Source organism: Porcisia hertigi, chromosome 33 (genome assembly GCF_017918235.1).
Source record: "Porcisia hertigi strain C119 chromosome 33, whole genome shotgun sequence".
In the NCBI taxonomy this organism is placed as follows: Eukaryota; Euglenozoa; class Kinetoplastea; order Trypanosomatida; family Trypanosomatidae; genus Porcisia; species Porcisia hertigi.
Window position 1 is genome coordinate 292620 of NC_090592.1, and position 1101666 is coordinate 1394285.

General features: G+C 55.3%; 244 protein-coding genes across 244 annotated transcripts in view; 240 read left to right on the forward strand and 4 right to left on the reverse strand.

Moving 5' to 3' along the window:
• Positions 1-414: 414 nt before the first annotated feature.
• JKF63_02084 (uncharacterized protein) lies at positions 415-1584 on the forward strand (the record flags this gene model as incomplete). The annotated part of the gene is made up of 1 exon (XM_067898127.1): positions 415-1584. One exon carries the CDS (start codon positions 415-417, stop codon positions 1582-1584), a length of 1170 nt encoding a protein of 389 aa, XP_067754284.1.
• A 997-nt stretch (positions 1585-2581) lies between these two features.
• JKF63_02085 (uncharacterized protein) lies at positions 2582-4474 on the forward strand (the record flags this gene model as incomplete). The annotated part of the gene is made up of 1 exon (XM_067898128.1): positions 2582-4474. One exon carries the CDS (start codon positions 2582-2584, stop codon positions 4472-4474), a length of 1893 nt encoding a protein of 630 aa, XP_067754285.1.
• A 1249-nt stretch (positions 4475-5723) lies between these two features.
• JKF63_02086 (uncharacterized protein) lies at positions 5724-6311 on the forward strand (the record flags this gene model as incomplete). The annotated part of the gene is made up of 1 exon (XM_067898129.1): positions 5724-6311. One exon carries the CDS (start codon positions 5724-5726, stop codon positions 6309-6311), a length of 588 nt encoding a protein of 195 aa, XP_067754286.1.
• A 3159-nt stretch (positions 6312-9470) lies between these two features.
• JKF63_02088 (uncharacterized protein) lies at positions 9471-10595 on the forward strand (the record flags this gene model as incomplete). The annotated part of the gene is made up of 1 exon (XM_067898130.1): positions 9471-10595. The coding sequence occupies one exon, from the start codon at positions 9471-9473 to the stop codon at positions 10593-10595; it is 1125 nt and encodes a 374-aa protein (XP_067754287.1).
• A 1360-nt stretch (positions 10596-11955) lies between these two features.
• On the forward strand, positions 11956-14475 carry JKF63_02089 (uncharacterized protein; the record flags this gene model as incomplete). The annotated part of the gene is made up of 1 exon (XM_067898131.1): positions 11956-14475. One exon carries the CDS (start codon positions 11956-11958, stop codon positions 14473-14475), a length of 2520 nt encoding a protein of 839 aa, XP_067754288.1.
• A 7402-nt stretch (positions 14476-21877) lies between these two features.
• On the forward strand, positions 21878-23050 carry JKF63_02090 (uncharacterized protein; the record flags this gene model as incomplete). Its single annotated transcript, XM_067898132.1, has 1 exon — positions 21878-23050. One exon carries the CDS (start codon positions 21878-21880, stop codon positions 23048-23050), a length of 1173 nt encoding a protein of 390 aa, XP_067754289.1.
• A 1560-nt stretch (positions 23051-24610) lies between these two features.
• Positions 24611-25813, forward strand: JKF63_02091 (uncharacterized protein; the record flags this gene model as incomplete). The annotated part of the gene is made up of 1 exon (XM_067898133.1): positions 24611-25813. One exon carries the CDS (start codon positions 24611-24613, stop codon positions 25811-25813), a length of 1203 nt encoding a protein of 400 aa, XP_067754290.1.
• Positions 25814-29396: 3583 nt separating this feature from the next.
• On the forward strand, positions 29397-32681 carry JKF63_02092 (uncharacterized protein; the record flags this gene model as incomplete). The annotated part of the gene is made up of 1 exon (XM_067898134.1): positions 29397-32681. The coding sequence occupies one exon, from the start codon at positions 29397-29399 to the stop codon at positions 32679-32681; it is 3285 nt and encodes a 1094-aa protein (XP_067754291.1).
• Positions 32682-37164: 4483 nt separating this feature from the next.
• Positions 37165-40932, forward strand: JKF63_02093 (uncharacterized protein; the record flags this gene model as incomplete). Its single annotated transcript, XM_067898135.1, has 1 exon — positions 37165-40932. The coding sequence occupies one exon, from the start codon at positions 37165-37167 to the stop codon at positions 40930-40932; it is 3768 nt and encodes a 1255-aa protein (XP_067754292.1).
• Positions 40933-42573: 1641 nt separating this feature from the next.
• JKF63_02094 (uncharacterized protein) lies at positions 42574-47856 on the forward strand (the record flags this gene model as incomplete). Its single annotated transcript, XM_067898136.1, has 1 exon — positions 42574-47856. The coding sequence occupies one exon, from the start codon at positions 42574-42576 to the stop codon at positions 47854-47856; it is 5283 nt and encodes a 1760-aa protein (XP_067754293.1).
• Positions 47857-48697: 841 nt separating this feature from the next.
• Positions 48698-50029, forward strand: JKF63_02095 (uncharacterized protein; the record flags this gene model as incomplete). The annotated part of the gene is made up of 1 exon (XM_067898137.1): positions 48698-50029. One exon carries the CDS (start codon positions 48698-48700, stop codon positions 50027-50029), a length of 1332 nt encoding a protein of 443 aa, XP_067754294.1.
• Positions 50030-52337: 2308 nt separating this feature from the next.
• Positions 52338-54533, forward strand: JKF63_02096 (uncharacterized protein; the record flags this gene model as incomplete). Its single annotated transcript, XM_067898138.1, has 1 exon — positions 52338-54533. The coding sequence occupies one exon, from the start codon at positions 52338-52340 to the stop codon at positions 54531-54533; it is 2196 nt and encodes a 731-aa protein (XP_067754295.1).
• Positions 54534-56331: 1798 nt separating this feature from the next.
• JKF63_02097 (uncharacterized protein) lies at positions 56332-58464 on the forward strand (the record flags this gene model as incomplete). Its single annotated transcript, XM_067898139.1, has 1 exon — positions 56332-58464. One exon carries the CDS (start codon positions 56332-56334, stop codon positions 58462-58464), a length of 2133 nt encoding a protein of 710 aa, XP_067754296.1.
• A 704-nt stretch (positions 58465-59168) lies between these two features.
• Positions 59169-61886, forward strand: JKF63_02098 (uncharacterized protein; the record flags this gene model as incomplete). Its single annotated transcript, XM_067898140.1, has 1 exon — positions 59169-61886. The coding sequence occupies one exon, from the start codon at positions 59169-59171 to the stop codon at positions 61884-61886; it is 2718 nt and encodes a 905-aa protein (XP_067754297.1).
• An 814-nt stretch (positions 61887-62700) lies between these two features.
• On the forward strand, positions 62701-63939 carry JKF63_02099 (uncharacterized protein; the record flags this gene model as incomplete). The annotated part of the gene is made up of 1 exon (XM_067898141.1): positions 62701-63939. The coding sequence occupies one exon, from the start codon at positions 62701-62703 to the stop codon at positions 63937-63939; it is 1239 nt and encodes a 412-aa protein (XP_067754298.1).
• Positions 63940-64629: 690 nt separating this feature from the next.
• Positions 64630-66114, forward strand: JKF63_02100 (uncharacterized protein; the record flags this gene model as incomplete). The annotated part of the gene is made up of 1 exon (XM_067898142.1): positions 64630-66114. The coding sequence occupies one exon, from the start codon at positions 64630-64632 to the stop codon at positions 66112-66114; it is 1485 nt and encodes a 494-aa protein (XP_067754299.1).
• A 2214-nt stretch (positions 66115-68328) lies between these two features.
• Positions 68329-69357, forward strand: JKF63_02101 (uncharacterized protein; the record flags this gene model as incomplete). Its single annotated transcript, XM_067898143.1, has 1 exon — positions 68329-69357. One exon carries the CDS (start codon positions 68329-68331, stop codon positions 69355-69357), a length of 1029 nt encoding a protein of 342 aa, XP_067754300.1.
• Positions 69358-70611: 1254 nt separating this feature from the next.
• Positions 70612-70956, forward strand: JKF63_02102 (uncharacterized protein; the record flags this gene model as incomplete). Its single annotated transcript, XM_067898144.1, has 1 exon — positions 70612-70956. The coding sequence occupies one exon, from the start codon at positions 70612-70614 to the stop codon at positions 70954-70956; it is 345 nt and encodes a 114-aa protein (XP_067754301.1).
• A 1836-nt stretch (positions 70957-72792) lies between these two features.
• JKF63_02103 (uncharacterized protein) lies at positions 72793-74526 on the forward strand (the record flags this gene model as incomplete). The annotated part of the gene is made up of 1 exon (XM_067898145.1): positions 72793-74526. One exon carries the CDS (start codon positions 72793-72795, stop codon positions 74524-74526), a length of 1734 nt encoding a protein of 577 aa, XP_067754302.1.
• Positions 74527-76343: 1817 nt separating this feature from the next.
• JKF63_02104 (uncharacterized protein) lies at positions 76344-76697 on the forward strand (the record flags this gene model as incomplete). The annotated part of the gene is made up of 1 exon (XM_067898146.1): positions 76344-76697. The coding sequence occupies one exon, from the start codon at positions 76344-76346 to the stop codon at positions 76695-76697; it is 354 nt and encodes a 117-aa protein (XP_067754303.1).
• Positions 76698-77831: 1134 nt separating this feature from the next.
• Positions 77832-78491, forward strand: JKF63_02105 (uncharacterized protein; the record flags this gene model as incomplete). Its single annotated transcript, XM_067898147.1, has 1 exon — positions 77832-78491. One exon carries the CDS (start codon positions 77832-77834, stop codon positions 78489-78491), a length of 660 nt encoding a protein of 219 aa, XP_067754304.1.
• A 1094-nt stretch (positions 78492-79585) lies between these two features.
• JKF63_02106 (uncharacterized protein) lies at positions 79586-82039 on the forward strand (the record flags this gene model as incomplete). Its single annotated transcript, XM_067898148.1, has 1 exon — positions 79586-82039. One exon carries the CDS (start codon positions 79586-79588, stop codon positions 82037-82039), a length of 2454 nt encoding a protein of 817 aa, XP_067754305.1.
• A 1415-nt stretch (positions 82040-83454) lies between these two features.
• On the forward strand, positions 83455-84846 carry JKF63_02107 (uncharacterized protein; the record flags this gene model as incomplete). The annotated part of the gene is made up of 1 exon (XM_067898149.1): positions 83455-84846. The coding sequence occupies one exon, from the start codon at positions 83455-83457 to the stop codon at positions 84844-84846; it is 1392 nt and encodes a 463-aa protein (XP_067754306.1).
• Positions 84847-86669: 1823 nt separating this feature from the next.
• On the forward strand, positions 86670-90128 carry JKF63_02108 (uncharacterized protein; the record flags this gene model as incomplete). The annotated part of the gene is made up of 1 exon (XM_067898150.1): positions 86670-90128. One exon carries the CDS (start codon positions 86670-86672, stop codon positions 90126-90128), a length of 3459 nt encoding a protein of 1152 aa, XP_067754307.1.
• An 866-nt stretch (positions 90129-90994) lies between these two features.
• JKF63_02109 (uncharacterized protein) lies at positions 90995-97159 on the forward strand (the record flags this gene model as incomplete). Its single annotated transcript, XM_067898151.1, has 1 exon — positions 90995-97159. The coding sequence occupies one exon, from the start codon at positions 90995-90997 to the stop codon at positions 97157-97159; it is 6165 nt and encodes a 2054-aa protein (XP_067754308.1).
• Positions 97160-100617: 3458 nt separating this feature from the next.
• Positions 100618-101892, forward strand: JKF63_02110 (uncharacterized protein; the record flags this gene model as incomplete). The annotated part of the gene is made up of 1 exon (XM_067898152.1): positions 100618-101892. One exon carries the CDS (start codon positions 100618-100620, stop codon positions 101890-101892), a length of 1275 nt encoding a protein of 424 aa, XP_067754309.1.
• A 1101-nt stretch (positions 101893-102993) lies between these two features.
• Positions 102994-104781, forward strand: JKF63_02111 (uncharacterized protein; the record flags this gene model as incomplete). The annotated part of the gene is made up of 1 exon (XM_067898153.1): positions 102994-104781. The coding sequence occupies one exon, from the start codon at positions 102994-102996 to the stop codon at positions 104779-104781; it is 1788 nt and encodes a 595-aa protein (XP_067754310.1).
• A 3633-nt stretch (positions 104782-108414) lies between these two features.
• JKF63_02112 (uncharacterized protein) lies at positions 108415-109425 on the forward strand (the record flags this gene model as incomplete). Its single annotated transcript, XM_067898154.1, has 1 exon — positions 108415-109425. One exon carries the CDS (start codon positions 108415-108417, stop codon positions 109423-109425), a length of 1011 nt encoding a protein of 336 aa, XP_067754311.1.
• Positions 109426-112507: 3082 nt separating this feature from the next.
• On the forward strand, positions 112508-116179 carry JKF63_02113 (uncharacterized protein; the record flags this gene model as incomplete). The annotated part of the gene is made up of 1 exon (XM_067898155.1): positions 112508-116179. One exon carries the CDS (start codon positions 112508-112510, stop codon positions 116177-116179), a length of 3672 nt encoding a protein of 1223 aa, XP_067754312.1.
• Positions 116180-122783: 6604 nt separating this feature from the next.
• On the forward strand, positions 122784-125705 carry JKF63_02114 (uncharacterized protein; the record flags this gene model as incomplete). The annotated part of the gene is made up of 2 exons (XM_067898156.1): positions 122784-123908; positions 123969-125705. 2 exons carry the CDS (start codon positions 122784-122786, stop codon positions 125703-125705), a joined length of 2862 nt encoding a protein of 953 aa, XP_067754313.1.
• A 4850-nt stretch (positions 125706-130555) lies between these two features.
• On the forward strand, positions 130556-131992 carry JKF63_02115 (uncharacterized protein; the record flags this gene model as incomplete). Its single annotated transcript, XM_067898157.1, has 1 exon — positions 130556-131992. One exon carries the CDS (start codon positions 130556-130558, stop codon positions 131990-131992), a length of 1437 nt encoding a protein of 478 aa, XP_067754314.1.
• Positions 131993-132742: 750 nt separating this feature from the next.
• Positions 132743-133267, forward strand: JKF63_02116 (uncharacterized protein; the record flags this gene model as incomplete). Its single annotated transcript, XM_067898158.1, has 1 exon — positions 132743-133267. One exon carries the CDS (start codon positions 132743-132745, stop codon positions 133265-133267), a length of 525 nt encoding a protein of 174 aa, XP_067754315.1.
• Positions 133268-135678: 2411 nt separating this feature from the next.
• On the forward strand, positions 135679-136950 carry JKF63_02117 (uncharacterized protein; the record flags this gene model as incomplete). Its single annotated transcript, XM_067898159.1, has 1 exon — positions 135679-136950. The coding sequence occupies one exon, from the start codon at positions 135679-135681 to the stop codon at positions 136948-136950; it is 1272 nt and encodes a 423-aa protein (XP_067754316.1).
• A 776-nt stretch (positions 136951-137726) lies between these two features.
• On the forward strand, positions 137727-139082 carry JKF63_02118 (uncharacterized protein; the record flags this gene model as incomplete). Its single annotated transcript, XM_067898160.1, has 1 exon — positions 137727-139082. The coding sequence occupies one exon, from the start codon at positions 137727-137729 to the stop codon at positions 139080-139082; it is 1356 nt and encodes a 451-aa protein (XP_067754317.1).
• Positions 139083-140450: 1368 nt separating this feature from the next.
• Positions 140451-143690, forward strand: JKF63_02119 (uncharacterized protein; the record flags this gene model as incomplete). Its single annotated transcript, XM_067898161.1, has 1 exon — positions 140451-143690. One exon carries the CDS (start codon positions 140451-140453, stop codon positions 143688-143690), a length of 3240 nt encoding a protein of 1079 aa, XP_067754318.1.
• Positions 143691-144412: 722 nt separating this feature from the next.
• Positions 144413-145144, forward strand: JKF63_02120 (uncharacterized protein; the record flags this gene model as incomplete). Its single annotated transcript, XM_067898162.1, has 1 exon — positions 144413-145144. One exon carries the CDS (start codon positions 144413-144415, stop codon positions 145142-145144), a length of 732 nt encoding a protein of 243 aa, XP_067754319.1.
• A 1490-nt stretch (positions 145145-146634) lies between these two features.
• On the forward strand, positions 146635-147972 carry JKF63_02121 (uncharacterized protein; the record flags this gene model as incomplete). Its single annotated transcript, XM_067898163.1, has 1 exon — positions 146635-147972. One exon carries the CDS (start codon positions 146635-146637, stop codon positions 147970-147972), a length of 1338 nt encoding a protein of 445 aa, XP_067754320.1.
• A 1598-nt stretch (positions 147973-149570) lies between these two features.
• Positions 149571-150182, forward strand: JKF63_02122 (uncharacterized protein; the record flags this gene model as incomplete). Its single annotated transcript, XM_067898164.1, has 1 exon — positions 149571-150182. The coding sequence occupies one exon, from the start codon at positions 149571-149573 to the stop codon at positions 150180-150182; it is 612 nt and encodes a 203-aa protein (XP_067754321.1).
• A 3348-nt stretch (positions 150183-153530) lies between these two features.
• Positions 153531-156371, forward strand: JKF63_02123 (uncharacterized protein; the record flags this gene model as incomplete). The annotated part of the gene is made up of 1 exon (XM_067898165.1): positions 153531-156371. The coding sequence occupies one exon, from the start codon at positions 153531-153533 to the stop codon at positions 156369-156371; it is 2841 nt and encodes a 946-aa protein (XP_067754322.1).
• Positions 156372-157978: 1607 nt separating this feature from the next.
• JKF63_02124 (uncharacterized protein) lies at positions 157979-160249 on the forward strand (the record flags this gene model as incomplete). Its single annotated transcript, XM_067898166.1, has 1 exon — positions 157979-160249. The coding sequence occupies one exon, from the start codon at positions 157979-157981 to the stop codon at positions 160247-160249; it is 2271 nt and encodes a 756-aa protein (XP_067754323.1).
• Positions 160250-161018: 769 nt separating this feature from the next.
• On the forward strand, positions 161019-161996 carry JKF63_02125 (uncharacterized protein; the record flags this gene model as incomplete). Its single annotated transcript, XM_067898167.1, has 1 exon — positions 161019-161996. One exon carries the CDS (start codon positions 161019-161021, stop codon positions 161994-161996), a length of 978 nt encoding a protein of 325 aa, XP_067754324.1.
• A 1405-nt stretch (positions 161997-163401) lies between these two features.
• On the forward strand, positions 163402-165438 carry JKF63_02126 (uncharacterized protein; the record flags this gene model as incomplete). The annotated part of the gene is made up of 1 exon (XM_067898168.1): positions 163402-165438. The coding sequence occupies one exon, from the start codon at positions 163402-163404 to the stop codon at positions 165436-165438; it is 2037 nt and encodes a 678-aa protein (XP_067754325.1).
• A 3136-nt stretch (positions 165439-168574) lies between these two features.
• Positions 168575-169990, forward strand: JKF63_02127 (uncharacterized protein; the record flags this gene model as incomplete). The annotated part of the gene is made up of 1 exon (XM_067898169.1): positions 168575-169990. One exon carries the CDS (start codon positions 168575-168577, stop codon positions 169988-169990), a length of 1416 nt encoding a protein of 471 aa, XP_067754326.1.
• A 2149-nt stretch (positions 169991-172139) lies between these two features.
• On the forward strand, positions 172140-174770 carry JKF63_02128 (uncharacterized protein; the record flags this gene model as incomplete). Its single annotated transcript, XM_067898170.1, has 1 exon — positions 172140-174770. The coding sequence occupies one exon, from the start codon at positions 172140-172142 to the stop codon at positions 174768-174770; it is 2631 nt and encodes an 876-aa protein (XP_067754327.1).
• A 5544-nt stretch (positions 174771-180314) lies between these two features.
• Positions 180315-180758, forward strand: JKF63_02129 (uncharacterized protein; the record flags this gene model as incomplete). Its single annotated transcript, XM_067898171.1, has 1 exon — positions 180315-180758. The coding sequence occupies one exon, from the start codon at positions 180315-180317 to the stop codon at positions 180756-180758; it is 444 nt and encodes a 147-aa protein (XP_067754328.1).
• A 1180-nt stretch (positions 180759-181938) lies between these two features.
• JKF63_02130 (uncharacterized protein) lies at positions 181939-186129 on the forward strand (the record flags this gene model as incomplete). The annotated part of the gene is made up of 1 exon (XM_067898172.1): positions 181939-186129. One exon carries the CDS (start codon positions 181939-181941, stop codon positions 186127-186129), a length of 4191 nt encoding a protein of 1396 aa, XP_067754329.1.
• Positions 186130-187491: 1362 nt separating this feature from the next.
• Positions 187492-188799, forward strand: JKF63_02131 (uncharacterized protein; the record flags this gene model as incomplete). The annotated part of the gene is made up of 1 exon (XM_067898173.1): positions 187492-188799. The coding sequence occupies one exon, from the start codon at positions 187492-187494 to the stop codon at positions 188797-188799; it is 1308 nt and encodes a 435-aa protein (XP_067754330.1).
• A 1600-nt stretch (positions 188800-190399) lies between these two features.
• Positions 190400-193084, forward strand: JKF63_02132 (uncharacterized protein; the record flags this gene model as incomplete). Its single annotated transcript, XM_067898174.1, has 1 exon — positions 190400-193084. The coding sequence occupies one exon, from the start codon at positions 190400-190402 to the stop codon at positions 193082-193084; it is 2685 nt and encodes an 894-aa protein (XP_067754331.1).
• Positions 193085-194057: 973 nt separating this feature from the next.
• On the forward strand, positions 194058-196055 carry JKF63_02133 (uncharacterized protein; the record flags this gene model as incomplete). Its single annotated transcript, XM_067898175.1, has 1 exon — positions 194058-196055. One exon carries the CDS (start codon positions 194058-194060, stop codon positions 196053-196055), a length of 1998 nt encoding a protein of 665 aa, XP_067754332.1.
• An 855-nt stretch (positions 196056-196910) lies between these two features.
• Positions 196911-198005, forward strand: JKF63_02134 (uncharacterized protein; the record flags this gene model as incomplete). Its single annotated transcript, XM_067898176.1, has 1 exon — positions 196911-198005. The coding sequence occupies one exon, from the start codon at positions 196911-196913 to the stop codon at positions 198003-198005; it is 1095 nt and encodes a 364-aa protein (XP_067754333.1).
• A 1098-nt stretch (positions 198006-199103) lies between these two features.
• On the forward strand, positions 199104-201434 carry JKF63_02135 (uncharacterized protein; the record flags this gene model as incomplete). Its single annotated transcript, XM_067898177.1, has 1 exon — positions 199104-201434. One exon carries the CDS (start codon positions 199104-199106, stop codon positions 201432-201434), a length of 2331 nt encoding a protein of 776 aa, XP_067754334.1.
• A 1484-nt stretch (positions 201435-202918) lies between these two features.
• JKF63_02136 (uncharacterized protein) lies at positions 202919-204583 on the forward strand (the record flags this gene model as incomplete). The annotated part of the gene is made up of 1 exon (XM_067898178.1): positions 202919-204583. One exon carries the CDS (start codon positions 202919-202921, stop codon positions 204581-204583), a length of 1665 nt encoding a protein of 554 aa, XP_067754335.1.
• An 897-nt stretch (positions 204584-205480) lies between these two features.
• JKF63_02137 (uncharacterized protein) lies at positions 205481-208405 on the forward strand (the record flags this gene model as incomplete). Its single annotated transcript, XM_067898179.1, has 1 exon — positions 205481-208405. One exon carries the CDS (start codon positions 205481-205483, stop codon positions 208403-208405), a length of 2925 nt encoding a protein of 974 aa, XP_067754336.1.
• Positions 208406-209297: 892 nt separating this feature from the next.
• Positions 209298-210512, forward strand: JKF63_02138 (uncharacterized protein; the record flags this gene model as incomplete). The annotated part of the gene is made up of 2 exons (XM_067898180.1): positions 209298-209709; positions 209740-210512. The coding sequence occupies 2 exons, from the start codon at positions 209298-209300 to the stop codon at positions 210510-210512; spliced, it is 1185 nt and encodes a 394-aa protein (XP_067754337.1).
• A 929-nt stretch (positions 210513-211441) lies between these two features.
• Positions 211442-212437, forward strand: JKF63_02139 (uncharacterized protein; the record flags this gene model as incomplete). The annotated part of the gene is made up of 1 exon (XM_067898181.1): positions 211442-212437. One exon carries the CDS (start codon positions 211442-211444, stop codon positions 212435-212437), a length of 996 nt encoding a protein of 331 aa, XP_067754338.1.
• Positions 212438-214010: 1573 nt separating this feature from the next.
• On the forward strand, positions 214011-214988 carry JKF63_02140 (uncharacterized protein; the record flags this gene model as incomplete). The annotated part of the gene is made up of 1 exon (XM_067898182.1): positions 214011-214988. The coding sequence occupies one exon, from the start codon at positions 214011-214013 to the stop codon at positions 214986-214988; it is 978 nt and encodes a 325-aa protein (XP_067754339.1).
• Positions 214989-215770: 782 nt separating this feature from the next.
• Positions 215771-216274, forward strand: JKF63_02141 (uncharacterized protein; the record flags this gene model as incomplete). The annotated part of the gene is made up of 1 exon (XM_067898183.1): positions 215771-216274. One exon carries the CDS (start codon positions 215771-215773, stop codon positions 216272-216274), a length of 504 nt encoding a protein of 167 aa, XP_067754340.1.
• Positions 216275-216874: 600 nt separating this feature from the next.
• Positions 216875-217291, forward strand: JKF63_02142 (uncharacterized protein; the record flags this gene model as incomplete). The annotated part of the gene is made up of 1 exon (XM_067898184.1): positions 216875-217291. The coding sequence occupies one exon, from the start codon at positions 216875-216877 to the stop codon at positions 217289-217291; it is 417 nt and encodes a 138-aa protein (XP_067754341.1).
• A 1139-nt stretch (positions 217292-218430) lies between these two features.
• On the forward strand, positions 218431-220356 carry JKF63_02143 (uncharacterized protein; the record flags this gene model as incomplete). The annotated part of the gene is made up of 1 exon (XM_067898185.1): positions 218431-220356. The coding sequence occupies one exon, from the start codon at positions 218431-218433 to the stop codon at positions 220354-220356; it is 1926 nt and encodes a 641-aa protein (XP_067754342.1).
• An 885-nt stretch (positions 220357-221241) lies between these two features.
• Positions 221242-221892, forward strand: JKF63_02144 (uncharacterized protein; the record flags this gene model as incomplete). The annotated part of the gene is made up of 1 exon (XM_067898186.1): positions 221242-221892. The coding sequence occupies one exon, from the start codon at positions 221242-221244 to the stop codon at positions 221890-221892; it is 651 nt and encodes a 216-aa protein (XP_067754343.1).
• Positions 221893-222566: 674 nt separating this feature from the next.
• On the forward strand, positions 222567-224543 carry JKF63_02145 (uncharacterized protein; the record flags this gene model as incomplete). Its single annotated transcript, XM_067898187.1, has 1 exon — positions 222567-224543. One exon carries the CDS (start codon positions 222567-222569, stop codon positions 224541-224543), a length of 1977 nt encoding a protein of 658 aa, XP_067754344.1.
• Positions 224544-225848: 1305 nt separating this feature from the next.
• On the forward strand, positions 225849-226637 carry JKF63_02146 (uncharacterized protein; the record flags this gene model as incomplete). The annotated part of the gene is made up of 1 exon (XM_067898188.1): positions 225849-226637. The coding sequence occupies one exon, from the start codon at positions 225849-225851 to the stop codon at positions 226635-226637; it is 789 nt and encodes a 262-aa protein (XP_067754345.1).
• A 3481-nt stretch (positions 226638-230118) lies between these two features.
• Positions 230119-230946, forward strand: JKF63_02147 (uncharacterized protein; the record flags this gene model as incomplete). Its single annotated transcript, XM_067898189.1, has 1 exon — positions 230119-230946. The coding sequence occupies one exon, from the start codon at positions 230119-230121 to the stop codon at positions 230944-230946; it is 828 nt and encodes a 275-aa protein (XP_067754346.1).
• Positions 230947-231340: 394 nt separating this feature from the next.
• Positions 231341-231886, forward strand: JKF63_02148 (uncharacterized protein; the record flags this gene model as incomplete). The annotated part of the gene is made up of 1 exon (XM_067898190.1): positions 231341-231886. The coding sequence occupies one exon, from the start codon at positions 231341-231343 to the stop codon at positions 231884-231886; it is 546 nt and encodes a 181-aa protein (XP_067754347.1).
• Positions 231887-232524: 638 nt separating this feature from the next.
• Positions 232525-232821, forward strand: JKF63_02149 (uncharacterized protein; the record flags this gene model as incomplete). Its single annotated transcript, XM_067898191.1, has 1 exon — positions 232525-232821. One exon carries the CDS (start codon positions 232525-232527, stop codon positions 232819-232821), a length of 297 nt encoding a protein of 98 aa, XP_067754348.1.
• Positions 232822-234215: 1394 nt separating this feature from the next.
• On the forward strand, positions 234216-235181 carry JKF63_02150 (uncharacterized protein; the record flags this gene model as incomplete). Its single annotated transcript, XM_067898192.1, has 1 exon — positions 234216-235181. One exon carries the CDS (start codon positions 234216-234218, stop codon positions 235179-235181), a length of 966 nt encoding a protein of 321 aa, XP_067754349.1.
• A 1384-nt stretch (positions 235182-236565) lies between these two features.
• On the forward strand, positions 236566-237927 carry JKF63_02151 (uncharacterized protein; the record flags this gene model as incomplete). The annotated part of the gene is made up of 1 exon (XM_067898193.1): positions 236566-237927. The coding sequence occupies one exon, from the start codon at positions 236566-236568 to the stop codon at positions 237925-237927; it is 1362 nt and encodes a 453-aa protein (XP_067754350.1).
• A 528-nt stretch (positions 237928-238455) lies between these two features.
• Positions 238456-239106, forward strand: JKF63_02152 (uncharacterized protein; the record flags this gene model as incomplete). Its single annotated transcript, XM_067898194.1, has 1 exon — positions 238456-239106. The coding sequence occupies one exon, from the start codon at positions 238456-238458 to the stop codon at positions 239104-239106; it is 651 nt and encodes a 216-aa protein (XP_067754351.1).
• A 702-nt stretch (positions 239107-239808) lies between these two features.
• On the forward strand, positions 239809-241821 carry JKF63_02153 (uncharacterized protein; the record flags this gene model as incomplete). Its single annotated transcript, XM_067898195.1, has 1 exon — positions 239809-241821. One exon carries the CDS (start codon positions 239809-239811, stop codon positions 241819-241821), a length of 2013 nt encoding a protein of 670 aa, XP_067754352.1.
• A 1304-nt stretch (positions 241822-243125) lies between these two features.
• Positions 243126-243905, forward strand: JKF63_02154 (uncharacterized protein; the record flags this gene model as incomplete). The annotated part of the gene is made up of 1 exon (XM_067898196.1): positions 243126-243905. The coding sequence occupies one exon, from the start codon at positions 243126-243128 to the stop codon at positions 243903-243905; it is 780 nt and encodes a 259-aa protein (XP_067754353.1).
• A 3484-nt stretch (positions 243906-247389) lies between these two features.
• Positions 247390-248217, forward strand: JKF63_02155 (uncharacterized protein; the record flags this gene model as incomplete). The annotated part of the gene is made up of 1 exon (XM_067898197.1): positions 247390-248217. One exon carries the CDS (start codon positions 247390-247392, stop codon positions 248215-248217), a length of 828 nt encoding a protein of 275 aa, XP_067754354.1.
• Positions 248218-248599: 382 nt separating this feature from the next.
• On the forward strand, positions 248600-249145 carry JKF63_02156 (uncharacterized protein; the record flags this gene model as incomplete). The annotated part of the gene is made up of 1 exon (XM_067898198.1): positions 248600-249145. One exon carries the CDS (start codon positions 248600-248602, stop codon positions 249143-249145), a length of 546 nt encoding a protein of 181 aa, XP_067754355.1.
• A 637-nt stretch (positions 249146-249782) lies between these two features.
• On the forward strand, positions 249783-250079 carry JKF63_02157 (uncharacterized protein; the record flags this gene model as incomplete). The annotated part of the gene is made up of 1 exon (XM_067898199.1): positions 249783-250079. One exon carries the CDS (start codon positions 249783-249785, stop codon positions 250077-250079), a length of 297 nt encoding a protein of 98 aa, XP_067754356.1.
• A 1434-nt stretch (positions 250080-251513) lies between these two features.
• JKF63_02158 (uncharacterized protein) lies at positions 251514-260147 on the forward strand (the record flags this gene model as incomplete). The annotated part of the gene is made up of 1 exon (XM_067898200.1): positions 251514-260147. The coding sequence occupies one exon, from the start codon at positions 251514-251516 to the stop codon at positions 260145-260147; it is 8634 nt and encodes a 2877-aa protein (XP_067754357.1).
• A 796-nt stretch (positions 260148-260943) lies between these two features.
• On the forward strand, positions 260944-261564 carry JKF63_02159 (uncharacterized protein; the record flags this gene model as incomplete). The annotated part of the gene is made up of 2 exons (XM_067898201.1): positions 260944-261249; positions 261283-261564. The coding sequence occupies 2 exons, from the start codon at positions 260944-260946 to the stop codon at positions 261562-261564; spliced, it is 588 nt and encodes a 195-aa protein (XP_067754358.1).
• Positions 261565-262656: 1092 nt separating this feature from the next.
• JKF63_02160 (uncharacterized protein) lies at positions 262657-264258 on the forward strand (the record flags this gene model as incomplete). The annotated part of the gene is made up of 1 exon (XM_067898202.1): positions 262657-264258. One exon carries the CDS (start codon positions 262657-262659, stop codon positions 264256-264258), a length of 1602 nt encoding a protein of 533 aa, XP_067754359.1.
• A 680-nt stretch (positions 264259-264938) lies between these two features.
• JKF63_02161 (uncharacterized protein) lies at positions 264939-266243 on the forward strand (the record flags this gene model as incomplete). Its single annotated transcript, XM_067898203.1, has 1 exon — positions 264939-266243. The coding sequence occupies one exon, from the start codon at positions 264939-264941 to the stop codon at positions 266241-266243; it is 1305 nt and encodes a 434-aa protein (XP_067754360.1).
• A 1923-nt stretch (positions 266244-268166) lies between these two features.
• On the forward strand, positions 268167-269402 carry JKF63_02162 (uncharacterized protein; the record flags this gene model as incomplete). Its single annotated transcript, XM_067898204.1, has 1 exon — positions 268167-269402. The coding sequence occupies one exon, from the start codon at positions 268167-268169 to the stop codon at positions 269400-269402; it is 1236 nt and encodes a 411-aa protein (XP_067754361.1).
• Positions 269403-274541: 5139 nt separating this feature from the next.
• JKF63_02163 (uncharacterized protein) lies at positions 274542-275423 on the forward strand (the record flags this gene model as incomplete). Its single annotated transcript, XM_067898205.1, has 1 exon — positions 274542-275423. The coding sequence occupies one exon, from the start codon at positions 274542-274544 to the stop codon at positions 275421-275423; it is 882 nt and encodes a 293-aa protein (XP_067754362.1).
• Positions 275424-277682: 2259 nt separating this feature from the next.
• On the forward strand, positions 277683-283709 carry JKF63_02164 (uncharacterized protein; the record flags this gene model as incomplete). Its single annotated transcript, XM_067898206.1, has 1 exon — positions 277683-283709. One exon carries the CDS (start codon positions 277683-277685, stop codon positions 283707-283709), a length of 6027 nt encoding a protein of 2008 aa, XP_067754363.1.
• A 923-nt stretch (positions 283710-284632) lies between these two features.
• Positions 284633-286402, forward strand: JKF63_02165 (uncharacterized protein; the record flags this gene model as incomplete). Its single annotated transcript, XM_067898207.1, has 1 exon — positions 284633-286402. The coding sequence occupies one exon, from the start codon at positions 284633-284635 to the stop codon at positions 286400-286402; it is 1770 nt and encodes a 589-aa protein (XP_067754364.1).
• A 4417-nt stretch (positions 286403-290819) lies between these two features.
• Positions 290820-292292, forward strand: JKF63_02166 (uncharacterized protein; the record flags this gene model as incomplete). The annotated part of the gene is made up of 1 exon (XM_067898208.1): positions 290820-292292. The coding sequence occupies one exon, from the start codon at positions 290820-290822 to the stop codon at positions 292290-292292; it is 1473 nt and encodes a 490-aa protein (XP_067754365.1).
• A 2868-nt stretch (positions 292293-295160) lies between these two features.
• JKF63_02167 (uncharacterized protein) lies at positions 295161-296816 on the forward strand (the record flags this gene model as incomplete). Its single annotated transcript, XM_067898209.1, has 1 exon — positions 295161-296816. One exon carries the CDS (start codon positions 295161-295163, stop codon positions 296814-296816), a length of 1656 nt encoding a protein of 551 aa, XP_067754366.1.
• A 3817-nt stretch (positions 296817-300633) lies between these two features.
• JKF63_02168 (uncharacterized protein) lies at positions 300634-307287 on the forward strand (the record flags this gene model as incomplete). The annotated part of the gene is made up of 3 exons (XM_067898210.1): positions 300634-302187; positions 302218-302433; positions 307015-307287. The coding sequence occupies 3 exons, from the start codon at positions 300634-300636 to the stop codon at positions 307285-307287; spliced, it is 2043 nt and encodes a 680-aa protein (XP_067754367.1).
• Positions 307288-332310: 25023 nt separating this feature from the next.
• On the forward strand, positions 332311-333291 carry JKF63_02169 (uncharacterized protein; the record flags this gene model as incomplete). Its single annotated transcript, XM_067898211.1, has 1 exon — positions 332311-333291. One exon carries the CDS (start codon positions 332311-332313, stop codon positions 333289-333291), a length of 981 nt encoding a protein of 326 aa, XP_067754368.1.
• Positions 333292-348023: 14732 nt separating this feature from the next.
• On the forward strand, positions 348024-356100 carry JKF63_02170 (uncharacterized protein; the record flags this gene model as incomplete). The annotated part of the gene is made up of 2 exons (XM_067898212.1): positions 348024-348561; positions 355598-356100. 2 exons carry the CDS (start codon positions 348024-348026, stop codon positions 356098-356100), a joined length of 1041 nt encoding a protein of 346 aa, XP_067754369.1.
• Positions 356101-359514: 3414 nt separating this feature from the next.
• Positions 359515-359901, forward strand: JKF63_02171 (uncharacterized protein; the record flags this gene model as incomplete). The annotated part of the gene is made up of 1 exon (XM_067898213.1): positions 359515-359901. The coding sequence occupies one exon, from the start codon at positions 359515-359517 to the stop codon at positions 359899-359901; it is 387 nt and encodes a 128-aa protein (XP_067754370.1).
• Positions 359902-367875: 7974 nt separating this feature from the next.
• On the forward strand, positions 367876-378147 carry JKF63_02172 (uncharacterized protein; the record flags this gene model as incomplete). Its single annotated transcript, XM_067898214.1, has 1 exon — positions 367876-378147. The coding sequence occupies one exon, from the start codon at positions 367876-367878 to the stop codon at positions 378145-378147; it is 10272 nt and encodes a 3423-aa protein (XP_067754371.1).
• Positions 378148-380894: 2747 nt separating this feature from the next.
• JKF63_02173 (uncharacterized protein) lies at positions 380895-383441 on the forward strand (the record flags this gene model as incomplete). The annotated part of the gene is made up of 1 exon (XM_067898215.1): positions 380895-383441. The coding sequence occupies one exon, from the start codon at positions 380895-380897 to the stop codon at positions 383439-383441; it is 2547 nt and encodes an 848-aa protein (XP_067754372.1).
• Positions 383442-384766: 1325 nt separating this feature from the next.
• On the forward strand, positions 384767-386699 carry JKF63_02174 (uncharacterized protein; the record flags this gene model as incomplete). The annotated part of the gene is made up of 2 exons (XM_067898216.1): positions 384767-386191; positions 386223-386699. The coding sequence occupies 2 exons, from the start codon at positions 384767-384769 to the stop codon at positions 386697-386699; spliced, it is 1902 nt and encodes a 633-aa protein (XP_067754373.1).
• Positions 386700-387590: 891 nt separating this feature from the next.
• On the forward strand, positions 387591-388754 carry JKF63_02175 (uncharacterized protein; the record flags this gene model as incomplete). The annotated part of the gene is made up of 1 exon (XM_067898217.1): positions 387591-388754. The coding sequence occupies one exon, from the start codon at positions 387591-387593 to the stop codon at positions 388752-388754; it is 1164 nt and encodes a 387-aa protein (XP_067754374.1).
• A 1917-nt stretch (positions 388755-390671) lies between these two features.
• On the forward strand, positions 390672-391367 carry JKF63_02176 (uncharacterized protein; the record flags this gene model as incomplete). Its single annotated transcript, XM_067898218.1, has 1 exon — positions 390672-391367. One exon carries the CDS (start codon positions 390672-390674, stop codon positions 391365-391367), a length of 696 nt encoding a protein of 231 aa, XP_067754375.1.
• Positions 391368-392656: 1289 nt separating this feature from the next.
• JKF63_02177 (uncharacterized protein) lies at positions 392657-393319 on the forward strand (the record flags this gene model as incomplete). The annotated part of the gene is made up of 1 exon (XM_067898219.1): positions 392657-393319. One exon carries the CDS (start codon positions 392657-392659, stop codon positions 393317-393319), a length of 663 nt encoding a protein of 220 aa, XP_067754376.1.
• Positions 393320-395833: 2514 nt separating this feature from the next.
• On the forward strand, positions 395834-397618 carry JKF63_02178 (uncharacterized protein; the record flags this gene model as incomplete). Its single annotated transcript, XM_067898220.1, has 1 exon — positions 395834-397618. The coding sequence occupies one exon, from the start codon at positions 395834-395836 to the stop codon at positions 397616-397618; it is 1785 nt and encodes a 594-aa protein (XP_067754377.1).
• Positions 397619-398618: 1000 nt separating this feature from the next.
• On the forward strand, positions 398619-399602 carry JKF63_02179 (uncharacterized protein; the record flags this gene model as incomplete). Its single annotated transcript, XM_067898221.1, has 1 exon — positions 398619-399602. The coding sequence occupies one exon, from the start codon at positions 398619-398621 to the stop codon at positions 399600-399602; it is 984 nt and encodes a 327-aa protein (XP_067754378.1).
• A 1331-nt stretch (positions 399603-400933) lies between these two features.
• Positions 400934-402778, forward strand: JKF63_02180 (uncharacterized protein; the record flags this gene model as incomplete). The annotated part of the gene is made up of 1 exon (XM_067898222.1): positions 400934-402778. One exon carries the CDS (start codon positions 400934-400936, stop codon positions 402776-402778), a length of 1845 nt encoding a protein of 614 aa, XP_067754379.1.
• Positions 402779-405493: 2715 nt separating this feature from the next.
• Positions 405494-406261, forward strand: JKF63_02181 (uncharacterized protein; the record flags this gene model as incomplete). The annotated part of the gene is made up of 1 exon (XM_067898223.1): positions 405494-406261. The coding sequence occupies one exon, from the start codon at positions 405494-405496 to the stop codon at positions 406259-406261; it is 768 nt and encodes a 255-aa protein (XP_067754380.1).
• Positions 406262-407855: 1594 nt separating this feature from the next.
• Positions 407856-409355, forward strand: JKF63_02182 (uncharacterized protein; the record flags this gene model as incomplete). Its single annotated transcript, XM_067898224.1, has 1 exon — positions 407856-409355. The coding sequence occupies one exon, from the start codon at positions 407856-407858 to the stop codon at positions 409353-409355; it is 1500 nt and encodes a 499-aa protein (XP_067754381.1).
• Positions 409356-410076: 721 nt separating this feature from the next.
• Positions 410077-411813, forward strand: JKF63_02183 (uncharacterized protein; the record flags this gene model as incomplete). The annotated part of the gene is made up of 1 exon (XM_067898225.1): positions 410077-411813. One exon carries the CDS (start codon positions 410077-410079, stop codon positions 411811-411813), a length of 1737 nt encoding a protein of 578 aa, XP_067754382.1.
• A 1125-nt stretch (positions 411814-412938) lies between these two features.
• On the forward strand, positions 412939-413919 carry JKF63_02184 (uncharacterized protein; the record flags this gene model as incomplete). Its single annotated transcript, XM_067898226.1, has 1 exon — positions 412939-413919. One exon carries the CDS (start codon positions 412939-412941, stop codon positions 413917-413919), a length of 981 nt encoding a protein of 326 aa, XP_067754383.1.
• Positions 413920-414780: 861 nt separating this feature from the next.
• JKF63_02185 (uncharacterized protein) lies at positions 414781-417510 on the forward strand (the record flags this gene model as incomplete). Its single annotated transcript, XM_067898227.1, has 1 exon — positions 414781-417510. One exon carries the CDS (start codon positions 414781-414783, stop codon positions 417508-417510), a length of 2730 nt encoding a protein of 909 aa, XP_067754384.1.
• A 439-nt stretch (positions 417511-417949) lies between these two features.
• Positions 417950-419368, forward strand: JKF63_02186 (uncharacterized protein; the record flags this gene model as incomplete). Its single annotated transcript, XM_067898228.1, has 1 exon — positions 417950-419368. One exon carries the CDS (start codon positions 417950-417952, stop codon positions 419366-419368), a length of 1419 nt encoding a protein of 472 aa, XP_067754385.1.
• Positions 419369-422254: 2886 nt separating this feature from the next.
• Positions 422255-422581, reverse strand: JKF63_02187 (uncharacterized protein; the record flags this gene model as incomplete). Its single annotated transcript, XM_067898229.1, has 1 exon — positions 422255-422581. The coding sequence occupies one exon, from the start codon at positions 422579-422581 to the stop codon at positions 422255-422257; it is 327 nt and encodes a 108-aa protein (XP_067754386.1).
• A 4763-nt stretch (positions 422582-427344) lies between these two features.
• JKF63_02188 (uncharacterized protein) lies at positions 427345-430059 on the forward strand (the record flags this gene model as incomplete). The annotated part of the gene is made up of 1 exon (XM_067898230.1): positions 427345-430059. The coding sequence occupies one exon, from the start codon at positions 427345-427347 to the stop codon at positions 430057-430059; it is 2715 nt and encodes a 904-aa protein (XP_067754387.1).
• Positions 430060-430997: 938 nt separating this feature from the next.
• JKF63_02189 (uncharacterized protein) lies at positions 430998-431588 on the forward strand (the record flags this gene model as incomplete). Its single annotated transcript, XM_067898231.1, has 1 exon — positions 430998-431588. One exon carries the CDS (start codon positions 430998-431000, stop codon positions 431586-431588), a length of 591 nt encoding a protein of 196 aa, XP_067754388.1.
• Positions 431589-432078: 490 nt separating this feature from the next.
• JKF63_02190 (uncharacterized protein) lies at positions 432079-432450 on the forward strand (the record flags this gene model as incomplete). The annotated part of the gene is made up of 1 exon (XM_067898232.1): positions 432079-432450. The coding sequence occupies one exon, from the start codon at positions 432079-432081 to the stop codon at positions 432448-432450; it is 372 nt and encodes a 123-aa protein (XP_067754389.1).
• Positions 432451-432780: 330 nt separating this feature from the next.
• JKF63_02191 (uncharacterized protein) lies at positions 432781-433578 on the forward strand (the record flags this gene model as incomplete). Its single annotated transcript, XM_067898233.1, has 1 exon — positions 432781-433578. One exon carries the CDS (start codon positions 432781-432783, stop codon positions 433576-433578), a length of 798 nt encoding a protein of 265 aa, XP_067754390.1.
• Positions 433579-434809: 1231 nt separating this feature from the next.
• JKF63_02193 (uncharacterized protein) lies at positions 434810-436357 on the forward strand (the record flags this gene model as incomplete). The annotated part of the gene is made up of 1 exon (XM_067898234.1): positions 434810-436357. One exon carries the CDS (start codon positions 434810-434812, stop codon positions 436355-436357), a length of 1548 nt encoding a protein of 515 aa, XP_067754391.1.
• A 556-nt stretch (positions 436358-436913) lies between these two features.
• JKF63_02194 (uncharacterized protein) lies at positions 436914-439301 on the forward strand (the record flags this gene model as incomplete). The annotated part of the gene is made up of 1 exon (XM_067898235.1): positions 436914-439301. One exon carries the CDS (start codon positions 436914-436916, stop codon positions 439299-439301), a length of 2388 nt encoding a protein of 795 aa, XP_067754392.1.
• Positions 439302-440613: 1312 nt separating this feature from the next.
• On the forward strand, positions 440614-440979 carry JKF63_02195 (uncharacterized protein; the record flags this gene model as incomplete). The annotated part of the gene is made up of 1 exon (XM_067898236.1): positions 440614-440979. The coding sequence occupies one exon, from the start codon at positions 440614-440616 to the stop codon at positions 440977-440979; it is 366 nt and encodes a 121-aa protein (XP_067754393.1).
• Positions 440980-441550: 571 nt separating this feature from the next.
• JKF63_02196 (uncharacterized protein) lies at positions 441551-444649 on the forward strand (the record flags this gene model as incomplete). The annotated part of the gene is made up of 1 exon (XM_067898237.1): positions 441551-444649. The coding sequence occupies one exon, from the start codon at positions 441551-441553 to the stop codon at positions 444647-444649; it is 3099 nt and encodes a 1032-aa protein (XP_067754394.1).
• A 1187-nt stretch (positions 444650-445836) lies between these two features.
• JKF63_02197 (uncharacterized protein) lies at positions 445837-449142 on the forward strand (the record flags this gene model as incomplete). The annotated part of the gene is made up of 1 exon (XM_067898238.1): positions 445837-449142. One exon carries the CDS (start codon positions 445837-445839, stop codon positions 449140-449142), a length of 3306 nt encoding a protein of 1101 aa, XP_067754395.1.
• Positions 449143-453398: 4256 nt separating this feature from the next.
• On the forward strand, positions 453399-454877 carry JKF63_02198 (uncharacterized protein; the record flags this gene model as incomplete). Its single annotated transcript, XM_067898239.1, has 1 exon — positions 453399-454877. One exon carries the CDS (start codon positions 453399-453401, stop codon positions 454875-454877), a length of 1479 nt encoding a protein of 492 aa, XP_067754396.1.
• Positions 454878-457646: 2769 nt separating this feature from the next.
• JKF63_02199 (uncharacterized protein) lies at positions 457647-458870 on the forward strand (the record flags this gene model as incomplete). The annotated part of the gene is made up of 1 exon (XM_067898240.1): positions 457647-458870. The coding sequence occupies one exon, from the start codon at positions 457647-457649 to the stop codon at positions 458868-458870; it is 1224 nt and encodes a 407-aa protein (XP_067754397.1).
• Positions 458871-460002: 1132 nt separating this feature from the next.
• On the forward strand, positions 460003-462699 carry JKF63_02200 (uncharacterized protein; the record flags this gene model as incomplete). The annotated part of the gene is made up of 1 exon (XM_067898241.1): positions 460003-462699. The coding sequence occupies one exon, from the start codon at positions 460003-460005 to the stop codon at positions 462697-462699; it is 2697 nt and encodes an 898-aa protein (XP_067754398.1).
• Positions 462700-463856: 1157 nt separating this feature from the next.
• Positions 463857-464198, forward strand: JKF63_02201 (uncharacterized protein; the record flags this gene model as incomplete). The annotated part of the gene is made up of 1 exon (XM_067898242.1): positions 463857-464198. One exon carries the CDS (start codon positions 463857-463859, stop codon positions 464196-464198), a length of 342 nt encoding a protein of 113 aa, XP_067754399.1.
• Positions 464199-464580: 382 nt separating this feature from the next.
• JKF63_02202 (uncharacterized protein) lies at positions 464581-465675 on the reverse strand (the record flags this gene model as incomplete). Its single annotated transcript, XM_067898243.1, has 1 exon — positions 464581-465675. One exon carries the CDS (start codon positions 465673-465675, stop codon positions 464581-464583), a length of 1095 nt encoding a protein of 364 aa, XP_067754400.1.
• Positions 465676-468393: 2718 nt separating this feature from the next.
• On the reverse strand, positions 468394-473265 carry JKF63_02203 (uncharacterized protein; the record flags this gene model as incomplete). The annotated part of the gene is made up of 1 exon (XM_067898244.1): positions 468394-473265. One exon carries the CDS (start codon positions 473263-473265, stop codon positions 468394-468396), a length of 4872 nt encoding a protein of 1623 aa, XP_067754401.1.
• A 650-nt stretch (positions 473266-473915) lies between these two features.
• JKF63_02204 (uncharacterized protein) lies at positions 473916-474818 on the reverse strand (the record flags this gene model as incomplete). Its single annotated transcript, XM_067898245.1, has 1 exon — positions 473916-474818. The coding sequence occupies one exon, from the start codon at positions 474816-474818 to the stop codon at positions 473916-473918; it is 903 nt and encodes a 300-aa protein (XP_067754402.1).
• Positions 474819-476288: 1470 nt separating this feature from the next.
• Positions 476289-476936, forward strand: JKF63_02205 (uncharacterized protein; the record flags this gene model as incomplete). Its single annotated transcript, XM_067898246.1, has 1 exon — positions 476289-476936. One exon carries the CDS (start codon positions 476289-476291, stop codon positions 476934-476936), a length of 648 nt encoding a protein of 215 aa, XP_067754403.1.
• A 331-nt stretch (positions 476937-477267) lies between these two features.
• JKF63_02206 (uncharacterized protein) lies at positions 477268-478437 on the forward strand (the record flags this gene model as incomplete). Its single annotated transcript, XM_067898247.1, has 1 exon — positions 477268-478437. The coding sequence occupies one exon, from the start codon at positions 477268-477270 to the stop codon at positions 478435-478437; it is 1170 nt and encodes a 389-aa protein (XP_067754404.1).
• A 324-nt stretch (positions 478438-478761) lies between these two features.
• On the forward strand, positions 478762-480054 carry JKF63_02207 (uncharacterized protein; the record flags this gene model as incomplete). The annotated part of the gene is made up of 1 exon (XM_067898248.1): positions 478762-480054. The coding sequence occupies one exon, from the start codon at positions 478762-478764 to the stop codon at positions 480052-480054; it is 1293 nt and encodes a 430-aa protein (XP_067754405.1).
• A 692-nt stretch (positions 480055-480746) lies between these two features.
• JKF63_02208 (uncharacterized protein) lies at positions 480747-483611 on the forward strand (the record flags this gene model as incomplete). Its single annotated transcript, XM_067898249.1, has 1 exon — positions 480747-483611. The coding sequence occupies one exon, from the start codon at positions 480747-480749 to the stop codon at positions 483609-483611; it is 2865 nt and encodes a 954-aa protein (XP_067754406.1).
• Positions 483612-487674: 4063 nt separating this feature from the next.
• JKF63_02209 (uncharacterized protein) lies at positions 487675-487953 on the forward strand (the record flags this gene model as incomplete). The annotated part of the gene is made up of 1 exon (XM_067898250.1): positions 487675-487953. One exon carries the CDS (start codon positions 487675-487677, stop codon positions 487951-487953), a length of 279 nt encoding a protein of 92 aa, XP_067754407.1.
• Positions 487954-488919: 966 nt separating this feature from the next.
• JKF63_02210 (uncharacterized protein) lies at positions 488920-489573 on the forward strand (the record flags this gene model as incomplete). The annotated part of the gene is made up of 1 exon (XM_067898251.1): positions 488920-489573. One exon carries the CDS (start codon positions 488920-488922, stop codon positions 489571-489573), a length of 654 nt encoding a protein of 217 aa, XP_067754408.1.
• Positions 489574-491386: 1813 nt separating this feature from the next.
• On the forward strand, positions 491387-492145 carry JKF63_02211 (uncharacterized protein; the record flags this gene model as incomplete). The annotated part of the gene is made up of 1 exon (XM_067898252.1): positions 491387-492145. One exon carries the CDS (start codon positions 491387-491389, stop codon positions 492143-492145), a length of 759 nt encoding a protein of 252 aa, XP_067754409.1.
• Positions 492146-494010: 1865 nt separating this feature from the next.
• JKF63_02212 (uncharacterized protein) lies at positions 494011-495933 on the forward strand (the record flags this gene model as incomplete). Its single annotated transcript, XM_067898253.1, has 1 exon — positions 494011-495933. The coding sequence occupies one exon, from the start codon at positions 494011-494013 to the stop codon at positions 495931-495933; it is 1923 nt and encodes a 640-aa protein (XP_067754410.1).
• A 2531-nt stretch (positions 495934-498464) lies between these two features.
• Positions 498465-500423, forward strand: JKF63_02213 (uncharacterized protein; the record flags this gene model as incomplete). The annotated part of the gene is made up of 1 exon (XM_067898254.1): positions 498465-500423. One exon carries the CDS (start codon positions 498465-498467, stop codon positions 500421-500423), a length of 1959 nt encoding a protein of 652 aa, XP_067754411.1.
• A 2385-nt stretch (positions 500424-502808) lies between these two features.
• Positions 502809-503636, forward strand: JKF63_02214 (uncharacterized protein; the record flags this gene model as incomplete). Its single annotated transcript, XM_067898255.1, has 1 exon — positions 502809-503636. The coding sequence occupies one exon, from the start codon at positions 502809-502811 to the stop codon at positions 503634-503636; it is 828 nt and encodes a 275-aa protein (XP_067754412.1).
• A 1058-nt stretch (positions 503637-504694) lies between these two features.
• JKF63_02215 (uncharacterized protein) lies at positions 504695-506617 on the forward strand (the record flags this gene model as incomplete). The annotated part of the gene is made up of 1 exon (XM_067898256.1): positions 504695-506617. One exon carries the CDS (start codon positions 504695-504697, stop codon positions 506615-506617), a length of 1923 nt encoding a protein of 640 aa, XP_067754413.1.
• Positions 506618-507020: 403 nt separating this feature from the next.
• Positions 507021-507401, forward strand: JKF63_02216 (uncharacterized protein; the record flags this gene model as incomplete). Its single annotated transcript, XM_067898257.1, has 1 exon — positions 507021-507401. The coding sequence occupies one exon, from the start codon at positions 507021-507023 to the stop codon at positions 507399-507401; it is 381 nt and encodes a 126-aa protein (XP_067754414.1).
• Positions 507402-507994: 593 nt separating this feature from the next.
• Positions 507995-508609, forward strand: JKF63_02217 (uncharacterized protein; the record flags this gene model as incomplete). Its single annotated transcript, XM_067898258.1, has 1 exon — positions 507995-508609. The coding sequence occupies one exon, from the start codon at positions 507995-507997 to the stop codon at positions 508607-508609; it is 615 nt and encodes a 204-aa protein (XP_067754415.1).
• A 2321-nt stretch (positions 508610-510930) lies between these two features.
• On the forward strand, positions 510931-512685 carry JKF63_02218 (uncharacterized protein; the record flags this gene model as incomplete). The annotated part of the gene is made up of 1 exon (XM_067898259.1): positions 510931-512685. One exon carries the CDS (start codon positions 510931-510933, stop codon positions 512683-512685), a length of 1755 nt encoding a protein of 584 aa, XP_067754416.1.
• Positions 512686-514071: 1386 nt separating this feature from the next.
• Positions 514072-514641, forward strand: JKF63_02219 (uncharacterized protein; the record flags this gene model as incomplete). Its single annotated transcript, XM_067898260.1, has 1 exon — positions 514072-514641. The coding sequence occupies one exon, from the start codon at positions 514072-514074 to the stop codon at positions 514639-514641; it is 570 nt and encodes a 189-aa protein (XP_067754417.1).
• A 2002-nt stretch (positions 514642-516643) lies between these two features.
• On the forward strand, positions 516644-517714 carry JKF63_02221 (uncharacterized protein; the record flags this gene model as incomplete). Its single annotated transcript, XM_067898261.1, has 1 exon — positions 516644-517714. One exon carries the CDS (start codon positions 516644-516646, stop codon positions 517712-517714), a length of 1071 nt encoding a protein of 356 aa, XP_067754418.1.
• Positions 517715-524947: 7233 nt separating this feature from the next.
• Positions 524948-528028, forward strand: JKF63_02222 (uncharacterized protein; the record flags this gene model as incomplete). The annotated part of the gene is made up of 1 exon (XM_067898262.1): positions 524948-528028. The coding sequence occupies one exon, from the start codon at positions 524948-524950 to the stop codon at positions 528026-528028; it is 3081 nt and encodes a 1026-aa protein (XP_067754419.1).
• A 1091-nt stretch (positions 528029-529119) lies between these two features.
• On the forward strand, positions 529120-531492 carry JKF63_02223 (uncharacterized protein; the record flags this gene model as incomplete). The annotated part of the gene is made up of 1 exon (XM_067898263.1): positions 529120-531492. One exon carries the CDS (start codon positions 529120-529122, stop codon positions 531490-531492), a length of 2373 nt encoding a protein of 790 aa, XP_067754420.1.
• Positions 531493-532351: 859 nt separating this feature from the next.
• JKF63_02224 (uncharacterized protein) lies at positions 532352-532603 on the forward strand (the record flags this gene model as incomplete). The annotated part of the gene is made up of 1 exon (XM_067898264.1): positions 532352-532603. The coding sequence occupies one exon, from the start codon at positions 532352-532354 to the stop codon at positions 532601-532603; it is 252 nt and encodes an 83-aa protein (XP_067754421.1).
• A 1809-nt stretch (positions 532604-534412) lies between these two features.
• On the forward strand, positions 534413-536281 carry JKF63_02225 (uncharacterized protein; the record flags this gene model as incomplete). The annotated part of the gene is made up of 1 exon (XM_067898265.1): positions 534413-536281. The coding sequence occupies one exon, from the start codon at positions 534413-534415 to the stop codon at positions 536279-536281; it is 1869 nt and encodes a 622-aa protein (XP_067754422.1).
• Positions 536282-537440: 1159 nt separating this feature from the next.
• JKF63_02226 (uncharacterized protein) lies at positions 537441-539117 on the forward strand (the record flags this gene model as incomplete). Its single annotated transcript, XM_067898266.1, has 1 exon — positions 537441-539117. The coding sequence occupies one exon, from the start codon at positions 537441-537443 to the stop codon at positions 539115-539117; it is 1677 nt and encodes a 558-aa protein (XP_067754423.1).
• A 1867-nt stretch (positions 539118-540984) lies between these two features.
• On the forward strand, positions 540985-542331 carry JKF63_02227 (uncharacterized protein; the record flags this gene model as incomplete). Its single annotated transcript, XM_067898267.1, has 1 exon — positions 540985-542331. The coding sequence occupies one exon, from the start codon at positions 540985-540987 to the stop codon at positions 542329-542331; it is 1347 nt and encodes a 448-aa protein (XP_067754424.1).
• Positions 542332-546445: 4114 nt separating this feature from the next.
• Positions 546446-548401, forward strand: JKF63_02228 (uncharacterized protein; the record flags this gene model as incomplete). The annotated part of the gene is made up of 1 exon (XM_067898268.1): positions 546446-548401. One exon carries the CDS (start codon positions 546446-546448, stop codon positions 548399-548401), a length of 1956 nt encoding a protein of 651 aa, XP_067754425.1.
• A 1161-nt stretch (positions 548402-549562) lies between these two features.
• JKF63_02229 (uncharacterized protein) lies at positions 549563-549961 on the forward strand (the record flags this gene model as incomplete). The annotated part of the gene is made up of 1 exon (XM_067898269.1): positions 549563-549961. The coding sequence occupies one exon, from the start codon at positions 549563-549565 to the stop codon at positions 549959-549961; it is 399 nt and encodes a 132-aa protein (XP_067754426.1).
• Positions 549962-552033: 2072 nt separating this feature from the next.
• JKF63_02230 (uncharacterized protein) lies at positions 552034-556194 on the forward strand (the record flags this gene model as incomplete). Its single annotated transcript, XM_067898270.1, has 1 exon — positions 552034-556194. One exon carries the CDS (start codon positions 552034-552036, stop codon positions 556192-556194), a length of 4161 nt encoding a protein of 1386 aa, XP_067754427.1.
• Positions 556195-557388: 1194 nt separating this feature from the next.
• On the forward strand, positions 557389-560079 carry JKF63_02231 (uncharacterized protein; the record flags this gene model as incomplete). Its single annotated transcript, XM_067898271.1, has 1 exon — positions 557389-560079. The coding sequence occupies one exon, from the start codon at positions 557389-557391 to the stop codon at positions 560077-560079; it is 2691 nt and encodes an 896-aa protein (XP_067754428.1).
• Positions 560080-563044: 2965 nt separating this feature from the next.
• Positions 563045-566410, forward strand: JKF63_02232 (uncharacterized protein; the record flags this gene model as incomplete). The annotated part of the gene is made up of 1 exon (XM_067898272.1): positions 563045-566410. One exon carries the CDS (start codon positions 563045-563047, stop codon positions 566408-566410), a length of 3366 nt encoding a protein of 1121 aa, XP_067754429.1.
• A 1259-nt stretch (positions 566411-567669) lies between these two features.
• Positions 567670-568164, forward strand: JKF63_02233 (uncharacterized protein; the record flags this gene model as incomplete). The annotated part of the gene is made up of 1 exon (XM_067898273.1): positions 567670-568164. The coding sequence occupies one exon, from the start codon at positions 567670-567672 to the stop codon at positions 568162-568164; it is 495 nt and encodes a 164-aa protein (XP_067754430.1).
• An 867-nt stretch (positions 568165-569031) lies between these two features.
• On the forward strand, positions 569032-571767 carry JKF63_02234 (uncharacterized protein; the record flags this gene model as incomplete). The annotated part of the gene is made up of 1 exon (XM_067898274.1): positions 569032-571767. One exon carries the CDS (start codon positions 569032-569034, stop codon positions 571765-571767), a length of 2736 nt encoding a protein of 911 aa, XP_067754431.1.
• A 1227-nt stretch (positions 571768-572994) lies between these two features.
• JKF63_02235 (uncharacterized protein) lies at positions 572995-574254 on the forward strand (the record flags this gene model as incomplete). The annotated part of the gene is made up of 1 exon (XM_067898275.1): positions 572995-574254. The coding sequence occupies one exon, from the start codon at positions 572995-572997 to the stop codon at positions 574252-574254; it is 1260 nt and encodes a 419-aa protein (XP_067754432.1).
• Positions 574255-575033: 779 nt separating this feature from the next.
• JKF63_02236 (uncharacterized protein) lies at positions 575034-575384 on the forward strand (the record flags this gene model as incomplete). Its single annotated transcript, XM_067898276.1, has 1 exon — positions 575034-575384. The coding sequence occupies one exon, from the start codon at positions 575034-575036 to the stop codon at positions 575382-575384; it is 351 nt and encodes a 116-aa protein (XP_067754433.1).
• Positions 575385-579152: 3768 nt separating this feature from the next.
• JKF63_02237 (uncharacterized protein) lies at positions 579153-582233 on the forward strand (the record flags this gene model as incomplete). Its single annotated transcript, XM_067898277.1, has 1 exon — positions 579153-582233. One exon carries the CDS (start codon positions 579153-579155, stop codon positions 582231-582233), a length of 3081 nt encoding a protein of 1026 aa, XP_067754434.1.
• A 1142-nt stretch (positions 582234-583375) lies between these two features.
• Positions 583376-587125, forward strand: JKF63_02238 (uncharacterized protein; the record flags this gene model as incomplete). The annotated part of the gene is made up of 1 exon (XM_067898278.1): positions 583376-587125. One exon carries the CDS (start codon positions 583376-583378, stop codon positions 587123-587125), a length of 3750 nt encoding a protein of 1249 aa, XP_067754435.1.
• Positions 587126-588561: 1436 nt separating this feature from the next.
• On the forward strand, positions 588562-591945 carry JKF63_02239 (uncharacterized protein; the record flags this gene model as incomplete). The annotated part of the gene is made up of 1 exon (XM_067898279.1): positions 588562-591945. The coding sequence occupies one exon, from the start codon at positions 588562-588564 to the stop codon at positions 591943-591945; it is 3384 nt and encodes a 1127-aa protein (XP_067754436.1).
• Positions 591946-592730: 785 nt separating this feature from the next.
• Positions 592731-594230, forward strand: JKF63_02240 (uncharacterized protein; the record flags this gene model as incomplete). Its single annotated transcript, XM_067898280.1, has 1 exon — positions 592731-594230. One exon carries the CDS (start codon positions 592731-592733, stop codon positions 594228-594230), a length of 1500 nt encoding a protein of 499 aa, XP_067754437.1.
• Positions 594231-596065: 1835 nt separating this feature from the next.
• On the forward strand, positions 596066-597691 carry JKF63_02241 (uncharacterized protein; the record flags this gene model as incomplete). Its single annotated transcript, XM_067898281.1, has 1 exon — positions 596066-597691. The coding sequence occupies one exon, from the start codon at positions 596066-596068 to the stop codon at positions 597689-597691; it is 1626 nt and encodes a 541-aa protein (XP_067754438.1).
• Positions 597692-598849: 1158 nt separating this feature from the next.
• JKF63_02242 (uncharacterized protein) lies at positions 598850-599494 on the forward strand (the record flags this gene model as incomplete). The annotated part of the gene is made up of 1 exon (XM_067898282.1): positions 598850-599494. One exon carries the CDS (start codon positions 598850-598852, stop codon positions 599492-599494), a length of 645 nt encoding a protein of 214 aa, XP_067754439.1.
• Positions 599495-602574: 3080 nt separating this feature from the next.
• On the forward strand, positions 602575-605127 carry JKF63_02243 (uncharacterized protein; the record flags this gene model as incomplete). Its single annotated transcript, XM_067898283.1, has 1 exon — positions 602575-605127. The coding sequence occupies one exon, from the start codon at positions 602575-602577 to the stop codon at positions 605125-605127; it is 2553 nt and encodes an 850-aa protein (XP_067754440.1).
• Positions 605128-607528: 2401 nt separating this feature from the next.
• Positions 607529-610438, forward strand: JKF63_02244 (uncharacterized protein; the record flags this gene model as incomplete). Its single annotated transcript, XM_067898284.1, has 1 exon — positions 607529-610438. The coding sequence occupies one exon, from the start codon at positions 607529-607531 to the stop codon at positions 610436-610438; it is 2910 nt and encodes a 969-aa protein (XP_067754441.1).
• Positions 610439-614023: 3585 nt separating this feature from the next.
• Positions 614024-616648, forward strand: JKF63_02245 (uncharacterized protein; the record flags this gene model as incomplete). The annotated part of the gene is made up of 1 exon (XM_067898285.1): positions 614024-616648. The coding sequence occupies one exon, from the start codon at positions 614024-614026 to the stop codon at positions 616646-616648; it is 2625 nt and encodes an 874-aa protein (XP_067754442.1).
• A 2377-nt stretch (positions 616649-619025) lies between these two features.
• JKF63_02246 (uncharacterized protein) lies at positions 619026-619631 on the forward strand (the record flags this gene model as incomplete). Its single annotated transcript, XM_067898286.1, has 1 exon — positions 619026-619631. The coding sequence occupies one exon, from the start codon at positions 619026-619028 to the stop codon at positions 619629-619631; it is 606 nt and encodes a 201-aa protein (XP_067754443.1).
• Positions 619632-620797: 1166 nt separating this feature from the next.
• Positions 620798-625186, forward strand: JKF63_02247 (uncharacterized protein; the record flags this gene model as incomplete). The annotated part of the gene is made up of 1 exon (XM_067898287.1): positions 620798-625186. One exon carries the CDS (start codon positions 620798-620800, stop codon positions 625184-625186), a length of 4389 nt encoding a protein of 1462 aa, XP_067754444.1.
• A 2557-nt stretch (positions 625187-627743) lies between these two features.
• JKF63_02248 (uncharacterized protein) lies at positions 627744-631964 on the forward strand (the record flags this gene model as incomplete). The annotated part of the gene is made up of 1 exon (XM_067898288.1): positions 627744-631964. The coding sequence occupies one exon, from the start codon at positions 627744-627746 to the stop codon at positions 631962-631964; it is 4221 nt and encodes a 1406-aa protein (XP_067754445.1).
• An 8749-nt stretch (positions 631965-640713) lies between these two features.
• On the forward strand, positions 640714-642078 carry JKF63_02249 (uncharacterized protein; the record flags this gene model as incomplete). The annotated part of the gene is made up of 1 exon (XM_067898289.1): positions 640714-642078. The coding sequence occupies one exon, from the start codon at positions 640714-640716 to the stop codon at positions 642076-642078; it is 1365 nt and encodes a 454-aa protein (XP_067754446.1).
• Positions 642079-643200: 1122 nt separating this feature from the next.
• JKF63_02250 (uncharacterized protein) lies at positions 643201-644064 on the forward strand (the record flags this gene model as incomplete). Its single annotated transcript, XM_067898290.1, has 1 exon — positions 643201-644064. One exon carries the CDS (start codon positions 643201-643203, stop codon positions 644062-644064), a length of 864 nt encoding a protein of 287 aa, XP_067754447.1.
• A 2374-nt stretch (positions 644065-646438) lies between these two features.
• On the forward strand, positions 646439-648700 carry JKF63_02251 (uncharacterized protein; the record flags this gene model as incomplete). Its single annotated transcript, XM_067898291.1, has 1 exon — positions 646439-648700. One exon carries the CDS (start codon positions 646439-646441, stop codon positions 648698-648700), a length of 2262 nt encoding a protein of 753 aa, XP_067754448.1.
• A 1662-nt stretch (positions 648701-650362) lies between these two features.
• On the forward strand, positions 650363-652195 carry JKF63_02252 (uncharacterized protein; the record flags this gene model as incomplete). The annotated part of the gene is made up of 1 exon (XM_067898292.1): positions 650363-652195. The coding sequence occupies one exon, from the start codon at positions 650363-650365 to the stop codon at positions 652193-652195; it is 1833 nt and encodes a 610-aa protein (XP_067754449.1).
• A 760-nt stretch (positions 652196-652955) lies between these two features.
• Positions 652956-653891, forward strand: JKF63_02253 (uncharacterized protein; the record flags this gene model as incomplete). The annotated part of the gene is made up of 1 exon (XM_067898293.1): positions 652956-653891. The coding sequence occupies one exon, from the start codon at positions 652956-652958 to the stop codon at positions 653889-653891; it is 936 nt and encodes a 311-aa protein (XP_067754450.1).
• A 1035-nt stretch (positions 653892-654926) lies between these two features.
• JKF63_02254 (uncharacterized protein) lies at positions 654927-656288 on the forward strand (the record flags this gene model as incomplete). Its single annotated transcript, XM_067898294.1, has 1 exon — positions 654927-656288. The coding sequence occupies one exon, from the start codon at positions 654927-654929 to the stop codon at positions 656286-656288; it is 1362 nt and encodes a 453-aa protein (XP_067754451.1).
• Positions 656289-657394: 1106 nt separating this feature from the next.
• On the forward strand, positions 657395-661690 carry JKF63_02255 (uncharacterized protein; the record flags this gene model as incomplete). The annotated part of the gene is made up of 1 exon (XM_067898295.1): positions 657395-661690. One exon carries the CDS (start codon positions 657395-657397, stop codon positions 661688-661690), a length of 4296 nt encoding a protein of 1431 aa, XP_067754452.1.
• Positions 661691-663748: 2058 nt separating this feature from the next.
• Positions 663749-666945, forward strand: JKF63_02256 (uncharacterized protein; the record flags this gene model as incomplete). The annotated part of the gene is made up of 4 exons (XM_067898296.1): positions 663749-664885; positions 664927-665010; positions 665041-665394; positions 665425-666945. 4 exons carry the CDS (start codon positions 663749-663751, stop codon positions 666943-666945), a joined length of 3096 nt encoding a protein of 1031 aa, XP_067754453.1.
• A 1592-nt stretch (positions 666946-668537) lies between these two features.
• On the forward strand, positions 668538-671642 carry JKF63_02257 (uncharacterized protein; the record flags this gene model as incomplete). The annotated part of the gene is made up of 1 exon (XM_067898297.1): positions 668538-671642. One exon carries the CDS (start codon positions 668538-668540, stop codon positions 671640-671642), a length of 3105 nt encoding a protein of 1034 aa, XP_067754454.1.
• A 954-nt stretch (positions 671643-672596) lies between these two features.
• JKF63_02258 (uncharacterized protein) lies at positions 672597-678584 on the forward strand (the record flags this gene model as incomplete). The annotated part of the gene is made up of 1 exon (XM_067898298.1): positions 672597-678584. One exon carries the CDS (start codon positions 672597-672599, stop codon positions 678582-678584), a length of 5988 nt encoding a protein of 1995 aa, XP_067754455.1.
• A 2019-nt stretch (positions 678585-680603) lies between these two features.
• Positions 680604-681776, forward strand: JKF63_02259 (uncharacterized protein; the record flags this gene model as incomplete). The annotated part of the gene is made up of 1 exon (XM_067898299.1): positions 680604-681776. The coding sequence occupies one exon, from the start codon at positions 680604-680606 to the stop codon at positions 681774-681776; it is 1173 nt and encodes a 390-aa protein (XP_067754456.1).
• A 923-nt stretch (positions 681777-682699) lies between these two features.
• On the forward strand, positions 682700-684274 carry JKF63_02260 (uncharacterized protein; the record flags this gene model as incomplete). Its single annotated transcript, XM_067898300.1, has 1 exon — positions 682700-684274. The coding sequence occupies one exon, from the start codon at positions 682700-682702 to the stop codon at positions 684272-684274; it is 1575 nt and encodes a 524-aa protein (XP_067754457.1).
• Positions 684275-685510: 1236 nt separating this feature from the next.
• JKF63_02261 (uncharacterized protein) lies at positions 685511-687928 on the forward strand (the record flags this gene model as incomplete). Its single annotated transcript, XM_067898301.1, has 1 exon — positions 685511-687928. One exon carries the CDS (start codon positions 685511-685513, stop codon positions 687926-687928), a length of 2418 nt encoding a protein of 805 aa, XP_067754458.1.
• A 1883-nt stretch (positions 687929-689811) lies between these two features.
• JKF63_02262 (uncharacterized protein) lies at positions 689812-693525 on the forward strand (the record flags this gene model as incomplete). Its single annotated transcript, XM_067898302.1, has 1 exon — positions 689812-693525. One exon carries the CDS (start codon positions 689812-689814, stop codon positions 693523-693525), a length of 3714 nt encoding a protein of 1237 aa, XP_067754459.1.
• Positions 693526-695200: 1675 nt separating this feature from the next.
• On the forward strand, positions 695201-696670 carry JKF63_02263 (uncharacterized protein; the record flags this gene model as incomplete). Its single annotated transcript, XM_067898303.1, has 1 exon — positions 695201-696670. One exon carries the CDS (start codon positions 695201-695203, stop codon positions 696668-696670), a length of 1470 nt encoding a protein of 489 aa, XP_067754460.1.
• Positions 696671-698628: 1958 nt separating this feature from the next.
• On the forward strand, positions 698629-701232 carry JKF63_02264 (uncharacterized protein; the record flags this gene model as incomplete). The annotated part of the gene is made up of 1 exon (XM_067898304.1): positions 698629-701232. One exon carries the CDS (start codon positions 698629-698631, stop codon positions 701230-701232), a length of 2604 nt encoding a protein of 867 aa, XP_067754461.1.
• A 1973-nt stretch (positions 701233-703205) lies between these two features.
• Positions 703206-707042, forward strand: JKF63_02265 (uncharacterized protein; the record flags this gene model as incomplete). Its single annotated transcript, XM_067898305.1, has 1 exon — positions 703206-707042. One exon carries the CDS (start codon positions 703206-703208, stop codon positions 707040-707042), a length of 3837 nt encoding a protein of 1278 aa, XP_067754462.1.
• A 686-nt stretch (positions 707043-707728) lies between these two features.
• On the forward strand, positions 707729-709366 carry JKF63_02266 (uncharacterized protein; the record flags this gene model as incomplete). Its single annotated transcript, XM_067898306.1, has 1 exon — positions 707729-709366. One exon carries the CDS (start codon positions 707729-707731, stop codon positions 709364-709366), a length of 1638 nt encoding a protein of 545 aa, XP_067754463.1.
• Positions 709367-710218: 852 nt separating this feature from the next.
• JKF63_02267 (uncharacterized protein) lies at positions 710219-711112 on the forward strand (the record flags this gene model as incomplete). The annotated part of the gene is made up of 1 exon (XM_067898307.1): positions 710219-711112. The coding sequence occupies one exon, from the start codon at positions 710219-710221 to the stop codon at positions 711110-711112; it is 894 nt and encodes a 297-aa protein (XP_067754464.1).
• A 3633-nt stretch (positions 711113-714745) lies between these two features.
• On the forward strand, positions 714746-716374 carry JKF63_02268 (uncharacterized protein; the record flags this gene model as incomplete). The annotated part of the gene is made up of 1 exon (XM_067898308.1): positions 714746-716374. One exon carries the CDS (start codon positions 714746-714748, stop codon positions 716372-716374), a length of 1629 nt encoding a protein of 542 aa, XP_067754465.1.
• Positions 716375-718447: 2073 nt separating this feature from the next.
• Positions 718448-720730, forward strand: JKF63_02269 (uncharacterized protein; the record flags this gene model as incomplete). Its single annotated transcript, XM_067898309.1, has 1 exon — positions 718448-720730. The coding sequence occupies one exon, from the start codon at positions 718448-718450 to the stop codon at positions 720728-720730; it is 2283 nt and encodes a 760-aa protein (XP_067754466.1).
• Positions 720731-722887: 2157 nt separating this feature from the next.
• On the forward strand, positions 722888-724591 carry JKF63_02270 (uncharacterized protein; the record flags this gene model as incomplete). The annotated part of the gene is made up of 1 exon (XM_067898310.1): positions 722888-724591. One exon carries the CDS (start codon positions 722888-722890, stop codon positions 724589-724591), a length of 1704 nt encoding a protein of 567 aa, XP_067754467.1.
• A 1030-nt stretch (positions 724592-725621) lies between these two features.
• On the forward strand, positions 725622-727913 carry JKF63_02271 (uncharacterized protein; the record flags this gene model as incomplete). Its single annotated transcript, XM_067898311.1, has 1 exon — positions 725622-727913. The coding sequence occupies one exon, from the start codon at positions 725622-725624 to the stop codon at positions 727911-727913; it is 2292 nt and encodes a 763-aa protein (XP_067754468.1).
• A 912-nt stretch (positions 727914-728825) lies between these two features.
• Positions 728826-731123, forward strand: JKF63_02272 (uncharacterized protein; the record flags this gene model as incomplete). Its single annotated transcript, XM_067898312.1, has 1 exon — positions 728826-731123. One exon carries the CDS (start codon positions 728826-728828, stop codon positions 731121-731123), a length of 2298 nt encoding a protein of 765 aa, XP_067754469.1.
• A 1268-nt stretch (positions 731124-732391) lies between these two features.
• Positions 732392-734350, forward strand: JKF63_02273 (uncharacterized protein; the record flags this gene model as incomplete). The annotated part of the gene is made up of 1 exon (XM_067898313.1): positions 732392-734350. One exon carries the CDS (start codon positions 732392-732394, stop codon positions 734348-734350), a length of 1959 nt encoding a protein of 652 aa, XP_067754470.1.
• Positions 734351-735653: 1303 nt separating this feature from the next.
• Positions 735654-736859, forward strand: JKF63_02274 (uncharacterized protein; the record flags this gene model as incomplete). The annotated part of the gene is made up of 1 exon (XM_067898314.1): positions 735654-736859. The coding sequence occupies one exon, from the start codon at positions 735654-735656 to the stop codon at positions 736857-736859; it is 1206 nt and encodes a 401-aa protein (XP_067754471.1).
• Positions 736860-739312: 2453 nt separating this feature from the next.
• On the forward strand, positions 739313-743860 carry JKF63_02275 (uncharacterized protein; the record flags this gene model as incomplete). The annotated part of the gene is made up of 2 exons (XM_067898315.1): positions 739313-740803; positions 740849-743860. 2 exons carry the CDS (start codon positions 739313-739315, stop codon positions 743858-743860), a joined length of 4503 nt encoding a protein of 1500 aa, XP_067754472.1.
• Positions 743861-744604: 744 nt separating this feature from the next.
• On the forward strand, positions 744605-747760 carry JKF63_02276 (uncharacterized protein; the record flags this gene model as incomplete). The annotated part of the gene is made up of 1 exon (XM_067898316.1): positions 744605-747760. The coding sequence occupies one exon, from the start codon at positions 744605-744607 to the stop codon at positions 747758-747760; it is 3156 nt and encodes a 1051-aa protein (XP_067754473.1).
• Positions 747761-750494: 2734 nt separating this feature from the next.
• On the forward strand, positions 750495-751703 carry JKF63_02277 (uncharacterized protein; the record flags this gene model as incomplete). The annotated part of the gene is made up of 1 exon (XM_067898317.1): positions 750495-751703. One exon carries the CDS (start codon positions 750495-750497, stop codon positions 751701-751703), a length of 1209 nt encoding a protein of 402 aa, XP_067754474.1.
• An 846-nt stretch (positions 751704-752549) lies between these two features.
• On the forward strand, positions 752550-754304 carry JKF63_02278 (uncharacterized protein; the record flags this gene model as incomplete). Its single annotated transcript, XM_067898318.1, has 1 exon — positions 752550-754304. One exon carries the CDS (start codon positions 752550-752552, stop codon positions 754302-754304), a length of 1755 nt encoding a protein of 584 aa, XP_067754475.1.
• A 953-nt stretch (positions 754305-755257) lies between these two features.
• On the forward strand, positions 755258-757330 carry JKF63_02279 (uncharacterized protein; the record flags this gene model as incomplete). The annotated part of the gene is made up of 1 exon (XM_067898319.1): positions 755258-757330. The coding sequence occupies one exon, from the start codon at positions 755258-755260 to the stop codon at positions 757328-757330; it is 2073 nt and encodes a 690-aa protein (XP_067754476.1).
• An 828-nt stretch (positions 757331-758158) lies between these two features.
• JKF63_02280 (uncharacterized protein) lies at positions 758159-759118 on the forward strand (the record flags this gene model as incomplete). Its single annotated transcript, XM_067898320.1, has 1 exon — positions 758159-759118. One exon carries the CDS (start codon positions 758159-758161, stop codon positions 759116-759118), a length of 960 nt encoding a protein of 319 aa, XP_067754477.1.
• A 916-nt stretch (positions 759119-760034) lies between these two features.
• Positions 760035-762263, forward strand: JKF63_02281 (uncharacterized protein; the record flags this gene model as incomplete). Its single annotated transcript, XM_067898321.1, has 1 exon — positions 760035-762263. The coding sequence occupies one exon, from the start codon at positions 760035-760037 to the stop codon at positions 762261-762263; it is 2229 nt and encodes a 742-aa protein (XP_067754478.1).
• Positions 762264-764122: 1859 nt separating this feature from the next.
• On the forward strand, positions 764123-765826 carry JKF63_02282 (uncharacterized protein; the record flags this gene model as incomplete). Its single annotated transcript, XM_067898322.1, has 1 exon — positions 764123-765826. One exon carries the CDS (start codon positions 764123-764125, stop codon positions 765824-765826), a length of 1704 nt encoding a protein of 567 aa, XP_067754479.1.
• Positions 765827-767701: 1875 nt separating this feature from the next.
• Positions 767702-771577, forward strand: JKF63_02283 (uncharacterized protein; the record flags this gene model as incomplete). Its single annotated transcript, XM_067898323.1, has 1 exon — positions 767702-771577. One exon carries the CDS (start codon positions 767702-767704, stop codon positions 771575-771577), a length of 3876 nt encoding a protein of 1291 aa, XP_067754480.1.
• A 1300-nt stretch (positions 771578-772877) lies between these two features.
• JKF63_02284 (uncharacterized protein) lies at positions 772878-774377 on the forward strand (the record flags this gene model as incomplete). The annotated part of the gene is made up of 1 exon (XM_067898324.1): positions 772878-774377. One exon carries the CDS (start codon positions 772878-772880, stop codon positions 774375-774377), a length of 1500 nt encoding a protein of 499 aa, XP_067754481.1.
• Positions 774378-775823: 1446 nt separating this feature from the next.
• Positions 775824-777101, forward strand: JKF63_02285 (uncharacterized protein; the record flags this gene model as incomplete). The annotated part of the gene is made up of 1 exon (XM_067898325.1): positions 775824-777101. The coding sequence occupies one exon, from the start codon at positions 775824-775826 to the stop codon at positions 777099-777101; it is 1278 nt and encodes a 425-aa protein (XP_067754482.1).
• A 3242-nt stretch (positions 777102-780343) lies between these two features.
• On the forward strand, positions 780344-786589 carry JKF63_02286 (uncharacterized protein; the record flags this gene model as incomplete). The annotated part of the gene is made up of 1 exon (XM_067898326.1): positions 780344-786589. The coding sequence occupies one exon, from the start codon at positions 780344-780346 to the stop codon at positions 786587-786589; it is 6246 nt and encodes a 2081-aa protein (XP_067754483.1).
• Positions 786590-787870: 1281 nt separating this feature from the next.
• On the forward strand, positions 787871-789454 carry JKF63_02287 (uncharacterized protein; the record flags this gene model as incomplete). The annotated part of the gene is made up of 1 exon (XM_067898327.1): positions 787871-789454. One exon carries the CDS (start codon positions 787871-787873, stop codon positions 789452-789454), a length of 1584 nt encoding a protein of 527 aa, XP_067754484.1.
• Positions 789455-791795: 2341 nt separating this feature from the next.
• Positions 791796-792095, forward strand: JKF63_02288 (uncharacterized protein; the record flags this gene model as incomplete). Its single annotated transcript, XM_067898328.1, has 1 exon — positions 791796-792095. The coding sequence occupies one exon, from the start codon at positions 791796-791798 to the stop codon at positions 792093-792095; it is 300 nt and encodes a 99-aa protein (XP_067754485.1).
• Positions 792096-794721: 2626 nt separating this feature from the next.
• Positions 794722-796413, forward strand: JKF63_02289 (uncharacterized protein; the record flags this gene model as incomplete). Its single annotated transcript, XM_067898329.1, has 1 exon — positions 794722-796413. The coding sequence occupies one exon, from the start codon at positions 794722-794724 to the stop codon at positions 796411-796413; it is 1692 nt and encodes a 563-aa protein (XP_067754486.1).
• A 944-nt stretch (positions 796414-797357) lies between these two features.
• On the forward strand, positions 797358-800672 carry JKF63_02290 (uncharacterized protein; the record flags this gene model as incomplete). Its single annotated transcript, XM_067898330.1, has 1 exon — positions 797358-800672. One exon carries the CDS (start codon positions 797358-797360, stop codon positions 800670-800672), a length of 3315 nt encoding a protein of 1104 aa, XP_067754487.1.
• A 922-nt stretch (positions 800673-801594) lies between these two features.
• Positions 801595-804387, forward strand: JKF63_02291 (uncharacterized protein; the record flags this gene model as incomplete). The annotated part of the gene is made up of 1 exon (XM_067898331.1): positions 801595-804387. One exon carries the CDS (start codon positions 801595-801597, stop codon positions 804385-804387), a length of 2793 nt encoding a protein of 930 aa, XP_067754488.1.
• A 1433-nt stretch (positions 804388-805820) lies between these two features.
• Positions 805821-807272, forward strand: JKF63_02292 (uncharacterized protein; the record flags this gene model as incomplete). Its single annotated transcript, XM_067898332.1, has 1 exon — positions 805821-807272. The coding sequence occupies one exon, from the start codon at positions 805821-805823 to the stop codon at positions 807270-807272; it is 1452 nt and encodes a 483-aa protein (XP_067754489.1).
• A 1016-nt stretch (positions 807273-808288) lies between these two features.
• JKF63_02293 (uncharacterized protein) lies at positions 808289-809767 on the forward strand (the record flags this gene model as incomplete). The annotated part of the gene is made up of 1 exon (XM_067898333.1): positions 808289-809767. The coding sequence occupies one exon, from the start codon at positions 808289-808291 to the stop codon at positions 809765-809767; it is 1479 nt and encodes a 492-aa protein (XP_067754490.1).
• A 2062-nt stretch (positions 809768-811829) lies between these two features.
• JKF63_02294 (uncharacterized protein) lies at positions 811830-814853 on the forward strand (the record flags this gene model as incomplete). The annotated part of the gene is made up of 1 exon (XM_067898334.1): positions 811830-814853. The coding sequence occupies one exon, from the start codon at positions 811830-811832 to the stop codon at positions 814851-814853; it is 3024 nt and encodes a 1007-aa protein (XP_067754491.1).
• Positions 814854-816547: 1694 nt separating this feature from the next.
• Positions 816548-817873, forward strand: JKF63_02295 (uncharacterized protein; the record flags this gene model as incomplete). Its single annotated transcript, XM_067898335.1, has 1 exon — positions 816548-817873. One exon carries the CDS (start codon positions 816548-816550, stop codon positions 817871-817873), a length of 1326 nt encoding a protein of 441 aa, XP_067754492.1.
• A 2097-nt stretch (positions 817874-819970) lies between these two features.
• Positions 819971-822376, forward strand: JKF63_02296 (uncharacterized protein; the record flags this gene model as incomplete). The annotated part of the gene is made up of 1 exon (XM_067898336.1): positions 819971-822376. The coding sequence occupies one exon, from the start codon at positions 819971-819973 to the stop codon at positions 822374-822376; it is 2406 nt and encodes an 801-aa protein (XP_067754493.1).
• Positions 822377-823182: 806 nt separating this feature from the next.
• JKF63_02297 (uncharacterized protein) lies at positions 823183-826677 on the forward strand (the record flags this gene model as incomplete). The annotated part of the gene is made up of 1 exon (XM_067898337.1): positions 823183-826677. The coding sequence occupies one exon, from the start codon at positions 823183-823185 to the stop codon at positions 826675-826677; it is 3495 nt and encodes a 1164-aa protein (XP_067754494.1).
• A 630-nt stretch (positions 826678-827307) lies between these two features.
• On the forward strand, positions 827308-830757 carry JKF63_02298 (uncharacterized protein; the record flags this gene model as incomplete). The annotated part of the gene is made up of 1 exon (XM_067898338.1): positions 827308-830757. One exon carries the CDS (start codon positions 827308-827310, stop codon positions 830755-830757), a length of 3450 nt encoding a protein of 1149 aa, XP_067754495.1.
• A 2193-nt stretch (positions 830758-832950) lies between these two features.
• Positions 832951-835416, forward strand: JKF63_02299 (uncharacterized protein; the record flags this gene model as incomplete). Its single annotated transcript, XM_067898339.1, has 1 exon — positions 832951-835416. The coding sequence occupies one exon, from the start codon at positions 832951-832953 to the stop codon at positions 835414-835416; it is 2466 nt and encodes an 821-aa protein (XP_067754496.1).
• A 903-nt stretch (positions 835417-836319) lies between these two features.
• JKF63_02300 (uncharacterized protein) lies at positions 836320-837093 on the forward strand (the record flags this gene model as incomplete). The annotated part of the gene is made up of 1 exon (XM_067898340.1): positions 836320-837093. The coding sequence occupies one exon, from the start codon at positions 836320-836322 to the stop codon at positions 837091-837093; it is 774 nt and encodes a 257-aa protein (XP_067754497.1).
• Positions 837094-838228: 1135 nt separating this feature from the next.
• On the forward strand, positions 838229-840829 carry JKF63_02301 (uncharacterized protein; the record flags this gene model as incomplete). The annotated part of the gene is made up of 1 exon (XM_067898341.1): positions 838229-840829. The coding sequence occupies one exon, from the start codon at positions 838229-838231 to the stop codon at positions 840827-840829; it is 2601 nt and encodes an 866-aa protein (XP_067754498.1).
• A 1209-nt stretch (positions 840830-842038) lies between these two features.
• On the forward strand, positions 842039-842536 carry JKF63_02302 (uncharacterized protein; the record flags this gene model as incomplete). The annotated part of the gene is made up of 1 exon (XM_067898342.1): positions 842039-842536. The coding sequence occupies one exon, from the start codon at positions 842039-842041 to the stop codon at positions 842534-842536; it is 498 nt and encodes a 165-aa protein (XP_067754499.1).
• A 1020-nt stretch (positions 842537-843556) lies between these two features.
• Positions 843557-844996, forward strand: JKF63_02303 (uncharacterized protein; the record flags this gene model as incomplete). Its single annotated transcript, XM_067898343.1, has 1 exon — positions 843557-844996. One exon carries the CDS (start codon positions 843557-843559, stop codon positions 844994-844996), a length of 1440 nt encoding a protein of 479 aa, XP_067754500.1.
• A 5981-nt stretch (positions 844997-850977) lies between these two features.
• Positions 850978-852462, forward strand: JKF63_02304 (uncharacterized protein; the record flags this gene model as incomplete). The annotated part of the gene is made up of 1 exon (XM_067898344.1): positions 850978-852462. One exon carries the CDS (start codon positions 850978-850980, stop codon positions 852460-852462), a length of 1485 nt encoding a protein of 494 aa, XP_067754501.1.
• A 6031-nt stretch (positions 852463-858493) lies between these two features.
• On the forward strand, positions 858494-860101 carry JKF63_02305 (uncharacterized protein; the record flags this gene model as incomplete). Its single annotated transcript, XM_067898345.1, has 1 exon — positions 858494-860101. One exon carries the CDS (start codon positions 858494-858496, stop codon positions 860099-860101), a length of 1608 nt encoding a protein of 535 aa, XP_067754502.1.
• A 2352-nt stretch (positions 860102-862453) lies between these two features.
• JKF63_02306 (uncharacterized protein) lies at positions 862454-864910 on the forward strand (the record flags this gene model as incomplete). The annotated part of the gene is made up of 1 exon (XM_067898346.1): positions 862454-864910. One exon carries the CDS (start codon positions 862454-862456, stop codon positions 864908-864910), a length of 2457 nt encoding a protein of 818 aa, XP_067754503.1.
• A 2640-nt stretch (positions 864911-867550) lies between these two features.
• Positions 867551-870889, forward strand: JKF63_02307 (uncharacterized protein; the record flags this gene model as incomplete). The annotated part of the gene is made up of 1 exon (XM_067898347.1): positions 867551-870889. The coding sequence occupies one exon, from the start codon at positions 867551-867553 to the stop codon at positions 870887-870889; it is 3339 nt and encodes a 1112-aa protein (XP_067754504.1).
• A 1918-nt stretch (positions 870890-872807) lies between these two features.
• JKF63_02308 (uncharacterized protein) lies at positions 872808-874268 on the forward strand (the record flags this gene model as incomplete). The annotated part of the gene is made up of 1 exon (XM_067898348.1): positions 872808-874268. One exon carries the CDS (start codon positions 872808-872810, stop codon positions 874266-874268), a length of 1461 nt encoding a protein of 486 aa, XP_067754505.1.
• Positions 874269-875597: 1329 nt separating this feature from the next.
• JKF63_02309 (uncharacterized protein) lies at positions 875598-876323 on the forward strand (the record flags this gene model as incomplete). The annotated part of the gene is made up of 1 exon (XM_067898349.1): positions 875598-876323. The coding sequence occupies one exon, from the start codon at positions 875598-875600 to the stop codon at positions 876321-876323; it is 726 nt and encodes a 241-aa protein (XP_067754506.1).
• A 3016-nt stretch (positions 876324-879339) lies between these two features.
• JKF63_02310 (uncharacterized protein) lies at positions 879340-893766 on the forward strand (the record flags this gene model as incomplete). The annotated part of the gene is made up of 1 exon (XM_067898350.1): positions 879340-893766. The coding sequence occupies one exon, from the start codon at positions 879340-879342 to the stop codon at positions 893764-893766; it is 14427 nt and encodes a 4808-aa protein (XP_067754507.1).
• Positions 893767-895210: 1444 nt separating this feature from the next.
• On the forward strand, positions 895211-897499 carry JKF63_02311 (uncharacterized protein; the record flags this gene model as incomplete). The annotated part of the gene is made up of 1 exon (XM_067898351.1): positions 895211-897499. One exon carries the CDS (start codon positions 895211-895213, stop codon positions 897497-897499), a length of 2289 nt encoding a protein of 762 aa, XP_067754508.1.
• A 1305-nt stretch (positions 897500-898804) lies between these two features.
• On the forward strand, positions 898805-899263 carry JKF63_02312 (uncharacterized protein; the record flags this gene model as incomplete). The annotated part of the gene is made up of 1 exon (XM_067898352.1): positions 898805-899263. One exon carries the CDS (start codon positions 898805-898807, stop codon positions 899261-899263), a length of 459 nt encoding a protein of 152 aa, XP_067754509.1.
• A 1936-nt stretch (positions 899264-901199) lies between these two features.
• JKF63_02313 (uncharacterized protein) lies at positions 901200-902627 on the forward strand (the record flags this gene model as incomplete). The annotated part of the gene is made up of 1 exon (XM_067898353.1): positions 901200-902627. The coding sequence occupies one exon, from the start codon at positions 901200-901202 to the stop codon at positions 902625-902627; it is 1428 nt and encodes a 475-aa protein (XP_067754510.1).
• Positions 902628-903796: 1169 nt separating this feature from the next.
• JKF63_02314 (uncharacterized protein) lies at positions 903797-905572 on the forward strand (the record flags this gene model as incomplete). Its single annotated transcript, XM_067898354.1, has 1 exon — positions 903797-905572. One exon carries the CDS (start codon positions 903797-903799, stop codon positions 905570-905572), a length of 1776 nt encoding a protein of 591 aa, XP_067754511.1.
• A 1429-nt stretch (positions 905573-907001) lies between these two features.
• On the forward strand, positions 907002-908162 carry JKF63_02315 (uncharacterized protein; the record flags this gene model as incomplete). Its single annotated transcript, XM_067898355.1, has 1 exon — positions 907002-908162. The coding sequence occupies one exon, from the start codon at positions 907002-907004 to the stop codon at positions 908160-908162; it is 1161 nt and encodes a 386-aa protein (XP_067754512.1).
• Positions 908163-914338: 6176 nt separating this feature from the next.
• JKF63_02316 (uncharacterized protein) lies at positions 914339-915478 on the forward strand (the record flags this gene model as incomplete). Its single annotated transcript, XM_067898356.1, has 1 exon — positions 914339-915478. The coding sequence occupies one exon, from the start codon at positions 914339-914341 to the stop codon at positions 915476-915478; it is 1140 nt and encodes a 379-aa protein (XP_067754513.1).
• Positions 915479-917901: 2423 nt separating this feature from the next.
• On the forward strand, positions 917902-919326 carry JKF63_02317 (uncharacterized protein; the record flags this gene model as incomplete). Its single annotated transcript, XM_067898357.1, has 1 exon — positions 917902-919326. One exon carries the CDS (start codon positions 917902-917904, stop codon positions 919324-919326), a length of 1425 nt encoding a protein of 474 aa, XP_067754514.1.
• A 1268-nt stretch (positions 919327-920594) lies between these two features.
• Positions 920595-920942, forward strand: JKF63_02318 (uncharacterized protein; the record flags this gene model as incomplete). Its single annotated transcript, XM_067898358.1, has 1 exon — positions 920595-920942. One exon carries the CDS (start codon positions 920595-920597, stop codon positions 920940-920942), a length of 348 nt encoding a protein of 115 aa, XP_067754515.1.
• A 751-nt stretch (positions 920943-921693) lies between these two features.
• Positions 921694-922920, forward strand: JKF63_02319 (uncharacterized protein; the record flags this gene model as incomplete). Its single annotated transcript, XM_067898359.1, has 1 exon — positions 921694-922920. The coding sequence occupies one exon, from the start codon at positions 921694-921696 to the stop codon at positions 922918-922920; it is 1227 nt and encodes a 408-aa protein (XP_067754516.1).
• A 45890-nt stretch (positions 922921-968810) lies between these two features.
• JKF63_02320 (uncharacterized protein) lies at positions 968811-976670 on the forward strand (the record flags this gene model as incomplete). The annotated part of the gene is made up of 1 exon (XM_067898360.1): positions 968811-976670. One exon carries the CDS (start codon positions 968811-968813, stop codon positions 976668-976670), a length of 7860 nt encoding a protein of 2619 aa, XP_067754517.1.
• Positions 976671-978352: 1682 nt separating this feature from the next.
• JKF63_02321 (uncharacterized protein) lies at positions 978353-983155 on the forward strand (the record flags this gene model as incomplete). Its single annotated transcript, XM_067898361.1, has 1 exon — positions 978353-983155. The coding sequence occupies one exon, from the start codon at positions 978353-978355 to the stop codon at positions 983153-983155; it is 4803 nt and encodes a 1600-aa protein (XP_067754518.1).
• Positions 983156-988533: 5378 nt separating this feature from the next.
• Positions 988534-994044, forward strand: JKF63_02322 (uncharacterized protein; the record flags this gene model as incomplete). Its single annotated transcript, XM_067898362.1, has 1 exon — positions 988534-994044. The coding sequence occupies one exon, from the start codon at positions 988534-988536 to the stop codon at positions 994042-994044; it is 5511 nt and encodes a 1836-aa protein (XP_067754519.1).
• Positions 994045-997806: 3762 nt separating this feature from the next.
• Positions 997807-998778, forward strand: JKF63_02323 (uncharacterized protein; the record flags this gene model as incomplete). The annotated part of the gene is made up of 1 exon (XM_067898363.1): positions 997807-998778. The coding sequence occupies one exon, from the start codon at positions 997807-997809 to the stop codon at positions 998776-998778; it is 972 nt and encodes a 323-aa protein (XP_067754520.1).
• A 36533-nt stretch (positions 998779-1035311) lies between these two features.
• JKF63_02325 (uncharacterized protein) lies at positions 1035312-1036307 on the forward strand (the record flags this gene model as incomplete). The annotated part of the gene is made up of 1 exon (XM_067898364.1): positions 1035312-1036307. One exon carries the CDS (start codon positions 1035312-1035314, stop codon positions 1036305-1036307), a length of 996 nt encoding a protein of 331 aa, XP_067754521.1.
• A 5048-nt stretch (positions 1036308-1041355) lies between these two features.
• Positions 1041356-1042222, forward strand: JKF63_02326 (uncharacterized protein; the record flags this gene model as incomplete). Its single annotated transcript, XM_067898365.1, has 1 exon — positions 1041356-1042222. One exon carries the CDS (start codon positions 1041356-1041358, stop codon positions 1042220-1042222), a length of 867 nt encoding a protein of 288 aa, XP_067754522.1.
• A 3278-nt stretch (positions 1042223-1045500) lies between these two features.
• Positions 1045501-1048725, forward strand: JKF63_02327 (uncharacterized protein; the record flags this gene model as incomplete). The annotated part of the gene is made up of 1 exon (XM_067898366.1): positions 1045501-1048725. One exon carries the CDS (start codon positions 1045501-1045503, stop codon positions 1048723-1048725), a length of 3225 nt encoding a protein of 1074 aa, XP_067754523.1.
• Positions 1048726-1059119: 10394 nt separating this feature from the next.
• JKF63_02328 (uncharacterized protein) lies at positions 1059120-1063472 on the forward strand (the record flags this gene model as incomplete). The annotated part of the gene is made up of 1 exon (XM_067898367.1): positions 1059120-1063472. One exon carries the CDS (start codon positions 1059120-1059122, stop codon positions 1063470-1063472), a length of 4353 nt encoding a protein of 1450 aa, XP_067754524.1.
• Positions 1063473-1064446: 974 nt separating this feature from the next.
• JKF63_02329 (uncharacterized protein) lies at positions 1064447-1066495 on the forward strand (the record flags this gene model as incomplete). Its single annotated transcript, XM_067898368.1, has 1 exon — positions 1064447-1066495. The coding sequence occupies one exon, from the start codon at positions 1064447-1064449 to the stop codon at positions 1066493-1066495; it is 2049 nt and encodes a 682-aa protein (XP_067754525.1).
• An 18545-nt stretch (positions 1066496-1085040) lies between these two features.
• On the forward strand, positions 1085041-1086576 carry JKF63_02339 (uncharacterized protein; the record flags this gene model as incomplete). The annotated part of the gene is made up of 1 exon (XM_067898369.1): positions 1085041-1086576. The coding sequence occupies one exon, from the start codon at positions 1085041-1085043 to the stop codon at positions 1086574-1086576; it is 1536 nt and encodes a 511-aa protein (XP_067754526.1).
• Positions 1086577-1098008: 11432 nt separating this feature from the next.
• JKF63_02340 (uncharacterized protein) overlaps positions 1098009-1101666 on the forward strand; it is a gene marked incomplete at both ends in the record, with an annotated part of 4362 nt that continues 704 nt past the window's right edge. Inside the window, one exon of the mRNA XM_067898370.1 lies at positions 1098009-1101666. This exon is cut by the window's right edge and continues 704 nt beyond it. Within this exon, the coding sequence (XP_067754527.1) occupies positions 1098009-1101666 (3658 nt within the window).

Genomic DNA, 1101666 nt, shown 5'->3' on the forward strand with positions numbered 1-1101666 from the left:
CGCTCCTGGGCCTAGCGACACGTATGCGGGACGTGTTCATGCCCATTCGCACTCCGAAGGAAGATTTCATGCACCGCTCTTCCCCTCTGTGTGTGTGTTTTACATTGCCATCCAACTCCTCCTTTATTCCCAACCCTTTTTTCTTTTTTTCCACACACGCGCGCCCCCTCCCCTCCCCCCCCAAAAAAACCCTCAATTTTCCGCACACTTTGAATCGTCTCACTTTCCACGTATACACTTTACAGTGGCCCTGGTCTCCCCGTGTCTCTTCCTTACGGCCACGTGTTCTCCTCGGCTCTATTCGTGTTGCGTCTCCGTATTCCTCTGGTGTTTTATCTATACCCCCCCTACTCTCCCCCCAGCAGACGAGGATTTGTCCCCCCCCTTTTTTAATCTGGTATTTTCTCTGTTACCATGCTGCGCGGCCTCGTCAACTCCGAGTCGCTGACCTCGGAGCAGGAGGAGCACATTGACCTGCTCCAGAATGAGATCGACGAGATTTGGAACCGGCGCGGCAACTACCAGATCGACCCAGACGCCTGGGAAACTATGCCGTTCTTCATGGAGAGCATTACACAAGAGGATATTGACAAGAACGCCAACTGTGCGGCTCTCGCGTCTATTGTGTACGACGAGGTGCCGCCAGATGAGATTGCCGAGAATCGAAAAGAGCACGGCAACCGCGCCTTGAACATGGCTCTCAATCCCGATCAAGAGCGACGTGAGAATCTCGCACGCGCTGCATGCTACAGTTACACAGAGGCTCTTCAGGCAAAGGGTAAAGACACGAAGCTAACCTCCGTCATCTACGCTAACCGTAGCCTCGCTCAGTTCATCATCGGGAACTACGGCCACGCACTCGAAGACGCACAGCGATCTATCATCCTCAACCCAAACTACCGAAAGGCGTACTACCGAGCTGCAAAAAGTGCACTGGCGCTGAAGAAGTATGACATGGGGCTTCAACTACTGGAGAAGGGATGCCGTGTCATTGACCCACCCATGGACGCCGCGACACAGGCGGAGTTTGCAGATTTGGAAAAGGAGTGTGTGGTGGCCAAAGATAAGAAGGGATCAGAGGAAGCGAAGCAGCGGCGCACGGCGCACTCGCAGGCCGCAAAAGTGTCGAATGTGGCGCGCGCCATCACCTCCAGTGGCATCAAGATCTCCCCCAAAGCGGAGGTGACGAGTGAGCAGATGGGTGTCTACGGAAACCCAAAGCCGTACTTCGACACGGATGGCATGCTACACGTCCCACTGCTCTTCATGTACGATGAGTACCAACAGACAGATATCATGCACGATGTTGCGTGCGACGTGTGCGCCGCAGAGCTCGTCGAGGAGCTCATGCCCTTCCCGTGGGATGACTGCGGGCGATACCGAAAGCTCGACGATATTGTGGTCTTCTATAGGATTGATGACGGCGTGAACGATGTGCGGTGTTACGAGATCGATCAGAGCTGGCCCTTAATTGAGGTGTTCCGAGCAGAGTCGTACGAAATGCCACAGCTAATGCCGGTTTTGCACGTTGTGAACAAAACCAGCGAGCTTCTAGAGCGCCTCAAAGTCCGCCGCGTTGCGTGAGATTTGAGTTGGTACGTCTGGAAGGAGAACAAAACCGGGAGGAAGGGAGTGGGGTGGGTAGAGGGTAGAAAGGAGTGGCCGGCGTTGCGATACGCACATGCCTAGCCTGTCACCTACACATGGCTGCCTTCACGCTCTCATCTCAGCCCACGCCTGTTCTCGGTTGTCATGTTCATGGTGATTTTCCTGAGCGCAGCTGGGTTTTCATTTCCACGCACCGCTTTGGAGTGGGTGAGGGGTGCTCTCGACTACCTTCTCCCGTCACTTGTTTCTTCCTTCGCAGTGGCTCTTGTTAATACCCACCAACACCCCTCTGCTGATACACACAGTCCACGTGAACGTAGCCTTGTCCTGCCCTCAACGGTTAAACGGACCCCCCTTCCCCTTCCCCCCTCCACCGGACCTCATAAACGCACCTCGTGTCACACTCTTGTTTATTTTACGCGTAATACCTGGCGCAAAAAAACTCAGTTTTCTGCCACTCGTGTAACCACATCCGCATCCCTGCACACATTTGAGTTGTGCTGCGGGGGGGGGGGGCGGCGGAGCGAGGCCCACTTGACCCTCTCTGCAGAAAATAAGGAAACCAGACATTTACAAACAGTGCGATTTGTGTAGGGGAGGAGGAGTGCAGAACGCGGTGCACAGATCACACAGATGTACATATTTGTCTCTCTCTGTGTAGGGTGTGTTGTTTGTACTGCATCACTTCCGCTTGTCTTGCAGGTGTCTCAGGCTCTTCGTTTTTCTACTCCGCGATCAGCCTGAGCATGATGCGTGTCCTCTTTCTTTCCATATCGGCCTCATTTTTTCGCTCCCTCCCCCCCCCCCCCCCACCAAGGACTCCAGTTCATTACCCTTGCGCTGTGGCTCACTGTGTGCGAAAACGTACTAGAAGTGAAAGCCACACTGGCTCTCTGCTCTCGACGGCTTGCTCCACAACTGGAACGTATTACACGCATAGCCACTCGGAGGGGGAGGGAACACATCCGGCTATATGAGCTTGTTTTTAGGGCTCCCCGCCGGGAGCTGGGCCGTGCTCGGTATTGAGTTTGTGGAGCGTCTCGGCTTCTACGCGGTCTCTTTTTCCCTGTTCACGTACTGCACCGTGATGCTCCAGACAGGTCCCGCATGGGCGAATGCGCTAGTCAACATCGTGTACATACTTATCCCTTCTGCGGCGTTCGCAGCGTCGGGATGGGCGGATAGTCGGACTGGTAGGCCATGTGTGCTGGCCGTTGCGTTGGCTGTCTACGCAGCATCGCTGCTGCTTCTGTGTCTTTCAGCCACCCCTTGGTTCTACACCTCTTTTCCTCATGGGGTGACGTGGGGTAGCCGGGTACTATTCGCTTTCTCGCTCGTGGGGTTTAGCATCGGATACGGCTCAATGAAAGTCTGCACCAATCCTATCATGGCAGACTGTGTCGTGTTACACTATCACAGTGCCTTCATGACTGCACCAATCATATTGGACGACGAGCAGGCAGAGACGGAGGAGGGTGCCGCAAGTCTTGCGAAGACTTTTGTTCCCTCCACACGTGAGATGGCCTCGTTAGCGGATGTGGCGGGCAAGAGTGTCACTGCAGATGCGACCGGAACATTGAGTCCCGTGTCAAAGGGCGATCCCTTGTCGTATGGCACTGCTGTCAGTCTAGAGGATGCCACGACTCTCTCTCAGGAGGAACAGGTGAAGGCGGCCCTTTCCCGTTTGTTTGTGTACGCCTACTGGATCGCAAACTGTGGCGGCCTCGTTGGCATCTTTGTTGCCCCGCTCCTGCGTAATATCGAGAGCCGTCGCCTCGTGCAGGGGAGCAAGGAGTACACGACTGGCTATTACTACACCTTCCTACTGGCGTCCACGTCGGTCAGCCTAGGCGGTATTGTTCTTTACCGGAACTTTGCCAGGTTGCCTCGCAACGCGGCAACACCCACCTTCGTCTTCGTCCGCGTGCTCGTGCTCGCACTTCGAAACAGGTGGGCTGTGCTGCGAGGCAACGCAAAAGTGGTGTCAGACGGATCTGATGATCTCTCTGCTCCCCGTGATTGGCTCGATTATGCATGGATGAGACTGCAGCCAGTCCTACCTGAGGCAGAGGGGGCCGCATTCGCTACCCATCATTCCATTGGTAACAACGACACTGCTGCCTCCGAAGTGCCCATCTCGGCTGCGTCTTCTCCCATCAGCGGCACCCCGCTAGGGGAGTTGGACGGTGGCACCGATTCCATCTCGCTCTGGGTGGCAGAATGTCGCACGTCGTTGAATATCTGCAAGGATTTCATTGCTTTGCCCATCTACTGGTTGATCTGCAACCAGTTCAGCACTAACATCATGTACTTGGCGGCGGCGCTGGATCTGCCGCCGCTCGTGCCTGGGGAGATTTTCAACAACATCAACACTCTGACAACGCTGCTCTTATTGGTTCTTTGGGATCGATGGCTGCTTCCGCGCGTTCTGCAGAACCGTGTTCCCTCTGCCTGTCTTCGCATTGTGGCAGGTTTTGTGTGTATGTGCACCACCATGATGTGGTGCGGCTGTTTGCAGTGCTTCATCAATATACGCGGCTACTATAAAGATGAAGACACCTACGTGCTGCACGTCGGTCAGCAAAAGCTTTCGGTGGGGTGGTTGGTAATTCCGTATGTTCTGCAAGGCTTTGCCTCTGCCTTCGTGGACCCGACGGTAATGGAGGTTGCGTACCGTGACGCCCCAGAGCGGATGAAGGGGACAGTCATGGGGCTTTATTGGCTCGCCTCCAGCGCGAGCGGCTTCTTGGGCCTCATTTTGTCCCCGGTAATGAAGCCACAGAATGCAGCCGCACTTTTCTTTTGCTTTGCTGCAGCACAGATGGTGGTGTCAGTGGTTTTCTATCTCGTCAATCGCGACCGTTAAACGAATGTGTGTGTGTGTGTGTGTGTACGTGTGTGTGTCCGGTGTTGCCTTTTTTTTGGGTCATGTGAGACACCACTCATTTGCATTCCATGGTCTTTCCTTGTGTTGTTCCTTTGGAAAGGATCCACGGGGCGTGGGCGTTCGCAATTTCTGCAGCTAAACGGAAAAGTAGTACTTCTTTGCAACATTATCATAAGTCCCCCTCTTAACCCTTCTCCTCCTCCTCGTCCCCTCCCAGTCAGGTACATCCGTGTAGGCCATCGGTTTCCCGTTTCCCGTTTATGCGTTTGACAGCGGCGATTTTCGCCTCATCCACACCTGAAGATGTGATGCGTGCAAGGCGGGATATGTTCATAGGGCCACCTGCCTGGTTTTTTCGGGCTTGCCTCCCCCTTCTCTCTTTTTTTTCTCCTTGCGATTTCACTGGTGATCAAAGCGGTTTTCGTGCTCAACAGCTTTTATCTTTTCTGATTGCTTCTTCGCAATCGTACAAAGCAGAAGAGCGGTTGGGGACTGGCGAGAGGAGGGGAGAGAAGAGGGGGAGGCGGATGTCTGGAGCGGGGTTTAGGGCATTTTTTTCGTTGGATCGTTGTGTCAGCCCCTGTTCGTGTGACCCTTCTTTTTCCATGGCCCCGGTCACATTCAGTATTTGCACACACACACACACACACACACACACACACACACACACACACTCGTCTCCATATTCTTTCCTCGCGCTCCCCCCGGCGACTTGTACTGTACAGGTGAGGGAATGACGTGTGTGTGTACGTGTGCGCCAAATATGCATGAGACCGATGCGAGGGTAGTCGGCTGCTTCACATTGAAAAATGGCGTCATGTGGCACACACCGAACTGTGACTTGTGCGTCGTCGTTGCGCATTCCGGGGTACCATAACACTCGGTATATGTGAAGGGAAAATAAACATGGTGTTAGATGAGCTTTGCTCGGCTCGATTTTGCCGCGCATCATTCGTTAGCCCCGTGCGGTTTGCATGCGCACCTTTGCGTCGTCCGCACACAGCTGCTTGGCATCTCATTCTCCAGGTATCTCCTACTTCACGCATATGCGTACGCACACGCGCACTCTTTTCTCTTCCACCCCCCTGCGACTCTTTCGCTTTTCTCTCTCTGACTCTTTTGACCGCGCTCTCCTACACACTGGTGTGTGCTTTCTTATTCAATTTTTCCCCCTCATCGTTTTGTGGTTCTGTTCGCGCAGTTTTGGATTCCACGCGAGCTTTTTCGAATGACCGCCACCAAGCCCGCTGCGGCTGCTGCGAAGAAGAGGGCCGCGAAGAAGGTGTCGCGCAAGAGCCCCGAGTACACAACTCTGCGCAAGAGCTGTGCTCCCGGCGCCATCGCGATCATCCTCGCTGGCCGCTTCCGCGGTCGTCGCGCTGTGATCCTGAAGCAGCTGCCGCACAACGGTCCGCTAGTTGTCTCTGGTCCAATGAAGTACAACGGTGTCCCCATCCGTCGTATCGACTCCCGCTACGTGATCGCCACGAGCACCAAGGTCGACGTTTCCAGCGTTGACACCGCACTCATCACCCCTGAGGTGTTCCAGCGCCCCAAGGCGGAGAAGGCGGTCAAGAGCGAGGGCGACTTCATGGGCGACAAGCAGAAGGCAAAGGCGGAGAAGGCCGCCAAGAAGACCTCCAAGGCAGAGAAGAAGACCGTTGTCTCGGACGCGCGCGCCCAGCTCCAGAAGAAGATCGACGCCGCTCTCATCCAGGCCATCAAGAAAGATCCTCTGGGCAAGGAGAAGGCCGGTTACCTGCGCTCTGTCTTTACGGTGAAGCCGGGTGACATGCCGCACCGCTGGAACTGGTAAAGCACATAGTACGCGAGTGTGCGCTCTCGTAGTAGGTGCTGGTGTAGTGGGCTCGCCTTCCTGACAGCTCCTTCAGATGAGTAGCCCCGTCGATAGCACTGATGGACGTGCTTCGTTGTACTCACTCTCGTTTCTTTGGCTTCTTTTTTTTCTTTCTTCTTTTTGCTTTACACTGAGGAAAAAAAATGAGCGAAGTGTTACAGCACACCGTTTCCTTGGGGCTACTCCAGTTGCGATCATCACTCTCAAGTGGGGCGTTGCGGGTGATTCGCTGAAGTAGTTGGTTGCTGTACTGTAGGCGGCCCGCTCTGCAACTATGGACCCGGCCGCGGTGGCTGCACGCGGCCGGTGTTTGTTCCCGTGGTGCGTTCATGAGCACTCCGCTTATGCGGACGCAGGTGTGAACCTCGTTAGCGTCAGACCGTTGCTGGCATAAATGAGACGTGTGGTGGTGTGTGGGCATATGTGCGTCACATCACGGACGTCTTCGGTTTGTATTTAAACAAAATGCTTCTCTACTCTTCATTCATGCTCCTCACCCCTCTTATCCCCCCACACACACCCACCCACACCGCACACACACAAAAGTTGCATTCACCCACTGACGGAAGAGAGAGGGGTCGCAGGCCTCATGAGCAGCAGAAGCAGCGAAGACGAGTACGACCCTGCAGAGGTGATCGTCCACACAACCACTGCGCCACTCCCTACTAGCGATGGCGTAGCGTCTTCCCCTATTGCATCGCTGTTCAGGACAACCTCGGAGCATCCATCTGCAGGAACTCTTTCCGAGACGTCCGCTCTGTCCTCTGCTGCGAAGACGGCTTCGGTGCTTCCGTCTTCCTCTTTGCCAGCCCTACCGGATCTCAACGGCAACGCTGACGGTGGCTACCGCTTGCACAGCGATATCAAGGGCCGCGTCCGCTGCCTCACTCTTAATCCGGCTGGTACGACTCTGTGCGCTGGTAGTGAGGATGGACAACTGTGTATGTGGGACTTCACTGCTCCTCTCAAGTCGCATCGCGTACAGCCTACGCGAGTGCTTACACCGTTTGTGAACCGTATCTCGGGGTTGCAGCCCATTATCGCCTTGGCTTGCGCGAAAGATGGCAGCTACTTCGTCGCTTGCCAGGACGGCGACAGCCCGGCCCTGGTGCGGGCGTCGGGAGAGCAGTTGGGCTACTGTGCGATCGGAGAGCGTGGTTTAATGGACGTTGTTCAGTGCAAGGGCCATCGCGCCCCGGTCACATGCGTCGCTGCGCACACCCACGATGCTGCCTCTTTCTTCACAGGCGGCCAAGACGGGACGGTGCGTCTATGGAGCAGCACCACGTTCAAGCAGCGCAGTGTCTACACGGTGAAGCACGGTTCGGGGCAGGTCACAGACACTCATGTTGTGGAGAGTGTGGCCAGCCTCGATGGTTTTCACAGCGGATCGGGGCGCGTTTTTGCAAGCGGGGGGCAGGATGGCCGAGTGCAAATGTGGGACAGCAGGGTCAAGTACCGCCCCGGTGGGGCCATCGCCACCGTGGACATGTACACCGCCACATCACCGGCAGGACTTGGTAAGGCGACGGAGGAGGACGCCTTCCTAGAAAAGCACGTCGGTGGTATGATGGAGATGCGCGCCAAGGGCGCTGGTGACTCTTGCGCGTCCGGCAGCTACGGGCTTGCCGTGCGTCTGGGCAGCACTGTAAAGATGATTGACCTCCGCCAGCTTTCTGGCAGCAGTGATGGCGCTCTCTCACACGCCGTGGTACAGGAGGTGGCTACTGATCTGCCTCACGTGCTCGACACGACTGTTCTGTCGATTGGATGCGGTGGTGACTCTTCGACGATGATGACAGGCACAAGCCGTTCCGGCTACAGGCAGGCCAGGGGCGGCCACGTAGTCCAGTACCGCTTTGCAAAAGGTGGCCGGCTCGACTCGACCTTGGTCTGGCGGGCCGGCAAGCAGGACGAGGACGTCCTTTGCGCATGTGCCGATACTAGTCGTACTGACGGCTGCGTTTTTGCCGGCCTCAGCTCTGGAGAGGTGGTGGTCCATGGTGCCTTCTCGAGCGATGTGTCAACTCCACATCCCATCGAGAAGTGGTTACAGACGCGCCCGGTGAAAGAGGGATACGGTCGTTCCGTTGGCGAGAAAGCGCCGCGCGCCGAAGAGGATGACACGAGTTTATTGCGCGATCTGTTCTAGATTTGAACTGGCGTCCTCCCCCCTCCCCCTGTTGTCTACCTCACGTTGTCACACGCGCCAAGATGATGAAGTGGGGATAGTGGTGAGTAATAGTGTACAGAAAGCTAAAAGGACTCGTCAAGTGTTTGTGTGAATGAAGAGACACCTTCGTCGGTGTTGACTGACGCACGCCCACGCGAGGTGGATCAGGTTGCACACTATCCTAACTGGGGCGTCTTAGAGGGGGGGGGGGCGATGCACATACGGTTTCACCGGCGAGGCTTGCGTGATACGTTGTGATCTCCTGAACCCTGACCCGTACTCAGTCTCTCTACTGACGCGGCCATGTGTTTGTCATGGATATTCTCCCGCAGTTTCTTTTCTTTTTTTTTTGCCTCCGACGATCCCCTTCCTTCCTCTCGAACACCAGTCGTTCCACTGACGGGGGTGCTCTACTACACCGCATATTTTGTGGCACCACAAGTGCGCACCTCAGCCCGACACACGAACTCCTGTGGGGCGTGCACAGCCACACCTCATCACGAATGAGCGGGGTAGGTATGGGGGCCAGTGCCAGAAAAATAAAAAAACACAAGAAGTCTCTGATGCGCTGACGGCTGAAGGTCAACCAACATCGCCATTATCACCATCTCGTTCTGGTAGAGTTTTTTTTTTTCAATTGTCTTCCCGGTTGTGTGTACGTCTCGCGCTCCCCCATTGGTCTGTGTGTGGGGTTTTGACGGGGCCCCACCTTGGGTTATCCTCGACTTTCTCGCATCTGTAGAGCAATCGATCAAGAGAAGAGGGCAGACTTCTGCGGACAGGGCAGATTGAATCGTTTTGAAACAACTCACTGTTCTGTGTGCTCCCTCTTTTGCCTGGCTTTGCTTCTCCTCTTCCCTACGGAGACCGTTTTCGACTTTTACAGGTGGCTCCACTACATTGAGGGGTGTAGTCAGCGGGTTTGTTATAAGGAGAGGGGTGTCATGTCATCCTCTGCGAGTCCCTCCACTGTGCAACCAAGCCAATGCGCGCGGCCGCCAACGAGGGAGGAAATCGCGACGTTTATGCTTCGCAACACCGCTCATCTTCCGTTGGTGCACCAAACGGAGGCGGTACGTCAGGGAAGAGAGGCCTATGCTGCGGCTACAGCTGCAGGTCACCAGCACACGAACTCTCTGCGGTGGTTGCCGCCCTACCTTTATACGGGTGCCGATTACGCCTTGGTGCTGTCCGCCTGCTTCCCAAACAAGTGCATTGATCTTTCGCTCTTGAATTGGTCAGCAAATCCTTTGTTTTCTCAGCGTCAGGGGAACTTGCACGTTTTTTGCCAAAGCGCACGTTCACTAGCGCTCCCGGACGCGCCTCTGTCGGCACTGCACCCCGAGCGGCTGCAGAACTGCGCGGCTTGTATAGTGGAGCACTTAAAGGTACAACACTGGCTCTATAGTCTTTCGTTGCGGTTTATGCCTGCTTCCGATCACGACGCAGCCGCACTGCGCGTCGTGCACCGGCATCTGCAGTCGGGAGAACCCTACCTTCACCCACGACAAAGTGAGCATGACGAAGCGGGCGTGTGCGTGTCAGTGCGCGACTGCCCGCCGCTTCCTGCTGATCACGTGCTGCGTTGTGCTCCGGCCCTCACTCCCATACCTGTTGCCACCGACGCGCACCACCACTCACCGCTTTCGTCATCTGCCGCCGGTGCTTCTGCTGTGAGTCAACCGAATGGGGGTGGGGCAGAAACACCGACCACGTGCTCCAGCCCCTCCGCAGGCGATGCGGCCGACTCAGCACAGAGGCAGAAGCCGTGGCTCAACTACAGCAAACCATGGCTTCTACCGTCGCTGCGCGCCGCAGAGGCCAAGAAGGCGGCCAGCGAGGCTGCTGCAGCGAAGCGGGCCCAAGAGGAGCGAGAACGCAACTCTCGGTACACGGCGTTTGTAGCGGAATCCAGGAATGTGTATGAGCAGTACGTCTTGTCGTGTGCCGCCGTTTCAGAGAAGCGAGAGCAGCTGCGCGTCATCAAGGAGCTTGTACACCAGGAAGTTCTCGAGGGAAAAACACTGGATTTCAAGGACTACGCCGCGAGGATTCGCGACTGCAAGTGAGGGGCAATATGTTGCATGGAAGCCCAGGGACATAAAAGGACGTTGTACTGCTCCTCGCGGTACACACGCGCGAATGCGCGCTTGTGCGGGAAGGATCTGTGTAGGCTCATGCATGTGTGCGTGCGTATGTCTTCTTTGCGCAGTTCCCTCCCCACAAAAAAGAAAACTTGAATGGAAGGTTAGGGGGGGGGGAAGGGGCATCATACACAAGCAAGCTAACACATGCCTGGACGGTGGCCCCCTCCCTCGAACACACCTCTTACCCCCTGGCTGCCAGCCACAGCAATACAACTCTAGACTTTGTTTAGATGACATGATTCACTTGATCCCCCCCTCCCCCACACAACAGAATGGGGGCAACGAAACAAAACATACACGATATATATATATATATATATCGACCGTGCACCCGAGGCATAGTAGAGAGTGGACAAGGGAAGGCGATCGCACGTTGGGGAGAGGAAGAGGGGGGGCAAAAGCCGCTGATGTTTTACCACATGCTTTCAACGCTCTTGCACGTCTGTGTGATGCCAACAAAACTGTGCGCTTGCAGGGAGAGAGTGGAGTACCCCCACCCCCCTTCTCTCCCCCACTCCCTTCCTTTAGTGCGCTTTATACCCATCGAGAGAACGACGTTCCAGCGCACTCGTGGATCTCCCCGATTCTCTTAATGCACGATGGCCCCCTGACAGTCGCTGCTCCTGTTGTCATCCCCTCTTCGCTCGATAGGAAACACAAACTGACACACAGACACCCGTTCACAGAAATTCACTGCTCTCACGTACCAGGGGCGAAAGTGCTAGAGTAACGACTCCAAGGAAGGTGTTGCGGGGGCAGGGAGACACGAAGTCGTCTGTTCATGTGACTCTTCATGAGGAACGCTGCAGTCTTTGCACGTGATATTTTTACACCTCCTCATCTTTTGAACCCGCGGTCCTGCACTTGTTGTTGCTTTGCACTAGAAACTTGGTGCGCCCAAAAACACAGTTGGGGAACACCTTCATTCATACTAAGCGAACGCCCCTGATCGCCCCTCCTTCCCCCCCCCCTGTAGCTTTTTGCTGCCTTTGACGACGTCAGATGTGCCCTTTCAGGCTGTGTGGGTTCCATAGGTCAGACGCTAGCGGAGAGACGTGGTCACATCGTTCCGAGTTGAAGAGCCAGGGAGGAGAGGGTGTGCCGGGGAACAGTTCCCTGTGTTCATGCGGAAGTAAAGCTGTGCGGTCTCCATACACCACGCGTTCCAAGGCTATCTGGTCCTCTTCCTTTCTTCCAGTGGTCGCTGACGGGCGTGAGCACCCAGTTTGACGCAGACATTGTCGCGTTTTAACTTGTTTTTTTTTCCCGTGTCACTGCGCTTATGTTCCGGCTTTTTGCTTCCAGTCGACGATGGCGCGTGTACGTTCAGCGTGATTCATTTGTTGGTGCATCTGAGCGTTGCGCTTCGGCGGCCGCGCTCGCGTGTGTGTGCCGATTTCTGCACGATCCGCATTCCCACCAGCAAGAAGACGGTCCTACGGCCACCTCTTCCCGCACCACCAAGCTGCGGCGTGCCATGTGGATGCGTATGCACCCAGTGGAGCGCTGGACCTCTCTCGTAGACCTTGGCCGACGTGGAGCGTACTTGATCGAGAAGCCTCTCGATTTGTCCTCCTCAGATGCGCGCGAGATGGCGTGCAAGTCGACCCCCATCTTTTGTGACAGCCGCGGCGTCGCGTCCGTATTAGGAGGGACGGATCCACAGGTTCACTTCACGGCAGAGTCCACAGAGTCACATTGCCAGCTGTGCCGCGCGCTCCCCTACGCAGCGCGCCTCCATCTTTGTCTTTCGCTGCTTCTTTGGATCCGCTGCTTGCGGGATGTTCAGGACACATTGGCGCGAACGCGGCTTCCGTTTGCCTCTGTGCGTCGTCTACAGAAATATGCTGTGGCGGACGTCTTTCCAACTCGTTTGAGCGAGTACTGGGTCGATGCCCACACCACCGTGTCCACAAGGATGAATCCACTGCTTAACCCGACGGCAGAACAAATCCCGGCGCCTCACACGTGGGACGCCGAGACGTCTGAGACCATCGAGGACGCAGCGACAGAATCCACCGTGACGCTGGATGCGGGGCGCGTGCTGCATGGTCGCCACCAAGCTCGCCTGAGCCGGGGGGTGCAGTTGCAGCAGGTGCAGGGGATCCTGCCACGGGCGAGTGCTGACGACGAAATGCCAGCTCGACTGACAGGCCTGGGGTATGCAGGCGGTGATCGAAGTCGCCGCCGTCGCCGGTGGATGAAAAAATCCGTTTCGCTACATCCCGATGTCCTCGCTGGTGAGCTGTCTCCCACATTTTCGACGCGACTGGAATCACTAGAGTTCGCGTGTGATACATCCCGCCGTGTACCGCCTGTTTCGCTGGAACCGGAGCCGCTTGAGGACGCCCGCTACCACGGCAACTACAACCGCGGTGAGGGTTGTCCGCTGAGGGAAGGCGGCACGGCGTCACCGGTGCCCATCTTCATCCACGTTCCGCCTGAAGGGTTCCGCCGGGCTGGCGATCCTGGTGGCGCACCGCCGACTCAGGTTGAGTTTCTCGTGCGTTACTGCGTCATGGCACACGCTGCCGTGCTCTCCAGCCTATTTATCGAGGGGCGGGTTGTGGATGTCAGCAGCAACCACCCACTGGTGATTGCCTACGTGCGGTGGCTGCTCGAGGAGTTTATGGTCAAACAATTCGTATCGGTATCTCTGCTCACTGAAGACGAGGTGGCTTCGTACCGACCCTATTTTCCACCGTGGTGCTGGCGCAGTGTACTTGTGTTGATGCCCCCCAGAGACTTCAAAGGGTACTCGGTTGCGGTGTTGCGCGATTGGGCAGCGCGCATCGTACAGGCGGCCCCGTGTACTGTACTGGTGGAGGGTCATGTCACTGCTGGGTGGTACGTACGGCAGCTGCAGGACGAGGTGCGGCTTCTCCAAGACGCTTTCGACACACAGAGCGTTGGGGCTGTAGAGTGGATGACAGTGGGCCCCACGGCGGCCGTTGACGCTCCAACGAGAGAGGGCGGCGCCGACAAGACTGAGGGAGCTGTGAATAATCACAGCAGCCGCGACGGCAAAGGGGGGCCTGAGGTCTCGCATTTCCAACCACAGCGATGCCCTAAAGCAGCCTGTTTCTCGTCCATGTCCGTTTGCGAGGTCATGTTGGCGTCGGCTCGGTCGCTCGGGGACTGGCTCATGCCCGAGGACTTGAACATGACTGCGAAGAACACCTCCCGCCATACTGTGTTTTTAGAGGCTGTGCGAGAAACACTGGAGAACCGCTTCTACACCTGTGAATTGCTTTACTCCCCTGCCCAGTCGTGCCTTTCGCCCTACTGTTTTGAGCGATGGGTCTTGGAACGGCTCCCCAAGAATGTGCGAGTGGTCGGCATCAACACATCTCCACTTGATGTTCTTTACTTCTTTCCTCAGGGTGTCTTTCTGACTCAGAAGGTGGGGAACGCCTTTCGTTATCGAGCCGTCGACAGAACGGTGGTGGCGAAGGATCTAGTACCTTCCTGGGGCTCGCATCCACTGCGCTATGCATCAACGCAGTTGAAGCGGCTGAGTCGACGCTGGCGAAGGCGGGGTCACGATGTGGCAGGTGGCCTGCACGCCGAGTTTTCCCCAACGGATATCAGCGCGCTGCAACGCGCCGTGCGCGCTTTGTCTTCCTCAGCCCCCAGTTGCCATCCCGCACCCCGCCATGGGGCAAAGGGCACAACACTGAAAATGGCAGCGGAGGAAAACGCATCCAATGCCCTGGTTCGCGAGCGGATGGTGGAATACCTCGCAGAACCATCAAAAGGCACGCTCCTGGGACTGGCTGTCGCGCGGTTCCTCAGAGTTTAAAATGCGCTTCTTTGACCTGCTGCGCGTGTGTTTTCTTTTGACCCCCCCAAAAAAAAAGAAAAACAGTTCGATACACCCACACACAGACACACACACACACCGGTTTTCATCTGATCATTCGCATCGCTCATGTTTTCTATGCCCCGTTCACCCACCTCTGCCCCACAGGATACCTCTGTGCAAGCAGCACCGACAAGCCTCAGCACGAGAGCTTCATATGCCCTCTGTGAAACTGGTTTGAACCGTGGGTAACGCGGACGTCAGAAGTACGTGGGATTCACCTCAATGTTTCCTTCCCAACTTCAAAAACACACAAATCACTACTTTGTTGCTGTCAAACGTACTATCTTTTCAGAGACACTTTCTGTCGCCGTCCACGCTATGATGCACCTCGCACACACTTTGCGCCTCCTTTCTCTGCAGCACCCACGACACCCCCAATGTGTGTGTGTGTGTGTGTGTATGTGCACCAGGCAGGCCCCCCTCCCCCCCTCGTTGCTGCTTCGTTCTGTGCTGCTGCCAGCGACCGAGATGAAGCTGATATGGTCCGTGTTTCAGATCCGCATGACGCACATTTACCTTCTATTACATATCTTCTGAGTTGCTGGTGGCGGCGGCGGCGGTGCGCACGTGTGTGTGGCTGCGTGTACGTTGGCAGTTGCTGTGACGCACTGCTCCTCTTCGAGACGCCCTACCTCCCCCCTGTCCCCTTCTCCCCTTCTCCCCTCCCCCTCACCCCTCTTCGCTACTTGCAACACGGTGTTGTCGGTTGGGCATGACTCCTTGCACCTCGTAGGTATGACCCTATCTCGCAACCCCCAGATATGTGCGCGCCTGTAGGGTGCTGCTGTGTGGCGCTTCAACCACGCGGAGTGCTTGCTGTTCGTGTGTGTGTGTGTGTTCACGCGTGCGCTTTGTGAGCTTTGCTGATGATGCGTGAAGAGCGCTCCTCTCATCTTCCAAAAGAGCAGAATTAACCAACTGACGTTTTCACGGTGCTGTCGCTGCTGCTGCGCCCCTCTGCGCCACTGCTGCCTTTGCGGGTATCGGTGTCGCTGAGCGGCGGCTGCAGCTGCGGTGCCTGTGTGATGCCGAGCGGTGCTGACTGGCAAAGACAAAGCATATGTGTGTTTGTGTGTGTACGTGCACCAGGCAGGCCCCCCTCCCCCCCTCGTTGCTGCTTCGTTCTGTGCTGCTGCCAGCGACCGAGATGAAGCTGATATGGTCCGTGTTTCAGATCCGCATGACGCACATTTACCTTCTATTACATATCTTCTGAGTTGCTGGTGGCGGCGGCGGCGGTGCGCACGTGTGTGTGGCTGCGTGTACGTTGGCAGTTGCTGTGACGCACTGCTCCTCTTCGAGACGCCCTGCCCCCCCCTGTCCCCTTCTCCCCTTCTTCCCTCCCCCTCACCCCTCTTCGCTACTTGCAACACGGTGTTGTCGGTTGGGCATGACTCCTTGCACCTCGTAGGTATGACCCTATCTCGCAACCCCCAGATATGTGCGCGCCTGTAGGGTGCTGCTGTGTGGCGCTTCAACCACGCGGAGTGCTTGCTGTTCGTGTGTGTGTGTGTGTTCACGCGTGCGCTTTGTGAGCTTTGCTGATGATGCGTGAAGAGCGCTCCTCTCATCTTCCAAAAGAGCAGAATTAACCAACTGACGTTTTCACGGTGCTGTCGCTGCTGCTGCGCCCCTCTGCGCCACTGCTGCCTTTGCGGGTATCGGTGTCGCTGAGCGGCGGCTGCAGCTGCGGTGCCTGTGTGATGCCGAGCGGTGCTGACTGGCAAAGACAAAGCATATGTGTGTGTGTGTGTACGTGCACCAGGCAGGCCCCCTCCCCCTCGTTGCTGCTTCGTTCTGTGCTGCTGCCAGCGACCGAGATGAAGCTGATATGGTCCGTGTTTCAGATCCGCATGACGCACATTTACCTTCTATTACATATCTTCTGAGTTGCTGGTGGCGGCGGCGGCGGTGCGCACGTGTGTGTGGCTGCGTGTACGTTGGCAGTTGCTGTGACGCACTGCTCCTCTTCGAGACGCCCTGCCTCCCCCCTGTCCCCTTCTCCCCTTCTTCCCTCCCCCTCACCCCTCTTCGCTACTTGCAACACGGTGTTGTCGGTTGGGCATGACTCCTTGCACCTCGTAGGTATGACCCTATCTCGCAACCCCCAGATATGTGCGCGCCTGTAGGGTGCTGCTGTGTGGCGCTTCAACCACGCGGAGTGCTTGCTGTTCGTGTGTGTGTGTGTGTTCACGCGTGCGCTTTGTGAGCTTTGCTGATGATGCGTGAAGAGCGCTCCTCTCATCTTCCAAAAGAGCAGAATTAACCAACTGACGTTTTCACGGTGCTGTCGCTGCTGCTGCGCCCCTCTGCGCCACTGCTGCCTTTGCGGGTATCGGTGTCGCTGAGCGGCGGCTGCAGCTGCGGTGCCTGTGTGATGCCGAGCGGTGCTGACTGGCAAAGACAAAGCATATGTGTGTGTGTGTGTACGTGCACCAGGCAGGCCCCCTCCCCCTCGTTGCTGCTTCGTTCTGTGCTGCTGCCAGCGACCGAGATGAAGCTGATATGGTCCGTGTTTCAGATCCGCATGACGCACATTTACCTTCTATTACATATCTTCTGAGTTGCTGGTGGCGGCGGCGGCGGTGCGCACGTGTGTGTGGCTGCGTGTACGTTGGCAGTTGCTGTGACGCACTGCTCCTCTTCGAGACGCCCTGCCTCCCCCCTGTCCCCTTCTCCCCTTCTCCCCTCCCCCTCACCCCTCTTCGCTACTTGCAACACGGTGTTGTCGGTTGGGCATGACTCCTTGCACCTCGTAGGTATGACCCTATCTCGCAACCCCCAGATTTGTGCGCGCCTGTAGGGTGCTGCTGTGTGGCGCTTCAACCACGCGGAGTGCTTGCTGTTCGTGTGTGTGTGTGTGTTCACGCGTGCGCTTTGTGAGCTTTGCTGATGATGCGTGAAGAGCGCTCCTCTCATCTTCCAAAAGAGCAGAATTAACCAACTGACGTTTTCACGGTGCTGTCGCTGCTGCTGCGCCCCTCTGCGCCACTGCTGCCTTTGCGGGTATCGGTGTCGCTGAGCGGCGGCTGCAGCTGCGGTGCCTGTGTGATGCCGAGCGGTGCTGACTGGCAAAGACAAAGCATATGTGTGTGTGCGTGTATGTGCACCAGGCAGGCCCCCCTCCCCCCTCGTTGCTGCTTCGTTCTGTGCTGCTGCCAGCGACCGAGATGAAGCTGATATGGTCCGTGTTTCAGATCCGCATGACGCACATTTACCTTCTATTACATATCTTCTGAGTTGCTGGTGGCGGCGGCGGCGGTGCGCACGTGTGTGTGGCTGCGTGTACGTTGGCAGTTGCTGTGACGCACTGCTCCTCTTCGAGACGCCCTGCCTCCCCCCTGTCCCCTTCTCCCCTTCTCCCCTCCCCCTCACCCCTCTTCGCTACTTGCAACACGGTGTTGTCGGTTGGGCATGACTCCTTGCACCTCGTAGGTATGACCCTATCTCGCAACCCCCAGATATGTGCGCGCCTGTAGGGTGCTGCTGTGTGGCGCTTCAACCACGCGGAGTGCTTGCTGTTCGTGTGTGTGTGTGTGTTCACGCGTGCGCTTTGTGAGCTTTGCTGATGATGCGTGAAGAGCGCTCCTCTCATCTTCCAAAAGAGCAGAATTAACCAACTGACGTTTTCACGGTGCTGTCGCTGCTGCTGCGCCCCTCTGCGCCACTGCTGCCTTTGCGGGTATCGGTGTCGCTGAGCGGCGGCTGCAGCTGCGGTGCCTGTGTGATGCCGAGCGGTGCTGACTGGCAAAGACAAAGCATATGTGTGTGTGTGTGTACGTGCACCAGGCAGGCCCCCCTCCCCCCCTCGTTGCTGCTTCGTTCTGTGCTGCTGCCAGCGACCGAGATGAAGCTGATATGGTCCGTGTTTCAGATCCGCATGACGCACATTTACCTTCTATTACATATCTTCTGAGTTGCTGGTGGCGGCGGCGGCGGTGCGCACGTGTGTGTGGCTGCGTGTACGTTGGCAGTTGCTGTGACGCACTGCTCCTCTTCGAGACGCCCTGCCTCCCCCCTGTCCCCTTCTCCCCTTCTCCCCTCCCCCTCACCCCTCTTCGCTACTTGCAACACGGTGTTGTCGGTTGGGCATGACTCCTTGCACCTCGTAGGTATGACCCTATCTCGCAACCCCCAGATATGTGCGCGCCTGTAGGGTGCTGCTGTGTGGCGCTTCAACCACGCGGAGTGCTTGCTGTTCGTGTGTGTGTGTGTGTTCACGCGTGCGCTTTGTGAGCTTTGCTGATGATGCGTGAAGAGCGCTCCTCTCATCTTCCAAAAGAGCAGAATTAACCAACTGACGTTTTCACGGTGCTGTCGCTGCTGCTGCGCCCCTCTGCGCCACTGCTGCCTTTGCGGGTATCGGTGTCGCTGAGCGGCGGCTGCAGCTGCGGTGCCTGTGTGATGCCGAGCGGTGCTGACTGGCAAAGACAAAGCATATGTGTGTGTGCGTGTATGTGCACCAGGCAGGCCCCCTCCCCCCTCGTTGCTGCTTCGTTCTGTGCTGCTGCCAGCGACCGAGATGAAGCTGATATGGTCCGTGTTTCAGATCCGCATGACGCACATTTACCTTCTATTACATATCTTCTGAGTTGCTGGTGGCGGCGGCGGCGGTGCGCACGTGTGTGTGGCTGCGTGTACGTTGGCAGTTGCTGTGACGCACTGCTCCTCTTCGAGACGCCCTGCCTCCCCCTGTCCCCTTCTCCCCTTCTTCCCTCCCCCTCACCCCTCTTCGCTACTTGCAACACGGTGTTGTCGGTTGGGCATGACTCCTTGCACCTCGTAGGTATGACCCTATCTCGCAACCCCCAGATTTGTGCGCGCCTGTAGGGTGCTGCTGTGTGGCGCTTCAACCACGCGGAGTGCTTGCTGTTCGTGTGTGTGTGTGTGTTCACGCGTGCGCTTTGTGAGCTTTGCTGATGATGCGTGAAGAGCGCTCCTCTCATCTTCCAAAAGAGCAGAATTAACCAACTGACGTTTTCACGGTGCTGTCGCTGCTGCTGCGCCCCTCTGCGCCACTGCTGCCTTTGCGGGTATCGGTGTCGCTGAGCGGCGGCTGCAGCTGCGGTGCCTGTGTGATGCCGAGCGGTGCTGACTGGCAAAGACAAAGCATATGTGTGTGTGCGTGTATGTGCACCAGGCAGGCCCCCCCCCCCTCGTTGCTGCTTCGTTCTGTGCTGCTGCCAGCGACCGAGATGAAGCTGATATGGTCCGTGTTTCAGATCCGCATGACGCACATTTACCTTCTATTACATATCTTCTGAGTTGCTGGTGGCGGCGGCGGCGGTGCGCACGTGTGTGTGGCTGCGTGTACGTTGGCAGTTGCTGTGACGCACTGCTCCTCTTCGAGACGCCCTGCCTCCCCCTGTCCCCTTCTCCCCTTCTTCCCTCCCCCTCACCCCTCTTCGCTACTTGCAACACGGTGTTGTCGGTTGGGCATGACTCCTTGCACCTCGTAGGTATGACCCTATCTCGCAACCCCCAGATATGTGCGCGCCTGTAGGGTGCTGCTGTGTGGCGCTTCAACCACGCGGAGTGCTTGCTGTTCGTGTGTGTGTGTGTGTTCACGCGTGCGCTTTGTGAGCTTTGCTGATGATGCGTGAAGAGCGCTCCTCTCATCTTCCAAAAGAGCAGAATTAACCAACTGACGTTTTCACGGTGCTGTCGCTGCTGCTGCGCCCCTCTGCGCCACTGCTGCCTTTGCGGGTATCGGTGTCGCTGAGCGGCGGCTGCAGCTGCGGTGCCTGTGTGATGCCGAGCGGTGCTGACTGGCAAAGACAAAGCATATGTGTGTGTGTGTGTACGTGCACCAGGCAGGCCCCCTCCCCCTCGTTGCTGCTTCGTTCTGTGCTGCTGCCAGCGACCGAGATGAAGCTGATATGGTCCGTGTTTCAGATCCGCATGACGCACATTTACCTTCTATTACATATCTTCTGAGTTGCTGGTGGCGGCGGCGGCGGTGCGCACGTGTGTGTGGCTGCGTGTACGTTGGCAGTTGCTGTGACGCACTGCTCCTCTTCGAGACGCCCTGCCCCCCCTGTCCCCTTCTCCCCTTCTTCCCTCCCCCTCACCCCTCTTCGCTACTTGCAACACGGTGTTGTCGGTTGGGCATGACTCCTTGCACCTCGTAGGTATGACCCTATCTCGCAACCCCCAGATATGTGCGCGCCTGTAGGGTGCTGCTGTGTGGCGCTTCAACCACGCGGAGTGCTTGCTGTTCGTGTGTGTGTGTGTGTTCACGCGTGCGCTTTGTGAGCTTTGCTGATGATGCGTGAAGAGCGCTCCTCTCATCTTCCAAAAGAGCAGAATTAACCAACTGACGTTTTCACGGTGCTGTCGCTGCTGCTGCGCCCCTCTGCGCCACTGCTGCCTTTGCGGGTATCGGTGTCGCTGAGCGGCGGCTGCAGCTGCGGTGCCTGTGTGATGCCGAGCGGTGCTGACTGGCAAAGACAAAGCATATGTGTGTGTGCGTGTATGTGCACCAGGCAGGCCCCCCTCCCCCCTCGTTGCTGCTTCGTTCTGTGCTGCTGCCAGCGACCGAGATGAAGCTGATATGGTCCGTGTTTCAGATCCGCATGACGCACATTTACCTTCTATTACATATCTTCTGAGTTGCTGGTGGCGGCGGCGGCGGTGCGCACGTGTGCGTGGCTGCGTGTACGTTGGCAGTTGCTGTGACGCACTGCTCCTCTTCGAGACGCCCTGCCCCCCCTGTCCCCTTCTCCCCTTCTCCCCTTCTCCCCCCCTCCCCCTCTTCGCTACTTGCAACACGGTGTTGTCGGTTGGGCATGACTCCTTGCACCTCGTAGGTATGACCCTATCTCGCAACCCCCAGATATGTGCACCCTGTTAGCGTTCCCCCTTTCCGGGGATTTAAAAACGGTGTCAACTGAAAGTCGAGCAGGGTCATAGACGATGTGATGCTGCGAATAGAGAATTCTTCAAGGGAACGCGGTTGTATGCATGAAAGAAAGTATAGAGGACCTCTTCCAGGATGATCACTGGGTGCTGTGCAGTCCGAAGACGTGTCGTGATGGTCGTGACCAAGTCGCGACTGTCAAGCGGATGCTGTCCTGCAGTTGCATTACTCGGAACTTGTGCGCAGGACTCCAGTCGTCTTCATACTGACTCATTCCAGGGTAGCCTGCATATCTTTTTCCCGTCAATAGACCTAATCTTCCTGCAAGCTTTTTATCATCCCCTTTTTCGACTCCCTCCCTCCCTCCCGAATGCGCGAGACTCAGGAAACCACACATACATTATTTTCTCAGTTTTTTTAGCTGTTGGTGGCTTGCTGTAGGGCTGCGATTCACTCTCAAAAGAAGGCACAGAGCACCCCATGTCGCTTTTCGATCTTGATAGCAGCAGCTCCTCCTCAAAAGCCTCGTCGGTCTCAAGTGATGAGGGGACGCTGCCAACGTGCCCACCGCCACCACTGAGAGCGACGTACAGTACTGAGCCGGCATTCACCTGCAGTGATGGCATCACGGGCAGTGGCGCATCGCTCTCCGTTCTGGCGCAGCGTCGCCGTATGGCAGAGCTGGATGTGGCCAGGCGGCGCAACGGCACTGCGCGGTGGCCCAACGAACTTCCGGGTACGTCGGCATCTCACTTCAAGAGTGGCAGCGTTCCTGCGTCCTCTACCACACCTGACACCGGCAAGTTCGGCAGCTCCATCGCCGCAGCACTCAGCCTTCGCCGGGAAGAAAAGGAGAGAGCGCTTCTGAAGCGCCTGCAGCAGCAGCGGAGGGCTGAAGAGGAGAGCATGGGCGGGGAGGCATTAGCGCGAAAAGACATGGAGGTGGGTGTGTTCGTGACGGCCAATTACAAGGCACTTCTCAAGCGCAACCTTCACCCTGTCGAGAACAACAGCAGAGGGTCAGACTCTCAGTCCTTCACGAAGGCTGATGGTGGTAATGATGAGGACTCGGGTGATGATAAGGATGGCCCACTGGCGGCGTACTTGCGGCAGCTGGAGGCAACCACTCACCGAACTTTCGACGCCAATGAATTATCGCTTTCTGCAAGTCTGTTATCCACTGGGGACTACTACGATCGCATCATGAAGGCGCCACTTCTGGAGGAGAAGAATGCGTCAGGCGCCGATACGGCGACGACGACGACGTCGGTTGGCGATGGTGGCGAGTTTGCTGGGGTATCGGTGGTGGCGGCGGTGGATGTACCAGCAGAGAGAAGTGGTTCAGCTCCGTGTGCGGCGCCTACGGTTAGTGAGCTTCAAGACCTCATCCAGCACACCGCAGTTGGCCCGTCGCCGACGTCAGGATCATCAAGTGCATCGAAGAAGGATACAGGGGCGTCGACGGGACACGCGAAATCTTCTCATGCTGCCGAAGATGCAGACGACATGCACAGCGCCGTACTTACTCACGCACGAATGCTGTTCGATTTGCGCCAAGCAAAGTGTCGCCGAGGTGCCAATCACGTGACCCTTGTCGCCACCGCGCGTCGCTGTGATGAGCGCATATGTGCATCTTTGTTCGCCTCGGTCTAGTCATCGATTTGTTTGTGTTTCCAGGTGGAGAGGTCGCCAGCGGTCAAGTACGACAAGTGGGAGGCTCTCGCATATCCTCTCCCCTCGATATCTTTTCCGCACCGAGCCAAGCTGCTTTGTTAGCCCCGAACGCGCACACAAACAAGGGCCAGCCCAAACCATCAACGCCAAAGAAGGAGAAGCCGATATACATACACCTTCAGTCCACGGAAGGAGTACAGTGAAGATAGCCTAATTCTGGTGGCATTCACTCATAGACGGAGGTCAGGGAGTGACAGTAGGCGGGGGGAGGGGCGGGGCTCCATGGGGAGGTGTAAGCGAATGGGCATCAAGTCGAGCCGACGTTGGTGCTCGTTTGTCCCTACCCCGTAAGGCTAATCCCTCTGCTGTCGGGTGTCTTTGATAGTTGCAGTAAGTGCAATGAACAACAACAACAAGGAAGAAATTTAACACCGACCGCTCTCCTTTTTTTCTCCTTTCCCTCTTCCGCCTTTATACCCTCCCTTTGGTCTCAGCTGCGTTGCGTGTCCCCACATCTCCGATTGTCTTTGCGTTGACTAGTGCTTCTGGTTCGTGCACCTCCTGCATCGCAGCGTACGTGATTTCCCGTTGAACAAATTTACACTGTTGTCACCCAATCGCTCTCACATCATCACATTGTTGCGAATACGCCCAACCCACACCCACTGCGACGCCTCTTTGTGCTGAGGGGGGGAGGTACATATATATATATATGTATACATATATATACATATAGGGTTGTGGACTTACACCACTCTTCCTTCGTTTTTCTTTTTTTTTTACTTCCCCCCCTCCCCCCCCCCCGTTCACCAGTGAATCTCATTGAAGTCTCTCACCTCGTAACGCACCCATTACTTCTCCATTCCATCGCCTACAGTGTGGACGAGCGGGGCTGGCATGCTTTTCGCTGTGCCTTCTTCACCCCTGCTCTTTTGACCTACTCCCCCGCCACTCTCGCTTCTTTCTTCCCTCGTGTCGAACCAGCAGAAGGGGCGATTAAAGAAACGAAACTGGTGTTATTGAATAAGCTGATGACAGTGGGCACGGTGGGACGCGTCCCCCTCAGCCAGCTTGTTTAAAATCGTCTGATAGTGCAATTGTGTGTGTGTGTGTACGCGTCTGTGTCTGTGCTTGTGTCTCCACACTGAAGCCTGAGCGTGTATATAGATATATATGTACCAGTGCATCAACATCCGTCATTCCCCACTTCTACTTTTATTACCACCATTTTTACGTTTTCACCTTCACTTTTTTTTTTGTTAAACCTGCAACACCATTGTTTAGTGCGTGCTTTCTATATGCACAATCCCCTGCACACATATGCATACATACATACAAACATATCTTGGTCACGACAAAATCTACAGCCAGATCTACGCTTAGCGAATTTGTGGCAAAGGAAGTCTAGTGAAGCGTAAGGGGAGGGGGCCAGGAAGGTTGTTCATTGGTGTTTTGAGCGCGCCACGAAGGACGTTGGCTGTCTCCACGGATCATACAAAGGATTCCCACACCCGTACGCCGTACGACTTAGGGCACCCGATGCCCCGCGCTAACTGCGAGACTCCGGGGCGAAGGGCGATGACGGGGGTATTTTCGGCGCTGGAGGCTCCGGGGTCAGCCTTGACAGGATCGCGTCACCATGCCGTTTCACCCGAACTCGGCAACAATGATGAGCGTCGGAGGAGCTTTTCTGCCACGATACCGGCGGGTCTCATCAGCGTCCCTACCCATAACGGTGAGGAGCTTCATTATCCTGTTGTCCAAGGACGTGCTGGTGGAAGCCTGTCGCCGCAGTTGCACTCGGTGGACCCTTCAATTAGCTTTGCCACACGGTCGAAGTTGGTTTCACGCGCTCGCCGGCACAGTTCCATCATGTCCACGTCCACATCTTCCCATAGTTTTCGCCAAGGCGTGATCAGTCCGGGGGGCGCAGATGAAGATGAGACCCGAGCTGAGATCTCTGAGGCTTACCGAAACAGCCGCCTCACCCCGTCACGGATTCAGCAACACCGGCGAGTAAGCGGTGCAGTCACCCATAGCCCGCCAGCTGCGCTGGCCATTCGCAGCGAGCCTGTTGAAGAAATGGTGCAAGTGAGCCTGTCTCAAGTTTCCTCCCCCTTTTCTTCGCTACAGTCGACGCCGCGCCACTCCATGCGGCGCACGCCGATGTTGGGCAGTCGAACTGATTATCCGGGTGCGGCAGCGGATGTAGTTTTAGGTGGCAATCCTTATGTAAACCAAAATCAGCGCGCTATGGCTGGGGTTGCATCTATCAGGGTAGAGGAGGTGGGGGTGAGCACGCCGGAGATGGCCGAGTACTTCACTGAAAACGCAGTAAGCATGTCAAATACGTGCGAGTCTGCGCGGGCGCTGAGCCGTGGCGGCAGTGAGGGTGTGCCGATATACCATGTGCAGTCCGTGTGTCAGCGCTCGCTTGCAGAAAACATCCCCCAGCCAACAGCTTGCCATGACACGCATGCTGTGCTGACGCGTCTGATGCACTTCATGGAGGATCAGTCCGCGTCGATGCACAAGCTCCAGCAAAGGATGGATGCTCTGGAAAGCACCAGCAATAGCCTACTTGAGCGCGTGCAGAGGATCGAGTCAAGTGCACCCGTCAACTTGGGCGGCATTACCCGTATATCGGCGGAGTCCACATCCCCCTCCGTCACGCGTCAGTCAGGCTCGCCCGAGTCCTTGGCGGGCCCCTCCACTCGCGCACCATCCAAGGTGGTCAATTAGCGCCGGGACAAGCAGGCGTCTCCTTGGGGAGTGAAAGCGCGAATGGCGAGACCCCCTGAGGGGCGACAGAGGCCCTTTTTTTTTTCGTATCTGCGGACTCTATGAGCGTCACCTCCGTCGGTGGTAGCGTTGCCCCCCATGTGGATTAACCCTTGGGTCCAGGAGAGGTGCTACGATTGTGCAGGGAGAACGAGTAGTTGACGCCGAATCTCCCTCGCAGTGAGCAGAGGATCGCCAATAAGACAACAGCACCTTCGTGGGCGTCAAGCACTGGCTGGAACCGCTGCTGACGTCACTCACGTCTCTGCAGTACTCGAAGTCTGGGCAGATATACGGAGAGGGCCACCGGTTCTTCGGTGTCTGTGTGTGTGTGTGTCTATGTGTGTGTGTGTGTGTGCGTGCTTTCATCCACTGGTCCTCTTCTCGCTTCATACACTTTAACTGCCCCACCGTTTTGGCTCTCTTTTTTTTTTTGCGCTCTTGGCTTCTTGGACTCTCTCCACCCGTTTCAGCGACTATTGACGGTTAGTGGTGCTGGTGGTGATGCACGAGTAAGTGCATATTCACGTAGACATTGTCTGAGTGCATGCAGGGGTGAACTCGCTCCCTCTTCCCCCCCCCCCCCCTCCCAACTGCGAGCACATGCCTCTCATATGTTATCGATGGCACACCCGAGTCTCGACTCATGTGTTTAGTTTCTCTTTATATTACTCTATTTATTTGCTTCAGATTCTCACAGCAGTTGGGAGAGTTGCGGATTGTATGACACTACAGAAGGAGATGCGGGCGCGCCTTCTCCCATCTGGAGAAGGCTGCACTTTCCCGTCTCTGTCCTTGGGAAACGTATATGTATCTCGAAGAGAGAGAGAGTAGCTGCGGTAAGCATGTGTGTGTTTGTGTGTTTGTGTATTGAGTTTTGTATTCGCTTTTTTCGGTTTCTATCATTTCTAGTCCTTCCGTTGTTTCTAACTCATGTCCCCCCCCCCTTCCCTTCTTTTACCTCCCCTTGAAATAGAGCAAACAGAAGAGCGTGTGGGGTGGTGGTGGTGGTGAAGGGTACACACATATATATATATATACATATACACAAATATATACATGGGGAGAGAGAGAGCACACGGGAAAACGACTATCCGCACTGACCAAACGTGGCGCATTTCTCTGTTTTTTTTTCTTTCTGCGAGCGCTGGGCGCACACTGATGGCGAGGGGTAGAAGCACCCCCGCATAGGTTATCGTGGGTTTGTTACCGTACTCTCCGGAGAGGCCAAGGTGCACCCCTCCTTCTTTGGTTTAGCGCTCTTCTATGCTCGTCACCGATGGTTGCCGATGCTTTGGGTATGCGCGTATTTGGGTGCTCGTCTGTACAGCTCTGAGACCACACTTCACACACACACACACACACACACCTCTTTTTTTCTATTGTGCGTCACCCCATTCTACCTTCTCCTCGCACCTTATTCTCATCACATCACCATCACCACCACCACCACCACCACCACCACCACCACCACCCGAACGCACTCGGCTAGCGTCACGCCTCCAATCCCCCACCACCCTCTTGCTGCTTTTCACCCTTCATCTTCCTTTTCGGTAGAGAAGAAAAGAACTTGAAAACAAGAGGGAAAGGAAGACGTGAGAAGGAGTGCATGCATGCATCTGAGGAAAGGTGAGGCACAAAGAAATACAAAAAGATAAGCAGCAAGCACACACACACACACACACACACGCTTCTCTTGCCTTGACGTTGATCCATCCCCCCCGTGTGTGTGTGTATTTGGACACGAATTATCCGTTGTTCTTCACGAATACCTCTCCTCTCCTCCCCCTACCCCTCCCCACTGGCTGAGTGTCTTTTGATTTTTTTTTCATTTTCCCACACAACGTACTGCATCAAAATCGCGTGATAATCCCCCGTTTTTTCCCTTCACCCGCTCGACCCTCTCTTTTCGTTGCTTGTATGCTCCCTGAATGCGTGTGTAACGCCCTAGTTTTGCTGAGTACGTTTTTTTGTGGTACGGTATCTGTGGTGCTTCACGCTTTCGTGGCCTCCTCTTCTCTCGTCCCCTTCTATTTACTTCATTGTTTAAGCTTTCGCACACACGAAAAAAAAACACTCCCCCATTTCCCTCTCCTTCTCCCTTCTCACCCTTGCCCTCCACCTACACCCACCCACCCACCCCCACACACAAACTACAGCCACTTTCAAGTCTACACACATCAGCTTCCTTCTGAGCGGGAAAAAAGAGGGGGAACTGACGCGACATCATTTACATACGCCCTATACCCCCTGCGTGTATAGATATATAGATGTATCTACAAAAATATACACACGTGCGTACATAGATATATCAATCTATATGCATCTATATACGTATCTACATATATCTATGTAAATGTTTTAATATCTGTAAGTATATCTTGGGGACATAGTGACTTTGTGTTCTATTTGCCATCTATTGTTTTTTTTTTCTCCGTCTTTCTTTTACCCCCCCCCCTTCCCGAGTCGCCGCGTCTACTGCCCTGTTTGATGTCTTCTTGTTCTGGTGGTGATCATCGTTTTCGTTTCTCGAGCTTCACTGTTTTCTCTGCCTCACCGTACTTTTCCGTGTGTGGTGCTGTGGGCGATCTTTCTTTATTATTTACCCTGTAGAGTCGTTTCTCTCTCCCTTCTCTCCCTTCTCCCCGTTTCCCTTCCCTTTTTTTTGTGGTCGTGGTCTTTTTTGTCCGTCTCAACTCTCACGCCCTCCATTTTTTTCCCCCATCTCGTTGAGCTGTACTCTCTTTTCCCCCTCTTTTTTTTTGGTGCCTACTTACTTTTTTCTCTTCTCTGTGTGTGTGTCTGTGTGCTGGTTCACCCCCTTTTTTCATTCTTCACTTTTCGTTTTTTTTTCTTTGCTCGACCATTTTGCACGGTGTGTCGTCTTATCTGGTTGGTGGTACCCTCATATATCTCTGTTGTTGCTCGCTCGCTCCTTCGTTGGCCCCACTCTTTCCCACTTCTCTACCCATCTTTTATCTCATTTGCCGTTTGCTAGGGGGTCACGGCTGCAGTTCCTCTTGTTTTTTTTTGTTGTCTTGTGCTTTTCTGGTTGTTGCAGCTGCATATCTTCTCGACACACAAGACCCACAGTGTTGCACCGTATTTTTGTGGACCCGGTTGCTGCCGGTGTGTGCAGTCTCTGTCCACCTCTCTCTTCTCACGCCCCCTTTTTTTTTGTTCAAAAGAGAGGCGAGGAAAACTGCACTTGTGCCTCGAGCGGCACACTGTGAATTCTCTGTTTCTCTTGCTCCTTTCTTCTCACGTGTATTTGTTTCGTTTTTTTCTCCGTGTGTATAGGCGTCGTGTAGTTGCACCTCGTTGTCGGCTCCAAAAGCTCTTCCCCCCCTCCCCTCCCCTCTCCCCTGCCTGCCTCCCTCTCTCTTTCTCCCCGTTTCATTACACTAGCAGTATTCGTTACCACACATTTGCTCTGCTGTCTGTGTCGGTCTGCCTGTGTACGTACAAACGTACAGAGAGAGGGGGAGAGACGCACGCATAGTCTTCATTTTTTTTTTGTTGGTCTCTCCTCAACACAGCAGAGATGGAGGTTCAAACGGCGTCGCGAGCCGCGGATGCTGAAAGGCAGCCCAGCAAGCCGCGTGCGCAGTCGATCAGTTCGGACGAGTGGGGGCTGTGTATTGATAAAGATGCGTCATCTAATCCACATCCCGTGTTGCCGTTCCGTCGTTACGGAGGCCAGCGACATGGCGTCATCGATTCTGCGGACCCGCCTGATGACACGGTCGATTGCTGCGGGGGTTCTTTGGTCGGTGCTCCCATGGATACGGGGAAAATGGGAAAGCACGACACGGATGGCACAGAGGACTTTAGCACCATGAACAGTGGATGCGGGAGTGGTGTAGCGCTCCACTCGTTCTGTGCTAGCTCTTCCGTACGTGAGCCGTCGTTGCTCCCCGCGACCGATCCAGCTGTGGTGTGCAGTGTCTCCTCTGTGCCGCCAACTGCCGCTTCTGAATCGCCGAGCGCATTCACGGATGACTCGCGTGCCGTGTCCGCCGCTCATGCTGCTCCCACAATGTGCTCATCACCTCTGAAGACTGTGAAGAATGGGCCAGGCAAGCTTGCATTAAACACACTCAAAGCCTCAAGCGATCAGAGGTCCTTTACATCCATGGCCATGCAGGCTACAGTTCTTCGAAATACGATTGCCGGGCCTCCGCTTCGCTCAAGCTGCTCTCGAAGCGATCTATCCTCGTCTGCTGGTGGGGCTTCTCACGTTCCCTCTGGGGATGATCCGATGGGGGTGCGCCAGCTGTATAGTCTGCCTTCCTCGCGCGCGGGCAGCTCGCTGGGAATGCCAGCATTTACTGAGCGAGAGGCGGCGCGGCGGTCTGCAGAGCAGGCGCACTCGTTGGCTGCAGTCGACGCCTTCTCGATGGAGCGTTTTGCCACCTTTTATGAGGCGGCGCTCGAGGAGCTGGTGGTCGAATGCGAACGCCGCGTCGCCAACGCGCCAGGGGCTTTGAGGGACAGTCAGCGGCAGCTCATCCGCGGTGAAAAGAATGGCGACCTTACCACCAGCACACATTCCTTCAATTCTCCGCGTAGCACCGTCACGTCCTCGCCAGACGGCGTAGCTTCCAGGGGAACAGCCAGCTGCATAATTCCTGGGTACCCGCTGTGCTCCCCAGGCTCACTACACAACAGCCATGAGGTACACCGCAGCAAACACAGTGGCGATGCAGGAGTACATCAGCGCCACGCTTCCCTACCGTTTCCGCCGCCACCGCCGCCCTCGTCGTTGCATTCACGCACAGGTTTCTTCAAGTCTACTGAGCCGGCTTGCCAGGTGGAGCCGGAGAAAAGCGTAGCGGTGGAGGAGACTGTGCCGGCGTTGCTAGCTGCCCTGGGCCGTCATCATGGCAAGATGGCACCGATGGTGTTCATAGCTGGTCTAGCTTACCTTGCGCGCATCACCGTGCTGTGCGCCTCCGAGTTTTTGAGTATCACACGCGCCAACTGGTACCGCCTCACCACCACCGCCATTCTCGTTGCCGCTAAGGTGTACGATGAGCACAGCTCCTCCCGCTTGAACGCCCGTTTTGCCCGATCTTCTGGCATCCCGCTGGCCGAGATGACGAAGCTGGAGCTCGACTTTTTGTACCTCGTCGACTTCGATCTGCTCCTGAAGGAGTCCGAGGTGGAGCAGTGGCTGACGTGGATGGAGGTGCGGGCGCTGCGCCGCGACTTGATGACACCACTCAACAGTTATGTGCTAGGAACCAGCTCAAGCACGACACCTGGCCAAGTTTCCAGCTCATCGAAACCACTTTTCAAAAGTGGCTTCACAGCTGCAGAGCACTGGGGGCACACCAAGATGAGCGCGATGCTCGAGGAGAGTTGCACAGCAGGTTTATCTAGCGCGGTGCTAGAGGGCGAGGAGGAGACGGTGGGGACCTCCTTATCTTCAATGGCTGCCCCGTGCAGCTTCTCGCACGTACGTATGGCGAGCAGCTCGCTGCTGACAGGCCCATGTGCTGTTAGCAGCGTTGCGAACTTGCGATGTTTCACGGGTGCAGCAGTGCCAAGTGATGCGCCGTCCTTCACTTCCCCCTTCATTGAATTCTCCGGTTTCCATGCTCACAGCTGTTGTAGCTCAATGGCCCTCCCGGCCAGTGTGTTGGACGGCACTTGCAGCGCCGTGAGCGCGGCGAGTCTGCCAGGCTACGTGCACTCTTCCGCGAATGGCCCTCGGGTCTTCCTTCCACCGTTGCCGATTCATGGCGCGTTGCCGCTTCCCCAGCCGGCAGCCAGGACACGTTTGTTCAGCGTTGTGCACGGTCCCGACGAGCCGCCAAGCCCGATTTCGCTGCGTCAACTCTGCTGCCTTGGGGCTAGTCCTAAGAGTCCGCCGCCGCCCCCATCGGCCGAGCGTCAATCGCCAATGCGTTTCTTCAAGTCACAAGGGACGCACACTCAAGGGTGGCACCGCCACGTCAGTGGGGTGGCTGGCACCACTGGACCCAGTCTGAACGGTGCGGAGAAGGGCGGTTACAAGGTGGCGGAGCAGTCATCGCATGAGCAGGTAGCGAGGGTGGAGAACTCAAGTGCATCAGTCCTGACTTCAGCACCACTGGGTCCAGACACGAAACGCAGCGCGGCCGCGTCTGCTAGTTCAGGGTCAAAAATACGCTGGGGTCCACTGGGGATGGTGCAACATGTGCGTGAGGTTCTTGGCGTTACAGCGTCTCTTGTGCGCGGCCAGCTGACCGTGCTGGCGCCGTCAGCCCATGCCGATGAGGCGAGTCGGCTGCCACCACCGCAACAGCAGCACCCCTCACCGTCTCAAGGGTTACAAGCATTTTCCAGCAGCGCTCCCATAGGTGGTGAATCTGTTTGTCGACACCTCCCGTCGTCTGCCGCATCACATTTTGGCCGCCACAACGCCAGCGTGCCGCCCGCCGCGGCACTCTTTTCTCGTCGCCCTCCCGGCTCTCCTCTCCGGCTTAGTCCTGGCGCATTTCCCCATCACTACAGCGGCCCCGTGCTGCCTGGCGTTGTCTCCAGGCGGAGCCCAGCGCCTCTCAACAGCCCGCATTATGTCAAGCCTCGCTTTTCAGCCACGTCGCAGCCGTACACATGTAGCGGCGCTAATGCCGCAACCGCGGACGGCGGCGACTACAGCGCAGACGAGGAGGACGAGGAGTGCGAGTACGGGTACTACGACGAAGAGGGTTACTTCCACTATTACGAGGAAGAAGACGAAGAAGGGGAGTGGTACGAGGACGATGAAGAGGACGAGGGGGAGAATGCGTACTTCCGGCGATGCCCTCCACCACTGACGCACTCGCCGCCGTCCTTGTAGAGCGAGTATGAACTCTCAAATGGATAGGCTTTCTGTAAGGGGGGAGTGTGTCCCCCCCCCCTCCCCCCTCCCCCCCACGTACAATCCCTTTGCCTTTGTTGCTTCTCATTATGCTATTGGGGCGCTGATTTTCTCATTTCTTCTCGACTTGTCCTGGGCCCTTGCGCTCTTCAGCGCAATTCTTTAGCGACTAGCGGATGCGTGGTGCGCGCGTGTGTGTGTGTGTGTGTGACGAATATCCGTTTTTACCCCCTCTCTGTTTTCACTGCACCTACTTCCTTTGTGTATTCTCTGCTACTATTACTACTAATACTACCTCCCCACCCCCTCTTTTGGCCCATCTCATTCCCACCGCTTCCACTGCTCGCGCAGCTTCTTCGTTGTTTTTGGGTGCTGCCGGCGGCGGGGTCTCATGAAAATGCACGTACTTCTTGTGTACGGGAGAGGGTGCATCTCAGATGCGGCATCACCGTACACAGGTGTCTCGTCTGGGTACGCCCTGTGAGTTCGTTTTTTTAGCATTTGTGTTTCCCAATGCAAACGAGGGAAGGGGAGGGGGGGTGAGATGGCGGAGCGGGGGACAGAGTATGAGCGGACGCGCACACGCAAGCCATCACACAAGCGCAGGGCTGCCAAGTAGCAGCGTCTCTTTCTCTTTCTTCCAGCTGGACATCTATTCCTCCATCAAAAGTGCTAATAGCTAGTTTGCGTTAACCGCCAGCAATGCAAACATCCTCCAATGTCTCTCTCGTTGTTTCTCTCACCAACTGCTTAAAGAAGGGGAAACATAAGCAACATCGGGAGACTGATTTAACGCTCGAATCAAAGTGGTTGGACAGCGACGGGGATGCTGAAGCTCCATCCACTGACCCACCCAGAAGTATCGCTTCCAATCCACTCCACTCTCCTTCCAAAAGACATCATCATCATTTCTGTGCAAGCGAAAATACACCGCTGGTGAAAGAATGCATGCATAGACTTATATTTTTCTTTTCCCTATTCCTGGCAAGAATCCTCCGGTGCAAGTAGGGGCGGGGTGCAACAAGAACAGATTAAAAAGAGTTGGTGCAAACCCCGCAACATATTCTGCCATTCATTTCTTTAGCGGCCGTAGTGCGTTTCTGCCAGAGTTGGCTGCACCCTGTCTCTAAAGCCACACAAGTGGCATCAAACGCGCGTATGAGATGTACACATCTCCCTTTCCCATCTTACACCTCTCATCTCCGTGCCTCCCTCGAATGCCTCTCCGCCCTCTCCCTTTAAAAAAAACCCTATTCGGTGCCACACATTCCACCGTACATGTGTAGCACATAGTTCAGCGTCACTCCTATAGTGAGCGACCCACACTAACTACTAAAGAACACCATCGAGTTTGAAAAACAAAACAGCTCAGCACCTCACGTGATCAAATTCAACGGGATTCCGCCGCACTCGATTTGCCCCCCTCCCCTTCCCCCTCCCCCTTTTTATCACTGCCCGCACGCGTTACCGCGTCTTTTTAAAAACACGCTGACGTGAAGTATCCACCAGAGTTCTCAAATTCAGGTTTTCCCGCCTTTCGTACGAAACATACTTTTTTTTTCCCTGCACTTCGACCGGTTCATCACAATAGACAAGCGCAACGTAGGGGGTTATCCTTTGGTTTCTCCTCTTGCGTCTGTGTCCGTGCGTGTGTGTGTGTGTGTGTGTGGTGTTCGAAACGGTGCGGGTGTCGACGTTGCTTCGTTGATTCCACCTGCCAACCTCTTCCCATCGTATATATATATATATAATGTGTATATGTAAATATAGATCACTGCCTCTCTCTCTCACACGCGTTGTCTGATCAGTTTTTACTCGCTTTTTCTTTCGCTTTCTGCTCTTTTTGACAGCCCCTGCGTTGTTTTTATTGGTGCTGTTTTTTTCCCCCTCTGTATCATCTACTCACTTCTCCCTCCTCCCTGTAATTTTCTTCATAGCTCGCTTCTCTCTTTCCTGTCTCGATTTTTCTCAGCACCTGCCGTCAATTGTGCACCCATTTTGTCCCACTCTGTTTCAAGGTGTACGTGTGTGGGCTTTTTCTATATATCCCCCCTCGTGATCTCTTCGTTGTTCTCCCTCCGCCTCGTCATCCGCAGAGCATATTTGTCTGTGTCTGTGTGTGTGTGTGTGTGCGTGTGTCGGCAATTGTGGTTTTTATCGAATATTTGCATTGAGTGTCCGCGTTCCCCTCTTCATCGCGCTCATACCCGAGCACGACAAGGCAGGAGAGCCCCTTTGGAACTTCAGCACGTCAGCATATTCGCTAGGAAATCCCCCTTTTCCCTCCAAGTTGTCTCGGCGTGTGCAAGCGAGCGTCTTGGTTATAGTGTACTAGTCGTGCACCTTGTGGGGTCGACCGCCTTGTGTGACGGACACAGTCGTGCATTTGTGTAGGCTCAACCCGTCTCCCTCCCCATTTTCTTGCTGTTGACGCACGTTCACACCAGAAAGTAGGTACCCGCGGCTCCCTGCGCCACCACCGTCTCTATTCACTGCGTCTGTGAAGAGACGAGTGAGGGGCGTGCCGTTGCAGGCCCCCTCCCTCACAGTAGAGAGAAGGAATCGAGTCATCAAGAAAAGCGCGGCATCAGCGCGCGGGCGCACATTTTTGCCTCCTTCCCCACCCCCATGCGCGCACACTCACACAAACCTTTTCACTCTTTTTTTTCCTCGGTTTTCCTTCTCCGTTGATATATATATATATATATATATATGTATGGTGAGTGCGTATAGGTGTGTGTGGGTGCGCTGACTCCATTAGATTCTTTCGAGTCTCTGTGCATCTCTCTGTTTTCTCGCACATTACGCCCCCTCCCTTCTCCACACCCGCCTCACACCCTGTTTCGAACAGCGTGTCTGCACCCAATCTTCTCGTTTGATTTCTCATTTCTTTTTTCTTTTCCGCTGCGTTCGCGAGTTGGTCTTCGTCATAGTGCTTAAGTACATTCTGGGCTTTGTGATTGAACTCCCCCTTTTTTTTTGCCCTCCCCCTCTTTTGGCGCTCTCTCGTTTCGAGCCGCTCCGCCGTGTCCCGCACCTGATTTCTCCCTGGAGATCTCAGTGAATTTTTTTTTTCATCCTCTATTCCCCCCTATTTCCCTCCCCCCTCCCCACAGACTGACATCTTGACGGGCGAGTCCTTTTTAACTGCTCACTTTTTTTTTTTGGGGGGGGGTGCTCTTTTGACCTTTTTTTCCATTTCCGCACACCTCTGTGAGGTCATTTAACCTTGGTTCATCTCCCACATATACCACCATCCACCACCCCCCGTCCACTCCCATTCTGCTCGTTTGCTTGGCGACAGTTTATCATTCTTGACGAGGGTGCACAGGAAGGTTCGGGGCGGATAAGCAGCGCATTGTGTCGACGGAACAAAGAGGGTGCAGTGGCAACAGTCAAGGGGGGGGGGAGTCACGGAGGAGTTGAGGGAAGGAGGGGGAGGGGCCCTGCAATGTCGCTTAGTTCTCACCGAAAAAGCGACGGCGGTGAAAGTGTTAGTATGCTCAGCTCCAACCGACCACAGCGGCTTTCTGTCGCGAGCAAGCGTCATTCTCTCACTAGCCCGTCATGTGACCCTACTACGATTGAGCCGTTGTTGCACTTCACCACGCGTAGCACTGGAGTATCGTCATCTCGTGGTGCAAGAGGGCATGTCTACGCCACCGATCACCCCAAACCGAGAGGTTCAACAAGAGCAGGAAGCGACACGGTAGATGACTCGGCCAGAAAAGCAACTCTCGGGAAGGCATATACTCGCTGCGCCTCCTCGGTCAGTCTGAAAGCAGTCGCAGCGAATTCTTCTTTCCGGACCTCAAGAGAAGCACACGGGGTCTTGGATGAGCGCGCCAGATCGAGTATCTTTTCCCTCGGTTCAGCACGCTCTTCTGAGCGCGGGCGACAGAGCTCTGCGGCATCTGCAGCGTTGATTGCGCGCCACACAACGCAGCGGATACGACCCCATCGCCTCTCCACGCCGGTGTCTCGCAGGACAACGCAGTCTGGCCGATCAACCACGGGGAGTCGGGCCGACACGGCAGCACTAACACCTGAACTGCTCGCTCTTGATCCCCTGCCTACGCTATTTTTGGTGCCTGTGACAGACGCCGTGGTCTCCGAGAACAGCATTGCCACTGGGCTAGCGGCCCCGCCGACCGAGGGAGTGCTGCACAAGAGAACGGATGAAAAGGAGAAGAAGGTGCATGACATTCCCAACAGTCGCGTGGATTCACGTGGCTGCATTCGAACGCCTGAAAGCACTTCATCAGGGGAAAAGGTAGGGACACTCAGTGCAACTCAGGTTGGTGGAGACCAGGAAGCCGACAAAGCCTCTGAGGTACCTTCGGAGGCATCTGTTTTACTTCCTGTAGTGTCTGCGGCCGACTCAGCTCCGAGTTTAGTTTTTCATTCCCGCATTACAGACCCCGCTCCGCACATCGACAGCGTAAGGCGCTGGCGCCGGGTCATGCGAGAGTCCAGCGTCGCCAGCGCTCCAGGTGGAGGAGCTGACGCTGTGCCCGTGGTGGCTCTACCGCCTACGGTCCCTCACCGTCCCTCTTCGCGTTCATCGGGGGAGCAGCTGGGCATCGCTACGAACGCTGGTGAGGAGGCTAGTAGATCGGTGGTGCTGATTCATGCGCCACTGCCATCGCAGCACTCGGATAAACAATCGACGCAGGTGCGCAGTCTTTCACAGTCCACGTTCTTTCCGTCTGCACTGCAGACACCACTGCGGTCAGTTCCTCCGAGCGAGTCGGGAGATCGCTGCATATCCGTGCTGGACACATCTCAGTTGAATTTGTCCACAGCAAGCGCCGGCGCCCAGGCGGTATGGGTCATACCTAGCGCCTTGCAGCCGCAGCTCCGAAGCGATTCCCCTCTCATCTCGGAAAGGGGCGCATGCGTGGTGCACCGCTCGTCATCAGCGGCGAAGTCTCCATCTGTTGACGCTGTGATGTCCTCTTCCACTTCTGCCCAAGAGGAGCCGCTGGCGGAAAAGATTAGCATTCCTGGCGCCTCTCAGGCCTCAACGGATGCGGCGCATCTGTCTCAAGACAGCCGAGGCGCGTCTGCCACCACCCCACCGTCTTCAGTCGGCGCCGCAGAGCCTGCATCGTCTTCTAGACATCGCGTAGTCAGCGACATTGAAGAGGAGGAGGAAGTCGTCGTCGGAGGAGGAAGTGCACCGATGCAGCCGGCACCGATGCGACACCTGGAGCTGGCCGCTGTCGTGAGTTCTACCGTATCGACCGCTTCGGAGGGGCTACTACCAGTGCAACATGGCACCTGGTTTCCCCCCTCGCAGAACAGCAGTGCATCGCTTGCTGGCGAGATTCAGGTCGTGCCACCGCGGGGAGAGGAGGTGTCTGGTGCAGATGAGCTGTCACACGATAGCCATCAATCCGAGGATGCGTTTTATGGACATGAGTTGACAAACAACACAAGGGCAACGACTGGGCCAGAGGCGGACGAATTTAGCGCTTTGACAAACTCCGCAGAGGAGCACAGCGTCACTCGCGAGGAGACCGAGGTCAAAAAGATGCTCGGGAGCTCATGTGAATCTTTTCGCGCAACCGCCACGACTGGACACGCGTCCGTCACGCCACGTCCTTGCCGCCGCCTTGAAGAGGATCAAAAACTCGACGTGGAGCTGCTGCGTATCGCCACTCAGGCGTCTCAGCCCGAGAATGTAGACTTGCTGTGCTCGACAGAGACGCTAGTAGGAGCGGGGGAGCAAGAGAATGTCGACAGGAACGAGCAACAGAGTCTTGCCGGGGACACCACGCGCAACGCCGAGGATGAAGTGGATGCGGCGCTGGTTTCAGAATCTTTTAAGGAACAGTCGCCGCCTGTGGTTGCCTCACCGTCAACTTCGTTCACAACGCCCACCGCGCGAGGCAGCTGCGTCGGATGTGAGGGAAAGCCGCCCCTGGGAGATGCCGGAAGAGTTTCTGTTGCGGCCATGGAGAGGAGCGGCACCATTGGGTCGGTTGCGCTGCAGCGAGGGCCGGCTAAATCCGCTGATTCCCCGTCCGGCGCGAAGCCACCAGAGGCAAGCCGGACAGTGATGCGGAGCCCATGGCGTACAAACGGCATCGAGACGGGCTCCGTGAGCAGCGTTGCCGGTGTGATGCGGTCGACGTCTCGTGGACGAGCTGCCAGCGAGGGCGCTAGCGGCGCCAAATTCATGCGCGTCCTCTCTTGCAGTGCGCTAGGTGGCGCGTCCCAATTCCTACCGACCGCGGCGCGTAGCGGCCGCGTTACTACACCTGCGGTTGAGTCTTTCGGTACCGGTCGAGACTCTAGACGGCGATCGTCTTGTCTCACCGTAATGACCGGCGGTGGGACAGAGTTCGTATCACACACGGTTCTCCGGCGAGGAGATGTCGCCTGTGGATCATCGAGTGGCGGTGGCCCATCTCCACAGAAGGTCTCTGCTGTGGCATCAGAGGATCTTCTTCCTGCGCTCTTCTCGGCACAGGAGGCGGCAAACACTATTACTGTTGTCTTTGACCTCGATGAAACGCTTTGCAACAATCGGTACACCACAGGGCCCATTCTCCGCCCTGGTGCAGAGCTGCTACTGCACACGCTGCGCCGCCTTTGCCCGTCGCCTCGATACAAGCTTATCCATACCAACGCCCGCAACCAGCGCGTCTCGAATCGTCTGTACGACGAGGCGATGTCCCGGATGGGTATGACACCTCTCTACCGCTCGCGAGTTGCACAGAGACAATTAGCTAATGGCCACCACCGCACCAGAAGCTCCGATCTCAGCGGCACTGTTGCCACGTCAGGCGACAACGCGTCCAGCATTTCATGCGCAACCCCTTCGACTGGCGTCTGCAGCACTGGTGAAGCGCGCCCTGCAACGGCAAATGATGCAAACCCTCTTCGACTGGAGCTGGTGCTCTGGACAGCGAGCGAGGAGAGCCTGGCCCGACGCGCAGTGCGCCAGATTGACCCACTGAACAAGATCTTCGACGAAGCCATTTATCGCGACGCGCGGTGGTTTCGTGACCTATCTTACACAAAGGAGCTGAGCCGCCTCGGCAGGAATATGGACCGTGTAGTCATCATCGAGAACTCGGTCGACTCCGTTATTCGTAATCGCAAGAACGCGATCCTCGTCACAAGCTTCGTGCGCAACCGCCTCGACCGTCAACTGTTCCTCGTGCGTGAGGTGCTTCTAGACTGGGTCCGTGGTATGAAGGCAACGCTGGCGACGCAGCAGTACATAATGCACAGCGCCGGTGCGCTGCGGGAGAGCGCTGAACGTCCGACGCATCGCGATGTCGCGTCACACGCGCGGGGCGAAGACGCAAATGGTTTCCGTGTCGGTGTGCCTGCCGAGGCGGGTGCTGATGGTTTGGTGTTGCCAAACTCGACGCCGTCGCTTGCCCACGGAGGGAGAGGTGAAGGTATGGCATCATCGACTCTCCACAACGGCCCAGCCCTTCGTGGCGGAGGCTCCAGCCACGATTCTCTTGACGGTGGTGTTTCTCTACAGGGTGCTACTTCCGAAACCGAAGCGCCCACACCGCGCCAGTCGTCTTCTCCTTCTGGATCAGGGATCGGCTCATCGCCGCGTCACGCTCCTCGCCCACTCAGCGCCATGGACCGTCGTGCACCACATATTGCGGAGTTCCTACAACACCACCACCTTATCTTGCCATTCTCGAACTTCCTTCGCTTCCAGCTCACAGACGAAGTGATGATGCACCTGCAAGCCACAGAACCCGCCCTCATCGCCGCTGCCCTCCCACCACCGCTGGCGTCAGCTGAGCAAACGGGCGCTCGGGCAACGCGTGCCGTCAGCTCTGCACTTGCTGTTCGCCCAGATCGAAGCCGGTGTACTTCACCGATTACGTCGTCTACCTCGGCGCGACCAGTCACTGTCGCTACGCCTACTACAGTGGTCCCGGCAGGACCTGCATCAAGAGCGCTTCACACTGGTTCTGGGGACTTTGTGTCCCCTTGCGGGGGCCCCACGATAAAGGAGGGGGGTTCAACAGCTGCTTCACGGCTGTCCATCCCAGGGAAGGAGGGGGTCGCAGGGGCGGCTCCGGCGTCCCTGCCGAGGGGATCCTCGGCGCGCACTATTCGAGACAGCCGCTGCAGCTGTGTCATGTCCAACGGAGTGATTCGAGGAGCTGATAATGGCCGAGACTCGGTTCGACTGAAGCGCACCTCATCGGCGGCATCCACTCGACGAGCGACGAACCCGTTGTAGAGTTGCGCGGTGCCACGAATTTATGAACATAAATGTGAGATGAACTCCGCAGTGATCGCTTCTCGAATACCTCCAAAAACGAGCTACGGGGGTTCGAGGATGGCTACCTGAACGCGCTCTGCGTGCGTGTACCACCAATAGCGTATATAAGTCTCTCTCTCTGTGTCTGTGTTGGCAGGGGGGGGGAGCGGAGGAGGAGGGGAGAGGCGGTATATACGCGGTCCAATGCCAACTCTGGTTGTGGGAAAATCCAAGCAAAACTCATTTCTTCATCCATGCTGAATCATTTTTGATGCTGACACGGTTGAGATCCGATTACTTGAGGAGGTTGGTGCAATCTATCGCCATGGATGTTGGCGATAAGTTTCTTCTGAGATGTTGCGTCGGGGGGAGGGGGGGGGGGAACATATCTGGCGGGGGTGGACAAAGTGTGTATTGTCGATCTTTTGAGTTCAAGTCCCCAGCGTGACATGGATGCGCCTCACTTTCGATCCTCCCACTGTGTACTGGTCAGAGAGTCTGCATAAGACCCCCCCCCTCATGGGTGGTCCTTGATGTGGTGACTAGCACTTATGGTGGCGACCAACGAAGCGGGAGTGCGGAGTGTCATGCAAAGGCCTTGCTGACCTGACGGACTCGACCGATGAGGTGAAGCGTATGTAACGCACTTCGCCCCCCCCCCCCCCTCCAACAGGTCTCAGGGTGTGGCGGCAAAATGTGACGTTTGGCTCATTTTGTGCTGTGAATGTCGACACCTTGAAAGGCAAAAAAAATTGTGGCTCAAGGGGTTAATCAAGTGCCCTGTAGGCGCTCCTGCCTACATCCATACTGGGTTTTTTTTTCCTTGGTTGCTCTTCTGCATTTTGTCGTCGTCATTTCTCTACTCATTGGAAGGCGTGTCGTTTGGCTCTCTCCCCTCCCCCTCCCGGAGAGGGGGAAGCGCATCTCCGGGTGGGTCCTTTCTCCGGCGTTCATGAAAAGCGGCCGTGCTCGTATCGCTGCTCCCACCTCCCCACCTTCCGCGCTCCACCTTTACTCCTCCTTCCCTCTCTTCGCCCCGCTCATTCTTTGCGATTTGTCTGATGGGCCATGGTTTTCCAAACACACACACACACACACACACACACGCATCCATTATTCCTCGTGCAAGTCATCAAGTATATGTGGACGTCACCTATCACCATAATAGGTGATCATTGCCTTCGCGCACAGCGCATCCGGAGAACGGAGAGCGCAGTGGTTCCTCAGCTGAGCCACTTTCCGTTCTACTTCCATTTCCTTCATGCTTGATAACGGACGCCTTTGGCGGTGCTCTTGGATTCGGCAAGGGGGGGGGGAGGGAGGGAGGGAGGGGGAGCGGCCATTGGTTTTGCTCATCAGAAAACAATGTGCACTGGCTGCATTTCACTGAGCAGCACACACCGCAAAATACTTTTAAACGGACTTGAGGCCACCTCACGGGTAACGTGTACGTCACTTCTTATATATCTATATCTGTACATTTTTCATCTGTGTGTAATACTGACGCTGATCGACTGCCTTTCGTGTCCTTAATCGCTTCACTTGTCTTGGGACGCTCGCTCAGCGACTCAGACCCGCGACCCAGCGCTTGATCATTGACACTCTAATACTAGGAGAGGGATGGCTTCTAGTGCTTCTGTGCCAGCCTTACAGCAGCGTTGTCTGCAGCGAATGTGGATCAGGTGGGTGGAGTGCTGCTCCTCAACCGCGCTCAGTTGTCGGACCCAGCGGCGATCCTATGCGTCCTGTTTCACGGGCTTGTCTCCATCTTCCATTCTTCTTGATAGCACCGCGCCTTTACATGACACGACGACGGCAGTGTGCTCGAAAACCACGCGGGAGAGCTTCACCCTTGCCTTTGCACGTGCTGCAGCGGATGACCCTCCGAAGGAAGGCGGCTGCACACCCCGGCTGCAGCGGTCGGCTAATCTATCCGCGTGGACGGAGTACCTCGTCGGGCTACGGGACGTATTCCCCAGCAGCGCAGTTGATGACACCCCCCTCCGCGAGGGTGGCAGTACCTCGAAACGAGATTTATCATCTACAGTAGGGTCCCCTTCGGCAGGCGACTTCGCGGGCTCACAGGACATGTTTTTGCACCACATTTTCGACGACGTCAAGGAAGCTGCTTTGTACGCGACTACTCGTCGTCCAGAGACATTCCTCCGGCCTGAGCAAGTAGCCACTGACGCCGCTCTCGAGAGTGGCTCTCAGTGGCAGCTGATGCCGCTCTCAGCGGCATTGAGGGATATGGAGGCGGTTCTGCAGGACATGTTACTCTGTGAGCAGCAGTGTCATGTCAGAGGTGAGTCGACCGGGGGTTCTCTCAAGCCTGTCGTCACGTTTCGGCGCTCTATGCTGGAGCAGGCGTTTCTTTCGCAGTACTGCGACTTGGCCGCTATGAAGGACAGCGACGTGGCGGCACCCGGTGCACCCCCGTGTGAGCTGCAGTGCTTCTACCCTTACGACTATTCCCGGCAACCGAAAAGACTTCGACGGAGACTGGAACGCGGAATGCGCGCACTTCTCTGCGCGTCTGCCTACACACTGCATATCCACTGGGAGCAGCACATGGCGCGTCACCACCCATCCGATATCACAGCGCAGGTCTTTGGGCTCGAATTTGTAATGCTGTGGTGGTGGGCTAACCCTGATCAGATGCCAGTTGAGCTATCCCTGGCTGCGGCTCGACTGCCACCGCCTACACTGCAGTTTTTGCGATACCAGGAGTCACTTGTTGAGGCAACTCTTCCAGGACGCCATGGGGATGGCAGGCAAGCAGGATCGTCACCACCTCAATCTCTGGGTGAATCAAAAAGACCTCACTCGGTGGAGCAGCACCTGCGACGCTACCTTCACCATCACTTTGGCGTTGGTAGCACCGACAAGTGTACCCGTCCCCTGTCTGAACAACAGCTGCAGCAACATGAACGTCGCCGCACTGTACTCCGCGACGGTGGTCTTCTCTGTCCGTCAGCTGTCTTCCCTCCAGCATACCAAGATGCACTCCGCGCGCACTTGGCCAATGTGCAGCAGAGGAAAAACCTAACCACATGCCCGTTGTTTCCGCGTGTGTTGGAGGTGGCTTTGGCGGTGGCCACATCCGACCCCGCGGCCTCAGAGGATAGCGGCGCGTCAAGCTCGTCAACCCACCTCACAAAGCGCACGCCTATAAGCGCTGCTGCCCGCCGCGGTAGAGAGGTTGCTCTTCAGCTTTGCCAGGACTGGTTGTGGCCAGTGATATGCGGTCGCGCTTCTTCGCACCCAACGACATCGGTTGTGCACACGCTCCATCGCTCTGGCGAAGCCGCTGCTGCCCACGCGCTGCTGCCCTCCGCGCCGAGGGAGAAAGTCGAAGACTGGGCGGTACTGACAGCAGCTGTTGCGGCGGTGTCGCAAGTGCGTGGTCACCTGCTCGCGCTGAGGCGTGCGAGTGCAGTGGGTGCTCAAGGTGGGCCTGGTGGAGCGCAGTCGGCGACCCCCTCTGGGGCCGGCGGCGGTGGCACGGAGGAGTCGACTGTAGTGATGTCAGGGAAAGGTATGTCCCTAGCTTACATTCGTGAGCACTTCTACAAGCCGATTATGCGCGCCTTGCTGACCCACTCTGCGGATGCGCCGTACAGAGATGGTGAGCGTCTTCTCGAGGTCTCCAACGCGACAGCGCTTCAAGACATGCCTGGTTGGGTGGGGCTGGTCTTCGCGCGCGTGTCTGCCTGTTTCGAGGAGGCTGGGATGCTTCAACGCGACATAGCTCGCCAGCCGGCGACTCCTGCACGGCTCTGGTGTCTTCTGTTTCACTCGATGTGCGATACGTTTCCCAACGTCTTTCACTCGGGCAACACAGTGACGGTTATGTGGACGCTGCTTGCGCTCGAGGGAGTTTGCGCGGGGCCGTCACTTTACTACAGCACCTACCGCGTGACCAATGCTGGCAAAGCTGAGACTATGGCGGCCTGGCTGAGAACACTCGCAACTTGGACCGCCTCTGGAGCGTTCACCGCTGATCTTGCCCAGGTAGCGACTCAGCTGAGCTGCACAGATGAGGGCGGCGTCGCGCGTGCAGGTTCGCTGTGCCCGCGGGCAGAGAGGTGTCAGCGGACCGCTTTTCTTCTTTCGACTGCTGTAACCGACACTTTGGTGGGCGACGACGGTCTTAAATACTCGAGAGCCGTCGTATCCCCCGGACACTCGCGACATGGAGGAGGGAGACGTGCAAAAGTCATGTCTCTTCCCTCATTCGCCAGCTCCCCGTCTCCTGCATTACCGCTGCACTTGAACTCCGCCGCCGCACTCGCTCAAGCATGGGCCCATCTCACCTCCTGCGCAGAGCTGTCTGATGAGGTGGTGACGGTTTCCATCGAAGTCTTTCGGCGATACGCGACACTGCCGGTATTGGTACCTGACGTGGAGACCTCCCCTAACGAGCCGATCACATCAGCGGCCAGCTTCAGAGAGGGGCAACACGGCAGTCATGGCGGCGGACCGCCAGCAGAGGCGGCGCTGTTGAGACCTCAAGGGAACCCGTCGTTGATGGTGTTTCTCCGCTTCCTCCAGGTGGTGACACTGTCCGGTGACTGCGCAAACGCTGCGTCAAGCGGTAGCCCTGGTCTTGTCAGCTGCGTGGTGGATGACGTTTTACGTGTGTGTCATCCCGTTGTTGCCGTGTACCTGCGTAAGTTGCGTGTTTATGCGGCAGCGGTGTCAGGGAGAAGCGGCGCATTGGCACTTTTAAATAACGAAGAACTGCAGAGCGCACTAGACGGTCTTCCTCCCCCACGAGGACGGCAGCGTCTTCTGAATGCGTTGCTATGGTCTGGACTACCGGTCTCCGCTCTGGAGAAGGCAGTGGGGACAGAGGTGGCGGTGTACGGCAGCGGTTCTCTTGCGTGGTGTGTACTGGAGAGAAACCAGCAGCGGTTCCTTGCCTTCACCCCACCGAGCACGTCCGCCGACGCTTCTTTTGACGCAGCAGAGGTCGGACAGCACAAAGGGCGGTCCTCTTCCGCCCACGCTGCAAACGAAACGGGCATCGACGCCGCTGATGTCGCCAACAGTTTCACAGAAGTGGCGTCTCGATTGGATGAAATTCTGCGGCATCTTTGGCAGTTGGCAATCTCCATCCCAGACACGGCTCGTGTAGCTCTCTGCCTTCACCCATATGTGGGCTATCACGTGGAAAGGCACGGTGACTCGGACACGGCTGAGGGCTCCGGGAGCGCGGTCGCCCGCGAGTCTGGCGAGGACACGCGAATGCCAAACGGCTTCGACAGCGATGGGGTGGTTGATGATGAGCTGGACACAGCTCTGATGGGTGAGGGCACGACTGCATTACCCATCGTGCCCGCCGCAGCTTCTAGTGAAGGTGTACTCGATGCGTTCGAATACGAAAGCGGTGTCGTCCTGGAAGCCACGGAGGACGACTCTCTCGACGCTGAGGTCGAAGGGATCGACTCTCCTGTCGACTGGGAAACGACCACATTGCAGGTGAACGATGACTTCGACGACGGCGTAACAGCCGGCACGACGGCTGTGGAGGATCTCGGCGTGCCCTTGGTGTCCGCGTCACTGTGGGAGTCCCGCGCTGCAGTCAGATCCTCCGTGAGCTGTGACACCACACAACTCGAAGGCGACATCATCACGGCAGCGGACACCGGTGAGGGGGCCATGACAAACCGCAGGGACTCAATCCAAGATACAGAAAACTGCAGCACCCCTACATACCACGGTGAGCATCGTGGGTTAGCACAAACGCTTCTACTAGCCACACCCGCAGCGCAGCACATCTTTTATTCGCTGCTGGAAGTGCTTTCTTGGACGGTCATGCCGCAGTCCGCTTCGGCCAGCAGCACAAGGGCCCGGGAGTTGGTTTCCCCACTGGGCCATGCACACCTTCCAGGCGAGCTTGGTCGTCTTTGGCTGACACGACTGGCGCAAAATTACAGCAAGTGCGTGTCTGTGTGGCAGGTACACTGCAATCTTGTAAAAGCGAATGCAGCGGCCACTCCCGGGGCGGCCGTGCTGTGTCAGCCGCAGACCACTGAGCGCATCATCCTTGTTTTGCTGCAGTCATGCCCCGACACATATTTCGTGGGGCTCTTGCTGCTTGCATTGACGGGTTGCACGAGGGATGTTGAGCATTTTTCAAGCAATGCGGTGGAGGCATTTGCGCGTCGCGTACGACGTGCTGGATCGCTGTTTCCATGGTCTGTGGAGTCGTCGCTGGCGCAGTTTCTTTTCCACTCTGGTGTGACGGCGGCGAGTGTGCGGCGCTGGCGTGTGACGCATGGATTAGCCAAGGATTTGGTGTCCCGCCACGGCAGTGAATGCGTTGCATCGGCGGCACTGCAGTACGTTGCGCACCACAGAGGGGTCTTGCAGCGCCTCCAAAGAGATGCGCCCACGCTGGACGGTGGCGGTAACAGCAGCGATGCTGGCGTTCACATAAAAAGGGATCTCCTGCAGAGCATGGGGAGCCTGCTGCTGTGCTCCCTCGAACAGCGAGGTGCTGCGGAGTCTCCGTGTCGCGCACTGTACCGTTACAATGCGTATGTGAACGAATTCCTTCTTCATCGCGTGCCCCTCGCGAAGGCAGGTGCGTGTTCGGCATCGTCAATGCCGTCACCGGAGATGCTGGTCACCGCCCTACGTGTCGTTCTGCCGTCTGCGCAGCTGACAAGCCCGTCACCAAGTAGCATCCCGCCCCAGCAGGTTGTGTCGCTGCGAGTCGCGTGGAAGCGGCGCTTGGGGCATGCGGAGAAGGAAGTACTTCGCAGGTGCTTTCGAAACAGGGCGTTGTGCGCAACCTCAGCCACAGCAGTGTCGAGTCCAAAATACGTCACCTCCGCTGCAATGAAGGGGGTGGAGCAAAAGGAAGAGGACGACTATGCCGCAGCATTTCTCTGAGTGCAAGTCTCTGGAGCGCCTGTTGCACGTGCATGCGGAAGCGAGTTAAACGCGCACTGTCCTCTCTGTCACTCTTTTTTTTCCGCTTGCACACAGCCAGTGTGCGCATTAAGTCGTTTGGCGATCTCCACATTCCAAATTACCGTCGTCACGACCACGAGGCCGACGGCGACCACCATCGGCCCCCCTCCTCTCCCCCTCCTCCTCTGCAGTGGTGTTCGTTTTTTTTTACTTGCCTTAATTCGCTGCTCACAAATTCCCCAGCTCCCCATCCCATACACACTTCCACACGCGGAAGGAGGAGGTTTGGAAACGCCCCCCCCCTCCCCTCCCCTCCCCTCCCCTCCCCTCCCACCCCCTGCGCGGCACGAAGGAGAGGCACGTGCCCTCCTGTCATTGACGCCCATCCGCGCCGAGTGCACCATTTCCCCCTCCTCTCGGTGATTTCAGGAGTAATTCTGATCGCTCCACATGCGTTTGTGAATCAGCCCCCCCCGCACGCATGGCTTGCCCTACCAAGCCCCGCGTCTCCGCAGCGTCTCTTTTGGCGTATTTCTTTTCAGCAGCATCGGTTCTCTCTCTCTCCCGTCGTCCTCGTTGCATCCCTATCGCCTTTCCCAATATATATGAAACAAAATTCAATTTAATCAACGGATCCTCCCTCTCCCCCCACTTTCCACTCAACATAAAAAAAACATCCCAAATCACCCCCCGCTTCTTTCGTGTTACACACACACACATTCCCCCCCCCCCCCCATCTACCTTACCCAGGAATCGCTCTCCTCCGCTTTCTCTCTACCACCACCTCTACACCACTCGTTTCCTACCCGACTCAATCATCATGCGCGAGATCGTTTCCTGCATGGCCGGCCAGTGCGGCAACCAGATCGGCTCAAAGTTCTGGGAGGTCATCAGCGACGAGCACGGCGTTGACCCGACTGGCACGTACCAGGGCGACTCGGATTTGCAGCTCGAGCGCATCAACGTTTACTTCGACGAGTCCACCGGCGGCCGCTACGTGCCCCGCGCGGTGCTGATGGACCTCGAGCCGGGCACCATGGACTCCGTCCGCGCCGGCCCGTACGGCCAGCTGTTCCGCCCGGACAACTTCATTTTTGGTCAGTCCGGCGCTGGCAACAACTGGGCCAAGGGCCACTACACCGAGGGCGCGGAGCTGATCGACTCCGTGCTTGACGTGTGCCGCAAGGAGGCGGAGAGCTGCGACTGCCTGCAGGGCTTCCAGCTGTCTCACTCCCTCGGTGGCGGCACGGGCTCCGGCATGGGCACCCTGCTCATCTCCAAGCTCCGCGAAGAGTACCCGGACCGGATCATGATGACCTTCTCCGTTATCCCGTCCCCCCGCGTGTCGGATACCGTCGTTGAGCCGTACAACACAACCCTATCTGTGCACCAGCTCGTGGAGAACTCCGACGAGTCGATGTGCATTGATAACGAGGCGCTGTACGACATTTGCTTTCGTACGCTGAAGCTGACGACGCCGACGTTCGGTGACCTGAACCACCTGGTGGCCGCTGTGATGTCCGGCGTGACCTGCTGCCTGCGCTTCCCTGGTCAGCTGAACTCTGACCTGCGCAAGCTTGCCGTGAACCTGGTGCCGTTCCCGCGTCTGCACTTCTTCATGATGGGCTTCGCGCCGCTGACCAGCCGCGGCTCGCAGCAGTACCGCGGCCTGTCCGTTGCGGAGCTGACGCAGCAGATGTTCGACGCCAAGAACATGATGCAGGCTGCCGACCCGCGCCACGGCCGCTACCTCACCGCGTCTGCGTTGTTCCGCGGCCGCATGTCGACCAAGGAGGTCGACGAGCAGATGCTGAACGTGCAGAACAAGAACTCCAGCTACTTCATCGAGTGGATCCCGAGCAACATCAAGTCTTCCATCTGCGATATCCCGCCCAAGGGCCTCAAGATGTCCGTCACCTTCATCGGCAACAACACCTGCATTCAGGAGATGTTCCGCCGCGTTGGTGAGCAGTTCACCGGCATGTTCCGCCGCAAGGCCTTCCTCCACTGGTACACGGGTGAGGGCATGGACGAGATGGAGTTCACCGAGGCCGAGTCCAACATGAACGACCTCGTGTCCGAGTACCAGCAGTACCAGGACGCCACCGCCGAGGAGGAGGGTGAGTACGACGAGGAGGAGGAGGCCTACTAAAAAGGTGTGGGTGTGAGCGAGGGAGTGCAATGCGTGTCGTGGTAGGCGAGGCCAGATGTAGTCTTGGAAGTGCAGGAGTTTCTGGGAAACATGGCTGTGTTTACGTGCTTTGGTCTCAGCAGACTTTTCACCTTCACACCAGCGTTGTAGCCTATTTAGTGGACCTCTCTTTTTTTTTGATGATATCATTGGCTCTTCTCTCCCTTGACAATAAAAGTCAAGCTCCCATTCGTCTGGTCCTGGTGTACAAGGGCCCTACCGCTCATTGTATGTGCGTGTTTCTGTCCAAAGTCGTAGCGCAAGTGTCCCCAGTCTCCCCCCTTCAAAACCATTTCATGGGAAGTTGTCTTGGACGCATTGATTTTTTTTTTGTTGGAGCGTGGGTCGACCGTGACGGCTCGCGTTTCCACTCTCTCTGCCTCTTGGATTATTTCTTGACACACAACCCAATTGGCTCGCACGCACAGTGATGGCCAAATTTATGTTCACGTACCTCAGTCTATGCCACGAATGCACACACGCGCGCGCGCACACCGTCCCTACCACATTTTCGCATCATATCAAGGTGTTGCCGCGGTGTCTGTGCGTCTGTACATGTCCCTCTGCCCCCGTCTTTTCTTTTTTTCATATCTTTTTCTTTGGCTTTGATATTGTGTGCGCTCCCTCCCCCCGACCACTCACATCCTTCTTTTTTGTTGTTGTTCCACCGTCGAAAGCTGCCCGCGAAGTCACGTTCTACCCGTCTGATCCCCGTCACCCTCTTTCCCCTTTCAAGCACAGATGTGGTGGTGGTGGTGTGGTGCAATTCCGTTGCGATGTGACCAAGGTGACGAGGCGGATAGAGATATAGGGTGGGGGGGATGACGGCGGTTGTGCCATTAGGATGGCTGTGTTGGTTATTGTTTGAAGGCCCCACCCTTCTTTTCCCGTCCCTCACCTCGATGCAATCGCATAGCGTCTCTCTCTTTGATCTTCGCCGTATTTTCTGGGAAGGGTGCACTACCCGACGAGCTTCCTCCGCAGCGTAACTTCAAGTGGAACAACTGGTTGTGTTTGGGTTAGCCAAGAAAATTTTTTTTTCTATCTTCATGTCAGTACCCCCTTTTTCTTTCTCCCCCCTTCCCCCCAGTCTCTCTCTTTTCGATGATGTTTTTCAATATTCCCATCTCTCTTTTTTTTCCCTATATTGTTGGCTGTGCTCTGGACGTTTTCTGGATACTTTTCGTTTCTTTCGAATGGAGGTGTGCCCCCCTCCCTCTTCCCCGAATCCCACCGCACTTGCTGTGGGTACATGCCTACACGTAATTGTGTATATGTACATGTATACGTACTCATTTATACACGCGCTGAGTTGCGTATGTTTTTTTTTCATTTTTTCCCTGCAAGTTTTTTCTTTACTGCGCGTATCGGTGTTATTACGCCCGTGGCGAGGCGGGGGTACACGTCGTTGAGCACAAACCCACACACGCACACACACACACACACAGATACACACGTAAAGAAAGAAATGAAGCGATATTATACAAATGGTCAAAGAAAATAACAACAATCAATCAAGTCTACAGAATAGGACGAAAAGAGAGAGGCCACGAACGCAAGGCTCTAGAAAGGAGTGGCAGAGCAGGTGGTGGTGAGGGGAGGTTGTTAAGGTAGTTACAGTGAGGAGAGATGATGCACTGCCCTCAATAACTTTCCGTGCGGTGCATTTTCTCCGCATTCCTTAACGGATGCACCCCCCCTCCTAACACCATCACACACACACACACGCGCGCACAAAGGCTTTAAAGAGCTGCTCACTCGCCTCCAAGACAAAGGTAAGGGGTCGAAGGGAGTGGGGGTGACGATTATCTAACACCCGCCAACTGGTCCGCTTGTTTTGGAGGGGGAAAGAATGAGCAGCAGCGGGGAAACCCACTTTCAACACTTACTGTTCATGTATGCAGCTGTGTGTGTGTATGTGTGTGTGGTGTCTTGTGGAGTCATAAACAGGCAAAAGGAGCTCTGTCCCCCTGTTGGACACCCAGAGCCTCCTCCTTTTTTGGATGTACCCTCCAATCTTCCTTCCCTGTCCCCCCCCCCTCTCTCTCCCTGTAATACGTCTCTCTCTTTTCCATATTACCTTTAGTGACATCTTCCGTGCTGTCGCTTTCTTTGATATCCTGCGGTGTCGTCGTTTCTGCAGACTTGATTGGTTTTCGTGTTGTTCATCGATCTTCGTACTCGCTGAACAACGCCCCCCCCTCCCTTCACATAAGCAACTGAGGCATCTTGTTGTCGGTTCCTTGTTATACACCGGACAATAAAAAAAATGAAGAAGTACGCAAAAGTTTTGGAGCCGCTGGACCTCGGCTTTACAACGCTGCGGAATCGCGTTCTGATGGGCAGCATGCATACAGGATTGGAGTCCCCTGCACACGTCACTCGCTCCGCTTCACCCACAGACGCGATCAGGTACACGCGTCTTGCGCGCTTTTACAAGGAAAGGGCAAAGGGTAAGGTGGGACTCATCATCACCGGTGGGTTTTCGCCCAGCGCTGAGGGGCAGCTATACCCTGGTGAGAAGGTGCTGGACCCCCAGGATGCCGATCTTCTGCGGTGCGTTACCGACGCGGTGCATGAAGAGGGCGGGCACATTTTGCTGCAGATGCTGCACCCTGGTCGCTACGCCGACGGCAGCCAGTGCGTGGCGCCGTCACCGATTCTGAGTCCCATCTCCCGCACGCAAAAGGTGCCAGTGGAGATGAGCGTGTCACTTATCCAGCGAACGGTCGACGACTTCGCCCGTCTCGCCGCCTGCGCTCAAAAGGCGGGGTTTGACGGAGTTGAGATTATGGGCTCGGAGGGCTATCTTTTGAATCAGTTTATTGTCCAACACACGAATCACCGCACGGACGACTACGGTGGAAGCTTCGAGAACCGCATTCGCTTTCCACTGGAGGTGGTGCGAGCAGTGCGGGATGTCACGGGGCCGAACTTCATTGTAATGTTTCGCTTGTCGCTCCTGGATCTCGTACCGGACGGATCGACGCAGGCGGAGGTTTTCGAACTTGCGGAGAGGGTATCCAAGTGTGGGGCGAACATCATCAACAGCGGTATCGGCTGGCATGAAGCCCGTGTGCCGACGATCGCCACCTCTGTGCCGCGCGCAGGGTATACTTGGGCCACAGCGGCGGTACGCTCGTATCTTCGTCGTAAAGGTATTGACATTCCTCTTGTTGCGGTGAATCGATTGAACCACCCCGACATTCTGGAGCAAGTGCTGGAGGACGGCGATGCAGATCTCGTCGCCATGGCGCGCCCCTTCCTCAGCGATCCTTACTTTGTTGCGAAGATGATGTCGGGCGCGGTCGATCGCATTAACGTCTGTATCGCCTGCAACCAGGCGTGCCTGGACAACATCTTCACTGGGAAGACGGCGTCATGTATGCTCAACCCACTTGCTGCACATGAGGCGGAGCGCGCAGCGTTACCCGCTTCCACTGTGAAGAAGGTGGCTGTCATTGGCGCCGGCCCTGCAGGTGCGTCCGCGGCGATTACCCTGGCCGATCGCGGCCATCACGTCACGCTATACGAGGCAAAGTCTGTTGTGGGCGGCCAGTTCAACTTGGCGAAGCGCATCCCCGGTAAGCACGAGTACCAGAGCAGCATCGACTACTGGACAAACACGCTGAAGGGTCATGCGAATGTGACGCTGAAGCTGAACACGCACGCTACCGTGGAGATGGTTGCAGCTGGAGGATACGACGAGGTGGTGGTGGCTACCGGGTGTGATCCGCATGGCAAATCGAGTGCCGCCATTGCTGGCATAGACAAGTATCCCAACGTTTTTTCGTACACCGATGCGATCCTGCACCCCGAGAAGGTGGGGCGTCGAGTGGCCATCATCGGTGCTGGTGGCATCGGCTTTGACATGGCCCAATTTCTCACCTCCAAAGAGAGCACCTCGGCGGAAACGGTCGCTGAGGCCCAATACTCGAGGTTCGCAAAGGACGATAGCACGGCGTTCCGCAGGAAGTGGGGTATCGAACGCGCGAGTATCATGGAGGATGAAGAGAGGGCTGGCGCAGCCCCCGGCTCATGCGGCAGTAGCAGTAGTGGCTCATCGCCTCCAGGCGGTCTCGTGAGGTCTGCTATTCCGAAGCCCTGCCGTGAGGTGACCATGTTCCAGCGTACCCGCGGCAAACTCGGTGGCCATCTTGGCCCGACGACCGGGTGGATCCATCGCCTTGAGATTCGCTTCAACAAAGTCAAGACGATAGAGGGGGTGACATACAAGAGCTTTGACGGCACGAACCTCGTTTACGTTAATACAGACGGAGAAGAGCAGACGCTGGCCGTAGACTCCGTTGTCTTGTGTACGGGGCAAAGCTCAAACACTGAGTTTGAGAGCGCTGCAGCGCCGGTGCTGCCTAACCTGCACACGATCGGCGGATGCAACTTCACGAAGAAGCTGGATGCGAAGCTGGCTATCCTCCAAGCTCACAACCTTGCGATACGTCTCTGATGATCGACGAGTTCAATTTTACTTTTTTTTGTTGTTGGTGTGTGTGTCACAACACCAGCTTGTCGGAGTTTCACGTTTTCGTATATATATAATGATACCCGTACACTTCCCTCTAGCTCGTTTACTTGGCGATTGTTGGTCTCTTGTATACAGTGATGCTAACCAAAGAGGCCCACCCGACAAACCCACGCATATACACGTGATAGCTTCAACATGCATAAAGGTTTTCTCCTCCCTCTTTTGTTGTTCATCTCCCTCTTTCTCTCCACACGCCCACCTATGGGGGCTTCCCTTCCCGTTTCGTGTGCCCTATTCTCTTCTCCCCCCCTCCTCCTCTCGCTTTGGTTGCTTATGCATCTGCAGATCTGTCTTACAGAAACGTGCGGGGTATTCAAGTTATGTAAATTCGGAATAGCGCACGGAAAAAAAAAACGTCCCCGCTTGTAAACGTTGCTCTTTCACGTAATTTTCTGCGCTCCAAGCCCAGGTGCATGTTTTCTCTGCCTCTCCTTTTTGCTTTTTTTTTGTGTGTGTGTGCGCGTGTCTGTCTGGAGCTGTCCCCCACCCTATTTCCCTTTCTTCTTTACTTCCCAGGTCGCACTTACACCTCAGCACCGCTTAGTCTCTTAAATCGTGTGGTTATCACTGCTTCTTTCCCATCGTTGTTGTTGACGCTGAGACTCGTCTTTTTTTTCGCAAATTTTCTGTGCCCCCCCCCCCCCGAAGTGGTCTCTGCGGTCACACTCTCGTCTTCATCTTTTTATGGATCTTGGCGCACTTCTTAGGCAAAGAAGTGCTTCGCACGTTTCCTCGGCTTGCCCTCTTCATGTTGAACGTCTTCCTCAGCTGTGGCCCCCTTCTCTCTCTGTTTCTTCTCCTTCCCCCAATCTCCGAAGCTTCTTTCTTCCTCTCTCCCCGCTATGGGCGCTTTCCTTCGCACTCCCCACCCACCCCTCCTCAATCCCCCCGCACCGCGACGATTCGTGACTTCTCTCATGTTCTTTGCTTTTTGCATTCTCTTCGCACATTCCACGTAGTAATTCGATACCTCCGTCCCCCCCCCCACTTCCCCCACTTTCCTTTTACTCCTCTTTCCCTGGCAATGCGGACTCCATAGAACAACGCCTTTGTCTCCGAGTCCGTGAGTGTATGTGTGCTTGGTTTTTGGCCCCTCCATTCTCCCCCTTCCCCAACTCCCCCTTTTTTTTATATGAAGGGATGATGAGAGACAAGTACTACGGACTTGGAGGAGCACAGTTATAGCTCATCAGAAGCGCAAAGAACGAACCGAGTAAGGCAAAACAGACCCCCACCCCACCCCACCCCACCCCACCCTCCTCCTCTGCGTATAATTCGCGTTGTCTGCAAGGCGCTGTCGATGGACAGATATCGTCGCGCGCGGGGGAGGGGGGGGGGGAGTCGAAATTGAGACCGCTGTCGACGTTCGGCGTCTCTTGTAGTCACCTCCCTTTTCTTCTTCTACTGGGATGGCGCTCTTCTTGGGTGAAGATCGTGCGTGTAGGGGGAAGAGGGGGAGGGGCTCATCAACTCGGCGCCTCCCTTGCCTGCTGCCACTCTACACTCTTCTCTCCATTTTCTATTTGTTGATGTTGTCAACTGTCGGGTGGCATGTGCCCTAGACACCTAGTTTGCACCCGCATTCACCCTCACTGCATTCGTGTTTTGCGTACAAGCGCCTGGAGCGGTGGATTCGAATGCTCCCTTCCCCCCCTCCTCCTCCCCTCGCACTCACCCATGGACACACACATTACCCAAACTAGTTTTTCGATTTTCCAAGATGTGGCTGCGCTTCTCCCGCCGTCTCTTTTTTTACATTCCTCCCACTTCCCCCGCGGCGCCGGCGCGGCGTGTGACGGCAAAGGCTCCTCCGAGTTATAGCCGCTCACAGGATAGTAACGCCGGAAGCGCTGGCGCTGCTACCCCGAACCCTCGCACTCACTACTCGTCTGAGAGCAAGTTTCATTGTAGTGGCACACGACACCACCACCACCACCACCGTCGATCACCAGGTCGAACCCTCAAACCCGGCGACCCACTGCCGCCGCCTTCCATAAACGAGGGCGTACATGGTTCCTCAGAGGGCTACGTTTCTCAGCGTGAGGCGTATCGACAGCGACGCAGCGCGGCGGACAGTACAGGAGATTCTTTTGTGGACAAAACCGTCGCCGGCTCGCTTTTCACACCGTTGCCCCGCTCTTATGGTTTTTACGAAGGTATTGACGAGCACGCACGGCAGGCCCCACGTCCATCTCGTGAGGCCAGGCAACAACAGTTGCGTGAGTCGCTCGAGGCGAAAGCGGCGTCCGTGGTTGAATTCACTGACGGCGGCGAAGACGACATCGAGCTAAATGGCTTACCGGCTGATCAGTACCATGGCCACGCCGGATGGACAACCATCCCGAAAGACTCAGCGCTCTACAGCACAATGTACGACGTGGGCGACTTGGAGTCACGCCAGCGCACGAACTCGTGGAGTGTAGCTGTACATCACAGCATGGTAGCTGGCGGCTGCTCCGTCGGTGATCGCCTGACCGACTCGTCAGCTGCGTCTCTGCAGCCTCTCGGTGTGCACCAAGAAGGCAGCGAGCAAGCCCCGCAGGAGGTGCTCGATGATCGCCGACGTCGCCGGCAGCACGATGAGGGACTATTGTCCACATCTTTAGAGGGGGAGCTGCTGGCTCCAATGCAGGAGAGTGTGGGTCAGCCGCGGAGCACATATGCCATGCGGAAGTTGTTTGTGGACGGTCTCGTTGGATATCAAGGGGTAATCACCAGGGCGGAGGAGGCCACCATGTGCGAGGAGCTGCTGCACCTCCTACAGGATCCCAGGGCTGCCTACGTCGCTGAGGAAGCGCGATACTGTGTCAACCTCTATGAGAAAGCGCTTGGTATCCCTGGGAAAGACACCCTTGCTTTTGCACTCTCGAGCTGCCGAACGTTGCAGCGGGTACTGCACCGCTTCTTTTTCCTGGGTCTGATCCCTTCAGTGCCCAACGTCTGCCAGGTCAGCGAGATGGTCGGCACCTTCAGTGGCTACCCAGTGCACCGCCACCCACCGTCGATCGGGCCCTATGTGGGGGTGCTGAACTTGGTCTCCACAAGCGTGCTGCACCTTCAGCACAAGGACGCTCCGTGGTACCCCCGTCTGCATCTCACTCCCCGCAGTCTCTTCGTGGTCACTGAGCCGTGTCTCACTGAGTACGCGATAGGGTACAAACAAACACATCAGCCATTCCACGCCTTTGAGTACGCGACACGCGTCTCCAAGGACTACCGCATCGAGGTGCTCTTCGCCACCGTCGAAGCGGCGCAGGCGAAGACCCTATCCGAGGCGGTACACTTGACGGAATACGCAGAGCAACAGGCGCGGGAGGGAATGACAAAGCTGCCTCCGGGATCAATGGAGTTTTTTTCCGAGGCACACACGCACCCCGCCGTGACGAAGACAGAGTTGGACACCAGGGTCCATCTTCGTGGGCGCACCGATGAGTGGCTGCAACGCCTGCGGGACAACCTGCACGCATCCGAAGATGCGAAGGGTGGCGGGCACGCAAAGCCGGTGGACGGGCACGCGCTGCGGCGCCAGCTTCTAGCAGAGCACTTGATAGGTGATCGACCTCGCTCAGACAACGGTGACGACGGCGTCGGGTGGGAAAGTGAAGTTGGCGTTGACAGGGGCGCTCAAGTAAACGCGGCTGATTCACAGACGGGGGCGAGGTGTCCTGAGAAAGGCACATGCTTGCCTGCAAAGCCGAATTCCATGGCACAACGGCGACTGGCGGCACTCAAGGCGCGCTACAGCTTTGCACAGGAGCTTAAGGCGTCACAACAGCGGATAGAGAGGGCTAACGATGGCCCGCGGCTGATTCGGGGCCATGCGCCACGAGATCGGCTATTGGGTATTAAATAAGGGATCGATCCTCTCCTCCCCCCCTCCCCTCCCCTCCCCTCCCCTTCCCGATCCCCACACACCTGCGTAACCACTCAATACATGGGAGCTCAAATGCAAAAGAAAAAGAAAGAAAAGAGGCGCATGCGAAGAGTTCTCTTCCCAGATTGCACACCTTCACATCCAGGCCCACGTGCGTGTGCAATCTCACACGCGAACACCCGTGCCTGACCTATATAAGGAGGCAGAGTCCAGAATGCTGTGAGTTGTGATTATGCTCACGCGCTGTTCTCACAATCTGCTGCGCGTAAAGGACCCGGTGGTGAGCCGCAGACCACCTGGGGTGAGTGGGTGGGAATGCCGCCCTGCGCTGGTCTTTCTGTAAAAGGGGAGGGGTACCTTGGTCTTTTACTTGTACTTTCCACTCGCCTCTCTCTGTCTTGGGTTCTCCTCCTTGTATACCGTCTCTCTCTCCCACACACAACGGCGCAAGCTCGGCTGCTGTGCATTCGGGCACGCTGCTGCATCAACGAGGGGATTTGTTCACTGACACTGCGGGGAGAGAAGAAATAGACGTCGGCCACCCTGGAAGAATGCAACGCGTCTCCCGAAATCAAAGTGGCCTGCATGTACGGAGGCCAGTGATGCCCCTGTGGCGTTTCCGACACACCTTTGCAGCTGTAGCCGCACCACTGCAGTACGAGAGACATCCTTTCCTTGTGAGCATGCGACATTATTTTGTCAGCAGCGCTCTCTGTCGTCATCAGCGCACGACTGCTAAGGACCCGCATTGTTTTTTGTCTGCTTCAGAGGTCATCCGTCCTCAGGCGGCAGGAGCGCGGAATAAGTTAGCAGGTCTCAGCGTCACATTGCCGCCGCTCTGCGCCTGGGGCGCCTGCGCAGGCAGCGGCCGCACCGCTGAGGGCCTTAATCCCCGGCACGGCAGCTCGAACCCCTACAACGAACTTTGGGCCCCCATCGAGTCATATGTGGCGCGGGTCAACGCCGTCCTCTCTGATATGGGTGGTAAAGGAACGCCTGGTATGACTCTCTCGAATTCGTCGCCACCCCTGTGTCTCGTTCTACGTCTCTTTCCAGACTTGACCATCGCCCAGCTCCCTGCTTTACCCCGTCGAAGCAAGGAGGACCGTCACGCGCCTCGCCGTGCGCGCAACAGCTTCATCGCACCGCACGAGTACCCGCTTGACGCCATCTTGGGAGCAGAGGCCTTGTGGGGTGGTGGCGCAGACACCCAGCGGGTCTTTCGAAGCGCCATCGATGCTCTACATGGGCTAGGTCAGCATTTTCTTCCGCAGCTGCCACTCGTCCTGCAAATGCCGACCCGATTGATCGTTTCTCAGCAGTTCCTGCATGACCTTGCGGCGCTGCTGATCCGTGATGGCTGGCGCAGCGTTGCTTTTGAGCTGCCCTCTACTCATCAGCTGTATTCCCACAGCGTTGAAAAGTATGGTGCTGACGCTGCGTGGTGCCAGCTGCCTCTCCTTTGCACACCATGGGCTTCTCTATGTCGTCATCCTAGGTTGGGCCAAACACTGCGGCAGCTGCGACGCCACGATGCTGTTCCCTTCCACGTACTCTACTCGTGGGCGGTGTCGGAGATGCAGCTGTTCAGCGGGCTGGAGCAATCCATTGTGGTGGATACGACCGCACCGATGCCGGGAGAGGAAGCTATGTACGCCTATTTGCAGAGCCCCAGCAGTGTGGGACAAACTGCCGAGGAGCTTCACTGTGCACAGCCGAAGCACACACGCCAACTCCGTGACGTTACAGATGCCGCCCTTTCACCGTTTCAGGCGGCCGGCCATGCTGACGGTACGCGTGTGGCGGTGTACATGAGTGAGAACCCCACAAGGACACATGGAGTTGGGCCGGGCTCCTTTAACGACGTGGTTGATGCGGTGCGGCAGGGAAGCCGGAGCGCGGCATCACGCGAGTACAACCGAGCTGACCTCGACCGCGTCTATGATGAGTTGCGACTGCGGAGACACACCGACACGGGTTTGCCGTCTGCAGCTTCGAAGGGTGTGGCAAACTCCGAGTTTGTGTCTCCGGATGTCGAGGGCAGCGTTTCGCTCGTTCTCGACTCCCCACCTGACTATTTACGCGCACTCATCGAGAAGTCCATTGTCGACAGTGACGTGGCTGTTCGACCTGCCCCGTCGGAGCGACATCGCCTCTTGCAGAAAGTGGGGGAGTTCCTGCAGCACACGATGGTGGAGCCGTCTGTCTCTGGGTCCGGCGACGCGGCCAGCCCATCATCCAGTGCTACTTGCAAGGCTCACGAGAACGCTTCATTGGAACAAGAGGCCGGGGAGCTAGAGCGGTTGCTGAGGGAAGCCAATGAGACCAGAGATGCGACTACCACAGGCTCAGATGTAGAGCAGATGATGGCTGAGATGCAGCAGTCTATACGTGCCTACACACAGTTGTCGTCGTGCGACACCAAGGACGGCGCAGAAGAGCGTGCGTGCCATCAGCCGTCCCTGCCTCACCGACGGGGTACGAATGGGATGCACAACACACACGCTGCGAATTCCGCGACCGCTTCCAACGCATGGTCCACTTTTCCGGGGTACTGGTCGTGTATCCACGCCCTCGTACAACAGTTCACATACCCCACCTTGTTGTGGACTGCACCAACGTTCAACAAAGCGGCGGTGCGAGCATGGGCGGCTGCTTATCATGCATCACGGTATTCGAGTGGAGGCTATGACGAGACGCATATGTCTACACGGGGCGCACCGCTGCCCCTGGTCGTCCCAGTCTACATGCCAGCTCAGTCTGTGATGCATGTGGAGGTGGAGCGACTGTTGCGCGAGGGCCGCTGGTTTGAGCGGCCCCCGCTTCTCCGGGGCAGGGAGGAGGAAACAGCACTGCACACGTGGCTGCCTGCGTCACTAAACGCGGCCCTCGCAGACGCCCTGTCCAAGCTCCCATCAGACTACCAAGCGTGCGAGCGACGCCGGTTGTTGTTGGATCACCAGCGACTTCGACGAGAGGGAGCGCATGGTGCACGCCGCTGTAGCACTGTGATGGAAGTTGCAGACACGTCACCGACCAGCTCCGCAATCGCCGGGGACGAGCCGGGGTTGGACACAGTGCGCATCCGTATCCACCAAGAGACACGCCCTTTGTACCTCCTGACCCCTGCGCAGGTCCAAAGACGCGAGTCACAAGCGTTTAAAGAAGCTGCCGCCATGTGTGCGGCGTCTCAGGAGGCACACGCAACGCTTGACAGGGGGAGGGTCCGCGGAATCCATGACAGTTTTGTGCAGGCGGTCGAGGAGAGTTACCGCGCTATCTCCCCAGCGAGCGAAGCGCCTCTCCCGCAGACCGCACTGCCCGTGCTATTTCTGCACGTTCCTACCCCGGGTCTGGACGTAGACGAGCTCTGCCGCTCCTCGCGTTGCCTCTCCGCATGACGGCATAAGGGCATGATTTATGACTCAAGTCGAAGGAGGGAGAGGATAGGAGGGAAGCGGGGAGGATGCGAGAGTGGACAGCACCTGTGCTGGCGTGCAGGTGCGGCTTCCTTTTGTCTTGGGGATTTACTCGGCTACTTTCGCTCATGAAAATGGCTTGCTTCTGGCTCTGCTGGTGTGGTGGTGGTGGTGGTGCTGGCAGCCGTGGATATGTGTTGCCTACGCTCTGTGGTGTCTCTCCCTACTTGCTCTCATGACATCATCCTTTTCTTGCGTTTTCGGAGCTACCGAGCTCGCCCTCGGACGCGAATCATCACCGTGGTTCCCGCCTTTGTGGGCGTCATAGTGTCTTCTTTGGGGAGCTTCGGAAGCTATACACACACGCGCGCACACGAACACACACATCGAGGTACACAGCACTCCGTCCCCTTCCATCGAGCCCCCCCCCCCCTCTGTTCAGATGACTGAGCACGCGCCGCTTGTCTGTGGCCAACGTCTTTCATCAGTGCCTGGCTGTGAACGTTTACAGTTACCTTGCCGCTCTCCGCTCTCCGCCTCCCTCTCCCTCTTCTCCCCTCCTCACCTCTTTCTCAAACGGCTAACGTGTTTCTCTTGTTAGGGTTCTGCTGCTGCTGCTGCTGCTGCCGCTGCTGCTTTCGTTGTGGCGTGGTCTTGCCAGGATCGCTCAGGGTGGCCGCCGTCACCTTGGAGAAGAGAGATCGCGTAGCACACACCCACGTAGCCATGCGCACCTCCTCGGATCCAGAGATCTCTCTTCGCTGCTATTGCAACGACTCCCTTGTTTTCTTTGGTGATGCTGCGCCTTTCCGGAGTACTGAGTAAAGCCCCCTCGGCGACGCCGCCGCCGCCGCGGCTTCTGGTCCTGACAATGATTCCCAACGGCGGGGCACTTACCCCGGCTCTTCGCATGCTTGGCTACCATCCCTACACCTTTGAGGACAGCGTACGTAAGGGCCGTCTGCTGACTCATCCACAGGAGTGGATGGCCGTGCTGCGTGGAGAAAAGAGGTTTGACTTTGAGGTGCTCGAGGTTCCTCAGCTTGCCGCATCCACGGAGGCTGCAGTGCCATCGTTATCGAACGCCTCTTCTACCTCGGGGGCATCAGGGTCCGAGACGGTCAGCACGACGCCGTCGGCGTCGCCGCCGCCGCGTTTCTTTGACTCAATGGTCGGTCCGCCAGCAACCATTGCCTTCGAGTCCATTCTCAGGGAGTGTCCGCGTAGCACACGCGTAATTCTTGTGGAGGAGCCGGACAAGTTGGCGTGGGAAAAGGACATGGAGGAGTGGTTGCAGCCCCTGGTGCGGGACTGCGAAAAGAGCGCCATCTGGTGGAACGCCTCGAAGCTTCACATGATGCTGCTTGACATGGTGGACCTGCGCCGCGCCCTCATCAACCCCCGAGGCCAACAAGGCGGCTGCGCACGGCCGCTGCCGTCTTCGTCTGCCGCAATGGCGGCGCAGAACGTACCCATCGCAAAGCAGCACAAGACGCTTCGCCTCGCTGGCACCCTCGATTTGTTTGAGCAACACGTCAAGAAGGTCGTGCCGCGTGACCGGCTGCTCGTGTACCGCGTGGGCGAGGGATGGCAGCCACTGTGCGAGTTTTTGCGGGTGCCAGTTCCAATGACACACGCCACAGCAAGCGGTGCACCAGCGGAGCCCGTGGCGTTCCCTCCCAACTCTACCGGCAGCGAGATTCTTCTGTTTGTTCACCAGGGCATGAAGAAGAGCGCGGCTGTGGTGTCGCTGCTCTACTTGGCTTTGGTCGCGCTCGCACTGCTGCTGCTTAGCTCCTTCACCGGCGAGTACTCTCAGTTTTACCACGACTACCGTGACTACGTTCGCCGCGACTTGGAGCCGTTCATGGACGCCGAGAAAGTGCGCCTAGGTGACGAGAATGCCTTGACGATACACCAGGCTCTAGTGATGGCCAAAAAGTCCTCGAAGCGATTTGGAGAGGAGTACGAAATGGGGGGCGGTGCTATGGGCTCAATGGCAAGTGTGATGAAGCGCATCTTCGGATTGAAGTGATTGTGTGCGTCTCTCTCTTTTTCTCTCTCTGACGGTGTGTCTTGTGTGATCCACACGTGTGCGCATCCTTCTTGTTCCCTTTTCGCTGGTTTAAAGATGCATCTCTCCCACTCAACAAGTGAAGCACAGACAGATACACACGCCCGCGGGGCTCTCTCTTTTTCCTTTCTTTCTGAACGCGGCAGCTCAGAAAGGGCAACATGGCGGCTTGCTTATTTGCAGAAGCCCGCGGGTACGCACATTCTCTCTCCCCCCACTTCCCCCCCCCCCGGAGAGGGCGGTCTAGACTGAGGGAAATAGCGGTGCTCATACGCATTTGCATCGAAGAAATCGATCTCTGAAGGACTAATGCTTACATCTCCCATTGCTTGCGTTGCTGCCAGCTCCCGTCACCTTCCCTCCCCCAAATCACCCTTCAGTTAACTGCTCGACGACTCGTGGCGCTACTCCACTCATAACCAACCATACTCACCCAACGTAACCACCCACATACATACATAGAATATAAAAAAGTTCGACGGTAACCACAGCTCCAATAGGGGACACTCGATTGGCAGGAAATTGCGCGCCCACGAGTTCCTTCGTCTTTGCTTCACGCTAAACGCTCATTTCCTTCTGTCTTCCCGTCCTACCTCTCCTCTGTTTTCCCTCGACATCGCGAGTCGACAGACAGCGACGCCCCGCGCAACGATGGAGAACCCCTTCGAGGCTCTGCGGCCGGTCCTCCGCAGCGAGGAAGATGAAATTCGAAAAGGCGTTTTTAGTCAGGCGCTGCGTAACTTCCATCAGGCCTCTTTGGAGGAGCACCGAAAATGGTGCAAGGTGATTCGCGAAACGATGTCACGCAGCGGCGCGAGGGCAAAAAAGGCCCTGGCCACCGCGGCAGCCGGCGAGTCGTTGGACAAGATCAGGCCCCCCGTTTCCGTCTCCTCCCTTCCACAGGGAGCACCAGGAGGCAGCGCGGCATCTGCCTCACCCCCGGCATCGCTTGCCTCCATGGGGGCGCCGTCTATGCAGGAACCCGACGTTGTAGTCGGGCAGAAGCGCGTGCGTGGCGACAGCGATGTTTCTTCCCCAGGACCCATTACAAGCACACTCAGCGGGCTAGAGGACGACACCTCGTCGCTCTCCACCCAGCAGGTTTCGAAGACCGCGTCCAAGCCCATGATTGTAGGCTCGCAGTCATCTCTCCCTTCGGCTTTCGACCCAGCAGATGAAAGGCAGTTAATCGGTGCAGCCGCATCGGATTCTGTAGACGAAGAAACAGAGGGGTCAGTGAAGGAGTGCATTGCAGCCTACATGCGCAGCCTTCTTGACCGCGTAGTTGGCACCGGTATCGACAACCTCGCCGTGCCCGCGCTCAAGGTGCTGTGCATGATGCTCGGTATCCACACCGAGGTATCAAACAAAATGGGGTTGTATAGCATACTCGCTGACTTCTACTTTAGCAAGTGTGCAAAGCTCGGCAAACGGGTGAGTCGCGACACGGTCTTTCAGCGACACGTGGATCAAGAGGTGGCCATGCTGAAGCAAGTGACTTCCGCATCGGCTTTTTCAGCCCGTTCAGAAAAGAAGGCAGTGACGTCCGGGTCCGAGAGGGCGGCGCAGACAGCCGAGAAACTCGCTCCTGCCGCTGCGGCGAGGACGGCAAAGGCACAGGAAAAGAGGGAAGCGGTGGTGGAGCGGAGGAAAACGCTTTCGGCTCCGCTCCCCAAACCCAACCGCGCATCGAAGACGGCAGCGCAGCCGCAACCCTACGCGGCCTCAGAGCAGCGCTACCACAACTATGAAAACAACAACGATGGCGCCTTGGAGGACAACGCTGAAGTGGGGGCGCTGGAGAGCACCGACGGGTATGGTTGCGGCATCATTTACGACCCACCGGTGTTTACGCAGTCAAGCAAACAGAAAGTCGCATCGTCACACATAGCGATGTACAAAGAGCCTGGTGCAGGCGCTGAAGAGAATGGGTCGTGGTCGGTGCCACTGCTAGAGCGCAAAGTCGCCTCCATTGTGCAGCTGTACGATCCTGTAACGGTAGCCATCGTTGTGAAGAAGCTCTCACAAATGGGCTACCGTGAGAACGGTGCGGAGATTCGCGTGGAGCAGGTCTTGCAACGCTTTCACGAGCGTCAGCTCATCTTCTATGACAACGGTATTGCCTACCTTATGTGAGCTTTACAGCTTGGCTACCTCTACCCTTCCCTCCCTCTTCCACCTCCCTCTTCCACCTCCCTGTGCACCCACTGCTTTTGATTGATGAGCATTTTGGAGGGGGCGAGGGGGGGCTTGTGTGAGTCTGTGTGCTCAGGTCTCAGTTCTCAGCACGGGGCGGAGCAGTGCCCCGCGGCGTAGGGAGACGCGAGCACAGGCAGACCTCTTCCTGCACCTCGAGTGTTGCCCATCTGCGATGAGTCTCTTACATTACTTGGTCTTCTGTTGTGTATTCCTCGCTTTTTAGATGCATGCAGTCCATTAGTTGATTGCATCTATAGACATATGGCACATGTCGTAGCTGTTGTGTTGCTTAACGAATGAGTGTCGTTTCGCTGACGATGCCTCCCTCTCTGCCTTGACAGTGAGACGTGCATCTCCTTCCTATTTTTTTTTTCGGTGCTCGTGTGTGTGTGTGTGTGTCATATGATTGGACTGGCCGTGCCGTTTGTGTTTTCCCCGCCCCCTCCCCCCCTCCCCCTTTTTCTCTGTTTCTCGTATTCTCGCTTTGGGTCGAACCCCTTGACAACCCTTGTTGCCTTGGTGTTTGTTTCTTGTGTGTTTTACTCCCAGCCCTTACCACTGAATACAATGCAAAACATATATATATATATGTATGTATGCTTGTGTGTGTGTGTGTGTGTGTGTTGTTAGAGAGTACTGCGTGGTGTGTTTATCAGCATCAACGCTCACATCGCACATGGAGAGGAGAGGGGAAGCGGCACCCGGACAGACCTCCCCCTCCCCATTTTTTCCCTTTTTCACCCGAATACACACCTACAAAAAAAAGAAAGAGCAAGGGTGGAGAACACAGCGGCAATAAAAAAAAAACAGTGAACAGTCCTAGCCAGAATCTTTGTTACTCCTACTCTCAGCTAAGTGGTGACGTGCTGTGCTGACTGGCAACCAGTGGTATGAGCAACCGTGCGCTTGATATAACACCCCCCTCAACTCGACTGACGCAACAGTGCACAGCTGGTTGCCTTTGGTTTTCTATCGCTGCGTCTTTTTTTGTCCTTTAACCGGTTGTAGTTTTCGCCCCTGTGAGCTGCCCTTTTTATGACTCGACCACATCTAATCGTTACACTTTAAAAAAAGCCCGTTGGTTTGTCCTCTTCTTCCTTTTCGGTTCTCTGCGCGGACGTCTTTCTGACGGTGTTTGAGTAGCACTCAAGAGGGCGGTGGTGGCGATGACTTCGACGCACACGCACACTTGATCCCCCCTCTCCCTCTCCCTTCCCACTCTCTTTCCCCCTTCCTCCAAGAGGTTACGAACCAAGAGGGGTGGGGGTGAAGAAGAAAAAGAAGGGATCCGCTGAAACAGGGGCCGAATGCGTGCATCACCTTCTGCAAGCACGCACACACGCATATGCGAAGGCTCGCAGGCACATCGACAGGACTGCTGCCCACGTTTAGAGCTGGCGGAGATCGGAGTAGTGCTCTCCAGGCACGCGAGTCTGAAAACACGCGTCGTATTCCCCCTGAAACACTGAGCACACATATCGAGGCTGAACACGCAGGTTCGTCAATCTCGCTGAGGCCCATGCGGGTAGATACGCATTATTTCTGCTGGAAAAAACAAAGACTGAGGCCGTCTGGGTCAATACGCCCCCCCCCCCCCAAAAAAAAAAAAAAGGTGATTGAAAAAATGCATGTAATGCACGCGTGTACACTCATCGCTTCTATTATTATTTTCCGAGTTTCGCAAGGCTGGGGAAAAGAGAGCGGAGAGGTACATCGAGACGCAGCGGTGTGCGTCGTCAATCTTTGTTGTTGTTGTTCGCCGGTGCTGGTACCGCCTTTCCTGTGCTGCTTCATGCATCCCTTCTCCCTCCTCAGCTCTCTCGGCTCTTGTTATTGGTGTTTGTATTCGCCTATTCGCACCACGAGAGATATTCCCCTCCTTGCTCGCTTCACTCCATCGCTCTGTTTGTTCGCTGTTTTCATATTCCACCAGAAAATATTGAAGCACGTCCTAATTCTGCGGGCCGCGCACGCCCTGCGCAGACGTCTGTGTTGTTGTTGGAATCTGTGATTCGCTGCTCACTGACGTGATCCAACCATCGGCGCGCCCATTCACCACCGCTGTTCGCGCTGTTTGTCTCCCTCGGCTGGGTTCTGCTCTATTTCTTTAATTGTCTTCGGCTCGTGTGGCTTGCCGTTTAATAGTTAACCATGTTCAACAGCCCCCATCTCTCCCACCACGAGTATGTGGATGGAGTTCTGGCTCTCGTTGTGGCTGTCACGACCTCCGTCGGGTACGTCAGCAGTGTCTACTGGGAGCGCGCTGTGGTGCCACGTCTGTTCCGGCGCCGTGAGTTGACCCTGGCGCACCAGATTTCGGAGCTCGAGGAGGAGGCTGAGAGGGTTTGCGCAACCTCGAAGCTGTTCGAGCATAGCCGCCTTACACGGAAGGCCCTGCGACTGCGTCAGGAGTTGGAGGCAGAACGCGGAAAGCGCCTCGCATACGAGTGCTCGGTGGCTCGAGTGTTTCCTTGGTTGTTGGATGGCGTGCTTTTCATGTTGAGGCTTACTCGGCCTACGCGTGAGGCAACAGTAGCGGCAGCGGCACCAGAGTCGATGGGGGCGGCCATTCTCAGCAACAAGCCTAGAACCTTTCACGACCCTTCGAACACAACTGCGACGTCGTCCTCAATGCGGACACGTGACTCTACATACCTTCCCACTGCTCCGCACGGATGGCGGGTTCTCGCGGAGCACGCCATGCACGCCCTCTGGTACAATGCCGCCACCTTTGTCAAGTACCTCCTGCGCTTTGGCAGCGCTGTGGTGCTCCTGTGCGTCTACGGCAATCAGCCCATGTTCTCGACCGCATCTTCAGCTTTTGAAAAGACGCCGCGGCACTGCGCTACTGAGGTGATGCCACCGTTTCTCCTGAAGGCTGTTTTGGCGGTGTCCGATTGGTTCCTGGCGCCACCAAGACGTGGCTTGTCGTCCAATGCCTCTATAAGCGAGGTCGGAGATGACGCCGTCAGTGTCACCAACGTGGGGTTCGCGGCAGCAGCCCCTCCAGGGTCATCCGCATATTCATTTGCTGCTGAGGTTCACTCCACTAGTGACACGGACACACCAGCAGGGTTTGAGCGTGTACATCTTCGCTTGTATGAGAGCACCAATCTTCTGTCGTGGTTCTTAGCGTGCTACCTCGCCACGTACTTGGCTGTGCGCGTGTTCCACCGATAGGCGGCAAGCGGGGGTTCCTAAGGGCAAAGATGTGACGCGGCGTGGAGGTGCGAGCCGCAGAGAAGTGGAGCGATTTGTGTGAGCGATAACGTGAGAAGACGCCTTGGTGGATGCAGCAACACTCAAAAGCTGTTTTGGGTCAGTTGGTTCTCTCCCCCCAAAAGGCGGTGTCGTGCTGCGTTTTGGAAGAATGGCACCTCCACAGCATTCCCGCCAACACCACTCTGCGATGCACTTCTTCGCTACCCCCCTCCCCTCCCCAGCTGTGGTGTCTTTTCGCGCCCGGGCTATCGCGCAAACGCGACTTCAGGGTCGACGAGTTTGCCAAACAGCACTCCTGCTCTCTTCTTCCCGGTGCAAATTCAGTTTTTTTTTTCTGGTTGTACAAATTGGCGGACGCTCTTTCACGTGTCCAGCGCCTTTTCGCCTCTTCGTGACACACGTACGACACATGAGCGGCTTTGAGCTTAATGAACTGACACTACCTCGTGCTGGGCTCTGTGCGTAGTGGGGAGAGCACCACGATGGGGAAGGTGCGGGGGGGGGACTGTCATTTAATGGGGCGATAGCACAGGGGCTTGTCCGCAAGTGTCTCACGATCGTTTCGTGTATTTGAAGAAAAGGAAAGTACGCACGGAATCGTTTCGCAATCATGTCCCTTGTCGAGAGCAACAGGCACGTGGCGACTGGGAGGTGCGCGGCGGCGGCCTATCTCGACTTTTCAGGCTCCCTTTTTATATCCTCCCTGAAGCACTTTCACCTGCAGTTTTTACCTACAAAACACCAGCATCATCTAGTCTCCACACATCCTCTCTACCTCTTTCTCCTCTTCCTCCTTGATTGTTCCTTTTACTTCTACATATCTATACATACACACACACACTCATCCTCAATCACCTTCACCTCTCGTTTTTGTGCTCACTGCTCTGTGCCCGCTCACCTTCAAATTGCGTTTCCTGTCCTGATGTATGCGATATCGATGTCTATTTGTGGTGTACAAGCAGTCCATCAAGGGGTGTGCCACGGTTCTACTCGTTGTCTCGGTGCCCGCGTATGTGTATCTTACGCAGAGGATATTGCCGCATATATATATACATATACACACACACCCCACATCATACCCAAGTTGCCAGGCGCTGACCCTCTGGTATATTTCTTTAAGGTGCAGCTTCAATCGGTGCTCACAGCTTTTTATCTCTTGTCCCCCCCCCCCTTTCCTCACCCCGGGCCACTGCGCACTCTTAAGGAGCAAACATGCAACCCCCGCCGCCACCAATGACGCCGTACGAGGAGAACATAACGCGTTCGTACCAGTACCTCAACGGCGCTCGCGCCCAGTCCGCGATCCTTTTTAGCAGCACCGCCTTCTGCCTCGATCGCTGTCTGGATACACAGGAGTTGTACACGCTGATGCGCACAACAAACGCCCCGATCTCGTATCGTCTCGAGAAGGATATGGAGGAGAAGAAATGCGCGCAAAACTGCAGTGCCAAGTGGGATGAGTTATTCAACCTCACGCTCACAGAGACAAACGAAAAGGCCGTTCAGGAGGTCCAGGCGAGCGCCATAGCGAAGATGATGGAGTCGATGCAGCATTAACACAGTTAGAGGGCTTTTCTGGAAAAGGGGTGTGCGCGCGAATGACGGATTCCGAGGTCGGCGAGGGGTGCGAAAGCAATGTGCGGTGTTTTTTTCTTTTGCAGACTTCAGTATGTGCAAAGTGCCGCATTGCCTTCTCCAGCCAAGTGTGAGGAGGAGGAGGAGGAGGAGGACGAGGTTTACAGTTCCCATGCTGTCTCTTAGCGGCGGGTGCCGTGACTTCCCCCTTCTTTTTTTTTTCCGGACGGGGGTTGTTTTGCCTGTTTTTTATTCTTCTGCGTTCATTCGGCACTTTTCTAGTGTTTTTGGGGATAGGCGAAAGATGGCGGTTTTGTGCGTTCCGTTGAGCAGGTCTCATTCCCGGCAATGGAGTCCATGCGCTTCCCTTTTTTTTTTGCCTGTGTGTGTGTGTGTGTGTGTGTGTGTGTGTCTCACAAACAGATCAGTAATGGCACAATCGCAACGTGTTGGGCCTGTGGCTCATCCCTCTTTCCACTATCTTCTCTTCACATACTGCTGCTTTTTGTTGCTGTCCCGGAGGGGAAATAAGGCCGTGACGCGCGCATGCTGCATGCGTTTTTGTGGCGTTAAGGGTGATGGCGGGTGGCTTTGGGGGCGGGGAGGGGAGGACGCTCTCCCCCATTTGCCCTCCGAGTCTCTTGGACAGCCTTTCTAATGGGTTAGCGTTGGTCCTATAGGAGTGACCATTTTTTTACTGGTTTATACCTTGTCTTCATAACATGACGTATTTTCGGTGTGGCAGCAATGAGTGCACCCCCCCCCCCACACACACACACACACACACACAAACGCATGCACACGCAGGCGCAGTCAACGTATTCCTCCTCTCGCCCCTTCTCCTCCACGCGGCGTCTCCCAAGGCGCATATACGCACCTCCGGTTAAGAATAAAGAAGCCAATGAAGAGGCAGGAGCCCTCACACCGAGTGTGGTGAGACAAAAATATCGAGGATAATCGACTGCATTTGCCTGAGCCTTCATTTCTTCTGTCTGGTTCCTTCTGCACCTCCCACGTTGACATTGTTGACCCCGAACATTTTCGTTTGTTCGTTCGAAGGTGGAACCTGTTTTCACACTCTGATGCATATCTCATTGGAGCAGCTGAGTGGGCAGACAAATAACAGGAGACAGTTCAGCAGTTGTCTACTATCTTCCTTCACACGCAGGCGCGCGCGCACACATACACAAAAAAGATCTTCTCGCCATTCACCTGTACGCAAAGCGTACGTTATTTAAATATTTATTTACAGTGAGTCCCAAAGATTGTGTGCTCCTCTATCCGCCCACCCACCCACCCCTCTCTGAACAAAACAAGATTGACGTCTTTTTTTTTTGTCTTCCTCATCACGACTGCTTACACATCCTCCACCCGCTGTTTTTGTCGGAGAACACGTTTTTCTCTTACGTCCCCTTTTATTGTTCTCCCCTCTCCCACTCTCCTCGCCCCCCCGCCGGCTTTGTCGACTTCCTTGTCTCTCACCTCCACAACCCCCTCGTACTTGCGCGACATATACGCTGCAAGTGCCGCTGGCAGCGGCTCGTCCAACACTCACAGGCATACTTGAGGGAAGAAGAGCAGCACCTATATCTTTCTCAGTAATCATCCGCCCCCCCCCCTCCAGCTCTCACACAATCGCTCTATTCCAAGGACCCCAGAAGCATACAAAGGCATACTTGTTTATTTTGTAGTGGAGAGAATTTCGTGTGTTTTTGTTTTCATTATCGGTGAGGATTGAGTCTTCTCTGTCCCACGCTGTCATCCTCCTCATTTTCACTCCAATCCCGCTCTTCTTGCGCAGCACATTCCACCAGAAGAATGGCCGATCTCTACGCCATCCTGGAGGTAGACAAGCGCGCCACGCAGGAGGACATCAAGCGCAGCTATCGCCGCCTTGCCCTGCTTTACCACCCCGACAAGGCGGGTCCCGAGGGCTCTTTTCAGTTCAAGGAAGTGAGCCACGCTTTTGGGGTGTTATCTGACCCCCAAAAGAAAGCCATTTATGATACCTACGGTGAAGCTGGCCTAGACGCACTCGGCAACCCCGTCGCGAGTGCCGCGCTCGCAACATTTGGCACCGCCGCGCCGTTTATCATTACGATTGGGATCGCGTGCCTTTGCGTTGTGATGGTTTTGCTTTTTTTGGCGTTTTTGGTGTCGTTTGTGGACGGCAGACTGCATGGGTGGAACTTCGTTAAAGTCTTCTCGCCACTTTTCATTTTGGACTTCTTTGTTATCTTATCGGATCTTTTCTTTTTCGCCGCGTCCTTCATGGTGTCGCCGCTCAGCCTCCACGTTTATTGCGTACTTCTTGCTTCTCTATCTGCCGTCGCCTTGACCATTGTCATTCCGATTGCCAAGGACCGAAACGAGGCCAGTGCCCTCGCTGGGCGCCCCGACCGCCTCCAGTGGCGGGTGTGCCTCATTCCCGGATACCTCTTCTCTTTATTCACATTAATTGCTGTTGTCGTCATTTCGTACCCAACGAAGGATCGTATCCTCAAGTTGAAGTCCATGGGACTGGTGCATCTCGCCAGCTACGCCCCCGCTGGCTGCTTCTTGACCGTCTTGCAGGGGTGCTGTGTCCTCATTTTTTTTGTCCTGGTGGCGTGCCGCGCCGATGGGGTGATCACCGCCGACTTCTCCATTGTTGTCGGACTCCCGATCTTTATTCTGCTCAGTCTTTTCCTCGTGAACCGCTTCGCCTATGCCTTCCTCGGCTGCTACATCAGCGGCGTGTCACCCCAAGCGACGCAGGCAGGGGCAGAGGGCGTGAGGGGCGCAAATGGTGGCGAGTCTCCTGCGCAGCACCCCTACGAGAGCGACTCGCAAGGTCGGCACCCGTCGCGGTCTGTCGCGTCAAATCCCATAAGTGGCGGCAACACAGAGGACCAAAGCTGTGACCACTCCAATATGCGCAAAGAGAGGGAGGAGCGCGAAAGCTTCGCCAAAGGCCGCCCGCAGAGCGATCATCAGAGCGGTGAGACCAACAATGGGTCCTGGAGGCAGGAGAGCGCACAAAACGGCAGGAGCCGATACGTCGGACAGCGCAGCTCTGTCTGCTCCATTGTCACCTGTTTGTTTTTTTTCTTACTCGCTGCCCTGCTGGTAGCGTCGACAGCGATGATAGTGGTGCGTCTCAACCACAAGTCGAAGTTTGGCACCTACGCTGGTGTCCTCTCCCTAGCGACCGCGTGTATTCCTCTCTTCATTATAATCGGTTCTGTCGTGTTTGCAGAGATCATCTGGTTAGTGGTACTCTGCTGCTGTGGCGCCATCATGGTGGTGGAGAGTTATGTGAGCAGCCCAGACCACGTCGATCCACAGAACGGTACGACCGAAAATGAGGCGGAGATGCAGAGTGACCTCCGGAGAGAGAGGCACGGGCAGGCAGGCGAGGCAGCACCGGACACACTACGCCAGGATGGTGTCACCAATAGTCGTCCAACTCCAGCCGCGCTTCCTCATGTTCCACGGATGTCGACGGGCCAACGCGGCGCGACACCGCTGGAACCCCAGCCCGATAACCAGCGGCTCTCAGACGTTGATTAGAGGGTCGAAATGGGTGAGTGCAAAAAAGGGTACCCGTGAATGTAATCGAGCGAGGGTAGGCTGGTGGACGATGAGGAGGCCCCCGAAAGGGGATTATTCATGCAGCACCACAGAGTTATCTGGCACTGCCTACCCCTTTTATTCGCATCTCTTCGAGTATTTTCAGGTCTCCCCAGTGCTGACATGGCGGGGAGGTCTGCTCTGGTCGTACACGTTAGGTTTTTTTTTTTTGCTGTACAGTTCTTCCTCTCCCCCTCCTTTTCAGACGGTTGTGCGTTCGTATCCTCGTATTCATGTGCGCGTGATGCCTCTTCCCTCTCTCCTCCCACTTTTTTCTTTGCCCGTTGCTTCTGCCCTCTTCTTCCCTAGAGGTGAGGAGGTGCTAAAATGTCTGCACACAGGCGAGTGGCAGCTCGGAGGGTAGCAGTCGCTGGTGCTGAGGCTTGGATTCCAGGCCAACATGGTGCCTTCGATCCCAATTGCCTCGTGCTTGCTCTTATGTTTGTTATCGTTACGAGCCGACGCTGTAACCCCCCCTTTCCTCTCCCCTCTCCCCTCTCCCCTTTCCCCACAGAACAAACAACGCTACACTATTAGAAAAAAAAGAAAGGCAAGGCACCAAGGCTTGAGCACCACACGCACAAAAAGCACCGTTGTGGGTGCAGGAGGGAGGGCAGGGGAGGGCAGGGGTCTGTTGAGCGTCACGCGTTTTTCACCGTTCAGAAAAGAACAAAAAAAGAAACGGCACATGTGCCGAGATAAGACTCGGTGGATGAGAAATACCCACACTTGCACTTTCATGGAAATGCAGAGCGACGCAAGACGTGGGCTCCTCTTCCCCCCCACTCTTCCTCCTTTCTCTTTACTTGACAAGAGGCACATCTCAGCCTGCGGGAAGGTATCAGAGTGGTGATGGGGATGGTGAGGAGTGCCCACTTCTGTGGGGGGAGAGGGGTGTAGGTCCAGCGGCTCCTCATTCTTCTGCCAATCTCGAACCGCTGCTGCTGCTGTCCTGGTCAAGTGACCCTGCGGCGTAAGGGAGGTTAAGGCGCGCGCCCTATCGCCGCAGACGTCGGCCCGCGGACCCTGGGTTAGGCTACGCGGGGAGTGACCCCGCGCGAGTGCTGACGCTTGTGGCATCTCCCTATGCTATGAGAGACGTCAGCGTGTCCCCCGGACGTCTCCCAAGCCGGCCCTCACTGCCCACTGGATGGGGCTCTGAACCTAGCCCCGAGGGGGATGCACGTTGTCACGCCGTGCATAAGGAGAGGCGGGTGGGGGGGGGTCGGGGCGGGCTGTTGTCAAGGGCGCGACCTGCTCATCGCGGGCGGGTGAGGTCTGAGGCCGGGGCCGTGCTGAGATGGATGAGTGGGTGAGGTGATGTTATACCGCGCATGGTAGCGCTTCATGGCACCCCTCGCAATGGGGCCGAGAGGCAGGCCTCGTGTGTGTGTGTGGTGAAGAGGGGGGAGGGGGAAAGGCAAAAGGAGAGAGTGTGTGAGGTGAGACCACACCCGCTGTGCATGGCAGAATAGGCGCACGGTGCGGAGGAGAATTCCCCCAGTGCACTGCCCTTACTGTAAGTTATTTCACAGGCCTCTGTCTTTTTTTTTGTTCTTCATTTCCTCTCGCGGTTTTCATTACCCAAACGTTCTTCATCGGGTGACGGTTCTCTCCTCTGTCTGCTGCCTTCACATAAATTTGACAGCTAACAAACACACAATTTGAGATTTACAATTCCGCTGCCTGCATTTTCGTATCATATCCAACCGCGCCGTGTTACATGATCAACTAGCGCACACCTGGTGGTTCTTCAAATGTACTTGGCCGTATTTAACGAGTTTGCCCACCCTGGGGTGCTGGAGAAGGTGAAGGCAGAGGGCATCTGCGAGGTGGACATAGCGCCGGAGCCGAACAGGTTGGCTGTCTCGGAGGAGGAACAGCAGGTGGTGCGCTGCAACGCAAAACTGATCACGGTGCAGCACAATATTACCGGAATGCGCGACGTCTTTGATGGCATGACAGAGGCAGAGCTTGCGAAGCTCGATGGGCAGGTGGACGTAAAGTTGGAGCAGCTCGTCGCGCTTGGCTTCAAGGTGGTGGAGCGGCACCCAAAGACATCGGCCGGTCGCCCCATGCTAGACCGCGTTATCCTGTCGTTCCCAGCTTAGCCCAAAGGAAGGATAAAGAGAGAGTGGCGATGATAGTTCTCCCGCCTCCGGGTCTCTGCTGTTGTGTTGTGCTGTGGCAGTCACTGTGGCTGCACACGCACCGTCAACAGTCTCTTCGACACTATCTTTCGTGACAACACTGTGCGAGCTCATCCCTGCACGACAGGAGCTAGGGTGAAACGTGCGTATGTGTGTGTGCAGTCGGCTCTTTTGTTGTTTGAATATCCCGCTTCACCTTTCTTACGATGCCCCCCCCTCCCCTTTCCACACACACACACGCGCGCGCGCGCAGTACATATCTCAGCCGACTCTAAGATCTCGGCAGAGGAGGTACCACGGCGCACGGGGGGAAACGGGGCCACCGCATGATTAAACCGCTTCGCATTTAGCGCCGCCGTAGGCCTCGAAACTGTCGCAGTGAACGCAACCAGCGGGTTCTCAGACACACCGTGTGTGCATCGGTCCACGTTTATGCTGAGGGCTTCCGTTGCGTCTTTTTTGATGTTGTTGTGAAAAGAAAGCGTGACCAATTCTCCCTGTTACACGCTTTAAAGGAGATCTGTGATGTGTGCATCTTCTGGTCGCCCTAAGCACATTATAAAAAAAGGGCGAGGAAAACCCGATGTTGTAGAGATCAGCAAATGGGAGAGGTCGTGTAGAGGAGAGCGGCTATGTGACGCCCCCCCCGCAAGAAAGAGGCAGAGAACAGCACCGCCACTCTTCTGTTCGTCTCGGTGTCTGATTTTGAGTTGCTGTGCCTCCCCGTTTCTCCGCAGTGCGCGACTGTGTCTACCCATCTTGTAGAATGAAGCTTGCCGTTCTCCCCTCCCCCTCAAAAAAAAAACTTCTCTCCTGACTTTCCTCTTCAATATTGGACCAACTCTGCTCTACTACACCGAAAAATGTGTTTTTCCTCTTCGCATTTGTCGCCTTTCTCATGCGCGTCTTTGTCAAAACATTCGTTCGCATTTGCACACTGAATGCTTGCGCACCCCCTCCCCGACACACACACACACACACACGCATACTTTCTTGCTCTTCTTCGGTTGCTCGACATCTTGTACATTTTTTTTTCACCGTTGCCTTCAGTTGGATCGTCGTTCACGAATAACCCGCTCCCAAACTGACGCGAAAATGGGCCCGCTCTCCAAGAAGCGCATGATCATCCGCGACGGCGTGTTCTACGCCGAGCTGTTCGAGTTTCTGAAGCGCGAGTTGGCCGAGGAGGGCTTCTCCGGCGTCAGCTACCATGTTACGACGCTCCGCACGGAGATCGTCATCAAGGCGACGAAGACCCGTGAGGTGCTTGGTGAGAACGGCCGTCGCATTCGCGAGCTGACGGCTTGCATCCAGCAGCGCTTCAACTACAAGGAAGGCAAGCTCCAGCTTTACGTTGAGCGCGTTGAGCTGCGCGGCCTCTCGGCGATGGCGCAGGTGGAGTCCCTCCGCTTCAAGCTCCTCAGCAACCTTCAGGTGCGTCGCGCTGCCATGGGCATCATCCGCTACGTCATGGAGTCTGGCGCCAAGGGTTGTGAGGTCACTGTCGGTGGGAAGATCAAGGGCCAGCGCGCGAAGAGCATGACCTTCCGCGACGGCTACATGATCAAGTCCGGTACAGCCCACAAGGCCTTCGTCGACTCCGCTTGCCGCCACTGCTACATGCGCGCCGGCTGCATCGGTGTCAAGGTCAAGATCATGCTGCCCGGCGACTCGACTGGTCGCAACGGCCCGTCGGTACCGCTGCCCGATGTGATCACCGTGATCGAGCCAAAGCAGATCACTGCTTCCGAGTAAGAACAGATGTGTCTACGTGTGCGTGAGAGCGCTCTTGCACTCACATCACAGGTGCGCGGTCCAGAAAAACCTTGTGCAACGCAGGGAAGTTGTGCCACTACACGCGTGTGCGTCCGCCATCAAACGTGGAGTGTTGCGTAGTGCGTGCTCGCGTGTCCACATGGGTATCTGTGTCTCTTTCCGAGTCGACGTTCCTCCAATCCAACACCCGCATGAGCGTTTTCTTTTGTTCATGCGGTCTTGTCTTTTTTTTCCCTACTTCGAATTTATTTAGCCTCTGTTTTGGCGTGATTTCTCATTCGCTAAAAAAGAACGGAAAACATCTCCCCCCCCCCTGTCCCCCCCCAAAAAAAAGTGTAGCGCATTCGTGTACTGGTGTGTACGATTTAGGGAGGGGCGTGCGTGCGTGTGCGTGGCTCTGCTGATGTCACTCTTACCGCACGGCATCCTGCGCAGTGAGCCCTGGACATGGTTCGCGTTAGAGCTCCACCTGTTCTGATTGAGTGGAGAAGAGGGGAGAGGAGGAGGAGACAGTGATGTCCGAGCTGCAAGAGTGGGCTTGTTAGGGAAGTCAGCTGTCACTGAGCTTGTCATCACACACACACGTACGCACGCAAACAACAAAATCGGTTGGGTGTGCTGGGTGTGTGTTGGGCATCGACGGCGACCCGCGAGAGCCACTCTTCTTCTTGACGTCTCCACACCCTCGTCCCACAGGGTGGTGGTGGTGGTGGTGATAGTACATTGATGGTTTAGTGCACCGCTGCGCTTTCACACACTTGATAGCTGCATCCCCTCTACCCCTTTCTTTTCCTGCAGCGTTCCTGCCACAAACGACCCTTTCTGCGAAACAGCACACATACACACACCTACTCACACACACACACACACGCACACGCATGTGTCCACCACGCATGTGTCCACCACGCTATTAACCAAGAAGTGTCATCCACAGCACCAACAACAACAACAAAAAAACAAAGCCAGTCTACTTTGTTTGACAAAGCTTTCGGCTCCTTGATAGTATAAGAGGGGTGGGGGAGGCCACAGTTTCCTTCTTAGTAAACCTCCTAGCACCACCTAGCTTCCTGGGGATGGCGACGCCTCACAGGAATGGGGCCGTGCGGTCAGTTTTGGGGGCTGGGACGCTCTCTTCACGCCTGCCGCGCTCGGTGTGTCTTTCGACACCTCTGTTTTCCTCTGGCTCCTCCACCGCGTTCGCACTCACAAGCAAGAAGCGTTTATTCGACGAGAACACGTTGCGCCTCATCGTGGCGCTCCTTTGCCACGCGGCAGCGCAGATCGAGGCAGCTGCGTTGCAAGAGGTGATGGCAGACCCTGTGGCGAGCGAGTTCATCATGACGGGTGTGGGTCGTGCAGAGGATCAGAGCGCCACCAGCCCCAGTGCGACCGCGCCGGTGGTGTCTTCTTCTTTTGGCAATGGCAAGCCTTCTCCACCGAGTTCGGCGTCGTCATCGGAAAGTGTTGCGGGTGGTGTGGCGAACGCTTCCACCGCGCCAACAAAGCCGTCTTCGCCAGTAGGGAGTCCGCTTCAACATGGGTGTCTTTCACCGCCATCGTCAGAGCCGCCGCCTCAGCCCCTCCCCAGTATGGCCCGTACTCTCGTCGAGCAAGCCATTTGTGCCGCGAGCGCCGCCGTCAAAGGTCCGTCCTACTCGTACAGCTTCCCAGAGGCGTGGTTCTGCCCTTCAGCCGAGGCAGCTGCAGCACATGCTGGGCAGAATTCGGCGATGCGCAACCCCAACTCCAGTCCGCCAGGAGCATCGGCTGCGACAGCGAAGGGATTTGGACCCCTTTGGCAAGTCTTGGCGCCATCCTCAAAGTTTATCCAGACTAACAGCACCCTTGCTGCTGCTGACTCGCACTCGCCGTCATCGAGTACTGTTGTGTTCTTGCCGCCGCCGTCGCGGGTGAGTAACCCGGACGCAGCGATGCGCCGCAACTTTTTCTTCAGCCATGCTGTGCCGAAGGTGTCAGTGGCTGTCACTGCCCAACCACCGCTGTTTTTTGACAATATGCTTTTCGATTCGGCAACCGATCGCTACCTCTTCGACGGTCACGCGTTCCGGGAAGAGGCCCGAGTTCTGCAGGTGCCTGCCGCGGATGCCTCCTCGCTGGAGGTGTGTCCAGTAGGCAACACTGAGGAAGAAAACCACGCCACCGGGCACACCCACAACCCGCTACTGCCGTCGTTGGTGCTGGTGCGGGAGTACATTCCTCTGTCAGCTAGCGGCGGTGACCTTGGGGATGAACAAGGTCAGCTCGGTGTGAGAGAGAGCGGCTCTACCGCTGTCGTTGTCCAGTGCGTGTCTCTCTTGCCGCCCCAGTTGACAAGCATTCGGCCAAACCCATATCACTTTCTTCCTACGACCTCTGTCACACAGTATCTACTCGTTGCGGCGCCCGGCTGCGTCACACTTGTGACTCCACTGCATATCTTTCTCTACGACAAGGGGTCTAGCCTCCTCACGGCGGCGGGGTCCTCGCTGAGGCGATTTTGGATCACCCCACAAGGGGTGGCGAACGAGGCCTGTGGGCCTCGCGGCGCTGAAACGCTCTCGCCCACGACGACTGTGGGCTTATCCGCATCTGCCTCCCGCGCAAGCATCTCGCCCCCGAACATCTCGCTGAGCGCGGCTGATAAGGATCGAGAGACAGCTCGTGTCGCCCTGATCGAGCAGCGGCTTGCACAGAACGTGCTGCCGGACGTCCTTGATGAGGCCCTGAACGCGATTAAGAGCACCCTTATGATGTACTGCATCCAATACGATCGGAGGCGGTATATGCGTGCCTCCATACATGCAGTGCGCGTCCTGCAGCGCTTCTTTCGCCGCTGCCTGGAGGTGAAACGGCGGGCAGTGCGGCGGATGATCCAAATTTGGCGTCAGCTAGAGGTGGATGCCCGACTGAAGCTGCAGCAGTACCGGTCGTTACCAACCGCGGTGGTGCAGATGGACACGGTGGCCAACAACATTTTGCAGGAACACATGCTGACCTCGGTGGGCTACAAGCGTGCGTTCATTGAGGATCAGTGGGAGCTGCGTCGCGACGCCTTCGCTAAGTGGAAAGAGGAAGAGGAGTGGGCCGACGTGCTCCTGTCGGCCGACTGGTCCAAGGAAGACAGCTCCGACGTCAGCGTTAGCGATAGCCCGGCAGAGAAGCGGCCGCGTAGCGCACGACTAAGCGTCTCGGAGCAGCTGCGCCTGGACTCGGAATTTAGGCGCCGAAGCTCTTCGAAGCGTCTCGCGCTGAAATGCGCGCTGCCTCGTCCGTCATCAAGTACTGACGAGGTATACACTGAGCGTGAGAGAGCCGCAATACGCCGTTTTCGAAGTTGGTATATCGACCCACAAGAGCTTCTCTACCTGAGTCACCAACGCTTGTTGGAAACTCTGAAGGGTTCCGTCTTCCGGATGGAGGAGGTGCAGGTTGAACTAAAACGCGCCACAAGCGAGACCATAAAATCAGATAGCAATCCGCTGCTCACGTCTTTTTCGTCAGCCCACCATGCTCAGCAACGGAGGTGACCGTTAAATAGACACATCGACCCACCAGACCCTCCCATCCCCCCCCCCCTCCTCTCTCTCTGTATTAGTCGAGGGGAAGTACAACGTTTTCTGCGTGTCCTTCGTTTTATTTCCTTTCTTTGTACCTTCAACGCTACATCGCACTTTTTGTTGGTGTTTCCCAGCACCAACAAACGTCGGTGCGTCGTGCTGCAATCGTGTGTGCCGTGGGACTTGTTCATCAACGGTCGCCATAGACAGTGGATATGTACCGCGGCGCGTCGGTTTGCGTGCACGGCGGCATCACTGAAGAGCATTGATTGACCTGCGAGACCCGTGTATCATCAGCGCTTACACCTCCCTTTCTTTGCCCAATCGCAGCTTACTTTGCCGCTCATTGCCGAAGCCTTCACGGACTGCACATCTGTCTTTGCTCATGTTTCTCTGCCTCCCCTTCCCCTCCTCCTCCCTCTTTGGGTGTAGCCCGATGTACGATATTCTGGACGGTATGTCTCTTCAACGTTGCTAATGTAGTCTCCTCTGTTCTTTTCTCTTGCGGCTGTTTTTATTACTTCATTATAGTTCATGCCCCCCCCTCTGCTCATGTCGTGGCACTTCTTCTTTCTTTTTGCATGCCATACGCAGACAAGAAAAGCGTCCAAGGTAGACAGTCTTGTGCGGCTGCGCACTTCGTCTCCACGAGAGGTGCAACCTCTCCGCCTACTCCAACTCACTGGCGTGAGTGTGGGTGGGTGTAAGGGAGCAACAAAGCTTGTGTTTGCGTGTGTTTGGGCCCCCGCCGGCTGGCGTTCTCGCGTACTTATCCACCACAACTTGCATGTGTCCATGGTGGCACTTGCAACTTGCCCGGGAGCTGTCAGTGGCGCACGGATGCCTCCAGTGGCACTATTGCGAGGTTGATGTGCGCTCTCCCTTTCCCATATGCTACCTTACATCTACTCTTTTCTTATTCTCTGTCTGTCTCTCTGTCTATCTGTCCCTCCCCCCCCTCCCCCTGCCCCCTGCCCCCTCTTCTCTCTTCCCCACACACGCATGGAGCACTAGGGCCCATCAGGAAGAGAGTCGCCCTCGCTAGCACGTGTCTTTGTGGGCAGCTCACGCAGCTCGCTCGACCGTGCATCGGCTGTCAGTGCCTGGCTCCCCTTCACGGTCTGAGTTGGACGTTGCTCCTTGAAAAGGTATCATTGCACCCCAAAATGCTGTCATCCTCACTTGCCTCTGACTCGTTTTTCGAGAGCCTGTTGTACTCGCGCCGAGGTCCTGGAAAGAACAGGAGAAGGAAGTCTCTCGCACGCCGTTTGCAGGAGCTGGGAGCCCAGCTCTGCGGCCGACTCTCCCAGATTGCGCTAGAGGTGAGCCCCACGGCAGTGGCTAGCACCGCTACTTCCTTTCCTGCCGCTGCGCCGTTGTCCTTTATGGCAGATGTTCAGCGTGATCTCTCTGCTCACTACGGCTCCCATGCAGTCCGGCGCGGCCTCTCTAAGCCACTCGGCCCTTGCGTTCACCCTGTAATTTACAAAGGAAAGCTGTCCGCACAGCGCACAGGAGTGCACCACCCTCAATACATGCGGGTGTGGGTAATGCGCTTGGTGCACCGGTCCTGGTGTCTTCGCTGCGGCGTGTGGCTCACCCGTGGCGATGCCCACCAACCAGCCAAGTCCACCGTAAGGCCAACGAGACTCACCACGCTGAGGGAGTGTTGTGTGCGGCGTCGGCTCCACTCCCCACGTTTACCTGCAAAACGCCGTCGTTACATGCTATGTTGCCTTCGATGTCTTCAAACCGCTCAACGCGCCGCAAAAAGAAATGTTGTCCTTTCTGCAATCGCCACCGGTGAGCAGCAGCAGTCACCAGCTGTTGCTAGAAAAAGCGTCTTGAACGCTTCGCAACCTACCCGGCACGCCGCACAGAGGGCGCGCGCTCCGAGTGTTGAACGAGCCGTCATGGCTGTAATGGCCAAGGCCCGAGTACCGCGTCGAAACCGTCGTTGCTGCCGACGCAGTCAGTGTCGCCGTCGCTCTAGCAACGAAGAGGCCCTGGGAAGGGCTGCGGTGAAGATTTCTGCTCACTCGGAAAATTTGTCAGCAACGCATCAACTGAGCACCTCTGTGTCTCAGCTCACCCAAAAACTTGCTGCCTCACTGAATCGCAAGGTTACGCCCTCGATTGGCGTCGGTGGTTCTGGAAGGGCGACCCGGGCATTGGCGGGTGAGGTGTTGACTACTGCCCGCAATGCACAGAGGAATTTGCAAAATTTGGTGCCCAGTGGCCCACTGAGGAAAAACGCGCCGCATAAATCGTCCGCCGAGCCCCTTCGCCCAAACCCGAAAAAGCCGCCGTCCACCTGCTCAGTCGCTTCCAAAGGCCCTGCGGGTGCCACCGAGCAATCTGTGGTCACCATGGGAGCATTTCGGACGTCGCCGTCTGCGCCGTCCTCGACCATTAGTGCAACCGATGGATATGCACAAGTTATTGAACAACCGGTAGTCACACGGCCGGGAGAACGGATGGGGGTATTTCGAAAGAAGGAAAACACCACTGACACGGTGCTAACACTAACGGCCTCATCATCAGCAGCAGCAGAAGCTGCAGGGTCTACCCCGCCGGTAATCAACTCATTGCCCTCTTCGGCTCCTCCTGGTCCAAGGGTGCGCTTGGCGTCTGCAGAGGTGTTAGTCTCCGCTCCACGCCGACCGAACGCTGCAAAACAGGCAGCCCGTCCACCTGCCAAGACCGCAACTGCTACGAAGAGTCCAGCAACAGCGAAGAAGAAACTCATGGACACGATGAACCGGCTAGGATTTTGATGAGATGCAGAGAGCGTGCGAGAGCAAGAGCTACGGGAAACCGTAATCCCGAGAAGGGACAGGCAGCAGCCGCGGCCGCTCACCCGTAGCCGTATCTCTCATTGCTGAATGAGCCCTAAACAAACAAAAAAATCATCACCCCAGTTCATGTACTGATGGCGCTGCCTTTCGTTTTCATTGCCCATGCTTTGGCTTTCCTGGCGGGGGAGGGGGCATTTGAAGCGTACATCATGTTGTTTTTCCCCCTTCATGTCCATAGCCCCGGCCAATTCCGATGGGAAACCCAGCTCAGCCGTGGGGGGTGTGGTGGTGGTGAGGAGTGCCCACTTCTGTGGGGGGGGAGAGGGGTGTAGGTCCAGCGGCTCCTCATTCTTCTGCCAATCTCGAACCGCTGCTGCTGCTGTCCTGGTCAAGTGACCCTGCGGCGTAAGGGAGGTTAAGGCGCGCGCCCTATCGCCGCAGACGTCGGCCCGCGGACCCTGGGTTAGGCTACGCGGGGAGTGACCCCACGCGAGTGCTGACGCTTGTGGCATCTCCCTATGCTATGAGAGACGTCAGCGTGTCCCCCGGACGTCTCCCAAGCCGGCCCTCACTGCCCACTGGATGGGGCTCTGAACCTAGCCCCGAGGGGGATGCACGTTGTCACGCCGTGCATAAGGAGAGGCGGGTGGGGGGGGGTCGGGGCGGGCTGTTGTCAAGGGCGCGACCTGCTCATCGCGGGCGGGTGAGGTCTGAGGCCGGGGCCGTGCTGAGATGGATGAGTGGGTGGGGTGATGTTATACCGCGGATGGCAGTGCTTCATGGCACCCCTCGCAATGGGGCCGAGAGGCAGGCCTCGTGTGTGTGTGTGGTGAAGAGGGGGGAGGGGGAAAGGCAAAAGGAGAGAGTGTGTGAGGTGAGACCACACCCGCTCTGCATGGCAGAATAGGCGCACGGTGCGAATAAGTATCTACACAAACGAGCAATACAGCATCTCTCCACATGATGTTTTGTGGTCCCTTTGTAATTTTTGGCTCCTCCACACACTGCAGGGCATGGCAGGGTTTTTTTTTTTTTGGGGGGGGGGGGGAGGCGGCAGACGTTGGATAGATTCGATGCTCGAACAACCCCCCGCCTCACGCGACCCCTGGTCTCTCACGATTAAACAAACAACAACAGAGCTTGCAAAGAGAGACATGAACATTTCCAGCACGGGAACCTCAATGCTAAAACTGCCATCTTTTTCGGTAGGAATTTTATGTGATCCTCGCTTCTCTCGCAGTGGAGGCACCTGCTTCGAATCTGGCTAAGACGCGGTTGCTTTGCTTCGCATGAATGGGTGCTCATGCGTATCTAAAAGAGATGAGCCACAGCCTGACCTCTCCGCGTCCTCCTTGGGCGCGTCTGTCCTGAACACACGTCAATGCGAGTACTGCTAGCTCACGTAAAAAGAGCGTTTTCGCGTGTCTCCCCTTTTTGCGTGTGTGGGCGTGTGGGTTTGTTTTGTCTGGTCTTGCTCTCTCGGTTGCACCCGTGTTTGAGGTGGCGGGGTTTGCTGTATCGGAAGGCGTTGGAGGATAGGGAAGACGTCAGACAGTCAATCCACACACAGTGCAGACACCCACACGTCCACACGGTATGCCATTCTTCCTCTTGTGTTCTTCCTAACCGAGCGGACGCACTCTTTTTTTTGTTGTACACCTCATTGCCCCCGCTTCTTCCCCTTCCCCCCTCCCCCCTCTCCTCCCCAACAGTGTTTCAGCGGAGCTCAGTCTCTTCTTCCCGAGAACATTCTCCTGTAAAGCCACCAACGAACCCCAAAGGCTTTCGCCAAGCAAGAGAAAATGCCCGTTGCCGTGTCCATGCACGCGTGCTCCGCGTGGCCAATGAGCATCGACTTCGTCGCCTTCCGCCTTTTCTTAGCAGGGTACTCGGTGGAAGAAGCGGTGGAACAGCTCATGGCGCTACAGCGCGAAACACCGCTAAAACCACTACTTCCACGCACATTTGCTGCGCTGCCTTCGTCCTCAACATCATCGAACTCGGGCAGAGACCTCGAGGCCAGTCCGGCGTCCTCGTCGCAGTCCGTCTCAGGCTCCGTTGCGCGCCGTCGCCATCGACGGCAGAAGCGGGCATCTCAGAAACCCCAGTATTCGCTGCCTGTGATGCATGCCTCAGCACACCAGGTCGAGGACGGACGTCTGACGGCCGAGGTCGAAAATCCGGAGGAGATCACCACCACCACCGAGTCGATTCTGGAGGCAGCACTTCCATGTACCAGTTCCGCTGGTAACGACCCTAGCGAGGTGCCTCCACCGGCTACCATCTCAGCGGTAGGCATCTCTGCCTCACCGTCCACGGCGGTCTGCGTCTTGGCGTCGTCTTCGGCTTCTCAGTCCACTCAGAGCCCCCAAACACACTGTCGTTTCCCTCCCCACCATCAAGATCGATGGCGGCGGTGCCGCCGCTCCGAAGAAAAAAAGTTGCTTCACTCAGCGTTGCAATCGTCCCGTTCGCGCACAGGTGTTGCGTCGTCGACTGCAACCACACATGCCTCCTTACTGCTTCCCCCGACGCTCAACAATGTGCACACGGAATCGATGCCGTTCGCTCCGGGCTTCACCACTCTCAGGCGCCCCACCGATGACTCTTTCGTCTCTGCGAACGCCGCTTTCCCCACTGCTGACACTTGCGGTTGCAATGGCACGCGTGCAGGTGCGGCGAGAGGCAACCAGCACCTTCAACGCGTCAACGTCAGTAGCAACAAAGCGCCTCAACCTTCAGAGCAGCGTCCAGACAAGCGTCCAAAGGATCACGCAGAGCGGGAGTGCTTCTGCTTGGACGAGGGTTACATCAAATTTCAACGACAGCTGCAGGAGACGGAGGCGATGGGCGGTGCTGGCGTCGGTTTTTCTTGCCTGCAGAGTCGCTACCTCTTCGAAGAGGTGACGGAGCAATATCAGGCGTTTCGTGAGCTAGCTCGTGAGGAGCAGCTTGGCTCCCCGTACGCGTTCCTGTCCAACTACTACATCCCCATACCTGTGGCAACGCGTCTGCAGCTGCTGCAAATGTATTACGAGACAGACGCGGGTGTTTTTCAGTGGGCCTTCGGTGACAAGCTCAGCCGCTTCGATCTGCCAGCGGCGCTAAGTGCGGTGCGCGAGGAGAAGATAAATAGAACACTGCCGGGGGGTGTCGGCGGACTCGGCAGCGGCTCTGCTGGAAGTGGCAGCGCTGCAGACGGGGTTGGCGCCGCAGCGTCTTTCTGGGCCTCCCGGTGGAAGAGCTCCCCCGGAAAACTTGCAACGATGAACGCGGCGACGGTTGCTCGTCTCAGCGAGCAGCACGTGGACGCTCTTCGCCGCCAATGGGAGAATGTCAAGCACGTCTGCTCAACTGTGGCGGCGCTCTATCGCGGTAAAGGCGGCCTGTGTGTCCCGCTTGACATGCCGCTCCTGACGACCATCCATCAGTGTTTTGGGCTTCGCAATGAGCAGGCTCTCGATTACGCCACCGCCGCGTTCGGCTTTGAGCATCGTCTCGAGACGCGTCTCTTTGAGCACTTGCACAACTTTAGCGAGTACGGCGCAATTTGCTCTATTTTAGCATCGTTGTGGTGTGACCGCTCCGGGTACCTCTTGTGTGAGGTGTTCCGCGCCGGTTGCCATCGACTCAGCCGCCTGCTGGACGAGTATCGAATTCTGTCGGAGCTGCACCTGATTGTCTTTGGTGAGGCAATGCGTCCGCGGTGGCAGGTCCAACTCGACGAGGTTCAGCGCGTTATCACGACATCATCTCTTGTCGACAAAAATTCGGTTGCCTCGGCCACAGTGGCGAATTCTCTGGCCCCAGCTATCAGCGGTAGCGTTGCCACACCAGTGCAAGCGACAGGTGGGGCGACACCTACTTTGTGCACCTCCACTGGGGTGGGTGGCCCCCACTTCGGTGGCGCACCTGGCGGTAGCGGACACCTGGGTAGCACGATAGGCGGTGCAATCCCCGACGCAGGCAGCACCAACACTTTCACGTCGGCAGCGTCCCCAACCGCCACTGGTCAATCCAGCGCGACTAACATGCACTCGCCTTTCAGTGGCAATGGGCAGTTCAGTCGCTCATTTTTGATGGAGTTCCCATTCCTCATGAAGCACCTTTTTCGCATCTCCGTGGCCCTCGGCGGCAGCGGTGGCGTCAACGACGGCCTCGACATTTTTTTCACTCGCATATACTCTTACTTGGAGCATCTCAGCTCACGGACCGCGCCAGCGATCGTGTCGCGCGTGATGAGCGCTGCTGCGCCGGGCGGGTCCGCCATGACAGCTGCCTGCACCGTAGCTAGTCAAAATGGTGTGTCGGCGGGCAGTTCCGGCGCTGTGTCTTGTTTTAGTTCATCCACAGCACCGTTCGGTTCACCGTCACGCTTGCGGCACGGTAGTCGCGCGCAGAGCGACGGGGACTTGACCCGTGCCGCAGTTGAGGGAGGAGTGACGACGAAGGCAGCAACAGCTGCTGCTACGCCGCCGCCCCACGGCGCTAAACCGAAATCGACTACTTCGACGTGCTTTGGCACGAATGTTAGCGGGCCGACCCGCTCCAGCCTCACTCGTGTGCGGTCGTCTAGTCACCTTCCCCAAGTCTCTGACAGCAGAGGCGGCAATGCGGACGCGACGACAGTCTCGACTGTGACAAGTGCTGCGACCCTTCGCACCGCTGGAGGTGGCAGCAGTTGCCCCGACGACGTGATGGGCGTGAACGCACCCTGTTCCTACGTTGTGTCTCCAGTGGTGAACACCTCCTTGTTCCAAGCTTCGAGCGTTCTTCTACCATTGACCGGTGTAATCGCCGCCAACAATGGCCCCACAATCGGCAGCTTCACCTCTTCGCAGCAGCTGCTGCCTAGGGTGGCAAACCGCGGTTTGGCGCAAGAAGACGAACCCGCCAATACGGACACGGGCACGAGAGGCGGGAAGGGCGAGATTCTGGCTCGATCCACCGCGGCCGGCGCACGTGTGACAAGCAGGTCTCCGCCGAGCATCGGCGTCAGCATCTCCTCCCCCACAAAACAACCCGAGCACGTCTCGACGTCGCTCTTGTCGTCTCAGGTGAGTGATATGGTGCTAAAAGTGGTTGACAAGCGATATCTGCGCGAGTTGTGCAAGCTCCTTACGGCTTTGCCCCACTCTTGGCAACAGTTGACAGCGCTGACAAAGGATGATCACACGGCAACCGACAGGGCTCTCAGCGATTTGGCGATGGCATTGAAAGCAATCACGCAGGTGCTCATGGCCTCTGATGACTTCCACTAGGCGTTTTCTCTCTTATTCGATTCGATTCGATTCGTGTGTGTGTGTGTGTCTTGGTGTAACCGCTTCGTGTGAACATCGATCCTCTACAAGAGAGCTGCCTCGTTGCGCTACACGTACAGAGACAAGGGATGCAGAGAAGTGCCACAGTTGCACACACAGCGTAGCTCACCTTACCCAAATATGTCCCTCCCCTTCCCCTTTCCCCCTTAAAGCACATCAACCGGAGTGGGGGAGGGGGGGGAGGGGAGGGGAATCCAGACAAACCACCCCGAGGAAAACAGAGCTCATTGCAGAGGGCAGGAGGGGGGGGAGAGCTTTTGCGTTTTGCTCTTTTTTTTCCCACTTCAGGCAGCATAACCTATTGCAGGCTGTGAGATTGTGACCAGAGGTGCTACAGCCTTCACTGAGGCTTTCTTTCCCATCTCTACCCTGGGGAAGGTCTTGTGAAGGGAAAGGGCTACTAGGTTTGAATTCCAATCATCCATCTTTTATTCACCCTACCCAGCCTTTCTCTTTCTTTGCTTGGGTGCGCTTCTGCACGGAGCAAACAGCGGCCACTCCCTGACATCCGATTGTTTCGTGCGTGCTCGAAGTACTGTTGCTCATGATTATGCTTGTATGCGCGTGCGCTCCTTTTTCCACCCTGCCCACACCAGTGGCACATCGCTGCTTTCCTCCACATTGAAGCAGTCCGGCACACACGCCCACAAATTTATCCACACAAGCGCACGTGCTCGAACCGCCTTGCTGCTTCACTTACTATTTTTTGTTGTTGTGCATTGCCGCTCTCCTCCCCCCCCCCTGTCCACTGTGCCATTGCAAGTGAGGGCTGGTACATCTAGATCACCAGAGAGAAGGCGAGTTCCATGAGACCTGCCCGCGCCAGAGGAAAGCAGTTGCCGAGTGTGCACAATGGCAACTGCACTAGTCGCTCTAAAGATGCATCGTCAGACCAGTGGACCGGTGACAATGCTGGGCCCATGACCGTGTCCTTGAGCTCCCCGTCGCTCACGTCAGCCAGTCAATCCCCATCGGCACTTGCCCCACTGACAGTGATGACTCCGCCTACGTCGGCTCTGTCCACCAACACTGCCCACTACTCGGCTACATGCGCAGAAAACGCGCATGAATGGATCTTAGCTGTAAAGCAGCTATCCCCGCCTAGTTCAAATGCTCCACCCCCAAAGGCCGAGGACGCAGTCAAAGAGAAGCGGAGCCACAGCGGGCGATCGGCTAGCATATTGTCGGGAAGCAATGGGCAACGCAGCTTCACAACAGTCGTGGCGCGAACGCCACTGGAGGAGCGAATCGGCGTGCCAGAGTTAAAGATGATCATGCGCGCTTTTGAAGTCCCACCGGACAAGAGGAGTGTTCTACATCACAAGGAATTATCGAGCGAAAGCGTCGATGGCGGTACCACCGACCCCTCTGTAGCGCCCCTAACTCCGGTAGCGTACTCGTTGGATGAGCTACATCCCATCGCCGGCGGCACCCTGCAGAGCCCACATTCAGCCATTCCGTCTGGCCACCAAGCTTCAGGCGAAGTGACTGGCGCGCATTCGCCCGCGGCGGGTAGGCGACAGAGGCGCTGTGCTGGCCCCGCTTCCTCGCCCTTTGGGGCAATGCCAACCTTGCGGAAATTGTCTCGAGAGGAATTCATACGCGCTATTCAGAGCGCGGTGCCGTCGGCCACCCTCCTCGAGATCGAGACTCTGCTGGCCAAGACTGCTTCGGAGGCGCAGGATGCCGTCTCGTGGAGTGAGCTGACAGCATTTCTGGTCGCCCGCACACAACAGAAGGCTGACCTCTCTCTCGAGAATCAGCGCTTTGTTCTCGGTAACCCGCCACACGGGATGCGATTTGACGACCAGCACAGCAGCTTAATCACGTGCGTTGCACTGGAGCCGATGCGCCATCTCATCGTCACAGGCTGCAGTGAGGGCACTGTGCGGGCCTGGAGCACCGGCAATGACCTTGCCTACCGGGGTCTATTGCTAAAGGTGAATAAGTGGATTGTGGGGCTACATTGGGGCTGCCGGCAGCGCGTTCTCTACGTCGTGACCATGGATCGCTGGGTTTATATCCTGGATGGCACCACGTACGGGGTGCTGCGCGTTTACCACGGCCGAAGCATCACCGAGTCCTCGGCCAGCGTGAAGTACGCGAACGAGACTATCGGTACCGTGCACGTCGGCGGGATCGCCCTGAGGAGAGGCAAGGGATCTCCTGCTTGCGGTACTGGAGGCGTACACTTTACCCAGATGGACCCCGGCTCCTCCAGCAGCTCAAAGGCGTCGCCGTCAGCGCACCGACCAACTAGTGGTGTCGTCTCCCGCGAGACTCGCGAGGAGCGTATTCAGCGTTTGCTCTTTGCTGCCATGAAAGTACACCACACGGGGTGTCCCACGAGCAAAGACGCGTCCTCCACGGAGCGCTCGCTCCGCGCCGGTTCAGGTCAGACGGACGTTACCCAGGCAACCATGGATGTGAACGCGTCACAGGAGTCCTCGTCATCAAAGCCGAAGACGCATCTTCCACCTACCCACACTCTTGGGAAATTCTACTCGCTCTCAACTGCCGGCGCTGCTGATGCCCTGCATCAGGACAACACCCCACTAACAGGGATTGGCCGGGGCCCCTACGTTCACCAGCGCTTGGAAGAGGGCGTTCTCACTGCACTCGTCGACCCTGTGACAGCGACCGCTTTCCACGAATCAGCCTTCCAGGAGGACGTGCTGCTGCTTGGCACGAACGCCGGTGATGTATTTCTTTTCGAGCTTGCGCGGAATCACCACCTGCATGAGAAGCAGGTGCTGTTGACACGGCACGTTTTCCGCCAACTGCATCGCGGCCGCGTTACAAAGCTGGATCTGCTAGTGTCTCTGCAGGCCCTAGTGAGCTCTGGCGCTGACGGGCACGTCCACGTCACATCTCTCGTGATGGGGCAGCGACTTCGATCTTTCTACGCGGATGACCTCCCAGAGCAGCACGCGAGCGTAACCGACTTTAGTCTCCACCCGCAGCTGAAGATGTTGCTGACTGTAGGTCCAGAGCGGCGTGCGCTGGTATGGGAATGGACCCAGCCCTCGCCCATAGCAATCCTCAACCCAGCCAACAGTCCCTGTTGCTGCGGTGCCTTCATGGGCGACAGGGTACTCACTATGAGCCAAGACGGTATACTCCACGTCTACGATTGTAAAGTGTTTTCCCTTCAACAGGAGCTGCCCTTGGCCACGGCCGGTTCCCTCGATCGCTTCGGCGGCACCGTCAGTGCCACCCGCCCCGCCATCTCTCGGATGGTTGTGTGCGAGGAGCGGCAGCGGGTGCTGTGCTTTGGGAACTTCCCCCTCTCGCTGTGCGGGAAGTGGCAGGTCACCTCCAGTTTCCCGGAGCGCTATATAGGGCCCCATGCGCAGATATTCACGACGTTGTTTTCGCGTGCATTCGGCCAAGTGGTGACGGTGGGAACAGATGGCATTGCCATGACTTGGACGCCGCAGACGGGGACGAATGAGTTTTCATTTCCCTTCTCCAACTTCTCAAACACGACTGCATCCTCCGCACCGCTTCGACCGACGGCGGTCGCTATGGACGGCTTGCAGCGCCGTCTTCTTACAGGCTTTGCTGGCGGCATCATGGTTGTATGGTGCATCTTGAACGGCCGAGTCGAGCGCGTCTTGACAGCATCCGCTGAGCGAGATCTATCGCTGCACTCGTCGTCTCGAGCTGCTTCTAGAGGCACGGCGAAGAGGGCAGTGAAAACACCGTCCAATCGCAGTACCCACGTTGCCCCGGCCTCCGGGGAACCACTTTCGGCGACGGCGGCAGCGACACCATCGCCAGGGCGTGTTGTCACCGCGGTCGGTTCCTTTCTGCGCCACCGCACCACGTCGTACATGTTTGCCCTCGGTACACATCTCTACGTGGATTTGGCGACCGAGAGTGCCGGGGTCCCTTTGCAGAGCAGCAGCTCTCAATCTGGCGAGTACTCAACCACTCCAAAGTCATCGTGGACGGTGCCCACTGCGTTTGGCGATATCACACAGCTGGTTCAGATAGATTCACATTTTGTTGCGTGTGCGACCGCTTCTGGTGCAGTACTTCTGTACAATGTGTTCTTTGATCGGCAGGAGGGTGCACCGCTGTGGGTACGCGAGTCACTGCTCTCACCAACATGGGGCACCAGCGGCGCTCTCTCCCCTGCGCCGACTGCATTTGCCTTCAGTGACAGCTCCAACATTGGAGGTACGAGTGCGTTGCCGTGTCGAAACAGTGCCGTGTCACCTGCCAGCGCGCATGGCCAGGGCTTCGCTTCTGGTGGAGCCGCTGACGCTCCTGACGCTGTTCCTGCGACCGCGACATCAGGGACTGTTGTCTCGCGCGTGAAGCGCATGGTCACGCTTTCGGTCGTTCACCCACGGTTGTTGGTTGTAGGGCAGGATGATGGAACGGTGTCGTTGTGGCATACCCTGCGTCGTGTTTGCCTTGGTGCCGTGAACCTGACAACTGCGCCTGGTGTGCACAGTGCAGAGGATGGTGGTGACTCGATCGTGGTGATGGACATAGAGGAAACAGAGGGGCAATTGCTCGTGTTCGGCGACGGTGCGGGCAACGTGCACGTATGCTGTGTGGAGTGGAAGGTCCTGACCGACTCACATGAGCAGCCCATTGCTCTCGCCATGCCTAATCTTGCCTTGTATTTGCAAACGCCGGCGTTGTTGAAGGAGACGCTCTCTGCGACAGAGACCTCGGCGGCAGGCTCATCAGAGGACAATTTAGCTGCCGAGCGGTCGCTGCCGGTCCTACAGCAACTGGGGCGTGTCCACACATTTGCAAGCGGCCTCACGCTATGTGATGTTCGTTTTGTTCACACAGACACGAAGGCTTCTCGCGCCCGGGCTGCCGCACCGCCACCTCAGATGAAAACGGACATCGAAAACGATGATGCGGCACCAGAGGGGGGCATAGGCGACTCCGCGGCAAATGTTTTCTTGGGGGCGTCCAAGGATGCTGACAGTACTCGTCTACTCATCGTCTGCACTGGCGTCGACTATTATGTGCGCGTCTTCACGCTGGCCGGCGTCCCCATAGGAGAGTTTGGAATGGATGAATGGGACACTGCGCGTCCGTCGACCTTTCGGTTCATGGGTGAGCCGACCGTCCCGCCTGCTGTACCGCTGCCCTGCTCCCTCCCGGGCAACATTAGGTGGCAACAAGAGGAGTTCGACACGATCAAAAAGAGTCGTTGCTACCATGACTACTTGGCCGATCTGAATGCGGTGCAGCATGCACCGCATGCGATGCACTTCTCGCGTAGCCGAGAACATGCATACGGTGGCAGCGCGCCACCGAGCAGCACCCCATCGCAACGGCGAGCGGCAGGCGGGGCCGTCTCTTTCGACAGCTTTGACAATTCCCTCTTACGTGCGGTCTCCAAATTCGCATCGGCGGTCCGCCCTTCACCTGCTCCTGACGCTTTCCATTCTGTGGACCAAGCTGCCAATGTGGCGGCAGTGGACAAAGTGCCCCTCCACCGACAGACCCATGTCGCTGCCTCTGTGGGGAGCGGAGAAGCTAGCGCCCGGTCCGCGCGTGCGCTGATCTCTGAACACCCCAGCAGGTCATCTCTCTTGGACCCGGCGCCGGACCCGACGAGCTCCGCAAAACACAGCCTTACTCCACACCTACGACGACGAATGCGAAATCGCGGCGAGGCAGATCGAAACTTTGGTGGGCTTCTGAAGCACTCGTATACACGTCAGCTCCGGCATCGCTACCTGCAGGGTCCAGTATTGCTCGTGCCGTCATCCCCACACAAACAAGCAGCGTTACCTGATCTTAACACTCTCCTTTCCCCCAGCTCGACGTCGTCTTCCGCTTCAGACACTGTGCCAGCGAAGAGGCGGCCGGTGCCACAGCCAGCAAAAGATGAGGGTCACGGCGCCACTTCACAACATGGGGCTCTGGAACCCTTTCCAGGACCGTTGCAGAGCGTCATGGAATCCCATAACAGCTCCGCCGACGTGCTGTGTATGCTTCGCGACACGCCTAGCACACACACCCGCAGCAGCCCTATGTCTGTGTGTGCGCTGAGCGACGCCGGAGGGGGCATAATGCGCAGACGTCCGAGCACAGCCTCCACGTATGCGCCTCACAGCGTCGGGGAAAGCCCACGGAATCTCACGTCGCAGTTGGGTGATTCGGCAGCGGTGGCATCTGTGGAGAGCGCCGTTCCTCAAATCAGCCCCGTTACGACAATGGAGGTGTTTCCCGATCGGCAAGCTTTGCGAGGCCTCTCGAAAACAAAGCGCTCCTCGCTCCTCCCCGCTATGCAAGCAGGGGAGCCGTCGACAAGTTCCAATCCGAGGAATCCGCCGCTACCGAGCGCAATATCTGCGTCCCTGCCAATCGTCTCAGCCACAGCGCATGGCGGCAGCCGCGCGGCGTCGAGTAGCTTAGCCCCCGCCCGTGCTTTGCCCCGTAATGTGCTGATCAAAGCAGATTTGCCATTTTCCACGGCAACCATTCAAACGCGAAGCGGCACTGCAACCGGTCGACAGATAACACGACCCATTGTGTCATACATGTATAGCGAGCGAGCGCGTCTCTTGGAAAACACCCAAACGGCGGCTGCGCGAGAGCAGCTTGCCACTCTTGCGACTGTACCGCCAACAGCTCAAGTCTTCACGGGCTCTACTGGCACCTCGTCACTGGTGGCCGCCTCACCGCATTCGGCGTTGATGTCGAAGGGTGCGACCGGGAAGTCGTCTCCTTCTCCTTCCAATTCCTCACTTCAGGCTTTGGATGTATACGACCGAGTTGGATCCGTCCCTGAGAAGCGGGGATTTCGCCTGGCAGCCCCCACTTCTGCAGCACAGGTCCGCACACAGTCTGTCAGGGGGTTTCTGGCAGAGGTGACATCGCGGATGTACGTGGCGCCAATGGAGGAGGTTTCAAAACCCTCCGCGGGAGTATCGCGGTGGCGTTGTGCCACCGCCACACCATCAACCAGCCCACGGGGGTCGAATTGAGGCTTGGGCCTTCAGGGGACTTGTGTGAAAGTCCTGGTGAGATGAGGAGAGACGGAGAGTGGAAAAAAAATGGCGTCGTGGGAGCACTGGAAAGAAAGCTGCTCGATTTGAAAGGGGGTGCTGGCGTGGGTGTGAGGTGTGTGTGCGTATGCTTCTATACGGATGGTTCACCTCCCCCCCCCTCCCCCAGAGCGATGCTTATAATGTCCACGATTTTTTTTTTGCTTCCGTTTGTCTAATGCTTGTTTGAGCAGCATCCTGGCGCCACCCCTCTCCGTATTCTTGCTCTTGTTCATGGCATACCCTCTTCACATACTCCCTGGTGAGTCGCTTCGTTATCCGCTGCCCATAAACACCCCGACGGACACCCTCTCAGGCCAGTCACCTCGTCTCTCAAAGTGGTTGAATGAGTCGCCGCCCCCCCCCCCCTCCCCTCGAGGGACGGAGGGAGGGGGGCCACACACAATTCGTAATGATCTCGATGTACTTTGCTTTGGAACCCTTAAATTTCTTTTTTTTGCTGTTGCCATAACGGAGCGGTTTCGATTCATTTTGTACACGTTCCTTTTTTTCTTTTGGCATTTTCGGTCTTCAATAGTGTGGCTACGTTACCCCTTCCTGCCCCCCTCTCCCCTTCAGATTTCTCCATTTTGATCTCTAGTGATGTTCGCTTGCAGCATCTTTCTTTTTATTCGTTTTTTCTCCTTCACGGTCTCTCGCCCACCTCCCCCGAAGAACTCACTCTGTGTTCTCGGCACGTATCTCGAACCGTTTCACTCATCCAGACCTTCCCTCCTCCTCCACTTACATCTTCTGTTCTTTTCACCTATTGCACACCACCCGTACGTGTGTGGAACCGTTTTTCTCCCGCCCCCCTTCGGTGACATCGATTGAATTCATCACAACATGAATGGGCAGGGGAAGGGGGGAAGGGCCACTTTCAGCGAAGGGACCCCACCTTCCCTTCCTTTTACCACTCTACCCCAGCTGGTGAAACAAAATAAAAAGCGTTCTTTTGCCTTGATTGCTTGCAGTTTTTTCCCCCTTCATGTCCATAGCCCCGGCCAATTCCGATGGGAAACCCAGCTCAGCCGTGGGGGGGGGGTGGTGGTGAGGAGTGCCCACTTCTGTGGGGGGGGAGAGGGGTGTAGGTCCAGCGGCTCCTCATTCTTCTGCCAATCTCGAACCGCTGCTGCTGCTGTCCTGGTCAAGTGACCCTGCGGCGTAAGGGAGGTTAAGGCGCGCGCCCTATCGCCGCAGACGTCGGCCCGCGGACCCTGGGTTAGGCTACGCGGGGAGTGACCCCACGCGAGTGCTGACGCTTGTGGCATCTCCCTATGCTATGAGAGACGTCAGCGTGTCCCCCGGACGTCTCCCAAGCCGGCCCTCACTGCCCACTGGATGGGGCTCTGAACCTAGCCCCGAGGGGGATGCACGTTGTCACGCCGTGCATAAGGAGAGGCGGGTGGGGGGGGGTCGGGGCCGTGCTGAGATGGTTGAGTGGGTGAGGTGAAGAGGGGGGAGGGGGGAAAGGCAGAAGGAGAGAGTGTGTGAGGTGAGCCCACACCCGCTTTGTTTTCCCGAATGGACACGTCGCGTGCTCTGAACGCAGTGTAGTGATGCGCGCATATACGCGTACACACAAATCGAAGGGATTTCTCGTCTAGTTGGCAATATAATAAAGAGCAAGTCGGAATGATACACCAGCATCTCACCAGCACCTCAAGGAGTGCGGGCATCGGAAAAAAAAGAGGGACTACTTTCGCTCAACCATGTTCGCTGTGAGGGGCTGCGGCTTCGGCTGCAGCTTGCCGGCAGCCGCAGCAACAAGAGAATCCCTCAACCGCCTCGGACTCCTAGAGAGGCAAATCGAGAACTCAGGGCTTGCGACGCGCAGGTACCCCGTGTTGATTTCCCCGTTGCTCTGGCGCCCCCTCCCCCGCAAAAAAAAAAATCATGTTCGGCACATGGAGCGGCTCCAGCTACAACGTCTTGATTTGCCAGAGCATATCCTTGCACTTCACGCCGATCCCTATGCTACTTTCCTTTCATTCCTCTTTGATCATCTTTTCTCTACCGTCCCCTTCTTCGATTTACTGACGATGCAACGCGAGGACACCACCACCACCTTCCTCAGCTCAACACATAAACACACAGACACACTCACACACACATACACGTGAAACAGGCTTCATAGTATTCACCAATTGTATCAAAATTGAAACTTCTCCACCGCTCTGTTTTTTTTGTTCTATAATCTTTACCGCAACCCGACATAAAAACACCGGGTGGGGTATCCTATTCAGACCGATCGGTGTGCCGATCTCTTTCCTTCACTCTTTCTGTGGTTACGTGATCCTGCCTCCAGTTTTGTTTCCCTCATTACTGATTGCCCCCCCCTCGCCTATACACCATCCCGGCTCTTGATCGTTCTTGCTTCTCGTGTTTCATATCGAGACTCCGGTGGTCTGTCCAAGTCGTCAAACGTCCAGTGAGCAGGTTTTTCCCAGGCAGGAGCAACGAAAAAAAAAGATTACCGGAAGACACAAACACGCGCAAGCGTTCTCGGAGCTGAACGGCAACGCAAGTAATACACTTTTCTTCCTCCCTTTGCCCTCCATCTTTGGCACTCTCTCTTCGCATCTCTCTCCTACATATCCCTCCCCTCCCCTCCCCTCCCCTCCCCCTACCCCCCCGCGTCAGGCACAGGTCAAAGCTTCCTTGCTTTTATTTCGTCGTCGTTTTCTATGTAGGCTTTCGCGTGTCTTTCAGCCCCCCTCCCCCAAAGACTGCTCGATTATTGGCTTTGGTCTATTTTTCACGTTTTTACGCTCACCTTTACTCTTCACTCTCTGTCGAGGTTGTCCTTCCCCCTCCCCCCTTACTCTTGTTTGCCGAGTAATGGTGCCACGCTTTTTGAAGCTTTGAAACTTTGTATGCGTGTGTGTTACTAAAGGATTTGACGCTCACTTTGGTGGCCACTTTTTTTTTTGCGCTCCTTTTTATTTTTCTCTTTTTTTTTCTTCATGCTTTAGCACCCCTCTGCCCTGTTTTCGTCTCCCTCCCTCCCTCCCATCCACACACCGACTCTCACTTTCCTTGTCATAGTCGCCTTCAAGTCAAAACCCATCGCCCACCGCTCCCCATTGGTCGCTGCCGGCGTCTTGTCAGTCTTCTTGGGTGTTTCTTTTTGTCCCTTTCACATTTCTAACGCTCCCTTCAAAAGGAAAAACAGGGACTGTCCCGTGTTGAGGTTTCTTGCAGTGTCTTCCCTTCTCCCCTTCCGCTTGTTCCTCGCCCCCTCCCCTCCCCCGCCCCGCCGCCGCTCATCACTTGATCACTGACATTATCAAGTGGTTATGGGAAGGCCTTGTGGTGCGCCATCACCTCTCACAGCTTTCGACTCGCTCTCTTTGTTACTCATTCAAAAGTGAAAACAGAGAAGACAAGAGGAGCGCATGGCTGGCCGCGTCATGGCTCACTCGAATAGGTTCAGTCCAATTATCACGTCCTTCTTGGACACGGATGCCTACAAACTACACATGCAGCAGGCCATCTTTCATCAGAACCCAGCAGTTGTGACAACGTATGAGTTCAAATGCCGTAACACGGATGACCACCTAGGGATTTATGCGGATGTGGTGAGCGAGCACGTGCAACACATGGCCAATGTGCGTCTGACTGACGAGGAATACGCGTACTTGGAAACGCTGCCCCACTTGAAGAAAGACTACCTCGAGTACCTGCGCGAGTACCGTTACAAGCCGGAACAGGTGCACATTCGTGCTGTGCCGCCGGCCCTGGCATGTAAGAAAAACGAGTTCGGCGAAGACGGCTCTGACCTGGAGGTGACAGTCGAGGGCCCATGGGTGGAAACAATACTGTGGGAGATTCCATTACTGGCGATCATCAGCGAGGTAGCACAGCACAGCCGCCACCCTCACGTCGGTCCGGCTGAAGCGCTGGACACTTTGAAGGACAAGTTGGATGGTTTCTTCGCGAATCACACCGAGGCGGAGTTGGCGACCTTCAAAATAGCAGACTTTGGCACACGCAGGCGGTGCAGCCAGGCAGTGCATGAAGCGGTCGTACGGACACTCAAAGGGGATGCGCGATTCGGGCCGCACCTGATGGGCACGAGCAACTACGACCTGGCGCGGCGCCTTGGACTGCTGCCTGTGGGCACTCAGGCGCACGAGTGGTTTCAGGCTTTTCAGCAGCTGTCTCCAGATTTGCGCCGCTCCCAGATTATGGCGATGGACTACTGGCTACGGGAGTACCCGAAGTCCCTTGGCATCGCTCTCACAGACTGCATCACGATGGACGCCTTTTTGAGCGACTTCGACCAGCGCCTGGCGAACGCGTATCAGGGGCTACGGCAGGACTCCGGTGCACCGGTGGAGTGGGGCCAGAAAGCCGTTGCCCATTACAAATCACTCGGGATTGACCCCCACACCAAAACTCTGGTTTTTTCAGATGGCCTCGACCTGGAGAGGGCGGCGGAGTTGCACAATCTCTTCAAGCACCAGATAAACGTAATATGTGGAATAGGCACTCAGCTGACCTGCTCCATCAGAGGAGTCAGCCCCATGAACACCGTCATCAAGATGATCCGATGCCAGGGAAGACCCGTCGCGAAAGTGTCGGACAGCCCCGGCAAGAGCATCTGTCACGACCTGGAGTACGTGGAGAAGCTGAAGGAGGTCTTCAACGTTCAAGTGGGCTCCGTATAGGGGTGGTCTGCCATCACCGTCAAAGGAGAGGAGGGAGCGAACACGACAAATTTGTGGGAGGTGACGAAGTGCATCAACACTGCTGATGGAGCAAATGCGACAGAGATCAGAGGGACACGAGAAAAAAAGGCGTGCGCGTGTGGCGGTATTCGAGGCTGCCGCGCCGTCCTCCTTCCATGTCAGGGTCTTACACGCCTTATTCCCCCCTCCCTCCCCCCTGCAGGTTGCGCATGGGCTTCTGAAACTGCTTTCGCCCCCTCCCCCTTCTCCCCCCCATTTTTGGTTTGTCTCCTCATTGTCTCATCCAGCGCGCTTGCCCAAGGATTCTGTGATTTGGGGCGCACTTGAGTATTGCGTGTTTTTCCGCGTAGGGCTGCCGTGGCGCTGTTCATGTTCGCACATATGATACCGTGCATCACCTAACATGTTTCTGAGGATGTCAAGGGGTCGTTGCTCTTTTTTTTGCTCTCCCACCCCTCATCAGCATCCCATCTCTTTCCGCTCTTTCTCCTCCTATTCGTTGTGTCTAAGGAGGGGAGGGGGGGGCAGAGGTGAGTGTCGAATGGAAGACACCCAAAAGTATAACCACACAAAAAAAGACACTGGTCTCAAATCAGAGAGGAAAAAAGAATACATTCGCTGCCCACAGCGGAAAGAGGGGGACCACCGCACGCTCCTGTCTTTCCGGAGAACTCTGCCGTGGCATGAAGGCGGGGGGAGGGGGGCTGTGAGTACAAATACCCCCCCCCCCCCATAGACACACGCCTCTCTGAGGTCCAGGGAAAGCAATCCAGCTTGACCCCCATCGGCATCTCTTTTTTGGGATGTTTGTCCTACACCATTGTACTTCTGTTTTTTTTTCCATTGCTTTTACTGCGGTCGTGGGTGATTCGTATGCTTTGCCCCCCCACCCACCCACCCACACACACACACATACAAATGTCGGCGTTCTCCCCCCCCTCCTTTTCTCTCTAAATTCGACGACTGTGCGTGCATCGGGTAGGGTGAAGCTCTAACAACAGTATCACTACACACCCCTTGCGTAACGAAAACCGGAAAGCACCCCCGTTGTTAAAAAAAAAATTAAACCATAGAGGAGGCATGTCGCAGCGATACGAGGATGCCGTGTTAAAAGGCACGGCGCTGCTGTTGTTTGACTTACCACTGGCTCTCCGTAACGCCGTTCAACCGCTGCATAAACTCTTCGATTCGCATTATCCGAATAACGGCATCACGCGCATCTTGCTAAACCAAGAACCGATCCGCAGCACATCTGGTGAGAATGTCATGGAGTGCGGGGCTGTGTTCTTTTCGTCGCCTGAGGCGTTGTGGAGAATTTTGGATCGAGTGCGAGTTCTACTGCGCACTGAGGATGGCGAGCTAGAGTTACGGCGTGGCTACTTGACTTTGGGTGTGCAGGAGGTACTGGTGGAGGGCGTCGTGACGTGGGGTGCGAAGGGGCGACAGCGGCCCACCTCTGCGTTAACGACCGTCCCTTTAACTCCCGCTCCAACCACAGCGTCCCGCTCCAAAATTTCTGAGGGCTCCTCTGTGTCGCCGCGTGCTTCCGCAGTCGCGACTCAGCCGGTCCCCGCCTCGGTCACTCCCCCAACGACCGCATCAAGTGCCGTACCTGATTTGGAAAACAAAAACGCGCCCGCAAGTCATGGAGAGATGCCGATGGGTAGCGGAGGTCGTAGTGAGGGTTGCCAGACGGTTGTAGTTGTCTTACTATTCAAAGAAATCTATAATCGCCATCGCGACAGCAAAGAAGAAAACACAAACTCAAAACAGGTCGGTGCTTCGACAAGCTTCCCTTTGTCACCGTTTATGGTGTATCAGATGCTGGTCGGGGTATGCCAGCCCAGAAAAATTGTTTTGATCGAGTCCCAGCGCGCCGCGGCAAAGCGAGAGTCGCGGGCACTTGTCGAATTGGAAAGCGCTGAGGTAGCGGCCCATGTGATTCGAGTCTTCACGCGTCGCGCTGTGGAGTTTGTGAGTGAGTCTCACGCCTACAAAGTACCGGAGCACAGTCGGAAACCACCGGAGAAGGGGCCGCTGCCAATCTGCGCTGAAGTGCGCTACTACGTGAACTGCGCGTACAGTGTGCGCAACGGCCAGAGTCTTTATCTTCCAAACGGGAATCGAAACTATCACCGCACTGTGGCGGTACGTCCTTTTTGCCCCTCCGAGCTGGACCTCACGGATCCACGGAGCTTGGCAAGGCTGCAAGCAAAAGCGCCGCGCGAATGGCAGCCGGATCCCCACGCAATAAGACCTGCATCCATCCCTGACCGTGAATCTCCGAACAGAGCTGAGGTGTGCGAGGAGAAGCCGCGTCATTTGCAACCATCCTCGACTGCGGTGCAGCACAAGCGCTGTCGTTCGCCGCCCCCGCGTGGTCGCTCCGCGTGCCCTTCCACGTCCCGCTCGCACTCCGTCGCCTCTTCTTCGACGTCCTCACATCGCCGCCGTCGTCACCGCGGTCATCATTCTAACCACCGCGGCAGTGACGATGATCGACACGATGCGCGGGCGTCGCCGGCAAGAAAACATGGACATTCTGAAGCGGCCGCCGCTGTTTCGGCACCCGTACCTGAGACTGACCTGAGCGCCGAGTCTCAGCCAATCGCTGCGGCTGGATACGCGCAGTCGCCCTCTTCGCCGCAGACGGCTGCACTTCTGTCGTCACAGCTGCAAAAAGTGCAAGGCGCGTATGAGTCCGTATCTGCGACGCCAGCGCCGCCGGCCGTGACCTATGATAATTTCGGCGCTTTGCCGGTAGGTTGGCGCCCCATCTTCTCTCAGGAGTATCAGCAAACGTACTACGCCTACCGTGATCCGAATACTGGCCTGGAGACGACCACGTGGGAGCGACCGGCTACATAGGGTCCTGTGGAAGTAAGGCGGACGAATAAAGTGTGTGTCCTTGTCTTGCACCTGTCGGCTGACCCCTGCGGAATGCAACAGGTACAGCACAGTGGAGGCACTGCGTATGCGTGTGGCGCGTGCCTCATGAGGAAATCAAGCGCACAAGAGAAAATGCCGACAGGACCCGAATGGGGTGTTTACTCCACACTTACCACCTAAATCAGCCCCCTCCTGGCTTCCTTCTAGAGCAAATGTGTACAAGAACGCAGAGGGTATTGCTGATAGTGAGACAGAGATATCGGTCTCTGAGGAAGAAGGGGGGGGGGCAGGGAGGGAGGGAGGGAGGGGGGAAAGAGCGAGAGCAAAATAAACGCCACGGCAGGATGGCACCCGAGGCGCGCCGCCCCTTTTCCAGAAGCTTATACTCGGCACCGTGTTACAAGTGTGTGTGTGTGTGTGTGTGTGTGTGTATCGACGCTGCAACAAATCTGCTGCATGTCATTCTGGTATTGTTGAGCGAACTGCAGAGATGGTGGCTTCTCGCTTGATAAAGGTGTGCGTCGTCCTTCCCTGCTGCGTCGGCGTTGTTTGAAGGGTGGAGGGGGGGGAGTGCTTTTGGCGTGCGGAGACGACCCCCCAGGCGCAGAGGTGACGTGTTGCCGTGGCTGTAAAAAATTGATGAAAAGCATGTCCTCGACGGGAAAGGGCCTTGCAGCAGAATCTGGGGTGACGGGCAGAAAGGTGGTGGTGTTCTGTGGCCGTAAAGCCAAGGCATTTTGGGGGAGTGGGGGGGTGGTGGAGGTCGAAATTATCGAGAGAAGAGAGGAGGAAAAGCCGAGCACTTTTTACATGGCGCGCCTCTGGTCGTATTATTCCCGTGTCTGCTTGGCGTTTTTCTTTCATGCGAGCCCTTCCCCAAACACGTTCCCGGTGTGTGTGTGTGTGTGTGTGTGTCTCTCTGCCAGCCCCTCCTGCTGGTCCGAAGGGCCACACGTGCGGAGGACTCTTTTGATGTATTGGGCCATGTGCACTCTAGCGACGGTGAGGGGGTCGAGGGTGGGGACGGTGCGTTAAACTGCCATGACGCTCCAAATATCACTAGGGCACCATGGAGAGGATAGTCGGGCCTAAGGCAGCGGATGTCTTCGAGCAGCCTCTGGGTACTCTCTTCTGTCATTGTTGCGTCACCGTTCTCTACCCTGCGTATGCGTTGTCAGGATCGGTGAGTGTAAGGGGGTCTGTGTGTAGGAGGCTAAAGTCGGTGTGGCAGTACCCCCCCCCTTTTTTTTTTAGAAGGCAGCGTGCCAGGCATGCTTGAGGTATGTGCATGACAACAGATTGCACTTGACATGATTGGCCTTGTACGCCTGCGTGTTGGCGCACAGACACAAAGTTACTCTAAGGGTCGCAAGAGCACAAGAAAACGGGCCTCCCCGTTGTGTTGAGCATGAATGCCCCCCCACACACACACACACCCTCTTTCCCCTTTTCTTTTTGCAGCGATCAATGCGGGGGCTTGGCATGCGGTACATCTTCGATTCTCTTCCGTCGTCCTATCTTCTGCTCAGCCGAGGTGGGAGGAACAAGGGTGTCGATGTCGTGTTTTGAATGCCGCTCGTCCTTAGCGAAGCAGCTCGAATCTGGCGTTACAGCGGATAGTGAGTGGGTGGTGGATGAACGGACGCTTCCCCCCCTTTTTCACCCTTAATCTTGTTTTTCATTACTCGGTCCTCAATAGCGTTATATGTATAACGTATTTCACCCCACCCCTGTGCCCACTACCCCAGCTTCCCTCGTCTGCTGACTGCCTAGGGGTCCTCCTCCTCCTCCTCCTCTCGGCGACTGACCTCCTCTCCCTTTGACATGAAAATCTCTCTCCCTCTTTCCCTCTGCCGTTGCGTTTCCGGTCTCGAGGAACTTCAGGATGTACCGGGAATATGTGCGTGTGTTTGAGAGGTCCACGAGGGGGAAGGTCCCTCGATCAAATGGTTGGCGGTTCTCCGAGGTTCCGTCAGCAAAGGAGCTCAAAAAGGAAAAAAAATGAAGTACGGAATAAAAGAGAAAACGTTCAGCGTAGTCATGGACTGCTTGAAAGTCTCTACGCTTTCTTGGGTGCTCTCTCTCTCTCTCTTTGACCGGCTCCTTCCATTCCGCTCTCGAGGGTGTGTGGGCGTGTATGGAGAGGGGCGGGTGGAAGGGGGAGACGCGTCTTTTTACGACATGTGGGTTTGCACCATCTCACAATTCATTCTTGCTGTGGGTATCGCTGGAGGTGCTCCGTCCGCTCTGTTTTGATGGGCAATAATAATGGCGATCTGTGTGTGTGTAACGTGTGTGTGTGCGCGCCCGTAGCCGTGAGTGTGCTTGCGTGGGAGTACACTCCTCATTTGTTTGCGTGATGTGTTTTGCCTTTAAGGTATTGAAGATGAACTTTTGTGGGTCTATTCGCATGAAAAAAAAGCAAAAGGGCCATGAGATTTCTCGCAGTCTCCTCCCCCCCCCCCCACGTGGACGGCGTCGCTCACACACTTTGTCGCTGTGGATGTTGACTCGCGCCTGTTGCTCGCATTCATCCACATTCCTTCAGGAAAAAACAAGAGAGAAAAAAGACAAGGCTTCGACAGCTTCGTCAGGAACGGCGGTTGTGATGCCCAGGCCTGTGTGAACTGCCTTTCTTTGCTCTGTTTTCCTCCCGATGCTTCTAGGTGAGCCCGTGCTTGGCGTCTCTGTTTGCGTGTCAGTGGGTATCCCTCCGGTATTGCGTGCGCTTGGCAGATCCTTTGCCGGCGTCTTTCAACTGTGTGAAGAGGCGTGGATACGGTGCAGGAGAGTAAGAGGTCGTTTGTTTGATGACTCGACCCGCGTGCGGCGCTGTTTGAGTGTGTGCGTGTGTGTGTGTGTGTGTGTGTTTCTAGCGCATGTTTTTCCCTGTTCTAATTTTGATATGAGCACACGCACGCACTCGTGCGCCTACATGCAAACGAATCATCTGCGCGTTGTCACCCTTCTGGAACCCCTCCCCCTTTCCGTGTTTGTTGGTTTGAGCCGTTAACACACCCGCATGCTTCATTGTTCTCTGTCTCAGTGGGGCTCTGTCATCTCCCGTAAACCTTCTCCAACAGCAGGTGACGGCTAAAACTCACGAATCCAGATCACCTCCACATACACACACACACACACGCACGCACAGCCACGCATTTGATGAAGCCTCTACCAACACACAAAGTCTACCTGAAACAGTCAAGGCATTTTGATACATCTCAATCTCTGTCAGTGTGTTTGCCTCTGTGTGAGCGAGTGATTAAACGGGAGGAGGAGGAGGAGGCAGGAGGCAGGAGAGAGGTCAAGGGAAAGAGAGCGGATCACCGCGTTAATTTTCACGCACCTTTCTCTTCGCGTTACGCACGCACGCGGCATTTGAAGCGAAAGAAACGTGTCTCGGGCCGGGGTCAGGAGGGAAAAAAGAGACGGCTGGTACGCCTCCTAGGCGAAGACCGACTGAACACATAGTGAAGCCCCAGTCACCCAAAACAGAAAAGTTTGTTCGGGGGGCACCCCCAGCCGCCGCAGTATCGCCCAAGTGCGCTTGCATCTTGAAAATCAAGGAGTTCAGAGAACTTTGAGGTGCCTAGTTTCACTTTTCCGGGCGCCATGGAATTCCGCACGTCTACTTTGAAGGTGCCGAACACGTTCGCACCGGTAGGGCAGACCCTTATTCTTATTGCTTCTGACGGGGTGCGCGTCCCGGTCAAGCGCGCCATCGCTACTGAGGCCTCATTCGTCTTGCGCGACCTCCTAGATGAACAAGACCTGCAACCCAATCTGTCCCGGGATGGTGGCGGCCCAAGCTTCAGTTTCTCCGGCGATGAGAGGTTGTCGCCTCACCTCTCGGGCGCCGAGGCATCGGATGCGGCGAACGACCTCGACAACTTTTTTTCGGTAGTATCTACAAAGACACCGTTAGTGTCTAGTGAGGCCGGGCAGTCCTCGGGCCTTCGACAAGACGGAGGAGGTGTGGACCAGACGGTGGCAGCGAAGTCGGTTACCAAATCTGCTGTGCCGGACTTGATGGATTTCTTCCCGGTCGAACCGACTACGGACCCGCAAGTAGACATTGGCGCGGAGGCGCCCAACTCAGTGGAGGCGACGGCATTGTCGAAGGCTTCGCCTAGCCCCCCTGCCGCCTGTGCCTTTCCAACGCGGGAAACCCTGTCTCTGAACCTGCCGCCCATGCCACCACTGTCGGAGGTGGAGGTGCCATTCCCGTACTTTAGCGGGGATATACTGGAGCGGGTGTGCCGCCACATGTCGTACCGCTTCCGCATGTCTTCATTTGGGGCCGAGGACGGGTGCTATCATGTGTACGTCGTGAAAACGCGCCCCATTCCGCGTCCGATGACGTTGCCGTTGGTGGAGTACTTGGACGCAAAGGATCGCGCCTTTATCGCCGACTGGGATGAGCTCATCACGGTGCAGATGGTGAAGGCGGCAACCCTGCTCAACTACGAGGAGTTGCTTCAACTGGCCTCGGCAAAGCTGGCCTCGTATCTCATCGATCGAGACTTGGAAGGCGTGCGAACACTGTTAGGCGTGAGGTCCGATTTCGACTCAGCCGAGGACACCGAGCTCAAGAAGGAACAGGTAGTTGATTACTTCCGTTAGACTGTGGGGCCGGAGTGGAATGTGGGTGTGAGTGTTTGGGGTAGATGTCGATGGCACTGGGATGGTAATGGATGAGCAATTACAGCACCCTGGAGAGGAACGCCTTCACTGGAACACCGGAGATCCGTTGAACACACACACACACACACACACACACACACACACACACACGCAAAAGAAAAAAGAGGGGGCATGCGTTTAGTTCAGAGGTTAATGACATCCAAATTGATGCGCAATCACCGACATCCCCATCCTCTCTTTCCGCGCCCGCGTGCTTTTTTTTTTTGCATTGCCACAAATTTCACTGGTGTGCTGTTGGACCCAAAACGCTTTCTTCTCTGTCCGCACATTGAGGGCAGTGTGTCAGTGGCCAGAGGGGAGGGAGGGGATTCCCCTGCTCTCAGGGGTAATTTCACTCGTGCTTTTTGATTGCTGGTGATGTGCGCACGTATGGAATCAGAGCACATTGTTTGCACACGTGTGCGTGCGTCGCTGCCCTCGCGTGCTTGCGTGTGAGAAAGTCGTCATCTCTGACGTTGCGTCAGACTTACTTTGAACTCCCATGCATTGAGCTCAGCGAATGCGATCAACACGACAAAGTTGTTTCTCAACAAGTGCGAGGGAAGAGCCCTCTCGCTAGCGTAACCAGTCGCAATGCTACAACGGCATTCCCACGGGGTCTTTCGCTGTGTGTTTCTGTGTGGTCGGTTGTGAGGCTGCATGTACTGCCGGTCGCAGAGAGAATCAGTGCAGTACTCTGGACCGTTGTTTGCAGGAACCCCTCTCCTGCTGACGCGTCCAATGCGGTAGGCGCCACAGCGCTATCCGGTTTTCTTTTGTTTCATACATCTGTGCCTGCGCTCTCTCCCAGCTTCTCTATATGGCACATAGTGTACAGTCGCATATCTGAAGCGCCCTCCCCGACTCATTTCGATGCTCTCGCGAAAACAGTAAGAACGGGGGATGGGGGAGAGGGCGGCAAGTCGGCGACCACGAAAAGCACAACGACAGTAGTAGTGAGGGTTTGGTCAGGCGGCGATCCCTCTCCACTGCATATATTATATATATATACACCAGCACCTCTTTGTTTTTTTCTTGTCTGGGCAGCCGTCCAACTGCACTTTCACTGCCTTCCCGTTTTTCCGCACTTCGCCCGGAACTGCAGTCCAGTTTGTTTTTCTTTTTTTTCGTATCTGCTGATCCGCGCCCGCTCAATCTCTAGGTACTCGACGCAAGCTGCGTAAATCGCTGACTTTGTCACGGTTCTCAGACGCCATGCCCAGATCTCTCCGGAGTTGCCGTGCACGACGCGGTCCTCTACCACACAAGCTACTTTTCGGCTGACATTCCACTGTAAACGGGTACGCTGGGCATCCCAGACGGCAGGGTATCATCCTCGCTCAGCTTTTTCACGGGCACCCGTTCCTAGTGTGTGTACTCTTGCACCGATGGGACCTCTGGCCGTGCCAAGGCAGAGTGCAGATGGTGTGTTACAAGCTACTCCGCTAGTATTCTTGCCCCCCCCCCTCCGCGCGCACACACACACTGTTGTGCACATTCTCTTTTCTCCCTCCCATCCTCGTGTACGTGAGTTGAACCGCTTTAGTAGGAGTGTGGGGCAATGTGTGCCTCCCCCCTTTTTCATCGCGAGTTTTCTTCTTTACCACGGGTTTTCTTGACTCCTCCGGCTCTGTCCTCAGGTGAGTAAAGCTTCGCGGCTCCGTCTTCTGCGCTCACATACAGTTGACTGGTCTCTCTTTCCCTTCTCTCCGCAATCATCTTCGACATCTGTTGCTATACGTGTCTGTGCTTGCAGGGTGTCTCTGGGGGGCGATGGTGGTGGCGGAGAGGAGGGAGGGGTGGGGGGGGGGGAGAGGAGGGGTGTCGATCTCCAATGCTGAGGTGCTTTCTTTTGTCGCTCGTTTCACGTGCCGGTCTTCACCCCCCCCTCATTCCACTCTGTTGCGGCCGTTCTATGTAGTTTATCGTATCTCCACATGGGGCGAAGACGTGTAGTCCACTGTGTCCTTGAACGTATTTGAGGGTTCACTCCTTCGTTCGTTGCAATACAGTTTATTTGAGCACCGAAAAAAAGGAGAACTTCTAAAGCCAAAGTGGAGAATGCTCAACACAGCGACTGCAAGTCGAGGAGGAGGGGGAGGGGGGGGGCTCCTTCTCTTTTTCATTGTTGCTGTTTTTCAAACCAACCAACAAAAGTGCCGCGGTGTCTCATTTTACCATCGTGCGGGTGAGCGGCAGCCTCTCGTATCGCTACGTCCACTCGCACCCCCGCCAGGTTTCTCAGTCTGCCCGCTCCGTCGCTACAAGACACATGACTACAAGGCGGGCGATAGATGCCCCTATCTCCAACCACATCCATGCCCTGTCGTGAGCGTGGTTGCGCTTCGCTACGCTGGACTTCTTCCACGATGTACTCACTCGTCTGAACGAAATCTTGACATCTTTTCTCGTGTATTTACACTTCACCTCCATAGCTCCTTCGATGTAGGCATACACAAGGTGTCGTTGCAAGCTGATTGACTGACACAAGAGTCGTGGGCTGTGTGTGTGTGGGTGTGTGGGTATAAGTGGGGTGGGGTAGGAGAACGCCAAACTCTAAAGTTTCGCCTTTCCCTCTTTTTTCCCCCCACACGCTCTTTGTTCACTCTGAACTCTCACAACTGGCTGCATCATCGCGCCCTGTTCTTTGCTGTCTTCTTCACCGTTTGTCTGTATACCCCCCCCCCTCCCCCTCCCCCTGACGTTCGTCCTTGGAGACATCCACGCCCTCCTTTGCCGCCATCTTTACTTGTTTTTTCCACTTTTCTCTGTCTCCCTCGCGAAGAAAAGGGGGGAAAGAATTGGACACGTCTTGCTTTGCATTGCGCGCAACGCGGTGTCCTCACTCCCCCTCGCCCCCCCCCCCCCCCCTCGCCTCCCCTCCCTTTCCTCCTCCTTTTTTTCTCCATCTGCCTCGTCCTTTAAAAACTTCGGCGTTTTGACCACCCGCCACGTGTTGTTGTTGTTGTTGCATAAAATTTTTTTTACTTTCTGCTGGATTGCGCCTTCCTCATCGCTAGCAATGGGATCAGAGGATGTGTTTGGTTTTGTTGGCGGTGCCAGGGCTGGTAGGAGAAGCGTGGGTCCGGTGCGCTTGTCGGAGATGGTCGGCCATAAACGGATAGACATCCTAATGAATGACTACAACGGCCCTGCCGGACTCCTAAACGAGCTCAACGTGCGGAGCTGCCCAGCCGGCTCTTGCGATGTCAATATGGGCTCCATTGAGCATCGTAATGCTGCGATACAGCGTCATGAGCTTGGAATCATAGCGAGCTCGGTCGCAGAACGGCAGGCGCGATACGGCGTGAACGTGCTACCCCAGCCACCAATCAAAAGCATTTGGCATTTCTTCAAAGTGTCCATACAGGACGATCGTGTGGTGCAAATTCTGATTGGAGCTGCTCTGATATCCATGATACTTGGTATGACTACCCCCGATTTCCGTACGGGTGAGGTCGACGTCTCTGTTGGCTGGATCGAGGGGGCAGCCATCTTCATGTCAGTGATCATCGTAACAGCCGTGAACGCGGTGAACGACTATCGTAAACAGGAGCAGTTTGCTGAGATGATGCGGGCCGAGGACGCGACACGGCGTGGGGTGACGGTGTGGCGCTACGTTCCGCTTAGCAGCGCCGACTCGGGCGGTGGTAGTGTGGCTGGCAGAGACGGCCTCGCCTGTGTAGCGCTCGAGGTGCCAAGCTCCGAAGTGGTCGTGGGTGACGTGGTGCAGATCAGCTCCGGTATGCAGCTGACGTTTGACGCCGTGCTGCTGAGCAGCCTCGGGCCAATCGTTACGGATGAGAGCAATGTCACTGGGGAGAACGATGAAGTCCTGAAGCAGGTGCTCACGGACCCATTTCTTATTAGCGGGTCGTCGGTGTTGGACGGGTCAGCTGAGGGCGTAGCACTGATCTGCGCCGTGGGGCCCAACTCCTTTTCGGGCGAGATCGCCATGTCCATTCAGTCAACCGAAAAAACGAATACACCGCTGCAAGATCAACTTGAATCGATGGCTGAGATCATCGGCCATCTGGGCACGGGCGCAGCTGTCTTCACGTTCGTGTCGCTGGTGATCAAAGAGCTATTCGTGTACTTTGTGTACGGCCGCCCGCTTTACGCCATGAAATTCTTTGAGAATTTGACCACCGCGATCGCCATTGTCGTGGTTGCGGTACCCGAAGGTCTACCACTCTCAGTGACCATCTCACTCGCGTATAGCATGCGGCTCATGATGAAAGATGGGAATCTTGTTCGTCACCTGGCAGCGTGCGAGACTATGGGCGGCGCAACAGTCCTCTGCACTGACAAGACAGGAACCTTGACGGCCCCAGCGATGCGAGCGAAGCACATATTTCTCTCTGGGGTGACTCACGTAGTAGACAGCGCAGTGGGCATCACTGGCAGCAGCTTCGTGGCTTCTGGCACTGAGGGGCCGCCGATGGCGTTGTCGTCCCACCCCACCTCTCTCCACGCGTTTTCCACGGAGTCCGCCACGCGCGTATTGAGGCATAACTCGGCTTCGCCCAGACCCCTCAGTGGAGTCAGTGCCGCTACCCTCCCTCCCCCCGGCGTGGAGGTTTTGCTGGACTGTATTGTGGCCAACGCCGTTGACCCAGAAGTAGGGCGCGCTACCAACAAGACGAGCGAGGCCCTTTTGTGCCTCTGCCCACTTGGGCACCATCCAGGCAGCCATGTACATCAGAGGGATCCGCAGTTCTTCCGTCATACACATGCTTCCATGCTGGCGGCGATGCAGGACTCCAGCCGGTGCCGTCGCTTCCCGTTCAGCTCGCACAAAAAGATGAGCATGTGCATGTTGCGACTGCCCAACCCGCTAGCTGGCGCGGGAAGCGTAGGTGGCCGTACGCGACTCTACGTAATCGGTGCAGCAGAGGTCATATTCGCGCGCTGTACGTCGTACATCAACAATCAGGGCGTCCCGGTGCCCTTCACTCCGGAGATGCGGGTCTTTCATGAGCATACACTGACGCAGTACACCGAGTCGGGGATGCGGGCTGTTTGCTGTGCCTTCCGCGATGTACACGGTTCCGTGGAGGCGAACCTGTGGAGCCAACAGTCACAGCTCTCAGAGAACAGCGTGGCCGTAGCGACAGTCAGCGAATTATGCATGATTGCCATTGTGGGCCTCGAGGAGGATGTTCGTCCAGAGGTGCCTGCCGCGATCCGCCAATGTTTTGGAGCGGGTCTTCGTGTAATCATGATTACTGGTGATGCCACTCTTACAGCCATCAACATTGCCCGCCGCTGCGGGCTGCTTCACGCTGGCGCAAGCAGCACCGCGCCCGCGGGCGCGGTGATGCTGGCCGGCAATCGCCCCCCGCGCAACTCTGAGGCACTTAGCCGGCTTCCACCTGCTGCGCTCGCCCTGGGTAGCGACAGCGAGTTCAACACGACAGAGAACAACGAATCTGACATCTTTGTGAACGTGTCGCCGATCTACGATAAGAGCTGCGGCGGCGTCGTCTCTGGTGTCGAGGACAATTTTTCGAAGAACGGGTTTGCCAGGACTGCGTGGATGCGGCGGCATCCGCCGGCGAATTGTTCGCCTCAACAACTCATAGATGACGGCTACGCCCTGGACGGAGAAACCTTTCGGCAGCTTAGCGACTCGGAGCTGGTGCAGCAGTACATCCCGTACCTTCGCATCCTCGCTCGCGCTACGCCGATGGATAAGAAGAGGCTTCTGTCCCTGCTGCGCCTTGCCGACACGAATGCGGTGATTGCCATGACCGGTGACGGCACCAATGACGCGCCTGCGCTGAAGCTCAGCGATGTCGGATTCGTCATGAACGCCGGGAGTGATGTGGCGAAGCGTGCATCTGACATTATTTTGCTGCACGACAATTTCATTGGTATGGTGAAGGCCACCATGTGGGGCCGTAATGTCAAAGACAACATTCGGAAGTTTCTGCAGTTTCAGCTCACCGTGAATTTTTCGGCGTGCATGGTCTCTTTTTTTGGTGCCATCATGAGCGAGCAGAACATGTCTCCCCTGAAGCCAGTGCAGTTCCTGTGGTTGAATCTCATCATGGATACGCTTGCCGCTCTCGCACTGGCGACGGAGCTGCCATGTGAGTCAAAGCTCCTCTCCCGGCCCCCTGAGTCGAAGGGTGTCCCGATCATCGTGCCAAGCATGTGGTTCCAGATCGGCTTCCAGGGCACTTTCCAGCTAATATGCCAACTTTTCCTATTGAGCTACGGGAGCATGCTGCTGAGCGCACGTGATGCCACAAAAGCCCCCGTGTTTTCTTCGGAGTGGAATCCCAACGCGCATCACTTGAGCGACGCCCACGTCTGCTTGGTCTTCAATTCGTTCGTATGGATGCAGATATTTAACTTCTTCAATGCACGTCTGCTACACCGAAGCGATGGCTTCTTTTCCAACTGGTCGCACAGCGGCATCCTCCTCGTTATTGTTGGCGCCATTGTCACATTGCAGATTATCATTGTGGAGTTTGGCGGCAGGATCATGCTGACAGTGCCGCTAACAGCGCAGGAGTGGTTCTACTCGGTTTTCATCGCGAGTGGAACGCTGCCAGTTGGTGTCATGTCGCGTTTGATCTATGCCCGCTACACGAAACGCATGTCGTTGCGCGACGGGTACCCGCGAGGGTCGATGGCGCGCTTTTTGCACGGTATCACGAACGGTAGGCTCAGGGGAAACTGGTAGCGCCAGCTTCGTCTTTTCAGCGCAACACCACCCTCTTTTTTTTCTCGCATTTGCGTCTCACCCCCCCCCTACCCTCGCAATCGTTCGCACGTGTCCACGTTGCTTGTGTTCGTTCATTGGTGTGTTTGTTTGCGTGAGAAGGGGGAGGGGGGGGGGGTCGGTGCGAATGTTTGGGAAACAAGCACTTCGCTTGCCACTACGGCAGGAGGGACTCACTTTACACCCCCTCCCCATGTCTCCACGCGACGTCCACTTCGGTTTTGTTCTCGGTACTCCTCTTTCTCCAACAAAAGCAATCACCTCGTCATTGTATCTGGGTCTTCTGGAGGCAGTTTTTCTAGGAGTCCAAACGGCCTGCTTCGCCCTGTCCTCGGGTACGGTTGCGGACTCTTGGAGCTCGATGGGCAAGTTTGGGCTGGCGCTGTGTGCAGGGGGGGAGGGGGGGTCCTATGGTTTCGAGGTCCTTTGGTGCAGGCGAGAAGCAGATGCACACGGAAAGGGCACCTCTGTGATCACAGGGTAGGAACTACATGTGTGCAAGGCATGAGGCTCCCTCCTTTTCTCCGCCTGCACGCAACCTGCCGTGTCGATGCGACCCAGGGGTGCTGAAGGCGTGACAGAGGCACCCCCGCTCTCTTACCACACCGTCGAGTCCCCTGCAGACTCCGATGTAGAGAGTCTGCACGGGACTCTCTGAAACGCAGGAGTCCACAGCGACTGTGTGGGGACGGAGGGGGATGGTCAGGCGCGGGGCATCTGTTGTGTGGGCAGAGCACAGGGTCTGCGAGGCCCGCGTGGGGAAAAGGCATGTCGCTCTCGACCGTTCGACTGGCAGAGATTGCACAGCCTCCATGCCGGGCGGCATGGAGGCGGGGGAGGGGCAGATGGGCCGCGGCTGAGGTGGCGTTATCCGTGGTGGTTTGTTTGTAACAAAGAGAAAAAAGAAAGACAACTCGATCCATCGAGACAGTCGCATTTTTATGGAGCCGTTTCGCTTTTCTTGGTTTCTTTATGAGGTGTTTGTGGGTGTTTTGTCGCCCTTTTTTTTGTTTCCGTGTGTGTGTGTGTGTGTGTGTGTGTGTGTGTGGCGTGTGGAAGGGGGTTGGGGAGGGGGGAGAGATTTAAGGTGGGCACTGTTGACGGGGGAGTTACGGGAAGGTGTGTTCGCCTTACAGCGCCGAGCAAAATATGAAAAAGCAGGTTTTGCTGTGTGCCCACTCGCTATCCTTCAGTCCCTGTTTGCCTACATCAGTTTCTCCCTACCTTCTCCCAGTGTGTCCCAACTCCTGATCTTTTTTTTTTAGTTGTCACTCGCTCACCACATTTCTACTTCTGCCACGGATGAACGTTGTTATCAAGTAGTCAACGCAAGGCAGGACGTCATTCCTGTCCTCCCTGTTCTCACTGGAGGTGAGCGAGATTGGCAAACGCTCACAGTGTAAAGCGCGTCGTACACTCCTCGAATCACCAAACACGAACACGGGCGAGTTACTTCCCCCCTACAATGGCCTTACTGCTTTGCGTGTGTGTGTGTGTGTTCAGCACCCCCGATAGGCATGGATAGCGACGTGATCGTATGGAATTCGTGGAGGAACACAAGTGCGAGACTGGTCTGTAGAAAACGAGAGGGGGTCTTGAGGTGACCCGGGATCTCGACCGTAGAGCGTCTGCTGTCGTCGCTGGTTATTGCGTTCAGCTCTGGTATTGGTGCTCCTTATTCTCCCTCTACCCCGAAGGGTATCACGCGCTGCTCGTCTGCTTCGCACCTCCCCGCTTTCGCCCTCCCTCCCTCTCTTCCTCCCCCCCCACCCCCCCCCCCCAAAACACACACACACACACACACCTCCTCTATACATATATCTTTTGTGGAACACCCCCACGCACACGTGCTATCTGCGTACCCTTTGCCTCTTCTGCACGCGCCGTTGGTCCTTCTCACTCTCTCCCTTGCGAATCTTTCTTTTTTTTGGGGAAAAAAGAGCTGCATTTTGGCCCCCTTCCCCCCCCCTTACGCACAACACCATAAACCCCAAAGCGGCCATCAAAGCGCAGAGAAAAAGCGCATGTAATTCTCAGGGCCAAGGCTCCACGCGTCCAATTCTTCACAACCAGGAAGTAAAACCCAAAGATATCAGCGGAGAGGAAAAGGGGAAACGAACATTGAAGACCTCTCCTCCTGCTTCTAGCTCCCCCCCCGGTTACCCTCCCGTGTTGTTGACTGAATGAGTTGATCAGGACGTATCCGTGTGTCCTTCTCTAGTGCTGTTTTTCGATTTTTTTTCCAGTTGTTCCCAGTGACTGTATTGTTGCTGCCTTGCTGGTTTTTTTCTCAGTTCTTCGTTTTAACCCGATTACTGTTATTATTTTTGTTTTGTTTTCCTTTTGGCAGTTTGCCTTGTGACTTCGCACGCAACGTCACGTATCGTAATCGGCTGCGATTCATTTCGGGAGGTTCATCGGGTTTTATTTCCACATCTCCATCATCATCCCCCCCTTTTTTTTTAATTATTATTATTTTCCCTTCTCACATTCCCAGTCATCATCATCTCTCCTCACTCCCCCTTCCTTTTCGTTTTGCATTGTTTTTTTATTTTATTTTGTGTTGTCGTTGTTGTCTGCGAGGCGTTCTCGAACGTCTCTAAGCTTGACTTGTCCACGCGCCCCTTTTTAGTATCTTTGGTGTCTAAGATTAGCTCACCTCGGCTCGACGCATCTTTGTTTCTCTATCATCCTGGAGAGTTTGTTTGTTTGCTTAAGCTAATTTTCTTATTTTTTTTTGAGGTTGCTTCACCACCCCTCCTCATCGTTTGTTGTTGTGAACGCTTTACAGACTCTCTATCTTGTCAGATTCTCAGTGTGGACTGCAGCCGGTGTGCACCTGTTCCCGTTTCCCCGATTTTCCAGTCTCTTCCAGACGGCCATCTTCTTTAGCTCGTCTTTCCCGTGCGCGTTGGTTCTGCTGTCTTTCCTTCCGATTCCTTTTGGCAGTGATTCCGTGACCCACAAGAAGACCTGCCGTTGCCCACAGGACCACCAAGTGTGTATCCTGGTGGGGAATACAGGTGCCCTACTAGACAATCCCAGAAGTTGCACACACACTCACATACGCAACAACAACAAAAAGGTGAGGCAATTTTTCTCACAGGTGAAGGAGAGAAAGGAAAGAGCTCTGGCAAGCTCTCCTTCCCCCTTTCCCCCTCCCCGGTTGGAAAAGAAAAACAGAGTTAGACGCATGCAGAGGCAACACAGGTAAGACGTTGAATTTTTTTTTCCCTCCTTGCCGGCTTGAAATTATCTGCCACCGGTGTCCTCGTGAATCCTCCTCCCCCCCCTCCCTTCCCCCCATCCCATTCGTCTTTTGACGCTTCTTTTGCTTTCTTGTGTGGGTGCTCGTCGCTGCAGCTGGTGTTGTGGGCTTATATCTTTTGTTTTTAGGTTGTTCAGGTGCGGTTTTTTTACATCATTTTCCCCTCTTTTTTCTTTTATTTGAGGCTAACTTATTGTGTACAGTCTTGTATAGATTCAAATACTTTTTTTTTGTCGGTTTGCTTCTCCGCGTTTTTTTTTTGTGTTGAGGCGAGAGAGAGACACATACAAACAACTCTTTCTCACACACACACACACGCACACACACAAAAGAAGAATAGACTCGTGCACCCCTCTGCAACCAAACGGCACGTCAAACGCGCAGAAAGTGTACACCAAAAAGAGGAAACTATTATATAAGTCGGTTTTACCAACTAGATAAGAGCCGGGCTGCGCAACCTCAGGATAACGCCACGCAAAATTGAAGAAAAAAACACAACGCGTATTGTGAAGAAAAAATTTTGTTTTGGTCTTGTGTGTAGATCTCCCTTTTTGCTCTTTCTGTTCAAAAAAAATTTTTTTTGAGACGTACGGTGCCCCCCCCCTTCTCCCCCCCTCCCTCTAACTCGCACACTCACCTTTGTTTGCATGGCTGCGCTTCACATCTCTCGATTGTGTACTTAAGATTACTCCTGTCCCCCTTCCCCTTCCCTATCTTTTCTTCGTTCCTTTTCTATTTTTATTATTTTTGTCTCAACTGTTTTTTCCCCCTTGTCACCATTAGACGGGGCTACAGTTGTCTGCCCTGTGTGTGCGTGTGTGGATTCGGCTACTCCGGCCAACGTGTCCTTTCCTACTTACGGTTTTTTTTTGAGTTTGCCGCATTTCCTTTTCCTTCTTTCCACCTTTCCCAAAAGGTTACTGTTTTCAATTTTATGTGCACGCAGTGAGCGTACGACACACAACCTCCAACCCCCCTCCCCCCTCGTTCCCTCCTGTTTTTCTATACCCCTTCCGCAGGGAAGGCTTACTAAGAGTCTTTGTATATATTTTTCCTCTGTACGTCTCTCCCTCTTCCTTTTCAGGAGCCAAGCCCTTTCTGCGACTTCTTCGCTCAAGTTGACAGCGCGGTGCCCCTCTCTTCCGCCCCCTCCCTCCCTTCCTCACGCCACCAAGACAGTAGAGAGAAGTCGTTGTCATTGCGTGCTTTCTGCACTCGATAATTCCGCTGTTCCACGTCTCCTTCTTCGGTAGTTTTTGCTTTTTTGTCCCCCCCCCCCTTCACATTTTCCTGTCCAAAATTTTTCCGGTTACTACAATCGTTTGTCCCCCGCTACTCACCTTTACTGACGCCCCCCCCCCCTCCCTCCATTTCCTTTCCGTTGCTTTGTGGCCCCAAAAGAAAAAAAAACTGGAGGTGCCGCCACAGGTGAGAGCGAGGGGCAGGCGACGACGACGACGACGACACGATAGTCGTGTGCAGCAGTGTTATTCGCCAGTGGAGGGTACGTGTGGTCTTGAGGCAAAGAGTACAAAGTGCGAGAACCAAAGGAGGAACACAATTCAACATTAGTGTGCAGCGTTCCTTTTGTTGTTGTGCTTTTGCGTCCACGTACTGTCGTCTCATCTCACGAACACCGAAGCCGCCCTTTGTCTTACGCTGCTCAGTCAGGGGGAATACTGCGTTGGAGAGCTCTTTTCTGCTTCCCCCCGCCCCCCCCCCCACACACACACACCTTCAAAAAAAAAGCGTCATCAAACGCAAAAAGTGGCGAAGCGCCTGTCAAAAAGAAATAATATATATTTTCACGAGTTTTGTTAGAAACTCAAAACAATTGTGCAGGCTGTGTTCTGAAGTGCATTCTTGTGCATCCCCATATTTGTATGCGATAGCTCCTGCCCCCAGACGTCTACTACTGGTTACGATTTGAGTGGCACGCATTTGTTTTGTGTCCTCGGAATTTTTTATTTTTTGGTTGTTGTTTTGCGTGCGTACGTGTACGCTTTGGTTTATCTGTTCGAGCTCCTGCCTGCTTGCCAACCGTGTGTATATATTCTCCCCCCCTGTTGTTGCTCTGTATCTTTTGGTATTTCTTATTGTTCTTCCGATTGCTGTGTTGCTATGCATCGTGCTTGACTTATTTTTCTTCCATTTTTTTTTCGTTTATATACTCTCTTGGTCCTCACTCCCTCCCCCCCCCCCCTTCCCCTCTTGAGATTATCACAGCTCAAATTTTTTTTTGAAAACATTCTGCTGTGTCTTCGGGGGCGTCTTGTTTGGTCTGTTTTGCTTTTGTATTTTTTTTTCGTTCCCCCCTTCCTTCCCTCCTTCCCTGTGTGTGTGTGTGTGTCTTTGAGGCGAATTTCTTTTTCACACACACCCAGACACCAAAGGAAACTCAATTCTTATTTTTCCCGTGGGGTGCTGAGAAACACACACACAGAGACAGAGAGGCACAACGAAGGGTGGGCGCCTCAGCAAAGGGGTACGCATTCTTTCTCGCTTTGTTTCTCTTTCCCCCTCTCTCTACTTTCTTGTCACGTTGAAACGTAGAAGTGGCTGCGAAGCAAACCGTTCGAAGTACCGAGACCTTTTTAAAAAATTTTTCTCTTTCTGATCCCTCCTCCCCCCTCCCCGGCTTCAGTGCTCTGATCTTTTTCTATTTTGCTGCTGCCGTTGTTCGGCTTCCCAATCACCGCATTCGTTGTTAATTTTTTTCCCCTCTGTGTGTGGGTTGTGCGTGTGTGTCGTCCTCACCTCAACTTCTCTGCCTCCTCATCTGTCTATCCACGTCCCACTATCCCCTCACACCACAACTCGTTCCTCCGAGATACGACCTCACTGGTGTACACAAACAGGAAAGGAAGAAAACAAAGAGAAAAAGGCGAAGGAAGTCTGAGAAGGGCTTCATCTCACGAGTGTTTCCTCATCCCTGCTTACTCCATCTGTTTTTTTTTTTCGTACATCCACTAACGTTCTTCGCCCACGCCACCGTCTCTTTGTGCGCACTCCCTCTTCTCCAAGCTGTTACCCCCCCTTTTGTTTTGGAGGGGTCTCTATTTGTCCTTCCAGCTTCGTTAAGTGGCGCACCCGCTCTTCATTTTTTCTTTTCGTAGTTTGGCTAGTGGGCATTCGGTTACCTCTCTCGACGGATTGCCTTGTTTCTCCCCCTCCCTAAAGTACTTCTTAGTGTTGTCCCAACTCTCTTTTATCCCCTCCCCTCCCCTCCCCTCCCCCCCTTTCTGTTTGGCCTTCTTCAGCTTTGTGTTCTCTCTCGAAGGTACCGAGTCAGCCCCCATGTTCTCTCGTGTGAACCCAGGCTTTCGAAGCAAGACGAAGATGGATGAGAACTCGGACATGATGCTGACACGTGACCCACAAAACTTCACCGAAATCCCCTCTCTCTTTCAAACCTTCAGGCAGCAGGACAACTGCGGCGGTGGGGATGAGGAAAGCGAGATTATGGCGGATACCCCCCACCGTAGCGGACACGCTGAGCTGAGCCCCTTTGCGAGTGCATCAGGCAGAGATCTTTCAAAGGTTTCCTCGGCCTCTGTTTACCCCCAGCGCGGGGGCGGTTTCCTCGTAGCCGCCCCGTTGTGGGGGAATCGCACGGGCCAGGGGTTGACAAGCAACAGTCGCTCTCAGCACCTCAATCGCAGCTCGCACAACCCGTATAAGCTGCTGAGCAGCAGCGACGTTCATCAACAGGTGCAGGAGACAGCTCCGGTGGCAAACTCCGCGAAAAGTGCGCATCAGCACCGCACCAACTACAGCCTCAGTGGCAATGGGTTGAGGACCCCGCACATAGTGGATTCCCCCTCGACCTCCACCGTCCACGAAATCTCTTCAAGCAACATCGCGTCCAACGGAGTCGTTCGCCGCCCCCCAAATGAACAGCACCAGTCCATCGATGCGCCGTCGACCGGGTTTTGGCGTGATGGAAACCCCATGGCGTTGTCTACCAACGATATCCGCCATGTTCCCATCACAATAGTGGGCACTCTCACCTCGGGAGACAAGGAGCAGAACCTCAACGTCAATGTGAAGCAGCGCCTACGGCCTGGCGTCAACTCGTCCACCTGCTCTCTCAGTACCTCGAGCATGGCCATGCCAGTGGTACAGCCCGCGTCATCTCCACAGACCAGCAGTTTGATGGGGGCGCGCAACGCCTCCAGCGTGATCGAGTCAATTTCACAACTGTCGCTCGGATCCATCCCGCACGTGCCCCGCTTTCACTCGGGCGGCTGTCCGCCCTCGGTGGAACGCAGTTCGACTGGCCTCTCATCGAAGCAGCCCACTCGCAGCCCCATCGCCACGGTAGCAAAACCCACCAAAGTCCCAGGAGACCACGAGTTGGCCAGTTGGGGTAACGCGAACAGCGCTGAAGTGGCGCCCCACGCTGCTGCTCACAACTTTTCGGAACGCTTGCCCTGCCAGCCTTCACAGCAACAACAGCAGCAGCAACAACAACAACAGCAGCAACAACAACAACAGCAGCAGCAACAACAACAGCAACCTCTGCAACAAGAGAAGCTTAGCCACGCCCTGCAGATTCAATCATACAAACCCCAGCAGCAGCAACACCATGGGGCTTACGATAATGCTGGCTACATGAGCCAGAACTATTACCTCAGGGCACCTCAGCGGGGAACCTACGTGCAAGGCCCATCGCTATCAAAGGAGAGGAAGCGACAGCACTACGCTCCGCATGCGTCCAACAGTGACATGCCTACGCCCCAGGCGGCAGCAGGCGTCGGTAATGGTCAGAATTGCGCAAAAGAGTCGCCCACACCAAAAATGCAGCCAGGGGGCCCCCCCTCCATAGCCAGTAACGGTGTGACGGTAAGCCACTACGGCACTCCATCTATTATACCCCCCCAGCCTCAGCATACTGACGTGGTTCGTGGGAGCCTTCCTGACGAGCAAAGTACCACACGGCAACAAAATTCGACCAGTGCTGCGGCGCAGGCTCCGGTCTGCCAGGCCTCAAAGGCGGTGAAGCCCCCTCATTCCACCAAAGGTGCCACCACTGCTGCCAATGGAAAATCCATGGAAGTCAAGGCGCAGCGCGCAAAACTCACACAGCAGCAGCAGGCGGAGGAGGTCCCCACCCCCGAGCCGGCGTCGACGCTTTCCGCACCCTCTAAGACTCGCGCAAAGTCCCCGTCCTCCGCAACTTCGACATCGACGACGACAAAATCACCCGGCTGGTCCTCGGCGAAGCTCACCAAAAAAAAAAATGAGGCTCGCTTCCTAGTGGACCACGGCGCCCCAGTTCGTGTGTTTGTGGTGGTGAGGCGTAAAAAAGAAGGTCAGCGGTACGCTAGCTCCATGGCTGCCGAGGACCTGCCGGTGGGCAGTTACATTCTTGTGGAGGGAGACCGCGGTGCCGACCTCGGTCAGGTGATGGGCCACGTATCCATTGATCAGATGGCACACGACTGCGTCATCGTGGAGCGGATGCGGCAACACGCAATGCTGCGAATGCTGAACCGCAAGGCACTCAACATCCGAAACGTGAATGACGACGTTGACAGGCTCGACTTTGACGAGACCAACGTGCCGCAGTTGATGGGACAGACCGCTCTAGAGTACATTATGTCCTTGAAGACATGGCCGCGTGTGATCGGGCCGACCACGCCGGAGGACAGGGCAAATTTGGTGCCGCAACGGGACGCTGAGATGCAGGCATTCGCCATCGCTAAGCCGATTGTGCAGCAGTTCATTGAAAACCGCTACCTGCAACGCGTTGCGCGCCACGAGGAGGCGCTGGCAGCAGCAGCAGCTGCTGCAGCGACCCCGAAGACGACGGGTCCGAAGGCTGTTGTAACCAAGGTGGCGGCAGAGCAGAGTGCTGATCAGTCCTCCACGGAGGACGGCGAGCGAAGCATCAACCCAACATCGCTTTCCGAAGAAGAGCTCAAGAATCTCCAACTAAGTCGGGAGGTCACACTGGTCGATTGTGAATATCAATTCACGCGCGAAAAAATCACGCTGTACGTCAGCCGCCCGTCTCGCAGCATTTTTCTGGATTTTCGAAGCATGCAGCGCAAACTCTTCCGTACCTTTCGGTGTCGAATTTGGATTGCCTACATGGACGAGGTGACGGAGGACAAAGACGCACCAGACTCGTTTGTTTTTGTGCCCGCTCCCTCCACGTACAGCATTGCCGCGTCGACGCGCAACAACAGAAAGAACGCCAAACAGGCGGTTTGAGGCAGAGGACAATGTGTCCCTATGCAAGAGCCAAAGAATTGTGTGTGTGTGTGTCTGTTGGAGGAGTAGGAGAGCGGAGGTCGTCGTCCTGTCCAAATTTGTGCATCTCTCAAAGAGGAGAAATCACCATGTAGGCGTTGATCATTTGCTCATCCTCACTCACCCCATCTCAAAAAAAAATTTTTTTTCCGTATCATTGACGGCACCCCCTTTCCCTGCCCCGCTCGCCCCCCCCCCCCTGGCCCCTCCGTGTGTTCAAGGCAAGTCTCTAACTCGGTGAATTGGGTTTGTCATAAAATGATACAGTTTACGCTTAATGCCTTGTGGGTCTCCACGAACCTTCGACTGGAAACAGCAATCGCTAATTTTTTTCTCTGGTAGATATGCCGATTGCCTTCCCGTTTCCCCCGAAGACAACAGTTTTTTCCCCCTCTCTTCATCCCACCCCTGGCCAACTCTTCGTGTGGCCGTCTTTTCTATTTCTTTTCCCTTGTGTTCCCCCCCCCCGGCCTCCCCCCTACCTTCAACGCCGTCGCTAGCAAATTACTGAGGAGATGATCACATTTTTTCTTGCTAGTGTGCCGTCAACTAGGTTCCTCGCCACTAGGTCTCTCTTCTCGAAGGGGTGTTCTCATCTTATGTTTTCCCCCTCAAAAACTCTGTGCGTGTGTAAGTCAGGGTTTATTTGTGTTTCTGTTCCCTCCATGCTTTCCGTTCTTCTGATCAGCTTCGTCCTCATTGGTTTCGTCGGCATTTGGGATCGATGGAGTGCCTTTGACATTCTTTTACACCTCCACTGACTTTTTTTCTGTATGTCCATGTATGCGCGTGCGTGCCCCCCCCTTTTTTTCTCGCTACTCGATGCACCACCTGCTGAGTCGTATTTGTTCCTCTTGTCTTTTTATGCCGACTCCATTTACTCTGTGTTGTGTGTCACGAAGAGAAGCCATTCCTTTCTTCCTCATTGTATATGCTTCATGTGTTCATGTGTATTTTTTCTTTCAGTTTTCACCTCCCCCCGCCCCCGGGTTCATGCTCCTAATTCATGTCTGAGTTTTCGTACTCATCTCCGAGTGCGCCTTACTTTATTCCCCCCCCCCCTCCCTCCTTCTTCTGTCCCCCTCCCCCTCCCCCTCTTCATGTCTGTGTCCGCATCCCGAAGGTCTAATATTTGTTATTTTTTTCTTGATGCTTTCATGCAGAATTGGACCAATACTGGCGTTCTGCTTTGCGTCTACACAATGAGTGAATTCTTCCACATCCCTCTCAAGCAAACGTGAGTGCAAAATCTTCATTTTGTTGGTGCTTTTTTTTTTCTCTCCCCCACCTGGAGCCGCTCTATACTTCTCGTGTTTCTCTGTTTCCTTTTTTTTGTTGTTGTTCTTCTTGTTGGTGCTTTTGTGTGGGTCCCCACTCCTTTTGCAGGTGACAACCTCGTTTATGCCTCCAAGGATGACTCACCTCACAGAAGGGGAGGGGGGCTCTGTTTTCATTTAACACTCACTACTCAATGTATTACCTCCTCACAGTACGTCTCTCCCTTCCTCCTGACTCGTCCCTCTAAGATGATGGCGCCATGTTGCAGCAACTGCGAATCGATGCGAGTTTGTCGATTGTGTGATGGTGTAAGGAAGGCTGTTCATGAGTCTGTTGGGGGGGGAGCGGTGTTGGTGGAGGGAGAGGGCGGTGGTGTTGTTCATTTTCTTTTTTTTTTCCCTGCCTGGAGTGTGTGTGTGTGTGTGTGTGGCTGGGAATGCTTTCTCGGTTGTCGCCGCGGCTGTTTCCGACGTTTTCATCTCCCTTTTCCCCACTCCGCTCCTCGGATATTTTTTCCCGAATGTCTTTGTGTGTGTGTGTGTATGTGTTTTGTTGCTGTGTAGATCGCATTGCTTATGTCTAGGCATCACACATGCACGATGGTGCAAATCTCAGTGCAGAGGTCGAGTCATGTGAGGAGGAGCATGCGATGCTGGAATGAATGCCAGTTGGCAATACTGTGTTTTCCCATTGGCCGCACTGCGCCTCGCCTCTCCACAGTGGTTCATGAGCGAAGGGGGTGAAGGAAGGTTTTATTCCCTTGGTGAAAAAAAACAAAAAGAAATACCGATCGCCTCAGTGCCCTTCATGCGCAAAACTAGTGAACCTCGAGTTTTCTGTTGCTCAAGATAGCAAAGGAGCGAGGCTGGATGTAGGGAAGAAGGGAATCGTTTACCTTCCGGGAAGGAAAGGGGGAATGAAGAAGAAGAGAAGCCCTAACACCCGCAAACGCGCATCTATACACGGAGTACGCCGCCACTCCATCTCATATCCCGTGTGCACACAGTGAGCAACCAGTGATCCCTTGAATGTGTGTGTGTGTGTGTCTGTGTGTTTGTCTCATTGCTTGTTTTTTTCTCTCTTCATTGTCCCCCCCCCCCCCACCCCACCCGATTCTATAGCCGCGCTGTCCTATTTCATTTCTTCTGCCTTCTTCCCTAACACTCCCCCCTTTCCAGAGATTCTGCTTTAGTGCGCAGTACACACCCTCCGTTGTGATTATTTGCCCTTCATGGACCTGCTTACGTGAACACAGTGGGTTGGGGGAGCGTCCCGCCAGGCGTGTGTGTGTGTGTGTGTGTGTGTGTTGGGGGGGGGGGGATGGGTGACGGCTTCGATGGTGAACAAAGGAGTAGGCTTTGAATAGATCATTGTTCTTGAAACCACGAGGGGAATAACAGGCGCGAGTAACCACCTGCTTTTCATTCCTTGCTTTTCTTACTCCCCAACCATGCTCTCTCCAGGTCCGCTTGCTCCCTTGCTGGGGTCAATATTTTTATTATTGCTGGTTTCTATTCTTCTGCTCCTCGTTTCCTGAAATCGGCGCACTTCTTATTATTATCTCTTCACCCCCTCGGTTGTTGTTGTTTATTTTTGCGTGTCTGTGTGCTCTTTTTTTCTTTCCTCCGTCTGGTAGTTTTCTGCACCCCCCCCTCCCTCCCTCTCTTCTTTCAAGGTACACACACGCACACAAAAGAAAAAAAAACCGCCCTCCTTCCCTCCCTCTCTTTTCTTGCTGTTTTGAACCTACTCGTAATCCACTGTTCGTATTTCATCTCCCTGACCTTGTCCCCCCCCCCTCCCTCCTGAATTCTTTGACCTCTTATCTTCGGTTGATCTTCAAATTAAATATGTAAACATATAAAACTCGCTGTATCCTTTACCCTCGAAAGCCTGTCTCGCACCATATCTATGTAAATACATATGCGCGCATTTCTTACTCATGTGCTGCCCTCTCACTGTGCGCGGTGCTCTCTGTGCCTCCACAACATCGAATAGGTGGCTCTCCCAACTGCGCCCCCCCCCTCACACACACACACATGAGTTTGAAAAGTGTGTGCTACTGCAGCGACGTTTGCTGCCCCACGGTTTCATGGACAAGGCGACGCCTCCTTTTTGACTGCGGCCCCCTTTTTTTTTTCACGCGTCCACTACGGTCCTCCATGTGTGGAAGTAAACCGGATGCAGATCAGTGTAGCAGATGTCATGGTGAGACCTGCAACAACCATAGAAAAAAAAGAAGAATGTGCCACGGCAATCACTCCAAAATACAAACATGTGTGTACAATGATGGGGAAAAAAGTCGAAAAATGCTGCTTCTGTTTCTCTCTGCGCGCTGCTGGAGTGGAGAGTGGACAGACTGCCCTCAAAATCAATGGTGCATTGATAGTGATTAGTGGGGAAGGGGTCATGAAAACAGAAGCATGATTGACGAGACAGTGCGGAGGTAGGGCAGTTCAGCACGTGAGAGGATTCACAGGAGCGTGTCGCAGTCAAACGTATTCATATTTTTTATATTTATACGCACGAGAGAAAGGGAATGTGCATGCCGCCTTCGCCTGTACTTTCTCACGGCATGTCTTCACCGCTGTTCTTCGAGCTGCTCCTGAACCTAGTGGTTGCACCTTCTCCGTCTATGCTCACCCCCTTCCTCTCCCCATGTATGCACCCATGAACGGGAAAGAAAAAGGAAATCAAGCCGATGAAACCTCTCTGTCTTGTGCACGTATGCTTGCCTCCGCCTCCGCCTTCTTGCCCCCCCCCCTTTCTCTCTCTGTTTAATTCGTTAAAGTGGCTGTTGTGTAGCGGCGTCGACGATATCGTCGGTGCCCCCTTTTTTTTTTGTGTGTGTGTTTTATTTCCCCTTTAGAGTATTTAAAAGCGCGTACTCCACACCCCCACCCCTCACCGACCACCGGTTCGGAAAGGCCGGAGGGAAGGAGGGGGGAGGGGGGGGGGAGAGAAGCAGGATTTACCCCCCCTTTTTTTAAAACTCCCTTCCCCTTTTTTTTGGTGTGTGTGTGTGTCTTTTTTTTTCCTCCACCAGCTCCTGAGCTGCGTGTCCAAAAGGGCGCAGCAACCAACGGAAAAAAAAGGGTTCAACTATCACAGCCATCGAAAACAGTCTCGAACATGTGCACACCACAGCGGGTGGACTTCACAGCTGTGCACGTCCCGAGTTGGTTCTTGGATTGAAGACAGACACATCTTTACACTGATCTACATGCATGTAGATTGCTACATTTATGAGAATCTGTAAGTGGGCGTGTGGGGAAACCAAAGTCCTCGGTGCAAATGGATTGATGATGTCAGTCTCAAGAGTGTGCTCAGTGCACTGACCTCGATAAACGTCGTACCCTTTACCCCCTCCCCCTTTTCCCTCCCACCGAATTCAAGTCTACACGTGTGTATGTATACCGTGCGTATTTAGAAGTGGTGTACCAACCCTCTGAGGGTAATTGACGTTTATACGCCGCAAAAACATCGTACTCCCTGATATACCTCATTGTTTTACTTCACCCACACATCGAAAAATGCACGACCAAAAAAAAAAGGAAAAACAGCACCTGACTCGAGAGGCAGAAGCGGCAGCCGCCGAGGAGCATGAGCGTGTAGGTGCGCTCTACAAATCTGTTTTGACGTCGAATAAGGCTCACGACTACAGTGCTGAAATATTGACGCAAACTGAGGCACTGCTCATGGCCATACCGGAGGCCTACACGGCGTACAACTGCCGCCGTCTGGCTCTGAAAGCGGTGGCGTCACTGTCGCCCCGTGCTGAGGCATCAGTGCCAAGCACAGAAGTCTCTAGTCCCACAGCGACGCCTATTTCGACTACCCCCCGCCCGGGCTGGCTTGTGGAGGAGCTGAAGCTGAATTCCAAAGTACTGTTACTCAACTACAAGAATTATAACGCGTTCCTACATCGACACTGGATTTTTAATCAACTGGAGGCCCTGGCCAAGCTGGAAATGCAACAATCCGCGGGGCCCGCTGCTGGCATGGCTGTGGAGACGACCGCACCTGGCACCTATGAGCTGCTCTGCGACTTGCTTCGCAAGGAACGTGCGCAGTGTGAGCAGCTGTTGCAGTTGGATGAGCGCAACTTCCACGCGTGGAACTATCGACGCTGGGTCCTCGCACAGGAGCACCGCGCCACTCAGATTGCAGTGGCCCATCGCCTCACTCCCTCACCTTCCGCATCCGCGGAAGAGGAAACGCAGTCCATCGCCTCGGCCGCACCGCCACCAGTCGTCTTCTCTCCAGAAGAGACTGCAGAGCTCGCCTATACAGTGGACAAAATCAAGAACAATTTTTCCAACTACAGTGCGTGGCATCAGCGCTCACTGGCCATCCAGTCTGCGGTGTCACGATGGCAACTTTACCAGGAACAGAATGGCCTTGTCGGCGCAACTGGGGCTGCGCAGCAACACAAGCAAGCGTGGAGAGCTGCCCTCTTGGCCCAGCTGCGAGAGGATATCGATTTCTTGAAACAAGCGGTTTACTGTGACCCTAATGATCAATCGGCGTGGTTCTACGCACCGTTTGTATTTCAGCTGCTGCGCAGGCAGTACAGCGCCGAGGACGGAGCTGAGGACGCAGCAGCGCTGGAGGACTCCTTCATGTACTCTGTGATTGAGCTCGTGGCTGAGTTGGATCGGGTGGGCGCGTATCACGAGTGTTATTTGCCGTACTACTTCCTCCTCGATCAGCTAGTGGTGCTGCAAGCCGCATCCGGGTCGACCGACACGCGCAGCAGCAGGTCTCTGGAGCGACACATCGCCACACTGTCCGAGAAAGTGTCGTCGTTTTTTGTGACCGCGGATGGAGGGGCGGTCGGCGGAGGGGAGGGGGCGAGCGTACGGCTGCAATGCTTTCAGTACCTGCACATGCGCTTGCGGGAGGCAGACAAGCTGCGTCGGTGCTTGTACGACGATTTATTTCAGCGTGCACTAAAGGGTTGTGAGTGAGGATCGGGATCTCTCCATATCCCCATCTTATGCCTTTCTGTCCTGCGACATTTCCATGCAGCGGCGTGGCCGCTGCTCCACTAACCCTCCAACCCCCCACTTCTCTACGCTCGCCGCTTGCGCTGTTAAATGTACGATCTTCCTCTTGCTGAGGGAGGGAGGGGAAGGAAGTCCCCCACATGAATTACACAGCCACACGTATGTACATGCGTGTGGTTGTGTGGGTGAAATTCAGACGCTGTGCCAAGTAGAACTACGTGGCCTCTGGTTTGCATCGAAGGCGACAAACATCTTTAGTGAACTGACAGTGTGTGTGTGGGGGGGGGGGAGGGTGAGGAGGAGAAAACGACATGGAATACGATGCAGCTAGAGTCGCCTCGTTGTCGAGGCGTCTGTGCAGCAACAGTTTGTCTGTTATCTGCTGTGTTTTGTTGTTGCGGCTTTCTCGCTCCCTCCCCCCCCCCGACAACAAATCTAGCCAGCGCCGGGTGAAGGATGCTCTGGGCTCGCATGCAGAGTATGTGCCCTTCCGATATCCTTTTTTTCTCTTTCTCTCTCTGTCTGTCTCTCGGATACCTTCCTTGTGTGTGTGTGTGTGTATTTACTGGGTAAGCATTTCGATCAAGGAAGAGGGAATTCACCGTTTCAACGGGGCAAACGCGCACGTCACCAACAATAATTAAGATCGAGCACACACACAAAAAAAAAGTAGAAACAACAACAAAGAGAAACGCACATAACTAGCGAGCAATGGGGTGCAGCGCTTCCAAGAACACAGAGGCCAAGGCTGGCTACCAGGCAAAGCCCACAGCCAATGGAACAAGCAACGGTGCTGGCGCAGCCGTCAACGGCCCTCGGTCTGACAACACCACTGCAGCACCATCGCGTGCGACTGGTGTCCCAACCAAAGACACTACCCAGGGGAAAACAAATGTGACGTCTAGCGACCTTTCCAAGGAGGCGCCGTCTGGCGCGGCCAGACCGGACGCTGACAATTCGCGTCACGTGGATGCGGCTGGGGCGCCTGGCAAGGGGCCTCTCCACACTAACACTGATGCAAACAAAGCCAACTCACGCGACAACGACAGCGATGTCGTGTTGCCGGCTGGCAACTGGGTCAAGACGGAGGGAACGCCGTATTACTACTGCGCCAAGGAAAACCTTTACTATCACCCGCCTAGCTGCCAGTTTTACGACCCCACGAACTCGATGTGGTACGATCCGGAGAAGAGTGAGTGGTACTGCGATGATGCCTCGGATGAGGAAGCTGCGTAAGTGCGCACCATGACGTTGTACAGTGAATTTAGTTGTAGATGTGTTTATTTAATTCGGGGGAGGGGGGAGTGCGTCAGAAACACAAAACAAATGAGCGGTGGGGAACCCTTGCTCATATCTATGGGCAAGGATGAGCGGGATATTGGGGAGCCATTCCCTACGGACCTGGCGGCGCCTGTCAAGAAAAAAAGAGAAGAGGCAATTGTGAGAGAAAAAAGGCGCATGCTGGGCGTGCCCTTTACAGCGCAGACTGCAGCGGCTGCTGCAGGAAAAGTATATAAATTTGTGAAGAAGCACCGTACCGCCGATCGATAACAAGTGAAAGTCTGCGCGGCGTGCGGATAAGTCCCCGGTAGCAGCAGACTGGTGTCGTCTATTTTATTATACTTGATTGGACAGATACAGGAAGGAGGGCAGAGAGAGAAGAAGCTGGCCGTAGTTGCAAAAACGTGCCTCCATTGTGAGGCTGCCCCCCTCCCCCCCCCCTCTTCCTCTGCGTCGGTGTTCCTTTGTGAATAGAAGTGGAGTTGGGTACGATATTGTGTTGGTGATGTCAGTATCGCCTCTGCGCGCGCCCCTCTTTTGTAATTCGTCGACCACACACACCCCCCTCCCATGTTCCCCAAGTGTAGATCTGTCAAGTTAGGACTGTGCGCATCTGCATGTGCGTGTGATAGATCTCCTTGAATTTTGGTGACTGTGCCAAAAGTCTGTTTTCTTCTTTTTTTTCCTCCTCCCCAGCCGATCCTCTTGCATTTTTCGATGGGAGCAATAGCGGCCCTGACCGCTATATATATATATAAACGTGTGTGTGTGTGTGTGCTTATCTACGTCGATTTTTAACGTGTCAGGCTCTTTTTTTTGTAATAGTCTTCAACGTATGTGGGCGGGAAGACGCAGCACGAAAAAGAAAAAAAAGGAATGACAACAGAAGCACATCCACCCTGCCCCCGTCTCCGCCACCCACATCGAACAGCACACAGCAGGCATCATCTACAAAGAGGGAAAACGTCAAGAGTACAACAAAAAAACAACAACGATAGGGGATAGGGCATCAGACAGACAGGGAGCGAAATGTGGGGGACGGATTCATATTTTTTGATCATCTCAAGACGTCTGCACGCATTGTCTCAGAAGGCGGCACACCTGCGAATGGAAATGATCAGAAGAAGTGGAAACAGAGAACACTAGCACACGTAGATGCATGTGCCTTGAATACAACCGGTGTGTTTATGTTCAGGTGAGCATATGCGTGTAGTTGCCCCTTCTCCACACGGTCACATACCCATATGCCTGCCTCCCCCTTTCCGTGTGTTCTTCTCGATGCCCCCCCCCCCCTCCCTCTCGTTCTGCCCAATCCCTTTGTGTTTTTTTTTGCTCGTTGCATCTTGTGGGATTTCATTATGTCGCCTTTGCGTTTTCTTTCTGCTCGATTGTGGGCCTCCATTGTGGTGGTGCTCATGGCGGAGCTCCTTTGCGTGCGCGGTCGAATTCGTCGTTCTTCGGTGCGTGAATATCTGTATTTGTGTCTCTGTGTGTGTGTTTGGACATCAGGGGGCGTGTGGTTTAAACACGGCGCTCGTGTGATTGTATATATGTGTTATTATTTTTTTTGAATTTGTGGTGTCGGTATCGCCGCTTTTTTTTTTCTGTACGTACTTCGGTTTGTTTTTCCTTTATACTCCACACACCCCTTTTCTGTATCTTATGGGTAGTTCTTACATTCCCGATGTCCCTCCTGTGCTGTTCTTCTGTTTGCGCATTGTTGGGTTCTGGTTGTTTGACAGTGTGGCTGTTTGAGTGTCTGTGCGTGTGCGTATATATACACATATATATATATATATTTATACGCGCAGCACTAGCAGCCACAGCGAGGGTATGGGAGATGCACAGAGAAATGAAAAAGAGTGCAGCAGCGCACCCCACGCAATGCAGTCGGCAGCTCATGAATCCTATCCTCAGTTCTAGCACTGGCTGCCCTCAAGCGCACACAGTGGGGGGGGAGCGCTGAAAGAGCAGTAACGCCGCTTCATGTGAGTGTGGCATCACACCACCCAAGCGTCCCCCCTTCCGTATGCTACGCTCGTTGACTGCACCCCCTACCCCATATCATCGGCGCAAATCTCTCAGTCGGCGGTGCGGGTGTTTGAGGTAGTCGCCACTATAAATGGACTTCTCTCCTCCTCCTCCACCCTCTACACTTACGACCACACCCACACCTGCTCCCTTCCGCGCACCTTTCGCAACCATCGCAAAGCTCCCACCCGGCAGGGCTGGTCTGGCTTCTCTGATAAACTCTGTATGCATATATATATATATATATATATTCCCTCTTCCACCCTCTCATAGCTTATCCTTGTAGACGCAGACACGTCGCAGAAGAAGAGGGAGACATACAATAATAGTCAACTATGGACCACGGTGACACGGCATTTTACGGAGACGCAGTACTCGATTCGGGTGAGGATGAGGCATCGCACGCTACCCTGAAACTGCTCGGCGACTTCCCTGAGCCCCTCACAGAGCCTCAACGACGCGCCGTTCATCGTCATGTCTCGCAGAAAGTCCGCGAATACGAGGTGGTGCGGCAGCAGGTGGCAATCGTGGAAAAGGGGTATCTGGCCCTGCTGCGCCTGGTCAAACGACTGCGACGCGAAGTCTCAGACCTCTCAACGAACCTTTCTGACAGCCGAAACAAGTCCTATTCCTCGGCTTCTCCGGCCGTTCATACAGCTTCGACCTCGACTGCCTCCGCCACAAAGGAGGGGTCCACAGCCCCGAAGCACCGTGCAGGCGGCATGCTGCTCCGGTCCTCTGCTTTCAGCGCTCTGCAGCGAGTGCTTCAGGCCGCCAAGTCGGAGCAACTTGATGAAAAGGCGGAACAGCTAGCGCGGCAGCGCGAGAAGATTGCGCGAGAGTCCCGCCTTCATCTCGTCCGTCAGGATTTGGAAACGCAGGAGGCACTCCTGGAGCCTTTGCAGCGCAAGTACGCACGCGCCGTCGCGCTGGGTGCGGATGCTGCAGAAAAAGCGACACCCTTGTTGGTGCTGCTAGAGGATATGTGGCGACTTGAGGCGCTGTATCCCTCTCGCTTCTCCATGATTGCCAAAGGAACACTACAGCCTGTCCTCGACGATGGCACACGTGCAGAAGAAGCGAACGACAGGGCGGACGAGGAGGTGGGGGTGGTCGGTACAGAAGGCACAGCAGGTTGCACCACCACGGACTCGGCGGCTGCCGCTCCATTCATGGTGCCTTTCACCCCTGCCCAGTACACACCAGACCTCGAGGACCTGGTGCGTGCCCAGGTGGAGTTGGTGGTCGACGAGTACCTAGCATACCGTACCCGTATGGACCCGATACTTTATGAGCTAGAGCATTCGCAGCAATTGGCCAAGGCAAAGAAAGTCGATGAACTCATGGACACCATCGGCATTGCCGGTGCGGACGCGGGTACAGAGGTGCTACCAATCGGCGGCGCGGCCGCCATACTGGAAAATCCACGCCCTGGCGCGTCGGCCAAGACGACACAGCAGATGATGAACATCTCGTCTGAGGACGAGGATGACGACCAGGCCGAAAGATGCGTAGCGATTGGTGCTGATGACACAGACGCGGACCGCCATGACCGGGAGCAAATACAGACGGCACTGGCAGCTCTCGACGACTTTGAGGACGCTTAAAAAATGACATGCTCGGCGTGTGAGTATTCGTGAGCCCGTTGAGAAGAGCAGCAAACAAATAAACAGAAAAGAATCACAAAATTGCAACAAGGTGTGTGACACAGACTTGGAAGCAGAGTAGCGTCGCTCTTCTATAGGTGAGGGCAAGCGCCCCCCCCCTCCCCCTCCCCCTCCCGAAGAGAGAAGGCTATGATGCAGCAAAGATTTATGCACTCAAGCAGCAGTTTTTATCCCTTTTAATCTCAGTTGCGCGTGAAAAGCCCATGAACCCTCCCGTGCGCGCGCGCGTGTGTGTGTGTGTGTATGTGGTTGCCTGTTCGTGTAGAAGGCACATATGGGCATGTGGCTTTTTTACTTGCATTCGTGAGAAAATTGGGGATCGTGTTAATGCCTGGTCGCACCCTCCCCCCCCCCATCGCTTCCCTTCCCCCAACTTTTCTAGCTTTGTCAAGAGCAATCCTATCCTTGAAGGGTGAAGGGGGCACATCTTTTTTGTTGTTGTTGGATTTTACTCCCTCATCTGCTTACTGTATATTTCTTTTTCTTTTCCGCTGCACCGTCGCGAGGGCTCCTGCCTTTGTCTGGACGGTCATTTATTCTACACGGTGGGGCGTTGATTGGGATCCTACACACATGGGCCTCTGCGCGGCAGTACCGCTTCCCCCCCTCCCCTCTGTTTCCCTAGCCGGTATGCGCGCACGCGTACGCACAACCTCCCCAGCAGCCTACTTGCGCTCTTGCGTTCCAGGAACACAGATACACGCCATTGACTCATCATGATTCCACGCGGTGTGCCGTACGAACACAACCCGCCACGTCGCGAGAATATCGTGACAGTTGCTATGCCTGGTATAACTTCCACTCGCTCTCAGCTCTCCCGCTACACGGGTGGCGATCCGGTGACAGTGCTGTGCAACTGGTCTGATGTGGATCCTGCAAATCCGTTGCACCTCGCGGATGAAGGAAAGAATAGGTTTACAAAAATGTCCTTTGGCCATCGAATTCGTCGTGCTTTGCACTATTGGCGCAGGGTCGTCATGACCTGCAAAAGTAACCAGTCAGACTCGGACGACGACGACGACGACGACGACGACGCTGCAGAGGCGGAGGCGGAGGCGGAGGCGCTATATCCAAGCTCGTCAGATCTTGTGGCTGACACTGGCCGCAACGATACTCCTTCCACCGCCACACGTACGCTGCTGCTCAGAGGTGCTTCCTACCAGCTGCTGCCGACGTCACGGAACACGGCGTCCACAGTCAAGGCGGCAGAGCTCGGCCTGTCAGACCCTCCAGTGCTATACAGCGCAACTTGTCGGATTGCGCCGCGGTTGCTACACGGCGTTCTTCCGTCGCCCGAGGTAGCAGAGGCTCGGCACCGCGGGTGGTACCTAACCCTGAATCCAGTGCACTGGGCCCTCACAGCGAAAGGACTTCTCACATCCTGGTGGTTCAACGAGCAGCCGTACCAATGGTGCTACTCGGAACCGGGGAGAACAAACATCGCAGGTTTGCGAGACCAGGCGGCTTTCAGACGCGAAGTGCGGCGTGCCGTGTGCCATATAAATGCTACCCCGACAGCTGAGGCACATGACGACGAGGCGAAGGTAGAGGGACGGGAGAACGCCTCAGCTGTGGCCAAAAAGAAACATCTAGTTCTGTTTGGTGTCAGTCGTGGTGCCACAACCTGCTTCTACACAGCCATGAAACTCTCAAAAGAGGAAGCCAAGCATGTATCCCTTGTACTCATTGAAGCGCCTTTCGACACTCTGAGGCATGTCATCGACGCATCGTGCTGGATGCCACGGCTCACGCGGTGGTTTGTGCGGTCTTTCAGCGACTGGCGGGGTAAGCATGAGGAGAAGCTCGCCTACGACTTCAACCCCCAAGAGGTTCACTTGCGTTGTCCTGTTGCCTTCGTTGTATCCGTGAAGGACACGCGTGTGCCTATGGAGTGCACGCAAGCGCTTATTGATCGTGTTCGACGAGAGCTCGTTCCACACGTCATTCCCGCAGTGGAAGTTTTGGTGCTGCAACACAGTCGTCATCCCAGTATGGCACTCAGCAACAAGGAGGATCAGGACGCCTACGTAGCGTTCGTGGAGAGGCTTTACGACACTTACTGCTCCCCCTGACCGGCTTCAGAGCGACCTCAAGGAGAAAGAGGGGCAACACTTGGAGTTTTCTTGTCGTAAAATGCTCCCCTCCCTCCCTCCCCCCCCCTCTCCCACCTTTGTTAATCGCTCGCCTGATGATGGGAAGCCAAACCTCCACGTTGAGCATCAGGGGCCCCACTGCCAACCACCTGAAGCAGTTCGGCAGCCCCACCTCCCGCCCTGCCAGCGTTGAACCACGCTTGGTGCTGCCAGAGTAAGGTGCGCCTGGCGACCGTAGGGTCGTTAGCGCGATGTATTGCTTGTGGGGTGTCGGCGCTCGGGTCCTTGGATGGTGGGGTGTCGGAGCGATCCACAACAATACCAACTGCACATCTCACAGATCGCACCGCGGTGACCCCCCTCATTACGGTGGTCGCTGCATGGCGCATTTACAAGGAGTAGCCTGAGCCTTTCTTACAAGTGGGCGGCAATGAGGGCCAGATGACGTGCGTTTGAGTAATGCTAGCGCTCTGGGCAGCCATACAGACGGCAGCAGCGTTATCACAGTCGTGCAGAATTCGCTCTGCCTAACACGAGATGCAGCAGCACTGGTGTCGTACGTGTATGGCGCCGCCTCACATCATGCGACGGGCCTGTGAGTAAGTGGGGATTGAGGGGAGGGTAGAGTGTGGAGGTGAGCATGCGTTCCATAGCAGAGTAGACACAATGAAAACAAACTAAGGTGTTCACACACACACACACAGCGGTTCCCTCCACTGCCTCTCCTCCGCTCGTTTTCGCGGCTCACGGCGTGTGTGTTCTCATGAATGCTTTTTGTCTCGGTGCGACCTTCGACATTACGTGCGCGTACCTGCCGCAGTGTATTGTCGTTGCAAGGACATGGGAGGAGGTCTCACGGAAAGAGAAAGATGCCGCCGCCTTTGCTCTGGAGCCGTTCATCTTGTTTCAGCGGCGGGATATCTGCAGTGATTCTTTGGCATTCGCGAACTTGGGCAGGTGGTGGGTCGACACGCCACGCCCGTTCTCCTCTCCCCCTCCCCCCACTAATCCACCGCCTTCACTCCCTCTATATAAATGTATATATTTATATATTTTGCCATGCTCCCCTCGCCGCATGTTGTCTCGTGACGCGCGGTAAGGACACTTCAAACTAGGAAACACGCAGGAAGAAAGAAGGCGCTATTCACGTGTGTGTGTGTGTGTGTCGCTCATCTTTTCCCCCGTCGTCAGGCTTTCAAGTTTCACATCCAGCGCCAATATCAGTGTTTTTACAAAGAGCGAAGATAGCGAGAGGGATCGTAAGAAGAGGCCTTTTTTAAAAAAAAAAGGCTCAGTTCAATCTAGAGCATCCAGTGCTGGATGCAGTAGAAACTATACAAGAAAAATATGGACGTCAATGATGCACCGCTGTCAGTCCAGATGTCTGCAAACACGACAACGGCGCCGACAAGCACAAGTGCCGCGCGACAGCGACAGAAACTGCCGGCACGCCTATACACGCCTCTATTCTCCCTTCTTAACCCCATCGAAGACTCGACCACAGCGGCGGACTCTGGCGATCTGTCAACGACGACGACGACGACGACTCCACCACACCGGTACGGTGATATCGCCAGCGCCGAAGCTCCGCTGTTAGCGCCCCATGTGCCGTCAAGCTCGTCGCCCTCGTCTCCCGCGGAAGATGAACAGGCGCGTAGCGGTGCTAATGCCCCGTCTTCTTCAGGCTGTTGTGCCGCGATGCGGCGTCTATGGCACGACATCTGTGTCGGGTGTGCCCGTGAGGTGCCACCGGCTGCTGAACCACGTCGCTTTTCGGCACTGGACCGCTCTAATATGGCCCGCTACGAGTCCGTGGACACATACGAAGCTGATAGCATGCTATACAAGGACCACCTGGAGACTCGCAGCCACGAGCCGCGTTGGTTCATGTGGGTCTTCGTGGTAGTGCTTGGCATCGCAACAAGTGCGCTCTTGGTTGGTGTGATGACATGCTTGCATGTGCTTAACAGCGTGCGTTATGAGCTGCTCGGCTTTGGACTGCGTGGATTTACTTTTGAAGACCCTCAGCGGTACCCCAGCGTTGTGGAAGTCTCTTCAGCAAACTCGATGCGTCATAGCAAGCAAGGCAGAGAGGGCACCACCTCCCTCGATGTGTGGGCCATGCTGCGGGGCTACAGTGTAGGCCTCTACGGCATCGCGTCGCCGCGCTGGTATTGGTCTGGATACCTTTTGTGGATCAGCTTTGCCTTTTGCAGCTCCGCGATTGCGAGTGGGATATGCTACCTTGTCCCGCAAAGCGTCGGCGCAGGTATACCAGAGGTGCGCGCCTACCTCAACGGCGTCGCATACCCGACAATGTTCAGCACCCGCGTGCTGGCAGCGAAGATAATCGCCGTTATATTCACTGTAGCCAGCGGTGTGTGTACGGGCCACTATGGTCACTTGATGCTCGCGGGTGCGATGCTGGGGGCACAGATGCTAAAACGTCGACACGGTCTTCGGTGCTACAACGTGAACTTTGTCAACTGCTTCCGCAACCCGCGCGATACCCGCATCATTCTCGTCATTGGTGCGGCAGCTGGTATTGCTGCCGCCTTTAACGTGTCAGTTGCGGGCCTCCTTGTGATCCTCGAACTCCTATCCGCTGTGTTCCCGGTGCGCTTTGCTCTCTACGTTTTTGCAGCGTGTCTGTTATCGACATTGTTCACACAGGTGTGCTGTTCTTACTGGGTGAAATTCAATCCGCGCGACCCGCCGCAGGGGGGGCTGCTGCAGCGTGAGGTGGCGGTGCTGTTCCGCTCCCACCTTCCCTTTGGCGAGAACGCGACGATGAACTTGATTATGTTTCTCCCGGCTTTTGTCATTGGACTCTGCAGCGGCTTCTGTGCCGTGGGTTTTGTACGGTTAAGCTGGGCTGCACTCTACTGCAGGCGGCGTCTAGAGATGTGGCTGCGTACCAAGACGATCCGGTACGTTCTCCCCATCATATTCACGCTGTTCTACGTGAGCCTTCACTATTGGGTCGCTGTGGCGTTCTCAAACCCGCCCGCGTCTGTTGAAACAACGACTACAGATTCTGGGGAAAGTGGTGGAGGTGCCACGCACACGCCGGCGGTGTGTCGCCCCGTGCCGTACACCGTTCACTGCAGTCGCAACGTGACAACCATTGGTTTTTACGGCATGAACGGTTTCCTTTGCCCGGCGGAAAGCTACCGAGACGCCGACACACGTGCATCAGACGACAAGATGCTCGAGCTACCGCAGGAGCAGACACTGCGGGTTATTGATGCGTACGCCTCCTTGGCTTTTTCGTACGCCGACTCCACGCTGCAGACATTGCTCAGTCAGCGAACGGAGGACTTGCTTCCGTGGACCGTGCTCCTTACGTTTTCCCTCGTCTACTTTTTCTCCTCTGCCGTCTACTTCGGCGTCGCTCTGTATGGGGACACCATGCTGCCGTCTCTGGTGTTGGGGGCTTCTATTGGCCGCTGCATGGGAACTGCAGTGCATTCGATCGCGGTCACATTCAGCGCGGAGGCCGCCACGTGGGCAGACCCCGGCGTCTTCGCGCTCCTCGGCGCCGGCAGCTTTGTGAGCGCCACATCCGGCCTTAGTTTTGGTATGGGGGCCATCCTCATCGAGTGCACAGCTGATTTTCGGCACCTACTGCCACTAATGCTTGCGATTGCCGTGGCTCGACGTGTGCTCCTTCAGTGGGGACGGGACTTGCACACGGTCTACCTTGAGACCCGCACCGTCCCTCTGCTTAACGTGGAGCCATACCTGCAGCGGTACAGTCTCTTGGACGCAAGGCACGTCATGTGCTGCCCGGTCGTCTCCCTCACTGTCATCTGCACCCTTGATGACGTGGTGCGCGTACTGCGCACCACAACGCACCACGGTTTTCCAGTTGTCTCCCTCAACGACGGCACTTTCAAAGGGACTGTCACACGGGCACAGCTTGAGCTTGTGCTGTGGCACATGATCATGACCGACGGACGCCCAAACTACTGCTCTTACGACGTCATGCAACGTGTCGAGGACCACGTGTTTCATAACAGATGGGTGGGCGTCGACCCGACGCAACACTTACAGCGAGCACGACGGCATACTGGCCAAGTTTCGCTGTATCCATACGTCGACACGTCCGCCTTCAGGGTGCTTGACACGACTGCGCTGCCACAGACCTACGAGATGTTCACGACACTGGGGCTGCGGCACCTTGTCGTGGTCAATCGCAGCAACTACGCTGTCGGTATGATTACACGCAAAGATCTCGTCGGTGATCATCTGTCAGCCGTGCTGGAGTCCCTCGACTCGCAGACAAACGACGGTCGCGCGCCGTTATCGGCGATGCTCGCAGCTGCCTTATCCTGCCTGCGAAAACCTTTACATCCGACCCCTGCTCAAGTGGCAGAGGTGGTGCGGCATTCATCGACGCAAAGCACAACCCGCCAATCACCACAGCAGTGGCGACGCGAGAACCAAGATTGGGCAACGGCACTCTCGACCCCCGCCTCTCCTGATCTCCCTCCCCGCAAGGTAAGCTTTGCTCAAGTCGCTCGAAGAGTTTCACTCCTGCGAGTGTCAAGCCCGACGCTGTCATTTACACGCGAGCCGCCTTGACCCCCTCCCCCCTCTCCCCCCACCCTCTATCACCCCCAGGTCGTTTTTAAAAAACGAAAAGGGAGCTCGGCGATCAACTCGACGCCTGTGTTTATATCGCATTTTTTTTTGGTGGGGGATGGGGTACCGCCAATTCACGTATATATATATATATATAATATCGTTTTTCCCCGCATCCGCGTTTCTCCCAGTGAAACCCCAAACCGCACCCCTTTGCATTCCCATTCCTCTCGTGCATTTCATGCATGGGCCCCCCCTCTTCTCCTGTGGACCCCAAAACAGCGGAGTTCTCGCGCACAATAATCTCCTTTCCCTGAACTGCCTTGAATTCACCGTTCAACAACTAAGGGAGACCGCAGTGACCGCGATGGTCGATTCTTTCAAGCCTCCCCCCCCTGTCCCTAGCTATAGCCCTCCACCTCTCGCCACCATTACACTCACTTACCCGCTTCTCTTTTCTTTTCTCTCTCTCCCCCCCCTCCATCGCTGTGTGTCCCCTTGGGGTCATCCTACTCTGTTTCATCGGTGATGCATTCGCTTCTTTGGGTAGTGTACGTCTTTTCTCTCCTTTCCTCACACCCCACGACAATCAACACATCACCGCAGCTCTCCGATCCCTCGCCTCTCCTCCGCCCTCCTCCCCTCTCGCCCGCTCGCTCGCTATTATAGGTCTCCCCCTGTGGTGGTGGTGGTGGCTTATTTTTCCCCCTTTAATCTATAAAATGTCCCGTGCGTCGAGCAAAATGTGCGGCGGTTTGGCCGCCAGGACGGTGGTCGACCACGGCTACTACCTGAAGCCCATGACTGGTAATCCTTATCTGTGCACCCAGCACGACGGCGTCTCCACAGGCTACCTCCAGGGCTTCTTCCCGAAGGATGTGAACTGGTTGTACCGCTTCCGCTACAACCTCCTCCCAGCGGGTATGTCAGGCGGATTTTTTTCGCGTAACCCGTACGGCCGCTACGTGCACTGGCTAGAGGTAAGCACGATTGAAAAGATGCGGCTGCAGATGTTGTCCTTGGAGTCTGTGCCGTGCTCGGTTGTGACGGTCATTGTGGTGCTCTTCACCATGTGGCACTCGTACCGCCTCACCTTCCTGCACCCCGACATCACCCTCTACAACTTAGGCCTGTGGTCGACCAAGCCGTGGTTGCAGCAACAGCGCTTTAACAAGAAGAAGGAACTCGACGAGGAGGTGTACCGCTGGGTATGCCGTGCGCCCGAGCTGATGATGGATGATCCGATCCGCGACATGTACAAGCTTGGTATCACCGCCAACGACACGGTTAGCGCAATGGCCGAGGCTCAGGGGGTGAAGAATGATCTGACCATGTCCCAGGCCGAGTACTCGTCATCCTCGCCGGATATTCAACGCGTCATTGCCACCGCCCGCAAGGATGTCAAGCACAGCTCACAGACCAGTACCGCGATGAACGCCATGGTTGGTGTATAAGGCCGCCTCACTTTGGTTTCATGGGGAGGTCCAGCGATCCGCTCCTCAATGAAAGCAGACAGCCCCCCCCCCCCACCTCCGCCAGAGTCAAACCGCGTTGGTGGTACCAGGGTAAGGCAGGGTTGCGACCCAAAGGCCCTCAGTGCGTTGGAGCGGTCCGCGACAATGATAACGCTGCAAGTGTCTGCACCATGCTCACAGCTCCAGCATTACCCGTACGTATAGCACCTGATCTACACTGCTCACCTATGCGGGGGTGGGGGGTGGGGGGTGGGGGGGGGGGGCGAGTCATCCCGAGAAGTGTACAGGGATGGCGATGTGCATATCAGAAATCTGGGGTAGGAGACGTTTTTGTGTGACGTGTGTGTGTGTGTGTGATGTTGAGTGCAGAGGCCGTGCTGAGATGCCTGAGTCTGCATCACTCTGGAGCAGGGCTATTGCTGCTTTGCACCACACGTTTGGATAACTCTGATGGGCCGTTGTAGAGCGTGGACGCGCAACTTGGATGACAACGCTACGTAGCGAAAATGGGCACACGGAATACACCCCCCCCTCCCCCCTCCAAAAAAAAAGACATTTGGTGAAGTTCGTAGTATTTTCCCCCTCCTTTTTTTCTTTTTAGAGATTCATGCATTTGTAGTGTTGTGTTTGTTTCCGATCATTGACCTTTCATGGGAAACCGCGTTCCTCGTGTCAATACTCTCATTCTTTGGCGTGAGGGCGTTCTGCGTGTGTGTGTGTGTGTGTGTGTGTAGCATGGTGGGCTTGGCGCATGTAGGTATCCTCGTAACCCATTGTTTTCCGTATGTAGTAGGAGCGATGCATGCATGCCCCCCTCTCTCCCCTTTCTTTTTTTTTACGTGAATACGTATAGTACCTCTGGATTTCACCCATTCGGTATTACATTTCTATTTCGGGAAAAACACATGAAAAAAAAATGGGGCTCAATGGAAGTGCGCGTGTTTTGGGGCGGCGCGAGTCGAGCCGCGCATGTGCGTCGGTCAGAGAGGACAAGATAACGCCTAACGGATCGATCGCCTCCTTAGCCCCAGCTTATGGTAGTCGGGCGTGAAAAAAACGATACAGAAGGTGTGTGTTTTTCGTTCCCGGGTCCATGGAAAACGAGAAAGCTGAATGGGGGGGGGTCATTTCACAGGAGCGACCGACCACCAGTCTCCCACCAGCATCCCTCACCCTCTTCCCTCGCTGGCTTAGCTGTAGCCACCCCGTGTACACGCCGGCGGAGGCTACCGTGCGCACATGTTGTGTCACCGCGCCGCTCCCGCCATGGCTGTGTCCATTGTTCGCTAAAAGTCATTCGCTCTTTGCCGGGTTGACGCAGCCTACCTATTCCTCTTTCCTCCTTCGGCTCCCACTACTGCATCACACAACGCACGCAGGCCCCCACTAGCCCCCTGTGTCTTTTTTTTCTGGTGACTTCCACACCCCTTCGCTATTTATGAAGGGGTGTCCTGAGAGGCCCCCTTACAATGTCCACTGAGTCACAGCGTGTCGTGTACGGCGCGACGTTTGACATTCCATACGCCATCGGCAGCGTATCGGTTCCACTTCACAGCCATGGTGGGCCATCGTCATCTCCACGGGCAGAAGCGCAGACAGTGAGCAGGACCGGCACGTCAACGACTCCCCCAAGCCGCCGTGGTGTAGGTTCTGGCAATATTAGCTCCGTGCGTCGATGTACGCACCACCGGTACTGCTACATCCGCGATGGCGGTGCGCTCTCACAGGACGCCTTCTACCGGTGGTTAGCACTGCAGCGGCAGGAGCACCTGAACGGCACCAATGCAGGTACGACGAGCGGCCTTACGAATGAAGTCTCCGAGCACACATCGTCCGCTGCAACGGGTTGCGCATCCAGCAATGCTTCCTCCTCGGCATTTCCCCCTACGCCGAGTAGTCCCTCGCTTTTTTATGCCTCCGTGAAGTGTGTGGTATTTGTGCTGCCGAACAGCTTCCCTCATCCCCGCCGTGTGGTGCGCCATCCGCCCTTCATGATCCAAGACGACACCTGGGCAGAGCACCTTGTGGAGGCACAAATTTATTTTTGGCCCCATCTCAAGATTCCACCTGTCACGGTCGTGCATCAGGCATTGCTTGAGCGTCGTCTTGTGCCGGCGACTCCGTCTCCTTCCAGCAGCGCCCTCTCATCTGACGCGCCAACCGAAGAAATACGCGAAGTGTGGGTGCCGCAGCTGTTAGCGAGCACATATGGCAAACCAAAGTTGCCCTCCGTAGCGACAAGCGTGAAGGTGTGTGTGCCAGCACATCATGGACCTCCGCCTGCTTCAGAGAACGGCAAAGCTGCCAGCCTGGCGGTGGTCGTGGCTGAGAAAGTGGATACCCTTCATTTGTATCATCCCTCTCTCGATGTGGTGCGCCACATCCGCGCGGTGCTCGCCATGTCGCAGCTTCCCGTACTGGAGGCGGTGCGCGATGCCTTTGAAGCGACGTACTTGGCATCTCCCTCCACGAATTCAAACAGCAGCCGTCACAACGCACGCTCTCCTACACACACCGCCGCGGAGGGGAAGACAAGGCCTGAAATGGATGCGCCGCTCACGACCCCGTTTGGGTATTCCTGGTCGCTGCCGTTTGAAGAAATGATCGCCGAGTACGCTGAGCAACGCGCATCGACGTCGGTGGCGGTGCTCCAAACCGTACTGGAGAAGCTGAAGCGTGAACGGGAGGAGGTGGAGAGGGCGTGCGAGCGGTCTATGGAGCAGATCTCGGAACTCGCCACCGCTACTCTCCCCACCCAATTGCAGCGAGTACATAGCCGGTGTATAAAGTTGTACAAAAAAGAGTAGGAGAGAGCTCCATGGTGGGCTGTACACACTTACACTTTGCCCTCATCTGTCTGCCTCCCTCCCTCCCTCCCTCCCTCCCCCGCTGGGGTGCAATTCACTGACAGGGAAGTACTCCGTAAATAAACATACGAATATTTGGCACGGCGATCCCTTATTTATGTTTTGTCTCCACCACCACCACCCCTCTTGTACGGGTAAACACCCGGGATGAAAGCCACGTTGGTGATCATACCACCGGAGAGGAGTAGGTGCATGATTAGCATGAGGACGAAGCCCGTATGCCGTCGAGCGTATCCGATTTCCCACTCATTCTCTACCCCACCCCCACTCTCCACACTTTTCTGTCATCCATGCGAAACTGCCAGCCCCCCTCCCCTCTCCTCCCCCTCCCCCAGTCGCACAAAAAAGGGCATAGAAAATAAAATGCGCTAGGGAGCAGCAGCATCACGTGATGGGCAAATCGCCATAGAGGAGGAGCAGCGCTCGTCATGGAAGACGAGGGGTTTTGAAACAGATGGCCACTGATGGCACACTCTTGTGTTCTTTTACATGACGACGCTTTTCTCCCCCCCGACCTCTGCCTGTACTACCCCTCACCTCTCCCTCGCTCCCCCACCCCCTTCTCATTCTCGCGCCTGGCCCTCTCTCCCCTCCCGACCGACACACTATATTCACGTACGCATTCTCCCTCTCCCACACATGCATTTATGTGGATGCAGGATTCTCAAAAGCTCGGTTCGCCACTCCTTCGCGCACACACTCTTTCTCGAGCCTTACTTCGCCTAGTATCCTTTACGTTTGTGTGTGTGTGTGTGTAGGCGTGTTGCTCCCCTCCCCCACACGTCCAAACATCAAAACTCGATCCCCTGTTAAACATAAACCACAAAAGACACGTACCCTTCTACCCCTGTCTAAACCGATAACCAAACAGGCGCAGGTGGGGGAAGGAAGAAGGGGGGGGTATAAAGAATACAGCGTCCACGCACCAGCAGGACTTCACTCTTGTCTAGGGATCGTAGACAGAACTGAAACGACAAAAAAAAAAACGAGCACCCCCAATAAAACACCAACGGTTGACACCCCCCCAAAAAAAACGAAAGGTGCGAGTGTTCCTCGGTGCATTAGCACACTCCATTTTTTCGATTTTTTGTTGTTGTGACAGAGTCCTCTGCATAGTGTGTGTGACTTCCCCTTGCCTTCCATTCCCCTCACACCTTTCTCTCTTTGTTTTCATTTTCGTGTGGGTTTCATTTTTCATTTTTCAAATCACACGGCAAAAAAAAAGTTCTCGCCCTGACACACACACACACACACACCACCTTTCCCACCTTCTCATTCGCTCTTCTCGCATTTCATTGACAGTCTCTCAGAGATAAACAGTAAAAAGCAAACAGAAAAAAATAAGCTCCCCAGCCCCTGTCCACTCATTCCAGGCGATATTTATTTGCTGTGGCAACTTCTGGACACCGTTTGTGTTGCGCCCACCTACCTCCTCTGTTTGCTCTTTTTTTTTTAACCCATCCGTGCGTTTCCTTTTTGTAACCTCCCCAGTAGAATCGCTTCCTCGCACAGCTCCGTTTCTCCTGTATGTTGCAGCCATGACCAAGCCGCTGAATGCATTGGTGGTGTGCGGTCCGTCAGGTGTTGGCAAGGGTACCCTGTTGGGCCGTCTTCTTCGTGAGTATCCAAACCGCTTTGCCTACTCGGTGTCACACACAACGCGCCAACCGCGTCCAGGTGAGGTGAATGGCCGTGAGTATCACTTTACAAGCCGGGAAAGCATGCTCAAAATGCGCGACAACAACGAGTTCCTCGAACTGTGCGACGTGCACGGCAACTTTTACGGCACAAGCGTCGCAGCCGTACGCGCTGTGCACGAGGAGGGGAAAATATGCATCATCGAGATCGATGTGAAGGGGGCACAGAATCTGTTTGACCGGAACGACACAGCGCTGAACGCCGTGTACTTTTTTATCACGGCACCCAAGGAGGAGCTGCGCAACCGCATTATAAAGCGCGGCGCCGATGACGAAGCGATGCTGCAGCGGCGTCTTGAAACAGCGGAGTCCGAATACAAATTTCTCGAAGAGCATCCAAACTTTTTCCTCGCGGTCGTAGTGAACGATGAGCTGGAAGCAGCATACTCTCGCCTCGTGGCCGCTATCAATGATCAGCTAGTGAAGCATACCATGGAGAAGCTGGCTGCCTAGAGGGAGTTGGGTACTGGCCGAAGTAGATCATAGGGCGGGCGTCAACGTTGTGGGGGTAACGTGGAGGCACTTCGATCTGCAGGGAAATGCCTTCACATAGATGCGCGAGGGTAGAAGGAAGAAGCAGAGATGACGCTGCGATGTACCACTGTGCCCATAGTTGAGAAGGACCTCACCTGCGTTGTCACTGGGGAGGGGGGAGGGCATCACGTACCAGATGGAAGTTGCAAGAATCAAGGCGAGCTCTCGGGTTCACAGAATGTGACAAACAGTGCAGCTTATGCAGGTTAGGCAGGGAAGGGGTGAAAGGAGGAGAGGCGCTGGTTCCCGAGACAGCATACCAGGGAAACGCTCCCGCTTCCCCTCCCCTGATTTGGTCCCCGCCGCACGTCGTTTGCTCCTCCGTCTGTGACAGATGAAAAATGAGGTGGTGGTCCTGATTTAAACAAGATGAGGATAAGGCACACCCCTGTCCTCTCGTTGGCAGGATGAGGAAAAGTATCCGTGTGCGTGTGTGTGTGTGTGTTGATGTTGTCAATTACACACTAAGAGCTTCCTGGACTCGCCACACCCCTCCCCTCCCCTCCCCCCCCCCCTTTCCGCCTTCACTTGCGGTTGGCACGTATTTCGTCACCCCACTGGGATGGCAATCAACATGTATGTATTATATATATATATGCATACGACTTTTTTCTTCGAACCCCCAAAAGGGTAGATGAAAACTACGTGAAGGTAAAGCGAGAGATTGTAGAGCTATGCAGCGTCACGCTCTTCACTCGAGGCTAAGACATTGTATGTAGAGGAGAGCGGGGGGGGGGAGTGCATGTCCTGCACAGCTGTCCGATCGCACCTCTCACAGACGAGCACAAGTGGGGTGGTTCGTTCGCATTAGTGACAGGGAGTTTCTTTGATTCCACCCACCCCGTTTCACTCTGTCAATGAAAAAGGAGGGAAGGGGGGGGAGGCAGGGATCTCTGTGGAGGCATACACATATGTAAAAACGGAAAGTTGTAGGAATGTTAGCCCAGAGAAAAATGTAAGTACACCTCAGCTGCGCCTCCTGTGCACGGCTCATTTTCTCTTGGACCCCTTCCTCCACGAATGCGCATTCACCTCTTCCTGTGCTCAATAAATGCTGCTCATGCGTATAGAGGGCAAATTGACGTATATTTCTTTAGTGGGCATTCAGGCGAAACAGAAGGAACAACCATTCCTCGGTCTTTGCCACCGGCGGCCTTCTCTCCCCTCCCCCCCCCCTCTATCCTAGACCTCCTCATACCATACTGGAATGTGGGGCTCTGCTGCGAGGTGACGCTCTTTGCTTCACCTTGGTGGTGTGGATAGGTTTTTTTTTCTTTTTTGCCGTCTTCCTGCATTGTTTGTGTTCGTATGTTTTGCTTGCTGCTGTTTCTGTTTCTCCCTCCCCGATGTTTGTGTGTCAAACTTGTCTCTGACTCTGCGGAAAGGAAGGGGTGGGTGGATAATCCTCGTCACTCAGACGCGCGTGCCTCCGTGTGTGTGGGGTGGGGGGGGGGGTCGGTGTGTGCATGCCCAGGTGCTTTGCGTGTTTTCGGATTTTGCTGAAGAAGGGAAGGGGAGGAAATTTGCGTAGCTCATTCTCTCAGTGACAAGAGAGTTGCGCACATCGCCTCAGCTGCACGTGGATACACACACACACACACACGTGTCGATTAAACATATCTGAACACACCGACATTTTGATTTCCCTGCCATCCCCAGACCTCTGTCTGTCTGCTAATGAAGCTACCTGGAAAGACAGTGCCACTGCTCCCCCAATCTCTGTTTTTTTTTCAACACATATACATATATATGTATGTTTTATTTTTGTGCGCGTGTGTGTGTAAGAGGGGGGAAATAGCTAACAAACATGAGAGTCGAAGAAGGGGTAGAGTATTGGAAAGCCAAACGCAGCTGCATTTCTTTTTTTTTTTCGGTAATCACAGTGCTACTCATAACATCCCGGCCTATGGATGAGAGGCCCACCGCTTGGACTCGCCTGCCTATCATCTCCCCCCCCCCCTCATACACGCACGCTGACTTACTCTCGGCTTTTGCCCCTCCCTCTCCCTCTCCTCCGCTTTATCTTTCACCCCCCCCACCCCCGCATTGCTCTTGGCTGATTCGCCAAATGCTGTGAACTCAATGCACACACACACACACACACAGAGACACATGTGCACGCGTCTTTGAACGGGTATTCAATAAACTTTAACACGGGTATACTTCCTGCGTGTCGTGTGTGATGCGATGCACAGTCTCCGGTGTGGAAGTGAGGGAACACGAAGGAGCTGTAAGCCATGATGTACACACTGCTTAACGGAGGGGGGGAGAGTCACACTGACGAGGCCCACAGAAATTTGAAAATAAAAAATTAAAAGAAAACATAAAAACACCCGCGTGGGGAGGTGGAGGAATCAAACCCCCGCCCCCCCCCGCCCCCCCCCTTTGAATGATGCTCCGTGGGGGGGGGGGGAGACATGGTGCCTCTCAAACAAAAGGTCCCTTGAATGCATCAATCAACGTAAAAGGTACATCAAGAATGAGTGGCTAGCTTTTTCGATGGTGGTGGCGGTGGTGTGTTTTTTTTTTTTTTTCGCTGCTGTCGTTCTTCTCATCCCCCCCTCTTCTTCTCCATTTTCTATGTCGGTGTCGTGCGAAGTCCACCCCGCTCTCCTTGATCGGCTGCCCACCTCTCTCCTCCTCCTCCTCCTCTTTCTTTCACTGCCCCCATCCCCGGGGTAATCCTCTTGTATGCCCGTCTGCCTGTGTGTGTGTGTGTGTGTGTGTGTGTTTTGCAGTCTCCAGGGCACGGAAACAAACCCCGCACCCTCCCCCCCCCTCCCTCAAAGAGGTAAGCACAGGTGACCGCAGCAGCTTATGCCTTTCGTGCCCTCTCGAATTCGCTGTCTGGCTGCGGCTAACAACTGCCCCCTGTTCTTCTCCCTGCTGCCCCTCCCTCCACCTCTCCCTTCCACACACACACAGAGAGAGAGACGTAATAAAGAAATTCCCGGACCTCAGGGCGGCATACGCACCTACTAGAAGCGTTGGGCTGGAAAAACATCGCCCCTCTATGCAATTGGTACCCCCCCCTCCGCAACGCCCTCTCGAAGCTCCTTCTAGACAGAATCTCGGCTGTTGGTTGTCCATGCGAAAGTTGAAAAGCAGTTGCTGAAGAACCAAAAGCTGAAGCTAAGCCTCCTTAATCTTTCTCGCGCGCGCACTTGAGTGAGCCAGATATCCCAGTGCGTCTGTGCACCCAGTCTTGGTGTTTCTTTTGTCGCTCCTCCCTAACTCTTCTGGACAGGTAATGTGGGCATCTCGGCAATGAAAAGTGAGTCGCCAGGTGCAGATAAATCCCTCACAGCCTCACTGCCGGTTGTGCCGACGCCAGCCGCTCCAGGAGCGGCTGCTGGTACATCGAGGCTGTCGGTGACACAAGAAATTCGGACGGAGCCGCGGTATATAAGGCTCCCAGACGCACTCTATGCTCTGCGTTACCGCTACCCCTCGGTAACGGAGAGTGTTTTCCTCGAGTGCACACGGTGCCATCAGTGGGTAGCAGTCCCCGCCCTGCGTGAGATTCCAAATGAAATAGCCAGTGCTGCCGTGTCAAGCAGTGCGCTGGGCTTGGACTCCATAAGCGAACGCACCAGCTCTTACGGGCCGCTGCGTCACACGTACCAGGATCACTTGCGCCGACGTGAGGAGCTCGCAAACGACGCCGCCGCCCCTCAGTGGCGCTCAAGGCGGCTCCAGGAGAAACAAAGCCACCTCGCGAGCCGTGACATCGACCACAACGGTGGTGCGCATGACAACGTCGACGACGAGGCGCCGGCGGCATCTCAGCGAGGATTTTTCGAGTCCATTCTGCAACAGCTGCGACGCAAGCGGCGTCCGTTACGCGGCGATGCGGAGGACTCGGCAACGCTGATATCTGAGAGCACGCACCAAAAGCACGCGCCTCTCTACATTCCCAACCCCGACACGTTCATTTGCGCTGGGTGGCAGTGTGCCTGGGGTGCGGATGCCCTTGCGGACCTGCGGCGGGACTGGATGCAGAAGATCTACGGTGCCCTTCCCATGCCCTCCGTAGGCGAGGATAGCCTGACCCTTTCCTCTGATGTATCCTCCTCCTCTTTTCCCCACTCTCCTGTTGCCACGTTCGCAGAGGCGCTGCAACAGCGAAAGGCGGCGTTAAACGAGGCCCTCGCACAGGAACTCGATATAGGCCGTAGTCGACGTGGAGGACGCGTCGTCGTCCAACGCACGGGCCACACTGAGCATGACTCAGGGGACCAGGATAGTCTGCCAACCCTTTCGTTGCCAAGCAGCGCCGCGGAGTGCGACACGGAGCTGTCTCGGATGCAGGGATCTTGGGTGAGGGCGGCAGCTCTGCACCTGCTGCGCAGCAGCGGTGTCAATGGCAGTGGTAGTAGACACTACACCGCGAAATCCATGACCGAAGACGACGAGGCCGAATTTTCCCGGCGCCGTCCTTATGGTGTTGAGGAGGACAGTCACGGCAACGTACTCTCCGCCTACTGCTGGGCGGTGTGCGACGCATGTGGCAAGCTGCGTCGCGTTGCGCAACCCTTCCCTGGCGGGGCTCCTTTTGTTTGCGCCATGGCGGTGACGTCATCCTCGTCTTGCCGCGCACACCGAAGCGGAAGCGCCTCCCACCCGGGCTCGAGCCCTGGACTAGACCATGCATGCTGCGTATCGGAGATGGAAGGACTCATGCAATGCAACATGAAGCTGTGCGAAGCAGAGCTCATCTACGCGGCCCTCTCATCCCCCTTTTTACCATACCCTCTCAGAGCGCAGGTCGCGTCGCTCAGCAGGCAGCAAACCTGTGCTAAGGAGCCGGCAGAGCAGTTGAGCAGAGCTGATATGGCGCGAGCTCTGCTTTCCGAGCCGCTACTGCGAACAATTCGTGCCAGCGTGCGCGAATCTGTGGCGAGGGGGACTCCCACACGCAACGACAACCAAAGGTGCCATACCTCAACCACGGAGAAGCCGTGTCGCAAAACCTCGGTATTGGAATCAAATGACCCTGATGCCGAGCTGACGGAGGAGCATTTCCTTTATCGATCACTGCCTATTTTGCGCGAGTTGGCCCGCACCATCAAGGCGCGGAGCAGGAGCACCTTTGTCCGGCAGGTGCAGCTCACCCCAGCGCAGATCCGAGCGAAGCGCGAGGCTGTGATGCGGGACTCCTTCCTCATCGGTCACCAACACGCAACAACGACCGTCGGGGGAAGCGGGACTGAAGAACGGAAAGACGCCGCATTGATCCCCTCGACAACGAAAGCGGAGACGGCGGGTATGGTAGTGAAGGTGGAGGAAAAAAACACGGCGAACACCGAGCATGCGGAGAGCCTATCACCGCGGCCCACCCGCGCACGGAGGGCAGCACCGCCATCTAAAACAACGAAGCTTCTCACAGAGGAAGAGGCCCCACCTTCGATGTCACTCTCGGCGCCAGCCCCGGTAGGGAAAGAAAAGGAACCAACGAGTGTTATTAGCGGGAGTGGCACATCCTCACACCCACCACTAGCAAAGTCGACACCGGCCCTGTCAAGGCGACATGCGACCCGAGAGGCCGCAACGGAGGCTGCTCAGCAGGTGCAACCGCCGCCTGGCCCCATTGCCCCGCGAAAGCGTGGACGACCGCCTCGTCAGCAACCAGACGAGCAACACAAGCTAGAGGCTTCTGTAAAACACGTGACTACAGAGGCAACGGTAGTCGCTGCCGACGTCAAAACGACACCCCCTCGCCGTCGCCGGCAGCGCTGCGAGAACGTGCCGGAAGAAGGACAACAGGCGGCGGAGAGCAGTGTGGCCGCTGCAAAGGAGGCAGAAGCAGTGGAAGATGTAGCGAACTTTCGAGCTTCCTCGCAGCGTCGACAATCGCCGGGAAGTAGACCGACGAAGCGGGGGTACAAACAAGGTGCCCGCGTCGGAGGCAGGAAAGCAAAGGCCGCAAATGAAGAAGAATGGGAGGTGGTGCATTGGGTGCAGTGTGATCTATGCAAGAAGTGGCGCATCGTGCCGGAGCGTGTACCGGCTCATGTCAAGTTCTGGGAGTGCAAGATGCGCTATCACGAGGAGCATCAGCGCGCCACCACATGCGACGACCCAGACGACGCCGAGCTCTCCCCGTGAGGGGCAACGTTGTCGCTTCTTACCCACACCATGTGTGGGTGTGTGTGTGCGTGCGTGTGTGTGGAGGAGGGTGGGTTGCACGACATCACTGCTAGGGGGGGGGGTGCACCCTCCTCCCTCTCTACATACCAACCCACTCATTTATAAACAGGCCTGATGAAACAAAGAAAGAAACTACTAAAGCATCACGGACGCAAACACAAGCAAACACACACACACACACACGAGAGAGCTACAAGACGTCTCCATCCCGGGGGTTCTCACGATCCCCTTTTAAACATACTAAAGGACGATGCACAGTACCCAGGGGTTTCCTGCCATCCCCCATCACCCGAAGTTGCGGCTTTGGTTTAGTATTGTTGCTGTTAGCTCCGCCAATAAAGCACCACCGGGCGTGCATTTTGGGTGTTCGCCTCTGTGGATGAAGCACTCTGTCAGGGGTGTATCCTCGCCTCCGTGCTTTGCAACCTGTTTCTCCGGCAGGCTACACGACGCTCTCTCTCCTCTCGTTGCCCCCCCCCACCCCCTCCCGACTCTCTCCGACTCTGTGTGGAGTCATGCTGACCTCACACATTTTTGAATCTCTGCGAATCCCACCACTCTACCCTTGCACGAAAAAAAACAAAAAAGAAGGGTACGCGATCCCATCTCCGCTCTAGTTGCTGTTCCACACACCACACCACACCCCTCACCAACACACCCACGTGCGCGCGCTCTCTCGGGATTTCGCTTGTTCGCTGCCTTTGTGCACGCCTGCATGTGTGTGTGTGTGTGTTATGTGAGTGTTTCCCCTTAGCGCCCCTCCCAAAAAAAGTGAATTGCTGCAGTGTGCACACCTCGGTTTCCCTTCCTCCCCCTGTGTCCCCTCATTCCTCCCCGCCCCCGGGCCAGCTACCCTCTCACTGCCACTACCGGGTTTCCTCTTCACACACACACTCGACAGGGTCACAGGCGCCACGTTTTCTTGCCCCCCCCCAAAAAAAAAAAATTACTACCATTTTTATTGTTCTTTGCCTCTCCTTTTTTGGATTACACCCTAGTTCGGCCCCCCCTCTCTCTGCCTCTCTCTCTGCCCCACCACCACACAAACACCCCCTCCTTCCGCTTTATTTTTTTTATTGCTGTTTTTTTTTTCGCCACTCGGACCATCATCGCTGAGCCCCTCCTCCTCCTCCTCCTCCTCCTCCCCCGCTTCCTCCCCTCGCTCGCTTTCTGCACTTTTTTTTTCGAGCTTCAAACTCCGCTCTCTTTGTTGTTATACTTTAAAAAATAAGAAAGGGGAAAACAAAGAGTGGCGTTTCTCTACGCCCGCTTCCCAACAAAGAGGCAACTAAGCGCAGGCCATTAGACGGGCAGGAAGCCTGGAGCTCACAAGAAAGTATCGAGGAGAGGCGAGTAGACACTCTAAGAGGAGTGAGAAAGCGTTGGTACGCGTCTTCCATCTCGGCAACCTTCATCCGTGCCATTCTGTCTGTGTGTGAGTGTGTGTATGTATGTGTGTGTGTGTGTGTGTGTGCGCGTCTGCTCTCTCGAACTAACAGTGACCCCAGGGTTGCCTGTGCGGAGCTTTTGGCGCCTAATATACTAGCGCATCTCTTTGTAGAGACATGTCTTGTGGCACTGGCACGGGTCCCGTGGAGGTGAACCCCTCTACTGGCGCCGCACACATCACGTGTTTCGCCTGCTCGCGCTGCGAGTACCCCATCTGCGATAGCAGTGAAGTGCTGCTTCGCAAGGTGCACCAGGGCCCCAGTGAGTACGCGTTTCACTACAACCTTGACGGACTTCTCGACCTCGAAGATGTACAAGTGCCGTGCTACAGCGCAACTGAGGTGGTACAAACTTCAACTGTGGTGTCCGAGTCTCTAATGAAGTTCCCGATGCCGCCGGCCGCTCTGGTGGTAGCCCTAGAGTCAATTGTGCAGTCTCGAAAGCATTGGCTTGTGCAGCGTCAGAGCATGGACAGCCGACTGCACGAGCACGGCGTCGCGGCACAGCCCACCGCGGACTTAGGGGCCTCGGTGGCAGCGGCCGCGAGCGGCACCCCTTCGAGCAGCGAAAGCTCACCACCACCACCACCACCACCGGCTGACGTACGGGGGGACGCAAACGACGCTCCTGTGGCAGCCACCACCACAGCAGCGCCTAGCACACCAATCGTGCGTCGCTATGGGGAAACGGCAGAGAACCGTATCGATCTTGTGTGTGTCAAAGAAAGCGTGCTGGTTAGCGGAGTGCAGGAATGCACTAGGGACCGGAGCGCAGTCGCCACCGCAGTCGCCACCGCCGGGGAGGAGCTCGCATCTGGGGTAGAATCAGCCGACCACCGTGCACAAGAAGAAGTGGCGAGGTCGTCGCCCACGACTGCCCCCGCGGTCGTTCGGGACGCTACCTTCCCCAACATCCAGGCAGACGTCATGAAGTCAGCTACCGCCGCTGTCGCCAAGACGAGCTGGATTTCGCCTGGAAACTTTCGATTGCGTGAAGCCTTCATCCACGTGAACCGCTCCACGCTGTCATCACGCGCGCCATGGTTCCAGGGCTACAAGTGCTTGAGTCGGGTGCAGTGCCCAGATTGCCATCAGGCTCTAGGTTTTGTCTTCTGCATCCCCGACGCAAAGAAGCAGCAGCACTTGACCAGTGAAGCCGCATCAGAGGGGAACGAGACACGTGGCATTGACGACACTGCCGCACCAGCAGAATTAAGTGGTGCCCACCGCAGGGTCATTGACCAAGCCACCGCCCCGCTGGGTGAAATAGCGCAGCCACCCCACGCCAAAAAGACACGGAATGAAAGAGACGCACAGGCGGCCGCGTCCGCCAGCACGCGGCACGTCTGGCAGGAGGCGCTGCTCCACGGGCGACGCAGTTGCACAGAAGAGTGTCGAGGAGGTGGTACAGATGAGGCAGAGGACGAGGAGGATATGCCGGAGGGCGACCCACACGGGGATGACGGATACGGCGTAGGGGCGCCTCCTGATCGATTTGTTGGACTCGAACTGAAGCGCATTGTTCAGCGTGAATGGACGTTGAGCTCTTTTCACGAAAGATACAATAAATCACGCCAACTGAGCACGTTTCGTGAACTGTTTCCCGAGGCAGAGGAGTTGCAGAGTCTGTACAGCCGCCTCCTGGGCTTGCGCATCCAGACGGAGCTTTACAGTAGTCTGCTGCGTCGGCACAAGGAGCAAAACGACGTACAGATGGCGCTCTTGATGAGCAACAAAGATCGTATGCACACGTACGATGAAAAGGTCAAGACTATGCAGCAGATCATTGAGGCACAGCGTTCGCAGATTGCGATGCAAATGCGGCAGATTCAAAACCAAGAAGAACTCGTGAAGAGTCATCAACAGCAATTTGCCACTCAGAAGCGGCAGATTGATATGGAGCAACTCTTACTCGTGCAGCAGAGCAGAACGATTGAGTCGCAGAAGGAGCAACTACGATTGCTCAAGGGTCACTTCCAGGCGACACGACCAGAGGTGCTGCTAGACGCGCGGCTGAGACCTAGCCCTTGCCCACCCCCATCACTGAGCCGCGTTCCACCTGACGGTACTGGGAGATTCCAAAGTGTTGACGCCACCGCGCTGCTTCAAAGAGTCTCATCGAGGAGGCAGTACCGCGAAGGGGCAGAGCACGATTGGGCCGACGTGGAGGTGATGGAAGATGCGGAGGGAAGTAAGGATGGCGGTGAGTCAACCCCCAAGACGGTGCGGACGTCGGCTATCCTTCCTCGTGCGCCTCCTGAGACACCGCCAGCGCACCTCTGCGGCATTCCGGCATCCTCTGCATCTCGCTACTTGGCCTCTTCTTCCGAAAACAGACAGACGTCCACGCGCAGATCGCACCAACTTCCCCCCTTCAAGGAGGAATAGAAAAAAAAGTAACACGCACTGCAAGGCCATTGACGAAGGTGTGTGTCTATCTGTGTGTGTGTGTGTGTGCTGGGGAGAAGGGGGGAGGGTGAGGGGCATCGCTTACACTTCTTTCTGTCCGCTGCGCTTTTTCGTCGCGGATTTGGCTCCCTGCTTTCCCACTAAGTGCGTGCACAGCACTGAACTGCGGTGAATCTTCCGTGTGGCGACGTTGCACATATACACGCAAACCCCTCGTCTTTCACTTTGCGATGTTTTTTTTTTCCATATATATCCCGGTCGCTCGGTGTGTATCTCCTTTTTTCCCGTCTAGGTGAAGTCGCAACACAACTACTCGGAAGTATCCATGCAACACACACACATATACGCACATAAGAGGGTTCGTCAACGTTCATTTTTATAGCACTCTCACGCTAGTGTGCTCAAGCACCCCGTTGTCATGTGTCGAAAAACGATAAAACCAATGGCGCCCAAAAAGAAATACAAAGTGCAACGGGAACCCCCGATGCCAACACTTTTTCTCCCTCTTCCCTCCTCATCCGTTACGTCACTCGGCGTCTCTGACGCTTTCTGTGTTGATACGCGAACGGGCATGTATATTACCTGATCACCACCACCACCTCCTCTTCTTCCCTCCTGTCTGTCCCCCCTCCCCCCCACCCTTATACATTGCTTGTGGAGCCAGTCAGCCTTACTGGACTTGCATCTGTAAAGCTGCGCGCTCCGCTCTCTGTATCCTTTCAGACCCTGTAACAAGCGTAAGCAACAAATGGACAGCTCCTCTGCCCTCGGGATGGCGCCCCGCCTCCCCTCGCACCAGGGCAGTAGAGCTATTTCCCCCGGCGATGGCAAGACTCTTTCGCAGCACCGTCTAACGGATCCGGCGACGCCGGCTGCTTCTGGCTTTCCGCTACACCCCACTCGGAGCAGCGCAGGTGCAGCTGCCACAACACCCACTTTCCCGTCCGCTGGCGTGGATAATCTGGAAAGTCAATCTACCGACTTTCTCGTTCAACGCGTGCGGGCACTGGAGCGGGAGATGAAAATACGCAACAGCGACTGTGCGCGCTTGCTTGAAGAGCGCAAGGGGCTGCTTCCGCTAAAGGAGAAGTGCGAGTCACAGCGGGAAATGATATCGGCGCTGCAGGACCAACTACAGTTGGCACAGGCAAAACTTGAGTCCGCCGAGGATGCTATAGAGGCCATGAAGCGCCAGCAGCGCGACAGAGAGCACCGTGAGCGCATGGCGCACACAGAGCGAGCCCTTTACGGCGCTAATGTTGAGCCGGGGGCTACTACTGGTGGCACGAAAAGACCTGATCCCTCTAGCGCCCTTGCCAGTGAGGCGGCACCACGCCACGGGCCTGCTTGCTCAGTGGCTAGCAAAAACATGCAACCCCCTCCTGGCGGTACCGTTGTGGTGACCGCGTTTGGGCCGCAACTCACGTATGACAACTCTGACATCTCCTCCATTGGATTCACCAAAAAAGCGAAGCTGCCGCACGATTTTCTTGGTGGACCCGGAACGCAACTCCGGTACCTCTCGACTCACGTTGGAAATGCAGGTAGGGGAACCGCAGAAGAACCGGAGGCCGATCACGATGTCTCTGAAGATGCACAAGTGCATAGTATAATGGCGTCTACCGCGGAGGCGATTGAACTGGATTCCAAGTATGCCAATAGGGAGGACAAAGAGCACGAGGCATTAATGGCACGCATCAGGGCACTGCGTGGTGAGCGCAAGTAGCGGATGCTCCCAGCCCCCCCCCCCACCCCCCCACCCACCCACACCTTCCCTTCAAACACGAAAAGATATACATGCGTATGTATGTGTGTATGTGTGCATACACGCACGCGGAAACCGCCAGTGATGAATGCGGAAAAAGCTTCCCTCGACCAGCGGTACCTGAAGCGTTCAAGGTGAACACAACCCACGCCAAAATGACCCCCGTGTACCCTAATGTGAAACAGTCATGTTGCCTTGACGAAAGAAAGAGTGGAGCGAGGATAGCGTGTATAACGGGAAGGAGGGGAGGGAGGGAGTGGGGGACTTCACTCTCCAATACTGCGAATCGCCTCGTTGTTTTGTTGCGCTGCTGTTCGCTTTGGTTTCGGACAACTTTCATCTTTCTGTGTGCGCAGGTCGCCCCTTCTCTTCTATTATTGCTTCATCAACGTTTTTGTTGTTGTTTAACGTTACGATAAGACCAGCGTGTGACGTGTTTGTCCAGCCTGCCTGCTATTTGTTCTCTGCGCACATTCCCCTGCTCTCGTTTTTTGTGGGGTCAACTCCTTCCAATTTCACGTCCTCATTTGCCTGGTTGCCTCCTGCTGGTATCATTCAGCGCCCACTCTATTCCCCTTGTCCTCGGGTAGTTGGTATGGGGGAGGGGGGGGGTCAGCGTCTATTACTGAGCCGTCGACTCGTTTGTTTTGTTTTATGTTTCGCTGCTCTGTCCTGGGCTTATTTTTCAATCCCCTCTGCCTATGCGCACAGCAAGAAGGGTGGCTATTAGATGCCAGAAAGAAATCGTGCCAGCCAAGCGTCGTGACAACTTCTTCAACCGCCCTATTACGTGTCACATATTTTGTCGTACCACTCATGTGGTGTATTCTGCCGTGGAACTATCTCGCCAGCGTCGCCACACACACACACACGCGTGCGCGCGTCCCTCAAGAGGTGTGGGAGGGGGGTGGGAGGGTACGGCGTCCTCGGTTCCTCAAGGGAAGACCTCATCAGCTGAAGCTCGGTGGTGATAGAAGAAAAACTCCCTGCGCTCCTTTGCTAGTCCGTTTTCTCTCTTCCACCCACCCACACCCAACAGTATATATATATATATATATATATATATTATTTCTACATAACTGTGTGAGGAGGAGGGGGCTGTATCTATATTCCCCCCGTGGCCCCCATTGGAAATTCGCCCTCGAACGCCTCACTCGGAAGTGTTTCCTGCATGCGCTTGAGTACAAGTATCGCTATTTATTGCATGAAAAAAAAAGAAAAAACGGGTTCCAATCGTTTCCCGGCGGTACGGCTGATCGTATTGACTCCTCTTCCACTAGGGGCACGCGTCCCTCTCTTCCTGTGATCTCAGAGAGATGTCGTCTGCTGTTGTTTCTAGTGACTCAAAAGTGAAAATCTGATCATCATGCGGCGATACCGTTTGTCTCGCGCAGCCTCGCTGCTCACTCCGCTTCTCGTCACAGTGCTCCTTTCATTATTCTCGTCGTGTAGTACAGGCGCACCTACGCGAGAGTCACAACTGCGTTGTTTTCCAACTGAGGCACAGTCGAATAATCCCATTCACTGCGTCATCGAGGTTCGGGATGGCTACCAGAAACCCACAGTTAGCTTTGACCCCTCGGACTTCACTATTGCGACGCGCGCATCGAACTCCGAAGCGGTGGTCACGACAAGCGCTTTAGTTCGCGGTGGCGACAGTACCACCGCTGTCTTCACCTTGTTCGCCTCAACAAGTACCGACGTCCTTATCAGGGTGTACTTGCGTGAAACAAGCGCTATTGACGGCACATTCAACCTGCTGGAGGTTCGTAGCAGCGGCATAGCAGTTTCGGTGCTTTCCTGGCCTGCCTATCGGCTCGGCCCCATCACATGCACTGCACAAAGCACGGGTCTGTCCCTGCGCAGCTCCAGTATATGTCGCAGCACCGTATATGATGTGAACAATTCGCTATCGGCCGTACACCCTGCCGACGTGCTACTCAGCGAGGCAAACGGACTAGGTAGCTTTGTGTTCATCTCAGGAACCAGGGAACTCGTGTTTCGCTATACTGCGCCGGCGCTAACTCCCATCATCGTCCCTACTTTTACGCTACAGGCGCGCCTGCGCAACGCCGACACGAACGGGCGCAGTGGCGGAGTGCAAACGGCTCAGTTTCCACTTTTGTACCCCGACGAGGTCGCGCTGTCGGCCACGACGACTCTACAATGTTCAAAAGAGGAAAAGCCTATGATATGCCATGTCATCGCATCCGATGCACGGGGCCCTGTAGCCTTCAACGCCACACACTTTCGCGTGCGCGTGGAGCGATTGATGGAGACAGATGCGCTGAGTAGTCCTGCCACCCACGTAACCGACGCCGCTGTGTGGCACTGGGTCGATGTCACCGAAACGTTGAACCTTTCCGTCGGCCGTTCCTCACTTTCACCGCATATCGGCGCCGTCTCGTGGACGCCCAAGTCAAATGATGTCATTTACAAGGCCCGGCTCCGTGTATACGCATCCACGAATGGCCAAGAGATGGATGCAGCTGTCATTGGTGATACCGCCAATCCCAGTAATGTATCCGATGTTGAGTCCAGCCCGTACGCCTTCACGATGGGTACGGTACCCAACGCGCACTCAGTAAACCTGCGTGGCTGTCGTGAGTCCGTGATCATCTCGGGGAATACGACGGTGTGCTTTATTGATCTGAAAAACGGCGTCTCTGGCGACACGAACTTCTACCTCATCACAACCTCGCAACGGCAATCCTTTGTGTCCAATGTCACCTATGTCGCACACGATGCCGTTTGCATGTGTCCGTCATTGTGGTTCACCTACCACGCCCCGACTGCCCTCATGAGCCGAGTGGTCGACTACATCACCGTGTCTGTGTACACCGACGTGGAACGATCGGCCAATGGCATAGCTCTGGTGAACACGAGTCTCCACCTGAACGTCTTTCATCAGTCATCCAGCACCGCTCAAGACATCTCTGCAAGGGCGACAAATACTGTTCTGGTGGTGGTGGGTCTCCTCTTCTACGGTAGCGTGCTTGGTGTGGGTGGCGTACTGATAGTACTCCGCTCTCGCAAGTCCTCGCGCATCCGCCTTCAGCGTGCGCTGAAGGAACAGGCGATGCTGCAAGAGATGGCTATCCGCGAGGGTGAGTCTGATACAAATAGGGAGCAGCACCTTACGAACAACCTGAACGCCCCCGCTCTACCTCGGACCGTGAGGGCGATGGAAGTCGCCGTCGCTGCGGAAGATGATGTCAGGGTGCGGGGCGGCGCTGGGCCGACCGTTTCATGGTCCGACAAGGTCAACACTCTGAACGCCAATGCTAGAGGAGCAGGTGGTGGTGGTGGTGGAAGCGATTTGACAGCGCCGACTTTAGGGCCGACGGCTGTGGTGAGCAACATGGCATCTCCTCAAGATCGCTTCCACTCTGATAGTGACTAACCCCCAGAGTGAGGAGTCCTGTCATGGTGGCGTGTAAGTCTGTGTTTGTGTCTGTCTGAAAAAAAAAGCGAACCTTAGGGGCCACAGCCATTACGCCACTACCGTCACCCTCCCCGCGTCTCACCTTTTTGAGGGCGCCCCCCCCCCTTGCCAATCTAGTGTGTGCAACTGTGAAGGTGGGCGTGTGTATAACACCCGATTGCTTCGGATCGCCATCGAGTGAAATGCAGTGGGCGATATGGAAATGCGAGCAAACCCCCAAACATAAACAAGGGCTGCTGCCAGCTGCGTGAACGAGGGGAAGGGGGGGGGGATGCACAAGTTGCAATCGGGCTTCAGAGGCCTTTTTTTTGGCCCACAAGATGTCACCTCGGAACGAGCACCTGCCTGGGCGGTTTCTCGATTTGTTTTTCTCTTGCTCGGCCAGGAATCCGTGCTGTGAAGCACAGACACGAGAACGCACGTGATATGAACATTGCGATAGCATTGTGAAGGAGACTTTTACTCAACCCTCACTCCCTCAACCTTCGGTCGCCTCAGACCCTCTTACCAGAAATACCACTGGCTGCAGGGGCGCCATCTCAATCAAATCCCCTCTCCCTCCCTGAGCCGTCGAGTCTCATTCGGGGGGGGGGGATGCATTGAAGCACAACACACACTCACCACGTATCGCCACAACGAACCATACATTCCTGCACGCAAGCAAGGGGCAGTCATACAGAAGAAGAAAAGAAGACATGGGGTGTATATCTGGAGTGTGCTTCCTTGTGTATTCTGAACGCAAATGAGTGCGAAGATGAGGGTAAAAATATATATGTGAATCCAATAAATAGATGTGAAAGAGGGAAGAGAGCTGGGGCAAAGTAAATATTTGTTATTGTTGCTGTCCTTTCTCCCCTTCCCTCCACACTCACGCCCCCCCCCCTCCCGATGCCCCTCAGTGATGCATGTGCACAGCGGAAAATAATCAGAAAAGTAAAAGAGCGAAAAGGGGGGAGGGTGGAGGGATGGGGCTGCATTCACATCAACAACAGCCGTCACAAGAGAGAAAAATGGTAAGGTGTTTTTGTGTTTTTTATATTTTTGTTCGCTCTTCAAACGAATGGGAAAGCGATTTTCACGTTGATCGTGTTACTTCTCCTTTCCACTTGTACTGCGTTGCCCCCACCACCCCCCATCCCGCCTTCTTTTTTCTTCACCCTACCCTGCTCCTTCTTTGAACATATCATCCTAATTCACGCCTGCCTGTTGTGCGCCGTCAGACCCGGAGTGGGCGGAGCACGGGTGAGCGGGTGGCGCTGTAAGTATGAGAGTGGAGAAGCGGTCTTGCTGTGTTTGGACTTGTATGGTAGGCACGCCAGCTGCTTTGTTCCCCCCCCCCCCCCTACCCCTTACCCCTTACCCCTCCCCCCTTCCTTGAAATATACTTTGGTGGGAAGAGATTATCTGGCCAACTGTTAATCTCCTCTCTGCAAAGAGCGGGGAAAAAACCGAAGTGCGTGGAGAACGCGACGTGGCGCTGTAATTGGTCCGTTCAAGCGTGTGTTACGTGATGTTCCTCCACGCGCCTCATCTCCTCTTGGCGGGTGGGCACGTGCGCATCTTCGTCATGTACCCGAGAAAGAAAGAAAGAAAGACGCACATACACGAGAAAAAGAGGAGCACAAAATCGAGTAGTACGCAATATCGACGTGCTTGAGACAAGCGCTCTGGTCGGCACGTGCGCCCCAGGCTCCGCGTTCATGAGGGAAATGTCTTCCTCTCCCCCCTCCTTTCTCACCCCCCCCCCACACACACGCACACACCGGTGGTGGTGGTGTTGGGGGGGGGAGGAGGATCCTTCCCTCACTTTGCTTTTCCACTAATGTGGTTGCCTGTCTGCTTTCGACTTTGCATACATTCTCCTGGACGGCCCAATGTCTTTGTCACTACTACTCTCCCCTCCTCCCTACACACAAACCTGCACACATGCCGCCATATCCCGTTGGTGGTCTGTTGTGGATGCCTCAACGATGAACTACTCCCCATGCACAAATGAAGACACTTGTGCATACTGTCACACATACTGCCTTTGTGTTTTTGTGGATTCTACTTTTTGTCGCTCCGCCTGTGCACCTCGACGACTCACGACGTGGATTCACCAACTGCGCCTAACCTCATCGCACATCAGTCGAATCTCTCAAAGCTGCACCTGGAGCTGGACACTAAGGAGTTGACAAAGACAAATCTGAGGGCAAAAAAAAAGGAACTGGGCATAGCAAAGCAAGGAAACGCACAGCGACCAGACAAATAGACGCCGGGGTGTCACACTTTACTCTCTCTCTCGGAAACAAAAAAAAGAAGCCCCTTCTTTTTTTCGGGCGAGTCCATCCTCGGCCTCTATCCAGCTGCTGGCTGCTTATCCGTGTCCCCTCTTCGCCTTGGTGAGGTCCCCACTACCACCTACCCATCCCTACCCCTCACGATCAGGTCCATACCCCCAAGACACCGTCCTCCATTGACACAGTCGTCGACCCGAGTGAAGAATACGCGAAAGGAAGAGCGTTATTAGCCCGGGGAAACTAACCACGGAAAAAAAGGAAATTAAAGAACCAGCAGCAAAAAAAAAAGACGTGGGGGCTATCGTTGGGATCGAACGGTTTGCTTGTTCGTGTATAGCAGCCTCACTCTCCACGCTTCGGTGCTGGTGGTTTTCTCTTCTTCAGTAACCTTTGAAGAACCTCTTTCGTACCTCTTATACATCAACCACAGCCGCCACTCGCGATCCCCCACCCCACCCCTCGCAGGCAGTGTATGGGTGGCTGTTCTTGTGTCTGTGCGTTGTCCTCTGGCGCTCTTCTGTGTGTTCGTGTGTATCAGCTTTTTTAGTTAGGATTTCTTGGTTGGCACCTCTCTTTGGGGGAGGGGAGAAAGGTTGAGAGACAGGTCTCCTCTGGTACTGCACGAGTGGAGAACGGAAAGGCTGCTCCCTTTTCCATCGCTCCTAGATTCTTCGCGGAGAATTCCACAGCAGCGGAAGAGGAGAGAGGCAGTGAACTCCGTCGAATACACGGGCCACCAAACCCCCTCTTACCCAAAGGCGAGCGCCCATTGCCCACTCCCTCCCTGAGCGGCGACACGGCATACCCCAGCTGAAATGTCTCACATCGAGCCTCAAGGCCACTTCCCGCGAGGCAAACTGAGCGACGCCTGGCCGTTGCCTCGCGGATACAAATGTGGCCGCTCTGTTTTCGTGTGGGCTCTGCTGTTGGCTCTTGTCATCGCTGATGCAGCCAATGCGTCACCAAGAGTCCTCTCCGGAACCTGCAAACCTGGAGCAGACACGTGGTGCATAAACTCCCTGGTTGAGCTTAAGGGGGAGGAACTCGGCTCCGTCAAAAGTGTCCTCATCGGTTCAACAGCTGCCGAGCAGCAGTCGATCACATGCACTACTGAATTCCGCGCGACGGCCGACGCCGTCTCCTGCATAATGGCAGTGCAGAAGTCGACCAATGCCGGTCTGTACCCCGTGACGCTAGTGCTCGACGACGACAGTCAGGTGGAGGGCGGTAGCCTTGCCGTGGGCGCCTTCCTGGGGGCGCACGACGTCTCCGGCTGGACAAAGACAACGCCATCGAGCCGGCACAAGGTGACTGGGCAATCCAGCGACTGGCCCTCCACCGGCGATGCGTGGAGCGTCGACGGCGTCTTCGAGCCCTCCACGACGTACGAGGTGGTGTTCTACAACATGCAGCCCGATGCCGCAGCCGGCAACCCCTCGACCGTAACGTGCGATAAGATGGAGGTCACTGAGACCAAGCTCACATGCATCATCACTGCCGTCACAGGCGTCATGGGCATGTTTCGCTTCCTCGTGAAGGACACTAAGGAAAACGCGCTGCTGCTCGGTTCCACGTCGCTCTACTCTATCGCCGTGAACCCGCCGCTGCCCGTCACCAGCGGTGCCGCTGGCGCGTGCGCGACGAGCAGCAAGGCGTGCACCAGCGGCGCGGAGCTGACCATCTTCAGCACTCACTTCAACTACCGCGACCCCGCCTACCAGAAGTTTTTCGTTGGCGTCACAGCAGCTCAGCAGAGCGCCATCCGCTTTGAGCCTACGGCCGTCAACAAGAGCAGTGTCACGGTCCGACTCACTGTGGACGAGAATGTGCCGGCTGGAATCTATCCCGTGTTTGTCAAGCTACAGGTGTGCGCAATGGGTATGATGTCACCGGGGAGCTATGTGGGCTACGTGGTGCTCAAGTCTGATTCGACGAAGGGCTTCGACACGAGTATCCCAAGCGGAAGTCTCCCTGAAAACGACGATGTTTCCGATCACCAAATCGGGGGAAAGCCTGCGGGTTACGTCGCTGCTGTCGTTCTGGCCTCTGTTTTTGGTGTGCTCGTAGTCTTGTTGCTGATAACCCTGACCTTTATGTGTGTGCGGCATCCGCCTCTTCGCAACGTTGCAGCTGAAGACCACAGTTTTTGGAGAATGGGGCGGACTGAAGGAGAGGCGGCGTCACAGCGCAAAGATGCTGCGGATGAAATGATATCTCTTCCACGCGTTTAGCGGCGTATTTCTCTCGAGATGCGTTTGAGGGGAGAATTGGATTGGAGGGAGGGAGGGGGGGGGGGCGCGGAGCGCAGTTGCGGGAGGCTGGCGTCGTAGTGCAAACTGAGAGTCCTGTAGCTAACGTGGTTAGCCTCTCATTATCCCGCCATGTGCACTTTGTGGGTTCCGATTAAGGACGTTCAGTGGCGCCTTCAAGGCCTGCGTAGAGCTGCGGGATGGCACACCACCCCCCTGTCCTCCTCCAAACGGCACTGTTTTTCCATGGTAATTTACTTTCCTTTGGTCCTTTTTTTTTTGTTTGTTTGGAGGAGGTGCAAGTGCGAGTGCTCAACTGTGATTCTGCATTCGTGTGTGTACGCGTAGGTGAGCTCATCTGTAAAGTTTGCATCTCCTCAAGATGCACAAAATGCGAAAAATAGAAACACACCGTGTCTTGAATTCAAAGTTTTTTTTTTGGACCGGCTGCGCGTGTCAGCTAAATTCTTACCCCCTCCTTCCCCCCACTCCTCTATATTGCTTCTCAGATGCCCTCTCAGTTCTGCCTCCCTGTGGAGTAACGCCGTAAGCGACGCGCGTGTAGCAATTAGATGATGTGTGTGTGTGTGTGTGTAAAAAGGAGCGGCCTGTCTCTGTGGCAGTGGGGGGAGGAGAGGAGGGGATGTAAATGTTTATCTGAGTGCACTATTAATTGCACAAAAATCGAATTTGCCGCACAACCGGATCACTCGATGTAGACTTGTGCTCTATGTTCGACACACAGGCACACATGCATATGAGTAGATACACAACTGGGGGGAAGGGGTGTCTATATTTATATAGTTTTTTTTTCCTTTAATAGTGACCTTTTGGTATAGATAATGTTTTTCTTCTCCACTCCCTCTTGAAGTGTTGGGTTATTTTTTGTGGTGGGAGTGGTGTTCTCCTGTCATCTCTGAGCTGAATGCCCCTCTTGTCCAACATGGCCACCGCATACTCATGCGGTGGTGTTTTGAAGCGAGGGTGGCCATGTGTGCGACCACCTCACGCGCACACACAAAAAAAAACAGGTACCCACACTTGTCACGGCGTCAAAATGACTTCTCTGAGGACGTCACCCATGCCCTGGGCTATCTGAGATTCCTCTTCCCCCTCCCACCACCATCACCATCACCACCACACACAAAAGAAAGGGGGGAACATGTACCACTGTGCTCCTATGCCGCCCCCATTGGCCGTCGTCGCCCTTGCTGTTCCGGTGTCTCATACTTTTCCTCACTCTCCTCCTCTCCCGCGCCCTTACTGTCCCACGCACACACGCGTCATTTTCTCCTATTCGCGAATACATTTCAGCTACAACTCTACTAGGGAACCCGAGGAAAAAAAAAACACACAGGAATAATCACAAGTAGGTGGATATATATATATTCATCCATCTACATATATATATATATAACCTCGTCACATTACAGTGCGAAAAAAAATTTTCCTTCCTCTTCTTCACTTTCTTTTCTTTGGAGGGCTTCCCACTGCGTATTTTTGAGTGTTGTTATTGAAGAAATACTGCAAATAAAACAAAAACAACGCCCTTATTTGTTTTTTTTTGTTGTTCCTTTGTCACCTCTCCGCCTCCCTTTTTTAAAGATCTCTCACACGCACACACACTTTGGGAATTTGTGTTTTTTGTGTGTGAGTGTGCGTACTGTTGCTGTTTCGGCTTCCTCGTAGAAACACTCACAAAAAAAGGGGGGGTGTAACTCACAGTCCGTGCTTGGCGCCATTCAGTGAGTCAAACTGGAGCGCATTGCCCATTACACAAAGAAAGGGAGAGGACACGTCTACAAGACGCTCAACAAAGCTTCGACCTCTCTCTCGGATACTTATCCCATCACTACTCACAAAAAAATACCGAGGCGGACCCCTGCGTCTCTCCCCCCTACCACTAATTTCCCGGCGTGACTGACATTCTCGTTTCCCTTTTTTCCCCCTCTCATTAGCTGCTTCTGCAGCGCTCTTCTTGAGATTTAAGCCCCTCGCTGGTGTAGCAGACACCCGCTCTCGTCCTCTTCCTCCTCACGCTCCCCACCACCACCACCACCACCACGACCATCATCCCATTCAAGTTGAACGTTGGTTCTCAAAAAAAAAACGAAGTACAAAGACAGTCAACATGTACTCGGATAACGGCTGGAACGATCACAATGGAGGCCCAGGCGTGCAGCGCTTTGTGCGTGGCAGCGGCATCGGCAACAACAACCCTAGTGGACACGGTGGTGCCAGCGGTTACGAGGTGGGAGGTGTAGCCGCTGCGGGAGCGTACAGCGCCGTTGCAGCCACAAGCCAGCAGCTTCCACAAACCACAGCCTTCTACCCGCCCGCGCCCTCTCGCTTTACTCCGATGGATTTCGAGCTGTTCATCAACAGCAACAGGGACCCCACCGATGAGATGCGACGCTCACAAGAATACTACTACTGGTACCACAGCAAACAGCCTCGCGATCCACGTGCGCCGCCACCGCTGCCTTCTCTGGAAGTACAGGAAGCCCTTAGCAGCATGGAGACGCCGTGGGAAGATACAAGCGATATGCCCTCGGTTGCTGCTGTTCGAGTAGGTCCTACTGGTGGTTTGGGCCGCAAAGTGGGTGGCAAGAACCTGGCTCTCGACGCCAAAGATCTCTGCGAAACGCAGGAGGCACAGGCTATCAACCCTTACGGCCACAGCCTCATCACTGAAAACAACATGATGAGCCCCAGTACACAGTTCTTTGCGGCGTATGCTCCGACACCGCTGGCGATGGCAACTCCCAGCACCCTCCGCGCCTACGCGCACGGTGACTTGCCCATGCCGTCCTCCAGTAATCGCGGTAATTACGAAAGCCAGATGCCTGGCGGAGCCACGTATATCAGTGGGGCCGGCCCCACCGCCAAGAGCATTGCCTCACAGCAGTACTACACTCAGGAACCGATGAATACCTTTGCTATCTATGACACTGGAATGGATGCCGGGGCCAACTTTTACGACGCCACACAGGGAAGCAGCAGCAACGGGCTCGGCGTTGGCCACGGAAACGCATATCAGCTGATGGAAACCATTGGAGATGTAGACCCGACGATGTTGTACAGCCGTCCAGACATGGAGAGCGGCTTCCAGGGTCGAGGTGCCGGCCGTGGCGGCAGTCGTCGCTACAACAACAACAACAACAACAATAACAACAATGCTGGCGGCAATGTTTCTGGTGGGCGTGTTGGCCGCGGCAATTACCGTAGTGGACGCGGCGCTGGTGGCATGAGCGGCATGGAGAGCGGCAATGGGCCGAACAGTCACCGCTTCACTGGCTCAGAGAAGCTGCGGGCGTTCCGGCACGACGTAGCGGAGCAGAAGACATCGCATTGGCGCCTTGAGGACCTCAAGGACTACGCTGTGGAATTTGCCAAGGATCAAGAAGGCAGCCGCTTTATCCAGAGTGCAGTCGATTCCACCACTCCCGAGGCGCTTGACGACCTCTTCCGCGAGATTTTCAACGCGCCGCTGGAGCTAGTGACAGATATCTTCGGCAACTATGTTCTACAGAAACTCTTGGATAAGGGCAACCCGTCGCAGCTCACTTTTGCGGCGGAGCGGATGTGTGGCCATGTGGTAGAGCTCACAATGCAAACTTACGGATGCCGTGTGATTCAAAAGTGTATTGAGGTGATGCCACAAGCGGGTCTAGACATTATTCTCGCTGAGCTCAAGGACAACGTGGCGAAGTGCATCCAAGATCAGAACGGCAACCACGTCATCCAGAAGTGTGTTGAGGTCATTCCACACCAGTGCGGCTTTATCATCTCGGCCTTCTCGGGACGAGTAATGGAGTTGGCTACGCACGCGTACGGGTGTCGTGTGATTCAGTGCATTATGCAACACTGCCCCGAGCAGGAGGACATCATCTTCAACGAACTGCTCAAGTCGATTGATGTGCTGGCGAAGGATCAGTATGGCAATTATGTGATTCAACACGTGCTGCAGCACGTGAAGGACGAGTCCAAGATTGAGTGTGTCTACGCAGCGCTGAAGCCCAAGTTCTTCTACCTAAGCAAGCAGAAGTTTGCCTCCAACGTGATGGAGAAACTCTACGCTCGATCGAGTCCCGCGAACCGCATGGCAATTGTAGAGATGATGTGCGCTGACTTCCCCACGAAAGTCGATCTAGTAGAGATTGTCTCCTTCAAACGGTCCACAACCAAGACAGCAGCAGTGGTGAACGCGGAGGAGGGCACGTGGCCGCCGACCAGGAACAACGCCGATGGCACGGTGAAAGAGGTGAAGGAGAAAAACCGCGAGGCCAAAGATGCGGCGATGGGCATTATTGAGGAGGCGGTGTCGGTGGGCCTCGGCCAGCCAAGCATGCTTTGCCTCATGATGTGCGATCAATACGCCAACTACGTTGTGCAGCGCGTCCTGGACGCATCCGAGGTGGACCAGTTTGTGAAGCTCGTCGACAATATCGAGAAGTACATTCTGCCGATTCGCACCTATACCTATGGTCGCCCAATAGTTCAGCGGCTTTCTCGTCGCAAGCTTGTGCTTGCCCCTGGCGACGAGGCAGGAGACGCAGGTAACAACAACACGAGTAGCCACACCCACAATGAAGGTCGAGCGAATCACGAAGGCCGCGGCCACCACAACGAGGGCCGTGGTAACCACAATGAAGGTCGAGCGAATCACGAAGGCCGCGGCCACCATAACGAGGGCCGTGGCCATCATAACGAGGGCCGTGGCCACCATAACGAGGGCCGCGGCAATCACCACCGCCGCTGAAGCAACAAAGTGGTTACCCGTGTGTGCACACCAGGCTAGCCGAAACAATCCCATTTTCTCCTGCTCGCTTGCGTGCCTCCCAACGCATATCTTGCAATGCAAGAAAAAAAAAAGGGGGGGACAGTGTGGTCACTTCTTCCACTATTCCGCCACCCCCCTCCCCTCTTCCTTCCTCTATACCCCGATGTATGTATGCGGCGTGTGTTGTGCTCCGCCCATTTCTTTTGGGCGTGCGCCTCTGCGTGTTTTCACGTCTTGTCTCACTTTTAGCTGCCTAAATCCGAATTCCTCCCGTTTCCTTTCCCTCTTAATATCAAATGGGGGCCTTCTTTGTGTGTTATTTGTTCCTGGTTCGAGGTTTCGTGTCTTTTGCGTCACCATGTGTGTCTGTGAGTGAAGTCAACCCTCGCACATGGATGCATTCAAACGCGCACGCTTTGACAGACATGTCCCCCTATTCTACCCCCAAACCCCTCTGCGCAGACACGGCACCACTCGTGATGGGGTGAAGCGAAGGAAATCGTGTTGTTTGAATGAAAGCGATGTGAAGTTTCGAACACATACATGGGAGAGATTTTTATGTAGTGAGACCCCGCCATCGTGAAGCCAAGTTCAAAGAAACGGTGATTTTGCAAACCATTTAAGCGTTCGCGCGTGTGTGTGTGTGTGTGTGTATGTGTGTTGCCTTGCGTATGTTGGCTTTATAGATATGCACACGAACAGTTTTGGGGGCGATATGTTGTGGCTGTTCAGTTTTGTTTTGCTTTTTTTTTCGGTGTATGTTCTCTGTTGTTTCATCTTGACTTCAGCATTTGTTTTCTCTGTGCAACTAAAATGATAATCTCCCCTGCATTCTCTGCCCTTACCTCGCGCCCTCCTTCTCTTTTGTTTTCGATACCCCTGCTATCTTCGGTGTCTATGGGTCGTTGGGGCGTCTCCACGTCATCCACAACTCTGTCAATTCTAAGAGTGTCAAACGTGCACGAATCCACCGCGTGAGAAGTTCTTCTTGTTCCGTCACGTTTGCGGTGCGTATTTTATGTCTGTCCTTGTCTAGGAAATAACATTATCGGTGCACGGCTTGCAAGCAAGAGACGTATGAGGGAGTTCAGGTGTGGCAGAAAAATCCCCGTGCCCCCCCCCCCGCTCTCTTGCACTCACAGGAGAAAAGCTCATGTACCAACAATTCGAAGAGACGCCTGATGCCTTTCGCAGGCGGAAGAAAAGGGGAACACCAAAGATAATAAAAGGTGTGTGGATGTGTGTGTGTGTGTGTGCAACGTGGCGATTAGATGGAAGCACAACATTAGGACCACACACACGAGAGAGGGAGGTGCAAAAATAAAAAGGGGGTGTCAGTATGAATGCGGCTGCCAGCGTAGAGGGAAATGAGCACGTGTTCGAAAAAGAAACAAGAAAATAGAAGAACGAGGGAGGATGTAAATCTGGCAAGCGGCTCTCCATCCATCCAACTTGATTTTTTTTCATTTTTTATTTTATATCTCCCTTTTTTTCACGTCTTTTCGCTGATTGTTTCTCTGGCAACGGTGGTCTTCACACGCCCCCCCCACTACATTTTCTGTTGTTGTGGTGGTGGTGGTGGTGGTTGCTTTTTGTTGTTTGTTTCTTCTCTGTGTGACACCTCAGATTTCTTCTTGTTTCTCCCTTTCCCTCTCCTCCCCCATCCCCCCCCCCCTCCCCCATCCCACCCCTCCATCATCTATTTGCTGGACGAGGATGCAAATCCTCCCACGACGGGAGGCGGGGCGGGGGGGGGGATGGCAGCGAAGAAAAGCAAGGAAAAGAATAGGTGGGAGACGGAAGAAGAAGAGTTAATTGGGGGCATGTGAGCAAGAACGAATGGAGAAAAACAAGAAAGCGAAATGGGGCAATACATTTGTAGAAGATGTACGCTTTTTCCCTTTCTATCCCGCCTTGTGTAAATGTGACACCATGTAAAAAAAAAACGCAATGCTTCGTCATCTCCCAGCTGCCTTTGTTTTTACCCCCCCCCCCACACACACACACACACTTTCTGTTGCTGTATTTTTGTGACGCACTAATATGCTACGACTCCCTACAATATGGCCATCACAAAGCTGCGTTTTTTGCCTCGTCCTTAACAACTGCCTTCGATTCCCTTGCACTATCATTTCTTTGCTCGTAATTGGTGCGTGTGAACTCTTCTTGGTTCTTTTTTTTTCGCATCTCTTGTGCTTTTGTATGGGTGTAATGCTCTGAATGCTGTATGAGGCAGTGTTGCTGCACCGTCTGCCTATTGAGATCCTGTTTATGGTGTGCTTGTTGTGGACAATGGTTCTTATTTTTCACTCTCCACACTATAAATGTAAATGTATATGTCTCTGTGTGTGTGTCTGTCTGTGTGTGTGTGTGTGTGTGTGTGTGTATGATTATATATATATATATATATACGCTCTTGTTTTATGATATTTGGGTCCCTTCGTAGAAGGAGGGAGGGGGAGGGGGGCAGTGCGAATCCTGTGTTGATCTCACCCACTCCTCGAATGACCTCACTCAAACCTGTTTCCAACTCTCTTCACCTCCGCCACGATTGGTTGCTTTTTCCCCTGTGAATGCCTGTTATGTGTTGTACGTGCCGTTGCCTGTTGTGTACGTGTGCGTGAGTTTCTTTGGTCGCTTCTTTTCCCTAGTGTTTTCTAATATGGTTTATTGGCTTCAACAGCGGCATAGCCAGAGAGGAGAGGTAACAGGTAGGGGGGGGAGATGGGAGGGGAAGGGAAAGAGAGAGAAGATGTTGGCATCATAGACACACTACAAAGTAAACTGAGGCACAGAAATAGTCAACTAAACGACGAACTGGAAGTCTTGCTTGGAAGCTCTTTTGTTCTGCCTGCTCATGCGAAGCCCTGCTTTCTCCTTTGCTCGAGGCCTTCATTTATGTCTGCGGTGTGTTTTCTGGAGATGGTGTGCCAGCAATGAAACTGCTTCGCTGCTTGAGTTGATGTTGTGGTTGCGTGTGGCTCAACGTGTGTGTGGCATGCTCTACTTTTTTCTTGCTCTTTTCCCTCTTTCCAATCTTCTCACCATCTCTTTATAAAAGCGCAAAAAAAAACATGCGGTGTGTGTGTCGACGTTGCAGTGCGTGCGCGCAGTACATGGACGCGGAGGCCAAAGCGTTTTCTTTCCCCCTTTTCCAGGCACGCACGCACTGGTCTTTTTTTCTTTTCTACGTTAGATGAAAAGAAACTGACGCGGAAAAAAAAAGAGGAGGAGGAAGTCCTCCCCAGTGCGATTTATTCATGTGCAGCAAAAAAGGGGGGAGGGAGGGAAGGGGGGGGGGGGCAAAAACTGGAATGGAATGGAAAGGGTCCAACTCATGTTAGGGACGCAGATTATCCGTTGGGGATCTTTTTTTTAAGCTCGGAAGAACGGTGTGTCTTGCGTCTCGAGGGAAGGGTGGCGGCGGCGGCGGTTCAATGGGGAAAGGAAAGGGGGAAGAAAGGACAAAGATACGCGAAAAAAAAAAGGGGGGTAGCAAACGCCAAACCGCCACGGTGGGAGAACAGGATGTACGGAGTCGAACGGGTATCTCTCTCTCTCGTACATACAAACAAAAATGAGAAACAAAGTGGAGGCTAAGCAGCAGGGCAAAGTGGAAAGACCAATTAGGAGAGGGGGATGGGAGGGGAGGGGGGGGGGGCACCGACGTGTATGCCTCACCATATGTGTATGTGTTACCGTTGCTGTCCTCTGAAGCGCACGCCTCTGGCTAATCCACTTGACCTGTGGACTCTTCACTTCCCACATCCTCCCCTCCCCTCCCCACATCCTCCCCCCCCCTCCCCACCCCCAGCCCCCCTCCCCACCCACCACATGCAGTCATCAGCGGAGGCGGATTCATTTGTGCTCAGACACGTCTGCTTTGTTCTTTTTTTTTCATAATGAGGCCCCATCATATACACTCACAACCTCAAGCAGGTGCAAAATGGAACGCTGTGTCCTCTCATATGCGATGGGTGGCAATTTGCGCAGACCCCACCCCTGAACGTTTCGAATGTTTCTTCATCTGCATTGGTGCACGGTTTGCCAGGTATCTTTTTTTCTTTTTATTTCCCTACAGTTTGAGCTCTCTCGCTCTGGACGTTTTTTTTTTTGTTTGCACGCCTTTTGGTTCTTCGCCGTCCCCCCCCTCCTCCTCCTCCCCCCGTACTCCCGTCGAAACAGGTACCTCCGCAACATATGCTTTTTTCTTATTGTTTTTTTTTTTCGTCTCTGGGTCTTTTCGATCAGGCAGCACTCCTGCTGCATATGTTATATAAAGGAAGGAGAGCGGCCGCGCTCACACGTACGCATGTATGTCTAGGCCCTCTCATTTCGTGGATCGGTTGACATCCGCGCCCTCCTCTTTTCTTTTGTGTTGCTGTGTTTGGACTTGCCACTTGTCTTGTGTTTTGCCGCGTTTTGCGTCCCCGTCGTCGTCGTCGTCTCTGGCGCTCATCCCCTCCTCCGGTGTTCCTCCGACTTAGCCCTCTGTTTTCCCCCTCTTCCACCTTTTGTTTTTTAGTGCCGTAGGTTGTTGCCTTTTTCTTTCGATCTCCCTCAAGTGGTTGCGTCTCTCTGCGCATGTTTTTTTTTCTTATTCTTTTTCTCTCCCCCCCCCACCTCACTGTGTGTGTGTGTGTGTGTGTATTTGCCCGAAACGCCCACTCAATCACTGGACGTGTACTCATGCACCATCCCTCCACCATCCGAGCCCCGCCCGGCTGTCTACGTATGCGCAGTACTGTTTGATTTGCGGAAGAAATTTGAAGAACATCAAAAAAAAAATAGACTACTCATTTTATCTCCCTTTGGAGAGGGGGGCGGGGAGCAGGGAGGGGGGGGTGTACCTTCTCGAGCCCTTCAGGCTATGCAAAAACTCGAAGCCCGGCCCCCTTTCTGCTCAGTTTGTTTAATGGAGAGTGAGTGTGACCGCTGCAACTACAAAATACCCTCGACCACGAAGGAGTTTGTGCCGATGCCCTGAGTTGTTCGTCGTCTAGCTTGTGGGGGCCTTCGACGTGCGCGCGGTTGTCCGATATCCGTCCTGCGAGAGGTCAGGTGGAAACAATAGTCTCACCAGCGCCCGCTTCTCCACGCAGAGCTGACTACAAACGACGTGACAGAAGCCTTCACGCCTGTGGTCGGGGAAAGGTCCAGCCCCAGCGCCCTGGTAAGGAGGGAAAAAAGGGAGATGAGCACATCATATGCTCCGTCACGCTGCAGCAGCTTTGCCCTCATTCACTGACTTCACTCTTCACGCCTCCCCCCCCCCTTTTTCCCCTGTCTACTACTCGCCACACGTTGTGCTCTCCGCGCACTCACTCGTACACACAAACGTGCCTGCCCAAAAACTGGTTTCCCGGACCGGAGGAGCATCTCCTTCTCTGCACAGTGCCAACTCCATATATTGGCTGCGATTATACAAAAAGTGCGCGTGCCATTTGCCTCCCACACCCCCCACCTTCTCACCCGTGTGCACCCATCCCTTCTGTTACACCTCAGGTGTGTAGCTCATCAAAGATGCTCTCCAGCCGCTCCCTTCTGCGGTCTCAGTATCACTTGGGATGCCGCCGAGCTACTTATCTTGGTGGTCTGGCGGCGAACGTGCGTCTCTCCACTCGCCCATCGATGGCAACTCCATCGATTAGTCCCTCACAGAGCGGAGCCCTCACCATCGCCAAGCGCCAGTACCTCACTACGACAGTCATTCCAAACTTCATGACCCACTGCACTCAGATCGGTGGCTGTACGTCTCTCGCCTCCATTCTCTATAGCCCCATTGGCACTCTCATGGCGATCGTCCTTGCCTACAACGTCATCGTAATCTGCACAAAGCATGTGAACTACTCACTGGATCTTACAGCGAAGGACTACGTGCAGGATCAGCAACTGCTGACCATTATGCGGTACGGTATTCTTAGCTGCATTCTTCTTGGGATGGAAGTGCTGTTTGTTGAGGTTTAAAAAAAAAAACGGCACGCAGAATGCCAACGTGCTGTGGAGGGTGTACCTCTCACGCACCCACCCCACCTCCTCAGACACACACACACATCATCATCATCACCATCTTCTTCTTCCGGCTCAAGTGTCCACATCGAGTTGTGGAGCGCCAAAGCTCCACCATACCCCCCCCCCTCTTTTCCGCTCTTTTCGTTATTATCATTATTATGAGCCTAGTGAGCGACACTGCGTGTCCATCTCGTGTGTGTGTGTCTGTGGGGGGAGGGAGGGAGGGGAGGGGGGGGCATATGCAGTTGCTACATGATAGAAAATGCAAGACTAGTGTTACAACTGCCTACTCGGTGGTGTTAGTATGGATGTGCATGGGTCGTGCAAGTAAAAGAAAGGGCTAACTCTCTAGCTTCCTTCTTTGAGATGATCAACGCAGTAACTCGCATATCTACAAGATGTGTAGCTCGCCACGAGGATGGGTTTGGGGGGGGGGAGTTGAGGCGAGGAGACAGAGAATAGGGGTGAGCTGTAGTTATTTCTGAGCATGTACAATGCGGACTCGCTCGTGGCAGATCGGCTCCCTGAAAAAGGGAGGGTCATCATATCAGCAACCGCTTGTGAAAGGGGTATATGCCCAACCTAAGCACATGTACTGAAACAAACCAAACGTACGCAAGGAAAAAAAAGGGAGGGAGGGGAGGAGGGGGGGGGCTGCAGTTTGCGCGTCACGTTAACCTCTCATGAACACACACGACCACAATCCCCAAGCCCCATCCCCCGTCCTTTCCCTCCTTTGGCATGCAGATTTTTTTGTTGTTGTTGTAACTTTGTGCGCCACACACGCACACAGAAAGAGTATTTCCAGGACCACGTGTTACTAAATGAGTAAAGGGAGGCATGGCCGTGTGATGAATAATAAAACACCCCGTCGACGTCGGGAAGTGCGCGGCAATTACACATCCCTCCCTCCCTCTCTCTCTCGCACCCCTCACCTGTTGCTCTACTCCGACTGTACACCATGAACCCCTGAAGAACTTGAGGCTATCCCCCTCCCCCCCTCCGCTCCTTCCTGCCCGCACAGTGTCTTCCTATAAACGTGCTGGGCTAACCCGTTCTCTAGGTCAAGTCGCGAATCCACACACACACACACAAAGAAGTTTAGCCGCCGTATTAACTAAGCTTGGTATAAATCATGTCCTCCGAGGAGTACGAAGGAACCAACATCGCCTCTGATGAGGAGAGCAGCGTCAATGATGTTGAGGAGGATGAGGAGGAGGATGCGAGGTCTAGCTCTGCCGAGGAGCAGGAGTTGAAGCTGCCACACTCGTTAGACGAGGAGTCGGAGGAGGAGGACTACGACGCGTTTGATGAAACACCCCTGCCGAAACCGTTCCCCAAGACCATTAGCCTGATTCTACCTCGCCAGGCGAGGGCGGGGGCGGCGTGCGAGCCGACATGCGTGCACGTGTGTCTGACACGAGGCATGATCGGTCGACGACTGCCAGAACGTGGCGACAGCAACAGTAGCGACAAGCAAGACGACGACGAAGACGAGGAGGAGGAGGAGGAGGAGGAAGCTGCCCCGACAATCCAAAGGGCAGCAGCACCGGGAAAAGGCAGTGCCGACGAGGACTCAGAGGATGATGATGATGATGCAGACAGCGCCGCTGCAAAACTGATGGGCTGCTGCGCAGACAATCACTGCTATGAAAAAGACTATGCGGTCCCCCTGGCGGCGCTACGGCGTCGTCTCATTCTTCGGCACCTCCACGGCGACACAAACCGCCAACGGCGATTCCTGTTGTCAGATCTCGCACACAGAAAGCGGGAGCGTCAGTCACGCTACAATGGCGCAGCATACGAAGAAGAGGAAGACGGCGACGGCGATGAGGAGGAAGCCGGTGGGGGCAGCAGCACCGATCCGCTTGAAGGAGTTGTGTGGCCGTGGACGACTGTACAGCAACCCCCGCCATACTGGTTGCCAGCTCTGTTGTCCAATGATGCTCTGACATTTCAGCGCGTTCTTTGCATCATGTACGGTTGGGTCATCGCGCCAGACCCGCACCCTTCTGACAAGTTGCAGCTCGACGCGGATGGACAACTGTGCACCAGCACACAGAGTCCCGAGAGGGAAAGAGAGCATGCTGAGCAGACTGAAGAATTGAATTGCGGGCCCCAAAATCTAGAATTTGTTTCCTCTCACCCCTTCAGCGACGAGGAGGGCGATGCCACAGATGGTACAAGCCATGAGGCAAGCCGCGAGAGCGCAAATCAGCAGATTTTGACTCCCGTGCAAGCGACGGCGAAGAGTTTGCTCGGTGAACTCAATGAGTGCGAAGCGGACGAAGAGGTGCACCAGTCAGACGAGGAGGTGCACGACCAGCAACACGCCATTCCATCGCTGGATGGCTCCACCCCTTCACATGTGCGACTGAGCGTTTCCACTGCGCCACCGCCGGTGTCTGCACTACCGTACTTCCCATTCGCCGAGTACGAGCTGTTCATTGCGTACGACAAAGTCAGTGGGGAATGGCACCTGCTGGACACGCACCCACTCCTCGTGATGCAAGCGTGTCGACGTCGGCGAGCGGAGGAGATGAGCCAGGAGGAGGACCAGCAGGGAGACAAAGCGGTGGACGCCACTCCCCTTGATAGTGACGAAGAGCGGGAGAGCGGGACGGAGAGTGACGAAGGAGAAATAACGCGGAAAGGGGTAAAAAAGAGTTTCCGCGTCCCCGGGTACGTACTAGATGGCATAATCCCTGTTAGCCCTGTCGTGCTGGCAGCACTGTTTTCCCCTGCTGCGTTACGGTGCTGCCTCCTGCAACCCCTCCAGGATGCACCAAAGAATCACGACGACGCTGATCACGCAGAGAACTACGATACAGGGAGCGACACAGCTCCAGCAGCGGCGACGCCCAGCGTCTCGGCTCACGCCGTTTTGCGAACTTTTGACAACGCCTGGTTGTCTGTGGACATGGCAGTTGCACTCCCTATTTTAGCGACGATCTGCCGCACCCGACAGCGTGTCCTGCAGCAAGATGCACCCCGGATCCCCTACGCACTTGGCCATTTGTGGATTGATGTGAACCCTCTCTATACGCTGCCCGGTTTCGCCAACGCCGCCGAGCCCCAAGAAAAGCGTCGATGGAGAGCACCGCCGGGGCAGCACAGTGAAGACGACGAAAACGAGATGGAGGCAGAGGCAACTCCGATGAAAGTGGCAGATCTCAGCTTTCCCCACCGGTGGGGCATCGCGCTTGACAGCATTATTGACCCCAGCAACTACGGGCGCCTAGTGCTGAACGCTCTATTGGATGCCGGCATACTCCCGACACGCCCGGTAGAGGTAAAGATCTTCTCTCATCTCCGTCTCTTACGTCTGACACTGTGGTGGTGGATGCGGTTGCCTCCGAAGGTGATTCGAGAGTGGGGTGTCGACGCAGCAGCCGATGGACTCGGTGTGGGCGACAATGCAGAGGACGACGACGCGCTGGAGAACTCCAGCGAGGATGGAGTGGAGGACGGCGCCACCGAGGAGGAGCTGGACGAGATGTCGGTTGAAGATGTCACAGAGTTTCTCTTGGAGCGCATCCAAAAAATGAATGACCACGACGCGAGGTTGCGGCGGTTACGCTTGCGCAAGGAGCACGCAACGCTGGTGTTTGCGCCGCTTCTTCAGCGGGTGCTGTTGGAACTACAGAGGCGTCTCGATCGCATGAGTGCTGTGGACGCGCGCGGTGCGCCAGTGGCCCCGTCGCAGTACACGCTGCAGGAAAGCGTGTCACGTACGTATGTTGCAGAGCTTCTCGAGAGTGGGCGTCCTCGCCAAGACCCTCTTGTGACGGCTGCTTTTGTCGGTCTCGCCGATCCCGCATCCCCCACGTTGGCCTCTGTGGTGCGTCATCAACGGCTGTATCAGAGCGACCTCGTGCTCCTCCTCTTAGCTTTCACGACGACACCGGCACCTCTGCCCTCGCGCGTCGCGACGATCCTCGATGACGCCGAGACGCGCTTCAGCACCATTGCTGCGAAGAACATCAGCGAAGCGGAAGCGGAAGCGGTAAACGACCAAGAGACGCAGAGCAACGACGTTGACGCCCACACGACCCTCTTCTCTCACCTGCTGGATTTTAAGCTGATGCGCTTTGTGCGGCGCCCGCAAGACCGCACTCGCGCCGGGACTACTAAGCTTCTCCTCCTCTGTGCCATTGATTTCTGCCGTGGCGCCACGCGGCAGCGCGTCTTCGGGCACCTGCCGCGGTTTGAGCTTTTTGGGAGTACAGGATATTGCCCCTTGCCGGAGCTAGTCCAAGCGTGGTCGTCGGTGTGCGGCAGCAACATGAGCAACAACCACTCCAAGAAGCTGGACACAGTGCGGTTGTTCGCGTACTACATGTGGAACGAGATACGGTGGCGCCTGCACAAGAGACAGTACAGCGACGCTGTGGTGGCCAGGATGCGGCAGCAACTACCTGAGCTTTTTGAGATGATCGACCTCCACATCAGCACCTACAACGCCATCCTTGCCCACCTTGACGCAGAAACGGCCGCTGAAAGCGAAGCGAACGACAGCCGGAACAGGCCGCTGAGCGGACCAGCAGCGGAAGGAGGCACACCGCCCCCTGGCGCCACGCCACGCACCCCTCAGAAGCCGTGCTGTGGCGTTTCGTCCTCGCCGGATGCCGCAGCACGACGCCAATGCCCCTTCCCCGTTTGCACTGAATTTCTCCCAGCGACACGAGAGGAGGAACAGGAAGAGGCCGGCCTCTACTCCACCAGCTCCTCGCATGTAGCCCACTACCCGCCGCAGCTGTCGGTACCAGCCCCGACTCCTCTGCCTCTCACACTGGCCTACCCCAACGCGTACAGCGCCGAAGTTCTTGAGTCGAAGGCGCGTATCATCGCTCTTTGGCGATCCTTTATCGTTGCCCCTCACACATACATGAATGCTGAGACGCTCCACGCTCTGCTATTTGGTCGGAACGCTCAGCGCAGTGAAGTTGCAGAGAGAGCCGCTGTCAGCAGAGCTGACGACACTCGCCGCTTTCACACGGCAGCCTTACGTGTCATGTTCGAGAACGGCATTACTTCGGTGCAGTCGTGTCCGCTTGATGGCCCTGAGACCCCGGCCATCGAGGAGGCCATGAGGCGGGCGGACCTGCAAGCTGTAAAAATACTGCTAGGCCTCGGAGCTGCATCGCTGCAGGACACCTCTCTGAAGGGTAATGCGACTGTGGAGTCATGGGCGGAGCAGTTATTTAGCCCGGCTGAAATGGAGGTCCTTCGCTTCGTGGCGTACAAAAACAAGTCAGTCATGGGGTCTGACCCGCGGGTACAGTTCGGCACTCGTCGCTTCGGCAGAGCTCTTCCGAGTTCGTAAGACAGGGCAACACTCGCCAACTCGAAAGCTCACGCAACGGCACGCAATTGACCATCCCCTACAGTACCGCTAACACCTCCCTTTGGGATACCCGACGGGCTCGGGGAGGAAGACGCACACGTTACTTCAGTGGGTACACTCCAGCCTTTTCCACACGGTGGCCTTCCTAATTGGCAGCCAACTGATCTTTTCTCTGCCTCCTCAGTAACTTATCGGTCGCAGCGGCAGTCGTTTTTTTTTTTCCACAGGCCCTCCGTTCTCTGCCTGACGCACGCACACGCGCGTGTGTGTACTTGCGGTAAGTGCGGACGCCTCCAACTCCATCTTCTCTCATGCTGTCTTTGGTCTCATCCGCATGTATAGCCGACATTGTTTTCGTCCTTGTGTGTTGTTTCGGTGCCTCTGGGGAAGTATAAAGGGGTGGTGACTACTTTGCGGCAGCAGAGAAAAAAACGTTAGTGTACATTGTGTGTACCGCGTGATGGAAGAGAGGCGGGTACAATCGCTGCGTCTATTCTGCGCAGACGAGCGCGTCTACACCACCACCCCCGATCCCCTCTCCCCTTCATGGCACTTCTCCCTCTTCAGGCCAACTGCGAAAGATGTTTTGTTTCATGTAAAGTAGAAAAATATCGAATATACATGCACTACTTTATGTCTTGGCTTTCCCCCTCCTCCCCCCCCCCCCCGCTTCGCCCTCCACATGTGCACCCACGATGCAATGGGGCCGCAAAGGGGAGACGGGGGCTAGTCGCAACTGTAATCGCTACGGTGGCACCTTCTCATGTATCTATATCAAATGAACTACAGCCCAAAGCATAACGGGGCACCACTGAGATACATGCGCAACAAAGCACATGAAAAATAAAGGAAAAGGTAGAACGATCTGTAGGTGTGTGCTATTCTCTTTAGGGGATAGCAATGGCAATTTTCGCGATGGAGTAGTTGACACCTCAGACTCCAAAGGTACCTTGAGCGCACACACACACACACACACACACTCCTCATTCGTTTTTCCTCCGGTTCTCCTGCACCAATTGCAAAGACTTGTGGTGTCTAAGCTTCCCAACGTCCTGGACTACCGCCGCCCCCTACCCCAGCCTCTGTGTGTGTGTGTGTGTATGTGTGTGTATATATGTATGTTCAAGAACTGCCTCATACACGCACGTCATCTCTCTCCCTCCCATCTTCAACAGCCGATTTAGCACTGCCCCCCCCCTTCTCTTTTCCTTTTTCTACAAACGGGATCTTGTCTCTTTCTCTCTCTGGGTGGAGCATGTTCAGTCATACATAGAATTCCTGACAGAAGCATACACACACACACACACACACACACCGACACGAGCCTGTGACAAGCCTGCCATGGAACAAGATCTCAACGCGCCCCTACTCCAGTTAAATCCACCGGTGCTGGTGCGATCTACCGGTGGTGACCTTGGTTCAATTGACATAATCGCACTTCGGCGTGCCACCGAGGAGGCGGCACCGGTCACTCCAATACTGGCCAGTCTGCACCATTTAGCGAAGGGTGGCACCGCCGGAGTGTCGCTAGCGGCGCGCAAGCTGCAGGACGCCAAGCGCACGGCGCACGACATGTACAGACAGGCACGTGACATTAACGCGTCGGTTACCCTTGTCGTGTCGCCCGCACCGCCATCCCGAGCGCACAACACCCACGCTAATGAAAAGGTCACAGGCCCCCTCGCTGGCGGTGCAACCAGCAAAGCAACAGTCGCATATGCTGCCGCAGCAGCAGACATGGAGAACTCCGGCCATCGCACGGCGGCGGACGTGCGACACCCTGTCCACTCTGATCCACCACCGCCGACAGCCCGCTCGACGCCGAGCCATGGAATCGCACCCACCCCAGCTATCGGGAATGTGACCCACACAGCGGCTGCTGCTTTCGCAGACAGCCAGAAGCTGTCGATGAACATGCAGTACTTCATGCGGCACGTTGAGGACACGGGAGCACTGCTCGACACACTCTTCCCCATCCAGAAGCAGACCACCGCTGCAGCTCGGAGCAGCAGCGTGTCTCATAGTCGCGAGAATCGCAATCGCGAAGGTTCTGGGGAGGATGTGGAGCAGCTGGTCTCCATTCAAACGGTCTCGGCAGTACCGGCATCTCGCGAGGATGTCGTGGCGCTTCATGCTAAGCTGCGAGAGCGCCTCGAGGCTCGCCGCGCGCGGAGTACCGGCCTGTGCCCCATTCGGCGCGCACTCTACCGTGACCTGTTCTCTGAGCTAGTGCGTCAGATCATAATCGAGGAACCCGCGCGGGGTTTGTTGCTAGCCCGCGTGTGTGGGGAAGCGGATCATGACATCCAGGTCCACGCAACGTTGCTGCAAGAAGGAGAACGTTTTGCCTCCGCTAAGCTGCTGGAGGAAACGCGCGACGTCCACGCCTTGAAAGAACGCATCGCTATCCTGCAGCAGGAGAAGGCAGTGCTACAGGCACGGCAACATGAGCTACTGGAACAGTGTAAGGAAATAGGGCATCGCCTCGAGGAGGAGCGGCAGGTGCGTAACAAGCACCAGCAAGATGAGCTGCACTACTTGCGGCGCGCAAACCAGCAGCTGAGCCTGCGATTTAAAATGGAGACAGAGCGCGAGTCGGCTGGAGGCGAGGTGGAGGGCACGAGTGGCGCAGCGAAAGCGGACTCGTAAACAAGCCTCTTTTTCCTTTACAACTTCGTGTCTGCACCCCGCTCCCTAAATGGCGGAAGCCCTCTTTTCCCCCACCCCCCCCTTTTCCCTTCACGTTATGTAGATTAGAATGGCCTCTGCTTGCTTGCTTGCTGTGTTGTTGAGAGCCGTTTTGCTTTTCGTTTTTGTTTCCCTCTCCGCTCCTGACGTGATGCATCTTGTTTCACTTTGTGTGCCTGTGTGGGTGCGCGCATTGCGGTCTGCTCTCGCTCTCTTGTGAGCATGCGTTCATCCTCAACGTACATGCTACGGCCTCACCAACAGCCCACCCCAATTTGCTCCACCGCCGACTGCACCGATGTTCTTGTGGACCACGATACCGGACCTCACTTGACTACATCCCACGTGGGTGACGACTCCGTTGCTCAGTCTCTCCCTCCACAATGTTTCTCCCCCCTCCCCCGTACCACTAGCCGCACCCCCAAAATTTATTTGTATGCATGTATACATATATCGATGTGAGTGGGTGGGGCCGCTTAGTGTGTCCACGTCGCGTGGTTGAGAACTTGTGAGAGAAACGTTTCCAAGAGTAGCGCCCACAGCCAAGTGAAAGAAGATCATTCACTTCCTAGCACCAGCGCAAGAATGAAACCCCGTTGACAACTCGTGTCAGTCGTCGACCCGCCGACGCCAATGAGGGGCCCTCTCCGCAAGGCATGTATTTGTGCGGCAGCGCGCTAACACGCCAATGCGCACGTATTGAGATGACGCGCAGTCGTCCGTCTATCCACGTGAGTGCGATGAGCGACGGCTTTTTTCCCCTTTTCCAAAGGCTCTCTTCATTCTTCCCTTGCACGCTTCACGGTGCACCTGTTGAGCGCTGGATTCGACCTATCCCTATGTCCTCTCTCCCTTGTGTGTACGATCACGTCACAAACACACCACTCCTGTTGACAAAGGACATCTCGGCGCGTGGGAGGGAGGGAGGGAGGGGGGGTATCACAGGCCCGCCCCCCCCCCCCCCATTCCGTGGGGAAGTCAGAACGACTCATCCCTACAGACGACAGCGATCAGGACCTGATCGCGCAGGGTGCCCACGGTGGCGAGCGGCATAATAGGAGGAGCGGCTGCGAGGCGAATTGTGAGAGGCCGGGTAGAGCTTGGTGCTGATAATGGTGCCCAGATGATCGGCACTTCGTCTTGAGCCTGTAACAGGGACGGGGTGAAATGTTGTCTCGGACTCGTTTGTTGTTCAACGAAATGAGCACACTGAACGGATTTTTTTTTTGAAACCCCCAATCGCCGAGGTGCAAACACGGGGCATGATCGCGACCGCTGACCAGCTAAAGTCTGCCACGGTTGTGTCTGTGTGCGGCTAAGCGCGAAGTGTTCGATCCCAAACCTCACCCCCCCCCCTCTTCCAGCTGCTGTGCGATCTCAGCAAGAAGAGTTGAATTGGGTAATCAGCCGTACCGCCTAGAAATCCGAATAGGCGAAACGCCCAGCGATGTCCAGACAAACGCGTAGACCCAATGATCTGCTCCCTCCCACATCGATGAAAGCCTATCATGCCCCTATCACCCCCACCCCCACGCGTCTTCGTCTCCTTTGTAGCTCAGGGATGTCCGATAGCGACCACGTAGTACATTATCCCCTCGTGCGTGTGAGGGGAGGGGCAGCAATGCTTCTAGCAGCCCTGGTCGGTGGTCTTTCGCCGCCAGCCCAGGTGGTACTCCGCAGAGCGTTGTGGGTCATCTCTCTCATGACGACAGCGAAGGTGCAGCGGACGGCCGTATTGATATTCGCTCGGCGATTGCTTCTTCCCCTCCTCACCGATGCGTTTCCGACGGTCCCTGGCGCCCAGAACCCGGGAAAAACGCAGTCGTCGTCCGCCACACTTATCAAAGCGCTCGTGCGTGCTCTTGTCGTGTACTCCTTCGCAGAGAAGTTGCTGAAAGCCCACCGCGGGGCCTCCTCCATGTTGACCGCAGCCACTGCCGCGTGTATGTGTAACGAAGAGGAACTCCTCCGTCGCCTCCTCGTTGCTGTGGCGGACGCCGATGCACGGTCGCTGTCCTCAATGCAGCGCTGGGTCACGCCTCGCGCCACCACTACCGGCTCACCGCGAGTATACTCGGCATTCTTTTCTACCACCACCCGGGTTGCACTGAAGGCTTACCTGCGCCATCTGCACTCACCCCCGAGAACCTCGCGCGTTACCATCTTCGTGCCTGGGCTACTCACTGCTCCCTGGACCACACACCTTCTCCCCCTCTTGCGCGACATCTGTTCTCGCCAGGGCACTGCGGTCGTCGGGTACGACATCTGTGTTGACGCAGATCACTACGACATCGATCTGCGTCACTTGCGCCACCTAATCCTGCAAAAGCGCCGAAGCACAGCCGATTCGCATGCTTCTCCTCCCCCGAGTGCGATGTCACCGACTGGAGTGCTGGTCCTCGCCAGCATCCGCGGGCGCCGCGTTCGCAATGGTGCTGAGGCTTGCGTTTTCGCCAAGATGAATGGCTGGCAAATTGTGGAGCTGTGCGTGCCGACGCTCCCGGTAGAGGCGATACAAGGCTTGGAACCCCAACCCCGTCCGCTATGGATGGGGCTGCAACAAGCACAGCGCTCCATGCCGTCGGTGCGGCCAGATCTTTGTCTCACCGCCTTTGACGACGCCGGCATGTACGGAGGGGCGGTTGTGGAGCTGTGCAGCGGCGACAGTGCACTCCTGGCCCATATGAAGAGTCAGTGTCAGCGAGGGCAAGTGGAAAGCGGCCACGACGGCACCACCAGGCAGACAAGAATGCACCAGCCCTCCTACCCCTCGGCCGCAGTGACGTTGCGCACACTGCCATTTGCTGTGGCCAGTGCAACGCTCGACGCAGCCTCCGGCACCAATGAGTCTATCGACGGGGTTTGGTGTCCATGGGCACGCCGGCTTTGCATTGCCACCTTGCGCGAGGCGGACATGCTGCGCCACGGCTCGGTTGCTGCGCAGGAGGCCTTGGTGGCGCTCCGCCGCTTCCCTGGTCAGGCATTGTCAAACCTTTCCGTATCTGCGAAGACACAGGTACAGCAATTTTTTTCACCCCGCAAAAGCAGTCCCCAACAGTCCAACGACGGCAGCGGCGGCGGCGGCCCACCTGGAGGCGTAGCTCATAGCGTCAGTGCCGAGGCGCCAGTCGAACAGCGCACCACGTATATCACGTCACCACTCCCTCCCCTTGCAGCGGTGGTGTCACTAGCGGCACAACGGACGCCCGCCAACTCACCAATAAACAACGCTAACAACCAGGGGATGAAGGAATCTCCCACCTTGGCGAAGAAAAAGTTGCCTGATAGAGCAGCGCCACGGGCTTGGACGGCGTCAGAGGGAGCACTCACTAATGGGGCAGTGGAGTGGCGAATTCGACTGCGGTGGTCATTTTTGCTCATGTCGCAGACCTTTGGAACTGGGGGTGTACCTCGAGTGGCGAACGATGCTAGCTTCACAACCCGGACCTCCGCGGCGTATCTCTCGCTTTGGTCCTTTGTCGCGCAACTGCCGCCGTGGGTGGTGGCTGTCTCGGCGGCGGACGACGGCGAAACCGTATGGGGCGAACACCGAAGCAGCTGCTGCGTCGAGGCCTCCGCAACAGCGCTTCTTGTGCGCTTGGCTCACCCTGCCTCCCCTCAGGCAGTCGCCGATCTCCTCCGGGACGAGGCTTTAATTGAAGCTACAGCAGTGCGCCCACGCACATGGAACTCCGTGGCGAGCGCACCAGACGCAACCGCGGTTGAAGACTTCAAGTTTGAGGAGGCAGTGGTATTCATAGGGTGTGCGCAAGCAACTCGTCTGAGCGAGGAATTGCTGTACCTTCCCCTGTCGCCGAACCTCCCACTTGACGTGCGAACTAAAATGCTGCGAGTCATGTGGGACAAAGTCCCACACACCAGAGATGACGCCCACGCGCCGGAGCACTCACACTGGCGTAAGCGCAGTACACCCACCGGCGCCTCATCAAATCACGTCCAGGCAACGCTGAATTCCATTTACCGAACATATCTTCCTCAAGCACAACGGGAGTGCGTCAGTAAGACGCCGCGCTTGGCAGCAGCAGCCGGCAATGCTTTCCCCAGGACCATCGCACAGGATCACAGTCGAGGCGGAATGGTCTCGGCGCGAGATGCAAAGCGAGTGCAGCAGTTTTTGTTTGACGGCGCATTCTCCTCTTCCTCATCAGCGTCGTGGGGCCCAACAGGAACGGTTCTCAAACCTTTCGTACAAGCCTGTGTCTTGCAGGGGACATCAAATCTTTAAGGGCAGATCGCGGTCGTCGGGCAGGGCTGGCTGGTGTGCGTGGTTACGATGTGGGCTCCCCACCCCCGTCTCTGTTCCGACTTCTGTTACCCCCGGAAACTCATCGCGGTCACCATACCCAAGTGGTTACGGGGGTTGACTCGAAATCAACTGCGATCTCGCGCGCAGGTTCGAATCCTGCTGGTGACGTCTTTTCTCTCATGGAGAGAGAACCGTCTTTTCAAGGTGTAAGTTCTTCGTCTTGATTCAACCGATGTCCGCCCCTGCTTTTTGCAAGCCGATCATGCACACAAGAATTTTATACGCATGCTGCACATGACGAAGTATCTCGCAAAGCATCATCATAGGGACAAGGAGATCAGAAAACGTGGTTGGTGCAGTGGCCCAGCTACCGAGCACACATCCAGATGAAACATATAAAACATTTGCCTCAAATCCCTTGAGTCATTCATTCCCTGTGCCGCTACAAACTACAGTTCCCACTTCCCCGCCTCCAACGCCTGAATGTCATGTTTCACAGCTGCCATCATATCTACACCATACCCTTCCCGCCCTTACCCCCTCCCCTCCCCCCCCCCCGCCGCGGTGGTCCGCACTGCCCCATCTCTCTTGACTCAGGAAAGGGTCAAAGCACCTGTTTCCCGCTGTTCCACGCCCTCCGAGGACTGCCCTTGCCATACACGAATAGGCGCGTGTTCGTATTTGTCCTTATCCAGTGCACGAGGAGTGGATTGGTGGACGCTACGCCGTTGCCGCTCTCTCCTTCCACGTGGGTACTTACGCGCGCGTATGTGTGTGTGTGTGTGTATTCCAGCGACTAACACGCCGCACTTCCCCACCAACACCTATATACACAAACCAACTCTTTCGACCTTGGAGCTTGTCGATTCACATCTTTTTTTTTTCTCGCTCGTGTGCCCGCCACCACCACCACCACCCCTTTCTGCCCTTTAATACAAGCGTGCGCGCAACAATGGACTCTTACGTCGATCTGCTGAACCTCAATTTTATGTATTCCCTGCGCACAGGGAACCTGCTCACGGACATGATGATAGCGGCACTGTTGCCACTCGTGTCGGGTGCGATTGCCTACCTTACCCGTACTTGGTGGCCGCAGCTGGTGAGTCGCATCATCTCCTATTTCTCCAACGTAGACAGCACGAGTGCCACTTTCAAGACGTTTGAGCAGGGCAGTGGTCTCTACTACGGCAACACGCTACGTGTGGCGCTATCGTTGTATGTGACGAACGTGTTGAAGCCTCGCTTTGATGTAGCAGAGCTGAAGTATATCTCTGTTCCTGGAAAGTCGCTTCAAGATGCGACAAGTTATACCGATGCTATGCGCGACTACTGTTTCGTGGACGCCGGGCCGGCCAAGGAACTTCCCATGCGCCTTACGAAGAACCTGGAGCTGAAGCAGAATGAGGCAGGCGAGAACAATGAAGACGAAGGGAACAAATTGAAGGGCACTCAGGGCGGGACGAAGAAGGTGAAACGATCGCAGGAATCGCTTTTCACTATCACGCAGTACATTCACAGCTTCCCTTCACTCATGGAGCAGCTCCGCATGACGCGTCAGGAAACAGAAAAGGACCCTGAGGTGAGCGAGGCTGTTGCGCAGCTTGAGCGCGATGCCAGCGCCAGCGGCGACCTCATCCAGTCTCTCCTGGACCGCTCACTGGAGCACTACCGCCTTCAGTATAAAGAAGCCGCGAAGAAAACGGAGCGATACCTCTACCAACCTCTGCTTATGCCGCTGAAGCACGCCCCCGGCTCACAGGAGGCCGAGAAGAAGAACGACACCAGGGGAGCGATGAAGTGCAACTTCTACCCCCTGCGCTCCGAAAAGACGTTTCAGTCTCTTTTCTTCCCCGCCAAGCAGCGTCTCATTCAGCTCATCGATGACTTTGAGCAGAAAACCGGCAAGTACGCCATCCCCGGGTATCCACAGAAGCTGGTGCTGCTGCTCTACGGGCCCCCTGGCACCGGCAAGACAAGTCTTGCTAAGGCGGTTGCCGCCTACACCAAGCGTCACCTGTTTGCCATCTCACTTTCCCGCATCCGCAACAACGAGGAGCTGCTCAAGTACATGTTCAGCGATCGCGTCAAAGTGAAGAAGGAAAAGGCTAGCATGTTCCTCGATTATGGGCACAAGAAAGAGGACACGGTGGAGGTGTTGGATCCGGCGAAGCTGGTGTACATCCTGGAGGATGTGGATGCTACAACCACAATCGTTCTCAAAGATGAGCCAAAGGAGAGCGAGCCTGAAGAGGACGCACGGAAGCAGCGAAAGACATGCAAGGCAGAAGCTACGACGACTCCGCCGCCTTCCAGCGCCGGGAGCGACATCGACATGGGGGATGACAAGAAAAGTGACGAGACCGCAGAAGAGAGGGAAGGAAGCACGGAATACAAAAGTGAGGACGGCGACGGAGACGCCACTGACGAAATCTCGTCGGGAAAAATGAGCACACCGCCAACGAAAACCTCCACTGAACGGGAGTTGGTGAGAGTGAAAAACAAGAACCAAAAATTTCGTCGCGCCCTCACTATTGAGGGGCTCACAAACGCGCTGAATGGTGTGCTGGACTTCCCGCAGCGCATCGTCATCATGACAACAAACCACATTGAAAAACTTCACCCGTCGCTCCTTCGGCCTGGGGTTGTGACGATGAAGCTACACATGCACAACTTCGATGCGGCATGTGCAGTGGACATGATTAAGCACTACTTCTCTCACACAACCCTTCTTCCGGCGCAGCTAGAGGAGCTTCGCTCCTTAGTGGAGGCGGCATCGCCGAGTGCATCAAAGGTGGACACCACTGTATCCAGTTACGATGATGCGATCAGCAGCACTCAGGATACGAGAGGCTTCAGCCCCGCGGAGCTCGAGCAGCGCTGCGCCGAGTGCGACACCATCGAAGAGCTTCTGGAGACGCTCCGCCAGGGTAGCCGTGTGAACATCTTCTGAAAGTACAGAGGAAAATGGAGGGAGAGTAACGCAAACGAGCCTCGTGGCAATCATACGGGGGGCCGTCGACCTGTTAGCTTTCTCTTTTATGATCGGCTCGTGTATGTATGTGCGTGTGTGTGGGAGGGGGTAGAGAAGAGAGTTGCTTTCGCTCCCTCTCCTGCGTTCACCACTATCGTGCGCAAGCCCCCCCCCCCACCCCACCCCACCCCACCCCTTCCTATTCCAGTGATAAAATGCTGAAAAACAAAACGCCTACCAAGGAATTGTGTGTGTGTGTGCGTTTTGACAGCTGGCATCAGACGTCGTCCTCAGCTTGAAGTACCGCCGCGTGACGCGAATACTCCCAAGAGTGCCCGCAAATAAAGCCCCCGTGCTGGATTAGGGGAACTTGGCTGGGCACTTGGTGTCTTCTTGCAGAGCCAGACGAAGAAAAGGGGCTCGGGGAGAAGTCTCGCTTTCTCGTTCTTCGCCCTCGCACAAACGAACACATACACCATCGTCTGTCCCATGTCTAGAAATGCTACGCTGCCCCCCACTGCATCGCTTTACTTCCGTTCGTCTGTGCCCCAAAGCATGTGTGTCTGCACACACAGGTGCAGCCGCTCCTTTTCTGTCCCTCTGACTCATAGTGGTGACAGCGGCCCCTGTCACCCACCCACCACGAGGTCCCCTCCCCTCGACTCTTCGGCGTTTCTCGGGCCGATCGGCCCGAGCGTTGTAGAGCAACAAAGCCTGCGCAGGGAGATCAACAGAACAACGCGACTGGGTGGCATACCCGCGCATCCTTAGCCCATCCCCCCACCCCACAACACACACACACACACACACATACATACCCCCCTCCTAGTCATCATGACGGACCCAACACGTAGGGACCCCACCGAGTTCTTGCGGGTGCTCCGCCGCATGTCGAACACAACATCGTGGCAGAAGGCAATGATCTTCGCGTCCAAGGGTCGCATGGTCGGCTACCGTCTCACCCTGGAGCACTACAACACAGTCCTCTATTCTCAGTCCATGTGGGGGCGTGCGCTAGAGATGATCAAAGTGATTCGCGCCATGCAGCAAGACGGTGTTCAGCCCAACGGCGCCACGTACTACTATATTGTGAATGGTATGGCAAACGCAGAGCACGGTTACAACTACGACTTTAATATCAATCATAGACTTGAGAAGCTGCAGCATTGGCGCGTGGCGCTGAACGCGCTGCACGCGTGCGAAGCAAACGGCTTTGACTCGACCGACACAATGCACAACTCTGTCATTGTGACCATGACAATACCGGGCATGAACCACTGGAGAGAAGCCTTGCAAGTACTTCAGAAGATCGTCGATGAGGATCGGCAGCTACACCCGAACATGGTTCGATTTCTTCATGATTGCCTCATACGCAACTATCGGCCGCGCGAGGCAAGCGATTTGTTGCGACTGGCAGCTGAGCGCGGTGTGAAAGGGTACGAGGGCGCGTGGGAGGCAGACGTCTACAAGAACAAACCGACAGACGCCCAGCTCGAAGCCGCGCGAGCCAACGCTGCCCTGATGAGCCCGGCGGAGGTGGTGGGAGTGAGGCATAGTAGCGGCGCGCCCTCCACTTCGACATCGGACCTCAAGGAACCCGCGAACAACTCCGCACAGACCTCAGCTGCAGCCACGCTTATGGCGCTGCAGCTGCGTGGCGACCAAACACCGCCCCCATTGCCAATGTGCATCGCCCTCCAAGAAGAGACGGAACGAAACATTAGTGCTGAGCGGCAGGCGCCGCGCCCATTTACTGCGGGGCTGCACTACACAGAAATGCAATCTGTCTTTCGCCCGCGTGTGCATCGCCAGCTGTGGTATCAGTGGCATCAAATCGCAAACCGCTATCGGCCCACTGCATCGCTCAAGCGTCGTCAGCTGGCTCCCCGTGATTCGCCTACCGGTATCCCCGCATGGAACCGCCTGTAACGAGTAGTAGCAGTAGCAGGAGGGGGGAGGCAGGGGGGGGGGGAAGCGACAAGAAAATAAGAGGATATGGTATTTGTGTGCGGGTCTGCCCCAGCAGTGTTGCAAGACAACCGTCAACTTATAAAGAAATGATCTGAGGAGTCGCCCCGGCGGGCTGGCTCACTCCAGGCCGAAACCGGCTCTCGGCATTTGCCTCCTTTTTGTGCACTTCTGTCTGTCGCAACTAAGCCGTCCGACGGCCATCTGCATCTTCACAGCATTTTTGAACTAACCAACCCAAAGCGGACATCCTACTGAGGAAAAGAAAAAAGAAATTCTTCAAGAGAGAGAGAGGCCAGTCCTTTTGCAGGATTAGGCAGCCTGCCAGTCAACCTGGAGCACCGCGGAAGCGGGTGACTACCACAATGTGCTGGGTGCATTGCTCTCCCTATGTGTGTATCTTATTGTCGGTGGAACAGCATTGGCACCGCCCCGCATTCCTTTCCCTTTGTGTGTGTGTGTATTTTACCCATCTATGTCCACCTCATTCTCCCGTCTCGGTAAAAGAAGAAAAAGAGAGAGCAGATGCAACATACAAATCTGATGAGCAGACTACTGACACTCGCATGCACACCAGAAAACAAATATATGCACATACATATATATTCTCGCTTTCGTAACAGTGACACACGAGCAAACGTCTGTTGATCTTACTGGCAGCAAACGCTCCAATATTTTTCTTTCGTCTTCGTTGGCTGTATCGTACTGCACTCCCCCGGCCCGCGCTTCATGGCCACCGCCACCACCACCGCTGTCGGACCCCGTTGATGTCAATCACCGTTGACATTTCTTTTGCCTCCCGCGCCCCCCCCCCAGACCCCCACCCTTCGGTGCTCAAATTACAAGTGCTCTTCACCCTCTCAGTCTCACTTCTAAAAGAATTCCTCAATACACTCGTCAGAAAGGGCCACGTTTGGCGTGCACACGCAACGCAGACGTGTGTGTTTTCCCACAATAGGGCCGCCGCTAACAACGGTTGCATGCCTACGCACATCCTCTCATCTCCACCCCCCCCCTGCCTCACCAAAAGTGGGACTGTGAGCGAGTGAGTGAGTGCGAATGTCGACGTGGGCCTCCCGCCTTGCCTCCAAGAAGCCGTATTCCCCGACACCAGCGACAGAGGGTGATAAAGCGGCAGCGCTACGTAATTCCCCTGCACTGTCCAGCACCGCATCCCCTGTAGGAGTGGTAAGCAACAAGTGTGTCAGTGCTGACGTAAGTGCTGGAAACGTGAGCTCCGCCGTTCTTCACGAAGAGTTCCGCGCTGTTGCGGAAGCGTACAACTCACTGAACGTCTGTCCCCTACGCCTCCCGCCGGACTGCTGGGATGTAACCACGAAGTATCTCTCGTACATTGACGTTGTTGCCCTTGCGCATACTTGTCGCACCTTGTGGGCCGTGCTGCACAACCATGGCAGTGTGTGGAAGCGCCAGCTTCGCTACTTCTACCACGACGTGCGCGACCTTCGCGGTGGAAAACTACTCTGCACAGCCTCGCTCTTTCCCGAGTCAGCGTGCATTGGTAGTGTTAGTCGCCAAGTGAGCACGGAGGCGCTGACGAGGCCATCAATTAGACACGCGGTGTCGCGCGACGCACAGCGACGGTCGCCGATGCCCGCCTACGAGCGTTTTTTCCAGGAGAGGCGTGTGTATGTGCTGGACCTGCGTCGCGAATTGCATTTTCAAGAGCTGGCAGACGTAGAGGACAAGCCCACAGGCATGTTCACTGTTGCGTTGCATGACGGCTTTGGAGAGGCAGCGGCAACACCGGCCTCGTCCCTCTTTGCCGACCCCCTATCACCATCGGATGCTTGGTCCACTTCAGCATTCATTACTCCATCACCGTTTCTCGCCAACGCTCTCGATAACGCACATGATTGGTTGGCTGCTACCCCTTCGCCACCGGCATCCTTTGCAGCGTCGCAAGCACAGGCATCGCCCGCGCCGGGACCGATGCCACCGTATCGTCGAACCATGTCGGCGCAGGCGAATGGCACCCCGTCTGGCAACAGACCAGCGGCTGCCCCGTCCACTCCCCCGCTTCTTCCGCACATCGGTGAGCCGATCATCAGTGATCACAACCCCCCGTTGCATCTGCGCGTGTACGCCATTGAAGCGACGAAAGGGACGGGATCCAGAGGTAGGGAAGCTGTAGAAATGACAATGAATCCTGGGAGGAGCGATGACGAGGACCGCCGCAATGATACCTCGAACATCTCGTCTAGTATTGCCGGAATGACGGAGGAGCAAGTTTTGGAGCACGTGATGCGACTGTCGCTCGCGGAGGCGCAGCAGGCTTCTGCGCCACGTCCTCCGTCACCCCCCGATGCAGACACACCATCCAACGGAAACCTGGCGACAGCAGATGCTCTAGGCTCTGATGAACGGCAGGAGCGAAAATCGTATCAGCATCGTCACTACCGCGGCGCCACCCCAGCGGCATCTCTGCCGCTGAGCGAACTTCTTGCTATCCTGGACGCGCTCGCCAACAACGCCCTCGATCAGCTGCAGCACCACCACGTGTGGAACTGTACAGAGGATGAAGATCCGGCGTTTCTGCGACGCCTCTCTGAGACATTCCGGAGCGCAAAGCATCGCCGACTGCACCTCGGAAATCATCACCGAGCCGTGCGCAACAACGGCCAGACGACGCGAAATCGTTTAGGGCGGTCATTTGACGCAGGCGCCTCTGACGCGCGTTCGTTTAGTCTTTCTGCAGCTAACGCTGCGGGCACCACGACGCCACCGCAGCATCCACCTCCAATGAACCGCATGCTGCACAAATTTAGCGGTGTCCTCTTGGAGATTACAGAACGAGAAGCGAAGATGGTAGCCGGTACGCTGCTCGGCATGCCTGGCGTTATCGACGAGTTTGTGGTCTTCCGGTGCTACGACCCCTCGTTGCTGTACCGCAAGCTGAACACGCCGGGCGTAGCCCATGACAGGGACTTCCCCTCAGTCGCAGCTGGAAACACGCTAGAAGCAACGTTGTCGACCAAGAAAAGCTCTGTGTTGCCGGATACCGCGTCGCCCATTACCTGGGGGACCGCAGAAGCAGGCATCAGCGAAGTTGTCTACAAGCCCGCCACAACACGGACGCCGCTGCTGAAGCCGCTCCCGTTCTTTACACGCTTCTTTCTTGCCCCGGAGTTATGTTGCAACGGCTACATCGGCCTCTTCGTTGTCGATGTGATCCGTGTGCTCGTTATAGTAGAGAAAGAGGTGGTCACCACCGATAACCCAGACTGGTCCTCGCCTTCGATCACACGAGGGGGGCGTTTGATTGTGCACGGCCAAGGCCTCAACGCCCAAGCCCCCACACGCGAGGATTACAGCCATGTACCACCGGACCTCACACGACGCCGCGGCAACTTGAACCTGGGTGGATGAAAGGGAAAAAAAAGAAAGAGGTAAAGGATTTGAGTTCATGTCCCCAGGAATAGCGGGAGGTGACCACCCGTGTGCACACGAAGGTGTTCTACCCGGACTGTTGCCTGTATGGCTATCGCTGCTTTCAGTCCAACACCACCACCACCCACCCACCCACCCACCATGGCACCGTGTAAATGTCACCATTACCAGTTCCATCTACAAACATTCGAAGGTAAAATCGAAGGCAACCACCGCAGACAATGTGTTCCCCATCCCAGCGTCTCCGTTCTGTTACGGGGCAAATAAGTCAAACCCTGCATTCTACCCGGCCTCTCACAATTCGCCTCGCAGCCGCTCCTCCTATTATGCCGCTCGCCACCGTGGGCACCCTGCGCGATCAGGTCCTGATCGCTGTCGTCTGTAGCGATGAGTCGTTCTGACTTCCCCACGGAATGGGGGGGGGGCGGGCCTGTGATACCCCCCCCTCCCTCCCTCCCACGCGCCGAGATGCCCTTCGTTGTCGGGGAGCAAAACCAATAGTGAACTGAAAAGAGCCAACGTAGGAGGGACGACCGAGACACCATTGTTTCTTGTTGGAGATGTCGCTGGGTGTGTACATCGGCCACCGACGCTCGGTTGAGCCTACTGGGGAGTTACGTGAATGGAAATCAGCCTAGCGTATTTTTGTCGTGATGGAGGCCACATTGAACCCTGATTCCGGCGATTTGGAAAGGCGAAGGAATTCAGGTAGAAAAGCCTACCGCGACAGATCCGTTCCGGGTGGCATCACCAATGTATTGCCCTCCTCGCATTTGATTGGTGCCTTCTTTTGGGGGGAGGGGGTGAATCGGTGTCTTTATCGTCTTCATGCACATACATACACACACACACAGTTCCTATCGCCCCTCTCCGCTCTCTGCTGTCTCTCCCTCTCTCCGCGACATGCGCTGTATTTGTGAAACGGAGAGTGGTTGCCAGTGCCGCTGTGGTGGTGCTCTGCTTTTGCCTCGCTAATGCCCGTTAACGCGCACACATACAGGAACGTATACATCTGCCAAGACCACACATACACACACACACACACACACACATACATACACACACAGCCATAGAATCATAAACAGGTGTGTGTGTGTGTGTGCATATATATAATTGTTAGATAGCACGTCAAGAAGCAGCAGGTCTTCATGAACACAAATATATACGATACCACTGCTTCCGATACCGGAAAAGACTGACTTGCGTGTTCTCTCCAAGACCACATAAACGAATAGAACCTATACTCAATCTGCGCGCACGCACATCGCTTTCCCTCTGCGCACTATAAAAATCTTGTAGTCCAGCAACTGCCTCTCACCGTCACAAAGATGCCCGCTCTTGTGCCTCTAAGGACAACAAGCCCCTCATCCAAAGCGCGTGAACCCACCGCCGTCTTTGCCAAAACGAAGTGTTTCCATGTCGAGGGCGCTGTTGTGGCAATGGCTATAAGCCACAACAGCACAATGTGGCTCGCAATGCAGGACGGCCGCGTGGAGGTGCGTGACGCGCACACTGGCCAAGCCGTCCATGTCTTCGCCATTGCTGGTGTGCGTCAGCGTCGCAGCAAGGTGTGGTGCATGCTTTCCGTGTACGACGTTGTTCACCAGGAGGCACAGTTGTGGATGGGGCTTAGCTCTGGCGCCATTGAGGTGTACACCGAAGACTACCAGCTGCGCCGGCAGCTTAGCAAACACCTCTCCGGGGTGTACTGCCTTGCCCAGCACCGCGGTGTCGTCACCTACGCGGGATCAAGCGACTTCACCATCACCCAGTGGCGTGTCGCAGATGGGCAACTGCTGCGCGTTCTGACCGGGCACAGCAACTACGTTCGTTGTCTCTATGCAGAAGGCACTGCCCTCGTGAGCGGGTCGGATGACAACACCGTTCGCGTGTGGGATACCGCCAGCGGTGCTTCCATACAGCAGTACCGCCACTTGCATCGGGATAGCGGCGGCGTCTCAGCACTGTGCCGTGTGGGGACGGTGATGTGGTCGGGCGACCAGAGCGGCGTTATTACGGTGTGGCGGCTGAAGGACGGCGAGGCACTACTTGTCTGTCGCCAGCTACAGGGGCGCGTCACCTCGCTCCGAAAAGTGGGGTCGAGGGTGTACGCCGGTGGCGTTGAAGGTCGCATTTGCGTCTTCAACGCAGGTGACTGCACTGTCGTGAATCGCCTTGACGACCACATGGGAAGCAACATCTCCGCCGTCGCGTGCGCCGTCGAGGTGAACCGCTACTTCGTGTGGTCTGGAAGTGCAGACAACACAATACGGTGTTGGCACCACGACGAGCACCAGCCCATGACGGCAGAGCGCGAGGAAGCCTTGGACATGCGGTGGTTCTTCACAACGCAGATGCCTTACCTGCAGGCAAACGAAGAATTGCTGGAGACGCAGCGAGAACTGACGGAGCTCTTGGTTCTCACCAGTGGCGCTGACGACTCTACACGTTGCTTATTGGATAATCTCGCAGGTCACGAGACAACTGCCGCACGTTGCTGGCTCCTGGGCGATAAAGTGAAGAGGGCGCAGAAACGCTGTGAGGCGGCGGAGGAAGAGGCACGCGTAATTGACGCCGCGTTGGAGAAAAAGAAGCGCACCTTGGCGGTGCTTCACCAACATCTGGCTCGCGTGACGGAAGCCCTCAGCAACGCCAGACGGCAGCCGTTGCAGTCCGCCCCTGGTGCATCCTCAACTTTACCCTTGCCAGGCGTAGCACCGGTACCGCTACCCCCACCCCTGACCGCAGTGCTCTCAACGTCACCCTCAGGGACCCTTGTGCCACTGGAACCAACCGTTAGCGCGCCACCCTCGCGTGCTCCACCAGGCCCCACATCGATCCCGGCAGCACCCCCTCCTCCGCCAGCGGTTACGGTTCCTGCCCCCATTCCCGCAGCGGTGCCGCCGCCACCCGTCGTGACCGTGTGTGAGCACACATCCTCACAGCCGCGTGTTGTGAATGAAACACAAGTTACCTTTAGTCGTAGTTACGAACCGGTGCTCAGCCCCCTGCCGCCACCACCGGTTGCGACGGTACCCCCTCCTCCCCCCGCCAGTGGCGCCAGGACGATTCAATCTTTGCCTGTGAAAACCACTACACCGCCACCGACCCGCCGGATGTCATTTTAGCGTTGCAGCGTGCAGTTTAGTGACCGGCTTGCACTGAGCAAGTGAGCTACAAGAGCCCCAAAATAGATACGGGATGCAGTTGGTCACCCGTGACTAGGTGTACGCCATTTGACTGAGTGAGCCTGGGCTTCTTTTCGCTCCTCTCGCCCTCACAGAACTCCAGTGAAGCCGACATGGTCCTGGCATTCCGTGTGTGTGTGCGTCTGTCTGTGTGTCTGTTTGCCTCCCTCCCCCCCCCCTTCTGCACACACATTCTGCAAATCTGTAGTGGTGAAAAGTAGCAGATGCCGTTTACAACAACCAAGTATTGATGTGCGTACAGAGGGCTATGCATAGTGTGCGCTGTGCCACCCCACGCACAGCTGCAAGTGAGGCGCGCTCATGCACATCAAAATTGTTGTGTGTCCTACTGTGGACACTCATGTCTCTCTCTCTCTCTGGTGTATCTTTCATTCTCTTTTTTTTTCAATTTTACACGCTCTATCTCCTCCTACATCCGCATGTGCACTTGGCGTGTGGGGCTGTTGTTTGTTTGCTTTTCCTACCCCGTTTGTTTTCTGGGCGGCTGGAGCGATACGCCAGCTCCATGTGCGAGCTCCCCCCCCCCCCTCCCTCCCTCCCTCCCTCCCTGCGCCCTCTGAGTGACTCAACTTGAAGACCCCAAAGCTCAATATTGAGAGAACCGCAGCGAGAATCGGAAAAAAAAGCACGCCGGTTTAGATTCCTCTTGGACACACCATCTGACACCGCGTATACGACACATCCAGATGTGCAATGATACGCACAAACACACATACGCATAAACCACTCATGATAAACATTTGATAGAAACATCGAATATCGTACCTATCCCACCCACACCCCTTTACACCATACACGTGAAGCCAGCCATTTACAATGCCTTCGCAGCAACTGCACTCGGTGGCCTCCGAGCTGCTTTTGAATGACCGCACCCTCGTCGTTCCGGCGCCACCTCTGTCGATTGCGACAGCCGGTGATATGGTGTGGATCGCCTTCTCGGATGGAAAGGTTGAGGTTCGCAACACGCGCACCGGTGAGGTAGCTCGTCGCTTCGAGCCAGCCGTGTCGGCCGTGGCCACCTCCGCTCCTGTGGACTCGGGTGCCGTCGGCATCTTATCGAATATGACTAACCAGATGCCAGTCAGATCCACCCTCGGCGTCGGTGGTGCCACCCGCATGTCTGCCCCATTGAAACAAGGCGGCGACCAGAATGCCATGGCCGCTTTGACCACGAACGGAGCCGTCATTGTTCGCGTCATTCTCGCGGTGCCGACAGTAGACGGTGGCACACATGTGTGGATGGGCCTATCCAACGGCTGCATTGAGGTGCACGATGGTGAAGCATTTTCTAGCTCCAGTCTTGAGACTGCCGTCGGTGTGTCGAATCGCCCTTCTGCGTGTGGTTTGGTCGCTCTGATGCGCAAACATGAGGCAGCTGTAACGAGCCTCACGGAGTTCGGCGGCTTTGTCTACTCGGGCAGCGAAGACTGCCAAATACTGCAGTGGAGAGCGTGTCACCCCGCTAATGTTCGTCCCTTCAGCAGTCGCTGCCTTCATAATGGTCCAGTGCGCTGCTTATACGCCGAGGGCAACGCACTGGTCTCCGGTTCTGACGACTGCACCGTGAAAGTGTGGGACATTGGCGAGGGTACCATGCGGCTGACCGGGTACTTTCACTCGCAAAGCGGTGGGGTGCTCGCGCTGTGCCGTGTTGGCGAACACATGTGGTCTGGAGACGCGTCTGGACAGGTAGTGCGCTGGCTCCTTCGCACCTGTGAGGCTGTCGGCATCCACACACCACACAGCGGCCGCATAATGTCGCTCTGCCGCGTTGGAAATCGAGTCTACTCCGGTTCATCGGACGGTGCCATGGGTATCTTTGATGCCGCCACTGGGCAGCTGTTACAGCACATAATGGATCAGGCGCTGGGCTGGGTGACTGCTGTCGAGTGCCCTGCCCAGTTGTCTCGGTTCGTTGTATGGTCTTCTAGCACTGACGGTGCAGTGCGGTGCTGGTACCAGGACGAGTACGTGAACATGTCAGCAGATGAGACACGCTTCAGCGATAGCTCGTGGTACATTTCAGGCTCCACCCCATACCGCGAGTTCCGCGCTGCTGTAAGGCAGCGGACGCAGCAGCTCAAGCAGCAGCTTGAAGCCATTGAACATCGAGACAATCAAGCGATGGCACTGTTGCGGCGCTGCAGCGCAGCGTTAGGCGGTGGTGGCTCGGAGCTAGAGATCCAGCAGCAACAACTGCACGGCAAACTCGCCAAGGCAGAGGAACGCTGCCGCACTGCGGAGAAGAGCGCGGCAGCAAAGCGCGACGCTATAGCCCAGATGGATCGTGATATTACCACAACGTTGGCTTTGCTTCAAAACGCGCGAAGCGAGCTGAACTCGCTTCTTCCCGGGGAAGCAGAGAAGGTGTTGGCCAGCATGCCAACAGTGAGCGCAGAGGCTCTCGTCGCTTACACGCCCACGCCAGGATTGGCCATCCTCGACACGACCATGGCAGCACCACACATCACCAAAACAAGCCAGAGTGAAAGCGCAGCCGCTCCTCCGCAACTCTCCTCGTCATTGATTCCCCCGCCGTCAGTCCCGACAGTGACAGTAAACAGATCTACAGCGGAAGCATCCGCCTATCCGCGGCAGCAGCATCTGCTGCCCTCGACCCACGCGACCAGTATAACACCACCTGTCGGTCCTCCTGCTCTCCTAGGACCTTTGCGTTTGCCCTTCACCCCTGTCGTACCGCCGCCGAACGCGACAGTGCCCATTACCAACCTGCCGCCCCCGCCGGCGGCAGCGACCACCTCTACGCTAGGCGTTGGCGGCTCCCTGACAGCTTCACGGCCGTTCCTCCCGCCGTCCTCAGCGCTCACAACCGGAGCATCTGCTTCCGCACCGGCTGCAGGCACAGTTTCCATCGACAGTACGGCTGCTGCAGTAACAGCTGGTCCTGGCGTTGGTATTGCTCCTGCTGCTGGTGCTGGTCTTGGCACTGCTGCTGGTGCTGGTCTTGGCACTGCTGCTGGTGCTGGTCTTGGCACTGCTGCTGGTGCTGGTCTTGGCACTGCTGCTGGTGCTGGTCTTGGCACTACTGCTGGTCCTGGCGTTGTTATTGCTCCTGCTGTTGGTGCTGGTCCTGGTACTACTGCTGGTGCTGGTCTTGGCGTTGGTCTTGGCACTACTGCTGGACCTGGCGTTGCTATTGCTCCTGCTGTTGGTGCTGGTCTTGGCACTACTGCTGGTCCTGGCGTTGGTATTGCTCCTGCTGCTGGTGCTGGTCCTGGCACTGCTGCTGGTGCTGGTCTTGGCACTACTGCTGGACCTGGCGTTGCTATTGCTCCTGCTGTTGGTGCTGGTCCTGGCACTGCTGCTGGTGCTGGCGTTGCTAATGCCCTTGCTGGTGGTGCTGGTCCTGGTACTGCCAATGCGGCTCTGGAGGGCAGCACACAAGCAAGAAACGGAACGACTGTTGTCGCAGTCGAGAAAAATTCAGTGTTGTTCTCTCCTGGGCATGACAGCTTCAACTGGACGAACCCGCACGTCGGCAATTACATTCAGCGCCGCTACTACGGTGCATCGCCGAGTCTGCGCACGACCGATCTAATGAAACAGGAACGGCGCCGTGGGCGTCTACCGCGGGTAAAGGTAGAGGCTCTTCAGCGAAACCGCTCTCACTCCCGGTCATCGCCAGCCCCGCGCGAGACCAAACCCTGTCCTTCAGGGGCCTGCTCGAAGCAAGAGACGAGTACAATGATGACAACTGTACTCAAAGCGAGCTCGACATAAATGTGTGTGTGACCTCTGCGCGTGGGGGTTTATCGGGGTGAGGATAGAGATGTCCGTGTGATACACTCACGCCGACATATAGAGCCGAAGCAACTGAATTGTCTCATCGCGACTATCACGACCCTCCCCCCCTCGGTTGGACGCAGAGAGGGGGTGCGGTCCTGCAGATGGCCTAGGAGACAGCTTAAACAAATCAGTTTCTGCACCTGGTGGCAGTGCGTTTGTGTCGCTTCTTTCCTCATCCTTCATATACGTGCGCTTCCTTTGTGAACGCACCATGCAAAACTGAATACAAGAACAAAAAGTTGATGTAGAGAACCGTTGTATTCGGGCATACAAGTCAATGGCTGTGAGTGCTGCACTCGGTCACACACACACACACGTTCTACGTGGACTGAATGACCTCACCAAAAAGACAGTGATGAAATCCATCAACTGCCGCGCTTTGAACTTTATCCTGATGTGTGCACAAAAAAAGCTTGTGTGCATGTCTCGAAAAAAGACAATTGAATGCAGGCGGAGCCTAAACGAACGCCATGCCAAAAGATAAAACATAATTCACCGTAACGTCTACGATCTCCCCCTCCACCACTCCTGTGCCTCTGAGGAGTGATGCTTTCACTCACTCTCAAATCGCCCTTTTTCTTGGTTTGCTTCCCCGTGTGATTTGCCTGTCAAAATTCCTTCATTGACACCGCTTATTCGTAGAAAAGCAGCTGCAGTGTATGAAGGCACAGAGAAAAGGAAGCCCAGTCGAGTTACTGTGCGGCTGGTGGCTCTTTACCCCCCATCTGTGGGTGCGTGTGCGTTTGGCGCGCATCTTCCTGTCTAGACTCGTGCCTCTTCAACTGGGTAGGCGCTGCCTCTCCTGTGTCGACCGATCGCATCACTTATGAGCACCTTTGTACCGCCGCCGCCGCCACCGGGAGTGGTGGTGCCGCCCGTCGCTGTACCAGCCAAGACAAACGCAGCAGGCACGGCGGCGGCGAACGTAGTAAAACCAGGTGGTGTCAAACTCGACATGTCAAACCTCTTTGCACCGCCAGAAAATGTGGCTAAGAAGTCTTTGCCGCCTTGGCTACGGAAGAAAAATGCGGCACTCCCCTCCGGCGCCTCACCCAGCCCTGACAAGGCACCACTACCACTGACATCGGCAACAATCATGCCTACTCCTGCTGCGGGGGCATCAAGCAACTCGGCTCACAACACAAATGTGGAAGCTATAGACCCGTCGCTGTCTGGGATGCCGTCACTGCAATCTGTGGGTAATGCGTCTGGGGCTGGTGCGCGCAATTCGCTCACCAGTGGGTCGCTAGTCACGCTACCACACGCATCGGCCACAACTAGTGCTCTCAGGACCGTGCCTGGGGCCGCCTCACCGCTACCGGTGAGTTCAGTACCACAGCCACCGTCAGCCAACTCTGTAGTTGGGCCGGGTCTGTCAAGCGCGACCGGCACCGCAACCTCGTTGCCTCTATCTTCGACAGTACCTCTGGCGCAGACTACCCCGGAAGCCGTGGCGCCTCCTCCAGCTTCGACCTCTGCTACGACCAGTGCAGTGGCAGTGCCGCCTCCCGCATCAATCGTCAACCAGTTCTCCCATGTAGCGGCAACGGCAGTGCCCCGAGAAACAGAGCAGCCAACTCTGCCGGCCGCCTCTACCGCTGCGATCGTGACCACCGCTGACATTGTGCACGAAGCGATGCGAGAGTTACGGCCTCACCTTTCACCGCCCACGCGTACCGTGGTTGCGCCGCATGTGATCTTTCGGGGTAAAGAGCAGCAGGTGGTGGTGTCACCTTTGCCGCCAGCTCCTCCCCGCAAAGGAAAGAAAGTCTCCAGTGTGGCCGTCGGCTCTACAGGTGTATGGGATAACCGTTATGACCTCCAACCATCCCCGTCTTTTGGCGCTGCGCCGCACTACGGTAGCAATCCCCTCGCTACCGACGCCACTACTTTGAGAGCACGCCAACAGTGGACGCCGAACACTGTTATCAACTCCGCCAAGGCCAAGAGCAACTGGCGAGAGACTTACTGGAAACACGTCGACGTTCACCGCTACGTTGCACGGCGCTACTTCGGTGTCCCACCACCGCTGGAGCAGTAAACGAGAAAGCAAACAGACAACACCGTACGCCAAGATTGCCTGCCCAGACCATAGAAAGGGGGAAGAGGAGGGGATGCAAAGGCTTGAAAACGTGTTTGTGCATGTTTCCAATGGGACCTTCTTTGTAGGCTCGATGATGCGTCTTTCCCCCGCTCGCCGCATCGCTAGACTCCAGACAAATAGAAAAAATGTGCATCAAGAGGTGCACATATATATATATATACATATATATATATATACGTGCTTCAGCAAATCGGCACAGGAGTGTGTAGCCGATGGCACAACAAATGTTGCCATGAGGTGTAAGAGAGAGAGGCAGTCGGATTATGCAAGCAGGCACTACACTTCACCCTCCCTTTGGATCTCCCTACTTCTTCCTCAACGTATCAAGACTGGGAGTGATTGACACTACAAACATAAGGGTAGGTGTAACAGTAGCCAAGCGTGGATAGTCGCTGTTTTCTGGGCCTCTCTCTTGCCACTACACTTTACTCAGTGCACACAGACAGCCCATTCATTGCCCCCAAACTCCACCCGACCTTTTTTCACCTCCAGCAAACGCACACACAAACCCTCGACGTATCTACTGACAGAAGCTTGCAACACCGTTCAAGTGAATGGAACTCCAATCATCGATTCTCTTTCCTTCACAAAACCCCCACCCCCACCTCTTTATAGGCACAGGACAGCGCCTAGGGCAAGGCATCGCAGCATCCGCTGGCACAGTACGCACAACTCCCCATTCCCGCACGTTATAGTCGCGAACTGCTTTCCTGAGCCTTCAGAGACGCACTACAGAAAAAGGAAAATAAGCAGCGTAAACGGTGGGGGGGGTGAGGAGGGAAAAGCCACGACGGCGTGTGTGTGTGTGTCGGTGAGGGGGGGGGAGGACCCTTTGTGTGTGCAAAATAAAACGTGTGACTGTAGCGATGAAAGTGACACGTTCCGCGCGTGCGGTGCATGCGTTTGTGCGGATGCCACATCATCGCAGTGTGCCGCCGACGGGTCCTAGCGGCATTATCGTGAACCGCGATGTGTTGTTCCGTCAGTTTCGTGACTTCTACAAAACCCTTCAGCACTCCACTCTGGTGGATAAGGTACACCTCATGACCGAACGCCCAGGCGTGGAGTCGCTACGGGTGGCCGATCAGATGACCTCTCTCGGACCGGTTCTCCTGGGGATGCCCCTCACCGGTATGGAACACCGCTCGTCGGAATTCCTCGAGACGATGCGCTACGTGCGCGGCGCCGGCGGTCCAACAACACTATCGGCATATCTGCAAGATAACGACGCCTGTCGGTGCCACAGTGGCGATATCGTGTGCTTGCCGCAAGGAGTGGCGGTGGGCCATGGACCGCGCACGAATACGGTGACGCATCAGCTGCTGCGTGCATTGTTTGGGGGAGACGCGGCTGACGGCAGCATCGACAGTGGCGACGGCCCAGCTGCCACGAGCCCGGGCCGCGGTACCAAATTTGAGGTCGTAACGCTAGAGCAAGAGGGTGATGCACCACCGCTTGGGGATTACTTCGGGTTCGCAGGCAACGACATACTCCTAGTATGGAAAGATGAGCACGGGCTGTTGGCGGTGGATCAGCTGCAGCAACAGCTCGCGAAGTCGGAGAAGCAGTTCAAAGTCTTGTACCTCGAGCCTGGATGCCATTTCCTTACCTTCTATGGCGTCGACTATACCACCGACGTGCTTGTGCAGAAGGGGTTTGAGCGCTCTATGGACACACTCGCCGCAGCTGGCCTAAACCCTATCGCTGTACAATGGTCTGAAATGGATAAACTCGGCATCTCGATGCGGTCAGCCGTTCTCCCGCTGAAATTTCTCCAGAGTCCGTCGTCCACCGGTGGTGGCCTCCTGCAGCGCAGTCGCAATCGCGGCAACCGCTGGACTGCCAGTCAAATCGCGCAGTAAACAAAGAGAAAACACGCGAAATGCGGCGAGTCTCAGAAGAGCCCCCCCCCCCCGATATGCGCTGTGTGTATGTGTGTGTGTGTGTGTGTGTGTGCGTGCGGGGAATGGGAGGGGGTATAGCAGCAGCTAAAATGTTATCGGTGCGCTGCTGAAATTGTTCAGTTCGTGACCCGACAACTCTTCTCCGTTGGTGGTGCTCACCTTCACGTATGTGCCGTGGCGTTTGTGCGGGGGGGGAGGGAGGAGAGAGACGTTATTCAAAGAAAGGGCGTTGACGTTTGGTTTGTTTTCTCTTTCGCTGCCTCACAAAAAAAAAATCCGAAACGACTCCAACTGTTAATATTAAGTTCAAACCAGGCACGCGCGGCGAGCGAAACGGGTGTGGACCTTCTCCGCAGGTGTGCATGTGTGCATATCTATATATATATATATATATAGATAGATAGATGCGCCCTGGCCCCTGAATGGGTTGTGCGATGTCTCTCCCCCCCCCCCCCCCTTTTGGGGGGTGACCCCTTGTGCCATTAGGCGCTTTTCCAGGATGTGGAGCGCTGTGCGCATGGGGTGGCAAAGGGCACCGGGAAAGGGAAGTGACACCCTGCGTTCAACCCCTGTCTACCATCGGGCCTTCCTCTACTCCCTACCCTACGTTGGCCGCGAGTTGCTCCCCACCACTGCGCCACATGGCCTTCCCAGACTCATTTCACATGTACGCATGACTCTTTCGCTGGCACACCTCACCTCTCGGGCGACCTGCAATCACCCTCTTTTTCTCTGCCTACAAGTGTGTTGTGGGTGACAACTTGGTGGTCCCTTTGTGAGATCTTATCCCACAGCGACAAGCGATTCGCGCGCGGCCATGTGCACGCACCCACTTTCCGGCAGCGGGTCATCCCTCGTGGCTCTGTCAGCGGGAGGGGGGGGGAGGGTTCCTAGAACTTGAGGCGGCCCTCTTTTCGGCGCATAGCCTCTGCTGGTTCTGTATATTGGCCTGTACCCAGTTGCCGTTATCGGTTCCTTCTCCGCCTCCGACCATTGCCATGCGTACGAGCACAATCCACCGTTGTCGATTCACACTTTTTTGCCTCTCCATTATAAGCACGGAAGATATAGAAAACACACACACAGTCTTCCTCACCCACGTACTCGTATTATCGACTCCATGAACTGCATCAGGCCCCTCCCCAATCCACCTCATTATGATTATAGGATGTGTATTTGTTGTGATTCTCGAATATGCGCACCGGCAGCAACGCAAAAAGAGAGGGGCGAACAAAAGAGGGTGCCCACACAAATGCACGCGCGAGGACTTGGTCACGTTAGACAAACCGTGCAGCAAACCCAAACTGATTCTTGGAAGAGCCGCTGTGGCCCATCAAGTTTGTGCTGCTCTCCTCCGTATGTGTCTAGCATAGAACCACCCCTCGCGAATGCGAAACTGCTATCAACTTCCCCCCCCTCTTACCTTGCCTCCACCTGCGCATATCCCCTCTTTGTGTCTGGGACCCACCCCCCCCCCACCGACTAAGTTCGCTCTTATTTTGACTGTGGACAGCACGACAGGCAGCCTCATATGCAAAGCGTGCCGCGGACGAGCGCACCCGTGGTGCACCGCCTTGGCCTCCTCCGCCAGGCGCCGCACATCGCCAGTCGACAGCATACGTCTCTGCGGCGCTTAGCAGCACCACTGTGCACTCCTCTTCCCGACGGCAGCGGCGGTGGCTCTGCGATGACGCGTAGCTGTACGTCGCTCCAGCGCGCCCCCATTCGCACGGTCATTCCTCCCCGTCCGGCTGTAACAACGCTTGTGTATCTAGATCACTCCGGTCGGGCGGTGCGCACTGGCGTCGAGACGGACCTCTCACTCATTCGCACCCGCGACAACAAGTTCTACCTCCAACGAGTGCTGCCCGACGGGGAAGTCGTTCGGTGGTTGGCGCCTGGTCTCAACTATCTCAAGAACGTCACTAATTTCGAAACATATGCGCTCAATGAGATCGATGAGAACGGCGGTGTCGTAATACCCTCCGATGTGATGCCGACAGCAGCCCACGACGCTCCAGGTTTTCGTGACGCTGTCTTCTACATCACAAAACTCGAGGCGACAAGCAAGTTCACACGTAAGGATCGTCGCCGCTGGCATCGCCGCCTCTTCGCGCACTGGAAAGAAAGCCCCGAGAAGTATCTCAACCACGCGCTGGGCACCTACGGTATTGCATTCCTTGTGGCGCTCTGGGTGTGCGTGCGTGGCTTTCATAGCATCAAGAACCAGAAGCCGTTCTGGGACGTCAACGTTTACGGCCGCACTGACGAGGAGCGAGAGCGTACCGACCCGTGGCTGAGACTCAAGCGCTTCTCGGAGCGCCACCCCGAGCATGAGGGGGTAGACATGACTGTGACAATGCTGTCGCCTGGCCAGTCGCGGCTGTCAAGTGCGCGGTCCGAGCTGCGCGAGTCTGATTTCACTGACCCACACTACCACAGCGAGTTCTGGTGGAAGGTGCGGCACTGCTACTACTACGGTCATTGGCCGAAGGGCCTGGCGGAATAGAGAAGAGGCTTGGTGGCGCAGATGCCATCGTCTACACACCTGTGCGTGTGTGTGTGTGTGTCAGGGGGGCAGGGGGGAGTAGGTGTAGCGTCCAAGGCTGGGTGAGACACCGGCAAGCTGAAACTGCGTTAGGCACCGCGAAACTTGTGTCTCCCCTCCTGCCCAGTATCCCTCCCGTGATGTGCGCTCTGCGACTTGCAGAAACAATAGCGGCATCAAGTGCCGCGCATTATGTATATCGATTGCCTTCCCAGGTCCGAATGGACCTCTGCCTGGACTGTGGTAGTGATGTGCAGATCTGCGTGAACGAGTGGGGAAAGCTTCGATTGGTATTGCTGACTCCCATCCCTGGAAGTGTATCCCTGTCAAGGCATCCGATAGGATGGGCTCGAGAAACTGTCTCGAGTTACACGTTTTTTTTTTGCAAGCATTGACGTGCGCCTGGCGAACCAGACAAGTGAAACTGTTAACGGGTATGGACAGAATCAGCGAGGGATAGGTAGCGCTAGAGGTAGGTATAGGCTGACACGTCCACGGTGTCTCCCTAATGGCTGTTGTTATCCCTTCCCCCCCCCTTCCCTTCCTCTCTCCTGCTCCCACCGCTGGCAATGATACTTGAATGCCACGGCTTTTGTATTGGACGCTGCACCTTGTCTCACCATATCTACGTTCTTCCCCCTTCGAATCTGACAACACACTATACGTGCACTCTAATGTACACACACACACATATATATGTATATATGTTGAGCGCCCACGAAAAGAAAAGAAACAATCGCGTCATGTCCATGACTCAAAACATTGTGCGGCGCATCTTTGGCGACCGCACGCTTCCCGAGAACTTGTCAAATGAAGAATACGACAAATATATGCAAGACCACTTCCCCAAGTGGATGAAGGAATTCGAGGACGGTGGCTTCCTTGAGAAAACAAAGTTGCCGCCCATCAAGAGTGAGGAAGAGTTCATCTCGAAATTGCAGGAGCACAAAGACCAATTAATGGTGATCAAATACTGGAAGCATGGGTGTATCCCTTGTCTAACCTTTGCAGAGATGTACAAGGAGGTCTCAGAGAGGTGTGCCAGGGAAAAGAAAAAGATTGTGTGGTACAGCGTAGACACTAAGGCTCTGGGCACACGGCAGCTGATTGACTACCAACTCATATCTGGTACTCCTACCATCCAAACCTTTACGGGGCAGAAGCAGGTGGGCAACGAAATCAGGGCCGTGAACACGGAGGAGTTGATGAAGGAACTTGAGAAACGCGTCGCCAAATCGACATTGTAATGGGCTAAACCGGTTGCCTGAGTTTACCGGCGCTGCTACTCACCCGCCGTGTCCCCTGATGTGGGTGTCAAAAAGAGAGTGTAAAGGGCGCGTATCTCTGGCCGTATCGACACCTCGCTCCTTCGCCGAGGTTTGTATCACTTCCTCTCACAGGGAGGGGGGGGAGTATTGCTGTTGTGTGTGTGTGTTTGAGCCCCGTAGGTGGGGGGGTGGGGGGGTGCGCTGCTGCTGCTAAGCGCGCCGTCGCACCGCTTGGCGAAACAACAAAATAAGCAGAAGAAAAGAATCATTGCAAAGAAGCAATTCAAGTCTTATCCACGCCAAATGACTCTCATCAAGGGAAGACGGTTGTATGTAAGTTTTCCCGGCCTGACGGGACCCCCCCCCCTCCCTCCCTCCCCGTCTCGTTACGAATCCATATGTGAAGCAATTATGTTACGTGTTTTGCCACTCGATTTCACCCCCTCCCCCTCCCCCAGGTGGTCCTCAGTACTTTGGGGGGAACTCATTTTTGTTGGATCCCACCACACTAGCACATATACACATGCGTGCGTGGATAGACGTGCACTACACATATTTAAAATAAACAGGAAAGACTTGATGCCAACGTCAGGCATGACTCTCGCAGGGGGGTGGCTGCACGACGCACAGGGACTCGTCGACTCTGCCCTAGGCAGCAGCAGCAGCACCAGCTCCTCACTTCCTGCCGCGGCGACCGGCTTTCCTTACTCAGGGCTTTTCTCGACGCTGTCGGCTGTTGACAACTCTGCTGTTGCAGGTGACCCTACCCCGTACGGAGTGACCACACAGCAGCTCGACGCGCTGTCTGCGATGGCCTACCTTGTCGCCTCGCCACTTCAACGACAGCAACCTGTAGGAAGCGACATGTCGCACCCCTCCCTGCTTGTCGCGGCAAAACTCCTGCAGAGTGGTGTCGACCCTGAGCGCATCATTGAATTGATCGAGTGCCGCTACCGCGACACGTCGTACGCTCGCACCAGTACTCACTCGGAGTAACAAAAAGGCGCTACCCGTGTGCGCACACGTGCGCCTTTTGAGGACACCTGCCGGTGGTGCCTCCCCATCCTATTCCTTCCTCTGTGTTTCATCAGCGGGACGGTCAGGGTCTGTGAATCACATACCAAAGGTAGAAAAGAAGACTACGAAAAGGCATTAGCGCGACAACGATAGGCGATGCCGCAAGCTACCTTGAGCTGTGCGATTCCTGCAGCATGTCTCGCGTTTACCTCTTCTTTGAAAGGATGTCACCGCTTTCTTTGCCTTCATCCCCCCCCCGCCCCGTCCCTGCTTGCTTACCCATTGTAAGTTGAAAAGTTGTTCTCTGTACCTGTGCTCCTACACCGGGCTCGCACTAAAGGGAATTTGGAGGCAGATAGTAAAAGAAGGTGTGAGGGTAGGGAAGGGGGAGGGGAGGATGCAAGGTGGTGTGTTGTGTGTATATCTGTGTGTGTGTGTGTGCCTCGCCCTCTTCTTGGCACCATCGTGAAATAAAAAAATACGAATTGTCAAGCAGAACCGATACGTGAGTGGAGGGAGGTGTGTAGGGGGGGGATCATTCATCGATAAGTCTCCGTACAACGGTGGTCCTGTGCTTTCTTTCTACTGGGCAAGACGGGAACTTGCTCAACCCATGGCCTTTGCGATGCATTTCTGTGCGTGGATCTGGCAAATGCTGGAAAGCAGTCGAGTGGTGTAATGTCAGCTATCCCACTCACCCCATGCGATCCGTGCAAAGCTTCCCCCCTCACGCCTCAGTGGCCTCCGCTTCTCTGCATTTCCACGCTGTGTGACACTGACGTGCCTAGTCCATTCCCCCCCCCCACACACACACACACACCAGTGCACTCAGTCTGCATCAGACTCGCTCCCCAGCCATGCGGCGGCTCTTGTACTATGTGACCTCTCTTAATACCTCAAAACAAATCTGCATACGTACATAAATGCCATCAATATCGCCTACACCTTTCCACTTTGCCTCCACTCAGGTCCCCCTTATCATATCATGCAGACCCGTCACTGCCGCAGTCAGTCAGGTATCTGTACATGTGCGCCCATGGTCTTGATACAGAAGTGGTTGCCATCTGCACGCTCAAGGTAAAAAAAGAGGGGCATCTCTCGTGGACGTGGTCGTGGTGATGGTGCTCCTTCCCTTGACGGCCATCCCAAAGTGGGGTCGGCGCGGCCTCTACGCCACCGGATTATTCGGCTTCGTCTACTTCGGGGCCGACTACGCCACGGAAAACTCCCTGACGCGCTCGCTCCGCACGCTGCTTGCCTTCGGTACCATTGTGTACATGTACAAATTTATTACCCCTGAAACACCCGAGGAACTCTCTCTAATCCACAGCCGCGTCGCTCACATCGTCCTTGACACATGCCTTAAAAACGAGGGGTTGTACATCAAACTTGGCCAAGGTTTGAACTCCATGAGTCACGTACTCCCCCGCGAGTACGTGGAGGTGCTCAAGGTGCTGCTGGACCGAGCGCCCCCTGTGCCGATTGCGGAAGTTCGAAAAACCATCCGCGCTGAAACCGGCAAGGAAATCGAAGAGCTATTTGTTCGCTTTGACGAGACCCCGGTTGCGTCCGCGTCAATTGCACAAGTTCACCAAGCGTGGCTTCCACCGCCGTTAGACGGCTCATCGCCAGAGCTGCAGAAGGTCGCCGTGAAGGTGCGCAAGCCATGCATCTCCACCCAGTCGGTGTGGGACCTTTATATGTACAGCACAATCATGACGCTGCTCAAGCTTCTGTTTGATTTGCCGACAGATTGGTCGAAGAAAACCGTATGTGACGCGTTGGAGCGCGAGATGGACTTTACCTTGGAGGCCTCCAACGCGAAGCGCTTCCGACGTGCCTTCCTCGACAACCCACACCTGTACATACCGCGTGTCTACGACGCGTATACCTCGAAACAGCTGCTCGTTTTGGAATGGATAGAGGGGACGAAACTGAACGATGTGGAATCAGTGCGTTCGCGGTACGACGAGAGGCGTGTGCTGACCACCCTGTTCGATGCCGTTGGCGACATGGTCTTCAAGCACGGCTTCGTGCACGCCGATCCGCACGCCGCCAACGTTCTCGTAAGACCTATGCCGAATTCCGATGCAACCCCGGTCACGATGGGGGCGGGCACAGCGATGCGGCGCACAACGAAAGCAAAGGATTCGAGTGACTATCAGGTCGTTCTCATCGACTTCGGTCTCGCCATGCCTGAACGGATGCGCTTTCGCTATCAGTACGCTCTCTTCTTCGTGAGTCTTTTCACCAATGACCAGGAGTCGCTGCGGCGGGTGGTGCGTGACTGGGGAATCAACAAGGCCGAGCTGTTTGCCTCTATTCAGGCGCAGAAGCCCCTCGAGGCGATTCAGGCCGGTAGCTACGGCGAAGTCACACGCGAGGAGGTGATTTCCATGCAAAAGAAGGCACATGAGCAGGCAAAGGAAATGTTACTGGACACACGGCGCATTCCAAAGGAACTCATAATGGTGGGCCGAAGCTTCGATATCCTGCGCAGCGTCAACCGTCTTTACGGGTCCCCCGTAAACCGTGTGAACATGTTTGTGCGAAGTGCCGCAGAGTGTCTGGGCCCTCTGCACACCTACGACGCAGTCAATGCGTACCTGCAGCGTATGCACAAAATTATGGAGGCACGGGGCTCCTTGAAAACTGTCGCCATGGACCACTACCAGCAGTACGAGAGCGCCTACGACGCCTTCGCAGACACAGTGCGAAAGGAAGAAGAAGCGGCAGCAGCACAGATTGCTTTTGAAGATGCGCAATTTGGGTATCGGCGCCCCTTGCAAGGAATGGAATCGGTGGTATACGCATGGTTTGCAGCAGGATATCGTATCTTGGTACTGCGCAGTTTTCTCTGTATGCTTCACGCGGCTCACGTGCTCACCTACACGTACAACTCCCTGATTGCGTTGCTTCTCCCACCCGCAGTGCAGAGAAAGCTCTGTATCCCAAGCCTGGAAGACCGACTTCATTCTCGATTCGGTCTCAATCAGAAGTCTGAGACGGAGAGAGTGAGGGAAGCCGCACTCTCGGCCAGCTAAAAATCGCGTACAGTGCAAAAAAATAAACAGGAGGGGGAGATAAGACCACTGTGGCAGTGGCGAGCTTGAGATTTCTGTGCTTGCCCCCCTCCTTCCCTTTACCGCCCTCCACCCCACCCTTTGTGGCAAGCTCCTTTTTTTTCGCGTTCCAAGCGGACACCCTTTTTTTTTACAGATATCGCTGATGTTGCGGACACACGGCATGCGGTGTCCGGGGGCGCACTTGCACGCCAGGCCCACTAACACACTCGCGGAAGTTTGGTACTCCCTACACGTGTGTGTCTGTCTGCGTGTGCGTGGGCTCCTGTCCGGTGGCATGGCTTCGCTTGACCGCCACGAGTGGCCTTTACCGTGACCACACAAAGCGTAGAAATCCTCAAGTCAAAGATGCAGACAGACGTGGTTGCCCCTCCCCCAGCACTCGCGGCTCAGGCGAAACGCAACGCGGCGTCGAATTTTCTCCTGCTCGGCTGACACACAACACCCCAAGATGGGGCTTGACGGTCTGCACACTCACTCGCTCGCTCAAGGGGGTCATTTATCCTCGAATGCTATCACGTGTGCTTCCTCAACCCCCCCCCCTCCTCCTCCTCCTCTTCCTCCTCCCTTTCCCTTATCGTTACCTTTCATTATCGGCCTGGTCGCTAACTTTGCACACGCGGAGTTGTGATAACCACGTCGGGGTGTTGACCCTGTTATTGCGGCCCTCACCGCCCCGCACTGTGGGCTCCCGAGCTCCCTCCCCCTCGCATCGTTTAGCCAGTGCATAGCCATCGCTGCAGAAGCACTTTTCGTGGTCTCTCCTCCCCTTCTCTTGGACCGTTTTCGCACGCTCTCTCTCTCGTCGTTTAACGGCAAGGGGGAGGGGGGGGCACGACAGCGCTCATGCCTGGCATCATTCACAAAGAGAGCCTGCCTGGGCAGAGCTTCATCAAACGGCGCCGTGTGGATACCCAAACGGTATCGGATGCGCAGAAAGAAGGGGGGCATGGAAATAACAACGACAAGCGCTTGGACGAAGCCGCAAATGATTTGGCACGCAAGGACAACCCTCTCAGCGGTCCGGAGGCCCCGTCTGGCTCATTGGGCTCCACCGCTAAGTCGTCAGCGATAGCCGAGCATGCGCGCGGTATCAGCAGTAGCAGTGACAGTAGCAGCAGCGATGTCGAGGACGGGGGAAATGATGAGATCGAGCGCGAAAACGAACGGCTGGCGAAGCTGCGCGAGCAGCGCGGTCGCCGACAACAGGAGCGAGGAAATGTCGGTACGGCTGCCGCGCACACCCCCGTCCAGCCGTCCGCTAAAGTGCCGTGTAGCGAAGACATGGCGTCCTCTCCTCCTGCATCGAAGTCGAAGGTCGCTGTGGTGCACACAAACGGCTACGACCACGACGTGCTCTTTCGCGAGGCGGCGTGGCGCAATCGGTCCAGGGCAGCTACTGTGGAGGAAAGGCGAAAGCAAAAGTGGGACTCAGTGCTGAACCGCACTCAGGACTCCGAGGCTTTTGGGCATTTTATGAAGAACTACTTCAAGTGAGCGCCCATGGCGGCGGCTGTCCATGCTGGCTTTTCATCTGTTTTGCTCCCCGTGGTGGTGTGATCCCTCACTCAATCCGTTCTGGGGTGGGTGGGAGAACTCCTCTTCATTTCTCTTCACACCGCCACCTGCTGTTACCACGTGAGTGGAAGATGGTCGAGGGAGTGATGATAACGACGTTGTGGGGCAGTTGTGGTGGGCCCTGCTCAACGTCCTCTTTCCATGTCATCGAGTTCATCTACTCTGGGTCAGTAGCGCCAGCCGTGCACACTTTCCGCGGGCGAAGAAGTGAAGGAGCAAAGCAGTACAAAGACCACGCGCACATAGACCACGAATACCTCTTTACTCCCCTGTCCCTGCTAACACGCCTCCCCCTCCCTCCCCCTCCCTCCCCCGCCTTGGGAAGGAGGGGGGGAGGGAGGGGCTCTTGTATTGGTGTAGCGCCCCTTGCAGAGAAAAACAAACCCCTTCCTTCAGTCCGAATCGAAGCACAACGAACAAGTGTGAGGCACCCACGAAGTGTTGTGTACGCCCATATTTGCTGCCTACACGTGAATGTGACAAGCACCCAAGCCCCTCACCGGCCCCCTCCCATTTCCCCTTTCTTCTCCTCACTCTTGGCTGTATCAATTACGCAGAAAGACACTTGCATCGTGATGAACAACTGTGGCCCAATGCAGAGGCAAAGCATCCCTTTCGTAAGAGCAAGACGGTTTGCCAAAAAAACCAAGAGATTATTTCCACGAGCTGGCGAACTGTTCAGGCAGTTGTTTCGGTGGCAGACTCGGAGCTGGCGCACTATGTTACTCACCATATCTTTGGTAGTGGCTCTCGTTGTACTAGGTACCATAAGCATACGGCCACGCCGCTACGCACGGCTGCTGGACGGCAGAAATCTTTGCATTCCGTACAGATCCAAGGCCACGGTGTACCGAGAGCACGCCGCGTTCGTAGCACCGCGCTCCCGTGGGCAGGGGCTCGCTGTCAACGGTACCGAAGAAAAGCCCATCCCCGACGCTGTACATAGTCGTATACGCCGTCAAAAAGCAATGGAGGCAGATATCGACGCGTACCTGGTCAGCCACAACATCTCCCACAAGCGTCCCTTACGCGTACGGTTTCAAATCTTCTCCAACTTTGTGAACTGGCAGCTGTGTACCGCGCTAGGCTCTGCGGCGTTGGGGGGCATTGGCATTCAGGTCATCGGCTTCGACAGCGCCTACTCGCACCTTCGGCGCTTCGAAAAATATCTTGACTTTGTGGAGGAGGAGGGGCTGAGCGACGAAGACATCGTCGTCACCATGGATAGCGACGTTTTCTGGACTGGGGCTGACTTCCTCCCCTTCCTCAAAAAGTTTGCGCGCCTCTCGCCGAGGAAGGAAAGTGACCTCGACGTCGCGGCCGTCCGGGCATGGGAAGACTACGGAGAAAAGAAGGCGCCCCTGTTCATGGAGGATTTGCAGACCAAGTTGAACGGCGACGCGGCAGGCGCGGAGCGTCCTCGGCTGCAGATGCCGCCTGTGGTGTACAACACAGATGACCTCTGTTGGTGGGGCCAGCACTCGAAAAACTTCATACGCTGCCCGGTTGCGTTTTCGACGCTGGACCACATGATCGAGGTGACGCGGAATCACGTGTCGACCTTCGATAAACACAAGTTGGGGCTCTATGCGCGCGAGTGCGGTGATGCGTTGGTGACGAAACTGAGAGAAGTCTTCAAGGGCAAGCGGCAGTGGATGATGAAAGACATGCTACGTGAGCCGCATACAGACTTCTCGTATACGAAGCACCCAAAGCGCTCTCGCGACGATCCACTCTACTACCATACCACCGTTGTGAGCAATTCAAACCCAACCCTTTTTCTGAACGGCGGCGTGCATATATCACGCGTGTGGGCTCTCCGCTTGCTAGCAGAGTCGGTTGCAACGTATGCGGCTACGGAGACGCCGGTGGCAGGGGAGGAAGACCACCATACGTCTGAGTGGTGGTGTGATCAATCCTTGATGGGGCAACTATACGTGCGGGGACGCCTGTACGAGATTGAGCACAACCTGTTGACGGGACCCCCGCTTTCGATGCGGTCACCGCCAGTCCCGTACGATCGCCGTTACGGGCCACCGGGCCTTGTTGGTCTGGACCGGCGTTCTGAGATGGTGATACTCGCTCCCACCATGGAGCGTAATCCGACCCTGTTCCACCATGGCAAATACCTGGCGCAGCAGTTTCCTGGCAGCAGCAGCTCGCGTGTGTGGAACAAGACCGAGTACCTACTGGGGGTGAACGAGCCTCAGAGTCACTCACTGCAGAACCTGAAGAGGACTCCAAGCGGCGCCTTCGTGACCGTGCCGCTGCTGTGGCGCTCGGCGACCGCAGACGACAAAAGGAGAGGCTTCCGTAATGAGGTTGAGGATGACCCCGACGTCGTGTATCCTCCTTTTATTCACTACGCTGCGCCAACTAAGCACGGGAGATTCGCAGCTCAAAGAAACCATTTCGCATGGTTGGTGGCCGCGCGGCACGACAAATTGTCAAGCGAATCTGTGAGAAGCGTTTTCAGGAAGGAGCTGGTGGAGCTGCTGTTTAACAATGAGCGTGTTTTCGTGAACTTCACACACATGTGCGAGGATCCTACTAAGCTTTCATATTCGTAGTGCATCACTGCACACACCCCCACTTTCCCCCGACACGCTATTTGATCAGCTTATGCTGGTCGCGTATGTTTTTCCAATCAAGTGTGTCGAAACGAGTTCGCTTCATTATTGTATTTTTTCTAGGGGATTCTAGGGGACTATGCAACATGAAAATCCAAGTTTGACCTGCCAGCGTGTCTCGCGCACTCATACGCCAATGAAATTTGGCTTGACGACGTTCCTGTTTGGGTCGTATCTTCAAGGGAGCCTCAGACTTCTGTTCTCCTTAGGTTGTTTCGTTGTAGATGCGTCGATGGCGCTCTGGTGGACAAAGGAGCCACTTCTGCTTGCTCCACTTCCCCGCCATACACCACCACCCTTCCCCTCCCCGTTGAGCACCCCACCACATACACACACGCGTACACATCTCCTATACGGATTTTGTCGACTTCTTCTCGGCACCATGAGCTGAACATCCCTGCGTGTGTCATGCAATAGGTCCACCGCACTGTGCGGGGGGGGGGGGCGATGTGCATACCTTTGGGCGATGCGGGCCTAATCGTCTGAGCACGGCCTCGGCTACGAACTCTGCCCATCCCCCGCTTCGCCGAGCAACCCTCACAGTCGCTCTCATTACGCTGGTCACCACGCGGTGCATCTCTTGTGGGCAGTACAGACTCCCTGGTGACAGGGAGTGCGAGCCGGATGAGACACGCTAGAGTACGCTGACAGCTCGCCACGAATGCCGGGTGGCACAGAGGGGTTTACTCCTGCATGTTGCCTCGAGACAATGCCGTCAAGATCCTAGCCCGAATATCCGTGGTGGAGTATCCGCACTGGCTTACTCTTTGAGGAGAGTCCCGGGCTCTGTACGCGTGCCACGCAGACGTATACTTACCTCGTCAGAACTCTCCGATACGGAGGGGAAGGGGGGGAGCAAAGGGAAAAAAATGGGGAGAAAGGAAGGGCCTCTGGCGCCGATGGACAACCGCCAACGGTCGCGTCCGTACCTGCTGGCACGTCGCGTGAAGGTGAGAATGTCCTCAGTGAAGCACCTGTGATCTGCGCTGCCGCAATGCATCACATCGCCTGAACCAGAACGTGGGCAATGGCAACTCCTTTAGCAGGCATCTTTCCAGTAGTCTGCCCTAACAATGCTACTACATAGCCCTCTGTCTTCTTTTCCTTCTTACACACTCCCAACTCTTCGTGTTGGCTCTGTGACGCGACCGACGCTGGGACGAAGGGCGTCTCATACCCCTCGCCCCACTCTGTACTTTGTGTTATCTGTCAGCTCGATTCGCCACGCGCCACGCAGCGAACACCATGAGCGTAGAGGGGCTGCAGCCAAGCTCGCCAGTGGCGGTGAACGGCGGCGCAGAGGACGTGGTGGAAGCCGACTTGGCAGCCCTCGACGCACATCACACACACCTTGTCGAGGGCGACTTTTTCCCAGATGAGGCGCCGGCGGTCGAGGCCGATGGAATAACCATCGACACTGCTGAAGAAGGCGACGCGCTTGTCGACGTCATAGCCGCCGGGGCAGCGGCGGCGGCGGCGGCATTGACACTGCCGAAACCGGTTGAGATGCCGTCGCGCAGGCGCGTGTGCTGGGCCGATGAGGGACACACCGACACCGCACGCGGCCTGGTGAAGCACGTCACGAACTTCTTCATGCCCACCACCCTCTCGCGCAGCTCCCGATACGACGCCTCCGACCTAGCCAGCGCCACATGGCCGACCCATGCGTCGACCGTCAACCCAGCACCACCCCTGTTCCGCGAGAAGAAAAACGCGGACGCAACCACGTACAAGTTCTGCAAGGCCCAACGGCCAGCGCCGCAGTATGCGGAGTGGAAGCGGCAGCCGCATGAGTACGGCACCACGCCCTTCCAGCCCCAACCGTCGGACACTGGCAATCGGACTGGCAGCGCAAGCGTCGCGGCAAAAACCTTGTTTGGTGAGCTCTTCCAGCGCAGCGTTGTTGCACGCGTAGCTGAGGGGCAAGTGCGGATACGCAACGGGACACACCACAACATCCAAGACAACCGCCTCCAGCAACCGTTTGTGCGCACCGACGCGATGTTTGATGAGCCCCTCCCCATTCCTTTGTAGCTTCGGGTGGCGGGGCCTTCGGCGCCGGGGGGAAGGGGGGGCCTCTCGTCCCGCCGCCAGCCACCCCCCGTGGGCGCCCCGGACCCAACACCTCCCGCAAAGCCACCGCCCTCCCGGGACACGGATGTGCCAGCACACCCCGCAGGCGCCACCGGCCGCAGCCGGCATGGCGCGCCGCCACCGCACAGAGCATCCGCAGGCCAGGGGCGCGGGCATGGCGGAGGAAAAGGGCGCGGCACTCTTCGGCGCCAGCGGGCCCCAATGCGCACGCGCGCGCGTAGTATGCGGGCGCCCCCCGGATGGGTTGATCATGCGCAAGCGCAGGTGCCAGTAACAGGACGACCACGCGCCGATTGACACACCATTGGGGTCGTGCAGACTCCGATGTGCTGCGTCTTCGCACCGCCCTATGGAAGGCAGCAGCCAGCTGCGATTCGCCGGCGCACATGACACGCGTGCGGAACGCGGAGGCCGCACAGCACCCCCGGCCTGAAGCTCGCCTACACCCTCCCTGAGCTCACCCGGCATGCGTCAAAGCCACCTCTTGCCACCCGCTTGGAAAGCACCACTGTCCGCCCCCCCTCCCCCCCTCCCTCCCCCTCTTGCAACCACCCTGGGCACAGTCCGCTTCCATCAAAAACATGCAGCCCGCCCGGATGTGTTTATGGCGCCGGGAGCGAACAACACGTCAGCCCGGAGGGGGGGGGGCGAGATCCCCGCCACACGCATGACCCCCTTTCACGGTAGACAACTTCCCCGCGAACCTCAAAGGTAAGTGGCACTGAGACAGCTGGAGGTCAGTTGCGGTTATGAGCGTATCCTGGCTGACTTTTGGGGGGACAGAACAGCTTGCAAAGCAACACCCCTCACCTGCTCCTCGTCTGAGCTGTGTAGGGCTGCGGTGCTAACCAATAGAAAAAATGTGATTTCCTGGGGCGTTGTTATGCAATTGGTAGAAGTGAACCTACGTGACTTACCACTTGGCTATATGGCAGGTGCAAGTTATGGTGCAAGACGCTGGTCTCTTTCCGTTAGGGAAAATATTTCAGATGGTTGCCCGGTATCCTGATTTGCTGAGAAAGTATCGCATCACTGCCGAGGAACTCCACAGTGCCGTCGTTTTTTTTGTTCTCCGCAGTCATCGAATGCGCCTCTGCTTTCCTGAGAGCCAGGGCTGAGCCAGAAAAGGGGGAAAAGCCGCCTGTTGTAGCTAAAGTCGCTGGACATGTGGCCGCATTTTCAGCGATTTCCAACGCTCTTTTAGCTCCTCTACTCTCGATCTCTCCCCACAACCTGAATACGCGCACCCAAACCCCGAGGCACATACGCTGCACCTCCTCCAGACGCACCTCTGGTTACGACTCTAGTATCTCCGATTACCTGATACACCCTTCCCTCTTTTTTTGGCGATGTCTAAGTGTATCCCAGCACAGCGTATCGAAGGCCTCTCAACTAGCACCATCTGGGAGTAGATGACACCGCTGGCCAGCCAGTGTAAGGCAATCAACCTAGGTCAAGGCTATCCTAGTTTCGCTCCTCCGACCTTTCTGCTAAAAACCCTAGAGAAAGTCATTGAAAACAGCGAGCAGACCCCTCCGGCTCATCAATATTGCCCTACCCGTGGGAGCCCCCGGAGCTCGTCACTCAGCTGTGCAAAACTTACTCGAAGCAGCTTTCCCGGGACATTCAGCCCTCGAACGTCGTTGTTACCAACGGCGTGACGCAAGCTCTCAACGCCATATTGGCAGGCCTTTCTCAACGACGGTGATGTAGTAGTTCTTGTGGAACCTTTCTACGATGCCTACTACCAGGACATCCTTCTCGCGGGTGGTTTGGCCACGTATGCCTCTCTGCAGCCCTCCTCACAATCGGCTGATTCCTGCACACTGACCCGTGAGGCGCTGCTTGGTGTTGTTAGCCATAAGACCAAGTTCATCCTCATCAACACGCCTCAAAACATTCCCGGCAAGGTATGGAGCGTGGAGGAGCTCCAACTTATCGTAGAAGTGGCTATTCAGTTTGATGTTGTTGTCATTTCTGATGAGAGGTGTACATGTACCTCACCGTCGATAAACCTCATATCTCCATCACACAATTATCCAGCATGTGGGAGCGCACACTTATTCTTTGCAGCGCAGGCAAAACTTTGTCCTGCACTGGATGGAAGATTGGCTGGGTTGTGGGCTGCGCCAGGTTGACTGCGCCGATTGTTTCTTGTCAGACCTTCTGCTGCTCTACGCCATTTCAGATCGCCATCGCCATCGCCAGGTCCCTGGCAACAGCTGAGGAAAACGGGCTCTATGATACCCTGCGCGATGAGTACGCGACACGCGTGGAACAGCTGTCAAGTATATTGGCTGCCTGCAGCCTATCCCCGGTGAGGCCCAGTGGTGTTTTTTTTCGTTCTCGCTAATATCGAAAAAGTGGACCCGAAACACTACTACGATCCCTCGAACAAATCGCAGGCAAAGGACTGCCAATTCTGTCTCTGGATTACCAAGAACATTGGTGTTCGCGCCATTCCTGTGACCGCTTTCTGCAGTGAGAACAGCAAACCACTGTACGAAAACTGTGTCCGCTTTGCCTGTTGTAAACCGCAGAGCGAGTTGCTTGAGGCAGCTGAGAGGCTTCAAAAGCTGAACCAGTATCTTGTTTGACGTCGACCGAAACAGAAAACTCTTTCATCGCTTCGCCTGTATCCTTTTCAAGTAATGAATGAATGCACAAAACGTGTTGGCGTTGTGTCTCCTTCCTCCCCTTACGATTCGACTCCTTCATTAACCGCCAAATGACTCACTCCGGTGTTGTGTTTTCTTATCCCCGCTCCCTCTCCCACTTGTATGGGTATGAGTGAATGGTTTGTGAATAACTTTTTTTTTACTGTGATTCGGCAGGATGGTCCTCTTATTTCTCCCGCCCTCTTTTTTTGTTTGTTTGATAACGTGAGTCAGAGGTGTGTGTGTGTGTGTGTGTTTTCGCTCTTTGTGTGCTGGCATGCGTTGCTCGGGGACGTGTAAACGCTCTCGGAAGCAGATGTCTGAAGCTGGAACATCGTCACCGTGCCGCCTTGACACACACACACATATATATGTGTGCGCGCGCGCTTCTCTTCCGACACTTCATGCTAGTAGCAATATTGTACCCTATCGGAAGCTGCACCTCGCATTAGCCTGGCTGCTTCCTCTCCCTTTCCAGTTCCAGTTCCACCCCCTCCTCTCTCGGGGTTCCAGAACATTTCCCTGCTCCCTGGGCTCACGAGCCAGCGCTTTCGCACTCTTCGAGTGCTTTCTACAAAATCGTGAAGGCGATAGTCGCTGGATGCGTGTTCTAAGAATCAGAAGGGATTCTCTAGAGCGTAATGGAGCTTCATCATACGTGAAGTATTACGCCGTTTGTCTTTCACATGACCACGTATCTCTGACTCTCTTGTCTTTGCTGTTGTTGCCAGACCACTTCCAGGAATGAAAGGCCTATTAGAACAATGGAGTTGCAAGTCAGGGATCGCTTCATCGAGTTTGCTGGACGGCGCACCGCTGTGCGCTCAAGATATGGCAGCGCTGAATCCACTGCACCGCAGCAGCCCACAGAGCAACTGCTTATAGTCCCCCTTTGGAGCAGGCTTCCATCCGATTTTGAAGAAAACGCACGGTTGCTCACACACCAAATCGATCATCTCAGCTCGATGCACGCTCTCTTCCTTAAGCCGAAGTTCTGCAGCAACGACGGGGAAGACGAGTTGCGAATTTCGGTTGATAAGCAGACGATCAAAATTCAAACCACTCTCAAGACGTTGGGGCATGCTATGATTGCTAGCACACGACTCAAAGATAGCTATTCCGAAGAAGAGGTGCGCATCGTCAGAAGCATCCAGACACAGCTAACGGCTCGCCTCAAGGAACTTGAACTTCGCTTCAAGTGTGCTCAGGAACTGTTTGCTGCGCAACTGCGCCAGCGAGAGCACAAATCGAGCAAGTACATGAGGATCGGAAGCGACACTGCCTACGAAACGGTTCAGCAAGAAGAGAGAGCAGCACAATTTCTGGAAATGGGCTTCGCAGAGCAGGATATACAGCCTCTTCTAGTTGAGGAGATGCGGCGAGATCAAGCGAGCAAAGAGATTGGAGATATCGTGGACAGCATTCAAGAGATTCGGGGAATGTTCGAGGATCTACACACAATGGTAGTCGATCAAGGAGCAATGCTGGACAGGATCGACTACAATGTAGATAAGGCGTTGGTGAGTGCGTCAAAGGCACAGATCGAACTGGAAAAGGCTCGTGCGAATCAAAGCAATTGCGTCCTTATGTAAGGTGTGTGTGTGTGTGCTGTACTTTCGACGACCTCTGCTCAGAAAACTATATCACTGGTTTTGAATTTTCTGCCTTGCCTTCTCCGTCGGATACGAAGCGACTACACCAATGCAGGTTCCTTCTCACAATCAGAGTAGCTTGGCCACTGTTGCATCTGCGTCCGTTTTAGCGATGGGATCTGCGACTTGTGAGCTCTCTCTCTCTCTCTCTCTGCTCTCCACTTTTCACGCTTTTCCGCACCCAACATCATTGCTTTTCTTTGCTGCTTTTTGTGACTGATTGTCTGCCACGTGCAAAGCTGTCGGTTGCAGTGTAACTATGTAACTGTTCCACTCCTCCGCAGCCATTCTTTTCAGCGTGAAGAACCCACTCCACTTTATCTGACAGTAGAAAATGCGGTCTCTAACCGACGAGGAGACGAAAAAGCTCTTCGACAAGCTAGCACAGTACATAGGGCCAAACACAACGCACTTGCTTGAGCGAAAGGGCGAGGAGGAGCATGTCTTTCGCCTCCACAAGAACCGAATTTGGTACATGCCCCTGCGTCTTGCAAAACTGGCAAGCTGCGTCTCCAAGACCAACCTGATGGGGATCGGTGTCCTCTTTGCCAAGGTTACTCACAATGGAAACGTCCGCATTCAAGTGACAGCGCTCGAGTACATCGCGCAGTACTCACTCTTCAAGATCTGGGTGAAACCGAATCAAGAGCAAAAGTTCCTGTACGGCGGAAACGTCAGTCGTGCAGGTCTTGGCCGTATCACCGAGTCGACACCGAAGTACCAGAAAGTCGCCGTGTTTTCGATGGGCGACATCCCCTTAGGTTTTGGTGTCGCAGCCCAAAGCACATTGGAGTGCCGAAAGTGCGAAATGAACTCCCAAGTTCTTTTTCATGAGGTCGACATTGGTGAGTACTTGCGTGACGAGGCTCGCATGACGTAGGAGGACCCCTTCGGCGAGGCGCGCGCACTGCGTTCAACAAAGACGCTTTCTCATGCTCTCGTGCGGTTTGAGGGGGAGGACAGGTGTGTTTGTGTGGCCGTGCACACGCCCTCGTGACGACAACGTTTAATGCTACTAATGCCTTCTTGGATGCAACTACATAAATCACTCACAGGATGTCTGGTGTGCTAGCCTGCGCCACTTTTCCCCCCTGGGAACTAGATCACTGTAAGATTCTCTTGACCACCCACCCCCCTCCCCCCTCCGGTGTTCCTTGTCCCCGTTTTGGCGGGTAGCGAAAGAGTTGTGCAGTAGTTGTAATGTTACCACTCCACAATCGTGCAGTGACCATGGACACTCGATGATGAGCCTCTGGGAGGAGTTCGAGAGAGCTTATCTCTCGCTCTGTTTTTTCACTTTGTCTTCTTCACGATCACGTCGCCTCACCACACGATATGATGCTTCTCCGATCAAGTTTTGTTCCTCTGCGCATTTCTGTTTCCCAGAGTTATAGCACCACAGCCTCTCCGTCGCAAAGCACACAGGCTTTCTAGTAGCGTCTCTTAGCACTGTTTTGCTTGCCGATCCGTCCTCTTTGTGAACCAGAACACAGAAAAACGAGCAACGTGAAAAGAAAGATGCCGGCGGCTGCAAAGACACTGCCAGGACCGATCGACCGCCTTCGCAGGCAGATGCTTCGGACGGCCCGCGGATTTCGTGACTACAACTTTCGTCAGTACTTTGTACAGCACGTCAAGGACGACTTTGCCGCAGTCGCAAAGCTCCCAGAGGAAGAGCAGAAGAAGTTTTTAGCAACTGAAGGGCGTGATAGGCTGCGCCAGCTGCAGCGAATGACCCTGGTGAACCAGATGTACGTAAAACGACCTCTCTACTTTGACACGGCAAAACAGAAGACTCATCATGGGCACAAGTAGGCTATTGGCTGAGTGAGTTTTTGTGAACCTGGACCATAAATCTCACGTTTTTGCTTATATCTAAAGCCACTTTCGGCTAGTCCGCACCACGCAGCTGTGACTGCATTTCTTCGTTGTGCTGCTCACATACGATCAGAAGCCGCTATCTCTCCCCCCCCCCTTTTTGCTGTTCCCCTTTTGCACGCTCGACACAGACCCTGTGGTTCCTCCAGTGTCTGTGAGTGTAGGAGCTTGACGAGCTCGTTGTGGGGCCTGTGGCTCACATTCATGGGTCGCTTCGCCTCTGTTCTCATTCGTGGTGTGGAGATCTTTGAAAGGGAGTGAGTGGGGAATGACGCAGGTGGCCTGTGCCTCTCCACCCCGTGTTTGTTTCATTATCTTTGCTGTTCTCCCCTTCTACTCGACGACGGAGTCGTGTTGACGAGGGTGAGTGGTTCACACACAAAAAATGGAAAGCAAACGAAAGACATTGCGCACATGCTTGCGCCGCTCAGCATCACTTGTCACGCTTATCGCCAGCTAGGATAATGGGTGCCCTGTGAAGATCGCCACCGCCACAATGACATGGTGCACACCCACAAAAACCACTCACCCCCCCCCCTCCAAAGGATGCTCTTCTTCAGTACAGCATGCGTCCTACTTCCTTCCTCCTCACACCCCCTGGTCGACTTCTCTGGACCTATTTTCTAACTTGCCTCCTCCTCCGTGTTGCAACGTTCTTCCTCGTACATAGAAGAAATAAAGTCCAGTTCGGCAGCTGTGCCCTGTGCGGTGCGGCAGTGCAGCTGCGCGCGTCTGTGTGCGTTCACCTCGGTTCCCCTCCGAAAAAAAAACAAGAGTGAATAGGATTTTCCCCCTCCACTTTTTCTCATTTCCATTTTTCTCATCTCCCTAAGCAACTCTTCAGCACCCTAGCAACAATAAGTGTCATTTGCATCTGCTGCGTCTCCGGCATCGCAACACCCGTTTGTTGCCCTCGCTGTTGGCAGCTTGTTCTGTCTCCTTTGTTGTTGTTGTTGCCCTCATCATACTATCCGTTTCTTCTGGTCGCGTCAGAAAAGTCGCTTCATTAATTACTCTTTTCAAACCACATGCGCTGGTGAAGAACCGAATCTGTGCTTCGGCCTCTTTTCTCCGCCATCCCTTGCTTGTTTTCTTTGCAGACTTGGTGCTCTCTCACGGTGCTCCATTTTTATTCGTTCTCAGTGTGCGACGGTGTGTACTATGTGCATGAATATGTTTTTCATTTTTGTCGCAGGACCGCTTTCCTGGAACCCGCGCTTCTTTGGGACGGGGAGCAGTCACGAGTAGGAGAGGGGGGGAGGGGGCGCTCACATCGGCTGTCACACGCGTTCATGTACACAGTGAAAGATGCCAACATGGTGCGCTCCCTCATGCGACCGCGCCCTCAACTGTCCAACAGTCCATTACTCTTGTCCGAGTACTTCATGGTGTGCAAGATGTACAGCGACACCGCCACGGCTCGGGAGACACACCAGCGGTACATTCCCCAGGTAGAAAACAAGCGCAGCGTTTTTACAGCTCAAACACTGCGAGGCAGCGAGCAGGGTGTATCCACTGATGCAGGGGCGGCAGCACGGATCCAGACAAGTGCGTCGGCACCGCCGTTTCCCCCGTTTTCTCAGCTAGGGAGCTACCCTGCAGACCTGTCGTCTCCCGCACGCACGGAAAGGGATGCGATGCAGCCGTCGTTGCAGCGCCCACCGAGAAGCGTTTCCCCCGCGGCAGGTGGCGATGAGGTGCCCCCGCCGTCTGGTGCTGCGCCCCAGCACTCGAGGCCAACGGCATCCACAACGGATCGACCCTCGGCCACTCTCTCGACGCTGGAGAATCATGATACTGGAGGCTTGCGGCAAGGCCCGCCGCTGCTGCGACAGTCCTCTGGCCTGGACGGCAGCAGTAGTAGCCGAAGTGTGGGTGTCGCATCCCAGAGCGTAGCCAATACCAACACGCATAGCGCCGCCTCCTATGCCATTTTCCGTCGAGACTGGGGGCCCGAGAAATACGATGAGGAGTTTCAGAGGCCGTGGAACGCCTTCTTGCACGAGCTTTCTGGTGCCATGGTGGATGTGGTGACGGCGTGGGTGTCTGACCTTGAGGAGCAGACTTCGCCCTCACGGCATCTAGTGCGGCTTAGCAGCACTTGCTGCTACGATTCTGCTCACGGTATATGCTTGTTGCGCTGGAACACAATGCGAGAGGTTCGGGCCTATGTAGATGCACTGCACGCTGTAGTGAACGCACCGCTATCAGAGTTTTGTGTGCCACTGACCCTTGGGATGGAGGTCTTGGGGGTTCCGGTGTTGTGCATGTCGTTGGCGCCGGTTAGCGGTCCGTGACACGGGTGGGATGCAGTGGGCATGGCGTGGCACTGTTTTTGCGGCATATGTGCAACGCTGCGGCTGGTGCGTCCGTTGGATCCGCTCGAGGGTGGAAGGGGAGAGGCGGCAACCAGGTTTGTTTCCAGCGGGCAGCTTGGCTCGGCAGTTGCAGTGGATGGTGTGTCGGCCGCAGCATGCAGTGGTACCGCCGAGGTCGCAGGTATTGGTAATGTGCTGGGAGATGGGTCAGTTAGTCGGTCTCTGTTGCGGCAACTTGAAACTTCGCCAGCGTGCAGCGAGTGCTATGCCGGTGCGGCCTCGACGCTTGGCCTTGCCGCTGGCACTTCGCAGTAGCATGCGGGAAGCGTCAGCGGCGCATGGGGCGGTCGACGAAACTCTGTCTTTTACGGCACCCCAACGTCGCTTGCAGGTTCTGCGGCAAGTTGCTATGATCCGGTTGGCCCTCCGGCATCTGCCAGCGTGCCAGCTGGGCAAGGCGGGCTGCGGCTCACGCTGGCCATCGGTGCCGACGCGCGGTGGTACTTCATTGATGCGCGTGCCGTTTGCCTTTACCAGTGGTACACTCGGAAGTCCTGGCTGGCGGCGCGGGTGCCGCGAAGGGAACTGTACCTCTGTGAGAATGGGTGCGCGCAGCGGGCAATGGGTCCCAACCAGCTGATACTACAGTCGAAGTTGCGCATCATGGCTCATCAGATGTTGAACGGGCTGATGAGTGGTGTCAGTGGAGTCCGTGCGACGCCAACGAGCATGCAGCGAGCCAGCTACTACGCCAACACCCCGCCCATCACCAGCGAAACAATCAGCGGCCGTGGCGGCGGCGGCCTTCCATATCAATGGCAGCGCAGAGTACCCCCCATCCTTCTATCTACTCTGTGCCACAGTCACGGGGTGCGCTACGGCACGTACGTTTATGCAATTGTCGATTTGCTGCGCACCGAGGGGCAGGCCCTCTTCCGGGCCGTGCAAACAGCCCACCGCCACGGCTCCTTGTCCCCCAACACCGAGGCGCGCATGGCTCAGTGTCGACGATGCATCCAGGCCGTGGTCGGTGAGCTCATTGCACGCGCGACAAAGCACCTCATTTATCAAGAATGGCACGCAGTCATCCGTCGAACTCCCGACTGGCTGTGTCGATTTCACACCCTCTGCGCGGCGGCATCGCAGGCGTGGGCAGAAGCTCCAGCCGCTGCTGCGGGGCGCGTGGAGACGACGGGCAGTTGCGGCGGGCACAGCTGAAAGACAACGCCACATGATGATGATGATGTCACCGAGGTGTCACTCTTTGGTGGCAATGGCGGAGAAACACCGAGCGAGGGCGGCATCCTTGCCGGCAAAGGACGCGAAGGGACGTCTGATGAACCGAGGTACGCAGCAGTGGGTAATGCGCTGGGCACAGCAAGTCTTGCCAGCACTCTTGGCGCCGCTACTCGATGCTCTCCGGCGCGTGGTGAATGGCGTCTTCACTGTCACACCCACAGGAGCGGGCAACACGAACAACAGCAACTGCAACACCCAGGCAACAGGCCCTGGGATAGGTGGGGCTGCCCCAGGCGGCAGCTGCAGCGGAGTGGACAGTGGTTCCTCTGCACCGTGCTGTGGAACGAGAAGCGGTGTTTCCCCGTCGGTGTCAGCCAGTCACCTCGCAACCGACGATGCTGGTCGCTCTTTGGCAGCTGGCAACGCCCCCGTTGAGAACAGTGGCTACCCGGCCTTCAACCCCGCCTTGCGCGGCGTTGCCTTTCGCCCCGACATGTTCGAAGAATTGCTACTGTCTGTGAATGAGCAGTACGTTGTGCAGCCCTACAGCGGCGGTGAGAGGGCGAGTGAATGGCAACTGCTCCACAAGGAAGCGCGTGTAATGTCGCGGCGGAGGCAGCGCGCCAGCACCACCGGCGGCAGCGGGGCGGACCTCGGCACTGGTGGGAACATCTGGTCGTCTCGCAGCGCTGGAGACACCGCTCCATCCGGAGTCCCTTTGTCGGCCGGATCCTCACCGCGCAAGAGGGAGCGAGGCGTCAATTCTTCTCGCTTCAACGGCCCCAACGCGCTTTGGTACTCCGCCACCGAAGAGGAAAGCATTCATGTAGAAGCACAGGGCCTCTATCCGGGCTGGTCACTGCAATGCCTCCAGGAAATGATTGGCATTCCGCTGGTGCTGCGGCAGGCATGCGTAGATGTGGATGCGAGCTTTTGCGGGGCAGACATGCTGCGATGGTTATCCCCCTCGATCGCCTCCGTCAGCAGCGCCTCGTACGAACCGAGGTGTACTGCACGTGGCGCGGCCACTGGCCGACCGTTGCCGCTGCCCCAAGCATGCCCGTTGCGCGCTGCAGTGTGTGGCACCACGCTGGAGCTGCCCCTGTGTTTGCGTAGCGGCACAGTCGAAGGTGCCCTCGAGTACGCGCCGCAGCAATGCGAGGTGTTGCATTACTGGGGAATCAACAAGGCCGAGCTGTTTGCCTCTATTCAGGCGCAGAAGCCCCTCGAGGCGATTCAGGCCGGTAGCTACGGCGAAGTCACACGCGAGGAGGTGATTTCCATGCAAAAGAAGGCACATGAGCAGGCAAAGAAAATGTCGTGGACACACGGCATGCGGTGTCCGGGGGCGCACTTGCACGCCAGGCCCACTAACACGCTCGCGGAAGTTTGGTACTCCCTACACGTGTGTGTCTGTCTGCGTGTACGTGGGCTCCTGTCCGGTGGCATGGCTTCGCTTGACCGCCACGAGTGGCCTCTACCGTGACCACACAAAGCGTAGAAATCCTCAAGTCAAAGATGCAGACAGACGTGGTTGCCCCTCCCCCAGCACTCGCGGCTCAGGCGAAACGCAACGCGGCGTCGAATTTTCTCCTGCTCGGCTGACACACAACACCCCAAGATGGGGCTTGACGGTCTGCACACTCGCTCGCTCGCTCAAGGGGGTCATTTATCCTCGAATGCTATCACGTGTGCTTCCTCAACCCCCCCCTTCTCCTCCTCCTCCTCCTCCTCCCTTTCCCTTATCGTTACCTTTCATTATCGGCCTGGTCGCTAACTTTGCACACGCGGAGTTGTGATAACCACGTCGGGGTGTTGACCCTGTTATTGCGGCCCTCACCGCCCCGCACTGTGGGCTCCCGAGCTCCCTCCCCCTCGCATCGTTTAGCCAGTGCATAGCCATCGCTGCAGAAGCACTTTTCGTGGTCTCTCCTCCCCTTCTCTTGGACCGTTTTCGCACGCTCTCTCTCTCGTCGTTTAACGGCAAGGGGGAGGGGGGGGCACGACAGCGCTCATGCCTGGCATCATTCACAAAGAGAGCCTGCCTGGGCAGAGCTTCATCAAACGGCGCCGTGTGGATACCCAAACGGTATCGGATGCGCAGAAAGAAGGGGGGCATGGAAATAACAACGACAAGCGCTTGGACGAAGCCGCAAATGATTTGGCACGCAAGGACAACCCTCTCAGCGGTCCGGAGGCCCCGTCTGGCTCATTGGGCTCCACCGCTAAGTCGTCAGCGATAGCCGAGCATGCGCGCGGTATCAGCAGTAGCAGTGACAGTAGCAGCAGCGATGTCGAGGACGGGGGAAATGATGAGATCGAGCGCGAAAACGAACGGCTGGCGAAGCTGCGCGAGCAGCGCGGTCGCCGACAACAGGAGCGAGGAAATGTCGGTACGGCTGCCGCGCACACCCCCGTCCAGCCGTCCGCTAAAGTGCCGTGTAGCGAAGACATGGCGTCCTCTCCTCCTGCATCGAAGTCGAAGGTCGCTGTGGTGCACACAAACGGCTACGACCACGACGTGCTCTTTCGCGAGGCGGCGTGGCGCAATCGGTCCAGGGCAGCTACTGTGGAGGAAAGGCGAAAGCAAAAGTGGGACTCAGTGCTGAACCGCACTCAGGACTCCGAGGCTTTTGGGCATTTTATGAAGAACTACTTCAAGTGAGCGCCCATGGCGGCGGCTGTCCATGCTGGCTTTTCATCTGTTTTGCTCCCCGTGGTGGTGTGATCCCTCACTCGATCCGTTCTGGGGTGAGTGGGAGAACTCCTCTTCATTTCTCTTCACACCGCCACCTGCTGTTACCACGTGAGTGGAAGATGGTCGAGGGAGTGATGATAACGACGTTGTGGGGCAGTTGTGGTGGGCCCTGCTCAACGTCCTCTTTCCATGTCATCGAGTTCATCTACTCTGGGTCAGTAGCGCCAGCCGTGCACACTTTCCGCGGGCGAAGAAGTGAAGGAGCAAAGCAGTACAAAGACCACGCGCACATAGACCACGAATACCTCTTTACTCCCCTGTCCCTGCTAACACGCCTTCCCCTCCCTCCCCCTCCCGCCTTGGGAAGGAGGGGGGAGGGAGGGGCTCTTGTATTGGTGTAGCGCCCCTTGCAGAGAAAAACAAACCCCTTCCTTCAGTCCGAATCGAAGCACGACGAACAAGTGTGAGGCACCCACGAAGTGTTTTGTACGCCCTCGCTGCAAATAACAAGTCGTGCGCGTGTACGCCCATATTTGCTGCCTACACGTGAATGTGACAAGCACCCAAGCCCCTCACCGGCCCCCTCCCATTTCCCCTTTCTTCTCCTCACTCTTGGCTGTATCAATTACGCAGAAAGACACGCGCATCGTGATGAACAACTGTGGCCCAATGCAGAGGCAAAGCATCCCTTCCATAACAGCAAGACGGTTTGGCGAAGAACCCGAGGCATACGATCCTGAAGATGAACCAACAAAAACCAAGAGATTATTTCCACGAGCTGGCGAACTGTTCAGGCAGTTGTTTCGGTGGCAGACTCGGAGCTGGCGCACTATGTTACTCACCATATCTTTGGTAGTGGCTCTCGTTGTACTAGGTACCATAAGCATACGGCCACGCCGCTACGCACGGCTGCTGGACGGCAGAAATCTTTGCATCCCGTACAGATCCAAGGCCACGGTGTACCGAGAGCACGCCGCGTTCGTAGCACCGCGCTCCCGTGGGCAGGGGCTCGCTGTCAACGGTACCGAAGAAAAGCCCATCCCCGACGCTGTACATAGTCGTATACGCCGTCAAAAAGCAATGGAGGCAGATATCGACGCGTACCTGGTCAGCCACAACATCTCTCACAAGCGTCCCTTACGCGTACGGTTTCAAATCTCCTCCAACTTTGTGAACTGGCAGCTGTGTACCGCGCTAGGCTCTGCGGCGTTGGGGGGCATTGGCATTCAGGTCACCGGCTTCGACAGCGCCTACTCGCACCTTCGGCGCTTCGAAAAATATCTTGACTTTGTGGAGGAGGAGGGGCTGAGCGACGAAGACATCGTCGTCACCATGGATAGCGACGTTTTCTGGACTGGGGCTGACTTCCTCCCCTTCCTCAAAAAGTTTGCGCGCCTCTCGCCGAGGAAGGAAAGTGACCTCGACGTCGCGGCCGTCCGGGCATGGGAAGACTACGGAGAAAAGAAGGCGCCCCTGTTCATGGAGGATTTGCAGACCAAGTTGAACGGCGACGCGGCAGGCGCGGAGCGTCCTCGGCTGCAGATGCCGCCTGTGGTGTACAACACGGAGGAACTCTGTTGGTGGGGCCAGCACTCGAAAAACCTTACACGCTGCCCGGTTGCGTTTGCGACGCTGGACCACATGATCGAGGTGACGCGGAATCACGTGTCGACCTTCGATAAACAAAAGTTGGGGCTCTATGCGCGCGAGGGCGGTGATGCGTTGGTGACGAAACTCAGAGAAGTCTTCAAGGGCAAGCGGCAGTGGATGATGAAAGACATGCTACGTGAGCCGCATACAGACTTCTCGTATACGAAGCACCCAAAGCGCTCTCGCGACGATCCACTCTACTACCATACCACCGTTGTGAGCAATTCAAACCCAACCGTTTTTCTGAACGGCGGCGTGCATATATCACGCGTGTGGGCTCTCCGCTTGCTAGCAGAGTCGGTTGCAACGTATGCGGCTACGGAGACGCCGGTGGCAGGGGAGCAGGACCGCCATACGTCTGAGTGGTGGTTTGATCAATCCTTGATAGGGCAACTATACGTGTGGGGACGCCTGTACGAGATTGAGCACAACCTGTTGACGGGACCCCCGCTTTCGATGCGGTCACCGCCAGTCCCGTACGATCGCCGTTACGGGCCACCGGGCCTTGTTGGTCTGGACCGGCGCTCTGAGATGTCGGTAACCACTGCCACCATAAAGACATATCCGACCCTGTTCCACCATGGCAAATACCTGGCGCAGCAGTTTCCTAGCAGCAACAGCTCGCGTGTGTGGAACAAGACCAAGTACCTACTGGGGGTGAACGAGCCTCAGAATCACTCACTGCAGAACCTGAAGAGGACTCCAAGCGGCGCCTTCGTGACCGTGCCGCTGCTGTGGCGCTCGGCGACCGCAGACGACAAAAGGAGAGGCTTCCGTAATGAGGTTGAGGATGACCCCGACGTCATGTATCCTCCTTTCATTCACTACGCTTCGTCACCTAAGCACGGGAGATTCGCAGCTCAAAGAAACCATTTCGCATGGTTGGTGGCCGCGCGGCACGACAAATTGTCAAGCGAATCTGTGAGAAGCGTTTTCAGGAAGGAGCTGGTGGAGCTGCTGTTTAACAATGAGCGTGTTTTCGTGAACTTCACACACATGTGCGAGGATCCTACTAAGCTTTCATATTCGTAGTGCATCACTGCACCCCCACTTTCCCCCGACACGCTATTTGATGAGCTTATACGGGTCGCGTATTTTTTTCTAATTGCATCGAAACGAGTTCGTTTCATTATCGTATTTTTTCTAGGGGATTCTAGGGGACTATGCAACATGAAAATCCAAGTTTGACCTGCCAGCGTGTCTCGCGCACTCATACGCCAATGAAATTTGGCTTGACGACGTTCCTGTTTGGGTCGTATCTTCAAGGGAGCCTCAGACTTCTGTTCTCCTTAGGTTGTTTCGTTGTAGATGCGTTGATGGCGCTCTAGTGGACAAAGGAGCCACTTCTGCTTGCTCCACTTCCCCGCCATACACCACCACCCTTCCCCTCCCCGTTGAGCACCCCACCACATACACACACGCGCACACATCTCCTATACGGATTTTGTCGACTTCTTCTCGGCACCATGAGCTGAACATCCCTGCGTGTGTCATGCAATAGGTCCACCGCACTGTGCGGGGGGGGGGGGGGGGGGGCGATGTGCACACCTTTGGGCGATGCGGGCCTAATCGTCTGAGCACGGCCTCGGCTACGAACTCTGCCCATCCCCCGCTTCGCCGAGCAACCCTCACAGTCGCTCTCATTACGCTGGTCACCACGCGGTGCATTTCTTGTGGGCAGTACAAACTCCCTGGTGACAGGGAGTGCGAGCCGGATGAGACACGCTAGAGTACGCTGACAGCTCGCCACGAATGCCGGGCGGCACAGAGGGGTTTACTCCTGCATGTTGCCTCGAGACAATGCCGTCGAGATCCTAGCCCGAATATCCGTGGTGGAGCATCCGCACTGGCTTACTCTTTGAGGAGAGTCCCGGGCTCTGTACGCGTGCCACGCAGACGTATACTTACCTCGTCAGAACTCTCCGATACGGAGGGGAAGGGGGGGAGCAAAGGGAAAAAAATGGGGAGAAAGGAAGGGCCTCTGGCGCCGATGGACAACCGCCAACGGTCGCGTCCGTACCTGCTGGCACGTCGCGTGAAGGTGAGAATGACCCCAGTGAAGCACCTGTGATCTGCACTGCCGCAATGCATCACATCGCCTGAACCAGAACGTGGGCAATGGCAACTCCTTTAGCAGGCATCTTTCCAGTAGTCTGCCCTAACAATGCTACTACATAGCCCTCTGTCTTCTTTTCCTTCTTACACACTCACAACTCTTCGTGTTGGCTCTGTGACGCGACCGACGCTGGGACGAAGGGCGTCTCATACCCCTCGCCCCACTCTGTACTTTGTGTTATCTGTCAGCTCGATTCGCCACGCGCCACGCAGCGAACACCATGAGCGTAGAGGGGCTGCAGCCAAGCTCGCCAGTGGCGGTGAACGGCGGCGCAGAGGACGTGGTGGAAGCCGACTTGGCAGCCCTCGACGCACATCACACACACCTTGTCGAGGGCGACTTTTTCCCAGATGAGGCGCCGGCGGTCGAGGCCGATGGAATAACCATCGACACTGCTGAAGAAGGCGACGCGCTTGTCGACGTCATTGCCGCCGGGGCAGCGGCGGTGGCGGCGGCGGCATTGACACTGCCGAAACCGGTTGAGATGCCGTCGCGCAGGCGCGTGTGCTGGGCCGATGAGGGACACACCGACACCGCACGCGGCCTGGTGAAGCACGTCACGAACTTCTTCATGCCCACCACCCTCTCGCGCAGCTCCCGATACGACGCCTCCGACCTAGCTAGCGCCACATGGCCGACCGTCAACCCAGCACCACCCCTGTTCCGCGAGAAGAAAAACGCGGACGCAACCACGTACAAGTTCTGCAAGGCCCAACGGCCAGCGCCGCAGTATGCGGAGTGGAAGCGGCAGCCGCATGAGTACGGCACCACGCCCTTCCAGCCCCAACCGTCGGACACTGGCAATCCGACTGGTAGCGCAAGCGTCGCGGCAAAAACCTTGTTTGGTGAGCTCTTCCAGCGCAGCGTTGTTGCACGCGTAGCTGAGGGGCAAGTGCGGATACGCAACGGGACACACCACAACATCCAAGACAACCGCCTCCAGCAACCGTTTGTGCGCACCGACGCGATGTTTGATGAGCCCCTCCCCATTCCTTTGTAGCTTCGGGTGGCGGGGCCTTCGGCGCCGGGGGGGGGGCCTCTCGTCCCGCCGCCAGTCACCCCCCGTGGGCGCCCCGGACCCAACACCCCCCGCAAAGCCACCGCCCTCCTGGGACGCGGATATGCCAGCACACCCCGAAGGCGCCTCGGCCGCAGCCGGCACGGCGCGCCACCACAGCACAGAGCATCCGCAGGCCAGGGGCGCGGGCATGGCGGAGGAAAAGGGCGCGGCACTCTTCGGCGCCAGCGGGCCCCAATGCGCACGCGCGCGCGCAGTATGCGGGCGCCCCCCGGATGGGTTGATCATGCGCAAGCGCAGGTGCCAGTAACAGGACGACCACGCGCCGATTGACACACCATTGGGGTCGTGCAGACTCCGATGTGCTGCGTCTTCGCTTCGCCCTATGGAAGGCAGCAGCCAGCTGCGATTCGCCGGCGCACATGACACGCGTGCGGAACGCGGAGGCCGCACAGCACCCCCGGCCTGAAGCTCGCCTACACCCTCCCTGAGCTCACCCGGCATGCGTCAAAGCCACCTCTTGCCACCCGCTTGGAAAGCACCACTGTCCGCCCCCCCCTCCCTCCCTCCCTCCCTCCCCCTCTTGCAACCATCCTGGGCACAGCCCGCTTCCATCAAAAACATGCAGCCCGCCCGGATGTGTTTATGGCGCCGGAAGCGAACAACACGTCAGCCCGGAGGGGGGGGGGGCGAGATCCCCGCCACACGCATGATCCCCTTTCACGGTAGACAACTTCCCCGCGAACCTCAAAGGTAAGTGGCAGTGAGACAGCTGGAGGTCAGTTGCGGTTATGAGCGTATCCTGGCTGACTTTTGGGGGACAGAACAGCTTGCAAAGCAACACCCCTCACCTGCTCCTCGTCTGAGCTGTGTAGGGCTGCGGTGCTAACCAATAGAAAAAATGTGATTTCCTGGGGCGTTGTTATGCAATTGGTAGAAGTGAACCTACGTGACTTACCACTCGGCTATATGGCAAGTGCAAGTTATGGTGCAAGACGCTGGTCTCTTTCCGTTAGGGAAAATATATCAGATGGTTGCCCGGTATCCTGATTTGCTGAGAAAGTATCGCATCACTGCCGAGGAACTCCACAGTGCCGTCGTTTTTTTTGTTCTCCGCAGTCATCGAATGCGCCTCTGCTTTCCTGAGAGCCAGGGCTGAGCCAGAAAAGGGGGAAAAGCCGCCTGTTGTAGCTAAAGTCGCTGGACATGTGGCCGCATTTTCAGCGATTTCCATCGCTCTTTTAGTTCCTCTACTCTCGATCTCTCCCCATAACCTGAACACGCGCACCCAAACCCCGAGGCACATACGCCGCACCTCCTCCAGACGCACCTCTGGTTACGACTCTAGTATCTCCGATTACCTGATACACCCTTCCCTCTTTTTTTGGCGATGTCTAAGTGTATCCCAGCACAGCGTATCGAAGGCCTCTCAACTAGCACCATCTGGGAGTAGATGACACCGCTGGCCAGCCAGTGTAAGGCAATCAACCTAGGTCAAGGCTATCCTAGTTTCGCTCCTCCGACCTTTCTGCTAAAAACCCTAGAGAAAGTCATTGAAAACAGCGAGCAGACCCCTCCGGCTCATCAATATTGCCCTACCCGTGGGAGCCCCCGGAGCTCGTCACTCAGCTGTGCAAAACTTACTCGAAGCAGCTTTCCCGGGGCATTCAGCCCTCGAACGTCGTTGTTACCAACGGCGTGACGCAAGCTCTCAACGCCATATTGGCAGGCCTTTCTCAACGACGGTGATGTAGTAGTTCTTGTGGAACCTTTCTACGATGCCTACTACCAGGACATCCTTCTCGCGGGTGGTTTGGCCACGTATGCCTCTCTGCAGCCCTCCTCACAATCGGCTGATTCCTGCACACTGACCCGTGAGGCGCTGCTTGGTGTTGTTAGCCATAAGACCAAGTTCATCCTCATCAACACGCCTCAAAACATTCCCGGCAAGGTATGGAGCGTGGAGGAGCTCCAACTTATCGTAGAAGTGGCTATTCAGTTTGATGTTGTTGTCATTTCTGATGAGAGGTGTACATGTACCTCACCGTCGATAAACCTCATATCTCCATCACACAATTATCCAGCATGTGGGAGCGCACACTTATTCTTTGCAGCGCAGGCAAAACTTTGTCCTGCACTGGATGGAAGATTGGCTGGGTTGTGGGCTGCGCCAGGTTGACTGCGCCGATTGTTTCTTGTCAGACCTTCTGCTGCTCTACGCCATTTCAGATCGCCATCGCCATCGCCAGGTCCCTGGCAACAGCTGAGGAAAACGGGCTCTATGATACCCTGCGCGATGAGTACGCGACACGCGTGGAACAGCTGTCAAGTATATTGGCTGCCTGCAGCCTATCCCCGGTGAGGCCCAGTGGTGTTTTTTTTCGTTCTCGCTAATATCGAAAAAGTGGACCCGAAACACTACTACGATCCCTCGAACAAATCGCAGGCAAAGGACTGCCAATTCTGTCTCTGGATTACCAAGAACATTGGTGTTTGCGTCATTCCTGTGACCGCTTTCTGCAGTGAGAACAGCAAACCACTGTACGAAAACTATGTCCGCTTTGCCTGCTGTAAACCGCAGAGCGAGTTGCTTGAGGCAGCTGAGAGGCTTCAAAAGCTGAACCAGCATCTTCTTTGACGTCAACCGAAACAGAAAACTCTTTCATCGCTTCGCCTGTATCCTTTTCAAGTAATGAATGAATGCACAAAACGTGTTGGCGTTGTGTCTCCTTCCTCCCCTTACGATTCGACTCCTTCATTTACCGCCAAATGACTCACTCCGGTGTTGTGTTTTCTTATCCCCGCTCCCTCTCCCACTTGTATGGGTATGAGTGAATGGTTTGTGAATAACTTTTTTGTTACTGTGATTCGGCGGGATGGTCCTCTTATTTCTCCCGCTCTCTTTTTTTGTTTGTTTGATAACGTGAGTCAGAGGTGTGTGTGTGTTTTTTTTTTCGCTCTTTGTGTGCTGGCATGCGTTGCTCGGGGACGTGTAAACGCTCTCGGAAGCAGATGTCTGAAGCTGGAACATCGTCACCGTGCCGCCTTGACACACACACACACACACATATATATGTGTGCGCGCGCGCTTCTCTTCCGACACTTCATGCTAGTAGCAATATTGTACCCTATCGGAAGCTGCACCTCGCATTAGCCTGGCTGCTTCCTCTCCCTTTCCAGTTCCAGTTCCACCCCCTCCTCTCTCGGGGTTCCAGAACATTGCCCTGCTCCCTGGGCTCACGAGCCAGCGCTTTCGCACTCTTCGAGTGCTTTCTACAAAATCGTGAAGGCGATAGTCGCTGGATACGTGCTCTAAGAATCAGAAGGGATTCTCTAGAGCGTAATGGAGCTTCATCATACGTGAAGTATTACGCCGTTTGTCTTTCACATGACCACGTATCTCTGACTCTCTTGTCTTTGCTGTTGTTGCCAGACCACTTCCAGGAATGAAAGGCCTATTAGAACAATGGAGTTGCAAGTCAGGGATCGCTTCATCGAGTTTGCTGGGCGGCGCACCGCTGTGCGCTCAAGATATGGCAGCGCTGAATCCACTGCACCGCAGCAGCCCACAGAGCAACTGCTTATAGTCCCCCTTTGGAGCAGGCTTCCATCCGATTTTGAAGAAAACGCACGGTTGCTCACACACCAAATCGATCATCTCAGCTCGATGCACGCTCTCTTCCTTAAGCCGAAGTTCTGCAGCAACGACGGGGAAGACGAGTTGCGAATTTCGGTTGATAAGCAGACGATCAAAATTCAAACCACTCTCAAGACGTTGGAGCATGCTATTATTGCTAGCACACGACTCAAAGATAGCTATTCCGAAGAAGAGGTGCGCATCGTCAGAAGCATCCAGACACAGTTAACGGCTCGCCTCAAGGAACTTGAACTTCGCTTCAAGTGTGCTCAGGAACTGTTTGCTGCGCAACTGCGCCAGCGAGAGCACAAATCGAGCAAGTACATGAGGATCGGAAGCGACACTGCCTACGAAACGGTTCAGCAAGAAGAGAGAGCAGCACAATTTCTGGAAATGGGCTTCGCAGAGCAGGATATACAGCCTCTTCTAGTTGAGGAGATGCGGCGAGATCAAGCGAGCAAAGAGATTGGAGATATCGTGGGCAGCATTCAAGAGATTCGGGGAATGTTCGAGGATCTACACACAATGGTAGTCGATCAAGGAGCAATGCTGGACAGGATCGACTACAATGTAGATAAGGCGTTGGTGAGTGCGTCAAAGGCACAGATCGAACTGGAAAAGGCTCGTGCGAATCAAAGCAATTGCGTCCTTATGTAAGGTGTGTGTGTGCTGTACTTTCGACGACCTCTGCTCAGAAAACTATATCACTGGTTTTGAATTTTCTGCCTTGCCTTCTCCGTCGGATACGAAGCGACTACACCAATGCAGGTTCCTCCTCACAATCAGAGTAGCTTGGCCACTGTTGCATCTGCGTCCGTTTTAGCGATGGGATCTGCGACTTGTGAGCTCTCTCTCTCTGCTCTCCACTTTTCACGCTTTTCCGCACCCAACATCATTGCTTTTCTTTGCTGCTTTTTGTGACTGATTGTCTGCCACGTGCAAAGCTGTCGGTTGCAGTGTAACTATGTAACTGTTCCACTCCTCCGCAGCCATTCTTTTCAGCGTGAAGAACCCACTCCACTTTATCTGACAGTAGACAATGCGGTCTCTAACCGACGAGGAGACGAAAAAGCTTTTCGACAAGCTAGCACAGTACATAGGGCCAAACACAACGCACTTGCTTGAGCGAAAGGGCGAGGAGGAGCATGTCTTTCGCCTCCACAAGAACCGAATTTGGTACATGCCCCTGCGTCTTGCAAAACTGGCAAGCTGCGTCTCCAAGACCAACCTGATGGGGATCGGTGTCCTCTTTGCCAAGGTTACTCACAATGGAAACGTCCGCATTCAAGTGACAGCGCTCGAGTACATCGCGCAGTACTCACTCTTCAAGATCTGGGTGAAACCGAATCAAGAGCAAAAGTTCCTGTACGGCGGAAACGTCAGTCGTGCAGGTCTTGGCCGTATCACCGAGTCGACACCGAAGTACCAGAAAGTCGCCGTGTTTTCGATGGGCGACATCCCCTTAGGTTTTGGTGTCGCAGCCCAAAGCACATTGGAGTGCCGAAAGTGCGAAATGAACTCCCAAGTTCTTTTTCATGAGGTCGACATTGGTGAGTACTTGCGTGACGAGGCTCGCATGACGTAGGAGGACCCCTTCGGCGAGGCGCGCGCACTGCGTTCAACAAAGACGCTTTCTCATGCCCTCGTGCGGTTTGAGGGGGAGGACAGGTGTGTTTGTGTGGCCGTGCACACGCCCTCGTGACGACAACATTTAATGCTACTAATGCCTTCTTGGATGCAACTACATAAATCACTCACAGGATGTCTGGTGTGCTAGCCTGCGCCACTTTTCCCCCCTGGGAACTAGATCACTGTAAGATTCTCTTGACCACCCACCCCCCTCCGGTGTTCCTTGTCCCCGTTTTTGGCGGGTAGCGAAAGAGTTGTGCAGTAGTTGTAATGTTTACCACCCCACAATCGTGCAGTGACCATGGACACTCGATGATGAGCCTCTGGGAGGAGTTCGAGAGAGCTTATCTCTCGCTCTGTTTTTTCACTTTGTCTTCTTCACGATCACGTCGCCTCACCACACGATATGATGCTTCTCCGCTCAAGTTTTGTTCCTCTGCGCATATCTTTTTGTTTCCCAGAGTTATAGCACCACAGCCTCTCCGTCGCAGAGCACACAGGCTTTCTAGTAGCGTCTCTTAGCACTGTTTTGCTTGCCGATCCGTCCTCTTTGTGAACCAGAACACAGAAAAACGAGCAACGTGAAAAGAAAGATGCCGGCGGCTGCAAAAACACTGCCAGGATCGATCGACCGCCTTCGCAGGCAGATGCTTCGGACGGCCCGCGGATTTCGTGACTACAACTTTCGTCAGTACTTTGTACAGCACGTCAAGGACGACTTTGCCGCAGTCGCAAAGCTCCCAGAGGAAGAGCAGAAGAAGTTTTTAGCAACTGAGGGGCGTGACAGGCTGCGCCAGCTGCAGCGAATGACCCTGGTGAACCAGATGTACGTAAAACGACCTCTCTACTTTGACATGGCAAAACAGAAGACTCATCATGGGCACAAGTAGGCTGTTGGCTGAGTGAGTTTTTGTGAACCTGGCCCATAAATCTCACGTTTTTGCTTATATCTAAAGCCACTTTCGGCTAGTCCGCACCACGCAGCTGTGACTGCATTTCTTCGTTGTGCTGCTCACATACGATCAGAAGCCGCTATCTCTCCCCCCCTTTTTTGGTGCTGCAATCGATGCAGTGACTGTTTTGGGCCGCCTTTTTGCTGTTCCCCTTTTGCACGCTCGACACAGACCCTGTGGTTCCTCCAGTGTCTGTGAGTGTAGGAGCTTGACGAGCTCGTTGTGGGACCTGTGGCTCACATTCATGGGTCGCTTCGCCTCTGTTCTCATTCGTGGTGTGGAGATCTTTGAAAGGGAGTGGGTGGGGAATGACGCAGATGGCATGTGCCTCCCCACCCCGTGTTTGTTTCATTATCTTTGCTGTTCTCCCCTTCTACTCGACGACGGAGTCGTGTTGACGAGGGTGAGTGGTTCACACACAAAAAATGGAAAGCAAACGGAAGACATTGCGCACATGCTTGCGCCGCTCAGCATCACTTGTCACGCTTATCGCCAGCTAGGATAATGGGTGCCCTGTGAAGATCGCCACCGCCACAATGACATGGTGCACACCCACAAAAACCACTCACCCCCCCCCTCCAAAGGATGCTCTTCTTCAGTACAGCATGCGTCCTACTTCCTTCCTCCTCACACCCCCTGGTCGACTTCTCTGGACCTATTTTCTAACTTGCCTCCTCCTCCGTGTTGCAACGTTCTTCCTCGTACATAGAAGAAATAAAGTCCAGTTCGGCAGCTGTGCCCTGTGCGGTGCGGCAGTGCAGCTGCGCGCGTCTGTGTGCGTTCACCTCGGTTCCCCTCCGAAAAAAAAACAAGAGTGAATAGGATTTTCCCCCTCCACTTTTTCTCATTTCCATTTTTCTCATCTCCCTAAGCAACTCTTCAGCACCCTAGCAACAATAAGTGTCATTTGCATCTGCTGCGTCTCCGGCATCGCAACACCCGTTTGTTGCCCTCGCTGTTGGCAGCTTGTTCTGTCTCCTTTGTTGTTGTTGTTGCCCTCATCATACTATCCGTTTCTTCTGGTCGCGTCAGAAAAGTCGCTTCATTAATTACTCTTTTCAAACCACATGCGCTGGTGAAGAACCGAATCTGTGCTTCGGCCTCTTTTCTCCGCCATCCCTTGCTTGTTTTCTTTGCAGACTTGGTGCTCTCTCACGGTGCTCCATTTTTATTCGTTCTCAGTGTGCGACGGTGTGTACTATGTGCATGAATATGTTTTTCATTTTTGTCGCAGGACCGCTTTCCTGGAACCCGCGCTTCTTTGGGACGGGGAGCAGTCACGAGTAGGAGGGGGGGGGGAGGGGGCGTTCACATCGGCTGCCACACGCGTTCATGTACACAGTGAAAGATGCCAAAATGGCGCGCTCCCTCATGCGACCGCGCCTTCAACTGTCCAACAGTCCATTACTCTTGTCCGAGTACTTCATGGTGTGCAAGATGTACAGCGACACCGCCACGGCTCGGGAGACACATCAGCGGTACATCGCCCAGGTAGAAAACAAGCGCAGCGTTTTTACAGCTCAAACACTGCGAGGCAGCGAGCAGGGTGTATCCACTGATGCAGGGGCGGCAGCACGGATCCAGACAAGTGCGTCGGCACCGCCGTTTCCCCCGTTTTCTCAGCTAGGGAGCTACCCTGCAGACCTGTCGTCTCCCGCACGCACGGAAAGGGATGCGATGCAGCCGTCGTTGCAGCGCCCACCGAGAAGCGTTTCCCCCGCGGCAGGTGGCGATGAGGTGCCCCCGCCGTCTGGTGCTGCGCCCCAGCACTCGAGGCCAACGGCATCCACAACGGATCGACCCTCGGCCACTCTCTCGACGCTGGAGAATCATGATACTGGAGGCTTGCGGCAAGGCCCGCCGCTGCTGCGACAGTCCTCTGGCCTGGACGGCAGCAGTAGTAGCCGAAGTGTGGGTGTCGCATCCCAGAGCGTAGCCAATACCAACACGCATAGCGCCGCCTCCTATGCCATTTTCCGTCGAGACTGGGGGCCCGAGAAATACGATGAGGAGTTTCAGAGGCCGTGGAACGCCTTCTTGCACGAGCTTTCTGGTGCCATGGTGGATGTGGTGACGGCGTGGGTGTCTGACCTTGAGGAGCAGACTTCGCCCTCACGGCATCTAGTGCGGCTTAGCAGCACTTGCTGCTACGATTCTGCTCACGGTATATGCTTGTTGCGCTGGAACACAATGCGAGAGGTTCGGGCCTATGTAGATGCACTGCACGCTGTAGTGAACGCACCGCTATCAGAGTTTTGTGTGCCACTGACCCTTGGGATGGAGGTCTTGGGGGTTCCGGTGTTGTGCATGTCGTTGGCGCCGGTTAGCGGTCCGTGGCACGGGTGGGATGCAGTGGGCATGGCGTGGCACTGTTTTTGCGGCATATGTGCAACGCTGCGGCTGGTGCGTCCGTTGGATCCGCTCGAGGGTGGAAGGGGAGAGGCGGCAACCAGGTTTGTTTCCAGCGGGCAGCTTGGCTCGGCAGTTGCAGTGGATGGTGTGTCGGCCGCAGCATGCAGTGGTACCGCCGAGGTCGCAGGTATTGGTAATGTGCTGGGAGATGGGTCAGTCAGTCGGTCTCTGTTGCGGCAACTTGAAACTTCGCCAGCGTGCAGCGAGTGCTATGCCGGTGCGGCCTCGACGCTTGGCCTTGCCGCTGGCACTTCGCAGCAGCATGCGGGAAGCGTCAGCGGCGCGTGGGGCGGTCGACGAAACTCTGTCTTTTACGGCACCCCAACGTCGCTTGCAGGTTCTGCGGCAAGTTGCTATGATCCGGTTGGCCCTCCGGCATCTGCCAGCGTGCCAGCTGGGCAAGGCGGGCTGCGGCTCACGCTGGCCATCGGTGCCGACGCGCGGTGGTACTTCATTGATGCGCGTGCCGTTTGCCTTTACCAGTGGTACACTCGGAAGTCCTGGCTGGCGGCGCGGGTGCCGCGAAGGGAACTGTACCTCTGTGAGAATGGGTGCGCGCAGCGGGCAATGGGTCCCAACCAGCTGATACTACAGTCGAAGTTGCGCATCATGGTTCATCAGATGTTGAACGGGCTGATGAGTGGTGTCAGTGGAGTCCGTGCGACGCCAACGAGCATGCAGCGAGCCAGCTACTACGCCAACACCCCGCCCATCACCAGCGAAACAATCAGCGGCCGTGGCGGCGGCGGCCTTCCATATCAATGGCAGCGCAGAGTACCCCCCATCCTTCTATCTACTCTGTGCCACAGTCACGGGGTGCGCTACGGCACGTACGTTTATGCAATTGTCGATTTGCTGCGCACCGAGGAGCAGGCCCTCTTCCGGGCCGTGCAAACAGCCCACCGCCACGGCTCCTTGTCCCCCAACACCGAGGCGCGCATGGTTCAGTGTCGACGATGCATCCAGGCCGTGGTCGGTGAGCTCATTGCACGCGCGACAAAGCACCTCATTTATCAAGAATGGCACGCAGTCATCCGTCGAACTCCCGACTGGCTGTGTCGATTTCACACCCTCTGCGCGGCGGCATCGCAGGCGTGGGCAGAAGCTCCAGCCGCTGCTGAGGGGCGCGTGGAGACGACGGGCAGTTGCGGCGGGCACAGCTCAAAGACAACGCCACATGATGATGATGATGTCACCGAGGTGTCACTCTTTGGTGGCAATGGCGGAGAAACACCGAGCGAGGGCGGCATCCTTGCCGGCAAAGGACGCGAAGGGACGTCTGATGAACTGAGGTACGCAGCAGTGGGTAATGCGCTGGGCAAAGCAAGTCTTGCCAGCACTCTTGGCGCCACCTCTGCGCGTCGTCGTTTGCGTGACTTCATGGAGGCAGATCTTGAGAAGCTTGGGGCGCCGCTACTCGATGCTCTCCGGCGCGTGGTGAATGGCGTCTTCACTGTCACACCCACAGGAGCGGGTAACATGAACAACAGCAACTGCAACACCCAGGCAACAGGCCCTGGGATAGGTGGGGCTGCCCCAGGCGGCAGCTGCAGCGGAGTGGACAGTGGTTCCTCTGCACCGTGCTGTGGAACGAGAAGCGGTGTTTCCCCGTCGGTGTCAGCCAGTCACCTCGCAACCGACGATGCTGGTCGCTCTTTGGCAGCTGGCAACGCCCCCGTTGAGAACAGTGGCTACCCGGCCTTCAACCCCGCCTTGCGCGGCGTTGCCTTTCGCCCCGACATGTTCGAAGAATTGCTACTGTCTGTGAATGAGCAGTACGTTGTGCAGCCCTACAGCGGCGGTGAGAGGGCGAGTGAATGGCAACTGCTCCACAAGGAAGCGCGTGTAATGTCGCGGCGGAGGCAGCGCGCCAGCACCACCGGCGGCAGCGGGGCGGACCTCGGCACTGGTGGGAACACCTGGTCGTCTCGCAGCGCTGGAGACACCGCTCCATCCGGAGTCCCTTTGTCGGCCGGATCCTCACCGCGCAAGAGGGAGCGAGGCGTCAATTCTTCTCGCTTCAACGGCCCCAACGCGCTTTGGTACTCCGCCACCGAAGAGGAAAGCATTCATGTAGAAGCACAGGGCCTCTATCCGGGCTGGTCACTGCAATGCCTCCAGGAAATGATTGACATTCCGCTGGTGCTGCGGCAGGCATGCGTAGATGTGGATGCGAGCTTTTGCGGGGCAGACATGCTGCGATGGTTATCCCCCTCGATCGCCTCCGTCAGCAGCGCCTCGTACGAACCGAGGTGTACTGCACGTGGCGCGGCCACTGGCCGACCGTTGCCGCTGCCCCAAGCATGCCCGTTGCGCGCTGCAGTGTGTGGCACCACGCTGGAGCTGCCCCTGTGTTTGCGTAGCGGCACAGTCGAAGGTGCCCTCGAGTACGCGCAGCAGCAATGCGAGGTCGGTATGGCCATTGCCGCACCCCGCCAAAGCACGGTATTAAGCGGGGGCAGCAAGTGGCGAGGCAGCGGGATTGCTGTGGGGGCGGGGCATAGCCCGCACTTGGTGTACATGGGGAAGCTGATACAGTTACACGCAGCGGATGTCCGGATCGCCTGTCGCGGCTGGCCTTCTGTGGAGGACTTCGATTTTCTCAATCATTCAGTGCAGCGGGGCGATGCCGTGGTGAATCGTCGAGGAGGCGGAAGGCGACACATTCTACAACGCAGCGGTTGGGAATTCCCCCTCGCCGAGCGGCAGCATAATAGGACGGGAGGCTGTGGCAGATTCGATGGGGATGGAGCGGTGATTTCAAGTGGCGCCGGAGAGGACTCCCGCACATCCGTGTGTTTTAAGGCTTCTGTCTATCTGCGACTGTGTGTCTTAAACGCTCGAGTTGACCTTAATGAGGCCATATCTGCCTTGTGGAACCTAACTGAGTGCACGGAGAGCATGTGGAGTAGTAGCACAGTGCGCGGCTTCTTGCTACGAAACAAAATCGGCGTACTTGCAACGATGGCGCGTCACTTCACCGCAGCGGGTGTCACGATGGCACTGGAGGCTGCTGTGGCAGATTTAGACATGCTCACTGGTGGTCTGTTAAGTATCAGCCCTACCGAAGACGACCCGCTGGCTTTGTCAACTGTTTGCTTGCCTCACTCAACTGAGCGACGCCAGCTCTCCTCGCTGCATGCTGGCTCCTCGCGCCCAGGTAGTGCTTGTGAGCAATGCATTAGCGGCTCGACATCTCGTCTGATGTCCCCGACCCGCTCTGAGGCGGTTGCGGTCGTAGCTACCACGGTATATACTGTTAACAATGTGATACCGTCGCCTTCGCTGCTGTCACCGCCGATAACACAGCGTCAAACTGCCTCCGTGCCTGTAACAGTTTCGCCGCCTCATCGCGGCATGGGAGCCAGCGTGGCTTTTACGAACCCCCTCGGGCAGGATACACTTCTGCCCTTCACTGGCTACAGTGAGAATATTGATCACCTAACACCTGTGGGCTCTGGGTCATCCGTCTCAGTAGCGCTGGTGAACAGTACATCACCACAAAAAAGCTATCACCTGCGCTCTGTTCAGTGCGTCGATCTCTACGCAGCGCTTCTAGCTCTCTTGACACGGCATATGCTGTTGCCAGATGCACACCGTACTCCGAATGAAAGTCTCGCGCGTGCTGTGATGTTCTGCTCCCTGCGTCGAGAGCTCATTGTTCTCGCGCATGGCGAACACAGTGTAGAGGCGGCGATAGCGGCTGGTGACCTCGGCCACCACCTCCTGCGAAATCCCAAAACATGGGAGCAGGCCAAGGCAGAGTTTTATCGCGCAAAGCGAAGCATCCTTTACCACCTGCATGCTATATTGGACGCCGACGACAACGGCAAGGCGAAAAGCGAAGAAGTGATGCTTGAACACCGACAGCCAGTGCGCAGGGACGTGGCGGGGGCGGTGATGTCGCAGTCGCTTTCGTCTATGGTGCAAGCCGTTGACTCCACCACAGCCAGTGCTGCGCGTGGGGACGTGGTCGATGGAGCATCAGCCGAGGAAACACGAACTAGCAGGGGTTTTGGCGGTCGTGTTTTTAGTGCACGCCAGAATGGGTGCGCCACATCCCGGCAACGTATTTCGTCCTCTTTATTACCAAGCGGCAGCATCAGCGTCTACAGCGCGGATCTGCTGCGCATGACATCGACAAAGGTGAACCGAAGGGTTCCGGCGACCATGCTTGATCGTCTTAGGCACGCTCTATGCAGTGTCCTCAACAACATTGCCTTCTTGTTTTGTTGTCAGGCGCAGCGACGGTATCTGTTGGGCCGACAGTCAATGATCACATTTGTGGAGAAGGCACGCCAGCATAACACCCTTCATAAGTGCAGCACCGCCTTCCAGCTGCGAGAGCTATGGCGGCAACGATGGGCAAACGTTGAGCAGCTTTTGGATAGTGCCGACGTTACCCTACAGGATTTGCTCCACGATGCTAGAGACCTCCCTGTGTACCAATACGCCGTCGCCTTGAACAACCAGGCGTGCGTGCTGCTCTTTCGACACCAGTACACATCTGCGAGGAGACTTCTGCTGCATAGTCTCAGTATCACAATGCAGCTTCGCTCTTCTTCTACCGCTGGGGTGATGCTTCCGCTGGAACTTTTGAGCTCGGATAGCGATCCTGCCGGGCTCGTGTTGAGGCTCGTACCCCCGCAACCGCCGCTGTGGCCAGTGACACCCTCCTTCCCCGCCAGCCACCCGTTGAAAAGCGTTTCTGCCAACGGGGTGCCAGTAGATGGTAGCATTGGCAGCTGTGCCGCGGATGGACACAAGAGTGGCAGTGCCAGAGTTGACAGTCGGGTGTCGATGGCAGCCGCCTCCATCGTGCGTACATCCTTTTCGTCAACCGGAGCTGATTTTGCCGGTATCACGAACGCTTCCGCCTCTGCCACGGCAACTTCTACGGTGGTGCCGTGTCGCGTCCCCCGGGCCCTCACTGTAATTGCTGCAATGCTAAGAAGTCTGGGGGTGGTGGTGGACAAGGAGGGGCCCGAGGATCTTTTCATGGATGGTGATGCGTGTGGGCAAGACTACTACGATACCCCTGGTGGGGTTGTGTGGGAGAGGAGGGCACAGCACGGCCCAGCATCCTCGGCCGCCGCTGGGCGGACGGCGACGTCTTCCTCCACCTCAACGTCTTTCTCAACGGAGCAGCTTCGCGCCTGTCAAATCCACACACTCCGCATGCTTTATCGCCTGGAGGAGGAAAGTGGTTCCCTCAGAGATTTGAGGTTGCGACAGCTTTTCTGTCGTCATCTCACTGCCTGGAGGGAACGCCGGCAGCAGCGTCGCGGGCGGGCGGCCGCCGAGCTTTACCGAATCGGTGTTGGTGCCATAACGCGCGTGTACCTGGCTCGTCGCTACCGCTTTAGTGGCTATCACTGGTGGCTTCGACAGCCGCCACAGTTTCGTCGTCACCTCGGTCTCCTCCTGAACGTCAGTTCCCTCGGCACGCGCCGCCAACTTTGGGACGTCTGGAATCACCTAGTCAAGGAATCTGCCTGTCTTCTTCAGCGCGTTCTGCGCGCCTCTGCCGTGCGCCATTGGATGCAAGTACAGCACCACTTTACTCATTTTTATCTGCGTCGCTGCCGCCCTGCCGTGGAGGAGGCTGTGTGGCAGAGGTGGCGCGTTCTCCTCACATCCTTCATGATTCACCAGTATGTTTATCTGGGGATGAGGGCAATGGCGCAGCTGAGGGACACATATCAGTCGGGGAGGCACTGGGTCCTGGTCTTCTCTCAGCGCCTCTCGGAGCAGCACCACGTTGGATACATCGCCGCTGCCCTGCGCGAGTTGTGCGTTCGTGAGGCTCTTTGGCGCCAATTTCAGCTCACATTGATGCGCCTGTGCTTGGAACATCTGCAAAGCAACTGGGTGAAGGAAATTCGTTGGCGCGTAGTACGTAGCCCTCGCCCCTCCCGAAGTCTTCATAGACACGTGCCTCAGGAAACCAACCTGCCCATCGCCGCGGTGGCAGAAACCACTGCTGTGACGGCAAGCATGTCCATCACGGAGTCCAACGCAGTCAAGATTCCGTTGCTTCGAAGCCCACTCGGCCCCCTCTCTAGCGACGATGGGCTGCTCTTGATTGGTAGGCCCTACACCGAAGGGACGCCACCGACACTACCGTCCATTAACTCATGTGGTGTTGCGGCACCGCTGACATTATCCCCCTCTCCGGACACGTCTGTCCCAAGCCCTGTTGACGTATACGCGCACCCGCCTCGTGAGGTGATCAACATCGCTTCCCTGTCGCCACCCAGTCCGTCGACTCTTTTAAAGCGCACGCCGCGATCTCCGCTGTTGTTTAGCCTTGGCGGGACATCCCCTGCACCGAGTCCCACTCTCTCTCGCAGCAGCAGCAGAAGAGCCCGCCAGGTCCGAATAGAGGCTGAATCAAGTGACTTGGACACTGGCACAATAACGTCGCTAGCCGAAAAAATGGCCCGTGAAAAAAGCCATCAAAGATTGCAACGGCGGTACCGGGACGATGAGCGCGATAAAATGGCCCAACTACGACGGCAGCGACTGTTACACAACGTGAAGCAAGATACTGGAACGAGCGTGGCGGAGACAGTTTCCCTGGACAACCTTTCTGGTGGGGACACAAGGGGCTTGACGAGGAGCGACGAGAAAGCATACCGTCAAGAGTCAACGGTCAGCAGCGCAGGCAGAGGTGGGGGTGACTCAGCAAATGCCAAGTGGCGGCATGCGTTACGGCGGGCGAATGAGCCGCGCGGGTGCTTGCGTCCTGTTGCGGTGTCGGACGCACACCCACACTCTGTACCTTTACCTCCCGAGGGAGTTGTACCGCTGGTATGTCTGATGCCCGAATCGAACCTGGTGTTGGGAACTGCGTCTTCTTCCCAGTACTCCCCATTGCTGCCCATGTCTCGAGATGAGTCGGTGGTCGTGGCGGGTGAAATACTAAAGTCTCAGTCTTTGCAGCGGGAGTCAAAGGCGATGGCAACATCGTCCCGCATCGCAGCGGCTGCGGCTGCGGCACATCGTCACCAGCTTCTTCAGGCATCCCAACTTTTGCTTCAGTTTTGGTGGCGGCGGGTAGCCCTGCCAACCTACGCAGGAATGTCGGTGCTGTTGCATCGCCTGTACAACGAGCACTGCGCTGAAGCTCAAGGGCTTTGGCTGGCTAGCACCGTTTCTGTGCTGCGCCGGCGTATACTAATGATGAGCGAACATGGCAGTCGCAGTGCAGTTTTGCAGCTCGAGGCAACGGAGATGGCAAGTATGCTGCTGCTTCAGTTGCACAGCGTGCGTTGGTGCCGTTGCGTCGAGAGCCATTCAAAGTGGATCCACTCCTCCTCCTCCTTGGAAAAGGAAGGAACAGAACGGGCTGCTGCTATGAAGAATGCCGCCGCGCGCCAGCGCCACCGACGACGACCTGCGTCTGTACATGCGGCTAATGAGCGCCGCCCTGACAGCCGTACCCCCACAAGAGAAAGACCGAACACGGGAACTTCACGGGGTACCACTACTGCGGCAACGACATCGCATCGACCCCCGCCAGAAGATGTCGTATGTCAGCTCCAGCGATGGCTTCAACGATCTGCGGGTACCGGCTCGACGTATCGGTGAGTCGATATTCGATGGTTTTTTTTTTCTCATGCTTATGTGCCCGCTTGATGACCTGAAACAACTGACGCAGGAAGGATTCATGTGTGCAGCTACTTACTGCTCCTTTAAGCCTTTGGAGGCCCGCGGCGGGGGAAGCGGGAGGCACGTCTGCCTTCGACCTTGTCGTGTTGCGGGGCTCGGGGCGAAGCTTTTCCCGTGTTATAACGAGAAGTCGTCATGTCATGAGTGCGTATCTAGTACTACCCCCCTCCCCCCCTGCCCTTCATGGGTTTATCAGCACGCCGTTGTGATTCTCTCACCACTTGATGTCCACTGCTTTTCTCTTTACGCGGAATGCAGGTGGCCGATCCCCTCCCACTGCGCCCAAACTCAATCACCTATATATTGGTTTGGTTATGCGCCTGTGTCGGCCATCCGTGTGTGTGTGTGTGTGGTGGGGGGGGGGCTCATCTTGGCAAGCCTTCCTGCAGATTTAATTTTGTTTGTTTGTACCTCTGTGCCCCTTCCTGCTCCTCTTCCCCCCCCCCTTTTCCTTCGTAGTATGCACGACCCACAGTAGTACCAGGACTCACCTGCCTGTCAAGACACACACACACGCACACGCACACATTACAGGTAAAACACAGCCGCATTTTTGGTCCATCACATCTTCCTTGAGAAAGAGAGCGTTTGTTCTCGCCCTCTCTCCCATACCCCACACACGTTTATATATATATATATATATATATATGCGTGTGATCGGTATATCTTTGAATGCTAATCTGTCTACCGGGAAACGCAACTTTAACAGAGTTCGATGGGAGGTTCTTCCGTGCGCTTCTTCAAAGATGTGGCCATATGGTGCGTAGTCTTTTTTCTACTGGGCGCACCAGTGCTTCCTCTTTCGCGAGCAGGCATGACCCTGATCTCTGCACTTGTTGTCTCCCTCACATGGCCTCTCTCCATCTCGGTGTGGGCTACGCTCCTCACAGGTTCGCTGCGGCGCGACCGTCAGTTGCAGCCGATTATGAACACAATGGTGGACTTCTTCGTCTCCCCAACCGCAATCCCATCGAATGATTCTCGCATCGGCGAGGCGGTTGGGAATGCGTGCCACGGTGGTGTAAGCACGCGCGCGAAGAGCATGCTCACTCACAAAAAGGCCTACCAAGAAATTTATCTCACTGACTCCACATCCTTGGAAACTGCGCAGCTCATCCGTTGCTTTATCTTAGCCACAGTCTTGTTCAGCGGCGCCCTCTTTGGGCAATTGGATTGGCAAGCTGCGTATCAAATATGGCCCTACCCCTCCTTGAGCGCCTACGTGGTGGTGAGTGTCGCATTAGAAGTATACAACCGAGTGGGAGCCGGGGCGGAGAACGTGACGTTCTTCGCACAGAAAAGATGCAATGCGAAGGGAGTCGTATGGGAGACGTGAGTCAAGGCTACGTGAGCGTCTGTCTGTGTGCGTGTGAAATAGGGTGGCTGCTATGTTTCTCTCCACATATGTGAATTTTCCTTTGCTGTCTGCACCCACAGGACTTTGGAAGCGATGCTGCTTCTTATGCATCGGTGTTCTCCCCGTCTCTGAGGCATAACGTCCAGGGTACCGCAACTGCTGCGCTCCTTCCCTCCTGTTCTAGTATCTCTACTGTTTTTTGTTGTTGTGGTTTTACTGTTGGAAAAACCGCAGTGTCTTCTTATGTCATTGCACTTTCTACAGATTTCGCGTAGCCAACATCCTGGCGCCTCTCAGGTGGTCAGAAAAAGAACCACTGCGTGTGCGTGGGTGTGGCGCTGAGGGAAATATACGTGCTTCCGACCGCTGGTCAAGTATACTTCTGCAATTTGGTGTTCATCTCATGATCTTTCTCATCAACGGCCTCACAACGCACACACACACACACACACACCAAAAAAAATGAGTTGCGCTTGCACTGCTACAGTGAAACTGCAGAACAGCGGTGTTTTGGTTACTCCGAGGGAAAGGCGAACGCATCGCATGCTTGTTGTCAAAGTCAGAAAAAAACGAAAGAAAGGGTGTCTGCGAAGCGGGCGCTGGTCTTTCTCGTCATCCGCATTTTCACTTTCTTCCACCTCTCCTCTTTCTCCTCCTGAGGCACAGGCATACAAGAGGGCGCTGCAAGCCACTGCTGTCCATATACGTGCGTATCTCAAACACATGCAGGTATTTCCCCCTTTTTTTACTTTCTTCGGCTTTTTTCTCTTGCCACGTCTCTCCTCACCTCTTCTTGGAGCACACCTGATTGGCTGCAGCTTTATGTATGCTGCTCACCGTCATCAGCCACCAAGGAACCTGCTCTAGACGTGCACTTGGTGAGCCACTCGCCATCTAGGGTTTCCACTGTGTGTGTGTGTCTGCGCGTGTTGGCTTCTTGCTCTATCGACCGACTTGGGTCGATCTGCGCGCTCGTGCGGCCAAGTGTAGTTTACGTGGGTGTGGATGCAGAGTGCAGCAGGCGCAACGGAAGTGGCGGCTGACACGACGGCGCAGGCACGCGTACTGTGTATGCGGCAGTCATGGGTTCCACCACTCCAAGACGTCTACGGGGCATTTACTCCCTGGCAACACCTCTCAACTTCGGTTCCGGAGCTCGACTCTCTCCTGAGTGTGGCCGGTGTGTGTGGAGGAGTGTCTGGCGGTGACGGCGGGAGCGATGTCGAGTCGGCTATCGGTGGCCTTCCGGTCAGTGGACTTCACGAGTTCTACGGACCGCCCCTATCCGGCAAGTCGTGGATACTTCGGCGGGTCGGCGCGGCGTATGTGCGGCGCATGACGGGTTACCGCCAATGGTATCATGACCACGTAGAGCGGGCGTCGGCCTGGGCAGTAAAAGCGACACCACGCACACGTGCGGATGGCGATGAGGCACAGACGACCAAAGATGATGATGAGCTGATCAGGAAGGAGGTAATGGCCAACGTTTGGCCACATTCAGGAAATGCCTCACCCGCGACTGCGGTCGAGGAGTGGGATCTTTATGTGTGTCTGGTGAGCGGTGCCGGTGCAGGGGACGCAACGCTCCAACCTACAGCAACTCCACCGTCGTCCGATATGCAGAGATGGATGGAAGTGCTTTCTGCTCCCTTTGACTTCTCTTCCACCCACGATGGGCAAAAGGAAGCCGGCGCTGTCGATCCGTCACACCGTCGGCAGTGGCAGCAGCAAAGAGACTATGCGGAGCAGCACATTCACTTCCGTGTGGCGCACTCCCCTAATGAGCTTCTGACCTTCCTCGAGCACCTCGGCAATGATGCAGAGTCCTCTTCCGTTCCTCCTGCAACCCTCATAGCCTCGCAGCAGCAGTCACTGTCCGTGCAGCTGTGCCAAGGTTCTACAACCACAACAGCTCGAAGGCAGAAGCGGTGCCACTCCCCTGACACTGCCCAGCATTCTCCCCAATCCTACCCTTTTTCCTCTAGTAACTTTCCCCAGAGGACCTGGCGGCTACAGCGGCAACGGCTTCTTCTTCTTGACGGACTCGATTCTCTGTGGATGCACCCCAGTCTAGGGAACCACAGCGCTACACACACAGGGCAATGGTTTGCCGAAGAACTGCATCGGCAATTGCGGAGAGTGCTGTCGCCGCGACTTGGGTTCACTACCTCAAATAACGCCCTTCCAGCCGTTTCTTTTTGTACCACTGCGGCTTCCTCGACCCCTCCACATCCGCAACACACGCTTTACTCCACTGTGGTTCTCACAAATGGCTGCCACGGTAGCAGTCGTGGTGTTGTGACTGCGCCGCAACTGGAGGCTCGCCTGGGGAGTCCAGGAGGAGGAGGAGGAGCAGTGGGAGGATGGTCAGCGATGCTACCACGACCCTCAGGAAGTGCGGTATGGTGCCGGGCGGCTGACACGCGATGCTTGGTCGAGCCAGCCCACCCGGGGCTGGTATCGATACCGACATCCAGTTCTTCCGTTGTGCAGCCAGTGAAAGTATCTCCTGGGCCAGGTGATGTGCACCACGAACGACATGGTATTACCAGCACTTTCGGTCAGTCTATCACGAGCCCTCTAGAATCACTTGTGACTGTGGTGAAAGGAGGCTCGCGCGTTGCGGCAACGTGGATACTACACGAAGTCTCAGACAGCGAGTACAAACCTTGAAATGAAGGACTACTCTCTACCCCTGCAGGAATATTTTATCCTATGCTCCCCACTGTGTGTGTGTGTGTGTGTGTACACGGTGGCGACAGATGCCGTACTCTTGTGAGCCACCTCTAAGTGGTGTCTCGCCTATTTTCTCTTTCCGTCCACTTTCACAACCACCAGGCAAACAGAGAGAGAGCGAACAACAACAAACCTTCCTCTCACAAATGACAGGAAAGATGGTTGGGTGCGTCTCTCTTCTGCTGTGTTTCCCTTCCCATTCGTAGTGTAGACGTATGACACAGGCAGAGAGGAGGGCAGCTGCCCTCCTCTCTGTGGAGTTTTCCCCGCCATGGTATCGTCGTCTGACGCAGTTTCGCTCGGCACACGGTGGTTCCACCTCCCTTCACACCCCCTCTCTTTTTGAAACTTCCCCCCCCCCTCCCTCCTCCGCTCAACCTGTACGTTTTTTTTTTGTTTCTTGTTTCCATGACTGAGTCTTTGCTCGATTATGTGAGTAATGTAATCACCCAAAGTCGTGTAGGGCCATAGCGTTTATTCACTCGTGCTGGTAGTTATACATATCGATACAGCAATACATATCTTACACATTTTTGTTTTGAAGGCCTGATTGGAGGAATCGCTCTCTCTCTCTCTGATTCCTCTTCCCCCACATCTCTTTCCCTAGGTGCGTACACATGTCCATCATTTACGTCGATGAGCTAGTCATCCGGCTACCCTCCGATGCACGCAACACCTTCAACCCGTTGTACGCCTTCGGCGGCGGCGGCGGCGGCAGCAAGAACAACAACAACCGATTTTCTGCGCCTGTGATGGGGCTGCGTGAGGTGTGCTCCGGCCATGTGCTTCTGCCCATCGATGAGGAGGGCTCAATCGTTGTCACCCCTGGCCAGCGGTACAGCGTCGTTCTTGTTCGTGAGATGCGCAGGGACTCTGCAGCGTCAGTTGTTGCTCCACCGCCAGCAGGAGCCGGCTCTTTGTCGTCTGCAAGCAACTGTCTCCCCAGCGGAGGTAACAGAAACGCCAACGAGAAGAAGAAGACGGGTGCGACACCGGTGGGGCCCCAGAAACAGCAGCCACAACCACAGCAAGCGTGTCTTCAGCAGCAGCAGCCCACCAAGCAGCCTAGTGTGGTGCGAGAAGTCTCTGTGCCCGCACCCGTAAGCCAGAACGCCGTTTCACAACCCAAGAAGGGGCACAAGGCGTCACACCAGTCGACCCCACCGGATACGGCCCCTACAAGTGAAGCCTTGTGCGTTCCTACTGAGGCCGAACCCAATCCAGCCAACAGGAAGCGGAGGCGTCAGGACGACAATACTGTACAGGCGCAGCAGAAACAGCAACGGGACCGACAAACAACGTCTCTTACTACAAACAAGAATGACGTTGAGCTGGATACCGACGATGTGCCGCTAATCGATGTGTACAGGAACCAAGAGTCTTACACGTCTCCTCGAACCTCTCCGGTGATAGAGCCGTCGATGTCTACCGAGAGCAGTCATCACCACAGGAAGCGTGGTTCATCACGCAAAAAGCCAGAGACATCACTGATGCCCCCCCCTTCGCCTTCGCCTATGCGTCGCAGCCCTAGTGGCGATAACGGCTATGGCAAGCAAGGCTCCCCGTCCTTAGTGCCGCTCTCCAGTGCCCAACCCGCAGCCTCGCATCCCCCCACTCTTACGCAAGAGCCCGCGGTGGAAGAGGACGTGCGCACAACCGCCACTTCCAAGAAACGCCACTCCCGGTCAAAAGTCATGGCTCCAACCTTTGCGAGTGCTGCTGCTGCTGCTGCTGCCCCAACAAATGGACCACGAAACTCGCCCCAACAACAACCGGAAACGTCCGATGAGGTGAAATCGGCAACAAAAGCGCCGCGCCAGAGGAGTGCGAGCACAGAAAATATTCCCGTGACGCTACCGCCGTCGACCCGAGCTAGTACTGTCCGTCGCGTACCGTTAGACACCTCCAGCGACTCTGATTAATTTCCCCTTTGTATGTGTACCTGTGTGTGAGAGGGAGGGGAGGGGAGGGGAGGAGGAGGAGGAGGGGAGGGGAGGGAGGCGAGATTAATTTAAACGCTTTCCTATCGTGGTTTCGCTAGGGCAGATTAGGAGCTACACCACGTATTACTATAAAGCACACACACACACACACACACACACACACACACACACACACACACACAGACAGACAGACAGAGAGAGAGAGAAAGCCTTCGCAAGCATTTTTCTCCTCCATGTTGGGCTGCGTATGCCTGTTTTTTTGGAGGGCATTTGTCTCTTTGCCGACCGCAGCTTGAGTCCGTGTAGTGCGTTAAGAGGCTCAAGGTTACGAAAACACACCGATAGATAAACGAGGGAACACATAAGGGGTGTGTGAGGCCTCGTAAGCGATGGAGGCTGCCCCAACTCTCTCGCCCTCCTGGTGCGACAATAACGGCACCTGCTATCCCCAGGGGAAAAAATGCGAGGGGGACGGAGTTTCTAAGCTGTGCGTATCTGGGCAATGTCCAAATCGTGAAACACCTCAACCCCACCCTGTCGTTGCTGCAAAGCATCGTGTTCCACCGTGTTCTACACATAACTCTTTGTGTGTGTCATTGTTTTTTCTTGATTCTGAATGATAGAGAGGCTCCTATTTTCTGCCCTCCCCCCCCCCCTGCCCCCGCCCCCGCTGTACTGATTTCACGCCACGTTCTTCCCCACCCCCACCACATCCTCCTTGCTGGGTACATTATAAAAAATAACGACAGCAAGCGAGCCGTCCCCATCAGAAGAATTTTCTTGACTATGCATTCGTATCCTCGCCACTCGTGCAACCACACGCACGCCCATCGACAGCAATGACCATCCGCAGTCTGTAAGCCAAAAGAGAGGGGAAAAGGCAAACACTTTCTCGGCGGTTTGCAAGGAGAACATAGCAAAGGGTGTTCAACCTCTAAGCACACGCGGCCCTCTCCCCTCCGCACTCCCTGTTTTGCATGACTGGACATTTATCGGGGAGCTATTGGGCTCATCCTTGAGGATTGCAAAACTCCTTCCCCTCCCTCCCTCGTCCCCCCTCTTCACTCTCTCTACTCACCACCCACCATAATATATGTTATGGTCCCTCCTTTCTGCAGTTTTTCCATATACACATTTGACCTCACATCACTCATACAAACCTGCATCTAGGGACTTTGTCCTGGCTTACGCGGCAACAGTAGTTTACTTTTACCCGTAACTGATCGCTCCCCTCCCCTCCCCTCTCCTTCCCTTCCCTCTTTTTCCCCCGGCGTGTTATCTTCAGGCGCTGTTGTGCCCCCCCCCCCCACCCCATCCCTTCGCGACCCTCTAGCACACGCACGCACACACTTGCTGTTTTTCCCTCTTTTAATCCTATTGTCGGTGGTGGTGGCGGTGGTGGTACTGTGTTGCGCTGTGCTGCGTCACTCTCTGTTTCTTTCCTTCTCGTGGCCGTGGTGCGTGCACGTGCACGCACGACGAGGGGTTATACCTGGGCTGCCTCCCTTCACCCGATAGCCAAGGAATCCATCACGCTTCTTTTTGTATTCTATTTGCTTGGTATACACACGCACTGTTCTGGACTACTCTGCACACATATCCCGGCAACCTTGGCCCTCCCATCTCCCTCCCCTCCCCCCAACCTGTGAGTGGCCTCCTTCCCTTCTATTTCCTTCTCTAATAGTGTAGGTTTTTGTTTTCTTTGTGTTCCTCGTTTGATTGTTTCTCCATCACAGCCACGCCGTTTTTTTTTTTTTCACTGGCCCTTTGCTCAGTGTGTGCATCTCTGCATTCTTGACCCCTCTCTTTGCTTCCCCTCCCCTCCCCCCCCCACCCTCTCAGGTGTCACTCGATTTCGAAGGTCGCTGGGTTTAGCATCGCAACATCAAGCCCCAAGCCAGGATGCCGGCAACCAGGTCACTCGCGGAGCTGCAGACGGAGATCAGCCGTCTTGATGATCGCTACCGTCTGGAGTGCATCATTGGTGCCGGCTCCTACGGCATCGTGATACGTGCGCGTGACACCAAGGACAACGACAGCCTTGTCGCAATGAAGCGCGTGAACAAGGAAATATTTGATGAAACGGTGTTGGCAGAGCGCATTCTGCGCGAGATCAAATTGTTGGCTCACTTCAACGACCACAACATCATTGGCCTGCGCAACATTCTCACTCCGGAGGACCCAGAGAATTTTGAGCACTTTTACATTGTAATGGATATTATGGAGACCGACCTCAAGCAGGTGCTCCGCAGTCGACAGGAATTGACGGAGGCACACACTCAGTTCTTCATTTACCAAGCACTGCGCGCACTACATATTATTCATAGCGCTGGCGTCATTCACCGCGACATTACACCTGCAAACATTTTGGTCAACACGAACTGCGATTTGAAGATTTGTGACTTTGGTCTGGCTAAGGAGGAGAATAATCAGGGCGAGTACATGACGGACTACGTGACGATGCGCTGGTACCGAGCACCAGAACTGGTGATGGAGGACAAGGACTACTCGGCGCAGATTGATGTGTGGGGCATCGGGTGCATCCTTGGCGAGCTACTTGGCTCTCGGCCGCTTTTCCAGGGGAAAGACCGTGTCAACCAGTTGGACAAGATAATCGAGGTGATCGGCACACCATCTGACGAGGACATCAGCTCCGTAGGATCGTGCGCTGCGCAGAAGTATCTAAGAAAGAAGGGGCACCGTCCGGCAGTGGACTGGCGCGAGCGCTACCCAAAAGCATCTGCCGAGGCGCTCGACCTGTTGCGCCGCATGTTGGTCTTTAACCCGAATCAGCGAATCACAGTATTGCAGGCGATGCGTCACCCGTTCCTAGAGCAGCTGCACGACGACGCCGACGATGAGGTCAGCTACACTCCCTTTCACTTTGACGAGCCCGAACAGAAGACGGTGCTGGACGTAAAGCGCGCCATTTACGCGGAGAGCGTAAGGTTCCATAGAGATCATCCCTCCTCCATGCGGGCGACAGGGACGCACAGTGCCTTCACCACCACCAGCGTGGCCGCACCGAGCGTGGCAACAGAGGGTGAGGGTCGCTCAGCGCAACAGACGATCGAGAAGGATATTCCTGAAGACGCGGCCGACGGGAACTTTGAACGTGATCAGGCTTCAAGCGACTAACGTCTGGCCGTAACGCACATCACACTTCGTGCATTACAGGACCAGAGACAAGTGTCTCTCTCTGTCCCTTCATCTCTCTCTCTCTCTCCCCCCCCCCCCTGTCTCTCACCCTCACACCCTACTGTGTGGAAACGCAGCGAGTGTGCGACAGTAGGGAGGTCAAGACAGTACTTCAGAAGTGTGGAAGGAAAACAAGTTGTGTGGAACAGAACAATGCCAGGGCTAGAGATAGTGTTTATTCGGTGTCTACTGTTGTAATAAATATTTTCCTTTTTCATCTAGCCTGTTATCTCTACAGCGCTGAACAACGCTGGAGCTGCCTCTGGTGGTCGTCCTGCTTTCCATCTCTTTGCCATGCTCACGCACACATTCACTCCCGAGAAAAGACGGTTCGAAGAATTGTGAGATATGACATGAAGGCACAAAAAAAAGTTTTTTTTTTTGGTGGGGGAACCCCCCCCCCCCAATGCACACACACACACACACACACACACACACACAGTAGAGATGGTGAGGGTAGTCGAGGGAATACCGTGTCTTTCTCCTCAAAGCCAATTCTGATTTTTATGTCAGCTCTCGCTCCACGTTTGATGGGGGCGCTGTCAGGATGTGTTAGTTTACTTGCCCCCCCCCCTCCCCTCCCCTCCCCTCCTCCTCCCTCCCTCCTGCCCCCTTCTTCCTCCCAGACATTGAGCATTCTTTCCCTCTTTTTTTTTCACATTCTTTGACTAACTTCCTCCCTTCGCTGCTGTCCCCCTACAGAATTTTCTTCCCCCCCGTCCCTCACATGTTTTTTCTTTCTCTCCTGTTTGCTGCCAAACAACGGTTTGTAAGCGTGTCAGATTGTACCTTCTTTTTGCCGGCTATCCGGCCACTGACTCAGAAGTATCTGCGTCCTCCTGTCGGGGGAGGGGGGGGGGGCAGGGGTGAAGCGATCAGAAAAATGCGATGAGTGGAGGAAGCTCGATTGTTGCTATTATCCTTTCCAAGCGGTTTGCGGCTGTCCTTGACCGCCCTCTTTTTTTTTCCTTTGCTCTTCGTGCGTTTTGTGTCTGCTTTCGCCGTGGATGCTGCTGACGCCACCTTCCCCCCTTTTTTCCCTTCTTCCACTTCTCTATCTCGCTCTCGCTCGCTTCCGTGTGCACATTTTGTCTAGTGTATGTTCTCGCTTCACTTGAGAGACCTTTTTTTATCTTTTTTTGTGCCCTCTGTTCACGGGAGGGGGCACTTTTACATGTGTGTGTGTGTCTGACCGGTGATGGTGTGTGTGTGTGTGTGTGTGTGTGTGTGTGTGTGTGTGTGTCAGTATTGGCTCCTTCGAGCGACACTGTGGTATCACTTGTGACTCTCGATGAGTTCTTGTGTTTCGTCTTTTCTCTATCCCTCCCCTTTCTGGATTTATTATTGTTATTTCTTTGTTGTTGCTGTTTTGATCTCTCCCTTGCGCCCGTCTTTTGTCACGCTTCTTTTTTTCGGAGGGGGGGGAGGGGGCTTGTATCGCTTTTTTTTCCTCGCCGGTGTTATCCTGCCATCATGTAGCTCCCCCCCCTCCCCCCCTCCTCCCCCTCTTTCTCTCTTCTCCTTCCCTTCTGTAGCAATGTGGCCAAACACCAGTCTTCATGTTTATTTTTGTATCTTTTCGTAAACATGCGAGTGTTCCATTATGCAAAGTGGGGCGAGGTTGACGCCTTGTCCCCTCCCCCCTCCCCACTCCAAGCATCCATTCTCCCACAGGAACGTGAGTCGCACTTCGCTGTAACGACTCCGCAACTGGCCTATCGCGTAGTACCAAGCAGCAGCAGAGTGGATACAGGCTGCAGCAATGCCATCTCAGTCATCGGTAAACGACCGACTCCTCCAAACTTTGTCCACCACCCTCAACGTAGCGGGTCGACTCACAGTTGATCACCTGACGCCAGTTCGTTATCCTCTCCATTTCTCTGGTGTGCCCAGGATTCCAGTCAGTAGGCACTGAGGGCCGTGTGGGATGCGTCAGCGCTCTGGTCACCCCGCTATGGGTGGTGCGAATGTGTGCTTTGACGAAGCTCGATGCGAAGCAACATCATTGAAGACTGGAGCGCAGACATTCATAGCGAATAAATTGTGTTGGCACCTCTACACGGCCTATTCCGAGCCCCCATTTCTACCAGAGGCCGGAAAACGCATCTCTCCCGCTTTAGAGAGACTGTCGGGGTTTCCCCGCGGAGTGTGGGTGGGTGGGGGGCCATCGGGCCTTCACATACCCCCACTGAGGTGACCCCGCCTTCCTCCCCCCGTCATAAGAGTTGTCGCCACGGTGAGAGAGGGGGTGCTCGTGTTGGACATTGCCTATGTCGATGAGATCGCGCTCTCATAATTCCATAGCCAACCCAAGAGCCAGATAAAGGTAGCCACTCAATTTGACAAACATTCATGAGCGGTGAGAAAAACAAACAAACAAACAAAATCAAACTATTTGCCTACGCGCCCGCTGCTCTGTTCTAGCTTTGTGTGGAGTAAAAAGGAGAGGAAGGCGATGGGGGAGGAGAGCGAGAGAGAGAGAGAGACGGGTGTGTGTTTCAAAAAACATTTTTTTTTTACTCTGTCCCCCCCCCTGTGTTGTCCTCTTTGCGTTGTTGCATTGTGTTGGATTTCTGATTTGTGTTCCTTCTTTTTCACCTTTTTTCTTTTTTTCAAAATATTTCCGCGGCTCACTCTCGCTCCTTCTGCATTGGTAGGTTCTGCGCACCCGTAGGTCTCTCAGTGTCCTACGATTGCCTGTGGGTATGTTTGCGCACGTGGATTGAAGGGAGGAGGAGGGGGGGGAAGAGATCTCTCGGTGTCTTTTGGTGCCACTCAGTTAGCGTTGATGTCTATTGTTTCATTTGTTTCTCTTCAGTCGCTGGTAGTTTTTCTTTTTTTTCTCCCCTGTCTTTTCGTCTTTTTCCTTGTACTTGGGCACTTTTTTTTTGTTCTTGCGTTAAATTGCTCACGAGATATTTAAACGTGGGCTCTTTCAAGGCGGGTGGTGATGGAGGGGGGGGAGGGGAGGGAGGGGGGAGTCGTTATGGATCGATGATGTGATGTTGAATTTTTGTGCACTTTCCCGACAGTGTGTGCCCACCCCACACCCTACCTCCTCCCGCTCCGCCCCGCCCTCTTCTTTCTTGTATATATACACGCACTTATGTATATATATATGTGTGTGTGTGTGTGTATGTGTGTGTACACCCATCTGATTTTGGGTGCGGCTCTCACCCTCCTGGTTGTCGGTCCTGCCCTCTTTCTCTCTTCGCGGGTTCGTCTCTTCGTAGCGTAACATATGATTTAGTTGATTCCTTCCTCCCCCTCCCACATTCCAGAGGTGTAGCTTCTCGCAGCACACACTCGTGGGCCTTGTGTGATCATCTCGGACACTCTCGTGCTGCTTGCCTCACCTCACACCACGCACTTTCTTTCTTTTCCTCCTCGAGAAAGGGTCGCTGAAGAAACATGACGGTGTGTCTGGGCGGGTGGGGGAGGGGGGAAGGGGGAGGCTGGAGCGGTGGCGAGGACGCACCCGTGTTTTCGGACTCTCTTTTTTCTTGCGCCTCCCCTCCCTCCCCCTATCCCTTCCGCAATGCCGAACCGCTCTTCTGGTAGTGACGGTATTGAGCACACGTACGACATGGGGAGGTCCTCGATTTCTTTCTACTGGTGTGGGCGATCGGGTCCTCGATGTCGGTGTTTCGCAGCGACCTTCAGCAGTGAGCTCGCTTGCCCTACCCCTATGATGGGGCAAACTGTTGAGGTCAATCGAGCCAATTTCACTCAGCGTTCGTTGCCCACTGGTGTAATCGGGCCCACTCTGAGGCAATCCTTCGAGGCGAGGACAAGTAGTGTGTTGGGTGCAGAGCCCGTTCCAGAAGCACAGTCCATCTTTCTGTCATGCGTGTCTTCCTCTTCTTGGCACTACGCGTTGGGTCCCACTCGGCATCCACTTCAAGTGGAGTTCGACTCGCGTCCTTTTCGCAAAATGGGCGCGATCAAGGGAAAAGGCTGTTATATATTTATATATATATATATATATGTATGTGTGTGTGTGTGTGTGTGTGTGTGTGTATCTGTGCGATTGGCACTTTTCCTCCTTTTCGGTACTCTTGCTGGTTTTTAGAGTACCCGACGCAAATAAGCCCACAGGAGTGCGCTGATGACATACTGAGCGGCAGGGGCGTGAGGGGGTGGATGACGTGAGTGAAGAGAACTGACACCCCGACACGGTTAGCCTCAATGTGCACTGACAGGACAGTTGCTAACACGAACGTGGAAAAATTTTTTAAATCGCTTTTGCTCGTGCTTTCGCATATTCTGCGTTTGTCTTTTTCTCTCGCGTCCCCCTGAATGTCTCTCTCTCCAAATTTTCGAGAAAGGTCTGCTTCGTGCACTTGGTTGTACACGCATTGATGGGGTGAGTTGTGCGTGTGTGTGTTGCCCTCCCCCCCTCCTCCTCTGCACACCAACAGCAATTGGCCTCGAAATGTCCCTATGGCAGTGAATCACACTACCACACAGCCCCACTGCAGCCACCCAAAATCTCTACCCCCTCCCCCTTTTCTCTCCCCCATTCTCTGCCTGTACTCATCCTTTTGTGTCTCCCCTCCCTCCGTGACGACTCCTCTGTGTGTGTGTGTGTGTGTGTGTAAATACATCGCAAACTTTCTCAATTGGCCCAAATTGACCCCCATGGGGGGGCCCTCAGTAGTGAAAGTTATTCTCTTGTTTCCCGTTCGCGTGCGACTGGGACTCCTCTTTTCGCCCCCCCCCCCTTCTTCCAGCCCGTTGTCGACGATCGGGCTGTGTGTGTGGTAAAAACCCAAGTGTATACGTCTCCCGGTTTTTTTTCACATCAGGAGGAGCTCGTTTTTTTTTTCAGTGAGCCCTACGCCTCTTTCTGAAGGAAAACTCGGACAGCAGCCTCGGTGAATATCAGTGGGCTTTCTTTTCGCATCTCTACAACTCACAGCACTCATAGTGATTAGCCCCGTTGTCTTCTCCCTCTCCCCTTCTCCCCCGCCCGTTTTTGCGCACTTTTCGCCGTGTGCTGCCGTCTCACCCCCCCCCTCCCTTCCCCTCCCCTCCCCGCGGGTGCTCTACGCGGCAGCAGTCGCAGCAACATCCACCATGTGGGTCATATCCCGGCCCTTCTTGGCTGCAGCGGTGCGCACGGCTGTGCTCTGCCAGAAGAAGCAGACCGCTGCGGGTTACATGGCGAGTGCCGGTAAGGTGGGCAACGAGGAAAAATGGGCGCAGGCCGCTATGGAGTACATTCACGAGAAGAACCACGTGAATGATTCTCGGAAACGACAACAGGATGTTGACCGGGAGCGCAGCATCGCCAACGCCTACGATCGTTACTCTGCTGTTTCAGAGGCGAAGTTCGATGAGCGCCTTTCGCGTCTCATCGCACGCATGTCTGAAGCGCTCGAAGAAATGCAGAAACTGGGCCTGGATGAGGCGCTAGAGGAGGCGGTGTTGCTCAACTCGGAACAGCCACCGGGCCTCTACAGGCGTCCGTCTCTTACACCCCCCCTGGTGGGGTACGAGCCAGGCTTTGGTCTTGACGTCCCACAGCTGCGCGGTCAGCAAGCCGAATACCCGCCTGTACGCCGTCCGACAGACTGGATAGAGTTCGGAGAGGGCAGCGCAGACGACTTCCCGTTCGTTGATGCTCACAGGATCGAAGATTTGGCAGAAAAACACGAGGCACAGCTGGAGGAACAGCACGGTGTGTTGCGGGAAGCTGCCCCGCTCACAGGGGTGGAGGGCGAGGGGTGGGAGGCCTACGTGGCACTTCACCGAAAGGCCCTTGCCCGTCAGCGGCTTATCATAGACTTGCATAACGACCCTGAGTTGCGCGACCGGTACGATGCCGATGAGGCCTTCCGTGTTGCGGAGTGGGAACGGCGAGGCATGAACACCCTGGGCATTGAAGCACCACTGGAGCGCGATGTGGAGTTGCACTACGCGCAGGTACCGGCATACGTGGCGTTCCGCTCACAGTAAACGGGTGCAACAAAGACGACGCAAGCGCGCGGCAGTTCGATCTCATTAATTCTTTGGTCTCCTGTTTTTCCCTTCCCTGCGGAGAACACAGTTTAAAAAAAGGCAGCAGTGGCAAGCGCATTACCTGGTGCAGCCGCGTCGTTTTTTTTTTTGTGCGACTCCGGACTTCTGCGGCGCACGCGTGTAATGCCAGCCCCCCCCCCCCTCCTTGCATTCAAGTCTGAGAGGCAAAGATGTAAAGGAGGCTTAGGAGAGTCTGGGGGCCTTCAGCCTTTGCTCTTTGCATGAGTTTCATGTGTGGTTTAATTGGATGTAGTGACGTGATGCTGCCCCCTCCCCTCCCCTCCCTCCTTCCCTCCCTCACCCTTCCCACTCACTTTGGCTTTCCCATTTACATATTGTTCTCATGTGTATGTGTGTGTGTAGACGTGCCGGTGTTTCTACACGAAAATGGAGGGGGTGGGCACGCGGGCAAAGCAGAAAACAATGAAAAAAGGAGAGATTCACACACATCTCGTGCTCTATTCACTTGGGGATGCAACATGTGCATTGGCTGTGTTTCACTTGAGTTTTTCACGACGCGCTCTCGTCTGCCCCCAGCACGTGCGTGCGTCTCAGGAGAAAGGGGGATTACGGAAAATTGAAGAGGAGACGAATCCTTCGATTGCGTATGGGCGGGTCTCGATCAGCAGCGTACGCCTTCCCTCTCTGTGGTTTCGCCCGCACCGGCGTGTGCTGTATCCCTGGCCTGTTTTTTTTTTCCTCCTCACTAATGACTTCCCTGCTTCTTTATTAAAAGAGAATATAGTAACCCCCCCCTCCCCCTTTTTTTCATCTGCGTCCGTATTACCTCTTCCCATCGTCGCTGTACTCGCTCATTCACGGGAACTTTACACCGCCCACCAATCCTCCAACATAAAAGGGCCGTGTGCATACAGACACACGAAAAAAAAAAAGCGAAGTCTTCCACAAATCTATATGTGTGTGTGTTCTGCTCTTTAAACACCACTGGAGGATTGACAGGGATACGGCCAAGGTGACGAGAGGAGCCTTCTCTGTGTGTGTGTGTGTGTGTGTGTGTGTGTGTGTCAACGGCACTGACGCAAAGGGTCTTGCACCACATAAGTTGCACCGCCCTCTCTCTAGATGCTTAGCTCTCGCGCAAAGGAAGCACTCCTTCAAGCCGCGTGACTCCGTAGCCCTCCCCTCCCCCTCGAAATACACACTGGGCCAACCTCCACCTTACTCCCTGTGCATGTTCTCATTCCCATTTTTCTTCCTTCAATGACACCTTCTCCTATCCTTTATTTATTTCTTTTTTTCCCCCCGTCCTCTTCACAGTTTTTGTATCCGCGTGCGTCTCTTGGCATCTTCGTTTCCGCTTTGAAATCCTCAGAGAGGTCGTCATCATAACACACAATACACATAGGGAGATACCTTCATCCAACAAGGAGGTGCTCCGTTTTATAAAGGGGGGGGGGCGCTTTGGATTTTTAAAAATAAAAGAAACATACATATGCATATCTACATGCATTATATATGTATATTGGTGGAAAATTAATCTGCTGATCTGTCAGCTGCAGCGTGTGGCGTGCGTAGTAAAGATTTTTTTGTCTTGTTTGTTTGCTGTGCACGTCTGCCTCTCTCTATATTGCTGCTGTTGTTGTGTGCAACATCGCAGCTGCTGGCTCTGCTTCCATTCTTCTTTATTGTTCTCTATTGTCTCTCCTCCTCTTCCTTCTGCTCGTCATCTCGTCTGCCCTTCTTTTCTTTTGATCCCATTCCAGTGTTCCGCCTTATCGTTCTCTTAGTGCCTAGGGGGGGAGAGGGGAGGGGGAGAGGGAATAGGGTCTCTGTGATTGTTTTATGAGTTATCTGCGTTGATATTTCTTTTTCACCTGTATTGTTCACTTTCCTTTGTATCGCTGTGGGAGCCAGCGGACTTCTGCTCATCCCTTCTAGCCCTACGCCATTTGCTTGGAGAAAAAAACTCTCCTCTCTTCGCCTCGCCTCGCCCCCCCCCCCTGCCTCTCTCGGTGTGATCTTTGTTTTTCTGTCGGAACTTATTTTGTTTTTCCTTCTCTTCGGTGTGCCCGTCTCTCTCCCCCCTTTTTTTTTGCGGTTCCCCCCCCCCCCCGAGAGGTGATTATGCCTACAAATGCCAGGGTGAGCGATGCCGCGTTGGCGGGAGAGCCGCCCCCCTCACCACGTCCTCACCCCCCCGGTCCCCCTATAGTGAACTCCACATCTCATTCCTCCATGCCCTCGACGCCTCCAACGCAGATTGTCAGCCGCAGTGACTCCTCGACCCCACCGCTCGCCATCGACGCCAACATCAGCGGTCCGTTTCTGCTCTACGGCCCATCGGGTCGCCTGCTGGGTCGCTACGAGCCCTCTGATCTTTGGGGTCTACTTATTTCGGAGCACACAACGCTGAGCTGCACGTATGCCCAGACGACGGTGCGAGTTGGCCGGGCTGGCTGCTGCGATACTGTCTTGCTCGATCCCCGAGTGAGCAGCACACACTTCACTATCTCGCTAGAACTAGAGCCGTATGGAGACAGGGACCGCAGGGTGCTCGGGAACGGAAGGAGCCTCGATGTTAACTTCACTGAAAAAAGACTCAATAACCAGTACGGAAACCCCATGAAGCGCAGCAGTGACGGGGTGATGCCTTTGCTGCCGCCGCGATCGCAAGACATCTCCGCCCTTAGTCGAGGTTTGCATTCAAACGCCTACAGCACGATTGGCTCTCTGGAGAGAGGCCTGAAGAACACCACCCCCCGTGGCTTGATGGCATCGTCGCCACTATCAAACCCCGCAACCGTCAGAGCATTGCGGGTGTGTGTTGAGGAGGGGGCTGCTGCCAACGCCGGGACAAACCTCATAAGGGAGGGCTTGCCCAACACAAGCATGTTTTTAGAAACGCCGCTGCCTGGTTGGCGTGTGCGTCGCGTCTTACTCACTGATTGCAGCGCTAATGGCACCTATGTCAACAACGTACTCGTTGGCCGCGGGAAGAGCTGCGAACTACACTACGGCGATGACATCAGCGTTGTACGGGTACTGGAAAAGAAACGTTCGCATCGCCGTTCCACTACACCAACAGACCTGAGTAGCGAGGAGGAATTGCAACAGGGGGCGGAGGAGGAAACCGCGTACGGCATGAGGGGCGAACGTGGTGAAAAGCTGCGGCGCAAGCCCACTGCAACATCGTCTTCTCTCATGCAGGACCTCGCACGATTGCCATGCGGTGCGCTCACAGGCGTTGACGCCGAACACGTGGGAGCTGATGTGAACGAGGAAAGCCGCGCGCCAAACAGCGACGGCCCCCATGTGACACAGATTCTAACGGCACTTCTCTCCACGCTTTCGACGGAACACACGTACGTGGATAGCTTTTGTCTCCACCTTTACCACGCCGAGGAGGCGGAGCAGAATGGCGTGGCTATCCTCGAGCCCGAGGAGCTTGCTGCCCCTCGGAAGACAGTGGCAATGCTGAGGGAGACAGGAGAGGAAGCGCAGGTGCAGAAGGGGCTGCACGACACACAGCAGACGCAGCACAGTTTTTTGCGCGGCACTTCCGTAGCTACACCACAGCAAGCTTGCCCACCACCACTCCAGCCGAGCGACGGGAACGGCAGCAGCCGCGTGCCGCACAGCAAGTGGGTGCGCTTCCCTGATGACCCAGTGACCGCTTTCGACTTGCCACCGGAGGGCGCCAACGACGATTCCCCCGAATCACCGCCGGTTTCCCCCTCAGTCTTGCAGGATCGCGGTCAATGCACTTCCCTGTGCAACTCACTCCTCCCTCCTCTTGCCCCAGTGCCGAATCACACCGCAGTCAGCGCTGCTTCACCCGTGCACAACAGCGCACTCTCGTGCGCCTCCAGTAGGAGCTCCCCAACAACGCTATCTACGGTAATTACCCCCCATTACCTTCTCCAGCCACGCCCGTCTATCCGTGGAAGCTTTATCGCCCCGATCACTCTCCCTGACAGCGATGAATCGATGGCCCCGCTGAGTGGACCGATTCAGGGCACCACCGCCGCCTTCACTGCACCGATTCGGTTTCACGAGAGTATCGGAATCAACCCTGCAGCGCTGTCTAAACCGGCCGCACAGCGCGCACTCTCCGCACGCCGTGGGAGCAGCGCCGCAAGCAGCCGAACTGTCAGCAGCTTCAGCACTGTTAATGCAATTATGAAGGACATTCCAGCAGACATTCCCATTCGATATGCCGTGCTGCCGCTGCGCCATTTGCAGTGGGGTGGCCGCATCGGCTTTGGTGCAAGCGGGGATGTATTTATGGGTATCGACGTGACCACAGCGACAGTGATTGCAATCAAAGTACTGAAGGGAAGCACCATTTTCCAGTCCTCTCCACCCCTGGGCACGGCAGCGGCTACAGCACCGAGGAAAGCCGGGCTGGGAAGAGCGACTGTACCATTGATCCAAGACGACGCCACGATCCTCAGCCTGTCCGACGTCAGTCTGGGCAACGGTAGTTTACGCGTCCCCTGCACGGCGTCGGTAGACTTGGCCTCGGTCTCCGTCTCCTCTGCTTTCCCCACCACGGCGACTCCCCAGTGGAGAGAAGAAACCAATGACAAAGCAAAGGCTGTGATGTGTACCAGCCCCTCGCCATCGCAGTCCCCCGCCTCACTGCGGGGCGACAACGCGAACGAGGGGTCGGTTCAAGTCAGCGACGAGTCTACATCTTCGACCCCAGCGTTCATCGACCAGTCGTCGTCAGCCACCGCGCACTGGAACACCCCCACTACGCTAGTCACCACCTCGACTGCTTGTCCCGACCAGATGGAGCCTCAGCTGCAGCAAGCCCCTTGCCTGCAGTCGAAAGAAGAGCACTCCGTCTCCCCGCTTCTCCGGAAGCACCTTCGAGAAATCATTTTTCTGACGACGCTCCAGCACCACCGCATCGTACGCTTTCTCGGGTTCCAGTTCAGTGGTGAGGGCCGGCTGTGTCTTCTTATGGAGTACGTGGCGGGCGGCACGCTGCAGACCCTAGTCAAGAATTTTGGTGTGTTTGAAGAAAACGTGATTCGCTTGTACACACTGCAGATACTGGAGGGCTTGGAGTACCTCACACGCAAGGGTGTTATACACGGCGACTTGAAGAGCGCGAACATCCTGGTATCGGAGCAGGGCAGCGTGAAGCTGACAGACTTCGGCACCAGTCGATTCCTGAGCGCGTATGCAACAGGAGAGGAGACGGGATCCGGGAACAAGCCCAACATAAACCATCCGAATCAGCACAGTGAAGCGCGTCGACAGAACCAGTCTCCGGGGATCCTCCATGCCGCCGCCGCCGCCGCACCCGGTGAGGCGCACCAGCACTGTCATCAAGGCAAGTCGGCTGGCGGTGATACCGCGGCGGCAACGGAGGACGGCGGAGGCGAGGACGTCACTGTCGGCAACTCGGAAAGGGGCAGGGACACGGGTAGCGGTGGCAGCAACGAGAATTTCCCTAGTGGCAATGCAAAAAGCGCAAAGGTGAGCTTCGAGGAAGACGACACGGAGCATCGTGTGCTCTGCGGCACACCGCTCTACATGAGTCCTGAGCTCATTCGCACACAAGAGCCATCCTTTGCCTCTGACATGTGGGCATTGGGCTGTGTTGTTTTTGAGATGGCAACCGGTGGCATTCTCCCTTGGCGGTCGGTGCACAACATGAGTGCGCAGGCAGTTATTTGGTATATTGGAAAGCGAGATGAGGAGAGTGACGGGCCCTCTATGGATGACGTCTACATTGAGCGGGAGCGGCTCAACCCTGCTAGCACCGGTCCGCCACTTCACGAATCAATAGGTGACACCGGTGACGAAGAGAGGGAAGGGAGCAGCGGTAGCAAAGGCCGCTGGGATCGTACCCCATCCCCTATGCTGTTGGACTTCCTGAAGTGTACTCTGAACATGAACGCAGCACTGCGCCCCACCCCAGCGGAGCTGCTTCAGCATCCCTTTATCCGCAATGAAGCCTCCAGTGCAGCGCTTGAGCGCTGGCACGCCATGGTGGCGGCGAACCGCCGTCTTGCTCCCCATGCGCTGAAGCAGCGCGGTGAAGCGGATGAGGAGGTGATGTCGCACTACATAACTCAGGTTGAGCCTAGTACTGCTACGAAGAGTGCGTCGATGGCGGTCTGTAGTCGCAACAGCCTTTCAAAAGATTGCCCATCGCACACTTGCGCCTCGCTCTCCCCTGCACGCATGTCGCCATCGCAGCAAATGGCTCATGTGAAAGAGCTGGACGGCCAACTCCCCACCAGCCTGGGCACCGAGAATTCGCTGAGCCTGGCACCGATGCAGCAGCACCACCTTCTGCCTCCCCCTCACATCTCGCTAGGGAGGCCAGCACTATCACCATCGACTAGACCACGATCCTCTGCCTCTGGCGGACTGTTGGAAGGCCTTTTGGGTGATTCCTTGGAAAATCTGGGGTCCCTCTCTCTCGTGCCGCCCCAGTTGCCCGCTAGCCAACCCGATTCGCAGACCCCCAAGGCTCCTTCCTCTGAGAGCCTCTCTGTCCTCGGTGTCGGCAACCCTGACTCGCAGCCCCTCGTCTGTGAGCCCCCACCGCGGATCGACATGCGTGGACATCGCGTGGATGCGCCTGGGCTGGTGAGAGGTCAGGCTGCTGTCTCTCTAGAATTCCTGTCTGGTGCATCGTGCGGTTCGACGGCCGCGCAGCGGTGGTCTCCGCAGAGGTTTTCGGCACCGGTCGAGCTACCCGCTCGCCGATCTCGCACCTCTGCTGGCGCTTCTGCAAGTTTGCAACGTTCGCAGCAACGAGTCTCCTACACCATGCCAGTGGGGCAGCAACACACGCGCAGATCATTCCTGCGCCAACATCAGCTTTTCCTTAAGCAGAACGAACTCGAGCGTCGTCGACTTTCCTTTCTAGTGCCGCAAGGAGGCAGGCAGATACGTGGTCGCTTCCGCACTGAAAGGTCGTCGTCACCCCACCAGCACCCCGGTCCTCCCAGCTATCAGTACGCGATGCAGCAGCCGGTTCTAGACGGCACGCCTGGCTATAGCGACTACAACCCCCAGGTAAACACGCAAACGGTAGAAATGCGTCTGCCGCCAGGCTTCACGAGTCACTCACTGCCGATCTTTCACCAGGAGGGTGTTCGGCAGAGCGGTAGTAGCGACCGCAACACGTCGGTGGTGGGTGTGCAGCTGCAGAACGCCTCGTCCAGCCCGCATTCTTTTTCAGAGCAGCTGCGGGGTTGCAATGTGGACCACACCAACCAAAGAGAGCGCGTGCGGAATGCGACAGATACCATTGCGGTGGCCAACGCTTGGTCGTCCCAATACCCCAATGGTGGCCGCAGCTCCGTCTTTGCCAGGAACCCCAACAAGGTCAGGGGCTCTCCAGTAGGTGCCTCCACACGCGCGGGTAGTGGCCCTGTACTTTCACACACGTCACAGCAGCCTGCGCCACAGCTACAGTTATCGACGCCGGCACCGCGTCCCGTTGCAGGGGGGCTGACCTTGGAAATGGACAACCTCACGTTTTCTCCCCCACCGCTGTCGAGCTGTGATACGTCGATTGCACCTCTACAAGTGCAGTGGCACGGGTATATGCACAGCTACGGCGGTGTTCCCATGGTGTTAGATCAAGCCATCTCGTGTCCGCCAAAAGCGCATCCCCAGCGTCCTGTTCTTACCTTTCCATCACACTCACATGGAAATCACACAACACGCTCGAAATCGGCAACAACGCGCGGCTTCCACCAGCTGGGCAGCGCAGTTATTTGCAGCCCCGCCCAGCAGACTCCATCAAGCAATGCCGGGGAAGTGGAGGGGACTGGAAATGGCGCGACCAAGCGGTATCTACGACGGGGGAGGCTGAGCGGCCGGTGCGCGTCGTCGTCGTCGTCCTCGTCGAGTCTCGCCCTCCACCAGAGACGCCTCCAGCGCATGCGGCGCACCTCACCGCTACGGAGGCATCGTCATCGGCTCAGTCTGGCACGCGTTCACACACGTGTAGCGGATCGAAACAACAAGCCCCAGCCCCAACAACAGCAGCAGCTACGTCCCTCTAATGAAGAAGTGCCAACTTTAACGCAGCAAAAAGGGCCATGCAGCGGAGAGCAGCTACATCCGGTGCGTCTGAGTGAACGAACGTTGACCACCCCTGCGGCAAGAAAGAAGGCGCGCATTCGCACTTCATCGCGTATGTCAACCAAAGCAGCGGGTCAGTGGCAGCGAGAAAAACGTTTGCAGCAGAAACGAACCGAGTCTCCTGAGACCAGCGAAAAGTAGCCGTTAAGCACTCAAGTTCACCGAGGCGAATGGGGGGAGAAGGGGGAGGGGGAGGGGCATGACATACATGCATTGCTCCTGAAGTATATATATTTGTATGTGTTGCAAGACAAGCCGCCTTTGTCTCCTCCTCCCCCCCCCCCTCCCCCCAAAGTACAACACATGGGGAACAATAAAAATTAAAAATGATGATATACGACCAACAGCAATACGTACGCGGTGTCTAAGTTTTTCTCTATATTTGCTGTTTTTTTTTTCTTCACATGGCTCCTCTTCCCTCCCTCACTCTCTCCCTCTTTCTCGTTGCTTTTTTTCGGGAGGGGGAGGGGAAGCTATTACACACTCGGTCTCCGTGTGCGATGAATGTATGAAAGAAAAACGGATAAAATGAAGGAAGGGGGTATACGCCAATATTTTGCGTGCTTGTCCGCTGCGGCATTGAACCCCCTGCCCAATTCGAGCGTTGCGTCTATGGATGAAGGGTCCCCCCCCCCTTCCCCTTAATGACCTTACGAATCACTGCTACTTGAGCAAGAAATAAAAAAAAAACGACGCCAGTGTCGCTGTCTAGAGCACATGCAGCAACCTTCTGCTTCGTACGAGTGACACATATAGACACGAACACACGCATTCCCCTTCAGCTATGGTGTCGTCCCGCTTTCTACACTGGCCTCCGACGTGCTTTGCTTCGCCAATACGGTTCACACACACACACACACACACACATCATCATCAACATCAACCCACACCAACCCACTTGTTCACGCTCACATGGCTACACATACTCATACCCATGCCCACTAATGTACACACTAACGCGCAGCTGTCGCACCTGGCTCAAGTGTCGGGACTGACAACAGGCAGTATCGATTGCCTGCGTATATTATTCATTCTCTATATCGCGTTTTTTTTTCGTATCTGCCATGCAGATCGACTTCTGTGCCACTGCTCCCTCGTCCACTAATACCCCCCTATGGCTGCAGGACATCGAAAAACAGCTTCTTATCCGCAACGCGGTGGAGCTAAAGCCTTCCCAGCTTATTTTTGACAGCTACACAACGCTCCATGCCTCGGTTCTACACCTCCAAAACGTAGAGGATGAGCGGCAACAGCTGCGGATGGAGCAAAGTCGACTCACGGAGCGGGTCCGCGAGCTCGAGCGGGTGGCAGCCAACTCATCTTTACAAACGTCACGTGAGCGCGAGTTGGAAGCGAAAAAAGATGCTTTGCAAGATCAGCTGCAGTTGTACATGCAGCGAGAAGGTGACTACTACAAAGGATTATCAGAGGTGAGGGCGTTGAAGGAGGAGAAGGATAAGCTGCAGCTTGTATCAAACAAGTTGGCTGCTGATCTGGAGCAGCGCACAGCTGAGCTGCAGCTGCTGCATAAGGAGTACACTTCCCTCCGCGACGAGTACGACCGAGTGCGACTGACAGCCAGTGAGGCTGATCGCTACCAACGCGAGCTCAAGATTGCGAGCGAGAAAATCGTGCAACTGCAGCGCCGCATCGAGACGTTGGAGGCTGACCTGAGCAAAGTGCGGAGCCAGCTGCAAGAGGACCCACGAAAAGAGACGGCCCCCACCATGACCGAAGATGCGCGTGTGGTTGTGAGCGAGGATGGCGCATCTTCTGAAATGATGCCGAGCCCCATTCCCCGAACCTCCAACCTATACGCTGACCCACACACGTCGCCTTCACCAAATCGCTTCGGCGCGGTGCCCAGTCGTGTCTCCATGATCATCTCAGATGCGCACAATGGCAGCACGTTACACGGTTTGTGCGTGCTGGAGGATGGCAAACACTTTTTAACTTCGGGCACAGACAAGCACATTCGCCTTTGGAATCGCTCAAGTGCCCAAGAGGAAAAGCGCTTCTCTTCGAATGGTATCGCCCTCGCCTTGGACACATCATCCCACTACCTGCTCGCCGGCTGTGCCGACCATGTTGTGCGCTTCTGGGATGTAAACAGCTTGCGGGTATTGGAGATGACGGGCCACACGGAAAAGGTGGTCGCGGCATGCCTCTCCTCTAGCGCACAGCACGCCTTCACTGCTAGCTCGGATAGCACCATCAAGCTTTGGGATGTTTGCCGGCGCGAGTCACTGCGCACGTTGTTGTGCCCAAGTACGTGCAACGATGTCACCGTGACTGGCGACACGATCTTCTCGGCACACTACAATGGAAAAATTATGGTCTGGGACCGGCGGGCAGCAACGCGCAGCGGCGAGGTGAATGCACATCAACGCGTTGCGACCTGTGTGCGTGTGAGCGCTAATGGACAACTGTGTGTATCCATGGGTAAGGACAATATCATATCGGTACGTGATGCTCGCCTGTTCTCCAAGGTGCTCTTCAGTGTCGCACCAGAGCAGCTCAACGTGATGATGAACTGGGCTCGTCTGGCCATCGCTCCCAGTGGGCAGCTGTGTGCTGTAGGCAGTGGTCGGTCCCCCGACCTCCTCCTGATTCGGCTTGACAGAGAAGGGCAGGGCAACTCTAAAACGCCCGACACCGCGTCACATCCATCGGCTGTGGAGGTTCTGAAGGCATCGATACCGAGGTCCCTGTCATCCGGCGATCAAAGTAGCGGCAGCGTCAAGGGGCCCATCTTCAGCACTGCATGGGGTGCAAGCGAGGGGGGTCCATTGGTCTCTCTCAGCAATGACTCCTGCGTGCAGGTCTGGGAGTAAAAAAGGCAACGTTGGCTGCTCAAAGAGAAGAAAGGAGTGGCGCGCGGTGAAGTGAATTATATGTCATCTCCGTCACTAGCTACTTTGTTTTCCCTCTGTGTTTTTCCCCTTTCCCTCCGCGTGTGTCCCTCTCAAACGACATGATTGTGAACGCCCTCTCTGCATCCATCCCGCCCCCACCACCACCATCACCACGCCGCCGTCATCGCTGCAGCGCTATTGCATTCTTGTCTCCACTACGTGGTGCTGTGCAGCTTCCTGTCCAACTGTAACTCTTACCGTTGCGCAGTTGCTGCTGTTTTCCTCTTTATTATTGATTGGTGTGTGTGTGGGGGGGGGGGGGGTGCGCGGGTGCGTGTATTGGATATATCTGCATTACGTCGACGTCTCCATCATCATTCTGTATATATATATATACATGTATATATGTATATATATATATATATGTATATGTGTGTGTGTATGTGTGTGTGTGACTCGGGGCGTCCTGTCAGCTGCTGCACTTCACCTACGCACAGGTACAGAAATTGCAAAACACGCTCTGAAAAAAAAAAAAAAAACGAACGACAATCAAGGCTGGTACACTGTACATAGCTACAAATATTATTATTATTATTTTGAGGGGGCAGGAAGGGGGGTCTGAGGGGAGAGCGGTGTAAAAGCGTAGCCTCTCCCGTGAGGAATCGCTGTCGTGATCCACGGGGCACAAGCCTTGGGCGTGAGTGTGATTTCTTAGATGGGCTTTCTACTCTCCCCTCCCCCCCTCCCTCACCTCTCTCTCTCTAACAACTCACTCGTTTCCCTGTTGACGTCTACTCTCTCCCTCGTCTGTCCATCTTTGTCGTCTCGAATCTCCTGTCATATATTCATGCTGCATGCACCACCCACCACCCCACATTCATAAATAATAATAATGAATACACACACACACACACACATCACGGACACAACTCAAAGCAAACATTTATGTTGTTGTTGTCTCTCCCTTCTTGGTTGCTCTCCTACACTTGTGGTAGCCATCTTGTTAATTTTTTTTTGTTTTTCCTTTTTGGTTGTTTTTCTTTCTGCACCTCGACAGCTTCTTTGCTCCTCCTCTTCTACCCCTGCGTCTTTTTTCCTCTCTTCACACCCGTACTGCAGAGCCTCACGCTACCCGTAGACCTCTGTCTCTCCCTGTTGCGAACGTGTGTGTGTGTGTGTTCCCACCTCTTTTTTCTTTTGAATACTTGAATCACTAACCCACCGCTTTTCTTCGCGCTGCTGACTCTTTTGACTTTGCAGCTGTCCCCTGCTCTGTTCTCCTTCCTTTTGTTGTTGTCAGTGGCCACGCCCCCTTTCTTCTTTTTTTTTTCTCGTTCTCTCTCGAAGAATTTCATTTTTTATTATTATTTGAATTATCGACCTCCCGCTTTTCTCTCCATCCCCCTCCCTCCCCTAAACGTGTGTGTGTGTGTGTGGGCACACCTGAGAGAAAAATTGTAGTTTTTTTTTCAAAAGACTTGAAATCGGTGGCGTTGAGGCTTTTCAGTTCTCGTGTGCAAATTCTTTTTCTTGATTGTTCCCACATCCAAATTATCCCCCGCACGCGAAGCACAGAAGCACCGGGAGGAAGAAACAAAAATAGGAAATCGGCAGCGACGCTACTCTGTGACTCACGCGTCTTTGTTTGAGCGTGTTTTTTTTTTTTGATAGTGCACCCCCCCCTCCTCCCTTCGTGAAGTCGGCTTCGTTTCTCCCTTACACAGGACACGTACCAGCAGTGCATCTCGTCTTTTCGCGTCACACGGATACACATGAAGAGATCCTCTTGTTCTTTTTTTGATTACTTTTCTTGATCATTCCACTGCGACTTCCCCCTCTCTCCCTCTCCACCACACACACACAGAAACAGGCAACCTCCTGTCAGTAAACTCACACAGGATTTGCGTACCCGGAAAAAGAAAAAAAATCGTGAGTCATTACAACCAGGACGTAACGCCAAACATTGTTGTGGAGACGCCGGTGAAGGGAAGATATTAGTCAGGGACGCCATCTTTTGTACACTCGATTCGCTCTCTCTCGCTGTGTGGCGTCTGTGGTGGTGGTTGTGGTGGGGTGCACAACAAGCATTATATACATATCTATATATAGATATGTAGTTGAATAAAATAGGGTCGATCGCACACACAAAAAAAAAAGCAGTTCGTTTTTCACTTGTACCTTCGTTTTTTTTTTCTTTTTTCGTTGACCGACTGTCTGTGTCTCTGTATGTATCTCTGTTTATCTAAATTGGACCTGTGCTAAGCGGAAGGTGAAAGAAGAGGCTTCTGCCGTGTAGGCGGGTGTACTACTTAACACGTATATTTGAACCTACACCAGGCGCTCTCTTTTTTCTTTCCTTCTCAGTCACCCCCTCCCCTCCCCTATTTATTTTCCTCTTTCTTAAGACTCTCCGCCACACCATCGGGCAAAAAAAAAGGAGGGGAGAAAAAAAAAGAGAAGAAGAAGAAACGTATTCGTGTGGCTGTACCTCTCCACTTTTTTTTTATTTTTGCCCTCTTCGTACGCGTTTTTCTGCTGCTATTGTTGGCGTCTTGCTCGTCCTCTTCGTTTGGTGTTTTCTCCCTTCCTCCTCTTTTTTTTTCCGTGTGCTCTTTTTCCTCTCTCTTTTTCTCTTCCCCCCCTCCATTCTTGCTGTTGTTACCCCGTGCCCGTTTTTTTTTTTTCGCATCCACAAGTTTCTGTGTGGATTGTGCGTGTCTGTGTTAACAGCCCCCCCCCCCCCCCCCCACACACACACACACACCCAACACCCGTCCTTCCTCACAATCCTCTTTGTTGTTGTTGCCCCCGCCCTCCCCTCCACTCGTAAGACTGTTCTAACGGGTCTCGGCGTGACAGCGACTACGTGCTACTCATCGAATGAACGTGCTGTAATCCAACGTGAGGAAAAAAAGAAACTCTAGGATATATTTTTTTTTAAAAAAAAGGAGGGGTGCCCAAGGAGCTGATTGAGGATCCACCGCAATCCACATATCGCCATTCTCTATTGTTTGGCACCCATTACGTAGCTGTGAAGTGTTTCTTTCTTTCTTGTAACCCGTAGCACTTGTTGTACTATCACTACTACTACTACTACCTCCCCCCTCCCCTCCCCTCCCCTCCTCTTCCACCTCCTACTTTCTCCTCCTTTAAAGGCCAGCTCCTTTCTGTCCGTTTTTGTGGGCCTGTGTGAGTTGTCTGCGCAGAGAGTGATTGCTGTCCACAGCGGGGGCTTCAACACCGTTGAGCTGCTGTCGCCTTTTTTGTAATATTTTATTGGCATTCACGCGCGCGTGTGTGTGTGTGTGTGGGGGGGGGTATCAGTAACTCGCGCTTTGGTGTTCAGGAGTCACGGCCGAGCGCTGGAAAGCAGTCCTGGGGGTGTGGGATCAAAAATAAAACACGCTCTACTGCAACTCTGTCAGCTGTGGTCTCGTCACTCGACGGTTGCGCCGCTGCTCGCTATTTGCTTGCGGCAGATATCAGCCGAAAACCGTCTGGCGCATCTTATTTGGGCTGCGCACGATAATATAAAAAAAGGGAGGAGGAGGAGGAGGAGTGGAGCTGCCGAACACCTATTTGGACGGAGAGCGGGATAAAGTCTTCAGTGTCTTGCTCCCATCTCATCCTCGCCCATCTATCCACGCGCCGAGTGATCAAAAGTGTCAAAGAGCAAACACTTACTATCGGAACTTACACCTCAACGTGGAATGGAAAGGGGGGTGTGAGAAACGTTTTTTAAAAAATTGCCCTCCCCCAAACCAAACGATTGTTGTCGATTCCCAACTGCGGTGCACACACACACACACACACACACACCGACGCTTTCCGCTGTTTTCTTCTCATTCATTGAATTTTTTTTTCTTTTTGGTTTTCTGAGTTTTGGATCGTGTGGCATTTGCGGTGTCGCTGATTTCTGTGTTTTTTTTTTTAATCCAGTGACTGTACGTAGTCGCTGTTTTTCCCGTTTGGCTTCCGCCTCGGCTGACTCGCCCATCTCAGCTTTCGCTATCATTTGCGTTGTTCGCCCCCCTGCGCTCGCACACACACACACACACACACGTAAAGGGTAAACGAAGCGTGATTCGACGAAGCAGGTCCATCTAAGAAAGACGAGAAGGGGAGGGGGAGAAAGAGGAGGTAGACAATCTATCTCGAAAACTCCAAGAAGTTTTGCTCGACTTCATCCCTCCGTATCATTGTGTTCCCCCCCCTCACCTGATTATACACTGGTCAGTGGAGTGAGCGCAACTGTAAGTGTGCTTGCGTGTCTGTGTGTGTGTGTGTGTGTGTGTGCTCTACGTGTTGGAGCTCTCAACTTTGAATACACTCGCCGTCGTCTATCCTCTTGTACCTGAAGCATATCTCGCCTGACCGCTCGGCGGAGACGAACGCAATGCTCGGCTGCACAATGTCGACGTTGAGCAGCGGCAGCGTTCTCGGGGCTGCCTTGAGTCTCGCCGTTACCACCATGGGTGCTGGCGTTCTGACGCTGCCCTCCGCCTATGCAGATGCTGGAGTCATCCCTGCCACGCTTCTCCTCGCCGGCGTCGCCGTTCTCACGGTGTTCTCTGTTGACTATATAATCGTAGGTGTAGAGAAACTAGGCCGCAACTCGTACGAGGAGCTTGCACGCGAGTTGCTGGGCAAGAAGGCAGAGGAAGGGGTGCGATGGACGCTGATGCTCTACAACGTGGGGTCTGCGGTCAGCTACCTCGTCATCATCCAAGACCTTGTGGAGCCCCTGCAGCCATTCATCACCCGCTACCTGCCCCTGCTTACCACCCCAAAGCACACGCTGCTCTCCTTCTGGGCCGTTGTCATACTGCCGCTGTCGTGCGTTCCCACCCTGGGGGCCCTGCATGTCTCCTCCTTCCTTGCCATCTCGGCGACGGGGCTCATCTGCGCCCTGATTATCTTCCGATACTTCATCCCAGGCCCGACGGTGCCATCCAGCGTGACCATGGCCGCCCTCGCCAACGGAGCAATCCCAGTGAAGTGGTGGTGGGGCAACCATCCGCTGCTGGCTCTGCCGATCATCATGTTCTCGTTCGATTGTCAGTCCCTTGTGTTTCAGATCTATGCTGGCCTCGGGGATATGCGGCGCAGCGTCATGATGAGAGTGTCTATCATTAGCCTCGTCGTCACTGGCATCATCCACGCTGCGGTGGGTATCTTCGGCTACCTCTCAAATCCAGTGGACGTTCGCGACAACATCATCAGCAATTACGACCCCAAAGTGGACCGCCTCTTCCGGATGGGCTACATCCTGTACTCAACACCAATTGTTCTGGCATATGTGCTGATGCTTTTTCCGATTCGAGACTCAATTTTCTTTTTTTGGTACGGCTACAGCTCCGCATCGGTGGCGACGCACGTGCCCCGTAGAAAAGACTTCACGCTACTTGTAAACCAAGAAGAAGCGCTCGAGCTGATAGTGAGTGCGAAAGAGGAGCATCGGCAGCAGCACAGCCACTGCAACGGCTTTACCTGCAACAACACAAACTACGGCAGCGCCAAGGAAGTTTTGCAGCACGTTGTCGAAGCAAAGAAGCACCAAAACGAGACTGAACGGATTCCGCTGCGGGATCACCTCATCATTAGCGTCACCCTGAATGCGTTCTGCGTGGCCATAGCTCTTTTAGCGCCTGGAATGGTCTCTGTGGTCTCCTTGCTAGGGGCTTTGTGTAGTTCGACACTGTGCTTTGTGGTGCCTGGTCTGTACCGCTGGCAGCTGCATTACAAGAACATCGCCCGTCTCAACACTTTTTGGGAATTCGGACTTATGGTGTCGATGATCGCTTTTGGTGTGATCGCTGCAGTCTTGGGCACTGCCACATCAGTCAAGAGTGCATTTTTCAGCATGTAATGCTCGTGTTGCGGAGGTGGAAAGGAGGAGGGCGTCCGCCCGTCTGGCAGGCCTTTGTGTGTTCTGTTGTTGGAGGCGTGCATTGGTGTATTTGCACTCATGTTGTCTGTGTTCCCCTTTTTTGTATGTGTGGAAGAAGAGGCCACACACCTCTGTGCGTGGCAGGTCAGCGCACAACCGGTCTGCTTCTCGTCTTTTTTAGTTTCACTCTATCACCTCGTGTGGCATTCTGTGATGTGTGTGCGCGCTTCAGCTGCGGACATCCGCTGTTTGCCTCCCTACCCACACCCTTTTCCTTTCCAAATGCCAACTGTCAGCGACTGCCCTTCCCCTCCTGCCCGTCAACACCCCTGCCTAGACACCCACACACTGCACAAAAGAAAGACCACTTTAATTTATTTATCGTTCCTCTCCTCATGCTTCTCTCGTAGCTAGCGGGCGAGACCGACGATTAAGACTTCTGCAGGTGTTCAGATGTCTCTTTTTTTTTCCTCATAGCCGTTTGTGTGTGTGTGTGTGTGTGTGAAGTGAAGGTGTACAGGGGAAATGGAAGGTCACAAAATGTGTAGACGCCAATGTGTCACCGGAATCAAACGGATAAAAAAAAATGATACGCCCCCCCCTCTCTCTCGCGCGCGCGCACACACAACGACAAATGAACATCGAAGCTTTTTGATTTTTTTTTGGAAGGGAGAGTGTCTTTGGTGGGGGGGGGTGGGGGAGAATCGACTAGAGTAAGAAAAAAATCTGTAATTTTTTTTTGGGAAGCGGTTTTCATCTTTGTGTGTGCCTGTGTGCCTGTGCTCTCTCTGCCTGACTGGGGGGGTGATTGAGCTTCTGCTTACTTCTTTAGGCAATTTTTTTTTTGAAAGGGGGGTGAAGAGGTCGCCTGATTCTCGCCGCGCCGCTTCGGCTCCAGGGCATCAGTTGTTGATGTTTGTGGTGACCCTTTGTGTTGCTGCTGCTGATAGTGGTGGGATGTCTTCAGTTGTAAGAGCTTCGGTGACCGCGTTTGTGTGTGCGTGTGAGCGTTTCTCTATGACCTCATGCAACTTGAGCTGAGTTCTGCCAAAGGGGCATGAGCGATTACAGTGAGCAGGTTTAGGCTATTGTAGATCATTTCTTTATAAGTATATAATCTCTTGCGTGTGCGTGTATCTGCAATGTTTATCTTTCCCGACCTCCTTTCCCCTGCGTCAGACATTCGCATCTTCTTCTTTCTTGCCGCTCAATTTTTTCTTTTGGTGGACCTACAGCGGTACTCGGGGTGCGCGCCCTGTTCCCTCCTCACCCCCCTCCCCCTCCCCTTCCCTCCCTTGTCGCCGTCCAGTGATTGTTGTACTTACTGCCCTTTCCGCCAATGTTTAAAACCCGCGTGAAGGGTGCGCCTGTATATATGTGCATATATGTGTATATGTGTGTATATATTCTTGGTCTCTCTGAACTCTCTATTTTACCGACCACCACACCACACTACGCCGCGCCACACTACATCAACCCCCTCCCCCTCCCCCTCCCCCCCCCACACACAAAAAAAAAAGAGAAGATCTCTCCTTTGCTCTCATCTACTATCGACAGTTTTCTGCCTCTTGTGTTTTGTTTTTATTCCCGCTTGTTTTATGTGGGTCCCTCCCCTCCCACCACCCACACACACCACACCCCCTCCCCCTTTTGGTTCGTCTTCTCTCTCTGCATGGGCCCTGTTGCGCAGACGTGCTTTCCGTTGGTTCTTTGTTTGGCTGTTTTTTTCTTCTTCCCCGCCCGTTCCTCGTAAAGCAGAGGACGCATGCACATCTGTAAACCGTCACCCAATCCTCAACGTTGACACACCTTCGCACGCGCTCGCTGCACCCCGCCTCGGTCGAACGACATCAGCAAAGCCGTACGTGCGGGGGAACGAACCCCGTAATTAAAGGTCTCGATCAAACACACACACACACACACAAACGGTAGAAAAATAAAGGAATCCTCATAACAGAAAATAAGCGGCTGTTGGCGCAACACACGTTGAAGGGTGAAGCAAACAAATACAGAGAAACGGACGGAAACGGGAGGGTTGGCATGTGGCGTTTCTCGAATGGGGGTCCCTCGCGGTGCCTCGCCGCTGCCCCCTCCCCACTTGTTGCTCTTCTAGGGTCTTCTCATATATTTTCAATTGTGCCCCCATCTACCCCCTCTGCACTCACCCATCCACCCCACACCACACACCTCAGCGTGAGGTCTGAGAGTAGCCTTCACTTTTGCTGCATGCGATTGATGCGCTAAAAGGATGTGGGCGGTGTGGTGTGTGTGGGGGGGGGGGTACTTTGGTCTGTGGTTCTCCCCTTGAATGTATTGTTGTGTTGCCGAAACAGATACCCCAGCCACTCTTCGTCAGACGGAACCCTCCGACAACTTTCTGGCCTCCGTTGGTGACAGGCAAGTCTTTGTTCCCCTGTCGAGGGCTCCTCCGAGGAGGTGGGAAGACAATACTCACAACCTCCCTGCATCGTACGTCTCTGTACGTCTCGCCCTCTCAATTTTTTTTTCTTGTTGCTATTGTGTACTATGAGCGTATATATATATATATATATATATCTATATATCTATCTATATATACGCACACGTCGAGTATTCCATGCCTGTTTCCTACATCACTCCCGCACTGCATTCTCTCCACACGCTCGCTCTTTTGTTGTCTCCCCTTCTTCTTCCCACTCGGTACAGCTGCTGCTCTTTCTATTTTGCTGGCACCTTGAGAGGATATGTGCGGGTGGTGTGGGTAGACGAAAAGCAGCCCTCCTCACTAGAATATATGTCTGGGAAAATATTGCCATTACTCATCAGCATACGTGCAGGAGAGGGGGAAAAGAATTGGTGCCTGGGGTGATGTGGCGGTCACATCGAAGGCAGGGCGTCGGCACCAGGGATGGCGTGCACGTGATCCGCGCTGTACGTCGCTGGCTGCCCTCATTCTACTACGCGGCAACAGACATCGCAGGCCGCTGCTGCAGCCACTGCAGTAACTCCGTTCAAGGCCATGGCAGCCAGTTGAAGAAGCCCTTTCGTGCGGTGGGTACCGAACCGATGAAGAGAGACGAGCTTTCAAGCGGGTCCGCTTTGTCCTCTTGGGTTTCACTGACGGAGGAGAAGGCCGGCATCATTTCTGCATGGGTCCCCGACGTCTTGGGCTACCACCTGCCGCTGAGCATGCGAGCTCAGTCGAAACCCGCGTCAAGGGCGAGCCCGACCGGGGCGTCGGGCTCGACGCCCTCTCCTGATGCTGATGCCTGCGCTACAGAACATCAAGAGTGCCCAGAGGTGCCGAGAGCCTCCAAACGCACGCGCGCAGCCTGCCCAGTGGGCGGCGGCAATCGCGGCGGGGGATCGGTCGGCCCCCCGTTCTGCGGCCCTCTGCCCAACTTCGCCACGTCGCCGGTGTTCGAATGGGATGAGGGTCTGTGGCAATGGCGTCCTGTGACCATTACCTCTGTGGCAGACGCATCGCAACACCAACAGACGCCCACTGCTGCTGCGTCGCTCTCGTCCAGTGAGAGCGGACACTTTTCACACGACGGAGCGCACTCGAGCGCAAACATCAGCAAGGCCCTCCACGGTGAAAGGCCACCCGCACGTTTGAAGGAGTATTTTCTTGTTCCTTTTTTGCTCTGTCCGACGCTCAAGGTGCAAGCGATGCAGCCCCTCATGCACGACAAGCTTCGAGATGAACTTGCAGCAGCCCACAACACTTACCACAATTGTTCAGGAAACTACAATCCGGACGATCGTGGCACCCGTCGCCACCCAACATGCCCTGCCCGTAAGACGCCACGGAGGAGTATCTCCATGCCCACCCCCGTTGGTGACCTCGCTATTTGGACTACACAGTACTCTGACGCAGATGAAAAGGTCAGACAGGGCACCACAGTCGAGCTGCCCTCTTGTGCAATGATGGAGAATCAGCCCCCCATGAGGGTAGAAGAACGCGTCACAGATCGTCTTGGCCTTGGAGAAACTCGGCCAGCTGCGGAGACGTGGGAGGCCGCCAAGGCAGCCTTGCGGAGCGATCCGAGCACCTCAGCAAGTGATGCGACCAGCCACTACCTACATGTGTTTAGCTCTGACATGAACACCGGGCGCCGCGACTCGCCCCTGTTGAGAGTGGGTGGCAGCCTACTCAAGTCGCCAACGCCTTTACGCGACTTCCCGCACCCAACACTGGACAGCATGCGTCGCAACGTTGTGGGTGGTGGACTTGCGGAGCTTATTCTTGCGGTGGACCTCTATGCCGCCCTCATCGCGCGTGGCGACTTGTCACTGTCCTCTGCCTGTTGGGCCATGTTGTGTGACACTAAAAGCTGGCAGGTCGTGCAGCGCTTGCGAGTGTGCGCCCTAGAAACTGAGCGCGAACTTGTGGCGGCCACCGAGGCGCACAAGCGCTGGCAGCAATACGCCTTGTCATGCAACCACACCTTGGTGGGGAAGAGCAGTCACAGCATCTGCTTCTACGACTACCCTGCCCTGGCGAATTGGCCAAGGAGCTGATCAGACACCACAGAAGCAAAGGAGGAGGGTTGGAGAGAGGTCTAGCAGTGTGTGTGTGTGTGGGGGGGGGGGGAGGGGGAGAAGAGGGAAGGCGAAGCGAGAAGAAGGGAAGAGAAGTACGTGCCACGCTCGCTAAGTTGTATTCCTCCGTGTTTTTCTCCTCTTTTCGACGTCCTTCTCCTTCTCGATACACGCACACATGCATATACATACACACACATATATATATATATATGTGTGTATGTGCTGTTGTGTCGGTGCTTCTTTATTTTCCCATCTCGTTTATTGTCATTATTGGTTAACATTTCTGCTACTCACTTCTGCTGTCTTTTGATTCCGCCTCACGGAAAGGGAGGCGAAGGGGGGAGGGGGGGCGGCGTAACACGCATATTATCGTGTGCCACTTTTTTTTTTGTTTGCTCGTTTGTTGCTCACGGTGGGAAAAGTGTGCTGTCACAGAGGTGGTAGTGGTGGCGAGCGCGCACCACCCCCACATACACCACCTTCATCTCCCTCTTCCCCATCGCTGGAACTCGCAATATGTGTGTGTGTGTGTGTATAAGCCCAGGTGGTATGTAGCAGATGCATCCATAAGGTCCGTAATTCATGTTGATCACGTGTTGCCCGGGACGAGGGAGATGGACACTCATGTGACTCTTCGTCAGTTCTCAGCCCACCGCAGATCGGCGAAGCAAAAAGGATTGCGTACAGCGAACAGGACAATTTCGAGCAAAGCGAGTGCGTTTCTCTACGTGCCGTTGCGCACTCTAAACCTGTACCCTCGCCTCCCCCCTCCCCCCCCTGGCATGTGTGTGTGTGTGTGTCTCTCTGTCTGTCGGGGGGGGGAGTGCAACGATGGACTGCCCTGCCATCCACTCACGTTTTTTTTTCTTCATTCGCCCCCAGAGAATGTGCGCACTCGCATGATGTATCGTATACATGGGGTGGGGGGTTGCATTTCGCTGTAATGGCACCAGCGCCGAGTACGCCTTGTGTCAGATCCTCGATGACGAGGTCTTTTCATCCCCCTCCCCCCGGAGTAGGTAAGGGGCCCTACACAAGCACACAGAAAGTTCCCCCTCAGCACCCCATCACTCTGCCTTACCCCCTCTCTTTGTCAAGGATAATATGACTTTATAACTCTATCTCCCCCACTCCCTTCCATCTGGACATCAGAAGCGAGGCATCATCCCCCATTCTGAGACACACACACACACACAGTAAAGAAACAAAAGCAACAACAAAAAACAAACGGGAGGGCCCATTGCAGCTCTCAAGGGGGAAGAGACCACGAAGAAAATACACCGGGGACAGCATAACAGCGAAAAGGGCGAGTGGGATTGAGGATTTGAATACAGGTTTACAGTCACACGGTCGTGCCAGATTAAATCGTCGTCGTCACCATTGCCCCCTCCCTCCCCCCTCTACTCACATTACACTCCTGTACTGTAGACGGAGTCGAGGTTCCTTTGGCCAACTCGAAGAAGCAAGTGAACGTGAAGATTTCTATTTCGACGTTTACGTAGAAACGGCAAAGGTCTGGTCTCTTGACTTGTGGGCCTCTGTTGTCTATATCTGTGTTTTTGTTGTTGTTATTATCTTACCCCTTCCCCCCTAGCCCCCAGTGCACAACAGAGTGACCGAATCGTTGCCGCTTCATTGCACCTCCTCCATGAGTCTTTGGCAAATGGTTTCCTCCGGGCTTCCATCATCCGTTTCCACTGTTTGGCTTTTCGTTTGCTCAAGCCTGCCCGCTTTCTCTGCCTCTCGCTGACTCATCCCCCCCCCCTCCCCCAACACACACACACACACACACACTTCTTCCCCTTCCACTCCCGTCAAATTTGCTGGAGACTTTGATCCTTCCGTGTGCCACTTCCCTCTCTTGTGTTTTTCAGTGGCGCTTCGCTCGACTGGGGTGCCTTCACGTTGTTTGTATTTTCTCACCCGCCTCCTTTGTCCTCCTCCTCCTCCTCTCTGATTTCTTACAACCCGTCGCTTCGTCGACTGCGCTTTAGTGTGTGTGGGGTGTAATAGTGCGTGCGCACGATTTTATTTATTTATCCCCTCCCCCCAAAAAAAAATTCTCCTCGTGAGAGTGCTCATTAGCAGCGCCTTTTCCTTTTCTCGAACATTTTTCTCTATTGTTGATGCGCTCTGCTTCATTGCAGGTGCACAGCTGTTACATCCGCCGTCAGTCCTGTTTTCCCTGTCAGTGTATGCGTCTGTGCCGCTCTCGCTCTGCTTCTCTGTAATGATTGCAACACGCATCTTTTGCTGCCGTTTCCCTTCCCCTCTCTCTCTCTCTGCGTAGATCATCCTTCAGCTAAGTTTTTTGATCATCAAAGCGTGGAACAAGCGTAACACAGACACTTGCCTCATCCGATCTTATTTTCTCTATCCCCCGCCTCCGATATATAAATAAATATATATATATATGCATATTTTTTACCCCCGTCGCCTCCCTCCCCCTCCCTCCCTCCCTCCCTCTCCCTCTTTCTTTTTTTTCCTCGCATCTTCTTGACAGAACACCATTTATTTATTTATTTATTTATGGTTTCTGCAGTCAGTGCTTTTTCGCTTTCTTTTCTCTTCCTCCTGTACTGCATCACTTTTCATCTTCTTCCTCTTTGAGATATTGTCTCGTTTTTTTTTGTCCTCGAGTCACACACGTTCCCTTCTTCTTTTTTATTTTTTGTTGTTGTTGTTCAGTATACCGCGCCCCTCCGCTTTCGCTTTGGTGTGCGTGTGCGTTTTGAGCGAGTACGTACTCCTTTTCTTCTCTCCCCCCATTCCATTGATTGTGGGCACTGGGACTCACCCCCTACCGGTCCTTTCCCTCTTATTGTTTTTGTTGGGTCTGTGTTTCGCTTTGTTATTCCTCGTCTCCTTCCCCTTCCCTCCCCCCTCCGTTGCGGGTTATTTATTTCGTGTGTGTGTTTCGATTGCCTATCACCCGCGCTCCGTCGACAGTGAGGTCCAACACACACACACACACACACACAAACAACAATAAAAACGACTAAAAACAAGTACTTTCCCATACACGCATATATATATATATATATAGTTGACCACATTTTGCGCTTCCGCTGGCGTCTACAGTTGTGCCCAACTCGCTACTGGATTCTCTTGGCGCTTTGCCCATCTGAAGAAAAAATTTTTTTCGTAGTCCCACATGTGCTCAATGTAATAGGTACAGCAATTCGTATCTTGCGGCCTTGGGTTTATCACATCTCCTTTTTTTCTCTGGATTTGGAAATCGACGTGTGTGACAGGCCTACAAAAAAAAAAAGAACACGCGCGCATTATCATTTTGGGACAGCGACTCCTCTCCACTCATCATTTTTATTTTATTTTTCGTGCTTGCGCCCTTCCCCCTCCCCCTCATATCCCCACCGGCGACAAGGGTCACCTGCTCCCATCAAAAGAAAAACCTCGAACGATACCCCACGCCCCTCCCTTGCTGTTTTGTTTGGTTATAGTGCTTTGATCTCCTCCCCTTGTCGTTCATTGTATTCACATTATTAAACCCCTGTCGTTTGAAACGTCACTGTCATTCGCACTTCATCGTCCCTCCCCCCACCCCCCCCCCCAAAAAAAAAAAATCTGTTTTACTCTATCTGCCACGCCATCTCACCCCCCCCCCACTCCCGCGGGTTCAGCGGTTCTTTTGTCACGTTTTTGCAGGGTACCCTCGTGTTTACTTGTTTCCCCGGCAACGTGTGTGTGTGTGTGTGTGTGTGCTCCCTTGTCATTCATTAATCCCCCCACTCCTGCCCGTGTGCCCCCGCGGCGTAGAAGCAATCGAGAAACCATGCACCACTTCACCCCCGGGGCGAATTCTTCTGCGCTGCCACCGCCACCGCCACAGCGACAGCAGCCGCAAGTCGTGCTACCATGTGTACCCCATTTTGGTCACCCCCAAAAATCCACAAGTATCGGCCTTGGCAACCAGGCGATGCAAGACGCATTTCTATGGCGTCTCAATCCTGAAGATTATCATCAGTGGTCGGACACACACGGTGGCAGCGCAAACGCAGGAACACCAGCAACAGCAGCGGTGCAGCTATGGTCAACTCTTTCACACTTCTATAGCACGCTTCCGACACCCGATGCACAACTTCTAGAAAGTAGCGGTGTGCATAGCTGCGACAGCGTTATCCAGCACCCCTCGCAGCAGCCGTACCGACGCCTGTGCACCATGCCTGTACAATCATGCGAGCACAGTGGAGGTATCACGACAACCGCTGCCAATCCGTCGCAACCCCTGCAGCCGCAGCGACAGCCGCCGCTTCCCGCCTCCATTCTCGGTGGAGAACCGCTTCTCGTGTACTTCGACGGCACCTCCTACTCACCCTTCACGCTAAAGGAGGCGGGCCCAACATCGCAGCCGACCGACGTCAACCAACAGCAGTACTACCACACGAGTCATCGTAGCGTTTCCAACCCATCAAAGACAGGTGGTACAAGGCATGCTCCATCTGTCCCGGCGTCGCTACCTCAACACCCGCTGCAGAAACCTTCGCTCTCCAGTAATGCGTGGGCTTCCGCCACCACTGCCCCCACTGTGTGGGCCTCGGCCTTTACATCCTCCTCCGCACGATCCCCAAGAACGACCACCTCAACAGGGCACTCGCGGCAAATCTGTCGTGACGCCGTGTCGTCACCACGGGATGTCGTATCAGCACCAGCTCTGCTTGGCGATGCGCTCTCTGTGTCGAACCCCATGCCGATGACCCACTCCGCGGTGCCACAGTCCTCACGAACCGGGAAGCCTGGTTCAGGTACCGCACAGCCGATCGCGCACGCTATTGTGATGAGACACTCTTCCATGAACAGGAGCACAACATCGACCACACAGCCACCCACGGCAATGGTGCATACATCACTCCATGGCGTAACGGATGCCAATGCACCCAGTTTCCCAGGCACAGCTTATTTCTTTGAAGCTGCGCAAGGCGAGAGTAGCCTTGGCATTAACTCGGAGCACTCGTCTTCGTCACCGCTCACTGTCTCGTCGCGTCAGCCGCCTCCGCTTGAGGAGTACCGACTTCAGTCTGCTGAAGAGAGGCAGCAGCAACAGCAGCAGCGGGTGTATCCGCGCATCATCGCACACAATGGCCCGTTAAAACACTTCTTCACCCCCATCACGGCACCTGGAACGACGGCTCAGTCGTCGTCTTCGCTGATGAGCTGCGTTGCCTCCTTGACCTCCTTCAACTCGAGCGCAGCGGGTGTTGTGCGAAGTAGAGAGCTGCAACAGACATCTATCGCGAACTCGAGCAGCTACAGTGACCTAGATATTTGGCACCAACAGCCACCCATGATCAGCACTGCACTACCAGCGGTCCACGCGCGCACCACCACGGTACAGGCGGTACACCAAACCACACCGCAGCAGCCAAGCACGTCTTCACAGCCACAGTCCCAAGAGCGCGGCATCGCACGCCGCAACCGCGACAAGGCTGTTCTTTTCGTGGGGCAGCTCAGCTACGAGGCGACGGAGGCAGATGTTTCGCAGGTGTTCTCTTGCTATGGCAAGCCCCTGAGTGTGATGGTACTGAAAGACAAGGGCAAGTCGGCCAAGAAAGGTGGTGCTGCAGTGCACCGCAAAGTCGGTGGCTCGGCTTTCGTCACGTATGGCACAACGCTGGAAGCCGACACGGCTATCATGGCGCTTCATGGTCGGTACAATGCCAAGGACGACGACTTCGAAAACACCGAAGAGTCCAAGTGCCTGCAGGTGAGCTACGGCCAGCAGACGGGGCTGATATCGAAATTTGGCATCATGCACGCGGAGAAGCTACACGCCTCGAAGCCGGAGAACCCCATCCCCTTTTTGTCAAAAAAGCCGTAGAAGAGAAGAGTCGTGAAGGACACGGAAGCCAACCGAGAGAGAGGGCCGGGGGTGGGGGAAGGGGGAGGGGGAAGGGGGACTTACGGCCGCGCAACAACAGAACGAGGGTATCCAGCGATGGGGACTTTTCTACCATATGTCCGTGTGTCTATCGCTTCCTCCTGGGCAGTCGGCCACCGCAAACAGTCGATTATTATTTTTTTTTTAATCTGGAGAAGGGAAGTGGACCTAAAGTGTTTCTTTTCTTTCCCCTTTTTTTATTTAGGTGATGAGTAATGACGCGAGCGAGCGCAGAAGGGCACTACGACAAACGGAAGCGGGTGAAAGTAGGTGGCTCAGGGGAAGGGGGCTGAGAAACATTTACCGTCTCAAGAAGAAGGTGGCCGCTGCAGTGCACAACAAGCCCCCCTCCCTCCCCACCATCAGACCTGCTTTTACATTTGCCTCAGAAGAACGTCACAATACCTCTGTCTCTCTCACTTGTCATTATTTGAACCTTGTCTTCACTCATGTGCACACGCGCCCTTGTGTTGAGGGGGGTATGTGGTTCTCTGCGCGAACATACACATAGCAGCAGCACTCATTCCAACGAGATGTACTGTGCGTTGGATAGCCCGCACAAGACCTCTGTTTGCCGTGTCGATTCAGTGCCCCCGCCGCCCCCCCCCCTCCCTTTTTCTTTTTCAAACTAAATCCTTTCCTCCTGTCTCTTTCCCCTCCCTCCTGTCTCTTTCCCCACCCTCCTTCCCTCCCTTCACCCTCCTTTTGTTGTGGCTGCTGTTTCACGCCTCCGTCTTTTTTTTGGGGGGAGGCCTTATTTTGAGCTTTTCTTTTGTTGGTCTGTTGCGGTGTTTCTCGTTTTTTTTTGTTGTTATCATTTCTGCATCGTGACACCTGGGAGCACTGGTGGCGGCGCCTTTTGTGCCCTCTCACCCTTCAATGCACACACACACACAGACAGACACAGACAGACAGCCGTCTATACGTATGTGTGTCCTTTTTTTTTGCTCCACATACGATGTATGCGAATCGCTTAATATCCCCCTTTTAAAATTTTGAACCTCTTGATTCATCGCTCATCTTTCGTGTGTTCTTGACCTCTGGTCATCTCCACTCCTCCTTCCGCGCCCTCTACCCGGCCGGCTCACCTCAGCCTTTTGTTTACCCGCACGCCCCTCCGCGCCTCTTTCAAGGTTCCACGCCTCTACGCGCACCTCCTTTCACCCATTGTGATTCCATGATTTCGTTGCTCTGTGTGTGTGTGTGCGTGTAGGGGGGGGTGGGGTATGTGTGTCTCTGTTGCTTACTCCTTGTCGTCGGAGGATGTGTCGTGGCTGTTCGGGTGTCCTATGTGCAACTACTCTCATCCGTGCCGGAGACTTCGTTTTTTTTTTTTCGCCGGTTGGTGTCGGCGCCTGTTTGGGTAGCGAAGTGGCCCTAACCCTTGTTGGGATGCCGCTGTCCCTTCACGGGTTCAGCTCAATCCCCTCACACCCCCCCCCTCCGTCTTGGTGTTATTTTTTCTTACCCGCCACTGTGCGTGTTTTGTCGCTGGCCGCTCGCGAGCATATTCTCTCTCCTTTTTTTTCACTCTCCTCTCCACTTTTCGTGGATGCGCACACTCCCTCCTCCTCCCCCTATTCGTTCTCCCCTTACTCTGTCCTCTCGCACTCAAATATCTGCGCCGGGTGTCAATGAAATGTGTACATGTGTCACACACACTTTGAGCGTATGGTTATTTCCCTCTTCCCATTTGTAATTTTTGAGACGCAAACGCAGTTTTATTCTCTTTTCCTTTTTTTTTCACTCTGGGAGAGAGGTGGGGGGGATTTTTTGTCGGCTCCCCAGGGGGGGGGTTAACTCATCTTTGCTCTTTTTACTTTTTGTTGCTCCCACCCCCCACCCACCCCCCTGCCACATATCACACACGCCTCCGCCACCGCCTCCTTTCATCCACATGGCTGGGACTGTGTGCTGGGCGAGTGTGTATCACTACAATTGGTTCCATATTATTGAGAGGAGAGATGCTCTCTTCCTACGCTGGTGGACAACACAGCGGGAAAAAAAAGGACAGCCTCCAATGTGGTCAAGAGATTCCCTTCTCTTCGCTTTCTCGTTTTCGATCTGAGCGCGCGTGTGCGTGTGTGTATGTTTTGCCATTTTTTGGAGCCGTCGTAGAGACGCTTGTCTTTGTGTGTGTATGTGTGTGTGTATCTGCTCTCTCTCTCCACGTCCCTCTTTCACTGGACACATTTGGCGCGCCCGCGCACCGGTGGACCTCAAGTTCTCTTAGCCGCTTCACGGTTGTCACATCGCTTTTTTTTTTCACTCCCTCCCCTCCCCTCCTCTCCACGGTCCACTACACGGAAGGAGAAAAAAATACTCCAATTGAAGTCAATTTCGAGGGCCTCATTAAAGGGCTTGGAAATGAGTCCCATCACTCACGCGCCCCCCCCCCCCCCAAAAAAAAAAAAACACGCTTCCCCGCAGCAGTTGCACACCCCGAGCCCTACACTTATCTCTGCTTAGCATTTTTTCTCAGCAGGGTGGTCTCATCTATCGTCCTTCTATTTCTTCTTTGAGGTTGTTTTGTAGAGGCACGATGCGACGCTTCATGTTTTTCTTCCTCTTCTTTTCCCCCTTCTCAAGTGTACGCCGCCCCGCCGTGACAATCGTCTTCTTTGTGCACGCAAACCCTTTTTCATTAGCGGGTCGCTACTCTTCCCTCTTCTGCCCCCCCCCCTCCCTCCCTCCGCTTTCTTTTTGTTTGCTCCGATCTGTGCACCCGCACACTCGCCCTCTCTCTCCCCCTCCCCTCCCTCCCTCCCTCATCGATCGCCTTTTTTTCGTTCATTGTGTGGTCCCCTTGACGTTTTCCCTTTCACATATTAAAACGGAAAAAAGCACTTTGGCGGTGTTGTCGGTGCTCCCCTCATGTACACATATATATACACACATATCTATAAGGCTCTCACGGAGAGGGAGAAAAATCAGAAAGGAGCGACAGACAGACACGAAGGAAAACAAAGAAGCATGCAAAGAACAGTAATAGCCTGTAAGAGCCGCATCAAGTGAATCCAGTCCCCCCCGCCCATCCTCCCCCTTCCTCGTGCTTGCTTGCGTCCTATGGACTTCCTCGTGCTTTATGTGCCTCCTCGATAGACACAGTCTTTGCGCGGATAGAAACCGGCGCACGCGGCGATGGTGTGTTCCGCTACACGCTCGAATGTGTGTGTGTGTGTGTTCGCGTGTCTGAGGAGGGTGGTGGAGCCTCCAAAGGTCCACTTCGCGCATACAATTTCAAAAAAAAAAAACAAGCCAAAATTATACGACCGACCATCCGGAGGTGCCGTCATGCTGCCTGGCCTCTGCAACACCCTCCTTTCCCCTCGTTACCTTCACCCTCCCCCCCCCCTCCCCCTCCCCCTCTCTTCCTCCTCTCTTCATGTCTATCTAAAGATCCCACCTCAGTAAACATCCTCTTGTATTTCTCCCTTGTGGGTTTGTCCGTATAGTGCTCACATTCTTCGAAGCATTCACAGCGCATGCGCATCGGTGTTGTGCATTTTTTCTTTCTCGATCTCTCTTTTGTTTCTCACCCTCAAGATTTCCCTCAGTTACACCCACACGGGCACCCACACCCACCCACATATATATATATATAAAACTCCTCCCTTCCTCCTCCCACTAAACGTAAGCCCCCCCCCCTCCCCCTCTCCCCTGTCGATCAACTCCTCCGGTCCTCGTCAATCTCTGATCTACGTGCACTCAGTCAGCCCTCGTCCAACACACTTCCCAAAGGAACCATCTACGTGATCGCCCTCCATTATATGGATTGACGATACAACTGCAAGCGAAGACATCCATCGACATATATATATATATATATATATATATGCATAGAGAGAGAGCGCACGCGCAACCCCCCACCCCCCCCTTCTTCTCCTACCTTGACGCAAAAAAAACATATTCGAATTAACGATGTACGTGCAACCTCTCGGTCAGCCCATGGGTCAGTCGCTCGTGCCGCCTACTGTAATGAGCGGTGCCTACCCGGTCAATGCGATCCCCGTCATGCAGCAGCAGATTATCTACACGACGCAGCCGCTTATGGCGCCACAGCCCACAGCTCAGACAATCCCCGCCGGGACACCAATGTATCAGGTAGCGCAGCCACGTCGGCAGAAGAACAAGGGTAACGCCGTACTATTTGTTGGTCAGCTAAACTACGATGTCTCGGAGAAGGATGTGCGCGATCTCTTCTCCCTCTATGGCCAGGTGGTGAACGTAGTGCTGCTCAAGGACACCAAGCGCGCTAACATCAAGAGCGCATCTCAGCAGCCAAAAAACAGCAAGCACGTCGTTGGTAGCTCCGCCTTCGTAACGTATCCGACGACCTTGGAGGCCGACCTGGCCATCATGTCCCTGCACAACCGCTTTTGCATGGACAACCGTGACAAGCCCGTGCAAGTGTCCTACTGCCAAAAAACAGACATCATCTCGGACTTTGGCTACCGCCACGCACTGCAGCTGCACTCCGAGAACCCCGCCAACCCGATCCCTACCATTACTCCTACGCCTTCGGTTGTCTATGCCATCAAGTTCGCGTAAAGAGCGGAAAGATAAGCGGCTCAAAAAAAAAAGGTATACAGTGATGGAGGAACCACGCGTCTGGCATGGGGGGGTGGGTGGGTGGGTGGGTGGGGGTAGAAGAATGCCGTGCCGTAAAGCAGGACCGTTTAGGGGAAGGGGAAAAAAAGAGAAGCACCACGAAAACCAGGACGAGTGTTGTGTCGAGGAGGAGGAGGGGAGGCATCACAACGTTGAAGTGCGCATACAACTGCTATGGAGGGGACTATGGGGTTGTAATTTAGACCGATAAACGCAACGGCGTAGGCGCGCACGCGCCTGTGGTCATTATTCCCTCCCCATTGCCCCGAGCCGTGCATTCGCATGTGGGGATGTAGTGTATGTGTGTGTGTGATGCATTTTAACTTTCGTTTACTGTGTGCCTGATTTTTTTTCTTTCGGTCAGCAGGTTTGTTTTTCTTTCCCTTCTCTTGTGTTTTGTGTGAGTTGTGTGTCCAGGGAGACGACACAGCAAGAGGAGGACGATGAGAGGAGTCTCCTTTCTTTTTTTCCCTCTTGAAAAAAAAAACACGAGGCTGAGGAACATTCGACTTGTTTTTTTTTCCAGACAAGGATAGGAACGAAGGGGAAGGAGCGTGCTTCCGTTAAAAAATGTTTCAAAAAACGCAGAGGTAGGGGAAGAGGTGAAAGAAGAAGGGGGGAAAGGCGGCGAGTCGAACAAAGAAGACATGGCAAGCAGAGAAACATTTGATGGGTAACCCCCTCCCCTCCCCTTAGAGTGTCTTGAGATGTATGCGAATAAAAAAAATGGAGGAGGGGGCAGAGTAGACGCTGTACCGTTTGTGGATCGACTCTTCATCTGAAACGCTCATTTTTATTTTTGCACAACCCCAAACCCAGCCCCCCCCCGCCTGCCCGCGCCCGCTGCCACATCCCGCTGTTTTCCCCCTCATGTCGCTCCCTTTCGATAGCCTGAGGATTTTTCCTCTTGCTTTCTCCCCCCTCCCTCCCTCCCCCCCCCATTCTTGGCTGATTCACAACGTATAACCAGATCTTTATGTACGTTTCTCCTTTATTGACTGTTGTGTGGCGTAGCGTTGTCGTTCGCATCACTTTTTATTCGTATTTTCCTCTATGTGCGTCCTTCTGCCCCATTTGTGCGTGGCTCGTGTGGCGATGTACTGCTGGCGCTGATGCTGTTCTCTTCCATTGCTGTTATTCTTGCATGCGACCTTGTTCGTGCCTTCATCCTGGCTGCGATGTGTTCTCTCCCCACCCCACCCCCCTCTATTCAACACGGCTGATTGCGTGCATGTGCGTGCATGTGTGTGTGTGGCTTCTTGTCCTTTCGCTATCCTTGCGGAACTCGTTTAAATGTTTTTTTTTGTACTACGGTGCTCCCCCCCCCCCACACACACACTCCAAATGGATTCAAGCTTGACTGCTCTCACTTTTTTCGTTTGTTTTTACTCATTCCGCCCCGTTTCTTCTCCTCGCTTTCCTTTTTGTGCCTCCTCTCACCTGAGTCGCATCTTTTCTCCTTTTTTTTTCCTCCATTTTTTGTTGTTTTTACTCTCGACGCTTGGCTCTCGTTTTTTTTTCCTCACATAAGAGGCCTCTCCTTCCTTCTACTCTCCCACCCCCACCCCCCTCCCACACACACACACACACCACACACATCACCCACATACACACACACACACGACACACACACATATATATATATATATAGTTTAAGCAGCAAAAGCAGTGACGAAAAAAAAAGCCCGCAAAAGCGCGCGCATGCTCGGCTTTTCTTTTTTTTTTCGACGTTGCTCGTCTGTTTTGTTTTCCGTATTTTTTTTCTACCTCCGTCTTTGTGTGTGCGTGTGTGTGTGTGTGTGTGTGTTTGTACTTCTCATTTATTTAGTGCTATTGGTGCCGTCGTAGGATTTTTGCGTCTCGAAAAGCAAGAACAGACTCCCTCCCCTCGAAAGTACAAGAAGTGAAAAAAAAAAGACATCGCTCATGGCCGCATATATGGTCCTCTTTCTTTTTTTCTCTCGCCGCTGCTCTCTGTCTCTACATCTACCAGCTGGCCTGTCTATATGTTTTTATTTGCATCACATCACTCTCCTCCTCTCTTTACAAGTCTTGTAGGGGTTGCTGACGTCGTTATTGCGAGTGTGTGCAACAGTTCTGCGTTTTCTTTTTAAGCTCTCTTTTCGATTCTCTACTTTTGATTTTTTTGTCCTCTTCCTCCCATCATAGTGTTCCACTGGCAATTGTCTGCCTGTATGTATGCATACATATATATATACATATATATTTATATATATATGTATATGCGTGTGTGTGTGTGTGCGTGTGCGTGTGTGTGTGTGTGTGTGTTCTTCGTGTCGTTCGATTCGATAGATTCAGGCTATTTCCTGTATGTTTGGGGTTTTTTCCCTCTTCCTTTCTTTTGAGTCTGCGGCTTCCCCTTTATATATATATATATCTAGAAAGGGGAAGCAAAGAGAAAAGTTGACGTACACGGTGCCCTCTTATTGTGGTATGCCGTGTATGTGTGCCTCTCTCTCTATATACATATATCTGTGTGCATGTGCGTGTGTGTGTTTTGTGTAATGAATATCGTCAGGTGTGAGTAATTACTGTTATTTTTCTGACGGGTTTTCTTGTTTGTTTGTTTTTTTCCTTCCCCACCGTCCCAGCCGCTACCTTGGCGGGGCAAATTGACGTAGCCCATCTCTTGCAGGTGCTGCTTTATGTTCACTATCCCTGGTTTTTATGCAATTTGTCAGGTATGTGCTGATGTCATTTAATCCTTGCGCCCCCCCTCCCCTCCCCTCCCTCATCAGTGTCTTCTGGGTTACGGTGGCTCCTACTTTATATTATTGGCTATGTTCTGTTAGTCTATTATCTTTGTGAGTACTCTCACGGACTCCGTCCCCCTTTTTGTTTTTTGTCGTTTCTTCTCCATTTTTGTTGATGGATGTTTTGCCATTTTTTTTTTCGGGCGGTGTGTGGGGGTGTGACCTCCCCTTTCATCATCTTTTTTCCTTCACCCCTGTGCGCATCAGTTTCTTCTCTTCTGCTCGAACGACAGCGAAGACGACCACTCTTTGGTCACTCTTGAATTCAAAGCGCACATACGGACGCGGAGATAAAAAATCACAAAGAACCCCCAAGTAGGGGGGAGGGAGGAGGGGGAGGAGGAGGGGGACTCACCTCGAGTCCCTCTCGAGTTACTCCCTCGACGCGCGTAAACATGCTTTTATGAGAGACACACGCATATATACATATATATATATATATGGATGGATATGTAGAGAGAGAGGAAGAGAGGGGTGCGATGCACAAGCGCCGGGGCGCAGGTGAAAACTCCCTCTCTCTCTCTCACACATCAGAAAAAGAGGAAACAGTGATAACAGTGCGAAGAGATATAAAAGTGTTTAGTGCACTGGTGTGGGGGTATGCATGATGTGTGAAATAGTCACAGCCCCACCCCCTCCCCTCCCTCCCTCCCTCCCCTCCCCCACTTTCTTTTTTTTTCACCACTCATGGTGTCCTTGTTTTTTTTGTTGTTTCGCGTGTGTTTTTCTCTTCTTCATCCACCTCTATCTTGCCATCGTTGAATCGATCATTTGTTTTTCCCACCCTTTTTTTTCTCCACCCCCCCCTCTTCCTGGTGCTGTCTTTGTTCTTCGGCTTTTTTAAGCATATGTCTGTTTTCCCTGTTTCTTCTCCAAAAAAAAAAAGCATACATTACATGTATGTAATATACATATATGTATGTATATAAGTGCGTATGGTCCATCACCTCCCCCCACAAAAAAAAACAAGTTGTGCTCATTTTCGAACACCCTTCCTGTTTTTTTTTTTTTTTCATTCTATCGCTCCTCCCGCTTTACTTCCAGGCGCGCGCGCGTGTGTATGTGTATGTGTGTGTGTGTGTGTCATCATGTACTCTTCCCCGCCTTCTACATTAGATTTCTTTTTGGTTTTGCCTCGCCTCCATCTGTGTTTGCTCCCGCCCCCTTTTTTTTCTCGGGAATTGCATCTTTTTTTTTTTTCAGCAGCACCGTAGCAAAGCGCACCAGCACCACTCTCATGCCCGGTTTATCCTTCTCCTGCCCTCTCCTCGCATCTATGCTGTTTTTTTTTTCAATCTGATTTCTTTCACGCGTTCTACCATTGCCACCACAGTCTCCATGCATCATAGAAAAAGCAAAAAAAAGAGTGATGTTTGGCAATGGCGGGTTGTTAGAAAATCAGACTCGCATGTCGTTCTCCCCCCCCCCCTCTCCCAAAGGGACGTGTGCGCGTGTGTGGGCGATGATGCCACATGTGGTGCACATTTTCACCCTTGAAAACTGCATTCTTCTCCTTTTTTTTTCCGATTTTGGCCGCTTCCTTTCCAGCATTGTAGTGCGCCCCCCTGTGGTGTTCTGCTGCCTTCGCTCTTCTGCTCGGATGGAAACGTCTCTCTCTCTCTGTGTGTGTGTGTGTGTGTGTACGTGCATACGTTCGTGGTGTACACGATAGGAAAAAAGACGAGGTGATCCCGATTCCCTCTCCCTCTCCATTTATCGATGCGCCTGCCTCTCTGACAAAAAAACGTGCACGTGTGCATATTTGTACTTGCGTGTCTGTTTTTTTTTGCACCTTTTTCGAAAATATTCTCCGTGGGTCTACTTCCTTCAGTTCTCCCTTCCCCCTTTTTGCGGCTCTTTTTCGATGATGATGTTGTTGTTTGCTGCTGCTGCACACAACGCACACCTCCCCGAGTCGCTCCTCTCATTTATCTCCCCTTTTTTTTATAGCATCGGAGTCACGCGTTTCGTATAGATCGGAAATAAAAACATCAAGTCTGCAGTCAACTCTGACGCAGCGAAACGTTTCGTGTTTAAGTTCAATTTTTGCTATCGAGTCTCCAAAATAGGAGGAGAGCGATGGGGAGCGCGTATGAGCGAGCGCTGTCTGTGTGTGTGTGTCTGTGTGTGTGTATGTGTCTGTGCACACACACAATGAACGTAGTATGCGCACGAAATTTCCAAACCAAAAAGAGTTCGAATCTTTTTGTTTGTTCTCTGGGATATCTTTTTTTTTTTTTTGGTAGCGTGACAAAAATATGCCCACGCTTTGAAAGCATGTGGTGGTGGTGAGTGTTTATTGCACCTGCACCAACCCTTTCTCTTCGAGTCATTCGGAAAGTAGTAAAGGGAGAGAAAAATATGGATATGAACACACACACGCACACTTTTCTTCGAAAGGAGGGAGCAAAAAAAAAAAGAGGGAAGGAACGCTGCCCAAAGTTGTGGTGCAGAGAACAGTGAAACGGAGAAATCGGCCAAACATCACCTCGCTCCAAGTAAAAGCACAAACACACACAAGCACACATGTACATATAGAAGGTATCTCTGTCGACGAGTTTTTTAGCGCGTGTCTCCTTCCCCTCTCCTTTCTGCTCACGCGATGCCTTTGGCGGTTCCCACAATGTGCCTGCTGGTTTCTCTTCCACCCCAGTACTTTTTTTTTTCTTTGGGGGGGGGGGGTGAGCAAGCTCTTAGTCCACGGGCTCTTTTTCTCTGTTGTGGTTTCACCTCTGCAGTTTGCTCTGTCTGAATGCCTTGCTGATCCTCCCCACCCCCCGCCGTGTGTTTACATCTCTGTATCCCCCCTCTTCTTTTTCTTCTTTCTTGCATTTTTCAATTTTTCTCAGCCTTTTCTCCCCATCTTGTAAGCAAAAAAAAAAATTCCATTCGACTATGCATATGCGTGCGTACGTCTCCCTCCCTCTCTCTCTCTCTCTCCCTCCCGTGTGTGTGTTTGGTTTCTGTGTGAGTGTGTATGTTAGTGATGGCGGTGTGAACTTGGACGTCCGTGAGTGGGTATAAGCTCTAATGTTTTTTTCCTTCACGTCTCCGCCCTGGACTGTTTTCAAATATTTTTGTTGCTGTTCCTCTCGTTTTTTTTTTTTGCGCCTTTCCCTTTATATACATCTATATATATACACACACACACATACGCATGTATATGTATGCGTGTGTGTATGTGTGTATGTATTTCTCTTTGCGTGTCAGTGCCATTTTGTAAATTTCGTTTTTCTGTTGGACGCATCTTTGGGGATTCCTGCTTCATTGCAACCTCTCCGCATGCAATGTGCTTGGGTGTGCTTGCATTCTGTGCAGTATATGAGTTCTTCCACACAACAAGTCGGAAACGCTGCGTCCGCTGGCTTCAACTTTTGACCTGCTCGTTTCCTTTTTTTTTCGCGCGCACGCTTGCTTGTCTATGTGTAGGTATGCTCTTTCTCTCTCCGTCTGTCTGTCTGTGCATGCCTGCCTCTTGCTCTTCCCCTTCTCCAGCTTATTCACTTTTTACTTCGCCACCTGCGCTTCAAGGTTCTGTGTCTTCAGTCTCCCCCCCCCCCTCTCTTTCCCACTTGTACTAACAGGGTATCTCCTCCACCTCCCTCCTCGCCCCACTGTCATCCATCAAGTGAGCTTCTTTTTTTTTTGTCTCTCGTGGCCTCTCCCCGTTTCTCTGTGAGCTCCTTCTTTTATTGTTTGCCTCTCTTCCTTATTCATTGGCCCAAGGCGCCGTCTCTCCCCCTCCTCCCCCCCCCTCCTCCCCCTCTATCGGGATAACTTGATGGCGACATTTCTAACTAATGTAACCAGATGTGAAGGGTGTAGCATCCCCACCGCCGCCCCTCTCTGTAGAGAAGTAAATCGCCTACCCACAAGTATGATTGCCTCCTCTTGGTGTCCACGAGCAGGTATGCCAGACTCGGGCGGCACTGTCACGCTGACAACAGCAACAGCTAAAGTCCTACAAGTGCACCAGCCCCCCAAAAAAAAGGAGCGAGTCCCTCTCTCCAATCTCTTACACACGCAAAGGCAGACACCACTACAGGGTATGACTCAAGGAGACAGTTTGGATTCGACGACTACGCCTGCAGCTACGACCAGCAGGATGGCCACCCGCTCTGGTGAAGCTTCTCAGAGCCTGTTCCGGAAACCAAAACTAGGGCAGTCAGATGTAGCCATCTTGAGAGGGTATTCTGGGCGTTGCTGGAGCAACGCCCAGTCTGGAAAATGCTCTTATACCAGCAGCCCTCCATCGTGCGCATGCATCCACGCAATCCAATCCCCCCCCCCTCTCCCCAAGCAGGTGGCCACACGCGCAGTGAGACAAAATGATCTCCACCTCGGTGCAAAGGAGAGCCTGCCTTCGCCTTGGCGAGACCCGGTCCCAGACACTTCAATCCACCCGTGGTGAGTAGGCTCAAGAGGACACTTTACTCTAAGCCCAGCGCAGCCCCGCCCCCTCCCCTCCACATACAAGGAGTGCACTGTATTTTTTCGCGCAATGCAGCAGCAAAGTAAAATTGTCTATTGCACCAGCGTGCTTGGAGGGTGGGGGGATCTCCTGCACACTTTCCTACATGACGCTGATACAACCAGAGCTGGCCCCCCCTCAGCACCCCCCACAGTGGCACCACAGTCTCAGCGATGAAGAAGAAACATCGATCACCTTCACGATAAAGCAGCTGCACACTCACTGTGGGTGGCCCTCTCCAAGTACTGACATAAGAGAGATCCATCCAAGGATGCCGACCTACTGCCCCTCCCCTCCCCCTCCCCCTCTCCACCGGCTTGCATCGCACCTGTAGCACGCAAGACAGGGAGGGAGGCGAGGGGGCATCGAACCCCTCGGAGCCTCGCGCGCAAACGCCTCCCATCGAATGCGCCTCTCATCTCGGCTTGTCCTTTTTGGCCATGACGAATCGAAAGAGCGGTGAGAGAGATGGCACAAATCGGGAACTTTGCCACGGGTCTCCGACGCCAAGCGGACGTTCCCCAAAGCTGCGACAGACGACGCGGAGCGCTGAAGGGTGGGGGCAGGGCTATACCCACACAGCTCTGGATGGAGTACTTGTCCCTCCTGTGTGTTCCTGCACCGACGGGCGACTGGCCGTGATCATGTGGGGTGCGGACGGCGTGCTGCCACACCTAACCCGCAGGCATTGCGCCTCCGCTCCCCCCCCGCCCCCCCCTCAAAGACATCGACGGGCACCAACAACAAGGACCGGGTGCCCCCGGACCCACCTCGCCCCGCGGAACCACCGTCCCCGGGACGCGGATATGCCAGCACACCTCGCAGGCGCAGGTGCCGGTAACAGGACGACCACACGCCGATTGACACACCATTGGGGTCGTGCAGACTCCGATGTGCTGCGTCTTCGCACCGCCCTATGGAAGGCAGCAGCCAGCTGCGATTCGCCGGCGCACATGACACGCGTGCGGAACGCGGAGGCCGCACAGCACCCCCGGCCTGAAGCTCGCCTACACCCTCCCTGAGCTCACCCGGCATGCGTCAAAGCCACCTCTTGCCACCCGCTTGGAAAGCACCACTGTCCGCCCCCCCCCCCCCCCCCCCCCTCCCTCCCCCTCTTGCAACCATCCTGGGCACAGCCCGCTTCCATCAAAAACATGCAGCCCGCCCGGATGTGTTTATGGCGCCGGGAGCGAACAACACGTCAGCCCGGAGGGGGGGGGGGGCGAGATCCCCGCCACACGCATGACCCGCTTCGACGGCAGTCCGCTGGCCTTACACAAGGAGAATGCCGCCCTCGTACAACAGAGCGGGTGGGGGTGAGCTGTGCTGCTGCGCGCGTGTGTGTGAAGACTTTAAACATGTTGTAGTCATGTGTGATGCGTGTGGGTTTTTTTATCTTTGTTTTACCGATTTTTCTTTTTTGGGCTTGGTTTCACGCTTAACGGGACAAGGGAAAAACTGCGCCAACAAAAAAAATCGAATCAAGACACACACACACACGCAAGCGAAAGCACACGGCTCACGCCTACAAGGTCATATCTGCGCCGCCGTGGAAGGCACGATGCGGGTCTTGCTTTTGGCTGCACCTGTGCAGTTGCTGCTACTCGCTCTCTTTCTGCGCTCCTCGCGCGTTGTCCAAGCGAACTCGCCTGCACTGTAGAAAAAAAAGCTCGATTTGAATGGAAGGAAAGCCGTGGCCTCTCTAAAAATGTGTGTAGGTTATTGTTTCCGCATAGTGCGCCGCTGACAGCTTCCTTCGCCCCTCCTCCAAGTGTTTGAGCCTCCTGCCAAACGATAAAATGTTAGGGTGTGGCCCATTTTCCTCAGTCGACTGCGCCAACTTGTGCGTAAAGGAAGAAAATGTGAAACGCGAATGCTACGGTACTCTCCTCCTCTCTCTCTCACACACACACACACACAGACCTCGAATCGCTCATCTGTTTTGCGCAAGACCGATTTTCTACTCCTCTTTTGTTCCGAGGATGTTTCCCACCACCACCACCACCTCAAACGCCGTGCTTCCGATTGTTTGGGTTGAGGACATCCCCCCTCTCATCGCTGCCCTTCACGAACCCCCTTCTCGACCGACTGCCCTCTCGTGACACTGCAATTGTGTGCGAGTGGTGCTCCTTTTTCGTCTTTCACTGACAACAGGGAGAGAGTGATAGAATCGGTGACAAAAACATGATCGCTTGCCCTGCGTCCCTGTGCACGGAATAACATCCACATCATTTTCAGAGAAGATACCTGGAGGATAGCCCCAAAGAAGCGGTGCCCAAGACATGAGCGCCGTAAGACCATTGCCGACAACCGGAACAGAAACTTCGACATTCTGTTGAACAGATATTCGAAAATTCCCCAAGACCGATTCGCCCTTACAGCGTTGTGAAGTGTACATCTGCGACTGCTCAAAGATGCCGTGCATGCTTCCACACTCGCAGCACTTGTACAATTCCAATCACAACCGTTTTCACGGCAGACTCTTTTCCCTCTTCTTTCCCTCCAAGCCAGAAATACAGAAACCTCGACGTGGCCCCATCGCGAGCGTTGCGTACTCGCGCTATGGGTGCCCAAGCATCCCGCCCTTCGTCCTCCATCACAATCACCTTCATCCATCCGCGTGCGAACCACCACGAAGAGGTCTTCGTGTACCCCGTGCGTCCCCACTCGTGACACACACATGGGGAATGGACAAGACCGAGACACGCCGCGCTGTATGTACAGCCCCATTTCGCTCGTCCCACTCTGCACCGATGAGTTGCCGTCGATGAACAATGGGGCGAGACGCACGCGCGCACCACACTAGCCACGCCTTGCCCCCCCCCCCCTCCTCCACCACCTCCCTCCTTTGGTTCCTCGTGAACGCTGCAGCACATGTGATGAAATCCTTTTTTTCGCTGCCACTGAGCGCCCCATGTGTGGGGCCGCAAGTGATGCACACATAGATACACTACACTGTAGAACTGTCGTTTCTCTGACTGTGCTGCTGCTGCTGCTGCTACTGCCCCTTGCCCCTCCCCCTCACAGAGGTCTTCGTGTACCCCGTGCGTCCCCACTCGTGACACACACATGGGGAATGGACAAGACCGAGACACGCCGCGCTGTATGTACAGCCCCATTTCGCTCGTCCCACTCTGCACCGATGAGTTGCCGTCGATGAACAATGGGGCGAGACGCACGCGCGCACCACACTAGCCACGCCTTGCCCCCCCCCCCCCTCCTCCACCACCTCCCTCCTTTGGTTCCTCGTGAACGCTGCAGCACATGTGATGAAATCCTTTTTTTCGCTGCCACTGAGCGCCCCATGTGTGGGGCCGCAAGTGATGCACACATAGATACACTACACTGTAGAACTGTCGTTTCTCTGACTGTGCTGCTGCTGCTGCTGCTACTGCCCCTTGCCCCTCCCCCACAGAGGTCTTCGTGTACCCCGTGCGTCCCCACTCGTGACACACACATGGGGAATGGACAAGACCGAGACACGCCGCGCTGTATGTACAGCCCCATTTCGCTCGTCCCACTCTGCACCGATGAGTTGCCGTCGATGAACAATGGGGCGAGACGCACGCGCGCACCACACTAGCCACGCCTTGCCCCCCTCCTCCACCACCTCCCTCCTTTGGTTCCTCGTGAACGCTGCAGCACATGTGATGAAATCCTTTTTTTCGCTGCCACTGAGCGCCCCATGTGTGGGGCCGCAAGTGATGCACACATAGATACACTACACTGTAGAACTGTCGTTTCTCTGACTGTGTGCTGCTGCTGCTACTGCCCCTTGCCCCTCCCCCCACAGAGGTCTTCGTGTACCCCGTGCGTCCCCACTCGTGACACACACATGGGGGAATGGACAAGACCGAGACACGCCGCGCTGTATGTACAGCCCCATTTCGCTCGTCCCACTCTGCACCGTTGAGTTGCCGTCGATGAACAATGGGGCGAGACGCACGCGCGCATCACACTAGCCACGCCTTGCCCCCCCCCCTCCTCCACCACCTCCCTCCTTTGGTTCCTCGTGAACGCTGCAGCACATGTGATGAAATCCTTTTTTTCGCTGCCACTGAGCGCCCCATGTGTGGGGCCGCAAGTGATGCACACATAGATACACTACACTGTAGAACTGTCGTTTCTCTGACTGTGCTGCTGCTGCTGCTGCTACTGCCCCTTGCCCCTCCCCCCCCACAGAGGTCTTCGTGTACCCCGTGCGTCCCCACTCGTGACACACACATGGGGAATGGACAAGACCGAGACACGCCGCGCTGTATGTACAGCCCCATTTCGCTCGTCCCACTCTGCACCGTTGAGTTGCCGTCGATGAACAATGGGGCGAGACGCACGCGCGCATCACACTAGCCACGCCTTGCCCCCCCCCCTCCTCCACCACCTCCCTCCTTTGGTTCCTCGTGAACGCTGCAGCACATGTGATGAAATCCTTTTTTTCGCTGCCACTGAGCGCCCCATGTGTGGGGCCGCAAGTGATGCACACATAGATACACTACACTGTAGAACTGTCGTTTCTCTGACTGTGCTGCTGCTGCTGCTGCTACTGCCCCTTGCCCCTCCCCCTCACAGAGGTCTTCGTGTACCCCGTGCGTCCCCACTCGTGACACACACATGGGGAATGGACAAGACCGAGACACGCCGCGCTGTATGTACAGCCCCATTTCGCTCGTCCCACTCTGCACCGTTGAGTTGCCGTCGATGAACAATGGGGCGAGACGCACGCGCGCACCACACTAGCCACGCCTTGCCCCCCCCCCTCCTCCACCACCTCCCTCCTTTGGTTCCTCGTGAACGCTGCAGCACATGTGATGAAATCCTTTTTTTCGCTGCCACTGAGCGCCCCATGTGTGGGGCCGCAAGTGATGCACACATAGATACACTACACTGTAGAACTGTCGTTTCTCTGACTGTGCTGCTGCTACTGCCCCTTGCCCCTCCCCCTCACAGAGGTCTTCGTGTACCCCGTGCGTCCCCACTCGTGACACACACATGGGGAATGGACAAGACCGAGACACGCCGCGCTGTATGTACAGCCCCATTTCGCTCGTCCCACTCTGCACCGTTGAGTTGCCGTCGATGAACAATGGGGCGAGACGCACGCGCGCATCACACTAGCCACGCCTTGCCCCCCCCCCTCCTCCACCACCTCCCTCCTTTGGTTCCTCGTGAACGCTGCAGCACATGTGATGAAATCCTTTTTCGCTGCCACTAAGCGCCCCATGTGTGGGGCCGCAAGTGATGCACACATAGATACACTACACTGTAGAACTGTCGTTTCTCTGACTGTGCTGCTGCTGCTGCTGCTACTGCCCCTTGCCCCTCCCCCCACAGAGGTCTTCGTGTACCCCGTGCGTCCCCACTCGTGACACACACATGGGGAATGGACAAGACCGAGACACGCCGCGCTGTATGTACAGCCCCATTTCGCTCGTCCCACTCTGCACCGTTGAGTTGCCGTCGATGAACAATGGGGCGAGACGCACGCGCGCACCACACTAGCCACGCCTTGCCCCCCTCCTCCACCACCTCCCTCCTTTGGTTCCTCGTGAACGCTGCAGCACATGTGATGAAATCCTTTTTCGCTGCCACTGAGCGCCCCATGTGTGGGGCCGCAAGTGATGCACACATAGATACACTACACTGTAGAACTGTCGTTTCTCTGACTGTGCTGCTGCTGCTGCTGCTACTGCCCCTGCCCCTCCCCCACAGAGGTCTTCGTGTACCCCGTGCGTCCCCACTCGTGACACACACATGGGGAATGGACAAGACCGAGACACGCCGCGCTGTATGTACAGCCCCATTTCGCTCGTCCCACTCTGCACCGATGAGTTGCCGTCGATGAACAATGGGGCGAGACGCACGCGCGCACCACACTAGCCACGCCTTGCCCCCCTCCTCCACCACCTCCCTCCTTTGGTTCCTCGTGAACGCTGCAGCACATGTGATGAAATCCTTTTTCGCTGCCACTGAGCGCCCCATGTGTGGGGCCGCAAGTGATGCACACATAGATACACTACACTGTAGAACTGTCGTTTCTCTGACTGTGCTGCTGCTGCTGCTGCTACTGCCCCTTGCCCCTCCCCCACAGAGGTCTTCGTGTACCCCGTGCGTCCCCACTCGTGACACACACATGGGGGAATGGACAAGACCGAGACACGCCGCGCTGTATGTACAGCCCCATTTCGCTCGTCCCACTCTGCACCGTTGAGTTGCCGTCGATGAACAATGGGGCGAGACGCACGCGCGCATCACACTAGCCACGCCTTGCCCCCCTCCTCCACCACCTCCCTCCTTTGGTTCCTCGTGAACGCTGCAGCACATGTGATGAAATCCTTTTTCGCTGCCACTGAGCGCCCCATGTGTGGGGCCGCAAGTGATGCACACATAGATACACTACACTGTAGAACTGTCGTTTCTCTGACTGTGCTGCTGCTGCTACTGCCCCTTGCCCCTCCCCTCACAGAGGTCTTCGTGTACCCCGTGCGTCCCCACTCGTGACACACACATGGGGAATGGACAAGACCGAGACACGCCGCGCTGTATGTACAGCCCCATTTCGCTCGTCCCACTCTGCACCGTTGAGTTGCCGTCGATGAACAATGGGGCGAGACGCACGCGCGCATCACACTAGCCACGCCTTGCCCCCCCCCCTCCTCCACCACCTCCCTCCTTTGGTTCCTCGTGAACGCTGCAGCACATGTGATGAAATCCTTTTTTTCGCTGCCACTAAGCGCCCCATGTGTGGGGCCGCAAGTGATGCACACATAGATACACTACACTGTAGAACTGTCGTTTCTCTGACTGTGCTGCTGCTGCTGCTGCTACTGCCCCTTGCCCCTCCCCTCACAGAGGTCTTCGTGTACCCCGTGCGTCCCCACTCGTGACACACACATGGGGAATGGACAAGACCGAGACACGCCGCGCTGTATGTACAGCCCCATTTCGCTCGTCCCACTCTGCACCGATGAGTTGCCGTCGATGAACAATGGGGCGAGACGCACGCGCGCACCACACTAGCCACGCCTTGCCCCCCTCCTCCACCACCTCCCTCCTTTGGTTCCTCGTGAACGCTGCAGCACATGTGATGAAATCCTTTTTCGCTGCCACTGAGCGCCCCATGTGTGGGGCCGCAAGTGATGCACACATAGATACACTACACTGTAGAACTGTCGTTTCTCTGACTGTGCTGCTGCTGCTGCTGCTACTGCCCCTTGCCCCTCCCCCACAGAGGTCTTCGTGTACCCCGTGCGTCCCCACTCGTGACACACACATGGGGAATGGACAAGACCGAGACACGCCGCGCTGTATGTACAGCCCCATTTCGCTCGTCCCACTCTGCACCGTTGAGTTGCCGTCGATGAACAATGGGGCGAGACGCACGCGCGCATCACACTAGCCACGCCTTGCCCCCCTCCTCCACCACCTCCCTCCTTTGGTTCCTCGTGAACGCTGCAGCACATGTGATGAAATCCTTTTTCGCTGCCACTGAGCGCCCCATGTGTGGGGCCGCAAGTGATGCACACATAGATACACTACACTGTAGAACTGTCGTTTCTCTGACTGTGCTGCTGCTGCTGCTGCTACTGCCCCTTGCCCCTCCCCCACAGAGGTCTTCGTGTACCCCGTGCGTCCCCACTCGTGACACACACATGGGGAATGGACAAGACCGAGACACGCCGCGCTGTATGTACAGCCCCATTTCGCTCGTCCCACTCTGCACCGATGAGTTGCCGTCGATGAACAATGGGGCGAGACGCACGCGCGCACCACACTAGCCACGCCTTGCCCCCCCCCCTCCTCCACCACCTCCCTCCTTTGGTTCCTCGTGAACGCTGCAGCACATGTGATGAAATCCTTTTTTTCGCTGCCACTGAGCGCCCCATGTGTGGGGCCGCAAGTGATGCACACATAGATACACTACACTGTAGAACTGTCGTTTCTCTGACTGTGCTGCTGCTGCTGCTGCTACTGCCCCTTGCCCCTCCCCCCCCACAGAGGTCTTCGTGTACCCCGTGCGTCCCCACTCGTGACACACACATGGGGAATGGACAAGACCGAGACACGCCGCGCTGTATGTACAGCCCCATTTCGCTCGTCCCACTCTGCACCGTTGAGTTGCCGTCGATGAACAATGGGGCGAGACGCACGCGCGCACCACACTAGCCACGCCTTGCCCCCCCCCCCTCCTCCACCACCTCCCTCCTTTGGTTCCTCGTGAACGCTGCAGCACATGTGATGAAATCCTTTTTTTCGCTGCCACTGAGCGCCCCATGTGTGGGGCCGCAAGTGATGCACACATAGATACACTACACTGTAGAACTGTCGTTTCTCTGACTGTGCTGCTGCTGCTGCTGCTACTGCCCCTTGCCCCTCCCCCCCCACAGAGGTCTTCGTGTACCCCGTGCGTCCCCACTCGTGACACACACATGGGGAATGGACAAGACCGAGACACGCCGCGCTGTATGTACAGCCCCATTTCGCTCGTCCCACTCTGCACCGTTGAGTTGCCGTCGATGAACAATGGGGCGAGACGCACGCGCGCATCACACTAGCCACGCCTTGCCCCCCTCCTCCACCACCTCCCTCCTTTGGTTCCTCGTGAACGCTGCAGCACATGTGATGAAATCCTTTTTTCGCTGCCACTGAGCGCCCCATGTGTGGGGCCGCAAGTGATGCACACATAGATACACTACACTGTAGAACTGTCGTTTCTCTGACTGTGCTGCTGCTGCTGCTGCTACTGCCCCTTGCCCCTCCCCTCACAGAGGTCTTCGTGTACCCCGTGCGTCCCCACTCGTGACACACACATGGGGGAATGGACAAGACCGAGACACGCCGCGCTGTATGTACAGCCCCATTTCGCTCGTCCCACTCTGCACCGTTGAGTTGCCGTCGATGAACAATGGGGCGAGACGCACGCGCGCATCACACTAGCCACGCCTTGCCCCCCCCCCTCCTCCACCACCTCCCTCCTTTGGTTCCTCGTGAACGCTGCAGCACATGTGATGAAATCCTTTTTTTCGCTGCCACTGAGCGCCCCATGTGTGGGGCCGCAAGTGATGCACACATAGATACACTACACTGTAGAACTGTCGTTTCTCTGACTGTGCTGCTGCTGCTGCTGCTACTGCCCCTTGCCCCTCCCCTCACAGAGGTCTTCGTGTACCCCGTGCGTCCCCACTCGTGACACACACATGGGGAATGGACAAGACCGAGACACGCCGCGCTGTATGTACAGCCCCATTTCGCTCGTCCCACTCTGCACCGATGAGTTGCCGTCGATGAACAATGGGGCGAGACGCACGCGCGCACCACACTAGCCACGCCTTGCCCCCCTCCTCCACCACCTCCCTCCTTTGGTTCCTCGTGAACGCTGCAGCACATGTGATGAAATCCTTTTTTTCGCTGCCACTGAGCGCCCCATGTGTGGGGCCGCAAGTGATGCACACATAGATACACTACACTGTAGAACTGTCGTTTCTCTGACTGTGCTGCTGCTGCTGCTGCTACTGCCCCTTGCCCCTCCCCCCCCACAGAGGTCTTCGTGTACCCCGTGCGTCCCCACTCGTGACACACACATGGGGAATGGACAAGACCGAGACACGCCGCGCTGTATGTACAGCCCCATTTCGCTCGTCCCACTCTGCACCGTTGAGTTGCCGTCGATGAACAATGGGGCGAGACGCACGCGCGCATCACACTAGCCACGCCTTGCCCCCCCCCCTCCTCCACCACCTCCCTCCTTTGGTTCCTCGTGAACGCTGCAGCACATGTGATGAAATCCTTTTTTTCGCTGCCACTAAGCGCCCCATGTGTGGGGCCGCAAGTGATGCACACATAGATACACTACACTGTAGAACTGTCGTTTCTCTGACTGTGCTGCTGCTGCTGCTGCTACTGCCCCTTGCCCCTCCCCCTCACAGAGGTCTTCGTGTACCCCGTGCGTCCCCACTCGTGACACACACATGGGGAATGGACAAGACCGAGACACGCCGCGCTGTATGTACAGCCCCATTTCGCTCGTCCCACTCTGCACCGTTGAGTTGCCGTCGATGAACAATGGGGCGAGACGCACGCGCGCATCACACTAGCCACGCCTTGCCCCCCCCCCCTCCTCCACCACCTCCCTCCTTTGGTTCCTCGTGAACGCTGCAGCACATGTGATGAAATCCTTTTTTTCGCTGCCACTGAGCGCCCCATGTGTGGGGCCGCAAGTGATGCACACATAGATACACTACACTGTAGAACTGTCGTTTCTCTGACTGTGCTGCTGCTGCTGCTGCTACTGCCCCTTGCCCCTCCCCCTCACAGAGGTCTTCGTGTACCCCGTGCGTCCCCACTCGTGACACACACATGGGGAATGGACAAGACCGAGACACGCCGCGCTGTATGTACAGCCCCATTTCGCTCGTCCCACTCTGCACCGATGAGTTGCCGTCGATGAACAATGGGGCGAGACGCACGCGCGCACCACACTAGCCACGCCTTGCCCCCCTCCTCCACCACCTCCCTCCTTTGGTTCCTCGTGAACGCTGCAGCACATGTGATGAAATCCTTTTTTTCGCTGCCACTGAGCGCCCCATGTGTGGGGCCGCAAGTGATGCACACATAGATACACTACACTGTAGAACTGTCGTTTCTCTGACTGTGCTGCTGCTGCTGCTGCTACTGCCCCTTGCCCCTCCCCCTCACAGAGGTCTTCGTGTACCCCGTGCGTCCCCACTCGTGACACACACATGGGGAATGGACAAGACCGAGACACGCCGCGCTGTATGTACAGCCCCATTTCGCTCGTCCCACTCTGCACCGTTGAGTTGCCGTCGATGAACAATGGGGCGAGACGCACGCGCGCATCACACTAGCCACGCCTTGCCCCCCTCCTCCACCACCTCCCTCCTTTGGTTCCTCGTGAACGCTGCAGCACATGTGATGAAATCCTTTTTCGCTGCCACTGAGCGCCCCATGTGTGGGGCCGCAAGTGATGCACACATAGATACACTACACTGTAGAACTGTCGTTTCTCTGACTGTGCTGCTGCTGCTGCTACTGCCCCTTGCCCCTCCCCCTCACAGAGGTCTTCGTGTACCCCGTGCGTCCCCACTCGTGACACACACATGGGGAATGGACAAGACCGAGACACGCCGCGCTGTATGTACAGCCCCATTTCGCTCGTCCCACTCTGCACCGATGAGTTGCCGTCGATGAACAATGGGGCGAGACGCACGCGCGCACCACACTAGCCACGCCTTGCCCCCCCCCCCCTCCTCCACCACCTCCCTCCTTTGGTTCCTCGTGAACGCTGCAGCACATGTGATGAAATCCTTTTTTCGCTGCCACTGAGCGCCCCATGTGTGGGGCCGCAAGTGATGCACACATAGATACACTACACTGTAGAACTGTCGTTTCTCTGACTGTGCTGCTGCTGCTGCTGCTACTGCCCTTGCCCCTCCCCTCACAGAGGTCTTCGTGTACCCCGTGCGTCCCCACTCGTGACACACACATGGGGAATGGACAAGACCGAGACACGCCGCGCTGTATGTACAGCCCCATTTCGCTCGTCCCACTCTGCACCGTTGAGTTGCCGTCGATGAACAATGGGGCGAGACGCACGCGCGCACCACACTAGCCACGCCTTGCCCCCCTCCTCCACCACCTCCCTCCTTTGGTTCCTCGTGAACGCTGCAGCACATGTGATGAAATCCTTTTTTCGCTGCCACTGAGCGCCCCATGTGTGGGGCCGCAAGTGATGCACACATAGATACACTACACTGTAGAACTGTCGTTTCTCTGACTGTGCTGCTGCTGCTGCTGCTACTGCCCCTTGCCCCTCCCCTCACAGAGGTCTTCGTGTACCCCGTGCGTCCCCACTCGTGACACACACATGGGGAATGGACAAGACCGAGACACGCCGCGCTGTATGTACAGCCCCATTTCGCTCGTCCCACTCTGCACCGTTGAGTTGCCGTCGATGAACAATGGGGCGAGACGCACGCGCGCACCACACTAGCCACGCCTTGCCCCCCTCCTCCACCACCTCCCTCCTTTGGTTCCTCGTGAACGCTGCAGCACATGTGATGAAATCCTTTTTTTCGCTGCCACTGAGCGCCCCATGTGTGGGGCCGCAAGTGATGCACACATAGATACACTACACTGTAGAACTGTCGTTTCTCTGACTGTGCTGCTGCTGCTGCTGCTACTGCCCCTTGCCCCTCCCCCCCCACAGAGGTCTTCGTGTACCCCGTGCGTCCCCACTCGTGACACACACATGGGGAATGGACAAGACCGAGACACGCCGCGCTGTATGTACAGCCCCATTTCGCTCGTCCCACTCTGCACCGATGAGTTGCCGTCGATGAACAATGGGGCGAGACGCACGCGCGCACCACACTAGCCACGCCTTGCCCCCTCCTCCACCACCTCCCTCCTTTGGTTCCTCGTGAACGCTGCAGCACATGTGATGAAATCCTTTTTTTCGCTGCCACTGAGCGCCCCATGTGTGGGGCCGCAAGTGATGCACACATAGATACACTACACTGTAGAACTGTCGTTTCTCTGACTGTGCTGCTGCTGCTGCTGCTACTGCCCCTTGCCCCTCCCCCCCCACAGAGGTCTTCGTGTACCCCGTGCGTCCCCACTCGTGACACACACATGGGGAATGGACAAGACCGAGACACGCCGCGCTGTATGTACAGCCCCATTTCGCTCGTCCCACTCTGCACCGTTGAGTTGCCGTCGATGAACAATGGGGCGAGACGCACGCGCGCATCACACTAGCCACGCCTTGCCCCCCCCCCTCCTCCACCACCTCCCTCCTTTGGTTCCTCGTGAACGCTGCAGCACATGTGATGAAATCCTTTTTTTCGCTGCCACTGAGCGCCCCATGTGTGGGGCCGCAAGTGATGCACACATAGATACACTACACTGTAGAACTGTCGTTTCTCTGACTGTGCTGCTGCTGCTGCTGCTACTGCCCCTTGCCCCTCCCCCTCACAGAGGTCTTCGTGTACCCCGTGCGTCCCCACTCGTGACACACACATGGGGAATGGACAAGACCGAGACACGCCGCGCTGTATGTACAGCCCCATTTCGCTCGTCCCACTCTGCACCGTTGAGTTGCCGTCGATGAACAATGGGGCGAGACGCACGCGCGCACCACACTAGCCACGCCTTGCCCCCCCCTCCTCCACCACCTCCCTCCCCTCTACCCCTCTCTTCTCACACTCGCCATTATCCCTCCGCGTGCGAACCGCCACATAGAGGTCTGGGGTAACCCAATTTGTGTGTCGCAGCGTAGTCGGACGGTTTGCGCACATATTAGAGGAGGAATAGGAGTGGGTAGTCTTTTTTTCTATCAAATGTTGTTTGGGTTCCCGAAGCCGGACGGCAGAGGTAAGGATGTAGGGCGGCGAAGATATCTCCTTTCACGCATCGGCAGATTGTGAGATGTGGATTGTACGTGTATAGGTATATATATATCTATATTCATGTACTTCTGAGGTGTAGCCCTACGGGGTTACGGACATCTCCATCCGTGGGAACCTATTCCGCTTCTCCGATGTGCTTTTCCTTATCCGACGCTTTGGCTCAAGGGAAAGGGGTGTCGAGTTCTGTGGATGCCGTGAAGTTGAAGCTGTGCGTGGTGGCGTCCCCACAACGAAGGTTTCTTCCTGTTTTTTCATTGAAAGACGGAGGGAAGCATAATAAAACGTGAAACGTGGAATAAAAATGCCTTCAAAAATATCCCTGCATCGATTCTGCTGCCTCATCTTCGCCGTCAGAATAGAAGAGACGCCTACTGTTGTTTCAGTGAGCGTTCCTCTCATTTTTTTGTGTGTTGTGTGGGGAGGGGGGGGGGAGCATGGATCGACCGGGGGTAAGGGGGGAAGGAGAGTCCAGCGAGCTGATGTTCTCCGCTGCATCCACTCTCTCTTTTCTGTTAGGAGAGCCTTGGAATGCATGGCCTGCAACAAACGGCGTAGCGCATGGCAAATATATCAAAATACATCCAAGAAAAAGAAAAATATATATTTTCGGGGGGGGAACTCGAATCAAGTGTGCGGTTGGGCATTTCAGTCGTTATCTCACATCCCCCTTCCGGATCCCGAGTGCCCGCCCCCCCCCCCCCTCGTACGGCCGCAGGTAACGGGGCTCAGCTGTCAAGACGTGACGCCAAACTGAAATGACTCCAGGGCACATTACCGTCGACTAACCCGATGGATTATGTAGCTCCCTCTACAAACTCTTGCAACATCCTCCTCTCCCTTCGTGATGCTTGCCTCTCCCTCGGCGGCGATTGGGCCGACCTCTTACACACACAAAATGTGTACATATATATATATATACATATATGTATGTACAACTCCGTTCGGGACGACGTCAATTACCTCACCTCTCCTTTCCTCTCACCCTTTTTTTTCTACCTCTTCGCGTTTTGTGTTTTGCCAGTCGAAGTTCAGTTCCCTCCGCAACTGGCCTTCATCACACCCAGACTCCTCTTCCCTCCCCCCTCCCCCACCGATGATTTTGCCCCTTGTCTATTTGTCACGCCGCCCTTCTCGATTTTCGATCTTTTTTTGACGCTTGTCATCGTGCACGAATCCGTTGTCCTTTTCGTTGTCACTCGCGCTCCCTCCCATCTCTCCCTACATTCCTTCTTTCTCCCTCTGGTGTTACCTAATCACCCGCGCGTGTGTACGTGTGTGTACGTGCGAAATACTGACAAGAAGCAAACAGAAGACACGAAAAAAAAAGGAGTTAAAGAGCTGGTACACAGGTAACTCCCTCATCCACACACTGTATTTCTGTGTTGCTCTGCCACCCTCGTTTTTCTCAGTTCTTTCTGTTTGCATTTACCGTGTGAACGTACGCGCGCCTAGTCCAACATCAGTCGCTCTCTTGAGAGTAAGCCAACAGTACAGGAGACAGCGAAGAAGACTGCACCATCCCCCTTGCCCGAACGAAAAATATCACGACGCGCACACATAGTCTAGGGTAAAACCTTCTTCGTTGTTCGTTTTTTATTATTTATTTTTTCCCCGTTTCTAAGGGGGGGGGCGCTATCATATCTCCCTCCTTCTCCTGCTCACACGATCTTCAGCTTCATACTGTTTTGTTTTGTTGTGTGTGTGTGTGTGTTTTTCCCTTTTTTCCCTGTGTAGTTCTCTTCGTTCTTCGTCCGTTGCAGTTGAAGTGTTTTGTGTTTTCTTTGTTTCTTGCTTTCTTGTCTCCCCCCACCCCCCTCCCTCCCCTCCCCTCCCCCTCAGGGAACAATCGCCAGTTGTGGAACGCCATTCACCTCACTTAGCCACGCCAGAGTTCATACTCTGGAAATCAGGAAGAATTAAGGAAAAGCGCAATTGAGTCGCCATACCCGTTCCCTTTCCCCATTTTTTTTCTTTTTGTTCGATTTTATTTATTCATATACACAACATCTTTGTTTTTTTTTTAACTCACACGAACCCCCCACCGAGGCAAGAGGGAAAGGAGGGGAGACAGAAGAAGAGAGAGAAGACGAAGGGGGAAAAAAAGAAAATAACTAAAACGTGAATCATTCTCTTCTTTTTTTTTTTACATCCCCCCCTCCCTTTAGCACCGTCACTCTCTTGTGTGCTTCATCTCTTTCTCTTTTGTTTATCTGTTTCGCTTTTCTTCTGTTGCTTCAACTCTGTTTTTTTTCTCCTTCGCTCTTATTCCCTGGCAAACGGGAGAGGTTAGAGGCCCAACCGTTTGTATGCATGTGTGTGTGTGTGTGTGTGTGTAAATACGAAGTCATTTATTCGCCCACAACCCACAGATTAGGGAGCGGGAGATAAAGACGTTCGCTTGGAAGAGGTCGAACACAATACAGAGACAACTGTGGATCGTAGAATCAAAAGAAAAATATCAAAAAGAACAAAAGTTTTAATATACCAACATTGCTCAAAAGAAATCTCTTCTTGCATTAATATATATTTCCTTTGTATCGGTGGACGTGTGTAGCCGCTTCCCCTTTTTTACATTTGTTCTTCTTGGTCGCTCTTGTCAACACAAATACTCAAAGAAGGGAATAAAACGAATCATCGTTGACGTCATCACATCACAGTCCCCTTGAGCGGAGGAAAATAAAAGCAAAAGTGTATGTACTAAATTTTTTTTTTGTGTACTCTTACTTCCCCGACCCTTCAACCCCCAACCCTCAGCAACCATCACAATCCCAAACAAACACCTGCGTTTAGTTCTCTCCCCAGCTTCTCCTTGCCCTGCATCAATCCTTGAGACGTAAAAGGCACAAACAAAAAAAAACCAATCAGTTATCTGCGTGACGTCTCTCTCTTTTTTTTTCTTTTCCACCTTTTTGTCGCGGATTTCTGTGGGTCTCTTTCTTTCTCTCTGTCTGTGTGTTGCACACTTTTCTGGACTGGTGTTGCACTTTTCTTTCTCACTCGATTGATTTCACATTTTCTCTCTCCCCCAAACATCTTGTCTCTCTCTGTTTTGCTTTTCTTCCCACGTGCTGCACCATTCCCCGTGTCATTTCTTTCTTTTGTCTGTGTGCGCCTGTTTTTTTTTGCTTTTATGTTTATTGTTCTCGAGCTCGCCATTTTCTGTTTGTAACTCCCCCTCCCCAAAAAAAAAAAAATCTACCCGTTTCTCTCTCCCTCCACTCCTCTATCAAAAGTGCCACTCCTATCCCTCTTTTAGCCCCCCCCCCTCCCTCCCTTCCCGTGCTCCGCGCGCGCATTCGAGAGACGCTGTACACGGTAAAGACATACATTAAGAACAAAGAATTTTATATATACGCACCCACGTTTGCCTCCTGTTTGGTTTGAGTCTCTCGACCTCCCCGGCCACGTTTTTGACTTCCCTTTTCTCCTCTGTATTTATTCCTGTGCGTGTGTACAGTTATACGTATATTTGTACTTGATTTTTCTTCTCTTTGCCTCCCTGCCCTCCCCCCCCCTCCCCCTCCCGCTGTGATCCTCCTGTCGTGATCATTGTCTTCCATATATATTTGGGACTTGATAATCACCACCACCGCCACCTCTCCCCCTTTTTTTTTGCCCACCTTTTGCTGCTTTTTCATTTTATTCCCGCTCTTCATATTGGGGAGTTTCTAACGGTGCTGTTCTTTATATTTGCTGTGGCCCCTCTTTTGGTCCTGTGGCTTCTTCTCACCTCTCTCTGTGTGTGTGTGTGTGTGTGTGCGAATAACTCCACCTCGCTCGCTTGGCCTTTATTAAGGACATCATTGCATTCTATCCACTCACTCCTTCCTTTTTGTGTGTTTGCGAGTACGTGCTGGTGCCTTGTGTGTTACCCCCCACCCCACCCCACCCCCTCCCTCCCTCCCCTACGCACACACTCCCTCTTTCACTTCCAGTGAACCGTTTTTTTTTTTTCTGTGCGTGTGTGTTAAACCTTCGCTAACTCCTTTTCAAAGTCTGAGTGCTTCTTTTTCGTCTCGCTCGTCTCACTTCTTTTCCAAGGAGGAGGAGGTCGAAGACCTTTCCGCTCCTGTGCACTTGGACTTTGTGTGGAACCCCGTCTCAGTCCTCCCCCCCCCTCCCTCCCTCCTGTGCGCTTTTGTGTTTTTTTGTCTTCTCACCCACCTCCACTCCATCACAGGCTCACATCTGCAGTAAGGACTCTACAACTGTCTTGTTCCTCTCCCCCACCACCACCACCACCACCCTCGGCATCCACTTGGCATACAGAACTGCGCGCTATCACCGCAGAAAGATGGCGCAACTGTTTATTGGTCAACTACCCTTCAGCAAGTTTTTCCCAGACGATCTACTGAACCTTTTTCGGCCGTATGGAAACGTCATTGCGCACCAGCTGCACATCCATCAAGGAAACGCATTCGTGACTTTTGCCACCACGGATGAGGCAGACCGCGCCATCCAGGCTCTGCACGGCAAGTGTGCCCTTGGTACACGCAGCCAGCCCATACAGGTCATGTACTCGAAGGGGACGCGTCTTATTTCGGCCTTCGGCCTGCACCACCGCTCTCTCTGCCTGGCTCGCAACAAGGAACGCCAACGAAGTAAGGAGACGAACGCATCAAGCGGTGGGTCCACGAACGATGACGTGCTACTGAAGAACGAGGCAATGAACAGCAATGGTAACCCCTCGACCCCTCGCAACGTCGTTCTCTCGCCACTCATGTGCACCGTCGGTGGAAGCGAGGAGCCAAATGCGAGCTTTACAACGCTCTTCAGCAGTTATGGAGATCTCAGCGGCAAGAGTGAGTTTTCTGGAGAGGAAGACAGTCGCCCGCCCAGCGGCGTGCACGGTGCCTTGGCCTCCCCGGCGCTCTTTGTCCAACAGCAGAAGCCTCCCTCGTATCCGGTTGGAGCAGACCCGCTGATGTACAATGGTGCAATGGGGTGGCAGATGGCGCGTCACCCACTGGTGGCAAGCGCAGCTACCACTCCGCTGGCGTCGGTGATTGGCACCGGCACTCCTGTGCCTATGTCAGACTTGATTACCTCTTCTGCTCCTACACCGACGCCTGTGACGTACGTTGTGATGCCAAACACTGGGCACTCGATACCATGTGTAATGCCACTGTATTACAGCATTCCGACCTCCGCGACCACGACAATCGCGCAGCAACAGAACCAGCAACAGCAGCAGGCCTTGGCCTCGGCGTTGGCCTCGTACGGTGCGAGGCCGGGCCCAGTTCAAATCACGTATTTCCCCGCGTCACCGCAGTGAGTACATGACAGCACCAAGAACCTGCCTTGCGCTCACCGATCTCCCCATTTATTTACTTCACTCCCTCCCCCCCCCCCCCACACACCACACCACACCACACCACCCCCCTCCGCCCCCTCCTGTCACAGAGTGACTCGCTTCATCGTTCCTTCCGGGTGTGGGGGGTGGGGGTGAGGAGTAAGGTGTCTTCTGGCGGGGGTTATATATAACGACAGCGCTTTACCGTCACAGCCACACTTTTTTTTTCAATCCCCCTCCATGCCTTCTTCACAGACCCCCTGGTAAGGAGAAGAGCGAGCAACAGGATAAGGTGACACCGAGAGTGCTCAACAGTGAAGGCTTTCTTGCGTGCGTGTGGACTGATGTCTATGCGTATGTGTTTGTGTAGGAGGGTCTTACACCTCCCTGAGGTGCGCCTGCAGAACAGCGCTGAGCGCTCTTGGAGCATTTACAGGCAGACACGCGCGTGTTTTTATGTGTGAGCGTATTTCTGTGAGTTCTCGCGGCGCTGGGTGGACGCTGTCGTGCGCCGGGTAGTGCGTGAGTGATTTGTCCAGCTCCTCCTTTGCTTCTCTCTGCTTCTCCGCCTGTGTATGTGTGTTACCACAATCATGTGAGTGCAACATCTGTGTAGGGAAAGGGTGGCAGAAGCAAAAACAAAAATGTATAAGGAGGTAGAACTGTGGTACACAGGAAGTGACCGCTTTCATTTTTCTCGTGTTTGAAAAGATGTATGTACCAGAGGTGTTCATGTACGTTTGTGTGTTTTGCCCGACTCTTTTTTTCGTCGTGTACTGTCTCCTACTGAGTTCATTTGTTTTTCTCCTGCGTTGACATTTTGTTGTCCCCCACCGTTTTTGTGAGTGTGGCGCTCTCACAGCCCTCCACCACCACCGATTTTCGCTCTCTCTTTCACACGTTCTTAGGTTCTCTCATGTCACCCACTTTTCGTTCCTACTCTTGCCCCCCCCCCCTCTTTTTTTTTTTTGTGTGTGTGTGCTTCCTTTTGGCTCCCCCTTTTTTCCTGCTTCGTCTTCTGCCTCTCCCCTGGATTTCTGCCACGCTCTCCGTTATCCTGTCTCTTTTTTTTTCGTGTGTGTGTGTGTGTGTTGCTTTTGTTCTTCCGCTCGATGTATTCATTGCGCGGTGCTTGTCTTGTTGTTGCTGTTTATTTGTAATCTTTTTTGTGCTCTCTTTTCTTCTCCCCCTCCACCCTCTTTTCCTTCCTTCACTTTCGCAGTTACTCCTCATGCCCTTTTCTTCTTCTTTCCCTCCTGTCCCGGGCGTGCATATCGATCCGTGGCATGTATCTGTGTGTGTGTAGCTTGTAGAGAGGAAATGCTAAGGAGAACTCGCGTGTATTATATATCTTTTGGCGTGTCCTCTCCGATGAACATTTTTTTCCTTTCAACGACGACATTACTCTGTGCTTCTCTTGTTGTGGTTGTTTGAGCGAGTTTCTCTCTAGTTTCGAGGGTGTGTGTGTGTGTGTGTGTGTAATCGACACAACCACACAAGTGTTTGTCTAAGAGTCGAATGCTCAAATTTGGGCGTGTGATGTTTTTGTTCACTTTTTCTTCCTTGTGTGTACCCCAGTGGGTGCGTCTGTGAGAGCCGTCTTCATCCCACAAACTAATACCTTCCTCTTCCTCTTCCTCCTCCTCCTCCTTCCCCTCCCCCCTCGCAGCTCCATGCACGTCTATACACACATTTCCTATCCTGGGTGCACAATGTGACAAGAGAGGGAACGCGTGGGGGGGAGGAGGAGGAGGAGAAAGTCGGTATAGTGTAGTCAACCACGTATCTACACAATTTCCTCTCGTATCCTGTACGCTTGCTCATTTCTAAATCTGTATTATTTTTTTTTTCGCGAACAGTATATATATTCATAGCCAAACGACGGACGAAGGGGAAATAGTAAAGAGACGTCAAGAGAAACCAGTGAAATATAAACCGCACATTTGGGATTCTCTTTGCTTCCTTCTCTTTTTATCCCCTTCCGCTTTACTTGCAGTTGATAATCCCAGTATATACACACATCTCTTCATCGCTCTCTTCATGTACTTCCCCCCTCCCCTCCCCTCCCCCCCCTTTATAGCAGCCCCCGTGCAGTCTATTTTACGGGTTCCTGTGTGTGTGTTTTTTTTCGTATCTCTCCCCCCCCCTTCCCCCTTCACTATGTAGGCTTCGTTATGTTTCCCTTTCCTACCCCGTGTGTGTGCATATATATATATATATATATATATGTATATATATATATATCGTTTTTTTTTGCTTTTGTCCGATGTACTGGGCCATCGAATACGTATACCTCACAGCCCCCACCCCACCCTCATAGCTGTAGAGCGCGTTGATGCTCTAAGGAGCAGCTTTTCATCTCCCACTCTCCCCGCCCCCCCCCCCTCCCACACACACACACACACACATGGTGCACAACACCGGATTTTTTTGCTCTTCCTCGTAGTTATTAATGAACAGGTTGCTGCGCGACCTTTTTTTTTTTTGGGGGGGGGGGGGGTAGTAAGGTTCTGGATAAATAAAATATGACTAGAAGGAGCGTCCAGTGTAAGGCTACGTCAAGTGTGTGTGTGTGTGTGTGTGTGTGTGTGTTTTTGAAATCGTATGTGTGTGCTTCTCACTGTGTGTGTATATATATGTATTTGAAACGGCTGCGCCTGTGCCGATGACCGAAAGTGACGAAGGGATTGGAGGCCCCCATATCAGAAAAGGAAAAGTGGCAGTTGACCGCTGCATCCCACCCTCTTTTCTACATCCGCACATCACGCAAACACACACGCACGCGCACACACACACCCTCCTCCTCTCAATTCTGCCTGTCAGGACACCGTCTCATTTTCTCTTCCTGTGCTGTGTGTGTGTGTGTGTGTGTGTTCTTCCTTTTGGCTCCCCCTTTTTTCCTGCTTCGTCTTCTGCCTCTCCCCTGGATTTCTGCCACGCTCTCCGTTATCCTGTCTCTTTTTTTTTCGTGTGTGTGTGTGTGTGTTGCTTTTGTTCTTCCGCTCGATGTATTCATTGCGCGGTGCTTGTCTTGTTGTTGCTGTTTATTTGTAATCTTTTTTGTGCTCTCTTTTCTTCTCCCCCTCCACCCTCTTTTCCTTCCTTCACTTTCGCAGTTACTCCTCATGCCCTTTTCTTCTTCTTTCCCTCCTGTCCCGGGCGTGCATATCGATCCGTGGCATGTATCTGTGCGTGTATATGTCTGTGTGTGTGTGTGTGTGTGTGTGTGTGTGTGTGTGTGTGCGTGGTTCGGTTTCACCGGGTATCTTTCTCTTATTTTTTCCTATCTTTCCGTTCTCGCCACTGCTCTCGACACTGTTTTTTTTTTCTCTACATCTCTTACGTATATGAACACATCTATCGATCTATCGATCTATGTTTGTATGTATGTATGCATGTATGTGTATCTGTTTATTTTCTAGAGAGGAAGGAAAATGTTAGTGTCTTTTAATAGGTGATCTCTCTCTCTCTTGTCTTCTTATTGTTCTTTTATTGTCGGGGCTCTTGTTTGTTTGTTTGTTTGTGACTCTCTGTAGCTCTTCACCCACATATGTGTGTATATGATAGAGAGAGTGTGTGTGAGCATCAGTGTATGCATTTATGTGACGCTTTGCGTCAATCAAACCCCCTTTCATATGTGTCCGCATGTGTGTGTGTGTGTGTGTGTGTTTCTACCTCAATCTTTTCGTTGTTGGCCCCACAAGAATGCTTCTTCTTTTCTACTTGGACGTTGGGTATTTTCTTCTCTGTGATACCTCGCGTCTCGACTTTTCTGATGGAGGAAGGGCATTTTGTACGTGTTAAGCAACTAAAAGGATTTTCTTTTTTTCAAGAATGATATACGAGGTCTCACGCACTCACGCACAGACACAATGTATGCTTAGGAGGCCCGCGACGCTTCTCTTCTTCCCCCCCCCTCTCTCTCTCCCCTCTTTTATTTTTTCCCCCATGCTTGTTTGTGCATGTTGCTTCTTTATTACGTGTTCCGACCGCTGTCACAAGACCGGTATCATGTCAATATATGTAAGGGGGGTGCGTACATTGGCGATACGAAAATGTCAGCGCGGATGTGGGCGCCCTCCACTCCACCCTCCATTTCCCCTCCTTTGTTTTTTTCTTCATAGCCAACCTCTCTTTCTCTCGCCACCGCCCTCTGCATGGGTAGGTAGCTTTGCACTTCTGTAGCCTGCCTGTTTCTATATTTGAGCTTGTCTGGTTGCTTGTGTGTCCCCCCCCCCTCCCTCCCTCCCTCCCTCCCTCTTCACTGGTGCATCTAGCCGATCCCGGACGAATGTCGCTGTTGCTTTTTTACTCCCTCTCAACCGCCTCGCTCATCTTCACCCACTTTGACGTTTTTTTTTTTTACTGCGTCACGCCATGATGTTCACAGAGAAAAAGAGAGAGTTGATCAAAACTGGAAAGGTTGTGTGAAGTGCGATAACAAGGAGATGTGAGGCAGTGATCGGAGAGGGGAAACGGTGAATGCATCCAGAAGGACAAGTGCAACGAAGTGAATCAATGAAGAGAGAGATCGCGTCTGGGGAGAGGGGGATGGGGGAAGGGAGAGGAGAAGGGGAAGGGGAAGGGGGCACAGTCGAAGTGAGTGAGATAAAGCCCCTTGAAAACGTGGGATATGAAAAAAAAAAGGAGGCCCGCCTCTCGCAATCTTCGGTGCATATCTCTTTTGCTGAGTGGGGTGTTTCCGTATGCCTACGTCTTTTTTTTTTGCTTGTTGATGCTCATATTAGTTTCTCTTATTGCACTCTTGTTACTTACCGACACGCCGACCGTTCTACCTTCCCTTTTAATTGCGTCTTCATGTCCTGTGATAAGTTTGTGTGTGTGCGCCCCCCCCCCCCCCCCTTAATGACCGTCAGTGCACCAAGCTCATCGCTCTGCCCCTCTCTTTTTCTTTGTATGCCTCTCGCCTCCGATATGCTCGAGTGAGGCTGACGTGTGGATGCGCTCAAATATCTCCGCTTTACCTGCGCGTTTGTGTGACTTCACACGTTTCAGGGGGGGGAGGAGGAATGTGAACTCCGATCAACTGCTTTCCTTTTATTCTCATGCCCACATGTTTGAATGAACGTGAGGAGTGTTATCCCGTCCGCATCTTTTTTTTTGTCTTATTCCGTTGCTGTTGACGCTCCTCTATGTCCCGCTCATTTTTGTTGTTTTTAATCTCCGCTCCCCCCCCCCCTCCAGTCTGTTCACTGTGTTTCTCTCTTGGATGTCATCCATTGGGATCGTGTTTTTTTTTCCCTATGTGTGTGCTCGCGCGCGCGTTTCTTCTCGTTTGGCTCGTGTTTATGGGCCGTTCTCAGTGCTGGTGTGTTATTCTCTGTTTATGGGATCAGGTATGTCTGTTTACACACACCTCATGGATTCGAGATGATCTACCATCTCGCCTTCTACCGTCCACCTCTCCCCCACCTCACCTCACCCCCAAAAAAAAAGAAAGCAGGGAAGAGAAAACCCATTCAGCAAAGTTTTTTTTTTAGTTTCTCGTGTGCATTCCGTCCGCTGTCGGGTTTGTCTGAGTTTTTTTTTTGCTGGTGAGGCGAAGGGGGGAAAAAGGGGGAGAAGGACGCAGGTGTAGAATGTACATGACCCCCTAGTGAAAAAAAAATGTTTTGTCACATACGCTCACACACACACACACACACACACAGGGATATCAGAAGTGATGGACATCTGTGCTCCGTCACATGTATGTATTTGTGTATACGCTGTACATGCCTTTTGTTCTCCGCCCCCCCCCCCTCTTCTGTTTTTCCTTCCTCGACTCCCCGACGTGCGGTTTCTTTCGACAAGTGTGGCCTCATTCGTGTATATGCGTGGCTCTTCTGTGGTCAGACATCGTTTCTCTTTTTTTTATTTTTTCCGTTGCTTTGGGGAGGGTGTCCTCTACCCTCTACTCCGCAGTGCGAAGCGGGATAGTGACCAAAAAAAAAGGAGTCGGTAACAAGAAAATAGCTCACCCACTCCTCCCTCTCTCGTACAGACACTAAAAAGCGGTCAAGGGTCAGTGTTTTTCTTCAAACATTCGCGCCTCGACAATACATCTGCATTTCTCTTCGTTTTTTTTTGTCGTGTGTGTGTGTGTGTGTGTGTGTGCGCTCCATCAAGCGCCTTTTTTATCCGCGTTGCGTCTCTTTCTCGATGCTTGTTTTTTTTTGTTGTTGTTGTTCCTGGAGTTGTCCTTCCCTTCCAATCTCGCGCCACGCTCAGATTAACGATCTTTCCTCGTTGAGAGTCACTTCTTTTCTCTGTCCTCCTCTAGACTCGAAAATGTTCTTGACGCTTTTTTGTAAAGCGCTTGTTACTATTCTGGTCCAGGTGTGTGTGTGTGTGTGTTTGTGTTTGTGTTTGCCTCCCCCTCCCCCTCCCCACACACACACACCTGCTATCTCTGTATCTTCTCGCTCTTCACATTGACTTTTTTTTTCACTGCTGCTGCTGCTGGTGCTGCTCCACATGAAGAGACTCGTCAGAGTCACTCCTCTGAAGTATCGTTGAGCCTGCCCGTGTTTTCTGAAGTCCTTGTTAGTTCCTTTTTTTCCTTCGCTCATGTGTGCGTGTGTGCGTGTGTGTGTGTGTGTGTGTGGCCCCCTCTGTTACATCTGTGGTGTATTGATATATTACTTCCCCCCTTATGTTGGGATGTTTTTTCACCGCCCCCCCCCCCCCGGGCCATCTTTATGTTTTTTTTTCTTCGGGGGGGTGAAGAGGGGTTCTAGGTTGTTGCTTTCTCATCCTTCACATCTTTTTTTTCCCCTGGCCCTCGACTCACTCATCCCCATCCCCCAAACCCCACCCCGTCCTCTCTCCCCATCTAGACACGATTATCCTCTATAAATGAACAACAATTTCTTGTGGAGAAGCAGAATGCGTTTGCGCGTGCAACCGCATTGTTAAAACGATCTTCTGATTTTTCTATTTTTGTGTGTAAATGTATGTGTGCGCATGTGTTGTTGCTGTTGTTTGGACCTTGAGCTTCTATTGCTTTTTTTCACCCACGAACCTCTCATCGACTCATTCCTACTCCACTGTTCGTAGTACAACCGCCCCCCCCCTTTTTTTTTGAGGTACCGTGTGAACACAAAACTGCCTTTTCGCTATCATATTTAAGTATTTAGTGTCGCCTTCTTGCCACCCTATGCACGCACCAAAAGTACACTTATCGCCTACCCTCGCGTTTGGCCTTCGTCGTCCTCCCCTCTCCCATGTCTGCCTCACTCCCTATCATATCCGTGCTTGCTGTCTCCGCCACACCATCGCTCAGAGCGCGGGTAGACGTGACGTAAACCAGAACGATGAGCGGATGAAAAAAAAAAAGCGCGCACACTCACGACTCGCTCGCGTCACCATGAGTGTCTTGATGTGCACACATACAAGAAAACACAGAATTAAGAGGGGGTAGCAGCAGCAGCAGCAAAGGGGGGAGATGATGGTGAAAAAGGGGGTAGCATGAGTACTACAAAAAAAGAATGTTTTGTTGTTCAGTGCGCTCATTTTTTCCCTTCCCGAGTTCGAGTTCAACTGAATCTTTTGATGTCTTTTTGCTGCTCATGTGGGTGAATCCTTCCTTTTTCACATATTTAGGTGCGTTGGTGTGTGTGTGTGTGTGTGTGCGTGTGCGTGCGTGTGTGTCAGTGACGTTTTTGCTTGGCGCACTTCTCATCTCGCTCCCTCCTCTCATCACGACCGCAGTGAGCTGATGTGCCAAACGTACGCATGCGCACTTGCTTACCAGTTACACACACAAACCTTTCGAATCACCGCACCTCCGAGTCACATTCGGGGATCGTATTTCCAGCAGCAAAAAAAAAGCGAGTTTTTTGGACTGAAGTCTCATCCCGCTACCCCGCTTGCTGCGCCTCACCTCGTGTTCACCTTTACGTTACCCCCACCCACACACACACACACACACACACGCGCACCCTGTCCCCTACTCCGTCTCTCTGCCTCGGGATATTTTTTTCAGAGTTTCACTGCTGCACCTCACACCTCACCCCCCTTCTCTCTTTCTTCCTGCTTCCCGCTGTTGCACTTTTTTTTCCGGATGGGATGAGTGGGTGGCTGGGCGTGTTAGGAGAGGGGGATGGTGTGTCTCCCTCCTCCACTCTCAAAAAGGAAAAAAGAAACGCACACATACACACACAACAACAAAAAAGGAGATGCGATCCTTCTTTATTGTTGATGTGTTTAACGCGTTGCTCTTGGTGCCCCCCCCCTCCCCACTTCTTTGACTCGTTTTCGAATTGATTTATTCCTAAAATGTGTACGTGTTGTCGGACTTGCCGTGCCAACGTTTTTTTTTTAGTTTGTTTGTTTCCCCATTTTTCTTTTTTCTCTCTCCTGTGTCCCTCCCTCTCTCCGTCTCGGTCTGTGACGGTTTTATTTTCTGTACTACGTTTCTGCGAACGTGTGCATGTCAATTTGTTCGAGTGTTTCTTCGTTTTTCTCTTCATGTACACATGTCCTGTTGTTTTTTCCCTTTGCCATGCGGTGAGCGAAGAACAGAGGGGATGGGAGCAGGAGTGTGTGTCAGTATTTTGGTCATATACGTATCCTTACTTATATAGTTATATATAATCATTTGCACATGGAGACACACACACACACACACATACACGCATGTGTGTGTATACTGGATTCAAAAAGAGTCCCCATGCTCATCCTTCTTGTGCTTCTTCTTCTCTCCCCACCACCACCACCACCACCTGGCTCGTTTGAAGTGTGGCTCGCTTCATCTTTTTTTCCTCTTCCTCATGTCTGTCCCCCTTACCCTCTCTTCCCTCTCACACCAAGCGGTCAACAGACATGCTTTATGCAACCAAAAAAATTATTCAAGTAACGAAAATCGGGCGAGGGGGTGGGAGGGCGGAGGGAGCGATAGAGACATACAAAAAGGTCAAGAGAGAGAGTGCGTCCTTTCTTTTTATTTGACAATATTAATTTTTTTCTTTTTTTCCTTTGGCGCCTCCACCAGCCCCATCACACCGCTCTCTTTCTGACCGTTCACTTCTCGCTTATGCGGAATGTTATACATTTGAGTATGTGGCCGTTGTTTTTTGCTGTTGTCACCGGCCGTTTCCACTCTCCCTCCTCCAGCCCCTCCCCCTCGCACCCTTCCCCCCCCCTTTTTGAGCTCCCTTTGCATCCTTCAACAATGTCTAGCTCATACAAGTATGTAGGTAGGTAGGTAGAATGTTTTTTCTCACATGGGCTTCGCCTTGTCTTGTTTTCATTGTCATTGTGTGTGTGTTTCGTTGGGGGGGGGTGATCGCCTTTTCTTTCCCGTACAGCCGTGCCCTGCCCCCGCCCTGTTCCCTCGAACACCCCCCCCCTCCCCTATTATTGGCCTGTGAAGAGACTCATGTCAGATATTCGGCGCTGTATCCGCACTACTCTTCATCGGCCCGGCATTATATATATACATATACACATTTATATTGAAGCAATCGATTTTTCCCTCAGTGTAGTGCATCTGGCGGGTGTTGTGAAGCACGCTCGCACAAATTGTTTTCTGCTCCTTTTTTTTTCAAGTATTCGAAACTGCACACACACACGCGCGTGTGTGCTTGGGTGTTGGCAGCCCCTATACATCTTTCGCTGCCCCTCGCCTACGACCAAGCGCCCCAATACAGCAGAACTGCATGCTGGTGCCTTTTGCCATGAAACTACGGCAAGAAACCGGCGATATACCGCAAACATTGTTCTCCAACTTGGTGCTTATCTCTGTGTGTGTGTGTCTCTGGGGGAAGGGGGGGAGGGGGAGGGGAGGGAGCCCCAGGTTAGCCCCTCGCAGGAGCCGTTAGGGGTACATGTATTGAGATGTGTCTGCGTGTGCACAACTGTCCACGCTTCTTTCTCTTTTCTGTATCTCTTCAATCCCTCGAATTCCCTCATGACTCATGCGCCGCGCACAACCCCCCCCTTCCCCTACATCTTTCTCTGCATAAATAAAAAGCGAGTGCGTTGAGCTTGGCCGGAATCGCCTTTGACGCTCTGAATTCTCCCCCCCCCCCCATCCACCCCCTTTTTTTCTCTCCTGCCTCCCTTCCTCGATCTTTATATATGTGCACATATATATACTTCTCTCTGCCTGTTTGCTTATATTTCTTCCCTACTTGTCGCTGCGCCTTTTGGCGGTTCGACTGTCCTGGTGGTGAATATACCCTCTTTCTCTTGTTCTCTCATTATCATCTCCCCTTGTTCATGACAACATCTCCTATCACCACTCACCCCTCCCCCTCCCTCCTTTTTTTGTTTCTCCCCCTCCCCCTCCCCCCCTTCTGTCCATTTGAAAACAGGATCTAAACTGTGAGTGCACATGTGATGACGGCGAGATGTGTGAGTATATGTGTTTCAATCGAACAAGTAGACAGCGTTCCATCTCACTTCTGTCGTCACCCCTTCCATCCCCGTCTTGGTTTTTCCATCTGCATCTTTGCTTTCTCGTTTCGAATTGAGCTACGCCATATTAATAGATATATATGTATACGCTTTTCTTCCAATCACGAATGTTCTACACATATACGCATGTGCAAACATGTAGGTGAGTATATGCATGTGCGTGTGCGTCTATCTGGTAAGATGGCCGAGGTCCGATGGAGGTCGCAGATGTGTTCGTGTGTGAGCATCTCTCTGCTCTTTTCTTTTTGCTGTGACGCGGCACCGGTCACCTTTTCGGCGCTGCCCGCACTCCGTGTGGCGGTCGAGCGGTGTAGACGCAGCGTCAGCGTCCACTGGACGAGCACGCACCGCGTACAGAGTGGTGGGCTTGCCAAAAGTAGCTCCCCTTGTCCCCCAATCCCCTCTGCAACCCTATCATATATCTCACTCTCACCCCACTCTCTGTCTGAACACACTCACCTACACGCACGCACACGTCAACGCAACAACGGATACACTGCATATCACCATTTTGGAGAGCCTTCACGCCTCCAGTGACACACGCTCCCGTTTGACAGTCTTCCCGTGCGTACCTCTCCTCTCTCCCAGTTTCTTTCGCCTGTTTCCGTCTTAGACCCCCCCCACACACACACACACACACGGCTGCAGAAGGACCAACCCCCGGCCCCCCTCTCCCTCATCTGCACATCATTTCCGTCGCTCTACTTTTCCCGAAAGTCCCGTCCCGGGAAATGAAGCGGCTTCTGATCGTCATCGCCACGGTAGCGGCTGCCCTGCTTGCCACCATCGCTCATGCCGACAAGCAAGTGACTCCGTACCTCACCGAGGTTGCCTCCCGCAGCCTGAAATACTCCCGCGTGAGCTACTGCTCCCAACAAACAGTGGCAAAATGGTCGTGCGGGCCCGCCTGCGACGCCGTACCCGGCTATCAGACCCGCGAGTTCTTTTTTAGTCAGAAGCGCGATGCCTTCGGCTACGCTGGCGTGGACACTACAAATCAGCAGATCGTCGTCGCCTTCCGTGGTACGAACGGTGCAATGAACTGGTGGTATAACCTCCTGTACACCCGCATCCCGTACACAACCGTTCGCAGCTGCGGAGCGAAATGCAGCGTGCACTTTGGGTTCTATGCCATGTACTTGTCTGTGAGGCCGAAGGTGATGAGATTAGTGTTAGGGCTCCTAGCGCAGTACCCAGGCTACGAGGTGCTCGTCACAGGCCACTCGCTCGGTGGCGCTCTCGCTGTTCTCGCCGCGGTGGATCTGCAAGATCAGCTTAACGGCATGTCGCAGTCCACGAAGCCCGTCGCGCTGTACACGTTCGGCGCCCCGCGCGTCGGTGACAAGCATTTCGCAGCGTGGACGGCGAAGATCCTGGCCAAGGGCCCGCACTACCGCATCACCCACGCTCGCGATCCCGTGCCTCACTTGCCTCCCAAGGGGTTTGGCTTCCTCCACGCACCGACGGAGGTTTTCTTTCGCACGTCGGAGAGCAGCAGCATGCTTATCTGCGACGACAGCTCCACGGCTGAGTCGCGCAGGTGCAGCAACAAGCTGCTCTCCTGGGTGGTCAATGACCATCTTAAGTATTTGAACGAGAACACCGGTTGTCCGGAGGAGACCTCCCCGAAGAAGCGCTCCACCGAAAGCGCGCCCCCGATGCCGAAGCACCTGTACGTCCGTCTCATGTGGGAGTACCTCAAGAATGGTATCGGTGCGTAGAGCACAACGGCATGCCAAGGACAAGTGGGGGAGGGAGGGAGTGCCACAGCGATAGGGGAACGCATAGCTGGACAACTACAGACGACGGACACGGCAAGAAAACGAAATGTCGCAGATGCGTGGGGATCGGAGATGTGTTGGAGCACGAAAAGACGGTGATGTCTAGGAGACTCGGTTTCCGAGCGAGTGGGAGCGGCCAGTCGGCACGTGTGCACATCCGAATCCCCACACACGCGCGCAGACGCGTGCGTCCATCGAGTCGCCCCACCACACTCTCCCTATATTCTTTTTTCTCCTCATCTGTTAACGTGTGTGTCTTTTACGATTCCCCAATTGCTTTGTAGATTTTTGTTTTCGCAAGTAATGCATGCCGAAGCGCAGCTGCCCTGCACTCTCCTTCCCCCTTTATGGCCATGCCCATACCCCTGACGTGCCTTCTCTGAGGATAGCCGCTGTAGCTACGCGACTCCTCAACACGCCCGCAGTCGGTCAAGCCAACGACTCAATGGACCTTGTTGTCTGCACTGCTGCGGGTCAAAAGAGGAACGGCATGGAAAGGCCATGGCTGGGTGTTTGTGTTTGAGAGGGAGGGGCTGTGGTGCATCTCTTTTCGGCGATAGTGTTAATCCTATTTTTGATGTGTGCGTGTCTGTGTGCGTGTGCGTCCCACTTCTCAGCGCGACGAAGGAAATTCGCGCAAGCGAGATACAAAAGGAAGGAACTCCCTTTGTGTGATCAAAGGGAAGGAAGCGCGGGGCTGCGGTCGGGCACAGCCGCCACACGCGCGGAGGTGCAGCACCCAGCCTTTCCTCTTGTTGGTGTTCGTCGTGGGCAACGAATTCGAACCGCTTCTAATATCTTCCTCTCCCTCCCCTCCCCCCCCCCTCCAAATATCACAAACAGCAGCAGCAGCAGCAGTTTTCGTGGTATTTTGTTTGCTCACCCCAGTGCACCCTAATGTGAGCAGTGTAATCAACCTTTATGAATTCTATGTTTCTCATGTATGCGTGTGGATTTTTTTCCGAAGATTTTTTGGGTACATCCTACTCAGCGCTTTACTTTTTATTTTTGCTGTGTGACTGCCGTCACTCCTCCTCATTTTTTATGCTCTAAATGGGAGTGTGGAGCGAGCCGTGTGGGTGAGGAGAGGCGAACCGGCGCTGTGGGCCTTGGGGGTGTGGTCGGGGCAATCCCTTGACAACCCTATTTCTTCTGCGCGCCCACGCTATCTCCTGCTCGTTTGTCGGAAAGAATACAACCACCACCTCCTCCTCTTTTCCCCTACGCTAACCCTTGACGTTTCGTTTTTTCTCTCTTTTTATTTCTTCTGTGTCAGTGTCGATGAGCAAACGCCAATCTCCGTCTGTGTGAAGAAAGGGAGTGCGGGATGCACACGGAGGACTGGAACGTACTGCAAAACCCCTGCAAGAGTGTTCACTGGGAGTCGCGTACACGCCAAACGACAGCGGGTGTGCGAGAAGCGCGTCCTGTGCCACTGCGGGATGGAGAAGGGGGGGGGGCTGCTCATGACTGCTCTCCATGCCCACACGCCCAGACACCGGCGCGCGCTAGGGGAGCATCGCAAGTCGACACAGCGACGCCCACGCAGTCCTCATGTCTTTCGACACGCGGACGCGAAGTCCCCGCCCCTCTGCCCACCGCCGCCCCTCCCCCCCAGCAGGGGGAGTGCGAACGCCACGGGTGATGGGCTCTTCCTGTATCTGCTTGCTCGTGTGTTGTATGATTTAGGGGGGACATCGAATGAATAAATGCGGCGCACAACAGTGAGATGAAGACACGCTTTGGCAATGCACGTATACAAACACACGCGCCCGTTGACAATGAAAGGAGGACGTTGGGCTCTCTCTATAAGTCGTGTCGCCGGGCATTTACGCGTGTACTTCAACCGCCTCCACTGTGCCCCCTGCTTCCCCCGGCGATCCGTGTTTTACTTCACTCAATTCTCTTCCTAGCGGATGTGTGTGCGTGTGCGTCTATCTGGTAAGATGGCCGAGGACCGATGGAGGTCGCAGATGTGTTCGTGTGTGAGCATCTCTCTGCTCTTTTCTTTTTGCTTTGACGCGGCACCGGTCACCTTTTCGGCGCTGCCCGCACTCCGTGTGGCGGTCGAGCGGTGTAGACGCAGCGTCAGCGTCCACTGGACGAGCACGCACCGCGTACAGAGTGGTGGGCTTGCCAAAAGTAGCTCCCCTTGTCCCCCAATCCCCTCTGCAACCCTATCATATATCTCACTCTCACCCCACTCTCTGTCTGAACACACTCACCTACACGCACGCACACGTCAACGCAACAACGGATACACTGCATATCACCATTTCGGAGAGCCTTCACGCCTCCAGTGACACACGCTCCCGTTTGACAGTCTTCCCGTGCGGACCTCTCCTCTCTCCCAGTTTCTTTCGCCTGTTTCCGTCTTAGACCCCCCCCCCCCACACACACACACACACACACACACACACGGCTGCAGAAGGACCAACCCCCGGCCCCCCTCTCCCTCATCTGCACATCATTTCCGTCGCTCTACTTTTCCCGAAAGTCCCGTCCCGGGAAATGAAGCGGCTTCTGATCGTCATCGCCACGGTAGCGGCTGCCCTGCTTGCCACCATCGCTCATGCCGACAAGCAAGTGACTCCGTACCTCACCGAGGTTGCCTCCCGCAGCCTGAAATACTCCCGCGTGAGCTACTGCTCCCAACAAACAGTGGCAAAATGGTCGTGCGGGCCCGCCTGCGACGCCGTACCCGGCTATCAGACCCGCGAGTTCTTTTTTAGTCAGAAGCGCGATGCCTTCGGCTACGCTGGCGTGGACACTACAAATCAGCAGATCGTCGTCGCCTTCCGTGGTACGAACGGTGCAATGAACTGGTGGTATAACCTCCTGTACACCCGCATCCCGTACACAACCGTTCGCAGCTGCGGAGCGAAATGCAGCGTGCACTTTGGGTTCTATGCCATGTACTTGTCTGTGAGGCCGAAGGTGATGAGATTAGTGTTAGGGCTCCTAGCGCAGTACCCAGGCTACGAGGTGCTCGTCACAGGCCACTCGCTCGGTGGCGCTCTCGCTGTTCTCGCCGCGGTGGATCTGCAAGATCAGCTTAACGGCATGTCGCAGTCCACGAAGCCCGTCGCGCTGTACACGTTCGGCGCCCCGCGCGTCGGTGACAAGCATTTCGCAGCGTGGACGGCGAAGATCCTGGCCAAGGGCCCGCACTACCGCATCACCCACGCTCGCGATCCCGTGCCTCACTTGCCTCCCAAGGGGTTTGGCTTCCTCCACGCACCGACGGAGGTTTTCTTTCGCACGTCGGAGAGCAGCAGCATGCTTATCTGCGACGACAGCTCCACGGCTGAGTCGCGCAGGTGCAGCAACAAGCTGCTCTCCTGGGTGGTCAATGACCATCTTAAGTATTTGAACGAGAACACCGGTTGTCCGGAGGAGACCTCCCCGAAGAAGCGCTCCACCGAAAGCGCGCCCCCGATGCCGAAGCACCTGTACGTCCGTCTCATGTGGGAGTACCTCAAGAATGGTATCGGTGCGTAGAGCACAACGGCATGCCAAGGACAAGTGGGGGAGGGAGGGAGTGCCACAGCGATAGGGGAACGCATAGCTGGACAACTACAGACGACGGACACGGCAAGAAAACGAAATGTCGCAGATGCGTGGGGATCGGAGATGTGTTGGAGCACGAAAAGACGGTGATGTCTAGGAGACTCGGTTTCCGAGCGAGTGGGAGCGGCCAGTCGGCACGTGTGCACATCCGAATCCCCACACACGCGCGCAGACGCGTGCGTCCATCGAGTCGCCCCACCACACTCTCCCTATATTCTTTTTTCTCCTTATCTGTTAACGTGTGTGTCTTTTACGATTCCCCAATTGCTTTGTAGATTTTTGTTTTCGCAAGTAATGCATGCCGAAGCGCAGCTGCCCTGCACTCTCCTTCCCCCTTTATGGCCATGCCCATACCCCTGACGTGCCTTCTCTGAGGATAGCCGCTGTAGCTACGCGACTCCTCAACACGCCCGCAGTCGGTCAAGCCAACGACTCAATGGACCTTGTTGTCTGCACTGCTGCGGGTCAAAAGAGGAACGGCATGGAAAGGCCATGGCTGGGTGTTTGTGTTTGAGAGGGAGGGGCTGTGGTGCATCTCTTTTCGGCGATAGTGTTAATCCTATTTTTGATGTGTGCGTGTCTGTGTGCGTGTGCGTCCCACTTCTCAGCGCGACGAAGGAAATTCGCGCAAGCGAGATACAAAAGGAAGGAACTCCTTTGTGTGATCAAAGGGAAGGAAGCGCGGGGCTGCGGTCGGGCACAGCCGCCACACGCGCGGAGGTGCAGCACCCAGCCTTTCCTCTTGTTGGTGTTCGTCGTGGGCAACGAATTCGAACCGCTTCTAATATCTTCCTCTCCCTCCCCTCCCCCCCCCCTCCAAATATCACAAACAGCAGCAGCAGCAGCAGTTTTCGTGGTATTTTGTTTGCTCACCCCAGTGCACCCTAATGTGAGCAGTGTAATCAACCTTTATGAATTCTATGTTTCTCATGTATGCGTGTGGATTTTTTTCCGAAGATTTTTTTGGGTACATCCTACTCAGCGCTTTACTTTTTATTTTTGCTGTGTGACTGCCGTCACTCCTCCTCATTTTTTATGCTCTAAATGGGAGTGTGGAGCGAGCCGTGTGGGTGAGGAGAGGCGAACCGGCGCTGTGGGCCTTGGGGGTGTGGTCGGGGCAATCCCTTGACAACCCTATTTCTTCTGCGCGCCCACGCTATCTCCTGCTCGTTTGTCGGAAAGAATACAACCACCACCTCCTCCTCTTTTCCCCTACGCTAACCCTTGACGTTTCGTTTTTCTCTCTTTTTATTTCTTCTGTGTCAGTGTCGATGAGCAAACGCCAATCTCCGTCTGTGTGAAGAAAGGGAGTGCGGGATGCACACGGAGGACTGGAACGTACTGCAAAACCCCTGCAAGAGTGTTCACTGGGAGTCGCGTACACGCCAAACGACAGCGGGTGTGCGAGAAGCGCGTCCTGTGCCACTGCGGGATGGAGAAGGGGGGGGGGCTGCTCATGACTGCTCTCCATGCCCACACGCCCAGACACCGGCGCGCGCTAGGGGAGCATCGCAAGTCGACACAGCGACGCCCACGCAGTCCTCATGTCTTTCGACACGCGGACGCGAAGTCCCCGCCCCTCTGCCCACCGCCGCCCCCTCCCCCCCAGCAGGGGGAGTGCGAACGCCACGGGTGATGGGCTCTTCCTGTATCTGCTTGCTCGTGTGTTGTATGATTTAGGGGGGACATCGAATGAATAAATGCGGCGCACAACAGTGAGATGAAGACACGCTTTGGCAATGCACGTATACAAACACACGCGCCCGTTGACAATGAAAGGAGGACGTTGGGCTCTCTCTATAAGTCGTGTCGCCGGGCATTTACGCGTGTACTTCAACCGCCTCCACTGTGCCCCCTGCTTCCCCCGGCGATCCGTGTTTTACTTCACTCAATTCTCTTCCTAGCGGATGTGTGTGCGTGTGCGTCTATCTGGTAAGATGGCCGAGGACCGATGGAGGTCGCAGATGTGTTCGTGTGTGAGCATCTCTCTGCTCTTTTCTTTTTGCTTTGACGCGGCACCGGTCACCTTTTCGGCGCTGCCCGCACTCCGTGTGGCGGTCGAGCGGTGTAGACGCAGCGTCAGCGTCCACTGGACGAGCACGCACCGCGTACAGAGTGGTGGGCTTGCCAAAAGTAGCTCCCCTTGTCCCCCAATCCCCTCTGCAACCCTATCATATATCTCACTCTCACCCCACTCTCTGTCTGAACACACTCACCTACACGCACGCACACGTCAACGCAACAACGGATACACTGCATATCACCATTTTGGAGAGCCTTCACGCCTCCAGTGACACACGCTCCCGTTTGACAGTCTTCCCGTGCGTACCTCTCCTCTCTCCCAGTTTCTTTCGCCTGTTTCCGTCTTAGACCCCCCCACACACACACACACACACGGCTGCAGAAGGACCAACCCCCGGCCCCCCTCTCCCTCATCTGCACATCATTTCCGTCGCTCTACTTTTCCCGAAAGTCCCGTCCCGGGAAATGAAGCGGCTTCTGATCGTCATCGCCACGGTAGCGGCTGCCCTGCTTGCCACCATCGCTCATGCCGACAAGCAAGTGACTCCGTACCTCACCGAGGTTGCCTCCCGCAGCCTGAAATACTCCCGCGTGAGCTACTGCTCCCAACAAACAGTGGCAAAATGGTCGTGCGGGCCCGCCTGCGACGCCGTACCCGGCTATCAGACCCGCGAGTTCTTTTTTAGTCAGAAGCGCGATGTCTTCGGCTACGCTGGCGTGGACACTACAAATCAGCAGATCGTCGTCGCCTTCCGTGGTACGAACGGTGCAATGAACTGGTGGTATAACCTCCTGTACACCCGCATCCCGTACACAACCGTTCGCAGCTGCGGAGCGAAATGCAGCGTGCACTTTGGGTTCTATGCCATGTACTTGTCTGTGAGGCCGAAGGTGATGAGATTAGTGTTAGGGCTCCTAGCGCAGTACCCAGGCTACGAGGTGCTCGTCACAGGCCACTCGCTCGGTGGCGCTCTCGCTGTTCTCGCCGCGGTGGATCTGCAAGATCAGCTTAACGGCATGTCGCAGTCCACGAAGCCCGTCGCGCTGTACACGTTCGGCGCCCCGCGCGTCGGTGACAAGCATTTCGCAGCGTGGACGGCGAAGATCCTGGCCAAGGGCCCGCACTACCGCATCACCCACGCTCGCGATCCCGTGCCTCACTTGCCTCCCAAGGGGTTTGGCTTCCTCCACGCACCGACGGAGGTTTTCTTTCGCACGTCGGAGAGCAGCAGCATGCTTATCTGCGACGACAGCTCCACGGCTGAGTCGCGCAGGTGCAGCAACAAGCTGCTCTCCTGGGTGGTCAATGACCATCTTAAGTATTTGAACGAGAACACCGGTTGTCCGGAGGAGACCTCCCCGAAGAAGCGCTCCACCGAAAGCGCGCCCCCGATGCCGAAGCACCTGTACGTCCGTCTCATGTGGGAGTACCTCAAGAATGGTATCGGTGCGTAGAGCACAACGGCATGCCAAGGACAAGTGGGGGAGGGGAGGGAGTGCCACAGCGATAGGGGAACGCATAGCTGGACAACTACAGACGACGGACACGGCAAGAAAACGAAATGTCGCAGATGCGTGGGGATCGGAGATGTGTTGGAGCACGAAAAGACGGTGATGTCTAGGAGACTCGGTTTCCGAGCGAGTGGGAGCGGCCAGTCGGCACGTGTGCACATCCGAATCCCCACACACGCGCGCAGACGCGTGCGTCCATCGAGTCGCCCCACCACACTCTCCCTATATTCTTTTTTCTCCTTATCTGTTAACGTGTGTGTCTTTTACGATTCCCCAATTGCTTTGTAGATTTTTGTTTTCGCAAGTAATGCATGCCGAAGCGCAGCTGCCCTGCACTCTCCTTCCCCCTTTATGGCCATGCCCATACCCCTGACGTGCCTTCTCTGAGGATAGCCGCTGTAGCTACGCGACTCCTCAACACGCCCGCAGTCGGTCAAGCCAACGACTCAATGGACCTTGTTGTCTGCACTGCTGCGGGTCAAAAGAGGAACGGCATGGAAAGGCCATGGCTGGGTGTTTGTGTTTGAGAGGGAGGGGCTGTGGTGCATCTCTTTTCGGCGATAGTGTTAATCCTATTTTTGATGTGTGCGTGTCTGTGTGCGTGTGCGTCCCACTTCTCAGCGCGACGAAGGAAATTCGCGCAAGCGAGATACAAAAGGAAGGAACTCCCTTTGTGTGATCAAAGGGAAGGAAGCGCGGGGCTGCGGTCGGGCACAGCCGCCACACGCGCGGAGGTGCAGCACCCAGCCTTTCCTCTTGTTGGTGTTCGTCGTGGGCAACGAATTCGAACCGCTTCTAATATCTTCCTCTCCCTCCCTCCCCTCCAAATATCACAAACAGCAGCAGCAGCAGCAGTTTTCGTGGTATTTTGTTTGCTCACCCCAGTGCACCCTAATGTGAGCAGTGTAATCAACCTTTATGAATTCTATGTTTCTCATGTATGCGTGTGGATTTTTTTCCGAAGATTTTTTGGGTACATCCTACTCAGCGCTTTACTTTTTTATTTTTGCTGTGTGACTGCCGTCACTCCTCCTCATTTTTTATGCTCTAAATGGGAGTGTGGAGCGAGCCGTGTGGGTGAGGAGAGGCGAACCGGCGCTGTGGGCCTTGGGGGTGTGGTCGGGGCAATCCCTTGACAACCCTATTTCTTCTGCGCGCCCACGCTATCTCCTGCTCGTTTGTCGGAAAGAATACAACCACCACCTCCTCCTCTTTTCCCCTACGCTAACCCTTGACGTTTCGTTTTTTCTCTCTTTTTATTTCTTCTGTGTCAGTGTCGATGAGCAAACGCCAATCTCCGTCTGTGTGAAGAAAGGGAGTGCGGGATGCACACGGAGGACTGGAACGTACTGCAAAACCCCTGCAAGAGTGTTCACTGGGAGTCGCGTACACGCCAAACGACAGCGGGTGTGCGAGAAGCGCGTCCTGTGCCACTGCGGGATGGAGAAGGGGGGGGGGCTGCTCATGACTGCTCTCCATGCCCACACGCCCAGACACCGGCGCGCGCTAGGGGAGCATCGCAAGTCGACACAGCGACGCCCACGCAGTCCTCATGTCTTTCGACACGCGGACGCGAAGTCCCCCGCCCCTCTGCCCACCGCCGCCCCCTCCCCCCCCCAGCAGGGGGAGTGCGAACGCCACGGGTGATGGGCTCTTCCTGTATCTGCTTGCTCGTGTGTTGTATGATTTAGGGGGGACATCGAATGAATAAATGCGGCGCACAACAGTGAGATGAAGACACGCTTTGGCAATGCACGTATACAAACACACGCGCCCGTTGACAATGAAAGGAGGACGTTGGGCTCTCTCTATAAGTCGTGTCGCCGGGCATTTACGCGTGTACTTCAACCGCCTCCACTGTGCCCCCTGCTTCCCCCGGCGATCCGTGTTTTACTTCACTCAATTCTCTTCCTAGCGGATGTGTGTGCGTGTGCGTCTATCTGGTAAGATGGCCGAGGACCGATGGAGGTCGCAGATGTGTTCGTGTGTGAGCATCTCTCTGCTCTTTTCTTTTTGCTTTGACGCGGCACCGGTCACCTTTTCGGCGCTGCCCGCACTCCGTGTGGCGGTCGAGCGGTGTAGACGCAGCGTCAGCGTCCACTGGACGAGCACGCACCGCGTACAGAGTGGTGGGCTTGCCAAAAGTAGCTCCCCTTGTCCCCCAATCCCCTCTGCAACCCTATCATATATCTCACTCTCACCCCACTCTCTGTCTGAACACACTCACCTACACGCACGCACACGTCAACGCAACAACGGATACACTGCATATCACCATTTTGGAGAGCCTTCACGCCTCCAGTGACACACGCTCCCGTTTGACAGTCTTCCCGTGCGTACCTCTCCTCTCTCCCAGTTTCTTTCGCCTGTTTCCGTCTTAGACCCCCCCACACACACACACACACGGCTGCAGAAGGACCAACCCCGGCCCCCTCTCCCTCATCTGCACATCATTTCCGTCGCTCTACTTTTCCCGAAAGTCCCGTCCCGGGAAATGAAGCGGCTTCTGATCGTCATCGCCACGGTAGCGGCTGCCCTGCTTGCCACCATCGCTCATGCCGACAAGCAAGTGACTCCGTACCTCACCGAGGTTGCCTCCCGCAGCCTGAAATACTCCCGCGTGAGCTACTGCTCCCAACAAACAGTGGCAAAATGGTCGTGCGGGCCCGCCTGCGACGCCGTACCCGGCTATCAGACCCGCGAGTTCTTTTTTAGTCAGAAGCGCGATGTCTTCGGCTACGCTGGCGTGGACACTACAAATCAGCAGATCGTCGTCGCCTTCCGTGGTACGAACGGTGCAATGAATTGGTGGTATAACCTCCTGTACACCCTCATCCCGTACACAACCGTTCGCAGCTGCGGAGCGAAATGCAACGTGCACTTTGGGTTCTATGCCATGTACTTGTCTGTGAGGCCGAAGGTGATGAGTTTAGTGTTAGGGCTCCTAGCGCAGTACCCAGGCTACGAGGTGCTCGTCACAGGCCACTCGCTCGGTGGCGCTCTCGCTGTTCTCGCCGCGGTGGATCTGCAAGATCAGCTTAACGGCATGTCGCAGTCCACGAAGCCCGTCGCGCTGTACACGTTCGGCGCCCCGCGCGTCGGTGACAAGCATTTCGCAGCGTGGACGGCGAAGATCCTGGCCAAGGGCCCGCACTACCGCATCACCCACGCTCGCGATCCCGTGCCTCACTTGCCTCCCAAGGGGTTTGGCTTCCTCCACGCACCGACGGAGGTTTTCTTTCGCACGTCGGAGAGCAGCAGCATGCTTATCTGCGACGACAGCTCCACGGCTGAGTCGCGCAGGTGCAGCAACAAGCTGCTCTCCTGGGTGGTCGATGACCATCTTAAGTATTTGAACGAGAACACCGGTTGTCCGGAGGAGACCTCCCCGAAGAAGCGCTCCACCGAAAGCGCGCCCCCGATGCCGAAGCACCTGTACGCCCGTCTCATGTGGGAGTACCTCAAGAATGGTATCGGTGCGTAGAGCACAACGGCATGCCAAGGACAAGTGGGGGGAGGGAGGGAGTGCCACAGCGATAGGGGAACGCATAGCTGGACAACTACAGACGACGGACACGGCAAGAAAACGAAATGTCGCAGATGCGTGGGGATCGGAGATGTGTTGGAGCACGAAAAGACGGTGATGTCTAGGAGACTCGGTTTCCGAGCGAGTGGGAGCGGCCAGTCGGCACGTGTGCACATCCGAATCCCCACACACGCGCGCAGACGCGTGCGTCCATCGAGTCGCCCCACCACACTCTCCCTATATTCTTTTTTCTCCTCATCTGTTAACGTGCGTGTCTTTTACGATTCCCCAATTGCTTTGTAGATTTTTGTTTTCGCAAGTAATGCATGCCGAAGCGCAGCTGCCCTGCACTCTCCTTCCCCCTTTATGGCCATGCCCATACCCCTGACGTGCCTTCTCTGGGGATAGCCGCTGTAGCTACGCGACTCCTCAACACGCCCGCAGTCGGTCAAGCCAACGACTCAATGGACCTTGTTGTCTGCACTGCTGCGGGTCAAAAGAGGAACGGCATGGAAAGGCCATGGCTGGGTGTTTGTGTTTGAGAGGGAGGGGCTGTGGTGCATCTCTTTTCGGCGATAGTGTTAATCCTATTTTTGATGTGTGCGTGTCTGTGTGCGTGTGCGTCCCACTTCTCAGCGCGACGAGAGAAATTCGCGCAAGCGAGATACAAAAGGAAGGAACTCCCTTTGTGTGATCAAAGGGAAGGAAGCGCGGGGCTGCGGTCGGGCACAGCCGCCACACGCGCGGAGGTGCAGCACCCAGCCTTTCCTCTTGTTGGTGTTCGTCGTGGACAACGAATTCGAACCGCTTCTAATATCTTCCTCTCCCTCCCCTCCCCCCCCCCTCCAAATATCACAAACAGCAGCAGCAGCAGCAGTTTTCGTGGTATTTTGTTTGCTCACCCCAGTGCACCCTAATGTGAGCAGTGTAATCAACCTTTATGAATTCTATGTTTCTCATGTATGCGTGTGGATTTTTTTCCGAAGATTTTTTTGGGTACATCCTACTCAGCGCTTTACTTTTTTATTTTTGCTGTGTGACTGCCGTCACTCCTCCTCATTTTTTATGCTCTAAATGGGAGTGTGGAGCGAGCCGTGTGGGTGAGGAGAGGCGAACCGGCGCTGTGGGCCTTGGGGGTGTGGTCGGGGCAATCCCTTGACAACCCTATTTCTTCTGCGCGCCCACGCTATCTCCTGCTCGTTTGTCGGAAAGAATACAACCACCACCTCCTCCTCTTTTCCCCTACGCTAACCCTTGACGTTTCGTTTTTTCTCTCTTTTTATTTCTTCTGTGTCAGTGTCGATGAGCAAACGCCAATCTCCGTCTGTGTGAAGAAAGGGAGTGCGGGATGCACACGGAGGACTGGAACGTGCTGCAAAACCCCTGCAAGAGTGTTCACTGGGAGTCGCGTACACGCCAAACGACAGCGGGTGTGCGAGAAGCGCGTCCTGTGCCACTGCGGGATGGAGAAGGGGGGGGGCTGCTCATGACTGCTCTCCATGCCCACACGCCCAGACACCGGCGCGCGCTAGGGGAGCATCGCAAGTCGACACAGCGACGCCCACGCAGTCCTCATGTCTTTCGACACGCGGACGCGAAGTCCCCCGCCCCTCTGCCCACCGCCGCCCCCTCCCCCCCCCCCAGCAGGGGGAGTGCGAACGCCACGGGTGATGGGCTCTTCCTGTATCTGCTTGCTCGTGTGTTGTATGATTCAGGGGGGACATCGAATGAATAAATGCGGCGCACAACAGTGAGATGAAGACACGCTTTGGCAATGCACGTATACAAACACACGCGCCCGTTGACAATGAAAGGAGGACGTTGGGCTCTCTCTATAAGTCGTGTCGCCGGGCATTTACGCGTGTACTTCAACCGCCTCCACTGTGCCCCCTGCTTCCCCTGGCGATCCGTGTTTTACTTCACTCAATTCTCTTCCTAGCGGATGTGTGTGCGTGTGCGTCTATCTGGTAAGATGGCCGAGGACCGATGGAGGTCGCAGATGTGTTCGTGTGTGAGCATCTCACTTTGTCCTCCCTCCTACTTCTCTGCCCTGTGGACATCGATGACACGAGCTGTGGATTTCACAAAATAAAAGCGAAAACGTTGCTAGCGGTCACGGAGAATTGGCAGGGCATCCTCCGTTGCCTGAAGCGATGTAGTCTTGAACGTGGTGAGCCTTGCTTCGCACGAACCTGGCTATCCTGGAATGCACGGGCTCCGCTCGATGCAACTGCCGTAATGGCAGGGCCGCCTTGGCTGCACACTGTACGCGTCATTGCTGCAAAGAGCAACACGCCGGACGTGAGCGTCGGAAGAGCGCGCTTCTCTCGCGCGACACGGAAACGTCATGAGTCGCCTATCCTTCACCCTGCCTTTTTCTCTGCCTGGCGGACGCATGCATTCTGCGCAACGCCTTTGTCTCTCCACCACCCGGATCCCAGCAACTGCTGGCCACACTCTGTCCCCCTCCGGATATCTCCGCCTTGTCACAGTCGCCCTGCCACCGGGGAATCAGCACACCCGCCCCTCCCAACCCTCGCGAACTACTCTACTCCTGCCTGTGTGTATGCGCGCCTATTCAATCTCGCCTTTTTCGTGTGTGGCTGTACGCTTCGCGTATCGCTTTTTTGTTAACTCTTGTGGTCTTGTAGCCATTCTCCCTCCTCGCCTTGGACGCCACTCTCTTTGCTCTGCAGCCTTGTACGCCTTCCCGCTCGGGTTTCCAGTCTGTCGTCGTGCGCCGTTTCTTCCTTTTGTGTGCGCACCAGTGCGCGGCCAACGTCAGTTGCAACCCTTTACCCCACGCCAGCCCAAGACACCGTATTTTCTGCAGTCCGCTCCCTGCCCCTCCTCATACACATCCTAGCACCACCACCACCCCCTTGAGCTGTTCAATAAGTATTAGGCCAGCTCAGCCACAACTATCAGCGCATTCTGTCGTGATCCGGCGGCGTCCTCTGACGACGTATACGTGGTTGAGAACTACGCGAAGGAGAGGAAAAAACGTTTCGAAGGCCGCGCAAGCGCACCTTTACCTACACTCAACACCGGCACACAGACACGCACGCACCCCCCCCCTCTCTCTTCCCTCTTTTTCCTCACTTTCACTCCAGTCTTTCCTCCCCCCTCCCTCCCCTGCAGTTTGTTAAGCTCCCGTGGCTCCTGCTCCTCCTCCTCCTCGGTGTGCCTATAGCTGTGTTCTGCAACCTCCGCAGTCTCGTTTCAACACCACGAAGAAGACACAAAAAAGGGGGTGCCGCTTCGTGTACCCCCCCCCCTCCTCCTCCTCCTCCCATTTTCTCTTCCATCCAACCCCTCCACTCCCCTCTCTTCTTCTTTTCTCCCTGTTGCACTTAAAAAGGGGGAAAAAAGATGACTGGCAACAACGGTAGCAACAGCAGCGAGAAACTCGGCAACAGCACGGCTCGCCTATTCGTTGGACAGTTGAACTTCGACGCCACGGAGCACGACCTCCGTCAAATCTTCTCCTTTTACGGTCATGTTGTTCACACAAACGTGCTGCGAGATCCGGACGGCAAGAGCACTGGGAGCGGCTTCGTGACTTTCCGTGTTACAGATGAAGCGGACTTTGCCATCATGTCCATGCATGATCGTTACAACATGGGGCGGGAAAAGCCGTTGCAGGTGTCTTACTGCCGCCGAAGCGAATGCATCTCGCCGTTCGGCTACGAGCACGCAATGAAGCTACGGGAGAAGAACACCACGAACCCGCTTCCGCCACAGCCACCATCATTGTGAGCGCAGAACCAGTCTGAGCAAAGAAGCAACACAAATGAATAAAAACAGTGGAAAAAAAAAAGAAAACCGGTGACTCGATGCGGTGGAAGGTACACATCGACCATAACTTGAAAAAGAATTCGGGATCAGGATGAAGAATCCAACGCGCACCCGTCGCGGATGAAAAGGGGGTGTTACAGCGTACGTTTTTTTTTCTGTTGTTGTTCACACGCCCAGGTCGGCTTCTAAACCTGAAGGGTGTATAAAGGCAGCCATCTCTTCACGATTCTGCATTGGGAGAATTTTCCTCAAGAGCAACGGCGATAACGATCGCAATCATGAAGCACTCACACATGAACAAAGTGAAGCTGTATAAAACGCGGGAAAGGGAGAGGCTGATGTTTCACGTCAAGAGCCCAGAGCGTGGAAACAAAAAGCACTGCATTGCTGCGTCTTTCGGGAGTATTAACTCGGTATTGTTGACTCTTGGCGACCACTATCATGTGTCCCCTTTTTTTTTCTGGGTGCCCTTTTTTTTTCACCCCCTTCAATGATGGTCGCCGCTCCTGAGGCGCTTCAACTCACTTGTATGCCTTTTAAATGCAGCCCGCGTCACTGAACAGGTGAGTACACTTTGAAGTGCTAGGGGTGGGTGTGCACATGCCGTACCGAGGCTAGACAACCACCACCCACCCCCGCTCCCAAAAAAACAAAATCCTGTAAAACGAGCATGCGAACATGACCATCTTTTGGTAGTCTGTCGATGTGCATGTGTGTGATGGCACAAAGCAGGCCTCTGAGAGAGTTGGTCTTTACATGCTTCCCCCTTCTCCGCGCTGAAGAGAGTCGCATATTGGAGGTGGTGGGCTGAGGCGAAGTTGTAGACGTCTGTGTGTGTGTGTGTGTGTGTGTCTCACTCGTGCTTTCTTTTACTTTATCTGCTTCTGGAGGGGAAACCCCCCCTTATAAAATCGAACGCAGTCCCTATTTGCCCATCCCCCGCCCCCCCCCCTCCAACCCCACGCCACTACGAAATTGCATGGACTTCTTTTTTTTCTTTCATGCTCCTTGCCTCGTTTGTTGGTGTTTCGTCCTTTGAATGTGATCATCCGAGCACACCAACAACACGGGGGCTACCTAGGCCTTCCCCTCATGCATCACCCATTTTCCTCCGTTTCTCTTTCTTTTCTACGCTCGATGTTCCACTGATGTGTCACCTCCCACCTACCCATCCAACTCCCTCCCTCCCTCCCTCCCTTCCCCCCTTCCCCCCTCCCTCCAACCCCCAACCCCCGTGATAGACCTTGTCTTCTCAACGTCGCTTTTTTAAGCGTCTCTTCATGTCTGTACGCACTCCCTCCTTCCCTCCCTTTTTCCTCCTTCCCCCCTCCCCCTCTGTTTGGCTAACGGGAAGGCTTACCCAACTTTCCGCATGCACGTTTGTACTGTTTTTTTTTCTTTGGTGAGGACGGAGGGGAATGGAGTGGAAGTGAATGAGTAGGTGAGCCTCTCCATCACTTTTCCAGTCCCCACGCACTCATGCAGGTTCAGCGCTGGGGGCTGCTGCCAAGAGGCTGCAAGGAGCGCTGCGTTCAAAAGAAAAGTGACACATCGGGGGAAAAAAATGAAGTCTAGTCTGTGAAGCGAATTTGCAAGCCAAAGAAGGACCAAATAAACATACCGTTGTGTGGCTTTAGAATACATGTGTGTGGCCCTCATAGGGATATTTATGTATCGTTTTTGTTTTGTTTGTTCTGTCTCCTGCTCCCAGCTGCTCGAAGTCTGAATTGTTATTTTACCTCATGTTAGCACCACCCCCCACCACACCACACCACACCCTTTTTTTTTCTCTCTGGTGATTCTCGTGCATTATGTTTTTTCCCCTGCAAAGGCACCAACATCACACGCACACACACATACACACACACACACACACCTATATATATATATATATATATATGTATATGTATGTATGTGGGCACGTGTTTGTTGGGTTTCTTCTTCTTTTGGAGGGGTCTTCGTTTTTCCACCTTTTGACGTGTCACGCATCATTTTTCCTCGTGCGCTCCCCCTCCTCCTCCTCAATTGTTTTTTTTTCCTGCTTTTCTTTCCACACGTATTTCTCCTCTTTTTAGTGAGTGAAGCCGTTCGGAGTATAAAGAGGAGCACAAGATAGACCCATGTCAGTTGTAGTAGTAGTTATTAAGCCTCGAAAGAAGAACACACAACTCATCCACACACAAACAAAAAAAGGAGGGCAGTTGTGTATGGAGGAGGAGGAGGAGGAGGGGGAGGAGGAGGAGGAGGAGGAAGGGTCTTAGAAGCATCGGTTATGACCAACGTATGTGGATAGATTCTTCTGGTGTGTGACCATCTTCACCGCGTTTGCTGTGAAATACAAAGTAAATGGGCTTTGTTTATTTTTGATATTATCTCCCTCTGGTTCACAGAGTTTTCTTTTTTTTTGTTCACTATGAAGGCAACCGCGCCACACTGCAACCATTGTTGGTGATCTCAATACGCGCATAGCCGTGTGGAGGGGCCTTTCTGGTGAGATTTTTTATGCCAGACCAGCAAAGGGGGCATTGAGAGAGAACGACATCAGTATCAGAACAACGCCTTTATATGCAAAAGAATCGACAGTTTCTTGAGAGGGGAAAACATACGACAGTGGCAACAACGATTGTGTGTGTGTGTGTGTGTGTGTGTGTGTGTGTATGAAGTGAAGTGATTTGAGTTGAAGGAGACGAGGAACTACTAGACCTCACAATTGGTTTGCCTTTTCTCTTTCGTCCTCGAAATCGTCCGCCCCTCCCTTCCCCCCCCCCCGCCCCACACACACACACACACACATGCACCACCACCACCACTCCCCGAACACCCCCTCTCCCCCGCTTTTTTAGCCCCCTTTTTACACGCCTGTCTTTGTTCAATTGTTTTCCTCACCCCTTGGTTGTCGATCTAAAGCCCTTCCACTCTTTCCTCTTCTTCTTGTCTCCAGACAAGGTCTATCCGCACACGCACACACAGACAGATAAGCTCAGGCGGTTTCCCAGGAGGAAGCGGAAGACATACGGCTCGTCGGCTGGCCGTATCCCCTGTCTCGTTACCTTCACCTTTGTTTTCGTCTTCTTCAGTCTTCCCTCCATCCCTTCGAGCCCCTCTCGCAGGAAACATCAGAGAGAGCAGCAACAAAAAGACTCGTTTTTTTTTGTTCTCCTCACTTCTTCTGACTTTGCGCCCCCTTTTTTACTATTTTCGTTCCTCCCCCCCCCCCCACCTCCCAATCTCGCTTCTTTTTCAGCATTGTTCTCTTCCCCCATTCGAGGGGCAATGATGTTATTTGGTGTTGTGTGAATAAGTATCAGTGGGGCACATTGCACACACTTCTCGTTATTTGTACTCGTCACTGATTATGAGTACGTCCGTATCTATTAAAATGTCTCATCTTTCTGCTTCGTGTTGTTGCTCTCGATGCACTGCATCTCTTTTTCTCCCCATACCTGCTACAGCTGCTACACATGCCCCCCCCCCTCCCCCTCCCCCCCGTTACCTCTTTACAGGTCCTTCCCTGACCCTACTCACTCACACTTCCTTTGTCTCCCCGCTTTCCTAAGACGTCTGTCTTTTCTTCTTTTTCTTGTGTGTACATGTAGAAGAGGGGGACACGGTTTGGTGTTTATGCATGAGCAGAACCTACGCTGCGCGTCAGGCACGCTCTTCAGCGAGAGTCCCTACACAAAATCGAAAAAAAAAATTATGTGTTCACGACAAGTAAAAGAAAAAAAGAAAGTGCTCCCCCCCCCCCCTCCACACCCTTGTGAGTCTCCTTCCTCTCTCCTGTGACCTTCGGCCAGTGAGCTGTAAGACCATTGAATGTAGCTGGTGTGTCCTGGCCTGCATAGGCGGGTGGGGGGAAGGAGGAGGGACTCAGCGGTGATCAGTGTGAGAGAATGAAATAAAAAAAGACGGGCGTTTTGGCACATGAAAGGCAGATATGTCCCTCTCACACGAAGGAGTGGGGAATTATTTGTTTTTTCTCCAAACAGCCACGCCCACATAAGTTCGCATCTCTTATTTGAACGTCCGCCAATGCCCCGCCTTGACGATCTCCTTCTTGCGCTACTCATCAGCCCCTTTCCTCCCCCCCACCCACACCCTCCCTCCCCCCGTTCTACCTTCTCCTTGCAACTGGAGAAGCAGAAGTGCAGAGCTTGTCCAGAGGCACGCTTTGGTGGGAATGAACGCAACAAACCTTTCTTTTACACCCCTCCAGGTAACATCATCTGGAGGATGAGTCGCCGCAGGGATTCTGCAGATGGCGCCTCATATAGAAAGGCAGCGGTACCATCAGCAGTGAACCAATCTCGCACACCTCCGTCTCTGGAGCCCATGCTGCCCTGGAACCTAGCTGCCCCCCCCCTTTCCATCTGTATCCTCAGGAAGGCAAAGGACAGTGGAACACCGCCCTCAGCACCCCACCACCTGTTACAGTGACCGCTGTGTGGTACTGCCGCCGAACACCCTTGTAGCGGCCCGCCGACCTCAACCACCACAGCGCCAACCCAGGTCATGTGAAGCACGGATCGGCGACGAGGCGCCCGCGAGGGGAATGCAAGGAAAATGTTCATATCGCCGCTTTTCGTGTGTCATGTGTGAGTCGTGCACCAGGCCGTCAGCTACATGCATACGTGTGCAGGTGTTTTGGCAAGAATGGGCATGCGACTATTGTGTTCTCGTGTGCGACGCAAGTCACGCACTCCCCACTCTTCACTTTCTAGTATAATCCTGTCCAAGATTACAAACGTGTCTTTGGAGTCAGTGTTCCCTGAGAATGTGATGATAGCGATGGGGACTGTGCGTGTCTGGGTGTGGGTGTGTGTCTCAAATACTGAGAAGGAAATAAAACACATGGAGTTGTGACGTTAGATGTGAAGCGAAAGAAAAGAAATGTGAATATGAAGAGATCTGAAGTCAGAAATCGTGTGGTGCCTCTTTCCCCACACCTATCTGCTTCTCTTTGTTTTCCCCGCCGTCTCTACAGACACGCACACACACACACACACACTCTCCTACACGTACAGTCCTTTACCTCCAGGGGGGGGGGGCTACAGAAGCCAACCGAGAAAATGAAAATTCCATGGGTGTCGTTGACCATCACCCACGCGCCGATATGTACACGGAGCAACACAGAGAGGCTGAGAAAGCAGACGAACGAAAGACGGTGTTGAAATGTGTGTTTCGTTTTGAGTCTTCTTTTTTTTTTCTGCCTCTCCCAGTCTCCATGAAACAGCCCCTCACTCCAAAGAAATTCATAGGTGTGAGTGCGCGGGATATCTCCTCCCCTCCAGCCACCAGGAGCAGCACTAGAATCATCTCCATCTCCCTGCTCACCTCTTCCTGTACATTCCACTATGCTTTCGGTCGACACCACACGCGCACCTACATTCTTTACTCACCCAACCACCCCTCTACTTTTACTTTCTCACCCCAAAAAAAATATATATATATATATATTCACCACATCGTTGCAAACGACACGTGCACACACACACACACACACAACGCACGCGACAAAAAAAAAAGGTTAAAAAGAATGTGTTTTTACGTGTATATCGCTACGTCGTGATATTCACCTGCCTGTCCCTCGTGTGTATGTGTATGTGTGATTTTGGGGGGGAGAGTTAGTTTTTCTTGTCCTCCTTCCCGTTCATCCTTTGTGTTACTGCGAGGGTTGATGTGTCTGCCAGTACTAGCGTAAGCGTACTCGCGTGTGTGTGTGTGTGTATACTTTGGAGTGGTCTGTCTCCGCTGTCAAGAGAAAAGACACGTCAGCTACGGTAGTTTCTTTGCTGCTTTTCTCTCGCCCTCGAGTTTCGATCTTCTTTTTTTTTTTTCACTGTCTAGCTTGAAACCTCCTTTTCCTCTCCTCTGGAGAAACCTGTGTGTGTATGTGTATGTGTGTGCACTGCTCTAGACATTCATCTTATACACACGTTTCTACAGAAGCGCTTCGCTAAACCCATAGCATCGCCACCCCTGCCCCCACCCACAAATCTTGTCAAGCACACCAGCACTGTAGCATTGAGGGGTCTACAAAAAAAAAAAGAGGGAAGGTAGTTGCTCAGTGAGTTTGGAAAAACAAAAGTAACAGCGCAGATTCAAAAACTGACAAAGTGGGGAGAAACACGGAAATCGATTCAACGCTTTGTTCTCAACTTTGACTTCGTGTGTGTGTGTGTGTAGGTGGGAGCGTGTGTTTATTCCCCTCTCACCCTCAATCCCTCAAGAAGCCACCAGCGCCGTTTACTCCTTCAGCTCATTTTTACTGTCCATTGCACCTCACGCGTGCCCTCTCCCCTCCTTCCCCACCCACCCCTCCTTCCCTCCTCCCCAACGTCTTGACTTGTGTGCGGGTGTTTTTTTTTGTATTCGTTTCCGTTTGTTAGTTTTGCACTTGTAACTTCAATTCTCTTTTACTTTGTTCTTCCATTCCTCCTCCTTCCTCCCACCCGTGTGTGTGGGTGTGTGTGTGTGTGTGTATTTATATGCGCTGAGCGAGTGCCCCCTGTTTAGCCTCTGTCCTAATCCTCCACTGTGTTGACCTTTTCGTTGCTTTTCCTTTTCTGAGAACCGCTCACCTTGTTCACCGCAACACATAATACATACACCTGCATACATACACACTCAGAGGGGGGAGGGGGCGTCTGCTGCTTTGCCTTTCATTTTGTCCCCACACATACACACACACACTTTTGTTTGTTTCGCTCTGTTTGGGGTCTCATTTATTGCCTATTGGGTCGGTGTCTGTCGGTGTGCGTGTGTGTGTGTGTGTGTGTGTGTGTGGTCTCTTCTCCCTTCATTACCCATCTACCCTTTACTTCGCTCTCTGCACCTCTTCCCCCCCCCCATTCCCTCTTCCTCCTCCTCCTCCTCCATAGTAGCCCACATTAAAAAACAGAAATAGGAACCATACGCAGACACAAAATACAGAAAGGGAAAAAAAAAGATAGACAGACCGACGACGGCCTTCTCCGCTCACCAAACGGAAGAAAACTCGAAAAGGAAATTTTTTCGACTCATTTTTGTTTGTTTGTTTACCCCCGTTTTTTTTCTCTCTCAGCTTACTTTCTTTTCGCCTGCTTCTCGTGCGTCGTGTGTGAGAGGAAGGAGGGGAGTGTTTTCTACCGGTGCGCCCTCCCCCCTCTCTCCCTTGTCCCCCTGCATTGGTGTGTGCTCTTTTTTTTATTATTGCAGCCTTTTGTGTCTGAGATCACTCCCGCCTCTTTTTCACATCCTCTCCCTCCTTTCCTCTTTGGGTTCTCACGCACACACGCACACCAAAGGAAGGGAGCGATCGCAAAATCGTAGAAGAAAGCGTGAGGCACTTTGTCGATTACGGGACGCCAACAAATCGGGGGGAAAAAAGAAATCAGAAGGAAAAACAGTCGTCTTTTTTTTCTGTTTTACTGTTTCAATTTGCTTATATCTGCCCTTCTCCTTTTTCCTTCGCGCCTTTTACGCGTCCACTCAGCCCCCCCCCCTCCCCTCCCCTCCCCTCCTCTGACTCGATCTCTCTCTCTCCCGCTTGAGTTTGACGACCACTATCGACGCCCTCTGGTGCTGAGCGGACTCCTGTGTTAATATTTTCTCCTCCCTTTTTTTTTTTACGCTGGTGCCCTTTTACTGTTTGTCCTTCTTTCCATCGACGCTTTTACACGGAATACCATCCCACTTCGAGAGGCGTTCTCTAGAGTGTTGAAGGGGGCGGCGGGCTGAGTGGGGGAGGTACTCGTGGTGGAGCTGCGTTTTTCTTGTGTGTTACCTCACCAGTCTCCGTTTTGTTTCTACTCCCACACATTTGTTCGCCATCCCCAGTAACGCGACACCCAACGGACTCACCCCCCCCCCTTGCTCTTGAGGGGATACCCCCACCACCGACTCGCGCTCGAGTTAAAAAAAGATAGTTGCTTCCTTCTTTGCCGTATCCTCGCCATGTTGAGCTTTAAGAGCATTGCCGGGTTCCTCAAGAAGGTGGGCCGTAGCCGCGAGGATAACAGCAGAGAGGGTCATCAGAAAGGCGGCGCAAACGAAAATCATGCCGGAGCAGGAATCAACGGTGCTGCACTCGCAGGCTCCCCTGCCTCAGCAGCGACTGGTGACGCAAGTGATGGAGCACATAGCCGCCCATACTCAGGAAGCAACCGCAACGCCCTCTCAAACAGCCCAAATCCAGCAGCTATGTTGCACCATGGAGATGCCGCCCACGACTCGAATTTAAGTGAGTTCCCTACATCAGGGATGCTGTCTACCTTTGGCGACAACGTGACGCTCACGTCCTCGCACATTCTTACGGGGCTGCAACCGAATACGAGCAATCAAGATGTGCTGCTGCACATTCAACGAGCCGTTCGGGAGCGCAGCGAGCAGCTGCAGCAACAAGAGCGAGAAGAGCAACAGCGTTCATCTAACGTATTGTTACACAACGGCAGTGATGGCAGCGCCGCTGCTGGTAGTGAGAGTACTTCACCAGCAGCGGCGAAGAGGCAAAAGGGTTTCTCCCCCATACCCATGGCCGCCAACGATGGTACCGACACTCGAACGGCTCAGAGCGATCACGCACACCTTACCGGCCCAGCAAACCTGAAGGCGGATAAGGCGACGCCGGCAGTGGCGCGGGACCACGTGCACAAGCTCCAGAAGATGCGAGCGGAGATGATCGATGCACTAGATGTGTGCCTGCAGGAGGTGCCAGAAGACCCATTCACGTGGGGAAGCAGCAACGGGGGTACGTACGAGGGCGATCGTGGGCGGAACGCCAAAAATGCGGCAGATGCGCACCCACAGGAGCGTTCCAGTGGTGCGCCGGACTCCACGGTAGACAATAACAATGACGGGTTAGCCGAGGGCACGAGGACGGAACTGGAGCTCGTCGCACCACGACAGGAAATCCCCACAGCCGCCAACTCACCGGGTGTGGCTGAGCCGACAACCGCGTTATCGCACGAGTCTCCATCCCCACCAGACTTCGGCTACTACGAGTGGCGGCGGCTTCTAATGGAAATCATCAACCTGCTGGTGCGCATTGACAGAGCCCTTCTCCAGGATGTGCGTCTCCGCGCACTCGGACGCCCCGTCCCTGCCAACAACCGTGCAACCAGCTACAAAATGACGGAGTTCCGATGGGAGCATCTCTCGCAGGTTTTCCCGACTCCTGCGGAGTGTGGGCAAACTCCTGGCGCCTTGGAAGGGGTGACGAGTGGTTCACGTCGAAGTCAGGTGCCCTTCTCATCCACCCCCGGCCCTGTGGGACACTCCCCGCACGGTGAAACGGCGCCGCTGAACTCGCCTCTTCATTCCAGGAATGCGGACCCCGCTGCGGTCGTCAGAATGGCAACGCCCCGCGAGAGTATCGTGACACCTGCGACCACCAAAACCGCTGCCAGAACGACCTCCATTTCCTCTTCCCGTAGCATGGGCAAACGAGCTCTGGTTGATAACAGCGTGATATCGCCCGATCCGCCAGTGGACCTCGTCGTTACGAAAGAGGACAAGAAGATGGTCGAGGAGCTCCTCACCATCGCGTGTTCTCTGGCCACCTGGGCAATCGTAAAGGCGATCTTGCGCCATCACTTACATACACTAGAGCAGCGCCAGAGCCGCAACAGTCTCTCTCCGCTGAACAGGGAAGCCACGGCCTCCATGGCTAGCGCTCGTCTCAGTGCAGATATGTCTGCATCGGCGACAAGCACGGAAGTAGCAGGAGCTGGCAACACCAATGCCACTGGGCGGCCACCGCTGGCCCCCCCAGCACCGCCTCCGCCAGCGGTGATGAATAGCGCTGCCTGCCCCAGCGACGGTGCGGAATCCGAGGCGGGAGTAGCGGCAGCATCAGCAGCGACGGACTGCGACCAAGGCAAGAGCGCAAATAACGTCAATGTGGTGGACGAAGTGGAGACGATTCCGTACATTGACTGGGCAGCTGTGGTGCAAGAACTGTCGGAGTGGATTGGAGAGCAGCATAGTGTAACACTTGCCGAGTGTATCCTTTGCGCAAGCTTCTTGCGCGATGATGGACGCGAGATGGTGCTGTGCATGCTGCAGACCCCTAAACCACGGCGACTGCTCACGAGCATTCACCAGAATGCTGACAAGCTGCGCCGAGCGCACCTAGACTCGAGTCTTAGCTGTGCGTCGCCTCCGCGCATGGCGACTGCAGCGACGGCACCGGCAGGTATCTCCACCACCACGGTCACGGCCCCATCTGGATCGGTCCCGGCAGCGACATCCAGCCCACTAACGAGCAGCGGGACCCCGTCAACAAGCAGTGGCAGTGGAGCGGCTGCTGCAACACCTCTCGCAGGCACCTCCACAAGCACCACACAAACAGGAGCCACGTCCTTCCTTCTGACACCCAAGAGAAGCTACGTCGCCCCGGCAGCGGGGGCATCCTTACCACCCAACACGACCCGGGCAATGCCGGAGGATCCAACGCTGGTGATGGACGATCTTGTGGCACAGCTAGAAATGATATACCGCAAAGCTGTCGCCAACACCTGGGCATCCTACCTTGAGGACGCCATAGAGGCGGATATGCGGCATCTCTCGATATCATCTGGCACCACCAGCGGCGCACCAGGTATTTCCACTGTGAGCAACCCCGTCGCGTTGTCGACCTCTACGGCAGTGACTCACCTCACAACGGCAGGTGAAGAGTTATCAAGACAAAGCGTTGACCACACAGCCGCAAATGCAGCGTCACCGCCGCTGTTGACGCAGCCTCACCAGGAGCGCATTACAGACACCAAAACCCTCTGCCGCCTTGCAACCGCGTTCTTCTTCGGCTCGGATGCGTGGCCAGAGAATAAGCGGGACCGTCTCTTCGCGCTACTCTTCCGCAGTATGCGTGGCAGGATGGAGCGGTACAGTGAGTCTGCCGCGACGCGGCGGAACATGCGTCGCGGCACGTCCTACCTCGCGTTCCCGACGCACACACCACCATCTGCCTTGGCAATCCCTCTCGAGCCCCACCCCTTCGTCGAGCTTCCCATGGCTGGAGCTCCCGCAGCAACAACAGCCCCAAGCAGTACAGGCGCCTCACCATCGCAGAGCCTCTCAAACCCACCCCAGATGACCTCAACTGCCCCCTCCGCTCCCAGTGCTGTGGCGGGCATGACACCAACCAAGTTCAGCGTGGAGGACACCTCCACACGGGCACCGCCGTCTGGTGGGGGCTCGACCGCCTTCAGCACTGCAGGTGGTGTCGGTACCCCGACCACAGCCCGTCATGGCGTGGCGCCGTCGCCCCAGTTGGCTGTTCAAATTCTTTCATCCAATGGGAGCACTGCGGCCATCTCGACCCACAGCACTCCACTTACCGCCTCGCTTCTTGCGAGCCGAGACGGCGGCACCACTGATGTCGATATGTCGGTGACGGGAACAGGAGGGTCAAACCCCTGCACTGACATCCTCACCGTGGGACAAACGGATCGGCCAACGTCGTGGACGCCATTTGCCTTTGCGATGACACCACCAGAGCCCTCGACTCCGCCGCCGGAGTCACACCACTTGAGCTCCAGTAACACAGCTCAGAGGGGCGCTGAAGAGGGACACCAAGAAGGGGGCGAGGACCACGCTGGCAGGCGTACCATGGAGACCAGTGCATTATCCATACCGACGGTCAACCTGCACGTGATTGGCACCGCGGTGCAGCCCACAGCGTCCAAGGGCGGAGACAGCGCACTGGAATCTTTACTGCTGGAGCGGATCGTGAACATGTCTTGGTCAGCGGCGCTGCACAAGCGGGGTGAGCAGTGCTTGACCGCGAAGCCACCGCGCCTTGATGAGGCGGAGCAAGACGCGCTGGAGGAGCGTCTCGTCGCAAGCGCTTTTAGTGAGTTCCGCGCCCGCCAGCGTGCCATCGTCTCCCTCATTAATGCACGTTTGGCGTCCGGCAAGTCGGTGGAAGCATTATCAAATGCGCAGAAGCACTTCAAATTCGAAAAGAAAGACTGGACAAGCCACAACCAAACGATTTTCTCTGCGATGCGATACCTGCAATCAATGGTGTTTCTTGTGCGGGCCCAGGCCGCGTGCCGTGTCTACGGCGCCGTCATTGAAACAGTGCAGTTCGTGCTCCCCCAAGCCGCCCTGTGCGAGCAGATGCTGCAGGTACTAGCTCCACGGCCGCGAGGTGACTACATCCTTCGCTTCGGCGACTGTCGCTCAAAGCTGCTTCGGTCCTACGTCTACCTTCTAAAGGAAGGCTGGCTGGCGCACGCTGCCTTCAACGACTTGGCGAAAGCGGAAAAATACTTCGTCAAGTGTGCGCAGGTCATGCAAATGCTGCGGCGCCGCGTGCGAGAGACGGAGCTGTTCGCCGCTTATATGGAGCGCGGGGCGCAGCTAATGAAACTAAAAGACTACAAGCAGTCGGTGGAGCTCTTTCGTTGTGCCGTGAAAATCGCCAAGAAGTCGTTGCAGGTGGCCGACACGGCAGCTAATGCGAGCGGCGAAGGCACCACCTTCAGCCCAGGCAGCACCATCGGCTCCAGCGCACCGCCGCCTAGCTCAAGTAGTATGGCCAACGTGGAGACTGCAGCGTCTGTCGCGGCTACTGGCCTCGTCGCAAAGCTACCACCAGCAGCGTCGCAGAAGCACTTCCACCGAAATCTGCACCTGCGTGCTGCCGGATCGGGCAGTCTCACCACTGCCGAGGAGCATATCCCTGGTGTGACCGACGCTGTTGAGGACGACCTGGAGCTGGTCTGGCGCGTGGCAGAGAGCGAGCGCATGCTTGCGCTTTCTTTTGTCACTCAAGCTGAACACGAGGTAAATGTGCGGGAACGTCGCGAGGAGCTAAGCAACGCTGTAACAAGCGCATACAGCTCGCAGCGGTCACTGCAGCGGTGGCAAAGGATGGGTGGAACACCGAAGCGGTTGCTGACTGCGGTTCCGTGCAGTCTCATTGTCATTTGTAAAGGGCTGCTACTCCTGAACCAGCCGCGCAAAGCCGCCCTGCTTTTGGAGCCGCTCATCGAGAACAAACCGAACTCATCACTGGTGCGGCCGCCCATGTGGGAGGAAATCCTGCACCCGACAGAAGACCCGTACACAACGGAGGACGTGGTGCTGCGCACGTACGTGAGCACTGTAAAGATCGCCGTCTTCATGATTTACGCACGGTGCCTCGCCGAGTTCGACGGTGACCGGGCCCTCCGCGCCGTGACGCAGGTCGATCAGCTACTCCAAGAAAGTGACGCCTGGATCTGCACTATCCGTAACGAACTCCACCGCGCACTAGAGGACTTGGGCGCCAAAGACAAAGCAGTAACCGGCAACCTGAACTCGCCACGTAGTGCGCAAAGGATCGAGGTACTGCGGAATGGCGATGACGTCTCGTCACGTGGTGCGGTGGGACATGGGCCCAACAGCGAAGATGGCGAAGATGCGCAAAGCTACAGGCGACAGAACCACGGCAATGGCGCAGAGCCCATCGACCCCGCCTCCACCGCTGCCGTGACAGCCGCCAAAGGCACAGCTCGCACGATCGAGGTGCCACACCTGCAGATGCCGACAAGCCATTCCTCCACTGGGTCGCCGTCGCCGGTAGATGAAGGCCGCTACAGCCAGGGCTGGAACTCGTCGGATGATGCCCCGCTGCGGTTGCGACAGGTGACAGTGGCGGGAACTGGGGCCAAAGCTCAATCCACGTCTGCGCACAACGATCCGTTGTTGGGTGGTGATGGTCCCGGTGCTGCCGTAATGGAGGACGACGACCGAAGTCATCGTAGCACGTCCATCCAGATGAGCGGGGCGGGTGGCGACCGCTTTGAAATGGATGCAGCCTCTGCTGTAAACAACACGAATGCCGCCCTCACGAGTTCCACTTCGATTTCGACGCTACTAAACCATCAAAGCTCTCACGCCAAATCTCCTAATTTGCCACCGATTCGAGTGCACACGGGGAGCTCGAGTAAGTGTATGACAGCTCTGTTCGCTCTCCGCGAGGCCAAGTCGCACATCCGCAAGGCGCTTCGAGACATATTTATAGTCAGCGGGGACGCCCACTCCCTCATCAAGAACTGGGAGGAGGCACTGAAGGTCTATTCGCATGCCCTCGTCATCACCATGAGCGAAGTCGAGGCCGCCAGTGCAGCGGCGCAGTCACGTCGCTGTGCCGGCAAGAACACCCTGCGACCTCACTTCGCACCACCCAAGACGCCGAAAGACTCAATTAATATGGGCAAGAGGACGCCGCCGTCTGCATCCGACTACGCCAACAAGAGTCCACGCAAAAACGGTGGTGATGACACCAGCAACTGCCTACAAGGCTGGGGCCCCGTTGTCCCCCTCGACGAAGAGTTCTTCCTATGGGACGAGGAAGATGTGCTCATTGCAGACAACCTCGTCAACCGTGAACTGACCGCGTCGACAGCGGCGAGGGACCTGCGAGCCGTGGTAGCTGACGAGGAACGGATGGACTCGCGCGCGTGTGAGAGCGTTGTGCTCAGTAAACTAGCAAAGGTGTACCACGCCCTCGAAAAGCCCACCACCGCAATCCACTACCACACCCTTGTCATGGAGTACGCGAACGAGTGCAATGACAAGCTACTGGCCTATAACTCGGTGTTGAGCCTCGCTCGGCTATACACTGCAGCAAACATGAACGACAAGGCGCGTGACGCGTGGGCGAGAGTGAGTGACCTGGCGAAGGAGTACGAGGACAAGGAAGTGAGTCGGGAGACGATGCGAAACATCGTGGCGGGCCAGGAAGCTGCTGGTATGTATATGGAGGTCGTGAAGACCGCGGAGGAGCTCGAAAAGCTGGCAACCGGCGAGGAGGGCGAAGATGCCGCTAGAGACAGCCGCTTCGCTCTTGAGGCGCTGGCGAACGCAAACCTGCAGCTAGGCCAGTTCGACGCCTGCATCGCTGCCCTCGACAGTCGTGAGAAGGTCCAGGAGAAGTCAGCGGAGTGGAGCGGCGCGCTGCTGAGCATGCGCGCCAAAGCACGAATAGGCTTGAACAAGCCGGCAGAGGCTATCAAGGTGATGCATAGCTGGGCTGCCAAGGCTCGAAACCTTGGCAATTGGGTGGAGCTCGGCAAGGCGAACTCGGCGCTCTCTTCAGCATATGCCTCAGAGAACCAAAACACGCTGGCGCGGAGACACCATGAGGCTGCGCTGAGGGCATTCGCCCTCGTTGAGACGCTCGACGAGGAGTGCCGTCACATCGCACTGGACAGCGCGCGTTGGTTGGTGCACTACGCTTACCTCGATGAAACAACGGTTCAGGTCGACCCTGCGCTAACGTACACCGGTGACAACACCCAGACGAGCGACTCGGAGATGAACGACGGCAACTTGCGCTACACGGACAACGGTCTGGCAAACCTCAGCGGCGACCTCGGGGTACTGCTGGCCAGGGAGGAAGAACTGCGCCGTACATCGTCCATGTTTGGGGACGATTCCACATTTGAACGAAACGATGACGACGTCGACTTTGGTGGAGAAAATCTTTTATCGAATCAGAGCATGTTTGGGGGGCGGCCCCCTGGGCTGTTGCTTGACCAGGACACGATGGCGCCGGCGGACGGTGACAGTGACGACGACGCGGGAGAAGCAGCAGCTGACGAAGACGACGCACAGTCTCTAGAAACTTCCTTCACCTCCCCATTACTGGCGCCGAAGGACTCGAGCTTGCCGACCCAACCGCCCTCCTTCGCCTCCAGCATGAAGGTGTCGATTCGAGGACTTCCCGGCCACACGGATGATTCCCTGGGAAGCGACAAAGACCACAGTGAATGCAGCAGCAGCAGCGCAGGGCAATCGGACGGTGGCGAAAACGAGGTTGGCGACGACGTGGAGGACGAGGCGCGACGGCGGCTGGAGGTGGACGCGGCACCCCGCCCCACAGATACGGAAGACGCTGCAGAACACCGCCAAGACTCTCAGCGGGCAGGAAGCATCGAGGGAGAGGAGGCCATTGACTTGGCAAATCAGAAGAAGCCCCCACCGAAGCCGGCCCCAGTGGCATCGACGCCAACCGTCACCACCGCGGCGCTCAAACCTACAACGAACACTTCGACAGTAACCGGTAGCGGTGCACCGGCCAGCAAGTCCGCCTCAAGCACCTACGTGCCGCCGCCAACGAGTCTCGCCAATGTCTCTATTTGCAGCCGCCCCGCTGCAGCAGCGGCGGGTACCGATGTCTTGGAGCTGCAAGTTGACGTGAACCGCCCTACTGCCGAGCACGCGACGCTCTCTGGCCCCAACTCCCCTCTGCTTAGCTGTTCCCCTCGCGGATCCGCTGTTCAAGCGGGACTAAATGCGACCGCTGGCGCCGCCAGTGTTGGTGCTGATAACAATCAAGAACGAAAGCCCTCGACGGTGCGCATGACGTACTTTCGAGGTGCGCTTGAGATCATCGAGACAGCGGCGCAGATGCTTCTTGTGCCCCGCAGCGGGCGCCACATTGTCATTCCTTACAGCCCAGCCGAGGCAGTTGACTTTGCCTTACTCACTCACCCGCAGTCCCTCTTCGTCTTCTACTTCGCTGAGTACACCACCGAGTACGGAGCGCAGTGTGACGTAATTGTCCGTCCTCCTCGCACCGCTGGCTTCATTAAATTGCGAGTGCAGGTCTCTCTGAAGGAATACCACAGCAAAGATGCGATTAGTGCACGAATGGCGTCCACATCAACCGAGATTTCAATGACAGGGGATCACAACAGCGCCGCGGAAACGGCTGGCTCCGTTCTGCCACCCGCTCACCCGTTCGGGACGACTATGGCGCGCACTGTAACGGGAGGCTCGGCTGCAAGCCTGACCCCCAGCAACGAGGCATCAGCTGGGCTGCGCGCTGCCTTGAATGAAGAAACGTTGACGTGCCTCCGCAACCTCTACGCAGACGCCTGGCAGCCCATCGTGGATCGTATGCGCCGCGAGCACGTGACCTACCAAGACGCCGAGACGGTCATAATAATGCCGGACGTGTCCATGATGCATCTGCCCTTTGCCGGCTTCTCGCCATCGTCCAACTACGGTGAGGAAGAGGAGGAGGCGGCACCACTTGGAGAGCAATTCACGCTGATTGTGACACCATCTATGACACACTTTGTAAACCATGGCATGACACAGCAGCCGCACCGTCGGAACGAAACGAGCGGGGCACTGGACCCTGCCGCTGAGAAATACATATTCTTACCCTACGATAGTAGGTCCGCCGCAGGTGCTGTGGCACCGAGTGCTCCGCTGGCGATGTCAACCTTCACGGTGTGTGCGCCATCCACCCCGAGTGTGCGTCCACAGCAGCAGCCGAAAACCAGCGCGGGTGCAGCTGAAGCCTCGACCGCAACTGCGCTCACGCCCATGGTAGAATCTACCAGCAGCAAGGCACCTCTGCAAAGCTCCGCAGCGCCTCTTGTATTGCCTGCCCACTCCCTCGTAGACTCCGTGCCCACTGGACACCCCACTGCCGCCTCTGCAACTGTAGACGACACAGGTGTGCGTAACAACCTTGCTCCAGCTGACATCACTTCCGCCCCGCCAAGCAGCAGGCCGAAGCTGCACAAAACCCAAAAAAGTGGCACCTTTGACGAACTTCTACGCACTTGGCGGGTGTACCGTGGATGCACACGCAAGGAACTCATCCAAGCCTTTACAGATGTGCACACGAGGGCAATGATATTTCTTCCCCCCATTGACCAGGGCTCAGTTCGAGTTGCAGACGGCGTCGTGACGATCCATGACCTCGCGCAGAATCTGCTGCAGATACGTGCACAACAGCAGTCGGCCGCTAACGCCGCCAACACTTCCATCAATCCCAGCACCACCCCTACAAATGCAGCAGCCTCAACTTCGAATGCCGCCTCGTTTGTGGCGAGTAACAACACCCCTGGTGCTACTGTGACCACGACACCACCGCCGCTGTTTCTCATACCTCCACTCTGCACCCACATGGATCTACTAATCCTCACTGCAAACCGCAGTCAGTACCCTACAGTCAGCGATCCCGGTGCATCGGCAAAATTGTGCATGGAACTGGGCGTGCACCGAGTGCTACGACTCAACATTCTTCATGGCTTATCGCCAAATGACGAGCAATGCACCTTCATCGCATTGTACCTGGCCAATCTCAAGAAAGTGATGCGGTGGTCGCTGCGGAACCCGTACGCGGTGGCACTCCGCACCACTATTGCCGAGGCGCGGAAACTGGGCATGTCCTCGAACACGTGGGGCGCCTTCACTCTGATGGGCAATCCGTGAGTAGCAAGGGGACAGCGCACCATCTGAGTTACAGGTGTACGTGTGGGGGTAGGTGTTTAGCTTCTCTTGACTAGATGGCGCCCCTGTGACATATTTCTTGCGTTCTTTGCCTTGCTGTTTCACATCACAACAGCATGCTGATGTATACATAATCACATCCCAACATCGTCGTGCACCGGCATTTCTCTGTGTTTGAGCTCCTCTCCCCCCCCTTTTTTTCCTCCCTCCCTCCCTCCCTCCCTCCTCCCTTTTTTTTCCTATAGGAGTTCTAGGCGATTGACTTTGGTGAAGCGGACAAGAAGACCCTCAGCGATTTTCTCTTTGTCTCTTGTCTCTCTGTTATATACCATGCTGTCGTGTGTCTTTTGTTACCATTGTGTTTTGAGGCGTAGTAGATGTAGTCACCGCCACTGCCGTTGGCATCCTGTGCTCGTGCTATTCTGTCTTCTCCCCCCCCCTCCCTCCCCGCCTCCCTTGCTGCTCCTCCTCACATCACACATACACACCACGCAAATGGAAAACCTCGACCCGTCTTCCTTTTCCTGACTTTTCTGCGTTGTTCCCACATGTCTTCGTCTTTTGGTGTGTGAATATCCTCCACCCCCCCCCATTTGCCAACGCCGTGTCGCTTCTTGTGGGGACAGGGTCAAGGACCTACGGCGTAGGGAACTCAGAGCGATGTATCGCTGCGAATACCGAGCGTCGAGTCGTGGCTGGCGTTGTCCTGGAGCAACCCGCGACACTGCACACACTTGCGCCGTCCACGCGATGAGCAAAGTCTCAGCGTGATGCTAACCCATCTCACCCCCAGCCCGTGACCGACCGGGGTGGTGATGTCTGTGGAGCTCGACTCAAATAGGTCTCTGTGCAGCAAAGTGAAATCGACTCTATCGGGGAGATATACCTTTTACGGTGACTGAGTCATCGTGCGCTGCCGTCTATGGATGCGGTAAGCGTTGATTATGATGGTTTTATTGCTGTTTTTAAAGATCTCTTCCTTTTGTCGGAATCGCCTGTTGGGACCGCAAGCCGCTCCTTTTTTTCTTCTGTAACCACCACAGTCCTCGTTGGATTTTCCAGTGCTTCTCCGGCGAAGACGTCTGTGTGTGCGCATATTCGAAGCACCACCACTCGCTCGCTCGCTCGCTATCTCCCTCCTGCTGATAACCATCGGTCGCACCCGGTCCACACTTCAAACGATCATGGCATTATGCATACTTTTTCCTTTGTGTGTGTGTGTGTGTGTGTGTGTGTGTGTGTTCTCATCGCTTTTTTTGTCGGCTACAACCCCCTATGGTGTGTGTAAATCTTTCTTGTTTTCAAAGATGGGTAGAGTGTGCAAGAATTTTGTGTGTGTGTGTGTTTTTCTGGGTTTGGGGGTGGGAGGAGGGGACACTGACGCGTAAGCTCCAAGTGTGCTGGAGGCGTGTGGGCCCCACACCTCCCACTCTCTACTTTCTTCTCTGTGCCTCCCTCATGTCCTGTTTGCAAAGGACCTAGGACATGGCGCGCATATCGACGGTGTGTGTGTCTGTGTGTGTGTGTGTGCTGCCACCCACGTCGATTCGTGTATGTTGTCTGAATGCCAGTGTTTGGGTGGTACTCTTTTTTTGTATTGGGGATGTTGTCGCAGTTGTTTCCGTTGGTGCTCATTTTGTTGATGTGACTGTCATCGTGGTGCATTTTCCTTATAGTGCTGCCGCTTTGACCCTGTGTAACTCGTCCTCACCCCGCTTATCACCATCCCAATATGCATATATATGTGTATATGTGTACATATTGGTGTATATGTGTATGTGCACGAATGAGTGTGTGGGTGGGTCTGTGGGTGTGTCTGTTGTGCTGTGCTGCGCGTAGGATGAATGAGCTTTTTTTTAACCCGGGCCCTCACTCCAATGCAAAAAAAAAAGTTCTCAAAAGAAAATCAAATAAATTAGCGTGTGAGGCTTTCGCCGTACTCGTGTTGAACCGGGTAGCAACACTAGCCCTATTCTGCTGCGGGGGGGGGGGAGGGGGCATTAGGTGTAGTGCACCGCGGGGAGGGAGGAGGGATAAAACATGATAGCGCTGCACATCACGCCCACCCGCGCAAAAGCCGGTTGAGGGGTGTTAGAAGAAGATCCTTCCCGAGGTCTGGCAATGGTGTGTTTGGTTTCTCGCTCTGCACATCCCCACCCCCACCCGACAGGATATGCTAATATCTCCGGGGGAGAGGTAACACTGGCGCGCCTCCGATGCGTCTCTCGCCTCTCTTGTCCCCTCTGCCTAAAGCAGTGCGAAGCCTTTCCGTACCTCTCTCGCTCGCTCTCTTCTTCATCGATCCCTGACTTTACCTACGCTCTTGTGAATCTCTTTTCCAATCGGGGGGCGGGGGAGAGCTGCTGTTCATCCGGGGACCCCCTCTAGAAGAAACAGCGGACCACCACCATTCTCTTGAAGCATACATACACATACACATACACAAGCATACACTCATATACACACATATAGACACATCCCATGAACTGGGAGCACAGACGTCATCAAGACATACATACACGCTATAACGTCGAGAAAACGGAAAAGAAGGCAAGTGGAATTTTTTTCAAAAGCAATTGTCTCTAGCGCCTCTGTAGCGCTCCCCCCAATCCCGTTTCCTCCCTGCCTTCCTCCCCATCCCTCACCCCCCCCCCACACACACACACAAACACGATTTCTCTGAATCTTTTTTTGTGGTGGTGGTGGTTGGTCTGCTTTGTGGTACGTCAATGGCCTCCTACAACCCCATCCCACTGCCGGTGCGATTTGACAGCAATGTTAGCCTCACCCTGCATCAAGCGTTTCTCTCGACAGCCGGCGTGCTGCTCAGCGATCCTGTGGCGCGCGTCCATGTTGTCACGGTCAAAACACGGCACACGACGCCGCCTTCCTCAGCACCCAACGCGAATTCTCGCAGCCGCAACTACGCCGCAGCGGAGGAGGGAATCCGTGTGGTACTGAACTCGAAGGAGGTGGCCAAAAGCAAGCCCCGCTTTTTCACCTCACACCCCAACTTCAACGAGACGTTCCATTTTACTATAGCAGAGCCGAGCGCCCTGACGTCGCTGGCGACTCCCGGAAAAGCAGTTGCGGACAAAGCTGTCGCCTCCGCGCAAGGCGGCAAACGACGGGATGAAGGTAGCAATGAAATCGCAAGCGCCGTGGACTACGTAGTCGTCACGATCGAGTCCGCTGACGGCACTGCCTTCTACGGAGAAGCGTACGCGCCATTCAGCCCCCACTGTAGCAGTTCCGCCCCCGCCGCGAACCCGGTACGTGTGATGTTGGCACCACGCAACTCCCTGGATACCTTAGACCCACTGTTTCTGGAGGACAACGCGCTCCTGGAAGCAAAGCACCTCGACGACTTTGGGTTTGTGACAATGAGTTGGGAGGTCGCCGTGGTGCCACATGGTGGAGCACTGATGGGCACTGAGCCTTTGATTACCTCATCCCTGCCCTCACGCGATTCTGAACCGTTCCCAGTCGGATTGACCCTGCGGGCGACATGGCTGGCGCGTGCCGCCGCCTACGTACGCGGTGCCCGATACACAACGTCCGTCGAATTTGGAGGACAGGACCGCTTCATCCTCTCCGATTCACAGCAGCCGCTGTGCCTTACGCTGCAAGGAGTGTCAGCCGAAGCAGAGCTACGCCGCGCCGTCTTCCACTGCTCTGTTCAGAGCATTGTCGAACTCGAGAAGTCGTACGACGTGGCAGTGCCGCTCCCGCTCCCGCCGCTGACCTCTGCAGCGGCTCGCAACCGTGACATTCGGTGGACCGCGCCGGTTCGCACCTCCAACGGCGTAGACCTTGGTTTACTGATCGTCACGATGCGCGTGTCTAGCAAGCCGCTCTTCGCCGACACCCCGCGCTGCCCAGATATAGAATGCACACGTGTGAATGACCCGATTCACCAAGAAGAACACCAGCACGTGGCACAGCTCTGGGGGAAGTCACAACCCCCACAGGTACCGCCCGGCGCTTACCAGCCGATTGCCTGGGAGTCCCATCAGCACGTTTCGGAGGCTGCGCAGCGCCAGCAAAGGCGGCAATGCATCCTGGAAGCGGAACCTACCGCCGAGCATGTGCGCCACATTTTTGATGTTCTCATGGGTCGCACGTCGCTCGATGTCGGGGTGGCGCGGTTGGCGGCGACCTTCAGCACCAAAAGTCCCGCAGAGGTGACGGCCGGGGACTTACGGGAGCTGATGGTCGGCTGCGCTTTTCATGCGGCAAAGCTGTCTGTGCAGGATGCGGCGCGCTTCTGCTTTGTGGCGCTGCGCCGCGACATCGAGGACGCTGTAGCAGCGGAAGAAGTTCAATACATGGTGGACCATTGCCTGCTGGAAAAAACCATCGAGATGCCGGCGAGGGAGCGGAAGCGACTAGTCACCGACCTGTTCGCCAATGTCGCCACCATCTCATACCATGACTTTGCGAGATACATGTTGCACAACTACGCCCTGTGGGCAGCACTTGGTGTCCCGCTAACCGTATCCGAGTCAGTGTCGAGTGGGCAGCGTCAGCATGCCGCTCTTCTTCGCCCGTCAGAATCAAGCGGGGTCGTGCTGGACGTCGCCACCTTCCCCCAGCAGCCGCGAGAGCCTAGTGGCGCGCCTGTGACAGCGGCAGCGGCAACCGCCACACAAGGCACCACAGTGGCCCTTGCAGCCGCACTCGCCGACCCTGCCTCCCCCAACGCCTGGCGAACGTTTGTGGTGCGTGTTGCACAGTCTCCTCAGAAGGCGTTCAGCGTGACTGCCCACGCGACAGACCGCATTAGTGACGTCATGAAAATGGTGGAAACCAGCACCGGTATTAAGGTGGCGCGACAGGAGTGGCGAGTGGTCAGCGGTGCGGCAGACGCTGCTGCAGCGGCGCAGAAGCCGCTGGATCCCGTGACATTAGTGGGCAACACGACGCTTGGCCTCCCATCAGCCCTGCGCAAAAGTTTAGCGTCTTTGGCCTCCTCGAGCTCTCCCATCGACGCTGCGCCGGAGGCTTGGGTCTATGAGGTGGAGGAGACTGTTCAAGTGCGCTTTCACGTGAAGGATCAACTCCACGGTAAGAAGGAGTGGCAGGAGCGGCTTCCGGTGAAAGAAAAGGTTTTGAAAGTGCGTGCCGCGGTGCAGCGCCGGACACTCATCCCACTTTCTCGCTGCACGCTCACCTTAAAGCATAAAAATGGATTGGCAGCAAAAATGCAAGACCGCCACACTCTCGGACACTACCACCTGGTGAGCGGCGACGTCATCGAGGTCACGTACGACTAGCCGCGTGCGGCAGACTTGTTATAAAGCGCGGTTTTTTCGGACACCGTTTTAGGAATATAGGGGAGAGGGCATTGGGGTTGAGCCTTTTTAAAAGGAGATCCGCCTTCACTCTTACTCTTGTATAAGTTTTGTATGTGAAGGGTCTTCATTGGCGCCCCCCCCCCCTCTCAGCCTGTGGGCAGGGTAGTACTCACACCCGCATACCCCTTCATCATGGGCGTGATGCTTGGTGCTGCGAAGTGTTCGTGGGTAGATGTGCAGCGCTGTGGAGCCCCCCTATCCCCCACTTACACGCACACCTCGGTTGGGATTGTTAGCTACATTTTTTTTTCTGCAGTCCCACCGGGCGATCTGATTGCGTGTGTATGTGTGTGTGTGTTGTCGCTGGTCTGTCTGGACGTGAAGCTAGATTATCTGTCTGTGTGTTCCTTGACCCTCTCTTTTGTTTCCACTCACTGGATTCACGGCTTGAGATCGTTCGATGTTTCATGTCACGATGCCTCCCCACCCCACCCCACCTCTCACTCTTGTACGTGCGTCTGTTCATGTCTGTGAGCCTGCAACCGCAAACGGTGGCGTCTTTGTATTTCCGACGTCGGTGGGGCGGGGTGGGGCGGGGCGGGGCGGGGCGGGGGGGAAGGGGGGGTTGCCAGGTGCCTGTGTGTTGCTTCTCTGTTGGTCTCCTTTGAGAGGGAGAGAGAGAGAGCACGAAGGTGTCTAAGGAAGAGGTGGACCGAGTGGTTATTTATCATGGCAACGCTCTCCCCCCACCCCCTGTGAATTCAACCCATACGTACGAGTGGAAACTAGAGCCACCGATGCTGCCTCCACAAACATAAATGACTGCGAATCGAGGGAGGTCCAGTGGCAACTGTATTGGGTGCGCGGAAAGGCCTCTCACTGTCTATGCCCCCCCCCCCTCTTTGTAGAAGGGTGGGTTGAAAGTTCATTGCAGAGTTGTCTACCACGGACACAGACAGACGCACCCAGAGTACATTCCCCCAGCTCTATCAGGAGGTCGAAGCGGTGTCTTTGTTTCTCTCTTCCTCTCGAGCCCACTCCGTGATAGCTCTCACGGCACCTTTCCTGATTTCGACTGTGGATCTATACTTCTTGTCATGTACGCGCATTACTCCTTCGCTGGCTTGGTTGCATCTCACCTCGCCTTCAACTCTGCTGACCCGCCCTACTGCCACACACACACACACACTGTATGCATTGAGCAAGACGGAGACCACTTCCCAATTGGTGCCGCGAACGATCCTCACCTCCGTCCGCACATCTGTCCGTTGTGAAGTGGATTCACGCTTTCCGTCACCCGCAACATGCGCGACGTGGTGACTCTTTTTATCGAAGCAAGCGTAGCGAAAGGGGAGTGGAAGGCAGCTCTCAGTGCTCTCCAGCCACTGCGCGCAAGTGGAGGCAGTAGCGCCAGCGCAGGCTCCGCCGCCGCGGCGATTGAGGCGGCCTCGAATATCTTTCATCTCTCCAGCACCCTCTCCAAAAAGGGTGAGTGGAGTGCTGCGCTTGCGGTGCTGCGCAGTGCGCCATCGCCGACCTCTGTGCGGGGACGCACACAGTACTCGTCTGTGTATCTGGCAGCCCGCGTCCGGGCATACCACCATGTCCTGGAGGCCCGCTGCAGCTGTACAATGGCAGCAGTTGTAGAGAGCGCCACAGCAGACACATCATCGGGGGCACCTGCAGTTGACGTGAACGCGAACGCAGAAGAGATGTCCTTCGAGTCCGCTTTGGGGTTGGCAAGGGAGGCGTTTAGCCTGTCCGACAGTGCATCTGAGCTCTGCAGGTGGAGCAGGACTCCGTGTGGGGGGGGAACAATTGAAGAAAACATTCCAGAGTCGCCCCTTGCCCCTGTGGAGGGCCACTCGGCGGGGTCGGAGACGGGAACAGACTGTGTCGAAGCCCTCTTGAGGTGGTGCCGCTCGGAGCTCCCCCGGCGTTGCTCCCTCACTGGAGTGGCGATGAAGGAGCAAACAGAAACCGCCCTACAGGAGCTGACGGAGCTATCTGCCGTGGCCTTGCGGGGCATCTCAGACGTGTACATCGATGTATCACACAACACTTCAAAAAAAACCCAAATGAACACCGCTTCGGGCTGTGAACTCGATCCACAGTATCCACAAGCCGCCTCAGATGTGCAGCGCGCAGAGGCTGAGCTTTGGAAACTGCTTGCGAGCAACAGTCGAGCCACCGATTCGTGGGCAACCTCCCTCAGCCTTCTGCAGCAAATCCCGGCGGAGCGCGTCACCGGACATCTCTTTACTGCCCTCCTGCGACACCTCCTCCAGCATTACCGACAAAACGAGATCGATCGGTTGGTGTGCACGCTCGTACTGCTTAAAACGTTTGACGACAGCGCGCAGCAAAGCTCACAGGCGCTGACACGCACACTACCGTCATGTGACACGGCAAGGGCGCTGCGTGCGGACAGTGTTGTAATAAAAGTTGTTGCAGAGGCGTGCCACCGCTTGCGGCGCGCTGACCTGGCGGCTGCGCTACTTCTGGACACAGAAGCCCGCGCATCCATGACGCCGTCGGCAGCAGTGCCTTTGGTAATGACGCTGCGTGACGCTGGCGCCTCCCTGTCTGTTCTGATTTGGTGGGAGCTTCTACGGCAAGAGAAGTCTGCTCTGCGCTACCCACTTCTCCAGCACGCGAAGCTCAGTAGCTACGTGGCCTCGTGTGTTCTACGCAGCACTGCCGCAAGAAGCAGCGAGGTAGCACCAAAGCTGGACCCAGAGGCCGCCCCCCCCCTCGCCTGCAGCGAAAGAGACGCGTCTCGGCTCGGCCGCTTGCCGGGCCGGAGACTGGCAAAAAGCTCTCGATGCCTTTCGTGATGCAGCAGCTCCAGCGCATGATCCTGCCCTTGTCCTGCTGTTTGAACTTCGCCTGCTTCGCCAGGCCGGGCAGTGGAGAGCTGCGGTGCAACTTTTCAATGCCTTCTGTCAGACGCACCCTTACGTACGGAACTCCGAGCAGCCATCCTCGACCTTTGCTAACCAGAGACATGATGGCAGACGGAATGACGGGCGTCGCTGGTGCACCGGCCGTGGGGCCCCCGAGACGCACCCGGGTGAGGTGCGTGGTAGTGCCATGATGAGCGCATGCGCTGTCCTGACAATGGAGCATGCGGAGCAATGGATACCTCCGGATGTGCTGGCCCACCTGCGCCGGCAGGTAGAAAGCTTAAAGTCAGGAACAGTAGGAAGCGAAGGTGAGGCGGAGTCGCCTTCGTAGTCTCATCGAGCGAGGGGGGGGGGGAAGGGGAAGGGCAATATCGTGTTAAGATGATCGCGCATCCCTGATTGCGATTCTTTTTTCTCCGCTCAATTGAAGCCTTCACAGCAGGTGCGATGGGCGCACTCACAGACACCACAAAGGTACACAATCTGCACCTGGATTAGAAAAAACGGGGAGATGTATTAGAGCCAATGAGGGTCTAGTCGTCGATATATGGCAACTACGCCTTCAAACTCCCCTCCCCTCATCCCCCCCCCCATCCCCCTCCTCTCTTTCTTCTCTCTCGCGGTAGCGATCACGTGCAGCTACACACACAGAACAAGGTCGGTAAGGAAAAGATTGAATAGTCTTTAATCATTCTCTCTCTTCTTCTCACCCTGGGTTGTGTATGGCGGGTTGTTATCATTGCCGATGTGATACAGACTTCTCTACCCCTCCCCCCCCTCTCCCCTCCCCCTCCCGCCTCCGCTGGCACATCAATCAACTCGTCAGCTTATACGTGACCACACACATATTTTCCTTCTTTCTTGTTGTCTGTACGCCTTTTTTTTTTTGGTGGGGGGGTTGTCGTTCCACTCTCGCGACGGGAGATTGTCATATATATAATATTATATATATATAAGAGCCACAAGCGGAGCGGAAGGCGTGCAGGTCGAACTTACGCGAGTGTGTCTGTTCTGTCGTACGTTGGATTTGCAGAGAACATCACCACATCCAACAGGAAGAACAGAAAAACGTGGGGAGATTCCACATTGATGTGGATCCACATAGAAACCCAAAAGTAAGTCCAACACTGAGCAAGTAGCGCATATCAGCACCGACCCTTTCCCCTCCCAGTGGCCCCTCCACCGTGATTGGATTCGCTTCTGCGAAAACGCAGCTTCTAAGATGCGAACAACACGAATTGTCGAGTCGCCCGTGATTGCCGACGTCCATGAGGTGGCGTCACTCGACTCCGCGAAGTTACAAAGCGATCAGATGAGCCAATCGGACTTGACAGAGGTTTCTCTAGCCACATCCGGGCAGCGCCAAGGTGGCCTGGGCGGTAGCGTCAGCGGCGACAGCGACAGCGACAGCGACAGCGACAGCGACAGGGAACTCTACAGCGAAGACGAAAGCGAGGATAGCGACCACATCTTCGCAAAACCGGGCAGCGCTGCACTACCTGATTTCTTGAAAACTCCTCAAGGACACAACATAACAGGAAGCAGAAGCGTCACCGACTCTTCTCGATCTCTTCCCTCAGCCACACGATCAACGAGGCGAGGCGGCAATGACAACAGTACATCTGAGGCAAAAGGTACGACATTCCCATCGAGGAGCAGCATCCCCACCTCTTCCTCGAATAGCTCCAGCTTGAAACCATCTACAATTGGTAGCCAACTGAATTACTTTGTGAGAAATCTGCGCTACATCTACAAGACGATGGAGGAGGATCGGCTGCCGTGGATGACAGACTTTGCTGACATCCACAAGATGCGGCTGCCGCGCAGAGGGAGAGAGATAGCTGGGCGGCTCAACCTGAACATCCCTTATTACCATTCCAACTACAGAGAAATCTCCTACCTCATCACGATGCCGCTTCTTCTTGTGTACAACCTCCCTTTTTTCATCGTAACCCTCCTAACGGTGTCGATGGTCCACCACATTCGACTTCAAAAGAGGAGAATGCGCACGTACGGTAATGGTGTCGTGGTGCTGGGCCGACTGATCAGGTACCGAAAGCTGGGCCATGCGCTCTTGATTGCCGTGGCGATATTGTTGCTGTTCTTCGATGGATTGCAAACGCTTCTGTGGGTGCTCCTGCTAAACCTCTGCATCATTGTTCCCCATGCACTGATACGCAAGCCTACGTACTTTGACGATGAGGACCTCGAGAAGTGCCGACCAAAGCTGGGACAATATGCAATTTGTCTGGTTGTTCTCGTGCTCGCCTACCTCGAGGGGGACCCCTGTGACGACGAGGCAGCAGAAAATCGGCGTGTCGTGCAGCAGGAACGGAAGCGGATGGCGCAGGTAGTAACGAGCCATGAAACAAAGAATTCAAGCTAACTGTTCGAGTGATTCCCTCCGGCTGGGCCGTTGCAGCTCTTGGAAACATCGCAAAGAGGGGGAGTGAAGAGGAGATGCGGATGAACACAACGCTGACAGCGTCGTCGTTCTCCGTTTGTCCAGTAGGGGGGGGGGAGGGGATATGACCGCTGTGGATGAGGATGGGTACATCTGCGCGTGTATTCCTCCGCATTGTGGGCTCCCTTTGTGCTGTTTTTTTTTTTTTCTCCCGCCTTGATGAGGGTGTCGTCATGACACATTTTCTGCCTCAGCCTTGCATCTTGTGAGGTGACACTGGCGTACGTGTTCTTTTACGCGTTGTTCATTTTGCGCACATGCTTAGGCGACCTCTTCGTCGATCTTGGTGAGAAGACCATCGGTGCTACGTTGTTCAAATAAGTGTGCATGCCTGTGTGTGTTTGTGCGTCTGTGTGTCCCAGCGTCTTGAATCAACACAAACGATACCACCCGGGGGGGGGGTGTTCAAATCTGCTCTTCATCCGCTACTGTCTTGAGGGGAACATTCCTTCGGCCCCCATCCCCTCCCTGACAAACATAAGCCCTGCTCCTGGGACCCCCGCCCCCCCACCCCACCCCACCCCCCCATTTGCCAACGCCGTGTCGCTTCTTGTGGGGACAGGGTCAAGGACCTACGGCGTAGGGAACTCAGAGCGATGTATCGCTGCGAATACCGAGCGTCGAGTCATGGCTGGCGTTGTCCTGGAGCAACCCGCGACACTGCACACACTTGCGCCGTCCACGCGATGAGCAAAGCCTCAGCGTGATGCTAACCCATCTCACCCCCAGCCCGTGACCGACCGGGGTGGTGATGTGTGTGGAGCTCGACTCAAATAGGTCTCTGTGCAGCAAAGTGAAACCGGTTGTAGAAAAGAAAAAAAATATGTGCGCCTTATACGGAAAGCCTGCGTTTTTTGACGGTGAACAGGGGGACGACGAACTGTGGAAGACTCTCTCGGCTACTTCGTGCGTGGGTTGGCTTCATGGGGGAGGGGGGGATTAAAATAATGGCCTATGCTTGACTTCAACTTTATTCACCTTTTTATTATGTGCGCTTTGGCTACGTTTTATTCATCACCCTGTGCTTTATGCCTGAGATGCAGCGTTGCGACACCGAGGAGAGTATACACTTGATTCGTATTCTGGTTGTTCAGTGGAACCCAAACCTCCTCAACACTTCCATTCCTGGTTTTAGCTTCCATTTTTTTTTGAGCAAGTACCCCAGGTTACCTCATGACCACTTCCCCCTTTTCTAGTTGCCTACGCGGACCGTCTTCAGAGCAGGTACCGCGGAGCCGAACCCCACCCCACCCCTCTCCCCTCCCGCCCTCATAACCCCTCACCCTGCCAGGCATGAATATAGCAGTAAAAGCAATTCTGCAGATCTGCTCAGTACAGAAATACAACACAGTACATGCTCAGGTCTCTTTTTTTTTGCCTTACGGGTATGACTGAGATTTAAGTGCACGTAAAAAATCGCACGTCTCTCCCGAAGTCAGCTTCATCTCGAAGCGAGTATGTGGAGTAACCGAGGACCTCGGTGTAATTTGTATTTTCCCCTCCCCTGCGCCGGCATACGAACGGGGGGAAGTATCGATACAAAAGTACGCGCGCACACTACTCATATCTAGAAGTGTGTCTATATTTTCGTTTCTCCATCCACGTTTTCCTTTTCTCTATTGGTTCCGTTCATCTGCAGTGTTCACACTCTCCACTGTAGGCAAGCAGCATACATACCACATTTACATTACCACCCAGTTCAACATTCGGGGAAGCTTCTCTTTCAAGCGCCTCATCTCAGCCTCACGAGTCCACACTGTGAAGACATTTTTTTTTGTGCGTGTATGTGTATGTGTTCTTTTTTCTTACCTCTTCAATTTTATTTTTGACAAGCCCAGAATGCAAGACATGACAGAGAAAATGACGTTTGTGGATGGCGCAGCTATCAATACTTGTGCGGACGGGTCGACCAGCGCAGCAGCAGCAGACAATCATCCACTTGGCTACCCCCAGAGAGACGAGCCGTTGCCCAGCTATGTCTCAATCATCTCGTCCAACTCCTCCCTTCCTACAAAAGTGCAGCAGCTGTACCACGTGAGTCGTCAACGTGTGATGCGCAATTTCTCGGCCCTCCGCCCGTGGTCAGAGTTCTTCGACACCACGTTTTTCCACTCGCCATCTGGGGTGACGGACACCGTGAACCGCCTGAACCGCAACCTGCCTTACTTTTACGCGAACTACTTGGTGACGTCGCTTGTGTGCTCCTCCTACATTCTTCTCATCAACCTACCATTTGCGGTGTATGTTTTAATCACGACCGCATTGTATCTGCTCATCCGGAATCGCTCCGCAATGGTGGCCGCCCTCGCCGCTCAGGGTGCCTCAGAAGAAGAGCAGATGGTGTACTTTGGAGGTCATGCCTTTACTATAATGCAGCTGTACCTGATGCTCGGTGTGTTTGGTGTGATTGGCTTCTACCTCACCGGCGGAAGCTCCGTCATCTTCTGGCTCTTGCTAACGTCTCTCGGTGTGTCGATCGGCCATGCATCGTTGCGTCGTCCTCCCATCCAGGACTCAGACTTTGACTTTGCGTAATGGTAATTGAGGCAGCGATGTACATTTTTTTTTCTTCAATACAATAAAAATATATTTATATCAGAGTTTAGGGTGGCACTGCATGCGCACCCTACTCCCCAGATGCAAAGGGTAGGTCCTGCACACACCCCCCCCTTTCTCCACACACACACACACACACGAGAAGAAAGGAGGGTACAGGATCGCTAGAGAGATCGCTCTAGATATTTCGCGTTTGTGGCGCATCCGGTCCGAACGACAAAAAAAGCTGCTGGGAAACGGGAAGTATTTTTTTGTGATGTGGCACCTATCGCTTACCGTCCTCCCCCTCCCCCTCCCCCCCCCCCCCCCCCCCCGCGCGCGCGCTTCGCTCTCAGAAAACCGCTGGCCTTTTGATTCGCCTCTGCCTCTTTTAATGACCCCAAGTCAGTTTACATTTCGTGGATCTTCTTCAACTAAGCTCTCTGAGACACAAACAAGTACATGCGCCTGAGACGGTGTATCCGTTGTAGACTAGAGCTTCATGAGTGGTGTATATTGTTGTTATGTTGCCTGGTTGATCTTTCAGCGCGCTTTTTGCCTGATACGTCATTCCTTATTATCCCCCCTTGTTGTAAGGGGGGATAATAAGGAGTGATGCCCACACCGCATCCCCGTGGCTTCCCCCCTCTTTTTTAATTATGGGCTGTGTCTGCTCCACCCACCTCCTTCCACCTTTTCACCTCCCTCCCCCCCCCCCTAATTGTTGCTGCCATAGGATCCCTCCTGGACTCGGTGTCGATTTCATAAAAACTAGACTCGCACCAGGTGTCGATTTGTCGTGTGTCTCAAGTGTGTTTGCGTCTGTATGCGTGTGTATGTGTGATGCTTGTGTAGGTGGTTTTACTCAAAAAGGTGCGATCGACGGACATGCCATTTTTGCTTTCGTTTAGACCCGCGGGGAGCTCAAAAATCGGATTTAAAGTAGAAATTACACGGCTCTCTGTGCGTGCGTGTGAGACTCACATAAACAAACACATCTGCATGTCTTTTCAGGCAGAAAACTTGCGCCCCCCCTTTTTCCGCGCCCCTTCCCGCCATTGGGGGTGGCCTCATTGAGTGTTTCGACCCTCTGTACGCAGTGTTGCCGACTTTCTTCCCCCTCCCCTCTTCTCCCCCTCTTACACACACACACACACACACACACACGTTCCTTCCCATCTCGCCTGGATCTTCCCTGTATCCACACAAACTTGGCGTAGAAGTGCGGCCATCTATTAACTCCCTCCTCCTCCCCTCCCCTTCGCTGCTCACCTCTCTCCACTCCCCAGATGAATTTACTTTACCAAAAGAATTCGAACAATGCACCGGCGCAGAAGATTCTTGCAGCAGCGGCGTACATGGGCGTAGAGATCACCCCAGAACCATGCGATGTGGACAAGGCCAACACAGACGAGGACTTCCTCAACCTCTGCGACCCATGCGGTGAGTACCCGGTCCTCGAGCTAGACATGGGCTCTGGCGTGTGGATATTCGGCGCCAACGCGATTTTGCGCCATGTGGCGCGCATGGAGGATGGAAGTTCGGTGCATCCCTACGGTCGCACGCCGTTCGAGGCGAGTCAGGTCGACATGTGGATCGACTTTTCTAGCACGGAGATCGACGCGGCAAACATGCCGTACATACGTATGGCGTACGAAAATGCTACTAGTGACGTACCAGTGGACACCCTCGACAAGGTGAAGGCGGTCCTTGCTGGGTTGGAAGAAGTGTTGAGAGTGCGAACCTTCCTTGTCGGTGAACGCATGTCTATTGCCGATGTGGCCGTGGCTTTTTCTATCCATTGGGTTTACCGCTGCAACCACGAGCATGGCTACACCCTTGCCAAGGAGTACCGTGCCGTGTACCGCCACTACAACACGGTGATGCGTCATCCCAAGATTCACGCCGTGATGCGCAAAGAAGGCGCAGCGCTCGGACCTCTGCGCAATTAGTGACGGTGCTTCAGTCTCTCTCTTTTTTTTTTTTGGTGGGGCGCGCCTGCGCCTTGTCATTCCAGCGTTGTGGATGCAAAAGAAGAAGCAAAGAAATATAGGCACCTCAGAAACGCGCAAAGCGCCGGCTGGGAGATGCCCTAGTGTCCACATCCCCCCACCCACCCCACCCTACACTTATCGACCCCGCCCTCCGCGTGTACGGACACTCTGCGTACAGCTGTGTGTGTGTATGGTGGAGAAGAGGGAGGGGGGGACATTGTGGTATGTGCGTTTTTCTACTCTCAATTACATGCTATTATCGCCGTGTTGGCTCTAAACGGTGTTGTTTTGTTTTTTGTATTACTTTGTTGCTCGTCCGTTAAACATTTATGAATGCGTATGTTCACCCCTGGTGAAAAAAAAAAACGGCGCCTTTCGGTGATTTGTTTGCTTCTCTGTCTGTGTGTGTGTGTGTGTGTGTGTGTGTGTGTGTGTGTGTGTGTGTGTGTGTGTGTGTGTGTGTGTGTGTTTTGAACCTGACGTGTGTGACAGAGGGGGGGGGGCATGTTCGACACGGGCAATCAAACTGAAGCCGACGTGCAAAATACTTGGAAAAAAAAAAGAGGGTGCGCGGAAACACCACCCCTATACTCTCTATCTCTCTTCACCCCTCCCCCCCCTTCCATCACTGCATCAAAATTTTTTTGAGGTTGCTCTTCAATAAAGTGAACAAGAGCTGCTTCACGTTTGCGGGCTTCTTCCTTCGAAGCCGGCTCCGTGTGATCACGATCGCAGAACACACGTGCTCGGCGACGGTAGGGAATATGAGAACTGCATTCAAGTTCGCTCTCCAGTAGGAATCGGCATGCTATCGAGTAAAAAAAAATGAATTCGACCCTGCAGCCTCCCGTGTTTCTACATCTGCTCACTCTTCACTCGCCTCCTCCCTATCCTCCCCCCTCCACCGCCCATTTGCTTACACCGTACCTTTATGGTTTCTTCATTTTTTTGAGAGCGCATATCGTAACTCAACGTGAACACAGACACAAACACAGCCACTCTCCCCTCCCGTCCGCCCCATCATCTTCTACGCGGCGGCATGCATGTTATGCTTTATAACCCTATATACCTGCTCTTCTCAGCTGACTTTGTTCTAGCCACTACAAGCGTCCTTTCGCCACCCAAGCACAGGTGATTGCTCTTTGCGCGTGCAAACGTGAGAGGGGGTTGTGTCCTGCAGTGCTTCTGTGCTCGATCAAATTTTCCAGCGAAGTGTCCGTGGTCGCCTTTCTTTCCACTCTTTTTTTTTGTTTCGTTGTTTCGAGTGGGATACTTTCTTTTTTGCCCTGACCCCAACCCGCCCTAACTGTAAGTCCACTTCTCACGGAACTCCTCTTAGCCTATTGCCTGCCACAGTACTTGGTTTCTATTGTTGTTACACACACACTCTGGTCGTTGTTTCTTGACTTGCGCTGCGCGCTTGTTTTCCTCTTCCGCTTCGTGTCGCCTCCCTCCCCTCAAATTTTTAGGGGGGGAAGGTCTTCCCCTCCCTCTTCCTCCACTCTTTCTCTGTCCATCTTGATCGAGAGTGCCCCCCCCCTCCCCCCTCCCACTTCCCACTGCCCGCGTGCGTTCTCTCACTCTTCATTTGATATCGTGCCTACTCGGGGAAGTGTTTTCAACTCCCCTGGATGCTGCGTTGAAGCAGAATTTTTTGTTGTTGCTTGTGTGTGTGTGTGTGTGTGTGTGTTTTGGGAGGGGAGAGTGTTTTAGGTGAGGGGGGTCCTCTACCCGCTTTGGAGCTTTCGTTGTTGCTCTTCCAACTGTGATTAGAGATAACACGCTCACGCTCTTTGTCTGTTTCTGTTAGCTTTTTTTGATTTGGTTCCTGTGCTCTCTGGACCCCCCCCCTCTCTTTCATAAATATATTTTTACATCGCTTTCTTTGTGTTTCTACTTTTTATTGCGCTTCGTGTCCTCACTCTGGAGCTGCCCCGATAGACCAATTCTCCTTTGTTTCCTTTTTTTTCCTTCCCCTCTCTCAGAGTCTTCCTCGTCGTCCTCTCAATTTTGCTCTGTGCACCCATATTGATCGCATTGCACGTCCGACTGCCGTGGTTTCTTTTTTTCTTTTTTTATCGGGGGAGAGGAGAAGAGATCTGTCAGTGAAGTGAGCGCCCTATTCCCTGGCTTTCATTTGTTTTTTTCCTTTCAAAAGGAACACCTTTCCTTCCATTGCGCCTGGGCACACACACACGCACACGCACACCCCACGCACGTGCTCGTTACGCCATAGGGGGCGCTTCGGTCCAGTGCTGTGCGTGGCAACACACCGACGAGGTCCAATACACAACCCGCTGTCGCTTGTGCTGTTGAAACGAACGCGTTCTTCCTTTTCCCTTTTAACGGTGGCGAGAGAGAGGGAGGGGGGAGGAAGGTGCTGCTGCTGCTGCTCCTATACATCCCCAGCACGGATCCCCCTCACCCATTTCTCTCACACGGAGAGAGGAAAGCGACAAAAACAAAACCACCATGGCCAACGGCTTTGTGGTGCATGCATCGCTACTGGCGTTTAACTTCTTCACGAGCATCATTCAGTGCACCACGGGGTTTGGGGATGCCATCGTCCTACAGGTCCTCTGGTTCATTGCGACGGAGGTTGCACCACACATTTTTAACGAGACATCCCTCGGCGACAGCCCGGTGAAGGCCGCCACTCTCCTCATCTACTGTCGCGTCACCATCTTGACTCCGGCTCTCGCGTACCTCAGCTTCTGCGACGGCATCTTCTCACCTCAGTTGACCACCTTGATGGCCGTGCCGTCGACGTTGACCGCGCTGGTGGGCCTCTTCGTCTTCAGTAAAGCAAGTGGCGATCATCTCGAAATGGTTTTGGGGGTTTCTAGCCTCATCTTCGCCACTCTGTATGCGGCGCTTCTTGCTAGCAAGCATGAGCTGTGCAAGAGAATGGTGCAACGACTCCGCGGCAACAGTTGGAACAGCGCTCGACCCACACATCTGACACGCCTGGGGATCACTCCTGAGTCCACAAAAGCTGAGACGAATTTGAACCCCATCCACGGCAAACGCGTGCGAGGTAAAACAACGTTCCTGGCATCCTCAGCGAAGGTCGACAATACTGCTGGCATCACTTTTGTCAGCACGACGACGGAACCCCCCTTCACCTATCGTGAAGCTACGCCGCAGTTACTCGCAGACTCCGTCCGCAGCGCTTCCCAGCGACCCCTCACCCCGTCAGAGGTCCGGCCGACGAGCACGGGTCTAGTCGCGTGGTCGCGTATAACTTGCAACCCGACCGAGGATGATAAAATCAAAATCTCTACCAAAGTCAGCGCGTCCTGTGCGGCTGCCGTCTCGGGGATGATGGGCTCGCTCACAGGTGTTGCCGCACCGGCGCACATCATCTTCATAGCGTTTCTTGATGTACCGGCGTACGTGATGCATGTGAACCTTATTATGCAGTCCATCCCTAGCGCTGTTCTGCGCTTTATCTTTGCATGTTCGACTGCAGTGTTTAAGCTGGACATGGCGCCGCTTTTTTTCACGTCTGTTGTTGGTGGATATGCGGGACTGATGGCTGGTGTGCTCCTGGGCAGGGTGCTCGGTCCGGAGAGCCACAGTGTGTTTGTGCTAGCGCTGCTCTTACTCGTCTCTCTCGTCACCATAACTCATAGCGGGCCTATTCTGATCTCGCTGTCGGTTGGGTGCGCGATTGTCACAGCGGTGGCCGCAGTGAATGAGCGACAGAAGGCAGCCATCGAGGTGGGGGTGCGACAAGCAATGGAGGAAGAGTGGGAGGCACGCCGCGCAAAGGCAAACGTGCTGCCCGACAACATCGCCCTGCCGTCTCTTGTGCGCACTCCTGTCACTAACCTTTGCACTTCGCCGCTGATAAGGGCACGCCTTGGCGAGAGTGGAAACCGAGGTAGCGCCCACTCAACCACCTTGAGCGACCACAGGAGCAACCCCGCGCTCAGTTGTAGTGGACAGAGCTCCACTTGGGTACGGCGCGCCGACCTCATGAGGCCGCCGCCCCTGTGGGATGATCATGGCAATCCGATCCAGCAGCTGTTTCCAGCAACGGGGAGAAAGATGGACCCAGCACAGCCCCCTCCAGCGCCGTGTGTGTCGTCGGTAGCCATGCACATGTTGTCGGCAACGGAAACTGAAAAAACTGCTACGGTGACAACGTTGCCCTCCTCGGGGCAGCGTGACATGTGCACGGAAGAAGCGAAGCGATCGGCGCCGTCGCAAAGCGAAGAACTGCTGTACTGGTCACACTATGACTTGAGGTAAAATATGCACCATTACGCCAGCGCCGCGCCACCCCGTGTGAGAGAGAGAGAGCGCGCGCCTTGGCACATGTTTGCCTCCTAGATTCGTCTTCCCGAGTGTGTGCTCGTTTGGCCCAGTAATGAAGAACTCTACTCACCCCCACTGGTTCACGTGGCCACGTCGTGTCATTTCCCTGGAGAAGTATCTGCTGAGTGTTGCTATGAGCGTGTTGGCAGGGTGTGTGTGTGTGTGTGTGTCTTGGTAACGTAGGCAGAGAAGGGGGAAGCACGCCCCTCCCCCCCCCCTACAGGCTCCCAGGCAAATACACGAAGGCTCGAATAATAAAGGCGGGCGGCGGATGTATAAAAGCGACAACGTTCGTTCACTTTCCCTTCTTTGTTCGATTAGAAATCAGACCTGTCAAAAATAAATCTGATTCTGTGTTGCCATGGCTTGCGGCAGTCGTCAAATTGCAGCCTCACACCACCACCACCACCCCCCTTCCCCTCTTCCCCTCCCCCTCCTCCTCTACTTTTGCTTTAACGAAACAAGAGATGCAGGGTGAGTGTGGTGCGGTGGATATCCTACTCGTTAGGTCAGCTTGGGCACGATACTCTCGGCTTGGGTCACGGCAGCATCTTTGGTCTACCGACCCTCTCGCCCTGTAGCACTTGTCCCTCCACTCTGCATGCAAAAACGTGTATCATAAAGCCACGTGATGTCTTTTACCTGCACACTCGCGCAACGAACCCCGTAGCCCCCTCCCTCCACCCCCTGGTTTTGTGCTCTTCCAAGGCTGTGGTCTTGATTAGCCCATGCACATGCCCCATTCCTGCATCTGTGTGTGTGTCTGTGCACCCTCCCCTCCCCTGAACGTATTACCCCATTCCCTCTTCGCACTCCTTCAATCCACCGGCCCTCAACACATCTAACCTAAACCGCAACAGGAACACAGACACGCACAACTCCACATGCATCTTCCCTATCCTGACCCGACCCTCCCCTGCACGCTGTGGCTTTAATGAAGACGGACAAATGTGTATATGAGGCGGTGCAAACATTCCGAGAAGCACAAAATCTTCTTTCCACCATCTACACACATCTCTCTGCGCTGCAGAACATCATGACGCAGAAAAGCGTGCTGGCCGGAGCTGCACGCCGGCGTCAGCAGTGCTTTGCGAAGGCACTGCAGGCATCACATTTCCTTCGCATGGATGCGGACACAAAACAACTCACACCCCTGGAGGACACAGTTGCAGGCCCCACCTGCGTGCACACCACCTCTCCCGTAATGACATCCCCACTTGGTGTGTTGTCCGCGTTTTCTACCTCCACTATTCACCACCTTGTTGCCCAACACCAGCGAGACGAGGAGGATCTTCTCGGGGTCATCTCCCGCACCACACAGCAGTCCTGGCCGCAGAAAGTGGATAAACTTAAATCAAAGATTTTACAGCTTGAAAATGGGGGAAGCGTAGACGAAGCACCTTCACTCCCGCCAACGAGCGACACCGCAGCCGCCTCATCAAAGCCGGTGTCGTCGTCATCATACTTTGCCACAGCGTCAGAACTCTCTGTCTCGCTCTACGGCTTTGCAGCATGCCTTCTGAAAATGGGGAATGTGTTGCAGGAAACAATGCTGGCGCTCCGAAAGGATTCCAAGCTCTCTCTCGTGATGCACTCTCCCCCCGGTGCTGCCGCTCTATTGAACACCACTTCAACCGATATGGCAAGCCACCTTACCGCCATGATGGCTCGCGAAAGCAGGAGCACCGAAGGAATGTCATTGCTGCCAACGCATGACTCTGACTGGGAGTCCTTGACAGGAGCGGCACCAACCCCACTCCCCTTCGCAGGAAGAACAGATATCGCGGCAGCGCCGCTGCAGCCAATGCGACTTGCGGATGCAGTGGGGCAGCTCGAGTCCTTCTTGGAGGCAAAATGGAAAAGTTGCTGCGACAACTACCTCGCTCCCGAATCGAAAATGTTGCTCGAACTTGTTTAACCTCTCTGCATGAAGCTGTGTGCCTGCGCGTATGCTGTGTGCGTACTTGGGTGAAAATCCCCACCGTATGTGCTCTACACCCTACTGCAAAACTATATAAATATATATAAATATATTTACTCTCGCGCCAACCCAGTTAACGAACAGGCTTTGAGAGCGTGAGAAAACACCAAAACCATTGACAATTTTTCCGAGAAGTATCACAAACAAGAGACGCAAAAAACTTCATACGCATGCATGCACGTAGTCTCCCTCTATTCCCCCCCTCCCCTCCCCCTCCCAAACGTCTTCAAAGGGATCTAAGCTTTCCCAATAATTTCTACACGCACGCACACCCACGAAGACACTCTTCCCCCTCCGCCCCCTTCCCGTTTCCTCTACCCTCTAATAGCTGCAGTCGTTGTTCTGGGACGTTATCAAACACACACACACACACCAGAAGACCGGTAACCGGTCTTTCTCACGCGAGCGCACGTCTCATTTTGTCTTGTAATCTTCCGCCTCCGCCTCCCCCCCCCCTCACTTCACACCTCTGAGTCTATCTGAACAAATTCACTTTTGTTGTTTGTCCTCTTTTGTTTCTACTCTTCGCCCCTGTCGTCTCTTTCAGTGCTCCCATCACCTTGTACCGCACGGAAGAGGGGAGAACTCTTCTTTCCACTTTGTGTGTGCGCTCTCTAGCACGTGTTATTCCCTCTATCCCCTCCCTCTTTCGCTGATTCTTTTTGAGTCGGCTGTTGGGGTGTGGCGTGCCTTGCAGAGAGTGCTTGTCCTTGATATTTCAATTCGAAGCAATCTGTACAGTTTCTGTAGATTCACTTCCCACACAACCTTGACTTGACGCATTTGCTTTTCGTTTATCTTTTTGGCTCTTCTCCCCACCCCCCCCCACCCCCTCGCGTGGCTGTCTGCCTTGCGGAGTTTGAGTATACGCAGAATACACCGCAATTGGGTTTGTGAGCTGCGCATCTCTTCTTTCAACGCAAGCCAACGTTCTTTCTAGCCTTTTTTTTCGCGCTTTGCACCGGAGGTGTGTGTGTGTGTGTGTGTGTGTTGCGACAAAAACCTTCTGTAGCCTCTTCCCCTCCCAGTGAAGAATTTGAGCACAGCAAAAATTTTAAACGAAAGAAATCCACACTGCATATTTGCCCTGTTTCATAGATCAGCATCAAAAGAGGGTCCCCCCCCTCCCCCCCCCCCACACTAAACCACCTCTGCGCTCCGACCATTTTCCCCTGTTTTTGTTTTGTTTTTTTGCCTAGCAAAACAACAGTGCACTTATTCTTGCATCATCTTCATATCATTCCAATACTGACCAAACGTGTGTGACCATGGCGAGCGAACAGACGACCACATTCCTGGTATTCTTCACCTTGGCGGTGTTCAATTTTGCATCCAGTATCATTCAGAGTGTGGCAGGCATCGGCGATGCCCTTCTGATGCACGTTTTGTGGCTCCTCGCGTGCACCTTGTCCGACGACTTTAATAGAACCCCGCTCGGCAACTCGCCGGTGCGCGCGGTGGCGCTTATTATGTACATTCGACTGTTTTTTTTGTCCCCGCTGGTGGTGTACCTCGGTCTTAACGATAGTGTCTTCTCTATGCAAATGACGATCATGATGGCCGTGCCGAGCGCCATCCTAACGATGATTGGTGTCATTCTCTACACAAAACTCGATACGAGCTCCCTCGAGAAGATTCTCGGTTTTACTTGCTTCCTCTTTGCCTTAATGTACATGGGCATCATCGTGTACCGCGCCTGGCGCAAGAGGAGGCAGATGGAAGAGTTGAAAGCTCGAAATGTGAAGTTGGTCGTGGAGTTTGACGCCGTGGAAAAAGAGGCACGGCCAAACCGTATGACGAATTTGGCAGCCCTGCATGCCAATTTTATGCTGACTGTGTCGAACAACAGTCCTTCTTCTATGCGTCCTCCCCCACCTAGTGGCCAAGGCAGTTTCATGCTGAGAGCCCCAGACCCGAGCATACAAGGTGACTCGGTTGTGGGTATGCCAGGTAGCACGATCATCGCCGACGGCGTCTCAGCCCGCGGGAAGGACGCGCGGACTGGTCTGCCGGCGGATACAACGGACGCCTTCCTTAGTACCATCAGTGGCGAAGTGTTTGTGGCACACGAAACCCAGCTATCGTACGTGAATGAGGAAAACGTTCCGCCGCTGACGCCGTCCAAGATCTCACCCTCGCGCACGATGACCTTCACGCGCGTCCGCATTAACCGCAACATCGACGCAAACGGAAAGATCAAAATGAGTACAAAAATAGGCGCGGCCGTTGCGGCCTCACTTGCGGGTTTTATGGCGTCCCTCACCGGCGTCAATGCGCCGCCGCAGATTATCTTCATTCTCCTTTTTGATGCCCCCAACTACATTGTGCGCGTCAACCTCAGTGCCCAGTCCATCCCAGGCAACATCATCCGGTTTATCATGGCTGTCTGGAACGGCTCCTTCAACCAGGCCATGATACCGTTGATGATCGTCGTGGTCGTCTTCGGCTTCGCCGGTGTCTTTGTAGGCAACCACATCGGTCGATTACTCGGGCCGCAGAGTTTCAACGTCTTCGTTGTGTGTTTGCTGCTGCTCTGCTCACTTGCCATGGTGGGCGAGTGGCAGACCCTCCTGACAATCTGCACTATCCTGACTGGCATCATCACGGTTGGATGTGGCTACTTTGAGAACAAGAGCAATAAACCCATCATTGAAAGGCAACTGTTGTCCGAACTCAAGGTAGAAAAACGCATGTACAACTGCCTGGAGGAACTGAAGCGGAACAGCAGCAGCGTTGTGCAGCAGCCTCTACCGCCAACGTCAGCTTCCAACTTTCAGGAACATCTCCAGCGCCAAAATCGTCCCAAACCTCTCTGGGAGGGAATGAGCTTTGACAACGACGATGAGGGTGCCGGCGATGAGCGTGAGAAGAAGGTCAGGTCGTCGTCGTCGTCAGCAGCAGCAGCAGCAGCAGCAGCACTCGCAAATGAGGCTAAAAATGCGCCCTCACCCGCTTCAACTGCCCGCGATCCACGCAACGACAGAAACGATAACGAATCCCTCTCACTGAGACAAGCTTTGCTGGAAAACGATGAATCCATTGTGAGTGTCGTCGATGAGTGCGACCCACGGTGTCTATCGCCATCGCTGCGCAGCATGAACAGCACCGCGTAGAAAAGCACCAAGAGACGAAAGTGGAACCTCCAAGTGCTGATAGGGTAGCTCACTGTGGTGCCACGTACCGCATTTCTTTTTCCCGGTGTCCCTGCCGCTTTCAACTTTGGAATTATCCCCTCCCCTTTCCTTCGTCATAGCCACAGACCAGTGTCCACAAGCACGCCTCTTACACCTTTGCGTGACTGTCGTGCGAAGAATGGTGACGGCTTGAGGCTTCTGTGTGTATGTGTGTGTGTGTGTGTGTGTGTGTGTGATTCAAATTTTTCTTTATCCCATTACGTGAAGGAACGCGTTGGCGCTTCGGAGAAAAAAAAAAGAGGGAAAAGTATTGACTTTCTTTTTTCTCCCCCTCGTCTTCAAGCAGATATTTAAAAAAAAACAAAGAAGGGGGTAAAGGGGGAAGTGTATTGGAGTGTGGCAGGAACACACACACACACACACGCGCGTTTCAGCTCTACTATCGTAAAGCCCCTCCTCCTCCCTCCCCCCATGCACACGCTCTTCTGACGTACTTTGTTCCTGTCTCGTTTTACTGTTCTTGTGTTTTTTTGCTTGGTACTTTTCTTCAACGTTGACGGTGCCCAGCGTGCCTTTTCCAAGCTTCCTCAACTACGCTGCTCCGCATCGCCATATATATTTTTTTTCGATGCTCCTTTCTCTTTTTTTTAATGCGTGTCTAAACCCTCCCTCGTCGCTTCAACAGCGTCGGTGTCGCTTTGCGTCTCGCCTTCTCTTGCTCAGTGAATTTGGTCTCCCTCCTTTTTTCTCCCCATAAATTTGTAAACACACACACACACACACATATTTATGTATGTACATATATAAATATATATATATGTGTGTGTGTGTATCTTGCACAAGACAAAGCCGTGGCAAGTAAAACTGGGGAGTGAGCGGAAAAGGAAGGGCCTCGAGGTGGCTCGTTTGCTGTAGTGCTCATCACCCCATCTGCAACAACTCCTCCGGAGCCTTCTTCAATCAGCCAGTGGTTACCCCTACAGGTCGACCTCTTTTTTGGGGGGGGGCTCTGCTCTCGGGCGACTCATGCATCACCTGCGACATTGGATGTTGCGCGCCACTGAGACGCCTGTATAACACCCCTTCGTGTTTGCAGACACCCTTTTCTTGCTCTGTATTCTCTCTCTCGATCGTCTTTCTGTGCGGTTACAGTACAACGAGGATATAAAGTGAAATCTTCACGTCTGCCTCCTCTTCTCCCCCCCCACCGATTGTTGTTGTCCGCCATCGACACCAAAGATGAACACTCACGCATTCAGCTACCTTTGCCTATGGTGTGCAGCATGATCGTATCGACCTCGTCTTAGCAAGAGCAGGTCTGTGAGTGCTCAGGTGCATGAGGGGGGGGGGGAGGGGGGCGGCATCTGGAAGTCGAAGATGGCATTCTGTCTATAAGCCCTTCTCTCTCTGCTCTCCCCCCTCCATTCCTGAGTGTACAGTTGAAGTGTTCTGTTATCCATCACCACTCGTGCGGATGTGACGTATCAAACTGATTATATATACATATATATATATTTGTAACCGCTACGTGTGTATGTGTGTCCGTTAGAAAGGCAAGTGTTTGGCCGATGTGGGTACATTGGTGCAATTGTGTCGACATCGAGGGAACGAGTTCTAAGTGTCTTGTTGTTGTTGTTGGATGGTCTTCGGGCTCTTGCTCCTTGTGAAAACATGCGGGTGAGGGGGGAGGGAAAGAGAAAAAGCGAGAGAGCGGTTTGGAGAGGGGGGAGGGGGACGAGGTGACGGAGCCGCGTTGCTTTGACAGGAAAATCGTCCCACCACTGGTCCAGGTAGCCATTCTGCTCCCTGTGCGCTCGCCCTACATTCCCGTTGGGCCCCTCTTATTCCCTCGCCGAATGGGGGGGGGAACTTGAAAGGATAAAGGGGGGAGAGATGCATACGTCAGTCTTTCTTTTTGTGTTCCCGCCAAGGGTGTCTTGCTCTGTGAGAATTCATAATCTTGCCCCCTTACTCCTCATCCCCGATCTGGAGTCTGTGGAAATCCTTTTCGCGTTCTTGTGACGCACACACACACACACACTCACACGTTAGTCCATACCCAAATTACTTTTTTTGATGTTGGAAAGGACAAAGAGGGCTGAAAATGGCGGTGGGTGTGTCCCCCTGTCGCATTGGCTCGGTATCATGCACTCTCAATAGTAACCCTCCTCTTTTTTTTCGTCCTCCCCCCCCTCTTGTCATCCTTTTCCCTTCACTCGACCCTTAACTCCTCCATCGCGTGCGCCAACAACCCCATCGATCCTACTCTACACATAAAAGTTAGTCCCAGTGCTGAGAAGCACAAAATATACGAAAAAAATCGTACCTGCTGTACACTCCAGCAACGAATAACCCCCCCCCCCGCCCTCCCTCTCAACCCAAACCCTTAGACCCATCCGCTTTACCCCCTCCTCAAAAATACAAACTGCCACGACTACTCGTAGTCAGATTATTCTCAACATCGCCTCTGCTCCTTTTATTTTGCAGCTCGCCCGGTATATCTCTCTCTCATTTCCTTCTCCTGCTCCCTTCTGCGTGTGGGCGCATCTTGGACACGACGTTGAAGCTCTTGTGTAGAAAGGACGCAACGACGCCAAGAACAGGCATTAGGTCTCTCCTATACCTCTCTTTCCCATTACAGCCACTTCTGCCACTGAACCCCATACACGCACGCACACGTCGCCTTCTTCGACGATGATGCAGTTCAACCGCTACAACCACACGGACAAATCCACGTGGTTAAACGCCGTTGAAAAACCAAAGGCGCCGCTGGAGGCCATTGTTAACCCGTCCATCCTTGCAGCAGACTTCTGTAACCTGGCCGATGAGGTGACAAGCGTCATCTCACCGGCGGGTGGTGCAGTGGAATGGATTCATGTTGACGTCATGGATGGGCACATGGTGCCAAACATCAGTATCGGCCCTGGGGTCGTCGCCTCGCTGCGCGCCCACTTTCCGAACGTGTTTCTTGATGTTCACTGCATGGTTAGCAACCCCATACAGTGGGTTCCTGCCATTGCCAAGGCGGGAGGCTCAGGGTACACCTTTCACATTGAGGCGACGGATGACAGCAAGGGCGTTGCCAAATGCATTCGCTCTCACGGGATGCAGGTCGGTGTTGCGGTGAAGCCAGCAACAAATCTCACGCAGGAGCTCAAGGACCTAATCGAGGGCCATTACGTGGATCAAGTGCTTGTCATGACCGTGGAGCCTGGATTCGGTGGCCAGTCTTTCATGCCGGAGCGATTGGACTTCATTGCCGAGCTACGTCGCAACTACCCATACCTAAACATTGGCGTCGATGGCGGTATCGGCCCCGGCACAGCGAAACAAGCATCGGACGCAGGCGCCAACATCCTGATAGCCGGTACGTCAGTATTTCGGGCCGGCGACCGCAAGGCAGCCGTCGAGGAGCTTCGCGCTTCCGCAAGAAATGGCATCTTGAAGAACTTGGCGGTTTAGAAGCCCCTGGAAGGAGCAAGCTCACCCCTAATGGGGGTCTTTCTTTTTTATTATTCAAGATGATTGTGTGTTTATGTGTGGTTGGCAATGCCCAACGGTGTCGCATGGCCTGGGATTACTGGAGCACGTCCTTTGGTGCCAGGCCGTGCAATATCGCTGGATACCGCTCCTCTTCTCGCTGTTCAGCCAGTGAGCAGTTGGGGAGGGGGGGAGGGAGCGGTCGGAAGACTGCTCTACTGACACAGCAGCCGCGTGCAGGAGGAGGTAATGGAGCAGCGGTCACGAGGGTCGCACTCAGCTCCCCCTCCCCCTCTTCGTTGTTGTTGCTTAGGCATGTGTTCCTTTGTTATTGCGGAGTAGACCCATCACGTCTCTTCACCTGTGTGTCCTGTAGCCTTGAGGGGACACACACACACATGGGGGTACCCATCGCTGCCTCTCCACGTGTATGCGCCTTTGCTTATTTATTCTCTCGTTATCTTGACAGAAACCGCTGTGCCAGCTGCCTGGCGGGGGGGGGGGGTGCCCCCCTCCTCTCCGTGTCTTTTGACTCTTTTGTTCAACGAGTGGATCAGGCCTCCTCCCACTCCCCACTTATGTTCGCTTGCTTTTTTTTTCGGCCTGGCCCTTCCTGGCTTCGTTTGGGGAGGACTTATGCTTTTCGTTCCGTATTTGTAGGGTGTACAGGACTTTGAATCGACATATATTGCGGATGCCACCAGTGTATATTCTGCCGTTACACGCGCGCGCACACACACACACACAATCCCCTTTGGCTCGACAGCGGTGAAGAGCGAAACACCGAAAGGAAGGAGCAAGAAGGGAATCATTTCTTCCTGCGACCACACATGATGAGATCCCGTACCAGTAATGTTGTATATATACATTTATATATATATATGTATATATTGAAGTGGGAGTAATCCAAAAAGAGAACGAGAGGTATCGTACGTGGCGATGAGAGAGGAATCCCGCAACTCTCGTCCGCCCCTCGTGTCTTTCTTTCTGTAGGTGCGAGTCGGCGTGTAATCCGTGTGTGTGTGTGTGTGTGATTGCGCGCAGGGACGCGCCCCACCCGAGAGGATGATATGCTTGACGCACTTCTCCACACACGATTCAACAAAGGAAGGGAAAGGGGGGGAGGGGGAGAGAGAACCACACTACAGGGAAAAAGTCATGGCACCTAGGGCCGACGAGAGCCTATCCCCAATCCCAACTCTCACCTCTTTCTCCACCCAAAGTATTCCAAAAAAAAAGTGCTTACAATGCGGAGTATGACGGCGAACAGCGGCGCAGTGCCCCCCCCCTCCCGTTCCCAAGTATGAAGAAGCAGAGGCACCAAGGGCGCCGAGGTACAACCATCTCTCTCTACAGGTGTTTGCGTGCTTCTAGCACGAGCATTAGCACATGACCTTTTGGGGGGGTATAGCGGTTCCAAAGAGACCATCTATATCGCATCAGAAAGCATCTTTCAACATTTTTCCCTTTTCATTGACCTCACTCACCCACCCACCCCCCTCCGCCCCTCCTTGTGCACTTCCACCACCCAACGTGCGCGCTTTTCAGTCCCGCTTCTCTTGGTCTGTTCCTAGCAATGTGGCGTCGGGTCCCGTGTGGACCGTTGCTGAGCCACCCCAAGCGAGCTTTGTGGCGAAGCCTACGGATCATCAGGCCTGCCAACAGCACGCGGCCGTCAATTCTTCAGTGCTCAGCGCGACAGGCGACGACGTCGTCCGCTACATCCGGCTCTGTAATTGGGCCCACAATAACCACCACCACAACCTCAAGTGAGGATTCATTTCCCAATGACGCTTTTGTCTCACGATTCTCGGCCCAGCTTCTCTCGAGTCCACATCTTGACATCACTCACGTCCCGTATGGAGATTGGTTCACACTTTACGTTCAAGCACGCAAGCACTGGCACTCGCTCCAATCGGCAACCATCCCCGTTTCTTCTGCCGCCTGTGAGCAGCATGCGAAACGGAGCATCGATGCACTACTGCTGAGTAGTTTGTTTGCACGCCACTGGACAGAGGTGCAAACTGCCACCACCACCGCCTCTTCATCACGCTCAACATACCGGTGGTGGTGGCATCGTGATTCTTTTCTCTCCGCCGCAGTCCCAGCCCCCAGTAATCAAGATGGTGAGACCGTCCTGCCGCTCCTGGAGCTTTGCACACCAGCTTTTTTGACGGAACCGTTGTTGGGCGGGAATCACCTGCGCCTGTGGATGGAGGACACCCGCGCCTCCCCTGGTACGACGGACGTCGGCTGCACAGCACTCGACCCCGCAGCGCTGCCAACGGCTGTTCTCCCATTCTCTTCCTTGTGGGTTATAAAGCAAAGCGCCTACTGGCGCCCATCCACAGCCGGTGGTACGGATGTTAATGGCAGCCGTGGTGTAAACAACAACGCTCAGGCAACGGCTGTCTTTTCCCTCCAGGAGCGACAGGCCCGTCAAGCACTTCTGCAGTCAGTCGACCAGCTCCTTCAACTCCAGCGCGATGCGGCGGATTCCCACAAAGGCATGTTAGGCCTTTCTGCACATCAGCTGCAACGCGTCTGCGTTCTCTCCCCCACGCAAGAGTGGGACCTGCTGTGTTCCCTCCCTCGTTACCGGCAGGCGCTGTGCCGCACAGCCGACGTGGCTTCATCCCCAAACACGAACGCACCGGATCACTCGACAGCGGCACATGTATCGCCGCCTCGGTGGCTGTCACTGAACTGCTTGTGTGAAGACACCACTGCCCGACTCGCCTACTGTGCGCACACCTTGAACTGGCAGCGGCAGCTAAAGTCTAGCGCGAATACGCCAAGGAGCAGTACCTCCAGTATTTCTGTCCGGGTCCTTTCGCCCTCGTCCGAGCACGCGCGACTGCGCAGCTTTTCACTCCCCTCGCTGCACGAGCAGTCATGCGTAAAAGCTTCACTTCAGCGACGACACGCTGCGCGTCCCCTGTCCTCCTCATCTGCCACCTCTGCCGCCTTTTCGGCGGCGACTGTTCATGAGCAGGCACGCAAAGGCTGCAGCGACGCGGTGCGGCGCATGTCGCATCGAGAAGAGAACATCCTTCAGTCCTTCTTTACTCGCTGAACACACCATGCCGCGCAGGGGAGAAGAAACACCTGCACATGAACGAAACAGCAAAGATGTTGTGAAGTGCGTCTTCTACGGGATCCAAAAATAGAGAGCGATAAAGACAGATGTGTGTGTGTGTGTATGTGTGTGTGTCTCTAGGCCTCACTACTTTGTATTCCCACGACATACTCTTGGGGGAGATACCTCCGGTTGTGAAAAAAAAAGGCGTCTTGTGTGCTTTATAATACTGCGAGGGAAAAAAAGATTTTCGAATAAAGTCAAAGAACGTGCGGCAATTCGGGGGGGGGAGCTGTCTATCGTTATGGGATCACAACTGCCCCGAAAACACAAAAGGGCTCCCACACAACAAAAAAAAAAATGTCTTGGTGAAAAAAAAAAACACCACCACTTCTCTCCCTATTCCTGGATTGGGAAGAACAAAATACCCCAGCCACGCTTCTTACGGCGTATTCGATGTTTTTTTTTTCTTTTTTCGATAAGTGCTCCCCTGGCGCTAACCTCGCACCTGGTCTCCCCCTCCCCTCCCCCCCCCCCTCCTCTCTCTCTCTATATGTGTATCTCTCCACTATAGCGCATACAGTGCCTATACGATTTAGTTTTTTTTTGTGTGTGTGTGAGGAAGAAGTACGGTGGTCACACATCCTCTAGAGTTTCGATATCAGCCTCCGCGACACCGGTCGCGCCTTGTACTTCACCAACGACGCCGTCCTTTCCCATGACAGCTCAAGCGGGACCCGAGATGGGAAAAAAAAAGGCGGCAGCCAACGGCCTCGCATCTTCCGCTGCCGCCCCACCGTTTGACTTCCATACGGTCACGTGTGTGACGTGGTCTGCCTCGGGTCGTAACATTGGTGTGGGCACGACAGATGGGTTTCTCATCTACAGTACCGAGCCGCTTCTCAGCAATCTAAGCGGTGCCTGTGCTTCGCCGAGCCTCCCTTGCCCTTCTGCTGATACCGCGGACCCACAGGCCACAGAAATACACAACGGAATGGTGCAAGAAATTTGCCGCTGTGTGGTGTACGGTGGAGTGGGATCACTGAGCCTGTACAAGCAGTGCAGCCTCGTCGCCTTCACTGGAGTTCAGCGCCGCAGTGCAGCAGCGCGAATACAAATAGCAGACGTCAGTCGGCAGGCTTCAGAGGACTTCTATGCATCCCCCGTGCCGTCGTGGTCATCGACAAAAGTGATGACTCCCGCGCCGCGCCGAAAACCATGGCCACCGGAAGAAGACGCAGCGGTTGCGCAATGGTATGAGCGGTGGCGAGTATCGGTCTTCGCCAACAGCGCAGTGGCTGCGGCCACCACAGTCAACACGCTAGCCTTCGCGGAGTGCCCACAGACAGTGGTGGGGCTACACTTTTGCCCTCATGCCGTGATCGCAGCGGCATCTGGGGATCCGAATATCGTTGGGTCGCACACCCTTCATGTCTTCGATCACCACCTAAACCCCCTCTACACTCTTCCCGTGTATCCTCCCAGTAGTAATGCATACCTAAAAGACATGATTGCTATCGCGGCGACTCCAAGGCTCTCAAACGGTGCAGGAATGGTGGTGCAGCGTCTGCGCATACTCCTGCCGGGAGAGAAAAAAGGTGAAGTCCGCCTCCTCACCTTCAAGGAGTCGTCGATGACAACTGCCCCCTCTGATGAATCCATGCACGACTCCTACGTATACCACCACGGAAGCGCCTACCGACACGTCTGTGGTGACACGCATCAACTGGTCGACAAGGTGCTTCACCGGGCACCACTGCGCGCAGTGGCCATCACCGAGGATGGCAAAAGCGGCGTGACCATGAGTGAGCAGGGCATGCACATTCGGGTGCTGGACTTCGTCGGTGACGACAAGATGACCAACAGGCTCACTCTTGACCGAGGCCACCTGCCCGCTGTAGTCAACACCGTCTCACTGGCCATTGTCACTGTACCGCAGACGCATCCTTCAACACGAAACACCACTGCCGCAACGGTAAGTACTCACGAGCGATGCGGCAGCATCGACAGCAACGCGCCTGCTCACGTCAGCGAGGCGGTGCACGACATCGTGGTGTGCCTCACAAGCTCTGGCACAACCCACATCTTCGGCTGTGGACTACAGCAGGTGCTCTTTCACCACAGCGACAAGAGCCTGCTGCCGAGGGTTGGTTATCCATACGCATTTTCTGTATGTTTGCCGCCCCTCCTCGTGAAGAAGGGTATGGCCTCCGTGCTCGTGATGCGCAGCGACGTGACGACCTCCGCAGTGCACTATCTTCCTCGTCACGAACATGACGCCACCACGGGAAGGAGGCGCGATGGCAGCAAAGCCGTGGCTGATCACGCTCCCAGCAACTTCTTTGTGTTTCAACTGAGCTACCAAAGCAGGAATGGGACAACTGCGCCTTCGGTTGAGGCGGGTAGGATATCCAAATATACAGCACTTCTCTGTCACACAATCGCTGCTCTTTGAAATCTAGCAACAGAAGTGCTCAAATGAATTATTTGCCCCTCTGCCTCTTGTCGCCCCCACTCCGAGAACTGTGTGAGTATGCGCTGCCGTATTGGTGCATATTCCTGCTTCTCGTTCGGGCAACCGCCTCTCTGCGTATGGACTTGAGTTTGTGTGTGCCTGTGCGAAGAAGTAACCTTGGAGTCGTCAATAAAAAGAAAAGCCTTATGCCTCATACTCTTGGCTCACCTTGCCAGTCTCTACCCTCTTTTTTCTGCATCACCCCCTCCCACCCCCCACCCCTATCACGGTATCACTCACGCGTCCCCTGCCCAGATTTGTTCTTGAGCTTTTCTAGATGTCTCCGACGCCTTCTTTTCCGTTATTGTCTCTCCGTCTCGACTCCCCCATCCCCCATCCCCCACCCCCCCACCCAGTGGAACCCTCCCCTGCTGCTCTCAGCACACACAAGTTCCTTGCAATCGCGAGTCTTTTTTCAGCTGTCAGAATCGACATCATAATCCCCATGCCTGTACTACTCCTGCATCGATACGATCGCATGACTATGTGCGCTGCTGTCCTCTATCCTTCAAAGAGGAGACAAAAAAAAAGTCTATCGGCATCGAAAAGCATCACGCACTTGCTCCCGTCACTTGCAAGTTTTTTTTTCATGAGCCACCCTTGGAGGAGGGGGGAGGGGGGGAACCACTTCCACTGTCTATGGCCTCCTGGTTGAGTCGTCTTGACCCTGTCCGTGTGTGTATATGTGGGAGATGGAGAGGTAAAGTTTCATTCCCAACCCCCTCTCCCAAACCGACTGTCTTTTGTCCACTCTGCAACACGACCTACAGACATGCCAATGACCTGACCTATCCAACTCAGCCCTCCTCTCCCCTCACTCACTGCTGACCCCCCCCCCACCCCTCCCTCGCAACCACCTCTGACGATCATATTTCTTCTTTCGGGCGGGGAATGTTGAACTTTTTTTTGCTTCGAAAATTTTCTCCCTCCAGAGAACTGTCATTTGCTTAGTGATTTCCGCCCCCGTGTTTTTGCTTCCTCCTCCCCCCCCCCCTTGCCCCCACTCCTCCTCTTCGTCTCCTACCAGCCCTCCTCCCCCCTCCCCCGAACCTCAGAAGCGGTACGATGATCTACATTGACACCTGGATATGGGCCCTGGTGCGCTACATCTGCGGATGGATCGGCCTCTTCAGCATTCTGACGTATCTTTTGGCCATCGCGGTGCAGAAGATTGCCATGCATTTCCCACAGGATTTGGCAAAGAAGTACAAGGCGCAGTGGGCACTCGTAACTGGATCTAGCAGTGGCATTGGTAAGGCCATTGCTGAGAAGCTGGCTGGCCAAGGCATCAACGTCGTGCTTGTGGCTCTAGATGACAAAACGCTGGCGGACACGTTCTCGGAGCTCCAGAAAAAGTACCCGAACGTGCAGTTCCGAAAAGTCGGCGTGAACCTGGCTGCCCACAACTACGCGTACATGGAGAGCATCATCCGCCAAACGGACGACATTGAGATCGGGCTCGTTTTCAATAACGCCGGCTACATCAGCACCGGCCTGTTCGCGGACACCGACCTCGAGCGCCTGCGCAGCAATCTGGAGTGCAATGCAGGATGCGCCGTGCCCATCACGCACCACTTCCTGCGCAAGATGATCGCGCGCAAGTCCAAGGGCCTCATCACCTTCACCTCGTCCGCCGCGTGCTACCTTCCTGGGCCGACGGCCACTATGTACAGTCCCTCTAAAGCCATGCTCACAAGTTTTGCCACCACCATTGCAGCCGAGAACCACGACCTTGGCATTGATGTCGTGGTCATCCACCCGTCCCCAGTGAACACAAACTTCTACAAGAACGAGGGGCCTGCCCTCGAGTCCCTCAAGACAGCCCAGAAGGCTGCAGCCTCACCGATGAACATCGCCGATCAGATCTTCGCCTCTGCGGGTCGCCTTACCGTGTGGGATCAAGGCAGCACCTGTATGGCCTTCCGCGCCATCAACAAGGTGATTGACTTTCAGATTCTCACAGAAATGGTCACTCGCTTCGCTTACATTAATGGTGATCATCGGCGTCTGGCGAACGAGTCGAAGCTGCGCGCTGGCAAGGAGTAGAAAAGAGTGAAGCAACAGCGGAGGCACCAGCGGCGTGCGCTTTTCTTCTTTAGTTCCCCTGCCATCCTTTGAGACCACAATCGAGGGAATAAGGAAGACAATGCGCACCCAATTGCGCGGTACTCATAGTGCTCTCCCTCGCATATAAAGGTATACACGGGCGTGTGTGTTTGTGGAGGTGGCAGAGCGATAGAACGGTTGGTCACATCACACAAGACCAGTGGCACACAGACGTATGCACACAAAGTGAAAAACATGTCCGTACAGCTTGTTTCGTGTTCATTTTTTTCTGCACGTGCTCTCTTCCCTGGTAGTACCCCCCCCCCACTTCCTTCCTTTTCTCTGTCGTCGGTTTGAATGACCGCAACACCGACAACAGTTTAAACGAAAAAGCCTCCGCTCACTTGCCCCTCCCCTCCCCTCCCTCCTTCCCCCCCCCCTACACACACACACACGCCAAGGGAGGGAGGGGGGATGCAAGTTTGAAGAAGCATGAAAGTGGAAGTGTCACGATTGAAACCTCAGGGGAAAAAAAAGAGAGAATTAAAAGGGGCACGACAATAAAGGGCCTCGGAGGGAAATGGAAAGGAGGACAGTGATGCTGATAAACGGCACACCTTGCGAGGTTGGCGGTTTTGCCTACTCTCCCCCCTCTCACGCCTACTCATTGTCGGCGGGTGATACTACTCCCTCTCCCTCCCTCCGTCTTTTCGTCACACAGTACAGGGACATGTCATCTTGTGTGTAGGACTGCGGTGGGTGCTGCCGGCTGAGTAACTTTCGATTGTTTTTGTGGCTCTGCTCCCACCTCGCATCCTCTCCCTCCTCGTAGCCTCCATTTACACATAGCCGGCAGCTTTCATGAAGTGTACGGCCCGGTGGCGCAGCACCCGCGACGTCGTGGCGGCGATGGCGCGTGCGCATCGACATGTGCCAAAGCAAGCCTTTGCGGCCCGAGCCGCAGACGGTGAGGTAGTCCACTCACTCTCGCCCCAGTACCTCATCCCAGATTTACAGCGGTACGCGCAGCAGCAGCAAGAACACCAAAACACTGACAAGCGATCCCTGAGCGAAGCACAGCAGGTCAATGATCCTACCGTTGGCGCCTCTGCCGTCGCCTCACCGACCCTGGCGCAGTTCATTCATGTCGCCAAGACAGTTTTTAGCAACTCTTTGGCGTCCTTTCAGCAGAGAGCATCGGTGTCACCAACTGCGGCCCCATTGGTGAGCAACTGTGCCCACACAAGTACTCACGACTCGATCGCCACCCATACTTTTGGGTGTATGCCTCTATCAGCTGTAGAACGGACTGGCAGTTTGAGTCAATACGAACTCGAGGCAGCCGTACGCGCCTACAACCCGACAGTGGACCGAGCAGTTATCCAGCGGATCGCCGGTCGGATTGCCATTAAGGACACACTCCGCCTGGCACGCCAGCTTTCTTTCTACCTTAAAGAATCTGCAGTAGCGATGCGAAGCTCGGAAAGTGCAGGCGAGGGTGACGAACACCGAGTCACCCCAGCAGAAGCGGTAACACTTCTTCGACGTGCTGTGAACGTGTGCCGTGAGCGTTACGTGCCGACCTCAGCGCACATGCCCAACAGCACACGTATGCTTTCGCCGAGTCTCTGGGCCCTGACACCAGCAGCGCGTGAAAGCGCTGGGATCGCAACCCGCCTTCATTACTCGGCAACTGTCACCACAAACCACGCATATCGGCGGCGTCGGCAACTGCCTCGCTGCTTCCTCCGCTACACAAGCGATGTGCAGGTGAACGAGGTGCTGCCGAATGGCGCGGTTGTCACCTTCACGCACGCGACGCGGCCTGAGGAGGTTGGGAGATGCGCTGCTCCTGCGAGGAACAAAGAAGCAGAGGAGAACCGCGATACCTGTGCAGTAGCCGCGGACGCGAAAACAGTTCCGCCTCGCTTTGCAGCCGCTGTGTCCTTCCGCGAGTCTCTGGAGTCGTGTCTAACCTCTCACCCCTCCACTGTCTACTTTCACTTTGTGTTGTACCGTCGCGGTGTCTCCCTCGCGACTGCGATTGCCGACATTGTGGAAGCCAGCGAAGGGCACATTTTCGCTCATGACGTCTGCGTCAACGTTCACATGCCAGAGAACGACGAGCATGTCGTTGTCCAGACTTGCAGCGTTCGCATAACACTCCCGGAGTCGATGCAGCCTCACAGCGCCGAAGACGCCATACAGTACTGCCTGCATGCCGCCCGCTCCATCGTACAACTCAACCTCGCGGAAGGGACGCCAAAGGTTGCCCTCCAGCTTCTCGAGTGCCGCACAGATGCTTGCGGCACCACGCAAACCACGTCGCAAGGGCTCAATGAGTCCCCAACCCGGCTGCAGTACGCCCTCCTCCTCCGCGGCTTTGAGAAGCGTGGAGGACCTGCGAACCACCACGACCACGCCGCCCTGACATGTGCCATGTTCGTCCCGAACTACTTCTCCCCCCATCACTTCGGTGTTACTGCCGTTCCTTTCCTTCGTACCTACCACGTCGCGGAGGCCCTTGTGAAGCGCCGCTACGCGGATGCTGCTGTCATGCTGGCCTGCCTCGAAATCGGAGCCATGGCTGAGGCGAGCACTGAGGTACCACCATGGCTAGCGCGTGCGTTGCAGCTCTTGTGCTGTGGTGAAGACCGCGAAGGAGTATGGCAAGCGTGGTGGATTCACGAGGTTCCGGCGGCGACCCGGCGACGCATGGTCTGCGCGAAGAGGGATCTGGTATGGAATGTGGTGGCAAGCTGCCGCCTTCAGGCGCTCGCGATGGCGACGGGCGGGCGTCGTGACGTACTACTTGCGGTGCCACCAATTCCAGGTGATTTTGTCTTGCACACCGAGGAGGCAAGACAAAATGAAGAAAGCCCAACAACCCTCGCACCGCTAGCGCGGAGCGCAACAGTGACGGCGGTGTACAACCAGGCGCAGGCAGCTCGCTATAGTGTTCACGACATCGCTCTACCGCTTGTCTTGGACGCCAGCAGCGTATCCGCGGGGTGTGAAAGCCTGGCTGACATCGAGGCGCAGCTTGGCTTTACACAAGAACATTGTCTCGATTCGCCTCTACCCCGTTCAAGGGAACCACGACAACCACACACACACCTCAGCGCCGCGGCGCACACAAACGAGACGGTGTTTCGCCAGCTCTTGGTAGAAGCCACCGGCTACCCTCGCGCTACTCGGCCGTGGTGCCGATCCTTCCCGGAGCCGTCCGTAGGCACTGCATTTAGTGATTCCGAGGGAGCATGGGAAAGCAATAAGACTGTCTTTGCCCTCGCTACTGACTGGGATCTCGCGAACCAAGCGACAGCGGCTCGCGATTACGCTGCCAAGTCACGCGGGCCGCGTGCGAATGTGTGGCCGCTGAGCAAGCGTGGTCGCGCGCTCACAGATCGCCTTCCCGCTGGTCTAATGACGGTGGCCTCGGCAGATGGATCGTCGCTGCTGGGCAATCCAAGCACGGCAAATCATCATGGATCCCGGTGTCTTGCCATTCATTGCACGCTCCCACTGCACCTATCTTTGTCGAACTTTCTTTCGGAGTTGGCGATGGTGGAAGACCTGCGTGACTCATGAGTGTAGCAAATGGAGCAGTCAGACACACACACACACCTACAGGTACACTTTCTTTTTTGTAAGGCTTTCACCTAAAGCCACGTACGCATTCCACAAGCACGCAGCGCTAGCGTTTCGACACCCAAACAATTCTTGCTTTGCAGAAGCAGCGTCACTTCCAGCAACACCACTCCGTCGTGTGCTGCGGCTTGGTCAGCCGCCACCTCGCCTGCATGCGAAGCTGATATCGACGCCGCACACACACACACGCGCGCGCGCTCGCGCGCGATATCCTCCGCCCAGACACAACATACTCCCTCTCCCCCTTTATGTGCCCCCCCCCCTTTCTCCTCTGCAGATCGTCATCCCCCAGACGTTTCGACTACTCTTACCCTCGCGTCATTTGCGCCTTTCTTCACTCCATCATCGCACCCTCATCTGCAGATTCATTTTTACAGCGATGAGCAACTGCAAGTGGGATGCTGTTCGTAAAACCGTGGAGGCTGAGTGGGATGCCTCCATCGTTCCCGCGCTGTCCGCCTACATTGAAGTACCGAATCAGAGCCCTGAGTTCGACCCCCAGTGGGCGACGAACGGGCTCACCGAAAAGGCGTTTCAAATTCTGATTGACTGGATGAAGGGGCAGAACCTCCAGGGACTCAGCTACGATTTCATGGAGGTCGAGGGAAGGACGCCCTTCCTCCTCGTCGAAATTGCCGCAACGGAACTGACCAGCAACACCGTTCTCATGTATGGCCACATGGATAAGCAGCCGCCTCTCCGTCCGTGGGCCGAAGGCCTTGACCCGCATAAGGCGGTGTTGCGCGACGGCAAGCTGTACGGTCGCGGCGGCGCTGACGATGGCTACGCCATCTTTACCGCAATCACGTCCGTCTCAGCACTGCAGCACCACAGCATTCCGCATGGTCGCGTAGTCGTGGTCATTGAGGCGTGTGAGGAGTCGGGCAGCTTTGACCTTGACTATTACATGAAGCGCTGCAAGGAGCGCATAGGCACCGTGGATTTGATGGTGTGCCTAGACAGCGGATGCCTCAACTACAATCAGGTGTGGCTCACGACGTCGCTGCGTGGTCTTACAGGTGGTGTGCTGAACGTGCAGATGTTGACGGAGGGCATGCACAGCGGCGTCGCCGGTGGTGTCGTGCCGGACACGTTTCGCATTGCACGCGAGTTGTTGGACCGTGTTGAGGACTCACGGACCGGCAAGATCTTGCTCCCGGAGGCCTACTGCGAAATTCCAGACCACGCCATCAAGTCTATGCAGTCGATGAAGTCTGTGCCCTTCAAGCAACAGTTTGCGATGGCGAACGGTGCCTCAATGGAGCCAGGCGACAACGTGGAACTGGCGCTGCGCAATTTCTGGAAGCCAAGCCTCACCGTCACAGGAGCCAACCTGCCGGAACCACAGGTCGCCGGAAACGCGATCCGAACTCTCACCTCGCTGAAGCTTTCTCTCCGCTTGCCGCCGCTGGTGGACTCAAACAAGGCCACCCAGGCTATGGCCAAGGTGCTTGTGAGCAACCCCCCATACGGCGCCAAAGTGTGGTTCGAGCCCGAGGAACCTGGCGACGGCTGTGCAACCCCAGAGCTGAAGCCGTGGCTTGCAAACGCGCTCGACGAGGGCAGCAAGATGGCGTACGGAAGCCCCCTCGCATTCCAGGGCATGGGCGGCTCGATCCCGTTCATCGCCATGCTCATCAAAATGTACCCGGAAGCGCAGTTTGTCGTCACCGGTGTCCTTGGGCCAAAGAGCAACGCACACGGCCCCAACGAGTTTTTGCACGTTGAGTACGCCAAAGGCCTCACGTTGACCATCTGCCGCGTTCTTGCCGAGCACTTCCTGCACTCACCCAAGTGAGCGGCGCCAAGTGATCCAGGTACTCCTTTCTTTTTGTGATGCGGGCGCCTTAACCTTTAGAACGATGCGTTGACTTACATCGGCCATGCCCAGACAGGAAAAAGTTTTGTACGATTGCCGCGGAGTCCGGCCAATGGCCCACCTGCGGCCAATTATGAATCAATATAGCTGGCGCTTTGCTGCCCCTGGGCGGCAAACGACGCCGAGGACCCCCCCCCCACAGCCAGCTCTCCGGCATCTCCTGTCTTTTACCACACTCCAGCCACTCTCTTCCACTTCCGCGACCCCCGCTGTATTTCGACGACCCGACCATACCTCAAGCGTATTTACAATGCCCCGTCCGATTGGTGAATCCAGGCACTTACAGGTTTAGTACTGTAGCCGGTAATGACTCGGGAACCTTGAACACCGTACTCCCCCCCCCTCCCCCACCGTTTCCGCCACCCCACCAACCACCCCATGGGTGAGTTTTAAACTCTACACCCGCAGTGCCTTCAGGAGGACCAAGAGAATCCGCCTCCAGCGGACATGGACCCTGTGACAAAGGGAAACCCCTCCTGTGTTGGAAACTCGTTCGATAAAGCGTGCCCCTGGCAAATTGCATGTATATGTGGAAAGGAGGCGTCAAACCGGGAGCTGAAGGAAAACAAGCAGAACAGAAGCCACCCTAATAGCTGGGGCTTCTTCACCCCCCCCCCCCACAAAAACCACCCGCTTTGACACACCACCGCGCACACCCCCCATGGCATTTATCCAGCGCCTCCTTTCGTCCGTTCCTATATCCGCGAAGCCCCCACCGGTGTTGCGAACAGCACTTCCAGAATACCCCTCCGCTCGGATCCTGCGGCTTTCGAAAAAAACACCACCGGCCAACACCGGCCATCAAACCACACCGCCCTTATAAACCGCCGGCGCCGGGAGGGGGGGGGAGGGCGACACCCTTTACGCTGAGCACAAACTTCGGTTACGTAACCAGAAACAAATTTTCGACTTTCCAACACGGACTCGATTCGCCGCCGCCTTGGCTTGGGGCATGCGAATTCTGAGCTTGGCGTCGACGCGGAACCACCACCATACAAGATGAAAAGGAGCGACACACTGCCAGTACTTCAAAAACACCCAAAAACCGCAAGGCCAAAAGATGCGACCCCGACGCAACCTGCAGCAAAAGCCATCAACGCCCTAACACCACCGCCGGAGCCCGGCGAAGACCCCGCGCCCAACCGACCCGCGAACCCCCCCCAAAAAAAAAAAAGAAACCCCCCCCCAGGTTACTCGGGCAGATGATCTCGCGACGACTCGTCTGGAAGAGCCGCCCCAGCAACAAATACGATGCCCCCCCCCCAAAACACACACACAGCGCAACCCGCCTTAAGCCAGGCACACCGTATAGGCCAGTTTTTTCGGACTATGGGCGCGCACTGCGCAGTGCAGATCCCGACGCAACCACCACCACACCAGAGATGCCGCATGCGGTGCCCCATAAGGGCCCGCCCCTGGCCCCCCCTGCGGCCTCGCCGCGGCGCCAGGCCTGCCCCCGCACAGCGAACGGCGCAACCCCCCCCCCCCCGCCCCGCCCCCGGGACCCCCAACAGCCCCCGCGAGAACAGGCCAGGGCGGCGGCCGCCGCGGGGGCGGGGGCGACGCGACCCCCCCCCAACCAGCACGCCCTCTGGGCGAAAGAGCAAAAAGACCAACGACCCACAGAGGATTGATTCGGGGAAGGAACAGGGGGACCCCCCTCCGCAGCCGCCGCGAATGAGACCGCGTTTTGAACCCTGTTGCGGGGAGGCCCCGCGTGCGAGCGCATAAACTGGTGACGAACCCCCCCGCCCCACCACGCATACAAAGAATAAGGCGTCGGGGAGGCACCCATCCTAGGCTACAGAGCGCCGCCACAAAGGGCCCTCACCAACCGAGGAAGCCAGCAAGGAGCGGCCATCGCCCGCATGGGGATGCAGCCGCTCATCTCTGGGCAAAGTTTTTTGGAGAGGGAAGGAAAACCCTCTAAAGACTCCCAGGCGTCGCAACGCCCTCCGCCCTGAAACTGCCAGCTGGGTGGCCACAATCTCAATTGATAGTTCTCCGGGCGGTTGTGCCAAGAAGCCGGCAGGCGAGGGTCCAGGGGTGGAGGGGCGGTCGACAGGCCCACATTGCCTCTACAAAGCTTAAAAGTGCGTGGATCGATAACCGTCTTCGCAACACGCCGATGCACAGGGGCAAGGGTTGCACCTGAACCGTTCCGATTCCCCGTCAAAAGCACAGGGACAACCAGCAGCAAGTCTGTGAGGACGAGCGCGTTGGCGAATCAGGTTAGATTTGGCCAGGTCCCCCGGCGTTCCCCATTCCAACCGCAGAGGGGGAAAGGGCCTTCAAACCACCACACCCAGGGGCGAATCACCCCATATTGTGCGGCGGGAGTTCCGCACCAGTGGTTCGCAAAAAAATAAATGCATCTTGCGCAGCACCCCTTGCTTTTGTGAACGCCTCGCATTTACACTGGTTTTTGCTCTACGCCCGAGCTTGGGGGCAGTGGGCATAGGATTTATTTAGCCCCCATACAGTGAAACAGGGATCTCGCGCATTCTGGGGCGAAGCAGGGCTGACACCCCATCGTTTGTATGACCCAAGAGTGTGCGCAACAAAGCTTCGCACTTTAGCGGATTCCCCTGCAGGCCGTTGGTTTTTTTTACCACACCGATACTTCCCCAGGTATCGCGTTGCCAATCCGTACGCCAGAACCATGCCCGCGGAACGGAATAGCGAGAACCAGGTCGTCCGCACACATGCCAAACCCAATCAGAAAAACAGGTCACCAACAGCTCTGAAAGAGCAGTGGCGTACCTGAAAGACAGCTGCAACCCAACAACGGCACCTTGAGGGACACTAGCTCTCAGGGCATATGGTGCGCCAAATCGGTTCCAAGCCCCGCCCGCACGCCACGGTGCCTGGGAAAGTTTCAAAGCCAATCCCCCAAAAGGGTGCCAGGGGGGTTTTCCCTGGCTTCTTTGCGCCGATCCAAATGTGCAGAGTGCCGAGGGCTTCGCCAAATCCCGCCAGGATTGTTAGCGCTGGCGTTGTTCGGTGGGTTTGCTTTTGCCATCTGCCAGGGCGCCTTCCCCCAACACACCACGAGGCGTAGCCGATGTGCCGGCCTACCAAGACCGTGTTCTTGACCTTGGGAAGCTCAATTTCGGCGGCGCCCTCGCGCATTTTAGCGCGCGCGCTGCGGCCACACATTTTATAAGCGCACCGACACCATTCGCTCCGGAATTTTGGAGACAAAAAAAGGGAGACCGATCTGCCGGTGCGACGGAAGTTGCCCTGGTGGTTCTCAGGGTGTGAGTGGCGGTTCGACACGCACTTTTTTAACACCGCTGGAGAACACGAGTGGTACCCCACATTCGGCGGATGAGAGTTGAAAGACGCACTTCCACCGTAATGCGACGGGTGGCAAAGCATCTTGTTGGGGATGCCGTCCGGGCCGGTGCTTGGCACTCCTCTAGGCCAGCCAGGGGCCGCACAAAGACCCCTTCCTGAAATAGCCCGTCCACTTCCCCTCCCCTATTTATCCCTGATATATTTGCGATCATGGTGTGCCCAGGTGAAAGGAAGAGAAGAATGAGCGTTCACACCCGGCATATCCGCAATGGGAAAACGAAAGCAGATAGAAAAGCCGCTGGCACTCGCTAGTCGGAAAACTGAACGGGAGGAGAAAAAGAAGCATCAGTGGGTTGGCCTGCGAGGCCCCCTGGGGCGGGGGAAGGCATGGGCGCAGCCGTCGCCCCAACTGGGAGGGGAAAAATGAAAGGCCAGGGCGTTTGAAATACGGGGGTCCGGGGGGCAAAAGAGGGGGGCCAGAAAAGGCCCAAGAGAGCAACGCCAGCCTACAATGATTGGCGCTTTCTAGGCGTCCATCGTGGAAGGACAACGCCTTAAGGGCGATAGGGGTTGAAGGCGCAACGCGCGCCGTTTGCCGCACCCGCCATTGGACAGTGGAGCCCTAACCGGGATTTGATATCCGTCGGCCCGAGGTATTCTTGAGAGCCTGGTTGGTGACGCAATTCCCCTCGCGTTTACGCATTCGGAACGCAGAGGTGGCGTCGTAGCTCGGATTCGCATAATGGGCTGGTTGTGGGTGCGAAGCCCGCTTACGTGCCCGAGGCCTCTGTTCGATAGACCGACGAAGCGCCCGCGAACCCGACAACCGTATGATCAGCTGCGCTTTCTAGCGCGCCGAAGGGCAGAGTTGAATAACGCGAGATACCCGTACAAACCGCCCCGGGAAACGGTTTTCAAAGCGTTTGGCCCCTCGGCGCGGAAAAGGCTCAGATTCGCCGCCCCCTCGTTGCAATGTAGCTTCGGAGGGGGGGGGGGTCGAAATTACGCTGTAAGCAGGGCAGCGCGAGCCAGGGGCGATGGCAAAAGCAATGAATTTATTATCGTAATCGGCGGCGTTGTTGGCGCCCCAGTGCCCACGGCAAGCCCAGCGCACTTTCCGCGCCCCCTGGGAAATATATGGGCGTGCCCAGTGCGCTCTCCAGCACGAAGCCCGCACAACACACCCAGGCGACAAACCCGCCAGCTGTGCCGAGCTGTTCGGCGCGGCGTCGCCAGGATAGCTGGGGAAGGTTGGTGGCCACAAAGGGCGGGGAAGGAAACCCCCCATGGTTCCCACAAGACGGGGGAAGCCGGTCGTGACCGGAAGCTCTGGGGGGGGATTTAAACACCCCCCATTCCTAACGCCAAGTTTTGGCACACTATGTAAGCTATGGCCCTTTTTTGTCAAACGAGTCCTCATCCCGCGGCATCCCCGGGATCCTCGGTTACTGTGCAACTTATTTCGGGTGCAAAGAAATCGCCGTGTCACCGCTAGGGTTGTCTCGAGGATTAAGGAATTCTGTGCGCATGGGTGCATTTCAGGTGTGCGGAGGGTTTGGCGGGGGCCTCTTCATTAGTAGAGAATAAAGATTTGTGTCAGCTGTGAGTGGTGCAAGTTGCCTAACCTCAGCCTTGTTTTGGCGCTCGTCTGTGTGATCGAAAAAGGTCCGGGATTAAGATCGACACCCCGCTCATAGGCAACAATACCCTCAACAGGTAAGCCCCAGAGGGCTGCTAACCCCCGCGCCGGGGGGAAGCGCCTTTGACGCCGCACCTAGGCCGGGTGTGCCCAACCCACCCGGCATCGCATGTAATCAAAGGCGCACGTTCCCCTCGTGAAAGGGCGCATTTCGAAAGCACCCCAAGCTGGCGCCCAGCACTCGTTTCAGGAGTCCCTCAGGCCAACGGTGCCGCTTTCCCTTCCCCGTTTAAAAGGGGAGGGGGGAACTTGTTTTGGGGGGAAGCCGGGCGTCCTGAAACCATCCGTTATGCTGGCCTGCATGTGGATGGGTGTGTGTGTTTTGCTGCCCCCCGCCTCCCTGAAGTGAGCCCCCGGCCGCCAAGGGGGGAATTTGCAAGCGACCTCCAGGGATCAAAAGCCCTTTGCGGCCCGGCAAAACAAGCCAGCGGGGCGTATCCGCGCAGGGGGGAGCCCGCCTTGGCGCGTCTTAGGATCTCCATCTATTTGTGGAGTCGATACCGCCAGCGTTCCCCTTTCATGTAGGCATCGGCAAAAAATCAAAGGGGGCCGTCTGCCGCCCCCATTCAAAGAAGCCGCAGCCGGCCCGGACGGCCCAAAGCTTCTGCATAACAGAAACCTGCTAAAGGATACCGGCCTGCTTGCGACCCCCCTCGCCGACGCGCAACCCCCTCCCAATCAACCAAGAGGTGGGAGTAACGCGTGCGGTGTGTGGGCGCGACTGGCCCTGGTGTTGCGTCCGCGCTTTGCTTGCCCCAGGACTCGGCAAATGCGTGGTTTGGACCCTTGGCTGACCTGCGTAAAAATGTTCTCGGATGCGCAGCCATTTGCTGCACCCCGGTCCCTTGGCACCGAAACGCCGTGAGGGGACTTGCCAAAAAGAAAATCTGACCCGACAGCGGCGATAAATCTATTTTGTGGAGCGGTTCATTTTGATCACACCTGCCAGCGAATACGGCGCGGGCTTTTCAACCCAAGGGTGGCTCCCATGAGCCCCGCCCGCGGCAGCCTATTGATCCACAGGGGGTCCGCACAGCTCCACGCATCCAGCGTTATGTGCGCTGCTAGGGCTCCCCGGTCCGCGAGAACTCGGGAACGCAATAATCGGCACTCTTATCTTGGAGCCCCTCTTCTTTCATTCACGAATACGGCACGCTGAGGCACTATAGACGGGCATGCCGCGGAGAATCGGTGACATGACATTTGGTTTCCGTGAACTGTCGCATGCGCCGTTGGTCTTGGGCATGCCTCTGGTCATATCAAATCGAAACACCGCTGCGACGCAAACTGCATGAATCTCGCGCTTCGGGACGGGTGCCCGACGCCAGGCGGGCGTGCCCCGAAGCCTCGATACACGATGCGGGGCGAGACGGGACAGAGTTCATTGGTTACAACCATTTCCCGGCAGAGAGCAGCGAGGCTGGCGCTTCCAGGCGGCGGTGGGCCATCTCTGCCCAGCCCCGAGGGGGTATCTTTTTTTTTCACCGTGAGTGCCCTTTCGCCGCAGGGCAAACGCCCAAGGCCATGTGGGGCGCGGGCGGTGTGGTGCGATCTGCCCGTCGGCATGGTACTCCCCACTCCGCCCCCTGCGGGACCCAGGGTCATTGCGCGTCCTTTTTTTTTCTGGGATGGCGAACTCCTCGTTCACGCCCGGGTGCTGTACTGCCCCCCCCGCCCGTCCAGCGGAGTTTGAAACGTGTGCTGGCCAGGGTGATTTATCGATGCTGCTGATGGCGGTCGTCGGGCTCTGCGTGGCGTTGCGTTGGGGCTTGCTTCTGGTGAACCCGTCCGGGCCATCCGCGTGGTGGGCATATGGTGTTGTTGTGGCTCGTGTGTGCCTCGGTGGGCCCTCGATGCCCGCTGGCCGGGGGGGGGGTGGTTGGGGCGTCTGTGGGGTGACCTGGGCGGGGGGCGGGTGGGTGGCGTTTGGGGCCGGGGCGGTGCCCAGGTGCCTGTTACCGTTTTTTCGATGGTGTTTGTACCGTTGCCTTGCGCCATGCGATGGGCTCCAGTCGAGCCGGGCTGTGGCGGCGATTGTCGTGCCCGGGTCTTTGATGAGATTTGTTGAGGGTGAGGCCAGGCCGGGCTTCCCCGGATTGCTCATCGCTCATTTTTGGGCCTTGGGTTTGTGGAAGTCCGGAGTTGGATTCCTGGTGAGCCGAAGGTTCCTCGGGTTATGCGGAAATTTTCAGAGGGACTGGTCGCGCGAAGGGGGTAAGTGGGGCGGCGGGGGGAGTGGAGGGGTGGTGGTGGTACTCTTCACTCGTGATTTTGTGCGCGTTCTCTTTTGTTTGTGTGCTCCCTTCAGGGGAGCTGGCGCCCCAAGAGTTGTAAGGAATTGTATTTTGACGACTAAATCTTTTGTACTGCGCCGGGTATTCAGTCATTCAGCTTTTTGTGGATATGCGGCTTGTCGTGTCACCGATAAGGGGTTGCTGCAGGCCGCTCTTTTTTTGTCCCTTTTCCCCGAAACGCACACTTATTATGATGAGCAGTGGAGCATGGGAAAGAGAGCCCTAGCAGTTTTCAACTCTACAAATTAGGCGTTTCTTCTTAAGTGAGGTAGTGAAGTGTTTGTGGCACCACTGTGGTCGGTCTCTCAGTCGAGGAGGTCTGTCACGTACAATATACTAAAAAAAAGAAAGTGAGTTTCCTTTTTGCTTCCTGCTTTTTCCATGGACTGTTTCTCTCAACGACGAGCAAACTGCTAGGCCCTCGTCACTTGCGCTGACCAAATATCTTTTAAGCCTATCAGCCTTCTTGCAAACTGCGCACGAAATTTCTGATTTCCGAGAGGAACTTTGCATCTGGAAAGTCCACCTACGCTTCTCTCCCCGAATCAATTGACGGTCATCTCTTTTCCCTTAATAGGTATCGGCCAAGCATTCCAAGAACAATGAACCTTCTTCCCAAGTATCTCAACGAGTTGCAGGACTCAAACAAAGTGAAGAGGTGCACAGCATACAAGAAAATACATGAGCTTCTGAAGGCAGGAAAAGAGATTCTTTCGAAGGACGACGAGTTTTCGATTATTCGCTCATGTCTGAAGGGATTGGAGGACACCTCAGAGCGCTCACGAGAGGAGGCGGTGCGGATAATAACCGACCTCCTACCTGGTCAAGACGCGAGCATTTTGGACTGGGTTCTTCCTTCTATTGTCACGCGTATTGGGATTGTACCAGTGGCTGAAGAGAGTGAAGAGATCAGGTTGCTACTTCTTCGACTCGGGATGGCCTGCATGACGTGCTTTCCACATGATATCGGACCCCGAAACTACATCGACTTTTTTTTGGTACTGCTAGAGAATTGCTTCCGCGATCCTTTTCCAGACCTTAAGAAGGAAGCGTGCAAGGCAGCTTGCCAGCTCTGCATCATTGAGCCCAGGGAGGTGAAGTCTATTAGCGTACCGCTGGCAAAGGTACTGAAGAGCTCGTGTCTCATGCACAAGCACAGCGCTGTCCGGTGCGAGGCGGCTCAGGCTCTTGCTGTTTTGTTCCGATGTGGAGCCTCTGAGGCGCTGAAAGACGGAAAGGACGAACCCGAGAACAGGTCGATGGCGTCCGAGCTCTTTGTCCTGTGCAACGATCACAGCGAGCCAGTCCGACTTGCTGTCTTATCGATTCTGTCATGTGCACTACTCGATCTCAAAGAGCGACTGGAGTTGCACGCTAAGTACCTACCACATCTCCTCCTCCTCTTGACTGATTCGTTTGATTCTGTTCGCAACACAGCGCACGAAATTCTAGGACGAGTCGGGCAACTGTACATGATAGATAACGAGGATAACCGGATTGATATAGCCAATAGGCGCATCACGATGAAAGATATTGAGTGGTACGGCGATGACGAGTATCCCTGCATGACTTTCACAGTGAAATTAGTAGAGCATCAGGACATCTTTCAAAGCCGCCCCAGCCTTGGCGCTCGCCACGTCGTTGCGGAGTCTGTTCGGGCCTTCCTTGACAAAATTCTTGCGGATATCACTGCTGTCGATTGGGTCATTCCTTTCTCCACGAATAATCGCAAAGTGGTGGCGCTGAGGTTGCTGTGGACAACCATCTACTACTGTGAGAAGTCCTGCGTTCAGTTCACTGAGCGTATTCTTAGCGCGGTATACAAGGTATTCGCCGATGAGAACATTGAAGTCAAAAAGGCGGCAGCATTTTGCGTTGAGGTGCTCGGGAAGTTCCTGGTTCCTGAGCAGTACCTGCCGTTTCTTATCGCCAAGCCGCCTGCGAGCGCTGAGCCGTATGAGGAAATCTCTTTTATTGAAAAGTCGCGCAACAAAACTGTTGTGCTCACCTCTCTCGATGCGTCCACGCCGACGCCAACGTTGTTCTCCACCGCAGCTGTCTCCGTCAAGTGTTCGATTCTTCAAACACTGGCGTACCTCATCGAGGGTTCCAAAGAAAAGCTGACCGCCGCTCATTCTACCCAAATCATACAAGCGTTGACAACAAGCGATTTGATCGAGTGTGAGAACGAGAGTCTTCTAGGCGCGCTTCTTGATGCGCTACAGAAAATCGTCTCCGTTTTTGTGGCCAAGGGCTTTATCGCCTCCTTGGACCACCCTCTTCCAGAAGAAGTGCTCAGTGATCCGAAGCGGAGAACGCTGGATTCTATTATTCTGTATTCTTTGCTGCGTATCAAGAGTGTTGACATCCCTGGAATACAGCTCAAGGCCGGAAAATTAATTGAAATGCTGTCAACTTTGGTGACGGGGTCACTCACTGGTATTTACGCATTGCATGCAGGTCGGTTACTGTCGCGGTATGGAGCGGGGCTTCCAGTGAGTGCTTTCAGTGATCTCGTACTGGGCGCAGGCAGTCTTGACACGCTCGGCAGAGTGCTCACGAACATATTTGAGGCGCGGCTTACCGACATCAACTTTGCAGTCAAAGTCACCGAGGAGCTGCGCTACTTTACTGTCCTAGAAAAGCTTCTGTGGTGCAGGACCAGGGCCTTTGGACTCGACGAGATCAGTGAACTACTGCGCGCTGTCGTTCTCCCACTGGCAGCCTTTCGGCCGGGAAACACAGCTCACCTTTTTCGTAAAGTCGCTGTAAACTGTTTGTGCGCTTTCCTTGACCCAGTGTACTGCGATACCCTCCAGACGGAGTTGATCAAAAATAGCTGCGGCTTATCCACCACGATCATAAGCTCCTGGTGTGCAGCTTCTGACGCCGACGACGGTGAAATGCGACTTGTTTGCATGTCCGTCCTTGGTGAGATCTGTCGCTTGCCAATGGTGAAGGGAGCCGCGCATGAGATTGTTCAATCTGTGGTTCTGCGCTTCGATGACTCAAACGATGCCATCCGATTGCGCATTTCCAATGAGTTGATCCGGTTGCTTGCCGATGACTGGGGGACGTCGCCGCTAGTGATGGAGGAGGTATCGACGCAGGTGGTGCCCCTCGCGAAGAAGATGCTCATCTACCTGGATGACACAGAGGAAACAATTGGCATCCGTCCTTCTCTCGCAGAAGCCCTGAAAAGGCTAGGTGATGTCTCACCACACATTGTTGTCGATCTTACTCGGTCTGCGCTGGAACGACACGCAGAGAAGCGTTACTGTCAAGACGTACTAGGCTACCTGGAAGCTAAGTACTAGATATCGCATCATTTCTTCGACTGATTAGGTGACATCAGGGACGCTAAGACTCTCCGTTTTTTAGTTGAACGTTCAGAAAGTTAAATGAGACGGTCGTCGATGGAGAGTGCGCGTGGCTTTTTACTACCTCACTGCATTCTGTTAGGTGTATCCATGAAAGTACCCCGAGGGGCGCAGTCTACCAGCGATTGAAATCAAAAGAGGGGGGTCGATATATATATTTTTGCATCATGTATCTTTTCTCGCAACCTGACGACGGGAGCACCCAAACCTAGTAACGCGGTCCGCTGGTTACTCTTTCGAAAAGTCCAGCAGCCCCTGTTTCCCCTCCCAGCGCCAAAGCGCTTTTGGCGGTGATAAGCTCACACCCACGTAAGGAGGTCATCCATTTATCACTACGGTTATCAGTTCTCACGTCCTGCATGGCGTCTCGTTTGAGCAGAGTGCGACAGTCAGGCTTCCTCTGCCACCTCTACGATGGGCAGAGCTTTAAGCCAACTCATCTAACACTCAGCGCTCACTGGTTTGGGGGGGCGTAGCCACCCCGAGGGAGATGCGGGTGTAACGATAACCGTAATGGGAGCCGCTACGGGCTGACCTCCCCAGCGCGTGGGTAGTAGGTAAAGCTTGTGTCCAAGGCGGTATTGGGTGGTCTGGGTCAGGCATCGCTCTAGCGCATGTGGCATCCCTGCCTGGAACCACGCGATGATCCTGTGACATGCTGGGGTTGACAGTAGAGTTTGACCAACTCGGGGTTAAAATGAAGGCGCTGGAAGGGAAAAAAGTATTTCTTCACTCCTCATTCATACTCATCTTCTCCGTCTTTGCTTCGTCGTTCACATACTCATGGATAAGACGTACACGCACTCAGAAGCGTCTATCATATTATATCTTCCCCAGTCTTTTTTTTTCCACTGACCGAGCGCAGGCCCCCCAAAATGCTTTGCCGTACCTTTCTGTGCGCGCAGCGCAAGATCCCCTTCTATCCCATCAACCCGAAGAACCCCCTTGTGTTCTTCGACATCTCGATCGGCTCGCAGCTGACAGGACGTGTCGAGATGGAGCTCTTCAAGGATGTCGTGCCAAAGACAGCCGAGAATTTCCGCGCGCTGTGCACCGGTGAGAAGGGTGTTGGCCGCTGTGGCAAGCCTCTTTGGTTCAAGGGAAGTCGCTTCCACCGTGTCATTCCTCAGTTCATGTGTCAGGGTGGTGATTTCACTGCTGGCAACGGCACCGGTGGCGAGTCCATCTATGGCCACAAGTTTCCTGATGAGTCTTTTGCAGGACGCGCTGGCAAGCACTTTGGCCCGGGCACGTTGTCAATGGCTAACGCCGGCCCAAACACGAACGGTTCTCAGTTCTTCATTTGTACTGCACCCACCGACTGGCTGGACGGAAAGCATGTTGTGTTTGGTCAGATCACCAAGGGCTATGACGTCATCTCGAAGGTAGAGACGCAGGGCAGCCAGTCTGGTGCTACCCGTCAGCCCATTACGATCACGGACTGCGGTGAAATTAAGCAGGAGTAGGCAAAGTAAACTTTCAGCGTTACGAGTCAGAACAGTTCACAAAAGTGTATGTGTGGCAAAGAGAGCGTTTTCTTCCTCCTCCTCCTCCACCTCCTCCTCCATGATCTAACTTGATTTCATTTCACACACACACACACAAAAAAACACAAAACACTAGGAGTATCTTTCTCAACTGTTCTTAACGACTGAAAGAAATATAACCAAAGGTAAGCAATGTTTCAGTTTCGAACAACATCGAAGCCCCCAGGAACCTTCGCCCAGCTCAACTGCTGTCTGGCTCGGAGCACTTGTGTGTTCGTCTTCACTGTCGAGATGCCATTGGAGGTTTTGGTCGGCGGGTGTGAAGTCTTCGCGCGTGTTCCTCCCCCCGCTCTTACATATTTGGCGTCAACTGTTATGTTTCCTTCTCTTCCTTCACTGTTGATATATATAAATTTTTCATATCATTTTTTTTGTTCAGCTGAGGTGGCGCACTGTCACCACACAAAAGATGGAGAGGGACCTCAATGCAGAGCGGACAAATATTGAGATCGCCGCGGAGAACGTCACGGAGGCCAAGCAGTACCTCATCGATCTCGATCGCCGCAAGAACCAGTATCGCGAGGCGCAGCGCAAAATACTTACAATACGGCCCGAGGAAGACTTATGGATACTGAGCGGCGGGTCTACGTTTGTGTCGTGCGAGCTGAGCCACACTGATACTCTCAAGTACTTTGAATGGCGCCTGCAGCAGTGCGACAATGAGATTGAGGAGGCGCGAGAGGACTTGAAGCTGAAAGTGGCAGCGCTGGCAGAGCTGGAGGGAGCTGACAGTGCCTTGGCTCGCCTCTATGAAGGCTTCGATCTGAAAGGGATGTCGTGAGACCTGTCGCTAAGGGTGCTATGTGGCGATTGCGGAGGAAAAAATCCAAGATGCTGCTTTACAAGCTCACTAAAATTCGATTGAAATATTTATCTTGGCCGAGAAGCGCCTGAAATAGGAGTAGAGTGACGCTTTGCTGTCCTCGGTGGGGCTTTCTCATATGAGAGAGGGCAGCTGCACGCCAGGTACTGCTAGAGTGTTTCAATAGGCTTGACAGTTCTTCTATCATCTGCCGCAACTGGTCTCTCTTTTCTTCCTGTGGCTTCCCTTTTCCTCTTTTTCGTAGTTTCATAAAACTGTCCGGGCTCTCCCGGTGCTCCGCGTTCGAAGATGGCGTTCCAGTTTTCACGCGGAGCCGAGCTTCTATTTGTCACTCAGTATTTGCTTCAGTTCGACGACACTCTTAAGTTCAAGCTCGTGCATGAAAGCCCACGTGCCGTGCTCCAGATTTCCACCGTTAATATCCCTCCGTTCAGCTACACCTCTGTGGACCTTGTCGACGAGTCTGAGAGGTCCACCAAAACGTCTGCGACGGAGCCGCAAGCGACGTCTTGGGCTTTAAACGCTTCCTTTTTCACTAGCGTTCTCAGCTGCTTCTGCGGTTACTCGCCCATTACTCTTGAGGTCGCCGACGATCTCACATGTGTCCTTCTCTATCAGAAAAGGGACGATAACTCTGGTCTGCAAGTAGCGCAGGTAGGAGCGCTCCACGACCTCGGGCCAAGGCTCCTGGTTGATCACAACGTGAGGGTGTTGTACGCCATTGCTGACGTTCGGAATTTCAATGAAGTGGTTCGCTCCGTTTGTTCTGGCGAGGATGATCAATGTGACGTCTTTTTAAAACGTATTTCGTCGACGGAGTGTGAGCTGGTCATGAAAACAAGCACTGTTACCTCGTCGCTGCAGGTCTTGCTAGATGGCTACAATGGCTTATCCAAGCATCTGGAAGGGTCGGCACGCTGCAATGATTTGTATGAGTTCGCGCGCCTCTGCACACGGATGACGAAGCTAGCCGACAGGGTGTCTCTCATGCTGGGGTTTGGGTCCGACGGAATTGCGCTTTTCCGATTCGAATGGTTTACAGAGCGAGGCAGTCGCACTGCAAACTTATTTTTTTGTTCCTCCTAGACCGGCTTCGCAAAGGTTTGTGGGTTCTCCACCCTTGCACACTCCGTTTCATACCGCATTCTGCGGCGTCTTGTACTGTTCTCGAAGGTGTATAGAAAGAAAGTATATCTTCCTAACCAAGGAGACAAGTCGCCCTATCGCAGTTCTTCTTCGATACCTTGGCAGTGGAGCAAAGATAGAGGCCATCGCCCGCGTTCACCGAGCGTCGAACCATGACACACCGGTGCTCGAAGAGGGCGGTGCGGCACGTATGACTCATTACCTTCACTCTTCTTTCCCTTATGCTTGCTTTCTGAATTCAAAACATCCGGTGTTCTGGTCACTGTGTACCTCTTACATGCACCATTAGCATTCGGCGGTAAGTCACTGATGCAGGTGAAGCCTCTTGCGGCTCAACTAGGAGACAGCCATGGCGTGGTCGTCTACCACTCCACGGCGCTAGTTCCAGAGAAGCTGTGCGCCGCGTTTGAGAAATTTGGTAGGACAAGCGCTCTTCACGGATTCGTACTCACTGACGGCAACTACGCCACTGTCGTATTTTTTGCGGAGCCGATGAGCTGTGCGTCCTGCTACGCGTTGCTCTCACGACTGCCACACGAGTCCGAGAACAGTGGTATCATTGATGTCGGATGGATTCACGAAAATGGAGTTGACGCCTTTTCAAGGCGTCTTTATGTGAGACACAAATACACCCCTGCGGTCTCCACCGTAGACACTGGTGTTGTTGCATCTAACGGTTTTTTGGTTGTGTACTGGAGAGGCGTGACGGAACACGATCGGCGGGAGATCGTTCAAATGGCGCACTCGTCTGCGCTCGAGGTGTTCGAGGACAGTAAGGAAGGGGGGCGGTCATTTCTGCGCTTTCTCACTGAGGACGCTGCCAATGCCTTCCACTCTGCTGTCCTGTCGCGATTCACTTCGGTGAAGCGGTCTCTCTCGTATGCTGACGCCAGAGATTTTTTCCTTGCCAAAGGGGCCTCATGAAAACCGCCTCCAATGACAAACAGTACACGCATTTACCAACGCTTTATTGCAAGCCTTTTGTTTGGTCCGCACTCTGGCTGTCTACCCTGAGGCGAGTTGGGCACTTCCACCTGCGACCACACATGCACAGGGGAAAGCTCTAAGATGAGGAGTCGGGGGGGGGGCGGCGCGTATGGGTTGAGGCCGGTGGCGTTAGCACTTTGCCAGGGTTGCATGTGCCTTTCCAAGAAAAAAAAAGAGAGTATCCATGACCGCATCAGACTGCACCCCGCTGCTCTACCCTTCAATTACTCCATGTTACGTTTACTACCCGGCTCATTCCTCCTCCTCCTCCTCCTCCCCCCCAAATGCACATATATTCAACCTCATTTACTGCTTCATCCCTCCCAAGGTACTTGTCATAGAGAACCGTGGCTCAAAGCAAATTTACACAATGGGACGGCATCGCATAGCGATGGTCTCCGACTTCTTCTTTCCCGGGTTCGGAGGGGTGGAGGTGCACATCTACAACGTGGCCCTCTGTCTGATGCGAAGAGGCCATAAGGTTATCATAATCACCCGTGCCTACGGGGACCGCGTTGGGATTCGCTATTACACAAATGGGCTAAAGGTGTATTATTTGCCTATGTTGGCAGCAAAGCTTCCTCCGGGATCCGTGACGCTGCCGACGTGGCTCGGCGCTTTTCCTCTGTTGCGCACTATTTTCATTCGTGAGGACATCAATGTCGTACATGGTCACCAGACCACCTCCAATCTGTGCCACGAAGCAATGTTTCACGCTGGCACGATGAGCATCAAGACGTGCTTCACCGATCACTCGCTCTTTGGGTTCGCTGATGCGGCCTCCATCAACATTAACAAGGTGCTTGTGTGGAGTTTGCGTACTGTTGACCAGGTTATTTGTGTCAGCAACACGTCACGTGAGAACACCGTTCTGCGGGCGCGGATCGCACCGCAGCGGGCAAGCGTCATTCCGAACGCCACCGACACTTCCGTCTTCACGCCCCCGGACGACCTCAAGTACAAGTCGTGGGCGTCAAAGATTGACAAAGAGGGCTTGACCATCGTAGTTATCACCCGTCTGGTCTATCGAAAAGGCGCAGACCTCTTTGTCGATGTCATCCCTGAAATCTGTCGACGTCATCCTGAAATTAAGTGGGTGATCGGCGGCGACGGACCGCGTCGCTCACAGCTGGAGCAGATGATTGAGCGACACAGCTTGATGGACCGTGTGAAGATGCTCGGTGCGCTAAAGCACTCGGACGTCAAGAGCGTTCTGAACCAGGGCCAGATCTTCTTGAATTGTAGTCTGACGGAGGCATTTTGCATTGCGCTCATTGAGGCGGCCTCATGCGGCTTATTGTGCGTCTCAACTAAAGTCGGGGGGGTCCCGGAAGTTCTCCCGCCGCCGATGCTGCTTCTGGCGGATGCCGACCCGTCGTCCATCGTTGACGCCTTGGAGAAAGCCATCACTGATGTGCCGTACCACTCGCCTTGGACGTTGCATGACAACTGTAAAGAGTTCTATAGCTGGGACTGGGTCGCAGAGCGCACTGAGCGCGTCTACGATCGCATCATGGAAATGCCACTGCTCTCTCTATACGAACGGTTGATGAATTACGCATCTGTCGGGCCACTGTTCGGGCTTGTGTGCTGGATACTCTGCTCATTGGATTGGATTCTGTACATGTTGATGGAGTATTGGATACCAAGAGAAACGATCGACATTGCGCCAGACTTCCCCATGTCCTCGTACCTCCGCAACAAGGAGAAAATCATGAAAAACAGTGGATAGTATGCGGAAGCGAAGGTCTTACTGCTTTTTTTTCTTCCTTCTCCTGCGCACTGAAGGTTTGCCTTCCTTGAAAAATTCTCCGACAGTCTTCTACAACGACCCCTGATAGATCATTGGTAATGTGTTGTTGCTGGCTTCTTTGGGCATTCACGCTCACTTTATGTTTCACCTTCCCTGAGGCAAAACGAAGCATTTTGCACATATTTGGGAGGGGTATTAGGTACATACTCATTTGTGGGCTTATTTGTTCTCGGGTGTGTGTTGGTGGTGTACGATCTCCGCATTGCTGCCCAGCTACATCCGCTGGCGCGATCTCCATTCTTTGCCCTTGTCAATCTATTGGGGACAATCGACATCCCTGCACACCTGTCAACTCTCTCCTTGGGCCTCTTTCCCCATCAATGGTTGGACAACTCTCACGCTGCACAAATATCTATTCTTATGGCGTACATGGCGTTTCTGACAATGTGATGATCAGCGGTCACAAAAACCGCAGAGTCTGTTTGCTGTCTCACTTTTCAACATCAAATAAAACCACTTTAAGCAAAGAGCAATCATGTCGTCAACGGCCCCTGTGGAGAAGCTCCCAACGAACCCGCGGGACTTCCCAGATGACCGGACGCCAAACTACATCCTGAAAGCAAAGAATGGCCACTTTCATTTTATGATGGTGGAACCCGATGTATCCAAGAACTACCTGTGGTACATGTCGGAGCCTAAGCTCGTCACGGCTTCCGAGCTCGAGGCGGAGATGCGCGTTCCGGGACGCCGCTGGTACGCGACGGACAAGGAGGGCTTTGAGCTCCAGAAGAAGAACAACGCGGTCGCGTCTGAGGGTGAGCCGTACGTCTGCCTGCAGAGCATCAAGAGCCGGGGGCTGTACTGGTTCGGCAAGCGTCACGCAGAGCCGCCAGTGGAGGAGGTGACATTAGTTGTTTCCGTGGGGGAGCTGTACTTGAAAAGCGCTATTCACCGCAAGCGGCTGGTGCGTCTGCTAATGGAAAACATGCGCCGCGTTTTAAATAACCCACAAGTCTTCCGAAACGGTGAAACTATGATCGAGGTGAGAAAACAGACGCCTACGAAGGAGCAGCTGAAGCTGCTTGCGCTGCTTCCCGGGATCGCCAACATTTACGAGGGTTCCCACGAGAAGGGAGACCGAAAGGGCGACCCTCGCGGTGCGCTCATCTGTGCCGGCGCGCAGGGTATCCCCATCATTCCCGATCAGCGTGTGCTGGCTCTCATCAGTGGCGGCATCGACAGCCCAGTGGCGGCGTATCGGATGATGACGCGTGGCTGCTTTGTCAACGGTGTGCACTTCCTCAATAGCACCAACGACACTGCCTCCGTCGTAGAGAAGAACCGGCGCATCTGCGAACGCTTGTCAAGCGTACAGGGCCGCTTCGAGATGCACTACGTGGATATTAGCACCCTTCAGTCTCAGATCGTGGCGAACGTGCCGAACCACAATCGCACCTTAATCTACAAGTGGTTTATGCTGTCACTTGCAGCCAGCTTTGATGACTCCTGTTTTATTGTTACTGGAGACTCTGCGGGTCAGGTGGCGTCGCAGACGGTGCACAACATCAGCACTCTGTACCCCACCATCCGCAAGGCAGTCGTCGCCCCACTCATAGGGATGACGAAGAACTTCATCATCGATGAGGCGCGCAGGATCAACACCTTTGACTTCTCCATTCAAGAGGGTGCAGACTGCTGCCAGTATATGATGTGCAAAACGGGCGCAAACCTGATGATGGGTCGACGGGCCCTCAACGCGTGTATTCGCCGCGTCAAACTCAGTGAGCTCAAAGTGATGAGCGAGGTTTACCGCGACGGGAAACTGTCTGGGTCTTCTGAGTGGACATACAACCCTCAGTCTGGCATGCGTGCATCAAACGATACCCCGCCTTTAGAGGGGCTCGCTCATGATAACTCGAGTGATCGTGATGTAAACGACGTGATTTACTTTGACGCCGCTGCTGGAACCAAGGTCGCAGAGGAGGTCAAGACGGCCATGCTGCGGGCCCCTGAAGGGAATCCGAATAGCATGCATATGAGCGGTCGCGAGGCTCGCATGGCTGTGGAAAAGGTCCGTAGTCAGCTCGCAAAAGTGATGCATGTGCCAGCGAACGACATCATATTCACATCAGGTGGCACAGAATCAAACAACATTGCTTTAAACGGCTACCGTGTCGAACGCGAAGCCTGGTCACATGCCTCCACGACTGAGAATGCGAGCAGTCCTGTCGGGTCCACAGTGGTGAGGGTGGTAGATCTTGTAAATCACGAGACGGGTAGCATCAACTGCAATCTGACTCGCCCCAAGGGCGGCCGCCTGCATGTTGACGCAAGCCAAGGCCTGCTAAGGATAGACTTTGGTTCTCTCGACCTCAGCCAAGTCGACTCCATCACGGTCACCGCGCATAAGATCAATGGGCCCGTCGGCATCGGCGCTCTATACCTGCGAAACCTCAGCTGCAACAGGCTCTTTACTGGCGGCACACAGGAGAAAGGCATCCGCCCGGGCACGGAGAACGTACCTGCTATCGTTGGTTTTGGTGTCGCGCTAGGTCTTGACCGTAGCCACTCGATCCACAGGGAGATCGACGCGCTTATGACGGAGGAGCTGGAGAAGATGGGATGCGAAATCAACCGTCGCGGCGAAACCAGCGGCTACATTGTGCACGCCACCCTGCCAATAGGGGTCAGCAACACCGATGTGGTTTCACTTCTCTCCACCAAGTACCACGTGGAGATCGGCACCGGATCTGCGTGCAAAACCAATGAGGTGAACACCACCGTCTACGACACGCTGGGGAAGACACCCGCACCAACACGCTCCATCCGCATTAGCTGGGACTCTTTTGCCACCTTTAATGACGCAAAGCATGTCTTGAGCGCCTTAAAGAAAGTTCTTGACGAGCTGAGGCCGAGGTGCTAGCCTCAGCCCGTCCTTACTTACGCTTCCCCCCCCTTCCAACCTGCCTTTACTTCATGAGTTTTTCTTTTTCGCTTAAAACCTCCTGGTTTCCTTGAGCTGTCGCATACGCCGTTGATCTTGGGCATGCCTCTGGTCATATCAAATCGAAACACCGCTGCGACGCAAACTGCATGAATCTCGCGCTTCGGGACGGGTGCCCGACGCCAAGCGGGCGTGCCCCGAAGCCTCGATACACGATGCGGGGCGAGACGGGACAGAGTTCATTGGTTACAACCATTTCCCGGCAGAGAGCAGCGAGGCTGGCGCTTCCAGGCGGCGGTGGGCCATCTCTGCCCAGCCCCAAAGGGGTATCTTTTTTTTCATCGTGAGTGCCCTTTCGCCGCAGGGCAAAAGCCCAAGGCCATGTGGGGCGCGGGCGGTGTGGTGCGATCAGCCCCGTCGGCATGATACTCCCCACTCCGCCCCCTGCGGGACCCAGGATCATTGCGCGTCCCTTTTTATTCTGGGATGGCGAGCTCCTCGTTCACGCCCGGGTGCTGTATTGCCCCCCCGCCCGTCCAGCGGAGTTTGAAACGTGTGCTGGCCAGGGTGATTTATCGATGCTGCTGATGGCGGTCGTCGGGCTCTGCGTGGCGTTGCGTTGGGGCTTGCTTCTGGTGAACCCGTCCGGGCCATCCGCGTGGTGGGCATATGGTGTTGTTGTGGCTCGTGTGTGCCTCGGTGGGCCCTCGATGCCCGCTGGCCTGGAGGGGGTGGTGGTTGGGGCGTGTGTGGGGTGACCTGGGCGGCGGGCGGGTGGGTGGCGTTTGGGGCCGGGGCGGTGCCCAGGTGCCTGTTACCGTTTTTTCGATGGTGCTTGTACCGTTGCCTTGCGCCATGCGATGGGCTCCAGTCGAGCCGGGCTGTGGCGGTGGGAGTTGAAGTTATGCTTTGAAGGTGCGTAAGCGCGTAATTAACTAAATTTGGTTACCATTGGATTGAACAGTTGTCAGCGATTTGGCGGACAAGATTTATTTCGCGACAGGAACGGTTCAGCAGAGAGCAGCGGATAGGTCGCGGCTCTGCATTGTGCGACACGAGTGTTGTTCATGTGGACAAACCACTCGAGTACAAAATTAATCGGCTCTGTATGCCGTGGGATCGGCAGATTGTTCGTCTCTCTGTACGAGATGAGGACGATCCCGACCAGGTCTGAGAGGGCAACTCAGCTAATGCTACTCCTCTTTCTAAGAAGTATAGTCATCCACTCCACTGTCTTCTTATTCTCGTCAAGTCCCCCTGGTGTTCAGAGGAGCTAGCGTTGCGAAACCAAATGAGGTACACTTCATTCCGAATGATTGACTCGCTGTGCGCACAGCTTCTTCAGGCGAAGCACGATTTTGTCAAAGTTGATAAGATCATCGCTGACGGGATTCGTCAGTCCATTCTCGACAAGGACACGCTACCCCTAATCATTCAAAAGACTGCTGTTACTGAGGGGGAGTGGTGTCTGGCACTACGCGTGCTTCAGAGTCAGCATCTAGACAGGCATCGTCTTCGAAGGGATGACAACATATGGGCTATCGTGGACAGGGGAGTGCCTGACAATGCAGCCAGCAAAAGTGCTGCGCAGCGGGCACTGCAGGACATCTACGGTTCGCGTTTTCGGAAGAAGTCACCACCACTGCCGGTGCGCTAGGTCTCAACACCGATCCTCATGACGCTCTCTACCAAAGCTGAGTAAAAGCACATTGCGACGTATCACCCTGGGTTTTCCCTTTCCGCTATCAATGGCGTGTTGCCCCCCCCTCCCTTTAAAAAATTTGCGGCAGCGCACTATAATTCTCGACCCTGCTCCTCATTCTCCTGGGCGAGATGCCCACGCGAGAGAGTGGCTTGTATCACTTCTCATCTGCTGGCGTTCCTGCCTGTTCGTTGGTGTAACATGACCTACTCTGCCAAACGGCTTGGGAAGTCTTGCGCTTACCTGTTCCCCTGCTCCCCTGCTTGGCAAATGTGTGAGTTCCTCTCTTCACCGCAGTCACCTGTTTTGCCTTTTTATTTTTTCCTCACTTTGTCTTCTTTTTTGTTTCCCGCTTGATGTTCTCCCCTCCCACACTCCACCAATTCAATCTGAAGTGGCGCGCTGCAGTTATTCCTCGCGTACAGGTCTCATTAGGTGTGTCAATCGAAGACAGCAACCTCTTTTCCTCCATTGGACTTCTCTCTCACACCACCCTTCCCTGCCTGGACAGGCGTTTCTCAGAAGAATGTCGTCCTCTGGACTGCCGCTGTGGAATTCCATTACGCGCGCACCTCTCCCAGTCTCATACTTGCATGAGAACTTGTGCTTCCAGCTCCTCGACTGTTACCAGACGAAAGGAAACCCACATGAAACGGTGTCCCGCGTTCGACACAGCGAGGTGCCAGTGGTGCGCCTCTACGGGGTCACTATGGAGGGCTTCAGTGTTTTGGTTCACTGCTACAACTACGAGCCTTACTTGTGGATTGAGGCGCCGTCGAACTGGTTGCCGGTGCATTCTCGAGGGTTGATGCGGGAGCTTAACAAGGAGTTAAGCAATCAAACACGCCTGCAAGACACCGTTGTGCGTGTGGAGGTGCACCAGCGCTGTGGTCTCATGTACTTCAAGGGTGGCCATCTGGTGCCACATCTTAAGATCGTCGTCCAGTTACCACAGCATATCCCAAAACTGCGTAGTCTCCTCTCAGACCGTGGTGTATCGTGCCCCGAGGCGTGGGATGGGGTGCGTGTCTTCAGAACATTCGAGTCCAACGTGATTTTTCCGCTGCGCTTCCTTGTTGACAACGAGATCGGCGGTAGCAACTGGCTGACGCTGAACTACGGCAAGTTCATCTCCTGCCACGTCAAAACATCAGTCTGTCAGATTGAAGTGGCGTGTTCGCACGAGGATGTGCAGAGCCACGAGGCAGTTGGAAACTACCTCGCCATCGCACCTTTTCGCATCCTCTCTCTTGACATCGAGTGTCAGAACCGCAAAGGACTCTTCCCTGAACCGGAGCATGACTCTGTCATTCAGATTTCGAACCACTGCGTCGAGTACGGGCGTGATTCTGAGCCGCTCACGAAGACCATTTTCACCCTGAAAAGCTGCGCACCCATTGCCGGGGCGCAAGTGTATTCATATGAATCGGAACAGGAAATGTTGCTGGCGTGGGTCACCTTCATCAAGGCACTGGATCCCGACATCCTGACGGGCTACAACATTTGCAATTTTGACTTTCCATACCTGCTAAACCGCGCCACATTCTTGAAGGCCAGCGATGTGTTTCACTACTGGGGTCGACAAATTCACGAACGGACGGTGGCGCGCGATAAAAAGTTTCAATCCAAACAGATGGGCAACCGTGAATACACGGAGTTGACCTTGGAGGGGCGCATCATCATGGATGCAATGGTGGTGATTCAGCGGGACTACAAACTGCGCTCTTACTCGCTCAACTCCGTGTCGCAGTACTTTCTCGGTGAGCAGAAGGAGGACGTCCATCACTCCATCATATCAGATCTCCAGAACGGTGATGATGAGACACGCCGCCGCCTGGCTGTGTACTGCTTGAGGGATGCGTTACTTCCTGTAAAGCTGCTTGATCGACTTATGTGCATTGTGAACAACGTGGAGATGGCACGCGTGACGGGTGTGCCGGTGGGGTGGTTGCTGGAACACGGGCAGCAAATCAAAGTCTTCTCTATGCTCCTACGCAAGGCCCGAAAGAGGAACCTGGTAGTGCCTACGGTGGAGTACACTGGCGGTGGCGATCGAAGCTACGAGGGTGCCACCGTCATCGAACCGGAGAGAGGCTTCTACAACTGCCCTGTCGTGACGCTCGATTTCGCCTCCCTCTATCCGTCCATCATCATCGCGCACAACTTGTGTTACTCGACATTAGTTCGCCCCGCGGACGTGCGTCTTCATCACGAAGACACCCTCGTTCGATCACCCTCATCTGACGTCTTTGTGAAGAAGGAAGTTTTTCCAGGCATTCTCCCTGAGGTTCTGCAGGACTTGCTGGCTGCCCGTAAGCACGCACGCGGGATGATGAAGGATGTACCTATGGATTCCCTTGAGTACAAGGTTCTGAACGGGCGCCAGCTTGCGCTCAAGGTGAGCGCCAACTCTGTGTACGGTTTCACTGGTGCTCAGGTGGGCAAGTTGCCGTGTCTGGAAATCAGTAGCTCCGTCACGGCTTATGGCCGGGAGATGATCGCAAAGACGAAGAGCGTCGTTGAAGAGCTGTACTCTGGCGCGCGTGTTCTATACGGAGATACTGACTCTGTGATGGTGAAGTGCATCACTGACGAGAAAGCGTCCGACAAAGAGCGCCTTCGAGAAGCCATGGATTTTGGAATTGAGGCAGCGGATAGGGTGTCCAAAAACTTTCTCAATCCTATCAAGCTTGAATTCGAGAAGGTTTACTTCCCGTATCTACTGATGAACAAGAAGCGTTACGCAGGTTTGCTGTGGACGAACACGGATCGGTTTGATAAGCTGGATTCCAAGGGAATTGAGACAGTGCGCCGAGACAACTGCCCTCTTGTCGCTCGCATGGTGTCTGGTGTGCTGAACCGCATTCTCATTCACCGCTCCGTCGAGAGCGCCGTCAATTTTGTGAAGGGTACTATCAGCGACCTCCTGCTTAACCGACTCGATATCTCGAACTTGGTGATCACCAAGGCTTTCTCCAAAGCGGAGGATCAGTACGCTTCTGCCCAGGCGCACATCGCCCTTGTGGAGCGCATGCGGAAGCGCGACCCCGCTTCAGCACCGACCATTGGCGACCGCGTGGCGTACGTGATTATCAAGGCCGCAAAAGGCGCTAGGGCGTACGAGCGCAGTGAGGACCCGATCTACGTCCTTGAAAACAATATCCCGATTGACACACAGTATTACCTTGAGCATCAGTTAGCACCGCCGATTCGGCGTGTTTTTGAAGGTGTTCTGGCTGATCCTAACATTTTAATCACAGGAGACCACACACGCCACATGTCGATCTCCGCACCAAGCAAGAATGCTGGCGGGTTGATGAAGTTCGTGAAGATTCAGCCGCAGTGCATTTCGTGCCGCGCCGCCGTCAATGGGGCTGCGCTGTGCGACAGCTGCCAAAGCAAGGCACCTGAAGTGTACAGCAAGATTGTGGCGAAGCGCAACCACTACGAAGCGATTTACTCACAGGTTTGGACTCAGTGTCAGCAATGCCAGGGGTCCTTGAATCAAGAAGTGATTTGTTCTAGTCGCGACTGCCCAGTGTTTTACATGCGCAAGAAGGTGCAGAAGGATCTGCGTGAGCAACAGATGTTACTCGATCGTTTCGGTGTTGTGGATGACTGGTGAACAGCGGTGAGGGAACAGGCATAATTCGTGTCTTTTCGGTGTCTTCTCGTTCTACCTTTAGGTGTTTTTGTGCTTATGCTGTACTGGGTGCTTCCATCCACATTCAATAAGAGTGCTGTCCAACTTGGCTAAACCTCAAAAAAAAAATACACACATGGATGATATTAGCACGACGAAGTCCGCGAGGAACTCCGAGAGTGCAACATAGAACGTTGAAGTCGGTGGCGTGTCTCTTCGCTATTTCCTTGACTTTGGATACATATTCGTTTCGAATAGTCTAGACATCAGTGCACTCCGTCCTTGTGCGTGTGTGTCTTTCGTTCTTTGTGTGCCGCTCTCTTTTTTTTTGAACTCATAGAAACGGATCGTTTTAGTGCGCCAGCACGTGTCTGTATATTTTTGTTGACTCAGAGGCCCGAATCGGCTCTCTCTCTCTCTGTACGTCTGCAAGTGTGACCGCTTGCTTCCATAAAGAGAAAGCGGTCCAAACACACGCAACCTTGTCTGTGTGTGTGTGCACGGACGCATTCAGGGCGTGGAAGAACTGGAAGCATAGAAATAGACAAAGGTGTGGTGACGAAAATGAAAAAGGCACACCTCTCCTGTGCACTGTGAATGGCATCTTCTTCCCGACGTTGAACTTGGCAGGTGGTGTTAATATTTTGGTACTACTGCTCCTCATGGTGAGAGTGCACGAAGTCCAGTGATGTGGCCACTCTGTATTTCCGTGTCGGGTATTCTCCTCATTTCTCCCCCTACATTGCTTGCCTCTGCCGCCTCTTTTTTCTTTCTATTTTCTCTAACTATTGTCTGCGTGTGTGTGTGTACGGACACTGGTTCACCGGTATGTTCAGTGCTAGTGTTATTGCAACGGTGAAGACACTACAAATTACAAGGGAGATAGATCACGGTACTCCGCCTACACGCATACATTCTGGAAAAAAAGGGGGCTAACGTGGTGCGCCCCATTCACAGGCACACCTTCCGACACAACAACACGCACGCTTAGGGTATGCTGTCTCCTGTTCGAAACCTCCTCCCCCTCTTTACACCGATACCTGAACTAAGCACATTAATAAAAGATACATCACTTACGTATTATAGAGAAGCATCAGCAAGTCCGCAACGCGTACTCCTGGTCGTCATCATTGTCTTTTCGTTCCTTCCCAAATTTTGCTCATCCCCAAATGGCGGCAACATTTGCACGCAGGGTCCGCAGACGGCAGGACCTGCATAATACGCCCACATTTGAGCGAGGCATGAACGATATCGCGGCGCACGATCTCTACGAGCAACTTCTGCTAAACAGTATTCGCAGCGGGAGCGACCCCAACGCAAAGGCAGTGGTGGAGGTCTATGAGGGCTATGTGGAGCCGAGTTACGATCCAGTGAAGGGAGCGAAAGTGGCTGCTAGCCATCGGCAGGTCATTCAGGAGCTATATAAGGAGCGCGAGGTCATCATCCGCACGTTGCGCTCCTCTGAGGAGCACTGCAAGCTCTCTGCCTTTGACCGGCTACTGCTAGAGACCGAGTTCTACACTGGTGTTCGTGAGTGGAAGGGTGCGTCGGTGCGCAGCCGCCAGCATCGTCACACCAGCAGAGACGAAGAAGAATCAGCCGGTTTTGACATGATGCATCTGACAGAGACACCTTCTTACATCCGCGGTAAACTGCGGCCGTATCAAATCGAGGGTGTGAACTGGTTGCTCGGTCTCTTCTCGCGCGGCGTGAATGGGATTTTGGCGGACGAGATGGGGCTGGGCAAAACTTTTCAGACCATCGCCACTATCGCGTACCTCAAGTTCACGGTGGGGATGCCTGGCCCGCATCTGGTCGTGTGCCCGAAGTCTGTGATGGGGAATTGGTACCGCGAGTTCAAACACTGGTGTCCTGGACTCTCAGTCTACAAGTTCCATGCCCCTGGCGATATTCGTTCAAATATCGTCAAGGCACACCTGCATCCAATCGATCGCATTAAGTACGACGTCATTGTGACGACTTTCGAGATGGTGCTGGACGAATTGAGCTTGTTCAAGTCCATTGCGTGGCAGTACTTGATTGTCGACGAGGCGCACAAGCTGAAGAATGAGGAGGGGCGCGCACATACAGCACTCGACTCGTTGCAGACGTCGCACCGACTTATCATAACCGGCACGCCTCTGCAAAACAACCTTAAGGAGTTATGGGCCCTGCTGCACTTCCTGGCACCACGCCTCTTCAGCGACTCTGAGTCCTTTGACACTTGGTTCGATACTGTCTCAGGCCAGCAGGACGCCAACGTCATGTCAAACTTGCACAAGATCCTCGCTCCTCTCATGATTCGTCGTCTTAAAGCTGATGTGAACACCGGCATCCCCCCGAAGAAGGAGATTTATGTTTCTTGTCAGCTTTCTAAAAAGCAGAGGGAGTGGTACATGAACGTTCTCGCGAAGGACGCCGAGGTGCTGAATAAGGCTGGCGGCAGCGTTGCCTCGCTGACGAATATCATGATGAGCCTGCGCAAGGTGATAAATCATCCGTATCTCATGGACGGCGGTGAGGAAGGACCGCCGTTCATCACAGATGAAAAGCTGGTGCGAAATAGCGGCAAAATGATCATCCTCGACAAGTTGTTGCACCGTTTGAGACTTGATGTTGAGGGCAAGCACAAGGTGCTCATCTTCTCCCAGTTCACCTCGATGCTTAACATTTTGGAGGACTACTGCAACATGCGCAGATTCATGTACTGTCGCATTGATGGCAACACCAGCGGCTACGACAGAGATTCCCAGATGGCATCTTTCAACTCCCCCACAAGCGACTACTTCATCTTTCTGCTCTCTACCCGTGCTGGCGGCCTCGGTATCAACCTGCAGGCTGCCAATCACGTCATTCTGTATGACTCCGATTGGAACCCGCAGATGGATCTCCAGGCGCAAGATCGCGCGCATCGTATTGGCCAGAAGCGCAGTGTGCGCGTGTACCGCTTCGTCACGGACGGTACACTCGAGGAGAGGATGTACCGCCGTGCTATGAAGAAGCTTTACCTGGATGCCGTTGTCGTGCAGCAAGGCCGAATGCAGTCAAAGACAACAAATCAGGCTTCCAGGGAGGAGCTCCTGTCCATGATCAAGTTTGGCGCCGAGGAGATTTTCAAAACTCGCCACGAGGACGTCACGGAGGCTGATATTGATCGCCTGCTCGATGAGGGTGAGGCAATGTCAAACCAGCTCACCAACGAGGCCAAACAGCACGTGCAGATGTCCCTTGCTAGCTTCCAGCTTGGCGCGGAGGAGGCGAATATTTACGACTTTGAGGGCGTGAGCTACAAGACCGGAGTAGAATCGCGCATTTTGCACATCAAGCTGAGCTCCCCGGTAAGCCAGACAGAGTTGCACACGCAATGCTCGCAATACGGAGAGGTGATCAGGACCGTTCTGCATCCCAACCTTGAAGAGGCGCTGGTCTACTTCCGCTCCACCAGTGGCGCCATGGAGGCGAAGGCGAAGCTGCCTTACGAATCGTATTTCGCTAGTCGAGACTCACAGACGGTAGTGTCGAATGAGATTATTGCACAGTGCATCGGCATGGGTGAGAAGCTGGGCCGCGGCCACCGCGTGCGTGAGCCGGTGCAGTTCTTCTCCATGGCGGATGTCGAGGTTATGCAGAGAAAAGTGACCAAGGCACCACCGCTGAAGCTACCAAGGCTCCCCAAGTTTCACCCGTACCAGCTGTACAACGTGAAACGGCTGACAGAGTTGCACAACACAGAGGTGGCCCTGATGGTGCGAAATTGGAAGCGCAAGTACGAAGAGAAGGGCGACGCGCAGAGGAGTAAGGAGAACAGCGGAGTAGTGCCTTCTGACGGGGCGGACGACGAGGTCAAGGTCGAGGACGAAGACGAGCTCCTGACCGAGGTGGAGCAAGAGGAGCGAGAGCGGCTGCTGAGCGAAGGCTTTCCGGCTTGGACCTTCTATGAGTACCGCTCAGTAGTCTCTGCCCTTTGCAGCGGCGATATGGACCTCACGGACTACGCCGCCATCGCTGCTGTTGTGGGTCCAACCAAGACTGTGGGTGAGGTGCGCGACTACGTGGTGGCACTACTGGAGCGTGGCGAGCAGTGCATCAATAAATTTGCATTCGTTGAGGAGCGCATCAAAAAGGCAAAGGCGAGGCGCGAGGCAAAGGAGAACGTCTTCAAGGCTGCAAAGTGGAAGGTGGAGACGTGCGAGCACCCAGAGAAGGAGTTAATCTTCAAGACACGCGGTAACGTAGCATTGGACCGGGAGATCTTTCTCATGGCTTACGAGACCGGGTTCAAGGCAGACAGCACGAGCGAGCTGGTGCGTAGTCGCCCTCAGCACATTTTCAACGTCTGGTATCAGTCCCGCCCTGACAACTTCTTCAGCCAGCGTTTACATACTTTGATGAAGTCCGTACTTCGAGAATGGGAGAAGCCGGCGGATGATGAGGGCGTCATGCCAAGTAAGAGCCGCCGCCGTCTGGAAATTTGAATCCGCAAGTGTTTTTTTTTCTCGACCGTCGGCTGCGGCGTCCCTTGCATGACTAGAGGACAGGCTGGGCTCGGGCCACCAGTCTTGGCATTTGTCAAGGGCGTCTGACGACAACCATCAATGCTCGACTGCATTTACATCGTCATTTTTGAAATTTCTCTTGCCTCCCTCAGTGTTTCCTCTTGTCTTGAACTGGTGCTTCACAAGTCGCAGCAACTAATGAGTGATGCACAGCACGAGGCCCGGAGGGGGACTTCAACTGTCACTGCTCATTGTTCGCGCGTATGCGTATACGTCTGAGGCGATCGACGTGTGTGTGTGTGTGTGTGGGGGGGTGCCCACTCCCCCCAAGCATTTGGGATTCGAGGGGGGGGGGAAGTGGGGGCTCTACTACACCCTGTCAATGAGCTCATCAGCCTCTCCCCCTCACAATGCGAAGCTACTGGTCGGGGCGACATGGGCCACATACTCACAGCCCCGAGATTTCGGTGCGACCAATCGCTGCTGATGAAATCGGCCATGCCTTCAATAATGTCGTGGTGGGGTGACCTGCAACAGTGAACCCGCTTGCACCGTCTGTGGAGTAGGAAGAGTGTCCACATGGACTCGAGCGCGTGAGAGAGCCAGCCATCTGGTGAAACGGTGGAGCCGCCCCGAAATGTATACCACGTTGCGACGAGCCTAATGGCGGGGGCGGGGGAGGGGCGGCTATGAGGCGATCTGTGCAGTGGGTGCGTAGAGTTTTGATGCCGAGGCCATGGCCAGGTCAATGAGTTGCCATTGGCTCACCGCGTGTGTACCGCTGCTACGCACCTCGCGATGGGATCGGTACAGAGGCCGGGGCGGACTGGGGGAGCTCTCACAATGATGGTTGTATGGCGTATTGGGAGGAGTTCAGCAGGGGGGGAGGAGGAGGTTCTCTACCGCCCCTTCTCGTTCTCATTTCAAAGGTGTTGTGTTTCTTTTCGTAGTGTTAGCTATTTTTTTTGGGATGCCTCCGGCCGTAATGCACAGTGTGGGAGGGTTCTATGTGTTCATGGCAGCTTTCGTGTCGACACCTCCTCCTGTCGGAGCAGGGGATCACGCCGTCTGGTTTCACTATTTGCGTTAGTGAAGTTCGTCCCACCTCAACTAATCCGCAGTGTGTTAGCCTCCTGGTGGTGACCATGGCATAAAAGGAATGGTGACTCCTGTGCGTTCGTACAAAAAAAAAGTGTAGCGAAGAAATCAGCAGCGGTTGGTAATACGAGTGAACCACACAGAGAGATCCCAACTAAGCTCTACTACTTGGCGATACCCCACAACTTTTGCGACATCACCCGCAAGAGACCAGTATAAGTGATCTCATGGTGCTCCCTTGAACTGAACAGTTGCTTTCGACTTTTTTCTCATCTTTTTCTCTTCTCAGTGGAGATGTACAAGTGAGGACGGGAAGGGGTCTCTACACAAGCAGAAAGGGTGCTCTCTTTTTCTTATTTCCGTCGTGCTTGTTTGTATTGTTATTCCCCCCTCCCAGCAGCTCAGCTGTCATGGGTGAGGCTGCGAACGGGCCCTTCGTGAAGGCACCTGCACAGGAAACCAAAAGGAAATCACCGTTGAACTTTATGGAGTGTGTTCACAATGATATAACGGAAAAGGAGATGCTTGCGCGATTGTACCGATATCAAAGGTTAATTACATAGGCATCATATACATTTCCCAGAACGCAGACGTGCAGCTGAGCTGATCCTCCCTTTGTGTCGGTATATATTTGTTGGGCGCTGGTGACGAGACCCAGTTTCTCACTAGTCCCACTGCTCAGCTACTCTTTGGCACTTGACTCCCCTCTTTAACTTTGGCCGGCACACCTCTTATGTGTATCTGTTCTGTACGCTGATGCTTCTTTTCCCTTCATCTCTCTTGTTCCTTCCCTTTTCCCTTCGTTTCTTCTTTGCTCCATTTCTCTCACACCCTGCGCCTCATACTTCTTGTCTCCGGGGTGGGTGGGTGGGGGGGGGGGGCGTGGACGCCACTCACGTACTCGTCAATGCGACGCTTCGCTCTACGCCAATGTCGTGTTATTATCTCCTACAAATACGCACACACATACACACACGCCCGAATTCTCCACACTGCATGTAATCGATGCCCCTCTCCCTCCCCTTCCGTAGCTTCGTGGAGGAGAGTAAACATATTAAACCAAGTATATATATTTATTTATACATATACGATATACAGAGAAAACACATTTGAGGCCTCGAACAAATCCAAAAAAGGCAGCGTTTTTTTTTTCTTTTCAATTCGTCTCTCTCTCTCTCTCTCGTCGACGTTGTCGCTGCAGTCACTGTTACGGCTATACTTTTTTTTTGTGTGTGGTGCTGGGTCCCATTTTTCGTTTTATACGAGACCTAGTCTGAGCGCTCTCAGGGCTGCGTAGTTCTCTGTTTCTCTTACCTTTCCTCTCTCCCCCACTTGTCTCAACGCCCCTGTCGCTGTGTGAGTTTCTTGTATCTTTGCAGAGTGATCTCTATCTTCTAATTTTGACTGTATTGGTGTTTCTGCGCATCTTCACTCACTCATTTCAACAAGCCGCATTCACAGCCCCCCCCCTCCCCCTCCTCCCCCTTGCTTTTTCTCCGGTTTATCCACAGGGTTCTCTCTCTCTCTCTTGGGCGTCTGTTTGTCATTTTTTCGTGTGTGTGTGTGTGTGTGTGTGCACGCCCTGTATCCCTGTAATGTAGGAGGGGGGGGTAGAAAAGGATTCCTATACTTTTCATGTGTATCTATGTGTACTCTGCGCGTTGTTTTTTTTTGCTTGTAGTTGAATTTTGATCGATTAGCCTGCGTCTCTCTCTGTGCGTGCCTGCGTGTTTTTTTTTGTGTGTTTTGCTTGTCACCATTTTCTAAAGCGGATACAGAGAAAGCTTACTCTGCTTCGTTTAGCTTCTGTTTGTTTTATCTAACGGTTGCGTAGAGGAGAGAGAGGGTGAACGTAAATTTCAAGGTGCGGATTTGGGCATGCCAAGTAGCAAAAAAAAAAAGAAGAAAGGAAGACCAGGGGTATCGCTTCCCTCCCACCCTGACACACACTGCGGAGAACCACAAAAGCACTGACCCGTTTTAGCATTTTGTAATCATACCTCTATGTGCCTGGAAGTCTGAGTGTGAGTGTATGTGCACATGTACATAGGCCTTCATCATATTGTAGCAAGTAAAACGGACATCACATCTTCTTAGCTCGACGATCTCCTCTTCCCCCCCTCCCCCCCCTGGGGTAGTGAATTCGCGCTTCTTTTACGCCCTTGCCGACTTTTTATTTGCGTTGCTGTGCCCCCTTCCCACCCCCGGCTGCCCGCCCGTCAAGAACACTGGCTTTCCTTACTCTGTAAAATTGATTTTACTCTGTCACAATTCTCCAAGGGAAGGAGGGAGGGAGGGAGGGAAAGGAGAGAGATTCGACGCACGCACTTTCGCATCAGCATTGCCATATCCATACAATCTCCCTGGAATAGTAAAGCAGGCCGGCTTTGGTTTCTCAGCGTTATTGTCCAGGCGTGCTACTTGTTGCACGCTGTAGAGTGGAACCCGATTCGTTCTGCATCTTGATTTCGCTTGTGTATGTGTGTATACACGTGTGGGCATAATCTGGTGCACGTGAAGCAGGTTTCTCAGTTGCAATTGTTGTCTGCGCACGGGGCGCCAGACCTTTTTTTTTTGTGAATTTGTTTACGTTTTGTATTGACTACTCTCTGGATCGCTCTATTTTTGACTGCTATCGGACACTTGCGCACTTCGGCGGGGGACTTTTCCTTCGCTTTTATTTTCTAATAGAGATGTCAGACGTGTCCAAGATGCCTGTCAACGACCCGAAGGAGGGCGACAACGCGTCGGCGAAAGTCTTGCCAAAGAAGTTGATTGCTGGCCACATTGAGCTCCGTCACGTGCTCGGGGTCGGTGGTTTTGGCAAGGTCTACGACGCGTACGACGTGACGAAGAAGATACCTGTGGCGGTGAAGATGATAGACAAGGGGCTGGTGCAGAGAAACGGCATCCAGTCCTACGTGGAGCGCGAGATTGAAATGATGCGGAAAATGAAGAACCCACATGTAGTGCGTCTTCTGGAGGCCATAGAGACGTCCAAGGCGTACAACCTTGTCATGGAGTTGGCCCCGAACGGGGAGCTTTTCGACAAAATTGTAGACGTGGAGCGCTTCGACGAGAAAACGGCGCGCAACTACTTCCAGCAGCTAATCTGCGCGGTGCACTACTGCCACCGCATGAACATCGTCCATCGTGACCTGAAGGCGGAGAATTTGCTACTTGGTGCAAACAACGTTCTGAAGGTGTGCGACTTTGGACTCTCCCGCTACACGAAGGAGGGGACCTTTGATGACCGCGGTGTACTCTTCACCTCATTGGCAGGCAGCATTGATTATCAGGCACCCGAGGTGCTCAAGGAGGGAGGATACAAGGGGGGCTCATGCGACATGTGGAGCTGTGGCTGTGTTCTGTTTTTCATGCTGTGCGGCTACCTTCCCTTCACCGACCGCTCAGACGGACTGACACGCAAGCGTATTTTGAGCTGCCAATACAACCGGAAAAACCGTTACCTCTCAGAGGAGGCCGCCGATCTCATCGAACACTTGCTGAACCCTGTACCTTCCTTACGCTACACCACTTCGGATGTGATTCAGCACCCATGGTTCCGTGTGAACCTCGATCCTAGTATGTTCCCGAATGAAAAAATAGATGCGGTACCGATGAGCCCGCTTGGCAATGACGAGTTCATTCAGCGCGCCATCACTCCCCACGTGAATTCCTCCAGTTTCGCTGCGTCTCCATCGCCCACCACCTTCAAGGCGGACGAGCTGCACCAGGCATTCCAGAGCTGCAACATCAACGGCGACGGCTTCCTTAGCAAACAGGAGGTGCGCGACGCCCTCATAAAGCTCAATGGCGGTCATCAGGTGACGGAGCAGGAGGTGAAGGATTTCATGAGCAATTTTCAGGTGGACCGCCAGGGCTGCATTACCGAGGAGGAATTTGTGATGGGGTGGACGAAGCACCAGAACGACCTCGGCTCAAAGTACGACCTCTCCAAGATGGCGCACTTGTTTCACTTCGACTTAGAAAAGGAGTTCCTGAATGTAGTTCGAGTGGCCTTCGATTTGATCGACACGGAGCATTCGGGCGTGATTACGAAGGAGAGCCTCAAGAGTCTGGGCTTGGGCCTGACCGACAGCGATGCCGAGTCTGTATTTTCTTCGCTCGATACGGAGCACAAGGGCATTTCTTCTCTCACCTTTGAGGACTTTGTGGGATTGTGCTTGAAGTACGACTTCTTCAAAAATCACCCACTCGCCATCCGCCTGCGTCGCCTCAATGCCTTCTTCGAGGTGACGGAGCAGACCGCCTCCCGCGCCTCGCTCAACACTGGTTACACCGTTGCCGGCCAGCGCGAGGTGATCAAGGCGCTTCTCCTGAGCAGGCAGGCGTCTCTCTCGACTACCTTTGAAGAGGGAGAGGTGAATGGCTTTCTCTACGGTACCTACACCGAAGATTCCAAGAAGGTGCTAGAAGTCGGTGTACGGCTACTTCCCGCGGCGGCTGGGTACACAAAGGTTCTTGCATACCGCATTGGGGGCAAGACAACCGATTTCCATAAATGGCTGCTTAACCTGCGACGATTGATGAAGGATGAGCTTTTACGCTGCGAAGAGGACACGGCGGTGAAGGGTGAGCCAGAGTTGATGTAGTTTTGATTTCTTTCTCCTCTGTGGTGTTTTTCCCCCCTCCCTCTTTTCTCTACTTTCTGTTTACCTTGAAAAAAAAATTGTGCACCTCTTCTCATCTAAAGCTCCCGTTGTCCTCTGGATTTGTGCTCTTCTTATTCTTCTTATCATTCCTCCTCTTTTTTTGTTGTCTTGTTCAGGTTGTTTTCGAGACGCGTTTAAAAGGGGGCCGTCATGCCGACTCTATTTTCTGTTTTCTACACACATATATATATATTTATCTGTGTGTGTGTGCGCGTCGCTTTACTACTACTTGCGTACAGTCGCACAACGCTGTGCTTTCGTCGGTTTGCTTTGTTTTGTTTGGTTTTGCGCTTTTATCCCCTCCCCCCCTGCTGAACTCCTCCCAATACGCCATACAACCATCATTGTGAGAGCTCCCCCAGTCCGCCCCGGCCTCTGTACCGATCCCATCGCGAGGTGCGTAGCAGCGGTACACACGCGGTGAGCCAATGGCAACTCACTGACCTGGCCATGGCCTCGGCATCAAAACTCTACCCACCCACTGCACAGATCGCCTCATAGCCGCCTCCCCCCCCCCACCTCCCGCCATTAGGCTCGTCGCAACGTGGTATACATTTCGGGGCGGCTCCACCGTTTCACCAGTTGGCTGGCTCTCTCACACGCTCGAGTCCATGTGGACACTCTTCCTACTCCACAGACGGTGCAAGCGGGTTCACTGTTGCAGGTCGCCCCACCACGACATTATTGAAGGCATGGCCGATTTCATCAGCAGCGATTGGTCGCACCGAAATCTCGGGGCTGTGAGTATGTGGCCCATGTCGCCCCGACCAGTAGCTTCGCATTGTGAGGGGGAGAGGCTGATGAGCTCATTGACAGGGTGTAGTAGAGCCCCATTTTCCCTCCCCCTCCCTCCCCCACCCCCCCAAAAAAAACAGAGTGTGGTGTAGCTTATTGTCGGGTAGTCTATATCAGTCAGCGCAACCAGAGAAGCTTCGTTTGGGGTTCTTGTTCTGAGGGAATGGGAGGAGCTTGGCGACGTGACTCAGCTAGCTCGGGAAAGGGTGGGGAGGTGGAGGGGGGGAAGTGCAGCTGCCTCGGGACGTGGTCGGCCGTGATGGTCCTTGGAGGAAAAGGAAGGTGATGGCAGATTTGACGAATTTAGGCGATGAAAAGGGCCTTTCCTGTGTCCCGTAATCAAGAGCGGAGCTCTCCACCCTCCACCCTCCACCCCCCCGAGACTCCCTGCAGGCCCGAGGCACCTTCTCGCACAGACTTGCTACCAAGAAGCACCTTATCGTGTCCATATATATATATATACACACCTATATATATATATATATGTATACTCCTGGATGCCAAAGCCTCAGGCAGTGGATGGTTGATTCTCACGTGGTGTGTTTATATATATATATATATATCAAGTTTTTATTTCTTTCCGCTTCAACGCTTTCTCTCATCCTTTGTTGTCATCTCTGAAATACTGTTTCCATTTTCTTTCATTGTTACTTTTGCTGTGTACCCCCGGTGCTAAGTCTAAAAAATGTGTACATGTAGGCATATATATGTGTGTGCGTGTGTGTGTATACATGTATATTGCACATACATCTGTACATTATATTTATATATATATATATGAAAACACACCAGGGAAGCACACACACAAAAAAAAACAGTATCATCACGAAACCGGAAACTTTTTAAAGAGAAAGGGGGATCCGGAGACCCCCCCAAAAACAGGCTGACAAAAGAGAGCGTGCAAGAGGTGATGTGGGTGGACGTATCCCTCTGACGGACACCCTCAGATTACGCAGATTGTTTTGCAACCACTGTCGCGTGTTTCGTTTTCTTTGTGTATGAGTGTGTGTATGTGCATGTGCGACCGTGACTACCCCTTGTCTCCCCTTCCTTTCTTTGGATTCTGCTCCCGCTCATGCGCATCCCCTTCCTCTATTTTCTTCACTTCAGTCCACCCTTTTCTCGGTGGAGGGGGTGGGGGGAGGGGCGACAGAAAAAGGATTGGCACCTCCACGGACAATGGCGGCAGTTCTTGTTCCATTAGCAGAAGCCTTGGTGTTGGCTTATGTTCTTTCAGGCGCTTTGCGAGCCCACGTGTATGTTTCTCTGAAGTTGCCCCAACTTTGAAGTGCTTGGTAACTATCCAATCAAAACAAAAGAGTTTCTTGACTTTGATTTTCACGAGTGTGGTGAATTTTCGGGGAAGCGGGGGAAAAAGGAGGAGGAGGAGGTGCACGTTGCTCATCCGCTTGCGTTCCCTTAAGCCCTAGCACCAAAGATATTGCTGTTCTCTGGTGTTCCCCCTCCCTTTTTCTTCACTGTGACAGGTCTGCAGTTGGCGCTGATGTCAGCAACGTTGAACTAGGCTCCCCCCCCCCAGAGGGGGGCTCCATGGCATGTTGCAGCTAGACGCCACCAAATTAGAAAAGAGCTCCCCCTTCACAGCTTGGCAGCGATTTACTCTACTCTTCTTCTTAATTTTTCTACAATATCTCCCACTTTTTTTTCTTTTTGCTTCATACTCCTCCTTCTCTCTCTCGATAAAAAAAAAACGGCGCACATGTGCCAGGGACAGACGTTATCATCTCTGTACTCCTCTGACTCCGCTGCTCACCCTCCCCCTCACTCTATTTGAGGGGCACTTCTTTTTCCCCCCTCTTTTTTTTTTCTCTCAAGGTTACCCCCCCCCTTCTCGAACACTCGTCGAGTTTCATCGATTCCCGTGTGGGACAGCTCCCCAGGTTCATTGCAATAATGAGTAAAAACAAGTTTTTTTTGTCCACCAAGAAGCAGAAGTATGCGGTGGTGGCGTCAGACGACAAGACGCTGCTGTCCCGCGATGAACTCCGTGGTATCAGCCGCTTTGTGGACAAGCGCGTCGTCACGGCGACCTATGCGAGTGGCACGGAGCCGCCACCGTCGCATGGGATTCCGGACCTGCCCTTTGAGAGGGTGAACGAGAACTGTGACAGTGTTTTGCTGCTGTCGGTGAGTACAATCCACGAACGCGAGAGCGCGTTGAATGTGCCGCTGCGGTTCATCGCGCCGGAAGAGTATCATGCCCCACCCCTGGAGGAGCCGCCGACGCGACTGCCACTTGCGCGACGCATCACAGCCCTCCTGCAAGGGGCTGCAAGTGCGACGGTCGCCTGGCGGCACACATCCCCAGTGACAAAGGACTGCACCGTGGCGGAGATTCAAGCCACGAAGGACGCGGAGGCGCGCGCACAATCCTCGCTGCGTTCTGGGAAAAAAAGCAAGGCGGCCCAACTATTTTGCGTATCAGGGTGCTTTAACTACAACTACGGCAACACGGAGTTGGCAGTGAGATGCTTCAAGAAGGCGCTTAGCATAGCCGAGGAGCTAGAAGATGCACGCTGCCTTGGGTTCTGCCACAATATCCTGGGCGTCTGCTTCTACCGCTTGGGAGAGTACAAGATGTCACTTGTGCACCACAAAAAGCAGGAAGCACTTGGTGGGTGTTACTCTCGTGCCGTGGCAGAGACGAACATGGGCGTGAGCTACACTGCTCTAGGCGAGCTCGAGTTTGCCCAACAGGCGTTTGAGGATGCACTAATGAATGCTCGGGAGACGAAGAACTCCATGTTGCTCACTATTGCACTTGGCAACTTGGGTCTTGTTTCGTTGCGTATAGGAGACATGCGCGCCGCGCAACTGCATCTAGAGCAGTGCCTGGAGCAGTGTAGCATAGCAGGTGACAAAAGTGGTGCATCCTTGTGTCTGCTCCTTCTCGGCGAGGTGTATTCACTCGTCCACGACCACCAGCACGCACTGTTCTACTACAAGCACGCTTACCGCGTTGGCGGCGAGGCCAACAACCCTGATGTGGTGAGTCTGGCTCGTGTCAGCATTGGCGTTGTACGGGGAAACGCTGCGATTTGCGACGCCGTATTGAGAGAGGCAGCAACGTTGGGGAAAGCGAACAGTGTGCAGGACATCGTGAATCAGCTGCCTTAGTGGTGTGTGTGTGTGTGTGAGGGCTTCAGGTGGTGGTGGTGGGAGTGCAGAGACAATGAGGGTGAGGAAACGGGGAAAAAAGCGGACGGAGAAAGGTTAGGTCTGCTCGTCTACCTTGACGATGCTTTACCTCATCACACACCATCCCCCGTGGTCTCTGTCATTGACACGACATTCAGGGTCCAGCAGTGGGCGGGTCTCCCTCTGGGGGGGGGTTAGAGACGCTCCTTTCTCTCAGTTTGTTCTCTTCGTGGTTCCTTTCGTAACTCGTTTGCTGCGTGGCCTTCGTGCCCATCCCTTCGCTCTAACCTCGCGCACGTGTCTGCCGTACCACACCTCTTCTGCTCTTTTAAAAGAATTTTCACCCCTTTCCGCCCCGGCCCCCATGCACATGAAGGGACGGATGGCTGTTGGATCGACTGGACACTGTTGTGGGTTGTTTTTGTGCCATCTTGCTTTATTGAACGGCTTGGATCATGTATATTTTCCTTGGGTCGGAGTGGGCAAGCGTTCGTGCGTGCGAGAACATCTAGCTGTGTCAGCAGGCATCGCCGCTTGTCTGTTTCTCCTTCTACCCCTTTTCTCTCTTTGCACACTTGGCAGAGATCTCTGCGCGCTTGCCTTTTATTTCTTCCCCTCTTCGATGCATTCCCAAGGCAGTAAACACCATTAGGTCCGCCCCCCCCCCCCCCTCCCATCCAGCTCTACAGCGATTAGGTTCTGAACCGGTCTCGCCTTCAGATGTTCCTCCCTTAACCCTGTTGTTGAGGTGGCATGCTGGTGCTTCTGGTGACGGGGTGCAGCGCGCTCGGCTCTATTCGTCGACATATCGCTCTCCACACATCTTCGTCGAGCAGCGGCGCAGGTGAGAAGGCGATGTTTGTTCTTTCTCACGAATAACATGACACCGCATCGCACAGTGCCTATTACAGCCATGCGACTGTCGGTTGTGTGCGTGGATATGGAGGGCCTGGCACATTGCTGCTGTTCTCCTCAACTCTGTCAGATTCTTCTTTTTTCTCCCGTCTCCTCAAACTTTCTCTAGAACACCCCCTTTTCTGCATCTCACGGAGAGCAAGCTGTGTTGTGCGGCTGTATCACCGACTGTGCCAGGCAGAGACATTGGTTTGAGATGAACCTCGCAGGGCTGACTGCGCTCATCTCGCGCTGCCGAAAGCCCATCTTTACGTCCGCGGAAGACGTCGTGCAAACTGCGGCAGCGCTGCTGGATCTCACGCTCTACCTTGACGCGCGTGAGACACGGGAGTGCCTCGTGCCATTGAAGAAGTTCGCACGACATAGCCCTGAGACTCTGCAGACAGCACTGGACAGCGTCGATGTGAACCCAGAGGAGGCACGCCATGGACGGCGTTTAGGTGCCGTTTCGCGCATTATCCCCACATCCAAGAATGCCGTGACGATGGCGCTGTGGTCACGAGTCATCACCCTCACGACCCGCGCATTCCAGGCCCGTGTGTGGACCCCATCTGATCTGCGGGTGATAATGAACCACATTCACCGGTTCAGCGCATACGACGCAGCCTTCGTGGAGTGTGCGGCCTGCTATGCAGGCGCAGCCATACCTTGTGCCAATGCCGATGATCTACCAGCGCTTGTGTCAATTGTGACATCCCTTCCTGAGCTAGCAACGCACCCATCTAGGCTCCTGGACACTGCTGGGGAGCGAGCGGCTGTTCTCGCAGAGTCGCTCACCCCAGGCGCGGTCGGGCATATATGCGGTCAGTTCAATCGCAACCTTTGCACCAACACAAACGCCGTGATTGCGTTTCAGGAGGAGGCCGGGAGGTGCGCTGAAAAGGGTGATACTTTCACGGCTGTGCAGCTGATGTGTTTTGTTGCAAGGCATAAACCTGCACTGATCAGCGGCGAGGTGGTGGTGTGGCTGATGAAGCGCATCACAGGTGAGGAGCTGGACGTGCGGTCTATCGAAAACCTGAGCAGCGCAGTGGTGCACTTGCCGTTAGCAGTGCGTACAGCGCTGCGTCAGGAGCTAGTGGAGTTTGTGTCGTTCCTGTCGTTGCAGGCCCGTGAGCTGCTACAGCAGGTTTCCGTTACGCAGGGCGGACTTAGTGGATGCGACAACGCTGAAACAATTCTACATTTTGTGTCACATGTTTTGGAGCTTTGCGTGATGCTCCGCACATACCCAGATCTGCAGTGGCCACCCGAGTTTCTCGCTGCTGCGGACGCGTGTGCTGCCTGTGTTGAGCCGCTGCAGGAGGCACTGCTCTCTTCGGAGAGCTCGCCGCTCGGGCTTATGGTGCGCCTGTTAGAGTCTCCCACAGAAAAGTGCAAGCGGGTGGGCCTGGAAATGCTGCGTGAGGCGGCGAATCAGTCCCAGTCGTTTCCGACTTTGCAGACATTCCGATTTCTCCTCCTCATGGGCGACCACGGCTTGAAGGACGCGGCCACGTCCCGCTACTTGCGCGACCAGTTTGCGAAAACAGCTGCCGATGTGCCGCCTGTCCAGCTAAGCGTGGCGCTGCGCTGCCTCGTCCTCGCGGCGGCAGTCGGTTCGCTGGAGGGTGCGGCAGCGCAAGATACCGGCACTCCAGGCGAACCCAGCGCCGATGAGGGCGTTGTGAGAGGCATGCAGGTGGACGATGACGACCTGGAGTGCGAACGAGTCGATGCATTTCTGCAGTTTTGTGTGGAGTTGTCACGCAAGCACCTTTCTCAGGGTGCGCCACTATGCTGCGTGCTGGCCACTACAGAGAGTTTGCATCGTCTCGGATGTCGCGACACCGCGTTCTTTGCTGACGTGGCGGCGTACATCACACTCAAGCGCGCGGCCGTGTCTGTTGAGAAAGAGAGCGCCGACACTGCCACGGCAGTGTGCACCGCTTTCGGAGAGGGATTGCTGAGGGAATACCCTGAGGCGCACCAGTTCTTGCTGGACGTTGCACAACGCGGTGTGAGGGGGGAGTCTGCGATGCTGCCGACGCAGTGGATGAACCTGCACGACCCCTCGAACGCCATAACCCCACTCACGGAGGAGCAGCAAGAGGGTTTGGACATTGTGGAGGAGATGGTGCGCACGCGTTCAGACGACGTGAACGCGCTTGTTCGGCTGGCGGAGAAGTACGTGGATTTGTTGCCCTTCACACGCCCGGACGACCACAAATTCTTCTTTGGCGTGTGCGAGGAGAAGGTCCTCAAGCAAGATAAGTTGTTGAGGAAGTGCCTGGACACGATAGTGGATTGTGGTGTGCTGAGTCGTCTGTCCGCGCAGACGATCGCGTCGATGCTGCACAGCCTTGCTGCGATCCGCTTCGAGTACTTTGCATCCGTGAAGCGCTTCCTGTTGAGCATCAGCGATGAGCAGTGGCTTTCGATGGAGGCTGCGCCGCTAGTGCAGATCCTCACCGGCATGGATAAGCTCTCTCTCCGCACACCGGTGGTGCTGCGCAGGATTGGTGGGCGATTGACAGAGATCTGCCGCTTCCTGACACCACTAGACACTGCTCAAGCGATTCATGCGCTGCAGGCGCTGGGCCACAATGACACAGTGCTGCTGGAAAAACTTGTCGCCCACGCTGCAGCGTTGTCGAGGCGATTCGACGAGATCAGCATGGGAGTGCTCTTCAGCACACCCTCAATCCACAGACTGATGAGCACGCCTGAAGTCGCGCGGCCTCTTCTCTTGCAGGCAAGTGCAAAGATCCAGTCGCCACACAGGCGGGAGAAGATATCAGCCTGGGTGCGTCGCTCCAGCTTGCCGCGCGAGCTAATTGATGAGAGTACGAGGCGGCTTCAGGTTACAGGGGGGGATGCCACGTTTTCGGAAGCTCGTCTGCGTCTTGCCTAGAGAGGACTCGATAGTCTTGACAAATTTGCAAGACATGTACACTGCATTGCGTTGATATGAGCGAAAAGGCGTGTAGAGAAGCATCCACGCCTATTTAGAGCAGAGTACATCTTTCACAAGAGGACATGCACACATGCGCGACTCAGCAGTTGCAGACTCACATATGAAAAACAGCTGACGGTTTCCCTGTTCTTCTCGCTTTCGTCAGTCGAACTTGCTGGTTGTTCAGACTTGCGTAGGTGTACCGGACGATTACACACGAGGGGGGGTTCCGCCAGTCAGAGAGCCCAGTGATGACGGTCCCACGACAATACGCCTACCCCATTCCCCCCGGCTCTGACCCACCCAGTCCTGGTGCGTCAGAGCCGGGGGGAGGTGACATCCATAATAAGTACAGCGGCCATCACGAAATAGTGCGGCATCTTTGCGGTGTATTTGCGCGGGGCTGCTGACATCCGCAGTGCACTCATACTGGAACAAACTCTGAGGCGGTCGTGGATACGGTATCCACCTGAGGGAGATTCCATGGTTTCATTGCACGGCTCCCACGCGTTGAGGTGTGGTGGGGGTGGGCGGGGAAGCCCTCGTTGATCCGAATGGGGCGCCCCGAAGGCTAGTTATGTTGTGCAGCAATGACGATGGTGCCTGTGCGTGTTCATCAATCCTCCTCTTCGCTGCGCTTTTCACTCCACACGCGTTGTGTCTGCCTGGGCTGTTCTTCGCTGTTTCGCCCATCTGCAGCCAAATTCCATCCACACTTCCAGGTACGAGGAGCACTGGGAGAAGGTGACGTGTCTCTCCATAGCACCAAGCAAACGACAAGACCCACGGTCACGTAGTGACGCAGTTGGCGTCAAAATGCACCACCATGCGATTTTGCTGAAAGGATTTATATCGGAATAACACCAGCTCTATTTCCCGTTTTTTTTTTTTTGGGGGGGGTGCCTCTGAGGTCTCTTCGCCGCTTTCGCTTTGAGGGCCAGGTCTGCTCGATAGAGAAAGAATCCGTCCAACACGTGGCGTCCCCTACCACTGCGCCAGCATGCCCGAACTTTCCTCTGCGCCTACCTCTCCTCTTTCTTCATGAATGCAGCTGTTTCACTATCACACACACACACACACACAAATATCAACCCACCTTTCATCTATTAAAAAAAATGCCTTTTCTGCACACGATCGTCTCGACGCCCCTTGACGACGATAAGCGCTCCAAGCTTTCGAGCGTCTACCGTACTGTCTGCCGCGAGGAACTCGGCAAGCCCGAGGACTTTGTCATGACTGCGTTCAGCGACGGAGTATCAATCGAGTTCCAAGGTTCCACAAAACCCGCTGCGTACGTACGGGTAGAAATTCTGGGCACCTACGCAGCCGCGCAACCCAAGAGGATGACGCCGAGAATCACCGAGGCCATCACAAAAGAGTGCGGCATCCCAGCTGATCGAATTTACGTGCTCTACTACACTACGCAGCACTGCGGCTGGAACGGCACCAACTTTTGAGCCCCGGCCCCGCGCTGTGCGTCGACTGCCCGCGGGGGTGACGCCAACCATGCTTGTTTGTTTATACGTACAGTTTTCCGAACGCAATGTATTTTCGTCACGTATATGAGACGCCCCAGAAATACAAAAAAAAATAAGAATAACGCAGAGGCAGTTTGCCATGTTTGGTCAGGTGGGGCGCGCGCCGCGTCTCGGGCGGATGGGATGTTTTCGCTCCGTCCATATTTCCCCTCGTTTCCCCCGCGCCTCCAGGCCCCTGGCCGTTTTTTTTTTTTTTCGGGGGGCCCTCCGGGCCGCCGGAGCGGCTCTTGCGCCCTGGCGAGGGCGTCCCAGGGGGCCTGCGGCGCATCCCAGGGGGCGGGGGGGGGTTCTGTGATTTTTCTTACTGGAGCACTCTTCGCCCGCCCGGTGCGAGCAGCAGCGCCGCCGCAACCGCGGGGTTTGCAAACATGGCATTAATATCCTCCCCAGTCTTGGCTGACGCGTGTGTCTCGACGCCCGGGGAGGGGATGGTGGAGAGGTAAAAGTGCCCGTGGGACGGGAGCAGCACCGCAACAGGTTCGAATGCGATCGCGAAGAGTCGGCAAGCAACACAGGGGAGGCGCTCCCCGACAACTAGCGCCTTTTGATCTGCGGTTGCAAGAACCGGAAGGGCGGCGCGGCGGAGCACTTGCAAACGCAAGTGCCTCAGAAGTTTCTGCTCCGCGTGGCATCCTTTTTCCCCAGTTACCAGCACGAACTCACCAATCTGAAACACTTCTGCGACACCCCAGTCAGCAACGGCCTCCTGGAGGCTTTTTTGCGTGAGCGTTTCGTTGTTCGTGGCCACATAGCAGCGCCGTAAAGCGCTGCTGCCTCCAAGAGACGATGCGTGGCAGGGCGGGGCAGATGTTCTGTCGGCAAGAGCGATTGGTCCGTCCTTCGGCATGAGCATCACCTGCACTTCGTCTGCGTTGTGCAAGCCGTGGTGACACTGAAGGTAGTTGTGTAAGGGGTGAACAAGCGCGCGCACGAGGTTGGAAAGGTAGCGGTCCAGCATGAAGGGGGAGTCGGAGCGATTCTGTAGTTTCCCCACTCGCTGGTACAGAGCTGGGTGCCGAGTTGTTTTGAGATCAGATGTCCTCATGGTGCCGTGACGGAGGACGAGCTCGTTGATATTCGTGGTGCCCGCCACGTCGTAGCGATCAAACGACGCGTCAGCTGGACCTCTTTCGCAATGTCCCTTTGTGTACTGCGGCTCCCAGCCGTGCTTTGCCGCGCTTGAATTCCACGCAGCGATCAAAACATCTCTGGTGACAGCGGCTTCATATACCCACGCCGGGCCGCAGAGGTGTTTTTCATCTGCTGCGGCCTTTCGGATTCTTTGTTTTACTGCAGCGCTTGAGCGTGAGGCTGTGGGCTTATGCCCCATGGACTCGCTCTTCGCGCATACGCGTACCTCCTTGTGTTTTCTGGAAGTTGACTTTTTTTGCTTCATCACTTGAAAGGCGCGCAAGGGCTCTTCTTCGGTTCCACCGAGGGTTCCAAAAGACAAGGAAAGTGAAAAGGAGAAAAAAAAAGGGACAGGGGCAGCGGACGATGGACAGAGGTGTGGGCACTTTTCATAAGAGGGCTGAAATTGGAGAAGTCACATCTTAGCGCCGGTCACCTGCGCATCGCATCGCTTGTGTGTGTGTGTGTGTGTCGAGGCTCACGGTAAAATACCCCTCATGATTTCATGAAGGCGGGGGCGGGGGCAGCTTCTCCTCCAAAAAAAAGTGCCAATTCTCCTGAAGCAGTTGACCTACAGATGGAGCTGAAGGGGGCAAGTAAAAAAAAAAATACCCCAGCAAAGTGCCGTACTTACTGGGCATGGGGGACAGCAGAAGCAACGAAGAGGAAAAAGAAGACATCATAACATGGATGGGGGGGGGAGGGGATGTGAAACCCTTGCGTGTGTTGCTTCACATATTTTTCCCCTTTCTTTGAGGGTCGCGTTGAGGCCAAGACGTACGCACACACAGAGGCACAACACACTAGACATACCGCGCTCTTCCCAAAATGCAGCCTACACCACCGCATCAGCCACTTGTTCCAGAGGAGCCATCCACTCGCTCGAGTAGGAGTGCACGCGTGGCTCTCTTGAATCCAGCAGCTCGAGTTCCGAAAGTATACCAAAAATGACAGTAAAAATATGGCAGAAAGAACCCAAAGATGGGTGCACTACAGTGAGGGGGGATGTTGTGCATCAGTGCCTAGTCGGTGGACGTCTTGGCCACATTGGCACTCTGTTACCACGACGGTTTGTCGTGGTAATCATGGATGCCTTTGGTGAGGACCAGAGGATGGCACGGTGCAAGGTGCTTCGCGGTCATCCGCAGTAGGGTGCAGCCCGGGCCGATGTACATGGTTTCAAGAGTCATCTGGCACTTGTCAGTCTCCACTTCTCCCAAGGCTTCTTACACAGATGGCTTCGCCACACCCAATGCTGTGCAGGGATATGGCCTTCTCAGACACGGCTTGAAGCGTGTCCTGACCTTGTTCAACAGAGCAGAGAAGTTGCGGCGCGATCCTGCCGGTGTCGTCACTGCCGGCAGCGGGGACAAGTGCAACGTTGCCCCGTTTCGATCGGCAGAACTCGCCGAAAAGACACGGTGACAAGAAGTCCACTGCTATTGATGAACCAGGTACTTGAGGGACAGTTTGGCCATGCACTGGCCTGCCTCAGCAGGGCCATTCCGGTACCCGCTCTAAGTGCTTGGTCAGTACACCGCAACTGCGTCGCCCAAGGCGACGTTCCGAGCCCCAGCGCCCATACAGACAATCTCACCGAGAGTCACTTCAAGGTCAAGATCGCATGGGGCGGTGAGCTACGAGCTGTAAAGGCTCTGAACCGATTTGATGTCTGCGGCGTTGACGTCGCGGTAGCTGCTGCTGTCAAGGGTGCAGCTGCTTTCCACGTGATCAGGACAGATTTTCCGCAAGCTGCGATTTGCTGGGGGAAGGCAAAGACTGCTGAAATGCCACCGAAGGCGCGTCTTTCAAGTGCAAGAAGGGATTATAACGGGGACAAGGCGAGTTAGAAGAGGGGGGCGAGGGGGATAACGAAAGAGGAAGGGGGGGGGGAGTGCAGTCTGGGCAAAGTGCCACGACAGGCGTGCTTTTTTGTTTGTTTTTGCGGGGTGGGGTGGGGTGGGGGGTGCACAGCCACACAAGGAAGAAAAAATGTGTGCTGACGTGGAACGCAGGCGGCTGAGCACGAACAGAACAGAGGGCTCGTAAAACGGGAGGGAGGGAGGAAGGGGATACCTGACACAGAAGTAGGTCAAAGATCCAAGAGCAACATTCACGGAGGTCACGAAGAAGAGAAAAAAAGGGGAGGGTGAAGGGAGAGAGATGTCGTAGGACACATGGGCGGGGTAGGTAGGCAACGATGAGTAACAGCTACCCACTGCCTTTTCCACAACCGTCAGAAAATTTTTTTGAGGAGGCGCTGTAGGGCAGCAGCGTGGCAAAAAAAAAAAACGCCACTCAACAGTGCATAACGGTGCACATGTTTGATATGTAGGTGGAAAGAAGCATTTCTCTGACGCGGCGAACACGCGGATGTTACCCATGGCAGTTCTCTTTTTTTTTTATTTTCAAGGAAGGGGTATGAAGGAAAGGAGAAGTGTGTGAGGAAAACCCCTTACCACGTACACCACCGGTTCACCCCCGCGCCCCGAAAATCTCCGTTTAGTTTTCTGTTCACAACTGCCCCCCTTCCTTGCAAGACGTTGACCTCCTCGGAAGGGAAGGCAGTGCGCTCACAGTAACACCTTCACACAAAGGCATCTTCTTGTGGACAACGACGGCGGAGGAAATGAGGACGACAATGAAGGGAAGGAGGGGTGTGCTGATGAGAGAGAGAAAAAAAAAGCACTGCTGCTGATATTGCTTATCTTAATCGAACATGTCCGAGGTGTTGTCATTTCATCCAAGACTACATGCCCTCGCAAATGTACGCATGTCGGGGGGGGGGAGGGGAATAAGGAAACAGTGCACACAGATCAGGTATGGGAGCCAGGAAAGCCAGATAAATACACCACCCTAATGGATGGGTCTCGAGGGTAAGGAAAGCGAATGGGAAGAGTGAAGTGTGAAGTAATGAAGAGAGGGTGCAGAGCGTGGCCCTCGTCTGCCATCGTTTCTTAGGGCTGCCATGCCCCGATGACGGCTAGGTGCCGCCCTGTTCGTCAGAACCCGATTCAGTCCCAGAGTCGCTTTCCTCCTCCTCCCCCCATTCCTCGACCACATCTTCTTCGTAGCTGTCATCGTCGTCGTCGTCGTCATCGTCCTCGAATTCCTCGTCATCGTCATCGTCATCGTCGGTCGAGTCGTCCGTGTCGAAGTCATCATCTTCTATTGACCACTGTTCCATTTCCTCCTCCTCATCAGCGCCCATTGTGCTTTCTTGCTCCTCCTGCACTGCAGGTGAGGCAAAGGCGCCATGATCGGGGTATGGGCCAGCGGAGAGGCTGAAGAGTCGGATAACAGAGTCGATGTCTTGGTCCAAAATGGCGGCACAGTAGCGGTCGGAGGGGTCTACCGCAAAAGACTTGAAGGAGGGCCGCACCTCCTCGGAGAAGATGCTGTCAAGGGTGTAGCTGTCTACGGCCGAGACGATAGGGAGGTGCGTACCAGAGATACGAGAAGCCTCACGGAAGCTGTACAATACTCGACCTGCCTTTGAGCAGTGGAAGCTAGTGGTTTTCTGGAGTGTCGGGATTGTCTGCATCATACGCCATGTTCGCATGTCCCACACCTTTTCGTCGATGATGACTAGAGGGAATTTAGGATGAAAAACGCTTGCGAACGACTCGGTGATGCGGTCAAAACGGAAGATCGGCTTCTCGGGCATTCGCAGGTCCCACAAGATGGCGTCATTGAGCACCAGTTCCGATGTGCAATTGAATAGGGCCACGTTTGCCGTGTTCTCACCTGTCCAGATCGGGTCTGACAGGGTTCGCAGCTCGACACCCGTGACAAGGTCGTGTACCCGGCAGGCGTGTTCTTCTTCACTTGTGACAACGGCAAGTCGATTGTCGCGTGAAAAGCGCAGCGTGCGGCATTCCCTGAGCTCCTGCTGGGCCACTGGCAGGAGGTTTCGACGCATCACGTGAGCCTTATGCGTGTCATTGACGGCTGCGATGAGGCTGCCATCGTCTGACACAACGAGGGTTGAGATGGCCTCATTCTCAAAGACCAAGTGTTGCTCGAGGAGCTTCTCGTCTGGCGTCTCCTCAGGGAATGTGTCGAAGAGCGCAAGAGAGCCCTCAGAGGTACCAATCACGATGGAGTCACCTCCGTCGCAGAACGCGACGCTCTCCCCTTGCAGCTCCTCTCCACTCCCCGTGATATCAAACATGAAGGCCGGGTAACGGTATGTAAGCCAGTTGGCATGTGTTTGCGTGCGCAGGGTAAATTTCGCACCACAGCGGCGTCGCAAAAGACGGTTGAATTCGTTTCGCGTATCATCCAGCGGGACAGGCAGCGGCAGGTACACGTGCTTTTTCGTCAGGTCAAACTGTGGGAGGGTTTCGATAGGATTTGGACAGCGCTCTTGTTGTTGGCGCAGGTACGATCGTATGATGCCGTCCAGAGACGGCGTTGGCCCCTTGGCAACCGCATCGCTAATTGACACCGATGTGGTGGTGGCACTGTCGGTGTGCGGTGCGCCAGTGACGGCGGTGGCTGATTTAATGCCACTCTCGCTGCGCAGCATTGTCGCTGTTGCGGCAAGACCTTCGCTGTCGAGGTGCTCTGCGATGAGCTCGAGCAGCGACTCTTTCGAGTAGTCTACCACTGCACGCCCGATAATGGCTTGCCGCTGCTCCATCTCCAACGGATCGACTGCGTGCACCTTCACGACATCGGGCTGATTCACACCGCCAAAGGCGCTGGGCATGAATGATTTGAGGTTATCCATGAAATGCCCAGCTGGGCCAAGTTCCGTTGGCAGCTTGCGGGCCCCGACGACAGAGATGAACTCACGTTGTACATCGCTGTACTGGGCGGAGAGGTCCTGTACTAGTGTTCGGATGTTGAGCGCTTCGAAAAGAGCCGCCGTGTCGCTGTATCTCCGAAGCACAGCCATCAACTGCACCGCCCGCGCTACCACGGGAAAGTAGTTGAGCTTCGCTGACATAGAGGCATCCTTTCGAATTTTGAGCACCTCCAAGAGCGCTCGCACACCATCGCTCGCCCGGAAGGCGCCGCAGGCGTTGTTGAAGTTCGCAACAGCGCTTTCATCTGCCGTGTCTGCTGGTGGGTTCGTGATGTGGATGAGTATTTGAAGCGCTGCCACCACCGACGGGAGAAGGTGTGTCTCACGGGAGGTGTTGTGGTTTTGGTAACACACTGTGAGATCGTTGACAATGGCCAGAAGCTGCGCTATTCCAGACTCGTGCGAGCGCACTTCAGCTATCAGTGGTCGGACATATGGGATGACAGTCAACGCACATAGTGCCTGCAACGACGCGATGAGGAGGTCCCACCGACTTTGAATAAAGAAGAAGTTCGCACAGCGAAGGAGGAGCGTGTGAATTCCTTTGTCTACGAGCTCTTGGATGGCCCCAAGCCGCTCCGCTGTCAAGAGACTCTGCACGTTTTCGGCGGACACTCCAGGTAGGCCAGGGGATGGCGCGGCGAGGAAGCCAAGGATTGCGTCGACCGTTGGCGGGTCACGCGGAAGAGATGTGATGCGCGACGATTGTGTCACGAGCGCCGACAGCACGCGGTGTTTCCGGAAGATAACCTTAGTCGATAGCATCAAGTGCGTCACGAGGTAGATGTTGAGGCATCGCAGCAGTGCAAGGAGCAAGTCGCTGTGCATCACGTCGAAATGCTCTTCCGAAATCTTAAGACATCGTTCCAGCGCCTCGATTGATTCCATTGGCCCGTTTTCCGTTTCGAAGTATTCTATCACAATCGGAAAACTGAGCGAGTGAAAGAGGAACGCACCCACACTGCTTTGGACATCGCTGTTCGTTGTGTGCTTCCATTGGTCGATGATGAACTGCATGATTGGCTGGAAGTAGTTCGGTTGGCGTCGCAGCAGTTCCTCGAACACCGCTGTTTTGGCAAGATGAGAAAGAACGATGGCACAACCGTATGTCGTGTATGCCTCTAGCTTGCCCTGTACCAGCCGCAGAATGCGGCTAACGCCGTCGGCATCTAAGAAGAGAAACGCCAGCTTCTTGTGGGAGAGGATCGCGCTGAGCACCCACCCAATTCGAGCCAGCATCTCACGCTCCAAGCGGTAGCAGCGTTTCAGCGAAATGAGGTTCACATCCCACCGCAGGAGAGTGTTCACCGTTTCTTCTTGAATGGCCTCGCCTGTGTTGTACTTGGCGAGTGTTTGGCGTATTGTTCGCTCTGCAGCTTCGCGTGCGTGCGTACTCTCAATAAGCCGGGTGTTGATGTCAATGGAATCGAGTACCTTGAGTGATGACTCGATCGTTTGAAACTGCAACACAGGAAGAATCGCATCACTCTGCTGACAGAGAATACCAGCCACAATACCGAGCTGAAGCAGCTCCAGCATCCGGATGTCTGCCTGCGTTACACTCAGTGTTTTCACGCGAAGGTACGTTTCCCATGAAACCACTTCGTAGTGTGGTGCGCTGTATTGATACAGAAAAAGACGATCCTCCTCCTCCCCTGCAGCTGGCAGGTCCGGACTCGGAATCCAGCGCACAAGGACCTCGTTTTCTGTGCACCCCTCGATGACCCCGTAGTCGCACCCTTTGCCCTGTTGGCCGCTTTTCCAGCCCGGGCCTCGTCCTACCCGGTCTCCGGCTTTCGGGACCCACCGATCAAGACAGAATTCTACCTCATCGGGACCGTCACGGTGTTTTTTTTTTGTAGGCTGCGGTGTCGAGCTCCGGTGGCTTCGCTGCCGCTTTCGCACCCCATTCCCTTTGTGTTCAGTGGGCGAGGCTTCGGCTGTAAAGGCTGGTTCCGTGGAGCGCGGCAGCGGTGAGTCTGGGGCGGTTTCAGAATCTGGTAAGACTTCGCTCACTTCATGCTTTCTCACTTCTTGCACTTGCTGCTGTGTCGCTGTCGGTGATCGACTCGGTGACGACCGAGGTGAGGTGGAGTGTGAGTCGAAGTCGCTAGCCACAGCGGCCGACCGATACCGTTGCGGCGACCTTACCTGAGGGTGCGAGTTTAACGCGGCTTCCCTGTAGAGTGGAAAGTGCCCGTACAGTTGATGGACCCAGTGGCGAAAGCGCTGAAGCAGCACCTTCGGCATATTATGTGCCAGCGCCTCTGATACAGTCTGCTCGTCCTGATCGAGGAGACTGAACATAAGCGATAGTGGGACAAGTCGCTTGCCAGGGTTCTTTTCTGTAGTGAGTGTCGTACACAGGTCGTACATCGAGACCGGATCGAGAAAGCTCTCCCGCGAGCCCTCTACAACCAATAACGCACAATGCGAGACAGTGCACTGGGTGCGTTCCATTCGCTTGTAGAACTCAACCAGTAGATCGTGACCCACAGCGTCCCTCGCTTCTTCGTGGTTGAGGTGCTGCTCGCAGTTCAAGTCGAGAACTTCGCCCATATGATCACAGAAAAATGTGTTGTGGTGAATTGTATGAGTCAGAGACTCAAAAGGCACTCGGTCCTGCATGTTCAGCGTTGTCATGTACGAGTCTGAGCAGCGTTCGTTTTCCTCATCCAACACACAGAGCAGCCTGGCCCACAAGAGACCATACAGTTCCTGTATCTCTAGTAGACCCCGCAGGGCATTTTCCCGCTGTGCGATGGCGCTGCTGGTGATAGCTAGTGATGTGGTGACTTCTTCATTGGCAGAGCTGATCGCAGCTGCCATTTCGCTCTCCACAGCTGTGCGCTTCGTTTTCAAAGTGCCGTACACTTTGAGGAGACGCTTCATCAACTCCTTTACAAGGGGAATGGATTGACTAGAAAATACATAATCATCGTCATTGTCGTCGGCTTCTTCGAATAGAGAGTCGTCATACAGAGAGTCGTGGTCGCTGTCAAGCTCTATCGAGATCTCTTCGATATCGGACGAGAGGCTCATAGTGTGGTAGCGGCAAGATTTTGATATGAAAGGTCCTTCTGTGTATTGAGGGGCTGCTCATTGCGTAATGCAGGCTCGGATATGCGACCGAACTGGGTTTCGAAAGAGGAGATTTATGGGCAACCGAGGTGCAAGAGTAGTGACGACAGCTGTTAGGCTAATTGTGTTATGTGGGAAATCCAATTTCAGCTGCTGGTGTTTTCCCTGAAGGCGCTTAAGTGGGCGTCTACGGTGATTTAGTAGCCTGTCGCCACAGAGAACGTCGTGATCGAGAATTATAGTGTCTGCAGCAGCACATAGCTTCTTTTTTCTCCGACCTTTGTGAGGTCTAGGAAAAGCGCCTTCGCAATGAGTGTCACTAGTCAGCAGAGCATACGTTCCATACAATACAGAACTTAAAAAAAGCGAAGTAAGATTACAGCGCAGTATGCAGCGAAAACAACAATAATAAAATTGTATTTCGTAAGAAGCGAAGGCTTAGTGTGAGCATGTGTAATACGTCACATTCTCGCAGCTTGTTATTGCAGACGAAGTTTAGGCGCTACACATCGCTCCACGGATGTAGCTCACTGCGGATAGATGCAAGCTCCTACTTTGGCGTTGATACTGTCAGGCAAAAGTGTAGAGTGCACAAGTAAGATGCCTGGACGTTACTTACCGTAGACATAAAAAGGTGCCTCGTCATTCCAGTCGGCGTTGAAGTGCATCAAAGTCCGCTGCCGCAGCATGGTTGAGGCAAGTATCTTTTCGTCGAGCTTACGTGAGGTCACAACACACTGAATGCTAGGGACTTGCGCAATGACATCCGTCAATTTCGTCATGAGATCGTCATCGAACATCCAGGAATGCGTGAAAAGAACATTGACACCCTCTTCCCTGAGCCGTGGTGCACACTTCACCAGGTCTTCCTGAACCCAGACAGCTTCCTTTTGGGAGAAAATGTCCGAGTACAGTAGTTTCGCTCGCTGAGAGGCCTTTTCAGCTGCCCGAATCCGAGAGGGGATGATCTCCACACCAACGCTCTTGGGGCATTTCGTCTCGGAAAGCACCTGCAAGCACACATTACCGACCCCACTACCAATATCGCAAAATACTATCTGCGCTTCAGCATCAGCTTGGGACTCCCCTCCACTTTCCAGGAATTCTTTTTTCCTCCCATCTAGAACAGCGGGGATAATCGCTTTTGTCCACATTTGGCGAACACCGTTCACATCGATGATACCAATCTGTGCAAACACGTTCGGTTGGACGGTGATAGATTCCTCTCCAAGCTCCAACTCCCCTCGGTTTTCGTAATCCTCGGAAAGGTGCTTGTAGAGAAGAGGCTGCACAGCAGCAAAGTTCAAGGGTGGCGGTGTGAGTCCCAGTGGTCTGTAATTCGCTGCGATGGAGTGATGGCGAAGGTAGTTCATATATGTGAGCATTCCTCCTCCAGCAGCACCAGCGACCACACCGGTAGCGATGATTTGAAATGCACGCGGAGTAAACGCTATTTTCAAGACAACCAGTGTGCCAACGACGGCACCACCAAATAGTGCCAAGGTGAAGGACATTGTCCTGCTAACGGATAGAGGCAGAAGGGTGCGAAGAGGAGCAAGGAGTTGTTGAGTGTGGTCCAGGGAGATCTGCCCTCGAAGGCTATGAGGGAGCGGTAGAAGAACGGTGGGCAAAACCCTCATTTTTTTCCTTTGTTCCCGCATGGGTGGTCCGGCGATTATCCGGTAGAAGATCACCTATAAGTTGGCTGCTGGCCACACCTCGTCATTTGTCCACGCATTCACTGCCCATTTGGGCGATTTCAATCATGTGCAGCTTCTGAGCAGTATCATTCTCACCGCATAGCATCGGGATCGGTTCGTATCAGTTTTCACTACTTGGAAAGACTAGCAACTTCTCAAAGAAACGATCATTCATCGATCTTTCACTAGTCCAGGTATCGTGATAACGGGGGTCTAGCCTAGGTGGACTATCAGGATGGAATAACCACTCTATTAGGAACCCATGTTACCCCCCCCCCCCCCTCATCCATCACCACCGCCGAGCAATTACTCTTCGCTCACACGGTCAGACCCCCCCCCCCCCGGTCGTTTGTGTCATGTATCGCTACTGATGTCGGCAGTGAAGTGCTGGATGGCACTGCATCTGGGCCACCCACGACAGTGAGCTCGCCTGTTGCCACCTGTACGGAGGGCAGAACTTCAACGCACCCGGCCCGGCGCTTTCGCTGCCCCGCTGGTGGTGGTGGGGTTTGCTGTGGGGAGCAACCTGTGCAGCGCGTGCGTGGGCAGGGTCTGAGGTCGAGGCCGTGGTCCGATGGGGTGGGTGGGGGTGGGCATTACTTTTACCGTGTGTGTACCGCTGCATTGCATCGTGCAAGAGGCCTATGAGAGATCTGCAGGGAGCAAAAAAAGATCAACTTGGGCTGTGTGGCTGAAAGTTGATGTCGACAACTGGCCAAAGTGTCAGGGCTTGACAAGTAGTGCTGTTTGCACTGTCCGGAAAGGGTGCAAGCTTACGGAGGGGGTGGGGGGGGCGTGTGCTGCTGTTCCTCTGGGCAGGGGAAGGAGGAGGTCGGGTTTCGGATATGCTAAAGAAGAGTTCTCCATGGATGGCTTAGTCTGAGCTGGTTGCTTTCTGTGGAGTTGTATTCGCGTGAAAAAAAAAGGCCGTCGATGCAATGCAGGCAGGCAGTGGGTGGTTTCATGGGTATTGTTTCAAGTGGCGCGTTCAACTAAAGAAGAAAAATATGGACTGGGTACCACGAAGCGGTTTCGCCAGGTATACATGAGGGCCCCTGTAGGGGTATTCTACATGTTGTTTAGAGATTCAGGTTGGCTTCCGAAACTTAACACGATGAACTATGCTCAACCATCCATTCTCTCCTTTCCGCATTCTCTCCTCACCCAGTTCTTTCCAGGCCCTGAAGAAGCACAGAACGCGCAGTGGAGGCAGTGGGGACGCCTTGAAAGCCCCGAAGCTAGTCTCATACATATATACCTACCAACGGCGTGAAGCGTTACCAAATGAACCATATTATTGAAAATGCCCTGCGAGAGACACCCATCACGCTGGTGGTTTGCGGGTTGATGGGAATGCTGAGCGTCCTGTTGTCCTTGGAAGTGATTCATCCTCTCCACTTGATGTTTAGCCCATCTCTGGTCTTCAAAGAGCATCAGTACTGGCGCTTAGCGACTAACTTTCTCTACTTTGGGCCAATCAGCATTCATAGCATAATGGAAATTCAGTGGTTCTATGTGGTCAGCTCCCACCTGGAAGCGCAGTACTACCACATGCGACCACTTGACTACATTTTCCTGCTCTTCATCGTCAGCTGCTCGCTCTTGGGCCTTCGATTTGCATTGATTGTTGATGTGCCGTACCTAAGCTACATGCTAGGCACTTGCATGACATATATTATGAGTCGTCTCTTCAACGAGATGCAAGTCGCAATGTTTTTCATGATCCGGGTTCCCATGCGCATTCTCCCCTTTGTGCTCGTCGTCATAAACGGATTGATGTTTGGGATAGCTAACGATGTTCTCGGGAACTTTCTCGGGCACATATTGTGGTTTTTTTTAGAAGTGTTTCCTCGCATTACCGGGCATAGTCCCCTTCGAATTCAGCGTCTTTTTGGGCGGGCTTTCGCTGCAGCCGGTCGCCAAGTGACATAGTTTGTATTTGAGCTTTGAGAACAACAACATATTGTACTAAATGGTTAGATTTACTCTCTATAGGGAAACGTTGTGTGCTTCCTTTGATCCAACCGCAGATAGAATCCGATTTCAGTCGGCTTTTCAAAAAGGTTCTGATGTGATGCGATAGAAGCGCGGGGGAGGGGCTCTTTGGCTGCAGGCTTTAATTGCTTGGTGTATGTGCTTCTCTTCCATTCTTGACATGGATTCTTATCACTTTCCCCCAGTCTGCATTCTGCATCGGTTATTATTATTATTATTATTATTTCCCCTTCCCAGGGTTTTGTAGGAGCTCATACGAACTGACAAAATGTCACGTCAGTTTCTTCAACAGTGCTCCAAAAAGCACCTGGTAATTCATATGGATATTAATAAGACTATTATCCAGATCGACCAGGCCGGTGGTCGCACCATGGAGGATGTTCTAAATAGTAATGTTGCCGCGAACACTTTTGGGTTAGTTGATCCTACTAATAAGCAGTGGCGTCCTCTCTACAGCGTCCTCGATGCGCCAGTCAAGCTACCCGATACCCACAGCGACTCCGTCATTTCGTATGATGTGTACATTGACAGCCTGTATTGCGCACCTCCGGGGATGCAGCAGATGCCAAAGACAGAGCGGGATGCCGTGTGGAAGTCAGTTTCAAACCTCCGTCGACAGGCTACGAGGAAGTTCACGTTCCCTGGGGAAGTTGGCGAGGCATATGCGCAGTTAGTCGATTTGCAGCGTGAACATTTGAAGCACGGTGACGGGTATCACAGCATTATTCCTTCGTTTTTTCACATGGTGAACACACTCTCAGAGCTTAATTTCCACTTCACGCTCATTTTCCGAACATTTGGTAGCGATTTGAACACTGTGCTACAAGAGTGGTCATCGTTTGTTCTGGGGACACACGCGTGCAAACCGTCTGGTCCAGTTTTGCAGAACCTAAAAGAGAAGTATGTGGAACCACTGTCGGGGTGTCTTTTCCGGCAGGCGAATGACATATACATTTGTGATGGGCCTCGCGTCTCGCTTTCGTCATACATCAAGCCAGAGTTTGATGAGCTGGATTCGGTCAAAGTACTGAAACATTTGCAGCAAGTGCCTGGGTGTACGTTAGCTCACAAGACCTCATTTACAGATCTAAAGGATCACTTGGTAGAGTACTTTGCTCAGTCTAACAACGTGGGTGGTCTTGTGGACTACTACCCTGCCTGGGCACAGGCAGCCGAGCACCGCACTGGCGGAAAGGTGTTCCCAGTTTTGCAGGATGATCCAAACTACTACTATGTCTTCTTCGACGACAACATTTTTATTGGGGAGGAACACTCCATTGTAGATCTCCGCGAGGCAGACGGCGCAAAAAGCATTGTTGATGTGGAGGTGGAGAAAAAGTACTGCATTCCCGTAAATGCATTGAAAGCGATCGTGGACAATGAGTACTTTCTCAATGAGCTGTGTGCATGCTTGAGATTGCAGGGGAGCCAATCATGAATCGTGAAGCATAACCATGTCAAGCTGAGCCGAAGCGAGTGCACACCTGGAAAACAAAACAACAACAAAACAAGCGTATATGGTAAAGGGTTCTGCTGCTTAGAGTCCCTCTCTAACGGAATGCGTCATAAAAAATTTTCTTTGTAATCAGCATGTCGCACGTTAAAGCTGTCAACCAAACGCTCAAGTAAAGAAGGGTTTGCTTTACTGGGTCACTGCTGTGTGAGACCTCTGAAGCTGGGCTCTTTTTGACTTCGCATTTGACTGTGTTCATGAAGCCACTTCCCTATTTCCCCAACAACTCTTCCCCCAAGAACTCATCGCATGACGGAATTTAAGAAACTGACGGCTCTGGCTGACACTCTCGCCCAAGATGTGCTTACACTGAAGGCGTGCTGCACAAGTGGCAGCCAATGTTCGTTCAACGGGACCACAGCCGACGGTGATGCCCTCGGCACCCTTGTCGATGGTCCTGATAGCCTCCACCTACTCTCGACCAGAATTCGTGAGACCATTGTCGACGCTGTTCCAAGAGTGCGGAAGATCGTGTTGAAGGCACGGGAAACCGATCCCAACAGGCAGATGTACAACGAGGCGATGTGCGCAAAGATCGAGGCTTTGTTTCTTGCGTTCTGCAAATGTTTTCAGCTGTTAGCGCCTGAGTGTTTTGATACTCTGACAGAGGGAGAGACCCCCCTATCCGACAATGGAACAGCGTGCCACGCGTTGGACAATTTGCTCAGTGCGGAGTTCGATCCAAATGTACTCTTGGCAGATTCACCTTCTCTGCAGGTGGCCGATGAAATTTACAATCACTACATACTACAGCGTGCAAAGGCAGAGGCATGGCATTCCCGTGTTGCTCAGGGGTTGGCAGATGCAATCGCGTTTGAATCGCAAAATCGTTCACTAGTTTTGGCTGAGGAGAAGGTTTCCCGAGTCGCTGCGCTTGAAGAAAAGCGAGCTGACAAAGTACGTGTCACGAAGATCATGGAGGAGCGCGCGCAGCTGAAATGGCAAAGTGAGCTGCAGCGCAGAGGTTTAGAGTGGAGCCGCCTTAAAACTGCCGCCACGGCTATCAGCGACATCGATGCGATCCCGTCTTTTCTAGCTAGGAATATTATTGACAAGGCTCTTCGAGTTGCAGTTGCTGATCATGTTCTTCAACTGGTCAAGGCCCTCTTGAGCACCCCAGAGGATGTAAACATTCGCCGGCTGCGAAACAACAACGAGCATCTCATCTCTGACTACGGTCATCCGTGCTTGAGTGCCTGCGACCCTAGAACTGGAGAACGATGCATTTGCCAGGCAGTCGTTAGCACAGCTGAGGTGCTGTGGTGCCGCATAGGATACACTATCCGCTACACGAAGGTACCTAGTCGCTCCCTCAACCTTGCGAGAAGTGAAGTCAGGGCCGATTCCCAGTTGCTTCCTTGTGGGCAAAGCTTGCCAGCGCACACCTACGAGCCAATGGGCTTTGAGGATTATTCAGAGCGGTTCTTTGAGCTCGAGGAGCCCGATGCCATGGTGCGGGCTGACGAATGGATGGAGTGGTACATCATGATGAAACACATGGAATTGGTACTGTCAAACATCCTGAGCAGCTCGTATCGATAGCCAACTCCCATGATTGTCTTTCTTTTTGATGTGCGTATTCGTTGAGAACACACGAGAGGAGTGCTCTCCCCGATATCCTGTCAAGGAGAATGAATACCAATAACAGAAGGAGGGCATGTGGCAGCGTTCAACTCCCCTCCCCTTCTCCCATCCTTACAGAAATGACCAGTGTCTGAACTTGTGGCCCCTCTTGGGTAATTCAAGTGAAGTGCTTCTTTTCTTTTTCTCCTGATCCCATCGCTCATCCTCATCCTCATTCTCCACTTCACCTTCGCTCTTTTTTTCCCCTCCCTATGCTTATTTTTCTTAATCCCTTTTCTTTAGCTGCGCCACTACAGTTCTTTGGAACATCTGCGCTTGCAGAGAGACTCCGTTCTATTGTCTCTTCACTCCCTTCCACCCCTGATTTGAGACACGCTCCTTCACATCGGTTTTGTGTGCGCCACCCCGGCGGTGAAGCGCACCTCGACTGTGGTGTGTACTCGCGGTGCAGTACAGGGCTTCAATGGATTTGTGTGCGACTCCTGAACCAACCGAGTTTTCATTTTGCCATTTGGGTACCTCCGCTTGGTTTTCTTGCTCTCGCCGCTATTGTGTCAAGTCGTATCGGTTTGTGTGTGTGTGTGGCGTGATTTTCCTTTTTTTTGAGGGGGAGTCCTTTTCTCTGCGCCCCAGTTTCAAGGGTGGTAGTGATGCACCTCGAAGATGGCTTGGGCACCTCATGTGCTTCTCCTATCTCAGCCTCGAAGGCACTGCATCACTTCGGTGACTGCCTCACGGCATACGAAAAGACAGAGATTCTGCAGTACGGGACGGTGTACTATGCTGGCCAAAGGTGTATCAACAAGGTGAAGTCACCGACTGACAGATACAACAACGGGTACGATACTGAAGAGGGCGAATACGTGTGGTGCATCAAAGACCATATCGCTTACCGCTACGAGGTTCTCGGGGAACTGGGAGGCGGTGCATTTGGCCAAGTGCTCAAGGCACTCGACCATGCCAATAGGTCGTTAGTGGCGGTGAAGCTGATTCGAAACCAACGCAGGGTCCTGGAGCAAGCGGAACAGGAGATTCGTATTTTACAGCATGTGAACGACCGCGATCCGAAAGGACTCTATGGCATTGTTCGCATGAAAGACAACTTCAAATTTCGTGGACATATTTGTATCACCTACGAACTCCTTGGCGCCAACCTATATGAGTACCTCAAGGCCAAGGACTTTTTTCCGATGTCGTTGTCGTCGATTCGCAGCATTTCTGCGCGCATGCTGGTGACGCTGACGTATCTAGCGCGCGAGAATATAATTCACGGCGACCTGAAGCCCGAGAACATTCTGCTGCGCGACAATGACCCGTCTGCCGTGAAGCTGGTCGATCTCGGGTCCGCGAGCTTTGACACAGAAAACGTGTTCATGTACATTCAGTCGCGCTTCTATCGCGCTCCGGAGGTGATACTGGAGCAGAAGTATGGCAAGGCAATCGACTGGTGGAGCTTCGGGTGCATCCTCTGCGAGCTGGCCAACGGCGACCCCGTCTTTTCCGGTGAGGATGAGAAGGATCAACTGGGGTGTATTATGGAGTATCTAGGGCCACCACCAGTGGAACTCGTAGCGGCTTCCTCTCCACGGCGAAAGCGCGAGTTTTTCGACGAGCACCACAAACCGCGATCCTCTACAATGCAGAGGGGTAAGCAACGCGAACCAGGGTCGAGGTCGCTGGCGAGGTTTTTAGCCGTCTCGGAGGACGATGACTTTCTGAGTTTTGTGCGACTGTTCCTGCAATGGGACCCCTCGCAGCGGGCCACTCCACGTGAAGCCATGACGCACCGCTGGATTTGCGACAAGTTTGTCTTTCCCACTGTGTCAGAGGAGAGGACACCCGGGCTCTCATCCCTGGCAAAAGAGAACCGTTGCTCTCCGTCCGGGTCACTCAAGGCGTGTATGCCTCAAACGCCGAGTGTGGCACTGGACGCTGAGGATTCCACATCCGCCACCGTAGGACGGTTTCCCATAGCGCCGGAGGTGCCGCTTGATTCGTTGTGTCTGACTGCTGCGCGCCGAGAGGCGCACCGGTCGGCGCTGTTTCCGCTGCCGCCCACTCTCCGCACGGTCGGGGCGAGTACCGGTGCTTTCGCCGATGCTGACGCCGTACGCGCAGGCACTGCTCCGACTTCCCGCAATGCACCCGCAAGCACTGCGGCGCGCAGAGCAGTGCTGTCGACAGACACGAGCAGGCAGTGGCCGCCGGTGCGACGGCGGCTTATCGGGCGCATACAGCGCGGTTGGCCGCGGCGTTCCATAGACATGGCGAACGTTGAAATACCGGGTAGGGTCATCGCTTCTCCTAGCAGCCTGACACTTTTCAACGCACCGTTGAGTGCTAGAGTGTCTTCTGAAAAGGAAGTCACACGTGATCTCCGGGTCGTCGTCTACACCGCTCCCTCTGCCACCTCTTTCACGCGTGGAACTTCGATGAAGGGGATCAGCGCAAAGCCTCACATGCCGTCTTTCGCTGGCGGAGTGCTCTCGCCGGAGGTTTTGTCACCGAGCGCCAACTGCGTCGTCGTCACCCCCCCCAGGAGGGACGCCCATTCACCTGAGGGCGAGGCATCACCGAAGGCGTTGCAGAGAACGGCCACCAGCTGTGGCGCCATGAGCGGAGAATGCGCTGGCAACGGTCTAAAGGACACACACGCGAGCGTGTTAGAGTTGCACCGGAAGGGCGAGAGCTCCAAGGCGGAGGCAGAGACTGTAGATATGTTTGATAGGAGTGCCTATAGCGTTCTCTTGAACGACTTTTCGAGATGGCCTAGCACGACAGGGGCAGTGCAATCAGATGAGGGTCTCCAAGAAAGTGGGGGTATGTCACCCAGGCAGGAGGATCACCGCAGCATGCCGCACGAGATTTCACGAGGGCTTCCGATAGAGCAGGCTATACAGGAACGCAGAGAGTACTCGATCAACCTAGACGCAGCATCCGTCTCACTGAGAGACGGGTACTATCCGGCTTCGGTGCGAGGCACGTCGCGTGCGGAGGAGTGCGTACAACATTCCGAGCTACCACCGTATGGGGACGGCGCTAGTGCAAGCAATCCCCGAGAACTCGAGGTAACACTGGACTTCAGACATCTCGCAGCAAAACTGTCAGGCTCGTGCGTCAGGAGTGGGTCGACCCGGATTTCCCTCCAGTCGCATGGCAGCTCTCTTCACACTTCAAATGGCTCCCTTGCCGCTGTGGTGCCCTTCGTAACGTCGGAGAAAACGTCTCAGTGGCGTAGCACGCGAATCGACATGACCAGCTTGCGTGAGAGGGGGGCTGCAGACGACTGTAAAGGACACCAGCATATGATAACAGAGTCCGCCGCACCGCTGTCGGTGAAACATCGAGTTGGTCCACCCAGTGGCATGCGGCTGGTGCCACCCCGGCAGATGTTGGGTCAGCAATCTCTACAATCTAAGCAGAGCGTTGCTGGGGCACAGCGCGGGAATGTGGAGAGGTCTTCCACTGCCTCTACACTACGGCTTCCACAACTCAAATGGTACTCGGCCCCCTGAGAATATGGCGTCTGTGCTCTCGAGTTTGACAAGACGTGTTGCGCTTGGTGGTGGTGGGGCGGAGCGAAGAATGCCGACACTAATAAAAGTTTAGATTGGCACTCGGACCAGGTTGGTTTGTTTACATTTATTACTGACGTGATAAACAACATTAAAGTTGAGCGAGAGAGGAAGCGCCGAAGGAAGAGTGGAAGGGAGACGATGCGTCTGAGTGGGTAAACAGATTTTTTATTTGCTATGTTGGGATGAGTCAGCACAATCGTCTCTCTTCTTTACTCCGCCGTATTCTTTTCGTTTGTAAGTTGAAAGAGCTTTTTTCATCCACTAGTGTTCGTGAGTACATTTCTGTACACTTGTCTCTCTGGGGACAGGGCATATTTTTCCTGGCCTTCCGTGTCGCGGTGTGCAGTCCCCCCCCCCCCCACCTCACTCTTTTACTTCTTTGGTCTTCTCAGAAGGCACAGAGCAGGAAAGCGCATACAAAGTGCCTCTCTTGCAAAAGGGGGGCATGTGTGGAAGCTGCGAGCTCTTCTCTTTTTTTTTCACAACCCATGTTGCGTTTTATGCAATGCCCGCTGATCTTCTAGCGTGTGTTTTTACTGTACTCTCGCGTTCAAGGATTTTCCCAGTCTGCTTGCTTTTCGCTCGCTCTTTTTTTTTCTCCTTTCCCTTTCCCTTCCCCATCCTCTCCCGGAGACTTTTTGAACTTGTCGAGCTGTTTATTATTTTTTTCTTTTTCATGTGCCGTGATGCAGCGGATATGATGCTTCGATGCTCGTTTCATTTTTATTCCCGCGCCTTGATTCTTCTTGTGTGTGTCTGTGTTTCTCCATCCCCTATCTCTTTTTCCTTTCTGTCATATTTTGTTCATTGAGCTTCTTGTGTTTCGGGCTTGAAGGATGTAGAGCGTGCGGATGGCAGTTGTGATGATTGGCTCTGTGGGCAGCCCGAGGTGCCACTGCGTGATGCGCATCACCTGGTGCATGTCTATACTGGTTGAGAGGGGGGCAAGTGTAAAATGACCACTTGTACTTCACCCACTTTGATCTTTTGTTTGCTTCTTCGTCTGTTCTTGACTACTGCGCTTGATTCCAATCCTGCGAACGGTCTTTTGCGTCTCCTTCCTTCGTCTTGTCATTCATATATATATATTTTTTTATTTTCCCGACTCGCTTCTGTCCCCTATTCATCGTTGTTTTTTATTTCTTTCTTTTCCTTTCCGCATCCATTTCTCTTTTTCTTCTCCCGTTGGCTCTTCTCTTGGTGTAGGACGGTGTGCTTGAGTTTGTGTGTATATGTGCTGGTGTTGATGTGATATGTGATAGTCCAAAGGAAAGGGTTGGTGGTGAGGGGAGTGGAGGGGGTGTCGTACCGTACGTGAGCAGACTCATTTATACGTTATTCTTTGGCCCATCTTTGTGTATGTGTATTTTTCTTCTGTTCTCAATTTCCTTTTTTTTTGAGAGGGGAGCAACTTAGTAGCATCCCGGTTTCTACTGCTGCTGTAGTGCTTCACTCCACGTGTTTTTTTTTTTGGAGGCAACGGGCCGCCTACGTGTGGGGGACGGGTTGATGCGGAGCTCAACTGCAGTCGCGTGTTCTCGGTAGCTCCGGCCTGCTAGAGAGGCATGGTCACTTGCTTCCGAGGCCCGTGCCCCGGTGGTGTTCCACCTTAGCAGGCAGGGCGGGCGCGGGGATAGATGATTGACTGAGTGAGAGAAAGACTGAGGACAGCGTGTTCGACAACAACGCTGTCGTGGGATTTACACTCGGTTACGGTGTTGCGGGTGCCAAGGCGTAAAGACACGAGCTAATTGCACATCTCACATCCAATGCTTTGACTCGAAGCGGGTTTGCCACGGATCGTCTGATTCTCGTGACAATCGGCCTCTCAGAATGTGCTAGGGGCGCGATACACGCTGGAAGCAGAGTTGCATGTTTACTAGGATTCCATCCCGCTGCCGATGCGCGATGGAGACACCACCTTCCGTATCCAGGGTCTAGAATCAGCTGTGCAGATGTTGTACTTTCTTCACTGAAGCCCCCCCCCCCTGGTGCATGGTCGTGTAGAGCAAGGCAATAACCAGCAAAGCTGTTGACAATGAAGGCTCGGTGACTGTACAAATCGCCATGAGCCACATCGTTCTGGAATATCCAGGGCTGGTTCCGCAGTCATTTTTTAAACATATTTGTGCACCGCACGTTTCCCCTCACTATCTGCGTTGTTTTCATTTTGTCCCTCCACTATTCATTTCTCACTCCCCACCCTCATTCTTCATCCTTGGCTCCCCCCCTCCCCCCCCCTCTCCCCCTCCACGCTCTCATTTTGAAAAAAAAACTGTCCCTTCTGCCGCTCTTTTTCCCTCCCTCCCTGTGCATAGCTTTGCTTCAGTGACACACTTCATGGGGGGGGTCTCCCCCTTTTTTTTTGCTTCAAATCCAGTGTCCTCTTTCTGTTCTTGCTCTGCTTTTTGTGTATGACAATCTCTTGGTTTTGCTTGCGTGTATTGGTCTCTGCGAAAGTGTGTATGTACCCCCCTCTCCCATGCGCAGACACGTTTCTAGGGTGTGGGTGAGCCATGGACGCGATTCCTACGCTGTTATTCCCCCCCACCCTTTCCCTCTCTCTTCCTCCTGGAGCATTGTTTGTGTCGATTGCATTGTTTATTTATCTGGTGGTGGTGCACGGAGTAGTCCCAGTGCGTGCGTATTTTTCCTTTACTTCCATACCTATCGACGAGCGTCTGCTTCGTTCTATATATTTGTATATGTGTGTAAGTGTGTTGTACAGCTCTTGTCGCATCATGGTTTCCCGATTTTTCGATATTTCCTCCTCATCCCCATCCGCTTACCTCTCCCCCTTTGTTCTACGGGTAGATCTCTGCGTATATACACATATACATATATTTATTATACATATATTTATATTATATATATACATATTTGTGTGTTCCCCCTTTGGCTCTCGTATGTTTTTTCTTTTTTTCGGCCTCTGTTCAGAGTGCTGTTCTAGGCTGTGAGATGCCGTCGGTTGTAGAGCAATCAAAGCGACAGAGAGAGAGAGCAGGGGACAGAAAGAGCGCTACACGCGCGCTTGGTGGGCGGTGTGTGGGAAGGGAAAAGGGAAGGGGAAACCGACACAGGCAGATGTGTGGAGATATGAGAACAGATAGTGCTGATCCACCGTCGATTTATTCATCGCCCCTTTTTATTGGCCTTCTCCCTTTTATTCTTGTCTTTCCTCATGTGTGCTCATTTCTTTTATTCTTATTCTTATTTTATTTTGCAGAGGTTTTTCCGCTTTCCTGCTTTTTGTAGTCCCCCCTCTCCCCCCACCGACCGCCGCTTTGAGCTCCTCCCCATTTCACTAACGTGTGTGTGTGTGTGTGTGTGTGTGTGTGTGAGGGAATACCAGAATTCGTATATTCTTCTGCTAAAAAAGAGAACGTGTTCGTCAGGGAGACGTTGGGGAATGTGTTGTAGGAATACATCCTGTCTACCATCCTCAGCAGCAGCAGCAGCAGCAGCATCTCCTGCTATTCGCTTGACTTTTAAGATTGTTGTTAGCTTCTCTTATCTGTGCTCTATGGCTCAGCTGCGGTTTCTAGCGTGCCAGGCGCACACGAATATGTGCCTTCGAAGAGGGAGGAACGGCGAGGGGGGGGCGTGGGGCGATCAGCGGGGGTAGTGCTGCAGCGCGTTGTACCCCCCCCTTTTCCTCATGTCGGTATCGGTGTTTCTTGGTATTGCACACCTCCCTTTCTACCGTGGTGATGATGCACTCTCTGCTATCCTTTCTCCCTTCCCCCTTTGGGTTTATCTAACAGTCATTTTACATTGGTGCTGGAGAGCGGTAGAAGCAGTGTGGGCGAGTCAACAAGAGCGCAGACGAGTCGCTGGGGGCGAACTCGCTAGAGCTTCAGGCGTGTGCATTCAAAAAGCGTGCTGGTAGTTGTCACCCCCAGGGGCGAGCGACAGCTCACTCCAGCAAGTAGTTGCCCCATCCCCGTCATTTGTATCGATTGCCCCCCCTCCCCCTCCCCCGGTGATTCACTAGACGAAGATGCTCTGCGTATGTGCTGCACTGCGTAGAAAAGCTACACCGAAGCCTCTGCACACGGTGGTGCACAAACTCCTCGAGGTGCAGCAGGCGTCCGGACGAACGGTCATGTCCGTGATGGGACCAAAGTGCCATTCCGCACGAGGTGTACTTCTTATCAGCGCTGCCAATCTCTTCTGCTTCGCCACATACTGCCTCATGTTGAATTGGATTTATGAGGGTTATGTCGATTTGTGGTATGGCGTGTACGGCCTGGAAGGCGATGATGACGATGCGGATTGACTGTGTCAGACAGGCTCAGGGCAATCAAGAAGGGAGAGGGAGAGGGGGGGGGGGCGAGGCAGGCTGCTGCTTCTGATACTTCCCGCGGGTTGTGGTGGTGGTGGTGGTGGTGGTGGTGGTGTAGTTCAGTCTCTCAAACCACTCATTTGTGTTTTCTACTGCTATTATGTGCACACGTGCGGCCTCCCCTATCTGAGAACGTCTTTTGTGTTTCTCCGTCTCTTGTGCCTTCTTTCTTGGCTCGCTCTTCTATCAGTACTGTGGGTGTCTGCACCAGCAGTCCCTGCCACTGAATTTTATACGCTCGTTATATTTCAAATTTTTGCCTCCATTGTATTCTGTCAGGCATTGCGCGCACCGCGTCAACTCTTTTGTACGGCCGCGTTGCTAGAAAAAGTGCTCGTTTGTCCGAGTCTGAGAGACAGTTCGGGCGTGCACTCTGGCGCGCAGAGGGGAAAAAGGTGCGAACGTAGCTGAGATGTGTGCGGGTTCACCTGGGCGCTCTCTCCCCCCCCCCCCCCCTCCCCCCCCCCCCCCGGCCCCCCTTTTTTTTTCAGATTCGGATGGGGAGGGAGGGAGGGGGGGGGGGCAAACTCGTTATTTGGCTCTCTCTGCGTAACGCTCATACTCTTCACCTCCTCTTTCGTTGTGGTCTCCCTGCTTTGCCTTCCAGTTCTCCTCCTTCACTCAAGCACACGCGCTGCTCCAAGAAACCAACGTCTCTGGGGAGCAAACATATTTCACTTCTTGCCCCCCTTACACCTCGCGCCGTCAAGTCAATCTCTGGTGCCTTTGTGGAGATAATTGACACAAAGCTTCTAAAAGTTTGCGGGCTCTCATTACTGATTCTCCCGTGTATCTTCTCTACGAGGGTGTGCAGTTTAGGAAGCGCGTTTTTCAGGATCTTTCAAAGAAGAGATTTGCTTTTTTTTTTCTCCCCCCCTCTTCCTTCTCGACTAGTTGGCCATGAGCTCTACTACCAGTGCATGTAGGACCATTAAAGTCCTCCTCATCGGTGACAGCGGTGTAGGCAAGTCTTCCTTGTTGCTGTCCTTTACTTCTGGAACCTTCGATGAGAATCAATCGACGACCATTGGCGTAGATTTCAAAGCAAAGAGAGTGAACGTTATAGATGCTCACACGGGGGATAGGACTGCGGTGAACCTACAGCTGTGGGATACAGCAGGCCAGGAGCGCTTCCGTACGTTGACCAGCTCTTACTATCGTGGCGCACACGCGGTTGTGCTGGTCTACGACGTCAACGAGCCGCAGTCTTTTCACGGGCTCATGAAATGGCTTGAGGAGGCGAATAGCTACTGTCGCCGAGACGAGGTGGAGAGTAGCGGTATAGTGTTCTTGTTGATTGGCAACAAGACTGACCTGTGCCCTGGCGAAGAATCAATGCCGCTTCCCCGCTCGACGGCGCAGGGGTTTGCTCAACAGAACAACATGCTCTTTGCTCTCACCTCTGCCAAGACAAGAATCGGGGTAGAGCAAGCATTTGATGAGGTAGCGCGTAGTGTTTATGAAAAGCTGCAGGACTTGGAGCAATGCAAGCGACGTCGCACTATGAACTTGAACGGTGACAGTAACAACAGCGGTGATTCGAGTTGCTGCTAAGGGGAAATACTCTTCACCACTTGGGGGTGTGATAATGGTGTGCGCGGGAAGTCTTCGAATAAGGGAAGGGAGTGACCACGGTGTACCACGCATGTTCACTTTGGAATGAGTACAAGGGCCACACACACACACGTATATGTGTACATATGTATATATATATGCATATATATGCCTACATGCGTTTTGCCATTATGTGATGAGGAGGAAGTCGTCACTGGGTATCACACCGGCATCACATGTGGCGCACGCAGGCAAGATGCCAGGAGAGGGGATACCTCCATGCCACTGCCCCCCTCTCTTTCTCTCTGTGTCTGTGCGCCTCTTTTTGTTGTATTTGACGTCTTGCTGCCCTCTCATCTGTGTACCTGCACTTTCCCCTCCTCTTGTCTCGGCGTTCCCCCCCTTTTTCCGTCACTTTTCGGTTCAGTTCTCTTTCTGCTGTTGGTTCCCCACTTTGAAGAGCTGTGCAAGGCGCCCGGATAGCTCTACAGTTTGAACGCGCGTGATCTGCCGTCTTCTTCCCCCCTTTTTCTCTCTGCGCCTCTTCTCTCGCTCGGCAAAACTTCTCCACGGCTGCTTTTTTTTTTCTCTCCCCCTCCTCCCTCCCACCGACCATCTCTTGCTTTCTCTTCGTTTTTTTACTTCGCCACAGAAAGGCAGCTCTCCAGGATTTTCTCCATAGAGAACTGCGGATGGTTCTTTCTGTGTGTGGTTTGTGTGTGCGTCGTGTGGGCTCATCTTCCTTTTCTTTTTTTTTCATGGGAACGGGACGCGGCGGGCAGGCGGGGGTGGCGGTCGCCCCCATGCGCCCAATTTTCTCCGTTACCTTGTCTGCTTAGATCTCCCCTCTTTGAGGAAGGCTGACGTGTGTGTTGTAGGGGGGGGGAGGGAGTCAATGTAATTCATCGCTACTGATGTCGGCAGTGAAGTGCTGGATGGCACTGCATCTGGGCCACCCACGACAGTGAGCTCGCCTGTTGCCGCCTGTACGGAGGGGCAGAGCTTCAACGCACCCGGCCCGGCGCTTTCGCTGCCCCGCTGGTGGTGGTGGGGTTTGCTGTGGGGAGCAACCTGTGCAGCGCGTGCGTGGGCAGGGTCTGAGGTCGAGGCCGTGGTCCGATGGGGTGGGTGGGGGTGGGCATTACTTTTACCGTGTGTGTACCGCTGCATTGCGTCGTGCGCGAGAGAGGGGGAGGGCCTGTGTATGGGCCAGGGTGGGGTGCTGATAGCGCTAGTCCCCCCCCCTATTGTACACCCACATGCGCACATTGAGCACAAGAACGACTTCCACTGTGATGTGATGCGCATCCATGTACTATCTTGCTCTCTATTGGCAGGTGGAAACATCTCGTCTTGAAATAAATTCGGGGGACAAAAGAGGTTAGGCCGTGTCGATGGTGACGCTATACTTTATCTCACGGGGAGGCGATTTGTGACAGGATCATTGGGTTGTGCCCTGCACTTTACTATTGCACGACCCTTGCCCAGTCGTCGTCTCTCGCCTTCAGCGAGATTCCTCCACTTCTGCATGTAGACTTGTCAAGGGTAATGCTCTCTCCCTTCGCTGCAGTGGGGGGGGGGGTATCTGTTACCTGCCTTTGCACTCGCTGTCTCGTGTGTTTTTTTTCTCCCTTCCGCAAACACATCTTCCTCCCCTCCCCTCCGCCTCCGCCTCCCCACCGCAGCGCAGCTGAGATATCAAACGTCCAGAAGCGTGGTCCTTCTAAAGGGATCTTGTGAAGGGCTACGACGACAGTAGCGACTGCAGCAGAGACCAAATCGACCTCTACATCTGCGCTCCTAGGAGGGAGCAATGTCGGGCATGGATGATCGCGCGAAGCAGTTCAAGACTGCTGCTGAGGCTCAACTCACTGGACCTGCTTTGAGGAAGGAGATTGGCACGCTGCGCCGATTCCTTTTTCGAAACCAGGGGTACCGCTTCACAAAAGGTGCCCAGCAGGCTCTCTACATGGCAATAATTGCACACCACGGCAACGCAGCCGCCCATCACGCTTCTGGCCACGCATCTTCCTCCACCACGCCGGTGACATCAGTGTCTAAAGCATCCGCTGGCTCTAGTGCGCTGTCTTCGGTGACGCGCGCAGAGCCCTCGAGAAGCACAGCTGGGCCGGAGGAAGCCGGCCACGGCGATGGCATAGACGACGGTAACACTGATGATGCGGCTGATGCGCCGATTCTTCGACTCCTCGATGACGCACTAAAGATGCCCTTCACTGTTTTCACTTCTTCACAAAAGGACAAGTTACTCAGTCTCTACTGGGCCGTTCTTGGGACCGACAGCCCCGCAGGGGCGAATCGCGGCAACGGGACCGTGTCCGCTGCCACGCGCACGCTCTCACTCATGGACATTGTAACCGTTGGCAAGAACAAAGCGCAGCTATCCCTCTTTACCGACGAAGGGGATGAGTACCCAGAGGGGGTGATTGTCTCGGAGGCCACCACCCTGAACCAGTTGAGGACTGCGTTTGACAAGGGGAGCGCCGTTTCCGTAGTGGTACAGGAGAACGAGGCCGGGGCGACGTTTGTATCCTTCACAGCAGCCAACGAATGAGCACCGGATCAGAGGCGCTTTGCATTGTCACACCCACAGCACTGAGACTGGGGTGTCACGCGATGCGGAACGAGGGAATATTGGGGAAGCTACCACGCAGTGCACTGAGTCATCTTTTTTTTTTCCTCCTCGACTGCCCCAGCTCTGCACCGATGAGGAGAGTGGTGGGGGGTGGGGGTGCATATACAGCGTGGACTATCAGGATTGAATAACCACTCTATTAGGAACCCATGTTACCCCCCCCCCCCCCTCATCCATCACCACCGCCGAGCAATTACTCTTCGCTCACACGGTCAGACACCCCCCGGTCGTTTGTGTCATGTATCGCTACTGATGTCGGCAGTGAAGTGCTGGATGGCACTGCATCTGGGCCACCCACGACAGTGAGCTCGCCTGTTGCCGCCTGTACGGAGGGGCAGAACTTCAACGCACCCGGCCCGGCGCTTTCGCTGCCCCGCTGGTGGTGGTGGGGTTTGCTGTGGGGAGCAACCTGTGCAGCGCGTGCGTGGGCAGGGTCTGAGGTCGAGGGGGTGGTCCGATGGGGTGGGTGGGGGTGGGCATTACTTTTACCGTGTGTGTACCGCCGCATTGCGTCGTGCGCGAGAGAGGGGGAGGGCCCGTGTATGAGCCAGGGTGGGGTGCTGATGGTTCGTGTTTCACATTGCAGTCATATGGCAGAGTGGGCACGCTGATCGAAGGAAGAAGGTGGGTGTCACTATACAAGCAGACGCACGTATAGACCTTCCTATCCGTATACCCGCCTCTCTCTCTCCCCGGCTTTTTTTTTCCCAGCTGAACAGAGTAAATGAAGCGGTTCGTCGCTTGGGATTGATTTGCGGTGTCGAGCCGAGCTAGTTGTGACCTTCAACATACGAGCAGAAACACTCAAACAGCGAGGGAGGGAGGGTGGGGGGGGGGAGGGGTCGGGTAGGGTAGTCGCTACAGAAAACTGACACGCGTCCACAACACTCACTATTTTTCAGAGGTAATCGTGTGCTACTCATGCACTTTTAGTAGTTTTCTTGCCAATCAATATTTTGCTTTATTCCGTTTCCCTTACCTCCCCCCCGGCCCCTCATCTCTCAAGTCATTGCAGTACTGCCCATCCTCGCACTGACCCATTGCAGCGCTGTTCCTGTCTAGTGGGGTTTCCTCTTCATGGACAGCGTCTTCCTCACTCTCCCCACCTCCCCCCGTTTTCTGGCATATATGTATGTACATATGTTTCTCAGGCACACTCGGGTAAAAAAAATGAGACGTACAAAAGGGATGCAACGAGCAAAGAACAAGCCAGGATGTATCGACTCCCCACGGATCCCCCCTTCATTCTCTTTCGTCTTTCCTTTCTCTCTGCCTTTTTTTTTCCTTCCCCTCAAGGGGAATTGATCGTTTGGCTATAGAGCTTTTTTATCTCATCTCCCCTCGCCCTCCCTCCCTCCCTTCTCCCCCAGTCGCTTCGCCCCTTTCTCTGGTGCCTCTCAGCACGCAGAGCGAAAAATAGTCTTCTTCACACGCGTGTGTGAGGAGGGGGGTGGCCATTTTTTTTTTACGGAGTAGCTACAGGAGGAGGAGGAGAGAAAAGAAGAGAAACTGTTGCACTTTGACGAGGAGAAAGGGGGCGGAGGGGGGGGGGAGGAGGGGGAGCCATTTAGAAATTCTGCGAGTATTAATTCTAGCGCGTCCCTATAACTTCGCACTTGAGTCCCCGCCTGCCTAGCGAGAGGTTCATCCGTATACTCTTACCCACTAGTTCCCGCCAATTCACTAGGTTGACGACAGGGTGACGTATCCACTCCCCGATTCGTGTCTTTTTTTTCCTTTTTTCCCGTTTTTCTTCCTGTTGGCCACCTATTTGCGCTGAAACCATGGCTGCTGTTTCAAAGCTGGCATCGCCTCGGTTTTTAGGTGTGTATGCCGCTCAACTGCTCTGCCTCGTTGCAGCGATTCGAATCCTCAACGCCGTCGTGCGCCGGCAGCGCGCTGGCGTTCTTAACACAAAACACCGCTCTCGCCGCTCGTCACCGTTGCGCGCCAGTGGAAGTGGCGAGGATGATGCAATCCAGATTAACTGCCTTTTCTGGAAGCGCCTCCGATTTCTTCTGCGACTGTGCATCCCCCGTCTCATATCCCTCGAGTTTGGTGGTGTGTTGCTCATGATGACTCTTTTATACCTGCGCACCCACCTGACGTTGCTGTTTGCGAGGGTCGTGGGTCGCAATGGGCGGTACCTTGTTGAACGCAACTTGAAGGCGTTCTTTTTTAGCGTGGCCGACATTGGCTTGCTTGCCATCCCAGGAACGATTCTCCAAATCGGGGTTCAGTACGTGAAGATCATGACGCAGCAGCGCCTGCGCGACAACCTACAGTCGGCCCTTCACAAAGAGTATCTCAAGGGGAATACCGTGTACATGATTGCAACACAGAACGCCACCATCGACAACACCGATCATCGTCTGACGCAAGAGACGAGTCAGTTCTGCAAGAGTATCGCTGGAGTGTTCCGCTCCATGTTTAAACCGGTTTTGGATGTCTTGACACTGTCGGTCGAACTCTCAAAGCACGGAGGTCTGGCATCCCCCGCTTTCTTAGTCTCCTACTACCTGCTTGTTGCGACATGCATGTCGGTTCTGCTACCTAACTTCGCTCAATTGGTGGCAACGAGCCAGCAGAAGGAAGGCAATCTCCGTTCGAAGCACCACCAGCTTATTTCGCATGCGGAGGAGATCGCCTTCTACAACGGCGAGGAGCTCGAGCGCGAGGAAGCGGGACGCCTGCTACGGTCCCTCATACGCCACGAGTGCAAGATCAAGTGGACCAAGTGGTTGAGTGGTTGCAGTGATGGTCTGTTCATCAAGTACGGGGCCAGCTTGGTTGTACACCTTGTATGCAGTCTGGTCATCATCGACCAGCGCCACCTGATTACCAAGGGCGAGCTTGCTCAGCTGTACCTCCAAAGTGTGCAGCTGTACACGCCTTTTTCTGCGGCGATTGGGCAGATACTGCTCATGCACAAGCAAATAGGTGCGCTGTGCGGCAGCGTGCATCGCATTGGCGAGTTGTGCGAGAGACTGGAGCGCATCAATGCCTTGAGTATGCGTAATGAGGTGGCTAACGTCACCTACTCAGACGATTTGGTGCAATGGACAGGTGTAGATATTGTCAGCCCGACTGGCGTAGGTCTTCTCCGTGATTTTAGCTTAGCTGTCACACCTGGAAGACACACGCTAATCATGGGCAGCAACGGCTCTGGAAAGACGGCACTTCTGCGGGTCCTTGCTGGGCTATGGCCTGTTGCCAAAGGCAGTGTGACCCTTCCGAAGGCACACGAATCGCTCATGTGCCTTACGCAGCGTACGTACCTCCCACCTGGCTCCCTGCGTGCGCTGTTTACGTATCCTCGGGTAGCACAGGATGCCCGCGGCGGCAATCCGGTGGGGGCCTTCTTGTCGGATGAAGCAATTATGTCCGCAGCCATCTCATTTGGACTTGACTCCGTGATGAGCCGTGATGGTGGCATGGATGCCTCCGAGAACTGGGAGGAGGTATTGTCAGGTGGGGAGCGTCAGCGTGTTGCTCTGGCGCGTGTGCTGTTGCACCGCCCGCAATTCGCCTTTCTCGATGAGTGCACCAGTGCCATTTCCCAGGATGAAGAGCCCTTTTTCTACAGTCTACTGCAGAAGGCAGGTGTAACGTTGATCACCGTGTCACATCGTGAGGCACTGCGCAAGATGCATCGTGTCATCGTCTCCTTGGACGGGGAAGGTGGTTACCGTGTCATGGGGCAGTGAGGAAGAAACGTGGAGGGGGATGAGATGCCTACGCCTCTCTTTTTTGTTAGGGGGGGTTCGTGTCGGTTACCGTGACACGCTGGAATTCTTTTCGGTGGACGATCGAAACCACAGAGAACTGACGGTGTGCTGATGTTGAAGGCCCTGTGTGTGTGTGCGTGTGTGTGTGTGAGGGGGGGGTGAAGGATGAAGGGTGGAGGGCGTGTGTGTGTGTGTGTGTGTATGGTCTTTGTGTATTAATTTTTCATTTTGCGTCCGTGGATCGAATTTTCAACGTAGCATCAGCGCTTCCCCCGGGCTGATTTCTGTCCTCCCCTTCCCTCCCCCCCCTTTGTTCCCCCTTCGCCAGTGGTCCACAGGCGGCCGTTGTTTCACATGTACACACCAGGGCACCACTTCCTTTTGTTCTGTTGGTGGTGGTGGTGGTGGGGTTTGCTGTGGGGAGCAACCTGTGCAGCGCGTGCGTGGGCAGGGTCTGAGGTCGAGGGGGTGGTCCGATGGGGTGGGTGGGGGTGGGCATTACTTTTACCGTGTGTGTACCGCTGCATTGCATCGTGCGCGAGAGAGGGGGAGGGCCTGTGTATGGGCTAGGGTGGGGTGCTGATAGCACTGCCCCCTCCCCCCCCCCCTTATTGGTACACCCATATGCACACATTGAACACAAGAGTGTTTTCTTATGTTGTTCTGCACTCTGCGGCATATCAGTGCACATCGATAGCGTCTTTTCTGTCTGGCTTACTGTGTCGCAGCATGTGCTTGGGAAGAGAAGCGCATGTCATCCTTCATGTTGTGTGGTGGAGTTTTCCTAGAGAGTGCTCCTCGTATGCCCCTCGATGAAGAGGAGAAGATGTTGTAGCGTGTTTGGGTCTCAGGTGACAGTCCAGTGAACAGAGGACCCGTAGTCTTTTGCTCTTGCAAGTCTTTGAGGATTTTCGCTCGTGTAATGTGCATGTGTGCGCGTGCGTACTTGTATTTGTTCGTTGACATAGGCTCTGCTCTAACCCCACTCTTTATTTTTGCTCTCCGTTGCGATTGGCAGGGTTCAAACACTTTTATGCCCTTTTTTCCTTCTTCAACCGTAACAAAAAGAAAAAATATGAGTTTGTGGTATTGACATTATTCCTGCATCTCTCGCTCCCCCTCTCTTTATATCTGTGTCCTCGTCTTTGAGGCGTTCCAGTGGTTCTCTATTGAAGGCCCCTTGATGTTGAAAATCCTCATGTTGGCTGAAGTGGTTGTATCGACTGTGTGTGTGCGTGCGTGTGTACGCCCCCTTTTTTTGTTTTTTCCTTTTTCTGTAAAGTTTTCTCCACATTGTGTACTGCGTAAAGGGCTATGACAACAACGTGATCATCTTGTACAATCCTCAGCCCATTTCCCCACCTGTTCTACATATGCATGTTTGGTAAGTATATATGTTCGTGTGTGTGTATGTGTTTCTTTCTCCCTTTTTTGTCGTTTGTTTTCTTTCTCTTCCCTTCCTCCTCTTCCCCTCCCCCCCCCTTTGTCTGCGCGTGTCACCGTTTGTTTCCATGTTTTTGGTGTCGGTCTCACTTATGCCTGTAGGAATGCTTATTTAGTGGAACGTTCAGCGGCTCTGGCGTGGTGCATGTCGAGTTCTCATGCCTCTTCTCCCGCAGAAGAGATCTTCTCATGCTCAGATTCTCGTTCTCTCACTCAAGGAGGATATACGCGCATAATACGGGATTGACGGTTTGTATAAAATGCCTCCTCAAGCTAAGAATGCTTTCCTCATAAAAGCAAAAATAGCAGAGGCCTTGATGGGCGTGGCCTTGTCACCAGTCTCTACGTACGGTTGGCATCGGTACGGGTTTGGGGTAGTGATCGCTCTCGGCCCCCCCCACCTCTGCGTCGTCCATCTGCGTCAACTATATGTGAGAGCGGCAAGGCCCCGCTTTTTGCCTTCCTCTTCAGCGAGCAATCTTTGGTATTCTGCCTCCCAAATGACGGAGGGAGGGGATCGGTTGTCATTGATTACTGAAATCCAGTGGTCCCCATCATCCGCTTTACTGCTTTCTTTCATTGTTCTCGGTCCATCTTCCCCCCTCTCCCCCTTCCCACCTATTTGCCACACAATTGATCATCATCATCATCCCGCCATCACCGGGCTTCTTTCAATAATCTGTCACTGTCCGTAAGTGCGTGCGTGCGTGCGTGCGTGTGTGTGTGTCAGAGAGGTTAACTCGGTGCAACGAGTATTCGCGTATCGGCTGCACTCTTCTCCATATTTCTCTTTTGTACTTCCTTCTCTTTGCAGAGGTTGAACACTTCCCTCCCTTTTCTCCTTCGTTTCTCATTATCTTTCTGGAGAAGAGCGACTTGCCGTCTCTGTTGTCCCCTCTCCCCATTTTTGTTTCCCTCTCTCCCTCCCTCACCCCAATCCCCTGAATTCCACAGGCTTCTGCGTCCTCAGGCTTTCCTCCGCGACGGACTCCTTCTTTTCCTTCTTTGCTCGGATAGTCGAGTAGTCTTAATTCCCTCCACTGGCTCGTTCCTTTGCCTTGCCCATCATGACGTCCGTCTACAACTTCAAGACGATCACTGTCGTCCCCACGTACAAGGATTTCATGGATATTGTCCTGTCCAAGACGCAGCGCAAGACGCCGACAGTGGTGCACAAGGGCTATCACATATCCCGTATCCGCCAGTTCTACATGCGCAAGGTCAAGTTTACGCAGAAGACCATCAATGAGAAGCTCACTTACATCCTTCAGGAGTTTCCCCGTATGGACGACATCCATCCCTTCTACGGTGATCTCATGCACGTCCTGTACGACCGAGACCACTATAAGGTGGCACTCGGCCAGGTTGGCGCGGTTCGCCACATGGTGGACAACATCGGTCGCGATTACGTGCGCCTCCTCAAGTACGGCGACTCCCTCTACCGCTGCAAGCAGCTGAAGCGGGCTGCCCTCGGCCGCATGGCGACGGCGTGCAAGAAGCTCAACAGCGCACTCGCCTACTTGGAGAAGGTGCGTCAGCACATGTCTCGCCTTCCCTCCATCGACCCCAACACGCGCACGCTCCTCGTGACGGGCTTCCCGAACGTAGGCAAGTCTAGCTTTATGAACAAGGTCACGCGCGCCGATGTCGAGGTTCAGCCGTACGCCTTCACGACAAAGTCGCTCTTTGTTGGTCACACAGACTACAAGTACACCACCTGGCAGGTGATTGACACCCCTGGCATCTTAGACCACTCTCTGGAGGAGCGCAACGTCATCGAGATGCAGGCGATCACCGCACTGGCTCATCTTCGTGCCTGCATCCTCTTCTTCATGGACCTGAGTGGCCAATGCGGCTACTCGATCGAGCAGCAGGTTTCCCTCTTCAAATCCGTCGGCCCCCTGTTCACCGGGAAGCCGGTCGTCGTCGTCTTCAACAAGTGTGACGTATGCACCATCGACGATGTCTCGGTAGAGGAACAGAGCCTCGTCATGGATGCCATTGAGAAGGCGGATGCGAAGTGGATTACAACTAGCACCCTCACGGACATCGGTGTCGGTGATCTCAAGACCGTTGCGTGCGACCTGCTGCTCGCCCATCGCTCGGAGCAGAAAGAGGGTTCTGGTCGCTACCAGGCGATCCAGAACCGCCTCTACTGTGCAACTCCGCAGCAGCGCGATGAGATGGAGCGGCCTGCTTTCGTCCCCGAGTCGGTGCTACTGGAGCGCGCCACGGGCGAGCCGCCGAGGCAGCGCCGCAAGACGGAGCGCGACTACGAATGGGAGAATGGCGGTCCGGGTCGGTACCAGAGAAACGATCGCAAGAGCTGGGATCTTGAGAACCCGGAGTGGGTTGCCGATATTATTCCGGATATCATGGATGGACACAACATTTACGACAACGTTGACCCCGACATTCATCAGCGCTTGTTGGAGCTGGAGGCGGAGGAGGAGGCGCGGTTGGAGGATCTCGAACTGGAGGCGTCCCGCAAACGCGAGCAGCACACGCTGGACACCGACACCCTTGAGGCAGTGAAGTTCATCAAGGACAAGGTGAAGGTGCTGAAGATGGAGCGCGCCATGAAGAACCCCGCCATCCGGCGCACGCACAGCCAGGCAATGGCCATTGACAAGTTCAACAAGCGCACCGGCAGTCAAGACGCCAGGGCAAAGTCCATTGCTGACGGTAGCGGCGAGATACCTACCCGCAAGCGCGGTCGATCCATGTCAGTCGCCCAGGAGGCGCTCATTCGCGACCGGTCTGGTTCTGCCCACGTTAGCACCAAGACGACTCGTAGCATCAGCGCCGCCTCGGCTAGCCGCGACCGCAGCATGAGCGTTAACCGCGGTGAGGGCTACCGTGATGTTAACGAGAAGCTTCGTGCTGTGAAGCTGAGCAAGGTGAAGGCGCGCCCGTTGGCCCGCCAGGCTCGCAAGGGCGAGGGCGATCACCACATCCCGAACCTACGCCCCATGCATTTGTTTACGGGTAAGGTGAAGAGCAACGGCGCTCGTGACCGGCGTTAAGGGTCTGAGGTGCGGTTACTGGGATGCGACAGATGAGAAGGGGCAGAGAGGGGAGGGGAGGGGAGGGGAGGAGAAAGGGGGGGGATGTCGAAGAGGAGATGCGAATATTTTCACTTCTGCGACGAACGTCATCATGTGACTGAAAAATACCCCTGCGCGCTCTGTGATACTGTCTACCTTTCATTTTCAGTTTTTTTTTTTCGCAGTGCGTATACCTCATTGTACACACTAACTTCCCATGGTGGTCGTCTTTCCCTCTCCTCCCCCCCCTCCTGTGCGTGCCGTTGCTCGTCTGATGGGGTGATGTTTATCTTCTTTTACCTACTTTTTCCTCTCGGCTTTTCGCTTATTGCTGTTTGTTCTCTGCTGTGTTTGCACTGTTGTTCTCCTTCCTCCCTCTCTCGCTCCTTTTTTTTTTACCCCACCGCTTTCTGTCTCTCCGCATCCAATTGTGTATTTCTCAGTGGCTCCTCCTTGCGCTGCTCTTCCAAGGGGGGGGAGGGGAAGGGAGGGATCCTCTACTCGATGTGTAAGTGTGTTTGGGAGGGTCACGTCGGAAGAGAGAATCGCGGGAGCCTGGGGCGAGGAACGACACACACGCGGGTTGGAGAGGTGAGGGAGGGGATGACACTTTTGGTTGGATGAGATGAGGTGGACTAAAGAGGCTAGTATTTTCGCCTGTGAGCGTTGCGTTTGTGGCTTCTCTCTTTTTTTTTCCCGTGCGCACTTTTTGTTGTTGTTCATGGGCAAAAGGAGCTGCTTGCTAGTGCGATGAAAGGAGTGTCGATGACGCCTTAAGCGACGGATAAACGAGAAGCAAACAAAATTGTAAAATGGCTGATTGGCCTGACGTATTCGTATAAACCACCGACATAAATTTTGTTTCTTTGTTTTTTTTTCCTTCCCCCCGATTCCCCGTCATTGTACGTACTGTGTTTTGTTCGTGATTCTACGCGCACATTGTGTGTGTGTGTGTGTGTTAACTCTTTAGTCGGATATGTGCACATCAAATCAGACGGGGCCCTCCACGATGACAGCAGCAGACAAGCAGAGGGGAGTTCACAGCTACGAAGTCACGCAAGCACATGGGTAGCGGGTGGAGGGTGGGGGGAGGGTGAGTTGGGGAGTCAGAGAGGACACAGTAGTATGAGGCCCCGAATGATGTTTGCTCTCTCACACCCCCCTTTTTTTTCTGACCTCCAATTAGTTCTCCCAATCTGACTTTTTTCCCCCTTTCCGGTTTAAGTCATGCAACGCCACGATGTCCAGAGAATGTCGCTTTGTTTTGTTCCCCCTCCCGGTTGTGTTTGCGTAGTGTCGGGTGAACTTATAATGGACAAAGCAGTGGCGTGTGTGTGCGTATATGCGTGTGTGTGTGTGTGTGTGTAATCGTAATACAAAAACTTCCGAAACAAAGAAACGAAAAAGTAGTGACACCAGGCAACGCGGGGAGGGGGAGGCGGGCAGCATGAAGTGAGGCACGCAGACACGAGCCGCACAACCTCTGCTTCCAGTTCTCTCCTGTTCTCCAATAAAGGTACACCCTCAGGACCCAGAGTGATTGGTAGGGGGGATACAGCGATGATGATTCTATTGTGTCTCACCAGGTGCTCATAAGGTAATTCTGTCTTCCCTCCCTCCTTTCCTTTCCTCCCCCTCAACACACACACACCCACACCCACACCCACACCCACACACACATCTTCTACTCGCACCTATACCGATACCCAGCAGAGAGGCGATTTTCTCTGCTAGGTATCGACGACGTGAGGAACGCGGTTTCGCTTTTATGTGCGTACGTGTTTATTTTTTTTTCACTGCTTTGCTTGTACTGTTCGTCCTTCCAAAATCCACATTTCTATTTCGCGTAGGAATCGGTCAGCTCAACGGATATCGCCCCTCTTGCCCCTTCTCTCTCTTTTTTTTTCCACGACCGCCTTCGTTCTCACACTCGCTGCTCTACGTGCGCACAGAGGAGAATCTGCGACTCTCACCTGCTGTTCTCTATACTGCTCTTTACCCCGCCTCCCCTTCGCTTCCCCTCACTCCCTGTAACACGCTGTGAGGAGGGTCCAGGAACAATCGGAGGCCTCACACTTTGGAGTCCAGTGAATTCATGTAAGGGTGTCGCTTAGTCATATTCAAGTCTTGCCCGTCGTTCTTCGTGACTTAATCGCGTTTTCTTATTCCGTATTAGGGGTTCCCTCTGTCGTTGCAGCACCAAAGAGGTGCTCACCTTTGAGAAGCCCTCGCGTGTAGGGGTGGAGTAGAGTGGGGTGGGGCACCACCTTTTTTTGCTGTATACTTTTATTCGGTGGGTGTTGCATTTCTGCAACTGCCCTTCACTCGACTATTTTGCTCTGTTATGATTATCCCCTGTGCATAATGACGGAACACCTCGATAGATGGGATACCTACCGCCTGTGTTGCATTTCTGCAACTAATGTCAACGGCAGCTGCGGCGACGAAAGCGAACTGCATGAGCGACTCGGGATCGTGGAGGGGTATCTCACCGACTACGACTCGTTGTACCGGGAGATGCACAAAGAGCTGCTCGCCACGTACGCGCAGGAAATAAATCGAACACTAGCCGACGAGGCAGAGGAGCGCCGCTTTTTGCAAGAGGACGCCGCTTGGTTGCCGTGGAAGCTCTTTGTAGAGACCAGCTATGCACAGGCGCTGGAGCTGGTGGCGGGGCAGGAGGCACAGGTGCGCCACAGTATTGTGGCTGCCTACGCTGCTTCCTTGATGGGGCTGCTTTTGCCCTTTGAGGAGCTGCAGCGCATGCGGCTTACCTGGGAAGCACTCGATTCGTTGGCACTGAAGGCATGCATTGTTGGCCGATATGGTGTTCGCGAAGGCCAGCTGGCCCGTACCAGCATTCCAGGGTACGTATATGGTTCAACCTTTCCACCTTCTGCGAGTGAAGCGGCAGCTGCTGCGGCAGTGCGCAGACTTCTCACCGATGAGTGGGAAGAGCGCCAAGGGATATTGTTGGCACGAAGGCAGTACGTTGCAACTTCTCTTCTTTCTCAGGCCTTTGATGAGAAATGTCGTAGCTTCGCCTCTGCTGCGCTGAGTGGCATGCCTACCCTGCCACGGCTGAGGGGCAACCGTCCATGGACCGCACGCCAGGCGCTAGACGTAAGTGCAACCTCTATCCAGTCCGCATACCGAGGCTACCGTGCGCGTGCAGTGCGCGCTACGTCGTGATGAAAGCGAGGGACGCGAGTAGGGATAGCGGCTGGCATTCCCCTCACCCAGCGTGGGGGGACACATTTTTCTCAAGTGGAGAGCTCAAGCGTGCTTTCGACAAGTTTTTTGACGATATACCCTAACGCGTTGTTTTTTTACCTCCCTCTGAGGGTTACACCCCCACCCACCCACCCACCCACCAACACACAAGTACATGTATATATGTATATATCTATATATATATCTATATATTTGTGTATGCTCCAATGATGTACCAGTTGGGTGTTGTCTTCACTGCTGCATTCACTCTCTCTCCGCCTGCTCGGTAGTTGGGTGGGAAAGTGGCTCTCTTTTGCTTCTCCTCCACTGCCACTGCTACGCACACACAGGCGCGGTGCACACCCCCCGGGCGTACGGGAGGGAGGAGGGGAGCGTGTACGCAACTACCCACCTTGTCTTTTCTTCCTACAAAATCATGTCGCATAGCTTCTTACTTGCTGTGCAATGCCGGGCTCAGGGGAGAGAATCGTATACATACACACATGCACGCAGAGGAACACAGCATGAGGGTGAGGTATATGCGCTACCCCTGCACTAGGTCTCATTCCCCCCCTCCCCCCATCTCTGCTAGACATTGGTGCCGGCCCCCAGAGGTACCTGGGTGAGACAGACGAGCACATCTGTGAGACCCTGCACAGCTCCCTAAATGCCATCCAGCGGTTATCCATGCTCTGTGTGGGAGCTGCCTTCGGCCAGTTGCTTCTGTCTAGTCTGTGTTTATGCAAAGTTTTTGCTGCTGCTGCCACCCACCCTCTTGCTCATTGCAGCTCTTACCTGTCACTTTTTTTATCTCGTTTTTTTCTTCTTCCCTTTCCGTACTCCAAAGCCACGCTTGCCTGCTTTTTTCACACAACAGAGTAGGAGGAGGGAGGAGGTGTGACGAGGGAAAGCAAAAAAAAAACAAAAAACACAAAAAAAAGGCAAACAGCGCATCGTATTTGTGCTCCACCGCACGGCTTGTTTCCACAGTTGCTAAAAAAAATATTCTAAACGCACTCCATTAAGCACCGAGCATAATGGCAACTCTGAGGGACGGTCGCTTCGTGTTCATTCACGCGTGTCGACAGAACCTGCTCGTGGAGCAAGCCGTGAAGGCGGCGGCTGTCTCTCCGTCGTCAACCTCCACCGTGAAGACAGCCGCTACAAAGGGCAGCGCGGCAGCAGCGTCATCACCTCCCTATTCTTCAACCTTTCAAGTTCTATACGGTGGGGTTGTTCACGCCTTCGCGCTGAATGCCGCGCAGTCCCACCTTGCGTTGGTATGCCCAGCAGGAAGTGCAGCGGCCATGTCACCAGAATCCATCCATCTTGGCGTCGACGCCGTGAAAACAGTGTTGCGGCTCTTTTCTTTTTCCTGTGGCGAGGTGGGTGAGTTGATTGACGAGCTTGTGACCGAAGAGGCGTGCGACGTGGTTTGGGTGGGGAATCGTTACCTTGCGCTGGATGTACGGCGATCCAGTAAAGGCATCGATGTTGAGGCAACTGCTGCTTCTCGGTTGTCTTCTACCTCGTCGACCCCTTCGACGTCCATCATACTGATTGAAGTCACGAGGACACCGGAGAAGCTAAAATTTGTGCGTCAGGACGAGGGGGTCGTATCGCCTGTCTCTGCCCCGGGGTCCTCTCTGTGCGACATCCACGTCGGCAGGCAGTCTCTTCGTTTCTGGAATCTGAAAAAGGGAAAAGTTACATGGGAATGCACCCTGCCAAACCGCCGTCGTCGCAGAAAGATTCGCACAGCGGCTGCAACGTGTAGCGCCGGCCCGTTTGTGTTTGTCGTGAACAATGACTGGACGGTACATGGCTTTCACGTTGACAGGCATGCCGTGCGTGAGCTGCAGCCGATGCTGTCCCAGTTTGAGTCGCTATCCGTCAACATTGCCAAGAACCGCAGCGACAAGATGAAGATGGGCGAGGCGAACAGCGACGGCAAGGTGGTGGTGGACGGAGAGGTGGAGGACTCTTCTATACCGCCCCACTCTGCCAATATCTCACCACCGACCCACGGGCCCGCGCGTCCGCGCCTCTTCGCCTACGCAATCAGTGACACTCAAGTGCTTCTTGCTCTTCAGGGTTCCCCTACGATTATTCAGTGCGCTTGCGAGGCCAAAGGCGCTTCCAATGTCGAATGGGTGGTGGTGGCTAAAATGCGCTTACCGCCGCGACTCCACCCAACGTGCGAGGTGGTCGGCATCTCCGCTCGAGGCTGCCTTGTACGTCAATATGGTGTTGAAGAGGGCGCTGGACAGGCGTCCCCGCCAGCGAGTGCCTTGGCAGATGCACGGACAGGGGCGCCTGCAAATGTCCTGAAGACTGTCACGTATTTCGTTGTACCCCTGGAAATGAAAGCGACTGGCAAGGCACCTGTGGAGGCGGCTGTGCTCCCGCCAATGGTGAGTGCTGTCAGTGACTGCACGGGTGCAAAGAAAAGCAGTGTCGCCACGCTGAATGCGGACAGAGCATGTGAGAAGAGCGGGGTGATGGGTGCGGCACCGGAGGGGTCTTCCGTTGCCTCGCGCAAGGAGGGAAAGCGGAAGCGCAAAAAAAAGTCGTCTGGCGCGAACGTGGACACACCGCTACCCACAAGCTTGCCGGCGGCTACACCCAAAAGCCTCAGTGGTGTAGGCAATAACGAGGCCAATATTAATGGCCACCGCAGCGCAGTCGGACCTTTGCAGTGCGCTGTCGCCAGGTTGCTTGTGCATATTGGAATCAGTGACAAGGGCGAGCTCCTTGGCGCCTCTCCAAGTGGTGATGCAACGAGAGCAACGGACAGCACAACAGATGCGGCTCCTCTTCCGGCGACTGGTTCTGTTGCCGCTGCTCCTTCAGCAAACGGATGTGGGTGGAACTCTGTGGATGTGCTGATAACCGTGGGTGGTGCGGTGGTGGGTGTTGTTCTGGGCACTTTGGTACTGCGTCGCTTTTCACTGCTGTAGTTGTTTCGTAACGATTGTGTGTGTGTGTGTGTAGAGAGAGAGAGACAAAAATTGTATGGATCCACCCGATAGTACACGTGGAACGACACTGCCGCGCCGTTCTCTCCCCCCCCCTCCCCGCCACCTGGTAGCCGATTCCTTCGGACGTGATTGCGGCTTACCCCTTGTGCTGTCGCTTGTGTATGCTTACATCCTTCCCTCTTTCCTTCCCTCCCTTTTTTTTGTGCGTTTCTCTTCTCTTCTTTTGTCACCCCCTTTTTTTTTCGATGCTACTCTCTGGAAATAACACGCACACGCACATACACACGAAAGAAAAAAAGCAAGAGAGGGGCTGCCCGAATTCACTGCCCACCGCTGAACCTCAAACCCCAGGTGAGTCTGAGAGGTGCGGATGGAGGGTGAAATGCCCAATCAGGCTTCCCTCAAAGCCGCGATGCGGGACTCTCTCGAGACGAACGGGACGATCAGCCACATCAAAGCCGAGCTCCGCGCCGCCATCTTTGAGCGACTCTCTGACGTCGCCGCCAACGGTGACGGTAGGGCCGTAGAGAATCCACCGGTGCCTCCGGAGAACATGGTGATCAATGAACTCATCAAGGAGTATCTCACCTTCAATGGTTTAGAACATACACTGGCCGTTTTCCAGCTCGAGGCTCGGTCCCCGGACAGCCAAGTACCGCGTTGTGTACTCGCATCAGAGCTGAACATGGCAGCCGCCCCGTCGTCTATCCCGCTGCTTTACGCCATGCTTCACGAAGCGCGGCTCTCAAAAGACATGAGATAGTACCCCCTTTTTGCGTGCCCCCCCCTCCCCCCCTCCCCCCCCTCCTCCACACATACACACATACACACACACACCTTGAACAGCTTGGGCGTTCAGCTCTTCACTTCTCTCGGCTCTGGTATGCGCTTTTGCCCTCAAACGCTGGAAGTGAGGATGCGCCGACTTCCCTCCCATGTATTTTTGCCCCTTCGTTCTTCTCACGGCGGTATCTAGCATCATCCACTTTCTTTACCAACGGCAGCGGCGACGGTGCGAAGTAGATGTGTGCTTGTGCGTCCATGATCCTGTGTAGAAAGGGGGGGGGGAGAGGAGGGAGGGGGTAATCATGGAGTTCGTTTCGTTTCTCTCCCCCCCCTCCCCCCCCCTAACTCACCCACCCCAGTCGCCTTTTTTTTTGACACACTGTGCGCCGTCCCTGATGAAACCTTCCCTCTCCTGCTTTTTTCTCTTTCTCTTCTACCCGCTTCGTGCACGGAATTGTCACTGTCTGCCCCCCTCCCCCTCCCCTCCCCTCTCTCATGTAGGTTAGATCCCCCCTTCCCAAGCCTCACTACTAGTTTTTATCTTCTTCAGGAGCATCAGCGACAGCGACAATGGGCAAGGACAGCCAAATGCACGACATCTTCTTCAACATGAGGTTCGCTTCAAAACAGATGGCAAAGAGCGCCGCCTTGTCTGAAAAAGGGGCGGAGCGGGAAAGGCTGCATGTCAAGAAATCTCTGGAGAAGGGCAATCCAGAGGCGGCTCGCATCTACGCAGAGAACGCAATCCGAAAGCGCAACGAAGGTCTCAATTATCTCCGTCTCGCTTCCCGACTAGACGCCGCCTCGTCGCGCATACAAACTGCCATGCAGATGAAGGCGGTATCCAAAGTGATGTCCAACACAGTGAAGGGCATGGAAACAATTCTCAGCTCAATGGACCCCATGAAGATCTCGAAGGTAATGGACATCTTTGAGCAGCAAGTGGGTACAATGGACGTCAACTTGGGCACCATGGATGCCGCCTTTGAGAGCTCCTCGGCTGGTACGGTGCCAGTGTCTCAGGTGGACTTGTTGATGGAGCAGGTGGCTGCGGAGAACAACATTGATCTTAGTGCGAAGCTTGCTCAGGGCCCATTGGGCGGCAGCATTGCCATGCCTGCACAAAAGCAGGAGGTGACTGAGGACGATATTGCCGAGCGCTTGAAGGCGCTGCAGGCACTGTAACGGTGGACGCGGTGTGAGTAACCGGAAAAGCACTTGTGCTGCATCTCTCATAGTGGATAATCTCGAATGGGGCCAAGCGATGGAGATGATGGCGTGCACGTGAGCCGACTTTTTTTTTGAAATTGTGTTTCCCTCATTCTTTTCATGAAGATGTTTCTGTGGCATTCACATCGGATTGGGCGCACTTCTTGTCTTTTGTGAGCGCTGCTCTCCCGATATTGGCGTGTGTTGTACTTGTGGCGTGAGTGATGGCAGCCGGCGGTTGTCTTTTCTCTTTGCTTCTCTCCCCCCCCTCTCTCCCTTCTGGACATCTACTGGGAGCTGACATTTTCCCTCATTCCCCTCCTTTTTTTTTCTCGTGCTGGGCTTTGCTTCCCACCTCTCTCATTCAGGCTATCGCTATACATTTTGCATTTGGGTGAGTGTCTGTGCTTATGGATGCGTCTGCGCGTAGGGCGTGCATATCACTTTGTCACACAAAGTGACGCAAGGGATCTACACGAATGAGAGGAGGCTCAGTCAGGCACGGGCGCACCTGCACGCTGACAGGTGTTAGAGCGATGTTGGTCGTTAGCCAAAGAAATGGATGTGTCAGGGGTGTTTGCCTATCGTCTCAACTGAACGGGCTAAGGAGACAAGAGAGTTAATATGTGTGCGTGTGCGCGTGTGTGTGTGGCATTGATGGTGGTGAGTGGGTGGTGCTGGGAGGAAGGGAGATGGGTGAGAACGTCTGTACGACAGAGAACCCTTGTAGACAGCGGCACTAGGATCCCCCTTCTCTTCCTCTACTCTTTTTTTTGTAGTTTCAGGTTTCGCTACCCCCTTCCCCCTCCCTCTTCCTCCTTTTTTTTTTGGATCTCACGCCCGTGTCTGTGTGCCTCCGTTTCTACCAACCCCTCCATCCACTATTCGAGTGGCCCAAAACTTCCGTTTGTTGCTGAGCCCCCCCTTTTTTTTGCATCTGTTTGCGTCTACAAATGTCCTTCAGAGAATCTCTCCCTCTGCGTTTGTTCTTTTGTTGCCTCACTTTTTTTTTTCTCCCTGCGTTGCGTGCGCCCCCAACAAATCTCGTCTTCATGAATGCATGCACATTCACGTCTGCGCTATCGGATCAAGTCGATTCATGTCGCCTCCGAAGTTTTCTGTAGGCGAAGTTTGTTTGCATCCACTTCTCTCTCTCTCTCTGTGTGTGTGTGAGTACACACGCTTCCGTGCTTCCTTTGCTTTGTTTTTTTATGCGCGCTGCCCTCGAAACTTCTTTGAAGTCCTGCATAGCACGGTGGTGACGAACATCTCAACGGCGACAACGAATAGGAAGTGGTGCTCTTTTCGATCTCACCACCTCTGAATAAATAAAAACATCCTGGCGTCACGTCTCCAGCACGCGGTGAAGGGGCGAAAAGATACACCGGGGTAAGATGTCGGCGCTGCGTCTCTGTCATGGCAGTTCTCAAGCGTCTCGTCCCCCCTCAAGGAGAAGCATACGAGTATTAGTGCGACAGATGACACTGTGCGCTGGTGTGGAAGGCACACAGGTACAGTGGTGGAAAGGGAAGAATGGGAAGGCCTGCATTCTGTGTGTGTCAAGGAGTGGGGTGGAGGTAGGACGAAGAGGGGCTGTTATAGGCTCTGCGTGCTGCATGAAAAGCTAACGTCTCTCTAGTTGGGTGTGTGTATCCACTTTCCCCCTTTTTTTCTCAGCTCTTTCAAACCCCAATCCATCGCCACTCTCGCAGGGAAACAAGCCATTCCGACTACATACGAGACATATTGGATGCTCTAAGATGTTCCTGCTCAATACCCTCTCTGCCCCCCACCTTCATGATGCATTTGTCCTCTTGCCGTTCCCCTTTTCCTTTTTTTGTTTGTTTTTCACTGCACGTATTTTTGTTGGTGCCTTTTTGTGCACACTGGTGATGGGACGCAACCTTTCCTACTCGGCTCCCCCCCCTCCCCCCCCCTCCCCGTCAAATAACTCGCACACGCACTCGTGCATAGTCAAAGAGTCTAACACACGCGGGGGCGCACAAACGCGCGCACACACACACACACACTGGGATAGACGCCCTCAAGCGTTGCTCTGATTTTCCTATTTTTGTTGTTTCTCTATAAGATCGTAGAACGGGCAGAGGGACGCGTAGGTGTGCGCCAAACAGCATCCCAACAGCCCTGGTATCCGTACCTTCAAAAGAAGTAGCGGTGGACAGTTGGGCAGTCTGACAGACGCACAAGCGCATCTCCGTCCTCCCTTTCTCTTTGTCTTTGGGCTGACCCTGTGGCCCCATTACGAAAGGTTGTACACATTATAAGCAAACGACGCAATGAGGCGCGGAGCGAAGCGGGTGTCGCGAGATGGGGAGAGCGTTCCCTTGACACGCATTCGTACCAAAGATGCAGTCGAGATGCAAAATGAGGAGGAGGATCGCCGTCAGCGTGAGCTCGAGGAGGTCAAGCGGCAGACGGAGATGGAGGACAGTGGGGACAGCTGGGAAGACGATGAGGGCGACCTTGATGGGGGCATCGAGGAGGACAGCGATGTCGACGAGGAAATCATCGAGGCGAGCGACGAGGACGACGACGAGTACGCCGAGTTCCAGAAGGAATCGTTGGCGCACGTGACAAAGGGCATCAAGTCTATTTCCTTCAAAGAGGCCGACGACGGCGGCGACGACGAGACTGGCGATGCTGCGGCGGTCACGGTGTGGCGCGGCGACATTGAGGATACCGCGGCCGGCGAGGCGGAGGGCGGTGAGCCCGTAAAGTTGGAATTCTCGAACAAGGCCTACGATGCCTTTTTTCAACTGCGCACCGAGTATCCGTGCCTGTCCTTCGACGTGGTGAAAGACAACAAGGATAACCACACCAAGTATCCACTCTCCACTGTGCTAGTATGTGGCACACAGGCGGGTGAGCAGTCCCGGAACGAGCTGCTGGTGCTGTACGTCACGAACATGTGCCGCACGAAGTACGATGTTGCCAGCGATAATGATAGCGAGGAAGAGTTTATCGGTGACGAGGACGATAGCGAGGAGGACGAGGACGACGAGGCAGGCGAGGATGTGAACGATGGTGAGCCAGTTGTTCATCACCGCGCCATTAAGCACTACGGTACTGCCAACCGGGTGCGCTGCTGTCCACATAACAACCCGGCAACTGGAAGTCAGTTCGTGGCCGTGTGGTCCGACGCCGGACACGTGCAGGTCTTCGACATTGAGTCGGAGGTGCGGGCTTTGACGGACTTTTCGAACTGGTCGAAGGAGCAGTCGCAAATGTGGAAGCGGCAATCGGCTGGTGGACCGAGCAATAAGGCTCAGCCGCTGAAGTTCTGCAGCCCGTCGACGACGCACAAGACGGAGGGCTACGGACTCGACTGGAGCCCGGTGCAGGCGAACGTGTTCGCATCAGGTGACTGCGCCGGCTCTCTGTTTGTTTGGCAACCCACAGACGACGGCCGGTGGAAGAGCGCCGCGAGTAGCACCGCCCCTGGCGCCATGTCAATTGAGGAGATTCAGTGGAGCCCGACCCAGGCTGATGTGCTCATCACCGCCCGCGCCGGGGGTGTGGTGGAGGTGTGGGACGCGCGCGACATGCGGGCGTGCAAGATATCTTTCCAGGCGGACCCCTCTGACATCAACGTGGCGGACTGGAACCGTGCTCGTCAAGCGTCCCATCTGCTCGTGACAGGTGCCGAGAGCGGTGCTGTTGCGGTCTGGGATTTGCGGCGCATCGCGACCCCGGAGCCGATCCAGCGAATTGCACTGCACAAAAAGGCGGTCACCTCTGTTGAGTTTTCGCCGCACAACGAAAGTGTTCTGTCCGTCGCCAGCGATGACGGCCGCTGCACACTCTGGGATCTGTCGCTGGAGCGCGATGCTAGCGAGGAGCAGGAGGCGGTGGGCGAGTTGTTTTGTGGGCAGCTGAAGGAGTACCCCGATCAGCTGATGTTCCATCATCAGGGGCTGGTGCACCCGAAGGAGGCTCACTGGCATATGCAGATACCTGGCATGGTCGTGACGACAGATTACGAGGGCCTCAATCTTTTCCGCCCTATGAACTGGAAGTCATTGATGCGCTGAAGAGAGATGAGTGATTGTGAAGGAGCCGGAAGGGAGGGGGGGAAGGAGGGGGGGGGGCGGCAAGTGCACTCTACCTCTCTTCGTGGGCCACGAAGTGGGATTTTTTTTTATTTTTTTTTGGGGGGGCGGTTGGAGTGGGCCTTGACGCTTTCAATCTCCTCGGCTGGCCAGTTGACGGTACTGTCCAGCTACGGATGCTTCTTCACGCTTCTTTCTTGCTTCGGACTTCCCTTCCTCCCTCTCCCATTGACCTCTTTCTTGTCTCCGGCATTCATCCTCGAAGGAGAAGATCCCCTTCCCCACAAAAAGTGCATAGGGTGTCATCTGTTTTTTTTTTTCATGATTTCTCGTGTGTGTGTGTGTGTGTGTGTGCGTGGGGATTATCTGTGTGGTGTTCATTGTGTTTGTCGAAGTGTATCGTTTCGTGTGTCAGCCCCGGGTCTTCCTGCGTATCGAGGCGTGCAGGTGGGAGACGCCGGCTGTTGAGGAGAGCGGGGAGGCACTACACGACAGCCGTGAGGTGACCAAAGGTCAAACCTCCCCACACCACTGCTAGAGTGTAACCAGCCCAGGGGGTTGAGGTGTGTAACTGACAGACTCGAATAATGCGTGACTAAAGTCGATGCGCTCTAACGAAGTGAGAGAGGGGAAAAGAAAGAGATGATAGCAACAACAAAAACTCTCGCCGTTCTTCTGAGCGTGCTGGGCGACGATTGGCGCATACGCGAGTCATGCGAGCGCACAAACACACACACACACACACACACACACGCATCAGGAGTTTTGGCTGCATCTCAGAATTTCTGTCGTGATCCGACGGTGTTTGGTAGCCCTACGGTGTGTTGTGCTGTGTTATAGCAGTTAGTACCGCGTGCATGTGGATTTTGGTGTATTCGAGTGTAAGAGGCTCCGTTCCCATCTGCTCACCATCTGCTCACTCAGCGACTCTTTTTCTTCGTCTGTCCTCCCCTCCCCTGTCCCCCCTCCTTGGCATCACCATGTGCACTTGTGGAGTGCAACATCAATCTTTTATTATCCCGTTTCCACTGCGCACTACTCTCTTTCTTCGACCTACGCCCTCTTTCTTTCCCTTCCTTCCCCATCCTCTTCACTTTCGCTCGTGATACACAACGACAACACGTGTCGGCTCTCTCTCTTTTTTTCTCTATGCCACCAGCCCGAGAGCTTTACCGGAAGGCCACAGAGAGGTACACACGGAGAGCAAGAATAAAAAAAGGGTATTGTTAGTGAGAGTATTGATTCTTGCCGCCAACTCCTCATTTTCCTACGCATCCCTTCACTGAGGGCCTCTCTTTTTTCTCCTCTGCCTCCCTCCCCTCATATACTGACACACGTGCAACATCTCAGCTGTTCGTTTATCGAGTCATGAACATTCTTTTACCGCTCACTATATTGGTGGTGAACTGGAGTTTGGACACCACCGATCCCGATGTCCAAAGCAGAATTTTCCTCTTCTTCGCGCTGGTGCACATCGCGATTGTGTTCATGGCCATTTATCTTTTCTGTTCGATTTGGCGCTCTGATGATCACACCCTCATCCGAGTCAAGGACCCCTACACGGACGAGGAGGGCATTCAGAGGCACTGGGAGTACGACCTCGGGAAGCTGCGTGAGCTTATCGTGACCAAGATCGGTTTATCTGCCGCTCTCAGCGCTTTCCTAGCCTCGCGCTACGGCATCCCCTTTCCTCTGCTTCTCCAAAGTCTCAACAACCCCAAGGCGCTTTACCAGTCAGAGTTGTTCCGCGTGTATGTGGGCGGGGAGAGGGCGGAGGGCGAGCTGCAGCGTCCGTGGAAGGAGGCGAGCATGGTGCCCGAGTGGGCAAAGCTTTTCTGGAGCCAGGGCGAGAAGGAGTTGAGCGAACTGCGGGGCAGCAGCGGGTTAGCATCACATAGTCCGAACCGGAGCCGCAAGGTGTCCCGCAAGCAAAAGTAGGAGTGCTGCACCGTTGCTGTCGTTCCCATCAGAGGAACAGAGGGTGTATGGCACTGCAGGTCAGATTAGCTCAAGCAGTTCACCTCCGGCTGGCGTTCTCATTAACTACGACTCACTTGTGTCTTCCTCCTTGCGCTGCAAGGGGCGGTGGAAATGCGACTGTAACGGTAAAAAACACACGAAAAAAGAACTAAAGAGCCACCGAGTGCACCGTGTGGGGGGTAGGGGTGGGGGACACACCCCGTCACGCATGGACCTTCTATTTGGTATGCAAGCATCCTGGCGATGCCATTGATGAGACTACTTCAAGAGGAGGGAGGGGAGAGGTGATCGGTTTTGTTTGATGCAACGCTCCCCCCTGACCAAAGAAGAATTGCACTATTCGGCAACGCAGAAGTCACGTGAGCTCTTTGGGCTTTTTCTCCTCGCGCCTCCGTACTTACACGACATGAGCTCCTTTACAAGCACCGGCGTACGCTGCAACTCGTGAAACGCGCAAATGGGGAGGAGGGGGTGAGTGGGGGGGGGGGGCGCCTGTAGAGGTGGCGCTGGCCTATCCATGAACTCCTCGCCTTCTCTCCTCCACTTGCCACTAAACGATGCGTTGTGCCAAGTCGATCTTTGCGGAATCATTTGACTGCCTTTTCCTGTCCTTCGTATTTCTCTTGTCCACCCAAATCGCTCTCTGCGTTGTCGACCGAAAAAAAGAGGACACTGCTGTACTTGCCGACACCTGGACATCATTGCCACCATTCTGTAGAGTTGTGTTGGGCTAGTCTATGGCACAGATGTATGGAAACACACACACACACACTCACACGCAAGAAGTGTGCCATTGCCTTTGACAAAAATGAGCTCTGGCTTTAGTTAGTACCTTGACGCCCACCACGACGAGGCTCGGTGCCCCTGCGCCGCGTGTTGGCGTCAACGTCAGTGTGGTAAATCCATCGGCTCTGCCAGCAGGGACGCGCCATCACCGTCGGCGAGTGCGGCTCTTCCGTTGAGCCACAAAGCGACTCCATCCCTTGGTGACCGCGATGCAGCGGCAATTTCTGTGGAAGCTGAGGGATTGGCACCTCCTGCTGCTGCTGCTGCTATTGTGCTGTGCCCCCACAGTACTGCTCCGTATCACCGCTGCCTCATCTGCGTTCTGTCCCCATATTTTACACGTCGGCAGCCGCACTGGGATGGTCACATAGTGGCGTGCGCGCCAAGCGGTCGCCCCAGCGCACGGTGGGACTGCGCAGCAACGTCCCGGTGTTGCCGTGGCGGTCGTCGCATCAAGACGCCAATATTCTCTCTTCCTCAGTACGCCGCTCATGAGCTGCCAATCATTGGGCCGCTGGCATCCCTCTACACCAAGTCGTAGGACATTATACACTCCAGTCCCTGAGCAGCCCTTCGTCTCTTTCCAAAGTCCATGTAGCAAACACACACACACACACACACACAAACACACACACACACACGCAGAGCTGTGTATGCGCATCCTGCTGCTCATCTCTTCACCTTGATTGTCCCCCCCCCTCTCCCGCAACTGTGCTCATGCGAACGTTGCTCTTTCAAATAATGCATCACTTCTTGCGTTTCACAAGGGTGATTGTCTCTCTCTCTCTCTCTGTGTGTGCTACAAGCGTCCAAGGGCTGTGTATGCCTACACCGCGGCGCTGTATAGCATGCTCTTCCCTTTTTTTAAACGTATTCAAATCTCTACTCCGTTGTCCCACGCGTCTTCGCCACTTCGCATCCCTTTGGTCTTCTCTCGGCTTCGCGGGTGTCACACGAATTCTCTAACCCCCCTCCCCTCCTCCCCTAAAAAAAAAAGAGGGTGCATCAAACTCCCCACTTAAACCATAGGACGGATAAACAATTGAAGTGAAGCGTTACAGTTGCGATTGACAGAAGGAAGAACATCTTCATTCCCACCAGAGATTTCTTTGCCGCTTGTCGAAGATTGCGTGCAAAAGTTTAGCTTTTTTTTCCCTCATCAGCGTCTTCTTGAATGTCTACAAACTCGCCTCAGCACCACAAGGGCCAACAAGTCGCAGCTGGCGAGACTTTTTTCTACCGTCAACATGTGCGTCCAGGGGTAGAGACGAGCTTCCGCATTCGACTCATTTCTGGCACCGCCAATCCCGATCTGACCGACAACGTAGCCAAGTGCCTCAACGTGGACAAGTGCAAAACAGAAATCAAGCGCTTTGCAAATGGCGAGCTAAACATCAAGGTGGTGGACAACGTGCGCGGTGATGACTGTTTTATCATCCAGCCAACAGCCGGCGGCATCGACACGGACGTCAATACAGCCATGATGGAGCTCCTGCTGCTGGTGCACACGCTCAGGCTCTCTTCGGCCAAGCGCATCACAGCTATTGTCCCTTACTATGCTTATAGCCGTCAGGATCGAAAGAGTGAGCCTCGTGTGCCAATCTCTGCCTCGGCGGTGGCGCAGCTGCTGCAGTGCATGGGCGTCGACCGTGTCGTGACATTGGATCTTCACTGCGGTCAGATACAGGGTTTTTTCCGAAATATTCCAATGGACAACCTGCTCATGTTCCCCGAGTTTGCGACCTACCTGATGCGGCAGCCGTGGTTTGACAAAAACGAAACGGTGGTGGTCTCGCCCGATGCCGGCGGCGTGGAGCGTGCCAACGTGCTGGCGGATCGTATCGGCGCTAGCCACATTGTCACTATCCTGAAGCGTCGCAAGGAGGCAGGCAAGGTAGACTCTATGCAGACGGTCGGCAACGTCCGGGGCTACACGTGCGTCATCATCGATGACATGGTTGATACTGCCGGTACTCTGTGCAAGGCGTGTGACTTGCTGAAGGAGATGGGCGCGACGCGTGTCATTGCCTGCGCGAGCCACGGCATCTTGACTGATCCGGCGTGTGATCGTATCAACGCCTGTGAGGCACTGGAGGAGCTGGTGGTCTCCGACTCGATTGATCAGCGCCTGGCGACGACTAAGTGTGAAAAATTGACTGTGCTGACGACGGCACCGCTGCTCGCGCAAGCCGTGCACAGCCTCCACAAGGAAGCCTCGCTTTCCTCACTCTTTGTGAAGGTTTAACACCAAGTACTGCAACAATGGGGGCGATGGGGGGGGCGGGGTGTCCATTGCCACTTTTTTTTTCCTTCAGCTTCTTTTGCCCTGATGAAGGGTTCCTCGTGAACGCTGCAGCCACATGTGATGAAATCCTTTTTCGCTGCCACTGAGCGCCCCATGTGTGGGGCCGCAAGTGATGCACACATAGATACACTACACTGTAGAACTGTCGTTTCTCTGACTGCTGCTGCTGCTGCTGCTACTGCCCCTTGCCCCTCCCCCCACAGAGGTCTTCGTGTACCCCGTGCGTCCCCACTCGTGACACACATGGGGAATGGACAAGACCGAGACACGCCGCGCTGTATGTACAGCCCCATTTCGCTCGTCCCACTCTGCACCGTTGAGTTGCCGTCGATGAACAATGGGGCGAGACGCACGCGCGCACCACACTAGCCACGCCTTGCCCCCTCCTCCACCACCTCCTCCTTTGGTTCCTCGTGAACGCTGCAGCACATGTGATGAAATCCTTTTTTCGCTGCCACTGAGCGCCCCATGTGTGGGGCCGCAAGTGATGCACACATAGATACACTACACTGTAGAACTGTCGTTTCTCTGACGTGCTGCTGCTGCTGCTGCTACTGCCCCTTGCCCCTCCCCTCACAGAGGTCTTCGTGTACCCCGTGCGTCCCCACTCGTGACACACACATGGGGAATGGACAAGACCGAGACACGCCGCGCTGTATGTACAGCCCCATTTCGCTCGTCCCACTCTGCACCGTTGAGTTGCCGTCGATGAACAATGGGGCGAGACGCACGCGCGCACCACACTAGCCACGCCTTGCCCCCCCCCTCCTCCACCACCTCCCTCCTTTGGTTCCTCGTGAACGCTGCAGCACATGTGATGAAATCCTTTTTTTCGCTGCCACTGAGCGCCCCATGTGTGGGGCCGCAAGTGATGCACACATAGATACACTACACTGTAGAACTGTCGTTTCTCTGACTGTGCTGCTGCTGCTGCTGCTACTGCCCCTTGCCCCTCCCCCTCACAGAGGTCTTCGTGTACCCCGTGCGTCCCCACTCGTGACACACACATGGGGAATGGACAAGACCGAGACACGCCGCGCTGTATGTACAGCCCCATTTCGCTCGTCCCACTCTGCACCGTTGAGTTGCCGTCGATGAACAATGGGGCGAGACGCACGCGCGCACCACACTAGCCACGCCTTGCCCCCTCCTCCACCACCTCCTCCTTGGTTCCTCGTGAACGCTGCAGCACATGTGATGAAATCCTTTTTTCGCTGCCACTGAGCGCCCCATGTGTGGGGCCGCAAGTGATGCACACATAGATACACTACACTGTAGAACTGTCGTTTCTCTGACTGTGCTGCTGCTGCTGCTGCTACTGCCCCTTGCCCCTCCCCTCACAGAGGTCTTCGTGTACCCCGTGCGTCCCCACTCGTGACACACACATGGGGAATGGACAAGACCGAGACACGCCGCGCTGTATGTACAGCCCCATTTCGCTCGTCCCACTCTGCACCGTTGAGTTGCCGTCGATGAACAATGGGGCGAGACGCACGCGCGCACCACACTAGCCACGCCTTGCCCCCTCCTCCACCACCTCCCTCCTTTGGTTCCTCGTGAACGCTGCAGCACATGTGATGAAATCCTTTTTTCGCTGCCACTGAGCGCCCCATGTGTGGGGCCGCAAGTGATGCACACATAGATACACTACACTGTAGAACTGTCGTTTCTCTGACTGTGCTGCTGCTGCTGCTGCTACTGCCCCTTGCCCCTCCCCTCACAGAGGTCTTCGTGTACCCCGTGCGTCCCCACTCGTGACACACACATGGGGAATGGACAAGACCGAGACACGCCGCGCTGTATGTACAGCCCCATTTCGCTCGTCCCACTCTGCACCGTTGAGTTGCCGTCGATGAACAATGGGGCGAGACGCACGCGCGCACCACACTAGCCACGCCTTGCCCCCTCCTCCACCACCTCCTCCTTTGGTTCCTCGTGAACGCTGCAGCACATGTGATGAAATCCTTTTTTTCGCTGCCACTGAGCGCCCCATGTGTGGGGCCGCAAGTGATGCACACATAGATACACTACACTGTAGAACTGTCGTTTCTCTGACTGTGCTGCTGCTGCTGCTGCTACTGCCCCTTGCCCCTCCCCCTCACAGAGGTCTTCGTGTACCCCGTGCGTCCCCACTCGTGACACACACATGGGGAATGGACAAGACCGAGACACGCCGCGCTGTATGTACAGCCCCATTTCGCTCGTCCCACTCTGCACCGTTGAGTTGCCGTCGATGAACAATGGGGCGAGACGCACGCGCGCACCACACTAGCCACGCCTTGCCCCCTCCTCCACCACCTCCCTCCTTTGGTTCCTCGTGAACGCTGCAGCACATGTGATGAAATCCTTTTTTTCGCTGCCACTAAGCGCCCCATGTGTGGGGCCGCAAGTGATGCACACATAGATACACTACACTGTAGAACTGTCGTTTCTCTGACTGTGCTGCTGCTGCTGCTGCTACTGCCCCTTGCCCCTCCCCCTCACAGAGGTCTTCGTGTACCCCGTGCGTCCCCACTCGTGACACACACATGGGGAATGGACAAGACCGAGACACGCCGCGCTGTATGTACAGCCCCATTTCGCTCGTCCCACTCTGCACCGTTGAGTTGCCGTCGATGAACAATGGGGCGAGACGCACGCGCGCACCACACTAGCCACGCCTTGCCCCCCCCCTCCTCCACCACCTCCCTCCTTTGGTTCCTCGTGAACGCTGCAGCACATGTGATGAAATCCTTTTTTTCGCTGCCACTGAGCGCCCCATGTGTGGGGCCGCAAGTGATGCACACATAGATACACTACACTGTAGAACTGTCGTTTCTCTGACTGTGCTGCTGCTGCTGCTGCTACTGCCCCTTGCCCCTCCCCCTCACAGAGGTCTTCGTGTACCCCGTGCGTCCCCACTCGTGACACACACATGGGGAATGGACAAGACCGAGACACGCCGCGCTGTATGTACAGCCCCATTTCGCTCGTCCCACTCTGCACCGTTGAGTTGCCGTCGATGAACAATGGGGCGAGACGCACGCGCGCACCACACTAGCCACGCCTTGCCCCCTCCTCCACCACCTCCCTCCCTTTGGTTCCTCGTGAACGCTGCAGCACATGTGATGAAATCCTTTTTTCGCTGCCACTGAGCGCCCCATGTGTGGGGCCGCAAGTGATGCACACATAGATACACTACACTGTAGAACTGTCGTTTCTCTGACTGTGCTGCTGCTGCTGCTGCTACTGCCCCTTGCCCCTCCCCCTCACAGAGGTCTTCGTGTACCCCGTGCGTCCCCACTCGTGACACACATGGGGAATGGACAAGACCGAGACACGCCGCGCTGTATGTACAGCCCCATTTCGCTCGTCCCACTCTGCACCGTTGAGTTGCCGTCGATGAACAATGGGGCGAGACGCACGCGCGCACCACACTAGCCACGCCTTGCCCTCCTCCTCCACCACCTCCCTCCTTTGGTTCCTCGTGAACGCTGCAGCACATGTGATGAAATCCTTTTTTTCGCTGCCACTGAGCGCCCCATGTGGGGCCGCAAGTGATGCACACATAGATACACTACACTGTAGAACTGTCGTTTCCTCTGACTGTGCTGCTGCTGCTGCTGCTACTGCCCCTTGCCCCTCCCCCCACAGAGGTCTTCGTGTACCTCGTGCGTCCCCACTCGTGACACACATGGGGAATGGACAAGACCGAGACACGCCGCGCTGTATGTACAGCCCCATTTCGCTCGTCCCACTCTGCACCGTTGAGTTGCCGTCGATGAACAATGGGGCGAGACGCACGCGCGCACCACACTAGCCACGCCTTGCCCCCTCCTCCACCACCTCCTCCGTGCGCCCCTCCCTCCCCCTCCCCCGTTCCCCCCCCTGCTTTCGTCCCCTTTCACTTCATCCACGACGAAATGTGGGATGGGCAGAGGCCAGGGGAAAAAAAAGGGGCAAGACACAACAATAAAGAAAGAGGGGAACAAGGGGCCAAGTTGAACTTTTTTTCTGCCCCAACTCCTTCTGTTTTTTTTTTTCTTGTAAAGGGACTGTGAGTGTATGTGTATGTATGTGGGGAGCATCATTCTTTTTCGCTTAATACAACTTGTCCGCCATATGCACGTACACACGTGTTTGTGACAGTGTATTCAAAGTTTTTGGTCTCTCTGTGTCGTGGGGTGTACATAGTGTGCTCTCTCTGTGTGTGTTCGCTTTATAGTTGAGAGGGGCGGACGATCTTCTCTCCCTTCCTCAGTATCCAAGGGTGCGACAAGGGCATTCGAGAGGTGTATGATATCCCTCTTTTCTCTCTCTCTCTCTGCCATACCTTAGCGCAGATAGCCACACAACAGAACCGAGTTACGAGAGGCCACCACTACCACCAAGAGGTCTCGGTGGAGAGGCGATGCAAGTTTATCCTTTGTGGATATGTAGAGGGTAGCAGCTAATGGGATGTGAAACACGGACCATGGTGCACTCCCACACCGAAGGAAAGCACAGAGAAAAAGGATGCATACACGTTGCTCAGTCCGTCAACACCTCCTGCGGCATCTATATGGCTGGGCAGGTGTGTGTGTGTGTGTGTTTGTATGTATGTATGGGAGATTGATCTTAGGTGTACAGTGTCATTGTTTTCTGGTCGCGGATGCGGATATGTGTGTGCTGCACTTACCAACGATCTTTTATTTCCTAAGCTTCGTTCTTTTTAAAAAAATTTCGCTGCCTGCCTTTCCCACATTTACACGATGTTGACCATAATAAACAAACAAGAAGACTACACAACCCAATCGAGTGGGGCTTACAGAGAGAGAGAGAGAAAGGGCTATCACGGTGCACCCTGAATTGCACTCGCAAAAATTTTCCTGCACCCCTATAAAGAGACACGTGTAACATATGAGTAAAAGTGCACCTTTGAAGAAAAACGAGATTTATACTGTTTGCATTAGGCGCGGAAGATGTTCACCATCGCGGCTTGTAAGGTAAAGCGAGGCAGTCGCAACAGGTACATATGTAAGCATTACTCCCCCCCCCCCTCCCCCCTCGTCTATGGGTCTCTGGGGTTTCGAAGGGGGAGGGAGGGGGGGGAGGAGGAAGAAAAGAAAGCCAATTCTGCACGGAGGAGCTTTTTGGCGCTCGAATGAGCACACACACAATCCTTGCATGCATATGTGTACATGTGTATGTTTGTATCTGTGCGCGTGCATGTAAATGTACAGTACGTCGCGCCTGACTTTGATCTGATCTCCCCTCCCTTTTCTGCTATTTTTTTTGACACCCTTCATTTGCGTCACGTATTCGCATCTTTCCGCACTCTCCTGCTTCGTAACATATCGGCATGTGCGTTTGCATGTCGTCATGCACACGGTCAACTGTGGTTTATGCATGCATATTGGAAACAAAAAAGGCCTCAGTCCAAGAAGAAAGAAAAACGAGTGGGAACGTGTATTTGGATAATCGCTCCCATTCCCTTCGTTGCTGCCCCCATTCCCTTCGTTGCTGCCCCCATTCCCTCCGTTGCTGCCCCCATTCCCTCCGTTGCTGCCCCCATTCCCTTCGTTGCTGCCCCCATTCCCTCCGTTGCCGCCGCCGCCGCCGCCGCCGCATCCTCTGAGTTTGGGCTTCTAATCTTTTTCGTGTCGTGATTTTATTTCTCAGTGAAGGAAGCGCGACTCGTAAAACAGTGCTTGAAACTACGTGGTCACTTCCACGTGCGGCTGCCCTTGGCGTTGTTGTTGTAGTCGCGGCTGCATGCCAGTAAAGGAGGCCACAGCGGAGCGTGCTTTGGCGGTGTTTCACACGAAGGCGTACATTATTCTGCTTTCTTGTTCAGAGAGAAAAGGGTCGCGGTGATCGTTTGGACACACACACACACACACACACACAGAGGCCCGCACATCTTAGCCTCCAGCGTGCTTTTTTCACCAGTTTTGCAACTCAATACGCTCCTTGCCGTCCAGCTGCCCCCCCCCCTTCCCCGGGGATAGAGGGACTGGTGCGATATTTCGAATTCACGCGCTAAATCCAGACTTTGCGCACGCAGACATCCATCGCCTTTTTTTACTGTTCTGCTATTTCTTTACTCCCTCCCTTTCCTCCCCTCTTTTTCCCCCTTGCGATTTTCTGTTGTTGTTTTCAAGTCTGACTCTTCTTTTACACTTCTGTTGCATCTCAAGACTCAGTCCCCCCTCCCCTCCCCCCTTGCGTTTGTCGCACGTGGCCTTCACCGGGGAACGGAACCTGTCAGCATTCTGATTCACATACAGAGCCACGCAAAGCGGAGATAGATTGTGGCTAGACAGACAATAGCGGTCCCTTCACGGCGTCGCTCCAAACGAGAGCAACGTCCCGCATTGAAGCACGCTGTGTGGGGAAGGTGCGCTGGCATGTGAGTGTAAGGGGGGAGGTAGAGACTATAGTTTTGCATCTTTTTTTTTTCTCCTCTTTGGTGGATATTTTCACAACTTTTATTCCCCTTTTCTGCCAGCTTCGAGGGGAGAGGCGGGGCCGCCACAGGGGATTACACTCTGGGGGGGGGGGGCGGGCGAGAGGACATCGCGGCACCTGTGTGTGTGTGTGCGTGTGTGTGTTATCCGTTCTTTCTGTTTCGCTGTCCCCTTTTATTTTTCAATATTTTCCTCTCTTTCCCCGTCGGGGAAACGCAGTTGTCGTACACACAGAATTGGCAAAGAGAGAGAGAGAGGGGTGGAGGCAGGTGGGATCAGATGGGTGTGTGAGAGAAGAAAGGAGGAAACGACGCGCTTTCTCTTCTTTTTTCTCGAAACATTAATGAGTGTGCAACTCCTCACCGTGTTTCGCTTCATTTTATTTTTATATTCCGATCTCCATCACCTTTTCGGGTGTGAAGAGTTCAAAACGCTCCGGTGCCATTGTGGTGTCTTGAGGGTTCACCGTTTCTTCATCCATCACCTCCGTGTCTTGTTTTTGTGGTTCCATTTCGTTGAGCTCGCAGCTCTTTTTCTTATTTTGTGAATTTGCACTGTTGTTGTATTCCTCCTCTTCCCCCGCCCCCCCCCCCCCCTCTGCACTCACCTCTGTCGTGCACAACGCGCAGAAAACGCCATAATAAGAACTGCTGGGTAACGCAAAAGAGAGGAAGGGAGGAAAGAGTCATCGACTCGGTGCACTTGCGTATTTGCTACAGTCCACGTCATCTCACCGGAGGTCCATATGTTGTCTGGTTTCGTATCCTCGTTTCACAACCGCTCGGATTGCCCCACCATGTCCCTCTCTGGTGGGGACTCCTCATCCACCGAAGATGATCGTAAAATTAGTTTCGATGCCTATTCCAACGCCACATCCCAGCGCAATGTGTCCTTCCCGCCGACCGAAACCCCGGCCATGACGCCACCCGTGTCGGACGTTTTTCTGTCCCCCAAAAGCGGATCTGTCGCTGCTGGTGCGATACCTTCGCCAAGCTACGCCAACACTTCCACTACGACGCAAGGGCCGGCTCCGGGCCGCCAGCGGGCTGCCCCCCTCGTCGAGACAGCGCCTGATACACCGCAAGCTCTGTCGGGGGTGCATAAAACACACTCTTCGGCCGTAGACCACCCGCTGCTGGGCCTCAGGGGTAAAGCGAAGGGGAACCGGTCCCTCAAGGAGTTGAATAGCGCTGTACTAATGGGCGGAGAGCGCACCGATGGACAGCCGTTATTGGACTCTCGCGTGGCTTCTCCCTCAGTGCGGAAGTCAGACGACTTTGAGCCCTTTGGTGCTGCGTCTGCGGGACTGCCTCCACTCAGCCTGGGGCGCTCTCTATCGTGCCCATCGCCCGGTTTGGGGAGCCGTCGGCCGCTGCGGAAGGACACCGTGGCTGAGACGAGTGGTTCACGCGTCCTACCCCCGTTGTCGCCTCCCGCGCGACTGCCTTCCATCCTCTTTACAGGAGCGGGCAACAAAACTCCCACTCGCGGAAGTACTGAGCATCCGGCGATATCCGCGCGTGGATCCAGTCCCTCACCACCGGATGGAGCCGTTCACAGCGGTGCAGGTGCTGCTGCCCAGCAGCTGGTGAGTGTGACAACCGCAGTGGATAGCGCAAACAAGCTATGGTCCGCGGTACGCCAGCTGGTTTCTGATGGTGGTGGCCTTTTGAGCGCATATATCGAGAGTCTAGTGAACCCTGCTGGAATGCCCGCCGCCGCCGCCGCAAAAACGCCTGGAGCGAATGTGGCGAGCTGGCGTGTGGGTCAGCGACCGCTGCGCTCTTCTCACACCCTCAACGCCCCGACAAGTAGCACTATTTCGACGTCTTCTAGTTTCGACTTCACGTACAACGCGAGCCGACCCACACCAGAGGGGCACGTGCGGCTCTCATCCGGACCCGGCGCAGTCCGACGAGCCTTCGAGCCTTACCACGGCAGCACAGCGACCCACTCGGATGACACAGACTCATACAATGGGGGATCTTTGGCGATGCCGCTCGACATGGTTGTCATCGACTCTTCACACGACCCTTTTTTGAGGAACAGCCCAGCCATTGATCACCCTGTCGTGCGCGGTGCGGTCCCAGCATCCGTGAACAATTCCTTCACGGGTGCGGAGAGCGAAGCGGGCCTGGGTGCTGATGACTACGATGGTATGCCAAGCACATACGTGGTGGATCTCCTGTCAGCGCTGAGGGGGTATCAGTCAAACCCAACGGAACCGTTTGGGCACCTAGTCGCCGCGGCGCTGGCGTCACGGTCGCAGGAGATGCCGGTACGTGGTTTTGAGGTTGCCGCTGCTGAGCACAATCCGTACCTTGTGCGGCTGATTGTGGATTCTGGTTCGCTGGACATGATGGACGTAGAGGCGCAGCGCAACGTCCAGGAGACGATGGATGAGCTGGTTTCTATCAACGACAGTGAGTTGAATCCCGTGATTTACGACTACCTCATCTCCTTCTTTCGGATGCCCTTCGTGCGACTCTCGCACAAGCAGTACATCACGCTCAAGCGTAGCGGCTTTGAGTACATTAAGCTCATGTATGACCACCAACATGTGCTGCCTGAGGAGTCTCTGCACTCTATTCTGATCAACCAGTCCCGCACCATGGGCATACTGAACCTGATCTTCATGGCGGTGCTCCTCTCCACAATTGTTCTCTCTACTCTGGCGATTGCGCTTGTACTGGTGCACTGGGTCAAGGCGGGCGGCGGCGCTTTACAGAGCTTCGGTATCTACACTCTAGTAGCTTTTGGAGGAGGCTGGGCGTTGAACCTCATCTTCATGGTGTGCACGGTGCGGAGCCGGCAGAATGAGCTGCAGTATGAGCCAGAGACCAGGGGGAAAGAGTACTTGAGGATGCCGTCGTCGTATGCAGCGGTAGTGCCGGTGCTGCCGCTTTTTGATATTTTATGCATCATCACCTACGTCCGTGCGCTGAAGCAGAAGCGAATGATTCTGGGCCACAACATCGTCGCCTGCAGCCGACTTTCTGGCATTTTTTACGCAGTGTTGTTTGCCTTCCCGCACCTCATCATTCAGTCGTACTTCAACAACATCGAAACCAGCATCAAACCCGAATATCAGCACCACTGGACGTATTATCTGCTGCTCACAGCTACAGTCACACAGTGGTGCGTGGCACTGTTCGGCTACGCCTGGCTTCTTTTCACACACGACTCAATTGATGGGTTGGGCTTTGCCTGCTTCAACCGGGGGAAGCTGGCGCATCCGCTCGAGCAGCATAGCGCGGTTGCGCATCTGCTGCACTTCGTCATGGCCTCGTTGCTGGAGACAAACGTGTTCCTCGTCACCGTCACCGCAATCAAGCTGTCGTCGATCACGTGTTGCGTCTATCTCATCATCATCATCGTTCTTTCTAGTGTGACGATTGTGTATATCCTCGTCGTCTATCTTGTCATCATCTTAACGCCGGGGTCACCAGTGCGCATCAGCTTCTCTTGCGTTCCGCTGTTTTTGATGCAAGTGGTGCTGCTAGTCTGCACGACACGGATCAACGCCGATACCTGGACTTCATACCGGCCCACCTTTCTTCGTTGGAGCTTCATCTTCGGCTACCTCAGCTGGGGCGCCTACTTTGCGTTGTTTATTTTGTGGATCATCGTCATGATTCAGTGGTGCATTTTATACAAAGCGGGGGTGAACTTTTTTCCACGATTCCTGTGGCCGTGGGTGAGAAGAGATACACGATTTGTATCACCCAAGAAGTCGAACTCAAGTAGTGAGGCCTTTCCCATCGACTTGTCGTCTCAGATGCCCGAGGGTAGCGCCGGTAGAGCGGCACCTTCCGCATCCCCATAAAAAGGGGAGCGGGTAAGAGAGGAGAAGAGGGGCATGAGTGAAGATAACATGCTACTCTGAAGCTGAACTCGGGGTCGTCTGTCTCACACATCGGGTGGCGCGAAAGGAGGGGCAGTTGGCACCGCCGCCTCTCTACGGCTGCTGATGCGTGGATCACTGTTCGCGTTAGTAGTTTACTAAGGGGGGGGGAAGGGAAGGAGCGGGGGGAAGGTCTAGCGGTGGGTGCAGACGCGTGCAGGGGGGGGGGGAAGGTGCCAAATATAGGCTTCTTATTCACAGGTGCCTTTTTTTTTTACCTCTGTAGTGTTCTTGTTTTGTTCCGTCTCTTGATTTCTGTGTGTCTCAAGCATCAGCACCTCTCGCCGCACACGTGTAGAGGGTGTTTGCTTGCACGATGACTCGAGGTGTGAAGAAAAGGAAACGAGAAAAAAGGGGCGGGACTCGCCAAGGCACCACGGTGCCTAAGAGTCAGGGGGAAGTGGGGGTGGGGGTGGGGGGAGAGAGAGGGGGGGGGGCGATCTATTACGCACTGCACGCGCTGTTGATCTCGTTGTAGAAAATTTTTTTTTTCTGTTTTTCTACACGATTATCGCTGCTGAAGGCAACCTGTCATCTGATGGACATCACTTTGCACAGCTTTCTGCGCTCTCTAAGGAACTTGCAGCTTTCCATTCTCCCTCTCCGTACACACTCGACTCTTTCTCCTTTACTGTGTGTGGCATGTCGGGGTGGGGGTGGTGTCGAGTGGGCCTAAAGGGGGAGGGGGGGGGCACGTGAACCGGAAAAAACAACATGACTCCGTGGTCAATCTACTAAAGGGGCCTCGGTGTATCCAGCGTTTGGTTGTGGCCACACAGAGACATACCCACGGTTTGTGTCTCCCTCCTCGTCTCTCCCGCTACCCACTATTACTACTTCGACCTCCTCTTTTTCTCGCCGTATGTGTGAAGGTGTACAACGGCCACGTTCGCGATTCTCAACGCAGTGCACAGATCGGAGGTATTCCTTCCGATCAGCACAAGTACTACACGCGCATACAGAGTCGGACCGACTTTGCCGTGATGCCATCGCTTCATCGCTACTGTTATCCCATGCGCGCCCGGTACACGTTCACGGGTTTCTGGCGCGCGCCGGCTGAGGCGAGATCCGTTTCACTCCACATGTCCACCAGCCGAATTGCCGGCTTTGCGAGGCGCTTTCGGCAATGCCCGTCCCCCTCCCTCGTCACCCAGTCCAGGCGTTTTCGCCCCAACTGCCCAACTTCAGCCGCTAGTCAGGGCCATCCAGCCGCCGCCATGACTCGCGACCATACCAAGAAGGCGAACCGGAAAGGGCGCACTCTCTCACTCGAGGACACACTCCTGCGCCAAGTGAACTCATTAGTGGGGGGGCGCAACGCCGCCGCAGCCGTGCAGATTGTCAGGGCAGCTCTCCAAGGAACATGGGTGCCGCCAAAGGATGAGGCTGAAGCTATGGGCAGTGGCTCATCTGCGACATGCTGCTCGCCAGGCGCGATATCAACTCCACAGCTCGTTTTCTCGACAAAGGCGTTCGCCGCTGCGCTTTTCGCGTGCGAGGCAGCCGGTGACGCCGTATCCGGTCTCTCTCTCGTCGACGAGGTGCGCCGGTACTCTGCCCGGGGCATTTCGACGGAGTGGCTCCAAGCGGAGCACGTCTTGTCCGTGATACTGCGCCTCCAATGCATGGCAGACGACCGTGACGGTGCCACGCGTATGTTTGCCTATCTTGAGCAACACGGACTTCTGCGCCTGCGCAGTGTTTCGGCCCTTCTGCAGTACTGTTGCGGGGGACTCAAGGACCGCCGACTCTCCTTTGCCGTGTATGAGGTGGCGCTAAAGCACAAGATCGAGCTTACCGAGCCAGACTACTTTGCGCTGGGCCTGCTGTGTGTGCAGGTTCGAGAGCCTGTCGGCACCCTCTTCTTCATGCTGGAGCAGATGCGCGAGCACATCGCTGAGGTCACCGAGAGGATGGTGCGTGAGGTTTTGGTTCCGTGGGTAAAGATGGCCAACGACGACGCCGCTGTCGGTATGAGTCGTCGCGGGGCTCAGATGTCGTTGTGCCTCTACACAGTTGCCGCCATGCTTCACGTACCGCCTCGTGCTGCTGTCTCGACAACACTGTCCACTGTTTCATCCACAGGTGCTGCGGCGCCACTTACTGGTGCGCAGCTGTGTGGGATTTGTCCAGCTTGCCAGGTGCAACTCTCTGGATACCCCTTCACGGCCGCCTGCCGATCTCATCTTCTCCGGGAGTTGACAGAGCTCATCATTCCACAGGCCTGCCGCAACCGCCGTGCGCGACTCGGATTCGAGCACTGGAGGCGTTATATCCAGGCTCGCCTGGATGCGGGTAATCGCGTAGACGTCTTCATTGACGGCGCCAATCTGGGCTACTATGGCTTGTCTAGCTGGTACGCTGTGGCAAAGAAGCGGCTGATGCTGCACCGCGGCGTTCCAGAGAGTCAAATCACAGACGAGGATTTAGACTTCAACACGCAGTGTAGGGCTGCTGGCCGCAGTGTCGATGTGGGTGTAAGCTTTGAGCTCATCGACAGCGCGGTGAACATTGCCGTGAACACGTACGGCCTGCGGCGCCCACTTGTCATGCTGCATGAGCGACACGTCGAGCCGAAGTTCATGACGCCTCAGAGCGCCGCCATTGTGCAGCGCTGGAGGGATCGAGGGTGGCTCTACTGCTGTCCTACAGGACTGAACGACGACCTCTGCTGGCTTTACGGTGCACTCCTCTTGACGGATCCGCTGGACACGATGCCAAACTTGGGCAAGGCCAGCGCCGCCTCTTCGCATTGTACTTTCGTCTGCACCAACGACAAGATGCGCGACCACCACTTCCGTCTCCTAAGCCCGCGAGCCTTCACGCGTTGGCGTGATCGACACCGCATCGCTTTCCACTGCGTACGCTTGGAGGATCGCACGGAGCTGCATTGGGAGATGCCAGCACCCTATGAGCGGTGCATTCAGCGGCATGAGGTGCACTCTGCACTCTCACAGCGCGTGCAGGAAATACAGCCAACGCTGTTGCACCACGTGGCATCCCACACGACGGCTCACACTGGCACCACAGACGCGACTGGCGCGGGGACGATATTATCATGGCACATACCCTTTACCCCCGCGTCGCGCGGCGCAGCGACAGTGACCCCAGTCACGTTCGGCGCACCCCACGATGACAAGAACGGTCAGCACAGCCTCTGTGGTGGGCAAACGGCTCCAATGCTAAACGTTGAGGATACATGCACTGCTCACCATCACCCAGCTTCCCTGCCGAAGGTGTCGGGAGACCAAGTCATGGAGGAGGGGTATTGCATCGTGAGAGAGTGCGAAGAGGAGGAAGCGGAGGAGGAGGACGCTATGTCCACCACACCTGCTAAGCTGGGTCCCTGGGTTTGCATTACTGTTTGCGAAAAGGAGGAGGGCTGAGATGATAGAGGCGTCGTGGTGAACGGCAGAGACACACCCGGCAATATTCAGGAAAGAGCGCATGCGTTTTTGCTGTGTGTCTCAGCTAGATGACCGACTGTCTCTTGTGCATCCCTCATCTGCTCATCTCCTCATCCCCTCCCCCCCTCCCCCCTTCACTCCCTCTCGATTAGTCGATGCGTTTCCTGCACCATAGTACGAAAGACAATCATTTGATACAGCTGGACTGCGCGCACGGTTGCCTGTCTCTGCAAGGCAGCAAACAAAGGAGGTTAGAGTGGTTGGCGGCTCAGTGGGGGGGGGGTTTAGGGGTCGATCAATGAGTAGTCGTTTACACGGTGTCGTAGCCGCAATGATTTGCAAATGAGGCAGGCGCCCTTATTGTCCAAGTGTATGTGTTTGAATACATAAAATGAGAACATTCCGTGGCACTTGCACTGGCAAGACGCTTATCAGACTTGCCGCCGCGTAACACACACACACACACACACACCAGCTGTGCTGTCTGCAACGCCGTCTACTAGGTTTGCAGAGGCAGGCGGCAACGGCGACGTTTTTTAATCTTGCCAGTCTTTCTTTCCCTCTTCTCATCAGAGAAAAAAGGGAGTGACCCGCCGCGCGCTTGTTTATGTTCGTGTGCTGATCCACATTTTCTCTCTCATCTCTTTCTTCGTCACGCACATGCATCACATTTGCGCACTATTTTCTTGAACGCGTTGCTTGCATTCTTCTCTTCACACACAACACCATTTTTTTTTTTTTTTGCACTACTACCTTCCCCACCATCACCACTAAACTGCCCACGAACGTTTTGATTTCCTTCGGCAGTCTTGAAAGGTGTTTCAACGAGAGGAGCAAGATGACTAAGGGTACCACGTCGATGGGTCAGCGCCACGGGCGCACACACATCTTGTGCCGCCGCTGTGGCCGAAACGCCTACCACGTTCAGTGGGAGCGCTGCGCTGCCTGCGCCTATCCACGCGCCAGCCGCCGTCGTTACAACTGGTCCGTGAAAGCCATCAAGCGCCGCCGCACCGGCACCGGCCGCTGCCGCTACCTGAAGGTGGTGAACCGCCGCATCGCGAACCACTTCAAGACCCCGAAGGCATAAGTAAATGGCCCAGGCTCGCGCACCCCCCCCCTCTCTTGGGGGACAGAGGTTGAGAGAAAAGTGAAGCAAGAAGAAAAACGAAGGCGATGTCCCTTTCCTCTCACAGTTCATTGATGTGCGTGTGTGTGTATGTGAAATAGACGAAGGGCGGCGAGTCAATGTTCGCAGATGAGCCGACACCGCGCACACCCGTGTGCGAACACACAGACGCGCAGACACACACCGTCATGCCCAGTCTGATATCTCCCGCGCCCCTTCACACCTCTTTCACGGGTCTGTTCTGTTCTTCTGTCTTTGCCGGCCTCATCGCTTTTTTCGCGTGTTTTCGTGTGTGAGAGGTGGAGATGCGTATGGGAGCAGTGGGCGATAACTCAACAACAAAAATAAAACTCTCTTGCCGGCGTCGAGCCGACGCTCTCTCCCCGCCCTCTTTCGGCAGACATTTTTTTTTTTGTTGTCAATTGCTTGCCCTTCTCCCCCAACCCCACCTACTCCATCCCTTCTCCGTTTCTCTTTGGGACTACTCTCCGTTATGATGCTCCTTTTTTTTTAGGACGGGGGGGGGTGCACACTTTCCTGTGTTTTCTTTGCTTTTTTATTTCATCTGTTTTTATTTATCCCCTCCTTCCCCACCCCCTCTTCCCAGTGATGATGAGGGGTGGGTGGGTGGGTGGGGATGCCTACCCAACAAACAAACAAAGGGAAAAGAAGCCTTCGTCTCTGCCGCCCCTTCTATCCACTCTTTCTCTCTCCCCCACCACCTTACTCTTCCCCCCCCCTCTCCCCCAAAGAAAAGGTAGAGTGGTTATTGAAACCTATATGGAGAGGGGGATGGTGTGCTGGTGATGGTGGTGGTGGTCGTGGGTTGGGGAGGGGGGAGAGGGAGGGAGAGTGCAGGAAGAGGAAGAGCAGTCGGTACTCGACCTCCTCCCCTGCGCGCGCGCTCTCTTTCATGCACACTCCGTGCTCCATATGCATTTTTTGGGTCATTATTACGCACCTTTTAGGCACCCGAGCGCCCTCACCAGCGTGAGTGAAGCGAAGGGAGGGTGAGGGAGACGCATCACAGCCGTGTGATGTCCGCGAGGTTGTGCGCGAGCTCAACTGGCTTCCTCCGCGTGCTTGCTGGGCAATCTGCATCAATGCTTGTCCCTCCCCCGTTCTCTTATCATCTCTCCCCCTTTTGTTGTCCCCCCTTCCTCTTCCGCCCCAATGATTGGCACTCTCTTTCTCACCCAATACACGTGCGCCCCGCGGAAGGCAACGTCTCAAACAATACGAAGACGAAGCAAGGGTGCGTAGTAAGACTCCGGGACACACCGCTGTGCGGAGGAGGGCAATCACCTTCTTATCATATTTCGTATCCGTGTCTGTCTGTGAACGTGCCTGTTTCTCTCAGTGTCTATGTGAGTGAGTGTGTCTCTCTCTGTGAGTGTGTCTGTGTCGGCGCCCTCTTCTGGGAGTACTTTGGCCTTCTCTTGTCTCCACACCACGCCTACTTCAACGAGAGGCGGAGCTCGTCACCCCTCCTCGATCTATTCCCCCCCAAAAAAAAAAACAAGGGAAGGGCCCCTCGGCTGAGTGAGAGTACAGCCAGACACACACACACACACGGATTGTGTGAAGCGACATTACTCTTTCCTCCTCGGGGAGGGGGGGGGGATTGTCTTTCTCAGTCAGCTGCCTCTGGACGGATCCCTCCCTCCCCCTCCCTCCCTCCCTCCCCCCGCCCACGAAAGGCAGGAAAGCGTAGGGGGTGCTACTTCGAGGCGCCTTAACGCTTCTGGGGTCTGAGGGAGTTAAGGTGTCATGAGCGCAGGAAGGCTCTCCGTCGATGCTGCACCACCGCACCAAGTCGGCGGCACAACGCGCTCTACCATGTCAAAGCCACCACTAGCGCCTGTTCCACCCCCGCCGCCCCTGCCGGCTACTGATGCCCCCTTTTCACTCGATGGCTTTCTGGCGAATTTCAGTGGTGTCCCTGCGCCCGTGGCCAGGGAGACGCCCGGGGGGCCTCAGCAGAACAGTCGGAGCCACCACAGTGACACTTCGATGTATGCCCCATTTGCGTCTCGGGAGGGTGGAAGCGACGTGCTTGACTTCTTCTTCTCTGCTGCTGCCTCTGACACCCCGTGCGTCAGCGGTTCCGCCAATAGTGCCTCACCGGGACTCCTGGTTGCAGACAACATCAGCGGTGGTGAGAGCGGTGGCCGGTTGAACTTCGATTTTGCTTCCTTTTTTCTTCAGGCTGGGCAGGATGGTTCCTGCCCCGACGACGGCCCACGCGCAGCTGGGAGTGGGGATGACGCGCGCGGCACAGATACTTGCGACTCGGAGGGCTACATTCGGTGCGAGGCTGGCAACATGGCCCACAGCACTGGAGAGGAGAACGCATTACCTACAAGAAGCTTTTCCCCCCAAGATGATCAAGTGGCGTCAGCATTGGCGAATGACTCTTTTGTTTCGCACTCGACTGCATGGGGCCTGGAGTCTGCTACCGCCAACGAAAAGAGATACGCACCACTGCCACCGCAAGTACAACAGCCAGAGGCACTCATGGAGGCTGTAGCCGAGTCGGAGGGTGGCAAAACAACTCGCACCGTTCCGCAACAGGGGGCATCGCTGATGACTCTGAAGTCTTCCGAGGCGAACGCTTCCCCCGTTGATCAGGCACCCGTGAAGAAACTGCCGCGTGAGCACATCTCCTCATCGGCAATGAATCAGACGCGCTCATTGGCTGCAGCGCTTGCCGCAGCACCATCACCACCAGGTTTGCTCGCGGGCGAGGAGGCCCAGCGCAAAGTTGCGCCGGCTTTGCTCCCCAACAACGTGGAAGAGACAGAGGGGGACGGCGCGAAGGCGAGGCTCGCTGCGGATTATATTCACCCGGAGTCTGCAGCATTTGACGATAGCATTAGACGAAACATGGCAGAGGAAGAGGCGACGGCCGCCCCGGTGCACAGTAGGCCGTCGTCCTCACCGGGTAAGCCTCCGGTCTCGTTGCTACGGGGGTCTTATTCACCAGGTGTTGCCGAGACGACGGCACCCGCAGTTACGCCAACACCGCAGTTGTCACCCAGCAGAGCACTAGTACCCCTGAGGCCCCTGCTGTCTACGTCGTATCGCCCACAGCCTTCTGTGCCGATCGAGATGGCTAGCGGCGACGCTACTGGGATGGCGCTGCGCAAAGCGATGTCGGAGGCTGAAGAGGTGTGGGCGCATGGCCTCGACATGGGGTGGATTAACTCCTCTGAGGCCCACAAGGCGGAAGCGGGCATGTCGACCACCGACTTTGCATCGTCATCCTCCTCTGATGCGGTCTTTTTCTCGGAGGCTGCCCGGCTGCAACAACAGGCGGTACAACTGGGCGAAGAGTCTGCCCAATCTACTGCCTCTCTCCAGGCCCTGACAAGCGACTTGCTTCGCATCCTGGGCCCCCATGCAGCGCTCTCGAGTCTCGTAGGAGAGCAGTACGCCACAACGCCGCTGGTGCATCTGCCGTGGGCCCTGATTGAAGTACTGGAAGGATTGCTAAAGAGCGACACTAGCTCAGAGGAGGAGGTAGGGGAGGGCGGTGGCGCGGTGACGGAGACAGAGAGGGCAGAAAAGCCATCCGCAGCACCGCCTCCTTCCAGTGATAGTGCTGCAGTTGGTTGCAACAGTAGCCATGACGTGTGACACGCAGTGCAGCCCAAATGCGGCGGGGAGGGGGGGGGCCTCTTCCCAACGGCTGAATAGAGGCCCGTCTGTGGTGCTTTTTTTGCTCGCCTTTCTCAGTGCCTGCCTCGTTTTTGCGCTGACTTCCTCACGACTTCGTTTCGCGTGGGTCGAAGCGTGGGTCAGGACCGAGCGCGTCTGTTCTGAGGAACGAGTGATGTCTAGTACACATCAGCTCACTTCATCTGCCCCCCCATCTCAGACGCATACTTTTCACACGGGCGCTCTTCAGGGATGATGCTGCACACTGGTAAGGACGCAGTTGCTTTGGAAGCCCTTTTTCAAAGGGCGGAGAGGGTCGATCAATGAGCGCGCTGATCGTTGCTGATTCAAATCGATCTTACAACAAACCATCTCAACATTGTGTGTTTACATCCCCCTTCCCCTACGCACGCACACATACACACACGCACACACACGTGTGCGCATCAGTCCGAGTGTGTGTGCGTGCGTGTGTGTTAATTATTTCTTTCGGCTTTGGTCTGCACTTTTCTGCTCATCTTTTTTTTTTGTTCAGAAGAAATCGTGAAGGTGAATGAAGAAAAAAAGGAAGGGGATGCGAGGAAGCGCTTCTCTCGTGCGACTCAGTGTCCATGGTTTCTTGCGGCGTATGTGTAATGCGTATGCAGCACTGTCTCCTTGGACGTGCGCCCGTGTGTGCGTATGTATGTGTGCGTGTGTGTCCGTGCTTGCTTCTCTTGCTCAGCCCAGGCATGACTGCATGCATCAGTGCACCAGCAATCATGCCCACCCGATGCGCGTCGCCACGCCAGTGTGTTTCTCGGATTGTAAAAGTTTGGCCGATCTCTCAGTTTTTTTTTGTTTTGCTTCCTCGCTACAGTGTGATTATTTCGTTTGCGAGTGATCCTCTAGTGTGGCGCACACGCACACACACACACACACTCGCGGGTTTTTGTGCGTGCTCAACTTTACCACTGACTCTTTTTGGGTTTCACTTTGGCTTTTCCTCTCTTTTCGCTCTCTCACACACATTCATACACATGTATATACATATATACTTATATACATATATCTCCATTCACGTCCACGCAGAAACAAGAGTGAGCCCACAGGGGGGAGGCAAAGAGAGCAATTCGGTTTGGTGTAGGGGGAGAAGTATATGCGCGCTCGATTCGGAAGAGGAGATACGGCGCGGCTACTGCGCCGCGCCGTCGCCACCCCGGCGTCGATGGTGACGGCTCGGCTTCACCCAACGGCTGCGGTTGAGCGACTTAATTATGGCGCGCCGCGGTTGTGGCTCTCCAAAAAACGGAGCGCCACTGTCTGGTCTGCCTGCTCTCGCTGCTGCTGCTTTACCCCTGCACGAGGCATGGCGACAACGCCGGGCAGTGCATGCGTGACGTCGTGTCATTCAGAGTTCTGTTTACTCTGCGATACTCCCTACACTTCCTGGACAGAGCACTGCCAGGAGCACGCTCATGTGGCACGCTCAGCGGTGTGTCGTTTTTTTGTGATGCCAGAGAGAAGCGAGAGCATTATGCAGCACCTGGAGCGGCACATCGCGCTCGACTTCAACGAGGTGGATGCCCTCACAGCCCGAAAGGTGGAGCGGCGCCGCGAGCGTCTCCTCGCAGGCCTTGTGCACCTTGTCGAGAACGGAGTGCTTCGGGATAGCATACCCACACTGCCATCGCTAACGCAAGGGTTCACTGACACGGAAACGCGTACTGATGTCAATGGCGCAACACTTGTGGTCAATTCGGACCCCTTCCTCATCCGCGTTCTCATCGGGGAGTCGTTCCTGCGCCGTGAGGTACTCGATCGGTGTGCGCGCCTGATACCGTCTCTCACAGGAATAGAGCTAAACAGCGTGGTAGCGTATCTGACCTCTACGCGTCAAGTGGCTCGCATCTTCGATGAACTTTCGCTTGTGGAGCTCTTGGCGGCGCGTGCGGAGTCAGAGAAGACCCACCGAGACGCGACGACTGCCGCTGCCGGCGCGACGAAGTCGGCGAATGCTGGGCAGCTGCGCGAGAGCGCTCCAGCACCTTCGCCAGGCAGTGAAACCGGCTCAGAGGCGGGGATGTCTCTGCAGCAGATTTCCTCTTCAAGGCCGGTCGCAGGTCTACCCCCTGCGCTTCGCTGGAGCCTCTCGCGCGAGGAGAAGGCGTACATCATGTGCGCTTGTATCGGTGAGCTGCACCGTTTTCATGACCAGGAGCGACCGCGCTCCGTCACCTCCAAGACAGCTGCCGACGCTATTGTGTTGAACGTGCTTGCTGGCCACGGTCGTGAGAATCTGGTCTCAGAGCTGGTTCATGAAACACTGCAGCGTATTGTGGACGAGGGAACCGCGGTCTGGCGACAGCACCAGGAGGATGTGAAAAGGCGCGGTCTTTCATCCGAGTCGCACTTTGCCAGGACGAGCCAAACCACCGCACAGTCGGCTCTGGACACTGACAGGATGGTGGTCGAGGGTTTGCCGTACATGCGCACCGCACCCTTGCTGTCGCATCCATCACCGCGACCGGCGTCTGAGACTACACTGGACAGCGCCGCGGCAGAGCAGCTCGTGTCATCTTACTTACCTTTCAAAGACGTCGATGAGCTTTTTGACACGGCGCATAACGTTGAGGGGGCTACAACTGCAGCACAGCCGAAGTCCGATACGGAGGGCACCTGCACCACCTCTCCAGAGTTCATTTGGGCGCACCACACTTCAGGGAAGCTCTGGGAGCCACTCATAGCGGAGTTGAGGCAACGCGGCACAGAGTGGAATCGTCTGCCCTTTGCGCCCAACTCACCTGAACTAAAGGTGACGAAAAAGTCGGGCTAAATGGAGTTCGCTGGGACGTTTGCGTGTGTGCTTGTGGGCGTATCTTTTTTTTTTGTTTTAGACTGCCTGCAGTTGTGTCACTTCGTCAGCACCCAAGCGAGTGCGTCCAGGCGCCGCCCAGCCCTGCAATGCCGGTGGGGAAAGGAGGGAGGGAGGGGGGGAGGCTGTGATGTTTGTCCACGACGGCTCTGTTTGTCGACGTGGCGGTGTAGGAGGAGCTGGGAAACGAGCGATGAATTTGCGTTGTGCGCACATGAATGGTTGCGTGCTCTCTTTTCTTCTCTCTTTCCGGTTGTATGCATGCAAAGGGTGTCCTTCACTCTCCCTCTGTGGTACACAGTCACAAAAAAATCAAATTTGGCTCGCTACATCACAAGGCAAAAAAGGAAGTCGACACACACACACACACACCAAGCACACGGCCTTGACCGCCATGACTCCCATCATCGCGCCCTCTCGCATGTCTGAACACCACTGTTCCCCATTTACTGGCAACTTATCTTCCCTTTTCTTTATCTTTCTCATCTTCCAACTGCGTCGCTTTGTGTCCCGCGACTCTGGGCGATGTGCCCTATAAAACGGGTCTATCATCATTGACTTTGCCACATACGCGAATCCCATTTCATGCCACCGCAGCGAATTCGTAGCCGTTGTTGTAGCAAGCCTCCCTCCCTCCCCCCAATTCTCCTTCACACCCCATCTTGTTCCACAGCAAGTAGACTGCACTTGTATCATTGATTGACAAGTCGAAGCGCGCAGCCTCGTTCTTCAACCCTCCGTTTCCTCCCTTCTTCTTCCCTGCTCATACTCTCGTTTTTTGTTTTGATTTCCTTTTTTTTTGTTCTCATCCTCTGTCCACCGCTTCTCTGCGCTGCCTTATCCTCCTCTCCCCCCCCCCCTTGTCGAGGGATTCACCGAAGTATACATCTCTATATATGTGTTTGACGTCTCATCTTTCTGGTGTTTTTACTTGACGCCCTCCCTTTCCTCCCTTTCCTCCTTCACTCCCCCCCCCCTCCGCCAACACATCTGCCTTTCCTCTCTTCTTCCTTCCGCCCTTCTTTTTTTGCAGTTCTTGTAAATACGCTGCTGGTTTTTACTCACGCGTTTCTGGCCTGCGACAAATCGTTTTGTTTTTGAGGTGTGCGTTCCTTTTTTAAATTTTTCTCCCTTTCCTCGAGTGGGGGGGGGGTACGGTACGTGAAAGGTTCGGCCGCCGCCGCCGCCGCCGCTGCTGCTTTACACCTCATTTATTTTTTTTTTTGCTTCTACCACCACCTACTTGCCCCCTCCGCACTCCTCTGCCTCTCTCCCCGCCCCCCTCCTTCCCCCTATCTCCCATTTTTCCGGCTTTGTACACGATTCGTGCAAGGATAGAGTGCGAACTTACTTTGGTCGCCATTTTTTTTGCCTTCACCGTGCATTTGTGCGTCTGTACTCGACACAGTCGTCACCGACGTCGATTTCTTTTATTATCATTAAAAAAGAGAGTTGCTCTTGGTGATCCCATTCCCCCTCCCCCCCGTTTCGCTTTCTTCCACAATTATCATCTCCTCCTCTTTTCTACAGTGCCTGTCATCCCCTCGTGCGTCATTATCACTTTTACGTGTGTTTGTGCGTGCGCGGTGCGTGGTCACACGTTTTTGGCACATCGCTGTGTATCCCTCTTGCGTTCCTTCTGCCCCTCTCGACAGAGAAAGGGAGAACAAGAAATATTGCCGCACTCATTTCTTGTTGGGAGTTGGGGCAAGAGCATCCCTCTCCCTCCCTATATAAATATATGCAACAGCAGTAGCGCCGACTCAACAACTAAGCCGACATACCCCCCAACGCACACACACACACACACACACACACACACACAAAGATGGCGGAGGCGATTCCCGTCTCAAGCCAGCAGGTGCCCGACAGTGGAGAGGTGGAGGTGCAGTTCAAAGATATCCTCGGTCCCATAGGCAGCAAGGTTTGCAAATACGAGAAGGTGCGCGAACTCGGCTCAGGATCTTTCGGCAAAGCGCTATTGGTACGCCGCGTGTCTGATGGGCAGCTGCTTGTCGCGAAGCGCATGGATCTCGCAGCGATGTCAGACAACGACAAAAAATACGCAACCGCTGAGATCCAGTGCCTGGCTTCATGTGATCACTTCGCCATCATCAAATACTACGAAGATTTTGTGGCGCAGCCGTACATGTTGATCATCATGGAGTTCGCGGATGCCGGTGACCTGAACATGCAAATAAAAATGCGTGCCAAGGACGGGTTCCTTCACTTTGAGGAGCACGAGATCAGTTACACTTTTGTGCAGCTGGCCATGGCCGTTGACCACATTCATCGCCGCCGGATGCTCCACCGTGACATCAAAGGAGCCAACATTATGCTGATGACGAACGGCATCATCAAGCTGGGCGACTTCGGCTTCAGCCACCAGTACGAGAACACAGTCAGCGACCAGGTTGCCCAAACATTCTGCGGAACACCGTACTACCTCGCGCCGGAGCTGTGGAACCACCAACGCTACAGCAAGAAGGCGGACGTGTGGGCCATGGGGATTCTTCTCTTTGAGATGATGGCGCTTCGCCGCCCGTTTGTTGGGCAGGGAATGAGGGCACTCTCAGAGGCAGTCATGAGTAACAAGCGCGACTGCGAACTGCCGCAGCAGTACAGCCCCTCACTGAGGGAGTTGTGCAACATCATGCTGCAGACAGACCCTAACCGACGTCCATCCTGCGCGCAGCTCTTGAAGCTGCCACACATGGTTAAGCTGCTCTTGGACTTTGGAACGAGCGTCGATAACTCGCAGCTCGTGAGTGACGCCCTCAAGAAAAGGATCCACGCTAACATCGCTGAGATTCATCAAACGAACGCCAATGACCCCGATGCGTTTACCTTTGTCGGCCACGTTGGTACCGTGTGCTCGTTTGTGTTCTACGAGGGCTACGTGCGTAAGGAGAGCGGTAATACGTGGAAGGAGCGCTTTCTCGTGTTGCGTGACGGCGGCCTCGTCATCAGCCGCCACAAGGGCGACAAAGAAACGAAGCCGCTCCCTGTCTCGTTCATCAACAGCGCAGTTTTCGTCCCAGAGCAGTCAGCCTGCTCGCCAGGAGTCTTCGCAATCAACCTCATAGACACCAAAACAATGTGGTTTCAGGCGCTGCCGCCGGAGACGGCGGAGATGTGGGTGCATAAAATACAGCAGTCCATTGGTGTTTCGTAGGCCATGCGAGGAGAGGAGTCACTCGATGTGCGCGTTAGCATCCACAAAACGACGCGGCCGTCAGACGGAACCGCGGCAAAGCAAAAAAAAAAAACAGGGCTGCACAGATGTCAGATGTCTCAACTGTCGAAAAGGTGGTGGTGCTTCCACGCGCTCGACAAGTGTGCCGTCTTCAGCGGCGGACGCAGCGGGCGTGTGTGTCTGAGTGTATTCGCGCTTTGAAATACCAATGTGTTCTCGCTTGTCTTGTGAGCCGAGTGGACTTGTATGGTTGGGTGTGGGGATGCTTGAGGTGTGTACACACACACACACGCACACGCACACACACATGGACGAACAGAAACCACATTCAAGGATGTGCACTAACGTTGAAGCCCCGTAGGACGCAGGGATCCACCTCCTGCAGTCAGTCCCCCCACACTCTTCCCTTTCTCATTTTCGCTGTTTGGACTTCATTTTGTCTTGTTCGCTCTTTCTCCACATTTTCTCTTGTGCTACGCGAAGGGCTCAGAGGGATGAGGGAGCGAGTGTGAGAAGGCGCCAGACGCTGAGAGGTTTGTGGCTGGGGAGGGTGAACGGAGGAGGAGGGGGGGGGGATACCAGATGAGTATGACGGAGCAAAAAGGGAAGAGTAATTTTTTCGATTTTTCCATTTTCGAATTGTTTCTTCGGGCCATGGGGCATATATAGAGAAGGTTTTCATTTTACCCCCCCCCCCTCCCCCCTCTCCTGGCCACCGCGCTCCTCACTCCCGCCACACAGCTTGTGCGTGTGTATCATCGCCCACCCCACCCCACTCCACCCCACCCCACCCTATTTTCCTTTTAACGATTTTCTTTCCTGGTTCTGTTTTTATCTTCGCACTTTTTATATGTAATTTCCCTCTTTTTTTTTCAGTGTTTTCTCGCTTGCATATTCCCCTCCACTTTTCTTTTTTCAAGCTCTGATCTCCTGTCCCATCCCCCCGTCTCTCTCTCTGTCTGTTTTTGTACTACTTGCGATGCTTCGCCCCCCCGCCCCCTTCCCTTCCCATTTTGTCGGTGAGTTGACTATTCGCCCGCGGAGTCGATGAATACGGCAACGCGGGGCTCATCTCGACTTTACCTTATTTCCTGCCTATTCTTCAAGGACGTGTGTGTGAGTGCAACTACCACCGCCTCGATTATTCCTTCCCCCCCCCCCCTCACACACACACACACACACACACACACACCACAAACGATCATGTCCAAGGACATCATATGTCCAGACTTGCTGCCGCACCCTTGAAGATAAACACAAAAACGCACACACAGTCCCCCACTTCGATCCTCTTTCCTTTTAAAAGGATATGCTTGACCTCACCCTGTTCTACCTCTAATTGGTCTCTCTATTTTTTTTCAGGGCACCATGGGGCTTACTAGATTTCTTTTTTGGTTTGTTCGTCTTCGCTTGCATCCCCATCCCCTTCACCCCGCCCTTTCGAATCCCGTAACGTGTGCATCTCTGAGGTATTCATTTTGTTTGTCTGTTCGTCTCTCTCTCTCTCTCCACCCTCGTTTTTTTTTCGTGTAGAGGCCACGTTCTCCGTTTGAGCTTTGATGCGCTTCTTCCCCTCCTTCCCCCCTTTTTGTATAGTTTTGTTTCGTTCTCGTGTGTGTACGGCGGATGGACGAGGGCTATTCAGTGTCGTCCATCTTTATGGTTGTGCGCAACGCGGCATATTTTTTTTTTTTTTGGGGGGGAGGGAGGGAGGGGTTGGAGGACATTTGCCTGCTCATTTTGTGTCATCGTTAGCGGAGGGGGAGAAAAGGGGGGTCCTCATGCATGTTCTCTGCTCGCCCTTCTCTCTTCGAGGTTGGGTGGTGTTCCACTACCGGGCTTAGGTGAGGGCGGACCGTGCGGTGTTTGCAGAACCCCCAATAAAGGGGGTGGTCAGCAGTAAGGGGGAGGAGGAGGAGGGGTGAGGTGCGAGGCAGAGATCAAGCGCAGAGGGCAGTTCTTGTCTTGTTCCCTGAGGAGGAGGGGGGGGGTGTGTGGAGGAGGAGGAGGGGAGCGAGTTGACACATATCCGTGCTCTATGGAAGATACACGTTGCTAGACAAAGCAGTCTGTATATATTTTTTCCCGATTGCTTTGCGCCTTGTTCTTTTTTCCCCTTCGCTGTCCTGCGCTTCAAACCCTTATTTCTTTTTTCTGTGTGTGGAGAAGGGGAAGAGGAGTCGGTGTTATTGTTCAGGCATCGTATTTTTTTTCTGCGAGGTTTATAGTCGATGCTTTACACATACACCTCGGCACTCGCACACATGAAGCAGCAGCGACAGTAAATGTCTGTAAATGATAATTCATTATTCAAATACAAGGGCTGGGGATCTTTTTTTTTCCATCCCCCCTCCTTCATTTTCTTTTATTGTTTCGTTCTCGATAATGAGTCTGCACACAAAAAATTGCTGCAACACGGATGGCCAGACAGACAGAGCCCCCCCTCGCCGTGTGCGCAAAGACCGCTCTCAACCTTTTGCGCATGTGCGAGAAAAAAGGGGGCTTTGGGTGTGTCTCTCTGTGTATGCGAGTGAATGTATGCCTGTTTTGGGCGTCTCTATTTTCTCTTTTTTTTTTGGGGCGGGGGCCGATACTCTTATCCACACTAACAGGTACGCGTGTAGGGTGTACGTTGCATACATACATGCATAGGACTATACTAGTATTATTATCATTTTCTCGTTTGCGCCGTTTCTCAACGTTTCATTGCTCTGTCCGGGCTTCATCTGTCTTCCGTCGTTGACTCCGTCCCCCCCCCCCCCGACTCCAAGCTTTATGAGCGTTTCTCTCTTGGTTTTCTTTTTGAGTTTTTATTCGTGTGCACTTGACTGTTCTTGGCTTATTCCGCCGCCCCCCCCGCTCCCCCCCTCCCCCTTCCTCCCACTTTCCATCAGATAATACAAGAAAAGTATCAGGCGTGCAGGTTTCTGTCTGCCTGTATGTGTCAACGTACGCTAGCCTTTGTGCGTGTATGCCTGCAGGGTCTCGCGTTCCCTGACGTGACCCACACCCACATGACCGAATCCATCTCGTTGAGGGTGGGGAGTAATGACAGGCTCAGCACGACCACTTTCGGCAGGATGCTCCCGTGGCCCCGATCCCTCTTGCCATCGCGAAGGGGGTTTCTGGCAATGACAAAGGCCACGCACCTCCCGACGTCACGGGGATCCATCGCTACTGAGGTCAAGATTGAGGTCTTGAACAGAGTTGGATCTGTCTGGCTGGCGACTTTGGACACGTTTGCAGCATTCCTATATGAGAAAACGTGCCAATGTGGCTTGATCGCGCCTCACTTCTTCATTCGCCGACTACCGCTGTGGAGCCTGAGCCACCCCGGGGCATGCACCGAGTGGCGACCAACATCATGGGTGCGGCTGCGAGTTGAAGGATGGGTCAGGTTTGTGGCTGATGCCCTGTTGAAGTGAACGACTGGAAAGTTTTCTTGCACGCGTGTACCACCGGCCTGTCACGACTCCACAGACCTCTTACAAGCCTGGGTAGTGTGTGGAGCTCGGCTCCCATTTTGTTGTATGGCAGAATGGGTACGTGCCGCCCCTCCCCCCCCCACCCAGCAGTCTGTGCTTTGGACTGCTCGGTGGTGTCGTTTAGACTCTAGACGTTTTTTTTTTCGCTAACCTGTGTGTCGTTCGCGGCTTCTGCACATTGTAAAGCGATATTCATCTTCTCACACGCCCGCACCTCCTCCCCCCTACTCGCGTGTATGTGTGCGTGCGGGCATGTCATCTGCCTAGTGGTACTCAGGACGCCCGCTTATCTGGTCCCTGTCTTCGTTTCTCAGGGGTTCCACATTCTTCCCCTTCCCCCTTCCCCCCCCCCCCCCCCCCCACTAATGAGTTTTCCCTCCTCCCTTTCCCCTTGCGTTACGCTTTGTTTTTTGATCTTCGTCTACCTCAGAAGGGACCCCAACTGTCCTGGCCAGAATTGTTCAAGTATGCCGTCTGTGGTCAAGAGTACTCCAGATACTTTTTATGGTCAGAGGGGGGGCCCCCACAGCACGCACGTTCGTTTGACAAAGCGCACTCTTTAAAAATACCACCCTTCTTCAAAAACAAAGATTAAAAAGAGGTGTGGGATGCCGGACTGCGGTAGCCGCGGCTGCAGCGGCTGCAGCGGCGTCGATGCGATCGCAGAGAGTTGCGCTGAGACGTATCGTTGCCCTTTTACTCCTGCGGCCATCAGCTCCGTTGCCGTGACACCGAGCCGTTCGCCGACACAGTTAGCAAGTGGTGCTTCGTTTTCCTTCACCCTAGTCTCAGCCGACGACGTTCCTTTGCATTGTTATGTGACGCCCTACATGTGCACCCATTCCCTCTACCTGCGAAGTGCCCGCGACGTTGGTGCATCGGAGGGGTCAGTGCCTGTGGGCTCTGCACAGGCGATACGCGATTATGTTGCCTTCCTCCAGTACAGCGAATTGAGGAATCAACTCGCTGCGGAGCTGGCGAGGTCTACTGCCGCGACAGGCGCCCCGGCCACGGAGTCTTCCCTGCCGAGAGTGGCACCTCTTGTCAGGACATCGCGATTTGAGCATTGTCTTGGCGATGATGATGCCGGGAAAGTATACGATGCGGTGAGGCCCTTGTTATCTCCATGCGATTGGGATGAGATGGGAACTGATGGCCCTTACGGCTACGTCATGCAGCCCCTTGACTGCGATCGTGCCTACGCGCGCCACACGTCCCAACTGCGGCACTGGTACACTGCAACAGAACTCGCTTCTTTTCGTGCAGAGGTTACTTCAGAGAACACCTTAATGAAGGGGATAGAGGATGGCCGTCACAGGCGGTCCCCTGTGATGGTGGGGGCGTCGCCAACGTCGACAGCGGAGAGCGCGTTGGCGTCTTCATCCTCTGCCGCCGCGCGTTTTTCAGAGCCGCTTCCTCCCGCCGTGGCCTCAGGCGACGACGTAGAGGGCACGCGTCACCGTGGTAGTCTCCCACGCCGTTTTTCTTGGATGCAGTCGTCCTCCACGTCCTCTTCCAGTTCTCTTTCGTCTTCCGTGTCAACAGCGTCTCTGGAGGCATACCCGAGCGCAGTGCATGCTACCAGCGGTGTTGGCGGCGGCCCACGGGAAGGACACCCGCGCACATACCTTGGCGAGCAGCTCGGTTACGGTGAGTTTGTGGCCTTGGATAACCCGGAGTGTATATTTTTTATCGAGCACATCTTATTGGCGCACGAGCCGACGCGAGCTTTTGCCGCTGCGTGGACGGCGGGGGTGCGACGGACGAGTGACACCCCCGTCCAGGCTACGGAGAAGAGCAAGCAGGGTTTGATTTCGCAGAGCTTACGGGGTGCCGGGTCTGCTCTAGAGGTGCCGCATACGTCCACTACAACAACGACTACCACTTCTGCAGTGCCGTTTCCGTCTCATACTGATCCGGTTGTCACATTAACGTTCCAGCAGCAGTGTCGCCTGCTGGAACTCATCTCGGTTGCCGACTATATGGGTACTCAGCCGCTGGTGGAGCTCTGTGCGACGTACCTGGCAACATGGTTGATGGACCACACGGATGAGGACATTGTTCATTCCTTCGTCACGACGGCACCACCGATCGGGCGCGCCGTCGGCACGGGTGCGCCCTCTGCGCCAGTGTCATTTAAGGTCACGGGCGCTGCATCCTTCAAGGAGCCTTGGATAGTGTCGGTGCCGGGAGGCGGCGTTCCCCCTGCCAAATCCAGCGAGGCTACCAACGTGTCGCTACCTTCTGCAGGTGTGTTGCCCACGTCTGGGCTGGCCAACTTGAGTACGAAGACCGTAGAAACAGCTGCTGTTGCGAAGAAGCGGTGCGCCGCGGCGGCGGCGACCGCGCTGAAGCATGTGGGCAAAGAAAAGGGAAACCGCACTGGCCTAACGCCCACAACGGCAGTGGTGCCTTCTAATTACGATGGGTGTGGTGGGGGCATCCCCACTGCCTCAAGCGACAGTGACAGGTTACAATCGTCATTTCTGCTGTCAGCCGATCAGAGACTGGTGCTTCTGCGTCACATGAAGCGTGACAACTCCATTGTTGTCTCTCCTTATTGATTGTGCGAGCAGCGGGCCGCTGATATCTCCGTAGTGAGAGGGGGGGGGGTACTCTCCTGTCATTGCGGTCGCAGCTGCTCTTTCTTTGATTTCCCCTCCCCCCTCCCGGCTTTCGTGTTTGGGGGGGGGGGGATACATAACGTCGTAAAGACAAGGGAAGGAAGGCATACGGATCCAAATGAAAGGGAGTGTGTAGAGGGGCCAGTGTCAGCGGAAGACGAGATATCCGCGCCGGAGCCTTTTAAGATTCGGCTGTGCCTCTCAGCACACTCCACCCCCCTCTCGTATTTCTCGCCATCCTTTGGTATATCGCCGTCTGCCGTTGTTATGCGCTCCTCTCTCTCTTTTCCTCCGAACGGGTTTTTTCTACTGATGTTGTCACTTTTGTCAGATGGCGGCACCTCGCGCTCCGTTTTCGTTGGAGGCGAGGGCCACTTGTTTATCTGCTGCCTTTTTTTTTCTTCGGGAGTGGGGCAAAGAACCACACAGGAAAAGGCGTGCGCGCATACGTCCAAAAAGCCCAGCAGAGGAGACCTGGTGTACATGTTTTTCTCTCTGTGTTGAGGGAGGGAGGGAGACGGGGCGGAGGAGGGGGGGGCATTCAATTGCATGGATTGTAATGCCTAGTGATGGTATAGGCTGTTGTTCTGGTCATTCCTTTGTGGACAGCAATGCGCTCGAAGCGGCTGATGCCATTCTGGTGCAGCTGGCTTCGCCTCGTGCAACAGAAACAACCCGAGGGACTTCAATGAACGAGACCAAGGGAAATGTTTTGAAGTTGATTTCGCGCTGAGAAAAAAAAATGTCCGCTCCTGCAGGTCCCCCGTCTCGGCCTCGCCCTTGTTGATATTACATTGGAGTGATGTGCGCCTGTTTTTCCTTGGCCGTCCGCTCCAAGTTGCATCCCCCAATCGCTCTCCTATCCTCACTCTACCCCCACAATGCCTCTGTTCTGTCCTCAACTGCCGTCTTCAGGGTCGGCGTATATACATCTCTTTCGTTATAGATATCTCCCGGACCATTCGTTTTGCGAGAGACAAGCCGCCCCGTATTTTGTCGCTGGGTGCAGCTGGCCCTATCCGCCGCCTTTCTTCTTCTTGTGGGTGAAGTACTGGTGCATGTGTTCTATATATATATATATATATATATATAGCCGCCATCATGCTAGTTCGTGGCCCCGTTACTTTGCAGAAGGTAGAAAGTACGTGTCGGTGGTACTACAGGCTCGGTTTCTTGGGCCTGCCGTGGCTCTGGGGCCTTGTGTGGATTTTATTCCGTCACTACGAGAGGGAGAGTGAGACGGTTCACTGGTATGTGAGGCGAGCGAAGCGCATCAGCATAGCGGGGGGTGCCTTGCTCGTGATGATGTCCTTTGCTTCCCTGTTCGTAATCCCCACAGACAGCTCCCTCTGGGTGATTGCGCCGTTTCAGGACACATTCCAGTGGGGCTACTTCGCAGCAAACATGTCCGAGGTGGCCGACGAAGCGAATGCCAGTTCCAGAATCAAGGGCGATCCGCCCTTTGAAAAAGGAAAAGGTCTCACCGCGCCAACAGGATAGGGCAGTACACACAGCCATTGTCTATCTTCTGCACTACGGCGAAGATGGTGGGGACGCACGAACGTCCTCTTTTTCTCTTCTCCCATATTTTCCCTTTCTCATTGGAGAGAGACCTACCCCTTTGATGTCCCCGCTGCTGCTGCTGCTGTTGCTGCTCTTTCTGCCGTTCAGCATATATATATATATATGTAATATTATTTTTCCCCTTCTCTGCGCTCTTCAGTTCCCTCCTCCGTCTCGAGTTGCACCGCTGTGGGAGGGAAGCCCCAAAGGTGCCCACGACTTCGCTCGGGTCGTTGGCTTTGTTTATTCTTTTTTTTCTCGGTAAGGTAAAGAGAGAGGCTTTTCTTCATGACTTGGGCTGCTCTTTTTGTCAATGTCGTTGTGTGTGTGTGTGTGTGTGTGTGTGTGTGTGTCACTGCGTACTCGCCCTTTCTCGCCCCCGTTTTAGGCTGTGGGAGTGGGTTGTAGCGCACTGCCCAGAGTTGTTCAAACGGACACAGGACGAAGGGTTTCGAGGGGGGCACCGCCTGTCATTTGGGGTTTACGTGTAGCGGTTGTCTCAGGCAAGGTGCTGAACGCCAAAGGGTGAATAAAAAGGGGGAACACATACAAACGACATTTGCATAGCACCCTCCCAAAAAAATGAAAGAGTTGCGTCTCGAGAATTTCACAGCGCCCCCTCCCTTTTTCCCCCTTTCCGCTGGATTTTATGCCCTAATTGATTGACGCGCTCCTGCGGGGTACAGTGTGGGGGTATGCGAATGAGAGGGATGTAGGTGGGGGGAGGGAGAGGAGAGGCGAGAAGGCTCAGCAAGAGCCTCGGCTGGGGGGTTCTCCGAGAAGACTACAGGGGTGGGTGGGTGGGGGACGGGGAGTCCTGGGATTCAATCACGGATGACCCACTCGAACCCCTCCAACGTTTTCTCCCCATGCTCTTCAAGTCTTTCAGAAATCAGGCCCCCCTTATACCCTACCGGCGATGTCTTGTAATTTCCCGCGCACCCTTGTGTCTTCCTACCTACTCCTCAGTTTTTGTGGTCACCCCCCTCTTTTTTGTGGATGAGTCATCCCCACCCACCCTCCCACACATACACACACACACACATACGCATCTCGACGACATCTGAATGCAAGTCGAGTTTTCTCCTACTCCTGAATGTGCACGTAAATATTTTGAACACAATAACAGCCACAACATAGCTATCATCACCTCTCTGTATTCTACTTTTCAATTTGCATAGGGCATAGTCCCACAAGTTGCTTTCCCCCTTTCCCGTTATTTCTTGCCGTCTCAGCTGTTTGGCTGCACTCCTTTGTGTTTCAACTGACTCTAGTTATCTCCATACCCACCACGCTCGTGCTCGTCCCACCACTTGTCCTGCCCCTTCCCCCACCCTCTTCCTCTCCTCTCCTCTCCTCTTCCCACATTTGTTCATAAATATCTGTGAGCGTACATAGGTGAGTGCTGCCGCAGTAAATTTGCCGCTGCTCTTGGCGTTTCCCTCGGGTCGCATACGCGGTGTCGTTCTCCACCCTGGGCTGCTTTTTTCTTTTTTATATATCTCTGCCCACTCTTTTTTCTTGTCTTCTCATTTCCCCTTGACACCATCCGTTGTTTCATCTTTTTTTTCGTTGTTGTATATATATATATATACACACATATATATTGAAGAACCTTCCCTCCCCCTCCCTCCCCCCCCAAAAAATCCGAAACGAATCCACCCGCCCTCCTCCCCCTCATCTCTTCACTGTAGCGTTGCTCTTTTTCTTTCGCTTCGATTATTTCTGTATTCACGGCTCATTCTTTTTATCCCCCAATTACCCCCTCACCCCCCCTCACCCCCTCACCCCCTCACCCCCTCACCCCCTCTTATTCTGTGGCTCCTTCCCTGTTGGTTTGGGGTATTTTTTTTGGTGCTGTGTCATAGTGTTTTGCGTACTTTTTCTATTGAAACTTGGCCCCGTTGCACATCTCTCCCTCCTATTCCAGACTTCTTGTTCTCGTTGCTCCCCCCCCCCCCCCCATTCTCCCCGACCGGGATCTTATTTAGTCTTTCGAATATTTTGCCATGCCGTCCTCCTTTCTTGCTGAGGCAACCGTGTGGATGCAGAATGCGGTGCACCTCGAGAAGGACTCCAAATATGTAGAGGCGGAGGAGTGCTACACCAAGGCTATTCTTGTCTTCCGGCAGGCCCTTCCGGACCCGAACATGACAGATGTTGAGCGACAGACGCTCATGAGTTACATGAGCGATGTTGCAAAGCGCATTCAGCGACTGCGCGCACTGAACCGCATCACCCGAGAGGCGCGAGGTGCGGGGCACGGCAGTGCACGAGTTCCCGAGTCCAATGTTTTGCTTGCCCTTCCACCGGGACGCAGCGAGCCGCCCACACAGACAAGTGGGCACACAACTTTTCATGAGGCTACTGGGGCTTCTGCAACAGCGCCCGGCGTGCGCAGGTTGCGCGGCAAAAACGGCAACGAAGCACCGACAGGCATCGATGACGATTTGAGAATGCTGAATGCCATGCAGGGAAGCGAAGCAGGTCCACACCAGGCCAGTGGCTCCAGCCCGTCCACCGCTGCGTCTGTGTCTGGCAAGCGCAGTCTCTCTGACTCCTCTTCGAACTCCCCATCCTCGCTCGCACTGCCAAGTAAGCTTATGAATGCCAACGGCGGCGCGCGAGACGGCGGCAAGCCGGGAGGCAAATCTGTGGAGCTGCCAGAGTTCACGACACCGCAGCCACCTGCTCGCCCACAGCGGCCGCTCGGCGTCGCTGCTCACTTCGCTCCTCGCACGTCCGATATGGTGTACAAAGCGATCGATGTTGCCATTCAGCTTAGCCGACAAGGAGAGCTCAAGAGGGCGGTGGATGTCCTGCAGCACGCATACACGCAGGGCTGCCGTGAACGCAACAACCCGAGCAACTTCAAGGAAATTGCGGAGACGTTGAAGCTGATGCGCGAAAAGTACTACGCGAAGCACCCGCCGAGGTTCCTGCAGGACAACCCGATTCTACCCAGCGAAATGGCGCTGCTGCGCAAGAGCGGCATCACGAGCACGATCTTGCTCCCTCTTTGGGACGACGTGCAGGAGGGCTACGGTGCCGAGAACATCTTCATGCCATGTGAGGGCGTGTGGGAGGACGCTTTCACCCCAAAGCTGTCTCCCAAGCAAATCAGCTCCGGCGCCGTTCTCATGCACTTTTCAGGATACCGGCAGACGGGGCTCAACTACACTGTGATGCGCGAGGCGGATCCGCTGCACATCCAGCAGAGCATTGTGGGCGACTGCTCGCTTGTCTGTAGTCTCATGATCTGCGCCAGTTATCAGAAGCGCTTCCCCAACGCGAGGATCATTAGCAACGTCATCTACCCTCAAGATAGCGATGGAAACCCGGTATTGAACCCGAAGGGCAAGTATTGTGTGAAAATGCTTATTAACGGCATCACTCGCATCGTCACGGTGGACGATCGCCTGCCAGTGAACCCGAGGACGAGGCGCTTTCTCTGCACAAGTAGCACCGATCCGAGTGAGCTGTGGGTGTCCATTATGGAGAAAGCTTTCGTGAAGGTATGCGGAGGGAGCTACAACTTCCCTGGCAGTGTGAGCTACGCTGATCTCTACAAGCTAAGTGGATGGCTGCCAGATTCCATAGCGTTTGACAAGCCTGAGTTCGACCCCGAGTTCCAGTGGCTGCGGCTGTATAGTAAATTCAAGGCCGGCGCTTTGCTCCTCGCGGTCAGCACCCCCGAGGGGATGCCGGCATCGCACCAGGCGCTTGGCCTCGCCGACGCGCATGCATATGCCGTCCTGGACATGCAAGAGGTGGGTACAGAGCGCGTCATGTTGCTGCGCAACCCGTGGGGGAAGCAGGAGTGGCGCGGCAAGTACGGCTCTCGCGACACAAGCGAGGCCAGCATCGCCGTCCGCGCAGCCTTTGATCTGCACCGTGAAAAGGAGGAAATGGGTGTCTTCTGCATCGCCTACGATGACGTGGTGCGCTGCTTCGACAACTGCAGTCTGAGCTGGAACCCATACATGCTCTTCTCATCTTCGGAGGGGAAACCGCGCCGACCGGTGCGCATCGCGTGCCACGGCACGTTCGACTACACGCTCAGCATGGCGTTGTCACCGCAGCTGCACATTGGTGTCGTCGCGGCACCGAAGCGCACGCGCATGCACCTGATCTTATCTCGTCACATCACTGACGTCTCGGAATTCGGCCGACAGTACGACAAAGACGACGACACGACACCGTATCTGGCCCTGAAGGTGTACGATGTCACCGAATATCCTTCTGTTGCGCAACACCTTGGTGGCAAGTGTTCGCTGGAGATGTGCTACTGCCGCCGCCTTGCCTCAAGCTCGGACTTTAAGAATAGTATTGAGCCCCTCAACGACGTCATCTACCGCGCTTCGTCTGCGCGCACCTTCAGCTTCGACTGCCCTGCCGGTACGAGCAATCTGGTGGTGGTGGTGGCACGAACTGCCTCGAGGGTGCGGAGCTCTTTCAACTTCACGGTGACCCTGCACACTGAACTGGGGCAAATGCGGCTACCGCGACTCGAGGGGGGCTATGGCAGCGGCGCCGAGGACGCCAACTCCCTTTTATCAAGCACCAATGCCAACGCCGGAAACCCGAACGCTGGCGTGTACATGCACATGATTCCATCTTCCTCGCTCAAGTTTACGACGCGGCTCTCGGGTGCGTGGGTGAAGGGCAAGACGTGCGGTGGCCGCACCGACGCTGTCACATACGTCTTCAATCCACAGTACACTCTGCACTTGGCCCAGCCCTCGCACATGTCGCTGAGGTTGGCGGTGACGGAGTGCGATGTGCCGTGCTCGATCCAGATGATCAAGCCAACATCGTCCAACAAATACGGGGGAAATGACGGCAGCGGCGGTGCTACCCGCAAGCTTGTTGACTTCGATGGTCGCATTGGCAACGGCGCTAAGGCGGGCGAGCTTGTTCTGGAGAGCACCCGCTATGCCTTCGGCGGCTCTGTTGTAGACAGCGCCATGCCGTTTTGCGTGTGCTACGATCGCTATCGTGCTCTTGGCAAGCTCCAGTGGAGGGAGGCGAAAAAAGTGCTCGTTAACGTGACCGCGCGGAATCGGGAGCCGGAGTCTCTCATTGTGTACGACGTGGAAGACACGGACACTGCTGCGATTCTTCTTTTGAATGTCATAAAGAAGGGCTACGCCGTCTCACCCCGAGGCGCATCCTTCACTGTGTGCGGGAGGCCCCTCACACTCGATGACAGCATAGGGTCACTCTTTCAGTCCGCATCGTCCCTCGGCAACACCATCCCTACATCTGGCGGGGACGGTGCGACCACCGCGAGGTGTGTCACTGTGGACCTCTCTCTGGACGACAAAGCGGCGTCGATTAGGTCCGCGTCAAGCCCACCTGTGACGAAACTGAAAAGTGTCCTCAACGACATCGTGTCTGATGTACTGAAGTGTTCATCGCAGTTCAGTAGTTACGTGCCGCGCTTGACTCACCTCGCTCGGCAGGCAAAGAGCGCGTTGACGGAGACCGGCGACGCGGATGTGCGAGCCTACATTCTCGAGGTCACCGCTTATCTTGGTGACTACGTGAAGCGGTGCACTAGTGTTGTGCGGCCGGCGCAGACGCCGCAGACGCTGCTTCCACTGCTTCCTGCTGGCGACTACACGGTCATACCCTCGTTGTGGGAGAAGGGCGCCCCTGGCAATTTCGACTTGATGATTGAGACGTCACAGCCCCATAAAATTTCGCTGATACCGGACGAGGGGCACAACATGCAGGAAAAAGTGCTGCGCGGCACACTGCGCCCCGCCGCGGGCCGCCTGAAGGGCTCACTGATGAAGCCGAAGTCAGTGCTCAGCATGAGCGATCCGTTCTTTGAGAACAGCAAGGTGCACGTGCGGTGCCCCGTCCGCTCGGCTTTTGTCAGTCGCCTCTTTGTCCTCATGGATATGGTGGATGCGGAGGCGAAGGGGCAGCCCACCAAGGCCCCGGCCACGAACCTTAGTCTTTTCCGTGTGCGCGACGAGTCATCGATGGAGCTGGTATGTGCCTCCGATGACTACTCCCGTGGTGGTGTCTCGACTCCGCCTGTAGAGCTGGAGGCGAAGACTTCGTATTTGCTGGTGATTAGCGGGGAGGGAGGCACGACTGACAAGTTCATCTTGCGCATCTACACCAGCTGCAGCTGCACCGCTGAGCTGGCGAATTGAGCAAGACCGACGCTGGGCGCGGGTGTCGCGGGAGGAGGGGGGGGAAGTTGGAGGATCAGCAGAGAAGAAGAGGGTCTCAGAAGTCTATGCACGCTCAGCGTCGTGCCACAACAACGTTACGGTGTCGCCCCCGTCATCCTTCTCCATGCGCCTCATGGGTGCGTGACAGGAAGGGTCTCACGGCTTTCTTTCAAACAAATCCGTTCCTGCCGCATTTGGTGTGTGGGGGGGGGGGGCACACGCGGTGCAGTGCGCATCTCATCAAACTGTCACAACCTCTCATGTCACTCTTTTCATTTGATATGAGGAGACATGCTTTTTGTTTTTTTTTTTGGGTTCCCCTTAGGTAAAACATATCGGTGTGGCGCCCACTGTATACACACACATATATATATATATATACATATACTGTGTGCGTGTGTGTGTGTGTGTATGCACGGGGCGCCACCTCAGTGTTCTTATGCACTTTTGTACGTGTGCAGTTTGGGCTGCCCAAGACAGAGGGTGCCCAAATTGCTGACCCCCGGCGTGCGCGGCTGTAGAGGTGGACGGTGCAGACTAAAGGCAGCCCGAAGCCAGACCTGAGTGTTCGCTCCTCACCATGTGCAAGTGGCAACGAGTATGCCCTTCGTCAAGTATCGAATGCTTCTTCATTGGTGTGGATCTCTCTCTTCTTTTTCTTTTTTTTGTTTTCTCTGCGGTGGCTCGTGCAGTAGGCACCCTTACAGGTATTGCTGTGTGTGTGTGTGTGTGTGTGGGTCCCGACCAACGCCGCCACTCCACGGCACGATATATGTATATATATATATATATATTCTCGCTCCTCTCCTCGCCGCCCTGCGCAGACTCACCTCGAGGGGTAACTCGCGCGCGCGCTCTCTGCTGCGTTGGGCTCTTAGTCGGCTACACACGCACACACCCACACCCACACACATGTATACCCCTCAAGTTCTACATTAGTCATTTCCATGGTGTTTTGACTTAAATTGCACATAAAGTTGCATCGTATTTCCTTTTTTTTTGTATAGGCGCCGCCACCCGCGAAAGGGGTGGGGGTGTGAGGGGTTGTTCACCAGCAGCGCAGCAGTTGGCCCCCCCCCATTCGCGGCACCGCAGCGTCATATCGGTGATACTGAGCATCGACAGCAACACTGGCGTTTTTTTTTTTGAGGGCAGAGGAGTAAAAAGAGCATCATGCCCCCTAAGTTAACCACACGCCAGTACGCCTGGGTGCGGTGCCTGCTCATCGCTGCCCACGTCACCACATTCTTTTCATCTATCTTTATGCTGATCGTCCCTTTGGTAGATCGACGCGGCTATCAGGAGTATTTTAGGATCGTGAAGGTGCGAGGCCTCGGCGTAAGCTTCACTAGTGATTTCATGGTGACCAGCGGCACGTTGGGGCTTTTACAGCCATTGCTCTTTTTGGGTATCCACATAGTGTACCCCCTTTTTCGACAGCGGCAATTAGCGAAACAGGATGCTGCCAGGCGACTTAACGCGGGGGCAGAGCAACACGAATCGCTGACGCAGCGGAAAGGCTCATCGATCGTGGCGTCTTCCGCGCACAACGGCTCGCTAATGAATCTCCAGCCTACCCCAACCCCCACTATGCACGGCTCGCACCTATATCGACCGCTCAGCAGTTTGCATGCCACGGAGGAGAGTGCGTCGCAGGGCAACGCGGGTTGTGTTACCGGGGCTGCAAGCTCCAGCACTTCACGCAAAGCTACGGCTACGTCCAACCCACTCTCTTGCCCACCACGACTCGGGCCTTCTAATCATGGATTGCGTCTGTCGCTAAGCACCTCCTTGGGCTCACCGCGGTGGACACCTAGGCAGTTGCCATGGTGCGGTATGGACTTCTCTTCCTCCTCGCTTCCAAAAAATAGAATGATGTCGCCTGTGAAAAGTTGCTCTACGACTGCGCACACCCCGGATTTGCGAATTTCTTCTGGCCGATCGGTTGTGCAGACGGCAACGAGTGTGATCAGCACAGTGCCACCGGCACTCCTCTCCGCAAGCGCCACGAAAGAGCCACCCATGGATGCTGCGGTGGCGTCAGCGCGGCAGCTCGTCCACCGCTGCTACTTGCCCGTCGATGTTTCCCAAGTCGTTTCCAGCGCTGAAGTTGGTGGGGCTGTTAAATCGCATGAAGCACACGTTGACGTATCCGCCGCAGTCTCCAAGACAGCGGCAGCCACGGGCCATGCTGAGGCGGCCGAAGGCATTCCTGTACGTTCTGAGGGAGCTTTCCCGCGCAACTCGGACGCGATCCGTGCGATGGTGGATACATCGAGTGGAGTCACCACCTGTGAATTCGACGGCAATGCATCGAAGCTCCACCATCGATCAGTATCAAACATGGCTTCACCACGTGCGTTGGTCACATCGGATGATGTGGATGACAGCGCCCCTGTTTTTCCCACGACATCCGCCCAACACAGTGGTGCGGCATCCCAGCCCAATACCCCTTTGGTGAAGGGCGCGGCAGACCGGTCCCACACCCCGGCGACTGCACTCGCCGAGTCCTCGATGCCGGCGCGGACACAGCCGCCTTCATCGGCGCTTCCCAGCGACGCCGGTGACACAACCCGTTTCCAGCTCGCCCACACAACTGTTTCCTCTTCTTCAAAGCCACCGGCAGGAGAGAATTCTGCGATGATCCACTCAACGGTGGTCTCGCATGCCGCGCCGGTCCGCGAGGGAGAGACTCCGTTTGTGTCGAGTGAGGAGGTGCAACCGCCAAAGATGCCTGCCAGTCCAGCAACGCAGCACAGTCTCAGCCACCTCGATTTCTTGGGCTCCACGCGATGGGGCAGCTCCGCATCCGCGCTTTCGCGAAGGCTTCCGTGGTTCATGCCGACTACAGTTGCCCCGAAGGCGCCGCCACTGCCAGAGCAGTCGCCCAGGCTGCCTTCTGCCTCACGCCTGAGGACTTCCGTGCGGCCCTTGCCACCCGCACTTCTTCACGCCCATTTCAAAACTGAACCGACGTTTCGCTCGCTCTTAACCACTTACTACGTGTTCACTGCGGTTGGCATCCTTCTCATGTACTACTTCGGCGTGTTCTGGATAGTGCGAAAGGAGTTGCATGAGATGAAAAACCTTGCGTTGATCACAGAGGGGTGGAACCGTCTCTTTGTTTACCCCATGTCGGCCTCTACCGACGCCGGCCTGTGCAGCATGCAGCTGCGCCGTCGCTGCAGCGGTGGGAGTAAGCTCTGCAACGCGACATACGTTAGCGCCGATGACGCGCACGATCACAGGTGCCCTTTCTGCTCTGCATCCCAGCAAGAGAGGATCCGAAAATTCACGGATTTGTGCTCGGTAGCGTACAATCCTGGCACGCGGTACTCAACGACTTTCATTCTTTTTTTAAGTCTGTCCGTTTTAACCAGCCTAGTGTCGCTTTTCCTTGCGGTCTTTAGCTGCGGAAAGGGTGTTCTAGCGAGCGTCAACTACGCAGCTCATTCGGAGCGAGATATGGAGGCGGGGGAGAAGACGCGCACAATGCTGGAGCCGGGCAGCTTGCTAGCTGTTCCTGAGAGCCTAACTGCCTTGCAATCCTCGCACCCGCCTTCGCTAGAGTTTCAGTTGTCTGCCGCTGGTGAGGCATTGTCACCGACAACACCAACGATTGTGACACCGTCTCGCGAGCGACTTCTGCACACATTTGAAGGTTTGCACGAGCCATCGCCAGCATTACTGCCTCCGTTGTCCGTTGTCATGGCAGAGATGTCCGACGGCAGTGGCGCGCCAGCAATGTGGCCGGTAAACGTAACGAGAGGAACATGTTCGCTTAGCACGGAGAAGGCACACGATGTGTCAGCGCAAGCTATGGTAGACGGTGTAGATGGCGCAATCATCCCTACAAACACCTGACAACAACAACGTTGCAGTATCCATGGATTAGTGGAGAGGGAATCATGAGGAAGGAGGATGGTGTAGATGGGCGGCGTATATATGCGCGTGTTTTTTTTTGTGTCGCCGCGCACTACCGCCGTTTCACACCCGTTTTATTCTATTTTTTTTCGCGCGCGTGCGTGTCAGCAGTAGTTGCCCCGCCCCCCCCCCCTCTATCTGTAGCCCTCCTCCTGGACACTTCTCTGTGTCACTGGCCACGACTCCTGGCCCTGCGGCGGCTCATGGATCATAAAGTTTTGTCTCGCACTTCTTGGCGTATTCCCCCACTTTTTTTTTTTAAATGCGGCTTCGAAAAAAAAAATTTGTCGAGGAACAGTGGCGGCTTCCCAGTCGATGTACGTACCCTCCTCTCCCTCCTCGTTTTTTTTTCCGCCCCGTTTTTTTCTTGTCCTCTCCTCGCTGTGTGGATTTCTCCCACTTTGTTCAGTCTTGTAATTTTATCTCGCTCTCTCCCCCGCGCTCGTGCTGTGCATCATATGCTCCTAGCACGCTTCTCCCCCTCCCCTGTTTTACTCGAGAGCTGACTGCGCGGTAGGGATGGACCCCCCCTTCCCCCCTCCCTTCCCATTGCTCGATTTGTTTTGCTTTCTGTCTTTGCTCGCTCCGTTTTTTTTTTCCTGCTTTCTCTCGCTTTAATTTTTATTCGTTTTCTAAGTTTCATCTTCCCCCTTTTTTGTTGCTCGTTACGTTTACGTTGCACTTCTGCAGTTCTTGGGCTCACATGTAGAGTGATGTATCCAAAACTTCTTAATTGGGGGGGGTGTATCGTCAGACTGCGTAGTGCGATAGGCACACACCTCATGTACTCCTCAAAGAGGTGAAGCAAGGGCCTTTTCAGGAATGTGTGTCGGCAAGGGGGAGGAGGAGGAAGAGGGAACACACTGTATTGCACTTTCTTGCTGTTTCACTTTCCTGTATATTTATATATTTTTATATATTTGTTTATATTTGTTTATGTTTCCTGTCTTTGCCTGCTGAGAGAAGAAATTGAAGAACATCATAGTGTTTTTTTCCCTCCCCCCTCTCTCTCTCTCCATTTCTGTGTCGATCGCTTCTGATGGAACATGAACAAGCAGGATGGGGAGTGAAGGTCCGTTTCGCGCGCATCTTTGTGTGTGTGTGTGTGCGTGTGTGTATGGGGGAGTGCCCACTCCCCGCCAAGCATTTGGGATTCGAGGGGGTGGGTGGGGAGTAGGCTGCAGTGGTTCTATTTTGTGTGAGAAAACATGCCTGCCCACTGCTCCATCCTTCTTGCCAATGTCCAACAAGCTGTGCCAGTTGCAGATCCGCGTACTCACAGCCCCGAGATTTCGGTGCGACCAATCGCTGCTGATGAAATCGGCCATGCCTTCAATAACGTCGTGGTGGGGCGACCTGCAACAGTGAACCCGCTTGCACCGTCTGTGGGGTAGGAAGAGTGTCCACATGGACTCGAGCGTGTGAGAGAGCCAGCCATCTGGTGAAACGGTGGAGCCGCCCCGAAATGTATACCACGTGGCGACGAGCCTAATGGCGGGGGGGGGGAGGGGGCGGCTATGAGGCGATCTGTGCAGTGGGTGGGTAGAGTTTTGATGCCGAGGCCATGGCCAGGTCAGTGAGTTGCCATTGGCTCACCGCGTGTGTACCGCTGCTACGCACCTCGCGATGGGATCGGTACAGAGGCCGGGGGGGACTGGGGGAGCTCTCACAATGATGGTTGTATGGCGTATTGGGAGGAGTTCAGCGAGGGACGCACTCCGTCATTGAGGTCTTCTCCTTTTTCCTTCATCTTTTTTTTCTGTTCTCAGGGAGGTCGCTCATTCCTCAAGGGTGATGTGTTCCCTACGCCTTCCCGTCACACCTTTGCCACCCCCAGACCAGCGGCTCGCGATCATGTACAGTCCTCTGCTCTTGTTGTTCTCTTGGCGCGCGCCCAAACAGTGTATTATGGCCATTATGAAATGGTGCTTGTGGTCTTCACGGTGCCGTCTGTGGCTCTGAGGTGGTGCGAAAGGGGGGAGGGGGGGCGGGGGGATGAGTGGAATAGGAGGAAAAACAAGGGTCTCTCCCAATTTTTCTTCTATAACGTTTTCTGAGTCGATTTTCTTCCTGAACTCGTGACGGTGGCCCGCACAATTTTGGTTTTTGCTCTTCACCCACCCCCCAATCTCCCTCTCTCCACTCCCTCTTACCGAGTAGTACGGAAGGCCCTCTTGCTCCGTTCTCGTCCTGATTGGGCTTTTTCCGTGCAGCAGCGCAGAGATATTATGGAGAGTGTTTTGTGTGTGTGTGTGCGTTATGGACTGCTGCTAAGGGCGCTCGAAGTGGGTCTTATTCGGTTCTGCTGTGGCACGGCCGCGCAGCTCAACCGTGCAGCAGGCGAGTCCACTGATATATACAAAGAATATATGCATCTATTTTGGTTTTTACCCTATTTGCCAAGCGACGTTCCCTTTGTTCTGTTCTCCTCCTTTCTTTTTTTTTCGTTTCCTGGTGAGTTCGATGCCTTCTCGCCGTCACGGATAATGGGCAGTGCCATCCTCACCCCTAGTTCCAGCAGGTACGCTGTCGCCTTACTTAGACTTTGTACACTACTCAGTACCCGTGCTTCCTAGCACCACCGACAACGAGAGAGCAAGAGCACGAGACAGAGCAGGTCAGTCAGCATTGAGAGAGAGAGAGGTAGGGGGAGGTGTCCTTTCTCAAGACCCCTTGTGACTATCGGTGGAGCGGTGCTTGAAGACTCTTGGGGGGGGGTTATCAACACAAGCTGGGAGTACAGGAACCAAAAAATAAAGCAGCACACGGCAAGAGTCACACTCATACGCATCTGAGGAGGGGAGGCATAGTACGGGCGTGCTTACACACACACACACACACAGAAGGCGTCAGCACCTTGTACTTTGTTCTTACTTCACGCAACTAAAGACGGATCACGCGGGCAATGCCTCCCAAGCGGCTTTCTGGGCGCCCGCTGGCGCCAGTGGGGCGGTTGCCAGCGCCATCATCATCATCATCCCGCAAAACCCTTCACACACAGGAGCTCATGCTGTTTAGCAGTCCAGTCTCTGCCGTGCCGGCAAAACGTTCACTGTCGATAAGCAAGCGGACGGCATACCGGCACGCTGCCGAGGCGCCCCAAGATGGGCGGCCCCGTAAATCCTCTCAGAGTGGCCTGACGTTGTCAGCAACAACGTCATCGGTATCGCCAGCTAGCACAACCAGTGAGTATGAGCCCCTCCCTGCGCACTACCGCCCGACACCCGGCCCTTTCTCCACCGAACACTCTTCTTCCAAGGCCACCGCATCCTGTGCTGCCGTTACAACAAGTGACACTGGAAGGCGCATCCCACTTCCGCCACCTCAGCGGCACACTCCCCCAGCGAATGGTGCCAGTGTTGCCGTTACCGAGGAATTTGCCGCAGCTCCTCTTGTGGCTTCTGGTGCTGGAAGTCGTGTGATACGTCTTCTTCGCGACGCACGCGCGGTAGTGCGAGACCCGATCCGCCCCGAGACACCATTGGAGGCCTTTGCCGCACTGCCTTGTTCTTCCACAGGGGGGTCAGTAAATGGGTCTGGTCTTCGTCATATATCCGGCATCGCTTCTCTTCATAGCCGGTCCGGTGGGCTGAGGACTCGCTCGCAGCGTCGGCTGCCCGCGGGATATCGTCTGGCACCCATGACATCGACGCCTTCCCAGTCGGCGTCGCCCCCTAGTGCATCTTCCGCGATGGCTGCAAGAAGCGCAGCTGCATTCTCGGGCACTCTCGCCGTCAAGACCGCCATATCTGGCAGCACTGATTTTTCTTCTTCGCTGTCTCGCTCGTCGTCTCTGCTCCCCGCGCAGAAGCTCAGCCTTTCTGATCGCCACGTAGTTGAACAAGGCGCAGGCAACGTGCGAGCTGAACCGTCGTCGTCGTTGTCTTACAGCTATGGCGTAGATGCCCAAGAGTTCGCACAGCTTTATCTTCCGGCGCTGCAAGCCGGTGGCCATCGATTCACACAAGCGGTAGACCTCCTCCTCGAGCTGAAACAGCGCCTGGTGACATCACTACGCTCTACCGGAAAGCCACTCACACTTGATGGGGAGGTTGTGAAGTGCCTCCAGGCAACACTTGTGCACTTTTGCAAGCATTGGTCCACTGGCGCCACGCTGCGGCACGCCGTGGATCGCGACTCTTCGAGGAGCTCCAATGCAGCAGAGAATGGCAACGGTGAAGGCTTTTGTGCGTCTAATTCGGTAGACACCACCTTTGCGCCACTGCTATACGCGCAAGGGGCCTTCCTTGCTGCATCCATCCTGCTGCAATGCTTCCCGGTCGCATCGCTCGTGGCGGAGCCCGCTTCGTTTCAGGCAACCGCGCACACGCTCCACATCGTGGCAGAGGCGGGCTTCACTGAGTGGATTGCACGAGATGCCAATCTTGTCAAGGTACTGGTCGAAATTCTTCGGCACCTGGCAAGCCCTGGACTCGGTGCTCAGCTCCAGGCGCAGCAGTGGGTGAAGTGGATATTGGATACCGTTGCCCTTTGTAGCGAAGACGCAGCAGATGCGGCTGCCACCGCAGCTGACGATGCCGGTCTGGAACCTGCTGATTTGAAAACGTCTCGTCCTCGACAGCGACTGCACAGCAGTGATGCAATGTCACATAGTAGCGTATCCGCTTCAGGGAGCTCTGAGATGGATGTGATTCGCAGCAGTGGACTCGTAGGTGACGCGATAGAGAGCCAGCTGCGCAGCACGCAGCGCCGGCAGCCACCGCCTTGTGTGAAGTCCGTTTCTCTTCAGCGCGAGTCGTTCTCCTCTCACTTGAAGCCGAGTTCTGGCAGTAATGCGTCCGTCGCTGATGTCATCGCGACAGGGACTCCGACTAGTCTCCTTCCACATATGGGGGGCGGGGTCGCTGCCTTGCAGCTAGCGCACAGATCGCCCTCCAACTCATTCGAGGAGGACCAGGACTTTTGTGGCTGCCTGGTGTCTCTCGGCTTTCTCCCTATCCTGCAGCAGCTCACCGACCACGCGCTGGCGCGTTGCGCGCCTTTGGGCGGCGACTCGGCAGGCGTTCAGGCAGGTGACTCCCCTTTAGCTTTGCTGCCTATAATCGGTACCCTCTATCGATGTCTCGTTCAGAGTGACCCGAAGGGTCTGTGCCTGCTCGGCATCGTGGACACCCTAACGAACATGCTGAACACCTGCGCGGCAGACCCGGCAACAGTGGAGGCGGCCGCGCGCACCCTGGTGAAGCTCACCTACGTTGAAGAATGCTTGGCCGAGATGCAGGCAAGCACAGCCGTGATTGCAGCCGCGGCGCACGCGCTGCGCACACAGCTGTCTAGCACGCACACCGACGCCTCACGAGAGTCGTCGATAGGGCTTCTAGTGTCGCGGCTCTGCGGTGTGATGGCCCGCGTCGCAGAGCATAGCACAGTGCAGCAGGAGTACCTTGTGTCTCCACTCATGGCGCAGCTCTTGGAGGCGTTGGCTATGCGCTACATCACTGTTTCTGGCCATGCAGACGTAGAGCAAGACGACATACTGACGTTGTTGCCGTTGCCGCCACCGCCCGTTCTACAGGCTGTGGTCTGGGTCCTTGGAATTGCATCCATGTCACCCCAGTGCCCGTTGCAGCTTGTACAGTCAGTGACACCGCGCCTGGTGCGCCTTTTGGGTGTGCTGAGAAGAAGGCCAGGAATGCGACTCACGGCGGTATACGCGCTCATGTGCCTCAGTAATCTGTCATACTTTTTCGGCTCCATTGAGTCCGCAGAAGAGGGCCGCAGTGAAGTCGAAGATATGCCTGGCTGGCTTCCTTCTCTCTATAGCTCTCTCGGTTTGCTGCTGGCCCACTTCCTTTTTGAGGACAATGCCGAGGCCACCGTAGAGGCCACGCGCGTCCTTGGTAACATCAGCTACACGAATGCCGGGCGCGACTGGATGGAGGTGAACCGCTGCGACGAGGTGATAGTGCTTTTTCTCGGTCACGAGGATCTGCGCGTCGTGTACAACTGCTGCGGCGTGTTGCTCAACTTGACGGCAGCATTTCCGTGTCGCGTGGTGCAGGAACCGGAGCTGTTGAAGATGATGCTTTCTTACACGGCACGGTACACCGACCACAATAGAATCCGGGCAGTGGCTGCCCGGGAGGAGGCGCGACTGCGTCAGCAGCAGTCCGCTGAGGATGTGAAGGAACTTGTGGCGGAGGTCGGTAGCCAGACCGCACAGATCGCAGACGTTGTAGAGAAGCTGCTCCTCAATGTGCAAGGCGTGCTTTCCGTGTCCACCGCTTCAAATGGAAACTGTGAGATATAAAAGGGAGTCGATCGAGCGCTTTGCTGTTCGGCCAGCTGGTAGTTGTTGTCTTTGGTGGCAATGCGCGTTTAGATTGTGCAGTACAAGGGAGGGTGGGCAGGTTTCGAGTGATGTGGTGACACTTCGCACCCTTTCATGCGCCTGTGTTGTCCTGCTGTAATTGCTACCGCATCTTTTTTCCATCGACGCTCTCCCGTTCGCAATCTCTTTTTTTTTCCTTCAGAGGACGTGTCTTTTCGTCATGTACATAGCCACTGACTCCTCGTGTGTGTGTGCGCGTGTGTGTGTGTGTGTGTGTGTGGGCGTTGCAATTGCTTCGTGTCATCCATCGACTCCTCGCACGAGTTGGCTAGTGCGACGGTAGCGCGTCCGGATACACGTGCTTGCATGCACGTTTTTTTTTTTTGAGGGGGTCTCTACCCGCACATGACCACTTGAACTCTTTTCTATCAGCGAAAAACAAAAGCTCATCGCCTCTTGTCTCTGCATCGCTCCAGAACAAAAAGGGGCTAGACCGATGCCTGAACACCGGCGACTGAGGGTTCCAGGATCGAAGATTCTCAAGCTGTGACGCACAGAACCAAAAACCTAGTTCCCCCTTTCTCTCTCTTTCTGTGTGCGCATGTGTAAGTATAGCCATGCCATCGCCAGTGCATGGGGATGAAAAGCTTTGCCTTGCTGTAAGAAGGCTTTGGGTCTCAGGGGATACGAGGCAGAGAAAGAAGGCCGAAGCGTGGTCGTTGTGATGCTCGGTTGAAAGGACGAAGCGCCGCATACTTTGTTGTTGTGTTTCCCTTTGTGGTCCCTTGCCTTTCCTTCTCTCGGTGTTTCTCCCCGCTCCTTGCAAAGGGTAAAATCGTGTCGTTGTGGTGCCTCACGCCTTCTTGGATGCTTTTAGTTTGGCCCCCTTTTTCTCTCTCTTTTTTTTTGTCGACGACTATTCTCTCCTTGCACCCCCCGCTCCTCCCTCCCCCCACTATTTTCTCTATCAAGTCGATACCCAGTCACGCTACACAGCTATCTCGGTGCAGCTGTGACGGCTGAGCCGAATAGGATACCAGGAAGCAAAAAAGCGGGAGAGAGAGAGAGAGAGGGGGGGACCCATCCCACAAAGATATTACAAGTGGACCACCCCCGGGGAAGAGGACAGAGGGGAGGGGGGGGGAAGAAGAAGGGGAAGTTCAGAGGTTGTCAGGCTGGAGATAAAAACGTGCGTCGACATCCGAAGTCACTCACACTGCCGGAAGCTTCGGTACCAAATGAGTTCTTCCTCGCCGTCTCCGTCGGAGGCTCCCTCCTCAGTTCCGGCACCGACTGCGGTGGGGACGCTCCCAGCCTGCTGCACTGAGGCCTTCAAGGAGTACTACAGAAGAGGCGAGGTGCCGCAGTTTGGTTGCTACGATCCGATATACCTCCGCCAGGCCTTCGATACCCCCTCAACGCTGAAACACACGTCGGAGAACCCAATGCACGCTAGTTTTTTCCCACCCTTCTCGTCGCTAGTGCGTGCGTACGCTGTCCATGATACTGCATCCTTCTCCTCGTTTCTTTCTGGCGACATCGCTGGAGAACCTGCAGTGACTGAGGGTGCGAATGTGGATGATGCGGTGACGTCGGCCGCAAATCGTGCAAGGCCTCTGCAGAGTTGGGTGCAGATCACGAGCGTAGAGGACATGTGGAACGGTCCCCCGCTCACCACGAAGATCCCTCCTGCTTCTGATTACGAGCGCATCTTGCTGGATCGTGCACCGTGAGCTTTCTGGACAGTAGATGTTTCGTTCTAGTCGTTGATAGGACCACACACACACACACACACACCAGTTTTCAAGTGAAAAGGGGGTTAATAACCCGTTTTCGGCTCTTGTCTGTTTTGCTTTTTGTGGCTTCGTGTTGAGAGCTGTTGTGGAGTGGTCCTTGAGTTTTTTTTTTGCGTAGAGGGAGCAGGGTCCTGGCTAGTATGGAGGCGCCACGCGGTGTGGCTGCTTGTGGGGTTGGGGGTATGTCTGCAGTGATGTGCTCCCAGGTCGCACACCCGCGTGAGCTTCCGTTCTCTCTTGTCGCCCCGATAAAATATGTTCTCATCACATCACTGTGGTTTCGTTCGCATAGTTCTGTCTCGCGCGCGCAATATCAAGAGCTCACTTGGTCATAACCACCGCAAAATAGAGCTTTTCTTTTTTTTTTTTTAGGCAGGGCTTATCCTGCCCCATGTGCATCTGCGCAGACATGCATCTGTGAATGCGGCCGGTTGGTACTTGAAGTGCTTGCTGATGGCGTTCCATGTCGCTCTACCCTTGGCTCAGCCTCTCTTGGCTTTCCTGTGTGCCGGCCCTCCACCTCGTCCCCACCTCCGCCTTTTTTTTTGTTTACCTCATCAACACTGTTTTCTGTGTCGATGTTCTCTCTGAGCAGCTGCGCACCCCCCCTGCTCCCCGATCACACACGCACACGCCCACACGTGTAATTCCCTACGGCTGTGCTAGTACGCAGCCCGCCAATATTCCCCTGCCTGCCTCCCACACCTCTTTTTTTTTGGTGGTCCAGGTTTCACGTCAGTGGCATTTTCCACTTCACTCGTCCTCGCTTTTTTCTTCAACTTTCGAACTCTTCGGACGTGTGCAATGACTGAGTACGAGCAGCGCTACGGCAAGGTGGACATCACGCTTCCCCGATCCAGCACCCATGTCCGTGATGTGCAAAGTCACTCTGTGCCTGCCGACACAATAGCGGCCAGCGCGGCCGTGGTTTCAGTTCCATCTGTGGCGCCTGGTACCCAACGCGGCGGCATCATTCCGGCTTCCAGCACGTCGGCATTGCGCACCTATGCGGAGTGGTACCTCCCACCCACGAGTGCTTCTGCAGCGTCTTCACCTCTTGAATCCCAATCGTGCGCCGCCACCGCGGCGGTTCGCGCAGTGCCCACGGTGGAGTACTTCAAGCAGTTGAGTCGCGCTGCTGGACGCAAACAGGAGGAACACATGTGGGGTCTCATGCAGGATTTGTACACGGATTCGGAGCAGTCTGATCGGTATCACCCCGATGCCATCGGCATCGAATCAGTGCAGCCGCATCGTCGCTGGTTTGTATCGCAATACGCTCACCTACAAGCCTTTTTGCAACGCCAGCCGCTACTACGCCGGGCAAACATCATCTGCCGCTGGCTGGAGAGCACATACCGCGACGACTCACGTCAAGAGCCGCGTCTGCGTGGAGAGGAGGAGGTGGTGCTCCGCCAGCTCATCTTGACATACCTGCGCGGCGGCGAGCTGAGTCGCGCCATTAACGCCGCGGTGACGTACGGGAGTTGTGTATACAGCTGCATCCTGAGTGCTGCGCAGCTGCAGACTGTGCAGGAGCCGTGGTTCAGCCAGACGGCCTTGGTGCCTCTCTTTGGTGAATACGCACACGGTGAATTGGATCATGCGTGGTGTGGCAACGAGTATCGCCTCGACAACCTCTCGCAGCTGTACGAAGAGTCCTGCAAGCACCGTAGCGCAGCCGCCGCTGTTGGGGTTGACGGAGGTGCAGCGGCGCCGACGCCGAGTGGTGTGAGCGATTTTGACGCCGTGATTGGGGCGGCCCTGTGTGGGAACCTTGCCGTCTTGGAGACCGCGTTCAAAGTGAACGGGAGTTGGAAAGACATGGTGTGGTGCCACCTGCGCTGCGCACTGGTGGTGGCCTTCACGAAGCAGCTGATGGTCGCCACTGGTGGTGGTGGTGGTGACGAGGCTGGGCGACCGGCAGCGAGCGCCGTGGACCGCAGCTACGCACTCTTCATCGAGGAAATGACAGGTAGCGAGGATGACTGGGCGTTGAGTTTTTCTCAGAGTTTGGCGCGGCGCCTCGCTGCGCGTCTGCAGTCTGGCTTCCTGACGCGCGTGTCGCTGGAGGAGCAGCTTCAGATGCGCTTCATCTTGCAGACACTGACGTGTGTTGACGGGGACGGCGCTCGGCTGCCCACGGCGCCGTTCGCGATGCCAGCACCGGTTGCGTTGATGGGTGCGACCGAGTGGTTTGACATTGTCCCTGAGGAAGGAAACAGCGATGCCGCGCGCTTGATCACGCATGTAGTACTTGCGCAGGACGTCGCTTACGGGGAAACACTGAGCCCGCACGCGGTTCAGGTGCGTGCTGGCGCATCTTTGGCGACATCGCTAGCGCGATACGCGGTTTTCTTGGCATTGCTGCCTCGCTACCCATTCGACGAGGGCCTGCGCGCCGTGACGGCCATGACGCTTCGATTGCGCGACCCGCGGCACCGTGCCAGCGTCTACGCTGCCTTCATCATGGCTGCGCGCGAGTATGAGTTGCAGCGGCAGAACCTCTCCCGCAGCGAACTTGAAGAACAGGAGGCCCGCCTTGTGCGTCAGTTTGTGACGGCTGACAGTGACGCCAATGTGCACGCGGAGGTGCAGCACCTCCTCTATCAGCAGATCACACCGACAAAGTTGCTCACGCATAACAAACTGGCCGAAAAGCTCATGTGGGAGGCGATGCACGCGGACTCCTTGTCAGACTACCTTGCTGTTCTGCGTCGTGGTGTGTCGGCGTGCTGCAGCTTCTGGCTCACGCAGCCGGAACCCGAGGTGAAGGCGATCGCGGATGTCAGCAGCATCCTGACGCGCCGCGTCTTGGTGGATATCCAGAGGTGGTGTGAGACGCACAGCACTGGGGCTGCCGGCGCACTCACCGTGGAGGCGACGTCCTCATTTACCTCGTCACCGTCAGCAAGTCCTGTAACAGATCTCGAGCGCAGCGAAGCAACTTTTTGGTATTTGTTGAGTGAGACTCGCGGTATCGCGACGGAGCACGCGACAATAACAGCGCAGCTAACCGCCGCTAAGCACACGGCCGCCTTCGCCGGGGCTGCAGCGGCGTCCAACCGTACACTCATCTATCAGCTAACGCAGGACGAGGCGGCATTGCTGATGCAGCTGGTGGATCACACTCGGCGCGGTATTCGGCACGGGGGCGCAGTTGTTCACCGCGACCGACAGTGCCTGACCGCTATCGTGTCGCTGGTGCAGCAGCTGACGGAGGCGGTGACGTTGTCGATGTTGTCTGGCGTGGCTGAGTGCGATGTCGAGGAGGACAGCCCTGCACCACGCGACGACCTCTCCCGCATGCAAGAGGTGTTCGAACTGATGGAGGAGCTTCACAGCGCCGGCTACCTGGACCCCGCACTTCTTCCCCAGCAGAGCGCCAGTGCGCTCTACACCCAGATACGTGCCATGCGCGTGTCTTATGGGCAGCGCGTGCACAAACGTCAGGTTTTGACGGCGCTACGCCAGCGGGCACACATGTCTGTGGCACAGGTCGACAGTGCTAATGCCGTGGTGCCAGTCGACAGCAAGTAACTTGTGTGGGGAAAGAGCTCGCGCGTTCACTGGATAAAAGACCGCCCGTGAGTGTCCCTGCGTGTCTGTGCGTGAATGGGCGTTTCAACTCGTCTGTTTTGCGTACACTTTCTGGGCACTTCTTTTCTTTTTTCCCACCACTGTCGATGCGCAGTAGAGATGACGAGGTGGAAAATGAGTGGAAGCAAACGGAGCTGTAGAGCTGGGAGAGAGAGAAGGGGGGGGGGAGAAGAAGGAGGAGGGGAGGGGGGAGGGGGCTGAGAGAAAACGCACAGCGAATGAGCGTCTCAGCTCAGCATTTCCACATGCATTCCCTCTCCCCCCTTCCCCCCCCCCCCCCTTCCTGTATCGCGGCGCTGTCCGCTTCTCGGGCCTTTTCCTGATGTTTGCCTTGCGGGCTGTTGTGTCTCCTCCCTCCTTTTTGGTGTCGTGGCTGATTTAAAGGAAAAGAACAGACAAACAGTTGAAAAGTAGTACCTTTGAGCTAAGCACTGAACACCAGAGTGTAGATGAATGGAGCAGTCGGGAAACCGCCTCATCAAGCGAGGTGAAACAGGCAAAAAACGGCCACATACACCACGAATACTGGGAACCGCCACACTGTTTCTCTGCCAGGAAGGCTATTGAGCCCCACCGGCCCCCTCCCCCTAAAAAAATAGGAAGGGGGGGGGTACGATGGCAGACTGTCGTCTGGTTCCTTTCCGTCGTCCTCTTTGCGTACCATCGACGATGAACAGACGTTATGTACATACGGTGCAATGAGCGAGGAGAAACGTGTACGTCTTTCTTCCCTCCCGCCAAGAGTCTTTTTTTTTGGTGAGGAGCTGCCCCTGAGTATGTGCGTGTAACTCTGTGGGGGGGGGGTCTCCGCCCCTCCTTTTTCTCCTCCTCTCGTTGAAGTCGGTATTCTTCACGAATGACGCCCCCCCTCCCCCCTACTCCCCTACTCCCCTACTCCCCACTCCCCACACTTTACATGCTTGATTTTTTGATCTTTTGTTTTTGCCCATTTCACTTAAAGTAGGGGGGCGACCACCATTCCAAAACAGCAACAAAAGATAACCGGTCCAATAAGGCGCCTAGTCAGCTGCGTATCAAAGCACTGCATTCACTCCGTTGTTGTGCTTCCTAACCTAAGATATTCCCCCTTTTTTTTTGTGTTCGTCGGACCCCTTCACCCCCCCCATCTCTCTCTCTTTCTCTCTCTGACGTCTGTCAAGACCTCTAATGATGCTCTCTTCCGCTCCACTGGCAGAGCAGCAGGCCCTGCCGTCTGCTGAGACTATCCAACAGCTGCAGGAGGCCTTCTCCTTTGTGCGCCACGAGCGTGAAGATGTGCGCAAGATGGCGATTCATGGTATCGCCGCAAACAGCAAGGACAACCGAGATCTCTGGCTTTTCTTGGCGTCTGCACAGTACGGCCCGAGCTGCGCCGACTCCCTTCTTCAGTACATGCACGCCGGCGGCAAACATGTGCTGGGAGATATTTTGACTATTCTTGTCAACTGCTCAGCTGATGGCAGCTGCTCCGAGATGCTGGTTCAACGCAAAGTGGTGCGCAAGGCAATGCGGCTGCTGGATGGAATGGAACGGAGCGATCAGCCGGAGTCATTCGTGCGCAGCGTGCAGGAGTTGACGCTGATGCTGCTAAATAACCTCACGGCCAGTCACGTAACCGCTATCGACGACCTTTTGCAAAAAGAGGACGAGGACATGCGTGGGTTCTATCTGGGAAAGCTGCAGGTGCACTACGAGCACTTCTTCCGTGCCTCCGAGGCGGAGAGGGCGAATAGGGCGAATAGCGCAGAAGAGGCTGGAGAGGACGCGATGAAGAAGCTCAAAAGCGCACCAGGCGACACTGATGAGGATTCCATGAGATCGACTCAGGCTGCGTCCACCGCCGCGTCGCCCCGCGACTTAAGTCTGTGGATCCTCCAGATCTTGCTCAATCTCACCCGCACGCTCGACGGCCAGGAGCTGTTGCTCGAGGACGATGAGTGGCGTGAGACCTTGAACAACTCCCTCTTGTCACCCAACCCGCGCCATCGTTATCTCGCCGCACAGTGCTACCGCAACTGCGGTTGCTCGCCAAAGCCTTTCTACAGCTTAATACTAAAGAGCGACGCACTTGTGACGGCAGTGGAGCGGCTGAACTGTACGGAGCCAGTCGAGGATATTCAACGGAGTCTTGCAGAGTTCATCGCCAGCATGCTCGAGTCGGAGGACGGCATAGCTCGGCTAGAGAGTGTGAACGCAAAGAAGTTGCTCCTGAGAGCACTGGATATCTCCAAAGCCGCGCACGCCGCCAGGGCTGCGGCCGCGTCGAGCCGCGTGGAGGTGATGGAGGAGGATGAATCACCTGTCGCCGCGACACCAGCCGTTACCCTAGCCCCCAGCGTATGTGAGCTCCTCGAGCGGAGTGTGCTGCCGTACCTGGATGACATCACAGATGCCTATATAGCTCCCGGAAGTGATGAGCTCGACTGAGCTCATGGCCTCTATGTCGGCCGAGTCTCTTGTCCACTGGGGTGGTGGGAGCTGTGTTGGTGAGTATATGGGACAGAAGTTTGGATCGAGAAAGTCTCACTAATACATTAATGTCACCGACCGGCCCCCCTCCCCCCTACCCCCACGCGAAGCGCTTTGGTATCCGTTTTTTTTTTGTTCACATGTGCCTCTTAAAAGAAGATGTCATTGCTCACGGTCCTGCCACGGCATGGGCTTGCCACCTACACCCCCATGGGAGAGTCCTCTTCATCTGGACGCACTGAAAACAAGCGCACATGTAGTCAGCGCCGATGTGTTTTCGGTGTGCCTGGCAGGGGGAGGGAGGAGGTGCTTGATCATGGCGTCTCAAGCCGAGTGAAGTCATAGTGATAAGCCGCACATTATTTGTCATATGGATGAAGACACACGCACACACACGCACGAAGAGACTGTGTTTATGATCTCTTCCCCTTCTCCGGCCCTCTTCGGTCCCCTCATGGCGTGTTGCGATGCTCCTTTTTTCCGCATGCAGCTCTCATCCTTTCCCCACTACAACGCCTGTTCACCCTCTTTCCTGCCTGTCTCCCCCCCCCCAAAAAAAAAATAACAATCCACAGTGTCTTTGCAACTTCGCGACGCTAGCCCCCCCCCCTTCTCCTCTCTTCCCCCCCCCCCTTCTCCCCCTTCCCTCCTCCCGCTCCATTGCCATCTTTGCTGCCTTTCTTCGTACACCGACGCCTAGAGAGATCTCCACCTTCGTTTACTCTTTAACTTCAGTCATGTTTCGCCGTCTTGGTCAGAAGAGCATCGCCGGTAGCCGTGCCGCTTGCTCGGGTGCTCGCACCTACTTTTATGCGAACTGCGGTGAGACCGGCATCAGCGGTGCGACAATGCAGGCCCTACTCAAGCTCACCTTGGCCTGCGTAGTTGTACAGACCTTTGCGATTCGCTACTTTGTGTTTGAGCGCCTGTCCACCAAAAAACAGTTCATTGAGGATTCCACAGATTTGTGGGAAAGTGACGGCACGGAGATGGAGGGTGAGGAGGCCGTGGCCAATCTCCGTATCCAGCACGAGCGCATCATGCCTTTCATGAACGATATCAAGGACAAGCTGGAGGCGCAGGCTTAATAGAGGAGGCTCACTGCTCTCCGTGAACGGAGGGAGGGAGGGAGGGAGGGTCTATGGATAGGGCGGTGCGAGAGTGTGTGTACTAGTCGCATCTGTCTACCACCTCTGCGTGTGCTTTCTACCCACTTGTCACTTATGCTGTTTCTTTAGCTTATTTTCTCTCCCGCCGCCAGTTCTCCCTTCGCACCTTCGTGTACATGTTGAGTCTCGGATTCCAGCAGTAGCATAAAGGGAAACACGGGTCGCTCATCACGTATACGCGCGTCTTCACTTCCCTGTTGGATCCTGGGGGAATGACGTACCGCTGCGCCGCCTTCAACGAATTTATGAGGCAGCAATAGCGGAAAAAAACGGAGTAGAGGTGACGCGATGCGTGGTTAAAGAGAGAGATGGTGTGTGTGTGTGTGTGTGTGTAACGGTGATCTCTTCGAGCTCCGCTCCTCACCACTGCAGCGCCCTCTTTCCCTCCATCACTTTTGGGAAGGCCCTTCCGCCGGAAGAGGTCTTATCTGATTCTACTGTCTTTTCTATTAGTACGTAATCTGTAGTGAGCCGGTGTCCAAGAAACGAGCCCTTTGCATACTTATACATGCACAGGCATCTCCCTTTGTAGCACGTTTCTTTCTTTGCCTCCCCTCCCCTCCCCTCCCCTCCCCTCCCCCCCTCTTCTCCCTCCCCTGGTGCACGTGTGTATCTTTCCTTCTCTTTTGCCTTCGAATATATGTGTATATATATATGTTCGTTGGGTGGGGAGGTGAGAGGGCAGCGATGGGTGTGAGTGGGTGGGTGGCTTAGGAGAGGAAAGATCCAACAACAAAAAGGAAAAAAAAACGTTGCTTTGTACCGACTCGTCGTAGTGCGGGAGCGTATGTATAACAATGAATTGTCAAATACATCAGGTGAGATACTAATGGAGACGATCTCGGCCAGCGCTGCAGCGCTTCACCGCTATTGAGCGAGAGAGGGAGGGAGCGCGTGGAAATATGTGGCGGAGGTAGCAGCGGATTGCATGCTTCGCTTGGTTGTGAGTCTTTGGTCGAACACGTGCCTCTCTGCATCTTCTTTGGCGTACAAAAACCGTAGAAGCGCAGCTGGCTCTGTGAGCGGTATGCAGACCACACACGCACTCGCTGGGATAGACTCTTCTCATGCCAACGAAGCACAGACTCGCGTCTCCCTAAAACGTCTTTCCTCCGCATGGGTCTACACAATCCTTCCGATCCTGTATGAGCTCTTTTTTTTCGTGTGTGCATCACTTTTCTCTACTCACAATTTCTCTCCTCGAACTTCCCGCTATACCTCCTCATCCCCCTCCCTCCCCCCCTTTACACCTTTGGTGGCCCCACCGACGTGTTGTTGTTTACATGAGCAACCGCCCTCCTCCTTCGCTTGTTCTGCACACACACACTTGATACAAAAAGAAAACCAAAACATAACTCTAGCCACAAGTAGTATACTGTGTAGGTGAATCACACTTTTCGCCAAGTGTTTGTTAGTGTTTTGGGGCCTCTTTGACTGTGACTGTGGTTTTTTTTTTCACTTTCTGCAGGTATATATTTTTTCTGATTCAAACTTACGAGTCTCTCCCGCTCGCTCGTACACACGAACACACACTCCCTACACACTCTTGGTTGTTCGCACTCGTTTGACTCCCTGTTCATTCCTCTTGTCTGTCTCCATAGCGTTGATGCTTTGTGCCTCTCCCTGCATGTGAGTTTGAGTGTGTGGCCGGTGCACCTTTGCTCATTGACACATTGTCCACCCCCCCCTCCCTCCCTCCCTCCCCCGCTGCTCACTCCTCTTTTTTCCGTGTTTTCCTCTCCCTAAACTACCAACCCAGTTCTGACCGCTTTTTGACCTTCACCCTCCGCTCACCCGCCCGTGCGCCTCACGATCTGTAGCTGTCTTTTTTTTTGTTGGAGTGCTTGCTGGTGCTGAGGCTGGGTCTCCGAAAATCATCCGGCAGCAACAGCAGTGCCACACACACACACACTCACACACACAGACACGCACACACGCCTACTGTCCTAAAGGCATTCGCAACATAGCTGCACTCCTAATTTGAGACAGAGAAGCGACGAAGTGAAGAAGAAAAAAGCCCACCGGCAGATATAAACTGCTGAGGACGCTGGAGCGCTACACGCGCCATCGGCTTTATCTCCCAAGCACCCGGATGGCTAAGCGCGTGTTTCTGTTCTTCTTCTTTTGATCGTGTCAATCGTCGTCGTACCGGGTTTTGTGCAGAGACGCACATACACATATTTATATAAACATATATATTAAAAAAACCATAAGCACATCTGCGCACCGCCATAGGTCTCGGACGTCGTATTTTTCTCCATCCCTTCTCGTTTTGTGGAGTGCACCCGTTTTTGATCTTGGCTTTTAAGAATCCGGCTGATAGGGTCGTTCCTCGCAAAGGGGCGCACACGCCGGCCGCAAGTGAGCCGAGAGAAGTCCTCGTTTTCTGTCTCCTCCTTCCCGTGATCCAATTACTGCCAGTGGAGTGTGTGCGCCTTGATCATTGTCATTCTTCTTATTTTGAAAGGAGATCGGTTGAGCCGACGGCAACGGCAAACGAAGACGTCAACCAGTGTCACTTGGCAGCGGATCACTCTGCTGTTCCTTTGCCCTCTGACGATCTTGTTCTGATTCCTTTCCGTTGGTGCGCGCTCCTGTGTGTTCGTGTGTTTTTCTTTTCGTGATATCGCGCTTGCGTGTGCCTCCTCCTCTTTTTTTTTGTGTCTGTACAAAGTCTATTATTTCTTTCTGTCTGTGACCCCTGCCGGAAGAGGGATTTTTTTTTCTCTTTTCGGTATCTTATACATATCTGTCGGGGATACGATCCTTCTTCATACTCGCCTGTGCCCAACTCCTCCTCACTGTGTGTGTGTGTGTGTCTGTCTGTGTATGGAAGCGCCGGTAGGACTTGTGACGTGAACCGTGGCACTCAATATCATATAGAAGAAAAGCAGGAAAAAGAAAACACAAAAAACAAACAAACTGTCATTTGACTCGGATATATATATTTATATATTTATATACGGTAGAAAACATTCAAGTGAACACCACTTTAAACCCGCGCACACCTTCGTTTTTCTTCTTCTCTTCATTTGTTTTTTTTTGTTGGTGTGCAGGTGGTGCTGTTATCTTGTATTTTTTTTTATCTGCGTTTCTGCGACTCGTCGGTTTCTGAGCGCAGAAACCGTTGCTCATTTGTTGTGTTTTGTGAGTGTGGTGCTGTTTCTGCTCCTGGTGATCTTTCTCTTCCGGGTCTCGCTTTCTTTGCTCCCCGAAAAAAAAATTTCCTCACAAGTTTTTGCCGTCGCTGTTGAAGAAGACAGGGGGGCGATACCTGTGCTTTCACGCACCTCTCTCTCTCTCTCTTCTCTGTACCTGTGCCGTTTTCTCTGATTTCTTTCTATCAAAACAACAACCAAAAAAAAAACAAGCAAACAACTAAAAAAATTCCCCTTTTATATTCGATCGATCTTCTTTTCCCGTCCATTTTGACGATCTTTGTACATCTCTCCCCTTTGAAAAGGAAAGCAATTTTTTTGTTCGTTGCGCGCGCGCGCGTGTGTGTGTGTGTGTGTGCATGAGAGCGCTCAAGTTTTGCTGTGTCTTGTGGCGTTTTCCCAAGTTGATCGCCACCGCCTTCCGTGTTGTGAACGCAGAAGGGGCCACTACCCTCTTTTTTTTTTTGAGGAGGGGAGGAGGAGGAGGAGGAGGAGGAGGGAGTTATCTTGACTCGCTTCCTTTAACCCGATGTATCTTTTAGCTGGGCGATATATATTGGTGAAGCAGATTGGCAAGGGTGGCTTTGGAGCCGTGGAGGAATATACGGACTCAATCACCAAAGAGAATGTTGCCATCAAGACTATTCCTAGCCGATTCGTGAACCAAGAAAGTCACCGGCTCGTGCGAGAGATTGACATCATGTGCTTTCTGCACGAAGCACACCCGCATGTGATTGGCTACTTCAGCATCTTCGTCACTAAGGGTGTGGCCGCGCCGAACCACCACAACTCAAAAAGCTCAGAAGACCCACTAAAGAGCGTCGCGCAGACGGCAGAGAATACTGAGTTTGAGTTGAACGTCCTCGGCAAGCATTACGAAGGTCTGAGCGATGATGAGCGGCTGCGCCGGCATCACGAGGAGCTGATGGCGTTTGTGGGGAAGCTCACAAAGACGGACGACTTCAACGTTCATATCGTCATGCCGCTGATGAAGGGCGACCTCTTCTACTTCATCCGGTTGCTCTCGTCTCAGTCGAGTGTGCAGCGGCTAGGTGTGACACACCAGTTTTTAGCTCAAGTGGCTGTTGTGTTCGCCTTCCAGATATGCTTCGGCCTCGACTATTTACATCAGTGCGCCATTATTCACCGCGATATGAAGCCCGACAACGTGTTGGTGTGTCTCAACGTCACTAATCCTTACATGTCTACCGCGCTGATCGCAGACATGGGTCTCGCACGAGATGCTCAGCACAGCGACACCATTTACATCTGCACTCGTTATTATCGTCCACCAGAGATTATCACGAGCGTGTCAGGAGGATCAACTCGGATCGACATCTGGTCCCTGGGCTGCATCTTCTATGAGATGTGCACCGGTCAGACGCTGTTCACGATGCGGACAGCGCTGAACGAGCGCGGCGAGTGGGACGGCGCCAAGGCGAGTCTTCAGCTGGAGGTGATTCTTAACACGATCGGCACTCCCGCTGCTCAGGATATTCACCGATACATGCCCAGTGGAAACGCCAAGCTGTACTTGCAGCGCAGTGCCACACGCCCGTCGCAGCTGCGCCAGTTGATCGAGCACAACTGGATATTGCATACGAGTGGGGACGAAAAAGAGAAGTGGATCGATTTGATAACCCGGTGCCTGGCTTTTTTTCCTGAGCAGCGTCCGACGGCACAAGAGCTTTGCCAGCACCAGCTCTTCCGCGACTACAATGTGTTTTACGGCTCCAACGTGAAACAGTACGCACCAACGCCGTACACCGCATCCTTCCAAAGTTCATCTGGAAGCTCTCGCTCAGAGAACAAGGCCTCGATCTTGGCTCTTGTGCAGCACGCCCTGCGCGACACCATGCCACCAATGAATGAAGAGTGCAGCGACGAGGAGTCAACCTCGGTGAGCAGCAGCAATACCGACAGGGGCGAGGGCAGTGACAGCGATAGCGACGACGCACCGGATCGAGTCAGGCCCTTGGCTCCCATCGACAACCGCGTGTCTGCTTCCGATCACTTTTCGACCTCGTTTCGGAGCGACAGCCGACGTCGTAACTATCGCAGCGACCAAAACGAAGAGTTGCGACTAACAGGCGAGTCCTCCTCTGTCTCTGACTCCATCGCTGGGGGTAGTGCACCACCATCACCACCGCAGCCGTTGCAGCACCAGCCGTATGCGTTACCCCCGTTTGACAACGGCCCCTCAAAGTACTACAGCAATTCTTTCCTCGACGACGACGACGACGACGACGACGACGGGAGCGGTTTAGAGCGTAGCCGTGAGCCTCTGCGCGACACCGAGGACGAGGAATGCTTTTTGGGCTTTCAGCAACAGCAGTCGAGCGCCTTCATGTCCCGCTTCAGTCCTGGCAACGTCTTCCGCAACAGCTCTGCCTTGCTGCCAACCCGTAGTGCTGAGGCGACTTTGTCTGACGCTGCGGCGGCCACCGTCCGAGTGGAGCCGAAAAGGGGTTTCAGGCAATCCCCTAGCTCCGAGGAGAGTAGGCCAGTGTTCGAGGACACTCCCCCGCTGGCGCCGAGTGACACTTTCTGCGACCGAATCAAGCATCGTCGGCTGAGCGCTGACGACGAGGAAGCACAGCTCAAGCCGGGATCGCAGAGGTCCAGCGCGTCCAACATGAATAACTACCGCGTTGACAAGGTCCATAATTCTACGATGAACGAAGGGATTTGCTCGCCTGAAGGAACCGCACCGCAGGTGATGGAGCTCGTCTCTGCCCGCGCCGATGCTCGACCGCAGGGGGTGTACAACACCTTGGAGGAGGGCCACTACCGCACCTCGCAAGCCCAAGAGCCGTTGGTGATGTCTTCTGTCATGACCAGTGACTCGTCTGAGCACACCTCTCAGTTTGGAATTGGCGGTTGCGCGGGGGCCGCGATGCCCCCGCCGCCACCGCCCTTCTACACTACACCCTCGTCCAAAGAGGTGTTTCACGTGTCAAGTATGCGCAGGCCTTCTGACAGCAGCGGGCCGCACCGCAGCACTGAGGGTCAAGTGAGCACCGACGAAGCAATGCCGCTGGTGACGTCTGCCCTACCCGGCGGTGGAACCCCTCTGGCGATGGGTTCTCGTGAGCAGTACGACTACTTCGCTGGTACAGAGTATTATGCGGGCTCTACCTTGAGTAATGTGGCGCAGGTGGCGGCCGCGCGACAGCCAGCCGAAAAACGCGGTGGTTCACCCTACTCATCATTTGATCGGCTGAGTAGTTCGCCCCTCGAGCAAGCGCCGCCGCGCACGGCTTCACCACCGCCACTGCGGTCCGTTCATCTTCCCGGCGCGACGTCTTCTGAAAGGATCGCGTACCATGGACCTCTGTCCACAGTGTCCGAGTCACACAACAACCAGCTGTTGCTGCCGCAACACTTTTCCCATCAGCACAGTGTGGCTGACTTTCCAGCTATAGAAAATGCAGAGCTGCGGCAGCGCTACATGTTGTATCCGCACACCCCGCAGAGCATTCAGGCGGCGACGTCGGCTGTACTGGAGGAGCTTGGCGGCTGCACGCACGACGCCGAGCGGTCAAGCGATCTGCGTGAGCTACTCAACTACTACACCTCTCTTCAGGTCAAACCCATGTACGCGGCCTGAGGACCGACAACGGTGCATCCTTGGAGATCTGCAGAGGAGAAAAGGGTGGGTGGTTGGAGTAGGGCAATGGGGGCCAGGAATCCCTGGCCCCCAGTGTCTTTTTTTTTTGCCTCTGAAAGCTGAACAAGTATATTCGCGTACTCACCAAAAGTGTATCTTCTGGATACTGAGAGAGGAGCCACCACCACCCGGATGTTCACCGTGCCCCCTATTCGGTTCGACATGTGTGTGTCGTCAACCGCTCCCTGTTTATGCGCTTGTTTACGCATTTTTCAGCGTTTTCTTTGTAGTCCGGCTCTCTGTCCCATATTGCGTAGGGGGGTGGGGTGGGGTGGGGGCACCTCAAGTGTGTGTGGGGTATCAGAGGTTACATTACCCCACTCTGCAGGGAGGCCGAGAAGCCCTCACCCCCATCCTCTTCCCCCGGCTCTGAGACATTTAAGGGGGATGTCAGGTACCTTCCACGTGCGGTTCGTGTGCTTGCGTGCTTGGGGATGTGTAGCCCGCCTTACTGCTTGCGTTATCCTTGTGGGTGGACTCCCCCCTCCCCCATCCCCGAGCATTCGCAGAGTTTTCGATTTTTGAAGGGGAGCGTTAAGGGGGGGGGGTGAGCATGCATTGGAAAACACTTTGCCCGAGTGAGTGCGGTACTTCTCTCTTTTCCCATTCGCTGCACCAGGTGTCGAGAAGGAGACGGGGGGAATGGGGGTGAGGGCTGTGACTCCTCGGGTCTCCGCGCGTCGGTGGGAGGATGCACTCTTACGTATTGTGCTCATATGCGCAGGTAGGCAACAGACACAGTGGTGAGTCGACTACATGGAGAGTCTCCCATCCTTAGTGTTCCTCTGACACACATCTCGCCTCAAACAACTCACATCTCGCTCTTTCTTTCGTGATTTTTGTGTTCTCTCTCCACACGGCTTTCAGTCACTCAGGGCTTGTGGCCCGACTGAAGCCCGGCATCCGCGGGGCTTCCTCCTTCGGCTGTTGTTTTTTCTGCATCTCAGTCGCCTTCTCTTTGGGCGGTGGTGCGTCCCACCCTCACCGGGCGGATCCTCGCATCCGGTCTACCCCTGCCGGCATCATTTGTCCCCCCGCCTCTTCATTCTTTCTCTCTCTCTGTGTGTGTGTGTGTCTCACCGATGTCCTTCGTTAGCACAGGCCTGCCGCGAAGCAGGCGACTCCTTCCACTGGAGTCCACGGAAGTCCTTGGCCTCACCGACTCGTTTCTTCTTCACGTCCTTCAGGGTCACCACGACAGGGACTGCAACCCAAGCGATGAGCCAAGTGACAGCAAGCGGCTGCACGAGCATGTCTCGCTATACTGGGATCAGCAGCATGCGTACCGTTCCTATCAACACCGACTTTTGCGCGAGGTGCGATCGACGCGTGGGCCGGTGCGGTTCGCTGGCTTTCCGCAGGTACGGATCGGCTCGAGGCGCACGGAGGTGGTGTCGACAGCCGCACGGGCCCCGGCACTTGATGGCACTGAGTGTAGCACAGAAAGCACCTCCGTGACTGGTGGTGTTACTCTGCCGTCTCAACCGCGCCTCGAGACTGCCGCTGCTGCATTTTCCTCTGTTCCCAAAACCATCGAGGGAGCGCTGCCACCGCCGCGCTCGCTTGCGGCGTGGAACTGGATATCTTTGGTTGCCCCGTACGAGCGGCTTTTGTGCCCTTCGCTGCTCTACAGCGCGTTACTCACACCCTCTGTGGGCGGCTGCACATCGCTGCTTTATGGCACTCAGCCACCGTCGCCCGCACCCGCTAGTGCATCTACATCTGCTGTCTCTGGGTGCGTGTGGGCGCGGTGGAGCACGTACACGTGTCAGTCTCTTTGGACCTTGCACACTGTCGCTGCCGAGGCGTCGTTGCCGGTTCAGGAGGTGTACGTCATGTGCGCGGGCACGATTACGTATCTTGACGTAATCCTCACAGCCGGCAGGGTCTGGTCCGAGCTGGAGGAGCTCTGGGGCAACGACCTCGCGCTCGAGCTTGAAAGCGAAAAAGAGACGATGCGAGCCGATTGCCTTGAGGGCAGCGAGACTGGAGCGCGCCTACAGCTGAGCTCGTTGAAGTCGCTACTTTCTCAGCCTGCACAGACATTTACGGCCCTTCTGCAGCACGCGCGAGTGCTCCTGGAGGCTCTGACCAGAACCACCGCGTCATCCACGAGCTTCAAAGCGTCTCCTATGCCTGACGCGGCGCGCACGGCATTCCCTCGCCCCCTGGCGCCATGGCTGGCAGAAGCCATGGAGAAGGAAATATGGTCCACTGCTGCGAATCCATGGGTAGCTGGCAGCAGCGGCAGCAGTGCCAGCAAACCGGGGTCTGTAGCAGTGCAAATTCTGAGGCACGCCGCTGCACAGTGGCTTTCGAGACGAGGTGCCACTGTCACCGCCGCCACAGCGACAGGGATTCGGGCTGTACCGCTGACACCACGCGATCTTTGTGTGTCGCGCGGGTCTGATGCTGCTGCGCCTGCCTCGCTCCAGTCTTCCGCGCGCATGGACGACTCCTCCATGCGTGCGGGCTCGCTGGCGCCGTGTACGGGCACACGCCGGCATTCCATCACTTCCCCGAGATTTGCTGGATCGGCGACTGCCCCGGTTTCCAGCACCTTTGAGGCCTTTGAGCCGCATGATATGCCTCGCGAGCAGCACCCTTTTTTTCTCCCGCCACTCCCCCAGGACCCCGCGCTGACTGCTTTCGCTGCCGTGTGGCGCCGCACGCTGCAGCGATGCGTGCTGGAGCCTGACATCCTGCGGAAGTCTCTCCGCCAGGTGATCCTCGGTTGTGCAGGCCAGCGTTGTGAGGAACTCCTCCAAGAGTCAACGCAGCGGCGGTTGCAGCAGCCGCATCATGCAGTTGAGTCATTGACCGTGAGCGAATCACGTGATGGGCCACCGCCCCCGAGGGTGTTGGCACATTCCTCAGACGCGGTTGGAAAGAATAGCGCCACCACCGATTCCGCGCGTGTTGCAGTTCCACTTGTTTCTGCGATCTCCTCGACCGCAGTCGAACCGCCTCCGTCCCGACTGCTGCTGACCAGTGACCCTGCTGCCACTTCATTCCGTGTCTTGGGCCCCCGCCTAGGGGAGTGGTTGGCTTCCACCTATGGTGGTTGGTGTGGCTTTCGTGGGGAGCTGTACCGTTGCGTTGGTCCGCCTTCACCGCCGCCGCCTTTACCGTCGCCGCCTAGCAGCGCCTGCGCCGCACAGGCGCGTCGCCGCCTACCGGCGTCTTCCCGGAGTCACTCCTCTGCCGCAATCCACACGCCCTCCGCAGAGCAGCTCGTCGAATTGTTCGTCGATGGGGCTCTGGAAGTAGAAAGTGTGGGCGGCGTGTCGTCGTCGTCGTCGTGCACGGGCGCCGTTTCCCGTGCAGCTTCATTTCTCTACAGTGTAGAGGAGTTGGCTGATCGCCTCTGTCGCCTAGGGTCGGCGCTGCCTCGCTACGCCACGGAGGTCAGTGGCGATTGTCTCCGTCCTGCCGACGCGGCCTACGTTCGGGAGGTACTGCAACGTCACTGCCTTCCCCTTCTGCTTGCCTGCCAGCGTTGTGGCATTCAGCAGTGGAGGTTGCGTGGCTGGATGAAGGGCATCACACTAACTCTCCTGGACAATAGTGGGGTCGAGTCGCGCGTCATCACACCGGCTAAGCTCATGGAGCTAGGTCTGCAGCATGCTCGATCAGCCGGCGGCTCAGACATATTTGCGACGACAACAACGTTGCGGATGGTGGTGGACGGTGCGCTAAGTGGCACCCTCGCTTTTTTGGAGCATGTCCAGAAAAGATCGGAACGCACGGTGCGTTGGCTGCGTGTGCGACGACTGGAGAGTGGCGGCGTCGGCATTGACAGAGACGGCGGGCCATCACCAGCGTCGACGCCCAAGATCACAACGACAGCGGTGGAGGTGGTGCTTCTGCGCCGTGCAGAAGAGAGTGCGCTTTTCAGCATTTTCCAAAGTCACCCCTCTGCGCTACTGCTGGCTGGATGTGGTGTGCAGAGGCTCGCGTTGCCGCTCACCATCACTGCGCCAGAGCGAAGGCATGTCGGTGCCAGCAGTCCGGTTCACCCACTTGCATCAACGAAGCTTCTTCTTGTGCGCACTTGCGGCATTGCCATTGACTTGGATTTGCAAGAGTGTTACGAGCACCCGAAGTTCTTGCGGCTACGGAAGCCGCGGTCTCTAGTCTCTCACTCCTCTCGCGAAGCCACTGCCACTGCGGGTGTGCAGTGGCTGCCGCTTCCTCCAGAGCTCGGGACTGCGTCTGAGCGCGTGACGCTGCGGCACATACGTGGAATGCTGCAATACTATCTGCGCTCGCTAGACACCACTACAGCCTCTTCTGTTGCAGGCGGTACCGCCGGTAATTCATGGGCCACTAGCGGCATGAAACGGGTGCGGGCGGATGCGGAGGGAGAGGCGATGGAGCGGCCCCACGAGCCACAGTCAACCAATCATGAGTCGTTTTCGGGCGCCATACAGCTCACGAGGCCGTCAGCAGCGCTGTCAAAGGCTGACACGAGTGAAACATCTGTTGCTGATTTGCCTCGAACTACGTTGTTTGCGATAGACCGCGCTGCGATACTGTACGTTCTGAGGCACCACCCTCACTACTACCAGCAGGTCAAAGGATGTGGAATCAAGGAGGTGTACGTGGCTGCTAAAGCGGACCATGCTAGTACGGCTCTGTGTCGAACTGGTTCACTCGCTGAGGATGCAATCACCTCTCCAAGCTTTCTCTCTTCGCCTGCTGCGGGGCCTTGTCGAGCGGTTGTCATCATTGAGCGGGTCTGTGGTCAATCAGTCGAGGTGGACGTGGAGGCGTGCTACGACAAAGGGTGCGAAGGTGTTCCATTGCGGCCCTTCATGATGCTTGCCTGACAACCGATGCCATGCTGTGGGATGGCGGCATTGTTCATGGCTGTGCAAGCCTGGGAGGCGGTGCTGCTTTGGCAGGCGGTGGAGGGATCACCTATTACGACCCCCCCGCCCCCCCCCCCCCTATTCCTCTTCAAATGTTTCTGGAGGGAATCTGAGGCCTCTCTTCACCCCCCTCCCCTCCCAAAGAGCGCACACAGACACACACACACACACACACACACACATACACACAACAAACCAACAAATCAAAAATCCAACCTGTGAAGCGTGATGGCTGCTTTGGTGACAGACCATCTTTTGACTTTGCAACATATCTGTGCATCTTGAATTGGACTTTGGGTGTGCGTATGCGCGACTCTCACTCATCCTCCATTTCCCTCCATTTCCCTCCCTTCCGTTTGTTCATGTTGGTTTATGCTTGCGATAGTTCAAGCTGTGAGCAAGCCGCGAATACGGGCCCACCAGAGTGACCTGGCAGGACTCAATAGACAAGAACAGGATGTCCTATACTTCCATGTAGACTGCAGGGTGCTTTGTATTGTGGCGTGTATTTTTCCTCCGTACTGCTATTTTTTTCTATCGTTCTCTCCGACTTCCCCCATCTTCTCTGGGGGGGGGGGGGGTGGGGGTGGGGGTGCTGCTGGAGGGCTTTTGTCTCTCTGATGGTCGTACAGTGCCCTTCCAGCCGCGTTTTGCATATTACACGCTCGCATGTCACACACACACACCGAAGGAACTTTGATGTGACTTTTTTCTCCCGTTTTTTTTTCTCATTGGATCGTTGGTCTTGTTGAACAAGTGCCTTCTTTTTCTCGTCTCCACTTACCAGCGCATTATCTTGCCTAGTCGACTATCAGACTGCAACTCATACTTTTTTTTTTGCCTTTTCTTTAGTGTCACCCACGGTTGAGTGCTTTCAGGCTCGGGGAGGGTCTGAGACAATTCTGCTAGCACCGGCTCACGTGAGGAGACCTTTTATTTTATTTTTTTCCCTCCACCTATGCTCCCATCACTACTTGCTTAGTGCCATTCACTATCCTGACACAAGTATCTACATACTATTGGGTGTGTGTTTTTCCGTGGTGTCGCGCATACGGTGTCGATTTTCTGTGAAACAGAAGCCCAACGAAACAGGCAGCTGTATTTTTCGATTCGCTGGTTTTCTTCCCAACGTTGCATCCCATCGCCAGGCACACCGTCGCTTTTTTTTTCAGGCATCCCTGCGTGTCGAGAAAACCATTTCTCGACTACAACAACAACTCTTTGCCATCTCCTCATATTTTACCCTTAGCGATATACGCAGCTGCAGCTCAACTGGATTACGGCAGCACGTCAAAGCGCTACGCCACGAATACCGAGTGAGGGAGGGAGGGGGAGAAGCGCGGGCGGAGGGGAGACGCCCAGTGGATTTTTCTTTACGGGAGCAAGGCAGCTTCATGTCCCTGGAGGAAGCGCGTTCTGCCTCACTGGGCTGCAATACGCTACGTGCCGAGGTGCACGTGGATGTGTCCAATACAGCCGCCAAGTCGCGCACCGAGCGATATGTGGACTCGGAGGGGTACAGTGCAAAGCCGGCGGTGTTGCCGTCGGGCGAGGTGAGGGTGCCAGAAACTAGCGAGTTCGCAGCACCGCTCTCTCCTTTGCAACCCAGCTCGGCGAAGCTACTCTCCACACCCTCGTCCGCATCGGTGTCTACATGCTGCACTTCGCAGCTGCAGCGGCTCCACAAGACGCTTGAGTCAGTGGCGTCAAGTCCAACGAGACCAGGCGTTCGCGCCCGAACCTTCTCTCCTCGCCAGCGCCGGGTCTCGTGTGGCTGTGGAGGACGTGGGTGCCTATGTGCCTATGCGCCGGAGCCGGGTATGATGACGGAGGAAACTGGCTTGCTCTACAAGCGTGACTCGGAGGACCTCGTGTCGAGGAGGGCCGTTGCATCATCACAGATGAGCTTCATCCTCTCGGGTTTCCGTGCTCGCTGCAGGCGCTGGTTTCGTTCTTCAGCTGCCGCTCGTGCCGCGTCGAGGACGACTGGATTAACCGCCGCAGCGGCAGAGGCGAAGACGAACCTCCTGATCGAGGGCATGACGTGCACCTCTTGTGCTGCCCACATTGAGGCGAGACTGCATCAGCTTGATGGTGTTCTCGGTGCGTCAGTGAACTTCTCGACTTTGAGTGGCCAGGTGCTGCACAACCCGGCTGTTGCCTCCCTCGAAAAGGTTGTGGGCTGTGTCGCCGATATGGGCTACACGGTGACGGTGCGAAACACAACCTTCGCACTCGACACCATCGATGGCGAGAAGCCGCGACAGGGCGAGTGCACGTGTAGCACAAGTTTGCGAGGTGTTCCCGTGTATATGGGAAATGCGATATCAGGCTATGAACATCGTGTTATCATCGAGGGTATGTCGTGTGCTTCCTGCGCCGCCCGGATCGAGCAAGCGCTGCGGAAGATGCCTGCGGTCCTGAGCTGCGTCGTCTCATTTGCCACAGGCACCGCCGTCATCACGACCCTCACCCCCAGCGATCACACAGACGCTTGCAGGAGGGTGGAGTCATTGGGGTACGTTGTGACCGATCCAGCGCTTCTGCAGGCCGACGCATCCGTCAGCCGAACTCGTGAGGCGCTGGAGCGCACGCGTGAGATTGCTGAGCATGGGCGCAGCCTGATCGGCAGCGCTATTCTATGTTTGCCACTCGTGGTGGTGATGGTGTTGATGATGTTCATGGACATGAGAGAGCGACCACGGCAGGCGCTCATCATTGACGGTGTGCAGCTTTGTGCTGTCACCCCGATCGTTTTGCACTTTGGAAAAGGCTTTTTTATCAGTGCGTGGCGCAGCTGGAGACACGATGCGTACACGATGGATACACTGGTTGCCATTGGCACCGGTTGCACGTACGCCTACTCCACCGTGGTGTATCTCTCCTCGCTGTTTGTGCACCCACATGCGCACACGACAACCTATTTCGACACGGCAGGGGTCCTCACAACCTTTATGCTGCTTGGCCGCTTCCTTGAGGCACGGGCGAAGCGTAGCACAAGCGGGGCGCTCATTGAGCTCATGAATCTCATACCGTCAACAGCCGTGTGTGTACAACCGGGCGGGAGCGAGGTGCGGGTGAGCACGTCACAGCTGCAGAAGGGTGACCTGGTGCGTGTACTGGCTGGCGATCGTGTCCCTGTCGATGGCACTATCCTCGAAGGCAGCTCCGAGTTGGACGAGCAGATGGTGACGGGAGAGTCTATGTGGAAGCAGAAGAGGCCCGGGGAGGGCGTGGTCGGCGGCACTCTTAACATCACCGCGTCGCTGCTCATCCGCGCAGACAATGTTGGGGAAGAGACAATGGTTGCGCAGGTGCTGCGCATTGTTCAGGAGGCCCAGAACACCAAGCCGGCTATCCAGCGAGCCGCCGATCGAATCGCCATGTTTTTTGTGCCTTTTGTCATTGGCTTCTCCTTATTGACGCTCGGTGTGTGGCTGGTGCTAGGCGTGACGGGCGCCTACCCGCTGTCGTGGCGCGGGGCGGAGACGAGCTGGCAGTCATTCGCGTTCAACTTTTTTATTTCGACCGTCGTCTCTGCCTGCCCGTGCGCGCTGGGGCTGGCAACTCCGACAGCGATCATGGTGGGCACCGGCGTGGGGGCAAAGAATGGAGTGTTGGTAAAGAGCAGCACCACACTCGAAGCGGTGCGCTGTGTGAACTGCGTTGTTCTCGACAAGACGGGCACCATCACCAAGGGCCGCCTAGAGGTGATACGGACGCTCACCACAACCGAGGCGTCCATGCTGCCATCAGCGACGGCCGTGCAGCCTCACGTCAGATTAGACGCCGCTTTGGTCTCCCGTCTTGTTGGGTTGGTGGAGGCGCAGTCGAACCACCCTATCGCGAAGGCGGTCAGCGCAAAACTGCTGGAGGAGGCCGACAGCGGCGCCGACGAGCTCCAGCGCCGTGCCTGCTATGGGGTTTCCTCGGTTGTGACGCATGGCGGCAAGGGCCTGGAGGCTTCAGTAACCGTGACGCCAGCCAGTGATGGCGACCATGAGGCCTCCTCGGAACAGCCGTCGCCACGCGTGTACCATCTCCTCGTGGGCAATTTGGCGCTCCTGCGGGGGCACAGTGTTCCCCTGAACCCCGAGTTGGCGCGTCTTGTGGAGGAGGAGAACAGGCGTGGTCTGACAACGGTGTTGGCTGCGATCAACGGCACGGCATGCGTCCTCGTTAGCCTTGCCGACGAGCCGAGGCGTGAGGCACGGGGCGTCATTCAGCATCTGCAGGAGGCGGGCATTCACGTGTTGATGGTGACAGGCGACAGCGCCGGTGTGGCAGTCCGTATTGCGGCTGAGGTTGGCATAGACCCGCAAAACGTACGCGCTGAGGCACTCCCAACCACCAAGGTCAGTGTCGTGAAGAGGCTGCAAGAAGAAGGATGGCGGGTGATGTTCGTTGGCGATGGCATCAACGACAGCCCTGCCTTGGCACAAGCCGACGTGGGTGTTTCGCTCGGTGCGGGCACCGAGATCGCTATTGAGGCAGCCGACGCGGTACTTGTGCGCAACAACCTCGTGGACTTGCTGAGCCTGCAACTTCTTTCCAAGATCACCGTGCGACGCATCTACGCCAACTTCATTTGGGCCTTCGGCTACAATTTACTCATGCTTCCCATCGCCAGTGGTCTACTGTTCCCATTCTTTCATGTTCAGCTTCCACCCATCGCGGCGGGGGCGGCGATGATGCTGTCGAGCCTCAGTGTGCTCGTATCGAGTTTGTCCATCCGCTGCTTTCGCGCGTATCGCGAATGCGATTTCTATAGCGCATGAACGGACACCCGACTTTAAAAAGTTCTCTTCTTCTTCCCCCCCGCCCCTCTCCCCGCGCTGTGGGAAAGTTGAGTGTTTTTTTCATCTTGTCTTGCCAACGCCAAAACGTCGACTGTTTGCTGTTCGAATCATTTAGGGATTAGGGCACCCAAGAGCGATGCATCGCTGTCCCTGTGTCGGCATTCCGCCCCTGGAGGATGGTTGCTGCGTCGGGGCGACGTGCGAGCACGAGCACGTTTGTGCTACCCATACGATGAGCAACGTGTCGATGGAACTCGAAGAAATCGCACCTAGTCGTCGCTGCCGATCTGGTGGGCCATCTGAGTCCCCCCCCTCCCCCCTCCCCCCTTACCCTCCCCTTACCCTCCCTCTCCCCCCTCTCCATTCTATAAAATCTGGACCATCAGCGGTTTTCTGTCTCGTCGATCCCCCTCTTCACTCCCCCTCCTTTTTCGTGCGTTTTCCTCGTATATTCCTGCACTTTTTTTTTCGATTGAACTTCTTTGCCACTGGAGCTGCCCCGCAAAAAACACACACACACGCACAGTACACATATAGATTTTTCAAAAAATCACACACGTGCTGCTTGGCTCCCCCGCATCTCGAGTGCATTCAGCAGAGAGACAGAGAAGTATAGCAAACGACATTAAAAAAAAACCATCACAGCAGGTTATGTAGGTGGTGCACCCCGAGACACAACAGACATTGTGTGTACGGGCTATTATTATTACTATTTATTTATTCACGAAGAGTCGAAGAGGTTTCATTAACGTCGAGCAGCCATCATGCGGCAGACAGTGCTGCGCAGGCGACTTTCTTACCCCAACGAGGTTTTCAGCAGCACAGAAAGCCGCCGCGCTCAACATCAATGGCTGCCGCGGCGACTCGTCCTTGTGCGCCACGGTGAATCTGCTGCAAATGTCAACCGTGAGGTTTACAGCACCACGCCTGACTGGAAGATTCCGCTCACGGCGCTCGGACGAGAGCAGGCGTACGACTGCGGCAGACGACTCCGCAACATCATCCGGGATGAGAAGCTCTACATCTACTATTCTCCATACACTCGCACTAGGCAGACCCTGAGCGAGATACGCCGGAGCTTTGACGAGTCGCAGATCCAGGGTGAACGCGAGGATGAGCGCCTCCGCGAGCAGGAGATGGGCAATTACCAACCTTTGCACGAGATGGATGCGACGTGGGCTGCGCGAAACGCCTTTGGCCGATTGTACTACCGCTTTCCGTTTGGGGAGAGCGGTGCCGATGTCGGCGATCGTGTCTCGGGTTTCTTCGACTCCCTCCTGCGCGAGCGCATCGGCTTGGCCGTTCCAAACATGAGCGAACACTTGCTGCCGGGTGCACGAGAGGAGCTGGGATACCCCGACATTGGTCGATGGAATGCTGACAGCGATGTCCATCCAGACAGCGCTCGTGATTCACACACTTCGCTATCCGAGAAAGGTACCACTGTTTCATCCGCAGAGGGCTGCTCCTCGTCCCCGTCCTCGTCATACCAGCAGGCCACAACGTCCCCCACCGGTCCGCGAAGAGCGATGCGTTGCACTACGCCGTCGCACTATCCATTGTCCCTGTCTAATATGGGCGATGCTGAAGCTCCTGGCATTTTACCACCGGACGACCACGGCGCCGGTGAAGAGCAGAATGTTCTTATCATCGCTCATGGGCTGCTGATTCGCCTTTTCATTGGCCGCTGGTTCCGCGTGCCGATGGAGGTTTTCGAGACGATGTGTAACCCCCCCAACTGCGCCATCATCCTGCTGGAGCGCGACGACAAACTCGGCCGCCTCGTCATGACGGATATTAGCAAGAGTTTGTTCGGCAGTGACCCGTTGCTGCAGATGATGCGCTTCGACGGCCACGAGGATACACGTTGGTACCGTGAAAAGTTCCTCGGCATCGTTGACCCAGCCAAAGCCACGGAGGGCGCTGTTGCCGAAGACGACGACGAGAACCACTACTCCATGTCCAACGCACACAACAGCGGCGTCGGTGCCCCAGCCCCACCGCCGCGACGACGCAGGCTCCCCTTCTCGATGGCGACATGGTCTACTACACCAACAAGCGTATCAGCGTCCAGAACGAGCGCTAGCCTGGCTGAGAGGGCAGAGGGTTTAGCATCGACACCAGGGGCCGCCGAGTCCGTTCCACCAAATCGCGCCTCCGAGCCCGCGTCTTCACCCCACTGCATGGACTGCGCACCAAACGAGGAGTACATGAAGTTCCGTCCAGGCAGTGATGATGCCGCCAGGAGGAAATCCGTGGAATAGTCGCTGCTAGCCCCACTCGCTTTATCTTTTTTTTCCGTGTGTGCGTGTTTCCCCTCCCCCGTTTTCGTTGGCTCTGAAGAACCTCCTTTCCCGTTTCTTCATGAAAAAAAAAAGGGACGTGCTCGCTTGTCTCAAACACGTAAAAGAGCGGCCAACCGTCTCTTTGACCTCCTCTCCCCCCGCCCAAACCCCCTCCAACACCATTTAAATATATATCGTGCTATGCGTTTGTAGGCTGTCGTGCATATCCGCCCAAGGTGAGCATGGTGGTTCTCATAGTAGTGCTTCTGCTTCTGCCTATATTGACTGCTCTGCCAATCTTGGGTTTAAACGAGAAAAATGTGCGGCGTTCTTCGCCTTTCAAACGACACATACAGAAACACACACACGAGGGGAGCAGCAACAAAAAGATGGAAGACACGGGAGTTGACGCGAAATTCTCTTCGCTTTGCTCACCGACGAGCACAAGAGGAGAGCTCTGCCATCTCTGCAGTATCCATACGGCCCCCTCCCTCCAAAAAAAAAGTAATAACAAGCAACCGCGTTTTCACCCTGGCACTGTTCGTCCGGTGTTGCGTATTGCTGCGACGCCCGGTGTGCGAAGTAGAGCATCCGAAATCGCGCCCCTTCTTCCCTTCCTCGAAGTTTTCTAACAGCCCCCCCTCCACCTCCTCTCCTCGGTATTCATGAACCCGAAGATGATTGCGGAGCCGGCTGTAACGTTGCTCTTCTCCAAACGATGTCGCCCGCTGTTTCTTTTTTCCAGCTCTCTCTCATGGACGCTCCTCCCTCTTCTTTTTGTTTCCTCCCTGTCACGGGCTTTCCCTTCCTCCCCCTTCCCTCCCCGGACTGATGTTGGCAGTTGTCTTTTTTTTTGTGTGTGTGTTGGATACCGACTCACGTACGCGCATACACTTCCTCGCTCTGTTTGAGCAGGTGCATCGCCTCGCCTGCCTTTACTTCCCCTTTTTTTTCTCCCTCTGAGGCACTCGCACCATCGCTTCCCCACGTTCGGCTTGTGCGTGTTTCCCGTCCTCAGTTCCACTCAATCGCCCACCCACATCCCCTAGCACTTCCCTGGTACATCTTCGGGTCTCCTTCTCGCGCCCCCTTCCTCCTCTGTGGCCCACCTTTCGTTGATGTTCACGCGCGTAGTTGATTAGTCGTCGCTCCCTTTCGCGTGCTTTTTTTTTTCTTCATGGTTGCTTCCTCTTTGTGTTTTCCACCGTCTCACCTCTTCGACGCACTCTCCCCATCCCCATCCCCTCTTGCTGCCCTGAACGTTTTCTCACTAATCTCTTTGTTCTTGCGTGCACGTCCACCTGTGGTGGGATCGGTCAGTGGCAGGGATAAGCATCCCGCCAGGTGCGCGTGTTGCTGCGCGAGGTTTGGGGCCCCTGCATTCCACTCTCTTCTTTCTGTTCGCTGAATTTTTGCTTTTTTTTTAGTACGCTTTGCCTACTTTTTACCTTTTTTTTTTGCGCTGTGTGCCTACTGCTGTGTCATTCTCGTCGCGGCTTTCTCCTTTGTTTGCACTCTTAAGCCGTACACTTGTTGTGTGTGTACACCCCCTCAGGTGCCCTTTTTTTTTGGTGTGTGTGTGTGTGTGTGCGCCGATGCGAGGTGACAAGAGGGGGAAGAAAAGAGAGAGCACTGAAGAGAAGTGACGTCCGGCCATGCACTCCACATTCGCACCGCGTGCGGTACAGTGCGTCCTGACGGCGTGCGCTCGTATTCCGCAAGTCCCGAGCAGGGCGTCGACGTGCAGCTGCCATGGCGCCTTTCGGCCCGCTCGCCTGGCCTCGGTCGGTACAGGTGCGTCGCTGAAGTTTACGATGCTCACTAGCCCGCATCGCTGCGTGTCCTCCTCGGGATTCTCGAAGGAGGGCCTAACGCCAACTCATCCGAGGTCAGCGTCTCCTCCTGTGCGGCCGGATACAGGGGCGCACGTGCCCGAAGGGGGCACCGAGGAGGACGCGACACCCGACTGGGTCTTGACTCGAAAGCCCAACGGGGTGCAGCGAATGTCCATCTCAATTCGCAGCAGCTCGCACCGTCACCTCGCACGCCGTCAGCAGTCTACCGATTTATCAGGCACCGCTTCTCTGGATCGAGGGGCATCGACTCCGGCGACCCGCTGTCCCTCTGGGGTCGATCAAACGTCCGGATCTGCCTCGTCGTCCCCAGCCCCCACAAAACAAAAGACCCTGTCAGCGACGACACTAGCTAGCACGGATCCCTCCTCCTCCTCCTCCTCCTGCACTGCCGCACAATCGCCATTGCCCACTGCGAGAGGTAGTCAGCGTCATCATGATAGCAACAAAAGTATTCAAAATACCGAAGCACCGGCACCCACGCCTCCTACCTCGGCGTCTTCTGGTGCGTCACGAGGAGCGGGGGAGCCATCGCCGCCCCCCTCAACAGCACTGCCTTCACGTACTGGGGCGCCGCACTCGTTGTTGTACTCGGTATCCAGCTTTGCAGAGCCGGTCAAGCGCATTATTTTAATTAGGAACGGTCGAAGTGAGGCCAACGAGGATGTGAGCGTGTATGTGCAGACACCGGACTGGCGCATCCCCTTGGTAGAGGAGGGAAAGCGGGAGGCGATCGCGGCGGGCCGTGCACTGAGTGAGCTGATTGGCGACGATCCTGTCTACTTTTACTATTCACCGTACATCCGATCTCGGCAGTCTCTTCGGTACTTGCTACAGGGATTTGATGAGGCCCGATTAAGTGGGCTGTCTCACACTCAGAAGTGGTGGGAGGAGGAGGAAAGCACGGGCGTCTCATCCGAGGCAGTGTCTATGGAGTCCCTGGGAACCAGCTCTGCCACAGGAGCCGCAGGTGAGGCGAGTAAGTCACCCCTATTCGCGACGGCCACTTCACCAACCTACGCCAACCTAACAGTGCCCAGCGCGCATTCCTCTTTGCATCGAGACCCGTCTCTTGTGCTGAACAGCGGTACGAGTAGCAATATCATCGGCGTTCGTGAAGACGTTCGGCTCAGAGACGGTGACATTGGTCGCTACACGAGCGCCGAGGAGCTCATGCAACATCTGAAGGAGCGCGAGCGATATGGCCGGTTTTTCTACCGCTTCCCCTTTGGTGAAAGCGGCGCAGACGTCTGTGATCGCGTCACGTCGTTTCTCGATGCCTTTCAACGTGAGCGCGTGGAGTTCCCAATGGACACAAATGTTGTGATCATCACGCACGGGCTGACAATGCGCATGTTCATCAAGCGCTGGTTTTACCTTACAGTGGAGACGTTCCACAAAATGAGATCGCCGCCTCCCGGGTCACTGTGTACGCTGACCCGTCTCCACCATCGCACTTGCTTCCGCCTGGACGAGAGCTGTGTGGAACTGATGAACCTGCCTCTCTCACTCAATGAGTTTAACGGATACAAGTATCGCAACAAACAGTTGCTGGGCTCAATGAGCTGTGGTGCACCGTACATGTGAGCCTTGCTTGCGCGCGCGCGTCTGACAATTCTCATGTGTGCGATGGGTGTGCTCGTTTCAGTGTTTCGATGCGTCCCTGTCCATCTATCCCACATCGATTTCTTGTTCGGCGTGTTTTTCCTTGTGGTACATCTTCCAAGGGTGTGGGTCTGCTGTGTGTGTGCGTGTGTGTGTGTGTCTCTCTCTAGTATAAAGGGGCAGTGGGGAGAGTCGGTGGTGATGTCGCCAGACTTCATATCCGTCTTTTTCTTCTTCCCCTCACGCACGGCCCTCCCCCCTTTTTTTTTGAAGCTCTGCGTTCAGTTGAATTCATGTTTTTCCCATTTTTGTGTCCGTCTGGGGCAGACGAGCAAGAGAGTATCATAGCCGTGCGAACGATGGGTTTGGCTGATTGCTTCTGCCTTCTCGCGTCCGTATCCCCCCTGCCTCCCCAATGACCGCACGAGGACGTGCACCGGTCATCTCTGAGAATGACTAGAGAGAGAGGGAGTTGTCGCGAGCAGATGAACTATATTTTGCTCTGCTGGTCAATTGCTGCTCCTCTTTTAATCGTCTGTCTCCGTGGTCTGCGTCGTGACAAGTCTACTAGGTTGCGCTGATGTCGAGCACTTTGCCCCACTCCCATCTTCCCGGCTGTGCAGCACAGTTGATGACGCGCATGTTCACGCTCACTTTGTCCACGGCCTGCTTCCTCTGTGGTGTATTTTGATGATATGGGGTCCACCTTCTACACGAAAAACGAGAACGCCATTATCTCCTCTCCTGTGCTTCTCTGCTATTAGGGATATTTCATTATTATAATATCATTTATCGTATATATATACATATATTTATATATTTTCGTGGTTGCGTATACATTTTTTAGAATTTCGCACTGCGCATGTGTGTGCGTGTCTTGGTGATCTTTTCAGACACGCGCGCACGTGTGCCTACGCCATCGTTTACACCTCCAAAAGGACAGTGACATTGTAGAAGGCGTCTGTGGAGGTGCAGTGAGGTTATAGCCGCACACACACACACACACACACACACACACACACACACACACACAGCTAGTCAGCTGGAGAGAGACGGGCCTCGGGGGGAGGGGGGAGCTTTAATTGCCACAGGGGTGATTTTATCAAGACCGAGCTTTTTTTTTTAGGGGGAGGGGCGAAAATGAAGTGTGTTGTCTGTGACGCAGAGAAGGCGAACTATCGGTGCCGTGCGTGCCGTTGCGCCTACTGCTCGTCTCAGTGTTACAAGAAACACCGCATGACGATAGCGCAGGCAGAGGCGGCATACGGCAACGGCGTGGCATCGTCGTTTTCTCATCTCTGTGACGCCGTGGTGGCTGCCCATCGGCCGGAGGAGGAGCGTGAGGCAAAGAGGCAGCGCGCCGAGGCCGAGGGGGATATTTTCTCAGACCTGTCGCGTGTGAAGGCGACTTCAGCCAGTACTCGTGGCAGCTCTCAGGACGACGCGTCGCTGGCATCGGCGGTCGAGCGCTCGGGAAAAACAGCGACAGAAATCTCCGAGGCAAACCCGTCTACCGTTGCTGGATCCGGCCCATCGGCACCGGCAGAATACGCTGGCGACGCTGACGCAGTGTACATCCTCCAGGAAAAGCATCTGGGTGCCCTGGCGAATCACCCACGAATACGGAGTGCGCTGCGCAGCCCGTCACTGCAGAAGCTCATCAAAACCATCGACAGTAGTCGTTCCCGGTTGGACGCGCTGGACGCAGCCCAGTACAACAACGCAGACTTCAAAGCGTTTTGTGATGAAGTGATGATCGTTATTGCAGAGGTGGAGGGGCGGTGACGTGTCTGTACACAGCCTCATTTTTCCATGCCGGAGATGGCTTCCATGCATGTGCCCCATTCTAGCAATGAACAGTTAACACAGAGTCTTTGATCGAGGGGGGGGAGAGAGAAAGAGATAGGGGGGATACAGACAGGCGTCCACATCCAGGCATCCAATTCCCGTATACACCGGCTAAAGGAACTGGGGCTCTCTTCTCTCCTGCTTGTTGCCCTCGTCTTGCACTCTCTTTAAGCCTGGGGCGCCCGCCTTTGAGAGGGATCACGCCACAACTAGAAAAGTTCTTGATCCGCTATGCGTGTGCTTGCAAAGGTAGTACTTTCTGCGCCTATGTGCCAGTGGGTGGGGTGGGGGAGTCATGCGCGCGCGCGTGTATGTGTGCGTGTGTGTGTGTCTGCGGACGCCAGAGCCAAGAGCGGAGCGCCTATTTGATTATCAAGCAACCCCAACTTCCAGATTCTTTGCGTACCTGTCCTTTATCGATATGGGCTTGCGTCCGTTTCCATCAGGGGGGAGCCCAGGAACGCGAACACAAAAGGCATGCGCGATTTATGCGTGGTCGCACAATTTCGAGCGTGTTCTCTCCTCTCCCTTTTTTTTTCCTTCGATCTCTTTCGTTGCTTCCTTTCTCCCCTGTCGTTCCTGTTTGGCATCCACCATGCCATGCGCATCAATGCAGCCACGAAAATCACTTCGTGCCGCGCTGCTTCAAATCTATAATTCCCCTTTGTCGCCTTCATCTGAAGATTTACTAACACCCAATCTGTTCTGGGTCAAATGCGCGCATCTCTCTTGGACTGTCCGGTATGCTTTCCCTGTACATTGGAAGGTAGGCTGTCTTTTCACTTGTCGCGTCTCAGGCCTCAGGTCACATCTCTCCCCCGAGAAAAAAAAGAAAACTCACATTCACAAGAAACATAACCGCGCGAGTGTGGCAAATATCGAGAGAGCGAAGGAGGAGAGATGGAATCAGTTGCTGTCATTGCCCTGTGCGTTCCCACGCACCGGACAAAAAAAACCGCTGGGCAAGTGCTGGAGAAAAAAAAAGAGACACAGGAGGAGAGTGCATTTCTGCCGTACGCATTGCCATTCTCCGTCACGAGGGGGCGGGCATGCGGGCATGCGGGTATTTCTCTTCCCCCCCGCCCTCTATGCCGTCCTCCTTCATTTTTCATTAGTTTTCTACTTCTCCCTCCTCTTGCCTTCCTCCCTTTCTTTCCGATTGCCGCGTGGTGGATCAAAAACATCACAAAACACCGCAGAAGGGTAACACTACGCACTTAAGGTGTAGAGCTTAAAGAAACGGGCAAACAAAACCCTAGATACCGCTCGGTAACAGCATACAATAAACACACACACGCACACACATACACACACACACATACGCACATACACACGCACAGACGTAGACTCAGGGTGCACTTTGGTGTACATTCGTCGACCGTAACGGAGAGACAATATAAAATATAGGGAGGGCGCTGGCGCGGCTGACACGTTACACTTTTTTTTCTTGTATTTCCCCTTTATTTCGTTGTCGTCTTGCGATTTGGTTCAGCTTGTACACACTTTTCTCATTTCTAAAGTTTTGTTGTTGTCCTTACACGCGTCGCACACCCCGCGGGGTGTGCGCTTGCCGAATTTTTATTTGCTTTTTTCACTGCCTCATTTTTTTTTTCGTTTTGCACTACGTAAAGCAACAATATAAAAGCAACCACATCCCCCCTCCCTTACAGTTTGCATTGCTTTCCCAGACTCGAATTGGCCTTAGCAGCATATTTCTCTTCCCCCCCCCCCCCCAAACCCCCTTGAACCGAGGGGTGACCAACAACAACAAAAAGAAGAAGGTCGTGCGTTATATCACGGGCAATCGGCCGCGCTCTCTGTGGCCTATATCGATTTTCTTCTCTCTCGCGTTGTTCTCTCCCTTTAAAGGTTTCTCGTGTATACATACGTACATATATATGCATATATACATGTGTACGCGTATATGTATAGTTTTTCACTATACCGTCTCTTCACTTCCCTCGTGTTGACACCCCGTTTTGTTATTTCGTAGAGCTCAGGTCCTCCTCCTCCCTCCTCCAGCGGCTCAATCATTTTTTTTCTCCAGTGTGTAAGGCGTTGCGCGTGATTTGATCCGTTTTTTTCGTCCCCTGTTTTGCATTCGTGATTTTTTGTTTTTTCTCCCCGCTTTCGCGCCACCTCTCTCCGTTAAAAGAGAAGATTTTTCTCTTCTGCGATTCTTTCCGTGTTGACATCTACCATTATATATTCGCTAATCGCTGCCATTTGCACTGTTGTTGTTGCTACTGCTGCTGCTCCTAACTCCACTAAACACACGTTTCCATTTTTACACGCTCTTGCTGCCGGTCTCTTCCCCCTTTCTGTTTTTTTTTTCTCCCCCTTCGATCCCCCCCCACGCCCCACGCCCCGGTTTCTCTCGTCGGTTTAATTCTGCATTTTTAGCTCTTTTACCGCTCCACCACCCTTCACGCCTCTCCTGAAGGCGCACTCGAGCAGGCCGCAGTCAAGTGTCGTTTGTAGTTTTGGGCCGGTCCACCGAATTACAAGAGAAGAGGCAGAGAAAAAACGATCACAGAACGCCCATCTCTGCGAAAAAAGAATTGCTCACTTATATCCGTCTTTTGCGTTGCGGGCACTCTTTCTTGCTCGTACTCACTTCTTTGGGGGACGGGGGAATTCGCTACTCTTACCCGGTCTCATCTTCTTTTGACGCGTGAGCGAGGGGGGGGGTCGATTTCTTTTTTTTTTCTCCGTTGTCTGGGCATTCTTTTCCATATTCTTCTTTTTCTTGCGTCCATTGTCTAGCGTCAGAGCACCTCTTACCTCTCCTGTGTCTCACGCCGCCCCCTCCCCACATATACACACACACACATACACAGAGGGAGAGCGAGAGGCACCCGATGCTGTTCCGGGATCAACACGAGAAGGGCAGCGATGGGAGTGCCGTAGACAAAAGTGTGGGGAATCCGCGCGATGATGACGACGAGACAGGTTCGACTGGCGGGCGGAGCTACACGAGCGCAGAGTCCGCCTCTGCGCAGAGCTTCGAGCATCGCATGGCGCAGCTGCATGATTCGTTGCACACGATGCCCGACGTGAACAATGGGCCAGATGTCTTCAGCCACACAACGTCCAGTATCGGAGGGGGTGCGAAGCCGTACCTCACGCCGGGCTATCAACTTTTCAGAGGACCCGGCGGCGCGTGCGTCGATGCAAACACCGACTCTGACAACGCCGATAATGTTCAGCAGAGCCTGTCAATAGTGCTCCACGCCATTGACGGCGATGAGGGCGGATCGAGGTGTTCGAGACAGCACAACCAATCCCCCCCAAAGCGAAGTGCGGGTTACCCAGATGACAGGGACGACGAAGACGACGACACTAATTACTTGGAGACGTTGCTACGCAACATCGACAGGCACGCTGCGCGACTCGACACCAAGTTTTACCGCTACCCTCCCTCGGATGTGATCAAACAGCAGATGGCTTCGACCGCACCGCTGAATGAGGTGAAGACAAAAGGCCGCGCCGCAGCATCGGGCAACGGTGCCGCGTCGGCAGCCTCCAACAGTGTGACGGTCTCAGCAGGAGAAGATGGCGTTGCTGAGGATCAGTTGGGCACTGGAGGTGCTGTGTCCTCCGCATCGCCATCGTCTCGTAATCTGGGCACGAAGTTGTTTCTGGGAGGTCTGCGCTACGAAGTCATTCAGAGTGGGCGACACATGGTGTGCTGGATTTTTCAGGTTGCCTGCAGCGTACGCCTGAGCCCCTCAAGCATTTTAATTCATCGCAAGACGAAGAATGGACGCTCGAACGTCGCACCGACGGGGTGCGCGTCTGTGTTTGTGTCCAACGAGGAGGACGTGGAGGCGCTCCTGGGGGTGAACCAGCGAATATACTGCGCCGAGGAGGGTGTTTACGTGTCACCGTCACCCGAGGTCATGAAGGAGCTCATCGCCTCCAAGGACATTGTTGATGTGACAGCTGGGCGCGTGCGGGGGCCGATCCACCCCATTGTGATTGAGCGTGCATATAGCTTCAGACACCACCACAGCCAACGAGAGGGTGGCAGCAGCGGCACCCGCGCACTGGGTGGCAACGGCGGTGGTGCGGCGGCGGCTGGCAGCGGCGGGGGCCATCCCCAGGCAAGCACCGTTTCGTTAGGCAGAACAGAGAGCAGTGCGTCAAGCGAGCACCACGGGTCCATGCCGCCACCGTATGATGGGAACATGCAGCCACCACAGTACGGCTCTCCACCTACCTCTTTACTCACGCCGGGCAGCGTGCAATCACATTCGCACACGTCGTCGTCTCTCTCTAGCTCTATAGGGATGGGCAGCGCGACGATGGCTGGAGGCTTGTCTGCCAGGGAAAACAGCACTGCGTTGTACCCTTACAGCTCCGTCTTGTCATGCGAGTCGTCGACACCAACGCAGTCCGTGCTTGGGGACGCGGTGATGCTTAGTTCTTCACCCACTGCAAGGGCGGGGAGTCCTCAGCGCATTACGTTTCATGCATACTTGCGCAGTGACGCCGCGTCTCACATGAGCTCCACTCTGCCGTCTGCCTCGGGGCCGATGACAGCAACAACTCCAAGTACACCGGAGAAGTGCACTGCTTTGTTCGTGGCTGCCTTGCCAACTGAAACGACCACCGACTACGTCTCGTGGCTTTTTTCGCTCATGGCTATCACGCTTCCCCCTTCTCACATCCACGTAATGGACAGCGGCAGCGCTACTCTCCCCACCGGCACTTTTGGTGGTGCCTCGTCAACAGGCGCTACAAAGAAGATGCCAGACTGCTGCGCCACAGTAAGCCTCGATGATAACGATATTTCTATCGCGCTCAATTATCACCATCGTGTGCTGTGCACTCCACGAGGTGCGTGGATAGGTTATTCTGCACAGGATATAGCCAATCTGCGGGCCAGCGACGCATCTGTGCGTGACTTCCCCGCACTGCACGTGGGTCGACGCATGTGCGCGCCGACGCTCGCCGGAGTTGGGCATAGCGGCGCCCCCGCACTAGCAGCTGCGGGGTATCCCTGCGGTGGTGCAGGGGGTGAGTACGGCAGCAGCGGTGCCGCGCCGTACTCGCCATCTGTTTTTTCTGGCATGCCGATGCTACCGGCAACTGCCATGGGTGCTGTCGGCAATGGGATGCCCTTCTCGATGCCGTGGGGCCTCGGCATGCCTCCCTCATCTTCTCACTGTATGCACGCAGGCATGCCGCCTCCGCCGCTACAGTCAGCGATGATGGGCAGCGCAGCGCCACCTCCTGCCATGGGAACTGGAGCCTCGCTTTCGCTGCCACCGCCACCGCCAAATTTCACGATGCCGCCGCAAGGCATGTCCGGGATACAGCAGCCCCCGTTCCCGCTCACACAGACGGTTACGATTGGTGACCGTGTGTACCAGCTGCCTCCCGGCGCAACGCTGCAGTTTGTGCCGGTCATCACCTCAGCCAACTCTGCTCGTACTGGTGGCGCTGCCAAGGGTGGTTGGCGGAGCGGTTCGGCCGATCAGGGAGCCATCCCGAATGTAGAGGCGTCGCTCAGACCCAATGGCTGCTCAAATAAGATCGACATACCGCTTCGGTTTAGCAAGTGACCCTCGCACAGACGCACACCAAGTCAACCTGATGCACCTCTTTCACCCATCCTCTCGTCCCTGTGTATATGTCCACGTGTCTCTATGTGAGTGTAGGCGAATAGGGTTTAGCATTTGAGAGCCTCTTGAGGTTCGTTTTGTTGAGTCGACTCATCTTTTTTTTTTTCATGGTTGGAGTCTTTACTGTCTTGCCGCTTCACTGCGGGTCAGCTTTGGCGATGCTCTGTGCGCGGCGGCGGTGTTCTCGTGGCTACGTGCGCCGTTTCTCAGGCCTGAATTCCCCATCCCCCTTTCCGTCGCCACTACGCTTGGGTTTATGATTGTAAAGTGGTCAAGCGAACAGGACTGGGAGGGAGGGAGGGGGGGGGCAGAGGTGACACATCTACAGCTAATTCAGGCTTGTTGCTGCTGACACGTGCCGAGGTTTCCCCCCTTCCTCCCTCCTGTGCTTTTTTCCCCTTGTTTCTGCGCTGTGTTCGTCGATGTGAATCATGTGTGCACTGGTGACTTACTTGTATAACAGCAACAACAGTGACATGCGTTTTCCCCTTTCCTTTTTGATTTATATATATATTTGTATACAAAGGAGCTCCTTTGTCAAAGTATGTGGTTCATGGATGTATTCGTGTGTGTGTGTGTGTGCATGTGTGTGTGTGCTCATCTCGATCTCCCCCCCCCCCCTCTCCCCCCTTTCTCCCCATCCAGGTTATGGAGTGTCATGAACTGAGGAGAGCAGAATTCGTCTCCGTGATGGACATGACGCCTTTTTTTTTGTAAATCCGTCTTGCACTTGTACTCTTCTCGTTGTGGAAGGATATGGATGCGTGTGTGTCTTCAAGGGGTGAGGAAAGCCACACAAAGAGGTGACGAGTGCATGTGTGGATGAGTAGACGATGGTTTGTGGGAGTTGAGGCGGAGGCGGAGGCGGGGGGGGGAGGAGGGAGGCGCTCCAGAAGACGTATCACTGTCCACCCGTTCATCTGCCATGCCATGCATCAATGCTGCTCTAATGCATTGAGGCGGGGGGAGGGGGGGACTCTTCTTTCTCAAAGAAGTTTTGCATTCGTAATTTATCAGCTGCGATGTTGCGTCTCTGTGCGTCGTCGTCGTCACTTCGCTCTCGGTGTGTTTTCTGTCTTGTCCGTTTTTTGCTTTTATTCAATGCCCTGAAACAGGAATTGGAGTAAGAAGAACGAAGTCGCACAGCACGCGTGTGTGGGTGTCTGTGGGGGGGGGGGCGAGGGGAGTGGAGGGGCGAATTAGAGAGCATGAACCGCTGGCCAGCTCGGTGGGATGAAGAGTCGGAGGTGGGGTGGTTGTGTGGGAAGGAGTCAAGGGGCCTACCCATCCTGTTGAAGATCATCACCCCCTCACCCCCCTCCTAACCCACCCACCCTCTCTTGACATCTCCTCCTTTTTTTTTTTGGTTACTCGAGAGGCGAATGAGGCGGCAGCACATGACGCTGGTGTGTGCTTCAACGGTGAAGGGGAACTCAAAAAAGAGGAGGGGGAATAGGATACCCCCTTTTTTTTTTCTTTGGCTCAGGGCCTTTGCGCTCTCGATGTTTTTGCGCGTATTACATAAGTTTGCACATCTGTGCGGGGTCTATGTGTACGCATATGTGGGGTGTACGGTAAGTCTTTGCTTGCGATGCACCAAACACGAATCACAGGAGAACTTGCTGTGTTCCAGCTCAGCCACCACCACCACGAGTGCATTCCTGCGCCTTGTTTTGGCACGGCTACTCAACTCACGGAGTTTCCGCTCTGGTCTTTCCGCCCCCATTCCCCCCCTTTTCCTTTTTGTTTCACGTCTTGTCTGTGTTTGACATGCGCTGCTGCTTGCTGACACCCTGTTCCCACCCACACACCTGCGCGGAACCCACGAACACATACACACACATATGTATACATATATATATATATATATACGTGCATTTAACTTTTTAATTTCTTTATATATATTTTTCGCATCCCCGACCATCCTCCCCCCCCCCCCCCAGAGAGAGGGTAAGGGCAGACGTTGCTCCTCGACACGACTGTGTGACTGCCTGAAGTACGGTAGCACAGAATATATCAAAAAAGTAGAAAGGGTGTGTGTGTGTGCGTAAGTGTGTGCGTGGTGGTGGTGGTGGTGGGTTAATGGTGGACGAAAACAAGGGCAGCAGCACCCCTCCTCCTCCTCCTCCTCTTCCTCCAACAAAAGAGAGAACGCACACAGGCCCGCTCTGCTGGGCACGTCACGCTCACTGTTAGAACAACAAAAAAGAAGAAGCAGAGAGGAGAGGTGGAGAAAAAAAAAACAGGGGTAAATCGTTATCCCTTGAGTGATACTGCCGAATACCCCACCCACCCACCCACCCACCCACCCACACGCACACTCACGGCGGAAATAGTGGGGATGAGTATTGAGGTGCACGTGCGCATTCGCCCGTCTGTGGCCAACGTGGTGTGGTCCAGTGCCGAGACGGTGCTTTACAGCACCGCCAACCCTAACACACGATATGTCTACAACAAAGTCTACCCGAGCAACAGCACCAATGAGTCCATCTTCCATGGCATGGAGGCGATCGTCCATGCTGCGTTCGATGGAAAAAATGTCACTGTCATGGCGTACGGCCAAACTGGCAGCGGCAAGACGCATAGCATGATAGGTATAGATCAAGATCCCGGCATGGTGCCGCGGACAGCGAAGCTTCTGTTAGAGTTGAAGCGCACCACTCCTGGTACAAAGATACAGGCATTCTACACGGAGATCTACAACGAGTCCGTAAAGGATCTTCTAGAACCCCAGAGAGGCGAGCTTGCGTTGCATGACGCCCCTGATGGCGGCGTCTATTTTGAGAAGAAGATGGTTGGCGTCGAAACGTTTGACGACTTTATCCAGCTGCAGTCGGCAGCGGAGCGGAACCGAAAGTATGGAGTCACCAACCTGAACGAGCACAGTAGTCGCTCGCACGTCATCCTCACCTTCGAAATACATCGGCACAGTCGCCTTGGAAAGAGTGTCATCAACTTGGTAGATCTAGCCGGTTCTGAGTCGGCATCGCGCGCGAACACGGAGGGCATTTCCCTTCGAGAGGGTGGCTTCATTAACCGAAGTCTTCTCACTCTCGGTAATGTCGTAGACGCCATTGTCGACAGGCGACCTCACATACCATACAGAGATGCCAAGTTGACTCGCCTTCTTCGCACATGCCTCGGTGGCTCGGGCATTACGCTGGTGTTGTGCTGTGTGAATCCCTCTCGCGAGAACTTCGAACAAACCGTCTCGACGCTCCGCTTCACACAACGTGCGATGAAGATCAAGAACGACCCAGTTGTCGTCCTGAACATGCCGCCACTCTTCACACACCAGTATAGTGACGGCGCGCGGCAGCTCATTGAGGGCTTGCAGGAGTCAGCGGAAGCGGAGTACCAGCGTGGGTTGCGGGACAGCTTTCTCTACTGTAGCAGCACAGTCGGCTCGGTCGTCAGGAACTTCCAAGCGCAAGTCTCCGACTGCTTGCACTCACTGGCGAACGCGCAACGCCTGCTTGTGGCACACGATCACGCCATGGCCATTGACCACATTGGGCAACTGTACAACCAACAGAACGACCTGATGCGGCAGCGGATCAACAATCAAGGGCTGGCAGAGAACGAACGCAAGCGGCAGCGCGACGTGGCCTCTGAAATCGAGTGCCGAAAGGAGAAAATCGCGAAGCTAGGGGAGGAGCTCACCACGAAGGTGTCCTCCCTCGACACAAATCTGGCAGGGTGGGAGTACCAGCTCTACGAAGCGCGTCAGAAGCAGCGAAGTGAGATGGACGTGCTGGTGCAGTTGGAGCTGGCGCGTCGTGCACGAATTCAGTACGAGTGGGTTGTGTGCTTTGAACGCATCGCATCGCGCAGTGTTCCTGTTATTCAAGCCGGGTTTGCAGCCCTCCAGGAAAAGCTGGTGGAGCGCAGTAGTGGCAGCAGCAACGGCAGCGGTGACGCTCCTGACGAGCATCAGCAGCACCATCCTCTACCCACGATCTCGTCCTGGAAAAATGGTGATGCTGAGCAACGCGCTATTTGCATGAGGGACCTTCGGACAGCCCTAATGAAGGCCCGAGATGAGCTGTCTGATCTCACGACGGCACACGAAATGGTGAAGGACGACATAGAGGAGGCGAGGAGGCAGCAACAACAGGACCGCCAACGTGGTGCTACTTCGGTCTCGCCGCAACCGCGGCCGAGCCTGTCCGACCTGGCGGAGGAGGATCTTGTCGAGTACTACCGCGGCGTCGGCGACAGCGAGGTGGAAGACCGTATTCACCGCCTGGAACGCGAGGAGAAGGCGCTGATGGCGCAGGCGAGGCGAGGAGTTCGCCGCGAGAGTCTGCGGCGCGTTCGCGAGAGCCTTCATGTATCACGCGCCAGCCGTGGAGGCAGGAGTCGCTCTTTGCAGGGTGGCACAACTGTCACTCGCCGTACCGAGGCCACCGCTGCGGGCGCGAGCTCAAATGTGCCTCCGCGTTTAGGAAGCGCTACAGCTGATGAGGAGGGACGCGCTGGTGTGCTCCAAACAGGAGTGCGTACGCAAGCGGAGGCGCGGGACAGGCGCAGTTCGGCCAGCTACGCGGACGGTGTCAAGAACGCGCTTTCCATCTTGGACAGCCTCAAGGCGCAGCTTCAGCGCAAGGGCGGCAATGGCCTTGCGTCTCCCACAATAGCATCTGCGAGCCGAAGCCGGCAGACACAGTCGCAGCGGCAGCCGGAGGCTGTCGATGGGCGTGGTACCTGTAGCGTTAGTAGCAGTAGCGAGGCACGTCGACGGCAAGGCCGCAAAGGCGTTGATGAGACGGTGGTCTACTGTGATCCTGAGAAGTGCAATGTGGGGGAGGGTCGCCAGCGCACTGCTTCCCGTTCTGCTGCGTCGGGTGCTGCGCACCGACACCATCCTACCACTGCGCTGGGCAGCACCATTGACACAGAAAATACGCCACTCGCAGAGCTCTATCAAGTATCCATGGGGAAGGAGAACTGGACTCGGCCGAAGTCCTCGGCGGCCGCTGCGGTATCGCAAGCGGTGTCCAAATACACAACGGTTGAAGAGGACAACGTGGCATTCGACACGAATGAGGAGGCGGATGTAAAAAAGGAGGATGGGCGGCCGGTGTCGAATCAGCTGACTTCGTCCCCACCGATCGGGATTGCGGCACGGCGCAAGTTGAGGCCGCAGACTTCTCGTCCGGCGGTGGAGCGGGCGCTTTACACATTGAACTCGAACTCCCACTCCCCCTCTCCCTCGGTAGAGCGTCGTAGCCGTTCGAGACGTGCGTGACGCATATGCAGCACATGTGTGGATGCACCGGGGGCAGTGAAACTGCACACTTTTGTTTTGTTCTCTCTTCCCCCCTCAACTCCCTCTGCCACGTGTCCACTGTATGTGTGTGCGTCTACGTATCTCCTTCTCCCTGAGAGAGCCACGGGGGTTATTCCAGCTTCTCATAGGTGTGTTGGCTTGTATGTCAACGCACACGCGCACGTAGCCTTTTTTTTTTCCGCAGCACCCTTCTCAGCACTTCTCTCGGGGCGCTGTCTTTGTTGGCGTTTATGACTTGGTGTGCTCGCTGTACCAGGGAACAGAAGACAATTGGCGCTTAGATGGTTGTACACACCTGGCCTCCATGTCGACTCACTGCACGGCACTCACCAGGCCACAGCAAGATTGAGGCGGCGAGGCAAGCAGAAAGAAAAAAGACGTGTCAATACGGGGGAGGGGAGTCTTTCGTTTTATATACATTTATGTATGCACGTACAACGTATGCGTGCCTGTCGGTGTGTGTAAAGTAGATCTTTTTTTTTCCATAGATGCACATTTTTTTTTGTTTGGTTTATCACAGCATTTCGGCTTTCCCAGGAAGAATGAACGATGATGAAGCTCGCCTTTTCTCCTATTCCGCGCGCTCTTACTTTTTTTTCTGCAGCCAGTAAGTGGCATCTGCTGAGCCCCACGGCAGAGAGAGAGAGAGAGAGAGAGAGATGGATTCGTTGGTGAGTGTGAGTGTGTGAATGCATGTCTGCCGTTTTTTTTCTTCGAGGTACTTGTCTCACCCGAGGGTGTCAATTTCTAATGGGTTCCCCGTCTTTTATACCGTGGAGAAAAGAGGTGGCTACCTTGCTTGTCGAGGGATCTGCGCTTATCCCCGTTTGTGCGGCTGCTGACTGCAACGCACTGGTGCATATATCCGCGCTTCTCTTTTTCTTCTCACATAGTGGGGGAAGATGTCCCTCCTCATGTAGCGAGGAAGGATGTTATCTGGTTTGCTGCCTTCTCTGAGAGTTCAAGCTACTCTCGCTCCAGTGGTACTCATGGTGTCAAGCACCGTTGGCGACGCGATGTGCACACGGCACGGCGGTCCGCGCACTCTTGTATGAAGCCGCTGTCTTGTCGAAAAAAAAACCAAAGACAAAAAAGGATTAGGTGCAAATCGCTACAACTGACGGAATCCCCGTTCTTGTCTTCTCCTCTCCTCCTTTATACCCGACCACGTCCAACGGATTCATGAGGTGGATCTATTCACTGGGGTTTCAAGAAGCGCGATAGAGGCCTCTCCCCTCTCCACTCAGCAACTACGCTTTCTCTTTTACCCCCCCCCCCTTGTCGGACACCCATGAGGAATGGCGAGAATATATATATATATATATGTATTGGTTTGTGCTTTCCCTTTAAACCGATGCATTCCTTCACGTTCACTTTGCCTCTGTGGATCCGTTCTCTGTTCTCCTCCGCGTCTCTCTCTCTCTCTCAATATGTGAGGGCGTGCCCGTTTCTTTTTTTTTCCCGGGTTTGTGTGTTCTTTTTGCATTACCCGTGATGGTGTTGCCGAGTGTTTGTGATTGTTGGGCTTGAAACCGCGTCGGCTCCCCCTCCCCCCTTTTTTTTTCTTTCCCCTCCCTCCAGCGTGCTGACGGGTGCTAGCCCAGAGAAAGAAGATGCGGGGGGGGGAGGAGGAGTTAGGGGGAAAGGACAGGGGGAGGGGGGTCTGCCCTACCCCCCTTTTTTCCGTGTGCACTTCTGCGTGTGCACACGTGTACGCGTTTTTGTTTTTGTGTATTCTCCTAAATGACTGCCCTCTCCCCACCCCACCCCACCCCACCCTCCTCCTCCTGCCCCTTTTTTTCCTCCCCTTCTCCTCGGCTTCACGATGCAGGGGCAGGGGAGGGAGGAGGGAGGAGGAGGAGGAGGAGGAAAAAACAGCGAACAGCACACAACAGCAATGTACCCGATCTCTAGATAATGACATTTGTAGTACAAATGGATGAAAAACGATCTCCCCCCTCCTTCTCCCATGAAGATGAACGGATAAAGTGGCTCCCCCGCCTTCCCAAATGCGCTCTCGCTGTCAGATGTTTTTTCTTAGTAGCTGTCGGCCTCTGCATTTGGCGTTGTGCGCTCTCTTTGAACACGCTAGACAGCACATAGGTGGCACGTGCAGGTTCCTGGGAGCTGCGTCATGTAGTCGAACAGATTGCCCTGAGTAATGTGTGCGCTTCGAAGTTACCTGCTTCCGTTCCTTCGTGAAGCGATGGCCATGATCACGACCCAAAGGTCTCGAATTTCTGTCGTCGTAATGGTCCTTCCTCAGTTTCGCTTCACTCGTCCTCCTTTATTTACCCTCCTCCTCCTCCTCCTCCTCCTCCCCCCGCCCATTTCTGTGGCTGTGCCGGGAATCGCCCTCCTCCTCTGCACACGTGTGTTGTGTGTCGTGTGTGTGCTCTTATGTGTATGTCGCTATGCGTGCGCGTGTTTATATATGTTGGGCCTGTGGGGACCTTGAAGAAACAGCTCTACTCACATACACTCTCTCACACACCTCGCACCCTAGCGCGTCCCCTCCGAACTATATATATATATACGGGTGCGTGACAACTGAGCACACATACGCTACTCATTCGAAAAGGGAGAAAAAGAAAAAAAGAGCAAAGCGCCAGCAGACAAGTCGCATCACAAAGGTTTTATTGGCTATCGTTGTTTCTCGTAGTTGCCTTGAGCCCCCCTCCTCCTCCTCCTCCCCCCCCCTCCCCATCGAAGCACATCGCAGCGATAGTGACACAGCGCTGTGTGCCTTCACTTACACTCTCTCCCATTTCTCTATCTACTTCCCCCTTTTTTTGAATCTTGGAGCTCTTCTACGGTTTTGTGCTCCACGTTGTTTCCAGCTGATTCTTTCAGGCGGGTGTTGCAATTGTGTGAGCGAGTGTGCACTGTCACATCTGCACGCGCCCCCCTCCTCCCCTCCCCTCCAAATCGGCTCTTTATTGCGACTGCTGCATCCTCTAACTTCGTCCTGTGACAGGATACACCGTTGCGTTCTACTTCCCCCCTCTTCGCCGTTCTTTCCGTTCTGTTTTTCTTCCTTTTTTTTTCTCTCTCTCTCTGTGTGCGTCTCTCTCTCTCCCCATTTCGAACTTCATCCGTTTCCCATCGCTTCCGTTCGCTCTTTATTATTATTACCTATTCGCTTGTTTTTTTTTACCGGCTTCTTTTTTTTTCATAGTTGTGCGTGTGTGTGTGTGTGTACGTGTACGTATACGAGGGGGGGAGGGAGGGGACGGGGCGGGAGTATCGAAGCAAAACCACTCAAGGCGCGTCCGGCCTCGGTGCTCGCTGGAGTTGCGTTGGCGCCGGATCGAATAGCAACTCGCCACACGTGCGGCGCGGCGTGTACGCGAGGGAGCACCGAAAGAGGGGAAGAGGCGAAGGGGGTGGTGCTGTGTCGCTATTTTTTTTTTTGGGGGGGGGTACCCTGGCGTAGCCCACGGAGACTGAACTCTTCTATCGACGTGCTCGCTTTCTTCTCAGACGAGCCTCTCGTCTCGTCCACCACACAAAGCAGCAACCACAACAACAAATACGTAAAACATGTCACTAGGGGGCCACACCTACGATGTTGTCACCACCGTCGAGGCGCTCAACGCGAGCTTCTCCTTTGACCCTGACTGCTACATTGAACGCGTTCTGGCGGATGCTTCACTGGATTTAGTGAAGCAGGTGTTGTGGGAGAAGTCGCGTGTCTCAGCTGTGGATGGGAGGCCTGTCACGGACAGCCCCGAGCTGAAGGCGGCGCTTCTCGATGCCGTGATGCGGTACCGCAACTCATCACCGGATGCAGGGAAGGAGCAGCTCCCTCTGCTCGATTCAGCGACGCTTTTGCCAAAGACACGAATCACTGTCACTTTTGAGCGCACCGACGTGCACGCGTCGAAGGTATCGATTGAGGGAAGCGTTGTCAGCAACGGTGCCGTGAGCCGCGTAGAAACTCCGAGCTCAGCTGCCGTGCAGAAACTGATCAACGAGATAGCTCCCCCGTCCGGCGAGGAACCGCCGCCGGCGCTACCGGCGATCGATGAGGAGTTGCGTGGGTCCTTTCGGCGCAGCATGATTGGTTATTCAGGAGCGACGGCGGCGTCGCTCAAGAACTCCGTCGGCGCCAGGTCACCGGGACTGAACTCAACAGCGAGTTCTCGCGTTGCGTTCGCAACCACAAGCGGCAGCAGCACTCTACAGCCCCCAGCACGGCGACTACCCTCGCCGTCACAGCAGCCGTCGATGCGGCGCGGTCACAGCGACTGCAGTGCCACTTCATCAGACCTCGAAGACAGCGAGGCGGCCTCGGAAGCGTCGTCGAGCGACTTCGACACAGTGCACATCTCTCAGCTGAAGGGCGCAACCCCGTCGGATCTCTGCGTTAGCTCCGCTGCGGCGGCAGAGCCACACGTGGGGACCGACTCTCCCACACCGGGGCTACTTGAGTTTGAGAAGATGAAGATCTCGATGCGCGGGGACGAATTCTCGCGCCATCTTGGTTCGGGTGGGGGGACTGTCTACGGTCAGACGTTCAGCGACGTCGCTGAAGTGACGGTGAAGGGCCGCATTCGGCGTGCGCTCGATCGAGTCGAGCCGGGCCACTCCGTGATTTGCGTCACGCAAGACGTCAACCCGATCGCTGAAATCGAGCTGCTCGCGTTGGCGGCAAAGAGGCGTCTTGTCGCCTTCGACTTGAGCGTGAAGCTGCGCCTGCGGCCGAAACCAGAGGTCCTTGCAGCCCAATTTGCAGAGGCCATGCGCAGCGGCGGGTGGTTTGTCTTGGTCAACGCGCACAAGTCCATCAGCACTTGCCTCGTCTTGGAGGAACTCCTGGAGGACGCCCACAAGCACAACCTAGAGGGCTTCGACCTGTCTTCGCGCATCATCATCGCTTTGGAGTCGCACCCGCACTTTCCCCCGGCACTTTTGCATCACGCTGTGATCATCAAGCTCGTCTCCAACTTTCAAGGGTCGTCTATTCTCTCTGACTCTTTGGCTGCCTCGGTTTCCCGTGCACGCCTTGTCACGGCAGACGTGCTGACCCAGTCCCAGATTGGTGGTCCATCAGTGCGCGGATCGCAGGTCCCTGTGCCGCCTACGAGTGTCGTGCAAAAGCCTGCCAAGAAGCACGTGCGCATCAGCGCCGCCGTGGACATAGTCGACATCGCTCCCCGCGAGGTGGTCAAGGTGTCAAAGCGCGACAGTCCCATCGATGTGAGTGGCAGCGTTGTGCTATTCAAGACTTTTAGCGGAGTGAGCGGGGACAAATTCCTTTGCGTGCAGTCCGCTGGAGAGAGGAGCCGCTTCGCTGTCGGCTCCTCGTGCGGTAACGTCTACTTGCTCGACTCGCTGGGCAACTCACTCCTTCAGGCGCACGCGCACAACGCCTCCATCTGGGATGTCAGCTTCAAGGATAAGTTTCACTTTGCCACGGGGTGCGAGGATGGAACGGCCGCTGCATGGAAGCTTGGTGCGTCACTTGGCGGCTTCTCGACTGACGACGCTGTGCTCGCGCCAACGTCGGCGACGTCGCTCGGCTCAGATGTTTACTGCGTATGCTATCTCAAGAACATGAACCCTTCCCCTTTGCTCATCGGCGGCTTGCATAACAGTCTTGTTATTCGCGAGGCGGATAGCGACGCTGTGCATCTTGTGCCCATCCCCTCGAATGCGCAGGTCTTGGACTGCTTGCCGAACTCGGCCACGGCGCTAGTCGGCGGCGGCGATGGCTCCGTGTGCGTCGTGGACGTACCGACAGCCACGCCCCTAGGCACACTGGCAGAGCACACCCGAAAGTTGCCCGCTCTCGCTGTCCGCGACGATCGCCAGTTCTTCACTGGCTCCTTCGATAGCAGCATCCTTTCGTGGGACTTGCGAGTACCAGGTGGTGTGACGTCGTCCGTGCAAGGCTCTCTATCGCCAACAGGGCTGTCAGCGCAGACGATGCACACCCTCAAGCTAAAAAATTACGTTACCGGACTGGACGTTGATGACGTGCACCTGGCTGCCAGCGTCGGCGAGAATCTCTACTTGTGGGATGTTCGAAAGCTGCAGACAGTACTGGGCGGCTACCCACAGGGCTGGAAGGGTCTCTCGCGGGGTGTGAAGATACAGAGTACGGCACACCTTGTGGTGACGGCGTCGCCGGACGGGCTTGTGCGTTTCTGGAGCTTCGTTTAGCACCAACTTGGAGATCACTATAATGCATGGCAGGGAAATCAATCCATGGCCCTCCTGCTGGGCTGCAAAGAGTGTGGACATAACGACGTCAGGGGGACTTTCCTACCGACTGCGTGAACACAATTCCTCGCCGCCGAACGTGTGGGAGGCTAAGAGAAAGGCGAGCGAAGTATTGCACTGTGCGATTCCCTTTGGGTACACCACGTGTGCGATGGTCTATGCTTGCGGGATAGCGCTGCCAGACAACCCTGCATGGCTAATCTCTTTTACTCTCCTTGTAGATCGTTGTTGCACCGCTTTCGTCATCTCGCTTCTTTTTTTTTTTCACATTGGGGAAACTTTTTTTCTAGTGCTTGGAATGATAGCATCGTGCGACGTACGTGTTTTGTAATTCGTGTGTGTGTGTGTGTGTGTCAGTCACCAACCACGTAACGCGTATCTCTGAAGGGGCGAGATGGCAACTAGAGGGTCGCTGAGGGACTGGAGAGCTCGTAATGAAAGGATCAAGGCAGGGCAGCGATAGGGAGCGGGTCGATGTCATCTCCTATCTTTTGGCTCGCTGTCTCAATTTGGAGAGTTTCACCTCTCCTCCCCCCTCCCCCACCCCCCCTCCCTCCCCCACATACACACCCACACGCACACACACACAGGAGCATGCTATCGTCAACAGGGAATCCCCGGGGTGGGGTGGGTGCAGGGTGGGGAGGGGAGGAGGTCTAAAAGACGAAACGTAGGCGTTCACCTGACGGTGGGGGGGGCGTTGAAGTCGGTGATAAGTGACCATGTGCATACTTTCATGCATCAAATAGCACTTTCGTTGTTGATTTTTTTTTTTGCTACATCTTGTCGAGTGTGCAGCCTTCCCCCCTCCCTCCCCCTTCCCCTCAAAGACAAACGAACGTTTTTTTTTTCTCCCCTTCCCGCTTTCGTCTTCCTGCAGAGAGTATAGGCTCATACGTTGATATATATGTATAAATCGATTTATTTATATCTTTGATGCATGTACATTTTGGGCATATATTTTTTATGATTAGGATTATTACTGTTCCCCCCCCCCCACACACACACACTGCTGATTGGTTCTGTTTGTATTTTTTTCTTCTTGGATTGTTGGCTATCTATGATCTATTGTTCTTGCAGGGGAGCGCACGTTGTGAATATTCAAGTATTATTATGGTTATGTGTGCGTGTGTGTTTTGTTTTTCCCATCTCCCCCTTTTTCTGTGTGTGTTCTCCAACTATATTTGTGTGGGAAGGAAAAAATGGGGTGGGGTCGTGTGGAGTGTCCGGTGGCGTCTGATGACGTGTGTCACACGTACGGCAGTGTGTGCACACACGCGTGATTGAATGGGAGAAATAATTTGAGATTGCTTGAACGTTGACGTTGGGGACCGACAGTGTCGCGGGATTTACTGATAAAGGACGAAACAAGTACGCACAGGCATTCGAGTAGGCGTTGGTGCGTGCATGTCTCTTCACAATCGTACATGTGTTTTACACCGGGATGTCAGGGTGATGATGCCTGGCTCAGCTGATTCTAAAGGCGTTTGCTTTTCTTTGTATTTACAAGGAATGTACGTAATCTGAACACACGCGCGGACCACTCACAGGTGCGTGCGCCTCCCCAGGCTTCCCTTGTTGAGCGACGGTGGAGGGATAAAACAGACAAACTCAAGCGAGAAGAAATGTGGGGGGAGAGAGAGAGAGCGAGGAGCATATATCGTTTGCAGACGGCGTGTATTCCGCAATGATCACACACACACACACACACGCACATGCAAAAAAAAAAAACACCGCATTTGATTTCGCCCTACAAAGGGGTCAGTGGAAATAGTCGAGGCGAGGGGGAGGGACAATCACAGCGTTATTGCGGTGCTGAGAATACTCGCACGTACGCCGTTCTATTCCCAAGCCAGTGGGCTCAGAGCGACTGCCTGCCTCTCATTTCTGTTGCTTCAGCACCGCACGTTGTTCCCGAATGTGCGTGTGCGTGTGTGTGTGTGTGTATGTGTGTGGGTGGGGAGTACACCGCTCCATGAAGGTGCACGGCGCACTGCTCCTTCTCCACTTGCCTTGCTCTGTTTCAAACCTCATGGGTACCATCTCGCATTCTCGATCGCCTTTGATTTGGATGTTTCTTGGAGCCCCCCCCTCCCCCTTTTAAGCCCCTCCCCCTCTCCCCCCTTATTCCCACGTGCGCACACTTTCTTCCATATGTTAGTGGGCTGTGCGCAGAATCGCCTCCCCTCAAAAATACAGACACACACACACACACACACACACACACACACACACACACACATACACAGTCTAACTTTTTTTTGCGCATTACAGCCCCCCCCCCCCCCCAAAAAAAAAAAAAACAACAGGACCCAGAATGAATAGTGCTCCTACCGAGGACGGTGCTGGCGTTTCCGCGGAGCTGCCGCGAGTAATTGTCTTTGACCTCGATGGAACCCTTTGGAACCCAGAGATGTACCAGCTTTATGGAGGGTCCCCGTTCAGGTCACACGCGCACAATCCCAGCATCATGATCGACAAGTCGGGGGAGGAGGTGAAACTTATCGGCGAGTCTCGGGTCGTCTTGCAGACCCTCTCGACGGACCTCAAGTGGGCGAACACATATTTGGCTATCTCCTCCACCTGCGATGAGCCCAGTTGGGCTAGGGAGCTGCTCGGGAAGTTTACCTTCACCGACCGTACTGGGAAGGGGGTCCCAATGCACGCTCTCTTTGGTGACCGCATCGAGATTTACAAAGCGAACAAGGCAAGGCATCACGAGGCGATTCTCCAAAAAGTCAACAAAATAGACCCCAGCGTCTCATCCTACGCTCAGATGCTTTTTTTTGACAACCAAACTGACAACGTGCATCACGTCTCTCGCATTGGTGTGACGTCCTACCACTGTCCTAGCGGAATGACGAATGGGACGTTCGAGAGGGGCCTCAAAATGTGGGAGAAGGCGCAGACGTCGAAAATGTGAAAGGGTGACTGGGTGTATTCGAGGCTCTCTGGCCAATGAGAGAGGGGGGGGGGGTATCGGGGGAGAGGTCAGTGCAGACTCATTTCAATGTCCCCAGCATTTAGCGTTCTCGTTGCTTTCCAGTGTGCTAGACGGCGGGGGGGGGGGTCTATGCCCTCTACAACGATGCCGGTGTGCTTGTGTTTGTATACGTGCGTGCCACATCACGAATGTTTTCACTATCCGCGCGCTACTGCGCCTGACGTGCATGGGAACGAGGTGTGTGCTGTGCTTCTGCGTCTCAAGACGGAAGACGAGCTCAAAAAAAAAATGAAGCGCACATTGTGTAAATATGGGAACATAAATACACCAGCAACACCACGCAGATTAGTCCCCACCTGCACAGGGGGGGGCGACACTCTGTATATAACAGGTTGGCTTTTCACTCCTTCCTTTTCCAGCGTTTGCTCCTAGAACAATCGCAGTTTTCTTTTTTTTTTTTGCGAAGGGAGAGACGCGGGCTCGAACAAGCCACGATCGCCCCCCCTCTCTCTCTCTTACTTTTCTATGGACCACTCGCTTGCGCTGTTTAATAAAAAAAAACCACGTCGTTCAGAGTAGGAAGTGTGACGGAGTAAAGGAGGGGGGTGGGGCCGGCGTTCTCATTCTTCTGAAGAGTGTGAGTACCATTTCATTTGCAGGTTACCAAAAAAAAAAGAGTGAGGAAGAGGAGGGTGGAGGACTAAGTACGACGGCGCTGCATGCGCGGCGCTGCTGTGCTGTTCTCACGTCTTCACCCCCCCCCCCTCCCTCCCTCCCTCGCCTCACATATGGCAAACACTCCGTCTTGTATTTTTCCCTTACCGAGTGCGTTTGCTGTCGGTGTCTTTATGACTCAAACTCACTTTTCTCTCTTCCCTTACTTTCTTTTTTTACCCCCGTATGCAAACGCATTTTCTGAGTTTTGCCCATTGCGCGGGTACGTATACACCGCATAAACAAATCTTCCCGCCTTCCTTCTTCCTTGTGTGTGTGTAGTGTGTAGCTGGAGACGGGGTCTACCTTCGGCTCTTCATTTTAGTAGTCGTCCAGCGTCGACTCATTGAGACCCTGTGCGGCGCACCTCGATTGGCGAGCCTTTTCCCGTTTTTTTTCCCCCACTTCACTGGAGGACCGTTCTTCTCATTATGGGCACATTCGCTTTATGCTGGGAGAGCGCGGCGCGCGACATTCGCTCGCTGCTTACGCTGCATCGCGTTCATCCTCAAGTGCGAACAGATATTCAGCGTATTCTTGGCAGTCTTCTTCGCAAAACCTACGAGAACATGGCCGTGTCTGTCTCGAAGGACCTGACTGAGTCTTCGGAGCAGGTGTGCCGGGCGCTCGTGGACAACATTATGGATGAGGCCTTCAAGACCGCACTTCCTGCGTCGGACATGCGCGCCTTGAAGTTGCGCTGCATCGAGCTCGAGGAGGAAAATGCCAACCTGAGAGCGTCCGCAAAGGAAGATGCCAGCCATCTCGCAGAGGTGCGGGGGGTGCTGTTGGATCTAAAGAAGGCACACGACTACATGCTGCATAGCTACTTCAGAGAGGTTCTAATCCTCCGCTACCGCACGGACGAGCTTAATCGACAGCTCCGTACTCGGCGCGTATACACAGCGAGCCCTACGCTTCACGCTACTGGCAACACTGTATCCCCTCCCCAGACGATGGAGTCGCAGCTGCAGCAGTTCGGTTCAAGGGCGGCCCCTACCAGAGGGCAGTGCGGCTCGTTAAGTGGGCCATCCACTTCAGCACCATCACTGTCGCTGCTCTCTGGCTCGCCTGACGCGAGCACAAAAACCGGTGATAACTATGTCCAATTGCAGCACTCAGCTAACCCCAACCCCAGCGAAAAGAGGTTTGACGCCGATGCAGATTTCCGAACAAGTGCAGCTGTACCCTGCGAGGCTGCAGACGGTGCCGCTCTGGCTTCACTTGAGGACGCAAAGAGAAGTGTGTCAAGTCGAATGCAGGGCCGCAAGAACCGTGATGCTGGCAGCGCATTCCATGGACGAACGGCTTCTCGAGCGCCGACTGCGACGCCCTCACACTCTATGATGGGACCAACGAATGTAACGTTGGATGTACCAGAGACTACAGAACCCGATAGCGTTGACGCAATTTTCGATTACGAAGAGTACATCCGCATCCTCAATGGCGGGGGAGGGGAGAATGTCGCCTGGGAAAACCGTTTTGCACATGCGCTGAGCCTCTCGAGGCGTGAGAGCGCGGCGAGCCATGGCCGATCATCATATCTGCGCCTTCGCATCCCCTCTGAGGCATATTTACCCAATAAAAGCGGTTCTGGTGACATGATAGCCCTCCTGGACGGCTCTTCGGCTGCTGGGACGCCGGGACACGAGACTGTGAATTCCGATGGGTTCCGCTTGCTGCTGAGCCTTGCTCTAGAGCCGGTACAGCACGATTTTCACATCCAACTGGGCGAGCTGCGGGAGGCTGTCAAAACCATGCAGCAAAACCACCAAGACGACATGCAGCTCATCCAGCGTGCACTCTTCGTCGTTCAAAACTGCAACGACGCATTGCTCGACTTCCTCAACACATTTGTGCAGGAGACTCGGCACATCGTGTCAGTAATGACCCAGGACGTGCAGGCACAGAACATCATGGAGCTGCTTTCCACTGGTGCGCCGCCCGATCCAGCAGCTGAGGCAGTAAAGTCCTTCTTCACTTTGGCCGAGTCGGCGATATCATCAGCCGGTCCACAGTCTCTCTCTCCGCCGCCACTCTTGCCATTGTCTGGTGATGAGGATTCTTGGGAGTCAGCGAAGCCCAACTTGTCGTCGAGGAAGAGGTGGCGCCTGAAACCCGATGTAGCGCTTCGGGCACAGGCTCGGCCGTCAGACGAGGTCGCGATGAATGGCCATCTGGGAAGGCCAAATCCTGTCGGGACTGCGGCTCGCATGCCATGTGCACCCACGAAAGCTGCCGAGGAGGTTTATTACTACCGTGCTGATCTCGCTCTGCCTTACTGGAAATTACACCCGGTCATTTCACACGCGCAGGTGATCTTTGGTGAGCTGCAAGAGGCCGCCGCAACGGTGCGCGCCGCGCGGGCGAAGCAGCTGTTAGAATCCGAGGGGGCGGCGGTCCAAGAGGAGCTTAGTGCTCAAGGGAGTGGCCAGGGCACCACAACCCAGAGCGAGCACAGCAGGGACCACCGAGGCAGCCGTTGTCTGTATTCACTGTCAGAAGGCCAAGGGGACCCTTCCTTACGTCGGTTCCCCATTGCCAGCGTCGTTGGAGAAATCTTGTCTGATAATCGGACAGTGGATCCCCGGCTGCGGGAGGAGTGGCGCACATCTGTCGTCAGGGGAGCGGACGGGTTGACGGCTGCAGACTTGCTGCGCGAGCTGGTAGGTGCGCGCATGCGCCGCGCATGTGACCAGAAGCGGCTAAAGCGCATTCGAGAGTCGCTGCTGGAGGAGTGTGAGGGAGACGCTGCGCGGTCGGAGTCACTGCTGCGCTCGAGTACGCTGGAGACTCTCCAAACGCGAGTGCAGCGGCGGCTAACACGCACTTCGCAGCGTATTTCCGAGATTCAGCGACTCCTCGACTCTCATTTGAGTGAATTCAAGCTTTGGGGGACTGAGAGCTCTCCTACACCGCAGGTTGCGCAGTCCATTGCGACGGGGGAGTCTCCCGAACTGCTCTCTGCCAACGATCCCATGAATACAGTGGATCATCGTTGGAGCTCTCCCTACCTAAACGACATCACTCTGGATGGAAGCAGTCGGTTCCCGTGGAAAGGAGGGGATGCCTACAGCCGCCACGGTCGGAGGGGGGTGTTGTACCTTCCGGTCGGACTGGTTGGGGAGCAAGGCGCGGACGGCAAAACCTTCGGCGGCGCTGGTGCCTTTGTTGTACTTGACGGCTCCACAGTCTCTGCAGCGCCGTTCGCCCAGTCGTTGACAGCGGCGAGCCAGAGTGGCGAGGGCAGATACGAGGACACCGGACCTTCTACGACCGCACGCCACGCGACACCGTTTGCGGCTGTCATGGATTACTGCCGGGGCGTGCAGCTGGGCCGCCCCCTTGGTCGCCGCGCTGGGCCCGTGTATGTCTTTCAGGACGACGAAAGCGGTGGCTACTACGTTGGTGATGAGACCGGTCGCAGAGTTGTAAAAGGTTCCGACGAAGCGGCGGGTGATGCGGAGGAGAATACGCCATCAGAGGCGGATGTGCGACGGTCGCTACTGCCCATGACCCGTATTTTGTTTCCAGCACCAGCGGGTTTCTCAGCGGCTACCGCCGAGGCTGACCCTTCTTTTGCTGCGCCACCCATGACGGCATCTGTTGAACCAGACGCAGGACTGAACCCCATCTATCTCGTGCCCATGGCGATTCCTATGGAAAGCGAAGATGCGGTGGTGCGGGAGGGTTGGCAGGCATGCCACCGACACGGCCACACGCGTCTTGATCCCATTTACTATCCGACCCTGGTGCCACTCCCACTTTCCACATCCTTCCGTCACGTCGTGCCGCAACCAGGAAACGCCGAGGACGTTGCCCGTGCGAAGGCGGCGGCGAGCATGGGTCTTGTAGCGTACGATGGTGGCAGCAATGCATCACGAAACCGTTACTTCCACAGCCCGCCGCGCGTGTTCCAGCCGGCTGACGAGGCCGTCGAGATGATCCGCATACGCTCCGTGCAGCTGCAGAAAACCCGAGGTAGAAACGACGCCGTTCTTGATACGGCCGCGGCGGCGGCAGACAGCGGCGTCACTTGCGCAAGCTTTGGTGTCCATTCGCCGAGCATGGCGGCGCACTCGATAGGGACTGTGACAACCGCGTTGCCGTCTACGGTAGGCCCTTTCTCCGGCTGCTCTCCCTCTTCTCATGAGCCCCATCCTCTCTCCATGCCATCGGTGCCTACCGCTGACTCTCAAGACACCCAAGGCAGAGCGGTAGCCGCGCCGCCACCTGGAGACCCCAAAGGTCCCTCTACGCAACCGCTGGCTCTCTCTTCTTCTTCAGTTCCGGACACGGCGTTAGCTACAACGGCGAACGACAGCGCATCACCTCCCCCCAAAGCCGTGCCTTTTGCAGCTTTTTCTAGTAATACCGATGCTGCTTTTCCTGCTCCTGCTGCGGCTTCAGTCTTGCCCTCTTCACACGTTGCTCATCCCCTCGCCGCGGCACTGGTGGTGGCGAAGGAGAAGCAGCGAAGCCGGCGACTTGCTGAGGAGGCAGCGCGCGCTGCACAGGCGACGACTTTTCGCCCCGATTCGCTGCGAAACCAAACCCTCATCACCACTGTGCCGAGTGCGGAGGGCGACGTGCAACGCGTTGCGCCCCACCGTCTCGCACCTCTCAGTGGCAGGCACCCGGGTGGCGGGGCACCGCTGGTGCTACCTCCCCCTGCCGAATCAGCCAGGCTGCAGAGGAAAATGCGTGCAGATAAACACTTGCGGACGGTGCCACTACCGCCGACGCGGTGGCGGGAGGCGAACCGCGGCAGCGGCGGCAATCCTTGGAACCTCAAAAGTGATGGGTGCGACGCTGACTAGGTGACCCCTCCTCTCACGTGTTCCACTGCCCCGTTTTTCTCTCTCTGTCTGTGTGGGGCAGAGATCTGGACGGGTGGGGTGGGGTAGGGGGTAGAGAAGAGCGTTCTCATTACATTGACCACCCCCCCACTCACCCAACCCACCCACATAGGTATTGGCCTTTTTTTTTTCTTTTGCTTTTGCTGACTTCAGCTTGTATCATATCTGTTTCACTTTCTCGCTTGTTTCTGACTCGCGTTGTCCCCCCCACTGTTAATGATGTATAGAATCGCCTTGATAGCGAACTTGTTAAGGGACATCGGAGAAGTCTTTGTGCATACGTCCGTGTTTCTCTTGCCCCCCCCCCCCCCCCCCCGGATGATGAGGCCAGGAGAGAGGGGAGGCCCAGTAATATCAATCTGGAGACCAAGTGGCCTCCGTTACTCCTCCCTCCCTTTCCATAGTCTCAACCACTTCTGCCGGTGACTGGGTCAAGCACCCACGTTGTAGGGTAGTCAGAACGGCTTGCTGCATTCAATCCACGGGTAGCCTATATGATAGGTGAAGTGTCAAGATGGCAGGAAGGTGCCGCACCAAGACCCCCCCCGTCCCGCCCCGTCCCTCCCCGTCCCTCCCCGTCCATGCACAGCGTTTCTTTTTTTTTTTTGGGGGGGGCGGGGGAGGCGTGCGGCTGGAAACAACACCAAAAAATGGAGGGGGTTATCGTCTTTTCTTCCCATATATATTCTTGGGTCGCTGTGGTCTTGACTTTTGACTTATATTGGATAAGGAGGATCTATTGCGCAGCGGTGCAATGAGCTTCCTCGACAAGGTGGGGCGCGCGGGTGTGCTCAGCGGGGGGTGGGGGGGGGCTATGGCCGGCACGTGTTTCCTCATATGCAGCGTCGTATTGCACTCGCGATGTTGACTGCCATTGAGCAGAACACTTGTGAGGGGATGCTGATTTTACACGGTCATTCGGTATATGCATATATATATATATGTCTACATAGGATGGCTTAGGTCTTGAGATGTTTCTCTAGTCATGGAGTCAGATGATCTCCTCCCTCCTCAGGACATATCAGGCGCGCTTCTCTTTGTTGAAGGTGTTTGTGAGGGTCCTCTCACGCGCGTGTTTCACGCTGCCATGCACAAATCACACATGCACGCACACGTGTACATCGACTGCACTAAACGAAGCGGCAGCTTTTTCAACCAGCGGGTTGGCTGAAAACGACCCGCGCAGCTCCTGTCTTCAACCTTCGACTCGGCCGATCTCTCCGGCTTCCTGGAAAAAAAATTTTGACGAGGATTTACAGCGTTTCTTTTTTTTTTTTTCTGTGACCCCGGGCAAACCATCCCCCAGAGCACCGGCGACTTCACAGTATAAAGAGGCCACATATCAGGGATAATAAAATATGTCATGCACAACTCTCTCTCCCCCCTTTCACCCCCTTTTTTCGTTACTCTGATGCTGTGGTGCCTAAGCTTCTCCTTGTGTGCGGTGTCACACAGCCAAGTAATATTTCATTTATAAAGCGCGTGTACACACACACACACACACACACACGAGCTGAAGAGGCTGGCCACACAAAGTACACACCGACACACGCAAACACAACCCTCTGTTTGCCTCTTTTTCATTTTTTCTCTGCAAAACATTTTACCCCTCTCTTTTTCTCGCCTCGCAATTTTTTTTTCCATTGGTGCAACGCGTGGCACGCGGTCGCGAGGAAAGGACGGTATTGGGATACTAAACCGCGGTCTGTTCATCCCCATCTCCTTCCCCATCCCACCCTCTGTGTGTGTGTGTGTGTGTGTGTCGGCTGGCAGGCACCTGCTCTTTTTTTTTTCCTCCCCCCTTTTCGAAGGCGAATATATTTCACTCGTTGTTCTTGGCTGTTTTCTTTTTCTTTCATTTTTTTTGCTCCCTTTTCACCTTTCCTCCCCCTTCCTCCCTTTTCACCCACTGAAGTGGCTCTTCCATCACACAAAGATTATATGAGCCCCTAGCGCCACTCCGTCTCACCTCTGCATTGCTCTACGCGTTTATGTATACATTTTGAATAGCCTCTTCCGTTTCCTTGCCCCTCTCCCCCTCTCCCCCCAAAGTATATCCCTACACACACACACACACATCTGTATATATATATATATAAAGAGCGAATCACAGTTTGTGCGGGCGAATAGAACTTCACGCTGTACATGTCTCTCACTCCTTATAGATATCTTTTTTTCTTCACCACTGTATTACTGTTTATCCTCTATTGTTTGCGGTAGCAGAAGAGGGGGTTTTTCTGTGCTACTTATTGCTCGGCGTGTATCTCGTCTCGATACTTTCTGATTGGTCTCTCTCTGCCTGCGTGTTTTTGCTTGCCGTACTTTCCTCTTCTTTTTCCATCTGCAAGTGTCCGAGGCATTTGTGCTTCGTAACCCCCACCCCTGAACGTGCAGTCATCGCTACCACATTGTTTTCTCCTCCCTTATTTCTATGTTTTAGTGCGGGTCTGAGCTCTGCGTGTTCGCTGGTTTCGTTGGTGCCGCCTGCGGTATACCGAGACCGTGAAAAGGCTCTAACATGTTTGAGGTCAACAACGTCGCGTCGGACCTGATCCTGACGCCGCGTGGCACAGCGGCTCCTGCGGGTGACAACGATGGTGAGGGTGGGGAAGCTGGCGTTGGTATCGAGGAATTTTCGGGCCTGCTCGACGGCACGGATGCGCGTTACATGGGGATCGCCAACAAACGGGTCTTCTCGACACCCCGCGTCGGTGTTTCGGTCGCAAACTCGACCTCTCAACATGCCTACCCGATGCCGTCCTCATCAATGTACTCACGCGACATGCTGTCTACACCCGTCACGCGATCTTTTGTCACAGCATCTTCCGCAGTAACAATGGCGACCATGTCACAGCAGCTCACTCCTGTTCGCCACCCATCCCTCGGGCGGTTGTCTCAACAACACACACCGTATCATCACTGTACGTCCTACGACCACGATCGCTACCAGCGATTGCTCACCAATGCTGTGCTGAGCGGATCCGAGGCGGGGCGTTCATCCAGCGTGCTGTCGTTTCCCATGCGCACACCAACGAGAGTAGGTCGGCCAGGTTGCCAGGCAACACCGGACCCAAGTGTCACTTCAGGGGGGACTCAGCGCGGCACGGCGTTATCAGACAACCATTTCGCTTCACGCACCTCTATCCTTGAAGCACCAAAGGAGATGACCTCTATCGTGAACAGTGCATGCCCTTCCCAGGGTCAGACAACTGCTTTGATCGATGAGAGGGCTCGGCCTTTAGTCGGGCCTGCAGCGGGGAAGGCGCAGCAGGGAGGGGGGTTCATGGACGGTACCTCTCTCTGGTCACCTTGGGAGCACGCCCGGCGCGGCGGTGAAGGTGCCAGCGATATTGCGGGGCTGGAGAACGCGTCTGACGACTCTGTGCACAACTCATGCACACCTGCTCCACTTGTGTATTTTCAGCGGGCACCCTCAGTGTGGCCTTCGTCGTTGCCGATGTCTATGCGACCTCCGTCAACTCGTAACAACTGCAACTCAAGGCGGGGGGTCGATGAGTCTTGTGGCGCGGTTGTGCTGAGCCTTACAGCCACTGAGGAGGACGAGGCAGGGAGCTCTCTTCACGCTGTGCAGCGAGCACAACGCACATGTGAAGGTTTCGGTGTCGCGGAAGTTTCGGGTTTCCCGCACACGCCAGTATTGACGCACAGCGACCCTACTGCGTACATGAGTGTTGCCGGTGCGTCCTCCTTTACTCCGCGCAACTCCCCTTGTGCGTCGTTGCCAGAGGGCGAGGCAGGGGAACTCGATGGTGCCAACACACCTCATTGCCTCCTCCCACCTAGCATGGCCCAGTATGCGAGTTTTTACACCCCCCCGGCACCAGCGCCAGTGCTTCCCACGCTCGAATTGCCTGGTTCACGCCACAGGAAAGTGCACGAGGTTGAGGGGGGTAAGCCCCCTGCGCTGTTTCTCTCTACCCCTCTCGACTGCGTCACAGAGGCGAGCTGCGCCACCCCACGGGCGCCGTCCGTGACGGCTTCCCTCACTTCAGCGGAGCCGCCGTCGTCGTCTGCAGGGAAATGGGTGCTGGCGACTACCCGCACTTCCTCCCTACCGCCTGACTCTGTCCACCGTCGCAGCACCGACAATTCAGCCCTTTCTTCTTCTTCCATCCGGCGGCAGCTCGCCACGCCGCAGAATCGTCTGTTCACACCTGTCCGACGTGCGGATAACTCGATCCGCAGCGCCCTCGCGACCGGCCCGTCGGCGACTGCGTCGGGCGATATGTTCTGTAACCTCTGGTCTAGCCCTCGACCCAGGTCCGCGCCCCTTGATGTCGCGTCCAGCACAAAGTTGCCAGCAACGCACCACCGCGGTGTGAGTCACCGTCGCGAGGGCGGCGCAGGCGCCACGCACTCACATGCGCACGGCCAGCTGCAGCAGCTTCGGTCTCACACCCGTTTTACATTCGAGTTCATTCGAGCGCTAACCGCTGGTCATGTATCGACGGATGCACGCCACCAATCGATGTTCTGGGGTTGTTTTGGTATACTAGTGGCGCAGCTGAGGGAGGTGTGGTGCGTGGGCAAGGCGAACCCTTTCCGACTCTTCCCGTCTCTGGACGTATGGCCTGCGTGGATGCCGTGCATGGAGGAGCTGGAGGTGACTGCGGTGTGTACTACGGAGCGGCTGTCGCTCGTGCAGTGGGAAGCGGCTTCCATCACAACTGACACCCCCGAGGAGTCGCCGCCGATAGTGGTCTACGCTGTCATCGGCACCAGTGCCGGCGACGTCTTTGTGTACGGCTATAGTAAGTGTTCACCGACACTCATTGATGCCATACCGGTGACTCTTGATACAGAGCAAGGGCTGGCTCAGAGCACGTATACCGTGCGCTTGCAGCAGCAGGGTGTCCTTCAGCGTGCGGATCGTGTCCGTGGCAGCGATGGAGTCTCGAATGTTCACACGAGTGACTCTACTGTCCATGAGTCTCCTACCATCGGAGGCAACACAGTCTCCGTCGTGCGTGTGATTGATCACTGGCTGTACATTGGGGATCAATCCGGCAATGTGGCTCGCTACAATCTGCGCAACTCATGCTTTCTGCAAAGTGTATCTGGCGCCGAGTCGCCCCCGACACGTACTCCCACCTCGGTGAAGCGAGCAGAGGGCAAGGAGAGAGACTACTGTTACGATCCTGCAATAGGACGTTTGCTGCTCAGACTGAGATCCCGCATCCCCGATCGTGGTGTAAAGCCACCCCTGTTACTCACCCGGGCTAGCCCAAGAGCAAAGTCGTCAACACACACGCAGTCGGCACCCGCGGCCTCCACGCCGATGCAGAGGTTCCACTACGCCGTCAACGTCGGGGAGCCCGTGTACCATCTTGAAGTCACGAGCAACCAAAGCTACATTGCCGTTGGAACGCAGACTCGACTGTTAGTCTACCGCACCGCACAGCTGACTCGCGTATCGGTCACATCATCGTCTTTGCAGTCGCCGTTACTGCCATCCCACGCTTCCTTCACGGGCACGTCGGTGGGCCCCTCGTATCACACAGGGGGCAGCTGCGACAGCTACGCCATGCATGAGCACGGCGACAGCGCTACTCCGCAAGTTGTGGTCAGCCATGCGTCACAGCCAATGCGATGCTTTGCGTGGATGCTGTGTGACTACGAATCTCTGATGCAGTCGCCTGACGCTCGAGCGCTGGAGGAGAGGCACAGCGCTTTCTCACACACCGGTGATGACGACTCCGACGCTTCTTGTCTTGTTGTTCCGACCAGCGACGACGAGGTGAGTATCGAAGGCGCGCCTCCAGGGTTCAGCGCCCAGTGCAGCGCCTACAGCCGCCACACGCCCATACCAAGCCTTGTGTATGCCACTGCGTGTCAGCAACCGATCGAGGTGGCCGAGAGCCAGTCTCCCCAACACCCGGCGCCGCAGATGAAGACCGACATTCGCGTCTTCCGTGTGGCGACGCAGACGACCGTTACCTCCTGCACCCTCGACTACCCTGTGCACGTATTGACGGTGCTATCTGGCACCACAAAGATCATCGTTGGCACCGGCGGTGCGATGAAGCTCGGCCACGGAGGGCCTCTTGGGGCACCCTCCAGTGCTGACCAACGCCCCACCACCTCTTCACAGACACTAGCTGATTCTTTCAGAGGGTTGTCGTTGAGCAGCTCTGGCACGTTCCCGGCGTTGCGGGCAACCTCCCTAGCGACGGCGGCGGCGGGGGCAGCCACTACGTTCATCTCACAAGCCGTTGTAGGACACCGCCCCTCGCTTGCAGTCCTAGCGGCAGAGACCCTGCGACACCGGCCGCACACTACCCGCATCACCACCCACCATGCTGTCCCGATGGACGCCGGTGCCGCACATGTGCAGCAGCGGCAACAGGGTGTACACGCGCGCGAAACGAAGAAAGGTTATATGTTTCTTCTGGAACTGTGTCCCGCCGACGACCCTGCAGTGATAGGGGACGAGGGCGTCGAGTATCGTGTGTATCTGCGCGTGCGAGGAGAGGTGAGGCTCGGCGAAGGCGAAAGCGCTCTTTGCGGCGCTCTGAGCCCTGAGCAGGATCACATTGCCGTGCTCATATGTCCCACCGAGAGTGACCCGCCCACTGTGGCCTCGCCGCCACTGGATGCATCACGGACGAGGATGAAAGTGTGGAGGATCGACGCAGATGTGCCATCAGCCTCCATCGTATCGAACCCAAGGGGACTGCTCTCCCTCTCCGAGTCGCAGCAGATAGAGAATCTTCGTTGAAGAACGAGCGGAAGCGGATGTAGCAACGTTTTTCTCTCGTGCTGTGGTGCATGCTGAGAGTCGATTAGAACGTGTCATCACCGAGGAGGAGGGGGAAGAGAATAAGGAGGAGGGCGTGTAGGACGGGGAGAGAAGGGGGGGGGGGAGGGGAGGGGTCAGGGATTATCAAGGAGTTTCTTCTTTTCCATTACTTCGTCATTCCGAAAGAAGCTCCTGGTCGCATATCTGATTCTTTCTACTTCTCCCAGTGTTTCCAACCTCCTTAGCATCCATTCGTAGGTTCTACGTCGTTTGTGCCTACATACGCTTTGACAGTTTTTTTTTTGCTACTCCCCACCCCCTTCCTCCTCCTCCTCCTCTTCCTCCCCAACACACCCACACACACACACACACACACATTTCTGTCCCATCGCCGTTAGCCCCTTCGGTTTCCGCTTGCTTCATCATTTGCTTTTTTATGTGTGACTTTTTTTATGTTCCGCCTGTGTTTCTCACCGTCTCGCACTTTTTCTCATGTTTCCTTGTCGCTCTATTGCCCTTCCCCCTTCTCTCCTCTCCTCTCTTTTTTTTGTTTTGATTTTTTTGGGGGTTTTGTGTTTGAGGACGCGGTGGAGGAGTCGGCGACGGTGAAGAAAACACACACACACACAAAAAAAAGACATGAAGGATTAGTTGTTTTATTTCTGTGGATGCACCCCCCTGGAATTCGACTTCAACCTCTCTACGCTGCTTTTGCTTCACTGTCGTTTATGTCTCTCTCTCCTGTGGTATATTCGTCTTTTACTCTGCGTGCCTGGCCAAAAAAAAAACAGACAAAAAAGTAGACTTTCCCACTTGAAGCCATTTGCATGTACATACATACGTATATAGACCTTTGTGTGTGTGTGTGTGTGTGTGTACGTGCGTGAGAGTGTATTGTAGCTTCCTCCCCCCTCCCCCTCCCTCCCCCACCCCCTCCTTGAAACGGATGGAAGCGTGCATTTGCATGGGGGAGAAAAAGGACACACATGTGTCTGTGCCTCTTTATACCACTTTAGAGGTCTTGTCCGATCGCCCCCTCTCCCCTATCCGTAACCTTTGCCTTCCCCTTCGCCACGCTCGCGCAATGATTTTTTTTTCCCTGGTCGTGTGTTTCATCCCCCCCCCCCCCCCCTTTTTTTCGGCACCATTGTTGAAAAAGGCTTCCACATATGTGTGTGGGTTTCTTGCTTGCCCCCTTATTCTGAGCAGATATATCTGTGCGGCTGTCGTTTTTTTTTTCGTTTTGCATCTTCGCCTCCATTACTTTTCTGCTTGCTCTTTCTGCAGATTTTTTCCGTAGTCTTCCTTTTCTTGGATATCAGTTTGTGTGGGTGCGGCTGTGCGTGTCGGCGACGCCGACCCCCCTCCCTCTCTCCTTCCCTCCCTCCCTCCCTCCCTTCACACCATTTGTAGTTCATGAGCTGTCGTCTTTTTTTCCTCTGCATTATGCCTGCAAATAACTACAACAGGGGAATACGCATGAAGAAAAAAAAAAGAATAGCGCCACCACCATATACACATCCCCACAAATGCTACCGTATCCGCACTCTCCATTTTTTTTTTGTGCTCCTTTCACTCTGCTATCGTAGCGCGCTCTCCCCTTTCTTTTTCCTTTCCTTTCCTTACCTTCTCCTCCCCCCCCTCTTTTCCGCAGCTTGTGTGTGTGTGTAGTTGTTGTTGCTCAAATGCTTTACAAAACCCTGCAAAACAAACGAACAAAAGGGAGTGTGTGTGTGTGCAGCACACCATTGAAGCGTTTGCCGCATACGAGATTCATCAAAGCCCCCCCCCCCTCCCCTCCCCCTCCCCCCCCCCCAAAAAAAAAAGAAAACAAAAGAAAATCACACGACTAGAATTGCACCAACTGGAGTAGACGCACGTTTTGGTTTTGGCTTTATCTTTGTTTTTTTCCAATGGCGGCGATCACCTCTGGTGTACAAAGCGTACCTCTACCGAGGGTTTGCATGGATAGGGCAGTGTGTACAAAGTTGGAAAAGTGTGAAACACAAGGGGGGACTCCACAACCTTGGAGCAACACAAAGGCTGAGGGTTACTCTTCTTTCCCGTATCTCACTGTTTCTAGTTTTTTTATTTGCGTGCACCAGCCCAAGTCACTAACGAGGTGAAGGGACTGGCCTCTGCCTTTATTTTGCATCTGCGCGCACTGTAATGCGGCAGGCCGTGATGAAATTTTTTTTTTATGTCTGTGACAGCCTGCGCTGCTGCTCCCCCTTTTTCGAGACACACTCGCTCCCTCTCTGCGTTGCTGTCTTTCTTTTAGGTTGAGTGATGGGCTTCATCTCTGCCATATCATGAAGGTGCAGCACACTTCAATATATACATCCTACTCCCATTTTTCCTCTCACAGCGTGTATGAGCTTCTTCTGTGTTTTCATGTCGGTTCCGATGCTTTGGCTGCGTCTATCCCTTACATGTTGTCTGCTCGAACCTTGACTACAGTGCTGTGAGGATACGTTTCCCTCCCCTTCCTTCCTTCTTGTTCACCGCCCCCCCCCCGTTGGTGTCTCTTTCTCAACCCTCTCCACCCTGGGTCGTCTTACTTTCGCACCCCAAGTTAGTGGGGCAATGTAGAGGTCCGCAATCCCATTCGAGAGGGAGGGTCTGCGGACTCTCGAGGTCGGCGAACAACTTTGGGCTATGGAAGGGAAGAACGTCACGTTGGAAGCGAGGGGTTTCTGCGCTCTGTTCGCAGATATGTATGACACCTTCCCTCACATATATGTGTACCTTTACGACTTGTATGCTGATCGGGGATGCGTGCACCGCTTTTCCTTTCTTGATGTCTGCGTATGTGCTCATCTCTTTCCTTTCTTTTCGTGTGTGTTTCTCGTGGACAGGCGAATTCCTCCCGTCAAAAAAAAAATCAGCAACAGTAGCAGCAACAACACACACGCACATACAGAGCGAAGAGCGCCGTTGCGTTCCCGCTTTGCGTGTTCTCCCCTCTTCCATCCCCCCTCTCGCATTCGAACGCTGTGGTGTGGTGGTGACACTCCGCATCTTTTTTTCTGTTGCGGTTGGTACGGCCGCATGCGCTTTTGAGGGCCGGACAACGCGCCTCGTGAATTCTCGCGGTGGTTTCACACGCCATTTATGATCTAGACAAGAGGTCAGGGCTCTGTGGGCCTGGTGAGGGAAGAGGGGAGGGGGGGGGCGCACAAAGCAAACGTGAGGGAGGGGGCAGGAGAGTTCACTTGGTGAAGAGCCTACATACACATTATGTAGAGCATTAGCTCGTATTTCCCCCCTGTCTCCGCCTTTTTTTTTGGTGCTTACCCCCTCACGTGCTGGTGTGAACCGCCATTGGATGTAAGGGTTTTCTTTCTCGCTATTCGCGGTGATCCTCGGGCGGGTGTTGCTCTACGCGTTTTGTTGTTGTCGGTCTCGGCGGTTCTTTTTAAGCTGCTCATGAGCAAAGGAACGCTGAGGAGGGAGTGGGTGGTTGGTGATCCTCCCTTCATCTGGCGCACTTGAGAAGAAAAAAAAATATATATATATCATCTCCTCTTCTGATATTCCCCTGGCTGTTCTGTGCCCTCTCTTCCCACTCTTTGCATTGATTTCATCTTTTGGGTGCCTTTTTTTTCTGTCGTTGCATCTTTTAGCTCGTCGTGAAGGGGATTAGGTTCATGAAAGTACGACCCCCAGCGAATCATAGCGAGAAGAAGAAGGAGGAGGAGGATGAGGAGGGGGGCACGCTATCGCTCACCAGCACACCTTACGCCTCGTCTGCGCTCTCTCTGGCTTCAACGGCGTGCTTTCTGTTTCACCTTGCGTTCAGGTATACATGGCTGCTGCGACCAAGTCTCCGCTGTCCCTGAGGCCCCCTTTTTTTCTCTTGTTCTTCTCTTACGCACTCTCACTAGCTCTCCGCGGGCTGCTCTTCATTCATTGCGGTGCAACCTACACTTTGTTATCGCCACTGAAGGAAGGAAGGAGGTGAATAGGATGGAGCCACGCGCAGAGGCTTCCCTTGGTGTTAAGAGAGTTCTTTCAAGAGAATCAGGGGTAGGGGTGGTGGGGTGGGGGGGGGGACATCGGCAATTGTAGCAACTAGTACAGGGGCAGCGGCTGATGAGGTGCTCACCATTGCGACCCCTCTTACGCCTGCGTTGTCTTCCTCCTTTACTTGACTCCCCCTCTCATCTCTTTCTCGGACGTCTGCCCTGCCAGTGGGGATACGTTCGTTGTATGATTCTTTTTTTTTGCTGCTTCTCTTCCCCCCCCCCCTTTCCACGTGCTCTGTTCACTCTTCTTCCTTTCAGTTTTTGTTCGTCTCCCTCACTCGCCCATTCCCCGTACTCTTTACTTCCCTACTTTGTTGTACGTGGCTTCACGGCACGCTCGTTTTTTTTAGCCCCAGTAAAGCCCCCCCCCCCTGCCAGCGCTTCGCCCCATGTGCTGCCACAAGCATACTTGCAAGCTCTCTATCTCCACCCAACTTGATTCTGCAAAGGGAGATTAAATCTATATTTATTTGTGAGATACGCATCAGCGGGGGTATGGTATGTGGTGTGTGTGTGTGTGTGTGTGATCACGACAACTTCATCAGGCACCTTCCGCGCTGATGGCGATGCCGGTGCTTCGGGGGACCACAAATATTATCTTGGCGACACAAGCCGCTGTGGGGGAAACTTCCCCCCGGTTTGGTGCCGTACACCGGGACCACTGCGTTTTGTTTCGCACCGATATCAGAGAGGCCCTCCCGCTCGTTGCTGTTGCCGCCGCGACATGTGTCGGCTGATCCGCAGTTGTCTCGCTCGGCGGCCCACTCTAACGCTTTCACCAATCGCGTCGCCGACACTCGTTCATCATTGGATTCACAGGTACCCTTGACCCAGCCGGCTTCAGCAGCACGACCGAGGCGGTGTTCCAGCTCCGCAGACATGATCGAGTCTTTTGAGCTTCGAGCACCAGCAGGGGACTGGCTCCGGCTTAGCAGTCACCACATCGGCGAGGCAACTGCTACATCGCGAGAGTCAGGCAGACGGAGGCGCCTGCAGCGGGGAAAACACGTTGCCGTGCACTCGTCAGGGCGCACAGAGCCATTATCCTTGCCCCCACGGCTGGAGGCCCTCCGCGACATCCTGTTGCTGGAGAGGCTCCGGCCAGGTTCATGCGTACCGGTATGTGCCAGTAACGTGTCAGGACGCTTCTGGCGCCTGCAAGTCAGACGCGCCGATTAGCCCATGCCCAAACCCCACAACCGGGAGGGCGTCTTTGAAAGCGTATCAATGCTGTGGTGCCCCCGCTGGCGTGGCGGCGAAGGCCACGATGCAAGCCCAGCCCTTTGATGTCGTGAGAGCAGAGTTGTTGTTTCGGTCGATCTCCCCTCGCACTCGAAACGGTGATGTGACGGGTTTCGGGATGTTTTCGTGGACAGTTGGAGCCTCTGCAGCGCTGTCAGCGTAGGCAACATCATTTTGTACGTCTCCGAGCAGAGTGCAGCGGTGCAGCCATCGAGGAGCTGTGTGCTCCGCAACTACTGCTGACGTGCATCAGGGGACCCCCCTCCCCCTCCCTCCCCCCCTCGAGGCAGCTAATCCGACAGGCACCATTCTGTTATGAGACTCAGGGAGGGCAGATCGGCATGCTCACCCGCTACTCTTCACTACCGCCGAGGGCGCAGGAAGTGAATCGTACGAGCGCTTCCCAGTCAGGTATAAGGGGGGCGCCTGGGGACACGCCTGCACTATCTTCAGACGAGAGCATACCGCATTCGCATCTCCTTTGACCAGGCCGCATGCCGGCTGTGCACCATCCGTCAAACCTTTGCATGGCTTCTCTACAACAACACGGCAGGTGGCCTCGCTGCACAGGAACGAATCGGTCTCACCGTCGATATTCGGTCCCAAGACGTGGCCGAACGGCGTGCCAACGGCCGTGGGAGGTGCAACTATCACGCCCCTCTGTGTTGTCACACAGCGAGTCGCAGCTGGAGCAGTTCGTGCGCCGCCGTGTTGAAGCTCTGCCGCTCGACACCGAGGACTTCTTCGGCTGCCCATACACGCATTTTTCTTCACACGTCGCCGACATTGCGGCTCACAGTGGCGGATCTGGGCCTCTAATGCAGCGCCTCTACAGCCATGGAGACACCCTTGATGAGGATTGTTCTTCTGCTCCGGTTGCATCGTCTCAATCACACCACCTCCCGCGAACGAGCCCGCTCACCGTCCCTGATGCCGTGTCGTTGCCAGTACCATGTCAGTTGTCTCTGTCGGCGATGTCAGTGTCGCAGACCTATGATACTGCTCAGGAGGACCGTTGCCTTGACCGCGCCTCTTCGTTTTTCTCTCCGTGCTGAGGAAGCGCAGCTACGGCAGTCGGTTTTGGTCACGCACGGCTTTCACCTCATCCAGCGAGAAGAGGCCGCTGCTCGTAGGGGGCTGGTGCTGGGTGCGGGTATGCAGCTGCGCCGCATGATGCGCGAGGGGCGCGAAGCCGCTCGACTGACCGAAATGCAGCAGCCTTACCCTTTCCGGGCGCACCCGGCATACAGCGGGGGTTGCGTGGGCGTTTCCAAGGGCGATCTCATGCGTGAAGGTGCCGCTCGTCCTTCCCCGTCCGCATCGCCGGAAGACGAACGCTACTGCAGGTCTACAGCATGTGCTGCGCATCCGAGGCTTCGCATATCACCCGCGAGTCGGTCTCATCTGTCGAGTCCGCGGATCCCTGTGCTCATGAAAGGCCATGATGAGGACAAGAAGGAGCACCAATTCGGAAGCTTTTCGCTGTCGTCCTCCCTCTCTCGCCCTGGACGTTCACCGCCGCGCCTGTCTGGATGCTGTGATGAGGTTGATGTGCTTTCTCGGTGAGGACACATCTGTGGGTTTTGGGGAAGTGCGGTTCCACAGCGTAGAATGTGGCGAGCTCCACAGCCCAGGGAAGGGGAATACGGCATTAGTCGACCCTGCAGCGGGAGGGGGGGGGGGGAGGGGTTCCGTGCGGCTCCTCGGCACGCACCCGATCCGAGAATCTTTCGGTGCGGGACAGAGTCTAACGCCTCGTAGCGCACTTTCACCTCCCTCGCACCCGGTATCATTGCGGTCGTCACCGTCGCCGCCGACTCAAGTCGAAGAGATCGAATTCAATTTAAAAGATGAGTTCTCGCTCAGGTTTCCGAAAGCCGTGAGCAGCGACTCTTCCTCGATTCCCGTGATTGCATACTCTACGGAGAAAACTTATCAGGTTCCTTTGGGGAGTGAGAGGGACGGGTGGCAGACGCGGATGGACGGCTTTATCGAGGGTCTTCTGCAGATCATGGGGCACGAATAGGTTCGAACCCCTCCCCCCCCCTCCTCATTCACTTGGTGATTCTGTTCTTGAGAGGGAGGCAGTTCAGTTCTTTTTGCACCCGCGAGGTGTGGGACACCGAGGTGCAGCCGTCGCTTCCAGTCGTTGTCGCCATCTTCTCACCATGCAGCACCATTGAAAAGGCCTCTGGCTTGACACTCACTGCAATTGGAGACTTGCACTCTATTTTTTTTACACTTTTTTTTCAAATGTTATTTATTACTGAAAACAATCTGCTTTTTTATTAGGTTCATCTAGACTCTCCTTCCTTCTTGTCATGTCTGTGTGTCTGTGTTGTATCACTGCAGTTTAACTAAATGGGATTTGTGATCTTCAACTCTGCACGACAGTGTACACGTTTGCCCCCCCCCCCCCTCTCCTCCCCTATCGCATTGCCTGTTGCTCTGTGCCTTTGTCTGTCTGTGTGTGCTTGTGTATATTCGTGTGTGTGCATATATATCGGAGTTTTCCTTGCCCATTGAATAGGCAAGCCGCTGGCCCAGTCACCCGAATCCTGCACGCACGCACAGAGAGAGAGAGCGATCTACACATGTACACCGGCTCTTTGTAAGCTCCGCTGATCCTCGAAAGGACGAAAAGAGGCGAGCGTCTGCGGTTTTGGTCTCCTCCGCCTCCCCCCTCTCCACGGCGTGCGGGGCTGTAGACAATTTCACTACAGTCGAAGCGGATGCACTCGATGGACAACCAGAGGTTCATGTCCAAGGCACATGTTGTTATTGCTTCTAGTTCTTTATGGGCTCCGGCCATGGCGTGTAATTGAGGTGTACGGGACTCAGGGTAGTGTGTGCGCGCACCACCGACACACACACAAAAAGAGGAGTGGATTGCCGCATCAGGTCCTGACTTGAAGCAACCCCACCTCCCTCCATCACGAACTCACAGATATGCCTGACGGCAGGGCGACCTTAACAGCCGCACGCTTGGATGCGCAAGCCTTTCGCGCACTCCTTCCTTTCGTAGAAGTGCCGCGTCACTGCAACGGCTATGACCCACCATCTCCACGTACTGACACAGACGTAGACATACTACCCTGGCTGCACGTCCGTTTTTCTGTGACTACCTCTCCTTACCCCCACCATGTCCCCCTTCTTCATTCATCGCCTCGTTGGCTCACAGCCGCCCCGTTGTCACAAACACAGTCGCACATCCGCTCTTTATTTTTTTTTTTGCGAATCGAAGGCGTGACCTTTTTTTACAATTTCTTATTTGTGACAGTATTTGTTTATCCCCACCTCTCCTTTTTTTTCCTCCTCATCGGTCTCGGTGTTTGCCTTGACGTGTGTGTGTGAGTGTGTGTCATTGTGGTTAGGTGTTTTCCGCCGGTGGGTTCAGAACGCGTTGGTCTGGGGGGGGGGAGGAGGGAAGGTGGGGTTGGGGGGTCCCAGGCACAAGGATGATGATCATGCGTAGGGCTTTGGCGCTGCGCACGGTCAGGTCTGTGCGCCACTACTTGTCGAAGCCCACGCTCTATTATAGATGCGGTCCCCAGAGGCGGGAGGTTTTCCCCAATACGAGTTCCGTCATGGTGGCTACAGTGGAGCTACCGAGTGGTGCTCAGCCGCGCATGTGCGAGCATCGCTACATGCACACTTCATGCCGAAATCCCGACGAGGCTGCGCACCAAGCAAGGCCACAAGCGGTAGCTGATGCCCTTCTCTCCCAGTGGAGTCGGCGCGGTGGGACAGAGCCCACCGGTCCGTCTCCTCGACGAAGCACTGCGGAGGACGGCCTGGCCTCCTCTTTTACCCCAGAAGCCCTTATGAGTTTGTCACCAGCTGCCGAGACCTCTGGTTACCACGTTGTACATGCGACTGCGGGTGGACAGGCTCCTCTGTCGTCGCCGGTCGCCCCCAACGCGGCGGTGGCGCCCCCATCTGTCGAGGATTTGTTTGCCGAGGTGGACGAGGAGGACACAGACACTCCTTCCTTCCCTGTGGATCCCGTCGCCGAGGGCAAAGCGCGTGATGTATTTAGGGACGATCTGCCGTACAGCACGGCACCACTTCAGCGGACGGGCGCTTCCTCTTTCGTATCTTCCGCGTCTTTGGAGGGACTGGGGCTCGAAGACACGAGTAGCACCGCTCCTTCGCCCAGCGTGTCGGCGACTTCTGCGGCGGAGGCGGCACTCCTGGAGGCTGCGCTTCAACACGAACTTTCCGAGAGCCTGAACAGTAGTGTGGACGACTCATCTGATGAGGGTTCCAACGAGATGGAAGAGGTGGCGACAATCCTCGTTGCTGATCCAGACCCCATCGCCAGTTCACCAAGGCCGTTCACTGACGCTCACCACCATTCTGCTGAGATGCAACGCGCTGCACATGTCGACGCGGATGTCGACGACGCCGACAGCGAGCTGGACGTCAAGATCGAGTCCAGCGAGGATGCAGTGGATGACGAAGAGTCTATGGAATCCGTGCTTGAGGAAGAGTCGGAGCGCATGTATCACGCTGCCTTAAAGAGCATGGCCAGGGACCAGGGCATCTCTGGTGAGGGCGATGCGAGTCGCTGTGCATTCAGTAACTACACGTTCTTCTCGAAAAGCGCGGTGGCTGCTGCTGTGGAGTCTCTGTCGGCGAGTGCGAGTGTCGTTGCTGACAAGGCGGCCTCATCTTTTGGGCCCTCTGATCGCTACGATGATGCAGCCTCAGTACCGGCTACCGAGTTCGATGATGATGCGGCGCGAGAGGCGGAGATTGAGTCTGTAGGCGATGACATGACAACGTCAGGGGCGAGTGCCGTTGCTGCTGTAAAACAATAAAATAGAGGAGCGGAAAGGGGTGGTAGCAGGGGCGGACTCACTTTGCAGGCGATGATGGCGGTGATGCAGCAGAGGGGTAGGTAAGCTGTACTAGTCCGCGTGTATGAATGCTGAACTGGTTGTGGCTGTGTGTGACGCAGAGGCGAGCCTCTTCTTCTTTTGGTACTCTTCGCTCTTGTGTCTCAGTCATACATACAATGTGTGGACCAATACATCTCGCTAGCTCGTTGCGCACCCCCTTCTCGATTCACGACGCTCTCTCTCTCTCTATCTATACTTATAGCGACAGCCAGTGGATGAAAATTTTCTTTTTCCCTGTTTATTTTGTTTTCCCCGCATGAAGCCCTCCTCTCCATTTTTGAACTCGTCTGGCCTTCCAGTCTTGAGTCTTCCGCGCTCAATGTGTCTGCGTCTGTGCTCGGGGGTTTCAGTGTTTTATCACACCTGCCGTTGTCCGGACTCTCTTTTTGGCGGAGTTGCCGGTTACCGTACGTTTATCAACACAATCCAAGCTCATCTCTTTATGATAGGCGGGAGACTGCAGGAGTGGTGGAGAGCAGGAAGAAAAAGCTCGCTTCTCCTTCCCCCTCCCCCCTCCCCTTCCCTTTCCACCCTGCGACTCTCGCTGGGCACGAGAACGCTAAGGGCCGTTCCTTCCCGTGTTCAACGCTCCTGACACACAGCCCGGGCTATGTAGGGTAGGCGGTGCAGCAGCCAGAGCTCGGCGCTGCTGACGTTCTTGTGAAGATCTTCCTTACACGATTCATTTTTCTTTCTCCTCCTCATCCATAGGTTGTGGTCCCTCTTCCTCCCCCCTCCCCCCTCCTGTTGTTACACCTCGTCAGAGCGTCGGCTGCGTGTTGCTCATTCGTTGTGGCTGACGGCGTTTTTTTTTTTCTCTCTCTTCCGCGGCGTTTCTCATAATCGAACAAGTCTGCACACAAAGGTACCGACACGCCGTGTCGCCGCTCCGCGTTTTATTATTACGTGTGTTTGGCTATTATACTTAACCACGGCGATAGTTTCTACCTCGATCAGCACGGGAAAGTATCGCCCCTCCTCCTCCCTTCGGTCCATCACACGCGTCTTTCACACGCTTTTCTTGTCTTGTTTCTCCAGGTGATGCTCTCTCGCATTCTTCACACACAGTTGCGCGGTAGCGCGGCCGCAGTGACGGCGACGGCGGTCTCCGCAAGGCGCAGCGCACTATCGCCAGCGATTCGCTTTGGTGCGCTTGGCGCTCGTTGCCTTCGAGGTGGTCTGGCCGGTAGTAGCAACGCCAACAGCATCGGGAACGCCCGAGGAGGTGTGGCATCCTCTCTCTTCCTTCTCAACTCAAAGCGGTTCGTTCAGTTTGAGCAAACAAGTGACACGTTGCTTGGCGTCAACAAGAATAAGCGTGCGATGCACAACCGGTGGGTGACCAAGAGTACGAAGGAGTACATGAGCGAGGCCGACTCGAAGGTATCCAAGGGGAACAGCCTCCTCTTCAGTGCGCGTGAGCATCGCCGCGAGAGTATGGAAAAGCGCAAGGAGCGATTCCGCGAGGTTGCGGAGGAGACGGACCGCACATTTGAGCTGGAGCTGGATCGAATGCGTGACGACAACGATCGGCGGTGGAAGAAGGGCTTTAACTTCTTTAAGCGACAGGGAAAGGCGTTTGTGCTACTCTACATATTTGCGTATCTCGCCCCCTTGTCGATACTTTACCTCGGATTTGCCAGCGGGTTGCTCCCCAAAGATGCCGTTTTCGAGTTCCTCTTCTTCTTTTTACAAACCTTTATCGATCGTGAGGTTTTCTTCAAGCGTGTGGAGGCGTGGGACACGTACTCGAACTTTGGTTTTGCATTTGTGGTGAACGAGATGCTGGAGTTTGCGCGGTTTCCGCTGGTGATGTTTTTTTTCTATCAGGCTCGTCCGTTCCTGACTGGGGTGAACCAACGTGTGAAGGCGTCCATCTTCCGCTTCAACGCAGCGGAGTCGTGAGGGAACATCTCTCACGGTACACCGCGTGCGTAATCCGGCAATTTTTTTGTGCTGCTGTGAGCAGAGTGTGACACCATTTCTCTCACTGTCACCCCATCACCATGATAGGGGAGGGGGAGAGGGGGCGGTTGTTGTTGTTATGATTGTAATGGCGGGGACACGTTCATTCTGGATGGCGGTGTCTCAGAAGTTTTCTTCTCTGCCAGAAGCTTCTTTTTCTTTTTCCCTCCCCGATCGTGGCGTGCATTTGCTCGCATGTTGCTCCGTGTCGGGGGTGCCGAGGCCGCGCGCTCTCTCCTTTTTTCTTTCGTTTCCGCCTCTTCTCCGTTTGCATTGTTGATCACAGTTGAATCGTCTGACTGCTTTCGCCTGGAGCTCACTTCACATTGCCCCCCACATACACTCCTGTAATGAAGGGATGCGTATATATAATTATATATACATATCTATACACATCTGTGTACGTATGTGTGTGTTTTTTTGTACCCTTCCTCAGCGCAGCCGTGCGCTTGTTTCTCTGTGCAGCCCTCCGCTCTGTTTAAGACGATTCATTTTTTGACTCTGCCTGGGCAGTGGCAGATTTGTTGAGCTGAACTCATCCTTCTTTACTGCGTTGCATGTGGGGCTTCACCACGCCCTCTTTTTTCTTCCCCCACCGCCCGAGGCTTCGGCATCCGTCACAGAAAAAAGTTTTGCCCATGCCCCCGCACCATCACGCAGTTGACTCCCCCCCCCTCCCCATCAGCGCGTGTGTTTGTGGCCGCTGCTGCCGCCACCGTTCATCCTTTCTCTCCTTTTCTTAACACTCACCTCTACACTTTCCCCTCCCTCCCCCCGCTGTCGTTCTGGCACTCTTCTGTCTTCATTTCTGGGCCACTCGTCGGTGTGAGTGTGTGTGCATCTCCATTGGCTGCTTTTTTTCGCTTCGATCCGACTCCATATTCCAGACGATGCACACCCACGCCCGCAAACCTCCACACAGGACCATCATTATGACGGCAACGAGCAAACCCCATTATTACCGCACACACACCCACACACAGGGATGGAAGGAAGAGGTATCGTGAACTACAAAGGGGCGTCGTTGGCATAATTCGATGCTTGCGCAGTCTTGGTGCATCCTCCTCCCCCTCCCCCCTGCTCATCCCCCGGGACATCCATGGGAGTGTTCTCGGTGAGAGAGGCTTGACAAAGTGCTTGTAGGCTTTTTGATCGTTGTCTATACTACCGCTTTCCCAATCTCAACCGTCTTCTGTGTGGTGGGTGGACTCTGACACGACAAGAAGTGTGTATTGCCTTTTCGGCAGAGAGGGGGTGTCGTGGCGTTTTGTGTAGGTGGTCTAGAGTCCGTAGTAGGCTGTCAAGTGGACCCGAGGTATGCAATACGCCGTGTGCTTCTTTTTTTTTGTATCCCCGAGGCACTCCTTGTTTGGCTCGAGTTGATCAGTTTTTTTATGGGCTTCTTCAGCTCGAGGCTTTAGACGATCCATCTGGTGGGTGAGGTACACCCTTACTAGCGCGGAGAAGAACCTCGGCACTTCGCTTTACTTGGAGCGGGTTACCCCCTCAGAGGGGAGTCTCTTGGGGAACCGCGCACGAGCACACATGCAAATATGCAAAAATACAAATATAAACTTATCCACAGTCAGAGGTTGAGTCGATTGCAACAAATACGCAGAGTCGCTTTCATGGCCTCGGTACGACTCTCTCTCTCTCTGTATATATATATGTACCCCTTCGTCTACTTCGGGGTTTTCCCCCTCTGGTCTTGGGGGCAGGTGGGGAGACTCGCGCTGATGGATGCGTGTGTGGATTTTTCAGTCCCGACGCTTTGTCCTCTTTTCTGTGCTGTTCCTTGAGCTCGTCTCTGGTCCCTATTTCCTTCGCTCCTCTATACAACCCCCTCCACCACCACCACTACACACACACACACACACACACACACACGCGCGTATACACAAAAGGTCATTCGCATACGCGGTGCGCTTCAGCGGCAACAAGGGCACACATACGGTATCGCTCTACGGTGCGGAGTTGGCGAGGGGGGACGGTACGTGCCACACAATATTAGAGATCGGTGTATTTACTTATTTTTTTCCACGGCAACATTTGCCATTCCGCCGAGAAGAGGAGGTGGTGGTGAAAAAGGCAAGGGGCTCGGAGCAGCCCCGACAAGTTCGTGTCTGCCTTGGGTTTCTTTTTGTCTACAGCCTTTTTTTTTGTTGTTGCTTCCCCGACACGGTTGCGCATACGAGGGGGTCTCAGTCGTCGCTTGTGAGGGTCTACGCCCTGTCAGGCATACACGGACGCACGTGGGGCGCTCCTCGTCCTCACTTGAAAAAAATATTTCTCGTCTCGCGTACGAGTCGACAGGATGTATAGGCAGCAGCGGGTGCGCAACTTGCCGTGCGGTCGCGGGTTTGCGACGGAGGTGGAGGGGCGGGATCGCGTGAAGTTCTTTCGTCGTCCTGTCGAACCTGACAACACCGTGTTTGACCACACCAGCAACAACACAAAGTCCGCCGCCTCCGGGGAGCCCATGCAGGCGCAGTTTGCCACCAGTTGTCCATCCGTTTTGGTGCCGTTTAACGCCGCCTCTCTTCCACGCAGCGGATCGGCTAGGCGCCACAGCCCCCGGCCCGCCTCTGCCCTCGGACGGCATCCGCCGCGCTTCAACTCCCCCGACACTATAGTCAGAAACGCTCGTGTTCGCAGAGATGGTGGCGCCCAGCGAAAGGCAAAACCGTATCACCTCCCGAGTCTCAAGAGCGACAACTCTACCGACGGTACTAGCGGCGCAGGGGAAGCTCAGCAGAGCAGGCGCGCAGCGGCGTCGGTGCAGACAATCTATCGCGACAACGAAGCACAGACGGACCCGTACTCGCCCGACTACTTGATTCCAGAAGGGGCACCTACTCCAGAGATCTTGGCGCTTCAGTGCCTTACCTACAAGAACGGCGGGCTGCCGGCTGGGAAGGAGGGTGTAGAGCTCATTCAGCGACTGCGCCGCCGTCGAGATGTGGAGGCGTCGCTGCCGACAGGAACCGATCCGGCTTCCATTGAGGCAAGGTACACCATGCTCCACGAACTGGAGGAAAAAGAGTGGGCAGAACGCGAGGAGCATGTGTCTCTGCTACAGCAGCAACGGCTAGCTCGACTCAGGGAATCGTTGCTGGCGCGCGAGGGGGCTCGCGAGGAAGCCAACCGGAGTCGCCTGGATTCCATCAAGTCACAGTACCTCAAATCCCTAGGCGGCAGGCTGACATCGCTCGAGAAGCGCCGTATTGCGTTCAGCAGGCGCGGTATAGACAAGATGGCGCAGCTACAGGCACTGGATAATGGTTGCGCACCGGGCCAAACCTACGAGTCAGGGGAGATCGTTGGTGTTCCCCAATCCACCGCTTTCATGAAGAGCGTCAACACCTCCAAGAGCGTCAGATCCAAACCCTCTATCGCTCTCTACGCGCGCTACGGCACAGATGGCGAGCCCCCGCAGATCGAGCAAGGCGGCGCCGCTCGTGGCTCTAGTATTGACGCTCGGCTTCGCGCAGCCAGGAAAGCGTTCCAATATGATATACGACCGCAGCTGCTCGCTGACCCGACGGGGACGGAGGTCGTTGATACGGAGCGTGGCGTCCGGGTGGACCGGGTTGCACCGAAAACGTTTGTTGCACCAGAGAACGAAGCGGTGCAGCGTCTGCCAACGCTTTACCAACGCCGTGAGGCAGAGAAAGTCCTGCGCTCGCTCGAGTACGCTTACAACAAGCTGTACCCGTCCGAGGATGCGGAGGCTGCCAAGGCGGCAGCGATGAGTCCGCAGCGGGTGCTGGAGCTGTACAGAGCCACGCCAAAACTGCAGCGGCCAGAGACACCGGTACTGGTCCTGGACGGTGATGAACAAGAGGAACAGGAGGACGCTTGTATCCTCCTCCAGCGCTTACTGCGTGGCCGCGCCGTTCAGAACGACTTCTTTGACGGCCGCGAACGCTGCCGTGGACTTATCGAGGAGTTGCAGGCTGCCTCTAAAGCTCAGACGGCGGAGCAGCAGGCAGCGTCGCAACGGAAGATGGAGGCACTCGCAGCAGAACGGGAGTCACAGGCGCAGTTTATTGTGAGCAGCGCGCTTGGCGCCGTTGTGCACGACACGCTCGGATTTCTTTCCCAGGAGTTGGGCCGCCAGCAGGACATGGCGGCTCTGCGGCGCCTGCAGGCGGAGGCTGAGGTGGTGCGCGCGACTCGCGAGGCGGCCGAGCGCGCCCGTCGGGCAGAGGTGCGCCAGCAGCGCGACCGCAACGAGGTCGCCTACGCGGCGTATGTGAGGGCTACAGACACAACTCTGCAGTGCTTTCTTGACGACGCTACGCGTTCAGCGATTGAGGAGACGGCCATGGCCGTGGCCGTGGACAACGAGCGCGCCCGCCAAGCTTCTCGTCCCTCGCCCTGCCATCCTTCAACCGAGGAAGAGGCCGAGAACATTGTATGTGACATGTTGGATGGGTTCGTTATTCCAGCGATCGTGGATGCTATTGGGCTGCAGGACCGCGAGTTCGAGAAGAAGGCGGTAGCGGGCGCGGCTTTGGATGCGGCTCACGAGATGGGGAAAACGAGTAGCCCATCACCACCACCACCACCATGACACACACACACCCGCGGTCTCGGTTGCTTCCCGTTTTGTTCGCAGGACAGTTTTGGTTCTGCTCGAAGCGTTTTTGTTTTTTAGTACTCCCCTTCTACCCCCCCCCTTTTTTTTTGTGCTTGGCTACTACTTCTTCTGACGCTCATCTTTGGCGTCTTCCTGTGTGTGTGTGTGTGTGCAAGTGGATTGCATTGCATGGGGCGAGTATCGTCTGCTAGAGCGCCTGCTTTCCATATCATTTGGATGGGATGCGTGTACTCGAGCGGGCGCTCCAGCCCAGGTTGCGATGTACACACACTGAGACGTCCCCATGCATGCACGCCCGCGTCTCCTCCGCGTGTTCATGCGTGTTTGTCTGTCTGTGGTGGGGGGAGGGGCAAGAAAAAAAAATATGATGTACAAAAGAACGATGCTTTGTCTACCCCCCGTTTTCCTATCTTTTTTTTTTTACTGTATGGGAGGGGGTGGAGTGTGTATGCCCAGCCTCTAAAGACGAGGTGGCTGTGTGAGTGCGCTTCTATCACTGAGTGCCTAGGCTTGTGGGGGGGGGGGGGGGGCGGCTGTGAAGCTTTGTCACGGATCGGTTACTCTCCCTGCATACAGACCCCATGGTATTGTGTCTGTTTTTCTCGTGAGCACCCATACATATATATATATATACATATATGTATATGTGCCCGCGTGCGTGTGTTTACCGAGTTGTGTATTTGGAAGTTGTAAGCGATCCTTCGGTTTATCTCCTCCTCTTTGTTTGTATTCGATGTTATGCCCCCTTTCAATTTTCGTTTTTCCTCTTCAGCAGTGCTTCGTTTTGGTATGCTGTCCTGGACTTTGACATCTCTCCAGGTCCGCCTTCCTCTCCCCCCCTCTTCGCCCGCGCCCCCGTCGCCCTCTACTACCTCTGGAGAGTATTGCATCGTTCATCAGGTCCACCGTATGTCATGTTTGCAGGAACAACCTCTCTCACTTGCACGATTCGCTCATACTGAGGAGGTATTCTTCAGAATTGTCGAGCTCCTTGCCTGCTTGGAGAACTCTCTCTCCCCCCCCCACTCACCACCACCACCACCACCCCCATTCGGCGCCGTAAAGCGTCTTTATGGCGCATGGCCGGAATGGGGGTGAGGGGGGGGGGCTCGTTACCGCCGACGGGCACAAACAACACGCAGAGCGTCCACTTCAAGAGAACGCAGCAATGCACTTTCATCTGCACTTCCCTTGATGGACTCTCCTCCCGTTCCCCCCCCCCCCCCCAAAACAAAAACAACAGCGAAAAACGAGGGCATCAATCGATGAACGTTCCTTCCTGCTTCTTGTCTTGCGTACACTTCTCCATCGCTCTCTTGATCTCTCTCGCGTGTTTGAATATTCATGTATTCCCGCCACATCTTTTCACTCCGCTCTGTACCACTCGCAATCCAGCGCTCCCCCCACACACACACCAAAGACCACACACACACGCATACATAACGCTTTCTCTTTAAGGGTGTCTTCGCCGCGACTCGCGGCGAAAAAAAAAAACAGGCAGAGAGCCTTGCACAGGTGAAACACACAGACACACGAGCAGGCGTCCACGTATTTGTGCAGCATGACACGAGCACGTCTTTTTCTGCTTCCGCACACGTATTCCTTCCCCTCCTCCGCTTCATCAAAGTCATAGAAATGACCGACACTTCTGCGCCTCGGTTGCATCTCAACACGTCGCGCGGTTCTCTCTGGAGTGATGGCTGGCCATCTTCCGGCCTCAATCGAACCGCCGCCCCATATGCCGACTCCGCGTCGTACCGAGGAACAAAAGGCGGCGGGGGTGAAAATGGGTATGAGGGCCTCCGGCACACCTTCACCGGCGCGCTGAACAGCAACAACAGCACGTCCTTGACGAACAATACGTCCAACGGCGACTGGCTGCGAGAAAGCCGCGCCGGCGGCCTAGATGCCTCTGCTGCCGCCGAACCGCTTTCACCGCTCCCACGTGTGAGCGAGCTGGCTGTGGGCTGGGGTGGCGTGCGCCAGCGCTACGCAGATCCGAAGCCTGCGAACAGCAGCGGTGACTACGCTGGTGTCCGCAGCGGCAGTGACAGCTTTAGCCGAGGCACTCGGGGCCCATCCGCTGCTCGCCCGCTTTTCGCTTCCTTTAGCAATTCGCTGCCACGCGATAAGAATGTCATTGTGGGTGACACCGGCCGCGCCACGTGGATGGGTAGCGCAGGAGACGTGCCACAAGGGTTTTACTCTCGCTATGGGCCAAGGGCTGGTTCCCCCGGCAACGCAGTCGGTCCTGCTCGCTGGAGGCTACGTTTCCGCGACTCCGCGCCACCGCCAGCGGCCAGCGCTGGCTTCAGCAGCGCGTACATAGCCGCCTCATTGGGCGCTGTGCCGTTCAACAGGAGGGACCACTGTGGTGATGGCCCCGTTGACTGGGTTGGTGATGCTCGAAGCGACAGCAGGGTGGCTGGTCTTGTAAATAGTCGTTCTCGAGCGCGTGCAGACCGCTGGACGGACGACGAGTGGTGGGGAGGGGTGGCAAATACGGCAATGTCCACCCGGACCGACGTGGAGACGACGACGACAACGGGGTCATCTTCATCTTCTTTTGAGGACGAGAGGCGGCACCGATCATGGCGCCATCGGCACCACAGGCGAGAGCCTGATCATCGGCGCAGCCATGGCGGTGGCAAAGGGAGAGACACGGGCGACCGCGAGGACACGTCGTATGTTGACTCAGATACCGACTCGGACAGAATCTCGGATGGTGTTGAGGACGATCTGCTTTCATTAGCGAGCGCCATTGTCTACGATATGGATTCGAAGCCGGTCGTTCCCTTGGATCTTCTCCGCAATGCGCAGGAGACACCATTTATGTGGGACCGACACCCCAGTCACGGCGTTGTGCTCTGCCTTTTGCAGCGCCGCGGCATATACCCCCAACGTTATCGCGAGCTGGTGGAGTACCACATGGCGGAGCTCTTTCTCCACTACTTGGATCTCTGTCGTAAAGGGGCATTCTTCGTCCACTACTCAGCCGGCAAGTTCCCAAAGGAACGCTTTTTGCGCATCTGCATGCTGCCGGTGAATTTGCGCGACGCGGCATCGAAACTCATGCCGTACTTGGTCATCACTTTCCACGAGGGCGGAGTCCGTATTCTCGACTCCATCCCGCTCGACAAACTTGTTGGTATCACGGTCACGCCGCAGACTGCGTGCTTCCGGCCATTTCTCGAGTCGCCGAGCACGTTAATCGGCTGCCGAGGGGGCCTCGGCCATCGCACTCGCCTGCCTGTCGATGGCGCCTTCAGTCTCTGGTTCAAGCACGCACCAAAAAATGTGCCGCGAAGTGTGGACATCTTGACGTGCGATGCGAGGGTTTTCGACATCTGGACGAAAACCTTTCGGGGTTTGCTGAGTGTTAACAGCTCTTCTATTGTACAGGTGGGACTGACACCAAACAAGGAGTCTGGGGTGTCGTCAGAGCGGGTGCAGTCTACAGGACAATAGAGGGGAAGAGTTCACCACGGCAATCAGCAAGTGAGGTCGTCTTCCTCATGGAAGATGTCCATCGTGAGGGTATGGTGATGTTGGTTGTACGAGGAGGGAGTAATGGTGGAGGACGAGGAGAAAGGGAGGGGGGGGGAGGGCAACGAATGTGTTTCCCCGCTTTTGGTCTTGCCGGTCTTCTCTCTCCCTCCCTCCTTCCCTCCCTCCGTTTGTCCGCGAAGCCGACTTACCACTTAGACAGGGAGATGTGAGGATTTTCTTTTAGATTTTTCTGATCGCTCGCCTTTACAGGGGCGGGGGTGGGTGAGGGGATTCAACATCTCCGCTGCGCAGGGACAGACCATGAGTACAAAGAAAAAAGATCGAAACATTGCAGCTTTGCAGTGGTGTGTGTGCGCGTTTGTTTCGTTTTTCGATTCCTTTATGCCCTGAATGCACGCCCGCGCAAAACGTTCCCCCAATCACCACACACACAAATACACACACAGACAAAGGGGGGGGGGACCCACTTGCGGGTTGACTCTGTCCTGATTTCTTCCCTTCGATTGCTGGCTCCATCACCACTCTCTCTCTCTGTCTCTTTCGGTGTGTCTGTGTGCGTGTCTGTGTATACCCGCGCTGTCAACTGGCATTTCTTCCTCCGTCTATTTCCTGTTTTCTTTTTTTTTTGTATTCACCTTGTTTCCACTTCGTGCTGCATACACACAAACGTAGAGAACATGCAGAGGGCCCCGTGCGCCTGTTCCGCATCGTCTTCATCATGAACACTCGCCGTAAGATGATTCAGGCGAAGCCTGATAATCCATCGAAGCGTTGGCATCTCATGAACGAGGCCTTTCACCCGCTCTTCGTGGACGACAAGCGGGGGCAAGTGGAGTACTGGTACAACATGGTAGCGTCCGGTTTACAGCGCGATAATTTTCGACGTATCTGCAACGAAATGTATCGTCAAGACCCCGCCACACCAGATCCGAGTTTTAACGCCGCTTTCACAGAGACTGTCGAGCTGGAACAGGTGCACCTACTCCTGAAGAACTACGGCTTCGTTTTGTCTGACACTATTGGTAAGCCAATGGCGCGTGTGTGGCTGCTGCACTGCGGAACGTCGAGTCGCGACCGCAAGGATTTCCGTGCCGTGTTCACTGGCTGCCAGTCTACTTACGAGCGAAGTAGCGTCATGCACACAGACTACGTGGCTCCCGATGCCGACAAGTATCCGACCGATCGCACCCATAATCTACGGTCTGTTGACTGGACGAATCTGAACGCACGGAGCGCGATGCAAGACCTGGAGGAGCAGCGCCGCTTGCACGGCGCGGTTACGGGTAGTCAACTGCGCAGGCGTTCCACTACCATTGCCGAGGAGCAGCGCCGTTTCAACAGCGATGGCACTTTGAAGCCGCGCATCACGAAGCCAAAGAATCAGTTTGACGGGGTGAACTTCTTGTCATCTTTGGGCTTTGACGGAGTGCCGTCCGAGGAGGCACTCGCCCAATTGAAGGCGAACCGGGAGGCGTACCGGGAGGCTGAGTGGTATTACGTGGACAAGGACGGCAGCACTGTCTACAAGGCACGAGCCACCAAAGGATCGGGGTTCGCGGCGACTGCTGGAAAGTCGGCAAAGGGGGAGGGCGGGATTCTCGGTTCCTTTACCTCGGAGCCGATCACGCGGTGGGTTAACAAGACGTGCTTTTAGGGAGAGACGTGCTTGCTGCTTCCTTGAAGGATTGGGTGAATGTATAAGTGTCGGTGCGCGATGTAATCTAGAGTTGATATCCATTCTTTGCCTTTCTTTATACACATACATATGCATTTGTTTATATATATGTGTGTGTGTGTGTATTCATTTCCACTCGAGTCAGTGTTTTCCTTTATGCCGCGAGAGGGCGAATGGGTGTCACTTTGACATTGCAAGTCGAACGCCTGTGCCATCCATTCGCGTTGTGCGTATGCGCGTACGTGTACGCATGTGTGTGTTTTTGAGCGAGGCCTACGCATCATCAACTTTTTATTTTCACCATGCACACCCGAAAATACCCACAACAGCATGCTGAGAGAGACAGAGAGCAACAATCCACCCACCCAAGCTGCTGCAATGGTCACCATCACCCTTCACACCTTCTTCCCCTCCCCTCCCCTCCCTTCCCCTCCCCCTCCCCCTGGACGGCCTTCAATCACTGTTATCACTGCTTTTTTTTTCGTCTTCCAGCACACCTAGTCACTGTCCACGCGCCAAGGGGTAGAGGGCCTCTGTTGGCTTGCCGTCGCACTTGCCGTACCTCTTAAAATTTTTTTTCCTCAGCTTTTCTTTGACAATTTTGCACATCGTACACGTACGCCTACCACGCATCGCCCCTCGTCTCCTTTTCTCCCCCTCCCCCCTCTCCTTGCCTCCCACCACCACACCGTGCCGCACTCACATCGTTCTGACGCTGTATCCAAATATGCACACCGTCTCATCCGCGCTGCCGTAACTCCCTTTTTCTCCATTCAAAGTCCCTGGCTCTCACCCGGAGCACACCGAGTGGGACGTCCATCTCTTCTTCCCGTGGGCAAGACAAACTCTTTAGCTTTCTTTTGCGCACACCGTCGTGGCGAGATACCACCAAAGGGGATCGTTCGGCTTCTCTTCCGCAAGTGTGTGTGTGTGTGTGTGTGTTTATAGAGGCAGCACAGACGAGCACACGTTTTTCTTGTGGGTGGCGCATGTGCTTGTGAGTGTCGCTCAGCCATGGAAGGTATCATTCAGTATAGGCTGCTCGGCAGCCACCCAGCCGCGTCGGGTCGCTATCTTACTGTCGGCTTCCCTGGCGAGACTACTACCACTGACAAGATACTGAGCCAGGTCATTCAAGAGCACCGCATCAACACGAGTCGTTACAAACTGGAGGTCTGCCGACTCGTGCCGGCTCGTGATGCCCCGACGTCCGTGCTGGCAGCGGCGCCAGCCCCACCCGAGGGCGGCAATGGGGCCTTCTCAGTTTCAGGTGTAACGGCGGGGGTTCATAACGCGCTCGTTCCTGTGACCATCTACGGGCCCGATGCACTACACACGTATGATCGATTAACTATTACCGTTTCTAAGCGTGACTTTGCAGATGACGAAGCAGCGAGGAAGGAGAAGGAACGACTGGAGCATCAGAGGCGCTTGCAGGAAATGGAGGAGCAGCTTCTTTCAGCTACTTCAAGGGCCGGACACTTCATTGGTGCCGGTAGCGGTGGGAACACCGCAGTTGTTCTACCGCCAACTCAGCCCTCTAACTCTGCCTCTGGTGCACGACGGCCATTCTCCTCAGCCGCGCCAGCGGTGGACAACCTGCGGCTTCAGCGCGCGGCCGCTCTGGCTGGTCAGCTTTTCCCTATCATGAGGGGCCAATGCGGCACGCTGACGGGGCTTCACGATGTAGCCAACACGCATCAGTGCGTTCTTTGTCGTTTCTCAGCGTTCGAGGAAATGCTGACGACGTGCTGCTGCTTCTGCGTTTGTCGCAGCTGCTATGCGTCTGCGTCCGAGATGGTGATGAAGGAGGACCAGTGTCCGGTGTGTGGCACAATAGCCTCTCCCTCGTCGGCCACCGAAGCTGTTGCCGGTGCAGCTTTCCGTGCCGGGGGTGTTGCGAAGGGTGATGACGACTCTACGGCGCACGGCAAGCGTGAGCGGGATGCCAAACCTGAAGACCGATGTTCATGGAAGCGCGAAGAAGGTGAGCAAAAAGTGTCACTGCCGCAAGGGATGAGCGTGCATGGCGCCAAAGCCTCGGAAGGCCCGGGCCGTCAGGGCATCGGTCGGATCACAGCGAACGTCTCGGCACAGCCTGGCGATGCAGCTGCAGGTGTTTCTTCACCTAAGTCGGATTCTGAGTCTCGTCCCATGACAACGGTCAAAGGGGCCGGGTCTCATGCCGCCAACAGCGGGGAAGCCGGCAACGCCGCGATTCCCACCACATTCTCGGAGGATATTCTGTGGACCGAGTCGCGCCTTCGCAGCGATCTGGATCAGGCGCTCTCTATGCTGGACGCACCCGACCCCCTCTCGGCGGCCGCTAAGGCAAAGCGCGTAATTAGCGCCGAACTGGCAGCTTTATGGAGGTGAAAGTTTTTGTTGCGGCATACGTCTTCAGTGGCCAGATTGTACATTTTGTGTGCGTGGGTTTGTGCTTACGCAGATGCTGCCAGCATTATACGTCAGTTGCCCCCCTGCTCCAAGAAGAGGGGAAGTCAATGTCAGGATGAACAACAACAACAACAGGAAAAAGAAAACAGTTCGCTTGCCCTTCAATTTGAGCTTAAAAACACGATCACCTCGCACACGCTATCAAGTGGCACGTGATTGCCTGTCCATTCGAAACTGCGTTCCCTCTTGGGGTTGGCGCCTAGTGCGGTTTCCCTTTTTCTCATCCGCCTTCTCCCCTCTTTTTTTTTTTTGCACTCTTGGCGTCGTCGCTCCCTATGTACGGTGTCGATGCGTCTTTACGCACTTCTGTTTGTACGATGCACCACCACCACGACCACGACCACGTGCCGTGTCCCCTCCCGCAATCTTTCTCGTCCCTCTACCTTTACTTGTCAATGTGTGACGCCTCGCTTGAAACCTGCCCCCTCTCTTCCCCTCCCCCCCAAAAAAAAAAAAAAACTCAACCCATACTCCTTGTACTTGATGCACGGCACGTGTGGCTGCGCGGTACTGTCGTCCTCGCGGAGAAGCAGGAAGAAATATGTAAACAGCTTTCATTGAGTTCCTCTTGTTGTATCTTTTCTGCAGTCAGGTGTGTCGTGCAATATCGGTGGCCTCTCGTTCAATTAGGCCGCGTTGCGCCGTGCAGCTTATCCCCCTTTTTAGCAGCTGCTCCTTCAGTTCTCATTTGCCGCCCTGCAGGGGAGGGCCCCATATAAACCATACAGAGCGCTGGACAAATACGCGCGCCCGCAACACAGATCGACCCTCCCTTCTTCTCTCGCTGTTTGTGGGTCACCGAATTTGTACGGTTTGCCTGTTATCCCCCCCCCTTTTTCGTGCGCGGCCGCTTGCTTCCTTCGCCCCGCTCTTGCCCCCCTTCCTCTGGTTCTCCTCACAGCTTAGATCACACCGCGTTTCTACCACCTCCCCCCCCCCCCCCAGTACTCTCTGGGTAGTCGAGCTGGTTGAGTTATTTGATCGTGGTGGCCTCTGCATTGGACTTCACAAGCTTGTCCACATCGATGTCGTCATCCTCGTCGACACGCAATACCGTGTCACTCTACCGCTATGACCTTACGCAGGGGATGGCACGCAGCCTCGGACCAATGCTGATCGGTCGGACGCTCGAGGGGATTTGGCACACTTCCATCGTCGTCTATGGAAAGGAGTACTACTTCGACGGTGGCGTTGGTATCATCGCCGCCCCAAACCCCGGCAGCACTCGCTTTGGCCAGCCATATCGCACTGAGGTGCTCGGGGCGACAACAAAGCGTGAGGAGGAGTTCTTTGCGTGGACGCAGCAGCAAAGCCACACCGGCTTCGGCCCCAACGACTACAACGTTCTCCACAACAACTGCAACAGCTTCTCGGATGCGGCGAGCCTTTATCTCCTCGGGCGCCACATTCCGCAAGACGTACTTGACATGATTCCTACGTTACTATCGACCCCCTTAGGGCAAATGCTGAGACCCATACTGGAGCAGGCTACGTCTGGTGCTGCAGAGGTCAGCCCGGCTGATATGAGGGCTTCTCCAAGTTATTCCCTCGCTCCGCCGCCGTCGCCACCGACGACTGCCGGCAGTCGCGAGGCGTGTGCGGGCCTCTTGAGCGCCCATCGGACGGTAACCGACGAGGATGAGGAGGATTTGATGGTGGCCCAGGCGATGCTTGAGAGCAATGAGACTATCGCGGATGGGCACCTGAGTCCCCCTGGTTCATTTGAGAGGACGCTTGATGGTCTAACGCTCCTGCGCACGGTGATGCTGAACATTTGTGAGCACCCCACCAACGCCAAGTACCGGGCACTGTCAACCGAAAGCACGGCCTACCAAACGAAGCTGAAACCGCTCGAGACGTATGGGGTGACGGAGATGTTGCGTATCGCAGGCTTCCACCGCCGCCCGCACAGCAGTGGCACCGGCGGTGAACAGTGGTTTCTGTCTGACAGCGACGGAAACGCCGCTGTGCTGAGTCGCGTGGCGGAGGTTCTCGACAGGGCAATTGCCAACATTCAATCCGCTGCTGACGAGGCGGCAAAGAAGCGGGGAAGGAGAGACGTCTCGGCTTTGGCACCCGAGCAGGTTTGCGAAGGCTCCTTAGCACTTTCGCCTTCCGCCCCGCGTCTTGTCGCTTCTGTGTCTGGTGCCGCGCCAGCAGTGGGCCATGCCGAGGCAGCGCTGCCGTCGTCATCGGCACTGGTGGCGAAAGATGGCGCCCGTACGTACACGAGCAGTGCGGTTCAGTTTTGCACCCCGCCCTTCTTGAAGGAGTGGGTGCCGCTCCCCATTGGCAAAGAATCGGGGAAGTCGCTCTTCTTTATCCACGTCCTCCCTACGAGTACTTCAGGGGATCCGTACGGTTTCGGCAAATGCTGCCTTTCTGCAGATCAGCAGCACCTGCAGGCACACTATTGCACCACTGCCGGCAGGGAGGCTGAGATACACGGTGGGTACGAGGTACTCTGCGTGCGGCGTGGAGAGGAAAGCGCTCTGACGTGGGTGCCCGTGCCGTTGGCTTCCGCTGCGCAGATTCGGCATAGTACATCGTTCATCATTTCGGCGTACCACCGCTTTGGGGTGGTGCGGGCCGAACACGGAGGCGGCCTGCACCCTGGGGTCATGGAGCCGTCTGGGCGCTGCGTAGTGCCCTACGGCGGGCGCGCTGTAGTGGTCACCGACGACGCTGAAGTGCTCTGCGAGATGGCCAGGCTGCCGCAAGCAGTACTGCAGGAGTTGGAGGCTCTTCAGCGGGGGACGGATCTGGCAGAGCTGTTGCGTGTGGCAAGCGGCAAGCCCATCGGTTCATTTGACGAACTTCTAAGTACCTGGCAGCCACCAATTTTCTACATGAAGCCGCGCTCACTGCGTCCGCACACCGTTCTTGGGCCAGCGTCAGTGGTGTGGTGTGGAACAGGAGGTTCCTCGAGGAGGACATCGGCCGGCGCGGCATGTGCTCAACCCCCCTCGGCTGAAGCTGAGATAACGGCACCCAGCGCAAAGTCACTGGCGCCGCGCCTGCTTGTGTGTCACGACATGTGCGGCGGCTACATGCTCGCCGATCGCCGTGTCTTTCTTTGTAAAGGTATTCCCTTGTCTGCCAGCGCGTCTGCTGAGGTGACGGGGAAGGGCCCTGGGGATGACTTACGTTTGCGTCTGCAGACAGTGGAGGGTGCGTACACGGTGAGCTACTGGAATCGCGCCGATTGCTTCGTGTACTTTTCACATAAACGGATTACCGTGCCTCCGCGCGAGTGGATCGACAGCGGCCACAGCCACGGTGTCCCAGTGCTCGGCACCCTACTCACCGAGGGAGACAGCGGGGCTGCGGACTTACGGTTGCTCTTGACGGATGCAAGGCGCATGGCGGCCATCATCGCGCGCCTCGTCGAGGTGTGCAATACCTATGGCTTTGACGGATATCTCGTCAACATCGAAAACGATCTCCCCAAGACCCTGGCGAAGCGCCTCGTCATCTTCTGCACGCAGCTCCGCAAACAGCTAAACTGCTCATCCTCGGCTGTGCGTGAAGCATCGTCTAACGCTGCTGTCTCCAATCGCCTTGTTATATGGTACGATGCGGTCACAATAGACGGGCAGTTAAGCTACCAGAACGCACTCAACTCCCGCAACAAGCCGTTCTTCGACAGCAGTGATGGGATCTTTACCAATTACTTCTGGAACCCGATGCACCTGTCTCTGACCAAGACGGTCGCCGGCATCCGAAGTGCTGATGCCTACGTTGGTGTAGACGTGTATGGCAGGAATATGTATGGCGGGGGCGGTTACAACACGCACGTTGCTGTCGGCGAGGCTGTGCGTGCGCGGTTGTCAGTGGCACTTTTTGCCCCTGCCTGGACGATGGAGTGCAGGGGTGAGGGGAGGCGCGACTGCTTTCAACGTGCAGAAAGTCGGATGTGGTCTCGCATGCAGGAGAAGTTCACCTACCACGCCCGGCTCATCTCGTCCACGGCTGCCACCGCAGATGTCATTCAACAGCCTACCCAGGATGGTGCCCAAGCGGCAAACCATGGGCAGATGCTTTGCGCGTGGACCTCCTTCCATTCTGGCGTGGGCTACGACTTCTATGTCAACGGCTGCCGTATCACTGGAGGCGGCACCGCTGGTTCCGTGGTCGGCACCAGTGGCTGGTGTGAGGTTTCTAGCGCGCACGGCCTCCCTCCATTTCTGTTTCAAGCGCCCCCGTCGGAACCGTTGGAGGGTGCACCACCGCCTGCCGCACAGGTGACGGCATCAGGTCACTCCGCCCCTTTCGCAGCTCTCCCGATTAGGTTGCCGGCAACGTCACTGAAGCACAGCGTCTACGGGGGTGTCGCTAGTGCGGAGTGGCGGTACGACAAAGCGTGGTTCGGCGATTGCCATCTCGCATGTGTAGTGCCACCAATGGGGGCAGCCGAGGTGCTGCGGTGGTACGTGCGCGAAGCGCTGCCGGCTACTCCCTTCACTGAGCTTCACATTGAAGTGGTGCTCGACGAGGCGGAAGGAGCCCGTGAACGTGCGGAATCGCACCGCGGGCTGCACTTGGCTCTACTCTCTGCCACGGGAGAGGGGGTGCAGATATCCATCTGGGAGCAGCCTGCCTTGGCATCTGCAGTAGCAGTGGACGGCGTGAACGGCATCGTTGCTCGTGTATTCAAGACAAGCGAGGTTGAGTGTGATGCGGGGAGCGACCAGAAAGTAGGTATCTCGCGATGGGTGCGAGTTCTCTATCAGCTGCGTAACATCTCAAGTGAGCCGTTTCACTTGACCTCCGTTTCCATCGCCAACAGAGACCCCCACCAAACGCTGAACTGCGGTGTGGGCGGCATTGGCATTTCTCAGTGGCGTGTTGAGACGTCAACAGAGCCCACTGGCGAGGAGACGCAGTCCGCTGCGCCAGTGTCACACCACTCTCTCTTGCACGCCGATGGACCTTATTACTGGAGCCACTATCACACCCTCCGCACACGCAGGGCCTCCGAACGAGTTTTGACTCTCGAAGGTGCGGACCACGTCTTCGCACGTCTTCGGGCCGAACACGGGGCTCATGCGTCTATTGTTGTGTTTGCCAGCGTCGTCAGCGCGGCAACGGAGCCCGGAGTGGGGGGTGCTACGAGCGCCGAGGAGAATGAGCCGGCCTCCCGGGCGATGCCGTCAGCTGCAAGCCACCGCGGGGAGTGTCACACAATGTACGTTGGTCAGTATCCCATTCATCTCGAGGCTGGCGCAACCTACGAGGGCTCCTTGCCGATTCCAGTTTCATTGCCATCTGGAGTAGATGTTGTGGAGGTGCAGTATTACACTGTGTCAGATGGCTACTAGGGACAGCCGTTACGCACAGGGTGAGGTGATTGGGTGGTGTGATCGCGGGTATGCAGTTTTCACTCATTACACATGACTGTCGGTGTGTGTGTGTGCGTGTGCGTCTGTGCGCATGCTGGGACGTATTAGGGGGTTATAGTGTTGTATAGGGACAACTCTTTCCTAAATGTTGGTGCGCGTGACGTTGGGGGGGGGGGGAGGGGGGGAAGGTCTGGAGTGCGCCACTCTCCGTTTGCGTCGGTTTTGGTGTCCAGAAGTTCATCTTCACCCCTACTCACCACTGCCCATCGCCAGCGGCTTTTACCTCACACGCCCAGTCTCAGACGCACGCTTTCACTTTCGTGGCTCTTTTTTGTTTTTTTCCTTCTATTTGTTTCTGTCTTCCCGGTTCAGTATATCCGTGTCATGTCTGTGGCGTTTTGATGTTGTTTGCCCCCCCCTCCCTTCCCCGCGTATCGGCTTGCCTCTGTCTTCCCGTCTGGCCCCAGCCTGCTGGAGAGAGAGAGGCGGTGAGGGCAAGCTCAACGCACACGTGATGGAGGGGGGTACCCCTCTACCCTTCTCTCGGCTCTTTGGTGTATTGGCTTCGAGTGGGGGCCAAGTACATATCATCGAATTGTGGAAAGGCAAAAGAAAAAAAAAGAGAGCACACAGCAACACCAACTGACAGAAACAGAACACAGTGGACGAATCGATCCCACCATTGGAGAAGAGAAGCACATCTCGCCATGTATTTTTGTACCATCCTATACATGTGTGCATATGTGTCTCTCTCTCTCTATATACTCTTCCCTGTGGTGCTGCCATTGCTTAGACATGCTACCCTGTTGAGCGACTCTCTTACTTTTTGTTTCAAGTCCCTCACCTCACCCCCTCCCTTCGACCGATTCTCTTTTTTTTTTCACGTTTCATGCTTACACACCCAATCATGTTCGAGTTCGATGTGCGCACTATGGTCGGTGAACCGGAACCTGCCTTCCCCTCAAATTTTTCATTTTCACGGGTCTACGCCTCACTCCGCAATGCCTCACCGCCACGAATTTGACTCACGTGCCGCTAGAGAACGTCAGCCATTGAATCTAGGTGCGACCCGTGGCGTATCCGAACCACACACATCAGTACTCTCTCCTTTGCCGCCAAACAAGTTCACTTCCATACAAAGGCGGCCCGTCGCTGGACGGACGAAGCTCAAAGAAGTAACGTTGACTTGAACAACACCTCGAGGGAGTAGAACTAGCCCTCCTCCCTCCCGCCTCCACTCCACACACACACCTGACGTTCGTGCCACCAACATTGCATCGGCCCAGCACAACAACCGCGACAAAAAAAATTACAACAACAGATTATTTCCTATCAGACACCCCACTCCCCCCCCCCCCCCCAACCCCTCACACCCGCACACATCTGACACATCCGCGTTGTTCCTTTGAATTGCGGATTTGGTCTCCCTGTGCCGCAGTACAAAAATAGAAAGACGTTTATTTAGAGGAAAAGCGACAGCAGAAGGAGGGAAAGATTGAGGAGAACAGGGAAGGTGTAACCTGAGGTCGACTTTGGCCAGATCGCAGGAGTGAACGGGTGTCTCGACACAAGTGTTTGCGGAACTTTTCCACAAAACGTTGCGCCAGTGGCGAACAAGCGTTGAAAAGAGGCACAAAAAATAACCGCTCCACAAACATCTTATCGTGCTGCCGGCTCCCGCGACAACTACGCTCCCGTTTTTTTGTTGGCAAAAACTGCCACGCTCCCTTTTTTCCAGGTAGAAAGACAGGATTTGGCGGGACTCCAATCATGAGTACTCTGCTCAACTTTCGTGAAGAGTCTCCAGGGGCGCAGAGGCCTTTGGAGGACGACACTTCCCAGGATGACACCGTTTCCCAATCCACCTTCAGTACAAACAATTCGCGCAGTTCCAGCAGCAGCATCTACACCGCACCCTCCTCACTCCCCGACCACGAGGGTTACCAGAACCTCAAAATGGATTTGGAACTTCTTCAAGAAAGCCTGGCGGAGGCTGAGCGTAGGTATGAAGATCTCGACCGCAAATCTAAATATGCCATGGGGCAACTCGAGATCGAGAACGAGAACCTTCGGCTCCAGGTCCAGCGCTTCGGAGAAAACCAATCCACCGCGGGTAAGCTCGCCGAAAGGCCCCTCAACCTTGAAGCTACTACCGACAACCCCCCCTCCGCTTTCAAACATGCCAAACCCCCTGCCCACGCCGATGAGCTGGAGGCCGCAAAGGCTGATGCTGAGGCCAAGGTGGAGGAGCTAGAGGTCGCAAAGTCTGCCGCTGAGGCCAAGGTGCAGGAGCTGGAGGAGGCTGCTGCGTCGAGCGCGGACCACGCGAGCCAGCAGGCTGCCCACGCCGCGGAGCTGGAGGCCGCAAAGGCTGCCGCTGAGGCCAAGGTGCACGAGCTGGAGGCCGCAAAGGCTGCCGCTGAGGCCAAGGTGCAGGAGCTGGAGGAGGCTGCCGCGTCGAGCGCGGAGCACGCGAGCCAGCAGGCTGCCCACGCCGCGGAGCTGGAGGCCGCAAAGGCTGCCGCTGAGGCCAAGGTGCAGGAGTTGGAGGCGGCTGCCGCGTCGAGCGCGGAGCACGCGAGCCAGCAGGCTGCCCACGCCGCGGAGCTGGAGGCCGCAAAGGCTGCCGCTGAGGCCAAGGTGCAGGAGTTGGAGGCGGCTGCCGCGTCGAGCGCGGAGCACGCGAGCCAGCAGGCTGCCCACGCCGCGGAGCTGGAGGCCGCAAAGGCTGCCGCTGAGGCCAAGGTGCAGGAGTTGGAGGCGGCCGCCGCGTCGAGCGCGGAGCACGCGAGCCAGCAGACTGCCCATGCCGCGGAGCTGGAGGCCGCAAAGGCTGCCGCTGAGGCCAAGGTGCACGAGCTGGAGGCCGCAAAGGCTGCCGCTGAGGCCAAGGTGCAGGAGTTGGAGGCGGCCGCCGCGTCGAGCGCGGAGCACACGAGCCAGCAGACTGCCCATGCCGCGGAGCTGGAGGCCGCAAAGGCTGCCGCTGAGGCCAAGGTGCAGGAGTTGGAGGCGGCCGCCGCGTCGAGCGCGAAGCACGCGAGCCAGCAGACTGCCCATGCCGCGGAGCTGGAGGCCGCAAAGGCTGCCGCTGAGGCCAAGGTGCAGGAGTTGGAGGCGGCCGCCGCGTCGAGCGCGGAGCACGCGAGCCAGCAGACTGCCCATGCCGCGGAGCTGGGTCGAGCGCGGTGCACGCGAGCCAGCAGACTGCCCATGCCGCGGAGCTGGAGGCCGCGAAGGCTGCCGCTGAGGCCAAGGTGCAGGAGCTGGAGGAGGCTGCCGCGTCGAGCGCGGAGCACGCGAGCCAGCAGACTGCCCATGCCGCGGAGCTGGAGGCCGCAAAGGCTGATGCTGAGGCCAAGGTGCACGAGCTGGAGGCCGCGAAGGCTGCCGCTGAGGCCAAAGTGCAGGAGCTGGAGGAGGCTGCCGCGTCGAGCGCGGAGCACGCGAGCCAGCAGGCTGCCCACGCCGCGGAGCTGGAGGCCGCAAAGGCTGCCGCTGAGGCCAAGGTGCAGGAGTTGGAGGCGGCTGCCGCGTCGAGCGCGAAGCACGCGAGCCAGCAGACTGCCCATGCCGCGGAGCTGGAGGCCGCAAAGGCTGCCGCTGAGGCCAAGGTGCAGGAGTTGGAGGAAGCCGCCGCGTCGAGCGCGGTGCACGCGAGCCAGCAGACTGCCCATGCCGCGGAGCTGGAGGCCGCGAAGGCTGCCGCTGAGGCCAAGGTGCACGAGCTGGAGGCCGCGAAGGCTGCCGCTGAGGCCAAGGTGCAGGAGTTGGAGGCGGCCGCCGCGTCGAGCGCGGAGCACGCGAGCCAGCAGGCTGCCCACGCCGCGGAGCTGGAGGCCGCAAAGGCTGCCGCTGAGGCCAAGGTGCAGGAGTTGGAGGAAGCTGCCGCGTCGAGCGCGGAGCACGCGAGCCAGCAGACTGCCCATGCCGCGGAGCTGGAGGCCGCAAAGGCTGCCGCTGAGGCCAAGGTGCACGAGCTGGAGGCCGCGAAGGCTGCCGCTGAGGCCAAAGTGCAGGAGCTGGAGGAGGCTGCCGCGTCGAGCGCGGAGCACGCGAGCCAGCAGACTGCCCATGCCGCGGAGCTGGAGGCCGCAAAGGCTGCCGCTGAGGCCAAGGTGCACGAGCTGGAGGCCGCAAAGGCTGATGCTGAGGCCAAGGTGCACGAGCTGGAGGCCGCGAAGGCTGCCGCTGAGGCCAAAGTGCAGGAGCTGGAGGAGGCTGCCGCGTCGAGCGCGGAGCACGCGAGCCAGCAGGCTGCCCACGCCGCGGAGCTGGAGGCCGCAAAGGCTGCCGCTGAGGCCAAGGTGCAGGAGTTGGAGGCGGCCGCCGCGTCGAGCGCGGAGCACGCGAGCCAGCAGGCTGCCCACGCCGCGGAGCTGGAGGCCGCAAAGGCTGCCGCTGAGGCCAAGGTGCAGGAGTTGGAGGCGGCTGCCGCGTCGAGCGCGAAGCACGCGAGCCAGCAGACTGCCCATGCCGCGGAGCTGGAGGCCGCAAAGGCTGCCGCTGAGGCCAAGGTGCAGGAGTTGGAGGCGGCCGCCGCGTCGAGCGCGGAGCACGCGAGCCAGCAGGCTGCCCACGCCGCGGAGCTGGAGGCCGCAAAGGCTGCCGCTGAGGCCAAGGTGCACGAGCTGGAGGCGGCCGCCGCGTCGAGCGCGGAGCACGCGAGCCAGCAGGCTGCCCACGCCGCGGAGCTGGAGGCCGCAAAGGCTGCCGCTGAGGCCAAGGTGCAGGAGTTGGAGGCGGCCGCCGCGTCGAGCGCGGAGCACGCGAGCCAGCAGGCTGCCCACGCCGCGGAGCTGGAGGCCGCAAAGGCTGCCGCTGAGGCCAAGGTGCAGGAGCTGGAGGAGGCTGCCGCGTCGAGCGCGGAGCACGCGAGCCAGCAGGCTGCCCACGCCACGGAGCTGGAGGCCGCAAAGGCTGCCGCTGAGGCCAAAGTACAGGAGCTGGAGGCGGCCGCCGCGTCGAGCGCGGAGCAGATGACAGAAGAGCGGCGGAATTTCGAGAAGACAAGTAGTGAATTAGCGGAGGCGGTCTCAGAATTGAAGGCGAAGCTGGGCGAAGAGCTGGCGGAGAGGGCAAAGTTGGTGCGTATACGGGAGCAGCTGGAGGTGGAACTGAGTCGACGTGCGGAAGCCAATGAATGTAGTGGGCTTTTAAGGGGTGAGGAGAGAGGACCCTCTCATAGAGGGTCAAGTCGTCGAGGCTGGTGGTCACGCTGTGATATTATGTGATACGCTTCGTTTTCTGGCTGAGATAAAGTTTTTGTTTTCGCATTCCTTTGGCTCGTGGGGCGTTGAGGTGGCTATGAGCCTTTTTTTTTAGTTGCCCCGTTCCAGCACTGATATGATGTCACCTGTATCACCTCCCCAAAACTGTTTTTTTCCGGGCAGGCCTCGGTTTGTTGGGTTTAGAAAGGGCTGCACCGAGGAGTCCAATCGTTTTTCTTTGTTTTTTTATCGATTCACTCCTTTGCTCTGCGCATTGGGGGGGGGGGCTGGTGGCCGTCTACGCTTTGTTTTCTTCACCGCGTCGCTAACTGGACGTTTGAGTCGAGTGTAGCAGTGCCCGCGGGACTGAAGTGCGATTTGAAGTGAGCGTGGAGTTTGTACAGGGATGGAGGAGCGTCGTGGGCACCCTCGTTTTTTTTTCTTTCGTAGTGTCTCTGCTTGTGTAAGCGGTTGAAATCGAAATTAGCGATGGCCAATACGCACGCTACACTCTAATGTGCCAGTCCATAAACACGTTGACTTTTTTTTTGTCGCCTTTTTTCCGTCGTTTGTGCTGTGTGGTTTGTGTGAGCGCCATTTGACATGTTCGCCGTGTCGAATGTATGGATGTGGTTTCTGGTGTTCTCTGTTTCCGCCTTGCAAACGTTTTGGAGGCTGTGCGCATGACTTATTGTGAGGTGTGCACAGACACACGCACAAAGAGGGGAGACAGACGCCCGCTTTGTCCTCGTCCGCCGTCTTCCTATTTCTTCCCCCTTTCTAAATTTCGTTGTTTCATGATTTCGCTTACGGTGAACCCATTTTCTTCATTTTGTTTTCTTCGCAGGTGTGGTGATGCGCAGCCAACCGCAATTTTCATGGCTTCGACAGGAATGACAAACTAGCAAACCACAAAAACGGAAGAATTAGACTACGGCGTGTACCCCCCCTCCCGCACTTCTTCATATACCGACACATGTGTACATGTGTGTATATGTGTGTACGTGAGGCGACACCTGAGAGTCATGTGCACCGGAGGCCGGGGAACAGGAAGGTCGATTCTCATTCTTCGTGAGACTCGGTGCCCGCATTACACCAGCTGTTGTAGCTGCGTCGATTTCTTCCTAGTCGAATTCTTTTTCTTGCTTGCGCAACAGAGTGCATGAGGGGGAAAGAAGAAAAGAAAGGCGCTCACTGCTTGCGGTCTGGATGGGAAACGGTGGGAGCCCAGTGGGTAAACAGCGCTTGTGAGGGAGTCGCGTGTTGTTTCGTGTCGAACTACATCGATGTACACCGACGGGAGTTTCTCGCGTCTCCCATGCGCTTGCCAACATGTGCATTTTTTTTCTGTGATACCCCCCTTCCCCCCCCCCCGTTCATCTTATTCGCTTCTCTTTTTTTTTTCCGGAGGAGGCGTCGGTTCTGGGACTCCTTTTATAGCTCGAGTCGCTTCATCTCTGCTAATCATCTCCCTGTTTCCTCCAAACACACCGCTGGTTGAGGAACTGCATCTGTACACTACTCGGTAAGCTCTCGTCGACAACGCGAGAGGGAGCCTTGACTTCACGGGGGTTCCATCTCTAGCGTATAGGCTGTGTTTTCTGTGCGCCCCCGTGATGTCGCTTGCAGAGTCTTTTCTTCGCGGCGGTGCTCCATGCACGACGCCATCGGAGCTAGCGGAGGTGCTTAGTAGCGCACATCGACCCTACGCGCACTGGAGGTGTGTTGCGTACTACCCACGCCGGTGGCACCGTGATCCGCTGGCTAACAAGACCACCGCCCCAGTTTTTTTTCTCCTGTTTGGCAATCAGGAGGAGCGCACAAGCGGCGGTTCGCATGGTGTGACGGCATTGACGAACGAGGTCGTCACCAGGGGCGAGGCGGCATGGCATCTTCTGTATTACACCGTTCTACCCGAAGGCGCGGTCCCTGTGGAGACGTTTACTCACGTCCAGAAGGCAGCTTCGGGGCCTGGTACTGGCGGTGACACCCCAAGTGCGAGTTCTGAAGCGGCTCTTGTTAGCAGCGGGGGAGGCGGCGTCGGTGCGTTGCGCGCCCTTCTGCGTTCACTCCCCGCAACTTTGATGCCTAGCGGGTCACTGGAGTGGTACAGCGTGGCACATGGCATTGCGCACGACCGGATGGGCCTTTTAACGGTGCCCGTATTCCTGACAAAGATTGTGCCTGCAGTTAGTGAGGTCCTCGGTAAGTACTGGGAACCGATGATGCGCAATGACAGAGAGAGTGGCAGTGGTGAGACACTCGGTGCACCGCCAGCATCACCACAGAGTACAGCGCATTACGTAGTAGATGGGTCAGCGGTGGAAGTGGTTGACCTTTTCCGGGCTGTCGGTGTGGCATCCTCGGCGTTTTTGCCACGCAGACGGGAGCGTTGTGATGATGCGTCTGTGAGAAGCGTTGTCCTCCCTTCTTCGATGTCTCCTCCACCGCCTGAGCTGGCGTTTGTCGCGGCAACTGTTCATAAAGCCGCTCAGTGGTTATGCACAGAGAGAAAGACGGCAGCCCTGGTTGCTGATGCGTCTGTGCCGTCCATCACAGAGGCTGGCTGGCACATCGTCTACCCGCTCATGGCGTCGTTGCGGCCGTGCATGTTCACTTCCCTCTTTAAAGAGGCCGCCAACGTCGGTCGATCGGATGATGCGTTGTTGAATGCCGATATCGAGTCGCTGACAGGCATGGCCAAATTCCGTGCGGAGCGGGACGCCGGCATCGCACAGTGGAAGAGGCAGATAGGGGAGTTCACCTGCTTCACGGTGCCGGAAGAAAGGAGCGAAGCCTTCACCGGTGACGCTTCAGCTGCCGCCCTTGTCGCGGAGGATGGCCACTACACGAACGGCTTGGCATCTCTTGCGTCACCAACCTTGACCAACAGCACCACGACACCAGCGGGGGGATCCTATCAGCACGCGCTTTTGCTGCAGAGGCCTATTCTTGCTAAGAGGCCCATCGATATCGACAACCGTGACGCTGGACCTCCTGCTCCACAACCGATCAGTGCCGAACTGCATCTCGTACAGGATCGCGGGGACATCAAATACGCATTGGAGCAGCTGGTCAACCGCGCCAACGTGCACTTTGTTTTCGAGGACACGGTGCATGATGATGGTGAGGTGCTGGTGCAACTCACACCGGTGGAAGGGGTGCCGTTCTGTGATCTCGACGAGTACTTCAGGATTGTGCCTGCTATGTCGACAGCGCTGAAGTCAGGGGGTGCAGATGTGTACTCTGGCTCATGCTGCCCTGCAGTAGTTCCGCGCGTGGTGTATCGTCGACCAACCGGAAAGGCCCAGAAGGCGAACCCTATTGCACACGCGTTGACCGAGTTGGAGTCGAGTTCACCGACACCGGCGATGGTGAAGGCTGCTGCAGCAGCTCTTCGCTATGTGTCTTCGCAGCTTGTGGAGCTAACAGAGCCGGTGACCGCCGCCTCTACGACCGCCAGCGCCGTGTGCGGCACACCCGCGCCAGGGTACACGCTGCATGTGCCACCCATCGACTTCAGCTCTGTCACGCAGAGGAAGTGCGGTTGGTGTGACCGCTGGCGCAGCGTTCTATTGCGCTGTGGCGGGTGCAAGGCGGTTTCGTATTGCTGCAAGCGGCATCAGTCACTGGACTGGAAAGAGGGCTTTCACAGGGTCGAGTGTAAGCTTTGGAGTCGTGCGCGCGAGCTGCAGGACCGCGTGGTCGCCCCTTGGGTGGCTCAAATCTCGCCGATGTGGACGGCCGTGACGGCGGGCGTGGAGCCGACCTCCGTCCCGAAGACTCGGGGCTGGTCTTGCGCCGCCACGCTGACCCATTTTTTGAAAGACATCGATGTACCTACCCGAAACGCCCGCTCGCAGTTGCCGTTGCAGGACTCGGTCACCCACTACGTCCACGTTGTGGGTCTGGATACGGAGTGCATCGCTGATTTTGTGCATGCCTTGTCTGAAGACATTGAGTTGCGGCAGGCCTTGGCTTCTGTCACCCTCAACGCTACCGTCGGCGCCCGACAGTATCGCATTCTCGTCTGCTCTGACACCTTCACTGACGCTCAACGCAACGCCGTGTGGGCCATCCACCGATGCGATACGCATCCAATGTGTCTGACTCCTCCTACTGAGGTCCTGGGCGATGCGTGGCACTGCAAGGGGGCCAACGAGGCGGCAACAAACCCTGCATCTACCATGGCTCTGATACGGCTATCCGGAGTCAAGTACCACACAGTCGAGAGGCATCTTGATCCAAACAGGGAGGGGTGCCCACAGGCTGTGCTTTCCTTTGGGCCTCCAAGTGGCGAGGGCTGCACTTACCTAACTGCTGCTCTTGAGGTGTTTGCTGTCCACGATTTGGGCTTTGTGCCGCTTCGATTGGTGGACAGCTCCTACGTTGGCGCTGTCCGTACACGCAACGCAGTGGCTGCGCGTGTTGCCAGCAGTGATATGTGCTCCGCTGTCATCAAGAGCCATGTCGAAGCATTCATAGCCCGTGCAAGACAGGCAGAGTCAGTCGGGGTGCTAGGAGACGCTGCGGGCTCATCAGACCCCGCGCGCAGCCCATTCCTTATCCGCTTCAACAAGGCGGGCTCGGTGGCCCGAGCAACGACCGAGACCCCTAGTCCCGATGCAGGATCAGCGCCTGCAGGTTTGACCTTGACTTCTGTCCTGACGCCATATCTGAATTGCTTTCTCTGGGATGTGTTGCCTGCCGATTGCCGCTGAGCACCGCGGTGACGCCTGCGCACTGGTGTTTATCTCGCTTTTTCCACGTTTTGATATTCTGCATGTTGGCATGGAAACCTGAGGCTTGCACCTTCCGGCTCCCTTTAGCATTACCGTTTGCGCGCGTTTTTGTGTCTAGGAATGTTGTACGACGTGTAAAGGGGAAGGAGGGGAGAGGAGGGGGCGGGGCGGGGCGGCATCGCTTTTTTTTTTTGATGTTTCTGAGAAGTAGCAAACCGAACAAAAAATATTTAAAAAAAATGAAGACAAGAACAGCATCTTAACGAGTCGGGGCTGCATTGCTGGCAGCGAGCTCGAAATACTACATATCGGCATACGGTGGCTCATGCGTTACATCGAGATTTTTTTGACTTTTCTTCTCGGTAGGTGCGCGCACAGATATCTGTAGCGCAAAAGATTCAAGCGCCACCAGCCCCTCCCTCCCCCTACCTGGTGGTGGTGGTGGTGGTGGGGGGTCCCTTGCGCGGAGTGCGACGATGAGCCCACACTCCTCTACGTCTAACAGATGCTACCCCTTGTATATGATTCAGATCATTATCATAGCTCGTGTTGCATCACTCTCGTTCCCGCTTCCCACCACCACCTTTTTTTTCAGAGTGACGTTTTCTAGGCAGAAAAGACACAACTGTGCTCGGTGCTCCGGCACTTTGCGTGTTGTTGTCTTCACAGGTGCATGTAGTGTTCCCTCCTCGTCCGTCATTGACACCTGCGTCTTTCACGTCCCCTTGCGGCATCAAATATAAGTATTACATATATTTATATAATACACGTAAATAAATATATATATATATATGTTGTATGTATTTATGTATATATTTGATTGTTTAACGTGTAGCAGCCCAGAGAAAGCGGTCGAAAAACCTATTCTCGCGTTGTAAAACTCGTTTTTTCTTTTTTTTTTCGCGGTGGTAATCGAGATCGGGTGCGACTGCAATGAACGAGGGTGATCGCCCTGCCACGGCATCCATTGGGTGCGATGCGGGTCCGCAAGAAAGCAGAAGCCGCCTCAATCATCTCTTCTCGTCTAGTACTGGTGAACAGTTGCCTACCGCTTCACCTCGGTTCACCGGAGGAGCAGCAGGACACCGTGCCCAGAATGGCCGAGCACCAAAGAGTGACGAGTCTTCTGCATTTACGGTCGTGCCGCCTCTGTTCCCACCCGTGGTGAATAAGGAAGCAACAGGGTCTTTCCAAAATAGGCTGTCAACGCCATTGGGCTTGACGACCACACCGACTTTTTCTCGCTGTGCGTCGCCGTCGCACGGCACTGCGACGCGGCCTGGTACTCTGTCGCCAGTCCTTGATCACCCAAGCTTGGAGAAGGAGATGCATGATCATATGCTGCCTACTGACGCATCCCCGCCGCAAGTGTCGATTATCGGCACCAACGGTACTGTTGCAAACGCAGGGGCACCGGTGCAGTTCGTTGATGTGGGAGAGCACATCCTTGAAAGTGGTCGCTCGAGGCGCAAACCGCGCGAGGCGGAGGTCTCCTTCGCTGGGTCGACCCCAACCGCACTGGGTGCCGAGTTGGCCTCACTTTACACCACAGGAGGTGCCAGTCGCAGTTTCTCGAGTGGAGAGGATAACTTGTGCGTCCCCAATGGCCGCCTTAGAAAGGCAAGTGATGCGGGTTCGATGACCTCCTCAGGTGCCATCAGTAGCTTCCTTCCTGTTGATGGGGCGAGGAGTAAAACAACGAGCTGGATCACTGCTGATGCCAGCCACCACACGAGCAGCAGCGCGAGCGATGACAGGCGCATTGAGGGTGCCGATAACAGCGCCGGTGCTCTCCGCGGTGAATCAACGGTTATGTCCACAGGCCACAGTGTCGACCCTGTCATTAGCCCGTGCTCGCCGAAGTCGAGCAGCGGTATAGCGCCACCGCTGATTTCTTTCTCGACAACGAGACGCTCAGATTCCCATTTCCTGGAACAGCGGTACTGTGCGACGAGCTCATCCTTCACCGAGCCACGGCCGCTATCGTCGCACGCTTATGGTTCGACGGCAACGCGGTCTGATAAATGCACCTGCCGGGTGCCCGTGTCAGTGGCTGTTGTAATAAGCACAGTCATCACCGTCATTCTTGTAGCTTCCCTCACGATCGCGCCTCTGAACACCGTCTCCATCCAGTCGGCTGATTACGTGACGTCTACGCTGAGCCTGTCCCTTGCTTCCTCCTACACGCGCTCGGTGGAGGCGACGATGTCGTTTTTGCCCAACGCGATCAGCGCCTACGCGTTTGCTTACATGGGCTCATCGGACACGAATGCGTGGGAATGGACCGCTGCCGACATGCCGCAAGCAATGCGGCAGTTATGCCACACTGTCGCCGGCACCGATCGCAGCGCAACACCCTTCTTGCTTTACTTGTCTTTTAGCAGTCCCTACACGGGGTACAGCGCGTACTGCTCGAAGCAGTACAACAACCAATTGGCTGGCAACTATATTACGGACAACTCGTCCCATCCGCGCTACTACGTGAGTGACATCACGTTCAGCTACGTTGAACCCCTCACAGCGTATCCGGGTGTACAGTCGATGACTCCGTCGGAGTACACGGTCAGCTTTGGGGGAGCAAGCAACCCGTGGAATAAAGTCGTCATGCCGTGGTATGAGTCCTTCCTAGAAAGTCACGGGTTAGATGCGGATGCAGGCTCTCCCACGGCATACAGGGCTGCTTCGGATGTTCATGTGACCCCACCCGCGTCACTTGAACCCACTGAAGGCAGCGATTCGAAGTACCTGAACGGTTACTGGCGCGTGTTCACCACCAACAACCTCACCGTTCTCACGTACACGCTGCCATTCGTCGACTACGCTGGAAATCCAGCTTCCATCACAGGTGCATTGCAACCAGACGGTTGCAACACCTTGCGCCCTGGCGGACTCATTGCTTCCGGTAGCAGCGCTCGCGCCATGGTGGTGGACACGTCAAGCGGTTTAGTGTTCATCAACTCTTGGGGGCAGGAGACAAAAGTGCGCCTGGACAACTGGGACCCCTCCCCCAACTCCGCCCCGGTGGGTAGCGACAAACGCGCCGTATACCTGGAGGACATCTCAGACCCACTCATGGTTGCTGCTGTGAAGCATATTGGCGGTCGGAAGGGCATCGAGGCAGCCCCGTTGGAGTCAGACCAGTGGATGGGCCAGTTCACTGCAGACAAATCTGATAACCTTATGGTGGTCAGCCGTGTCCCGATCTCCTCAGCTTATTCCGACATGCACCTTGTAGTCATCTATGCCGTCCAAAAAAGTGAGTTCACCGAGTTGATCAACAATGTACAACGCTCCGCCCTTATCGCAGTTCTTACCGTTCTCGTTATTATTGTGCTGGTGGAGGTTGCGCTATTGTACTTGCTTGTGCAGCCAGTGCGCGGGGTTGCAGCTGGACTGCGTGCAGCGGCAGAACTTCGCGACGGAAGGGAGTGCGTCGAACACGTCCCGTCCGTGATCAAAGAAGTGGCGGAGATGCAACACGATTTTCGCATCATGAATGCAAAGTTAATGCAGATGAAGACATTCCTCCCACAAGGTATGCTCGGGGTACACACCGCCTACTCCGAGGGGCAAGGCGCTAGCGATGCCAACATACTTGCTCTCCCCATCTCGGTGTCACCCAGGCGGAGGGGCAGTGGCGTTTCCGAGATGGGGCGGCGCGACCGGATGCGCGGCGGGCCGAGTGGTGTGTCTGGCGAAGATGAAAACGATGATGATGGTATTGCGATGCAGGGTGACAACAGCGACATCGCCAACGAGCTGGGAAGCATGCCCAGCAGGAATCGGCTGGCCCTCCAGAGGAGGGAGGGCTTTGGCCCGTCCATGACAGCCTTGACGAACTTTCAGTTGAACGATCGCGTACTGCTGGAGGAGGTAAACCGCTTTCACCGGCGGTACTGCAGCACCATAGTTTTTTGCATGCACTTGATGGAATCGGAGATCAGCGTAAAATTCTTGAATAATCACTGCGTCTACTTCACCGAGGGTGTACTGCCCTGTGTTCTGCGTTATGGCGGCGTGGTGGAGCTGCAGCGTCCAGATTACATCGTCGTCAGCTTCGGTGCACACAACAAGGTCGCTCTGCATCAGAACCGCGCCGCCAAGTGCGCGCTAGAGGTGATGCACGTCTTGAACACCACCACCCCTATCGGGCCACGTGTGGGGTGCATTATTGATGCAAGCGAGTACTACGTCGGCACCTGCGGTGCGGCAGACCGTAATGCGCTCGTCACCTTCAGCAATAGTCTACTACCAAAGGGAGACCTCATTCGCGTGCTGAAGTCTGTCCAGACGCAGATCCTTCTCACTCAGCGACTAGCCTCCACCTTGGAAAGCTCGATGCTCGTCATGCCGGTGGATTGTATGGTTCTGAATCCGATTGGCAGAAAAGAGGTTATCCTCTATGAACTGCGAGGTCACATCCGTATGCTGCCACCAGGGGTTTCTGAGGTGACAGTACGTCGGGCCATCCGCGCCGTGCGCATGGGTTTCACCTATATGCTGAAGGGTGACTATGTCAAGGCACTTGGGATGCTGGAGCCCTACGAGGCAGTGGAGTTGCAGGCGGCCCGTCTGGGATTTGTGTGCAGGGCCTTCATTGCACGCCACATACATCGTCCCTTTGTGCGGTCTGTAACACGCCTTACCTTTTCCGAAGCATACTTTGCGGGCTACGAGGAGAATCAGGCCACAGAGAGAGACGACTCGCATGCAAACGGGACGCCTCCGGCCACTCACGGGCAACACGGTGTAGCTGGCGGCTCAACGGCGTCTGCAAATCCATCCGGCGTCAGCGGCGGCATCGGGGGCAGCGCCGCACCATTCACCTTTTCGTCGTTTAATGATGTCGACCCGACTGCGTTTTTGACGACGCCGCCGTCCATGCGGTTAGTGATAGGGGCCGCTTTACGATCGCCGCTGCCGCCGGATATGGAGAACTCAACACAGCTTAGTGAGAGGAGGGCGGCTGCCCGTATCACGTCGCTCCCCAGCCACGGCAGCGAAGGTTCTCTGGGCTTGCACAACGGCAGCGACGTCAATAAGGAGGAGGCCGCGATGGGTGGGCTCAACAGAGTCTTTGCGAGCCTTGCCGCCATAGACGAGGACGAGACGGCGCTCTTTGAACTTTTCGTGGAGGATCAGCCCGATGACGATAGCGACGACGATGTAGAAGACGGCGAGGCTTTTCTGGTAGGAAGGCAAGGCGAGGTGGCGAACTCTGGCTTCCGAAGCCCTCACGACAAGTCGAGACTCAGTGGTGGTCGTATCTCTGGTGAACTGCAGGCCGAGGGCTCGTTGCCGTCGGGAGTGGGCGCGACGGGTATGGCGCGCTCTTCTCGAAAAGGTGAGCTACCCCTATTTTTCAACGACTACGAAGGCAATGCGTGGCGGCGCTCCTACGATGTGTTGGGTGTTGGGGCCTTCTCTACTGTATACCGCGGTCTATCTATGTCTGGTGACCTGGTCGCGCTGAAGTGCTTTAGACTTAGTGCGCGAAACATTGAAGTGCATGCAATTGTGGATGAGGTGCGGGTTTTTGCAAATCTGCACCACGAAAATGTTGTGCAGTACCTCAGCTTATACGTGTCGGAGTCGTATGTGATTGAGATTATGGAGTTTGTGCCGGGTGGCTCTCTGGATACACTGCTGAAAAGTTTTGGCTCCTTCCGGCCAGAGTCGGTACGACGCTATCTGCGAGACATCGCGCGTGGTTTGAGCTACCTGCACAGGGAAGGCATCGTGCACTGCGACATCAAACCACACAACGTTCTCCTCGCCATGGATGGGCAATGCAAACTGAGCGACTTCGGTTCCGCTATTGCACGGGCGACCTCCTCAGTGTGCAAGATTGACGATGTTCTTGAGATGCGGGGCACACCAGGGTACATGGCGCCGGAGGTGGCGCGCGGCGATGTACCGACCATGAAGAGTGACGTGTACTCGCTAGGACTCACTGTTTTAGAACTGCTCATCGGAAAGCTGCCTTGGGACTACGCCGTTCCTTCTGCTCCCAATGCGCCGGGGAAAGTACAGCAGTGCCACAATACCGAGAAGCACTGTCCGTTGCCACAGCAGACAGGCGTCGTGTTCGTGCCGGATAGCGCATCGAGTGTGCAGGGAAAGGTCCCCCAAGGGTCTGCGAAGTCTTCGACAATGGCGTTGAATCGGGCGGTGGTTGCCACCCGAGGTGGTTCGGTTAGCTCTAGCGTGTCGAGCCACTTATCTCTCTTGAGGACGCTGTCGCACTCGAACTACACAGACCCGACTGTCTCCATCGGTGGGACTGTGTGCGGTACAGGTAATCACCTACTTTCCGTGCCGAGTCACATCGGAGAGGAGGGGCAAGGTTTCTATAATTCGTTCGTGTGCAGCAAAACCGCAAGTCTGAGCAACCACTGCTCTGGCGACTCGGTTGGTGCACTGGAGCGCGCGCCAGGGGAAGAGGGTTCTGCGGCTTCCACATTCGAGAGCGCCACTACTGTACCGGGCTTTGCGTGTGTCGACCCCAGCGACGCGGTTGCCGCTACTCCGAATGCGGTTGCTGAATCGGGCGATTTCGCCTTCGCGGGTTCACCTCTCAGTGGGGCTGAACAGTATCCCTTAGCGATCAATCAGCACCGACAGCCACGCCATGAAGTCAACGCCCCCCAAGTCTCCACCACCTTGCAAGCCCCCGATGCGCTCGGCTCTTCAGGTTTCCAGTTCCCGCATTCCCTCGTGCCTTTGCAGCGCAGACCGATCGAACAGGTCATTCGAAGCTCCACCCAGCTTGTTGTGTATATAGGCCGTGGTCTGGTCGTGCCGCACATCCCCGATACCTTGGATGAGGAGGTGATCGACTTCCTGAAACTATGTCTGAATCCTGACCCACAGCAGCGTGCTTCGATGTCAGAGCTACTCCTACACCCGTGGTTGATGTAGAGACTTCACCGTCACTTTTTTTTTTCCGTATGGGGGGGGGGGAGGTGATGGGGGCGGCGCTGAAAGGCAAGACGCACACTGCTGTGTGCATGTGTGATTGACACACGTTCTCTGGTCGTGCCATGCGTTTGGTTTCCCTGCATCACTCATGATCCTCTTACTACATACATGTACTAGAAAAAAAATTGAGCCCGGTGTGCATGTAAGTGTTTGTTGCGTGGTTTAAGCCTCTGTCTCCATTCCGAGACACATAATTTTCTTTCCGTTAGTTTGTTGTGTTAATAAACATGTATGTCGACGTCTTTTTTTTCCTGTTCGCGAACGCTGGCATCGTTCCCTCCCTCTATGCGTGATTTTGTGCGCGTGTGCGTGTATGACGCATCTGCTAGCAGAAGGGCTTTTACGTTGACCTTCCTTAAAACATTCGTGTTTATATTTGGCTGTTTGGTGCTCTGGTCCCTCTTCCCCCTTCCCTCTCGCTCGCTCGCCTGGACGATTCATCTCTTATCGTTCCTCTGGAGGGAGGGAGGGGGTGGGGTGGGGTGGGGGCCCTCTTTTTCTTCCATCCCCGGCTCCACACGCCAGCTTTTCTCTTTTCTCCTTGTTCTTGGGCGTATTGACTCCGTTTGAACTCCCTCTCTTTTTCTCTCAATGTCTTCTTTTTTCCTTTTTTTTCTTCCCCGCTCTTTTTCGTTCTCACTGTTGGTCAGCGGTTTAAATGCTCGCGCTTCCTTGTTTTGATGCATGTCATTTTTTTATGCGGGTTTATACGCGAGGGCAATAGAGGGAAGCACACCATTGAAGGGGCACACTTAACAGTGAATACTGAGTACTTACATGGTACGCTGTTCCCTTGTGCGGCGTGTCTGCATCTCCGCCGCGATAAGACCATTTTTCTTTTTTGTTTTGGTTCCTCTATTGGGAGTTTGTGTGGTGCATGTGTGTGTGTGTGTGTGTTTGTTTGTCTGTTCTTGTGCGTTTTTTCTTTTTTTTCCCTTTTCCATTGCTAATGTACTGGTGCGTCGGCATGTGAAGAGCGCCCTATGCGGCCTTTTTTTTCTGTTTTGTTTAGTGGACTTCGCATACGTCGTTTCCCGTGACAGCGGTGCAGCGCCGTCAAGTTGACTGTACATCCGATTTTAGAATTTGGAGCGCTTTATTCAACTTCTCCCGAAACAAAGAAAAAACCAGGAAAAAAAAACGAACGAGGAGAGGAAGGAAAAACACCACGAATACGGGCCTCCATCATTTCACGCTTTTTCTCGCTTTTGCGTTGTGGAGCGGCAAAGCGTGCACGAGTCGCTGCTCTCCGCACAGCTGTTGAGCCTCTGTGTGCTGGACCTCCAGAGACTTGAGAGGCTTCGTTGGCGATTCATTATCTGTAGACGATGTATTCGCGACAGCGGTGGTGCTTTGAAAAAAAGGGGGTGCCCCCCACTGGTTCCGCCGTCTTGGTCCTCCCCCTCGCTTCCTCTTCTTTGGTGTGACTCACGGATATCCACATTCTTGTTTGTAAGTGTTTATACCCGTACTATCAAAACTGTTCCACCCGCCCGCACACATAACGCCCTGCCCCCTGCCCCCTGCCCCCCCTGCCCCCCCTCCCCGCCTCCCCGCCCCCCGCCTCCCCGCCTCCCCCAAACGCAACATATCACCTGTATTTCACTGAAAAACATGTGACGTGATAGGAGGTAACAACAACACCATCACCACCACTACTCTGTTTCGTCTCCTCTCCCTCTTTACTTTAAAAAAATTCTTCATTGTGTGTGTGTGTGTCTGTGTGTTTTGTAGCTCTTGCGCTGGCTTGCAAATCGAGTTTATAACTGCGTGCGTTTCTTTTTTTGGGGGGGCTTTGATATATATATATATATATTGGGTTGCGCACCACTACCCTCCTCTCCGCCGTGAGTACTTGAGGCAAGTGTTTTTTTTTGGGTTGGTGAAAACATCACACAAACCACATCACATCGACCCTACGTGCACCAGGCAACAATCGATATTCTACCCTACATCGAGATGCGTGTGCTTGTCTGCGGTGGTGCGGGGTATATCGGCACTCACTTCGTGCGCGAGCTGTTACGTCACAGCAACCATGAGGTGATAGTTGTGGATAACCTTCAGGGCGCTCATCTCACCGACAGCCACCTGGACACAGAGAAGAGCTATGCCAAACGTCACCCTGATGCGGACATAGAGGCAATGAAGAGACTCGGCCACCGCTTTGCGAAGCTGGAGCTGGGAGACGTGCGCGATACCAGCTTTCTCGAGGATGTCTTCACCCGGCACGCACCGATCGACGCTGTGGTGCACATGTGTGCGTACATTGTTGTGCCGGAAAGCGTGCATGACCCGCTGCGGTACTACGACAACAACGTTGTTGGCATGTTGCGCATCTTACAGACAATGCACAAGTTCAAGTGCGACAAATTTATTCTCTCCAGCACGGCAGCTCTCTTCGGCAACCCTTATGCTCTTATGCAGGCCGGCTCAGTGTGTGCCCGAGGTCTGATGGAGCCTATTCCCTCCGACGCCCAGTGCATGCCGGAGAGCCCATACGGCAGGACGAAGCTCGTGGACGAGTACATGTTGCAGGACTGTGCTGTAGCTTACGGCATAAAGAGCGTGTGTCTGCGCTACTTCAACGCGTGTGGCGCTGATGCCGAGGGCGATATTGGCGAGACTCACGAGCCCGAGACCCACCTTATTCCACTTATCCTACGCGTGCCTTTGGCGGACAAGATTAACACCTTCAATCAGGTGCATCATCCTGAACGCGAGAAGGTGAAGGACTACATCTCTATTTTCGGTACCGACTACCCGACCCCCGACGGCACATGCATTAGGGACTACGTGCACGTGAAGGATCTCTCTTCGGCCCACGTCTTGGCGCTGGACTACTTGGAAAAGCTTACCCCGAACGACAAAGAAAAGTTCTTCTCCGCGTTCAACCTGGGCACATCGAAGGGCTACTCGGTTCGCCAGGTCATCGAGGCGGCGCGGCGCGTCACAGGGCACCCGATTCCTGTGAGGGAGGAGAAGCGCCGAGACGGTGACCCGCCGGTGCTCGTGGCGTCTGGCGAGGAGGCGAAAACTGTGCTTGGATGGACGCCGCAGTACGACTCCATCGACAAGATCATCGCGTCGGCGTGGAAATTTCACAGCAAATGGCCTTTTGGCTACGAGGCCTAAAGATGGGGAGTGGGTAGGTGTTGTGGGTTTGGGGTGGCAACCCCCCCACCACCCCCCCCCTCCTCTCCGCCGTCAGAGCAGTTTGTCACATGTGTGTGTGTGTGTGCCTTCCCTTTTCCCTGTTTTTCTTCTACTCTTTTCATTGGGCCTCTTTTTTTTTCTCTTCCCTTCTTTCCCCGTCGGGGAGTATGCATTCACGAAACGCTGGATAGGAGCAGAGGGGGGGGCACACACTGGTCCATGCGCCTACTTCTCATATACCCACCCACCCACTTATTAACCTTTCCAGTCCTTCTACTGTCTTACATCCGTGATGTATTTTGGACACATTTTGTTTTTGTTTTGTGCGCTACTGTTCTTCGACACATCTACTCACACACACACACACACACACATGCAAGGAAAGCACAGACGGCCGCGCAAAGTCGTGTGCCGCAGATATGGTCCTTGCTAACGAATCTCTGCCCTTCTCCCGGCCTCCCCCACTTTGTGTGCCGGCTGCCATCTTATGAGAGAAAAAAAGGGCCGTAACGACACGGGGGTCGTAGAGGCACGAGATGGCGCCGACACCTGCTGCCCGCTTTATCAAAAGGCGACGTCTTTTCACCCCCCTTTTTCATGTTTCTCTTTTATCTTCCCTGTACTCCGCCTCTCTCGTTTTTTCCTTCCTCTATGTTGCTCTTGATGCGGCTACGCTGATTGCATTGCTGCACGTGAATGGGTGTTGCCGCACACTTACTCTGCCGAGCATCTGTATTCGCGTATGCGTTGGTGAATGTGTCTGCCTTCATGGAGACATATATATATGTGTACATGCATGTATACGTGAGCGGTTTATTATCGATTTCTCATTAGCACACCCATCGGCACGCTATAGATACACACACACACACACACACACAGACATACGTATCTTTATAAACATGCGCGACACCGCGTTGCTGCGGGTTGCGGCATGGAAGACTGCTGAAGTATGCTGTGCATCCCCGCAAACTACTCTCAGCGCCGTAGCCGTGCAAGCGGTGATGCGAGGGGTGGCTTACTCAGCTTCTTCTCACCGGCGCTGCCGTGTACTTCAGCTGAGAAGCTGCGACGAGGACCGAGGCTTACACACTCATGCGCTGCGGTGCAGCCGCGCCTGTGTGAAGTCACGCTCACTGGCTCCAGATGATCCTTTTGGCGAGCGCAGCAGTTGGGAGGACCCGAGCGATGGCATCTACGCCGCGTGGAAGGATGTTGACCAGGATGGTTTTGTGAATGCTGCGGGAAGTCAGGAGGTGCGCCAGGCTCACTTCGGCCCTGAATGGGCCCGTTTCACCACGGTGGGCCGCATGTCCGTCAAGAAGATGCGAGAGGGTTCGGGGACTCAGCAGACCCCGTCTCCTGGTGGGGCTGCTGATGCGTTACAGGGATTCGAGGGGGCTGAGGCAGTGCCTCGCTCTCATCTCCAGCGCTATAGGACAGCAGAGGAGATTCACGAGGCAGACCTGAGGCAGCGGCGTCGGCTACTCGAGCGAAACTACAGCAGCTACGAAGCCTTTGTGGAGCACGAACTCGGCGGTGGGGACGGATTTGTAAAGGGAGAGTTGACTCCCGCACCAGAGGTAGAGGTCCACCGACGAGACGCCAAGGAGGAGCTCTACTCAGCCGTGTCGATGGAGAGCGAGTTTTCTGTTCTGGAGGGCATTGACGGGTGCGACCGCATGACGCAGCGCAACGTAGAGAGAAAGGCACTAGAGACACTGGAGGCTGCCGAGGTGGCGGAGGCACTGCCGCTTCCGCCCTTCATGCTCGAGCAGGAGATCCGCAACATTGCAGCGACACCGACTCTATCCCCAGCGAGGCCCACCCGAGGATTAACGCCGGCTTCTTCGGTTACAGACATGGAAAGTCCCAACACAACGGCGTCAGGCTTATTTCCCGCCACGCGATCCTCGGCGACAGGCTCATCGTCAGGGTCGGTCTCGCATTCTGCGTCGGCAGCTGTAGATGGTGTCCCTGCTTCTGTTGTGCGGAAGGTGCTGGGTGTTCTCGGTAACCCTCATGGGGACTCCCGGCTTCCTCTTACCGACCCTATTGATTGGGGCACGGATGATGTTATACTGTTTCTAACGGTCATGGAGCGATCTTCTCCCCGTGTTGAGGCCAGCCACTCGCCAGCGCCGATTGCGTCTCCTACGATGGACGACACGATGTGCGAGGCGTTCCGAATGGCATGCGTCACAGGCGACATGCTGCTGAACGTAGTTGTGCCCCCTCGTTTGTTCAGGCTCATGCGCCAGTGGCACCTACGCCGACAGGACGTTGTCAAAAAAGCGTGGAGGCTGCAGAGGGAGGCGTTGGAAACACCCGTGGCGGCAACGGATGGCCGTATTGCGGATGATGTAGTAGAGAGAGCTGTGTCGCAGAGCTGCGGGCGTTTGTCAGAGACGGTACAGCAGCTGGACAGCAACCTCATTCAAGAAACCATTCTTCTTTGTTTTCCATACGCTCGTTGACAACCCCCTCGCGGCGCCTTGCGTTCACTGCCTCGAGCTGCCTGACCCAACTAAGGGGTGACACACGCTCACTACGGTCTTGTTGTTCGCCGCTGTTTAGAGTCTCCCTTTTCAAGCCCGCTCATTTCCATTTTGGACGAACACTTTTCCCTCCCTCCCCCCCACTTCCCCCCGCTTCCCCTGACAACGAATCAAAGAAAAAAAAGTATATATTTATATTTAAATGTCTATTTCGTTCGCGCCACCGAGCGAGTGGGCGGTGACACGGTAGCGATGGTGAGGCTGTACGTGGTTTTTGTCGTCACAGAGAGGGGGGGGGGCGCCTGTGCACCTTCGCCTTTTCATATTTGTTCGTGCATTTTTCCGCGCGTGCAATTTTGGTGGTGGCCCTGCGTAACGTCTGTCTCAATCGATGAAAGCAAGAAGGGGTGGTGTGTATGACCGGGGGTGTTACCGTTTGATGTTGTGCTCGGCATCTCTGTACTGTCCTCAACGTTCCCCGTTTGAATGCTCGTCTTTCTCTGTACATTTTCTCACAGTCTATGCGTAAAAAGAACGGGTGCGCATTGGCCTAGAAGTCGACAGGACCGTCGTGCCGACACACACACACATATATACGCATACGCACACGCGCACATACATACACTTCCACACAGAGAACACATCTTCTACAAGCGCGCTCCTCCCTCCCCTCCCCTCCCCTCCCCCCCCCTTCCCTCCCCTTCCCTCTTCCACTGTTACAAAGGTGCACAACGTTTTTGTAGTGCCGTCTACACAGATTCGGCCTTACCCCCTGTTTTCTCTCGAATAATTGATGTCAAAGGAGGCACTTAGAACAGAGAAGAAACTTTCGATTGGACCTGGCTGTGGGGTTGCGCTGTGAGGTCACCCAAACATAGAGGCGAGCTCGTCCTTGATAGACACACCGACATCTCAATCACGGTTACAAAATAAAAAAAAATAGACAAATAGATGATAATCAAAAGGTGGCGAGATACCCTTCAGGAACCACGTGGACCAACTTTGCAGGAAAGGGGGACACCTCGTCACACATAACGCTCCACAGGCGGTAGTCCAGTTATTGACGTTCCAAGGTCTTTCCGTGTCAAGTACTGGCTACATTTAGAGGTTAATATATATATATATATTCATATATTTCGGTTTTACGGGACAAACGAGGGGTGTTCATTGTGCAAGTCCACACGCGAAGGCGCAAAAAAAAAGCAAAAAAGAGGCATGGCGCTGTCGTCCGGCGCACCAGAGCCATGGGAACGCATCTCAACCTACTACGCATCCACACGCAAGAGCATCAATATCCTGGTCGCTCCGACAGCTGATGCGGCTGCCGCCTCGCTCAGCCTGACGTACCTCATGAAGGTATTCTTGTTCTCCTTTAAGCTGCAACCAACGAGCACATACGACGAGGTGGGGCGGTTCATTGAACAGACCAACTCTGCCCAAGACAGCGAGCGTGAGAGCGAAGCGAGTCCCCGTGTCGATGATCTTTTCGTCCTCGTCGGCCTCGGTGCCCCCGTCCTACTTGAGAAGTACTTCGACTTCTCGCGGCATATAGTCATCGTCCTGGACGCCTACCGTCCTTTTCACCTTGGCAATTTGCGCCGCGAGGACGGCGACCGCTGTGTCATTTGGGGAAGTGACCGTATCCACGCAGAGGTGGACGAGTTCTTCCGAAGGCAATGCACTGAGGAGGCGCAGCGGCGGCGCCGGTATCGCCGCCGCCGGGACATGACGCTTCACGGCCCTGACAGGCGCGCTTCTCGCCCGGGCGCGCGACGACACCGCCCCGAGTACGATGGGGGGCAGAGCGAAGGCAGCGACAGCGCGAAACACCCTACAGGTGGCATGCGCCGCGACGGTGACGACGACGACGTCTACAGTGATGAGAGTAGTATCAGTACGAGCAGCGAGGATGAGGATGGGAGCCTGGCCTCCGGGGGTGAAGACGATGCCGACCTCTTCGATGGCGAGGATGATGACGCGCCCCCGTCACAGGGCAACGAACACGTGGACTGGCGCAGTGCAGATGACGAGGTGCCGGCACACTTGGAGGCTCTTTACTACGCCTGCGCGTCTGCCGGGCGCAGCAGCTCAGTGGAGCTCTATGACCTCTCCGTTATTCTACAACGCTTCAACGACGAGCTTCTCTGGCATGCGGCGGTCGGCGTCTGCGATTTGTATTTGCGTCGGCTCATCGACTACGGCACGTACTTGGTGGAGATGGCGCCGCTCCAGGAGGCTGTATCGCTTCAACAAAGCGTCCGGCGCGGCATTCTGCGCGACCGCACCGAGGAGGCGGTCAACAGCTACCACCGAGCCTCCACGAATAGAATGCAGCTGAGCAATCGAGAGGAGGAGCAGCTTTACTTACTGCGGCACTCAACCCTGTGGGACGCCATCTGGTTCGATCCTCAAGTGGCAAGCGCACTCGACTTGCACCACGTAGAGGATGGCCGTCCGCGTCTGAGTCAGCTGCTCGCAAGTCGCTGTGGTGTGTCTATTACAATGTCACAACGACCGTGGCGCGAGGTGCCGGCCGATGCGGGCAGCGAAGCGCTAAGCCGAGTGCGAACAGAGCTACAGAATTGGGTGAATGCCCGGGGTAATCCCATTGCGTACAGGAGTCGTATACGGTGTATATCTCGCAAGGTGGGCTACAGCACTGAAGTGTCGACGTTCGACGTTTGTAAACTCTTCGCGGCTGAGATGGCGGCGGTGCCGCCGGCGTCGGTGTATGTCGTCGAGTGGACATCGGAAAAGGCGAGTCCGTCGGACAAAGAGGTGGCTGAATTGTCGCAGAGAAAATTGGTCGAGTTCCAGCGCAGTCAATTCTGGCGCGCGCGCGCTGTGCTTGACATGGACCCAAACGAGAAGCCGTTTCACGAAGCTCTGGCGGGAGCGCTGTCGCTACAGCACGCCGTGGCGGACGCTACCAGCTCCATGATGCAGCCCGGTAACGTGCAGAGCAGCACTGGGATCCACTACGCGCTGCCTTCTGACCCGTCCAAGATTTCACCGACGATGGAGAGTTTCTGCACGATGTGGCGGCTGTCGATCCTGGCGGAGCGGCTTTTCTTCACGCTTTCGATGAGCCGGCGGCGTGACCGCCAAGCCGCGACGGTTCTGCGGCCTCTCATTCTCTCGTGCGCCTTGCCGCAGCCCCGGCTAATGCCCCTGCGCACAGCGTGCAGTGGCAGCTCAACCACCTTACCCTCTGGAGCGGGCATCAATGTATTGACACCTGCCGTGCGTTTGAGCACCGCTAGTTGTGGTGTGTCGTCAGCGACCGCAGCCACGACCGCCGGTGGCGTTGGCGTAGGAGGCGGTCCGCACGTTGAAGATACGGCCGAGTACGTTGTCGTGCTCACCCACGGGGGTGGTACAGGGACTGGCATGGTCCCCCTGCCTCCCATGTATCGCTTTGCGCAGTGCATGCAAGACGAGCACTTCCACACACCGCCGCGCCGGCTCTTTGTTGCGCGGAATGCCGCACAGGTGCGCGGACGTGAGAACACAACTTACCTGGCTGAGCGTATGCTACTGCTGTCGGTGAAGAACACACTACCGCGGCACGAGGTCCGCAGCAGGCAGATACGCGAGGTAGATGAGGAGGAGGACGTCGAAGTGGTGGACTAGTTCCACTGGTGATTACGTGACACCGCGTAAGGCGGGCCATCTTTGCTCCCCTTATTGCGAGAGCAGAAGACGTCCCCCTCTTCCTGCTCGCCCGTCGCTCCCCCCCCTCCCCCCCCTCCCCCCGGTACTGCGCGCGCGTTTCGATGAGCCGATATATGTATATATATATATATATATATGCTCATATTTTGTTCTAGTGTACGGCATGTGAATTTGTTTGCTTTTATTGTACGTGAGTGTGATGCCTTTTTTTTTCCCGTATAGACGCTCCTCCCCCCCTCCTCCTCCTCCTCCTCCTCCTCCCTCTCTTATCTGTCTTCTTTCCGCCCCGCTCTCCTACTTCACGTCATTTCTTCTATTTTTCCCTTTCTTTTTTGGGGGTACCGTCACAGAGTGCTGTTGTGGATGTTGATGGTTTAACTGTGTGTGTGTGTGTATAAATCTAACCACTGGGTTGGACTCTTCTAGGTGAGGTTTGTGGCATGAGGCGTACATGACCGATTTTTTTTTGGTCGCTATTCAGCTGGGCCGAGCCGCCGCTCCTTGTCTGTCTGTCTCTCTCTCTCTACATATTTATTATTTTCTCATTTTTTTCAGGTGTTAGACGCTCGCTTTGTGCATGTCCTATCCAAAAAAAAAAACGTGGTTTAAACAAGCATGCACACAGGAGTGCATATTCGCAACTCCCTTTAACACCGGGGAAGAGAGAGGTGGGGGGGGGGTGTCTAATGGGATGACACCGAAAGCCTGTAGCGTGTAGGCTGTGCAGAACGAGAGGTGTACCTCCTTTTTCCCTTTCAGAAGGCCAACTGTGTGTCGAGCAACGTACCACATTGGCTAGAAGGAGCACCAGGTCCCCGGCGAAGGAGTGAAGCCTGGGATGATCCTAGCGAGTAGCGTAGTTTCTCAGCGAGATACTCCAGTACTGCGCGTTGGGCACGTGCCTCGAATCGTTTTGTTAACTACAAGTGCCTTTACTTCTCGTGCCCCCCCCCTCCTCCACACACACACACTCACACACCTTTGGCATATTGAAAAAAAAATCATCGCTGTGAACTCCTGGTGTTTGGATTTTAATGTTCTTCACTCTCTCACCGACATCACCGCCTCCCCCTCTTCGCTGCCTGACTTTCTCCACACAACCTCCCTCCTGCAAACGCCTCTCTACTGATCCATGTTATGATTTGCAGCGTACACACTCACAAAAAAGGAAATGGCGCTGCGTGGCGCCCTCATTCATCACACAGATCTCTCTTTCTTCCGAGGTGAACACACATGAGCACCTTCAAAAAGCACACACACACACACACACACACAAAGCCACGATTCTCCCTTTTTGGTGTATCACCATCGGCACCACTCATCTTTGTTATCATATATATATTCATAGATCTATATAAATCTATATATCGGGGGGTCCTTCCTGCCTTCCTTCCGTCTGCTCGGTTCTAGCAGAGGTGCGTGCGTGCGTTGGAGTGTCCGTCTGGGTCCTGAGAGGAGGTAGGGAACGCTTTGCTCTGGCAAGACCCTGGTAAGGGGTGTCTCCTCCTTTTCGTGATTCTCTTCGTGCCGTCTCGGGCTGTGTACTCCTCCTGAGGGAGTGCAACGGCGTCCATCAACACGAAGATTGCTTCGCGCTTAATTACTTCGAAACTAAAAAAAAAGCACCGCGCTGCTTCCTCCCCCACTTTTACCCACAAAAGAACCACAAGCAGCCGAATCCGATAGTGCATGTCTGCACAGACGGGTACACATACAGATTTCTGCTTGCTCTCTTTTTTTTTCTCCTCCCCACGCCCCATTTGTTTTCCTCGGCATCGTCGAGTGAAGTGGTGGTACAACGATAGCACTGCTCCCAGTGTGGTCATCTCTATAGGGGGGACATGAAGGAAATCTGCTTCACCCCGCAAACACCGGCGACCCCCACCCCCACCCCAACCACCAGTGCTGTAGCCTCGTCGGTGAAGCGGCTGTATCACTCAGCGGACGACACATTACCATCTCCCCCACATGCGCCCCCTTGTGGTTATGCACAACGGGCGCTGCTGTGTTCAGCGCTGTCCGCGACACCACCATCTCCATCCTGGATTCTTTCAGAGAGTACGGGTGAAGGTGAGGGGACACGGAGCCTCGGTAGACTCGAAATGGTGGAGCGTGAAAGAGTACCCTCGCTTGATGCGGTGAACCACCGAGGCCGCCTGCAATGCGGGGGTACACCAGACCTGCTCTCACCGGTGCCAATGAGGGAGTCTATCGACGCTCCTTCGCCTTGTATGCGGGAAGCAGTGGAAGGCAGTGAGGGTAGTCCAGTCTTGCCTCAAGAGACTACCGGGACAGCCTGCGATACCTTATTGCACATGCCCCCCGCCGCACCCATCACGCTTGGAGGAGAGGGGGATGCTCCTTCTCAGGTGCTGCAGTCGTCGCCGAGAAGTGTGACGGCGACTCCGAGTTATGCGGGGCTGCAAGCGTCTGATGTCGCGCCGAACTCCGCGACCAAGACACCATGCACCACGACGAGGTCAGCTCCGAATCCAATCCCGGGAGACGCATCACAGTCGACTACATCCTCCCGTAGCAGTGCTAAGGGCACCGCCTCTACAGCGACACCGAAGACTCAGTTTGAGCGTGCGCGGCCGCAACAACAACAGGCAGAGTTGTCGAGCGGTGAATCGGTTGTCCTGGAGGAAGAGTTCCGGATGGAGAATGAGGAGCTGCGGTGCCAGCTGGAGGCGCTGGGAGAAATACAAGCGGAGCTGGTGCGCCGATGCCAGCTGCGCGATGAAGAGGCTGTGCGAGTTGGACAGCGTCACGCCTCAGAGAGGAAATTGATTGCGCTAGAAAAGGAGGAGGCTCTCGTGCAGCTCACTGAAGCGTATGAGGAACAGCTCCAAGAGTTACAGGATGCAAAGCTCGCGGCGCAGTCGAAAGCTCACGCTTTGGCCGAGGAGGTTGTGATGCTGCGCAGTACATTGGCCGATACCCAGGACGAGTTGAAGGCATCGATGGCGCAGCAGCTGAAGTGTCAGTCCTTCTTGGATGAGGCGACAGCGGCGCAGACGAGGATGGAGGCAGAGTGCGCGAGTTGGCGAAAGACAGCAGTGAACCTGGAGGCCGATTGCACAGCCCAAGTCACTGCAGAGATTACAGAGCTACGAGGGAAGCTGTGGGCAGCGGAGGAGCGTGCTGCCGCAGCTGAGCTTGCCCTTCAATCGCTCTGCTATCAACTAACTGCTGCCGATCAGAACACGGCAGCGGTTGCAGGCGCTGACTTACAGGTCGATCCCTCGGCCGTCCGAGACGCGGCGGTTATTGAAAAATTGCGCCATTGCAGGCCTTCTACTGTGGCTGCCAAGGGCAACGATACGACAACGGCGGTGCCCGTCGTTTTCGATGAGTCGGCAGTGTTGACGGCCGTGCGGGCGGCAATGGAGGAGTGCGGCATGAGCACTGCTTTATCTTCCCCTCTGCAGTCGTACTCCCATGCCGGGGAAAGAAAAGATGCAGGACTTTCGCGTGTTCATTCCCATCGCACTCTGAGCGGGGTTGATTCGCACGATTCACAGCATTCCTCCACGACAACCGTATCGAGGGCATCTTGTGATCCAAGCGCCCACCCCGCACCGGCGCGTCTATCAAACGCGGGGCTCTTACATTGTCGGCTACATAAACATTCGATAGAGGTTGCGATGGAGCACGTGTCTGCTGGATACCTGCGAGCAGCGCGAGAGGCCTATGCCTGTGCGGATGCACGCGCCGTCACCGTGCAGAAGTCTCTTTTGAGGGAGGTCAATGAACTGCGTGCACAGCTCGAGCAGTCTCGGCAGCTCCTGCCTTCACTACCCGGTTGCCCGCAGAAGGATACACCACAGTGTCATGGAAGGGAGGGGGCAGAGTGCCAGACGGTAGAAAAAGCGGGTCTGAGTCGTGATTCCCCTGTTCCTCCAGTCGCAGGAGCTGTGAATACACCCAGTGTGCAGTCGCCCAAAGCCGCCTCGGTCACCCAAGCACAGCAAGAGACAAGGACAGAGAAGATCAGCTGTGAAGAGGCTCTTAATGAGGCACAGCGGCAGCTGCTCCACGAGCGAAGTTATATCCGTCATTTACAGAAGGAGCTGCAGTCTCTCAACGCCTCCAGCTGCGCGGCCTCGCTGCTTGAGGGGCTTACAGGGACACTACAAGGTATACGAGCGAGTATGCACAGGCTGGTGCGAGACGCTGTCGCTGACATGCAGCGCATTGTTCTCCAGGAGTCAACACACACCCCGGCAGCGCCAACTGAGGATCGAGGCTACACGAATGAGATAAGAGAGCAAGGTGACTCGGCGAAGATCCTATGCAGAAGATGGCGTGCCATGAATGACAATGATAGAGATGACCTGCAAAACAGATCGCCGGCTCGCAGGGCGGACAGATCCCACTACACGACGAACGCGCTCCCATGCTCTCCCCTGCTTGATTTCGCTTTCATGCGCTCTATTCGCACGTCCATCTTGCGGGCGGAGGCGCATGTGCGGCAGGCCAGTGCTGCTCTCCGGAGCGACGCCCCAAAAAGTGCTGCCACTCCACCGCGCTTATTACAGCCTCACGCTGATGACCGAAATGTGGCCTATTGTGCCCGCGATTCTCATCACCCTCGAGGAACGCCGTTTGCTGCTGGGGGCCTCGTGTGTGATTCACTGAACAGGGCTGATGCGATTGGTCGAGAGGCTCCATCGCCGCGGCTTGTCGGGGGACCAAGGTTTTTACCTGGCGGTGGTTCGCCAACTCCGTCACCATACACCACCACTACCACAGCTGCCGCGGCTACCGGGCAGCAATCCTCACAACAGCAGAGAGTGTACCGAGAGATGTGTGATCTTCTCCAGCGTTCAGCCGCTGACGACAACCGTGCAGCAGCTGCCACGGCTGCATCCTCGCGGTACTTGCCTGGTGGGTCTCTGTGGGCGTCAGGCATTAGACCGCCGCGACCTCCACCATCCGGCATGAACACCTCCCCCGCCTCTAAACCGTCTCCCTACGTCGCCGCCTACGTTGCTGAATGCGCAGAGCTCCATCACGCAGCGTCACCCTGCGCTCCACGTGACTCTTTTGCACAATCGACATCCCCCTCTCGTCATGCACAGTTGAGCTTTGCGGACTTGGCGGGTGTGACGCAGGAGCTGTGTAATGTAGGCCGTTTGCTAGAGGACCTCCGCGAAACAGAGGAAACACGCGAGGCACGGTGGCGGCAGTCTCTTCAGGCTTGGCAAAATAAGATATCGACGGCATTGGATGACCTATGGCAGAGAGCCGAATACTCTATTGCGGCACTGCAGCACCCGCTGTTGGGAGGAGTGAGGTTCTCCTGCGATACGGTGGATCGTGAGAAGGATGCCTGGACTCTGGCTTCACGGAGGGCCACGTCTTTTTCTATGCGCGCCGATGCCGTGGACAACGCGCTAGAAAGAGCACGGCCGCGGCAGGATGCGCAGCTATCATTCAGTCCAAAGGCGGAGACTTTCGCTGTGTCTCCGCACATGTCATCACGACTCGCTGAGGTGCTCTCTGGCAAACGGCACTCGAGGGAGGACAGCGCCACTCCTTTTTACACTTGACTACATTTGTGCGCGTGTGTGCTTGTCTGGCGAGGCGCTCTAGAGTTTTCTGAGGTGTGCATGTGCACGCGACCGGGGTCCGCGATATGCTGTTCTTAGGTGGTAAAGTGGCAACGGAGAGTCCGCAGCACAGGCCGAATCTTTGTGTAGGCTTGTCTGTCGTCATTGCATGGTGTGAACACAACGATCGTGGGAGCATTGGTTACACGCCCCCCCCCCCCCCTGCTTTGCACCTTTCTGATTTTCAGCACTTCTTTGCACGTGCGCTTCTTGTGGGTGGGGGTGGGGGATGATTCGCTGTGTTATACTGGTGCACGTGCCCTTTTCATTCCCTCTACTGTTCTCAAAAAAAAAAATCTCGCCTTCCTTTTTTCCCTGTGTGTTTGCCAGACGAACAAACATTGGTTCAGTTCTCATAGAGACCCTCGTATCTGTTTTATGCTGTGCCTGCACTCCTCTACTACGTGCCTGCTCCTACCCCAAAAGGCACACAGCAACAACAACACACTATGGTATCTCCCTCCAGGTACGTGCCGCGGAACGCACCAGAAAAGTCGACCGCCGATCTTTGTATTGTGTGTGTCCCTTTCCCCTCCTTCCTCCTACCCTGGCCGTACCATCATCGGATCTGTGGATGGAGAAGCAAGCTGACCAGGTCCATTTCATTGCGCACATTTGTTTCCAGGTGCGGCTCATGACACTCTTTGTCTCAGTATCCCTCTTCTGTTGTTTCCGTTCTCATCTCTGACAACAACAAACATGACATACGGGGGGGGGGGTGCCTCGGCATTCACCACTCCTCCTCATCCTACCGGGGCCCACGCTTACACATGCGTGTGGCTCGGTGTTCAACAGTTCTTCCAGTCTACACCGCTTTTTCATTTTTTTTCTCCTGTTGCTGTACATCATCTTCGCTGTCACCCCCCCCCCCCCCACTGACTCTCACCATCAGATTAGCGCCTCCTTCCATCCGCGTCCCCCATTTAGTCCTATTTTGTATGCGAGTCTTCCTTTCTGTTGCCCACCCGGCCTGACGTGTTCTGTAAAATACTTCTTTGATTTCGCCGCCGCCTGACCGAAACTTAAACTTTAGTTATTTTTATTTCATTTATCTCCCTTTCCCTCCCCTTTCCCTCCCCTTTTCTTCGTGCCGTGGCTTTCCGACTTACACACATACTCCCCCCCCTCCCCCACAAAAACAAAAAAACAGGAAAGAAATAAATACGCACATACACGCACGCGCAGTCGTTTGATCTCATTTTTTTTCCAGGTTTGCCGCTTTTCTCTCTCCCTGTTTTCATTTTTTTTCCTCCACCACTTCTGTCGACTTTTGTCGCTCTCTTCGCCTTTTCGTCTTTTTTGTTTTTTTTTTTCACTTCGGAGTTTGTGGATCTTTTTTCTTTACCCTCCCTTCCTCCCCTCCTCCCCCTCCCTCTACCTTTGCTTGTCTGGTCCGCTTCGGCGATCTTCATCTCTTCATCCCCTTTTCATCTCTCCCGCATTCCTCTCGATCCCTCTTAGTGCTTTCACTGCCCCAATCGTACATTTCCTAAAAAAGATCAAAAACAAACAAAAAAAGCACACACCGTAATTTTCTTTTTTTTTTTCAAAACCTTCAGCCCCCCTTCTCCCCTCCCCCCCCCCAAACTCCACCACCACCGGACCAAGAACACTCATGTTTCGCCGTAGCTTCTGCCGCTTCGCGGGCCTCAACAAGGTCCAGTCCATTGAGCAAGCCATCGCTGACATGAAAGATGGCATATCGGTCGCAGTTGGTGGGTTTGGTTGCAGCGGCGTGCCCGATGCGCTAATCCGGGCCATGTGCGATAAAGGCCTAAAGAACATGACAGTCTACACCGACTCCGCTGGTATCGATGGGTTCGGTGTTGCTCGCCTCATAGAAAAGAAGCAACTTCGTCGTATATGCTGCTCCTATGTCGGTGTCAACAAGATCTTCACGAAGCGCTATTTCGAGGGTGACATTGAACTCGAGTTCGTGCCGCAGGGAACGCTGGCGGAGCGCATGCGTGCCGGTGGTGCAGGTATTCCGGCCTTCTACACCGCGACGGCATACGGCACGCAGTGCCAGACAGGAGGGCAAATCATCCTTTATGACAAGAACTGCATACCAAGCGTCGTCTCGGAGCCGAAGGAGACGCGGAAGTTTGGGGATCGATTTTATGTCCTGGAGCCGACGATCCGGCCAGACTTCTCGATTGTGAAGGCGTTGAAGGCCGATATGAGCGGCAACCTTGTCTTCCGCGGCACCGCTCGCAACTTCAACATCCCTGCCGCACAGTGCGGGCGGCGGGTGATTGCGGAGGTGGAGGAGGTAGTGGAAAACGGCGCGATTCACCCGGATGACGTGCACTTGCCTGGTGTATACGTGCATCGTGTGGTGCGTGCGTCGTACAAAGTACCGATCGAGAAGCTCACCGTATCCGGCGGTAGCTCCAAGGCGAGCAGCGTGAACTGCGACGACGATCGACAGAAGATTGCGCGGCGCGCAGCCCTGGAGTTTGCTAACGGGATGTACGTGAACCTCGGTATCGGCATCCCCACTGAGGCGGCCAACTACATTCCCGCTGGGGTGACGGTTACTCTCCAATCTGAGAACGGCTTGTTGGGCATGGGTCCGTTTCCAACGCCTGACAAAGTGTCCCCTGACTGGATCAACGCCGGAAAGCAAACCATCTCGTTCCTGCCTGGCGCAGCGTGCTTCGACAGTGCGACATCTTTTGGAATGATTCGTGGTGGCCACATGAGCCTCACAATGCTCGGTGCGCTTGAGGTCTCGTCAAGCGGTGACCTTGCAAACTGGTGTATCCCCGGCAAGTTGGTAAAGGGCCCTGGAGGTGCGATGGACCTAGTGGCGAGCGGCTCCCGTGTGGTCGTGACAATGTCTCACTGCAACAAAAGTGGCACACCAAAGATTGTGGAGCGGTGCTCGCTGCCTGCAACGGGACTTAACTGCATCACGAGAATTATAACAGAAAAAGCCGTGTTCGACGTGATTGATAAGCAGCTTGTGCTGAAGGAGATAGCCGATGGCTTGACAGTGGATGACATCAAGAAGTGCACGGCCGCCTACTTTCACGTGGACAAGGTCAAGCCGATGGAGTACGCGGCCCCAATGTCGAACTAAGCAGCTGAATGACGCTTTTTCTAGCATAATTTACACGTTCGGCACGCTCCTGATCACTCTTGCAAGTAAGCTACAGATCACCCCGAAAAGTGACGTGTGTTTCAGGCCGCTTTGGATGAGTGCGCAGGGATTGTGTCTAGTGTCCAACGTCGCACAAGAAAGCTGGGAGCTCTTTTTTTTTGTTTGTCAGTGCACTTCAAAAAAGAATTACAAAGGTGGAGGAAAAAAACATATAAATAAGTCGGTGAAAAGCTTCGGTGCCTGGGGCGCGCAAAAGAAGTCTGCGACTTGTTTAGCATGTGTCCAAGGCCTCACTTCGAAAGCTGCAAAAGAGGCTGTTTTCCCCCTTTATTTATATTTTCATCTTGAAGACACGTAGCGGCTTTTTCAGTTTAACATCAGTATTTTTGCCTTCAATCTTTTCTGCTCGACGCTTTGCCCTCGCCCCCCCCCTTCCCGCCTCGGGTCACGCTAAAGCTGAGATATCCCCGGATACCTTCAAAATTATTGACTGACTTCTTTTTGTTTCCCTTTCTTTCACGTGCTTTCATTGTTACTACATTCGTTTTTGCTGTATGATTCCGATCCTCATGATTGCAGACACCGCCGTTGAGCATCCCGGGGCCCACAGCATCGACTCTGAGGGAGTAACTAAACGGCGCCCCCCTCTCCCTCCCCCTCCCCCTCCCTCCCCCTCCCCCTCCTCCTTGTGAGTAGCCAGACTCTTTCTTTTTCCTGGTGACTGGACGAAGTACCCCTCCCCCCTCCCCCCCAACCGGAGGAGTTCATGGTGATCTGTGGATGTGCATGGCGGTGACTCATACTCCTTGGATCAACGGCGCGTTGAGTGTGACCTGGTGGCAACGCGTACATTTTTTTTCCCTCTTCTTCCACTCCTTTGTTCTAATTTTACTACTTCTATTGATATTGTAAACGCATAGATGTCGAGCTGACTCCAGCGCGTATCACCTCGCCCTTTAATGCCCATCGCATGGCCATCGACAAGAAAGAATGTGCTCTTGGAGGGGTGATATAGGCAATGAAGGTTGGTGGTGAGTCTTCCAGAGGCCGTTCTCTGATAGCTGAGTCAGTCATCGCCGCACCTCCCGTATGGACTTGTTATGCACTATGCCATGGACCCGTAAATATAGGGTCAGCAGGGGATCGTGGACTGTGGGGGAGGGGGGTTCAAGTTACTTCCCCAGTGGCGAAGCAGCGTGATACGATGCCCCCTTTTTGAAAGTGCGATCGTACTGTATGTGTGTGTGTGTGCGTGTGTGTGTTCTCCGAGCTGATGGTGCTGTGATTTGTTTCTTTGCTTGTTCTTCTTGCCGCTTCTCTTGAACTGAATTTCTTCAACCGAGGCCGCGGCGGCAGGGAGAAGGAAGAGGAGAGGGATGGCGAGGGAGGGGACGACGAGGAGCGACCTTCCCTATTCCTCTCCAGACAAACAAACATGACACCGACAACGAGTCGATGCCGGAGGAGAACACACACAGACACTCACAAACAACAGCAACAAAAACGAGCGTAGGGAAGAAGGAACACAAAAAAGTAGCGAATTGTGAGTGTGTTCTTCGGTTGTCGCGTATGCCGATTTGTTCGCGAGGATACCGGAGTGTGCTGTCCTCTGTGTGTGTGTGTGTGGGGGGGGGTTCTCAGACGAAGACCGCAGCCGAGAGGGCAGAGCGGTATGTTGCGCTTAGCGTGTCTCTCCCTTTCCTCCCTCCCTCCCTCTCATTGTTCTCTTCCATCTCCCTTTGTCAACATCGTCCTCATTTCTTCGCCCTTCTTGTCTCATTTGCCCAGAGAACTGCAGAACACGCACATGCAAACACGGTGAGGCTACGCGGTGATTCCGGGATCATCTCTCTTTCTTGTATTCTTGGATTTTTTATTTTTTATTTTGTGTTGTCTGTGCTTTGCTCTGAGTGACACCGCTTCGCGGTATTTTTCCAATGATGAACAGCGAGCACACAAAGGACGCAGCACCACACACACAAGAGGTGGAGACTCGGCCGATAGGTGCACCACCGCTACCAACCACCGTGCTGGCAGAAGACGCAGCTCTCACCAAGAGCGCACTCCACGAGGATGTGCTCGCGGACGAACAATGCGGTGAGAGTGCGACGAGGACATCTCCCCGTTCGCGCCCAACAAGCGAGGCCAAAGCACCGAATGCGTTGGCAGCGCTGACTGATATGCTGGATCGCGATCCGAACGGTCCGCAGGCTGCAAGGCACAACGGCAGCGCTTTGCGCTCTCTACAAAAAATGTGTATGCGAGTACCACACCTCTCCAACGAGCTTACTCGACCGCAGCGGTTTCGACTCTACCACCTACTTCTTATCGAGGATAACTGCGGCGTGCCGGGCTCAGATGAGTCAACCGAGCATGTAGACTGGACAATGTACTCGAAACGGGCGCTGGAGACACACGTGCATGTGGCTAAGCAGGCCAAAGCCCTCTTCCCCGAAGCCCTCCGTGTTACCACCGACGAGCTAGCCGGTCTCTTCTACCGCCTGGGTGCCGAAACGGGCTTCTACTTCCATCCAGAAGTAACCGAGATCATCTTGTGTATGACGTACGTCGTGGCAGGAGGCCACTTCACTGAGAAGGACATGTTGCTACACAGCCTCTACCGAATGCTCTGTGCGTTGCAAAAAGATTTCATCGTGTCCGCATCTTCTCATCTCTACAACTCCGCGACGGCGTCTCTGCTGCGACTGATGCTGCAGTTTTATGACCCTCAGCTCGCCACTCACATGGACCAGCAGCAGGTGAATGTTGGCGAGTACTTGTTGGACTGGTCGCGCCGTCTGCTCGTTCTGCAGTCCGACTATGAGAGCGCGCTGAAGGTTCTGGACTGGGTGTTCATCCTGGGTGAACCTGTCATGGTTCCCTACGTCGCACACGCCTATCTGATCACGTATCGCCAATCACTTCTGGCATTGAACACGAAGCAGGCGTTGATGGAGCGCCTTGACAAGATGAAGTTTACCTTGCCATCCTGCAAGGCAGAGGCGGTCGACCCTAGGTTGGTGGATGGCCGCGCCACAGCCCCGACGCCGGTGTGGAGTGGAAAGTCCCTGCTGCAGAACGCCGATCTGCTCTACCGTGTCACGCCGGTCTCGACGCAGCGTATGCTTGACTTATGCCTTAACCCAGACCTCGGTCTCGTGAGCAAGAAGCCAGAGGAGCTGCAGCATTACTACGACAGTGCACCATGCCTTCCCCTGGAGCGATCGGACATCGCTTCTGCCTTTGCAAAGCGTGAGGCGGCGGTGAATAGGAGCGAGGACGAGTACCCCCCGCGCGAGTACATCATCGTAGACTGCCGCTCTCAGGAGAGCTTTGACTACTTGCGTCTGCCAACGGCCGTGTTGGTGGGGGATGTGCTGGGCTACCAGCATGAGAATCTTTCGGAGGCGATGCAGCGACTTGAGTCTTGCCGCGGCCACCCCCTGGCCCTCTTTGGCACCGGACGGGCGATCGTGGAGGAGTTGAACCTGCTGAAGATCTTTGCGCTTCACCTCGTCAACAGAAATACGTTTCCGTTTGTGTGTGTGGTGCTAGGCGGCTTCAAGACGACGATTCCACTGATCCGCGAGGGCGCCATTAATGTCATCATGAGCTCTGCGGCTGCTGCATCGCTCCAAAATCCAGCGAGCAGACGGAGTACCTCACGTATCGACTGGGGCCAGAAGGCGTCGAACACGGCGCATAACATCTCCGTTGCTCTCCGCGGCGTCTCAGACTATGTGGCGCACGTGGAAGGGACCGAGATAAAACAAAAAGCCGAAGAGTTGGGCAAAAAGGTGCAGGTGGGTGTGTCGGCGGCGGGGTCGTGGGGTTGGGGAATGATTCAGCGGATCGGCGAGAGTCTTGGTGAAACGCGGGAACAGGCTGTTTCCGTGCTATCCACAGTCGCAGGGAAACATATGGCAGCGCAGTCAGCAGCGACTAACAGCAGCAGTTCAGCACCCTCTGGTACCACCGGCACTGGGTCCTTGAGTCCCGCCGCACCACCTTCTTCGACACTCAAGTTCTCCAACATTGGACACGGTGGTGTATCGACGGCCAAGGCTCATCCCGACGCTGCGTTCGCAACGCAACAGCCACAGCAGATTTTTTCACTCGACGTGGAAGGCGAAGAGGAGGACCTGGACCTTATAACGGCCATCCCAGCCAAGCCAGTGCGCGGTACTGTGGTGGCGGAATCGGTGAGGGCTCCAGGCGAGATGGCGTCTCCAGCGACTGCAGCGTCACGATCAGCAGCGGCCGACCTCACTTCAGGGCTGTTGGACCCTCTCGCACCTGCAGTGTCACCGACAATAATTCCAGCGCCGAGGTTGTCGGACCCCCTGGGGGGGCCCCCAACGTCTTCCGGTGTTGCGGGGGTCGAGACGGGGAATCGGGGGGCGTCTGCATCGCAGATCGCTGCGAGTATCGACGCCGAGTTTGATGAGTTGTTTGGTGATTTGGATGTGGCGCATGCGGCGACGACGGGTACGGCAGCCTCTTTCTTATCGAATCCGACGTCTTCCGGGAAATCCGTATGACCGCGCTGGTGGGTAGAGACTTGGCGCCAATGATTGAATTCGACGACTTCTCCGTTTGTGTCTGGGTACTGTGTGTGTGTGTGTGTCTGTTTATGGTGGTGGTGACGGTGAAAGTCTCCATTCGGGCATACCACAATGGGTGGACTCCGTACTCAACCCGATCCGTTACACCGTTGGAGTATTCCCGCTTGAGGCACCTGCCCATGCTTTTTCCCCCTTGCAAACTGTAGTACCCCCCCCCCCCCGCCCCATACAGGACATGACCCCGAGACTCATAGCAATGTGTTGCTCTCGGCTCCCTATGCTGTGGGTGCATTGACTTCGATGTAACGCCGAGGTGCGCCTCCCTCCTCGCGTAATGAATCGAATAAATATTTTTTTTTTGAGGGAAAAAGGGAAAAACGAGCGCTGAGCAGCCCCGCTTCGTTTCGGTGTAGCCATTTGCACACTGTCCCTTCATCCCCCTCTTCTTTTGTGTGTGTGTATCTCACGTCACACCCGCTCTCAATTTCTCCTCTCGTTCTTCCCATACGCCCCTGCTTTTTTCTTTTTCGTTTCGTGGCTGCCTGAGTTTGTAACTGCATCTGAGTGGCTTGCGTGTCTGCATATAATATTACTGCGTACCGTGAAGCACCCCCCCCTCCCTCCCTTCCATACGCACACCACACACACACACACACACACACACACACACGTATACTTTTCTGCTTGCCTATCTTTTTTTCCAGGTTTCAACTTCTTTACAGTGAAACAGAGGCACACACACACACACACTCACTTGGAAAGCATAGTGGATGTGCATGTCAATCCCGGTTATTTTCTTGTTTTTTTCCACTGTTATGTTGTTGCCATTTTCTTTTTGATTTTCGCAGCGTTACGAGAGGCCCTTGTTTTAAAAAAGCCCCACCATCTTTGTGTCGGCTGCTCCTCAGCGAGCTATCGCATAGGTGCGACCCCCCTTTCTTTCTCTCTTTCTCTCTTTCTCTCTCTTACACACAGTGTTAGACACACACAAACAGAAAAACACACACATACATCTTTTTCCTTTTTCCTTTTTTATCTCGGATATCACGTGTATGTCTGCGTTGGGGTTCTTCATTGCGTGCTGTTTTGTGCCTCTCGACTCACTTCTCTCCTCAATCGATCACCCTCCCCCCTCATCCGTCACGAAAGGACCCCTCTACTGAGTTGTACACCCACACAGAAGCACACACGCACAGAGCCGTGACGCACAGATACACAGAGAGTCTGTCCGATTTGTTCAGCGTAGAGGGACGCACATTTTTTTTTCCATGTGAAATACCTTGTGCGTGTTCGCCCTTTTTTTTCTTCTTCCTCTTTTTGCCCGTTTACCTTTGTTTGCTTCCACAAAAAATATATAAATACATACAAATATTTCGAGCGCCCTCGTATTTATTCTCTTTATTTGCCTTGCATCACGTTTAGCTTCGGATTCGACGGACAGCGCGTTAGCCGCGCGTGCCTCGGAAAGGGGAGGGGGACGAGAGAGGGTGTGTGTGGGGGGGGGAGGGAGGGAGGGGGGGCAGCTCCCCAAAAAGAAGAAATTTCAAAACTAACAGCAAAAAGTGACGACTGTCTTTGAGGGGCCGCTGGCAACAGGGCACGAGTAGGGGGGAGAAGAGTTTGGGTGGGTGGGGAGGGGGGATAAAGGATCGAGGTGAACTTCTCTCGAGTGCGCTATGAACACACACGGCGTCGATGTGCGCACTCCCATCTTCTATCGTCACACCTTTGCCAATGCGCTAGAGGCCCAATCCGGCAAGGTGTACGCTCACCTCACGCATACTCCGCTTATTGCCGAACAGTTGCCGTTGGAGATGACGAGTGGGTCGTTTATCGAACAGTACGCCGCCCACAACATCCACAGCCTCGAGGACTTGGAGGCGGTACTGTGCACTGTCCTAGACGAGCCTTCCGCCGCTCATGTTGGCTCGTCACACGCTGCCGCCTCGATGCGCAAGGGCGGGGGTGGGGAGCTCAAAACCGCTGTTCTATCGCCGCCGAGTCGCTCGCTTTCGAAAAACACTGTGAGCAGGGACGGAGGCTTTGCAGCTAATTTGACACCCCTCCCTGGGGATGTGCGTACCCAACATGGACTACTATCCCCTTCATCCAGAGTTGGCGAATCGGCAACGGTGCACGAATCCGGCACTTTGCCGCGCGTGTTGTCTTGTATCAACTTTCCTGATGACACTTCTCGAATGCCGTCTTGGGCCGCAGAGAAGGAGCCAGGCAGAGCGAGCGGCTCAGCTTCGGCCGGGGACTCCGCCAAAAAGGGTGCGTCACGACTCTGGCCGCGGTTCCGTGAATGGATAAGGCGATTCCTCCGGAAAAAGCCAGGGGAATTTCAGGGCAAAGGCGACGCCCTGTCGGAGAGCTTGCGGGTACGACGCGGCGGTTTCGTCGCTGCCGCTTCTCTCTCTCACTTCATCTTCGGCTTCAATCTCGGACCTACTGCGTCGAACGCGGCTGTTGGGAGAACTGCGCGGGTTCGAGTGCCGGGATGGGTGCGCGCCCCTTTCGCACTCACAGCGGCGCTTCCTGCCGGTGCAGTGACAAGAGGCGTCAGGCCGACGCAGTCGATGCGGTGTCTCCGTCCTTCGGTGGCGGTCTTCTCTGTGCCCCAGTCCGAGCCCGGCACTGCTTGTGAGAAGCTCGAGGCCCGAGAAACAATCTCGCCTGATGCAGTCGCCGTCGTTCAGCCACTTCCGCCTCTGCGTACCGATGTCACGTCTGACAAGACTGATGCTGCCGGTGGCACCGTTCGCCAGGGTGACAGCGATGTGGATGAGGCTCTTGTCTCATCACATCTCACGCAGGAGTTATACCGATACCGATGTAGTCTGTCACCCGTAGAAGTGAGTGTGACAAGTACACCGCCCGGTGCCCAGTTGCCCTCGGCGACGTTGACATTCAATACATCCAACGTAAGTCTCTGCGATGGAGAAGATGCGCCTGAAGCAGACAAGAGACGCCCACGCCTGGAATTGCCTCCGAGGAAGACGATGATCATGCCTGCGGCAGCAAGAAGCGAGTCGGCCGGGGGCACTGCCCGGCTTCCTGCTGCTGCTTCACTTATAACTTCTCATTTGGCTGAGGGTCAAAACACACAAGAAAAGGTCCCTGTCAGGAAAACGTGGGGTAACGGGCATCGACCGCTACCGCTCGCTCGGCATGATGGCGGTAGGAGCAGCGCAATCAGAGGGATCTCCGGCTCCTTCACAGACGCCCGCAATACAGGGCTCTCGTTCTCCTGGAACAGCTCGTGGCACGGTGGAGGAACACAGTCGCTACCAGTCTCACCAGCGACCACCTTTTGGCCACAGGCAGCGACGAGTGCGGCGACGTGCAGGGGAAGCCATGTTTACACAGCGGAGCTAGTTGGGTGGCTGCAATTGTTGGTGTGGGTGCGGTGGCAAGTAATTCACTTCCTTCGTGACCTTTCGGGGGTGCAGGGTTTTGTGGCGTGGAGTGCGTGGTACTGGTCCTGGGCTCAGGATCATCCACGTCAAGCCGCCTTTCACCAAGCGCTCTCCTCCGCGGCTTTTTGGAGGGGTCTGTGGTCGCGCGGGTTCCGTATGCAGTTGAACCAGGTCCAGTACAACACCAGTAGACACATGTTCACGCTGAGGAGTGTGTTCCAGCTCATTGTGAGCTACATCGGGGCGGTCTACACGGCACTGGACACGCTGAACATGCTTGTCATTCAGGTGCAACGAAGTTGCGAAGTAATGATGTCAACGGCGGCGGCTGCTGCCGCAGTAGCGGCCAGGAGTTCACCCACGGTTTTGACTGGCAGCATTCTCACAAGGTCCCCATCTCAGGCGACACTCGCAAATGCTCGCCGGGACGGGGGCGGTAGGGGCCACGTCCTCCACTCCAATCAGAACGGCATTTTCTGGAATTCGGTCATGGCTGGCAGATGCTGCGGGGATGGCTCCTCGCTTATATACGGGCATAGCGACCGTGTTGGGAGTTCACAGGGGCTACCCCAGAGCACTCCTGGGAGCGACACCGCAGCAGTGACGACGTCCGCGCGCCATGACGTGCATGACGAGGCCGAGGGCGAGAGCGGCGGCACCGTCGTGGGAGATGAGGTGGAGACGGTCTCGTCTTTGCACGCCCTTGACGAGTTGCGTTGTGCTGTGTGGTCGACGCTGCACAAACTGAAGGCCATATTTTGCCTTGACGGGCTTCCACCGGATTTGCTCGAGGTGAATGATCAGGCCTGCTTTTCTTTCTCTGGGGTTTGTGGTGACAATAGAGGCAGGGGCCCTTCTCGTGCTGGGCCGGCCACTGCGACCACTGCGGGACCCGACACACGAGCCGGACTGCACCAGCCAGGCGACAGCTCCTTTTCAGGCGTGTCTGCTCCTCAGGCGGCGCCGACAGCTCAACCAAGTGTCTCACATACGCACTTTGCTGAGGATGGTCAACCTGGTGCCCGTGACGACGGTGATCCGAGTGAAAGCCGACAGGCGAATGTTCGCGAGGGGGCCCAGGTGTTGCTTCAGTGCGTCCAGCAATCCCAGCAGCTGTTGCGGCGTCTAACTGTGCTGGTGCAGCGATCTCACAGTCCACCGGCGGCGCGTCACTGGCGGCGCATCTTTGTAGCGTCTGTCACGCTTGTGCCACCGCTGATTTGGTTGTACACCAAGTCCCCTGCGGAGTTAACAGCAATCACCCAGCAGACGGTGATGGTGGGGAGGCGAATTCTTCGGTCTTACGTCATCGATCCGGTCGCACAGCTGCGCGAGTCTCTTTTCTACGTCCGCCCAGGTGTCGAGGACCGTCGCGGTGCAGTCGAGCGGGACGCTGTGTCATTGGCGAATATAATTCGTGACTTCCATGAGGATATGTACCCTAATATGCCCCAGAAACGTCTGGAGGAGTTGCGCGTCCGCACGTTCAAACGGCTTCGAGCTGGTGTCGCTGACCCGGAGGGCCTGGGCCTGATCGACGAGCAGTACCGGCAGTCTGTGCGGCACCCCATTCGTAGTATCCTTTTTGGCGACCTGCCACGGATCATGCTCATTCAGCTGTCGTACCAGGCGCTCGAGGTGAGTCGAGTGGCCAACGGAATCGACGAGGTCCTCGAAGGCAACGACATCAATTTCAAGATCATGGCGATGATGCCAGTCTTCCTTGCCGTCGGTCTCTTGGCGACCTGGGGCCTCTTTCGCCGGCGCAGTAAGTACAAGCCCGTGCGTCTCCGCATGAAGCTGCTTTGGCGTTCCCTTTACCGCGTCGTGAGCTTCGCTGGCAGCGACCAGGGTCTTGTTCTACCGCCTCTGCGTATCACAACGCAGCACCAAGGCCGTCGTGAGCGTATCGAGGCTACCACGCCGGTTGTCGACTACACGCACGCACACTGGCTTCGTAGGAAGGGCGTTCAGCGCCATATGTGCTCACATGCGGATGCGACAGGCCCCACGCTCGTTTCTCCTTGGCCGCCGCGAAAAGCAGAGTGGGTTGGCAGTGGAGGCAGGGATGATGCTAACGTCACCGCCTCGGGCGGACGCAAAAGCGCTTCGGACAGCTCGTCAGATGAGGCACTCAGCGCCATCGGCGTCGTTGCCTCGGTTCAACAACTGAACAACTACGAACAAGGCATGGTGTTGCTCTTGTCACACGTGATGCGCTCCATTGCCGTTGAGCATCTCCGCTCATATGCCCTTTTTCACGAGTTCATGGAGGACTTGAATGATTTGGAAAGTGTTCAGAGCACGCGCCAGCAGCGATTGTCTACTCTGAAGCGCATGCGGGTTACTCATACGCACTTCTTCTGAGCGAGTGCAATGTGCCGTGTGTTTTTTTTTTTCGTTGCCGGTCGCCGATCGGGCAGGAAAACAAAGTCAGCTCCCTCTTTTTTTGTGTGTGTGTGTTATTCTCTTGCATCTCGTTTTTGTGCTTCTGCTGCCCCCCCCCTCCCTTCCTACGCCCGGAGGAGGGGCGGTGGTGGTGGTAGTGATGGATGTTAGTGGCCTTGCGGTGCGGCTACCCTGGTGCACCTGCATATTACCCTCGTGCCCCCCCCTCCCCTTCCCTCCCCTCCCAGCGCTCACTCCAGTGCGCAAGTTGTGCGTGGGAGGATGAGGTGGAGTGACTCCACTCCTCTGTTCATTTTTTCTACTCCTTCCTTACTCTCTCTCCCCACGGCTCTTTACGTGCATCTGAGCAAATATCATTGCCACCATCGTCTCCCTCTTCCCATGTGAAGAAGGAAAGTATTCTCACAAGCAAAGAGTGGAGCTACCATTGTCGTCTTTTTTTGTCAGCGTTGTGTTACGTCTGTGTCGAATACTTACATCCAGACAACCTCTTCTTGTGTTTTAGAAATTATTTGTTTGCTGTGTTACACCTCCGTGAAGGGAGAGTGAGAGAGAGAGAGGGTGTCCGAACAGTCACGGCGTACACCCCCCCCCGCCCCGCCCCGCCCCGCCCCGCCCCCACCTCGTCACATTGAGGCTTTCAAATGTCACCCAAAAAGTCTCTCGGCGAAGCGAAGAAAACGTCGGCATCCACCACCGCTGCGAAGCGTCGCCAGGATGTCCAACAAAAGAAGGCGCTAAAAGAGAAAGCGGATAGAGAGGCACTTGCGCAGTGGATCGATGCACACGACCCGCTGCTCGACAACGCCGCCGACAACCCCATTCAGATGGAGGAGCTGTTTTCGACTATTCTCGTGCACCGCACCTTTTCTCAATTGGGCACCGGAGCGCAGCCGTACGACTGGAGCGAGTTCCGCAAGGTGCTTGAAAACCGTACAGCCAGCAGCCCTCGCTGGTTCATGCAGCTCCGCGAAGAGGACCTGCTCGCCGGAGCCGACGGGATGGAGGGCGTTACAGTGGACTGCTACGTCATTGCTGAGGCCACGCAACCAACGATGGCACCGGGAGAGTATATTGTAAAAGTGCACTGGCCCTACAGCGACGCGGAGGACAACGCACCAGAGCGCATTTTGCCGCTTGAGGGGCAGAGCATGTGCTGGCGACGCGTCGTGAAGGCGGACGGCAGCGACATGAACGTCTTCCTCCTGCAGAAGTCCAGAAAAACCGCCGGCGTGTGCGGAAGTGCTGCCCCTTCTGCGGACAATGTGGCCCCGCCTGTGTTCGGCTTCGGCAACACGCCCTCTACGGCGGTTCCTGCGTCCTCTACGGCGGCCGTGGCCACCACCACGCCCTCGGTGGCGCCAGGGTTTGGGTTTGGCTTCGGTGCCGCGGCTCAGCCGCCGGTAGCGCCCCCCTTCAACAGTGCGTCTAGCCCCGCCAACGGCTCCTCTTTCAGCTTCAGTTTCGACCAACCAGCGGCGATGGCATCGTCTTCAGGGGGCTTCAGCTTTGGATTCTCAACAGCAACACCCTCTTCTGTCAGCGCCACTACTAACTCCGCGTTACCGAGCTTTGGTGCCGCAGCAGCACCGTCGACGGCGCCAGCCGCGATGGAGTCCGGCGAGGTGAAAGTCGAGCCCCTCAAGACGTCGGAGGTTCTTTTTGCACTGTGGTCGCGTAAAAGGCTTGCGAGTTTAACGAAGGACATCCTCTCCGGCAGCCGCATCGTGCGCGAGGACTTTGCATTGGATGCCACTAGGAAAATCAAGCTGGTCATGCAGAATGATCGCAAGGACGACGTTGCGGCGACGGTTCGCTGGCTGCTGCTCAATCGACTATTTGCCAAGCAAGATAAGAACGTCACAGCAATTGACACGTGGATCAACGACTGCCCCGTTTACGACGAGGCACTAGCGTCGTCACTGCAAGCGTTCCGTGAGCGGCAGCTGAACGAGATAGCGGACAATTCAGATGTGTTTCAGAGCCTCTTTGATCAGTACCACACCAAGATGGAGGCGGAGTTGCAGCGCATTGTTGCTGTGCGCGACGCAGCAGCGAAGAAGGAGTTGGAGCGCATCGACGCAATCACGACGCAAATAAAGCAGCACAAGCTGGCGGAGAAGAGCAGCTTCCGACTCCTCAAATTCTACGCCAAGAACGACGTGCTGCGGTTCCGGCCATTCGGCAAGATCAGTGGCATATCAGAGATGGGTGAGTCCGTGGACGTTTGCGTGCCTCCTGCCCACGTAAACATCAACCCGTTCACGGGGAAGCCGATTTAGCTACAGTCTAGAGTTCTTTCGTAAAAAGAAAGATTTTTATTCTTGCGCATGCCGGTGTAGTACAAGTGCAACGGTTCACAAACGAAATAATAAACAAGAAGCGCTTAAACGCAGCTCTACGCGCGCACCGGGTTTGTTTATGTGTGCGCCTTCGTGGATCATCTCACGTGTTCATGACCAAACATCTCTCAAATCAGTCCTGGGAGGGACGAAGCGTGTGCGCGGCGGACTCCCCCCGCCCTTCTCTACTTCTCCCTTGCCTGCTTGCTGTTGATGCACTGCGCATGTTTGATCACATAATTGACCAGAAAGCTGCTCGATAAGGGTGGAGTTGTAGTTTAGGGACGAGCGGATTCATCACCGGAACGCTCGCCGCACCGCGCATTGACTGCACAGGCGCGCCCGGGGCGCGTCTGTAGCGCTGTTTTTTTTTTTGCAAGCAGGTCAGTTGTGTGTGTGTGTGTGTGTGTGTTTTCCAATACCACTCCTCATTTTCTCTTCATTCGATGGTTTGCACGGTAGGGGCAAAAAAATCGTGCGGCCGACCGGTTTTGCATGGCGCCCTTATGAGTTTCTTGACCTCAACCGCCTCACCGGAGACAATGCCCTCTTGCAATTTTTTTTTATGTGTGTAAGGGTGACTGTAATAGCGCCGCCTTTATGTTTCTCTACATCCACAACCCCTGCCACTCCCTCTCCTCCCCCCCTCTCGTCCTCTCCACGCCTTCCACATCAACTGTATCTTCAGCTGGCGTTAAAAAAAACGCGAATACCCTCAAGTCACATACGACGCTCCATCACGGCCAGTCTCATCCGTCCTCTTCCATTTGTGCCACCACTGCTTCATTCACGATGAGCAAAGTGGATCCGATCACTGCAATTCCGACCGACGGCACGATAGCGGGTGTGGGTCGCCTATCGTACTCCTTTATTACCACTTGGTGTCGCGAGAGACTGCTACCCACTCTGTTCCCCTCTCCTGCCACCCCAGCGAAGCCACCACTTCACCCTGCCTCGCTAGCGCCTGTAGCTTTATCCTACTCTGAGATGCATGGGGCGGCAAATGGCTCCCGGGCACTAGCGCCACAGCACACCACAGCAGCGGGTGCTCGCACAACGTTTGTAGCATCACAGAAAGGCTCGGGCCGGGTGGAGTCCTCAGCGGTGCCCCCACCACCCCACTCAGCAAGTTTTGCTTCGCTGGGGGGTTCGACGGGGAACGTCCTCGACACGACTTTTTCGAGTCCGTCACGAGTCTCTCGAGCTGTTACTTCTCCCAGCGGGGGAGGCACTTCTACGACAATCCCCCCGTCCACTGACTCGTTCGTGTCTGCTGACACTCCGTCCATGCAGGGATCGGTGTCGCTGCTAGCCGCTGTATCATCGACACCGAAACTCGCTTTTTCCTCCTCGCCTCTCCTTGATGCGTGCACCAGCGCATCGACAAACTTTGACGCCACATCGGACAGGTCAACGCTGGCGCCGTCTGTCACGAATAGCCGAGCGGGGTTGCCTTTCTCGACCTCTCCCGCGTTACCTAACCTCACTTCACCGGGCCCGCAAATCCCTCGATCTGGGAACCTGTTCCCAGATATGCGTACTCCACCGACGTGTGTGGAGTTACCAGGCCCGCAGTCTCTTTTTATTCGTGGCTCCGATGCGCTCGGGTGCGGCGGCCGATCACCTCGGCTGCTGCAAGCGGACGCGGAGGTGGGTATGGGCAGCGTTCCTGCGCTGCAGATTTAGCGGGCCGCTTCTTTATTTTCTTCTTCCGCCCACCTCTCTCCAGGTAACCTTTAGAGTGCTTACATGAGTGGTCATAGTGAAGGTGAAGGAAGTGCCCGGTTTGTCTTTCTCACACAGAATACGCTGTATTGCACGATGATGCTGCGCATTCGGTGTGCCTTTTTTTTTGTGTGTGTGCTTGGCGGGTTATGTGCCGCTCTCCACGAGCAGCGGCTGTGCTCCGGAGGATTTTTTCCCCTCCGCCTCTTGTAATCGATGTGTGGTAGTCTTTTTTTTCTCTTTTGCGCCCATTTCGTTCTGCTCATCTCTGTCGTGTCCTTGCTTTTTTTTTTTTTTTGTGTGTGTTTGTGTGTTCAAATGTGTGGCTGCTGCTGCTTGGGGAGAGGGAGGAGGAAAGGTTTGAATACCCCCTCTTTTTTTTTTCTATCACAACACCCCGAGGTCTATCAATGGCTCGATCATGATTTTCCTTCCCTCACCAAACCCCGACGCTGGAATTCCTTTGATTGTGGAGGGTGCTCGTCGCCCGTCTTTTGGTTGCTGTTGGTGCTGTTGCGGCTGCTCCTTCACCACATCGCACAGGAGCGAAAATGCTGCATTTTTTTTTAGGGAGAAGGGGGGGGGAGGGTGGAGTCTCTTCGTCTTTCTCACCCCTGTTTCCTCTCTCCATTGGCTCACTTGTGTTCAACATCGCGTCAATGTCTTACATGATTGCAGGTGTGTACTTTGCGTTCATCATCATCTCCCATCTCTCAATTTCTTGTCGTTCTTTCTTTCCCATTTCCCAACTTCGACACTTTTTTGTTTGTTCTCGTGAGAGGGAATCGACATCTACAAGCACTGCGCCGCGTCTGCTCATCATCAGCACCGTTTATTTTCCATATATTTCAGTTTTTATTGTTTTGTGTACGCATGACCCCCCCTTTTTTTTTAGTTTGCCTCTTCCCCATTTTTTTTTCTTGTCTGGAGGAAAACTCGTTGCCACACATGGTTCAGCGCACATGCGAGTGGGCGGGATGGGGAGCGGGGGTGGGGATGGGCGGGATGTGTTGCCTCCATCCCCCCCCCCCAAAGGTTAATGCTTCCCTGATCTCCTTCCTTGGGTGACTTCCAGTCTCGTATCAGCAGCAATGCACTCCTCCTCCCCCTCTACCCCTTTCCTCGTCCCCGCATTTGTTTTTTTGTGCATTTTACTTTGCGTCACTTGTCCTTGTCTTATCTGTTCGTGTGTTTCTTCACGTCGTTTTGCGCGTGTTCCGCTCGCTGCGGCTCTGCTGGTTCGACCGCCTTTTTTTTTGTGTGTACCTTCGTTTTCTCCTTTTTTTTGTATATTCCGCTCCCTCCTCACTCTCTCTACATGTATATATATATATATACATCGCATATCACCTCGATTGTAAGGCATGGAGGCTGTGAAGTGGAGGGATAGCACGGGTTTCTCTCTCCCTCGTCTGTGCGCCTGAATATGTCCACGCAAGACGTGGCTGCTAAGCCCACTGTCAGTGGAGGCATGGAACACTCCTTTCATCTCCCCCCCACCGGTCCTCCCCCCCCCCCAACAACAACAACAAATGAGCCTTCAAGACAGAGGAGAGGGATCGAGGACTGAAGCTTATATACGCCCTCATCACAGCGCAGAGCGAGCTCTTGAATTGCTGGCTGAGCGACGGCTTCGTGTGGCTTTGCCTCTCAGGCTACTCACACATGTGGCTGTTTTTTCCCCTAAAATAATGTGCTTTCTATGCTTTTATTTCTCCGTTAGACTGATGTATATTTGACATGCTGTTCACTCCACTTTTGAGCCCGATAGCGATGCAAATGACAAACAAGCGAATTATTTGTGTTCTAACTCAGCAAAAAAAAATGCAGACCCCTCTTCCCCCCCCTCCCCTGCCCCCCCCCTCTTCCTTCTTCTTCCCCGTTCCTCTTCTTTTCCATGCGACCAAACAGCCGTATTTTGTTCTTGTACGCGCACTTTCTTCACCCTTTCAATCACCCCTCTTTTCCCTCTTCTGTGGAGACATGATTCACGAATGGAATAGTTGTGATGGCATCACCTCTCAAAACAACGACAAAACACAACACGCACACACACACACACAAAAAAACAGAAAACAGAAAAGTTAATGGCAAATAGCCAGAAAACGTGGGCTTGGAGGGGATCTGAGGTGCGTGCACACCAAAACAAGTACTGGCAAGCGTCTATCGCTGTGACCTCATGGTGTGCGCGGGGGGGGGGGTAGTCAGCGGAGGAAAGTCCTGCTTCTGTGCGTATACAGAGCCTTTACTTTCTTTTTCGTTGGACTTCTCCGTTCTTAAGGGAAGGACGGCGATCCAATGCCCGCTAGCCCGTTTCCCTACGCCACTAGGGAGTCGCCGTCGAAAGTAATGCAGCGTAATCTTCTCCGCCCCCCCCCCCCCTTTTCTGTGCATTTTGTGGCCTCTCTTTTTTTGGGGGGAGGAGGGGGAGGGTTCCTCGCCGCTTTAGGTTTCCTGCCGACGCAGTCCCCCCCCCCACTCCTCCTCTCATCTGCGTCATTCTTTTGCTTTTCATGGTGCCCTCTATCCAATCTCGCCCCCCCCTCCCTCCCCATTCCCTTTCTTCTCTCCCCTTCTTTGAGATGATGTGCGTGGACACATGTTTGTTTTTTCTTTTTTTTCCTACCTCCAGAACTCGCTTTCTATATTGAACGTTGCGGGACCCCACGCGCCATACATGCTTTGCAGTAGGTTTTACAAGAATTGCTGGCATTTGTGGTGATTCAAACATACGAGGAGCGCGCCTCAGCTTTAAAAAAACCTCTGTCGCTCTTTTTTTTTTCTTTGCCTCCCTAGAGGGCGGTCATACATACGCACACATCCCAAAGGACGTGAGTAAGTGAGTGATTCACGTACGTTCACACGAGCAGGTGGACGGGGCATCCATTTTTCTTCCGCACACGGGTTGGAGAAATACAAAATACACAGTGTGTGCCATCCCCCCCCATAATCGTGTTCTCCGATCACTTTCAAGGCACCTCATCGTTGGTTGTTTTCTTGCTCTCGGATATACTAGAAGGATTGTACATCTCACCAGTAGACCAAAACAAAAAAGGGAGAGGGGCACCATCCATTTTGTTTATTTATTTTTTATTTTGGCCGACAGGTGGCGCGAGAGCACTTCACAGAAGCACAGGAAGGAGAACAGATTCGACACACATACATTGTGTCCGATCTCCGTGAGTGCTGTGTGTGTGTGTGTGTGTGTGTGTGTGTGTGCATTCGCCTGCGAGTTCACTGTTTTACTCCTCCTCCTCCTCCTCTCTTCCCTCCTCTTTCCTCCACCGTTTGACTCTTCTTCCCTAAGAGCAACTCCTGTGGTCGTTTAGGAGTCTAGCACTGCGAAAAAACAGCGGTCTGTGTCTCGCGTCACCCGTGTTTGAGCACGGATTTACTTGTTCAGGTTTTGTTATATATTTGTATCTGTACGTGTAGGCTTCATTGTCATTCCGCTATACAACCGCCACTCTTCCGGCATCTCAGCGTGTGCGCCTGGCGTTCCTGTGCTTCTCCCTAGGTAGTTTGGTGGCCATCCGTATCGTTGCACCGCATCCCTCTTTCCGTCCTCATTGTCCACCATCAAGAAAACGAAAAATGGGCCAGGACAATAGCTGCGCAGAGGAGGGGCAGCCAGGAAAGTGTGCCACGGGCAGCGCAGATCGTAGGTCCTCCATCAGTTGCGCTTCAGCACCGGCATCGGGGGCCACTGTCTCACTTGCCGGTATCGAGGGCTTTCAGGTGGTCCGACTGCTGCCCTACAGCCCTGCTCACAAGGCTGGCCTGGTTCCTTACTTCGACATAATCACTGCTCTTGATCACGTTCTTCTCAATACGGAAGGAAAACAGGCACTGCAGTTCTTCAAGAGTTACGTGGCGAATCACCGCGATACGCCTGTTTGCTTCACCATGTTCAACCTGTACAACCGTACATACCGCGACGTCTACTGTATCCCGTCGGACGAGTGGGGTGGTGTTGGTCTGCTCGGGTGTAGCATCGAGTGGAGCAGCGCGGCAAGCTGCCCGGAGCGCTGTTTGCATATCGTGGACGTGCTGGAGGGCAGCCCTGCTGCATGTTGCCGAGAGTTGAAGGCGAATCGTGACTACATTGTTGGCATGCAGATGGCTCAGGAGCCCCTGGTGACGGTGATTACACTCATCAAAAACCAAAACGATTTCTACAAACGGCTGGAGTCGTGGCACGAGGAGCAGCGGTGGATGCTGGAACGGCAGCAGCGCTTCCCAAGTGAGACGATTGAGGTGCCCCATGTACTGCTCTTACTTGTATACAATAGTGAGAACAACACTGTCAAGGAGGTGGCTGTGGAGATGGGCACGAACCCAGAGGCAGCGCTGGGCATTAGCGTCGCGACGGGTCTACTGCACATCATTCCCTCCGTCGTCACAGCCGGCGACTCGAGTGCCGGGGCCTCGCTGCCAGTAATGAACAAGTTTGTCTTTCTCGGACCGAGTGCCGCGATGCCGATAGGGGCGTCGTCCTCGAAGGAGCAAGCGCTCATAGGTGTCCACTCTACACCACCTGTAGGGGCCACACTCCCTCCCCAAGAGAGATTCAAAGAGCCACAAGATTTCTTGCCGCAACCACCACACTCGCTTCCTTCGGAGGAGGTGCAAGAGTTTGGCACCGTAGTCCCAAAGACGACGAACGGCATGGTGCATCTGCAGGACTCACTTGTTAACCTGCATCCGCGACCGAGCCCAGAACAGCAGCAACCGCCGTACCCATCAGCAGAGGCTGCCCCTCACGCGATGCTGCAACCGACCTCCTACAGCAGCGTTCCCCTGACGCAGAATGGAGAAGCCCGGGTGCCTGTGCCCTCCGCTCCAGCGAGTCGAGAACAGTCCAGCCCCCTCGTAAGCAAAGTGTCGACAGGTGATAGTGCGCTGCACTGCTCAACAATGGCACACGAGGCAGCAGTGGTGTCAGATCATCAACTCGGGCAACATGCGCTCAGGGTGGAGCAACCACACGACTCCTTGCCCCCACTATCGGCTCCCCGACCAGCACCAACTCCAACGAGTTCTGTGTTTTCCGTGAACGGCTATTGCGCGCACGGCGCTAGTCCGGCCCCGTGTACTTCGGGATCCCTACCTCAACAGCCGCACTCGGAGGACGTGCCCACTTTCTCTGTTACACGAATGCCTCCGCCATTACAGTTTCCCGTGTTCCCTCGCGCAGCCGCAGCGAGGCACACTACGGTGTAGCTGCTGTTCACGCCACTAGAAATATATGACTCCCCCCCAAATCCCCTGCACATAGTGTTCTCTGCCTGCCTCCCTCTCCCCAGTTTCGTGTGTCTCAGTGTTTCCCTGTGCGTCCGCATCTCCGTTGATGGATCGCGCCTTGGGTTGCTCACCAAGGTGGCGTTGCCTTTTCTTGCCCTGAAAGGGGGGGAGAGGGGGGGGCAGTGTGTGTCACAGCCCTTCCAAAAAAAAAAAACAGTATGAAGGGCTCACATCCCAAGAGGACGGGAGAGTGTGAGAGGGAGGTGAATCGGTGAGCAGGTCTCTGCGGCTCGCAGCGAGTTATTGTCTTCGGTGTGTGCTTGAACGCTTCTGTTTTTTAAAGTGTTTTTTGTTTTTTACATTTGGCCTTGCCTGCCGGCAGTTGTGGTTGCTGTTTTACGTCTCCTGCACTAATGGTTCTCTCGTGTCTCTTTTCGTGTCTCCGTTCTGAGTGTGTCCAACCCCCCCCCCCCCCATTACTCCTAATATTCTAGAGTTTGGCTTACCCGCAGCTGTGACGAGGCTGGGGTGTGTGTGGGAGAGAGAGTTCGTTGATACTGCCGTCCTTGGCTCCCCTATTTCACCTCCCTCCTTTCCCCGATTATTGGTCACCTTTATGTGACCACACTTTTGGGTGAGCCGAGTTGCGCTACAGGAGCGCCAAACCGCCTGAGAGGGTGTACGTCTGTGTCTGTTTGTGTGTAGATCCAGGGGAGGGGTCCGGGTTCCATGGGTGGTGGTGGTGGTGGTGTATTTTTGAACTTGATGCCTACGTATCGATGCGTCGTTGTTCTGCACGTGTGACCCTCTACCCGAGATGGGTGGAAACAGAAAAAAAGCCATTGCATTATGCCATCGCGTGTCCGCATCTTTTGCATCCCCCCTCATCCCCGCCACCCCCGCTCCCTTCTTTTTTTTCGAGTTTCAAACATCCTTCACTACTCTCCCTTCACCGTTGGTGTTGTGGTCTTCATACATTTTTCTCGAAGAGTGTTCTCACTTCCACAACCTCCGGAGTGCTTTCTTTTTTTTTTTTGAGGGTGGTCGGATATGCGTGTGGACAGGAATCGGCAGTGGTCACCCCCCATGTCATCAGCGAATCCCCACAAAAAAGAAAGAATAGGTGACTCTATAACAAGTTTCCGACCGCATCCGGAGCTGGGTTTCGTGCATCGTGCAGGAGAGGGGGGAGGGGGTAGGTGGAGAGGAGGGGGGGGAGAGCAGCGGTTAGTACACTACCTTGAGCAAACAAACAAACAACAGTGTACGGTGCTAATCACTACGAGGCCGTAGCTCGCTCAGAGTTGCAGCTGCCTCCACGCACCAAGGTGTGTGTGTGTGTGTGTGTGTGTGGGGTCTTCAGCGTCGGTATCGTCGCTGTGATATCCTGTCTCAAGAGCGCAGCGCATATGTTCACGCACGTCAATGCTGCCATTTCCCAGGCGACTGGAATACAGCAGACACGGCTGTTTCCCCGGGCAGCGTATACACATATTCTCATCGTGACAGTCTGCGCACTGCCGCCGGCTGTGCAACAACAACGTTGTTTTTTTTTATAGGAACTTATTTCACCCTCATTCTGCTTTTCTCTCTTCCACTGTCTGTCACGTTTTTGTTTTTATTCCACGCCCCCATCCGTTATCTTTTTTTTTCCGGGCGGGGCATCTGTGACGTTTGTATCGTTTATTTGGTTACTCGATATACAAAACGCCCCTTGGACACACACACACACACACACACACACACACACGGTTTTACATGCGAACGCACATCACTCGTTGCTCATCTGGTAGGAACACACGCAGCTGAACAAAGCGAACAAAGTAATCGAAAAAAAAGAGAAACCCCCTACACTAATTTCTATTTTTTTTCCACCCTCGCGCCTTTTTTTCCCGCACACGATCATAGCACCCCGAAAAGACCACAGTCTTCTCGCGTTCCTTCACGGTCCCTTAAAGCCACGCACCGACAGTGATAAGAGATAACTAAAGCGCACACCACGTCTACGATACATTTTCGGTTTCTCTCCTGTTTCTGCTGATCCGAGGAAGAATGCGTCGTGTTGCGCAGAAGGCAACGGTGGCCTCCGCCGTGTCTGTCGTGTCAGCGGCTGGTTTTGGGCTGCCCAAGTCTTCCAACAGCGTCTCCCCGCTCCTGAGCGGTGTCTCCGGTGGCTGCACCACCGCCACGGCGGCAGCGCTTACGACAGCGTTCCGCTGCTGCTCTACGGAGAAGCCCGTCCGAGCCAACGCTGTGGAGGCGGATGAGCAGCCTAAGGCAGATGCTGCGAAGGAGTTTGATGAGGACGTCATTGTGGAGCCCGCCCCAGAGAGCACGACCGCCAAGTCCAGCGAGGCGGACGGCACCGCCGCCGAGGCAACACCAGGGGTGAGCGCTCCCACTGAGAATCCTGTAGGCGAGACAGAGGAAATGGGTTTCAAGACGGAGACACGCCAACTTCTCGACATTGTGGCGTGCAGTCTGTACAGCGACAAGGAGGTCTTTATTCGCGAGTTGGTGTCCAACGCCAGCGACGCGCTGGAGAAGCGCCACCTGCTGGAGCTCAGTAACCCCGAGTACGCTCGCGAGGCGGACGACGAGGCTCCGCTGATTGCCATCTCCTGCAACCAGAGCAAGAGCCGGTTTATTATCCGAGATACCGGTGTTGGCATGACCAAGGAGGAGCTGACAGATAACCTGGGCACGATCGCGGGCTCCGGCTCGAAGGCCTTCGTGCGCGAACTCCAGAGCAGCGGTCAGTCGGCAGCCGAAAAGATCATTGGCCAGTTCGGCGTTGGCTTCTACGCATGCTTCATGGTGGCAAAAAGCGTGAAGGTGTACAGTCGTAGTGCCAAGAAAGACTCCAAGGGGTACCTGTGGGAGTCGGAGGGAACGGGCACCTTCAAGGTGACGGAGTGCGAGGGTGTCGAGAAGGGAACCAAGATTGTTCTTGACGTCAAAGACACCGAGCTGTCTTTCTGCACACCACAGGTGGTGGAGCGAGTACTGAAGAAGTACAGCAACTTTGTTTCCTACGAGATCACCCTCAACGGCGGCAAAGTGAACACAGTCGAAGCGCTTTGGATGAAGGACAAGAACGACGTCACCAATGAGGAGCACATTGACTTCTATAAATTCATCTCCGGCTCCTACGACAGCCCCATGTTCCGTCTTCACTACTCCATCGATGCGCCGATGAGCGTGCGCGCGCTTCTCTACGTCCCGCAGTCACATACCGAGAAGTACGGTGGGGGTCGTATGGAGGCCGGTGTGAACCTCTACTCTCGCCGTGTTCTGATCCAGTCCAAGGCAAAGGGGCTGCTGCCAGACTGGCTGCGCTTTATCAAGGGCGCTGTGGACAGCGAGTCCATTCCGCTGAACGTGTCGCGCGAGCACACACAGGACGGCGGCATGATGCGCAGGCTGAGTACTATCTTGACGAAGCGGATGATACGGTGGTTTGAGGAGGAAAGCAAGCGTGACCGCAGCAAGTACGAGCGTTTCATCCAAGAGTATGGCGCCTTCTTGAAGGAGGGTGTATGCACAGACCAGGTGCACAAGATGGAGTTGGCGAAGCTGCTTCGCTTTGAGACGACCAAGTCCGACATCGACTACCCCTACGTCTCCCTGGACAACTACCGTGATCGCATGCAGCCGAATCAAACTCATATTTACTACCTTAACATGCCCAGCAAGGAGATGGCACTGCAGTCGCCATACTACGAGCAGTATAAGGAGCATGGCCTTGAGGTTCTTATCTGCACCGAACCGATTGATGACTTTGTCATGCAGCACCTCGACACCTACGCGAAGCACAAGCTGCAGAACATCGAGATGTTCGACGCCAACCTCGATGGCTACGTCCAGCACAAGAAAAAGCTTGAAGGCGACAAAAACGAAGATGTGGCGGTGAAGAAGCAGCTCAACGAGGTTCAGGTCAAGGCCCTCTCTGACTTTATCACGAAGCGTCTTGTCGGTCGCGTTGGTATTGTCAAGTCGACGGATCGCCTGCGCGACAGCCCGGCGGTCCTGGCAGATCACGAATCTGCACAGATGCGCAAGATATACCGCATGACGGGCCAGGCCGCTGGTCCTCCACCGAGGTACAACTTCCAGTTCAATCCTCAGCACCCCCTTATCCGAAAGCTGTACACGCTGTCGCAGTCGGAAGTAGCCGAGGAGGTGGAGACGGCTGGTCTCTTGACGGAGCAGCTCTTCGACAATGCCATCATCGCCGCCGGGCTTCTCGAGGACCCGCGCAGCATCGTGACGCGGCTCAACACAATCATGTCACGCATGGTGGAGAGCGTGCCTGAGCCATCGGCGGACAAGTAATGAAAAGACTACAGCCCCCAGTGTAGGGACGAACATCTCTCTCCCCCTCCCTTTTTTGTTTGTTTGTTTGTTTTCTTCACTTCGTTTTTCAGTAAGCGGGTCGGTAAAAGTGTTCTTCAGCCCCACCGTCTCTTTCTTGTCCGCGCCCACCGTCGCTGTGTTTCCGCTTCCCCAATCACCGCTATCTCCCCGTGCTTTTCCTGTTTACAGGCGCGCGTGTGTGTGTGTGTGGGGGGGGGGGAGGGCAGGGGCCTCTCTGGTTCCACGATAGCGGCATGTTCGACACGGGTGGCGAAGCGGCAGCGCTGCGCTTGGCTCTGCAGCTGTTTTGAAAAAAAAGAGACCGCGAAAAGAATTCACATACAGACACACACACAGACACAGACAGACAGATCAACCAAGACTTACACAACCGAATAGAAGGGCATGATATGGTCAAGGTGTTTAGGGTGGGGGTCAGAGGGGATCAAGTAGCAAGGAAAAGATAAAAAGAAAGTGGGAAGACACGAGTGTACAGAGAAGGACAGCGGCATCTCAACGAGAAGGGCGTATGCCGACCAGCCCTGACATCTACGCCGCAAATTTCTCGTTGTGTGTGTAATATGTGCGTATTTTGTATTTTGACTGGTGCGCACTCCTCCCCCGACTTCTTTCTCATTGTTTTGCCTTCTCTCTTTTTTTGTGTGTGTGTATTTGGCCGTCCCTCTCTTTATCTTCCCTCCCCTCCCTTCTCTCCCCTTTCTTTTCTTATTCCTCGTCATCGCACTCTCCCTTCGTTGTTTGGATTTACTTTTTTTTTGTCACCACTGATATTTATTTGGAATAAAAGACAGAGTAACTCCAAACATACGAATAGCGGGGGGAGGGGGGAGGGGGGAGGGGGGAAGTGCAGGGGAAAAGAAGGGCTCGTTGCTCTTGTAGTGATGTCTGTGTGTGTGTGTGTGGGGGGGGGGGGGAGGGGCTGGAGGGGATATTTTTAACGTGTTCAACATCCGGTCTCTTTTTTTTTGGTATTACTAATTCCTCCCATTCGAGGCTCTTTGGTGGCTTGATTTTTATTGTTGTTGTTTCTTTCGCCCCTCACCTCGTTTTGGACGTACCCTACATCACCAAACATATTTATACACACTTACATATCAACATATACACACGTGTTCATGCATAGATATGTGCAGACTGGGAAAAAAAGAGAGTGTATGGGTTATGCGGTGGTCTCTTCCCCGCCCCTTCCTCCCCCCCAAATCCCCGCCGCTCCTCTCTGTATTCCAGCGCTTCTGTGATGATGCACCTCAAGGCCGACCACCCCACGGTTTAGGTGCATGTGTGCATCACTTCTTCAGGGGAAGGCTGGTGATGGTCGGCGAACGAGCGAGATGTGTCGTGAGGGGAAAAGAAGGCAACAAAAAACAGTTAAACACGACACAAACGGAAATCAACATTAAAAAAATACACACACAGAAATGATGCACAAAAAGGACACTGCGGGAGTGGGGGCAGGGCGAGGGAGGGGAGGGGAGGGGGGGGGTGATGCCACTCACCTCTCCGTCGTCGGTGATAGGAGGCAGGCAACTCTATAACTCGAGCGTAGGAAATGTCCTGTGGAGTACGCCTCCCCTCCCCCCTCCCCCTCCTTCTTCTGCATGCAGTGAAGGGGGAGGGGTAGTGCTCCAGAGACGTGGGCTGATTCCCTCCTCCGAAGTCCGTCACGTAGGAGCGCCTTTCCGATGGCCCCCCTCAGGAGAGAGAGAGAGAGGACAATGTCGTGCGGGATGGGGCCTTCCCTGCGTCTATGTCATACTTGCGTGTGCACGCGCTTGCATTTTCTTGCCCCCCATTACCCTCGTTTCTCATGCCCCTTATTTGTCTCTATGCCCCGCTGCTGCTACTCCTTTCTGAACCCTGTCTCCGGTCTTGCTCGCATCTGCTTCTTTGGGTCGTTCGACTCTCGCTGACCGCCTCAGCTTCTCCCGCTTCCTAGTGGAAAACAAGGGGTACGTCGCTGCATCTTTGTGTACATATACGCAGATATCCACACAGGCATTCCAGTGCATTCGCAGCACGAGATTGGACCCACCCCACCCCTCCCCTTACCTATCAGAAGCACTTGTTTTTTTTTTCTTCTTTCCTCCAAAGTTTTGATCCCTCAAGTGAGGCAACATGGGTGGTCACTCCAAGAAAAGCGGCAAGGGCGGTGGCGGTGCGCATGCCCGGCATGGCCGTCAGCAGCAGCAGCGCAGGGTGCTCAAAAAGGATCTTGGCGTGCCTGACTTGAAGGATGTGGCGCAGCGCTTGACGCAAACGGTACAGCGGCGGACACACAGCGTCTTGAGCATACCGCACATGCACGGTACCGAGGAGGCTGGTGGAGCCAGGCTAGGCAGTAGCAGTGGCCTTGGCGGCGGTGGTCTTCGGCTCGCTAACCTCATGCGTGGTGGTAGTGGCGGCGTTATCGCGAAGAATGGCGGCGGGTGCCAAATTCGCGGCAAAGTCGTGGCGCAGGTCTTCCAGGGTGGCGGTGCCGCCGCCGGGAGCACTGAGTCGACTTTGGCGGACCGCCGCCGCGAGATGCTCACGCTGGCGCTTCGCACCTCTGAGAAGATGCACGATTACGAGGCTCCCATGCGTCTGTACCGCGATAAGAGTGAGGGCAACGTCGATGCAGAGGAAGACACTACCTGGGAGGAGGATGTGACTCGCCGTGGTCAGGATCGGTCGCTTCAGCGTTTCTTCAAGGAGTTTCATCGCGTTGTAGAAAGCTGCGATGTGCTGCTTCAAGTGCTCGACGCCCGCGACCCCCTTGGCTGCCGTCTTACACAGCTGGAAAAGAACATCCGTTCAACCTATGGCGACGACCGGAAAAAGATGGTGGTGGTGCTTAACAAAGTGGACATGCTGCCATCGAAGGAGGTGGTGGATGCTTGGATCAACTACTTTGAACAGCACGAACAGCTCATGTGCATACCGTTCGCGGCCACTGCGAAAGGGTCGATGGGGCAGACGTATGTCACGAATATGTTTCGGCGCCTACGCTCACTCGCCCGCTGCGATGAGACGGGCGAGCGCAAGGCGATAGTAGTTGGCGTGATTGGCTATCCGAACGTGGGGAAAAGTTCCATCATTAACGCACTGAAGCGCAAGCACGTTGTCGGCGTTGGCAATATGCCCGGGTTCACGACAGGCAACACCGAGGTGGAGCTGCGGTCCGACATACGCGTGATGGACTGCCCTGGTGTAGTCGCCCCTGGTGAGGATAACGGCGACGTTGTCCTGCGTAACGCCATTCGTGTTAGCGAGTTGGTGAATCCATTTCTGCCGGTGCAGCGACTCCTGCAGCGATGCACTGCGGTGCAGCAGGCCGATGACCACGACAGCGCCGACGTCGCCGCGCACCAGGCGCTGCGCAACCGTGGGCTGCATCCGCTAGCTCTGTTCTACGGCATCAGCGAGTTCCGCGAGAATGACGTGATGGATTTTATACAGCAGGTCGGGATGCGCCGCGGGCGACTCACACGTGGCGGTCATGTGGACGAGGAGGCAACGGCACGCATGATTCTGACAGACTGGAACGACGGTCGTATCCCGTATTACACTTATCCACCGGCTGTCGATGAGCTCTTCCTCCGCAGCGACGAGGATTACCGTGCCCTTGACACCAGCGGAGGTCTCAGTGCTGGCGCTGAGGAAAAGGGCGTAGAAGCGGAGCTCGTATCTGCCCGCTCGCACGGTGTCACGCTGGATGGGTTGCCTACATTTCACCTTCACATTGACCTGATTGAACAACGCCCCACCAAGAAGCGGTGGAAGCAGGCCGAAGGGAACTGCACGAATCCCGGTGACGAGGAGGACGAGGGGTTCCAGTGAAAATGTGGGGGGGGGTTTGAGTGCAAGATGAAGGCAATTTCAAGCATGGCCGGTCTCGGTGCAGGTTCACGATATGTGCGGGTCTTTTTTTTTCCTGTCTCTGTGTCTTTCTTTTGCTCTTGTTTTAATTATTATTACGTTTGTATCTTTTGGGGATGCCCTGTAAAGTAATTCAGCGATTAAGGTATGCCGCATCTTCATCCACCGCGCCTCTCCCCTCCCCCCCTTCCTCCTCCTCCTCCTCCCGGCGAAGGTGTGGTATATGTGAAATAGGTTTGGGAAAGGAAGCTGGGGCCGGAGGTGTGTGTGTGTGTGTGTGTCGAAGCGCTTCACCTCCCTAATAACAACTGTGGTAGACAGCAGACACGTTTGTAGTGTCGGTCTCTTCTTTGCAATCATCTGTCTCCTTTTTTGTGCCCCTGATTCCGCAGGCTTATCGGGACACCGTGCTTGGATTGGGGGGGGGGCGGGGGAATCATCGAGGGGGAAATCCCGTCTCCACGTTTTATCGTGCTGATATGAGGGAACTTTGTATCTTCAACTTCATGCCTTTTTATTTGATCTCTACCCCCATCACACTCCTGCTCTTCCCTCTCCTCTTCCATTGTGCCCCCTTCCCCCCCCCTGGGAGGAGGACACCCTCGCTCATACATACGTGTGCAAATCGTTACTCATGGCCTCATGTGGGAGGACAACGCACCACTTGTCTGCTCGCACTGCTTCATTCCGATTCGCCTGATAGGTCTACTCCTCCCATCCCGGGGAGATAAAGCCACAAAGCGCACCTGTGTACGGTAAAGAAAAAAACACCAAACGCCAGAAACGAGAAGGGGAAGGGCCACAAGCAAAAAGAGGACCACCGTCACCCAAAAACCTTTCTAATTTTCTGCGTTTTAATAGCCACCTGACTTCGTTCGACCAGGTGTTCGGCAGCCGCCACGCTTTTTCTGTGTCTACGCTGTCGAGGATCTTGTGGGCGAGAGACCGAACTCTTCAATAGCCCAATCACAGATTTACGTGACTGGATAGCATGTTTCATGACGCGCCCGTCGAGGCAGCGGTGGTGGTGCATCGTCACCGCCGGCGCCTCGCCACTGGGGCTTTAGGAGATGCCTCTGCCCAAGATGGGGCAGCGCAGCGCATCATCGACGCATACCAGCTGCATCGGGTTGCGAACTTTGTCTTGTCTGGGGTAACTGCCGACGGTGCTGGCCTTATGGCAGCTCCTCTTGCAGCCGCAACCGTGGAGGCATGCGGTGAGGTGAATATGTCGTCCTCCCAGTGCTGCTGCCGCACCGCTGCCGCGCCATCGCCGCCTCGCCACCCTTACATGCGCGTTGCACTACAGTTCCCAGACGAGCTGCTTGGCGATGCGGTCGCTGTGGTGCAGTGCTTGAACGATCTGATCGTCTCTGATGCGCGGTACGTAGAGGCCATGCACGCAAAGAAAGAGTTGGAGATCTCGAGGGCCGACGCGGAAGGTACCGGCACAACTTCAGGCACCCCGACCAGGTCACAACAAGGGGCTCCGGCGGGGGCTGCGCAAACTGCAGCGCAGGTACGCCCTGCAACGATGGACAACCCGAACTGCCCCACAAATGTGATCCGTTTGTTCGTACTGGCTGACAATACCTTCGGCAGCTGCTGCCCCGATGAGATCACTGCTCAACACTACCTGGCGGACTGCATTGTCCACTTTGGGGATGCCTGCATGAGCCGCTCAACTCGCTTACCTATCTTCTACGTTCAGCCAGTGTTTCACTTTAGTGCTCTTGTCCCGAGCACCGGTCCGCCAGAGGGGCTGCTGGATGTGGAGGCGACCGTCGTACTAGAGGTGGTGCGACGCGTCGCATGTGCCATTCGCCATCGGTTAACGTGTTGGTGGGCGGATAGGATGGGATCAACCAGCGATGCGGCAGGGACGCCCTGTCCAGTGCGACCCCGCCTCACAGTTGTTGGCACTTACCCGACAAAAGCCATTGTCAACGCATCGGAGCAGCGCTGGGGCGTCAGTGACGCCTCCGGTGTTCGAATTGACTGGCCGGTCTTCGAAGCGCATGGCGTCCCTGCTACCGGGGAGTCAGCCATCTTGGGTGACGCACAGGACAACAACGGTGCCCCCCTATCAGACGCCTCTACGGAGGAGGATTTCTGGCTAGTGAACGGCGTCCGGTTTCCTCGCCTCCCGTCGTCGTCATCACGGGCTCCGTTTCACGAAGTGCAATACCTGCTTTTTATCGGCGCCGCGGGTTCTGCGGCGCTGGTTCACGTCTTGACAGCGGAGCAGTACAATCGGTTTCACTACAGTGATCTCTCTCGAGAGTATCTTGAATGGGATGGCGGCGCTGAAGAGAGCCGTGTGCCTCAAGTGTGTGTCCTGGACAACACTTTTGGCGATGGGACAGAGGCCACGGAAGAGTTGCGAAGCGCATGCAAGCGGGTCTCGGGGGCTGGAGGGTTCTCTTGCATGTCCCTTGAACTAACAGACGCTGTGCAGCGGTGGATTCGGGCCACATGCGCTGACAGTGTGGCTGCAGCTCTTGTCACCAGAGATTGCATGCGAGCGCAGCAGGCGCTGCAGCGTCGTATGAGACAACGCGCCTTTAATATTGAGTCCGTGCGGGCGAGCTCCGCCATCGGCATCCTTGTCGCGTCGCTCGCCATTGAGGGCTACTTGGAGGTGACGCAGCAACTCCATCAGCTCATTCGGGCCTACCAAAAGCGTAGCTACGTCATTTATATCGGTCACCTGAATGAGTTCAAGCTGGCAAATTTTGTTGACACCGTGGATTGCTTTGTCGCTGTCGCCTGCCCGTACAGCCGGCCGAGCCATTTCCCAGAGAAAGAGGACGGCTTCATGAAACCCATTGTTTCCCCTGCCGAGCTGCTAGTCGCTTTGACAAGCGCCGATGACGCAGAGACGGACAAGCTTTATGGCATGGCAGCCGCTTTTACGACTTCCTTTGAAGCTGTGCTGCGAGAGCTAAAGACTGCCGTCCGGGCAAGACGAGGTGAGATCGAATCCCGGTTGGGCTGCACGGATACCGAAAACAGCCGAAAGCGGAATGAGGAGGAGGAGCGGTGGGCGTCCAGTGGAGCACTCGTGCATGTAGGCACTGAGGGTGGGGGTCGTGCCTTGACCGTACAGGCAGGTTCACAGGGCGCTCTCGCCCGCCTGTACGAGCGTCAGTACGTTGGCCTCGACCCTCGCGTTGGACAGACGGCGATTCAGGCAGAGGTCCTTGAAGGCAAGCACGGCATTGCACGGGGTTATGCGGGGGAGCGGGAGGAGCAAAGTGTGCCATCATCTGATATCCAGTGATTGCGGCGCTGTCGAGGTTTGTCTTGTGCTTGTGAACAACGGCGAGCGTTTTACTCCGTTGTCTTCCATCGGTGAATTATAGACAGATCACTGCAGTTATGCCGCTTCCTAATGGATGTGGAGCAGAGGGGAAAAAAAGAAAGGCACTGCGGAAGGATGCCCGTCTCGACGGATAAGCGAATCGCAATAAAGAGCATATATGCTGTGTGTAGACGTGATATATATGTGTGTCTGTAAGTAGTAGAGAGAGAGATGTGCGTACATCCAGAAGCCACAGCCTTACTTAGATGTTACTGGGGTGCATCACCACCGTCGTGAAGGACAGAAAGAGGGTGTCTGACATGACAGGGGTAACGCAGCGGCATAAGAAGCCTTCGCATGACGCCCCCCCACAACATCACGAGGGATGATACGGCGGCGCTATATTCAATAGCGCAGCATCGATATTGGGGAGCACTTCACATGACCTCTTTTTTTTCCCCCCTCCCTGATACAGATTGTGTGTCTGTCTGTAAGGAGATGCGTGCCACCTGCACAGAAGTCGTATGGCAGTGATGTCTACGCTGGGCTGTGTCCTTTCTCACTTTCACTGCTTGTTGGTTACTGTCGCTTACCTCTTCTTTTTTCCTTGTCGTTGTTCACCATTTGCGTTGCCAGAAGTACACACACACACACACACACACACACAGCCGTCTCGGTCGCATCCTCGAGCGCAGATTCACAGGGACAAAGCACATCAAAAGATTTTTTTTTGGCTGTTGCTGATTGGGTCTGGAAGCAAAAAAAAAGCGAGACGGGGGGTTTTAGAGGGGTAGGGGGATTCACGGTTCGCCCATTTTCTTTGTTTCATTAATCGATGCCTCGGCTACATTGTGTGAACACCACACGGCACATAACCCCCATTTTTCATTTATGTCTCTTTCTTTCCAGAGCGGCGATCCCGGGCTGGATTTTCCGCTGCCGCACGTGAACACGTTGAACCAAGGGAATCACTCCATCTCACCACGGAATGCTAGAAACTCTCGAGTGACTGCGCGAGTTGGTGAGGGAGACGACAAAGTCTTCGCTCCTGCAGAGGCAACCAGTGCGCAGCCTGTTGCTCCACACAGACACCTACACCGTTCCTTTCCGTTGCTGAACAGCGCCAGAAGCCGCTCTGCTTCGTCGCATCAGCAGCCGTCACGCGCCTATCCCGCCGCGCACTGCGAGTGTGCAGCTCCGCCCCCGCAGCGGCACAGCGACAGTCTGGCGTTGCCGGGACGGCGTGATGAGAGGAACAGCGATGCCGCACCCCGTGGACACTACCCGTACTATGAAGCGCACGAGGTGGTGCGGCCGTCGCCGTCGCAGCCCAAGCAACCATATCGATTGAGCAGCACCGCGAATTCGGCTGCGTTGGCATCGGCACATCCCTGCACCGCTCATGACCGTGGAGGTGGCAGCAATAAGCTGGGCCGCTCCATCACAGCGACGGCAATGACGAACCCGCTTGAGGGCGGCGGAGTCGCTCCCTTCGTCAAATCCAACGGACAGGAGCACCCGCATTCCCCCACACATCCTTCCACTTTGCCTGTCACCGCATCCGGTGCTCAATCTTTGAGCAACGCCGCTCCTCTTGACGTAGAACCCCACGGACAAACACTGGATCCGCTGCGTAGCGGTCCGCGTGAAGGCGGCAGCGTGGCACTCGTCTCGGTGGAGCCGAACAGAGGACTAGGAGTTGTTCCAACTGTTCTTCATAGAGAGGCGAGCTGCTTTCGTGGCGCTTCCCCCAGCGGCAAGTATCTCGGTGAGGACCTCTCTAACGTACTGGGCAACACATTTGGTGAGGCTAACCCAACAACCAAAAGTAGCTGCTCTCGCTGCAAGGTGGTGGAAGAGGTGCTGTACAGCTGCCCCTGCGGTCTTGCCCGCTACTGTTGCACCACCTGTCAGCGCGCACACTGGCCCTCCCACAAAGCGGTCTGCAACCATGCCGTGCAGGCTACTCACCCGCCGACGCAGCGGTGTGACTCGTGCCGAAGGACTTCACAGACTCTGCGCCAGTGTCGGTGTGGTTTTGCCTTTTACTGCGATACAGATTGCCAACGCTCAGATTGGCCACACCACTCCCCCGTCTGTGATATCACGGCCAGCCAGGTGCTTGCGACCGCACTCATGTGTGGGCGGCAAGCACCGCGTACGAGGAGGGAGGCCGCGACGCAGACAGTCCACTGGCAAATCAACGTGCACGCTGTTCAGTCCATCACCCGGGCTGAAGGCCTTTCGGGTGCCGACTGTACCCCTGGAATGAGCGCCTCGCTGCACACGAGCCTCCACAACAGGCACGTGCAGTCCGACAGTGATGAGGCCACAGACAGTTTTGCCGGCTCCTCTGCTCAGTCGTCTTTCATGACCCTTGTAGACGCCATTGGAGCATCGCATTTGTCGTCGTCTCGCTGCACCGGGGTCCGCGCACCGTCGGAACACGGGTTGCAGGTGGGAGCGGATAGCGGCTTCGGTGCCTCCGAGACGTTCCACCAAAATCATGAGGCCAGTGTACGAACGTCAAGTGGCCTTGACGTAACGCGTCGCACACCAACCTCTACTCATACTCCCCTCTGGGCTGGCGACACGGGCGCCTCTCATCACGGTCTCAGCTCCGCGCGGATCCTTTCGCGAAGCACGCACAGCACGCGTAGCCACCACTACACCAGCGTGCACTATAATAATGTTTGCATGAGTGCAACCACGGTAGGGCACCACACCGACAACCCTTTGCTGGACGCTTCTTCTGTTGTGGGAGGGTCTCAGTCGCTCCACTGGAATCAAACAGCATCGCAAAGTCACGGAGCCGCTGGTGCCGCTCCTACACATCATCACTGCCAGACTTCTTTGTCGAGTGATCCCCGCACTTACGTGAATTACGCCAGCGTGTCAGAGATCGGTGACCGTATCCCTACCACCGTGGTGAGTGCTGCCGCCCCGGATCAATTGGGTGTGTTCGCGTTTTTTGTTGCATCTCGCCAAGTAATTGAGCGGGAGGAGAGCCGGGAGCGAGCGACACTCTTCCGGAGTTTCCGCATCGGAGGCGCCCAGCTTCATATGCGCTTACTCGGCCGCAAGGAAGAGGAAGAACGCATTTGTATTCTGAAGGAGGAGCTGCTTTGGCGCGTAGTGACAGGCAATCCTGCATGGAAGAAGCTGAAACAGGAGGTGAGGCAGTTTTAATAAATGCGCAAGTGAGTGCCCCCCGCATTCGTGGGAATTTCTGCGAGCTCGTCAAGCGAAGGCCCCCCCCCTCCTCCCCGCTGGACGGGTCCACGAGTGTGGACATGTTGGTCACTTTATCTCGCCACGTACATTTGCAAGTCTGCATTTGTGCTGCACCAATGGGGTGGGGGAGGTTGGGGGGGGGGGGCTCTCTCTCTTTTTCTGTTGTTTTTATATTCGTGCCGTACTCCCCGTGTTGTACTATTTTTTCGTCGTTGTTTGCCCCCCTCCCCTTCTCCCCTCTCTCCTCCCTCCCTCACTGCTTTTATTCTCTCTCCTGTTTACGCTTTTTTTCAGCGTTCACTGAAAGACACCGGAAAAGGGGGAGACATGAAAGACAAGCAAAGCTAACCCCTGATGTCCTCACCGTTCTCGGGGCGCCTCTCGTGTGACGTCTGTGTGTACGTGCGCGCACGTTTTTTTTTTAGTCGTGTGTTTCTCAATGCTTGGGCGCATAGGAAAGGCGGCGGCACAGCACCACGCCCCCAAGAGATTCCACCCGTTCCATCGCATCTACTATCATTTTGTCGCTGTAGACCATTTGGCGCCGGGTGTGCAGCGTGGCCCTTCTCGTATCCCCTGCTTCTACCTTTTCCGTTCTCCTCTTCCTTCCCATTCCTTCTCCTTCTCCCTTCCTTCCTTCCCTCGCCCGGAGAGCCGTCTTTTTCTTGCCATCGCGATCGTCGTCTTTTTTTAATCACCTGTTAATTCAATATTTGCATCACTTGTGTTTATTGAAGAGTATTTATACGGTAGGCCCCAAAGTGAACACTAACAAATACACACACATACACGAGTTTCTCTCTCCCTCGTCGAACTGGTGGTGCACTCTGTCTCCAGTGCCTTCACCCCTTTGTATTGCTAGGGTTTTCATCGCAGCTTGCTGAGTGGCAGCATCGCTCACTCACTCACCTCACCATTGTTTTCTTTGTTCAGTTATCGGTTATATATATATATATATATATTCCGTTTCTCTTGGCTCCTTTGTTGTTGTTGGGTGTGACTTCGTTGTTATCTAACGTGTGCACGCAGTTGCATCGAGTGCTGCCGTCAAGGGTCACTCGGTTCGTCTCACAGCCATCATACATATTATATATATATATGTATTTTTCCCCCTCCCCTCCTCTTCTCCCTTCCCCGCAACTTTCCGATTTTATCGCCTCACTCTCGAGTAACGTTGGCGGTCACACACACACACACACACACACGCACACTATATTATATAGATGCTCACCAACTATTGGCTGCTTGCGGATCTGGACGGGACGTTGGTTCCTACTCCACACAAGGCAAACGGGCGTTACCTACCCATAACGCAAAGCCCCTGCTTCGAGCACATCAAAAATTGGCTGAGTAATGGTGGCAACGTCTGCATCGTCACAACAGCAGACCTACGGGCAATCGAGCAGGTGTACCGCCCGCTGAGACCGTTTCTCAAGACACATAGGGAGTACATCGATGAGGCTTGCGCAGCAGGTCCTTCTCCTGTAGGGGTTAATGGCACTACAGCGCAGCTTCCGCGTCGCGGTTGCCTCCACTTGTCTCTCTACACTGGTGCTGTTCTCTACTGGTGCACTTCCGATTCTGTCATCATGCTCCCAGGCTACGCGAACGCTGTGCATTGCGCCACCCGTGAGTCCGCTGAGCTTGCGGCTGCTTATAAGTTGCGCATGGCCCACGCAACATTTTTCGTTGATGGCAGTGATACTGAGCTGCGTACACGGCCAGAGATGTGCGTGCGGGGTACCTGCATTGATGGGGCGACCGCTCTTCGACTTCAGACGCACATCGAGTCGCTCTATTTGGACTACATTTTCGATGTTTTGTCCGGCAAGGACTCGGCTGTACGCGAGGCCATGAGGTCTCTGTCGATGCGCTACCAGCGGATGTGGTGTGGCTTATTACAATATCTCGAGTTTATTTACAATGCCGTTGTACGGGGGCACACGGGATCGCCACTATTGCTGGGCATCGCGGATTTGCGAAGGTTTTTAGCTTTGGAGCGAGAGACTCCTCCAGACCCCGCAGCGGTCGAGTGGAAGATGGAGTACCTGCGCTCACGCCGTGGCTTCTTGACGGCGTTGGGCATTCTCCGCGTTGAGTACGTCGAATCACGTTTCTGCTACGCCGAAGGCGACGACGAAAAGACGTCACTGAGTTCGTTGCGCCAGGAGGTGGACACTCAGGCAAAGGCGGCGGAGCGTGCGCAGATCATCTCGTACGCGGCGTACGTGTTGCGAGCGGACCCGCCCACCGCCGTCGCATCTCAATTGGCAGCTGCGGCAGCAACGATGGCAGAGTTTTTAGTCGACCTTTTACACCCCAACATAAAACACCTTCAGCGACAAATGCGGGAAGGTGAGTGCCCTGCGGAGGAGGTGGAAGCACCAGCGGCTTGCCCACACACCTCGACTGCGCTTTCTAGAGCCACCGCCAACATAGCGCAGGTCATAATGCTTGGCCTGCCACTTTCTCTCTTTTCTAGGTACTTCCGTTCCCACGTGGCGGAGATGGTGCGTGGGGGTGTGAACGCCATGCCCCAGCCAAACAGCGTTGTTTTCTCCAAGATGGGCGTGAGCAAGTCTACTGCGCTGCGCTATCTTCTGGGAAAGGACCGTGTCGCTTCTGTGGTGGAGGAATCGCAGCTGCACTCGACCAAAACCACCTCAAACCCTACGACCCTCCTGGCAAGTCAAGTAGATAACTTTGCTGGATGTGTGCGCAGCTATCACGGTATAGCCATGGGTGACAACCCACAATCTACAGACTACGAGCTGACGGTGTTTCGAGACGTGCCATTCCTCTCTGTGGAGAAGGAGACACAGCGGGTGGAGCGGCAGCGTCGCATCCTGCGACGTCTAAGGCGTACGCAACTCATTGAGAGCCGCGGCGGTCATCCATCGATGCCCGACGGCAGCCCAGCGCCGTCTTACGCAGAGCTCGTGAGCAGCCTACGCCACAGCGGACCCATGATGGACGACCGCCTTTTTCGCAACATCAATTACGTTGGTGGTGAAGAAGAGGGCACAGCGCTGTTCCTCGCCGCACTGCTTCGCTACGTCACTTCGGAGCAGAAGAGGGACCAGGGAACGCTCACCCCTGCGGAGTTTCTCGACGCAGTGAGCAAGGCGCAAGGATCCAGTCGAGACGCATTAATGATGCGCACAATTCCTGCCAAGCTTTAAACAAACTTGAAAATAAGCCCACGACACCACAAAAGGGATTTTTGCTTGTCCAAGGGAAATATGAGAGTATTGCGCACCGTCCTGTTTATTTTTGTGTGTGTGCGTGTGTTGGGGGGGAGAGAGGCGAGTGTTTCTCTTGAAGAGCCTTTTGTATTTAATGTTGTTTGCAGCGCTGGCTGTGTGCGTTCTCGTGAACGTGTGTGTGTGTGTCGATTTTCTGTTTTTCATTCCTCTTCAATTTGTCCAAAGTTCACATGTGTGCGGCTGCAAGGCCTTTTTTTGTGTCTATTTACGTGTCTTTCTCCGGCCTGGTCTATGCCTTTTCCATGTTCCAGATGTGTTATTGGGTCGACGCCCCCTTCCCTCTTTGCGCTTCTTCTTCGTGTGCTGGCGTTACCCCACACGCATCCTCCTGCTACACTTGCTTTGATGGCCTTTTGGTGATCTCTGGTTTTTATATTGAAACGAAGGGAGAGGGAGACTCCGATCTTTGGAGGTGAGAGCCTACGTGAAAAAGGGGCGATGTGAGGAACATCAAAAGATGTCACCGAACAAACAACAACAAACACACACCCAGAAACGAGTGGGAGTGGGGGGGGGGGCGGGGGAGTGAAAAGGAATCGGGATGCCCAAAGGACGGAACGTGTCTCCTCTCATGCTGGGCTCAGTACCCTACTATGTGGAGTGGCGCGATGAGCCTTCATCATCTCCACCACAAGCAGACACTTCAGGAGGAATAATGTGGTGCCACGTCGCGAAGCACGACACCAGTCTCTTTCCCTTCCACCAAGTACGTTTTCTAGGTGGTAGCGCATATATTCCATGGCTGTGTTTAGGGTTTTACTCGTATTGCATACAACCGTATATCCTCTGTTGTGTTGACCCCTCCTCTTCCTCCTCCTCCCCTTCTCCCCCTTTTTTTTCTCAAATTTCTATTTGCCTATACGCCACTTGATTTCATGCGCATTCCTTTCTCTCTCTCTCCCTCTCTCTCTCTGTGTGTGTCTGTGTGTGTGCTCATCACGCCCCCCCCCTCCCCCCCATCCACCCAACAAACAAACAAAACAAACCATTGGGTCTCTGCGCCTTCTTATTTGGTTGAGAACATATTTTGCGCCACCATCCGGAATTTTTCATCCCCCGTCGAAGAGAATTTCCTCCTCGCACAGTCTTCAGTTTAGTTACGCCCTCTCTCTCTTTTTTTTTTTGTGTCCATCGCGTCGCCCGGCTTGTCAGCTCGGTCAACACAACATCTGGTCTTGTTGAGACGCCAGACAAAGTCCAGACAATACAGGAGCCCAAAATGGATCGATACCAGAACGATATCTCTGGGCAGATGGTGGAGGGAAGCCAGCGAGTCCAGAACGAATATGCATCACCTCCAGTGAAAGCCGGGTCCACAGAGAACATCTACGCCACTTATGCGGCAGTGAAGGCGGAGCTGGAGGCCGCCCGGGCTGCCCACGATGCGCGTGTACGTGAGATCACTCAAGACAACCCTCTGGATTGCGACGCGAACGCGCTGCCTTCTTTGGAGGAGTTGCGCCTCGAGCGCGCGCGTCTTTCAGAGCAGGTGCGCCACCACAAGGACGAACAGGATTCCCTCGCCCTCGACATTGAGGGACTACCCGGCGCTGCGGAAGTGTACCAGCTGGCGGCTCGCGTGCAGCGTCTAGAGCACTTCGCCAAGCGTGCGAGTGAGTACGTCAAGGACGCACTGCCGCAAGAGATCGAGAAGACGATCGAGGAGGACCGTCGCCAATCCAGCGCGGAGTTGGTGGCCTACATTGAGGAGCTGCAAAACAAGCGCGCAAGGATTCTCAAGAAAGTGACCGTCGCCCAGGAGAGCATAAGCAGGAGGAGGGCCGGCAACGCCATCGGTGGCAAGCGGGATTCCCAGGACTCGTTGAGTCCGTTGGAGGCGGAGGAGGTGGCGCACACCGAGGAGAACAAGGGAGAGTCTGTTGTGCTACATGAGAAGATCATGAAGTTCCGCTCCATAAGGACCCAGCTGCAGATTGAAACTGTGAAGCAGAAGAGCGAAAGCGAGAAGATGGAGGAGTCGATGCGCCGATCCATCCGGAACGCCGAACTGGCCAACTCCCGGGATGCCCGTCAGTGCAGAGAAATGAACACACACAACGCTGCCCTTACAACGACTGCGCAGCTGCTCATGGATCAGCTCAACGTCGAGCACTACGGCTTCGATGGTGCACCGACGAGCAAGCAGCTTCTGGAGGACCGAAAGAGGCGCGAAGCAACCCCCGAGCCGACACCGGCGGAGTACCAGCAGCACGCTCGCCGCACATCTGGAGCCTCCCACGACTCCCGGCAGTCCCACACCAACTCAACCAGCTCTATTCAATCGGCAGCCAAGTCGTCGCCGATGGCCATGAAGCGCACAGAGTCCCAGCGTACCGGTGATAACGCCGATCGTGAGGCGCAGGAGGGATCCTCTGTGTCCCACGACCACCAGCACAGCAGCTCCATGGGCTCTCATGACAATTAGTCCGCAGCTGCACCCATCCACTCCATGACCTCCCAGGTTAGCCGCGAGTGGAAGTGGATTTGAAAAAGGCGGCCTGCCCCCCCCCCTCCGAAAAAAAAAAGAGGTTCCAAACAACACACACGTGAAGCAGCATCGGGACGATGGCTCTATCCCACCACGGAAGGAGGAGTATGGGGTGGGTGGGTGGGTGGGTGAGGACCAGCTCCTATCCAATGCGGGGTACAGCACTCTAGGTGATGCGCACACCACCAATTCTCTCACTTACCTAGCAGTGGCGTTTCGCGTGGTGTTGTCCCCACCACCCCGACATACCTCTGTCCTCCCCCCTCTATTCAAGTCGCTTCTACACCCGATGTGCCATTTTAATGTGCAGGTGGATTCTTTTCTGTGTTTTTTTACCCGATGATGCCAAACAAACAAACGGACAAATAGAATGTGTTGTTCCTCCCTGTTTTTTTTTTGTATGTCCCCCTCTCCTGTCCCTCTTTTTTTTTCCCCGGGGGTGGAGAGGGAGGGGGGGGGGGTCACGCTGCGTCTTGTCTCATACATCAATTTTGTTTCTCCCCCTCACTTACGCTGTACCGTATGAAAAGAATGGAGGTCGTAGTCGAGGAAGTTCGGATATTGCAGGAAGGGGGTGGGGATGGGGGCGTAGGCAAGCAGGGCGGAGCGGAGGGCTTGCTTCACTCACTCCCACGGGCTCCTCTATTTGTGTACAGAGCTTCTTCCTTTTCTCCCCACCCTTCTACACCAAGGTCTTCTCACTTCCCTCCATTCGTTCTTGTTCTTTTTTATTATTAGTGTTATGTAGTTCCCGGACACCCGGACTCGCTGGCGTTGAGTGCCTGCCTAACAGCCCCCCCTTTACTATGTGTGTGTCGCTTGCCGATATCCGTTCCTTTTTTTTGGAGGGGGGGATGCGGCCGGTGTGCCCTCTCCTTTTTTGTTCTCGGCCGTAGGTGCTCCACTTGGGCAAAACAGTTTAGGAGCATCTCAGAGAGACCGATTCACCCAATGCGATCGAGTACACAATATATTGCAGCGACACACCCCACGTCCCTATGGTACGCAGAATGGCTGGGGTGCGTTGGTCTGTTTGAAGTAAGAGCGACTGCACGGGCGACACAAGAACACATTCGGTGATTACGGTGGGGACGGTGATAGAGGTAGCTACTACGGGTTCGACACACATTCCCCCTCTGTGTTCCCCCCTTTTTTTTGTTCAGCATCGCTACTTGTCAGCCTCTGTGCATTCGAAAATCCATCTTGTTTCTGTGATCTCAATCCAACACTGCCCACAGAAAATTGAGGGGGAGCTGATCTTAGCGTTGCTTCGTGGTTCTGCTCTGCATTGAGGGAGTCGGGATGCGGCGGGTTGTATTTCCCCAACGATCGATTTACGAGCACGTCGACCAAAACTGGTCGCCAAGCCCCCTCCCCCCCCCTCCCCTCCCCCTCGCGGTGCCTATGAACGTACTCCTCGACCCCACCTGATTGTTTCGTGTTGCTCTCACACGAGGGGGGGCGGGAAAACGTTCGCACCCCTAACGCGAAGAGTGACACTTTGTCGGATCCAATGACTCGTGCTGCAACGTTTCGCGCATCTTGTTGACTCCAATCTAATCCTCCGCTTGTCCTGAAACACCCCCCCCTTCCCTTCCCACCCTGCAACTCACGTGCACGTCTCCGCCGTATCCTGCTGTGCGTCATGTGCTGCCCCCACTCATCGCTATTTCAAAGCTCGCTGAGCACATCCCCATACCCCTTCTCCTCTCTAACAGTGTACCTCAACACACTGGTGAAGCTGCGCGAGCAAACCTATTTGCGAAGATCTTTGACCTTCGAACGTGCTGAAACCCCCAATTCTGGCCCTACGAGGAGTCGCTCTGATTTATTTTATTTCGTGGGGGGTGTTTCCCTCTTTCTTTCTCTCTCTCCCACACAGACCAAGTAGTTGTTGCCCATACCCCCCCCCCACCCCATTCTTGTTCATAATGACTTTCTCAGATACTGCATTCGACCATGCCAGGCCTTCGGTGGCCCAGAGACTTACCACCGTCACACCACCGTGGCCGAGGGAGACGTTTCTGCGCTTCACAGCTTTCAGGGATGCGTACTGCGCGTGGCACGCATCCGCGCAATTCCTTCAGTGGCTGGAAACAAATGACTACGCGGTAGTGCTGCTCGCAGCTTCCAACCTCCATCCTCTTCACTTCACAACCAAGCTGCAAAGCACGGTCCCAACGGCATTCGTATCGCACTCTGCAGAGGCATCCGCGGTGCATCTGACTCTACACGCACCCTGTTGCAACACCACCGTGAATCTGCGCGAGGAGGAACGATCAACACTGGCGAGGTTGCCACGAGTGTTTCCGTTTTACGCCGGCCCCAGTAATAATGATGCAGCTGCAGCAACCACCACCCAGCCACATGAGAATACTACCGCTGTGCTGATGAAGGCCACGAAGTTTGAAAGACAGTGCCGTATCACATCTGATTTGCTGGCGCGCGCTCACCACGAAGGCTGTGCCTGGCGCGACCTACAGACCACTAAAGACGGGGAGAGTGAAGCGGGCGGGACCACAGCCGTGTGTGTACGCCAACTCCTGCTTGGCGGCCCATCGCTCTGTATCACGGAGTCTGTCACTGTTCGTGCGTTCTGTGCCGCGGTAATACTCTCTCCACCGAGCACCCAAGCGGCCCCCGGTACCACAGCTCGGATGAGCTGTCTGCTGCCACGAGGCACACCGCCGAGCGTTGTGCGCCAGCGGATCGAAGTGATGCTGGCAGTTCTTGATCCCACCTCATCTCCGGGCCCCCGCGAGGCAACCATTGCGGTGCCAAAACTGCGGTACGCCGGGAGCAACGTGAATGACCGTATTGTGCAGCTGTTTTTTGCGGCAAAAAAACGCCCTCGGCTGGAGTCAAGCAGCGGTGCGGCTGGGACTGATGTTGGCGAGAAGGGGGTGGGATTGCAGTATATGGCATTGCTGATGTCACTTTACGGGTACACTGCTGACGCTCCCGACGTACACCCTGCAACGACGGAGACGTCAGGCATCCGCGAGGCCGATTTTACGCACGGTAATGCCAGGGCTTCTGTAGTAAGTCACCAACCATGTCACTTGGAAGCACTCCCAAGGCAGAGCCGCCCAACAACTCTCTTCTCTGCAGACGATGAGGAAGGGTGCCGGGACACACGCACAGAGACCGTGACACGGTCGCAGGTGGTACCCGTCAGGGACGCGATGATGTCTCTGGGGTGGCGGCTGCGGTGCCACTTTTGCGGCCACAGCCCCCTTGTTTCTGCCGTGCGAGAAAGCACCACCACAAATACGACCACGACAGTCACCACGGAAAGAAAGGGCACACCTGCACCAAGTGCGTCTATTGCCGGCAGTGATTCACGTACAGACGTGTCCCGTAGGGGGACGCAAAGTTTGGTCGAGGAAAAAGGCGATGCGGTGCAGTCTTGCCAAGGAAGGGGGCCATCCAGCGAGTCTTGTAGAACTGAGGACGGCGGCGGCGAAGAAGTTTTGGGTGCCCTCGTGAAGGTGGAAGCGACGCTTTTCACCGCCGATCGTAGCCGGCATGTCGACACGCTCAATCGTGAGATCGCAGATGACACTGCCGACCTCGCGGTAGCTCCAGCTGGTCAAAGTGGCGGCGAGAAAGCCGATGTGGACGAGCTTGAGGAGGGTGTACACTCAGTGGAGTCAGCGACGGGCGATGACGCGGCCTGCTCTGCGCCGTCATCCTTTTCCAGCGAAGCCAACAATATTAGCGCTGAGGACGAAGACGGTCGAAAAAGTAACGAGGAGGAGGAAGAGGACAATGGTGACATGAGTAGCCATCCAGAGGAGTCCGGGGAAGAAACCGGAGAGGATGTTTCGTGCAGTGAAGAGAAGTCGTTCGTGAAACAGGGCGTGGAAATGCGCTCCAATGTTGGCCCCTCTGAGGTGGGGGCAGCGGGGCCTCTTGCTATTGTGGCTCCTGCTAGCACTGCTGCCGCCACTGCCGCCGATGGCAGCACCCCTGCGGCCTCTAGTTTCCCCGCTAACACGTACGTGGTCACTGAGACCACATCGGTAACGAAGACTGTCACTACCATCACGATGACCTTCTCTCAACGGTCAGCTTTACAGAAGAATAACCAGATGCAACAGCCACAGCAGCACTGTGAACTCGCCAGTAGTAGCCATCACAGCTCCTGCCCGTGGCATCGACTGTTTCTGTCGGACGTCGTTGACGCATCAGCGCTGGCGGCGCCAGAACGGTTTATGGACTTCACGTGGGTGGTGGGCGAAAGGGACGACAGAGCGCACGAGGAGAGCATGGCAGACATTTCTAAGAGCTCGTCCAAACTCACCCCAGTGTCTGGCGAACATCGTGAATCCAGCGCACTCGAAGCAGTGCGCGCCGCCCCCACCCACGGTGAGCAGCTCTCAGGCCCACCTCCGCATCTCTTTCTATCAGAAGAGGAGAGCGTGGCCTGCGCAAAGCCAGACAAGGAGTCGCATCGCACCATACTCGTCTTGCGCTTTTTGCTTCCCGAGGTGGAACGCCTCATCACTTCATGGCGACTGAGCGAGGAGTGGGAGTGCATGCGACCGGCGGAGTACTTGCGGCACCCGCTGTGGCGGACATGGCTTACATCGGAGACGTTGCATCCAGTTCACACGGAGAGCACTGACGGCGTCATGGAACAGTATTTACGCACCCTCGAGCGTCAACTCATGCCGTCGCACCGCACATTGGAGGAAGCGGAGGAAGGGGAGGGTAAACCGGAGGCCATGGCTGGCGACCAATGCGATGGCCGCAGCGTAGTCCGCCAAGCATCCGCAAGGCCGAGGAGCACTGCGAAGTGGGCGGCGCTGGGGTCTCTGGAGGAACTTGCTGTAACGATCGGTGCCCCCCTATACAACGCAACCGCCACCTCGCTCAGTCGGGTTGTGGATAGCGCCATGTGCGTCGCTGCTGGGTCGTCTCACAGCGCCTTCACACGCAACCAGACTACGACTGACATTGGCAGACAAACCAAATGCGGTGATGCACGCACGTTACTGCGTGGCGGACTGCAATTGCTGTTGGGCGGGCCCGGCGCCTCGACACGACAAACTGCGCCAGTCAGCCCTGCAGGAGCTCGAAAAGGTGCATGTTTGGTCACAGAAAATGAGCACTCACAGATCGAAGAGAGCGCTGCAGCCGTGCACACCTTCCTGGAAACGGTGGAGCAGCGGCTTTCAGATGACGTTGAGTATGAGGGGAGCTCGAGCGCGTCCCGTTTTCGTCTTGCACTACAGCGCGAGTCTATCCCCCGCGCGTTGTACGAGTCTTCGACTGCTGTCTACCCAACGTTGCAGCCTTCAGCTGCTGATGGCACACACCCTACCGCCGATCCAATTTTCTGCGTGAACGCCGCCTTTGATGGCGGCAAGGCTACAGCATCTCACCCCCTCAGCCACGCTGACCGCGCTCGGGTGACGCAGTACCTGGAGAAGGTGCGCCACACTGCGGAGGAGGAGCAGCTGGAGCTGCAGCGCGCGGAGGAGAAACGTGAGGGAGATCAGCGGCCTGCGGAGGCCCAGGCTGCCGCAGCTCCAGCCCCCGGTCCAGCTTCAGCACCTACCCTTTCCGCGCCGGTGACACGCGCCCCGACTACCAAGACAAACGGGGGCAAAGGGTTCACACGTCAGCAGCAACAGCAACAGCAACAGCAACAACAACAGCCGCCAGAGCCACAGCATCCCTCTCAGGGTGGGAAGGGCCCAAAGACGGTACCGCATCGGACGCCCCCCTTTATTCCGAAGCAGCATCTGCCAGCACACCAGCCGCGGACGCCGAGCCATGAAAAACGAACGGTGACGCAGCCCAACCCGTCACGCAGATCAGGCGCGTCGTCCGTCTTCCAGCCTGAAGTGGGTCACAACAGTGCTCCTATGGCACAATCACGCGGATTTGATAACCCGCCCTGGGGATCTCCGCAGCGCTTCCCACAAGGCTTCTCTGGAGCATCACCACCGCCAGGGAAGATGGGCCCGACGCATTCTTCGGCGCTTGACATGAGGGGCCCCAGCGCTTTGTCGCCCGGCTTTCCTCCGTTCGAAGGCCAGGGCGGTGGTAGGGGGCCCTTCAATCCGTCTGTCAAGAGCGGCTTCTTTGCTGTATCAAATGGGAGTCCAGGCGGGGGTCAGGAGCCCATTTTAACCGAAAACGCTCTCGGCGGGGCAGCGCCCGGTGGCCCGGGCTTCGTGGACGATGTCAGGGATCTCTTCGCGTCCATCCATCCCTTCGGATGGGCGCCTCTCGAGCCACGGCCCTCGGGAGGAGATGGCGCCGGTGTGCTGTCAGAAAGCATCTTTTCTCACCCCCCTGATAACACGCCGCTGCATGGACGTGCGAGTGGTCCAGCGGAGCGCACCGTCGACTCTGTCTTGGGCAGCGTGAACACGAGCAACCTCAGCAGCGGCAGCGGCGGTTTTGCAGAGGAGGTGCGTCTTTCTAATTGGAGCAGCGGCTCCGTGTTGCCGGGACCAGGTACTGGCGGTGCCAGCGGTGGTGGGGTTCTCGGTCAAAGGGCCCCAGCTCCACAGCGAGACAGCACCGCCGGTGTCAAACGTAATATCGGCACTGCCTCGTCGACGACGGGCCTTGGCGCTTCAGCGACACCCACCCTCGCTGGTCTGAAGGTGTTTACATCTTCCGCGCAGGCTGTGTCGACTCCGCATGGCGGCGCCGTTCGTCGCGGCCGTAGCGGCGGTGGTAGTAAACCGAACTCACAGCCGGCGGCGCCACACGCGCAGCCGCCTCAGAGGGGCAAAGCCGCTCCCTCGGTGCTTGGCAGTGGAAGTCAGAACGCGCACGCACCACCGACACGTGGTGGCGGTGGCGGTGGCGGAGGGCGTGCTGGACACGGTCGAGGTCGCGGTGGTGGTGGCGGTGGGCCACGGCGCGGTGGTGGCGGACGTGGTGGAGGTAGTAGCTTTAGGCGAGGTGGGTAAGGCAACTTTTGTTTTCTTTGGTGAATTCGAGGTCGTCGATGAGGCGGGTCCGGGTGCGGGGGTCTGCTACTCCTCCCTCTTTCCATATCTGCATGTGTGTAACTCATGCAGTCGACTGTCGTACCCTAGGCAATCAGTGGCTACCCCAAACCAGGACTTGCCTACGCCCGATGGCACTCATATTATTATCGGGGTCTGTGTCCGACCTATACAAGGACACCATCATCGTCAAAGTTGGGTCACTCGGAGATCTTTGGAGTACCTCCTGAAACTCCTGTAGGGGCACGTACAGCTAAATCGTGCGGCGGACAGCGGCAGCATCTTGTAGTTTTCCCAGCCGCCAGCCTGCTGGCCTCCTCCAGGATCTTCTGTTCTGAGGATAGGCCCGAACCACCCGTATCTGTGTTTGTGACGTGCGCATCCCTCTCTACCTCCGCTGGCTCTTTTGATGATGTCCCTCACTCCGATTTCTCACTTTTGCCTTCTCTTCGCATCGCCTACAACCCCCCCCTTTTCCACGGGCTCTGATGGGGGACCCTACATGCCTTCCAATCGCCCAAAGCGCAGCGGTTCATTGCTACGACGTTGAGTATCGCGGAAAGAGCCACAAATCCCCACCCCCTCCCCTCCCCTCCCCTCCCCTCCCCTTTACTTCCCTCCTTCCCTCCTCTTATCTCACCGCTCAAAGCACTACTCACTGTAAAATATCAAAGAGTGGAAGCAGGCGAGACGCTGAAGGAGAGAATGGCGCTCGAGGCACAAAAGGAAGAACTGCAACGGCAGGTGGAAACGGTGCAGCAGATGCGTCTTTCCCTGCATGACGCGTCCATCGCCGAAGGAAAGGTAAGTCAGGGCGACCCGAAAGACGAGCGCAGGCTGCGGTCGGCCCCGATGGTACGCCGTACCGTTGACGCACCCACGTTGACTGTGCTCAAGTCACCCAACTACCCCTTCACCCTTTGCGAAGAGGCCCCACCGGCGTATCTACCGCCGCCGGTGCCGTACGACGTTGAGGGCGAGGTCGAATCACTGAAGCAGCGTGTACTGCAGGTGCAGGAGGATCTCCAAATGTACCAAAACAAACACAACCGCGGTGGGGCACCGCTCTCTGCGTCGCAGACGCTGGACTTTTTCAGCCAAAGCAACACCTACGCCGAGATGGCGTGGGAGGTGTCGTCGCTGCAGGGGCTGTACCGCTGGGTCCTCTCGCACTCGATCAGTCATCTGTGGAACTGCAAGGAGCAGCTCGAGTACGTGCTCACCGAGCACGGTCAAGACTTACCAAAGACGGTGGAGGAGATGGACGCGTCTCTGCAAGCGTACCCTTTCATCGCCGCCGTCTCAATTCTCGCTAGTGATCGGCAGGAAGTTGTGGCGCAGGAGCGCTGCCGTCTGCGATCGTCAAGCCGCACGTTCCGTGACAAGGTGCCGGCGAGGGCGGTGACGGCTGCCACGAGCTGCTACCTCAGTGCAGAGGAGAAGTATATGTACCAAGAGTTCTACAACCAGTCGGAGCACATGCTGCTGCTGCTCAGCCACGCTTTGATGATCGACAAAGCTAATGGCACAACCTCAACAGCGCTGAAGCCCCGTCAAAACAAAACATCCACCGGCCAGTTGTCGCACTTTCAAAGCCAAGACTGCGGCTTTCTCCAAGACAAGGGTGCAGCCTTGCTTCCGAGCGTGGCGGTGATTGGCGAGATGGACATCGACACTCTTGCTACAGAGACTTTCTTTGCTCTCTCCGCCGAACGGGAGGTGATCACAGCTCTAATGAAGGTGATTCAAACCCGACAGGAGCGGGGCGAATGTTTTGAGGCATCGGCGACTGAGCGTGAGCGCCGACGTAGCGCTATGGTCGCCGTTTACGGTTGCGTGCTGAGTGATATGAGCCTCATGGCTCACCAGATGAACCTCATTGTGGAGTTTATTGAGCACTACGAGGCGTGGCTCAGACTGCACGGGTACGACAATCACGATCAGCTCATGAATGCACTCTCACAACGGAGCGCTGGCACGCCCTGGCCGACTCTGGACACTGACGGTGATCGAGGTAGTCGTGATGGCCACAGCCACTTCGTTCCGCCGACAGAGATGATGACGCGCTACTACCGCCCTCCACAGAAAAAGGCGAGTGAGGTCCTCGGCATTGAACGTCGGCGCTCTGCCAGTGAAACTGGAAAATCCGTCACCAGAAGCAAGGCTTCGCCAGTGACTAATTCCAGCGGCAGTTCTCCTGCCCTCCGACCCCCGCCTACCGCGGCTGTGCACGCGAAGACTGCTGCGGCAAAGGTGGCGGATGCCCACAGTGTCGTTTCTCCAATTTCCGCGCTTCGTGGCACGCTGCAAAGGGCACGCAACGAAGTGGCGGGGGCGTTTCACGCTCTTCTCATCCACGCCACGGAGGCGGCGGGCGACAAAGCAGCAGCCGGATGGGATGCCGACCGCGCGATCGGCCGCCTGTGGTTGACCGCGTGTGTGCGCTACACCGTCATCAAGTTGCTTCGCCACGAATGGAGAGCCCTTGAGGTAGCAAAGAATATGCCCACCACGGAGGATACGCTGCTGGCCCTGGTGGGCGGCGAACGCGCCCTCCCTCATATGAACTCGACAGCGGCGGCACTCTGTGTGGTGGTCCAGGGGATGGCCCGCCTGATTATGGCCCGTAGCCCGCCGCGCTCCCTCATCGCCGAGGTGCCTATAACGGTGCACATCCCGAATGATGTGGACAACTATGCGAAGGCAGTGTCGGATGTCACCAACGTGGTGGAGCAGCAGCGGTGGGGCTCTCTGTTGGACGCTTTGTGGTTCCAGGTTGACCCCTCGGCGGCCTCATCCGGCGGTCTCCTGTTTTCTGCGATAGCAGGAGAGGGTGAGGTGACAGGCCCCGTTCCGACGAACAGCCAGGGCGCAGCTCATTTTCTGTACATCGAGTGCATAGAAATGCCGTCCAACGCAGTCACCTATGGCGTAGCCTCCATCACAATGTGCTATCGACTCCCTCGCATGTCGCCAGCTGCTAAGACCAGTCGACGTGTGGCACCCACGCTGGCCTCCTTGTCTGACGCGCAGCCGTCAAGCAGAGAGGGTCTCTCCCGCTACCACCTCGCGCGCCGTGCGTTGTCGGCGCTTTCTCAAGTAGAGGCGAAAGGCCTTCTCCCTTGTTTTGCGTGCCGCTTGTCAGAGGTGAGCTCTGTGCCCTTGAACCAGATGATTTACATCACCTTCGATGACGGAGACACGGCGACGGTGGTGGACGAGAACCACGCGCCGCACCTATGCATGCTGCCGCCAGCTGCAATGGAGCTGAGGCGTCTGCACGCGATCGTGGGGATGGCGCCCGCACCAACGCGCGCAACGGATGAGCTTTACATGGCCTTCGAGGAGTCTGTCAACTTTGGCTCAGTAGGGCTTCTTATTGCTGCGCTGCTAGAAGACATGGCTGCACCTACGCCGGTCTCACATGATCTCTACATGGCTGCTTCCACAGTACGTGAAAAGGCAGTATCGGATATCAAGAGAGGTGTGCCACCCGAGGAGTTTGAAAAGGTGACGACGCACCCGATTTCTATCGCGTGTGGCCCCGAGAAAGTGCGTGTGATGAGTATTCAGCGTGAATCTGTCGCCAACCGCAATTCCATCTTGGTGCGACCCTTCATCGCCCCCCTTCTGCGCCACATCGATGACAGGATCTCCTCTCTCGTTCTGGGCGAGGACACCCACAGCAAGTTCAACAAGGGGTTAAATAACTCGAGTATCCGCACCCAGGCCTCAGGGTGGAAGCCGCGTGCTGCGGCAGAAGCAGAGCTGCAGTCTGTGACTAGCCGCCAGACCGAGATGGTTGGCGGCGATGGCAGAACCTCGTCGTCCCCTTCGGCGGTGCGACCCGGTCGGCGCTGAGCACTCAGCGACTAGGCGCGTCTGTATCGCTTGGGCTCCTCCACACACACACACGCACACTTGATATATATATATATATGACTTGCTTTTTGTCCCGCACTGTATGTGCTGCTGCTCTCACTCTCTGAAGTACGATGTCACAAGATACAATTGTTTATTTCCCTCCCTTATATATATATATATATACGCGTGTGTCTGTGCCCGTGTCCGTGTGTATGGGTGTGTGTATGGGTGTGTGTGTGGTGCTACTGCGCGGGAGAAGAACGTGCAGAGAAATTCTCGTTAATGGAAAGTGACTAGAGTAGTAGCGGTGATGGATAATTAGAAGCCTCGATGAGGCGGATGAAAGGGGGCAGAGGACAAAGATGTGGTGTGCCATTGCCGGTAGGAATAGCCAGGGTGGGGATTTGGCCAGGTTCCCTGCGACTGCGTTTCCACGTCCCTATCGTTATGCGCGCGCACACTAATTGGTGTAGGTGATAGTGCCACCACTACTCATGTCCTCTGAAGTCTGTTCGCATCGGGTACGACTTTCCCTTCACTCCCCCGTATAGACTCTTGCTTTCCCATTACCCCCTGCTCAGCGCACGTTCTCCCCACTTGTACCTCTTCTTGTGCGACATTTAGATTCGTGATGATGCGCGATATGTGTGGTGGAAGTGGTGATGTTGGTGTACCACATCTTTTTTTTCTTGTTTTGTACGTACATTTGTATTTTTCTCTCTTTTTCTTCCCCTGTCTCTCTTTTTTTTACCATTTGTTCAGGGTTTGTGTTCTTTCAAATATCTCTTGTCTTTGTCTTGCCCCCCCCCCTCTCCCCCCTCTCTCCTCCCCCCCTTCTCTCTCTCCTCCCCCCCCCTCCTCTACCCCCCCCTCCCCTCGCCTCCCGCTAGGAGAATGTGGTGGCTTTGGGGTGAGGGGGAGAGGAGAGAGAGAGGGGGGGGGCTGCTATTGTTCTAGTCTCAACTGCTTCCATCTGGGCTATCGGTGGGGGAGTAGGTTGTAGAACGGGTCGGAGTGTTTCTGCGGTAGTTTCTTTACCTGATGTTCTCCGTGTCTGTACACTTTATGCGACCGCGACTCGATGTTTTCCTGAATTGTTTTTTGTTTTCTGTACGTGTGAACTTTATATCCGTATGAGTTTGTGTGCGTGTGTGTGCGTTCAGTTTTGGGTCGTCTGCGTTCACTGTGTGGTGATGCGGAGAATGTTCCAACCTCTCACCCACGGTTGTAGTGGTGGTGGTGGTAGTGGGGAGAAGAGGTCCTGTGATTGGCGCATTGTGGTGCCGGTCTTTTTGGCTTTTGGTATGGATGTCTTTGGTGTACTGTTGCTCCCTGCCCCTCTCATCCTCTCCCCATCACTCTCCCCTGTTTTCCACAAGACTCTCTCTCGCACGTCTCCATCCCCCGACAGCTCTCGGAAGCGTTTCGCATGTCCCTCGAGGACACAAGGACACTGTTTGATCCCCTCATACCCCCTCTATGTGAAACCAACGAACGACATCAAAGAAGGCCAAGCCCTTTTTTCTTATCATTTTTCACACTGATCCGTCTGGGCTGATGGCGGGGGTGGGGGTGATGAAGCTTCACCAATGAGCAGCTATGCTGACGTCTACATTTGTTGTTTTCTTCATTCGAGGATCAAGTTGCGCATTTCCACAACTAAATACTCGTTTTGGGGGTGGGAACAACAGAGCGCTCACCGAACTCCCCCCCTTCCACTTCTCCATTGTACTTCGTGAGGTGCGCCGCATCGAAGCTCAAGGGTTACAAAACTGGAAGTCGCGTGCAGCTGTGTTTTAAAATTTTTTTTCCGGGGAGGGGGGCATGTACAATCAACCAATTTTTTTTTGTAGTTGTTCTAGGGTGTCCTGCAAAAAAAAAAACGGACGTACTACACTTCATCCTCCCGTGATGCCAAGCCGATTGAGAGTCGCTCTCCCCCTCTCTTGGGCGAACTCAGCGGGACGCGTTGACAGTTCCGTCATGTAGTACGGTGCCTGTGTACACCCAGTTGAATGTCACACGTGGGGCGGGGAAGTGAAGAGGGGGAAGATCTGGTACCCCTCTCCATGAAGGGTACGCTAATCAACTTGTTTGGCCAATTCTCATATGCCCCCAAACTCCGTGATCCTTTTTCCGTCTTGCCTGTTTCACCCATTTTTGTTTTTCAAATACCTCACATGGATGCGCACTTACCCCATTTCGGGGACGACACGCACACACACACACACACACACACACACACACAAAGAAACGCTTCTATTCGTGGGTGATCGACCGTCTCATCTCTTTCTTGATCTCTGCCGTCCATCTTGACCACGATATCAGGTGTATCTCGGTCACTCCAACGGGAAGAGCTCTCCTTTCCCCTTCACAAAGAAGTACGCCATCGTCAGGGGACAGTGGAGCTGGCGTTCCTTGGGCATACCCCCCCCCCAAATCTGCGCTCATTTTTTTGTGGTGGTCGGATTCATCTGGAGCTGGTCAACATTGGCCATCGGCTTTCGGCCCGAATCTCGCCTTATTGCAGAGAAACACGCCGCCTCCACAACAGCAGGATAGGTATAATGGACTGCTTTCTCTGTCTTGACTGCCGCTGATAGCTGATCTGACGCCCCCTTCCTCTCCCCAACACCACCCCGAGAAACTCGCTTCTCCTCCTGCGCTTTCTCGTAGCTGTTTTTTTACCTTTCAAGAGCCAAGCTTTCTAAGCCATCCCCTGATGAAGGATATGAGTCTGGATAGCCCTCAATCGATTCCAAGCAGCGGCGGTGGCACTCTAGTGCCCTTTGCAGCGGAGCGCAGCATTCGCATCATTCGCTGCGCCTCGCTGACTATTTTGGGTCTCTATGCCGGGGCTACCTTGTATAAGCTTGGTCTCATCGCACGGATTCTGCCTGCTGCCGTCAACTGCCGCCTGGAGTCGACCGTGGAGGCGGTCAAGAGCCGAACGCATCCGTTAGGCGATGCGAAGCGCTTCGCTCTGGCCCGCTCCCACTTGACGGCAACCTACAGCCTCGTCGCGTCTGGCATGCTTGTACTGGCAAGTGGAGTTGTGGTCTTCCGCTATGCGCCACACATTCCTATTGCCATCCCTGTCACCACGACATTGGTGCCAGCTATGCTGCTCTTCGGTATACCGAAATCACTTATGCTCCCTGCAGGTCGACTGCTGTGCTTTTTCGCGTCCCTCGCCTCTGCGGGGTACGCACTGGGGCCCATCGGTTGGGTTGCCCAAGACACTCTAGTCGTTTTCGTGATGCTCACAGCCTGTACGGTGACGGGCATCACTCTCCCTCTCTACCTCACACGCGGCATGATCAGTTATGTCATGAGCGCTCAGGTGCTCTCCTCCGCTTTGTCTGTCGCCCTCGTCACTGCTCCCAAACAGTCAAGGGACATATCGCCGTTCAAAGCGCTCAAGGAGCAAGCGGGTGTGAAGGTCCTGTTGAATGGGGACATCAACGTCCTCTTCACGATGCAACTCCTCTCTAATATTGGTGTATGCGCGTTGCACACTCTGCCAATCATTTATCACTGCGTGACGTGGCAGGGACGTGAAGAAGACCTCCGTGATTCGATTGATCCCGTGAGAGAGGCCTTTGCCATTTGTGCCGGCTCGACTTACGTGATGTACTGCTGCGTCCGTTGGGCGTGTCGCCTTCTTATACGCCACGTTACGGCAGACAGCAGTGGCAACCCGAGTAGCGGACACGGGCAGAACACCTGGCTGGCCCTTTCGAAGTACTCGCTGGACATAAACCGTGCAAGCGGTGTCGCGTCGGGTGTGGTCATGGGCCTTTGGTATGTACGCGTAGTGTCGCTGCTCCAGAGGGGTGACCTGGAAACATCGCTAAACCAGCTGCGTTCTGTGTGTGCGCGTGTCTCACCGATGCGTCTGTTGTTGGGGGGGGTCCCCCCCCTTCCCGTACACTCATAAATGGATGGGTGTCCTGTGGGCCCGTCTGTTCCCACCCCGCCCCGTCGCCTTTTTTTGTTAATTCTCTGTGAGTGTTGCGTGTTAACTTCGCGAAACGGCTCACAGGGAGGCGGCAGTAGAGAGAAGAGCAGGTCTACCGGTATGCGCTGCTGTCTCGGGTCCGCGCACGCGCGCCGGAGGAGGTGAGAAAGGGGAAGTGGGTGAAGCTTCCCTTCGCTCTCGATACTGTAAAGGATTATTGCGTAAGCCTGCTGAGATCCCCCCTCCTCCCCCCCCTTTTTTCCTTCCCGAGGGGTGGTGGTAATGAGAAAAGCGAATCACCAAGCGGTGTTGTACGTGTTTAGGTGCGTTGGTGCCATGCGCCTATTCACACCGTGTCTACACCCACCCCTGGGCGAATAAAAAGCGGCGGCGGTGCCTTGCAAACAGCAAACAGGAGAGAAGGGGACGACTTATTCTGCGTGCAAGTTTTCTCTTGGTTCGGCAAAGGCGATGACACGCCGCTTTGATCATTGACACCCCCCCCCTCCCCCTCTCCCCCCCTCCCTCCCTCCCTCCCGTTTTCTTCCCCTCTGTGTTGATTGCACCCTTCTTTGTTGTTGTTGTTCTCTCGAGTTTGTGATGTGCTCTTGCACTGGCGCTCGCCCATTGATACGATGAGCACACGTTTTACCGTATATACGTCTCTGCGTTTTCTTTCGTTTCTTTTTTTTTCCAAAGATCGCATGCAACTATTCCAACTACAGGTCTTGGCCTGTGGATGACACACACACACACACACACACTCGTTGTCCTCCCTTTGAATTCCTCATTTTTTTTTATCACAGGCCCGAATATAAGAGAGTGATGCCCAGAAACAAAGAAGCGGCGACAAGTAGCCCAAGGCACTCCCCTCCGCAGCATATCGATGTCGACGTACCGACTTGGCTTCGTCGGCCTTACACCAGGACGATCCCGAAGGAGATTCGCACAATAGTGAGGCTAAAACACTCTTTCGAGGATGTCCGAAAGCAATGGCAGGATTTGTGCAAAACCTACACGCATGCACAAGTAGAGTCCACCGGGCATGTTCTATCAGCGACAGAGGGAACCCTCAGTCATGAGGTTCGTAGTGCTGTGGATCGCTTGGTAAGTCAGTTGAAGTCTGTGAAGCAGGAGCTGCTTGCACACTTGTCTACGTTGTCTGGCGCACTTGCCGCAACTTCTGCATCGCTGGCAACAGAAGCCACTGCCTCGCCGCTGCCTGCGTGGGTGGCAGACTTGATGGGGCGCAGTAGCCTGCCTGTGGCGTCGTCAAGTTGCGTGGAGCACATCTCAGAGGAGATGCGAGGGTACTTACAGGCCGTTTGGCTGGCGCGGCGGGTGTGGGTGTGGTCGGTCTGCTTTGCTTGCATTTTGATGGACCTGGAGCTGCTTTCTGGCAGCGTCAGCGTAGCCGCGGAGCTGTTTTTTGGAAATGCGTTTGCCACCGGCATGGCGCCTGAACAAGCCGAGACGGGTGGTCTCCAGAGTGCGAGCTTTATGTTTGGGAGTCCCTACAACATGAATGGCTCCATTACAGAGGCGCTCCTCTATGAGGCGGTAGAGATGGAGGCGACCGCTGAATCACAGAGACGCACCGGCAGCGCAGCCGCCCACTTTCACGGTGCCGATTTTGGATCACAAATTTCGGCTCAAGTCGAGGACGAAGCGTGTGAGATTCGAGCCTTCTTTGGGTATTCGGCTGCGTCGGCGGAGAACACCACAGGCGCGGGTGCGTGGGCATCCCGACTCCGCGGGGGGCTGCACTCGGCGACGACGGGGGGCGATGGCAACGCGTGTTCTCCAGAAACCTCCGCACTAGCACCAGTAAGGGACTTGTTTTGGGTGCAAACGGTGTCCCTGTGCTACAGTGTGATGGTGCGTGACGACAGGAGTGCCGCTCGCTTGCTGACCGTGTTTGAAGCAGCAGAGCGTGCTTTATCCGCGAAAGGGACGAAAAGTTGTCCGGAAAGCGATTTGGCTGCGTGCAGCACTTTGGCAGCAACACCTGACGAGCCTGGGTCCTCAGAAGAGCCAACTGTTTTATGGGATGCCACCGCATTTGTGCTGCTTGTGGCGAAACATATCGTTGATGATGACTACAACGCCGTGCAGCAACTCCTGTGCCGCGCCGGGTTTCACAACAGCGACCTCGGCCACTCTGTAGATGGTGAGGGGGACGGCTTACGCTCATCGTTGGCAGCCCTATGCCCCCAGGGAGTTATTTTGCGCTTCCTGATTCGTCTTTTGGAAGAGCACGTAGTGCGACGGCGGTGGATCGACGAGGGATTAGGAAAGGCCTTCCGCCCCATGGAGCCTCCGGATGCCTCTGATGATGCTGCCGCGGCGGTGTCGAGTACGACAAGGGCCCCCCATCTCCATAGGCTGGCCTGTACGCTAGAAAATCGCGCGTCAGCGGTGGCAGCAGCAGAAAATGTTAAACTCGGCAATGCCGGAAAGATCTTGACACTTTTCCAGGGCACACAACAGTTCTGCGACGCATTGCAGATTGCCGCACTGCGCAATATGGGCGGCGACTGGCCAATGCCTCCGCCACTGCTGGGAAACACAGTTGTGTAGGTCGCTGCGGGGGCGAGGGATGCGAGTAGTTTGCGCTGTTGTGTAAAAGGCGTGCGCCCGCCTGGCTGCTTTGCTCTACCCAGGGCCGGGAAGGAGGGAAGGAGGTTATATTCCACTGTGTGTGTTCAGAGAGTAGCGCTGTCACGTGTTGGCCTGCACATCGCAGTGCGAGCACACGGTTACCCCACCGCAGTGGAGGCGGGAGGGGGCGTACCGCAAAAAAAAAAAACACATTGAAAACAAACTAGAAAATAAAAACATAGATGAGTTAGTCCACCGGACAGCGGTGAACGCGAGTCGCGTCAGTGCAACGCTTGCAGCTTCAGTGATCTCTGAGAAGGGTTCTTTACAAGGTCCAATGGCCTGAACCTTCCCTCCCACCCCCTTCCTATCCTTCTGTAGTGCTGTTCATGCTGTATCTTCCCTGACATAAGTAGCGCGTCGGGAGTAACGGATATCGAATCGGTGGCGGGGCGGGTCGAAGGGCGCCAGTGCTGCACTCGAGAGTCTCGAGTTGATCTGTGTGGACCCGTTAATTACGAGAGACGAATAATGAGCGTGCCTGGTCTCGTTCAAAAAAAAAAATCGTTCTAGGTACTTTCAGGGATAATTTTTTTTTATTTGATTTGATTCCAATCGCGATGTTGGACACCGGATTTCCGTTGAGGGAGATGAGCACACTTTGGACCCTCCTCCCTCTCTCCCTTTTTCTTCATCATCATTTCACTCCTGAAGGGCTATACCCTTTGACTTCACAGGGGGCGCTGCTTTCTTCTCCCTGACAGGGGGTGGGCGGGCCCGGAAATATTCGGAAGCGCGCAGGGACACATCACCGCTCGCTCCAGTCCTCTCTTTACACTGTGTGCACCGCATCTCTGTCAACTGACTTGGATGCACGGCTGTCGTTGTCTTGTCATTCTTCCTCCTCTGCCCCTTCCCTGCAGCAACATCCAATGGCACTGATCGAGTGCGCTGAGTCGCTGTCCTCCTCCACAAAGGCTAAGCTGCAGGACGCTGGCATCCTCTACGTGGCTGACGTCGTCAACCTTCTCTCCGCCAAGGGCGTCAGCGCTGGGGGCGACAGCGACTCGCCGCAACCTTCGGTCAACCGGAATCTGGGCACCCTGTTCAAGCAGCACGTCTCACAGCCCCACCTCCCACCGCAGAGTCCACCGAGGCTAGATCCTGTCAAAGACACTGAGGAGGCCATTGACGAAGAGCGCAGGTCAACCGAAATCCTGCAGAGCACTGTGGTGACACCACGATCGGCTTTGCGCGATGCAAGTGCCGCGTTGCGATTCCTGAGTCTCACGGAGGAGGAGGTGGAAGAGATTGTGGACATGGCATTGCGTGCCACCACGGTGGTAGATGGAGTTCATGGGCGACATGTTGATCTCACCTCTACAGTGCAAGGAGGGGTGTGTGCTCATCATGGGTTGACATCTTCGCAGCAACACTCCCCGGTATCTCTACTTCGGACCGATACGGCTGGGCCCGGCGCAGGTAAACGCGGCCTGACAGGGGGAAGTCTATCGCATGGTATTCCGGGTTGCCGCACACTGGGGGAAGTTCTTGCAGAGATGCAGACCCGCCAAGCACAGGGATCTCCAACCCATGTGACAACCTTCTCGCGCGAGCTCGATCGCGTCCTTGGCGGTGGAGTTCCCGTTGGTGGAGTCACGGAGATCAGCGGCCCTCCTGGTGTTGGAAAGACGCAGTTACTAATGCAGCTGGCTGTAAGCTGCTCGATGCCAATCAAGTTTGGTGGTATGGGCGGCGCTTGTCTTTTCGTGGATACGGAGGGCAGCTTCGTCGCGGAGCGCTTGGAGCAAATGGCGACGGCGGCCGTGTCGCTTGTGCGATCCATTCTTCTCCGACAACCGCAGCAGTCCCACAAGGCCCCATCCGCACCAACACCGTCAGTTACGCGACAGGCAGCACAGGCCCATAAGAAGCGACCACGATCTCCGACACTGGATTCTCATACGGTCGCGCCCGCGAAGAGCGGTTGCAGCGGTATGCGCAACGGCCAAGACAGCGAGGAGGAGTTCAGTGTGGAGACGGTGTTGCGGTGTGTTCACTACGTCCGGATAACCGATCTGCCAGGACTTGTAGCCCTCCTGCACAGTATACCGCCATGGCTTGAGCGGGAGCGAAGCGATGAGGCACAGACTATTTCCTCAAAAGGCAGGCTCGACACCTCGGCACCCTCCTCCAGACAACAACGCAGCTCAGCAAGCGGTCCACTCACAGCAGTGAAGATGATTCTGATTGACTCCGTCGCGTTGCCTTTCCGTTCCTTTGAGGGTTTCCATAGAGAGGGGCTCTCCACCACGACTGGCGCTGGTGGTTCCAGTGGGGAAAGCGTAATGCACCATCTCCACTACGCAGGCAGGAATGCCGCACAGGACGGACCCGCATTGCAGCCCACCTGGGGGCTCTTGTCGAAACACGGGCTGTGGCAACGCTCGCGGCTGTTGTTTCAGGTCAGCACGCTGCTGGAGCAGTTGGCGGCCACATATCAGCTGGCCGTCTTGGTTACCAATCACATGACCACCAAGACACTGCGTGGCACTCCAGTCCATGGCACCACCACCGGCAGCGCCAAAGGGAAGTCTATCTCCACTCCCTCAGACACTGAGGCCTGTCCCGGGCAGTTCCACCAAAGCGTCCTCGTTCCCGCGCTCGGTGATGCGTGGGGCCATGGCCTCTGTACGCGGCTTTTGCTTTCCTACCATCACTACAATGTCCCAAACTGCGGTTTCATGGATAGGCCCACATCGCCGACCGCTGCAACAGACTGTACAGAGGACATTGTCTACTCCTTGTCGGCAGACCAGCACCAGCACTCAACAGGCCTGCACAGTGTTGTTCAGCACCGGGTGGTGCGGGTGCTCAAGTGCAGCGGCCAGCCGAGGCAGGAGGCGTGCTTTCTTGTCACGTCTAAGGGGATTCGAGACGTTCGCAGGGACATGGTGTCCAAACGAGTTTCCAGGGGCCTTGCGCCTAAGGAACCGTTTTCATAGCGGAGGGGTGGTGATGGTGGTGATGGAGGAATTCGTTCTTGGAGGCTCCAAAGACAAGGCACGTGAATGCCGCGTTCCCTATTCTGCTCACCCTTACCCTGGCTCGTTCCTCCGGCGGAGCACCATTTCGGTGAACGCCCCGCACTTCAGATTTGTGTTCACGCGAAAATACGCCCACACGCGTGTTCAGCGATGCAGAGTGATGAAATGGCAGACACACAGAAAAGGAAAGAAAAAAAGAAAGGTTGTCGCATCGAACACTCGCAATCGCCATTGATCTCTTTGCCCCCCCCTTCCCCCCCCGCATTGTCCGCATATTGACGTTGGTGGCGGTGGCTACAGAAAAGCGAAGAGACAAAGGCAGAGTTCCTCGCATCCCAACATTAAATGGTACTCTCGCCGGCAATGGCGTTGGCGGAGGCACGGGGGGAACTGATGATCCCCTACACTTGAAAAAAACAAGTAACACCTTCTCGTTGCATATCGTCTCAATCACTCTGCCACCCCACTCGATCCCCACCAATCTCCGGGACACGATTCGTCTCTTTTTTTTCTCTATTCGATACGTTCTCTTTGTCTCCCTCCTCCCTCCCCCCCCCTCTCCCTCGCCCCCAACGTACTCGGCATTGGAATGGCGTAGCTGTTCACTACCTCCCCGCCCTATCTCACCGGCACCTTGCTCCCGTTTGCAAAATAAGTGAAGTTGAGCGGGGCTCTTGCTTGCGTCGAACACCCGCCTTTTTCGTGGACCAACAACCCCACTTTCTGCATTCCACACAGACACACGCACACATCAATACACCACCTCGCCCCACTTTTCTCCCTGAAATGACGGCTCTTCATCCCTTCGAATTTGCCTTCCAGGCAGGCGCTTCGTTCTCTCCAACGGAGCGCGTGCAGCTGTCCAGCTCCCTCCCGCTACTGGGCGTGCGAACAAAGCGCAAAGACTTGGTACTGTGGGGTAAAATCCTCGGCTACAAGGCGGACTACGTCATTGTGGAAGCCTTCGATGACGACGCGGTAGCGGAGCCGGAGCTGTACTACACACTGGACGAGGGACACACCTTCAGCCTTCTCGGTACGTTTTCCTCTGTCTTTTCCATGTGCCCAGGCTACAACAACTGCAATGGACTGCAGCAGGCGCAATGGAAGCAGTCCATGTTGCTCGGCATGCGTGGGCCGTTCATCGGGGACCCCTCCTACGAGTACCGCGTCATTCAACCCAATCCCACAACTGGGGCACCAGAGACTCAGAGTGTGAAGGAATCCGTGCGACTGGCCCTTTTCATCGAAGAGTTCGACCACGAATGCCGAGTGGTGCCTCGCGGAGCATACGTCAAAGTAGAACGCCAGGCGACGGCAACGGTTGCGTCGACTACGGAGCCTGGTGTTGGGCAAGATGAGCGCGCTGAAGTTCGGCGCAACACCGCGTTTGGCGGGCTTACAAGTAAGCCGGATGGTGCGCTGTCGCTGGCCAACTACTACCACCTGCGCTCCGTTAACCCCTACCGCCGCCTGGTTGCACGCAACCAGAACATCCTCTTTACCAAATCTTCGCTAGAGCGGCTCAGTGAGCACCCCAACCTAGACGCTACCTTCGAGCCCTTGACGGAGGATGTGCCAACGGGCGTGTGGCAGCTGCGATATGACGCATTCAACAAGGTGGTAGTGGGCCGCAACCTCCGCTTCGCCGGTTCCCTTTTCTACCACGTTCCAGAAACGTCGGTGTACGGCACCCTTTACATGGGTGATGGGAATATAAACATCAATGTCGCATTTGAGTTGTGAGAAGCCGGTAGACACGATTGCATACGCGGTCCATGACGCACACCCTACTCCCCCCTCTTTCCCCCTATTTTCGGATGTCTTTCTCTGTTGTTGTTTCTTCTTATTTGCGTGCGTGCGTCTTTCTCACTGGTCGTTGAAGAAGACAGAGAGGGAGAGGCAGTGGCGAGGTGGCTCTAATATCATTCGCCTCCCCCTTTTTTTTTCCTCACTACCACGCAAAAAAAAAAACGGATGTACTAGTAGTGAAGTGGTCATGTACATAGGTCACTGTGCAGAGTGCACACATGGGCGATTGTCTGTTCCATCGAAAGTCTTATTTTTTTGTTTGTTTCCGGCGATGAAGCTAGACCCATTTCGAGAGGCGTGCATCCTGGTGGGGTAAAGTGTACGGCTGTAGCATCTGCACCAAAGATCCCCCCCCCCCCTTCCTGCCCCCCGCCCATTCGCCCCTTCCCACGCTGACATGTGTTCTGTATTTTCCGTGCCTCTATTGTTGCCACGGATGGCCGGTCTCCCTTGCGTATGTAAAAGGTGGTCTCTTCCGATGATGGTGCGTGCCTTTGCTTCAGGTGGCATCTCGGTGTCGCACTCCTTTTGGTTCCCATGTGAGGTGCCGCTAGCAAAAAGGCGACTGTGTCGGATTCCATCAGAGGCTCTTGACGAGTGCCCCTGTCAGTCTTTTGATTATCCCATGTTTGGCCGTGGCCATCACTCTTTGTGTCTGTGTCTGCTCGACTTTTCATCCTTTCTCTGTCCCCCCCACCCACCCCCACCCCGCTTACACACACGAGTCCATATCAGCACTCAAACCCACCGACGTGTTTACTTCCAGCCGGGTGTTTGTGAGACACCGTGGACGGAGGTAGTGAAGAACAGTTAATCAACATCTAGGACCGATAGCTAGGCTGAGGCCACAATGCTGCGTCGTCGCTGCAGGGAGGCTGTAGCCGCCTCTATTGAGGCGGGTGGCAGCATGGCTGTAGTCACTCATGCTCTTTCGGCTGCCACACGCATGGTGACCTCTCGCGGTCAGTTCAACCCCATTCACGCCTTCACAGAGCAGAGCACTGCACCGGGGAAACGAGCCACCAACGAGAATGAATTCCAAACAATGATCACCAACCCAGGCCCACTCCGCGTCGCGTACTCACCAGACTACCTCGACTGGCTTTACCGTGCGTATCGCTCAAAACTCAAATACGCTGATGAGCGCAAAAAAGCAGAAGAGGTGTTCAATGGGTTATTATTGACGAATCTGAGTGATAAGGAGGGGTCTGCCGTGCTGCCTGGCGCCCCACCGCCAGGCCAAATGTTGCGTCCCCGCAATTCCGTGCGGCGGCAGGCGGGCGAGGCTCGGCGTGCGGCTGCCCAGGCAAAGCTAGACGCTCTCGCGCAGCAGCAGGGCATGCTGGACCTTTTTGAGCGACAGCCGCAGTTCCCTGCGATCCACATCGACAAAGCTTCTCGCTTCCACGTGGTGGAGCTGTTTAAAGAGATGGTCCTGGACCGCGCCTGGAATCCAGAGGAGGTCTGGGACAAGGCACTTCTGTACAACGCAATTCTTGCGGAGCGGCAAGCGTCGTACCCCCCCACTTACCGGTATATTTTAGATACGCTGCAAACGGTTATGCTGGCGCCACAGTCTAGTGGCAGTAACGCCGCTGTGGGCAGCAGCAGCGGCGGCGGCGGCGGCGCTGGTGCACACCCGTCCAACGAATCCCCAACCGGTATTGTCGAAGAGTCCACCTCGATCATTCCGAGAAAAGAGGACTACTTGTATTTTGTGTATTTGGTCAGGCGGTACTACATTGATAACGCGGTAGAGGGGCACGTTGTGTTGCGCTGTCACCGTCACCCCAACGCATCGGAGCTGCTTTTCTCCCACCCGCCGCCGAAAGATGAGCAGGAAGTCCTACGGAGTCTCTTCACTCAGGATGCGACGTCCGGCACGCACACCAAGGTCGCGTTTGCCGGGTCTGAGGCTCGGGGAGCCGCGGTGCCGCAGCAGCAGTCGCCCGGGGCTGTCCCCATCGCCCGTCCGCGCCCCCCGTCTTCGTATCCGCCTATCGAGGCTCTATGGCGCTGCGCGGAAAACGAAGCACTTCTGCGCGTGCTGGTCTTTGGTGAGCTGAACCTGCTCGTGTCGGAGAATCCATTCACCCGTTTTCCCAACGCTCAGGCGTACCTGACGCGACCGTCGGCGAGCACTCTCGCCCCTGGCGCGGCGGGAAGCTCCGTGCATGGAGGAGACGGCTTTGGTGGGCAGCAACACCGCCGCGGGCGTGGCCATCGTGACAGCGGTGGTGATGGGGGGATTTCTCTATCCAGCGTGATCGCAGAGAAGCGCGGCCATCTTCTGGCGCCACTGTCACGAAACGTGGCTTCGATGATCGATAGCCGTGCCAACGATATTCGCCGACTTCAGCAGCGCTACGAACGTGAAGATGTCACGTCGTTCCAGAAGATGCTGCGCGGAGGTGCACATGCCGAGGAGAACCCCGGTCTGTACTCGTCCTACTCGGACTGGAGCTACTTCAACCCACGGGCCGTGCGTGCCGAGGAGCGCGATGTGCTGTCCCGGCAGACTGTTGCGGCTCTCAAGACTTACGATAAGGCCTCCACCGATATTTATCGCGTGGGATTCGAGGAGGCGGAGGCGAAGAGCTCCGCCCGGCCCATGGAGGGGGTCAACGACGCGCCTTCGTACGTTCCCACATTGCCGCATTTTGTGGCGCTGGTGAAGAAAGATCCCCACGTGTCATTCTTGAGTCACGTGGCGCTGCCGGTGGAGTACAACTCTGCTGCCTCTGCCACCACTGGGGCCTCGGAGAAGCAGCAGCTGGAGAAGCTCGTTGTACAGCTTGCCCGAGCACTTTATCGCACGGCGCTCGAGTTTCACAAGCAGCAGCTACGCCGTGTGAACCGACAGAAGGTGCAGGTTGCTGCATCGCTGCTGGACCGATTTGTAGCGGAACGTTGGAGGGTGCACTGCGTGGAGAAGCCGTCGTCGGATGGCGTACGGAATATGGCGAGCCGGTTCAGTGCTTATGTCCCTTTCGAGGGTCGCATTTATGACGAGAGCGGCTTCCCGACCGACGCGCGTGTGGAGGACTACAAGCGGTGGATGGCCGCGCCCTCAGTGTAGGTATCATCCCTCCTGTATTTTTTTTTGGGGGGGGGGGGATACGCCTTTCCCCGCGGCGTTACGTTCTTCTCCCCCTCCCCCCGCCGCTGCTGATGAGCATGCAGGTCCCTGATTCGGTGGGTGTGGTTCACGCAGAGCACAGCCCAAACATGCACACACACATATATATGTATATATATGTATATATATGTGTTTAGGGCCACAGAGCGCGTGTGCGGCTGATTGGGGCTGCGCTGTCGTGGGCGCAATCCCAACTTTCATTTTTTTTCTTTTGTTTCACTTCTTCTAGGACGTTGCTTCCGCTTCCGATGGGGAAGTTGCAGTGGCAGTGTCGTTATCACAGTTTCACTCTTTGTTGGTCTTATGTTTGGTGTATTGGTGTTGCACCCAAAGGAGTTATGGCGTAAGGGGGTTGAGAATGCGCATTCACGAACACAAGAATCGGTAGTGGGCACCCTGAAACCTAAGCGTCGCGTGAAGGCGAGTACTGTGAATAAAGGAGGAAGGGTGTCGGGATGCGACGGCCTGCGGGACGCTAGCAGGGGGGGGTGTCCATGTGTGGGTGGTTTCTTTTTTTTTTTTGCACCCCGGCGAGTCTTTCCTATCCTCTCCTGTCCTCTCCACTGCACGGTTTTCGTACGTGGACCCCTCCTTTGTCACGGCCTCCTCCCCCCCCACCCCTTTTAGGTGACACAGGAATGAAATGTTGTCAACGTGCGAGAGAAACAAAAAAAGGGAGCATCACCCAACATTCTGTCGGACAAATCGTTGCCTTGTAATATTGACCACGGGGGCTCTGTTATTTGTGTAGACACACGAAGCGATATGACCCGTTTTGGAAGCATGCAATAGCGGATGCAGGGGCGAGGACGGTTCCTGGAAAGGGGGGGGGGTGAGTAGAGCGCCGTGAAGTTTGTAGTGTATGTGTAAGCGAAAAGAGGAGAAAAAGTTCCAGTATGTTTTTTTTTTCACACGTTAAGCGTCATGTCCTACACGCGACTTTACCTCTTCTCCCTGCACCCTCCCTCCCCGATTCCTGTGATGGGATTCCTTACCCCCCCTCCCCCCTTTTTTTCTCCCTCTTCAAATTCGACATCCCTTTTTCCTTCCCTGACGCGCTTTTTTTTTCATTGTTTGTTTTCGTATGTCGCATCGAGGGGCATAAATGCACACACACACGCACACACACACACACACACACATACACACAACCATCCCCCGCGCGAGCTCACCCCCGACCGTGGGCACCACGCAGCCCGTTTTAGGACTCAAAAGCATTCAACAGCGCCACATTTCACCGCCTATTCACCATACACACATACGTACCTACACGATATATTGGGGTGTAGGTATGCATACATATATATATATATATATACACATAAATCATTCTTTCTTGCACCAGCTTTCAAATTCTCCATTCGCTCTGGATTCACAGGAGCGGCAGTTGATCAAAAATAATAAAAAATAAGCTGCGGAACTTCTTCATTCTTTTCTATCGGATCCCCACTGGTTCTTCAGCAGCGGCGGTCGTTTCTCATCCTTGTCATCCGGTTGTCAGGCTCCCGTGTCCCCGGTAGTTACATCTGTTTGTTCTTCTCCCTCGATCCTGTACTGCGATTTTGTCGGTTGTAGGCCGTGCCTGCTTTTTGTGTGTTTTGTTTCCTCTCCTCTCTTCTTCTCTCATTCCCTAGCCCCGCCCCCCCCCCCCCCCCCCACAACCGCACACAAGCACACACATTAAAGGGAGGAAAGCCACGCAGCTCTTCGCTGACTACGTAGCGCGTGCGTATTTGTGCACCCGTGGGTCTCGAGTTGCCCGGTAACTCAAGCAAGGCTCCAACGAGAGAGACGTGCGCATGGCCTCCAAGGACGCGCTGCTGGCAGTCCTGGCTGGGAGTGGTCAGGATCATCTTGTTAATGGCTACGATGCACTTTCCCCTTCGGAGCAGGCGACGCTGGCTGCTCAAATTCAGTTGTACACGAATGCGCAGTGGCGACACATGAGTGCGATTCTGCGAGAGAGCCTACACCACCTGAACACCAGCAACTCGGCAGCACATGCATTAGAGAGCGGCGCTGTGAGAGGCGCACCGCAAATTCTCCCCCCTCCGGCTGACACTATCATCAGTGTCCCTGCTCTCCTTGCCGAGAGACCCAGCGAGTTGGAGGCCTTTCGGGCCGCTGGTATGGGGGTTATCACCCGCCGCGAAGGAGCGGTAGTGGTGATGGCGGGTGGAAGTGGTACCCGCCTTGGGGTAACCATCCCGAAGGGAATGTTCGAGTGCGATACACTGGTCGGCAGACGCTCCCTCTTCGCATTCCACTGCCAGCGGATACGCAGGGTGGAGTGGATGGCCGCTGCCGCTGCTGGGTCGTCGGTGCCCGCCGGCGCCTGCCGTGGGGCAATACCGCTGGTGATAATGACGTCAGATCAGACTGACGCCGCGACGCAAAAATATTTTCGTGATCACGACTTCTTTGGAATGCTGCCGGACCAGGTGTTTTTTGTTCGTCAGGACTCCCTTCCGTGCTACGATGAGGAGACGGGGCGTGTACTCATGGAAACCAGGGGAAGGATGTGCCTCGCACCCAGCGGCAACGCCGGTGTCTACGAGAGTTTGAGCAAGACACCCGCTGCGCCGCCTGGAAGCCAGAGCGTGCTGGTACAATTGCGAGCTAAGGGCGTGCGATATGTACAAATAGGGGGTGTGGACAACATTCTTGCTAGGCTTGGCGATCCGTACCTATTCGGCGTGGCTGCTTCACGCCAGGCTGAGGTGGTCATCAAGACGGTGCCAAAGTTGTCCGCTACCGAGCGGGTCGGCGTCGTGGTGCAGGTGGATGGGGAGTGGAGTATCATGGAATACACGGAGATCGGCTCTGAGCGATCCGCGGAGACGGATCTGGCGACTGGTAAGCTGACTTTTAACTGCGGAAACATCGCATCCCACTGCTGCTCCGTTGACTTCCTAGCGCACGCCGCCAAGCATATGGAAACGACCACCTTCTACCACGCTGCCCGGAAGACGATTCCAACGATCAACGGCCCAGCCCCTGCGATCAAGCTCGAGGCGTTCATCTTCGACGCCTTCCGCTACGCCAAGGACGTCCCAAGTCGAGTAGAGCGAGCCAAGAAGGAGGCATTGCCGGACGCTTTTCAGATTCTCCAGGTGGATCGCAACATGGAGTTTGCACCAATCAAGAACGCGGACGGCGCTGCTGCGGACACGCCAACAACGGCAGCTAATCTCCTTTTGGAGCTACACAGCAAGTGGGTGGCGGCGGCCGTCGCAGCCGCACCAGAGTCGTCTGCAGAGGTCTCAACGGATGCTTCTGGGGTGTACACGGCGCAGCAACGCGTAGCGGCGCTACAGCGACTGCGGGACGGCGTGTGTCGCTGGGAAATCTCTCCGCTCATTTCGTATGAAGGCGAGGGCCTCGCGGAGTATGTAGGGCACCTGATCCGCCGATCCGCCACTGGCAGCGGTGTCATGAGTCTGGATGAAAGCTCAATCGACAGGGAAAATCTGCCACGGCGAAAAGGACAGGATGGGCGATAGGGATCTGTGGTGCTTGCTCCTCATGGATACTCGATGATTCCCCGGTGGTCCCCGAATCGGGTTCTCCTCAGATGCTCAAGTCGTGTTATCCGCACTTCTTCCTTTGTGATGGGTTCCAGATGGTTCCAGCTCCTCTACACCGCCGCCCACCTCAGGGAAGCTCTCCTCATCCCACCAGTCGACACAAAGCGCTTCACAAAGATCCAAAACACATGTAATACAAGACCTACCTCTTTGGAGAGACAAGAATGACAACGCGAGGCGTGACCCTGGGTTGCGTTGTGTGAAGTAGTCCCCGCTTTTTTTTTTGCTGATCGGTACTCTCCCCTCCTTCCCTCCCTCCCCCTCCCCCTCCCTCCACACACAGACACACACATACGCAAGCGAGAGAGGGGCTGGGGGAGAGGGGGGGAGGGGGGGAAGGGGAAGCCGCTCTTTTGCAACTCCGCGTGGCAGGTGAACACTAGGCCCGACGTGTTGGACGACGGCAGGCTACGACGTTTGCGGGGGTAGACACGCCTTCGCTACTATGCGTAAGAGCACAGCCACGGTGGTGATGAGAAGATTCCAACGATCTGCGGTGTCTAAGAGGCGAGCGTGAACGGTGTGATTTGCAGACGTGGTGCCTCGCATGAAGCGTAAGGGTGAACATCCCTGGGGAGGGGGGGGGGGTGAAGGGCAAGGGAGGGTCGACACCCCAAGGCAAAGGGTGATCTAGACCCAATCCCGCCCGCAGTGTGTGTACAGGTGTACGAAGCGGCTCCATGAAGACAGACGCTCTGAGATACATGGAAGAGAGACGGAGTGCACTCTCGCAGTGGGGCCTAAGCTGACGCGTGCGAATCTTTTCACCGATCTCAAGTGGCCAGAACCCAGCTCACCCTCTCACCTCTGCATGAGAGCCCCTGCCGTTTCTGCCATCCACTCCAATCGAGAGCGCGACCGGCCGGATTTACAATACCGGGTACACCGCCGTGTGTTCTCGAACCAGTCACGCAGCGGGTGTGAAAAGAAGCGTTGGGGGGGATGAAGAGGAGCCCCGCCGTCGTGTGGCCGGAGTTTAGTGCGGAGAGTTAGCCTCAGGAGGGCTCGGGTCTGGCTGTAGTGTAACAGAGGCAGGCGTGCTCTGTGGCGTTACACCCTGAATCGCCGTGGATTTGGTGGTCAGTCGAAGAACAACATTGGACAAACGCTATTGTTTTGCATATCTTTTGAAGTTTGTTGCGTTACATCATTGCCTGCAGGAGCCGGGGGCGGACTACGCTCCTCTACCCCAAGTATCCCCGCTTAAAAAAAAAGTTTGACAACGCGCCTGATGCGGAATTCGTTTCTCAACTGAAAATGTTTTTATCAACGCCAAGCACTTTTGGGGTTACCTTTGCGCTGAACTCTGTTGCGTGGGGACTCGCTCAACTGCCTGGCCCCTCTATGTCTTCTGTCCCCTCTTTTTTTATTGTTATTTTTTTTCCACCGCTCCCTCTTCCTCCTCCTGAATACCACACTGATGGGGCTCTAACTGCGCACCATTGCCGCCGCTTACGTGTGGCGACTGGTCGGTCACGTGTTCCTCGTGGCTTCCCTTCCCTTCCCCCCTCCCCCATCCCCCAAACCAATCCACTCACCCCCCAACCTCCCTCTTCTATGCGTCGTGCTGTAAAGGTGCACAGCTTATCTTTTCTTGTTAGCTGCTCAGCTGGATTTGGTGTGGGTACCTCTTCGAAACTCAGCGGTTCACACACACACACACGCACACACCGAAAAAGAGAGGGAAAGAGAGAACGCAGGCATCGCGGCGGTATTCGCTCCGTGGGTGTTGTTCCATTTGCGCATACTCTTCAGAACGCCCTGGACCCCTCTCACCCGGCCTTTCACATAATGGTGGGCCCACTGAAGCCCTCAGCGAGGGCTTTGTCGAGTCGAGGCAGCGGTGGCCTCCATCGCCGTAAGAAGGGGGTCAACCTCAGCCGCAAGAAGATCTTTGAGGAGCAACAGAAGATATGGAAGCGGAAGGAGCGCGCCATCAAGGAGGAGGAGAAGGCAGCCAAGAGGGAGAAGATGACACAAATTCTGAAGCTCAAGAACAAAAAGACTCACCACGTCTTCGACCGGGCTACCCTGCACGCTGTCCAAGATGGCCTCACCAGCGCCATCGAAATGCTCAAGCAGAAGGTGAGTCCGTTGGCCTTGTTTATGAGTGCATTCACTGCGCTGTCAAAGGCCCCTGAGCAGCGCCACGTGCCGTACATACTCTCGATCATGGCTGCGTGCGTTCCAAAGCTCACGCAAGGGGTGCTGCTTCATCGGCTGCAGGCGTGCTTTGGCCTGTGCGACCAACTCATGGCAGAGTACGGGGCAAACAACACCCTTGTAGCTGCCAAAGTGTTGAAGCTCGGCGTCACTCTGCTTCTTTCCATTGAGTCCCCGACAGAGGAGCAGCTGCGGCTCTTGGAAAAACTGGAGCCGAGCAAGCTGCAAGCAGAGGCCATGAAGCTTTATCTCTCCAGTTTCCGCAAGGTGCTCGAGACCAGTGCCCTCTGCGCACGCGACGTCTCGAGCCCCGCCCCACGAAAGGACACGATTTCTGCCTTCTACAGCCTCAACACGCGGCAGCGTTTTTTCTGCACCGGCCTGCCCATCTTTGTACGCGTGTGCCTACGCAACCTCGCGGAGACTCCCGCTGCTGTCATATCTGCAGCCCTGGCAGAGTTGACGCTCCTCTTCGACCGTGCGCTCTCTCCCTACATTGTCGAGTCGCAGGAGGGCCAGCGCTGCCTTGAGGGACTACTCTCGGAGGAGCTGCTGTCGCTTCTGAAGCCGCTTTACCAGCAATCCTGGGGAATGGCCATGGAGCTCTTGGCGACGGTGTTTAAGCGGATGAGCTACTTGAAGCGGGTGCAGCCCCCTCCGCAAGAGGTTGCCAAGCTGCAGGCCGAGTACGCAGCGAGCGTCGGAGAGTGTACCGACACAGCGGAGCCCCTGCAGGATGGTACGCGCACTTACATTGCCTTCACAGATCGCTTCCCGTCAGTCGCGTTTCTGGTTCGCGTCTTGAATAAACTCCGTGTCATGGACGATGCCGCTTTGAATGCCAAGGTGGAGCGTGCGCTGGTGGCTGTGGGGAGTTGCATGTACATGCGTGAATTCATCGAGCTGCTGGACTTCGACCCCCAGGCTGCGTACGCGGCAGAGACGAGTGTGGGGGAGGACGCGGCAGAACAGGCGGAGGCGCGCTGGTCGACGAGCTACTTGTTGAATGTGTGGCGTCGTACATCTTCACACGATTCGCTGCTGTTCCTCGTTCAGCACTTCTTTCCCTCTATTCAATTCTGCAGCAAAATGGCTCTGGAGGCCGAAAAGGAGAAGCGGATCGAGGAGTTCACGCGGTGGTCTGCACTGCAGGTGCAGTACTGGCGCGTCGCTGCCGGCTTCTGCCACCACCCGGTGGAGGTGACGCTCGACTCGTTCCGGGACTTGGCTAAGCAGCTTGTCGGCTTGCTTTCGAATCCTACCTTTGTAAACACGAGCGCGTCTGCCATCCACGTGCTCTGTAGCGGGTACTACGCACTGAGCCGCACCGAGCAGGATGACGACGACGACGACGACCTTGACGACGCCGAGGTGTTGCCCGACGATATGTGTGACAAGGCTCCCAAGGCTGGCGTGACGCAGCACCGCCTCCGAAAAAGTGCCCTTGACGAGGACCTTTACGTGCTTTCCATTACAGATCCCGGTTGGAACCCGCACCGCTACCACAACATCACCCAAGCATATGCCCAATACGTATGCGACAACATCTTCGCCAAGTTCAGCGCCAACATTATGCCCAAACTTTGCAATACCTTCGAGACACACGACTCTACGGCCGTCCTGCTGGCGATCCAAAGCTTCTCGACGGTGTGTAGCAAGAACGTGATGACGACCATTCTTGAGGGAATCCTCAACGTCAGCTCACACATCTCAGAGCAAACAGGAAGCAACGCCAGTGGCAGCAAAGCCAAAAATGCCCCCCTCACTTCCAAGCGCCGTGTCATTCTCGATGTCGCCTGCGCCGTGGTGCCGCAGCTTTCGTCGGAGCACGTAATGACCCTTTTCCAGGATATTATTGAGCCTGTGTTGATGGATCCCGCACCGGAATCACGTCTTTTGCAGAAGAAGGCATACAAACTCCTCTACGCCATGTTCGAGCACCGCATCAAGGATATGTTCCCTGTGCTGCAGCGCATTCTCGGGCTCCTGTCTATCAGTCGCCAGCACGTCACCATCTCTGGTCTGAAGATGCGCATCCGCTGCCTTTCCTGGGCTCTTGACGCGTGCAAAATATACAGCCCTGATGAGCTGCTGTCTACTATTCGTTCGCTGGTTGGCGAGGTCGTCCTCTTCTCGCGCGAGCGCTCGAGCGAGACGCGAGCGATGTCGATGGAGGTGCTTGAGAAGATGCAACGCTACATGACCACCGCCGGTGCACCGGTGAACGCGCTGCTGCATATGGTCATAGCTGGACTCTCCGGTAAAACGTCGATGATGATCTCGAGCGCAGTGGTGTGCATGGCGAAGGTGGTTTACTTGACCCACAATGAGTTGCCCGAGGCCGACCTGCACGCTGCTATGACTGTTGGGTTTCACCTCATGGAGTCGAAGGAAGTCGAGGTACGCACAGCGGCCGCTATTTTTGCTCGCATGGCCCTCAAGCTGGCGAAGCGAAGCCTCTCGGTGAAGGCGGCAGTGGCGAAGGCTCTACCGAAGCTGCTCTACGCCATCGCCCTCGTTACGTCGCAGCCCAGTGTGGCGAGCAACACACGCATGCAGCTCCGCGTACTGCTGGAGAAGTGCCTCAAGCGCTTTCCCATTGAACAAATCGAGCCCATTTTCCCCCTCGGGAGCAAAAACTTTCTCCGTTACACACAAAAAATGATGAAGCGGGAAGAGAAGAAAACCGAGAGAGAACTGAAGAAGCGCAAAGAAAAGCAGCACAGCGATTTTGACAAGCTCTTCCTGGGCGCTGCAATGAACGCCGGACGTGAGGAGGCAGCGGAGGAGGACTTGCTCGAAGCTGGCGCACTGAGCAGCTTCGTTGCGAAGCACGCCGCGCCAGTTTTTCAGGGCTTCGGCGGTGCCACTGTGGGCGGCGGCGATGACGTGGACGACAAGGACGACGAGTACGATAACATGGTGCTCGAATTCCAGACCGACGGGAAGCTGCGCATCATCAGCAAGGAAGAGAAGCGGGCGGAGGATGCCCACAAGACCCGCCAGGCGATGGCTGAACGTCTGATGCGGCGCAGCAGCGGACTAGTAACCGCCTCCGCCTTGAACGACGAGGCGAATTCGCGTCCAGGGAAGCGCTCCCGCGCAGAGGACGAAGACTTTGAAAACGAGGAGCTGACGCTTCGCTATGGCAGCCGTGTGACGGAAGACGCGGCCCAAAAGGCCACGGAGGTGTACAGAGCGGGACGTGGTGTCGTTGGCCGAAGTGCGCTTCAGGTGTCACGCTTGCGTGACCAGAATGCGATGAAGCGCGAGATGAAGCGCCAGCGTGTGGAGGAGGACATTCGCAAGGGCGATGAGTTCCTAGGAACCGGAGACGGCGATGTCAAGCGTGGAAACCTTGACCCGTTCGCATACGTGCCGCTGAACCGTCGGTACATGAACCGCCGCAACGCCCACCACGCCGTTCATCGCTTCCAAGTCGTGGCCAACAAGCACCTGAAGGGCAACAAAGCAAAGGCAGCGAACGAGGCGAGAGGCAAGTGAGGCGGTGCTCTGCTGACGCAACTGCTCTTAGCGGTTGCTGCGTTGCCAGAGCTTTTCTATGTCCCACATCGTCACCTTGTGAGTGGCGGTGGCCCTTGACGAACCGTCTGTGTAGCGTCACCGTTGGCACAGGGCGAATCGGCACCCCATGGCACCTGTTCGAATGAGAGCCGGCGCAGGAGTAACTATGGACCGAGTCTAAGTAGGGTTTCGGGTGTGTCTCGGTCTGCAGGCGTGCTTTTGTGGTTCACCCACCCCTCTTTGTTCTTGACTTTCGTGTAATAATAATGAAAAAAAAATGGCCGGCATTTGTTAGGGATAACCTGCAAGCAAAACACGCATACGAGAAACTCCATGATGACGAGTGAAAAGCTGCAATCGTCACGCCTCCTTCCCTCTTCATTCACTCTGCTTCTCGCCCCTCCCCTCCCCCCACCCCCCTCTCCCGAAGAACAACCACAAAAAGGAGTTTTCCTTTCCCTGTTGAAGATGCTTATTCGGTGCCACATACCCGTGAGGCACCTTATCATTGGCTCTTGGCAGGTCTGTGTGTGTGTGTGTGTGGAGGGGAGGTGGGGAGTGGGCGGTGCGCTGGAGGAAAGTGACACAGAGAGGTAGGATGAGCTCACGTCAACCACAAATATTTACAAATTCGCGAACGTTTTCATCTCGTATCACTTTTTTTGCTTCCTACGTCCGCTTTCTTTTTTAAAAACAAACGTATATAACCCCCCCAATCTTCATTGCATTTTCACACACATCCTCATTCGCCCCACTCTCGCTATCATATATCGGGCCACACAACGCCTGCATATGCCATATATATATATATATGTGTGTGTGTGTGTGTTCTCTCGTTCTACCGCCCTTTCTCCCTCTCTTCCTCTATATGCGTATCTGTATATTCACGTGTGTTTGCACGCACACATCTCCGTGAAGCATTTTTTATCCACTTTCAAATCAACCCGTGCGCACATTTTTCGATTAGGTCAAAAATTTCAGTGCTTCCTCCTTTCCCCGCTCCCCCCTCCCCCTCCCCCCTCCCCCTCTCACATACACACTCTCACATACACACTTTCAGGGCCTTCTCTCTTTTTTCATTTATTATTTTGCCTGACCCGCTGGACTGCTTGAAGCATCCACTCTGCGTCCTACCGCTCTTTACACCCCTCGGGCTTCGATACTCTACCCCTCCCCCTATCCAGAACCACCAATAGCCACACCACCGCTCCCCAAGACAACACCACGCCTTCTTGTACCACGTTTGCTTTTGAACAAACTCAACCCTTCTCTGGCAAACATGCAGGCATACAAGAACCTGGAGACCATCTTCACGAGGGTCTACCGCCTGGACCACTTCATTGGTCTAGGCAACTGGGATATGAACACGTACATGCCACCTAAGGGAGAAGAATCGCGCGGCGAGGCGATGGCGACGCTCTCAGAGATGCGCCTTGCCTTGATGACGGCTCCAGAGGTAAAGGGTCTGATCGAGAATGCCACTGAGGGTTGCGAAGAGCTGAGTACGATACAACGTGCGAACCTACGTGAGATAAAGCGTCAGTGGAAGAGTGCCGCTGCCTTGCCGGCGGAGTTTGTGGGCCGAAAGATGCGTCTCTCGACGCGCGCGCACAGCGTGTGGCGCGACAGCCGTGCAACGAATGACTTCGCCAAGTTTCTGCCGTTGCTGAAAGAACTGGTGGCGGTCGCGCGCGAGGAAGGCTCGTACCTCTCTGCGGGCACGTCTCTCTCCCCCTACGAGGCTCTCATGGACCAGTACGAGCCGGGCATCACGACGCAGAAGTTGGATGAGGTGTATGCAAATGTGAAATCGTGGCTGCCGCAACTGATTAAAGATGTTGTGCAGAAGCAGTCTGGTCAGCCGGTGCTGGAGTTCTCGCAGAAGTTCCCACAGGACAAACAGGAGGCACTCTGCAAGGACCTCCTGAAGGTCTGGCAATTTGATACGGACGCGGGTCGCCTAGACATCAGCCCCCACCCCTTCACGGGAATGACGAAGGAGGACTGCCGCCTTACTGTAAACTATAAGGAAGACACGTTTTTGCAAAGTCTGTACGGCCTCATCCACGAGGGTGGTCATGGAAAGTACGAGCAAAACTGCGGCCCGCGCGAGCTCATCACGCAGCCGGTGTGCAACGCGCGCTCTCTTGGCGTGCATGAGAGCCAGAGCCTTTTTGCGGAGTTTCAGATTGGCCGCTCAAGGCCCTTTCTCGACTACCTTACGTCTCGCCTGCCCGAATATTTCGAGGCCGAACCCGCCCTCTCGCAGGAGAACCTGCGTAAAATTGTGCACCGAGTTCAGCCTGGCTACATCCGCATCAACGCGGACGAGGCGTGCTACCCGTTGCATGTGATTCTGCGCTACGAGATTGAGCGCGATCTGATGGAGGAGAAAATGGAGGCGGAAGATGTGCCGCGCGTGTGGAACGAGAAGATGCAAGAGTACCTGGGTCTCAGCACGGAGGGTCGTGACGACATTGGGTGCCTGCAGGATGTGCACTGGTCCATGGGCGCGATGGGCTACTTCCCGACCTACTCGCTCGGTGCCATGTATGCGGCGCAGATCATGGCGAGTATCCGAAAGGAACTGGGTGACGCCACAGTGGATAGGTGTCTGCGCAATGGTGAGCTGGGCCCTATTCTCGAGAAGCAGAAGAAGAAGATTTGGGATCACGGATCACTGTACGAAACCGACGATCTCATGAAGCGGGCGACAGGCGAGACGCTGAACCCCGAGTACCTGCGCCGCCATCTGGAGGCGCGCTACCTGAGGTCGTGAGCCGCGGTTGGCGGACACAGAGGGAGAGAGAAATCGAAACCTCTCAAAGGGATGGATACACCCCAATTCACCACCCTCGGTTGTCACTACATGGATTCTGCAAAGCGTTCGATCGTATGATTTCCAATCTATTTTTCCTCTGTTTTTTTTTTTTCGCCCCCTCTCTCTCCTCCCTTCGGCTCATTCTTGTAGTCGACGCTATTATACGTCTAGTTGAGCGCGAGGAGGGAGGAGTGGGAGGGATGGGATGGAGTTCACGTCTGCTCGTCTGCAGCGGTTGCATGTCATCGCCTCTCCTACCCCTAGAAAAAGGAAATATCATGCCAAGCGTTGGGAATAAAAAGACCACCGACATCAGTTGCACTGACGCACATGGACTGTGTGAAGAGATCGCTGGATGCGAGCCTCAACGAGGCATAGTGCTCTCCTGATATCGTGGAACACTTATCGGTACATCCTCTCCTGTGTTTTCTCGATTCTACAAGCTTTCGTGGGCTATTAAAACAGGCTGTCATTTGGGGCACGTCAGGGACGATCCGCAACCTCATCTTCCTTCCCTCTTCGCTTGCCTGTTTTTCTTTGAGGGAGGGAGAATGAGCGGATAAGTTGAATGGCGAGTTGTGTTTCCTACATCGAGACACACACACACACACACACACACACACACACACAACTCTTGTACATCGTTTTGTGAGAGGGTGTACTCACTGTTGATGTATATATATATATATATTTCGTCCCCTTCCTCACTTCTTTAGTGGGGGGATGTTCTGTTTGTGAGGTCTTGATTCCTTTTTTAATTTCCTACATTGGCGTGCCTTGCCTCATGTGTGCCAACCAAGACACCGTCTTGTGACTACTACAACTCTCTGTCTCTGCATCCTCTGCGTTTGCTCTCTATCTTTCCCTAATATATATATATTATTCTCATCACCCTACATACTGCCTTCCGCATATCCTCACATTTGCATGTGTAAATATTATATTATACATATGCGCATGCATGTGTATGAATTTATTTGCACACTCGTTGCCACCTACACCACTCGGGGGGATGAGCAGAAGCAGCAGCGTATACGCCGTCACTCTTCCTCACTCCACTTCATCCCAGCCACCGTCAAGTCATTCACTTGCACCCTCTATAACACCCACCCGTGTCTCACTCGCGCACGCCTTTCAGGTGACCGCTCTTATCGGCTCATATCCAATCGACTTTTTGTCGTTTTTTTTAATTCGTATTTGAGTGCTGAACGTGCCACTAGCGCTTCCAAGGCATTGCACGGGGCCCTGTCAACGTTCGCTGCAAAGTGAGACGTCTTCTTTTTTTTTTTTTTGAAGAACTGCCGTGTCTCTGACTCACTCAGTCACTCACTCAGTGTGCATGTATTGTAATTTGGTGTCTTTAGCGCAGATATCCTTGACGATCCTCAGCGCCAGTAGCCATCAATGGGAGAAGCTATCACGTTTGTGAAGGGCACTCTGGTAGTGCCAAACCATCCCATCATCCCCTACATTGAGGGAGACGGTATCGGCAGGGATATCACAGCCGTAGCGCACCGCGTATTTGATGCGGCGGTAGCGAAGGAGTACGGCGCAACGCGGAAGATTTCGTGGGTGGAGGTGCTGGCAGGAGAGAAGGCCTTCGAGAAAGAGAAGAGCTGGTTGCCCGAGGAAACCCTCGAGGCATTCAAGAATTATCTCGTCGGTATAAAAGGCCCGCTGGCCACCCCTGTTGGCGACGGAATCCGCTCGCTGAACGTGGTGCTGCGTCGTCAACTGGACTTGTTTGTGTGCCAGCGCCCTGTGCGCTGGTTCACAGGCGTCGGCTCCCCGATCCATCATCCAGAATGGGTAGACATGGTCGTGTTCCGCGAGAACACGGAAGACATATACTCGGGCATCGAGTTTGCTCAGGGCACCTCCGAGGCCGCAAGGTTTGGGGAGTTCCTGGAGAAGGAGATGGGCTCGAAGGCGGTACGTTTTCCCCGGACGACCGCGTACGGCGTGAAGCCGATTTCGGTGGAGGGAAGCGAACGGCTGGTGCGTGCAGCGGTGAAGTACGCTATCGATCACCACCTTCCATCCGTCACCCTGGTGCACAAGGGCAACATCATGAAGTTCACAGAGGGTGGCTTTAAGAAGTGGGGCTACGCCTTGGCGGAGCGAGAGTTCCCCGACAGTGTTTTCACTATGGTGCAGTACGAGGCAATAAAGACGAAAAGCGGCAAGGAGGCAGCCGATAAGGCGCTGCGAGAATCAACTGAGAGCGGCAAAGTAGTCATCAAGGATTGCATCTGCGACGCCTTTATGCAAAACACGATTCTCCACCCATCCGACTATAGCGTGATTGCCACGATGAACCTCAACGGCGATTACGTGTCGGATCAACTTGCCGCGCTGGTTGGCGGCATTGGCATCGCGCCAGGAGCGAACATCAACTACGAAACAGGCCACGCAATTTTTGAGGCAACGCACGGGACGGCACCGGATATTGCTGGGCAAGGGAAGGCGAACCCGTCATCGTTGATTCTTTCTGGGGCTATGATGTTTGATTACATTGGCTGGTCTGAGGTGTCGGCACGCATCATCAACGCCCTTGAAATGGTCTTTCAATCTAACCAGGCCACCGGCGACCTCGCCCGGCAGATGAAAGGGGCTAAGTCACTCTCCACAGCCGAGTTTGGGGAAGAGATCATCAAAAAGATCAACGGCGATGGGGTCTAGCCAGAGTCGGCGCCAATAGTTACAAGATTAAGATGGCTACAGAGCGGAAGGGACGGCAGCGCGCTATGCGAACACTTTGGTCTTTATTCTCTCCCCTCCCCCCCCCCCCATCTCCCTCCCTCCCCCTCGAACCCCATCATCCCGTAGGCTTTGATGTTTCTCTTTTCCTGTGCTTTTTTTCCTGTTTTTCTCTTATAGATCGGTTACGTAAAGTACCCGCAACACCGCCCTCACTCCCTCCCCCCTTTTTGTCTCCCCCTCCTTCCCCCTCCCCCCCTTCATTGCTGTGTGTCTGCTTCAAGTTTCTGTTCACTGTTCACATATATATTTTCTTCTGTTTGTCTGTTTCTGCTTAGCCGCAGAGCTGCAGGATTCATTGTCTTTACTCTACTTTGGTTTGGTTGTTCCAGGTGGAGGGTGTGAGGCATGTCGTGAACGGCTTGCGCATCCGTGGTGAGTGCACATCCGGAATCTCAGGGATTTCTTTGTGTGTCTGCTTCTTCTCTCAAATGGGAACCCTCTCCGATAGCGTAGTGAGAGTGTATCATTCTCCAAGACGAGGGGGAGAGGGGGGATGGAGGAAAAAAAGGAGGCCCTGGGCAGTTCGAAGGGAAGGCTGTTGACAAATATCTGGGCCGACGTGTCAGCTCGCTTGTGCGCACATCAACTCCGGGTTATGATGCTTCTCTCTCCCCCCCCCCCCCCGTGGAGGGGTCTTTGTGAGCAGGCAACACCCCGCGGCGTGAACATGAGCTCTAGTAACTACATCGCACAGGGAGGGTGTAAGCAGTCCCCCCCCCTTTCTTTCTTTCTTTCTCTCTGTCCATCTCAGAGCTACATCTGGTGGGAGAAGTACCCAGGCAGTGTTATCGAGTAGAGAGTGGGAGAGACGTGCTTTGTTGAGTTTGTTGGCGCCCATTTCCTTGAGACGCTTCACCCTGGGGAACGTGCGCTTGTGGAGAGCCTTGGACCATCCCGTGTACGGCAGACAAAAACGTTGAGGTAAATTCAACGCGTTTCACGCAACTCTCTACCACCTGCGGGGACAAGGGCCAACCAGCGGGGCCCGCTTACCTGCCTTGCCGGGGAGGGGGGGGGCGGCAGGGCTCTACGGCGTTTCCTCGACCGCTTCGCACTGCGCACTTTTGGCAATGTGGACTTGCCGGGAGGGGGGATGGAGGGAATGGACACTCGTGGTCTTTTGTAGCGGAGTTGAAATGGTGGAGCGATGACAACAACCAAACAAATGAAAAAAACGTTGTTTTTTACTTCTTGAGGTGTATGCCTGCAGCACTCTCTCCCTTTCTCTTCCTTCCTCACTCCTTTTTTGTGTGTGCGTGTGGGGGGGCTCTTTTTTTTTTTTGGGGGGGGGTCTCTTGCTTTGTATTTTTCCTCCCACTTCTTTTCATTACAGCCGACCGTACAAGTGCATAGCCGCGCCTGCTTGCTCACCTCTGTTGCACAGCGCCTGTAGAGCGCTTTTGGTGGTAGAGTGATCACCCTTTCTTCATGAATAACGGCGACTCGCCTTTTTTTTCTCCTTCCTCCTCTCCTCTGGTCAGTAAGTGGGGCTTCACAAAGCGTCGCCTCGTCATTACCCCTCTTCTCCCCGCTCCCCGTCGGATTCTCCTTTCTGCCTACATCGGTGCCGCATTCTCGCTCGACAGTGCGACCTACCTGATGACTTACTTGTAAGAATCGTTAAAAGGATGCGCAGGAGGTGTGCGAAGCAGTGAAGAGGAGAGAGGGAGAGGGGGAACCGTTTTTATCTCTGTTTTATGTTTGCGCTCATCGAGGTGTTGGAGTTCTGGCATCCTTTTACGAAGGACGCAACAATAGACACTCACACACACACACACAGAAGAGGGAAAGGGGGGTGGCACTCTAGATGGAGATGATGACGCTCTTGGGCCAAGAGAAACTACGATATATCGCGTGGGCCACACTTCACATTTGAGTGACAGTTCCTTACTGTCCACTACATGATACCTGATGAAGCAGCAGCGCGAGGTGCCCTGTTGATTCGGCGATTGCCCGCCCGCTCACGTTCCTTGGGGCATTTGCGTTGAGGGCTGCATACTAAAAATATTTACAGGGGAAAAAATGCCACTCGCAAACAAAATATGTGTGTGTGTATAATCAAAATCCGGTCAGTGCCTTCTCCCCCCTCCCCTCCCCTCCCCTCCCTTCCCTTTCCTTCCTTCCCCTGTCCTCTCTCTTTCTCTCTCGAGGGGACTTGGTTATCGGCTTCTTGGATAAACTGTTTCCACTGAAGGACCATCACAGGATGCCTTTTTTTTTTTGCTCACACAGGTTTCGATGCGCCGCCATAGAAACCTCTCGCACATTGGCTTCGCTCTGAGTCGAGGTTCTGAATCTCTTCTTACGGCGCACATTTGTTTTTTTGGAGTGTATTACTCGTCAATTTTGAACTTCTTTTTATTCTTCTCGTTTGACTTCTTCCTCCGCGAGACCCTGCCGTACAGGAAGAATGTGCGGTCTTCCCCCGCTTCTCGGTGACTTCCCGACGTCCTCCGACAGTGCCCAAGTCCACGACCTCCCCTTCCCTGCCGTTTATCGTCATCTCGAGAGCTGTGCCAATGAACACAACAGTTTCGTGGGTTTTTTTTTACCCACCGATGAAACGCACAGAAACGCCTCCAAGTTCAGCCGAAAGTTCCACGTTCATCACTCAACCCCCCCCCCCCTCCCCCCTCTTCCCCCGCCTCCTTCCCGCTGTCCATGGCCACGTCCCGCTTTCAATTTTCCGCTACTCTAACCCTACTTTGGGGGAGGGGAGGGAAGAGGAGGTAATGCGCACGCACATATGTTAGTCTCTGGGAGGCCATCGAGTACCGATGCTGGCGGCTGGATAAACGACCCAGAAGGGGTTCCCCTTTCCCCACGTCAATCTATGACACGCTTCGTGTTCACTTCTCTGTTGTCCCTTTCCCCGCCTCCCCTCCCTTTGCCCCGTACCATCATCCCAAAGCGCTATACGCTGACATCGTGTTCCTCTACTTTGACACCTACGAGTCCCCGTCAGTCACCCTCGAAAGGCGAACAGGGGAGCTGTGCCGCACGCATCTCCTCACACACCACGGCGCTCCCCTGGCTACTCCTCCTCCTCCTACACATCTCTTCTCTCTTTTGGTGTGTATATCTTTCCACCATCACCCTCTGTCAACATCAAAGGTCCGGAGAGGGTCCAATCGCGGGAGGGAGACCTTTTTTTTCCAGAGATGAGCGAGGGCTTGGGGGCTGCGCTTCAGGAAGCGCAGTCCACCCGGGCCGAGTCGGTGGCGCACTCCAGCGAGGCGAGCACTCACCAAAACACTAGCTACGAAGAGGGACGCATCACTGTAGGTGTTCGCGTACGACCCCTCAACTCACGCGAGATAAAACTGAACACCGGCAGCTGTATCACAGCGCTTGCATCCTACAACACTCTGTATATATTTCCCTCGGCGAGGTCGGAGCAGGAGGTAAACGCGTTACTTTCTGTCGAACCGAGCCTGCGCGGCACGCGCCACCACCGGTTTACCTTTGATCATGTCTACCCAGTGGATTCCACGCAAGAGCAAGTCTATGAGCAGATAGGGAGGCCCGTGCTCCAATCCAGCTTCAGCGGCTATCACACGTGCATTTTCACATACGGCCAAACAGGCAGTGGTAAGAGCTACTGTATGATGGGCCCTAACGGCGGTTGTAGCATGGACGATGCACCGGGCATTGTACCGCGGCTATGCCGTGAAATGTTCGTGGAGATGCACAAGAGAAAGCACGCCGCCGCTGCGAACGACGAGAAGGTGGACTTTAGCGTGTATGTGAGCTACGTGGAGATCTACAGGGAGCGCGTCCGCTCCCTTTTGGACGAGGTGCACGATACCAGTAGTCTAGCAAGCGGCAGTCGATCGCCTAGGTCCACCTCGCCAGGATCGATGTCGGCGGCATTGCCCCGATCAACTTGGTCTCATACTGCTGAATCGGCAGAGACGACGCTCCGCGTGCGCGAGCATCCCACTCTCGGGGTTTATGTGGAAGGACTCGCAGAGATTCCTGCGACGTCAGAGCAGCAGGTGCTACGGCTTATGGCACGGGGGAACCAGCGCCGACATACAGCGTCCACACGCATGAACGATACGTCGAGTCGCTCACACGCCATCTTTACTTTGCAGCTACTCCAGAAACGTATACGCGCGGTCCCGTCTAGCGAGGGCGGCACTGGTGCCCTCGCCACCGGGGAAGCATCCGCGACCGAAGCCGAGATGATCACACAGCTTGGAGCCAAAATCAACTTGGTTGATCTTGCCGGTAGCGAACGGGCGAAGTCCACGGGAGCCGAAGGCGACACCCTCAAGGAAGGCGCACAGATCAACAAATCGCTCACCACACTGGGCATTGTGATTAATGCCTTGGCGGCCCAATGTACCGCCACCACCAGCAGCTCCAAGATCCCCACACCGCGGAGGTCATCGGCTGTGTCGAAGCGTCATATCCCCTACCGGGATTCTACCCTCACATTCCTCTTGAAGGAGTCCCTTGGTGGCAACAGCAAGACGTTCATGATTGCCACGATTAGCCCCAGCCTGGACAGCTACGACGAATCACTCAGCACACTCAGGTACGCAGATCGGGCCAAAGCCATCGTGATGAAGGCATTCGTGAATGAAACAGCGGGTGACAAGAGAATACGAGAGCTGGAAGAGGAAGTAATGCGGTTGCGCGAACAAATTCGCTCGCTTCTCGGCGGGAGAGCGAGGCACTCCTCTACTGTGATGACCTCACTTGCAGCAGAGTCCGACGTGTTAGCGGACAGTCAATCACCCCTATCCCCCTCGCCCGAACGAGGCAGCGACCTCAAGACGGGCGAGGCGGAGGTGGGTGACGACTACAAACACGACGGGTACGGAAGGAACATGGTGTACTCATCGATATCTAATATCCAAGCGGCATCAGTGGCTGAAGAAAGGATGCCACTGCAGGGGCTGCATGCTGAGTCAGATGCCCACGCAAAGAAGGACGCAGGATCACCAGCGGCAGTGCCACCAGAAGAGGAAGAGGACTACCCACCCGGCGTTGAATTCGTGGATGCGCTGCAGTCGGAGTTGCGCCGCGCGGAGGAAATGATTCGACAGATGTCCGCCTTGGAGGCGAACCGCAGCACGCACAGGGCCCAGCTTATGAGGGAGCACAAGGAGGAGCAAGCTACGATGCGTGCCACTGCCGTGTCCATGGCAGCATCGACAGCACTCAGGGACAGCGAAGATGCTGCTACCGGCCCACTAAGCCCGACGATGCGCCTGCGTCGTGATGAGCCGTATTTGTTGAATATGGACGGGGCGGGTGACTGGGTCGCAGCGCATCTTGGGCCTGGGGAGACGCTCGTGGGAGTTTTTCCGTGTCATGATCGCGGCATCACTGAATCTGCAGAGGCGTCATCCGCGGCGAAGGGTAGCAAGGGCGAGGTGGATGGGAATCAGTCGACATCGTTCGACTCATCTCTCGTGCTCTCCTCACCGCACTCCGGCTGTGAGGCGCCAGTTAATCGGGATGCCGAAGTGCGACAGGTTCATCTGCCAATTGAACTCAGTGAGGGCGTTGGGCGTCCGCACTGCATCCTCGAGCGCACCAACGTGACGGGCATCGCGACCACGGCTTCCTGGACGACAACACTGAGAGCCTGCCCCGGTCACGAGACACACGTCATTCGCTCCATGTACCAAAATCCGTTTGTCGTCAGAGGTGGCGGCACATTTGCACTGCAGAGTGGAGATGTGCTAGACATTGGCGTCAATCACATTCAGCTGAAGTACATCGATCCCGCTGAGCCTCCAGGCACTGCCCGCGGGCGACAAGTACGCCAGGTGAAAAAAGCAGCAGCCATCGAAAGTGACGACCAGGCTGATGATCGGGCGGAGAGAGATCGCTGCATGAACTCTGGGGCAACCTTCCCTGCATCTGGAGTGTACGGCAAAGAAGAGGTGCCGGGGCAACCGCAAGGCTTCACCAGCACCTCTGACGAGCATCTGAATGGGGAGAGGTGCGACTCATCCCTTGCGTCTTCGTATCACGATGGTCTCAAGAGCAGTGAAGGGAATGCGGCGCCGTCGCTCGATGAAGATTCTGTGTATTCAGAATTCGGCGATGAGATCGAGGACGGGAGCTCTGTTGTGGAGCATGAGGACCAAGACGGAGACGGAGACATGGGCGAGCCACCAAAACGTGCTGGGGTCGGGACGACGACGACCACCACCACCACCACCACCACCCCAGCGACGTCGCAATCCCCCTCTAGACCGCTTATCCCCACCCTGAACCTGGGCGTTGCTCTTTCGGGGAATCGGTTGTCGCCGCAACCCCAAAAGGCAGTTCATCAGGTCCAATCCATGGGAGCTGTGTCCTTTGACAGCGCCAACGTCGATACCGAGGAGTTGGCATTCCCTCCCATCCTCTCAGACGTGGCGGACCACTCTGCGGCGAGGTCCTCAGCGCAACCGAGGGTGAAGAAACTGAGCTTCTCTCTTCCCACCTCGGCCGGGTCACAGCCGGCTGCCGGGCCTTTTGTGCAAGCACGACTGCCGAGCAAGCGTGGGCCGCAAACGGTACACCTAAACCCCAGCTCAGTTTTGTCTTGCTCAGATGTGCAGTCTATCCGCACCAGCACACCGCGGAACACCGGTCGCAGCGAGGTACCTCCACGCTTTGTCGGTCGCTACAATCTCATTCTCATGGGACCGTCCGGCAGTGGCAAGAGCAGCATTGTCCAAAACTTGAAGACGGAAGACCCGCCATGGTTCCAGACCGCCTTTACACTTCTCACAGGCCGCCGCCGCACCAACAGTCTTGGCGGCCACGATGGCGATTCACCAGGCTCACTGGCGAAGCATCCCACGGTCGGTATTGAAACCACCACGCTGACTGTGGCAGGCGCGGCGCCAGTTTTCCTTCACGTTCACGAGCTCGGTGGTGCGCCTTTGTTCTGCCCGCTCCTCGAAGAACTCCCGTTCCGCCGGGTGACGTATTTGCTGTGCTTCCCGCTGAACGGCGGCCCGTCGTTCGTGGCGTTACGGGGAATTGTCGAAGACATTTTATGTCGAACCGACAGTCACACGGTATCGCTGGTGCTGGTCGGGACACACGCACACCACGACAGAAGCGACGGTGGCAAGGACGACAGCGTTGGTTTTTTCCCTCGTCGCCTTCCAGCCGAGAGGCTGGCACAACTGGAGGCTCAAATGGAGGAAATGGAGCTTCAAGTGGTCAGCCTTATTCAGATGGTGCAACCGTACCCGCAGCTTCGCCCTACCGTGGTGGGCCGCTTTGTGGTGGATAACGTCCACCGTCAAGTCTACTCAAGCGGGTACCGGGCAGTGGAAGGATTTCCCGGGTTGCTGCAGTGGCTAGGGGACCTTGCGCGTGACAAATGCCGAGCTGATGTGGATTTTGTCAGCGGACTCGTGCCCGCACGGTGTCTGGAGCTCGGCCGCCAGGTGGGTCTGCTGCGGCAGCGTGGCAAGTGGTGTCTGACATTGCGAGACTTCAAAACGCTAGCAGCCGCTGTTAGCCAACAGTACGAGGCCGATGAAACCACGAATTCCTCCATCGCCAGGGAGACACTGCGTTGTCATGTGCAGATACTTTCAGATTGGGGCGTTCTTATGCACCACTTTCGAAGTGCACCCCTGCGGCAACATGTGATCCTCGATGTTCTGTGGATCCGCCGTGTGCTCACCGCCCTCACGTGCTGCGCACTGGTGGCGGTGGCGGAGTCGGGCGGGTTCAAAAGAGGAGAAGACGCTGCCGCCTTCCTGACCGGGGCTGAGGAGCGATGGCCGGCATCACTGGGTCGCAAAGAAGCAGCGCTGCGACTACTGCTCACTCCCGAGGCGGCGCGATTTCTTGATGTGGCAAAAGTTGCGACCGCGGACACCGCGCAACTCCTGCCCTACGGTGTCGTGTCGCTTCCAGTGCTTGCGACTATTCTGGAGCCCCACTTGACACCACCAGCTAGCAAAGCAGTCACTGATATTGGCGGGAGAAGCCCCCGAGAGGGCAATGATGCCACCAGGAGAAGAGACCCGACCACCGCCTCTCACCGATATACGGCTTCAACCGATGTCCACTACAGTGTGCCGCTGGCTGGTGTAGTCGAACTTCTTGTTCTGTTTGACCACATTATTCTGGGGCATAAGCTGCTGCTGAGTCCATGTACAGATACGATGCCAAAAACCGTGACGCCTTCTACGGGGGTTGAGGGAACACCCAATAGACTCTGCGCGCCTGCTGCATCACTGCAAGGCGAAGGTAGTGTGCACAGTGACAAGAGTAACCCCGATATCAATCCCCAAGCCGAAAGTTTTGTTGTATATCCTCTGAGTTGTAAAACCCCCGCATCTGCTGGGGTCACGTGGCTTTTCCCCTGTTTTCTCTCCGGTCCATTTTATGTATTTAAGCTCGACATGGTGCCACGCAACTTCTTCGCGAAGCTTATCTGTCGCCTGGCTACGGTGTCAGACAAGATCTATCTCGGCCCCGTGGGGTCACAGAGCTGCAGTGTACCGAGTGTCCAGTTGTCAGATGACACATCTGGTCGGCGAGGTGTCGGCGGGAAGCCGCATTCAGCGGCGTGCCATTCCACTGATGCCTGTATTGCGGAAGGCTCTGGCAAATCCCTTGTGCTGCCACGATTCTCACCGTACTTGACCCACAACTCCGCAGAGGACTCACCGCATAGTCATGAGGGGCTGTGGTTTGACGCAGCATGGCTGCTCTACCGAGACACAGTGCAGGGAGATGGGCTAGGAAAGGAGAACTGCCGCGTGCTCGTACGGCTGGTGCACCACAGCGTGTTCCTTTCTTTTCACTGTCACCAGGTAGCCTCCAGCTTCGGCATGGGTGCCGGTGGTGCGACGGCCGGTGTTGGTGCCAGCCCTGGCGTTCAAGAGTTTTACGAGGCCGTTCTCGAAGCAGTCCGACTTGTTGTGGAGGAGTTCCCAGGAGGTAGGTGCAGCGAGCTCATGCAGTGTTGTGCTGACCCTACAGCGCTTCTCGAGATGGAGACGAAGCACCCTGCAGAGCAGTCCAACCAAGAGGCAGCTGCGCTTGACAGTCACGTGCTCTTTGTGAGCATCAACGAAAACCTCAACAGTCTTGAGCGAGTGCTCGCTAAGAGTGGGTCGGCTCTGCGAACCGCTCGTACCGCCCGCCGCTCTCACGTCACGTCTGCGGAGGATTGTAACGATGAGAATGCGTACGTGCCGTTACTGCGTAACTTTAGCGCCACGTCTCCGCTTGACATTACTGAGGGCCTTCAGCGCTGGAAGACAGAACAGCGCTTCTACATCCCTGCTGAGCTAGAGGCACAGCTCGTGGAGGTTCTACAAGTCCTTGGTGCTTGCTACCTTCGGTCGGCACCGCCAGCTGCCGATAGTTGCGCTGCCCTCGATAGCTTACTGGATGTGCTGGCGCGCATCGACACTGTGTGAGGGTGGAGAGGGAAAGCGAGCTGTGTGATTGATGGACGAATGCGCTTCTACATATAATATATATGTATATTTTTGTGCGTGTGTGTGTCCTCCCCCACCCCGCTGCCGCCGTCGCCTCCTCACGCATGGTTGAACTTGAGAGCATATTTTCCCCCTTGGCCCTGGGCTCGTGCGGTCATTCTTCCTTTTTTTTTGAAATGAAACTCGGCGGAGTACTCACGTTTTTTTTTCCTCTCCTTTTTATTATGTTGATTATTGAAGTGGCTGTTAGTCTCTGTTCGGTTCGCGTTGTCGCGCGTTCTGGCTTCCCTCCAAATGCACCAAACAGAAGAACTCCCCCCCCCTAAAAAACAAACAAAGAAACAATCTTGAGAAAAAAAAGTAGTTATTCGTCACGGTTGTTTGGATTGTGCGTGCGTGCGCGGTGGAGCGAGTGGGATGAGGGGGGGGGCGGTGAGTTGGTGTGAGGCTCATGTAACAAACTCGTTTCACTTGTTACCATGGCCACCTTTCAACAGACTGTTGCCTCTGTTAGTATCCCGTATGTTTTATCCACCCGCGCCTCATCCGCTGTTTCTCCTCTGAGGTTTTTCGTTGTCTGTTCACGTCCGCCGCACATCCTGGAAAAAATTTGGAGACGAAAACGTGAAGTCCTTTTTTTTTTTGCGGTGGTGGGAGGGAAGGGAGGGGAGGAGGGGGGAGCTAGTTTTGTTTTGTGTCGTCTTCGTTCTCAGAGGTTCGCGGCGATAAAATGAGCTCACCCTGGAGGCCTTCCACTTACTCTGATGTCGTGACACGGTATCAGGAGTTCTTCCTGCGACTGTGCCTAATTCAAATTGCGCACAGTGCGCCTTTGAAAATCAGAGTGCGCGCCCCTCTTTCCTTTCCTCACCGGAGCCCATCATCGTTTCCCGGACTGCCTCAATCAACTCCTTTCTCGTGCTCTCGCTCTCTCTCTACCTCTCCTCTCCCCGTTTTCTCCCTCTTCCCCATGGTGCACGTCACACATTATCGGCCACAACTGAACATTTGCGCACCACACGCCCTCCCCCCCCCCTCCACATACACACACACACAAAAAAAAAAGAGCAACACAGCAATATATATATATAGAGAGAGAGAGACATCGAAAAAGCCTTTGAAGGTCTGCCCTTTATTTAGCCTTCACTCCTCATCTCTGTACAGGGGTGATCGTATTGACTTTTTTGTCCTCGTTGTCGCACTTCTTTTTTTCGCCTGACTAGGGGATCTTTAGTTCGTAGGTGAACCGGGACTTGAGAAATGTCTGCGTACAAGCGCTTACGCTCAGACTCGCGGTACGAGGAGGAGAACGTGTCCGCCTTTGTAGAAAGCTGTGTGAATTTTGTAAGCAACGTAACGTTCCACACCGTAGCGGAGGGCATCGAGATGGCTGCAAAGCCCGGGAAGATCCAAACCGTGCTCGTGCTCGGTACGGATGCGCAGCTGAGGGAGGCGTCTGCGGCTGTGATTTGCCCGCACTACGATGCGGCGGCGTCCGCTATTGCCGCAACGGCGCCGGAGTCCCGCGCGTACGTGGCGAATGTGACGGCGAAGGTGCGACTCATGATCGGGAAGGTGTCCTCCGTTGCATCGCGCCACAATTGCGCTGCGCGGCCTGACCAGGTGAGCGAGATCGTCAAGCAAGCGATAGCCGAGTGTCCAAAAGAGGACACTGAGGCTGGGCTGAACATCTACTACGTGGGAAGCGGCTACGAGGCTTGCATTGCCAATGCTATTGCGCGGTCGTGCAATCAATCGTTTACTGCCAAGGGCGGGAGAGCGGAGAAGAGCTACCTCCACCATGGTCGCCCAGTGCGCGTGGTGGTGCCATCTGGCAAGACGGCGCCGCTTTCTGTAATCGCGCGCTGCGTACAGCTGTGCCAGAGACTGGTGAATGCACCCACAAATCTTCTCGACACCGTGACATTCACGGAGATCGCTGTGCGGTGGATGGTGAAGCTGAAGGACGCCGGAATCGATGCATCTGTCGACGTGATCGCCGGGGAGGATCTTCGCGAGCGTGGCTACGGCGGCCTGTATGGAACGGGCAAAGCCGCCGAGTACCCCCCGTATCTGGTTACGCTGTCGTACAAGCCCGCGAACGGTGTATCACCCAAGGATCGTATCGCATTCGTGGGTAAGGGCATCGTGTACGACACGGGCGGTCTCGCCATCAAGTCTCGTGAGGGCATGTGCAAAATGAAACGCGACATGGGCGGTGCAGCGGCGGTGTTCTGCGGTCTGTTGTGCCTGGCGTTATTGTCTGTTCCCATTGAGGTTTCGAGCATCCTCTGTCTAGCTGACAACGCCATGGGTCCTCGAGCGCAGCGTAATGACGACATACTGCGCATGAAGTCCGGTATCACTGTGGAGATCAACAACACAGACGCCGAGGGCCGCCTTGTGCTCTCCGACGGTGTCTATCATGCATGTAAGGAGCTGAGCTATACTCCTAGTATCATTATGGACATGGCGACTCTTACAGGTGCGCAGGGAATCGCGACTGGGAAACACCACGCCGCCATCTACGCCAACACAGAAGCCATCGAGAAGCGCATTGTCGACGCCGGTAAAGCCTGCGGCGACCTGTGCTTTCCTGTCGTGTATTGCCCTGAGCTTCACAACACCGAGTTCTCTAGTACTGTGGCAGACTACAGGAATAGCGTGATTAACCGCAGCAATGCACAAGTCAGCTGTGCCGGGCAGTTCATTGGCAACAGTCTGGCGAAAGACTACAAGGGGGAGTGGGTGCACGTTGACCTGGCGGGGCCTGCGACCCGCGATGAGGCCACGGGGTTCGGTGTCACGTTAATAGCGCAGACGTTCGCAGGGGAATATTTGTAGATGCCAAAGCTTCCTAATTACGGCAAAAAAAATGAGGGCATGGCGTTGATGGAAGGAAGAGCGAATTTGGTGACGTCAATTTCCCGAGAGAGTCGTGCAGCCCGTTTCCTTTTTGTTTTGTTCTTCACACTGTAAGGGGGTTTCCACTTTGGGATCCTCACGCTCTTCGTGGATGTTTACGGCGCCACACCTATGACCCCTAAGAAGTGTGTGTTGCAACGTTTTTTTTAGCCCAGCAGGGTCCACAACTCTCTTCACTGTTAGGTGGAGTAGGGGACTGTACTGGCACTTCCCAGCTGAAGGTGTATGTGTGTGTGTGTGTGTCTTCCTTCCTCATTCCCTCCCCTCCCCCCCCTTCCGTCCATCGATCCGAGGGTCTTGCCGCTGTGTGTTTCGACTGCTTGCCTCACATTCAGCATCTACGTTTTTTTTTCTTGTGTGTATGTGTATGTGTTCGTTCGCTTGCTTATATACACACGTACACACACGCAGAAATATACATCGACAGCCTATGCGTTTTTTTTGTGTGTCCAGTGTCTGTTGTTGGTTCCTCTATCGACTTTTCATTTTTTGTTGTTGTTCGTCTGTGTGTTGACCACACAGTGTTTCGTTCTTTTACTTCTCGGTATACTTTCTGGCCTCTGTTTTGCTCTTCTACTTCTCTGAAGCTTGCCGCATCTCATGTTTTCTCCCTTTTTTTTCTCTCAAGAAATGTCTGTGTGTGTGTGTGCGCGCTCCCTTTGCTCTCTCGCTTCATATTTCTATCTGTCCGTCTGGATGCGCCACCATGCAGAGAGGTAATCTGAGGAGGATCGTTTCATGAAGCGAGTTCCTGTGAACGTGAACAAGTGGAAAAAAAAATTGGGACATTCGCACAGCAATCCTCTCGGCGTCATATTTTTTAATCATCCCCTCCCCTCCACCCCCAGCACACACAGACACACACACACACACACTCGCACACCTCAACGGTATATTGGTGCCGCTTTGTCTTCTAGTTTGGTTTCAGTAGTGGTGATCGCCATCCCCCCCCCCCGCCCTCTCTCCCCCCTTTAACTTTCCTCGTGAACATTTTCTTCGTGTATTTGATCTACTTTTATATTTCTTTTTTGCCGCGGATGTGTGACGGCGCCCCACGTTTTTTTTTTCTTTTGATCCCCACCTGTAGAGATTGCTTGGGTGTTCTTTGCACCACGGTGACGATTACAGAGACAGCGGGAAGCACGATTGTGTCCCTCTAGCGCCTTGAACCCCCCCCCCCCCATCCTACGACCTGGATGAACGTGGCCGCGTAAGTGTAAGTGATGCGACTTTCTCTTTGATAGCGGCTCACTGCAAAGCAGACGCCCTGCGCAAACAACAAAAGAAAAACACCGTAATAATTAACGCACATCTCCACGAGTGTGTGATGCGGTCTCCGGTGGTTGGTCTGCGTTCACAGGGGGGGGGGGGGCGGTATTATCCCCATCGTACTCTCTTCTGAGATGAGAGGGTGCCTATCGCGTCGGCCCCCTTCTTTCTTCCCCGTCTGGAGCTGCCGAGGTGGCCGTGCGAATCCCATGTGGGAACGGTATCCCCATCACACTTGTAAGTGAGCATGAGGCTCTCTGTTGGCCCCCCTCCCCCCCCCCCCCAAATCGATGCGCTTCTGCTGAAGGTTCACGTTCTTTGCCGGCACGTGGAGACCGACTTCTACCCCACTTTTTTGTTACTGCTATGTTTCATCTTACTTTCCATTCTGCTGCTCGCGAGTGTATGCGCCTGCGGGGGGTAGAAGTCAAGGAAGCAGCCGCACGACTACGTTGCTTTGCAACTTGGGTTGTTTGCACGTGACCGAGTCGCCTTACAGATTTGCAGTGAAACGGCACACCACTAAATATAAGGAAACCTTTTTAAAAGGCGTGAGCATCAATAATAGGAGAGAGAGTCCGGCAACCAGGCGCACACAGCCTTACATTCGGAAGCGATCCCTCTTCTGCCCCCTTTTTTTTCTTCGCAGGGGGAGAGGGGGCTCTCCTAGGTGTTACTCGTCACGCACGACCACAGCATCAATCCCAACATCAGGGCTCTGAACTTCTCCAGTTACAACTGTATCCTCCCGGTGTGGTGTTTCTCTCATCGCGCGCGTCTGTGCAACAATAATTCTTTTCAGGGCTTCGTGCCAGTCAAAAAAATTGCCTCGCGCCTCATCACGGTTGTCCTACCTGCACCTGCGCGTTGGCTCTAGTCACTCTCCCCCCTCCTCATTTCCCTCCGCCTCCCTTCCCTTCCCACGCTACTGGTGTTGCTGCTGCTCTCCTCCCCGCTTCTCACCCTTTCGAGGCACTTATACGTCGACGTTATGGGGCTCCCAGGTTGGATGCGGCGGTGCGAGATCTACGCGATCTGCATGCTGTGGCCTATCGCCACTGTCGCGGGGCTTGTGGGCACCTATCGTCTCTTCATATGGAGCTACGGGGGCCGCGACTGCTTTCGCTATGTTGCTATTCAGGAGCCCTTCAAAGAGGAGTGGTATCAGGCGAACCCCAAGTCGGCCCTAGGCATGGACACGCCGCTGTCGCACGTACCCAAGTACCTCGAGACGCCTGGGTACGCCGTTGAAGACGGCGCCGACGAGCACCCACACCACAGGAATTTTTAAGCGATAATGATTGGAGATATCAACGGCCTTTCGCAACGCTCCCGGACGATTTTGCTGTGGCACACACGTGTTTTATAGGTGGTCCCCCACGAGCCGCTGCGTTCTGTTCGTTTTTTTGTTTGTTTGTTTAGCTTTCCTCCAGATCCCTTTACAAGGGCTGTCTGGCTGCGGTTTCACCCGTTTCGAGTAGTGTTACGTCTCAGTGTACACCCTCTCTCCATTTCATGTTGGATAATATCTCACCACGATCTGTGTGTGTGGTGTGTGGTGTGTGTGTGTGGACGTGGAGCAGATGGAAGGTGTCATTGTCGCTTCAGAAATCGATTGGTGTGACACTCATGGCACTGGTGGTGTCTTCATCTTCATCCCTATGGCGGGAATCATTGCTCATGTTCTCTTTTTGGCTGGCTCGTTTGGCGTGCCGTTGATATCTCCTTCACAACAACTCCGATAATACAAGGTGGTCGAAGAGGGGAAAACAAACACAAACAAAAATGTGCATGCTGAACGACAATAGGAGAGGGAAACAGCGAAACGGGATCCTGGGCGCGCATGTTCACACGCACGGCCCACCAGCATTTTTGGGCGGTGCACTGACAGGTTCAATTACATGCGCTGCTGGTGGTGTGCTCTCTTCTAGATTCGGACAAGGAGTGGCGCTGCCGCTCTGCTCCCCCCCCCTCCTCCCCCACACCTTATTGTACTTTTCAATGCCCTCTCTTCCCCCCCCCCTCGCCCCCTGAGGCTTTTGCTCTCATCTGTTCGAGGGAAGCTGGTTGTTGTTGTTGTTGTTGTTGTTTCGTGGTTTTCGGAGGTCTCTTTTTTGGATGCTTTCCACTGTCGTGCACGGACGACAAATACCACGCCGCACGAGCTCGGATCATGAATGGAAGAGTATGTGTTTGCTTGACCGTTGGGAGTCATGAGACTACAGGAGTCGATGAGACGGTGTAAGCGAGCTCAAAGTGAACCTGCAGAGCAACAACAACCAACATAAAAGTCATCGCACAACACAGAGCACAAACACGCGATTGTTATTCCCCTCCCCTCCCCCCCCTCTCCTCCTCCACCCCATCTCTCTCTCTCACACACACACACACACCCGCACCATCTCTCTTTTGTTGCTCTGGAGTACAGATGTGTGGCAGTGGTCTCGTTCAAGAAGTGCCTCATCGATATCTCGAGCTCCGTGCGTACAGTGTTAATCACTACATCTGGTTCTCTTATATGTACGTTGAGTTCGGCTTGCTGCCACCACCGCACGCCAACATGGGCGAGGGTGCTGAGCTTTCGAATACGAGGAGTTGGGGATGGGGGGGGGGGGGGGGGCGGTGATGCCAGCTTCCATTAGTTCTTCGAGGGGATATCCACAAAACAAAGCGGAGAGGTACATGGACAAGCCGTCAGGGACCACCCCCGCCAGACATTCCTCTGTCTGTGTGTTTGCAGGCGCTAAGGCTTTCCAGCGGTGATGATATAAAATCATCCCACCAGGTTTCTCTGCGTGACGCCTTTGCGTGTGTCTGTCTCCCCGTAGAGAAAAGGGGGGTGCTGCTGGTGGCGCTCTAGCCCGTGGGTCCTACCCCTTCCCCCCCCAAAAAAAAAAATTCACATCGATCTGCTACCCGATTCACTTTACCATAAATATTTATATATTTTTCCCCTCCCTTCTTCATCCTTCTGACTTCCGCTCGCTCTTTTTTCTTCTATCCTTTCCGATAATGTTTTTCTTCTATTTATATGGAAAACAGACACCAACCCCTCTTCTCCCTACCCCATTCCCCCGTTCTGCTTTTTGTTTATTGTTTCTTTCTCCTTGAAAAAACAAAATCCAATAATGAATAGCATGGTGGAAACATGTGCAGCGGCCACAAGACTGTGCGCTCTGCCCTGCGGCTTGCTTTTTAGTCGCCTCGTAATTTTTCACTCCGACAACCCTATCAAGCATCTCGCTTGCCTACTCCGTCTTGAGTGAGTTGGCACCCCCTGGTCTCTTCACTCAGGGGGCGCACCGCTCGCCTTTCAACGTGTATCGTTTGCTTTTCTGTCACATTTAAAACAAAATGTTGTTGTTTGGGGGGGCGGGGGCGGGGATGTATTTCACACGTGTCAATAAAATCGGTGAACCTCCAGTAAGAAAAAGACGGAGAAACCATTTCCATGAAAGCGCGTGCGCCCTCGAGTCGAAGGTCTGTGGCGTCCATCTCTCCCTCCCGTTCGACATCTTCTCGTGGTCCCAAAAGCACAGCCGTCTATGAAGGTGCAGAGGATCGGGTCTCCTGGTGTTTGGGTGCACAAAAGCCGTAGTATTCGCAAATATGTATATATGTATATATATATATATATTGCATCACCTCGCCGCTGCACGCATACATCAAACGTTGTGCGTCGATTGCGTGTATCCCTTACTCCTCCTCTGCACCCGCGTTCGAGCGATCGTCGCATGAACGCTCATGTTTCTCATTAAATCCCCCTTTTTCCCTTTTCGGGGTGCAAAGTAAAGTGCAGCCCTCTCTTAATGCACTCTTGGCGCTTCACACAAGCGCCAACCTCAGTCCTCCCTCTCCCTCTCCCTCTCCCCCTTCCTCCCCTCCCTCTAATCCTTGCCTAGACACACATTTTCAACATGAGATGCTCCGCTGCTTTTCTTTTCTCTGGGGGCCCTCTAGTAAGTGCTGGTAGTCCTCCCGGCCCGTGCCACCACTCGTTGCAATTTTCTTTGTCCACCAACCACCGAGGCGATGACCATGAACGGGGTGTCAAGTATGGAGAAACGACCCCGTCAAGGGATCGTGCAAACAATTACGGTAACAGTTGGCGAGGCCGTGCTCCATGCCCTGTCACTGCACGCCAACTCTGCCGTGCAGTTCTCGGCATGAATGATGCCAGCATTTGCACGACAGGAGAAAGTGAATTCTTTGGTGAGAATACCGCGGGTAGGCGGGAGGCTGATGCGCTGCGGATGCCAGTCTCAAATGCGTCAGGGGTGTCTGGAGGGGGATCTCACGCATGCGATGGGCGGTACGATTTCCGGGCGGCAGTCAGCGCAGCCCGTCTCGGCGAGAGCACCATTCGGGTAGATGCATTCCCGCGCCACCGTGTCGTCGTGTGTGGCCGAATCGTGCGCTGCATCGACGCTGTCGCCAACGGAAGTGTTGCGGCTGCAGAAGAGGCAGCCGCATCGGCGGCTCTGGTGCCATATGATCTCTTGTGGATCTCTGACACTACAGGTGTAGTGTGTGTGCTGCGCATTCGGCCTGCTCTTGCGCACCGTCACGTATCGCTGCCTCTTTCTAGGTGCTGCTGGGGTGCATCGCAGAGCTTGACTGCGAGTAACGAGCGAAACTGTACCTTTGCCACCTCTCAACGTGAGCCAGTCGACGGCGTGGCGAGCGTGCGCGTTCATAGCCCTGCGCCCTCTGCCAAGCCTTCAGTATTGTGCGAGTCGGCAGTCGGTTGGAACTGGTGCTCGTCGACAACCGAAGGTCGTCAGAGCTCGACGGCCGTTCAGAAGGGGGACTCGACACCTAATCCAATCCGTTTTTGTACGGAGGCGACTGCGGCGATACTAAAACTGGGCTTTGAGCCAAGAGATACTGATGACCTTGGTATTAACGACTACGTCGTTTGCGTGGGATCTGTTGCTTTCGCAGATGTAGATCCACAAATGGGACATGCTTTGGAGCCGCATGCCAGCGATCTCCGTCGGGCTACGTGGGCCGCAGCCACACCCTCATGGTCGTCTTGCTCAGTCGCCCCAGGCGTCGCACCTCCTCTCATGGGGACAGGACCAGGCTCTTGTTTTGTGGGCAGTCGTGTATGCGGGGGTGATGATAGCGATGCTGCATGCGGTGGGAAGGTCCCTGTGGCTAGCAATCAACACAGGTTTGTTGCACAGCCGTCGCCGAAGGAACAGTTTGTACTACTCCCCGGCAGCGAGGTGCCACTGACGCTGGAGGCTGCGCGTGCGGAACTGGGTTTGATTGGGTCGCTGCCAGCGAATACGCGCTACCTCAGCGCTGCAGAAGCGGCGCAGTGGGGCAGTACATCGTTTGATTATGTGGCCACCAGTTCAACGCCCTCGTCGTCGTCAGCATCGGCACACCGCGGAAGGAAGTCTGAAGTCTCTGTTGACTGTGACATCGCGACGACAGAAACTGCTGCGGTGGCTGACATGGACTGGGTACCGTTAATGGGCATAAGGGGACAACCACGTCTTGTTGTGGACACAAACGAGTGCCTGTTCTGGTGGCTAGCGGCAGCAGAAACCCACCTGCGCCTGCGCGCACGCGTTTCTGAACCCTTGACCTGTCTGTGAAGAGATCGGTTCACCCCTTTGGGGCACGGATCTCCTCCCCACGTGCGGAGACTGGCATCCTTTTATAAATATATATCTATTCCACTTTATTTTACCGTCGTTATACTTATTCTGCTATGTTCTGCTGCTGCTTCGATGTTCCCACGTACCCACGTCTAGCCCCCCTCCTCCCTTCATCCCTTCTACCTGATCGCCTACATGAGAAGTTTGTATATGGAAAAAAAAACGAAGAAGAGCGATACAGCACATGCCAAGCACTCACTTCCCCGCGCATAAAGTGGCTGTGCTTCGATGCATCCGCGATGCACGTGCAGAACCGCTCAAACAGATACACATGCGCACTGTCGCACATGTCGTCTGCTTTGGTGCTGCGTGTGTGGCTTTACCTCTTGGCCCAACGGTGTGCTCGGGCCCTTCACAGTATGCCACGGAGGCTTCGATGCTCGCAAACTCCCCACCATTAGCGTAGGTGCCCCATTCTCCATCGTTCTTTCCCGCTTTGGGTGTATTTGTAAGGTGTGCGTATTGGGTCTGTATCGCTCGACGGATTTCTGTCTGGCGTTTGATTGGAGTGAAACACAAACGTACACGCTCACACGCGTCGTTGTGGGGTAGAAGGCGAAGAAAAAGAAACAAACAAAAAAAAAAGGCATTGCGTGTGTGCCTATTGGTGTCTAGTTCATCTGCCGATATAAAAAAAAACATAACGTCCCTCTAACACAGACAGAGAGGTCATCATACTGGTTAAAGACACGTTCTCCTGCCCCCCTCTCTCCCCCTCTCCCCATATTCACGTCAAGTGTGTGGAGGGAGTGTGGCTGTGGCTCCCTTGAGAATTCACACATACCAGAGCGAGGCCGCGTACGGTCACTAGGGCCTCCCGTCCAGACTTTGGCTTTCTCTCCCAACCAAACCAGTCGGCCGACTGACTCTGAGCAAACGGAATGCGATCCAGTGGGCGTAAGCGCTGCCACAGCGGCTCCTGTTCACCCCCGCTTCAGGATGGCTACGCCCTCGACAACGACGGCAGGGGTGCACTGAGTATTGCATCCCCAGAGCAGTTCCCCGACCCCGCCCTTTTCGCGTCGTGTGGACTCCTCCGAAATCGACAGGCACACCGCTGTTACAGCGGTTTGGCCGGCACCCCTGCTGGGGACGCGTATGTCCTGCAGCAAAGCCTACCTCACCTTCAGACCATCCAGGATCTTCTGCGGCGCACCTCACTGGCTGAGATGCGTGATCGAGAGGTGGTGGAATACCTTATAGGGGCGGATAGGTGGCTGCGTGAGCTTAATCGTCCGTTAGTGGCGCTAGGCTCCAGTAGCAATAGCAGCGATACCTCGCTTTCTGCTAGGGGTCTTACAGCGAGCATGGAGGTCGATACGCTGATTAGCACGTACCGTAGCGCACTTTCAGAGCTGCGCCTTTTGGTGCTTGGCGTCCTCCACACAATGCCGTGGTGGCGCGTTGTGGAAACAGTGGCGGGGAATTCTGCGGGTGCGCCATTGCGCGGTCCTGGCGAGGCCAGCGCCAGTGGCGATGGTCATGCTGGCAGCGGACCGGGTTGTGCTGGGGCGCCAACCCGCCGGCCGAGAGGCTCAAACCGCTCCGTGACAGCGGCGCACGCCGTCGCACGTTGGCACGTACGTCTTCAAATCGCATTTGAGCGTGTGTGCCTGACCCTGATTGATCAGTCGCAACAAACGGTTCGCGGTGTTCTCGAGGTGCTGCTGAAACCGTGTCAACTGCGCTTACCTGTGCGCGACTGCGCACGTCGCTCCATCCCAAGCGACAGCGTTATTCGCGTCCTGAACGCGGTAGCAACGAAGTACAGCCCCAACTACGTTGTGGAGTTGCTAGAGGGTTGCTCCGCCGACTTCATGCCGAGGCGACGATGGGCGGAGCGGCGCCACCACGTGGCGTGCACCGCTGTCTTGCTTTACGTGGCACTTGAGGGTCAGACCCCAGCGTACCATCCGCACTTGGGCAACAGCCAAAGTCTGCAGCGCGCCGTGGAGTTGCTCAAGGCGCTGCGGCCCCGCTATGTGGAGGGTAGGGGAAGTGTAGGTGGCTTCCCGTCACTGCCGCCGCGCGCTACGTGCTCCTCTTCCCCGGCCATAGCGGGGGGCACGTCAGAAGAGAGCGGAACGGACGCTGGAGGATGGTCGTCTCCGACGTCGCCACAGCACGAGCGCCGCCACGCTTTGCTGTCGTCGATGCTGCCGAACACCGGCGTGTTGCCGTCTGGCTACGTGAGCGCGACCATTCTGGAGGGTGCGAGGGTGGGCGAGACGGCGCTGCTACAGCCGACGCTGCCACACCCATTCCCGTTTAGTGGCTCCTTGTCCTTGGTGGAGACCACCACGACTGCAAGCGACACAGAACTGAGCGACGCAGACGCGCGTGGGCGGGGCCGCGCCAGCTCAGGAGTGAACGGCGGCCTCGCGGCTGGACAAGGTAGACACTACACGAGGGTCTGCGGTGGTGGCGTAGGTGAAGGCAGTGACAGCTCTGCTGCGGCAGCAGCCGGCGTTGGGGGACGATCCGCTGCGGGTGTGGCTGGCCGACTCAGCGGTGAGGGCAGTAGCGCCGCCGTAGTCGTCCCCAGCTCAACCGGGGCATCCGGCACGCCGAGCTTCCTCGACGTCACGGTCGAGCACAATAACAAGCTGTTGTCGTACCGCAACGATATTGTTCGCATACTCCTGAACCGGCTGCTGGATGTGGAGGTGACGCTAGAGTTTCAGGATGGAGAAGATCAGCACACTGGGTGCTCCCGGCTCGGAGGCGTCTACGGGCTCGGCAACGGCGGCTCAACCTCCATGATGATCCCACAAGCGCGCCGCGCGTCGATCAACGGATCCCCGTATGGTTCTCCAGGGACCACTGGACTAGGTAGCCCCGCAGCTATATCGGCGCAGACATCGTCGTTTTCCGGCAGTGGCGGAAGCAGCGTGCTCAGGGCGTTTCCTTGCGACCCCATCACCGCTGCAGGCGCCGGTAGGGTACATCCGGGAACGGCAGCCTCTGCCTTCAGCAGTCCCGCACCCTTGTCTCCCGCTGCGCTTTCTCATCAGTGTACCGGCACGCTGGGCTGCAGCAGTGAGGCTGACCTGGCTGACTGGAATTCTGCCGCCCTTACGGGTGCGTCGCGCGCGTCCGCACCGCCCCTCGAGCGCCTCTTTAACACATTGTCGCAGCCTTATCTCCGCACTCTGCGGGACTGCGCAACGCTTGTGTACGGTCGCCTTGCCGATGATCTCCGTCGTCAGCAAGTGGCCGGCTCGTGCGGGAACGCGGATTGGTGGACGGACATGTTGTTCTTTTATCTTCACGTTGTGACGCGCGTGGAAAGGCCAGTATATCTACTCTACCTTGCCCCCAGCCTGTCGATGCTGGGAACTGAAGATGAGTCTATAGGGCTACTGCACAAGCTGATAACACTCGTCACGAAGGGCAGTATGCCCGTGGAGCAGCCACGCAGCAGTACTAGGAGCGCCACGGCCGCCTTTGGGCGGTCCGCGACCGCATTTTCTGGTGGCGCCTCGTCCTCGCTTCTCACAGCTGCCCCGGTGCAGCCGGTACGTCTGCGCATGGCGCCCCCAACTGGGGCCAGTAGGCGTTACGTTACAATGGAAGAGCGGCTGCGTGCTGCTCGGCACATCTTTCCTCTCTTCCGCTTCCTGAAGGGCCACATCGACGAAGCTAGCGGCGAGGGTGTGCGGCGCCGGTTGCTGAAGTGGACGGCGCAGGAGTTGCGCCGACTTCATGATAGTGGTGGTGGCCCCTTCGCCTCGTCCATGGGGAGCAGCGCCGGGTCAGATGGAGGTTTATACACGCACAGTCGGCTGCCTTTCTTCCGTGAAGCTCGACTAGCTCTCGTTACGTTCGCACACTGCGCGGCGATATCGGAGCTCATGGGAGTAGATGTCGCGCCGCAGCTCCGAGACAGCGACAAATCGGCTCGTGAATCGACTCGGTTTACCTCGAGCACTGCCAACGGGGATACATTTGATAGCATCGCAGCCGCTCTGGAGCCGCTCCTCAACCGATACACGCTGCAGAGCGAGCCACGAGCGGAGCAGGTGGCCGAAGAAGAAAACAAGGGGGACGGCACAGGTTTGACGACCCCGTCGAATCGAGGTGACATGGAACCGCTTCATAGCCGCAGGCGTATCGATCTCCGACAAATGGAGTTTGAAGGGCTACTTCAGCCAAACTTGATGGCGTACTGCCCCTGGCAAGCATGGCTGCGTTGATGTCGTTCTGCCGATCCCTTCGCACATCCTGTGGCCACGGGAGTCGTGAATTCAGCTGGGGGGGGGGGGAGGGGGCTGTGTGCCCCTCATTCCCTTTTCCCTCCCTCCTAAACTTTCCTTCTGTTTTAAATACCTCTTTGGTGTGTGCCTCTCAAGGGTGGGGGGGGGAGGTGTCGAATTCTTCATGTGCATCTTCACTAACACAAGCTGTGGCCAACGACTGGTCATAGTGACGGCATTTCTCTGTGAAGGTTAAAGAATACGCTCTCACATAAGAAGAAAAAATTGCGTACGCATTCCAGACATCCCAACAGCTGACACTTTTACCCCATCCCAGCCCACTCCCAGCCCGGACATCGATGTGGACGAGGAGGAACATGTAGGCAAGGACCCTGGAAAGATTTTGCCTCCACAGGAGACGAACAGGGGTGACATGGAGAGCTACATTGAACCGGGGCGCATGTGCTTCCTCTACTTCCCATCAGGTTACGTGTCTTCGCACTTCCATGTCAGCGCGCGCGTGGGGGAGGGGAGGGGGGGGGAGTTATTGCTGCTGTAGCCGTCCAATCTTTTTCTCGCTTATTTTTGGCGGCATTGAACACCAACTCTCGTCGTGGCATTGACTCCCTCGCCCCAGCAGCGCGGCTTTACCTGGTCTCAATGGGGGATGTCACAGTGCCATTCCGCTGCCTTACTTTTTCATTCACTCACTACTAGAAAAATCAACGCCCTCACCTTATCCTGCGCCGCATTTGTTACACCCGGCTGCACCACAGTCAGTGGCCGCATCATTTCATAAGCCTCGGCGCCCTCCGTCTTTTTTTTTTTTGACTCTCGTGGATTTGCCACTAGTTGGAACTCCTCCTCCTCGTGTTGATGCTCATACGCAGGGTGAATCGTTCCTGCATCGAATGACTACGCCATGCATCGCTTGGAAACCCTATCGAAGCATTTGCAGGACAACATCTATGTCCGCATAGAACGCCGCGGTGCGGTCGGGCTGATCCGCATGCTGGGATCGGCGCCACCGCGGTCGCAAGTAGGCGGTTGCGTTTTGTGCGCACCAATGCGAGGGCAGATTCTGCGGGCTCTCAAGGCGCTGGAAGCCGATACAGGCTGTGTCATTATTGTGCTGACCTCGACCAGCCACCGGTTCTTCTCCAGTGGCATCGATATCAGCAACTTCAAGGAGTGCTTAGTTTCCGACCCCACCGCGCACCCGCCCGTGCCGTCTCTGTCGGAGCTCACAGCCGCTGTGGCCAGGTGCCCCAAAGTGTGCATAGCAGCTATCCGAGGCCTGTGCTCCTCCTGGGGGCTCGAACTCGCCCTAGCGGCGGACTACCGCATCTGTGAAGTGAACGCAAGGTTCCGCTTCCCGGAGGTGCTGTTTGGGATTACCCCCAGCGGTGGCGGTGCGCAGCGGCTTGTCTGCCAGGTTGGAGTGCCACAAGCACTAAATATGCTGTGCTACGGTCGCCCATTGCACGCCAAGGAGGCTTATCAGATCGGCCTTATTGAGGCGCCAGCGTGCGGTGCCCTTCGCATGTGGACCGCATTGACCGATTTTATTCAGAGACATGTAATGGCGGGCACCACGTTGACACGCGGTGCAGAGGAGGAGGAGGCAAGGGCGGCAAAGGCGCTCGCCTTGAGCCGTCGTCGCACCTCCCCGGCCTACGCAGCAATCCCTTTCTTTAAACGCGGCTGGTGCGCATGGCTAGAGCACAAACTGCGGGAATCGGTGCCACGCGAGGTTCAGGCCCCGTACCGCGCGATAGAGGCCGTGAAACTGGCCGTCACACACAGCTGCCGTGACGGGGGGCTGACCGATCCTCCGAGTTCTTCTGGTGCCTGTGGCACGGACCCAGCAACAGCCTACGCAGCGGCAGAGAAGGCGTTGTTCGAGTCCTGCCTCCTCTTGTCTGAGGCGCAGGCATCGCAACATCTGCTGCGTGCGGCGCAGCGAACATCTATGACATGGGAGATGAGATCGATGGGGCAGCAGCGCCCGTCTCAAGGACAGTTCATCACGGATAATTCTAGTACAGCTGGGCCACACGCCGCACAGCCGACAGATGCGCCGGCCCCCGTGCACGCTCCTCGCACTGACGACGCAACGATGCCGCTAGGACTCAAGACGGTGGCTGTCATTGGCTCGGGTACTATGGGATCGTCGATCGCCCTTATGCTGCTCTGGCAAGCGGATATCGAAGTAATTCTGGTGGTCATGAATCCAGTGCGGCTACAAACCGCTCGCCAGACCATCGAAAAGTATCTGCGTGGCTGCGTTGAGGCACACCGGCTCTCAGTCCACCGCTGTGACGACATGCTGCGTCGTCTGCACGTAACGGGCAGCTGCATCGGGTCAGCTCCCTCTCCTCTTGTGGACGTGGATCTGGTCTTTGAGTGTGCGCCAGAGGTTCCAGGGGTTAAGGAGAACATCTTCGCGCAACTCGACTCTGTCTGCAAACCGTCCACGATCCTGGCCACAAGCTCGTCAGCCCAAGACGTGAATAAACTCGCAGCCGTGACGAGACGCCCGGGCCAGGTGCTTGGCATGCACTTTTTCCCCCCAGCGAATGAGTCCCCGCTGGTGGAAGTGATCCGGGGAACGGCGACAGAGGTCTGGGTCGTAGAGCGTATTATGCATCTCTTGTGCTTACTGGACAAGTACCCGATTGTCTCCATCAGCCGCCACGGCTACGTGGGGACACGGTTGCTGCTCGCAGCACTTTATCAAGCCTACGCAATGCTGGAGGACGGCTGCTTTCCTCTACAGATTGACAGCGCTCTGCGCAAGAGTTTTCACTTCACTCGTGGGATCTTTGAGCTGGAGGACATCATGGGACTTGACGTGATAGCCATGGCGCGTGCGTCCATGTCAGCGGCAGCAGCGCAGGACCACGCCAGCTCAACACCGCCACCTAAGCGGGTGAGCATTGGGCCAAGTGAGCCAGGCGCTGTTGAGCTGAGCAACGCGTGGTGGTTACCCAGTCGCGCTGTGTATGACATTCCCAACGGACTCATCGCAGCCGGCGCCATCGGCCGCAAGGCGGGCGAGGGGTGGTACACCTACGTGACCACGGAGGAGGCAACCCTGAAGCATCGCCTGCGGCACCCCATCGCATCCTGGGTGTGGACCAAATCCTCACCAAGACACGTGGGCGCCAAGAATGACGTTAGTGGTGAGTCTGGTGCAGGTGCTGCCAGCGGTGAGGACGGCACTCCTACGTCCTCCAACGCCACAACGGGATTAGCGGCAACAGCGTCGCGCCGTCGCTACCCGTTGCTCAGCCTTCAATCACTCATTATGCAGCACAGCTACTCCGTCGAGTACCGAACGATCGACTGCAGCAGGCACCGCCGTATCACCCGAAGACCATTCCGTGACGAGGAGATTTTCGAGCGGATTGTGCTCGCCATGGTGAACGAGGCAGCCAAGATCATGGCCGACGGTATCATCACTGACGCGGCTGACATTGACTGCATCTCTGTGTACGGCTTTGGTTTCCCTGCGTGGAAAGGCGGTCTATGCTACTACGCCGATAATGTGGCAGGAATCGACAAGATCGTACAACGGATGCAGGTATACCACCGTGCACTCGGCTCTGATGAGTTTCCCGCGCCGTGCGAGGCGTTGAAGAAGATGCAAACGAAGGGACTGACATTTTCCACCGTGTCCAGAAGCGTTTTTTCAAAAAGCGCGGGCGTATAGCAAGTGGGCGATGGGGTTTCACTCGGGAAAAAATAAAGGGCTGTGTCGAGAAGAGAGTGCACACTGAGCATGTGGCGCGTTGCGAGCCGCTCTCCCTTTTTTATTCCCTTCGCTCCATCTCCAGTGCAGAGCGAATACCTCTACAGGCGAGCGGGTGCATTACAGTGCATGTAGACCACCCTGCGAAGCTTTGGCAGAACCTACCTAGGGACGCTCTAGTCAGTGATGCCTGTGAATAATATCGATGCACGGTGAGGAGGAGATCAAATGCTGTGCGGTGTGTGTGTGTGTGTGTGTGTTTGGGGAGCGGGTGGTGGTCCTTTGATCTCCTTTGGTGTGTGTGTGTGTGTGTGCCTCTTACCTCGTGAAGACAGGGCGTAGAACAGAGGGGTATCGTGAAGTAAGTCTGCTGCCCATTTTTGTGGGGATGCCTAGCAGCCTCCGCCCCCTCCCCTCCCCCCAACAAACAGAGAAGAAAGTAATCCGATACACACTGTCACTTGGTGATTTCTTACTTACGAGTTCACAAATGAGAAGCAAATCAAAAAAATAAAATCATGGGCTTTTAAATAAAGATGAGAAAAAACAAACACAATAGGGCAGGAAATCCCAACAAAAGACTAATGTTGCATGTGTGACTCGCTTGAGTCACATGTACACACACAAGCGCGCGCGGGGAGACAGCGAATCAATATATATATATATATATATATGACAAGTGAACGTATTTCTTTCTATTCACAGACCTGTGGCCCACACACACGTAAAGGAACAGGTGAAAGCTGAGGAAGGGAGGGGTAGCGTGAAGCAAGTTCAAGCGAATGCGCGTCAGCCAACGATCCGTTTAACTGAGCTGGAGAGGCAGAAGAGGGAATCACCACGTGGGAGGGAAGTAATTCCTATTACCGTACTTCTCGATGACTAGGCTGAGCTGGGGATTACAGTCTTACCTCGAGTCTAAGGGCCGCAAAAGAGTGCGCCGTGCTGTTTTTTTTTTGCCGACTTTTTTCTTGAGATTGAACCTCTGTGCTCGAAAAATTGGAGGAGTTTGCCGGCATGCCACAAGCGATTGATGCACATTGAACAAAAGAACGCTCATAATGAATGATGCACTTTTGCGCTGCTCAACTCCACCACTATTCGCTTCTACATTCCTTTCTTTCCCTCTTACCCCCCCCCCAAAAAAAAAAAAACTCAATCCCGAGCCCGGCTTTTCCCACTCGCGAATTTTTTTTGTACTCTCCCTGGTCGCTCTCAGGTGTCAAGCTGTATGTGCGCTTCGGTGCCCCCCACCCTCTCCTTTCACTGAGTTCATCCCCGTCGCCCGCGCACGTTCTATCATACTCCAGACCCACAAGCACTCAAGGAGTCCTAATCAGGCGGCGGGGGGCAACCGGTGATCTTTCCTCGACCATACACGGGAATCAAAAGCCATGCTTGCGGCGAGTCGCCTTGTCCGGGGCGTGGCCGAAACAGTCATACGTGAGAGCTTCACCATCTCGCGTCTAACGAGCGGCCTCCGAGTCATTACGTGCGAAGATGGAAACGGCATCACGGGTATGGGGCTCTTCTCGCTGAACGGCCCCAAATTCGAGGAGGAGGACAGCTTTGGTGCAGCAGCAGTGATGGAATCGCTACCGCTGCGCAGTAACAAGTGCATGACGACAGAAAGTATTAGTCAAGCACTGGGCATCTTTGGCAACGCGTATAAAGTCACCAACAACCGGGAGGCCATGTCCGTGATGCTCATGATGCCGCGCTACCATCAGAAAGAGGCACTTGATGTGCTTAACGGCATGTGGCTGCATCCTACCGAGGACGCTGACGAGTTCGCCGTCGCGAAGGCCCAGACGCTGCATCGCAGCTCTCTTATGAGCCGAGACGCGACGAGCATGCTGTTTGAACTTGTTCATAAAGCCGGCTGGAGTGGGCGCGGACTCGGCAATCCGCTCTCACCGACCGAGCAGCAATTGGAATCGCTGACACTGGAGAAGTTTCACGCCTTTCACCGCCGCTACACGACGCCGGAGCGGACAGTACTCGCGGCGACGGGCGTGGCAGATCACAAGGCGTTTGTGCAGGAGGCTGAGGCGCGACTACAGTTCCCAGAGCCAATTACAACCCCAGACCTGTCGTGTAGAGCAGGGGCAGCGAGCCAGGCAGCTGGTGCCACGTCCCCAGTGCACCCATACACGGGTGGCTGCGATTACGTCCAGAACACGACAGCGCCAGAGTCGATGAACAAGTTTCAGGAGAAAAACCTGAGTCACATGGCTCTCTTTTTCAAGGCAATTCCAATGGCCCATCCCGACTACTTCACGTACTCGGTGATTCAGACGCTGCTGGGGGGCGGCACCTCGTTCAGCTCCGGCGGGCCTGGCAAGGGCATGCAAACAAAGCTTTTTCGCGAGGTACTGAACCGAGAGCCGAACCTGCATGGCATGGAGTGCATTACGGCTTGGTACAGCGATGGTGGGTTGATTGGACTCTACGGCTCCGCACCCCACGAGCACGTCCAAAACCTGCTCAAGATTATGGTTTACCAATCTGCGTCCATTAGCCAGCGGATCACTCCGGTCCACCTGGAAATGGCTAAGAACCAGCTAAGCTCGCAGCTTATCCTACTGGGTGAGGGCCGCGAGCAGCTGCTGAATGATATGGGGTTTAATCTCCTCGTGCACGACTACACCATTACACCACAGGAGACGATCAAGGGCAGTGCGCAGGTGACCATGGAGGGTCTCCACCACGTGTGCTCGTCTCTCATTGAACATCCCGTTACGTTTGCTGTCTATGGTGAGACGAAAGGGATGCCAGAGTACAAGCAGCTCGTCGACGCCCTCAAGCGGTCGTACACATCCTTGAACAAGAGCGCGCCGGCGTGAAAGAGAATACACAGACGCAAGAAATAGAGAAAGGAAAAGCGAGAGGGATGTTGTCGTGGAGGCGCACTTGGCGTAGGGGAGACTGACGAAGTCGCCGTCCCCTGTAGGATTCCTTGACCATGTCTCACGGTTATTCCGGAGGTTTCCGTGGGGTGCGTAATCGTCATCTAACATCTCCCCCCCCCTTTCTTCACTCCCTTCTGGTGCCTCGGTGGCTTGTCATTCTGTTTGCAGAGAAGAGGTGATCGGGAAAAGGGGAAGGGGGGAGGACCGATTTTTAGCGGACACACGGTCCTCCTTTCTCGGTTCCCCCCCCCTCCTCCTCTTCCACGTTGATGACGCGCATGTTCACGGCCTCTGCGTGTGCGTGTGTGTGTGTGTGTGTGTGTGTGTGTGACCGTTTGTGCACATATTCTCTGCGCATGTGACGAGATGCGCTTAAGCACGAGCTAATGTGCAATTGCACAAAAATGAACAACCCTAATAGGGGCAGAAGGTCTCGTAGTTGGTCTAGGCCTGCGGCAAGAACGCTTCAAAGGGACGAGGATGTGGGGTGATATCAGTAACGCCGATCCCGTCTTGGTAGTATTGAGTACCTGATTGTTGCTCTCATCTAGCGCACATGGGTCTAATCGTGTGACAATGTCTCTCTCTGTGTGTGTGTGTGTGTGTATCTATTAGGTATGGCCACACGCCTACCCCACATCCCACCACCACCACCACCACGACCACCACCACGACCCCCGTTTCTGTTCCGCACCTCTACTACACGTAGTGCTCATGTGTAACTATATACACATATATACATATATATTTATATTTATTGGTTTCAAACCCGCACGTCTTTGGGGGGCTCAAAATCTCCCCTAAACTCGGGAGAAAAAGAAAAACAACAACAAAAACGTTTTGACACACCGACACACACACATTCAAAGAAAAAAGAGTCTGCCACGGGACTCTAGCACAAAAGCGAGGGAATCTGCAGGGGTGCTGTGACGTCATTGCCGTTTTGCAGAATGACTCTCCTTTCTTCGGTGCTAGTAAATGAGACGATCGTAGAGGCTGTTCGGGTCGCCCTCGAGAGGTTTACCGCCGAGGGACATCAGCTCATGCGAGCAACTAGTGATGCCAACATGCCTGTCGAACAAGAAAGCGTGATACGAAGGGCTATTCTTGCGGGTTTGCAGGACTTTTGTGCAGCGGTGCAGCAGAAAATTCCCGCCATGGCAGCAATGGAAAGCACCAAAGGGTATCACAGCGATCCAGACTCGCACTTAGCAAACGAAATGGCTGTAAGAACACCGCCTACCCTGGCTGCAGCTTTCGCAAGACTAGCTCGGAATGCATCGGCGACGCAAGAGCTGGTGCAGCAAGTGTTCTCCATTATTGTATCCCATTTGCGAAACAGCGAAGACCGGCGGGAAGGCCATATCGAATCGCCTCCCTCCATCGTTCTCTATGCGGCAACTCCGGAGGTGACTGAGGTTGTGGAGGCCGCCGCTGCTGCGCAACCCATCGCCTTAGCGGATAATTTTATGCCAAACATCGCTGCACTGCCAATGACACCAGAAACAATCGTCGCGCACCTGAGATCTTTTTCGCCCGCGCAGTGGGTGTGGCTGTCGGCAGCACTCTTATTGGGCTACCTTCTTGTCCGCTTCATCGTTGGCCGCCTATTGGGCTTTTGCTGCGTTGGGAGTCGGCGGCGTCCGCGGATGACCACCGTGCTGATTGGCTTGCCTAACAGCGGTAAGACCGCTCTGTTCGCACAACTCGTGCACCACCAGCAGCTTCTTGAGACACGAACAAGTATGTGTCCGAACACAGGTTACATGTTCGCAGCGGCGCAGCGTGGCCGCTCTAAATCTTCCATGGGAATCAAGGTTGTAGACTGTCCTGGGCATCCGCGACTCTACGAGGGGATGCTGGAAGCCGTCAACGAAGCTGCAAACGTTGTGGTCGTCATCGATTCTGTAACCGTACACGACCCCCAAGAAGGCGGCGTCGCTGCACTGGCGGAGCTCCTCACCAACGTTTTGCAGACACCTGAGTTTTACGGGGTTCGCCGACTACTCTTTGCGTGCACGAAGCGCGACGAAGTAATCAGCTATGCTTCTAAGGCGGTGTGCAGGCTCCTGGAGGCGGCCATGGTTGTCTCTATCGAGTCGCGCCAAAACGCTGTAGGGCGCGTAGAAAGTGTGCGCGACGTCAATAACAAGACAATCATCAGCACTGGAAAGTCCAGCGGGGGCAGCCGCGGTGGTAATCGTCGTTTTGTCCTTTCTGTGGATTACTGCGACAGTGACCGCACGTTTGGAGAGGCGGCTTCCGGCCATGACCGTCTGACTGGGTCAGCCGGGGCGAGAGCGAAGAGCTTCTCCTTTCAGCAGTTGGGCATTCCGGTGGACTTTGTCGATGTGAGCAGCCGACCGAACACTGCGGTGCATTCGTACTCAACCGCTCCCATCAAGCAATTCCTTCAGGGGCACGTCTAGCAAAGCCGCTGTTCGGTATTCGAAAAAAGGGCGATCAATTGCAATGTGGATCACGAAGTGAGGTGGGGAATCGAGTTCAATGAAGCCTTGAATGACGAACAATCTGTCTCCGCTCTCTGGTACTCGGGTCTTTGCTGTTGTGCGCTACATGCGGAGGCGGAGGAGGGGGGGGGAGGGCGGGGCGGGTTCAATCAAGTGTGTTGGCTTTGTGTTGTACGCCCGTTTAGGCGCAAAAAGAGACTTTTAGGGTCTTCATTTTTGGGAGTGAGGGGAATCCGTTTGTGCCGTTATAGTCGTCCCCCCCCTCCCCCAAAAAACAGGCAAAAAACAATACACACACGCACTTTTACTCCGAATGACGAACTACTTATGGTGGCGGCAGGCTCAGATGACACAGCACGGGTGCGGCGGTGCATGGTGAACACGCTTGCGTCGCCTGTAAGGTGAACAAGGTCTCCAGCTGGTTCGAACGCGTCTCGCCCCGGGTCTGGCTGTCTGTTGGGGGAGAGGTGCCTGCGCCACCTCGGAGAGGAGGGGGTGGTGATTGTCGCAGAGATGGGGCTCTGATGACTGACTGGGGATGTCTGTGTCGCGTTTTCGACAACCGCGTCACACCTCGTGATGTGCCTTTGAGCAGGTCTGCCGGTGAAAGCGAGGGGGGGGTTGAGAGTGGGAGGGAAGTCTTTTCTGGACAGTTGCCCATATGCTATGTTGCCTGCCGTTTTTTTTTTTAAGTAATCGGACGCCCTACTGGGCTGCGTGCTCCGCTCAGCAGAGATGCCACGACCTCTTGAGCTGTTTTCGATCGCGTCGGTTCCGTTCTAGTGGGGACTACAAGGTGGGGTGAGGGAGAACGATGAAGCCAAGGGAGATGCGTGGGGGGGGGGGGGGGGCGGCGGCTGGTGGGAAAGTCACACGGAGATGAGCGTATCTTTGAGTGTGTGCATATGCACGGGGGAATGCACAGAAACAGCCAATCCTTAATGGCGGTGCACGGCTGCCTCTGTTGCCCAAAGAAAAGGAAACAACCATTAGGGTTTGGATCCTAAGATTCGAGCCCACCCACCCTGTGGGCTTCTATGACTACCCCGAGCCCTTTGTTTACCTTGTGCTGTTACCGACACTGTACAGTGGCAGTGATCATAGCGTTGCGTCTTTTTTTTTTTCGCTCGGGCTACCGGGCGGACTCACCGAAGTGAAGATGCAAAAAAAGGATCTGGCGAGTTCGTCGTTTTTCTGCCTCCATCAGCGAAGAAGAGGAACTCAACTATGACACCCATTAGCAACCGGCCACCGCGCTCCTCCTCTGCGGCAGGGCGGAGGGTGGGGACATCCCGTTCATCCTCTATGCGAATCGCTTCCTCTTGCCTTTCATTGTTGGTTGGTCTCTATGAGTGCTCTGTCCGGGCTACATCTGCATCCTTCGCTTTTCCTCCCTCCCCCTTCCCCCTCTTTCGTTTCGCTGCATTCACAAAGCCTTTGCAAGTTCCTCCTTGCTGGTACACAAACCGCAGTCTTTTTTTTTGTTGTTGTTGTATATGCGCAGGGTGTGTTGGTGACCTCGTGCATAGTGCCTCCACGCTTATTAAGTCTCCCCTGTAGCTCACACTCCCGCCAGTTTCTCTCCCCCCCTCCCTTTTTTTTCACAGTCACGGACCCTTCTTCAGCCTATCTGGTTGTAGCGCTGCATAGTGTGCGGGTGGTGTGACGGAGCCTCACTCGGTACCTGGTTCTGGGAGGTGTACGCACATCATTACCTGTGCGATAGTTGCTGAGGTGCCCTGCGCCTCTCTTTTTTTGTTGTTGCTGTTGTTTCTTTACTACGTCCTCTCCTCAGTCTTTTTCATCCTTCCCACCACAGCCGTGAGGCCAAGGCAGTATGAGCAGCTCTGTTTCACACACGTTGCGTCGCGAGCAGACTACTTCCGCGCGTGGCAATAGAGGGAATGCTGGGGCTGACACGACGAATTCGTCCTCGGCTGGGGGAAGCCGCGGTGACACGCACTGCAAATCATCGTCGTCGTCTCGGACATCAATCCATCGCTCCAAGAGTCTGAAAGGGATGTCGTCAACCTTACGCTCCAACGCCACGAACGCGGCAGCTCGCGAGGAAGCGCGTAGGCGCATGCAAGAAATGCGCAACGATCTGGAGGGTGTCATTCATGTCCTAGATGGCGGCATCAACCGAACGCCGCTGCCGCTGCAACGCCGGCAAGGCTTTTTTGGTGGCGTACCACACGACCTGCAGCTACTCAGCAATGGCGGTACTAGTGGTAGTCGCTCGGAGGTGACTCAGGAACACAGCGGCACAGCGAACCTCGTCAACGGAGAACTGGGGAGCTCTTTCATGCATTCGTCTTTCATGTTCAACGCAAGCCGCCCCAGCAGCATGAAGCGCGAGTCCGTGGCGGCGAGCAGTTACATACAGAGCAAGGCGAACAGCGAGGCTGGCGACCGCGGCAGCAAGGGAGAAAAACGCAGCCTTGCGGGAGACAGCGCCAGTCTCGAGTCGAGTCTCCGGTCACTTTCGTTTGCTGGCGACCGCCGCATGTCGGGACGCTGGTCAAGCATGTACGGCACCTCCATGACGCGACGGCGCAGCACCATTGAGGCACCCCTCCCCCGACTTGTACAGCAGAACACGCTGCTTGATGAGGCCACCTATACTCGCCCCACGCCGTTGACGACGAACGAAAAGGCAGCCTGGCGCAAGGCGACCACCACCATTGCTCTCACTGAGACCCCCACTATCTTCCTTTTTTGTCATCAGGACGAAGCGGTCTCGAACGAGAACCCGAGCGAGGTCAACGCCGTCTTAGCACGCAATGCTGAGAACACAGCAGTGGAGGAGGCGTACCGAACCGACGAGGGCACGCAGTTCCACAGCACTGGCGCCATAACCATGCGTGCGCCCATGAAGTCTGTGCAGACTGAGGTGCACCCACCGGCGAAGAAAGACAGTGGCGCTCTCCAGGTGACCCCGTGGATGCTAAAGGACGCGTACGCAGCGGCGATGGAGGCGGCAGAGAACGCTGAGGGAGATGGCCAGGACGACCAACAGCAGCAGGCAAACGATGCGTGCAGTGATACGCCTGGCGACGAGGACGGCAGTGGGCCAGACGACGCACTCAACGACGGGGACAACACGGACGGCGCTGGCAGCATGGACGAAGACGACCAAAGCAGCGAGAATGGGCAGTCCACCTTACTGTCGTCTGAAACGGTAACGCGTACGTTGAGCAGCGAAACCCCATTGACGAGCCGTGCCGGAGCCGCCGCCCTGACTGGCCTGGAGGCGAGCAAGCAGTGGATGCTGTCAGAAACGTTGCTGTCGACGCTGCGGGTCATGGAACGTGCGGTTGTGCAGAATACCATGGAGGCGCAGCAGCTCGCGTATCGGGGTATCGCTGTGGGGACTCACAATGATGAGGCGGCCAAAGGAGCGGCAAAGTCAGGTTCCCCCGCCACACCTCGGATGCTGTCACCAAATGCGGTGCCCGGGCCGCTGCCAGCGCCGCATGAAGTAAAGACCACACCTCTGCCAGCTGTCCCAGCGGAGGGCCACACCACTGTCCCCAAAGCCAGTGTGGACGCAGCGTCGATGCCGGAAAGCAAGCCATCTATGACAGGGAATCGCTTGGGGGACACGTCCCAAGATGGTGGTGCAGCCCCCTCTTCACCGAAGGCTCCAGACAGCACCTCCGGCTTGCCTTTGCGCCTCAGCAATGGCATTCATCTTCTTTGGCGCTTTGGTTCGCCGCCGCTGACGCGCAATCGCGGGGTGTCGTGCATGGCGTGGAACCGCCGTGAGAGCGACATCCTGGCGGTAGGGTACACCGCTTGCCGACAAACGGTGTTGCAAAACAACGATGGGGCATCAACGGTGGTGTGGACACGCGCGCGTGGTCAGGAGGCACATGGTATGGTGTGCTGCTGGTCGCTCAAAAACCCACTGGCTCCGGAGCTAATCCTGTACCTGCGCGAGAGCGCTGACGTCACGGCGCTCGCGTTTTCTTTTGAACACCCCAGCCTGCTTGCCGTTGGTAGCAGCACGGGCGAGATTGTCGTCTACGACATTCAGCACGACGCGCTGTCCCCTTCTATTGCTCCCGCCATGATCGGCGCCACCGGTGGCCAGCATACTGGCTCCATCTGGGAGCTTCAATGGGTGCCGAAGGGTAAAGAAAACGGTGAATTCCTCACGTCCATCTCGGCTGACGGTCGCGTGGTGCAATGGGCCGTGGGCAAGTCCATCGAGCGTGTTCCGCCGGATCTTATGCACCTGCAGCGCCAACCCGGCATGCAGGTGGAGAGGGTATTTGTGGCTGGCGTCGCCGAGGCGGAGCGAGCCGCGGCAGCTGCAGCGGCTGCCTCGTCTGCTGCTAAGAGAAAGCGAGGTGCGAAGATGCGATCGCGATCTCCGGTGCAGAGGATCTCAGCCAGGTCTGCCACTGTTAGCAACAAGGGCAATGACGGCGGTACAGGAGAGGAGACGATCTTGTCACGCCAGTGCGGTGGCATGTGCTTCGATATTTGCCCCGAAGACACCGCCGTCTACATCGTCGGCACCGAGGACGGCTCCGTCCTGCAATGCACAAAGAGTCAAACGGAGAACTACGACTTTGAGTACGAGCCACACTCGGAGCTGGTGTACCGCGTCCGGTGGTCGCCATACAGCGCAATGTACTTCCTGACGTGCTCAGCGGACTGGACCTCGTGTCTGTACAAGGTTGGCACTAGGAAAGCGCAGCTGCGTTTTCACAGTGTTCGGCAGGATGCCGTTCAGGATGTAGCATGGTCGCACACGAACGCCCTCATATTCGCTACGGTAACGGCGCATGGCAACGCGGAGGTGTGGTCAGTGATGGATGCGATGTACCCCAGCGCAATTATCGAGTACTGCGATCACCGCCGTCTCAGCTCTGTCCTCTTCGCCGAGCAGGAAACGCCGGTGCTCGTGGTAGGCGACGAGGAGGGTGACGTGGCAGTGTTCCGCCTAGACGCACCGCCCTACTACGGCTGCGACGTTTCGGATGAGGACCAGGAGACGTGGCTCGCAGAGGCAGTCCGGAAGCAACTGACATAAGGCGCCCTATCGCCCCATTGTGTACCAGAGCTGGGGTGAACGGGGTGTAAACCCCTGGGGGGGGGGGGGGACAACGCGACGTCGATTACACGGGCACTTCGTCACTCATTTTTTTTTGTTCCTGGGGAGTGGGGCGCGCACCTTCGTCTTTCCCTCGGGCATGAAGTTAGACTATTTTTTTGTTTGTTTTATTTTCGTGTTGCTCTTGTTTCCGCGTTTGTGGGATTGTGGGCACTTTAGCGGTGGGTGTGCGTTCGTCGGTGCTGGTGTGTGTACCCACGAGAAGCAAATGACGGTGTGTGTGTGTGTTAGAAAAGCTCACTTCCTTTCTTGGGAGGGGGAGGGAGGCGGAGGGGGAGGACAGTCTCTGATCGGAGGGGGGGGCGGGGGAGGGAGGGGGAAACAAGAACACCGGAGGAATGATGAGACGGCGGCGGCAACGTTGCGCGAGCTTTTGTGGTGTGGCTAAACGCACGCGCTGATTCCTGCAGGCGTCGTTGCTGGATGTATGTGTATATACATATATATATATATATGTGTGTGTGTGTATATGTATATGTATGTGTGTGTGTGATTGTGTCAACCATCTCTGTCCTCATTTCTCTCAATCTCTTTCTTATTTCCTCATGTCCTTAGTGCCACCCGTGCGCACAACAGCCCACTTTTTCATTTCTTATCTGTGGTGTTATTGCGGCAATCTCTTGCCCCGGCTTGCCGCGTTGGTGTACCCTCATTGGTAGAGTTGTAAGGAGACCTCCTTATTCCCTGATTGTCCTTGTGTCTATTTTTCAACGCTAACGTATTACTGCCCCGTGAAAAAATGTTGTTGTTGTTCTGGTGGGCTCTCCTCATGTACATGTAGATGTATGATAGCTTCTCCCCTCCCCTCTTTGTGATCGGGTATCATTCTGTTTGGATAACTTTTTTTTTGTACATCCCTGACTCGCTTCTCCGCTCCCCTCACCCTCCCTCCCTCCCCCCAAAAAAAATTTTTTTTCTACATCATCTCAGATTCGCACCTTGCGCTCGCTACCCCCATCTCATCCAACAAAAACAAAAAGGGAGGCTAGGTCCGTGTGTGAGTGTCTGGGGGAAGGAGAGGGGGCGGGAGCGCACGTACACATATATCGGCTCTCGGATTGTCTACCCACACATGTATGCCCCCGCGGATCGTTCTACATGTCTGTGGATATGCGACGATGCCTGATGTAGCGATCCAGAGGGACCGCAAGCTCCTTCTTAGAGGTGTGTGTGTGTGTGTGTATGTATGCTCGAAATTGGTCTGACCATTTGTCGTGCAGCTTTCATGTCGCTTTTTCCCACTCTGATGTCTCTCGTCCCCATATTCCAAACCCCCTTTTTGTTGTTGTTTTCCTCATGTTTCTCAACAGAAATTTTAGTACAACCAAGCTCCCCTCTTCTACACCCCCCTCCCTCCCCACCTCCTTCACACAAACACACAGACACAGACAAGTAGCAGTAGAGACCAGGGGGCTGGATATGCGTGTGCCTGTGTATCCTCGTTAGCGAGTTTAGTGATCCTTTCTCTCCATAATCGACCTCACTGCCTCTGCTTTTTTTTTACTCTCGCCCGCCACGATAACGCTCTTGTTTCGAAGCGCAAGCACGCGTTTGCGCTTTCGTTAATTGAGAAACTGGCATCCGCACCTACGCCGACGCGGCACAGCTCAAGTATGGAGCAACAAGGTGAGACCGAGGTGCCCCCGCTGTCGGCACCGCCAATCGACGCACCACCTGCTCAAACTAGTTCCTTTGATCCCATAGCTGATGCTCTTCTTAGTCTCACTGATGTTTTCCCTGCTGAGTCGGACCGTCAAAGGACCACCCAGAAAAAGGAAGATTCTGACCTGAACACTGAGAGCGTCCAAGAGGACGGCTCCGCAATCCGCGTGGACACAGCACAGGACACCGTCAACGCGAGCGCCGTTAAGCAGGAGCCTGAGAGCAGCGGCGTAGATGGCGGGGCAGATTTTCGAGTCGCCGCTGCGGTGTCGTTAGGGTCGTCGTCCTCGTCCGCGACTAAAAATGTGAAGAAAAGTGTAAATAGCGAGTCGAAACCGCCAGCGAACGACGCTGGGGCGAAAATTGAGTACAGTTCAGCGATCGCCGTGAAGCCAAAGTCAACCGGTTGGGCTGATCAGTCACGTCTGTCATCGGCGCCAAGCAACTCGTGCAGCCCTCGCAAAATAATCAGGGACGCCTGCAAGCGCACCGAGCCGTCGTTGGACAACCTTGAGGGAAAAACTGGTGCCTTCTACGGCCCCGGAGGCTTGTCCGTTAACGGACAGTACAAGACCATCCCCGAAGAGTACGCCGATTACTGCTGCCGAAACGGTATTAGCTCCAACTATCGCGGGCCGGTCTATGTTGTCGAGGATGTGTGCGTGCCCTGCCACGCCTGTGGCAGCCCTGTCGACCCTGTGCGCCGCGTACCGGTCGGCTCCCTTTTTTTCCATGAGGCATGCCTTCATTGCTACCTCTGCGGCCGCCGCACCGGTGTGGCTGGCCTCTACCTTCAGGTGGATCGCCAAGCGCTTTGCAGTGATTGCGCCGGCCGTGGCTACGAGCAGTGGGTCCCACGACAAGAGGCTGTGTCGCGGGGCATGGTATACGGCAGTATAAGAGGCAATGCCTATGCCGCCATAGACACACACGACCGCAGCGCCGAGGAGCGGCAGCGACGCATTTGGGAGGGTTTCAAGCGTAAGTGCACCGCCCGCGTGCCCGTCAAGGCAGTTGGCGTGTGTTCCACACTGAACAAATCTACCATACCCGGAGCTCTACCGCCATCTCTCACCATTTCCAGTGTGCACAACCGCCGTAACACGAGCGCCCGCTCCTTCGCACTGATGGAAAGGCAGCAGTACTACACGCAAAGCGACACGAACATGCTCATTACAGTGCCTGATCGCGCAGCGCCGTCACCCACCAACGCTTCCAGGCGACAAATCAGCTCGGTAGCGCCGCGCTACGGAATTACAGACAAAGGGCACACGTGACGCAAAAAAGTTCTCATCGCGACAGGAATCGAAAGCGTGTAGTGCCGCTCTTTTCCATTCTTACCCCGCTTCTGTCTCCCTGTCCTTGAAGGGGTGATGATCATGTCGATAAGGTGGCAGTCTTGCTGCCATGACACAACCGTAAAACTGCCCTTATCCTTGTTCAGGTCGTACGTTTCTTTTTCTTTTCCTGATTTGAAGTTTTTTTTTGGTGGTGTGGACGATCTGTGTGTGTGTGTGTCCCTCTCTGCGTACCTGTCGGTGTATCTCAGAGTGAAGTTGCGTTTGGCTTCTTTGTCTGCAAGCATCGTTTTTTTGGGGGGGAGGGGGAGGGGACAGGAGAGAATAGGTTGACTTTTGGTTTTCACGGGCCTATCTGCCCGATGGCTGTTCTTCGCATTGTGTTGTGCGCGTATTGGTCCATATATATGTATGTTATCATGGCGTTTTTTTTTTCAACCTCGAACGCTCTTTGTGTGTGTGTGTGTGTGTCTGTTTTTAGGAATCGTGGGCACACAAGTGCGTATGTGCATTCGCCTGTAGCCTTCGCGAGCCTTCTTACACCAGTGTTGCTTCGCCACACTAGACGCACACACGCACACATCCTGTGGTTTGTCGTCCACTATCTTTTCCTTGGGTCACACGCACTGCTTTTCTTCTTTTTTTTTTCGCCCCCCCCATTCTCATTCCCATAACCCCTGTTCCCGTTCTTCCCCTTCCCACCCCCTCTAGCTTCACGTTCCTCTCATTGTTCCCCCCCCCCTGATTCGTCGAACGTGATGACACTCGACAGTTCTGTGCGTGGGGACGGTGAGGAGAGGGTGGGGGCGTGTCGCAGACTGAGAAGGCGGCAGCGAGGATACACACTGGTCCCACCCCCCGATCATATGGGGCGTCTGCGCCATTACTCTCGTCGCTTGTTTTATGTTATCTTTTTGACCATTGATGGTCATGATGTACTCCCTCTCTTCCCTTTGCACGCCATAATTGTGAATGTATGATGCCGTTTAGGTCACTCCCTTTCTGTTTGTTTCTTTTTAGGTTTCTGGTTTGAGTTGTGCTGTTTGCTTTCCCCTCACTGATCGCCCGTGTACAGTTGTGGATGTCTTTTTTTGTGTGTACGTGGATGCCCTGCCCCTCCCCGGGCATCTCCACTTGTGTGACTTTCTCGCTTTGAGAAAGCACTCCTGTGAACTTGTGTGCCCACGGATGCTCTGACATCAAAGGGAGCTCGTCCTCCTCTCTACGTAGGTGGAGAGAAGGGAAATACTTCTCTGTAGTTAATGGTGCACACTGTTGCATGTCTACGCGAGAGGATGTGTCTCTGCGAAAGCCGCAATGAGAGAACGTAAGCGCTGACGGCCTCACTGCAGGCGATCACATTGATGATTCCGCCACTCACCCTCAATAGGGAAACGGTCTCCAAAACACACGGGCATTGACCAAGAAGCTGTGAACCGCGTCCCCCACCCCCCAAACCCTAAAGTACACCTATCCCCCCCCCCAATGCAGCAGAAGTTTCGAGCCCCTGGTATTCACGTAGTTCCCATGCCACTGTCGACAGACAGACACACACGCGCGCGTGTAACGCCCGCCAACACCCCTTCTCCTCGCTGCGTTTCTTCACTTTCCGTTTTCTTCCCCCGCACCTTTCTGCCGGCGGCGGTATTGTGGCATCTCGGATGGAAATCGCTACTTTGCGATGGGAACATTGATGTGAAGGTACAATCGAAAAGCCGCACTACAGAAAGAGGGGGGGAGGAGGGGAGGCCTCAAACGCGAAGTAGCACACAAGCACTGCTTTGTTGGTGGTTCGGTGGCTCAGTATCAGAACGGTCTACGATACTCATCCACGAAACTGTCTCCGCCCCCCCCCCCCTCCCCACCTCCCCATCACCACCATCTCTCTCTCTGTGCACACCTCTGCGGATATATATATACACACAGTACACAATACACAAGGCATTTTGAGTGTTGTTTTTTTTCCCCCTAAATACTTTGTTTTTTTTTCGTTTGGGGGAGGGGCGAGGGAGAGAGAGAAACAGACAACTGGCAACGAAAAAAAACACGCAGTGCCTCACCTTGTGGTCACCCACAATGTCTACATGGGATAATCGTCCTCTGGTTGAAGCGAAGCACATTATTGGCGGAAACCTAAAAGAAGCCAAGTTTGACCGCCAGCTGCGCCTCTGGGGTGCTGATGGGCAGGCGGCTCTCGAAGCAGCGCATGTCGTCGCCCTGGGTGCCACCCTGGCTATCACTGAAGCGCTCAAGTCGCTCGTACTCACTGGCGTGCGAACCTTCACCCTCGTCGACGAGCGCTTTGTGTGTGGTGAAGATGTGGCAACCAACTACTTTGTGTCACCCACAGATGTTGGGGCTCCTCTGGCAGCGGTAGTGCTGCGGCACGTTTGCGCGCTGGGGGAGCAGTGCGATGCGGTGGCAGTGCAGGAATCCCCGAGGCACTGGGTCGCCAAATACACTGCAGCTGTAGACGAGGACTGGGCTACTGGCTGCGTGTACAGTGACCGGCGAGGGCCAGGGCCGGCAGAGACGGGGGCACAGGATGAGCCCACGGTGCCCGTTTCTGCGGTGATGCGGTTTCTCGCCGGCTACACGCCACTAGCCAAGATGGAAAGCTTTGCTTCAGCAGATGCCCCACCAGGCGACACCCCGCACCCCTCCTCAAGTACCAACGCGCCGCCGTCCCTGCCGAGCCTTTTTCTCGTTAGTGAACGCTACGTCGATCTTACCTCAACGTCGCCGTTTCTGCAAGTCTGTGCGATGCGCGTCCAACCTGATGTGCCCGTGTTGCTCATTCGTAGCAGTGGCTTCCTTGGAATGCTTCAAACATATAGCTGCGACCGGGTCGTCATGTGCCCGCAGAACCCGACACAGGTAAAAATGGAAGACTTGCGGGTTTTCGAGCCGTTCCCTGCGCTACAGACATGGTTCGATGCCCATCACCCAGACGATCTTGTGCAGTTCCCAGTGGACAGCGCAGATGCCATGACGCCGCATAGCCACCTCCCGTACCCCTGCATTGTGCATCACGCCTTTCGCCGATGGCGGGCCGCGATGCCAGACAACGGGCTAAAATGTCGCCAGGGGACGTCACCCTCCGTCTTTCCACTAACAACCCAAGACTATCGCGATATCGCCTCTATCATTGCTGGGATGATACGACGGCAGAGCCCGCCTGAGGAGGCCTTCTTGGAGGCGATGGAGAAGTGCACAGCAAAATTGAATCGACCGGTCGTACAGCAGCTGCCACAGGCGCTTGTCGACCTATTTGGCGATGCTCGATGTGCAGACCCGATGCGCGCTGTGAGGGCGGTACGCTCGCGCATTTCACCCGCGGCGTTCACGTCGCCCTCCCCTGCGGTGCGCAAGACAGCCGAGCTGCTTGTTTGGGGGTGCCCGGATGTTCTTGTATGGTTCATTTTGCGGGCAGTGCAGCTCTTCGTGATGGGAAAAATTGGTGGCGAGCTCGAGTTGTGTAATGTACCCCTCACCACGCCACCAGTGGCACACAATACTGGGACTGGCGAGGAGGTGGTGGTACCAGACGTTCAAGGCGGGACTGCCCACACAGGGACACCACCGTTCCGCCCCACTTATTCTGCGTATCACATGCCGTACTCGGGTCACCTACCAGATTTCATGACAACCACGACTTGGTACCGAGAGCTGCAAGACGTCTACCAGGCAAAACACGCTGATGATGTGACGTGTATTTGGGTCAAGGCTTGCGAGCTACTCGAGGCAGCCCTCCTACAGGAAGACGACGACGCACGCGTAGGAGGTAGTTCGGAGGAGGAGGAGGAGGAGGAGGAGACGCAAGGGAGGGGTCCATGGGTGGCGTCACTGATCGCGGAAAAGGCGAAGGCGCTGCTGCGCAAGCACACGGCAACCGTGGTCGAGAACATCTGGGACATCCGGGGCGTCACCTTCTCTCCCGCCTATCGCGCTGCCACGGAGACAGAGTGGCGTCAACGATTGGGGCAACGGCTGGTTTGGCTGACACGCCACATCTCTTTCGATGTAGAATGGAACCCCACCGCGCGGCGGGCCACGTGCCTCGCCGTGGCCTACCTGACAAAGGAGGAGCTGCACCGTCAAGATAGGTGCAGCTCAAGTGGTGTGAGCGCGAGCGCTATCGCGCAGGAGGCTGCTGTGCTGATGTCCCAGGAACACCGGTTAAAAGCCTCGATGCTCAGCGGAGAAAGCGAAGAGGTGACTTTTCATAGCTTCGACGAGTCCTGCGCTCCGTGGTGGTTCGAGGAGGACTCTCGGAAGCTGTTTGTGCGGGCCTGCGAGGAGGTCGCGCGGTGGGACCGTGGCACAGGCAGCAACGGTGCCTGTGTGCAGCTTCCTTCTGTAGCCGCGTCGACTGGCGCGCTGGCTGCGCAGGAGGCAGTCAAGTTGCTCATGCGCATGCGCGTTCCCTGCGCCAGCCAAATGCTCTACGACGGCTACACGAACAAAGTGTTCATGCTCTGAGGCTGGTGTCTGTTGTCTTCCTTTACTTCCCATCTCGCCACGTGTTTTGTACGTTTTTATCGCTATTATGTTTTCTTATGGACACTACAGACGGCAAAGAGAATAGAAAGAGAATGTGACAGAGGGAGGGGAGGGAGGGGGGGGCGGTGTGGGGAGCGGGGCAGATGAGCGGACCGGCAAACGCAGAGGACTGCTGGTCGCTCCCATGGCGGGAGACAAGAAGGAAGAAAAAGACGATAACGGAGGTGCAGCAATGCGTAAGAGGACAAATTCCCTAGCGTAGAAACGGAGGCGTGCGTGGCTGTTGCTCGACTGTGCCCTCTATGCCGCCGAGTGTTGCGACAACAGCCGCGGACTTCGTTCCCCCCACCCCCACCCCCACCCCCTCCTTCCCGCAAAGTTGTTTTGCTGTTTTCTCGCTCGCTCTTTCTTCCTCTAAGCGCCTCTCCTCTGCAGAAAGGGCCTGCGGTGGTGGTGCTGGCTTGGGGGTGAGGGTGGGGAGAGAGCAGATGTGAAGACTCTTAGTCGTGTGCTAGCATACCCAACGGGGGAGGGGGTCACGCGCTCTGTCTTGAAGCACCAGTCTTCATGCACATGTAGGAGCCCAGCCCGAGAGCTGTTTCGTCTTACGCTGCCCGCGATGCTCTGCGCTCTTTTGGATCATATATATGTATATAGATTGTCTGTGTTTGCACAACGACCTTTCATCCTCCGCTATCCTTCCCTCTTTCCCCCACCCCACCCTCTCCCACCCACGCCGGCTACTCTACCCCGCTCTTTTGACCGCCTTTGGTAGCACAACCATCATGGCCTCCCGTATACCGCTTCCGCTGCGTCTGGTGCAGTGCGACTTGTGGGCTGCCAGGGCAAGTGGCAGTCTGGGCAGCGACCACAACCATGCCAACTCTCAGGTCCTCACAGTATACAAACCAAGCGGCCTCCCATGCTTTGCCACGTCGCAGGTGAACGCAGTAGCCTCCGCAGGTGGCGATGGTCGTCGCCTCTGCGCCATTCACACACGATACACATCGGACACGTCGTCCTCGGCGACTATCGTAGAAGCGGGACCACAGCCGCACCCTGAGGATCCCAATGACTCCCTTCTCACGCGCATCGTTGACGCTGCCCTTCCAGGGTGCGCGCCGTACGTGGCTCTGCCCGTTGTATCCTCTCTCTTGCGCCGTGGAGGCCCCGGCACGGCCCCGGCCCCGCAGCTGAATCAGTGGACGAGTCGCTGCAAAGGCCTAGTCATGGTGACACGAACGCCAAGTGACGCTCTGTTCCTGCGCAATGCCGCACAGCTTGACCTCGTACGGCAGACGTACCGGGTAGTGTGTCGGCTACCACCCGGCGTTGCCTCAGCCGCACGACAGTTTTTGCGCACACACAACAACTTGACGAACCTTCGTCAGGCTGGCGATGATGCGTTGAAGGGGCGTGGTATCCTGAATCCATACGTGCAGATGCACATGGAACGACGACGACGAGATGAGCAGCTCTTTGACCTCACGGTAGGCATCCCCCTGAGCGCCGAGCCCCTTGCTGCGCCGGGATCAACCAACGAGACGGTGATGTCAACGTTCGCACGTGATTCCAGGCTTCCGGCCAGCGTGCATCCGCACCCGCTCGTCACGGGAGGTTTTTTCGATGTAGCACGCAGCCAGCTCCGTGTGCAAGGCACGGTGGGGTGTTATTTGCGGACGCAGGCGCCACTGACCGCAGCATCGGCGGCGCGCGTGCACCAGCGGGCACGGCTACAGAATCTTTTTGCTGCGCAACCAGCCTTGGCGGCCGATCACAATAGTGGGACAAGCACCTTCAACGAGCATTTGCACGACTCCCGGCACCCCTGGATACCGCCATCGTGGCGTCTCGGTGTATCCCTTGATGCACCGCACATGCACTGCGACGTAGCGGCGGCGGGCGGCCACAACGCTCATCTTGGCGACAGAGCCAGCGTTCCAGCACCGCGGGGCAAGTCGCTTTCGATGAAAACCCGGTTGGTATCCCTGTCCCCTCACGACAATAGTGATGTAGCGTTGTACGAGGTGCAAACACATGGCGACACGACCGCTGACGAGGTAGCCGCAGTATTTCACGCAGAGGGTTTGACTGTGGTGAACGACTACGTGCAAGACGTCTCGCTGGCAATGGCGATTGAAGAGGTAGCCAACCGCATGCGCGCGGCACCACCCGGCCTCCTGCACGAATTGCCACTGGGGCTGCAGCACCGACTTCGTTCGGCGACGGCAGAGGAGCTGGTGGCGTTGCCGCTGACCCGGATTCCACTAGAGGACGCTGATCGACTTGCTGTGCACAATAACCTCGCGCACCTATCTTCACTCCCGCCATCGCTGCCGTTTGAGGAAGATGTGGAACGACTACGGCAGGTGGTGGTTGGCGCAGCGTCGCCCAACAGCGGCAACGTACGCTTCCCACTTCAGCGTCTTCTTCTCCACGCCCTCTCGTCGTTGAAATGGACAAACGAGGCGGAGCGCCGCGTGTACCAACAGGTGCTTGCATTGGCGCTCGGCACCGGCGTTGAGTGCACTGGTGTTGTCTTCCCAGACCCCTCGGACGCACGCAACGTTCACGCTTTGCAGCAGATCTGGCTCACTTACCAGCAGCAACGCCAACGACACCCGTCCCTCGCTGATGCGGCGCGCGCGGCGCGACAGCACCCACTCGCCTCTTCCCTGCGGTACTGCACGCGCAGCATCCTCGACGATCCTGCTGGGCTGACGCGTGTGCCGCTCCTCGGGGATGTCGCGATGAGCACTGCGACAGGGGTCGCTGCAGAATCAATAACTGCATATAGTGGCCACGGCGACGCCCCCAGCGCTCGCGGTGAATGCAGCTTTACTCAGGCCGTTGAACTCCTCAGCCCTTTTTCTCACCCACAACTAGTCGACTCACGGCGCAGGTCACTAACGGACGAGTCGCATGACAGCACCGCAGGTGCGCTGACGAACTTCAATGCATTGACTACGCAATGGGGGCAAACAGAGGTTCCGCCGCCTTATCAGGCGGCTTTCCACGATTGGTGCGCCGCGTCTGCGTCTCCGGCTTGCTTCTTCACCGACACAGCCTCTCCTGGTAGAGGTGCTCTCTCTCTCTTGCCATCACCGCAGCGCCTGTTGGAGCACTGCAACGTCCCAAGCTCATCGCGAGAGCACGAATCAGAGCCCCTGGCGGAACGCCCCCGGTCAAGCCGTGGTTCATCGGCGCCCTCACTGGCGCACGTCCGCCCTCCGGTGCGTGTGTTTCTTCGTGTGGAGGAGCTCGCGGAGCTGCGGTGTGCGTATTGCGGGGGGTTAGGGCACTCATGGCAGCACTGTGTCACGCGTGTGGCAGAGACTGTGACACCGCTAGAAGAAGACGGTGATGTTACTAAGTGTATACCACCACGTGAAGGCGACGTGAAGACTAGTGGCCCGCTCTCGGACTCCGTACCCACATTAATACCTTTGGACAGCTCAGTAATGCACAGCGAGGGACTAACCTCGGTCGCCGACACCGTGGCTGTGCTTGCGGAGCGAGCAGGCAACGTGGCGCGGTATGGCCAGCACCCCGAGCCGCAGCATCTTGTGGGAACAAACTGCGGCGATGGTCGTTCTGCGTCGCCTTCAGCACTCTCCGTCTCATTCACGGGTGACGGCCCGCTCATTGCCGTACCCAATATCGCGGCAACGCACCGCTTCAAAGCTGACCACACCCTGCGCAGCGAGTCGAAAAAACCTGCAGTCCATCGTCGTGCTATGCGGTGCGTGTACTGCGGAGGTCGCCACCACGTGGCAACGTGTCCGACGTTGCGGTCGCAGGATAGAGAGTCCGATGCACGCCATGTCGGCACGGCAAGCGACACGTCACCTGGATCAGCGCCATTCCCATCCTCACCGCACCGAAGCGGCCGAGCGCTTTTCTGCATCAAGTGTGGACAGTCTGGACACCTCTACACAGGCTGTCGTCAAATCCCCGCCGGTCTGCATCACGCAACGCACTGCCCAATCTGTCTGCAGCCCCGCACAAGTGCGTCGCACGATCCGGTGCACTGTCCACGGCGAATGTCCGTGCCGAAAGGCTACCGGCGCAATGGGATACCAGAGGTGGAAGAAGGCAACACTTTTTATTCGGCATCCTCGCATGGGTCATCGAATCGGCCAACGCTTGATTCTGAAAGTGATTGCTCTTCGCCCACAACTGATCGGCGTCTAAGGCAGGCCAGCACGCACGTGGTCGATTCTTCTCGCCGGCGCCGTCGCCGCGGATCGGTTTTGATTGCCGACAGTTTCGTGGACTAGAAAAAGGGTCGCCCCGCCCGCACATACGCACAGCCGCGTGTATGCCCCCCCCCCCTCCCTCCCGAGGATCTTGCGCAAGCTGTTCCACACGCTGCCGTTTCCTTTGTTGCAGCGGTACTTATCCCGTCCCTGCTGGAGGAGTTTGCGGCGCATAGGCGATCCCTTTCTCCCCTAACTATCCTTTTTTTTTGGCCTTGACGGTTCATTGCTCGTAAAAGAAAAAGTGATGGCTCACATCTTCTTTCCGCGACACCCAGCACACCGTAGACTGCGAGAACCAGCGATATCAGTGCTGCCACATGGAGCGCCCCACTCCCTTCTCCCCTTCCCAAACACGCTGGTTTATCGCTCAGCCTGTATTTCATGAACCCCCCCCCCTCAACCCCTCAACCCCCCCCCACAACTACTACTCCATCACCCTCGCTTTCGAATATATATTTTTTTAAAAGGAACAGGTTGTTCTAAACGGTACGGGGCCTCTCATTGGACGCGAAATAGACTCGACCAAAATTCACACAAGGCACTGCGCTTATCTTACGAATAACCCCCCCCCTCACCACCGCCACCACTACCCCAGACGCACAGACAGTGAGACACAGAGGCAACCTGCCACGCGCATGGAATGAGGCGATGTGGAAAGAGTGGACCAACAAGATCAAGAACTTCGCAGAGGACATCGCCTCTCCTGACTACGACGAGGAAACCGAAGATGGTCGCATTCACTATAAAGAAAAGAGTGTGGAGTCTGGTAGAGGTGGGGAAGGTCGTCGGCTGTCGCTGGATGCGCATCCCCATGGCCACCAAAGAGACGCCGTGGAGGTGACGGGCGCGGCAACCTATAGCCCTATCAATCGTGTAACCGTCGGCGGCGGTGATGATGGCAGTGCCTCTCGGCTGGGGACCAGGGGAGACCGCTATGCAGACGCCGGCGGCCATGTTGACGCTGTTGTGAATCCACAGGCGGTGGTGAGCACGTTCAGCAGGTCGACGGCGGCGATGTTGGACGAGACCCGCGGTAGGGACTTGGCTACTTCTGCTTCATCCTCCTTCCCCCCTTGTAGCGGAACCGAGGTAGCTTCAAGAAGCGTAGCAGAGCCTCGCGGTCCGCCGCTGGCAAGAGTGACTCCACACTCTCCGTTGACCTCGTCACAGTCTCCAGAGTTGAAGCCCCCGCCGTCGCCTGTGGCACCTGCTTTATCTCTTCCCCCAGCGAAATGTGCAGGGCTAGTGTTTTCTGCACCGACGGCCACCACGGCCTTGTCCTCCCGGTCAAGTGAGCAACACCATCCATGGGAGCAGCTTCCGCACACCGCTGCTCTTGAGGCAGAGAAGGCTCAGTTGCTCAGAGACATGAGCATATACCAAGAAGAAGTACGCGCGGCACATGAGCGTACTGTTCAGTACTATGAAGAAAAGCTGAGAGCGGCGGCTGCGACGACCGCGGCCAGTGCCATCACCTCACCCCGCGCGCGCGACACGGATGCGCAGCAGCAAGTCCGCGATCTTCAGGCTGCATTGCACAGAGCCACAAGCGAGTTAGAGGGTGAGAGGACACTCAGGGTAGCACTCCAGGTGCGCTTCGAAGATTTGCAGCAGGAGGCGCAGAGTCTCCGTGCAAGTCTCGCTACTGCTCGGAAGGAAATAGCGGCCATGGCGGACTCAGCGGCTGCGACTGCCCCCTCTCCCGCAGCCCCTACTGAAGCACCCAGCGCCATCTCACCACCTGTCGAAACAGACTGGCGTCAGCAGCACGAGGACGAGCTCCATATGCTCCGAACAGCACTAAAGGAGAAGGACACACTGCTCGAAGCACAAGCGGTACAACTGAAGGCCTCCGAGACGACCTGTCGCTCCCTGGGGGCTCAACTGCAAGAAGCGCTATCAAAACCGGCAGCGGTCGTGACGGAACGCCGCAAAAGCAGCTCGGTCGACCAAGACCGGGAGGAAGACGCTGCTGCGCCGCTGGAACATGAAGAGGCACACTCAAACGGTGTCACTTCTACTTTTAGGGAAGTGACACCGCCGAACTCCCTCTCCACCGCTACCGCAGCAGCACCGGCGGCACACCAAAAAGAGCAGCCACAAGTTGCCAATCAGCTCACTCGAGAGGCGGTGGAGTGCAGAGTACTGCAGCAAGAGGTGGAACGTCTTACCGAGGCGATTGGTCAGCTACAGTCCACGCTCGACACGCAGGAGCGGGAACACGCAGCGGCGGTCACGGTGGCGCAAGCGGCACACTCCGAAGTTGAGAGAACTCTTCAGGAGAAGCTGAATGCTGTTGAGATGCAGTTAGCGCAGAGCACCCATGTGCATAAAAACGAGCTGCGTCACTTACAGGTGCAGCTTGAAGAAGAACAGAAGCATGCCCAGTTGCTGGACGCCGAAAAGAAGGTTGTGGAGAACGCTCGGAGTGCAGCGGAGGCACAAGCAGGCGCAGCGGAGCGGCGCTGCGCACACATTCAAATGGAACTCGAAGCCGTCCAACAGAGGCTCAAGCAACTTGAAGAGGAGGGTCAGAAGCGCAAGCACGAATCAGACGCAAAACAAAGTGACACCAGCATCTCTGTAGCGGCCCTTACAAAAATCAAAAAAGAGTTAGTGGAAAAGGTGGAAACTCTGGAGCTGACGAACGAGGAGCTGCGGCGCATGACGGTCGACACATTGGTGCGATTGGGTGTGGATATGCAGAACATCATACAGCAGACCCGCGCGCACAGTAGCAGTGTAGAGCACAAACCATCCGGTAACGATGACGACGATCAGATGGCCAGCAACACTGAAGAGGAAAAGAAGCGTGTGGATGCGTGTACTGAACTGACCCTGCCGCAGCTCTTCTCATTCCTCATAACAGAGTGTTTGCAACAGCACAGCATCGTGCTGCGAGCAGAGCGGGTGCAGCAGGAGTGGGAGCAAACATATGAGCAGGCCCGTCGAGTCAACGACTCGCTCAACCAGCAGGTTGCAGATGCGTGGAGCACCATCGGGAAGTTACGCGAAGAGGTCTCGGCTAAAGACGAGACCGCACGTCGTATGCAGTCACGCGTCGGCAGCGGCGATGCTCGCCTCGTCGAGGTGCAAGAACAGCTAGCAGGTGCCTTGCATGAATTGGAGTCTCTGCGTGAGGAGCGTGAAGGATGGGTCACGCGGCTGCAGCAGGCCGAGACCGGCGCTGAGGTCCAGGCAAACACTCTGTCTTCCCTTGAAGAGGAGTTGCGCGCGCACCAGGAGATGATACAGGCGAAGGATGCAGAGCTGCAAGCATCGTTGCAATGCAGCGAGAACTTGCAGCTGGTCTTGGATCGCTTCCAGGAACACAGGCGGCAGGAGGTAGAGGCATTGACGCTCGAGTTGCAGATTGAGGCGGAAGAGCTCAAGAAGCAGCTGTCCGAGGCACGGCGAATCATGGAGCAACATGAAAGTAAGGTTGACGCGGTGCGCAAGACCTTTGAGCGGCAGCTCGCCTTGAAAGACGCGGAAGTGACAACTATGCACCTTAAACTGGCGGAGGTACGAAAGGTGCTCGAGAAGACAACGTCGCGGCACATGGATAGCTCGGAGACGAGCATTGACAAACGTGTGGTGTCGCAGCTTCTCGCCAAATATATTCACGCCTTCATTGGACAGCAGAAAGAGTCGGAGGACATGCTGAAGGTATTGAGCGGACTGCTCGACTGGGATGAGGCAACGCAAGAGGTCGCCGGGCTGTTGCCTGGGCCAAATAACCCCCAGCCGCCCGGCGGATCTGCCGCCCAGCGAGCTGGCACTCGCAACGTCTTGTTTTCTTGGCTTCATAAAACGGAGGGCACCTCTGCGCCGCCGCACAGCGCAAAATACACCGACGTGGCGGCACAGACGAAAAAGGCGGGATTGGCGTCCATGTGGGTACAGTTTCTCCTGAACGAAAGCGAGGAGGGGGTACGCGTCAACGGCCCCGCAAACCACGACAAAGACGACGTGACAGTGTCCCCTCTCGTCTCTCCTGCTCCGTGCTCAGTACCTGACTCGCGACCCGACCCGTTAGTGAGCCCCCTCACCACTTCCTGCAACCGCGATAACAGCAACTCCGCAAGTTCTCACTAGCCACCAATCCACGCAATATGGCGTACATGCACGCCATATCACTCGCCCTTGGGTCTGCCGTGATGCCCAACAGCGAGAAACAAGTACGCGCGAATGTTTACGAGAGCCTCCAGTTGGACTTCTTCTATCCTCACCCCGACCACCACCACTAAGCTTCCAGCTTGCCTTGAGTGTAGCGGCCTTCCCCCCCCCCTCTGTTGCTCCCGAAAGTACGCGTCCCTACAGGAGGACTCGCGCTCATCAGTCATGTTCCTTGGTTCGTTGCTCATCATTGACGGTGTTCTGTGCGCGCGCCTTGAGGTTTATGGTGTACACACACAGGCAGTGCGCCATTCATTTTTTGAACCGCACCCCATTTTCCCGTGCAGCGCTCGCGCTAATGTTTTACTGTTTCGCTTCTTCCTGACCTGATGCGGGCGGAGGCACACCTCAGCAGGCCTGTCCGGGAAAGTGGAAGATGCGAGACTCATTCGACATGGAATCCAAGGTGTGCCCTCCATATCACCTTTGCCAAAGGCGAACCCCTGGTGGTGGTGAACAAGTGAAGTACCCGTGGGAGGGAGGGAGGGAGGGGAGGGGAGGGGGCGACGCGAGGTCCAGGCGATATACGGGCATGGATAAAGCGGACAGGTTCCTGGGCGGCGTCCCATCTGGTTCGACCTGCAACATAGGCAAACACGACTGCTACCCCCCCCCCCGCAAATAAAGGAGAAAGTGTCGGCGTGACGTGAACACATGTCTTCCAGTTTCCTCCCCCCATCCCCTCCTCAGCCTGTTCGTGAAATTGTTCGCGGGGGGGGGGGGGTGCCCCACGCGGTGAGCCTCAAAGAGGAGGAAGAAAGATTGTGATTCAAAAGCCGTTCTCTGGTGACGAAGCTGACAGCACTTGAACGTGACTCTCCGGGGGTCTCGCACTTGGTGATAGAATTGCGGACGATTCCTGTAGCATGGCGTCTGCTTGAAAGTTGTATGGAGGAAAGAGCACGCCGAGAAGGGAAAAACAAAAACGATTCACTGGTCTTTGACACGATCAGCATTCTCCTCTCATTATCCCCTCACCGCAGGTATGCTGTGTATTAGATGGGACGCCACTGTGCTCTACTCACTTGGCATTATCCACATCTGGCTGCACGCTTCTTCCTTTACATGTGTGTCTTCCTGTTTGTGTGTGTCTGTCTTATTATTGCAGTTTGCGTGTATTTCTTTGTGCATTTTTCTGCACTCCTAAATCAGAGAGCACGCAAACGACCGATTTTCTCAGGCGAAAAAGACGGAGCGGTCGATGACGGCAGACACTTCACTACGTCTCTCCCCCTCTTCTCCTCCTCCTCGCACCACCACCTACCTGCATAGGTGAACACGGCAGAACTTGTGGTGGTGTCTGCCGGTCTGCTTCTGTCTGACGTCTCATTTGTACTCGCAGTTCATCACATGTCCAACATGAAGAGCCCCGGTGTATAGAAAATGACAGTACCGCTGGATTGGCGCGCCCCTCCCCCTTCCCCTCTTTTTCTCATGGTAAAGCTGTCCCCCTGATCTGCTCCCCCTCCTCATCCTTCTCTTCTCACATGTTACGCCTTGATAACTCACTGATATTTCGAAAAACAAAATTGCACACAAACCCTTGTGTAACTCCGTATACAAATCGATTGCTGTGCGCCCTTTCCCCTTACACACACACACACACACACACACGCATATTTTCATTCATAATTAGAGGTCAGACCTCCTGCATATCCCACCTGCAGAACGGAGTTGGAGGGAGGGCAAAAAAAAAAAAAGAGCGGCGGTTGGTGGCGAGCATTGTGGCTCGTCCACTTTTTTTCCTCTTCACTTACACGCTGGGCAGGTATCATTGCGAAACCGCCGCGCGTTCTTTGTTCTTAGAATCCCCCCTCCCCCCCCTTTGCTGCGCGTCTCTATTCATATATATATCCATATATCTAGTTCTAGTTGCTTGGCCTAGATTGGTTGTCAGGAGCGAGTGGACTAGATACACTGCTCCCTCTTTTCGTGGTGTTTATTTGTCTCCGAGGTGATTCTGTTTTTTTTTTGGAGGGAGGGGGAAGGATTGTCGTTGTTGTTCTCGTCGTCATTCTTGGTTGGTTGGCTGGCTGGCTGGCTGGAGAGAGAGCGAGGAAGAGGCTGTGTCTGTGTGTGTGTGTGTGCGGCGGTGGTGGTGGTGGGGGAGTGATGTCCACATTTGAGTGGGTCATTGAACAGGAAAGCGGTGATGGTGTGACGACGAACATCGTGTTCGACTTTGCAGATGATGCGACGGCAGGGCACGGGAATGACAGCCTCGTGGACTTGTCATCGTCATCTTGCCACACTTCTCAGCGACGAGATGGACGAGGACGAGGCATCACCGGCGGTGCGTCAGTGGGCGGGGGCTTTATGCCGTCCAAAGACGTTACCCGGTCCGAGGGAGGGAGTAGTCGCCGCAGCAGCAAACGCAGTAACGGTAGCCGATCGCGCCCGCAGCGTCAGCACCCCCTCGGGACCACCAGCAGGGGTGGTGCCTTTCTCAGCAGCGGTGGAGGTGGCCTTGGCGTGATGGCAATGCCGTCCGGCTCGGCCTACACATCAGTGGCACTGCGACAGCGCTATCAGCGAATGCTCGTCGGTGGTGGTCGCGGCGGCACAGCGGCATCTGTTAGTCGGACGGGAGTGTCGCCAGCGACCGTGTACGATGCTGCCGCCTCTACATCGAGCCCCGGACGTGCATCGCCTATTCGGCTCGACCCAAGCGCTGCCGCGAATGGAAACACCCGTTCCTTGAGCGTCAGTTCGCTTCGCGGCGTCCTTCCTGCTCGCCAGCAACCTAGCGCCTCATTTAAGTCGACTTACGCGGCGGAGCTGGTAGATGAAGAAAACAGTCAAAGGAACAGTACGTGCCCCACGCGGCGGCCCCGCTGCGGCAGGGCAAGCAACAGCAGTAGTAGCGGTGGAGGCATGTCAAATGTGGCCTCGGATAGTCTTGTGAGTGGCGTGGGTCCGGCAACCTCCCAACGCGGGTCTGACAGCGCGTTCACTGCGGCAGGCTCGGCTCGGCGGAGGGGTGCGCAAGCTGTATTCTCAATGACGGCGGCTCCTGTGACTCCGTCCCTTCACCATTACCGTCTCGGTGAGGCGCATGACGACGATAGCGACGATGGCGATTTTGCGAACAATGAAGGCTTTTACTACGCACTGCGTGATGTGTGGGCGATGCGCTCCACGTGCCCTCGAACCATCAGGACGCCTGAGGCAGAATGCCATGCATTCCCTCCACTGCATCCTATCAACGTAGAAGAGGAAGCGAAACCGGCAGAGATCATGGCAAATTGTATGGTCCCTCTCACAGGTGGCACGGTCATCCGAGGCGTCCCCAGCGGCACCGCAGATGCCAACACGACGTCCCAAGCTCAGCATGGGCCTGCCAGAGATCAGGAGGGCGTCGATGAGCAGCTTCAAGCAGATACTGCGGAGGAGTACCGGCGGTACAACAAAATGTTGCTGAAAAAGGAGCGTCAGCGACAACGCGGGTGGGAATGGCGACGGGCCGAGTCAGGTGGTGCCTGCACATCTAGTTCTCGTGGGGCCTCTCGGTTGCACGCTAGAGAGAGATGCCGGGGTCCTCGCGAGGAGGCACCTCCTAGCGCCAATCCGCACACTCGTCGAGATCGCACCTTGGGTGTACGCAGCGGCTTTGACGGATACGAGCCTGCAGGCTGTACCAGCTCCGACAATAGTGAGGAGGACGCGAGCGATGAGAGTAGCGATATATCGTCACTAGAGTGTCTGAGTAACTCTTCGAGGGAAGACGTACACGCGCGCGATCTGCGCGATGACCCAGTCTTCGCCGCCACTGTGCAGTCTTTGGCCAGCCGAGCAGAGCGAGAGCGTAAGAGGATGGAGACGCGGGAAGAGCAGATGCTCTGGAGCGAAGCCGCACAAAACACACAGCAGCCTTTTGCGCAGCGCTCGCTGCTGAAGCCGGCAAGGACTGCCAGCAGCCTCTCGCCCTCAGCAGATCCTGCTGTCACCACGGCGCCAGTCCCATCACCCTCAATAGCCGCAGGAGTACGTCGTGGGGACGGCTTTCCTCTAAAGGGTTCAGTGATGAGCGGCCCACCGTCATCATTTTTTATTTCCCCGATTCACCAGTCCGTTGCGGCGGAGTCGGCCTCCTGGACGTCGGGAACGAGATTCCAGTTTCTGGGCCAAGGCGGCCTTGGCGGAAACAACCCCCCAACCCTGTCCTCTGCGCCTTCCTCCCGGGCAGGGCAGTCGTCACAACTTGGCTGCACTTCCACGCCCCCAAGGAGCAACCTTAGTCGACGACGCAGACGATCAAGGGACGGGGAGGGTAGCGACGCGGAGATGGTCAAGGACTCGGGCAACAGTGCCGCATTGTCCTCAGCAGCGCCAGTGATCACCGCTGATGCCAAGACGGCCACACACCGCGTGCTGAAAAGGCGTAAACGAGGCGATTGTGTTCAACAAACTGTCGTGGGCGAGTGTGGCGGCAGCAGAGCACTGCGCCCGGTAGCAGCCCCGTCCATCCGTCCCCCTCTGGAGTTATTGCCATGCAGCAAGAAGGACATGTGCGAGAGTCTCCTCGAGACTTTTCTGATGGAGGCCGTGTTGGACGACGACGACTTCCGGCTGTGTTAAAGCACGGCTCGGGGGGAGGGGAGGGGGCGGGGGGCGGTCACGTGCCTCGGGCCACAGCGCGCTGACGGGGAAATCACGTCAGTCATCTTCCCTCTTAGACGCCTCGACTCTCCATGTATTGATCTCGTCTTTGGTCGTGCACCGAAGTGTTTTGTTTTTCCTTTTTGTCTCACCGCCTCTCTCGCTCTCTCTCTCTGAGTGCGTGTATGCGTGTGTTTGTGTTAAAGTGCAATGTCAAGTGAGTTGAAAGGTGATCAGCGGGAAAGAAAGACGGGGTACGGCAACTCGATGAGGCGGCGCCTAATCTGTCCCGTATGCGATGTGGACAAGAGCGCCGTCACCACAGAGCCACATTTGCGGGTGGGACTAAGCGATGCCAGTGCGCTAGATGTGAACAAGGGAAGGTCTTCGGGCTTTGGGGGAGGGGGGGCGGATCTGCTAATTCTGGACGCCCCTTCTTCCCCTTTCTTCTTCTTTGCGTGTACTCTTGATTGCGGCATAGGTGTGAACAAACGAAGCACTCGAACAAGCACACGCACACACACAGAACAACAACAATCACAAAAGGCGGCTTACTCTTTCGATGTCTCTCTCCTTGACCCTATGCTCTTTTTTTTTGAATTTTTGTTTGTCTTGCGCGGATCAATTATGTTTTTCTCATGGTGCATCGCCTCCTCCCTCGACGTGCTGTGTGCCATACAATGATGCATACATGCGAAAACACACACACACACTAACACACACACACATGCCCAAGGTTCACACGGGTGGTTTCACGGACCCTTGAGGAAGGTGATCATTGCAGATTGTTTAATCTCACACTTGATGGGCAGCGAAGAATAGTAACGCGAAGGTCGCTCCCCCCACCCCCGTCACCTTCCCTCCCCTGCCACCGCTGCCACAATGTCCACAGCGGCCTTACGGGACGTAAATCCTCAGCAACGGCAGCCGAGCTCTGCCATATGCCAGTCATCGCACATCACGAAAGAAAACATCGGATCGTTCAACTACTTTGAACTTTTTGGGCTGGTCGCTCCAGCCGCCTACTCGGTGGTGGGGTCTCCAGGCAAAGGTTGTGATGCCGATGATGTTACAATCCCGGAAGTCGACGTGGCGGCGGTGCGCCGGATTTATCGGCGTCTAAGCCTGCGCTTCCACCCCGACAAGGACGACTCTGACGAGGCGCGCCACGCGTTCGAGGTTGTGCACACGGCATTGGAGACGATAATTGACTCGACAAAGCTATCGGCTTATATTAAAACGCTCGCCAAGGCGGTCGGCGGCGCTGGTAGCAGTGGCGTCCCTGACGAAGAGGCGCGCCAGCGCCAACGAGCGCAACAGGAGCATGACAAGGCAGACTGGGCAGCAGACATGCTTGTGCAACGAGCACAGGAGCGTCTGGCAAAAGAGGCGGCGTTGCGCAAAGCGGCCCAGGAGCGGGAAGAGGCGGCGCAGCAACTGCTGTCGGAGCTGACGAGTTCGCTGAACACGCCATTTCAATTGATGGAGGCCGAGCTTGTGCGCGACTGGGATGTGGACGAGGAGATGGTCGCTATGAAAACCAAGGAAGTAATGAAGCTGTTGGACCAGCTGGAACCGGCTGACAGTGCATGGACGTCCTACTCCGTCGGTCAAGGAGAATCGCGCAAGCGAAACCGCGACGATGCGGTGCTTTGATATGCTCTGTGTGACTTTGCACTGGCACTTCACGTCCCCCGCGTGATTGCTGTTGTTCGATACTTTACACCATCTGGCCGTTACTCTGAGCCACACGCACGCATCTGCGCAAGTGGGGGATCCCTGTACGGCAACTGGTCGCGCTCCCCTGCTCCTCTCTGGTGTTGTGGGAGGGGGGGGGAATATAAGTAGCACATTCGGCTATACAGACTTCTCTTCTTCACCCTCATCACAACACCTCCTGCCCCCTTCCCAGTGTTTCTCGTAAAGAATTCTCCGTGAGGGTGTGAAGCGCGCAGGGACTTACTCCCCCGTGACTCAGTTTAGCTTTGCTCCGTCCCCCCTCCCCCCCCCCCCCCCCCCCTCGATGTTTGCGTGGAAGCTCACATTTCCCCCGACCTCGCCATACCATCTAAACTCCTCTCCCGTGCCACCCTCCTCTCTCTCTACGGATATGCATGTATACACAATGAAATGGGGACTGTGCTGATGCATCACTCTCTTACTCCCCCTCCTCCCCTACACCCCCTCCCCACGCAAACGCACACACACACACACACTTCACCACTCCACTCACATACCCGTTCCATTCAGCATTGCACCTTCGCGCGCCCATAGAACCAGAGGGGCCATAACAACAATAGTTGAAGCTGCATCAGCAGTGACACTCTAGCCTTTGACGTTGGCTGCCGCCCCTTGAAGAAAAACAAAGAGGGGGTAAAGTGACATCAGCCAAGGTCAAGGAGAGGGGTGGAGTTCAGGAGCGTGCATCGTTTTCGGGTTAGGTGAATTACTGTTTTTGTTCCGCGCGCGTGTGTATGTGTGTGTGTGTGAAGGCGTCTGGTGGAGACCATCTTTGCTACCTGCAACTGTAGCTTGAGCATTCCCATCCCCTCACCCCCCCCCTCCGCATACAGCACACACACACACACACACACACACACACCGCCTTCTTGTAAGCATCTTTTTTTTTCCTTGCACAAAGCCGAAGCCCCTTTGCACACTCATAGACACATAGACGGAAACGGCGCACATTCTATTCACCACTCGCTGCTGCCGCCGCCGCCCCCCCCCCCTCCTTTGCGCCTGCACCACCTACGCATCTTCCAAACCAAGATAGCGGCGGCGGTTCACCATGCTCACTAACCGCACCCTCACGGAGGAGCAGACGGTGATTCGGCGGCACTTTACAGATTTTTTCGAGAGTGAGCGCTATGAAGAGAAGTACCATGCACGGATTCAAGACATGATCGTGGCTGGAAAAGCGCGACTCCTCCTTGACGTCGGTGACTTGCTCGACTACGTCCCCATCAGCGCGGGTGGAGATGGTGTGGACGGCGTCGGGAATGGTGGGAGTGTCAACGAGCTAGGGCTTTCCCTAGGAGCCAATCTCATCCGTCAGCCGGGAAAATACATTCCGCTTTTAGAGCTAGCGCTTCACGACGTTGTGCTTCGGCAGCAGCCCGAGTACCTCAAGGTCGACTACCGCTCTCGCACTGTACACGCCGGTTTTGAGGGTCCCGTCGGCCGTGTCCTGTCACCACGCGAGCTGTACGCCCGCCACCTGAACACTATGGTGGCGCTGGAGGGCATTGTGACAAGGCAATCCACAAACCGCCCACGCGTGCTGGAGACGGTACACTACTGCGTTGAAACGAACAAGTTTGCGAAAAAAGAGTTCCGCGATCAGTTGACACCGATGATTGACAGCTCGCACCTGCCAACAGTAAACGTGATGCCCAAGACGGACATCGAAGGCCACGCCCTGCGTACCGAGCTTGGCTTGTGCACCTTTATGGACTCGCAGTGCGCCGTATTGCAGGAGGCACCGGAGCGCGCGCCGACCGGGCAACTTCCACGAAACGTTGAGGTGCGCTTTGATGACGACCTCGTCGACGTCGTGAAGCCCGGTGATCGCGTGCTGCTTGTGGGCGTGTACATGCCATACACAACCTCAGACAGCAAGAGCTTCCAGTCGATTGTACTGGTCAACCACGTCGTGGCGACACAGGCCTTTAGCTTCCTTTCTCGCCCGATCCCGTCCGTGGAGGATCGACTCACTCGCTATGCCCAAAAGTGCCTCGAGCAGATCGGCCCCAGCGGTGTCTTGGAAACCCTATCGAGGGCCGTTGCCCCAACGATCTACGGAATGGCGGCGGCAAAGCAGGCAATTTTACTAATGATGGTCGGTGGTGTGGAGCGCATGTCTCACAACTCACACGTGCGCGGTGATATCAACATCCTCCTCGTTGGTGAGCCGTCGACGGCCAAGTCGCAGCTGCTGCGCTTTGTACTCGGTATCGCACCCCTCGCCCTTAGCACGACCGGCAAGGGTTCCTCCGGTGTCGGGCTGACAGCGGCTGTGGTGACAGACAGCTACACCGGCGAGCGGTCACTGAGCGCGGGGGCGATGGTCTTGGCAGATCGAGGTATTCTCTGCATCGACGAATTCGACAAGATGGGTTCGCAGGACCGGGTGGCAATGCATGAGGCAATGGAGCAGCAAACAGTTACGATTGCGAAGGCCGGCATTCACGCCTCGCTGAATGCTCGATGCAGCGTACTGGCGGCGGCGAATCCGATTTACGGATTCTACAGCGTGCAGCATCGCTTGGCTTTCAATGTCGGGCTGCCCGAGTCGCTGCTTTCCCGTTTCGACCTAACCTTCATTATTTTAGACCAACACGCCTCCGACTATAATCGACGCATTGGCTATCACATCCTGCGCAACCACATGACAGCGGAGGCAGTCAGACACGACGAGGTTGAGTCACGAACGGTTGTCGACAGCCTCGAGACGGACGGTGGCAGGGGGAGTACCAACGGCACCACGCGTGACGGGGGAGGTGAGCGTAGGGGCCATCGGGCCCCAGACGGCGAGGAGGGGGGCACCGGTGAGAGCCGTCTTGACCTGCGTATGACTACGAACAGCACCGGCGAGTCGATTGTCAGCATCGACTTTTTGCGCACTTTCCTGCAGATGGCCAAGCGAGGGTCACCGCTCCTCACCGAGGCGTCGCGTGATCTCGTGTGCCAGCACTACGTGCAGCTGCGCGCGGAGCAGCAGGACGGCGGACGCGACGGTTTTTTCATAACGCCACGTACGCTCGACGCAATCGTGCGTTTATCCACCGCGCACGCCAAGCTTCGCCTTTCGCCGACGGTGGAAGAGCCGGACGTGACGGCAGCTATGGCCCTCCTGCGCGCATCCGTGAACGCCGCAGCAACGGCAACACAGCAGCGAAGAGATGACAATCAACATTCGCGGGCAGAAGTGTCCGGCGGGGCCGCCGGCACCGAATCCGCACCGGACCGGAAGCGTCCAGCCGCTGCGATGGAAATGCTGACAGCCCAAAACAGCCCCCCCGAGGGAAGCCCTCATCAGCGCCGAGCCACCGAGGACCACGCCGGCAGCAGCGCGTTGGGGAGCCGTCACCGGAGTGGCGAAGCGGCATTTGTAAGCTCGGACACAGGAGCTGCAGTCACTCCGGATGTCCCGAGGGCCTTTGAAGCGGCAGCGGTCGACATCAATCTCAACCGGCGCGTAATCGCAGTCTTGAAGGACCTGCAGCGTGAGCAGCGAAATGGCGTGCCCCTGAATGAGCTACACGACCGTCTCGGTGGGCAGACGACGTCAATGGAGTCGCTGAAGCGCTCCGTGATGCAGCTGCAAGGAGATGCCTTCATCTTTGAGGGCATCGAGGATGGCGGTGACAATACTATTCAATTTATTTAGACTGTGTATAGATTGGCTTGGTTGGAAGACAAAACTCATGACCGTCTCCTCGTTACCCCCCTCCCCCCTCACTTTTTCTTTCCCTCCGTTCTCGACCCTCGGCGACGCGTAGGGTAGCGCAGTCTTTTGCATAACGGTCGTGGAAACGATGATAGGTGAAGCACACCCTTGTGAGCGGTGTCTCTTCCGACTTTTTTTTTGTGTGTGTGTTGGTCTTTTGTGCGGTTACTGTAGACTCGAAACACACACACACACACACACACACCTTCCCATGCGGGGGGTTCCGTTGGTGACCCCTGTTTTGTGTGTTTTGTCATAGATGAATCATTGAGGGGGTAGGTAGGTGAAAAGACGTGCCAAGGGAGATGTGATGCGTGGCATCGCAGCTATTCTCCAGCTGACATCAGCGCACGCTTACTTTTTCTCCTGGTCCCCTCCACGTCCTCCTCCCTCCTCCCTCGGTCCGTCACGGTCGATCAGAAACGGGATAGACCTGCGGTGGTGAGGCGGGGGAGGGGAGGGGAGGGGACGGCCTTCGGCGTCTTTGTGTCCGTGTGCGCTTTCTTCTCTTCCCACGTTGCAGTCATCTTTTCATGCTGTGGGAAGACGCACATTCAGCAGCACCACACACACACACACACACACAGGGGGTGCTGGGCAAATGAGAAAAAAAAAGAAACGACAACGAACACAACAAAAAGAGGAGGAAAGGTACACTTTTTACTCAAACGCTCTCTTTCACATGGATGCGAACCAGCGTATCACCGCCGTCGCAAACACCCGTGTGTGTGTGTGTGTTGGTGGTGGGGGGGGGGGGGGGGAAGAGAGGTGGCCTCTCTCTTTCTGGCTACTCTGTGCACGCTATCCATAATCACCTCTTCACTGTGCGCTTCCCGTACGCCAAAAAAAAAAGGGGGCCCAGATATTCACGTTGTGGCGAGCCTTCATTCTGAGTTGTCCGCGCCCCCCCCCTCGCCCCCGCCCTTCTCGCAAGACAGACGGGGTGAGTACGGAATAACAAACGGACAGACTCATTCACACACGCTCTATATGACCAACTTTTTTTTGGACCCCCTTTTTCCACACGTGCTTTTATGAGCACCCTCACCCATCCCTCCGATCCCCCAATTGAATTTTCTCCTGTGCTCCGCATGTATAGCGGTGTGTGTACGCGCGTAGTGATAGCACGACAAGAAATCTTCTCGAAGTATGCCCAGCAGTGGACTTCAGACAACACCGCGACTGCTGGCTCGCGGGAAAGCCGGGCCGCAAGTTCTGGGCGTCGATGTGCCAACCTTCTTCAACTTTCCGTACCGCGCCCAAGACACATTACACCTCTACCGACACTTCCTTCAGCTAATTTGTCACCACTACGCCCCCGAAGAGCGCAAAGACCTGCTCTTTCGGCTTCGAAACGAGTTCTCAAGCAAACGGCACCTGCGCGGCCCCCGTGCCATCTCGGCGGCGCTGAAGCGTGGCGAGGGAATGCTTGCGCTGCAACGCCAACTCCTACAATCGCGCGAGGTGCGCCGAGGCACGTCGCGCGAAGGTGGGGCGCAGTGTGTTGACGCGCTGTGGAATCAGTTCCAGGTGGTTTCCGGGCACGTTCTCCCTGGCCTGCGCAATTACGAAAACTCGCTCCCCGTATCAAGCGGAAGCTACGTTACGCAGGCCAGCACTAGCAACGTGTACTCGCGACGCCAATGAGGACAACGTGATCCATGTCGCGCGCGGGGGCGACACAGAAAGGAGTAATGTGAACACACGCCACGGCAGATGTGCTGCCGTTTTCAAGCAGAGAAGCGGGTGTGTCGACAGCCAGGGACATTTGCACGTCGTCGAGGAGGACGCGTTGTGAGGAGGAAAGAGAGGGGGGCTGACACAAGGCTGTGTCTGCCTTTACGCATCCCTTTTCTCGGTAGCCCTCTCTCCCCTATTTTAGCCTTCACGCAAAAGCACTGTGCGCGCCTCCTTTCCTGCAAATGTAGCCTACCTTCATAGGCTCATTACACATCCGCCCGCCCCCCCCCCCTTTCCTCCTCCTCCCAAACGCCGCCACAGTCCAAACTGCCACTGCTGCTCACCTTGATCCCCTACCGTTACCAACGCCCTTCTCCCACATGTCCTGCAACATGAGCTAAACAGCAACCCGCTTACACACGACGACTGCGGTTACCTCAAAGGAAATAAAAATGATCCTCACGGTGCCCTCGTCGCCTGTTTTTCCCCCTTCTCTGTGTGGACCGCGGCTGCCTCGCACTACATCTTATCTTCACACAACACACCTAACATCATCAGAACTACTATGGGCAGACCAACGCGCACATCGTCTGCGGCGTTGTGTAAAGCGCGTCTTGCTCTTGTGCGTGTGTATTCGACTGCGTAACCCGTTGATGGAGGGGAAAATCCGGTGGCGGTAGAGAAAGCGGTGAGCCGCTATACAGGCTCCTCAGATTCTGCTCTGTCATGCGATGGGTTGCACTCATCACGACCGTGGCTACTCACCATGGCTTGCACGTGCGCATCTCACCAGTATATCTGATTCTCTCCCCTCTCTCTCCCCTTATAATGTGATACCCTTCGTTTCGCACTTCACTACTTCTCTTCCGTGCGGAGCTTCGCGTCTACCCACGACGTCTAAACTTTCACAGACACTCACTCATCCCCACTCTCATCGTGTGGCTGCTACATGCAATCATTCAGCGTCATCTGCGCGTTCAGCAAATCATGGGTTTCGGCGCTCTCCCGACTCGCGCCCCACGGCGGGTCGTGGTAACGGGTATCGGCATGGTCACCCCTCTTGGGCTGAACGCCGTGGATACGTGGGCGGCTGTGTGTCGTGGACAGTCCGGCGTTCGACCACTTATTGAAGCTCCGCATTTTTTGCCTGGCTTCCTCCAGAAGGATAAGACACTGTCGTCACAGCAGAAGGCAACAGCACTGAAGAAACTTGTGGATGCCTTGCCGTGCAAGGTGGCTGCGTCAGTTCAGCCGCCAGGTGAAGCCCCATGGACAGCTGGCACCACGAATAAGACGCCGCGCGCGGCGGACCCGTTCGCGCCAACGGCCCACGAGACGCGCGGGTTGCGATTCTGCACGCGTGCAGTGGAGGAGGCTCTCGCGGACGCAGCCCTGCAACTATCATGTGAAGTACAGGATCGCTGCGGTGTCAACATTGGCATGGGCATTCCTTCCCTTGCCGATGTGACGGATGTTTCAGCGTATCTGTGTGGAGATGCGATAACCTCTGATGGCGGCCAAGTGCACTACGGCAAAGTACATCCAATGTTCGTGCCAAAAATGCTGGGCAACATGGCAGCAAGCAGTACGGCCATTCGCCATAAACTGCGCGGCCCCATTGGTAGCAGTGTGGCGGCGTGCGCAACGGGGGCGCACTGCATTGGCGAAGCCGCGTCATGGATCCGTGAAGGTCGCGCGGATGTCATGGTGTGCGGCGCAGCAGAGGCGTGTATCACGCCTGTGTCGGTGGCTGGTTTTACGCGGATGCGGGCGCTGTGCACCCAGTACAACGACACCCCATCATCTGCCTCGCGGCCGTTCGACCAAAGTCGCGCCGGCTTTGTCATTGGCGAGGGCTCAGGTATCTTGATTCTTGAAGCTCTCGAGCACGCCATGGCGCGGTCGGCGCCACGCGTCTACGCCGAGTTGCGCGGGTTTGGCGTATCATGCGACGCCTACAATGTCGCCGTGCCGCACCCTGAGGGACTTGGAGCCCACCGCTGCATGATGCAAGCGTTGGAGGATGGTGGAAGTATTCCTGCCGCCGCCGTGGGCTACGTAAACGCGCACGCAACTGGCACTATTGGTGATGAGATTGAGCTGATGGCAATACAACGCGCACTTCGACCCTCGACCTCACTCCCCCCTTCTCCGCTATACGTGAGTAGTGCGAAAGGAGGCCTGGGTCACCTGCTTGGCGCTGCGGGCAGCGTTGAGGCGGCGCTGGCGGTCTTGGCGTTGCATGAGCAGCGCGCGCCCCCAACTGCAAACCTCACTACGTCATGTGTCACTACGGACCAGGAGAAGTCTGGCTTGGTGTGCATTCAAGGAACCTCCGCACAACCACTGCCAGGTTGTGAGGCGGTCATATCGACAAGCTTTGGCTTTGGTGGCATCAACACGGCTTTGCTGTTCACACATGTGTAGCACAAATGAAAAGGGGGCAGTAGACTGGCTGAGGGTGAGGGGCGGGGGGAGTGAGAAGAGGCTTACCTCCTCCGCAAAACGCCACGCTTTCGTTTCTTTTTGGGGGGTTGTTTTGTTGTGTCGGTGGCACTTGCCCCTCCCTCCCTCCCTCCCTCCCTCCCTTCTCTTCTCTTCTAGTCGCTTTTTTTTTTTAAATAGTCGTGTTGTCCGTCTCCGTGCTCCACAGTGTGGTGTTTGGCCCCCACTCCCTCTGTCCTTCACGGAGTATATACCCCCCAAATGCAAGTGCGTATTGGAAACACCGTTTACGCACTGTTGCGGTGGCCCCACCCTCTTCCAGCGCGACTCCCTCTCAGAGCCGCAAGAGGTCAAAGAGCCTAGTAGGCGCTTTGCTGTGTACCTGACAAGTTGCGTATGTGTAGAAGAGTAACCACGGACACGTATCGTGGTGAATGATCAGCTGCACGCGACTGCACGCACACCCACGCAAGTCAACGAAAAGAGGGGTACCTTCAAGCAAGACCACCGTACACTTGTGCTTTCACAGGAAAGTACAAAAATGGGGGGAGGAAAACACGGTGACCCCCGCTTCACGTAAGAGGCACTGGGGGAAGGGGAGGAGGAGGAGTAAGGGGGGGGGCAGGGCGGGGCGGGGCGGAGCGGGGCGGAGCGGAGCACACCACAGCGAGGTGCGTCGAGGGCTCAGTGCGCCACTCCGTGGCGAGGTGACGCAGTTGTCTATGCCCCCCCCCCCTCCCCTTCTGAACACTAGAGACACTTACTGGTGAGTGGCAACGTCAAACTCTGACAATGTGGAAATGGCAGAGCGTACTCACACACACACTCACACACATACACAAGCCTTTTCGGACATTCAGGGCACGGATGGGTGTACAGTCGCGTCGTCCTACAACAGTGAACCCCGTTTATTCCCACCACATGATGGGCACAATAGAGTATCAGCGCTCCTCAATCTCTTTCACTTGGCCCTCATCGCCCATTAGAGTGTTGAGAGCTGGGACCACGCCCAGAAATGCACTATGTGTCGAGCGGCGCGCATGGGGCGACTGTCGGGCTACCTGCGACGTGGAGGGGGGGAAGGAGGAGGCACCGTCGCCTTGTTCCTCGTGCAACTTCAACCGTCCGCTAAAACAAAATCTCCACACCCGCACAGAGAGTTTACCTTCAATTTATTATGCTTCTGTTTTGTGTGTGTGTGTGTAAGTATGGGGGGGAGGGGGTTGTACCACGACCGCGCTTCATTGGTGTCGCGTTACAACTCTCTCTCTCTTTGCCCCCACCTGGCGACGATATGCCATGAGGGAACGTGTGCGCGACCACCACCACCCCAACCCACCGACCCCCCCCCCCCAAAAAAAAAGGGATCACAGGGGAACCGTCGCGACCTCGTATGAAAAAAAGAGCATTTGTCCTGGTGTGTGAGACCACTCACTCACGCACACGCGCTGAAGGGCGGGTTGTAACAGGGCCACTACACCGCGAGCGCTCTCTCTCATGCTTTACACATTCACTCACGACCTTTATCCTTTCCTTCAACTTTTCTTTGCCCCCCTTTCCTGTCGATTTCTCTCTGCGCATCGCCACTCCTTTCCTACACTTTTCCTCAACCACAACCGACTCCATACTGCGTCGCATACGGTGTACATGTGTGTGTGTGTGTAAACATTTTTACACACATACATATACTTGTATACCACTCACTACTTCGCCTCCGTACCCTTCCTCCCTCCCTCCCTCCCTCTTGTCTATCTACCTGGACGGCTACTGCAACGACGTATTTATTTCGAAATTGGTCAAGGCAATTCATCGCCCCAAAGCGCCCCCCCCCCTCTCCCCTACCGAATACGCAAATCTTTTTTTATATATTTTAGTGAATTCGTTTCCCCCTTCTTTTCTTTTCTCCGTCTGTTTTTTGTTTTCATTTGCGTGTGTTGCTTTATCCTATCGCTTGTACCTCCCCCCCCCCGAGTTTGTTGTTTTGTTCTTCCACCACTCCCTTCCCGCTCCCCTTACCTCCCACTCACCCAAGTCCAGTTCCCCTTTTGGAACTCGTTTTTTTTTTTCACACTTCTTTCTCAGTTTGTGCCTCACTCGTACTCTCCTCTATAGTCCTCTTCTTTTCTGCGTGAACCCCTCCTCCTCCTCCTCCTCCCCTCTTCCTCCTCTCTTTATTTCTTCCATATCTTTTTTATTTTGCTTGCCCACATCTTCTTGGCGCCGCCCCCTTTCGACTCTCTACACCAGACATCACCCTCACGTTTGACTCCTTTGTGTGCACACGCGTGTGTGCGTGTATGTACTGGTCCTGTACTCCTCCCTCGTCGCATCCCCTTTCCCGACCCTCACTGTGCACTGGTCTTCGGTAATCATCGCGGCCTCGCCTTTTTTTTTCTGCCACCACTCCTCCCGCGCCGTGGCTGTCCCAGCGAAGCAATACCGCTTTAGCCACAGGAGACTCTGTCTTCAGCCGAATCTGAGAGGTAAGCGACAACAGCAAAGGACACAATCACTGACGCTCACAACAGACGCGCGCACGCAGCATTGCACTTGGCGCTGTCGTTTATCTTGTGAACAAGTTCTCTCTCCCTCCCTCGCGCCTGCGCCCTAACTACCCGCGAAGTCCTTCCACCCTTTTTCTTCGCCCCTCGATCAAGTCGAAGGAAAAAGGCAAAAATCACTACGAAGCCACTTTTTTTTTTCGAGGGAGGTGTGAAGGCTTGGGGGAAAACCTCGTCACTTGCACAGACAAGCCTTCTCCCAATACACGTCCGCGTGAACGGACACTGAGAGAAGGGCCCTGGGGCAGCAAAAAAAAAAAGGCATACGTGGACGAACAGAGAAATCTCAGGGAAGCCCCAACAAGGCGAGAGGTTCTGCAGCTGTGAGAATCCGAAACACACGAGGAGGTCTTATCGCCCTTTCACATAAGTACACACACGCACACACATACACACACACACACGAGGAGGTCTTTGGTCAACCAACCCTCTATAGGAGAAGCGCCACCCTTACCTTTTAGTTTGTGTGTGTGTGTGTCTGTTGGTTATCTTCCACATTTCTTTCGCGTACACTGGAGTGGTATCACGAGTTTTTTTTCCCTTTTGTATTCCCGCGCTACAGCACGCGTTTGCCGCTTGTTTTTTTTTCCTTTCGTTTTCGTTTTTTTCCTTTTCACTCTCGTTGTATTCCTTCAGCCCACCGACCCACCCCCACCCCCACCCCCCGCACCTTTGCTTTACCTCCACTCCTTGACGTTTGAATTACCGGAGGATTTTTTCTTATTCTCCCACGTTGATCTGTTGCTGTGCGTTTGAAACAGCGATCCACACACGCGCGAACGATAGGCGAGAGGAGGGAGACTTGAAAAGCCCCGCGAGTCGATTCACTCCTCTCAAACAAAGCACACACACAGAAAGACGCACAACACGTATATATAAATATATATATATATATATATTTGCCTGGGCTGAGTCGAGGTGGGTGAACCGAGGTCTTTCTCAATACCATCGCCACTTTGAGCACTACAACAGAGGGGAGAGAAACTAGAGAAAGAAAAGAAGCGGTGGTAAGAGGGGGTTACGAAGAGCCGTGAGATCTGAGCTGCAGAAGATACACCGCCACCTCACCTCTTCCTGTGTCTATTCCTGTCGCCTCCCTTTCCCACACACAGACGAGTACCCCGGAGACAAGCGAGAAACAGAGGAATACACGGTCCATCGGCTACACACTCGCTTAGACCTGCACACGTGCATTCGCTGGTTCTCCTCCTCCTCTTCCTCCCCCCCCCCTGCTATTTATACTTGTTCACAACAACATCAAAGCTTTTCTCGATTCCCCCGCCCCCCTTCCCCTCCCTTCTTCTTGCACAGGGCCCCCCTCCCTGATCCTTTCTCTATCCCCTTTTTTCTTTCGAATAACGTAAAGGAACTGTGAGAAATAAAAGAAAAAAGTTAATTCTGGGTGAAAAAGCCGCGAAAATCGGGAAGGACTAAAATATTTGAATTAAAAGAAACGCGTAAAGGAGGCAATCAGGAGTTGGGAGTCGTAGGTTTTACTTTTCATCTTTTTTTTTCCCCTCGCGTCTTTATTGCCCCCCACCCCAAATCCTATGTGATTGACAGTGTGCATCCACACAGCACGAACATACATATCGAAAAATAGCAGGGAAAGCGAGTGCGAAAAAAAATTTTTTTTGATTGCAGTCAGCACCTTCGGTGCATGACAATTATATTTGGTAAGAAAGAGCAAATATACGTGATATCCACAATAGAAAGTCAAGTAAGGCGGAAAGGCGGGGCAGTGAAGAAAATACGATTGGCTTTACGCATCACCTCTACAATAAGCTATTAAAACAAACAAATCACCGTGTGCGTGTGTGCGCCTGTATAGCTCTCAGCGCAATATTCCCTTGTTATTCCCTCCAATACATATATATATATATATATATCGCCATTTGATACTCCTGTGCAATTTTTTCTCTCTATACCTTCGATAATTGTTTTTTTTTTGTCTGCATCCCTTTCTATATTTTGCTCTTCTACGCTGCTCGTTTATCTTTTTTTTTCTGTGCTTTTCAGCAAAAATCTCTGCGCGATAGCTTACAACACTACGCTAATTCCTTTCTTTCTTGCGTTTTTTTTTGCTTCTCGGAGGTACTTGCCGGCTCTCTCTTTCTCCTGATTTCTGAATTTTTTCGCTCTTCTTTTTTTTTCATCGGCCCTTATTCCTCTTTCTGTCCTGGCCGGCTCTGTCGATATCCCGCCCACGCGCCAAAGGGCTTCTCCCTATACCGTGCGTGTGTGTGTGATTCTTTCCGTACTTCTTTGCTCCTCCTTTTTCCTGGTTGCAGAGCCCGTTTTCTCTGTGCTCACTTCCTAATATACCCTCCCCTCCCCTCCCCTCCCCTCCCTCTGTTTTCCTTCCGAGCTCGATTTTCTGTGTACCCTCCCGATCTCCCTTCCCCTCCCCTCCCCTCCCCCCCTCTCCATCTCCTGGTGCCCTTTTTTCTTCTCGCTCTTTTCTTCCCCCAAACTGGAATCTTTCTCTGGGGCGCGCTCTCTTGGCATTTTTTTTTTCGCTTTGCTGGATCTGACCTGCTACTACTTCTCCCTCTGTGTTGGCGTGTGCGTGTCTTTTGTGTCGTTTTTTTTTTCAGCTCCTACTGTGTTTTCTCCGCCCTCGGGGTCGGTACTCTCTCTGTGATCTCACTCTTGCACCCCACAAAAACCTGTGGGCCCAAGTCTCATTATTTTTTTTACCCCCCCCCCTCTACCATCCACTCTATTTTTTTTCCAAGACACTTTTTTTTTGCCCCCTTTCCTACACCTCACTTGTTCATTGGCGTTACCCCCCCCCTCCCCTTGCGTTTGTGGTTGTGTGCAAGCGCCTGCGCCCGGATCCTCACCATTTCTTCAGTTTCCTTAATTCAGCGTCTGTCTCCTGGGTGTCGTAGCCGTGAGCGTCCGACGGGTAGCGGTGCAGCCCCTTCATCACCCCCACCCCAACGTGTTTGGTCCTCTCCGGTTATCATCCCCCCCCCCCTCTAGGGTGCACCAGGACTACCAAAAAAAAGTGGCGTATCCTCAGTCTCAGAAGACATCCAAGAACAGTTTGGGATTTTTTTTGTAGTTCTGATATTTGTTTTCGTTTGTTTCTCAAGAGGGGAGAAGGCGCAGTGTGTGGTTGACCGTGTGTGTGTGTGTGTGTGTGTGTGTGTGTGTTTTTAGTTTTTTTTCTTCCTCTTGTTTATCTTTATTGCTCTTTACAGTGTCGATCGTGCTAGTCTTAAATACGTATAGATATATATAAATATATACATATATATATATATACATATATACGGCATCTCGCACGTACACGCACACACTGTTTAATCGGCTCTGTCGAACTCTGCCGTGTTTCCTCCCCACTGCCAACCTCTTCAGTTTCCTCTCTAGAAACACGTGCCGTTCATCGCATTGATGTCTTCGCAGGGACCTGGGGCTGCTTGGGTGAGAGTGGGTGCCGCGCCCACCTCGCCGACCTTTGTGCCAATTACGGTCTCCACTGCGCAGCCCAGCAACAGACATAACTTATCAGGGCCCCCGATGTGGCGCGGGGTGTATGTTCACGCCGGAACATCGGGGGCCACCGCCCCTGCTGCTGCGTCGCTTCAGCATTCCATGCAGACCGCCCCTCAGACGTACTCGGCACCAGCAACCTACTCGAATCGAACTACTTTGCTGACCATCGGCAGCGGTGGCACTGTATCATCGCTCTCCATGTCCAACCCGCAACAGCAGGGCCGGCAGGCAGAGCTGAGCGAGAATCGAGTAGACCACCTCGCCGTGGTAGGACCGCAGTATCTTCTTCAGGGAAACAAGAGCAGGGGAGAGACAAGTGTTATCTATCAGCTCCGGGGCCTGCCGTTCGCTACAACTATAAAGGATGTCGAGTTTTTCCTGCGTACCGTCGAGTACCGTCGGTTAGACGTGGGAACATTGGCTACAGGGGAGTCGAGCGGCAACGCGTTCGTCGAGTTACACGACTTTCGTGCGGCAGAAGGACTTTGCCGACTCCACAACACGATCATCACTGTCGCAGCGGATGCCGGCGTGCCCGCGGCTAACCGCCCTCGCCCCCGCTATGTTGAAGTGCTTGGCGCGGATGCAGCAAAGAGGGATCAGGTGCTTTGTACTGATGCGCGCACCTCGAGGAGTGCGTTGCCACGACAGCGTCGTGCGCGCTCCGCGGTGGCAGCGCCAGCGGCAGCGACAGAAACGACCGTGAACCTCACCTACGGCTCTCCCGTTTCCACGGCGCTACCACACATGCATCCGCAGCCCATGCACGAACCCCAACTTTTGTTTTTTATGCACGAGGGGCAGCAGCCTTTACTGTCTGTAGAAACTGTTCCGCATTACGTGGCAACCTTTCCAGTGACGCTGCCCTCGCGGCAATCCACGTGGGTCGCGCCGGTGCTGTTGGAGCGGGTTGTGGACATGAGGAGTTGCGTCGGTTCGCCGAGCTTGTCCTGGAGTGCCGCTGCCCAACCTCTGTTACCTGGGCCGCACGAACCTTTACTGGAATCGACAAAGGCCAGAGGCCCCAGTATGGGGTCACGAGCAGTGCCTGCAGCTCCCCCTGGCGTGCCGGTGACGTCTGGCTCGACACGAGCGTCCTTTACTAGCAATCACCTGTTCAACGCCACAAACCCACAGAGGGAGCTGCAACGGCAGCAAGGCGCCGTCAGCACTCCAAATATTTATTACCTCGTTGTCCCTGGAGAACCCCTGCCCTCGTCTATGGTGACGGGTGCCACAAACATTCACACAGCACCGCTGGCGCACACGCGAGTGACTGCTATGAGTAGTTGTTACGAAATGGACGGCAACGTTGCGCGAGGCCGTATCCCCTTGTCTACATCCCACTGTATAAAGTCGTATCAACAACCACCACAATCGTAAAGCATCATGCGTGACCGGGAACACATCTGAGCGTCTGTGCTCGTTTTGACGAAACGTTTTCCCTCAAAATGAAACATCAAAGTTTTTTTTCCAAGTTTTGATGTGTGACCCTCTTGACATTTCTCTGCATATATATACATATATGTATGTGTGTGTTTGGTGTCACAGCGCTCGCCTGCCCCCCCCCCTCTCTCATTGCGGGTTTGCTTCAGCACTTGTCTCCTTTTTACCCTTCTGGACGACCTGGCGAGGTGCTGTCATCGCATCTTGCCGCAAAAACGTGCATGATCTCATCTGCGCCTGGTCTCTATGAAGCATTGTACTCACTCGTTTTGAAGCATTTCTTCAAACTAGCGATGCTTCGCTCTAGCCTCTACGTCTTCTCCTTTTTGCGTACTCGTGTGTGTGTTCACTTATTTGTAACCCCCTCACCCCACCCCTGATTCCCTTCGCGATAGCTCTATGTGGTGCATCCTCGCGTGTGTGCTTCCACCTCCCTTCCTCCCCCATTACCTATCTGTTATATGAACATCAGTACTTCTTTTAAAAGCAATGCTCTCTTGTTTCTCTATCACCTATGCTATTAGTACACTGACCCTCCTTCGCTTTCTTTTTGTATTTTTTTTCTGCCCCCCCCCCTCTCTCTCCTTTTCACGGAACGCATATGGTGGGCGCATGTGCCGTTGTGGACCTGAGAGAGGTGTCTGTCTGTCTGTGTGTGTGTGTGTGTGTGTGTGTGTTCCCCTCACAACCCCCCATGTAGGCGCAAAGTAATTTTGTCCTTTCTTTTTTTTTTACCTGAAGTCGCAGTCGTCTCTGCTGTAAAATGTCGTTGCTTTTCTTTGCTGGCGTGGTTGTACCTCGTCGAATCACCTATTCCTATTCTCAACTTTATATATAAATGTGTATATATGCCACTTTTTTTATTATTCAACCTGCCTTTGCGCATCGTTGTGACTGTGCAAATTACTGCGAGCGCATTGGGGAGGAGGGGGGTGTCTCCTTTTTTTTCTTTTCAAGTACTGCTCGTTTCTTTCGCACATCCTCTGTTGTACGTTTATTCGTATATATAGCAAAATGCCCCTTCTGCGCTCTTCAAGCGAAGCATGCGAGGACACGAACACACCGACGTAGGAGACGCCTAAGCCTTTTACTATTCTCTCTACACCCGACTTTTATTCAACCCACCCCCACTGTCACCCACCCCGACTCATGTGCACTCTGGAGAGTTGAACTAGCCCCAAAGAAAAAGAGGCGAAAGGCGTTCGGGACATCCCTGATATCACCCGTCAGCATTTGAAGGCTGCATCCCATGCTCCCCTCCCCCGTGACTCGACCCTTGATTGTTGCTTCTGTATTTTACCCTTTTCAAATACATGAAGAGTGCTGAGGCGGGCACGCGCTCCTGTTCGTGTTTGAGAGAAAGAGAGTACTGTGGTTTTCACACACACACACAGACTCCTTTATGAGACCCCCCTCCGTGCCCACGTATGTCCCCCCTCTTTTTTATCATATTTTTTTTTGTTCGCCTCCCTTTCTGCGGTTGTTTTTCTCACTTCTTTTTTTCTTTGTTCTTCCATTTGGTTGTTGTCTTCATTCACAAACATTTCCACATGTGTGTATGTGTGTGTGTTTATGTAAATCCTCATCCCCCACCCCACCATCTCTTCTTCCTTTTCTGCTCCTCAATTCTCTCTCGTGCTTTCACGACTTGTCTTATCTGCTCTTTCCCCTCCTCCCCCTCTTCCCCCCTCCTTTTCCTCTTTCACGCTTCCCGGCATGACTTTGTCGGGTGTATGCCTGTTGGTAATTTCTTTTTCCCTCTGTCCCGGAAGAAACTGAGCACATGCGTTGGAATGCTTCACGCCTGTTATGTCCAAGGAAGAGGTGAACAAAAAACGTCATGAACGTTGTACATACCAAAAAAAAAAACGTTCGGGTGTGTACCCTATTTGTGCGATGCCCATGTCACTTTGCCACCTACCCCCTTGAATGTCCTCCTGTACTTACTTGGTTCTATTTTTTTTTCCATATGTAAGCGTCGACTATCGTTGTTCCTTACTTCACCTTTTCCGCGCCTGCTTGTATGTTGCACATGTTCTCTAGCCTCTCTCTTTTTTTTTTTGCTTCAGACGTCTTCACTCTGGTGTGTTGCACCCTATGTGTGACACTTTTCATGGCTTCGGCTGTTCGTGCTGTTGTCGCTGTTTTTGATCCTCTCCCCAACTTTCTCGGGCCCGAGAGATGCCGCGTTTTTTTTTTATGATTTCTCTGTTCGTTTGTGTGTCACTCGCTCGTCTGTGAGAAATCTCTTTTACGGAGGCCATCTATGGATGCGTTTTGTTGTACATATCCGTACAGATTTCCTTCTCGGTCCGCGGACACCAGAGGTGTGTGTGTGTGTGTGTGTTCTTCGTGAGACTTTTTGTTTCACTCACTCCACAGAAAGAGGTGTATGTTTGTGTGCTAGAGATGTCCGTGTTCCTCTGGCAGCAGGAACACAGGCCCGTGAATCGGGACTAGAGAAGAGCGCCCGGTAAGGGGGGCGAGTCCCGCTCAGGAAGGGGGGGGACACACACACACACGCACAACTCTAAAGGAGAACCAAAGTACATTTCTTGTTCCTTTTTCCTACGCTCAGTTTTTTCGGTACTCTCCTTCGGCCGCCTCCATTGACACTCCAGAAGGCTGATGTTGTACGCCCTTCTATTATCAGACAACATCAAACAATTCTATCGTGTTTGTCAACACACACACACACACACCTCCCTCTTCTTCCCTTCCCTCCCCACCTCCCTCCCCATCTTCCCTTCCCTCTCCCCCTCTCCCCTTCCCCACCCCCTCCCTCCTTCCCATTTCATTTTCAGCACTTCTTCTCGTTACTTCTTATTTTGTTTGCTTTTTCCCGTCCACGTTCCTTTTTTTCGATTTTATCGGTGTGTGTAATGATGATGATGATGATGATGTGGTCCTTCAGCAAATTTGTCAGCACCGCAAGAGGACTCTGACAGTTGTCTTCTTCAGATTTTTTTTTACTTTTCTGTTTTTTTTTCCCGTCTCCATTAGTTACTGTTGCTATGTGTCTGTGTTCACGTAACACATTTTTGTTATTGTATAGTGTGTTGTGTTTTTATTATTATTCATGAGAAGTGTGTACAAAGTGTGAATAAATACGAACGATTACAGAATCACAAGTTGACGGTAAGCCTCTCCGCAACAAGCTCTTTTTTTTACGTCCGATTGGCAGATGTGATGCCCCCCCTCCTCCTCTCTCTCGATCACACACACAAGTGCTGCGATACTGCTGTGATGATGATGTGCCCTGCGGCAAGAGGTGTGTGTATGTGTGTGCGTGTTGTTCATAAGGCCACATCCTTTCTGCATATATATATGTTTTGATGAATTGCAGTGTCGGAGACAACTTAGCGCATGGATCGTTGTTGTTGTTGTCTCCCTTCTCAGGGTCGCTCTCTCTCACACACACACACACACAACACACAGATTTCAAGGAAGCGCTCTGAGACTGATCTGCTCTCTCTCTCTCTTGTTGCAATTGTTGTTTGGCGCCTTTTCTTATATTTCGAGGAGTGCTCTCTGTGCTGTTTCATTTGTCTGTGGTAGGGTGCATTGGTGGTGAGGGTGAGAGGGAGAGGGTCTCATGCCTCCAAAGAACCACATTTATATACATATACATACATGTGTGTGTGTGTGTGTGTGGATCTTTATCTATACTTTTTGATGGTGTTTCTCGTGGGCAGAAGCCAGACGCGACGTACCAGTGGCACTGACATGCGCGGTGGCATTCCTGACCACTCTCTCTCTTTCTCTTTCTTTTTTCACGAAAAAAAGATGCAGTGTTTTTTTCTTCACCACCCCTTCCCTCATCCATGCGGGTGTTCTCCAGCCTAGTCGTGCCTTCACAGTATCCAGCCATTCAGACGCGGTGAGGGGCGGTGGAGTGGGGGGGGGGGGGGGGGGGCAATGAATAAGAGAATGCGCGCTGTGAACTACTTCAGACGTCATGAACGGGAAGAACACGTTTCTATATCTATTTCCATGTACATCGTCAGTGGACACGTAAAGTGTGTGGTACCAAAGTAAACTTTTGCCTATCCGGCGACGTTCAACGGAGCTGCGACGTCGCCCATGGCAGACGGGACACTGTGATGGATGGAATGACACCCATCTACAAATTTGCTCTTTCACTTTTTTTTATTGTTTTTTCAATCTTGATGTTCAGACGCTCACGAGAGAAGGAAGTGCAAATCAGCCAGATCGCACTGAAAGAACCACAGACTGGCTTCTGAGCATGTCCGAAACGCTCCTCATCTGGTTCCCCTCCCCTCCCTCCCCTCCCTCCCTCCCCTCCCTCCCTCCCTCCCCCTCCCCTCCCCTCCCTCCCCCTCCCCATCGACCCTCCCCCTCCCTCTTCCCCTTGACACCTCACTAAAAACTCAGCAGTGTTTGTACTCCGTCAAGTCGTCCCGTTGTGTGCCGGGTGTGACGCACAGTGCACCTAGAAGTGAGTGAGTAGATGCGTGATAGAAACTCAGTTTGATACATATAGAAGGGACCGGCGCTCGACCTTCGTTCCTGCGCTTTCTCTTGGGTGTGCAACCATTGGCTGAGAAATAGGCTTAGGGCGAGGAGGGAGCACGACGACACGCCTTTCTCGTTTTTTTTTTATGTGCGGAAGGGGGGTTGGACAAGAAATCTTGTGCATCGAAAGTAACAAGGGGAAGAAGAAAAGCAGAACGTGTGAGCCACGGGGAAATCCGAAGGTACCTAAAAAAGGTTCGAGGTGATCCTGTGCTGCGCACTGACACGCGCCCCCTTCCCTCAACCCTCTCCCCAGAGAAAAATACTGCTCTCGTTTTTTCCTCGAGTTACGACTCGCGTGTCTGTTCGTCATCTGTGTGTGTGTGTGTGTTCAAGCCTCAAGTTTCTTCTGGTTATTCTTCACCGATTCGATTGCTGCTGCCTTGCAAAAGTTGCATGCGTTTCTGGGCTTTTATTTTATATTTTCTTTGGGCGGCAACGGTACAGCCGACATCATTCCACTTTCCTTTTTGTGCACCGCTCACCAACTTCTCTTGCCCTCGATCCCCCCGCCTTCGCCCTCCCTTGAAAAAAAAAAGAAAACCGATGCGGAATCACTTGTGGGGAATGAAGCGTTATATATGGACCTCTCTTGAAGAATTATGCAGAGAGAGTGGGGGGGGGGCAGACAGTCGACATATATATGTAAGCGGCGAAGCGGATATCGTCCAACGACAAGAAAAAATTAATTCACCTCCCCCTCCTCCCCTTACACACGCGCACGCGCATACGCAAACAAACACGAGAGAGGTGCTCGACGATATATTTCGCAAGATGGGACGGGGGCATATAAAGAGAGAGAAGGGAGGGAGAGAGGTTCAGTGACAGGATCGCGTGAGGGGAGACCTCGGTCCCCATCGTTGGTAGCAATTGTGTGCATGTTGTTCCACACCTGCGGAGAGAAAAACAAAGGGAATAGAGTTGTCTGATGCTATCCTCACGTGACCCAGTTGCGCTGTCCATCCACCCCTCCTCCGAACCGATAGTGCTGTGCATGTGGGTCCCCCTCACCTCCACCCCTATATAGCAAAAAAAGGGCTAATAAGCTGATTCACCTGTTTATCTCCGTTTTTGCTGCGTCCTTCTCTCTCCCACCCCCACCCCATCCCCTCGCATATTTGCTCCGCAGCCGCAGATCAGCCGTATCTGTTTCCTTTTGTTTCATCCCCTGTATTATCTTTGCTCACTCGTGTCACTGCCACCGCTGACTTCTTCCATCGCGCACTTCCGGAGAATCACTTCACTCGCATTTTTTCTCATTTGGCGAGAGTTCAACCCCACGGGCTCATCCGAGGCACTCGCAGGAAGCGCAGGTCCACACATAAACAGCACTGCTACACACACGTGCGGTAGCATACGCGTTGAAGCGCACCTGGCTTACTCATTACTCGTTCTTTGTGCACTTTCTTCGGAGGGCAAGCGAGGTCGCGCAATGAGGCACGCTTCTGCCTGCCATCAAATGCCTCGCGCTGCAGTGGCGCTTCGCACCTCTGGTGTCTCCCCAGTACGTGGCGCAGCTCTGGCGCAGTCAATGACCATGGTCACTCGCGGCGGCACATACCGACACTTCAACTCGTATCACTCAGTCTCCAGTATGTGCTGCCGCCATTCCTCCTCGGCGACTGCGGCCACAACGCTGGTACACAAGCGCCGCTGGCAATCGTCGTCTGCGCCTTCAAAGGATTTCACTCACATCACTCACGATCTCGTTTGGGGTCTGTGGAACGAGGGAAACCTCTTCTCACTCTCCGCACCGGAGCTGATGTACTACCTGCAGCAACACCAGCAGCGCGTAGGTGGCGGCAGCGCGTTTGTGATTGACCCTCAGGCAAAGAAGAGCACACTGGTGCGCCAAGTGGAGGAGGTGCTGTCGGCGGAGCAGGCGGACATCGCTGTGCCGCAGGATGTTGGCACGACGGTGACAATGACGGGTTCGGACCGCGTCGAGGAAACACTAGACGAAGCGGACGAGTATGGAGACTGGGGTGCCGAGCCCGGCTTCGAGGAGCGACGGCATATCGACTACATGGAATTCAACCCGCTGCGCATGGGTGAGCGGTATGAGGTTCTTGTGCCGCGGGCATATCAACTCCTTCACAGTGACCTCTCCGCCGACGTCGGGCTGACGGCAGTGAACCCGTCCAAGCTCCCTGGACAAAGCAAGAACAAGCTGGCTTATCTTGTTTCAAAGGTTAACGTGGACAAGGCGAATGAGCAGCACTTTTGCCGCGGCCTCGAGTGGTGCCTAGCCAACCTGTGGAACACAAATATGAGCGGTGAACTCAACATCGGTGCCGGTCGTGCCATTTTCTATCGCTCCATCGCAAAGCAAAACCGCAACACGCTTCCGCTGTGGACACTGCAGCGACACCTCTACGCATACCATCCCTACGTGTGGTTTGCCATCGCCTCTGCTTCCAACGTGGAGGCGATGGAGAAGCTGGCCGAACGACTCGGGATGAAGCTAGTTCAGGATGCAACGACAAGCTACAAGATTGGCATTCGTCGTGCTGGTGACCTCCTCGATGGGGAGTTGAACGCGGAGCTGCGCTGCACCAAGCTGAACCGACCATGGGATAGGTTTCTCGTCACCCACTACGTTCGTTCTCAAATGCCGGACCTCCGCTTCGTTGTGCGTGCGCGCCATCCGATCAAAAAGCGCATCGTCGACGCGTATCTTGAGGCGGATATCCTCCGCAGCACTCGTGACTCCGTACAGTCCGTTCTCTCACCGGAACTCGGTGACGTCTGCTACTGTTGCGAGCGCGTGATTCGAAAATGGGCGATGCGAACGCAAACGGGCGTGACGCTACAACTGGTGGAGACCCGGCGCACTCCACTTATCATTACCAAGGCTGGTGATGAGGGCGAACGCCTGGAGTACGAATGGATTGTGGTGTTGCCTCAAAAAGCGGAGCGTATTGATATTGCAGCGCTCTCCACTGAGCTGTGGGACTACGGAAACCTGCTTGCAAAAGAACTGGAGCCCGGCATGGAGGAGTTCTTGTCTCATACGATGACAGCGGCGGCCTCGTACTAAAATGGGCCTCCCTCGTTTTTTTTTTTAGCTGGAGAGGGAAGACTTCCCTTCGCCTCCACCGTTGTTTTTTGCTGGGCAGAGGTTCGCTGGATTGAGAGGCTGCTGCTGCTGAGGGGGGGGGTGCGGGGTTGTGCTGGGTTTCCCATCCCGAACCCTTGGATGAAGCCGCTCTTTGTCGTTATCACTAGAGTGAAAGAGATGCGCCTCAATCCCTTTTCCCTCGTATTGGGGATTGATTATTTTATCGTTCTCTCTCTCTCTCGATAGATGCGTCACAGAATACATTTTTATCTTGTATAGCTTTTTTTCTTTCTCTGTGCATGCGAGACCGCGCTATTTGGTATTCTCTCGTCCTCTCACCTTGATGTTGCATCCCCTGCCCCCCCCCTCTCTCTCACACGCACACACACACACAAACATCGCCACCGCACAACGCCACGCCTTGCCGACGTCTGCTCGCAGTGGTTGCTTTACTGCCTCCTGTAAATTCGAAACTCACTTTTTTTTCCATAGGTGATAAAACAAGTGCGTCTGCACATGAGTGGAACGGAGGGGCGGGGGGGGGGGGTTCTGAGGCAGAGATGAGGACTCTGTTGCGAAGGAGATAAATAGAAATACAGAGGCTAGTCAAGGAGGGGACAAGGTGGAGGAGAATAGGAGAAGCATAGCGGAGATCAGGCCCGATCCTCAAACCATCCTCCCTCTATGGGCGAAAGGAGAAGAGGGGGAGGAGGGTGAAGTCAAAGCGACACAAAATACGGATACCGTTGACTTTTCTGCCTCAACAACAACAACAACACACACACACCAAATATCACGTTTTGCGTGTGTAGATCGCGTGCAAGTATGGATCTTTCTCCAGCGTGTTCTCGGGTCCTCTTTGCTCTTTTCGAGCGTCATTTGTGCACTTGTTTTTTTTTTCCTTTCTTGGATTTTATCGGAGAATGGAGAGTGTACCTGTACATGGGGAGGGTGAGGAGCTAGTGCTCATGTGCTGGTGCGATGGACTGCGTTGGTCTTGCTTTGTGAATCGTGTATGCTCGCTTTCCCTTTTAGTATTGTTGTCGCTGTTTTTTTTTTAAAGAAAGAAAGCACACAAGTGAAGCTCTCGTCAAGAAGCGTAGACACGCTTGTGCGTGTGTGTGTGTTCTTCGGGGGGGGGGGTCTTTAAGGTCTTGGTGCGCGATTTCACGCGCAGGGGGGCCCCCGTCATGGATTGCCTAACATCAAGAGACAATATGAGAATGGAGGGGGAATGGCATCACCAACCCAAGAATAGATGTGAGGATGGGTGTTGCTATGTGAAGCGCGAGTGGGGGTAGTGGGGAGACTCTCCCCTTGGAAACACCTCCCCTCATTCCCCTGTATGCAAAGTGCGTGTGCCTTGTAAATGTGCCTCACTTCAAACGAGCTGTAAAAATTAAAAAAACATACGACCCCCCACCCACCCACCCACGTGCATATAAGAGTCACGCAAGGTTTGTTGACACCCTGTGCGAGCTGTTGTATTCTGTGCAAGGAGACTACATCAGGCGGGGAAAAAATATTCCACTTCATCATTTTTATTATTTATTTCGTATCCCTCTTCTTCGCTTTCTCTATTACGGCCTGCACCACCCCTCTCCACACAAACGAATCCGTTGGCGACTACATGGACCAACGCTTCCGCCGCAGCAGCCGCCAACGCCTCATCCCCGCCTCTCTCAGCTTGTGCCCGCATCTACAACACGAAAAAGTAAAAAAAAACAGAAAAAAAGGCCCGGTCGCCAATTCGCCCACAGTCTTCATTCCAATTTTTTGTTTTCCCGAACGCTTCTATTTATATAAGTCAGTCCCTCTCTATGCTTTTTTTTCTCCTTTGTGAGATTTTTTGTTTAGTTTCCCCCCCGGTTTTGAATATATTTTGCTAGTATGGTGCCCACCTCATGACCGTTCCGCATTTGAACGCATTAGCCCTCCCCAACGCCGCTCTCTCGCTGCCGCCGCCCTCTCCGTCAGCATCCTCGTTGTTTTTGCTGTTTTGATTGACCACGCGCAGCTTTCAACCAGCGTAGAGGCGCGCGCGCACACACACACAAACAATAAAACCCGACACCACAACGACGCCTGTATGTGCATCTGTCTTCACTACGAGAGAAGCCGCCGTCCCTTCACGACGAAGCGCTACTTCTAGTCAACATCATCTTCGCCAATAACAGAAACACGAGTGGTGAACGGAGATCTTCCCTCAGTGGTGACGCCTCTCCTTCTTGTTCAGCGTTCTTAGCCTCGGTAGTTTTTTTTTTTCCGCGTGAGCTCCTGCCACTCCTTGACGCTCTATAACACTTCCCAGCCATACCTCCTGTCCAAGCCATGCCACCCAAGGCGCCCAAAGCCGCCCCAAAGGCGGGGGCGGCCAAGAAAGGGCCGCCCAGCGCCATGCTGGCGAAGCTCAAAATGAAGATGGAGCTTCAGAAGGCGGAAGAGGAGCGTCTGCGCCGCGAAGCCGAAGAGGAGGAGCTCCGCATCCGCAACGAAGAGAAGCTTGCCGAGGAGCAGCGCAAGTACGAGGAGGCGGAGCGCCTGAAAGAGCGTGAGCGTCAGAAGGAGGAGGACCGCCTGGCCCGAAAGGAGCGCAAGGCGGCGGACAAAAGCGATACTCTCGACCGTATGCGCGCAGCCGGGATGATTTTACCTGATGTCGACCGCATCCGCCAAGACGAGGAAATCCGCAAGGAGAACGAGCCCTTGAAGCCAAGGCCGAAGCCGAAACCGAAGCCGGTCGTAGTGGCGGCGCAACCGTCGGGGGAGGAGCAGTCGGAAGACGAAGACGGGGAGCCGACGGAGCTGACGGAGTCGGAGAACGAGATCGACGAGGATGACTGGGAAGCTGTGATGGAGCGCGATGAACGTCGAGCCAGCCGGCACACAAACAACGAGCGCATCCGTGCCGGGCGCGCCGAGCGCAAGGAGGCTCGTGCGGCAGAGAAACGGAAGAATGAGGAGGAGGAGCGGCTAAAGAAGCACGTTCTGGAGAAGGTGAGCAATCTTCGGTCCCCCATTTGCTGTGTGCTCGGTCATGTAGATACGGGTAAGACCAGTCTGCTTGACCGCATTCGCTCGACGAACGTCCAGGGCGGCGAGGCGGGTGGCATCACGCAACAGATTGGTGCCACCTTCTTCCCCCGCGAAGCTCTCGTGTCTGCCACAGAGGAGCTGATGAAGAAGCACAACTGCAAGTTGAACGTTCCGGGCCTGCTCGTCATCGACACACCCGGGCACGAGTCTTTCACAAACCTACGCAGCCGTGGAAGCAGCCTGTGCGACATTGCCATCCTTGTGGTCGACATCATGCACGGTCTGGAGCAGCAGACGCGGGAATCTATCCGCCTTCTGCGAGAGAAGCGGTGTCCGTTCATTGTGGCTCTCAACAAAGTCGATCGTCTGTACGAGTGGGAGAAGCACGAGAACATGGACATTCAGCAATCGCTGGAGCTGCAAAAGCCGCACGTCCGCAACGAGTTCCTTACGCGCTGGAGTCAAGTCAAGAATGAACTGTCTGCCGAAGGACTCAACTCGGAGCTGTACTACAATAACAAGGAGGTGCGCAACGTTGTCTCGGTGGTGCCAACTTCAGCCCGCACTGGCGAGGGTGTCTGCGACCTGCTGCTGCTGGAGATTCAGCTCGTGCAGCAATTCATGGAGGGCAAAGTCACGTACAAGGACGACCTGCAGTGCACAGTGCTGGAGGTGAAACCCATTACCGGATATGGCTTCACGGTTGATGTTATCCTCATCAACGGTGAGCTGCATGAGGGCGACGAGATATGCTTGTGTGGGCAGAACGGCCCCATTTTTACGCAGATCAGGTCGCTCCTGACACCACAACCTCTGCGGGAGATGCGTGTGCGCGGTGAGTACATTCATCACAAGTCGATCAAGGCGGCGATGGGTGTGAAGATCTCCGGTTATGACCTTGAGTATGTCATTCCCGGCACCCCTCTCCTCGTTGTGCACCCGCACGATGACAAGAAGAAGATCGCTGAGCTTGTCATGAAAGATGCAACGAACATTAACGAGTACCTCAGCTCTGACGGCCTTGGCGTCAGCGTGCAGAGCAGCACCCTCGGCGCACTCGAGGCCCTCCTCTCCTTCCTCAAGAGCATGAAAATCCCAGTGGCGAACGTTTCCATTGGCCCGATCCACAAGCGTCACATGCACCAGGTGCTCTCGATGAAACGGCGGGAACCGCGCTACGCCGTGATTCTGGCATTTGATGTGAACATCTCCGATGAGGCGCGCGAGATCGCAAAGAAAAACGACATCGATATCTTCGAGGCAAACATTATTTATCACCTCTTTGACAAGTTCACCCGCTACTTGAACGAGTACGAACAGCGCGAAAAAGACCGGCTGCGCTCCATCGCGGTCTTCCCGGTCCAATTGAAGATGATTGGTGACGCAATTCACGCGACCGACCCCATCATTCTCCCTGTTACGGTGGAACGTGGTCAGCTACGCCCTGGCACGCCGCTCAGCGCGATTCGTAAGAAGGATGATAGTGTCATTATGATTGGCCGCGTGATGTCGATAGAGCGCGACAACAGGGCCTTGGAGATCGGCACCCCTGGCATGGATGTGTCGGTGAAGATCAATTCTGGGGAGACTGGCGTTACCGTCGGACGGCAGTTCGACAGCGGCGACGTCATTGTGTCGCACATCACACGCCAGTCGGTCGATGCCGTGAAGAAGTTCAAAGATGAGCTAAAAGCGGATGATGTGCTTCTCCTGGCCTCGCTCATCAAGGTGTTCAAGGTTCCCAACAAGTGAGCACGCAGATCGCGGCTGAATTGGGAAACGAGTGGCGGTGGGCTGGAGTGGCGAGGAAACGCAAAAAGTGGTGGATGATAGAAGCACAACTCACACGAACACACGCAGAAGAATACAAGCCTAGTGAAGAACAAATGGGGAAGGGTTGGGCGGCGCGGCGCTGGAGGGGGGGGGGGGGGGGAAAGGGGGCGCAGCCCTAGATCATTTTTGGACTCGCATATCCTCCCACAACACCGCCATCCTTACATGCTTTGACAGATTCACTTCTCTTTGTATTGGTCATGTTTTTTTTTTTTTGAAGGCCAGTTGTGGGAGGGAGGGAGGGGAGGGGAGGGGAGTGAGGGGCCCTCTTTGTGTTTTGCCCCTTTTGCATCTATTTTTCAGTCGAATTCCCCCTTCCCTCCTATTTTATTGTGCAAGAACGTGTACGACGGCCTCGCATGGTTTGACTCGTCCTATTTCTCGTTCCCTCGGGTGCTTCATGTCTGTGCTACCCCTTTCGCCAATGGGGATTCGTGAGTCATTCGTGTCGGCTGCCTCGCAGAGCGATTCACGCTACCACCTCTGCCTTGTCCGACTGTCACTGTGTGTGTGTGTGTGTGTGTGTGTGGAGGGGAGGGGGTCTTTGGGTGTATGCCTGTACCCCGTTGCCAGGGTCACCCCTGTCCTTTTTCACTCTGTAGGGCGCCCAGCCACCCACTCACCCTCCTCCATCCCTCCCCTCGTTTTGGTTCACCCTTGATGGCTCTGCTCATTGATGTTTGTGTTTTGCGCTCTCGCTCTTTTAGATGGCTCGTTCTTTGCACCCATACCCCTATATCAGCATCATCACTCCCTTCATGTTCCTCTCTTAGTTTTTTTGGCGCACCATTCGCCTGCCACACTTTTGCTGTCATCAGTGAAGATGATAGTTGTGTTTGTGTGTGCAAACATACGGACACGTGTTTAATTTTTTGTTTTTGCAGAGAAGTGCCCACACGGGCTTCTCTTTCTTCCTTTTGTTTTACCTTTCTTTTTCGTATCTCGTTAAGGCGACTCATAAGTAATTCAACTCCTTTTTTCTTTTTTGTTTTTTTTCATCTGCACCACTAAAAGTTGTGCGTACTTGAGCATTTCACGGTTGTTTGAACACAGTGTCGTTGGAGTACTTAGGGTTGTGTGGTACCGAGAGAGATGGCCTCGGCATCAAACGGGGGGGGGGGGGGGGGAGGGGAGGAGTCGACCTCGAAGAAAAAGCGACATTGGTGCAAGTATAAGCCCGCACAGAAGGCGACGAGTGTAAAACGTGTTGGATGCTCACCTCTCGGTCTCCGTCGGTGTGTCCGCCTCCACCCGCCCAACTGCCTACCCCGAAAGTAAGCCTCTCGGTCTCCCCCCCCCCTCCCCCACACACACACGCACACACCCTGTCGAAGATCTCCGTTCTCTCTCTCTCGCTGTCTTTCACCCAGCTTTTTCTTTTGGTCTGCAACTCGGAAGAGCTTCTAAACAGACACACACACACACCTGCTCCCCCCCCTCCCCCCTCCCCCCAGCCCACGGCGTGTGCGTGTAGGTGTTATGGCTGCGTTTGAGATTAGTTCGCGTTGACGCCAAATAGAGGTCGGTAAAAGAGGGGGAAAAAACGTAAGAGAGGAGGACGTGCTTGGGAAAAAGGGGGGAGGGCTGTAATGATTTGACCTCAGAGAGGGACATGAGATGAGAAGTATCTTTTAAAGACGATGGGTCTCTGAAGCTGCTGCAAATGCTGCGGCTACTGTAAGTAATAGAGTGAATCTCTGCACATGGCACACCAAGAGACAGGAGGCAAGTTACTCGGTAATGTGTCGCCCGTAGTCAATGTGAGGGAGACGGCAGAAAAAAAAAAAACGAAATTCTACACACGTCACTTCATCGCAAAAAAACACCAGCGCCCTCCGCTTTTTTTTTTTGCTGTTGTTTGTGTGTATGTGTGTGCCGTGTGCTTAACCTTTGCTGATTCTTTTTATATAACTCACTTCAAGGCATTCATTTATTGGCCCGTGTTTTTTTGTGAGGGCGGAAAAATCTCAAGCAAAAAAAAATAAAATACATTTGCATATATTAATCCATGTGCGTGATAGCGGTGCTACCGCAGGGACCCGAGTGGTGGCCACGCGCACCACGCAACATAGCAGACTGAAAGACCAACCAACCTCCTCCATCACACCGTAGCACCAAGATGGGGAGTCACCTATGAATTAAATGTCACCCGTAACATTCCCCGGCCATCATCAGACCACCCCTCATGTCATGCTGTTCTTTGCTTTTTTTTTCCTCCCTACGCCACCTTCACATATATGTGTCAATATCTTTGGTGAAGGGCCTTGATCCTCACCGGACTCATCCCTCTCCTCCCTCTCTCTCCCACACATGAACACACAAACACAGGCGTGACACGAGTGATACGCATTCGTCTCGCAGAGTGTTTCCTCTTGAGCGGGCAAGGGGCCGGTGGCGTCATTATTGCACACCAAAAACGAACGAATAGCTCTCCGTGGATGCATACATACATACATACATACACTTGCGATTACACTTTGGAAAAAAAAAGAATAAAAACTGCTGTCTTTCCACACATTCTTCTCTTTTTTTGGGGGGGTGCCTGTGTTGTTCTCGATCATGTTTACATCGCCGAACTTCGCAGACTCCGTTGTTCGCGCAGCTGCCTGGGATGACGGTGGGACGGAGTTTGTTTTTGCCGACGGCACCATTTTGTCTTTTGTGGATAATATGAACACGTTTGTTGGGGTGCGCAGCACTCCCAGTCTTCGCCACGAGAAACGGACAGAGACGCAAGCCTCACACCAGCGGAAGGAACAGGGAAGGCGGCCACCGTTGTCACCTGCAATAGCAACTGTAGGTGATTATGTGGACTCTGTTGACGACCCTCAAGGTGACGTCGACGGTGACTGTGAACTGTGTTTTACAGCGTGGACGCTCAGCAAGGATGCGAGTAAGGTTCGAGCGGCACTTCATATCTTCAACAGTCTCTCCGAACGGCCGCGGTTGCTGACGACCCTGCTGACGCCAGAAGGTCCGATACCTCCCGTCTCGTCGTCCGTGGGAACACGAAGCGTCTATGCGGGGAATCAGGCGGATCCTATTGTGAATTCGTGTGGTGTCTGGCAAGAGCAGGGGCCCCCAATCAACACCTTATTGCTGGAGCGGCGCGCTGATCTGCTTCAGCGACACGTTGTGTTTGGAACGGTTAACGAGTGGGCTCCAACCGCTGGTGACGCCCCTCAAAGACGGCCAGCTGCTCCACACACGGCGCTGAGCTCGGTAGCGCCGTCCAAATCGAGTCTCAGTACCTCGATCGCCTCTCCGACCTGTGTAGAAAATACGACGCACAGTGAACGTAGCAGTGGCTCGAGTGTTTTGGGATCCAAAGATGTGCCAGTCGGCACGGTACTCGAACTCTGGTGTGCTCTGCGCCGCGTCTGTATGAGAGTGGCGGTGCATCGTGAGACCTTTACAGTGCGATGGCCGGCGCCAGTGACTCGCCCCGACGGCTCGAGAATACCGCCGCTTTTTCACGCGCGTGACGCCCCAGCATCGCACCAGGGGTCATCATCATTACCTAGCTGGTCACCCTGCGTCCCTCAGTCAGGTCCTGCCTCGGCGCCGGTGCTCTTCACGTACGTGGAGCAGACGTTTCCAGTGCGCGATCCACCAGACGCGTGGCAGGTGATGCTGCAATTGGCACTGGAGCTCGAAACAGAAGCTCTTGAAGCAGAGAAGAAAGCAGGCGAGGATCCCCCTCCAGTCGCGAGCTCAGCGCCCACCACAAGAACCTGGCAGGGTTGCTTACCTGAACCCCACCACTGGAGCGGCGCACTGAATCACAACCGCAACTGCAACAGCTGCCGCTTTTCCGCGCTGACCGCATCACAGGCGGCGCATCTCGTCGCACCGCGAACGGCGCGCGCCGTGGCTGCGATGCGAGCGCTTCACCCTCCTAGCGCGCAACTGCGCTGGATGTACCAGGCGAATTACTGCAGTGCGGACAGAGCACATCCGCCCGCGGTGTACTGGTGTTTGCGGGGACCTGCCGTCAGCAGTTGCCCTGGGGAAAACAGTAGTAGACGTGGCCTATTGCCCAACACCTCGACGGTGCCTCCACCTCAGGGTACGCACGTTGTGGCGTGGGTGGGCGAGGATGGCAGCGTCGTGCGGGCCAATCTGGAATGGAAAGGGTACACAATTACACATCACCGTCTCAGCTTGTCTTTGTCCTGTGCAACTCCATCGACGCCAGCGGTGTACCGACTCCAGGCACACGACGCTGCAGCCGCGGTGACAACAGCAGACAAGCGGCTCCCACCAAGGATTGCGCCGCTTCGCTGCCATATCGCCATGCCGCCCCAAGTAGCGTCAGTAGAAGCTGACAACGGTGGCAAAGAGTGTACCATTCGTCACGCCGTCTCCTCCCCCGCGATGCCGCACTGTGACTGCAGCAACACCAACGTCAATTTTTCCTCACACGACGCCAGCAAAAATGACGATAGCACCGCCATCGACGCACCACAAGCGGAGACGCCGGCGCCAGCTGGTGGAGAGTCGTGGGTGATGGCGGTCATCAACCCACAAAGCCTGCGCTGCGTATCAGGGTCCTTCACAGACACTTCACGGCGAGGCCACCCTGCAGTCACCGTGCAACCTTCGTGCCCATGTCCGGCTTTGGCGACGCTCACCGCAACGTCGCTGTCAGGTGAGCAACATTTTTATAATTGTATCAACACAAACTCATCTCCGGGAGCCCTGCCCCTCGCACCACTGGGAACGGGTGTGTGTTGTGGTAAAGTGACGCCCTTGGAGACCCTTGACGCGGCGCGCCGCTCGCGCCGCGGCGGCTATCTCTCTTCGGTAGTGGACGTTGCTGTTCAGCTCTCTCAGGTGAACTGTACTGACCAGCGTGGCGCTGGTGCCACCAGGCCGTCGACAGACCATCCGCCACTCGCCGCGTACTGCGGCGCCGAACAAACTACCACGCCGTCGTCGTCCTTGCCTTTCAGTCCCAGCAGCTCGCCTTGGAACAAGGGTTTCTACTCAGCAGCACAATCCAGAGCCTCTCGTAGTGTCTCTGCTTCCTCTGTTGTCTATCTGACCAGTCGCCTGGACGGTATCGGCACCTTCACCGCACTCACCAACGGCACCATTCGTGTCCACTTCGATGACCGAACCCTTCTGACTCTCATCCCTGGGGTGAACGAGTTGGATGAGGCGCAGCTGCTGGTGACGTGTGTGCTCCGCAATGCTACGCGGTGCACGATGCGCGCGGCCCAATGCCACCCTGGGCACGCGATACATCGCTATTTGGTGTACGCACTCCCGTTTCGCCGTTACGTGTACTGGCGGGCGGTGCATCCGTGTGAGGCGTCTGTGATCCAGGGTATGCATGCCGGGGAGTCAGTGAGCGAGGAACACGAGGCAATGTTACGGGAACAACCGCCGCAGCGGCAGGCGCAAGGTGGCGAAGCTGTTGTGGGCGCCAAAGAAGAATCCTCTACCGCTGGTAACGGGGCTACGCTGTCACTGACTAGCTTGTCCGCGATGGGACCCCCGCATCAAGACGACTCTGAATGTCTGTTGAGGAATTCCCAGTCGTGCTCCTTGGCCACGTCCTTTAGTCCCCCAGACGCTGTCGAGAGCGTGGCAACAGTCTTGGGAAAGACAAATAAAATTCCAGAGGTGAACAGCGCCCCACTACACTGCGACCTGCTCAATACGTCGCCATCTTCTTCGCGAGTCCGCCTTTCCCTCTCCGATACCACGGAGTTGCAAGGTACCTTGCACGACAGTGGTCCGGCGTGGGGACTGGCGGACACATGGCGGACCGTGCAAGCTTACGACGATGGTGAGGAAGCCGAGGCCTCGCTCCGGTGCGCCCGACTGCAAGCTCTGCTTGATCGAAATGAGGCCCTCTCGCACGCCACTCGAGCTCTTCTGCGTGATTAAATAAAGTCACACGGATGGAAGAAGCACCAAAACTGCAGCGAAGAAGCCCCGTTGATATGACGCACGCAGTCCCGTATGCTGCATGCGCCCTTTAATACATATATATACATATACATATATATATATATATATGCTCGCACTAGAGAATACCGGCTCTCATAGATTTTGAATAGAGAATGGGGGAACGAAGGTACATACGCACACACACACACATACACACATGCACACGCGAACGGGCGTCGCAAAAGAGAACCCTAGACAGAGAGCTGCGTGCTGCGAAGGCCTGCCCCTGGATTCGAGGGGAGAGGTGCTCAATTTACCGCAAGGAAACCCAACGAGATTATCTCTGCAGCAATGACAAGGGTTTGCACTCTTCTGCACCTCTCCGTTGCCAAGATTCGCTTGTTTCTGGAACCCCTCCATCATGGGACTACCACCCCTTTTATGAGTCACATCATCACCCTCCGCCCTTTCTCCCACCCCTCCCTCAACTCCCCTCCCCTCACCCCCCCCCCACACACACACACGAAAAATGAGCAAAAATGGATTATCTGAAGGCGAGCGGCAGAGGTGAAAAATAAAATTCTCCGGAAAAGAAAAAAAGGGGGTGGGTGGAAAAATGGCAGAAAAGCAGCGTATGCATTTACTTCAGGAAACCATGAAACAGTCAGCCGAGCAGGTGGATCCCCGACTTTGCACGGATGCGCCACACCCTTCTGCCAGCATAAATGCCCTGCAGCCGTCGGCCATCACGTCCGTGTCGCCCATTATCTCAACAACCTCTGCGGTGGCTAAGGGCAGCAGCCCGGATGCGCCGTCTCCGAGAAGCGGCGATCCTGTTGCCGCTGGCCACGGTAGCAGGCCCTTGGCGGACGACGGACATCATGACCAGAGGATCTGTGCAGGTTCTAGGAGACTGCTCCCCTACTCGACGATCTCAGAACTGCGGTCGTCGCCGATGACTCACCGCCCGGCCAATGTCCAGAGTTCCGGTGAGGTGCCCAGCGAGTGCAACGAATCCACCGATCACAGTTGCCTTTCTTCGCGCGCCACCTGCACCCCTCAATACCGGCAGTCGACACCCCACTCTCCCTGTAGTGCGGCAGGCGGAATCAAGTGTCGTCGTGAGGACGACGATGGCGGGTCAATTTGTGGGGAGGGGGCTCAATCTGCATCTTCATCTTCGATTCTCCCAGTGCATATGATGCTGCAAACGAAGTTGAAGTCGAGGTCTATGCCAGAATCTGCGCAGGAAAGCCTGGGCAGCGCACACCATGCGCCTTCGTCACCGCGCCGCGCCAGCGCTGTCCGGCCCGCTGGCGCGGCGCGGCGGCTGGGGTACACGTCTTACTCAGTACACCGGGTGCTGCCTCGCACCGTTCATCCGCATTTCACCGGGTATACGAGACCCTTGCGTACACAGCACCACACATCAGAACCGCGCCCCTGGAGCCACGCGCACCCCTCCTCTGAAGACCCGATGTCGGCCCAAAATCCGCAACGCCTTTTGCTTCCGCTGCCACCGCCACACGGCACCGCAACTGTTTTGAATTATGCCTCCGACACAAATCGAAGCGATGCATCAGATACCACGTCGTCCCTGGCGCAAGAAAAGACCCTTGACAATGGCGTGAGGCTGCCTTCTTTAACCAGAGCAGATCCTCAGTCCCTGTCGCCGCCACGGACGTGGCCGAACACACAAGACACATCTTCCCTGGGCTTTCGGCAGCCACACCCACCACCTCCCCCCCATGTCGCTTCCCTGAACCCGCAGGTCTTTGCCACTGCAGCACCCCAACCGCAGCTGCAGAGCGAATTCACAAAGCCACTATCGCTTGGCCCGCCACCTGCGGCTCCCCGCGCGACACCTGAGGGCGTTTTTCCCTACACCGCTGAAGAGTCCTCGGTGTCAGCCGAGATGACTCTGCCGGCGTCAGCAGGCGACGCTGGCACGGTGGTGTCGTCTGCCTTCACCTCACAACTCACAAAGAGCACGATACCTGTGGTCGGGGAAGCGATATGGAAAGAGAACTTGCAGTCACCGTCAGCTCTCTCTCAAGGCTCCATGAATTCATTTGGCACAGGCGACGAAAAGGAGGATAGCGACTCCGCCACCACCTTATGTGTGGTCTCGCCTAACATGTCTTTGGCTCAGGAGCCACGCCACCACGACAATCGAATATGCGCAGCGTCACTTTCCAAGGAAGCGACGCTGGTGAGGAACAGTGAGTACAGTATGCGAGACATCCATCGAGGGACATGGATATTCGCCCTTGCCCGAAAGGAGTGTCTGGCACGTGAATCTCTCGAGGCGGAGGAAACCGCAGAGGCACTGCGGTGCCTGCCAGCGTCATGCGCGATTTGGCGCACATACTGCGACCATGCTTCGGGCAGGGCTTCATATGACGTCGAGTCCCTGTCTAAGAGCTTAGACATGAACACGTATCTGTCCTCAGATGCTTCGAACCATGCGGCTGTCTTTGGTCGTACTGCTGATTGTGTATTTCCTTCTGATCGTCGTAGCCTGGGCACGAAGGAAGCCGAGGAGGTCAAGGAGCCACCCACACCACCACCACACCCGGCCTTCGTGATGGCCGCCCGCCGGCTGGAGCTGCTCGAGGGCATACGCCGTGGCTATGTCACGGCGGAAGAGGAAGACGAATTTCAGGCCAACCTTCAGAAACCATATGTGTACGAGCATCGACTGTTTGTTGTTGGCACCCTAAGGCTTGAGGGGTTCTTGCGCCCCTGGGTAGTGATTCACCGAGCTCGAAAGCTGCGTCACGCCCGTCAGATGGCCAAACTGCAAAAGTTGGAGCAGGAGGCCCGCGTCGCCCTGCATGCGACGAGCCACACACTGCAGCGGCGTTTTCAGCTCTTCATGACAGCCCTTCTGGAACAAGAGCATCACTACCGCCACGCTTTAGAGCTTCTCTATACCTATCAGGCTGCGCGCACAGGAGCGGTTTTGCTGCACCTGCAGGAGCAAGCCGAACGCTTTCCCCTTGCGTACGGCGCTGTCATGAGTCGCGCGCGCGTCTGTGGCCGCGTAACAGGATTGACTTTGTTCTCCAACCTTTCAATCGCGGAGCAGGCGATTCGGAAGACGATCATTGACGAAGAAGCGAGGCGACGCGCCATGTTCCCAACCGAGTTCGACATGACTGCGTTGTGCCTCGTGCACGAAGTACTTCGACGAAGGGAACTAGTGAATTGCGAAGCCAATGAGCACGCAATGGTGCAGCAAGTCGTTCGGTCACTCCAGGCGCACTACAGTATCCGAGAAGTGGAGATAGAGGAAAGTATTGAGCGTCAATTCTGGCTCAAGGGCCGAACGCACGGCGGCACGGATCCTGTCGTCGCGAGCGCATCTCCGTAGCTGTCGTCTTGTGGTGACGGTCGAAGTAGGGATGTGGAGGGGGGCGTTGAAAAAAGGCTGGGAAACGCGTTCACGCATACGCTCCCACCTACATGCCCCACACCCGTCATGTACATTTGTGTATTCTTTTACGTGTCGGTAATGCCGCCTGCGCGGGAGTGAAGGTCATATGTATTCATGTGTGCGCGCGTGCTGGAATATCGATGCATCGGATCCATGTTACTCTCTCCCCCCCCTCCCCTCCCCTTCACTTGCTCCACGTAGGCTCTACATGCCGAGCCCACACTAGTCAAATAAACTGGACTGCGTTCCGCTCACTTGGTTCTTGTCTGCCTGTCTGTGTGTGTGTCTGTCCACTGCCTCGTTCGGATGCCCTTCCGCTGTGTCCCCTCCCCTCCTCACACGCCCTTACGCCTTGATATGGAAGCAAAACCACCACAAAAGAAAACGAAGGGATAAGTCCGCTTCGCCAACCGGAGCGTCCCTTCTTTTCTCCTGCAAAACTTTTTTTTTGACATGTACAGCGGCAAACGCCTTTCTCTGTGTTTATGCGTCTGCTGACGCCATAGCGAAGCGTGCAAACTCTCCTGGGATATCAAACAATAGCAACACGGAAAATACATGGCTGGATAGCCCCCGCCCCTCCCCCTCCCCCCGCCCCATTTCCACCTGGCACATCGTTCGGGAAAAATCTGAAAAATAAAGTTGTGGGTGCCTTGATTCCTTCGGGGAGGGGGGAGCCTTAGAGCACGGAGCCAAAGCGAAACGCGGGAATAACTGAGCCGAGCCTCGTGCCAACTCTTCTCGGGGCTCGCGATCCAACCCAATCGGCAGGCACACACCCGGGACATGTCGCTGAACTGCACATGGCGTGCTGTGTATTCGTGTGATACACCCCCAAGGGTTCCTGGTGCACCATCTCCCCTTGCCTTTACCCCTTCTCGCACCCCCTAGCTTCCTCCCTTCCTTCCTCCCTTCCCCCCCCCCCCGCGTCATCGCCACCACCACCATTACTCCTCAATCCTCTCGTTCATATCTGAATTCGTTTTGCCGCTATGAGAGCATCACACATCCCAACGCACCTACGCACGCACGCAAGAATTTCTCAAAAGCGTCAGACAACCTCGTTTGCAGAGACACAGTACAGCGCGGCGTGACTTCTTCACGACCTCCGTTGACATCTGTGCCTTACTGCGATCATTTTTTTTCTTGCCATCTCGCCTGTATCTTAGCTTTTGCTCGATTTCTCTTATTCCCGGTCTGTCGCCGTACTTCATTTGTATACTAATAGACACGTACACACACCTACGCAAGCAGCGAGAGTCGGTAATGCCTCTGACGGCAGCTGGAATGCGGACGCTACTGCGTCAGATGCAGGAGGTTCAAGAGAATCCCGTCGATGGTGTACAAGTACGGCCGTCCGACTTGTTGACTGAGTACCATGTCGACCTCGACGGTCCGGAGGGAACACCGTTTGCGGCTGGTCGCTTTCATGTGATTCTCATGTTCGACGAGCAGTATCCCGAGGTGCCGCCAAAAGGCTTTTTCCGCACCAAGATCTTTCATCCCAACGTCTCCGAGAGGGGAGAAATCTGTGTGAATGCGCTGAAGCGGGACTGGACACCGACGCTTGGGCTGCGCCACATACTCGCTGTCATCCGCTGCCTTCTCATCGAGCCGAATCCAGAGAGCGCCCTGAATGAAGAGGCTGGGCGGTTGATCTTGGAAGATTACGCAACATATGAACGTAAGGCTGCCATGTATACCGCCATCAACGCCGCCCGCCCTCAAGGAGCTCCACGCTTTACGCTCCAGAAGGCCAAGACTGACACAGTGTCGAGTTCAGCCACTCTGGGTGTCTCGACACCCATAGATGGTTGCAGCGGCGGCACTGCCTCGACCACTGCTGCCTCAGTGTCGCTCACGACAGACGACGGCGCACTACCTGTTGCTACACGCAAGCTTACCCCCTCAGAGACAAACTGCTACGCGTCCTTGGCCGTCTCGACTGAAAAGGCAGAGAAATCCAAGAAGAAGGCGCTGCGTCGCATTTGAGCGGACGAAGGCGTGTCTGAAACGCCGTGTGTGTGTGTGTATGTATGGGTGTCTATGTATACGTGCCTGCCTTCGTTTCGTGGAGCACATGGATTGGGTCCAAAGCACCCCGTGCACACGCGCAGTGGTGTGTCTGTGCGTAAGGAAGAGAGGGAGGGAGGGAGGGGGGAGGGAGATGTGATATCCCCTTCCCGGTCCACTGTATATGAGAGCTCTCGCCAACGATGCGTACACCAATAATGAAGACCGCCGCTAGAGGCGCTGTCGGAAAGGCAGGAAGTGGGACTGCAGCTGTCATGTTTAATGTGCCTCCTCTTTTCTTCTATTGGTCATTAGAGCTCATTTATTAGCGTGTTTATACGTATATATTTCCATATACATACATGTGTGTGTGTGCGTGTGTGTGTGTGTCTCTGCAAGGAGCTTCAGCTTCTTTATTGCTGTTTTCTCTGTTTGTGGCTGTGCCTCCCCCCACCCTCCTCCCCCTCCCACTCCCACCCGCGCCGCCACCAGCATCACCTCCTGCCTTGTTCTTCCGGTGTTTTGGACGTATAGTGGTGTAGGGTATAGCCACGTGCCTGAAGAGAGAAACAAAGTGATGGTGTATCTTACTAGCACGCTTCCTCCCTCTTCCTGTGTTTTGGAGGACTGCGACTCTTCAGATGTGGCGAAGGTAACGAAACGACGAGATTAATGCGTGCTCTGGAGGGAGGAGCGCGCTTTCTCTCAGTCTATATTGAGCTTGGATCCGAGATGTACTTCTTTCCTTTCTTCACTGGGGCACTATTCTGTCGCCCAGCCGAGCACCATACCCACTGTCTGTGCATAGGTGCGGCGATGCGCTAAGCAGCAGTCGTCCTCTCCCTTTGGCTCACTTCTCCTAGAACACACCGCGTTCCTTCTCATGAGTCAAAAAAAAAAACGGTTTCTTCTCCACCTCCCTATTTGCTTGATTTTTGTTGCTTGTACCGACACACACACACACACACGTGTATTCTACACCTACATATATGCACGGCAAACTGCTGGTGCTGCAAAATCTGTTCAAGGGATTGGCTCCCCCGGCTCCCCCAGCTCCCCCTTTTCCACTTTTTCCTGTTTCTCGTGGCTGTTTGTCGCCACGTCACGTCAAGGATTTATACTCCCCGGTGTGTGTGTGTGGCTGTCCATCAAGGCCACGCCCCTCCACCACGCTCTACTACAACACGCTGCTTCAACACCAGAACACCTTTGTAATCCTTTATCAAACCACCCTTCAGGCGTTGACTATCTGTGTTGTGTCACCGACTTAGTCTTTCTCGTCTCTTTTCTTGTTTTTTACAGCTTTGCTTTTTTCCCCTAAACTGCTTCTCCATTCTTGGGGAGAGTCGTCGTCACCGCAAGGAAGGGTAAGCGACCAACGCAGACACCGCAGAGTTAATCTCAACCACTCTCTCTCTCTTTCTGTCTGACTTTTCAGCCGGTGTTTGAACCCCATTTTGTGTGTGTGTGTGTCCGAGTGGTGATCTCTGTCTAGCTCTAGGAGACAAGACATTGAAGGGCGTGCAACAACAACAACAAAAAACGAGAACTCCGCTCGTTTGTGTGGTGTAGCGCCTTTGTGGGCCTATTCGTCGGTCTTTTTTTTTCTGTTAGCTTTCAGCTTTGTAACCGGTGCATCCTTTTTTTTTCTTCTCTTCCTGGATTTGGGGGGGGGGGGGGGGGGGCGAGGTGGAAGTGCTCCACTGTGTCTGTGATACGACGTCCCGCTAGCGCGCCTCCCACTTTCTTTTTTTCAGCCTGCCCCTTTTCATTCTCTAGCGTCCCCCCCCCTCTCTCTCTCTACATGTACCTTGGTGTGTTTGCGTGCATATTCCATTCACTTCTCTGAGCTCGTGTGCCGTCCCCGCTCATAGACTATGGTGTTTGCTCGTACTTTTTCCTGGCAAGCCTGAGGTGGCCCTCGTGTATCTCTGCGACGGTGTGCGTGCTGCCTTCTTATCATTTGTCCGTTCAGCGGCACGCCTGTATCTGCGTATTTCTTCTTTTTCTGAGGAGGAGGGGGGGGGGAGTGGACCAGGTATACTGTGTTTTATCCCTCCATTCTTCTCACTACTTCAGTTTTCTTGACCCACGTTTGTGTGTGTGTGTGTGTGTGTACTTGCACGTTGAGTTAGCCTTACAGAGCATCAACGTTGACCCCCGCCCCCCCCCCTGGTTGACTGTATTGTTGCTCTCAGCTACCCTCTAGCTTTTTTCTGTCTCTTTTGCCTTCGCGTGCCTCTCCTTTCGCCTCTGAAGGCGTGTGCACACACACACACACACACACACACACCTCCTCCATCTTTGACGCTCCGTGCGTATGTCTTGAGAGGTGCCTTGCTTTCCATTTGCTTGCGTTCTAATCTTTTCATTTCACAACCAGGCCTCGCACATCTCGAACGTGCGTGCCTGGCGTGTGTTGGCCACCCTCCCTTTCCAGAATTCGCCGTCGTTTTTTTTTCCTTAGCGTTTTTGCCTCCCTCCTTTTGCGACTTTTTTTCTTTCCTTCCCCCCCCCTCCTCCGCCCCGCCCCCGCTCTCTCAACCGCTGCCCAACCCTCTTCGCCTCTCCTCCGACACGGCTGAACTCGGTCTCATTTTTTCGTTGTTGCTGTTTGACTCGTGTGGGGTTGTGGTTGCTGTGATTTTTGCTTAGGCCACACCGCCGCAGTAGTTCACGTCTCCCCTGCAGCGGCGTTCCCGAGTACCCGCATCCCCCCTTGTCCCGCTAAGCTCATAATCCACGGCCACCGTGACGAAGACGCATTAGTAATAGAGCCTGGGAAACCCTGTGAGTGTGCGCACGCTTGACCCCATCCACAGAACGCCTTGTAGACAAACGGAGAGTCCTCGGGCAAACGGGACGAACTTCGCAAATAAAAATTGCACTTTGGTGGAGTAGGTGGGGGAAGGGGAGGGGGGGATCGCTAGCCGGATTTGCGCTGCTATGCAGAACCGCTCACAGAAATCTCCCCATTTCTTTTTCGTAGTCCATCATGCTCTCCCTCTCGGAACGCGACCTCGGCCATGTGGAAAAGCTGTTCAACATCGCCCACAGTCTCCTCGAGTATGACAGGGTGTACCATCACCCTGAAGGCTCGGCCGTCGCTACGTCGTTGGCCCCGTCCACTGTGCTTCTCGACCACCAAAAACAAGTCGGCAGAGCTTCCGTAGTTTCATCAATGCCAGAAAACATCGGGACTATCGGCGCCACAAGCGGTATATCACAGCGGCGACTCTGGACAGAGTTGGCCTTTCTAATGAGGCGTGTGATGGGCCTCCAGAAACTGTCTCTCGTGTCACACGTCGCCAGCGATCCAGGACAGATGGTCTTGGAGCTGGCTCGAACGCTTCTGACCTTCCTGAAGGAGAGCTGCGCCGCCGTCACAGGTAGTGACGGAGAAGCCAAGATGCGTCATGTGGCACTGCTCGCGCAGGACCGTGTGCTTTCTCTCCTCCGGGTCTTCTGCTCGCTGAAAAACTGCACCATTATGCTTAGCGAGGTAAGCGCCTGTGACAGCGCCGACATGGCACTGAAGGTGTTCAACGCCATCTGCGGTCACATCGTCTCTGGCGAGCATTTATCTTGGATGTCACAAATCTATGTCTGGTTCTGTGACGAGGCGGCCCGGCGGGCACGCTGCGGAAGTACAATAAAAAGCGCTCATGTCTACGCCACTCACGACGTGTTGCGTTGCATTTTGGGCTGCTGCAGCGATCATGAAGCGTGCGCTAAGGCCTTCCTCTACTCGGAACCTGTGGCGTGTGTCACGTACATGTTTTACGGGCTCAAGTTGCGTATTGCAGCTGGCGATCCTCTGCGACCGTACGAGGACGAGCACACGGTCGTGGAGAAAGCTGACGGTGCAACCGAAGATGCCATTGCACGGCATGCTATTGTGACACGCGAAGGAAGTCAAGGCCACAGCGACGTCACCCCTCTCAAAGGAGAAGCCCTTAGTGAACCACAGCCTATCGCGATGCATGCTAGCCCCATACCGCGGCGTCCACCTGGCGCAGGCTTCCTCAAAACGCGCTACTTTAATGCGTTGACGCCTTTAGCACCTCAGCAGTACCAGCGAATGCCCAGAGATGTCACAAGCGTCACTGAAACGAACGCATCCGTCGCCTTACTGGTGCATCCTGCTAGCTCTTCTCCCTCGGGTGACACCATGAGCTCTTCCCGGGCGTTCAATCTGCCAGGGCTGTCACGACCGCAGCTGAAAGCCCTTCTGCTTGGTGGTCGCGAGAACGCCTTCGATGCTCTCCTCTTCTCGGCACTTGACGCTGTAATTGAGGCAATACGCGTAACACGCGACTATAAGAACTGCATGGTGCTCTCTACCGTTGGAAATCTACTGCTGCTAAGCAGAAAGACTATCGACGTCGGCGATATCTCGGCGCCATCAGCGTCAGTGCGGAGCTCCACGAGCGCCTCGGAAGCGTCGCCACGGCTCTCGCAGGTAGTGGCCATGCACGAGAATATTCTCGTGCTGTTCCAGTTTTTGTTCTCGCTGGTGCAAGGGATGGGCACCGAAAAGCCGGCACGACCAGCTCTGGAACGCACCACTCCAGCGCCTTCTGCTCCGACTCTTATCGACAGAGAACAGAAGGCGATGAAAGGTGACCGAAAGGGCACACCACCGCTCTCAGGGTTACCTTCGCCATCACGACAGCCCTGCGTGGAAGCCGCTGTTGGTACAAGTTTGAGCGGGATGGGTCAGCCTCCAGTCGCTTCCGCAGTAAAAAATACCCCCAAAGACTCCTCGATGAGCACTACGCAGCTTCAAGAGGTCATTTTACAGCAAATAGTGCACATGGTCCTTCAAACCGACATCCACGCGGTGTTAATGGCGACAAAACGTGTGCTGGAGTGCGATCAGACTCTTTTTTTTGTATTGCACTCTTTTTGCATGCTCGACACCCAGGAGCCGGATCAAGTGGAGCCCCCAAAGAAGAGTAACCTACGAGGATCCTTTACTGGCGCAGCAGCTGCAAGACCTAGAACCCCAGCAGATGAGAGTGGGCAGGTGTCCGTGGCCGACGCCGCCGCCAGCTTCTTCGTCACCTCGAGCTTTGGGGACCTCCGGGACTTTGTGAGTGAGATGGGGGTCAACGGCGGCCTCGACGGGGGCGTGGACAAAAACGGAGGGACCCAAAATTCCTCTCGCATCGTCGGAGGGACCAGCAGTGGCCCCGGCAACGGGTTGGAGGGATCTGGTACTCTGGCCCCTCTTGGCAGCGTCGTTCCGACCGAGGGGCGACCCTCGAGCCGGCGGTTGCAGCACCCCCACCGAGAGTACGAAGATTCCGGCACTAACAAAGCACGGAAGAGTGTTGCCGATGGCAGCGGCAAGAACTTCGCGCTTTCTTTTTTCAAGTCGTTCTTCCGAAATCATAATGCAAGCAGCGGCGCTGTCCCCGTCACGCACGGAGTCGCAAATGCCGACGGTGGTGGTGACGCAGGGCGGGAGATGTGGGGCAACCCGCCCAGCTATGGCTCCAGCTCCACGCTTTTCCCGCGCGACGGAGATGGGAGTAGCACAAGCAACGGCATCGATACCAGCGAGGACGATGATCCTCTCAGTGGTGCAACGGGGTTTTCGGGCCGCATGAACTCGGCCGCATCACCACCACTGCCCCGCCCTCGCGTGAGCCGCAGCCACTCTCTGTCACGGCAACAGAATAGCGGCAGCCGCCGCTCGCTGAAGAGTGACGCTCATCACAGTTACCGGTGGGAGGAGTCCTGTTCGAGGCGGGTGTTCTCGCCATGGTGCGACGTGCCGTCCTTCACAGCGCTTGTGAGAGAACTTGTGTTCATCTTCAATCTCGTGTGGGCTGACGCGGATCTGGGCTTAGATGTCCGCCTCGGGGCGGGACTGCTGCTTCCCAGCGTCGTCTTGCGCGACAAACAAGCCTTTCGTCTTTATGAGGGACACGCGCTCATCGGAACTTACTTGAAGATGTTTTTGCACGAGCTCCAATACCACAGCGAACCTCGCAGAATCCCGACAAGCGCGACAGAAAAGAGAGACGACCCGTCGAACGTACCAGAAGCCCTCACGCAGGAGGAGGAGCAAAGCACGCGGGACAGCGCTGTGGCAAGTACGAGTGGCCGTGCTCACCTGACGCAGCGGGAGCTCATCACCTTCGCGTCAGGAGTCATCGAGGCGCTTGAGCAGACCTACAAAGTTCTCGGAGTGACGCCACTGGGTAGTGAAGTAGCCTCGCTGACAGAGCTGCCGCTCTACTTCTACTGTGGTGACGCCATCGACCCGCTCGGCGTCGCTCTTGAGGGCGCCTTTACCCGCGTTATCGTTTTGTGGCTCATCGCCCTGGTTGGCGCTCAGTGTGATGAAGATGTCGACCGACACGCGATGGAAGTACTGTTGCACCTCATGAGCCGCGCTGTAGGCCGTGGGTCTCTGCCCATGGACAGCAACAGAACACTTGTGGTTACCTCCCCTACCACAGCCAATGCAGCGACCTCGAGCGGTGCGACATGGGCCGCCTTTTCCCTCTCTGCTGACCAGGCTAACCGGCGACGCGACGCCCTGCTTGCTGAACTCGACGACATCTCTGTGGCTGCATCCTCGCCTTGGAAGATGATAACAACCACAGACACTTTGACCGATGCGCTGCGGGAAGGGTCGATGTTTCGCGCTGTTCGAGAGCCGCCGAGGAGTGCTGTCAGCGTGAACAGTACGATGCGAGACGCTGAGAATAAAGTGCATTGCAGCCACTCCGGCGACTCCAGCTTGGGCGTAACGCATTTGGTTGAACTGACGACCGCTTCAGGCGTCGGAGCGGGCTTGGGAGAGTCCAGAAACACCGTGAAGGCGCTCAGTTTGGTGTTTCGCTCGCTACTGAGCCGCTCGGACAACCTCCTTTCACCCTCCGGGCTTTCTACAGTGCTCGCCCTCTTCACGAGTCATGACAGCAACCTCTCACGACTTGGTCGCGAGTGTATGACACACTCCTTGGAGACTCCGTCTGTGTATCTGCTCTATGCTGATGTAATTCTCGACAGCGACACCTTTCTTCTCACAGAGACGCTCTCGGTGTTCTCGTCTTATCTCACCTCGGTGGCGTTGACGGCGATAACGAAACGCGAGCGGCGATTGTGGATGCAGCGTTACGGCTGTGTGGACGCGGTTATACGTGTCCTCGTACGGATCATGGAATCTCCGCAATCGACGCCGAACTTCATGAATGTGACGCAGCACATATTCGAGTTCCTTTCAGCCTTCGAGCCTGGCGACCGAAAGCCGCCACAGCTCTCAACCACGAACTTCATTGCGAGCGTCACGGAGCGACTGGCGAGGCTCGAGGGTACGGAGTACTTCATCATTGTTACCCAGGCAGTCTTGGACGCCTCCATTAGCAACTACGGCGGTGCCGGCGGCAGGCTATCGAACGCTAGAAACCCGGGTGCACCTCACACGGGGATGCAAGTGCTCGGCGGTTTTCATCTCACCCTCGACAACTGCGCAGTCCGGAAGCCCATCTTCCTTGAGTTATTCCCGTCGTTGCTGGCATTTGCCCAGAGCCACAGCGACCGGCTCTTCACAAACCTTGTCGACGCCCTCGTTCGTGTTCTGGAATGCACGGGCAGTGTCCACTCAGAGCGGCTGGCGAGCTTTGCACTTGAGCACAAGCTGACGCGGCTGCTTCCTTATCTGGAACTCCCGCGGCCTTTCTTGGAGGAGCGACTGCCCTTCACCGGCACCGCAGCGGATTTGCATAGTTTCTGGCAGCCGATCTTGCTTCACGCACCACAGCGAAGCGAACTCCGTTTTACATCACATGGCGGTGTGCAGGTAAGCATGGGCATGTGGCCGGACGCGGGATTCAGTATTTCGGCCTGGTTCAAGTTTGACCGGCTGCGCATCACAGTCCCGTTGTTTGATTTCCATGGCCCCTTGAGCGAGGGCGGCGGCGGCGGCGGCGGCGCTGCTGCTGTGTTGCGCGGACCGACGATAGCCGCCTCCCTCTTTGTCATTGGTGGGGACAGCGTTCAGCTCACCATCAACGATGGTCGGCGCGTGACGGTTAACGAAAATCAGGCGTTGCATAACTTCTGCCCGAAGAAGTGGTTGCACGCATGTGCCGTCCTGCGTCCAACGCACGTCTTGGATGTCTACGTCAGCGGCTTCAAGGTGGGCTCGACGGCGTTTCCCTACTTTGCCGCCGGTGCGGAAGTGCGCGTGAACGTCGGCTGCACTGATGAGGCTCTCAACCCTACCACGTCGCTGGACACTGACGCCTGCCCGCTTTTTTTCATAGGTGACATCGTCCTTTGGGCACAGGCGCTGAGTCGATCGCAGGTAGAGGCGGAACTCGCGAGCAACGGCGATGGTCGGAGGACTACGACCGACGAGGTACGCCCGGGTAGTTTTCCTGCCAAGATTCTGGAAGAGGGCATTCCTCAGGAACTTACACTGTTTCGCCAGATTGACGTCACCGGTGGCACTCCGGCGCCGGGGTCCGCGGGCAACGCTACCAATTTTAGCTTCGGTGGACTGGGTTTGCTGATGAATCCAAAGCAGCTGCCCACCGGCTCCAGCGGTGCGGCGGGGCCATCGTTTGCAGCCACCAACGGCAGCACCACGGGTGCGAGTGGAGACTCCCACCATGATGTGCAGTCGGCCTTCGCCGCTCGCATGGGTCGCTTTGTGCCGTACGAGAACGAAGAGAATCTTCTGCAAAATGTGCTTGCCTACCCTAGGAGTCCCCCAGTGGTCGCGAAGCTTGTTGGCCAGTTCGCGACACCGCCGAAAACGTGGGTGGACTACCGACTTCTGTGGGCCAGCCGCGGAGGGATTGTGCGTATGTTGGACTGGATGCACCTCGTCTCGTCATCAGCAGAGCTGGAGGGCCTCCTGGAGCTAATTTTCACCTGTGTGAAGCGCACCACGCTCGCCGTTACGCTTGACCCACGCACGTACTTGCTCTTCTCCTACATGCTCACGAATCATGCTGCCTGCTACATGACGAATACCGCGTGCGACCAACTTCTCGATTTTGCATCCTCCCAAATTAACGTCTTCGACCAGGAGCATCGAATTATTATCAACCGGCTCGCCTTTGAACACGTGCTGGGCGATGCCCGCTTCTACGCCGCGCTGCGGCTGAACACGGCGCTGTACCTTCTCCACCGAGTCCAGCACTTTTTTCAACCGTCTCACTGTCGCTACGCAAAGCACAACGCGCGATTTGTGTCCCCAGACCGCTTTATTGATGGACTCCTACACAGCCTTATTGCGGTGGCCTCAAAAACATCGCCGCTGCTGCGTCGCGCCGTAGTGCAGGTAGCCCAACAAGTTGTCGTGGCATGTGACATGGAGGACGGACTGGTGCAAATCTTCGTCTCCCTCATTGCCTTGCTGACGCCTGCAGAAATGACGACGAGCAGTCGGCGAAGCGAACAAATTAAGGTCTCACTACCGGTGATGGGGGCCATGTCGCGCGGCACCTTCCTTCCTTTACGCACAGCGAATCATCTGGCCACCCTTCTTCTGTCAAGTCTGTTGGAGTGCTCCTCGCAGAGCTCCTGCGTATCAGCCTTGTCGCACTCGGTTGACCTGCCGTGGTACGCAGCGTGTGTATCACGGTTTGCGGACCCAGCAGCGGTGCTGTACGCGACACGCATTTTTTTCAAGGCCGTTCAACATAACCCAGTGCTCCAGGACGAGGTCGCACGGCACCAATCCGCTGTCGTCGAAGCTCTGACGGTGCACGCCGTGTACGAGGACCTCATTCTGCTAATGTTGGCACTTACAATGGGTACTGCGAATCATATCGATGTCCTTTCTCACAAGCATTCGCTGCACCAGCAGCTGGATAGTCTCCTGAATAGTCTTAGCCCGGACCCCAATACGCTGGTTGCTCCGATTTTTGTGCAACTCCTTACCGCTCACATTCAGTGCGTTGTGCAGTCGCCGTGGCAGCGCCGCTTCAAAGCACAAGCGGTGCTACACGACCAGCAGCGCCTCGCATACCGGGTTCGGCGCTACTTGAGCCTGGTGCGCGTGTGCAGTCGATTCATGATCCTCATACGGGTACGCCGATACCGTGCGTTCCTGATTGGCCTCCGCCCCCCCGAAGCCAACGCCTCCGCTGTCGAAGTACCCATTTTCGGTGTGGAGGACCCCCCGCCAAAGCAGATCTGTGAGACTGTCAACGGCGCCGTACTCGCGGAAATGCTAAACGCAGCAGAGGAGGCCGGCAGTCGCACTGGGGTGATGTCAACAGCCCAGCCGCCGACACACATCGGCTCGTACAAACTAAGCCGCAACGACGCAGGTGTCGATGGCACTGGCTGCTACGGGGACGGGGATGATCTGCCAGGGGATCCAACGCCCCTTGAAAACAGTGTAGGTCAGTCCCATCTTGTAACGCCCCCCGCGTCCGTGGGCATTATCGATGAGAGCCACCACGACAGTCGCCACGCAAGTCTCGGTAGCATCCCTTCAGAGTGGAAACCGCCGGTTCTCTTTCCAGACATGTGGGTAGCGCTACCGTCATCAACGTCCGCCACGGAGGCGGTGATGTCAGTCCTTTCGACGCCGCAGACGCCAGAAACAACAGTGTCGCACTGCGTTTCCGTAACACCGTCCTTGTCGAGGAAGGAGGCTCCGTCCAACCTTGGTGTGCTCCAAGTGTGCCCGCATCCGATGTCAAAGCGCAGCGCCCGCGACGCTGCCAGCGGCAACAGCGCGATGGCCTCTGCGCTACACGCACATTTCAACAAAGGTAAGGATTACCGCGTGCACTCCCATAAACACCGGCGCGCTTTTGCCGCGCTCCGTGTTTGCGTGCTGCTGTGGCTACCCCTCCAAGTGCGGCGTTGCGGCTGGATATACACGCCTCACGCCTCTATCTACGAAGAGGAGTTCCACCGCCGCCATTCCGGGACGCTGTTTTGCATACAAATGTTGCAACGGTTTGCGTCGATGTCAAGCTATTTTTACCTTTTCGTGAACTCGCCCATACAGACGGCCGCGCTGAGCTCGCTCGTGCAGTACATCTCAAACGACATGCTCCAAGAGGAATTTGACCAGTGGGATCAGGTAGTCCGCTCTATGATGGCTATGCCGGTGCGAAATCCGATCGAAGCGACGGTTACAGCCACAGCTCCAGCACTCACGACAACTGTAACGCCAAACCAACACCAGCAGGCGGAGGAGGATGGAAAACCTGAGCTCCTCACTCGGAGTCACCCCGTGTACGACAGTGAAGAGTCTGCGGACGACACAGCGGAGAATAAAAGTGGAACGAAGGCGCTGTCAGAGGAGAAACCCCGCGATCCTCTACTTGATTCCTCACAGCGCTTGGAAGGCACTGACCTATGCATTCTCAACAGAACGGAAACGGCCGTGTTTCGCAGCCCGCGTAGCCACAGCGACGGGGATGACGTCAGCGCTATCCCAAAAGACACGCAGAGGAACCACGAAGACAAAGCCAGATCTTCACTGCCGCTGCCGCGCCTTCCCTGCCCGAGCTCTACGGTGCTCCGCGGCGCCCAATCGCCGTCGACGCTGCTCAGCTATCCGTCCCACCAGGGGGGGGACCAGGTGGACGAAGACGTGGTGGACTCCGACAGAAAGCAGCAACGTGCTCTCAGCGAAGACTACGGCGGCTCGAGAAGCGACAAAAATATCCCCTTTGACGTTGACAGACCGCACTCTCCAGAGGCAATTTCTTCGCCGCAAATGCGGCGTCTTGAGGAAGCACAAGTAGCGGCACACTCACCGCAGCAACCCCACGAGACCGATGCGCCTGAAAGAGAGGTCCGCGGCGAAGTCGCTTCAGAAGCTGCGGCAATTCTGCTGAAGGATACAAAGAAACCCATATCTACCACACATGCAGCGATGGTGGGGCCGGATGATTCAAGCACGGTCTCCGAGACGCCGTTGGACGCACACCGTAACGTCTGTGATGACGACGACGGCACCTCGTCTGTGTCGTCAGCGAGTAGTCACGCCTCTACTGTGTCATCCAACTCAACAGCGGTGTCGATGCTGCCCTTGACTCTTGAAGCATCGAAGGAGGCGGCCTCGGCTCCCTTCGCGACCTCGAATCTGCCAGCGGCGCCTGCCGCCCAGCGCGGACACGACCCCTCTGATATGTTCGCCGTGAGCATCACGAAGCTGATGATGTCTGTGGGTGAGGTGGTACGCCGCAACGCCGTCACCATCCTAAGCGCCCTGATCAGCTCATCTCTTCACACGCTTCCTGTGCCACACTGGATCGGTGGGCCCACATACGGCTCCTGCGGTGGGCTGCTCTTCCAACTTCTCTTCATCGTATCCATCAAGGCGGCTTCGGTCAATTGGACGAATACTCTCGTGCGCTACTTTCTTCTTTGCGTCGGCAATGCGGTCAAGGAACAGAGAGACTGTGATCTCCTTGAAGACGCACATCACGGAAATGTGGTGTCACCGCTGACGAAGTACGCCTCAACGGTGCCGCCGCCGCCGCCGGAACACGTGCCAGTGAACTCCTCAGACGCGCTCAGCTTAGCCACCGCTGCAAGTACAGGAGCTCCAATGAGTGACAGCACCGGAGGACCTCCCAGGAACGTCCCCCTCTCATCCGCCACCGCATCCGCATCAAGCGTGCTGCCATCGGTGGGCTTCACCCACGCCGTTGGGGGTGGTCCCCACTCCAGTACTATCACTGGTCTTGGTGGCAATGGTAGCGGTGGCGTTTTCGATGCACAGTACAGTGACGCGCCGCGTCGCAGCAAAAACTGCAGCACAGCCACGACCGCCAATGCCAACTCGGACGTGTTTCTCTTGAATTTAAGTCGATTCACGGAGTTGATTGTTGACATGCTCACCATTAATGTGCTGGATCTTCCCATGGCGACGCACTTCTTCCTGACCCTGCTTGTGCTGTGCCAAGGGTGGCCAAGCCGCTACGTGAAGCAACTCAGTGGGCAGGTGATGCGTGCGTGCATCGCGGTGCTAAACCGGCCATCCACGCAGGATGCCAGCGTCAGCCTAATCGAGAGCGTCTACACACTGACCACATTGGTTCTGCGGCGCGGGTGGAAACAAAAGGGTGTGTTGGAGTCCTTGCTCCGTGTTCTCTACCGCATTTTTGTCTCCCTCCCGCCAGCGTGGATGTCGGACGCCGACGCGCGCCACCGCAAGCGCCTCATTGCCCTCATTTTCCGCCATCTCGTGCAAACCTACGCGGGCACAAAAGAGCTCGGTAAGGCGCTGACAGTGCGCACGCTGACGCAGCGCTTTTCGCTCTACAACGACTTTGTAATGATCTTTTCTCTCGGGGAAAACGAGTGCTGTGCGACTTTCGAGCAGTACTGCATCGATGAGATTTCTTCCCTTGACACGCTCATGTCGGGCCGCCCAAAGGCCATGGCAGATCTGGCATTCAAGGCCAGCATCAAGACACGCAGCGAGTATATCAAGCGCGTCAAGGCTTTCAACGCGCAGTACCTGCAAAGCACGGAGGTGGCGGAGCGCTATCGTGGCGCCTTCTTGCGGGCGGCTTACGTATCGCACTTTTCCTCATTTGTTGACGCAACGCCTCGTGTGGATGCATCGCAGCTGCATTGGTTGCTTTCCGCTACAGTTGCACTCCATGAGAACGCCCCGGTGGCGCATGCCCGGCCTGGGTGCATGTCGTTGACCGTGGCAGAGGAAGAAAAAGACCAGAGTGCCGTTTGGGGGGCAGCCTCGAAACGAATCCGCGCTGGCGAAGCTGCGGGGCGGACGCTCTTCCACTTCATGGATCCGCAGATGAACTACGGGGAGCTAAAATGTCTGTCATGGGGAGAAGAGCGCGCCTCGCAGCTACAGATGGCAGAGGGAGCGGCAACCACCACAGTTGAATCTGACACAGCAGGACAGCGCAGCGGTAGAGGCTTCGGCAGTGCGGGCATAAAGGAGGATATGAGTGGATGCTTGACGAGCGAGAAAAGCGCGCCGACGTGGGTCAAGGCGACAACAGCAGCAGCGAAAACACCAATCGAAGACCAACTGCCAAAGAATGACTTGGTCCGTGCCGCGCAGTGCGAGGAACTCGTCCAGCACATTGCTGCCCTGATCCCGCCGTTCAGCACTCATTGTCGCCCGCACATCGGTAACGATGATTTTGCCGTGGCGCTAAAGGGTCTATCCATCACCCTTACACCGTCTGCCATGACACTGTTGCGCTACTTGGTGGCACCGCACGAAACCGTGCGCTTTCTCAGTAACGGTTTCCGCATTAACGGCATCCATGCCACCCCGTGTCTCATCCTTCTCACGAACGTGACCCTGAAGCTGATTGGACTTTCTCGTGTGACGGAGGTCGGAGACATCATCCTGTGCGAGCACGAGGTCGAAGACGACGATGCTCACAGCCGCGGCGCCGCTAGCGAGCGGAGCATCTCGGATTATAGCAGGCCCTCACTTACCAAGCCAGCACGGAAGAAATCATTTGGCATGTCATCCATGACAAAACAACTGCGAAAACTCTTCGAAGACAACCCGACAAAGCGCCGCCAGCAGCAGGACGGCACCCGCGTAGCACAGGCAGTACGACAGGTAATAGGCTACAGCTACCAGAATATCTACTGGACCTACCTGGTGAGCTCGATCCGCGCGGTGCGCTCCCTGCACTACATGCATCTCGACACCGCGGTGCAGCTGTATCTGTACCATGACAACGGTCCAATGTTATCGGTTGTAGACGCGAAGCAGTCGATGAACCCATCTGCGCGGAAAGAGTTCATCAAGGTGCTAAAGGACGTCGTGGGCACGCAGCAGTGCATCTTCATGGGTGAGAGCCAGCGTGCGGCAAGCCTGAAACTGCAGCTGGTCCGGTGGGCAACCGGGTCTCTCTCGAACTTTGAGTATCTCCGTTTCTTGAACGAGACGGCAGGACGGACGAACCGAGACCTGAACCAGTACCCCGTTTTTCCGTGGGTGTTGGCCGACTACACGAGCTCCACGCTCGACCTTGGGGCCCCGTCGACTTTTCGGAACTTCGCGTATCCAATGGGAGCGCAAACCGAGACACGACGCACCGCGGTCTCGCAGCTCTTCGAGAACACACGCGAAGTGCTGGATGATGAAAGCATGGGCAAGATTTACCCCTTTCACCACGGCACTCACTACTCTACCAGCGGCGGCGTACTGTACTTTCTCATACGTGTAGAGCCCTTCACGACCTACGCACGTCTTTTTCAAGGTGGGGACTTCGACCTTGCCGCGCGACTCTTTGACTCGGTCTCTGCGTCGTTCACTTCATGCGTGACAGGTCCAGCGGACTGCAAGGAGCTCATCCCGGAGTTCTACGCAAACAGCGGGTTTCTGGCAAACGCAGACCACCTCAACTTTGGCATCAAGTCAGACGGTGAGGCGGTCGATGATGTGCACCTCCCGCCGTGGGCGAAAAACTCGCGCCAGGTCTTCACTGCAGTGATGCGCTACGCGCTGGAGTGCCCCTACGTGGTGGAGCACCTACATCAGTGGATCGACCTTGTATTCGGTGTGCGCCGGCGTGGCCCGCTCGCTATGGAACGACAGAACGTCTTTCAACGCATGACGTATGGGGAGGAGGTCGTGCAGGCTCTGAAACACGCCGAGACGGCGCACGATTGCGACGTCATTATTGCGGAGGTGGACAACTTCGGTCAGACACCGCTTCAACTTTTCCAGGAGCGCCACCCCTCCCATCACGAACTGACACCCGTCGTGAAGACCACACCTCCAGACGGCGGTGGCGGTGGCGCCTTGGCGTGGTCAGACGGCCACAGCTCGGGCCGCGCCATCCCAGTGACCCTTTCGTCGGCCCTGGATAGGGTAAGTACGGTGACTCTTGGTGAACTGTACAACTCGGCAACGACAGGCACTGGAAGTCAGCTTGGGGCAACCTTCAGCAATATCGTGTCTGCTGGCTCCTTTGCCAGCGGACAGACCTACACGCAAGCGTTCTGCCGCGAGGCGCCAAAGGTAATGCGAATGCTGATCCACGCCATGGATGAAACCCAGACATGGTTTGTGCTGCGTGATCCGCCGAGCAGCGTGCTGCAGCACCCACCACCACCAGCACTGACGGACATCTTTCGCTTGGAAAACCCAGCAGTGCTACACTTTGGTTATCTGCGAACCCCCAAGAAGCTTGCGTGCGCGTACTCCCAGCTGATGCCCGTGCCCGACACAGACCATTACCTCTGCTGGCACGAACGGGAGGCGCACCTCATGCGCTGCACCGCTGCGAAGACCGCCTTCCACCCCGCCGCCTTCCTCGATCCACGGAATGAAAACGGTGCCTGCATCAGCGCCGTTGCCGTTGGCCCACGCGAGTCTGTCTTGCTTGTTGCAACCAGCAGCGGCACTGTATATTGCCTGTTTCCCGACGACACCGGCAACGGCGCCCTTCAAATACACGCCACGCTCTGCTACCACCACTCACCAGTTACGAAGATTGCGCTGGATTCGTTGCGGCATCGCGCCGTCACCATCACGCACTCCGCTGGTGAAGACGAGCCTATCCTATGGCGCGTGCAACGAAGCGGGTGCTCCTTTCTGTGTCGCCTCCATTTGGAGCACCTGCTGGCAACAGCGACGCACGCCTTGGTTCCATCGCTTACCCAGACGGCGGGCGACGCTGTCAAAGCGCCTGCTGTCGTAGACGTGGCAATCGACACCGTCTCGGGCAACGTGGTGCTTGCGACCGCTCGTTCGCTACTTCTCTTCGACAATAACGGCGAGCCATTCGGTGTCGGCACGTTGCCCTCACTCAAGTCAATTCACCCGGTGGACGCTGTGACGCTGGAGGACGATAACGGCGACGTTGGCGTTGCGGTCAAGAGCCCTGTGCTCTGTGTGGCGGACATCACCGCTGTCGCGTACCATCAAACAACTGAGTGGGCTGCTGGGACGGGATTTCTTCTCACAGGGCACGCTGACGGCAGCCTCTCCGCATGGCGCACAACGCGTTTGCCGCCTCACACGGTGGAACCTGGGAGAATTGCCATTGTGGAGTATCATACCCGGCTGTTCAGTGGGGAAGCGGCGCTGGCAGTATCGGCCACTGCGAGTGGCTCTGGAGAACAGCAGGGTGCGACAACCACTGGTGCTGGGCGCTCCGCTAATGCATTCGTCAGCCGCACGGCGCCTCTTGGAAGCAGCAGCAACAGTGGTGATGCTCCCGGAGCGGCAACAGGGGCCGGCATGATGAGCGTAGGCTGTGCAACGTGGCGTGGCACAGGGGGTCTGGGCTGCCGAGTAACAGCAATCTATCAAGAGCACCCCGATGTGCCGACGTTCCTGATCGGCTACGCCAACGGCGCTGTGCGGCAGTTGGTGTTCGAGGATCCCATGCTGGCTTCTTCCAGCGGCGGCGGTGGAAAGGACAATGGCGGCATTGGGTGCGTTGGTGACGAGCGCAGCCAGCGGCGCTGATGCACCGATGCAGAACGCGTACTCGACGATTATCCGACCCGGTATAGTCAGGAGAGGGTGCAAGACGCAGGAGACATAACATGCCAAAGGTTGCGTAACGCACCTGAAATGATGGTGAGGCCCGAATACGGAGCAACGTGTGTGTGTGTGTGTGTGTGTGTGTGCGTCCTTGTGCCTCTCTCTCTCTCTGTGTGTGTACAGCATGGATGGCATACGGTGTCGCTGTAATGCATGAAATCAGGGAATGCGCAGAGATAAACAACGCGAACAGGAGCCGATGTGGAAGAGCACCTCCCTCTTCCCCCGCCCCCCCCCCCAACATATATATAAATATATATATATATGCGAAGATGCAATCAATCATGAGGCGGAAGATGGGTGAAGAGACGCGAAATGAACGAGAGTTACTGTGCGGTGGTCTCCAACACATGATGGGGAACGTAAACACAGCGCGTCGCCTGTATAACAAGCGATACTTGCCTATTCTTTGCTCATCGGTTGGACAGCCCCCACGCTTCTCTGTGAGCACATCGAGCCTAGAAGCTGCCACCGCCCTATCTACTCCCATACCCTGCTTGCTCAATCTCCTGCTGAATTCCCTTATCCACTCCCACCCCCCTCTCCCCCCCCTCCTTTTTTTTCCTCAACACATGGACTCACTAATGGACTGTGTTGGAAAAGAAGCTGCGTCGCATTCTCGGCTAACCCCTTCCTGGTGACTGGTCAGCTCGTCTCACGCAACGAGAACACCCAACCATCCCATCTCCGGATTCGTCCACATTTGTGTGTGTGTGTGTGTGTGTGTAAAGCATTCTCTGCTCCTCACCCGCTTTTCCTAATTGTTCTCTATCGTCTCGTTTGGAAAAGGAAAACGGAATCACGCATTGGAGTTACCGGAGGGCGGAGACATTTTGTGTGAACTTGTCGTGTGTATGTGTATGTGTATGTGTGGGGGAGGAGAGGAGAGGGGAGGAGGGGTATAGAAAATAGTGAGAGCCTACACTTGTCTAGTCGTGGGGGGTTTCTAGGCACATCTATATTTGTATGTAGATCCATGAATGTATGGGTATATATATACATATTATATGTATATATATATATATGTATGTATAGGAGGTGAGTGACAGTTTCTGACTAACTTTGCACCGAGAGAGCGCGTGCACACACACACACACACTCACACACACAGAGACCCTCTTGGACACGCCTAATGATCGTAGAAAGGGCCTACACGCTGTGCGTCGTGCTGCACGAGCCACAGACGGAGAAACCCCTCGCAGAGTGGGTGGCGAACGATGCGGTTCGGCAGGGGCTGGGGGATAATATTGACGAAGTGGTGACAGCCCCAATCCTGTTGAAACCTGAGAACGATGGTGTCGCCGCCAGCCCAGACACACTCTCGCCTTCACCGTCGTCGTCGACGCAGAAGATCCCCATTGCACTGATGGAAAAGGCGCTGGCGATGCAACCAGCAGGCAGTGACTGCCACACCGGTAGCAATGCAGATTCACAGCCGAAGCAGCCGTTGCTGTGTCTCGTCATTGTCATTTTTTGGGACGGCCAAGCAGAGGTCAGCAAGGTCGCCCTGGCGCAGCTAAAGCAGCTGTGCGAAAAGAAATGGGTCGCGTCGCACGCGCCGCAGTTGGGGGAGAACGTGGAGGTAATTCTGCAGGCACTTAATGCGAAGTGTGGGGCGGCAAGCATCATGAACAACAAGGTGGCCCTCGTCACCAGCTTGCGCAAAAAGCTGCAGACATCTGCCATGGCGGCAAAGGGGTGGTGGCGCGAGGGCACTCTCCACAGAGCGGTGCGGTACGCTGATGCTACCGCCGCTGCAACGCTGTCGACGACTACGCAAGCACCGGTGCGGAGCAGTGGTGGTGATTCATCTGCCGCCGCAGCACCAGCGCCGGCGGCTGTCTCGGGGGAGGCAGATCTCTCTGTGGATGCCATCCGCCGAGCCGTCGACAACGGTCAGGGCGAAACTTTTTTCCTCCTATGCGATAGTGATCGAGTTGGACTTGCGAACAAAGTGGAAACGCTAAAGCAGAACTGCGAAGTGGCTGAACTGGGGTGTGCACCAGTAATGATGGAGCCGCGAGAAGTGCATCTGCAGCGGAAGGGAATAGGCACAAGTGGCTGCCCGGCGAGCGCCAACATTGGAGACAACAAGACGGCCGCCGGCGCACCGTCTCCGACCACAATGCTGGTTGCGCAGGAGTTCTTGCTTCGCCGTCGCTGCCCCCCCGCAGCGCTATTTGAGCTGCGTCTGGCGATGTGTGGTAACGTGGACAGCGGCAAGAGCACTCTCACATCAGTGCTTACACGCGGCTGCTGTGACGATGGCCGCGGCCTGGCGCGCGCGTTCGTCTTCAAACACAAGCAGGAGTTCATGACTGGTCGCACATCCAGTGTCAGCGAGAATCACCTCGGCTTCTCAGCCGACGGGGGGGTGGTGAACTACACACTTTTGCAACCACAGCGCTCAGAGGCGAAGTTGCGGCCTCTTGCGCCAGCCGAAGTGGCTCTGCACCTGGCGAACTCGGCAGCAGCGGTTTCCGCTGGCACACACAGCGCAGCGGGATCGGCGGGGGGCAGTGGGGCCCACATGCTGCGTCAGTACACACCGAAAGAAATCGCCACTCGCAGCTCCAAGGTCGTCACACTCTACGACCTGGCTGGGCACGAGCGGTACCTGAAGACGACCGTGCTAGGCATGACGCGCAACATGCCAGACTACGCGTGCATTGTCATCAGCGCCAACAACGGCATTCAGCGCATGACAAAGGAACACCTGGCGCTCTGTTTGGCGCTGAAACTGCCATTTTTCATTGTCGTCACCCGCATCGACGCTACCCCGGCCAATGTGCACGACGAAACATTGTCCAACATCCACAAGCTGCTGAAAATTCCAACCGTCCGCAAGCTGCCCTACCCGGTGCGGCGACACGACGAGGTGACTCTCGCAGCCAAGAACCTGCGCCATGATCGCATTGCTCCGATCTTCGAAGTCAGCAACGTGACCGGCGCCGGCATCCCTGATGTGCTGCAATTCATAAACCTCCTTCCGGTTCGCAAGGACTGGCGGGAGGCCCGCAAGATGCCCAGAGAGATGATCATTGATAGCACATTTTTTATCACAGGTGTTGGCACTGTAGTGGGCGGCGTCGTCACACAGGGCGTCTTTCGGGTGAACGATACGGTACTTTTGGGGCCGGACGGCTTCGGGCACTTCCGCCCGGTCGTGATTAAGTCCATTCACATCAAAGGCGTAGACTCCAGCTTCGCCGAGGCTAGCAATGACGCAGCGCTGTGTCTCAAGAAAGAAAAGCGCAGCGCTATTCGAAAAGGCAACGTCTTGGTCGATGCTGCGCACTCGCCAAAGTCATTCTGGCAGTTTGAAGCAGAGATCGTTATTCTCTACCACTCCACAACGATTATGGCAAACTACGAGCCGGTCATTCACTCCACAACAGTGCGGCAATCAGCCCGCATCACCTACGTCGCGCGGGAGGTGCTGCGCACTGGTGACAAGTCCCTCGCGCGCTTTCATTTCCTCTACCGACCAGAGTATATGAAAGAAGGTCAGCGACTGGTCTTCCGTGAGGGGCGCACGAAAGGGATCGGCACCGTGACAAAGCTCATCTGTGAGTCTGACGATCTTTTGTTTTCCAAAAGAAAACTGCGGAAGAAGCTCCAGGAAAAACTGCATGCCCCTGCGGGCGCCAAGTAGGCAACCTTCAATGCGGAGAAGCCAAGGTCAGTTGAACACAAGACTCCATGTTTAGTTGATGCACGCACATGAGGTGGGGGGGGAGGGGGGGCAGGATATCCCTTGGCGTTGCTTTGGCTCCCCTCCAGTTAGCAAAGAGTGCAGCATGCAACTCATTCGAGCCGCGGTAACGTTTCGCCGAACATATCAAAAAATGGAGACGTTTCTTTTTTTTTTTATCGTCGTAGGTGACTCCGATACAACACCATTCAGAACTTGACCAAAGACAGCAGTTGTGGTACTGCAATCCGAGCTTTTAAAGCGGCAGGTACTTGCACTCTGTCATCACGAGAAGTGGCAGTGCAACAACAGGGGGAATGGGAGCCGTTCGATCTCGCCACAGAGTCGCTACAGAACATTTGGCACCACGCTGAGGTGCCGCTTCCCCCCCCCCCCGCCCCCTCGCGCCTGTCTGTCACGAGGAACATGCACACCATGAATATATATATATATATACATCTATATTTTATCACAGTAGGGTGCGCTGGAGCAAACTAGTGTCGCACCCAAACTGATTTATTTACCGTCTCTTTCTTTCCATCACTTTCTTGGCATTTTCAAATGATGCACTCAACGTGGATACAAAATAACGAAAAAAAGCCCAGAAATTTTTTTTCATTGAGCTGTGAGAGCGTGTGTGTGTGTCTGTGTTCCCTTGATGGTGCTGATCACCAAAGAGCAAAATAGAAACAAATGAGCGCAAGGCTACGCCACATTCTGTTGTCGGCTCGCCCCTTTTTTTGGTTCTGTTGGGAGTTCAGTCGAAGAGTTGTGGAGCGACGGTGAAAAACTACCGGCAGACCAGAAACATAGTGGCAGTAAGCGAGAAAAAAACAGCTCCTCACACCCCCACCCCCAACCACACACACATACACACACACACACACAAACCATCACAGTCACCTGCGAATGAAACCGAGTAGTCTATGCACAACGGTGAATGGAGCTGACCACTACTGACATTCCCCATCTTCCTCTCTTCCCCCACCCCCCCCACTCACGTCCTCTCAATTTGTCCCTCCTATCCTGCGGTCCCCTCCCTCGCTTTGATGCGTGGATGTGTGTGCTTTGGGGGGTGACTGCGCACATATGCGTGTACACGTGGCAACTTCAAGAGAGAGTGTCTCTACGCCCCGCCTTTTTCTCCATTCTTCTCTACTCATCAGCACCGATCATCTCTGGTCACCAGAATTTGTAACGCTTTTGTACCCATATAACGAGATTGCGCAGCCGTCCCCTTATCTCCCAAGTATCACCCTGTACACCATGTCCTCTTCTGCCCAGGCTGTGGTTGCCAAGAAATCCACGAGTGCGCTGCAGCGTTTCGTTGTGGCCCCGTTCATGAACACGGCCCACAAGATTGAGGGTCTCTCTGCGAAGAAAATGCAATCTATCGAGCCCTCGATAGCGAAATGGATCGAGGCGCAGGAGACTACGGGCGCCGATGCTGCCACCGTGAGCCGGCAGCGCTTCCTGCGCGAACAGCGCCAGCTCGTGAGCTACCGCGTTGTTCGCTTTTTTGAGGAGTGCCGCTACATCGCCTCTGGTCAATACTACAAGAATTACAACATCGGCTGCCTCCTCCAGGACGCCCGCTTTGCCACACAAGCGTTGTTCATCTTTCTGATAACGGTCATGGTCGGCCGCCGCTCGGTGTATCCGCCCATCTCTCCGAACAGCCCTCTGGCCGTTGCCCTGGACCACAAGCTGAACCCCAACTATTAAGGCGAAGACTCATGTTCTGTGAAAGCGATCTGCTCTTTCTCGCCCTTTGAAGAGCCTCTCCCCTTCCCCTTCACTAGCATATGCGCTTGTGCGGAAAGTGGTGTGGTATATAGCTTTTCTCCGCCGGCCCGCACAGATACGGATGGCGCGCTGGGCATGAAGAACACTGTCAACGGCCCCAAAAAGGATGGTTTAAAGCAGTATTGTAGGGAACCCTGTGCTTGTATGTGTGTGTGTGTGTGTGTGGAGAGAGAGGGGGAGAGGGATCCGTGTTGGCGTGTCAACGTGCGTGCTTGGCCGCTCCCGTTGGCACGGTATACGAGAGGGACATTTACAGAGAGGCAGTGGGCTAGAAGGGGGTTAGAGTGGCCTAAGTCCATGGATGCCCTGCTATTTGTGCCCCTGGTTTGTTTTTCCTCAGCCCCTCCCGCCCTCTCCTGTGCATCCCATCATCACTACTTCTCTCGCAAAACCCACTCGCGAGAGACTTGTCATCTCTCATGTCTCTCTCTCTGCACAGATGCGCTGTGTCGGTATTATCAGCGGGCGTAGTAGTAGTAGTGCAACCTGACAAATCGAAGCATCCCCTCCCCCCTCCCCCCCCCCCCCCCAAAAAAAAAAAGAAGAAAATGAAAATGAAAAAATGAGCAGAGGTGGGAAAAACGAAAGGACAATGCAATTTCTGTGTGTCTGTGTCTGTGTGTGTGTGTGTGTGTGTGTGTGTGTGTGTGCCCGCCCATCCGTCTGGATCTGCGTCTTCCAGTCGGTTTAAGCAAACGCAAGCAAACTAGAACATAACAAGAGGAGAGAAATAGAAGAAAAGGGATAACGCTTGGACGAACCGGAAACGTACACTGTAGATCTCCGCACAACGATAGGAGCGCTTCAGCTATTCCAGGAAAGTGGACGGACATGTTTACGCGTGCCCCTTTTTGTTTTCATGGCTGCCGTGCTGACTGTGGAGAGAACAGCCCACACCGCGGGGGGGAAACAGAGTGAAGAACATCCCTCTTACACGATTCATGTTTTTCAACATAAGCACCATGTAGGGTTACACAGGCACCTCTCCCCTCTTCACTGTGCGTCTATGTGCCTCTTCTCACCGAGAATGAACACATCTGTGTTCTCTGCGTGTTTAATGCATACACTTTTAAATCGGGGGCCCTCGCGCGTTGACACCCCCCCCCCCCCCGCCCCACCCCCAAAAAAAAAACGTGCCCCGTACCGGGCCCATTCATGCTGGCTCATCACAGCACCCGTCCCCGATTCCATGATCCCGCCTTTTTTTTACTGTCTTTGGACTACACGCATACCCCCTCGCCCCTGCCTCTTATTCCGGTCAACTTCTGCCCTCGTGTTAAATTTCGCTTGGTCTCTCTCTCTCTCTCTCTCTCTCTGTGTGTACGTGTGTGTGTGTTTGTGTTTACATAAACGTATATATGTATATATATGTATATGTATATATGTACATAAATTTATAATGCACGGATATTTTGTCATCTCCTGGCGCCGTCTGCGTTTTTGTTGTTGTTGCTCTCTCTCTCTCTATTGGGTCCTCAACGCCGATGCGTTGCTAGACCAGTCGCTGAGAGCATTCCCGGACACCCACCCTCACCACTCCCAGCCTCTCGGAAGAACGAGAGAGGATCGCGTGTTGCCCCTCTATACGAAGAGGCGAATTTGAGCTTCACACACACAACGCACACACAAAAGAAAGTGTCCTACCAAAGTGCACAAACGCCGACGCATAAACGGAAAGACGGGCTCGGTGAGGAAAGGATAGCAGCTGCCGAGCAGAAAGTTTCAGCTCTATTTTCTTTTCCTATCTACTACCGCTTTTCTTGTCTTCCTCTGTGCGTGTGTATTTCTGTGGTAACCATTCGCTGTGTCCTTTTTATTTCCTTTTTTCTTTCCCTCGAATCCCTCAGCAGATAATATGGCGACCTACATCCCAGGTGATCGTGTGTGGGTGTACATTGAAGGGGATGGCTGGTGGCCGGCTCGCGTGCTAAGCGACGAGGAGATGGGCACACGCACCCCTGGCTTGGACTTGGCGGTTCAGTTTTACCCTGGTGTGGAGCAGCCGGCGACGCTATACGAGATAAATAGCCACGCCGATGCCGCGAACATCTGCTTCTTTGAAACTTCCTCAGAAAAAGCAGTGACGAGTAACCCTGAGCTGGAGGCGTCGATTCGGTACGCCTCTGCAGATGCGGAAGCCAACCCGCTCAAGTCCGCGTCTGCGATGGTGAGTGGCGCCACGGTGGCAACCGGCGGCTCCGGTGCCGCTGGGAGGATGGGAGTCGCACCAGTCAACCGCGCCGCGACGAAGCGTGTTCGCGACATGGGTGACGATGACCTAGGCGGCTACGGAGACGGCGCCGCTTCCCCGCACTCGGCCTCCGGGTACCGCCACCTGCGAAGTGACGAACTGCAGGAGCTGTCGCGGAAAATTTCCTCGGCTGTGGCGGCGCAGGACCTGGCGACGGTGCGTGCGGCACTCTGCCAGCTAGACGGCGTGGACGTGTACCTGACGGAGCTGGAGGACACCAAGATTGGAGTTGCAGTGGGCTCAGTCCTGAGCCAGCCAGCACTGAAGCCGCTGTGGGCCCTTGCCCGGGCCATGATCTCATTTTGGGCACGGCACCTGCCTGCCGAAACACTTGCTGCGATCCGTAGTGTCCAGCGCCAGCAGCAGCAAGAGCAGCAGCCAGTGCCTTTTATCAGTGTAGCGGCAGCAGCACAGCCCTCTAGCCCCTTCGGAACGCAGCTGCCGACGTCTCCTGATCTGCCCGGTGGGAGTGACTTCGTGAACAACGCATCTACCTCTGCAGCGATCGCAGCCGCTGGAGCAGGAGCGGCGGCCTCTGCGGCCTCTGGCGATGCGGCTCCGCCGCAGCGCAAGACTTTCTACAACAACGTCTATCAGCTTCTTGACAGCCCTTTGAACACGAAGCGCTACGACGACGCCGTTATAGAGGAGGTGGCTCGCAAGCTGGCGGCAGAAATCACAGACCGCGATGAGCGCCAGGTGCTGCTCCACCGGCTGCACGAGGAGGAACTTTCTTTCATTCGCGATAAGTTGCTCTCTGGCGAGTGGACGCCGAAGAAGTACTTGGATCAGCCGAACGAGGTGTTCACCACCAAAAGCGAAAAGGCCCGGCAGGAGCAGCGCATCCAAGAAAAGATGAATGCGATCGACGCCGCCAATAATGCTGGGCTCAACATCACTTCCCTTTTCAAGTGTGGTCGCTGTGGCAAACGCAACTGCACCTTCTACGAGCAACAAACGCGCAGCGCTGATGAACCGACAACCAAGTACATTACCTGTCTAGATTGCAAGAACACCTGGACACAGGAGTAGGTGTGCGCTTGCTGAGTAAGGGGGCGGGGGCGGGGGGGGGGGTGAAGGGGGAAGGGGGCTTCAGCTGGACAGCACAACCACAGCACTGCCCTTCTCACTTTCGCCTCTCTCGGTCTCTCTCTCTCACACCCTTGGTTACCTCCCCTGCACACCTTTGTGGTCCTCAGTCGTGTGAAGTGCAGAAGACAGAGGGAGTACAAAAGAGGGAGAAAAAGAGGAAAAGGGGGGAAGCGAATGGTGGCGCGGAAGATGGGGAAGCAAAAGAAAACACACTCAAGCGTAGGTCTGTAATCGCATGTCTCGGCTTCTCTCTGTGTGTCTGTGTGTGTGTGTGTGTGTGTACGTCTTCCAAGTACCTCCATCTATTATCCCTCACCCAATGTTTGGACCTAACACTCTATATTACTGTATGTAAGGGTGGTGGTGGTGGTGGTGTTCGAGCTGTTTCCCCCATATGCAGCCCTAGTCCCCTCCCCCCCCCCAAAAAAAAAAAAAACAGGTGAACATATTCAAGCTCACATAAAAAAAGGGGGGAGCTGAAAGAAACACTAGATAGGAGCAGAGAGTAACGGCTTCAATTGCAGTGCAGAGATTGAAGACGGTGAAGCTTATGGTGTAACGCATCTTCTCCGTCCCCTTCTCCCGCTACTGACTGGAAGTGATTGGCGGTGTTGCTCAGTTTGCTTTATATATTTATATATATATATTTATTTTTTTAATGTGTTTATTTCCGCGATGCGCACCTCCTTACGCACTTGATGGGCAAATCTCTGTGTGCGCCGCATGTGGTGGTGGAGTTGGGTGAAAGTGAAAGGGTACGAATGACGTTGTTGTTGTTGTTGTTTTGTGGGGGGGGAGGGGGAGGTGGGAAGGATCTACCCAGATGAGACTTTTCATTACTTGGCATTCCAAGAGGAATAGATGGATAAAGTCAGTTCCCATGCCTATATTTGTGTGCGCGCCCCTGGTGATAAGGTCGTTTTTTGGGGGGAGGGGTGGGGGGAAGGAATCCCACTGTGAGGGTGTGTGTGTGTGTGTGTGTGAATAGCGCCACCGTGCTGTGCGAGCGACAGTGAGGGTATAAAGACGTCACAGTATCCGAAACATCTTCTCTTTCTCTTGTTGCTCTCTTCTTTCTTTCTCTTCAAGACAACATTCTTGCTTGCATAATGAGCACTAGTACCTCCACTAACTACCCTGTCAACTCGTGGGTATGGTTGAAGCAAATCGGTTATCCCTGGTGGCCTGCGATGGTGTTGGACCCCGCGCAGGTTGAGTCGGACCTTCCTGAGGGCAGCGATATCGTGCTGCTCTGCGGCCCGAGCACTGCGGCGACGTTGGCGTTTGCAAGCTCGACAGATGTGCAGCAGCTTCGCCCCTACAATGGTGCAACACAGGACGCAGAACTCATTGAAGCCGGCCGCAGTGACGAGAGCTGTGCCGCCGCCATCGAAGAAATGATGGCCGCCGTAGCGAACAGTGATGTGGTGTCTGGAGAAGAGGTCCCGCACGACGCACCCTCGGCTTCCACTGCCGCGGCTGCAGAGGCCAATCACGCGGTCAATGGCAAGGACAACGTCGACTGGGATGCGCTGGTAGCCGAGACGGAGGCCGCCATGGCAGAACAAAGGAACGTCGTCTCTGAAAAAAAAAACAAGAAGGATAAGAAACACAAAAAGGAAAAAGGTGACCGCGGCGGTCACGATGGCCTCGATGGTGATCGAAAAACAGGGAAGGAGAAGTCGTCCAGGCGTCGTCATCGTCACCGCCGCGACGAGGCAAATTTAGAGGAGGGGGCGGCAGATTCCGGCAGCGACGACGACGACGATGAAAGCGGAAACGACGAGGACGTCTTCCAAAGACGCATTGGCGCTTCCTCGAGTCGATCCGCGATGAAGAAGGCGAAGCACCAGCGTCAGAGCACACTTGAGGAGTACGACCTCAGGTCGGGCACACTGTCCGGCTCTACCCCACGTAATGATCCTGCTTACTATTACCGGAAGGTTCGCAGTGCACGCCGTTCGGCGTCATCTGTAGAATTGCGGACCTGCACGCAAGAGTTGCGCGTTTTCATTTCGCGGTTTCTAAATGGTGCCGCGACGGCCATCGAGGTGGAGTCGGACATTCTCAGCACCCTAAGGCAACTGGCAAACGTTGATGTAACCGTGGCACAGCTTCAGGAAACAGGTGTCGGCGTTGCCATCGGCAGTCTTCTTCGCTCATTCACACCACCTGTGGTGCAGCTGGCCCAGGCGATATTAAATTACTGGTTCCACTCCTTGCCGCAGAAGATACAGCAGCAGCTTTCCGCAGAGAACGAAGTGGACCGGTGTTCTATGGAGACCTGCTCCGATGGTGTGGCTGCCGGCAACGAACTTGGCCGTATCGGTGTAAGCCTTTTCGGCTGCTTCACCGAGGAAGAGATCAATGACGCACCGGCCAGCGTTGATGCAATGGCGTTGTGTCGCACTCTCGAGGACGTGCTGGAGCGCCACTGCGACGCGGATGCACAGATGACAGTGCTCTCTGCCTTCGGTGACACCGGCGACACCGGCAAGGCGCTTCGTCGCCTCGTCTTGGAGGGCAAGATTTATGCGCAGGACATTATCACGCACACAGGAAACATCCCATTGCTCGTCCGAACTCGACAGCGCCGCCCGCCGAACATCCATGTCACCTTGAACTCGCCGACAAGCATGGAAGGCAGTGGGATGGGCTCGCCGACTTCGCCTTTTGACGTTTTCTCGCCCAAGGACGACGCCTCGAATAGCAGCCCCGTCTTTGGATCCCCATCTGGACGTACTACCACCGCCCTCTACACCTGTCCGCACTGCGGTGCAAACGACGCGTACCAGAGCAGCTACTCCGTGCAGGCGCATGACAACTTGCCTGACATATTGCGTTGCAAGAAGTGTGAGCAAACGTGGAACATGGCAGAGCAGTAGTAATTAAAGGCACCCTACCGTATAACTCGTTTGGACAAAAAAAAAGGGGGAGGGGGCTGTGTAGAAAAGTGGCGTGTACCCCCCTGGAGACCGTCTCTATGAAGGTCAGTGTGGATGCATCGAGTGATGTAAGTGGGATGTCTCTGTCTGTCTGTGTGTGTGTGTGTTTCTGGGTGGGGGATTTTTTTTTCCGAACGGCGTGCGTTTGTGGTGTGATCAATAGCTGAATTTCAGACCGCCACATGTTGAACGGAGGTGAGAGAGAAGAGGTGGGGAAGGAAGTGATCTCTGGCAGGCGCCACCCCTCTGCGCGCCAATACTTCCTCAAATCGAAAGGCAAAGACAAGCGAGGACACTGGTTTTTGAAAAATCAAAACAAAGGGGAAGGGGAGGGCGGGGAAACGTGGTGACATGAAAATGAACGTCGGTTTATTTAAATGATGGAGTCGGTGGCTGTTCCCCCCCCCCCCCCGGTCATCCAAGGGCGTGAGGGGTGGCGCTCATTTTGTGTCAATCGCGAGCAAGTCTCACCCCACCCCCGGGTAGTGGTAGAAAACGTGACCAAATAGTGAAAGGCGCGGTTTGGAAAGGGTCGCAGTCCGAATATGTACTGCGTCTGGTGTCATTAGTCGAAGGCCCAATGTGCGTCATTCAGGCAGAAAAAAAAGCTAGTTAGGGGATTTCCTGACGCCTTATGCTCCCTTTAGTGTCTTGTTCGCCACCGAGGCGTCACCGATGTAACCTCCCCCCCCTCCCCCGCCCCTCCCTGACACATCTGAAGGTGTGTCGGTGGCCACCCTCCCACAATTGCAGAAGCCTCTTGTTTGCCTCCTGTTTGTTGTGCTTGTTTTCTTCAAAGTGAATGCCTGCATGTGTGCCGTTGTACGCAGACGTACCAAGAACTGTGGACATGGGGAAAGGTGTAGAGAGGATGGAAACACACATAGCTCACGACAGGTGAAGTACAACACTCTGAGTTAGTGGGAAAAAAACAAAAAACCGCAGCGTCTCCCTCGCCTCTCTCTCTCTCTCGTTCTCTCAGTGTGGACGCATGTGATGCAAAAACCCATGCAGGCGACCTGGTTTGGTCACAGCAAACAGCAGCCATATGCGCCGTCTAACTCACCCGCTTTGCACTCCCCTCCTCTTTTCCCTCGTCTCTCACTAGGATTCTCCAGCTTCCCACTCATAACTCTGGTTTGCTACTGAGCACTGGTGTGTGACCGACGTGTGCGCTGAAAAAAAAACAAAAAAAGGAGGCGTTTTTTTGTTGTGGTGGTGGTGGTTCACCCCGTGTTTTCTCTGCTCAGCACTCACTACATGCATTCGGCCTCTCATTCCGAGTCCTCCTGTTTGCACCCTCGTCGTCTCGCCCTCACTCACTCACTTCCCTCCCTCCCTCCAGGTACAAAGACGTGCGCATCAAACCATGCGACATACAAGGAGCCCAAGTGACAACCGCTCAACCGAGCTGACTCCTCGAGCCGGCGTCACCTCTACCGCCACTCCTCGAGTTGTATTCGCACTCAACTCCCAACCCTGCCCATCTTTTCCTCGGAGCCAAAAGGGAGTCCACGATGGCGGTGTGGGAAGCGATAGAGAGTGTAGATTCCCACCTGCTGCTGACGCCGGAGCTGACATCGTCGTCTCAGATCCTCAATGCCATGGTAGCACCTGCACTGCGTGCGGTGCCGCCATGGTTACTGAAGGCAACCGCGCCTGCCTCGCCGTAGACGAGAACAGAGATACACCTTCGAAAATGGGGTGCTGCGGTACTGCACGCCTCTGTCTGCTTGCAAAAGACTCGCTATTGCTCGCCATTCTAAAGTGGTCTCTCACAATATTATTTGTGCTCTTTTTAACCTTCATTGTGTTTGGCACACTCTACAGCGGCTTCCGCTATCGCAACAGCTGTACCGGAACCAACGATGCTTCAGTTGATCCTGCCGATACACACGGCTCGTGTCTTCCCTCGTTTGGTACCATCCTCGGCGTCTACGATGGCGTCGTCGGGTACAGCAACTGCAATGACAGCTACAATTCCGGTCAAAAAAAGTACATGAACCTCACAGTCCCGGTGCCGAACAAGGAGTTGGATGAGCAAATGTCTGTTTCCAGTGAGTTCTACACGGGGATGGCATGGCAGTGCGTCGAGTATGCACGGCGCTACTGGATGCAAAGAGGGAACCCGCTTCCGGCCTACTTCGATGACGTTAAAGGAGCTTCAGATATTTGGAATTTGACTTTCGTGAGACTCGTCTCAAACAAGTCGGCGATGCTTCCGCTGCGCCGGTTCATGAACGGCGATTCTGTGACACAGGCAGTTGATATGCCAAAGGTGGGCGACCTCATAATTTACCCCATCCAACCCGGTGGCTTCCCCTATGGTCACGTCGCGGTCATCGGAAAAGTAGAAATTGCAAACCCTGGCGCAATCTACGTGGCTGAGCAAAATTGGAAGAATATCGTATGGCCTTCACCGTATCACAACTACTCACGAAAGATCTCTCTGTTACATGACGAGCAGACTGGACACCTGAACCTGCAAGACCCAGACGGTATGATCATCGGCTGGATGCGATACGGCTGAACACAACCGAGTGTCAAGTCAAGCGCACACAATCAACGCCACACTGTGGCTCTAGCGATACCCAAGTTAACGCATTTGCTCTCAAGCATACGTCTATTATTATTACAAGTGGAAAAAAAAAGAAAACTAGAGGATCATATAGGTATACATATATATATCAACTTTTCCGACAGGCACATAGCGATTTAACAACAACAAAAAAAGGAGAGGATGAAAGGATGGCGGGGTGTGCAGTCTATAGCAGTGCATTCTCCCCTGACATGCATTTTCTTTTTTTTAAAACAGTTTGTATTTTTTTTTGTACCTTCTCTGTATTCCCATTCTCGTTACTACCTTATCGCGGTATTGTGGCCCTCGCAACCGACTCCTGGAGGCGCCGTGAGCCTACACCCTCCCCCTTCACTGTGCACACACACACACACACATCAGCGGACCCTGAACACGGCTCTCCTGGGCAAAGGCGTGAAGGCCACAAAAGTGTGTCTGTCACGGATCTCGCGCTGCACGGATCAGGCGGGGGAAGAGGGAGTGGGAAAGGAGAGCACGAGCCCCGCGCGCTGTGCGGCAGGATGATCGGATATGCAGCGGGAAGCGCATTTACTTTGAGTCTCTCGTAGTATATAATACCACGACTGGATGCGTCGAGTTTACACGTCCCCCGGCAGTGCGCGGGAATTCGAATGCTGTAAAACAACAAACAAAAAGGAGGGACTAAGTCCTTTGAAATACTGCAGTACGCCAAAAAAAAAGAAAATAGCGGTGGCAGAAGGAAAGGGGAGGGGGAAAAAAGGGAGAAAAAAAAGCAGGGAATAGCCGCGCGGCTCCATGAAGCAGAAAGCGGATAACCCACGTGACTTGCACCAGCCGCTGTGTGTGTGTGTGTGTGTGTGTGATGTTCTGACTAGGGACTCGGATACCCTCCTGTATCTGCGTCGTCATTTGCCAGATAGCCTCAGCCAGCTTTATGGCCTTTTTTTTCCCGCGCCGATGTGAGTGGGAAACGTGGAAGACAAGCCGAGACGGCCAAACACTGGCACCGCAGGCGTAGGGTGGTATGATTGCTCGAGTCCCTGGCCAACTTCACCACCAATTGGTCTACACCTCTACATATGTCACATCTATCCCTGGCATGCTCGTTGCTCCCCCTCGCGGTATCTCTTCCACAAGCTGAACACACTGACGCACACGCCCATGCAATAAAACACGCAGTCGATCTCTCCACACACACACACGCACACTCCTTCATTCCATCTCGCCTTTTTTTCGTGGGGGGGGGGGGGGGCTACCGCCGCACCGAGGCATCTGATTTTTTTTCCCGAAGCCGTTGTCTACTTGCTTCAAAAATTGCTCTTCTCCCTGTTTTCTTTCCACCTCACCCCTATGCACCTCCGTTTTAGTTGACTAGCGTTTCTTCTTATGAATTTCTGCGTAAGGCACCGCATCCGCCTTTCTGCGTGTCTAAGCGCTGTCTTCCCCTGTTCTCACCTAAATCTCGCCCCCTTCTCGACCCTTCCACTCCCTTTTTCCTTGGCTGCTCGAACACACAACACACACGCACATGTATATATATATATATATATATGTACACCTACAGTCACATATATACAAAGGAACGCTGAGACAGAGCTGCGGGTACAGGGAACCAAGAGAGATGATGATGATGAGGCTTCCGTCGCTGCGACGAGGTGGTGGTGGGAGTCACCGTGACAATGTGTTGTGTGCACTTCTGGTAGCGGCCGTCTTTGTTCTCGCTCTGCTTTACTGCACACCAGTAAGTGCTGAGGATCCCGTGTGCAATCAGGAAACAAATAGCGGTTCCCTCAATCCCACGGAACAACCCCACAGGAATATCAGTGGACAGAACAACAAACATCTAAGCGGTGTCGAGAACATCGACAACGTCCACCAGTACAGTAGCGATGAGGGCGAGCGTAAGGGCACTCATACAAGCGCCACGGTTGTCGTGGCAAGTGCCTCAAACAAACATGCATCTTTTGACACCAACATCAAAAAAGCGCAAAAGGAAGTGAAGGCGGCACCCATTTTCACCACTGAATCGACATCTACGACGAGCGTACCGGCGTCCACAAGCACGACGAGCGTGCCGGCGTCCACAAGCACGACGAGCGTGCCGGCGTCCACAAGCACGACGGGCGTACCGGCGTCCACAAGCACGACGGGCGTACCGGCGTCCACAAGCACGACGGGCGTACCGGCGTCCACAAGCACGACGAGCGTACCGGCGTCCACAAGCACGACGGGCGTACCGGCGTCCACAAGCACGACGGGCGTACCGGCGTCCACAAGCACGACGAGCGTACCGGCGTCCACAAGCACGACGAGCGTACCGGCGTCCACAAGCACGACGAGCGTACCGGCGTCCACAAGCACGACGAGCGTACCGGCGTCCACAAGCACGACGGGCGTACCAGCGTCAACAAGCACGACGAGCGTACCAGCGTCCACAAGCACGACAAGCGTTCCGGCGTCCACAAGCACGACGAGCGTGCCGGCGTCCACAAGCACGACGAGCGTACCGGCGTCCACAAGCACGACGAGCGTACCGGCGTCCACAAGCACGACAAGCGCTCCGGCGTCAACAAGCACGACAAGCGCTCCGGCGTCAACAAGCACGACGAGCGTGCCGGCGTCGAATTCAGGCAAGGGCACACTCCTGTTTTTCTTTATTTTTGTTATCGTCATTTTAACACTTGTCTCGTACAGTGCAGGGCTCTTTCCGCGAATGTGCCCGGTGTTTCGTCGCGGTGCGTGGGGGGGTAACCCTCATCAAAATCCGCACGCGTCGATGGAGCACCATCGCCAACGCTACACCTGGCTGGAGAACCATGCCACTGACCGAGACGTTCAGAACTGCCATGGGATAAAGGCGGGATCACTCATGGGGAACTGCGAATCCCTCGGTGTCTTTGTAGAAATGAGCCACCAACAATGCAATGAAGTGCGAAGACCCGGGGCACCCCTCGGCGCCAGTGCAACAGGTCATGCCGATCTTTTTGTGGACAACAGCTTTACCACGGTGAAGGAGCACATTGATAACTCAGATTTATCCACCGATCCAGTGGCTGTTAGAGTCTCAAAGCCGACAAAGAACTCCCTGAAAAACATGCGAAAAGTCCCGCGGGGGCACGCGCCGGCAGCACCTGCGCCCACCTCTTTCTTTTCCACGGCAAAACCAACGTTGGGCTCGAACACGGGAAGCCCGTTAGGTTGCTCAACTAAGGACAGGAGCCAGAGGGAGGGGGTAGAGGTAACTGAGCCATCGACCAGGATGACACCACTCCAAAAGGACGACTGGGAGTGGGAGGACACGGAAAAGTGAGAACCCATCTGGGGTGAAGAAGATGGACCTCACTTCCCTCCTCCCCCCCCCGAACCCTCTAAGTATGCGGCGTGCGGCGCCTCGCGTTACCCATGATAACGTCATCCCTGTGTCTGTGTAATCGCTCTGGTCTTTAATATGACGCTCATCTGCGCAGTGATTTTATTCTTCCCTCCTATGCCGCATTGCTCATTGTACTCTTGAGTCGGTGCCACGAAGGACATGCGTATATTTGTGTCTGTTTAGTGAAAAAAAAACCCTCACGGAGGGGAGGGGGGCATATTTTAGCTGATTTGAATGAACAAGAGTTTAAAGATGGAGAGGGAATACTCGATTGTGGACCCTATAGATGGGGCATGACTGTGTGGGTGCGAATATCTTTTTGATTTCCCTCGCCAGAATTTAGCGGAACTCAGCTTCAGCACCACACCACCACCACCACTCCCCTTTCTTTGTTGTTTGTAAGGGGGGTGAGCAGTTGCACAAACCTGTCAACCACGCTATGAAAAGCTCTTGGAAAAAACAACTAACATAGATGCGCCCAGAATAAAAACGAACACAACTACGGGGACGAGACTGTCGAGAGAGGGGTGATGTACCCCCCCAAAAAAAAGCAGGGGTTGTGTGCAAACACAAGCGTCTTTAGTGGAAAGTCATCCATGCCTTTTGCAACATGTGTCACACATGCGCTCTCTCACCCCAAATTCCTTCTCCTGTATCGGTTCTTCCCGCCTCTCACTCCGATTCAAAATGGAGCACGAGCGCTCATTCGACACACGCCCCCCCCCCACCCCACCCCACCCCACCCTTACGACCCCCTCTCATTTTGATGCCTTTCTCACACGGCACTTCGCCCTCCTCTCACAGTTCGCCTGTGCACACGGTAGGGTGCGCTCTCACTACAGGGTGAGCGCCAAAACCCACGCAATGTGCTTCATCTGTTTACCGCTTCTTCCTGAGTCGCTTTTCGTAGCCCATCTACTGGGATGATCACTGATCTGGCCCCCTTTTTTCTTCCCCTCCACATACACACACAAACACACACATCATGGGCACTGGCTGTTCTTTGGGACGAGACGGCGTCACGTCTTCGCCTGCGTCGCATCACTCGCGCACCCCAAACATTCCTGGAAAGGCTGATCTCTGCACTGCTTCTGATGCATATGCGCAAATTCTCTTCTGCAACCCGGGGACACGTCAGTGGCCTGATAAACTGACTGATGGACGCCACCTGAAGAGTCGATATTTCTCATCACGGTCGTCTGAATTGCCGTGGATGACGTACTCCTCCCGGCGCCTCCTCCTCCTCTTTTCAGGTCCCCCTGCAGGTGGTGAGAGAGCTCGTTGTCGAGGGGCACGACACCAGCGACTCACCGAATGCATGCGTAGTCTCGTATGCGTGCGCGAGTTATGTGGCCATTGCGAGGTGTCGGCACAGATGTACAGAAGCTTTTTTTCTCTCGTTGTAGATCAACGGAGCATGCAACATCAGCAACAAAGGCGATTGTGTTAGGGGCACTTGCCTCTCCTATGGGCTGATAGCAGTCTTGATCTCCAAGAGTCTCTTCAGCTCCCCCTGTGGTGTGTATTTCGCTTCTCTGCGGACGTGTCAAGAAAAAAAATGAGAAGCTCGCTGCGTCGTCACGCCCTGGGGGATGGGCATACCACGTGTGCACTGCCCATGTACACACCCAACGAAGCGCCTTCCTCGGGTCTTTTTGTTGCCTTTTGTCCTTTTCTTCTTTAATGACCCAGGCGTTTGCCCCACTGTGTCTCTCCCCCAACTCGATCGATGATATCGCACTCGCCTTCGTTGTAGCCTCCTTAGCGAGTGTACCTTGCGGATCTCGCTGTACAGATCGTGCACGCACACATGATCATGTGATACTGGTGGATGCTACTCTTCGCATGCACAACAGAGACCGCTGCAAAAAAAAAAATTATTAATAATAATAATGTCTCCCCATGCCGCGCTTCATTTCATTTGCCAGCTGTGCGTATTTTCACCGCTCGACCCACCGCTGGTAAGCTGAGGTGTGATTTTTTGGGGAGTGAGCCTGCGTAGTGAAGCACTGTCGCTGCTTTCCAGAAAGATGCCCCCCCCCCTTATCGACTCCGGGGCGTATACGTTGTGTTTCGTCTGTGTCTTGGCCTGCTCACCTTCCCCGAGGCAGTCGCCGCCTGCCTCATACTCCCTCCACGCGTTGCTCTTCCAGTCCCGTCAATGATGGTGAGATGTAAAGGAAAGCGTTCCCGTCGTTACCACCCCCTCTCACACTCACACACTCACCTTTCACTCCGTACATTTGATCAAAATTTGGTAGTACGGCTGGCCACCATCACGATCACCTCTCTCCCTCTCAATCTCCGACGCGCTCTTCTTTTTTTTGCTCGTACGGTCGTTCTTGTACTCTGCTTGGGCCACGGCATACTGCGCTCGCACACAATGCGTGCATGTGCATGTGCGTGTGTATTTAGGTGGCTCGGCTGCTATTGATGCTCCTGCCACTTTTGTTTAAAATGAGCGCTTTATTGTTTTTTTGTGCGTGTGGTCAAAATTGCACCCACGTTTCGGCCCGGTTGCACAATGCAGTGCGGCTACACGGCCTTATCTGAGCCTTTATCCTCCGTATCCCCCTTGGAGCATCTCTTCTTGGGATCCGCGTATAGAAACTCTTCCGCTCTTCTTCCCCTCACCCCCCCCTCCCGCCTTTCTCCGAACACTCGTGCCAGCCGGTTATCGTACACACTATTGGCCCAAAAATGAAAGTGCCATGGCAGTCATCTTACTCACCTCTCTCCCCCACTAAAACATCTCTCTTTTCCCCCCCCCTCCATGCGTCATCGCCGAGCCCCATCTACAACAGCCAAACGTTCTCACGACGTTGCTGCTGCTAGAGACCCCTGCCCCTCGCTGTCGTCATCCCCGAAACCAGCGTCAGAACGCGAAAAAATGTTTTCCCGTGCGCGAAAGGAGTTGGATCAGGACAATGCAGAGCTTTGTGATGCGTACGCTCTGCAGATACGAAACGAAGCGAAAGATGAAAAGCAGCGCCGCGGACCGTACGGGCGTGCGCGATGCTCCCCGAGCATCTTCGTTGGCCTTCTCATCTGGGCAGCAATTGGCCTTGTGGTGTACATAAAGGTTGACTACACTGACATGAAGAAGGGTGCCGACCCTCTGTCCATGGCCAACGACACGGAGCTTTCAAGCCTTCCTGATGGCTGCCGTGATCATCAATGTCTGCAGGACAATGGCGGTGAGCTCTTTGGAGCCGTACTCGGAGCTCACAATGGCGTCCTCGCCTACAGCAACTGCCACAGCGAGACATGCATCTCTCTCATAAACCACCATATGGAAATCCCACTGCCACCTGCGGCGCGGACGGCCCTTGACTCCCCACACGCGATGACGCGCCTCATGAAAACCGGGATGAAGTGGCAGTGCGTCGAGTACGCTCGGAGGTACTGGATGCTACGCGGAACACCCACCCCTTCTGTATTCGGATCTGTGGAAGGCGCCGCAGATATTTGGGACAATATCACTCATGTGACTCTTCTCGACAACACAACAACAGTGCCGCTGCTCAAATTTCAGAACGGCGCGAGGCTCAGCCACGGTGGCAGTGCGCCTCGCGTTGGCGACTTGCTCATCTACCCCCGCGACACCAAGGGCCTCTTCCCCTACGGCCATGTTGCGGTTGTGGTAGGAGTTGAGATGAACTCAACGGTTGAAGCAACTGAAGCCTACATGGACACCATGGCTAGTGCGCCACAGCCGCACCAGCGTCGCGGCCTCGTGTACGTTGCAGAGCAAAACTGGGACAGCGTGCGGTGGCCGGCGCCATATCACAACTACTCACGTTCGTTGCCACTGGTGGTTGTGGTTTCGGCGGAGGGGCATCCACTGCAGTACACAATCGAGGATTCTTTCCATGGCATTCAAGGCTGGGCTCGATACGACCACGTCTCTTAGCTTTAATTGCTTCATGCGGTTGTAGATCTACGTGTAGACCTGCTGATCACATATCCTATACACTGTGTGACCCCTTCTCCTGGGCGTGGAGGGTAGGAGGGGGGGGGGTCAACTCGACCGCGGTGAAAGCGGCTAGGCATTTTTTTCCGTTCACTTTTCCCCACCTCTTTCCCCTCTCCACCCACCCCAAATATCATATATTCATTTCTTGAGATGTTTTGACCGGTGCCATGGCCTCTCGCTCTCTCACCAACTCCTCTTGGCCAGAACCCCGGCTGGGGCACATAATTTTTTGCTTTTTACATAGAGGGGAAATAAAGTCGCAAAAACCAGGGCGTAGGAACCATGAAAATGAGTGTCGTGCAAATCATGGAAGTGATCAGGCCAGGAAGGGTTGGTTCACGCGCCTCTCCATAAGAAAAGTGTAAGGCGGGAACACTCAAACAACTTCCCTTATCGTATCCCCTGTGTGTGCTCCCGATTTTTTTTTGTGCGTCACACTACTCTTCTCCTCTTATACACCCCTCCCTTTAGCACACACTTATCCAGATTCACGACGACCGCACACCTCTCAAGACCGCCATCACACAACAGAGGCACCAATACGTCAGGAATTCTTGTTTTCCTCCTGTGTAGCTACCTGATCACAAACCTGTGCTCCCAGTCCCAGCAACTGTACGGCGGGCGTGAGAGCGACCATCTCCCCCACACACTGCGCAGACCTGGCATTGTGCCCGCCTCGCGCACAATAGACAAATTAGCTTTCTGGATGCTCCTTGTATCTCATTGCCTTTTCTGTCCTTGCTTCTCCCCTTTGGCCCTCTAAACATACATCATCTCTGACTGGTTTGACAGCGACGGCGACGATCACAACAGCATATCACCTCTTTCCGTCTCCCTCCCCCTCTTCATCATATTAAACTTTTTTTTTCGCTTGTGTGCCTGCTCGACCACGTTGATCTCTCATCCCCCCCCCCTAGCCCGCAGCACGTCTCCTTCAGTCCACCAACCACTTTTTTCTTCTTTCTTTTTCCACTGCCCCCGAGTCTTGCTGCTCATCTCGTGTGCTTTACTGGCCTTTTTCTTTGTTCTGCAATTTGTTTTTGTGCATCAGTTTTTTTTTTCTCTCCATCATTCTGTTTCCAATACCTGTTTCTGTCGTGTGGCGCGCACACGCACACACTCGCGGAATCCCTTCTCTCCCTCTGTAGAATATCCCTCTCCCCCTCGCACCCTCTGTTTTGTTCTTTGCTCGCTTGCTTCTAGGAGGGAGTGTGACCTCAACAGCTTGTCCGCTATCATAATCGAGTGGTGTTGTATGTGGGTGTGTAACTTTCTGAAGCCGGTGCGCTCTCAACACGACCCTCCCCCCCCCCCCCCAAAAAAAAAAAAGCCCGATTCGGCACCTGTCTCGCTTCTTCTTCATGTTATGATATGAGCGGGGTCAACACCGTCGCTTCTTTTTCATTACGTGTTCCTTCAACTCTTGTTGTTTTTCTGATTGGACGGGGCACCCCAGTTCGTCTACCTTGACTGTCGTTCGTTTTGTGTGTTCTCCCTCCCACCTCGTTGGCAGTGCACGTGTTTCGCATTACACACTGGCTCGCCCTCCCCCTCGCCGTTGCCCAACTGGAGGAGAGAACTTCACTATTCTCCATACAACCAAGACTGGAGGGGAAAAAAACGGGAGTGCATCTCCCTTTTTTTTCCACAAACACACACACACACACAAAGACGTATGTTTATACATACATGTGTGTATGTATGTATGTACACCACACCTCTCATACAGTAGCACTCATATTTCCAGTGAATGACTATCCATCCCTGTGGCAGTGAACTGTCTGTGCGTATCACTAGATCTTCGGTCATTTTTTTCTTTTCCCTTCTCCCCCGTTTTTCCCCCTTAGTTGCTGTTATTCTTGCGGTGACCACCTTGGTCGTGAACCCCCCCCATCCCCCACCCCCCGCTAACTGAACGTGTGATTGTCGGAAAGTTGGCGTCATTTCTATTCCAATGATTATGGACTTCCCGTCTCGCGAGAAAGTTTACTATTTTTGTTGTTGCCGCCGCCCCCCCACCACCACCACTAACTCATCGACTCCTCCACTCTTGGAGTGAATTACAATCATCGTATATCTGTGTCTGCCTCGCGTGGGTGCGTGTGCGCTCGGGTGCTGTCACTTCTGTAACTAGAAGCGGTTTCAAACCTGTTCTAAAGTCTCCTCTCCCCCGATTTTCCCCTACCCCCACCCACTCCAGCTCAGCCTCTACTTTTCTTCATCGCCCACGTTGATTAAACCCGTGCATCTTTGCACGCGCCTGGAGAGCGTGAGCACACGCTCTGGCGCCCGTACCGTTCTCTGTGTACCCATCATTTTTTTTTCTGGTAGGAGGCGATCACGATTTTTTATTTTGAAAAATGACAACTCCCTCTCAGGACCAATCGGATGGTATGAGGAACATAAGCGACGACATAAACCGTAGTCGCTCCTCTAGGCAGCGACCACAACCGCTCGCCTTCCCACCAGACCGCACCTACGGCACCGCCGGTAGCGGCATCGACAGCAGAGATGGCGGCAGCGCCGGCGTGGGCGACTCTAGGCAAAGTGGTCTTCTTTCGTCTGGCAGCATTAACAATCGGCTCAACTCGGACTCGATGCCACTGTGGAGCTACGCTGCCTCACCCGTCGCTCAAATTCGCGATCACTGCCATCAGCAGTGGGTGGCGGTCCTGCTAGCCGTTGCACTGCTTGTCATCACCTTCTACTTTGTCTTTGACATCTCCGCCCCAATGCGGGCAGAGGGCTGCGTCACGCCGTTCGGCGATCTACTCGGCGAAAGTAGCGGTGTAGCGGCCTACAGCAACTGCCGCAACGACTACGGTGGCGATCGCATGGAGCACTTTGTCTCAGTGGGACTGCAGCGACTGTACACTGGCTTCAAGTGGCACGCTATCGAGTACATCCGGCGTTACTGGATACTGACCTCGCTGCTGACCTTCCCGCCATTTCCCACGGCGGAACACCTCATGTTGATTGAAACCGCCAACGCTGTGAACGGGCAGCGTGGCGGTCGAGGCAGCTCCGTCGTGCCACTAGAGCGTTACACAAATCTTTTCGTGCTACAAAACGCGCTGCAAAACAGTGATATACACATGCCAGCGATGAACCTGAACGGAGAAGCCAACAACATCTCGGCTAGTGTGCGGTTGAAGAACAAGCGCCAAGCCCTCGTGCAGCCGAATGACATCGTCGTGTACGCTAAGAACTCCCGGACGCTGCCGTCGGGTCATGCCGCAGTTGTAACAGCGGTGCACGGCCCCTTTTCCAGCGTAGCCGAAGCCGGAAAAGAGGTACGCTGGTTCATTGTGAAGAACGCCTCGGGGAAAGGTCGGCAGCCTATGGCACCCGAATCGACTCTACCGCGGCTGCTACTCTTTAACGACAGTAGCTCGATCGGTGGCGCTGCAGGGCCACTGAAGAAGGCGGCCGGTAACAGTGAGAATGCAACCGCGGAAGAGAAAGGTGAAGGGATGGCAAGCGGGTGCCCCGTCCGCTACCACAAGGTGTTTATTGTAGAGCAAAACTGGGACAACTCAAATTGGGAAACACTAAGCTACTTGACGGGGTCTGACGGACTCTACGACAGTAGCAGTGTTGTCAGCAACGGCAACAGCACAAGAAATGGTCTGCCAGCGAAGCATAAGCGCAAGGCCGGAGAACACCAGCGCAACCACAGTCGTGTGCTCCTTCTGCATGAGTACTCGGATTCGCACGGTTTTTTCCTCGAAGACACGCACAACAACCTGATTCTCGGCTGGGTACGCGCCCCTTCGTCTGCATAGCTGTATGCGTGTATAATCCACGGAGGAAAAGGCAAGGAGGGCATCATCATTCTTTGTCCCTCGAAGGTTCTGACGATCGTCTCTGCGGGGCACTGGCGCACTGCCTTTCCCCCCCCCCTACACACACACACACGCGTGCGCGCGGATCCCACTCACTGTCTTGCCCCACTGTGTTTACTAAGTTGCGTGGGGCAGGGGAAAAGCACAGGAAATAAAGAAAAGGGGGCAATCTTTGATACTGCAGACACGGAATGCCAGAGAGACACACAGCAGAAGCGCGCATGCACCTCTGTAACGGTGATAGGGTAGTGGATATCATCGCCGCAACTGACGCTACACAATGTCAACATTAAAAAGAAATGCGCTCAATGGAATTTAAAAAAAAAAGACTCGATGCTTTTTGGGGATGGAGGGAGGGTTGAGACAGAGGTGGTGATGCTCGCTGGAATGACTGGGTGTGGTCTTCGGGCGTGCTCCCTCGCCTCCTCCTTTCGGCCCCATCGCATGTTGTGGAGTGTGGAGGCGACTTCATCTTTCCCTCTTGACTCCTCTGTTCCTCCATCGATGTCACCTTTCCGTTACTTCACCGCTAACGAGCTGCGTGTATGAGGAATACCACTGTTTTTTGTTTTTCTGTCACCGCTTCGACGTTATGTCAGCAAATCACTTCACCAGTAAAGCAGAAAGAGACAGGGAACTGATGACTCTCTCCATCTTCGCAATATCGATGCCCGGTGAGACTTGAGTGGTGTATCCTAACGGGGGGGGGGGGGGGGGGGGGGTTCCCGTAAACCCGTTAGGATACGCACAACATAGGACGCCTCCCTCCCCCTCCCCCAACGGTATTGGTAGTAGTGTGTAGCATCCTTGTGCGGACAAGGGCAGGCTTTCCTGTTGGCTTGGTCTTCTGCTTTTGCAGACGTGGATTTTTCATATGTATGTGGGAGTGTCAGCAGCAGCCAACGTGGAGAGACTCGGGGTTTCCTTCTTCACGGCCTTCATTCAACACGGCGCTCTCCTTTCTCCTCCTCCCCCCCCCCCTCCACGCCTTTTCCCGCCCTATTACCTGTTAGCTGCAACTTGCCAGCGACGTTGCAACTCTGTGCCAACCCTGGACAAGGCTGTGGGTGTCAACTCCTTTTCGACCGCCACCTCCGTGTGTAGTGGGCAGCACATCCTGCATCCTTAACTTGTGTGCTTTACGCTGCATTGATTTGGCCTTTACGCACCCCTCCCCCCCCCCGCATCCCCTGATCAACCGCCTCACTATGTCGCACGACACCACGTACCGTCACCAGCTGTGGCACATTGAAGACCCAACCTTGACAGTGTCACAGGCTCGACTCAAGCTTCTTTTCGACTTTGACCCACCGTCGCAGTACCGACTGCAGCCCAACGGACCACTACTGCACAGTATCCGACCCAGCTGTGTACTCTGTGGTAGTGTGTGTCCACCAGGCGGTGGCGCCACGGCACTTACTGCTGCGCCGATAATCATGCGCCGGATTGGTGTATTTGGCTGTGTGGGCAGCGCCCCGGTGCAGTATGAAGAACCGCTAGTGACGGAGTGGACAGATATTGGCCTCCCTCAGACCTCGACGAAGGAAGACACGTGACGACTGTGGTCCCCCTCGTATGCTCAGGTACGTCGCGTTTGTCTTGTCGCTGCCGCCCCCATGAGTGGTTACTTCCCTCTTGGATCGTAGACGTGCGTATTATCGTCCTCGCATCGTTCCCCGACCCCTCCCCCCCCCCTCCTCCCCACGGCAGCGGTTTCTCCCTACCCTTTGTTTTTCCTTCCCTTTTGTGTGTGTGTGTGTGTGTGGAGGGGGGGGGGCGTCTGTGTGTCTTTTCTGTGGCACTTTCTTGCCTGATATCGTATGCCCGCGCCCGCTATGTTTGTTTGTCGTGTTTCCGCTGTACGGCTTGCCACGCTCTCTTTTTGCCCCTGTGGTATCGAAGAAATAACCCCGTCCTCGTCCCCGCCCCCGTGTCGACTCAACAGCAGGAAGCGTGGCTCTGGAGCAATAACGTGACGCCCTACCAGCTATCAATGAGGCACCCCGAAGACGTCATGGCCTGCCTCTTCCTCCTCCACGACCCCCCCCCCCCCATTACACCACCACCACCACCCCCTCCCAAACGCTACCCTCCTCCACGACCCCTCCCCTTTATTCCAACCTGAACACCAGCATACCGGTGCCAACACCGAAAAAAAAAAAGAACCCACGGCCACTACCACAGAAAAACACAGAGACGAAAGACGGGGCACTGCATTGTGTTGTGGAAACTTTTTTTTAATCATTACATTAATTTTTTTTACCTTTCCTTTATCATCTCTGTTAACAGGCTTGGCCTCTGTTCAGGATGGCAAGCGCAAGTGCTTCACAGCCGCCGTTTCCGTCACGACAATGGGGATCGAACCTGCTCCTGCGAAAGGTTCCGCTCTACGCTCAAGCGCGCCAATATGCAGCCGTCGACCCCGACGACCCCAAGTCGGAAGGAAACACACTGAGCTACGGACCAAGTAGCTACCCGCTGCTGGCGGCGGTCCGTTCGTGTTACGACATGGTCACCCCTGACGAGGCAACCGCTGAAGCCTCATCGAATGTGGGTGTCAATACTGCAGTGGTGGACCGCTCTCCTTTCAGTGGAATCGACAGGGCGGGATACGCTCATGTGCCTGCACAGCGCAAATGGACTGCCACGATTTCACTGACAGAGGACTCGGCGTCGTCAAACTCGGGGCAGTCGGCAGCCGTGGTTCGCCGTGCTGCTGCTTACGCGGTGCTGGACGACGCTCTTGGCCCTGCAGCTCGAGCACAAGTTCTGGAGCCGTGGTTTGGCGTCATCGAGGATCGCCTACACGCAGACGCACAACAGCAACAGGTCGCACAGCACGTGCGGTCAGAAGAAAAAAATGGGAATGAGAAAGAAGAAAAAAAGACCGCAAGGAAAAGCTACAGTGACCTAGTCAAAGTGCGGGAGGGTGGCGACACCCCGGAGAACAGCACTGGTCGAAACATTGAGGCAGACACGGTGCGCATTCTGCGCCGTAAGCGCATACACAGCCTTGAAGAGATGCACGGTGCCGTCTACACCCGGCTTGAGAGCGCAATCCTCCATTACAGTGTAGCGACACGAGAGGAAAAAGAAATGCTGGGCAGCACGCGAGTAGCAAGTAGCGACCCCTCCGCGGAGTTGCCCCTCCTAAGCGAAGGCGATACCGCAGCGCCACCCTCGCCACAGACATGGGGAGGCCGCATGTTGGAACTCGTCACCTCCACCGTGGCCTCGGAAGTCCGTGGTGGCAATGACGAGGAAGCTGAGCAGCAGCAGAAAGTGCTGGCCTACCTGAAGCGCGTGCGGTGGATCGCTACGCAGTGGAACAGCACCACAAACCAAATGGCTTTTAAGGACGCTGGAGCGTCGGCACCTACGTGGGGCCAAATGACGGAGGCGCAGCGTGTGAAGACGGAGATGCTGCACACGCAGGGACAGCGGCGCCGCTTTCGGCGTCCACGCCGCGGTGGTGATGGCCGGGCAAACGGTGACGGAGACGACGCTGGTGGTGGAGCAGACGACTCTGGCTGAGTCCGCCTGCTTTGCGGACCCTATGACCTTTGCCCTCCTCCCTCCAACACTGGATGTGAGTGGGAGGGGAGGAGGGATCACCGGTGTCTTTTCTGTTTGTCTTTCCAAGGCGATCTCAGCACGTGCTGAAAAAGGAATGAAAATAGAAAAGACGGAGACGAACAAAATAGAAAAAAATGGAAGAAAGGGCGGATACACACAAAAGTAGTAAAAAGAAATAATGAAAAATGGGATGTACAGATACAAGGTGGCCACCACCACCCTCCCATTCCTGCTCATCAATTGCCCCCACCATCTCCCTTGAGCACCTCCCCCACCCACCCGTTAAATGAGAGTGCGCAGGCCAGACACCAAAAAGTTACCACCTCACCTTCACTCGACGCTCCTCCTGATTGCCCCCATCCCCTGCAGCATTGGTGCTGTTTTTATTTTTGTCTGTGTGAGAGGGGCGATACTCCTCTGTCCCTTTTTTTCTCTCCCCCCTTTCCGTACAGGCACACGAATCACCGAGAAACCCACTCGGCTGCACACGCAGGCACACCTTCACACACGCAACGGGCGGACCTCATTCTCTTCGTCGCCATCATGTCCTCTGTCAGCGCCACAAACACGGCCCCAGCTGCCCTGGGGCAGCTCCGCCCTGTGAACACTCTCCCCAAGTACGGCCATAAGGCGAGCGGTAAGCTGTGTGCGATCCGGCCGCGGAAACAATCTGCGTGTAGCAGGACTTGCGCCGTTGTTTTAGGCTCTGTGCTGGGTGGCTTGGCTGTGATCGCGCTCCTCGTCCTGCTGCTGTGCTGTCTCGCTGTGAGACGCCGGCGAAAGAGGCTTCAGAATATGGAGGCTAGTCGGACCATGAAAGCAATAGGTGAGGGGGAAGGGTCTGCGTTCGTTTCGGAGAGTCAGCTTGTACTGAGTGGCTGCGAAATGAGTACGCGAAATCCTGTTGCTGCGAGAGAGAGAAACCCTCCAGTATCCAGCGTCTTTGCTTCGGCGAACTCCTACGCGCCGCGTGTCACCCAGAACCTCCCTCTTGCGGGACCCCAAGTGGGCACCTTGCTTGACGGACTAGTCCTTGGCAGCAGAGGTAACCCGCAGGCTTCTGCTACGCGAGCAGCCACTGGGCAAAGTCCGGTTTCCGTGCGTGTACCCCATATTCTGTTGAACTCTACCACTACGGATGGCACACAAAGAAATGGACCGTCTGTGTCTCTTAGCCGCAGGCGCAGAGTTATTAAGTGCGCAAAGTCGGACATGTCAGTCTGCCCATCGAACAGCAGCAGCTCGATCGAAGACGATCTTGCGCAGCCCTGAAAATTGCATGCGATACTGCCTGATCTCACAGAAATAGCCAATTGTCTCAACACAAAAAGATACGAAAGGTAAAGCAAGTTCTGTCTGTCGGTTTCGTTCTCGAGATGTGATCTTCTTTAGCCTCGCGGTGCGTTGCTTGACGCTTCTGTGGCCGCAAGAACAGACGAATTCTCAGCATTGGGAACAAACGTGGCCTATAACACGACACATTACTTGCTCCCTTCTCGGTTGCGCTTCTTTTTTTATCTTCTCGAATAACTTTTATATCCGCCCTGAACACTCAAACCATATTCTCGTTTAGACTGTGTTTTATATTTCTTTCTCTGCTGCCTTATCCCAAGCCCCTCCAACCCGTTTGAGCATATCCATCCCCTCCCTTTTTTCCCCGGATATGTTGCTCTCTTGATATAAACCATCTTTTTCTCCCCCCCCCTCCCCATCCCCCTCTTTCTATCTTGATGCCGGGCCTTCCTTATTTCGCTGCCGTCCCTTCTCTCTCCCTCTGACTGTCTCCATCTATCTTCATCTATATATATATATATGTATATATGTCTATATATATATATATGTAGATGTATATATACAAGTTTTGGAACGGCCGTCAAGGGGACGGAGAGGAAAGGTGCGCCGGCAAAATTATGTGCTAGAATCCGGTAAGCAGTGCAACATGCATGCGAAGCAGCCAAACGTGGAATAACCCCCCCCCCCTGGGCTGTGTGGATGTGGGTGCAGATGCCAACTAGAGGAGTCCACAGCAGAAGAAGGTACCAACAGACCCTTCAGTTTCTTTCGCTCCTTTTCGATGCCAGCTGGCCTTCGCTTCCCCCTCTTCATTGTTCCTTTTCGAATATAATTATATTTGCTATTTGCGTGTGTGTGTGTGTTCGTACATATGTCTGCTTTCTTGGAACTCCACTGGGAGCGGTGCAATACATTATCAAGTGAAGCAAACATCCCCGCCCCCATCGTTTCCTCTACGGCCCTTCTTTACTCTCCCTTCTTCCGCCGCCCCTTCTATCATGGGGCTTGTTGCCCATCACGATCGGTGCATTTGAGCTTACTCCTCCATACCTTCACCCTCCCCTCCCTCCCTCCCTCCCTCTCTCCCTCCCCCCTTCCCTTTTCACTTTGTGTTTTGTGGAAGTGCACGTGGCTACGATTATGCTCTCACTGTAAGGCTTTCCTGCCGACCGATACGCCCATCCCTGCCTCCATGAGATTCAACCCCGATGTAGGAGTAGGCCAGAGCGTGGTGTACATGTTTGCGTAGCCCCCGCTGAGGCATATGCCCTTCTCAGCCCCCCCCCCCCCACGTCCCTCCCTCCATCGTCTGAATCCACGGCGAATCTGTTTAGATCGACCTCAAGTAACACACCCACACATACACGACTGTGGGCGTGCGTGTGTACGGAGGCCCCACCAGAGCTGGGCAATTTTTTTTCTTTTGCTCGTTTGGTAGTTTCCCTTATCATGGCTTGCGTGCTGACTTACGACTTTTCTGAAGAACCATACACACGTACCGGTACTCTTGTAAAGCACATGTGACGCCTTCATCTTTGCTTTTTTTTTCTAACCCGTTCCTGAAGCGCATCATCACCTTTCTCGGAAGGTACAGCCAAGGGTGCAGAGTGAAGTGGGTGTCAGTAACTGCGGGTATTGCTGTAGTGTTTGCAAAGCCCATGAATGGTACCTCGGAACCACTTCCTATGCTTTCTTCGAGGCTTATCTGTGTGTGTATGCATGTATATTGCGCCTCCTGGAGCGTAACCGGAACTCGAATAATTGGGTGAAGGAGTAGAGTATGTTGTCCGCAGAGCGTCTTTGGTGCCCCGCTTTCAGTGGGGGGGTGAGGGAGGGGGGACAGCATCCGGAGACTACAGCGTGGGTGTGAAGGAAGATTCACGTAGTCTCTCCATGGAACGCAGTACACATGTTTCTCGCTGGGTCTACACAGGTCGCTCGACAAGGAAGTGAAGCTCTCTACTACATTCGTGAAGCTTCCGTCGACCATGAAGGCCACCGCCGCGGATGCATTCCTCTCCTCCCGCAACTAGATCGCTACGGATGGTCAGGGACAGTGGTTTGTCGCAGCAACAGACAGCTTCTGGTAGATGTGTGGGCATGAAAAGCCCATATATTGGGCAACACGCGGCGTCGCCAGTGCATACGCGATGGGCTGCTGCGCGTCTCATTGCACTCGCAGTTATGCCGTGGCTCCCATGCGGCCAAAGAATACGTCCCACCCTACGCAAATAAAGAACGGGAGAGGCGATAGTGAGGCTGGTCACCATGTCGGACACATCTAGCCGAAATACGGTGGTCTCGCTCGCCGAGGGCCCGGACTCGCAGTGATACCTGACGCAGGGCGAGAAGCGTACGCCCAAACAACATCAACGCGAAGGAAATACAGAAGCTCGTTGAGTGGGCGGCAATGGATGAGGGCCGTCTCATATTCCCCGTGCGGGTGGACGAAATCGACCCCGCAATGGTAAGCCGATAGGCCTGCAGGCGTTCAGCGGGGCCGCACCGCTCGGATGGGATCCACAAGTTCGCGCCCGGCAGTGCCCGTCTAGGCACGCGCTTCTATGGTGTGCTCTTGTTGTCATTCCCTCTCCTCTCCTCCCCTCCGTTCGGAGGGCTGACAACGGCACAGAAATGCTCGAGGAAAAAGGCACGCTGACCAGCCTCCATGCGCCTCTACTGGCTCCATCACCCCCACCACCACAGCTGGGTCTGTGCTCACTCATTCCCTGGGCACACAGCAGCGATCTCGTACACGCGCGTCGGCAATAACAACAAAAAGCGTCATGCGCGTTTACATCAATCGATCTGCACGCCCCCGTGACTCTGTTGTTAGATTTCTCTCTGTGGTTACGAAGAATGGGATCGGGGGCGGGGGAAGGCTTGTCAAAAATCCCCCACTCCGTCTCAATCGCTGATCTCACCCACCCTGTCATACTCTTCTCTCAAAAGTGTTGCTACTCGTCGCCGCTGTGTTGCGTGCGATATCTGCTGCCCACCGCCCCTTCATTCCCGTCTCCCGCCTTGCCAGTAATCGGGGCGGTGTACATGAAAAAGCTGCAGCGTATTTTTGTGTTTTCTCCGTCTTGTGGAGACAAACAGAGACCCACACGATTGGGCCCTTGGCCCCTGCTGATTATCCGCGTTATGATCATGGCCACCAAGAGAACCCGTGGGTGGGTGTGTGTGTGTGTGTGTGTGTGTTGCGGCACTATGACGCTATATGGCACACTGCATACATGCACCTTATCATCTTCCCTCTCCCTCTAACGCATCACATGTAACTCACAGCAAATGCATCCAAAAGCAAATATATAGCTCCTGTCTCTCTCTCCTCCCCCCAATCACGCGCTGAAGCTTTCCCAAGTACACACAAACACACCACACCACACCTCAACCCATTGACCAGCCAAAGCACCCATCGTCTGTGCAGATGGCATCCGATCCGTCGCAGGACGACTACTCAGCTCGTCGCTTAATTCGCGCCGTTATTATCACATGTGTATCGGTGATCGTACTCATCGTTTTGTGCATTTGTTACTGCGTCAAGTGCATAGAAGCCGATCGCCAGGAGCAAAGAGAGGAAAACACACAGGCTGTGCCAATGACGGGTAGCACGCCGGGCGCATATCAAGTTTATGCCGCCCAAACATATATGGGTGGTGTGCCATCAGCAGTTCCCACAATGGTGACACACAACCCCCCTTTTCCTCCCTTTCAGGCGCCGATCCCGCCGTACCCAGGAGTAATCATAGAGCAGTCACAACAGCCTGGCACCACCACCACTAACGAGGCGGCCGTGTACGGCTCAGCATACTACTACCCACTCCCAAACACACAACAGGTGGAAACGACGGGGGCTGTGAAACCTCTGTGAATGGGAAGGTGTGTGTGTGTGTGTGTGTGTGTTTCTGCAGCGTCGCTGAAATATTTTCACCTTTCCCACGAGTTCCTCTCGTGAATATTTGTCGCCGAACATTTTTCCAGCTCTACTTTATTTTGTTGTGTCCGCTCGTTTGTGCCAATGTCTGTGTGTGGCGACGTTGGTGAGGCCGACACTGCTTGTATATTTGTTGGTTTAGTCATGCACGCTGCATCTGAGGCCATCCAGGGTAACGACGCCACATTGTGCCCCACACTCACCTCTTCCACACACACACACCCTCCCCGACAACATGCGTAGTTGAGTCTTCATCCCACATGGTGTCGCCATCGCATACCCCGTTTGTTGTCTCTGACCCCCTTTTCACCTGTTTCTTCGTCGCTGTGTTAACCGACCGTGCTCTCGCTGCTGTGTCTCGTATGTCCTTCTCCTTTGTCGTTTGGCGTGAGAGGGTGAGTGGAGGGGGAAGGGTTTCGCCGCCCGCATCCTCCGGCCTCCGTTTTTGTGTGGTGGGGAGTAGGAAGGCGCGTTTCGATGGCTTGCTCGCCTGTGTGCCGACCTGTGAAACGCGGCAGCGAGCTCGTGTAGGCAGTGGCTCGTTTTCGTCCCGTGCACCCGCACACCTCTGGCAAGAAGCGGGCGTGCTGTATTTCTCTTGAGGGATGGGAGCGCGTCGCAGCCATCCGAGACGAGTCTCATCACTGCTGCACGTCCCCTCAGCCTAGCACTAGCCAGGGCCTGCCCGCCGGCACCACAACTTCGAACCCCCCTTCTAACGTAAGGAAGGGGAGGAGGAGATGGGGGGGGGGGGTGCAGGCTCACGCCTCCTCCAGGAGTCGGTTGCGAGGATCCCCTCCCCCCTCCCTCCTCTCTATAATGAAGTGGCGGCAATGGGAAAATTCGGTGAGACCCAAGAGCTTCTGGAAACAACGGCAAAAAAAACGAAAAATAAGCGCAAACCCGACGCGTGCAAAATGGGGTGAGGGAAGAATGGAGGTGAGGGTGAACGAAAGAAGAAACTTCATCCCCGGAATCGGGTCGCAAGATTCGATGATGTGGACACTGAGCGCACGACCTGTCCACTACAACGGTTACCGTGTATCGAATGGGATACAGTCGCTTCACAACCGGGAGTGGGCTGGGGGGCGGGCAACAGTGACACGCACGAAAGGGGTCTATAGGGATCCGCTCTAACGCGTAGGCCTGTGGGAGGCATGGGAAGGCCCCGCACCTCCTGACGCGAGGCTGTGCAAGGTCCCCCCCCACAAAAAAAAGGCAGGCCCCGAGGACGGCCCACGCGGGCGAAGGCGCGCAGCCCACCAAAATGTTTCTGGCGAGGATTCCCCGCTGCACGAGCCGGGGTGGAGAGCTCGTTGGCCTCATGGGCTATTCCGGCAGCGGGCGGCCAGGCCTCGCTGACCAGGAAAGGTGCGGGGCGCAATAGGGTCAGCGCAGCCGCTGCTGTACGCGCACGCATGCCGATGTCATGTCTGACAGTGATGGGCGCGGAAAGGGACAGGAAAAAAGGGAGCACGTACACCGAGGCTGTTTGTGAGTAGGGGCCGTTTTTTCGTGGCGGCGGATGGCCGAGCTATGTTATTCATTGTGTCTGTGCTGGCGTCCTGCCGGGGGGGGGGAAGGTAAATTCTCCCAGGGCGGACGGGTGGGGCGTGTTCTCGTCGCTGGGGTTGAACACCCCCCCCCCGGGTAGGGGGGAGAAACCCGTTGCCCATCTCAGCGGGGGAAAAAAGGCATTGCTATCGTCCACCGGCTTTGTGGCACAGGCGTGAGGCCAGAAAAGCGTAAAATGAGGAGCGAGACGAAATAAAGGACCGTTGGTTGGCAATGTCAATGACACAGCTTTTAACGACTAGTCATGGGCTGTAAATCAAAGGCCCCCCCTCCCCGCCAGAGGCAAGGCAGGAGGGCACCACCTATTGAAACTAAGGGTGCCGGAGTTGCACGCAATAGAACCCTGATGGGGATAGAAAAACCATCACCTATTTTGTCCTCTGTACATTCTCTCACTGCAACCGAATGAACTATGCCAGACATAGGGAGAAAAAAAGGCGTTGAGAAGCGTACACTTCCAGTGAACCAATACTACTCTGTTTAGTTTTTTTTCGTTTTTTTTTCTGGGGGGGGAAGGAGGTTTCGCACACTGTCGCGTCTTCATTGAGAGTGCAGAATCCCTCAAGTCCCCCCTCCCATCGCGGCGGTACAGGGGCATACCTCTCGTTCATGTCAGAAGTGTTTCGGTTCTCAACGGTGATGGTGGTGGTGCTTCCTGTTATATGCATCGTTATCGTACCCCTGCCGTCATGTTCACCAGACTGGCCAAGTTCTGTTTTTCGTGGATTACCAACTCTACTTACTTGCAGTGTCTTTTCAAGGTGCCAGTGCATCTATTCATTTGAGCGTTTTCGGTGTGGACACATCTGAGAAAACGACTGTACAAGCAGCAATAGGGAGTTCGTTTCGCTGTGCTAGGGTAGTCGGCGACTTGACTCTTCCGCACGTTGCTTCGGCAGCTGTTCGAGGAGAGGTAGTTCAATGCCACACTGCTGGTTGAACAGCAACTAATCTATATATATATATATTATATATATATATACGTATATCCGTTTTTCGTGGGTTCTTAAAGGAGGAGGGGAGCACTGGAGGATGATGGCAACAAATTTAATACTGTCGCCCTTCATCAAGGACCCCACAAAACTTGGTGTCCTTGAGACTCGATGTAGATGATGTCGACTACATCTCATACGGTGTGTCATGCAGTGTTGCAAAATAAGGTGGTCTAAAGCTATCAATTGATTACACGCTTTTCCACCACCAGATAAGTGAAGTAAGCACGCATGCGTGCGCGTACAGCAGCGGCCGCGTTGACCCTATTGCGCTCCGCACCTTTCCTGGTCAGCGAGGCCTGGCCACCCGCTGCCGGAATAGCCCATGAGGCCAACGAGCTCTCCACCCCGGCTCGTGCAGCGGGGAATCCTCGCCAGAAACATTTTGGTGGGCTGCGCGCCTTCGCCCGCGTGGGCAGTCCTCGGGGCCTGCCTTTTTTTTGTGGGGGGGGACCTTGCACAGCCTCGCGTCAGGAGGTGCGGGGCCTTCCCATGCCTCCCACAGGCCTACGCGTTCGAGCGGATCCCTATAGACCCCTTTCGTGCGCGTCACTGTTGCCCGCCCCCCAGCCCACTCCCCGTTGTGAAACGACTGTATCCCATTCGATACACGGTAACTGTTGTAGTGGACAGGTCGTGCGCTCAGTGTCCACATCATCGAATCTTGCGACCCGATTCCGGGGATGAAGTTTCTTCTTTCGTTCACCCTCACCTCCATTCTTCCCTCACCCCATTTTGCACGCGTCGGGTTTGCGCTTATTTTTCGTTTTTTTTGCCGTTGTTTCCAGATGCTCTTGGGTCTTACCGAATTTTCCTATTGCCGCCACTTCATTATGGAGAGGAGGGAGGGGGGAGGGGATCCTCGCAACCGACTCCTGGAGGAGGCGTGAGCCTGCACCCCCCCCCCCATCTCCTCCTCCCCTTCCTTACGTTAGAGGGAGGGTTCGAAGTTGTGGTGCCGGCGGGCAGGCCCTGGCTAGTGCTAGGCTGAGGGGACGTGCAGCAGTGATGAGACTCGTCTCGGATGGCTGCGACGCGCTCCCATCCCTCAAGAGAAATACAGCACGCCCGCTTCTTGCCAGAGGTGTGCGGGTGCACGGGACGAAAACGAGCCACTGCCTACACGAGCCCGCTGCCGCGTTTCACAGGTCGGCACACAGGCGAGCAAGCCATCGAAACGCGCCTTCCTACTCCCCACCACACAAAAACGGAGGCCGGAGGATGCGGGCGGCGAAACCCTTCCCCCTCCACTCACCCTCTCACGCCAAACGACAAAGGAGAAGGACATACGAGACACAGCAGCGAGAGCACGGTCGGTTAACACAGCGACGAAGAAACAGGTGAAAAGGGGGTCAGAGACAACAAACGGGGTATGCGATGGCGACACCATGTGGGATGAAGACTCAACTACGCATGTTGTCGGGGAGGGTGTGTGTGTGTGGAAGAGGTGAGTGTGGGGCACAATGTGGCGTCGTTACCCTGGATGGCCTCAGATGCAGCGTGCATGACTAAACCAACAAATATACAAGCAGTGTCGGCCTCACCAACGTCGCCACACACAGACATTGGCACAAACGAGCGGACACAACAAAATAAAGTAGAGCTGGAAAAATGTTCGGCGACAAATATTCACGAGAGGAACTCGTGGGAAAGGTGAAAATATTTCAGCGACGCTGCAGAAACACACACACACACACACACACACCTTCCCATTCACAGAGGTTTCACAGCCCCCGTCGTTTCCACCTGTTGTGTGTTTGGGAGTGGGTAGTAGTATGCTGAGCCGTACACGGCCGCCTCGTTAGTGGTGGTGGTGCCAGGCTGTTGTGACTGCTCTATGATTACTCCTGGGTACGGCGGGATCGGCTCCTGAAAGGGAGGAAAAGGGGGGTTGTGTGTCACCATTGTGGGAACTGCTGATGGCACACCACCCATATATGTTTGGGCGGCATAAACTTGATGTGCGCCCGGCGTGCTACCCGTCATTGGCACAGCCTGTGTGTTTTCCTCTGTTTGCTCCTGGGGTTCGGCTTCTCTGCGCTTGACGCAGTAACAAATGCCCAAACCGATGAGGAGGATCACCGATACACATGTGATAATAACGGCGAGAGTCCAGCGACGAGCTGAGTAGTCGTCCTGCGACGGATCGGATGCCATCTGCACAGACGATGGGTGCTTTGGCTGGTCAATGGGTTGAGGTGTGGTGTGGTGTGGTGTGTTTGTGTGTACTTGGGAAAGCTTCAGCGCGTGATTGGGGGGGGAGAGAGAGACAGGAGCTATATATTTGCATGTGGATGCATTTGCTGTGAGTTACATGTGATGCGTTAGAGGGAGAGGGAAGATAATAAGGTGCATGTATGCAGTGTGCCATATAGCGTCATAGTGCCGCAACACACACACACACACACGACTGTGGGCGTGCGTGTGTATGGAGGCCCCACTAGAGCTGGGCAATTTTTTTTCTTTTGCTCGTTTGGTAGTTTCCCTTATCATGGCTTGCATGCTGACGTACGACTTTTCTGAAGAACCATACACACGTACCGGTACTCTTGTAAAGCACATGTGACGCCTTCATCTTTGCTTTTTTTTCTAACCCGTTCCTGAAGCGCATCATCACCTTTCTCGGAAGGTACAGCCAAGGGTGCAGAGTGAAGTGGGTGTCAGTAACTGCGGGTATTGCTGTAGTGTTTGCAAAGCCCATGAATGGTACCTCGGAACTACTTCCTATGCTTTCTTCGAGGCTTATCTGTGTGTGTATGCATGTATATTGCGCCTCCTGGAGCGTAACCGGAACTCGAATAATTGGGTGAAGGAGTAGAGTATGTTGTCCGCAGAGCGTCTTTGGTGCCCCGCTTTCAGTGGGGGGTGAGGGAGGGGGGACAGCATCCGGAGACTACAGCGTGGGTGTGAAGGAAGATTCACGTAGTCTCTCCATGGAACGCAGTACACATGTTTCTCGCTGGGTCTACACAGGTCGCTCGACAAGGAAGTGAAGCTCTCTACTACATTCGTGAAGCTTCCGTCGACCATGAAGGCCACCGCCGCGGATGCATTCCTCTCCTCCCGCAACTAGATCGCTACGGATGGTCAGGGACAGTGGTTTGTCGCAGCAACAGACAGCTTCTGGTAGATGTGTGGGCATGAAAAGCCCATATATTGGGCAACACGCGGCGTCGCCAGTGCATACGCGATGGGCTGCTGCGCGTCTCATTGCACTCGCAGTTATGCCGTGGCTCCCATGCGGCCAAAGAATACGTCCCACCCTACGCAAATAAAGAACGGGAGAGGCGATAGTGAGGCTGGTCACCATGTCGGACACATCTAGCCGAAATACGGTGGTCTCGCTCGCCGAGGGCCCAGACTCGCAGTGATACCTGACGCAGGGCGAGAAGCGTACGCCCAAACAACATCAACGCGAAGGAAATACAGAAGCTCGTTGAGTGGGTGGCAATGGATGAGGGCCGTCTCATATTCCCCGTGCGGGTGGACGAAATCGACCCCGCAATGGTAAGCCGATAGGCCTGCAGGCGTTCAGCGGAGCCGCACCGCTCGGATGGGATCCACAAGTTCGCGCCCGGCAGTGCCCGTCTAGGCACGCGCTTCTATGGTGTACTCTTGTTGTCATTCCCTCTCCTCTCCTCCCCTCCGTTCGGAGGGCTGACAACGGCACAGAAATGCTCGAGGAAAAAGGCACGCTGACCAGCCTCCATGCGCCTCTACTGGCTCCATCACCCCCACCACCACAGCTGGGTCTGTGCTCACTCATTCCCTGGGCACACAGCAGCGATCTCGTACACGCGCGTCGGCAATAACAACAAAAAGCGTCATGCGCGTTTACATCAATCGATCTGCACGCCCCCGTGACTCTGTTGTTAGATTTCTCTCTGTGGTTACGAAGAATGGGATCGGAGGCGGGGGAAGGCTTGTCAAAAATCTCCCACTCCGTCTCAATCGCTGATCTCACCCACCCTGTCATACTCTTCTCTCAAAAGTGTTGCTACTCGTCGCCGCTCTGTTGCGTGCGATATCTGCTGCCCACCGCCCCTTCATTCCCGTCTCCCGCCTTGCCAGTAATCGGGGCGGTGTACATGAAAAAGCTGCAGCGTATTTTTGTGTTTTCTCCGTCTTGTGGAGACAAACAGAGACCCACACGATTGGGCCCTTGGCCCCTGCTGATTATCCGCGTTATGATCAAGGCCACCAAGAGAACCCGTGGGTGGGTGGGTGTGTGTATGTGTGTGTGTGTGTGTGTTGCGGCACTATGACGCTATATGGCACACTGCATACATGCACCTTATCATCTTCCCTCTCCCTCTAACGCATCACATGTAACTCACAGCAAATGCATCCAAATGCAAATATGTAGCTCCTGTCTCTCTCTCTCCGCCCCCCCCCCCCCCCAATCACGCGCTGAAGCTTTCCCAAGTACACACAAACACACCACACCACACCTCAACCCATTGACCAGCCAAAGCACCCATCGTCTGTGCAGATGGCATCCGATCCGTCGCACGACGACTACTCAGCTCGTCGCTGGACTCTCGCCGTTATTATCACATGTGTATCGGTGATCCTCCTCATCGGTTTGGGCATTTATTACTGCGCCAAGAGCATAGAAGCCGATCGCCAGGAGCAAAGAGAGGAAAACACACAGGCTGTGCCAATGACGGGTAGCACGCTGGGCGCACATCAAGTTTATGCCGCCCAAACATATATGGGTGGTGTGCCATCAGCAGTTCCCACAATGGTGACACACAACCCCCCTTTTCCTCCCTTTCATGAGCCGATCCCGCCGTACCCAGGAGTAATCATAGAGCAGTCACAACAGCCTGGCACCACCACCACTAACGAGGCGGCCGTGTATGGCTCAGCATTCTACTACCCACTCCCAAACACACAACAGGTGGAAACGACGGGGGCTGTGAAACCTCTGTGAATGGGAAGGTGTGTGTGTGTGTGTGTGTGTGTGTGTTTCTGCAGCGTCGCTGAAATATTTTCACCTTTCCCACGAGTTCCTCTCGTGAATATTTGTCGCCGAACATTTTTCCAGCTCTACTTTATTTTGTTGTGTCCGCTCGTTTGTGCCAATGTCTGTGTGTGGCGACGTTGGTGAGGCCGACACTGCTTGTATATTTGTTGGTTTAGTCATGCACGCTGCATCTGAGGCCATCCAGGGTAACGACGCCACATTGTGCCCCACACTCGCCTCTTCCACACACACACCCTCCCTGACAACATGCGTAGTTGAGTCTTCACCCCACATGGTGTCGCCATCGCATATCCCGTTTGTTGTCTCTGGCCCCCTTTTCACCTGTTTCTTCGTCGCTGTGTTAACCGACCGTGCTCTCGCTGCTGTGTCTCGTATGTCCTTCTCCTTTGTCGTTTGGCGTGAGAGGGTGAGTGGAGGGGGAAGGGTTTCGCCGCCCGCATCCTCCGGCCTCCGTTTTTGTGTGGTGGGGAGTAGGAAGGCGCGTTTCGATGGCTTGCTCGCCTGTGTGCCGACCTGTGAAACGCGGCAGCGGGCTCGTGTAGGCAGTGGCTCGTTTTCGTCCCGTGCACCCGCACACCTCTGGCAAGAAGCGGGCGTGCTGTATTTCTCTTGAGGGATGGGAGCGCGTCGCAGCCATCCGAGACGAGTCTCATCACTGCTGCACGTCCCCTCAGCCTAGCACTAGCCAGGGCCTGCCCGCCGGCACCACAACTTCGAACCCCCCTCTAACGTAAGGAAGGGGAGGAGGAGATGGGGGGGGGGGGTGCAGGCTCACGCCTCCTCCAGGAGTCGGTTGCGAGGATCCCCTCTCCCCTCCCTCCTCTCTATAATGAAGTGGCGGCAATAGGAAAATTCGGTAAGACCCAAGAGCATCTGGAAACAACGGCAAAAAAAACGAAAAATAAGCGCAAACCCGACGCGTGCAAAATGGGGTGAGGGAAGAATGGAGGTGAGGGTGAACGAAAGAAGAAAACTCATCCCCGGAATCGGGTCGCAAGATTCGATGATGTGAACACTGAGCGCACGACCTGTCCACTACAACGGTTACCGTGTATCGAATGGGATACAGTCGCTTCACAACCGGGAGTGGGCTGGGGGGCGGGGCAAAAGTGACACGCACGAAAGGGGTCTATAGGGATCCGCTCGAACGCGTAGGCCTGTGGGAGGCATGGGAAGGCCCCGCACCTCCTGACGCGAGGCTGTGCAAGGTACCCCCCCCCCACACACAAAAAAAAGGCAGGCCCCGAGGACTGCCCGCGCGGGCGAAGGCGCGCAGCCCACCAAAATGTTTCTGGCGAGGATTCCCCGCTGCACGAGCCGGGGTGGAGAGCTCGTTGGCCTCATGGGCTATTCCGGCAGCGGGCGGCCAGGCCTCGCTGACCAGGAAAGGTGCGGGGCGCAATAGGGTCAGCGCAGCCGCTGCTGTACGCGCACGCATGCCGATGTCATGTCTGACAGTGATGGGCGCGGAAAGGGACAGGAAAAAAGGGAGCACGTACACCGAGGCTGTTTGTGAGTAGGGGCCGTTTTTTCGTGGCGGCGGATGGCCGAGCTATGTTATTCATTGTGTCTGTGCTGGCGTCCTGCCGGGGGGGGGGGAAGGTAAATTCTCCCAGGGCGGACGGGTGGGGCGTGTTCTCGTCGCTGGGGTTGAACACCCCCCCCCGGGTAGGGGGGAGAAACCCGTTGCCCATCTCAGCGGGGAAAAAAAGGCATTGCTATCGTCCACCGGCTTTGTGGCACAGGCGTGATGCCAGAAAAGCGTAAAATGAGGAGCGAGACGAAATAAAGGACCGTTGGTTGGCAATGTCAATGACACAGCTTTTAACGACTAGTCATGGGCTGTAAATCAAAGGCCCCCCCCTCCCCGCCAGAGGCAAGGCAGGAGGGCACCACCTATTGAAACTAAGGGTGCCGGAGTTGCACGCAATAGAACCCTGATGGGGATAGAAAAACCATCACCTATTTTGTCCTCTGTACATTCTCTCACTGCAACCGAATGAACTATGCCAGACATAGGGAGAAAAAAAGGCGTTGAGAAGCGTACACTTCCAGTGAACCAATACTACTCTGTTTAGTTTTTTTTTCTGGGGGGGGGGCCGGTTTCGCACACTGTCGCGTCCTCATTGAGAGTGCAGAATCCCTCAAGTCTCCCCTCCCATCGCGGCGGTACAGGGGCATACCTCTCGTTCATGTCAGAAGTGTTTCGGTTCTCAACGGTGATGGTGGTGGTGCTTCCTGTTATATGCATCGTTATCGTACCCCTGCCGTCATGTTCACCAGACTGGCCAAGTTCTGTTTTTCGTGGATTACCAACTCTACTTACTTGCAGTGTCTTTTCAAGGTGCCAGTGCATCTATTCATTTGAGCGTTTTCGGTGTGGACACATCTGAGAAAACGACTGTACAAGCAGCAATAGGGAGTTCGTTTCGCTGTGCTAGGGTAGTCGGCGACTTGACTCTTCCGCACGTTGCTTCGGCAGCCGTTCGAGGAGAGGTAGTTCAATGCCACACTGCTGGTTGAACAGCAACTAATCTATATATATATATATTATATATATATATACGTATATCCGTTTTTCGTGGATTCTTAAAGGAGGAGGGGAGCACTGGAGGATGATGGCAACAAATTTAATACTGTCGCCCTTCATCAAGGACCCCACAAAACTTGGTGTCCTTGAGACTCGATGTAGATGATGTCGACTACATCTCATACGGTGTGTCATGCAGTGTTGCAAAATAAGGTGGTCTAAAGCTATCAATTGATTACACGCTTTTCCACCACGAGATAAGTGAAGTAAGCACGCATGCGTGCGCGTGCAGCAGCGGCTGCGCTGACCCTATTGCGCCCCGCACCTTTCCTGGTCAGCGAGGCCTGGCCACCCGCTGCCGGAATAGCCCATGAGGCCAACGAGCTCTCCACCCCGGCTCGTGCAGCGGGGAATCCTCGCCAGAAACATTTTGGTGGGCTGCGCGCCTTCGCCCGCGTGGGCCGTCCTCGGGGCCTGCCTTTTTTTTGTGGGGGGGGGACCTTGCACAGCCTCGCGTCAGGAGGTGCGGGGCCTTCCCATGCCTCCCACAGGCCTACGCGTTAGAGCGGATCCCTATAGACCCCTTTCGTGCGCGTCACTGTTGCCCGCCCCCCAGCCCACTCCCCGTTGTGAAACGACTGTATCCCATTCGATACACGGTAACTGTTGTAGTGGACAGGTCGTGCGCTCAGTGTTCACATCATCGAATCCTGCGACCCGATTCCGGGGATGAGGTTTCTTCTTTCGTTCACCCTCACCTCCATTCTTCCCTCACCCCATTTTGCACGCGTCGGGTTTGCGCTTATTTTTCGTTTTTTTTTGCCGTTGTTTCCAGAAGCTCTTGGGTCTTACCGAATTTTCCTATTGCCGCCACTCCATTATGGAGAGGAGGAGGGGGGAGGGGATCCTCGCAACCGACTCCTGGAGGAGGCGTGAGCCTGCACCCCCCCATCTCCTCCTCCCCTTCCTTACGTTAGAAGGGGGGTTCGAAGTTGTGGTGCCGGCGGGCAGGCCCTGGCTAGTGCTAGGCTGAGGGGACGTGCAGCAGTGATGAGACTCGTCTCGGATGGCTGCGACGCGCTCCCATCCCTCAAGAGAAATACAGCACGCCCGCTTCTTGCCAGAGGTGTGCGGGTGCACGGGACGAAAACGAGCCACTGCCTACACGAGCCCGCTGCCGCGTTTCACAGGTCGGCACACAGGCGAGCAAGCCATCGAAACGCGCCTTCCTACTCCCCACCACACAAAAACGGAGGCCGGAGGATGCGGGCGGCGAAACCCTTCCCCCTCCACTCACCCTCTCACGCCAAACGACAAAGGAGAAGGACATACGAGACACAGCAGCGAGAGCACGGTCGGTTAACACAGCGACGAAGAAACAGGTGAAAAGGGGGTCAGAGACAACAAACGGGGTATGCGATGGCGACACCATGTGGGATGAAGACTCAACTACGCATGTTGTCGGGGAGGGTGTGTGTGTGGAAGAGGCGAGTGTGGGGCACAATGTGGCGTCGTTACCCTGGATGGCCTCAGATGCAGCGTGCATGACTAAACCAACAAATATACAAGCAGTGTCGGCCTCACCAACGTCGCCACACACAGACATTGGCACAAACGAGCGGACACAACAAAATAAAGTAGAGCTGGAAAAATGTTCGGCGACAAATATTCACGAGAGGAACTCGTGGGAAAGGTGAAAATATTTCAGCGACGCTGCAGAAACACACACACACACACACCTTCCCATTCACAGAGGTTTCACAGCCCCCGTCGTTTCCACCTGTTGTGTGTTTGGGAGTGGGTAGTAGAATGCTGAGCCGTACACGGCCGCCTCGTTAGTGGTGGTGGTGCCAGGCTGTTGTGACTGCTCTATGATTACTCCTGGGTACAGCGGGATCGGCTCCTGAAAGGGAGGAAAAGGGGGGTTGTGTGTCACCATTGTGGGAACTGCTGATGGCACACCACCCATATATGTTTGGGCGGCATAAACTTGATGTGCGCCTGGCGTGCTACCCGTCATTGGCACAGCCTGTCTGTTTTCCTCCCTTTGCTCCTGGCGATCGGCTTCTATGCACTTGACGCAGTAATAAATGCACAAAACGATGAGTACGATCACCGATACACATGTGATAATAACGGCGCGAATTAAGCGATAAGTTGAGTAGTCGTCGTGCGACGGATCGGATGCCATCTGCACAGACGATGGGTGCTTTGGCTGGTCAATGGGTTGAGGTGTGGTGTGGTGTGGTGTGTTTGTGTGTGCTTGGGAAAGCTTCAGCGCGTGATTGGGGGGGCGGAGAGAGAGAGACAGGAGCTATATATTTGCATTTGGATGCATTTGCTGTGAGTTACATGTGATGCGTTAGAGGGAGAGGGAAGATGATAAGGTGCATGTATGCAGTGTACCATATAGCGTCATAGTGCCGCAACACACACACACACACACACACACACCCACCCACGGGTTCTCTTGGTGGCCATGATCATAACGCGGATAATCAGCAGGGGCCAAGGGCCCAATCGTGTGGGTCTCTGTTTGTCTCCACAAGACGGAGAAAACACAAAAATACGCTGCAGCTTTTTCATGTACACCGCCCCGATTACTGGCAAGGCGGGAGACGGGAATGAAGGGGCGGTGGGCAGCAGATATCGCACGCAACAGAGCGGCGACGAGTAGCAACACTTTTGAGAGAAGAGTATGACAGGGTGGGTGAGATCAGCGATTGAGACGGAGTGGGAGATTTTTGACAAGCCTTCCCCCGCCTCCGATCCCATTCTTCGTAACCACAGAGAGAAATCTAACAACAGAGTCACGGGGGCGTGCAGATCGATTGATGTAAACGCGCATGACGCTTTTTGTTGTTATTGCCGACGCGCGTGTACGAGATCGCTGCTGTGTGCCCAGGGAATGAGTGAGCACAGACCCAGCTGTGGTGGTGGGGGTGATGGAGCCAGTAGAGGCGCATGGAGGCTGGTCAGCGTGCCTTTTTCCTCGAGCATTTCTGTGCCGTTGTCAGCCCTCCGAACGGAGGGGAGGAGAGGAGAGGGAATGACAACAAGAGCACACCATAGAAGCGCGTGCCTAGACGGGCACTGCCGGGCGCGAACTTGTGGATCCCATCCGAGCGGTGCGGCTCCGCTGAACGCCTGCAGGCCTATCGGCTTACCATTGCGGGGTCGATTTCGTCCACCCGCACGGGGAATATGAGACGGCCCTCATCCATTGCCGCCCACTCAACGAGCTTCTGTATTTCCTTCGCGTTGATGTTGTTTGGGCGTACGCTTCTCGCCCTGCGTCAGGTATCACTGCGAGTCCGGGCCCTCGGCGAGCGAGACCACCGTATTTCGGCTAGATGTGTCCGACATGGTGACCAGCCTCACTATCGCCTCTCCCCTTCTTTATTTGCGTAGGGTGGGACGTATTCTTTGGCCGCATGGGAGCCACGGCATAACTGCGAGTGCAATGAGACGCGCAGCAGCCCATCGCGTATGCACTGGCGACGCCGCGTGTTGCCCAATATATGGGCTTTTCATGCCCATACATCTACCAGAAGCTGTCTGTTGCTGCGACAAACCACTGTCCCTGACCATCCGTAGCGATCTAGTTGCGGGAGGAGAGGAATGCATCCGCGGCGGTGGCCTTCATGGTCGACGGAAGCTTCACGAATGTAGTAGAGAGCTTCACTTCCTTGTCGAGCGACCTGTGTAGACCCAGCGAGAAACATGTGTTCTGCGTTCCATGGAGAGACTACGTGAATCTTCCTTCACACCCATGCTGTAGTCTCCGGATGCTGTCCCCCCCCTCCCTCACCCCCCCCCACTGAAAGCGGGGCACCAAAGACGCTCTGCGGACAACATACTCTACTCCTTCACCCAATTATTCGAGTTCCGGTTACGCTCCAGGAGGCGCAATATACATGCATACACACACAGATAAGCCTCGAAGAAAGCATAGGAAGTGGTTCCGAGGTACCATTCATGGGCTTTGCAAACACTACAGCAATACCCGCAGTTACTGACACCCACTTCACTCTGCACCCTTGGCTGTACCTTCCGAGAAAGGTGATGATGCGCTTCAGGAACGGGTTAGAAAAAGCAAAGATGAAGGCGTCACATGTGCTTTACAAGAGTACCGGTACGTGTGTATGGTTCTTCAGAAAAGTCGTACGTCAGCATGCAAGCCATGATAAGGGAAACTACCAAACGAGCAAAAGAAAAAAAATTGCCCAGCTCTGGTGGGGCCTCCGTACACACGCACGCCCACAGTCGTGTGTGTGTGTGTGTGTGTTGCGGCACTATGACGCTATATGGCACACTGTATACATGCACCCTATTATCTTCCCTCTCCCTCTAACGCATCACATGTAACTCACAGCAAATGCATCCAAATGCAAATATATAGCTCCTGTCTCTCTCTCCCCCCCCCCCCCAATCACGCGCTGAAGCTTTCCCAAGTACACACAAACACACCACACCACACCTCAACCCATTGACCAGCCAAAGCACCCATCGTCTGTGCAGATGGCATCCGATCCGTCGCAGGACGACTACTCAGCTCGTCGCTGGACTCTCGCCGTTATTTTCACATGTATATCGGTGCTCTTCTTCATCGTTTTGGGCATTTATTACTGCCTCAAGTACACAGAAGCCGAACGCCAGGAGCAAAGAGAGGAAAACAGACAGGCTGTGCCAATGACGGGTAGCACGCCGGGCGCATATCAAGTTTATGCCGCCCAAACATATATGGGTGGTGTGCCATCAGCAGTTCCCACAATGGTGACACACAACCCCCCTTTTCCTCCCTTTCAGGCGCCGATCCCGCTGTACCCAGGAGTAATCATGGAGCAGCCACAACAGCCTGGCACCACCACCACTAACGAGGCGGCCGTGTATGGCTCAGCATTCTACTACCCACTCCCAAACACACAACAGGTGGAAACGACGGGGGCTGTGAAACCTCTGTGAATGGGAAGGTGTGTGTGTGTGTGTTTCTGCAGCGTCGCTGAAATATTTTCACCTTTCCCACGAGTTCCTCTCGTGAATATTTGTCGCCGAACATTTTTCCAGCTCTACTTTATTTTGTTGTGTCCGCTCGTTTGTGCCAATGTCTGTGTGTGGCGACGTTGGTGAGGCCGACACTGCTTGTATATTTGTTGGTTTAGTCATGCACGCTGCATCTGAGGCCATCCAGGGTAACGACGCCACATTGTGCCCCACACTCACCTCTTCCACACACACACACCCTCCCCGACAACATGCGTAGTTGAGTCTTCATCCCACATGGTGTCGCCATCGCATACCCCGTTTGTTGTCTCTGACCCCCTTTTCACCTGTTTCTTCGTCGCTGTGTTAACCGACCGTGCTCTCGCTGCTGTGTCTCGTATGTCCTTCTCCTTTGTCGTTTGGCGTGAGAGGGTGAGTGGAGGGGGAAGGGTTTCGCCGCCCGCATCCTCCGGCCTCCGTTTTTGTGTGGTGGGGAGTAGGAAGGCGCGTTTCGATGGCTTGCTCGCCTGTGTGCCGACCTGTGAAACGCGGCAGCGAGCTCGTGTAGGCAGTGGCTCGTTTTCGTCCCGTGCACCCGCACACCTCTGGCAAGAAGCGGGCGTGCTGTATTTCTCTTGAGGGATGGGAGCGCGTCGCAGCCATCCGAGACGAGTCTCATCACTGCTGCACGTCCCCTCAGCCTAGCACTAGCCAGGGCCTGCCCGCCGGCACCACAACTTCGAACCCCCCTTCTAACGTAAGGAAGGGGAGGAGGAGATGGGGGGGGGGGTGCAGGCTCACGCCTCCTCCAGGAGTCGGTTGCGAGCATCCCCTCCCCCCTCCCTCCTCTCCATAATGGAGTGGCGGCAATAGGAAAATTCGGTAAGACCCAAGAGCTTCTGGAAACAACGGCAAAAAAAAACGAAAAATAAGCGCAAACCCGACGCGTGCAAAATGGGGTGAGGGTGAACGAAAGAAGAAACTTCATCCCCGGAATCGGGTCGCAAGATTCGATGATGTGAACACTGAGCGCACGACCTGTCCACTACAACGGTTACCGTGTATCGAATGGGATACAGTCGCTTCACAACCGGGAGTGGGCTGGGGGGCGGGCAACAGTGACAGGCACGAAAGGGGTGTATAGGGATCCGCTCTAACGCGTAGGCCTGTGGGAGGCATGGGAAGGCCCCGCACCTCCTGACGCGAGGCTGTGCAAGCCCCCCCCCCCCCACAAGAAAAAGGCAGGCCCCGAGGACTGCCCGCGCGGGCGAAGGCGCGCAGCCCACCAAAATGTTTCTGGCGAGGATTCCCCGCTGCACGAGCCGGGGTGGAGAGGTCGTTGGCCTCATGGGCTATTCCGGCAGCGGGCGGCCATGCCTCGCTGACCAGGAAAGATGCGGGGCGCAATAGGGTCAGCGCGGCCGCTGCTGTACGCGCACGCGTGCCGATGCCATGTCTGACAGTGATGGGCGCGGAAAGGGACAGGAAAAAAGGGAGCACGTACACCGAGGCTGTTTGTGAGTAAGGGCCGTTTTTTCGTGGCGGCGGATGGCCGAGCTATGTTATTCATTGTGTCTGTGCTGGCGTCCTGCCGGGGGGGGGGGGTAAATTCTCCCAGGGCGGGCGGGTGGGGCGTGTTCTCGTCGCTGGGGTTGAACCCCCCCCCCCCCGGGTAGGGGGGATGAACCCGTTGCCCATCTCAGCGGGGAAAAAAAGGCATTGCCATCGTCCACCAGCTTTGTGGCACAGGCGTGAGGCCAGAAAAGCGTAAAATGAGAAGCGAGACGAAATAAAGGACCGTTGGTTGGCAATGTCAATGACACAGCTTTTTCTTAACGACTAGTCATGGGCTGTAAATCAAAGGCCCCCCCCTCCCCGCCAGAGGCAAGGCAGGAGGGCACCACCTATTGAAACTAAGGGTGCCGGAGTTGCACGCAATAGAACCCTGATGGGGATAGAAAAACCATCACCTATTTTGTCCTCTGTACATTCTCTCACTGCAACCGAATGAACTATGCCAGACATAGGGAGAAAAAAAGGCGTTGAGAAGCGTACACTTCCAGTGAACCAATACTACTCTGTTTAGTTTTTTTTTCTGGGGGGGGGGGCCGGTTTCGCACACTGTCGCGTCCTCATTGAGAGTGCAGAATCCCTCAAGTCCCCCCTCCCATCGCGGCGGTACAGGGGCATACCTCTCGTTCATGCCAGAAGTGTTTCGGTTCTCAACGGTGATGGTGATTGTGCTTCCTGTTATATGCATCGTTGTCGTACCCCTGCCGTCATGTTCACCAAACTGGCCAAGTTCTGTTTTTCGTGGATTACCAACTCTACTTACTTGCAGTGTCTTTTCAAGGTGCCAGTGCATCTGTTCATTTGAGCGTTTTCGGTGTGGACACATCTGAGAAAACGACTGTACAAGCAGCAATAGGGAGTTCGTTTCGCTGTGCTAGGGTAGTCGGCGACTTGACTCTTCCGCACGTTGCTTCGGCAGCCGTTCGAGGAGAGGTAGTTCAATGCCACACTGCTGGTTGAGCAGAAACTAATATATATATTATATATATATATATATACGTATATCCGTTTTTCGTGGGTTCTTAAAGGAGGAGGGGAGCACTGGAGGATGATGGCAACAAATTTAATACTGTCGCCCTTCATCAAGGCCCCACAAAACTTGGTGTCCTTGAGACTCGATGTAGATCATGTCGACTACATCTCATACGGTGTGTCATGCAGTGTTGCAAAATAAGGTGGTCTAAAGTTATCAATTGATTACACGCTTTTTCACCACGAGATAAGTGAAGTAAGCACGCATGCGTGCGCGTGCAGCAGCGGCCGCGCTGACCCTATTGCGCCCCGCACCTTTATTGGTCAGCGAGGCATGGCCGCCCGCTGCCGGTATAGCCTATGAGGCCAACGACCTCTCCACCCCGGCTCGTGCAGCGGGGAATCCTCGCCAGAAACATTTTGGTGGGCTGCGCGCCTTCGCCCGCGCGGGCAGTCCTCGGGGCCTGCCTTTTTTTTGTGGGGGGGGGGGACCTTGCACAGCCTCGCGTCAGGAGGTGCGGGGCCTTCCCATGCCTCCCACAGGCCTACGCGTTAGAGCGGATCCCTATACACCCCTTTCGTGCCTGTCACTGTTGCCCGCCCCCCAGCCCACTCCCGGTTGTGAAGCGACTGTATCCCATTCGATACACGGTAACCGTTGTAGTGGACAGGTCGTGCGCTCAGTGTTCACATCATCGAATCTTGCGACCCGATTCCGGGGATGAAGTTTCTTCTTTCGTTCACCCTCACCTCCATTCTTCCCTCACCCCATTTTGCACGCGTTGGGTTTGCGCTTATTTTTCGTTTTTTTTTGCCGTTGTTTCGAGAAGCTCTTGGGTCTTACCGAATTTTCCTATTGCCGCCACTTCATTATGGAGAGGAGGGAGGGGGGAGGGGATGCTCGCAACCGACTCCTGGAGGAGGCGTGAGCCTGCACCCCCCCCCATCTCCTCCTCCCCTTCCTTACGTTAGAAGGGGGGTTCGAAGTTGTGGTGCCGGCGGGCAGGCCCTGGCTAGTGCTAGGCTGAGGGGACGTGCAGCAGTGATGAGACTCGTCTCGGATGGCTGCGACGCGCTCCCATCCCTCAAGAGAAATACAGCACGCCCGCTTCTTGCCAGAGGTGTGCGGGTGCACGGGACGAAAACGAGCCACTGCCTACACGAGCCCGCTGCCGCGTTTCACAGGTCGGCACACAGGCGAGCAAGCCATCGAAACGCGCCTTCCTACTCCCCACCACACAAAAACGGAGGCCGGAGGATGCGGGCGGCGAAACCCTTCCCCCTCCACTCACCCTCTCACGCCAAACGACAAAGGAGAAGGACATACGAGACACAGCAGCGAGAGCACGGTCGGTTAACACAGCGACGAAGAAACAGGTGAAAAGGGGGCCAGAGACAACAAACGGGATATGCGATGGCGACACCATGTGGGGTGAAGACTCAACTACGCATGTTGTCAGGGAGGGTGTGTGTGTGGAAGAGGTGAGTGTGGGGCACAATGTGGCGTCGTTACCCTGGATGGCCTCAGATGCAGCGTGCATGACTAAACCAACAAATATACAAGCAGTGTCGGCCTCACCAACGTCGCCACACACAGACATTGGTACAAACGAGCGGACACAACAAAATAAAGTAGAGCTGCAAAAATGTTCGGCGACAAATATTCACGAGAGGAACTCGTGGGAAAGGTGAAAATATTTCAGCGACGCTGCAGAAACACACACACACACACACACCTTCCCATTCACAGAGGTTTCACAGCCCCCGTCGTTTCCACCTGTTGTGTGTTTGGGAGTGGGTAGTAGAATGCTGAGCCATACACGGCCGCCTCGTTAGTGGTGGTGGTACCAGGCTGTTGTGACTGCTCCATGATTACTCCTGGGTACAGCGGGATCGGCTCCTGAAAGGGAGGAAAAGGGGGGTTGTGTGTCACCATTGTGGGAACTGCTGATGGCGCACCACCCATATTTGTTTGGGCGGCATAAACTTGATGTGCGCCCGGCGTGCTATCCGTCATTGGCACAGCCTGTGTGTTTTCCTCTCTTTGCTCCTGGGATTCGGCTTCTCTGGGGCTGACGCAGTAACAAATGCCCAAACCGATGAATACGATCAGCAACGTACATATGATAATAGCGCCGACGATAAAGCGAGGAGATGTGAAGCCGTGGCCGGACGAATTGGATGCCATCTGCACAGACGATGGGTGCTTTGGCTGGTCAATGGGTTGAGGTGTGGTGTGGTGTGGTGTGTTTGTGTGTACTTGGGAAAGCTTCAGCGCGTGATTGGGGGGGGGGGCGGAGAGAGAGAGACAGGAGCTACATATTTGCATTTGGATGCATTTGCTGTGAGTTACATGTGATGCGTTAGAGGGAGAGGAAAGATGATAAGGTGCATGTATGCAGTGTGCCATATAGCGTCATAGTGCCGCAACACACACACACACACATACACACACACACACACACACCCACGGGTTCTCTTGGTGGCCTTGATCATAACGCGGATAATCAGCAGGGGCCAAGGGCCCGATCGTGTGGGTCTCTGTTTGTTTCCACAAGACGGAGAAAACACAAAAATACGCTGCAGCTTTTTCATGTACACCGCCCCGATTACTGGCAAGGCGGGAGACGGGAATGAAGGGGCGGTGGGCAGCAGATATCGCACGCAACAGAGCGGCGACGAGTAGCAACACTTTTGAGAGAAGAGTATGACAGGGTGGGTGAGATCAGCGATTGAGACGGAGTGGGAGATTTTTGACAAGCCTTCCCCCGCCCCCGATCCCATTCTTCGTAACCACAGAGAGAAATCTAACAACAGAGTCACGGGGGCGTGCAGATCGATTGATGTAAACGCGCATGACGCTTTTTGTTGTTATTGCCGACGCGCGTGTACGAGATCGCTGCTGTGTGCCCAGGGAATGAGTGAGCACAGACCCAGCTGTGGTGGTGGGGGTGATGGAGCCAGTAGAGGCGCATGGAGGCTGGTCAGCGTGCCGTTTTCCTCGAGCATTTCTGTGCCGTTGTCAGCTCTCCGAACGGAGGGGAGGAGAGGAGAGGGAATGACAACAAGAGCACACCATAGAAGCGCGTGCCTAGACGGGCACTGCCGGGCGCGAACTTGTGGATCCCATCCGAGCGGTGCGGCTCCGCTGAACGTCTGCAGGCCTATCGGCTTACCATTGCGGGGTCGATTTCGTCCACCCGCAGGGGGAATATGAGACGGCCCTCATCCATTGCCACCCACTCAACGAGCTTCTGTATTTCCTTCGCGTTGATGTTGTTTGGGCGTACGCTTCTCGCCCTGCGTCAGGTATCACTGCGAGTCCGGGCCCTCGGCGAGCGAGACCACCGTATTTCGGCTAGATGTGTCCGACATGGTGACCAGCCTCACTATCGCCTCTCCCGTTCTTTATTTGCGTAGGGTGGGACGTATTCTTTGGCCGCATGGGAGCCACGGCATAACTGCGAGTGCAATGAGACGCGCAGCAGCCCATCGCGTATGCACTGGCGACGCCGCGTGTTGCCCAATATATGGGCTTTTCATGCCCACACGTCTACCAGAAGCTGTCTGTTGCTGCGACAAACCACTGTCCCTGACCATCCGTAGCGATCTAGTTGTGGGAGGCGCGGTGAAGGCGGTAAGATAAGAGGCACTCGAGGGAATTGTGTAAGACTCCATTTTCTTTTCGAGCGCATGACGCGTCTTCTGGCGTGCGTGAAAAACTCGAACACATCAGCAGTTGAAGGAGGCGGGAGGAGAGGACTGCATCCGCGGCGGTGGCCTTCATGGTCGACGGAAGCTTCACGAATGTAGTAGAGAGCTTCACTTCCTTGTCGAGCGACCTGTGTAGACTCAGCGAGAAACATGTGTTCTGCGTTCCATGGAGAAACTACGTGAATCTTCCTTCACACCCATGCTGTAGTCTCCGGATGCTGTTCCCCCCCCCCCTCACCCCCCTCCCCACTGAAAGCGGGGCACCAAAGACGCTCTGCGGACAACATACTCTACTCCTTCACCCAATTATTCGAGTTCCGGTTACGCTCCAGGAGGCGCAATATACATGCATACACACACAGATAAGCCTCGAAGAAAGCATAGGAAGTGGTTCCGAGGTACCATTCGTGGGCTTTGCAAACACTACAGCAGCACCCTCAGTTACTGACACCCACTTCACTCTGCACCCTTGGCTGTACCTTCCGAGAAAGGTGATGATGCGCTTCAGGAACGGGTTAGAAAAAAAGCAAAGATGAAGGCGTCACATGTGCTTTACAAGAGTGCCGGTACGTGTGTATGGTTCTTCAGAAAAGTCGTACGTCAGCACGCAAGCCATGATAAGGGAAACTACCAAACGAGCAAAAGAAAAAAAAATGCCCAGCTCTGGTGGGGCCTCCGTACACACGCACGCCCACAGTCGTGTATGTGTGTGTGTGTGTGTGTGTGTGTTGCGGCACTATGACGCTATATGGCACACTGCATACATGCACCTTATCATCTTTCCTCTCCCTCTAACGCATCACATGTAACTCACAGCAAATGCATCCAAATGCAAATATGTAGCTCCTGTCTCTCTCTCTCCGCCCCCCCCCAATCACGCGCTGAAGCTTTCCCAAGTACACACAAACACACCACACCACACCTCAACCCATTGACCAGCCAAAGCACCCATCGTCTGTGCAGATGGCATCCAATTCGTCGTACGACTACAGCTTCACGTCTCCTCGCTTTCTCATCGGCGCTTCTTTCCTATGTACATCGGTGATCGTACTCATCGGTTTGGGCATTTATTACTGCGCCAAGAGCAGAGAAGCCGAATCCCAGGAGCAAAGAGAGGAAAACACACAGGCTGTGCCAATGACGGGTAGCAGGCCGGGCACACATCAAGTTTATGCCGCCCAAACAAATATGGGTGGTGCGCCATCAGCAGTTCCCACAATGGTGACACACAACCCCCCTTTTCCTCCCTTTCAGGAGCCGATCCCGCTGTACCCAGGAGTAATCATGGAGCAGTCACAACAGCCTGGTACCACCACCACTAACGAGGCGGCCGTGTATGGCTCAGCATTCTACTACCCACTCCCAAACACACAACAGGTGGAAACGACGGGGGCTGTGAAACCTCTGTGAATGGGAAGGTGTGTGTGTGTGTGTGTGTTTCTGCAGCGTCGCTGAAATATTTTCACCTTTCCCACGAGTTCCTCTCGTGAATATTTGTCGCCGAACATTTTTGCAGCTCTACTTTATTTTGTTGTGTCCGCTCGTTTGTACCAATGTCTGTGTGTGGCGACGTTGGTGAGGCCGACACTGCTTGTATATTTGTTGGTTTAGTCATGCACGCTGCATCTGAGGCCATCCAGGGTAACGACGCCACATTGTGCCCCACACTCACCTCTTCCACACACACACCCTCCCTGACAACATGCGTAGTTGAGTCTTCATCCCACATGGTGTCGCCATCGCATACCCCGTTCGTTGTCTCTGGCCCCCTTTTCACCTGTTTCTTCGTCGCTGTGTTAACCGACCGTGCTCTCGCTGCTGTGTCTCGTATGTCCTTCTCCTTTGTCGTTTGGCGTGAGAGGGTGAGTGGAGGGGGAAGGGTTTCGCCGCCCGCATCCTCCGGCCTCCGTTTTTGTGTGGTGGGGAGTAGGAAGGCGCGTTTCGATGGCTTGCTCGCCTGTGTGCCGACCTGTGAAACGCGGCAGCGGGCTCGTGTAGGCAGTGGCTCGTTTTCGTCCCGTGCACCCGCACACCTCTGGCAAGAAGCGGGCGTGCTGTATTTCTCTTGAGGGATGGGAGCGCGTCGCAGCCATCCGAGACGAGTCTCATCACTGCTGCACGTCCCCTCAGCCTAGCACTAGCCAGGGCCTGCCCGCCGGCACCACAACTTCGAACCCCCCTTCTAACGTAAGGAAGGGGAGGAGGAGATGGGGCGGGGGTGCAGGCTCACGCCTCCTCCAGGAGTCGGTTGCGAGGATCCCCTCCCTCCTCCCTCCTCTCCATAATGAAGTGGCGGCAATAGGAAAATTCGGTAAGACCCAAGAGCTTCTGGAAACAACGGCAAAAAAAAACGAAAAATAAGCGCAAACCCAACGCGTGCAAAATGGGGTGAGGGAAGAATGGAGGTGAGGGTGAACGAAAGAAGAAACTTCATCCCCGGAATCGGGTCGCAAGAATCGATGATGTGAACACTGAGCGCACGACCTGTCCACTACAACGGTTACCGTGTATCGAATGGGATACAGTCGCTTCACAACCGGGAGTGGGCTGGGGGGCGGGCAACAGTGACAGGCACGAAAGGGGTGTATAGGGATCCGCTCTAACGCGTAGGCCTGTGGGAGGCATGGGAAGGCCCCGCACCTCCTGACGCGAGGCTGTGCAAGGTCCCCCCCCCCCACAAAAAAAAGGCAGGCCCCGAGGACTGCCCGCGCGGGCGAAGGCGCGCAGCCCACCAAAATGTTTCTGGCGAGGATTCCCCGCTGCACGAGCCGGGGTGGAGAGGTCGTTGGCCTCATGGGCTATTCCGGCAGCGGGCGGCCATGCCTCGCTGACCAATAAAGGTGCGGGGCGCAATAGGGTCAGCGCGGCCGCTGCTGTACGCGCACGCATGCGTGCTCACTTCACTTATCTCGTGGTGAAAAAGCGTGTAATCAATTGATAACTTTAGACCACCTTATTTTGCAACACTGCATGACACACCGTATGAGATGTAGTCGACATGATCTACATCGAGTCTCAAGGACACCAAGTTTTGTGGGGTCCTTGATGAAGGGCGACAGTATTAAATTTGTTGCCATCATCCTCCAGTGCTCCCCTCCTCCTTTAAGAACCCACGAAAAACGGATATACGTATATATATATATATATAATATATATATTAGTTTCTGCTCAACCAGCAGTGTGGCATTGAACTACCTCTCCTCGAACGGCTGCCGAAGCAACGTGCGGAAGAGTCAAGTCGCCGACTACCCTAGCACAGCGAAACGAACTCCCTATTGCTGCTTGTACAGTCGTTTTCTCAGATGTGTCCACACCGAAAACGCTCAAATGAACAGATGCACTGCCACCACTGAGTGAATCTATCGCTGCCGATGGAAACGCATCTGCCACCTTGAAAAGACACTGCAAGTAAGTAGAGTTGGTAATCCACGAAAAACAGAACTTGGCCAGTTTGGTGAACATGACGGCAGGGGTACGACAACGATGCATATAACAGGAAGCACAATCACCATCACCGTTGAGAACCGAAACACTTCTGGCATGAACGAGAGGTATGCCCCTGTACCGCCGCGATGGGAGGGGGGACTTGAGGGATTCTGCACTCTCAATGAGGACGCGACAGTGTGCGAAACCGGCCCCCCCCCCCAGAAAAAAAAACTAAACAGAGTAGTATTGGTTCACTGGAAGTGTACGCTTCTCAACGCCTTTTTTTCTCCCTATGTCTGGCATAGTTCATTCGGTTGCAGTGAGAGAATGTACAGAGGACAAAATAGGTGATGGTTTTTCTATCCCCATCAGGGTTCTATTGCGTGCAACTCCGGCACCCTTAGTTTCAATAGGTGGTGCCCTCCTGCCTTGCCTCTGGCGGGGGGGGGCTTTGATTTACAGCCCATGACTAGTCGTTAAGAAAAAGCTGTGTCATTGACATTGCCAACCAACGGTCCTTTATTTCGTCTCGCTTCTCATTTTACGCTTTTCTGGCCTCACGCCTGTGCCACAAAGCTGGTGGACGATGGCAATGCCTTTTTTTCCCCGCTGAGATGGGCAACGGGTTTCTCCCCCCTACCCGGGGGGGGGGGTTCAACCCCAGCGACGAGAACACGCCCCACCCGCCCGCCCTGGGAGAATTTACCCCCCCCCCCGGCAGGACGCCAGCACAGACACAATGAATAACATAGCTCGGCCATCCGCCGCCACGAAAAAACGGCCCTTACTCACAAACAGCCTCGGTGTACGTGCTCCCTTTTTTCCTGTCCCTTTCCGCGCCCATCACTGTCAGACATGGCATCGGCACGCGTGCGCGTACAGCAGCGGCCGCGCTGACCCTATTGCGCCCCGCATCTCCCGCCCGGTCAGCGAGGCCTGGCCGCCCGCTGCCGGAATAGCCCATGAGGCCAACGACCTCTCCACCCCGGCTCGTGCAGCGGGGAATCCTCGCCAGAAACATTTTGGTGGGCTGCGCGCCTTCGCCCGCGCGGGCAGTCCTCGGGGCCTGCCTTTTTCTTGTGGGGGGGGGGGACCTTGCACAGCCTCGCGTCAGGAGGTGCGGGGCCTTCCCATGCCTCCCACAGGCCTACGCGTTAGAGCGGATCCCTATACACCCCTTTCGTGCCTGTCACTGTTGCCCGCCCCCCAGCCCACTCCCGGTTGTGAAGCGACTGTATCCCATTCGATACACGGTAACCGTTGTAGTGGACAGGTCGTGCGCTCAGTGTTCACATCATCGAATCTTGCGACCCGATTCCGGGGATGAAGTTTCTTCTTTCGTTCACCCTCACCTCCATTCTTCCCTCACCCCATTTTGCACGCGTCGGGTTTGCGCTTATTTTTCGTTTTTTTTTGCCGTTGTTTCCAAAAGCTCTTGGGTCTTACCGAATTTTCCTATTGCCGCCACTTCATTATGGAGAGGAGGGAGGGGGGAGGGGATGCTCGCAACCGACTCCTGGAGGAGGCGTGAGCCTGCACCCCCGCCCCATCTCCTCCTCCCCTTCCTTACGTTAGAAGGGGGGTTCGAAGTTGTGGTGCCGGCGGGCAGGCCCTGGCTAGTGCTAGGCTGAGGGGACGTGCAGCAGTGATGAGACTCGTCTCGGATGGCTGCGACGCGCTCCCATCCCTCAAGAGAAATACAGCACGCCCGCTTCTTGCCAGAGGTGTGCGGGTGCACGGGACGAAAACGAGCCACTGCCTACACGAGCCCGCTGCCGCGTTTCACAGGTCGGCACACAGGCGAGCAAGCCATCGAAACGCGCCTTCCTACTCCTCACCACACAAAAACGGAGGCCGGAGGATGCGGGCGGCGAAACCCTTCCCCCTCCACTCACCCTCTCACGCCAAACGACAAAGGAGAAGGACATACGAGACACAGCAGCGAGAGCACGGTCGGTTAACACAGCGACGAAGAAACAGGTGAAAAGGGGGCCAGAGACAACAAACGGGATATGCGATGGCGACACCATGTGGGGTGAAGACTCAACTACGCATGTTGTCAGGGAGGGTGTGTGTGTGGAAGAGGTGAGTGTGGGGCACAATGTGGCGTCGTTACCCTGGATGGCCTCAGATGCAGCGTGCATGACTAAACCAACAAATATACAAGCAGTGTCGGCCTCACCAACGTCGCCACACACAGACATTGGTACAAACGAGCGGACACAACAAAATAAAGTAGAGCTGCAAAAATGTTCGGCGACAAATATTCACGAGAGGAACTCGTGGGAAAGGTGAAAATATTTCAGCGACGCTGCAGAAACACACACACACACACACACCTTCCCATTCACAGAGGTTTCACAGCCCCCGTCGTTTCCACCTGTTGTGTGTTTGGGAGTGGGTAGTAGAATGCTGAGCCATACACGGCCGCCTCGTTAGTGGTGGTGGTGCCAGGCTGTTGTGGCTGCTCCATGATTACTCCTGGGTACAGCGGGATCGGCTCCTGAAAGGGAGGAAAAGGGGGGTTGTGTGTCACCATTGTGGGAACTGCTGATGGCGCACCACCCATATATGTTTGGGCGGCATAAACTTGATGTGCGCCCGGCGTGCTATCCGTCATTGGCACAGCCTGTGTGTTTTCCTCTGTTTGCTCCTGGGGTTCGGCTTCTCTGGGGCTGACGCAGTAACAAATGCCCAAACCGATGAATACGATCAGCAATGTACATATGATAATAGCGCCGACGATAAAGCGAGGAGATGTGAAGCCGTGGCCGGACGAATTGGATGCCATCTGCACAGACGATGGGTGCTTTGGCTGGTCAATGGGTTGAGGTGTGGTGTGGTGTGGTGTGGTGTGTTTGTGTGTACTTGGGAAAGCTTCAGCGCGTGATTGGGGGGGGCGGAGAGAGAGAGACAGGAGCTACATATTTGCATTTGGATGCATTTGCTGTGAGTTACATGTGATGCGTTAGAGGGAGAGGGAAGATGATAAGGTGCATGTATGCAGTGTGCCATATAGCGTCATAGTGCCGCAACACACACACACACACACACACATACACGACTGTGGGCGTGCGTGTGTACGGAGGCCCCACCAGAGCTGGGCATTTTTTTTTCTTTTGCTCGTTTGGTAGTTTCCCTTATCATGGCTTGCGTGCTGACGTACGACTTTTCTGAAGAACCATACACACGTACCGGCACTCTTGTAAAGCACATGTGACGCCTTCATCTTTGCTTTTTTTCTAACCCGTTCCTGAAGCGCATCATCACCTTTCTCGGAAGGTACAGCCAAGGGTGCAGAGTGAAGTGGGTGTCAGTAACTGCGGGTATTGCTGTAGTGTTTGCAAAGCCCATGAATGGTACCTCGGAACCACTTCCTATGCTTTCTTCGAGGCTTATCTGTGTGTGTATGCATGTATATTGCGCCTCCTGGAGCGTAACCGGAACTCGAATAATTGGGTGAAGGAGTAGAGTATGTTGTCCGCAGAGCGTCTTTGGTGCCCCGCTTTCAGTGGGGGGGGGGGTGAGGGGGGGGGGAACAGCATCCGGAGACTACAGCATGGGTGTGAAGGAAGATTCACGTAGTCTCTCCATGGAACGCAGAACACATGTTTCTCGCTGGGTCCACACAGGTCGCTCGACAAGGAAGTGAAGCTCTCTACTACATTCGTGAAGCTTCCGTCGACCATGAAGGCCACCGCCGCGGATGCAGTCCTCTCCTCCCGCCTCCTTCAACTGCTGATGTGTTCGAGTTTTTCACGCACGCCAGAAGACGCGTCATGCGCTCGAAAAGAAAATGGAGTCTTACACAATTCCCTCGAGTGCCTCTTATCTTACCGCCTTCACCGCGCCTCCCACAACTAGATCGCTACGGATGGTCAGGGACAGTGGTTTGTCGCAGCAACAGACAGCTTCTGGTAGATGTGTGGGCATGAAAAGCCCATATATTGGGCAACACGCGGCGTCGCCAGTGCATACGCGATGGGCTGCTGCGCGTCTCATTGCACTCGCAGTTATGCCGTGGCTCCCATGCGGCCAAAGAATACGTCCCACCCTACGCAAATCAAGAACGGGAGAGGCGATAGTGAGGCTGGTCACCATGTCGGACACATCTAGCCGAAATACGGTGGTCTCGCTCGCCGAGGGCCCGGACTCGCAGTGATACCTGACGCAGGGCGAGAAGCGTACGCCCAAACAACATCAACGCGAAGGAAATACAGAAGCTCGTTGAGTGGGTGGCAATGGATGAGGGCCGTCTCATACTCCCCGTGCGGGTGGACGAAATCGACCCCGCAATGGTAAGCCGATAGGCCTGCAGGCGTTCAGCGGGGCCGCACCGCTCGGATGGGATCCACAAGTTCGCGCCCGGCAGTGCCCGTCTAGGCACGCGCTTCTATGGTGTGCTCTTTTTGTCATTCCCTCTCCTCTCCTCCCCTCCGTTCGGAGGGCTGACAACGGCACAGAAATGCTCGAGGAAAAAGGCACGCTGACCAGCCTCCATGCGCCTCTACTGGCTCCATCACCCCCACCACCACAGCTGGGTCTGTGCTCACTCATTCCCTGGGCACACAGCAGCGATCTCGTACACGCGCGTCGGCAATAACAACAAAAAGCGTCATGCGCGTTTACATCAATCGATCTGCACGCCCCCGTGACTCTGTTGTTAGATTTCTCTCTGTGGTTACGAAGAATGGGATCGGGGGCGGGGGAAGGCTTGTCAAAAATCTCCCACTCCGTCTCAATCGCTGATCTCACCCACCCTGTCATACTCTTCTCTCAAAAGTGTTGCTACTCGTCGCCGCTCTGTTGCGTGCGATATCTGCTGCCCACCGCCCCTTCATTCCCGTCTCCCGCCTTGCCAGTAATCGGGGCGGTGTACATGAAAAAGCTGCAGCGTATTTTTGTGTTTTCTCCGTCTTGTGGAAACAAACAGAGACCCACACGATCGGGCCCTTGGCCCCTGCTGATTATCCGCGTTATGATCAAGGCCACCAAGAGAACCCGTGGGTGTGTGTGTGTGTGTGTGTATGTGTGTGTGTGTGTGTTGCGGCACTATGACGCTATATGGCACACTGCATACATGCACCTTATCATCTTTCCTCTCCCTCTAACGCATCACATGTAACTCACAGCAAATGCATCCAAATGCAAATATATAGCTCCTGTCTCTCTCTCTCCGCCCCCCCCCAATCACGCGCTGAAGCTTTCCCAAGTACACACAAACACACCACACCACACCACACCTCAACCCATTGACCAGCCAAAGCACCCATCGTCTGTGCAGATGGCATCCAATTCGTCCGGCCACGGCTTCACATCTCCTCGCTTTATCGTCGGCGCTATTATCATATGTACATTGCTGATCGTATTCATCGGTTTGGGCATTTGTTACTGCGTCAGCCCCAGAGAAGCCGAACCCCAGGAGCAAACAGAGGAAAACACACAGGCTGTGCCAATGACGGATAGCACGCCGGGCGCACATCAAGTTTATGCCGCCCAAACATATATGGGTGGTGCGCCATCAGCAGTTCCCACAATGGTGACACACAACCCCCCTTTTCCTCCCTTTCAGGAGCCGATCCCGCTGTACCCAGGAGTAATCATGGAGCAGCCACAACAGCCTGGCACCACCACCACTAACGAGGCGGCCGTGTATGGCTCAGCATTCTACTACCCACTCCCAAACACACAACAGGTGGAAACGACGGGGGCTGTGAAACCTCTGTGAATGGGAAGGTGTGTGTGTGTGTGTGTGTTTCTGCAGCGTCGCTGAAATATTTTCACCTTTCCCACGAGTTCCTCTCGTGAATATTTGTCGCCGAACATTTTTGCAGCTCTACTTTATTTTGTTGTGTCCGCTCGTTTGTACCAATGTCTGTGTGTGGCGACGTTGGTGAGGCCGACACTGCTTGTATATTTGTTGGTTTAGTCATGCACGCTGCATCTGAGGCCATCCAGGGTAACGACGCCACATTGTGCCCCACACTCACCTCTTCCACACACACACCCTCCCTGACAACATGCGTAGTTGAGTCTTCACCCCACATGGTGTCGCCATCGCATATCCCGTTTGTTGTCTCTGGCCCCCTTTTCACCTGTTTCTTCGTCGCTGTGTTAACCGACCGTGCTCTCGCTGCTGTGTCTCGTATGTCCTTCTCCTTTGTCGTTTGGCGTGAGAGGGTGAGTGGAGGGGGAAGGGTTTCGCCGCCCGCATCCTCCGGCCTCCGTTTTTGTGTGGTGAGGAGTAGGAAGGCGCGTTTCGATGGCTTGCTCGCCTGTGTGCCGACCTGTGAAACGCGGCAGCGGGCTCGTGTAGGCAGTGGCTCGTTTTCGTCCCGTGCACCCGCACACCTCTGGCAAGAAGCGGGCGTGCTGTATTTCTCTTGAGGGATGGGAGCGCGTCGCAGCCATCCGAGACGAGTCTCATCACTGCTGCACGTCCCCTCAGCCTAGCACTAGCCAGGGCCTGCCCGCCGGCACCACAACTTCGAACCCCCCTTCTAACGTAAGGAAGGGGAGGAGGAGATGGGGGGGGGTGCAGGCTCACGCCTCCTCCAGGAGTCGGTTGCGAGCATCCCCTCCCCCCTCCCTCCTCTCCATAATGAAGTGGCGGCAATAGGAAAATTCGGTAAGACCCAAGAGCTTCTCGAAACAACGGCAAAAAAAAAACGAAAAATAAGCGCAAACCCAACGCGTGCAAAATGGGGTGAGGGAAGAATGGAGGTGAGGGTGAACGAAAGAAGAAACTTCATCCCCGGAATCGGGTCGCAAGATTCGATGATGTGAACACTGAGCGCACGACCTGTCCACTACAACGGTTACCGTGTATCGAATGGGATACAGTCGCTTCACAACCGGGAGTGGGCTGGGGGGCGGGCAACAGTGACAGGCACGAAAGGGGTGTATAGGGATCCGCTCTAACGCGTAGGCCTGTGGGAGGCATGGGAAGGCCCCGCACCTCCTGACGCGAGGCTGTGCAAGGTCCCCCCCCCCCACAAAAAAAAGGCAGGCCCCGAGGACTGCCCGCGCGGGCGAAGGCGCGCAGCCCACCAAAATGTTTCTGGCGAGGATTCCCCGCTGCACGAGCCGGGGTGGAGAGGTCGTTGGCCTCATAGGCTATACCGGCAGCGGGCGGCCATGCCTCGCTGACCAATAAAGGTGCGGGGCGCAATAGGGTCAGCGCGGCCGCTGCTGTACGCGCACGCATGCGTGCTCACTTCACTTATCTCGTGGTGAAAAAGCGTGTAATCAATTGATAACTTTAGACCACCTTATTTTGCAACACTGCATGACACACCGTATGAGATGTAGTCGACATGATCTACATCGAGTCTCAAGGACACCAAGTTTTGTGGGGTCCTTGATGAAGGGCGACAGTATTAAATTTGTTGCCATCATCCTCCAGTGCTCCCCTCCTCCTTTAAGAACCCACGAAAAACGGATATACGTATATATATATATATATAATATATATATTAGTTTCTGCTCAACCAGCAGTGTGGCATTGAACTACCTCTCCTCGAACGGCTGCCGAAGCAACGTGCGGAAGAGTCAAGTCGCCGACTACCCTAGCACAGCGAAACGAACTCCCTATTGCTGCTTGTACAGTCGTTTTCTCAGATGTGTCCACACCGAAAACGCTCAAATGAACAGATGCACTGCCACCACTGAGTGAATCTATCGCTGCCGATGGAAACGCATCTGCCACCTTGAAAAGACACTGCAAGTAAGTAGAGTTGGTAATCCACGAAAAACAGAACTTGGCCAGTTTGGTGAACATGACGGCAGGGGTACGACAACGATGCATATAACAGGAAGCACAATCACCATCACCGTTGAGAACCGAAACACTTCTGGCATGAACGAGAGGTATGCCCCTGTACCGCCGCGATGGGAGGGGGGACTTGAGGGATTCTGCACTCTCAATGAGGACGCGACAGTGTGCGAAACCGGCCCCCCAGAAAAAAAACTAAACAGAGTAGTATTGGTTCACTGGAAGTGTACGCTTCTCAACGCCTTTTTTCTCCCTATGTCTGGCATAGTTCATTCGGTTGCAGTGAGAGAATGTACAGAGGACAAAATAGGTGATGGTTTTTCTATCCCCATCAGGGTTCTATTGCGTGCAACTCCGGCACCCTTAGTTTCAATAGGTGGTGCCCTCCTGCCTTGCCTCTGGCGGGGGGGCTTTGATTTACAGCCCATGACTAGTCGTTAAGAAAAAGCTGTGTCATTGACATTGCCAACCAACGGTCCTTTATTTCGTCTCGCTTCTCATTTTACGCTTTTCTGGCCTCACGCCTGTGCCACAAAGCTGGTGGACGATGGCAATGCCTTTTTTCCCCGCTGAGATGGGCAACGGGTTTCTCCCCCTACCCGGGGGGTTCAACCCCAGCGACGAGAACACGCCCCACCCGCCCGCCCTGGGAGAATTTACCCCCCCCCCCCCGGCAGGACGCCAGCACAGACACAATGAATAACATAGCTCGGCCATCCGCCGCCACGAAAAAACGGCCCTTACTCACAAACAGCCTCGGTGTACGTGCTCCCTTTTTTCCTGTCCCTTTCCGCGCCCATCACTGTCAGACATGGCATCGGCACGCGTGCGCGTACAGCAGCGGCCGCGCTGACCCTATTGCGCCCCGCACCTCCCCCCTCCTGGTCGGCGAGGCCTGGCCGCCCGCTGCCGGTATAGCCCATGAGGCCAACGACCTCTCCACCCCGGCTCGTGCAGCGGGGAATCCTCGCCAGAAACATTTTGGTGGGCTGCGCGCCTTCGCCCGCGCGGGCAGTCCTCGGGGCCTGCCTTTTTCTTGTGGGGGGGGGGGTCAAAGGCCGCGGCTGGGGTGGCACGAAGGCGGTCTGAGCGCATGCTTGCCGGGTTGTGGGGGGGGGGGGGGACATTGCACAGACCCGCGCCGGAAGGCGTAGGGCCCTCCTGTGCGGCGCAAAGGCCCCCCCTACCCGAAAAGCGCCACCACCGCCCTTGCACAGGGGGCGCCAGAAGCCCCGCAGCACGAGAGGCACACCCAGGAAGCCCGCGCACCGCGAGGAAGCCACCCCCCAAGCCACCCGGCCGATGCGATGACCCGGAATTGGCGGGGAACATTCGAGCCGGGACGCTAAGACTAAATAAGCCGAAATGTTATAACCCCCCCCCCTACAGCCGGTGTTTGAATCCCAAAGAGTGAGTGGAGTACCTGTCGGCGTTTGTATCGATGGTTTGGAACTCTTTTTCAATTGGCATATCCTAAGGGCATACACGCTATCGTAATCAGCTAACTTTTACCCTCGGAAGTAAAGGTGAATACAGGTTTGTTACTTGCCCACCTCCCACAGTGTGGTCATTCACTCTGGTGGCCGTCAATGCAAAATGCACTGGCGTAGCTCCTTCGGAGCCTAGCGGAAACATTCATCCTTCATGAGCAACTGCGCTGCGTGTTACCCGTATTCGAACTCTGAGTAAGTGAGCAAAGACTCTTCCAGAAACCTGAGGCCCTGCTGATGCGACATCCTAGCCTGACAGAAATAGGTCGACTTGCAAAACGTGGACTTTACAACTTCATCTGGATTACCTGCACATGTCCATGAGACCGTTGAGCTGCCAAATTAACTGCAGTGCATTAGTCCCTCGAGTTAACGCGCAAGCACATTGCAACCGCTGATTTCATCGCTAAAGATCATGAGTTTATCAGGTGTGAGTACAGTGCGGCTTAAGCGCGACACTGGTGCTGTTGTTACCGTCGCTTCACTTTGAGCTACATGAAGGTTTGGTTAGGACGCATGGTATCGCCTTGAAATTCTGCTTGGCACCTGATGTATTTTATTCCACAGCTTTCGCTAGAGGCTTCGCAAAAGCTTTCATGATGTGCCAACTAAGTGCACGCGAGGCACATTCGCCGACCCTTATTGTAGTTATTTCTTGGCTCACTTAGGCCTTCTATTAGCGCCTGGGAAATAATCTGCAGAAGGTAAACATTATTCCGTTATCCTACAACTCTGAAATCAATAATAGAAGCACTTTCTAAAGGGTCGGTGTTTGGGGTGTGTAATCGCACGCGGGTCGGAGGAAGAGAAAGGCAACGTGCAATTCTCCTTCTAGTGGACTTCCAACGCTGCGCCATCCTCACAATTTTCATGAGAGGAAATTGTATGGCCCTTTGCTTTGCACGTTTCATCTATGTTTTGCGCGACTTAGCAATTCTCATGTACCAATTCAAGAATCAGCAACGAAAAAAAAAAGATGTTGCCTTCGCCACCGATAGACACTCGGCTTCTCTTGGCTTTAAATTCAGTTTTTCTCGAGGGCGTGCTGTTTTCTATTTGTTCACTGGAAGGAAAGCTATTCGTCTCCGATATACTGAATGGAGGAAAAAAATTGTTCTGAGGAGCAAGACCCCCTTCCTCCCACCCGCTTATTTGATTGTGCCGTCGCTACACTTCCCGTACGAACAGTTTCCTTTTTTGATTTCTTTTGCTCACATAAAAGAGTACCGGTCTTCAAGACCGCATATTATTGTTTCTCAAGATCGATTGCTTCTACGATTTTACGCTTAACAAGCTGGCGCGCTCACTGAGCTTACTCATATATTCCTTCTAACTTTTTTTGTTCCATTGCATCTTGCGATCTCAGCGCGACTTCAGTTGAGAGTTGTTCATCGAATACTGCATTTCTTCCTTTTGCGGTGGAGCGGCGGTTAAGAGAAACAAACGCGTCTTCTAGTATACACATGTGAGGTGACTTGGCAGCGATGGATTGGTTGTTTATCTGCACAAGACGAAGCGAATGACTCGCCTTGTCGCTGCTAAAAGCTAATACCTAATGAGAGTGTATTCCTTCTTGGTCTTGTTGGTAGGCCGCGATTCAACGTTCGCGAATAGCGGTGTGCACGAGAACACTCCGGTTTCCTCGCTCTTAAGACCGCTTGGTGAATGCTTCCCCCCCCCCCCCTCTCTCCTCCTGTCTGCCAAATTTCCTACGTTCTTCACAGAGACACGCACTTCACTACTCGGAAATTCGGTGGTGCACGCTCGTGACATTTGTTTTTTGAAAGCTGTTTTTTTACTGGGTGAGCATTCACTCATGAACGAGCACGCTAACTGAGATTGGTGCAGTTCTGAGAATCGCAGACTTGAACCAGAGTAAGCTTTGCTCTAGTCGCTATCAAGCATGGAAATGTCTCTGAAGGGGAAAGGGATCAGGGAAGCTAAGCCGCTCCTCATCAAAGTTCAGCTCCGAATTTTTTTTTGCGAGTTGACTCTAACTGAAGTTGCTGAAAGATTTCTTCACGACTAAGGGATCATCGTGCATCTTTTTTCTGATAAATGACGAGTCCATCTTCAGTTTCCCTGCTTTTGCCTTGTTTCTTGAATTGAGATACTTTAGAGCTTAAAGTAACCCCTCTTAATGAGGTCTCAGCGTGGTATTAAGGAGCATTCCCTATTCTGTAGGAAGTGCCAAAGTTTTCGACATCTCCCTGCCACTGCCGAGCCACTTTGTGTTTGGGGACAGGACCAAGCGCCATTCAAAGTATGGTAATCCGGAGTAATGCACCGCTGCTGATTTGAGTGGGAGGGTTCTCAATGACGTCGCAGTTGTACAACAAGCGACAGTGCAGCTATTTGTACCGCTGAAAGGGTAGGCCAAGTGCCAGTCTAGCAGGGTGCCTCTCACTCGGTCTTTCACACCTACTTCTGGGGAACTTTGGTTACTTCGAGAAATGCATCATGGCGTCTCTTGTGAGGCATCAGCTTCTAGTGTTTGGTGCAGAGATTGTATTCAGATGACTGACTCGGCATTGTTTCGGTGCGTGTCTGTAGCTGCTTCTCATCACATGCTGAGGGTGTGTGACAAGCCCGCGTGGAATGTTGAATTTCAATCATATCGCCTGGCGAAGTGGGTACGTTAAAACCACAAAAATGATGCGTGTACTGCTTGAGTGATTTCAACAGTTACAGAGGAATGAAAGAACGCAGGGAACGCGAATTTTAGGGCTCGTTCTTTCAAATGTACCAACCGGTGCCTGCCTTGTGCGCAATCGTGTGGAGGTTTACTTTATCTGTGTGTATATCACTGTGGCTCATCTCTTTTTCTTTTCCTTCTCTGGAGGAATCAAAGCCATTTCAACCTTTCATATCCCTTATCCTATGCTTTGTCTGTTGAGGTGCTGCGTTTAACTTATTGCCTTTTTTTTTCAGCCCCCACTTCTCGCTTTCCCCTCTGTCTTATCTGTAGATTATTCCGTCCCGTCCACTCATCTGTGCTCCCTACTCAAAAACCGGGTTTCTGTTTTCATGGGATGCTTTTTGTTTTCGTGTGTTGCTTTTACTTTAGGTGGGTCTACTCAGTCTTGCTTTGCCACTTTTGGGATTGCTGCTCCCTTCGCGTAGGAATGCCGATCCCTTTTCTTGTCATGAGGATTGAGTATCCTTTGCCATTTCATTGCTTTTTTTTTACATTGATATGCATGCGCTGTGCATGCTTGCTGGTGCGTTTGGCACTCGGAGCACTTACGTGATGCATTTGCAGTTTCCCCCACTTTGCTTTATGTTTTTTTTTTCGCCCTCTTGTCATCCTAGCATACATGTATTTTTTTTGGTGCTCAAGCCTTTTTTTTTGGAATAATCCTGTCTTCCCGCTGTGTCTTTGAGCATTCTTATTCTACGGGGGTCTGAAGGGTGTGTCTGCGTCTGTGTCGATAAGCCTAAACGAATTCGTTTGCTCGGATCGAGGTAGGAGAAAAAAAATGAGACATGTTAAGCAGGTGATGCAGTGGTGATTGAAAGCACTACATTGATGATCTTGTGCTGAAAGTGTAGACAAGTTTACGAACACGCATATGTGACGAAGACATCCCTCAGGAGAGGCTTCTGGCGGTGAGTAATGTTTTGCCGCACTAGGCTTCGAAGTTGAAATAATGCCACACGCACCACCACAATCTCTTTTCTTACATGCCGCTGGTAGTTACCCTTAGCATTCTGTTACCTCAACACTTCTCTGGAATGCAGCGAGTAGTTTGGGGTAACCCCGTGGCGGGTGTGACGAGGAATAGCACTGAACACGTTGTGGACTTTTTCCTGCAGACTGTAGCGTGGATGAGAGGTGTGCGTGCCTAATGTGAAGCGGCTGTTTTATCTTTAGACCGGGCGCCCGCTTCTATCTGGGTATTTATCCTTACAGATGCCGGTGCTTCTTTGCCTTCCATGCCCTCTCTTCCTCTCCCCTTGTGTCTCCTCTGCCGTCTTGTCTTCCTCGGATGTGGCTGGCCTATACAGCACAATGCACCACCACCACCACAGAAAAAAGAGTCCTCGTTGTGAAATCAGAAGTGTGCCCTTTTTCTACATTCGTTATTCACGCACACCCAAATCAGCATCGCCCCTTTTCCCTTTCACGTGTCCCCGATCTTTTCACCACAGCGGCGTACTCGCTTGATCAGCTCACTACGAGTGCAAAAGTGCTCGTGAGCACAAAAGCATTCCATATAGCTACAGGGGGGGGGGGGAGGGGAAGGGGCGCTGTAGAGAACACTGAAGAGAGATCGAGCCGGAATCTTGCGTCGGATGGGAGACGCGTGCGTGTACCTACACTCTCGTCTCTGACGCTTAACCTCGTACGCCGCCACTTTTTACAGAATTTCTGAGACGGGTCAAGTCGCCAACCATCTGCTTATTCTCTTCAAGTTTACGCTGCCTCCCCTCCCCTCCTCCACATCGTGTCTACTGCCTTGATAGGATATAGGAAGCGACAGCCACCGTCTGTTTCTCGTATTGCTCTCTGTTTCTTCGAGTCCTTCGCCTCCGAAAAGGAACGTAAGTGACAGATAGACACACACTTCCGTACAGAAGTCTAGAAAAGGCGGTGGAGGTGTAGTGGTGCTTTTATTATTATTATTCACTTGCTCAACTTTTTTTTCAGCCACTTTCACTATTGCCATCATTTTTTCTTTTGGTGTTCGCGTCTCTCTGGAGTTGGGACTTTGCTGTCGTACATCGCCCTCGCGGGTTACACTGGCCAGGCCAGGTGACGCCGACCTTTTTTTCATTTTCTTCTTTCTCCCCAAAGTGTGTGTGTGAGGGCGGGGGGTCGTAGCTCCTTGTTGTCCTTTTCCCTTCCTGCATTCGTATTTGGTGTCTTTTCTGAGTCTCACTCTACGGAGGACGATTTGCGCGCGCACCTGTCTTTATTCTGTTCTCCTCATCTTTCCTCCTTGTGCACAGCTATACTTTTTTCCCGTTCTACCAGCTATTTGAATACCTACTCTCTTTTCTTTTCCCCACTGTGCGCTTGTCTGTGTTTTTTTTTATATTGTGGGTTTTTTTTTTCTTTGCTTGCTTGTCAGTCTTCGTTTATTACGTGGTGCGGGCTGTTGTGTTCTCCGCCTTTCGAACGATTCTCTGCCACTTCGTGCTTTCCCGCTATTTTTTATTCACTTGTGCGTTATACTTTCACCCCTCACCATATTACGCCTCTTGCCTACTTTTTCCCTTCCAACTGATCCAGCTTTTGGCCCTCGCTCTCTTTATCCCCGCATTAACTTCCCTCTTTTCGTTCGCAGGTCTGCTTTCGCTTCCCTTCCCTTCCCTTTGTTTCTTCGAGATTTCTTGAGCTCGCCTCACATACCCCAGCCCATATCCACTCATCCTTTTTTTCTCTCTACTTAGTGTCCCTCCATCACAGCAGGGTTATATTCTTTTCCCTTCTCTGTTCCTTTGGTAATTCAATCCCAGCTGTCTTTGTGTGTGTGTGTGTGTGTGCGTGTCCCTAGGTGGCGGCACTGGCAAACGAGTGAGCGACGTGTGTACCTAGATCAATCGAACGAGAGAGGAGCATAGAGCAGTACGTCTCCCTTGTCGCATGCGTTTGTGTTTTCCAGTGTACAAGTGTGTGTGTCTGCTTTGAACATTCCTCTCCCTTTCTCTTGTACATACTCCCCCCTTCCCCCCATCGAAGCAAGACCGCCATATATATTTATGTACCTCTGTTCATTCGCTCATCCCACCAAGTATTGTAGTTGGACATATACATATTGATTTGGTGAAGCTTTCCTGGTTCTCTCTCTGTGTTATATCTCTATATATATATATTCATAAATGCATGTGTTCTAACTTTCTCTTCCTCGTTCCCCTTCTCTTGTTTTTGTTTTGGTATGCCGGCTTTTTGTGTGATTTGAGAGTGCACTGTCGGGTATCAGAAGTTGTGGTAACAGGTTTCTTCTCGGCACCGCACTTGTCCTTCCCCTCGTTTACTCAGCGATTTTCGTTCAGGTGCTGGATCTCGTTTGTTCTTGTTATTTTTTTTTTTGCTCCCTTCGCGGTAGTCGGGTTAGGCTGTCATTGATGTGTCACCTCGCCTCGAAAAAAAAAAGAGCGCTTGTTTCTTTCTTCCTAGCACTTCCGTCCCTTCCCCCGAAAAATCAGCACCGGTTCTCCTCTTTGTCGTGGTGTTTGCTGGTTTCGCGTGTTCCTGCCTGTCTCCCGACCGTTATTTCACTCTGCTCGTCTGTCTGTTCTTGAGCTTCTCTTCTTTCTATCCAGGCGCGTCGTTCCGTTGTCCTTCTCTTCTTTGTCGTTGTTTAGTTCCTTTTTTTTTTGGCTGGCGTGCTGCGTGCGTGCCCCCCCTTTTTTTTTCACGTCGCGTCTTTCGAACTCCCACGCTGTTCTTCATTTTCTTTCGTCTCCCAGTCTGTCCGCTTTCTCCCTTTTGCCTTCTTCGACTTCAACTTTGGCTCTATTCAGGCAGGTGAATAAGACAAAAGTTGAGCCGTGCGCAAAAAAAAAACACACACACATAGACGCGCGCGCATATACAAACAAACGCCGTGTAGCCCCTGCGGGTGCAAGGGTGCGCCCCAGGGCACCATAATGGCAAGTAGTGGCTACACCTATACCAATGACCTCGATGATGGAGATCTGGTGGGTACCATCATGCGGCCTCATGAACAAAGCAGTTCCTCATTTGTGGACAGCGCTCTTGATAATACTGACACGTCACAGTCTCAGTACGAATACCTGGATAGTTCCTTTTCTGAAAGCTACGACGACGGTAGAGATGAGGCGCTGGCGGCGTTGGCACTCGAGGACTTCGTGGGGGTTGACGGTAGCAATTTAGCAAGTGCTTTATCGGGGAGCAACTCTGCCTTTGAAATCAGCGACGGGGAGGGCGACGCGCAGACGCAAACGTCAAATGTGACCAGTCAGTCTGTGAGCGGCACCGACTTTGACGCGTTGCCCATAATACCCGTAGCAAGGCAGACAATCGAGGAGCTGCCTGCGGCGCTAGTATCGGTGCCCCAGCCTCTGCACCACTACCACCTCAGAATGAACGCGGTGGGAGATCTGAGGCAACCCTCAACACCGTATTTGGAGGTGTTCAGAGATGCCTCGAGCCCAGCGGCAGGGCCCAACAGCATAGTGAGGTTCAATGCTAGCCCCAATGGCGGCGGTACTCACCACCGGAGTGCGAAGGACAGGAGCAACCACTCTGATACGAATGCAGTCATGTCGACTGGTTATACATCAAATACTCCAACCTTACATTCGAGAACCGCCACCGCCGGTGGGCCAACATATCCATCGGTGGAACCCACGCCTCCTTTATTGCACCCCGTTTTGTCATCAACGTACCCACATAACGACAGCGAGAGATTCCGTTTTGGTATCGACGCTTTCTTGCACGGCAACAAGCTCGGGTTTGGTCGTCAGCCGTCCTTCAAGCGTCTCACACCGGCTGCACAGAGTGAGTCCAAGAAAAATAATTGTGTCTTGCGTTTCGATGATGGCGGCACGAGCACCAGTGGTGCTGCACCAGTAAACAAAAGAGCGGCGGCGAGCTCATCTTCCGCGGGTGCGCGCGTCGGCTTGGGAGGAGATCAGAGTGCGGAGGCGTTCAATACGTGGCTCGAGGAGCTGGAGTCGAAGGCGCCGGGGCCACCATCTGCGCGTAGCGGCTTCAGTACAACGCATGCGGGCCTCTCAATTGGGGAGAAACTCAAGCGGGAGGTGGATGCCCTCATGAAGAATCTGCTGGGTGACTACGATATCTTCGCCGGTGCCACGACTGCGGTGCCAGGTGGCTCACAACCAGCCCACCTCGACACTTTTCCAGGTGGGACGCGCACTTTTTCTTCCACAATGCGACTCCCTTCCCCGGAAGTGGGGCAAGCGAAGCAGCAAGCTGGCCAGTCAAGTGCTTCTGGTTTTCGCACATTGCTCGCACGTCAACCGAAGCTGGAGACATCTGCCGGCATCCCTTCTAGCGCTGGAGGGGAGCAGCGGGGCAGCGCTGGCGCTTTTGTAGGGGCCAGTACTACCGCTTTTTCGTCATCGCAATCACAGGCCCAGGGCAGCCCGCCAAGCCGTCATGGGCAAACCTGGAGTACCCCCAGCGGATCGAGAAAAACAAGCGCATCATCGGCAATGGCTGGTAACGGCGACGTTTTCCCAGATCCCACTGCTGCTGCGGCCACAAAAGTTCACTTAGCGATGGCTCACGCAAAGCTTAGGGGTAGCGATGGTAGTGTCACTCGGGCGTGCGGCTCAGCATCCCTTAGCACTGCAACACCGTACCCTTATGTGGATGAAGACCTCCTAGAGGGTGGCTACATAACAGGGCCGCCGCAGCTTATCCGCTCTCCAGTAAAGAGCAGTTCTGGCAAGCTGAGCACGGCTGCTGTCGCATCGGGGGTCACTTCCACAGGACGAGACTGTGGAGCACACAACTACAGCAACACAACCGTCATCCCCACATTGTCTGCGCGCGGTCGCGGCTCCTCGCTAGTGGGCAGAGAAGTTGCTGCGTCGAAACAGCGACCCTTTCCGCAGCAGCAGAGGCTGCACCCGTCCTGGCGCAATCTTCCACACGGGAATAGCGACCCCAGAGTCACCACCATCTCTTGTGCTACGGGTAGGGCAGCCGCAGGGGCACCACAGAAACTCAGCGCTGCCGGCAGTCGTGGTGAGTCCAGTAAACTCCCGTTGTCTGCTTGGAACCATCCATACGGCCCCACCTCAGCTTCCTTGCCTTCAGATTCAGCAACTTTGGCGTCCGGCAAACTGGAGACGTCCCACCACAGTCACGGTGACCACACCACGGGCAGTGATGATACGCCATCTGGAAGTCTCATTACGGCTGTCGGTGGGGAAGACTTGGCATACACGGACGGTATGCGTGTCACTAAACTGCCACTGCTGATCTCCCGTGGTAATAGAAGCAGCAACTCGCAGCGAGGCATGTTTGCCTCCAAGTGCACCGCCGACGCCGGCTTCACTAGTAACCGCCTCTACGGCATACGAAAAACAGGTGAGGTCACAACCCTGACTAACTCCACTCGGTGGCCTGTCGTGGACTCAGCAGAGATGGGGACAGTCGCAGTGAAGAAGTATCCGCTAATCTCGTTAGGGTCGTCGTCCTTAAGCCGCCGGGGCTCTACTAGTCGGACGGACTTGGGGGCAGCGACAGGCGTGGAGCACGGCCCTGCAGCGAACCCACCGCGGCGCCGCCTAACAGAGTTTCGCAACGGTGACTACATGTTGCAGGCTTCCTTCAAGTCCCGCGTCTCTGCCACCACTGCCGAGGACCCACACCCAGAGACAGTTGAGCAGCGGGGCCGCGAACGGCAGATTCAGCAGTCCAATGAGGAGCGGCGACAGCGCATTCAGGCTTTCATGGCAAGGCGGAAGGCTGAAAAAAAGCTAGAGGAGCTGCGACGCGCTGGGGTGGTGGGTCAAAAGCGGCAGCTGGAGGTGCTCCCCGGAGAGCAGCAGCAACAACCCACCTTAGAGGTCGCCCCGCGCCTGCAGACGCCTGTAACTGTTGGGTGTGGGCTGAACGCGATCAAGGTGTCAAAGCGCCCCCGCAAAGCGCTGCCGAAGCGCGTCCGACCAGTGCGGCAGTCGGCTCCAGTGGCGTGTATCATTCCCGAGGCGGTAATGGCGGCGACAGCGGCCGTGCCAGACCCCGTGTCTCTTCCTCAACTGGGCAGGGGTGCCGTCTCGGCAGTGAAAAACAAAGTGCGCGCCGTGGTCGTACTCATGGGCAGCGCCGGCGCTGAGCAAGAGGATTTGCCTGTGACGCTCAACGACGACGAGGGTGGTCGACGATCCAGCAGTGGCAGCATTGCTCTCAGCACGGCTGCGTTGGGGCCACTTAACGCCGGCACGGTGGTGGTACGTCTGAATGAAAGCAGCAATACGTTCAGGGTGCAGGTACCCCCAGATAACACGCGCTTCTTCTCCGTGGACGAGTTTTTGCTCATCAATGACGCTACGGCGCCAAAGCAGGTCCATGAGCCTCTCGGCAGGAGGAGCACTGAGATTGCCTCCCACGTACTCTCGAATGGCGAATTACCGAGTATACGTTTGTCGTCATCGACACTGACCGAGATGAACCGCAAGTTTTTGGCTGGCGTGAACGTAGCGCTGCTGCTCGCAAGCACTCAGAAAGCACACCACGGTTCTCTGTCGGCAGTCCGGGAGGTGGTCAGGGGAGTGCTGTCGCACATGCCTTCCCAGGGGGAACTCTTCGCCTCAATCGCGTTCGTCAGCGGCGGGAACACGGTAGACCTGCTAGGCGACACCGGGCGTCCGGTGCGCTCAGCTTTTTCGTCGTCGCCGCTCTTCGGCCCCACACTTGAGAGTGTGAAGTACGTGGCAGTGAGGGGCCTCGGTCACATGGTAACAACGGTCTCAAAGGCGTACAGGGTGTGCAACCTGACAAGGCAGCGACAGCAGCCCAGTGATGGGCTCCTTGTGATGTCGCTGATCCTGAAGCAACAGCGCGGTGGCGATGTCGTGCTGTCTTCCTACTTGATTACGGATGCAGGGTTCGACGGCAGCACCTACATGGCCGTCTTGCGCAAGGCGCAGCACACCCCATTCGCGCTTTTCCACTCCGCACTGGGCGGGTCGACTCTGACCACAGCGCTGGTGTCAGTGAGCGTTGCCGATTCGGCGACACTGGTGCCTCTTCTGGATGTGCAGCACCGACTCGCTAATGTTACGAACAAGCCGTGCCACGTGGGAAGTGTGCAACGCTTCCTGGAGCTGGCGCAGCAAGAGCTGCAGAAAGGCGCCGAAGACGAGAGGCCCGACAACAGACCCAACTCCGGTACAAATAGTACGACGATGGCCTCTGAAGGGCAGCCGCATAGTCTTAGCACCTTGAGCAATACCAGTGAAAGCGACAGCACTAGTCATCCACCGTCGTCTAGTGGGCACCGGGGGCCCGGGCAACAATCTGGCATGCGAGCACTGTTACACAAGCGTCTCGTCGAGTCGGTGGTGGTTGCGCAGAGCATCCTGGACGACCCCGCCGGGTACCACCCAAAGGCCGTGGGGGAGGCGTCGCGCTCTCGGCGTGCCAGCGCGCCCACAGTGACGGCACGCTTCTCACAACCCGCCGGCCTGCCACTCACGCCCGCGACGACCCCGCGAGGCCAGCCGAACAGCGGAGATGACGCCACGATAAAAAATACGGATGTGACTGTGCCGCGCCAGTGTTCGTTGATGAGCAAGGCGGCCGATTCTTCAACGCCTGCTATTGCCCCCGCAGTGTTGCTGCCATCGCACGGCACTGGCGCCGCCTTAGCACACTCGCGTTCCTTGTCATTAGCCGTCGCGGACAGGGCCGCGTCACATCCCACGCAGCTGCTAGTCACGTGCCGTCCAAGTGATGTATTTTCTGTGGACTTGGACGCTAAGGCCAGGGAGAAGACACCGCTATCACCACCGGTCACGCATTACAGCAAACAGATTGCGCAGTTCTGCCCCTTGCAGCAACCAACGTCGTCGCCAGCGGCAGGACGCCCCAGCGTCAGCATCTCGCTGAGTACCGAGTACGTGCGCCGCGGGAACGGTAGCGGGGCCGCGCAACACACCACAAGGTTTATGAACTTCGAGGATCTGTGTGACAGCAGCTCTGCGTCGGTAGTCGGCAAGCCTCGCGTGGGCACACAACTGGGCAAGGGTGACCGGGAGGAACCGAAAAAGTTTTCACCGCGCTCGGCAACTGAGATGACAACCGAACCACTGTCAGTGCGACACAGCGCGGGCGTCACCGAACCAAGCCGACGTGACAAAGGTGCGTCGTCCAACGGTGCTGGTGGGCTAGCCCAAGAGTTGCTCGGTGTATCACCGGGCGTGGTGAACGGGAATGGGGGTATAGTCCAGAAGAGGCTGCAAGCCGCTCCTGCACGGATCGTGTCGAATGGGCGGCAGGTGCCCAGCAGTTCCTCCAAAGATCCCATTGATATCCCTACCGCCCCAGACGTCAAGTCTATCGACTCCTCGCTGGCTCCCGATGTTTCCTCCTCGGTGCAGCAGAGCTCGACGTTGAACCGCGGCGAGAGTGCGCCGATTACGACCTCAACAAAGGTGCGCACTCTCGTAGTAGTTGACCCCTCCTGTCGCGAGACGTCGAACGTGACATACGACAACACCATGGTGATTGCCACCACTGAGGACGACTTTGAGGAATACGAAGTAGATGAGGTACGTGAGATGGTCTCAGGAAAGGAGGAACCCTTTCGGGCCAAACTCCTGATGGAGCTCCGCGATGCGCTGCTTCGCGGGTGCAACGCCGCGATTCTCAGCGCTGATAGCCGGCGGACGGGGTTCTCGGTCCAGGTCCTCAAGTCCGTGGTGCAGATGACCTTCGATGAATTGAACCGCGAGGGGGCGCGTCGCAGCGGGCGCTTGAGCGCGTCTATTGTGAAGGTGAAGGGAGAGTCCGTCGTCGACCTGCTCAGGGACTCGGGCGAAGCGGAGAAACTCGTCATTGCCATTTCGCCTCTGTTTGGCTCTTGTGTCCACGGCGCCACCTACTCTAATATTCCAAGTTCGGCCATCTTCAACACCACCATCGAGGCCGCGCTCCACCGCGACGCTTCCGACGACAACGGCCGCGACCACGGCTTCATTTTCTGCTCTCTCCTCTTCAAGCTGCAATTAGAGGATGAGAGTGACGTCCTCGTGTGCTCGCTCGTTGCGACTTTCGCTGGCGAGCACGTTGGACTCTACACGTCCGTGCTGGATCGCAGTCCTCTTGTACCCCGCGCGCTGTTTCACTACGCCCTCGGCGGCCCAAGCTATACGATTGCTCTGCTCGGCATTAGCGGCAAGGAGTCTCGTGCAAACCAAATGCTGCAGGTGCAGCGTCGCCTGGGCGAGATGAGCAACCGCGCGACTCACCCGGGCAGTGTTGCCAAATTCGTAGCAGGCATCCGCACCGACTTGATGCCGAACCTGATCGCCAAGTACGAGAACTCGCGCGACCAGTGTGAGCGAGCGGCGACGAAGGAGTTGATTGAACGACTGGCGGAAATGGTGAAGGATGCAGACGCGCTTCTTCACGGTTTCGACCACCACCAGCCCAAAGCCTACCTCCATGAGGACCAGGAGCGGGGGACCACTTCGGCATCTGTGGCATCCGTCAACAACCCCGATTCCCACTCTTCGGCCACGAAAGCGTCTCGCAGCCGTTGCGGGAATACCAGCCATGTCTTCAATCTGCCCATTAGCACCTCTGCCGTCGGAGCCGTGGGGGATACGACGCAGCAACCAGCCAACCGACAATCATCGCAGCGTTCTCTGCCCTGCATCACGGCGGTTAATCCGGAGGGTGCGGGTGACCACATCCAGTCTCTGGTTTGTTACGAACAGGTGTTGATGGGCGCCGGCTCGGTTGCGGTGCAGGGCAACTCGATCCTGTGCACAAGCCAGGGAGGAATGCGCTACGACAGCGACGAGGTGATCGTGTGTAACGAGGAACATCGGTCCTTGTCGTCGAAGTTAATGGATCAGCTGGTAGCCAAGCTCCTTGCCGGCTATCACACCGGCCTTCTTACCTCCGACAGCAGCTACAGCGCATTCACGCCGCTGATGCTGCGCCGCATCGTTGGCCGCGTCCTCGGGGCGTTGTTGCCACGTGAGGGAGGGCTGTGTGAGGGCTCAGCCTCCACTGGATCTCACCACCCGTCCTTGGTGGTGGGTGAGTTGCATGTGTCTATTGCGCTCATCAAAGATGACATGACAGCGGACCTCCTGCCCATCAATGCGAATGAGACGTACCACCGTTTTGAAATGGACCACGTACCCCTCTACGGCGCACGCGTCGCCGGTGTAACGTCGCATTTCGTTTCCACACCGCAGGACTTTGACAACTTTCTGGCCGTGGCCATCGACAACGCTGATCCAGCGTTGCAGTCAGCAGATCCAGGGATCATGGTGGTTTCCCTAACCCTAATCCAGCGCGTGGAGAATCCGACGAATGATGTGCTGGTGTCGTCGCTACTATGCACAGCCGTCTTTGACGCCGTTCATCACTACGAGCGCGTGCTGGATGCGGATCCGAGTGAGCCGCTAGAGTTGTTCCACGGCATTCTCCGCGGACCATGTTTCTCCGTCGCGCTGTTTGGCATCAGTGACGAGGAAGAGAACCCAGGAAAACTCCTGCACGCGCTTCACGGCATCACTCAAGTGCGTAACCGCCTTCCACAGGTGAACAGCGTGTCGCGGTACATCCAGGAGTTGCAACATGGCATTGTGAGGCTGGGGGAGCGCCTGGCCACTTCATCGAACGAAGAGGAGAGGGAATATATTGTGAGCCGTGTCAAGGTGGCCGAGCATCTTCTGGTCGATGCGGAGGCGCTGAGGCGCAACCCCTTTTCCACCACCCACCTTCACGCCTTCGTCCCACTGAGCGGGGCACCCGGCTTGCGGGTATGAGCAGCATCGGAAGTTTGTGGGCGACTCTGTAGGGCATATCGTGGCGGCATGCTTCATGTGTCACCTTCCAGGGTACACTCTTCCCCCCCTTTTTTTCAATATTATTGTCTCTTTGATTTTTACTTGCCTTGTCAAGTCTGCGCCTTACTCTTATGTTGACGGGATCCCTTTGTATGTGTGTGGTTATGTGGGGTCCAGGCTCTTGTCTTTTTTCGGATGCGTGCATGTACGTGTATATCTCTGGAGAGATTTCCTCTTTCAGCTGATCGACTCCTCCCCCCTCCTCCCGCGGCATCCAGATGCCTCTCGTTTTCTCTGTATGTCTCCTGGGTGTGTTGTGTACTGTAGAGAGGGAGGAGAGGTCAGAGGTACGAAGCCGACACCTTGAACCACTGACTAATGGATGCCAAAAGGAAGCTGACATATGCATCTCAATCACGGGTACGCACATACACACACACACACTTGCTTACATGCTCCCAAAAAACCTTCAACGACACCGCATGCTAGCGCGTACTGGGCTATACGTCGTATGTACCACCGCACACTTTTGCATTCGCCGAGAAGACGGAGGTGGTGGCCATGAGGTCTTGACCCCCCCCCCCTCCTTCCTTCCGCCACACACGCCTCAGCTATTTCACGTTTCCGTAGTCGAGTCCCCCCCCCCTCCCCCCACGCATCCCCATTTGACTTTCTCTACCCGTGCCGTTCCTCTATTCCCCCCTTTGCGTCTAATTCGTTCGACTTTCTTTTCGTTTCCACAAACAACTGCGCTTGGCTCTTGGCACGTGTTCCTCTTTTCTCCACCTCCCTCTTTTCTTCCTATCAAAGTTGACGACACTTACCACCACTGCCACCACCACCACCACCCCTCTCTCTCTTGCTCATCAATCAACTCTCTATTATAGTTCGCGTCTTCTCTGTTTCCACTTTCGTTTCTCACTAACAAGGTTCTAACATATTCCCCCCCCCTCCTCCCACATTCAGGCAGCATCTGCCGCCGAAGAAGCAGCCGCACAGTGAACACCACCAAGAGAACGACTGGTCCAAAACGTTTGATCCGTGTGTTGACGTTTCGCTGTCAGCCACAGCTTCCATACTTGGCTTTGTTTTTTCATTTACCTTTCTCGCTTTTTTTTTTCACATGTGTGTCTGTGTGTGTGTGTGTCAGCGCACTGTGGCCATTCTCGCTCTTCGTTTTCCTGAACGCGTGGCACATTCTCCCAGGTCTCTCTCTCTCTCACCTACTGAGGCTTTTTCTCCACCACTGTATACATTTCGGTTGTGCTCCTATACTCCTTGACTTCTGTATCTTTTTGCCCCCCTCCCCCCTCCTTTTCCATACGTTTACTTTTGATGCGGTATGCCCTGGTATTTCATCACCTCTCTCATCTTCCACCACTTTTCGATTTCCGGTAGTTGACAGCGGTCGTGTAGGTACGCCCGTTTCACGAGTACTTGAGATCTATTCTGCACACACACACACACACGTTTATCAGGACTACGACACCTTGCATCGTTTTTTGTTTCCTTGTTTTCAGCCTTTCTGTTGACGACATTGCGCAACTGTTGCGCTCCTCCTCTCACCCACCTTCCCCCTTCTCCCCCCCTCCTTATCACCCCCTCTCCATCTGCTTCTCAAAGGATCGGAGCGTATCTATTGGCACACGAAGATATTGGCCATGTTTTCAACTCCAGCGCTGCCCAATCCCTACCAGCCTCTAGGGAACGCGACGGGGGCGTTAAGCGCGACAAGGTCTCTGGGCGGTATGCCGGCATCGGGGGCGGCGAACGTATCTGCAAACGGCGATGGTCCCGCTTCCGCTACACCAGTCGGTGCTGCTGCCAATCCCGTCGTCGGCCATGGTGCTCACCGTGAAATCAACGAAGTGAAGAGGCCGATTGGCGACAGTACACCCAGCTCCACGCGTGCGTTTCAGCAGGTGCAAAAACACGACGCCATGGTGATTGGGGGCGGCGGCGGCGGCGGCGGCGGCAACGGCAACTTCATGCACGGCCCCAACAGCGCCGGAGGCTTTAGGGGCATGTACGGTGTGGGTGGCATAGGCGCTGCGCAGCGAGATGGCTTCACGTACGGCACCGTGGGCCTGGGTTTGGATGGTATGGAGGGCTACGGCTCTATGGCTGGCGGCGGCTCGATTTACGGTGGCATCGGTTCCAACCGAGCGGGCAGCATATACGGCATGAGTGCTCCGATGGGGTCCATGTACGGGATGGGTGCCTCAATGGGCTCCATGTATGGCATGGGTGGTCCGGTGAGCTCTATGTATGTCATGGGCGTCCCCATGGGTTCCCTGTACGGCATGGGTGCCCCTATGGGCTCCATGTATGGCATGGGTGGTCCAATGAGCAGTATGTACGGTGTGGGTGGAATGGGGGGCCCGAGTTATATGGCACGTTCCATGAGCTTCTCCTCCTACGGTGGAAATAGCATGTATGGTTCGATGGGTGGCAGCTCGCTCATTGACGTTGGCGGCCCCACTCGCGGCATCAGTGGCATGTGGGGTACCAATTCGAGCGTATATGTGCGTCGGCGTCCTGACTCCAACATTCCCACCGTTGCGAGGGTGCTGCGGGATGACGAAGACAAAACCCCCCAAACCGCGACTGTCAACGCCACAAGGCAACCGGCAGAGAAGGGGAAGACTCCCCCAAAGGGTCTTAGGGCGACTGCCGACCCGCTTAATCGCGCCAAAACTGCGGAGCCAGACCAGGAGGAAATCGCAGCGGATGGCAAGTCGAGGTTTGGGGGGGATCAACACCAAGGCACGTATAGGCAGGCCAAGCCAGAGGGTAAGTCGCGCGCGTCAAACGGTGGCGAGGCCGCGCTAAACGGCACAGCCAGCACCTCAGCCGCCAAGGATGAGGTTAGCGCCGCCGACCGCAACAACATCCACGGCCTCATCATTCTGGAAAACATCAAGAGCACAACGTTGACGACGGAGACGGCGAAGACAGGCCAAACGGTCTCACTAAAGACGGCGTCTGGCAAGTCCACAGAGTGCAGGGTAGATGAGGTGATCAAGGGTTCTGATCTGGACATGAGCAAATCCGCGGTTCTTGACATCGTTTCGACGCACCTGCGCAGCGGCTACAATAGTGCCCTAATCGTTATCGACATGGGAGAAGGAATGTCGGCCGCTGTGGGGGAGGTGATTGTTGCATTTTATGCGGACTCGCTTGGGAAGCTGGCGGCGGGCCAGGAGTGGGAAGTGATCTTCTCAGCGTCGGCGATGTCCGGTACGAGCAAATACCGCGACTTGCAGGAGGACACGGCGCAAGAGGCACCGCCCAAGAGCATCGTCTTCGGATCCAACCCCTTGTTTGGCTCCTGTATCATGGACCTCAAAACCGCAACGATGAAGGATGTAAAGGAAGTGGCACACCACGTGAGGGGCTTGTTGGCTAAGAAGACGCAACTGCAAGAGATTGTCTTCTTGCATGCTGTTGTTCGCATTCGGAAGGACGAGGAGTTGCTTCTGTGCTCGATGAACGTGTACATCGTGCGTGACAGCGAGACAGCAGAGGCCACGGCTGCCCTCGATGACCACCGCGTCCCAGTTCCTGTGCTGCGCAACGCTATTGGCGGTGCTACGAAAACCGCCGCCGTCGTCGTCCTCTCCGGCGCTGCCGAGGCGGCGGCGGCGGAGGCAGAGGCGGTGCGTATTATGGGCTCTTTGTGCAGCAAAGAAAACTTGCCACCACGCAGCGGGAACGTGTTACGTTTCGTTGAGTACACCAACGAGCAGATCGCGAGGATCACAGAGGAGATGGGAAATCTAGGCAGCGCCGAGAGGGAGCGCTCTGCGAGCATGGTGGAGAAGATGCGAAAAATGTCGAACGACGCAGCTGAACTGATGAGCAACACGGATGCCCTTCCAAAGGTGTACCCCATTCACCACAAGAGTCGCCCCCACTGTACGGCAGCAGCTAGCAAAGGGATCCGTGTCAAGGAAGACCCTGCGGCCACTGAAGGCGACAAGACGCGTGACAGCGCAGCCAACGGCAAGCCGACGCCTCTCGGAGTTGCAGTAGCCGCACCGGTGACTCCTTTCAGCTCCATCCACCGCCTTGCATTTTTTCAAGATACGAAAGATCCGTCTATCAGCAAGGCGGTGCACGTGGTAGTGGGAGGATCGATGAAGGCTTATGATGTGGACGAGTGCATCGAAAGCCCTGCCACTGACAAGATGCACACCGTGGAGCAGTCCAACGAGTTGAGCCGTATGGCGTCGTTGCTGGCGGCTGGTTTCAACGTTGCTCTACTCGGCGCGGAGTTCACCGCGCCGACGCAGCCGGATGCGCAAATGACGTGGAAGTGTGTGAGGCATCTGCTTATATCAGTACTCCAGTCCGCAGCGCCAGAGACGACGACAGAGGCGACACTGTACATGTCGGTGGTCCACGGGCGCCAGGTCTTGGCGGACCTGGGATCCGGCGACACAGAACCAAAACGCCTTGCTGTGTTCACGTCCCCGCTCTTCGGGCCGGTGGTGCATGGCACCACCGGCGTCAAGGTCACCACGCCCGAGGAGGTGGATGTGGTGATGAGCAAAGCGCTCACCAACTCCCAACCGGTCCTCAAGGATGGTGCCATGATCGTCGTGACAGCGGTGGTGCAGCGGATCCGACAAGACGATGTAGTGGTGGCGTCAATTTTTGCCGTCTCGGCGGCGGATATGCGCCCGTACAAGGGCATCCTTGAGCAGAACCCGAGCTATTCCCGTACCCTCTTCACCTACTCCCTCGGCGGCCCATCGTCCACCGGAGTTCTCATCACAGCTCCCCGCCACATGGATTCGGCGGAGTTGGCGAACGCGTTCACTGTGCAACGCAGCTTGGCCCACGTCAAGGTGCCGATGGCGCGCAGTGGAAGTGTAAAGGAGTTTGTGCAGTACCTACGAGTCTCAGTGGAGCGGCAAAAAAAGAAGTTGGCTGCTGCGACGGAGCCGGCGGACAAAGAGGCAATGATGAGTTGCCTGCACCGCCTTTCAGAGAGTCTGCGCGATCACGAGGAGCTGTTGGCAAATCCAAAGACTGTCAGTGCCAAGGCCTACTCACCCGAGCTTGTTGTGGGAGGCGTTGTGTCGTCGGCAACCAAGGAACTTATCGGCCAGGTGTCAACATCTCTGCAGGACACACAAGCGCTCGCGGCTACGCCCCAGAAGGAGGAGTCGCAGAAGAATGTCAGCCATGTGACTCCAGCGGTGGTGCCCGTGTCGAAGCCACAGGACACCACGCCGAGGGAGCCACAGCCGCTGCAAGTGCAGGAGACGGAGGATCCAAAGCCGAACAAGGATCCGAAGCCGCAAGATGAAAACCCGTGTGCTGAGAAGAAGCTGCTTGTGCTTCGGACAGAGGAACCACCAAAGGAGAAGTTGCCAGCAGCAGCAGAGCCGCCCAAGGTGGTGCAGAGCGAGAGCACACATGCAGTGCGTCTCTTGGCCATTATCACGGAGAGTGCTCACACGAGCTTACAGGCAAAGGAAGGTTGGTCAGTGGAGAGCGACAGTGAGGGGCTTATCGTTACAGATGTTGAAGGGGCGCACAGGTTTGCGGTGAACGAAGTGGTACATCGGAAAAACCGCGGCTCGCCCATCGACTCCAAGCTGCTCGAGGAGCTGAGCCACCGGTTTCTGCAGGGAGACAATGTAGCCCTCCTTACTGCTGACGCGCGCGGCTCAGCGGCGAGTCTGGAAATGGTGGACAACACAGTGCGTCGTATCCTGCGCAAGATGCCGCCTTCGCACTCACTCTTTATGTCGCTCTGTGCGCTCAAGGTGAAGGAGAACGTCGTCCTGGACACACTTACCGAGGGGAGCGAGTTCAAGACGGTCGAGGTAAGCACGTCGCCTCTACTTGGTCCACTGGTGACCGGTGCTAATTTCGTGAAGGTGGGTGTGGTGGAACAGTTCTCGAATCTAATGAGCTCTTCACTGCGCACGTGTGGCGAGAGCCGCGCGTGCGTAGTACTACAGCTTGTCCAGGTGGAGATGAGGGCGGAGCATCCGGACGCCAATGTATCCTCGCTGCTTGCCATCATGTGCCCTGGAGACACCTCGATGTACAGTCATGCGCTTGACCAGCCCGTCAAGGAGAGCGGTCTACTCTCGCTGGTTCTTAGTGGTGCTTGTTACACTGTCTTCGCTGTCGGCTTGACGAGGCACCCGGTGGACGAGGGCTGCCTGATTCTCTCGCGCCTTGTGACGGCTTTCCAAGGGTTGGTGCCCAACCTCAAGCTGCGCAGCGGAAGCGTGAAGCGCTTCATTGATCACACCCGCGACGCCGTCGCGCATATGCAGAAAAAATACGAGCGCTCAGCCTCCCCGGAGGAAAGGTCGAAGATGCAGAAATACATCGACGCGTTGACGCACATGGTGGAGAAGTCCGAGGCTTACCTGGCGGATCCCGTTGGCAAGATACCACCGAGCTTTCCTCACACGCGGGAGCGCGGTGAGCTTTAGGGCATATTCCCCGTTCTTCGCCAGTGTAGTGCTTTTGGGTGTTGACGTGCCTCTGAGTACCACCTTTTGTTTCTTGTTTGCGTGCGTTGTTGTTGACGTTGGGCGTCTGCTCTATTCGTTGTACAAGTTGTCATCTGGCGTTGTTTTCATTTTTAGTGTTTGCTGTGGGTGTTCGCTCTCTTTTTTCTTCTCCACTGAAGTGTGTGCTCTCATCGCCGTTGCTGCTGCCGTTATATCCTTGCTGTCGCGAAATGGAAAAGCAAGAGTGGTGGATGAGGGTGGGTAGATGAGGGCACACGGAGTTGGCGTTGTCGTATTCGTGGGGGGGGGGGAGGCGGTGTTAGGCAGTAAAGCAAAGGTCAGGGGCGCAACGCAAGAATTGTTTTCTGCTCACTCGAGGCTTTCACGAGCAGGAGAGGGGAAAGTGGATTGAGGAGTGAAAACGCATGAAGAAAGGGGAGGTAGTCTCATGCCCTCTTCGCACCTTTCCTTTTTTCCTACGCCCCACCCGGCTTGCCCAAGACGTTCACTACTGAAGCTATGCACCGAAGTTTCGGAAAGCCCTAGCCCCCTCTCTCCCCCCCTATCTCGTATAGTTTCTGAGTCTACCCACTGGCTCATAGCTGTTTGTGCCAGATGCACACACACACACACACACACACACGCATCATCGGCGTCTTTGTTATTCTCCTTTCGCCCTCTTATGGATTTTTGTGCTCCTTTCCCGGCCTCTCATACCCTTCCTCCCTTTACTTGCAAGACTCCTGGTGTCTTCCTTTCAGATCCTCGCGCTCCTTCCTGTAGATACTTCTCCAAACTAGGGGGCATAGTGTCAAGTGTACAGTCCAGTATTGTATGGGACTTCCAGCTCCGGGTGAATGAGGGAGAAGGATCATCGTGGCATAGGGATATCATGGGTGACCTTTTGCATCCTATTTTTTCTTTTTTTTTTCCATGGTGTGCGCATGTGTCGGCGAGGCGATACCGCCCAACCCCTCCCCCCCAACATAGTAGGCTTACTTATCGTTATTTTATTGCTGACACTGGCACAACCGCAAACATCCACGCACCTGGTTGACAAATTGCGTCTCTCCGAATGCGGGAGAGTACAGGTGTATGCGTACGTGTGTCTGTGTGTCATGCACCACTCTGGTGTGTCGTGCAGCTGTGAAAATCTGGCTCGTTCCACGCTGTGTATCCCTTTTCCTCTTCATTCTCTGGTCCATGTGTCTGCGTCCGACGACTGAATTCGGCTGTACAGTGACACTTTTTCGCCTTTTTTTTCCCCGTGACGCTGCTACTGTTTTTCCCCCTCCTTTTCTCATTTCGTCTTTGATTTGTTGTCATTTCTTTCCTCCTCCCTCCCACCGTGATGATGAACCTCTCCCCTTCCTGTTGTCTTGTCGTTGCCTGCTTTCCCCTTCCCCCACCTGTTTATGTGTGCGCGTTTTATTATTCTTTTTTTCCCCGCCGTCTATCCTATCATTCCATCCCGCCTGGTGATCCGGAGATGTCTCGTGTGTGGGTCGGTTGGTGCTGTCATATGACGCAGAAGGATAGCACAGCGATGAATAAACACAGAAAGACACTCCGCAAACATAGACCAGCATCCCAAAAAGGGCGAAAGAGAGATGCCACTGAAAAGGGCAGACGAGAAATTTCACTTGTGTGGGACCGACCAGTGATCCTTCCCAACCTGTCGGAAAAAAAAAGAAATGGGACACATAGTAAGACCCGTGCAAGTGGGAGTCTGTCTGGCCGTGGCACATGTGTGATAATGGTGAGTGAGTGGAATACGCAATGGTGCTGCCGTTGCTCTCGTGCTCTCCCACAGAAGGGAGCGGTGGGGACCCCGTTGTCTTTGCTCGATACCGTGCCTCGCTGATTTCAATCCCCCCGTTGTTTTTGTTGCACTCAGCGGGAAGGGGAGTTACGTGCAGTCGACGCAGCCGCCACCTTTGCTTTTTATTTTCTACTGCTCCCACCTGAGTAGAACATATTCTCTTTGCTTTACATTGAAGACCACTACTTTCCGTGTGTGATTGTCGGCTGCCCTCGGCTAAATCTCTAACACCTTCTTTCACTCTTTACCCCTTCTCCCCGCTTCATGAGTGCCATAGCCGTTGACAAGAGCGGAGGTAAAGACGCTGAGGGGAAAAAAGGGCGTCTGAAATCCTCATCGTTTTTTTTTCTTTTCGTGTATACACCTTTTCGCATTGCTTCACGATTTGCTGTCACCAGACAACCAAAATTGTATGCGTCGATGACATGTGGAGCCCTTCCACCCCCTCGCTCTCGCTTCATCCCTCCCCCCTCCTTCCTTTAGCTTTTACTTCATGTGTTTATCTCTTTGTAGTCTGCTTTGTGTGTGTCTGTGTGTGTGGGTGTACTTAACTTCTCTTCTTTTTTATTCGTGTCGATTTGTTTTTAGTTTGATTTTTCCCTCCGCCATGAGGACGGGGAGGGGAAAGGGGGGTGGCGCGAGGACGCACCCCCGCGTCTTGTCCCAGTGCAGTGTCTGCTCTGGCTGTGAACCAAGTAGCCCTTTTTTTTTGCCTCACAAACGCCGAGCCAACGCTGGCAGCGACTGTGTCAGATGTCAATGGTCTGAGGAGGTTCAGAGCTGTTTATCGTCACGGTTCTCGTCAGCCATGTCGTAGATGACCCCGCATCGGGGTCTTGAATGGCCGCGAACACGTGTGTGCCATACACACCGTGGGCAGTGGCTCTGTGTGACTCGAATATATGTCGCCCATCCCTGTTTGCCTACTGGTGGTGGTTGGGGTGTCTGGGCCATTTCCAGAGATGCTCCGCATGGAGACCGGCATAAATGGGAGCGGCTGTGATGATTTGTACAGCGCGTGGGTGTGCAGGTCTTGAAAACCGCCGCACTGAGATGACTGAGTGAGTTTTGCTGTAGCATATGTCAGCAGCTGCTTCTCACCCATGCGGAGGGGTCTCGGTGTCAGGTCTGGGTGCAGAACGTGGGGTTTCACTGGTGTGTGTGTGGGGGGGGGCAGAAAAGATACGCCACGAAGAAAAAATCTTCCCGCTTTCGATCTGCTGTTTTTTTTTTTCTTTGGAACATTCAATGGGCTAATATGTGCTTATTCCTATTCTAGGTTTTTTCTCTTTGTGCTCTCTCCTCTAGCCACCCCACTCTCATCGTCTTGTTTTGCTTACGACATCATCAGGTGCTCTAGTGATCTGCACTCGCTTGTCTATCTGTTTTCTTCCTCTCATGTCCCCCCCCCCCGTTTTCCCTACTAGCGCCTTTTTTTTCATCACCTGCCTTGGTCATACTTGCATTTCGTTTGGTGTGTTGTGTCCTTCGATTCGCATGAGGCTGCCATGGTGGTCTATAGTGAGGCCAGAGTAGCAGAGGTGTCGCGTCTCCTCACTTGGTCGGTGAAATCCTGGTACTCGCGCCGTGTGTGTGTGTGTGTGCAGCTTTCTTGTGAGTTCCTCCCTTCCCCTGCTTTTTTTTTTCTCATCATGTGCCTGCTCTCTTTTGAGTACTTTCCGTTACTGCTTTGGCGCCGTGTTTATGCTAACCGGGGTAACGCTTCATTTCTCTTGCCCCCCCCCCCCTCTTTCCCCTCGTGTCTCTATCGGACTCTTCTCGGTGTGTACACTCATGATGTACAAGTGTATATGCTGCGATGAGCTCCTTTTTTATTTCACTCGGTTCACCTGTGTTCAATGTTTTTAGCACCGCGTTTGTGCATCTCTCTAACCCTTGGGTTTCACCTTAAAACATAGTCCATCGAGGAACAGCGCAAGTGCAATACACTGTATCCGGACGAAAAGTATAGGTGCACACATCGAGCTCGCCGATATGATGGCGCACGTCCTGTGGGCTGGTGGCCCTCGTTAGACGTACAAAAAAATGTGCGCTGCCTGCGTGTGTGTGTGTGTGTCTAAGGGGGTGGGTGGGGGTGGGTGGGCAGAGCCCCCTTTCTAGGGTTGTGTGCTCGTGCTGCGAGAGGTAGAGAGGTGTGGGAATGTGGGGTGAAGCGTGAGAGAAGGCCTCCGCATGTCTGCGCTTCTGTTATGTCTCCCCTTCATTACCTCTTCTCTTCCCCAGCATCGTTTTTCCCTCGCCACCTCTCCACCGGGGGATTTACACACGTGTGTCACGGGGCTGTCTATGTTATGCAGACGGTGCTTTCTCCTCCTCCCGCCCACGGATATCAACAACAACAAAGGCTGCCCAGCTGTAGCGGAGCACCCGATTTGTTGCGCATCCTCTCACACACTTCACTGCCATTCTTCTTCTGGACCGCTGTCTGGGCTAGAATCGCGGTACAGCGCGTACCCATGATCAATCCGAGAGGTCTCACTTTTGTCTACACTATTTCACTGTCACCACATCTTTTCCACTTTTCATGCGTTGTGTCTCCCCCTCCCCCCTCCCCTTCATGCTTTGCTCCGTTCTCTATTGTTCCCTCTTGGTATTGGAGCCATCCCCTATATTGCCCGTGCGTATGTCACTCTTCGTTTCGAGTTGTTCCCAATTTCTTTGAATCTCCAGCACGTGGCATACCGCTTTGTTTGCTTCTCAGCGCACGTGCACTGTTTTCCTCCTCTCATCTTCCGTTTTTTTTTTGTTGGTGGGGGGCGTGCCTGCGTGCGAATTCTGTGTGACTCCCAAACGTTTCTCTCTGTCTCTCTGTCTCGTGTCTATGTGCACTTTTTCCGGCGTCGTCATGTACTTCCTTTTTCCCTCTTGTTCATATTAACCATCACATTCGCACTTTTCACGTGAGTGTAGTCACACACACACACACACACACACACCGCTGCGTGTGCGCGTGTTGGTGTGGCCTTTGAGTTGTGTCTTCCTCGGCACTTCTTCATGAGCAAGAAGCAGAGGTCTTTGGCTGAGACGACAGTCGTTTACATTCCCAACTCCCCCGATTTATACAGGCATACGCAGTAGCACCCCAGAGCGCTAAGGAGAACGAAGAAGTCGAATATCCTCAAGGAAGACTTTCATTCACAACCCTGCCCCTAAAAGAAAAACACTTATATCTTGTGCGCACCTCAACAGGCTTGACCCGCCCTTCCGTGCAGCAGCACATTTCGTGGTCGACGGTTTATCCAGCGAAGCCTTTCCCTTTCCCTCCAGGTGGTTTTATCAGTTCCCCCCATCTCCGTCCAGGATGTTTTCTACTGCATCGCAAGCGAGGCTACCTGTGAGGACGACCGCGACAGTCCCGGTCTGTATGGCCGCTGAACCGTCTTCTCGTTTCACAAACGACACGCATCCTATCAAGCCCTTTTCTGTGCATCTTCCAAGCGGTGCTGCGCCTTCGGCGTTCAGTCCCTCAGCACAGCGTGTTGGTTCACTGTCTACCGAGTCAAGTGGGAGGGCGATGTCCCAGATGCCGAAGGTGGCACCGCCATTCGCAACCGGGAATCCAATCTGTGTGTCCGACCCAGGGTCCTTGGTACATGGGCAAGAGCCCGGCTCTGGCTACGGCATAGGGTTCGCCATGGGGGGCTTTGATGGTGGCGCTATGAGGCCCAACAGCGCTGGCGGTGCACCTGGCTCGGCTTATGATTCACCCTTTGCGCATCCTCCCGTGAACGGCAGCGCATACCACGGGCAAAATCCTTCCATGATATACGGCATGGGTGGTCCGATGGGCTCCAGGTACGGCATGAGCGTTCCTATGGGCTCTATGTACGGCATGGGTGTCCCCATGGGCTCCATGTATGGCATGGGTGGCCCAATGACCAGTATGTACGGCATGGGTGGTGGTGGATACAGCATAGGCGGCTTCAGTGGTAGTCTTTACGGCGGCTCCCTGGCCGATGCCACCGGTAGCCTCTACGGCACTGGAGGCCTGCTCTACGGCAGTAATAGGCCAGAGGCGGTGATGGGCAGCATATACGGCAGTCACATGGGCTCCATATTTGGCGGCTTCAACTCTGTTTACCAAGTCGACGGTCCCCACACGGGCCTTGGCGTGGTTCGAAAACAATCTATTCCGAATTTTTCGTATTCATTCAGGTCTAACCTAGGCTCTGTGATGTACCATCGCAGTTTGAACACCGACTGGGCGTCAAAGTCGTCGGGTGCTCGGAGAGTGCGTGGTAACAGCTTTCGCACCTCGACCTCGATGGCCGCCATCGAGGTCGAGGTGAAGCCAAAGGTGAAGGATGAGAATGAAGGGACACAGCAACGCGGTACTAGTGATGTGAGGAGGGACGGGAGGGTCCTTGCGGAGAACGCCAAAGGTGACACGCCAAGTGCTGTCGACAAGATGGCGGATAAGTCGAAGTCGACCAAGAAAGACAAACCAGTGACGGAGGCACCGAAAACACCCACGACCGCGCGCGAGCAGCGCAACGGCGATGCAGCCGGTCAGGTGGTGGTTCTCTCTAGCGACTTCCGCATCCACAATGTGGCTATAGTTGAGCAAGTGGGTGACGGCGGCGGCGTGACTGTGACGAAAAAAGGCGAGGCCTGCGTGGTGAACGGAAAATCGTACCCGATGGATGAGGTGGTGGTGTACACGCCGGCAAACAAGGAGGCAGTGGTAGAGTCGCGTCATTTGCAAGACCTTATCGAGCACGTGCTCGCCGGCCACAACACCGCAATCCTCGTTGACGATGATGGAAAGGCCAAGGCTGCTGCCCAGGCGGCTGTGCAGGACACTATGATGAAGCTGATGGGGGAGATCAAGAAGCCAGCGCGCAACAGCTATGCCGGTTTGTCTATGTCGATGTGCAGTTTGCCAAGCAAAACGACGGCCCGCGATCTCCTCGACAGCAATGCGAAGGCGGTGTCGTTGAGGGTGGGTAGCTCGCCTCTCTTTGGCCCCATAGTCATGGGCCTTAAATCGGAGACGATTGAGAGCGGCGCCCACTTCGCGACGCTTTACGACGCCGCACTGAGGCGCGGTGAGGAGGAGTCGATGATGGTCTGCGTGGTGGTGGTAAGGCAGATGCGGCCAGCTTCAGATGAGGGCAAGGGGGGGGTGTTCCTGTCTTCGGTTTTCATTGGTGTCAGTCGTGCGGGCCCAAGGGCGTTCCACGAAATCATCGACAAGTCTCCAGCCTCTGCACAGGAGGTCTTCCGCTACGCGATCGACGGCCCTACGGTGTGCGTGCACATCGTAGCGGTTAGGCAAGACACACCGGATGAGGGGGTGCTTGGGGCAGCAGCAAAAATCGGTGCTGTCCAGAACAGCGCTGCTCGTAGCGGCAACGTGCGTCGCTTCATCGATTTCACAGAGGACCAGCTGAAGGGCATGTTGAAACGCCGCGACACGAGCACCGGTCCTGAGAAGGCGGAGCTTGACCACCACGTGAGGAGGCTGAACTTAGTGCTCCAGGACGCAAAAAAGCTGTTTGCAGATCCCAAGAGCACGGAGCCCAACGTATACCAAATGGAAGTCGGGAAGAGCACTCAGACTACACCGGCAGCGATGAATCCCCATCTGGTCTCAGAGACCGCAGTCGGTAAAGAAGCGAGAGGCGAATCAGCAGCTGCTGCAGATGACAGGCCACGCAGCACCAACGTCGCGACGCTGGTGATCGCGGAAGCGGCTGAGTCGCGCGCGTACTCGGTAGAGGGCACCACCGTGACGGCCGGCGGTCGACCGTTTGTAGTGGACGAGGTGGTCTTGGCTGACACCGTCAAGCCAACCGCCATGGAGACCCAAACGACGGGCCAGGTTCTCGCTGCTTTTCTCAAAGGGTACAACGGAGCCCTCATCGTGGTAGATAGCGCGGCGGTGGCCGCCAACGGGATGGAGTCACCGGCGATGGGCTTCGTTTTCTCAGCTGTTGCCGACGCCCTCGAGAACCCGGGCTGCAAGGGCGTGCGCGTATCCATCGCGCTTCTGCGGGTGTCCGGTGTGGCGTGCGACCTGGTTAGTAGCGCCACAGAGCTTAAGCCGGTCAAAGTCTCGTCGTCTCCGCTCTTTGGTCCGATGCTGCACAATGCTGCGCTACACCCCATTGACTCAAAGGCGAAGCTGCAGAGGATAGTAGATGAGGCCCGAGAGCACGTGAGGGCCCTATGGGACTCTCACAGTGCGGTTCATGTGACGGTGGTGCACTGCTTTGCCAACGGCGACGATGTGTACGTCTCGTCGCTGCTTGTGTCGTTGGCGTCAGCGGCGTGCTCCATGTACGAGCAGGTGCTGCAGCGAAAGGCGCATAACGTACATGATCTGTTCCGCTATGCCTTTGGCGGTGCCGCCACGACGACATACGTCGTCTCGGTGGGTAAAGCGGACCAAGTGACCGACGTGGTGGCGTCCCTCGGCACGCAGCGTGCCGCGAGTATCGTGCACAACCGCGCACCGCGACAAGGCAGCATCAAGAACTTCATCTCGTACACAAACTCTTTGCTTGACAAGCGCCGTGAGCGGCTGGCGGGCCTCCCAGATGACTCGGCGGAGAAGACAAACATGATAAAGTTCATAGCCCCGATGGAGCGGATGCTAAGTGACCACGAAAAGGCGATGGCTGACCCCACCAACAACTTTCCGCAGGCCTACGCTGCCGAGAACGACAGCGACAAAAAGGCCCAGGGAGAGGGATCAGCTGCGGCTGGCGCGGTGGCGCAGGAGGGATCTAAGTTGCTGACTGGTGACGGGAGTCGCGATTCACCGAGTGACCTACAGGCGCGGCAGTCGCCTCAGAACGCGAATGATGCGACCACCTCTAGCACACGCCCGGACAACCTGTCTTTGGTATTCACGGAGCCGCGCGTGGTGGCTTTCGTAGGGTTCGAAGTGGCTGCCGGGGCGAAACGGCTGTCGCTCGGCGACCAAGAGTACATGGTTGATGAGGTGGTGAGGCGAGTGACGAGCTCCGGCGGCATCACCACGGGGCAGTCAGCGAGCGTGGGCGAGGTCGCGATGCGGTTCGCAGAGGTGCACAACTGCTCACTCATTTCGGCTAGCTCCATGGCGGATGCCCCGTCAGCGGAAGAGCCGGTGTGGGCGTATTTCCAGCAGTTCCTCAATAACGCCCTCGCCGGTGGTAAACCTGGGGAGGAGGTGTTCGTCGATCTCGAGTTCTCAGTTGTGTCGGCAGACGAGCTTATAGCGGACCTCCTGTTGGATGAAGACAGAGCAGAGCCAAAGCACCTCGAGATCGCCTCGTCACCAATATGTGGCCCTCACGTTCACAATAGCTCTTCGGTTTCAGTTCACAGCGCAGAGGAAGTGGCAAGGGTAATGGACAAGGTCCACACCCGTGCGGAGCATCACCTCGTCGCGCTCCGCACTGGTGACCTCATGATGGTGGGCACGGCGCTCCAGCGTCGCAGGACAAACGAGAACGATGTGCTTGTCGCGTCGCTGATGGGTACGCTGACCGGACCTTCGGTAAAGGCATACAGGGAGGCGATAGAGAAGGCGCCTGGGGCACGGCGCCTGCTGTTGGGGAGCGCCTATGGTGGCCCTAGCGCCACCATTACTGTTGTGAATGTCGGCGCTGAGGATGAGTTGGCGCAGGGTATGATAACCACCGCTGTTTCCATCAGCAAGAAGCAGCGCAACCTCGTCAGTCGCACCGGCAGCGTGAGGGCATTTGTGCGATACACGGAAAGCACCATGAAGCGGGAGCAGGCACGCGCCGCGGCCGCGTTGGGAGATGCAAAGGAGCGCTACCTGCAGAGGGTGAATCGCCTTCACCCTGTCGTGGAGGACCACAAGAAGCTGCTGCAGGATTTCACGATGCACATACCCGCCTACATGGTCGGGCGACCGAACAGTGGCACTGTCCCCAAAGTGGAGAGCGAGGATACCCAGGGCCCCGACGCGTCGATGAAGATGTCCCAACACGAACAGCAAACAGAGATGGAAAGGGCGACACCGGCGGTAGGCCACGCCAGCAAGGAGCCGGCGGCGGTCAACCGCATCCAGACGGTGGTGGTGGTCACAGCGAATGGCAAGACGCACTCCTCGACGGTCACGGTTCCCGTGGCGCACGTGGATGAAGCGCACATTACGATACCGATTGCTGGTGAGCAGCGCACCATCGAGTTTGATGAGGTAATGCGGCGGAAGGATCACGCATCTGCTGTTTGCTCTGAAAAGTTGAGCGCTGTAGTTCAGCATTTCGTCAAGGGCTTCAACACCGCCTTGCTCTGCTGCGACGTGGCAGGGTCGAACGCAGGGCCCACTGCCTGTGCCGAGGTGGTGCACAACGTCATCGATAGGAAGCCAGAGAAATCGGAGCTCTACTTTTCCATCGCCGCTGTGAGCGATGGCAGTGCGGTGAAGGATCTACTGGCACTAAGTGGTGGCAGCGGTTATGCCTCTATGAAAGTGAGCAACTCGCTGATCTTCGGACCGTGGTTTCATGAAGCGACCATGGTGAGGCTCGCTGGCGTAGCCCAGTTTGATGATGTCTTCAGCGCCGCTTATGCGGAGGCCACAACGGATGGCGCTCTGTGTGTAATTAGCGTTGTGCTGAAGACAATGGAGAGGGAGGACGTTATTGTCAGTAGCTTGCTTATGTCTCTGAGCACACAACTCAACGCGCACGCAGTTGTGGTGAACGCTCTGCCCGAGACCGACCGCAAGCTGTATCAATTTGCCGTGCATGGCAGCTGTTTCACTGTCGGTCTCCTCGGTTTGCTTGACAAGGTGGACGGAACGGGACTCGAGGAATGTATTGGGGTTTATGCACAGATGCGCACAATCGAGAACCCCCCTTTGCGAAATGGCAGCGTGCGTCGCTTTCTCACCTATTCAATTACTGCGGCAGCAGACGCAAGGAGCCGCGCCAAACGTGCCACGGACGAGCGACAACGTCCAAGCTACGAGCAGCGACTCGCTTTGCTCGAGAAAATGGTCGTTGATGCGCGTGAGTTGATCGAGTCGCCAGAGGGTCGGATCCCCAAGACGTACATGTAGGTTGTTCCCCCCCCCCCCCCCCTCTTTCTTCTCTTGCCCCTCTGGGCAAAAAGACAAGAGGACAAAAAAGAGTGGACGCATGTCCACACCAAAGTCGAACGGGAAGACAACCGTCAACGAGGCGCACACACAATGCTCAAGTGTAGGGAAGGGGGGGGGTCACTACATACCCAAACAGACACACCGGCCACAGGTTTCCCGAGGAGCGTACTGTGCTATTTTTTGTTCTTTTTTTTTCAAAATTTGGTACCACTCGACGGTATTGTCGGTACCTTTTTTTTTCTCCCGCCACTTTTTCCAGAGCACACCTTTTTTTTTTTGCTCGGTAATATGGATGCCTGCTTCGGTGTTTCATTTTTTTTTTATTTCCCCGAAGTCCGCGGCAGTCGCTGGTTGCCGCCGGAACGATGGCGAGTGTTCCTGCTTTTCAGTTTTTCTGTGGTTTGTGCTGTTTGATGTGCTGCCACTTTTCTATTTTGTGGCGCATTATTGGCGCCCCCTTTTTTCCCTTTTCTCCACTCCTTGCTCAGATCTTTCTTAGGAAGTATACTGAGTTTTTTGCCTTGGTGCATACTACCACTATTACTACCTCTACTACGCCACCGCCATCATCAGCACTACATCCGCTATCGATCTCTGCTCGCACTTCTATGCGTCCATGTTTGTATGTGCGTTCCTTGTGCCCGATCACCAGCCGAGTGGATCCTGCACGCCTCTCCCTTTATATACATATATGATTTTCATTCGTCGACATCAGTCGCCTGTGCACAGTTGTTCGGCTGCGTGTATGCACATATACGTACTCATGCCATATCGCTGGGCCCCCCTCGCCTCTTCTCGTGCTGCAGTTGTATGATGCGTTCTCGGTGGCACTGACCTTCCACCGTCCCGTCGCCCCCCCGTTCACCTCTTGCGCCGATGGTGAGGGAACAATTTCTTTTTCCTTCCATTCTTTTTTTTTTTTTGGCTTACTCTCCTTCCCCCGGTGTACCTCAACCTCTTATTTGTTCGGTTCTGCGTTGGTGTATTTGAATTCCCACTTGAAAAACAAATCCCCCTTGCCTAAGGGTTGTTGTGCACGCTGGATTCACGCAGCAAGAAAATAAACAGCGCCTCACCGTGCGTCTCTTTTGCCCCCCCTCCCCCCTCAATGTGCACATTGATTTTCGTGTTATGTCTCCCCGCGCCCCCTTTCTTTTGATGTTTTTTCCATTTTTTTGTCTCTCCCCCCCCCCCCAGCTTCGTAGTCTCTCACGGTCTCAAACACGCCACGCGGGTACTCTCTCGCACATGCATGTTTTTTTTTCCGCTCGACACGTTTGAATCTTGTGGTGTGTGCATATGCACATGTTTGTGTGTGCGCGATGGCCTGGCTCTTTCTGCTTATCTTCGACCCTCCCTTCTCTTCTGCCCAACAGGACGTAGGTGATCATACGGGTTACCCATCTATGTCCCTCTTATTTCTTCAGTTGACGGCTTTTCTTGTTTTGTCCGCCCCCCATCTCGCATCCTTTCTTCCAGTTCTCAGTCACGCACAATTCTCTCCTCTTTATATCCCCACCCTTCACCCGCGGACCGATTTTCCCTCTCCACCTTGCTTGTCTTTTTTTTTCATAGTAGAATCTCCTTTTTTTTTCGTTCTCTGTGCTCATTCCGTTTCGCTTTTTTTCCTGGAGTGTACTCACTGTCTCCACTCTCGCTGATGCTGGCACACACCCACGCCCACATGTGCATGTGCGGGCGCGTGCATCGTCATTTTCTTTTTCATTTGTATCGTGCTCTTTTTTTTTAGCGGCTTCATCTCTTTTCTGTTTGTTTTCTGTCTCGTTCGCGGGCTCAATTTTCGTTTCTATGCTGTCCCTCCCCCCTTCCCCCCCCCCTCCCCCCGCTCAGGTGAGACATCTGCTTCACTTGGAACTTCACCCCCCCATCGCACGCGAGCGTACTGGAATAGGAATGAACGCACAGATTGTTTCTCACATTTTTCTGTTTAGGTGATGTGTTTGGCTTGCGGTTGTTGCCGCCTTTTTTTTTGGTTCATCGGAGGCCTCCGCCCTTCACCCCTCCCTCTGTTCCCCCCCTCCTACTATTCGAGGTCGATCCCGCTGCCTTTCAAGATGTGAAAATCCAGTTGTTTTCTTTTTTTCTTCTCCTCCTCCTCACCTTCTCATCTTCCGTATAGTTGCTCATCTCTGACGCTCCCTGCCCGAGGGGTCGAGCGTGATTGACACCTTTCAAAAATATCCATCTGTTCATTATTCGCCCCTCACTCGCTTTGTTTCTCTTTTTCCTCAGCTTAGGCGTTTTGTAACTGCACATATCTTTTCTGCGCCCCCCCCCCTCTCCGCGTCTGCGGCTGCGTTTTTTTTTTGTCTTTTTTTCTTTCAGTTTATAACGTTTATCGGTTATTTTGAAGATGTGCTCATGTCTTGTTTGTGTAGGCGCTCGTGTACACACACGTGTGTGTGTGTGTGTGTGTTTTGTTTATTTTCTTGGACGCTTCCGGGTACACTCGGATAATGAGAAAAGAGGCTATTCAAATCACGAAATCAAGACAGGCATAAAAACAAACAACAAAACACGACGTCGTAGCAGGGCATTATGCATCTGTCGGCGATGGCGACCCCCTCCCCCACCCTCTAACAGGAGGGGGCGGCCGTCAGCATCTCTCTCTTTCTTTATTTTCAGTTTCAACGATAGTCTGCACTCGACGCTGAGAGAGAGAGGAGGAGGGAGGCGTTGTACAGTGGAATACCCTGAAACTATTTATAATCTCCACAGAGAGACGTTCACGCTGTACAGGTCACCTTTAAAACACCGCGTTTAACAGCGAATTTGGCCTAAAGCTGTGCACGCGTGTGTGTGCGCACAATCACTTCCCCTCCCTCCCTGGTTCCCTCCTCCAAAGGCGAGCGCTGGTGTGGGGGTGAATTCCCACGTCTGAAGGTGATATTGACCCACTGGTCTTTGTTGCAGCTTTTTTTTTTTTGGCCTACGTGGAACTTAGATGTCATTTTCTTGGGCGATATGACGTACGAGGCGCACTCTAAATTCGTTTTTCCCTCTCCCTCATAATCCCCGTCTTTCTTCCTATCGCTTCACCGCACAGCTTTTCCTACTGATTCTCAGTTTTTTGGCGTCCCTGTAGGACACCCCTCTTTCTCTTTCCTGACCTCACTCGATCTTCTTTCATTTTGTGGGGTTAACATTCTGTCACTCAGAGACTCCCCTTCCCCCCTTTCCCCCCCCCCGCACAGCACCCGTGCCACACCCATCCATTCCCCATTTTCTCCTTTTGCACAAACACTTCATATCCACCGCCCGCCACCTCCTCCTCTGCACTCTGAAGGGTTTGTTTTCTTTGCGTTCCGCCAGTCTTTCCCCATATCAGCACTCCCCTTTTTTTTTCCATTGCCTTTGAGTGCAGCCCGGCTGTGCCGCTCCTCCCTTCTTCCCTCCCTCCCTCTTCCGTAGCGAGTGTGTGCATGTGAAACTTCTCCGCTACTGGGTTTGTACTTGTTTATTCCAGTCGCATTATATGCATATAGTCTTGTCGACTTTCTCTTCGGACGTGTGCGGGCGCGGGTGTTTGCGATCAACGTCCTCTCTTTCGTTCTATTTTTCTGTGTGTACAGCAGCCCCCCCCCCTCCGAACCCGTAACACTGTGTCAAACCAACTAGCAGGCGGGGCAGAGGCGACTCATAGACGTCAGAGGCCAACAGAAATACACACTGCCACACATACCGTCTCTTTCTCCGGCCATGTACTACGAGGGGTATGACCAGGGTTACGGTGGCAATCAAACCTACGCCGGCGACTTTGGCAACAGCATGTATGACTGCAATTATCAGCCGCAGCAGATGGTGCCAAGCCAAGGGGATGCCGGCTACAACGCGTATGAGCAGGGGGGTGCGTACCAACAGCTGCAGCAGAGAATGAGTGGCATGGTCGGCGGAGCTGGCTATGCCCATGTGGGTGGTAATGTCCAAGCTGGTTATCCGGAAAGCAGCGGCTATGCGCAGGATCATGGACAACAAAGGGTCGAGGGCGTCTCAACGAATTTGAAGTCCTCGAAGAGCTTCACTGGTCCACCGCCTGGCGTGGAGCGCCAACAGAGTTCGATGGCGCGCAGTCGCTCCGTCGCCTCGCGCAGCGGCAGGGGCAGTGACACGGGCATGGCACGTCACGGCAGCATTTTCTTCAGTACTCGCGAGCGCGACACCCAAGTGGCCATTAGCACCCGGGGTGGAATGAGCGCGCTCAGCCTTGACGAGGACGAAAGTGATTTGAAGCAGTTCTACGGCGATATGGCGGGTCGCAGTGAGGAGCGGCATATGGATGGCCTGAAAGCTGTGCGGAGCTACCGTGGAGACATCGAGGACGGCGAGGACATTGGCAAGCCTCGCCGCGTGACGAACCGGCGCAACGTGGACGGCCGCTCGGCGACTGGTTATGGGGGTATCAATTTCAAGCGGAAAGTGGCCATGCGCAATGGCGAGCAATGGGGCAAGATCGAGCTTCGCGAAACGCCCCAGCACAACGGTGACCACTTGTACGGCGTGGTGCAGTCGGGCGGACGGAGGCCGCCAATAAACACGCCGAACATGAGCATGGTACCTACTGTTTTCCAGGAGAGATCGGTGATGCCGCAGATCTATCGTAAGGGGGATGTCAACTCGTACAGTAACATGAGCGACGCGTTTGCGGAGGCTCAAACTGCACAGGCTGAGTAGTACTACTAAAGCATGAAAAACAAAGCAAGAACTCATTAGCGCAGACAGAACGCCCCCGAAAACTCAATGTCTCTAAAAGTAGAACTACGTCCGTTGGCGACCCTGGAAAAAAGTACAAGAAAAACGCGCGAAAAGAGCTCGATGATGCTGACAAAACACTACACGGAGGGGGTGTTGTCGCATCGCTGACAGCACCCACCCTCAGTCTTGCTGGAGTTCATGTGCGTGTATGTATTTGTCTGTCTACCGCAAATCACGCGCCTGTGATTTTCGAACACTCTTTGATTATCGCGTCAGTTCCCTTTTTTCGTCGCTTTTTTCTCCCCCTTTTTTCTTGCGTCAATTCTCGCTGCCCTCGAGTCCCTTGTGAATATTTTCTTCCTGTGTATGCTGAGCCGCTTTTCTTTTCCTTTATTTGTTAGTCGATTGATGAGGCACCACTGTGCCGCTCACCGCTCACCGCTTGCCGCTTGCCGCGCCTCCTCCTTTTCGTTGGTGACCTGTGCTCTTCCCTTTCTTACAGCCCCGCGCTTCGTTGCGGTCATGGTGTCCTCATCATCTCTCACCCCCCTCTCTGCTTATCACTCATTCATCCCCTTCCCCCCTCCCCCTCCCCTCCACGTACGTGTGTGTACATCTATTGTTCTAGTTTTACAATTTCCTATCCATTTTTGCCTCCTCGAAATGTCATTAGTTGCAGCTTGGTTATTAATGAAGACAGCTGGAGAGCTGTCGCTGAGTCACGCGCATCTTTTTTTTTTCGTTCTGGAGGGGTGGCTGGTGTTCTATAGGGAACTCACCTCACACACGCGCCCTCCTCATATTTTATTTCCCTTTTCCATTCTGATCGTCTGTGCGGGTTACGCGTGTGTTTTCGTTGGGGCCCTTCAGTGTGTATTTTCTAGGAGGTGTGCATATATGTCTTGGAGTGTCCGACTTCTGTGGTTAAGCTTGTCTTTGTGTGTGTGTGTGTATTTCTGGAGTCACGGCTGCCGTGTACATTTGTTCTGCGCGCCTCATTCTTGACCCCCCTGACACGCACGCGTCTCTCACTTCGCTGTCTTTCGTTTTTTTTTCAGTTTGTGTATTTTCAGCTCTTCTTCATGGTTTTTTTGTTAGTGTCTCATTATCCGGAGTTCCTGTAGGTCACACTGCATGCATGGCCGCATGTACATTCTTGTACGTCTGTGCCCGTAAATAGAGAGCTGATTCCACCGACACGTAGACGCGTGCATAAACTATGTGCTTCACGCGAGGCCTAGGCTCCCTTCCCCCCTTGCCGTGTGCAAATATTCGTTTTTTTCCCCCTCACTTCTCTATTTTTTTTTGGTGTGGTTTGCTCATGTGTACGCACGCACACGCGGCTATGACAATGTTGAAAAACGACAAAGAAACAAGCGAGCAGACAGATGTGGATGATTTTTTTTGTTCCCCTGGCTTTTTCTTGGTTTGATCGCATTATTGAGTAGGTTGGACTCCACCTTGATGTTGTGCGTAGGTGTACTACTATGCACCCGCCTTTGCGTGCACTTCTTGCGTATCGTGGATTCGTTCCACGCAAGAGAGAGCCGAGTAAGGGAGGAGGAGAGGGGGGGGGGTGATTGCGAGGTGTACATGATGTGTTCATTGTTTTAAAAAATATATTAGTTCTCTCCCATTCCTCTTTTCCTTTCTGCTCTTTTATTCGTTGTTGTTGTGTTGGCCCATCTCTCCCCCCTCCCCCTCTCTCCCCCCCTATCCTCCCTCTTCGTGTTCTCCAACCTACTTCTCACACTATCATACTTTCACATTTGTGTTCACTGCCATTCATAGTTTTACTTTCTTTTCGCCGTTGTTCTTTCTACTGCATTTTATTTTTCCGCTACATTTTTTTTTATGCATATGCTTGTTCGTCTTGAATTGTGGCACCTCTTTTTTTTTTTTTTGTGTGTGTGTGTGTGTGTCGGTTCAAGATTAAAGTGAGTAGGCAACCACATGTGATGAAAGTTAAAAGTGCCCTTTTTTGTTCTTCACACCTCCCGTGTGTCGCTGCTGGTGAGAGGCCAATGTATCGTTCATATTTGACTAACCAGTCACACCCACCGCAATCACGCCCACAATCCGTGCGAGACCTTCACCCTCCCCCCCTCCCCCTTATCCCCGACCTCCCCGCCGCTACAAAATAGGAATGAATCACATCAAGTATAACTTCTTCTTTGGTATTGGTGAAGTAACTACCGTGTGTGAATGTACCGGCAAGAGTCTGCCGAACAGCGACAAATCTTGTGTGTTCTCTCATCTCGCGCAGCTCGTATGTGGAATCAGCTTTACTTCGCTCGGGGGTGGGGAGAGAAGACGCGATTCGGCTTTGTCGTGGCTGGGTGCCTCGATACTCCTTAGCAATTATTATTTTCCGAGGGTCACGCGACCGGCTCCTTTATTCCTTTTGGCTTCCCCCTTTCTCCCCCTTTCTCTACTCGTTGCAGATAAATGCTTGTGCCTCATTGAGAAAGAGGAGGGGAGGAAGGAGGCTCAACATTTCTGCCCAGGTGTTTTATGCCAGACTCGATGTGAAAGTGTAGGTGTGTGTGTGTGTGTGTGTGCGTGCATGTCCGTGCATGAGGGGTTTTCCTTTCTTTGTCTTGTGTGGATCAGAACCGCAAATCTTTATTTTCTCCTCTCTCTTGGTTCAGGTCAGTCCTACCCCCACATCAACCAACCGACACTCCACATCATGTCAACCGCGCAGTAGGGCACGATGGATAAGGAAGACTGCCCCCTGCACTTTTTTCACGAGTCATCAACAGACATCAACGGCATGGTAGCAGGTGGCGAGGGGCGGGGCGTGGGGGGGGGGGGTAAAGACGCGCAGAAGGGTCGCCCGTCTCTCTTTTCTACCTGGTAATGTTCACAGCATTTGTGTCAAGGACCGCAGTGGAGGAGGGAGGGGGGGGCCACGAAACGGGAATGGTTCACCTTGATTCGATCACCACCACCTTCCCCCTCTTTTTCTCTCGTGCAACCATCCCCCCCCCCCTACACACAGACAATGCGGCGAAGATGTTAAACATATCATCCGCAAAACATAAGCACAGTCAACCATTTTCTTTTCTATCATCACTGCTATCGCCGATTAACGTTTGTTTTATGTTCTCCCTCGCCACGTCCCACAGACACACAAACGGACGCGTACGCACACATTCATCAATTTTTGTACCTCTCCGTGCACATGTTTGACGCCCACTACGACCACTCCTCTTAGTTGACGAGGCGAGGCGGCCAAGCACAATATCTCTGCAGTGGACCGAGCAAAAAACGCAAGGGGAAAGGAGGAGAGACGCAATATATAAAAGACTGCAGCGACAGGCGGAGGCGAGAGCTGAGTATGACGAGGGGGTAGCGAAAGCTCGTGTGAAGACGAGGATATACGTGCGTAGCCGATAATGAATTCAAGTGTCGCCTTCGTGTAAGTGAATACCGTTGTTTTGATTGGCCTTCCCCCCCCCCCCCCCCCAAAAAAAAAAACGTGTTTTCTTTCCCTTTTTTTGTCTTGCGTATTTTATTTTATCGCGTTTTCTGGGTTTTGCTTGCCCCTAACTTTTTTCTTTGATTGTGGCGGGGGGGGGTGGGCTTTTCCGCAGGCGTTGCATTGGAGGGAAATAGTTGAGACTCTCCTCTCTCACTGACTGTATTTCCTTGTCTCTGCGTCTGTGTCCTGTTCAACACGCCCCTTGCATATCCCGCCGCTGCCACGTCTGGTATTGACTGTAAGTCGTCTTCGGTTCCCTTTTCATGGCCATTGAGCTGTGTGTTTCTCCTATACACTTTGTGTTCTTTGTTATCCTTGCGTATCGGTGGATACTTCCCTGGGTCTGTCAGGGGTTCGAGACCCAATATCGCGTGGTTTCTACCCAGCTAAGGAGAGGACGGCATCAACTCGGATGTTGACATGTGTGGACGTGGTGGCTCCGCACGACTGCGAGGGCTCATTTATACAAGTTTTAATTCGAGCAGCGAAAAGAAAATTCCAGATCTTGAGATGGGGGGGGTGGAGGGGAGGGTGTTCCGATCACCAGGGTTGATTTCATGCTCCCACGCGCTCCCCTTGGGCTCTGTGAGGCAACAAGGAATATATGCGACTACTTTGGTTTGGAGCGGTGTTGCTACTCATGTTGCAGTCGACGTGCGCGCAAAGCTCGCGGGTTGTCGTTTCGGTGTAAATGGAAAGGAATTCTTGTGCTCACCTAACCATGACTACCCCCTTCTGCCGTGTATCCCCCGCTTTCCCATTTACGTACATTGTTGCAGATCGAGGTGCACACGCACACCTTTACATCTTCATACCGCCTGCGTTGCGTGACCATCGCCAGCACTTCAGCGCACTCATAAGCTTACGTGTGCGTACACCCTATCAGTAGCTGCATTCATCTGTGTTGCACGTGTGTCATCCTCCCTCCTCTCTAGCTTTGCCGCCTCTCTTTATAGCCCACTGTGTGCTTGCCCTCTCTTTTTTTAAAGCAAAACGAGGCGAGCAGCGGAGAGAGAAAGTAGAAGGTCGTGTGCCCCCCCCCCCCCTTCCCCCCCTCCCAAAAAAAAAGAGCATCGAAACCAAGTGAGCAGCAAAGCGATACGCCAACGACGAGCATCACACAATAGGCACCACACGGGTAGCATCCCATTTTCTTGTTTCCCCTCCTTCCCCCCTCCCTCCTTCCCTCCGTCCCCGCCAAAAGGCGCTGGCACCTCTGTCTCGCCGACTACCGTATTTCATTCATTTTCTCTTTGGGTATCCATAGTTTGTCCCCCCTTTGCTTTGCTACTGTGTGACAGCGAATCAGTTTGTACGCACCCTTTGGCCGAGAAGGTGACGGTCTGCGGCGACTCCTCCCCGACCTGTTCCTATCCCCGCGACCACTGCAAGGGTTCGTTGCTAGCTCCAACCCTCTCTTTTCGTTCATTCTTTCCTTGCGCATCGTTTCTTCTTTTTTTTTTGCCACGGCATTTTTCCTTTTTTTCTCCACCTCATTATTTACTCCTGCTTCTTGTTGTTGCTGCCCTTGCGCTTCTTCTTGCCTGAGACGCTCCTCTGTCTGGTCGCCGCCCGCCCCCCCCCTCCCCCAATCGGTGTGCGCTCTTCTCTTCTCGATTCCCTCAGGTATCTAGTGCGTTCCAAGTGACATCGCTAGAAGGTCGGGGTGATTTTGCGTTGAGGAAAAATAAAACAAGACCAACCGCCACCGCTTGCCGTTGTCGCCCACGTTGTTGGACAGGAGGCCCCCTTTTTTTTTGGTTTACCCTTCTTGAGATAGAGGAGCAGCGTCGCCCACGAAATCCGCGCAGTCGTCGTCAAAGCTCTCATCAACGCCCTAATAGCGGTGCACACTTCTGACGCGGCACACAAGAAGCAAATCAGCGTTGTACCCCCCCCCTTTGAAGTCTAAATCGGCTGCTGCTTTTTCCTCCGTTTTTGTTTGGTTTCGCTAAGCGATGCCCAGTGCCCGAGTGCCGGCGCTACCTGTACTTCGTCGTTGGCGGCTTCTGTGCTCGGACGAGATTACTTTTCGGCCTCCTTTACACCTAGCAACGTGCGCCCCATGCCCTTTCCCGCTGGAGCTCCAGCCGCAGACATCGCGGCGCCAGGCTTGCAGAACGGCATGGGCGCCTACGGCTACGACTCGATGGGACCCTATGGCTATTCTTCGATGGGCTACGGTGGCTACAGTTCCATGAGTGCAAACTGTACCGGTTTCCCAGGACTCAATAGGCTCAGATCTATGAGCCCGCGCGGCTACACCGCTGAAGAAGGCAGTCTGAACACACTCGGGGGATATGGTTCGATAGGTCCAGGTGGCATGGGGACGTACGGATTTATGGGCGCCAGCTGCCAAAAGCCTTTAGGCAGCTTGGAGTCAATGGGCCCCGGCGCCTTCGGCAGCGTGAACGACGGCATGGGCGGCAACATGGCAGCCGACTATGGTCCCCTGGGTGGCCAGCCTGGGAGCCTGTACGGTATGGGAGGTCCAATGATGTCCATGTATGGTATCGAGGTCCCGATGGGTTCCATGCACAACTTGAGGGGGAACCTGATAGGCTCGATGTACAGCAGGGGATCGATGTACGGCCTAGGGTCCATGTACACCCAGGGCCCCTACAACAGAATGGGCCTTGGTAGCAACGGCGGCTTCTCCATGCACGGCATTAGCCGCATCACCAGCCGCTCGAGTTTCCGCAGCAGCGGCGGCTACGTCGGTGGCTTCTTTGGCGGCCTCTGGCGTGCCCCATCAGTCGGCGATGCGCGTCCCAAGCGGGACTTCAGCATACCACCGCCGTCTTCGTCCCTTCAAGAAGAGGGGCCGGTGGCAAAGGATGACGAGACTTCGGAGGATGGCACCATAGCCATGGCGGGGGACCTGGGCGTGAGGACGGCTACGCTCAGTGAGGCGTCCCCCACTAGTGTGGCGGAGGGCAATACGCTTGCTGTCGCAGTGAACACGAGGGATGACAAGAGGAACGGACTCCAGGAGAGTGCCTCTGAGAAAAGTCACGAAGTCGCGAAGGATGACAAGGGCCGTTGGCGTACGAAGTCATTGAGGATGCCCTCTTTGCGTGGTTCTGCGAAACAGATAAACGATAACGTGCACGCCATCGCCGTGGTGCTCGGAGAGTCTGCGGTGAACTGCCCCAGGAGGTCCGTGACAGTAGGCAAGGTAGCCTACAAAATGGACGAGGTGGTGATGGCTCCTCTGGATGTGGACAGCTCAGATATTCTGACGGATATCATAGAGCAGACGCACTGTGGCCACAACGTGTCCATGCTGGCGCTGTGCGGGGCTCAGCCCTTCGTGTTGTGCACTGACCCCATAACGGCTGTTGTGAAGCGCGTGATGGAGTCGTTTGCTGGGGACAAGGCTCAGTTGACACAGGTGAGGGCATCGGCGGTGGCCTTTGAGGAGTCTGCGCACATTGTCGACCTTCTCGAAGTAAACGCGAGACCGGTAAAAGCGGAGATGGGCTACAACCCGGTCTACGGCCCGTGTGTGGTGAATACCTCTGAGAGGGATGTCAAGTCAGCGGAGGAGGCGGTCGAGCTGGTCACCAGCACCGTCACGAAAGCGGGTGGCCAGGGCCTTGTTGTGATTCTCTACAAGATCAAGCAAATCCGCCCAGCCACCATGAGCGGCGCTGCTTTGACAAAAGACGTATACGTCTCCTCGATGTTGGTGGCTATGGTGGACGACGCAAATATGCCGCACCTGAGGATGGCAGGGAGGCACACGGCGACCGAGCCAGAGCTCATGTTCACCAACGCGATCGGCGGCGCCAGTCGCACCGTGGCTATTGTCCAGGTGCCTGTCCAAAACGCTGAAAAATGGGTCAGCAGCGCCGCCGCCTACTCTCAGTACCTACGCGTAATCAGGAACACTCCGATGCGCAGCGGCAACATGAAGCGCTTTATTGACTATATCGAGCGTGCAGCGGCGGCCAACACAACCGCGTCCCCGGAGACCACCGCGAGGATTCGCCAAATGTTCACCGATGCGAATGAGCTGTTGGCCCGGCCCGAGGAGACGCCGCTTGTGGCATACCGCCTCTTTTGTAACCGCTCGGTGACGACTCTGCCGAATGCGAGGCCTCATAGTGATGTATCCGCATCGGAAAGCGTTGATCCTCCCGAGACGCGCGCCGCTGAAAACGGTGCGCCTGTACGGGCACGGGCCAATGCAGCCGCTGCGGGAAAACTGGTAAGCACAGCGACAACGTTGCCGGCTGCTATGCTGACCTCTGAACCTCAATCGGAGAGACAGGTGCGTCTTGTCGTGTGCGTGGACGGCGCGACAGCAATACCGGCGGGGCGGATGAAGGCAAATGAGGTGGTGGTCCGCGCCAACACGTCAGAGGTGCCCGAGTCGGACATGCTCAAGACGCTGCGCGGCGTCTTTAGGAGTGGCCGCAACATTGCCCTACTCACGGCTGAGACACAGTCGAGCATACCGCTCAAAGACCAATACACGTGGATGTGCGTAGCGGATATCCTGAAAAAGGCGTTGGAATCGCCACCAGCGCATGCGAAGTACACTTGCATTGAGCTCTTCATGTGCGTTGTGCTCAAGCACCAGGTGCTCTGCGATGCCATGGTGGACAGAGCGGCCTCGGCGGTACCAAAGCCTTTGGACACGGCGTCTTCGCCGTTGTTCGGTCCAGTCTTTGCCAGCACGGCCTACAAGACACTGCGGCATGCTTCAGAGGTGAAACCATCGCTGGTCCAGGCGTTGCACAGCGCATCGACTCACCTAGCGGATCCGGACTCGATGGTCGTCATGACGGCGGTCTTGAAACAGCAACAGGTAAACGGTGACGTGTTCGTGGCGTCTTTCATGGCTGTATCTGGAGTGTCGACGGCCGGACTGCGCGATGCGGTTTCGAATAACCCTGACTACCCTCGCTCTTTTCTTTCTTACGCGATTGGAGGTCCGTCTGTCACGTCGCTGCTGCTGTGTGTTGGTAGGGAGTGCGCGCTGAGTGAGGCGGCCAAGGTCAGCCTGGCCGACATGCAGGTTCTGACTAAGCAGCGGAACTTCCCAAGCCGTGAGGGCAGTGTGATGGCATTCATAGACTACACGAAGAAGGCCCTTGAAGGAACTAAGTTGAGACTAGAGAAAGCTCAAGGCGAAGATCGTGAGCGACTCACGACGGTCTTGAAGCAGCTGCAGATCATGCATGACGATTATCGCGCCCTTCTTCAGTTTCCCATGGAGAACATACCAGCCTATTACGTGGGTGAGAAGCGCGTGAGCCCGGCTCCGCGCAAGGGTGGTGAAAAAAGTGAGGAGGTAATCAGAGCAGCTGCCCCAGGACAGGACAAGCCGCAGGTAGACGCGATGGTGAAGAAGACGGCACCAATCCGCGCTGTTGTGGTCGTCATAGACGGTGACGAGGATGTCAGCAGCGTTCCCGAGCCGACACCGATGGAGGTGACGGAAAAGGAGCTGGTTGTCAATGGACAACGCTACACCCCCACAGAGGTGGTTCAGGCCAAGGGCGGATCCTTCCGCTCGGCTGTGGTCGATGAGATGCATAAGATTGTACTCGAGGGTTACAATGCCGGCATGCTGACCAGCGACATCGGTGGTAGTACGGTGGGCATCTCTATGGCGGTCAAGACCATCACCACGATTCTCCGCGGCTTGTCCAAGGATAGTGAGGCCTTCTGGTCGGCGACGGTTTCAAAAGCCGGCAAAGTCAAGGACATGCTGGCCGAACACTCCTCCTATTACGATCTTCACGTCGCTTCCTCGCCGCTCTTCGGCAATGTGCCGTACGGCGCGAGCATCGTTTCTGTCGCAGAGATGCAGGTGATGCCAAAAGTGCGGGAGGTGCGCAATGAGGTCCTCGAGAGAGGCGGCTTGGGGTATATCGCACTTATTCTGCGCATCGTGCAGTCAAACGGAGATGTCTGCGTTCCGTCTCTCACTGTCACCATCGCAGGCGACCAAGTCGACGAGTACGAGAGGGTGGTTTCAACTCGCAACACGTCCGCGCTACTCGGCAGTGCCATCGGTGGCGCGTGCAATAGCATTTATGTGGCTGGTATCCTCGGCAAATCGGGCGAGCTAGCGCAGCCGGTCCTTCAACTCGCTACGAAGATGATGCGTGTACATAATGGGCCTCTGCGCAGCGGCAGCCTGAAGCGGTTCATCGCCCACACCGAGCCGGTGGTGGCAGCAATGCAGCGCAATATCGAAGCCAGAGGTGGCACAATCAGCCCACAGCTTGTGGCGCAGGTGAGTCGCATTGGGACGATGGTCAATGACGCGCAGAGCATGCTGAGTTCACCGGGAGGTCGAATCCCGGCCGTCTACAGGCGTTAATATAGAGCACTTTGCTCCCAACAGGCATGTGGCTCTTAGCCTGTCGCCACTCGTTCTCTGCAGCACGACTGATTGTCCTCCGTTGGGACCTTCACCTCTTTACTTTTTTTTTTTGATGCAAGAGTGCTATTGTCTGCTCTTCAGGAAGTTTTGTTGTGTATTGGAGTGTCACTCTTCGCCTTTGTATTGGTTTGCTTTCGCCCGTGTGTGTGGGAGGCTGCGAGGGATTTTCTCTTTTGTTTCCTCCTCCTCTGTTTGCCGTCGCCTGTACTTCTGTATAGCATCTTATTCATCTCTCTTGTCCGCTCCTGTTTGTTTGTGCATCTTTTCTTTTTCACTCGCATCGCCCTCCTCAGGGGGGTTGCGTGTATTCCTTTCGCTCGGCTGGTGTTTTTTTTTTTAGTTTTTGTCCATATTAATAGACTTGACCACCTTTTCCTTTTCCGTGTCGAGGTGTGACCCTTTTCTCTCGTGGGCGGTGTGTTGCCATATCTGCATTGAATCCCACAGAGCGGATGTCTTTTGCCCCCCCCCCCCTCTTTCCTGTTGCATGCGAGGATTTCCCGGTTTTGTCACTTCGGCTCCAACACTTCTTGTCCTCAGATCTCCTCGTCCCTCCCTCCCTTCAAATCGTGAAGGTCAAGTGCTGGCGACAGCTGGAACCTCTGCGTTATCTTCTTTGCACAACGAGAGTAATAGGAGAGCGAGTTTTCTGAGCATCCACGCATGTTTCTGTCGGCCAGGGGGGGGGAGGCAAGAGGGGCGATGCAAGAGAGAGGCGGAGATCTTTCGGATCTCTGCGAGGAAGAGTCTATAGGGAAGGAGGATCGTGTTAGAGTCAATGTGCACACACACACACACACACACACAATACACATAACCGCCACATGCGGTAAACATTTTAATTTTGTTTTTGTTTCATCACCATGTATCTTTGTGAGTTTTACTCTGATGGCAGTGTTGTGATGGGGGTGCTGTTTCTCATTTCGAAGTGTATGTGTGTGTGCTTGTCGTCTTATCTGTATATCTATCCTTCCCCCCCAAAAAAAAAAAAAAAAAACTCTGCCCTACTCTCACGGTGGGTGAGTTAAAATGTGTATATATATATATATATATTATACATTCTGCTCTCTGGCTTCTTGAACTTTACGTTCGTTTGAATGTCTGCATGTGCGCACTCTCTTCGTCTGCAAAAAAAAATATGATGGTGTGTCGATATCCTACCCTCGTCACATACATATGCATATGTATGTGCGTATTTTTTATTTTTGGTCTCACAGGGGTGTTCCACTCATTTCTTTATTTGAAACGGTGGTCACCTACAAGGCACTTCTTCAGCGGCCCCCCTTGGGTTTTTTTTCTTCTTTTGTCGGTTTTGAAAGCTGCTCCTGCTATGTCGTTTCCATTGCCTCCTCTCCTCTCCTCTGCTCGTATCGCTCGTCCCCTCAACTTTTTTCATGTGAGCGGTTGTTCACCACGGTCGTCATCGCCGCTCCTTTGCTGTATTCTTTTTTCCTTTTTTTTTGTGCCTGGGCGTGTGTGGGTATCGATTCAAGTGCGTGTGTGCAACTTCTTTTACCGGTCGTGTTCCCCTCCCCCCTTTTTTACTCACTCGTCACCATTTGCGCAACGCAGGGGATGGAAGCGGGGGGTCAACGGGTAGGTGGTGAGCTTAGTGGAAGACGGAGGACACACATTTTCGTTACGCACGCCCACACACGCCTACCTACGTGCAGGGAAACTGCAGAGAACATCTTTGAGTAACCTTTGTTGTGCTCCTTCTTTATTTTCTCCCTCCCCCCTCTCTCTGTGTGTATGTGCATATTATCTGGTCTCCTCATCAGCCTCTGTGGTGTTTTCCATCTCACGCCTCACTCACTGCCATTCCCCCATTTTGTTTTGTTGTAATGTGCTCAAACGTTTTTCTTGTTGCTTGTCATATTTATCATCAATAGTGGTTCCTCACACCAGGGGGTCTTTCACCCCAGCGAGTGGTCTCGAGGAGAGAGAGAGAGTGGTGGTCTTTGTAAGCATTCTTTTTTTTTCGAGGAAGGTCAACCAGCCAACCAAAACATTTTTTTCTCCTGTCAATGCGAAACCACTGCTCGCGATGACAGAGGCTAGCACCTGCAACGTCGAGAAGTCATAGGGATATATCGCCAGTGGCGTCAGCCGTCAGATCCGGGATGTCGTTGGGCCAGAGGAGCCGGTGGCAGTGCACCCGTTCCGTACCAATTTCCTGATGGGCCACAGCCTCGAAGTGGCTCGAGCGTATCTGACCGGGGCTTCCACTATCGACTGGTGGAAGTGTCTAAGCCACCCTGAGGGGGGGGGGTACCCGATGTGTGGTCTTTCCTAGCGGGTGGTGGGTGAGCGCCATTGGACGCACATGCCGCACTGAGATGGCTAAGTGGGCCAGTGCTGTAGCACGTGGGTGTTTCGCTCCTCTCCGCCACACAAGAGGGGTCTGTGGGTAGGCGACAGTTCTGTTCGGAGTTTGAGTTTCCCACGGTGTCAAATAGCCAAAGAGGGACATACGGATTATTTGGGAGAGAGCCGCATTGTTTTAATCCCATGGATGGCGGTCACACTCGTCATGCCCCCCTTTTTTTTGCTTCTGTACCCCACGTTGACCTTCTTCGTTCTCCCCCCTCCCCTCCCTAGTCTCATACACGGCAGATGGCTGTCATTTTTTTTTTCTTTGGTATTCGTAAGTCCGAGTGTATCTAGTGGTGGATGGCGGCTAGTGGGTTCCGAGGCTACCATTCTTGGATCCCGCCTAAGTTGTGGGGCGCGCAGCTTCCATATGCATCTCTACCATTCCCATCCTCCTCCCCTCCCCTCTCCTCCCCCACCAATCTCTCTCCACACGTCTGGATGAGGGTAGTGAGGGCGGGTTCATCCCAGAAATTCTGCGCCGGCAACTGTTTCTTACCCTGTTTTTCTCCATCCCCCCCCTCCTTCGTGTATTGAGACTCAGGGAGCAGTCACACCCTTTGGTTGACACGAGAGCCCTGTGATAGAAGAAGCCTTGCATTCTGTTACATCTCGCCGTTGCTCCTCTACCCTCTTCTTTTTGAAAATGATGGGCCGTCTTCATGAATGTTAACGTTTCTCGAAGACTGCCACCTATGCTAGTAGTGCGAGTGGTGTGCATGGGCTTCTTCATGAGTGGCGAATCAGCAGTCTCGCAATGCGTGTCGGTGGTGTAAGTGGCACACTTTCCAGTGACGACGTCCCTTCATGTCCACTGCATATTCATAAGACGGAAACATATCATCATCATCATTGTCCCTGCTAATCTTCATGTCTGACTCTTTTAGCTCATCGTGCCCCCTTCTCCCTCTCAAAGGGCGGTCCAGGTGAGACCTGAAACGCTGAATGGAGTGAGGGGAGGGCTTCCCACCCTCATGTGACATTCTTCGCCACATTACACAGGCGGAGAGCCAGCACAGTGTATTCTGTGCTTTTGAATTACAGCTTGTCATACACGGGAAGAGGCGGGGGAGGGGAGTGACACAGGACGCGCGCAGCTTCGGCTCTCACTTTGGAATCGCGCCGAATCCTTTCTTTTCCCTCTTTGGTGCAGAGGTTGTGCAGAGGACTTGTCCTTCTCGGCGTCTGAAGACTTTATCGCATAGCATTCCTCCAATCCGTGTGGTCTGACAACCGATATTCTATCAGATCCACCGCTTTACTTGAGTTTCTCTCCGCCCCTTTCCCTGGTTTTGTGTCTCCACTTTGCTTGTTTTGCTCTCCCCCGTTCTCTCCCTCTCGGTTTCTGCTTTCATCGTGCGCAGAAGCACCACACAGGCTCGACCTCTTTCTTTTTGCTACCCCCTTGGTTTCGCTTCTTGTCTTACAGTTCTCAGGGGCTCGTGGTCTTCGAAGACGTGCAATCCTGCGACCCCTCTTAGCCTCTTCCCCTTCCTGCCCGTATGCGCACGCGCAGTAAACGTTTTTGGTTTTCTTAAAGGCGTCGCCCATTCAACGTCACTCTCCATTTTGCAGTCATGAGCGCTGTTGTCCCTCCTCCGCCGAGTGGGTCTATTTTGCAGAAGCAGAGCAGTTTTTCTCGTCCCAAGATCACCAGTGCTGCTGTCCCCGCCTCCGGAGCTGAGCCCCCGGGCGCTGGCAGCGCGCCTGCTACCAACGGCTCGGCAGCTACTGCGAATGCTGTAGCTCAAAGGCCAGCTGTGACGCCCCAGCGCCCCAAGCCCGTTGCGTGTACCCCTGCTGTTTCTCCAGCGCAGCCAGCTGGCGATCCGCAGACTGTGCCTCCTGCGCCGCTGGGTATGTGGGGGCCAAACAACCAGCTTGTCCCTAGTGCACCGGCCATGCCTTCTACTGTTAACGCGTATGTGCATCCACAGTCTGACCTGGTTCGCCAAAACAGTATGAGCGGTAAACTTCACAGCTCGGTAGGGGCAGGCCAGATGAGTGGATACGGTTCGATGGGTGCGAGTCAGATGAACGGCTCTGTCTACGGCGCCATGGGTCCTTCATACGGCTCGATAGCGGGCGGCCAAGACACGAACTATGGCAGCATGAAGATGAGTATGGAAGGCGGTGACAGCAAGTACAGCTTCATGGGGGGCCAAGGAGCAAATTCTTACGGCTCCATGGGCGGCAGGGGCGACATGGGCTCAATGTACGGGATGGATCGCTCAAGCTCCATTAGGGGCGGGTCCACATTGATGCCCACGAGCTCGATCTATGGCATGGGAGGCCCGATGGGTTCGCTCTACGGTATGGGCGGTATGAGCGCTGTGGGCATTGCGGCACAGTGGGGCAGCCTTGCCAACATGAGCATGGGCGGTTACGGCAGCCAGGCGAACCGGAGCAACATCACTTCTGGGTACGAGGGCTTTGTGTCCGAAGCCACAAGAATCAGCCTTGATGAGTTGTGCCCAAATATCGGCACCTTTGAGGACGCCAAGGATTTGCCTCGCAGTGGCAAGCGCGGTGGCAACCACCTGTACAGCCGCGGAAAGTACGAGAAACCGACGGCGACGGGCAACTCCAACGCGAAAGCCATGATAATCCGTCGCAAACCGGTCCTCAATACTGGTGGCGTTGTAGCCGGTGCCCGTAACGGTAAAACTTCTCACTCGACGGGCACGACAGGCTGTGGTGCCTCGCGTGCGTCGCCCTCAACGGCGGCTAGCGGTAAGGCGCGTGCGAAGGTGCCGTCAAACTACAACGTGCACTCGCTTATCTTGGTGGAGAAGGCCACTGACGCCCACTTCATCACTATCAAGGACCCCAGCACCGTTGTTTTCGAGAAGGGCGGCAAGAAGGAAACCTTCGAGGAGGACGAGGCCTTGGTGTTCACCGCTGCGAAGGACGACATTGACTCTGTGCTGCTTTCGGAGCTGCGCGGCAACTGGTTCAATGGCCACAACTCTGCCCTGATTCTCTCCGCTGGTAAGGGCATGGTCGAGGCGACACAGCATGTGGCACGCCAGTTTGTACGCAACTGTCTGGAGCGCCTGGAGAGGAACGAGATCGAGACATCCGTCAAATTCGACGTCACCATGACAATTGTGTCGCTCCGCGGCGCGGACCAATGCTGCGACCTCCTCAAGTCGGGTGCATCTCACGAAAAGGTAAGGATGGGGTCGTCTCCCGTGTACGGCCCGTGCTTGCTGGGGTTGGAGAGAAGGGTGCACAGGACCGCGAGCGAGTGCGTCGATTCCTTCGACGCCGGTCTGAGGAACGTTAATGAGTTGAAAGAGATGGTTGCTGCTTTCTTTATTCTCAAGACGATCAAGAAGACGGGTGCCGATTCGGAGGTGCATCTCTCTTCCCTGTGCATCGCACTATGCGGCGAGAGGATCGCACACAAAACTGAAATCCGTGAGAAAGTTTCCTCGGCGCCGCACCGCCTCTTCCGTTACGCTATCGACGGCGCCTGCGTCACTGTGAGCGGGCTGTGCATTGCCTCGAACGACGAGGATGCCCGCGAGGGTCTCGAAGTCGAGCGCAGGATGCGCGAAGTCAAGAACCAGCCGCCGCGCAGCGGTAACGTGAAGCGCTTCGTGGATTATACGTCTAAAGAGATTATGCACCAGAAGGAGAAGCTGTCGTCCGCGTCTGTGTCGGAAAAGAAGACGCGTGATGCACAGATTGAGCGGATGGAAGAGATGATCAAAGACGCAAGGGACCTCCTCGCGTCGCCTGAAAAAACGCAGCCGAAGGGTTACTCTATCGGCTGCTAAACCGTGGTGGAACGCGAGGTGGTTTCAGGTGCACGTTGCGGATCACCTCCCCCCTCCTCCCTGTCGCACCTTTTCCCATGTACTGTTCGAACCCTTGTCTAAACCAGGTGCGTGTGCGTGTGGTGTGTGCACTTGGCGGCCCGGGGAGGGTTTTGAAGAGTACTCCTGCTTTGAGGCACGTCTGCTCCACCGTACATACCGCATAGCGCTCGTTCATTGCTCTGTTTCACGTCATGTGCCTCCCCTCCCCCTCCTGACACAGAGCATGATACCATCGTTCATCATGGCTTTCTGTCTGTGTCGTTCTTGCAGCATGGCCGACACACACACACACACACACACACACACACACACACACACACACACACACGCGGAAGCCGAGCTCGCTGCTGTTTTTGCCCTGTGTATTTCTTGGGTCTTGTGTGGATACTCTTTTTTTGTGTGTTTCTTGACCTCACCCTCTTCCTCTTCCTCTTCCCCCCCACTCCCCCTTGTGAGGGGAGGGGCAATATGCAGCTACCTTCTTTCCCTCAGACCCGGCTTTCTTCATCTGTGTTTTTTTTTCCTGAACGTCTTGAGGTCTTCACCTGCTTTTGTGTTGCAGTCCCCTCCCTTTTTCCGCATCCGCTCCTCTCGTTCGTCTCCCTGCTTTTTCTGCTCCCACCTCTCGCGCCTTTTTTTTCTTTGGATGTCCCGCATTACCAATGCACGGGTTAACGTGCCTTTCACGTGCTATATTCTGCACCTCGCCTCCGATTTGAAAGCGGAACAAAGACACGCTCATTGGGAGGGCAGGTAGGGATGGAGGGAGGGAAAGAAGGGAGGAATGGGCAGAGTTGTTGTGCGCATGACAAGAGGCTGAGTCCTGAATAGGACATCGAGAATCGGGGAAAGAAATATCACTTTTTTTGGTACTAGGCGGGAAATGCAAGATGTGTCCAGCCCGCCCTCCACTCCATCGAAAACATATCCCGTCGATTCTTTTTTTTCTCTGAGATGTCTTACTCTCTTCAAAGTCTCGATTCTCACGTGCAAATGTGTACAGCCCTGTATGTGTGCATCTATCTTTTTCTTCTTTCTGTGCTCTGCTCCCCTTTGCTTTTTTTTTCGTTTCGCATGCCGTTATTTACATTTTTGTGTTTTCACCACCTGCGCGTCTTCTCTCTTGTCTACCCCATGTTTCATGTCCGTGATTATGCACGTGTTGGTGCGAGCGCATTTGCATATCTAGCCATGGATGCACGTGACGTACCAAGTGAAGTGATTCTCACCTGCTCCGCTTCCTCTTCCACGCAGGAATGTGTGTCTCATCTCGAGTGCGTTCTCTCTTACCTTTTTCTTCTTCCTTCGGACGTGTGTGCGAGAGCTGCCACAGTGAAATGTCTGCGGGGGAAAACGTGAGGAAGGTTCGTGCACACCTTGTGTTATCCGCGCGGAAGGACGTACATCCGCTCTCGCGGAACCGCGCGCCAGCCTCCTGGAGGGAAACAAAACGCACTCAATGACTACCATCTTTGTTTTCTTCGGTTTAGTGTGTGTCTTCGAGTTTTTTTTTTCCACGGGCGGCATCCCTCTTGATTGGCTTTTGCTGTTTTTTTTTTTGTTGTCGTCCCTGTGTTCGAGTGGAAAAGGCGCCCGCGGGGGATCTTCGCTCATTTGGACGAGCCCTCCCGCGGTTCTTTTTATTTTTCACACCCGACTAGACCGCACCGTACAGCACATGCTTCTTCATCTTGGGTTTATCATGTAAGACCCCCCCCCCCCCCTCCCCCCCAAAAAAGGCAGGCCCCAAGGACGTCCTGCGCGGGCGAAGGCGCGCAGCCCACCAAAATGTTTCTGGCGAGGATTCCCCGCTGCACGAGCCGGGGTGGAGAGCTCGTTGGCCTCATGGGCTATTCCGGCAGCGGGCGGCCAGGCCTCGCTGACCGGGCGGGAGATGCGGGGCGCAATAGGGTCAGCGCGGCCGCTGCTGTACGCGCGTACATGAGTCTTGACATGTTCGTGGCGGAATGTCATTGCTGAAGACTCGAGCACCTTTTTTTCCCCTTCTTGCCCGATCCCGTGTAATCTGTAGTGTACTACGACGTTTGAGCGAGGTGAGGAAAGGCTGCAACCCCAGAGAGAGGGTGGTCGAGCGGGGAATCATCGATGCAGAGGAGGAGAGAAGAATTGGGTCTGGTGTAGCCGAGAAAAGAGTTGGTCTAGGTACCACAAAACACAGATGAACGAACAGCCATGTATCCTTTGACGGTGGTGCCGGCTAGACAGGTCATTGCTTTTACTTCTTTCGTTCTTCCTTGCGGGCTAACAGAACTTCACTGGGAGGGGAGAGGGGGGGCATCTGGTGTTCCTTTTACCTTATCCCTGGTCGCTCGTGTGTCCCTATGGAGTTTCCCGACCCCATGTCGTCATGCTTTTGTGTTCGGTGCTCGCCTTCATTTTGGCCACGCTTTAGCGTGGCGGGCGTGTTGGCTCCGTCAAGGACAGGAGGAGGAAAAAGGACGTGGAAGTAAAGATTACAGGGTTTACAGTGGTCCTCTGAATTTGGGAGCTCCGCCAACCAATTCTCTTCGTTGTGTTTACACGTGATATTGTGCCGAGTTATTTCTATTATTGTCGTCGTGTCTCTGTCTATAAATACATGTGTATGTATGTGTGTATATATGTGTCTGTACTTTTGATTTTTTCTTTTTCGTTCAGCATGTGCCTACCTTCATATTCATTTCGTTTTCTCTTTCTTATTTTTTTTTTCTTCACCTTGTGTATGTTTCAGGATCCCCCTTTGGAGGGTTTTTCTTTGTGTATATAATGGCCACCCCTCCTCCTTTGCTCATCGTGAGTCTTGTTGTTCTGTTTCTCCGGTCTCATATCACTGCGAGTATATTGTCAGCATAGTTTTTTTTGTGTGTTTCTCTTCTTCCCTCTTTCACCGGCCCTGGGGCGTCTACTGACGGCTCTCTTGGTTATTGCAGTGAATTGTAGACGAACACGAAGTGCATTCGAATCTCGTCCGTGCTTGTCGGCACACCCTGTGTGAGGGGCAAGTGGGACTCTTTCCAGGATTTTGATATCGTTTTCTTTTTCCCAGGTTTCTTGCACTTCTTCATCTTTCCTTTCTTTTTGATTCTATCCACACCCCCCTGTACCCTCGTGGGCGCGTGTCCTCTTTTTCTCTGTGTGCGTGTCTCTTGCCCTTCCCCTTTTTCTGTGCTCACTCATGAGAGCCGATATCGCCGAGCAGCCTGGGAGGATTGCTCCGCTCATCTGACGACTTGAGCACCTGTTTGGATGAGCGTGTGTGCCTAGTATTTCACTTTTTCTCTCGGCTGCGGGTCATATTTGCATCTGTCGCCAGTTTCCCTATTCAAATATCTCGCTTCTTCCCCCCTCCCCCACTTCACTGGACCTCTCTCGATGCTTATATATATATATATATATATATATATGTGTATCTCTGTGTGTGTGTGCGTGTGCGTGTTACCACCTGTCCCCTACTTTGTGACGATGTCGACGTCCGCCCATGTCACCCCCACATCCACATCCACAGCCACCACACTTCTGCGTGGTTTTGGCTTTGTTTTTTTTTTTTTGGTGGTGGTGGTGGTGGTAGGCTCTATTTTTTTGTGCGTTGTTTGTGTGTCTTCTCATCCCCCCCTCCCCTCTCTTTATGTGCCCTTTCCTTGCAGATATGCTCTGTTTTTTTTTCCGCTTCACCTGCGTGCTTGAAGGTGTCTGTGTACCGAAATGCTGGCAGGTGGCACGAGGAGAGCGTCAACAAAAAGTTTAAAAAAAGGTCCTCAGAAGGCAAGATAGCGACGAGCCATCCCATCAAAGAGGGTGAAGTGGATGCTGCTGGGGTGTCTACTCGAGGGTCGAAGCATGCGAGCACGCGTACATTTTGAGTTGGCTACTACGGCGTTGATGTGCGTGCGGCATTCAGTAGTTAGCACGAAGGTTGCCGGCTCTACTTCACCATGTCCTCTGTGTGGTTTCAAGCTGCCCCCCTCCTCCTCCCCCTCTCACCCACTCATGGCTGATCTTCTGACAGACGCGTTCCTTGCGTTGACCTCTACAACTCCAGGACCCACAGCAGCTAAACTGCCGTCTATCGTATACCTTTGTGGGTGGCGGTTCTCTCTCTGCTGCCCAATCTGCGAATATCCAGCCCACTAGGATCACTGCGTCATATTTGACAGATTGCAGTGGTGGGCGGTGACTGCCTTTCATGGAAGCTTCACATTACAAAATGTCCCCCCCCCTTACGTTATACCCACCTCTCTTTCCCCTCCCCTCCCACTCTCCCACTCTCCCCTCTCACCCCTCTCTCTCTCCCCATCTTCTGCATCGCGACTCGCGCTGTTGATTTCTTTTTCATTTTGTTTCCAGTTATCTTCGCGCATCGACCCTTGTCAATCTTCTCTCCTCCATTGCCCCACTGCCCCACGGCTTGCCCGTTACCCTGAGCGCATTCATCTGTATATCATTGTCTTCACTTCTGACCCCTCGCTTCCAGCTGTCCAGGGTTTCCCTTCGCCCTCTCTAGTCGTGATAACAAGCGAAACTCCGGCCTTCTCTCGGCTTTGGCTTTTATGTGTCCTTTTATTTTAGCCACGCTATCAGGCAGATCGAGTTTACATTCACACACCCACATCCCACACACCCCACACAAGGAGCCGGCTTAGGCTGTGAAGAGGCGCAGCACCAGCAGCAAGTGCGACGCACAGAACATTGAAAGCACTCCCCTCCCCTGATCAGTAGAGCCGCGCAACATCCCCAGCAACCATGGGCTCTACCAGAGTGACCAGCTCTTCCAAAAAGAGCAATCCCTCTTCTGGCAGACGTCCGTCGAGCAGCAGTTCGGACCGTCAGAGATCAAGCAGCAAGCACTCGGACAGCGCATCATCGCCTAGCAAGCACAACCACTCGCGCTCATTCAACGCCAAGCCGTCTCCTTCGAAGCCGGTCGCGCGGGCACCGCCTGCAGCCTCGAAGATGCCCGCAGCTCCACCGTCTGCCAGTGCGCCTACAAAACCTACAATGCCTACGACCAACGAGATGCTGCGAGTCGCTGGAGGGCCTACCGCTTCTCGCGGTATGCCGATCGACACGACGATGCCGTTGTTTCACATCCCTACCGGATTTTCCCCAAGCGGAGCCTCTGCTTCAATGCCGAGCACCGCTAGCGAGCTGAAGAGCACTGCTCCGGGTGGTGCTCCGCCGATCGCCCGGCCCATCGGAGGTTCGATGAGGAGGACCACGAGCAACATGGGCGATGTGCAGGGTGCCCTCGGTGGCTTTGGCTCCATGGGAGGCGCGCAGGGCACCGTGAGCGGCTACGGCAACATGGGCGGCGCGCAGAGCGCTCTGGGGGGTGGCTTCGGTTCCATGGGTGGCGGTCCGGATGGTATGGACGCCAATACGGTGGGCAGCATGTACGGCATGGGTGCTCCGATGGGCTCCATGTACGGCATGGGTGGTCCGATGGGCTCCATGTACGGCATGGGTGGCTCGATGGGCTCCATGTACGGGATGGGTTATCCGATGGGCTCCATGTACGGGATGGGTTATCCGATGGGCTCCATGTACGGGATGGGTGGTCCGATGGGCTCCATGTACGGCATGGGTGCTCCGCTGGGCTCCATGTACGGCATGGGTGGTCCGATGGGCTCCATGTATGGCATGGGTGGTGGTAGTTTGTACGTTGCCGGTTACCACAGTGTGATCGATGCGGCGTCTCGCCGTGACAGTTTCCTGAACAAGAACGATCTCATCCGCGCCGACGTCAAGCCCCTAAATACCATCAAGACAGGCCATGACGACGTAGACACCAAGGGGGCCACCAAGAAAGATGCCAAGGTCCCAAAGGAAGCGGAGAAGGACGTTGCCGCTAAGAAGGAAAGCACCGACAAGAAGCCGGCTAGGGAGGCGAAGTCCGCGGAGAAGAAGGCCGCGAAGGATGTGAAGGAGACCGAGAAAAAGGAGGCCAAGGGGTCGGAGAAGGATCACAAGGAGGTGGAGAAGAAAGATGCCAAGGAAACCGACCCGAAAAATGGCAGCGCCAAGGACAAGGGCGGCGAGAAGCGACACGGCGAGGCACAGACCGGGACAACGCCAGCGACGAAGTCGGACGGAGTCCTGAAGTTCAGCGGCACCAAAATCCGCAGTCTTGCGATTGTCTACAAATCTGGTAAGGAGGCGAAGGTAACCTTGGCAGGCAAAGACACTGTTGTCATAGGTGGCAAGGAGACGAAGCTTGATGAGGCTGTTCTCGTCGAGGACCCCCAAAAACTCGTGGAGGCAACTGCGTTATCGGAGGTACGCAATCAGTGGGTGTCAGGTCACAACGCCACCATCTTCGTTGGCAGCGATGAATCGCAGCGTACGCAGGCGGTGGACTTCATACGCGAGTACCTGTCCACGTTCACCGCCAAGCTGGCCTCAATCGGTGAGTATTTCAATATCTACATCACGATGACGGCGCTGGAGGGTGCGGACCAGGGCCGGGACTTGTTGAAGGACGGTGCCGCCTTCGAAAAGCTTGCTCTTGCGTCGTCGCCGGTGTACGGCCCTGCGCTCAACAACATGACAACGAAGGAGGCGAGTACAGGGGAAATGATGGAGGCGGTTCTCAAGGAGGGTCTGGGGCGCGCCAAGGAGGATGAGATGATCTGCAGCTATTTAGTTTTGAAACAGTGTCGCAAAGGCAGCGCGGGTGCAATGGTGTATCTTTCTTCACTGAATGTCACTTTTGTTGGCCCAAAGGCTGAGCACCTCACCGGCCTGAAGGACAAGAGGCCGGAGTTGCCCTGCCGCCTATACCGCTACTCTGTCGGTGGTGGAAGTCACACCGCGTGCATCGGCTTCGTCAGCGACGCCGATGCCTCGGCGGCGAAAGTCTTCGATGCGCTGAAAGAAATGCGTGAAGTAGAGAACACCGAGCCGCGCAGCGGGAACGTCAGGCGCTTCATCGAGTACACGAAGAAAGAGATCCCGAAGTGCAAGGAAAAAGTAGCCTCTACGTTGGAGGAGAACAAGAAAGCCAACTACCAGACGATGCTAAAGCGGATGGAAATGATGCTCAAGGACGCCGAGGACCTGGAGAAGAACCCGAAGACTGTTGCCCCGAAGGCGTACATGTGAGAGCTTATGTACGTGGAGGGGAACACATGAAGGGACAAACAGACGCAATTGTTTGGGGGTATCGAGAGCGAAATACGTGTGTGTGTGTGTCTGTGTGTGCCCCCAGTGGTGCGCTTGAGCTGACACGTTGTGGCCCGGGCTTGGTCACATTAGCTGCTCTATATTCTCTGCCTTTCGTCTACATGCGATTCCGCTCGTGGGTACATATTTTTACATCTCCCACGTCTTCTCGACGCCTAGTCTGTACTCGTTTCTTCTTTACCTCCGCGTGTGCCTCTGCCAACAACACTTGAGACGCGCCGCATAGGTTCTTCGATTGTCGTGGTTGCGCATCCAAGAATCCCAACAGAGAGTCTGTGTTGACCGGTCAACCACAAAAACAAAGCTCAGAGGCTATCGATCGTTGGGGTGAGTTTCTTAAAATGAAAGGCCACCGGAGATCTGTTCCTCACCCCCCCCTCCTCCTCCCAGCGGTTGGTGCACCCGGGGGCATACTCAGCGGAGGGTGTGTGTGTGTGTGTGTGTGAGAGAGCAGATTTTCCACACCACGTTCCTGTTGCAAAAGAGCGGTCAGGTGTCGAGCGAAACAGACACACACACACACACACGCACCGATCATCACCCTGGCTTTCCAGGACTCTGTCGATATTTTGTATTTCACTCGACAATGACGACGCTACTCTTCCAGGGCCCCCTCGTCTTTCACTGCCGCCCCCCTTCTTCTTGAATAATTGCAAGCCTACCTGTTGACCACATGAATTGGTCATTTGTTGTTTCCGCTTTTTCTGTTGATATCTGAAGCCTCACGCTTGCATCTTTTTAAAAAATTATTCTTCGTTTCTTTTTTCTCCATTATATATATGTATATATATATATTTTTTTTTTTATTTATGTTTATGTTTATAATTATATTTTATTCTCTCGCCACCCCCTCCCTCCCTCCCCTCCCTCCCTCTCGTTTCTCCGTGATGTTTGCCTTCTCTGAAGTTTAGGGAGGCTCTCACTATTTTTGTGCACACTGTGTCTTTTGATTACGCTATGTGTATTGGGTGTTGGCGTTCCGTCTGGCAGCACAGCATGGGCCAAGACATTTGTATATACACATATATATGTGTGTGTACACGTGTGTGTGGCTATACACCAAAACATATATTCATGTATTTGTCATGCACCTGTTTGTAGCCGATGTGTCTTTTGTTCCCCTCCTCTTTTGTTTCTCTCTGCTCTGACTCTGTTCTGAAAATGCTTTTCTTTCCATTTACCTCTCGTTGTTTGCGCGGTCAACTTTTTCCCCCTTTGTTTTCAGCGTATGTGGCATGCTCTCGCGTTGATGTGCGTGTACCAGCGTCTGTGTGCGTGGGTGCTTGATGCGACCGTAAGAACCAGCGCGCATATATATTGCCTCCAACGTTTTCTCTACGCCATCCCTGTGTTACGTGGACGCATTTTTGCAAGCACTACAGGATGGCAGACACTTCATTCTCCTCCTCCTCTGCTACCTTCACCTTCGCTGCTGTTTCTTTGATTCTCTCCATTCATTTTCTTTACTCTCGCATAGTCCTGTTTTCCGTCATCCCGCCTCTATGGCTGTACAAACATACGTATGCATGCCTCTTCCCCCCCCCCCCCCATTACTGTGCGTTTTCGTGCTCGTGCTCGTGCGTGTGTAGCTGTGTGCTTGTAGATGTGGCGTGATTCTGGTGGTAGTCATTTTCTTCGCGTTTATCACGTGCTTTGTGTGACCCTCTATTGTTTTACTTTTGTTTTTCTGTGCTTTTTTTTTCCTGGGGTCGGTGGGGGAGTTCAGGAGCTCCTCTCTCTTTCCCTGTTCGTTTCCATTCGTGCAGGTTCTTGTCCGCACATTGGCGTGACTCTTTTATCCCTTTATCACTCCTTTACTGAGCAACAGAAAAAGTGGCGACACAACTCACTTTTCACTTCTCCTCGCATGAACACACACATACACAAGGCGCACCTACATACGTTTTCAGACACATGAACCCACGCGGTCTTTCATGCAAAGGTGGTTGTGTTGCGACTAAGCGCTGGGATGTGCTGCGGATATGTCTGTCTGTCTGTCTGTGTGTGTGTGTCTGTGTGTGTGTGTGTGGAGTGGGGGAGGGGGTTAGTCCCCACTTTCGCGTTGTTCTCTCACTCCTCTCGTTTCTAAACATCCTCATGTCGCTTTCACCTGTACGCCCTCGTGTTGTCGCACTCACCTGTACGCCCTCGTGTTGTCGCACTCACTAAATGCCCTTCGAAAGTTTTTTTTGAGATCGCCTTCTGTCGCTTTTGTTCCCCTTCCCTTTTCGACCCTTCGGCTATTGGTGAAGGCTTGACCGTGTAGAGGAGGGGGCAGAGGGGGGGGGGGAGGGGCACTGCCAGAAGGGGAACGTGCTCATTACAGACAAGTAGGCATGTTTCATATCGGGGTTTTGGAGCGCACTGAGTGAGGGTTGTGTGACCGTCTTCTGCACATCTTAACGCAGTAATACTTCTTTCACGTTCCCCCCTCTCCTCCCCGGCACTTCGCGTATAGATGCCTTTCATCGTTTCTTCTGTGGATCTTGCATACATGTACAGATCCACATGGATGTGTGTGTATATACATGTATGTACATATATATATATACGCATATGCCTATTATTGTGTGCTTTTTCTATGTGTGTATGTGTCTATACGAACGTGGATATATATATCTTTTGTCTTCTCTTTTTTTTTACAAGAGGTCAAGTATGGATTTGTCTTCCCCCCCCCCATGCGTGCGTGTGCGCGAGCGCCGGTTTGCACAACAGAAAACAACAGACACATCAAAAACAGCATTGGAGAGAAATGCGAGGGCGGGCGGCGGGGGGGGGGTCATTACCTTCCCCCATGCTCTTTTGCTTGTTGCAGCCTAGTGGAGGGGGTGCGGCAGAGAGAGGAAGAACAGCATGAGCTTTGCCACCATTACAGTTCCAATGTTTGCATAGGCCCACGTTCATTTTGTAGGAGCCTTATAATTTCTGCAGTTGGTGCGACTCTGCCCCATGCCCCCATCGCAGCACCCCAAATGATTTGTTCCCGAGTCGCTCTTTCGAATGTACGACCGACGAGCGACTTGTGTTTCTTCCAGGGCGGCAGGCACCGTTTTTTTTTTCTCATCTCAGAGCTCAAAGGGTACATCTGGGGGCTGTTCACTCCCTTCACGTGACGCTTCGCCTTTTCTTCAAGTGGAGCTTCCCCTCTTCGTGTATGCAATAGAGGGAAGGGGGAGAACCACTTTTAATTCCCGAAGTGCCGATGACCTTTGCTTTTAATAGCAGTGCCCTCAAGACTGATGTGCATATGCTTTCTTTTTTGACGCCTCCCTCTCCCCATCTCACTCTCTCTTTAGTCTCAAACTTGCTCACACTCATTTCTATTCTCTGCCTTATTTTTTCTCTCAAAAATCCCCACAGCCGACTACCTCCGCGTGGTTCACTCACTCACTCACGCATGCACGGTGCTCCTTCTCACCCGTAAATTTGTTCTCCACACCTCCTTCTACTCATGGATGGTTTGTTCTTCAGCTCCACCCCACATCGTACTGAACCGCGTCTCGGTGCTTTGGGCTGCCAACAAATCGACCCCCTGAAGGGGGAAAGCAAGGAAATAGGCCAGTGAGGGGGCGGGAGGGCTGGGTTGGACCATCCGTGTGTGCCCTACCTCCTCCCCCCCCTTTCACCACCCCCTTCCGCTGCCGCTACCTTTGCTCTGCCCACTGAGGGTCAACCAGAAAGGCAAACAACGACTCTCGGAGGCGCCTTCCACGGCATCGCGAGGTCGATGGGGGAAGAAGAATAATTATTCTGGTCGCATCGTGCGGTGTTTCAGTGATGACTTTGTCTGCCCCGTCACGCTCACCGCAGGTTGCCCACTACGTTATCCCACCGATTTTCACTTCCGGTCTCTCGGTGCGTTCGCAGCGCGTGTGCTGCCTAACCGCCGCCGCCGCCGCCCCCTCCCCCCCTCTGTTATCGTTTTATTTTCGCACCGCTCAATCCATCAAGGATGTGAAACATTTTGGTTATTCTGTATTCCTCTCTCTGATCTTCGCTTCTCCACCTCTTCTTCCCCCTCACAACTTTCGTAGTCGCACTGTTTTTTTTTTTAGTGGTGGTGGTGGTTATATGCATAGACACGCACGCACGCATGCACGCACATATATACATCTATAAATACACATTTTTTTTTGTTTAGAGGGCGTAGTCGTCTCTACCCGTCCCTCCTTTCCATATTAACAGCGCTATACCGGCTTCATTTTATTTTTTCTTTGCGTTTTCTACATGGAATTCTGTAATTCTACTCGATCTCACCGTTTTATTCCGCCTCTTGTACCGTTTGTTGGCTTCTCCTCTCTTGCTGTGTCACCCGAAAGCAGCGCGAGTGAACCTCTCTCCCCGTCCGTGTTGTTCATTGGCCCTTCCAGCCTTCCTGGGCCGCTCTTCGTTGATTGCTGATTGTGTGTGTATGTGGGGGTGGGAAGGCTTTTGGTGCGGGAAGAGTAGGGAGGAGAAACAGTAGATAATGAAAGCGCGCATAGTGATTCCATATCAAAGATGAGTGTGTTTATCCGTTATGCAGCTGTCGCTTTCGATTTGGGTCTTGATGCATTTTCGTGCATCTGCGGATACTATTAATTACATGTAGGCTACGTGCACCAAACGCTTGTCGGAGGAAGCATTTCTGTCGCTTCGATTCTCCGCATCGCTCTTCACTCATGTCGCCCGCTACGGCACCCCCTTTCTCCTGTGCGTTTCTCTGGCTTGGTTGCGGCTGTTGCAGAATCGCACACGGGTGTAATATGAGATGTTCCACCATCTCCCACTCACGGATGTGAGAACAGAAACAAAATCTACCTCCCCCCCTCCTCCCCGTCATTAACAGACGGCAATGCGATTGTACGACGGATCACAAGAAAAATAAAAAAGAAAGGCGCCCGACTTGGCTGCAATTTTTCTGGATGCTAAGGCTTCGTCCCTGCCGCGGCCTTTCACCCCTTACCGCTTTCTGCCCCCAACTCGCTCATTTGCAGCTCAACAGATGCCCGTAGGGGGGTGGGGGGGTGGGGGCTTGTCGAGAATAGCAGCAGCGACAGTGCCACAACGCAAAGGTGCCGCTCTCGATATCTTCTACGTGGACTCTCTCGCGCCGTATTCTCGTTCGCCCCTCCCCCCCTCCCCACCGCTCTTGACAACTGTTGTAATTCGCCATGCAATGTGGACCATCGCCCCTCTACCACACACCATATTCCCTTCTTGTTCCTGCTCTGTGGGAGACCATCCACTCTGGATAAAATCCCCCCATCCCTTTGCCGCACACTTTTCTGCCCCTGTTCTCTTTGTTTTTGCTGGGACCCTTTTTTTTCCCTTTAGTCTCCATCCCTTTTTTTTTTTCCCCCCCCCACCCCCTCCCCCCATCCGTGACATGTTTTCATATTCTTGAGCATCCTCTGCCCATCCACCAATCGACCACGCGTGCCCATCGTCGCTCTCAGCAATCCACACCCCACGCTTTTCTCTCTGCTGCTCACGTAGAGTTGAAGCAGCGCTGTGCTGTACTTTGCTGTGCGTACGTGCCTCTCTCGGCCTCTTTTGGTGCACAGAACGTATTCTGGCTTCGTCCCCCCCCCCCCTCCCCCTTCCCCTCATCCTCCCATTGACTTGAGCTTCTGGCGAACTCTCCTTCTATTTGGATATACATACTTATACATTGTGTGTGTGTGGGCGCGTGCGTCCAGCTGTGGGCTGTGGTACTGGTGCCGCTGACTGTCGCGATACTGGCAAACAACTCACTTCGAGCAAAACGTCCAGTTATGGCGACCAGTACGCCAATGGCGGTGAGGGGCACGCGGGGATCGTCCAACCTCCATCAGCAAGGTATGCTCTTGGAGCAGGACCAACAAGAAATTGTGCACCCGTTTGAAATTCTTCCTGAGCACACATCGCCCGGGCAACCACAGCCAGATGAGCGAGCCAACTACGACGCTGGCGCGCACAAGGCAACCTACGCGAAGCGTGTGCCCTACGGCGAGAAGTACGAGTCCATTGCTTCGAACGGAGTGCAGCGCGCGGAAATGCCTGTGCGGGGGGCGGCTGACCCGCAGCGGGTGAACAACAACCTCCCTGACGATACCCCGATGTTTGCCCGCTCGGTGGGAGATCAATCTCACTACACCTTCAACATTGATCACGGCTCCTTCGCAAACGAAGCATACCGTAAAGGTTCTTTCCATACCGTCGCCTTCCCTGGCCGCATGCCCGGCTCGATGTTGATGGGTCGCATCGGCTCCATGTTTGGTGTGGGTGCCCCGGCAGCGTCCATGTATGGGATGGGTAGTATGTACGGAAGAGGCATGTCTCGCCCCGCCTCACTGCTCGAGAGCATGTACGGTAGCCAGTATGGGATGGGTCCGGCGGGGTCCATGTACGGGATGGGTGGTCCGATGAACTACGTGGGATCTTTGTACAGCATGGGGATGCCGATGGGTTCCATGATGTATCCAATGAGCATGACGGGCGGCTCGATCGCATCAATGCGCAGTATGAACGCGTGCAGCCAATTCGCTCCCAATGGTTTCAGCAGCGCCTATGGTGATCCGTTTCATGGCAACATGGGCGGCATACAATACAACGGCGCCAGCAACTACGGCATGTCCGGCATCAGCAATGGCTACTACCAGCCGCAGTTCGGCTACGGCCCCACTGGCGTGAGTGGCACGGGCGAGTCCATGGGTTTCAACGGTGCAACCGATAAGGACGCCTTTCCAGCAGGCCCCGTTAGCCAACCTGCAACGTTGTCTAGTGATGTTGATCCTGTCACGGCGCCTCAGCAGGCTCCTCCTGGTACTAGCTCGAGCAGCGGTGCGCCTCACTCAACTGTCGCAACGCCCAGCGTTGCCCATGGTAGGGGTAGCGAGCGCAAGGGCGCCGTGGCGAGTTTGCTGGTCATTTCTACGGGCGCGAACTCAGAGCTGACAGTCGTGTTGCCGGGCAGCCCCCCAATGGGAATGCCTGCAGGTGAGATTCTCCGCACGGGCCCCGACGCGCGAGGCACGGCCATGGAGGTTAAGTGCCACAGCTACTGTAAAGGTCTCTACAACAGCGTCAAGGCTGGCCACAACACCGCGCTGTTGCTCGCAACCGATGGCACCGAGGCGTCCCGCTCGATGGTGGCGGAGGTGGTGAAAGAAGTGCTGGCGGAGGCGCTCTCGGAAACGGAAAAGGCAGCTGCCCAGCACGGCCAGATGGGGTACTACGATGCCCGGGTCTCGGCCTGTGCGCTATCCAGCTCTACAGCGGCGATCGACTGTGTCCAGGGCAGCGCTATCAAGGGAGTGGAAGTTGGCTCGCACCCGGTGTTTGGCCCCGCTTTTCTGAACGTTGCCGCCGTAACAGTGCGCGACATCGCATCCGACATGCCTCGGGTTGACGCGGCCATCGCTACGGCCTGTGGGAGGACAGATGGCCACGTTGTTGTTATCGAGGCTGTCGTGAAACAGGTGCGGCCGGCGCAGAGGGGTGACAGCGTTACAGACGTGTTGCTGTCTTCCATTCTGTTCCTTATCAGCATAGTAACAAAGGATGGGAAAGCGTTCTTCGACTGCTTCCGCGATGAGGCATACGTGCCACCGGCCCTCACCAAGGGCTGCATCGGCGGCGCGTGCCGTACCGTGGCGGTGCTCTGCCTTCCCCACTGCAAGGACCCCTCGACCGCCCAGAGTGCGTTAGACTCGCTTCAAAGAATCCGCAACACCGCGAATTCGATGCCCCGCAGTGGCAACCTCGCCCGGTTCATCAACTTTGCCGCTGGCGAGAACGAAAAGCTGCGCCAGAAGCCAGATGTGGAGGCGGCAGTGCTGGAAAAGGTGGATGCAATGCTGGCAGACGGACGCGCCATGCTGGAGGATTCTCGCAACACCGTGCCCGTGGCGTATCCAAGCTCGTCGCAGCGCGTTGCAATTCGCGCACTGAAAACACCGCAGTTTTCGTCGCGCGACATCAGCGCCCACGCCACAGAAAAGGGCCGTGACGCGTCGAACCCGGTTCGGGTGGTGGTCATTGCATCTCCGCAGACCAGCAACGATCTTCCGCCAACGTTCAGCGTTGGCCCCGACGGCAATTCCATCGTGGATCACGCCACCAGCACCAATGCGTCAGCGCTAGAGGTGGTGATACGGGCCCCAGAAGACTGGCGCAACGTGACGTCGGAGCAGGTGAGTGAGGTCCAAACCTTGTTTCAGAACGGCAACAACACAGCCATCATTGGCACTATGTCACCGAGTGAGGTGAGCACACTAAGCAAGCATCCGCTGTGGTTGTCGTACAAGCGCATGGTATCGTCTCTCCTCAGCGTTGCCACACAAAAGTACACGTCCGCCGAGGTGAGCCTTAGCGTTACGCTGCTCGGTGGCAACGAGGTGCTAGCGGATCTATTGGTCGATATGGACTCGGAAATACCGGCGGTGCAGATCCCGCAGAAGTTCTCCGTGGCTTACTCGCCACTCTTTGGCCCTACTGTGTACAAGGCAACGATTATCAAGCAGCCGACTCCGCTGCAGCTCGAGTCGTCCATCAACGTTGCCCTTTACCACGCGCCAACGATAATGAAGCAGCACCCCAACAAAAGAATGGTCATTGTCGCCTCGGCTGTTATGAAAGGCGTCACAGCCACTGATGTGTACACAAGCTCGATGCTGGCTGCCGGTGCCATGGACCCGGCCTTTTTCCTTGACATACTCGACAGGAAGGCGGATGTGCCGCATGAACTCTTCGAATACGCTTTTGGCGGTCCTTGCTGCACTTTGTTTCTTGCTCATGTTATCCAGGGAGACGCAAATGTGGCGAGACTGGTGGAGCTGATGAACCGACTCAACGCCATGCAGAATCGCAGCGTGCGAACGTGCAGTGTGAAGAAGTTCATCGCATTCGCCGAGGAGAGTCTGAGGAGGGCGGATGCCAAGGCAGCCGCGGCCCGATCGCAAGCAGAGAAGGAGACAATTCTGCGCAGCAAGAAGAGCATGGAAGTGTTTTACTCGGAGTACAAAACCCTCATCGAAGATCCAGAACATCACGACCCAAGGACGTACCGCCGCAGCGGTGGAGGCAGCAGCTCCGCGGGCACTAGTGCCGCTGCTGCTGCTTCGGCTGACCCCGGTACGAGCAAGGCTCGCGGTCTCGCGACGCCCAGCACGGCTGGAGTGTTGGCCGAGAAATCTCGGAAAGGTGCCAGTAGAGACAGTGAGAAGAGCAACGGGCAAGTCAAGAAGGCTGAGGACAGCAGGTCTTCTGGCAGCCGACACAGCACTGGTCACCGCAGGGCCTCCAGGGACGGCGAGAGGCGTCCCCATTCCCGCGACAAGACCGTTGCATCCGCTCGATCCTCTCGCAGCCGCCACAGCACTGGTCACCGCCGTGGCGGTTCTGTAAATGGACAGAAGTAGGCCTTCGGGGCCTTGAGTGATAACTCGTCTTTGTTTTCGCGCCGTCCAGTGGGGCATAGGACCACTACGACCAGTCAGACATCGTTTGTACCGGGATGTTCGGTTATTCGCCCCTCCCCCCCCTCCGCATCTTTTTCTTGCTTGTGACGCCGTTGGGCGGTACCTATCGTGCGAGGTTATATTGTACACCTCTTGTTTTTCGCTTGTTACCTCATTTTCATTCATTTTTAGTGCTGAGGTGCGGCGCACCTCCATCGTGACCGAACACAGATCCTCTTGATTCCCTGTATACGTGTGTCCCTGCACGCATGCACGGCTCCTATGAAGCTGTCGCATATTTTGCGTGTCTGAGTGAGCCCCCTCCCTCCTCCCAAAGGATGTTTATATATATATATATATGTGTGTGTGCGTATGTACATTGCATGTGTGCGTCTGTTGAATGCTGATGTGTCTATTTCGGTTCGTTCTTGTGGCATGCTAGATTGTGTGCACAATCGCGTATGTTTTGCCCCCGGATCCGCTTAGTTCCTCACCATCGAAGAGTCTGCACTAGTGGGTCTGTCTTTGTGGTGCCACTGCTTCTACGTTTATTTGACCCCCCCCTCGTGCGTGTGTGTCTCTGTTTTGATAATGCTCCGACGTTGCTTTTTATGCTTCTTTTTTCCCCCTCTTTGGGTACCCATCGGGGCTGTACGCCATTCAGTGCACAGTTTTTTTTTTCCTACTATCTCTCTTCTTTCCTCGTGTCTTTGCCCACGTATGAGGCAGTGCGGGCGTGTGAAACTCTCTTTTTTTTTGCTGTTGTTGCTCATCCCTGCTTTGTCCTTTTCTTCTTAGGTGTTTGATATGTCCTCTTTTTTTTTCTCTGACCGGTTTTACAACACTTTGGTTCAGCTAGATGTGTCTGTGCGTTCATCATCTGTTCTTTCCCCCTTTCTCCTCACGTCCGTGTGTTGTAAGTACGCTTCACACCATGAGCGACAACAAAAGAGATTGATGAATCTCCAGACACACACGCACACACAAGATTGTTTTTCCGTCGTCGACCTCGCACCACTCTTTTCTGCTGTAAAACGGACTCGCGCTCGTGCTGTGGTTCGTTGCCCGCCGCGTGTACTCATTTTCCTTTGGTGCGTCAGTGTCTGTCCCCCTTATGTGCGTTTTTCCTGGCCCACGATTGTGCATCCCCCTCTCCCACCACTCCCTTTGTTATTAACGTGCTGATCTCAAACCCCCTCTCCCCCCTCTCTCTGTGTGTATGTATGTGTATATGCATATATCTATGTGTGTATGTTCCATGGGTACACGTCTGTGAGAGTGTATTCCTGTGTGACGTTTTCCATTCTCGATGTTGTGTGATTGTCGCTTCTTATCATATTTACAGTGTTTTTCACTTTAAAAAAAATTATACTTGCTTCTTCGTTAGTGTGTTACGTGTCACCACTTTTTTTTTGGGTCGCTCTTGGGTGTAAACTCCTCCACCCGAGGTTCATCATACATTGAAATAGACATACGCGCATTCATATATATATATATACTCGTTAATTTCCACAATCGAGTTTTTTTTTCGCTTGTTTTCTATAGTGGATGCTAACAATTAGCTCTTGTTATGACACCTCTCTGCCTTTTTTCTTCGCGCACCCCCCCCCCCATCGGCCTAGAAGGTGAGTGGCATCTGTCCCTGAGGGGGTGGGGGGGGCTTGCACTTTTTTTTTCTTGATAGGTTTCGTACAAATCATATTATTTTCGAAAGGAGGGGGGCGACATGACAGCGTGACGCAGTCGGCGGTCAATCAAGTATTCTTTTCTCTGTACTGTAGAGGTGAAGCATTGGTACGACCTCAGTGTTATTTTTTTTGTCCTGCTTCTATTTTTCTCACCAATTGGCCCCAGCAAACTCGTACCCCCCCCCCCCCCCACACACACACACACACATACACATACACCTCACTTCACTGCATCGACAGTGATGTGTCTCTTGTCACTCTATCTTGGAGTGGGTATGTTTGCTCCCACACAGGTCTTCTGGTGTCTTTTTCATTTATCGGCGGATGGCAGTTTCTGCGCGTGTGTTTTCTCACACCGGTTCTTCTATCTCCACGCTTGCTTTGGCCTTTGCATGTGTGCGTGTGTGCCGATCTTTGCCTTGTTGCTCTTCATCGTCTCTCTCTCTCTCTCTGTGGCTCTCATTTCCTCATGCTTCTTTTTTTCTACCCCCTTCCCCCCTTCTCCCTTCCTTCTCCCATCAATTGATGAAGGAGAGGCGAATCACTTTGTTCCCTTGGCGTGATGTGTTTTCGTTTTGCTTTTCGCCTTTTGTTTATGTGCCATTACTCTTTTTAAAAATTATTTTTTTTTGAAGCACGATGAGGGGAGGGGACGCCGTTTCGAGTCTCCATGTCCAACTTGAATAGTTCCTATTCGGTTTTGTTTGCCATTCCCCCTCTCTCTGTGTGTGTGTGTAGGCGTGCGTGCTTGTGTGTGTCTCTCTCTCGCTGCCTTTTTTCCCTCCTCCCTGTTTTTTTTTACCAATAAATGTATATTTTGTGGTTTCTTTCAGCAGACCACTCCAGACAAAAAAAAGACGGCCACTCAATAATAAAAAAAAAATGCACCAGTTAATCGCTTCGCCTCTCCTCCTTTCTCCCCCCCCCCCCCCCCCCCCCCTACACTGACACAGCCAAAGATCGTAAGCGTTAGAGCGGATCGTCATACTTAGGTCGCACTTCTCTTCTATCCGCCCCCCGGATCGCATTCGCACGGGTTGCAGCCATTGGGATTTTCAAGGCTTAAAGGCGGGCTCGTATGGATAGGGGGGGGGACATCCTGTGGATGAACTGACTTCTTAGATAATCTGATTTGCTTTCCTGCGCCATTACCCTTCTCTCGTGATGCCGGGGCGCCGGACACTGTTCGTGTCCATGCAGGTGTCTCCTCAGCTTGCTATTCGAGGGGTTTCGGCGACCGTAACGGGGATAATGCGCTACCCGTCTTCGCGCTCACGCGCACTGAGGTTCTCCTCCACCTCCCCCGGCATTCTTGTAGATTTTGTTTGACCCTGAGCGCTTTCAGTCAATGCGCTGACGCTACACATCCACTCGTACCAAGAATGCTCCGTTTCGGGAAGGTGCCGCACGTAAGTGTATCCCCCCACCTCCTTTCCCCGTGTCTCTTCACTCAAACACCTTTGCTCTGCCCGTGTCTTCTTCTTTCTCGATTTTTTTTTCCGTCGTTCTCACACGACTTGCATGAATGAAGCCTCTCGTGTTCCCCCTTCTAGGGCACCGTTAGTGCACCGAGTTTGTAGGGACCTCTGTCGTTCAAAACGAGGTCTATTCAGTCATCCCCATACACACACTGCGGCACAATCTTTGTCCTCTAGAGGTCATTTTCACATTTTATCCCCCCCCCCTTCATCAAGTGCACATATTCACCTGCATAGCCCCCCAAATACACACACACACACCAGTCGGTGTCCTGTGGTGGTTGGTCCCGCTTTGCTTTTGATTTGAACGGCACGTTTTCGGCGCTCTCCGCTTTCCGCTAAAATCCCTGCGATTGAGGCCAGTCAGCGTAGACGAGTAGGAGTTTCCCACCCGCGCGTGTGTGTATGTGTGTGTGTGTTTTGTGGGTTTGTCTGCGTGTAAATGCATATGGGGTTTATTCCTGTGAGCACCCGTTCACCCTGACTTCCGCCCGTCTTATCTGCGCCGTTGTCTCTGCCACTCACTAGCTGATACCTTGTATATATACATATATAAATATATACATGGATACCACGCCCTCCTCCCCCCCCAACTGGCCTTTGGTGATTCTTTGAAAAAAATCCTCCTCCAACCGTTTACGTCAGATCCAGCCAGATGCAGATGCAAAGCAACATCCATCCTCAGCAGATGGAGTGGCTGATGCATCAGCAGCACCAGCTACACATGCAGGGCAGCCAACAGGCGATGGCGCCGCGTGCCTACCGCCTGGAGCCCTTGAATGCAAAGCAACAGTTTGCTAATGCGCAGGGAATGATGATAGGGCAACAGTGTCGTGGCGGTATGATGGGCGGCATGTCGGCGTACGGCCCGGGGTCCATGGTAGGGGATGTGCAGGACGGTCACAGTGGCTCTTTTGGGGCGGGTGTCGGCAGTGGTGCTGCCTATAGTGCTCATGGTCCACAGGGCATGTACTCGCTGGCGTACGGCGCAGCGGGGATGGGTGGACCCAATAACACTCAAAAGGGCCAAGGCGCCCCCATTTTCGCCGGCACCGCTCGGAACGGCTCCGATCGTGGCAACATAAACTTTCACGAAGTGTTCGACACTGCCGCTAACCCGTTGACGCAACTCTCTGTGGCGACGCAGGATGACGGTAAGCCCCTGCCATTTCCTCCCGGAAAGATTCTCGCGCAGTACCCGACTGAATATCAACAGCAGCTCGTTTTCTACTACCGGCTCCTGCGCCTCCAGTACCCAGAGCTGTATCAGCAGTACGTGGACTACTACGTGAAGTACTATGAGCCACTCTACTACCCTCCAGCCCCATCGTCGCCAATCAAGGAAGACTTCCCCGACAAGCAGGTCAAAAAGCCGCCACCGCCGCCGTTGCAACCCAAGGCCCCGCGAGCGGAGACACCGCGACTCCAGCCAATTGTGTCGCAGCACCCGATTACGTTGCGCTCACCGGCACAATCATCACCGGAGCAGCCCGCTCCCCCCGAAAGCATACCTCGCACTGTATCGAATCTCAGCGGAGGACTAAAGCGACAGAGTTCGCTACGGCGACAAAATTCGATACGCCGAAGCGAAGTCCACCAGCTGAAGAACGAAGGCGGTCTAAGGCGTTTGTCAAGTATGCGGAAACAGTAGAGTGAGAGCGGTTCTTGACCCTCTACCCGACGCACCTTGTCACACCGGTCTCCCCTTTCTCTCCCCCTCTTCTTCTTTCGAGGGGGAGGGGGGCGAGGGGCCATTCGTTGTCATTTTTTTTTCTTTGCTGGATCTGACTGTGATAAGGCTCTTTCCTTTTAACCAAAGCGTGTTCATGCGCCATCCACATATCTTTTCTCTTTTGTCATTTTCCTCTCTCTCCATCCTCGCACTGCTTTCCTCTGATGTACTCCGAAGTAGTAGACTCGTCTCTTTCCACTCCGCCCCTTCCACCATTGTATTTTCTTTTATGCCCCCTCCCCCTCCCCCTCCCCCCAAAGGCTTGGTCGGTGCTCATGTGCTTATTCTGTGTGTGTGTGTGTGCTCATTTTATTTGTGTGCTTACGCCCGCATTCATCGCCATGTGGGTTTGTTAGTTTTCCCCCGATATCTCGACTGGCAACTCTTATTATTATTAGGGTGGGGGTGGGGTGTTACTCTCACCTCCAGCACCCCCTCTCCCTCCCTCCCTTTTTTCCCTGTACGTCTCTCCACGAAACCGTGCTTTTCTTTACCGGTGGTCTCCCCATCGTACTCTTCTCCGCTTCTCTCATGCCTTCCTTGAATTCTGAGCTCCTAGTTGTGTCTCTCCCGTAGATGGAACAATCTGTATGGACCACCACCACGCCCTCTCCACCGGACGTTTCTCCGTATTTTCGTTCGCCTCCAGGTGTATCAAGGAATCTCGCTCTGCCCGCCCATTCTCTCCGCATGCCCACTTCAGCGTTTCCCCACAAGCGTGAACGAACGCGTCATTAAATAATAATGTTTCTTTTTTTTTTGCATTTCTCATGTGCCTACAGCCCTCCCTCCTTCCCTCCCTTTCCCCCCTCTTTTCGAAATCGCCTGATCGTCCCAATTCCGGTCACGTCTTCGTCGATGTGTCTTTGCAGCGGAAGGTTTTTTTTTTTGCACTTTTGTCTCTCCATGAGTCTCTCCTCCCCTCCTCCTACTTGTCCCCCCTTTTTTCCTTCACAGCTTTGTATTTCGTGCAGGCCTCTCATTGTATTTCTTATTTTTTTTCCAGCTTCTATGTGTTGCAAAAATTAGCAGTGTGGCTTGATGCCGGGAAGGCAAGGACAGGGGGTGCACCTCCGCGTGTGGTATTGGTGTCGTGTACTCCATACTTCATGGGACAGCCAAAGAGCCCCTATACCCCTCTAACCAATGCGGGCCGGCTCCCGCCGGCAAGGGCCCCGTGTGCCTACAATGTGTGGAAACCAGTGCGATTTAGAGCGACTGGGGCCCAACGTGAGGTTCCTGGACGGCGCAGCGTCGGTGCGACCCAGCACCGCTCTCTCGCCTGTGCCATCCATACGAGCAGCAAAATGGCAGCGGGACTCCAAAGTCGTTCACCCTGGTCTTCACTGCGTGCTGGTGGTAGTGGTGGTTGGGGAAGGGGGGCGGGGGAGGACGCGCTGCGTGGCGGCCTGGCACTATGACACAGCCGCTGTGGGGCGACTTGCGCAGCGAAGGTCGTTAGAGTGCGATGCAGCGGCCTTGCTCGGGTGGCTGAGTTGTCGTTTCCCTACGGCGTATGCACCGGTGTTTGGGACCACGTGAATGGGATCCTGGGCCAAATGAGTAGCGTCTGGGGTTCGACCGATGTTGCGTAGAAGAACGGATAGGGGTTTCAAAAAAGATCAAAAGGAAAGGCTCGAAGCCAATCAAGAGTCATCATCTCTCTTGCTTGCCGTCTCGAACTACTTGCGGTATGCGGCCGTGCAAGTAGCTCGGCGATGTTTTCTCTGATTCCCTGTAGCTGTTGTTGTTGAGCACTCTACTGGTGCCGGAGGCGGTAGAGGAGGGGACGCGTGGGTTCAAAGGAAAAGTAGCGGTTTAACTTGTGTTTTGAGAGTGAGGGACTCCATCGACGCGAAAGCGCATACTCAACGCCCCCATCTGCATACCGCTATACCCCCCCCCTATGAGCGCCTCACCTTTCTTATCTTTCTCGCTCCTGACTTTTCGTACTTCACATGTCTTGCACCTCTGTTTTCCTTTGACATACCCCCTTTTCTACGCGCGCACGTGCGCATGACCACGGTCACATATCTATCCGCGTAGGGGCCCAAGTAACCAGAGCCACCTCAACGTACACCTCGCCCGCCCACTTCGTTGATGGCTTTGTTTCCCGTCTCACCCTAAGTGTGTCTCCGTACCTGGAGAGTGGTGAAAGCTCAAATTACATTCTTGGGCGTTGGTCTTCTCCTTGGTTTCTTTGGCGTGTCGATCCCTTCTTCCGTACCTTCTCGCTACCGGCACGTTGGCTGACTCGTTTGCCAGACTACCGGTTAATGGGAGACGGCCGCTTGAATCACATGCCTTCTCTGGTGCGCGTTACTTTCCCTGCACCGGCGTGTGTCCACTCTTGTCACTGTTTGCACTCGGGTCCTCATCGCTGCTTCCCCCCTCCCCCCCTCCTTTATTGGCTGAGTTCATCGTTGCTCAGTTGCGCAGGCCTCTCCTGAGGCCTCTCCTGTGTTGTTTTTTTGAGCGTCCACCTTGAAGGGAAAAATGGGGCGACGGAAAGTCGCAGAGCGACGGGGAAGAGAGATGCAGCGCCTCGCTAGTGCGCACCAGCGGCCTACCTCGATTGGAGATCCCGAGAGCCTTGATAACAAACAGTTCCACAATCGAGCACCCGGCGGTGGTGGTGGCGGCTACCTCCCCAGACGAGGCTCTATTCCCATCAGAGGGGGGGGCGGCGGCTTGATTCGACAGCAGAGTAGCAACCACCTCAGTCGCCATCAATCACAACATAGCGCCTCTTTACGGCGTCATTCTCAACAACGGGAAGAGAGCATCACGGCACCCTACAGCGGCTTTATTTCCCATCCGCCACCGAACCAGTCGACGCAGCGATACCTGCCTCAATATTTGCCACCGGCGCAACATATAAACCAGCCTCCCGCAGATCAGCAACCCCATTCCATGGCACCCCCGCCGCTGCAGCCGCACCAGCAGAGCAGCGTAGGACTCTTTCCGGTGCAACCGGTGAGCCTTAGCAACATCCAGATCAGTGGCGGTGGCGGCTCTCTGCGGCCCCAGAATAACGGCCCGACAGCATTTCACGAGCCCCTGGGGAGCCCCTCACTTGTGCGCCGTAATAGCCAGGTACGCCTTTCTCTAAGCGTCGGGCCGCAACAAGAGCAGCAGCACCATGATCAACAGCGTTGCGCGGCTCATCGCTTAGCTCAAAGGCCCTCCGTGAATGCGAAGCGCCCCGTACAGAACTCTCAACACCAGCCGTATCTCTCAGGTGACGGCAGTCTCGAATCAGCGCCGCGTCAGGACCTAGCTCATCTCCCCAATCTACCACAACTCCCCTTCGTCATGACCCCTCAAGGACCGATTGCACCACCGCCTCTGTCTTTGTTCCTCATGCAAGGTTCCCCCATGATGGGCGGCGTGATACCGCCGCCGCAGTCGCCGCAGCAACCGCGGGTGGCTGCATCCGCAACGAACCAAGTCGTTGCCCCCCCGAAGACACTCGCCAGGAACGGCAATGCTGTGCCTGTCCCACAAAAGGCACCTCATGATGCGCAGCAGCGTACCCAACTTGATCGACTACCGGTGCAATCACCGCAGCCGGCGCCGACGAGGCGACCGTCTTTCGTGGCGGCGGGCGATACCTCAGCTAACGTGGTTTATGTTGCTGATACGCAATCATCGGAGGGTGGTGGCATCCCTCTGCCTCGCACTCAGAGCATTCTAAGTCACACATCTAGCTTCAAAAAAGAAAAGTCAAGGCAGAACGCCGCCCCTGATACCGACCTCGTCCCGTCCGTTCCCCATCCCGGTATTCTGAACCGTGTTTCAAGCTTCAAGAAGGCATCGCAACCTGCGCCCGATCGGGCACCTCAGCAAGAGGCCACCAGAGAAGAGAAGCTCCTGGCAAGAGAGCGAGAGCGGATGAGATTGCTGCAGGAGATGCAGATCCGCATGGCAGCCGAGAGGGCTGCACGAGAGAAGCGGATGGCCGAGTTGCAACAGCGGCAAGCGCCTCGCAACTTTATCTCGGGTTCCTTGGTGAATACCGCTCCACGCGTGTTGGCCAAGCCGCCAAATGTGTCTTCCTCCGATGGTCACAGCAGCCCACAGATTTGTTCAACGCCCGCCTCTGAGCCTGCGTGTCCTCCATCACAGAGGCCGGATCTGGCCCATTCGCAGTCGATCCAACTCGCTCCCTGTGTACTGACATCGTCTGAGCTTCCCCCGAGGCGCCTATTACCGATATCAGCGGGTGGCTCACACGCAGGGTGAGGGAATCGCAGCGTTTCACCGATCCCTGATGCATCAGATTTCTCTGCCAGGCTCGATGTCGCAGGCACTGGAAAGGCGACTACCTCGGGCGGTGGGGCGGCTGCTATGAGGGCAACGGCTCGTGATACTGCGCAAGGCGCCATCGCGGTAGCTGCTGCGAGCGTGTCGGGCACGCCTCCGGCAGCTTCGGCACCGGCAACTTCGGCACCGCTGCCTTTCCCTCACTCTCTACGAGATTCCCCTGCGCTGCACCAGGACGGCGAGTGAGGGACGGCAAGGAGCGGATTGACGACTCGGCGTTCCCGGTGCGACTTTTTTGGCAACACCTTGCGTATCACCGACGCGGCACAGCAGATGACAAGTGAGTACCAACTTGATGAGCTCGTCACGCATCGGCGGGGCTCGACCAATGTCGAGTCAAGGCTTTTCCAGAAGCTCACTGACGTGGTCCTTGCTGGCTACAGTGCGTCCGTGCTGAGCTTGGATTCAAAGGGACTTTCCAAAACCGTTGCCGCATTTGACAGTGCTTCATGGCTGGCTAAACAGCGGCTGCTCATGAACGTCGTCAACACGGTGGAACAGATTCAGATCACCTACACTACGCAGGCAGCGGGCGGCAATTTTTTCCAGGCCGCCTTCTCCTTCGCACTCGTAAAAAAAATTCTCCGCGAGGAAGGCGGAGGAGTCGAATATGATGAATGTGACCAACGCACAGCGGACGTATGAGGTGGTGGATCTTCTTCATCCCCTGCCAACAGCTGTGCTGCTCAAAATGGAGAGTTGCATCCTATTCGGCCACCGCATGGCGGACATTGAGTGCCGCTCACTGCGCAGCGAGGCCAGAGTTCAGGGCAGCACTGCTATCTGCGCAAGCCACTGCCAACATCGTACTTGGTCACCTCGCCGACACCGTCGCCTCGGACCCCCAAAACGAGGACGCTGCAAGGGAGCATGCATCTGTCTTGCAAGTGGTGACTTGTGTGTTGATGCACCGCAAGTCTGGCGCCGTTTCACTTCAGAAGCAGATGGCGGAGCCGGCCGAGAGGGTGTACCAGAGAGAGACGGCGAACAACATGATCTCGTCATATGACGAGGATGACGCAGGCGCGTCTCCAACTTTCCGGTCACACAACACGTTGTCTTGCAACAGCGACATAATTTTGAACTTCCTCACTTGCATTGGTTCTCATCAGAGTCATCACCCCTGGAACGCCGCGCTGGAGCGCGACCAGACCATGGCGCCGCTTGAACTTCTTGATGGCGTTTTTGGCGCTCCGACGTACACGGTAGTTCTCGTCAGCATCGACCCCACCAAGGCCGAGGCTGCCGCGACACTCAGCACGCAGTTCGCCATGACCATCAAGCTACACCGCCGTCCTCTCAATGGGTCCGCAAGCCGTCTCATCCAAACAACCAAGTACAAGATGGCGGATTCTCAAGCAGGGCTCAATGGCCCCAACCGCCCATCCAGTGCGCAGCAGCGCGACTTGAATGTCAGCGTGCAAAAAAATGCCGCGACACTGCAGTCGCTGGGCGAACTTTTGCACTCCATCGAAACACGCGATTTCAGCGTATCAGGCACTGCCTAGTTCCCTCCACCTGCCATCCCGCTCGCCGGCCCCGCTCTTCTCCAAGTGCAACACACAACACGCACGCGCGACGGGGGTATGGGGAAAAAATGGGAAGCGCAAAAAAAAAAAGGGCCCACAATGGACAAAGGGGATCAATGAGCTTTTGTTTTTGTCTGAGGGGACGCAGCACTTGGCCTGCATCGCCAAGGCGCACTTTTTTTTTCCCCATTTTGGATAATGCATGTTACTTCGTTGTGTGTTTGGTGTGTTCAGATGCTTGTGAACCGTGGATATATTACATGTGTGTGTATATTATATAATATATAATATAATAAATATAATATATATAATAATATATATTATGATATATAATATAATAATATATAATATAATATAATATATAATATATATTATATTATACGCACTCATTTATGTTTGTTTAATGTCTCTTAATGTTCTGGAAAGGCTCCTTCACAGGTGCCGGTAAATGTGTGTCTCTTTTTTTTTTCTTTTATGTCCGTGCCTATCGCATCAAGTGAGGCAACCGGCAGGTATGCACACTGAGTGGGTGTTGCACAGGAAGATGTCATGTGTTTGACTCTGTGTGTGTGTGTTACCTGAAGAGGTCTTTGTCACTCGTGTGTGTGTGCGTGCGTGTTTAAGTTTTTATGAATGTGTGTTTTTTTTGACACTTTTACCCCCCCCCCTCTTCTTGAGCTGTGTTTGGGTTTGTGTTGTGTGTGTCAGTGAATGGTATCGGTGTGTCTGCACAGCCCTCACTTGCCCTCGTTTCTTTCTCATCTGAGTGGCTTTTTTTTTGCGCCTAGATTTGATGTGGTGCGCGTCGATGCGCGTTTGTGTCCTTCTGAATATCTTCCCCTATTGCTCTCTTTCCTTTGCATGTGTACATTGGTGCCGTTACCGCCTCAGGTATCAGCTGCCCCCCCCCCCCCTCTCTCCCCCTTACACACATACCAGTTCTCTCTCATGCTTTGCTTCGGTCAATGCTCTCTTTTTCTCCATATGCCGATGCACATCCAAGGCGACGACGCAGGGCGTTCTATCTCCTCTCGTCCCCGATTTCGCCTTCTCGCATTAGTGAAGGCGTTTGGCTGACTGCATCTGGGCCTACTTTGCTGCGCTGGTCGCTACTGACTCCTGGCGCCCGGCAGCCTCCCTCCTCCTCCTCCTTCCACCACCACACAACCCTTGTGGTATATATATATATATACACTCACCGTAAAGGGGAGTGCTTTTGGCTTACTGCCGTTGCCTTCGGTGTTCATCATGCGGCTTCATCATCCCTTCGATTCCGGTGTGGAGGAACAAGTAGTTGTGCGTTGCGTTTGTGGTTAGGCCACGAGTCGAAAAAGCTCACCGTGGAATCGTTTGACACCGTTCTTTTCGGGATTCCTTTGTTTATTTATTCTGCATCCGCTCAACTAACGTTCTTTTTTTTTTTCGTGTCGGTCTTTTCCCCGCCTCTGCGTGTTGGTGCGTCGTCACGTTGATGCAGCTGTGCGTGTGTCTGCATAGGTAGCCTTGGGCTTGTTTGGTGTGCACGGTGAGAGTGCCCAACTATTCACGGGAATCCTTTCGCCTTTGTGGCTCATTGTTTGTCACTCCTCAGTCTTCTTTTCGTGTGTGGACATCGTCGTCGTTTAGGGCGTATGGATTTTATGACTGTATCTTCAAAATGTCTCGTAGTTCTTTTCATTTGCTTCAGTATTCGTTTTGTATTGGACACAGGTTGTGTGGGTCTTTAGAGCTACGCTCGCGCGTTGCGCTTTCGCCCCACTGTAGTGCACCTCTGCATATTCCTAAAGACTGTCTTTTCGCTCTTTTCTGTTTCTTCCTCTTTCACCTTGCTGGGGTCTCACTTTTTCTTCATGTTTTCTTTCATTGTTATTATTTGTGTGTGCGTTTGTGGGGAGGGGGAGGGGGAGATCCGTAGATCTGCTTTTTCTCTCTCTTTCACCTCGCCTCTTTTCAAAAATTGTGCTCCAACATCTCTTTAAGTAGTCTTCTCTCCTCCTGGCCTTGCACAACTTTGGGCTGCCACGTGCGTATGTCTGTGGATGTCGAGGTCTCTTTGCGCTGGTCCTTGGCTGGGCCTGTGTCAAGAGACCAGATGTTCAGTATGGATGGATGTGTGTGTTTATTTTCCTGCCGCGGATGTCTATTCCTTTACTCTCTCCCTCCCCAGCGATGCATGCTTGTTGCTCGTGTGTACTCCCTGCCATTATCGCTATCCTCACAGACTTTTTCTCTCTCTGGTCACCCCACATTTCCTGGACGTTGCGGAGGGGGGGGGGAAGGTTATCAAGATGGCGCTGTGAATGCCGTTAGGTAGGGAGGCGGGAGGGGGCCAGAAAGTGCCCACGAACGCGTATCAGCACACTGAAGCACTCCTGTGCAAGTTCCCGCGTGACCACGACAAGAAACACACCGATATACACTCCACCCTCGTCTGTATCACGGGCGAAAGGGAAGCGCGCGCTTTAATTGTGGCCTCATTTTCTCGTTGACGGGTGTTGAACTCACAAAGTAGAATATATATTTGTATATATATGTATATGTATTTGTATACATATGTATGCATGCAGGTGAGGACAGACGCCTTTACCACGGAACGGAGTGGTGGAGCGGCCGAATTCCCCAGCAGGATTATTGTCAGGGCGGACTTTCGCGAGGGCACCATCGCCATTTATGAAAATTGCTGTCGATCTGTTGCGAGGCCGCTGCACCCTCCTGTTCCCATCTTGGTTGCGAGAGGTAGAAAAGGAATCGAATGTTTCCGATGAATAACGCTCGCCTGTTGCGCCCCCCCCCCCCCCCCAACTGCCTCAAGCGCTTAGACTGCACGCATACGTAAAGTCAATGAGGTATTTTCTACGATAACTGCTTTCACCGTCCTTGTCTTATCCTATTTTTCTTTAGTCTACGCTCATCCCCTTGCCCTTTCCTTTTCCCTCCCCTCTCGCGATCGCATGCCTTCGTTGCTGCCCAGCTAGACTCATTACTTGCACCCTCTTCCCGCTGCTCACTGGCTTGCTGTCGTCTTTGGGTCGATCAGCGATCCACCGACGTCTTCCCCTCCTCTGTTAAACTTTCCTTCCGCCTCATTCCTAGTGTACGACACAGACCGGTCGACGCATCGAGCTCACTGTCACCCTTGACGACGTGCACCCACCAGTAGCCCCTCCCCCAGATCGGCACATTTTTTTTTCCCTGGTGCAATACACGGAGCAAAGGCACTAGCGCACGTCTGCACATTCACAGAACACATATATTACATGTATCCGCAGCCGCAGGGTGCAGCGTATGGTTACAGGGGTGCCACAAAACTGAACAAGCCAGTGGCCGGCACTACTTTTAATGCCGGTCCCGGGAACGCCAGCTTTTGGAGCGCTGCCTATGGTGGTGCCTACAATGGCGCTGCTGCGTTGGACGGTGGCAGCATGTACGGCCAGACCGGTTCAGGGTCGATGATAGGTGGCATGAATGAGGAGATTATTGTCACGAAGCTCTTCTCTAGCCGCCGGGATCTTGACCGCCTTGCATCATCACAGGATTTTTCACGTCGGTTCGACTCCAACTGGGGAAGTTATCGCTTTGCCGGCGCCGATGGCTGCGGTAGTTCTCTCTACGACACGAACAGTGCAGCAGGCGGCTCCCTTATTAGCTCAAGTGGGAAAGCGGCTGCGTCATTCTTCACGGACCAGAGAACGGGAGTCTCGGGAATAGGTCCGGACGACGACGATGACGACGATGACGACAACGATGGTTCCGGGGCCGCCGACAAGCAACTGGCATCTGAGACGACGATGGTTACTTCGCAGAAGGAAGCAGTGGGGAAGAATGGCAATGCGGAGCGCGTAACTCTCTCTCGTGACTTCCAGTCCAGCGGCGTGGCAAACACGGCCGTGTCCAAGGCGTCTACCAGTTCGAAGTCGAGCGTGTTGGACCGTAGCAGCCTCACAGACTACAACGGTGAGCCGCAGTCGACGTCCAGGCAATCCGCGACCGAAGCAAAGGAGCCCGGTGAACGCAACGGATTTCCTGTCAGTGCCGCTGGCAACGACTCCACCAACACGCCGCAGCCAGCGACCGAAGCAAAACTGCTACTCGCGGGTCCCGGCGGTCTCAGCACGGCCGCCCGAAAGGCAACCGATGAGATTGCAAAGGCGGACACGGAGAACGGCTTCAGCGCGCTGAAAGCACAGCCGCGCACCGCTGAGCCAATCGACGACATTCCTCTTCTGGCTGAAGACGTGCGGCCGAAGCTGGCGCCGGCCACCTTCACGGCAGAGCAGCACAAACCGGTGGAACCGCCTGCGAGGGAAGAGTCAATGCAGGAGAAGCCACCCGCTTCGGCGACTCGGGCTGAGATGCCCAACGAAGCTGGAGAGGCAGTTCACGCCGTAGAGAGCGATCCGGCCACCAGCGCAACGAAGGGGTCTACTGGCAACGGTGAGGGCCGCCACGCTCGTCCACGTAGTCGCCCGGCGGGGCGTCCCGTCAGCCGCCTCACGTCCATGAGCATTGTTGAGTTCCCCGAGGCGGAGGAGATGTATGACGAAATGGTCAACGATGGTCTCCATAACTCAGGGAAGCAGACAAGCATCCGCGTTGAACAGCGTCGCGACCGCGAGGCCGCCGCGCGCGGCGTGGGCGTTGATCGCCAACACCAGCGCCAAGGGACTGAGGAAACGCAGAAGCAGCACGGAGAGGAGGCGCTGGTGCGGCGAAGGGGGAGAGAGAACGAGCAGCAACAACGGAAGGAGTTGTTGGAAAAAGTGGACGAGGAACGCAAGCGCGAACGGAACGCTGCCATTGCTGCACGCGAGCGCCAGCGCGAAGAGGAGAAGCGCCGTTTCGAGGAGAGGAAGCGCATGGAGGATGACAAGGAAACCGCGCGCGCCGCTACCCTGGTAGCTCAAGGCCAGCGCCAGCTTGGGGCGCCAGATGGGGAGGCGCAGGAAAAGCCGATCCGCACCGTGTCGCGTCAGCGCAGCCGACGCCCTCCAAGTGGCCCCGCCTCAAAGCTGCGCGGTGCGATCCCTGAGCAGCCTCCGGAACTGGTGGCCGGGCAAATACAGGACAGGCTGGCATCTGAGTCACTGAGGGAAGCCCCACACCAACACAGTGAGGGTCAAAAATTTCACCCGGGTGTGGAGAGCTGCACATCTGGTGGTTTACTGTCTGGGGAGAAGCGTGCGCCACAGCCTTCGTCCAAAGTGGGGGCGGGGCATGCCGTTCGACCACAACGCCCCCAACCGCCCCCGTCAGAGGTGGTAGGAGGACAGTCGCAGGCCCACCACGGCACCCCCGCGACGCCAAGCTCTCACGCGACGCCGCAGTCTCAGATGTCAAAGAACACGCGCCGCTCTCATCCAAAGGAGGATAAAGCTGCGCACACAGTGGTGAGGAACAGCGCCCTGCGCCCTGCAAATATGGTCAAGACATTGGTTCTTGTGGAGGAGATACAAAAAGGCAACCATGCCTTGACTGCAGGAGAACAATCGGTGAGTTACAATGGTCATGCCATCGATGTGACTGAGGTGAGGACACGTCCAGAGGGTAACTTCAATTACCACTCCAGTGTTGTCCACGACGTCGGCGAGGCTGTGTGCAGCGGTTACAATGCTGCGGTGCTCGCGATCGATGCCCCAAACACAGCCAGTCGCTTTGACTCCCCCGTGTGGTCTATCCTGAACCGTATTATCCGCAGGCTGCTGCGGGAAAACAGCAACGACGCCGGCGAGCTGCGCTCTGACTTTGAGCTGACATGCGCCATCGGCTATCTCCACAAGGACAAGGTGAGGGACTTGCTTACAAGCACTGAGGCAGAAGCCTCGTTCACAAAGATTAGTGTGAATCCGTCGCCAATCTACGGTCCGCGTTTGACAAATCTCAGCTATGACACCGTCACGGATCCGGTAGTTTTCGAAGACGTGCTCACTACCACGCTTTCGCGTGCTTCTGAGGATCCGACCCTAAAGAGTCTGACGGAGGGTGTGGTGGCTGCATTTGTGCTCATCATGCAGACACGCGAGACAGATGGCAAGTCGGACATCTACCTTTCGTCCTTCGTGGTGGCCACAGCCGGTGACGACACTTTCCCATACCAGTCGGCCATTTCGCATGCCCGCAATGAATACGCAACGGTATTTCACTTGGTTCTTGGCGGCCCGAGCTGCACGTGCTTTATGCTCAACATTGCCGACGATGACGCGATCCGCAGGGGGGCTGATGCGGGGCAAGAGTCTTTGCAGGAGGCGCTGGTGCGTGTGCTGGCGCTGCTGCGGGACATGTCCACGCTGCAGAACTACGACTTGCGCAGCGGCTCCGTCAAGCGTTTCATCAAGTACGTGGAGTTGTCTCACACGAGCGCGCAGGCGCGGCTCGAGAAGGAGCAGGATGAGGCGCAGCGCCGCAAGGTGGAGCGGTACCTCCGTGAGCAGGAGCGACTTTTGCAGGATGCCTACCGTCTACTTCAGGGGGCGAACATCAAGTGAAGCGAGGAGCTGTATTGTAGAGCGCATCGCTGAACCGATGGGATCATTGGTCACGCACCTCTTCTACAGTTTACTTCACGCACATGCATTTTCTCCATGTGCGCGTCTGTCAGTGGAAGAGGAGCGCGAACGAGAAAGCCTTCGCCCGTCTCTGTGTTTTTGCTCCTGCTGTCCCTATCAAGACTTTCTGACTTCCCTCTCCCTCATTTCCTTCTCGACCCTCCACGCCGACGTGGCTGGGAATCTATTCCCTCCCTCTCCCACAATTCTCTGTGTGCATCCTGGTCTATCTATATATTTATATATATTTGTATCGAGGCGCGGGAACTCAACACGGTGTTGTTGCATGTCAGCCGTTCGTCTGTGCGCACCATCGCTTTTGAATTCCTTTCCCCTCCTTTCCCCCTGTACTCGTGTGTGACGTTCTCTGTCGCGGTGCTTGTCGTCTCCATTTTTTGTTGCTGCTCCTTGTGTTTTACTATCAAATATGGCGTGTGGTGGGGGCACAGGGCTCAGTTTTTGTGACGCACATCCGCGTTACCGTGCTCTTCGTGGCGTTCTTCTTTGATGGCGGCCCAGGCTTCTATCCATCTGCTTCGCCTTTAACGCCGCAGTTTTTTTTTCCAGAGACTTTTTCTCTTCTCCCTTCCCCTTGTCTTTATCTGTCGTTTTTCTATCGTGTGGCATGCCCTGATGTCCAAGGATGATACTCTCATTTGCCATTGTGTATGTGTTTATTCTTTATTATTATGTTTCGTCGTTGTTACTCTTTGTCAAGGAAAAGATGAGAGCGCCTTCTGTCCCATCTTCACGCTGCTTTATTCACGTTTTCTGTGTCGTAAAGCAAAGATATCGTTTTTGATGTTGCGGTCAGTCTTGCTGCGTACCCGGCGCCTGCAGTTGGGACCCGATTCCAGTGTCTTTTCTATTGTATACGGTTTTCTGTACTGGACCCATGGGCGTAGATGCACTTGTGGTTTCCGTAGCGGGGAAAGAGGAGGGTGGTGGTGGTGGTGGTGGTGGTGGCGAGCGGCGGGAAGCTGATGGAGATTTTGTTCATTGATGGCGGTTTGTGTTTTTTTTTGTGTGTGTGTCTGCGTGCCTGCGCGAGCGGCGGTCGGTTGGTCTTTTGGCCTTCGTGTGTAGTCTCCCTTATCTGAGCTGCACTCGATCAGATTTCTAATAGGTGGAGTTTTGGTTTGTGCACTACGACCTGTCTTGCGGCAAGAGGATGAACTTTCCTGGGGTGCTCCTCCCTTCCCATTGCCGCCGGTGCACGCAAGCACGGACATGAACCCCCCCCCCGCCGCCGAAACACACTTACACACACACACACACACACACACACGAGGACATGAATGCGCTCTTGGTACCCCCCCCCCTCCCCTCCCTTCATTCTGAATCAGCGAGCACACATCATTTGCTCGTCCCCTCTCCTCCCCAACGTGTTTATCAGTTTACAGATTCTTTATTGGCTGCATTGCCCCCCTCGCCTTCGTCGTTCCCTCTTTCGCGCTCACCCTCATTTTTGTTTGTTTGTTTCTTCTCTTAAACTCGTCGGAAATGTGCCGGTCTGTGGGGTTGCGTTTATGTGTTTATGTCTTCGCGCCCCCCCCCTGCCGGAGGGAAGGGGGGAGGGGGAGGGGGAGGGGTGGGCAGAAATAGGGTCTGAGCTGCTGGTAAAAAATCACCTGTGCGCGCCGGTTGCTTGGGTTTGCATAGTCACTGTTCCCTCCCCTCCTCCCCACCTCCTCTGAAGTGCATATTTTGACGCTTTGACTGCTTTTACGAACAAAAAACTCCTCTTTTATCCCCTTTTCGTTTTCGTGTCTCGCTCTCTACGATGTGCTCAGCCCTTTTCCATGCTCTGTTTTCTCTATTATCTTTAATTGATCGGTGAAGGAGGGAAGTGACAGCAGGAAGAAAAACCCGCCGTTGACGTTAGTGTGCTGCTGCTCACTTCGTTTTTTGTGCACTTTTCTTCTCTGCCACCCCCTCTCCCTCCCCCTCTTCCCTTATTACCACCGAATTTCCCCGTTCGCCACCGTTCTCTCTTCGCGGACGCCTCTTTCCCCCCACCATTAATGTGTATGCCCTTTGTGACGCCCACTTTTGATTTGTTTCCTGTTTTTTTTTTTTTTGACGCTGCGCCGCAGTTCTTCTTTTCTGGCTACTCCGTTGGGCTCACTTCTCAACTGTTTTCTGTGCCTACTTTGAAATTTTTCTTATGTCACCTTTTTTTGCATCTGCTGTCGGCGCTGCTCTGGGGTAAACTACGGCCAAGGCAACACTCTTCCAACTCGCACATATACACCCACGCCCTCCCCCCCCCTGACGCCATAAAAAACATGTTTCTGTGTGTCTGCCAGCCGCACATGTGTATCTGTGTGTAGTGATTTCCAATCAGGTCTCTTCCGAGTGACTACGTTTCCCGAATCGATGTCGACCCCTTTTTTGTGTGTGTGTGCGGTGCACCTAAATGTCGGACTGTATTGACTATCGTTTTTTATTTTAGTAATTGTTTTTTTGTTTCTTGAATCTTTCTTCTTTTTCCGGCGTCCCTGCATTTTTTTTTTCAAAGTATATACATTTATATTGTCGTTGTTCTCTTCGTCGATCGAGGTGGTGACGACCCTTGTTGATCTTCTCGTTTCACCTTTCTCTAAGTGGTGATTGAGTTTCAGGTTTCTCTGTCTTCTTGGAGTGGGGGTCTTCTTCCCCCTGAATGACTGCGTGTAGTTGTCATGGGGCCTTCATGTGTATACGAATCGGCGACTCGGCCGAACCCACGGTAAAGGATTTGATAGAACAACGCTTTGAAAAAACCCTATCCGTTCTTCTACGCAACATCGGTCGAACCCCAGACGCTACTCATTTGGCCCAGGATCCCATTCACGTGGTACCAAACACCGGTGCATACGCCGTAGTGAAACGACAACTCAGCCACCTGAGCAAGGCCGCTGCATCGCATTCTAACGACCTTCGCTGCGCAAGTCGCCCCACAGCGGCTGTGTCATAGTGCCAGGCCGCCACGCAGCGCGTCCTCCCCCCCCCCCCCAGACACACACACACCCACACACCCACCTCCACGCTGTATTCGTGTGTAATGCGGGTTGGCGTATTCAGGGGTCCCCCCTCCCCCATCGTTTTACCTTTTTCGACTGCTTGTGTAACTTCTGGTTCGACTCCTCTTCATCTTGACACCACCCGTTTCCCTGTCTCTTCTCTCTCTCACCGCGTGTGTGTGTGTTTCCTTCTTTTTTTCTTTCCTCCTTTTTTTTTCATTTTTTGTCTCGCCCGCGCTCTGTTTTTCCCCAAAGTCCGTCGATTTGTGGTGTTTTTTTCTTTTCGGCCACAGGGGGGATCTCCAGGCGAATGTGAGATACGTTGAGGTACGAAGTAAACTTCTCCGATACACAAACACATGCACATATACACACAGACACACGAGCGGAAGACCGTGTGTTTTCGGCATTGTAAGCAGTGCGGATTCTTTTGTGTGTCGAGCACCCAACTGCTAGTGATGGCGGTGTCCACCCTGAGAATGTGTGAGCGATCGAAGTATCAGTTTATTCGCAATTGCTGCTGCGGTGCAGAGAAGTACGTGGACGAAAGAGGTGAATCCTTTCATCGCTGGCGTGACGTCCAGTAAAATTCCTAACAGGGGTTATACGTACTTTGGGAGTTCGATGTCCTTTTTTTTTGTGTGTGTGTGGGGGGGGGGACGAGGAGGAGGGGGGGGGGCGTGCCAGCTGCGGTGTAGCTTTTTTCTCCATCATCATCGGACCAAACGCTTGCTTGGAGGGTGGGGGGGGCGGCTGGACGAAAGAAATGTACGCTTCCTCGACGCGTCTTTGTGTCATTCTTTCAATGGCGTCTAAATATTATGCCTTTTTTTGTCCTCTTCACCTCCTCTCTGGTGCGCTCATTTTTGTGCAACTGCATTTTACATTCAAGTATATTACACACACACACATCTTACAAAGAAAGGAATAAAGGCTATCTACAGACTAGCACACAGCGAAGGCAGCACACGTTGTCTTACTCTTTTACCCCCCGAATAGCAACCAGCCTCATTCTTCGTGCCGATCGCGCCACGTATGACAAAGCCATCGATATAGAATATAGCCTGTTCACAACGAAGGAGAGACATACTCTTGGAGAAGGGCTTCCCACGTCTCAAGAACCAAGAAAAAAAACGAAGGTTGCTTTGGGTGTCTTTCGCAAAGGCGCACAGACCCCCACCCGCGCGCAAACATTTTTCTCTGCTCATTTCCACTCTTACGTGAACATTTTAAGCTCTTTCGCTCTCTTCCCGCATCACAATAGCGAAACGAGCACCACGGGAACTCCAAAAGAGCGTAGGGTATCGTAGCCAGTGAAAGGACAACCTCGGGACCCAGCTGGATAGACGGTGTTTTATACTGTGCAGGGTGTGAGGGGCAGCGCGCTTATGCCACACGGAGGACGTTGTGCACTCGCCACGGTCGACCTTTTGCATATCGCGCAAGCCGCACACCGCCCCTGCGCATTTGATGTAAAAACGTGTATTCGCTGTGTGTTTCCGTGTGCGTGGATGCCTCTGGCACATTTTCCCCCTTGACGGTGGAAACCATTCATCGTCGTTTGTTGTGTCGGTTCCGTGTTTGTGCCATCCGGGGCTTCATTGCCGCTTGTAGCTCTACTCGCGTCTTTCTTTCTTTTTTTTGCTGTTTTTTGTTCTCGCTTCCCATGGTTCCCTCCCCCCTCCCCCTGCCCCCCTGATTCCCCTTACATTTGTCTGTGGTCAGAACTCTTCTTGTGGAGCAACTGCGGCCTCTTTTTTTTTTTTGCCAGCTGAGATAGTCTATCCGTGAGATATGATCGCTTCGTCCTAGTGGCCCCCAGCATTGTTTTTTTTTCCCCGCTTTCGTCTATTTGAAAACTTTGTATCATCTTCGAGTGTGTCTGCGTGTGTCTTGATCTTCAGCGGTGTGGATCATGCGGGGGCGGCAGGAAATAATCCCATCGACTCCGTTCTCAACCCCCCCCCCCCCTCCCTAGTATGGGCTCAGTTTGCAGCACGGCACCGCGTTGATTGAGTACGCTCCAGAGGCCACCCGGCTGGGCATGCCACCCCCAAAGTCACTTTCACTATGTCACGAAGAGCCCTCGCCACCATAAGCCTCACCGCAACGACGAGAGGAGCTGCTATGGGCAGCTCACCGAACACCCCACAGTTTTGGGAGGACAAGGTACACCGTGGTGAGCGTTCGCAGGACGCCGCCGCCGTCTCCGAGGTGGACGACCGTGACTCTCCTGCCCGGTCAGGTTGTGCCTCCTACTGCTGCGGTGTCTTCACAAGCGATAACAGCGTTTCATCCAATTCGTCTTACATATTCTCCCACACCGACTCGAACGACGGTGTCTCGGGCATCATCCATGGCACCAGCTCGCTGCTGTCATGTGAGGGGGATGAGGACAGCGACGAAAAGGAGAAGGTGAGTGTAAGTGATAAGGGGTCTCCCCCCAACAGGAACACGGGTGCCTGTAGCGATGTCATGGGGAATCTTGGCGTACTGTGTGGCGTTCGTGGCCACTTCGTCACACCAGAGCAGCAAAATGACACCAAAATCTCCTCCCCCGTTAGCGCATTGTCGTCGGCTTTCTTTGCCGGTGTCGGAATCCACTTTGGCTCGAACGCCGAGGTGCATGTAGCCCTTGACCACAAAAAGACAGGGCACGCTAGCGGCAGTTTTGCCTCATCATTGGTGCCATCGATATGCATTAAAGAGGCCCTGTCGCAGCCAAGGTTAGCTATCCCGTTTTTTGTATCTGCTTCGGACTCCTCCAGTAACGGGCCCATGGCATCGTCAAGGGTGCCGCCGCTTGTTTTGAGTGGAGACGAAGGCGGGAGGGGTGTCGCCAGCCGTCCACAGTTGGCGCTGCGGCGCCGTTCAACGCTGTTCTCACAGATTTCTCTCTCCACCGCGTCCGACCCTCATTGCACAGGAGAGTTTTCGCTTTTCTTTAAGAATCATGATTGTCACAGAATTGGCCACAGCCTTTCCTCATCACTTCTGGGTGACAAGAGGGTGCACCCGGTGGCACCCACGGACATGGAAGAGGTGCTGCAGCGCTGCACGTATTCGCACCAAGTCAACCGCAACGATGACTCTCTCGCCGATGCCATTCCTGGTGTGTGGTTCGACAACGACGAGGAGCAGAGCGTCGTATCAAGACGGCCCCCAGCTAATGACGTCAACGGCAGCCCCTCATCCTTCGGGGCGTACGTTGGCAGGTGTTCACCACCCACAGTATCAGGAGTATCTAGAGAGGCATGTTCTGGCGTGCAGCTGGATGAGACACAGCGCAAGACGCTCAATAGTGGAGGTCACTTGTCTAGAGAAGAAAACAACAGCGACACCGACAACCTTTCACACAAATCTTCGTTTTTTTATACCCGCCCCCACAAAAGTGTCAATCTGTCCCCTGACTCCCTCGACGCAGGTAAGAGGGTGCCCCCCAAGACTGCTTTCCAGGTGTTAAGCGGCAACTTCGACAGCCGAGACGCCAGCCTTGATAGTCGCGTCCTCGATACTGGCGGCCATAACCAAAACGCGTTGACTAGCGCAGGCGCCAAGGGCCCTTCGCGTCGGCCATCTTCGCCCCTGGGTCATGTGCTAACCGCAGGCAGTGCCGTCGGCAGGAACAGAGGAAGCATCACGGTGGCGGGCAGCAGCAACAACTCCTCGAGCCGCCTTTTTGACGCTTCAGCGTGTCATGGGGCGCCATTAAACGCAATGCTCACCAACTTTAGAAGGGCCTCTGCAGGAAATCCCCGGGAACCTGCATCTGTTGCTCGGTCCGTTAGCCTCGGTCGGCGCCAGGGTCTGGTTTCTGTAGTTTCGCAGCAGACGATGGTCGTTGGGTGGCGATTGCTGAGCTTCCGCGAGCTTGACGACACGCCGCTCACGAACATCGAGCACGTACCCCACAACGGCAGGGCGAAGAAGAAGAAAAGGAGGAAAGACGGGAACAAACGCAAAAAACACGAAAGGCACCGCAAGTCACGTCCTGCCGCTGAAGCCAATTGTACGGATGGAGGGGCGGCGCAAGGCAAGCACGGGGATGTTGTTCAGAATGGCAACGGCATCCACAGCGACGCGACACAAATGCACCAGGAAAGAGACGCACAGAACTCCCCGGCTGGCGTTGCCCAGCCGTCAGAAGGCGTCAGAAAAAGTCTCGAGGCGAGCCGCAAGACGCTCGATCGACAGCGGTCTGTGCTGCACAAGCTGAGCAAGGGGCCACAGCCCCCACAAGCAAATGCAGCTAGCGTCGTCACAAGACCAGGGATGCGACTGCATCAATTCAAGACACCGCGGCGCACCTCCTCTGCGATTCCCGACGGCCAACCCCCTCCGTTCTCGGGCACCGCGTCAGGGAACAGGATGACAAGCCCTGCAGAACGTATCCGTAGCTCCCAGGATCCGGGTGCCGGCCATGTGCAGATTGCCAATAGCGTGAAGAGCGAGGTGGTGCGGAAGCCGGACCGCTTCGAAAAATTCAAGGAACCACCGCTAGCAAGCCCCTCGGCGACGGTGCGGCGCTTAACTGTACGCGCAGGGAATCGAAAGATCCTGGTAAGCAATGCCCAAAAGGGTGGTGCAACTAGCGCCATGGACGGCGGTGGTCGGCCGCTTCGACCAGGGCCTCCCCCATGGGCTCCACCGTCTGTATCGTTACCACTAAAGCGTCGTCCGATGAGCTTGTACGGCGGCACGGATGCGCGCCACGCCGAACCACTGCAGCAATCACCATCCCGTCAAACAGATCGGCTCCCACTACTGTAGCACCGCCTTTGAGCAATATTCTTATCTCAGCCACTGTCCCTTCCCCTATTGTTTTTTCTTCAACACGTGTCCCTGTCTGTGCTTGGGAAGGTGTCTGCAAATCTCTTTTCTGTATCTGCAATCCTTTTTAGCTCATATTTTTTCTTGTTAGTGCTGGGGGTTTAAGTGTGCGCTAGCGCCACTACATCTATTAAAAGCGAGGGAGCTCTTGTCTTTTTAATAAGCTTCCGGGGTGAGGTAGGTTCAGTTTTTTCTTTTTTTTCTTCGAGTCTGTAGGGTTCGCATGTCTCATCTTGGAGTCTTCGGAGGAGGAGGACCAGCACAACATGTACAAGGCTCCTCCGACGAGGAAAAGGGTGCTCGGCGATGTCATTGCTGCTACGCGGCTTGAGATGATGCGCGTCTCTTCACAGTTTCAAACGCATGCACACATATTCGCTTGGAGCGTCTTCACCGCATGCACTGCTGAGTAATCTTTCTGTGCTGTTAACAACACACCATTCATTTCTGAACATGCCTTTTTCATCCCCTTCGACTTGGGCGCGCACAAATTTCTGCACTCCGTGGCACACTGCACTTTTTTTTTTCATTATAACTCATCTTTACGTCATTGTCGCTATGTAGGCAGTTAACTTTTTTTCTTCTACCCCCTCTCTCTCCCACACACACACACACACACACACACATGTATATATATATACATGTATATATATATGTGTGTGTGTGTACATGACTATTATGTGCATGTGTTTACTCACATATGTATATTTTTTCTGCGTTTTGTGCAGCTGGGACGGGGTGGTGTCTAGGTACACAGATAGGGGGTAAGCGTTGAGGGACAGTAAAGCAGAGATGATTTGCATAACTACCAAAAGGAATTTATACTTTTTTTTTGTTTGTTTGCATGTTTGCCGTGAAGTCTGTTGCTAATGTTCACAGGCACACCCTCGTGGTTTTCTTTGGCTCTTATTATCGCCCCGTCCCCGGCTCTCTGCTATGTTACCCCTCAGCTCTTTGACCTTTGTTTTTCTTGTGGCTCTGTTATCAACGTGTACACGCACTCGCTTGGTTTTCTTTTTTTGTTTGCGTCTGTGCCTACTTCTCAATTTTTTTCCTTTATTGTGTATACTTCTCTGATAGCCACACACACACAGGAATGCCACGGGGTGGGTGGGGTGGGAGTGGAGGTTGTGGTTGAGGAAGGACATGATCCTAGGGATTTTGTACGTGTGTGTGTGTGTATTGAGGGGCGCTATTGTAGGCGAAGGGGGAGGGGGGGGGAACAAGACACACCAAATGGGAGTCCAGTATACCTTTTCGTTGTCCCACCTCTTCGTCTGTGTTCCTGCTCTGGTCCCTCTCCCCCGTACCCTCCCCTCCCCCCAGAAACGTGCCCCCGCTCTTCTTGTAGTCTTTGGGGGCCAGTTCTGTCCCCCGGCTTCCTCATTTCGTCTTTCACCGTTTGACTGCAACGCCCACGAGTGCGCCACATCTGATTAGTGAAATCCGGGAGGGATGGAAGCAGTGCGTCGGGCACCATGGGTCGGGGTGAAGGTGGCACTACTCCCTCAGACCCCCTTCCCCCATTCCCAAACCACACACCCGCACACTTTCATGGTTTCTTTTGTTATTTCATTTGATATCTTTTTATTTGCGGGTTGCTGAACACCATCTCGTTCTGACCTTCGCTCATTTTTCGCCCGATTTCTCTCTTGTTGTTGTTGGGTTATTTGTTTTTGAGGGGGTGGGGGTGGGGGATGAGGTGTGCTTTGCGGATACCGTGTTTGGGGGTGTGTGTGGGTGGGCTGTGGGTGTGTGGGTGGGGAGAGGAGAGAATAAAGGGTGTGTGTACTCGAGGTGTCGCCTCCATTTCCTCTCCGTTTAATTACTCATTTCCATCTCCACAGAAATGGTGAGCAGTACGCATTTGGGGAACGGTGCGAGACGGCGTGAATGCGGAAAGGCTGATGCGTCTCTCGTAGTGCATATTCACGAATCGAGATTATTATATCGACGCTTGCCGCCGTCCCCCATCTCCTCTTTCCAACTCTTCCCTCCTTCCAACTTGAGTCTACTTCCCTTCTGTGCCCTCTTCCCTTTGGTACCACGAGTTTTTTAAATGGATGTTGGCGTTATGCCAAACTCTTTTTTTTTTTGCATTCTATTCTGTTTGTCTATGTGCATTGTGGTGCTTTTCTCTGCGCGAGAAAAAAAGAGGGAACACACATGGTCCTGTTAAGCTTTTCCTTTCCCTGGCGGAGTCTTTAGCTTCCACTAGAGGATGCAGTGGCTGTAGTTCCTCTGTCTTCGTCGTCTCCCCTCTACCCCCCCCACACACACACAGGCGTTCACCTGAATTTTCTCATGCGCACTCCTACACCCCCCAACGATTGCGTACTTGTCTCCACCAAATGCCTCTTGCTCTTCTTTCCCTCTTCCCTTTTGCACTTTTATGCGGCCCCTTGTGGTGCCCTACCTATCATGAGTACACACTGCATGATCGCTCAAACTGTTGCGAGCACCAAGGGAGGCTCATGTGCACTCCATTAGCTACTGCGCATGACGTGTGGAGCTGCGATATGGCTGTCGCCCAACCTTGCGTCGAGACTATTCTTCAGTGGTCTCACAAAGATATCGTCAAGATGTTTTCTCTATCTGCATCAGCTGCTGTGCTCGGTGCGGCGTCGTGATAGGGTTTCACTGAGTGTCAGCGTCACGGTTCTCGCGGTAGTTCTTACGGGACTGCGGCTGAGCAAGTCACTTTGTTTTGGGGATGGCATGTATCTTCGCCAACGAGTACTGCTCCTCGCAAAACTTCGTACGTTTGTGCTACGATGGGAGCCGATTTGCGTGGCGGAAGTGGACGCCTGCTGTGCAGATGTCGACCGTAAGGCCGCTGTCGTGCTATCTCGCTACATGGGAAGGCGTGCTGCACAGCGTGTGGAAGCCTGGTTGGCGGCAGAGCAGGTCGAGGAAGGTTCACCATCGCAGTCACGGATAGCGCCGCAGGCGTCGTTTTCTGGTATTATGCCGTCCTTTTCCTTGTCGAATGACATGGCACTGGAGGACATGCTCGAGCTCGCATACATGGCCGACAGCGTTCTGCACCTCACCGAGGACAGACAGTGGCTCGAACGTTTTGTGACTATCCTCCAATATGTCCTACTCCGCCGCTTGTCTTTGATGGAGGAGGCGCTGTTGTACCGGCGACTTTGTGAGCGCTCTCTTTTTCCAGGATATCTTTCGAGGCAGAGGTGCAGAGGGGGGGTGGTCGACGGAGAGCGGGGCATGGAGTCCAGTACCTGGGTTGCAGCGTGGAGATTGCACCACCGTCCTACCTGGTTGACGCCTCTCTCCGGCGGCACCCAGTTTCTATGCTTGCCACTTAGTTACTTCCCGATCGAGGCCGTGCTGCCCTACCTTGCATGCGAGACATGGCTTAGCGAACGTCTGCTAAGCAGAATGTTGCCCCAGTGGGAGCGTCTTTGCGTGCGCGCGTTGCGGGGGACGCGCTTTCCCCTCTGTTCCCCGGTGGCAGTGCACCCAAATGGCACGCGACTGGAAAGGATGTCAAGAAAGATACACTACTGGTTTCTACGCTACACGGCTCCACTGCTGCGCGCCTGTGTGGCCCGCCAGCGGGCCGCCGCACACGGCTTTTGTATGACAGAGCTAAGCACCGCGGCCGGTTGCGAGGGCGCCGCAGCGAACGACCTGCCCCGCAGCTCCTTTGCACTCTTGTGGCAGTGTCTCACAAGTTCCTGCACGTACTGTCTGACAGCACGATCAAAAGGATCTGCACCAGGGGCCAGTGCTGCCATGAAAACCAGCGGCACTAATGGCAGTGGCCCCCCGATGAGTAGAGAGAAAGTAAGATTTGTGCGCCGCGCGCTGCTGCTTCGCGCCGCATCTCAGGCCTTTGTGACCACCTTCCAGGTCTGCTGCCCTCGACTTTCTGTTCGGTATGTCACCGAGGTGCTAGTCGCTGGTTGCAGTGTGCAGGGCAGGGGCAAATGGCTATCGTCCGAGATCACCACGGCCGAGGGATCCGCATCGTCGTATGTAGATGCCTTGCTCAGCTCCATGGCTATTCACATTGGATGGTCCCTGGTAACAGGCATAGCGGAAGTGCTATTGACGCACTTCACCAGTGTATCTGGCCACGAGTTGTCGATGTTGCTCGCCGACGCTTCTACACGACGACTTCATCATGAGCTACTCTGCGTAGACGAAGCTTTCTACTCTCGCTGGATCCGTACCACTCCAAATGAAGCGGGCGGTATGGGAGCGGCCAGTATGGCAGCGTTGCCCGGCAGGCAGTCGTCCCCTGCAGTGGGGCGGCGAGTGCAGCCCCTCCTCTCAGTTGACGACGTTCTCGCGGTGGGGAAGCGTGGCGGCGAGCGGATCCTCGCTCTGCACGACTCGATGGTGAAGCGAACTCTCCGATACGCGGTGCTTCTCGGCCGGGCAGCCGTCACGCGAGAATGGCGGCCGCTAGTCGGTGTAGCGGTCATGGTGTGGGTGAACGTGCCCGCGCTGATCTCCTCGTTCTCTGTTTCGATAGGCTACTCGACCCCCTCCGACGTAGCGCGCTTGCTGTCGCGCAGGGAGGAGAGCCTCCCTACTCGGTGCCCTGTCGGCCTACGGCTGCTCCTGGAGCTTCTTGTGGACGTAGAGGGGGAGAGAGCAGCGCCTGCTGGCACATGGCTGCGAGGCCGACCACATCTGCAGTATCCTTACTTGGCGCTTGTGGCGTGCTCAAGTGTTTGGACTTTTGAGCACCTCATCGCTGACACTAAAGGTCGTGTGGTAAGCCGCCTCGCACACCTGCGCCAGCTCAAGACTGTGTACTCGGCTGTAGGCTTCCATAAGTACGCGGTCAAGCCGGGAATAAAGGCAGTGACCGCGGCAAGCGCCATAGCTGCAATGCAGGAGGACGTGCGCTGCGTGCTTTACTACAGCGTATACCAAACGGTACGCACGTGGGAGGACCAGTTCGGTGCTGGGGCTGGGGAAGCTTCACCGCTTCTCCACCCGCTTCTCGACCCCGAGGAGACGGCACTGCTTCAGCAGCCCAGAGCGCTTTCGTACCTCCCGGCGCATGTGGACTACTATGAACTCTTTTCTCTGCCATACCGTTTTGTTTTGCGGCAGCTGGGGTTGGAGATGTTATTTGCCTACCGAGCTGCAGCAGGCATGCAGCAGGATTCGCGGCAGATGGCAGAGGAATGGTGGACGCAGACACTCTTCAACAGCCCCTTCAACCCCCTCACTTTAGCGCTACATGAGGCCGCCCAGCTCACCGCGTCCTGTGCAACTGTCCTCCTGCTGTGTTCAAAAATTGTGGACGGGAGGTGGGTGGTGTGCCCAGTGTCATTACCTGTACTGCTCCTGCAGGTGCAGACCATGCAAACGTACCGCGACATTCTTCTTGGTGGGGTAGCGGTGCAACGCCTCGAAGACGGCGTAGCCCCGTTGCAGCAGTTGAGCGAGAACCTGCCGCATGCCGTCGTGTCGGAGCCTGCAGGAGCGCCGCTGTGGTCCCCCTTCCGGGGAGAAAGCCCCCCTACTATGTCTCTCCCCGCGCTTCAGCGACGCCGCCGCCATTGGCGTCATGTGCTGAGTGCGAGGCGACCAGCCCTGTGCTTCGATGCAAGCGACCGTATTGTTGGAGGACTGCGCCTCAACTGCGGCGTGAGCTGGCACCACGTGTACTTTGCCTACCCGCAGCTCTTCGTCGCTCCCAGTGCACAAGACACGGGGTCGGCGAAGTCAAAAAACAGCGGCGGTGTGCGACCCACCCTCGCTGACGCATGCTTTGTGTGCCCAGCTGTTGGCACGACTGCCGTGGTCGGACCTAGTGGCGCGGGTAAGAGCTCTCTCAATGTGCTGCTGCGGCGACTTTACGACCCGATTGCTGTGGTGGAATGCGATCACGAGCAGGAATCGGTGTGCTCCGCCCCCGAAAAGGGACAGCGTGTATATGTGGACCTGAACCATGTCGGCGCCGCCGCTGATGCAGAGGACGTACTCGTAGACGTTTTGCGGCTGGCTCTCATTGAGAGCGCACTTCCGCCTCCTTCAATCTTTCAGGCATCATACTCGCAACCTCTCAGCCCTTGTGATGGACATGGTGATACGTTAGAGATGTCGCTGGCGGCCTCTGCACCCCCAGTGTACTCGCCTCGCTACTGGCTGCGGGTTCAGCCCGGCTACATCGCCCTCGACGGCATTCCACTTCCACTTTTTTCTCCCACGTACGTCCGCCAGTGGTTCTCTTGGCTGCCACAGACAGCTCATGTGGAACAGCGACAGAGCTTTCTGGCTAACGTGCGCGGCACAGCGACTCACGTGACTGTACCCGACGTGCAACGGGCACTGCGCATGTGCGGATGCGATGGCTTTATGGAGGAGAAACGCTGCTCATTGCGAGATGCTGTTGGCTCCTTGAGCCGCGGTGAAAGTCAGCGGGTGGCACTGGCAAGCGTGGTGGCGGCCTTGCTCGCGCGCTGTCGCCTGGAGCTGTTACACGGGGTCCCGTTCCAAGAGATCCCCGGGAGCACGGTGGCAGCAGAGGCCGCAGCTGGTGGATTGGTGCTTGATGAACCTACAAGCCATTTGGATGCCGCCAATGAGCAGCGCCTTCTCTCTGCCTTGGCAACATTGCAAGGGGAAAGCGAGGCGGCTGAGTCGAGAACCGACCGAGGGCTTTCTCTCTTTGTATGGATTATATCGCACCGCATGTCGTCGCTACGCTCGGCGCGTCACATGGTGGTCGTGGAGGGCGGCCACATCACTGCGAGTGGCCCCCCCGAAGAGGTCACAAAAACAAATATCTTTGCCAAGACACAGGTGGAGTTGCAGCGGCTCGACGAGGTGTCGCCGTCCGCACACATCTCCACAGCTGATTAGCGTGCCATTAGCGGAGTCTTTTGGGTGCGTTCCTTTTTGTTGTTGTTTTTACGTGACGCTGATGTGGTGACGTGGATCGTGGTTGTGATTGCTGTTGGCCGGCGTTTATCTTTGTACCGCACACGTTCAATACTCCGCTGCGGGCATCTCGGTCGCATTGTCGTAGGCTTCCACATTTATGAGAATGGCGCTGGTGTGTGTGCCACTTCAGGTCGACACCCCTTCGTTACCTCTTGCGCTTGGGCTACAACTGACATTGTTCGCCTTTTTTTCTGTCCGGACCACTATACGTATACACACCTAAACATATATATACATACATATATATATGTATATATAAGGATGTATACATATCTTCTTGGTGTGTTGTAAAGGAGGGCAATGACAGCGCTTTGCTTCACTTTGCAAGCACACAGATACGGTGATGTACGTCGACGCAGACAACATAAATGGAAATATATATAATTGCGAACTAGCTGGACAGATAACCGTGTGCGTCCACACTCTTTCGTGTATGGCATTCTCACGCAAACCGTATGACTGCTATGAGGTACTACTACTCATTAGAGGCGGTGAGGAGGAAGAGCAGGTGGTGGGAGGCATCGCAGACCCGGCCCCAGCCGTCGTCACTACCCGCACCGTCACCACCACAACGCCGTAGATACAGTTCTAGTACCGCTACTTTTAGCGAGTGATCAGTCGCCTACTCCCACGCTTTTTTTTTTTTGCCAGGAGGGCAGGGGGAATTTCGGTGGGGCTAGTGAGGGTGTTTTTGTGGCTATGCGGATCCGATTTCCCGAGCGTCACCCCGTACGACTGTCTTTATATATTTCCCTCTCTCCGCCCCCAACCCCTTGGTTTGGGGGTGGGGAGGACGCGAGTGACAACGCGCACCTCCCAACTATGTTACGAATCACCGCAAGCATCTTCCTGATCACATACATTATATATATTTATATATCTGCAGATTACTCATGAGCGGCTGTGGCATTGGACGGCCTGCAGAGACCGGATTTCCGTTTTGGGTCAACGACGTAGACGCCTTTGCATTTGTGCCAGGGCGCGATGCGACATCTCCGTGCTCTCTGCTTCGTCTCCGCGATTTGTTCCGTTGCAACTTAGCCGACCCTACCGAGTGCTGGCAGTACGTGCTCCTGTCGAGCTACAAGACTGACTTTCGATGGCTGCTAGCGACCGTGCCGGAGTTGTCTGCGGTGACAGGAAAGTTAGTGATGCTCAGCGGTGAAAAGGGAACGGCGACGCTGCGGCGCACTGCAGGCAAGGCCTCGTCACCTTTCACAACAACGTCGCCGCTGCTCGATCACAGGAACCCATTTTTAACTGCGCTGCGCGAACATACTCAGAGCGCGTCTGTTCTAGACGCTCCTCTTCCGCGCGACCGCCTCGCCGTTCTGGAGCCACCTCTGCCCCTCGCCTTTGGAACACATCACACAAAGATGGCGATGTGCGTTAATGGAAAGGGCCTGCGCGTCTCTATCTTCACCGCTAACCTCCTTGAGCAAGACTGGTGCTGGAAATCGCAAGGAATATATGTACAGGACTTTCCATGGAAGAGGGTCGCAGGGATTGTAAAGAACCACTCCGCGGGCTCGACTACTGGGTCCGGAACGGCGAGTAGCTGCAGTAACGGGACACATGACAGTAGCACATCTACGAAGGGCACCGCATTTGTCGAGCATCTTCGTCATTACCTAGTTCAGTGCGGCGTGGGTCTCTCTGCCGCTTTTGTATCGCTGGAAGCGGCAACAGCGGCTGGTCCTCTCGGGATCTTCGAAACAGATTTCTTTTCTCACATCGATTTTTCCGCTGCAGCCGTGTGGCTCGTCAGCTCCGTTCCCGGTACGTACCTACACGGTGAAGTTTGCCCTGGATACCGTGTCGGGCTGTGCCGACTGGCGGAGGTTCTACGGCTCTCGGAGCCGACGAGGACCACAGCGCCGGCGCGCGTTGACCTTAGTTGGCAGTACAGCTCCCAAGGATCACTCAATCAAGCTTTTCTCAACTCCCTGCAAGCAGTCATGTGTGGGGAGTCGGTGTCGCTGATCGAGTCCGGCGAAGCACCGAGTGGAGTACGTGACGTGAAAGTGGTGTACCCTACTGAGGAAGAGGTGCGGAATAGCTGGGAGGGCTGGCGCGGGGGCGGGTCGCTTCCCTTGCGTGCAAAATGCTGCCACGAGTTTGTGAACGAGCGCTTGCACCGCTGGGGCGGCAACGCGGACTTTTGCTCACCAAGACCGGAGCTTCAACAGTCATCAAAACTCTTGGCAGCGCACACCAGCCGTGAGGACGCCTTAGATGTGGATGGGGTGGACAGTGACGGGGGCGAGGAGGTGACAGCATCACGGGTAAGCAGCTGCGCTCCCTACTGGCAGTTTTCTATGCCCCATATCAAATCGTACGCTGCCGTCACACTAGACCGCTCCAGCATCCATTGGTTTCTTCTTACAAGTATGAACCTTTCCCAGGCGGCATGGGGTGCTGTAGGCGGGAGGGTGAAGAACCGCGATTCGAGACAGCAGGTGGTGCGCTCGTACGAACTGGGCGTCCTCTACGATTCACATTCTGTCATTGACCCGTCGGCGTCACCTCTTTTTAGCGTGGTGGCCAATTCAGTGATTGAGCTTCCAACCGCTCGGAATTCTCGTGACGTGCTGTACGAGACCCCGCTCGGCATTGATGCGCGACGTGTATGCGTCTACCTCCCGTACAATCTCCTTCGCCCCGTCCCGTTCGCCAGTACAGTCGCCCTACAAGCGCACAGGCGCGCATGCAATAACTATCGCGAGACCATAACGACAGCAACAGCGCTGGACTGCCGTGATGTGCCGTGGGTAGTAGACATGCCGCACCAGGGTTGCGACGCGTACGGTTGCCAAATAGGCGAGGCATTCGAAAGAACAGACCCGCTGCCTTTGTCAAAGTGGGTGCCACGGTTGCGTGACACAGCCACCGCACCTCTTCTCAGTGCCCACGCACGACGAAAACGCAGGCGCGAAGCGTAGAGTGCGACCAGCACAAAAGTGCGTCAGTGCGTGCTCTCGTTTGCGGTACGTCACCCGTTGTTGATCGCCGTCGCAGCAATCAAGATGAACAACAGACGTCCCCCCCCCCCTCTTCCCCTCTCCCCCCCCACACACACACACACGCCATTCGTTGTGCTTTGTTTTTTTGGGGGGGTCTCTTCCCCTGCCCGGGAGTCGGGAGAGAGGCATGGCAGAGCACGCCAATCACACTGCCACACATGACTAGAAAGTCCCCCCCAAAACAGTTTCGATCCAGCCATCGGGTCTATTTGAGGGTGATTGGCAGAATCAAAAGTGAACCCGCCGTCCTATACCCCCGTGCCTGCGGAGACGTTAGCTTTGCCCCCTCACTGTTTCTGTTCTTTGGTCGTCTCCTTCCCTCTTCGCTTCGTCCGACAACTCCAAGGTTGTGGTGGGGGTTGGCGCTGGACTGAGGTACTGGTGTGTGTATGTGTGTGTGTCTGGGGGGAGAAGAACAAAGTACAAATGAAAGCACAGGAACGCCAGAAAATGGTGCTTTTTTCCGTCTCCCCTCTCCCCCCAATATGTTAATCCCTCTCGCTTATCTCTTCATGACGAGAGCGGGTGGGGGGGGGTGCACCTCCGCGTGTGGCATTGGTGTCGTGTACTCCATACTTCATGGGACAGCCAAGGAGCCCCTATACCCCTCTAACCAATGCGGGCCGGCTCCCGCCGGCAAGGGCCCCGGGTGCCTACAATGTGTGGAAACCAGTGCGATTTAGAGCGACTGGGGCCCAACGTGAGGTTCCTGGACGGCGCAGCGTCGGTGCGACCCAGCACCGCTCTCTCGCCTGTGCCATCCATACGAGCAGCAAAATGGCAGCGGGACTCCAAAGTCGTTCACCCTGGTCTTCACTGCGTGCTGGTGGTGGTGGTGGTTGGGGGAGGGGGGCGGGGGAGGACGCGCTGCGTGGCGGCCTGGCACTATGACACAGCCGCTGTGGGGCGACTTGCGCAGCGAAGGTCGTTAGAGTGCGATGCAGCGGCCTTGCTCGGGTGGCTGAGTTGTCGTTTCCCTACGGCGTATGCACCGGTGTTTGGGACCACGTGAATGGGATTGTCTAAAAAGTCGGGAGACAGGGAACCAGTGTCGCATGAGCCCCGCTTTTGTGATCTGTGGCAGGGATTAGCGCGCGCACACAAACACACACATATCAAAGAAACTTTTCAAATGAGGGGCTCTTCTCACTTCACGTCGCCGACCATGCACTCCTACTGCACGTGGTATCGCTTTCATTCAAGGATGGGTTCTCCCCCTCCCCCTTTCCCACGACACTCTAATCCTGCATCTTTCACCTCTACTGTTCTCTCTCCTCCACTTCGACTTCTTTCCCTGATGCTCCCTGTCGTTGGGGTACCGATATTAACGGGTGCTTACGACTGGATTCCCTTCAGAAGTGAGTAGTCATCTGTGTGCGAGTTGGAAAACGAGGCGAGGTGTGAACGAGAACTCCTCGTAGTTTCGGTCGCCTCCCTCCATCGCTTCTCGCTACCTTCAGATCGGACTCTAGTTTCTCTGCGTGCATCTCACTCAAGATGTCTTTGCCGGCGCTGTCAGAGCTCTCTGTGACGCGGCAGAAGATCGGTTTCAAGGGAGATGAATGGTTTGATATTGTGTGCGCTCAGAGGGACGCAATCAAAGATGCGTTCCGAAACGACACCGCCGAGGCACTTGGTATCCCCTGCGACGACGTCTTCGACATTTCATTTGCTGAAGACTCCTTCACCGTTCACTTCTCTGTGCGCCACGCCTCAAAAGTTTCTATATTAGACGTTCATCACGTTCTCATTTCTTGTCCTTACTTACGAGTGTGGAAAATTTACTTTGATTATAAACAAGTGAAGCGAGGAAAAACGTATATATACTCGGTTGATGCTCCCCCTACAGGATTATCCCGTGTTGCGAGTAGGGGGAGGGATGAGAGAGACGACAGTGATACGGCCGCACCAGGCAGCCCGTATGTAATCAAATTCAGTGGCGACAAGTGGGCATCGGCGTTGGCTGCCCACAAGATCAAACTTGAGCAGGCTGCTTTTCTGGACATCACGAACTCCCTAAAGGACGGCGGCTTTTATGGTAGAGATGATGACCCGATGGAGAGCCACGACAAAACTGATGTAACGTTAGAGCCTGTGGAGGGTGGCGCGGCTCTGACGTACATTATTCCATGCGATAACTCTGCTGATCAGCGGCGGCAACAGAAGGCTGTGCTGGCACAGTGCATGTATCCAAACTTGTGTTCAACATATACTCAGTTCACAGTTGAAACCGCCCTCGTCGAGACGCGCCACCGCGCTCGCCTTGGCAGTGATGGATGGAAGCAGGTCTTCGCTGCTGCCCCAGAGGAGATCAGTGTGGCGTTCCGCGAGGATGTGGCAGCACAGCTACACTTTCCCCTTGAAGCCGTGAAACCTCCTACGTGCACAGACGCCCTTGAGCTGGAGTTCGTTGTCGAGCACGCGCCAAGCGTGTCGGTAGCTACCATCAATACGGAACTCGGTGAGTGCAACTATAAGCGCACCTGGCTCGTCTATGACAGTGTCAAGGGGTCTAGGCTCCCTGTAAAGGCCCCGCCGTCCCTGGCTCGCCCCACCGAGGAACATTCAAGCAAAATGATCACACAAAGCCACGGGAGCGACGATGGCAAACGTGCCGTGTCGACACGCCATCGCTTGCGCTTTGCCGGTGATGCCTGGGCAGCCGTGATGGAGGTACACGGCGGAGCTGTCGTGTCAAGTACGCTTTTGCAGGACGTCTGTGATGCCCTCAGACTCAAGCCTGACCATGTCCGTGTGCTGAGCTTAAAGATGGGCAGTCTTGTGGCTGAGCTGCTTGTCACCCACCCCTCCTCCCTCCCACGAAAGGAGATAGATAAAATTCTCGCGTCATTTGCATTTCCCGCAACATGGAAGTTGTTCTTCACCCAACACAGCTTGTCATCCACGTCTCCACAGGACCCACGAGAAGAGTCTGTGCAAAAGGCCGTAACGTCTGTGCAAATGCGCTTTCACGGTGACAGGTGGTCTGCTATTCTTGACGGAGAGGAGGAAAAATTACGCAACTGTCTTGAGGAGGACGTTACCACGCTCTTTAAAGTCCCGTCAAGTGCGGTGCAGAGGATGGAGATAAATACAAGTGGCTTGTTGGTGGTGTTTGACGCACAGCAAACCTCTTTGGGCGACCGGAAAACTTTGCAAAGAGTGCTGGCCAAATGTTCTTTCAGAAAAACATGGTCGCTCTATCAGCAGCATATTTCTGCTCAAGAGGGAGTGTCCATCTCCACCACTCGCCATCATCTTCTCTTCCCCGGTCACGCTTGGCGGCGTGTGCGGGAAGAGAGAGAGGCCACCCTCCAAAGCGCCTTCGTCGCGGATGTTGCAGAGCAGCTCTCAGTTCAGGAGTCACAAGTAACAGAGGTTACATTTACCAGCTCGCTCAAAGCGATGTTTGCCGTCTCTCACGTCTCAGCGATCACGCGACAGACAATAGACGAACTGCTCAGTAAAGGGAGATTCCCTCGAATATGGAATTTGTACACGGAGGTGAAGTTATCGGCGGCAACACAGGCGCGGGAGGTGCTGCCTGCCGGGTCTACCGAGACGTCGACTTCCATCCAAGCCTCCGGCGCCAGGGCCGCCTCCTTGGATTCAACCGCTGGTGCTGGGGTTACGAGCCACCACAGCGTCTCTCTCCAGGGCTCTGAGTGGGGAATGGTCTTTAAAGATAACGGGGAACAGCTGCGAGAAGCGTTCGTGGCCGACGTCGAGTCTGCAGTCGGTGTGGCAGCAGGTGCGCTGCAGTCAGTGAAATTCCAGTTAGGCAGTTGTCTGATCGTTGATTTTGATCTGGTTCACCTAGTTCAGCTTGACACTCGAGAGATTGATAGCCGCGTTAGCGTATTTGAGTTCCCCCGCACCTGGGCTGTGCACACCAAGTCTATTGCGAACAGGATGGGGATGTTGGCCGAGGGCACCACCACGCATCACCGCGTGAGGCTCAAAGGTGCTGGGTGGGATACCGTGCTGGCCGCGCATTCACGCGAATTGAGGGCAGCGTTGATGAACGACCTCGCGGGTTCACTGGATCTGCCTAAGGATGCCTTCACAAACCTAATGTTTTCCCTGGGAAGCCTCTTTGTTGACATGGACGTTCGTCACCCAGTAGAGTGGACACGAAAAATGACAGATCAGCAACTGGCTTCATGCCCTTATACAGAGACGTGGACCTTGTACCACTCTGTGGCGTCGAAGTCACCAGCCACCGAGGTGACACGGCACCGCGTTCACATCGAAGGTGACCGCTGGGGAAGTATTCTCCTTACGCACGCGGCGGACCTGAAGCAAGCATTCAAACTGGATGTCTGCGAAGCCGTAGAGCTTTCGGAAGCTGCCGTAAAGGCCCTCAAATTCACCATTGGCAGTCTCGTCGCTGATTTCAAGCTCGTGCATGATCGACTCGGTCGCCACGTGTACGACGAGAAGCTGGCGCGCTGTCTGTTTCATCGCGCATGGGCTCTGTATCATGCTACAGAGGAACCGTCTGATAAGTCCCCGTCAAACACTGTCACCACAGACCACTCCATACGACTCGAGGGCAGTGACTGGGCACCGATTTTCCTACATCAGTCGCCCGCCCTGACGAAGGCGATCCAAGCAGATGTAAGCACCGCTTGCGCCTTGCCAGGGGCAAACATCACCCATGTAGTCTTCGACACATCCGACTTTCGCGTCCGTTTCAAAGTTGAGCACCCAACTAGTACTACATCGAGGGACATCAACAACGCCCTCGCAGCGGCGCTGTACCCCAACACCTGGAGCTACTACCCCAACACCAACGAGTCTCTCAGACCGCAAACGGCCGATGGAACTCCCGCCCTGGAAGCCCATTCTCCAACATCGGTGAAATCTATCGGAGACGTCTTTCCTCTTGAAAGAGGCACAGATTCCGAAGAGCTGCCACTCTCACACCTAGAGAGCTCAGGGGAGCAGTCTTCCTCAATCGCCAGTTCCGCACCTCAGGTTATCAGCAGGTTTCAGACACGTGAAGAGCACCTTTCAGCCCAGCGCCAGTTTGCGACTTTGTCGGAGGCACCAGAGCCTCACTTTTCTCGATCAACAAAGGAGACCTCCACACTATACAGCCGTACACACCCCGATCACGTCACTTCATGCTCTGTCGATCAGCGCATTTCAAAGACCACTTCCCACAATCCTCCCACAGCGGCGTCAGGAAAGCACTGCGCACCTCCCTCTCGGTTAACAGAAGCACCAGAGCCCCCCCGTATACAGCCCTATGGATTCTTGGAAGCTTTCGAGAGCTTCGTGTCGCTCGACGCCGAGGGTGACATGCCTGTTCTGCACCGCGAGGGCACGCCAGAGGAGCCGCTTCCCTACACTGTGGTCACGACACACCGGATGCGGCTGGAGGGTGAGTTGTGGAGCCTCGTTCTCGAGGGGTGCGCCGACGCCCTCAGGCAAGCGTTCGTGCGGGATGTCTGCGAAGCTACGTCCCTGCCGTGCACCGCCATACAGGACCTGGTGTTTGCATTGGGCAGCCTCATGGCGGAATTCCGCCTGTGCCATAGCGGTTTAGCGAAGAAGCAGCTGAACATTGCGCTAGGGAACTCGTCCTTCCCGCACACCTGGGCACTGTATCAGCAGGTCGTCATTCAGGCAAAGGCGAAAAAAGTAAGCGACGGCATCCCGCGGCCGGTAACCCTTCAAGCCTCCGAAAGTTTTGTGTCTCATGACCCCGAGGGTGATGTTCCTGTTTTGCACCGCGAGGGCACGCCAGAGGAGCCACAGCCTCGAAGCGGGGTTGCGCTGCCGGCTCTACAGCGCTCTAAGAGCTTCGTGTCGCTCGACGCCGAGGGTGATGTTCCTGTTCTGCACCGCGAGGGCACACCAGAGGAGCCGCTTCCCTACACTGTGGTCACGACACACCGGATGCGGCTGGAGGGTGAGTTGTGGAGCCTTGTTCTCGAGGGGTGCGCCGACGCCCTCAGGCAAGCGTTCGTGCGGGATCTCTGCGAAGCTACGTCCCTGCCGTGCACCGCCATACAGGACCTGGTGTTTGCATTGGGCAGCCTCATGGCGAAGTTCCGCCTGTGCCATAGCGGTTTAGCGAAGAAGCAGCTGAACATTGCGCTAGGGAACTCGTCCTTCCCGCACACCTGGGCACTGTATCAGCAGGTCGTCATTCAGGCAAAGGCGAAAAAAGTAAGCGACGGCATCCCGCGGCCGGTAACCCTTCAAGCCTCCGAAAGTTTTGTGTCTCATGACCCCGAGGGTGATGTTCCTGTTTTGCACCGCGAGGGCACGCCAGAGGAGCCACAGCCTCGAAGCGGGGTTGTGCTGCCGGTTCTACAGTCCTCTGAGAGCTTCGTGTCGCTCGACGCCGAGGGTGATATGCCTGTTCTGCACCGCGAGGGCACGCCAGAGGAGCCACAGCCTCGAAGCGGGGTTGCGCTGCCGGCTCTACAGCGCTCTAAGAGCTTCGTGTCGCTCGACGCCGAGGGTGATATGCCTGTTCTGCACCGCGAGGGCACGCCAGAGGAGCCACAGCCTCGAAGCGGGGTTGTGCTGCCGGTTCTACAGTCCTCTGAGAGCTTCGTGTCGCTCGACGCCGAGGGTGATATGCCTGTTCTGCACCGCGAGGGCACGCCAGAGGAGCCACAGCCTCGAAGCGGGGTTGCGCTGCCGGCTCTACAGCGCTCTAAGAGCTTCGTGTCGCTCGACGCCGAGGGTGATGTGCCTGTTCTGCACCGCGAGGGCACGCCAGAGGAGCCACAGCCTCGAAGCGGGGTTGTGCTGCCGGTTCTACAGTCCTCTGAGAGCTTCGTGTCGCTCGACGCCGAGGGTGATATGCCTGTTCTGCACCGCGAGGGCACGCCAGAGGAGCCACAGCCTCGAAGCGGGGTTGTGCTGCCGGTTCTACAGTCCTCTGAGAGCTTCGTGTCGCTCGACGCCGAGGGTGATATGCCTGTTCTGCACCGCGAGGGCACGCCAGAGGAGCCACAGCCTCGAAGCGGGGTTGTGCTGCCGGTTCTACAGTCCTCTGAGAGCTTCGTGTCGCTCGACGCCGAGGGTGATATGCCTGTTCTGCACCGCGAGGGCACGCCAAAGGAGCCACAGCCTCGAAGCGGGGTTGTGCTGCCGGTTCTACAGCGCTCTGAGAGCTTCGTGTCGCTCGACGCCGAGGGTGATATGCCTGTTCTGCACCGCGAGGGCACGCCAGAGGAGCCGCTTCCCTACACTGTGGTCACGACACATCGGGTGCGACTGGAGGGTGAGTTGTGGAGCATCGTTCTTGAGGAGTGCGCTGACGCACTCAGGCAAGCGTTCGTGCGGGATGTTTGCGAAGCTACGTCCATGCCGTGCACCGCCATACAGGACCTGGTGTTTGCATTGGGCAGCCTCATAGCGGAGTTCCGCTTGTGCCATAGTGGCCTGCCAGAGAAGCAGCTGCAAACTGCGCTAGGGAACTCGTCCTTCCCGCACACCTGGGCACTGTATCAGCAGGTCGTCATTCAGGAAAAGGCGAAAAAAGTAAGCGACGGCATCCCGCGGCCGGCAACCCTTCAAGCCTCCGAAAGTTTTGTGTCTCATGACCCCGAGGGTGACATGCCTATTCTGCACCGGGAGGGCACGCCAGAGGAGCCACAGCCTCGAAGCGGGGTTGCGCCGCCGGTTCTACAGTCCTCTGAGAGCTTCGTGTCGCTCGACGCCGAGGGTGGTATGCCTGTTCTGCACCGCGAGGGCACGCCAGAGGAGCCACAGCCTCGAAGCGGGGTTGTGCTGCCGGTTCTACAGTCCTCTGAGAGCTTCGTGTCGCTCGACGCCGAGCGGGATATGCCTGTTTTGCACCGCGAGGGCACGCCAGAGGAGCCGCTTCCCTACACTGTGGTCACGACACACCGGATGCGGCTGGAGGGTGAGTTGTGGAGCCTCGTTCTCGAGGAGTGCGCTGACGCACTCAGGCAAGCGTTCGTGCGGGATGTCTGCGAAGCTACGTTCCTGCCGTGCACCGCCATACAGGACCTGGTGTTTGCATTGGGCAGCCTCATGGCGGAATTCCGCCTGTGCCATAGCGGTTTAGCGAAGAAGCAGCTGAACATTGCGCTAGGGAACTCGTCCTTCCCGCACACCTGGGCACTGTATCAGCAGGTCGTCATTCAGGCAAAGGCGAAAAAAGTAAGCGACGGCATCCCGCGGCCGGCAACCCTTCAAGCCTCCGAAAGTTTTGTGTCCCTCGACGCCGAGGGTAATGTTCCTGTTCTGCACCGCGACGGCACACCAGAGGAGCTGCTTCCCTACACTGTGGTCACGACACATCGGGTGCGGCTGGAGGGCGCGTTGTGGGGCCTTGTTCTCGAGGAGTGCGCTGACGCCCTCAGGCAAGCGTTCGTGCGCGATGTCTACGAAACTACGTCCCTGCCGTGCACCGCCATACAGGAGCTGGTATTTGCATTGGGCAGCCTCATAGCGGAATTCTGCCTGTGCCATAGTGGCCTGCCGGAGAAGCAGCTGAACATTGCGCTCGGGAACTCGTCCTTCCCGCACACCTGGGCACTTTATGAGCAGGTCCTCATTCAGGCGGAGGCGGATCACATGAGCGACGGCATCCTGAGGACGCTAGCTTTTCGAGCCTCCGAAAGTTTTGTGTCCCTCGACGCCGAGGGTGACATGCCTGGTCCGCACCGCGAGGGCACGCCAGAGGAGCTGCTTCCCTACACTGTGGTCACGACACACCGGGTGCGGCTGGAGGGTGAGTTGTGGGGCCTTGTTCTCGAGGAGTGCGCTGACGACCTCAGGCAAGCGTTCCTGCGCGATGTCTACGAAACTACGTTCTTGCCGTGCACCGCCACACAGGAGCTGGTATTTGCATTGGGCAGCCTCATGGCAAAAGTCCGCCTATGCCATAGTGGCGTGCCAGAGAAGCAGCTGAACCTTGCGCTAGGGAACTCGTCCTTCCCGCACACCTGGGCAGTGTATGAGCAGGTCCTCATTCAGGCGGAAGCGAATAAAGTAAGCGACGGCATCCTGCGGCAGTTAGCTCGTCGAGCCTCCGAAAGTTTTGTGTCTCATGACCCCGAGGGTGACATGCCTATTCTGCACCGCGAGGGCACGCCAGAGGAGCCACAGCCTCGAAGCGGGGTTGTGCTGCCGGTTCTGCAGCGCTCTGAGAGCTTCGTGTCGCTCGACGCCGAGGGTGGTGTTCCTGTTCTGCACCGGGAGGGCACGCCAGAGGAGCCACACCCTCGAAGCGGGGTTGTGCTGCCGGTTCTACAGTCCTCTGAGAGCTTCGTGTCGCTCGACGCCGAGGGTGATATTCCTGTTCTGCACCGCGAGGGCACTCCAGAGGAGCCACAGCCTCGAAGCGGGGTTGTGCTGCCGGTTCTGCAGCGCTCTGAGAGCTTCGTGTCGGTCGACGCCGAGGGTGATATGCCTGTTCTCTACCGCGAGGGCACGCCAGAGGAGCCACAGCCTCGAAGCGGGGTTGTGCTGCCGGTTCTACAGTCCTCTGAGAGCTTCGTGTCGCTCGACGCCGAGGGTGGTGTTCCTGTTCTGCACCGCGAGGGCACGCCAGAGGAGCCACAGCCTCGAAGCGGGGTTGTGCTGCCGGTTCTACAGCGCTCTGAGAGCTTCGTGTCGCTCGACGCCGAGGGTGGTGTTCCTGTTCTGCACCGCGAGGGCACGCCAGAGGAGCCACAGCCTGATAGCGGGGTTGTGATGCCGGTTCTACAGCGCTCTGAGAGCTTCGTGTCGCTCGACGCCGAGGGTGATGTTCCTGTTCTGCACCGCGAGGGCACGCCAGAGGAGCCACAGTCTCGAAGGGGAGTTGTGCCGCCGGTTCTGCAGCGCTCTGAGAGCTTCGTGTCGCTCGACGCCGAGCGTGATATGCCTGTTCTGCACCGCGAGGGCACACCAGAGGAGCTGCTTCCCTACACTGTGGTCACGACACATCGGGTGCGACTGGAGGGTGAGTCGTGGAGCATCGTTCTTGAGGAGTGCGCTGACGCACTCAGGCAAGCGTTCGTGCGGGATGTTTGCGAAGCTACGTCCATGCCGTGCACCGCCATACAGGACCTGGTGTTTGCATTGGGCAGCCTCATAGCGGAGTTCCGCTTATGCCATAGTGGCCTGCCAGAGAAGCAGCTGCAAACTGCGCTAGGGAACTCGTCCTTCCCGCACACCTGGGCACTGTATCAGCAGGTCGTCATTCGGGAAAAGACGAAAAAAGTAAGCGACGGCATCCCGCGGCCGGCAACCCTTCAAGCCTCCGAAAGTTTTGTGTCTCATGACCCCGAGGGTGACATGCCTATTCTGCACCGGGAGGGCACGCCAGAGGAGCCACAGCCTCGAAGCGGGGTTGTGCTGCCGGTTCTACAGTCCTCTGAGAGCTTCGTGTCGCTCGACGCCGAGGGTGGTGTTCCTGTTCTGCACCGCGAGGGCACGCCAGAGGAGCCACAGCCTCGAAGCGGGGTTGTGCTGCCGGTTCTACAGTCCTCTGAGAGCTTCGTGTCGCTCGACGCCGAGGGTGATATGCCTGTTCTCTACCGCGAGGGCACGCCAGAGGAGCCACAGTCTCGAAGCGGGGTTGTGCTGCCGGTTCTGCAGCGCTCTGAGAGCTTCGTGTCGCTCGACGCCGAGGGTGATGTTCCTGTTCTGCACCGCGAGGGCACGCCAGAGGAGCCACAGCCTCGAAGCGGGGTTGTGCTGCCGGTTCTACAGTCCTCTGAGAGCTTCGTGTCGGTCGACGCCGAGGGTGATATGCCTGTTCTCTACCGCGAGGGCACGCCAGAGGAGCCACAGCCTCGAAGCGGGGTTGCGCCGCCGGTTCTACAGTCCTCTGAGAGCTTCGTGTCGCTCGACGCCGAGGGTGATGTTCCTGTTCTGCACCGCGAGGGCACGCCAGAGGAGCCACAGCCTCGAAGCGGGGTTGTGCTGCCGGTTCTACAGTCCTCTGAGAGCTTCGTGTCGCTCGACGCCGAGGGTGGTGTTCCTGTTCTGCACCGCGAGGGCACGCCAGAGGAGCCACAGCCTCGAAGCGGGGTTGTGCTGCCGGTTCTACAGTCCTCTGAGAGCTTCGTGTCGGTCGACGCCGAGGGTGATATGCCTGTTCTCTACCGCGAGGGCACGCCAGAGGAGCCACAGCCTCGAAGCGGGGTTGCGCCGCCGGTTCTACAGTCCTCTGAGAGCTTCGTGTCGCTCGACGCCGAGGGTGATGTTCCTGTTCTGCACCGGGAGGGCACGCCAGAGGAGCCACAGCCTCGAAGCGGGGTTGTGCTGCCGGTTCTACAGTCCTCTGAGAGCTTCGTGTCGCTCGACGCCGAGGGTGGTGTTCCTGTTCTGCACCGCGAGGGCACGCCAGAGGAGCCACAGCCTCGAAGCGGGGTTGTGCTGCCGGTTCTACAGCGCTCTGAGAGCTTCGTGTCGCTCGACGCCGAGGGTGATGTTCCTGTTCTGCACCGCGAGGGCACGCCAGAGGAGCCACAGCCTGATAGCGGGGTTGTGATGCCGGTTCTACAGCGCTCTGAGAGCTTCGTGTCGCTCGACGCCGAGGGTGATGTTCCTGTTCTGCACCGGGAGGGCACGCCAGAGGAGCCACAGCCTCGAAGGGGAGTTGTGCCGCCGGTTCTGCAGCGCTCTGAGAGCTTCGTGTCGCTCGACGCCGAGCGTGATATGCCTGTTCTGCACCGCGAGGGCACACCAGAGGAGCTGCTTCCCTACACTGTGGTCACGACACATCGGGTGCGACTGGAGGGTGAGTCGTGGAGCATCGTTCTTGAGGAGTGCGCTGACGCACTCAGGCAAGCGTTCGTGCGGGATGTTTGCGAAGCTACGTCCATGCCGTGCACCGCCATACAGGACCTGGTGTTTGCATTGGGCAGCCTCATAGCGGAGTTCCGCTTGTGCCATAGTGGCCTGCCAGAGAAGCAGCTGCAAACTGCGCTAGGGAACTCGTCCTTCCCGCACACCTGGGCACTGTATCAGCAGGTCGTCATTCGGGAAAAGACGAAAAAAGTAAGCGACGGCATCCCGCGGCCGGCAACCCTTCAAGCCTCCGAAAGTTTTGTGTCTCATGACCCCGAGGGTGACATGCCTATTCTGCACCGGGAGGGCACGCCAGAGGAGCCACAGCCTCGAAGCGGGGTTGTGCTGCCGGTTCTACAGCGCTCTGAGAGCTTCGTGTCGCTCGACGCCGAGGGTGATGTTCCTGTTCTGCACCGGGAGGGCACGCCAGAGGAGCCACAGCCTCGAAGCGGGGTTGTGCTGCCGGTTCTACAGTCCTCTGAGAGCTTCGTGTCGCTCGACGCCGAGGGTGGTGTTCCTGTTCTGCACCGCGAGGGCACGCCAGAGGAGCCACAGCCTCGAAGCGGGGTTGTGCTGCCGGTTCTACAGCGCTCTGAGAGCTTCGTGTCGCTCGACGCCGAGGGTGATGTTCCTGTTCTGCACCGCGAGGGCACGCCAGAGGAGCCACAGCCTCGAAGCGGGGTTGTGCTGCCGGTTCTACAGCGCTCTGAGAGCTTCGTGTCGCTCGACGCCGAGGGTGATGTTCCTGTTCTGCACCGCGAGGGCACGCCAGAGGAGCCACAGTCTCGAAGAGGAGTTGTGCCGCCGGTTCTGCAGCGCTCTGAGAGCTTCGTGTCGCTCGACGCCGAGCGTGATATGCCTGTTCTGCACCGCGAGGGCACACCAGAGGAGCTGCTTCCCTACACTGTGGTCACGACACATCGGGTGCGACTGGAGGGTGAGTTGTGGAGCATCGTTCTTGAGGAGTGCGCTGACGCACTCAGGCAAGCGTTCGTGCGGGATGTTTGCGAAGCTACGTCCATGCCGTGCACCGCCATACAGGACCTGGTGTTTGCATTGGGCAGCCTCATAGCGGAGTTCCGCTTGTGCCATAGTGGCCTGCCAGAGAAGCAGCTGCAAACTGCGCTAGGGAACTCGTCCTTCCCGCACACCTGGGCACTGTATCAGCAGGTCGTCATTCGGGAAAAGACGAAAAAAGTAAGCGACGGCATCCCGCGGCCGGCAACCCTTCAAGCCTCCGAAAGTTTTGTGTCTCATGACCCCGAGGGTGACATGCCTATTCTGCACCGCGAGGGCACGCCAGAGGAGCCACAGCCTCGAAGCGGGGTTGTGCTGCCGGTTCTACAGCGCTCTGAGAGCTTCGTGTCGCTCGACGCCGAGGGTGATGTTCCTGTTCTGCACCGGGAGGGCACGCCAGAGGAGCCACAGCCTCGAAGCGGGGTTGTGCTGCCGGTTCTACAGTCCTCTGAGAGCTTCGTGTCGCTCGACGCCGAGGGTGGTGTTCCTATTCTGCACCGCGAGGGCACGCCAGAGGAGCCACAGCCTCGAAGGGGAGTTGTGCCGCCGGTTCTGCAGCGCTCTGAGAGCTTCGTGTCGCTCGACGCCGAGCGTGATATGCCTGTTCTGCACCGCGAGGGCACACCAGAGGAGCTGCTTCCCTACACTGTGGTCACGACACATCGGGTGCGACTGGAGGGTGAGTTGTGGAGCATCGTTCTTGAGGAGTGCGCTGACGCACTCAGGCAAGCGTTCGTGCGGGATGTTTGCGAAGCTACGTCCATGCCGTGCACCGCCATACAGGACCTGGTGTTTGCATTGGGCAGCCTCATAGCGGAGTTCCGCTTGTGCCATAGTGGCCTGCCAGAGAAGCAGCTGCAAACTGCGCTAGGGAACTCGTCCTTCCCGCACACCTGGGCACTGTATCAGCAGGTCGTCATTCGGGAAAAGACGAAAAAAGTAAGCGACGGCATCCCGCGGCCGGCAACCCTTCAAGCCTCCGAAAGTTTTGTGTCTCATGACCCCGAGGGTGACATGCCTATTCTGCACCGGGAGGGCACGCCAGAGGAGCCACAGCCTCGAAGCGGGGTTGTGCTGCCGGTTCTACAGCGCTCTGAGAGCTTCGTGTCGCTCGACGCCGAGGGTGATGTTCCTGTTCTGCACCGGGAGGGCACGCCAGAGGAGCCACAGCCTCGAAGCGGGGTTGTGCTGCCGGTTCTACAGTCCTCTGAGAGCTTCGTGTCGCTCGACGCCGAGGGTGATGTTCCTGTTCTGCACCGCGAGGGCACGCCAGAGGAGCCACAGCCTCGAAGCGGGGTTGTGCTGCCGGTTCTACAGTCCTCTGAGAGCTTCGTGTCGCTCGACGCCGAGGGTGATGTTCCTGTTCTGCACCGCGAGGGCACGCCAGAGGAGCCACAGCCTCGAAGCGGGGTTGTGCTGCCGGTTCTACAGTCCTCTGAGAGCTTCGTGTCGGTCGACGCCGAGGGTGATATGCCTGTTCTCTACCGCGAGGGCACGCCAGAGGAGCCACAGCCTGATAGCGGGGTTGCGCCGCCGGTTCTACAGTCCTCTGAGAGCTTCGTGTCGGTCGACGCCGAGGGTGATATGCCTGTTCTCTACCGCGAGGGCACGCCAGAGGAGCCACAGTCTCGAAGCGGGGTTGTGCTGCCGGTTCTGCAGCGCTCTGAGAGCTTCGTGTCGCTCGACGCCGAGGGTGATGTTCCTGTTCTGCACCGGGAGGGCACGCCAGAGGAGCCACAGCCTCGAAGCGGGGTTGTGCTGCCGGTTCTACAGCGCTCTGAGAGCTTCGTGTCGCTCGACGCCGAGCGTGATATGCCTGTTTTGCTTCGAGAGGGCACGCCAGAGGAGCCACAGCCTGAAAGCGGGGTTGCGCCGCCGGTTCTACAGTCCTCTGAGAGCTTCGTGTCGCTCGACGCCGAGGGTAGTGTTCCTGTTCTGCACCGCGAGGGCACGCCAGAGGAGCCACAGCCTCGAAGCGGGGTTGTGCTGCCGGTTCTACAGCGCTCTGAGAGCTTCGTGTCGCTCGACGCCGAGGGTGATGTTCCTGTTCTGCACCGCGAGGGCACGCCAGAGGAGCCACAGCCTCGAAGCGGGGTTGTGCTGCCGGTTCTACAGCGCTCTGAGAGCTTCGTGTCGCTCGACGCCGAGGGTGATATGCCTGTTCTGCACCGCGAGGGCACACCAGAGGAGCTGCTTCCCTACACTGTGGTCACGACACATCGGGTGCGACTGGAGGGTGAGTTGTGGAGCATCGTTCTTGAGGAGTGCGCTGACGCACTCAGGCAAGCGTTCGTGCGGGATGTTTGCGAAGCTACGTCCATGCCGTGCACCGCCATACAGGACCTGGTGTTTGCATTGGGCAGCCTCATAGCGGAGTTCCGCTTGTGCCATAGTGGCCTGCCAGAGAAGCAGCTGCAAACTGCGCTAGGGAACTCGTCCTTCCCGCACACCTGGGCACTGTATCAGCAGGTCGTCATTCGGGAAAAGACGAAAAAAGTAAGCGACGGCATCCCGCGGCCGGCAACCCTTCAAGCCTCCGAAAGTTTTGTGTCTCATGACCCCGAGGGTGACATGCCTATTCTGCACCGGGAGGGCACGCCAGAGGAGCCACAGCCTCGAAGCGGGGTTGCGCCGCCGGTTCTACAGTCCTCTGAGAGCTTCGTGTCGCTCGACGCCGAGGGTGATGTTCCTGTTCTGCACCGCGAGGGCACGCCAGAGGAGCCACAGCCTCGAAGCGGGGTTGTGCTGCCGGTTCTACAGTCCTCTGAGAGCTTCGTGTCGCTCGAAGCGGGGTTGTGCTGCCGGTTCTACAGTCCTCTGAGAGCTTCGTGTCGGTCGACGCCGAGGGTGATATGCCTGTTCTCTACCGCGAGGGCACGCCAGAGGAGCCACAGTCTCGACGCGGGGTTGTGCTGCCGGTTCTGCAGCGCTCTGAGAGCTTCGTGTCGCTCGACGCCGAGGGTGGTGTTCCTGTTCTGCACCGCGAGGGCACGCCAGAGGAGCCACAGCCTCGAAGCGGGGTTGTGCTGCCGGTTCTACAGCGCTCTGAGAGCTTCGTGTCGCTCGACGCCGAGGGTGGTGTTCCTGTTCTGCACCGCGAGGGCACGCCAGAGGAGCCACAGCCTGATAGCGGGGTTGTGATGCCGGTTCTACAGCGCTCTGAGAGCTTCGTGTCGCTCGACGCCGAGGGTGATATGCCTGTTCTGCACCGCGAGGGCACGCCAGAGGAGCCACAGTCTCGAAGGGGAGTTGTGCCGCCGGTTCTGCAGCGCTCTGAGAGCTTCGTGTCGCTCGACGCCGAGCGTGATATGCCTGTTCTGCACCGCGAGGGCACACCAGAGGAGCTGCTTCCCTACACTGTGGTCACGACACATCGGGTGCGACTGGAGGGTGAGTTGTGGAGCATCGTTCTTGAGGAGTGCGCTGACGCACTCAGGCAAGCGTTCGTGCGGGATGTTTGCGAAGCTACGTCCATGCCGTGCACCGCCATACAGGACCTGGTGTTTGCATTGGGCAGCCTCATAGCGGAGTTCCGCTTGTGCCATAGTGGCCTGCCAGAGAAGCAGCTGCAAACTGCGCTAGGGAACTCGTCCTTCCCGCACACCTGGGCACTGTATCAGCAGGTCGTCATTCGGGAAAAGACGAAAAAAGTAAGCGACGGCATCCCGCGGCCGGCAACCCTTCAAGCCTCCGAAAGTTTTGTGTCTCATGACCCCGAGGGTGACATGCCTATTCTGCACCGGGAGGGCACGCCAGAGGAGCCACAGCCTCGAAGCGGGGTTGTGCTGCCGGTTCTACAGCGCTCTGAGAGCTTCGTGTCGCTCGACGCCGAGGGTGATGTTCCTGTTCTGCACCGGGAGGGCACGCCAGAGGAGCCACAGCCTCGAAGCGGGGTTGTGCTGCCGGTTCTACAGTCCTCTGAGAGCTTCGTGTCGCTCGACGCCGAGGGTGGTGTTCCTATTCTGCACCGCGAGGGCACGCCAGAGGAGCCACAGCCTCGAAGCGGGGTTGTGCTGCCGGTTCTACAGCGCTCTGAGAGCTTCGTGTCGCTCGACGCCGAGGGTGATGTTCCTGTTTTGCACCGCGAGGGCACGCCAGAGGAGCCACAGCCTCGAAGCGGGGTTGCGCCGCCGGTTCTACAGTCCTCTGAGAGCTTCGTGTCGCTCGACGCCGAGGGTGATATGCCTGTTCTGCACCGCGAGGGCACGCCAGAGGAGCCACAGTCTCGAAGCGGGGTTGTGCTGCCGGTTCTACAGCGCTCTGAGAGCTTCGTGTCGCTCGACGCCGAGGGTGGTGTTCCTATTCTGCACCGCGAGGGCACGCCAGAGGAGCCACAGCCTCGAAGCGGGGTTGTGATGCCGGTTCTACAGCGCTCTGAGAGCTTCGTGTCGCTCGACGCCGAGGGTCATGTTCCTGTTCTGCACCGCGAGGGCACGCCAGAGGAGCCACAGCCTGATAGCGGGGTTGTGATGCCGGTTCTACAGCGCTCTGAGAGCTTCGTGTCGCTCGACGCCGAGGGTGATGTTCCTGTTCTGCACCGCGAGGGCACGCCAGAGGAGCCACAGCCTCGAAGCGGGGTTGTGCTGCCGGTTCTACAGCGCTCTGAGAGCTTCGTGTCGCTCGACGCCGAGGGTGATGTTCCTGTTCTGCACCGCGAGGGCACGCCAGAGGAGCCACAGCCTCGAAGCGGGGTTGTGCTGCCGGTTCTACAGCGCTCTGAGAGCTTCGTGTCGCTCGACGCCGAGGGTGATGTTCCTGTTTTGCACCGCGAGGGCACGCCAGAGGAGCCACAACTTGATAGCGGAGACAGAATGATTTCCGCTGACACCAGTGCAGCAGGAGAGCCTCTGGCCCAACCGAGTTCAGGGAGCTTCCAGTCTGCTGGGGCGCAGGAATGCGGCACGCATCTCAACTATTTCTCGAAGAAAACCGCCTCACCCGAGTGGAACGGTACGAAGAGGGATGTGACGAATGGTGTGGTCTCGGGTGATGAGTATGCGCAAATCGACTGCACAAAGAAGGTCGAATCATCGCAGGTTGATAAGGGCTGGGAGAAATCATCGGAGGATGGAACGAGACCTTCAGGAGAATTTGTGGTAAGCAGGCCAACGGCTTCACTGGCCCCGCAACCATGGATATTCTGCGAGGACCAGGCTGTTGACCAAGAGAGCTTGAGTGTACCTGCGACGGAGCACAAGGTGACGCTGGAGGGGCCGTTATGGTTCAAGGTTGCGCGCTCGGCAGATCTTATGCAGGCGTTCCGCCGGGATGTTGCCAACTCGCTGGAAGTACCGACTGAGAATGTGCAACGGGTGCAACTCTCAGCAGATAACTTGGTAGGGACATTTGTGGTGGTGCACTCTCGTGATTCGCTGACTGGGACGCAGACAAATGGCAGGCTCCATGCGTACCATTTCCCGCTCACATGGGAACACTACCCAGCGGTGCCTGACACCACCGTCAGTCATTCATCTGATGGCGAGGCACTGAATACGATTGCGCACAACTCACACTTTATCAAAGCCCCATTGAATAACTCACCCCCACACACTGACGTAGAGTTTACGTTAACGAACCCCGGAGCCCTGAGTACGCACCTGCCTGCGCTGGAGGCTCACAAGGCATCGGGGGGAGCTCTAGCGTCACGCGGACAGACTAAGTCTGAGCCAATGGCGATACCTGAAATGCGCTTGACTCGTTCCACTGCTGAGAAGGGGACTTCGACGAGCGATCTTCGCTTCCCGTTAGTTGCGGAGCGCACCGAGAGTGCTGCTAGTGAGCCGTCTATGGAGTTACCGCGGAGCGCAGCGCCAGTGCCAAAAGCAATGGTGTCACGGGATATTCCTGAGATGACGACCACAAAGCACCGTGTCGGCTTTGTGGGAGATCGCTGGCCTGGAATACTGCGGATACAGAAGGAAGACTTCATCGCAGCATTTGTGAAGGGCACCGCCGAAAAGCTGGGTTATGAGCCGAAGTCCGTTGACAAGGTGCTCTGCAACGAGGACTCGGGTGACACCATTGTAACTTTTCACGTGACTCACCCAAACACGCTGCCCAGTAAGCACATCGATGTGGTACTACGCAATGCACTATACACTGATGTCTGGAACCTTTACTACGAGAGCGCCCCCCCAGACGCATCAAAAGAGGACAAGTCTCATGTTACAACATTCCACCGAGTGGGTTTTGTGGGAAGAAGGTGGGGGGAAGTGATGGGCCGAGATTTGGCTGCCTTCAAGGACGCGTTCACAGCTGACACGGCAAGTGCGCTTGGTGTAACCCTGGGGGATGTGAAGATCGCTGACTATGCGGTGGCTGATGACGTTGTAGTCGATTTTGACGTCACCCACACGGCAACAGAATCAGAGGATGTAATTGACTCTAAGCTCGATCAGTTTGACTACCAACGCGTTTGGGACTTATACGGAAATTTGAGCGAGATGGACGAGCAGCAGCGCATCGTTCCGTGCGTGATGAAGCGCAGCCCTGTGTCCCGCCGCATATCACCTTCTTCCCCCGGCCAGCTGCGGATGTCTGGCGCGAGCACTATTTCCCCAATCGGTGGGCTCTGCCAGAAGTCTCGGGGGCCTTTTCCTCCACAAGGGGAAGTACTGCACCTGAATACAAGCGGTGGTTGGCGCTCACGGTCTGTACGCAGCAACGCTAGCTCGACGGGCAACGCTAGCTCGACGGGCGACGCCGCCCGTTCCATGCTAACAGATGGCAGCTACTTGACCATATGCCTGCCATCTTTGACATCACCGATTCCGCGGCGTCTGCGTCGGTCGACTCCGCACGATATCTCGGAGTGGGAAGGCGATCACCTGCCTCTTTTACCGAGGAGGTGCGGAGCACTCACGTCCCCACGCATGCTGCGGTACCCTGGCCTCAGCGGTAGTCTTATTCCCCAACCGCCGCGGAGGCCCTCCCTCAGTAGCGCGACACGGCATCGTCAGCGTCGAGTTAATTTGCGCGAGCTTGAAAGCGAGTTATCATGTAAGCAGCGCCAGCAAATGTACAAAGAACGCAAAGAGCAACGGGATCGAGAGACGCGCCGTTCTTTGAACTGCGGTAAATTATCCACGCCCACCGACTCCACCACCGTGCAGCAGACCTTCCTGCCGCCAATTTCGGCCCAGTACACAAAAATCCACCCCAGCCAGCAGCGTATGAGGAAAGGGTTGCTGTATCCGCCAGAATAGCAATCTGTAAAACAAAACATGTGATGATGAGCACGCAAGCGCACACAGACATGTAAACGTTTGTAGACCCATTCATAAGCAGCTCAGAGATGATCGCCATCGTTTTTCCGCAGACCCATCCCACTATTGCTCTCCCTTCCACCCCCAGCTCTCTATATCCTCCCATCAGCGTTAAGATGGTATGTGACACAACGCTGCAACTGTGAGTAGGGAGTTGACGTGTGCATCACTCATGTTTGCCTTTTTCAACTCACGTTCTTGAGCCCTCTCCCTTCCCAAGATTACCTCGCGCCTGGCAAGAATTCCCTTTTTTTCTTCGCTCTCACAAGTGCGTAGGCGTCTTTTGGACGTTGTGGCCTTGTGAGGTTGATTGGGTTCTGCTTTCCTCCTCCATTATGTCACGGCGGCGATTGTTGGCGAGGCTTTCATGTTCGTATACTCTTTTTCTACTGCATGGTTGCTACAATAATCTCGCGTGGTTCCACTTCTGTGTTGGCACAAATGTCTATCTGAGGCCATTCAACGTTTATCTGTGCTGGGATGCTCCTCTGGTTTTCTGCGTGTATGCCAAGCATGCGTACGTGTATCTTTGTACACGTTTTGTGTTCATCCATCCATTTAATCCGCCTCCTTCCTTCCTACCCCCAACAGTATCATAATATACTCTGCAGTTGCTGTTCTTTATCACGCCCCCTCCTCTCCTTTCTGCAGAGCTTACAATAGTTTTTTCTAGTGTTTTATCCTTCCTTCCCCTTCCTCCACCCACCCATCTTGCCCCCTCTCTTTTCCTCATCCTTTCCGCTGCCAAACATCACGCACCTGTGTCTGTTCCCGTATATAGTGGAAAGAAGGAGATCTGCCGCAACCCCGTCTCTAATGTTGTCTCCTATGTTTCATTCATGTCTCACTATTTGATGCTGGGTCATCTTTTTCCCCTTCTTTTTGTTTGACAATTTTACGGTGTGTATGTGTGTAGGTGTGTGTGCTATTGACTGCTGTACTTTTTTTAGCGTTTGGATTGTATTTTCAGGGGAGGGGAGCAGGGAGAATGGTTGGAGGGGGGGAGGGGGACGACGCCCTGTTTTCATTGTTCCTCAGGACTTATCAATATCACTCTCACTTTCCTATGAGGCATTTTTGAAAGCCATGCGCACACACATGGAAAATTTCGTATTTATGTTGCTGTATTTTCGCTGATGTTTACTAGTCCAAATAGAATTGGAACTGCTCATTGACTGTCGTTATCATCTTGCTTTTCTTTCTCCGCTGTACACGCGCACGTATATCTCTGTAAGGGCTGAGCCTATATCGCTCCACCCAGACCTGACGCATTTCTTTGTTCAAGTGTGCTTTACTTCTGGTACCCTAAGGAAACTCTTTGCGCCACAGTGTGGCCCTTTAAACAGAAACAATGACGCCAAAACCATTATAGAAAAAAAGATACGCACATACAGCAGGTGGCACGGGAGGCCACAAAGGAACGATATCCCGAAAGGAAATTGGTGCACCCAGCGCGACTGAGCCCTGTTTTTTTTTGGGGGGGGGAGGGAAGTGGGGCACGTTGGAGACTTTCGGTGTCCCTCTGTCTTCTTTCGAAGGAGCTGCATAGACGAGTTCAGGATGATAGTACGGAGGTTCGGCTAAATAGATGTCGTCCAGCGCTCTCCCCTCCCTGCACCCTTCAAACAACTGCCTGTTCTACCTCGACGGCACTTCTTTTTCTCCTAAGCTCGTATGTATCCCTCGTTGCCTTTTTATTTCATATTTGTCGCTTGTGTGCGCCGTTGTGGGGGCTTGCACCCCCCCCCCCGCCGCCGCCGTTCTCCTTCCCTTTTTATGTTGATGCTGGCCGCACTGAATACCAGGAAACATACAGGGGGTCACCAACACCGCCCTGTCGTCGTCTAGTTGCATCTTTGCTTGTTTTATTGACTGCCCTCCACAATTGCTGTCAACCACCTCTGCGTTAAAAGCGGGGTGTTTTGCGCATCTCGACGGTATACGGAGTCCTGCCGTAGAATCAACTCCAATTCATTCGATCTTCCCTCTTCCGTAGCCGTGTACGGCCCTCTGTCAGATTGTCGGGTGGTGGTGGTACATGGCGCACCCGTACCTGAGCCGATCGGCCCCACCATTGGCGCAGACAACCGAAGAAGGGTCAGATAAGTACCTGGACCAGGTTGTTGAGGCTGCAAAAAAACACTCTTCATGGTGGTTGCAGTCAAATAGACCACCCACAGTTGAGGTGATTCGAGGCTACGCTCACGAATCCCAAGCGTGGGGCTCTGTTGCACACTTGTTCAACTATTGTGTGCAAAAGGGCCAGACGTTGATGGAGCGGTGTGACTTCACAGCCTCGACGGAGGGGGCATTTTCAGAGTTCGCTGACCCCCGTGAAGATGACACCGCATCTCTACATAGTGGAGCCACGCAAAGTCTGCAGCCGCCATCGCAGTTAAGCACGTTAGCTGATAGTGCAGTTGAGGAGGTCAGAGATGCTGCTTTGGCTAGAGAATATGGCGAGTTGCTTAGTCGTGGTCTCTCTCCCTCAGCGCCGCTGGGGGCTGTTACTCGATACACGTCAATTTCCGTAGGGGCGGTAGTGACTGCGAATGCGCATCACCCGTACGATGACCGCCAGGCTTTTACAGTCGCTGCGAGGGAGAGTGCCGCTGTTTGTGTGCGTTGTGAACCCATGAGGACGCTGGAAAAAACGACGAAACATCCAGAGGCGCATCTGCCAAGTTTCTTTCTTTCAAAAGGGGCGCCCATGCCAAAGACTATAGCAGCCGTCGACTTTGCCTTTGCGCAGAGATTTCTGATCGATTTTGAGACACTCTCCCGTCACGATATCATTGTTGACTTTTACGTCACCTACCCCACATGCCCAATAGTTGGCTCCTCAGTGCGAACTCTGCCGCACCACACAAAGTCTCGCCACGCCGCCGCGCCGAGGGCACCAGTGCGCAAATCATCACCGCCGTCAAGTTCCACTCCATCGATCACCACCACGCAGTCGGTGTCTGCGTTGAATGAGTCCCACGCAGCTGTAGACGCGAGTGGCACCTCGGCTGGCGAGTGGCACCGCTTCCGATTAGTGTTTCAAGGTGCACTGTGGTGTTTAATCCTCTACCATCACCGCCAGCTGCTCGTCTGCTCACTGAAGCGGGATGTAGAAGCAATCCTGCCTCCCGGTGTAGCTGTTGAGGTCTGTAGCCTTTACGCAACAGGAATGGAGATGGAGCTCATTCTAGGTGTGAGAACGCCTCTCACGTGCCCGTTTCAGATTTTAGACGCCCTTTCACGCAACTCGCTTTCGGAGGCGTGGGCTATGTACAGCGCCCTGGCGCTCTTCCTTTCGCAAGAGAGGCCTTCAACAACAACGAAACCAATTATGCCGTCGCGCCTGTCGGATGAGAAGACAACTCCCGCTGGCACTCCAACCGCGCCTTCAGTCGTGGTGAGGGCCTCCAATGTACAGCACACAACGAAAGCCTCACTAATTACTTCGCCATCAGTGCTGCACATGTACCAGACGGATACGACCTCTTCCACAATGACCTCGCCGTCATTTGCTGGTCTTACTTCTGATGCGTCTACGGTGTATCGGCTGCTGAAGCTGACGACACCGTTGCTGTTCCAGGAGGAAGATTCCGTTGCGCTGCATAGACTCATTGATAGAGCTCCGTCGGAGCTGCGGTCAGCGCTCCGCCGTGACGCCATGTACGCGATGCCGCAGGTGAACAAAGTGCAAGTTCACTCCTGGGCGGTTCAGTCCGCTGGTCTCTACGTGGAGCTTGTCATCCATTGTCTGGGCCACAACAACGCGGTCATGACGTCTAACACAGAGATGGCGATTGACCGTTGTCCATTTACCAATACCTGGAACGTTATTCGAGCCTACACAATGGGTCTTGACCGCTGCTCCGCTACATTACCGATGATTCTGAAGCCCGGCGTCTTGATGCCGGGGCGCGTGCCACAGTCGCAGCGAGCGGGCAGGAGTGTAATGACAGTTACACCGGCTGTGCCAACCACCACGCCTGCCTCTGCGTCGCAAGCCAAGTCGATTCCTTGTTCTCCTTGTCTACGCGATGATGAAACGCGACAATCGTGCCTGCTGCTTACCGCTCCTGATTATAAACCCTCTGATCACACAGAAAGTGAGCGGATCACCGAACACACTACCGATACGGTCCAGAGTATTGGTGCTCGAAACAATGCCAGTATTGTCATGACATCTTCCTTCATGGTCGCAGACTCCAGGACCGTCTCCGCTAGCAGTGCAGCAGCGTCATTAAGCCATACGCCGTCGGTGAGGTCACTGGAGGAGCAGATCGTCGCCTTGGCGCCCACCCAAACCCCGTCCACACTTGTGTCTGTGATTGCACAAGGACACGTGGAAGATTCAACGAGGACGCCGTTGCTTACACACACACATCCAGAACAGTCTTTGCCTTCTCCCGCTTCTTCTCCGGAAGTAAAGAGCACAGGTGACTTTGGCGCGAGTTCGGCCACGACGCCTACGTCACTGCTGCCGCCAAAAGTGCACTCGGAAAAAGACACCTTCCTGGTGGCAGGTGCCCTCGAACAACGGGCGGAATCCTTCGCTGGCTCCACTGTGCAGGCTCTTGACCTGGTGGTCGAGCGGACGGAGGAGGAGACCGAAAGCGAAACAGCAGACAAGGTCCTGCCGTTATTCCCTCTGTCCCAACCACTTCCGTCCTCAACATCGCACTTGTCAGAGCATCTGGCAGCCGTCGAGGAGGTGCCGCTCACCTCGCGCGTCCCTTGTGATGCAAGGGCGCTAGACACGAAATCACTTTGGATAGACCAATGCACGCAGGTAACCCCTGGCAGTGCAGAGGCGGCACGGTGTGAGTCACACGATTCGATTGAACCACCACAACCGCTGATGTTTTGCGAGAAGCACCCACATGTGGTTCTATTGCAGGAAAAACTAAACGCCCCGTTGAGCCACATGGCCGCAAAACGCCTATTGACTGACCAGGGAGTGCAGCGCGATCTGCATCCGTTGAAATCGAGCTCTACCATGTCAGTGTTGCGAATGCACCGCGCCCACGATCCAGTGTTGCAGCGCTGTGCCGTGCCCACACGAGGCTCTCTGGACGCTTCGGCGAAGGCTGTTATCATCAGTCAACCGGAGGTACTCTCATTGCCTTTCGGGTCTGCAGCGTCTCAGCCAAAGAGGCGCACGTCACTGTATCATATTGAGCCGCCTGACACCACGTGGGAGCGTCTCAGCGAGGACCATGGTAATGATGCGACGGAGGCAGTGATGGCTGATATCGATGAGCTTCCGGGGTCGTCCAGGAGCGACACGGTGCTGCATACGATGAGCTTCGGTGACAATGGTTCGCTGGAGGTCCATATTTCTGTCCCAGCTGCAGCGTTGCCCCTCAAGATGAGCACACAGCACTTTAATTTAGCGATGGAGCGATTACCGCTGCTGCTCCTGCGAGAGCTCCACCAGGCCGCAGCAGCCTATGCGTCCATGCGGTTTCACTTTCGTCGCTTTTTTTTTGTCCAAACGCTCACCGAGGAACGCCTCGCGGGTGGGTCCGAGATGGTGCGCTCACTCTTCATCGCGGAGACATGCGCCGCACTCGGCACATCAGACAATGTGGTGGAAAGAGTGGAGCTCTCCGGCCACCTCACCGTGGATGCAACGGTGCGGGTACCGAGCAGTCGTCTGGTAACCGTATGGCGCTCAGTATTAATGAAACACAGCTACCCGCAGCTGAATGAGCTGTTGCGCGAGTTGGCCATCGCTGGAACACCGAAGAGTACACCACACTCAGGGGTTACTCAACGCGACCCTCTTCTACCCACTGGTGCGCCGATACACTCGCTGACGGTCAACACGGCGCAGGTTGCGGCAGACGGCGAGGACAAAGGTGCTAGTATCGTTGGTGTGAGGAGTGGAATGCTCCTTTCAGCCTCCCAGCTGCATGCGGAGAGGTTGCGTGAGACGCATATCTTAGACACCACCACAGCACAGACTACTCATGCGGTTTCTGTGCACCCACCGGATGCATTGACGTGCGACAATGACGCCCTTTCTAGGTGTTTTCTACAGGGCGGCAGTGCTGACTTCCAAGGTGCGGCGCGGAACGCGGTGGGTCATAGCCCCTCCAAGGGTGTCCGGGGGCTGCGCCGCCGCTTTCATCGCATATTGAGCAAGGTCAGCGGCCCTGAAGTCACAGACACGACGTGTACGCTCCGGCTAGACGGAGTGGCGTGGAAGCAGGTGGTGGAGAGGTACAGTGACTCCATTGCGGAGACTTTTGTGGAAGAAGCGCTCCAATGTCTGCGTAGCCACTATGACACCACGGTGCTATTCAGCGTTTCGGTGAAGACACTTGAGGTGGACTCAGATGGGCTTGTGATCGCGTACGATGTGGCGAGCACGGTTAGCAGCTGTCATGTTGACCGAAGGCGAATCCAAGACGTGATTATGGAGTACGCCTTTCCGCAGTTGTGGCGGGTGTACGACTCTTTCATGGTGGCACATGATTCGTTCGACCAAATCAAAAACCCTGACTGGGTCGTCTCCCGCCGCCTTAGAGCTGCGTACAACATCGAGACGCTCAAGCAAAGCGGGTACTCGCAAACCATATCTGCGCAGGAAATGTCACAAACTCCCTTTGAAGCCAACCCGAAAACCTTTACGACCCATGAAGAGACCAGGGGTGCCCCCTTGTTAAGCTTCATGACGACACCGGAAATGGTGAGAGGGCTGCAAGAGTACGAGCTCAACCACTTACCGGCCCCATTCGAGCTAGCTAAGCCTCCAGGCCCTCTCGCCACCTCTTCGGGGGATGTCGTTCCTGCTCTTATAGACTACCCGGCAAGGGAAGTGGGGTGCAACACACCGCTGGTCTCCTCAAAGCAGCCAGAGGCTTCTGCCATGCCCGATGAGGGCGCCGTTACCGCAGAGAAAGAGCGCATGACGGTGGAGACATCCTCAGAAATCTCCCTACCACCACCGCATTCTACACAGGTGTTGTCGCAGCAGCGGTGCCAGTCGCGGGAGCAGCATCAACGGCGGCACCACCGTCGCCATCACTGGGGCGCATATGCTAAACACAGCCAGCACGGCTCTCAGCAGCCTGTCGAAGAGTTGGCAATTGGTGACGAGAAACGAGCGCCAGGGTACGCCGAAACCGCGTTGACGGAAGGCAGATACGGAGAGGACGTGAACGCAGCGGAGGACTCAACGCCGTTGGAGAACAACGAATCCGTGGATGACATCGCCGCGTGGCCGCTTGAGCCTCCAAAGACAGGGTACCCCGCACCTGTGCTAAGTCTGCATCAGCAGCATAGTGCTGCCCCCCTTGACAGCACCGACGGGGGCCCGGTCGTCCCCACGACGAACGCCGTGTTCACCTCCCAGGCGCGAGCGCTACACACTCCAACGCCGTCTGTGAAACCCAAGCTGTCCGCCTCAACGCTCCCAGAGGAGGGGCTCCAATCACCACCTGACTCAAGAATCGTGGGTGCTCAGCTTACGCATCTTCCAAAAATAGGCACCAACGCGAATGAGAGGGAACCCTCCAATCCGCGGGTAGCTCGGTCGTACTCCACGCCCTCAGGGTTTCCCTTCCTCTCAAACGTTCACTCACCAGCACCGATTACCCTTCTGGGTGTGCGCGTGACACATCCCTCTGCACCATCTGTGCGTTTTTCGAAAACAGCTCCTAGCGCGATTCCCACAGTGAGTCGCCCTCGGCTTTCTCCTCTTCACCCTTCAGGGGCGGCGGCCGTCCTCCACACGTCTCCGGAGACAACCCAGGCGGAGAGAGCAGCAGTGAGCTTCCCTAAAGTACCGCGCCTCTCCTCGAGCAGGCCAGCTTCATCCCAGAGCACCCGTTTCACACAGGTGCTCACACACAAATCTTGCGCACCACGTCACAGCAGCTTTCACCGCGAGCCAGCCAGTCCCACCAGCGCCTTGTCTGTACCGCCACTGCAAACCACTGCTGTGTACCCGCGTCCACTTCCCTCTTTTATTGGCGTTACTACAGAATGCAGATGCATTCTGAAGGGGATTTCAAATGACGTGCATTCGGTTGAAGAAATGATGTGCATCCACTACTCTCGCATAAAGCACGAGCTACTGCTGGCATTGAAATCGGTCGCTACACCCGACTCGTAGAGGAATGTGCAGTGCAGACGGTGTGCACCGTGCCGTTTTAACGGTGGAAGTGAATCATTACTGCCTGTGCTGCTTTCAACACGGCGCACGTGAGCTTACAGTGGGCGGGCAGGCGGCTAACTCATTCTCTGTGACCGCCTCCTTGCAGATCTGGTTATCTTTACCTTTAGAGCTATGATGTTCAACAATAATGGACGGTGGTCTGTACCATGAATGCACACGCCAACTCCCCACCCCTGCACTGAATGTATACTAGCAATATGAGCGGTTTTCGAGTGCAAAGGGATGCAGCTGTGTCTCTGTAGCTGGCTTACTGGTGGCAAAGACGGCAGAGACTCGGTGCAGCAGCGGCAGGGGTGGGGGAGTTGCCGGGCTTTATGCAATTATTGAATATTTGTTTGATTTTATTCTTTTTACTCTGCCGCATGCCGGTCCATCCTTTTTTTTGCTTTTCATTGTTTGCTCAGCTCCTGCCCCCCCCCCTCCCCCGCCACCCTCCCTCCTTCTCATCATTTAACTCCTCCCTCCTTTTTTTTCCTGGTCCTACTTGTTAATAACCCCCGAAGGGGAGGGGTGTTGAAGGTTTTGACTGGAATGCTCTTCTCGTGGCTGCGGGTTTGTCCACTTCCCCCCTTCACTCCAGTCATCCTTTTGACTATTTTTTCCTCCGCTTTTGTTACGATGATATCTATTGTCGATGAGGGTTGGTTGCGAACAACGCAAAGGAGGAGGTGTGAAGAAGCGCCCGCGTAAGAGAAGTTCTTCTCTTTACCTCCGCCTCGCTGCGTCACTACCCCTCTCCCCCACACGGGTTATATGTGCACGAATATGTGTGTAAAGACATCTTTTTTTACCCCCCCCAAACTTGATCGCGTTCCTGGTGATAGAGGGACGTACTTCAGCATGGATTATCAGTCTCCCGCACCGACTTGCACAGTCAAGGGTGGTAACGTGTGATGCAGACCCGGTGTGCAGGCGGTAGAGGAAGTCATTACTGCAACGCGTATGCGCCTTTGTTTCGCGTCACGCCAGTGGCCCGCGGAGAAGCCGTGTTGAAGTGTTCGCAGTTTAGCTGACATGGCGTAGTCCGGCAGAATGACCGCATCGAGAAAAGAATAGGATGGACACACCATCCCTCACTCACCTGCTACCTTTGTGCCTCTTAGCTTTGCTTTAATTTTGTTTCGGCCTCTACGTCTTTGGTTCGAGGGCTCACCTCGTGGTGTTTGCCGGTGTACAAGAGAGGACATCACTCGACACACCCATATTCTTCCAAAGCCATTCACGCACTGTAGATGTTCACTCAGGGGGTGCTCCTCACTTGCCCATCTTTATTCTTCACTTTTCTTATGTATTTGGTTTGCTCAATTTGAAGTGTAGAACGTGTCCAGGAGGGAAGGGGGAGAGGGGGGGGGGGAGGAGGGGGCAGCGCGAGGTGCATATGCGTCTGCTATGTGATCCGTTTGTGTCTCAGCCACAGCCTTTTGTGTCTTGCTACGTCTTCCATTGCTCACATCCCCTTCCCCCAGCTTATGCATACCTCTCCCTTCCCACCCGCTCCCATCGTCTCCACCCGCTATTTTTTGATGATCTCTTTCCCTCCTTTCAGACGCATATCCCCTTTTCGCTAACGCTACTCCTCTCGCACAGCTACATATGTCGAAGAGAGATCGGTGCGGGTTTCTTTTCATGCCAATGAAGTCTTTGGTGTGTGTGTGTGTGTATGTGCGCGTGTGTGTTTGGTCTGTGTTCCGCTCGCCACTGCTCGTGTCTGCCTCTCTTCTCTCCCCAGTTGCGCGCTTTCATGGAGTGGTGGGGGGTGTTTGTACCGTGGCTGGTTGAACTCCATATGCAACGTCACGAGCGGCGACACCAATGGTGTGATCTGCCGAAAAAAGAACGCGCACAAAAAAACACGTTAGCTGTATTTGGACTGCATGGTGGTCCGATTAGGAAATAGGAGTGGCGCAAATGCAATTAAATGAAAAAATGGGTTGTGGAAGCACGTTGTCATCACTATCGGCTTCCCATAGCGCTGTCGTTGAAACCCCTCCTCCCCCCCTGCCCATCCACCCGGGTGGGAAGGCAGAAGCGTTGTGACTTTGCCTTGCCTTTCCGGAGCCAAGTGGTATACTGAACGTGTTTCTTGCACATATCGGCTACGTTTTCGTCAACGCTGAGCGCCAATTCCGCTCTGCTACTCCACAAAACCAAAGCGCATGCTCCCCATCTGTAATCCACCGTGGCATCGCCCTCTGCCATACCTGCTGTCTTTCTGGCTTTTCTAATTCTCTCCTGGCTTCTGCGATTTGTATGTCTATTCTGTGCGTCACACGCATACATTTGTGAAGTTATTGACTCATCCAGGTGATATGCATCAATACTTTAATGCAAGTCTCCGCACGTGCCTGTCTGTTTCGATGTGTGTGCTTGGGTTTTTTTTTCCGCTGAGCAACACCCACGAAGCACAAGGACGAAGTGAAGAGACGCGAGCTGCTGTGCGTTCATTTCTAACGCCGCACCACGTGAGAAACACCGGGAAAAAATATCCGTTGAGGATGACTTCATATGAATGACACGAAGGGCAGCACTGAATGAAACAAGAAGACAGAGGAATTTCTGCGCCAGACCCCTTCTTTAACCGTCGACCCTCGCCGAGACCGGTAAAATCTCACTCAAGCAGGAAAGGGGGGAGGGAAGAGAGTTTGTGTTGTTTGTTCTCTTCCTTGGCTATCTAGGGCGCCTTAGTGTCCCAGGCCATTCTACTGAGGGCATCTGTGGTAGCGCCTGTATTTGGAGGTTGACCTCCTTCTTCCAGTGTCTGCGTCCTATTGCGCCTCTTCCATTTTATAACTGATGTGTCTTCGATAGTCCACTTTGGTGAGACGTATCGATGGCATTCATCAGATATATATGACTGGCGAGTGACGTACAACTTCTATTGATTCTCCTCTATATTTTTTCTGCCCCCCCCCCCCTCTCCCCTGCGCTTTCTCGCCATGTGCTCTCCCCATTGCCGCGTCACCTCCATCTCTGCGCGCGCACACCTGTGCATAGACGTAGCAGCACCGTCTTTCTGCCAACTTGATTACCCCGCGCGGACACAATAACTCAGCATCTATAAAGTCCAAGAGACGAGGATAGAATTTATTGTGCGTTGGACGCGCTGCCTCAGAAATTCCCTCCCCCCCCCTCCCCCCCACCCACCCCTCGGTTCTCGCCACCAGTACTCGAAACACACGAGGTGCGAATCATGGACTCATTGGCAGACGCCCCTCCAACTGCGGGGCGGTCGCTCAGCATCGGTGCCACTTCTTTTGAGCAAGTGCTCGCCGGAATCACCTGGGTGCGTGATTTGACCGATGCCAGTCTTGCCCCCGAGCGTGTGCACACCGCATTCATACAAGTGATCTTAAGTTCTTCGCCAGAGGACGACAGAGAGAGCGATGACGGTGCTGCTGCCCATCACTTTGTAACTGCGGCGGAGCGGCAAAAGGAGGCGCAGCGGGACCGCCGTTTGCGCGAGGAGGCACGCCGCGAGCTAGAGGACCTGCGCAATGAGCCGGTGAGTGACCGTGACGACTCGGAACTCCGCAGTGATTCTGAGGAGGACGAGGATGCGAACTTGGCTGAATTTGAAACAGACGAGTTCATGCGATGGATCGAGGCAGGCACCTCCGAGCATTTGGCCTCGCTGCGGCATGAAATGGACGAGGAGGGCTTGCGGGACGACCTGGAGTTCAAGTTGGAACAGACAGGACTGGGCAAGACAACAGAGTCTGCAGTGCGTGAGACATGCCCGGAGCGGCTCAAAGAAGCACTCGTGGGGCCTCAAGTGCTCCCAGACAGTACCATGTGCGAGTTTTCCCTTCAGCGTGAGGTTTACTGGGTACTGCGTCACCTACGCAACGCGGGCCAGCCTTTTGCACACAATACGCGCATTTGCGCCCTTGCAAGTCGACCGCTTTCTGAAATCGTCGACGAGCCGGTGGTGGTCGCGCTGGCGTATGCACTGCAGAAGATGACGGTGGAGCACTATGAGCCTGGTCACCTTATGGTGTACCATCAAACACCCCTGCATCCACTCCTATGTGCGCTGCTAGAGGGGTCAGTTTTGACTGAAGACGCCAAGCACAGTCTCGCCCCGGCATCCTACGCGTACAACACCGTCACGGGACAGCGCCAGGAACCTTCCATCAGCGAAACCTATGTTGGATTTGACACCGTAGCGCGCCATTCCATCGGAGAAGGCGACCCGCTCTGGTACGGCGACCGCCGTGAGCGTCACTACGCCCAGCGCAAGCCGTGCTTCATAGAGCTTGGTCGCCTCCTTGTCCGTCTAGTGGAGCTGCACCGATTGTTTTGTGGTCTCGAATACCGTCGACAGCGCATGATTGCCTCCCTCAAGGACCATCCGGATGCCCGTGTGCAGGATCAGCGGACGATCCTCGGTTCCCTCGTATTCGAAAGCGCAGTGGAGGCAGATATTTGGCTGACCTTTGTAGACAGCCTGCAGGGCCTGCACGGAGCTGACCCATATCTGCGTATTCAAGAGCTGGGCCTCGAGGACGCCTTTGAGGAGTTCAGTATCACGGGTTTGCAGTTTCAGGAGAACTTGCGTTCCAACACCGCGGTGACGTTGTGCCCGAGCAATGCGCACATAAATCTACAGAGCTGGGCCAGTAATATTGGCCGCACACTTGCGCGGCCACTAGAGGGTGAGCAGATTTTGTCGTTGTTCACGAAAGCGTTGGTGTCGCAGTTCTCCAAGGCCCCTGTCTTGGCGACTATGGTAGTAGACGTCTTCTGTGCTGAAGGTGACCTGATCGTCAGCTACAAGCGCTTGGGGCGTGCCGATCAGATTTTCTCTCTGGCAAGCATGTTCACAGAGCACGCGCAGTACTTCCTTGAGCTCATTGAGATGGAACGCAATGATCTGGTAAAACTGTACTTTGTGCTGGATCAGAAACTCGTGTACGACATCCTAAACCTTGAAGGTCTCTACCAGCGCCGGGAAGACACGGACTGGTGGCGTGTACGCGACGAGGCGATGAACTTAGTTGTTATCCGCCTGCTGGAGGTGCTTCCGACGCAGGTCCGCGCTCAGCTAACGACGAATGCCGAGTACATCGTAAGCGTATCGTCAGCGCAGCGCCTTAGCAACTTCTGTGCGCAGGGTCCGTACACAGCTACCCGACTGCAGCTCAGTGACTACGATGGTGCTGCGCGGATGTGGGAGCCGCAATGGAACGTCGTGGAGGCGCTCTCCGACACCAAGGGTGCACACGACGTTAGCCGCGTCTGTGCAGCGTATCGCGGTAACAGCGGCGTCACCGCCTTTACCTTTATCGATGAGCATGGAACTGTGTTGGGCACCACACGTTGGGTAGACTGTGCTCTGTCATCTGTGAGCGGGCGGGAGCGCGCAGTCCTGCAAGCGGCACAGCTTCGGAAACTGTTTATGCAGTGCCGCCCCACGGTGGTAGCCATTGGCGCGTCCTCCACGGCGTGTCTGCCACTGCTGCGTACGCTTGAGCATTTTGTGCGAGAACAGGTGCACCAAAGCACATTTGTAGACGTGCCAGTCGTTTGGGCGAGTGTCGAGGTGCCGCGATACTACAGCGCTACGACGTATGCGCGATTGGAGCTGCCACAGGCTGAGAACATTGTGGTAACGAGCGTGGCTCTCGCTCGCTATGTGCAGGACCCGCTGCAGGTGCTTTGCTCTTTGTTCGAGGGAGAGCACACTGCGCTGCAGCTGTGCCGCACGATGCGCATTTCCCCATCGCATGACCGCCGGCTCTATCAGCGCCTGGCGTGGGAAATGAGCCTGTGGGTAGCGGAAGTGGGGCTCTGGGTCGACGATATTCTCTTCCGCCCCAACGCAGCCGCGACGCTGCAGTTTGTGCCTGGACTAGGTCCTGCCAAAGCCCGTGCGTTGGTCAGCGCCACCCTTCATTGTGATGCACCACAAAGCCGGTGGCACGTGGAACAGCTTCTGCGCAGCTACGGAGACGCCATCGTTCAGAACGCCGCACCCGTGCTGCGCATTGGCTCGCCGGAGCAATGCGACCCGGAGCATCCTTGGCATCCTCTCGATGCAACCCTGATCCCGCGGCTCTGGTACCCCATCGCCTGCGTGGTTGCAAAAGCAACCGCAGTGTCCTCGACGCTACCGGCAGAGGCTTTGTTGGTGGGGCTTTTCGGAATGACACAGGAGGAGCGGCGAGCTGCACTTTACCGCGTCGATGTGCCTGCGGTGGTTACGAAGGTCAAGGCAGGTGCGTTGGCGCTCACCGACGTGGGGCGTCGCGAGGTCGAGTTCGTCGTGGATGAGCTCATCGCCAATGGACGCTCTTTTGCGCGCCGCCCGTATCGCAGGTTAACCAATGTTGAGTTTATGAGTTCCATTACTGGTATCACGTATCTCTCTAGTCATGACATCAATACACTGTCCAAAGGAGTTGGTGCAGGAAGCGGCGGCGGAAGCCATGGCACCTTCGTGGTGCGCGAAGGCGACTACATCACGGGCACAGTCACCAGTATCCAGGGAGGTTCCACCCCCGGTATTCGCCTCGCCACCTCTCGCGGTGTGACCGCCTTCATTGCAGCAGTGGATATCCGCGACGAATCAATGCGCGTAGAGCTGCTTGAATACATTCGTCGGTCAGAACACCTCCGAGATTGGATGCGTCATGAAAATGGTGACGCGCGGCCGCCAGAGCGCGCGGAGGTGCCTGCGTGGCTTCGCCGAGGTGCTCTCTTGCAAGGCACGGTGCGCCGCTGTGTTTGGGCACGCTGCGAACTGCATCTCCAGTGGTGCCCCCCACGCGAAGAGCTCGTGGTGGCAGGCGGCGATGATGGCGAGGGGGAGGCGGCCATGCTGTCGTACGGCTCCATGGACCGTGGGG